The sequence below is a fragment of the Ceratotherium simum genome, chromosome 6 (genome assembly GCF_057802395.1).
Source record: "Ceratotherium simum simum isolate JZ-2026a chromosome 6, ASM5780239v1, whole genome shotgun sequence".
NCBI lineage: Eukaryota > Metazoa > Chordata > Mammalia > Perissodactyla > Rhinocerotidae > Ceratotherium > Ceratotherium simum.
In genome coordinates, this window is record NC_141905.1 from 72554026 (window position 1) to 73707458 (window position 1153433).

Sequence of the window (1153433 nt, forward strand, 5' to 3'; positions counted from 1 at the left end):
AAATTTATGGCCATAGAGAAAAGCCTAAGAAAATCAGAGTCATAAATTCAGTGTTCTAACTGAGTCATCAAACCAACTGCGGAACTGCCTCACTTCGGGCATCTTGCATGATATATGACAAATAAATTATAAGCCACTATTGTTGAGTGTTTCTTTTACTTGCAGCCAAAAGCAATCCTAATTGCAGAGCAATTTTCAAATTCCATCATAGAAGAGAATCGTATAAAATGCTTTACATCGTCGGTCCTATTCTCTTTACCAATTTAAGATGATTCAGACCACCAACAAAAAGGTGATAGAAAGTAGATTTTTGTCTGGTATCATTTTAACACAATCTAAAAGGTATCTTTGTTATCATTATGTTTTTTAATGTGTACAGCTTTTTCCTTGCTTCCCTTGAACTCTTTGTTCCAGAGAAGAGAGACAGCAAGGATGCCCTGAAGTGATGTAATTGATGTCACTTCTTCACTGGTGATATCAACAAAGGCATATTCACTGTCCTTGTGGAGAATGAGCATTCAACATGCAGGGAGACAGACTGCATGTTGATAAGTCGTGGCTCTGCTTCAAGGGAATAATCATAATCAGAGCTGAATGGGTACTTAGAGCTCTTTGATGAAGGGGCAGCAATGGGATTATGAGGCCCAGAGAACTGGCAACCGATGCAGTGTCACACAGCTGGTGGCAGAGCAGGCCAAGAGCCCAGGCCAACTGATCCCAGCCCAGGACTCAACACGGCATGGTGTAAGAAAGAGAACGTGCAGGCTTTGGCGTCAAGACAGACCAGAGTGTGATTTCTGTTGGTCGCTTACCAGCTGCATGACTTTGAGCAAGTTATTTTTTTCTCTCTAAATTTCAGCTTCCTCCTTGTAAAATTAAGGAATTGTGATACTTATCCTGCAAAATTGTTGGGATTAAATGTGTTATTACATGTAGAAGAAATATTCCAAATAGATGTTAGATATTATCATGTAATATAAACTGTTCAGTTGTGTGTTAATTAAGAGGCAGCAGAGCTGAAGAGCACTTTCATGATAGAGAAGCACCATTAACAAAGTCATGGAACAACTCATTTGTTATTTCCAATGAGCAGCTGATGGCTTTTTTTGCAACAAGTATTTCACTGATACCTTGTTTACAGGTCACTGGGGACACATAAAGGAAACTAGGCTTGCATTTCATAGGTATGTTTCATAAGTTTAGTATTTGGTGTCTATGCCAATTTTTGGTTGCTTGTAAGTTTTTATTTTATAGGTAGCATCTACCGTACAAACAGCTTTCCTAGGCGCCTGTAGGATATATTAAGCTTCTTCCTCAAAGAGCTTTGTAATACTATTGGGAAAATATGACAAAAAAAGCCTGGAACAGGGTGGGCTGGGTGGGTGAATGGACGCATAGATGGATGGATGGACGGGTGGATGGATGGATGGACGGGTGGATAGATGGATGGATAGATGAGAAGTCCATTTGTCTGTCTAACTGGTTTATAAATATCCTTTCCAAAGGAACACAGTCTTAAGGTAATTTTCTCTCTACCTCTTTTTGGTTAGGTCTCTGGATTATGATGATGGGCTTTCTGTAGCTTTATAGTTCCTGAGTAAGTGGAGATCAGCAGAAGATTTTTACGAACTACCTAGGGTAATAACTAGTAATACCTGGTTAAAGACCAAATGTAAAGATACTAAAGACTATTTCCAAAGTAAACAAAAGCTGGCCTAAAGAAACATACAAGTAAAAACATTCTGAGAAATTATTTCTCCTAAATCAAGCAAAACCTGTCCTGTGCAGAAAGTGAATGATAAATTAATCATTTCTGCATGTCTGAAGTCCAGCTACAATTGCTAAATAAAGGAACCAATAATACCTGTACCCTCCACAGGCTGCAAAAGGGAAAAACAGAGAAATGACTTTTGTTGAATGCTTACCATGATCAAGCACTGTGCTACATACTTTTTATATGTGAAATCTTACTTAATTTTTAAAAAGATCCTGTAAGGTCAGCATTATCCACCCCATTTTGCAGATGAGGAAACAGACTCAGAGAACTTAAGTAACTAGTGAAGTCCACTCAGTGAATATGTGGCGGAACTGATTCAAGTCCAGCTACGCTAGCGAACACAAAGATTAAAATATGTACTTTCACTTCTAAAGGTGATATAAGAAGACAAAATTCATTAGCTACTTCCTCTTTCCCCTAAAAAATTTTAATATAAATGAAAATATACCTAAAGCCCTTGGGTGACCAGATGCCACTTAGCAAGTGTAAGAATGGCCATTTGTGGTAGCCTGCTTATTTTTAAGAGTTGTTGGGTGGCTGTGCAGGAGAGCCTACCTAGTGCCACCCTGTTGATGACAACTCCATTATGGATGAATGAGCAAATCTTCCTGGAGACCCTTGGCATGTGCAAGTGTGTTGGAAAAGCCAGGCTTTTGTTTCCTCATCTGGCACGAAGAAATCCTTTCTATCTTCCCCAGGAGGACATTGGGAAGATACAGATGGGTGGGAAGAAAAGAATTGTTTCAGTGGTAGTCATTGCAGGGGGTCAAGGCTGGGCTGGCATTGTCCTCAATAAGAGTCATTGTGACTGTGGTCCAGAATCTGGCAGGAATTTTTTTTTATTTGTTTGCTTTCAATGTTTGTTGCCAGACAGCTAGAATGCCAAGGGCAGTTCCGTGCCAAGCCACAGGAAGAATGAAAGCCCAGGACTTCCCCTGGGACACCAGCTTCCATTTCAACTTGGGGCCAGAGTGAAATCTTCCCTAAGATAGAAGTTTGGGAACTTCCTGTTGGTTTACATTTCAAACAGAGCTTGTACTTAGTCTTTACCCTGGCACTCAGAGCTGAGTGAGCAAGGCTGAGTTCAGGAGACTGAGGGACAGGGCACTTTGCTGAGAACGGAACCAGTGACCGCCTGGCTTCCAGTAAGTACTGCTTGGTGTGATTGGTTTGGGTTCTCAAGGCTGTAGTAATCTGGAAGCTTAATTGAGCAAAATTGCTATTATGGGCTTTCTTCTTCCTTGGACTGTACAGTAAGAGGAAAATAGAACCTCTTGGTATCACACTCATCAAATCCCAAGTGACATTACAATGAACAGGTTGGGCAATGATAGGAGGTAGATTCTCGTGAATGAGATTGAAGAGCTAAATCTGAAAGGCTTTTTTGTTTAGGGCAATGACAAGAAATGCAAGTGGAACTATGAAAAGATTTCATTCTTCTTTCTTAGATAGGAGGAAGAGCAAAGTGGTTCAGACACCAACTCACAAGTTAGAATTCTGGCTCTGCTTCTGTTTAATTATGTGATCAAAGGCGAATTGATTAATGTCTCTGGTAACAGTTTCCTCGTCTGTAAAAGGGGTATTGTATCATTGTAAAAATAGTGTAAGCTTTGTAGTATTGTTATGTTATATATATATGAAATCAAATGACATTTCATTTGCATGATATTATAATTTTGCTTATATAATCAAAATTTAGATTATAGATTTCATATATATGTATATAATAGATTTCATATACATGTATACATATACTGGATTTCATATGTTAAAAAACAAAATTCAATGTAAATTTTAAACATCTTATTGGGTTTATTCAAAGACTCATGAATTGGGCAGTATCTCATCTAGCAGATAGAAAGGAGCTCTGAGGAGCTGTACAAAAGGAAAGACTTTTATAGGCAAAAGGGAGCAGGACGAGGAAGTTATACCAGCAAAAAGCAGATTAGTTGTGGCAAGGTCACCTTCCTTTAGGGCTCAGCTAGGGTCTGTCAGGCAGATTACCTCACTAGTGCTGACCAGGTAATTCCTGATTGATTTAAGATTCCACTCTTGGGCTGAAACTGTAATAAGCAGGTATTAAGTCTTGGTTTGGTGACATGGGGTTTAGCATAAATGACTCCATTTTGGGCCTGTCAACTTGTTTGGAACACATATACATAACATGAAATCCATATAGATAATATGAAATACATGCTTACATATGTATATGAAATCCAGTACATGTATACATATATATGAAATCTATTGTACGAATTTTGCTCAGAAGTGCCTGGAGTGTATTAAGTACTCAACAAATGCTGGTAATTACTCAACAATCATAGAATCATAGAATATCTGAACTGGAAATGACCTAACATGTACCATTTATTGAGCATTTCTTAGATACTGAATGTTCCTTGGCAGATCATCTCAAGTGATGCTGACAGCAGTCCTATGATGGTGGTAACATTACCACTTCCATTTTACAGATGAAGAAATAGACGTGTAGAGAGGTGTTATAATGTACCCAAGATCACATCTCTCATAACTGATGGAGATGCAATTTAAATCCAGATTCCAGAGTTAACACCCTGCTGCCTCATTTGTCATCTCATTTTGTGGTGGGTTGGGAAAATAGGGAGGAGTGGTCCCTACATGTGACTTCGGAGTCTTGCACAGACTTTGGAAGGCCAGAACTGTCCTCCAAAGCTCTCTTTGCCATCCACAGTGTGCAGGGAGTGCGAGTGTTGTTGGGAGCGTCGTGAGCATCAGTGTAGCGCAGTGTGGGACTCTGCCAGGGAATCTAACGCAAGTCCTCTGGCTCTTCCTCTCTCAAATGCAGTTTTTCATTTGTAAAATGAGTGATCTCATAGGACAGTTCTAGACACCAAAGCAATAATGTATACAAACACATTTTATAAACTGTAAAGTCTTTACAAATTATTTTATCAAGAAGAAAAATAATTTTTGGCTTTTTAACAAAGAGCTTGCAGTAAACACACTGCTTTCAAAAGTCACCCTCAGTTAATCTGTCCAGCACAGTCCTCCGATCTGATCCAGGAATTCCATCACTCACTCCATCACTCACTAGGCTCAATGCCCCAGGGAGGGGCAGCCAACTCCCACAAGCATAGATGGAGGGAATGGTGATGAGCTGAAAATCACTGGTCCCCACTTCTGCTTCAGGCAGTGAAATCCCTGTAATTGGAAAGAACCTCATGGATTTTGTACAAAACCTCAGGGGTAAATTTTTTTTAAATGTGCATGATTTGGGGGAAGTAGGCAAAGTTTTAGGTAGGTGAGTTCCTCTTCCTTGTGCAGAATTGCTCTCTCAGGGAACGGAGGGCTTTGGCTTCAATAGCCTGGCGTCTATCCCAGGCATTACAGCTCATTGCACAGAGCTAAGTGTGCCCCTTACACCAGGCAAGGGCTAAGGGCAACAGTTCTTCAACATTTGCCTTCAGACACCCCAGAAAGGTCTTATTTGTTTGTAATCTGTTCGAATAATCACTACTGTTATTATACATCAACAGAGAAAACTTTTCTCCAGTCAGGGAAGGTATGAGTTCAGGGTCTAGGAAAGCCCCACTGATCTTCAAATAGCTCCCAGAAGCTTCTGACAAAACACCAAAAGAGTGTACTTTGAGAACTTGTGGTCTTAAACTTAAGACTTTCATCTTTGTTTAAAATATACATATATATATTTATATTATATATATATATATATATGATTAAAGAATTGCTATGAGTTATTTGTACCATAGGAGGAAAGAATGAGTTTATGGTGAAAAAAGGGAGAAGTCAGGAGGGAAGGAATGACCATGCGGATTAGATGACGAAGGGCCCTTTGCCTCCTCCCATCTCGTGAGCACTGCCCTGTTCATTACTTCCTCCTATTCTGAGAGTCTTAATTCAAGGTAAAAATTGGCCACCAGCACATTCCTATTTCAAAGATCTCATCTGCCCTGCGGCCCTTGCCCCTGTGGGATTTCCCCTCTCACAGGGATCCATGTGGGTCAAGGGATTGCAGGCAGAGTTGCCCAGGAAAAGACTCACCTCTCAGACTCAGTTTCACCATGTCAGCCTCAGCCCCAGAGTCGGGCAGCCTTGGGAACGGGCCACTCAGTGGCTGAGGCAGTGTAAGAACACGGGTATGCCCTGGTCCTTGCTCTTAGGACCTTCCTTCTGGAGAGAGCAAGTTCCTGGCATGGAAAAGGGCTTATCTTGGACTTCCTCTTGGCCAGAAATGCTTTCTCAGCTGCATTTGATCCATAGCACCCTGCACTCTGCCCTGGTCTTGTCTCTCCTCCTCAGTGTTGCTTCTTCCAGGGACTCTTGTCAGAGCCACTTACGGAGCAGGAGCAGAGAAAGTCCAGGGAAGATGGCTCCTTCAGTCATCCTGACAGCACCTCCACAGAACTGCCACTGGTGAGCACAGGCTGCTTGGATATGTCCTTGTTACTATGGCTACTCTCAGCCTTAGGGCAGAATGGAAAAGGGGAGGCTGATAACCCGTCTCACCAACATTTGCAGGCACCATCCTGATACCCCAGGATTGAGTGGCTAATCAGTGAAGCATACTGTTGTTTGAGGACTAACTAACGCTCAGCCTTTCTGTCTAACAGGTGAGAACAGACTGCCATAATGGAAGCCAAACGTCAGAAGAGTCCAGGTACCCAAGGGGCATACTCTCAGAAGGAAAATCTTTTCATTGAAAATTACACAAACAATTCCCATCAAGCTAACCGGGATACAGAAGATGGTAGTGGTGATAATGGGTGGCATTCCAGGACATTGATTTTTGATTTGGAGAATGTAGCAGAGGCTATTGGATTCAGTTAATTATTTTGTAAGAGCTCACCTATCTATTCTGATCTTCATGGGCCAAATGTTCCATTTGTTGCTTGGAGATGCTACTACAATGAACTATACCCCAGAAAAGATTGGAGAATATCTCCTTAATTTTATATAAAATCCTCACTTGGAGAAACTGCCTAAATTGTTATCAGGGGTTATTATGAGGGTGACTCAAGATGTATTATTCAAATGTTCTTGCTCATGTTTACATAGTTCATTGTAGGTGAGTGGTTAGAAGAGCTGAGTTTAGGATGAAGTAACTTGGAAATCAAATTATCCAATTCAATTCAAAAATAAATATTTTTGAATATTTATTCAAAGCACGTATCATTAGTAAGTCACTGTGCTTCATATTGCAGAGGATATGCAGATTAATTAATGAGTCATTGCTCTCAATGAGTTTACGATTTTGTTGGGGAGTTAAACACGTACAATCAGGCTATGATAGCAATCATGAAATAAGTGCAAAATGCTATGGGAGACTAAAGAAGAAAAAGCATGCAAGTAGTTCTGGGAATGCAGAGAGGTTTTATGGAGAAGGCATTTGAGCTGGACCCTAAAGGATGTGTAGAGTTTTAAAAGAGATTGGAAAAGAGAGCACATCTCAGCAGAAAAGCAATGAAGTAGGTTAGGGCAGGGTGTGTCAGAGGAGAAGGTGGATATAAAATAGGACGGAGGAGAATAAGGACGAGGCTGCAGAAATGTGGCGCTATATTGTGCCAGACCTTGACCTCATATGACTGGCAACCCTTGAAGCATTTTGAGCACGGGAACATTTCGAAATAGCTTTATTGTAATATAATTGACATACAATAAACTGCACATATTTAAAGTGTACAATTTGATAAGTTTCGATATGTGTATACGCCTGGGAAACTATTACCACAATCAAGATAGTGAACATATGCATCACTCCCAAAAGTTTTCTTGTGCCTATTTATAATCCCTCCCTCCAGCACCCAATCCCTATCCCTGTTGTTTGGCTTTCTGTCACTCTAAATTCGTTTGTGTTTACTAGAGTCTTACCTAAATGGAATCATACAGTATGTGCTCTTCTGATTGGCTTCTTTCACTCAGCATAATTCTTTTGAGGTTCATCTATGTTGTTGCATGTATCAGGAGTTTCTTCCTTTTTATTCCTGAGTAGTATTCCATTGTATGGATGTATCACAATTTGTTAATCCATTCATCTGTTGATGAACATCTGGGTTGCTTCCAGTCTTTGGATATCACAGATAAAGCTGCTATGAATATGAGTGACAAATTTTTGTATGGTCATATATTTCTTTTTTTTTTTTTTTGACTTACTCGAAGTTGTCCAACTAGCAAGGAGTAGAGTCCATGCTGGGACTCCAATTGTCTAATCAAGTCCAGCAGCCCTTAGAGTTGACCCAAGTCAATGCAATTCTTTTTTTTTTTATTGTGGTAACATTGGTTTATAACATTATATAAATTTCAGGTGTACATCATTATACTTCTATTTCTGCCTAGATTACATCATGTTCACCACCCAAATACTAATTACAACCCATCACCACACACATGTGCCTAATCATCTCTTTTGCCCTCCTCCCTCCCTTCTTCCCCTCTGGTAACCACCAATCCAATCTATATCTCTATGTGTTTGTTTGTTGTTGTTTTATCTTCTACTTATGAGTGAGATCATATGGTATTTGACCTTCTCCCTCTGACTGATTTCACTTACCATAATACCTTCAATGTCCATCCATGTTGTCACAAATGGATGGATTTCATCATTTCTTATGGCTGAGTAGTATTCCATGGTGTATATATACCACATCTTCTTCATCCATTCATCCCTTGATGGTCACTTAGGTTGCTTCCAACTCTTGGCTATTGTGAATAATGCTGCAATGAACACAGGGGTGCATATATCTTTATGCATTGGTGTTTTCATGTTCTTTGGATAAATACCCAGCAGTGGAATAGTTGGATGGTATGGTAGTTCTATCCTTAATTTTTTGAGGAATCTCCATACTGTGTTCCATAGTGGCTGCTTAAGAGTGGAAAAGCTCATTAACTTTTTAAAAAAATTTTATTTCCTTTTTGTAGCCTGACTGCACTGGCTAAAACCCCCAGTAAAGATTGAATATGGGAAGTGAGAGAAGACATTCTTGTTTGCTTCCTGATCTGAGGGAGAAAGCATTGAGTCTGTCACCATTAAGTATGATGTTAGCTGTAGGTTTTTCATGGATATCCTTTATCAGGTTGAAGAAGTTCTCTTCTATTCCTAGTGTGCTAAGAGTTTTTATCAGGATGAGTAATGCTGATATCATAGAATGAGTTAGGAAATATTCCCTCCTCTTCAATTTTCTGGAAGATTTTGTTTAGAACTGGTATTATTTCTTCCTTAAATGTTTAGTAGAATTTACCAGAATAACCATTTGGGCCCAAAGTTACCCTTGTGTGAAGGTTTTTAACTACAATTCCAATGTCTTTAATAGATACAGAAGGCTAGTCAGGTAGCTTATCTATTTCTTCTTGAGTAACCTTTATTAGTTGGTGATTTCAAAGAATTTTTCAATTTCATCTAAGTTGTCAAATTTATTAAAGTTATTCATAATATTTCTTTATTATCCTTTTATCTATCAGTAGAATCTATAGTTATGTCCCATTTTTCCTCCTGATATTGGTAATTTGTGTCTTCTCACTATTTTTCCTGATCTGTCTGGCTAAATAAAATAGAGGTTTATTAATTTTATTGATCTTCTCAAAAGATCAATTTTTGGTTTCATAGATTTTCTCTATTGTTTTTCTGTTTTCTATTTCAGATTTCCACTTAGATCTTTGTTATTGCCTTTCCTCTGTTTACTTTATATTCAATTTGCTCTTCTTTTTTAAGTTTCTTAAGATGGAAGCTGAAGTAATTGATTTGAGACTTTTTTTCTTTTCTAGGCATTTAATGCAATAAATTCCCCCTAAGTACTACTTTAGTGGCATCACACAAATTCTGATATGTTATGGTTTCTTTTCATCCAGTTCAAAAAACTTTCTAATTTATCTTTGGGTTTCTTTCTTGATCCAAGGGTTATTTACTTCAGAATTTTTTTTTCCAGAGATCTTTCTGTTATTGATTTTCAATTTGATTACATTATGTTCTGAAAACATACTTCATATGACTTGGATCCTTTCAAATTTATTGAGACTTGTTTTATGGACGAGAATGTGATCTGCTTTTGTAAATGTTGCATGTGAGAAGGTGTGTATTCTGCTGTTGTTGGGTGGAGTCTTCTATAAATATCAATCAGGTCAAGTTGGTTGATAGTGTTGTTAAAGTGTACTATATCTTTGTGATTTTCTGCCTATGTTTTCTATCAATTATTAAGAGAGGGGTATTGAAATCTCTGACTGTAATTGTGGATTTGTCTATTTTTCTGTGCAGTTCTATCAGTTTTTGCTTCGTGTATGTCGAAGGTCTGTTATTGGATACATAAATGTATAGGATTATTATGTGCTCTTGATTAATTGACCCCTTTACCATTATAAAAAGACCTGCTTTATCCCTGGTAATATTTTTTGCTTTGAAATCTGCACTGAGGTCAATATAGCCACTCCAGCTTTCTTTTGACTGCTGTTAGCATAGTATATCTTTTTTCTGATCTTTTTTTTTTTGAGGAAGATCGGCCCTGAGCTAACATTTGTTGCCATTCTTCCTCTTTTTTTTTCTTTTTTCTCCCCAAAGCCCCCAGTACCTAGTTGTGTATCCTAGTTGTAGGTCCTTCTAGTTCTTCTATGTGGGATGCTGCCTCAGCATGGCTTGATGAGCAGTGAGTAGGTCCACACCTAGGATCTGCATCAGCGAAACCCGGACCACCAAAGCAGAATACACGAACTCAACCACTGCACCACCGGGCCGGCCCCTGATCTTTTCTTGTAACTTATTTGTGTCTTTATATTTAAAATGTGTTTCTTGTAGGCAGCATATGGTTGAGTCTTGTTTTTTTATCCAATCTGATCATCTCTGTCTTTTAATTGAATTGTTTAGACCATTTATGTTTAATGTGATTATTGATATGGTCAGGTTTGAGTCTATCATAATATTATTTGTTTTCTGTTTTTCTCGTTTGTTTTTTGTTCCCCTTTTTACTCTTCTTCTTTTGAATTAATTGAGTATTTTTTTATGATTCCATTTTATCTCTTGATAAATGGAATTATAACTTTGTTTTATTATTTTAGTGGTTGCATTAGCGTTTGTGGTATACATCTTTAACATATCAGAGTCTATCTTATTACAACTAATATTACACCAATTCACGTATAATATAAGAATTTTACAAAAGTGCACATCCATTTTTCCCTCCTGGCCTTCATGCTACTGTTGGAATGCATTTTACTTATACATATGTTATAATCTGAACAGTACATTGTTACTATTTTTTTGAACAGTCAATTAATTCTTTCAATGTTTTAAATAATAGGAAAAAAATTTATATATTTACTTTTGCAGGTGCCACGTCAGTGTTCTTCATTCATTTGTATAAATTCACATTTCCATCTGGTATCATTTTTTTCCACCTGAAGGACTTCCTTTAATATTTCTTGTAGTACAGGTTTCCTGATCATGAATTCCTTCAGCTTTTGTATGTCTGAAAATGTTTTAAAGTTGTCTTCATTTTTGAAAGATATTTTTGCTGCACACAGAATTCCAGAATGACAGTATTTTTCTTTCAGTGCTTCAAATATGTTTTTCCACTGTTGTTTTGTTTGTGTTCTTTCTGATGAGAAATCTAATGTCATCCTTATGTTTTTCCTCTATATGCATTATGTCTTTTTTCCCTCTGGCTGCTTTTAAGGTTTTTTTCTTTATCATTGGTTTTGAACAAGTTAATTATGATGTTCCTTGATATAGTTTTGTTCATGTATTTTGTATTTGGGGTTCCTGAACTGCTTGGATCTCTGAGTTTATAGTTTTCTTTAAATTTGTAAAAATTTCAGCATTCTTTCTTCAAATATTTTTTCTATCTCCTTTCCCCACTTCAGGGACTCCAATTACTTGTATATCAGGTCACTTGAAATTGTCCCCCAGTGCACTGATGCTCTTTTAATGTTTTTGGATTCTTTTTTCACTCTGCATTTATTTTGATAGTCCCTATTGCTACACCTTCAAGTGCACTAATCTGCTGTTAATTCCATCCAGTGTATTTTTTTCTGAGACATTGTAGTTTTCATTTCTAGAAGTTCATTTTGGATCTTTTTTATATCTTCTACATCTCTACCTAACTTCTTGAATATATAAAATACAGTTGTAATAACTGTTTTAACAACCTTCTCTGCTAATTCTAGAATCTGTGTCAATTCCAGGCCTGTTTTGATGGATTGATTATTCTCCTCATTATGGGTCATGTTTTCCTGCCTTTTTTCATGCCTGGTAATGTTTGATTGGTTGCCAGACACTGCAAATTTTACCTTGTTGGGTGCTGAATATTTTTGTATTCCTATAAATCTTGAGCTTTGTTCTGGGATGCAGCCAATTTTCTTGGAAGCACCTTGATCCTTTTAAGACTTGCTTTGATGATTTGTTAGGTGAGTCTGGAGTTAATGATTAGCCTAGAGCTAATGATTCCTCACTATGGAGGCAAGACCTTCCTGAGTACTCTACCTGTTCTCTTGATTAATTGACCCCTTTACCATTGTAAAAAGACCTGCTCAATGCCCCATAAATTATTAATTTGACCAGTCTGACTGGAGGAAACAGGCACTTTTTCTGGCCCTGTGTGTGCACTGGGCACTATTCCCTCTAATCTTTTCTAATGGTTGTTTCTCTGGCCTTGAGTAGTTTCCTCACACACATATACTGATCAGTACTCTCAAATACTTGAGAGGAACCTTATGCATGTCTCTGGAATTCTTTCTCTGTGCAGCTCTTTTCTTTCTGGCACTCTGTCCTCTGAACTCTAGTGTCTTGATCTCCTCAACTCAGGAATCCACCTGGTTCTACCTCAGTTCCCCTTTCCTGAGCTGTGTCCTAGAAATTCTCTCAAAGAAATTGTAGGGCTCACCTTGTTTCCTGTCTCTAGGGATCAATGACTTTTATTACCTATGTCCAGTGTCTTGAAAACCACTATTTTATATATTTTGTCTGGTAAATCCAGTCCCTGTTATTCCATCTTTGCCTGAAGTGCTAGGTTGGCCAGATTTAGCATTTACTCTCGGGGCTATGTTGAAGACGGATTTGAAGATGTCAAGACTGGAATTAGGGAGTCAAACTAGATAGCCACCACAGCAGTCTAGTGAAAAATATATGAAGGCGTTGAAGGCAGTGAAGACAGGAACAGAGAGATAGGGATGGATCCAGGAAGTATTTGGGAAGTAAAATGAACATGACTTAATGATTGATTGGACATGAGGGTGATGGAAAGGTGAAAGTTAAGATGACTCTAAGTATTCTACGTGGGGAGGCTGGACAGATGTTGTGTTACCAAGTGATATAGGGCACCTGGGAGGAGGGGATGAGAGAAAGAAATTTATGGGAAATCCCGGTGGAGATGTTTAGGGGCAAAATTGTCTATACTATATACTAAGACGAAAATACTGAAAATTTGTCCTGTAAGTTCCCCACAGACTGGATTTTGCTTATCACATTCCCAGCGTGGTGTTTAACATATTTCTCTGTTTTCTGTATTTCCTACAGATTGAATCTAGAGGTTTGATGAGATTGTTTCAATGTTTTTTTTGGCCAGGCTAATCCCTGGGTGGCCTTGTCCATTGCTTTTAAAATAAGATCCAAACTCTACCGTGGCCTCCAACCTCCCAGGCCATGCAGGACTTGTCTCCCGCCTCATCTTATCCGATTCTTACACTCTTCCTTGGCTCATTATATTTTAGCCACTTGGGGCTCCCGTTCTCTTCCTGAGCACACCAAACCCTTTCCTATCACTGGGCCTTTGTCTGTGCTGCTTCCTCTGCCTCTCCAGCTCTTCACACGCTTGGCTCATTCTCATCCTCACAAAGGTTTCCTCTGACTCATCTACCTAAAGTGGCCTTCCTGGCTGCTCTGTCTCATCATCCTGGATATGTGCATATCCAATGCACATATCACAATCTGCAGTTATCTTGCTTGTTTATTTAATTTCTTGTTTATCATCCACCTTCCACATGATTGGAAGCTCCATGAAGACAGGGAGTACAAGCAGAAGCCAGGTGGCATGAAAAGACCTCATCATTAAGTTTCTCTAGTAGCTCATTTCTAAGCCCAGAATCCTGCTATAGAGAAAAACTTCAGTGCCCTTATTAACAATGAGTGTCATCGTGGCCACAGTTTCTTTTCCGTATCAATACATCTGAGTTTGCTTTAATGCAACAATGAGGAAGACATATAATATTTCTGGGCCTCATATTGCTTAACTATTAAATTGGCAGGATATTGATTGCTTCATAAGCTCAGATTAACGTGGTCCAACTGTCCACTGGGTTATTTTCCTCAGTACAAGGTCTAGGGAAAACATTGCCATCGGCGTGGTCAACAAAGACCGTCAGAGCTTTCGTGCCCTGGAACTGGCAGCCAATGTGAACAGCGGGGACACCCTGGGAGTCCAAAAACTGGGCTACATCTTCACAGACTTGCTTTATTTAAGATTCTGCCAAGTCTATACAAAGTCATCAGAGACTTCCAAGAACAAATTTTCATAAAATGTCTGCATCTGCTGAACCCTCTAAATTTAATATCACCAGAGAACATCTACATTATAGGCAGATTGAAGACCAGTTTATTCTGCAAATGATAAAGGCTAAAGTTTCCTCTGTTTTAATAATAACTACTCTTCAGTTAGCCCTACTGTGCACCAGGTCCAGTACTGAGAGGTTTCCATGCATTGACTCCTTCAGTCCTGACCACAAATCTATGAGATCAGTGCTATTGTCTCCATTTTACAGATGAGGACACTGAGACCAATTCAGTGATTCAAGGTGCTCTATAAATATTTGTTTAGTAAATAAATCCATGAATTTGTCCAAGGCCACACAGCTGTTAAATAAAGGAGCTGAAACTTGTTGCTATATTGTTTCCTTCTGTTTCTCTTTTCCTTTTCTCTTTTTTCAGCGGGAATGGGAGGAGCAGGCAGAGTTGCTGCAAAAGGAGGGGAGGAGGGGAAGGTGAGGACAGCTGCCTAAGAATTACTGGATACCAGCGCAATGGCCCATCAGCTGTCTTACCTAATCCTGATTCTGTTTTCACTTAATAAAGAAACACTAATTCTTTAGTAAAGGCTGCCTTTTCCAAAACCAAGAGCAAACTAGAATTATTGCCTGGATGTGAAAGCACAGCCAAGCTCCACCCTACTTTTTCAAAAAAAATTTTATTTTAATAACATTAGCTGTGTTTTTCTAAATAATGAAAATAGTATATATTTCTTGCAGACATTTGGGAAAAGATAGAAAAAATCAAAACTGCCTATAATTTCAACACTCACAGAGAACAGTTAACATTTTTAGAAACCTCTTTAACTACTTTTTTGCCACCTCATTTTCAGTAGCAAGTGGTTTTGCTTTTGTCTGCTAAGCCAAAGATCAAGGCGGAATTCTTGCTCCTGTGGCTGGTGCTTCAATAGGAAAGGACAGAAACCTTTGCTCACGTCTAGCGAGCCAATACCGTGCTCCAGAAACAGACAGCCAGACAGGTGTGAGCAGAATTAAGGAACTTCTCAATGTCATCTGAATGGAGGTCCCTGCTGTGGATGAATAAGAATCACACATTTGGCCCTCTGGGTCCTTTTTCCCCTGGCCTATTATAGATATTCTTTTCTTTAACAGAATCACTTGAAGACTTTTCCAGAGATAAGCAGTGTTTTCCAACTGAAGCAGTTCTTTTCAGAAATTTACCGGGAACAAACTGAGTCCTGTTCACTTTCTTTTATTAGGCAATCAATCAACATTTTATCATGACCATGAAGTCTGCAAACAAGATTACTTTATTAAATCACCACCTCCTCAGCTTTTCTTCTCTGCAGTGAGTATTCACTATGATTTAACAGGCCTCCCACTAGCCTCATGAGCGTTTTTTAAATCCTTTCTCCCCCTCTGAGATTTAACTGAGATGCAAAATGTTTTCATTTTTCAGGCCTCTTGGAAAAAGCGGTTTTTTGTTCTGTCAAAGAGTGAGGAAAAGGGCTTTAGTCTTTCCTATTACAAAGACCTTCATCACCGAGGTTCCATTGAAATCAATCGGTGTGTATCCAATGGAGAAAATGTTTGTAACAACAAATACTAACAACTTGCATGCAAATTGAAATTTAAACCACTGACTGAAAAAGCAAAAGCTTCACACTTACTATGTTTGTTGCTGAAAAGAACCCAAAATGGGAAACACTTTGAGTAAAAGATAGCTATGTACTTATTTCATATTATATATTATAATCAATAAATTATTAATCAACAAGCATTCAGTTATGAAAGACTTTGATTCACTTAATTTATGAATGAGAGAGCAGATGAAATTATCATTTCATAAAGCCTGATGGATTTTTAAAAAATATTTAGATTGGCTTTTTTTGTCTTCTCTTTAAGAAATTGTGGGGTCGGCCCCGTGGCTTAGCAGTTAAGTGCGCACGCTCTACTACAGGCAGCCCGGGTTCGGATCACGGGCACTCACTGACGCACTGCATCTCCAGCCATCCTGAGGCCATGTCCCACATACAGCAACTAGAAGGATGTGCAACTATGACATACAACTATCTACTGGGGCTTTGGGGAAAAAAAAGGAGGAGGATTGGCAATAGATGTTAGCTCAGAGCCGGTCTTCCTCAGCAAAAGGAGGAGGATTAGCACGGATGTTAGCTCAGAGCTGATCTTCCTCACAAAAAAAAAAAAAAAAAAGAAAGAAAGAAATTGTGTACAAAAAAATGAGAAAACAATAATATGTGGAACCAAGAATCCAACTGAAATAAGAATTTTTGAATTAAGTTTCAGGCTGAATGAAGTATTTTCAATCAGTGATGAACCAGGTCTAAACTTATTTTCTAAAATTATTACACAATTTTCAAAACATTGATCAAGCAAATCTAAAGATTTATTCAATTTGAATCCTAATATAAAACATTAGTCATTTTTTTTCCTAATTTTGCATCTGTTTTTGTGTCTGTTTAATACTTTATGTCTATATCTAACAGAAATTCCAGTGTAGAAGTTGGCATAAGTAGCCATGAAAAAATGCAATCTGTGCAGAAGATGTTTAAATGCCACCCTGATGAGGTGATGTCCATCAGAACCCCTAACAGGGACTACTTCCTCATTGGCCATGACAGGTAAGTTGTAAGATAACACAGAGGGTCTCCTGTGTGCAAAACAAAGACAAACAAAAAACATTTTAAACCAATAAACAATAAACATGATTTGAACAGAAACTCACGGCCACAACCTTAAACATTATCTTGGTGGTTTTCATTATATGTTAAAATACCTTGAAAAGTCACAGTATTCATTTCCTGGGACTGACATAACAAAATACCACAAACTGGGTAGCTTAGAACAACAGAAATATTTTGTCTCACTAATCTGGAGGCTAAGAGTCAGAAATCAAAGTGTTGCAGGGCTATGCTCCCTCTGAAGGTGCTAAGGAAGATCTATTCCAGGCATCTCTCCTAACTTCTGGTAGTTCCTTGGCTTGTGGCAGCATAACTCCAGTTTTATATGGCTTTCTCTGTGTGTATGTCTCTGTGTTCAAATTTCCCCTTTTTCTAAGGATACTAGGCATATTGGATTAGGAATCCACCCATCTCCCATATGACGTCATCTTAACTAATTATATCTGCAACAATCTGACCCAATTTTCAAATAGGGTCACGTTCTGAGGTACTGGGAATTAGGACTTCAACATATGAATTTTAGAGGGACACAATTCAAACCGTAACAGTCACCATCACCCCAGATGCATTCCACATAAAAGAACCCAATACACAAACATCTGTACAAGCTACATATATTAGGGAAAGGCTATGCTCATCCCTGAAGGAGTCTTCAGATTTTAAGAGGGGCTCTTGGTGCTAGCAAAGGAGCCTAATTGATTCCTCATAAATGATTATCTGCTTGACAGAGAAGCTAAACTTGGGGGAGGAGGCAGTGCAGAGGAGGCAGCAAATGCTAAAGCCAAAGTATGAGGAACACTTTTTTATATCTATTTTATGCACACATGCCAGTACTAAAATGGAAGAGGAACAGAGGTCAAGGGAAAGTTACATGAAAGAGACACATAAATTTTGCTCCTCTTTCCAGCACCATTTTCCTAGTAGACACCTCATTATATTTTACTTGGGCTACAGCTATAGCCTCCTAAATAGCCCTGCCTTGGCGCAAAGCCTTTCATGAACAGCTGCAATATAAATCTTTTCAAATCTCAAGTTTGAACATATGACTCCCTTGCTCAAAAGTCATCACTGACTAGTCATTATTTATAGTCCCAAATTTCTATCATGACATTCAAAGCCCATCATTTTCTTCTCAGATTATGAAGAACCTTGATCTGTTGCAGATCAACCCCAAGGCAAAAAGCTTTCTTTTAAATTGTCATGAGACTCAATAGAAAAGATGTGATTTCTATAAATCTGTTCAAATGCATTCTTCATAAACACATGCATTCCCCAAAGGGAGACACACCTGGATAACTATGCAGAAATGGCGCCGATGGGCTAAGGGGCTCCTTTAAGAACACAAAGAAATCAGTGTCAAAGCCAAAAGCTCCAAACCCTGTGATTACTACTGTTATTTTCCACTTTTCTTCCCATTTCTCTGAGCTTTCCTCACAGAGATGGCATGAGGGTTAATTCTAGTGTGCGAGTGTGGAGGTGGCGAGGAGACAGTGGATCATTTAAGCTACTTAGGAAAAAATCTTTATTTTCCTGGTACCTGCTCCACTGCCTGTTCCAACCTTAATAAAAGAATCCTTCTCGGATTCAAAAGGAGCGCGGGTGCTATTGTTACCACATGCCAGCTGAAAGTTGATTCCTATCAACAGGGAGAAGATTAAAGACTGGGTCTCCTTCATGTCATCATTTTGCCAGGATATAAAAGCAACACGTCGGAATATAGAGGTGACTCTACATGACTAACAAAATAACAGGGCACCTGAACACAGCCCTCTTGTACAAGGGAACAATGGTAGCTTTTTTTTCCTCGTTAGCAACTGGCATTAATACAAGGAATAAATAAGTGAGAAAATGTATGTCTTTGTTATTTTTCTGATTAACAATAGGGAGAAAAATACTTTGGTGTTTTGTAAGAGAGCTAAAATACAGACACTTCAGATTTTCATTATGGGGGTAGGAGAAGGGAAAGTTAACTGGCATTTCTTAACAGTAGCTGAAACTAGAGTATTTTCCATAATTGTTATTCAAGGTACATTACAGCTACCTATTGAATGACTAAGTCTAAGGTGGTTTCTATAAAAATGCTTTTCATTTATCTGGCATTTTCAATATAATGTCTCTTTAACGTAAGGGCTATTAGATTTAAGTTTTTCATTTACTTCTTAAGAACCTTTGCTAATTTATACAAGTCCTTTCTTAGAGCAGAACTTTATACATGAAACTTTGGTCTCTAGGTATTGTTTTGACATGTTTTCTAGGTTGTTCTATGCTTACAATAAAGGCAGAGGTCAAGGAAGGGGGGAAAGCAAGGCTACAAGTCTACAAGTAGACTCAAATGATTAGAGCAAAGGGGTGAGTGCACGGGACAGAGGGTTGAAAAGACGGGTTGAGGGAACTCAGGGCATCTCTGAAGGCCAGGCTGAGAGTCCTCAAGCGTTTGGGAAGAGGAGAGAGAGGAGGTGAGCTTGTGTCTTAGTGAGAGACTGCTGGCCGGGAATATAAATGTTAATAGTGAAAGACTGGAGTCAGGGAGCCCAGTGACAAGGCTGTTGATTCATTTCAGACAAGAGATCAGTCGTGCCCTCATTCCAATATTCCTTTTTCACAACCAGGAGAAACTCTCATCGAGTGACAAAAGGCCATCTTCGGACCCCTGCCCTCTCCTTGGTCCTTCCAACACATTGGAGACTGTCAGCTCCACCATGCCAAGAAACAGTCTTCCAGACGTGGTAATCAGACTCTCCTCATCCTCTCTCGGGATGCCATGCCTGGGAGCCAGCTGATGCTTCAAAGTTCTTACCAATGTATTTGACACCTTCCTCAAAGCCTAACCCACCATAAGAATGATTCTTAGACATAGTATTTATCCTATATCTAGTCTGTTTCCCTTACCATAGATGAGCCTTACTGCTTGTCCTGCCGACATCTAAGTGTATTCATTCATTTCAGATGCTGCTCAACACGCATCTGGGTATGTTGGAAGGAGATCCCTCCAGCTAAACAAAAGCTTGGCTGGCAACCTTTTCCTTCCTTTCACACACAGGGTACAGATTACCTCTGTAAAAAGATTCCCAAAACACCACTTGATTTCTTGTCATACCATCTGTACTCCTAGGGCAAAGGCAGAGTTCTTATCAATTTCCTTAATTTACCCAGATCAGTCTTGCTTGTGGATGTGTGTGGATGTGTGACTTCATCTGCGTTGCAAATGAAATCCGTTTGAGGAAGAAAATACAATACCTCTGCCCCTTGAAAGTGATTTGCTGATACTCTCAGCTCTCTTGGAGTTGCAGTCTTCCCAATTTTAGATATTTTTATTTTGCCATGGATACTAATTTGTCCCTTAGAGATGTAATCATTGACCTGCCCTTCTCCCTGAGTACCAAACACTTCTTAATGTGGCATAGCCCCCTACTTTATCTAGTTGGGAGCGCTCCAACTATTTTAAAAGCTTTTCATAACATATCCAATTCACCAGGCCAAACACCTCATTGGGTGTTTGTAGGAAGGGTGGTAGGAAACGGGATTGAGAAGGATAGCCCTTTTCAGTAAATGCCTCTTGCTTTTCACTCACCATACCCTTTCTCCCAAAAGATAACATTATTGGCTTTCTTGCCTTTTCACACTGTGTATTTCAATCCAGTGATTTTTCAATCAGCTTCAGTTAAGAGTACCATATGCCTTGTTGGGATTTGTTGCTGTTGTTGAAATTGAGTGGAAACCCTTCTTCATCCCCAGCACAGCATGATCTGGCTCCATGAGCTTGGAGCCAGAAAAATGGGCACAACTTAAATACATCTATTTTTTAAAATCACTTTCTTTCAAGGACTTCCTAGAGAACATTCATGGTCTTTTCAAAACACTCTGCTCGAAGGCATTGTTTTTGGAAGAATTAAATTGTACTTATAACAATTTTCCTGCCATGCAAAGTAGCTATTTTAGTAGAGTATCTTGTATTTACTGAGGACGGAAGATGGTCATTGGTTGAATCTAGATCACCTTGAAGCCTATAACTCATACTATCACAAAATCAACACTACCAAATAGCACTGTTATGGAAACAATAGAAGTATACAAGCAGAAAACAAAAGATGAATATTGAGCAGAAAGAGGAAAGGTGCGGTGCCTTTTACTCTCGGGTAATTACCTTCTCAGATGGCACTGGGTGAAAGCTGGAAAAAGAAGGGGGTGGGGGACTCAGTGACGGAGCTTACTGACTTAGTACACTACCTACCAGGGAGAACCGCTAGCTCTGAGTTACAGCTCCCAGTGGTAAAGAAAAGCCTAAAAGATGGGCTTATATCTTTACATCATCAGTGGTGACCCAGACTCAAGAGGCAAGTTCAAGTTGTGTGGGCTTCTGGATATAACCTTGGAAGATCCTCTGATATTCTCAGCCTAATTAATTATGGCTTTTCCAGAAAGCATATGGTTTAATTCTGTCTCTTCCAAAGAAAAAGAAAAGCATTAATTCTGTCTTCATCTCTTTTTTCAGCATTTAATAGGAAAAAGTTCTCTAGGACTCAAACCATCTCATCTATCACATGATTTCTTGTCGGAGACCAGTCAAGATACGGAAGAAGAGAGTCATTATGTTAGTCCTCGAAGTATTCCTTTAGAGGTAACCCTTTCCACACATTAATCTTTCATTCTTTCTAGAACTATTTACTGAGCCCCTGCCATGCACTATTTCTGAGGCACTAGGCTGGGTTCAGTGAAACACAGAGGTGAGTCAGACAGAGGTGATGTGCTCACAGTGTTGCCACTTAAATAGGAGCCAACTATGATACAAGACAGAAAGGGCTCCGTGCTGAAGAGAGATATTTATTAAATAGCTAGAGTGCATGAGGGGTGGGAGGTGGGGGAGCTGAATTCCAGACAGAAGTCTAGGGAAGGTTCCTTGAAGGAGATGACATTTGACCTTACTTGACTGGTAAAATTTGCACTTGGGGGATTCACTTGGGGAGTCATTCTGCCTTCTGGGCTGAAAGAATAGTCTGAGCAAAGGTCCTTGGGTAATAAATTGTGTCGTGTGTATCAACCAGTCTATTGATCAACTGGAAGCCACTACTGAGTGCCTTCTGTGTGCTAGGTCCTAGGTATGGTGGCTATAATGAAGGATCTAGCATCATTCCAGCCCTCGGAGCTTACAATCCCATCTGTTACCACATGATAATGCTACAAAGTGGCATGGTCAAAGAGCTCTGGAAGCAATAGAAAAAAAGAGATTTTCTCTCTCTGCTGGAGTCAAGGAAGGCTTCAGAGACAAAATGGCATTTAATACGTATCCGTTGAATAGTTCAGTTGGGCTGTGACCTAGAGTGGGTGAATGGCATAGTGGGAAATAAGACAAAAAAAAGAACCAGACCATGATGGGTCTTGAATGCCAAGCTGACTTCATCCTCTAGTTATCACAGGGACAGTGACAGCTTCTGAGTTGGGAAGTGGCAAAACTTGAATTATGTTCCAATAATACTAACCCAGCAGCTATATTTGAGGTGGACAATAGAGAGAAGAGAAAGGACATGGGAGGTAGGAAGACCAAAGTGGGGGGAGGACTGCAGCATTTCCCAAACTGGGGGTTTTCTACATGATGGTGACATGTGTTCACACAAAAGATGCATTCTGGGCTCAAATAAGTTCCAGAAACACCAAGTTAAAGTAAGCTAAACAAGCTTCTTCACTACAGAATTCTCAGAGCCTTTGGTATGCAGTGGAGCACTATAAATAGCCAGGTAGGATACAACATAGAGCATTTCCCAAGCTCATTTGACCACAGGGTCCTTCTTTCACCAAAACTATTTTCATGCTAGTGTTCTCTGGGACATAACGATGGCAACTAGCCTTTTATGACAGTCTAACCAACCGGTCAGGTTATATTGAGCATTGGTTATATGCCTGGCATTTGCTAGGTACTTTATGGCATGCAAAGTCTAGTAAGGCAGGTAAAACTAAGCTAAAAGACCATTTTAAAAAGACCAGAAAAAATTAAGTACAAGGCTGTTCTGTAGAAGTTCAGAGAAGGGAAAGATTGGCTGAGGTGGTCAGAGGGGGCTGTGGGACCTCAGCCAGGCCTGAACACAACTTCATCAGGCAGAAGAGAAAATGGGCATTCCAGGTGAAGGAAGATCCATGAAAATGGGCACCAGAAGATCACTGTGGGAGGAGTAGTGGGAAGACTGGCTTGACTGGAATCAAGTGTTCTCATTATAGATTAATGATTAATTTGTTAGGTAGGCAATAGAAAGCCCTTAGGGTTTTTGAGCAACCATTGCTCCAAATGACTTTCGTAGTTTTGAGGGGTTGGTTGAGAGACTCCCAAGGGCAGTATTTTCTAGAACCCTTACAGCCTTCTGAAGCAACTTGGGAGGCCTGTGAGCAGAGTAGCCTGAGGCCAGCTCTGCATTGTGTCAGAGTCTTTGACCCAACCAGGTGACATGATTCTACAGTAGCACTGGTTGGGAAAAAGAGTTCATGTCTTTAAGGGCCTAGTGATGAAAGGGAAAGGAAAATAGCAATTTAGTTCAATAGAACACTTGTATCAGGAACATGAGGGCTCCAGGAGAAGAAAATGGACTTTGAGTCTGCCAGCAGCTTTACTGGCTCAGTCTCATGTAGATAAGATTGGTTGATAGTCTCAGAATGAGCAGCACTATTCACCCAATCGTTCATTCAACTTACTATTTCAGGGCCCAGAGCCATTATGTAAGGGTAAAAAGATACCTGGCTTATTAGTAGACTTGCATCCTTACATCTATTCCCCCTGTCTATAGTTGGGTAATATTATTGCTTCCCAGGATTCTGGTGAATCCATTAAACCTGGTAGTCCAGACCAGGTCTCCAAGAGAACTGAGAATCATTACATGTCGATGAAATCCTGGTAAGTATCCTGCCATAATTTTAAAATTTATTTTAACTAATGTACTGTTAATGTAATTATAGAACAATTACTGTTGATTTATTAGTATAAAAGCATTTCTCATAGACCAAGTTCAACACATTATTCAATAATCTCAAAACAAGAAAAAGTGAGAATGCTTCTCTATCCATAGAAAACCATTTAGTGACATCCTCAGGGCATTTTCTGCCTCCTGGGGAAGTTATTTTCTATTTTGCATTTGTGTCTCTCACACTCTCACTTCTGTCCTCCAAACCCTCCCAATGTAAAGAGTTATTTTGACTCCATGTCTATCTTTAGAAGGAAAGTTTGTTGGATTTGGTTCTAACTGGGCCTGTGATTCTGATGGTTGGACATACTTCAAGACCTTGTTAGTTTTCACATGGCTGTTAGCTACTTAACTCTGATTCACATATCTCAGAGAGTTGAACATAAACATGCTGAAAAAGGATTTGTGTTAACTTGTTATACTCCAGTTTTTTCAAAGAGACATCCCATGAGGCTGCTGAGAGCAAAGAGGAATCCCAGACCCTTCCAGAGACCCAGAATGTGGGGCTTCACCAGCAGGAACAAGGCTCAGGAAGAGACTCTTGTCTTTCACCTGCCAATACGGAAGCACAGACCACGAATGACAAAAAGGGGTCGGCCTCACTAACTGTTGTGCAATTGTCTATTTTAATCAAGTAAAGTTCTCATTTCTAAAACTTTATGGGCCCTTAGAGCAAGGCAGGCTTCCTTTTTTAATCAGAACTCAAATTTTAAAGCACTTCCTAAAAATCTCCAAGTCAGCCGAGTCTGCCCAGCCTCTCCTCCTCACTGATGTGGTGGCAAAGGACAATGAGAGACAGAGCCGGAAGCAAAGCGGTCCCCCGGGCTGTGGGTGGCATTTTCAAATGTTTTCAAAAATTTCCCCTTGACTAGTCTTTCAGTTTTTGGAACTTTGGATCACACTGATCTGAGTAGCATGTCACCCAGTTTTTACTGTTAAAATTATGGGCATACAAGTCACATGAGGTTTGGTTACAGACTAGGAGGGGGATATTTAAGTTTCAAGTGATGCCAAGAGCATCTGATGAGATTGTTGCCAATTTTAACTCTTTTCAGTGTCTCCTATGAAATTTCCAACGGAGAGATGTACAAACTGACATGATATGGGCAGTTATATCATCAATTTATTTCATTTTTTACTCCCGTCCCATTGTCTACCTCAAGAAGGGTGGGGGAGGGCATTAATGAGTACTTTTCAGTAACAAATTCATATTCTTCTCCAAATGTTTTGGACAATCTTTAACTGGAAAATACTATCTCAGATGTAGGAGGCCAAAGTCTACTCAGAAAGTACAGTTCACAGCCAGAGATAGTTGCCTGATGTAACTTTTACAAACATCTTATCTCGTAGTAACAATCCTGATGAAAGCCAAGTGGAGACACTGAATGTGTTCCTTTCTCCTCCTGACATCATAAATTATCTTGCTCTCATAGAAGCTGCAGGACGGATATGGTAAGATGGAGATTTGAAGGTTATTGATTATAAACGGCATAGGAAGATATGCAGAGAACAATTACATCTTGAAACACTATATGTGGCAAAACTGACAAAAAAGCTTGGACTGTCGTATTGCTGTTGTCACCAAAGGTCTTTGATTGAGGCAGAAATAAGGGTATTATCGTGTAGGAGAGTTAGCTGGGGGGGTGGGTGGGTATAGGAGCTATATCCAAAAGTCCAGGAAGGAGCAAATTTCTGATTGCTTGAAGGTGAGGAAAAGTTGGCAAGAATAAGTATGACCTTAGGAAATCTTTCCCACTCAATGCACAATGAGTATTTGATGAAAGAATGAAGTTAGTGAAGTCCACAAGAATCAAAGGTCTAAAAGAAAAAGGCATGCCAGGAGCTAAGACTTCCAGACGCCAGCTAAAAACCTGCTGCTCAGAGACTCAGACACAAAAGACTCCATGGCAGAGGATTTTCTTAAAATGATCACTGTCTATTAAATTCTACATTCTTTTAGAGGCATTGTAATCCATTTTGATATAAGATTACATTTTTACAAGGGAAGAAAGCCCTTTAAAGTAAACGTTAGACAGTGATTGTCTTATAAGTTCTATAAGAGAGCGGGAACCACAACCTTCCATTTTTCCAAATTTCCCACAATCTAAGTCTCAATAAATACTTGACTCAAGCTGTGGACTTGTCTGTACCTGAGCTGGCTCATTCATTAATTCATGTATGTGTTCATTAGAAATTCACTGTGTATTTATTATGTGCTCACTGTCAATGAATACTAATTAAGCACCTTCTGTTTACTTGGAGTTATGAGGTTATAAAAACAATTTTTTTTAAAAGATGGTGCAGTAATTCTGGGGTCTCATAGCCTGGTGAAAAAGACAGCCACGTAAACAAGTCAATATAAAGTGCATTTTATTTAAACATGTAAGAAGTGAGGCGCTCCTACCGTGAACTAGACGCTCAGGAGCAGGGGCGATGAGTTACAGGAAGTGGAATGTGAGAGGACCTTGAGAGGCGGTATGAGTCAAGCTGGGCTTTGGAGGAAGGGCCAGGCTCCCCAGTAGCGACAGAGGAAAGAAGATGCCGAGCAGCAACAGGAGTTCGTCTACTTCAGATGTGGTGCAACATAGCTAAAGAAGCTGGTGACAGCAACAACAACGGGGGAGACTGGAGTGAGGGGCCCCGGGTGGTCTCTATCCACATCCTGTGCTCCCAGCGAGCCCGTCTCACACTGTGTCGGATGCTGTGTTCCCATTGCAGTGTGGCTCAGTGGGAAGGCCCTCCACGCCTGGGATGCTTATTTTGTCACGGAGATCACCTTTTGGCCGTTAACGACCTGAAGCCCCAGAGCCTGGAGGAGGTCTCCTTATTTCTCAGCCGGTCCATCCAGAAGGAGGTGAGTCCTGCTGACCGGCCCTGGCCAGGGCAAGTCAGTGCCAGAAGGAACAAGATCAAGGTCTTAGATGGAGTCTGCCCTGAAGACACACGAGACTCTTCATTCCTCAGCCACCAAGTGTAAATAAGAGAATAAGAAGTGTAAACAACACTTTAATACAATACCTGTAAATAACAGAAAGTTATTTTAGGACCCTTTCAAATTCTTTCACATAAAGTAGTATTAGGAGAGAGCACTGGGCTGGGAGACTGAACAGCTGGGTTCAGGACCTCAGATGCAGTGTGATGTGGCAAAAAGAGCTTGCAATGGAATCAGACCAGCTCACCTTCTGTATCCCACCTCCTTTAACCAATTTGTGCCTCAGTTTTCTATTCTATAAAATCAAGGATAATGATAATACTGGTTTATTGGAGAATTAAATGAGATAATATATGTAACATGCTTACAACAGTGACTGGCACAATTTAGGTGCTCAATGTAGTTACTATTACTTTTACTTCTACTGCTATTGGCTGGGGAATGTTGGACAGGTTCACCTTTTTAGGCTTCAGTTTCCTCATCTCAGAAATCAACATATACGTTCCTCGCAGAGTTATTGTAAGAATTAAACAAAATGTGTGATATGTACTAAGTATGCATGTTTTTAAAAGGTTAGCCATGGTTCTGCCTATTAGTACAATCTCCATATTGTTAATTTCTTCCCTGGTCTATTTTTATTTCTAACAAGCCACGTGACCTTGAGAAAATCACTTCCTTCTCTGGGCATCAGTCTCTTCTCTCTGAAGTGAGACAGTTGGTTTTCAAACTGTGCTTCTTGGACCCCCAAGATGGGGACAGGGGGAGAGAAGAGGAAGGGGGCAGTGTGTGGGGCTTCAACTAGAGTGGTCTACATTTATCATTTATCTTTTTTATATCTTGGACTTGCCCATTAGCTCTCCTTGAAGAAACAATTCCTTGGCTTAAAATTTCTGAAAACCGCTGTACTGAGTGATCTCTCAAATTTCCTCCAGCTCTGAGAGTATGATTATATATGTCTTATCTTTTCTGCATCACACAGTAACCTTGTTGGTTAGACAAATTGTACTACCCTTGTTATCTAAATGGGGAAACCCAGTAAGAATGAGTGAGTTGTCTAAGATACGTAGCCAGTTAGTGGCAGAGCAAGGATTCATTCATTCCTTCATTCACTCACTCACCATTTATTGAACATCTACTGTATGCTGGATACTGTGCTAGGTCTTAGAGCTACAAGAATGGCCTCAGGCTGAGCATAAGGAGCTCACAGATTAGAGGATAAAACGGGCATGTTAAGTGCTAGTTACTACAAAACAGTGTGTGCCCTGAGATATGATCAGAGGGCCATGGGAGAGTAAAGGAAGAATGGACTAAATCTGTGGGAGAGATGCCAGAAAGGCATCTCAGAGAAGGAGGTGTTTAGCTTGGGTTTTGAAGACTAGGGTGGGAGTCTGCATGGTAGAAAAGAGGGAGCTCTCAGGGACCCAGTCCAGCAATCTGGAACTAAAATCTATTTCATCTGTCAAAGACCCACACTGGGGCCAAGTGTTCAATATAATCTGAACCCTGCTGAAAGTTACCAAACAACACTCTGACCCAAAGATCCAGGCATCAGCTCTGAAGCCAAGAAAAGGATTTTGCCTGGGAGTAGATTCAGGAACTCCATCTGGACGTCGCTGACTGCAGCTTATCAAGACTGTCTTTCTAGCTCATGGAGTCGCTGGCATGGGAGGGGACAACAGCATTTCTCCTGCGCTCATTCTGCCTGCCCCCCTTCTCTTGGCTAACAACTAGAAGCTATTGAGAAATATGGGGTGTTCACCAACATGATTACTTGGAAGATAAAGATTCCCCTACTTTCCCACCCCCACCATTCCTGGCTTATTTCTTTAGGCTAAGTTCTTTTTAAAAATTCAAATAGCTGGTCCCTGGGAGGAGAAAGAATGTTGGAAGAGGAGAGATGTGGAATCAAAGGAGGGCCAGCCAAGGGCCCCTAACGTTTTAGAGCACCTGAACCAAGAAGACTTATTCTCCTTCCTTGAGAGTGAAGTTGAGTTGAGAGAAGTGGGAGTTTGAGGTGGGGATGATGTAGGGACAGTGAGAGGAGAGAACGTGATTTTAAAAGGAGGGGGAGACGGTGTGTTTGTGAAAGGGGAGGAGATGCTAGATTGCAGGAGGAATACATCAAACTTCAGTTTCCTCCCAATTTTGTCAGGGGCTGGTCCTGTCTGGTGGTCTCATTTGGATTCTCTAGTTTCAAGAGGCTTTTTAATTCTTGGTACACATGGGCCCATCTGGGCACCATCGATGCTTTCTGGAATCTGCCCTAAAATCTCAGGTCAGTGGACGCCAGAGAATAAAAATCCATCTTCACCTGAATATACAAGTCAGCCTGGCTTCCTCTGGCCCAGATATTGTAGTTCATCGCAGGATTTTCTTCAAAACCAGCTCCAAGGGTGTGAATAAGGACAGACTGAGAACAAACAATCCTAAGGGTAATCTTTAGTCACTTAATTTTCTTTTTTCTTGTTGTGTTTTAGAAAGTAAAACTCACCATCGGCCGGATCCCAAATTCAGAGATATTCCACGCTACAGCCTGTACATGCCCTTTAAAACACCAAGATCCTGTACCTTTTCAACTAGATAAGTCTGGACTGGAGAGGGCACTGAAGAGGAATCCAGCCATTAAGAAGCGTGAACAGCAAGGAACCAGAGAATAACATGGCAGCGACCCACTGCAGGGGAGTGAGGAGGGGACATGGACTCTGTACTGGATTCTGCCACTCACGCTGTCTGATATGAGGCAAGTCAGCACACCTCTCTGAATCTCCACATCTGCACCTTAACAATGGGGATAACTATTCCCTCTCTGGCTATTGCATCAGGGATGTGCAGAGGGCCAACTGGAATAATGACTATGGAACACAGTGAAAATGTAAGGCCTTGTTACCTCAGACTTTGTCCCAAACACCATAGAAAAAGATTGGGTAAGTCCTTCATCTGAAATGTGCTGTGTGTTCCGTGAGGTCGTGGTCCACACAATCCCTTCTTTGTTAGGGAACATACAGTTGGACATACTCATTCCAGGAAGGCAAGATTCCCAAGAGAGATGTGATACCATATGAGCCTTCCCAAACACCTCCTGCTACTCATCATGTCCACATCCCAGAATGCTGAGACAGAGTGGCCTCTTGGATTCAATAGTTATCTTATTTTTTTAGAGACCCAGTAACTACTTTAGAAGTGGAAGCTGTTTTAGATCATATCCAGCAAAGATCTACTTGCTCTGCAAGTCATAAGAGAACGACTTAGCACTTCTAAGTTTGAAAGGTCTTAGCTAAATGATGCCTTACCTAATTGATCCTGGACGGCCAAAAGAATCAAATCTTTTTTCATAGATGGAAAACAAATGCAGAGAGCTGAAGGACTAATCAAATTGGCGAATGGTAGGGCAAAAGGGAGCTTCAGAAAATATCTCTTACCGCGTCGCCATATCACGCGGGAAGAAATCAAGGCCTCAGATGTTTAATGACATACTTTTTTTGTGGCTCCGGGTTTCATAGCTGTTTAGTGGCAGAACCAAGAATCTAAAACCAGCTCTGAGAAACAGAGGTCTGATCCTTACTCGGTACTTGGATTTAAATTTGAAAAGACTTTCAGCATATAGAAGAGATGTTCAAATACAGTTCATTTTCTGTTAGCCAGATTGTGCATAAAGTATAAAAACTTTTCACTTATGTGCCCTATTTGATCTACTGTTTCCTTTTTTTTCTTTTAAGCTGGATTGGAATTAAGACTCTGCTTTCTTTCCAGTTTTAGTGAGATGTAACTGACATATAACATTGTACTCATTTAAGGTGTGCAACAGAATGATTTGATATATGTATATTGACCTACTCTTTCTACTTCTAGAAATTTATCCTACAGAAATACTCACGCAAGTACGCAAAGATACCTGTAAAAAAAATGTTCACTGTAGCTCTATAGCATTGTTGGTAATAAAAACATCCTTCGGGATTGCTTAATTATGATGACGTCATATAACAGAACACCCTGCAGATGTTAAAAGTTTTGCATATATGGTTATGGAAGGATGTTCACAATATTTTAAGAATGAAAGAAGCAAGCTGCAGTAGAGTAGGTATAGCATCGTCCTCCTTTTGCAAAATAGATTATTGGTGTGTGTGTGTGTATGTAAAATCTCCCCAACCCTAATTAGGGAGAGAAATCCCTCCCTCACAGGGTTGTTGTGAAGTTTAAATGCATAATGGACGTACAGCACCTAACACATGGCCTGATATGTAGTAAGCACTCAGGAAATGTTAGTTATGCTGCTGCTGCTCTGGAAATCCTTTTTCTTTAAGTCTGGAAGAACATACATCAAATCATTAACAAGAATCATCTCACAGAAGTAAGATCAGAGTTGGCCATGAGAGGGAGGCATTTCTGTAATGTTTGAATTTTTCTTTTTTCTGTAATGAGCCTATGTCACTTTTATAATAAAAAATAAAGTGTGAAAAATAAATAAATAAGTAAATATATTTTAAACCTTCATAAGTAAGAAACTGAACCACCTCAGTGACGGAAATGAAATACCATCCAAGTCTGGCAACAATGTGGGGGATCCACTGCTTTGAAGCCCAAGGTCCTTCCCCTGTTTTGCTCAGAAGTCTACACAGCAATGCCAATAAAAGCTAAAACGAGATAGATGGGCAAATCTTAGGTATCAGTCCCTTCAACCCCCTCTTTGAGTAGAAGAAGAGCCTGAGGACGAAGCAGTTAGATCATTTATATGTTCATGGACGTGCTGGGACGAGAACACAGAACTCCTGGCTCCCAGTCCATGCTCTTCTCAGCACACCACAGTGAGGGCAGCCTGCCTGCTCCTGGTGCTCCCTTAATCCCAGAACATTCTGCCTGCAGCTGAATCAGCTGGGGTACTTGTTATGAGGATCCTGCTCTAGGGGCATCTCCCACATGAGGGATTTGTTCCCAAAAGGAAGTGTCAGGGCAATTCCAATTTCCCCCCAACCCAAAGATCCTGATTCAGTAGGTCTGGTGTGAGGCCCTGGAATCTGCATGCTAATGACCACTCCCAGGTGATTCGACTGCAGCTGGACCAGGGAGCTGGTTGATCATCACTCCCAGGGTCACGTGGAGAGGCATGTGTGTCTTCTGAAACACTGCAGCACATAGAATATGCACATGGGCCTTTTTGCGGGGCGAGGGCCCAAGGTTTTCAATAGTTCTGGAAGAGGCTATTGACTATCACCCCTTTCCTCCTCCTCCAAAAAAGAACCCTGTTCCCGAGCAGAGAAGCCTGGTTTTCATTCCTTGCTCTCTGCCACTGGGGAGCATCATAACCAGGGCCTGGAAGAAGCAATGCCTCCTGACTCTGTGCAGCCACTGCCGCTGGGTGGTTGAGGGGTGGAAATGGGAACCTGATGCTTTGGCTTCAGGCGAAGTCATTTCTGCAGGCCGTTCCTCATTGTCCAGATTCATTCCTCTGTGCCTCCTTTTTCCTGGAGCTGGAGCTGGAGGCCAGACAGTCTTCCCCAGGAATCTAGTCTGGGCCCCAGCCCAACGATAGGTCTTTCTTCCTCCTAACAGTAGTGGCCCCAAAGAAAGCTGGTGATTGAACTGGCCTAGAAGTCTAGTGATCAAGGCATTTGTCCCAGATCCCAGCTTCTGGATTCCTCTTCTGTTACTCCGGTAACTAAGCTGTAGGCCATCTTGCTGAGAGATGGGGGCAGGTCTCCAGGCCAGGGCTAAGAAGACTTGTGCCTCATATCTATATAATTTCACCAGACAGAGAGGGTGGGACAGACCTTCCTCACACTGCCCACGCCCAGCCCATCCACACCTGTCCTCGGTGCATAATGCCGTCTGTGACCTTTCCCCTTCCAGAGCTGCCCTTGATGTTCATTCCAACCCGATTCCAGGTGGATGAAGGTGAGTGGCGGGGGGTCGGGACTGCAGAGTGCCTGATCCAGCTGTCCCTGCAGGGACATGGAATGGATTAGAAGCTATTCTTGGCCATCACATCCTAGGCCTGAATCTGGTGTAGCTCTGCAGTCTTGCTGGGGAGGAAAGCAGAGCCCAGAAATGTGAAGAGGCTTACCCAGGCTCCCCGAGCTCCACGCTGCACCTCCAGCTCCCAGGCCAGCACTTTCCCACACTTGCACGACTTTTCAGTGGGGCATTCAGAAGTGCCACCTCTCCAGCGGCTCACTCGTCCTCATGGTTACCTCTCGCCTCTAGAACAGGCCTCAGAGGGAGTCTATATCTTTCCACTTTGTTATCTCTGCTGAGGATGCAAACTATTACAGTGAAATCTAAATAGCAGCTGGTAAGATATGTGATGAATGCACAGGGCCAAAGACATCCATCCTTACTTGGAGCTGCTGACTTGTTAACATGGATTCCAGAAAGGCATTCATTTTTACGTAGAAAGTGAACCCCTGTACATTTGCGTATATGTACATATGTGTGTATGTATATATATGGGGATGGGAGGGAAGGAGGCAGAGAGGAAGAGAGAGAGAGAGAAAGCAGATAGGGAACAACAATAATTCTTTAATAAGCTGTGTCGTGTCCCATGGGGGTCCCCCCCCACCCCCCCAACCCCAGCCCCACGCCTTTTTCTTTGAGGTTTGTGCCAAGTGACTCTCCCTTGGGATGATAAGGAGAATTTAAAGTATCATAAACAGGCCCCAAGGGAGAGGGCTTTCAGATTCAGAACCTGGATTAACTCAGAGTTCTTTAGAGAAGTTGGACTTTTGGATATGCAAGAAATGTGTTTTACTGAAAAAGCTCTTTAAACTGTCTGAATTGATAAAATCTTTGTCTAATGATCAAGGATCTGGCAGGATCTCAGGAGCCATTCTCAACATCAACTCTGGCTAGATGGTTCTGGAACACTAAGGGTTTAAGTGAAACTTGCACTCACAGTACTGGACTCTAGAGCTGTGCTGCCTGATTTGGTAGCCACATGTGGCTTTTAAAATTTAAATTAATTAAAATTAAATAAAATTTAAATTTTAGTGTCTCAGTTGCACTAGGCACAGTTGAAGTATTCAGCAGCCCTATAGGGCAGTGGCTACAGTACTGAACAGCATAGATATAGCTATTTCCATCACTGCAGAAAGTTCTAGTGAACAGCACTGCTCTCGAATGTTAAATCCCCAAGAGGGGAGCAATTCACATCTGCCTTGTTCATAAACATTATTCTATTTTGATAATGTCTTCAAATAAAATATTCACATCTATGATTCTGATAACATTTTTTTTTTTGTATGGGGTCAAATCCAATTAACTTAAAAACCAAGCTGTGGGCCTTTTTAATGTAAGCTGTTTTCCCAACAATTAATGGGTTTCTATGGAGTAGTCAATATTGACTTACGAGCTATTATGAGGACGCGAAAGAAACATAAGATCTAAAATTCTTTAACATGAGCTTACGCCATGGTGAAGAAGAGAAAAATGAGCATACCATGATCTCTTGGTTACCTGCTGTCATTTGAGAAGGCATTATTCTATACGTTTAATTTAATTATTAATCATAATCACAATCTTTCTAAAATTTGTTAACACTTTTGTTGCCTTCTTACTCAGGATCGTGGCAAGGGACACTATTTCACCACACTCTAAGTATTTCCTAAGGAGTGCTGAGAAATGGAAGACTGTTTCCCCCGCTACCAAATGATCCTGGACTACTTTTGTCTAGGCTGTGGGCTGGGAAAGCCAATGATGCAGCTTGTTCTAACTATACATACACTAAGAGTTAACAGGCTACGAGTGTGGGTATAAGAGGTTTTATGAGGAAAGCTCATTAGTCTGTAGTACAGGGGTTCTGTGACACTGATTTGGGGTGTTCCGTTATCTTGATGGTCGTGTTGGTGGTATTGTCATTGCTTGCTTCTTGGTTCTCAAGTGTGTTCTGCGTAGGTGAGACCCCCCAGAAAAATGATTGGGGGCCTGGTAAAATTATAAGAATAATCAGAGAACAATTAACTACTAAACTGTGTGATGATAGAGAAGAAAGAGATCGTGGTGGAATGGAGTGCTGATCACGAGTAACATTTGGTGAGCACACACCACTGAATCCGCTACAGCCTTGTAAACCCGGGATATCACTATACCCGTATTTTGGATGGGGAAACTAAAGCACAGAGAAGTTAAATAACTTGCTCAAGGCTATGGCTAGTACATGATGAAGCCAGAATTTAAACCAGACAGGTTGGCTTTGGAGGCCACAAGCCTGACTCTCCCCTACGCTGGAAGCTTCCTGGAAGAGGAGGTAATGAGCTCCGGAAGAGGATAATCCACAAGGGGCAGAGAGGCAGACAGGACTGAGTGTGGAGTGTACTTTCCAAGTGAAAACGAGGAATGTGTGGAATGACTTAGCTTTTTCATACATCTCTGATTTCAATAATATCCATTCATCTTCTGGGCCTCTCGCCCAGGAAAGCCATAAAAGTCCACATTTTTATGTTCCAGGGACGAAGGGAATTCTGTGGAGTCTTCTGTTATGACTGGCTAGCATGTTTTACACCCCTCTTTTTAGATGGCCATCTGGCTCCATGTAACAGTCAAGTTAACAAGAAATTCATGCACTGTTCCGATGACAAAGGCATTAGGCTGGCCCTCGAGGGGAGATGCGTAATAAAGAATCCCTGGCTTTGCAAACCTTATCATCAAGTGGGGTAAGGAAAACATATACGTTGATAACTATGAGGCAAATCCAATTATATCAAATCCTTTGTTAAAGTATAAATTTAGTGTTAGATGAGCAAAAGACTTAAAGACTAATCCTATCTAGTTAGTTTGGGGAAAGCTTCACAGGAAGAGTAAATTATTATTATTATTTTTTTTTTGGCGGAGGATGCAGGATGAAATTTTATATCTGGAAGAATGAATAGAATTCTCTTGATCTTCTAGAACAGGCCGAACCCCCAGTGCACATCCATCAGAATGTAATTGGCAGGACCAAAGAAGTTCTCAAGGGTCCTATAGAACTCCTCAATCCTTACGCAATTCAAGCCCTTTGAATTGTCACCATCAGCACCTCTTGGTTCAGGGCACTGTGCCAAGCACTGGTGATATTAATAGGAAAAAAAGGGCCTGCCCCGTGGCTTAGCGGTTAAGTGCACGAGCTCCGCTGCTGGTGGCCCGGGTTCGGATCCCGGGCGTGCACCGACGCACTGCTTGTCGGGCCATGCTGAGGCCACGTCCCACGTACAGCAACTAGAAGGATGTGCAACTATGACATACAACTATCTACTGGGGCTTTGGGGGAAAAATAAATAAATAAATAAACAAAATTATTAAAAAATATATATATGTTCCCTCAGAGAGGTGATAGCCTAATAAAGGATATGGGCATAAAACTGCTTAGGGGAAAAAATTTCCCTCATAGAATTGAAATATATATTCACACAAAAACTTACACAGGCATATTCATAGCAGCATTATTCATGTTAGTCAAAAAATGGAAATGTCTGTCAACTGATGAATGGATAAATAAAATGTGATATATCCATACAATGGAATATTATTTAGCCATAAAAAGGAATGAAGTACTGATACATGCTACAACAAGGATGAACCTTGAAAATATTTGGCTAAGTGAAAGAAGCCAGGCACAAAAGGCCACATATTGTATGATTCCGTTTATATGAAATGTCCAGAATAGACAAATCCATAGAGATAGAAAGTAGATAAATGGTTGCCAAGGGATTAGGAGAGGGGCAATGGGGAGTGACTGCCAATGGATATGGGACTTATTTTTGGGGTAATGAAAATGTTTTGAAATTAGGTAGTGGTGATGGTTGTACAACTCTGTGGGTATACTAAAAACCACTGAATTGTACACTTTAAAAAGGTGAATTTTATGGTATGTAAATTATACCTCAATAAAAAAATATAAAAGAAAAATTTCCCTCATAGACTCTAAACTGGGGTAGGGAAATTGAATATCAAGACACCCTCCATGACCTTGGAGATAGTCTTCATTTATAGTTGATTAATAAAGGCAGGAGTAGTCTTCCTCGTGGACTGATGAAGCAGCCTTTTCTAAAACATTACTCCATATGAAGATGGGAAGAGTATCTCTGTGTAAAAAGCAGTTGGTTACCTGATTAACAATAATCCTTTACTCCTTTAGAGGTGATAATTCTTACTACCATTAAATCCTTTTTTTTTTATTGAGGTAGGCTTCATTTATAACATTACATAAATCTCATGTGTACATGACTATATTTCGATTTCTGTGTAGACTACATCACGTTTACCACCCAAAGACTAACTACCATCTGTCACTATTAAATCTTAAGATACAAGTACGTCAAGGACTTTGGATCCCATTTAAAGACTCATTTATACTAAGATGTAAGTGACTACACAAGTCTTAACTTAGAGCAGAAGGATGACCAGAGAGAATAAGAGGACATTCAGTGCCTAGAAGGGCAGGATGTGCAGAGCTAGACTACAGAAAAAAGAGGAAAGATACCAATAAATCATCAAAGACAAATAACATATTTCTTAACCTATCAATAGCTAAGTAGCTATTGATACTGGCTAAAGTAACCAGAAATTATACTCCTTCCCCTAAAGCCTTCTAGAAACTGCTGAGAAAATATAATTGCTATTTTTGTTCAGAGTCATATTTAGGACTGGCAGAATTTCCTTGTGCTCCAAAGAAAGGTGACTCCCTGATCAAATGAGTTTTGCCTTATATGCTAACCCAATCCTGATTTCTCATAAACTGTCTTGTAATCCCATTATCCTGCCACAAAAAAAATCACACAGAATTTAACACTGTAGTAAAAAGGTCTTCACAAAGCCTAAATAATGACTGAATCATGAGGGCCCAGTTAGGAGATCAGAAGCTCTAGCAAATGAGCTAAGCGGAGGAATACTAGAGAAGAGGGAGATTTAGGAAGAAACTGGTTTTAACCAATCACAGATGGCTAGCAAGATGCTGCCAGCTCAGATCAGCCTGGATGCTGTAAGCCAGCTTTTCTTTCACTGGTATCTCACACTTGACATTGTGAAATTGCAAAAGATTCTGCCAGGGTTCCTCTTAGCTTACGTAAGCCAAACTTGAGCTGGCTTGTGGATTTATTAGGCAGTGCTGTGAACATGATTCACTGAGCTATATAAATAGACTTCATACTAGCGTCCCCAACAGTTTAGGAAAGATGCTTCTCTTCATGTGGTCTTCTGTTGGCTGTGAGGCATTTGCATATTATTCATTATCTTCAAAGTATTTTCCTATCCACATCCTACCTTCCCCTTGCAATCCTTCTCTCCCAATTTGCTGAATTTGAGAGTGTAGATAACAGTCCAGATCATTAAAACCATATCAGAATTGCCTGATTAACTCTCTATGATATAGGGAATTAAAGGAAAAAATAAGAGTAAAGCAAATCACAGTGAGCGCTTTTAATATATTATTTACTTACTTGGCAAACACTCAACCCTCAAGGTCCAGCTCAAATGTTAACCTTCTCTATCTCTTTGCTTCCCCTTCTCAGGTAGAATTAATTGCCCACCCATGTTTTCACATCACTTTGTATCCATTTCCTCTGTGGTGTGTAAACCTATTAAGGTTATTTGTCAGTATATGTTATTCCACACAAGTCTGTGGATTCTTTGCAAACAAAGCCATATCTTGATCACTTTTATATTGTTAAGAGTGTTTAAGAGAGCTCGGAATAATAATAAGCGCGTGTTGAATTAAAGTGAAATATGAGTTACAATCTTGCAATGTGGAGCCTTCCCCAAAGTGCAGCTATGACGCCCACATTCCACCGAGTCTCCACTTGGTTTTGATTATGAAGATGAGTTCTTAGGGCTGTAGAGTTCAGAGACTCCAGGGATAACAGGGTTCCAACATTTGTCATTAGCAAAAATCCTCCGCTTTGCTTTTGTGTCATAAACAAGTATTTCTTCAGTGCTGTCTAAGCCAGGCTTGGAGCTTAGAAGGAGATATCTTCTTTATTCTTAAAGACGTAGAAAGGAATGGAAAGGGGTCTGATTTTCTTGAGCATCTATTCAACAACGCTAGTCACTGCATGAGGGGCTTGATGTACATTATTCCATTTAATATGCTCAACAACTCTCCAAGGCAAGTGCTATCAACATCCTTTTACAGATGTGGAAAATGAAGTTCAGAGAGATTAAGTCATTGCTCCAAGGTCACAGATTAAATCCCAGGTTGGCCTGGCTCCGAAGCCCATGTACCACCATACAAGGCATGGTTTTTGGAGTTACCCCTGTCACTTAGCTGCTGTTTGATCTTGGACTTGGAACATCCACTTCACCTCTCCAGGCCTCAATGACTGCATTTGTAAAATGGGAATAATACTACCTTTTTTGACAGATGATCATCTCATCTTTTAAGAAACTCTTGTCACCCTCAGGCCTATCATTCTAAGTCTATTCAGGGAAATATGACTAATCATCATGAAACAAGTATTGTGCAACATGAGAACGTCTTTAAGTGCTAAAATCTGCCATATAAACAATAAATGAGGCATGAATTCAGAAGAGGAGAACATGCGTACCAGCTGAAGTTCTCAGAGAAGGCCCCTTGGAACAGAGGGGGCCTAAATTGAGACTAAAAGGATGAAGGACATTTGGAAAGACAAGGGAGAGAGCAGATTCAGCAAAGGGAGAAAAATGAGTTTGAAATGAGCATGATAGTGAAAAGACCACTGCACATAATGATAACAAAAACTACCATTTCTAGGGTGTCTACTACACAGCAGGAAATGTGCCAAGCACTTTGTCATTTAGTCCTCACACCAACCCTATGAGGTTAGCTGTTTGATTATCCTCATTTTACTGACGGGAAAACTAAGGATCAGAGAGGTGAGTGATTCGCCCAGGGTCACACAGTTATAAGTTCTAGAACCAGGAGTCTGACTCCACGCTCATGACTAACCAGGAAAGATGGCACGTGTTGCAGAGAGGTCATGGAGAGAAATATGGAAAGCCAGGTGGCCTGTAAGTCACGGGGATTATCAGTCCATGTGAACTAATTTTCCCCACAAAAGGTTAAGAAATGCAATACCTTAAAGATATCCCCCTAAATTCCTAAAACTTGTCCTACCCTTTGATGGAACAACAAATCCAACTCATTTGATTTGACCTGTTCTAGATATTCACCGCATCATTTCATTTTTGCCAATGTCAATAGATTTCCTTTTTGTTTCTTATATCCTGATGTCAACACAAAATCAAGGTGGTTTCCAGTTCTTCCCTTTTGAAAATTATCCTTTCTTCCCCTTTTTAAGTTAATATCTAATAACATTTTCTACTTAATAATTTGTCTATTATTCCATGTTGAAAGAACAATAATGAGAGGTTGGCAATGAATAAGCAGATTTATTTCCTTAATTCCATCTGATAGATGGCAAACACATGAAGTACTTTACACAAACACATTTCTCAAGAATTCTTTAGAGGAAGATAGTTCTTTGAGATCTTTGTTTTGTAGTCTAAATTTCTTTTAATTTCATTATGTTTAACAAAGAGTCCCAAGTCTCATCATTATTGTTATAATTTCTAGACGAATTTCTCATGTGCCTGTTGATATTTTTCCCTCTATCTCTTTTCCCAGGCTTTTAACTTTCTGCTCGTCTCTGAGCTCTTTAACTAATACAACTCTTTCTACATGTTATTGTATCTGAGAATTTCTAGGCTAGAGGCTTTGGTTCTGTGATATATTTAGTCCTTCTGCTCCAAGCAATTCAAGAATTTAAAGCTAGACCTCTAATATCGAAACGATATAAGAAGTCACTTTCTCATACCCTGCACAAAATGGAACAATCAAAAACTGTGACTGTGTGACTTCAGGGGTCTAGGAGTGATCTAGTTTCAAATTAAGCCACCTTTGATCATTGGCGCTTTTATGTTCAAAAAAAACTATTCTTTAGATGACCACCCCAGTCTGAAGCATCCACACCTGCTTTTATTCATCCACAATGGAAAGACTCAGTCAACCTGTCACTCAACTTCATGGCATAAATGTTGTGTCTTCAAGATTGGGGCCCCCAGCACTTGGTGGGAATTTGTGCCCAGAGTGTGTGGTGAGAGGCAATCACTTGAAGACCCAGTGGCCATCAGGTGAGGCTGCTACTGTTATACACTGCATTGACTTTCTCAGGAAGCCAATTATTAAAGACCAAAATGAATACCCAACAAAAGCATAAGTTTTTTCAGATGGGAAAATTCTGGATCCCATAGCTCTAGATGTGAAGATTACCATTTGAAAAAGAAGTGTGTTGAAAGTCAGCATTTAATAACAATCACAGCCCTCACTCTGAGCAGTATGTACTGACAGAGGAAGGCGTGGTGAGGAGGTAGGGAAATACACTCAGGGGACCCTCTCCTTGAGAGCCCAACTCCCCCTGGTGCCCTCCTGTGAAAATTCAGCCATGCAGTCTCCCGAGCTGTGTGATGTCAGTTCTGATTAGGTGGTGGCAGCATAGACTAAGCTTAGCCAATTGGTGTCAACCTACCTGGCCCTTGAGGGGGCCTCATATTGAGAAACTTTACCAAAGTATCTTAATACAACATAAATTCATTCTAAAACCACATGGAAAATTACACACATAGCACTTTCTTTGAAAATGACTGGCAGGTGGAGATGACGTGTGCAGCTTTTTCCCATATGTTAACTGCTTTTCATTTCAGGTCTGGAAATAAAACCAAACTTAATCATTGCAGCAGGACTGAAGAACAATATGTCTATGTGTTCAGTCCTTATGTCAATTCTTTCCCAGATTAACATTCACCAAGAAAAATAGAAAGCTACACTTAAACTTAAGTTGCATAGTCTGGTGCAACTCTATAAATGTGCACTGAATACCTACTGTGTGTAAGACACCCTGAAGATATAAAGACAGATGAAATATAATCCTTCTTTCTATTGCCATCTCTGGCATGGCGAATTGTCAAGGTGAGCATGTGGCTGCAAACACATGGGCTGAAGATTCGGAAAATACAAATCAATGTCAAAGCCAAAATCCCTTCCTTAACCCCAAACTGATGACCAACCTCAACTTGAAAGTAGGAATAAGATCCAAGTATTAAATGTTCTTTAACATTGGTAATTTCTCCAAATTTCTAGTCCCAGCTACTTGCTAGCCAATTTCTGTCTGTTTAAGAGAAGCCATTGGTTTAACAAATATTTCTAGTACCTATTACATACTGGATACTATTCAAGGCACTAGAGATATAGCAATACACAAAAGAAGCAAAAATTGCTGCTCTCATGGAGCTTACATTTTGGTAAAATCATCACTTCCAGCATAGAAATTATAATAAAAGATGTGTTTTCCATACTAAGTTGATAGAAGGTATATGTTTTCTGCTAATTTTTTTACGAAGAATTTTCACTCACCAACATCTGAGTTGAAAATAAACTCTTCTACATAATATGCATACTGGTTACTATTTAATTATACTCATTAAAAAAATTAATAGTGTACTTACCCTAAAATTAAGTATAACAATACTATTGATAAAATACATATATTTTAAATCAGCCATTTAAAAATTTTAAATATATTGAATATAGTGACAACGTCAAAACACTTTCGTGAATTTGGTGTTACTCCTGAGATCTGGTGTCTTGCTGGATTGCGGTTTCTGCTGCCAGCATAATCTTGGCTTTCTCCTTCTGACAAATGTAATCTCTTGACTAACTTGTTTTTGTCCTGAGAAATAGCAACCCCACATGTGTACCCCTGTAAAGGCCTCAAATATTTTTCACTTCATAATTTTCCTGCATCTCTGCAAGGTGTTTGGAATGGATCAGACATTTCCTAGCAACAATTTTTGGATAGAAAGAGCTCAGAAATTTAACATTCAAATGACAAAGTGCACCATTTGGAAAAAGCAAGAAATTGGTTAAAAACTTGCAGAGGTTTGTGTTTATCAAAAGAACTAAAAAGAGGGTAATGTTGCCAATGAATTCAACACTGGGCTTCCCAAGTCAGTGGAGTGTTGATGAACAGCAAAACATCTGGATTCAGTCTGACCTTCACCACCGACTCACTGTGGAATCTTAGATCAGTGACAAGTTCTCTGGCTCACCCCCTCTCCTTTTTAAACCTACATCTGGCCTCCAAATAACGAGCCTTCCCTCCCAAACAATTTGATGATGTTTACGTCTAATGGATTGGATCTCTGTGAGTAATCCTGTTTCGTTTTAAATAGAACCAGGTGGAACAATTTATCTTCGTGGTAGCATTTCGGTTGATATTGACACTAATCTCAGGAATTTAGAACTGGTTGTCTACTTTTCAGTACCAAATGGCACTGAAATGATTTCCTTCTATCTACAAAATGATTTTAGCAGAAATTTGAAAAGCACCTTACCTCCCCTAGATCTGTTCTGAATGATCAGAATTGGAATCTTGGCTGAATCCAAAATGATAATATTGGGAAATTCACAGGCTATAATCTAATCCTCTATATAAAACAAGAGTGAGAGATTGGGCTGGTGGGTTGTTTTCAAATTATTTCAAGATCACATCTCCCTAGTTTTGTAACTCATTTCTTCATCCATGAAAATAAATAATTGCACAATATTTTCAGAACTTAGCCTGAAATCAGGCAATCAGACTAAAAACAATTGAATTTACTCTGCCTCTCTTTCACATTCCCTTATTTTTTGTAAGGCTGTATTTACTGGAAACCTTTTTAAGTTCAGTGAAATTTTCAGATTCATCTTGTTAAAGAAGGGGTTATATTCCATCATATAATTTTTTTTTTTTCCAATAGAAATTGCCAGTGAGACTAACAGTGATAATTCTCCCCATCATACTGGGAAAACGCCCCTTAACAAGATTGGGAATTTTTTGTGTTCTTAAAGTTTTAAAAGCTAAGAAAAGGCCTAAACGTTGAAAGGTATCAGATGGGGTTTTTGTTTGTTGGTTTGTGTTTGGCTTTTGTCTTTTTCCAGAAAGCTCATACAGGGAAGGAGAAAATGGCACAGCTGCAGTTTCTCTAACACCAGGCAGTCCACCAGGTCCCGGGGTCAAGGCCTCGCAGGTACAGGTGATGATAAAAAGCTTCTGACATTCTGTCCCGACAAGATATCATCCCGACAGTAATGAGGATCTATGGAATACGCATGCTGCTTTTTCCTTCTGGTTATTTGAGATTGGGGTTGGCTAAGGTGTGGGGACGCTTCCTGACCTGCAAGCCTATGGAATATCTCCTGGGAACACACAATAAACATTAACTTATTCTAACAGATGTTCTTTGGATCATTTGTTAAATTCACTTCAAAGAAAATCAAATGCTTATTCTCACTCATTTGTAATTTGTTAAAATATATAGGACAGATACATCGTGTGTGTGTGCGTGTGTGTGTTTAAAGCTTATATTATTTTCTCCTTCTGCAAATCTTCAGTTTTCTTCATGACTGGACACAAATTTAATCTCAAATAAATTGCATTTTCAATCTGCCTGCCTTTAATAGTAAGAAACTCTTTGATTTCTTAGTCTAACATGGACTCATGCAGTGAAGGAATGTTAAGTTTATAGGAACATTAACATGAAATGCAAGCCTACCTCGTTCTGAAGTATACATTTTTCATAATTCATTTTATTTTTAGTATTCATTTAAATCATATCTTATACTATGAAATGTCATAAAATAATAAAGCTGACTTATTTTAGTCTGAATTCCTGTTTAGTCATGAGGAAAATCCTGAAAGTTTGCAGAGAAAATAATTGATTTCAATTTCTTAATCCATAAAAGTCACATAGAATTGAAATGAGTTGTATCAAGGGTATGAAATAAATTGGAGTACTGGTCTAGATATGACAAAATTGAAAGCATATTTTTCACGATTACATTGACCTTTCTATTATCGATACAATTTAGGATTCTCTAGTGAGCTTGTTAAAAAATATCAACGCATGGGCCCCTCCCCAGACCAAATTGAATCAGAATCTCTATGGGGTGGGACTTGGGCGTCAATATTTTTGAAAACGTCCCATATGATTCTAATATGCAGCTGGAGTTGAGAATCACTATTTACAGAGTCTGACCCTAGAAACATGAATGATCACGTGGTCTATGTTCTGGAAGATGCCATTGCAGATCCACCACCAGCAGGTAGCAGTAGAGGGAAATAAAAAGCCAGGCCAGATGCCAGCCCTGGTTAAGAAGCCTGACCAAAGCACATTGGGCACCAAAAGGAATCTTTAAAGATTGGAAGACTTCTTAAAAATTATTCTCAAGCTTGTGTTTTTTGGCTTTTTCTGAAACTTATACTTGGGTCTAATATTTGGAAAACTCAACGCATGCAACCAAGAAAATGTATGGGAAAGCCTGGAAAATGGGAGAGGGGAGGAGGAAGAAAAAAAAAAAAATCACAGAATAAAAGATTTTTCTTTCTCAAGGGCTTCTTTGCTTCCAAAAAATGCAAAGTTATTGGGAGAAATATCAATATCTATCTATATTTATGTCTATATTTATTTATGTTCTAAGCCATTAGGACTTTGGAAAGAACTACAGAATTTCAAATTAAAGATGATGGAATCTTGATGCCTTAACAATGGGATCTTGGGCAAGTTAATCTCTATGAGCCTCAGTTTCCTCGTTTATAAAATGGGGTTTAGATGGAAAAATAATGGAAATACAAACCACTTATAAAATTTTCAAGTGTACAAGTGTTAATTATTTTCTTTAATTAAAGTTGGCTTTCGAGTATATTGGATTTCAAGGTCAATCCCTCAGCAACCATTTTTTGAGGGCCTCCCGTGTACAGAGCCCTACATTAAGGACTGTGGTCTAATGAGGACCCTGACTCGTTATCAGGTATGGTTAAGAAAACGCAGCCATTGTTCGAAAATGTAGCCATTATTCTAAATATTTGTACATGTCTTTTTCTTGGTGTCTCAAGAACTAGCTAATAAGGAGTTAATAGTCCAATTAAAGTTACTGAAATGTGACTAAAATAGGACATTCTCTTCTCAGCAACTGGAAAGAGAACTGTTGCATTTTAGAGTGCTGGCTTCTGGAGAGTAGCCGAGTTTTAAAATGTTTATATCCCCATGTCCTCCTGCCCCAAAAGGCTTAATAAAGATTCTGATTGGAATTAAATTTACAAAAGGGTGACTGGATATTTCATTTTTACTGAGATGCAGTCTAATCCCCTTGGAGTATTGTATTTTGTCTATGTAAATATCTACAATTTGCAGATGTCTGTCCCTACTCCAACACATTGCAAAAGATTGTTGACGATATTTGGCCCCTCAAAAGCGTACAGATTTGTTCACAAACTATATTCAGTATTATTTTCAGTTTACAATCAAAATTGTGAGCCTCAGCAGTCAGCTGCTTGGGCATTTCATAACACAGAACCACAGACTGATCAACTTGACTCTTGTTTGTGTGCCTGAACCCCTCCACTGCACTATAGTTACTGCAGGGCAGGCACCAGGACTTCTGTTATGTGGGCCTCCTCACAGTGTCTTATATGTCTCATTCATAGCAGACACTCAAAGATTCTCCATAAGACATGAAGGGCTGGAGTTGGATGGAGTGTGGGAGGCCATTTGACCTAACATTCTCATCTACAGAGTGAGGTTGAAAGACCCCAGAAAGTTGAAAGACATGCCCCAGGTAACTCAGTTAGTAGCAAAACAAGAACTTGAACCTAGGACTCCTAACTCCCAGATTCTTCAGATGAATGAATAAGAATCTTCAAAAAGCTCATAGAAGACCCTATGCTTTGAAAGGCTGCCATTGAGGAGTAAAAGGTGTGAAGTCATTCTATTTCCCCAGGTCCTTGCAGGTCCCCTGTGATGAAAAGGCCCCAAGTTACAAGTCTGAGTAGAACACACGAAAGTAGAAGTAGTAGCATTTGGGAGCTTATAAGACTATGGGAAAAAATAGGAGGGGTCTTCTGCCCCAACCCGCCTCCAGGAACTTTCTCAGCTTGTCTAGACCTGGTTCTTAAAAGAGAACAAACTGATTTACGAGAGCTTTGAGTAAGGGCTCTCCTTTGCACACACTGGTCTGGATTTGGGTAAGTGAGATGAGTGGGACAGGGATCCGTAAATAATAAAGCATTAGACAAGCAAGAAGGAGATTACTGTCCATCATTTATTTTAATCCAAGAAAGGCTTGGCTTTTGTTTGTATGTTGGAATTTGGAGTCAGAACAAAACAGTACCAAGAACAGTACAAAACTCAATCTTGGCTTTTAAAATGCAGACTGGCCACACTTGTTCCCTTCACCACAGAAAAGTCTCAGCTGCTACAAGTGAAATTCCCTCTCAATTTCCTCATTCTAACGTACATAGGAAGCACATATCTTTTATTGGAGTCAAATCCACACATGGTTAATATTTCAAAGGCTACAAAACACAGGAACAGAAGGACAGCTTTTCGAGCAATCCTCATGTAATGTAGCGATTTCACGCATCCCAGCAGATGACGTTTACAAAATTAAATATCAATTTCAGCTGTCACTTGATTCATGACAAGAAATCTCTGGGGGTAGTAAAGACAGTAAGACAATTAAAATTGTAATCCATGTCCCCCTAGTGAAGACCCAAGACGTGTGTGTTGCCACCGTGCCCAGCACAAGGAGCGTGAGCAGAATAGCTAACATGGCCATGTTCTTGGGCATCAGAGAAGACTTTTTTCTCCAATCTAGGGACTGCGCTTATCCCCAATAGTGGGGCTCAGGAGCCAAAAGCTAATGGTGCAAAAAGCCATATCTCAGATGGAATGACTACCTAAGGCTAATTAGCTCAGGCTGATGGATTTAGTCCTTAAGTAAAATAAATTCAGACCAGAACTGGGAACTCAAATCAAAGATTAGGGGTAGATGGATGATTCTTCTCTGAATGGAAAGCTGCAAATATTTGTGACCTCCCACGCATTCGTGCTAGAATTGGTCCTAAATTTTTATAAATGATCCAGAATTGAAATCCCCGAGTTCATACATCATGCTAAATTTTTCTAGAAGCAGAAAGCCAAGCTAATGAGGATAAATGGCAGAAGAGCTTGTCGAGTTCTGAGAGTGGCCAAATGAAAATAGAAAAGTTTCAGTGTAGCAAGAGGAGGAAGAAACCATGCTTAAATACTTATGGGACCAACTATCACTTAGACGACGGGAAAGTTGTGATTGGAGTTTTCTGAAAGCATGAGCTCAAAGCACTGCGACTAAAAACTAACGCTAACAAAACATAAAGGGTCCTCAGGAAGGGATGTGCAAACTACACCCTGTATAAACCGTAATGTACTCAGCAAGGGATGTGTAAACTACACTCTGTATAGACTGTAATGCACTCAATCTTTCAGGCAATTTCAATTGCCACGTTCCAAGACCCATTGGAGAAGGGTCAGAGCTGCATCAGAAGGGCCTGGGGGGGCTGCCATATCAGGAATCCTCCAGATGAAAGCCTGGCAATGACGCTCTGTAAAGAGCTGGGAAGGATCAGAGCACACATTCTGGAGAGCTGACGGCCCCAGCTCTGTGCTAAGCACCGAGCCTGCGTGCATCTTCTTATTTATTATTCACAGTCACCCCATGAATCGAGGCCTAATTATTAGCCCACTTTGCAGAAGAAGGAAACGAGGCTTAGAGAGGTTAATTGTGCTAGGTTAAATGTGTTTATTTGGGAGCATATAGGGAAAAAAATGTGCTAGTAAGGGGCAAGAATTCAACCCAGGCTGTTCTGACTTCCTAGCCGCTGATTATGCTAATCTCCTTTCTTTAGGCTTTTCATAAAACTCTGCCTTCCTTTCTCTTTAGAAGGCCAGACTGCAGCTAGGAAGCAGGGGCTCCTTTCCGATAGTGTCTGGGTAGTGTCCCTTCCCCTGTGTCTCATCTTCATCAACCCCTCTTCTAGGAGTATAGAGAAATGTTGTTCACCCTCTCCTTGCAATGTCCCCCAGAAAGAGGGGGCGCTAATCACCAAGCTTGGATAGAGACTGAGAGTACAGCGCTAGTGACATTTTGAAAGTGTAATTTTAAAGTGAATTTAAGATAAACAAATTTCCAAATGCCTATAAAATCAAGGAATTCCTCACCCCACCAGGAGGTACAGATTGAAAATATAAATGAGCTCAAAAAAGCTTTAAATAAATTCTTGGATGATAAGCTCAAAAGGATTATTAAAGGGCATTGGGAATGTCTGAGGGACACCGTTAATCCTTTGGAAATGGTATAGCATTGAAATCACATCCTTTAGTGTTACTCTCAAAGATCATTTTTATACTGGATGAATTAAGGTCAAACCTACTTGGGAAATTTTTACTTAACTTTCTTTAGGTTCTTGAGTGTCAACAATTTTATTTGGGAGAGTATGGGGGAAAAAAAGGCGGGCTTCTGAAAAATTGATGAACTGACTGATTTCCAAGCAAAGATAAACCTAGCAATGACAAGAAGAGGAGAGGGAAGTGATGACATTTGGAAATATAATGGATTTTTTTAAAATGCAAGAGTTATGACTGACCATAATCTTAGTAAAACCTAATAACACAAGAAAATAAAAAATAAATGGATAAAAAGCTTATGTAGTGGAGAATATTACAAATCGTAAACAGTGACTTCATATATGTAGTTAACAACCTAAATTCAACAGTATTTTAGGACAAAGTCTTCTGTTGTTTACATTCATTGCAGTCATATTCTCCTTTTGTATCCCTTTCAATAACGTTTTACAGACATCATTGATTAACATTCCTTATCTGTATATTTCCTTCCCAGACTGAAGTAAGAGTGATCAGCGTTAGCAATAAGAAATCATCAGGCATTTATTATGACTTGGGGTCCTGCACTGGTTGCTGGCTACATTTATCGCCAAAGTGTGTGGCGATTGTTTTGAGTATTTATTTTAAAATAACACAAAGTCGAATCAATTAATTATCAGCAACGCATAGTTAACCAACCCCAAAATCAAGATAACAACAAAATATGGACTATTGTATTTTCTTCTTATCCTACCTTTATTTATTGCAAATTTTGAGAAACAAATGCCTATCTTGAATATGTTGATCAGGTCGCTCCCAGAGCCCTCTGATAGCATTCCATCACTGTCAGCATAAAACTCAATTTCCTTGCCAGAGTCAGCCAGGCCCTGTATGACAGCACTCCTGTTCCCTGAAGCCCCCACACTTCAACCACCCTGGTTTTCATTTAGCACCTCAAATGCTCTAAGTTCTTTCCCACAGCAAGATGTTTGCACATGATGTTCCCTCTTCCTAACTAGCTTTTTCTTCCTCTACCTTTGCCGCCTAGATCTTTCTCATCTGTGACCTCTTTACAAAAACCAAAAATAAGCATGTGAGGTAGGAGGTAAGTAGTATTTGTCAAAACCTATTGAGATTGAGCAAAAATGGAAAATTCCCTAATTTATCAACATAAACTTTTATAAATAAAAAACAGAGAATTGTTTTCTATCCAATTCATTGCTCCAAAAAAGGCTCATTCAATCCACTCAAAGTGGATTATTGACCACTAAAAAACTTTAATTGCAGATACCAAAAATAGACTATTATTGACTGTTTTCTTCTTGGAATGTTCAGTTCTTCATTCTCACTGTTTATCTAAAACGATCCTATTTTTGACAGATTTAGTTTGCTTTAAGTTTAAATACAGTCGGCCCTCCATATCCACAGACATGGAATCCGTGGATGCAGAACCCCAGATATGGAGGGCCGATTAAGGGACTTGAGCATCCGCAGATTTTGGTATCAGTGGGAAGTCCTGGAACCAATCCCCTGCGGATACCGAAGGACGATTATACCTATGGGAGTTTCTTCATTCTGCTCCTATCCATGAAAAATGAAGTTTAACAGCTGCGTCATTATGGAATATAAAATGGAACGCATAGGGGCTTTTTTGGTTGTTGTCCATTTGTTTCTTGCCTTGGGTTATTGTCAGATACCAGGTTTTCACGTGCACCCGATGTTTCATCTTTCATCACATGGTTAGCTAGATGGTCCTCTCCTCTCCCCTCTGTGAGTCATTTATGATCATCTTCTGGAAGCTTCTGCACATTACGCCCACAGCACAAAAAGCCCAGCAGTGTGGTTTGCATTACCAGGATAAGCCAGTCACCCGGCTAGGCACTAGATTCCAATGTTTTTCTGCCTCAGATTATGATGCTATTAAAAGTCAGCTGCATTTTCTGTCCCCACCATATGCAAATTGTGAGTAATGAGCCTGTGCCCTCCAAGAGGTAGGAAAGAGTGCTTCCAGTGTGGAAGGAAGGCAGCTTGTGCCAGAAATGCACTGCAGAACAGTCTGCTAAGAGATCCCTGACAAAACCACTTCCTTATGCACACTTGGCTTTCAGGTGTGTCATCTTTTTCCTCATACATACTTATATTCTTAAGCTACCAGCAGATGAGGTTCCAAATTCTTATTCTTTTAGTGACCTACTACACTGGGATCTTTTATGATATATGACTGTGTGTCATAGCAATGCAGAAACTGTTTTCTCTTCCAATATTTGTACACACATTTTTTTTAATGTTACAGGATGCTTAGAGCAAAGCAACATCTACATTTCTAGGCTGATGATTCAAGTGCTACAAAACTGTTAAATTTTATCTTTTACAGGAAGAAAAACAGAGCTCTGAGTCCCACGGATGAAAGCAGTGATGCACGAATTTTTGTGGGCATGAAGAATCATCTGGGGTCCTTCCTCCTCAAATACAAAAGCAAAAAACCCTGCAGATTGCAAATACCCAGGCCCACCCCTGGAGATACTGGTCTAGGTCCAGGAATTTGTCTTTTTTTTATAAATTAGGGCCCCAGGTGATTCTGAGAAAGGCCCACAGAAGGTGCTCTGAGAAACCCTAGAACGAAGAAGAGCTGTTTTAGCTGTTCTCACTCACTTATTAGGCTGTCATCCGGAGCGATTTCTGTTTAAGCTCAGAAGGAAACCTAGGAGGAGTTAAAAAGTCTCTCTGTGAGTGAACTGAACATTCCACAATGAAAAGTTTCTGGATGCCTTGGGAAGAAATAAAGGCAAATGCTTTGTTTAAAAAAAATAGCCTCATTTCATCATCTAGTTGCTGTCTTCTCATTCTCCTTTCTGTCCTCCCCCTCCTCCTCCCCCCTCCTTGTCCTCCCTCCTCCTCCTCCTTTTCCTCTTCCTCTTCCTCCTCCTTTTCCCCTTCTCCTTCTTCTTCTCTCCCTCTTCATCCTCTTCCTCCTTGTTTTTTGGTTCACTTAGGCACTATGTTACTTTCTCCTCTCATTATCCAACCTCCTTTTCCAGAGGCTGATGCAAAGTCTGCCAGGTAACTACTTTTAGAAGATGGAGTAGGTAAGTATCAACTGCTGGCAGAACTTAGAGGTGAGATTCAGAACTTCAGAAAAGCCAAAAGGCCACTATCTCCAGAGTTTTGGCATTGGTGGGGAATAAGTTACCTTTCTTACTTTTAAGATAACAATGATAGGTGTGATGTAAAGTGGTGGAGAAACTCAGGAGCACACCATTGCTCAGATCCTAGCAAGGGAGCATTTCTCCCCCATCCTGCTCCACACAAACAGCACCCCCCCCCCATCACCAGGAACAGGCAAACATACAACAGTTCACAGAGTCACCATGTCCCACCAAGTTCAAAGTGATCACACATGGGTGCTAACCAAGGCAAGCCACAGTGGAAACCTCCAGGAACTGATTATCCAGATTAGTCCCCAGGGTAACTCACAGCTTAGGAATGGAGCAGAGCATTTGAAGGAGCAGTTGGGGAGTGTGAGGGTAGCAAGACTAATTTAAGAGGTTGCTAACACAGACAAAGCTATTTACAAGCAAGGTATTTCATTCTTTTATCAGTGAAGCAAACCAGCTGCCCTCTTAGTCTTGACACTGTAATCTGACCAGTAAAATAGCAGTTGGTTAACAACATCCTCCCTCATCAAGCCAGGAAATGATGAAAAAATGTCTCCATGGACCACTTTAGGGATAAACAAAGGGAAATGCTTATTATCTTTTGAACATTTAGCTGTTGGGATGAGAAGAAAAGAGTTGCAAAAATGGGTGAACGATTAACAGTGGGGTTTGAATCCTGGCAGAGTTTGCATCCATTCTCCTTGAGAGTGAAGAGCTGTCTCCAGAGAATCATCCAGAGAGAGAAAAGAGAATGGAAATTTAAAAAGCTACAATTTTTTCCAAAAGGAGAACAGCTCTGTCCTCTTGCATTCCCACTAGAGCCAGACCTCTGTCTTGCCTTGCCTGATAGGGAATGAACCCATTGTTTCATCTGGACCTGGCTATCTTAAGCCTATAGAGTGAGTCCTGAGTACCTGGAAAGGAATGGGATGCAGATGTTCTCTCCTATGAGTAAGAAATGAGCAATTCTTACTCAGGGCCCCTCAACTTCTGTATGTTTCAACTTCCAATTCTCCCCAAAGCCACCTCAAACCATCAAACCTCAAACCTCCTTTTTGTTGATGCCTCTTGGACCATTAGTTTATTCTATGTGCAGAGGACGAGCAGATACTGCAGTGTATCATCAACCCACGGAATCACCAAAGAGGTTCCACAGATCTGCCGAAGCCTGTGAATGCACTGCATCACTAAGTTGAATCTGGAAACTGCAGTTATGAACCACAAGTCATTATTTGGCAATTGATGTAATATACAGATCTTGCCAATTATTTGTCTTGACACTTTGTTTATCAAAAGTGTTATCAAAATCCACTTGGTGGATTTTTTCTGCTCCTGTGTGTTCACTATACCCTGAGAATGCTGAAGAATGAACATGCTCTGTTCACTCACTCTTTCATTCACTTACTGATAGGCTTTTCTGTTGCTACTGGCACCTGACCTCATTTCACAGCTAACACAACCATTGTAGTCAAAACCCCTATGAAGGACTGATTCATCCATTGCTCTACTTCCAAGGCCCCAAAGCTAAGCTGGGGAAGTTCTGCTGTTTATATACCAGAAAAACTAACTAAATAAATAAATATTAAGTAATCAACAAAATAGATCGGCTCAAAACTCTTTCTCATCTGACATACTTTATTATAGAGCATATCCATTGTGATAATTAGCTTGACTAACACCATCATGTCCAAGCCCTGGAAAAGCAGGAAACACTGAAAAAAAATAGCAACTGAGCTAACAGACTTACAGAATTATAGAGGCATGACCTTGAGATCAACCAGCTCTCTCATTCTAGTGGAGGAAAATGAGACCTAGTTTCAGTAATTTGGGGAAGTGAATTAATTTGCCCAAGGTTACAAAATCAGTGGCAGAACCAGGCCTAAATTATAGTCTCTGGAGACTAAGCCAAAAGCTTCCTTACTACACCCGCCGCGCCAGCGATACCTCTTGTCAAAGCATCCCGAATAAATGACAGTTCGCCTGAGACAACACCAATGGCCTTTTGGCAGAGCTAACCCCTGACCCCTCTGATCTTCACAAAATGTGTTAGTGTTTCCAGCTCACTTGGCTAATTTCACCCACGTTTAACTGGAGCTGTAAAAACTCCCCTCTTGCGTTGGTTGGTGGGCAATTCCAATCACAAGGTTTTCATCATCCAAGACCCATGCTGAGGAGTGAGGGTACTTCACCCACTCTTGTTCGTCTCTAAAAGGTACTCGAGACCTCCCATCCATCACTTTGTCTGCTCCTGTCTGGGCTGCTATGGCAGAGACCACCACTCCCCTGTGGAATGCTTTCATGGCTATATCTCCAGGGTTTTCCAAGTGTGAGGTCTAATCCCATCTCATAGTCTCTCCTAAAACTCCAGTCAGTATCAGGGGCTGCCTGAGGTTTCTCATTCATTCACAGACTTAGTAAATAGCTGCTGAGGCCTGTATTTGCTAGTGATATCTACAGCACATATGTGGTACCCACCACCCAGAAGGTGCTCAGTGAAGTTTTTTTTTTTTTTTTTTGGTGAAGAAGATTGGCCCTGAGCTAACATCTATTGCCAATCTTCCTCTTTTTCCTGGGGAAGATTGGCTCTGAGCTAACATCTCTGCTAATCTTCCTCTATTTTGTATGTGGGATGCTGCTACAGCATGGTTTGATGAGCCATGCGCCGGTCTACACTCGTGATTCAAACCTGCGAACCCTGGGCTGCCAAAGCGGAGCGTGCAAACTTAACCACCCCAGTAAAGTGTTTTTTGAATGAGTGTGTTGATGGCAAAACAGGTGGTATTCAATTAGAAACACTTTGTTTGAACACGGTACACTCTACAAAACAATCATGCCCTTAATGTTCGTATGTAATTTGCCAAATCGCCAATTTATTACAAAGAGAAAATCATGAAATACAAGAGGGGAAAGATGACAGAGAGAGATTTCATGTTGTTCTAATAGAAGTAAGAAACAGGGCTGGTTAATTATAAAGGAAAAGTAATAATATTATGGAGCTGTGATAAAAAAGAAATAATGGCTTGAGGGAAGATAAAAGAGAGAGGAAAAAAAAGCTGTATTCAGAAAACAACCATGTCCTGAGAATTTTGAAAAATTTGGAAAATTACAAAATTCAAATGTCAATCAATAACCAAGAATATGATGGCAGCATAATTTTTAACGTTATAAAATCCGTTATCCTTTTCTGGATTTTTAGTGTGTCTGTGTACCTCTATCCGAGGAAAGATGAAAGACTCACAGGAACTGTGGATGTAATCATAACACAGGAAAAGCCAAGTGTTTGGAGGACTGGTTTTGTGGCAGCCACATTCTCAACCACCACAAACAAGTCCCTGTCAGCTTACTGATAGCATGCCGATTACAAATGTGACCAAGTGGAAAAACCTCCCTGCTGCCAAACTAGTCACTGGAACTTTGATAAGAAGGTGACAGTTTAGCAGTGGGTACAAGTTCAGAGATGCATTAAAATTAAAGGGGGAAAAACACAGAAAAGGAGGAAAAGGAGGTAGGTCACTCCATCAGTCTCCTTGACACAAGAAAATAGTTCCCAGTCTCCAACTTTCTTGATATTCTAAAACTGCCCGGTGATCCTCAGTAACACCTCTTTGCTCTGACATGGGCATTTTCCAGAGCTGATCTTAATGCCCTATTGGCAGCATCCCTCACTGCTGACTGTCCCTTCTTCTGTGACACCAGATTTCCCCTCCTGCCTCTCCCTCCTGTTCCTTTTAATTCTTCTCCATGGCCCCCATCCTTTAGATTGGGAGTTGCTTGGAAGGTCTGTCCTATTTTCTCCTCTCACCCTACAGAGCCTTCTAATGCAATATTATTCCCTTTCTGACTCAAGGTACCATCTTTATGCTGGTGACTCTCAAACTGATCTCAAGCCAAGATCTTGTAGCCCTGGAGACACAACTGTCCACTGACTGCCTTCACGTGAAGGACACCAGGAATCTATAACCCTACCAGTCAAACTACCCACTGGTCTCCCTCTACCCACACCGCCTTTGTGGTACTGCTCTGCCAACAACCCACCCATCATTCACCCACGTAACCTTGTCAAACTTCTGAGCCTCATCCTTGATTCTTTCCTCTTCTTTGGATCACAGATATTTACTGAGTGTCAACATGAACCAGAGACTGTGCTGGGTAGGCCCAGGATGGAGCAGTAAACGAGGTCAAAACGGTCCTTGCCCTCATGGAGCTTATAGTCGTGGACACTTCCTCACTCTCCCTGATCCTGCTAACACTGTCCTATTGTTCTTGAGACAGCCCCCTAACCCGATGGCCACTTTCCTTCTGTAGGCATCCATCATTTTTTGCCTTCATTGCCTCAATTGCTGCCTAACTCATTTCTCTAATCCTAGGTTTGCCTTTCCAAACCATTTCCACAATACAGGGAGAGAAATCTGCCTAAAACCAATCTTACCCCACCATCTCCACTTAACATATTTCAGTGGCCCTCACTGGTCCTAGGATAGGGGCAAAGCTCCTCATCAAATGGCTGAAAGGAAGGGCTGGGCTAACGCCTGTAGGAACCTGGGGAAGGAAGACAACAGTGTTCCTTCAAACCTAAAGTCTTTAAATATTCATTCAATATTGTTAATCAGGAAAAACCGATACTATTAATAAACACAGAATATCCACTTATATCTAAAGTTAGGAATTTGCCATATGCCTTGACTGTAGTATCATTTTTATGCATATGTGCTTCATATATATACAAAAATGGATCCTGCTCTACATACTGTCATGTTATGTAACCTACTCTTTTTGTTTTCATATTGTGGATGTCTTTCCATGTCATTAAACCTTCTGCTACTGCATCATTTTGATGACTGCACAGTGTTTTATTGATTTATTTTTAAATTTGATCTTTTCCAAAGTGATATATGCACAAGTGTTAAAAAGCAAATAGTATTAAAGGGATTATAATAACAACAGCACCCTGTGCCACCTGTCCCCACTTCAGCCCTGGTCCCCAGAAGCAGACATTTAAGAATATTTTAGCTGTTGTTTCTCCTAATTTATCTCTATATTTCCAAATAATTCCAAATAATATGGGTATGCCATTTTTTCATTGATTTATCTATTTTATCTATTGACTTGTAGTGTGACGCAGTCTACCGTTTGACAAAAATTGCTCACCTACTATGTGCCACGCACTGTTCCAGGAAATGAGCAAAACAGCTAAGATCATTGCTTTCATGAGACTTAAATTCTAGGAGAAGGACAATTAAAAAGCAAATAACTAAATAAAACAATTTAATATACTTCTATGTGCTGAAAAGAAAATAAAACAGGGTGATAGAGATTAAAAGACTGACTTCAGGTAGGGTGGTCAAGAAAGACTTCTCTGAGATGACATCTGAGTTGAGCCTGCATTGTGAAGATCTAGGGAGAGAGCTGTCTTAATAGGATACAGGTTGGGTGCATGTAACAGAGCCTATAACAATGCCTTTAACAAGTGAAGTTTATTTTTCCCCATTTATAACAGTCTGAGGGTAGGCCACCCAGGATTCCGGGCTCCTTCTACTTTCTTGCCCCTCACCTGTAAGGTCCAAGATGGCTCCACCACATCCGTGTTCCAAGCAGCAAGACAGAGGAAGGAGGAGACAGGCACATCCCTTCTCTATAAGGGTACAACTCAGCAATTTCTCATCTCTTCTGCTCACATACTTTTGGCCAGAACTTATTCACACAGACACACCTAGCTGCAAGAGAAACTTAAAATGTTGTTTCTATTCTGAGCAGCCAAGGGCTAAGCTAAAATTCTATTACTGTGGAACAAGAGGAGAATCGGGTATCGGGAACCAAGTTATTCTCCACCAAGAGAACATTTTAAGCAGAGGAAAGATCAAGGGCAGAGGCTCTGAGGAGGGAAGACCTTGACTTGTTTAAAGAAGAGAAAGAAAGCCAATGTCACTGACTGGTAGTTAAAGAAGTGGAGAGAGGGAGGATATGAGATCAGGGAGGCAGACGGGGCCAGACAATGCAGGGATTTTTAAACCATGGTAAGGAATTTCACTTTTATTCTTTTTTTTTTTTTTAATCTTGCAGGGTTTTTTTGTTCTTTTTTGTGTGTGTGTGAAGAGATCAGCCCTGTGCTAACATTTGCCAATCCTCCTCTTTTTTTGCTGAGGAAGACTGGCCCTGGGCTAACATCCGTGCCCATCTTCCTCCACTTTATATGGGACGCCGCCATGGCATGGCTTGCCAAGCAGTGCCTCCGTGCATGCCCGGGATCCGAACCGGTGAACCCTGGGCCGCCGCAGCGGAGCGCACACACTTAACCGCTTGTGCCACCGGGCGGCCCGTTCGTTTGTTTTTTTGAGGCAGATTGGCCCTGAGCTAACATCTATTGCCAATCTTCCTCTTTTTCCTGGGGAAGATTGGCTCTGAGCTAACATCTCTGCTAATCTTCCTCTATTTTGTATGTGGGATGCTGCTACAGCATGGTTTGATGAGCCATGCGCCGGTCTACACTCGTGATTCAAACCTGCGAACCCTGGGCAATCTTCCTCTTTTTCTTTTTTTCTCCCCAAAGCCCCAGTACATAGTTGTATATCCTAGTTGTATTGTAGGTCCTTCCAGTTCTTCTATGTGGGACGCCACCTCAGCATGGCTTGATAAGCGCTAAGTCCACGCCCAGGATCTGAAGCAGCAAAACCCGAGCTGCAGAAGCGGAACGCGCAAACTTAACCGCTAGCCACCAGGCCGGCCCCTCACTTTTACTCTAATTGCAATTGGAACCCATGGGAGAGTTTTCAGCAGGGAACTGATTTAACCATTCTCTCTCACATCTTCCCCTTTCTCCATTCCTTAATAGTATCGTATCACAGATTTTGACTAAATCATTAATCACTATTTACACCATCATGAGTACGTAAATACTGTTCATTACACAACCAAGTAGTGTACTAAGGTTATATTTTCTTTCTGGTGCAGCTTTTAGTTTGCCTCAAGTTAATAATATCATGTATTTCACTTACATAATTATACACACATATGCACACAAATACACAGCTTCAATTCATTCTAGATTCTCTATTATATCATCTATCATCTATTCTGTCCAGTTTACTTTTTTCTGTCTTCCAGAAATTTCTCATTGAAATCTATCATCCACTGATGAGATTATCCTTGTGAATCTATTCCTTTTTAGTATCTTTACTACCATGATAACAGATCTTGGGACAGAGAGGAGAAAAATAAGCATGATCTATCCACAAATTTAATTGAATTCCATTAACATTTTAGCTTAAGAATTCTCTTCTTTTACAATAACTTTTAACTTGGTAATATACATTGAAAATTAGACTCCCTTTTTTACATTTTTGTGAGACTGCAGAAAACATTCAAATGGCTTCCAACATGTCTTTGTCAAGTTGTTCCTTTGAATGTGACTGGATGCCAGGAGGGCACGATGAGCTGGCTTGGCTTTAAGCAGGCTATAGTCCTCATCTTTCAACACCCAGCTTAGACACTGCCTCTGCCCCCACCATCCTATTCCCCAATAATGTACTAGGATTTCTCATTTCCTCTGCATATTCCACTAGCCCTGTGAAGGCAGGCGTCTCTTTTTGGTTGTTTCTGATCTGCTCAGCTTATTGTCTGACCTACTTTTGTGGACACTTAAATATTTCTTGGACGTATGGATGCTATCCACCTCTTCCTTGAGAGTAAGCTTTTACTCATAACTATCTTTGATTTTCTTTAGATATAATTGTCACTCTTAGCTTTTATCTTTCCTATGAGCAACCCAATTGTACTCATATTGAAAATCCCACTTCAAATGCTACCTGGTTCCTGAAGACTTCCCTAAGGAACCCAAGCCCCTTCCTCTGCCCAGCACAGTCAGTGTCATTGTCATAATTAGCATCCAGGAAATGTTTCCTGAATGAACAAACTAAGTCATCCAATGAGGATTCAAATAAAATTTTTTATACTATGTATTTTAAAAAATTCAAGCTGCTATCATTAAACTTCGAGCAGCTGAAAAGGCTAGCACGGTTAACATCAAGCACCATTCCTAGCCTAGAAGCAGACACACAGCAAAAGGATATTGCACGTTTTCCTCAACTGTTTATTTGGCACAGCAAGGATAATGTAACCAAACCCATCTGTTTCCTCTGACCAGGGATTTCAAAGGGTGACAAAAGAACTTCATGCTGAACTTCTAATGACTCCTGACTTATCTCACCTGTTCTTTGTCAGAAACTTGTTAAAAATTTTAATACAGATGAATAAATTACTAGGACACAACCTGGAATAAGTATAGAGTTTTTATATAAAAGTCAACAGCTTTGAAACAAAAAGATAAGTTTCTTGGCTGATTATCTATTCTCATGACATGTGAATAGCTGAGTTGTTTAAAACACTATGCTTTTATTATGTACTTTTAAAAAAACTTGATGTTAACCAGGAATTATACAATTATAGGACTTAGGGCTAAACGAGACCCAAATAAGTTATTTATTTCATCATCCAGCTTTCAGCAATCTCAAATAGCACGCTGAAATTTTAAAATTTAAAAACTGGATAAAGATTTACATTTATATATTCACATCAACATTGTGGGCCATTTTTATAAATGACACTGTTTATTCAAGGTCAGCTGGTGTTATCTACCCTGATACTTAAAACCCTCATATCTCAAGTCTTCCTTTCCAACTTATAATTATGAAGATCATTTTGCTTCCTCTGCAAGCTGAGGCAGTAAGTCTGTTTTACCTGCACTGCATATAACCACTTCATGAGGCCTGGAAAGCTGATACGCATTTTAAATTTATCCTGTTACTAATTCAAATAATTCTCATTGGACCAAAATTGTAGCATGTCATTATTAAACATCATCATTTTCTAGAAAATCAAGGCCAAAGTCTATAAAACGGATTATTTTACTTAGGTTTACATAATACATCTTAGAGCATCCATTTAATTGAGCTTTCTGTACAGTGTCTTCTTTCAAAACAGTTAGTGAAAAGATGTGCAACATCGTTAGTCATTAGGTAAATGCAAATAAAAACCACAATGAGATACCACTTCACACTCACCACAATGGCTGTAACCAAAAGACAGACAATAACGAGTGTTGGTGAGGATATGGAGAGATTGGAATCCTCATGCGTTGCTGGTGGAAATGTAAAATGGTGCAGCACTTTGGAAAACAATTTGGCAGTTCCTCAAAAAGTTTAAACAGTTACCATTTGGCTCAGCAATTCCACTCCTAGGTATGAAATGAAAATATATGTCCACACAAAACCTTGTATAAAATGTTAATAGCAGCATTATTCCTAATAGCCAAAAAGTGGAAACAACCCACATATCCACCAACAGATGAATGGATGAACAAAATGTGGTATTTTCAAACAATGGAATACTTTTTGGCCATAAAAAGAATGAAGTACTGATGCATGCTACAACATGGATGAATCTTGAAAACATTATGGTAAGTCAAAAAAGCCAATCACAAAAGACCATGTATTATATTTCATTTATATGAAATGTCCAGAATAGGTAAATCTGTAGAGCCAGAAAGATTAGGTGTTGCCTAGGATTAGACGGTGGGTGGGTGTGTGTGTGTTGGGGGGCAAGGACTGGGGAATAACTGCCAATGGGTACTGTATTTCTTTTTGGGTGATAAAAATAATCTAAAATTGATTGTGGTGATAGTTGCACAACTCTGTAAATATACTAAAAACCATTCAGTTGTACACTTTAAATGGGTGAATTATATGGTATGTGAATTATATCTCGATGTTATTTAATACCTCAATAAAATATATCTCAATAAAGCTATTTAAATAAACAAAACAGAGTTCAGCACTCTTTCCATGGGTTCAAGACACTAATAAAAAAAATTGGCTGATTTAGCAAAACAAGGGTATTTGGCCCTTATTCCCCTTCCAGACACTGCTGCTTTAGTTCATTTACAATTTTATCTGCTTATCCCATGTGATATGTAATCAGAGCTCAGAGCCTCAACAGGAAGTTCAAAACAGTTCTTGCAAACAAACTTAAAAAAACAGTTTAATAACATTATCTAATAGCGTATTAGAGCACTGCTTTGATGCCATTTTATGATCTTAAGCTCTTGCTTTCCATTTTGAAACAACAGAAGGGCTTACACAGATAACGTAATTTAACTTTACGAAACTTCTTTTTTCATTGAAAAATAGTCTACCATATTTAGGACAAAGCAAAAAGTGGTCTTAGGTGTTTTTAAATCCCTGTGTAATCTACAATAGCTCTATAGGGACTTAAACCACAAAATGCAGCCCCAAACATAAGAGCAGCACTTACACAATCCAAGTTCGATTTAAATTAAATGTGTTTTATAGACTAGTTCAATTGCTCATTCATGAATTGCTTACATACCATTGTTTCTAAATTAGTTTCACGTGTATCCTATTTCACCAACTAGCTGATACAACTCCAACCTATCACAATCTCTCCTTTCTCACGATAGAAGAACACACAAATTTCTCTCTCACGTATTTTACATATATTAGCTTTATACAGCCCCCTAGGGAAATTCTAAGCTCCTCTAAGGCAAGGACCTGTCTTAAACTTCAGTACTTCACAGATACCCCATAATTATAATATGTTTCTCAAGGTTCAAGGCTTGGTCCAGTTCTCCTGTCAAGCTATAATATATATACTATATATATTGTTCATATATATGTGTACGTGTGTATATCAATATCTATTTATCTACCTCACTTTTACTTCATTTCCAACACATAAATATATGTTGACTGCCCCCAAATCTTCAAAAACTCTCGATTTTCTTCAGAATAACCTCCAAACTCCTCAGTATGGATATCAAAGCTCTTTGTCATCTTTCCCCTCTACCCTTCCCAGCCTGAGCTTCACATGCCAACACACCAATTATTCAAAGTTCCTCTTGCACACCTGATAGTGTCACACCTCCAGGACTTTGCTGTCTCTTGGATTGCTCTCCAGTCTATGAAAAGTCTGTTAATCTTTTAAACACCATATAAAAAGTCATCTCTCCATGGACTCTTCCTTATCAGAATTGATTTCTCCCTTTTAAGTGGTCCCATGGCACTTTAGCATCATAGTACTTATCATGGCTTGACTTACATGGTGCCTAGGGACAAGTCTTCCTCTCCTAATATTAATTGTCTGATGTTTGAGACTGTTTTATTCATGCATGAACCCCCTAACAAAGCACGTGTTTGCATCACCTTCACGCTGTACAGAACAACCACTCAATAAATGCTTGCTAGATTGATTATTCTTATCTTAATTTCCCCACAACACCAAGAATAGTGTGGGGCACATAGCAGTTAATCAACAAATAATGTTGTTTGATAAAATATAAGTTCCTGGAGGGAGGATTCAAATGCTCAATGACTGATTTTAGTGACAATTAAACTCAAGTGATAGATCTTGACAAAAAAAAAAAAGTTTATTCTCTAAATTGTTCCTATACTGAACTGGACTTAAGTAACAGACTTTTTTTTTTTGCCTTTTTGTACCCTTGGCATCTAAGTCATTGTTAGTGGAAATGATGATAGTAGGCATCCTGTCTCGTTCTTAATCTTTTTTGTGAGGAAGATCAGCCCTGAGCTAACATCCATGCTAATCCTCCTCTTTTTGCTGAGGAAGACTGGCTCTGAGCTAACATCTATTGCCAATCCCCCTCCTTTTTTTCCCCAAAGCCCCAGTAGATAGCTGTATGTCATAGTTGCACATCCTTCTAGTTGCTGTATGTGGGACGCGGCCTCAGCACGGCCGGAGAAGCGGTGCGTTGGTGCGCGCCCGGGATCCGAACCCGTGCCACCAGCACGCACTTAACCGCTAAGCCATGGGGCTGGCCCAGTAACAGACATTTTAATATACCAAAACAATCAAATGAGTAGTTTCAATATATTTTTATTTTCAGTGGTTCGTCTGGAATAAAACTATTTTCACCTGAGGAAAACACATAAAAGAACTTTGGAAGTGAAATTTTTAGAAGGTAGATGGATTTTTCACTGTTTATTCAAGATTCAGTCAAGCATTTACCATTTATTAGAAGTGTCTCTGGACCAGACACTGAAAAAGGTACTAGATCATAAAATGAATAAGATACGGGCCCTGCCCTGAAAGTGTTTCCAGCACCCTGGGGAAGGCTCTCAAAGGAATCTGGGTTTTGGTGCTTCAGACAAACTGGTACTAATTAGTTTTTATAGTAATTCATCTATATTGATGAATCTGGAAGTTGTTTAAAATGTACTCTCTTAAATTCCATTTATAGTATTTATGTTTCAATGTATATCAAAAACAAAGCTATAACAATATTTTATTTAGAAAACCATTTTGGATTCACCAAAACAGCCAAAAAACAAAATTAGATGCTGTGAATCAGGGCCTGGGACTAGGGTGAGGCAAGAGAAGTGTCCTAGGGTAAAATTTAAGGAGGCACTCCCTCTCAAGGTCATGCAAGAGCAGGGTCAGCCTTAAAAAGGAGGACTGCCTCTTTAAATTTTATACCCAAGGCACCTCTCCTGCCTCACCCTAGTTCTGGACTAGCTATGAATGTTTAAGAAAATAATCATTTTGTGTTATACTTGGTTTTGTATACTTGGTACACTCTATAACAAATGTTTTTTAAATCATTTCTGGCTTACCAAAAATGGAACTGTGAAACCATGGAGGGAATGAGTTACTATGCAAAGAGAGTGTATCTACTTTTTTAAGGAAGGGGTGGATAATATTACCAAGTTAAAAGCTTCCAACTATTCAGATTAATTCTCATACCTCAACTGTTCTACTATTACCTATAACCATTATCTTATGATTTTGCTGACATCAAATAACTTCCTTATTGGAATTTTTCTAAGATCAATACCAAATGAACTGAATGAATAGTAATAAAACAACCAGAAAAGTTACAAGTACTATAACTACTTGAAGATGATTCTCTTCTTAGTTCCTTAGTCTAGTTATTGATGGTTATTCAGGACCAAATAAGGCAATTCTGAATGCATTTGGCCCACAGAAATATCTCAATAACTGAACAAAGCATTAATTTAAATTAGTTGTTCTGAAAACCAGTTTCATATTTAGGTACATGAATAAATACAGATTAAGTGATAACTTAGATTGAAAAGGCATTTACATTAAGTGGAAAAGGTTTTCCTATTACATCAAAGTCACGAGAACTTGAAATCAGCCTGTCAAGAGCCACTGCATCTGGTAATTCAATGTTAGGTAAGATTGGAAAGAAGCTGTCTGAAAAGTTCCAAGCTCATATATAGTAAAACATTTTCCCCTATGATGTCTTAATTCCACTTCTCCTTCTCTACACATGTTTAGGATGTTCAAGAGCTGTCATCCATTTCTTTTGGGTTGATGGCAGATTTCTTCTTCTTTCATTTTGCTTTAAAATTGAAAATTTTTACCTACCAAAGTATTACGTATGAGAACTAAGAATTTCACATACAACTCTCAACAGAGCCTAGAAAAGTTTTGTTGTGATTGTGACTTATTTATAAAACTATTTGGGATGGTCCCTAAATGAAGTTTTGCATATTTTGCCACAATAGCAGCAAAACAAAATCATTCCAAGCTGCCATAAATGGTGCTGCTTGTGTAGAAAGATGTTTTTACATAAGATAATAAAAAGGCTTAGGCTGCTCTTAAATAACATGACTGGATTTGCAAAGCAGAACATTCAAAATCATGAAAAATCTGTTAAATAATGGAAAACGACAATTCTAGGAAAAAACTATTACTCAATAAATAAAAATGGCCCTAAATAACTTGTACAACCCCCCTATGTTAAAAATACTGGTATTTGTAGCCTATATAAAGTTTTTCTAATTATAACTCTTAATTAGTAACTTAGAAAAAGTTTAAACTATCAAAACCAAACAAGTTAAAATATTTAAAGTATGTAACTGAAGTCAACTGAGAATATAGTTAAACTGGACTTACTACCAATGTGCCCCTAAAGCTTTTCCTCCCCTAAATGTGATCCCTTAACTCTTACCTCCATAACAAAAATTCCAAGTCATAAAAAGAAAGTTAATGGAGAATACTATTATTCTGGTGACTGAAATTGTTACTGAAAATAAATGTTTTCATGGAAAATTATTAAGAAATCCCCAAATTAATTTCATTGCTAGTGGTAACACAAGAAGAGACATATACACACATATGTACATTCATTATGCTAGCCAATTTCTTATTTAAATTCCACAAAAACACTTTTAATATGCATTGGCCCAAAATTTTCATTTTGGATCAGCTACTTAACCTGTGTCGGAGAGATGATTCATAAATAAATTATATAATCTCACTTTAAAAAAACAACAATGCAATCTAAACTTCTAGTTATCTGATGTCTTGAGTAAACAGTTCAGATAAACATCATTCACGCAAATTTTTCTCCATCCTGTATTGAGGGATTATGTAGGCTCTCCAAATCATCTTCTTCAGTCACATGTTGAATTGTTTTCATCAAAATTTTATAAAATTGCATGAACGTCACAGTTATAAATCCTAAAAACCAAAAGACACTAGAGCAACTTTAAGACTTTTTATTTAAGTGTACATATAATATAAAATTTTTATCTCATAAAAATATGCCCCATATTAAATAATTTTAAGGATACGTAATTACTTATACATGATGCTTTCAATCTAGTTTATCCATTACCATTTTGGTCCCCGAACCTGCCTTTGTTTCCACTTCTAAGGCTTGATGCAGAACATAACTGCCCCCACAGGGCAGGGCAAGAATCAAGGGTCCTAGGGAGACCAGTCTCAGCTATCGTTGATGATGCCGAGAGGCACTCAGCACCATGAACGTGTTATTCAAATGTAAACGAGAAAATAAGCTATAACATGAGCGACCTTCATGAGGTTTTCCACATCAAGTGTATTTCATATCACTAAAGATTTAATTACTAACAAGCTACACCTAAGTTACCTAACTACTTGTGAGTCCATTGAGGTAACATCAATATCCAGCTTCCAATCTCCACTCTAGAAAATACTTCTCCATTACGCTCCTAGATCTCCAGGTGCCAACGTTCACGGTCGGTATGATTTTCTGGGGCTTCAGCCACTGAACAAAACGCTTCATTTCTAAGTAGCTGCTGTGTTCACTGTAAGGAACTCCTGCAACACAAAACAAAGACATCACCTACCAAAAGTCAAATTAATAGAAGAAATGCACAAGCCCAAAATAAAATAAAAGAGAAGAGGAAAGCAATCCAGAGCATTTTTGTCAAAAACTTCTTGGTGCTTTATTTCTGATAAGAAAATTTGTTAATATCTTTTACAGATAATAATGATTAAAACATTAAAATGACACAAAAAGTTCGAACTAAAAAATTCTATTTTCTATGTAGACACTTAATAATATGCATTTCTATAGATTCTTCTTTATAATTAGGCTTTTCTTTTAAAATAATTCTTCCCTTGAAGCACTTTTCTCAGCTATGGATTTCAGGAAAATCTCAGAGGAAATATGAGTAGAATTTGAAGAATAACAAGTAGGAGACTCTTGATTTCCAGAGCAGGTAAGCAGATTCCAGGCCCCAAGCTTTGCACACATAAAAAAATAAGCAAAGAGAAAAAAAATTAAATCCTAAAAATCTCTATCTTCTTTACTGAAGATCAAGTACCATAGAGAAAGGGAGAAAGGGTCCTGATTTGAGTAAACTAGAGTCTTTAGAGACTGAAAGTCACTTGTCCAGGGACATATCAAAAATGTTTCCACCAGCCATGATTGTAATAAGCCAATTTCTGAGGACAACGGTAAACCTCCTCCAAGAGATGAAAAGGTTAAAGTCAAGTCTGTAACTCTTTGCTGTCACCACATCTAATCCATTGTCTTCCTGCTCCCAGTTTCACACGTCATCTAAACTCCCAGGACACAACCGCACCAGTCCCCCTTCAAGTAGATGTACAATTTCCTCCCCTATCACTGATCTCACAAACGAAATGATCTGTATTAGTCAATGTCTATCTATACAGTCACACTCTTTTATCTCAGTTTACAGTGTACTAAACATATAGGTTTAGAGTACGTAGACGATTTGAAACTCGAATTGTTAAAGATTCTTTAGTGCCTGTTTTTCTTGGATCTTAAAATGTAAGATTGTACAGCCCCTTTTAAAACATAAAGTAAATTACAAACACTAAAAGTGAAAAAACTTAATAATTATACCATATATTGAAATGTTTCCTTTGGTCTGGGGAACGACATCTGCTATACTAGTTAACTTATTAGAATGTGTCCATCCTGTAGGTCGAAAAGCCAAAATCTGATCATATTTTCCATCACACTTCTTCAAATGACTCTGTAAGCCCTGTTAAATAAAAATAGGACACTTATTTAACGGTCAGTGAAGACAGGTTATGTGGAATGAACAGAATGATGAGAGACGTCAAGTCGGCATAGTCACAGGGAGTTTTCACTTGGTAAGCATGAGCTTGCAACAACTGAGCACAGTGCTTCCAAAAAAATAAAATCACTGAAAAAACACCATATTTTCCCCTTTACTTATCTCAAGTTAAACATGCTTAAGTACAGTCTAAAAAAAGTAAGATGAGGCAACCTTCAACACAAGTAATTATGTATTTAAAAATTAAAATTCAGATACTTACCAAAAAAAACCTCTCCAAATCCTACTACTATTTGGGTATTAGATATACCATCAGGATATTAGAGACACTAGTATCTAACAGTATCCCTATTAGAGATACTAATATTAACACTGGTAAGCATCATTCCAAACACATCCCCGTGCAGATGGACCAATAGAGGATTGACAGTTGGATAGAAAGACGGGAATAATTGCACAGAAGGGCATCATGCTCCACACAGACATACATTTTACAGATGCACAGTAGCATTCTTCTCACGTGTTTACTCCTTTTCTCCCTTTAAACATGAACTAGAACTATTTCAAAACTTTTCTTGTTGCTATGATTGGAAGTAATATGCTTTGCTGATAAACTTTCCAAACTGAAGTCATCATAAATGATGACATTTGATAAAATTCTTAGAAAATCAATGACCAAAGTTCAATCTTTGAAAGATAAGAGAAATCCAGATAAAGATAATAACGGCCCAAGGGATACAAAATAGTCTAACACTTTTGATCTTAAGTCTAAACCCAGGGTGTCAAAGGCTTAGTGTAAATTTATAATAAAATTCTAGTTTTCTTAAAAATAAAAAATCTGAACTGCACATAGTGTTATCTTGGATTTTCAAAAGTCTCCTTTTTCTTCCTTAATCATACATACTCTGAACTATAAAGATGCTAGTGTACAGTTCTGAAGAAAACATAAAGACAAATCCATTTATCCATCTACTTATTCACTCATCTAGTAAATATCTGCTCCAGGATTATGTCGTGTGCTGGTGTCAGAGTGGTGGACGAGAGACACAGCCTTCACCTTTTGGAAGCTTACAGCCTAGGGGGGAGATGGTCAATAAACCCTATCTTCTGGGTCTTTTTTAATGGAAACCAACTGCCATTTCTTAACTTTTTCTAATTGTCATCATCTATTACACCATCAGCACCTAGGAGCCTTATAGATTGACCTTTTTACAAAAGATTCATTTTTTTAGTATAAATTCCTAGAATTGGAATTGCTGCATTATAGGATTTACCCCTAATTTCCACTACTATCCAAGTGGCTGAGAGTGCCAACGTCTCTGATCTCTGCACAGGAATATTACCTTTTTTAAAAGTATGCCAATTTGACAGAACACAAACATATCATTGTTTTTTTAATTTTTATGTTTGATTACTAGTTAGAGGCTGAATATTTTATTGTGTTTATCAGACATTTATATATCACTGATGAATTAATAATGATCCCTTGAATTCTCTTTTGTATCAATATTTTATTAATAAAAATTATTTTATTAAATGAATATATTCATTATTTATCTTATTAAATTTTTATTAATTTTATATTATTAAGTTTTTATTTTAAGATAAATAAAAATTTATCTTTTATTAATTTGAATACCTACTATTAAACAGTCATAATTCTTACCAACTACTGCCCCCCACCACAAAAAAGTTTAAGTTATGGATATATAACTAAGTTTTCATTACAACATCTCTGGCTCTGCAAATTTTCAGGTTTTTGTCTTGCTTAGTCCAGGATCTAGCTAATGCAATGCTATCTGCTTAACTACTAATCCTCCTCCCTCTGTCCTCACAAACAGAAGGAAATAACAGAAAACCGAGGTTACAGCAAATATACATGTAATATCATACACGGGGAGTCCAGCTTTCAGTACTGGTCACCAAACTTATCCATTCCTATTTGTCTCTGCAAAAACACTTGGGAGAATGAAATGAGAAATAAGTTCTGCTTTTCGTGAGAGAAATTAGAGTCACCACAAAAGCATCATTAACCTGTGCCACAAACAAAAACACACGATATTATCACATAAGCTAAACATACAGAAAAGACTGCCAACAGCCACTAGTCGTGCACTAACCACAACTGGAGAACTACTATCAGGAGGAATTTTAAGAACGATTTAGTCAACATAAAGTCCCTGATCTATCACTTATCTCTCTGTTTATTGGTAACCAGTTTGTGATAAAAATGCCTTCAGTATATACCACTAGAATTATTTTTCCAGTATGCAAATAATCATGTATAACATTATTGTTATAATGTTTCACTACCTTCAGTCAATTTGGTTTAAATCAGAGGTGGTAGTCAACTATATATCACACACATGAACTTGGGATGTTGAAACAGATGGCATGAATGGTATTATTTATAAGGTTTCTAAGGCTTTCATGCCTGCCTTAGAAACCCCGAAAATTGCATCAGGTTTACATTTTCACAAAAAGTCATTAGCTCTGATGCAACAAAACTATTTTTGGCTGGTAAAAAATTGGCTTTAAGTACTAATAAAATATAGCATCATGGTAACCATTAGCTTCTGCTCTATCTGCATTTTGAAGATAAGAATCATCAAAAATGTCATCAGTATCTGAACTTTAATGGAGGAAGCGAAGGGCTGGTGAAAGCAATACCAACAGCAGATGACAAATACAGAGAAAATACAGACTTAACAGTTTCAAATAGTCATTCTTCTACTTTTCTTGTCTTCAAGGCAGATAACTGCCAGTCTTTTTTTTTTTAAGTTCAGTGACTGTTAGTACATTTACAAAGTTGTGCAACCATCACCACTATCTAATTCTAGAACATTTCCATCACCCCAAAAAGAAACACTGTCCCCATTAGCAGTCATTCCCCATTCCCTCTCTCTCAAGTCCTGGCGACCACTAACCTATTTACTGTCTCTAGAGATTTACCTATTCTGCACATTTCATATAAATGGAATAACACAGTATGCAGCCTTTGTGTCTAGCTTCTTTCACCTGGCATAATGTTCTCAAGGCTCATTCATATTGTAGCACATACTAGTAACTCATTCCTCTTTATAGCTGACTTCTATTCCTATTTTAGGGATGTTAAATTTTGTTTACCCATTCATCCTCTGATGGACATTCAAGTTGTTTCCACTTTTTTGCTATTATGAATAATGCTTACTATGAACATTTGTGAAAAAATTTTTGTGTGAACGTATGTTTTCAATTCTCTTGGGCATATACCATGGACTGGAATTGCTGGTCATATAGTCACTCCATGTTTAACTTTTTAAGAAATTATCAAACTGTTTTCCAAAGTAGCTACACCATTTAACAATCTCACTAGCAATGAATGAGGGTTCCAGTTTCTCCATATTCTCACCAAGAACTGGCATTGTCTATCTTTTTTATTATAGCCATCCTAGTGAGTGTAAAGTGGTATCTCACCGTGGTTTTGATTTACAGTTCCCTGATGGCTAACAATGTTGATCCCCTTTTCATGTGTTTATTGGCCATTTGTATACTTTCTCATTTATTTGGCCATTTGTATACCTTCTGTCTTAGATCTCTGCCATCTGGCTTTCTCCAACACCCCTTCACTGAAACAGTTCTTGTGCAGGTCACCAAAGATGTTCTAATTGCCAACCTGCCATTCTTTCCTTATATGACCTCTCTGCAGCATATGGCTTTTAAACACTCTTTCTTGAAAAGGTCTAGTTCCTTCATTTCTACAATACTCTGACTCCTCTGCCCCTAACACCCTCCTAAATAGATAATTTGTTCAAATGGAACAAACTAAGAAAAAAACTGTAAAATAAAAATAATAAAAATATGCTATACCCTCCTCAGGATATCAGTGTTCATTTTACAGTTAATCAACATCTCATTAGCTTCCACACAAACTGGATGTCTTCCAAATTCAAAATATGTTTGCAAAGCTGGCTTAAACACCAATGGACAAAACTGACTTGATTATTTTTATGAATAAATAGGTCATAAAAATTTTACCTTAATCTCATGAACAAAGGAGTAGTTATACCAATTAGAATTTCCTTACTCAAGAGATAGACCTGAAATACTCACTTTCATCACACAATATAAGTGTTATCATTTATAAGACAGATACAGTAATCAACATCCTAAGCTATTTCAAAAAGCTCCATAAAAGTTATTTCATGAACATTATAGCAAAAGTGAAAATACACTGTTTTGTGTACATTATGTTTTGAATTGTCTTTAATACACAGGTTTGATGTACTCTATTGCTAGGTGTCAAAATGTTAGTAAATGGAATGAATCTTAATTAGTATATGAATAAACCTGACAAATAAGCCCCCCAAATCACAGTGAGGTCACATCATATGCATCTTAATTTATGCCTCAGAGCTAATGCTAGAACTTCCTCTTAGGATGCAGTTCCACTACTTCATTTAACCCTCACAATAAGTAAATTTCCAACATAAAGCAATGTTATAGGGGCTTAATATTAATACAGAATAGACCTGAAGAAAAGTAAGAACTCCTTAGAATTCTCCACTCATTTCCCCACTCACCCAGAAAGAACTGGAAAACAATCTTAAAAACAGACCAAATAGCTGTGCATGACCAGACAGCTGCATACTTTTCTATTTTTGTTTCTTCCTTTATAATAAAGTTCTCTAGTTCCTAAACTCCTGGTGTGCATATGAATTATTCTATACAGCTGCACACACAAAAAAACTAAAACCATTTTAAATTCCACCTAAAAGATTTTCTAGGACCAAGTTTACTATAGGTGACTCCACTATAATTGAATTCTTCTAAGTTAAATGCAGGTAAAATGAAAATCCAGTTTGCAATCATTAGATTACCTTTTTCAGTTCATCCTGCTTACCTTAAAATTAATTTGCATCATTGGGAGAAGGTGAACCAGTGAATTGCACATATCTGTAGTGATGAGGGAATTAATTTCTGGTATATTGAGGCACCGTAATGTTTTATATTTTTCTTGGGACATGCCCACTTTTGAACCTAAAACATCAGCAATGGCTATAGGCAAAAGAAAAGGTTAAAAATAGTAAAATTACAGCTTATGAAAAACAGAATAAAATAATAACAATTAAAATTTAAAAGAAGAATTTATTTTTAAAAAAGGAAATTTAAAACATTCACACTTTTGCCATAATATTTCAAAAAGGCTCATATATCTGAATAATTTTGCTGGTTACCTGTGTGGAATAAATTGTGAGAAATCCGAAGAACTCATTTTTAAAGATCTAGTATTTAAAAACTGCAAAAGATGTATAGAAAGTGGTAAAGGAAGGAATGGAACCAAATTTGGAGGAGTTGAAACCCTGCCTTTACCACTTCATATCTTAATGTTTGACATTATGTGACCATAGTTAGGAAAAAATGGAAAGTATTTTGCAAAATAGAATTATACTATCTACACAAACAACAATTACATATCCAGAAAACATTCAGGAACAAAAATTAAAACTGTTCTCTAAAAATAATTAATTGATGGCTATCCTGAAAGAAGGCAACAGTATAACTATGCATTAGTCATCTTTCAAAGTTTACTGAAATACTCACATAGCATGGACATTTGCTCTATAAACATTTTGTAGCTATAAAGGCTACCATAAACACACTTATCAAATGTTTCCATTAGGCTAAGCCTTTCAAAGTTTAAATGCATCAAACTGTGTCAAATTTTCCTTCAACTTCCAAGGTAATATCGAACCATTTCAGGAAACAAATATTAAGTGCAGGAATGGAGACTGAAAGGGCTTTATGCAAAAAGAATCTGATCTTTATAATATATTAATGTAAATTAGATACAGCTACCACCCACCTAGGAAGACTTTCTCTTTTCCAATAGAATAAGTGCCACAGACAACAAGAGTACGTGGGTTTAGAGTTACAGCCTCAAAGGCAGTGTTGATGACAAACTGGATAACTTCTTGCTGAGACGGAAAGGAGTATTTTGGGTTGCAATATCTGTAATATGGAAATATGGCACTTATTGAAAGAACAGCAAGAAAGCCATAGCACTAAGTTGGATGCTATTTTAGAAAACAAACTTTAGCAAAATTACATACAACAGCAGTATAACATATTAACACCACTGCAGTTACCCACTGCCTGTGGTTAAAACATTTGTTACCAGCTATTGATAATTTATGATGGAATTATACATTTCAAATATACTTTTTCATTATATTTCTTTTCTCTCTCTCAAATAAAGAAACTGCCTTTTTTTTTTCTTGTGAGGAAGATTAGCCCTGAGCTAACATCCGTTGCCAATCCTCCTCTTTTTGCTGAGGAAGATTGGCCCTGGGCTAACATCTTTGCCCATCTTCCTCTACTTTAGATGGGACACTGCCACAGCATGGCTTGACAAGCAGTGTATCAGTGCACGCCCAGGATCCAAACCTGTGAACCCCAGGCCGCCGAAGCAGAGCACGTGAAGTTAACCGCTACACCACCGGGCCGACCCCAAAACTGCCTTATTTTCTTCACGAATACTTCTAGCCAGCCAGCTATTTTAGCTATGAATAATAAACCTCAATATCTTTTTTTTAAAACCTCAATTCCTATCAAAGAAAATACTATTGATAGGGATTATTTTTGGATCAAAGAATTCTGATTTAGTGAAAAAAAATAATTAATGAAACTAAACATGAAGTCAATGAAGTAGTTTTAAATGAAACAAGTAATAGTCACATGGTTGCTATCTTCTGTTAGGAGATACAGAGATATATATAGTATTACAGGAATACAACAGATCCAGTAGGACGTATCTCAATAAAATAACACCCAATGAAAAATGTACTCTGACTATTAGCTATATATATTTGAGATGAAAATTAAGTACTTTTTCAGTAAAAAAGTCATAAAGTACAAACATCAAAGAAACATATTTTTCCCAATTTTTGAAATTATTTTTGCTGGTTAGCCATAAGAATAGAGAAAAAACTTAGTCCTTTCTCCTATAAAAACCCACAAAGAAATTAAGAATTGTATAGACAATAGAACTAAGTACTAACAAAAAAAGTTTTTTTTTCTTTTTACTTATTACTTTCCTAATTTGTCTAGTATTTAAAGTATACATAAAAGAATGGAAAAGTTATAGTGTTAGAAAACTGGATGTGGAAAGGCCACCTTTTACTAAAATATGCCATCCAAACTCACTTCTTGAAACAGGTTGAAATAATTAATTTCCAACAAATTGATGAGGTATTTTAACATATAAGGAACAGATAATGGCTTTTATCCTTATGTTTACAGCATTTACAAATTCAAAGTCATCACTTATAAACTACCTTTTGGAGAAAGGAACAAAGTAATTTTGAATATTCAGAAACAAAATCGAATTTTGGCCTCTGTTCTTTTCTTCACAATTATACTTAATAATTACACAGATACTTTGAAAGGGTAACTTAAAAGGATGTTTTCTTAAAGCTTGCCCCCAAATTTTTCGTCCTTGTTTCAGTAATGAGATTCTCACATAAACCATATTTTCAAAAGGAAATTACAAAAAAATTGAGCTGTAGTCAGTTAAGACATGTAATCCCAAATGTGGGATCCCAAATCTCAAATGTAATCCCAAATTCTTAAGTACCTTTTTTTTTCAAACAGCACTCCTCTGATAAATAGCCTTAACATGATAATTGACAATAAGCCATCGTTTTGATTACCTAAGCTAATGCTCAAATTATTCATAATATGCAGGGCAAATGCTGCCAGCGGGAAAAGGAAGCACACAAACAAAGCCCCTCTTACGTGGTGTCTAAGTAAAGAGTGTGGATTTTCTGGCCGGCAAGAAGAGAACGTTCCATGGTGGGATCTGCTCGGAAGTCTCCGGTGTGTAACATTACATTACCATTAGGAAGATAAAAAAGGATCATAACAGCACCTGGACAGCTGAACACAAACATTTTAAGGGAATATTCTTAACACAGTCAAAGTATGTAAAGGAAGAGTACTTATTTCAATACCAACAAGTAAATACACTTTACTAGCAAACCACAACGACAGCATTGTACAACAGAGGAAATAGAGTGTTTCAACTTAAGGAAATCTACATCATAAGAAAAACTGGTGTGCAGGAAAGGATTAATTCAGTAGGCCAGGGTTGCTCAAATTCCACATGTCCCCAAGAAAGGCTTGTCTTTAGGACTAGTCTTTGGCTGGCCCTGGGGAGATGAGCTCTGCGTCTCTGCAATACTCTGCCTGATAAGAGTGTTTTCTGTGTGTGACACATTGGGCCATGTGTTACTAGTTTGGGCAGCGAGTTTACGCTAACAGTGTGATCTATCATGAATATTTGTTTTTGCTCTAGGGGACTAGAGTCTGAGTGGCTGAGGTTGGTCACATGGGTAATGCATGTATACACAACTGACCCTCAATAAAAACCCTGGACACCAAGGCTCAGGTGAGCTTCCCTGGTTAGTCACACTTCACATGTGTTGTTACACTGTTGCTGAGAGAATTAAGCACATCTGTGTGACTCTACTAGAAGAGGACACCCAGAAACTCACGCCTGGTTACTTCTGGACTTGGCCCACTTTCGCCTTTTCTCTTTGCTGATTTTCATCTGTATCTTTTCCCTGTGATAAGCTGTAACCACGAGTATAACAGCTTTTCTGAGTCCTGTGAATCCTTCTAGTGAACCACTGAGCCTCAAGGCGGTCTTGGGGACCCCTGATACAATGCGTTTTGGAAATTACTACCAACACACATGGAACTTTTTGAATTCTAGGAAAACAGAGGAAATGATTACATTTGTAATTAAAAACTTCCCCTTATTTCCCCAACCCAAAACTTCAGACCCCAGTGACGTCACTGGGAAATTCTATCAAACACTTAGAGAAGAAATAATACCAATACTATACATCTCTCCGAAAACAGGAGGAGGAGGGAATACTTCACGAGCCCAGCATTACCTTGACATCATAACCAAACAAAAGCATTACAGAAAAACTACAGGGCTACTCTATTATGAAAACTGACACAAAATCTCTTAACAAAATATTAGCATATCAAATCCAGCAATACATTTTTAAAAAGAGTAATACATGAAGACCGAGTGGGGTTTACCCCAGTGATGCAAGGCTGGTTTAACACTCAAAAAGCCCATCATTGTAATTTACCACGTTAACATTACAAACCAGAAAAATTATATGATCACCTCAGTAGATGCTGAAGAAGCATTTGACAAAATTCAACACCCAGTCATGATTACAAACTCTCAGCAGACTAGGAATAGAGGGGATCTTCTATGCCCCTGAAAGCTTTCCCCTTAAGATCAGGAACAAGGCAGTGTGTCTGCTCTCACCACTCCTATTCAACATTGTACTGAAGGCCTGAGCCAGTACAATAAACAAGAAGGGAAAAAAGCACTCTGCATGAAAAGTAAGAAGTAAAACAAAATTGTCTTTCTTTGCGGATGACATGATCTTATATTTAGAAAATTTTCAAGATTCTACAAAAAACCTATTACAACGAATGAGCAAGTTTAGCAAGGTCTCAGGATACAAGGACAATAAACAAAAATCAGTTGTCCATCAAGAGGTGAAAGGATAAAGAAACTGTAGTGTGTCCATACAATAGATACTACTCAGTAATAAAAAGGGACAAACTACCGATAACACAACAGCATGGATGGATCTCAAAAACATGATGAGTGACAGAAGCCAGACTCTTTTGTTACACATATCGTGTGATTTCATTTAGATGAATCCCTAGGAAAGATAAATCTAATCCACAGTGATAGGAAACAGATCAGTGGTTTCCTGGGCCAGAATAAGGGTTGGGGATTGACTGGGAAGGAGCACAAAGAAACCTCCTCGGGTAGAGAGAATCTTCTATATTTTTATTATGGTGGGAATTACATGGGCACGTAGTTTTGTCAAAATTCAGCAAACACTTCAAATGGATCCATTTTATTTATGTAAATTAAACCTCAATAAAGTTGACTAAAAAAAAATCAGAACTATGAGTTGTCATAACTGGTGATTATAAAAAGAAACAGCAACAAAGTTAGCAGACAAAAACTTAAAGGTAATATGAAGAAATAGCACTGGCCTGGATTTTAGGAGACATACATTTAGTCTGAATTTTAATTCTCTAAGCATCTATGATCTCTAAGGTACATAAGGCTAACATTCTTGAAAAGTAGCAAGAAGCCTAGTTGATAGCTGCATTTTGGCAACGTGAATACTGAAGTACTTTACATAAAAAAGAAAATGAGGGAAAAAGGGAAACCACTTCCAGGAAAAAAAATCTTCCAAGTCTTTAGTGTCAAAAGCCTGAAGGATTTCTTAAAAGGGGAAAAAAAAAAAAAAAACCTCTAAATGGAGTACAAGGTGTTAATTTATATAAGTGATATTAAAGAAAATGGCAAAGGTTGTCTCTTAAAGAACATGTTAAAATATTTTTTAAAAAATAAGATGGCATCTCATATGTCAAGCATAGTAATTAAAACTACATAAAAAGTGGGTTAGATAACATTTACAGGATGTCTGTACATTTACTCTCTGATTCCGTAATTGGGTACGTTACTTTTTTCAAAAGGAGAAACATTTTACTCAAGTTTTAAGAAATATCAAGCATATTGGTTCCAATTAAAAAGTTCTTAAGAATGCCAATGCATTTTCCTTCTGAATATTTAAAAAATAGGCTATTATTAAGGTAACTTTAATACTTACTGATTGGCATCAAGCAAAACAACTTTGACACCATTCACTATACACTCAGTGTCCACTGGCAATGGATGGATATATTGTTCTTTCACATGAAGTTTGCACTTCAACAAATTGCCAGTTACCTGCAAAACAGGATGTGCTTATTGCTGATACAGTAAAAGACTAAATAAGTCTTCTAGTTTAGAACCCAAGCATCTTAATAATCTCCCTCTTCTCCCATTTATATTCACGTAAACGTTCCAGAATGCCAGGAGGAACTTCCTAAAACAACTGTCACAACTCTGCTTAAACACTGTCACTGACTCTTCCTCACCTGTGAAAAGTCCATCATCCCCAGCCTGACACACAAACCCTTCATGATCTGGCCCCTGCCCATTTCTGTAGGTTTATCTCCTGTTATTCCCTATCTCATCTTTAGCCATTCTGAACTGTCCAAAGTACCTGGAATGGGTCTATTTCTCAGGCATACAAACTCTTCTCTCTACCTGGAATGTTCTCTCCTCTTTCCTCTGCCTGGTTCTGGAATCAGACAGACCTATGTTCAAATTCTTGCTCTGCCGTTACTAGCTCTGTGACTTGGGGTATGTCCCTTAACTTCTCCAATCCCCAGCTGCTTCATTAATAAAAAGAGGATAATGCAAGAATGCTGTGAGGATTAAACTGAATTCTAGTCAAAGCCCTTATAATAGGCATTAAAATGTTCATCTTCTAATAATTGGTGGAAGGTATTTCCTTCACCATGAAACCTTCTCTAACCTTAGGCTGGGACAGAGTAAAGCACTCCCGTCTCTGTATTTCTAGGCATTCCGCTCACTTTTCTATTACAATACTGATCCCACCATGGCATTATTTGTGAATGTGTCCCCAAAGGCTGTAAGCGCCTTGAAGTTAGGTATTTTGCCTTGAATATCTTTTTAGGCACTTAATAAATGTTTACTAAATGAAATTTAGGTATTTTAGTACATCGTGAAGTTTCCATATAATAAAGTATATTCTTTAAAAATCTATTGTAACTATTGACAATAACTCATTTAATTCTAGAATTTCAATGTGGAAGCTGTTTTCTCGTATCTTTTCTAGTAGAATGACAGATTTTACAATTTTAATTATTCTTTTTTAACCAAATTGCTTAGAAATTTGCTGCATTCTATAAATTCAGAATTTAGAATACTAAAGCTTACCCGACTACAATAAACTGGAAATGTGACGTTTTTAGACAATCCAGCATAATGATCAGAATGAAAATGTGTGAGAAAATAGGCTGTGCAGCCTTCAATCAGTCCGTACTGAAAGGCATCCACCGTAAAGCCAGTCCCTGCAATGAAACACCAACACGGTTGCTTGAGCGAGAGAACAAAGTAAAAGATACCCAGTTTGATTATAAATAGTGAACTCTCTAACATGTTTACATCTCACCTCCAACTTAAATTTATAATTTAATTTAAAAACTTTACACCATGTAAATTCAGCAAAAGGTGACAACAGAGATGAAAATGAGTCTTGTCAGTTTCTACTGAATATCCCAGTAGAGGCTGTTTTTTTTTATGATAACTGTACCGAAAAAATCAAAATACTACACTACAAACCAGTTACTTCTTTATTTTACTGAATATTTTCATGATACTTACTGGGCACCTAAAATCCTTTACTTCTGCAAAACAGCAAAAGGAGAATGCTGACTTTCTCCTACAACATGAATTCCCATGGGGGTGATAGTGATATGCTTCTAAGGGGGCAAAGACAACTGAAGGCCCAAATAATCTTACATACTGTAATGGCCTGTGGCCCTCTAAAGAGCTGTAGTACAATAACAGATAACAGTGCAGCTGTAGTATTTGAATTTCATTGGGGGGTTGCGGGTGAGGGAGGGAAACAAGAAAAAATACCTAGAGGAGCAATAATAAAAAAGGTTGAGCTGTTCTGAAAGGTGTTCATGAAAGAATAACCAAGTGTGCTGACTGTGATATGCAAATATCATACCTTATAAACAAGCATACCTTCACATTTCTATTGAGGCTTATCAACACATGGCATACTGGTCTCAGGCTCACTTAAAATACAGAAAATTAATCAAAATAATTATTAAAAACAAAACTGGTGCTATGATGTACATAAATGCTATTCTCTACATAAATATTTTGAACAAATTATAGATCTAGAATATCAATAAAGCACTTAAAAAATGTTTCTGAAACCAAATATATTTTGGCAGTTTTATTTTATATTCTTTTCAGAAGAAGTTATTGGTTTCTTCAATAATAAAATTCATTTCGCTACACATTTTTCTACTAACTCATCTGTGAAAGCATGAGAAATTATGAGAATATGAAAAGGCTGAGAAACTAGGTCATGATATAGTTTAAAAATGTTTGGCATTTATTATGACCCATACAGCCTGTGACATTTTCCTTCTTTGAAGCTATTTAGTACTTGGCATTTCTCTTAAGCGCTTAGAGACTGTCTTTTATTATAGTTACTTACAGAGTGCGTTTTCTCCTTCCATATTAAGCTGATCTTTACTAATCTTTACCAAATCTGTAATATCTACCTCACTAGTACAGTATCTTGTATATAGACTATGTTTAATAAAAGTTTGCTGAATTGAATGGAGTGAAAAAGATTAAATAGGCAAAAAATCTGATAGAGGTCAACGAAGTACCATAAAAAGCAAAGGAAACACAAAACATTGTTTCACACACACACACACACACACACACACGCAACATGGGCAATGAACATGAAATTCAAAAAAGTTGATTCTCTGTAGATGTATTAAGCATTGATATTTCAACTTACCAGGTATTTTCTTATAGAAAGGACATGTCTTTTTTCTTAATTGTCCTGAATTAGATGACTCTGGGATTTTCGTGTTCCCTCTCTGCAGCCTGTCACAAGCTGATTTTAGGAAGACTTTGTCTTTACTTAAGTTGACTATTCCAGATTCTGTCCTGCTAATAAGGCGATCTGACCTCTTCTGACGTGCTCCTTCCTGTAGCGAATCTGACTTTTTAAGTCTCTTTCTTTGACGCTGTGACTTCTCACTAGAAATTTCCACAGAGAGCTGACTCTCATTTAAATTCTTTGCATCAAATTCTAAGTCACTTAAAGATTTTTCTGCTTTCCTCTTGCGCTGCCGGGACCTCTTTTCATTAGGACTTACAACTGGATTTAAGTTCACCCCTTCTAACGCACTTTTCTCCAGCAATTTCTCTTCTTTTCTTTTGGGTGGTAGTCCAAAATACACACCTATATCCATTTGCTTCATGACCTTGGCAGAAGGCTGTGTTGCATCACACTTAGGACCAGAGGGGAATGTTTTCAAAGACTTAGCAGCAGCAGGCGTACTACAAGATTTCTCGGTATTTAACACTGTAACTTTACTGCAGAAACATGCTGAGTTAGTACTGTTCTTAGCACTGAGGTTATTAGTTGATACTTCTCTAATTTTACTTTGGGTTGGGTAGAAAGAAAGACACCCTCCTCCCTGGCTTGCAAAAGGCTCTGACATTTCACTTGTAAGTGAAGGAAGAGAAATCTGATTGCAAACAGCTGATTCTTCAATGACCTGTTTTTGTTTATTTGATTGAGATGAGTGAAATTCCAGCTCATCAGGTTTTGCTTTAGTGGCTTGATAACTAGAGGCAGCAAGCCCCACTGCTAATGCAGGTGGAAACAACATAAAATCATCATCAGTATATGCTGGATCACCACACAAAATACTCTCATTTTGGAAAATAATTTGAGATGAATCATTTACAGCATTGTTTTCATACAATTCTTCATTGTATTTATCTTCAGTTAAGAAGCTATTCACTTCAGGGCAGCTCTCCTCCTGGTCCTTCAGTAAGGGACCACGGAATTTTTTAAACCAAGGAGAGCTGCTATCATCTTCATCTAGGCTGCCATCTTTAGAGCTTTCTGTAAAAAGTAGTTCCTGTTGTGAATCATCCAGCTTTTCTTCCATACGGTAAGTTTCTTCATCACTTTGAAGTGGAGAATAGGAAATTTCACAGTTGCTAAAGTCATTTTCTGGCAACAGCAAATTTATGTGCTCTGAGTTGTGCTGGCTGTCTGATTCTTCAGCAAGAGGCAAACCAACTCCCAGCAGTTTGCCATTATTAACAAATTGTGTAAATTGTGGAGCTTGTTGGGGCGTTTGGATATTTGTCAAAAAGGAAATCTTTTTACTGGTTTCAGTTGGAGACTGAGATTTTCTTAGACACTGTGTCCTCAAAAAGGGATCAGTTGAAATACTTTTTAAGTTCTCTGTTTGTTTCTGATATAGAGACCATTTTTCCTCAAGGCTACAAAGAGGGCCTGAATTCGTCTTACTGAAACCACCACCTGACCCATGGGAGGGACTGCTCAAAGGACAATTACCAGCCCTGCTTTGAGCTAGCAGGACGTGAGTGTATCTCTTGTAATGAGAAGGAATTGTTGAAGTACACAGAAGACCGTCAGGACACTCTGCAATTGTAAAGAAAAAAGTATTACAGGATCAAAGCACAAACTAAGCTTTGACAGCATTAGCACCACAAATTAACACGTAAGTGGAAAGTCATCAGGCCTACTTTGCAGCCTTAGGATAATGGCTATCATTACACAATCACAAGATCAGCACAAAATAACACTAACCTAATATGGCATGGCAAGGTGCTAGTTATTATTTTTAAATCAAATACGCTTTTAAATTCCTTTTCAAATAATATTTCTTAAAAAAAATTTTTAAGATTAACACCATTTTTTTTCCTAAGTAACTTTTACAAATATGAGCTCCCTCAAAATGTATGTCATGCTTGCACTAGGTATTTCTTAAACAGGTGCTACAAATTGACACCAACAGTTTCACTAGTTCACTAAGGCTCAGGCAATAAAGAGTACAGAAGACTAGTATCTCTCAGAACCAGCATTCTACCCCAATTTTTATCTTATCAAGCAACACAGATTTATGACAATTGTAGTACTGAATTAGATTCCATTATTTAATATTCACACTGCATACAATAATAACAAAATTAGTTACGGCTGTTCACACCCTGAACATTTTAGATACTGTTCTAAGATCTGAAATTCAATTTGATAAACAGGTTAATATTAAGGCTTTAATAATCTGGAAACTATTCCCCATCATACCATTATGATTGAGAAACATTCTGTAAACCATTTGGCACATCCCCTTGTATGTTAATTTCCAGGTTTATCAAAAAATGATCCCCTTTTCCGCCAAAAAAGCTGTTACGTTAAATTAGAAGACTTCATTGGTAAAAACTTAACTTAAAACCACCTCACAAAAGTATTTGTTATAGAACAGAATTCAGTTCAAGAAGAGACCATCTGAGATTCTATTCAAAGGAGTTTAGTCAGTGAAAAACCAAAAGAAAAAAATCTCTTTGAAGTGGCTTCCTTGTAAGGCATGTCACCCTGAGATGCTCACCCTGGGACTCCAACTTCCATTTCTGATTTTCAAGCCACTTAAAAGCAAATTACTAGCATTTGATGAGGCTTTCACTTGCTATACTTTTATAGGAAAGGCTAATGCTCAATTTAAAAAAAAAAAGTACTTTTGCATCTTCATGCAGAACTTTAAAATAACTATAGGTTAATAATAAAATGTCTTCTGAATCATAGTTACCATGAAAGCCATACTAAGTATCATTTTTATTTCACTGAATTTTAATTCTTTGAGATTTAAAATTGTATGTATGGTATATACGATAACTTTAAAATATACAAACCATCATCATAACCCATTCTCCATATACTCCAAGTTGGATTTTCTACATGTTAAACATGACATTTATTACATATGATAAAAGATAAAAACATAGCATTACTTCAGTTATCAACTGGCACATTTTCATTATTAGAATCTTACTAACCTAAGACTCCTTCTCAGTTCCTCTTTCAGTACACTAGCATGATAAATCCAACATAACCATATTTAGAAGACCGCACTATATTCATAACTCTCTAAAGTCTGTTTCATAAAAGATAAAATGGGCAAACTGTTTAACTTTTAAGAACCCTCATCTATAAATTGTCAATACCACCTACCTTACATGGTCCTTGTGAGAGTCAAGTAAGCCAACAGAGTGAAAGTATCTAGTCTATGTGCTCAACTAACATTTATGAAAATAACAGATGTTTAGGGGCTTTTATGAAATAATAAAATGCATTTAAACTATTTCCAAGTTTGCAACATTCTTTACAACTCTACCATTGACAACTATCTTTTTACTCTTCTCAAAATGGGTAAAGTGCATTTACCTTGTTTCTTTCTAGGATAAGTCCTTTATACTTATAATGTCTCATCTCTCTTTTGGTTTATTGCTTGCCTTGCTTGTTTCACTGGACTGATATGTCCAGCCTAATGCACATCTTTTAAACTATTTAGAGACCACTATCTTTTTTGTAATCTTACCTGTTTCAGAGACTGGTGGAGAATCCAAACACTCAAAAACATGCCATCGAGGGGTCTGACCTAGCAACGAAGAAAAAGGCATCTGGCAGTTTGGACAGCATCCATCATAAACTGGACGTATCTTTGGAGACACTTGTTTGTTTTTGTGAATCCCACAGTGCTTTCCCGGAGTGGCCTCCTTGTCTTGGGACTGCTGGATACCATCTCCACAACTAGAATTCTCACCAGAAGCTATAGAAGTCTGACTATTTATTTCTCCAAGGCACATTTCAGGGTCCTTTACCTTTTCCTTAGCTTGTACAGTTCTTTTTTTATTTCTGTTTCGTTTGGACTGGTATTTTCCATCTGTTGCTTTTTCAACAGATTTTGGAGTATTCTCAGAGCAATTATTCGGATGTACTGGTTTGGGTTTTCTTTTGGATTTGTATTCCCAGATGTCTTCTTCCGAAAAAGTGTCTTCTAACATGGCAAAATGATTTTATCATTAAAGAAGCACTAATCTTAATTGAGAGCCTGTTCCTTGTTACAAAATTTTTAAATGGAATTATTTTGCTGAGAAAAAACAGTAACAAAAAACCCACAACTTGATGGGAATCTGAAGCCCTGATAATGAATATTTTGGCAAACTACAAACCTTATACCTGAGAACACCTGCTATTCCATTTGTATCACAATAAAATTAAGAGCACCTACCACAGGGGTAGCACCTGACTTTTCCATTGTCGCTACTATTTCATTCAGGTATCGAGGACTTTTCCAGGACTTGATTCATAAAAATAAGAATCAGTAATACTTTGAAAATTAAGCACTAATGGGAAGTATAGATTCAACAGCTTAATCTTAGAAAGAGCTTTGTAAAATTATCAAGTGCCTGTCAGTTCTTTCAAATGGACAACTGTCCAAATAATTCACAAATGCAACCACAGTCCCTCGCTCAGCAGGTGTTCCAAACACTACGTGGCTATCTCCGTTTGCTAGTAACACTAGTCACACCATAATCAGAGGTGTGTGATTCTCAAAAAACGTTATCTGCGCTTTTCCTTGACTCGTGGATATTCAACAACTTCAGTTTCCTGAGTGAGTCCAGCATCTTCCTCCAGCAGCAATAAACAAACACTGCACAACGAACAAACAAGATTCACATCTGTGAAGTCGTGTTTGCACTGAAGCCACACTCCTAACTCCAGACCACACAAGTAGTCTGCCCTGGAAGTGGCCAGGCCTCTCTCCACTAGCCTCAAAACCAAGGTTCACCTGCCTGATGCCTCCCACTTGCTCTACCTTCTGTTTGGACGCAGGAGCCTGCAAGACCCCTGAGTGGGACCTTACCCCCTCCAGTGCAAGGAGCGAGAGAGCTGCTATCACAGCCCCCTCCAAAAAAAGCCACCACAGCCCTCCCCTTCTGAAGACTCAGCAGCACGGCCCTCCGGCATCCTCGCCGCAGCCCACCTGCCACCCGCACCCCCGGGACCAGCTCCAGCTGCGTCCGCTCCCCTCGGCGCCCCCCTCCCGCTGTTCGGCTGGCAATCTATTCGCGCCCGCACTTTCAGCACTCCGAGACGACAAAATACTGTATTTGCGCATAAGCCAAAACCACTGGCCAGTCCCTCCCAACTTAAAAATTCTTCTCCTTTGAGGATATCCCTACCCCTTTACCTTTCCTGTCTTGGCGGGAACAGTTTCCCGCTGCCAGTGCTGTGTCGAATCGGCTGATCCTGTTCTAAGAGCGGGACTTTAAAAAGAGTGAAAAAAATTTGTTCCCTTTCAAGTCCTACAGATTTCTTTTATTTTTGTTCGAAAAGCCGCTAATTCCCAAAGTGAAGGGTTAGGGCATGGTTCTCTTAGACCTTCTAGAACGCTGACTCAGAGGACTTTTCCATGTTGAATCTGGCGCTCTGAATGTCCAGGCTCAACTGTGGCGAGAAGATGGCGAAGAGGCGGGGTGGTTTCGGAGGGTAGTTTACGTACCCGGGGGATTGCGACAATTTGTACTTTAGCATTTGAACGCAGGGTTACAAAAGAAATAAGGGTCGTAGTGTGGAGTGGGGCTGGCGGAGAGTGAGGTGAATGTGCCGTTTTGAAACCAAAGGACGGTAAACGCTCTCTCTCTCCCGAAACGAGACTCTCCCGCGGGCCCGGCGGCTGCCGCTGGACGGTCCGGAGAGAACATGGCGGCGCCCGGAATTCGGGGCTGCAGCCTCTCGGGCCTGCTCCCGGCTCAGACCCCGCTAGAGTACGCTCTACTCGACGCCGTCACCCAGGAGGAGAAGGACAGCCTGGTCTACCAGTATCTGCAGAAGGTGGACGGCTGGGAGCAGGACTTGTTAGTGCCCGAGTTTCCGGAAGGTGAGGGGCTGGCTTCGGGGTGGGCAGCGCTCGCGGGACCTCCCCTTCCTCAGGGCCGGCGCCCTCCCCCGAAGCGCCGGGCGAGCCGGGTGGTGCCGCCGCCCCAGGGCTAGGCGCTTCGGCCGGCCTGGGCCTCGGCTCGCGGGCTCTGCAATTCCCAGGTGTCTTGCCCGGTGTCCCGAAGCGGCGGCAGACGGCGGGCGTCTTGAGGGCGGGGACCTGCACCCTGGTCTCTGTATCCCGAGTACCGTCGGGTCTTATGCTAATTAAGTAGACAGTCCGTGAACGTTTACCGGTTGGCAGTGATTGAAAGGTCCATGCCACCCTGTCCTTTCAGTCTGGATGCCCTGCATCGTCGTCGTCGTCATCCTCCTACGTCGTCCTAGCTAACATTTGTTGATCATTTCTTATGTGCCACACGCACTTCTAAACACTTCAGGCGTATTCTCTTATTTAATCCTCCCCGCAACCCGTTGAGGGGCTCTTATTAGTCCTGTTTTACATTTGAGGAAACTGAGGCACGGGGAGCTTAAGGAATTTGCCCAGGGCCTCACAACCATCTATTAGAGTCGGATTTTACAGACCCCAGACTGGCCAGTCTCTTAGCTGTGCCACACTTCTCCGTTCTAAAGCCCCGAAACTTGTAATTTTTAAATCAGAATCAATTATGGCCCCTCTCCGAGATTTGAATGCTGGCTTTGTGAGTGTTTGGATCATGAGGGAACTGATATTCCCAGCAGTGCTATTTATGAAGCACATGTTGCCCTGATAAGTGAAACGGTACTTTGCCTTCTTTGGTTGGGACTGGCATTGTTTTGCCTGGTGGCATTGGCCTGTCTCCTGCCATGACACTGAAACCACATGTATAGTTAATTGGTTGGATGTGGCAGCGTTCAGTATTTCATGGGAGGTGTATCAGAACCCTGCCTCTGACAACAGTCTTGTGACTTTCCCAGCCTTTTGCTCCCTCCTTGAAAAGTGCTTATTTTTTCTGTTATTGATCCTATACTGGACTTGAAATATTGTGCAATTCTTAACAAAAGAATTGGATGTATGAATGCTTATCCCATCAAAGAAACTTTAAAAGATTATATACATATGTGCATATTTTTTAAAACTTTGTAAGTAGTTATGTATTATAGTACACTGTTAACAAACCAGCAGGCCACCAGCCAGGATTTGGGCCAGTGTTTTTATTTTCTAGTCTTGTTTATATTTACGATGAATTTATTTTTTTACTATGAGATTTGATCTCTGTGACTCGTAAATGATATAATAAAATATTCAGGCTTCATATTTGACATAGTCACATTTCCTGCTGGACCTGATTATTGAGGACAGAATACTACAAATGAGTTTTTTCTTGGTTTCTTTAACAGTAAACTGTAATCAAGAAGTCATAAACATAACTGTGTCTCAAAAACGGTAGGCTTTGTTCATTTCTTAAACACATGTTTATGGGAAGCGGTGTGGTATAATGGATGGATTCAGACAGACCTGGGATTAAATCCCAGTTATACCATTTGTTAACTACATGATTTTGAGCAAGTCACTTGACTTCTCCAAGCCTTACTTTTCTCACTCATAAAATGGAGCCAGTGTTTACCTTTCAGGTTTATTATGTGGATTGGAAGTAATATATGTAAAGTTCTTAGTTCGTAGGAGAGCCTGGTAAATGTTAGCAGCTTTTTAAAATTATATTCATTGTAATTATTGTTATAAAATTTATTATTACTATTATTAAGCCTGATAAGCACCGAGCACGATAACTGTCATGTAATAATACTTTCCCTACCCCCTATCTAAGTCACTCTTGACTATTTACAGAAAAAAATTTAAAAGATTCATAAGTATTTTGCAATTAGGATATGAAGTATACACTAACTACTTTGAAGTTTTGTGTAATTACTTGATCTGGTATACAATTAACACTTTATTAAAATGGATAATTAAGAGTTCACTATACCCTAAAACCTCATTAGGTTGGACTGATTGGCAGAAATACTAGTTTGATTTGCAGATTTTTTTCTTTTTTTTTTTTAGAATTTTGTTATAATCGAGTAACTCCAGTTACTGCTATTAGTCGTTAGATGTTATTCACTTGTTCCACCCAACTTTGGCTGTCAGTTTCTATAAAATATTTCCAAATAACCTGCTTCAAGGTATAATTAATAGTTTTAGTAGCTGCATTTATTTACTTATAAACAACAAACTTATTTTCTTTGTTTTCTTAATTGGTTAAATAGAGATGCAGTACTTTTAATATTAGTTTAACAAAATTTTTCTTCGTAGTGCATAGTTAAAATTGTAAATCATAGTTAAGTAATTATAAACTCCGATTTACAAAAGTACAGATTAATGAGATTCTATTTTTCTTTTTTTTGGAGGGAAGGGAACATACTCTTCGTCAGTATTAATGTTGCTTCCGTGAAATCTATAATAATAACAGTATATTTTGCTTAACTTTGCATTTAAAATATTTTGTATTTAAGGTCTCATTCAAATCCAGAGCATTTCAGCTCTTTCTCTTATGAAATTGGCCTAGGCATTTTGTATGTTTATCTTTATATTTTACCACCTTAGTCCTTTTTGGTATTTAGTCATGTCTTGCTATTCTTAAGGTTGACCTTCATTCTCAAATAGCGCATTTGTACCTGATTGTGTCCTATTAATATTTGATGTTTCCTCTTGTTTTTACCTGAATGTGTTGATTTTACTTCCTTTCACACACAGACTATTATACTATTTTAGAAAGAATTTAGTAGCTTTTTCTTGCTGTATTTGCGGACTGCCTCATAATAGCACCTTTCCCATCCTCTTTCCCCTACCCACCCTTCACCTCCCCATCCCCTCCTTAGAAATCACAATGGTTCACATTTTAATGAAAAGTTTGAGATCAATTATCTTTGTCTTTTCCTTTAATCATAATAATTTATTTTGTGTAAATTTCAGGATTAGAATGGTTGAACACAGAAGAACCTATTTCTGTCTACAAGGATCTGTCTGGAAAAGTGGTCGTCCTTGATTTCTTCACCTACTGCTGCATAAACTGTATTCACCTGTTGCCTGATCTTCATGCATTAGAGCACACATACTCGGATAAAGGTATCTGCCCTTGCATTGGTTACTAACAGACTGTCCTGGCATAGGCACTGGAAGAGTAGCTGACTCATTTGCTCATAGGAGAATGACCATTTGGCACAACTTAATGATTCTAAAAGTAATTTCTAATCTATGAATTAAGGACTCCATGTACCTTTTCATGGAGAGTTAAGCTTAGTGATACTGGTTTGCCTTCCTAAAGAACTAGCATCTAGTATATGGTTTTTCCTCTAAGGATAAGGACATAATTTACTTTTTTCATGATCAAGTATTTTTAAAAGGTCATTTTGTGTTTATAGACTTACCTAAATTTGTTCTGTGAAAAAATGAAACGTGTGGCTCTAATTTTATACTCCTCTCAATGTGATATAAATGTTTAAAATTCTTATTAGGAAATGTGATTAGGTTTCCTTTAATTGCAAATGACGTGAACTACAGTGGAAGGCAAAGTATTATAACAGATACTTTTTCTTTGACCCTGCCTTATTAAAAAGTGATTTATAAGGGTTAGTGTTTTCCGAAGCACGCTAGGAAATCCTTTGCGGCATTACAGATTCTGAAGATGTAAGAGATTATGCTTAGCATTTGCTTTAGAAGTTTGAATTTTTTTCAGATCTTTTTTTCTTTTTTCTAAATAGAGCATGGGTGTAAATGAAACTAATTAAAGGTTCCGTTTAATGAAGTTTAAATTAATTGAAGCTCTACTCTTGGAGTGAATGAAAAGGAGAGAGGGTCACTGATCATGTGCGAGTCAAGCTGAGAATAGAGTATACGTGTATAGTCATGTGTTGCTTACCTACAGGGATACGTTCTGAGAAATGCATCATTAAGTGGTTTCATCGTTGTGTGAACATCATAGAGTGTAGTTACACAAACCTAGATGGCACAGCCTACTACACACCTAGGCTATATGGTACTAATCTTATGGGACTGCCTTCAGATATGCGGTCCGTTGTTGACTGAAACATCACTATATGTGCATGACTGTACAAAAATGAAGGATATCTTGACACTTAGTATAAAAAAGGAGTGATAGGTGAAATCTTTTGTGCAAGCAAAACTTTAGATGCTTTTAAATTGTAATAGATTGTATCTTGAAATTGCCAATGAGATTTGTCAAGAACTCAAATATTCCCAGTAGCTAAATCATTTGTATTGATTTAAGAAATATGAGTATCTCATTATCTTCTAGGTTTTGGATGGCTGTGGGTCTTGTTCAAGCCCATGTAAATAAATACATTGATTGAACACGTATTATGTGCAGGATACTCTGCTGACTGCTGAGGAATTATGTAACAAAGTTGAATAAAAAGCATTATGAAACCAGAGGAAAGGAATAACTTGCTTTGCCTAGAAGCACTGGAAAAGATTTCTCAAAGAAGGAGACAATTAAGCTGGATTTGAAAAATGAGCAGGAGGGCAGCTGAAAGTGAAAATAGGGCCAGGGGCCCTTCTGGCTGAGGAAGCAACAGTCAACAAACAGGAAAGAGGAGGTTTCTGGAGTGGTAAATAGGTTACTCTGAGGAGACTAGGAGCTCCTGGGAAAAGTGAAAGGAGAGGAAGGTAGGTTAGGTTCTGACCACGTTATGAAGGGCTTTGTAGAACATTCTGAATAATTTAGACCTTTTCTTCTGTTCACGATACAGAGATGTTTAGGGTTGTTTTTGCTTTGTTTGTTTAATAGAAGGATGACATAATGTGCATTTTAGAAAGGCACTATAGACTGGGTTAAGAATCCCAAAGTTAACTGTTTCCATACCTAAAATCACCCCTAAAAGATTGTATTTGGTTAACTTAATTGGTTAACCCCATACCTGAAGCAAATTCAGTGACTTCTTAGAATGGATCCTTATGATCTGTTTACTAGTTGACTGGAAACATTTTTATAGCACGTTGTGACAAAAAATAAAGACTATTTTTGGATACAAATACAATTCTGAAAAATAAAATACTTTGTAAGCGGTCTTAAGATGGTAACTTCAAAGAAACATTACTTCAGTAATATGCTACTATATGAAAATACTAGTAACTTAGAAATAAAAGTTTTTTATATTGCTCAGAAAATAAGTTCAATTCATATTCACAAAAGGCATACTCAGATTTTCACAAGAAAGTTCAATAAGCTGTCACTGAGTGAATTTGCTTTATTGCAGCTAAGTGTCTTGTCTCATTATTATCTGATATGTTTCTCAACATATTTGCAGCAATGCTATTTATGTTCTTGAAGCGACATTCAGCAGCCTGTTTTAAATTCCATGTAGTATTCAGTTCATTTTATCATAAGACAGAAATGCTCAGCTGAGTGAGGAAGTACTTAATTCAGAAACACTCTCACAGAGGCCCATTTTAATACCTAGTCTCCTTCCTCTGTAAAACACCTTTTAAAATCAGCTTTTGGTGACCAGTATCACTTTTACAATAGCATAAGAGAAATTATAACACACCAGAGAGTCAAAAGCAAAAAGTAAAAAGATACTTAATAGTAATGAATGGTTCTGATCTTCAGACATTTAAGAATGTAGCTATCCCATAAGGTTGTTATTAATTCATAATAATTTAGCATATGTTTATATTAAACTGACAGGTACCTTGGTGGGTTTTTTTCCCTTTTCTGCTGGAGGGTTTCTAAATTTTTTTGCCTCTTTATGCTGAATACATTAATGGTATATTATTATATAATACCCAAATTTAGCACAATGGCTGTTATCTAAGGAAAAACATTCTTGTTTTAATAGAAAACATCTAGTAGGAAAACTTTGCGTATTCTAAAATGTGGTTGCTAGGTGTATGTTAATGTGTAAATAAGACTTAAAAACCTAAGTGCCATAATACTGCTGAGTAAATGTTGGTATTCTCTACGTAGTATATGTTATTTTTCTGTCTTGTACTTTATTAAAAATTAGAAGAATGTGCTTCTAATTTCATAGTGAAACCTTTAAATGAGTCAGTATGTAATTTCACTCTGTGTCAGGGTTCCCAACACCACCCTCAGGTTCAGTTATTCTTTCAGAGGACTCACAGGATTCAACATGCAGTTGTTTGTACTCATGGCTGTAATTTATTACAGCAAAAGGATACAAAGCAGAATCAGCAAAGGGAAAAGACGCATGGAGCTGAGTCTAGGGGAGACCAGGCATGAGCTTCCAGAGTTGCTCTCACTGGAGTCACAAAAGACGGGCTGAATTCCTCCAGCAAGGAGTTGTAACAACACATTTGAGATGTTGCCAACCAGGGAAGCTCATTAGAGATGCAGTCCCCAAGGTTTTTAGTGGGGGCTGGCCACATAGGCAGCTTCTGCCCGGTGTTGTGTACCAAAATTTCTGACTCCCAGAAGGAAAGCAGGTGTTCAGCATAGACCATATTATTTGTACAAACAGTTTAGGCACAGTGAGCCACTGCTGCCAGTTCTGGGAATGGCGGGAACTCTCCTGAAATCCAGGCAAGCGCCAGCCTTGGAAGCAGGCCTTTGATAGGCTAGCAGTCAGGCCTGCTGTGTTAACCCTTTATGCGCACACTTTATATTTTGTTTTTCGGTAGTCCACATCTTTATTATTCTGTGTTCTTAAATAGATAAAATATTGGCCAATTTATGGTAACTGTCAGGGTGTTTAATGTGGACACGGTAATGTTGATTTTTGAAATTTAAAAAAAATTTTCAAATTTGCTTCTGATCTCTGCTTCAATTTGGTGTTCAATGATTTTGATCCTTTCGTTTCACATTTCCATTGCTCTCAGTAGAAAACCTAAAATCCTATGTCGTCTTCTCCATACCCTTCTCCACTTCCTTCAAGGTGTTCTAGCCTCCCTGGCCTGCCGTCGGGGTTCCTCAATATTGTTCCCCTTGCTTTAAGGCAAGAGTTCCTTCTGCCTGGAATGATCTTCTCATCCTTTCTTGCCTAATAAAGTCATGCTTGTCTTTTAGATCTCAAAATGTCTCAGTTTACAGTTTTTGTACATCTGAAACTCCTCAGATATTTTCAATCTTTGCATTTAACTAGGTTATTATAGTGCCTGTGATTAAGCTATACTTTCTACTATATACTATATTATACATATAAAAATAGTATATGTTACTATATACAATTGTAATCTAGTACAGTTGAATCTATATATTTATACCTCTGAAAAATAAGACCTTTGAAGCTTTTAAAATGATTTTTAAAAGTTATTATTTTATTCTACTATTTTAGAAGTAGTTTTTATGTGGTTTCTCCTTCCCTCGTTCCCTACTTCTTCCTCGCTCTCTTCTCCTCCTTCCTTCTCCCTCTCTCTTGCTTTTCTTCCTTCCATTTTTTATTTTAAATGGAGTAGTTTTGATCCTTATGTTGGCAAAAGATTCATAAAGGGAAGAATCTTGTACACTCTTTTTGTTATGTACAATTAACAGAAAAAGCAAAATATTTTAAGAAAAATCTATATACTTAAAGGTTCTTCACACTGAGAAAATAGGAGGCATTGTTATTTGGGAATTGTCTTTGTGTGTAGGTCAATATAGATATTCTGTTTAGGCAATATGATATGGTTTATATATTGTACAAATATATAAGTTTCCTTGGTGTTTATGTCCTGTCTAGTCATTCATTTATTTCCTACTATGTACTAGGTACTGTGCTGGTGAATAATAAAATATGCATGGTCCCTCAATAATAGGGATTACAGTTTAACAGGAGGAAAACTTATAATCAAATAATCACACAAATATTTTTATAATTTCTGACTAGTGCTAAGAAGGAAAATTACAGGGTACTGTGTGCTATGAAAACAAATAATGGGGTTTACTCTATCTGGAGGAATTAAAGAAAGCTTTCTTAAGAGTAAAAATTGAGCTTGACATCTAAAAGACAAGTATGGCTTTACTAGGTGAGAAAGGGTGAGACTATTCCGGGTCAAGGGAACACTGTGTCAAGGCCTTAAAGCAAGAGGAATGATATCGTTGAGGAACTGAGGGAAGGCCAGGTTGCTACAACACCGTGAAGGAGGTGAAGAAGGGTGTGGAGAAGATACTGTAGAGATGAGATTTGGTTTTTATACAAAGAACAATGAAAAGCCAAGGAAGGGTTTTCTGCAAGAGGGTCACATGATCAGATTTGTGTTTTTTAAAAGATAAGTCCAACTCCAGGGTGGTAACTAATTAGTAGACAAGAAGGATGTAAGAGATCTGGGACAAGGCTATTACTGTGTTCCCTGTGCAACATGATAATAATAGCTTGAAACTAGTTATAGATGGTAAGATCAACAGGACTTGGTCATGGATTAAATATGGGTGATGAGAGAAGGCTGGTTGGTTGTTACAGAGATGTCCTAGGTAGGTTTCTGGCTTGTATGATTGGACAGATGATAGTGCCATTCACTCACAGGAAACAGTGTAGAAAGAACAAGTTTGGAGGAGAAAGTCATGAGGTTAGTTTGAAGTATCTTTGAGACTTTCACTTCATTCTCCATATGACTTCCATTGCTCTTAAGGATAGAGATTTAAATCCTTAATGTGGGGGCCGGCCCCGTGGCTTAGCAGTTAAGTGCGTGCGCTCCGCTGCTGGCGGCCCGGGTTCGGATCCCGGGTGTGCCCCGACGCACCGCTTCTCTGGCCATGCTGAGGCCGCGTCCCACATACAGCAACTAGAAGGCTGTGCAACTATGACGTACAACTATCTACTGGGGCTTTGGGGGAAAAAAATAAATAAATAAATAAAAAAAATTTTAAATCCTTAATGTGACTTACAAAGCTGACCCTATCAGTCTGTTTGTTCTCCTTTTGTCCCGTGCCCCCCTTTGTTCTCTGAGCTTAGTCACTTACCTTCTTCAGTCTCTATCTTTCATGCACCCCCTTTTGCATGCATTGTTTTCTCTCCTTGGAATCTCCTTCATTGCTCTCTTCACCTAATTAATACCTTCTCATCATTCAGATCTCACCTCATTTATCACTTCTTCAAAGAAGTGTGGGAGTATATTGATCAGAAGGAAAATAAATATTTCTTGATGTAATATAATATGATATATGTAGTATGTGTGTATAAATAACAGATATATAAAATATATATGGACTTGACTCATGGATTCTTATTTAATTCATTGGGTTATAAATCATCACTGTTGTTATTTATTTTGATGTTCGTATTGTCCCTGTTTGACTAGAGGGATCCCCTTCAGGCTATCACCTGTGTCCTATTTACATGTCCTTTTCATTCTTTGAGCACTTCCTTGTCACAACAAAATAGTTCCAGGTTCATCTTGTACTTTCCCAGCCCCATCCCGGAACTGGCCATTTCTCCAAGGAGCTCCTCTTCCTTTGAGTATTGAGTGTTGGGAATGGTTTTGAGAAACCAAGATCTGGGCACTAGATGTGCTCGTTGCTTCGGGATGTCTTTGCTTCTAGTCCCTCTCAAGTAATTCAAAAATTACTTAGACTAATCCCTCCCACCCCCGCCCTCCCATGAAGTTATGTTATTCACTTGAAGTGTAGCTGGATTCATTTTTTTTTGTGAGGAAGATCAGCCCTGTGCTAGCATCTGCCAATCCTCCTCTTTTTGCTGAGGAAAACTGGCCCTGGGCTAACATCATGCCCATCTTCCTCCACTTTATATGGGATGCCGCCACAGCATGGCTTGACAAGTGGTGCGTCGGTGTGCACCCAGGATCCGCACCGGCGAACCCCGGGCAGCTGCAGCGCAGCACGCGCACTTAACTGCTTGCGCCTCCAGGCCGGTCCCTAGATTCGTTTTTGTTTGTATTTTTAGCCTTCCCGCCATTTTTGTTGATTTTGTTTGTTTTTGAGTATGTAAAATTTTGATGTGGTCCTGAAAGAACTATACAGAAAGTATGGTTCCATCCATCCATCTCTTCCACCTGTTCCTACCTTCCCATTCAATCTATTTTATTTCATCTTCTTTTTTTTTTTTTCTCCCACAAAAAAGGTGATATACTGGGGATGGCCCGGTGGCGTAGTGGTTAAGTTCGCGCACTCCACTTTGGCGGCCTGGGGTTCACAGGTTCAGATCCCCGGCGCAGACCAACACACTGCTTGTCAAGCCATGCTGTGTCGGCGTCCCATATAAAGTAGAGGAAAATGGACACGGATGTTAGCCCAGGGCCAGTCTTCCTCAGTGAAAAAAAAAAAGAGGATTGGCAACAGATGTTAGCTCAGGACTAATCTTCCTCACAAAAAAAAAAAAGGTGATATACTATAGACATTTTTGTGCACTTGGCTTTTTTCATGTAACAAATTTATCCTGGCAGTTACTTCATATCAGTTCATAGAGAACTCCCTGATTATTTTTAATAGGTGCATAAAGGGTACTCCATTGTGTGTATTTTTGTGTGTGTGTACCATAATTTATTGAACCACTCTCCTATTTCATGTGTTGGCCTTTCAGTTGTTTCCAGGATTTAGCAGTTACAATCAATAATCTCGAGGATATATTTTTGTACTGTTGTATATCTTAAAGGTAAATTCCCAGAAGTGGGATTGCTCGGTCAAAGTTACATGCATATATAGTTCTGTTAGATGTTGCCAAATTCCACACCGGGGGGGGTTGTACCAGTTTGCGTTCCTACTAGCAGTGTGTGTGTGCCTCTTTCCCCACTGTTTTTGCAGTAAAATATGTTGACATAATTTTTAATTTTTACTCATCTAATAGGTGAGAAATGGTATCTTGCTGTAGTAATAAATTGCATTTTAGAGTGGGGTTGAAAGTCTTTTCATATATTTATGGCTGTGTATTATAAGTGAGGTTTTGTCTACCATTATATCCTCCAAATGATTGTTGTATAGATATGTAAAGGCTATTGATTTCCATGTGTTAATGTTATATTCTGCTACTTCTCGACTCTCTTATTATTTGGTTTAGTTTTATAATTGATTTTCTGGGGTTTCCTATCAAACTATCATTATCCACAAAGAAATTTTCCAATTCTTATGTCTGTGATTGATTTCTCTAGTGTAATTTTGATGGCAAATACCCCCCTCCCAATTCATTGTTCAATAGTAGTGGAGACAGTAGGTATCTTTGCCTTCTTCCTTATCTTATTGGAAATTATTCTAGTTTTTCTCCATTAAGTAAGATGCTGGTTTTAGGACTCAGCTGTATTTATTTAATCAATTAACAAAGTATCAAGAGACAAAATTTACTGTAAGTAAATTATAGCTCAGTAAACCTGATGTTAAAAACAAGAATCTCTCTCTGCTACTTCCGAGTGTGGAAAATGATAGCCACCTGATTTTGAATCTCCCACTTGTCCTCCCTTTCCCCCCAAACATAAAAACAAGGAGAGTAAATAAAACCACACTTGAGGGCCGGCCCGGTGGCTTAGCGGTTAAGTGCGTGCGCTCCGCTGCTGCTGGCCTGGGTTCGGATCCTGGGCGCGCACCGACGTACTGCTTCTCCAGCCATGCTGAGGCCGTGTCCCACATACAGCAACTAGAAGGATGTGCAACTATGACATACAACTATCTACTGGGGCTTTGGGGAAAAAATAAATAAATAAATAAAATTATATAAAAAAAAAAACCACACTCGATCCTGCATTCAGCAATACTAGGAGACAGCGAACATCATGGCCTTCAGATTACCTGTAAGTTGAGAAATAAACTGAATTCCATTAAAGGTCCTGCTGCTGCACGCCCACAGGTGCTGAGAAGAGGGACAGGGGAGGTGTAAAAGACTCGTGAAAAAAAAGTAGAGTGGTTCAGAGGACTTGCAAAGCAAGTCCTACTCTGCAGAGTAATCTCCTTACCTGCAGAAAGAGAAATTCCAACATTAAGTGTAAAATACTGAATGCGGGTTTGGATATACTAGATCACAGCGCCAGCTCGTGAAGGAGTGCTGGACTAGACACGGAAGCCTCAGATAAGCACTGCTTCTGGGAAGGAATCAGATATATAGAGGTGTGGTCTCCAGATGTATAGAGGTGTGGTAGAGATAGTCTACTGAAAGGAAAGAGGAAAATAGGAGGGAAAAGTTATGGATACTGCAGAAACAAAAGAAAAAATACACATCAACCCGTCCTTCCAACAATGCTATCTAAAAATGAAACTGCACAGAAAAAGGGAACTGTCGGAAGAGGGCACTCCCACACTAAAAGCCCTGTCCACAAAACGAAAAGGAATATTAAAAAGCAGATCACATCCATATAAAAGTGTAAAAAGTGTTCAAAGTTGAAATGCTGATGAAAATTCTCAATCACAAAATTGGCAAAAACTGCAAACAGTTCACCATATTGAATTACGTATTCTCAAACAGCATTTAGGAGTAATGGAAATCAGCTTGAATCAGAAATTCAAAAACTAAGAACAGAATTGGACCCAAAAAAAGGAAGAAATGAGTGTTGATTAAACTCAGAAAAGATGTAGAAGAAAAAGGTCAGGATTCTATTAGCAATGAAAACTAAATTACAAGGTACCCAAGGGAAAATAAATTCATATAAAAATGTAATAAGGGGCATTGAAATAAAGCAGGGAGAGAAAACCAAACTTTGAAAATGAGCTGAAGAAAGAAGTAAAAAGAGAGAAAATGACTGAATTGGAAGACAAACAGAAGTCCAATATAAGACTACTTGGAGACTCTGAAGAAGAAAGTCAAAACAACTGATCAGAACTAATATCTAAAATTAGAATCCAAGAAAACGTTCCAGAAATAAAAGAAACCTCGCATCTACATATTACAGGGCCTACCAGATACCAGGGAAAACTGACCCAGAAAAGCCCAGGAAGTATCCTAGTAAAACTATTACACTTTAAAGATGTTTAAAAAAAAATCCTTAGGTCCTCCAGGAAAAAAAGATGGCTTTCAGAGGCATGTAAGTTAGACTGGACAGACTTTTCAGAAATCACATACAAAGCAAGGCAACGGTAGAGCAGCATTTTCAGGAATCTGAAATAGAGAGAGTACAAACCAAGGATATTGCATCCAACCAGCTGTCTGTCAAGAATCAGTCAGGGTTATAGAAAAACAGTTTTGAATGTCCAAGAACTCAGATAATGCTGTGCACGTGTGAATCTACTTTCTGGCGAATCTACTTGAGGGAGAGCTGCTTCTAACCAGGGGTGACTAAGGAAACTGCCAAATGCATGGATGAAGATTTCATACATGTATTTGTAGAGCTGAGACCAAAACGAAGATGTGGAGTTTTGGTATATAAGTCAGGGTTTGATTAGAGAAGCAGAACTACTAGGAGTAATAAGAAATAATAAAGGATTTATGATAGGCACTTGACCTTATGTAGTTGTGGGAGCTGGTTAACCAGTCTCTGTGTGACAGTTGCTTCTATGTCTAGTACCTCTACTTGGAGTCAGCAGGTCAGGCAGTTGAAAAGGAAAGATGGATATGAAGTAGGGGAGAGTAGGGGCAACTACAACCTACAAGCGTGAACTGGATCCCACGTAAGCTTTCAGCTTAATGAGGTGACCAGCAGAGTAAGTTGGTACCCTTCGTCTTGGAGCTAACCACTCGCCTGGCCCAGGAGTTGAAGAAGTTGAGGGAGGAGATCCAGCAGGAGCTGGTGCAGGTGTGGGGCCCAGTTGCTACCCCACAACCAGCAAGGTGAGCCAGCAGATAAGCTACAAAGTGTGTGAACTGTGCAATTGCACCTGGTACCCTGCGCCAATCTTCCAAGCAAAAGAGTATGGCTGCTGCTTCCTTTACACCTTCCACTTCTCTCACAAAGTACCTGTTGTGGTCCAGGATACCCCAGCACTAGGCAGGAAATAGAATACTGGAAAACAATTCCAACTTAGCTAAATTGACAAAATACAAATCCCCCACCCATGGGTAGAAGAATAATACAAAGTCATACATTCTGACAAAAGTAGAAAGAATGTAAAGAAGGATAGAAAGAATGTAAAGAAGGATAGAAAGAAAAGAGAGAGAGAAAGGGGAAATAGAAGACTATTGATTATTGTATAGGTAATATGTGGGAGTTAAAGGATCCCATTTAAGAATGATAGACCAGATAGTAAAAGGTTATGAAAATTGGGGATTAATACTTTTATAATAGTATAAAAAGTATTAACAAGGATTACCAATGGAAGAAAAATACAAACCTTTCTAAAATGCAAAGGAAATTTTTAAAAAAGGAAAAGGGACACACCAAATAGAGAAACAGGGTCAGTGTAATATACACAGTAATTATAATGTAGGATAATATGAAAGAATTGAGATCAGACATACCAGTTGTATCAATAAATATGAATAAGGTTAATTCTTCTGTTGAAAGAAAATATCCATCAATTCCTATTCTTTTTATTAGGAACGGATGTTGAATTTTGTTTTTCTGTTTTGTACCTCATTAATTCCTGGTTTTATCTTTATTGTTTCCTTCCTCCTGCTTTCTTTTGATATATTTTGTTCTTTTCCTAGATTTTTTTTTAGTGGGAATTTATTCATCTGTTTTATAAATGTTTGAGGCTATGAATTGAAGGCTATGAATTTTCTTCTGTCAGTATATTGAATATATCCAAAAGTTGTGATCTATAGTATTTTTATTATTATTTTTTAGAAGTTCTGTAATTTTGACATTTGTTTCACTTTTCACTCAAGTTAATAGAGGGTTTTAAAATTTCTAAATGGAAAGGTGTGAGATAATGGAATATATATGTATTAATCTCTGCCCTGGGTTCCTGGCACAGAACTCCTAAAACCCTTGTAATTTCCTAAGTGATAAGAGCACTAGGAGTGTCTTTTGTTCTAATATTTGGTCTTTGACCCTAATTCCTAACAGAGTTCCAGAATCCCTTGGAATTTCCAGTATCTTTTGTTCTGAGTTGACCCTTGGTGGGCTCTCAGATGGGGGCTGGTCACCAGAAAGACCAAGTCATGATTAGAAGCTTGGAATTTTCAGCCCTATTCCCATTCTCCAGAGTGGGGAGAGGGGCTGGAAATGCAGTTAATAAGTGGCCATCCCTATATGATAAAGACTTAATAAAAATCCCAGAGCTATGAAGTTCTGAGAGCTTCTGAGTTGGTGAACATGTGGAGGTACTGGGAGAAAGGCAGACTTAGAACATAGAAACTCCACGCCCCTTCTTCCCACACACCTTGCAGTATGTATCTCCTCCATGTTTATAATAAACTGGTAAACCTGTGTTTCCCTGAGTTATGTGAGCAATTACAGCAGGTAATTGAATCCAAGGGAAGGGTCATGGGAACCTCCGATTTATAACCAAGTACTTGCGATTAGCATGTGAAGTGGCAGGGCAGTCTTGTGGGACTGAGCCCTTAACCTGTGGAGTCTGCGCTAACTCTGGTTAGTGTCAGAATTGAATTGAATTGTCGGACGCCCAGCTGGTGTCATAGACAGTTGGTTAGTTGGAGAAAAACACACATATCTGGTGTCAGAAGTGTTGTGTGTGGTAGTAGTGTGAGTAAAGGAGAAACACAGGAATAGTGAGTTTTTCCTCAACAAAAGACTTCTGTTTTTTGTTATTAATATCTAGGTGTATTGTGGTCAGAGTATAATCTTTATAATGCTTTCTTTGTGGTCCATATTTATAAATGTTCCATGTACACTTGAGAGGAAGGCGTATTCTTTATTATCAGAATATAGTTTGATCTGTATCAATAAGATCAACCTCATTTTATGTTAATTAGGCTTTCTATACCTTATTTTTGTCTACTTGATCTGGTTCACACTGAGAGTGGTGTTTCTGCTTTATTAAGTTGCTTCCTTTATTAGTTGGTACATGGATATTAATAATATTTGCTGTGAATGTTTTTTGCATTAAAACATTTCTTGCTTTGTCACGTTTAATGCTTTGGGGCTTGAAATCTACCTTGTCACCAGGATGACAACCCTGGAATAGTATTGCTTTCAATTGCCTGGTGCACCTTTGCCCATCCCTTTATTTTTACCTTCTTTGATTCACTTTGTTTTAGATGTCTCTCTAATATATAGAATGTATCCGTATCTTTTTCTTTTAATAAATGTTAAGCCCATTCACATTTATGATTATTATGTATAATTATTGTGTTATTATGTGTATTAGGTTTTATTTGTTCTTTTTTCTCAACAAGATATGCTTTCTTTGCTGGTGTATTTTAGTAATTTCTTTTGATATTTAGAAAAGGTTGTGTTTTTCTTTTATTGGTTATCTTTGTACTTATAACTTAAAAAATAATAATAGGGAACATTTGTTGGGCTTTTACAGTATACTAGGTACTATGCTAAGTGCCTTATACAGATTATCTCTTTTAATCCTTAAAACTGACCTATGAGGCAGTTACTGTTATTTTCCCCATGTTACAAATAAGAAAACTGATACACAGAGAGGTTAAGTAACTTGCGCAAGGTAGCTCAGCAAGTGGTAAAGCCAGGAAAGCCAGGGCTTGAATACAGGGAGTCTGACTCCAGAGCCCATGCTATTTTTTTGAAGAACTTTATTGTGGCATAATTGACATACAGTAAATTGCACATACTTTAAGTGTACAGTCCTTCCCACTACTCTGCACTGCCCTTCCCACCATCCCCAAGCAACCACTGATCACTGTATCTTTTTTCTGTAGCTGCTTTCAAGATGTGTGTGGTTTTTTGTTTTTATCATCTTTGGTTTTCAGCAGTTTATGGTGTGTCTGGTTAGACATGGTTTCCTTTTAATTTATCCTATTTGGGGTGCTAACTTTCTTGAATTCTATAAATTTATATTTTTAACCAAATTTTGGAGGTTTTAGCATTATTCAGATATTTTTTTCCTGCCCTTATCTCTTTACCCTCTCCTTCTGGGATTCCAATTACACATATATTAGATCTTTTGAAACTGTCCCAGAGGTTCTGTTCATTTTTTTTTTTTCCAGGCTTCTTTCTTTGTGTTCTTTAGATTGGATGATTTCTGTTGAGCTGTCTTTAGGTTCCTTGACTCTCTTCCCTGTCATCCCCTTTTTGCCATTGAGCTCACCCAGTGAATTTATTTCAAATATGGTATTTTTCAGTTCTAAAATTTTCATTTAGTTCTATTTTTGTTGCTATTTCTATTTTATAGTTTCTACTTCTCTGTTTATATTTCCTATGTTTTCATTTATTTCTAGTGTGTTTTTCTTTAACTTATAGAGCATTGTTATCATAGCTGTTTTGTCTGTCCGCTAGTTGAAACATCTGCTTCATTTTGGTGTTAGTATCTGTCAGGTTTTTTTCTTCGTAACAGGTCACATTACCTTGTTCTTTCAGTGTCAGGTAAGTTTGGATTGTATCCTGGACATTGGAATGTTACGATATGCAGACTCTGGGTTCTAGTATAGTCCTCTGGAGAATATTTGATAGGTTTGTTTTAGTAGGCATTCAACCCTTTTAGTTCAACTCTAAGTTCTGTCTCATATTCCATCAGCTCTGTGTCTCCTTCCATCAACCCAGTAGCTCAATTCTCAGTTCTCTAAGCATTTGCTCTACTTTTTGGGGCTATCTCACACATGTACAGTTTAGGAGTTAAGTGAAGACTTACGAGTGTTCCTACTCAGAAATGAGGAACCACCTTCTCCAGCTCTCTTCCCCTCAGGGTTTCTCCCACTCTCTCCAGTTTCCCTGGTTCCTTGGGCTAGAAAGGTAGTGGAGTTTCTGTTGGAGTTTTAGCTGCCTGTGTTGCTCCAAAACTGAGGCCCATCCTCAGTGCGAAGCCGTGAAAGGGAAAACAAAACAAGATAACACTGGAAACACCCTCATGTGGTTTGCTTTTCCAAATTTTGACCCCGCCCCCCCCAACAGTCTACCAGATTTTGTTTACTTTTCTCAATCCCCAGGTAGGGGTGTGTGTGTGTGTGTGTGTGTGTGTGTGTGTGTGTGTGTACACGCACCTGTGTGTATTTTATTTTGTAGTTGATAGTGATAGTGGAAGGATGGGCTGTCAGGGAATTACACCTCCCAATTTGTGTGGTTTTATTTCTTCTTCATGCTGGTTTGTATAGGTCTTGGGTTTTTTTGTGTGTGTGTGTGAGGAAGATAAGCCCTGAGCTAACATCTGTTGTCAATCCTCCTCTTTTTGTGGAGGAAGATTAGCACTGGGCTAACATCCATGCCCATCTTCCTCTACTTTATATGAGACGCCGCCACAGCATGGCTTGACAAGCGGTGCATCAGTGCTCACCCAGGATGCGAACCTGCAAACCCCCTGTCGCCACAGCGGAACGCGCGCACTTAACTGCTGCGCCACCAGGCCGGCCCCAGGTCTGTATAGTTTTTGATAGGTGTGTTGGGAGATTCTAATTTACACAGCCATTATTACCTGTGCTACTTTGGTGGTCAGTATTGAGTTTTTTCTCTGAATCTAGCCTAACACTTTTTTTTTTTAATTTTCTTGGCATATTGTATTGATTAGGTAAAAGAAATATGTTGTTTTTAGTTTTTAGTATTCAGCAGTTCTGCTGTCTACAATAAGGTTTGTTCTGAGAACTACATAATAAGAATTTTAGATAAATCAAAGACCTATATCATGGAAACATCTTGCTTGCATTCATTCTGTTATCTGTAATGTAGTTAGGTCAGGAAAATTTAAGAGGATAGTGAATTTGAAAGGGATTTACACCAGGTGGAGAAAAAAGTTAAAAATTTCAACATCTTCATAAAAAAATAAAGAATGTATTTTTTAAAGCGTTGTCTAGATAAAGACCATAAAGAGTTTTAATCCTAAAATAGCCACATGATTTTGATCCTCTGTGTTTTTATGTAGTTTATCAAGATTGTCATGAAATTTGTGTTAATTTTTTATACGTGTTTAAATGCAGTTGAAGACACTAATTTAGTTCTACCTTTTTTCTTTTTTATCTCTGGACTGTTTATATTTATTAATGACCCCAAACCTGATGTGTGGATGGTGATATTCAAACTGTAATGGTTCATAATGTTTAACATAATTTTTTCCATTTAGATGGCCTTCTGGTTGTTGGTGTTCACTCGGCTAAGTTTCCAAATGAAAAAGTCCTGGATAGCATTAAGAGTGCTGTTCTTCGATACAACATCACCCACCCTGTGGTTAATGATGCAGATGCCAGCCTCTGGCAAGAACTGGAAGTTTCCTGCTGGCCGACTCTCGTCATACTTGGACCCCGTGGAAACATGTTGTTTTCTTTGATTGGAGAGGGACACAAGGATAAATTATTTTTGTATACTTCAATAGCTTTAAAGTATTATAAAGACAGGGGACAGATCAGAGATAATAAAATTGGAATAAAACTCTATAAAGATTCTTTGCCACCTTCACCATTGTTATTTCCTGGCAAAGTAACAGTAGACCATGTTACTAATAGATTGGTGATAGCAGACACTGGACATCATAGAATTTTGGTTGTCTGGAAGAATGGAAAAATTCAGTACAGCATTGGAGGTAAAGTTTGCTTCTAATTATGATGTAAAATGTATTTTACAGTAAAAAAAAAAAATAGCTCAAGGAAATATACTAAAATGAAATTTATGACTAAGAACTAATTATAGAAGGGGAATATACGTTGACTTTTAACTTCATCATGAAGTTATTTTGTTACTTCATATATGATGTCTGAATTAATCTCTTCTCACTCCCTCAAAAAACAAACAAAAATACCTGAAAAGCTCCATTCAGATCAAAAGGAGGAAATTTTTTGTTATAATTTTTAAGTATATTTGTATATCCCATCTTGTTTTTTCAAAAAATTGCCACACTTATTATATCTTTTATATACATTTTGGATTTCAGGAGTTTTAAATGGAGGTATTATATTTCACTTTCCATCAGAATATACCCATATCTTTTTTAAGACCAGGACAGTACCCTAGGAACTTGAGTCTTAGATTAGAAAATAAATTTGACTTATGACTTTTCTCTCCTTCCATAAGAACTTAGGCATACTCTGGATCCATTCCCTTGGGGTGTAGGAAAAATACAAGTATTGTACAAGCATAGATCATTTTATTCCATATCTCCCTGGTCTTAGATCTAAAAAGGGATCTTATTGACAACTGCATAATTAATAAATTATGTTAAGTACATTCTTATTAATCCAGGTTGAATTGACATCTGACAACATATTAGAGAAAAGAAAGTCATCTCTGCAGTCCTGCCTTAGTAACACATGCAGCATTCACACGTAAAGTAGGGATATGTACGTTTGTAATGCACATAAATTAATCATATTCCTAAGCCCTAGTGCTTCTTAGTATGCCAAAGATATTATTCCCTTAGCTCTTGAATTTTTTATGTTTGTTATTTTTGTTAGAGTATGTGTGTGTGTGATGTTTTTTAAACCGAGAAACCCACAGAAGCTACCTTTCCCAAATATGTTTCTAGGAATGCTGTTATCTTGTGATAAATTAATAGTTATTTTACAATTTTTTAAAAAGAATTCTGTCGTCAGATACACTCAGGAAATACTGGTTAGATGTAGTTTAACAGATTTTTGTTAGTGGTGGTGTCACTGTAATTCTTAGATCTTTTACTCTGCTACTCTGCTAATGTGCCTCATGAATATCCAAGAGGGGTTATGGAGCACAATATTTTCTGATCTGAAGTGACCACAGTATTCTCCCTTTTTTTTTCATCCAGGGAAGTCTCGCCAACAACAATAATAGCATTAGTAATAATAGTAATAATAGCAACACTTACGTGTATGCCCAGCATTATTCTAAGCAGTTTACCTCTATTAATTTATTTAGTCCTCACAATGCTATAAGTTGGGTATATTATTAGTTCCATTTTACAGAAGAGAAACTGAGGCACAAAGAACTTGCCTACATCATCAGCTGGGAAGAGGTAGAGCTGGAATTTAAACCCAGCCTGTTGGGCCTTGAGTTCATGTTCTTAGCCACTACGTCATACTGCCTCGCTTACTGACATCTAGGACAGTGGAGTTCTTTGAAGCATAGTTTGGGAATGCTGACTTAAAGGCTTGAATTGCTTGTCCTATGGTCACAGAAATAATTATTTTTTATTATTCTTTGTACTCTCCACCCTTGAAACTCCACGTGTAATACAGAAGCTGAGAAATAGGCCATTGGACCAGAATCACTCTTTGTCTCTCTTAAAGTGTGTATGAAATATAGAACTTAGTGGCAAAGTGAAATAGTAAATATGAAGGATTCTTAACCTGGGATTCATGGACTATTAAGAAATGCTTGAATGGCCCTCAGGATCTAAGAACCCCTTGAAATTGTTTGTGGCATTTTATGGGTGTGTGTATTTTTCTAAGTAAAGAGTTCATAATTTTCATTGTATTATCAAGGGAGTAGATCTTCCAAAATTGTTAAAAAGCGTTCATCTATATGCTAAAAGCTTAAAATTATTTTTAATTCTTTCTAGTCTAGGTAAAAGGCAATTAAGATGCTTTTAAAAGTGTTTTCTTCTGATATATGCTAGTGTACTTAAGTGCACTGGTAACCATTATCCAGTAAGCCCTGTCATTTGCAAAACTCACTCTTAAGGAAAACAGATATCTTGAGAAACATTTTAGTTTTTAGGTAAATACAAATTTTATTTTTTTGGTTTAACTTTGAGATAACTTTTTAAGTGGAAAATTTGTCTTATGGTTATCTTGTCTTTTAGGACCCAACCCTGGAAGAAAAGATGGAATATTTTCAGAGTCGACTTTTAATTCACCGCAGGGTGTAGCCATAATGAATAATATCATATACGTGGCAGATACAGAAAACCACCTTATAAGAAAGGTAATTTTCCTTTTTAAATAAGGTTTTAACACTTCTAACCAGAAAAACTGATATTTACTTGCTGCATTAAATATTTGAAGTGAGAGGATGATGCTTAAATACCTCGGAGCATTCTCACTCAGATTTTTCTAGAGGTACTTGCTTTAGTTTTACCCTTAAGTATCTTGTTTTTCTGTGTGTCAGCCTGTAGTTGTCACAGAGGACAAACCCATCAAGTCCTTTTTTTTAATCCTTTATTTCAAAGTCATGTTCCTAATCACCTGAAAGCTCCTCATTTTAAGGTATTTTCCTAAGCACTATTTACAAAGTGATGCTTTGCCCTTTTTCAGTTAAATTTTCTCAGACCTAGAAAAAAATCATACCACATCTGCCTCCCTTCAGCTCTTATACTTTGCCTGGAAATACTTACCAGTCAGTCTTAAAATTTGTTTTATCTCATTATAAAAGTAATATGTGATCTTGTTTTAAAAAATGGATTAAGACATAAAGGTAAAAACGTCCCCTGATCATCTGTCTGTTCCATTTCCCTAGCGATAACCAAACATTGTTAAAATTCGTGCCATTTCAGAAATTTCCTTCTCATATACAAATAAATTTATATTAAAAAGACTGTCTCTAGAGAATCTTTTTTAAAACAAGTGGAATCATACTGTATATACATAATCTTCTACAATCTTTTTTTATTTTTGCCATGTTAGTTACATGAATGATATGACTGAATAGTATTCCATTATAGAAGTACCTGGTTATTTTAAACATTCTTTATTGGTGAATATTTTGGCTATAATCCATTGGTCTTTAAGATGCCATCTATTTGGAAAATAAGTAACTAAGTTGATCTAACCCCTCCTGCCTAAACGTATTGTTTCAAATACTTCCTTGCTTTTCTTGAAGTTTCTCTTTGTATGCCGGTTTATTTGACAATATCATCACCTAATATACATAACAGGGAAAAGCATATATGGAACATATAACAATATCCACTGTAATGTAAATCTAATGACGGCATGAAATTGTTTTCTTTACTGCTGAAACCCTAAGCACCTAGAACAGTGCCTGGTCCACAGTGGGTATTCAATAGATGTTTATTCAATCAATTTGTGGACAAATGACATCTGTTTAATGCAGCATTTTCTAAAGAGTATATTCTTAACATGAAAAGGTGTTACATGAAAAAAGGATTTTGTGGATTTATAAATTAAAGATTTATTTTTTGAAAGTCTTAGAGACTTTCTTCTTGGAGCCTTTAATATGCTAATATATTGTGAATATATTAGTGGGGGGATATGTGTGTGGTATTTTTAAACTTATTTGACCAAGGAACCTTTTTAGGCAGAACTTTTCGTAGGACTAATGATTTCATGGTATATGCTTTGGGAAAAAGTGGTTTTCTGTTACTAAATCCTAAAGGTCAGTATTTCTTTATCCTTATCTTTTGGGGGTTATATGCTTCTATAATTCATCATGGTGTCATAGACATCTAACAGAATTAAAGTAGTGAGATATCTAGCCTGCAACATTCAGAAAGTACTTTTTTTTTTTTGGTGAGGACCATTAGCCCTGAGCTAACATCTGTTACCAGTCCTCCTCTTTTTGCTGAGGAAGATTGGCCCTGGGCTAACATCTGTGCCCATCTTCCTCTACTTTATATGTGGGATCCGGGCCTGCGAACTTCGGGTCACCAAAGCGGAGCGCGCGAACTGAACCACTACACCACCAGGCAGGCCCCCATATTTGTCTTGTTTTAATTGTATGTTATTTCTCTTGCCCTAGAATATAACAGGTTTTGAAGTATTGACTGCGTTTCAAATACTTTTTAAGTAGCATAATCACAACAAATTTAGGTTACCTGAAGTTATTTTTAAATTGTATGACAGTGTCTGCAAAAATAGGAAGTGAAGTGGAATTATTTCTTCCTCTTCTTTTAAAAATATTTATTGTGTTTTACTTTTGTTTAAAACCTTATTTACAGAGAGTTGATCATACTCCTACATTCACAGCTCACAAACATCACTGTTTCACGCAGACTTGTCTCTTGTTTAGAATAATTTATCAATTTATAAATTTTTCTTCACATTCCCCCTACAATCCCCTTACATAAACACACCTTCAGGCAGCCATTTTGATATGTTTAATTTATATTTTTTTTATTTGTTTTTGACCTTGTAAAACATGTAGTGTTTCATGTGCATGCTTTTTGTTAATTGAGATATAATTGACATATAACGTTATATTAGTTTCAAGTGTACCACATAATGATTCGATATTTGTACATATTGGGAAATGATCACCGCAATAAGTCTAGTTAATATCCATCACCATACATAGTTACAGAAAAAATTTTTTTTACTTGTGATGAGGACTTTTAAGATCTACTCTCTTAGCAACTTTCAAATATGCAATACAGTATTATTAACTATAGTCACCATGCTATACATTATATCCCCATGACTTATTTTATAACTGGCAGTTTACACCTTTTGACTCCTTTTGTGCGTGTTTTTTAACAACTTTATTGTGATATATTTTACGTAGCATAAAGTTCATCCATTACAAGTATACAGAATTTTTAGTAAATTTAACCTGTTACACAAACATAACCATAAATTGTTTTTAGAAAATTTTCATTCCCCTAGTAAGAACCATCATGACCATTTACAGTTAACCCTCATTCCCACCCCTAGTCCTAATCTACTTTCTGTCTCTATAAATTTGCCTCTTTTCAACTCATATAAATAGAATCATATGATATATGGTGTCTTATGTCTGGCTTCTTTCATTCTGTGTAATGTTTTTGAGGCTTAGCTATGATGTAGCATATCAGTAGTTTATTACTTCGTGTTGCTGGGTAGCATTCCATTGGATTTACCACATTTTGTCTATCTGTTCACCAGTTGATGAACAGTAGGGTGTTTCTAATTTGGGGCTATTATGAAGAATTCACATATAAATTTCGTGTGGATATACATTTTCTTTTCTTGTGGGTAAATACCTAAGTACTAAAATGGTTGAGTCATATGTTTTGTATTTTACGTTTAACTTTTAGAGAAACTGCTAAACTGTTTTCAACAGTGGTTGCCCCGTTTTACATTTCCACCCGCATATATGTGGGTTCCAGTTTCTCCATATCTTCACCATTACTTATTTCCCTTTTTTTTTTTTCTAGTCATCCTGCTAGGTGTGAAGTAGCCTCTCATTGTGGTTTTGGTATGCGTTTCCCTAATGAGTAATGATGTCAAGCATCTTTTCCTATGCCTATTGACGACTTGTGTATCTTCCTTTGAGAGATGTCTATTCAGATTCTTTGCCTTTTTTTGGGGGGGGGGGTGGTGAGGAAGATTAGCTCTGAGCTAACATCCGTTGCCAATTCTCCTCTTTTTACTGAAGAAGATTGGCCCTGGGCTAACATCCGTGCCCATCTTCCTCTACTTTATACGTGGGATGCCTGCCACAGCATGGCTTGATAAGCGGTGCATAGGTCCATGCCCGGGATCCGAACCTGCAACCCCCGGGCCACCACAGCAGGGCACGCAAACTCAACCACTGTGCCACCAGACTGGCCCCTCTTTGCCATTTTTTAAATTGGGTTATTTGTGTTTTTTATTATTGAGCTGTAAGAGTTCTGTATATATTCTAGGTCCCTTATCAGATGTATGATTTTCAGATACCTTCTCACAATCTGTGGGTTGTCTTTCACTTTCTTAATCATGTCTTTTAATGCATAAAAGTTTTAAATTTGATGATTCCCAATTTATATTTTTTTCTTTTATTGCTTATGCTTTGGTGTCATATGTCAGTCTCCATTGCCAAATCCAAGGTCATGAAGATTTACTCCTATGTTTTCTTCTAAGCATTTTATAGTTAGGGCTCTCACAGTTAAGTCTGTGATCCATTTTGAGTTGATTTTTGTATATGGTGTAAGGTAGGAGTCTAACTTTATTCTTTCACATGTGGATACCCAGTTATCCCAGAACCACTATTTATTATTAAGAGACTATTCTTACACTAACAACGAAGTAGCAGAAAGAGAAATTCAGAATACCATCCCATTTACAATTGCAACAAAAAGAATAAAATACCTAGGAATAAACTTAACCAAAGAGGTGAAAGATCTGTACACCGAAAACTATAAAACATTGCTGAAAGAAATTGAAGAAGACACAAAGAAATGGAAAGATATTCCGTGCTCTTGGATTGGAAGAATTAACATAGTTAAGATGTCCATACTTCCTAAAGCCATCTATAGATTCAATGCAATCCCTATCAAAGTTCCAACAACATTTTTCACAGAAATAGAACAAAGAATCCTAAAATTTATATGGAACAACAAAAGACCCGAATAGCTAAAGGAATCCTGAGAAAAAAGAACAAAGCTGGAGGTATCACACTCCCTGATTTCAAAATATACTACAAAGCTATAGTCACCAAAACAGCATGGTACTGGCACAAAAACAGACACACAGATCAATGGAATAGAATCGAAAGCCCAGAAATAAACCCACACATCTATGGACAGCTAATCTTTGACAAAGGAGCCAAGAACATACAATGGGGAAAAGAAAGTCTCTTCAACAAATGGTGTTGGGAAAACTGGATAGCCATATGCAAAAAAATGAAAGTAGACTCTTACCTTACACCATACACAAAAATTAACTCCAAATGGATTAAAGACTTGAATGTAAGACCTGAAACTATGAAACTTCTAGAAGAAAACATAGGCAGTATGCTCTTCGACATCAGTCTTAGCAACATCTTTTCAAACACCACATCTGACCAGGCAAGAGAAACAATAGAAAAAATAAACAAATGGGACTACATCAAACTAAAAAGCTTCTGCACAGCAAAGGAAACCATCAACAAAACGAAAAGACAACCTAACAATTGGGAGAAGATATTTGCAAACCATACATCTGATAAGGGCTTAATCTCCAAAATATATAAAGAACTCATGCATCTCAACAACAAAAAACTACCAACCCAATTAAAAAATGGGCAAAGACCTGAACAGACATTTCTCCAAAGAAGATATACAGATGGCCAACAGACACATGAAAAGATGTTCAAAATCACTAACTATCAGGGAAATGCAAATCAAAACTACAATGAGATATCACCTCACGCCCGTCAGAATGGCTATAATTAACAAGACAGGAAACAATATGTGTTGGAGAGGATGTGGAGAGAAGGGAACTCTCATACACTGCTGGTGGGAGTGCAAACTGGTGCAGCCACTATGGAAAACAGTATGGAGATTCCTCAAAAATCAAGGATAGAACTACCATATGATCCAGCTATTCCACTGTTGGGTATTTATCCAAAGAACTTGAAAACACCAATTTGCAAAGGTACATGCACCCCTGTGTTCATTGCAGCGTTATTCACAATAGCCAAGACTTGGAAGCAACCTAAGTGCCCATCAAGGGACGAATGGATAAAGAAGATGTGGTATATATACACAATGGAATACTACTCAGCCATAAGAAACGATGAAATCCAGGCATTTGTGACAACATGGATGGACATTGAGGGTATAATGCAAAGTGAAATAAGTCAGAGGGAGAAGGTCAAATACCGTATGATTTCCTTCATTAAGTAGTAGATAATAACAACAATAAACAAACACATAGGGACAGAGATTGGATTGGTGGTTACCAGAGGGGAAGCGGGGAGGGAGGAGGGTGAAAGGGATAATTCGGTACATGGGTGGTGATGGGTTGTAATTAGTATTTTGGTGGTGAACATGATGTAGTCCATGCAGAAATTGAAGTACAATGATGTACACCTGAAATTTTTACAATGTTATAAACCAATGTTACTGCAATAAACAAAAAATTTATAAAAAAAAAAAAAAAGAATTAAAAGCCACATCAAACACCAAAAACAAAAAAAAAAGAGACTATTCTTTCTCCATTGAATAGTCTTGGCAACCTTGTAGAAAATCAATTGATCATACATGCATGGGTTTATTTCTGGACTTTCAAGTTTATTTCATTGATCTGTATGTCTGTCCTCATGCGAATACCACACTGTTTTGATTGCTGTAACTTTTAATAAGTTTTGAAATCAGAAAGTATTAGTCCTTTCACTTTCTTCTTTTTCAATATTGTTTTGACTCTTCTGGGTCTCTTGCAATTCCATATGAGTTTTAGGACCACCTTATCCAATTCTGCAAAAACTTCTGTTTCTCATATAAATAATTATATTGTCTACAAAAACAAATGACAGTTTTATCTGTTCCCTTTTTATTTTTACACTTTTTGTTTCCTTTTATTATGTTGCTGGCCAGAACCTCCATTGCTTTTAAGCATTAGCAGTGATAGTGGGTATCTTATCATACCCAAATCTTAAAGGGAATGCATGTAAATTTTTTCTAAAAGTTTAACATTTTCTGTAGCTTTGGGAAATAAAATATTTATGAAGTTAAGAAACTTTCTTTTCATTCCTAGTTGCTAAGAATTACTTTATTATATAATTTATTAAATGCATGTTCTACATTTATTGAAATAATTATATAATTTTTTGCCCTTAGTATGTTAATGTGATGAATTATATTAATAGATTGTTTTTATGTTGAACTATCTTTTTATTCCTTTGGATAAACTTTACATAATCTTGAATTTTTTGAAAAGTCAAGTTGGATTTGATTATCCAGAATTATATTTAATATTTTAATATTTATGTTTATAAGTTAAATGGCTCTATATTTTCTTATACTATTCTCACCTGATTTTGGAATCAAGGTCACACTAACCTCATCAAATGAGCTAGTTAGTTTTTTTTTTTTCTGTTTTTTGGAATAATTTGTCTAATGTAGGAATTAATGGTTTTAGAACATTTATTAAAACTCCACTATAAGATCACCTGGCCCTGGGGCTTTTTGCAGGAGGAATTTTTTATCATATCAGTTTCTCTGATACACTTCTTAAATCAAGTTCTGTTTCAAGGGCCCATCCCTAAGCTGCCTATTGTATTTAGGCAAATTGAGTTCAGTAAAAATATAGATAAGGTTACATGAATGAATATTCTTTACAATTTCAGGAGATTATAGAGTAGCTGTTAAAAATAATGCAGGGAGATATTGCTAAAATAAATCAATGTAATTCACTGTATTAACATAATAAAATATAATAACCATATGATTGCTTCACTAGATTTAGAAAAACATTTAATACCTATTCATGATAAAATCAGCAAACTTGAAATGGAAATGAATGTCCTCAACATGATAAAAGGCATCCACCAAAAGCCTACAGCTACACTTAATGCAAAATAGTGAATGCTTTCCTTCCAAGACTGGGAACCAGGCAAGGATTACCACTCTTACCACACCTATTAAGCATTGTACTGGAAGTACTAGCCATTGCAATAAGGCAAGAAAGAAAAGAAAGGCATACAGGCTGAAAAGGAAGAAGAATAACTGTCTTTATTTGCCAGTGACTTGTCACATACATAGAAAATTCTAAGAAATCTATGAAAAAGCTACTTGAACTAATAAGTGAATTTACAGAGGTTGCAGAATACAAAGTTGATATAAAAAGATCAACTGTACTCTTATATGCTAGTAACAGTCAACTGGAATTTTAAAATTGTATTTATAACAGCAAAAAAATACATAAAACACTTAGAATAAGTATAACAAAATAATATGAGAACTATATACTTCAGACTATAAACATTGCTGAGAAAAATTAATCCAATACTGGATTGGAAGGCTCAGTATTAAGATATCAGTTCTCTCCAGATTGATCTATAGGTTCGATGCAGTCCCAATCAAAACTCCATCAGGCTTTTTTGTAGAATATTGACAAGCAGATTCCAAAATTTACGTGAAAATGTAAACAAAGGATTATTATATCTAAAACAATCTTGAAAAAGAACAGAGTTAAAAGACTTACACTACCTGATTTCAAGACTTACTAGAATGCTGTGCTAATCAAGACAGATACTTTCATAAGGACAGACATAAAAGAACGGAGAGCCTAGAAGTAAGCTCATACCTCTACAGTTACTTGATTTTCAAAAAGGCATCAAAACAATCAAGGGATAAATTCAAAATTTTGAACTTCTCATTAAAATTTGCTGTTAAGAAAATGAAAGGACAAGCCACAGGTTGTCAGAAAATAGTCACAGAAATTCACAAAACGTATCTATCAAGGGATTAGTATGCATGAAATATAAAGGTTTCTGCAACTGAAAAATAAGACAGCCCAATAAAAAATGGGCCAAAGATTTGAACAGACATTTTTCAAAAGAAGATATAAGAATGACCACAGCACATAAAAAAGTGATCAACATTATGAGTTAAAAAGGAAATGTAAATTAAAACCACAATGAATTGCCACTCTACACCCACTGTAATGGTTAAAATTGAAACAAGTGACACTCTAGTTGGCAAGGATGTGGAGCAACTGGAGCTCACGTACATTGTTGGTGGGAATATAAAATGATAGACTGCTATGGACAACTTGGTGGCAGCTTTATCAAACTAATCATATCCCTATCCTTAACAGCAATTAAGTCCTATGAATTTACCCAAAAGAAATGAAAACATATGTCTACCAAAAGGCTCCTATAAAAATATTTATAGCAACTCTATTTAAAGGCTCTAGAGTGTCCATCTAGAAACGGCCTAAGTGTCCATCAGTAGGAAAATATATAAATAAACCATGTTATATTCCTATGATGGAATACTGCTCAGCTATAAAAAAGAACAATCTACTGACACATGAATAAATCTCAGAAATGTGAAATGAAAGAAGCCTCACACAAGAGTCCAGACTGTATTATTCCATTTATCTGAAGTCCTAGAAGAGAGAAAACTATTCTTTGATGGAAAAAAATTTAACTGTTTGCCTTTGGGGGCAAGAATGACTGGAAAGAGGCTTGAGGGAACTTTCTGAGGTGAAGGTAACATTCTATATCTTTCTGTAAATTGGGGTTACATGGGTGTATGCATTTGTAACAGTTCATCGAATGATATGCTCAAGATTTGTGCATTTCATTGTAAGTTTTGCCTCAAAAAAGGAACTCTAGTTAATGATAAGCATGCTGAGATGTTTAGGGACAGTGTACTGATGTTTAAAATTTACTTTGAAATGCATCAAAAAATATAAATGGATTGAGGGATTGGTAGCTGGAAAAGATATGTGATAAAGCAAGTAAGTGAAATGTTGATAGTAGGTGGTAGGTGTATGGATGTTTACTGCAAAATGGTTTCAATTTTTCTGTTATGTTTGAAAATTTTCATGGTAAAATATTGGGAGAGGATCTCAGGAGGTGAAACTAGAGCATCTTTTTTGCAGTAGAATGCATTAGTTTTTCAGTGTATGAAGTAGAGGCAATATAGTGTAAAAGAGCTAAAACTGCCTGGGTTCAAATCCCAGATCCTCAACTTACTAGCTGTGGGATCTTGGGAAAGTTAATTAATGATCTATGCCTTGGTCTCCTCTAAAATAATCAAAATTGCATATTCAGTTCTGTATGTGTCAGTTACTATCTGAGTGTAATTGGAATATATACATTTAATTTTAAGAAACATGGTTTTTTCTAGATTGTACTTTAATTTCCAAATTTCACTTTTTGAATATTTTATAGTTAAGATGAGATCAACACCAGTTTTGGTAGAGACATGATGAGGTGGGGGATAAGAAGAAAGTGGGGGAATGGACAGGTGGGGAAATGAAAAGCACTGAGTTTTGTGCATTTGAATAATAAGGTCACCCTATACTTGATTAGCCTTTTTAAAAAAAAAAGAGTACTGGGGTCGGCGCGGTGGCACAAGCGGTTGAGTGCGCGCTCTGCTTCGGCAGCGGCCCAGGGTTCGCAGGTTCAGATCCCAGCGCGCACCGCTTGGCAAGCCGTGCTGTGGCGGCGTCCCATATAAAGTGGAGGAAGATGGGCACGGGTGTTAGCCCAGGGCCAGTCTTCCTCAGCAAAAAAAGAGGAGGATTGGTAGATGTTACACAGGGCTGATCTTCCTCACAAAAAAAAAAAAAAAGGTATTTGTGTTGCGAATACTCTCTATACGTTCTATGGGAAATCTTTGTATGTCAAAAGAAAAAGCAAAAGCAACATGCATTGCGTAAAACATGTATTAATTTCCGTAGATTGACCTGGAAGCTGAGATGGTGAGCACCGTAGCTGGCATTGGAATTCAAGGTACAGATAAAGAAGGTGGAGCTGAAGGAGAACGACAGCCCATTAGTTCCCCTTGGGATGTGGTTTTTGGAACATCAGGTATGTAAACTTTTAATATTAAATATAAGTGAACTTTGCTTAATAAAAGTAAGATTTGAAAAATATTCTTGGGACATTCTATTGGGATAATTCTATTGCTAGTTATTTTATAGTGTATTAATTGGCTAAAAGATAATCCAGGAACATTAGTACTCTTATTTTTCATTGGCCCACAGTGATACTGAGGTGGTTATCTACATGTCTAAAACCAGATTCATGAATAAAGCAAGTTAGTATAACACATTGAAAATGGAATTTGGGACTAAATGGTTTGTATGGTCTTAATACATTTATAGAGTGTATAAGCACCAGCTTAGTTGCGTGGCTTTACATTTGAAATTATTTTCTATTATGCCAGTTTAGTTACAATTCAATGACCTTGATTTTTTTCATTTATAAAGATTTTAATATTTGTAAATAACTGAATGAACTTCTGGTACTACCTGTACTTAATATATTTAACTTAGATATTTTGTTGGAGTTATTTTTGAGAATTCCGTTTTTGGAATTCTGTGTGCTAATAATTGTGAATTGTTTTCGTGGTTCACAAGGGAGAAGAGGTTGGGAAGGTAGGGGAAGCAGTGCATCCCAGCTGCAAGCTATAAGCGGATTTATTATATGTAGAGAATTTTAAAACAGCAGTAAAACCAGCGAAAACTCAGTCTTCTTTTTATCACCATGTCCCAGCAATTGTAAATAATTTCAGGGTTAAAAATATTCTGCCCCACCAGGACTTAGCACTTCTGCCTCTCTGCCTTTGGTACACCACTGAGCTATTTGAACATAAATCTTATAGATGGAAAAATAATCTAAAATGTATCCATCAGTTAAATAGTCAAGGTGAATGAGACTTGTTCCTTGGTTATGCCTCCCTCAAGGAAAACAAAAATTTCTGCCCTTAAGCCCCCAGTGATTTATAGCTGATGGTTCATATAGCAATTCAGTTATTGATATTTACATTTGCAACTTACAGCTTGTATTTACTGTATCTGTCAGTAATTGCCACAATAATGCTTCATAAGAAATCATCCCAAAACTCATACAAACCTAAACCTTTATTTCTCACTCGCATACAGCGTTGGGATTCAGCTGATCAAGGCAGAGCCTGGGCTGGGTTCCAAGCCATTTCTTGGGTTGGATCTGCTCCATTTATTTCTCATCCTCCTTGGACCAGTAGCTGTCTGAGGCATATTCTTTTGCCAAGAGGCAGGATCACCAGAGAGTAAGCCCCGTTGCACACATTTTAAGCCTTTGCTCATGTCATGTCTGCTTACCTACTGTTATTAAAGCAAGTCACATAACTAAACCTCAGAGTCATGGGGCAGGGGTATACACTTTACCTACAGTGAGGCCATGGCAAGAGTGTGGATATATAATATTACTACAGAGGAGTTAGTAATTGAATTACCAGTAATTCAATCTATCACATATATCAGAATTTACGTTGCTTAAAAATAGGATATACTTAGGATGCTTTTACTAAGTTGGATTTGGATGGCCAAGGAGTGGAGGAATACTTAATATTTTTCTAGGCTCACATTTTTTCAGTCATACTTTATGGCATGAAATTTCTTGGTTTATCTCTGAGAATGCGCCCAAATTGCTTTCCAAGGAAAGTCTTGACTCTGTTGACAAGTACTCCCTCAGCTTCCAATTGGAGTGACGTGCTATCTGAGACTTTTCTTTATTAAGCTCAGTTTACGGTAAAGGAAGTGAGTCCTACCTTAGTTCGAGAGATCATTAAAAGCATATGGCTCTGCATTTAACTTACAGCTTAAAATAGCTTCACTCTAGGTACTTGGCAAGAGGAGTAATCTTGAATGCACTTAAGCTCAACACCTTTCAAAATGCCGGCTACGAGAAAATGGTTGTCAAGCACTGTATGAAGGACATACAATCACAGTGACTTCTAGTCTAAGAGTTCTTGACCTTGGGTTATAGACCCAAGGCACTCATGGTTAGGCTTTATGAAGTACTTAAACCTCCCAGAAATTCTATTTAAGATTTGGGGGGATTGGTCAGATTCTCACCAGAGTTTCAAAGTGGTATTTTACCCAAAAACATTAAGAGCCACTGCTTTGGGTGCATGTGCTCAAAATTTTTTCCTGATGGTAGTATACAATAAAAAATATTCGAGGCTACTGTAAAAAAAAAAAAAAAAAAAAGAGCCACTGCTTTAAATTACTCTAGAATCTAATCCTAGATTAATGTAGTTTGTCAGAGTATGGGGAAATTGGATCATAGACTATTTGCCCTCCTTACAGTTGTTTTTATTAAACTGTATTTTGGCGTCATATCATTCATTAAAAAATATGTCAACACATAAACATAACACATTCATTTATATTTATAAGTGTGTTGTATGTGTTTCATATTATGTATTTCATCAAAACATAGCCCTATGGGATGTGTTACTGTTTTTACTATGAGGATTTGCTGGTGGTTTCAGTTATTACCTTCTAAATGACCTCTCTGATTATCTACTGGAGAAATTTTTTTCTGGTCGCTGCATTATAGATAATTATACTTTTTCCTAAGTATCAGGTTTGTTGTTAAGCTCCTGGGTAATTTGAATATCATAACTGATTGTGTTTGCATTGATTGATTGCTAGGAAACTTAGAGACAGATTTATCTTTAGCAAAGTATAACGGATAACGTGACATTCATTTTAATATTAGCATGGCTGCATCTTTTTTTTCTACCCTACTTACCTATTGCTTCAATGTTTTTACTTATGTTAAATTTATTTCTCTTGTGAAGGTTTGTTTCTTTGTAAGCTACCTGAACCCTTTGTGAAATAAAAGTAGAAGTAAATAAATACAGTAGAATCCTTTACTGAAGTGATTAGAAGTATGATAATTGATCCATATAGAAAAAAAAAATCTGTTAAATCTGGGAATCATAAAACTAAAAATGCTTTATTTTAATTTAAGAATTATAAATGTATATTTTTTAGCCAATCTATTGGTGTAGGACCAAAGCCTTTTCTTTAAGTGGCCCCTGACAGTCTTGCACCCCTCAAGTGTGCTATTTTGGTTTTCTTCAAGTGTGATGAGAACTTTAAAACACCTGCAAAGAAATGTGAGGGTAGAAATTTTTTTAACATATTCTGTCCACTTGTCTTCCCACGCCTAATTCAACAACAGTTGGACTTAACTACCTGCCTTTATTGAGTCTTTCCAAAGTATTCAACTTTGTTTTCATAGAAACAGCTTCCTTTTTGCAGTCATATTGAATTGGTTCATATGTATTTAAATTACATAATTGTACAACTGGTTTAATCATATGTGGGAATAAAGACAACTTGAAGAGGACTGTGGCTGAGAAAAATTGTTCTTTTAAACACTTAAGTTTTTTAATACTTGAATAATTTTATAGAGTATTTCTGAGATCCTACCATAGTTAGGAATTTGAGAGAGGATGGAATTATCAGGAGGAAAACATGGAAAATAGATTAGGTATTGTGATATCTTTATATACTAGGCTGTTCTCCAGTGCCAATAATGGACCACAGCTACACCCAGCAGCATGGACAAGTATCAGAAGGAGTCTGTTGAGTAAATAAAGCAAGTTACGGAAGAGACCTATGATATGATTTATTTTATAGGAAGTTCAATAGCAAGCAAGACTAAATATACATTGAGAGATCCATCCAGATGTGGTAAAATTATAAAGTAAAGCAAGAGGGGCCGGCCCAGTGGCATAGCGGTTAAGTTCACGTGATTCACTTCGGCAGCCCAGGGTTCGTCCGTTTGGATCCTGAGCATGGACCTACACACCGCTCATTAAGCCATGCTGAGGCAGTGTCCCACATAGAGCAACTAGGAGGATGTACAGCTATCTACTGGGGCTTAGGGGAGAAAAAAGGAAAAAAGGAGGAAGATTGGCAACAGATGTTAGCTCAGGGCCAATCTTCCTCAAAAAAAAAAGTAAAGCAAGAAAATGAAAAATAAATTTTTAGATTGGTGGTTCCTTCTGGGAAGGGGGGGATATGATCATAGAGGGATGCACGGGATTTTCAAATATTATTTTTCTTGAGCTAGGTGCTATGCACATGGATGTTTATTATTTAAATGCTATGTATAACATGCATCCATTTGTGTGCATATTTAATTAAAAATTAAACCTTAAACAAAATATATTAGATAAAGAGCATGAAAAATAACAAGGACAAATACACAGTTGAATATATACCCTACCAAGAGACCTAGTTAATAAACAACATACTTCAAGAAGAGATTAAGGAAAGGGTCTTGAAATACCTCTGATTATTTTAAATATATATGTAGTATGTAAATATGTATGTATTTTAAATAGTACCTGAATATTTAACCTAATTATGCCATTATAGTGATAAAAGCATAAAATAACATAAAATGATTTTTACAAAAGTGATTGTTTCATCTTTGTTTATTCTTTTTGATTATCACTGTAAGTATGGTCAGAACTTCATAATGCACTAAAAATAATTACTAACTACAATATGTTCATTTTTTCAGCAGAAACTTTGCCAAGTTTCTAAAATGCATATCAAGTCTATGCTGACTCCATTCATGCCAGGCAATAACCTGAGAGATTTTTATCATAAAGGTCAAAACCCCTGCTAGTCTCTGAGTACTTTAGACTTTACCTGATTTAGAATCATTTATAAAAAGGAGAATGTACCCAAATCCCATTAACCTTCCTTGGCCCTTTAATCATCATTTTCCCTGGATAGAATTAGTTGTTCTTATACAACCTTTAACGATTGAAATCCAACTATTTAGTATGCTAGTCTGATAATCTACGGTGTTGGTACTTGTGTTCTTCAAGGCTTCTCTGACTTCTGTTAATATGTTATAAAATACCATAAATATGTTGTAAAATACCGTTAAAAATATTTATCCTCTAAAGATGATCAGATGATACAGAATTCTTTTGAGGAATAAATTCTCTGCAGTGTGGCTAGTGTTTTTATTTTCTCAAAAACAATTGTAGTGTTCTTATATCTAAAATTTGGGAAAAGATTCTTATACTATCTTATTACATTGACTTGGTATTTATAAGATTTTTTTTTTAGTCTGATTAATGAGGTATAGTTTACAGAAAGTACCATTCACTCTTATTAGGTATAAGTTCTGTGAATTTTGACAAACATAAAGTCTTATAACCATTATTACAATCAAGATATAGGAAATTTCCATCACCCCAAAAAGTTCTCTCATGACCCTTTGTCCAGTCTCCCTCCCACCACCTCCACCATTTACTCCAGCCACTGGCGACAATGATCTATTTCTTGTTCCTCAGTATAGTCTTTTATGTCTGCCTTCTTTCATTTAGCATAATGCTTTTGAGATTCATCCCCATTGTATGTATCAGTAGTTCGTTCTTTTTTGTTGTTGAGTAGTATTCCATCGCATGGCTGTACCACAATTTATTTATTCATTTACCAGTTGATAGACATTTCGGGTGTCTCTAGTTTATGGCAATTATGATTAAAGACTCTGTAGACATTTGTGTATAGATTTTTATGTGGACATATGCATTTCTCTTGAGCAAATGCTTAGTTAGGAATGAAATTGCTGGGTCGTATGATAAGTGTGTAATTTTATAAGAAACTGACAAACTGTTTTCCAAAATGGCTCTTTTCTTAAGAGTCCCAAGTGTCCTTCTGGAATAATATTGCTTCTACCTGAAGAACTTCTTTTAACATTTCTTGTAGCACGTCTGTTGACAGTGATTTCTCTTGGCCTTTTTTTGGGAGGGAGGGGGGTGAAAATGATAGCTATCCAGAACAGAATTTTTAAAAACTGGATTGCAGGTCATTTTCTTTTCATTTGCTGATTTTATTCCTGTTTTTTGAAACTATTTCACTAATCCTTATTGATAATTATGAGGAGTTTTGCCTTTAAAAATACTCATTCCAAAAACCTTTTTAGCTTGTGGCATTGTCCTTTTTTTACTTTTAATTTGTGACCATTGAAAGTCAGTGATACTTAAGTGCACTCTTAATTTAAAATTGCAATGTTTATGATTGCCGCATTCTTGTTAGAAGGAACAAAACTAATACCCATACTCAGTGGTAAAACTGTGTGCTTTAGATTTTAAAATCCAGGATGGACAGTATAAATTATGATTCTTGTTAGTTTGATAGACATTATAATTACAGACTACTTTTTTCTTAAACTCTCATTTTACTTGCAAGAACAAACTCTTCAGCCCTCAGTGAAATATGATCAGGCAGGGTAAAAACTTCTTGAGAGGCAGTATAGCATGGCAGTTATAAGCATGGACTGTTTGGGTTCTAATTAGTTTCATATCTTAGTAGTTGTATGACTGTGGATGAGTTAGCCTCTTTATGCCTCAATTTCCTCTTCTAAATTGAAGATACTAATAGTACCTACCTCAAAGGCCTATGAGAATTAATGTATGGAAAGCACTTAGAACAGCTCTTGCACACAGAAAGTACTATATAAGTGTTTGTTATTATTGTCCTTTGCTATAAGATAGAGTCTCATCATAAAAGTCACAAAGAGATGTTGATAAGCTGAACCAAACCAAAAATGGAAAAGGCAAGGGACTGGAAAAAATACTTGTGAGAGATTATTCAGCCATAGGCTATTCCAGGGGCTACAGGGAGGGAAGGGCAGAAGGAGTGAACCTAGCCATACATCCTGGAGCGGAGAGCCATGTTACATTTGATCAGATCCCTATTTCTGATCACACATGAAAATGCTTGGGTACTTGAAGCCAGCAGCAGAAGGGAGGGAGAAGAGATTGGGCCACAGAGAGAACTGGCCAGAAGAGCACAAGCTCACTTCTGTAGTTCCTTCATTCTGATCAGAACACTAATAATCTGGGGTCAGATGCACTAATGGATTCATATTCCAGGATTAGCTGTGTGAATTGCAACAAATTATTTAACCCCTTTGAATTTCAGTTTCTTTATAAAATAGAGATGATAATAATAAGATTTTCTAAGGTTGTTCAGTTAAAGGAAATAATCCATGTAAAGTGTTTATTAGTTCAGTGCCTTAAACATAGGAAGTGTTCTGGATGGTTATCATTTTCACCACCCCCAGCCCTCACCACCGTTGTCATCATCATCGTCATTAGTTGGTACGTAGAATCCCAAACACCTGAATCCTGACCTGACACGTCCTCCACTTATACACTTTTTCTCATTCCTTGGACTTCTAAAGGAAATAAGTACACAGAGACCAAGACCAAACAAATGCTCACACTTAATTATTGGAAGCTTTTGCCTTCATATAGTAGACCCTGGCTGAACTAGACTGGCCTGTTTGGAGTACTAGATAACGGAGACCTGATTTGGTCTTTCACTTAGATATATACCAACACAGCTTTCCTTTGGCAAAGTAGGGGCTTTAAAGAACGTCATCTTCAGTTAATTACAGTTTTACTTCTAATCTTTATGCTTTTTCCTTCTTTTTCTTGTTGCACGAATTAGGACCTTCGTATGATGCTAAAATGAAGATGTTGATAGCAGACATCCTTGTCTCATTTCTATTCTCAGGGGAAATGTCTTAGTCAGCTCAGGCTGCCATAACAAAATTCCAAGGACTGGGTGGCTTAAACATCAGAAATTTATTTTCTCACAGTTCTGGAGGCTAGAAGTCCAAGGTCAGGGTACCAGCGTGGTTGGTTTCTGGTGAGAGCTCTCTTCTGGCTTACAGATGGTTGCCTTTACACTTTGTCTTCACATAGCGGGGGCAAAATAAAATTTAAAAATTATGAAAAGCTTTTGATCTAGTTTTAAGGTGATTAAGCCGAGACTGAGTCCCCAGAATATATGGATGCCAGTGTCACTTTTAATACAATTTATGTTTATAAAAATATTTGACTATGAAAAATTAAATTGAAATAAACTACTTTCTTTTAGATTTCATAGGATAGAAATTAAGAACATAGAGAAAGAGATAACATATGGAATAGATATTTGTGTTGGACTGCCTGGGTTCAGATTCTAGTTCTTTCATTTCCTGGCTCTGTGATCCTGGCAAGTTACCTGACCTCTCTAAGCCTCAGTTTATTCATCTGTAAAAAAGGCCTAAGAACACTACCTGTTTCCTGGGGCTTTTGAGAAAATTTAAGTGATAATCTCTGTAAAGTGCTTGGCACATAGCAACCATAATTTATTGAAAACTATCATCATTATTTTTGTTGTTTTTAAATTGAAATACGCTTGAAAGAAATACAAGTTAAAGATGAAAAATTCCTTCTAGACACAAACTACCTGAACTTAAAGAAAAAACAAATAAAATAGCTGTACCAAGATACTTATTTTAGCATAAGATATGTCGGACCAAATTATTTTAGTTAAAATGTCTCAATTATATGTAAAAGTAGCCTCAGAATACAGTTTAAATTAAAATAATTAAATATTTTAACAATAGAATTAGAGAAACAGCTTTATCACATTGTAATAAGTAGTAACATCAGTTTAAAAAAAGAAAATTATCATTAGTTTTAGTAAACAGAGCTGTACTGTAATATATTGTACTCAGCTTTTTTGCATGTCAACTATATCTTTGAAAAAGTTTCGCAGCCAATTAATGTATTTTTAAATTGCAGTTGTGATGTGTGTCTGAGTCTAAAAGCTGACACTGTGGTAGAAATACACATTTATTAAATTACTAAAAGATAGTTTTTTCATGAGAAATTGTTCAAAGAACCTATTACTAAAGCATGGAATTTAGGTGATTAGTGCTAGGTTTTTTTTTTTTTTTTTTTTGAATGAGGAAGGTTAGCCCTGAGCTAACGTCTGTTGCCAATCTCCCTCTTTTTGCTGAGGAAGATTGGCCCTGGGCTAACATCTGTGCCCATCTTCCTCTACTTTATGTGGGACGCCCACCACAGCGTGCCTTAATAAGCAGTACATAGGTCTATGCCGAGGATCCGAACCTGCAAACCCTGGGCCACAGAAGTGGAGCACGCGAACTTAACCACTGCGCCACTGGGCTGGCATCTAGTGCTAGGTATTTGACCAGCACAGTTCCTTTGGAGAATCTATGTCAACCCATTTCTTCTGTCACATAAAATAAAAAATCAAATGTTTAAAAACGTAGTGTCCAGAGATGTAGTGGGACATATTGTTGTTAAGAATACTTTGGATTTCTGTGAAATCATTACAGGTAAATTTATAAGTCTAAAGGACTTGCATAAGAAAAATGGAAAATTTTCAAAAACAACTTAAAACATTACAAATATTTATGATGTATATATAATAATTACTATTTATTTTTTTATAAAGGTTCAGAGGTCCAACGAGATGACGTTCTGTGGATAGCCATGGCAGGGACTCATCAGATATGGGCACTCCTGTTGGACTCTGGCAGACTACCAAAGAAAAAGTAAGTGGCAGCATCTCCCTTTGGGCAAACTGCACAACTTGGAGTCACAGAATTCCCTTTCTCAAAGTCTCCATCCTTGCAACACCACTGTACTAGTCAAGATACACTGAGCTATACTGCCATAACAGACGACCCGGATTCTTGGTGGCTTAAGACAAGGTGTGTGTCCTGCTGACTCACATAGGTTTGCTGGGGAGCACTTCTCTGCCCCCCAGGCTGCTGCAGCAAGCACCATCTGGAGCTTTGCCAGTCATCCTGGAAGAGAGAGAAAGGTGGTGAGTTGCTCACTGGCTCTTAAAGCTTCTGCTCAGAAGTGACACATCACTTCTACTTAAATTTCATGAGCCAAAGTGAGTCTCATGGCCACACCTGACTTCAAGGAACCTAGGAAGAGCAGTCCCACCAAGCGTCCAGAAAGAGAACCGGAAGTATTTTGTGAACACTTATCTTTTAACAGGTAGTTGCACATATCCCCGATCACTAATTCAAATATTTGAGTACTGCATAGCAGGGTGGTTAGTAGCTCAGGTTTTGTGGTCAGGCCTGAGTTTGAATCCTGGTTTTGCTACTTATTATCTTTGTGAGCTTAGGAGAACCACTTTAACTTTCTAAGCCTCAGTTTCCCTTTTTCTATCTACCTGATAGACTTGTTTGGAGAATTAATAATATGTGTGAAGAGCTAGCCTAGTGCCTGGCATATACACTAACAGTAGGTAGCTTTGCTGCCACTGTCAGGGATATAAAGATGAAAAAGTAGGGTCTCTACAAAGTGTCTTCCATCTTTTCTACAGAGCCTTTCTCTTCTCCCTCACACCCCAGGTAGAGCTGATCATACTCTTCTCTGTGACCTGACCGTGCTCCCTGCATAGTTACATCACTGCACTGAGAAGTCCGTTCTCTCTCCCCTCTCCTTCCCTCCCTCCCTTCTTCCTTCTCTCTTTTTCTTTCTCTCCCTCTCGCCCACTCTCTCGCTCTGTTTTCAGTTGCACTTATTTGTTTACGTAACTGTCTCCCCCTACTAGACTGCCTCTTAAAGGAAAGGGCCCTTTCTCATTCATTGTTTTGTCCTCTCTACCTAACACAGTGTCTGGTACATAATAGGAACTCAGGAAGGGTGTGCAGAATAACTAGATGAATGTAAGTCGTAGACCACAAAGATGTCAGATCACCATAGAAAGTAAGTACTGGTCATCTCAGTTACCTTTACTAGTAGAAAGGAGCAGTTGCATAGTAGATAATCAAAAATGTCGGATATTCAAAATAGAGTATGTGTGTATGTTCCTTTGTATGATGTTTTGTAACATTTAATCATTCATCTAACAAATATTTATTAGACATACTTTATGCTAGATAATAGGGATGAAATACGTTTGCTTTATTAAGAATAAAATGAAAATATGTGGTTGCTGCCCTCAGTGGGCTTCTACAAAGGAAGAATCAGATAGCAAACAAAAAATAGTTGGGAAGTATAGGTGCTCTGTATAAAAGGAATCACTGCAAGTAGACCTTTAAATGGAAATTGTCCCTTACCTAAATAAGAGAAACGCTGGTATCAATAAGATTTGAGGTATCAAGAAAGGCTTCCTGGAAGAAGCTACTAAACTAACACCTGGTAGAGGAGTAGGAGTTAGACAGGGAGTGTGGAGGTTTTCCAGGCAAGAAATGACACTAGTGATGTCAGTAGAAGCTAGATCACAAAGTGCCTTGTGAGTCCTTTTAGGAGATTTAAACGTTATTCTGAGAGCGTTTATAGAAAGTTTTAAGCTGGAAGTGACATGGTTAGACTTGTGTTGTTGAAAGAAGACTGGCGGTGTTTGGAGTGGGACAGTACTAGAGATGGAGATACCAGTAAGGAAGCTATTGCTGTTATCCAGGCAAGAGATGACAGTAGCCTGAACAGTGAGGTGACCAACAACATTTTATGTGAGGCATAATTATAAACAGCAGCCAGAAGTAACAGAAATGGCCGGAATACGCCATTCTAAGTGATGGCTGTTTTGGACCTAGATGGTCAAGAGTGGCCTCAATTTCCAAATAAGTAGAGTTATCACTCTCGTTCATAATAGGAAAATGTCCACTCAGATCACACTCACCTGTATCATAATTTTAAGGATGACTTATCTTTATTTGTTACTGATCTTCAAGTGGTAATGACTCCTAACATTTTAGAAGTTACTGTTTCTCCCCACTCTTACTACCTTTGATTTAATTAAGGGGACCCCTTGTTTAAATTGTGAAGACTCCTTGTAGTAATTACCTTTTAATTTATTTATTTGGCATGTTAGTTATTACATGTATTTCTCGGACTAGATAGGTTCCTTGAATAAGTGGCCATAGTTTGTACATTCTGTATCCCTTTGCCCCCATCCACTGCTCCCTACCTAACTTAGTGTTGGGAACATATCAAACAATAAGTGATTAATGGTCATTTTAGACTTTTGCCTGTTGTGCCATATTTGGAAATGATATACATACAGTCTTGCATTGTATTGCACCCTAAGTCAGTTTCTTCCCTTCCCTCAACACAAGACACCACCATGTCTTCCTTATAATCCCTCTGGCTTAGACTTAGAAACCAAAGTGTAAAATTTTCTCTGCATTGCAGAAGGAGTCACTGCAATAGCCTTTAAATAGAAATTTCCCTAGTGTGTATAAGAAGTTATTTTGTACAATTTTTCAGTTGAAGCAGTGTAATCATCCTATATTAGTTTCTTAAAATGGGTAATGCTTGACCTGGCTATCTTTCAAAAATGATTCGTTTTTTTTGTGTGTGTGTGAGGAAGATCAGCCCTGACTAACATCCGTGCTAATCCTCCTCTTTTTGCTGAGGAAGACCAGCTCTGAGCTAACATCTATTGCCAATCCTCCTCCTTTTTTTCCCCAAAGCCCCAGTAGATAGTTGTATGTCCTAGTTTCACATCTTTCTAGTTGCTGTATGTGGGACGCGGCCTCAGCATGGCCGGAGAAGCGGTGCGTCAGTGCACGCCCGGGATCCGAACCCAGGCCGCCAGTAGTGGAGCGCACGCACTTAACGCTAAGTTAAGCAACGCTAAGCCACGGGGCCGGCCCTCAAAAATGATTCTTTTAATTCCTTTTGCTAGTCTCTCCTTATATACAAGAAAACAAAACATTTTTAATGAAAATTTAAGCTTTAAACCATCAAGAGCTAGGCAATCTTTCTAATTCCCTTTCAGAACCTAATATTGCATGAAGCTAAGAGAGATCAAGAAGTTAAGGTGGGATTCAGCTGTACCTATCTGACCATTTGGAGTAAAAAAAACTATCCCATCAATGATAGGATCATTATTTTTATAATTTTAGTCTTGTCAGGGATTTCCTGTCTGGCTGTTGAGGATAGTTTCAGTTTTGTGTATGTCAAAAAAGACAGTAGGAAGGGGGCCAGCGTGGTGGCGCAGCGGTTAAGCACGCGTGTTCTGCTTCGGCGGCCCGGGGTTCACAGGATCGGATCCTGGGCGCATACTGATGCACTGCCTGTCAAACCATGCTGTGGTGGCGTCCCATGTAAAGTAGAGGAAGATGGGCATGGATGTTAGCCCAGGGCCAATCTTCCTTGGCAAAAAGAGGAGGATTGGCAATGGATGTTAGCTTAGGGCTGATCTTCCTCAAAAAAAAAAAAAAAAAACAGTAGAAAGGTCTCTACACAGTGGATAAATAAGTTAATGATTAGAAAAACTACAGTGAAAGCTGACTTGCACAATTTAACCAGGCCCAGATCACTAGATTTTTTTGTTTACAATGCTATCACCACTGATTTCATCATTTACATTCATTTGTTTAGTAACTAAATTGGGCATAATATAACAGTGTTGACTTTGCCTGTGAACTTGTCTTTCTAGTGAGTTAAAAAAAGGAACCTGCCTTCGGTTTGCTGGAAGTGGAAATGAAGAGAATCGAAATAATGCATATCCTCACAAGGCAGGTTTTGCCCAACCTTCAGGTCTTTCTCTGGCCTCGGAAGATCCCTGGAGCTGCCTGTTTGTAGCAGACAGTGAGAGCAGTACGGTGAGAACCGTCTCCCTGAAGGATGGCGCCGTGAAGCACCTCGTAGGAGGAGAGAGAGATCCCATGGTAATGAAGATCACTTTCGCACGGTGCGCCCAGACACATCAAGCTTGCAATTTTCTGAATTGTGAAAAGTTAATAAAATTTAGGAGGGAGTGAGGTCTTGGGGTGTCCATAAGTTAAAATGGAAGCCAAACCAAAGGAAATGTGAATATAAAGAAACACAAGTAACAAAACCGTCTAAGAAAAGTAAACTGACTCTACCTGATTGTATATAAATGTCAAGGCTTCAGGGAGAGAGGAAGGATAAAATATTAATTACTGAGGGAGGAAGAGATGTAAATTAGATATTTGGCAGTAGGGTGGAAAGAGCACCAGATTAGTAGACTTGACCTATTCCTGAACAGATGTGTGATTATTGTAAATAAAACTACTAAGCACCACAAATCAATACAGGTTTAAAATGCTATCATTTTTATCTAGTCTGAATCAAATGCCCAGCCCTATTTATCTGAAATCAGACCTTTTCCCCCTTTAACTTAAGTAGCATATACAGCCATCTTAATTTTCACTTTATACCCTAACAAAGCACTGTAAAAATTTTAACACATGCTATTTCTTTCCTTTGAAAAAAAATAAAAGAACTTATTTGCTTTTGGTGATGTTGATGGAGTAGGAATCAATGCAAAGCTTCAGCACCCACTTGGAGTAACTTGGGACAAGAAAAGGAATTTACTGTACGTGGCAGACTCTTATAATCACAAGGTGAGTCTTGACAAAATTATATAGTCCCCTGCTTTTCATTTGTCGTATTTAAAATGGTGAAAGATCTGTGAGCCTCCTACAGCTGCCACTCTAAGATACGGAGAGAAATAACAGTCTTTGACAGCTATATATAAGCCTTTTCTGTTCTTTTCTTGGTCCTTTCTTTGCAAAGAGGAAATGATGGTACTCTGACCTGGAGAAAGGACTAAATAAATTCCCAATGGCTAGCCAAAAACTGTGAATTGCAACCCATCAAAGCTGCTTAGTAACACATTGAGTAAAGGTGGAGGCAGGTAGCAAGGAAAGTAATATGTCAACTAACAAATGAGCATTTTCGAGCTCTTGCCATGCCTATTAGGAAATAATTCTGTTTTCAACAGCATTTCCATTTTTGTCTCTATTGTATTGACTGTTCAACTATTTTTATTGCATTTTCCTTTTTATAAATAATGGAAAATAAATATTAATATTTTGTGATGAGGGACTATAAATCTAATAGAATTGAGACACAACGGGGAATCATTAAGTTTAACTTAAGTAGCGAATCCTCGGCCAGAGTTAGATGCTCATAAGAGGAAAGTCAGTTCAGCTGTGTCCCATTGTTAGGAAAAAGAATAACATTTAAAAAATTTTTTTAATTCCATAAATAATTTCATCAAAAACTGCTTCTAGGGGCCAGGCCGGTGGCGCAAGCAGTTAAGTGTGCGCACTCTGCTGTGGCAGCCCGAGGTTCGCCGGTTCGGATCCCAGGTGCGCACCGACGCACTGCTTGGCAAGCCATGCTGTGGCGGCGTCCCATATAAAGTGGAGGAAGATGGGCATGGATGTTAGCCCAGGGCCAGTCTTCCTCAGCAAAAAAAAAAAAAAAAGAGGAGGATTGGCAGATGTTAGCACAGGGCTGATCACCTTACCACAAAAAAAAAAAAAACTGCTTCTAGAAGACAAGGTGCAATTGAGGATTTTACATAGTTTTTAGCTCTCAGAATGGAATATCTCCCCTTAGACAGTAATTTGAATGTTTGGCTTCTTAAGAAAAGACAGAAATGCCGATTCTTTTTCTGAGATTTATTAAGAATACTAATAGCAATGGGAAATTCTCTGGCTTGTTTGATACTACACTTCTCCATACCATAAACATGAGATTGAGCTTCAAAAATATAATTTCTTACTCTTTCTTTTTAGATTAAAGTTGTGGATCCAAAAACAAAAAACTGTACAACATTGGCCGGAACTGGAGATGCAAGTAACGTTATCAGTTCCAGTTTTACTGAGTCAACGTTTAATGAACCAGGAGGCCTGTGTGTTGGAGAGAATGGTCAGTTACTATACGTAGCAGACACCAATAATCATCAAATTAAAGTGATGGATTTAGAAACAAAAATTATTTCTGTGGTGAGTAATCGTGAGGTATAAGTTAAAGGATATCATTTTAAGAAAGAGACTGAGATCCTCGCAGCGCTGACAGATGGCTAGGCCATCTCTAGTGGTGAAAGCGAAACGGGGAGGTGGAGGAGTAAGTGAGTGCCTATTTCAAGGGTATCCTGTTATTTTTAAAATAAAAATTCCATTTGTGCCAAGAGTGTTTGAGAAAGATACTGGAAGTTGGATAGAATTTAACAAACTTTTGGAAAAGGAAAAAAGAAAAGGAGTCAGATCTGTTTTTACATGTGTAGACACAGTGACACACACATCTTGTGGGTTGGATTATTTAGTCTTATTATTTTTTTAATGATCCTTAGATTAGTGTGTAATCTTTGTTTCCTATAGTGAATCTATTACCAAATAATTTTCGAAAGGAATCTCTAGAAACCACATTTCTCAAGACATGGGAAATAAGATTAGAAGAAACTTAAATAAATTCTAATCAATTTTTAAAGATATGGACATGGTCTCTAATAAAACTTTCAAGCTAACCCTTGATGTATCACACTTGCCTGAAAAAAATGCAAGAGTTGTTTTTCTAAAATTCTAGGAATTTCCATGATATGTTTTCAAAAGAAAAACACAGATTGCCGTCGTGACGTTAATGTCATTTCTCTTGACATAGATCTCTGATATAAGATGAATGACATCTTCTAGTTGGCAATGAAAATTATAAGAGAATGTGTATTATATCGACTACATTTAAATTGGTAAAGTTTTACTTTAATTTCCTGCCATCCATAAACATTGGACAATTAATTCTTTTTCATTCGTAAGTGTTGGTACTGTCTTTGCCAGGATGAAATATTTTTCTGAACCTACAAAATAATTATGAGGACATCTAAGTAAATACATTCTGATTCAGAGTAGATGGCAATTGTTTCATTGACATAGAACCTCATTTTTCTTCTGAAGTCTGAAATAAGCTTTCTTACTCTGTAATTACTGTGAAGTACATGTGTTTTAATAAACAGATTTTCTTATTTCCTAGCTCCCAGTCTTCAGATCTGAAAATGCTGTGGTAGATGGTTCATTCCTAGAAGATAAACAGAAGACATTACCCAGACTACCTAAATCTGCTCCACACGTTCAACTCTCCCCAGTGGCTGCGTCTCCAGGACAGACTCTTCAGTTCAAGCTAAGATTAGACCTCCCATCAGGAGCAAAACTAACTGAAGGAGTACCCAGTTGCTGGTTTCTAACAGCTGAAGGTATGAGAATAATCTTGCAAATGCAAATATTCCATAAATTCTTGATGTTTAACCTAGTAATTTTTCTCATTTGTTGTGTGAAATTTTCACTCTGTAGTTGGGCAGGATTTGAGGGAGGTCCTGTGAAAAAATAGATGCAGATCTAACACCACTTTAACAGTTTTCTTTAGTCTTTGAGATCCTTTCCTCTCTTTTATCAAAGAACAGTGTAGCTCACCCAAAGTTACTTGATCATAATTGCCCTATTTTCTATTAGGCAAGTCCATCACATAAGGCAGACTGCCATAGTCTCAGAATGATAGGTTAGAGCTGAAAGACACCATCTATAAAAACCTCTTCTTTTATAAGTGAGGAGACTAATGGCTCAAAAAGATAAAGTGATTTGCTCAAGGGTATATATTGAATTAGGTTAGGTCAAACTGGAGTTTGACCCCAGTTCTGCTAGTTCTTAGTCTAGTGTCTTTTCCATTGTGCTGCTCCATCTCAAACTAGCTCTAAGGGTATTAGCCCTAAAAATGACATTAATTTTTTAAAAAATACATAAAAAATGCAAGCCACCAATTACACATTTGGATGTTATAAAAGTTTCTAAACCTTACTGTCGATTTCGGTACTTACCTCATCGTGGGTTGTGGACCAGCACCAGTCCACGGACTATACTTTGAGTGGCACTGTTCTAGAGCACTCCAACATCAAGAGATCAAGGAGAGGAGGAGGAACCAGCCAAAAGACTGAAGAGTGAATAAGCAAGTAGGAGCAAAACCAAGAGAGGGTGGTTCCCTGGGGCCACAAGTTTTAAGGAGGAGAGAGTGATCAGCTGTGTCAAGTGCTGTTGATAGCTAAGGAATGAGAATTTAATGTTATAGAGTTGATGTCCTTGACCAGAGCCGTTTCAGAGTGATGGAGGAGATGGCTGATTAGAGCAGGTTAAACAAGAATAGAAGGAGAGGAACTGGAGAAAGCAAATATAGACAGCTCTTTCAGGAGTTTAGCTAAAAAGATAAGAGAAAATGGAGCAATTGCTAGAAGGGGAAAGTGGAGTTAAGAGAACAGCATGTTTGTTATATTGAGGGCAAAGATCCAATAGAGAAAAGAACAGATGATATGTGGTGGGGGTGGGTATCCCTTAGGATATGAGGGGATGGGCTCTAGTACATAAGTGGAAGGCTGGCCTGTGCCAGGAATGTGGACATTTCCACAGTAAGGAGAGAAGGCCCGGTGTGTGACCCAGAAGTCTAGATGGGCAGGCTGTGGAGGTAAGTGCTGTGGAAGCTCTTTTCTGGATGCTTCTGTTTTCTTAGTACATTGGGAAGCATGGCCATCAGCTGTGAGGGGAGAAGGTTTTGGACGTTTGAAGAGAACAGAGGGTCATCCAGGAGGGTAGGAGCGTGACTACACGAGGAAAATAAAGTGTGATTGCTGAACAGCCTGCAGGCTGCCCTTGAGGCTAGCTATCACCAGCTGAAAGTCAGGCGAGTCCACGTGGAGGCAGTTTTTCTTCAGCCCAGTTTAGCCACAAGGGTGCAGTCTGTGTGGGTAGAGTATGGACTGAGTTGCGTTAATCAGCAGGTCTGCTGCAATGCCAGGTAATGATCCATCAGCTGAGGTGTCTGGGAGTCCAGATCTTGTATTAATTGTGTTTACTACTATACCTTCCCACAATACAGTGATAGAAATCTCAGAGATTCTAAAGAATTAAATTGATTTTCCCCTTGAGTATGATATTCTTTTAAAAGCATATGCTTTCTTTTACCTGAGGTAACTTGCTTGACATAGGCTCTCTCCAACTCAGTTCTTTGGTGGTTTTATTTATTATTATCGTTTACTTGTCCAGATAGTGTCTATCAAATGCTTTAGAGCTTTCGTGTAGTTGCTGCTCGTTTGAGTGCAGTAGTATCATTAGGGCTTGATTTACCACTTATTAAGCCTGAAGCTGCAGTTTCTTCTTTCAAGATGCCAGAAGTAGAATTTGAGCCCCATTACTTGCTTACTACAAGAAAATGGATGCCAAAGCCATATCTTAAAATTATGCCATTCAGGTGGAAGAAGAAAACATTGCTGGAAGATGTGTAATTGAATACAAATGAATTATAATGTGATCAGTCTCCAGGCAGAGCCTTTGTCTTCTCTCACTGATTTGTGATCTTTTAAGAACACTCCCTGTTTGAGTCTATTGTCAAAAGTATTGAGTTACTATAAGTTATGTAGAGATTTGAATGTGTGTTTGAATCATAGTGTGAACTTATTAATTTATAAGGATTCAGTATACCGCTTGCCTCATAGCAGTGCTTTCCAACATCTCTAGCAGAATGGACAACAATTTTAGAGTAAAATGTTAGTGGTCCAGGACTAAATTCTGACTTCCCTTCTCTACTGATCTTCCTCTGTCATAGTCTCCCACGCTCTTTCACATGTTCTCCCTCAGTTTTTCATTTCCTGCCCGACTCCTCCTCCCTCATGCCCTCTCACACACTTTTCTTTTGTACGTTACCCAGATCCCGGCTTTATGCCTTCTTCCCTTGGTACATTCTCAGGGCAGCAGCTACTGTCCTGCAACTACCCACTTGGTATCCACACCCAGAGAGCAGAGAGATCTTGGTAGACTAGTCAGGAGGAGGCTGCTGGGTTAGAGTTTGGGAGGCTGGCTGTGGAGTGATTGACTGAGCCTGTGGGGAAACCACCCCCACCTACTCCCCACAAGGGAGAGGGCTGAGCCGTGCAGTACCAGGAGGATGTTCACAGCTAGCTTGGTGGACAGGAGAGTGCTCAAATCCCAGCCGTTCCTCAGTCCTCTGTAGGTTCAGAGAAAGTCCTCGACTGCCAGTTTAACTATTCTGTCTACATCCATTAGTCTGAAAGCATTGCATCGATTGGAGATCACTGTTAATTTAATTTCTATGTATGAAATTAAAGAGCAGTGTATTGATTTTTAAAATAGGGTATTGACAGATTAACATGTTTAACTGTCAAATGCAAATTAATTGATATTGAGTCATTAGAATACAAAATATAGATAGTATTAAAGGAAAAGTGAAGTAGTCTACAGGAAAAATTCTTAGCTCTTTTATCACTTGTCTGAGGTATTGACTCCATTTTTACTGTATAGAGGCAAATAAGCTTTCAGGCAAGAATCCTAATAATTTAAGGTTTTTGAAAATTATTTTTTTAGAGTACATTTGTAAACCTATGATTAAATGACATTTTTTCTTCTTGGCCAGTTATTTAGAGACAGAAACACTTATTTTTAACTACATTTTGATCTATATAATCTTAAAGTTGTCAGCATATGTGAAGGTGTTAAGCCAAAAAAAAGGCAACATAAAAGCACCACTAGCGTATTATAAATTCACAAATCCCACCTATGATGTATCTGAAAAATATCTAAAGAAACATTTTCTTTGTTTTATTTCTAGAATTGGACATTAAAATAGCACAATTTATTATTTTCCTGATTTGATTTAAAATATAAGCAGTTCCCCACTAATCTTCTATTTAGCAAGATCAAACATTAAATAAAATAAAACATCCTCCTCAGTGCAGAAATAAGCAAAGAAGTCCAAAGAATTTTAAAGAGAATTTTTAAAGAGCTGTTTAAACCTCCTACATATAAGCTCTGTACTTAACTCTAGATTGTCACCTTCACCTTCTCCTTCCTCTTATTTGACATATTTTTCTCAAATTTCATTTTTCAACCAACAGAATATTAGAAGCAGTAAACTAGGAGAAGTGGAGAGGACCAGCAGAAGCAGCTGCCTGAGTCTGTTGACTCATCCTAAGGTCGAAAAAAAAAGCCAGAAAAACTAAAAAGTAGACATAGAATTTCATCACTACTCAATAATGGTCTATTTTTTGTCCAGGTGGCCCCGAATCATTGATATGTCATTAGATTATGTTCAGTGTTTTCTATTTAAAATGGCAGGAAAGCATGTCCTGCATTTCCTGAATGCCAGCTCTTGATATGTAACCCCTTCTAAAGCTAATGTCAGTGTAAGTATGTGCTTCCTCAATATGACACGGGTGTTCCTTCTGAGAGAAGGCACTGATGAATAAAGACATTTAAAAATTTTTAATACTAGCAGTCTAAAGGTTTTTAGTGGTTTATTAGACTTTTGTTATATAGATAATCTATGTATTTAAGTCTTGGAAGAGTTTTATGTATCAAAGTGAGGTAGACAAAAATCTCTTAGTTTTTACGTTGTTTTACGTTGTTGGAATTATGCAGTGTTAGTTGTTTCTAAAAAAGTGTTGTTTTTTGATTATTACCTTTGGATATTCAGTAAAGTTCATCATTATCTTAACTTGAAAGTCACTGCAGAGTTGTACATAATGTTTGTATTCCCTAGATTGTTTTATGGTTTTCATATTATATTCCTGAACACTTTTATCTGGTAAAAATGATCTATTTTCTGAAGCATCCTCTGTTTATTTCTAGAACTTAATAGATTTCATTTTTAATTTCAGGGATTAGGGATCTGTAACCATATTTGCAATATTCAAGTTGATTTCAATACACACAAACTTATAATTTATCTTACAGTGTTCAAAGGAAGAATTTTAATAATTTGATATCAAGATCATTAGACTAGGAACTTCTCATGGGTCTTAATATAGCCTATTTATATTTATGTCCTTCACACAGAGCATAATGCCTGGCAGTTAGAGGCTTTCTGTAAATATCTGTTAATTGAATGAATCTAGTCTTCATAACGTTTGTCTCATTACCTACCCGTCTAATAGTCTTACTAATTTACCTTTTTATTTGCTAGGCAATGAATGGCTTCTTCAAGGACAGATACCATTTGGAGAAATAGAGAGCATTTCCAATCAACCAACAATCTCACTACAGATTCCTGGAGATTGTGTATCTCTTGAAGCCGTTATATCTGTCACCGTGTTTCTTTATTACTGTAGCGCAGACAGCAGTGCCTGTATGATGAAGGGAATTTTGTTCAGTCAGCCTTTACGAGTAACCGATACACAGCAAGGTTGCAGAGCTCCCGTAGAGCTCAAATATGTATTTTAGCAAGCAGTCTAGCAACTCAGTCGCCACAGCCGCCTGTTCTCCATCCTTACCATCGCTGTAACTTATGAAAAGAAACTTCATTTCTGCCTCTGGATTCTAAGAAAATCATTGCTGAGTTCTAGTGACTGATATTAAAGTAAAACTATGCTCCTTATTTATTTATTATAGACAAATTCCTTCATTCTGGCTGTGTACCAGCTAAGTCATTGACCATTATTTGAACCATGATTTTGTAATCTATGCTGCTATTTGGCACAAGACGTTAAGTCCACACTATAGTATAGAATATTATCATGAAATAATTTGCAGTGAATACTGATAACAATAATGATACCAAATATTTTAACTAACTTTTTCTACCTTTGTTAATTGTGAGCAGCACATTTGAATGTGTAAATTTCACAATAACCTTAAACAGAACCTAAGATCCAGTCCACATGTTGGTATAAGGACACCTGCCATTCAAGGCATAAGGTCTGTTTTAAGCCAAGAAAAAGAAGTCTTCATCACAGTATAAGTTTAAAAGAGTACCTAGGTGGTAAATATGTTCGTTGTTCTCTTCTGCAATTTTCTCAGTTGAGATATATTTAAAAGAGAATTTCAGTCTATTTTTATTACAAATTATTTACTATTTTAACATACCATTATTAATGCCTTATAACTCTGTATAGAAAAAGTTAGAGTCTCTCAGGACATACATACTCACTTCTTTGACTTTTTTCTGAATGAACACAGTCTTACCAGATGATGAATGAGTCCCCAGAAATATTATGACTTTCAAGGAGAAAGGGACTGAGGGAAACATTACTGTCTGTGATACTATTTAACAATAAAGAATTAATTGTGACAGCTGAATCTGATGTAAATGGATATGTATGTTGTTTTAGAAATTTACATTTCACCTGTAAGAATTAAATGCAGATTCGTTGGGTTTTGGTTTTTTTTGGTTCCCATATTCAGAATTTAAATCATGATCATTTATTGTGATGTTTTTGAAAGTCATTTTTAAGCCTTCAAAGTGAAAATTTCAATGTGAAGCACTTTCATGGCGTTAATATGTATAGTATATCCTAATATATTGCTCTTTAAATATTAAGGCTGAAATATACAGTGACTTGATGACACTGTTTCGGGGGGTTTTTTAAAACTCCAAAAGAAATAGCTACTAGAAGATATTGAAAGTTTTTTTATCATAAGTTTTCTTTATAACTATTTAAAAGCCTATTCTTGATTTTACTAAAACTGATTCAACGTTTGTGATTTAATCAGCTTACAAGGTTTTAAAAACATCAAGTGAGTCATATTTATTGAATAAATATTTATAGACGATACACCATAAGATGCCTTCCCCTCCTTCAAAAACAATGCTAAATTTGAAGTGTAATCTTTTAAGCATCATCATCTGCCCATTTCTTGATATTTTTTTGAAATATAGTTTTGAACATACTATTTGCTTCTTTTATTCAGGTTCCCTAAGTCTCTGAAGTAGGGAAATGCATTGATCATGACTTTCATTTAATTTGTAACCTGCTAAAGCTATTTTTAGAGAGAAGTATAAATGTCACGTTAAAAGGAATCCTGTTTAAAATTATATATAATTACCTCATAAACCTTTTCTCCCCACAAAAAAAAATGTGTTGTTCTGTAATAAAAGGATGTATGACATTAATATTCTCTTTTATGGAGAATAGGCTGTAGTCATTTTTTAATCTCATTTGATTATTATACTTCTCATTTCCAGTTGGACAGGATGAGAATATTTTGGCTTAATCTTCTCCTATTTAAGGACATAAACAGTTTCACTCTCTAAAGGAAGTGTGCATAAAGGAAGTGTATATATGTTGCTAATTCAGAAATACTTGATCATTAATTTTTCAATATTATACACAAACACATACAGTATGTATTTTCATGTACATTAAAAATCCAAGGTTATTTCTTATAATCTATTAATAGTCCCTTTGTCTGGACAGTTTTTGGTTAGTATTAAGCTTATACTTTTCTTGACTTTCAAAGTACAGTTTTATTGAACGTTCTCATTCTTACCTAGCCACCAGATTGCATTGTTTACATTCAAAATATTATTTACATGGATTAGTAGGATTTTTTGTAAATCGTACTAAAGCAATATAAATAGGTCCTAGAATTTATGACTAACATAAACCTCTTACATAAGAAGAAGCACTAGAAAGTTTATTTTGAAAAACTTTATCCTTGTCTGCCTTCTGTTTTCTAAAAGGACTTCTGTATATTTTTAACTTTTGCTTTTCTTCATGCATAAAGCATTATATCCAGTGATAGTTTAAAAAGAGTAAGGTTTTAGTGTAAGTCACCTTAATCAAAGTGCCAGTAATGTGGCATTACACACACTTTGACGTAATACCTAGAATCTTGGCCCTAAATTATTCTCCTGCTTTGTTGCTTTTTTCGGCACTATTTGTGGTATCATTTCACAAATAGAATTTTTTTTTTCTGAGTTTATACTCAGGATTGATATGATCCCTGAAAAGAATTTTGCTTGTCTTGCAGATGCTGTCTCAAGCAAATATTTAACCTATTCACTTTATAGTTTAATCACCTGTTAAGTGTAGCTTTGGCAAAGTTCAATGACTAAAATTTGGCAAAGTTCAATGACTAAAAGTTCTCTCCTTAACTGTTCTAATGATATATGTAGTTATAGTATTATAAGGCCTGCAGAAAGCTATAAATCTTAACAGCCAAAAGAAGGTTGAATATCTGTGGATGAGTGTATGTGTCTATGTATATATGTATGTGTGTATATATATAAGACAGATACAAAGATCAAGTCAAGGATTTCTCCCATAAGTTTCTCTTATGGCCAATATACTTTTGAGCTAATAACACTGAGTTACTCTCTGCTTGTTTTTCCATAGTTGGAATATTTGAGAAGATATTGAAAATATATATCTCTGTAATATAATTTTCTGCTTGCACAAAATCTACCGTTTGTTTATATCTGCCAATTAAAAAGACTTCAGTGTAGCCATTACATTTGGCTTTATGTTTAAGAACAATCATCAAAAACTAAATTCCATAATTCATAGTTGCATAAAAATATATGCAGAGGGACTCTGTCAAAGGTGGTTCTCCTGAATGGTGGAATTATGGATATTTTTATTTTAATTCTACTTTTCTGTATTTTTTTTTCAGTGAGCCATGTGTTATTTTCCCAAAAAAAAAAACACAACGGGAAATGTTTTTTAAAGATTTAAAATGAACTGAATAGTAAGCACTTATATATATATAGTAGCTCTTGTAAAGTCGGTTTTATTACCAAACATCAGAACGTAGTTTGGAGCTCTTTGATCTACTAGTTCTCTTACGTATGTGATTGGGTGAAGGCAGAAGTGATGATGGCTTTTTCTTCTGGTGTTTTCATTGTGTAATGTGGTGTGGTGGTGAAGAGCAGGGGCTCTGCAGTCGCTTGGTACCCCTCATGGGGTTGGTTTAAGGATTCAATGAAATTGTGTTTGTAAAGCATTTAGTAATTAATGAAACTGCTAGTTATTGCCTTAGTTAATAGTAATGATAATTTATGACCATAAACACATGGCTTGACATTTTTATTGCAACTTCAATTTCTAAAGGAAACTGTTTCTCTACCAACTATTTGATATGTTAATACTGTCCATAGAGTTGGGATTCAAGACGAGAAATACAGTTGCATAATAAAGCATATTACTATTTTATAAACGATATTATTTATAAAGAAGCATACCTACGGGTTTATTAAAATTTTTTAAAAAGACCTTCTGGAACTATGAATAATAAACTTCCTCTGAGAGGGTCCAGACATACTCATCCTGAGTCACATTCCTATACTATACTCTGGTGGTGCTTCACAAAATCTTCCAAGTGCCTTCATGCATTTTTGCCTCATGAGCTTCAGAGTAACCTTATGAATCAGACAAGTAGATGTTATGTCCGTTTTACAGATGAGGAAACAGCTTTAGAATGTTGGTGACATGTGTAATGATCAGAGCTCCAAGAATAATGCCTGATGCTAAGCAGGGCCTGGCATAAGCAGTTGCTCAGCCAATTTTGTTGAATGATTGAAGGATGAATAGTGAGTGATGGGTCTTTTATTTGAACACAGGTCTCCTGATTCCTAGCTCTACTCCTAGATGTAGAGTAAAAACAAACTGCAGAATAAAAGACTTACTCTCTTTTCTGAATGCTTTTTAAGCCTTTGCAGTATTTAAATAAAGTAATAAGAATAGCTAAATTTGTTGAGTGCTTACTATGTGCCTGGCACTTTTCTAAGTGGTTTATATGTATTAACTATTTAATCCTCACACATCTTATGAGGGAGGTACTATTTTTTCTTATTTCCCTGCTGAGGAAACAGACTCAAAGTTCAGTTATAAGCAGTTACACCCGCGTAATCAAGATCACGCATTTAGGAAATGGCCCAGCCTGGATGAGTCTGCTCAACGACCATGCTACATTGCCTCAAAGCAGTTTTCTTAAAAACATAAATCTTTCATAGTTATATATAGTAACTATTCTATCCAAAGAACCAAACAAGTCCTAGTGATGATTGTTTTTGAAATTTAAATTAAATCCATTTAATTACATTAGCCTTTTGGACTTTTCATTATACATGCTTATCCTTCAGGGTTTGGAACAGTCTGTATAATTGTTTCCCAAAAGATTTTGTGTAACATTCTTTGTTAAATTCAGATTTTATCCAGAGTTTTTCTTGGCAGATGGATGTATTAAAGAATTAAATAGCTTTTCAGTGTTAGTTCCAACAATGCTATTTTTAATTGGTCTTCAAAAGGTAATTATAAGACCTTGTCATAAAGTGTAACTGAATTCTTAGGGACAGGACTGTCTCAGACCCTGAAAAACTTATTCATATTTAAGAAAATTTTGTTTTAATAACCAAAGTGAGCTCTAGGGACATAATATTTGGCCAATCTGTTAACACACCTAAAGTCCTCTGCTTACTTGCTTTATAAATAACACTGAGGTATGTGGACCCTCCACAGTGACTTAAATATATGCAATTCTATTGTAGTCAAGTTTTCACCAGGTCAGCCTATTATTCCAGCTTTAGGTACTACTAAAAGGAGTGAAGTAAGATGCTATGTACTGCTGATTATGATTCATGATCATCTAGGTACAAGAATGTAAACATCTTTTCATTGTTAAATAGTTTGCTGACTTAAATAACGTTATTAGAATTTGTTATAAAATCTCATTCCTGAAATCCATAAGGAAATGTACATCAACTTAAAAATGTAATAATAATGTCATACTTTAGAAATAGAATTCACTGTTAATCACTAAGATTTCCTCCTTTTTCTCCTATGGCACATACATAGTTTATTTTAATGAAGAATTCTCACTAATATAAGTCACTATATTATCCTGAATAATTAAGTTTGCCTTTTTCCCATCTCCTTGCAATAGGGTAGTATAAAGAATGATATTAAAAGTTAGCGACTTGCCTAATCTGCCTATATACCATGACCGACAAACCTTGCACATAGCAGACGGCAGGTTAGACTGGCTGCTTCTGGCTCTCAGGCTGCCCGTCTGACCACAGAGGGCCTGGGCGAGGTGGAGCAGAACGCAGCGCTGGTCAGCTCCTCTGACTGCACCCCTTCCATGTCTTAGCGTGCTGATTTGGTTTAATTATTTTCAAAGGTTAGAGTTGGAAAATGAAAACCCTAGATACTTGTTGTGGAATGTTTGCCTAGTTGTTATACTTATTCATTGTTTGGTGTGTCCCTCTTCTTCGCTGGCGTGTCACTCTCAAGTGTACCAAAGGACGTTTTGTTCTGTTGAAAGCCCAAGACCAAAAGGAAAGAATCGCAAGTATTTCCGGATATGCTTCCCATATACTAAAAAGCACTAAACAAGCACAAAGGAGCACTGAACAACCATAGCCTCAAAAGCATTTTTGTAACTGTCAAGGCATGGTATGAATTCCTTGCCCTTTACCAGCAACTTAGAGACCTGCTGTTTTTCAGTCATGCAGAGTTAAGCAAAACTGTCAGATTTTTTTAATGTTGCAAATTTGAAGCTATGTAGATGGACAAACAGGATTTATTACCTTTTGCTTTTAATACACTTGGTTACGTACTTAACGTTTGAAATAAAGTGAAGTGAGCCCTCATAATTCTAAGAAGTAGAGAAAAAAGTCAGTCCCCAGGTTTACATGTGCCCAGTTTCAGCAGTTTTTATGATTCTTTATGTGCTATCCTCATGAAAAATATTATGTTATTAATGTATATAAGGCAAAACATTAGTTGATAAATTATGGTAATTAAGGGTAAAAATAGAGATGCTCCTTTCTGAAAATGTAAGACTGCTGTATAACTATCTTCTATTTTTAGAAATTGTAGTCATTATTCTTAGTCCCACCATAAATACATTCATTCTGTGAGCATGTGCAGGATGGGCTACCTGTTGTGTTCATTGCACTATTCAAAATGTGAACACCTTTTTGTTTGTGAAGAGTTGGAATGTACTGTTCATGCATGCCTGTGATATTCGTTGTCCAAATTTACCTGTAAAAAATGTATTACCACTCCTCTCCACTCCTTAGGCTTCCCTCTCTTCAGAAACAGTAGTTTCTGTAGAAGTTTCAGTGAGAACTGTGGTTATACAAATAACGTAATTTAGTTGTGGTAAATTTTTTTTTCTAGAATTCCTATTAATGTCTCAGTTTCCAAAAGAGGAAAACAGTATCCTATGAGACTTTGAAATTAATTTCTCTCTACTTTGCAGTATACCTTCCTAATTATATTTTACATAGGTTAATAAAAAAAAAAGTTTGAAATTCCCACTGTTAAAATGCATTGAGAGCCAGTTTAGAAATATTTTCCTTGCTGTCCTTACTTTACATGTAGATTATGGACAAATCAAAGTTTGCTGTGCAATTGAGATATATATGTATAATCACTTTCAAATTGTAATATTTCATACATTTGTCAAATTTTAGAGACTCCAGCTCTTTCTCATCTTTTGTGTGGATGAAGTTGTGGTCTTATTTCTGACAATAGAGTTGGCCTGCTGTGCTGACTTCATCTCTGTCATTCCAAAGGTTTGATTACGTTTATTTTTTCTCCAAAGATAAAAAATGCAGTGAAAATCCAAGTTACAAGTTCATATATTGATATTTCTAGACGTGGTCTATTTCTAAAAAAATTTACTTGGCCTGCATTTTTTAAGTGTTTCATGTAGGCAGATTAATATATTTTTATACAGCGCTGTATTTCTACGTTTATTTCAAGACTATTTTCAGTGACTTTTTCAAATGCATGTGTTAACAGAAGATCGTTTGGAATGACTTTGCAGTGGCCTTCATTACCAACTCAAAAGAAGTGTGATACATGAGATTATAGAAAGAATGTGTTTATACTGTACACTGAAACCTAATGACTCTTTTCTAAAACTTTGTACACTTTTTTCACGAAATAGATTAAATATTTTCTCTCTAAAACCATGTTTCTGTTTTTAATATGCTTTCTGTTTTAAGTATATCATGAGATAATTTTACTGCTTAGAAATTTGTGAGTCACAATTTTTTATTTAAACTTTTGGGGAAATGAACATAATAATTAAAAAAAACTCTGCAAGCAAATAATTCAAATAAAATCATGCACTCATAATTACAATGGAGTTTTTTTAATACGTTCGCAAAAGCTGATGTATTCAGTAAATGGTGCTGGGAGCATTTAGAAAGAAAAAAAAATACATCTCTACTTGATACTATACACAGAATTTGAAAGGAATTAATGACTTAACATAAAAATAAAAAATACAAGTGCCAGAAGAAACAAAGGAGAATATCCGTATAGTTGGGTTTGGGGATGGCATTTCTGAGAAGGACCTAAAACCTAAAAGCAATAATGGGAAAGATTGGTATGTATGACTACTTAAAAATTTTAAGCATCTATATAGCAAATGAGAACAGAAATGAAAAGTTAAAATGAAAAAACTGAAAGAAAATATTTATAAAACATAAAATGAACATAGAATTACTTCATATAATATGTGAGGAGCTCCTATAGACTAAAAAGACAAAGATGTCCCAGTTGGAGATTAGGCAAAGAATAGGAGCATACAATTCATAGAAGAGAGACAGTAGTGAAAAGATGTTCAATCCCACTAAATCAAGAACTGCAAATCCATTCATTCAGCTATTTATCAAGCACCTCTTTTATGCTGTATTCTAGGTCCAGTGATAAATTAGACAAGGTCCATGCTCTAGAGCTTGCATTGTAGTTGAGATACAAGAATGAGTAAGTAAAAAAGGCTCATTGCTATAACAAGGTAAATAGGAGAGTCAAGGCCGCACATTGAACTTGAATGATGAGAAGCAGCCAATCACACACTCACCTGCAAGAAGTGCAGAGACCATGTAGGCCGCTGTTCCCAAAGCAGCTCTACCAGTTTACACTCACGGCCGGGGACAGGAGAGCCGCTGGGTCCATAGTCTCTCCAGCGCCGACTGACTGGAGTTTTTGCCATTCAGACGTCAGATGGTATCTCATTGTGGTGTTGATGTACATCACCGTGACCACCAGTGAAGTGGAACATTCTCTTTATTAGCCATACGTATTTCCTCTTCTGTAGAAAAAAGTTCCTACTCGTGTCTTTTGCCCATTTTTCTGTTGTCTGTGTGCTTACTGACTTGTAAACATTCTCTCTCTATTCTTGACTGTGTGATTGTAAATACTTTCTCCAAATACATAAAGTACCTTTTCATTGCCTTAAAGGTGTCTTTTGTTGAGAAAAGGTTAATAAATCTTCTTTTTAAAGTTAATGTTTTTTGTATCTCATTTAAAAAATATTTTCCTATTCCAGGCAACAAAAGATAACTCATTTTCTACTAAGAATTTTAAAGTTTTTAGGTTTTGTTCCCATTTTTTTGACATTTAAGTCCTTAATCCACCTAGAGTTGATTTTTTGTGTATGTATGAGATAAGAATCCAGCATTATTGATTTACACATAAACATGTTTTCTACCTCCATTTATTGAAAGGTATTTCCTCGTTAAAATGACATGCTTCCTTCCTATGGCCATATGCCAAAGCTTCATACATGCACAGATCTGTTTTTGGGTGTTAGGACCCAACGATTCCAACTCCTAGATATGTACACAAGAGTACTGTATTCCAAGATCCATTTTCTGGATAGTTCACGGCAGCCATGTCATAAAAGCAAAAACTTAGAAATAACCATCGTCAGAAGAGTAGATTGAAGTAGAGGGGGAATGTCCCAAAAGATTCCACTCAGCATGATACCATTTCTATAGAATTTTAGATAACTACATATACTTTAGGAATACCTATAGATAAAATTATGTCAAAAAAGAAAAACAAGGAAATAATAATTACCAGGTTAAGAACAGTGGTTACCTTGGATGGGAGGAGGCAGGGAGCTGAGATGAGAGTGACCATTAGATGTGAGTTATCATCAAGATCCGAGCTTGTGTGTTGGGCAGTGGTTTCAGGACTTTTTATTGAGAGTGGTAAGAACCAAGTATTATTGATAATACAGTTTTGTGCACCTGCATTCCATTAAAAAACAAAAGGCAATGAGGTGGGTACAAACCTGCTGCACTGAATGGGGGCCAGGAGGATGGAGATAGCGCCAGAGGGTAGATAGCAGCCAAATTTTGAGTGATGTGAGTTTCAATTTCTAAAAGTTCAACTAGAAGCCATTGAGGAGTTTTAAACAAGGAATCATGTAATCTAGTTTATGTTTTAAAAGATCATATAGCTGCTATGTGAAAAAGTGGATTATGAGGAATGGGGCAGGGAGAGTGGAAGCAATTAGGAAGCTGTTGTTTTATTAGTCCAAGCAATAAAGAGCTAATTATGAATTAGGCTAGTATGGGAGAAGTGGATAGAATTGACACATTTTAGAGGTAAAACCCATAGGATTTGCTGATAGATTTGATTTTTTGCCCAGGAAATTGGGAAGATTTAAGAAGTCTTGGTGACGGCACGTGGAAGTTGGCACTTTTGTAACTTTTAATTTTTAAAGGAATATAAGTTGTACATCTCTTTCAAGGGCTATTTGGCAATATCTATCAAAATTTTACATGCATAAGCCTTTTAACCCAGTAGTTACACTTACAGAAGCTGGTTCATTAGAATACTTGCATACGTGCACAAAAGCATGTCAGCATTGTTATAGTGAAAAACTGGAAACCAAAATGTCCATCAATAGGGGAATATTAAGTTAATAATGATCCATCATACAATGGGATGTTATGCAGCCATTAAAAAGAATTTTTTTACATCTACTTGTGCCCACGTTAGCCAAAAAAACATAAATTTCAGAATTAATGTAAATATTCTATTTTTATTTTTTAAAAACTACATATATTATCAAAAAAAAAAAAAAAGAAACGTGTTGGCAAGGATGTGGAGAAAAGGGGACCATTGTGCACTGTTGGTGGGAATGTAAATTGGTGCAACCACTATGGAAAACAGTATGGACGTTCCTCAAAATATTAAAAATAGAACTACCATATGATCCAGCAATTCCACTTCTGGGTATTTACCCCAAGAAAATAAAAATACTAACTTGAAAAGGTGTATGCAACCCCATGTTCATTGCAGTAGCCAACATACGGAAACAACCTAAGTGTCCATCAATGGATGAATGGATAAAGAAAATGTGGTGTGTGTATATATATACACACATATATATATATTCCATATATAATGGAATATTATTCAGCTGTAAAAAAAAGAAGGAAATCTTGCCATTTGCAGCAACATGGATGGACCTTGAAGGCAATATGCTAAGCAAAATAAGTCAGACAGAGAAAGGCAAATACCATACTATCTCACATGTGGAATCAAAAAAACAAAAACAAAAACTTGAGCTCATAGAGACAGAGAACAGATTGATGGTTGCCAGAGGTGGGGAGTGGGGGTGGGAAAAATGGGGTGAAGGGGTAAAAATATAAAAAAAACTAGCTCTATACATGTGCATATTTGTTTCCACACACACGTAAATACATACACAGACAGTACTTGCTTTGCACAGTAATGCAAGACCATAAAAATGATCATGCAAGCTAAAACTTTACAAAGCAATCTTAATAGTCAATGGGGGAAAATATGATTGTTTCATGCCCTTTAAAAATATTTGTTAAGATATTAAAAACTCTGTCAATTGTAAATATAGGGGAAAATAAAAAAGATAAAGCTAATATTTATTTAGCACACTGTAATTTAAAACGTTACAAACATTGAGAAAGTCATTTCTTGGTAAGAAAACTTACAAAGAGTATTTGAATAGTGCTTGCTTTCTTCTCATCATAAAATTTATGATACAGAGCAAGTATCTTTTCACTGCCCTGGCAAATTGTCATACTCCTTCCTAAGTTTGGATCAGCTACCAACGTTTTAGTCTTTGTGCTTTCAATGTTGCGCTATATCTCCAAGAGTTCCTTTCATGAGAAGGTTTTTGCCAGAGTCACTTCCTCTGGGACATCATCACCCTTTTCATCACAGCTGCTTTCCTCGTTTATGTTGGTAAGTTCACCCTCACTAAGTTTCTCTGGCTGCGTACCCAGAGTCTATCAAACAGTGACCACCAGCATTCCCACCTCAGCTATTTCCTCTATAACTCCATTTACATTAGATTCAAATTTCACTTCCAGTGTTTTCACTTTTCCTTTCTTCACTGTACTTTTTGTCTTTTAGGCCAATTCCATCTTTTGATTATCCATTTTTGTAACTGTCACATGGCTGTATCACTAGGAAACAAGAAGGGAGAACAACTACACACTTTGCTGTCTGCACATGAACTGAATAACATGCACAGTGACCAGCCACCAACAGACCTTGAAAGAAGTGATATTGGTCACGGATCATGGGACACATCTGCTGTTACATAGTGATTTGTGGACTGAGAGCTAACAGTGAAGATTGTACTCAGGTAATTACTCACAGTTAATATACCATGGTAACTGAAATAGGAATCATACTGTTGGAGGACTGGTATTATTTAAACCATAGTAAATGAAATTGGGTGGGCACATCAGAATTGTTCAAAACAAAGACTGCCTACATATATAGAAAAAAAAATAGGTAAATGGAAAAACACAACAAAGTTCTAATAACTATATTGAGTTGAATATAGGGGATAGGGAGGGAATAGTATTTATTTACTGTATATATTTTTGTAATGTTGACTTTTTACAAATTAATATTGTAATTTTTTAGAGAAAACTAAGGTGGTAAAAAGATTACTTCTGAGCCAGCCCTGATGGCATAGCAGTTAAAGTTTGGCGTGCTCCACTTCGGTGGCCTGGGTTCAGTTCCCGGGCACAGAATCACAGCACTCATCTGTCAGTAGCTGTGCTGTGGCAGTGACTCACATAGAAGAACAAGACGGACTTACAGCTAGAATATACAACTACCTACTGGAGCATTGGGGAGGGAAAAAAAAAGAGAGGAAGATTAGCAACAGATATTAGCTCAGGGCAAATCTTTCCCAGCAAAAAAAAAGAAAAGAAAAGCTTTAATAAATAAAATAATAAATTATTATAAAATATATAAATAAAAAATAAATAAATAAATTCATAGTATTTTCTGTTGCACAGTGGTCCTTCAAATATTAAAAAAAAAGAGAGAGAGAGATTACTTCTGTTTCCTGCAATCATATTACTTGCTTTGTGTGCATCCTGGAAAAAGTAACCAGATGGGAAATGTGAAGTAATATGAGAAACACTGAATAATAAATGATTGTTGGGGGAACAAAAGCCTGTGACGGTTATCTTAGAATATACGAAGAAAATCCTGTAAAATGAGAGTTTGTCACACAGTGTGGTGTCATGTCTAAAACACCAACTTTGTGCCAGCTGACCTGACATTATCACTTAATAATGGATTGGCCTTCGGCAAATTACTTCACCTCCGTCGACGTTCAGTTTCCTCATCTAAAACTGGATATTAATACCTCACAGAATTATTTTATGACGGTGTTAGAAAAGCACTTAGCCCAGTGACTAACAACTAGTAAATACTCCAAACATTGAGTCATTCATGCCATGGAGAGCTCCGAGTTCTCTGCCCATGAATGTCTTCGGTAGAGGCTGTAAGATAGTTAATCTAAGTCTTTATCATAGTAGGTGGGAAATAGAACCAGATGAACTCAAGTTCTGAGCCATTCTCAGATTCTGTGATTTGGAATACATATGGAAAAATCTATTTGTTTAGTTTTACTTCAAAATAATAATAATTTGTTATTTAAGCTTTAGGACTTTTTAAGATAATACTTTTTAGAATGAAACTCACACTGTAAACCAACTGAAATATTGCTACATTTAAAGATACACAGATTATTATATTATTTTTTTTTTTTTTGCTGAGCAAGATGCACCCTGAGCTAACATCTGTGCCAATCTTCCTCTATTTTGTATGTGGGTTGCCACCACAGCATGGCTGATGAGTGGTGTAGGTCCGCGCCTGGGATCCAAACTTGTGATCCCGGGCCACCGAAGAGGAGCACGCCAAACTTAACCACTACACCACAGGGCCAACCCCAAAAGATACACAGATTTTTATAAGACTCAGAAAATTATTTAAAATACTTTTAGCTAACCAAATGCAACCATGTTAGTGTAAATAATTTTTGTGTAACTCCAATCTCTAGCTAATTGAATTGCATTTTTGAACTCTGAACTGGGTAAGAAACTTCTGAGAAAAGGATCTTGAGGGAAAAAAATGGGATATTCACCTGCCTCCCTTTTTTTCTTTATGAATATGCCACAGAAAATATTTGAAATATCTTTTGTGTATATAAAACTCTACTTAGGATATTTTTAAACTCCATTAAAATGGAGGTTTATACAAAATCATGGGCTATCCAACATGCAGTAATTGTGCTATTTTACAGATTTGTGACCTTGATCTTAACAGCTTTCCAAAGAATATATCGCTCTTTATTATGTGATTTTTCTCATGACCCATGGAATACATCTAGACATTGATATTTTGTGCTCAGCTCTTATCTTGTCAGCTTTTAAGGCACAGATATACTCCGGGAACTCAGATGACTGAAATGACAGGCAAATGTATTTCCAGACTGTTGCGATGTGAAATTTGCCTTTCAGTATGTGAAGCAACTCCTCAACAGCATCCAGTGGTGTGTCAGTGCTGGCAATTATTCTCCAAGAGGGGTATAAAACCCTCAAAATAAATAAACAGGATTGCTTCAAATCAGTTTTTAAATCATCAGGTTTTAGTGAAACTAAAATGAGAATTTTTTTCACATTAATTAGTCTTGTACTTCATTTGCTGTTCATCAAAGCCCTTTAAGTTGACTGTCTTTTCAGATATGGTTCAGCTTTTTAGCTTCAAGACATCTCTGTAACCTTTAAACCATGCTTATGCCTTAGGACTTGATAAGTCCCTTTGTCTTAGGACTTTCTAAGACTCATTAATGTAGTCACTGTATCTGTTGTTACTTCTTCCTCTTATTGAAGAAATTACTGAACTGCCGTTAGAAAAGTGGGAAGACCCTAAGAAAGGCCAAATCTTGCGAACACATTCCTGCTGAGAGAGCATTCATTTCCCCTAGTATTTTTAAGATTTTAATTTGAAAAGAGTCATCTCATTAAATAATATCTATCTCTTTAAATTTCACTTGTTCTATGGTTGGCACTTCGTTTGAAATGACACCACAATCAAGTCCCTTATCAGAGTAAGTAAGATAAGGGGGATAAATATTTGAAGTGTAGTTTATCTCTACATCCTGGAAAGGAAACAAACAATAGCATGCTCATGTTCAGGAAGCTGGCATGACCTAAGAATTCAAGCCTTGCAAGGGATCTAATGAGGCTGTTTACCCTATGCCCCAGTCTGTGGGCAGTAATACACCTCATCAGCTTTGCAGAAAGCCAAGTAGAAAAGATAGCTGCTTTTATTTGTTTAACTTTCTGGAGGAAGAGCAAAATAATCATCCATGGGGCCCAGAACCTTATTTGGTTTACTTGCACCTTGCTAACACAAACTTTAAAAGATTCTTGGGTGTTTTGCTATGGTTCAGTATTGGAGGTGAAAGGTACAACGCTGAAGTTATTGTTTGTATTAATAAAATGCCTCTGCCACATTCTACCATAATGAATGAGGTGATAGAGAAGCTGCATTTGAGTCACTCATGAGATCAACCATCTAAAGATAAAGATCTAGCCTGTTTTAAAATGTTATTCTGAAACCTTTATGGGCAGCACATTCTTTTTTTTGTGAGGAAGATCAGCCATGAGCTAACATCCGTGCCCATCTTCCTCTACTTTATATGGGACGCCACCACAGCACGGTGTGACAAGCAGTGCGTCGGTGCATACCCGGGATCCAAACCCGCGAACCCCGGGCCGCCAAAGCGGAGCACGCGCACCCAACCACTACGGCACTGGGCTGGACCCAGCACATTCTCTTATTTAACAACCTCACAAAGAGGTTATTCCTTGTGTCTAATCTACGTACCTTGCTCTGCATTGTAAGCATTCCACTTGTTTGCTGCTCAGTGAATATGTACACTAACTCTTTATAACCTTAACCTTACCTTTTCAAAGTTAATCATTTCATATTTTAACATTTTCTTCAATTCAATATTAATTCCTCATATATGTGCCTCTTAGGTTCTCTTTCTCAGTCTTCTGTTTTCTGTCAGCCCTCCCTGAACTGTTCACAGCCACCTGAAGTCATAAAGCCAAGAATTAAACAACATATTCTGTGGAAAGAAAACTAATGCTAGAGATTAGGCTTCCGGATTAGATGCTTAGATTAGATTAGATACTTCCAGAACATCCCCTGAGGAGCTCTGAGGACACTTGCTCTGGTGAACAACCATAAAGGGTGAAAATCATTTATAAATAAGCATCTAAAATCTCTGTAAATTGTCCCAAACACATACAGCAAATGAAGAAACATTCATTCAAGAAAATCTACTAAAACCTGGAGAACCTGTGGCACCAGAGCCACAACCCACTCCCTCGCTCCCCTGCCCCAGATCAGGGTGACAGAAGCTCTACTCCAGGCAAATGTGGCCAAGAAACTTGGGCTCCCCCTCCCCCGGTTCCCAGGGCTACACTAGTTCCCCAGGAGAGCAGGCTGCCAGCCTTCTCATCCCCACTCCCACCTCTGTGTTGAAAAGGCTAAATCCCAGGTCAGTGCAGCCAAGAGGTCAGGGGGTCCCTTCCTTCACCCAGCCCCACGCATACAGTGGAAGCTCTGCCCCAGGCATAGCAAGCTAAGAATACTGAGGCCCTGGACACCCTCACCCCAGCTCACTCATAGGGCAGAGTTCCACAGCAAGAGATGCAAGCAAAGAAGACAAAGACCACCACCCCCAACCAGTGCCCTGCTCACAAAGAATGAGTGTCGCTCCAAAAAAGCAAGGCACTAAAGGCACTATCCCCACTTCCATCTCCAGAACAAAGGTACAGAGAAGCAGAAATGAAAGAGGGGACATTACTACTAACCTTACAGAAATAAAAAGGTCTATGAATGAATAATACGAATAATTTAACTTAAAGTGGACGAATTTCTATAAAGACAAAAAATGACTGAAATGGACTCAAGAAGAAATAGAAAATCTTAAGAGATCTATAAAAATAGATCGAGTTAGTAATTTAAGAATTTCCCACAAAAAATTTCCAAGAACAGATAGCTTCACTGATAAATTCTACCAAATGTTTAAAGAGGAATTAATACCAATTCATCACAAAACTCTTCCAAAAAATAGCAGAACACTTTCCAGCTCATTCTATGAGACTGATACCAAAACAAGACAAAGACATCTCAAGAAAACTACAAACCAATATCTCATGAATATAGATGCAAAAATCCCAAATAAAAAATACTAACAAACTGAATCTAGCAATATATAAAAAGAATGACGTGCCATGACTGTTGCATAATAAAGAATTTGTCAGGTCTTTGCCCAAAGCTCCTGGCATAGAGCTTCTAAAACCCTTGGAATTTCCTGAATGATGAAGTGTGTTTGTTTTTTATGAGCCCCTTGGATCACACCTAAGTTTATGTTAATTAGGTGACCCACAGTGAGCCCCTAGGTAGCTTTAGGATGGGGGCTGGTCATGCTGGAAAGACTAACCAGGTAATTAGAAGGTTGGAGCTTTGAGCCACATAATATCAGTCTGACCTCCTGACCTCCAGGGAGGGGAGGGGAGGGCAGGGCTGGAGACAGAGTTCAATCACGTGGTCAGTGTTCAATAAACCAAGCTTATGTAATGAAATCCTAATAAAAACTCTGGACACGATTGGTGGAGCTTTCTGGTTGGCGAACACATCAATGTGCCAGGAGGGTGGCACATGCTGATTCCATGAGGAGAAGGCACAGAAGCTCTGTTTGGGATCCTCCCAGGCTTCACCCTACAAGTCTCTTCATTTGGCTGTAAGTATAGTGTTTTCCTGAGTTTTATGAATTTTTCTGGTGAACTCACAGAGGGAAGTCATGAGAACTCCCCTGTTTGTAGCCAGTTGATCTGACATGAGGTCAGTCTTGTTGTGGACCATACCCTTTAAATTGTGGGATCTACTGACCTGTCTCGTTGACAGTTTTTGTCTTTGAGCACTTTGAATATATTATTCCACTGCCTCTGGTCTCCATTGTTTCTGCAGAGACACCAGCTATTAATCTTATTGGAATGCCTTCCTATGTGACAAGTTATTTCTCTTGCCACTTTCAAGAGTTTTCTCATATCTTTGACTTTCCTCATTTTTACTGTGATGTGTCTATTTGTGGATCTCTTTGCATTTATTCTATTTGGAGTTCATTGAATTTCCTGGATGTGTAGGTTATTGTTTTTCAATAAATTTAGGAAGTGTTTTTATTTCTTTGATTATTTTTTCTGCTCCTTTCTGTCTCTCCTCTCCTTCCAGTACTCCTATTATGTATATATTGATGTGCTTGATGGTGTCCCCCATGTCTCTGAGGCTCTGTTCATTTTCCTTCTGTTCTTCAGCTGGCATAATTTCTATTGATTTATCTTCAAGTTCACTAATTCTTTCTTCTGCTAGTTCAAGCCTACTGTTGAGCCCCTCTAGTAAATTTTTTTTGGGTGAGGAAGACCCGCCCTGAGCTAACATCTGATGCCAATCCTCCTCTTTTTTGCTGAGGAAGACTGGCCCTGTGCTAACATCCGTGCCCATCTTCCTCTACTTTATATGGGATGCCGCCACAGCATGGCTTAACAAGGGGTGCATCAGTGCGCGCCCGGGATCCAAACCAGCGAACCCCAGGCCGCCACAGCAGAGTGCACGCACATAACCGCTTGCGCCACTGGGCCGGCCCCTAGTAAATTTTTTAATATACTTTATTTTTCAGAGTTTTAGGGTCATGGCAAAATTGAGCAGGAAGTACAGAGAGTTCCCATATATCTCTTGCCTGCACACATGCACAGCCTCCCCCACTATCAACATTCTGCACCAGAGTGATACATTTGTTACAATCTATGAACCTACATTGACACATCATCATCACTCAAAGTCCATAGCTTACATTAGGGTTCACTCTTGGTGTTGTATATTCTATAGGTTGACAAGTTTATAATTATATATCCCCCACTAGAGTGTCATACAGAATAGTTTCACTGCCCTAAAAATCCTCTGTGCTCTGCTTGTTCATCCTTCCCTCTCGCCTCACCCTTGGCAACTCCTGATCTTTTCATTGTCTCCGTGGTTTTTCCTTTTCCATAATGTCAAATGGTTAGAATCCTACAATATGTAGCCTTTTCAGATTGGTTTATTTCACTTAGCAGTATACAGTTAAGATTTTTCCAGGTCTTTTCATGGCTTGATACCTCATTTCTTTTAGCACCAAATAATATTCCATTGTCTGGATGTAACATAGTTTATGTATCCAATCACCTACGAAAGGACATCTTGGTTGTTTTCAAGTTTTTGCAATTATGATTAAAGCTGCTACAAACATCTGTGTGCAGGTTTTTGTGTGGACATAAGGTTTAAACTCATTTGGGTAAAATACCAAGGAGTACAATTGCTGGATTGTGTGGTAAGAGTATGTTTAGTTTTGTGAGAAACTGCCAAATTGTCTTTCAGAGTGGCTTGTACCATTTTGCATTCCTACCAGCAACGGATGAGAGTTCCTGTTGCTCCACATCTTCATCAGCATTTGGTGTTGTTAGTGTTTTAGATTTTGGCCATTCTAATAGGTGTGTAGTGGCATCTTGTTGTTGTTTTAATTTGCATTTCCCTGATGACATGTGATAATGAGCATCTTTTCATATGCTTAATGCTGTCTGTATATCTTCTTTGGTAAGGTGTCTATTCAGGTCTTTTGCCCTTTTTTAAATCAGGTTCCTCATTTTCTTATTGTTGAGTTTTCAGATAATAGTTCTCTATCAGATATGTCTTTTGCAAATGTTTTCTCCCAACCTATGGCTTGTCTTCTCATTCTCTTGATTTAGTGAATTTTCTAATTTCAATTTTTTTGTGTTTTTGAACTCTAGAACTTCCATTTGCTTCTTTTTTATATTTTTATCTCTCCATTGATATTCTCTATTTAATTCAACATTGTCATCATACCTTCCTTTACTTCTTTAATCACATTTTCCTTTAGTTCTGTGAATATATTTAGTGGGTATTTTGAAGTCTTTCTGTTGCCCTCCCAGGCACTTTCTGTTGCCTGCTCTTTTCCCAGTGTATGGGTCATGCTTTCCTGTTTCATTGAAAGCCTCATAATTTTTTTTTTTTGGAAACTGAACATTTTAGATAACATATTGTGGCAACTGTGGATACCGACACCCCACTTGTTATTGTTATTTGCTTGTTTAATTTTAGTGACTGGCTGGATTATTTTATTAAAGTCTCTCCTCGCTATACATAACACATCGTGTTAACGTAACACACACATTGTTAAGCCTCTGATGTTGCTCCTCCTTATGCAATGCCTACAGTCACCCTGGGATGACTGTGCTATTGGTAGGGGTCTCTTCCTCTCTTTACTCACCACACCCCGCTGTTAAATTCTACTAATCTCCAGCTGATTGCTCTATTGTATTCAACAGTGCACTGAGGCATAAATTGCTCTACAAATGAACCCAGTCTAATTGTGGCTCCTTTGAAGGAATAGTTTCTGAGGTCAGTGTTTGGTATTTGTTCTGACCTCAGGAGGGCTCCTCCCCAGCTGTCTTATTCCTTAGTTCCCTTCTGCAAACTGGCCAGCCTACAGTCTAAACCATATCTTTTTAATCTACGCTGTCCATTAAATCTATGAATCGCCTCTCAATTGCCTTTAACTGCAACCCCCACTGTTCTTGAGAGTGCCTTTATATTTTAACTTTTTCACTCTCTGTTGTAAATGAAATCAGTTCCTTTGAGAAGAGATTAGGAGCTGTTTTAAAGCCTGCTTCTCACCCTCTCTCCCAAGCAAAGTCTCTGAGCCAGGGCCCTGGGACTGGGGATGGCACAATGGCAATCTTCTCCCTGAGTGACATTGCTGCTCGAGGAGCTGAGCGCTCAGTGCAAGGTGGAGAGCCAGGAGGCTGAGGTCCTCTTAGCTTGCCTCTCCTGGCATGGAACCACCACCTCATGAGCTGGGGCAAGGACAATCAGAGCCCCAGTGTTCTCAGTGCACTGTATCCAAGGTAAAGCCTCCATTCCATGAGTGAGGGCTGGGCAGAAGAAGGGAGCCCCCACCTCTTGACCACGCTTGCCCCAGGACTAAGCCCCAGCAACAGGTACCTGGAGGTCAGAAACACTCAAGTCCTGCTCCTCCCAGGAAGAAAGCTTTTCAGCTGGGATCTGGGGGGTGAGACAGCCCTGTGTTCTTGGCTGCAGCAGTCTAAAGTAGAGTCTCCACCTCGCAGAGCCAGAGAGATGAGGGAGAGTGCAGTCTTGTTTCAAATACCACAGACTCTCAACTTTTTACCAATTTTTTGTAGATTTTTCTTCTGTAACTGTTTGCCCTTAGGACCATTTCTAGATGCTTTAAAAGGTTGCTTTTTAATAATTTTAACCAATTTTGCTGGGCAGCAGATCAGCAGAACTCCTCACACTGTCAGCCTGGAAGTCGACCTCCTCTCCCTTGTCCTCCTGTGTTGTGCTCGAGTCAAGGACCATCATTCCCTGCCTTGTATTCATGAGATTTTTCTTTCTTTTATGATTGTCAGCTGTAGTCATCTCCAAAGTCATCATGAATCTTTTAATGTTGTCAAAGAAAGAAGGCTTTTATCCAATCACTAATGAAAATATTAAGCAGCACTTGTAGAAATTTCAAAACAGCCCTCCTGAAGCCAAAAACTCCTCTGGCATTCAATGGTCCAGTGTGTCTGTGTGTCTGTGTGTGGGTGTGTGTGTGTGACCAACTAGGACTTAGACAGGAATTTTGCTTACTGTCTTAATCCATTCAGGCGGCTATAACAAAATATCACAGACTGGGTAGCTTATAAACAACATAAATTTGTTTCTCACGGTTCTGGAGGCTGGAAGGCCAAGATCAGAGTGCCAACATGGTCGGGTTCTGGCGAAGGCCCTCTTCTCAGTTGCAGACTGCCAACTTCTCGCTGTGTCTTCACATGGTGGGAAGTGGGGAGCTAGCTCTCTGGGTCTCTTTTATAAGGGCATTAATCCCATTCATGATGGCTTCACCCTCACGACCTAAGCACCTCCCAAAGGCTCCACCTCATCACCTTGGAGGTTAGGAGTTCAACATGAATTTGGAGGCGGTAGGGGAACATGAACATTCGGACCACAGTACTTACATCTCTAGTTTTATTGTTTTTACTTGATATACAGACCAAATTATTAAATTGATGTTTCCGAAGGTATGTTCTAGGAAATGCTAGTTTGAAGAGGTTACATGAAAAAAATCCCTTGCTTAATGATTTTCAGATTACATAAAAGTAATTCCAGAGGAAGTTTGGCTTCTGATCTTACTATATCTTGGGATAAGACTCAAAGAATGAATCTTATTGGAGAATGATTAATAATGTATCTATTCACAAAAACCAAACATGAACGAGCAGAATGATTCCCATTTTAGGGATGGAGAAACTGAGCCAGTGAAATGGGAACTGCACAAGGTTGAAGAGTGTCTCCCCCAAATTCATGTCCCCCTGGAACCTCAAAATATGATCCTATTTGGAAATAGGGTCTTTGCAGCTGTAATTAGTTAAGATGAGGTCATAATATATTAGGGTGGTCCTAATCCAATGACAGGTGTCCTTATAAAAAGAGGAAAATTTGGACACAGACACACAAGAGAGGAGAAAGCCATGGAAAGACAGAGGCAAAGACTGGAGTGATGCATCTACAAGCTAAAGAATACCAAGGATTTCCAGAAGCCACCAGAAGCTAGGGAAAGAGAAATGGAACAGATCCTTCTCTGGAACCTCTGAAGGAGTATGGCCCTGTCTACACCTTGAGTTTGGATTTACAGCCTCCAGAACTGTGACACAAGAAAATGTCTGTCGTTTTAAGCCACCATGTTCCTGGTACTTCGCTACAGCAGCCTTAGGAGACTAATACAGTAACTATTTAAAGGAACTCTCTGCAAATATTTACTATTGTTTAAAAAGTAACAACAAAGCAATATTGAATTCTAACTGGGTAGTACTTGCTTACCTGTTTAAGTTTTACCTAAAAAATTCAGTTGATTTACAGGTGCCCCAATCCCATAGGCACTGTCACTATTATTCCCAGTGGATCTTTAATTATGTTCTTTGAAAGAACTATGAATATTTGTTTCTTGTGGGTTAAATGCTCATGAATTTGAAGTAAAGTCTATATTCTCTTTCCAGTCCAGATTAATTTTTAAAAATTTTTATTAATAAAAAAATTATTCAGCAATTTTCTAGACATTTCTACTGTTGACAAGTTTACTTATTGTTTTCTCATTTTCTGGCATATTGCCAATGCTAGTCCAGCTTGTTCTGAAAATAAGGTCTTTTAATTAACTAATCCTTCAGAAACAACATATGGTAACCAGATTAAAGATTAAAACAAGGACATAAAATTGGTCTTTGTCAAAGGACCATTGGCTTGCGTTTTCCTAGCCTCAAACTTTATCACAAATGAACATAAGCTCCTAACCCACCGCCGGCTGCTGGCCCTCAAAAAAGTGAGAAAGGCCAAGAAGAAGTTTCATGAGCATTTATCCTACTTACCGCCTTCTTTTAAAATACTCCTTCAGAGACTGTGATTCTGTGGGAGATAGAGGGGAGGAAAAGGAAGGAAACTTTTAAAGACAACCTCAGGCCCCAAAGGAAAATATTTTCTTTAAAAAGGTGGATTGTCCCAAAGGCCCAGGAATCTCTCTGTTGCTCTTGTTTTTGGTGGTAGTGGCAGCTCTTTGTTTTTTGGAGGGAAACTCAGCAATGGTCTCTGCTTAAGGAAACATCCTGATTTTGTCTACTGTGGGGTAAGGAATAGGTGCAGACTACAGTAAATATGGGCAGGGCCAAAGTAATTGTGGTCACTTGGTGAAAACTCCCTCTATCCTCACCTCAGAAGCACTCTGGGATTTTTCCTATCTTCATATCTACAGACACAATCTCCTTCCCTAAAGTCTTACCTGAAAGACCTGCCTACCTTTGAAGAATAAGAGCGAAATTCAATAGAAAATCTTTTCTTTTTGTCTCCTGGATGCCTTAAGATTCGTAAAATATGATAAATAATTTTTTATATATTTATATACTCTTGTCTCTGTAATGTCAATTGAGTTAATGTTTTGGTAAAATGCACGGTGAGCTGTGTGGTTTTGCCAGAAACAATCCGAAACGATAGGTATGATGTGACTCCATTCCAGATGCTCTGGACTCCTAGCTTACTCAGAAAGCTAGAGACGTGTGACCGGAGCATCTCTGCCACATGCAATCACCCCCAACACCCCTCGCCCAGCAGCACTCAGTGATTCTGGTTGTGGGGTGGGCAGAATAATGGCCCCTGTGGAAAGATGTCCATGTCCTAATCCCCAGAAGCTGTGACTATGTCACCAAGGAAAGTGGGCGGCCTCTAGAAGCTGGGAAAGGCAAAGAAATAGATTTTTTCCTAGAGCCTCCAGAAGGAACGCAGTCCTGCCAACATCTTGATTTTAGCCCAGGGAGACATTTTGGACGTCGGACCTCCAGAACAGTGAGACAATAAATTTGTGTTGTTTTAAGCCACTAAGTTTCTGATAATTTGTTATAGCAGCATAGAAAACTACTACGGGTAGGAAATCTTGGTTTAAAAAAAAAGAAGAAGAAGAAGGAAGAGAGGGAGGAAGCAAAAGAAAAGCAGGCCTCGGAGCCTCTCCCGTCTTAGTCCAGCAAAGGCGTTGCTATCTTGAATCAACCTGCTTTATGAAGTTGCTCTCCTTGAGAAGGCTGGTAAGGTGAGTGTGCTCATATACCAGCACCAGGCCTGGGCAGAAGGCGTTCACTGATTCGTGGATGGTTTGTCACAGTTTCCCAAGTTCAGTGTTTTCTTTTTTACCACCATCCTGCATTTGCCCTCTCCCAGTGTATATATAGGCTGCCACTTACAACCGCACATTTGACTCTAAGTCTCGACACAGCTTTGCTTTTAAAAAATGGTGGACTAAATAAAGCCTTCTTTCTTTAAACTCATGTCTTTTATGCAGAGAGTGGAAATAAGAATAATAAGAAGAACAGCAAGAGCGTCACTCATTTTGCAGAAAGCAAGCCCATCACAGCAACAAATCCTGGGACTTCTCGTGGCATCCTTACTACAGATGTCCTGGTTGCTGGGAGCTGGTGGAAACTTAGGCAGCTTACTTAGGGAGCAAGTTATGGGGGAAAAAGGCATTCTTCATGTTAACTCTTTTGGTTTGCTACCAAGTTTTTATTCTCCTGTTAGCACTTTAAAAGGACATCTATACCTTGAAAAGTCATGAGCTATTAAACCAGACTCACAACTGAACTGGAGGTCCATTTTCCAGCAAAAGGCAGCTTCCTCATCTAGAAGCAACAGAGATCCGCATTTGATTTTCAAGTGCTCCTGGTTAGGGTGAGTGGACTCTCCTTTCGAGTGGAGCAAGCACGACCGTGTCAAGTAAACCCACGTCAGGAAGAAACAGCAGCACACTCTCCCACTGAGAGATAGCTGGCCTGCTTGCAAAACGGAGACAAGGACGTGCAGTTTGGAACTAAATATGGAAAGTTCTAAAACTCCCTGTAAAGACCTTCCATCACTCTGATGGAACACTGGGTAAGTTTTGTTGGCCATCTGGACAATCACGGCAGGCTTCAGTTAAAGTGGTTTCTCTCCAGAGAAGCCCCCATTTAACCATAGCTCCCATCAACCTGACATTGGGTGAGAGCCCTGAAAGGAATATTCTCAAATGAATCCCCAGGAGAGGTGGTGGCTGGCCTGCCTTGCGTCACCCCAGAGCACAGCCCAGTGGAGTCTTTCCCTTGGACTTAATTATCCAGAAGGAAAAACATATCTTACCTTGGGCCTTTTGTAAGGTAGGTTTTATTAGATGGGCCTGCCACTGTCATAAAATGTCTTTATGAACCCCCAAAGTGGGAAATAATAGCCTGTGGGAGCTGGTTGGAGGGCAGAGGAGCTCACAAATGTAGGGACTAACTAGTAGAGCCATCATATTCTAGGGGGAATCTGGCCCACGGAGACTGTGACTTATCCACAGTCCCATTGGTAGTGGCAGAACTGGGCTTAGAACCCAGGCATGCAGAAAGGCCCAGCCAGGGCTCTTGCTTCACAGTACACACCATCAGGGTCTCCTTTATTATATCACAGGTGCGTCTATGGCTGCTGAGACGCTCACACTGCCATTTTCTCGCCCTACATGTCAGAAAAGTTGGAAAGATGACGTCCTTTCATCTACTGTTTACTTTGTCTGAAGACTGAGAAAATGTTTCCGTACCCATTACAAAATGCACTTTTCCCATGAGATTAAATCTGTCATTTACTTAGAGCTTAAAACTGGGCACAGCAGAAGGTGTCCTTGCTGTCTGATTTCCTCCTAGGATGGGTGGTGGAGAGCAGAGACCTTTGCAGATGTAGGCGTTTGCCTGATGAATCAGAAACTCTCAGTGCCATTTTCCTCAGAAATCCCTGTATACCAGCGAATGCTCTTTACACGATGTGCCCAGCCCTGGTGTAAGTGGCTGTGTGCGTTATGTCATCTTATCTTCCAACACCACCAGGAAGTGAGGACTGTCATTATCCCTGTTTACCAACGAGGAAACGGAGCCTAGGAGAGGTTAAATGATGCACCCATGTGACCAGAGGGTGCTACTAAGCCAGGACTCAAAGTCAGGTCTGTTGACTCTAGAGCCAAGGACACTGCTTTATGGTGGGCAACAAAACTCTCTTTATTAAAACGTTGTCAGGGGCCAGCCCAATGGCATAGTGGTTAAGTTCACGCGCTCAGCTTCGGCAGCCTGGAGTTTGCGGGTTCGGATTCCCAGCACAGACCTACACGTTGCTTGTTAAGCCACGCTGTGACGGTGACCCACATTCAAAATAGGGGAAGATTGGCACAGATGTTAGCCCAGGGACAATCTTCCCCACTAAAAATAAAATAAAATAAAAAAATGTTGTCAATTTAGAATCTAACACATTTTAGATAGAGATAAATCGAAGTATAAAAAGATCTTAGGAGGGAGTGTTAAAATTACATCCGAGAATAAATTCAAAACACATCCAAGTCCACACAAAAGGCAAATTATTAAAATATTAAATTATTAATTATAAATATTTGTTTCCATTTGAGCGAATCCCCAAAAGACCTCCCTCTCCCAAGCAATTTTTCCATTTCTCTAGGTTGAAAGTAAGGAAGCTGCATTTCCTTTACAATAGCCTAATCCTGACTTTGCATGCATTCAGGTCGACTTCGACTTCTTACCTGAAAGATTACTTTTCTTTATTAAAATACAAAGTTTTAAAGAGTAACAAATATATTCTTTCTGGCCAGAAATAAGAAGGCTTCAGAAACAGACTTCGCAGAAGTTAGAGGACATAACAAAGCCACACCCAGCACTCATTAAAGTCACTAATTGTCCTTGCCTAAGAAACAAACATCAGGCTCCAGAAAAGCCAGATGTGTTCAATGTCTCTGCCCGGCATTTATTTCTGTTTGCCATCCAAACTGATTCTTTGATGTCCCTTTATTTTGCATGTGCAGGTACAATATAACTTAATTTGAGGCATCATCAACCTGGCTTTTAAAACCAACTCCAATGATACTGCTATAATCCACAATCAGGGTTAGCACTTGAAAGGGTTCTTACATTTCATTTGAAAATTGATATCTGTGGTGCTTGTTCTAATCCTCATTACAGTTACTGGGAATTTAAAAGAGTGGGATTGCTTTCTCATTTGGAGGAAAGGTAAGCTGATTTTCCTGATGCTCTCTTTCCAGGCAGGGCATTTTAGCTGTGTCTGAACATAATACTCTCATTTAGCCTGGGTGTGAGAAGAAGAAAGGGGAAGGAGAAGTTCGCTGGAGAAGTAGAAGATAGAAATATGCCACTGGGGTAATTTAAGGGCCTGCAAACATGTCTGCTGATGTACTTCTAATCCAGGGCAAAGCAGGGTGAGAGGAGTAGGCTGGTGAGAAAATGGAAAGCACATTTTAAACCAGGAAGAGTTCCGAAATCTTATTTGTGCTGAGTAATTGCAGGCTTAGAAATCACTGGAGTGCCTGGGAGATTCCATTTCAGATGAGAAGAGTGATGTCATAACGCCCCACACAGAAGTCCAACAGCCACAGAGGAACCACAGCACGGGGTCTATTTATCACATGTCCTTGAAATTGTTCCTCCAACAATTGTAACGTGAGGCTGTGTCTGTGCTGGCCCTTTAAGCAACTAGATGCTTAGGCCAGCAAGGAATCCATTCAGGAACTGGAGGTGCAGGCAGAGGTCCACAAGACCTCGAAAAGGCTGCCCAGAGAAACAGAGAAAATTAGAACACCCTCCACTGATCCCATCTAAAGAATCCAGAAGGATCTGAATTCTTCTCCTTCACGTTGGGATACAAATCCAAATGGTTTTAAAAAGAAATTTTAAAAAAATTTTTAAATGCTTAAGAATCCACAGACCCTCTGGAGTTGTGGTGTGGAATGCATCATGCAATCACTTGAGTAGGATGTCGCTCCGAGAGACCCGAGTGTTTGTCAAACGGCTGCCGCTCGGTCCACTCTCTGTCAGAACCAGACGTTTGCATCTGGATGACTGAAAACCAACTTTCTCTTCTTTCACCTCACCTGCTGCCTCACCAGGTTAAGAGAATAAAAACCTCATAGAATGGAAATGTCAAGACCAATTACGTGTACAGCTCAGGACGTCGTTTTTCTCTTTTTCAGGAATCCTCTGCGTTATCATTAATCAAGGCAAAGCTGACAACACTGTAGCTATGCAAAAGTTTCATAAAGTCGTTTGGTCCATGATTTTTTTCCTCTTTGTTCCTTTTCAGTTAATTTTAAAAACATTTTTTTCCCCATACATCTCCCACTTCAGGAAAGACTTTGACAACCCCTCATAAGCCTGCATATTTTGTGACAGATCTATGATTATATTTAAGCAGGCTTGTCAGGGAAAGCACACTCAAGCTTTTTTTTGTCGCCCTGATTTTAAAGAGTGCAGTGAACTCATTGACGTTCTAATAAGAGCCTTCTGCATCTCAGAAAAGAGGAAAAAGGGGGGGGGGACTTAAAGGAGGTAATGGTTATTAATAAATAAAAGCAAAATAAATAAATATACTGAACACTAAGCCATGCTAAAGAAAGTCAGTGTGGACCTAACCCTCCTAGGAAACTAAGGCAAGACAAGCTGAAATGTCCAGTCCAGTAAAGGGATCCATGAGGGGAGCAACTCTCCTGGGACATAGAAGTCTCTGGGTTTTGTTCTGGTAGCTCTGGAAGGCAGATGTCAGTGGATGTGGCAGGAAAGCAGATTTCCCTTGATTATAGAGAAGAGATTGACAACAATCAGACATGTCTGTAAATGGAATGGACAGAAAAAACCATGCACTCCCCATTGCCGGAAGTGTTCAAGCAGAGGCTGGGTGATCATCTGGCAAAGAGCGTGTGGAAAGTGTTGCTCCTTTGGGTTGGAGGTGAAACTAGATAACAAAAGGCCAAGGATGCCTTCCAACTCTAAGATTCTATGATTCTAAGAGAATAAAATAACAGCTTTGGACAATCAATAACCCACTCAGGGTCTCCGTTTCCTTATCTGAAAATCAATGGCCTTGACACAGAATAGACATCTAAGGTCCTTCCAGGCCCAAGATGGTATAAATCTATTGCCTGGTAAAGTGCCGTATGTTGGAAGCAATGCTCAGGCATCCTAACTCACTGCCCAACCTGGACGAGGTCATTCAAGTTCTCTGGGTCTTACTCAAATGTCGTTCCTACAATCCACAGATAAGATCCAGGACTGAGAGAACACAAGCTTACCGTGTGCTAAAGCACTATTGCAAAAAGCAATAGGTCAAATGACTGAAGTCAAAACATTTATAAAACAGAAGTTTTCTGAACCATATTTCAGACAACATCAATCAAGAAGAGCCTTGGGACAATGCCATAGAGTTCCTTGTTGTGGGATTTAAGGGAGCTCACCAGGAAGCTTATGTTGATGACTTGGCTTGTAGAGTAGGTTTCAGGTCTAAAGAGAAAACACTCCCAGAGGGAGGAAGCACAAATCCTGCTTCATTCCCAGAAGACTTACCCCATGCCTCATCCCAGTGACTCTTGGCTTTTCAGCCCCATTAGTGTTTGGTATACCATTGATGCTCAAAATATGTTTGGAGGAACAAAATAAGTTTTATTGAGGGAAAATATCTGTTTATAACAAATCTATTCTAAACTTGTATATCCACTTGAAATATGCATGTTATAGAATGTATTTGTTAATTACCTTGACAATGGGTGTTGAAACACCAGTAAGGCAAAGTCTTTAGGGGAACAAGGACAACTGTGATAGCATAGGAATATGTGTCAGGGCTACCAGGCTGGATGAAGCCCTGGATGCCTTGAGGCCAGTCCCTGACATACTCCCTAATTTTTGGTTAAATTTGTCCATGACTGAGTGAACATTTGCCTCTCAGGGAGCCATTTGTCCCCATACAGAGAGAGAAGGTGTTTACACTAATCCAAAGAACAATGTTGACTTATTTTTCTCTCTAAGCTGTTGGGAAAAGAGAGAGCAGGACTCCCTTTACCTATAAAACTGAAATGCAAAGACTTTAAAGACTCTTCCTGGGCTGGCCCCGTGGCTTAGCGGTTAAGTGCGCACACTCTGCTACTGGCGGCCCGGGTTCGGATCCCGGGCGCGCACCGACGCACCACTTCTCCGGCCATGCTGAGGCCACATCCCACATACAGCAACTAGAAGGATGTGCAACTATGACGTACAACTATCTACTGGGGTTTTGGGGAAAAAAAAAAAAAGGAGGAGGATTGGCAATAGATGTTAGCTCAGAGCCGGTCTTCCTCAGCAAAAAGAGGAGGATTAGCATGGATGTTAGCTCAGAGCCGGTCTTCCTCGCAAAAAAAATAAATAAATAAAAGACTCTTCCTGCTTATAATCGTCTGGATCTCCAGACCCCCAGACAGCAGGCTCCTGTCTAACAGAACTGACAGTGATGAAATGGCTAGAAGAATCTCTCTGACTCTCTCCCACACCCCAGGATCTTCTCTCAACACCCCAGTTTCGTCCCACTCATCCCTGATACTTCTTCCAAGTCCCAGGGGTAATATACCCCAAGAATTCTATTGGTGCCTATTTCACGATATTCATAATATTCCCTCTCGCATTCACTTCAATAGCCCAATACTCCTGGACACGCTTAAGCATCTTTGTATCACGTGCGCAGTACCCCATCCAAAGTGAGGCTTCGAGTGATGGATGAAGAGGTAGCTGATACGTGGCTTAGGGTATTACTCCTCTGAGGATAGATACACTGTAGCAAGATTAACGTGCACAGTGTGGGTCTGTCTGAGGCAGAGAAGGAAGGTAGCAAAGAAGATGGATTGGGTACAGAAAATCCTGACTGCATGACATCCAGCTTTTCCTGACCAATAGTCAGGACACATGAACCGAAAAGAGAATAGAATATTTTTCATCAGAGATATTTTGAAAGATTCAGGATGTCTAGTTGCCAAATATATGTTCCACTAACTTTTCAAATTATGTAGGTCAATAGATGGTACCTACTTGTAAGACGGACTCTGTCCTGTAGTAACAATGTTTTCTCCAGTTCTTCAAAAGGTTTGCTAGATTTTCTGTTCTCCATTGAAGGAGTCTAGTTTGAAGTCTAGTTATTTGTATACAAGTTTTATCTCTCTGGTTAGACTATAAGCTCAGTGATAGCAAGGATCTTGCCCTAATAATCTCCACATCCACAGTGCATAGGGGTGGACCCACAGCAGTTGCTCAATAAATGTGAGGAGTAGATGGATGATGGATGGATGGTTACAACCCACTGGAGCCCACAACTTAAACTACAGGTACTGTAGGGACAGAGATTGTATAGGCAGATGTGGATTTAAGAAGACAGCAGAAAGGGAAGTAGGGAGAGAAACAGTGAGTAGAGCTCTTGGGCCACCTGGTTGTGGTGGGACAGGGAAGGTTCTGGGTAGACTGGAGAGGGTCTCTGTGCCTTTGCTTCTCTCTCTGCCCAAGGAGAGGATTTAGGTGATCTCTAAGGTCCCTTCCAGCTTGAGAGCCTTTGGGACCACAAATTGTGAATTACTAGTCACTGGGTGCTGGTGAACACAAATCATACAGCTACCCTCACCAGGAGATCAGCCGGAGAGTGGCCTGCATTTTTGAGCACTATTTTAAGGATAATACTTAAACCTTAATCATAATTCGCATGATGAGTTATTTCTCCTCGTACAAGAGGAAATTCTTACTTTTCAAAAACTCTGCAAACATAAGCATGAGCCCCTTGCCATGGCCTTGAATCTGAAGAACATCCTTTCAGCCTCCCTCTCCTTTCACAAAATGCTGCTGCTTCCTCTGTGTGAACCTGCCAATTGGATGCACAGAGTGTGTCCCACAGCTGCTCACCACACCCGTCCCTTTTCCAGCTAAACCCTGACCTCTGCTTCTTCTTATAAGCCATCACAATCATGAGGCAGCGGAGACCACCAAAAACCCTACATACACATACCCAGAGCTGCTGTGAGCAAATTGCTCCAAGTGCGCTCAAGTTCAAGAACATGAAGGGGAGAAAGGCAGAGGGATTCTAATTTTTGGCCCATCACATGGAAGGAGAAAGGAGATCTCAGGTGCCCGTGCCTGTGTCCTGTAGTGTTTATCATCTGAGACCACAGGCAATGAGTCTCTTCACTGTGTCTCTTTTCCTCCCCCATCCCTGGGTTAGGGCTGCTGGCTTAGAATTAAAGAAGGCAGGCTGTGCTGGCCAGAAGGGGAAATGGGAGACTGAATTGTAGATGGAGCCTCTGGGGACTGGTAGATGAGGGCTAACCCGGGGTAGCTGTGCATCTTGACCCACTATCAGATGCCCCTTCAACACGCTGTGGACATTGGGGAAGTTTGTGGCTGGAATCTTTCCTCAGGGAGAAAATACATGTATTAGTTTCCTAGGGCTGCCGTAACAAATGACCACAAACTGGGTGGCTTAAAACAACACAAATTTATTCTCTAGTGGTTCTGGTGGCTAGAAGTCTGAAATCAAGGTGTCACCAGGGCTGTGCTCCCTCTGAAGGGTCTAAGAAAGAATCCTTCCCTGCCTCTTCCTAGTTCTCGTAGTTGCTGGCGATCCTCGGCATTCCTTGGCTTGTAGGTGCATCACTCCAGTTTCTGCCTCCATCTTCACCTGGCCATCCTCCCGCTGTGTGTATCTCTGTGTCTTCACACGGCCTTCTTCAGGACACCAGTCATTGGATTTAGGGCCCTCTCAAATCCAGTATGACCTCAACTTAACTAAATAAATCTGCAGAGATCCTGGTTCCAAATAAGGTCACATTCTGAGGTTCTGGGTAGACATGGATTTTGGGGGGACACTCTTCAAACCCAGTACAATATGGCAAAGGGCAAAGGCCACAGCCTAGAACTCAGGAGACCTGGGTTCAAGGTTGGGCTCTTACTTACTAGCTATGTGGAGATAGGCAAGTCATTAAACTCTCAATGCCTTTGCTATAAAATGGGAGTAATAACAATAACAACAACAATAATAATAATACCCATATCTCAAGGTTGTGAGACTAGAGTGAGATGACCATGATAGTTGTGGTGTAGAAATTACCTCAATACAAGGGTGGCCTCCAAGCCTACTACCAGGCAGGCTATGCCAGAAGTCACAGAACTTTATGTGGTAGGCAGTTTCTACGACAGCCCCAATGATCTCCCCACCTCCTGGTATTCACATCCTGGTGGAATCCCCTCCCCTTGAATATTGACTAGACCCAGTGACTGACTTCTAATGAATCTGGGAAAATTGTTGGGCTGTCACTTCTGAGATTAGGTTATAAAGAGACTCTGGCTTCTGTCCTGTTCACCTTCTCTTGCTTTCTCACTCCTTGACTGTGATGGAAGGCAGCTGCCACACTGTAAGCTGCCCTGTGGCGAGGACCACACGGCAAGGAACAGAGGGAGGCCTCTGGCCAACAGCCCATGAGAAAGTGGAGGATTCTGCCAGTACCAGCTTAGAAGCAGATCCTCCGCCAGTTAGCCTTGTGAAAACTGCAGCCTAGTCAACACCTTCATTACAGCCTGTGAGAGACCCTGAGCAAAGGACCAAGTCCAGATTCTCGACCCACAGAAATGATGAGATAACAAATGTTTGTTATTTTTAAGCCACTAGTATTAGGGTAATTTGTTACACAACCATAGATAACTAATCGCTATAGGCTGAATGTTTGTTTCTCCCCAAAATTCATATATTGAAATCTAATCCCCAGTGTGATGGTATTTGGAGATGGGGCCTTTGGGAGGTGATTAGGTGAAGCCCTCACAAATGAGATTAGTGCCCTTATAAGAGAGACTCCACAGGGCTTCCTTGCCCCTTCCACCATGTGAGGACACACCAAGAAGGCGTCGTCTGTGAACCCTGAAGCAGGTCCTCACTAGACGTTGAATCTGCCAGCACCTTGATCTTGGAATTCCCAGCCTCCAGAACTGTGAGAAATAAATTTCTGTTGTTTATAAGCCACCTTGTCTATGGTATTCTGTTATAGCAGCCCAAACAGACTCAGATGTTAATTCAGTTTATTGAATCAATTTAAAATTGAGAAACAAGAGGAAAGAGACGGGGTAAGGTGCAAGTGGAGTGAAGGCCCATACTACCTGAGCCCTGGATTATGCAATATTTGTATTTCCAGTCTCTCTGTCAGCCACACCAGCCTTCCCCATTGATGGCTTGATTAAGAGGACCAGAGTTGAGACTTGAGCAAAAGGGCCCCCAGGCAGAAGGCACCTGGCCAATAACACACACTTGCTCCGTGAGGGAACTGCAGGGGCAAGTACTCATGGCCACAGCTGTAGCTTCTCAATTAGTCTGTTGAGCCGCTTTGAACTTGATCTGGCAGGGGATATATGGGACCAGAATGGGCAACACCAATGTGTGGGCATTTTAAGATCTTATGAATACTAAGTGCCTCATGTGACTTATGTATATTTAGTATGTTGTGACTATTTGGTGCCTTGTATGCTTTACTTTTATTATGAATATTTAACGCCTACCTAGTCTTTCCATCCTTTCTGGGGTTTTTTTGTTTTGCTTTGTTAAAAAAGTATATTCTTAACCTTAAAATATTATAGAAATAGGAGAAACCCTCATTGTTGTTACACGTTGCTATCTGCTTTACTGGCCACACCTTTGCTATATCTTTTATCTTACCTAGAATGCCTTCGGCCAAGGCTGTCAAACTCCTATCCATCCTCCAAAGCTCAGCCTGATTCTCACCTTCTCCAGAAAGACTGCCCTGACATTCCAGACAGTGATGTGCTAGAGGTGGCTCATACCAGTTCACAAGGACCAATTCGTAATTTTTGGGGGGAATTTTGTGAGCTGGTTAATGAACATAGGCATTATTAAAAATTAAATTATGTAAACTTGCAATAAAATCAATTATATTAAAGGCTAAGGTAGTAAATGCTCAGAACTCTTCACTTCTGAATTATTATAGTATATTTGACTATAATCTGTGCTTGAGTTTATTTATATCTGTTGCACCTTGTGGTGGAACTACTCTATAATGGTGTGCTCTTGTGCATCTCTTCCCAACTCCACGTCTCATGAAGTCAACTTGCTGATTTGAAATTGACCATGGTGGAAGTATGGTATTTACACCACGGAAAATGGCAAATGCTGCAAAGTAGAGCTTTTATTTTCTTTGCAGGGAGCCAGTTGTTAAATATTTACCAGCACCACCACTGACCCCAGCCAAAGTAATCACTCTGAATTCTAAACTCTCATAGGACTTTCTGTATTTTCTACTCAACAAATGGGCATTTAGCATTTGCTGTCTGAGTTACCAGGTACATTCCCTATGTGTGTGCATATGTGCACACCTTCTCCCCCTAAGTGGGGAGCTTTAGGGGCAGGAACAGTGTCCTCTTTACCCTTTCTGAGCCCCCTTTCCTTAAATACCTGAACAAAAGGCATCCTCCTCCCTGGTGTGAGGCCCAGCACCATCTCCAGACTTCCTGGTATTCCCAAAGGCTCATACTCTCATCATCTTCCCTGCTCTTGTCCTGGCTCCTGGCCTCCCCCTGCTGCTGCTCTCCTGTTTCTGCTCCCCATCAGCCCTTCTCACTCCTCCTTTTTTCCCCACAGTGGACACAGCACGGTTTTGGGGCTAAGACTGGAGAACAGCACAGGAATCAATAATAGTTCAACATCAGGCATCACTCCCTGATATATCCATTCCCATCACCGGGGATCTCTCCTTGCCCTTTTTTCTCCCTGGGCCCCTATCCACCAGGACCCTTGTCTCCATGTTTGAGGGTCCCCAAGCTCCAGTTTCCTTACCCACCAAGGAAAAATCACAATTCATCTAACTTTATGATGCCGAGAGATTTGCTCTGAATCCCTCCCCAACTATGGACACATCTTAGCACATTGAACAAGAAAAAAGATGACAGAAACTCTCAACAAAGTAGGTATAGAGGAAATATACCTCAATATAATAAAGGCCATAAATGACAAACCCACAGCTAACATCCTACTCAACAATGAAAAGCTGAAACCTTTTCCTCTGAGATCAAGAATAAGATAAGGATGCCCACTCTAGCCACTTTTATTCAACATAGTATTGGAAGTCCTAGCCAGAACAATTAGGCAAGAAAAGAAATAAAAGGTATCCAAATTGGAAAGGAAGACAAAATTGTCTCTATTTTCAGATGACATGATGATTTATATATATACATATATATATATGTATATATATAAATATATAAAACCCTAAAGACTCCATCAAAAAACTGTTAGAACTAACAAGCAAATTCAGTAAAGTTGAAGGATACAAAATCAATATACAAAAATCAGTTTCATTTCCATACACTAATAATGAACTATCAGAAAAAGAAATTAAGAAAACAATCCTATTAACAATTGCATCCAAAAGAATAAAATTCCTAGGAAGAAATTTAACAAGGAGGTGAAAAATCTGTACACTGAAAACTATAAGACATTGACAAAAGAAGTTGAAGAAGACAGAAATAAATGGAAAGATATTCCGTGCTCATGGATTAGAAGACTATTGTTAAAATGTCCATGCTACCCAAAGCAATCTACATATTCAGTGCAATCCCTAGCAAAATTCCAATGGCATTTTTCACAGAAGTAAAACAAACAATCCTAAAATTTGTATGAAACCATGAAAAACCCCGAATAACCAAAGCAATCTTGAGAAAGAAGCACAAAGCTGGAGGCATCACGTTTCCTGATTTCAAACTATATGACAAAGCTGTAGTAATCAAAAGAGTATGGTGTTGGTATAAAAAGACACATAGACCAATGGAATAGAATAGAGACCCCAGAAACAAACCCACACATATATGATCAATTAACTTATGACAAAGGAGCCAAGAATATACAATGAGGAAAGGACAGTCTCTTCAATAAATAGCATCGGGAAAACTAGACAGCCACATGCAAAAGAATGAAACTGGGCCCCTGTCTTACACCATACACAAAATTAACTCAAAATGGATTAAAGACTTACATGTAAGACCTGAAACCATAAAACTCCTAGAAGAAAATATAGGCAGTAAACTCCTTGACATTGGTACTGGCAATGATTTTTTGGATTTGACACCAAAAGCAAAGGCAACAAAAGCAAAAATAAATAAGTGAGACTACATCAAACTAAAAAGCTTCTGCAGAGCAAAGGAAAACATCAACAAAATAAAAAGGCAACCTATGAATGGGAGAAAATATTTGCAAATCGTATATCTGATAAGTGGTTACTATCAAAAATATGTAAAGAACTCATACAACTCAATAGCCAAAATACAAACAATCCAATCAAAAAATGAGCAGAGGATCTGAATAGACATTTTTCCAAAGAAGACACACAGATGGCCAACAGGTACATGAAAAGGTGCTCAACATCACTAATCATCAGGGAAATGCAAATCAAAACCACAATGAGATATCATCGCACACCTGTTAGAATGACTATTATCAAAAAGACAAGAGATAACGAGTGTTGGTGATGATGTGGAGGAAAGGGAACCCTTGTGCTCTGTTGGTAGGAATGTAAATTGGTGCAGCCACTATGGAAAACAGGGTGGAGAGTCCTCAAAATATTAAAAATAGAACTACAATATGATCCAGCAATTCCACTTTTGGGTATTTATCCAAAAGAATTTAAAACAGGATCTCCAAGTGATATTTGCACACCCATTTTACAATAGCCAGGAGGTGGAAGCAACCTAAATGTCCATCAACAGATGAATGGATATACAAAATGTGGTATATATGCAAAGGAATATTATTCAGCCTTAAAAAAGGAAATTCTGTCATGTGCTACAACATGGATGAACCTTGAGGATATTACGCTAAGTGAAATAAGCCAGTCACAAAAAGACAAATACTGCATGCTTCTGTTTATATGAAGTGTATAAAGTAATCAAACTCATAGAAACAAGAAATAGAATGGTGGTATCCAGGGGCTAGGGAGGGAGTTGTTCAATGGGTACAGAGTTTCAGTTTTGCAAGATGAAAAAGTTCCAGAGATCTGTTGTACAACAATGTGCATATAGTTAACAATACTGTGGTGTACACTTACAAATTAAGAGGGTAAATTTATGTTATGTGTTTTTTACCACAATTTTTTTTAAAAGGAAGGAAACAGGTATAGCTTCCCATTCTAAAAATATGTGATTCTATAACAGGATTCTAGAAACAATATAAGACAATCATATGTGTGTCTGATATAAATTATTTCTGCACTATCTGTGGTTTTGAAATATCTAGGTCACTCCTCACCATCATCATCGTGGAGAAGTGAGAGTACATCTAATGAGGTGTTCAAGTGTTTCGGTGAGTCCCCTTTCAGCCCTGGGACATTCTGTACACTGCATAACCTTTTTACGACTGGGAAAAAAGTCTCTTCTCATGTCGTAAATGCACATGCACAGAGTAGACACAGTAAAGGGATGGCCTCACGTAGGGAGTATTGAAGGGAACTGGTCACCCGTTATCACCACCTAAGGCTGGCCTGGTGCCTGGCCCAGGATCCACCGCTGCCAAACCTCCCTCCGTGCATCCAGAACCCAGACAACTGCCACTTGCCACACCAGGCAGATGGGCTTCTTTTCTGTCCGTGAGCAGCCTGTCGGGAAACCCCACCCTACTTGAATGAACTTACAGTAAATCGTTTAGAGAAGTGAAAAATCCTCTTTATTCTTCTCTCTTTATTTTGTGAATTAACATTTTTGTGAAGAGTGCTTTCTTAAAGCAGAGTTCCCTCTATTATCACACTGGACAGTTTGTCCAAAGCTCATGCAAAACCATGGCCACCCATTGTCCATGCTTGGACATTCCCCTACTAGGAAAACATTTTTTTCACTTGACCTCTTTTTTAAAAAGGAAAGCAGCAGATGTGTGAGATGGGATTCAGATGCTGCTAGAGACCAGTTTTTCTGCAAGACAGTTTCCACGTGGGAGTTGTCTTGCTTCTCCCCAGTGTCTCCAAAGTCTCAGAGGCCATTCTGACATCTTGGACTTAGGCCTATGCCAGTGCAGGTCGAGGTCTGGTGCATCCTTTGGAGGAGTTTTAATGTTCTCGACAGAGGATCTACTTGTGTCCTCATTTGGAGTTTCCAGTCTGTGTTTGCACTGAGCCCCATCCAGCTAAAAAGAGAAAGGAAATACTCGATGTGTTTTTACTGCAGGGTCCAGCCAGATAGGGACCAACTTTTGTTGCCAGTGGCACCAAATTCTGTGCCATCTGCCCAGCCTGGAGACTCCACATGGCCCCCCAGGGCCACGAGCCTCGTGTAGACTTGGGGTTTGGAAGAAGTCAGTATGGATCTGGCAAGTGCACCACAGGCCTCTTCCCAAGCCTGAAAACATTTATCAAACATTAACAATGATTTTAAGTCTAAATTAACATCAGATGATTTTAACAGTGCCCTCATTTATGTGACAAAATCATGCATTTTTAGAGCTAGAAAGGATATTGGAAATTTTCTAGCTCGACGCCCTCATCCTACAGAGGTGGAAACTTGGGGGCAACGAGTTGAAGAAGGTCATCAGAGGACACACTGCTGGTTGGTAACAGAGGCTGGGCCAGAACCTCACTGGGCCTTCTGACTCCCCACGATTTTATCTTCCCACTATAGCCGGTCAGATTTTCCAGATAACCAAAATGTCAACAAGACTGTGCCAGCGGCCCACCAATTTCAGTCAATATTTACTACGACAAAATTCCAGCAGAACCTGGAGATTTTGAAATTTGTGTTCATGGGCTTTGATGTGTTCAACTGGAAAAAGGTGATTTTTGACTTTCCTATAAGTGATCTGTTTATTTAGTTCGCGCCAGTAGAGTGTTTTGTTCTCCTTTACCAGATTCATGGTCAGTCAATATTCCACAAACATCCAGCCCTTTTCTCATGCTTCTGCACCTCGGAAAAGGACCTGCATGACAAACACCTTCTGGCCCCCTGAGGCCGGCTTACTCAAGTAGCAGATTAGAAGTAGTATTTTCTAGTATTTGGTCCTGGGGGTTTCACTTAATGAAGCCATTGAACCAAAAGTCAAGGATCTGGGGTTGAATTTGTGTCCAGTCAATCCCTGCCTGGCTCCCTTAGAAAAGTTCAATCCAGACCTGGCCTGCAGAAGCCAGAAGGATTTAAGGAGCTCTGCCCTTGGCTCTCAGCTTCAACTCATGCCAACTGCCTGTTTCCTAGGTTGGTATCGTGCTTTGCTCTTCTGCGCCTAAGAGATAACCTGCCACAGCATCGTCTGCCAGGTTCGCTGCTGTTCTCCTCTGCACTTTCACTCACTCTCCCCGACATCCCTGTGACAGACATCCCTAGTGCTGGGTTCTGGATTCCCTGTCCCTGTGTCCTGCCCACCTCTTGGGACATGGGACAATCTTGGGCTAGACCTCTCCAGTGCTGAAGGCTCGCCTGGTTGGGCTGGAGTGAAGTGCCTGGTGGTTCTGATTCTACACGTCTGTGTACATTCAGAGCCCCAAGCTGATGCCCCAGCAGGATTGGGGACCACTAGACTAAACAGCTCTCTGGCTTCCCTTCCTGTATCAGCTGGGTACCACCCTCTGCCCCCTACCTCCCATTCCTCCTTCAGCCCTTGGGTGGGTCCGGTTCCAGATAAAGCCTACTCTGTCTTATGGAAGTCAAGGGGGCCAGGCTGGACACACATGACTTAAAGAAGTGCTGTGCATACACACACATGCAAGCCCATGTATCTTTTCTCTGGTTGTTGGCATGAGAGGCACACAGGACAGGGTGTGTAGAATTGGGCAATTAGAAAACAGGGCAGCTGGGTCTCATAAGGTCAGTTTGATTTTTATTAATGTCTTTAAAGTGATCTGGTTTTGAAAGGGAGTTGTAATGTACCCACTAAATGAGGAAGATGAAAACTCTAAGGATCTGAACGTGGTGATGGGTCCATCCTGTCCCCAGGCTCACATGGATGTCACTGAAACATGGAAACTCATCAGCCATAGGAGAGAGATCAAAATAAGACTGAATTTTGAGGAGCTATTTTTAAAGCATGTGTGCATGTGTTCCTTGTTAAAAGTAATAAATCTGGTGAGATAATGAATGGCCTTTGTTTCTATTTAAGTTTTGTTGATCAAAAATCTGGGTTCTTGATTTGCCCCCTTGACAATTTCCAAAAGCACGTGCCTTCCTTACACAGCTTTCAAAAAATTCATCTAAGACTCTTGTCCTACGCTCAGAACTTTGGCTTTCTCCTGGAGCCCTGAGAAAGGTCGTGCAGGGAGTGTAGTGGGAATAAGTTGATGACCCCTGAGTGGAGAATAGTGCAGGCTTAGCGACAGAGCAGGGGTGGAGGCCCCCAGAGACCCAGAAGATGAAAGCTCCCAGCTGATTTGGTGATGGCGCGGCTCGCACAAAGCAGGGAGTCGGGTAGTCACTGAGACTGATTGCACTGAGTAAGTTATGGAACAACTAGCTTCAGGCCTCCTTTTGACCTCTTGTTGTGTCCTGAAACCAATCATTCAGAGACATAAAATTTGTACAGTCAGTTCTGTAGTTATTTCTTTACAAGTCTGTTTCACTTGCAAATTTTCAAAATGCTTTTGTAAACTGCCTTCAGTTGGGTTCCCTAGAAGTGGACTCAGAAGAAGGTTCATGTGCAAATGATTTACAATATAGATGCTCCCATGAGAAACTAGCAAGGGGGGTGGGAGAAGCAGCTCCAGCAGCCCAGGGACCATCCTCCAGAGGAGCTCTCAGGTTGGAGCCTTTGACAGCAAAGCACTCAGAAACTGGGGGACGGGCACACAGAGTAGTAAGAGGGCTCCAAGAAGGCCTGGGTGCAGTACCGATAGTGTCTGCTATTCCTGGGCTAGCTCACTTGGTCCTTAAACAACTTGGGGAGGAAGGAGGGATTCAATCCTCCATGTACAGAATGGGGAGGGGAAGCCAACGTAAAGAGAAGCCATGCCCAAGGTCTCACACTCAGTGTAAATAACAAGGTGTACGGAAGTCACCTGTCTGTGCTCAGTCCTCCAGGCTCTTTCCTCTCTACCACATAAGTTGATTCTTCTTGCTGTCCACCATGGTTTCCCACTTGGCTGAGGTGATGTGCATTCAGGGAAGCAATGTAGTTAGGAAGTCAAATCAGCTGTGTTCCAAAACTAGCTGGAATTACTTTTGGATTTGTTGCTGTTGTCGATTATCCAGCTCCTTAGCCCCCTAAATCAGAGCAGATAATCAGGATTTGGGAGCAGTTTCGTACTCATTCATCTCAACGTCTCTGGGAAACAGATTTCAGAATAGGGTTGTTTTTGATAAACAAACTCACCATTCTCCTAACATGCCTGGCATTGTCCCACCCTGTACCTGTGCCTTCCTGTTGGCGCAATGTCCTCCATTCTACTCATATCCTCCTGGCAGTCAAGACTTCCCTTAAGTCTCGGAGTGAGCTTCGCCAGATGCCCCCAGCGCCCCAAGGGGTCTGGCCTCCTTGGACACTGGCTGTGCAGCCTTTTGGTGGGATGTGTCCCCCCTACCTTTTTAATGAGTTTGCTTCTCTCTGTCCAAAGCGAAGATCTGTTTCTTACGACTGGGTTTACATCTGATGCCACATCTATGTATCCTCTAAAAAGTCTAGAATGATGCTTCAGAAACAGATGTTTGAACAGCACTTAGTCACTCGATTTTGGAGATACAAAAATGGAAGCACCGAGAGCAACCTGTCTAGAAAGATCGTGAATCATGGGCAAGGCTCAGCTTGGAAACGCTTCCTCTTGATTTTCCTTGTTGAAACTGGGAAGGACCTAAGAGACCTCGGTTCAAGACCCCCCTTTCAAGGCTGGCAAAGAAAGGGGCGGGCTCTAGAGTCAACTTGCCTGCCTGAGCTGTTCACTGTGTGACCTCAGGCAAACTTACTTCACTTTTCTATGCCTCTGTTTTTTCCTCTGTAAAATGGGATTAATAATAGCACCTGTCTCATAGGGCGATGGGGGATTAAATGAGTTTCATGCATATAAATAACTTCAAAGGGTGCAGAGTAAGCATGCTAAATAAAATTATTATTATCATCATTATTGTTAATTTTTGAGTTCAGAAGGGTAAGGTGTTTGCCTCAACATTCCTCTCTAAAAGGAATGTTAGACTGTGCTCACGTCACCTTCTCAGTGAGGCCTTCCCTGACCACCCTAGTTAAGTGTCACCCCTTCCTCTCCTCTGTACTTATGCCCCTTCCCTGCTTGTCACCTAACCTACTATGGAATTTACTTATTTATGAGCTCCCCTCACTCAGGGGAAGGCAAGGGCAGAGGCTTCTGCCCATTGTGTTCACTGCTGCACCCCTTGTGTCTGGAACAGTGCCTGGCACACAGTAGGGGCACAGTAAATATGTATTGAATGATGAAGTGGCAAATCTGGGATTCAGTGTTGCCTTGGTGGCTGTGAGGACCACCCATACTCGCCTGGCTGATGACCTGGGGCATGGCTCCCAGTGAACAGCCCAGCCCTCCACTCCCAACACCTGCAGATACTCAGTGACCCATCAATAGCAAATCACAGACAAGGCTCTACTTCCACGCGCAGGCGCTGCATCAGTTAGATGGATGGCTGGTGTGCCAGTCAGGGCCACGTCCAATCCGCCACTCGGCCTTTATGTAGCTGTGTGACTCAAGCAGGGCCCTCGCCCTCTTTGGACCCTCCTCTTGGGCATGGTGGTCTCCAGGCTTCTCCCAGCTTCCTCTGTCCCGGCTTCAAGGCTTGCTTACTTGCAGAATCCAAGAACATCGAGGTCTCCCTGGCCTTCTTTGTCACCCCTGATCCAAATCAGCAAAGGCGGCTCTGGGCGCAGCTGCCCTCCATGCAGCCCTGGCCCGCGGGAGAGGAGGTGAAACGAACAGGCCTCCCTGGCAGCCCTGGCCAGCTCTCCCGGACTGGCCCTTGTGCGTTCCTGAGCAGCAGGGTCTGGACGCTTGCTGAATCCTTTGAAGCTGGATAGTTGCTTGGGTGGGGCCTGTATCTGCATGGGGCAGGTTTTTTTTTTCTTATTGCCAAGAATTTCCGCTTCCGATGGCATTCATCCTTCCCAGGAACTCCCTTCAGCTAAAAAGAAAAGAAAAAGAAAACAAAAGGAACCCTCCCTGAACAAGGAGACTTGCTTTCTCTGACTGTCAGTCCCTGATAAGGAAAACGTTCTGCCAATTGTGGCATCCTGTTCTAGACCTGCTGTGCTGCTGCTCTCCCTGGCCGGGCCCTCAGCCTTCTCTGTGTGTGATTAATGGCGGTGGGGGTTGGGTGGCCTTCTGGTGATTGCTCCAAGGCCAGCAGTAGATGAACTTTTGGGACTCAAGGACAGGAATTGGAGCTGTCAGCCAAGTGTGTAAAATTGCCCGGCTGAGGCTGATTAACCTTCTCTCTCCCTCAAGCTCTCTTTCAATCTGTTTGTCTCTCTCTCTCCCATACTCACTTCTTTTTCGTTGTTGTTGTTGTTGAGGAAGATTAGCCCTGAGCTAACATTTGTTGCCAATCCTCCTCTTTTTGCTGAGGAAGATTGGCCCTGGGCTAACATCCATGCCCATCTTCCTCTACTTTATATGTGGGACACTTGCCACAGCGTGGCTTGATAACTGGTGTGTAGGTCTGTGCCTGGGATCCGAACCTCTGAAGCCTGGGCCGCCAAAGCAGAGCACGTGAACTTAACCACCATGCCACTGGGCCGGCCCCTTCCATACCGGCTTCATAATAATAACTTAGACACATTGCCTGCTAGATATTTAGAAGAGATAGAAATGACTATATCATTTTTTCTATTCTTGGATAACCTCTTCCACTTTGGTAACAAAACCCACAGACACAGACCCACCAGAGATTGAATTTTTGCTGTATAGGGCTCTGCTGTCCAATAGGGAAGCCACTTGCCACATGTGGCTACTGAAGGCTCAAAATACGGCTAGTCCAAACTGAGGTGGGCTGTAAGTGTAAATACACGCCAGATTTCAAAGACTTAACATGACAAAAAATGTAAAATAGCTCAATAATAATTTTTATATTGATTACATATTGAAATGATAATATTTGGGATATATTGAGTTAAATAAAATATGTTACTGGGGTCAGCCCGGTGGTGTAGCAGTTAAGTGCGCGCACTCTGCTACGGCAGCCGGGGTTCGCTGGTTCGGATCCGGGGGCACCAACGCACTGCTTGTCAAGCCATGCTGTGGCAGCGTCCCATATAAAGTGGAGGAAGATGGGCATGGATGTTAGCCCAGGGCCAGTCTTCCTCAGCAAAAAGAGGAGGATTGGCGATAGACGTTAGCTCAGGGCTGATCTTCCTCACAAAAAATAAATAATAATAAAATATGTTACTGAAATGAATTTTTACTTTTTTTTTGTTTTTGTTTTTTTGGTGAGGAAGATCAGCCCTGAGCTAACATCCATGCCAATCCTCCTCTATTTTGTATATGGGATACCACCACAGCGTGGCTTGATGAACGGTGCCTAGGTCCACACACGGGATCCAAACCTGAGAACTCCGGGCCACTGAAGCAAAGCACATGAACTTAACCACTACACCACCAGGCCAGCCCCTAATTTTTGCTTTATTTAATGTGACTATGTACCTAGGAAATTTAAAATTACGTATATGGCTTACATTACATTCTACTGGATTGTACTGACATAGAACTTAGTTTTCTTAGAATTCTAAGTCTCTAAACTCAAACAAGGAAGACCAATATTTTGCCTTGCCCACCTTCCTTGGATATTTAATTCATTTTTCCCAGGTTTCAAGATAAGCAAGAGCAATGCTTTACTTTCACTAGGTGTTCATTCCACGAGTCCTGAGAAGGCAGGTGAACACAGGGCTTTCATCAGTCAGTCAAAGGCTCCAAATGGAATTAAGTTCTCATTTTTCTCTGAGGTCAAGCCATGGTAGTTTCTGCAGCAGGTGATCTTCACTTCCAACCGTACCTCTTACTTAGAAATACTCATTATTTCAGAATCCTCTTTGTAAAACCACTGTTCTCCTAATTAACCATCAATAGAAGGTACTCGGAAAGCCTGTTATTAGCAGCAGAGTCAGGGATATCCTGGTAGGAAATGTTTAAGAACAGGTTATATCCTTATTGCCATGTGCTGCCCTAACTTGAATCTTATAAGAGAAATTTCTATGACTACTACTCAGAAGACATGGATGCCAAAACCAGCTCTTTGACTAGTAGCCGCAGGACCTTAAGAAATCCACTTTCCTGGGCTGCAATTTTGTCATCCGTAAAGTTGGCATCTAAAACTTCTACCGTTTGTACTAGATTTAAACTACTAGACTTAAAACAATTTTTCAACATTGCATCTTGATTACGACAAGCTTAATGATTTGTGTCGTAATTAAGATGCATTAACAAAAAATTGAACTTTTTTGTAGTCAACTTTCCAATATTATGCAGGAGTTTTCTATCTTATAAAGATTTTTCTTCTCTTAAGTTTTGGGGTTATCAGATATAAGCAGTAGAAGGGCCTGTCGCATGTACCTGATTATTTTATAGTAAACCATATCTGGTTTGTGCAATAACCCCAGAGGAGCAATTTGGTGATGTCTGTTAAGAACTGCAAAATTCATCTCCCGTGATCCTGTAGTTCCCTTCTTGGAATCTATCATAAGGAAATTATCAGAAATTTGAACAAAGATTTATATGGACAGTTAATAAGCCAGGCTACTTAACATAGCATAATAACAATAATAATAATAATAATTGGAGTCAGATGTCTAGTAATGGTGAATGGCAAAATAGATAGATAGATATAGATAAATACAGTAAATCCATACAATAGAATATTATTAAAGCATTAAAAATTGTTTTAAAAAGCTACTTTACAACTTGGGAAAATGTTCCTGATATATATTTTAAAAATCAGATTGGAAGAAAATTTTTTAAAAATCTTAATGGCAGTTCTCCTCAAGCAGTGGCATTTATGAGTTATTTTTATTTTCATAGTCATATTTTCCAAATTCTTAATAATTCCAATTACTTTAATAATCAGAAAAATGATAACTTTTAACAAGGAACCCATCACACTTTTCTAAGCCCTACAGTGTTCCCGGCTTTATTTGGTTCTGAGGCAGATTCATAGCTGAACTGGAGAATCTGGCAATCTATTTGCCTTAGAACAGGACAGAGCAGTGCTCAATGAAGATTAGGTTAATCATTGAATGGAGAATTGGAGAGAAAAAAATAAATCATGAAGAATCAAATAAAGTAATTTGAAATTTTCAGGTATAATTTTCAAGTGAATTATACAAAAAATAATTGTGATGAGTTGAGAGGAAGAATGATTACAACAAACTTCAGCTGAAAAGGAAGTCTTTCTGGAGGACACCTGTACTAGTTTGCTAGGGCTGCCATGACAAAATACCACAGACTGGGTGGCATAAACAGCAGAAATTTATTTCTCACCTTTCTGGCTGGAAGTCCAAGATCAAGGTGTCGGCAGGTTTGGTTTCTCCTGAGGCCTCCCTCCTTGGCTTGCACGTGTGTGCCTTCTCAGTGTGTCCTCACGTGGGCTTTCCTCTGTGTGTGCATCCCTGGTGTCTCTCTCTGTGTCCAAATTTCCTCTTCGTAAAGGTACACTGATCGGATTGGATTAGGGCCCACCCTAACAGCCTCATTTTAACTTAATCACCTCTTTAAAGGCCCTATCTCCAAATATAGTCACATTCTGAGGTACCGGGGGTTAGGGCTTCAACATGTGGAATTTTAGAGGGACACAATTCAGCCCATAACAACATCCATCCCAAGTGGTTCCACTGACCTTAAATCTTCCAAGTAATCCCAGTTGGTTCTGGGAGGGTACTTATTCATCAACGGGCATCGACTATTGGTTGAGGGTTCCTAGTGAAGGAAAAGGGGGAAGGATAAGTGCCAGCATCTGGATTTGACACACCAGTCAAAGATCTTTATATGGAGCTGAGGGTCCCTTTAGGAAGTTTTTGGTACCAGGTTAGAAGAGTTAGAGCGCAGCGAATCCTTTCATCCTTGGCTGAGAAATTGTACTTGAGCCTGTGGATAATGGAGACTCATTAGACAGTATTAAAATAATACTTGTGTAACTTCATTTTTTATTTGTTTTGTTTTTTAATTCTGGAGGCTAAAAATGACTATTCTACGTGAGACTGCAGAGGTGTCGCTTATTAATACGGAGCATTTAAATAAAGATAATCTTGGCAAACAAGTCTTGGATTTGAAAGACAGGATAGCCTTTGTTCCGTCAAATAAAAATATCACAGAACTGAATAAACACTACTCTGTTTCACTGTGCCTACACAGCCAAAGCAAAAAGTCAATTATCCAGATAATCCTGTTTTATTTATGGAGATTTTAGTTCTATTGGAGGATGCCTTATTCCCTTTTAGAAAATAATTAAATCCTGAGCCACCTAAATGCTAGAGGTAAAATGGATATTCCTTCCAGAATTTTCTGAGTTCCTGTATTGTACAGGCTGTCCACTTCTTTCTTAACCTTTGACTTCCTCTGCTACCCTCGAGAACTGCCAAGTTCCCCACCAAAAGATCCCTAGAGGAAGGCAGTTACAAGAAAACTGTCAACTCGCTGTGATGGAGCCTGATTTTCTTATTGAAATGGAGATTTAAGGTCAGGGAACCAAACAAAAACTGAAACAGAACAAACTCATCAAAATGCTGGCCCCTAAATCGAGACTAACACTGCTTAACTCTTAACTTAAAAGAGAGATGGAACAGAATGCCACAGGCTTCCCAGAAAACATGGTACTTTTCCCTACCAAAGCAAAAGAGATTTAATTTCCCTTCTATTTTAAGGCTTGGCGCTATATTTTGTCCCTACCCTTGTCCTTTTACCTCATCTCTCTGACTGATTTCTAACATTTTTATCTTTGCAAGCAACCTTAAATCCTTTTTGGAGCAAGACATACAGATACAGACACACTCATCCCAACAAATGATATTTGAAGGCCCTCATTGATCATGCCACTGCTCAGGCTTGTTTCTTCCCACCACTTTGTCTCCTGAAGGCCTAGAACAGATCAGTCTTAACCATCTATATTCTCAACTGGGTGTTGGCAAAGGTAAAGTAGAGAGAATATCCAACAGCAGGTCTGTTATCTGTGCCCCAGCAGAGTTACCCTGTGTTATGGACTGAATGTTTGTTTCACCCCAAATTCATATATTGAGGCTCTAACCCCCAGTGTGATGGTGTTTGGAACTGGGGCCTTTGGGTGGAAATTAGATTTAGATGAGGTCATGAGAGCAGAGTCCCCATGATGGATCAGTGCCCTTATGAGAAAAGGAAGAGACGCCAGAGGTTTCTCTCTCCACTGTGTGAGGACACAGCGAGAAGCTGGCGGTCCGCAAGCTAGGAAGAGGGCCCACACCAAGAACCAAATCTGCTAGGACTGATCTTGGGCTTCCCAGCCTCCAGAACCAAGAGAAATAAATGTGTGTTGCTTAAGCCACCCAGTCTGTGGTATTTTATTATAGCAGCCCAAGTTGACTAAGACACCATGATTGCGTTGGCCAGGCCTTGAAGTAAAGCAGCAAACCTCCCAGTGGGTCTTGCCTCCAAGCCCCCTGGCAAGTCATGTGCGTGGACCACAAACAGCTCTGATGGGTTTCCATTAGCTCCTTGCTGAGTGCCTGTGACTGGTGTAGCCCTTTTCAGCCTTGAGGATCCCAGAGCCTTCACCACATCACTTTTGTCTCCCTTAGAAAAACTGGGAGCACCAGTCCTTATACATCTGGAGCTCACACCAGCATTTCTCACACTTGTTTCTGTGATTGTGATTTGGTGGCAGTTCACAGGAAATAAAATTTTCCTCCCGTGTATTCTTGGGAGCTGGCCTTTCCTCTGACTGCTAATGTTGCAGTTTCCGTCAAGTTTTGCCATGGACCACCTTTCTAAATTTATGGCTAATTTACTTCTTTTCTATCCCATTCAGTGAAAACTAGTCACAATAAATTACACATTGCGTTTTGCAAACATTTCAGTTGACGACTATATGTTAATTACAGAAGCTTGTGCTATTCATCTAAATGAGGACTGATAAGGCCTAATTGCCTGAATTGGGGGAAGGGACGGTTTTGAAACCTGTGCCATTGCTAAGATCCTTACTGTCTGTTAAGCAAGCTGATTGTGCTTCCCTGAAGCAGCTTACACAGAGCTCAGAGAAGCCAAGTTAGGATAATTATTGAAATTAATCTATATGAAACCTACGTAAACTAGCATGACATTTGGATTGTGATCAAAACACAACTTTCACTTTTCCTCCCTTCCTCTCTTTAAATTTTATCCAGCGAGGGCAATCTTCACCTGCAGCTGGGCGGAGGCTCCAGCAGTCACTCAGGCCGTTCGGCATCCTACAGTCCCTTGAAGGCCCAAACGCAGTCTTGATTGGGTAAACAGAATGTCCTCCCTCCTTCCCCAGCGTGGAGTTATTTTTGGGTGGGAAGCCTGGTGGGGAGGGGGTCATGGTTCTTCTGATCTTTATTCTCTCCCCACTCACGTGCCAGGTGGAGTGTCGAAGTGGGTAGGAGGGAGAAGAGAAGCAGAGGCAGAAGGCAGTTCCTGTTACAATGGGGGCTCCTACACTGGGTCCTCCTCTTGGGCCTGGCAGAGTTAAGGCAGACCCTCTTGCAGCACCCTTTCAGAAAGCCTCTACTTTCCCTTCTCTCCTGCAGCTCCCTTGATAGGGCAGCTACTTCCCTATTCCCAGTTTCCCTCTTCATCAGGACATCTTGACTTCCTCTGGGTTACACCTCCAGTCTCTCTCTGCTGGGGCCTCCTGGCGCCTCCAGGCTGTCATTTTGGACAAGACCCAGGATGGCCCCACGGCTGCTTTTCTGCAGGGGTGGGTGGGACTCACAGCACAACTCCTGTGCCCTGTAGGCACTCATTCCACCATATCTGATCCCCTCATTTTCATCATTGTTCTGGCTTTGGGGTCTAAGAGTTGGGGGCAGTTGCTAGGGTCATGTCTTTTGGAAAGCTACACAGGAGGAGGGATCTATAGCTACCCTAGAGTCCAGTGGTTCTCAGTTGGGCAACATGGTCCCCTAGGAAGCGTGTGGAAATGTGTGCAGATCTTTTGGAGGACTGCCGAAACAATGGGATGGAGGATTATCTTAGCACTGAGTGCCAGGGAGCAGGGTTGCTACATGTCCTGAAATGCGTGGGACACCCCTACACACTGCCCCAAATGTCAACAGAGACCCCGTCCCTCCTGGAGAAACACTGGTCGTCAAAACTAGAGCACAAGGGCTGCATTCTAACAAACTGATATGTTCTGGAGACCCCTTTCTGCTTAGTGAGAGCTTCTGCTAAGACTGAGTCACCAGGCCAAGTCTGACTTGGGAAGAATAGTCCGTTTACCATCTGTTTCCTTTTGCCCAGACCACAAGCCCCTTGAGAGCAGACGCCATTTCTGACCCTTTGAATGGCGTTCTGGACACAATGGATTCCAATAAGCCTATTGAATTTGGTGAACTGAATTGCATTCCACCACTTCATGAGAGTATAAACAAGGACACAAACACATAAAATCTGAGAAATAAAGGATAAAAGCTCTGACTGGACAGAAAAAAATATATATATATATGTATATATATACTCTATAGGATGTGTATTCACTATCCCTTAGAAAGTGTGTTCACTATCTCTTCCCCGATGACTTCTATTTCCACCCCAACCCATCCCTCACCCCCTGGCCTGGCCAAGAAGAATTCAGTAAATATCAAAAAACAACCTTTGGGCCTTATGCTGATCAAGTAATGAACAAGAGTCGTGACCAGTGAGAGCAAAGAAAAGATGTGTTTTGGAAAGGGCAAAAGTTAACATCCTAGAAGGTAAAGGGGACTCCAAAGGAAGGAAAGGACAGGAGAGACAGAATGTGGACAAGGCCACAGTAGGGAAGAGTTTGGTGGGGGGAGGAGATGGGTTGAGAGCAGCCTCAACAGGGGAGAACATGGAAGCAGGTTCTGAGGGTCATCAGGCCTTTACACTGGTTTCTGTTTGTTTGTTTTTTGAGCTTTTCTTTTAGTTTTGGGAGATCACAAAAGGAATGTGCTCTGCAAATATCGAGTCAACAAATAGTTGACTACTATGCGAGGGTCTACTCCATGAAAAGCCCAATTGTCTTTGAAAAGCATTTTTAATTGTGGTAAAGTACACATAACATAAAATTTACCATCTTAACCATTTTTAAGGGTACAGTTCAGTAGTATTAAGTATATTCACATTGTTGAGCAACCGATCTCCAGAACATTTTCATATTCATTAAACAACTCCCCATTTCCCACTCTCTCCGGCCCCTGGCAACCACCAGACTACTTTCCATTTCTATGAGTTTGACCTCATACAAGTGGAATCATACAGTATTTGTCTTTTTGTTGAAGAGCATGCCTTTTTAGGGGCCGGCCGGTGGCATAGCAGTTAAGTTCATCAACTCCACTTCAGTGGCCCAGGGTTTACAGGTTCCGATCCTGGGCGTGGACCGAGGCACTGCTTGTCAAGCCATGCTGTGGCGGCCTCCCTATGAAGTAGAGGAAGATGGGCACAGATGTTAGCCCAGCACCAATCTTCCTCAGCAAACAGGAGATGTTAGCTCAGGGCTAATCTTCCTCACACAAAAAAAGAAAAAACAAACAAACAAACAACAACAAAAAAGCATGCCTTTTTAAGTCCTACTATGTGTCCATTACTGTGTGTGGCTGTGAAATATGGAAAAAGGGAAAGTTTAAAACTGGGGTAGCTGTCGTCACCGCCAGTATCATCAGCAAATCTGGGAAGAAGCCAGACCTGGCTATGACCCTCTCACATTGCCCAGGCCCACGGCAGAGGTGCCTTCATCCAAGCTTCTGTTCTGGTCCTGGTTTTCCCCCCTCCCCCCATCCAAAGCTGCCTGGACAAACCGTCACATTGGACTCTGGAACAAACTAATTCCCACAAAGCTGCTAACAGCTGACAGCATAATAAGTCACATTGTGTTTCAACATAAAGAACTAAAACCCTAAAAGGAGAATTTCAGATGACATCCTGCTATAGACTGTATCCCCACAAAATCCGTATGTTGAAACCTAACCCCCAATGTGATGGTATTTGGAGGTGGGTCCTTTGGGAGGTAATTAGGTTATGAGGGTGGAGCCCTCATGAATGGAATTAGTGCCCTTATAAAAGAGACCCCAGAGAGCAACTTTGCCCCTTCCACTGCGTGAGGACAGTCATCTATGAACCAGGAAGCAGGCCCTCACCAGATACCCAGTCTGCCAGGGCCTTGATCTTGGACTTCTCAGCCTCCAGAACTGTGAGAAATACATTTCTGTTGGTTAGAAGACACCTGGTCTATGTATTCTGCTATAGCAGCCCAAAGGAACTAAGACACAGCTGTAGTCTGGCAAGGGAGACCCCATTCCCAGCAGCCCTTGAGATGTCTGCACAAAGCAACTGGGTTCATCTCTGTCAATCATCTTAAACTTGTGGGCTTCAGATCTGAAACACTTCACCTTGTGGATGCATCCTAGTAAGAATTCATCTCCTGAAGCCAAGGTCAATTATCAGAGAACTCTCCAAAAGTGTGATCTACTGCCTCCCTTTTCTGTGCTGGAGTGGAGCCACCATGATCAGCCTCCGCTGCCCAGGCAGCATTCTGAAGGGAACTAGAGAAACCAGACTGGCTTGGGGGAGCCGTCTCCGATAACAGGTGAGATCTTGGAGTGCCAGGCTCTTCAAGGCCATCAACGTTGAGACCTACTGTCTTAGTTCAGGTTCCAGAAGCAGAGCCCAAGACAGGAATTCAAGGTGTGGGATTTGTGGAGGGAGGGCCTTTCAGGGAAACCTTTATGGGAGGGAGAGAAGAAGGGCAGAGCAAGGATGGGTGTCAGGTAAAGGTGAGCTGTGACCTGAGGCATAAGGGCCACTGGAGCATTTCCATATGGCAGTCATGCTGTCCTTTTAGGCAAGGAGGCTGGCTTTTGTGTCCCTTGCAGTTGGGGGCTAACTTCCCAGGCACAGCAGCTTGGTAAGGAGGCCCTGGACTGGTAAAAGGATGCGGCTGGTTCTTTTGGATGACTCATGTATGCAAACCACCCACGTGCTAGAAATATGAAGTGGTTGCCCCTAGAAACAGAAATAAACTATGGTCCAATTATGAAGAGATTTCCCTAGCTAAGAGACAGCTGCAGCGAAGAACTTTCCAGTGTGGGAACTGAGGCTGAGGTGGAAAGTAACTGATGACTTATATAAAACGAACGTAGCTGTTACCTGCTACATGGTAAAATATGGACACAGCACTTTTTAAGAGAGAGAAAAAATAACTCAGTACACAGTTTACTGCCTGTAAAACCCAACATTGTAAAATTTCCTCAGATAAGAATCGGCACCATGCAGGCATTTAAATATTTAGCATCTTCTTCTGAGATGTAATTACCACTCTGCTTTGCACATCTGTGTTTGTTGTACCTTCCAAAGGGAACAGGATGCCATTTCCCTGATTTGGAAGATTTATCCCCTGGCTTTTGAGCAGTCAGTCATTTTTCAGTCTGGTGACTCCAGCACAGGCAGGTCCCCCGACCCCATAGCGCCCAAATCCAAGAGAAAACCTCAAAGAGAACTCAACAGAGGATAGTTGGTTTTCCCATTGGTTGCCTGCTTTCTGATCCTTCCAAAACATGCAGTGGCCAATCCACTGTGACATTAGGAGCACAGATCAGGACTTCAGAAATGACATATGCCTAAATGACATATCCTGAGAGATAACATCTGCCTGTTGACAAAGTGGGTGGGTCACAGTGAGGTGTGGAAGGACAGAGCTGGGCCGGAGCAGCTGGGAGGCCTGGGTACACAAAACAGAGCCAGCTGGCAGGAAGGCACGGCCACTGCTGTCTGATGGAGCTTGAATCTGACCTTCTCACCCCAGGAGTCATCTCATCTGAGTTTCCTCTTGGTAACTTGCGGGATGTATAATCAGGTAGCACTGATTTCAAGGAAATAACTTCTCTGTTTCTTTATGCCCAGATACTGTGTCAACTGATGGTTTGCCCTGCCCAGAAATTCCAGAGTCACAAGACTATGCCCTTCAGGGTGGGGTGCACCCTTCGACCTTCTCCAGCTGGTGTACAGATGTGCATTAGTCCCAAGGAATCAGCCTCTGTGGGTGAGTTTCCAGTGCCAGGGGGACAGCCAACAAGAGTCTAGATCCCCTAATTATATGAAAAAACAAGCCTTCTCCTCTGCCGCAGTTCACTGCCAACTCTGTCCCGGGGTCCCCACAGCATGGCCCACCCACACCCCACCTCCTTGCTCCATCCTCTGGAGTAGGAAGGTGAGTCATAAAGTGTTGGGACTGGCAGGGATGCAGACATCACCCAGCTCAGGGGGCTTCACACTTGCTTTTGCTTAGCAGTCTTCAAACAAAGACAAAATGTAGACGTGGGATGGCTCCGGTCAGTGCAGAGGGGAGACCTGACTCCCCGCTCACTCGCCTACCCATATCCGCAGGCCCCTGGGGAGCTCCGTGGAAGCCCCTGGCATTCCCAGAGCCATTTGGAAACCACTGATCCAGTGCAACTTCTTCTTCTGGGCATGAAAAAACCCAGGCCTGAACGGGAAAGCTGCATTTTCAAGTCACACCGCAGGTCTGGGGGGAAGCTGAGCCTGAGTCCCTCTTGAGTCCCTCTTGAGTCCCCGAGCAGATGGCCTGTCCCACAGGCTTGAGAAGGTTCCTGCCACATCCCTCCCCAAGTCAACCCCGCTCCCTGGTCACTGCTCAGCACTAAATGCCAGACTTGGTTTCTATCGTTCTCAGACTCAGGCCCCTGCCCTCCTCAGCCCCACAAACCCGAGGCCCCTGCAAGGCCCTCTGGCCCCCGGGTCCACCCGTGTGTGTCCTGCGAGGGAGGCACCAGGATCAGGCAGCGACTGCTTGCCTTGTGGAGGCAGAGGACGAGAATGACTTCCTTTGTTTGATGTTGCTAAGTTATTAGAAAAAGTAAAACCACAGGCTCCACGGTGAGGTTTTAGGTATGACTGGGCAGCGCTGTCTCCCGGGGCCTCGGGGGTTGGAGCCGGGGCTGAGGCCAGGCAATGAGAATGACCGGGGCACAAAGACAGCAGCAGTGTGACGAGGAGACAGAATAATGGCAAGGGAAGACAGTACTCTTCCTGGAGCTTCCGAGTCTGCCTGTCTCCCCTAAAGGGCATTTCTTAACCCCAGAAATGATACAGGCCCAGCACCTCAGAGTCTCTCCTTTTCTGCATCTTGTGCTCTATCATCTTTTTTCTGCTCTCTGGTTCTCTTCCATAGCCTCTGTCACTTGTTTCCCCTCTCCTTGCTTCTTTCCCTCACTCATTCTCTCTGTGTCTGTCCCTGCATATGTTTCTCTCTCTGCCTTTTTCTGTTGGCTCTCTTTTCCTTCTGTGCCTCCATCTCTCTGCATTTCTCTCTCTGTTTCATTCGGTTGCATGCAGGCACACACACATACGTGCACACGTACACATGCACTCACAGAGCCACACACAATCACACACAGAGAACATGCGCATACAATGCACACATGCACACACATATACAATCCCACACAGCTCACACTCACACACTCACACATACACAGAAACATGCACACACTCGCGCACACACTCACCCCTCCCTCTCTCGGCCAAGCTAAGTAAATTCAGAAGAAGACCAGCTTGGTACCCACAGACTTGTTGACACCTCATTGTATTAAGAGAGATTAGTAACCATAGAGGTGTCTCAGTTAGTCAAATAGGTCCGAGGCTCAGGGCCAATAAGCTGGGAGGCCTTGTGTATAAAACCAGTTCCAGCCACATCACCCCCTGGAAAGGAGCCTCCTGTCTCAGTCGTCTAAGGAGGTGGTGACTTCAGCTGCTGTAGCCAGACTGCCAAAAAATGGGACGTTTCATCTGCCTTCTGAAGATGGTTGTGGTTGGAGTTTGGAGGCTTGTGTTGGTTTAGATTTTCTGACACTGGGTTTAGAAAGGAAGCATTGCTTTGAGGAGGGAGATCATAATCATGCTGGTTTGTTTGAGTTGTGGCTCTAGTCTTATTTAAAGGACCGCTCAGGAGACATGCAGGGTTTGCTACTTAAGTTGAAAGCAAAATGGTAGATTCACCAGGTCGAGGAACAGAGAGAGACCTAAAGGATGCTGAGTTTCACTGCGGCCCTGCCACAGATCAACTGCTTGAAACCATTGCCAGGTAACTTCTCGTGACCTCGGTTACTTATCCTCCCCACACCAGCCGCCCAATGCGGATAATACTACTAACTGAAAAATTTGTGCAGAAAGTTCTTTATCAGGGTTGAAAGGTAACAAACAGGAAACTGCAAAATATTTTTATTTCTTTTTAATCTATTCAATGCAAACACATGGTTCAGGATTCCCTGTTGGATGGTATTTGGGGCCATTTATTGTGAAGGCAAGTAGCCTTAAAGTGATAGTGACCATAGTGCCTAAGCCAAAAATCGGGGAAGGTAGTCTGACAAGAATAAGGAAAATAGGACAGAATAATTAAAATTGGGATTGTTCCAGAAAATCTGCAACATATGGTAGTTTTCCAATACTCAATCATCCCCAAGGGTGATACTATAGTATTGGGTAATAATTAATGCTCAAAATAAGAAATCCCCCATGAATCATGAAATGTCAAGTAAAGTTTAATGTATTCCATTTAAGTGGAAAGGAATATATATGGAGATACATATACATATATATATGTATATACACACACACATATATACATATATATGGATGTGTATATATGTATCTATATCTATAGATATATATGATTTATAAAGGATTTAATCTTCCTAAAAGTTAAAATGTTAAACTCGAATGTTTCACTTAAAATGTTAAAATTTAAACTTCCTTAAAGTTAAAAATGTTCATCTTACAAAATGTTTAAAATAAAAAATATTTCAGGGCCGGCCCTGTGGCTTGGTGGTTAAGTGCGCGCGCTGCGATGCTGGTGGCCCGGGTTCGGATCCCGGGTGCGCATCAAGGCACCACTTCTCCGTTCATCCTGAGGCCGAGTCCCACATACAGCAACTAGAAGGATGTGCAGCTACGACACACAACTATCCACTGGGGCTTTGGGGGGAAAAATAAAATAAATAAAAAATCTTTAAAAAAAAAAAATATTTCAGGTCTTAAATGAGTAAACCCTCAGCTATTTGGAAAAACTCAGTTATCACCATGACACATTTTGCAAGAGTCCCAGGTAGCTGAGATTTCCCCCTACATGATTTATAGTATTATGAAGAATTGGTTGCTTTTATATCTTTTGAAGGCATGCCAATCTGGACTAAGGCAGTGTATTAGTTGTCTAATGTTGCTACAACAAATTACAACAAACTTAGTCACTTAAAACAACACACACATTATCTTAACGGTTCTGTAGATCAGAAGTCCAAAATGGGTCATATTGAGCTAAATTCAAGGTGTTGGCAGGACTGTGTTCCTTTCTGCAAACTCTAGAGGAGAAACTATTTCCTTGCCTTTTCCAGCTTCTAGAAGCTGCCCACATTCCTTGGCTCATGGCCCCCTTCCTCCATCTTCAAAACCAACAATGGCCCCCTGAGTCCTTCCACATTGCATCAATCTGGCTCTTTCCTTCCACAGCCACATCTCCTCACCACAGGCAAGGATTCATGTGATTAGATTGGACTCCCCTGGATAATCCAGAAAAATCTCCCCATCTTAAAGTCCTCAACCTTAATCATATTTGAAAGTCCTCTATGCCTTGTAAGGTAACATATTCACAGGTTCTGGAGATTCAGAGGTGGATATCACTGGGGGGCCATCATTCTTCCTACCCGAGCAGATAGAGGCCAGCATCCTAGAATTGAAATTAACAGAGGTCAATTCCAGTTTAAGAAATGTCAGCAAACTGTTGCACAACTAGAGGAAGGCATGAAATTGCTCTGAACTTTGGCTTTCTCCTCTCGTCAGATAAGAGAATAGGAGGGTTTCTCTACTTCATTTGCCATGTCAGACAGCAGTCTGGCTCTCACACTCCTAAAGCATTTTATGAAATCCTGGGACGAGGCTGCTTGCGGTGTCCTGGGGGAAGCAGGGTACAGAGAGAGCCCAATGCCTGTCAGAGCCTGTCATAAACAACCAGCTTCTGATAGCTGCCAGATCGATATATTGGGTTTGACATCTTTGAGCAAGGTTTAGAGTGAACTGGCCTGCATTTCAGGAGACTTGGACTCTAGCACGGTGACAGTAAGGGAACGAAGATGGGAGGTGAGGAGGAAACAAAGATGACTGAAACACTTGAATCCCTGGAATCAAGCTGTGTATAACTTAGTGAAGGCATCAAGCACATGCATAACTCAGTGCACAGCAGGATGAAACAGGGGCTGCAATTTCAGGAGGAATGTGCTACGGGGCTCATGTCTATGGTCCATCCAGGCCATTTTGTGTCTCTGATAGAGACATAAAGAAACAGTTTTGGGAACAGCTCAGCCAAAATGAGAAAGCCAAAGACATCTCCTAAATCTGCCTTATTTGCCTGTAATAGTCTATTAGAGTTCTATCTAGCTTTCATTTATTTCATCTTATTTTTACAAATCTAATGCAGCTGTATAGACCTTTCAGCACCCTGAAAGGATGCAGAGTAGATGCAATCCCCCTTTTTTTTTTTTTAATAACATAGAAAGAACTTTGTGAAATGCCTTGTCTTTGTTCCCACTTGGGATCGTGATGAACTTGCTGTCTGCCTCCCAGGGACGAGCAGGCTAGGGAGAAGCCCCTGTCTTCTGAGCTTAATGCTGGCAAACAAGACTGATGCCCAGTTGTCCAGGTGTTTGTAAAGCGCCTCCTGAGATCTTAGCAGTGTGCTTGTTCACCTTCTTGGAGTGGGTTATCAACGTGGAGTTGTTGTGGGGTTTTTGTTTTTGTTTTGAGACATTTAAACTGATGTAGTGATATAAAAGTAAAGTCACGGTGAACACTCTGAAGGATGGGAGGCGAGCGGGAGGAGAAGTATGGGGGAGGACAGGACTATCAAAATCCCACCTTACAGAGAATCAAGAGATGATAGGGACAATTAATGGCACAAAAAGTGCAGCTCTAGGTAAACATTCGAAATTGCGGAGATGACCAGGGAGGAAGGGAGGGTAGCATATTCGGCAGGGAGGAAGGAGAAGGCGGAAGGTGGTGGTGAGGGGGGTGGAATGGATAGTGGGTGGGAATAGTGTGTGGGAGCCAAATTTACATCTCTCAGCACAGGAAGTCAACAGACAATGTCTAAGGCTGATAAAATTAGAAATAGCAGTGTAAGCATTATAGTTTCAAATAGAGAAATAACCACCAGAAACAAAGAAACAGAAATGAGGAAGTGCAAGTAACTCTGGGGAACAGAACTGGGGTTGCAGAGGGTTGAGCAGAGGTCAGTTGCTAGTCACTCTAAGAAACCTTCTACTCCAATCGATTTTATAAAAACCAGTGTTGTCTGTGTTATTGCTGGAAAAATGTTAAGCAAATTAATGTAATGGAGAGTCTCCCTTTTATTTTTATAATATTCTACTCTTAGAGAGGTTTAATTTTTTTAATAAAGATGTGCCACAATTATAAATATTAGCTACATATGTATAGTATGGGTAGCATATGTAGAGTGCGTATATATAAATCTTAATTACTGCATTGATTTTTTCATTCTTTGCCAACATTTTATTATGAAAATTTTCAAACATACAAAAAATTGAAGGAATTTTACAGTAAACACCCATATACCCACTACCTAGATTTTAAAGTTAAATTAACATTTTAATATTCTTGCTTTATCACCTATCTGTCCATCTATCCATTCCTCCATCTGTCAATTCATTTCAGCTTTTTGAGGCATTTATTACATTGATTTTTTTTATTGTGGTAAAAAACACATAGCATAAAATTTATCATCTTAACCAGTTTTAAGTGGACGGTTTAGTAGTGTTAAGTATATTTACACTGTTATAAAATAGATCTCCAGAACTTTTTCATCTTGCAAAGCAAAACTGAAACTCTATACCTGTTGAACAATTCCTCTTTCCCCTCCCCCAACCCCAGGTAACCACCATTCTACTTTCTGTCTCTAAGATTTTGACTACTTTAGGTACCTCATGCAAGTAAAATCATACAGTATTTGTCTTTTTGCAACTAGTTTATTTCACCTAGCATAATGTCCTCAAGGTTCATCCACTTTGTAGAATGTGACAGGACTTCCTGAGGCTGAATAATATTCCATTCTATATATATATATACCACATTTTGTTTATCCATTCATCCATCATTGGTGGACATTTGGGTTGCTTCTACTGCTTAGCTATTGTGCATAGTGCTGCTATGAACATGGGTGTGCAAATATCTCTTTGAGACTCTGCTTTCAATTCTTTGGGATGTATACCCAAAAGTGAGATTGCTGGATTATGTGGTAGTTCTATTATTAATTTTTTGAGAAACCTCCATATTGTTTTGCATAGCAGCTGCACCATTTTACAATCCCACCAACGGTCCCAATATCTCCGCATCCTCGCAGACACTGGTTATTTTCTGGGTTTTTGGTAGAAGCCATCCTAATGGATGTGAAGTGGTTATTACATTGATTTTTTAAAGTTAACTTTGTTCTAGGTAACTGAGAAAATAGGATTTCTAGGAGAAAGTACAATGCTAATGACTAGACAAAACTAGACTGTTCCAGGTAAAAACTTTCCTTAGAAGTGGATGGTAAGTCAGGAAGCTCTCAGGGCAAATCTAGGGATGAAAATTCTCTTCACAGGAAATTTCATTCTTATTTCCTTTGTTAAGTCAGTGTCAACTCATAGTTGGTTTAAAAGGCCATAGGTTTGTCACCATTGAGGGTACTAAGAGAACTATAAATTCTTTCTATATATTTAATAGTCAGATTATGCATCTAACTAAACCAAAGTTCAATTGTTTCATGTCCTGAATTTTCTGATTCTGAACCATGGAGCTCTGACAGTATCTGTGCCAGATTAAGGCTTTGTTCTCTGATGAAAATATCTTTCAGATTGAAATCATATGGTTTTTTGAGCCAAAGTTACCTTTTCAGGCTTCTGGAAATCTTGACTCCATTTTCTTTATATGGAAATGTTTGTCCCTCAGCTAGACAGACAGGCATTCTCTTTCTTGCTCTGTACATGTGAGTAGCCTGGTGATCATCTTTTTAATTAACTCATGCTGAACTCAGGGCCAGGAGTGCACTCCGGCCTCATGATATTATCACCCTGGAGTTGCATTACAATAGACTGATCTCGGATTAAATGTGACCTTGGGATATTTGTGAAACTGGTAAAGAGATTCCCATACAGACACCTTAAGAACAATTAATCCATTTCTACATAGCTGCCTGGCAGTTGCTCTGCAAAGACAACTCTAAAAATGGATTTCTTGGTCATCTCTCGCTCTGTGCTTACATTCGTGGCAGATGGAAAAGCTGAAGATGAGAAACTGTGTGGGAAAGCAGGTGATTACTGCTCCACAAATACGGTGTGACACTCAGCCAACCCTGACAAAGCAGCAGCCAAGTAATTCCACCATAATTGGTTGACCCTTGGCTAATCTTGTTTCTAGATCATGTTTACTTGGCAGGTCATTTCAGTTATCTAATTAGCATTCTTCAAGGTTATTCCACCCCTGCAATGGACCCTTTGGAATACTATATGCTCTATGGGGCTGGATCAAGAAGCAAGGTATATGCTTATGGTGCTCCTCTCCTCTTTGATTACTAAATAAATTAACTAATTAATATTAATTAGCCAAGAGAGCATTTAGCATGTTGGCCAGCTCTCTGTGAACACTTTAGCAGGCAAAATCTAAATTAATTTTCACTATCGTATGACAGAGGCACTTATTATTCCCATGTAGATAGGCAAAGTGAGGCTTAGAAAGGCTAAAGGACTTGCCTAAGGAGAGCTAGGCTTTGAACCAGGTCTGTCAGAGTCTGGAGCACCTTCTAACCACCACATGAATTACCTTTATTTGTCCTCCTGCATTCTTAGAGCTATCCCACCCCAGTGAGCTAGTTCATTGCTGTTTCCCATGTTAGTTGGAGCCCCCATCGAGACAGTGACTTCTCCAGGGAAGGGACTGTGTCCTCTCTTCTTCATCTGACCCATACAGCACAGTTCTGGGCACCTAGCAACTGTTGGATGAGTGCTTGGTGGTTCATAAATGTGCCTCCAAACGGTCCCTGCACTTAAACTTACTCTACCAGCTTTCCTGCACAGTCAGCTCAGCCACACGCAGAACACTGGATATGGTGAGCAACCCGGGCTCCACTTACATCTCTGTCCACCAACTAGAAGTGACCTTGGACAAATGGCTCAGCCTCCCTGGGCCTCTTTTTCTCTCCTGCAATTTGAGGATGTTAGGTATGTGATCTCTCCGAAGGTTTCCTGCAATGAAATGCTGCGTTTATAAATATAACTTGTAACAAGGTGTTGATGTGACTTGGGGCCCCAAATGGTAATGAGGGCCCAGAGATGAAAACAGATGTACCCCATCCTCTGAAAAGAGCTATCACATTTGGGGCCAGGCACCTCCTCCAGCTTTTACTAAGAAATGGCAAACCCTTCCTTCCTCCTCTCACACTCGGTCCACAAAGGGCATGGAAAGTGCAACGCCACTGTGGCCTTTGGTGTTTGAGGAGGTCCAGTATTTAGGAAAGGTGGTTCTCTTCCTTACTTATCAGGGAGGAGAAAAGAGTGTTTCTTTCTGTTGTGGTCTGAGCTAAGCCAGTTTGATGGATTGTAATTCCTGAGTTATTTTTTCATGTATTGGAAGCTATTAATAGTTTGAGATGGGATGGGCTAATGGTCTCTCACTCCATAATCCAGATGTCTTAGCCAAATTCTGAAGTATATACTAACTTTTATAAGCAAGGAGGCATAACAAAATAAAACACAGTCATCCAACCTGCCTGTAAACTTGATAAAGTCCTTGCAATCTGTCCTTGTCTCACAAATGCAGGAGTGTTCTACTGCTAAGTTTCAGCCAACTGTCTACTCATCATCAAGATTCCTATGTTTAAGAGGCTAAATAGTTAAGTGGATCTTAGACCCAAAATGGCCATCTAGAGGAATGGGCTGTTAAACTTTCTAGGTTCTTATACTCTGTTTATGCACGGGCAGAGGTGCCTGTACACCATTTCTAGCCAATTTAATTCACATATCTTGAACACTGCTCATTTCACCAATATAAAAATTGTTTCTAAAAGTCCCTATGCTAATGAATAAACCCTTTAGCGTTGATTGGAGATACAAGTATTTCTATCTGTCAAAGTCCTGGCAGAAAACAGCACACTCAAACAAAGGAATGGAAGAAAGCTTCATGAAGGGACTATTGCAAAGGTATGGTCAGGGTTAAGAGAAACTAACAAAGGATGGTGAAGCACCCCAGGGCTAGCAACCATGAGAACCTTTGCTACTCATCTCCTAAGACTGAAGGGACATGGGAAGAAGAGGTTCTCAGAACCTGGAGGGAGCTGTAGCTGACACAGAGTGTTTCCCAACAGCAGTTGCAGCCTTAAATAGAGGAATGTGGCTACTGCCAATCTGTAGCCAAAAAGCACTTGCTTGGGCTATGCGTGAGGAAGAGGGATAAATACCCCAGCCTCCTTCCAGCCTCCAATCTCCTGCTGTGCCTCTCATTAGCTGAACCCTATAGGAAGCCTGAGGCAAGGGGGCTAGGTTGATGCTGTTCATAAAAGTCAATTCTTAGGGCCCACATACAGCAGCGTGGAGCACATAGAATGGACCTGGAGATCATCTGGCATAATAGTTGAAGGCTTGTAGTGACCTTTAGAGTTTTTAAATGCAAACTCACCATCCCTCGAGTGTGAGTTCCTAATTAGTGTACTCCAAATGTTCACTAATTTTCCTGAGTTTAACACCAACATCCATGTATATATCGTATTGTGGATGGTATTTTACAGTAAATTACAGATAATATAACACCTTCTCTGAAGTCAAGTAAATCGTTTTTGAAAATGAGGGGTACTGCAAAGGGACAGTAGTATATCTAATTGGATATCTCCTTGGGCAGCTGAGTTGGTGATCTGTACTGGAACAGCCTACCTCCCAGAATCCTGGATCAGCCTTCTAAAGGCAGAGTGGAAGTACCAGCTCAGAGGACACTCTAGAACGGATGGAGTGCATTCTTCAGGGCACAGTACATTTATTAAGTCAGAGATTCCTATATGGCACTGTGTCTCCAGTAGGAAGGATTCATGAGTTAAGAAACCAAGGGGTAGAAGCAACAGTGGCCCCACTTACCATCACTCCCAGTGACCCACTGGGGATCTTGTGCTTCCTGTCCCTATAACTCTGAACTCTGCCTGGTTGAAGGTCCTGGGTTACCAAAGGGGCCCACTATTGGCAGGGGACACAGCAAGTGTCCCGTTGAACTATAATTTATGCTTGCCCCCAGCGTGCTTTGAACTCGTTGTGCCCAAAGACCAGTAGGCAAGGAGAGAAATGATTATACTGGCAGGGGCTATTGACCTTGATAATCCAAAGGGCAGAGGGATGCTTTTACATGATGGGTGGCAGAGAGGAATATGTGTGGAATCCGGGTGATCCACTAGGATGTCACTCGGTACTCCCTTGCCTCTCTGTAACTATGAGCAGACATGAGCAGCAACTCCAGCCTGAAAAGGGCATGTTATCAAGGGTTCAGATAACCCTGGGCAAGAAAGTTTGGGTCATACCACTGAGTAAGCCCCTGAGACCTGCTAAGGTGATAGCTGAGGGTGAGGGAATTTAGAATGGATAGTGGAGGAGGGAGAGAATGAGTACCAGTTGTGACTCCAAGATCAACTGGCTACGAGAATGCATCAGTCAACCTCCAACTACAGGGAGCATAATCAACCAATGGCCCCAGCTGCTGTTCCTGAAACCCATTGCTGGCCTTGCACAGAGGCCACACATCCAACAGTGGGTGGCTGTTGGCCTATGCATGACATGGCAGGATTCTAAGGTTAGGCCCCTTCCTGGAAGACATGAGACTCCTCTCTCAGCCGACTCTGGCTGGGGTCCCCCCAACACAGACAGCCTTGCCGAACCTTCCTTGGACTGCATAGCAGTCTAAGACGCTTCCACTCAACACTCCACTCAGACCAGACTTGCATGGTGGTCTTCTCCAGCTCCCTCCTCATTTTCCCACATTTAGGTGTTTTCTCTAATAAAATCCCTGCATGTTGAATCCTGTCTTGGAGTCTGCTTACTGGAGGACCAGACTAACACAGGGACCACAAAGCCTTGGGTAAAACACTTCTTGTCGCCAGGTCTCACTGTCTCCTATTGTGAAATAAAGATGGTGGCTCAGATGCTCTCTAAAGTTCCATTCTGCTCCTAGTTTAGTTGGTCCAGAGGCTGTCCCAAACTGACTTTCCAGCTGGGGCTGGGCCCTGCCCTCTGGGCTAGCCCACTCTCTCAGGCCTCATTCTGAAGATTCCAGATCCTGTCTGGAGCAGAGTAAGTGATTAAAGACCCTTTTGTCTTGTTATAGGATCTGAGCAGAGACGGTGGCTGGGCTCTTTTCTATATTGCCTGTTTCAGTCTTTTGCATGTGATCACTCATACACAATGCCACTGGACCACAAGTTAACCCACAGCCATCAAGAGTCATAGTGCATTTCTAGAAAATTCTAAGTAAAGCCTACAAGTACCATCCCTGGAGACACCTTCACCCTTTACAAACTCACCTTCTAACTCAAGGTCTAATGTCTTCCCTGCATCAAGATAAAGAACCAAAATAAGTCTTGGGAAAACTGATTTTTGCCCATTTGGAGCCTTAAAATTTTTTTCACCCTGGGAAATGTAGACTATCCCTTTCTGCTCCCGGAACAAAGGGTAACTTGTTCTTTGGAGGAGAAAAGACTTACGTTCAGCTCTATGTCAAAATGTCTCCTAATCTTGAGATTCCATCTAAGACCATCTATATTTTCAAGCTTTAGTTCAAGTTCATGTCCTTTGGTTACTTTAAACTCAGCATTTGCCCTGCTTGCTGACGCAGGGGGAAACGTGCTTTGCTCTCAAAAATAAAAAGGGAAAAAAGAAGGAGACGTTTTCTTCTTTTTAGAAAGTTCACATCTCAAGGATTGGATTTGTTCTGGATTACGTACTGATCAGAAATGTTTTCCTTCAATTAACAAAGGCAATTTGGATTCTCTGTCTGTCTGTCTCTCTCTCTCTCAGCTCAATCAATTGATTGTACCTACATTTTATCTGCTTCTGCTTTAGTGGTTTTCTGCCTCGATAGAGTTTGGTATGATACCAAGAGAATCAATGGAACTAGTAGAAAGCATTTTGGTTGAACTAGGTGCAACTCAAACTTGGTTTGAGCACTTCCATTCCCAAAAGGGCTCTGAAGGGGCTGTGTAGGTTGGCAGGTAGAAAAATACTCAACTGAGGCAGAGGGAGGTGGGAGAGCTGCCTAACCCAGAGGGCACCTGAAATATGGAAACGACAAATAAAAATAAATGACAAGGGTTGCAGTGAGGTTTTCCAAATTCTAGCTCCTTCTGCTTCCACTTAAGCCTTGAGCAAACTGCTGTCTACTGACACCCCATAGGAGGGAATGTGCCATCAAGCAAGGAAAGGTCCCGGGTGCAGCTTGCATTCTCTTATTTTATCCCTTGTCTGCATTTCTGCCTGCCTTCTCCCTGGCTCTGTCCTGGTGGTCTCTCAGTAAATAAGAGAGTGAATTATAAACCAGTGAACTTGCTGTTTTGCTGTTTAACAATCATACTGAACCCTATGTCCAAATAAATGAGGCCTTCAAAATAGTCACCCTGAGAAGCCACCTCCCCACCCCACCCCCTTTTTTAAAACAATGCTATAGTTTCTCGAAATAGTTTGAGAATTCTTTTGGAACTTCCTTGCAAGGCAGTTCAAAGAGCCTTGCAGGACAATGGGCTTCAATAACTTGTACTAAATCTCTCAGTAGTTTGTGAAACACAGATCACCACCTCCTTGGAAGCTGGCACAGTTCTCCCGTTGCCATTTCCTGTAAGGAGTCATCCAATCCTTATGTTACTGTTTACTTTACCATCGGGCAGTTATACATGAGCTGCCCTAGTCCGTTTCTGGTGATAGGGCAGATTGGTTATACAGCAATCAGCAACTAATACACCCTCAGAGCAAGAGTGAATTAGAATTAATCCAGCCCACTCTTCCCCACGTCTCTGGTGGGAGACAATTCTCCAGATCTCTTACATTTCTGCACATCTTGTGAGCAGAAGCACTGACCATCTGCATTCTGGATTATTTTTTCAAGGATGTTTCTATAATGAATAGCCTTAGAAGAATAGTTTCTCCCTCCAGAGCAATGAACAGATTTGCTTATAGCCTTGGATAATAGAGCCAGTGTCTCCCACCAGAGCAAAGGACGTGTAGACTTACTATCCAATATAATAAAGATAATGTCTCCTCATTGTACAAAAGGCTAGCATGTTGACTGAGCTATATAAAAGATTCAGTCACTAAACTCGGAGTTTCTTTCCTATAATAAAACCCTCTGTGTGTGCAGGTATTATTTGGTCCTCGTCATGTCTCTCTAGGAGAGAGGGACTGACATGAATGCTGAGACTCTGGCTACTGCTATTGCTGCGAGTAATAAACTGTCCTTGGTCTCCAACCCAGGAATCTTGCGTCTTCTGCCAGCTTCCATGAAACTCTGGCAGGCTAACTTATGGGTAAAATACCCTTCATAGTTTTTGACACTCTCTACCCCCAGAGAACAGCAAAGAACGTTGTCTTGGTGCTAAGCAAGACAGGAAGGGGAAAAAGTCCTAAGAGGTTGTAATAACAGGCCAGTCCTTGTGTGGATTTGGAGCCTGTGTTGGTTTCCTGTGGCTGTGTAACATATACCATAACTCAGTGGCTTAAAACAACAGAAATCTATTCTCTCATAGTTCTAGGGACTAGAAGTCTGAAATCAAGGTGTTAGCAGGGCTGTGTTCCCTCCACAGTCTCTAGAGGAGATTCCTTTCTTTTACTCTTACAGCTTCTGGTGGCTAGTGGCATTCCTTAGCTGTGGCTGCGTCACTCTAATGCTGACTCCTCTACTCCATGTGTCTCTCTTCTCTCCATGTGTATCTCTTATAAAGACACTTGTCATTGGATTTAGGACCCACCTAGATAATCCAGGATGATCTCATTGCAAGATCCTTAGCTTAATTACATCTGCAAAAACCCTTTTTCCAAATAAGGTCGCATTCATAGGTTCTGGAGATTAGGAAGTAGGCATATCTTTTTGGAAGCTACCATTCAACCCACTGTAAGAGCCCAAATTCACATGACCTGGATGTCAAAAAAATCTCAATCCATTAATATAATTTAAAGAGATAATGAACTGGTAGAATTTCTAAGTACCTGGCAGAAGCAAATATCAATCCTCTTTGAAAAAACGCATCCCTAACCTAGGTCTCAAAAAAGTCCTGCAAATAATTTACCAAGGCAAATGAGCAGGTCGTAGTAAAATAATAACCAAGTACGCAAGAAAACAAAGCACTATGAATGAAAACCAGCAAATAAAAGATCTGCGTGAGCTGTTCTAGGTACAAGGATGTTGTGATGTAACTAAAATACTAGGGCCAAAATAAATCCCCTAACTACTGGGATTTTTAACCAGGGGTCAGTGGATCCTTAGGGGTCAATAGATGGGTCTCAGGGGTGGCTGAAAATCCCTTGGAATTTTATGCAAACATTTTTAATGTGTATATACACATTTTTCTTGAGAGAGAATTCATAGATTTCATGAATCTATGATTAGATTTTTAAAACACACGTATCCCAAAAAGAGTTTTAAAATTGTTTCAGCCCTACCATGCACAAAGTAAAGGAATTTTGGAAGATGTTGACGATTGTTGGGTTACTGGCTTATAGGAAGAGCTTTTAAATCATAGAAAGTAAGATGTTACGAAACTCAAGAATTAGGACTACTCTTACCATGATCATACCCTATAGGGAATGGGTTTCTCAGTGACGTGGAAATTGTGAGAATGCCACTCAGTATTTCTGGTACACTAGCACTATCAATCTTGAAATTAACATAAAACTGTAGTAGAGATTGCTGGTGATGGGAGGGATGCAAAAGAAATAGCCCACATCCTGAGAGAATTTGTATTTGAAAATCAGTAGATGAAATCAACCTTAAGAAAACAATGCTAAAATAACAGTGTTCCCACTTCTATGTCATGCTGATTCTCTCCTTCATACCTTTTTCCATGTTATCTATTTCACTGAAAGGCTCTCCCTCATCCTCATCCTTTATTTTGTCATATTACATTGCTCTTCAAAGACAAGCTCAAGCCTCAACACCATGAAGTCTTTCCTAGTAGATTCTTGGGCCAGTGCTGCTTGCTCGCTCTCTCTCTCTGTCTCTTTCCTTTGAACTTCCATAACTTTTAGATTTTTTTCGTTTAACAAATGTTTCTTTAGTTTAAATGACCAAATTTAGCATCTGTTTAATTCAGAACTACCCTAGTTGCAAGAGAGAGAAAGCCCACTTAAATTAGCTTAAGCAAAGAGAGGAAGCGGGGAGAGAGACAGAGACAGAGAGAGAGAGAATTTATTGAACATCTGAACCAAACAATGGGAGGAACAAGAACAATGGTGAAATTCACCTTAAGGCTGTTAGGAATGAGGGCTGGCAAGGCTCTCTCTCAGCCTCTTGTCCTCACTTCTGACTGATTGATATTTTACTCTTTCCTTCACATGATAGAGGACATGGCTGCTGCGGTTCCATGATCAGAGAGAAGAAAAGCTTTGCTCTCTCCCAGATCCATTGTTAAAAATTTCAAGGGAAAACTCTTATTGACTTGGTTGTGTCACACGCTTACTCTTGACTCAATCACTGTGGCTAGGGAGTTGAAGTGCAATGATTAGCCCATCCTTAGTCACATGAACTCTGCTGTGGCCAAGGAAGATGTCTCTTATAAGAAGGGAGGAAGGGTTGCTAGGTTAGCAACAAGAACAGATTCTATACTGATGAACACTGATCTGCCTTGAAATCTCATCTCTCTACCTACAGTAAGCTCTTCAGAGAGTATGTCTTATTTTACAAGAGAGGTCAAACATTGTGTGGCACACTCGTACTCCACTCTGAGAAATTGCCTTGTACACAGACCCTGCTGCCTAGGAACCTATGTTTTGAACCAGTTGACACTGACCTCTGTCCTCCACCTCAGCTGATGGCCAAAGTGGGCATCAGACCCAAGGACAGTCAATCCTCTGTCCAATAACATACAACCTAGTACAAATAGATGCCCTGGCAATTGTTTTTCTCTCTCTCTCTTTCTATCTCCCTCCCTCCCTCTCAAGAATTTTAACTAGTAAATTAGGACATAATTGTTCAGTTAGTGGTGGAAGCTAAAAACAAAAGGTCATGATGGAGAAGAGGTTGAAAATATCATAACAGGTCAGGTGCAATCCAGAGTTACGGGAGAAAAAACTGGGTAAGCAGAGGAACCAATTGAAGGCAGACCTGATAGAAGCAGACATGCAGAGTTAGCTGGTCATTGAAATGGTAGAGCACAGGGTGAAGATTCATTAACTCATTGAACAGAAATACAAGGAACACACTCCGGGCTCCTTGTTGGGAACATAGCTGTGAATGAGATGAATACCTTTCTTGTAGCCTCGCAGGAGTATAGAACTCAATACACATATACACACACACACATTTCCAGTGACTGGTATGAAGAGGAAGAAACCTCCTATTGACATGCCTAGCATGAATCTAGAGTCATCTCCCATTTCCATTCTCTGTGATGCCCAGTGCTCGTGCAGCCCTATTTTTGGATTGCCATGAAATTGTACGGTACGAATCTGTATCCAAGCTCACTTGAGTAGGTTTCTGTTCCATGCAATCAAGAGTCAAACCAAAACAGTCTCCTCTTCTATTCCTTACCTAGATCAGCATAGGAAGAAGTCAATAATTATTGGGTTTTGGATGATTGGAAGCAATGCAAATTGACTATAGTGAAAAGCCCACTCCTTGGAATCTGGGGACAGGTGATTTACTGAGATGGAAAGGAAAGAACTTTTAGTTGCATCTGCTTGCTGCACCAACTTCAGCCCTGATGCAAGATTCTAATACTGCAGGATCCTGTCCATCCACTCCTGGGTTATTACAGGTCCAAAACTATTTCGTGGGCCTTGGCCTTCCTAGAATATGCATTAGAAAGACCAGGATTTGCATTGGGATGTATGCCATGTGCCCAAAGGGGGGAAAATGTGTTGAGATCAAAGAAGAACGCCCAGTGACAACAGATAAGCAGTGGCATCTTGGATTGGGGGGATGGAGGAAGCTGATGCTATTGTCTGCTTTAGGTGCTAAGGCAGAGATTGTGGCTGAAATCTGTTATCTCTGCCTCATTGTTCCTCTTCCCCTTTCTTCTGGAAACAAAAGTTTGGGAGTAGGGAGTAGGGGAGTTGCCTCTTCCCAGCTACCAGACCTAATTAATACCAAGCCCCGCCTTTTCCACCCTTTTTGTGTGATTGTAAAGCAGTTTAAATTTGATTTCTGTCACTTGCTACCAAAAGAGTAGAGCAAGTCCTACTTGGTTCTGTCTGTGCCTTCAGGAACCACATGCTTAAACAAAGGCAGCCTAGGAGCCTTGTAAGTGGGTCCCATGGGATTAATAGAGATTGACTTCTGTATGGATTCTTACCCAGGTGCCTACGCCCTAGCTGTGAATATGGTGCCTGGGCAGGCTCTCCGGGCGTGTGTTGACATAAGAGATTAAGTTGCACTGGGATACTCTACTTAAGAGCTATTTTGATGGAAAGAACAAGCTAAAAAATAATAATAATAATTATAGCTCATTTCCTTCACTGAGTTATATCTTTTTGTGAAGGCGACTTGCAAACAAGAATCTCCCCTTTGTGTGCACATGGAAATGAGATACGAGAGAATAGTGTACACTATGGGTCATAGCTTCTGGCATTTCCCTGTTCGCTGCCTTTATTGCTCTCAAAAGAACAGAGCGCTTACATTTTTCTTTGTTTATGTCACAATTCCTTTATCAATTATTTCCTTTCAAAAAAATATGTCATTTGGTTTTTCTTTATCTATTTTTAAAGAGACCAGTAAATTTCAAAACCAGCTTGCAACTTGGCTGACCACTAAGCTCCCACGGTTGCTAGCCTGGCCCCACCTCGCGTTGGCTCCCAGGTGTCTTTCTCTCTCGGGCTGCACTGCACATTTTCACGTGGATAGAATGTGAAGAGCGAGGCCCGTGGGAAGCCACACAAACACTCTGAAACACTGTCTTGCAAAATCTCACAGTGACCCGTATGGAGTGAAAAGTCCAACCTTCATTCCAGCCTGCATGAAAGAGCCCAGTGGTCAGGAACAGTGACCCACCGTGCCCTGAACAACCCCTCCTGTGACTGGTCAGCGGGCACGGCTGGGGGAAATGCTCATCTAGCCTCCTGGGTAACTCACAGCCCGTGTCCCTTGCCTGCTACTGAGCTGGGCCGGAAGTCCAAGAGGGAACCTTTTCCAACTCTGGCTGCCAGGCCACATGGGGCCTGCAAAGTCATTCCAATGCTCCATGAAAGAGCATAGAGCAGCCATTGTCATGTAAAATTAGCCTGGGCAAAGCCCCAGAGAACATGCTGTGGGATGCCATCCTGCTCTCCCTGCGCAAGGGTATGTGCGAGATAACAATGGTGCCAACTCCTGCTTTGGGTCATCGACACTTTCTTGGTTCCACACTATCCCTCTGCTACTTTTAATCTCTCTCCTGCCCGGGATTCATTGATCATTGCATTTCCTCGCAGAGGCTGCCCAGGAGACAGAAGGGCCCTGGTGGTCATGGAGGACCGGGAGAATCCAAGGAATGAATCCAGTGGCCTCATATTTGCCGATGCTCCGTTGAAACCACGTCTACGCTACACATCTAGCAAACTGATTTGGCTCTCCTTCCAGGCTTGCCTCTCTCCATCAAAAGTCTACTTTGCCCAAGATCACCCTTCAGCCTGATAACACAGAAGAGGGACACTGTCTGGTTGTCCCCTTGAGGCCTTTCTTTCAAAGCCAAGACTGCTAACATTCTGCATAATACCTTCCCCAAAGAAGGCTGCAACTCTCACTCCATGCCTATGCAAAACACGGAGTTTGCCAATAGTGAATTGTTCTGATCTACAAGAGCCAGCTAGAACCAGGATAACTTGAATGTAGGCTTCTCATCAATTACTTTTTATTTTCCAGGCTGGACACTCCCTGTGGAGCAAGGCTGGAAGCCGAACTGTGCTCAGAGAATATCCTGACAGTGAAAACACCAGAGAGTTAAGCAAAAAATCTATGCTCTCCCCACCAACTTCTCCAACAAGTGGGCCTCACAGGCCCCAGCAAGGATTAATTTGAACACTGTCATTTCTTGGCATCTCAGGCTGAATTTTCCAGGACACAAAGGCATGAGGTGTTCCATCATCTTGATAATTTTTATAGCCAGTGGGGAGGTAGAAGAGAACAAATAATTGGATGCACCAAGCTATGGAACAAATGAAACCATAAAACGTTCACGATCAAGTCCTGGATCAAAGTGACTGGCTCGTAGATATGCAAGAATTTGGCCTTCCTCAAAATAAGAAATGAGGTTGGAGCTGCCAGCAATGGGTCTAAAAGTGAGTCTTGCACAGGCTTGAGGAAGCATACAGTGTTTCCCATTAACCATCCAACACTCAGGAAGAAGTGTCACCTGAGAAATTGACTTCGAGTTACAAATTAGGGGGAAATACTGGAAGGAAATAAATCAAACTATGCACACTGGTTGTGCTATGATGATGAGATTACTGGGTATTTTTTGTTCTTTTCTCTATTTTCCTAACTTCCTGTATACCATAATAACTTATATATATTTTTTAGTTTCTTAAAAGACTTCCCCCCCGCCTTTTTCTTTTAGCATATCAGCCATCAAAACGCCCAGTTAAAAAGTTTGGCACTCGGGGCCGGCCCGGTGGCGCAAGCGGTTAAGTGCACGCGCTCCGCTGCGGCGGCCCGTGGTTCGCTGGTTCGGATCCCGGGCGCGCACTGACACACTGCTTGGCAAGCCATGCTGTGGCGGCGTCCCATATAAAGTGGAGGAAGATGGGCACAGATGTTAGCCCAGGGCCGTCTTCCTCAGCAAAAAAAGAGGAGGATTGGTGGATGTTAGCACAGGGTTTGGCACTCGTTCTTGACTCCTTTATATTCTTCGCCTTAAATATCTCAGTTCATGCATCCTCTCTTCTCTATCTCCACCTTCTGGGCCTTAGTGCAGACTCTTGGCGTCATTTCAGTCCTCTTTCTGATCATTGACATCCTCCCTTAAGTGGCTTCCCCACTGCTGGTCTCACTAGTCATCCAGTCCATCCTCCAATGGCAGCCAGAGTGACTTTCTAAAATAGAAACCCCGTCATGTCAACATTCCTGCTCAATCTCTTCAACAGCTCTTCATTGCCTCCAGGAGACAATTTAAATTCCTTTCCATAACATGCAGGGCTCTTCAAAACCACACCTGCCAAGCTCTTTAACTTCGTCTCTCCCTCCCCAACAACTCTCCCCACTGCCACTACCCCGGGTCACTCACTCCGCCTTCAGGCCTTTATACAAGCCATTCCCTTTGCCTGACATGCCCCACCTGCCACCTGCGCAGCCTCCCAGGCCTCAGTGAGGCTGAAGTGTCCCACACTGCCCCGCCCAACGGAACGCTGATGGCCGCACACTTGGTCCTGACGCTGACCCTGTCCACGTCACAGCGCTGTACATGTGGCTGTGGGGCTGTGCGCCCCATATTCGTCTCTCTCGCTAGACTGTGGGCTCTGGAAGGCAGGGACCCGGTTTGACTCATTTCTGGATCCTCAGCACCTGGCTTCTATAGTGCCTGGCACAGAGGAGATATTCGGTAAATCCTTATTGTTTTCAGAAAAGGAAATTTGTTTCCTTTAAATCAAGGAATTAAAATGTGGCTTTCTGCCATCCTTGTCATATTATTTAGAACTGTATCATCTACCTTACCACTATTAAAAATAAAATTAAAAAAAAAACCCGAATCGTCTAAAATACTCAAGAAAAGCCAAATCACATCAAATGCCTGTTAGTTCCCAGATTCTAGGCTTTTTCTCTCTCCCACTGCTTACCCTTCCAGGCCCCCTCTCACCTTCCAACAAGTGTTTGAAAGGAAAATACAAAGAGGTACCTAGAGGAATTCTGTTGTTGGAGTTTTAGTGTCGCTGTGCTCAGGACCACAGTGGCAAAAGATTACGGGTGTCAACACCGTATTACAGGAGGGTTCATGTTTTGAAGAGTCTCCTCCTTCTAAAAGTATCCATTGCAGTTACAGAAGTGCTGACTCCACCTCCTCTTTGTGCAATTACAGATCATTAACTACTTGACAGAGGATAAGGTGAACTGACAGAGAAACCTAAAGCCAACGTGGTGGAAGCCGCTGCCCAGTGAAGATGAGCTAGAACTGAAGATAAAACATCCCTGAAACTATAATGTGAGTCGAGAAATTAGAGTTTGCTTACACACAGCTGAAGAGTCCAGAGTCTGGGTTCTAGTCCATCCAGCCCTTAGCTGTGTGACTGTGGGCAAGTCACCCAACCTTTGAGAACCTCAGTTTCCTCAGCGTAAAATGAGGCGGGATTGGACTAGGTGTCCTACAAGAGCCTATGAAATTGTTTCAGAGAACTAAAAGTCTGTGCACAGTGTAAAGTTGGGAAACCCGGGCCAGGGAGGGAGAAGGGCTGGCTTCAGTCTGGGCACTGCTAGATGTGACTGCATGTCCTTGAGGGGATTTCTTAAGCTCTCTGAGCTTCAGTTTTCCCATCTGAAAAATGGGAGCTGTTAGGAGGAATAAAAAGTAACATATGTCCAGTAAAGGGTAGCTCTGATTATTGTTGGGTTTTGAGGCCACCCAGCGTAGTAATTAGGAATGCAGACCCACCTCGTTTCAAATCCCAGACCATCTTGTGCCCTCAGGCAAGCTACTTACTTTCCCTGAGCCTCGGTTTCTTCCTGTGACAAATGGAGATAACGATTGTATGTACCTCATAGGGTTGTTGTGAGGATTAAATAAAATCAATTGTAAACAAATAAATGTAAGGGGAAGCACTCAAGATCCGGCAGACAACACTTTTGCCCATCTAGCTGTCTAACTGAGGTGCACTGGACCAGCCGCTCCCACCCCCCCCACCCCCGCCTACTCCCACTTCTTCTCAGCTCATTCCTCCTGAGGTCAGAAGGGTCCTTCCTTCCCACCCTTCCAGGGAGAAGAGGGAAGAGGAAAGCAAGGTCACAGGTGACAGGGGAAGGGCCCAAGGTGACCTTAAAGGCACAGAGAAAGCTGGTCTGGAACTCATCTGCCCTCAGAGCCCTCCAGCTCACACTGTCTCACCTCCCTTGGTTTCCGAAGCTTAAAATAGCCTGAACCGGTGTGGCCACATTTCAGTGTGCCACTCAGAGAGAACCCCTAGGGTGTTTTCAAAGCCAGCTCTGAGCTCCTTTCTAGCCAGGCTCCAGTTATGAGTTATTCATACACATCCAGGCTCCACCAGGTCTGCCACGAAAATGTGTTCTGAGTGCTTTCCTGCTAAGGCCCCTCTACAGGAAGCTCCACTTGCTCAGAGGGGTCAGACCAATCAGCTCCTTTAATTAACAGGGGCTGTGAAACCCTGCCAGCTGCTGGTAGGAGTGCTGCTGGACTGAGGAAGGGATGACAGGTTCTAAGTGGAGGCTAAGGACCTCATGATGGGAAAAAGCCTGCACTGGGTGTCAGGTGGCTGGTATTCTAGATCCAGCTCTGCCCCTCATTATTATGTGACCTTGAATAAGTCACCTCCCCTCTCCAGACCTTCAAGCGGCATCATCAAGACTGGGTCTTTCTAGATCTCTCAAACTGTCTCTGTTCTCCCCTACGCACAGGCTTCGTTCTTAGACCTTATGTGATGTCAAGTTGGCTTCCAGCAGCCCAAACCTGCCTCTTCTCATGTTCATATCCGGCAGGAAACAGAGAGCTTCTCTCGCCCTCAGGGCCAAACCAAAGTGCTGACTCTCGTTGCTTGAGTTGGTCCGTGTGCCCACAGCCCGTTCTGACCCCTTCTAGGATGCCTCCCTGTGCTGCAAAGACTGCAAAATGAAAACCTGCATCTGCAGCCTCCTGCTCAGCTAGGGCTCTGGATGCATATTAGGTGCCACCCATCAGATGCTCTAGCGTGACATTTGGAAGGCAGCAGTGAGAGAGGCACTGTTTTCCTGCTGCTCTAGCTGCGGCTCCTGGCCAAGCACAGTTGTCCCAGTGTCCAGCCTCTAGATTCCAAGGTGTCAGGAAGCTTCTGAAGCCTGGATTGCAGCGACTGGGTACGTTCTTGAATGCAATGATGGCAGTGGGGGGGAAGGTCCTCACTCTCTACCTTCTTGCTTGATCCCTGGTGGGCAAAACGCACCTTTCCTGGAGACCCAAACAGAGCCTGCTCCTCCAGCCCTTCCAGTGATTTCGAGAGCATTTGTTTCCCTGCATTAAATATCCTTCTGTTTTAAAAACTGCTGGAGTCATTCCTTTTCCCTGTGTCTGACTCCTGAGAGAGGCAGCATCCCTGAACCAATCACTGGGCCGGAGGAAAAGGAATGTGATGATTGCCTGGGCCTTGGGTTAGTCATCTCTACCAAAAGATACAGACTAAGAAGAATGATTTCCTGAAATTACTGTTACTTTAGTACTGCTAAATTACTTTAATAATAATTAAATTACAATTATCAAAGGAAAGGGGGAATGGAGATTGGGCAACCAAAAACCAACAAACACCCATCACACATCCCAACCCAGACGTCAGGGTAAGGAGCCCTGGAGGACATAAATGGAAAAGCCAAAGATGTCAAGATTCGGCCCAGCAAGATTCTGTACAGCAGACCCTGACCGTACCGCCCCCAGTCCCCTCCATCCCTCCCTGATTCATGTGTCTACCCTGGCCCTGTGTTCTCCCTTCTGGCCTGCAGCCGGGACTCACTCTGGAAGACTAATCTGGGTGACCGCACTCACAGAGCTGGGGCTGCCTGGGAGCTCACCCCGACCAGGTTGGCCCTTAACCAACGACTGACCGGTGCGGGGGGATGAAAGGCAGCACTCCTGCTCAGGTGCAGACTAACTCTGAGGTATAATGGACACTGCAGGGCTCCCTTGTGCATCAGGCTGATGCTGGGACTTGACCGGAGACCACACCCGTGCTTGGCTTCTCCACTTCCTTGTCCTGCTCCCCCAGTCCCTGGGAAGACTTCCTTAATAAATAATTTGCACTTGAAGCCCCATCTTGGGGTCTGCTTCAGAGGAACCTAGACGATTAAAATGGCCAGAGGTGTTCACAGGCAGTGAAAACCGTGGCGTCTACTCTGGCTCACTTGAAACGTGACATTGTCAAAATTGAGGTGAGTCCCACCTCTGACTAAAGGTTCCTTTTTAGAAAGGAGATTATTACATGGGGACCTTCTGTAATTCCTTCTTTGCCCTTCAACCAGGATTAAAGTCTTACAAACCTAAAACAGCATCAATTAATCTTGGTTTTATTTGCACTACTTCTTGATTAGAAAATGCTAGTAGTTACCGGAGGTGTCCACTTAAACCCCAAGTTCCTAAATAAATATTTGAGGAAAGAACCATTTTCCTTTCATTAACTCAAAAAAAAAAAAAAAAAAAAAAGACTACTATGGTGGAGAGAGGTTCCCTGAGGCACAGGAGCTTCTTGTCAGCTCTGGTACCCACAGAATTTCCAGGGAAGGGGAGGTAGAGGTCATACAGTGGAGAAGTGAGCCGTGAGGAGTGGCTGGCAGGATGGATAGGAGGTCTCCTTTCAGCCTTGCTGCTGACAGACGAGGCGAACCATCATGGGCCATAGGACCTCTCTGAGTCCGTTTCCTCATCTGTTGAAGTCATTGCCTCATGGGTCCTTTCCAGCTCCAAAGTTCTCTATCTCCCCCAGGAAGGATGCCCACATGGCAACATAGCACTGCATTTTAATACTGAATTTTATTTTTTCTTAGAAACCAGAGACGAGTAGAAGCAACATATTTTATGAAGTGCCCTTTTATTTTTCTGAGAAGTAAGCAAATTCAGTGCATTATGAGCAGATACATAAAGGCTAAAGTCTGACCTCACAGCGTCCAAGAACAATTCCTGACCCCAGCCAAGACGAACACTGAGAATTTCCTTCTTAAGCAGAGGTTCGAGGTCCAAATCAGCAATGTCTTTTTCTTGGACCCATGCAACCCGCAGTCTCACTACCTCCGACCGGGAGGTACCATTATTTGGGAGATGATTATATTGTAACAAAACTTCTTTTTGCCAAATTGGAGGGTTGGGTAATTACAATTCCAGGACTTCACGTAGGTGGGTTCTTCAAAGGCCTTCATTTATTTGATGCTTAGTGCAGAAGAAACCTCATTTATGCTGTTTCTTTTTCTCCCAGGGAGGCTAAGAGCTCAGTACGGCTAATGGACTACATATCACTGACTTTAACATAGTTCCAGGCAGCTTAATGCTAAAGCAATTTGATGATGTGATATTATAAAAAGCATCTACTTATTATTGAGAATGGAAGATCAGCTATTCAGGTGTCCATTTAGAAAATAATGTAGCTGCTAAAAGGTATTTGTTTCTAAAAAGAGGAAAGAAAGAAAGAGAAAGAGAGGAAGGAAGGAAGGAAGGAAGAAATATAAAAAGAAAGAAAGAAAAAGGAAAGAAAAGATAGAAAGGAAAGAAAGAAAGAAAGAAATGTAACTTTATACATGCTGCTAAATTTTAACCCCTGGCAGACTAGCCCAGCTGTGTCCAACAGAATTATGAAGTGAGCCACACGTGTAATTTGAAAGTATCTAGTAACCATATTAAAAAAGTAAAAAACCAAAAATCAGTTGAAACTCCTTTAATAACATGTTATTTAATCTAATAATGCCCAACTTCATCTAATATAGCCTAACTTCACCTAATTTATTCACCTAATGTCATTTCAACACATGATCAATATAAAATTTATTAATAAAACATATTGCATTCTTTTTTTCCCTAACTTTTCTAAATCTTCATAGTTCAGTGTGTTTTTTGCACTTGGAGCTTATCTCAACTCAAGCCTGCCACATTTCAAGTGCTCGACAGTCACACGTGGCCATCGTAATGGACAGTGCAGGTCTGGTTTCCGCCTCTGCCACTCAGCTGAAATTCCTCACTGAAAGGACACCAACGACCCCCTAATCATCTAAGCCAATGGCATCTTCTCGCACCCAAGCCTCCTCTGAATTCTCTATGTGAGGCACATTTGATTACCTACTCTTTGAAACTTTCTTCTCTCTTGATTTACAAAACCTGACATTTGTGATACCTCTCCTGTCCCTCCAATGGTGAACTCACAATGTCTTGCTGCCCTTGAAGCAAGGGCTTCTCTCTCTGAACAGCTCCCAAACTCAGGGGAGTTTGGCTGGACCTGGGTCCTCGGTTCCCGTCACACATTCCCAGTTGCCTGAAGGACATCCCCACGTAGTATCAGCATCTAAAACCAAATGTTCTAGACCAACCCTATCTTCTCCTTCTACCCAAGCCAGCTTTCCTCCCTGACATCCTGGTTTTCGTTCATGTCAGCATCACCACTGAACATATATTTAATGGGCACTTATTATGTGCTGGCTGTGGGGACACAGCAGTGGACAAGCCAGACAAAAATCTCTGTCTTCGTGGAGCTGACATTCTAGTGAGGAGAGTTGGACAATAAAACATAATAGATAAATAAAATATGTAGTATGTTGGGAAGTAATATTCACTATAGAGAAAAATATAGCAAGATAAGAGGAATGGGAAGTGCAGGAGAGGGATGGTTAGGTGGGCCTCAGCAAGAAGGTGACACTGGGACGTAGACTTGAAGGAGGAGAGAGAGCAAACCATGCAAACATCTGGGGAGGAGCTTCCAAGCCAGGAAAGAAGACCTCATGGCTGAGTATGTCCAGTATTTGAAGTTCAAAGAAACCACAATGGCTGAAGCTGAGTAAGCAAGGGGGAGAAGAAGGAAATGAGATCAGAAGGTAATGGGAGCCTAGAGTGGCAGGCCATCCAGGCCTTTGTGAGGGCTTTGTCACCCAGGCTTGGAATGTAGGGCTGGTCTCTCTCCTTCTGTGCCTCTCCATTCAGGCACCAGGGCTGAACCTCTCGAGGTCTCCTGACTCATTCCCCGTTCTCCATTTTAGCCAATCCTCCTCCACCTTGACATCGGTAGGTTACTCTCCCTGCAGCACAGCTGTGGGCGTGTCCTCTACAACCTATTTCTGACACCTTTGAAATAAAGTTTAACACCTCTGGTGATAAACTTTAGGGCCCATTCCACAATCAGCCATTCCCTGCTCACTCACGCACACTACCCCTTGCTCCAGCCAGACTGGGTTCCTTGCAATTCCCTTTGCATGCCTTATGAACTCCCCAACCCCTGTCATTCCCTCCATTGAAATATATTGAGTAACTACTCAATTCAATGAATAAACAGAACATCTTCCATGAAGATCTCCCTCAGCCAGACTCATCCCCAACTGGTACTTTCTTCTTTGAACTCTCACAGCACTGTGCATTTGTCTTTGTTAGCACATTTGCCACATTTGGACTTGCATTTTAGTTATTCTTGTCTTATCATCTCTCCTAAATTTGCCCAGGGAACTTTTCAGTCTGTGCTAGACCTCCTAATTCCTAGGGCTGTGCCTCTCACCCATGGGGTACCATGTATTTGTTGAATATCCTACTGGATGAAAGAATGAATCACAGTAATATAATTAATTGCTGTGTTATATGGCTGTGTGAGGACAGTGAAATTAGACATTTTCTTTTTTTTCCTCTAATCTCCAAAATCTGTGGTATCTGTTTTATTATTAAAATAAAATATGTATGAATTTAAAAAATCACTATAATTCATACTGGATCATCAATGATCAGGCAAGCAATTTAACTTCTCTGAGCCTGTCTCCTCAGCTATAGGAAATCGGGGCAGGATTCTTACTTCATGGAGTTGTAGTGAGAATTAACATGAGATCGTGTGTGTAAGATATCAGATATCTAGCCTGGCACATGGTAGGTGCTCAATAAAAGGCAGAAATGATAATGGTGATGATGATGATGATGGTGATGGTGCTGATGATAATATGATGTTGGTGATGGTAATGGTAGTAGGAGTGGTAGTAGTGATGATAAAAATTATGACTTTCAATGAGCTAAAAATGAAGTGCTAGAAGGAGAAGGTTCTGTCCAGGTGGTTGAGTGACCACAGCTCTCAATGTAAGGTAATTGAGTTTTCCCTTCATCTGATGCTATTACTAAAGCAAATGTCATCTGATATATTCGTAGAAGGTTCCAGGCATATCAATTATTCATTTCCACACATGAGACTTTGAAACAGATAAGTTTCATACTGGGACAACAGATGATTAAAAAAGAGAAAAATTCAGTTAGCATGGCCATTTGATGTGATGAACTATGTCAAGCTGGTTTATTGGATGCATGTGTAGTCTCTTAAAAAGGGAGCAAATCTTTCCTATAATTTTGTAGCTTTCATTTGTATGTTATAAAATAATTCATGTTTATTATAGAAAATTTGGAAAACAGAGTAAAAGTAAAAAGACAATAAAATCACAGATAATTCCACTGTTTAGGGACAACTGTGTATACTTTGAAGTATATTTTCTGATATGTTTATTTTTTCCTTTCTAACAATTTGGGGGAAAGTATAATGCATCCTCTCTTTACAATGCTACTGATTAACATTAATTCAAATTCATTGTTTTCTGATTATCAATAGCAAGAATGCAATAGTACCTATTGCCTTTCTTTTATGTAAGACATAATATTAATACATTATTAGTTACTTTCTACTTCTTTCAACCATTCCCAGCTTTGGTTTATTTAATATGTAATTTTGGGCTTAAATTATTATTACTAATAGTATATACCTTCTCTCTATTTTTTTTTTGGTGAGGAAGAATTTTCTCTGAGCCAACATCTGTTGCCAATCTTCCTCTTCTGTTTTCTTTTTGCTAGAGCAAGATTAGCCCTGAACTAACATCTGTGCCAATCTTCCTCTATTTTGTATGTGGGTTGCCACCACAACATGGCTTGACAAGTGGCGTAAGTCCGTGCCCACGATCTGAACCTGCAAACCTGGGCCGCCGAAGTGGACTGTGCCGGACTTAACCACTGTGCCATGGGGCTAGCCCTGTATATCTTCTCTTTCAATAATTATTTTGATATTTACATTAAGTTTAATAACCACATTAGCAATAATTATTTAGACTTATTTGTATTTAACTGGTCACATAATTAAACACTCATACACTTAGACTGTGTTCTCCCCATTCTTAAGTTATTTATTTTGCTTCATCTGCCAAGTAACTGGTGTTCTTCTTTGGGTAATTTTTTCAGCCAGGCCGTAGGTCGTTGACTTTCTGAGGTCTATAATATCTGATAATGTTTTTGTGAACATTAACTTGGCTGAATGTACAATTACTGGTTCATAAATATTTCCTCTAAAAATTATGTAGGTGTTATTGAATTGCTTCTTTTGTTTTAGGTAGTAGAAGAGAAATCTCAAGTCACACTGATACATATTCATTTGTAGTAATTTGCCTGGAAGCTTACATATTTTGCTTTTTTTTCCTTTACTCCTGAAATTCAAAATATTCATTAGGGCAAATCTATATTGGTCTATGTAATAAATTTTGCCTGCTAATTAATGACCCTTTCCCATCGTTTGTCTATAGTAATTTAAGGTCTTGTCTATAGTAATTTAATTGGTAGTGGGGTCACAAATAACAGGGTATCTGAAATCCAGGAAAGCCCTGAGCTTTTTGAATACTTAATTTAGAGTGAGATGTGGTGGAAGGAACACAGTCTGTGGTGTCAGCTCTGCAAATGGTCCGCTGCGTGATCTTGGATGTGTTCCCTGATTTCTCTCCAAGACTCGGTTTCCTCATCCGTAAGTGGGGATAGGAAAAACTCCTTGCAGATTTGTTGTGAAGAATAAACAAGGTAACAAAGCAGGCCCTCCATAGATCATGTCTACCATTCTGCAATATGAGAAGAGTAATTCCACCCCAAGCCAAGGCCATAGAACTTTGTTCAAGAAAAAGTCAGATTCTATCTTGGGAGTCAGAGTTGCTCTTTTCGCTAACTGGAAAGGTCTTGGAGAAGTGGCTCCATCCTTGAAGGATGAAAATATTCTAGTGGAGCAGTGTGTCTGCCAAGGGAGAGAATGAACATCAGCAGCTCAAATCCAGTTACGGGAGCATAAACCCTAGCCCTACGAAGAGCAGAGGAGAAAGAAATGCTGTTTCTCTCTTGGTCACTGACACAGGCCTCTTGGCCTTGTCTTGGGCACTCCTGTTGTCCTTGTCCCTTTCATCATGACTTAGAACTGTGGACATGGTGTTAGTAGAGCCCATTAGCTCACTGAGCCTTCCACTTAGAGAATGTCCACAGGCCAGCAGCTTCAGCATCACCCAGGAGCTTGTCAGAAATGCAGAATCTCAGGTTCCACTCTGGGGCCACTGAGTCAGACTTTGCATTTTCACAAGATCCCCAGGAGATACATGATCATGTCAAAGTTTGAGAAGTTCTAGTCTAGACCACATGTTTTCAGAACTGAAGTTTTAGGTGGCTTCTTTGTCGCTAACTAGTGCTTTTATTTTCATGCCTTTTTAAAAGAGAAGTGAAAACACAGCGGAGGGTTCTAGAAGAAAAGAAAGTAAGACATATAGAATTTTTAAATGTGGAATAAATAAAACCAGTGGTTTCCCATGCGGTCAATTCCATGGGAGCTAGGAAAGGACCTGGTTCTCCTCCCTGAGGCCGCCTTAACCTGCTTCACTGCCCTTGGCACTTAGCTGGCACTATGGGATCATTCTTCTCAGAACATGTCCTCAGCCTCTCTGCTGGCCCACAGTAATAAGAACACAACTGCTGAGAGCCACAGTCACACCATCCATGGCTTTTGTGGCTCACCCCCACACCTAATTCTGGGGGATCACACTGTGACCATAGACTTGGTTACAAAACAGAAAATGGCATCTGCTGCTTCTGTAGGTGTTCTGTGGCCCCAGCCTTGATCTCCCTCTGGGCCCCAGGTCCTCTCTCACCCCTTCTCCAGCTATCAGCCTGAGAATGTAGATCCCCAGCTCTGGCTACCAGCCCCTGGCCAGAGCCAGAGCTGGAGTAAACATTGGGTGCTGACTCCAAGACTTTACTTTGACTTCTGGAACCCCAGAGTCCTCAAGGATGCTCTGAGCTCTGTGGTCTCCAAGCTTGTGAGGCATCAGCTCTTCTCTAAGCCTAGCCCATTGGTCCAACTTGAATTCCCAGAGGTAAAATAGAATGTGGCTGGGGTAAGGGGCCTAAACACTACTGGAGCTCTCTGCAGCCCTCACATGGCTTTCTTCACCAGCTGTATGAGTTGAGGGAACATGCCGCTCTTGCCCACTCTTGTATCTGTAGTGTCCACTAGAATATCAGGAACATAATAGGCACTTGACATGTGTTTGAACCTCAATCAGAGTGCAACAAAGAGTCTGCATGATCTTAGACTGGAATGGTGTAATCTGAGTTTACTGAGAAATAAAGCTAATACCCAAATTACTGGTCATGGCTTTATAGGAGAGTGGCATAATTCCTCTCTGCTGTAGACTACTGCTTCTTTCTTACATCCTTGAGGATGAAAATATCTTTATGGGTTTGATGGGCCATTTGGTGGAGGGAGGAGAGGCCTCCTGGCACAGCCTGCCCGGGAAGGGTGAGCTTAGAAAGCACTGAGGCAAAATAAAGCAGGTGGAATGTGAAGATTTCAGGGCAGCCCAGCAAGAGGGATGGGATGGCCTAGGGGTGGGAGAAATGGGAGAGAAGCTGGGAGTGATAAGACCAGTTCTGGGGAATAAAAGACGACCCAGCAGCAGAGCAGGAGACAGAGGACCTGAAAAGGAAAGTCAAGCTTAGGTCAGCACTGGGAACTCCACCCATCACTCCCGAGCCTGTGGAAAGTCAGCCAACTGCCGCAGTCTTGTGATAAGGTGTCTTGTGGAAAGGGAGCTGCGTTTGACATTTGGGTGGATAAGAGAGAACAGACGGGTCCAGGAAGGCACGCTGCTGAGCAAGGAAATTCTAAATCAGGGAAGTCGCTGAGGCAGGACCTAGTAAGAAGGATGCAAGGCTCCATCAGGGACCCGCAGAAACCTTAGCAAATGTGGGATGGGGCCCAAGAGCCAGTGAGTATTCTACTGAAAGGGAGGAGGGACCCCAAAAGCTGGAAGATTTAGAAACAACTGGTTGCTCTCACCTAGGTGACATAGGACGTTACCCCATTGATGGAGCCACCTCTGGCTTTTGGGCAAGTAAAGCTTTAGTCTGTGGAAGCAACCAGCAAACAACTGAGTTTTAGTCACAATGTTGTAAAACCTCCCTGGAGATTCTTGGAAGAAAGTGAAAACTGTCACTATAAAATGACAAATGAACTGAAATAGCCAGAGTTGGATGACCTCCATCAGCCGCCCAGGCTGCTTCCCATGATAACAGAGCCCCCCCCCCCCCAATAAGAGACAGATGTCCCGATGACCCCACAGGCCTTCTGGTCCGGAACCCCACCCACCCCAGGGGAGAGGGAACTTTTCAAAGAAACCCACTTGAGTTGGGCTCTGTGGCTCTATGGAAAAATAGAAATATTCACAGTGGTACAGTGAGGAAAAATAAGTGATCTTAGTGCTTAGAGAGAACTATTTCAGAGGAAAATTATACTTAAAAAAACAGCTGGTTCCTTTGTTTCCAATAGTTGTCTGTAAATTCTCTATTTTTCTGTTCTGCAGAATTGAAACTGGTTGAAATTGACATTTTTTTATCATGAGTCAGTTGACAAGAAAATTGAGAAAACAAAACAATGGGTGTCAGATTTTTTTCTTTATTTCTTCCAAAGAAGTAAGTCCAGAGGTTCAGATAAGCTTTAAAAAAAAAAAAAGAAAGAAAGAAAGAAAAGAAAAGAGAGAGCAGTCAATGGTCTGTTTTTAGAAGCCACTAGCAGTTGCCTTTCTGAAGCTGCTACACAGATTTGTGGACACACAGTTTATCCAGCTGCTGCACATCTGGAATTTTGGAGTCATCCTGGTGCTCCATTCAAAATAGCAATAAACCACCTTTGGTTTTCTGACCCATGTGATTTCATAGCCTTTTCCAGACTTGAGCTGTGGAAAATTGCTGGTCTTGGCTTGAAAGTCACAGTTTAGCAAGTGGTATGTTTCAGGGGAACTGGTGGGCCTGAAGATTAATTTGTATTTGCTGCCTCCTGGGGCTCACAATCAGCCACTTGGCTCCCGGAGCCACCGGTCTAAGTGTTGCAATGCACACCAGGAGCAAGGAAGAATGCAGCACAAATGTCGCCAGTGAGAACAGCCTCCCTGTCAGGACGTCTTCTGGTTGGTGCATTTTCCCCCAAATCACCATCATATATGCAAAAAGAGTAATGGGGGACATTCATCTCTTCCACTGACCGCAAAATGCCTCCTGTCCTAAAGATCTGGAGGTGGTGGCGCTTTGGTGTGGCTGTGTCTCTCTTCTTCTCCCAGCCACAAGACCCATCTGAGATGCTTCAGACCAGGTCTGCTGATGAGCATGAAAAAAGAGCCTGCAGTGACCAGCAGGGAACCCACTGACCAACTCATTGGGCTTGACCCATTTTTCCAAACACAATATACATATGGGAGAAAGGTCACTGGGCTCTAAATGTAGTGAATGGGCTTAGTAAAGAGTCCCTTTCCCATCCCTAAGTAGCAATCAATCCCAAAGGATGTTGAATTTTCCACATATGACTTTTTAAAATGGGGTGGAATTTTGGGTGGGGTGGAGAGAGTAGTGCAAAGATTTAAATAAGTAAATATATATCTTGTGTCTTTGTTCCAACGCACAATCCTGAGGTCCACAGATCTTTGCTGATCATTAAAGTGCTTTGGGGAATAGTGTTTTCTTTGATGCAAAGTGGTAAATGAAAATGAGAAAAGCAAAGGAATCCCAGTCCCTAGCTTGGCACAGCGCTCAGTTTGTGCATTAGCATAGATTCCAGCCCCACATCCCCCGTGAAAGCTTGCCTGAGTTTGCCTACTGTGACCTCCTACAAAAAGGAGTTCCACTATCTGTGTCCCTCATTTTGCATGGAATGTTTGCTAACCCTAAAAATAATAATAATAACCTTCCTAGGTATTCTTTTAATTTTTCTTGATTCTCCTATATGACCCTAGAGGGCAGATTTGTGCCCATTGTATCCCCAGCATCAAGTACAGGTCCATCCCTATAGAAGGTCTCAAAATAGTTTAATAATGCAGAAAAAGTCATGTATGTGTGGATATATGGCCCACGCCAAGCAAAGACAAGTATCCTGCACTAGGAAATGACAGGAACAGCAGTTCAATTCGGAAAACACCTGCTGATGTCTTCTTGGGGTCATGGCTAAAAGTGACAGTAACAGAGAAGAAGCTCCTAATTCCAGAGGTAAATGCCATTGTGCTGGGCACTCAGCCGTCTTCAGTGTGAACTGTAGGCATGAACACAGGGAGTGGAGAAAATCTGAGAAGCCATGGGAATTGGGGCTTTGAAAGTATAGCTTAGCCATGGGTCATGGAGAGAACAGGGTGGCGTGCTGGAGCCAGCTGTTATACATTCAGGAAAATTTAGGAATTTTGAGAGCCAGTTGTTAAATCATTGGTAACTTGAAATCAGTCATGGTGAGAATATTTACACCATGGACGTCAGCAAACACTACAAGTCAGGCTTCTCCCACCCCATACCATCCCGGGGAGCTGGTTTACCAGCACACTACTGCTAGCTTCTGACCATCTGTGGACAGGCAAGAGTAATTTTCTGAGCAAAAGCTTCAAGCCGACTGTGACCTTAACTGGCCTTAGTGCACAAAGCACTAGCCTCTGCCAACAGCAGCCTTTGGTCCCAGGAGCAAAGGTTGGATATTACCTGCAGCTGAGAATCTTCGGTCACTTACGGGTCTTGTCAGCTACATCTGCTCACCTGATATCACTTACAGTCACAGCTTTACTTACAAAGGACTACATATGCACATGTATATAATACGTATTTTGCATTGTAAATTTCTTTATTATGGACTCTCAGAGCACTGCATATGAATTAGATCAACCATTGTTCCCAATTGTGGTCCCTCAGTGTGAAAGAAACAGAACGAGGAATGACTACAGATGGCCTGAGTCTCCAGGCGTGACACTTTCTTCTTGGATTTTTGCTGCCTTTTCTTTGCTCTTCTCTATCTTTAACATTTCCCTGGTTGACCTTATCTAGTCCCATGGCATTAAATTCCGATAGCACCCAAATCCAGCTATGATTTCTCCCCCTAGCTCCAACTCATATCCAACTTCCTCCTTGCCGTCTCCACTAGGATGTCCAATGGGTGTCTCAATCCTTTCAAAGGGTTAAGTTGGCTCATGTCACTCCTCTGCTTCAATGGCTTCTTATCTCACACCAAATACGAATCCATAAAATCATCTGATCTACATCCCCAACCCATCAGTTCCCTGTCCTCCTCTCTCACTGCTCTCCCCACTACATGCTGGTCTCTGCTGTTTCTCGAACACGGCAGACAGGCTCCACCTTAGGAGAACTTGCAGGTCCATCTCCTGGCAAGTCCTTTCACCAGCTGTCCTCATGGCTTCCTCCCTCACCTCTTCCAAGTCTTTACCAAATGTTCCTTGTTAAAGAGGCCCTCCTTGACCACCTTATTCTAAATTACAACCTCCCTTTGCACTCCCTACTCCCTCCCTTATCCTCTACCTCCTACCACCTCTTAACATGTGATACCTTACTGTCTTTCCTGTGTATTGTTTTCCTCCCACTAGACTGTAAGCTCCCTGAGGGCCAGGATTTTAGTCCAATTTGTTCACTGTTGTCTCTCTAAGACTTAGTGCCCAGCACATCTTAGGGGCTCGGTAAATACGTACTGAATGAATAAATGAAAATCTTGGTTTCTGTCCTCAAACCTGCTCCCCTCCCAGTCTTCACCTCTGCTATGGGCCCACTATTTCACTCAGTGCTCAGGATAAAACCCTGAGCTACCCTCATCCTCTACATTCAACCCATTGGCAAGTGCTGACAGCTCCACCATCAAAATATATCTTGAATCTGAGCACTCACCTCCACTTCTCTGCAACCACCATAGTCCAAGCCACTCTCCTCTCAACTGGACAACTGCAATCACTTCCTGCCTGGGCTTCCCGCTTCCAGGCTCACCTCTCTCCCATATCCCTCACGCCCACCCCTTCACACACACACATGGCCAGAGTGATCTTTAAAAGTGTCAAACAGAACACATGGCTCCTCTGCTGAAAACCTCCCACAGGCTTCTCACCACATTTAAAATAAAATCCATGCTACTTGACCTGGCCACTGCTGACTTTTCCAGACTCATCTCTGACACTCTCCCAGTTGTTCTCTTTCCTTCAACAATATGTATTAAGGGCCCACTCTGTAACAAGACAATTCAGGGTGTTTGGGACACATCATGGAAGGAAACAGAAAAATAGTTATGCTCTCATGGAGTTTCCATTCTACTGATGGGAAAACAACAGCAAGCAATAAACATGATCATAATTAATATAGTATATAAGAAGGTGATGAGTGCTATGGGAAATAAAGAGAAATTAGAGAGGATTTGGAAGTGTTGAGTTTGGGCCAGCAAGAGCAGACTGCAGTGTTAAAACAGGTCGGCACCAAGGAGGCAAGACAGGAGCAAAGATGAGGAGGTGAGCCACACTGGTCATCTTGCTGTTCCTAGAACAAGCTGGGGCGGGCTCGTATTGGGTCAACTCAGCTAAGCTGGAACTCCATTTCTTAGAATTCCCCTCCATGCATAGTTCCAGGTTAGCATGGCCCACAACTGTGCATGAGATTTGGAAGGCAGAAATGAAGCCATAGCATTGTTCTTGTTTTGCTAGGAAGGTCAGTGGAGGGCACAGGTGCTGTTACAGCTCGTTCACATTGATGTTTATCCGCTGGCTCATTTTGTTGGACAGCAACTGAGCCATAGCTCCTTCAGTTCCCACAGGAGCTCTTCCTTCAGCAACTCCAGCTCTGGCCAGGTGCACACCTAGCCCTATGACAAAGGGCACCAAGGTTGGAGGCTTGAAGGCACTGAGAGACCAATCAGGTTCCAGCTTATCCTACAGCTCCCAGCTTATCCTTCCCTCCCTCCCTTCACGTCCACCTTGTATTCCCAACAGCCTGCTCTGCTGACTTCAGGACACAGCACGAGATGCACAAACAACAGCCTCAGGGCTACTAGTTAACCAGCTCCCATAGTTCTATGAGGCCAAATCCCTAAATAACAAACTAACTAAACAAATAAATTAATAAATTTTATAGGATTTATTATAAGGGTAATATATTGTTATTATACTTATTATATACATAATGGCTGGCTCCTCATCGTTTGATCTATGTTCATATGTCACCACCTGATCAAAGTCTTACCTCAAGATCTAAAATAGATGCTTCTGCAGCCACTCCATATCCCCTCACCTGTTTTATTATTTTTTTTTGACATATACTACTCTCTGAAGTTATGATTTTTTATTTATTTGATTACTTATTTACCAGGGCCTATCCTATTCATTGCTCTATCTCCAGTTCCTAGAACAGGAACTGACCGTGGTAGGAATTCAAAAAAATAATAATTGAATAAATGTATTTGATGTCTTTTATTTTTGTAGCTATCAACAGATTTCTGAATACCAAAGTAGGCTAAAATGATTTCAGCTACAGATGTTCTGAATGCAAATCTCACAAGGGCTTGATGGGAAAGTGACAGCATTTATTCTTAAAGTTTATAAATGAAAAGACAAAGCATTTTATCCATTACATTAGTCAAAATTACTTTTATCAATAAACAAATTTTAAAAGCACAACCAAACCAAAAACAAACCTTTTATTGTACCATACTATTCATTCCACCCAAAAATTCCCCCTGTTTTTCTTAGGGCTAAATATTGAAATAGTTACAAGACAATGTCTTTCGTTAATAGATTACACTCAAACCTAAGGGATCTGATTAAAAATTTAAGTTTGGTACTACCCACCTAGCAAGAAACTGAGCTAACAATTTTTTTCTCACAAGGAAATACAGAATGAGAAGATTTTTTAAATTATACTAAAACAAAACAGTTCCTTAGAACAAATGCCCACGTCTTACATTTTAACTGTTTCAAACCAAAGATACTTCTGAGTCAAAACTTCTTTTGTCAGTTCTGCAGTGGAATAGTGGTCCTAATTTTTGCCGAGTAACTCATTTTGATTGTCATTAATTATTTCTTCTGGACATTAGACTGATGTTGCTCATCTGACTTTTCTTTCCTTTATAGTCTATCCTCTTAGCGTCCCACCTGGCTGTGGCTCTTCTACACCAGAAGCCCCATTTAGAAGAACTTAGTGCTTTCTTACTGTGGCCAATCCTGGCATAATTTCACTTTCCTCCTAAACATATTTGCTTGTGCTTTCATGCATTGAAACGATATGTATTGATCATCTCCTGTGTTCCAGAGGCTGTTTTAGTTTCAAGGTCATTGTCTTGGAAGAGTTGCTTCCTTTTCTGACCCATAAATGCTACCCCTTTGACCCGAAGCGGCAAGTCGAGCCCTTCCTTCTTCTCCCGAACATTCTCCCTGAGATCATTTGGGGCGTAACGCTTCCGTCTGCTATTCCCATTCTCCTCCACTGATTTCTATCTGTCCTTGGTTAAGTGCTCTTCCTTCCCGTTTTTGTCCCTGCCCTTTGAAAGTCTGAGAGCATCCGAGAATTTCCTGTGCAGCCTCTGGTTTTACTAGCTCCCTTCCCTTTCCTTCTGCAGCAGGATCACTTGTAATTGCAGATTCAGAGGGACATTTCTGAGAGTATCCCAACCCTCTTGGGACATCATTCATTTGAAAACCTCTGACATCTAGCCTATCTCTCCTCTGATCTTCGGGAAATCTGCTTCCCTGAAGGCTGAGTTGTGTGTTTTAACTGCAAAACTTTCCCCATCCTTGGCTATCAGGAGCTCAAAAATGGATTGTGGATCCAGGCAGCCGTAGATTTGAATCCTGGCTCTACCGATTATTGGCAATATCACCTCACCAAGTCATTGAATTTGCTTGTACTTGAGTTTCCTAATCTGTACAAAAGAGGGCTGCTCGAAGGATTGTATTTTCCAAAGGTGGCTACACCAGTAAATATATATGTGTGCCCATCCCATCTGCTTTTTTCACAATGTGTTCTTGACACTCCCCATCTGGGCAGGCAGAAGATGCTATGCAGCTTCTGAGACTGAGCCATAAAAGGTCACACACCTGCTGCCTGGCTCTCCCTCTCAGGACATGCGCTTTTGGAATAGGGTTGCCAGATTAGCAAGTAAAAATACAGGACAGCAAGTAGAGTTCCCATATAAAATACAGGACACTCAGTTAAAATTTAAATTTCAGAAAAATAACAAATAAGTTTTTAGTGCAAGTATGTCCCAAATACTACACGGGACATACTTATACTAAAAAGCTATTGGTTGCTTCTCTGAAATTTAAATTTTAACTGAGTGTCCTATATTTTATATGGGAACTCTACTTTGGAGCCCAGAACCACCATGTAAGAAGTTTGACTACGCTGAGGCTCCTAGCTTTTCCCATTGCTCGGTGTTTGGGTGTTCCCAGCCCAGGCCTCAGACATGTGAGAAGAAGCTTTCAGGATCATTCCTGCCCCCACTACAGTCTGCCTGCAAACACACAGATACCCCAAGCCAGAACCCCTAGATGAACCCAATCAACCCTCAGAACCATAATGGATGATAATAATGAATGATTGCTATTGTTTTAAGCCACTAAATTTGGGGGTAATTTGCTACCCAGCAAAAGATAAATAATATAGTTACTTACTTCATTGAATTTTTGCATTGTTTAGAGAAGATAATGTAGTAAGACACCTAGCATAGCACCTGGAACAAGTATAATTCTTCCCCACCTCTCCCCCCAGCCCCCACACAAAATCATCTACACACATGCATGACGCCTTATGGTCTCTTTTCCCCAAGATTACTTTCATTTCCACAGAACTAATTTCTCTTTGTTGGCCAGAACTGGACCCTGAGGGTGTCAGCTGGTTCCCCAAAATGCTTTCTTGAACCTCTGGAAGAGTAAACTGACAGCAAAGTAAGAATTGTCAGATACTCTGTTTTAGCTCTGAGACCCCCCAGCATAAAGTGGAGAGCTGAAGTCCACTCACTGCTCATTCTCATGGCCCCATGATAATTCTGTGATCAGCTTCAGGCATCTTTTTTTATCTATAATACCGTCCCACAGAAACCACTTCTTCTGTTCTCTCCTTTTATCTTTACGCAAAGACTTTGTTGTGCTTCCACCCACACATTCATGAATTTCCATGAAGATGTTCACAAATTATTATTTGTGTTTGCTTGTTTTCATGTCTTCTCTTCTATTGTGTGCTGATTACATTATTTCATGGTTGCTGAAATTCGTGATGATTCAGTCCCTCCAGTGCCCCACAGATTGCTACCTACCCGATCCCACTTCAGTAGGTCAATGGTACAATCATGCCTATTCCTCCTCTTAATGTATGTTTAGACCTGCTGATTATCACTCCAAGTAGAGGCACGGGATCTCACGGTAGGCTGAATAATAGCTCCCCACACGCCCAAAGATGTCCATGTCCTAATCCTTGGAAACTTTGAATATGTTACCTTACATGGCAAAGGGACTTTGCAGGTGTGACTATGTTAAGGATCTTGAGATGCAGAGATTATACCGAAATATCCAATTGGGCCCAAAGTAATTACAAAGGTCCAGGAGAGGCAGGAAGGGAGGCAGGAGAGTCAGAGAGAGATGGAGATGTGTTGATGGAAGCAGAGGTCAGCGTGATGTGGGGTCATGAGACAGCGAACGTGGGCAGCCTCTAGAAGCTGGCCAAGTCAGGGGAATAGATTCTTCTCTAGAGCCTGCAGAAGGAATGCAGCTCTGCCAACACCTTGATTTTAGCCTACTGAGATGATTTTGGACTTTTGACTGCCAGAACCCTAAGATAATAAATTTGTGTTGTTTAAGCCACTAAGTTTGTGGTGATTTGTTGCAGCAATAGGAATCTAATACAGACCTCCATGAGTCTTATGAAGTTTCCTTCAGGGGAAAGGGAACTTTCCAGCTCTGTTCACTTAGAAAGATGGGTCACATGTTATAAGTGTATTTGTTTATAATTATGACCTCACCTCCTTTCCTAAAAAGTTCGAGAAGGCACACCAAGAAATAGACTCTCTATTTCTATTTGACTGAAATGAGCTATAGTTTTAGAGAAAAAATCAAAGGTGACGATTTAGATATGAGGATGGAGCATGTTTAGAAAGAGGAAAAGAAACAGAATTCAATCCCACCGTGTCTGCACTCCCACGTTTCTTGCATTCAGGATTAAATCTGCCTCTGGTTTACAGTGAAAAAGACACAAGACACTCATCTGGGACAGAGACTGCGGCTTTCACCAAACCCACTTCCTCTTCTTCCTGGGCACCAGCTAGACAACATCTCTCAGACCATCTTGTAATGGGCGTGGCCTGTGACTGCGGTCTATCCAATGGAATGTGAACAGATGATGTGTGCCACATCCAAGCTTACCCTCCCCCAAACCTCGCATACATGTTATTCCATATTCTTTACCCGTCCATTGGCTTGATCCAAATAATCATGACAACCTTAGAATCCAGATGTTGGATATACCACAAAATGGAAGGAGCCTGGGTCCCTAAATCACCATGTGGAGGAGAATTACCAATGAATCAGGAACATCTGTTTTAGACTTTAAGTGAGTAAGAAATTAACCTCTATTATGTTGAGCAATTATACATTTGGGGTTGTTTATCATAGCTGCTAGCATTACTTTATAGTGACACACAATGCAAATTCCAAATATTTGGGGTAAGCACAGCCTGTTTTGCATACAGGCATACCACAGGATCAACGCAACCTGTAAGAAGCTGATTGGGGCTTATGTTTCACTACGAACACAGCAGGTTTTATAAACATACCTTGAAGAATGGTTCTTTGCAGGTTTTCCTAGCTCAGCCCAATTAAAGCCACTGCTGATGCAACAAACCCTCCTCTTAATGCACCACATAACTTGTATTAATAAAAATAGCAGTTTTAATATTTTCACTGTGGTCTAAATCTGAATGAAGAAATCACTTAATACCTTTTGACTTTGTCAAAACAATGTTCTCTGGACACAACCATGCAAACATTCTTTAGTGTCCAAGAGAAACACCACCCGCAACTGTACACTTGTCTCTTGACCTAAGATTAGGGTGACCAACCATCTCAGTTTGCCCAAGACTGAGGGATTTCTGGGATATAGGACTTTCAGTTTTAAAACCAGGACAGTCCCAGGCAAATTGGGAAGAGCTGGTTACCCTACAAGACCCTATTCTGCTAGAAGCAAGGCTACATGTATGGCTGGAAATCCAGAAGAGAACCAAGAAAAGGGACTTTTTTTTCCTCCTTCTACCAGGAAAGGCATACTCTCAATTTACGAAACGATATGTTCCTTTAAGGCTTCACTGACTGGGAAAATCCCAGAGTCTCTGATTCATCCAATGGTTGTGCCTATGCCCCGACAAAGGCCAAGGGCCAAAGCTGAAGTCAGACTGGTTGGGAATGTGTCCTCAACTTCTTTCATGTCCTCGCTTTCACAGCAGGGCAGGCAGCTAACACTAAATGCTGCAGGAGCAGTCCTGAAACATGATAATGCTGTAGAGGGAAGGTGGGTACCGATGGCAGCAAGGAGGAACTGTAATGGGGCACAACAGCTGGGGTGGAGATTGGAGGGGAGAGCTCACTGCCACGGGCTGCGACCATCTGCTCTTCTGCCCTGGGTTCTCCCAGTCACCCTGCTAACTCGTGATCACTTGCCTTTAGACTGGGCCACGTGGTGGTTCCTGGGACGCTGGGCTATTCATTCTTCTGTGTGGCTCCCATCCTGCAGTGCTGCCCACCCCACCTCAGGGACTTGGAGACGCATCTCTTTGACACTATCTTACAGGAGGGGATGAAGCTCACCATTACCCTAATGAAAATCAGGTCAGGCAACATGAGGGAAAGCAGAGTTTCCCAATTCTCACTCTTTCCTATGCCACTGTCACCATTTTGGTCACGTCCCACACTCCTTATACTACTATTTTTTTTTTAATTGAGGTAACATTGGTTTATAACATTATGTAAGTTTCAGGTGTACATCATTATATTACGATTTCCATGAAGACTGAGTTGTGTTCACCACCCAAAGTCTAATTGCCACCCATCACCATACACATGCGCCCTTTTACTCCTTTCGCCTCCCCCGCCGACTGTTATTTACCACACGTTTTTCTTTATATTGCCTCACCTTTTAAATTCAAATAATTTTATTTTAAAAGGAAATTGCATATCACCCACATAAATGGAAAACCAGTGTCACTTGACAGCACTATAACAATCATAACAAATTAAGTACAATGAAAGGCAGTGTTATTCCATCCTGTAACTTCAGATGGAAAGCTCCAAGTCTGATGGTGCTCTCTCTTGATTAAAAAGGAACATTCAACAGAAGGTAGAGAAAAGCTATAGATGTACTCACACCACTTTGAGGCTTTCTCCTTAGTTAACTGAAAGAGAATCGGAAAAGAATCTGAAATTCACTGTTATTTAACCCTGTTTTGCACCACCGGCCATCATCTCACAAACAATCATTGGATAATTTGATTTCACTTTAAATGAATTATCTCAAATGGTCCTCAACACAGCCTGATATTCCAATTCCTTCTCTCCCTAGTAAGCACATTTTCCTACTGAACAAGATAATAATTCCAAATCTTTTTCCTCTCTGCTCTATCCACACCCCAGCTCTCAACTGCTAATCTTGCCTCATACATATTTAAAAAAATAAAAGCAATTAGCCAGAAATCTCTCTCTCTCTCTACTCTCATTCATCCTCATTAATGAACAGGTACACTCATATCTCTAATCTTAAAGGAAACCTCCCTTTTCATCCACCTCCCGTTACTTCCTCATTTCTCTGCTCTGTCTCACATCTTTGGAGGAATTGTCCACATCTCCCATCTCAAAGGAATTGTCCACACACCCACCGGATCCATGTCTCTTTCACTCCTTAACCCATCATAATCCAACTTTTACTCTTATCTCCCTGTCATTCCACTAAAATTGCCCTGGTCAAGACTCGAGCGTCTTACTCCCTCCCTCCCTCTCAAGGCATTCTTGTTTCCTGGCTTCTGTGACACCCACCGTCTTAGTTTGCTTTCTACTCTATGTCTGCCTCTTCTGAGTCTCCTTTGCAAGACCCTCTTCCTCTATCCAACCTCTCAATGTCTGCCAGGGCTTGGCCTCGAGCCCTCTCCTCTCCTCCCTCCACACTCCCTTGAAATGGGACCTTAGTATTCCCACAGCTGTATCATCCATAGGCTGTAAATGCCCAAAATCATCTCTCCAGCCTGAGTCACACCTTTGAGCTCTCCCTGGTAGTCACAGATACTTATTTACTACCTCCATTTGGATATCTTACAAGCGTCTTAGATTTCATACATCCAAAATCAACTTGTGGTTTTCCCTCTTCCCTAGTCTTCCTCATTTCAGTGAAGGACACCACTATCTGTCCAATGGCCTGAATCAGAAACCTGGGAGTGATGCCTGATTCTCTCTCTCCCCCTCTCTCATCTCTCTCAATTTCACTCCTTTGACTACCACCAAAATATATCCTCAATCCATCCTCTTCTCTCCATCTGCACTGTAACTTCCCTAATCCAAGCCACCATCATCTCTTTTATGGATTGTTGCAATGGCCCTATAGTACCAATACTCCAGAGGTATCTTCTTTAAAGATATCACATCACTTTCTCTCTTAAAATCCATCTGTGGCTTCCCGCTGAACATAGAATGAAACTCAAACTCCTTGAGCCCTACAAGATCCACCTCTGCCCACCTCACCAATCGCATCAAATGTCTCTCTCTTGATCTCTCTCCTACTACCTTGAAACCCCAGTTGACTTTCGATAAATGAATGGCTTTGAATGAATGAATATATGAAATGAACAAATAAAATGCTAAGACTACAAGAAAGTAAACCTTGATACAAAGTTTTCAGATAAAAAGTTTTTAGAAGAATTAAAGACTTTTACAGGGAAAAATACATATAAAAATAAGAGTGTAATCCTAGAACTAATGAAAAGTATTTGTTTAAAATTCCCCCAAAGGTACTTGGGTGACACACATACTTATTCCTGAAAATGGCAGAGCTCCTTGTCTGAAAAAGTGTTCACGTTGACCTACCTAAAGAGAGAATTCACACCTATGTTCAAGTTCATTGGTTCATACACACACACACACACACACACACACAACTGAAAACAGTATCAATATTCCTAGGAAGAAAAAATGAGAGGGACCAATGCCCATAAAGAGAAAGCTCTTGCTCATAACGAATTGGAAGATAATCACGTACCACATCTTTTAGGTATAGGCATAGTGATCAGATGGTCCAAGATCTTATTTCAGGCCACCACAAATTTGCTATGACTTTTTTATAAGCAGATCAACATCTCAATGTCTCTACCTAACTTTGTCTTCTGTCCCTTCAGGGTTGCTATTACAATAAGCAATATAATTTCCAAGATGTCATATGTCATTTTGAAGATTTGTTACATACATAAATCCAAATCAATATAGAACACTCTCATGTTGAGTAATGAGAGACTTGTATGTCCTATGATTGTATGTCCTAGGAGGAGACATGTATGTCCTGAATCAATTGTCTTAATAGAGTGAATTATAGTTATAATGAGGGTTCAAAGGGTTATCTGCTTGAGTTATATATAAATATAGGCTGAATCAATACTTAAAAAAATTTAACGCGATAATTATAAGCTATTGTTATTCGAAAGGTTAAACATAGAGCTACCATACAACCTAGCAATTCCACTCCTAGGTATATACAAAGAGAATTGAAAACATATCTCCACACAAAGATTTGTATCCAAATGTCCATAGCAGCATTGTTTATAATAGCCAAAAAGTGGAAACAACCCCCATGTCCATCAACTGATGGATGGATAAATAAAATGGGGTATATTCATATAACAGAAGATTATTGGCATAAAAAGAAACGAAATACTGATATATGCTACAACACGGATGAACCCTGAAAACATTAAAGTGCAAGAAGCCAATCACAAAGGACCACATATTGTATTATTTCTATTTATATTAAATGTCTAGAATAGACAAATCTATAGAGATAGAAAGTAGATTGGTGGTTGCTTAAGGCTGGAGGTGATGAGAGGAGGGGGAGATTCGGGAGTGACAGCTAAGGGATATAGGGTTTCCTTTTGGGGTGATGAAAATAATCTATAACCGATTGTGGTAATGGTTGCACAACTCTGGGAATATAGTAAAAGCCATTGAATTGTACATTTCAAATGGATGAATTTTATGATATATGAATTATATCTCAATAAGTTTATTAAAGGCAATAATCATATGCTACTTTCCCTAAATTTTTTCTTCTTCTCATTTTTAGAGGAGGATTCAGCATGTTAAATTAAAATCAGGGCTGGCCCCGTGGCTTAGCGGTTAAGTACGCGCGCTCTGCTGCTGGCGGCCCGGGTTCGGATCCCGGGCGCGCACCAACGCACTGCTTCTCCGGCCATGCTGAGGCCGTGTCCCACATACAGCAACTAGAAGGATGTGCAGCTATGACATACAACTATCTACTGGGGCTTTGGGGGGGGAAAAATAGATAAATAAAATCTTTTAAAAAAAAAAATTAAAATCAATAAATCAATACTGTCTTCTTAAATGCCATCATAAATATTTAAATTTTATTTAATGACATGAAAATCAATTAACAAAAGTTGACTAAACAGTTGATGTTTATAACCCAGTGGATTACATTCCTAAGACTTTTATTCATGTGTACATTTGTAATTACCTTCCTTGGCCAGCCTCTAGGATGGACTTTTAACACTAGTCAAGGAGTTTCCCCTTTCAAGGCTAGATGTTTTCTGTGCCTTTGGGGGTTTCCCTGGCTGTGCCCTCCAGAAGACACAGCACCACTTGTTAGAGGACTTTAACGGCTTCTCCCCACTAAGTATCCTTTTCTTTTAAGTTTTTAAATATTTATATTTATTCCCCACGTATGGATAAAACGTCACATTGATTAAAAATTATGTTCTTACAATGGAGATGTTCGATCAACATACCAAACGGTCTTGATCTGTACTTGCTTCTTGTCACCCACTTAGCTGTAGCTAAGCTCTCTGATATGGTCTCAACTTGACCTTGAGATGATGACAACCCAAGCATGTTGTTAGTTCAATGTCATGCCAGAGCTGTAACCAACAATAGCTATAATTGTGTCCAAACAGTCTTAAGATTCAACAATGTCAAACAAGACTCTCAAGGGTGCATTGTGCTGGTGAAACTGAATTTGATGACATTGGCTGTTCTTTCTAGCAAGCGTCCTAGTTTACCTTTTATTTTGAGGTTTGGTTCTTCTGAGTGGCTCTGCAGGAGTATTTTACATTTCAGTCTTGTAGAGTTTCCGTTTTCAAAGTAGATAATCATTTTAATGGCCTGGTTGCTTCCATTTTGCCTAAGGAAAGTGATTTGTTTCCAAAGTCTTCAAAGAATATGGTGCTTTTGCCTAGACGTGGTGGCTTTTTGAAAGAATGCAAAACAACATACTGCCATTATTATTTAAAAAACAAAACAAAAAAAAACACATTATTCCTCAGAGCTATGACAAGCAAGTATTTCACTTCATGGTTATAGATTTTAATACCTTTGAGTTAAATTATTGTTACACAATCCCACAATGATTCATGTAGTGCAATAGACACACAAATCACACTAAATATTCTAAATATTCCACAAGAGAAGATGCTTAGGCCAATGACAGGGCTTATATTTATGAAACACAAATGTAACAGTTCCCACAGAATCTTACATACTATGCTCATCAAGAAAATGGCAATAATAAGTGGTACAAAATACCACTTGTATTGAATTGTTGACTTAATTTTCCCTTTGTAATAATGCCTGTGATGTTAACATCAGGAAGTATGTCACTAGCTTTTGTTTTGTTTGTAGTTTAAGTACAGCATACAATAACAAGCTGGGAATGTATTTTATTGGGGAAGAAGAGTAATCAATTCCTTTCCGCAAAATTCAAACCAAGATGAATTCAAAGTTCCCCCAAATAACTGTTCTGTGATTGTAAACAAGCACTGGAATTCCAAGCATGAATCACTCATCTTTCTGAGTAAGCGATCAGGAGCTCTAAGGCATTGGAGGATGGGGGCTGCTGTGGGCACTGGAGTGGAAGCGTGGTCTGTGCAGCTTTGGGCATGGTGCAGCAGACAGGTAGCGAACCTTCGGAAAGAGAAAAAGTGTCAGTATGACAGTGAGTGATTAAACTCAGACACAAATTCTAGCAAAAGAAGCAGGTGGCTGCGTTTCCACCAACAATCATTGACAAACAACAAATGATGCACCAAGCTGAGGTCTCCAGGAGGAGTAACAGGCTGGAAACTGCCACTTAGCAATGCTCTTAACACACATGACAGCTGCCGACCCAGCCCAAGAGTCAAGGGCCAAGGGTCAAGGGCCTCTGAGCTTTTAAAACTGTCCCAGGAGTCCTGTTCTAGATCTCCTCTATGCACTAAAACTAACTCATTTCACTTTCTTTAAAAAAAAATTAACATTTAATTTTCCTGAATATAAAAATAATTTATATCACACCTTATTAAAAAAAAACAGAGAAGTGTAAAGAAAAAATCAAATTACCTATAATCTACCTGTTCTGAAATAATCACTAACATTTTAATATTTTTCCTTAAAACAGATTTCTATTCAGATATGATCATAACAAAATTGGAACCATGATGAATATCCAGTTTTTTGCACCCTGCTTTCTCACTTAACTTTATATTGTGAGCATTTCCTCACATCATGCAGTATCCTTAGAAACATGATTTTTAATGGCTGCATAATATTCTGTCGTATGGGTATACCATAATTAATTATATCCCTACCTTAGACATTTAGATTGTTTTCTTTTCATTATTATAAATAGTTCTGTGATGATCATTCTTCCTAACTTATTTTTAACAACCTAGGGGGAATCTTTGTGTTCAGTGCGGGTAGAATTACCAACATGGTAAGAAAAAAATACAGCACCACAGAATTAGGAAGAGGTTTCAAAAGAGTGCATGCATCAAAGATTTAGACCTGTGTGCTCCCACAAGTTCCACGGAATAAGCATGAAACCATCCTTCATTGGTTCACCATTTCAGGACTCGACTCCAGTTGGTCTTGAAAAACACTTTGGACGCATGTCAGTCAACAACTAGCTTCCTCTTATCAGGTTGCCAAGTCTCACCTACCTGCAGCAGCACAAACCTTCCTGATGAGGAAGTGTCAGGTGGCGTTTGCCAAATGCTCAGTGACCATGACAAAATGATGAAGGAGGGAAAGGAGGCTGCTCTCCACTGCTCTTTATTTATTTGTTGTTTTTATTGTGGCAAAACATACATAGCATAAACTTTATTTTAACTATTTTTAATTGTACAATCCAGTGCCATTAATTACATCCACATTGTTGTACAACCATCACCATTATCCTTTTCCAGAACTTTTTCATCTTGCAAAACTGAAACTCTGTACCCATTAGACAATAACTTCCCATTCCCTTTCCCCCCAACCAGTAGCAACCACCATCCTACTTTCTGTCTCTGTGAATTGGACTATTCTAGGTACCTAATATAAGTGAAATCATACATTATTTGTCCTTTAATGCCCAGCTTATTTCACTAGGCATAATGTTTTCAAGGTTCATCCATATTGTAGCATGTATCAGAATTTCATTCCTTTTTAAGGCTAATATTCCTTTGTATGGATATACCATATTTGTTTATCCACATAAAAAGTGTTGATGGACATTTGGGTTGTTTCCAAAATTTGACTATTGTGAATAATGCTGCAATTATTCACATACTTGAACATTAGTCTGCAAGTATTTGTTTGAGACTTTGCTTTCAATTCTTTTGGGTATATACCTAGGAGTGGAATTGCTGGGTCATATGGTAATTCTATGTTTAATTTTTTGAGGAACTGCCAAACTGTTTTCCACAGCACTGCACCAGTTTACATTCCCACCAGCAACAATGGGAAATGAGGGTTCCCATTTATCCACATCTTCATCATGCTATTTTCCTTCTTCTTTTCCTTTTTTTTTGATATTAGCCATCCTAATGGGTATAAAGTGGTATCTCATTGTGGTTTTGATTTGCATTTCCCTAATGACTAATGACATTGAGTGTCTTTTCATGCGCTCATTGGACATTTGTATATCTTCTTTGCAGAAATGTCTATTAAAGTCCTTTGCCCATTTTTGAAATGGTTTGCTGGTGGTGTCTGCTTTTGATGGGACAGGCAGACACCCAGCATCAGAGTGCTTTCCCCACAGAGCATTTGGTAGCAAGGAACAGATATTGATTCCCAAAAAAGCACCATTAAGAAAGGGGTTATTAGGAGGCACAGGGGGCCCCTCCTGGGACCCTGGTCCAGGAAGTTCAGCAGGCCTCTGGAGACCTGGAAAGGCTTCAGACTGCTAGTCTGTCCCCGTCCCTCTCTCTGGGGCGGTGCAGTCCTGTCTTTGCCTTCTCCCTGCATGTCTGCTCCTCCCTGTGTGAGGCACTTAACCTCCTCTTCCCACCCCTAACGTAAGCGGCTGGCTTCCTAGGACACACGCCCGAGCCTCTTCTTCACATGACTTTAGGGCTCCAGGGGCTCCCACTGGACTCCAGCTTCTCTGTCCCTTCCCTCAGCATTTCTCCTCTGAGGTCAGGAGCCCCTGCGACCCAATCAGCTGTGGCCAGAGGGCTGGTCACATAAGGCAAATACCGCCAAATTGGCCCCTGCCTTCAGCGAGGGCTGTGGATGGTAAGCAACTTCAAAGAAGGGCACATGGGGGCGGGCAATGATGGCCATGCTTAGCACCTGGAGGAAAATTTCAAAACTTTTCAACAATCTAATATCACATTATTTATTATGCCCATTTCTCAAACACCCAAGAGTATTCTATACCTGATATCATTTGCCCTCGGCTTGTACTTGTCTTACAGGGTAGCACAGCTGTAATGTTCAAAAGCCACCATTCAATGTTGATGTGATAGTGGCATGTCCAATGCTGAGAATAATTAATAAGGCTATGACTGCACTTCAGTTCCAAAGGCTGAATACTGATCTAAGCAAGGCAAACTTGCTTGATCCAGAACATTCCTATATGAATGTGCTGTCCGCTGGTCTCCCTAGTGTTAAATGCAAGCTATATCCTCTCTTCGTCTTTTCATTTGGTTCAAAAGGGAAGATGACAATCATTACTTTTAGAGCAGTCAGAATGTGCAGAAGCTGAATAGCACGGTGTGAGAGCAGTCACCAGAGTCAGCGTGGGTGGGACCCAAGGATCCTCGGGAAATGTGAGATCTTAATCATTATTTACAGGTTACTGCTGACCTGTAGTGCAGCTAAGAAGAGATGATGTCTTGTAATTAGGACAAGAACCTGTTTCAGATGAATTTGTCTGTTTGAAATGTAAACCAAGGGTAAGTCATGCAAGTTCTCACTGCTCGTCCCAGCTCCTCTACCTTTGGACGGGGCATCTGTTTCAAAGGCTGTGCACATTAGTCCCTGTGAAAGGAGAGGTCTCCCAGAGGAGAAGACAGCCCTATCTTTCTTTGTCAGATGATGACAAATCCAACCAAAACTCCTCTCTCATGAGATGGCGCCTCAGGATGGAAACCCTGTGAAGGTTAAAATGGGGGAGGCAGGTAATAAGACTACAAGAGAAACTCAAGACAACACCTATTGCTGGGTACACTTGGAGGACCTGTTTGCCCCAGGATGGAAGGAAGTGAGGTGGAGTGGCACATTGTATTGTTTATTACCATGCATTTTTAGAAAATTTAATAGACTTTATCTTTTAGAGCAGTTTTGGGTTTACAGAAAATTTGAGCAGGTAGTATAGAGAGTTCTCAAATATCCCCTTTCCCCTCACACACAGTGTCCCCTGTACTAACATCCTGTGCTAGTGTGGTACATGTGTTATGACTGACGAACCAATGTTAATACAATATTATTAGCAGGAGTCCATAGTTTACGGTGGGGTTCACTCTTTGTGTTGTACATTCTACGGGTTTTAACAAATGCATCATGTCATGTATCCACCATTATCATACAGAATAGTTTCACTGTCCTAAAAATCCCCTGTACTCCGCCTATTTACCCCCACCCCCTCCTGGAGTCACAGGCTACCACTGATCTTTTTACTATCTCTATAGTTTTGCCACTATGCCTTTTTTACAGAAACTTTGGGAACACTGGTCAGGATGTTAGTAGGAGTAGAAGCAGGAGGAGAAGAGCAATGACCTCAGTTTATTGAGCACATGCTTACTTTGTGCAGGGTACTCTGTCAAGCACTGTACAAACATCAGCTCATCCAATTCTCATAACATAGAAGATGTTTTATCTTATTTTAAAGATGAAGAATTAAGGCTTGGAGAACTGAGTACGCTACTCAGGCTACACAGCCAGGAGGGGATGGACCGGACCCAGAGCCCAGACAGGCTAGAGAGGCTGGGCTTATCCCCTGCACTGATCACCCCAATTTCTGACTGTTCTACAGTTAACATTGTGACTATTTTTCCTCTTGAATCAAATGAAAAGATATGGAGATGTTATGACTTACTATTATTATCATAGATTTGTTTCATTGGTCTTAAAATATAAAAGTTTACTTAGAATATAACCACACTTCTTTTTGTTTTAAAATGAAGTTACTTAGCAAAAATAGCCAAATGGGACTATATCAAACTCAAAAACTTTTGTGCATCAAAGGACACAACAAGAGAGTGACAAGGCAACCTACAGAATGGGAGAAAATATTTAGAAATCATGTATCTGATAAAGGGATAATATCCAGAACATATAAAGAATTCCTACAACTCAACAACAAAAAATCAAATAACCTGATTAAAAAATGAGCAAAGGACATGAATAAACGTATCTTCAAAGATAATATACAAATGGTCAACAAGCATATGAAAAGGTGCTCAACATCACTAATCATCAGAGAAATGCAAATCAAAACCACAATGAGATATCACCTCATACCCAATAGGATGGCTACTATCAAAAAACAGAAAATAACAATTGTTGGCAAGAATGTGGAGAGATTGGAATGCTTGTGCACTGTTGGTAGGATAGTAAAATGGTACAACAATTACAGAAAACAGTGTGGAGTTTCCTCTAAAAATTAAAAATAGAATTACTCTATGATCCAACAATCTCACATTTGGGTATATATCCAGAAGAATTGAAAGCAGGGTCTCAAAGAGATATGTGCACACCTATGTTCATAGCAGCACTATTTACAATAGCCAGAAGGTGGAAACGACCCAAATGTCCACCAGCAAATGAATGGATAAACAAATTGTGGTATATACAATATACAATATACAATGGAATATTTTTCAGCCTTAAAAAGGAATGAAATTCTGATACACGCTACAAAATGAATGAACCTTGAAGACATTATGCCAATGAAAGAAGCCAGACAGAAAAGACAAATATTGTATGATTCTAATTATCTGAAGTACCTAGAGTAGCCAAATTCACAGACACAGAAAGCAGGATGGTGGCTCCCAGGAGCTGTGGGGAGAGAAGAACGGGGAGTTTTTGTTTAATGGGTACAGAGTTTTAGTTCTGCAAGATGAAAAAGCTCGGGAGATGGATGGTGGTGATGGTTGCACAACATTGTGAATGTACTTAATGCCACTGACCTGTACACTTAAATATGACTAAAATGGCAAATTTTATGTTATATATATTTTACCACAATTTTTTGAAATGAAATTACCTAACTTTTTTTCCTTCTAAGGGAACCAGCCTATTCAGAAAGTTTAATGGCTCTAGGAAATGTATCCAGGAGAAGAATAGCTATCGCTCTGTGGCTTTCTCAGAAGTCACACGTAGAATCAAGACTGATGGCAGATCTCACTGTCGCTGAATTCCAAGTTGTGTTAGGTGTTTCATCAGAAAGAAAGGATGAGGGCCGGCCCCGTGGCTTGGCGGTTGGGTGCGTGCGCTCCGCTGCCGGCGGCCCGGGTTCGGATCCCGGGTGCGCACCGAGGCGCCGCTCCTCCAGCCATGCTGGGGCCGCGTCCCACGTGCAGCGACTAGGGGGATGTGCAGCTATGACAGACGGCTATGTGCTGGGGCTTTGGGGGAAAGGTGAATAAATAAAATCTTTAAAAAAAAAAAAAAAAAAAAAAAAAAAAAAAAAAAAGAAAGAAAGGATGAGCAACTGGAAAGGAAGGGAAGATAAGCAGAGGCCTGCTTCCTTGCCAACTGGTGGCTCCTATGGTTCTTGAGACTCAAGGAGTTGTAAAGACCAGCTCACTTAACACTCACAACAGCCTTATTTGATCTGTGGGCGGACTGGGGCACACACACTTTAAAGTCAACTTGCTCAAAGTTGTACTTAGCTAGTAAGCAGGGCCAGGATCCAAACCCTGATAGTGTGACCCTAGAGGTTACATTCTTAACCACTGTGCTATTCTGCTATTCAGAGGTGGTAAGAAACCAACAAACCCAAGACATGAATGCAAATAAGGAACAAGAAGGTGATGACATGCCCAGGCTGTGGCCTGTGCAAATGTTAGCTCATTGAACTGTGGCACCCCTTCTAGGAGGCAGCTGCAATTTCTGAACCCATCTTACAGACAAGGAAACTGAGGTCCAGGGACCGTTAAGTCAGCTTCCCCAAGTCCCACAGCCAGTGAACCCCGTTTCAACCTGCCAATCCTGCCTTTTTCCAGTTGCTTGTCTTAGTTTGAAAATTATTGGAAAATAAAAGGTTTTTTGCATTATGGTGTTTCTCAGAGGCAGAACTGGCCCAGATTGCTAGAGCTGTTTCCTAAATTACCTTAAATTTACCTTAATTTAATTTACCTTAAATTAACCTTAAAATTCCGACCCTTCCTAATCGTGGGTGCTGTGACCATTTCACTTCTTTCCTGCAGACCAAGAGGCCAGTGAGCAACCGTGGCTGGAAGGGCTGAGCAGCCAAACACGGGGAGGGACAGAAACGACCAAAGTCAAAGTGACAGGCGGTCCCTTTGATGAGCCCTGCGTTTTTGAAACACAGGATTCTGTTTCAGGTGGAGGAAATTATGAAGCTAGAGGAAAATGTTGAAAATAGGAATCCACCGCCATGGAAGTCTCTACTCAAGATTTTTTAAGTTGAACACGGTGGGAACAGCGGCAGATGGGGGGAACATGTTGCTGGGACGGTGCTGCACAACCGCAGTGCCGTGGAACTTGGACCAGTGCGGGGAAAATCACAGGCTCCGAAATCGCTCGAATGCAACTGGGGAAAATGTGAAATAATTTGTTGTGGTGGAGAGCAGTTAAACTTGTCACACACACTAATGAATTCAGGATACCCAAGGAAATAGACCTCCAGCCAAATCTGGCAGCAGCCAAAGGCAAGAAGCAACAGGGCTTCTGCCGCAAGCAGAATTCAGGGGCCACAACAGCTCGGGGCTTTTTCCAAAAAGGTTATCTTGGATGGCCCGGAGAGGGGGTCACTCCGGTCAGCCATGATGGCTGAAAGAATAAATGTGACGCTTTGATGCCTGGACAGAATCAGCCATTAAGTCTGGTCAGGCTCACTTCCACATTCACAACATTCTTCTCTGCCTTCCCACTGCTGGCTTCCTGAACCAGATGTCCATCACCTCTCGCCCACTGCCAGATGGAGCTTACATCTGCCAAGTGACTCTCCTGCTCAAAAACCTCCAGGGGCTCCCAATTCATACAGAATAAACCTCAACTCCTCAGCTTATCCCCCATTGATCTCCCAAACCAACTTCCCATAGCCGCCAGGTCATTTTCACTGTTTCCAGGTCATTCTCACTGTTTCCAGGTCATACTGTATGATGCCATGAGCTCCTCAGGACAGGGATTATGTCTGCACATAACAGATTCTCAGTGAATGTTTGCTGGATCGGTACTGCCAACTTCACATGCTTTAGAGTCAGAAGACCCGAGGTGGAATTTCCACTCTGCCATTTAATAGCTTTGTAATCTTGGGTAAGTTAACTAACCTCTCTGAGCCCCATTTTCTATACTGGAAAATGGGGATAACAGTATCTACCTCATTGGCTCATTTTGAGAATGAAATGGGACAAAGTATGTAAAATATTTAGTCAATAATAAACTCTCAATAAATGCTTTTTTAAAAAAAAAAATTCCTTTCCCTGCCTATCTAAAAGCCACCTCTCCTACAGTGCTTGTCACCCTCAAGCCTTAGGGAAGGAGAGAAGCATCACCAAATAAAGGGTTTTGGTGGCATTTATTGAAAGGAGCTATTTTGTTACAGTGCCCAGTTGTAGTTATTTCATAAGAAAGACAGCTGAGGGAAAACAGGCCAGAGAAGGAATTTTTAAAGGACTGGATGAAGAGGAAAGAAAAACAAGACAAAGATAATTGTTGACTTAGAAAGAGAGGGAAATACAGCCACAGCGTTCGGTCTTCCAGGGAGATCGTAAAATCTGTTTAGTTCTTGTGAGTTTCAGCTATTCTAAGAGAAGTATTATCAAATCCAAGGGCAATACATTTAGTATAAGTGAGGGCACATTTGTTTTATGAAGTCGGGCTGCTTCTATTAGTTCAGAAGAAAGAAAAATTCCTCTTGCTGTCATCTCTTCAACCACCATCTCTGCTAAGCCACAGGGGCCTGGCTTCTTCAATACGCAGGATTTGCTATGGGGATGACTGTGGTCCAAGCCCTGGTGGAAACCAGACTAACAAGTGGTCAGAGCAGTGTCCATGTCACTACGAAGGCCCTCATGCTCACTCTCTGTATTCTGTCCACCCCAGGTCAGCTCCCATACAATTCTCCCATTATTCCTCCTGTGTAGTAAGCATAATCCTCTCCTTCTTTATCCTAAAGTGCTAATATTTTAGTGAAACTTTTTAAAATAATAAGATGCAACCCATTAGTGTTGGTAAAATCAGTTCAGTGGGTTGCAATCAACTATTTTTTAAAAATTAAGTAGAAAATAACATAGTGAACCACACATGGTAATGTTACGTATCATTTTATGAAATTTTTGTCCCAGTTATGTGTAAACAGGTAAGATGTACTTACTGTGGGTCTCAAAAATGTTCAAAAACCTGGTGGGTACCTGTGCAGAACCAGTTATAATTTCCATGTTTGATTCCTGTTTATATTGGCTATAGCACCCAGCACCGTGCCTTAACACAGAGGAAATGTTGGCTAGATAGGGATGAACGAACCAAAGCATGCATGAATGAATGAAGCGCAGGGAGCTACAGTAAGGAAGTATTGAAGAGTGAGAAAACAGATGTGGTGAGGGAGAAGAAAAGGAAGATTGTGTTTGGGAAACTTTCTCTTACTTTTGGGGAGAACTGGCTCACGTCAAGCCTCTAACATCGGGTTCATGTGGCATAACTGAAGTCTTAATTGGACAAAATATCCATTTGAAAACTTTGTACTTCTCAATGTACTTTATAGTGCATGGATCTAATATAAGGATATTTCAGAAACTGGTGCAGTGACATGAATAACGCAAAACCAGGAGTGGATCAAATTGCCATTCCAACGTGAGTGTCGTGTCTTACTTAAAATTATCAACGACAGGATATTATGGCAAAAACTGGAAAAGATCTAAATGTCCATCAACTGATGAAGAGATGGAACACTACTCAGAAATGAAAAGGAATCAATTACTGATATGTGAAACAGCATGAACAAACCTTAACAACGTTATGCTAAGTGAAAGAAGCCAGACACAAAAGACAACATATTGTACGACTCCATTTATATGAAATTTCTAGTCAAAATGCATGTCAGTGGTTGTCTGGGCCTGAGAGTGGGAGCAGGGATTGACTGCAAATGGGCCTGAGGGAACTTTTTGGGGTATTGGAAACATGCTAAAACTAGATTATAGTGATAGTTGCACAACTGTATAAAACTCGTGGAACTGTGCACTTACAATGGGTGAATTTTATGCTATGTAAATTGTACCTTAATGAAGCTGTTAGAAAAATCATAGATGCTTTGAAATGCCTCCCTAGCTGGCCAGCACAAGAGAAAATTTCCCTTATACTTCTCAGTTGTAGCTTTATTTATTGGAAAAGTGTCTGGACATCTCTTCAAGTCAGACTATTATATAACCTGGCCACTTTCCCTTTTGCAGGAATATAGACAGAACATCAGTGTCTATCTGTCTGCCTGCTGGTCAGCCTCATGGGCCTTAGAGACGGGGCAATACCACCAGCAGGGCCTTGCTGGTCACTTGCCCGCTCACTCGGCAGTGGGGATGCCAAGGAGGAAATAATTCCCTTGAAGCCCTTTCTACACTGTTGTGCTCTTCACCAGACAGGATGTAGGATCCTTTCTGTGCTGCCAAAATCAGCAGCAATTGTAAACAGAAAACACCAGACCAGTATAAAAAATTTGTGGGCTTTTTCTCTCCCAAATAACTCATCTCACGTTGAAAGTACAAAGCAGCTATGATATTTTCACCCTTGTAACCTAAAATCATACAGCCATTCAAAGCTAACGATCCAGGCAGACAGCTAGCATTTTGAGGAAACAATTGCTATTTTCCACCTTATTTGTTCACATAATGAAGGAATGTGTCTTACACATCCTCCACATTCTCTGCTCCTCCTCCAAATGGTACCCTGGAACTGTGCTAAGTACGTAATAAGCCCTGGATAAATACTTGTTGATTTGATTGATTCTCTGTCTACCCCCCTGACAATGGCCAGATTAGAATTGATGGGATTATTTCCAGAAGCCTGGAATGGAACACCATGTACACTGTGGTCTCAGTAACTTGATAGATGATGATGTGTTTTATAATGATTACTTTCACATCTCAAACCTCCAGAACCTCTCAAATCCAAACCAGGAAATTTTAAAACAAGGCTTGATGATAGTTTAGCTCTCACCAGTTCATGCCAAAGCTGCAAACCAAATCCAAGTAGGTGAAATTTATTATAACTCACAATATATGAAAATCAATTTCAGTTTCACTAATGTTTAAAACAGATAAGCACGGCACTCAATTTGTTTGTTAAAAGAAAAAAATGGCACCAGAGTTTCCATGTGGTTTGAAATTCCAATTCGAAAAAGCCAAAGAATACACGGCTAAGTCCTTGGCAAAGCACACAAAATACAAACTAAAATGAACAATAAATCGCAACTTGATATTGAACTGGGGATGACATCTGTGCTATTTTTTAACTTTTCTGAGTATTTTTTTGTAAAATACACCCCTGGCTGCCCCATACCCACATATTAGATAAAGGGAGAGTAACAGGAATGGCTCTGGTCCAGCCCACTCAGCGGCTGAAAGTGAGTGTGCTTCCTGGCTTCTCTCCACTGGGATCATCAGTGATGAAGCACGCAGTCAATAGCCCTCCCTCACTTGAAGTGAAGACAGCCCGTGGCGGGGCACTGGCTCGATTAAAGGCTTCAAGCCACAGAAATCATTCTTTCTGGACATGAGGAACATGGGTTAGAAAGAGAGTCAAGAGCCACCTACCTGGTACAGTTATTCCCCCGAATTGCCAAAAGTCAGGCTCCACGTCCTTACTCTCAAATTAAATAATGCAGAGAGAGAGCTGGAAATGGCATCTGTTGCCATACACCTGTGGTTTATTTCTATTGTTTCCATTCAGTATTTACTAAATGTCTCAACCCATGTGTAACTCACTGCATTTTGGAAAAAATCTCCTTTTTGACTCTGTCTGACTCTCAGCATTGTGAAATATCCTTAAGGAGTAGGATTGAGCCTTTCCATCTTTGTAACCTTGGCCTCCGGCGCAGGGCCAGTTAAAGAGTGTGCCTTCAATTAATGTCAGTCGAATGGATGGACGGGTGAATGGATGACTAGAAATGGATGGATGGATGGGTAGTTAGATGGATGGGTAGGTAGATGGATGAGTGGGTGGGTAGGAGGAAGGAAGGATAGATGGATGGATGGATGGATGAAGAGGTAGACTAGTCAGTCAATAAGTTCCCCAATTTCGAGGTCCTATATGTCAAGGTGTCCTGGTATTCAACTGTTATATAAATGCATGGCATTATCATTAAGTTCCAGTCATCCGTCTGTTCGGATGATAAGCACAGTGAGAATAGACAGAAAAAGAGTTCCATGCTTCACTGATGCCACATGTGGAAAGCTCTTTGCCAAATGCACTGCTTATCACCTGAAAACTACTCTTCCTGATATCTTATTCCATTTATAGATTCTGGCTCTAAAGTGTAAGATTTTATTTTTTGAATTAAAATGTGATAAGAGACCTTTCAGTTCCCAGAGTCTCTTCTCCGTCTGTAGGTCAGAAGTTATTGGCTGGAGTCCCAGCATCTCCCTTGAGCTATTGCTTCTGCTGACAAAACCTCCTTAGCCTTCAAACCAAATGATGTCATATTCTTTGTGGTGCATTTTTCTAACAGTTGACTTACATCTACATACGCACATGTATCTTAGATTTCCCACTGCTTACAGAAATTGCAGGCAGGTGAGCAAGTTTTAATTCTACACGGTGAGCACTTCACAGAGGGTTTTGGTGATAATAATAATGAAAAATGTGTTGGCATTTGTTGAACTGACTATTGGTGACTGCATGGTTTTGCAGCATATTATGTAATGTGATATGTGATCACTGAGGGAACAATGTCTCTTAGAGACACTGTACTTCTAACACAAAAAATTATGATAATAAATAATAAATACTATTTATTAAGCACCCACCAAACACCAGGCACTATGCAGGGCTCTTACACACATTAGCTAATTCATTTCACAGGAGAGTCCTAGGAAGTAAGGAATGTTACTTCCACTCTGCTGATGAAATAATTGAATCTCAGGAAAACGAAGAGTACTGCTTAAGGATGTATAACTAGTAAGGGGTGAGGTAGGACTTGAGCCCATGTCCAGCCTATGTGCATTCTACTCCACCACTTGGGTTAGATAGTTCTAAGAAAAACACATTTCTCTTACTTATTTCTTCTGCTTACTACACAGGACATCGTGGTACTGCTCATGTACTAAAAACCATGTTCAGAGTTATTGTGGTTTTAGTTTAAAAAAAAAAACAAGATCAGATGTGTAGATTTCTTCAACTTCAGTACAGTGTGACCTCAAAAAAAAAAAAAACCCTTAATCTTTCATGCACCGATTTCCACAATATGCATATTCACACGTACTCCAAAGTGATTGGGTAGAATGAGTCTAGTTGATTGCCTCTGGAGCAATAAGACTTGTCCCAAAATACAAGGCTGGAGGGACAGTGGGATAGGACATCGCAGCCCTTGACAATCTGTGCCTATATTTGAGTGCCTATAATGAGAATTCAGGGCACATTTACAGCACTTCCATTTGGCTTTGCTTTACGGAGTTTTTAACACAGTGGCAAATAGGAGGTGACTGCCAGCTGGCTGAAATCTACAGTTAGTCTGAAAGGTCAAAAAGCCTCCTTTGTTTGATATATGCCACCCCTCCCCATTCCTTTATAGCCTGTGCAGGGGTGACCCTGCGAGGAACATGTCTGCTCTTGTCCCCGGAGTGTTGTGGCGATGCCGGGGTGCTGAGATGGCTCTGGGGCTCAGTTTAAGGTCAGCCTTTCCCATGTTTCATTGCATGGCCCCATAGGCACAGAGTTTGCAGTTTACCCTCTATATCTGTGAGCCAAGGGCAAGGCAGACGCCCAAGGCTAAGAACAAAAGAACACCCAGTTGCCCAATGGTTCAAGACACCCTAGCCAGCGCCCTCCACTCAGGTAGCATTCATGTGCCTCCTGAGCCCCCCACACACAAACACACACACTCCCCATGCACTGGCCTCCCCCTTCTCCCACCCCAGTCCATATTCCCTTAGCCCCACGTTTTCTTTACTCATTCAGAAATGTTCATCTTAAGATAGAGCAAGTAATTTCTTCCTTGATGCTTTGCTCCTGCTCCACCCCACCCTATAACATTGCTCTGAGGTAATTTCCTAATTCTTTTTGACAAGACAGCTTACTCTTGATGAGGATTAAAGGTTATTTTTAACCTGAACCGCACACAAGGAAATGATACAATGATTTCTTTGAGTTGGCTGAATGGTTCCTCTTTTTTGGTCTTTGAATTAACATGATTCTGAACTTTAAGTTGTCTTTGGCCTTTGTGAGTAATGTCATAATCACAGAGTGAAGTCCACGTCTTCCACTTTAAAGGGTTTGCTAGTAGTGATTGGTTCCTAAATGACTGGCCTTTGTATCAGATATAGACCCCAATGTTAAAGAGCTGAATGATTTTATGTCATCACGAGCTCTCATGGAGATTTCTTGGCTCCCAAAAGATCTCCTGCTCCCTCTTTATCCCTTTCACAAAGCCTGCTCTAATAGCAGAAGAGAAGTAGTTGACTCTGCCACCTGGGGCTATGTTGATAGGCCCCAAGATGTCCACTGCCCCTCCAGACTCTGTCTAGATCTTCCATATGGCACATAGACATTTCTCAATCCATCACTATTCTTAACTATTTGTGCATTTAAGTCCCTATGTCTGTATCAGAGTTTTTCAGCCTCAGCACTATTGAAATTTGGGGTCAAATAATTCTGTGTTGTGGGGCTGTTTATACATTATAGGATGGTTAGCAGCATCCCTGGCCTCTACCCACTAGATGCTGGTAGCGCCCCCTCCCCGGTTACGGCAACCAAAAATATCTCCAGACATCACTAAATGTCCTCCAGGGAGGCGAAATTGTCCCCAGTTGAGAAACACTGGCCTTTATACTGCTTTAAATTACAAGTTCCCTTTGTACCGGAACTAGCCTAATTTGTACAGACTTCACAACAGGAAGGTGCTTGGAGAAGGCTGTTTAATGATGATCACAATCACTAAAAATGTAACAAGAATTTTTGGCTCACAGCTAAAGAAAATGGAAAATTTAAACAGATGATCAAGTAAACAGTGAATAATTTGTCTCAGCCTTCCGTTCTTATGAATAAGATTAAAACAACAATACTTAGCTCTCTTTTATTAACCACACGGAGGAATTGAAAATTTGTAAGAAAGAGTTCAGCACCTCATAATTAAACGGCTCCCACAAAATAAGGTAAGAAGCAGGTAAACTGAAATCACCCACAGCAGTGTGAAGGACAGTATCCTGAGTGAAGAGTGCGCGGGGATAAACATTCCTTTGCAATTACTGTTCTTCGAGGCGGGGAATGAGGGCGACACGCCATCCCCTCGTGGGATCTGGCACTTGTAAAGTACTTCAAGTATCTTTCATGGGTGAAAAAGCAAAAGATAGATATGAACTGATATATCATTATAACTGCTGCTGCTATTCATCCATTCAAGTGGCATTAAACTGCTGGATTTGGAAAAGAAAAGCTTCTAAATGATCTCTTTATAGCCCTCTCTCTAGGCAAAAGAACAAATCCTTTTATCAGTTAATCTGATGAATTACGTGGGTTATTTTTATTCTATTCATAAGAGACAAGGCATGTAGGTCCTGCTTGTTCTTACATGCATTGGTTAACAATTCAATTAAGCAAATATTTACTGAAACCATGGGCAAGGCCTCCCGATAGTCACCAGTCACTGCAGTGGAAATACCCAATGAGTGACAGGTGACGATCTGCCCTCCGAGTTTACGATTTTGATTTCTGTAACAATTGGTTGTATATTTGTATCATATCCCCATACATACTTGACTTTGCGTACTTTAAGGCTCAATGTTGAGTGTCCTAGGAGAGGTTTAAAAATCTCGTGGCGATTGAAAGGTCTCAGCAACCACAGATGATGGGTGATCAAGAAAGAGTTTATGGGGGCCGGCCCGGTGGCATAGCGGTTAAGTGCACGCACTCTGCTTCCGCGGCCCTGGGTTCGCAGGTTCGGATCCCAGGTGCGCACCGACACACCACTTGTCAAGCCATGCTGTGGTGGCGTCCCATATAAAGTAGAGGAAGATGGGCACAGATGTTAGTCCAGGGCCAATGTTCCTCAGCAAAAAAGAGGAAGGTTGGCATTGGATGTTAGCTCAGGGCTCATTTTCCTCATACAAAAAAAAAAAGAATAAGAAAGAGTTTATGGAGACAGCTTTTGAAATAGGATGGATAATCAAAACAACATTAATAGTGAGGTTTTTTCCTGGTTATAAAATTAATGCATGTTTCTTGTTTTTCAAAAAATATAGGAAACAAAAAAAAAGCCCAAGGAGAAAATGATCTCCCATAAGCAGTGGAAGGCTTAGACAAAGGCGCAGGACCTGGCTTGCTGGGGACGGTGGAACCTGTGGGAGATCTATGGGGGGTCATGGGGAGGGGCATGAATGCCAGACCTAGTTAGGAGGGCAGTGGGGAGCCATTGATGGTTGAGTGTTCTGAGCATGGCGTCCTTTCATCCTCACAACAACCCTGTGAGGTTGCAGTGGTTCTGCTCAATTTTCAGATGTGGAGCTAGAGGATTTAAGGTGTGCAGTAACTGGTCCAAAGTCATGCAGCTAGTAGATCAGAGAGGTGGGCACTCCAAAACCCCACGCCCCTCATACAAAGTGGGAATTGAGTGAGGCAAGACAAGGACTGCAAGTTAGAACATCAAGAGTCCAGGTGAGGCAGGTGTGCCTTTGACACAATGGAATGCATCAAAAGATTCCATAGGCACGGGAAAAGGATCCGACATGCTTTGGAGATAAAAGACCAATTTTCAGCCCAGAGACAGCCACACAGAGCAGGTGGCTTAGCAGTGCTCTTTGGTGGAGGGCAACTTCCCTGGCCTTAGGTACCCAGCATGGCATGCCATCGCCAAGGTACCACCTGAATAAGGTCAGGACCCCTTCAGATGCTTTGAGCAGCTCCCTGTGCACTTTTCCTGGGGAATTTGTGCCGCTGACCCGTTCCAACTGTTCTGGACCATCTGGCTCAGAGCCAGCCTGCTCACCAGGTGTGAGTGGCTGGGGCCCCCAGCACATTCCTGAGAGATTCTGGGATGTATTTTCAGGCTTACCATGCCCCTTGTAGTTCCATGCCTCATGCCAAGAAAGGACAACATTTCAAAAGAAGATTCATGAGTGTGAACAGGATGAATAGTGTCAGATGCTATAGAAAGGACATAGTGAACAGGGCAACTGGTTTTGACTTTTATGGAGTTACTGGGAATCTTTGAGAAAGCACTTTTGAACAGTAATGGGGTAAAAGCTGGACTCTCAGGGTTACAGAGGGAAGGAACAATGACTAAATAAACATGTTAGGTGTGATCTACTCCTTCCAGAAGTCTGTTGATAAGGAGGAGGACAGAGGTGAGAGGTGGTAGTGAGATCTGGAGGATTTAAGGCCAGGTGAGATGTGAACTTTTCTCCTTCAACAGCAGCTAACCAACCAACATTTTTTCTGTGCCTTGTATGTGCCAGGCACTGTCCTGGACTCCGGAGATACAGCCACGAATACGGCTGACAGAGTTCCTGTCCTCACACAGCTTATATTTGGGGCACGGGATAGGAGAGAGGGAGAATGGACACCAAAAATGAAAATAAACACACAAATGTAAGTAAAGTAATTTCAGATAATGATGTGAAAATGTCAATGATATATTAATGAAAAAATAGATCAGTGTAATAAGATAGAGACTGGCTGAGTTTGGGGGAAGGGGTGGTCAGACAAGGCCTCCTTAAAGAGGTGACATTTGAGGGGAAGCCTTAATAGCGAGAAGGAACTGGCCATGCAGTTTCTGACAGCGGGGACAGCGAGTTCAGAGGCCCTGTGGCAGGCCCCAGTTCAGGGACAAAAGGGCCCGCGTGGTAAAGCACAGAACACAAGGTAGGGGAAGGAAAGGGTAAGCAGCAAAGAGATCACCATGTGCCTCAGGCTGCGGAAGTGAGCTTGGGCTTCCTTCTGATTGCAGTGTGAAACCACCACGGGGGTTGAAGCAGGAGAGCTAAGTGATCATGTATATATTTTTAAAAGATGACCTTGGCTACAGAGCAGAGAACGAACTCTAGGGGCAGGAGTGGAAGTCACTGGCATCTGTTGCAGCGGTTTAGATGGGAGGTGATGCTGTCTTGCACCAAGGTAGCAGCAGTGGAGAAGGTGAGAATATTGTGGACGCAGAGTCGATAGCACTTGCTAACGGACAGGATGTGGGGAGAGTGGGACAGAGAGGAATTGAGGATGAGTCCTAGAGCCTTTGCCCGAGCACCTTGGGGAATGGTGGGTCATTTCCTAAGATGGGAAGACTGGAGGGAGTTAGTGGGGAGCTGAGTATAACAGCTTCAGAGTTGAACAAGTTAATTTTGAGATGCCAGAATGCCAAAGGAGGTTTGCAGTAGACAGCTGGGAGAAGTCAGGCCAGAGAGAGATTTTTGGAGTCACCAGCCTATACATGTTTTTAAAAAAGCAGTTGGATTAGTTAAACAAAGAATTACCATACAACCCAGCAATTCCACTCCTAGGTATAGACCCCAAAGGATTGAAAATAGGTATTCAAACCAAAACCTGTACACAAATATTCATAGCAGCACTATTTAAAATAGCCAAATGGTAAAATAACCCAAATGTCCATCAACAGATGAATGGATAAACAAAATGTGGAATAACCACACAATGGAATATTATTCAGCCATAAAAATGATTGAAGTACTGACACACGCTACAATGTAGATGAACCTTAAAAACATTATACTAAGTGAATGATTCCACTTACATGGAACATCCAAAATAAGCAAATCCACAGAGACAGAAAGCAGATTAGCAGTTGACAGGGGCTGGGCGAGGAGGCAATGGGGTGTGACTACTGTGAATGGGTATGGGGTTTTCTTTTGAGGTGATAGAATGTTCTGGGACTAGATAGATGTGGTGGTTGCACAACAATGTGAACGTACTAAATGCCACTAAATCGTACACTTTATAATAGTGACATTTATGTTAATGGTATTCTACCATGCCAAAAAAAAAAAAAGGGCAATGGGATTGGAGGAGGAGACCTAAGGCGAAGGTGTAGATGGAGAAGAGGATCCTGGATTGAGCCCTGGACCACTCCAATGTTGAGAGGCCAGGCAGAGAACGGAGAGCCACCAAAGAAGGTTCAAAAGAGCAAACTGCGATAGAGGAGGAAAGCCAGAGAAGTCACTGTCCTAGAGCCCAAATGAGAAACATGTCTCAAGGAGAGTAGAGTGACCATCTGTGTCAGAGTGACCACGTGTGTGGTTCAAGGAGATAGTGCCATATTTGCCTTCTCCAGAATGGAACCACTTTGCACTCTGATCAGCACTGCACGAAAGTGCTCATTTCCCCAGTCTCGCCAACACTGTGTATTGTTGGAATGTTTGCCAACCTCAAAGGTGAGAAAGGGATCTCAGGGTAGTTTTTCACCTGCAATTCCCTTACTGAAAGTGAGGTTGAGCATCTTTTCAGATGTTCAAGGGCCATTTGTCTTTCTTGAGAGCTATCTGATCATGGTCTTTGCACATTTTCTGTTGAGCTGTTAGTCTTTTTACTCTTGATTTCCAGGAACTCTTTAAATATTAGGGAGTTTGGTCCTTTATATCATCCTCTTTCTCGAGACTCTCTTCTCTTTGCTTCCTCGATAGTACTCTCTCCAAGGTCTTCTCTCACCTCCCAGTATATCATCTCAGCATTTGGGGATATGTTCCTTCTGTGTGTGTGGGTCACTCTTCCCCTTCGTGCCTTTAAACTGTCAGTGCTCCCCATCCTCGGCCACTTCACTTCTCTACATACTCTTCTAAGGCGCCCCTCCCCTTCCATCTCTTCCTCCACCATGATTCTAATTACAACTGTGTCCTAAAAACTTCCAAATCTATAGGAAACAGGATGTTAAAGTAGGACTTTTCTGATGCCTCTGTCCGGGCTGAGACCCCCAAAGCTGAGAACAAGGAGTGGCAGGTGCACGCACATTCTAAAGAGAGGGGCTAGACCATCCACGCAGACGCTGCAGAGGGTGATCCATAACACCGCGCAGGGGCCTAGCCTCCTCGTGAGGGCCTTTATCGGAGGCTTGAGTGTTGCTCCTGGGTTCTTTGCAGAGTTGAGGGAGTGCTGTGGCTTCCCATCCCCCTCAAACCAAGCAAGGGGCTTTAAGAGAATCTTTTGGAGAGTCTGGCCTGTGTCTTATGGAATTGAGGGGACACAGGATTCACACCTGTCTCATGTTTGAAAAGCTTTAAAAGTGAGAGGCCAGCTTGCTGCCTGGGTCTCAGGTGAGGAGAGGGGCCCCCGGGAAATGAGCTCAACTCTCGCCAATGCTGCTCCTGGTGGTGTGGCCCCCAACTGATGGTCATTTTCTCCCTGTTGGTCACAGAAAGTTGAAAAGAAATCTTGAAGACACTAAAAGAGGGTAATTGTTGACTGTGCAGGAAGTTGGGGCCAGGCTTGACATGTTAGCAGGAGGAGAGAGGAAATGCCAAATAGGCAGAATTTGGTAACTCTTGGAGGACCAGCCCTAAGCGTTCATGGAAAACATCCTTACAAACAAAGCTTTTACAAGAGATAAGCATAGAAAAAATTTATATGACCTTACTGCGGAGTATTCACTTAACAAGATGTTTTTATATCCATTGACTTTGGATCTTAGTTTCAAAAAAATAAGCTGTTTCAAAACAGGAGAAAAATCCAATGAGGGCTTCTTTTAGAGTGGTGAAGAGCTCTGGCTTTGGAGTCACACAGACCTGGGTTAGAAGTCCTGCTCTGCCATTTAGTAGTTGTGAAACTCGGGGCAAATCACTCAACTTCTCTAACCCTCAATTTCCTCCTTTATAAAGTAAAAATAATACCTGACAAGACTATTACAAGAAGTCCATGAGGTATTGTAAATGACACCCTTAGCACAGTGTCTGGTGTTTAGTCATCGGTTTTTGAAAGGGAATGTGATCCATCACTCATCATCAGGGAATGCAAATCAAAACCACAAGGAGATATCACTTTATACCTGTTAGGATGGCTATTATCAAAATACAAGACACAAGAAGTGTCGGGGAGGATGTGGAGAAAAGGGAATCCTTGTGCACTGTCGGTGGGAATGTAAATTGGTGTAGCCATTGTGGAAAACAGTATGGTGGTTCCTCAAAAAATTAACGACGAAATCCAGCCATTTGTGACAACATGGATGGACATTGAGGGTATAATGCAAAGTGAAATAAGTCAGAGGGAGAAGGCCAAATACCGTATTATTTCCTTCATTAAGTAGTAGATAATAACAACAATAAACAAACACATAGGGACAGAGATTGGATTGGTGGTTACCAGAGGGGAAGGGGGGAGGGTGGAGGGTGAAAGGGATAATTCGGAGCATGTGTGTGGTGATGGGTTGTAATTAGTATTTTGGTGGTGAACATGATGTAGTCCATGCAGAAATAGAAGTACAATGATGTACACCTGAAATTTTTGCAATGTTATAAACCAATGTTACTGCAATAAACAAATAAGCTAAAAAAAAAAAAAAAAAAAATTGAACTACTATATGATCCAGCAATCCTACTCCTGGATATACATCTGAAGGAATTGAAATCAGTATTTCAAAGAGATATCTTCAGACTCATGTTCATTGCAGCATTATTCACAATAGCCAAGATACAGAAACAATCTAAATTTCCATATGAATGGATAAAGAAAATGTGATATATATACAATGGAATATTATTCAGCCATTAAAAAGAAGGAAATCCTGCCATTTGCAACAACATGGATAAATCTTGAGGGAGCTATGCCAAGTGACATAAGCCAGACAGAGAATGACAAATACTGTATGGTATCACTTATATGTGAAATCTAAAAAAAAAAACAATTTCATAGAAACAGAGACTGGAATGGTGGTTGCCAGGGGTTGGGAGGAGGTGGAAACGGGGTGATGTTAGGTCAAAGGGTACAAATTTTTAGTTATAAGAATAATAAGTTCTTAGGATCTAATGTACAATGTGGTGATTATAGTTAATAATACAGTATTGTACATTTGAAAGTTGCTGAGAGTAGATCTTAAGCATTCTCACCACACATACAGAAAGAGTTAACTATGCTACCTGTATGAGGAGATGGATGTGTTAATTATCTTAATCTTGGTAATCATTCTACAATGTATATGTATGTCAAATCATTACATTGTACACTTTAAATATATATAATTATATATGTCAATTATTCCTCAAAGAAGTTAAAAAAAGAAAGAAAGAAACTCTCCAAAGGTAAACTTCTTAAGGACAAGTTCATTTTTCATACACACTTATTATTGTATGTCCCCTAGCAAGTAGATTTTTACAGCTGTATATTACTATTATTACTATGACAATAATGATACCTCAATTAACAAAAATTTAAAGATCCTTTGTCAGTCAGAAGTGTTGGCAGAGGTTTTACACGGTCACAGATGACGTTTTCAGTAAAAATAAAAAGAAACAGGAAAAAGAGAGTGTGACATAGATCTATGTTTCTATTATTCTGCTTTGGAAAGAATGCATATGTCCTAGGATTCTATTCCAAGTCTTTAATTTTGGTCATTTGGTCTGGTGCTTTCTGATAGATGCTGCTTACTCTCACGGAAGCATTACAAAGTCTCCAAAAAAATTCTCTGTAATGTGTTCTGAAGGAAATTGAGAGGAAAATAAACCAAACTGAACTATGGCAACACAGCTTGGGAGTTCAGAAAACCTACTTGCTCAACATAAATTAAGTTAAAAATACAGAGATGACTAAATAATACTCAGACCCACAGATTGGAGCTTTTCTTTAAGTATCATCTTACATAATATTGTTCTATCGAACTAACCTAGCTATTAAAAAAACTTAGATGTGACATTTTAAAAAATGTAGTTTCAGGGCTGGCCTGGTGGCATAGTGGTTAAGTTCGCACGCTCGGCTTCAGTGGCCCGGGGTTTGCAGGTTCGGAACCCCAGCGCAGACCTATGCACCGCTTATCAAGCCATGCTGTGGCAGGTATCCCACATATAAAGTAGGGGAAGATGGGCCGGATGTTAGCCCAGGGCCAATCTTCCTCAGCAAAAAGAGGAGGATTGGCAACAGATGTTAGCTCAGGGCTAATCTTCCTCACACACAAAAAAAACAGTCAGGTATTTGGTTCATGGCCATGCACAGGATAAAATATCATTGCTCTGTCATCAATATCAACAAAGGAAAATTAGATACACAACTTAGGGATACATATAAGTAGGCTGTTCATAAACTTCAGATTCCATAATAAATCTAAAACCATATACTAAAGGGAGTTCTCTCTTAGTCAAACCCCTCCTAGCCAATATTTTAGGACCTGAATCACTCTCTCAATCAAAATCATTGCTTCCAGGTCATAAAAATCCTGTTTTTCAATGGATTCTATATGAGCAAGTACCTGGTTTTATCTTGCCTGAAAGGCCAGCTTTGTTCTTCAGTTACAAAAGTTTGTTGTATCTCTCCTTCCCAGTTATTTGCTGTCTGTTACACTAATTCTAGCTCAGGAAAAATAACAGGCATGTTGCAATGTTGCAGCTGTGGAGAGCAACTCCGAGTGTGTCTACACAATGTCAAAACAACCGGCTGAAAAGTGGTCTCTACAACAACCAAGTGGATTAGCTGATTTTTCTCTTTGAATTTGAATCATTAAAGTAAACCAGAATTTTCCTATTCCATTTGCAAGAAAACAGTTGAGTTTCTTGGCTTGTAATGAAAGCTATAAGAGAACAATGCATTTGCCCCAACCTTAAGCACATATTTAACAGGGATATGCCTTACACTCCCACTGCCCCCCACCTGTCCCCGTCCCCCATGCTAAGACCCAGGTGACTTACTCAGCAAACTTGAGAACTTGATCTGACCACAATCAGCCTGTGGCATTCACGACTTTGTGACCGACTGCAACCCTACAACAAACTTGACTGTTCTCACCAGGGTCTGGGTACTATTTATTTGGGGCGCTACCTTTAGTGTGAGATATGAGAAATCATTATGCTTGCCCTCTGTCCTAGAAAACTTACAACAAATATAACATGTATGAGATACAGGTGACTAAAGATTGTGCAGATGGTGTCAAGCTTTCTTACATATAGTGAACACCTTGTTATGGTTTGAATGTGTCCCCCCAAAGAACGTGTGTTGGAGTCCTAACCCCTAGTACCTCAGAATGTGACCTTATTTGGAGGTCCAAATAAGGTCTTCACAGAGGTAATCAAGATAAAATGAGGTCATTAAGGTGGGTCCTAATCTAATATGACTGGTGTCCTTATAAAAAGGAGAAATTTGGACACAGAGACAGACAGGCATAGAGAGGAAGACAGCCATCCACAAACCAAGGAGAGAGGCCTAGAAAAGATCCTTTCCCCACAGCCCTCAGAAGGAACCAGCTCTGCTGACACCTTGAGTTTGGACTTCTAGCCAACTCACTCACACCTCATTGATCCAGCACCATTGGAGAATGAAACCATCCATACAAAATTCACTTTCTAGATAACCGAAGTTTTCTGGAAAATAAGACACTCCCAAATCTTCATAGTACTATTTTTCTTTTCTTTTTTTTTTTTTTGTGAGGCGATCAGCTCTATGCTAACATCTGTCAATCCTCCTCTTTTTTTGCTGAGGAAGACTGGCCCTGGGCTAACATCCATGCCCATCTTCCTCCTCTTTATATGGGACGCCGCCACCGCATGGCTTGCCAAGTGGTGCGTCGGTGGGCGTCTGGGATCCGAACCGGCGACCCCTGGGCCACCGCAGCAGAGCGCGTGCACATAACTGCTTGCACCACCGGGCTGGCCCCACTACTATTTTTCAATAAAAATGTTTCTAAAATGCACACTCCATATTCTTATACTGAGGACAGTTGGGCATAATCTAAACCTTTCTTAGTGATGCAGGACCATCAGTGTCTGCGGGATACAGAAAACAGAACGCTGTTTGTCTCTGCAGTCAATGGCATCATGGTCTCCCTGTTTTCTCTTCTAATAAAGCGTTCCCAGATGTCCCTTCTGCCCCCTGCATCATCCTCATTCCTTCCCTCCAATTTGCTTCTCCTAATCTGTTATGAAAGAACAGAAACCGGACAAACAAGACATTGAAACTGTTTCTGAAATAAAATTAACAGTTCTGCGTTAGGGTCTGAAAGACTCTCCCAGGGGTTAAACCGCATGGACTTGGAAAAACTTCTCTTGTTGCCTGCTTCTTTCCTCCTGTCCTCGGGGGGAGGTCAGACCCCTTGGACTCAGGATAACTGAAATGTCCTGCTACGTTGGCACAAAGCAGGTCACAAGAGAATCTTCTGCCTCCTTGAGATCTTATGAATTTATACCATAAAAAGAAGCAGCTTGGATCAATTACAGCTCGGGAAATAATCTTCTCAATGAAGAGCCCACTGGGGCTCTGTTTTGTCATTGTTGTTGTTTCATATATTGGGACTATGGTTATACCATAGGGCAGAACTCTCTGCAATGACCTTTCCATGATGTAAAATTAGTTTGGGAAATTCTAATTCCCCAAACGGAACAATAATCAGATTAAATGACTACAAAGGAATAGACTTGCCTTTGAAATCAAGAGTACTTACCAAATTAAATTCTCTACTACGTCTCTCCCGTTTAAAAAGAACACTTTATTCAGTTGTTCAGTTTCCACTGATTGGAAGCCGTCTCCTTTGCCACCCTCGGTTTTGTGTAGAAAGAAGATTTTTCTGCTTTATGCCATGATCTTTTTGTCGTGGTGGTGGTGGTGTTGGGAAGAAAACCAGAAAAGCTAATGTTTATCAAGTACTTACCACGAGCCGAGCACTATGCCAAATGCTCGATATGCCTTATCCTATCGAATCCTCCTAAACACCTCAGAGGGAGGTGTGATTATTATTATTCCCATTTAATGGATGATGAAACAGAGGCCCTATGTGTTCAAATAACTTGTTCCGAATCATCTGGCTCCTAACTCGCAGAACCTGGATTTTAACCCAGGCAGTCTGACTCCAGAGCCTGCATTCTTAATCATTACAATAGAGAGAGAGGTAAATATCAAAACTAATTACCAAAATTAGTGTAATCCTGCTAAAATGCCATAATTTGAAATTCTGTAATAAAAAGCATCTACAACAAAAATGCGTAGGCCAGGGATATTTTCAAAATCTCCCATCAAGACTGGTTATGCCATAAATACTGATTATTTTTTTTTGCAAGGTTAATTATGGGTTTTTAACTTGCTTAATAAATTACTTTTATTCTACGTCATCTCCCAGACGAGTACCTATGAGAACTATACATAAGAGTATATATGTGTGGGAATTTCTTACACCAGATCATTATCCTCAAGACAGAGCTTTGAAAAGTCATGTGATCGCTATTAATTAGGAATGGGGGAAACGTCAAAAATGCCTACTGCAGCGTGGTTGGCAGCAGGAGAGAGAAAAAACAAGGAGTGGGATGGAAATGGTGACAAGTCAGAGTAAAATTATCACTTTAGATATTTTCAGAATAAGAAAAAAATATTTTCAGGACTATGCCAATACCATTTTAGGGCATTTTCCAGGCTTTTCAGAGAGCCTCAAAGTTCAATGTGTATGTGTTTGGAAAAGGTATTAGGATGTGGGGATGACAAAGCAAGTAGAGCTTGCTTTTTTAATTTTCTGTTCCAAACTCCCCAACAGCTTCATTGTGCCTCTTAAATAAAATCCCCAAGGTTGTCACAACTTTTGGGCCTTCTATTCTCAGTAAGAGCCTTCTGTGAAATCTTCTTCCCGTTACAGATTAAAAAACAAAACAAAAAACCAAATTACCTAATTGCTTGGCTTTTATTTGACGTTCTTTGGTCTTCAGAGTTAGTATTCATGTGGCACTTTTGGAAATTCACACTGAAATGTTCTAATGATGAGAATTTCATTTGTGTAGATAAATATGATTATTCTTCCAGATCTATTATATTTAAACCAATGGAAAAATACAAATAAACATTGCTTGATAGAATCTCTTCACTTGTTCGGAGCTATTTATTTTAAAAATTATTCCATGACCTGCTCCAAGACCCCAAATATATCATGCAATTAAATTATGCTGACAAGTAGTAATAGGTGGACCACAATCTATGAAGGATGCAGGTTCTGGTAATTAAAGATTCGCTCAGGAGGCAGGAGAATCAAGAACTCCCTTTCCCTTTCCTTGAAGCACGTCTCTCTCCTTATGCTTCAGTTTCTCCATATTAAAATGGGGAGAAAAAAACAACTGTTTCTCCACCAGTGTGAAAAGTAATTTATATTTAGAAGAAGTCTGCAGAGAAGGTCATTGCCCCCTTAACATTTAATTAGAGGATAATGCTCTGGAAACAGAAAGTTATCATAGGATAAAAGTCTCTAATAGGTTTTATTCAAGGAACTGCAAAGCTGAGACATTATGGAAAATAAATGTCATGTCAAAGGTTTGATATTTATTTTCAAAGCAAGAAGCCTGACCACAGTGGTTATCAAAACCAACTAGCAGCAGCACTGTTTCACTAGTGTCTTCAGACTCTGTCCTTCTGAGGCCAAGGAGTTACCATGCCTCTATTTATTGAGTGGGTCTGGATGAGCTTTTATACAGTACGTAAATAACGAATAGGTCAACTACAAAAATATCTATACAAGTGGAAATACATATAAAGAAGATACCTGTTTGGTCTAGTGAGTGAAAAGAAAGACATGTAAATAACTTGGTCTGTCACCTAGAGGCGGAACAGACAACCAGTTTCTTCCACTGGTTGCCTTCAGCAATTCCATTCAGTTGGACGGCCCAGATGCCATCTTCCATGGATGCGTGGAAAACACAGTGTCTTCTGTTGTAGAGAATCTACTGAACTTAAGCTTTTAAGTGGTTCCTCTGTTCCACAGGAATTTATGAAGTACCAATGACGTGGTCAGAATAAATGGGAGCTAAAATATTTAAAAGGTATCATTCTTACGTGTCAGAAATTTACAAGATGGGCTTGGGCCATTCTTGTTGCTACAAACTCCTCAGCTTTTTATAACATAATTGTTTTATCTGGAACACAGTAAGACTGTTAAAATAAAACCTAGAGTTTTCCGTAATTAGCACAGCTTGTTGTCATCACAAGCTCTGGACTGGGGCACACTGAAGGACAGCTCCTTGCCAAATGCTTGTCATGTATAGTGATAGTACTGTTATTGCCACTAGCACTTTAAGGCAAGATTTCAGCTCCTGATCAATCAATTTTTATTCATTATACAACCTAATAAGAACAGAATTTTTGGCAGTTGGCTGAATTTTATATTGCATTGCCTACCTTTTTTTTTAAGTTACTAGTCATGGTACTAAATAGTTGCCCTGAGGAAAAAAAATCCTTTCTCTGAGCTATTTCGCCACTGAAATACTTTAAAGGAATTTATTTCAGAGAATCACATAAACAAATACTTAAAAAAAAAAAATAGGGTACATATTAAAGAAAGGCATAAAAAAAGAGGGAAAAAAACTTTTTTAATAGGATGATTTGCCAAAGGTAAAAGGATTTAAAAATAGTTCACTGTTACCCAGCCTCTGAGACATATTAATATCTGCTGTGAGAAAGAAAGGAGTCAAACGGATAAAGAGAAGCTTCTAAGTGAATTGACTCTTTTCATACAAGCAAATGCTGACCCTTTCATGGTTTGAAATGTCACGATGATTGGATAAGACCGCATTTGACGCATTACAAATATGTGGTGCTATAGGAGATTTCAAGAAGTTTTTACATACATTATCTCATTCAATTCATGCACAACCCCGTGAGGGAGTAAAGGTGAGTCCATTTTAAAGATGAAGCCACTGCCGAAGGTCAAACCAAAAAGTGGCAAAGCAAGGACACAAAACTGGATCTTCTGCCTCCCAGGTCTGAACACGTTCCAATACATGTAAATTTTGAAAAGTATTATTATTGGCTCCAGCGTTGTTCGATGTACTCATTAGACACACCAGGAAGATGTGGAGGAAGCAATGAGGCAGGAAGTAGGAGAGAGGAGAGCTTTGGAGTTTTCCAAATAGTCCACCCTTTGCTATGATTATACCGCTGTCCTCTGTGCTCATTCTTATCACAATGGATGGAGTTGCTTGTCCCTGTGAAAACTGTGGCTGCAAAACCAGTACATGACCTCAGCACCAGCATGGGTGCAGGCTGTTCTTGGCTGGTTAGCACTGAGTGACTGTTTTAGCAGCAGGATTGCTTTATGTGAAAAGCTGTATATCTTTCTTCAGAAACAGCCACTTGAGCTCTGATTAACAAACCCGCCACCAATTATCAGCCTCGAGGCTAATTTTGCTAACTTACTGATTTGATACACTTCTTGGGGCTTTACTTGGAAACTCCCCCCAGATTTCCTTTGGCCTACCTTCCAGCAGTTGTCCAGTTAGGCTGCTCGCTTTCATTTTTATCTCATTTTCTAGTCAAGTCAACTCAAGGATGGAAATGTCTTCACCAAGCTCCTGGCTCACAAACATAGGTGGGCCGGTAGCCTATTAATCACTGCTGTGCAGACCTTTAATTTAATTTAGGTCTTGAAACTAGATTCAAGTCATCAGCTATTCGCCCAGGGCAGAAATGCCTGGATATATAGCATCATAAATGAAGGCTAAGGAAAAAGGTCCTTCATCTTGAACATTTATGAAGATTATGCAGTGATTGTCACTGATGTGGACTTACATGGCCCCTTTGGAAAACCTCTTACCTATGCCCCACTTTATTCATTACTGAATAGGTATGATATAAATTTATTTATCTCATGAGCCTATCTTGTATTTGTAAAGTATTTTGAAACATTTATATGAAAATATTGACTATGCTATACAAATAAGAATTATTACTGTAAATTATAAGCATGAGGGAAGACTGTAACTCCAAGAACACTCAATTATTTCTCATACTAGTAAATATGAGAATATTTTAATCAATTAACCACTAAATATTTATGAATCAAAGCTTAATGTTAATTAATATTAAGTAAATATTAGTAAACATAGGAGATATAAAAATGTATTGGGTAGTCCTCTCAGTAAGTTTACAATCCAAATGAGGAGAAAAACATATAAAAATTAAATAACAATATGAGAGATGCCAAAAGACAATATATTAATTGCCACCTGAAATGCCATTAGCAGAGTAACTACTATAGGTAGAAGAAGGAGAGGGCATTTCCAGAAGCAGTGGGCACTGATGACTGTAAAACAGAAAAGGTATCAGCCAGATTTTGAAGGCTGAATCAATTGAGACAGAGACGGAGAGGGGATTCTTGGTGGAAGGAACTCAGTGAGAAAGAGTATAGATGCAAAAAAAAAAAAAAAAAAAGGAACAAGAGTATAGATCCAAAGAAGGAAAAAGAATACAGAACTGCAAGACAGGGTGATATGTAGAGTTCTAGTACGAGATAGGGCTGGAAAGGCTATTTGGAACTGGACTGTGGAAGGCTTTGAATGCCAAGGTGAGGCATTAAGGTTTCTGAACAGAAAAGCATCTTGGTCAAAGCAGTGTCTTAGAAATACTAACTTGGCTATGGTATGCCAGATTCAATGCAGTGAGGAGCACCAGGGGCCAGGAGATCAGAGGACCCATGGCAAGTTGAGGTGTGATGGTAGTGGGAGGGGAAAGTAGAGGAGGGTCAGGAATCACCTCTTGAGGTGCTCAACAGCATTTGTTCTTGGTGCCCTCTGCTGCTTTCTAAACTATCGTCACATCTGTGGGTTCCGAAGAACAGTTTTGAGTGGGGAATCGTCAAATGGAGGAGTCATTCATTTTGCACTTGCAACATGTCATACCTGTATAAGTGGATATGTTTCGCCTTTTCTTCTTAATCTTGTATCCTTATCTAAGGACAAAAAAATGTTAGCTCAAAAACGTCAAAAAAAAAAAAGGTGCCATAAAATATACGAATTACAGGAGATCCGAGAACATTTTATTTTAAAAGAAAGTTAACTCTCGTTAAATAGGGACTATTCCAAAGATTTCCAACAGTACGACTGAAGGAAAGCCCCAAGAATCCCTGGGATCCCTTCACGCCTACAGCCCTATGTTAGAACTCTTATTAAAATAACCACCTAGGTTTGAATATTTATGATTTAATGTGTTTATTATCCAGATATCAGAGAAATTTGATGTATTTCTGAATGAGACGGAGAGTTTGGGGACAATTCAAATCTCATGCCAGAACACATGGTGCATTCATACACATGCATACAGATACAAATACACGTATGTATACAAATACATACATATTTATACATACGGTAAAGGTACTGGCATCCAGGCCTCTGCATGGAACCTCTACAAACAAGTTCTGGCCTTATCGTTCACAGAAATGCAAGCCCTTTGCCCTTCAGGGGCACTTAACGGATGGCACAGACGATTCCAGAACACCACTTGAGAGAAAGATGGCGCCGGATAGAAAGCCACCTCCCCACATTCCCCACACGTCACCCCACACAGCGCAGCACTCAGAATCCCTTTCCCGGGCAGCATCAGACTCAACTCTTTCCAATCCCTTGGCTATTTTGAGACTGCCCCTTGAGAGAGCGAACAGAAAGGAGAGGAAGGGGAGACAGGTTTGCAGTGACTCTGGTAACTAAGGCTCACACTGAACTCAGGGTGCAGTCCCCCTTCCTCCGCTCTTTCTAGTCCCTCTCCTGTCCTTGCTCCACCTCCCCAAGTTGGCAGAACTAGGTTAACAAGTCCTGGGGCACGGGTGAATAAACAACTAAATCACCCACTCCCACTCCCTTGTAACACTTTGATTATCAAGTTTGGGCCTAAAGCAAATTTACATGTTTGCATTTCAGTAAGAGAAGGTGGTTAAAATGCTTGACTTTATAAAATGAATAGGCATTGCTTTTAGCTCTTGGGTAGCTACGGAAGTCAGTCTCTCTCTCTGCAAAGTAAGAAAGACACTAGAAAGATGTGTGAGCATTATATAACATTTTCATGCACCCTTACATGGGTAATTAGAAGCTGTTTACTTCTCACGGATTCAATTAAAGGCTTTGTATTTTCAAGTCCAGCTGAGAACCTTACCGCGGTGGAATTAGAGGAGGCGCTTTCAGTCCTGCTGCCGCCTCGGGTGTTCCTAGTGGCTATCCCGTGGTCAGTTTGCGCATATAATCCACCAACAACTAGGCTAATGACTCACTAATTTCAAACCAATTCATTTGCCAACTCAAAAACGACTGATGCAACTTTAAATGCTATGGGATTTTAATCCTCTTTAGTATTTACATATTTTCTTCTCTCATCTCTCCAAAACTAAGCCTAAAGCTTCGAGAATCTAGGAACTTGGGCAAAGGGGAAAACAATCAAGCAGATGAAGAAATCTGAAATCTCAGTTCATTACATCAACCAAAATTAACAGTGCCTTCCTGTTTGTATTGACCTAGCTCAAATTATAAAATCAGGTGAGGAATAAAACACAAAAGATAGGTGTTATCACTGAATGTGAAAAGTCCGAAATGTAATTAAACGTGTTCTTTCTTCGCGGCGGTGTCATTTACTCTGCGTTAACATTTGTGTTTCCTTAAGTCTCTGTCTTTATATTATCCACACACACTGTTGCATCATACTCACACATTCATTAGCTGGGACTGGGGAGTGTGTGTTTTTCCAACTGATCCTCAGCGTTAGCTGTCAGAGGCACAAACCTTTGCTTCCTTTATGCATCTACCGCGCCGGAACAACAGAAGCTCCTTGCAAAACAGTGCTCAGAGAGCTTTCCTGACAGATGCGCGGTTTGCTCTAGCAAGGCGCTCTGCTGGAAAGTTTCCTCTACCCACTAACACCCGCCTCCGATCAGCTCGATCCCCGGAGCTGGCAGGACGCAGCCTGGCTGGGTCCCCTCTTGACAGAGGATGGGTTTTACACACACTCTGCTAGGCTACCCCATCAGAGAATCAATCTGGCAGCCAAATTCCTCCAACCCCGGCGGACAGACTGTCCAAGGCACTCTGGCCCTTCGAGAACACCGAGGTCCCCTCTCCGCTAAAGGGACCACGCGCCTTGCTCCGCAGGGAATCTGCGCCCTGGGGATAGAGGGGATGCCTGGGGAGCGGGAGCGCAGGAGGGAGCTAAACGCCAGAGGCAGAAGGGGCGCAGGAGGGAGCGGAGTGCAGGAGAGAGTGGGGGCCGAAGGAGGGGGCGGGGACGCGAGTGGGAGCCGGGCGCAGTCGCGGGCCAAGGAGAACAGGGCGCTGGAACTAGCGGGCTCAGGAAGGGGCGCGCGCTCAGGAACCGTGGGTGCCGGGGAGGCGCTGGCTCGCCGACCGGTCCCGGACTCCCCAAGCAGCTGAACTGCCGGTGGGAGGGTGGTGCGGGGAGTTGGTGGGGAACTAGATAGGGGCGTGCCTTTTGCCGGGATTGGCTGCACGAGCCTGACGCGAGGCCCCGGGGGTTGGCTTGGGGGAGTGCGAGCGGGGTGGAGTGGGTGCTGGGTGCCGGGTCTGCGGGCTCAGCGCGCTCAGAAACATGCTGAGGTCCCGGCAGCTGTTCCAGCAGCAGCGGCGGCGGCGGCGGCGGCGACAGCGCTCGGCTCTGGCGGGGAAGGCGCCCGGCGCCCATGCCTCCGGCCCCGCGCCGCGGCTGCCCTGACCTGGCCGCGACCTCCCTCGGCGCGCCCCGCCGCCCGGGCCTCTGGGGTGTTCCCCAACCACGGCCCAGCCCCGCCACACCCCCCGCCCCCGGCCTCCGCAGCTCGGCATGGGCGCGGGGGCGCTCGCCCTGGGCGCCTCCGAGCCCTGCAACCTGTCGTCGGCCGCGCCGCTCCCCGACGGCGCGGCCACGGCGGCGCGGCTGCTGGTGCCCGCGTCGCCGCCCGCCTCGTTGTTGACCCCGACCAGCGAGGGCCCCGCGCCGCTGTCGCAGCAGTGGACGGCGGGCATGGGCTTGCTGATGGCGCTCATCGTGCTGCTGATCGTGGCGGGCAACGTGCTGGTGATCGTGGCCATCGCCAAGACGCCGCGGCTGCAGACGCTCACCAACCTCTTCATCATGTCCCTGGCCAGCGCTGATCTGGTCATGGGGCTGCTGGTGGTACCGTTTGGGGCCACCATCGTGGTGTGGGGCCGCTGGGAGTACGGCTCCTTCTTCTGCGAGCTCTGGACCTCAGTGGACGTGCTGTGCGTGACGGCCAGCATCGAGACCCTGTGTGTCATCGCTCTGGACCGCTACCTCGCCATCACGTCGCCCTTCCGCTACCAGAGCCTGTTGACCCGCGCACGGGCGCGGGCCCTCGTGTGCACCGTGTGGGCCATCTCGGCCCTGGTGTCCTTCCTGCCCATCCTCATGCAGTGGTGGCGGGCAGAGAACGACGAGGCGCGCCGCTGCTACAACGACCCGAAGTGCTGCGATTTCGTCACCAGCCGGGCCTACGCCATCGCCTCGTCCGTGGTCTCCTTCTACGTGCCTCTGTGCATCATGGCCTTCGTGTACCTGCGGGTGTTCCGCGAGGCCCAGAAGCAGGTGAAGAAGATCGACAGCTGCGAGCGCCGCTTCCTTAGCGGCCCCGCGCGGCCGCCCTCGCCCGCGCCCTCGCCGGGGCCCCAGCGCCCCGCCGCCCAGCTGGCCAACGGGCGCGCCAGCAAGCGGCGGCCCTCGCGCCTCGTGGCCCTGCGCGAGCAGAAGGCGCTCAAGACGCTGGGCATCATCATGGGCGTGTTCACGCTCTGCTGGCTGCCCTTCTTCCTAGCCAACGTGGTGAAGGCCTTCCACCGCGACCTGGTGTCCGACCGCCTCTTCGTCTTCTTCAACTGGCTGGGCTACGCCAACTCGGCCTTCAACCCCATCATCTACTGCCGCAGCCCCGACTTCCGCAGGGCCTTCCAGCGCCTGCTCTGCTGCGCGCGCCGGGCCGCCTGCGGGAGCCACGCGGCCGCCGGCGACCGGGCGCGCGCCTCGGGCTGCCTGGCTGTGGCCGGGCCGCCGCCGTCGCCCGGGGCGGACGACGAGGACGACGACGACGACATCGGGGCCGCGCCGCCCACGCGCCTGCTGGAGCCCTGGGCCGGCTGCAACGGCGGGGCGGCGGCGGACAGCGACTCGAGCCTGGACGAGCCGAGCCGCCCGGGCTGCGCCTCGGAATCCAAGGTGTAGGGCCCGGCGTCCCTCCCCACCTCCCCAGCCGGGACGCAGGCTCTGCGCCCCGGGAGGAAGAAAGCCCGGGTGCCCCTGAATGGCTTCCCAGGGGAGAGAGATCTGTGTTTACTCAAGACCGAAAGCAGGTGAACTCGAAGCCCACAAACCTCGTCTGAATCATCCAAGACAAACAGAAGAGCCACGGACCGTTGCACAAAAAGGAAAGTTTGGGAGGGGTGGGAGAGTAGCTTGCTTATCTTTCTTGGGTTCTTTTTTCTGCTTGTGGTTCGGTCATCTTTTGTGTGTGCGTGTGATGCATCTTTAGATTTTTTTTTTTTTTCCAGGTGGTTTTTGACACTTTCTGCGAGGACCGGGTAGGGGGGAGAAGCATCAGGGCATAAAAGTCTGTCAACCTGGCTTCCATCCCATTCTCGGAACAGGAGCAGGCAGCCGGAGAGAGAGGGGGCGATGACCATTGGTCAGGACGTGTTTCCTTTTGCTTTCCAGAAAAATTTCATTTTAATTCCTGAGTCATGATTTCTCCTGTTCTTAAAATAAAGGGAAAGGATGGATGCAAAATCACGTTTCAAGAAATTTTAAGCTATTCTTGGAACAAGCCTCACCTTGCTTTCCTTTTGTAGGACAAGCCTGCTGTCCCCACGCGCCTCGGAGGTCAGGCCAAGGGGTGTCTACCTCACACTGTGCACATTGCACAGCACGATAGAAAGACTTGTTTATATTAAACAGCTTATTTATGTATCAATATTAGTTGGAAGGACCAGGCGCCGAGCCTCTGTGACATGTGACTCTGTCCATTGAAGACAGGACAGAAAAAGGAAAAAAAAAAGTAGAAACAGTTCAGATTACTGCACATGTGGGTAAAAACAAAAAACATAAAAAAAAGGAGTGGTTCAAAATGCCATTTTTGCACAGTGTTAGGAATTGCAAAGTCCACAGAAGATGTTACTTGCACAAAAAGAAATTAAATATTTTTTACGGGAGTGGGGGGGTGGGTGCAGATCTTAAAAACTAAAATAAAATTCAAACTCTACTTCTGTTGTCTATTATGTTATTGAGCTAATGATTTATTGGGAAAATAGCTTTTTATACTCTTTTATCATGGTACTGTAACTGTATCCATATTATAAATATAATTATCTTAAGGATTTTTTTTATTATTTTTTTATGTCCAAGTGCCCACATGAATCTGCTGGTAAAATTTCGCACTTGTGTGTAAATTCTATTTCCTCTGTGTTTTACCAAGTATTTATACTCTGGTGCAACTAACTACTGTGTGAGGAATTGGTCCATGTGCAATAAATACCAATGAAGCACGATCAAGATTATGTACCGTGTGTCTGTAAGGGGTCAGTGACAATGGAAGACTGTTTCGTTCAAAGTGTAGGCTGCATTTCCCATAGAGCTCTTTTAATAGCTTTTCATGACTCAATAACCTAGCAAAATGCCTGGAGACCAAATACAGCATGCACCTACTGGGAGCTGCAGACTTGCCCCGAATTTTCACAGCCAGATTCAAGGTATTCTAGACTACTTGTAGGTGTTTTCAGTATCCCATTTGCTGCATTTGACTTAAGAAGTAACATTTGGGATTATGTGTCTTCTAAAAGAAGGTGATCAAGCCAGGTAACTCAGCTGCAACTTTGCACAGAAACGCAGGAAAGGAGACTAACTCTGTAAACACTCAGTTTCCTACTTGGAATTCGGTAAGTGGCTTCCACGACTTGCTTTTGTTTCCGATAGAAAACCACAGCCTACAGATGACCGTGTGTGCAGATTTCTCCAGTGGCTGTTTAGAATGCAAAATACTTTCATGGTTAAGCAAAAATATATAAAAGCATTTAAGTACGTATTTTTTCTCTTGTGTAATTAAATAGACCATTTCAGCAGAAGTTCTAGGTGGACAGGTCACAGGTAAAAGCAAAAGTGAAATTTTTCAACTTCCTAAGAAAATGATGACACCAAATGGATAGGATATTTTTGAAAAAATTAGTTCCTAAGCAAAGTATAGTGAAATTCCATCCTGAGATTAATTCTACATTTTCCAAAATAAGTTTAAGTATTTATCTGTGGATTTTTAAACAAGCTTTTCATTTCATGATCGTACAGTAAAGAAACTAAAGAGAATAAAGTTTTGACTCGTGCTGAGATTACACATGAAGAGACTATTCTCTACTAGGAAAAGTCAAGACTGACTATCCTTTTTTGCAATGGGATATTCTAAAGCCCAGGAGACGTCTTCTGAGAAAGGTGAAGGATGTAGATGTTCTAGAGACCAACAGAAGGTTGCATGAATAGTAGCAGTTTCAACAAAACCTGCTATGAAGTTTAAACCCTTTCTCTAGCAAAAAAAAAAAGGGGGGGGGAGATGACAAAACTTCTTTGAAAATACAAAGATAAAAACTTAAACTAATTTTGGAGAATGTAAAATCAATCCCAGGATGAAATCTCACTATACTTTCCCCTAGGAACTAAATACAGTCCATTTCTCCCCTCCCTTCCCACACCACAAGTATGTAGGATGCATTTTGTTAGGGGTTTGGTTCCTCTTTATTTTAATTTATACTAGAAAATTAATAGACTTAATGTCTACAGTTTCATCTGAAGAACACTCAAGTACCAGGTTAATGCTTCCCTTTCCTGACTTCCTGTTTATTATTTTGTCTAGATAAGTCTTCACATTTAAATAAAAAGAAATTTTCCCAGCCCTAAATTTATGTATCGGCCCATCAAACATCAGATCTTAAAATCGTGAAAATCCTTTAAACATTAATAACAAATATATATGTATATAATTTAACTACTTAGTAGACAGGTCTAAATTCTTTAGTTAATTAGCAGAAACCACTATGATCTTGAAACTAGTTTATATGTATTTGTAGGAAATAGAAAATGATTTTTCTGAGTTCTCTGAGGATTACAAGGATTCAGAAACGGATCATGTCGGTGATTCCAACTACCCATGAAAACTTTTGGTTGTTTTTGAAGAAGACAGACTGATTTATAATAGAAATGTGGGAAGCTGGGTTGTGAATCCCAATAGCAATGGCAGTGGGAGGAGAAAAACTGCCAATCCTGTCCAGTCTGGTGAGATAACACACAGCAGAAGTGAAGGAGGAGGGCGATGAATATGCAGAAAATCAGCCTTACCCCATGGGTTTGTATGAAACAAAATACCAAAGGCATCAATCTTAAAATTAAAGCAGTGAACTTCAATATGATCAAGATTCATTGATTTGCTACATTGGAAATTAAGTTTATGTTGCCCACTATAAAATTCTCTAATGTATAGCAAGATATTCCAGCATCTAGAAATTCTCCTTCCAATGTAGAAATGTATAATTGGTATAACATATAGCTTTGTCCCTTGGTGAACTTGCCCATATAAAACTTTGCAAATAGAGTTTATTTTTTCTGTCCAAGCTTTCTTTGGAACTGGAATTATTAATAACTTCTAAGTGGCTATTGTGAAACCTTTGTTTCCTTGTTAAGCACATTTTCCTAGCTTATTTTAATTTCGCATTTTGTTGAATGTACTGACTTCCTCGGGCGATGTGTAAAATTGCCAGGCGGAAACTCTGCACCCAAAGTATCAGAATAATATTAACACTTAAATTTTTAGCAAGAGCTTCTGTGCAAGAGTCTAAAGGAAAATTATTAACTTTTGCTGCCATTTGTGAAAGGTTTTAAATTTCTTTTTTTTAACAAAGCTGGACACATTAGTTCTTTTGAAGGAAAAAAAATAAAAACCTTAGCAGTAATTCAAATTAAATACATTGGCACAGGTAATTTCATTTTATTTGTACGTTTCTGGCATAATGTGCTGAGAAATACTTATTCTTTTGGCTCCCTGCCAATTTGCTACTAATCAAAATGGAGAAGATATGCACTGTTTGGATTATACCTAAAAATAGTTGTGCTACAGTCACATCAGCAAATGGAATTAAATTAATTTCTCTTTCTTCCCCTCCACACACGCCCTCCACATTATTTAAATATCCATCTAGAATATTGCTCCTGAATCTCATAATTTGTGATTCAATGTGTCCCAAATTGCATTGCTGCATTGCAATGATTTTCAAGCAAACTCCATTGAACTATTTTCTGAGGAATACACCTCTTCTGAAATTCCCACTTTTACCCTGCTCTCATTTACAGAGTATCTACTAAGTAGCCCTTATAATGTAATCAAAGATGTATTAATACTATAAATAGATACATTGTGGATTAATTTACCTCAATTAAAAAGGGTCTTGTTACCCTTTTGTGGGAGGAGGGAGATAGTTTCTGAATCAATAAGATTTGGTCATTTGATGGAGCAGTTAATAGGCTTCCAGAATCAATAAGATTTGGTCATTTGATGGAGCAGTTAATAGGCTTCCAAAACCCAATTGCTCTAATGACAGACTAGGAAAACAGCAGCACCAAGGATTGCTCACACTGTACTGACAGTATTAGAGCATGATCTTTGCAGTAATGTCAGCAGCACCCAAGAAAGCATTGAAAGTAACTGTCTGCACCATTTGAACCTTCGCCTTCACTTGGATATTGGGCAAAGATCGCTCTGAACATGTCTCTACCGTCTGTACCTGAAGCCATTTCTTGTCTTGGACCCACCCTACTCACTAGCCCTTCTCTTAAGCACTTCTTCAGTTCTTCTTGAATGAAGTAGAAGCATCTAGAACATCCAATTCTAGATAGATTGTCTTGATAGCAGCCCTAATTGCTCATGAACGGTTTCCTAAAATTCTGATTTTCAATGTCTCTCAACGCTTACAATCCCTTTTTTCCTCTCTCTCCACATTCCTTTGGTCATAGCTGTTAACTAGTATTAGCAAGATCACACTGTTTTCTTCCTATTTATGACACAAAACTGGATTTTAAATGTTTTCAGTTCGGATTTCTTCCTGAGAATTTCAGTATTGCTCATAATTATGAGTAGAAAAAATGTTAAACTATTGTTTGTACTTTTTCTATAAGAGGTCTTCATGTTGAGTTTAATATTCATGGTATGGGGCTTTCTTAACAGGCTTTATTTTTATTTTCGTTGATTTTTCAGTTCTTAACTATATGACCTTGTCAGTCTTTCAGTATCCTGATTGCAAAGGATAACATTAGCTGTTCCACCTTCAACTAATTGTAAATTAGTTTTCCTAGTCATTATTAGGCTAGCCGATTTGTGGGAATTGTAGATAAAACTCTAGAAGAGCAGAAAAGTGTTCAAGCAGATGCCCAAAGAATTTGGCTGCTCAGGTTCTAACTGTGTTGGCCACTGTGCCCAATGACTTTGGAGAAGTCAGTTGGTTTCCCTGGTACTCAGGTTCATTTCCCACAAAGCTGATGAGTAGCCTTTGTAAATCCCTTTGAGGTGCTCTGATAGAGTTTATTGCTTTGCAAAATCGAATATTTCAAATACTTCCTCCTGACCTTCTTTTCCCTTTCCTTGAAACTGCACCCACAAAATCCCTGTTGTTGTTTTTTTTAAGTGAAAAGAACAACTAAGAATACCAAAAATATATATAATACTGTGCGCATCTACACAAGCAGTCCTTCACTTTTTATTACACTTAAAATTCTGCAGAAACCGCAACTGAACAATCTTCTCCAACATTGGATTAAGAAAACCTCTTTGCTATGTGCTAAGCAAAAGTGGTTGTTTAATGATTCTTAACCCACAGCCACTTTGAGAAAAGTAAGTCAATTTGGAAAGTTAGTCAACTCTACAATTTTGCGTTGAGTTGTAAACACTGAAAGCAACTATCTGGATTCTTCTCTTTTTCTTGGAATGCATTTCAGAGATTTTCATCTCTGAGCAGTGGGAGTTTGTGTTTTCCTTACTTCTCTTTTGTGGCTTGCAGGGTATTGGGTTTCTGTGTTCCCAATTTCGTAAACAGTGACAAATCTATGGGAACCTTACCGACTTAAAATATCTATGTTAACTATAGGAACTCACCTGCAATCTTAAGGTCCTTGTTTTAAAATGCTTTTAAAGAATAAACATTAATAGATGTTCCAATGACATTTTCTGCACTCCAGGGACTTTTCTAAAGCCATTACAGGTAACATTTTAGTAGATGCTCTTTTTAAAGAGTCCCTTGTGCTTAAATGATTCTGTGATCAATCCTGAAATAATGTTGTTGTTTTTCTCAAAATAGGCATACCTAAGTAAAACTGAGCCACTCAGAAAAATTTCAGAATCTTCAACATGGGAAGGACCTTGATATGTCTAGTAAAAGATACCCCTATCCTCAAGCAAGGCTACACCTAGATCAATGCAGACCACCAAGACCGATGAGATTCAGTTTGAGATTTAAAGACCTGATCTACCATTTAATAGTCTGTCTCTTGCTGTTTTGACTCATGCTCAATCTCAGTGGAATCTGAAAACGAATGACTGAGCCACTATTCTCTGTATAAAAATCCTTCTGATGATATATATGAAAAACAGTGACACCCCTCCTCAGCTTTCTACGCATTCATTCCATTTATTCTTATGAACAACTACAAATCCTTTAATTCTTTCTGTTGCAGTAGTCCCTCCTTATCCGTGGTTTCGCTTTCTGAGGTTTCCGTTACCCACGGTCAACCGCGGTCTGAAAATATTAAATGGAAAATTCCAGGGCCGGCCCGGTGGCTTAGCGGTTAAGTGCGCGCGCTCCGCTGCTGGCGGCCCGGGTTCGGATCCTGGGCGCGCACCGACGCACCGCTTCTCCGGCCATGCTGAGGCCGTGTCCCACATACAGCAACTAGAAGGATGTGCAGCTATGACATACAACTATCCGCTGGGGCTTTGGGGGAAAAAATAAATAAATAAAATCTTTAAAAAAAAAAAAAAAAGAAAATTCCAGAAATAAACAATTCATAAGTTTTAAATTGTGAGCTGTTCTGAGTAGTGTAATGAAATCTCGTGCCATCCCGCCCTGGCTGGCCCAGGATGTGAATCATCCCTTTGTCCAGGTAACCACTCTGTATACGCTACCTGCCTGGTAGTCACTTAGTAGCCATCTCAGTTATCAGATCGACTGTCTCCGGATCACAGTGCTTGTGTTCAGGTCACCCTTCTTTTACTTAATAATGGCCAAGGCACAAGAGTAGTGACTCTGGAAATTCAGATATGCCAAAGGGAAGCCATAAAGTGCTTCCTTTAAGTGAGAAGATAAAAGTTCTCAACTTAATAAGGAAAGAAAAAAAACCATGTGCTGAGGTTGCTAAGATCAACAGTGACTTTTATTACAGTATATTGTTATAATTGTTTTATTTTTAGTTATTGTTGTTAATCTCTTGCTGTGCCTAATTTATAAATTATACTTTATCATATGTACGTATGTATAGGAAAAAACATAGGATATATAGGGCTTGGTGCTAGCCACAGTTTTAGGCATCCACTTGGGGTCTTGGAACATATCCCCCACGGACAGAGGGGGCCTACTGTATTCAAATGGGAATCATCTCCAGTTATAGGGATTCCTCCTGGCTGGAGACCAGAATGAAACACAGCACAGTACAGTGGTAAGTGTGGCACTGGGCCTGGTGGCATCAACATGTCATCCTTCCTGGAATTGTGCTGCTAATTTTTTTCAGTATCAAGAGAGCCACAAAACTCTGAAGATCTGAAAAAATATTGTATAAAGTGACAAAGTATAACATGAAAATTAATACTTCCTTACAGTACTGCAAAAAGCATCTTTGCAAGCACAGGACAAAACAAGCAATATAAATTTTTCTCCAACCGGGCAACCAATAGAACTCTCTCCCCGAAGGGCAAATGTTTACAACTCTTTTCAAATCTTTTCAGTGTTGAAATACCTCTACAGACAAATAAATTTTTTCACATTAGATGTGCTCAGAAGACACTTGGGGAGTTTAACTATTTGGAGGATTTCTGTGTTTAGTCTTCAAGTTGTGATGCATATGTTCAACTGTTCCTAAAAGATTGAGGGTACTGTGTGCTGAGTGAGTGTGCTGTATGGGAGACAACCAGCCTAAGACTCTGAGCCTGTCCCCAAGGCACTCACACTCTGGAGCTCGGGAGATTAGATATCCACATGTGAAAAGTGACAGAATGAGGCAGGTATGGTTGAGGGCCAGACATGTCAGCCAAAAGTAAGGCTCTAGACCAGCTCTGTCAAAGACAAATACAATGCAAGCTACGTATTTAATTTTACATTTTCTGGTAGCCGCATTTTTTTAAGTAAAAAATAAACAGGTGAAATTAGCGTTAACATTTCAACATGTAATTGATGTACAATATTATTAATGAGATACTTTACTTTTTGTTTAATACTAAATCTTTGAAATCTAATGTGTATCTTACAGCCTATCTCAATTGGGACTCACTACATTTCAAGTGCTCAATAGCCACATATGGCTAGTGGCTACTGTACTAACATTACAGCTCTAGAGTTCAGAGGAGGGGGTGGATGGTGGGGTGGCATAATCTGGAAGCTTGATGACGATGTGACTCTTAGATAAGGAGATAAAATGGCGTGAATAGCCATTCCATGAGAAGTTACAAGGCAGAGAAATTTCGTGCACAAGAGCATAGAGGTGTAGGTAGTCCAGATGAATTTTCAGACAAATGACTAGCCAGTTGCAGTTCATGTTGATGGAGTAATTAGAAGATGAAATTGGAAAAGTAGTTTGGGAACAGATCAGAAGGTCAGTGCAAAAGTGTTGAACTCTAACCTTCCTAAAAGCATGGAGATTGATGACCAAGAGTGTCGTGATAAAAACAGTTTAGAAAAATTAAAGGTATGACAGGTAGATATAACATCTTAATCTTCAAAATAATTCTGAATTCAGTAAATTCAATAATCACATTTTATAAATCAAAAAACTAAGTTTTATAAAATCTCTTTTAATAGATCAGAGCTCGTTATTAAATTGGCTTTCTGGTTTTTATATATCAACCTCAGGAGCTGACCCAGAGAAACGCATCCCTACCAAGCAGGTTGTTGAGTGCATAAGGCTGAGGGCCTGGTAAATGCCTGAAGGTCATACCCTCTATGGAGGTAAGGTATACAAGCTCAGGTAATTTGTTGAAGGCAACAGGTGAGCAGTCTTGTTCGAGTCTAGGTGCCTGACCCCTAAGTCCATCTCTTATTCATGTCACCAAACTTCCTGTCTATTCACCCATCAGACTAGAAGCTCTTTTAGGATAAAGGCCTTATGTTTTTATCTTTGACTCTCCAATGCCCAGCACATTGCCAGGCACAAGGTATGCACTCTAGTATTCATTGACTACATTTGACTAGAGTCACAGAACCACGTTCTCTGGCTTCTGCAGTGATCCAGGCACATAGTGGTAACAGGCCTAACTAGAGCTATGCACTGCAAGAAGATGTGATGTAATCCTTTGTAAATTCAGATTGTTATTACCAGGCATTTCTTAGTTTTTCTAAGAAAGATATTAAGCCTCAAATTGCAATGTATGTTGGGGAAGCTATGCTAGTGTCACAGGAAACAATGGGGTTGTTGCCCAAATATTTCTAAGAAATGAGTTTATTTCTAGAAATGGCACATAGATTGCTGGCTTGATGTACCTTAGCAACATAAATTCAATGAGTATGAAGGCGGTATAGACTGTATGAAAATGTACGTCATTATTCTTTAAAAATAGTTCACTAAAATTGTTAAATCAGAATGATATAGTCTAGACTCTAGGTTCAGTTGTCAACGAGTAAAATACTTGACTTATTTGTCATTTACTGTATTCTTTTTGTGTGTGTGTGTGAGGGAGATCAGCCCTGAGCTAACATCCATGCTAATCCTCCTCTTTTTGCTGAGGAAGACCGGCTGTAAGCTAACATCTATTGCCAATCCTCCTCCTTTTTCTTTCCCCCCAAAGCCCCAGTAGATAGTTGTACATCATAGTTGCACGTCCTTCTAGTTACTGTATGTGGGACTCGGCCGGAGAAGCGGTGCGCCGGTGCGCGCCCAGGATCCGAACCCGGGCCACCAGTAGCGGAGCGCGCGCACTTAACCGCTAAGCCACCAGGCTGGCCCATCTAATCCTCCTGTTTTTGCTGAGGAAGACCGGCTGTGAGCTAACATCTATTGCCAATCCACCTCCTTTTTTTCTTCTCCAAAGCCCCAGTAGACAGTTGTATGTCATAGTTGCACATCCTTCTAGTTGCTGTATGTGGGACGAGGCCTCAGCATGGCCGGAGAGGCGGTGCGTCAGGGGTCTGAACCCGGGCTGCCAGTAGCTGAGCGCCAGGGGTCTGAACCCGGGCCGCCAGTAGCTGAGCGCGCGCACTTAACCGCTAAGCCACCGGGCCGGCCCTGTCATTTACTGTATTCTATCCTAAATGGGATTCTCTCTTTTCTAACTGAGAGATCTGTAGCTGTTTTTCTTACTGGACTCTACAAGGGAAAAAGCCTCTTTCCTTACCCTATGTGGTCTCCCTGGACCCCAACAGTCAACATAGCTAAGAGAATCAGATTCCGTTTCACTAACATACAGATTTCAGTTTTAAATTTTATTTCTGCATTTCTCTCCTGTAAGAAATAACCGTATATGCATAATAAATGTATTTAGAGCAAACATCATGACCCTCTCAAATTTGCATTTCCCACTAGATCTTTTCCACTTGAAACAGATTCATAATCATTATCTTCCCATCTTCACACAAGAAATAGAGTTCATGTTGCATCTTTAGCTGTTTCAAGGGAAATTGTATGGATTCTCACCTTTTGACAAAGCATTAGGACTTTAGCTGGTGTTCTTTTTTTTATGTATGTATGTACTCAATATTGCAGCATTCATTTTAAATAGCATTATATTTTTATTACCTTACTCAGATTATTGTTTGTGGCTTCCAACTGGGAAAGTGGGGATCAATGCAGAGGCTGACATGAGGAGACCCCCTGGGGGCATTACCTTCCGACATTTATAGGCCCTCACCCTTAACCACTCAGAAACCTATTTGGTAAGAATGCATTTCTCTGGGTCAGCTCCTGAGATTGATATGGAACACCAGAAAGCCAATTTAGTAAGTTACAATGTAGTTTTCACAAGGCCTATTAACATTCCCTTGAGCATGATCAGATATTCTCTCTTTATACCCAGGGAAGATAATTATACTCAAAAGGTTACTTAGTGAGCATAGGGTCAGAACAAGGGAAGCTGGTCGCAAAATTTAGCATTAAGGGCATCAGGCTAAGATTTACCGATACATCCATTTCTACCGTGGGCTGGAATACTGGAAGTCTGCAGGCCTTAAGACCAGCCCTCCTTCTTCCCCTAGATAGGGCTTGGATGGGCACTGCCAACATTTCACTTTGTGTCTCTCCTGTTTCCATCACCAATAGCCACTGTCCCCACACCTCAACAGATGCATTTCTCCTTTATAGAAGTGAAGACATCTAAGCAGGTCACTGTCGAGTCTTGTTGATCTGGCTGTCTCTTTACGAGGACAGCATATCTCTGCTCTCATCCACTATTTCCGAGTTAATGGAAGGTGGGGTGGGGAGGATATTTTGCTCCCTCCTCTACAACGCTGAGATTGAAGCACGTTCCCCATAGAAAAGCTCCTGGTTTCGTTTTTACATGATGGGAACCCAGGTATTTGATTCTGTTAATCTTGCTAACAGAAATAGCATTATTTCCATTTCATTTGATGATATGGTCCTTTTCCTTAAACACATTAGACATATGTCTAGCTAGCCATTCAAACCTTTCTTTCCCTGATTTGCATATCAGATGAATTTGAACTCTAAGTGCATGTTCCTGGTCCATGTTGTAGAAACGCCTGAGCTAAGTATGCCTCTGAAAATGTCTTAGGTCGTCCTAGGCTGGAGCTCTGGGCAGGTGTCTGACAGTTGAATCGAGTTTATCCATGGGAGGAAAATGATGATTCTTGTGATGGCACTGAGGGCTTGGGTTCACGACCTAACACATTTTAGATTACAACTGTAGAGCAAAGTTTGGAATTTGTGGCATAAAACATGATTACACTCTTAGACTTTTTGTTTCCAACCAATGTAATAATATATTATCATTTTACTGTATTACAAATCAACTTATAATCATTTATTCATTTGTTTTACCTACTGTGCTCTGGGCCAGACATGGTCCTCAAAATCAGGCAGCGCATCTTGCTTATGTTTCCTCTACCTGCACTGTCGGAGCATTAGTAGACACAGAGTGAACAGGGACTCTTTAAAGTCCATTTATCAGAGATCAGGAATAACTTACTGTATAGCAGTCTAGTTTGGAGAGATGAGAAAAGTATTGTGTTCTTTTTAAGAGTGACCATGCAGACACATACACACAATCTTACAAAACCCACATTTTGAAAATATCAAAGTGAATATTATATATAATATACATATATACAGATATATAATATATACATGTACATATGCATGTGTGTATATATATGCATATATTTTTGTTTCTAGACAAAATATGTGATATAAGTCCACTAAGTCTTATCTGAGGCCATGTGGGGCAAGATGTGTTTTGGAATTCAGAATTTTTTGAGTTTTAGGAAGGCAGTGTTGTGCACATACTCTACATCATGTAACACCCTAAGCAAGGTCCAGGTCAGCATTCCATAATCAAACGTTAATGTCTCTGCGGTGAAATGTATGATTATTCGTACTAAGTGGATAAATAATGACTATAAATAGCCTCATGCCAGTTCAGGTCAGGTTTTGCTGCCAAATGAGTTCAAGTCAGGTCACATTTACTCTCAAATGAGTTATGGAAAAACTGTGTCTTCGGAGCTTTCTGGATTGGGGAATCGAGAATGAGAAATTGTGGACCTGTGTTTTTTGGAATGTTCCTTTGTAGAACATCATCTACTGTTTAGGGAAGGCAATAAAGCATATTTAAACCTACCAAATATGTTAAATCAATTAATTTACAAGTAATATTATTCAATAAATACTTGTAAAATGGGGAATAAACACAGCTATTTAAACAGTGGCAATTACAGGGAGATTTTGAAATAACCGGGCTACATCCTATTAGCAGATGTTAAGAATGGCCAAAAGGCATGATAGTGATTGGTGGGAAATTTTCTGGAAACAATCAACAAGTTAATATGTTATAAAGCCAATCTTCTGCTTGTCAGAGGCAACATACCAGCTAAAAAAATATCCTTGATTAATCCATGGCTGATTCCAGAGGATCTCAGGATTGGAACAGACCTTTAAAATCACTGTAGTTCAAGCATCTCTTAGAGCAAAGAATCTTCTTATCCTTGAGTCACCAATCACTTTAAGATTACAAAAGAAAAGAAAAAAAAAAGGTTATTATCTTCACCCAGAAAGATGCACATACATGAAAAGTGAAAAGTGTCGCAATCGTTTTCAGGGGGTCTATTGATCACGGTTAAGAACTCCTGCCTTAGGGCCAGCCCGGTGGCTTAGTAGTTGGGTGCGCACGCTCCGCTGCTGGCGGCCACGGGTTCGGATCCCGGGTGTGCACCGACGCACCGCTTCTCCGGCCATGCTGAGGCCGCGTCCCACATACAGCGGCTGGAAGGATGTGCGACTATGACATACAACTATCTACTGGGGCTTTGGGGAGAAATAAAAAGGAGGTGGATTGGCAATAGATGTTAGCTCAGAGCCGGTCTTCCTCAGCAAAAAGAGGAGGATTAGCACGGATGTTAGCTCAGGGCTGATCTTCCTCCCAACAAAAAAAAGAAAGAACTCCTGCCTCTAGATGCTTGCCATATTTGGAAAAAAAGCTAATGTTTTATAATTCCACAGCAATCTTAGCACCCTGGAGAGTTTCTATACATTAAGTTGCCTTATAGACGGACTGTGGTCATACGTTTCAGTGGCTTTTGTGACATTTATCTCAACTTCTGATTTTGTATGCAATATTTATAAGATAAATATTTATAAGATAGTAATTATAAGATAAATAGATTTGAACTCATTGTGACCCTTTGTCTTTATCTTAAAGGTTGAAAAGAGGAAACATAATGACATTTTTTGGCTTTTCTTTTTGTGTTTTTACATCCCATGTTACGCATAACTCAGAGGGGTAAAAAAAAGAAAAACAAATCCTCTAAGGAAAAGACATAAAATTCCCTACTAGTAAGTGTATCAAGCATCAATTTTCAGTTTCACATTAACTAGGAAAGGAAATGATGAAATAAATTTTCTGTGTTGAGCTGTCACTGGAGAAAAGATTTATATTAATCTCTGGCATCAAATCGTAATTTAGATTGTCTGTATTAGGCACACCATTTCTTTTCTTTGATGTTTTTAGGAGTCTGATAGGAGAGAATTCTGGGTGTGTTGCAGTGTACACTTCCTTCTGCACACTTATCTGAATGGTTCATGAAAAGCATGCTTTCGATCTAAGTGTGTATCTCAAAGAGACTTGCTCAGCAACACCAGGGCCTCAGCCCACCCACAGAAGGAACGCGTGGACTCCACGACCGCATTGCAAAGACTGACTTCTGTTTGCACGAGAAATTCAGAGAGCAATGGTTCCCTCCAGGCATGGACCGAAAAACTTCCCTGCAGCCTCTTTCCATTTAGTCTGGTGAAAATGAATATAAACTGCCCTACAGGCAAGCTGGATCCCAGCTGGAATCTTACCCTGTTGCTAGGCTTCATCCAACAGCCCGCCATACTGTCTTCACGTCCATACAAGGACTATGCAAGGAAAAAACCAGGTAGGTCAACAAAGGCACCACAAGCCAGATGACTGGCTCCTCGCCCTTCCTGCACCTAGTCTTGTTATCAGACTCAGCCCAGACCCTGGGGAAAGTGATGGAAAGCTCTCCTTAGGTCAAGTGGCCAAAGGATGTGGAGGGTTTCCCTTCACATTGTTACCCTTGAGGACTGCTTCTCCTTTCCCAGTAGGAGAAAAACTCTCAATCATAATAATTTATGTATTTGACTTGTTCCTTTGCTACTATTCAGTGTCAAAAATATACCACTAACATTACAAAACACAAAATCTGATAGAGTCTTGAAAACATTATACTAAGTGAAAGAATCAGACACAAAGGCCACGTATTGCATGATTCCATTTATTTGAAATATCCAGAATAGGCAAATCCATAGCGACAGAATGTAAACTAAGTGGTTGGCAGGGGCTGGGAGGAGGGGGCAGTGAAGAATGTTTAATGGGTAAGGGGTTTCCTTTTGGGGTGATGAAAATGTTCTGGAACTGGGGAGTGATGATGATTGCATCTTTTTGAATGTACTAAATGCCACCGAATTGTGTCCTTGACTATGGTTAACATGGTGAATTTTCAGTTATATGTCTTTTACCACAATAAAAAAAAATCTGATAGGGTCCTTTTCTACTAGGCTTGCAATTTATCTAGATAGACAAAAATTAGGAAATATATTTCAACAAAAGAGAAAGAAGGGAAGAAAATTTATTATGGCTTCAAAAATAGTTAAATTTATTTTTATCGAAGTAGAAAGCAAACGAGGAAGAATCATAGTCTTTATGAGCCAATGCGATTCCTTCATTTTACGGCTAAGGAAGTTAAGGCTTCACGGTAACCTGGTCTTGGAGGGCAGACATCCAGATTTGAATCTGATTCTGCCAGATTTAATGGCTGTGTGACTTGAGTGCAGTTACTTCATCTCTCTGAACCTCAATTTCTACATCAACAAAATGAGACTGAAAGTACCCAGTACTGTACTTCCCCAAAGGTCACCAGACCACGTGTTGATACAGCGAAGCCAAATTTATTAGAACTTAGTGCCCTAAGGAAGAACGCCGTCTTGACAAATTCTTAGCAGTGTCTCAGAAGAGGAAGTCAAAATAGATATTTATAGGGTTTTAGGATCTGGTCACAAGTGATTTATAGCAAATCTTTCAAGTGGAGTTGACTGAGATTGGGCAGAGTTTGTGGGATAATAGTGTAGGATCGGTGGGCATAGCAGGGCAAGGGTCTTGAAGCAAGTGTTGACAAGTAAACTGTTGTTTGAATAGCAAGCTGTTTGCCTGTTGCCTCTCAGGTAAATTGATCTGCAGGAATTTCCTAAAGTAAACTGTGTAGTTATTTATTGGTTTACAGTCTTATTGTTCCTGAGGGAAGGGTTCCTGGAACAAACAACTAAGTCATTTGGTCATGAATGGTCTCAGTTCCAGGTTCTAAAAGGTCTGTCATGTTTGATGTAGGGGATGGTCATTCTCAGAGATGCTACGGTTATATGTCAAGCACATAGCCAGTGCCTACGCCCAATAAACCCTTTATTTTCTCCCAAAGTCTCACCACCAATCCCACTAAAAACTTGCTCCTAGATAGTGAATCTCAGCCAGAACTACACCAGTTGTCCAAAAGGGGCTCCAATATTGTATAATCCTCTTCATTATCTCAGAAGTCTTCTTTTCTGCCAAGTTTTCTGCCTTGCACTCAAGAACCCTTTCTACCACCCACGACTGGACTGGGTTCCACTTCTTCTGGCATAGGCTAGTGAATTCAGCCACAATAAAAAGTCCCGAGTCTTTTCCCCCACTCCGAAAGAGGCAGTGGCAGAGCAGAGTGGTTATGATGCCCACAGACCTAGGTCCTAGGTTTCCTTTCACTTGATCTCTGACCCTCAGCCAGTTATCTACCTCTTCAAGCCTCACTTCCTCATCTGTAACACGAGGAAGACAGTGCTTAGCACTCAATACACATTCAGATAATTTTTAAAATTAGCTGAAAATACTCCCAAATTTGAATTCAATTTCTTTTCTAAGGTTGGACAAAGATGAAATTCGTTTTGTTTTCACTTATCCTTTAACTTCTGAGAAGACCTGGGTGTGGCTCTCAGGATGCTGAGAAAGCAGCCTTTCCTGTGGAATCCTGAGCCTGACCCACTCAGAGGAAGAACATGGTATCCTGCAGGACAGACTGGTCACAAGGGGCCCACAGACTGATTTTAAACCAAAAAGGTTCACATTGTTTAAATAGGCAGCTCAAAGTTTAGTTTGATGATCTGAACCTGATCAAGCCTAAAATCTGTTTCTTGCTACTTGCCTCTTCTCCTTTCCTATGACTTCCATCATCCCTCAAGGGCAGAGCCATTGACATTTTTAACTTTCCCTTTTAACTTGATTTACTGCCTAAGGGTCAAGTACAACAGTTTTTGTTTCGGTATGTGTTTATATAAACTAGCAGTTTGTCTGACCTGTAGAATTACCCACATCCATATGGCAGGTTAAATCCTTGACATGAGAGTTTTGTGAATAATACCAATTCTAGACACTTCCAATGGAGGCATCAGAAAAAAGGGCCCCTGAACTAGGGGTTGGGACTGGCAAGGGTTCTAATGCCCTCTGCCCCCACTAAGTTTGGGGGAGTACTTTTATATCTCCTAACCACAATACTGAATTTGTAAAGGCTGTTGCCTGGACTGGGTAACAGCTAAAATCTTTTTCTAGCTCTGATTAGCTGTATCTACCCTACTTTTAACCACAGATGTGTCCCTGAAAGTTCAGGTTCTCCTTGAAGGCAAACCCAGTAACTTTCTAAGGACTTTTGAAAGAGATCAAAGTTAATTAATTAAATTTATATTTTTATATCCGGAAGCATTTATTGCACTCCAGCTAGAAGCCAGGTACTATCTTAGGTAATGGAAACACAACAGTTGCCACTCCTAGCCCCCAGGGAGTTCACAGCCTGGTGGAGGAAGCGGCCAACGTAAGTGTCTAATTGAATTATGCAGGGTTTACCATGAGACCACCAAAAAGGGAACAGATTCTAAATGAGCTGGGACAGTCAGGGAGAGCATCACCCACAAGGTATCAAGTGAGCTGGAACTTGGTTGAAGAGTAGTTTTTGCCAAGATGAAAAGGGCGTTCCAAAAAGAGAGATTTTTCCAAAGGCACAGAGGCAGGAAAGAATAGGCTATATTCTGAAGACAGCAAGAACATTTGCATGGCTGGAGCATAAGGCTGCCAAGGCTAGCACAGTGGGAAAAGATTCCCCATAAACAGGCAAAGGCTGCATTGGGAAGGAGTTTATACCTCTTACCAAGTATTTTGAACTTCATTCTGAAGGGCAGAGAGAACCATTGAAGATTTTAAGTAAAAGAACAATCGAGGCAAATTTCAGTTCTATCCCATGACCTCCACAAGAACAGGGAGGAGGGACTGGTGGAGAAAGAACTGGAGAGGGGAGATTGATTACTTAAGGGAGTCAAGATGATGAGAGAAGGCCATAAATTGCAGAAAGGAAGACAAGACTAGTAGCAGATTCTGTTGGGGGAAGTTCAAGTATACAGAGTTAGATGTGTGGTTTGAGGTTCTTGAGTTTGGTATGAATACCCAGAAGAGATGTCCACCAAGCAACAAAGGAAACAGACTTAGCTCAGGATAGGGCTAGACATAGAGATGTGGGAATTGTTGGCCCGCCTCTAAGGAGAAGTTAAAAGTGAAAGCTTCCTAATACCACTAACAAAAGTACAACAAAACCAGTAAGAAAATAATGGTAGGGAGGAAATAAATAATTTCTACAGTTTTCCTTAGCCTTTTTCCAAATGACAGTATTTCTTATATCTTCATAGATAAACATTTCTTCTTTATAGCCAATTCTGGCATTATATAATAACAGGTAAGAAAAGTATAGATTCCAGTATTATTAAATATACATGCATGCACATGCATATGTGTAATGTGTGTATATTGTGTGTGTGTGTGTGTCCTTCTTCATTCTAGGAAAAGACGGTACATCAGCTTCAAGCCAGGTGAGTTGCCCAAGAATAGCTAGGAAAATGTTATGTTCACTTCTATATAGTTTAAGCTTGTTGTCCAATTTATGCAGGACTTTCCCCTACATCATTGAAAGAATGTGTTTGGCACCGAGGACTTGGTATCAGGCAGACAACATATTTCTTACTTTAGAAGTGCCACTGGGAGAAAAAAGAGCCTGAGAACCGGAACTGCTGCCAGAAATAGCAGGGTAAATTCACCCACTTCCAAGAAGGTCACTCAGTTTCAGAACAGGGTGCAGGCAGATTGAACCAGACTCTTGGCACTGCCACCGCTGTGTCTGTCTGTTGCATAACTTAAGGCTCTTGGTTCCCTTGATTGAGAGCCCCGGTGTTGACCTGGCATTTTCTGTTCCTCTCTGTTATACCGTTTTTCTGGCTGTGTCAAAATAATCACTGTTATCAGGTGACCTTTCCTAATAAGTCAGTCTCCTTTCTGTTTTTAACAGCTACCTGTTGAGAATCCTATTTTTAATGAATGGTTATAACCCAAGAGCTGTCATTTGTCAGGTTTTTAATGTTTGTTAAAAATAGGAGTCCCAGACGTGTAGTCATTAGACAACAGAAAACCATAAACAATAGGAAAAGTAAGTGACAGCAGGAGATGTTAATTACATCTGAATTCATTACAACACCTCAGCAAAGGAAGAGAGGGCCAGAGTCAGTGGCAAATCACAAGGAAATGGAGGGTTACGGCCCTTAACAGAAGCAGGAAACTACATCCCTATGGACACCCTGTTCATATCAATAACTACAACTATACTCTTTTTTTTTTGGACCTGTCCTAGAGTAGAAACTGGAAAAATAGGATAATATCTCAGAGATGATGCATAACTTGGGAGAATGCTTTGAAATGATAGCTAATTTTTCTTTAGTGTTTTGCATTTTATTAAGCCCTACCCTAAACGCTCTTATGGATTCTGTCACTTGATCTGAGAGAACATTGTGAGACAAGTAATGTATTATCACATTTTACTGATGAGGAAACTGAGGCTTAGAGAGGGCAAATGACTTGCCCAAGAATGCAGAGCTGGGAAATGGCTGTAAAGAGTTTTAGGAACCCAGGCACTTTTCTCCAGAGCCCGCCTTCTTATCCACTGGCATGTAATGCTCCAAACTGTCCCCCACCTAGGACACCAAAATGCCCTTTTGTGGAAACTGAAGTGGGAGCACCACCTCCCCACCACACCTCCCACTGGGCTCTCCGATTCCTATGGTTTGTCAGGTGGGTGCGGGCAGCTTGGGTTTCGGTCAAGACAGTAGCTCTCTGAATCACCCGAGAGTTGGGGAGTAAAGGTTGTAATTTATTCAGTGGCCCCCTTCTCCCTACCGCAACACTGTGCCATGATGTCCTGGGTAATTGCAGACACTCAAGATGTCCAAAGGTGCAAGGATACCTCTCCATCTGTCAATCAAAGATCACATTTTTAACATCAGTAGCTTCTTTTGTTTTCACACAATTTCCTTTTCAGGCCATGACTTTTTTTCTTTTCTCATGCATGATGGAATATGTGCTTTTCTTCTTGAGCTGTACCCTATGTAACTCATTTCCAGGGTCTTACCCCCACAGTATTTTTTCACTATTTCCCCTGATTTAGGGAAATTCACACTTCCACATCCACAGAACCCTAGGATATAGTAGACTATTGAATTCAATTGAGCAGAAGACCTTGAAATAGCAGCCCCTGGATCACACGTCCTTAACAACCTCCTGGGGGGAGGGGAAAAGAGTCCTGGCTAATTGACAATCACTCAGAAATAAATATAAAGCGTCTCTGAAATACGAATTGTTAAGTGTTTACTGAAGCCTATCTATATGCCTGTGCTGAATACTAAAGTACAAAAACATTTCCGAAGAACTCGCCGTCTGATTGTGCTCAAAATAATTAGAGGTAAATAGGATATTATATGTAATCAAGCATTAAAATGTGCAGAATGTGTTTCAATTGATCAAAGTCTGTTGTATAATCATGCTTCAGATACACACCTACAATATCAAGTGGGCTACTATTGTTTTGGTTAAAAGTCAAGCGAAAGTCCACCTTTTGGTATGCGAAGCTGTGATATCAGGCTAAAGACATCAGTCAAGATTTTCTTTCTGACATTCAGGTTTTCCTCTTATTTTGACCTCATTTTAACATCTTTGAAATATTTAATAAGAAATGCAGTCATTAGAGCCACAAATAGTACTTTTCATTACAAATAAAAATCATTTTCTCATTACCTGCTTTCTCCTTCGATGTTATTTTGAAAATCTATTCCCTAGGACAATACTATTCTCAGGATTTTACTTTTGGAATCCAAAGAACGCTAGCCCCCTCCCCTTCCTTCCCCTGAAATGCATCTGCTGGGAGCCCTGATGCCCCAGAAAGGATTCTCGAGATCTAGAGAAAATACTTCGTAAACTTTACAGCCAACATCAGACTTGAAAGAAGAAAAGAGAGGGCTGTCCACAGAGGCCTTCTAAATTCCTTTTCCAGCTTGTAGTGCTGCAGATAAGTTTTTCCATGAAGCAGTCCAACCCCTGTTGCTGCAAGATCTGCTTTTTTTTTTTTTAAACAAGTCAGTAAACTAACTGGAACTTCTGTCAAGTCTGGTGACTGTGTATAAATGGGTGCAAATTTAACTTGACACGTTAATTTCATTCTAGAAAACAATTTATATTCATAGAATTGTGGAATTCCAGAGTTGGAAAGACCGTAACAGTCATCCAGTCCAAACAGCAATCTGGTGCTTGAATTGTTCATTTTGAAAGAAGGCTGTTTTCCAGAGCAGCTGAGCTGAGTCCCAGAGTCAGATATTTTGTATGTCCCTGTCCTATCAGGGCAGTTCAGTGCAAATATCATCTCATTGGTGATTACGCTTGCTGGGTAGTGTGGATCGATTCTGAGTGATAGGTTGGTAGTTTGTAAAGAGTAGAGACTTTTAAAAAGAGAATCTTATATTTAAAGAAAAATGCCAGTATTACTATTTCCATCTTCCATGTGAGGACACTGAGATGTATAGACTGAGCAGAGCTTGAATCCAGGCCGGTCAGGTTCCAAAGTCTGCACTCTTTCTACCATACCACACTACTAAGACACTTGGACAAACCCAAGAAGGAATAGGGAAAAAATAACTTTTTAAAAAAAGAGATTAAAATGGATTAATAGGGTGAACTAGAAACTGATTGTTTTGGTCACCCAATAGCTACAGGTACCTATTCTTCTATTTCTATTTTTCTTTTCTCTGTAGAAAAGTCTATACTTCTGAAAATTCCAGCATGTTTGTCATTTTATTATAAATCGCGCCTGCATGTATGAAGATTTGAAAACTCCCTCTGCCAGTCACCCACGAAACAGGATGAGTAGTTTCAAATCACAGGGCTGGAAAAGCGACCAGAACAGAATGAATACATGAACTGGCAGAGGCACAAGAGGACGAAAGGCTCAGAAACCAGGGGCAGTAGCTGGGAGAGTTTGTCTGAGCAGACGAGTGCTTTGAAAACGGGGTGAGCTAAATCAAGTAGATTGCTGTGAGTAGGAGAGCAGAGTATCTAATAAGTACTGGGGTAAGATCTTGCCAGAAAGGAAACTCTCACCTGCACAGTGACCAAGAGAATTAAAGAGTCCTGGCTGAGGCTGCAGACAGGAGCAGGAGAAAGAAACCTGACGTCAGAATAAAGGTTTGGTTAGCAAGTTCAACTGAATCAAGGTGAATTGACTAAATAAATAGGGTGGAAACTTACTTGTCATTATCTCCCCGTATTTAGTCTGTATTCCCAAATCTTACGTGGTAGTGCAGTAAAACATTTTTTCACTGTGAACTGTTATGTTGATTATGCAGAAAACACGTGGAGGTGGATTCCAGAGAGGGGAAAGGGAGTAAGAGCAATGAAAGCGAGAATCCGTCCATAGGGTGGCAATGACAAGGTACCAAGAGCAGCCCCAGGAGGTTTCTGTCTGGGCAAGTCTGATTCATTCTCACGCAAGAATCCAACAGAAGGGCCTGACACAAAGGGTCAGATTTGATTTTCTGTCTTTGAGTTCATATTTGTTTCTCTCTGACAACAGCTGCTTCATTTGTGGTTGGCACATCCATCATTGAGTTCAGTTGAGCTCAACAGGGTTTTCTCTCTCCTTAAAAACTTACATTTTATTAAACAGGAAAATACAGAGAATAGAAAAGTAAAGATAATTAGAAGCAGATATCTATGTATCACCACCTACTAGAATTGGCTAATATTTTAACATTTGGCCATGGTTTGATATCTCTTAAAAATAAAAAAATAAAAATGAAGTTGAAGCTCCTTAGTTTCCTACCCAGTATCATTCTCCCCTCTCCCACCCCAGAGGCAACCTCTATCATGAATTTAGTAAGCATCCTTTCCCAAGGTTTTATACCTGTACCATATATAAACACATAGATACATCATAGAACATCATCTTGTTACTTTATAATGTTACAGGCATCGTATTGTAGGTATTTACCTATAATTTGCTATTTTCCAGCCAATGTTTTGAGATCTGGCATTCTACATCTTACAGAGTCTCAGTGACCACCAGTTTAGAGAACTATTTTAAAAACAGGATGATTCCCATAGGGAAACAGTTCCTCTTGCATAATGAAAGATTAAAGCGATGATTATTATGGACAAAAGAGAGACATTAAAAGCCCTCAACTGTACCTCCAAGGTTATCATGAGGATCTCTGATCTATCAAATTAAAAAGCACAACATTTAGAAAAATTGCAATGAGTACTAATCAGCCTGGCTATTTATGCTTTTATTTCATGGAGCTATTTTATTCAAATGAAAGTGCTTTAAAGAGGAAAGCACATTTTTTTTCCTCCCAGAATTAAATCATTCCATCTCATACCCCACAAAGTTCATTAAAGTAGAAAAACGTAAACACCGTGTTCTTCCCTTTTTATGGAGTTTCAGCTTACTTATGTTGGGGCTTGCTTCAATTTTCTTTCCTTATTTCTTGTCACAGTGTGTAATTTCCCTACACTGAGAGATATTCTTTTTTCCTTTCCTTAAATTATGCAAAGTAGTTGTCTGGAGGGAGGGCTCATTAACTTTATTTTTTGTGTGTGGTTTTCTCTCATTATTTCATTGCAAGGCAATATTTTTTAAAGGACCTCATGCTGGTGAATGCAAGTTGACATAATAGAGCATAACTTTTTTTTTGGAGTCTGAAGATCTGTGATGTAAATACCCAAGTTTGTTTTTAAAATGTTTTCATAATCCATCGTATAAATATACATATTTACATGATTTCCAAAACATGTACTTTGAAGTCATAATCCTTCCAGCGTTATCTATTAGTAGCTAGTAAATGGAGGATCTGAAAGCTTGAATTCCAGCATATCACTTTATCATTTTCAAGTTTTGTAAGAGTTGAAACTCAGAGGACAGACTCAGCCCATCTTGTCTCAAGAAAACATCTTCAGCGTGTCATCCACCCTGGAGGGAAGAAGATGCCTGAGTTTTGATGAAGTTGACCTCGGTGGAATTATACCAGAAGCAACTGAAGCAAAAGAAATGTTTGTAGTCACTGAACTTTAGACTTGTCATTCTACGTAACATTCTGCAATTCCTCCTATGATCCACTTTTTATTTTGCCCCTAACTTCTGATCAAGGCCATGGGGGTTTCAATGGAAGTCAGAAAAGACAACACACACTCCCTTTCGGAAATATGGAGGGTATTTCCTGTGTCTGAGTGGTTTCATATGGGCTTGATCTACCCTGGCTTGGAACAGAGGAGTTGAGAGAGAGAGGCAGAGGGCTGATAACAGTTTCGGTTGAGTTTTGCTTATCTTTGGCTTGCCAGGGAAAGCACCTGAATGCGACCGCTCTGGGTATTTCCAGCCTCAGATGCCCACCTGTGGCTGAAATCAAAGAACAAGGATAGGCAGAGACCCTTGGACCGAGCCCTCTACTAGGCCTTGACTAAACCTTTGACCTGGCCCTCTATAAGTTTCTCCCAGGAAGAATCCTTTTTGATTTTTTGCTTCAACAGCCTAGGTCACTTGTTGGTATAGTCTAGGCTTTCCAATTCAACAGAAGGGCCTTCTCTTGATCTGTGGTAGACTTTCATTTTTTACTACATTGAAATTTTTTTTGGTTTGTTATCTTTTATTATAGCTTCTCTTATTACAGTTTGTTTTACTAATGTTTTCTCTGTATTTTCATCTTTAAAAAACAAAATGGAGAACAGTAAAAATAAGGGGAAGAGATTCAAACAAGGGAGCCAGATGCCAATTTTCTCCCAGTGAGCTCCACCTCACTCAGCCCTTCCTGCCTGTCAGTGGATCTCTCATTTCAGTTCCAGATAGTCCCCTTGACCTTGAAGACAGCTTTCTGGGAGAAGTTTCTAGTCTCACACCTAAAATCATTATTCTTGGTAGCTAAGGAGGGAATACAGGTTAAAATATTCTCTGGGGAGCTGTCATCTCAGCCCTAAAGATGGGTTAGTGGGCCCGAAACACACTCTCTTATCTCAAGATGAGTAAGCTTACCAATTAAAATTCTTGATTTCTCATCTGCATAACTTTCTCACACTGAGGTGATTGAGAGGAATGCTGGGTATTCTCCTTCTGTCCCTCTAGATCCACTTTCCATCTTCTTCTACCATCCAAATCTGACCTTTTAAACACTTAATGTCGGCAAAGTATATCCTTAAACCAGAAAAGCACCAGAGTATGCAGTGCCTTGATACCATCAGCGTCATGATCATCATGAAACACTTATTAAACACTCGCTCTTGGCAGGACCCTTATAATACACGGAAGTGTAAGACGCAGTTCCTGCCCCAGAGGTATCTCCAATAGTATGTGACTACAGGACATACGTATATTTGCATAAAATGAAAAGATAAATGCATTTAAGGAGAATGATATGAGATGTGTCCTCTCAAGGAAGCAGGCGATAAACACTGCAGGAGTTCAGGAAAGAGAGAGAAGACCGCAGCCTGGGGTATCCAAAACTCATCTCAGTAAAGAGGTGGGACTTGGGAGATGGCAGGATTGAGATTAAGAGAGAGAAGGGCATTCGTTCTTCCAAGAAGTGTGTGAACAAAGACAAAGAGGAAGGAGCCCGACCTGTGAGAGGTCACTCAATGGGCTGGAGCTTGATGCTGAAGGATTGTTTTACCTGCAGGGCAAGGACTGCCTTCTTTCTACATGTGCTATGCAGTGTCCAGCCCATTTGGTGTCTCTGGGGAATATTAAATCACAACATCTGGGCCTTTGCTGTGGAAACAAAATTTTACCGTTTGTCTTCTGCCCAGTTTCTAAGAACAGTGTGAGTTTTTAGCTGGGAAACAATTGAGAACTGTATTTATTTTAGCTTACTTAATTCTGATAACACTGCCACATATTTTTGATCATTTAAATACATATAGTAGTATGTATGTATTACATACAGGAAAACTCACCCTTTTTAGCAGACAGTCCTGCAAGTTTTGACAAATGCATACAGCCGTGTAACCACAACCACAATCAAGATATCAAACAGTTCTATTAACCAGAAAATTCCCCTGTGCCCTTTGTAGGAAACTCCTCTCCCTCATCTCCAGCTTCTGGTAACCACAGATCTGTTTTCTATCCCTACAATTTTGCCTTTCCCAGGGTGTCCTATAAATGGAATCACATATCATTTTGAGCCTAGCTTCTTTCACTTAGCATAATGTATTTGAGGTTCATCCCTGTTGTTGTATATATCAGTAGTTCATTATTTTTTGTTGCTGAGTAGTATTCCCTTGCATAGATGTACCAGAATGTTTATCCATACAAAAGTTGAAGGACATTTGGGTTGTTCCTACTTTTTTGGCCATTACTCATACAGCTGCTATAAACATTCACATATAGGTTTTTGTGTGAACGTAAGTTTTCATTTCACTTGTATAAATACTTAGGAGTGGGACTGCTGAGTTGTATAAAAGTGTCTGTTTCATTTTATAAGAAACTGCCAAACTGTTTTCTAAAGTGGCTGTACTATTTTGCTTTCCCACCAACAGTGTATAAAACTTCCAGTTTCCCTGCATCCTTGCCAACACTTGGTATTGTCATTTTTTTAATGTAGCCATTCTTATAGGTATGGGGCAATATCTTATTTTAGCTTTAGTTTGCATTTCTGTAATGACTGATGTTTGCATTTCTCTAATGACTAGTGATGTTGAGCATCTTTTCATCACACAGGTAAGTTTTTAATTCTACCCCAACTCCTAGTAACCATTTTACTACAGCAGTGGTTCTCAAAATGTCTGGAGACATTTTCAGTTGTCACAACTGGGGGCATGCTACTAGCATCTAGTGGGTAGAGGCCAGGGATGCTGCTAAACATCCTACAATGCACAAGACAGCCTCCTGCCCCCCAACAAAGAGTTATCCATCCCAAAATGTCAATTGTGCCGAGGCTGAGAAACTCTGCACTAGAGGGTTGCCAGAAAGATTCCAACATAGGCCACCCTGAAGATTATGGGAGCTCTTTACGCTATATTACATTTACACTAAATAAAAATGAACTTAGAAAACAATTTTCCAGTTGAACTTAAACCTTATTTTAACTGCCAGTCTGCCCTAGGGGTAATAGATCACGGCCCTCAGCTTGTTACTTCCCACAGTAAGCTCTCTCTCTCGGGTTTAGACACACACTCTGCTAACTTACGTATCTGCCCTTCCTCTGACCTGAATAAATGTCATATCATTGAGGTTTTCCTTTGCGACTGAGTTCATTTTAGTGGTGAGACTTTGTATTATCAAACTTTGGCCCAAAGTAAGTTATGTTTTCCTTGTTAATCCTTGAAAATGGTTACAATTTATTACCAAAAAGGCAAATCACTTACTCTCTCTGCATCTCAGGTCTTCTGCCGTGAAATAAGAGAATCAGAGGGCAACTCATTGCTGAGGCCCCTTGGAGCTCTCCTGTGCTTTGATTCCTATCAGAGACTATTGGGTGCCACTGCCATTCGGCAGCACAATGAAATCATTCATGTGCCATTTGTTGGCAACAAAGGTATACATTTATTTGAGAACCCTAGCCTCCAATCACCCCCAAAAAATGTTTTATAAGATAATTAACAGATAAACCAGACTAGATGATTTGCCTAGCAAGAGTTTGGCTTCTTTTAAAGTCTCCTTGTAGGGGCCAGCCCCGTGGCTTAGCGGTTAAGTGCGCGCGCTCAGCTGCTGGCGGCCCGGGTTCGGATCCTGAGCGCGCACCGACGCACTGCTTCTCCGGCCTCATGGCCTCATCCCACATGCAGCAACTAGAAGGATGTGCAACTATGACATACGACTATCTACTGGGGCTTTGGGGAAATAAATAAATAAAATCATAAAAAAAAAAAAAGATCTTGTTTTAAAAAATAATAATAATAAAGTCTCCTTGTAGATTCCAGTCATTTTTAGATTTGGGTTTTTATTTAAGTTCAGAAGTAGAGCCATTTCCAGTCCATGTTTGTGACCCCAGAAGTTTATATGGGTATAGAATGGTATAGAAAGATCAGAGAGGCAGAAAGGCAGAGACTGCCCACTGCTATCGCCGAATACTGCTTGGAAATTTTTATCTCATTTTTCTTACCACTAAAGCAGAGTCATAGCTTCATTCAACAAGCACATATTGTGTGTCTACTCTGTTCTCAGCACTGTGCCAGAGACTTAAGTAGACACTAAAGAAGATTAAGGTATGGCAAGTTTCCTTCCGGGATCTGCCTTGACACAGGGAAAGACTGGACCATCACCCCCAAATCACTAGCAGGCCATACAAAGCCTGGACTGTCAGCTCCTTGGAGGATTGTGTCCCTAGAGCTGACACCTGCACCGAGTAGGCCTTACGGAAATATTTCCTTGATGAAGGGTGGAGCGCCAAGAAGTGCTTCTCAAATTATCTGTGGTAAAGGACCATTTTTTCCATTTCCAACCCATTGGAGACCGTTGCATTGGTAAAATACGATAAAAATGTGCTTGGATGTCACAACAATGCCAAATTGTTATGCAAGTTTTTACAACGTTTTTTTTGTGTGTTTGAGAAAGATCAGCCCTGAGCTAACATCCATGCCAATCCTCCTCTTTCTGCTGAGGAAGACTGGCCCTGAGCTAACATCTATTGCCAATCTTCCTCCTTTTTTTTTTTTTTCCCCTTTTTCTCCCCAAAGCCCCAGTCCATAGTTGTATGTCATAGTTGCACATCCTTCTAGTTGCTGTGTGTGGGACGTGGCCTCAGCATGGCCGGAGAAGCGGTGCATCGGTGCGCGCCCAGGATCCGAACCCGGGCCGCCAGCAGCGGAGCGCACGCACTTAACCGCTAAGCCACGGGGCCGGCCCGTTATGCAAGTTCTTAAATGCTTTATCCTAACACCCCATAGACCAGCACTGGTCCACAGACCACACTTGGGCCATAAGAGGAAAAGAGAAAAGAGGGCACATTGTGCCTGAAGTGATCAAGAGTGCGTGAACTCACAGTTCACATTGATTTCAGCCACTAAGTTTGGGGCTTGATGCAAGTAAGAAATCGAAACAATCAGAATGACTCCCCATCCTCAAATCCCACCCAGACTTGACTTTGTTTCCCCAAATCCTCCTTCTCCCAAATCTGTTTTCTGTTTAGGCATTAGATAGGGGAAGAAATAATTGTAAAAATGGAAGAAAGGCAGATGTGGGACTCTGGGATGGCGGATACCCACTCAGAGCAAATTGACAAAGAGGTGTCCCCAGCTGCCCACCCACGCTCTCCCTCACCTCAGCTCATTCAGGCCACCTTGCATTTGCTCAGTTCGAGGACTCTGATCACACCGCTGTGAGCTGAGACTTGTAGACTGTAGCTTCTCACGCCTCCCAGATTAGTCACTGGCCAGGAGCCGTCATATAACATCATGGTCAGGCCACTCTCTGAACACATTCCAGCCACTGACCTCCAACCTAATGCTTCTCTCATTAGTGTTTCTAGCTCACTGAAGCATCCAGTCACAGTGATCAAAGACGCCTCTCCGCCTCTTCCATCTCACCCATGGCCCCTGCCAGCCACAGTCACCATAAAGTGGCCACGACTTTCCTTCCCTCTCAGTCTGGCCAGCTGCAAACCAGTGACCTAGAGAAGAGTCACCGCCTCCCATTAGCAGCCCCAGGCATTCAGCTCTCTGTGGAAAGCATTTTATTTTAAGAACCAGAGCAAACTGTCATTGTAATAACTCTTCTACAACTCAGGATGAAGCTTCATCACAAAACAAAGTGCCCACTGAGAAAGCACAGCAATAAGAGGGCAGTATTCTTAACCCTATGGCCAGCCAGGTTTGGATTCGGCCATCTCCGCCCAGCTGCTGAGAAAAAATGACATGTGAAAATTCCTCTGTCTCAATACTTCTGTGGATAGTGCTGAATATTTTGCAGGACACGGTAACAGAGAAACACTCTGCTAAGTGAGCCGTCATTGAAACCATTGTCAGGAAGGATACGAAAAAGAAATATTTACCCAACTTAGGTCACCGATGCAATGTTTAGAGTGATCACATCAGCATTGCATTTTTTTAATTTCTCAAGAAGTCAGGAAATTAATTTGACCTGGAAACAAAGTTGTCATCTAGAGCAACCAAACTTCGTGCTTCCTGACACTTGGACATAAAACTCTGAGTAAACAATATTAAAGGTGGATGATATTATTTTGAGAAAGTTACTGGAAGTGCCTCTCAGCTGTTCTTCCCACCTTCGGTCTCTTCCGACTTCCATCCACCCTGCATATTAAATTCATCTTCCTAAAATACTCCTCTCATATCCCTCTTTTGCTCATGAATCTACAATGGTAGCCAATAATTTATCTCAAGGAGATAAATTGCTGCACATTGCCTTGTGCAGCAGAAGGAATCTCAACCATTTCATCCAGTTTCCTTATTTGCAAGGTGGTGAAGAGAAGGTCCAGAAAAGGTGATTTACTCCTGGTCCCTCAGCTAGTAACTGATAGAAATAAGAACCGGAACTTCAAATCCAGGGCAGGGTTGTATTATTATTATTATTATTATTATTTTTGCCTTAATTCCTCTGATAAACTTTCTAAGCACCATTTGACTTCACGCTCCTGTAGAGTTCCCAGCTCAGCCTCACTGCTTGCACAAACCTTCCACTTTGCTTAGGCTGGACCTTCAGCCAGAAGGTCCCATCCCTCCCTCCTGGTGCTCTTCTACCACACTTCTCCATGAAGCCCAGACCCAGGTCTCTGCTGCTTCTTTCTGGCTCCTCTTGTACTCATTGGCTATACCTTGTGGTTTAGCATTCATCACGTACCATTTTGTTCATTAAGTGTTTCTTGGATCTTTTCTTCTTAATTAGGATCACAGAGTCACAGGAAATTAGAGGTGAAAGGTATCTAAAAGTCATCCAGTTCGACCCCATATCTGTACCACATTGCTGACCAGCTCTTCCAGAACAGGGCCAAGAAGGGGAAAATTAATACCTCACCCCAAACTGCTCATTCCAAGTTAGACAATTCTATTTGCCAGAAAGTCCTTCCTTATGCTGAGACAAAAATCTCCCTCCTGCTAAAATTGACCCTATTTTTGTTCCTCGGGATGACACAAAATAAATATAATCCCTCTTCCACACAGCATCTTGTCAGATATTTAAAAACAATTTTTATGCATCCTCTCTTCTCTTGGTCCCCTCCCTTCCCCAGGACTCTCTCTTCCAGTCCAAATAATCCCATTCATCCCATTCTGACCATGATGTGGTCTGGAGCATGCTGCTCACAAAGCTCTTAAATTATGATGAAAAATATTTGAACACAATCCCGGAAAATAGAAAATCAGAAAATAGTCTGTTGATGGCTGAATAGAGTTACCCAATCACCTCCTTTGTTCTAAAAACTACCCTTCTGCTAATGTGTCCTGCAATCTCATTAGCTTTCTGAAGGCCGCATCACGCTGTGGATCCACTGTGAGCTTGTTAAGACCAAGATTTATTACCGGGGCACATCTTCTCTCTTTAGTATATGGGAAGTTAGAGTTTCAGATTTTTGCAGAATGTTGCATTTATTGTTGTTAAAATAATCCCTTCCTTCTTTCATTGAACAAGTCATTATTGAATTCCTTGGCATCTGTGAGAACCAAAGAATCAGACATTGGTCCTTCATCAAAAGGTACTTATAGTAGGTAAGATAAGACACCCATAAATAACTTTATTCTATGATAAACCTTAATGTGCTTTTAATGAATTTCAGTTATGGAATCATGAGGTACAGAGAACAGGAAATTGCTCCCATCCAGGGAGAGAGAAGACAGAAGACTTCGTGGAGATTTGGGTACACCAAAGTGATGGGAAGGAAATTCTCTCTGACTGAAACAGGACGGACAGAGATACAGAGGCAAGAGATCAAAGAGTAGAAACTTAAGCTCAGAAGGGAAGAGTAGAAAGCGTGAGTTTCACTGACACCTCTGATTCCAGACCAATCTCACAGGGTTCTTCCTTGCTTTCCTCTGTTCCATCTTTGCACATCTCTTCCTCCACAGTGAGGACTTTGGCTCCCAAAATATTGACACATTTACTCATTTGCTCAATTCTACAACACCCATTGCCCCACTCATGTCACTACACAAAACAAATCTACCAGAAAGAGTTCAAGATTTGTTGGCAGTTCTTTTTTTATTTTCCTGGACTGAGGGTATATAGTCAAAGAACTATACTCAAAAATTACTTGAATTATTTCTTCCCCTCCCCCACCTCTATTCAGCATTGTTGTGTTATTCCTTTGAAATACAGATGGGTTCATTTGTTTCTATTTGAATTCAGCTTCAATTTTTCTCCTCTTATTTTTCTTGATTTGACTTCATTTTTCTAATATGTAGAACACTCATGTGCTCGACCAGAGCCTTTATTTTATGCTTCTTTGGTAGCTTACCACTGCTAGCAAACTGGACCATTCATAATAGACAGTTGTTTTTTGATTGACTCGTTACCGAATAAACAGATAGTTGGAAATCGTGTATAACAATTAGAGATACCCATTATTGAAGCGGGTCTTAAATTGAACCTCCAGAGGTCTTGTAAGCTCGAGCCTTTTATGTCCAATTATGGCAAAGTCTGATATGCCCCAAAAGTCTCAAGCTAACCAAGGGCATACACCCAGATGGCAGCCCTAGGATGCCCCAAAGGAAGGTACTCCATCTGGGATGCCATTCGATGGTATCCTGGGGAAACCTGTCCTGGGACTTTGTCCTTGATGTCATAGTAACTGTTGGAAGAGTTTTAGAAGCAGCACCTGCACAATAAAGTACTTCAGTTGACTGCTGCTTCTTCCATTGTGGGCAAGGCTGCAGGAAAGAAGAAAAGTTTAACCTTCCTTACAGGTTTAGACAGATCTGTACATGCACTGCATTTCTTGGATGCAAATAGGGCACCCATTTTCAAGAAACCTGGCGAATGAACTGCAGCCAGGTTGGCCTTTCCATGGAGAAGAGATAAGAAAGATTTGATTCATTAAACAAATCATTCTGAAAAAAAGGGCTCTAGTTAACATGGGTGTGTTTGTTTCATTTTTTAATTACACTTAATCATTATAAATGTAATCATTAACAAATTATTTAAATAATTGACTTATAACATGCAAACACAGGGCCAAAAGACAAACTACCTGTTTGAGAGTTGCCAAAGACTATACTTTGAAATTACAAAACTCTTTTTATCCCATGAAATTTAGTTGCAGTTCCATACATTAAGCATGATTTTCCTCATGCTTAATGAGGAAGCGGGCGGAACTTGTGCAGGTTCACTGGTGGCGTCAAGGAATGTGCTTTGCCAAGTGCTTCATACCAGCACTGCCTGGTGGGCACCCGTGGAAGGACTCAGCCCAGTAGCCTGGGGGTTCCTGTGACGTGAACCCTTTTGTAGTTCACCTGGTACCCAGGTTTCTCCCCAAAGCCCTCAAACCATGTCATTGGAGAGGAGGATGCAGGGAGGAACCTCGGTAAACTTCTCTCCTTTGAAGGTTGAAAACACATTTCTGACCTCCTGGTGCAGTTAGAGGGAAAACAGAACTCATCAACATCGTCCATTTTTACCTAAACCTGGTGATATTAGACCAGATCTCCAATCTAGAGATAAACTTGAGTCATAGAGAGATTAAATGCCTACCCCTAACTATTCCACACTATTTTTCATTCTCATATTCTGGACTTCCTTAAAAGCTACAGGAGGATCCATTTATTGATCACATAGTATGTGCAGAGCAAGGCGCCAGATGCATATGTAATGAGACATTTGACATGGCATACCAGTTACCTATTGCCACATAATAAACCACCTGAAACTTAGTGGCTTAAAACAACAGCCATTTTATTTGCTCAGGATTCTGTGGGTCAATAATTTGGGCTGGGCTTAGCTAGTGGTTCTTCTGCTGGTCTTGCCTAGAGTCACTCACGCTGCTGAAGTCACCTATCTGGCGTTCGGCTGGGGCTGGGTGGTCTAATACAGCCTCACACACATACCTGGAGGTTGGTACTGGCTGTCAACCAGGTCATGTGTCTCTAACAGGTGAGCCTGAGTTTCTTCACATGGAGGCAACATTCTGACAGCCTCAATACACAAACACTTTCAAGCTTCTTGTACCATGTTAGCTGATATCCCATTGGCCAAAGCAAGCCCTATGGCCAAACCCAGAGTCACTATGAGAGGAGACCAAGGGTGTGGAAGTGGAATTCACTGAGGACCATTACTGGGAGAATCTGCCACACGTGGTCTTGTAAGGAGTGAAACTATATGCATTAAATCAAAACCTCAGTACAAGGCTCACTTGGGTGCCTCAAGGCTCCCGGCCAGGACACTCTCTCACCACACATTCTCTCTGTCTTCACCAGTCTACCACCTACTTCCTGATTAATGTGCCAATCACATCAGGCTTTGGTAGACTCAGGGATCTACAAGACGTAGAGGCCTTGTCTCCTAGACTCCTAGTCTCTGAGCCTAACATCCATGTTGATCTTGGTCAGCAAAACGTCTTTTTTTTGTTTTGTTTTAACTAGTTTAAAAACATAGAAAAACAGGGGCGGGCCGGCCCTGTGGCCTAGTGGTTAAGTTCAGCGTGCTCTGCTTTGGCAGACTGGGTTTGGTTCCTGGGTACAGACCTACACCACTCGTTGGTGGCCATGCTGTGGCTGTATCCCACATACAAAATAGAGGAAGATTGGCAAAGATCTTAGCTCAAGGAGAATCTTCCTCAGCAAAAAAAAGAAAAAGAAAATATGTACTTAGTGAAAAAAAAAAAAAAAAAACTAAATAGCATAGAAGAATAAAAATGAAAAGTAGGAGGAGACCGGGCTGGTGGAGCCAAGTAGCGTAGTGGTTAAGTTCGTGCACTCTGCTTTGGCAGCCCAGGGTTTGCAGGTTTGGATCCCAGGCACAGACCTACGCACCACTCATCAAGCCATGCTGTGCAGGCGTCCCATATACAAAGTAGAGGAAGAGGGGCACAGATGTTAGCTCAGGGACCATCTTCCTCAGCAAAAAGAAGACTGGCAACAGATGTGAGCCCAGGGCCAAGCTTTGTCACCAAAAAAAAAAAGAGAGAAAGAAGTAGGCGTTCTTCAACCCTATCTGCATAATCTACTCTTCTAGATTTTTCTTCTGAAGACATTCCAGTGTTATCTGAGCTCCCAAGTCCTTCTCATTTCCCACTCAGGACTTAAAAGCTACAGGAATTCTTTGGGTCTGAAAAGCAGACAGGGATCGCATGGGTCCTCCAGCCTCCGTAGATATTCTGCAATCTCCTGGTTAATCCTTCCCAACTGGCTGTTAAATCCACATTTGTTAACTTCGGAATTCTCAAGCAGGGGGTCACCTCCACCACCCTGGAGCTTGTTCTTGGGGAGCTGGTGACAAGCCTCCCTGTGAAAGCAGGTGCAGCACTGAGCAAGGCTTCTGTGCCCACATGACAGCAGGCATGAGTAACTCAGTGGGAAACACGGAGCTGCAGCAGCCAGGAGGGTGTTCTAAGGTGGTACATGGGGAGTATCGTGGAGTCCGTGTTTCTGCCACCTGGGGATACATCTTCATCTCAGATGCCAATTAGGAGTTCATTTTCCACATCAAATAATGTAGAGTTAACCCATTCCATTGGCACAGTATATGCACACTATAAAGAGCTAAACATTGTACCCTAGAGCAGGCAGACACGGGACCGAGCCCACACACAGGGGGCAGGCAGCAGGGACAGGCAGGCAGACACAGCACTGGCCTTGGTGAGAAGACTACACTTAAAAAGAACTGTGAACAAGAGTCTCAGCAGAAATTGAGACTAGTAATGACGACCCTGGTTCTCAGACTAGCATGGGACCTGCAGAAGAGGAGCAGCCGTGCCTGGACACATACAGAAGAGGTACCCAGACCAGAGCAAAATAAGCACTATTTTCTCAGCCATGCTAATCCCAGTTTTCACCAACTCCCCTGTGCTTGAGAAAATAATGTAATAATCATCTATATCAGAAGTGCGGGTTACATATGTACATGAAATGCATATGCACAATATAAATTATTCTTCAATTAATTGCACTCAACTGCAATTCTCATTTAGTAACGGTGGTTTCCAGGTATTCTAACCAGATCTTTTTTATTGTCTTCCTAAAGCCCCAGATTAGAGAACTCTTGTAAGTATTGTTAGAGGAAAACGTGTGGGCTATGCAGATACTCTCCAAATGTCGCTGCCAAGATGCTGATGGCCAGAGCGAGCAAGACCCAGTCAGGCCTCGCCCTTTGTTGAAGCTTGCTTTAGTAAGGTTTATTTCTGCCTGTTCTTGGGTCTGAACTCACCCTTTCTAGGAAGATCCTCATGCCTCCTCCTCCCTTTTTTTAAACAACAGCGGTTCTGAGTGTCTTTTCCCTGCCCCTTTTTGCTTCCTTTCCACCTTCTCCTACCCCCCAATCTTGTTTTGAAATAATATTTCTTGTTATTAAACTTGCCGCTTAATCTCTTTTTATTTTTCCTCTGGGTTCTGGGAGAATTTCTCAATCTAATCTTCTCCTCCACTGATTTACATTTCTGTGGTATCCGATGCCTCCATTGGGGTTTGCATTTGGCAATCACATTTTTCATCTCTATGCCGCCCCGCCTGCTCTCAGATGTCTCCTCCTTGAGATTGCTTTGACTGTTTCCCCAGAAGCAATGTCCTCTCAGATCTTATTGAGAACACAGATTAGACCTTTTTTTGCACTGGGTTTATTTTGCGTATTTGCTTGATTCCTCGGATGGGTTCCCTTCTTTAGAACTGTGGAGTTCTCTGCATCTCGTGCACTCCACCTGAGCCGAGCCTTCCAGAGAGACATGGATGAGCTATTAGGAGTTGAGGTACAATCTTTCAAAATGATGGGGCCTGTTTGAATTTCTTACACAAGTAAAGAGATTCACTCTACATTTGCTTTGCTAGGTCAGAGGTCAGCAGCTTAGGCAGAGAGTGTGGTGGGGTTGGGGCGAAAAGAAGGGAGGAAGGCAGTACCATGGACCCTTGGGAAGAGGGTCCTACACGCCAGAGAACCCTGTTCATGTTTATAGCAACACACATGCTTTGACCTATCCAATTGTCCTCCAAGCAAGCAGCCTGGTTCCCTGACTCTACCTGGCACCTCTGTCTACTCCAACCGCTGCAGCTGGAAATAATTGCTCCCCTAAGATTCTAGGAGCTGGTAGAATTTCAGTGTTTCTCTCCCTCCCTTGCCTGCCTCCTCTGCACCACATGCTTCTCTCCAGCCCTGACCCTCAAATTTGGTGGATAGTGGTGAGGGTCTAAGTCTCTTCCATTTCCCAGATAAGTGGTACCTTTACATGTGTGTGTAATAAAATGTGGGGGAATCATAGTTACCAGAATTCTCTTTAGGGACAGCACTGAATTTGGAAGAAATAATTTGACAAGCTGCTTGGTAGAGTGGATGAGACTCCAAAGGCATATTTTTGTTACTAAAGGTGATTGCTTAACTGTGGACCACGAGACAGGGAGAGGAATTTGTCTTGCTCCTTAGAAGTAGCAGAGAGAGAGAGAAAGAGAAAGGAAGAGAGGAAAAGGAGAAAGGGAAGTCATAGAGATGGAAAAAATCCAGGCACCATGCGATGTTGCCAGGCCCGTGACCTTCACATCTTCATTTAAGGCAGTTTCTCAATGTCAACACCATTTACATTTGGGGTCAGATAATTCTTTGTCTTGGGGAGCTGTCCTGTGCACTGTAGCATCCCTAGCCTCTACTCACTAGATGCCAGCAGCACCTCCCCTCTAGTTGTGACAATTGAAAATCTCCTGGGCCGGCCCCGTGGCTTAGTGGTTAAGTGCGCGCACTCCACTGCTGGTGGCCCGGGTTCGGATCCCGGGCGCGCACCAACGCACCACTTCTGCGGCCCTGCTGAGGCTGCATCCCACATACAGCAACTAGAAGGATGTGCAGCTATGACATACAACTATCTACTGGGGCTTTGGGGGGAAAAAAATAAACAAATAAAATTAAAAAAGAAAATGTCTCCAGATGCTGCCAAATGCTCCCTGGGAGGCAAAATTGCCCCAGTGAAGAACCACTGAGTTAAGACAACTAATCCCATGAAGTGCCTGGTCCAAATGAATTCTTTGAGGAAAGTGTTGAAGGGTCTGAGTTTCTGGCCAGGCTGATACGGGACCAAGCAGGGACAGTGTGAGGGACAGGAGGGCCAGAGGCAGAAGGGATCGTGAGAATAAAAGTCCTGGGAATTCACAGAGAGGGTGGGTCGGACTTTGAAGTTTTATGGGCTGTGGCCTCTAGGGGCAGGGAGTGGGCCTGACATCTGCATTACAGAGTCAGGCCCGGATCTGATCATCCCTTCCTTAATCTGGTTGGACATAAACTGTAGACAACAGAAATGCCTCTGTGTTCCTGGCACGTGGCCGTCAGTCTTCCTTAGTTTCCAGTTCTAAGACGGGCTGTTCCTATTTCTTTGGTGGGAATCTGGGATAGAGCTAGAAGTCATCCCACTCAGGAGTTGTCCGGTTAACCAAGTCTCCACACCAGTTTTGAGTCTCCTCCATTAGGCAGAGACACCAGCAGGCATTTACGTTGACACGAATGATGACTGTCTCATGCAGGACGAAGGGCATAGCTGACAGTCACGTTGAAGGACCTCAGGACAGTGTTTTTCAGGCTCAAGTGAGAAATATTTTTGGTGGCTTCCTTCAAGATAGATGTGTCTTGAAAACTTGTGTGGCCAACTGCTTGCTTTTTTAATTTAACTTTATTTTCTGTCTAGGCTGATGAATACCTAACTCCTAGGGATTTAGGGCTTCTGTCCACTTCCTGCCAGCCTCTGCTCCCTTCTGCCATGGGAGCATTTAGACTGGTTTCTTCTGCATGGTGCCCACCTACTTTTCCTCAGTAAGCAGAATTTTCCAAAATCACTTCTTTCTCTCCTCTTCTGCCAGATTCCTGTTCTCTACCAGATTCCTAAACACACAATGGTGGTTTACCCATTAATTCAAATCAAATCAGCAAATACATGATGAGGGGTTGGAACAGAATGATGAGGACATGGAAACCATGACTCCACCACTTACTGAGCAATTATTAAGTGCTCGCCAGTACTTGAAGGAATTAATCAAGCAGCAAAATCCCATTTTAAAGATTAAGAAACAGGTTTAGAAAAGTTAAGTAACTTGCCTGTTGTCACAGTGTTAGTGACTCAACAATCTGCTTGCAAACACTTTCTCCGTAAAGTATTATAAAATGATATAAAAGAGAGTATCAGCTATAATTTTGTTTTTGGTCACAGTTAGCATACATTTATCGGAGAGTTCGCTTTTAAAAACAGAGTTGGGGGCTGGCCGGGTGGCGCAAGCAGTTAGTGAGTGCGCGCGCGCCGCTGCGGCGGCCCGGGGTTCGCCAGTTTGGATCCCGGACGCGCACCAAGGCAATGCTTGGCAAGCCATGCTGTGGCGGCGTGCCATATAAAGTGGAGGAAGATGGGCAGGGATGTTAGCCCAGGGCCAGTCTTCCTCAGCAAAAAGAGGAGGATTGGCAGATGTTAGCTCAGGACTGATCTTCCTCACACACACACACAAAAAACAGGGTTGTAATCTTCAAAATTCTAGCCTTTAGATAGATTCCTAAAAGTGGAATTTGGGGTCAAAGGTAATGAACATATTTTCAAGGCTCATGGTATATATTGCCAAAGTTCCTTCTTTTCAAATCTTTGCCCCTTTGACAGGTCAAAATATGCTGCCTTTTCATTTTGTTGTGCATTCTTTCTTTATCTCTAAGATTGAACATTCTTTTACGTTTATTGGATGTCTGCGCTTCTGTCCACGTCCTTTGTCTATTTTTTTTGGTGCACTTTTTTCTTAATATTTTGTAAGGTTTGCTTGTAAAATAAGGATATTAACCCTTTATCATAGTGCTAAAATATTTGTGCCAATTTGTCATTTGCCTTTTTATTGTTTAGCGTTTCTTTAGATACATACGAATTTCTTTTATTGAAAAATCTAATTTTTCATAATAATTTATTCTATTGATGTGGTACTTAGAAAGCGCTTGATTTTGATATTTTCTTCTGCTTTTAAAAGCCTTCGTGTTGTACTTTTATGCTGATTGTCTGTAATGGATTTTAATATATCAGGTGAGGCTGTAATTTCAATCTTTTACAAATGTAAACCAATTTTTCTACCACTATTTGAATAATCCAAATCTTCCACCATTGATTCCTTTATGATCTATTAAATATTTAAATATTCTGGAGTCTCTCTGTGGTTACCTATTGTATTTTGTCTAGCCACTTACCAGTTCTTATGCCCAGAGCACAGTGTTTTAAAGTAGTTTTCGGATCTCCTTTAGTATTTAAGGCTCCTTTCTCTCCCCATTACCCTTTCTCAAAACTTTCTTAGCCTGTTGGCATATCTATTTTTCCAATGAAGTTTAATCGTTATGTCTTTTTTTTTTTTTTTTTTTAAGAGAAGCAAAATCTCGCCGTTATTTTCATGGGGGTTGGTTGGGTTAGTAACCTGCAGTTCTCCCAGCCTGCCTCTGGGCCTTTCAACCTGCTCTGTCTTTGCCTGGAATGCCCTTCCCTCCCTACCCCACCTCATCTCCTGTGTAACTCTGGCCGCTGGATTAATTGCCCGGTTGTTCATCTATCTGTCCCATGTCACTCCCTCCCTGCCTCCACCCCCTCTACACGGTGAGCGTCTCAGGAGCAGAGAGAGAATCCTGTCCTAATCCTGTGCGCAGCAGTCTATCTTCCAGCAAAAAGTGTTGAATAAAAGAAAAGGTGGAAACAGAGCCAAGTGGAGGCGGATGTGGGTGGTGAGCTTCAGCCTCTATCTTGAGCAGGCCTCAGGGTGCTTAGGTGGGCTGTCCCGAACTCAGAACCCCCAAGGCCCCTTTCTAATCTCCACAGTCTCTTCAAGACTTCCATCAAATCTATGCCTCCCTCTAACCTTCTGCAGAACTGCTGTAACACAACCCACGTTGAAGGAATAGCACGAGAAGATTTCTGTTAAGGACCCAAGTCAAAGACTTAAAGAACTGAATTTTAATTTTGACAGCACAAAGTATGAATAAACATTACCATGCTTTATTGCTCTAAATCTGTTGCTAAATTCCTTGCTTTCTACAAGTCAGAAGCCCAATAAACAACTTCTGCAGTGTTCCAATAACTACCTTGTCATTTCAGATACTCTGAATGATTCAGAGTCTTTCTGCTGATTCCAACCACAGAAGCACTTTCTGTCAAAAACATTAAACCTGAAAATCCATAACTCCCAGGGTCATCGGAAGCAGTTGGGAAAATAACAGAGGCTTAAAGTGATACCTGGAGCTGACATGGGCTGCAATAGGACTTTGGAGGCATCATCTTTCAATTTGGTGAGCATGAACACTGAGGTGGTGGTTATATTCTTGTTTTTGTATCTATCCTTACGTAGCTTCCAATTTCAAAGATGTAGAGAAGGTCTTGCTCCTGAAATGGAGTGACTGTCTCATTGGGAACACTTTGGACTTGAAATAGAAAGGGAGCCATATATCTCTCTAACTATGCTCTCAGCCAAAGATGCTTAATTTGTCCTGGGTAAACAACCATCACCCCTTCTAAATCTGCACTCACACCCTGCATTAGAAAATAAGTGGTGGGATAGTCCCTCATTTGTGTGTAGGCATGTTAAGTTTTCAAATCTGTACCAAGATTTTATGAACATGCTACTCCATGCTCTGGCCCTATATATAGGCAGGGGAGCAGGGCACTGCCTGAGAGGGAGGATTGAGAACGCTGCTTACATTTATCACCCAAGCCCACACGCCCACACCCAACTGTCACAGAGCCCGAAATTCCTACCATTACAGCTGCTACTGTTGGTCGAGGCAGAGGGCTTCAAGAAAACCCTTGTTCAAATATAGGTATAACAGCCAAGAATTGTCCCATGACGCTCTGTTGCAAGTAGCATCACAATTCTTTATTTTTCTATTGCAAATAAAAAAGAGTCAGATGGCTTATAAAGACTAGGATAGGGAAAGGGAAATAGTAACTTTACAGTGGTAAAACCTGGCAGCCACCACTTTCACCAAGTGATGAGGGCTGACGTGATCGGTGATGTCATGTGGGTGTCCCAGACCCTCGGACATGATGTGATGTGATGCGATGAGAAGAGCACTTCACCTTTGTGGTATTATTCCCCAAATCCCATAACCCCAGTCTAATCATGAGAAAAATATCTGACAAACTCAGTTTGAGAGACATTCTGGCCAGTACTCCTTAAGACTGTCAAGGTCATGAAAAACTAGGGCAGACTGAGAAACTGTCACAGACCAGAGGAGACTGGGGAGATGTGATGATTAAATGCACTTTGCTACCCTGGATTGGATCCTGGAACAGAAAGAGGACATTAGTGGAAAAACTGGTGACATCCAAATAAAGTTTGGAGTTTAGTTAATATAACATACCAATCATGGTGGTGTCTGAGTCTTGACAAATGTACCATGGAAATGTGACATGTTCACAATGGGGCAAATTGGGAGAAGGGTAGACACAAACTCCCTTTACCATCTTTGCAACATTTTGGTAAATCTAAAATTATTCCAAAATAAGTTTTTTTAAGGGTCAGGGAAAACTCCAACGCCCATTTTATTCTTTGGAGCTCTCACCCCCATTCTTGAGCTGTACAAGAACCCTGGCACCTTAGAAGTGCCCTAAACAATTCTCTAAGTCTGGTGTCAATGCTCAGCTGGTTCACCTTATATCGCCTTATGTACTTGTGGGTTCAGTCCACCACCATCTGTCCAGTACTGTGGTTCCGTGTAAAGCGAGCCTCACTTGCTCCATGAGCCCAGGCCAGCCTGGTCTGGGTACTGGCAGGCAGTCAATGCTGAGTGCACCACTCCTTGCATGCCAGGCTCAGGACCAGGGTATACTTGCCTTGGCTGTTAGGGGCCTGCACGTCAGTACCTGATCCTTCACTGGCCTCCAGGGAAACACCCTTTGTCCAAGGTGTTAGCTTTCACAAGGTGGTGCCTGCAAGCTGCGACAGGTCTTCACCATTTCAGAGCCTCACCTCCTTTCATTTGGCCAGTCTTGGGGCCCCACCCCCTTTACCTCCCCTTTACCCTCCCCTTCAATCCACAGAGCCCTTGTCATTCCAGTGGGTTGAGTCCTGTTTCCTGCAGGAACCTAGACTGTTGAAAACAAAGGCATCTAATGTTCCCCTGAGACAGGAGAAGTCCAGATATCCAGGACATAGAACCTGGCCCCTCTCTTGGGAGAAGGAAAAAATTCCTCTCATTCTTTCCTGATGAGCTTACAGCTAAGAAAAAAATAGGCATAGTTAATTCTCAAGCTAGTTATTCTGCCACATTAAATGTTCAATATACAGCCTTGCACCACTAACACATGGAGGGTGACACATGACATCGTAATGGGAAGAAGTGGCACCAGGCTCTATACTGCCCTCCACCCCCGAGAGAGATGGAGAATGAAAGATGGGAGACTCTTGACCATAAATAGTTAGCCAGGAGCCCTTGCCAGTGGTGTCAACTGGAATAGCCAATAGAGGCTAGTGTGGGTCCTTGACTATCTTGGGAGACTCCAAGGAGACCACTCTGCATAAAAATAAGTCTCACTGTCCCTGAAGGAAAAGAGCCTTGCAATGTATGTGAGAATTTTCTTTCTTGATATGAGTCTAGACTATACTGTCCCTTGAGGCTTAATACTGTCCCTCCTTTGGAGATATGCGTGAGTGTGCTCTAACGGGTCACACAGCCAAAGAATCAGGAGTGCCTGCCATGCTCATGGCAGAATCGAGGACAAAGAGACCCAGCCTAGAAGACTCAGTTACCAGGAGGTCTGGCTCACCTCTTCAAACATCTCTGACCATCAAGCTGAAGCCCAAGGTGCCGCTCCAGACAGACGACTCCAACCCGAGCAAAAGCAACTGGGGTACAGTTTGTGTCTGTTTAGGGGGGATAGTTCCAGAGCATGAGCCCCCTTCTATTCGATAATGTTGAGTCCCCCAAAAGAGGTGGGGGGAAATTCACACTGAGATCTTTGGAGAAGGAAGAACAAACCTAAGGAGCCCAGTTAGGATTTGGGGGCATGCTGGTGGGATGGAGGCCACTACAGCCAGTTTATATAGGATGCAGAAGTTTGTCCAATGTGAGAAGAGGTCACAGGGCAAGCGGCAGTCTCTTCGCCCAGAGAGTAGGCAGTGGAGTATTTCCCAGAACAGTTCCAGAACTGATTTGAGGAATTGTTGCTGGCTGCATAGCCTCCAAGCTTCATTCTCTAGCCCTCCTGGGATTCTAGAAGTCATCTAATTCACTTTAAGAAATCCCTTTCTGCTTTAAGGGGCCAGACTTGATCTCTGCTATTTGTCATTAAGAACCCTGATTGACACGTGTTAACTCCTTTTATCCCAAGTTTACATAGGTAAAGGTCACACGGAAACGATTCCCTTGCACCATGAAACAGTAAATTAAATGGATGTAATGGAATCAGGCTGCTGTTTAGCAAAAGAGAATAAGAATGTGTTTTTGTTTCCTCCTCCCATAACACATATTAAATAACCCCATCTTACATTACTTCTGAGCCTCAGAGACTCAAAAACCACCAGTAAGCACACGAGGGCCTGTGAGTTAATTATAACAGCCTTTGCTAGGTTTTGCTTGTGGTTTTCCTCCTATAATGAAATGTTAAGAATGGGGGAGGTGAGCTCTGTCGTGTGTTGCTGCTAAGGTTTTTAACCAAAGATCTAAGGTTGTTTGATATTTTTGGCTTCCTCATCCCCATTTCCAGTACCGTTTTGGAAATAAAGTAAGAAAGATTGAAGTCCAAAGAAAAAGAGTTTCTGAGCTACAAGAGAGGCTTCTAGTCCAAGGTAAAAAGTTAGATTCCTGAGGTCTCTCTTCTTCCCATTCTTCTGAGTTTGCTTCTTTCATGCAGCAAGCTGTACTTTCCTGATGTTCTTTTTTTTTCCTTCCTGCCTTAGTACTGGAGTCTAGTTTCTGCCTCAATTATCGTAGCATTTGTTTTGTGGCTGTGGACTTCTCATTCTTTCTTGACACTTCTCCTGTACAATGAGACTTCAAACTCAGGACTCAGCACCAGAAAGAAATCAGGGTGTCCCCACCTTGCTCTTAGATACCCCAGGAGGGTATACCCATATTTCCCATCTTGCCAACACCCCGTCATATGAAGTAAAACCCAACAGAGAAGGAGTTCCCATAGCTGAGATGGGAGGCTTATTAGGCTCCTCATTCAGCTTTGAAGTTTCAAAATTCAAGGGAGAGATCAAAGGTGCACGATGGTATTTTTACCCTCTGTGAACCACCGGCACTCTTCAGCACAGGTTGGAAATCTCTAACAGTAAAAAATGTCAACACTATTTCTTTATTCAAGGGCAGGTGCAAACTTTTCTGGCTTCTGTGCATCCTTCTGTGTGTGTGTGCACGTGCATGTGTGTGTGTGTATGTATATCTGGCCCTGGTTTTTCATAAAACCCAGGTTTGTGTCTCACTGTACCAGATACTCCGTCTTGAAGAGTGACAAAATCGGAATTTTTTTCCAACCTGATTTTAGCCCATGTGGTCCCAGTCCCAAACACAGGGTGAGCTCCAAGTTCTTCTGAACCTCCAGATTCTGAGCAGCCTTCTGTGATTGAGGGAGGAAGAGTCAGGCGGAAGTTGTTGAAGGCAAGAGATGTTTTTGGTGAAGCTCCCCATAAGCTGTATAGAAAGACAAATTAGGAGTCTTCTGCTTAATGAAATTTCCTGTAAACTTCATCCAGCCAACTTGCCATTTTGCATCATCTGTAGATAATGGATCACACTGACCCAGTGCTTGGCAGAGTACTTGTGAAATCAATGGCAATGGAAAAATAAATGAGTAAATGATTTGCAGTATCACTCTAGGCTCAAATTCCTAAGAAGACATGATATTTAGTAGCACCTTTGTGAATTCGTCTTTTCATGGGGAACTTGGCCTCCAAACCTTGGGTGTATACAGAGAATGCAACTTTCACACAGGCCCATAAGACACATGTTCCTAAGCTGCCTATCCCACCCCCATAGGATAACAACTTGCCTTTGTATAGCATCTGACACCCTCCAAAGTCCCTTTTCTTATTTTATCTCACTTGAGTCTAAAAACAAGAAAGGAGGGCAAGTTTTATTCCAGTTTTACCAATGAGGAAACTAGGGCTCTGTTATAGGCTGAATTGTGTCCCCCAAAATTCAGGTCTTGAAGCCCAGGACCTCAGAATGTGACTGTATTTGGAAATACGGTCCAAATAAAGAGGTGATCAAGTTGGAAATAAAGAAGTAATTGAGTTAAAACGGAGTCATTAGAGTGGCCCTAATCCAATATGATTGGTGTCATTATACGAAGAGGGTATTAGGACACAGAGGGAGAGAGACATCAGGCACGTGCATGCCCAGAGAGACAACCACGTGAGGACGCAACAAGAAGGCAGCCACCTGCGAGCCAAGGAAAGAGACCTCAGGAAAAACCAAACCTTCCGACACCTTGATCATTGAGTTCTAGCCTGCAGGAATGTGAGAAGATAAATTTCAGTTGTTGAAGCCACCAGTCTGGGGTGTTTTGTTATGGCAGCCCCAGCAAATGAACACTGGCTCAAAGAGGTTAACACCCAGCAAGAGGCAGAGGGACCTTTAGTCCACAGGCCCCAATGTGAAAATCCTTTATCAAATAAAACAATTTACTTAAGGGGGAAAACCCCTGCTTCATAGCTGCTAATGCATAATGGTCTCTGATTTACTTACTATTTTTTAACTGTTTGTCCGAGGGGTGACACACACACAGACACAAAATAGAATGTTTCTCTCATTTAAGGTGACTTTTGGTTCAATTAGTATTTATAGCAAAATGCTCCTTTGATCCTAGGCAGCACTGGAAAATAATTCAGGGTTCCCTGTCCCCTCCCTACTCCCCCCACAGGAAAGCTGAAACATCCCTCTTTTTCTGTGCTTATTTATCCAACACTCACATTGCCTATTTGGGCAACACGCAGAGAATGACAAAGATTCTGAGATAAATGAGACTTCTTCAGGTAGACCTAATTCCAGTTAAAACAGGCTGTTGGCCCTGATTTGTTTCCTTTGGCGATAACTGAGGTGCGCTGCCCCCCCGCCGGAGCCAGAAGTGACCGCTCACTCAGAGGGGCCCACTTGATTTCTGTTAACGCTTCCCCTGCCTCCCGGTTACTCTCTGACAGGCTGGAGCTGCGCTCTTTTGCTCTGCGTTCTGAAAGGGAACTGAAACTTGCGCGGGAGCAACGTTTTGCATCAGGAACCCGGTTCCCCTTTTCCTCCCTGCCTCCAGAGGAGATGCTCACAGAGCCTCTACGGGGCCTGACCTCTGGGGAAATCTCTCAAAGCAGAGGGAACAAGAGCCCCTCAGTCACAAAGGCGGCTCTGGAAAGGGTGGGCCAGGAGCCGAGCTCTATTCTGGGCAGAACACTCCCCTGCTGAAAGGACTAGAAACACATTTGTCACTGCTGGGGAGTGAGGGGGGTGGGAGGAAGGAGGCCGCTGACTTTCCCTGCAGGCAGAGATCAGGCAGTACCTGGTTAAAATAGCAACTGCGGAAAGTGACAGTGACATAATCCATGCGTGTAGCCACCGCCGGGACGGTCACATTCTGAGTTCCCAAGCCGTGCTCTGGGCTAAGGACTGCTCTGGATGACGATTTTGCACACTGTCCAGCTCTAGGACCAAAACCTAAGTGTTTTGAGAATTTGGGTTTCTGTTCATGAATTTAAGTACTATATATTAACTGGATTCACTAAAAATATGCGTTTGTGTCTTCATTATTAGCATCTTTGTAGTTTTCAGGATGATCATTAGATCCTTATCAATACATGCACAGTTGGCAAAGGTTCTAATCGTGCCAATCAAGGCCAACCTCAATCTGTGATCTTCACGCCAAGTGGAGACGTTGGCATCCCACCCAGACTGTGACATGGGGGCTCCGGGGACGTGTGAACTTTAGATATGTCCGGCTATAAGGAATGCAGGTCTTCCCTCTCTTCCAGTGGCCTTTGAAATAAATGCAAATTTAAGTCTGCTGATCGCCAAGCATCATAAAATGAGGTGTGGAGACCCTGGGGTGGGAAGTGATTGTCCATCTTCTAAACAGCCATCGCAGGAGGATGCACTATTGGTTCCTAAAACAGCACAACAGAGTCCTTCATAGGGAAAACCATGTTCTTCACTGACCGTTAAAAACAAGTTTGCAAGTTTCTAGATACGCCGCAGTATTATTATCAAAACTCCAGAAATGTACCTAGCTACAATAGCAATTACCCTACACCAAATGGAAATGGCTCCTGGAGAAAAATTCCCCGAATATCAAACCAGAAACCATCTGGAATGAGCGAGACAGAAATGAGTGTGGTTTTCTTTTCTAGAGAGAAAACCATTGAGAAGAGGCGAGGTTCCCAGGGGCAGGAAGAAGCCTGGTCAGCCTCCCCGTGGGTTCAGGGGACCCCGGGCCAAAGGATGAGATGGGGCTTTGCATCCAGTGAGGCGGGGATGGCAGAGGCGCTGATGGAGGTGAAGTTGGGCTCTAGATGGAAAAATAAGGGCAGGGCAGTGGTTCAAGCCATGGGGAATCTGCCAGTGGTGCTCTGGGAAGAGAGGGACTCGCAGCCGTGGGCAGAATGAAGTGGCTGGAAACTCCTAAGGGGAACTGTTCCCAGCTCGCTCTCCACTTCTATGGCACCTTTCAAAGCCCTGCCTAGACACTTGGACAAAGAGATGAGACGGCTCAGAAACGAGGATGCGACTCCTCCTCTGCCTTTCCTGCAAAGCCTTGGCTCCCCGCCTCCGCACCGCCCCTGACCGTGGGCAGGCTCCGCTCGCTCGGCTTCCTTTGATTCATAGATGGCTGCGTTTCCAATAACTCTTTGGAGGAAATAAGAGGAGCTGAACACCCAGCTCCTGGCTTGTGGGGGCGCAGGGTTTCTTTAAAGAAGGAAATGATTGCATTGACTTAATTTGGAAGCTCCCGAATTTAATTTGCCCTTAATTTGAAAGCTGGATTTTCTCTCTCACTTTCTTCCCAAAGCCAAGAAACAGATCCTTTTCTGGTAAGCTCCACTCCCAGAGGAAGCATATGGCCACAGTGGCAATCAGTTGCAGAGTGGCTGGATGGATAGAAAATGCTTTGTCAACATCTCAGCTAACACCAAAGGCTAGTGGCTCACGAGTAAGAGAAAATGCTTGTGGCAGAGATGAAGACCCTGACAGATTGGGACACGTAGAGAGCAGTTAACTGACGGCGGTTGAGGGCACAGGTAGGAGGAAGGGGTCCCACAAGAGGACACACTCTCAGTTCCCACCTCTAAACACTGTCACCTCAATAAGGTGTCCTTTCAGACTGTAAGGTCCTCATCATGTCTCTTTACATGAATCCTTTTCAGGCCACACATCCTGCTGTCATCTCAGCTGGCCTTTCTCCAATCTTCCATCAGCATCTGCCATGTGGGAATAGAAGGGGCGGACTTGATTCTTAAACCAAGGGCCTCAATTAGCTATCTTTGATTTTTTCTCCAGAAATTGGAACAATGAATCGGATGGCTGTAAATGACAGAAGGAAAGTTTTGTTATTGTTAGCAAATCGTATTGAATATAATAAAATTCTAAATCATAAAGCAGAGCTCTTTTTCCAGGAGGGCATTTCCCCTCTGCTTACAAGGCTGCTTGATCAATCTCATCTTGAACTCCCTCCAGATAGGATATAGCTTAGACAGAGCTCAGAAGTAAAAAGAGCTTCTTCCAACTCTGGCTCAGAACCTTATCTTTTAAAAAATGAAAAATAAAACCCATTGATTAAATCACTCAAGTTTAGTCCAAACTAGTCTCCCAAATTTTGGAGTGTTAGAAACTATACTCAATATCCAAAAAGAATGATTTCTGAGATTAAGAAGTTGAAGCTTTAGATAGCAGTAGAGTTGTTTGGCCCTCCTTGGAGTGGGTAGGCTGAGAAGTGGATCTGCCTGATGTAAGGAAGCATGATGGCATCACAGCCCATTGGGGTCATCTTCTCTAAGAAGTGCCCTGCAAGGAGCCTGCAAGAATGTTGCCCTTTCTTCCAAATGTCTAGCTCTTGGGGGCTTGAAAATAAATATTTCTCAAAGGTTGGAAAGCTTTTGATGTTCTCTATTTAGGGATTTGGGTAATGGTAGAATCACACTCACGATACACTAGATTCTGCTGGCTCCTGCCATCCAGCGTCACAGACTCTTCCAGAACTGAGGATGTGGAAAGACAAGGACTGAAAGCCCAAGTTACAAGAAAGGCTTCTCAGGGTCCTGCAGACGGCGCCCCCACCAGGTGGTGAGAAGGCAAGGGAGCTGCGCCCTTCCTGGTCTCCGATGATTGGCTGGTTTCGTAACATTCCTCTGCCACCTAGTGGCATTTAGAGCCTAAACTTAAGTCCCACAGAACTTGCTAGGAGTTCCTATGTCAGGGAGGACTAAGCTGCAAGACTTTTATGAATTATCTTTATTTTTTTCTCAAAATGCATTTCATAAAATCCCTCATGAGACTCGTCAGATCAATGAGAACTGACTTCAGTCTGTGCTGGTGCGTTGGGGTGATGAACCGAAACCGCTTTACCATGGACATTTTGTCTGATAATTTGTAGGAAGTGACAACTTGTTCCTTCATAATAATGTGATCACAGCACAAAAACTACACACACACACACACACACACACACACAAATCCTTGCTATATTTATCACTGGAGACAAGGAGTTCCTTTCCTATCTGCATTGCCCCTGGTTGTGGAATTCTCTTCCAAAGATAAAGCCAAATCTTTAATTACATCACGCCATTTGCATGACTGCAGTCTTTTGCTTAGTGCCTATGACCTGGAACTCTTCTCAAGCCTGGAAGAGCCATGTTGAAGGCTGGTGTTCTGAACTCTACCATTACAGTAGCTAACATTTATTCAGTGCTCACATTGTGTGATGGAATACGTCATGTGCTCTATGTACTTCACCTCATTTGAATCTCACAACAATGCCATGAGGAGGGTACCTACTATCACCATCATTTTGCATATGAGGAGACAGAGGCACACGAAGGTCAAGCAGTTTGATCAGGTGATCAGGCCCAGGTGGTCTGATTCCAGCATGTACACTCTAGCCATTTGCCACAGCTTCCTTCAAGTTCATATCATATCCCTGCCGTTGGAATTTTGGGTGGTACAAAAGTTCTTTTATCTAATTTTTCAGGCGGATCAAATTGCTTGATTAATAGTCTAAGCTGGTCACCACACAGAAATACAAGGCCTCTCAGCCTAAAAACCCAGCCTTCTTGCAGGGGCTGGTTGTCATATTTGCATTGCATATCACTTTATGTCAAGGACTTTCTTAGCACAAAAGCAGGGGCCTGGAAGTGAGTTACACAACTGAAAGACTGTAGCACATTCCAGACTAGCAAATCTTGGTTGAGATTTCCCAGAATCATTCCAGGGGAAGAACCCATCCATGATAGATGGTGAGAAGAAGTGAAAAGAGCCCAGATCCGAAGCCAGACACTGAGCCCCTTGTATGCAATCAAACAAATTAGGAACCTCACTATATTAATTACTATAAATCATTCTTTTGACAAAACTAAAAAATAGAGAAATAAACAGTGAAACAAAATCTTAAGCAAAATGTGACAGCATAAAAATAATACTTCAATTTACGAATTTTCAAGCGAGCCTAGAATGGTCTTTTAATGATTTAACATGAAGGAAATCATTCAGTTTTGTGCCTTTCAATTTTAAAGCCACTTGAGGTTTTAAGGCTAAGTGTTGCCAACTCTGTTAGGTGTTCTTATCATCTCAGGGTTCTCCTTAAGTCATTTTAAATTAGTTTTCATTTAGAGGAAAGTACACTCTGCTGAGGATAGAGTGATGAGAATGATCAAAATTAATAATATTAAGGAGAACATATTCCAGAAAAACTTGTACTCATGTCAGTTGAGGTTGTTTAAAGTTTTTTTTTTTCTTTTTTTTAAAGATTTTATTTATTTATTTTTCCCCCAAAGCCCCAGTACATAGTTGTCTGTCATAGCTGCACATCCTTCTAGTTGCTGTATGTGGGACGCGGCCTCAGCATGGCCGGAGGAGCGGTGCCACGGCGCGCACCCGGGATCCGAACCCGGGCCGCCGGCAGCGGAGAGCACGCACTTAACCGCTAAGCCACGGGGCCGGCCCTAAAGTTTTTTTTTTTTCAATTTTCCTTTTTTGTTTTTTGTTTTTTGCTGGGAAAGATTCACCCTGAGTTAACATCTGTTGCCAATCTTCCTCTCCTTTTTTTTTTGCTCCCCAGAGCCCCAGTACATAGCTGTATATTTTAGTTGTAAGTCATTCTAGTTCTTCTATGTGAGCTGCCACCACAGAATGGCTAACAGATGAGTGGTATGGTTCCACGCCCAGGAACTGGGCCTGGGCCACCGAAGCGGAGCGTGCTGAACTTTAACAACTAGGCCATCAGGGCTCACTCTCCATTTTCCTTTTCAATGATTATTACAAGGCAGTAATTTGTTGCACCCATATGATTAGTTCTGTAGATCCTACTTGAATATTTCTTGGTATCTTCTATGTATCTTTCACAACAGACATTTGATCCATGTCAATTAATTGAATTAGAATAAGAAATGTCAATAAGTTAGCAACTGTACTTGGCCTTGAAATCTTGGGTCTATCTGGGCAATATATACATATATATTTTTTTACAATATGTAATGGAATTAAAAAATGATAAACCATAATCTTTTCTCACCCAGTGAATGTGAAAGCTCAGAGAGCTTTTTCATTGGCTCTTGAAAAATCAATCAACCAAAATAGTTAATGCAAAAATCTTTTACGTATCACTGGATTTTTAGCAAAATTTCTGCCAAGGGAGATTTTCAGTACAGGCAATAAAAATTTTAAAAATATAAAACATATTTGTAAGTAGAAGATATATTTAAAAATATAATTTTGAAGCAGTCCTAAGACAATGTTATTGTCTACTACAAATTAAAATGCGAAGACAAAGCTCTGCTTCCTTTCAGCTAAAACGTGGTCAAACATCAAAGGATAGTCCACTGTCAGGACAGTCTTGGTCCTTGCCAAAGCAACATCTACTCCCATATCCCATATCTTTGGCAAAAAGCAAAACTCTTTCCTAGAAATTTTAACACGCTGGCAAGAAATGCATGCCGTTCTTGTATATTATAATGATCCAGGCATGGTATATTCTTTTTCAATAACCTGCAGAGTAAATTGTATCTTGGGCTGCACAAATCAATCCGAACTACCCAGGGAAAATGTGACCAGTACACAGATCTATTGTGATATTATTTATATGTCTGTGTTAATTTTTCTTTGCCACTGTGTAATTTGGTTTTGCAACTGCTGAGACGAATAGCAGTTAAGAGAACACTGAATAATTTATAACTCATTCACTTATTGGATCAGTGGTGATTGTGCATTCTCTTTGTGCCTGGACTGTTAGGGCTGAGGATCCTGGTGACTTGGAATTTGGTGTCCTGGTTGAGAGCATAAACTCTAAAGTCGGGTGGCCTGGGTGCAAATTCTGACTCTGCCACTTACTAGGTGACCTCAAGCACATTGCTCCTTACTTAGCTTATCTCCAAAACAGGTTTTTTGCAAGAATCAAATGAGTTAACAGATATAAGTCGTCTCAAACGGTACCTGATTTATAGTGAGCATCTGCCGTTTTCATCCAGATAGCAACAGGTTAGCCCAGCTGGAGAAGAGGAATTGCCTCTGTCCTTATGTAAGCCATTAGAAAAGACAGGTAAGTGTGAAATCGCTCCTAGTCTGTTGTCAGGGAGGCATTTGTTTGCTAGTGTTGTCACATGTACTGATTTTATTAAAATTATCTGTTCAATGCCACAATCAACACCATTGCAACTCTGATCTCACGTGAGTCTCAGAGTAGCCCATGTGCCCTGGTGTAATGCGTCTGCTGAATTGGCCACCGTTTGCTCTGCCTGATCTTAGATGTCTTCTCAAAATGCCTTGTTCTATCTTACTCCGCTCTATGCCATTTCTTTGAGATGCAACACTTGCTAACCACCGTTAATTTCTCACAACAGGTCTCCATTTAACTCGCTTTCTGAAATTACCTGAACCACATCATTCTCCCCCATGGTCCTGGAGAGAACTATGAAGTGGAAGGATGCTTCGAGGCCCGTTGTCAGAAGAGTTTGGATTTGCTAACCAGGCCCTGTAGAGTCTCTTACTGCTCGGTAGGTCCCTGCAGCCTAGGCCCCAGTCACTTTGTCGTGGTCTTGTTACCTTGTTTACATTCTGTCCTCACTTTCCCTATTCCTGGCTCCCAACTATGTGCCACTTAAACTGTGGAAAATCACTGAGCACGTAGAGCTCGAAATTTCTTCTTCCATTAGTAACGGAAAGCAGCTCAAGGAAGCACTCCACTTGACATAGGATGACAACTAGTCACCAACTAAATTTAGAAAAAACAGATTCCTCTCTTTGGGGCAAAATATCTTGAAATAATTTCTCAAATTATTTTGAAGTTACCTTTAACCTGAAGTTACTTGCTTTATGTTAATATTTTAATCTTCATAAAAATGTTCCCTGCTGGTGTTCTGAGCATCTAGAACAGTGCCGGACACGTGCTCTGTAAATATTTGCTGAATGAGTTGAGGTACAATGGACATGATTATAAATATAAGGTTGTTTGGAAAAGAGATGGAAAATTATATCAAGGGTCTCCTGATGTGAAGAGGATTCACTGAACTATATCCAGAGTAGAATTTATTTGTTCATTTGTTCATACATTTATTCATTTAACAAACACGCATAGCACTTAATATTTGCCAGGCACTATTATAAGTGATTTATACATAGTAACTAACTTTGCTAAGATTTCCTCTCTATAGGGCTGAATAATCAGATCTTAGAAACTGAAATGAAGTTTGAAAAACAGGAAGTATATAGATTTCTATGGGTATGTTGGAAGAAATGTGCAACTGATTATTTATTTCATAGGAATAACAACTTGTTGCCGGCTTACTTATTCTCACAGGCCCTACTTGGAAATCATCTTGTTCTCTTATTTACTTTCTGCCCTCCCCCTTCCATTTAGTCTGTAAGCTCTACCCATTGGCTGATAAAGCCTGTTCTTCCACTGTAGTATCTCTGTGCCCAGATCAGTGCCAGGCATTTAGTGGGCACTCAACAAACATTTGTTTGGTGAGTGAATAAGTGAATAGACTCCAGAGACCTTGCAGGGGTGCTACACTGCCTCCTCAAGACCACCAGTTTCCACCAAAGTAATTTATGATGATTTCCAGGCTTGTTTTTCCAATTTAAATTTTTATTAGCTAAAGCATATATTTGGCATTAGACACGTCCTCAGACTTTTAGGAACCAGTCTTATTGGAAGAAATTAGGCTTTGAGAAGACATACAGATGGCCAACAGGTACATGAAAAGGTGCCAACATTACTAATATGCAGAGAAATGCAATCAAAACCACGATAAGCTATCACTTCACACCTATTAGAATGGCTATTATCAAAAAGACAAAAGATAACAGGTGTTGGCAAGGATGTGGATAAAAGGGAACCCTTGTGCACTGTTGGTGGGAATGTGAATTGGTGCAGTCACTGTGGAAAACAGTATGGAGGTTCCTCAAAAAATTAAAAATAGAACTACCAGATGATCCAGCAAACCCACATCTGTGTATATACGCAAAGGAAATGAAATTGGGATCTCATGTTCATTGCAGCATTACTCGCAAAGCCAAGATATGGAAATAACCTAAATATCCATCAATAGATGAATGGATAAAGAAAATACGGTATAGGGCCAGCCCCATGGCTTAGCGGTCAAGTGCGCGCGCTCTGCTACTGGCGGCCTGGGTTCGGATCCCGGGCGCGCACCAACGCACCGCTTCTCCAGCCATGCTGAGGCCATGTCCCAATACAGCAACTAGAAGGATGTGCAACTATGACATACAACTATCTACTGGGGCTTTGGGGAAAAAATAAATTAAAAAAAAAAAAAGAAAATATGGTATATATATTCAATGGAATATTATTCAGCCTTAAAAAAGAAGGAAATCCTCCTATTTGTGATAACATGGATGAATATGGAGGACATTTTGCTAAGCGAAATAGGCCAGACACAGAAACACAAATACTGCATGATCTCACTTATATGTGGAAACTAAAATTGTCAAACTCACAGAAGAAGAGAGTAGAAGGGTGGTTGCCAGGGGTAGGGGGGAAATTAGGAGATGTTGATCAAAGGGTACAAAGTTTCAGTTATGCAAGATAAATGAGTTCTGATAAGATAATGGCCATATAAGGAAAGCAATAATAGTTAGTGATACAATATTGTATACTTGAAATTTGCTGAGAGGATGGATCTTAAATCTTCTCAACACTCACACAATGGTAACTTTGTAAGTTATGATGAGTTATTTAGCTTGATTGTGGTGATCTTTTCATAATATATACATATATCAAAACATTAAGTTGTATACCTTAAACATATACAATTTTAATATGTCAAACATATCTCAATAAAGTTGTTTAAAAAAATAAAACTGATATATGAGCACTAAAAAAAAAACAACATGGGGGGCAGGCCAGTAGTGTAGCAGTTATATTTGTGTGCTCCGCTTTGGCGGCCCAGAGTTTGTAGGTTTGGATCCCGGGCGTGGACCAACGCACCGCTTGTCAAGCCATGCTGTTGCGGCGTCCCATATAAAGTAGAGGAAGATGGGCACAGATGTCAGCCCAGGGCCAATCTTCCGCAGCAAAAAGAGGAGGATTGACAACAGATGTTAGCTCAGGGCTAATCTTCTGCACAAAAAAAAGTACATGGGCTTTGAGGACAGGCCAACCTGGACTCAAGTCTTGCACTATCTTCACCTGTGGCAAGGCCTCGATGGGTCCCTGAACCTGATGGGATTGCTCCTACTTGCTGGGGCCACAGAGACCAATCTAATCCCTCTTTACCTGGAAATTGTGCTCATATCTCCCCCCAAATCTTCTCTTTTCCAGGCTAAAAAGGACCTTATTTTTTTCAATAATTTCTTAAGAAAATCGTTTTAAGTGTTCATTCTCCTGGTCACCCACTCTGAATGATCCACACATTTCCAGTGTCCCCTTTGAAAAGTAATGTCTATGGGAAATAAGTGTCTGCTAGGATATAGAGCAACTGGGACTCTCATACACAGCTAGTGGGTGTGCAAATGGTACAACCCACTTTGGAAAACTGGTAGTATCAACTAAAGCTAAACATGTGCATATCTTACAACCCATCAATTCCACTGCTAGGCATACGTGCAATGAAAATACATCCATTTGCTTTGCAATAGACATGTACAAGAATGTTATAGCAGCTTTTTTCATAGTAACCCCAAACTGGAAACACCACCCCAAGCCGATCAGTAGTAGAATGGATAAATTGTGATATATCCACACAACGAAATACTATACAGCAAAGGGAATAAATGACTTACAACTGTACTCAACAATATAGATGATTCTTATAAACAAAATGTTGACTCAAAAGAACGCCTACTATATTAGTCCTTTTATATCAAGTACCCAAAAATCAAGTAAAATAAATCAATGCTATTAGAAGTCAGAATAATGGTCACCCTGCAGGGATGGGTAATGACTGAGAGCTTGAGGAGGGTTTTGGGGTGTATCGGTCAGGACCCAATCGGGAGAAAGCAAGCATTGGGTATTGATTACACAGTTGTGTTCATTTGTGACAATTTATTAAGCTTTATACTTAGGATATGTGCTTTTTTTTTTTAATATAGTGACCGGACTGTCAAAATACTAGTGTGGATGGGACCTTGATCTGTGGCCTTCTATTGAAGCAGTTTTTCTGGCAAACCCAGTACTCAGTTTATTGTGTGCACCTTTCAAGGCTGTTCACAGCCTGACTGCTATTAGATAACTTCCTAAGGTCCCTTTCATTCCTATGGGTCTTCCCATTGCTTGCTGAACATGATAAAGGTTGGCAATAGCAAAATAAACTCCATCTTTTTGTGCCAAGAACATGATCCAGATCAAGTTCTAGCCAAACAGAACTGTTAGCTATTCCCTCTACACATTCCCGGTTACTACCTCTGCAACACCTGTACTGCCCTAGCAAAAGGCATGGAGGTTTCTTCCCCTGGACTTCCCCTCTCATTTTCCTTCCACATGTTCAATTTCTACCTATCCGGGAAGGCTCTTCTCAAATGATGCTATCTTTTCCAGGCAGTGTGGTCCTCTCTGACCCCCATCAGTGCTATCTTAGGGCACTGGTCTCATCTCTTCTTGGTCCAAGCATGGCACTTGTCTTATCTCTCATGGTGCCTTGCACATAGATAATGATGCTGTGCGAATTTGTTAAATAATAGAATGAGAAGATATGTTTTCTTAAATTTTTTAAACATTAAGTTTTTGAATATGAAAGAGCAACCTCTTTGTGCCTTTTCAGAAGGTTGTATGACATACTTCACACTCACCATAAGTAGCAATCTGGGTCCAATTAGGAGATAGAAATAACACAGTAGGCTAAACAGATGTTTAATAGAAAGAATTATTAACTATGATAAAAGAATAACTATAAGATATAAGGAAATTATATATGAAATTTCCGGTGGTATGGATGTGCAGTGGCCATACTGTATGTGACCCTCTGGACCACAAGTAACTGTGTGTAGCCATGTGGGTGCTTTGGTTTCCATGTCAAGAGAGCCATGGAAAGGTTATCACTAAGTGGAGGCTGCAAGCTTGCAGAGGTATGGCTGGGACAGGCTCCACTGGATGTCCTCATATGCCTGAGGCTGACACCAAGCCCTTGCCAGAAACTTCCAGAAGCCTCTTCCTCCTGTAATGTGCCTCTATGCTTTCTACTGAGGAAGCTTAACACCATGCCCAGGAGAAATGGTTAAAGGAATTCTCTTGTTTATCACAGAGCAGACAGTAAAGAGTGCATTGGGAGCTGAGAGGCACTAAATCAATAACCCACACCCTTTCCATCTTCAGAGCTTCTTTAATTCATTTGGTTCCAAGGACCTAGAGAACCATAAGGGTGTTGGTATTAACTGTGTTTTAGGCACTATCAAAGTCATCAGTGCCTGTAGAGCAAGGAAAAGGCTGAATAGGTGTGACCTCAGGCAAACCACTTCCTCCCCAGGGCCTCTTTCCTCATCTATATTGAGAGTTTGGAGTGATCAGTGGTTTTCAAACACCAGGCTACAGCAAGGTGAGAAAAACAAATACAGTGTTTCGTAGAGCTCAACTCATTCAATTTAAAAGTTGAACCTTTCAACCCTTTTTTTTAGCGTTAAAACATCCTGTCTTTTATGAAGTTCTGGTGACAAATGATAATTCTTTTTGATCCTTACTTAGCAAAATAAAAGTCAGCAAGCTCAGAATTTTGTTTTTGAAATTTTACTAGTCTGTGGAACCTGAAATTCTGGTCACTCTGGGACTAGATGTTCTCTCTCGAGACATTATCTCTGAGATCTGTGGTTCTAAAGGGCCTCTTGGTCTTTGCTTCTCTTCATCTAACTCGAAAGCAGACAGAAGAAAATCGAGAAAAGGTGCCCCCTTCAGCAGCACGTGTAACAAATTTGGGTCTATCACAGAAGATTAGCATGGTTCCTGCACAATAATGACTCAAAACACGTGAAGCGGTTCATATTTTTAAATATTTTGTAAACCTTAGGGCAACCACTAAAACATTTTAAAAAGAGGCATAACTCATAATCCAATAGTAGAAATATAATCGAATCATACAAAATAATCCAAAAGCAGGCAGAAAATCCAGACAAGAGTGGAAAAATTGTGTGTATCTATGTGTATGTATCTTGCTTAGCATAATGGCCGAGTCTTAGTGGCAGCAAACAGCCTGAGTTCTACCAAAACACAAATTATCCAAGTTGGGAGCAGTGCTTGAATTACCTAGACTGCTTTGAAAGCACCAAAGAAACTAAACAAAATATTGACGGTGGAGCTTTCCTAAACTTCAGCGAATGAGAATCACCCACACTCCAAGGGTGACAGGTGGTTAGGTGTCAGCTACCTGTCTGCCCTCCTAGCTTGATCAGCACACCCCTGCTTGTGTACCAAACAAAGGGTGGCTGGAAACACCATTACAGAACGCACTTCATGCGAAACCTCCTTTTGTCGGCATTAGTAAAATTCCAATCCCTACAGTGCTGTTCTCCCTTTTCTTCCTCATTCCTACGAAGGGGTAAACCACTCACAGTGTGTTCACAGTAGAACCAGGCCCTCAGGACAGAGACTGTGTGAGAAGGTCAAACAAGCATTCATTGAACGGCCGCAGCCACCTAAACACGCCCCCTGCTGACAGCTCGGCGGCTGCACACAAGAGGATGGGGTTGGGTTGAAATGAGTGGTAGGTGCACATGGTACCTGCATTCCTCTAGTGTGTTTATTCTATGACACAGCTGCTGCGCCCACGGCTCCACCTTCAGAAATGGGACTGGGCTTCAAGTGTCTTTAGGTAGACACCTGCAAGTAAAATGAACGTCTGAACTAGACTTGGATTACAGGTCTCTTCAGGGGATGCTGCTCCGAGGAATGCTGCTCCTTGTTGGCAACAACCTTCTCCTACTGCTTTCCAAACTCAGTCTCTTTCACGAGAATGACAGAATTGAACAATAAGATCGTTTGAGATGATAAATACGTACATACACACGCTATCTCCACACCTCCCCCCTTTCTTTTACTATGCACTCCTATAGTGCCAGGCACATGAAATGATTCTCAGAATAAAATTTTAAAAGTTAACTGGCAAAAAGACTACATATTCGTTGAAACAATTTTTAGAAACAGAATATAGAGCAAATATGAAAGTACATCACTCCTCAGGGGAAACCACTGGTGAGTCTGATATGTATCCATTCAGAAAATTTCTTTTCATAAACACATGGCTGTACATATAACAGTATTTTTCACTTTGTTGTAAAGGTTATTCTATTAAAGCAATAATTTTTACACTACACATATATATGCATCCTCCAACATTTTTAATAACAGTATTTAAGAAAGAGAAATTACTCCTTTATTTTGAAAGATTTCACTTATATGTTCCTATCTCAGAGCTTTGCAGTTTACAAAGTTCTTTCCCATGCATTATTCTCTTTAGTCCTCAGAACAGCTCTTCGAGGTAGGTTTTATCATCCCCATTTTACAGCTGAGAAAACTAAAGCTCGAAGAGGCAAAGTGACGTGTCTTAAGTTTCACAATCAGTGGCGGGGAGGGATGGTTCAAGTCCATGTCCAGTGTGCTTTATAGCCCTCAGAGTTCTCTGGTGGCCTTAGACAGAGATGGGGCAGGAAAGGGAGGCTCTGTCACAGTTAGCAAAAGGGCAGCATGGAAAGGCATATCTGTAGGGAGTTCAGAAACTTAAGGAATATCTATTTATTGCCCAGACCATCAAGAAAATGATAATATCATCTATCAACTGTGACTCCCCCACCAAACTTGTACTGAGTTTAAGAGGGAACAAAATGACTGATTTTATTTCTGTTCTTCTCTGATTGCAGTTAGAGGAAGAGCTTAGTCAAAAGACACTCAGAAAGAGGAAAAGAGGCATCAAGTCTCCAAGTCTGCTAAATCACACATAGCACATGTGCATCTTCTTGAATAGATTATCGGTCTTCTGTTTAAACCATATTAGTGCAAAGAAAAAGAATCTAAATACGACTTGAACCCACTCACTGAGGTATTACAACTTTGACTTTTGGGAGGGAGCAGTGGAGAGTGAAAGGCGCTCCCAGACTGGGTTCAAATTCCAGCCCAACAAATCCCTCGCGGGAAGGTCCTGGGAATCACTTGGCGCCTATTTTCTACCTCACTGGGTCGTCTGAGCCTCGCTCAAAGCAGTTCATTAGTATTTGCTCCCGGTCCCTGCCTTGATGTGTTTGTCTTTTAAATTCAAGTGTGTTCCTTATCATTTCAAAGGGAAAACAAACGTTCTTAAAATACATAAACAATACAGTACATTGTATTTGCTTTGTTTGTGACCAGAATAGCTCCTAAATGCTACTAGGCTTTCTAAGTAAATCTAGCATTGGGTAAACTCCTAAAACACATAATAGCACCTCGCAGGACAAACCATGTCCATATATGAAGCTACTTTTCTTCTGCTGAGAACAGGTGTCCGGAACCACTCAGAGTGCCTTTTAACTTCATTGTGGGATGGACCATGAAGATAGCTGCATCAGGAAGTAAGAACCATGGCCCTTGGGCTAAAATATCCACCACTGTAGACTTCACCTTTACTTCAGCTTGGTCCTTATCCCACTCCACCCTCTTCCCGCTCAAAAAAATCTCACAAGGTCTCTGCTTCTCAATTTCACAGCCTACAATACTCTGTGCCACATATTTATCTGTTATTCAGCATCTATGGCTTTTTTTTAACTTTCATAGAAGTCAACTTTACATTGAATATACTCTTTAAAAACTGGAAGTCCTCAGGAATCACCATGGAACATAAATAGCCACGTTACATCAGTCCCACTTCCTGTGGCACACAGTCCACAGCACAGCGAAGCCCATCTATGAGATGGAGCACTTCCATCATCAAAATCGGAATTTGACAAATGTATCAAGGAATCTTGTGGAACTTGATCTCTTTTCCCTTTCATCTCTTCCTCACTTGACCAACCTGGAAAATAAAAGCTCATCTAAGCGGGATGACAAAAGAATTAATGAAGGTTGGAAACCCAGAGACGGCCAAACCAGCTCTGGACAGGTAACATGTTCTGGGTCTATGTCTGGGGGTGTGTGTGTGTGTGTGTGGTGTGTGTGTGAGGGCCAGGGAGGAGGGAGTAGAGACAGAAGGACTATCTCCTGCCCTACACCCAAGTTGCTGCTGAAATGGGAATTGCGTCATACCTGCAGGTAGAGTATGCTTCTTAAACATCATGAGCAACACTTGTGCTTTACGGCTTGGGCTTGAACACACAAGTTACTAGTATTAACTACTTAAACTTCAGAACACCTTTGTGAGACTGTGGGATTGGATCATCCAGTTTCTCAGAAGGCACCGTGAACTTGAGCATGTGGAACATCATTCCACCACAATGCTGTGCCTCCAGGCCTCTGCTTCAGCCTTTTTTTGAAAATGGATGCCTTGGAGCTTAGAAGGCATTTAACCACATAAATGTAAAGGAAAAAAGCAATAAATGTTTCAGGCAAGCACACAAAGTCTTTTATACCTATAAATTTCGACTAGACTTAAGTACGATTTAAAGTTTTAAAGTACGATGTCTATGAGAAAGTGAGCTCTGAATTCCAATTAAGACACCAGCTTTTCCCGTCCTGCTAGTCTCACAGGGTCTCCCTCCAATCCTTCCACCCTCCCAAATTAACACACAAACAAAACACAAAATCCAGGAAGAAGCTAGTTCAGAGCCCAAAGAAGCACCCTCCTTTAGCAGGGACTCCTAAGGACCTGGTTTGTTGGAGAGAGGGGATCTACGGGGGCTCTGGTGGGAGCAGACACTGAAAGTGTTTCTCCCATGCAGGTGGGCAGAAACACAGCTTGAGACCTAGAGCAAGGGCAGCAGGGGCAGAGGGCATTTGGGGGTGTCTTCCCTAGTCAGAGTTCACAAAGAAGAACTTGCCTTACTAAGGAACACGAGGTAGTGTGGCAGGTTTAACTGATGTTTCCTGAGACAAGCCAAGTGCGAGGGTGCTGAAAACACATACACACACCACTTCCTGCCCCTGGGCCTTTAGTTAGCTATTAAAAACAAACAAAACTACACAGTGAAATGGATGATGTGGAAAGCCATTCTAGTATTTAATATACTTCCCAAGTTAATATAACTAGAAGTTGACTAACAAGCAGCTACGTTTTTTATTTCAGTGGATCCTAAACTTGCAATAGAACTATTTTTGCGCTGGGTTAAATGGTACAGATTCCTCTCTTGAATATAACATCTATTCCCTTTTTTGGAGTGCAATTAGGGGCAGATAGTCTGAGTGGCAAAAAGCATGGCCTCTAGGCAATCAAAACAAAAGGGTGAAAATTCCTCAGAAATAGAATACTTGTTAAAGGCATGCTTCTTTTAAAAAAAATAAGAATACAGTCTCTTAAATGTAACTTAGGAATTAATAGTGCATGTCCACTGCAGGGGCAGGAACGTCAAGTCTGGTCACACTGTTCTCAGAATCATTAAAACGGCATTAGCACTGGTCGGCCAGAGGCATCCTCCCAAGTTGCTGGTCCTGAAGCAGTGTGTACTCATTCTACATTCACTGACTGAAGCAGACTTTATAGAGAACAGATTTGAACATAAGTTCATTGGAATGGTCTTTCCAATCTCACGACTGAGGGTCACAATGACCAGTTAAGAATCACAAGCCAGTATCTCTTTCCTTAACTCATCCTCTTCCCATCTATAATTCCTTTTTCTTGTAAACAAATCCACAGGCTACCGAAAGCAGACTATCAGGGGTGTCAGGAAAGCTTCCACTATTCTACTAATTTCACCTTTATTCCAAGGATCCTGATTTCAGGGGATTCTTCCCAATAGTGAACTCACTAAGTTATGTGGCATAATTTTAAGTGTTCCAGAACTGTTGAGAAATGGAAAACAACACACTGTGATGTGAAATATCCATCACACAATCAACTTCATGAAATTAATGCCATTTCAATATCTTTTTATTGAACATATTAGATCTTTATTATGAAAGCCAGATAATTTGGGCAAAATAAGCTCCATAGTTTTGTGGAAAATCTGAATATATTAATGGCTCATCAAGTTCAATGAGAAATTTTCACATAGGCATGTAAAAATTTGCCTTTTGTAAAAGGCCAAATTTTGCTATCAATAATTTAAACAAAAATTTAAAATACAACCTGGCATTCAATTTAATCTGCTTACTATTGTTCATTGACTTCTAATGATAATTGGTAGAATAAAGATGAACATGAAAAGAAAAAGAAAAAATTCCTGGTCTGGTTTAAAAAAGAAAATTCAAGCGATTTGAATCAGCCTTGCCAACAGTCTGGAGAATCAGTCTGTTAAGCAAGTGGTGTACGTAAATAAATAATCAAAGATGCCATTAAAATATAACTTGGTAAACAGGCATTACCTATTTAATAAGTACAATATATACATAGAATTCTCCTGAAAAGCTTCATTTTATACAGAAACATATTTACAAAATGAACAGTGTGATCAAATTAAAGATTATTTGTACAGTGCACACATATATAAATATGAACTTTGGAAGATAAACAAGTTTCATCATTGTAGTCAAAATGGACAGCCATATGCATTTTAAAAAAGGATTTCACTCCAGAAGAAAAATACATCTTTAATATACAATCATATTTTTCATTTAGTTTGCTGAATATTCTTAATGTTTGGATACTTTTTCGATTATCTTCTCTTTTTCAGCCTTGAAAAGTTTCAGGTTTCTAGTGCCACCAACTGGTGTTAAAAATTTACAATCTTAGTGTCAAAAAAGAATGGTTTTGTTTTAAAAAAAAGGTCATTGAAAATAGGCTACTGGAGTCAACATTCATAAGGCAAATGAATCATACTGAATAACAACATGATTGATAAAAATATTTTCACCAGGGTAGCGTATATAACATTTAAAAAATTAACGGTTTCTAATGTTTTTTTCTTCTTCTACTGGTAAATCTTGGTCTAAATTTCTATGTAAAAATCTTTAGAAAATAATATACTGCAAAACAAAGTTTGGAAACACACATGACATGATTAGATTCATCTTCATAAGCATCAAGTAGGCATTAATAATTTACTAAAATGGCAAAAATCAGATGCCATTTTATCATCTTTGGATTTTTTTTCCTTTTGCTTAAAGAATAATTAAACATCTGTGACAAAAGTTAAGAAATGTGCAGAACCACCATGAAAACAGCAATCTGCTCTCAGTGTACCTCAGCAAGGATTCATTTGCCAAAGCTTCGTGTCAGAGTGAGACTTCTGGGTCACTGACTTGCATAAGTGGATTAACTCTCTTCCCACAGGAGCTGGCTGTGAGCTGCAGAGGCTCAAAGAGCGGCTCCTACTGCCTCCCGGCTATTTTCACTGACCAAAAGCTTCGTGAGGAAGGAACTGCCCTCCCTACCTGGTCTGTTCACCAATATAATCACAATACCCTGTATGGTTCCTGGCAATAGTAGGTTTTCAGTAAATGTGTTTATTAAATGAATAAATAACATGATGGTAGCCTGATAAAATTTAATTTCAAGATAAATTGCTTTAAATAAATGATTATAAAGATGGGGGAAAAAAAAACCCCACCAAACTTCAAATTCATTCTTCTGCCCAAACCCAATATTTTTAATCCTTAAAACTTAACAGGCTAAAGTTTGAAGTGGTACAGGAAAAAGGGAGTCACAGTAAGTATTCACCTTAAAATTAAAACCTAGTTAAGTGTATGCATGTATACACACACAAAAGTCATTTCCTGCCCAAAGAAACCTACATAGTGCTAACAAACAAACACAGCCTTTGATGTGTACAAATAATAAGGATCATACAAAATACATTTTCCCCAAGATCTCAGGTTTATCCAGACCACTTTCCTCTTCTGGACACCCCATTCTTCTCTCCATACATTCAATATAGTAAGAGGAGAAGGCCTCTAAATCCTTACGTAAGGAGCTGTTTGTGAATCAGTATAGAGATCTGATATATGCACATTTTTGTACATTACTTTGCTCAGTCCTGATCCATATGCAAAAGGATACAGTAGAAACTAAAGGACAAAAAAAAAAAAATAGAGCGTTTTCTTCAAAAGTTTTCCATAGTTTCTTACATTTATAGGGGAAAAAAGTAACAAGTCAAAATATGGTTTATAATAGCTTTTTTCTAAAATTGTTTCATCATTAAACTTCTCCAAATGAATGGTGGCACAAATCTTAACATTGGAATGTTCATTTCTGTATGTGATAAATGTATATATTTTTAAAAAGCGTACAGACCTAGGACATAGGGATCTAATCATTATTTCATTTCCATTAATACAGTTTGTGTCTTGGAGGAAAAAAACAAATATTGTAGTGTATGAATCTGTATCACATATAAGAAGCTGTAAAAATTTAATTATGGCTACTTCAAGTAGTTTTTAGCACAATAGTATGTCTAGAAACAAATGGGAAAATAATTCAGATTTGATTGCACTTACCCTCTTATTTTCTTTATTTTGATAAATTATTATTGGTAAAAAGAACAAGACACATTATGGTAAGACTAATACTTTTTACAGCTATTTAAAAATAAAATGTTTTTGAATTTATATTTCTATTTTGAAGTAAAAAGATTTTGTTTTTGGATGACAACATATAACACAATATACAGAAAAAATAAGACACCACATTGAATCATCTAATCCTTAGTAAATGATCTTTTTAAACAATGTTAAGTTGATTTAAAAAAATGTTAAAATACATTAAAGGGACACTGCCACCATGAGCCCAACTTTTAGAGCCATACAATTTTTTAAAGGCTTTTAATCCATTATCCCAAAGCTCACTTCTCTTAAGCGGATAAAAAAGGATACAAAAATCCAAAACAAAAATGAGTCTTGCTGCAACATCTGCATATGAGTGAAGGTATCCTCTTACAGATATGATCTGAATATAATGAAATGTGAAAAACCACACACAGAAATTATAACGGGGAGAAATTACAAGAGGTGAGAAAAAAATTCAATGACAGAAATACTAATACTATGACTGGCAACATTTAAGTGCACATCTTAAATAAATATTGTATAAATCCAACAGGATACATAAGTTTGGCTCTAAAATTTCTTTGGTTACAAAAATGTAATTATTTTGTGTTTTAAATACATATACTGCAACACACCACATTTGGGGACTATGAGATCACTCCACTATAATATATATCAACAGTAAAGAACGGTGCTCAAATGAAATGGTTAGCAGTGCCATATGCGGCATTCTCTTGGAAACTGGTTCTTTATAAATATCTTCAACATTTATCTTTATACTTGATGTCAGTAAAAACTAAAGTATTTCAGTTTCAAAGAATTCATTATTCATCTCTCTGTTCTAATGACTAATCCATTTCACATTTTAAAATACAACTGAAGTCCACAGGAATTTTCTAAATGGGCATGTTATTTAAAATCATATTTTAAGTAACTGAAGATTAGAAAAACTCAACTATTAACTCAAACAATTCAAATCTGAAAAAATGTACCTAGCACAGGTAAGGAAATCTGACAGAGGCATATAATGCCTGATCATTGCCAGTTACCAAGAGCTAGCTTTCCTTTTTTTTTTTTTAAAAATTTTATTTATTTATTTTTTCCCCCAAAGCCCCAGTAGATAGTTGTATGTCATAGCTGCAAATCCTTCTAGTTGCTGTATGTGGGACGCGGCTTCAGCATGGCCAGAGAAGCAGTGCGTCAGTGCGTGCCCGGGATCGAACCCGGGCCGCCAGCAGCAGAGCGCACGCACTTAACCGCTAAGCCACGGGGCCGGCCCATGAGCTAGCTTTCCTATCAGCTTCCATTAAAATTAAAAGATTTAAAGACTCAATGGCATCCCTAAAACACAACCAAATGTTATCCTGGAATGTCACAATGAAAATTTTTATCACTTCTTTAGTTTTCTTCATGTTGGAAAAAAAGCATATTACTGAATACCTGTCCTTTCATGCATAATTTTAAAAAGCTGAATCATTTTTGACATGTATTTTACAGGGAAGAAATATGGAGAAGGGGTTTTCAAAAGCCCTTGTAGCAATGTTCAGCACTTCATATGACTGTTAGTAAATTAAGTTGTTCTGATCCAATGGCAGGCTGTCACCATACAAAAACAAATTTCATCAAAGCTTACTCTCACAGTAACAGCAATGCGTTCGTATTGTAAAAGGATACTTTTTTATACAGATAGAGCAAAACAAATTTTTTACTGGTTGACACACAAAACAGGGAAAAGTTTCCCACGACACTGGGCAGTGGCACCTGTTCCTTGTGTGGCTTTCGTCACCTGTTCACGGAGCAAGAGCTTTGTGTTAGGTTTTCTTTGTCCTCTGCTCTAGTTCATGCTGGTGTTTAATAAGACGTTCTATTTCTGTTCCAAGTGTTTGTAGATTTTCCTTTACCAGTTGGAAAAACAGGGAAAAGAAAACAGAACTACTAAGTATAATAAGTAAAAAGATTCAGTTTGAACTATTTTTGCCTAAATTTTGAAACTGAAAGAGTGATGATTAGTCTTAAATGCTATGTGAGATATAAACTAGGCACACAGTCGTTTTCAGTAAAGTAGTCCTGCACATTTGAGTCTAAATATTTAATCTTTTTACTTAAGCTACAATAAATTTCAGTGCATAAAATTATTACTTATTAGATTTAAAAAATTATTTTTTTAAATCCATCACTAACTATCAAGGCCCAAACACAACACAAATAGAATAGTTGGGTCAGATAACAGCTGCAAAAAATAAAATAAAGCTGGAAAATACATTAGGAAAAAAATGCCTCAATCTTAAAAAACGTCTCAGTAATCAATTAAAACTAATTGTATGTAAAAGGCCACCTACTGCAAAGTAAATAACTCACTTTAGTGTCTATCCAATAGCTAAACTGATTTTTTGCTATTTCTTTCTTTCCTTGCTAGTTAAACTGTACTTTTCAAAAAGAGAAAAATACAAAAATGTTATCTCTGGGTAAAATGGCTACCTTGCATTACAGAAACAGTCCATCTACATGCTAGATCAAACTAGGAAAAAGGCACCATTTTGCCATGTTTATTGGTTGGTAAATGAATGAGAAATAAAAATACCTTCAAAGTAATATTTTTTAGTAACGTATCCTCCAAAACAGCCTGTAATTTCCGGTTGATCTCCAAGGAGAGTTCCAACGTCAATCCACTATCAGCCAGATGGGATGTATACAGAGATGCCATAATGCCACCCCGTCTACTTAAATGGACTTTGTTAAAATCAGATGCCTCCGAAGAAAGTGTGCCTGATTCTTCCCGTAAAATGTAACTCTGAATTATTCTGCAAAATAAAATAACACTATCAGTTATATATCTGCAGAATTAAAAACAGTGGAATTTGCAAGAGTCAACTAATCATAAGCATAAAGATGATTTTGTTGTTAGTACCATCGAGTCAATTCTGACTCCTAATGTCCTTGTGTACAGCAGAGCGGAACCCTGCCCAGTCTTTTCCCACCATCCTCTCACCTTCCAGCACTATATCAGACAATGCTCCACTGCTATTCATAGGGTTTTCATGGCCAATTTTTCAGAAGTGGGTGACCAGGTCCTTCTTCCTGGTCTATCTAGTCTGGAAGCTCTGCTGAAACCTGTCCACCACGGGTGACCCCGCTGGTATTTGAAATACCAGTGGCACAGTTTTCAGCATCACAGCAACATGCAGCTGTCACAGTATGATAACCAAGAGATGGGTGGTGTGGATCCCTGCCCGGGAGAAGAACCTGGGCCACGGCAGTGAGAGCTCGGACTCAACCACTAGACCACCAGGGCTGGCTTAAAGATAATTAGCATAAAATAAATACTTATTAGGTTAATAATAGAAGTACATTAGAAAATAAAGGAATTTTCCTTATTCAGATTATTTCTTAAATGATCCCATTTTTGTTCTAACATGGTATTTAGATTAAAAATATATAAACATTGCTTTTCTATTTCTTTCCTTCTTACTTTATTCAAAACATTTGGGAAATTTCTTTATTGCTCCGATTTCAGTTAATATTTTCTATTTTCCTATTATTAAATGTAGAACTGTATTTTACTCTTTTTCTTTTAAAAGTCATAGGCAGGGCCGGTCCCGTGGCTTACCGGTTAAGTGCGCGCACTCTGCTCCTGGCGGCCCGGGTTCGGATCCCGGGCACGCACCGACCTACCGCTTCTCCGGCCATGCTGAGGCCACGGCCCACATACAGCAACTAGAAGGATGTGCCACTATGACATACAACTATCTACTGGGCCTTTGGGGGAAAAAAAAAAAGGGAGGAGGATTGGCAATAGACATTAGCTCAGAGCCGGTCTTCCTCAGCAAAAAGAGGAGGATTAGCATGGATGTTAGCTCAGGGCTGATCTTCCTCACAAAAAATAAATAAATAAATAAAACTGTTTAAAAAAAAAAAGTCATAGGCAAACTTTTCTATAAGTCTAAAATTATTTCAAAATAAAAATTAAAAAGTCATGGGTGTGGGGCTGGGCTGGAGGTGTAGTGGTTAAGCTTGCATGCTCTGCTTCGGTGGCCCAGGGTTTGCAGGTTCGGATCCCGGGTGCGGACCTACACACCGCTCATCAAGCCACGCTGTGGCGACGTCCCTTATATAAAGTAGAGGAAGACTGGCAACAGATGTTAGCTCAGGGCCAATCTTCCTCATCAAAAATTTTAAAAAAAAAACGTTATGCGTAAAGACCTGTAATATTAAAAAAAAAAACCTCTTAACTGAATATTAACTAAATATGGTATTTGTGAGAAGAATTTGGCACGGCACAGGCTCTGGAGTCAGTCAGAGCTGGGTTTGGATCTCCAGCTCTCGGTCTTCACTTACAGGATGAGTGGCAACTCTGGAACATTTCATAATTTGACCTGAGCCCCCGTTAACTTATCTGCTAAACTGAGAACTCATTCTCTCCCTGAGCAGTTGTAAGAAATCAGTGAGATATTCTTAGGTCACCAGCACAGTGCCTTGTACTGAGTAGGTGCCCAATAAATTACCCCACTATGTCCTACCCAACAGGAAAGATAATCCACAACCACATGTATCTCTTAGAACCACTGTCATGAAAATAAAAAGCTAAGTAGCACTATCTTTTTTTAAGTCCAAAGTTATTTTAGTATCTTAAAAAAATTAATGTCTACTAAACTTATATCACCTTAAAGGAAAGACTTGTGTTTTCTTTAGCCTCTCTATTCCCAAAACCTAGAACATAATAAGTGATCAACAAAAGACTGGGAACTGAATGACTATAATTAAGAATTATTTTTTGAAACATAGGCTCTTGATATGATTAATTTTGAAAACAGTAACTTCACCATACAAATAATGGTATTTCAAACACAGATTACGTTACCATAATAATACATACTTTGTTTTTTTCCTAATTTCTTCCACCAACTGTTTGATGTGATCCTCCATAAATTCTATCTTTTCATTTTTCCGAGCATGTGCTTTTTGCAGCCTTACTATCCTCTCAATCAACATGGCCTTGTCTACTTCTGGAAAGTTATCCACAGCTGACGACCCAGTATTTTCTGGAGATCGATCTTCTGCACTGCTTCGAGCATTAAGGGACCCTGAAGATGAAAAAATCAGTTTCGATATTGTACATAGTCTACAGTCATCTCTAACCTCACATATTATTTCTTCTAGCATCATGTTCAAATATACAATCTCACCGAGTTGGGCACAGAACACAACACAAGTCACACCTGGAATGAGTTCTTATTTCTGAATACACTCATGGTAGAAATACCAAAAGGGTCTGTTATGTCTCTCATGAACAGGATGAGGAAGTGGCAATAGAGAAACAAGAAACTCAAGAAAAAGTCAGAATAATAAGTCTGAAGTGAGAACCAAAATTAAACCGAGAGATAGAGACAGACAGACAGACACAGACAGAGAGAGAAAACAGAATACAGCCAGTGGGGTAAGCTCTGAAGCCAGTCTCCCTAGGTTTAAATCCCACTCTTCCTCTTTCTAGCTGTGTGACTTTGGGCAAGTTACTTAACTCTCTGTGCCTTTATCGCTTCATCTTAAAATGGTAATATTATTTACCTCATAGGATTGTTGTCCTTATTTAAATGAGTTAATATATGTGAAGTGCTTAGAACAATGCATATAGTAAGCAATAAGTAAATGTTAGCTATTATTTTTACCAACATCAGTTGAGAATTTCTGATCCTCTTTACCCTACAAAGGTATGGTTTTTTCCAACCCCATTTTGTAGATTTAAGACAAGTAATATATCTTATCCAAGGTCACACACTAATAAATGGCAGAGCTGGGACTTAAATACTTATGTATAATTTCAAACCCATTTCTTTCTACTACACAATTTTCTCAGTATTATAACAGTTGACGATGTTTTCCCCCTAATGTTCAACTCCTGGGAGGCAGTGTAGTGTAGTGGCATGCAAGGACTCCAGAGTCTGCGAGTTCTGTCGCTGTGGATTTTGAGTAAGTCATGGAACCACTCTGAATCTTAGTTTCCTCATCTGTAAAATGGGAACTATAACACTTACCTCACATGACTGTTTGGCAGAGTAAATGATATGTTTAAAGCATTTAGCATGGTTCATGGCATTCCAAAAATGATAAATACACTGATATCTCCCTAATTATTATTTTCATAATGCTATTAATCATCATTTTATAGACTCGATTCATTTTCACTTTAGACCATAGGCATATTTACCATGAGAAAAGCTAAAAGATTAAAAAATACATACACGCATATATATAAAAAATCTGACATATAATGATGACCATTTCATTAGTTCTCAGGTGTTAAAAGTAACATAAAAGTAAAAGAAAAAGAGAGACCATACTACACTAAATCTCTCTATACAGATGGATACAAATCTGAAATAAAAAATGGAAGAGGAAACTGTTGCACAGGATAAAGCAGCAGCAGGTAAGAAAAAAGGAGGTAGGGAAAAAATGATACAGAACCCATGACAAACTTGAAACCCTGGGTAATGATCAGAACTTAAACATTTAACTGGAAATATTTTTTACAATATAATTATGTACAACTACCCCTTTTCATAATTCAAAATGAAGGAAAAGCATATCGAAAGGTTTTAAAACAAACAATGCTATTTCTTTTTAAAATCAATCACTGAATAACAACTGAAACCATTAGTTTTTTACCTGATGAACTAGAACGACTTCCCATGCTGCTGACTTCTTTATCATAGCCTCCGTTCTCAACCTGATCTAATTTTCTTCGTGCTATAGGGAAAATAAATGGATTACTTGTGACAATGATCACAACCATTTGCCCCCAGTGTCTCTGATTTTAATTGCTAAAATCACTTAGGCCAAAATGGCATAAACAAGAGAAATTTCTTGAATCCATACTTTAGATAGGAGAACTGCAGGTGTCACTCATAAAAATGACATCTAGAAATGTGCAGGTCAAATACAAAAGATATAGAAGAAACATTATGATAACAACTGATACTGGCGTCAATTAGGCACAGTGAACATAACTTGTGGAGTCCTGAAAGATCTGAGCAGATCTCTATACAGTACCAGAAATTTCCCTTCAATCACATCAATAAAAACAAACTGAATTCTTATGGTAAACATCTCAATATATTCCTATTAAGTAAATGCTAAATTTCTTTTCTCTTACTACTACATTTTACCCTATTTTGATACAAATAAAGCAGTGGGGGTAGAGACAAGAAGTCAGAATACATATCTTATTTATCTTTGTATCCAAAAACATAGCACAGACTCCCAATAATTGTATAAATTTTTAAATGAAAGAAATCTGGGTTCCAGTTCTAGCTACTAATCATTGTGTTTGGGTAATTTATAACCTTTCTGGGTCTCAGTTTCCTATCAGGTGAAGGGTTAGGGTTTACAGATCTCTAAGCTAGAGGTCTACAAGGTGGGGTACAGGTACCCTAGATGCTGCACAAAACAAGTGATAAACATTTATAGGGAGAAAATATTAGAACTTCTATTTACACTTATATTTAATCTGATCTTTTAAAATTTCTATTTTTCACGTTTTTCTAATGTACATAAGAGTAATACATGTTTAAAATTTATAAATAAATATACATAAATTGGAGAACAAATGCTTAAATAGTTTTTACTGATAGAAGTATGTGATCAAAAAAGTTTAGACAGTACTGCCCTAAGGTACTTTCCCAATTCTTACATTTTGTGGTTCTGTCAGTAAATGTCCTTTAGCATAGAAGATGCTATAGACTATTCATAGAACTACAAGAAATTCAGCAATTTGGTTTACAAACACCAACACATTAATAAGAACATACAGCTCTCATCAATGTGGTAGACCCTGATGTAAAAGTTATTTTTTTCTATAAATCCTTAATGCTCAAAAGAAACAAAAACATGCGAGGTCTACGGGTGGAAGAATTTTATACCTTGCTGAAGTTGTTTGGTAAGATCCTTGACACTAGAGGCGTGTTTACGTCTCTGAGTTACTAGTTCATCTTTTAATTCTTCAACCTGGGTACTCAGTGCTTCAACTTCTGTCTGTCTACAAGTAAGTTCAGCTTGCAGGGCCTGGACTTCCTCTTTTCGCAGTTCTTCCTCTTTCAACAATCTACTTTCCTAAATATTAAATAAGATAAAATACAAAACACCAATTTTAATAACTGTTTGTTTCCATTATTGCGCACAGTTCAAAACCTTAAAAATACAAGGTCTGTGATAGTAGATTGTTCTATCATCACTCCTTACCAGGTTTTGTTTACTGAGCTCTTCAAATTCCTCATCTAGTAATGCAGGGGGATATATTAATGCATTTGCCATTCTATGCATGCAAAACAACATGTGATACAGGATCTCTGTATTTTTTGGACTAAAGTCTCAAATTATTTTTGAGTATAACTTTCAAGTGTAACTTGAAGACACTCTTATAACGTGGAAATACTAAACCATTTTTAAACTATAAAAATATAGAAATTTAAAGTACTTTAAAAAAATATATAGTAATTCCAGTTAGGAATGACAAAAACCCTGTTTTTCTTATCTTCAAATGTGAAACACTACTTCATAACCACTGTAGGGAGAAATTTTATTATAAATTACATAAATTGAAAGGAAAAACTGGTATTTCTCACAGCATTTGAAATTACCAGAAAGTCAGTGTCAATAAAAAAAAAAAAGAGCTTCAATCAACTACCACTAGGGAAATTTAATTTGTGCTTCTTGCTATGTTGCTCTAAAAGTCAAATGTACATTTATACTTACCAAATTAACATTTGTCTGTTTCATTTGTTCACATTGGCTTTGTAACTGACTTTCACTACAGGAAAGTTTATCAAACTGTGACTGCAAAGAATTGGATTCAGATTGAAGTTGTGCATTCTTACTAGTGAGCTTTTCTGTAAAGAGTAGTAGCTCAGATTCTCTTTTCCTACTGCCTTCGATGTCTTTTTGTAGGTCATTAATCAAAGAATTAAGACTTTCCACTTCTTCCTTCAAATTTTCAATTTCTTGTTTACCTCTAAAAAACAAAGTTTATATTTAAAAAAAAAATTAAACTATTAAAAGACATTAAATTAATGGTTTGGGAATTTTCATTGAATGAAATGCTTTATAGAGGTACTTTTATTCATACATCCAAATATTTATTTGGATTTTTATGAATGCCTAATATATGCTAGGAACTAAGAGCCGGGAATATAAGTGAGCAAGACAGACATGGCCCCTGCTTTCAAAGAGCTTTCAGTCAAGTAGGGAAATTATATGAGTAGGATACAACATTTTTGATGATGAAAGTACAGAGCGGGTCACCTAACCCAGTGTAAGTGATGCTTCAACTAATACCCACAGTAGGGGTGAGCAAACTTTTCCTGTAAAAGACCCAGACAGTAAACAATTTAGGCTTCTGGGGCATATGGCCTTTGTTCAACTCTGCCACCATAGTGTGAAAGCAGCCATAGATAATACATAAAGGAAAGAGTGTGGCTGTGTTCCAAAAAAATTTTATTTATAAAAAGAGACAGTGGGCTGCATTTGGCTCGTGGGCCATAGTTTGCTAACTCCTGACCTAAAGGAAAAGAGTGAGTGAGTGGGAGAACAAAATATGTTCCCGGCAGAGGAAACAGTATGTGCTAAAGCTGGGAAGGGAACAAGAGAATGCCTTCTTGTTGGTTCTAACAAACAGATGTTCAATATTGATGAGGATAAGGACTGCACTGTATCCCTAGCACTTAACACAAGGTTTGGCACATAGAAGACAATCAATCAACATTTGTTAATCAACTATTGCTGAAACACAAAAAGTGAAAGAAGAGAAGGCACAGAGGGAGAAGCAAGGTTACTAATGATCTTTCAAGCCATGTTTAAGGCATCTGACCTCACTAGGCAATCCTTGAGCTATGGGAAATCACTGAAAGGTTTTGAGACTTCCTTTTTAAAAAGATTATGTTAATCACAGTGCGGGAAATGGATTAAAAGGGAAATCAGCAAAAACCAGTTTAGAAGCTGTGGCAGATTTCCAGATGAAAGTTGATAATGCCTTGGACAACATAGCACCAGTGGGGATATGAAAAGTAAATGGACTTGAAAGACATTAAAGAGTTAGCATCAACAATACTTTGTGACTGGTTATATGTGTGAGGGGAAGGAGAGAAGAGCCCAGGATGATGCCCAGGAGAATCATGTGGATGCTACACTCATCACTCATTTCAGGAACATCAGAACAGCACGTGTATGCAGAATAGATGAATCCATTTAGACACGTTACAGTCTGAAGTGTCTTTGATACTTGTGTGTCTGGAGTGCAGCAAAAAGGGCTGAAGGTAATGATGTGAAGGTCCTGCAGCATACTATAGGAATGGTTAGGATCACCAAGGGGTACAATAAAATAAGAACAAAAGAGAGTTTTATGACAGAAAGAGAAGGCTGCCAAGGAGACTGAGAAAGAGTGGCCAGGAAGTAGGGAGAAACACCAGTAGAGCATGAAGAAATAAAGCCAAAGGAACAGAACACACCAAGATAATGGACTCAGTGGTGATAGTACTGAAAATTCAAGCAAGGATTAGTCTGAGAAGTGTCTACCAGACTTAAGGAGACATTAGCAGTTTTTAATGGAATGTTGGGTAGAAGCTAGAATGAAGTGGAGAGAAACAGGAGAGCAAAGGAAATGAAGAAGCGGAGGAGGAGCACAGATGATTCTATCAAGACATTTGGTAGTGAAGGAAAGGAGAAAGGTACAGGAAGGTCATAGGAGTTTTGACATTTTTAAGATATAATAATATTTAAATGTAGAAAGAAAAAAAATCAGTAGAAAGAGAGGTAAGAGATACAGGATAAGGAAGGAATAATCAAGAATAAACAAGCAAGACCTTGAGAAGGCAGAAGAGCATGGGATCCACAGCAGACGTAGAGAGAACAGTTCGATTCAGAGAGGAACAGGAACATTTCTATCAGAACAGGAGGAAAAGAAGGAAGAATGGCTGCAGATGCAGGCAAGTTCATAGGACTGAGAGCAAGAGATTGAGAGAACAGTCACCTAACAGCTCCCATTTTTTCTGTGAAGTAAGAGGTAATCGCCTGTCAAGAGTAAACAGCAACGTGAGGGGGAAGACCGTTAAGTGTGAGGCAAGCAGTAAGGTTTGGAATAGATCCTAAGAAGACAGAGGACAAGTCTCAGTCTGACTAAGGACATATGGTAGGTTTAGAGGTGCATTAATATTCCCAGTTGAGGTTGCTAACCATGAATTTATAGCAGCATGGATGGATGATGGTGAGGATTTCTTTAGCAACACTAAGCAGCTTGGGTATCAGTAGGGTATGAAAAAGAAGATATTTGGATTCAACCTGAATCCAGGCTCTACCAGGTCATGTCATGAGTAGAGTTTAGCTCAATAGTTTTATAAGAAGCCAAGCAATAATGTCAGCTCCTGACCTCAAGCTACATAGATGCAAAGATACAGATACCGAGACATAGCCACCTTTTAGAAGAAAATGTAAGTATGGTGCGTAAGTAACAGAACTTGAAAGCTAAGGAATGGATGAAGAAACTAAAATCCATTCTGTCTTATAAAATGCTACTGCCAATGTTCAGGGAATATAAACTTTGATTTTTAGAAGCCATGATGAGAACTTCAAAGATAATTCAAAAAAGTTCAAATGAAGACAAGAATTAAAAATATCTTATCCAGTAAAATTGTAAAATTATTCTTGTTTAATGCAATAATTGCATTTAAAAACAGAAACCTGAGACAGAATTAAAAAGCCTGTGGATTAGCACAAACAGAAATTGCTCATTTTATACCTCTGATGCTGCTCCTGTATCTGATCCACAATTTTCACTTTGTCCAATAAATTCTGAATTTCAGCTTTTTGGCGATTAATAATTTCCTTATATTTCGATAATTCATCTTCTGTTCTTAATCGTTCATCTTCTAGACATTTCACCTGTCAAATAATCATAACCAAGTTCAACTACAAACAATATCTTCCTGCCCCTTATTAACTATTTCAGACAGTGGTTACATATCAATAATGTAGGCTGAATTCTGAAGCAGTATTAATTAACGTGAAGAAAATATAAGGGAAGTTAACAGTCCTGGGTTTCAGTCCCAGATTCCTCATGATTTAGTCACGGGAGTTTTAGCTTGTCACTTTATTTTTGCTGACTCTCCATTTCCTGAAAGAGGAAATACCTTCCCTACCCACCTCAAAGGACTGGCAGGGAGAACAAATAGAAGGATACATGACAGACACTTTGAAAATTATTAAGTGATCGCAAATTCAAGGTGGTTACTTAAAAGCCTATTGCTAAATAAATGAATGATATACAATTATAATATATTTCACATTCATATTAAAAGGGATCCTAACTTATGATAAAGTCTATAAACACTGGAAAGGATTTAAGTGATTATTAGAAATTAAAACTGTACACAAGACTATTAAATATATCCAGGAGAAATATAAAGAAAGTCTTTCTATGGGGCTGGCCCCGTGGCTTAGCGGTTAAGTGCATGCGCTCCACTGCTGGCGGCCCAGGTTCGCATCCCGGGCGTGCACTGACGCACTGCTTCTCCGGCCATGCTGAGGCCGCGTCCCACATACAGCAACTAGAAGGACGTGCAGCTATGACATACAACTATCTACTGGGGCTTTGGGGGAAAAATAGATAAATAGATAAAATTATTTTTAAAAAAAAAAGAAAGTCTTTCTATTATTTTCTGACACTCACAGTTTTAAAGTCTATCTATCTTGCCAATTAATTTGCTGATGAGACTGCTTTTAGATCAGAGGCCCGAGGAGAAGTCACAGATACAGCAAATGTGCTGTGGAACAGGAATGTTTGGCAAACACTTCAAAGGGACTGAAGTGGAAGACACTTTCATTTCAACAAAAGAGTCAATTTTGTGCTGAGGAACTGATATTCTACTCTGAGTTCTTTTATTTTGGAAAAATTCTATATAAATATCCTTTCGCCAACATTTTAAAAATCAGAATGACTCCAAAATTAAAGATATTTACCCTTCTTCTGGAGTCATGACTGAAGATTTAATTACCTTTGTTCTCAGTGTCCGGAGCTCATCCATGCCCTCCTTAAATGTCCTCTTCAGATCTTCTAGTTCCTTTATTTTGGCATGATGCATCTTTTAAAAAGTTTAAAAGAAACCACAAATCATTATGTACTAAACCAGATCTAAATTTGTTGCCTGCTCTTTCCAAAAGGCCTTAAAAGTGGATGACAATAAGCACTTGCGATTTCCCTCCTTCTGTATTTATTACACAGTCTAGAGTATGCAAAAAGCAAAACTCACCTCTAGCTGGTCCGATTTTTCTTGCATTTGTTTTTCAAGTTCTCCTTTTGTAACTCGAAGCTTGGCATCAAGCTCATTTGATTTAATTTCTTCTGACTCCTAATGGAAAAGAAATTTAACAAGTATGACAATTTTTAAAGTTTTATACTTAGAAAAGTGAAGAAGGTTTTTGCAATAAAGTTTACTAATAGTGAAATATATAGCTTAAGTTACCTAAAAATGATGACTACATTGAAAGACTTTAAATATGTCAATTTTGCATGAACAAGAACAGCATATTAAGACATGTAACATAATACAGAGTAGTTTCTCTTTTTTTTCCCTGAGGAAGATTAGCCCTGAGCCAACGTCCATTGCCAATCCTCCTCTTTTTTTGGCTTGAGGCAGATTAGCCCTGAGCTAACATCTGTGCCAATCTTTCTCCATTTTTTTTGTTTGTGGGACACCGCCACAGCATGGCTGGTGAGTTGTGTAGGTCCACACCCAGGATCCGAACCTGCGAACCTGAGTTGCCAAAGTGGAGAACGTGGAACTTCAACCACTTGACCACGGCCCAGGCCCTCTTTTTTAAATTATACATTTTCTTGTACTCTTCATTCTTCTGACATTTTCTAGTATTTTTATTTTGCTAAAAACTTCTCTCATAAGATCTCTACTGAAGCTGCAAGTACTTTAACATAGGAAATAACCTGTATTTTATTTCACTGCCCTACCAAACACATTCCACACCTCAAATGTTGCAGATACAAAAATTTAACAAAACAAGAGTAGTATGGATATTTAGCGTAATTTGTTACTAATCTACCTGAAAAGTTAAGCATACCTGGTATGTTTTTATCATATCCTGACAATTTTTTCGTATCTGATCTGCTTCTTCCTTTGCTTGGGTTAACTTTGTTGTTGTTTCTTTGAGCTTATCTTTGGTTTCCTGCATTGACAAAAACACAGCGACAAGGTTGGGCACACTGATTTGACGGCTGGTAAGAACAATGACCAGAGAGTAGGGAAAGTTCTTGTCTTAGCACTGCCACTGAGGGATTTGATATTATTCTAGTAATAACATTTTATGCTTCTGACAAAAAACTAAAGTGTCCTATGCAGTTAACTGATAGACATTACATAAAGTTAAATTTGATAGTTTTCAGCAAATCACTAGAAGACACTAACCTGATAAGATAAGAAGAGCAAAGTTATTTGGACACACACATGAAAGACAATTCTTTGGTTAATGTCCATGGTATCTATGCAAAACTGCTTTTTAATAGATTCATGCTGCAATTTGGTTTCTGTACCTAACCACTCCTAAAACAGCAATTCTGAATGTTTGCAGGGACACTCTCTCATCAAATCCAATTACTTTTTCTTGTTTCTTATTCTTGACTTACCTGCTCCCGTTCTGACCACTCCTGACTTTGAATATCCTTCCTCTGTTTCCATTACAAGACAATATACTCCTGTTTTTTCCCTCTTCGTTCCTGCCTTCTCCATCTCCTTGACTGGCTTTCTACTTCTTGTGGCAATTTTCCAAGATACAGCCCTGCCCTGCAGCTCTTTCTCCAAAATTCTCCTTCAGAGTATCCATCCAGTCCCAAGGTTTTAGCTACTATGAGAGTTTAGGTATCATCTCCTCCTAGTAGCTTCCCTTCAGAAAGGGGCAGATGCTGCTATTCTGCCTTCCCTTAGATTGAATCCAGGGCATCCCTAGATTATAACAATTGATACACTGTACTGTAGCTTATGTGTTTCCCCTGTTGAGGATACAGCTTCTGGACAGCAGCTAGCTCAGTAATTGCCACATATTAACTGTTCAAGTAATATTTGTGGAATTAATGAACGAATACATAACATAAACTTTCTGCTCTAGTTATGTTGGTCTTCCCAAACACTGAATACTCATTTCCCTTTTTTGCTTTTTTCTTGTTGTTCCTCCACATGGAATGCCTTTCCCTTCATCTCTTGAACCATCTAAACCGCATCTATCCTTCACATACTGCTTCTTATATGTCATTTTGTTTTTGGATAAATCTACCATACAATTAAGTATTTAGTTATATACTTTCAATTGCTAGTCTTTTAATAATAATTTGACTTGCATTAATAGGTATCACTTTTAAAATATAAACATTTGGAGACTTTTTCAAATATTGGTTTTTTAAACATTAGAATATTAGCTCGATGAGAGGAGAGAGAGACAGAAACTTTTTTCTGGCTTTTTTCTGTCTTATATCATCAATAACTAACACAGAGTTAGCACATTGTAGGTACTCCATTCACTCAAAAAACAGCAATTGAGAGATGCCTATGTGCCAAATAAATATTTATTGAATAAATAAATAATTGAATAAAAGAAAAGTGAGAATCATATTAAATGTGTTTTGGTTAAGGTACTGACTATGCTTCATTCATTGATTCATTCAGTATTCATTGAGAACCTACTATGTACCCAGCACTGTTCTATGCTCTGGGGAAATAGTAGTGTGAGAAAACAGACAAAATCTCTACTCTTATAGAGCTGACATTCTAGTAATGGAGATAGATAGTAAGTAAAATACGTAAGTAAAAAAATTATATTAGATAGTCACAAGTGCTAAGGAATAAAAATAAAGTAAGGACATGAGAAAGTTTGGGGGGAGGTGTTGAAAGTTTAGAAAGGGTAGTCAGGGAAAGTCTCTGAGAAGGTGATAGATGGTAAAGACTTGAAAGAAGTGAGCAAGATTTGCTAAGGAACTGGAAAATGTGACTGAGATAACTCAAGGATAAATCTAAGGCTTTTAACCTGAGCAACTAAAAGGATGGACTGCCATTTATTGAGATGGGGAGGTGATGGAGGGAATGGGCACATTATCGACTCAATTTTAGACATGTTAAGTTGAAGATGCCTGTAAGTCATCCAAGATGTCAGATGTCAAGTAGCCACTTCAATATATGAATCTGGAAATCTGGGTAGAAGTTATAAATCTGGGAGTCACTAGTACATAGTTTTCTACTGCTATATTTTCATATATGTTTCTCAAGTTTCATGTTTTTCAAATTCACTAATCTTGTCTTCTGCAGTGTCTAATCTTCTGTTAATTCCATCCAATGTATTTTTTTATTTTTTCCCCCAAAGCCCCATTAGATAGTTGTATGTCATAACTGCACATCCTTCTAGTTGCTGTATGTGGGACACGGCCTCAGCATGGCTGGAGAAGCGGTGCATCGGTGCGCACCCCGGATCCGAACCCGGGCCGCCAGCAGCGGAGCGCGTGCACTTAACCGCTAAGCCACGGGGCCGGCCCAATCCAATGTATTTTTAATCTCAGACATTATATCAATTTGGCCTTTTTCAAATCTTCCACGTCTCTCCTTAACATACTCATGCTTTATTTATATTTCTGAATATATGGAGTATATTAATAATAGCTGTTTTAACATCCTTGTCTACGAATTCTATCATCTATATAATTTGTGGCTTTGTTTCTATTGATTGATTCTTTTCTTCTCATTATAGGCTATACTTTCCTGCTTCTTTGCATGTCTGGTCATTTTTTATTGGATACCAGACATTATGAATTTTATGCTTTTAGATCCTGGAGATTTTCATACTCATTTAAATAGTCTGGGGCTTTGTTCTCGGACATAGTTAAGTTATTTGAAATAATTTGCTTCAAGGCTTTCTTTTAAAGCTTTGTTAGGTGGGTCCATAACAGACTTTATTCTATGGCTAATTAGACCCCACTGCTAAAGCAACACCCTTCTAAGGACCATTTGATGCCTTGTGTGTTAAGAGGGTTTTCTCTTGGCTGGTGGAAACATGAACCGTTCCTAGAGCTCTGGGAATTGTTGTCCCTATCCCTTTCTGATAGTTCTTTCTCCACCTCTGTAGTTTTCTCACACACATATACTGATTAGTAGTGAGCTAAAGAATTGAGGGGAACATACCACGGATCTCCATATCTTTCTCCTCTCTGATACTCTGCCTTGTTCCCCATACTTCAAACTCTGTCTCCTCAATTCAGGGAGACTGCTAGACTCTGTTTGGGTTCCTTTTCTTTTGCTGTAACTTGGAAACTTTCCAGGTATTACATCTTGCTTGTTTCCCTCCTCTCAGAGATGACTGTCCTATTCTGTCTGTATTGTCCCAAATCTAAAAACCTTGTTTCATATATATATATTTTTTAGTTTTTTAAGGTAGGAGGGTAAATCTGGATGCTGTTACTCCATAATGCAATAGAATATACTTATAGCACAGAAGAGTTATAGAACACAACATAGAATATAGTTTTACTAAGGGAGATAAAAGCAAAGCTAATTAAAAGTGAGCCTTAGCTTCTAATTAGTGGGCCTTATGAGTAAACAAACCATTTAAGAATGAGGCTATCACTGACAACATGTAACCTTGGGAGAAGAGCATAGGAAGCGGCAGTCTTGTTGAGGGAATACATAAAATATACCGACCCCTGGTGACACATTAGGTATGCAGTCTATTACAGTCTATTACATCCTGCTGGTCTGGATGTTGCCTTAATACCTAAGACTCCAGTGTTCTAGTTTGCTCTGAAGCAAAAATATCTGGCAGCACCCAGCACAGTCACACCACGGTCTACAAAGTTCTACTGCCACATCTGTTGCCAGCCATATCTATGCTCCAGTGAGATTGTCCTATCCTGAGACCAGGTAAATAGATGGCAACTGGGTAAGTGACGTACACTGGGGGGAAGTCCTTCTTCTTTATTCACTACACTCAAAAGGCTTTTGTTTTTAGAGGCTAGGTGTTAAAAACACATTTCAGTTTAATCTCTGAGGGAGTTTAGGGAAGGGAACAAATAAGTGGTTTCTATTGTTTGACCCTACTGCTGATTCCATTGATGATCAGGGTATCCAGTCTACCTAGTCTAAGACTTAAGTTCAGGTTATATGCCCTGGAGGTCTGATCAGAAGCTAATGATCACAACAAATCCAGTAACCTCCAGGACTCCAGTATTAATACCTAAGACTTGGTGGGCAGGGACTAGAAATTGGAAAGGGTGCCTGGAGAAAGCCTGACTACGAGTCTTGGCTCTTGTCCACATCTCAAGAGCTGGCCTACACTGCCCAGATCGTGATTAAATCTTCTCTCGTTTGATGCAGAGACTCCCTCTCACATCCACTAGGTAAATAGGTACAACAGGTAACCAGGATCCCATCCCAGACACTCTTTGAAAGCAATTACTGTGTCTTCTATGGCTTTTATATCCTCCATATTGTTTAATACAGTGCTGTGTACAGATGGAGAACTAGTAAAATGCTGGCTGGTTAATAAGTGCTTTTAAAAAGAACTGGTAAATTTCTAATTTTCACATACCAGGTCAATATGCTTGATATTTTCATTTCCTAGCAATCTACACCATGTAACCTTATCACGTCAGCCTTAAACCTACTTACAAAGTATCTGGTCTCATCTGACTGCAAAGCTGCCATTAAATCTGTTATCACCCATTCTTTGAACACATATGGCTCAGAACACAGAAGACCTAACTGGCCTTTTACTCCTTAATGCTAGTGTTCCAATAGGTTTTAGGACCCTGTCTCTTAGGACCATAGACGAGGACGAGGAAAGTGCCACAGACATTAGATGTGACCGGGTATTATGCTCAGAACTTGAGGCAACTCAGGTAGTTTAGAAATCATTACCATGCCACAGGATTTGGCATTTTAATTCCCCATCCTGGAACCCAAAGTAAAGGGAAAACTTGAAACGGTTTGTAGTAGCCCTGTTTGAGGTCCAGGGATTGCTGCCCCTGCTCCTTTCTGGTAGTTCTTTCTCTGCCTCTGTAGTTTCCCAACACTCATGCGCTGATCAGTAGTTAGCTCAGAACTTGAGGGAAACCCACCATCCTCTAACCCATCTTTGACCACTGTCAACACAGACAAGTCTCCTTACACTTGACTTTGATAATATTATATACAAATATCCAAACGTTATTAACAGTCCTACTGACTAGAATTATTTAATGAGATAACTCATGATTAGTTTCAAACAGTATCATTACACCTCTTTTTGAAAACTTGGAAATTCTTCTTTCCATAACACTGCTCTTCCATTTAAGCCACATTTCAGAGTTATTCTTCACTCACATCCTATTATCTTCAGATTTTTACTACCTCTAATACCAGTTCAGGCAGTGCTGCAAATTATGGCATCAGGTACCAGTCTTTATAATCACTTTTCATTATATTAATCTTTTGATAAAATGACATTCATTAGGCAAAATACCAATGGATTTATATTCATAATAAACAGAGAAGGAAATTTATTCTTAAAATCTTTATATTACATTTATATTCAAATAAGAATTTATATTTCTTGATTGTAAGAATCTAAGCATTACTGATCATTTAAAAAATTTCCAGAGTTTACTTTCAATTTTGATATCCTACAGATTCTCCTCTTCTTGAATTTCTGACAACGTTTAATATAAAATATAGCATACCAAAAAATGCTTAAAGAACAAAGTCAGTTTGGGGGTTGTAAACAATGAATAATAAAATTTAACATTCTATCCAATTTAATATGTAAATTATGCAAGGAAATATCTTTTTACAATCAGTAAAATTTTACAACCAATATTCAGGCCCAAGCTATCCTAAAGAAGTCACTAAATTAAGTTTTGCGCCTCATTAACTATTACTGCATTTGCCCTTAAAACTGATTCTAATAATTTTTCCATTGCTTTACAGTACTCACCTTGTGTGAATCCACTTCTGCTTTCAATTTGTTTTGTGCCCATTTTACTTTAATGATGTGAGAGCTGATATCTTCCTTTAATTTTTCTATCTCTCTGACGAGTCTAGTAGTTTCACCTTCCTAAAATAACATCACTAGGTCATATTTTTCATTTAAACAATCAAGCAATTAGTGTACCTTTTATACCTCCTCAAAATAATGCAATAACACTATAATTCAGGGGCTGGCACATTATGGCTTAAAAGCCAAAAAACTGATTTAAAGCTCAAATCATAAAGAGGGCAGTAAACCACTAAATCCAATTAACAGACGTAAGGTGATTAACATATATATTTTAATCAGCTAGATAGGTTGCGAGTACAAGCATACCTTTATGATTCTTCTCAACTGGCTGGCATTAAGGTAAAATGTGAATTAAATTGGTTTTGCCAGAATTCCTGAGAACAATGACAACATTCCTGAACTAAAAGTTAATAAAAACTAACATTCATCACCAAGAAATGATAATCCACTGGAAACAAGACCATGCCATGAGGCTGCTAGTTAACAGCAAGGGCTCTGAACCTAAAACAGCTCAGTAATTAAATCTCCTTGGACAGCATCTAAGAAGAGTATGTTTTTTTGCAAGAAAAATATAAATTCTGTTCTATGATGAATAAGTGTTATATTAAGATTCTGGTCAAATTATACTTTTGGCTCAAAAACTATTCCTATTTTGATACTACTATGCATATATCCTACCAAAATAAAATCTTCCCTTGAGACACAAACTCATTTTCTTCAACAAAAATTTTAAAAGAAAGTTCTTAAAAAAAAAATCTATCAAGATAGAGTTATCTAACAAACAACGTGTCAATATCTCATCTTTTCTCAGCAAACACTTTTTGCAGACAGGTAAGCAGATACTGGAATTACTAAAGCATTCACGTTCTCAGAAGGCAAACTAATAAAAACAACTTTATGTCTAATAGTGGTTTAACCATGTTAAGTTATGATTACTTGCTTAAATAAGGAAAAGCAAAGAGAACAACGTTCCAATGAGGTACAAGAGCACAAGTTATACCTTTGTTTCGTACAGCTGGTGCAACCGTCCTTTCTCCTGAGAAAGCTGCTTAATTTTGTTAGTGTTTTTCTCAGATTCTTTATTTGCATCTCTAAGTTTTCTCTCAAGCGTCTCTTTTTCCTTTCGAAGGTCTAAAGATTCCTTCTCACCTCTTACATACTTCATTACCATTGCTTCTTTTTCCTGGCGTGCCTCTTCACATTTCTTGTTGGCCTTTGAAAAAATATCTAGTATTAATAAAAAACATTTTCTCAAATCAAAATAAATAATATTTTTGTATAATATTACCAAGGTATTTTTTGGTTTTTGCATAACATTCCCAGTACCTATGTCATGAAATTTTATTTTATTTTTTTTAATAATTTTATTTATTTATTTTTTTCCCCCCAAAGCCCCAGCAGATAGTTGTATGTCATAGTTGCACCTTCTTCTAGTTGCTGTATGTGGGACGCGGCCTCAGCATGGCCGGAGAAGCGGTGCGTCGGCGTGTGCCCGAGATCCGAACCCAGGCCACCAGCGGCGGAGCGCGCGCACTTAACCGCCAAGCCACGGGGCTGGCCTTGTCATGAAATTTTAAAACGAAAGGAAAAATTCAAAACTATTGGCTGGCTGGTATGGTTGCTCTTTTCTGTTTACTCCTCCAGATCCACTTTTCCACTTTTCCTATCCTACCCCGTGCTCCAGGAAGTGACCCTCAGGGACTAGATCAACAAAATTCCTTACCCTCATACTTCCAGTTGGGTTCAGCCAACAGGGGTCACTAGGCAGAAGATGGGGGCGTGCAGAGAGTGGGATCTGGCTCCTCGAGAATCACCACAGGTTGGCTGAAGCCCCCTGCTCCTGTCAGGTGCCCTCTCTATACAACTACCTTCCCTGGGTTGCACTACCTGTGTCTTCTCCTTATTCCTTTAGCCCAAAGAGTGATAATGCCTTCTCCAGCAGACCCAGAATCCTGCATTTTCCCTTGCTGGGCGCCCTAAATCTTGCCCATACCTTTGAGTAAAGAGTCTTTTTATTAAATTCTCCTCAAATCACCAGTTTCTGTTTTCTGCCAGGACGCTGACTGTATGGATGACAATTTCTAAAATCTATAATCTTAGCTCACTCAAAGAGTAACAATATGCTAATTAATGATCATTTGATTTCCTATATAAGAAAAGCTTCTTAAAGTATTTTGCACGTAATGAGAAATACCTAATTGGATTAAGCGTGACATCTATATACTCATTTAAAATTCTCTATTACTGGGGCCAGCCACATGGCGTAGCGGTTAAGTTCGCTCATTCCACTTCGGTGGCCGGAGGTTTTGCCCGTTCAGATCCTGGGCACGGTCCTACTCACTGCTCACCAAGCCATGCTGAGGCAGAGTCCCACACAGAAGAGCTGAAACTCTACAACTATGATACACAACTATGTACTGGGGCTTTGGGGGGGGGGGGGGGAAGAAAGAGGAAGATTGGCAACAGATGTTAGTGCAGGGCCAATCCTCCTAAAAAAATAACTCTCCATTACTATAAGCTAGTACTCTATATTCTGAAATTTCATACAATGAAAACTTCTACAGATAGCCTTTCATTTAAGTAGATTCACAGTTTGCAAATATGATAGAGTACATATTTCTTTTATAGAGGATAGAATCTTAAACTTCAGGGACTTTCAATGATGTCTAGTGGTAAACGCCAACTGATACTCTAACTGAATTGAAGACGGTATAGTGTAGGAAAAGCTCCTATGCTCTAATGAAGGATAGGAGCTTTGTTTTAATGACAAAGTTTCATGAAGTTCTGGTACAGGTGATAAGTACACCTAGTAAACACTCAGAATACTATACATATACATATAAGTACTTTTTTTAGTCGTCCAATTGGGATTTTTTCCCCCACTGAAACAGCCTACTAATTTTCAAGAAAAACTAAGGAAAATATTGGAATAGGGATATCAGAGATCTCTGAGGATTTGACAATATGCTTGTGGACAATATGCTTGAGAAAATTGTGCTGGAATTGGCTAATGGAATTAGCTAGACTTTTAGATAACTGAATAACTGTACTTAGAAGAAGTCAATTAATGCTAATGTCAACTTTAAAAGAAGTCTGGTTTCATGACAACTTAACGGTCAGATATTGTATGAGCTTTTGAGAACACAAAGAAGAATAACTTGTGGCTTCTGTTCTGGAAGAGCTCACTACCTAGTAAGAACAACATATAAACAAACATATAATACAATGTAATTTCTAGTGAATGAGTGTACAAAGTTCTCTGAAAACACAAAAATACTAACATACCCTGGGAAGAGCTGGCATTAACAGTGAAAGATGCTTTACTTGAATGAGGTGCTATACTTGAGCTAGACATTGAAGGTTAAGTAGGATTCAATAGAAGACAAGGGGTTAGTCAAGGAAAGAAATTCAAGGTTAGAGTGATTATCATGTGCAAATGCCTAAAAGTATAAAATAGTATGATACTTAGAGGATATCGAGTCATTTGGTAAGGTTTAAATTTGGTGTGTTGGTTGGAGTGGATAGCACGTAGTTATAAAACAGAAAGAGAGGTAGAGATTAGATCCTGAAAGGAAAAAGGGCTTCTCTTGTAACGCTAATGATTTGAGACTTTTATCCTATAGGCAATGGGAAGCCAAAAAAAAGATTTATAAATCAGAACCTTTTATTAAATGTGTGTTTTAGTAAGATAACTGGTGGCAGCATGAAAGCTTCATTGAAGTTGAGAGATAAGCAGAAAAACCAGAAAAAAGACAACTACAATAGAAGTAAAATATTATGAGGCTCTTGACGGCAGCAGGGACTCTGCACCAGAATGTCCTGTTACTCAGTCATCTGTGGGTCAGTTGCAAAGGAATAACCTGGGTGCTAAAAGTTCACATTTCTATGTCCCACCTCAGAAAACGGCAGCAACTCCTTCATAGGATTGTTGGGAATATTAAACAAGATAATATAGTGACTACTATTTAAGCTTCTATAGAAAGTCAGTCCATTTATGGTATAGATAAAGAAAGACAAGCCAGTAAAAGTCTTTGGATTTGACCAGTTTAAGATGTTCATCATTGATGTGGATGAAGATAAAGCATGAATAAGAATGCTGATAGCATTCAACAATCAGCTAAAAATTAAGATACCATCTAAGAAGTTCTGCTTGCAGATTAACCCTCCCCATTCAAAACACCAAAAATTTTAGATGAAATACAACAAACATCCTTTTAATGTACAGTTGAGCTCAAGAGAAAGTCAGAGAAATCCCCAGGGCCAAAAAATCTAAGAGGAAGCAGGAAGGGCTGAAACCTTCATTTACCAGTACCAGGCCATAGGGGCAGGAGTGGGACATGTTATAAAGTCCCAGAGAATTTATAACATAACCCCACCCTCCTGTAAGTGTGAGGTTCAAATTCATTCTACCTATTTGGTCAGAGAAATGAAGAAACCTCAAGCTGGAAAATTAAATTGGAGAGTGTTTGTGTTTGTGTGCATGAACACATGCACACTCATGCTGGGAATCTATTTCTAAATAAAACTTACCAGGTTTGGTGACTCTAGGTAAAGGGTAAACAAGTGTTCATTTTATTATTCTTTTACCTTTTCTAGAGGCCTGAAAATTCTCAAACTAAAAAGTTGAGAGGAAAAGTTAGGGGAAAAAAGGAATGAAGCAGATCTATAAAGAATTAAATGGAACAGTCTCCAAAACCTACTTAATAATAGCCATCTCTTAGGGTTGTTGTGAATATTAAATAAGTTAATGCTTGTCCATTGTTTGAACATGGGCTGGCACACAGCTAAAACTCACGTTAGCGACCATTATTAACCTCCCCTCCACTCTTCATCATTAGGGAGGAAACAGATACATCATAGTGAGTGTAATAGGATGTCATTTGTTAAAAAAAGGGGAATGGGGGAAGAAAGGGAATATATAAATGCCTGTCTACACAACAAACATTTTGGGAAGGATACACAGGAAACTGGCATCAGTGGTTGACTCTGGGAAGAGGCAAACGAGAGAAAAGGTTTGGAAGAAGACTTATTTTTTATTGTTTGAATTGTTATCGTGCATGTTACTCTGTTTTTATTTTAAAATATAATCTCCAAAGAATTTTTTTTTTTTTTGTGAGGAAGATCAGCCCTGAGCTAACATCCATGCTAATCCTCCTCTTTTTGCTGAGGAAGACTGGCTCTGAGCTAACATCTATTGCCAATCCTCCTCCTTTTTTCCCCCAAAGCCCCAGTAGATAGTTGTATGTCATAGTTGCACATCCTTCTAGTTGCTGTAGGGGACGCGGCCTCAGCATGGCCGGAGAAGCGGTGCATCGGTGAGAGCCCAGGATCCCAACCCGGGCCGCCAGTAGCAGAGTATGTGCACTTAACCACTAAGCCACGGGGCTGGCCCTCCAGAGAATATTTTTTGAAAAAAGCTCACTAGGGGGCCAGCCCCGTGGCATAGTGGTTAAGTTCGCACTCTCTGCTTCGGCGGCCTGGGGTTCGAAGGTTCGGATCCTGGGCACAGACCTACACACCGCTCATCAAGCCACACTGCGACGGCCTCCCATATATAAAGTAGAGCAAGATGGGCACAGACATTAGCTCAGCAACGATCTTCCTCAAGCAAAAAGAGGAGGATTGGCAACAGATGTTAGCTCGGGGCCAATCTTCCTCATCAAAAAAATTAAGAAAGCTTACTAGGTGATTCTAATGAAGTTATGCTTGGGTCCACTAAAACTAACAACTTCTTAGGTCTTATCCTCTATATTTCCCTCCAATTAGTACAAAAAGTTTGAGAAATGATAGTATGAGTTTTAAATACATAACACATTTCTAACACTAAAGGTCAGTATATTATAAAGAATAACAGAAATAAAGGTTGAAGATAATCTGTTTCCTAAAGTTCTTCCTGAAAGCCACCTACAGTAGCAGCTTCAGGATAAAACGACTGGATCCATCTCACTCACACTGTAAGCAGTCAGTTAACCCTCTCTGTTTCAATTCACTGTGAGGACCAATTGTTAGGCACTGTGCTGGGTGTTATGGATACAGAAATGAAGATGACTAAGATCTCATCCTTAAGGAGTTCAGGCAATAATAATCATACAAAAGCATTGTTTAAAATGACCTCATTTGAAAAACATATATACCGACTCAAAAAGATTACCAAGGTATATTAAGTAGAGAAATAAAGCAGGTTACAAAAAAAAAAGATGTACAGTAAGATTCCAATCAAGTAGGGGAAAAACGTATATGAATAGATACACATAAGCATGTGTGACATATATACATCTGTGGCAAGATACATAACCAAAATATGAATAATTAGCTATGGAACAAGGAATGGGATATAAAGGGATTGGGGGCAGGAAGGGAGAAGCATAGATGAAGGGGGACTTTGTTTATTCTATACACTTCCTTAATTTATTAAATATTTTCTTGTAGTTAGCATGTATTTATGTATTGCTTTAGCATTTTTTAAAAAAGTTAATTTTTATATAAATAAAATTACTTATTCCTAATATTCCTAATATTCCAAAATTGTCTAATAGGGTTAGTTTATGTTAATAAACAAGAAAGAGTCATCAGAAAGTTAATAATGATAATAACTTGAAAAATACCTGTTCCATCCGCTGGGCCATCTCTTTGTGTAATTGCTGAATTGCATTTTTAGCTGCAATGTCTTGAGCTACTAGTTTATCTTTGGAAGCTTTAACTTCTTTATTAAGTTCCTCTATTCTTGATTCTAACTGTAAAAAAAACAATTATTTCTAGATTATTTTTATAGCTATATCAAACAGGCCACCAATACCTCAAAAATAGACAAACAACGTAAACAAAAATAAAGAATGCAATGAATAGACTTCAACCATAGAAATCGAAAGTAGACGTTAGCAATGTTTCTATATTTCATTAGAATTAAGACAGTATAAATCTGAAGCAGATTCTGATAAGATAGATGGTAAGTTCTGGCACAATTACTAAGGAAATAACTCAAAAAAATATTGTGAAAATATCATGAAAGAAATTTAAATGTTACATGGTCACTTGTGCAAAAGAAAGCAGTAAAAGAAGAATAGGAGAACAAAGACAGGAGACATACGGAATACTAAAAAATGGTAGACATAAATCCAACTGCCAATAATAACATTAAACGAGTGGATTAAATAATCATATCAAAACACAGAGATTGTCAGACTGAAATAAAAAACAAGATCCAACAACTATGCTCTCTACAAGAGTTGCTTTAGATTCAAAGATATAAATAGACTGAAAGTTAAAGAATGGAGAAAGATATATCATGCAAACAGCAACCACAAGAAAGTAGGAGTGGCTATATCAATATCAGACAAAATAGACTAAAATAAAAAATGTTACTAGAGATAAAGAGGGACATTTCCTAATGATAAAAGGGTCACTCTGGCAGAGATGTATGACAATTATAAATATACATGCACCTAATAACATAATACCAAAATACACGAAGCAAAAACTTACAGAAATGAAGGAGGAAACAGACAATTGAACAGTAACAGTTGGAGACTTCAATATTTCACTTTCAATAATGGACAGAACGAGACAGAAGATTAACAAGGAAATAGGAGACTTGAACAAAACTATAAAACAACTGGATCTAACACATCTATACAACATTCCACCCAGCAACAGTAGAATATACATCCTCACCAAGTACAGATGGAATATTCTCCAGGATAGAACATACGTTAGGTCATAAAACAAATCTCAATAAATTAAAATATTGAAATTATTAATAAATTATCTTCTCCAATCATAAGCAAATGAAATCAGAACCCATTAACACAGAAAGAAATTTGAGAATTCACAAACATGTAAGAATTAAACAACACCTAAATAACCAATGGGAGAAATCACAAGAGAAATCAGAAAATACTAGATGAATGAAAATAAAGACACAACACACCAAAACTTACGGGATGCATCCAAACAGTGCTTAGAAGGAAATTTATAGCTATAAACACCTATATTAAAAAACAAGAAAGATCTCAAGTTAATAAACTAAACTTCCATCTTAAGACATTGGAAAAAGAAGAGCAAACTAAACCTAAAGCCAGCAAGAGGAAGGCCAAAATGATGATTAGAGAGGAAATTAATGAAATGGAGAGTAGAAAAATAGACAAAAATCAACAAAACAACAAATGGTTCTTTGGAAAGATCAACAAAATTGATAAACCTTTAAGCTAGATTGATCACTAGAATCAAAATGAAAGAGGGACATACTGACCTTACAGAAATGAAAAGAATTATGAATGAATACTACGAACAATTTAACTTAGATGAAATGGAAAATTCCTAGAAAGACACAAACTACCTAAAGTGGCTCAAGAAGAAATAGAAAATCTGAATACACCTATAAGAGATTGAATTAGTAATCAAAAAATTTAAAAAAACTATGTACAAAGAAAAATTCAGGCCCAGCTGACCACATGGGTAAATTCTACCAAACATTTAAAGAATTAATACCAATTGTTCACAAACTCTTCTCCCCAAAAAGGAAGGAACACTTTTCAACTCATTCTATGAGGTCAGTCCTACCTTGACAAAAAAACCAGACAAAGACATCACAAGAAAAGAAGACCAATATCTCTTATGAATATAGATGCAAAAATTCTCAACAAAATACTAGCAAACCAATCATGCAATATATAAGAAGAATTATACACTACGACCAAAAGGGATTCATCCTAGTAAGGCTAGGCTGATTTAACATGTGGAAATCAATTAAGGGAATACACTGTATCAAAAGAACTAGAAACACATAATCATCTCAATAGATGCAGAAAAAGCATTTGATAAAATTCAACACACTTTCATGATAAAAACACTCAACAAATCAGGAATAAAAAGGAACTTCTTCAACCTGATAAAGAGCATTTGTGAAAAACCCACAGCTAACATTGTACTTAATGGTCAAAGACTGAAGGCTTTCTCAAAACCTAAGACCGGGAATAAGAGAAAGATACACACTCTTGCCACTTTTATTCAACATTGTATTGGAGGATCCAGCCAGGGCAAACAGTCATGAAATGAAATAAAAGGCACCCAGATTAGAAAGGAAGAAGTAAGTGAAATTCTGTTTGCAGATAATATGATCTTGTATATAGGAAATCCTAAGAAATTCACAAAAAAATTTTTACAATAAATGAGTTCAGCAAGGTTACAGGATATAATATAAAAAAATAAACTGTTTCTACACTTGTAATTAACAATCTGAAAATGAAATTAAGAAAACAATTCCATTTGCAATAGCATCAAAAAGAATAAATTACCTAGCAATAAATTTAACAAAAGAAGTGCAAAACTTACACTCGAAAAACTACAAAAGATTGTTGAAAGAAATTAAAGATCTAAATAAATGGAGAGACATCTCATGTTCGTGAATTGGAAAACTTACTATTACTAAGATGGCAGTACTCCCCAAATGAATCTATAGATTCAAAGCAATCCCTAACAGAAACCCAGCAGGCTTCACTGTTGAATGACAAGCTGACAGTAAAATCCATATAGAAACGCAAAGAGCTGAGAATAGTCCAACAATCTTGAAAAAGAAAAAAATTCAAGAATTCTCACTTTCAAATTTCAAAACTTACTACAAGACAACAGTAATCAAGACAGTGTGGTACTGGCATGATGACAGACATACAGATCAATGAAACAGAATTGAGTGTCCATTCAGTAAAGGAAGAATAGTCTTTTCAACAAATGGTTCGGGGACAACTGGATAGCCATATACAAAAGAATAAAGTTGGACCCTTACATCATACCATATACAAAAACCAACTCAAAATGAATCAAGACCTCAATATAAAAGCCAAATTATAAAACTCTTAGAGGAAAACATATGTGTAAATCTTCATGATCTTAGATTTGGCAATAGAGTCTTGCATATGACACAAATTGCACAAGCAGTAAAAGAAAAACAATAAAGTGGATATCATCAAAATTTAAAACTTTTGTGCTTCAAAGCACACCATCAAGAAAGTGAAAACAGGGCCTGGCTCCATGGCTGAGTGGTTAAAATTTTGCACACTCCACTTCCGGGCACAGACCTACTCCACTCACTAGCCATGCTGCGGTGGTGTCCGACATATAAAGTAGAGGAAGACTGGCACAGATGTTAGCTCAGGGCTAACCTTCCTCAAGTAAAAAAAAGAGGAAGACTGGCAACAGATGTCAGCTCAGGGCAAATCTTCCTCACCAAAAAAAAAAAAAAAGTGAAAACACAATCCACAGAATGGGAGAAAATATTTGCAAATCATATATCTGATAAATGTTTAGAATACAGAATATAAAAAGAACTATCACAACTCAACAATAAAAAAAATTTAAAAATGGGCAGAGGACTGAGATATTTCCACAGAAATATCTATTTAAGATATACAAACGGCCAACGAGCATAGGAAAAGATGTTCAACTTCACTGGTCATTAAGAAAATGCAAATCAAAACCACAAGATATCACTTCAAACCCATGAGGATGGCTATAATCAAGAAGTCCAATAATAGTAAGTGTTGGCAAGGATGTGGAGAAATCGGAACTCTCATACACTACTGATAGGAATATAAAATGGTACAGCCACTTTGGAAAACAGTGTGGCAGCTCCTCAAAAAGTTAAATATAGAATTATCATTTGACCCAACAATTCCACTCCTAGGTATATACCCAAATGAAATGAAAGCATATGTCCACACAAAAACTTGTATATGAATATTCATAGCAGCATTATTCATAATGGCCAAACTACAGAAACAACCCAAATATCCATGAACTGATGAAAGAATAAACAAAACATTGTTTATCTATACAATGGAATATTATTTGGCCATTAAAAGAAATGAAGTATTGATACACGCTACGACTTGAATAACACCTTGAAAATATTATGCTAAGTGACAGAAGCCAGACACAAAAGGCCACATGCTGTATGATTCCATTTATATGAAATGTTTAGAACAGGCAGATACAGAGAGACAGAAAGATTAGTTGTTCCCTAAGGCTCAGGGAAGGGAGAGGAGAGGGGTTGGAGGGAAATGAGGAGTGACTACTAATGGATATAGGGTTTTTCTTTTGAGTGAGAAAATGTTCTAAAATTGTGATAAACGTTGCGCAACTAAAAAACACTGAAGTGTACACTTGAAATGGGTGAACTGTAAGGTAGGTAAGGAATTATATCTCAATAAGCTGTTAAAAAAAAACGTAAATGTTAGCTTACAGTACGTGTACTAATTTTCCTCATGACAAAATTATCTAGAGCAACACTATCCAATAGAAATACATGCCACAGGTGTAATTTAAATTTTCTAGTAGCCACATTTTAAAAAGCAAAAAGAAACAGGTGAAATAAATAGTATGTTTTATTAAACCCAATATATCCAAAATATCATTTCAAATTAAGCTGTTTTACCTTTCCTTGTACTAAGTCTTCAAAATTAAGTGTGTATTTTACGCTTACAGCACCTCTTAATTTGGACTAGCCTCTATTCAAGTGCTCAATAGCTATATGTGGCTAGTGGCTGCCATATTGAATGGTGCAGATCTAGAGATAAAATTAAGAAAATCCTGTTATACTGGCCAGCAAAAGAAAGGTGAGTCCAATTTTCTCTTTAAAAAAGGCACAACCACTAACAAGCTCGGGAAAGGAACAGCTCTGGCTCTCTCCCATCTACTCAGTCTGAAGTTTCTGGTCATTAGCAGTGATCTGTTTAGCAAAACATGGATTCAGCCTAATATTAAGGCTCCCTCGAACTTTAAAACTCTAAGTTCGGTTTACATTTGGTGGCCCCAGAGCACATAAAAATCAGGATTAAACAGGGGCCGGCCCGGTAGCGTAGTGGTTAGGTTTGCACGCTCCACTTTGGTGGCCCGGGATTTGCAGGCCTGGATCCCGGGTGCGGACCTATGCACTGCTTATCAAGCTATGCTGTGGCAGGCATCCCACATTTAAAGTAGAGGAAGGTGGGCATGGATGTTAGCTCAGGGCCAATCTTCCTCAGCCATAAAAAAATCAAGATTAAATATGTAAAATTTTACAAACACAGTCACCTTCCAACTGTGCAAAGGTTCATTAAGTATACCAAGGCACAAGTAAGTGAAACTTAGTTTAATTTTTTATTATATTATTACCAATTGTTTACTGTTATTTTCATTATATAGCTTTCTGGGAAGGTGAGACAAAAGGGAAGACTTTTTTTTTTTTTTTTTTTTTTTTTTTTGCTGAGGAGGATTTGCCCTGAACTAACATCAGTGCCAATCTTTCTCTGTTTTTTAGTATGTGGGCCGCCAGCACAGCATGGCCGCTAACAAAGTAGTGTAGGTCTGTGCCCAGGAACTGGACCTAGGCTGCCAATGTGGAGCTTGCCAAACTTCATCACCAGGCCACGGGGGCTGGCCCAAAAGGGAAGACTTTTTAAGGCCAGAATGATTCTACTCCTGTCCACAGAAGAAAAGCAGCTCAGAAAGAGAAAGAGCAGCTCAGTTTTGCCACCAGTCTGAATGTTCACTTTCTTGATCCATACATCATAGTCCATTAAAAAAAAAAGAAAGAAAGGAAAGGAAAGGAAAGGCGAGGCTGGGGAAGCCAGCCAGACAGATAAAATCTAAGTGGGAGAGGCAATCTTCACAGTGTAGTTCACAAAATACTGAGAATGAAACCATATTCAACTATGAGCTTAAAAATATTCTAATGCAAGACATCAACTTATAGGTATATATTGCTTCTTCCCTTAATTGGTAAAAACAGCCTATTTGATTACCAAACCAAATCGTCTTTTCTTCTCAGATTTCTATTACTATATATATAGCAGAATATAGTCACACATATATATAAATACAAATTTACATAAAAGAAAAAAAATCAGGCTACAACTCCCACTTCATAAAAGAGAATGCTTTACATACCAAGCAATCCTCTGTATTTAAAATACGATTTAACTTACAGAACTCCAATTTATAGACAGATTTTCAGGAACATATTTACACTATTTTATAAACTGAAGTATAGTCTTTAAAGATTTTTGTTTGTCTTTTTACCTGTTTAATTGTGTTCATATGCTGCTTCTCTGTTTCTGTTCTTTTTTTTAGTTCTTCTCTTAAATTGTCTTTTTCTGAACAAATGCCTAAGATGAGCTCCTGATGCTTCTTATTTTCTTTAATTAACCTAAACATAAAAAGGGCAGTATAAGTAAAACATAGTGAAAAATGGAGATGTGGAATATAACCTGTTTGCAGATTAGGGTGTAGATACTTACGATACATCAATCAACATTTCTAAATAGCCCTTTTGTAAAGATAGATTATACTTTGCAAACTTTTTCCCAGAAATTTGTATATTTCAAATCAAGTGAAATATAATCAGAGGAAGAAAAGCACGCTCTTTAAGTTTATGTCTTCAAGCATCTCAGCTGTGCACTTCATCCCGTCAGCACTTGAACCCCTTCAGGTCAGCAGTTCACAACCAGGAGCAACTTTGCCCCTCCAGGCATTTGTCTGGAGGCGTTTTTTGGTCACCACAACAGGGGTGGGGGCTGCTCCTGGTTTCTAGCAGGTGGAGGCCAGCGAGGCTGCTAAACATCCTACAACACAGAGGACAGCTCCACCAGCAACAAAAAATGATCTGCCCCCAAATCTCAAAAGTGCTGAGTTCAGAAATCTTGCTTTAGAGTTTAAGAATATTTTAATAATATTCTAATAGTTATAAAAGAGTAGTAAATGTAAAATAAAAGTTTAAGCAGAAATTTCATTGAGTCCACTAGAAAAATATAAATAAAACCTTAAAAATTACCCGCAAAGTACTCAGAACTATAAAAAAAGATACTTAAGAAGGTTAACAGCTATCATTTTAGGATTATTAATAGCTATTACCTAACATTTATTGCACAATTACTAAGTTTAGCTTTACATACATTATTTCATTTAATATTCAAGTCTATGAAATTATTATTATCTGTTTTACGAATTGAAAAAAAAAAAAAAAATGAAGCCTAGAACTTGTTCCAGGTCATACAACTAGTAAGTGGTTGAACTGAAATTTGGACCCTGGTCTAACTTCATAGCCCAGGCCTTTCCATCTTCTACTTTGAAGATCCCTCATTCACTCAACAAATGCTTACTGGGTACCTACTATGTACCTATACTATTCTATATGTTGGGAGTACGTCAGCAAACTGTCCCTGCCCTCATGAATCTTACATTCTAAGGGAGAAATCTAAAATAAACAACAAATATATATAATAAAATGTCAGGTAGTGACTAAGTCCTATTGAGAAAACTAAAAGAGGGAAAGAGGACAGAGGGAGTGACTTGAGCTGTGATTTTAGATAAGGCAGCCAGGGTAGGCTTCTCGGAGGAGCACAGGAATGCAGTGAAGAAGCAAGTTATGCAAATGTTTGGGAAAGAGAAAAATGTAGCATGCGAGTTTACTTAAGCCTTTTCTGGCACAGTGGTTTAACTTAGATTATGTGATTAAGGTGTATAACTCAATTTGTTGCAGAGGACTACCTTAAACACAAGAATCCTGGCTACAGTTCACAAGTAAACAGTTTAGGAAGGCAGAAGCAAAGAACAGCAAGCCCTCAAACTGTTATTCTTAGAAGCCAAAAAGCACACCCTATACACAAATAACTATTCCTAATTAAGAATTCTAGTCGGGACCTTGGACAATAATATTGATGTTAGAAAATAGGGAAACGGATGTCTAAACAAAAACATTTGGAAATAGATGCATTCATGAAAATTTAAGCCACAGGAACTAAATGGTAGTTTTCTTTATAGAAAATTAAATGAAAGCAAAAGAAAAAAATTAGTTGTTTTAGACCTAACCTGAGTCACAAAGCATTTATTTGGAATTAAAAACATTATGTGTATAACAAAAGATTAACTTAGATTTAAAATGATAATAACTGACATTTTTATAATGCCTTAATGTCCACAAAACAATCCCATCAGGTAAGTATCGTCCCCCTCAGACAGATGAAAATTCTTTGACTCAGAAAGGTTGATTTGGCCAACGAAACAGAGCTTGCTAGTGGCAGTGGGAATCTTCCAACTCTGAGCTTCTGCCCAGGACTATGCTTACCCTAGTCTACCACGCTGCCACTGTCCTGACAACATGGAGCAAAAAAGAGGAATTAATAATTAATTTTCTACTGTATGCTTAATATTTTTAGATAAATTTAACAACTTGTAACTAATTCATTTCAGATAACCACATTAAAAATCCTCTGAAGCCAGACTAACAAGGTTCAGATTTTAACTTTGCCATTTACCAGCATGTGACCTTAAGCAAGTTAATCCCTCTGGGCCTCAGGTACTTCATCTGTAAAACGGGAATAATAATAATTCACACCACACATGGTTGTTGTCAGGATTCCATGAGTTAATATATGTAAAGTGCCAGGCACATAACTAACAGCATATAAGTGTTTGCTGCTATTATTATTAAATGTGTAACACCTTATGATTTACAAGAGGCAGGAAAGTGGTAAGAGTCCAGATCTAAGGAAAGTGGAAAGAAGCATCGGGGATAATCTCAAAGGGAAGGTCTCAAGGAAAGGTACAAATAGCAGGAAAACTAGGAAATTACCCTAAAAAGCAAGATGTCAGAAGAACTAATGGTTCAAGTACAAAATCATATAGTTTATTCATAATTGTAGCATTCCAGTAAGGGTATGAGTAGGAATAGAAGCCATCAGTTTGGGGGTAGTATTAAAAAGGGCCTTGGAATCTCAAGAGATATTTGTCCACTCATGTTCACAGTAGCATTATTCACAATAGGCAAAAGGTGAAAGCAACCCAAATGTCCATTGATGGATGAATGGATAAACAAAATGTGGTATATACATACAACAGAATATTATTCAGCCTTAAAAAGGAAAGAAATTCTTGAGGGCCAGCCCGGTGGCGTAGTGGTTAAGTTCACACGCTCCACTTCCATGGCCCGGGGTTCACAGGTTCGGCTCCCAGGTGTGGACCTATGCACTGCTTATCAAGCCATGCTGCGGCAGGCGTCCCACATATAAACTAGAGGAAGGTGAGCACGGATGTTATCCCAGGGCCAATCTTCCTCAGCAAAAAAAAGAGGAGGATTGGCAACAGATGTTAGCTTAGGGCTAATCTTCCTCATAAAAAAAAAAAGGAAAGAAATTCTGACACATGCTACAACATGGATGAACCCTGAGGACATCTGCTAAGTGAAATAAACCAGTCACAAAAAGGTAAATACTGTATGATTTCATTTATATGAAGTATCAAGAGTAGTCAAAATCAGAAACACAAAGTAGAATCGTGGTTGTCAGGGGCTGGGAGAAGGGGGAACGGGGAATTGTTTAATGAGTACAGAGTTTTAGATTTGCAAGATGAAAAAGCTAAGCAGATTGGTTGCAAAACAATGTAAATATACTTAACACCACCAAATTGTACACTTAAAAATGGTTCAGATGGTAAATTTTATGTCGTGTGTATTTTGTCACAATTTAAAATAAAAATAAAAATAGAAAAAAAGAAGGGCTCTGGATACTAAGAGATTAAAGTTCATTAGATAAACCAGTGAAGGGTGAGCTGGTTTGGGGAAGACTGATCGCTGAACAAGATAATCTGGAAGAGTAAAGACTAGAAGCAAGGGGATCATTAAAAGTCAATGACACATCCAGCAATGTTTGGATTATGGTATATTTTCTGTCATCCTCCTCTGATATGTAGACTTCCTCTTCCCCTTTATCCACCACACACACCTCCTATTCCAAAAATTTTTTTTAATTATCATTTTTTAAAAAGAGAATCAGTCTGTAGTTTAATGACGGCTAGCATGTTTTATTTTCCTTTCTTAAAGGTTATAAAATAGAGTACCTAAACATATGCATCACTTATATAAATCTAGAATAAAAATACAGGGTGATATAAGAAAAGATAAAATAGAAATTAACTCCACAGGGCCGGCCCCGTGGCTTGGTGGTTAGGTGAGCGCGCTCCACTGCTGGCGACCCGGGTTCGGATCCCGGGCTCGCACCGACGCGCTGCTTCTCCGGCCATGCTGAGGCCGCGTCCCACGTACAGCAACTGGAAGGATGTGCAGCTGTGACATACAACTATCTACTGGGGCTTTGGGGGGAAAAGTAAATAAATAAAATCTTTAAAAAAAAAAAAAAAAAAAAAAAAAAGAAATTAACTCCACAAATCCAACTATGTTCTTATTTACCGAATGATAATTCTTCTTTTCTCTAAATCCAAAAATTTTTTTTGCTGAGGAAGATTCCCCCCGAGCTAACATTCACAGCCAATCTTCCTCTTTTTGTATGTGAGCCGCTGCCACAGCATGGCCACAGATGAGTGGTGTAGGTCCGCACCTAGGAACTGAACCTGGGCCACTGAAGCAGAGCAAGCTGAACTGAACCAGTAGGCCAGCAGGGCTGGCCCTCTCATTTTTTTAACTAATAAATTCACAATGGGGATTCTAAGAAAATTTTTTGGAATTTTATGATTTCTCATTTCCTTTTGAATTCCTCTCAGTTTTGACGATATTACGCTCTATGTTCTTTCAAAACTGAAAAATTTGAATTGTCTTTATAAATATTTTCTAGATCTTTCATGAACTTACTCTGTTTAATTAAAGATTTATTCTTTTAGACATATTAAATAACTAGACAAATTTGACATTTGCTCAATTATTCAGTAAATACATATTTGCTGATCAACTACTATGTACACGGCTCTATTGTGGAATTAAAAGTGGACAAAACGATATCCTCCTTCAAAAAATTCAATCTTTAATTCCTGTGGGGAAAAAAACCCTCAAAATATAAAAACTTACTTCTTTATGGTGTGTTCCTGCTGCAAATACTTATCTTGCACACACTTTTCAAAGATAACTAATGCATGTTCTCCCTTATTCATTCCATTTGGTACTCGGTGTTCTTCTGCAAACTCTGTAGATAAGAGCTCAGATTCTATCTCTTCCAACAAATCCTCTGATGTTGAAACATTCTTTATTTTTGAAATAAGTTTCTTGGTGCAGTCTGTATCATAGGGACTTTCTGAATAAGTCTTTTGATTAGCTGCTTCTGTAAATGTAGATGACTTTAATTCCTCCAATATTTGTATTACTGTCTGTTCTGTTTCATTTGTTTTTGAAACCTGCTTTGTAAAATCTCCGCCAGGAAAATTAGCTATTTGTTCAGAATTTTCAGTGTATGTGTCTGTTTGAGCACAAGAATCCTCATCTCCAACATGATCTGGAATATAATTTTCCTGTGCTTCAATTTGATTATCGTATTCATTGGGCTGACATAAAGTTTTATCAAAGTTTAATGACAACAGTTTGGACTCATTTTCTAGGCTGTTGCTTTCATCACCAGAAAACAAGTTGCATGAGTCTTCCTTTACTTCAGATGTTTTCCCAATATTTTTATCACAGGAAATGGAGGCTACGTGCTCTGTCTCTGACATGCTGACTGGCACCAATTCACTCTGCATTTCTTCAAATCTCTTACTGATCTTCGTTTTACATCTAAGAAAATCAAAACATCAAAATTAAAAAATATTTTTTTAAACCAAGACCCCAGATACATTTGCACACAATCCATGATGTAAAATAACTAAGGCCACAAATTTTACCACTGATAATCCTTTTAAAAGCTTTTCCTTGAGGGAAAACCAAACAAACAAAAAAACCAGAACAGCCAATTCAAGTGTGCCACAACCAGTAAGGTGTTACAAAGTGTCATTCTCTTTGCTCCTTTACTTCAGTCATATAACTTCATTTCAGCCGCAGTTTGGCATTCCCCAATCACCCCCAAAAGATGATGGGTATGGGGCCGGCGCCGCGGCTTAGCGGTTAAGTGCGCGCGCTCCGCTGCTGGCGGCCCGGGTTTGGATCCCGGGCGCGCACCGACACACCGCTTCTCCGGCGATGCTGAGGCCGCGTCCCACATACAGCAACTAGAAGGATGTGCAGCTATGACATACAACTATCTACTGGGGCTTTGGGGGAAAAAATAAATAAATAAAATTATTTAAAAAAAAAAAGATGTTGGGTATGAAACAATACTAGAAAAATGTTGAGGAAATAAGACAGCAACGAAAACACTAGGAGAGAAATTACAAACCAAGATAACACAACAATGCACATTAACAATGATAAAAATTTACTGAGAAGGAAAACCAAAAAATAACAAAACACAGCTACCTAAAGCCCAGACACCTAAAGCTGAGTTGAAAAAAGTCAGGGTGTAAAGGATCCCTGACAGGAATCCCTTTTTCATCCAGGCAGGAATCCAGGAAGCACCATGGTGATTTCCAAACATTCTCATCAAGAATAAACAATGTTCAGTGCAACTCTAAGGGAACCCATATGCACTACTTAGGTCATAAAAGAAACATATATAAAACTAATTCAACAACATTAGAGGGTTACTGTTTATGAGGGTTACTATTCTAGCTATTTTCTGAAAATTAGTCAACACCAAAAATTATCCTGAGACAGATACATATAAAATATCCAGGAATCTTGATGAAAAAGAACTGTCAACTTCTTTGGTCAAATGTCAACAAAGCACATATAAGGTAGATGAGTTACCAGTCATATGAGGTTAGATAAAAAAGTGGGCGGATCATAGTTTTAACAGAAACTAGGAAAGAAAGAATTCCCAACGGAAGGTGTACTTACGAAAAACAAAACAGGAAGATTAAATTTTTGAATTAACAGAAAGATACGTGTTTCAGTCATGTGATGGAGGTGTTGGTCGGAGGATGGTGAAAAAAGGTAAGAGAAGATGGTCAAGTAGAATCCTCAGAATGATGTGCAGGAGTAAATTTTGTTAACGGACAATAAATCATGATAGACTTGTATACTTGATTATACTATAGAGTTTCTAGCAGATAGTAGGTTCTCATATATATGCCTAATTAAAGCACACAAGTGATACGATAAAACTAGTATTTGAGAAACATTATTCTAGGAAGGCAGAAAATAGGAAGAATAATTCTAAGAAAGGAAAAGATGACCAGCTTGTTTGTTAAATATCCTGTCTTTTAGTCTAAACTGCCCTCTGGGGCATTAACTAATATAGACATTGGCCTTACTACTATACATTACCTATCTGTATAATATATTTCCAAACAACCAAACAGAAATTATCATTATTATCTTGCTGCATATATATAACTAAGACAAAGCCCACACTAGTACTATTAAAGGCTTGCTTTAGACAATACAAATAAATGCAGTAAGGTAATAAAAGGCCTCATAAGTATGCTTTATTCCAAAATCTAAGATAAAGTAAAACAATTCTCAAACAGGGGCATTAGCCATCTATATTACCTACCCCAAAGACTCACTTTAAGATATAACTTGTAAATTTGTTGCTGCTAAATTTGAAATCTTAATTTAGAAATCAATCTAAAACCTAATAAAGGAAGTAGTTTTAAATATCACAACTAGTCAACACTACATCAACTGAAGTTGAACTCAGAGCTGACCAAAATATAATGGGCAGCATATAAAGAACCTATTTAAAAGAGAATAAGTCTATAAAGGCATTGTGACTTTCCAGCATAGATAAGAGCAAGTGAGAAGAAATTTTATCACTTGAGAACTTTATGGCTCTTGTCTGTATGCCATACTTTGTCAACAGAAAAGCACTAAGCAAATATTGGTTATTATCCTTTCATCCAACTTTCATATTCCCCAGGGTTCAGTCCTCAACTTGACTTTCTTAGAATTCATCAACTTTGATAACTTGAACCAACAACTCATAGTTGATGTCCACATTAATTATTTTCAGTCCTGTGTCCTTGAATTACAGATAATGAATTATCTCTTCACCATCATTCTATCTCCATATCTATATTAAAATCTCCACCTGAATATAGGCATTTCCAATGGATGTTCCACCATAACCTCAAACTCAAGATGGCTAAATCCAAAATCATAATTATAGCTCCTGTAATTGTATACCCCTAATCTTTTCTGTCAATGGTATCATTTTTCTTAGACATGACTCTTTCCTTTCCTTTGCCCTCATATTCTTTTACCAATTTTATGTCTCTTGCAATTATACTCTCTCCTACTGTCACTGTCCCTACCTGCAACTCAACCCAGGCCAGACCACTTCACACCTGGAACACGTGAATTGTTGGTTTCTCAATCTCACTTCATTCCTCCTTCCTATTCTCCTTCCTCCAACTCCAAGTGAAGGAGCAAAGAGGTTAATGGAAGGGCAGATGACCTGAGACAGCACCAAGGCAAGTGTCACCCAATCCAGAGAAGAGGCTGAAGTATGTACTACACTGGATCTGCCACAGGGGCAGAGGAGCTACCCTATGAAGTGAGTCCTCAATGGCAGAAGGGGCTAGAGATCTACAACACTGCCCCTAAAAAATCCACACATACCACCTCCACAGAGACCACCATCAAATGCAACCAGATGAATCAGAGTGAGGCCAGGACTATCTCTTCCCTCTTGAGAGGTTCAGGAGTTGACAACTCTGCCTCCACTGGCTGGTCTTCTTCCCCCAACTCCAAAAGGGCTAGCTAGAGAAAGGAGAGGGAATATATTTTAGAGACAAATTACACCTCCTCTTCTTTAATCCAAGCAGCTGGGAACTAACAGCTTCAACCTTTCTTCAGGGAGAAAAATAAGTTTGTGGTTAACGTTTTTTGTTGCTTGTTTTTGTTTTTTAAATGACTGAAACCTTTCTTAATTTCTGAAGTAAATTTTCTCTAGTAATCAAAAGTAGCTGAAAAGTTATGACATCAAACCAAGACGTTATTAAGGGACTGCACTTCAGAGGGAAGTGGAGGGGATGGAGGCGTTTTACACAGTATAATTGGAGATCCTTTAACGAAAAAATAAAACCATTTCAAGTTTATACCTCAGAGTTGTGATCCCTCAGTAAACCAGCTGTACTACTTTTCCAATCTTATCTCTCAACACATTCCTAAAATCCCAGTACTTCACTATACTCTACCAGGCCCTGACCAGTCTACTCAAGATTCCTCCAAACAATTTGCACATTAACATTTCCATGGCTTTGCTCCCATCTAGAATGTCCTTCCCTTTAGCCTATCTAGAGCCTAATTATATTTAAAAACTGATTCTAACAACACATCTTCCTCCAAATTTTCCTTCATCCCAAGTACAAAAATAATCTCTCATGTAAATGAAAACATACTGCATTTATACCCATCAAGCACACAGTCACAGCCTTCCTCATGACCTTTCTGAAAAGGCAGTCTTCAGCCTTTTAAATGATCTCTGTACTTGCAAAGAGGAACTCACTTTCAACTGAATCAAACTCCTTAAATCTCAAGCATATAATGGTAATAATAAATAGATAAATAAATCTAACAAATATATTCTCTACTACATTTACACTCATTCTTGCAAATGCTATTCAGTGGTTCTCCATAAGGGTGGGACCCACTGGGTTTACACAGGATCTGGGGGAGTGAACAGCATTTAAGGTGGAAACCAGGTTGTAAGAAGACTTGCAATGTGCAAGACAGTGCAGAACAACAAAAAATTTGTCTCATTCTGGTGGATATTCATCTAGGTAAAAAAAAAAACAAACTGTTTTTATAATTACCTCAGCTTAGACTGTTTTACATATTATCCTCTTGTGAATTAAAGAGGGCTTGTTTAACCTCAAAAGACAAGTACTTTCTACACTGTTGCTCAGTAATATGCCCATGACCTCTGAAAAAGTCTTCATATAAATTGGCATCTGATAACCACTCAGCTCGTAAACTTAGTTTTTTGATGCTCAAATGAATACTGACTGGAAGCAAAAGGAAAAGGAGACGGGGGGCCTGCCCGGTGTCGTAGCGGTTAAGTGCTCGAGCTCCGCTTCAGCGGCCCAGGGTTCGGAGGTTTGGATCCTGGGCGTGCACTGACGCACCGCTTGTCAGGCCACGCTGTGGCAGAGTCCCATATAAAGGAGAGGGAGATGAGCATGGATGTTAGCCCAGGGCCAATCTTCTTTGGCAAAAAAGAGGAGGATTGGCATCGGATATTAACTCAGGGCTAATCTTCCTCACAAAAGCAAACAAACAAAAACACATTTAAAAAAAAAAAAGGAAAAGGAGAGGGGTTAATGAAGAGCTATGTGTATGTATGTCACAAAGCCATCACTGAAGATTAAATAACCGTACAAGAATCTCGGGGGGGAGGAGGGTCACCATGAGCTTGATTATGCCCACAATTAACCAGGGGAAAAAACAGTCAGCTGAGTCCTCTTGTGGGCCTCCAGCTGACAAGGCTGATGTAGGCCAATTTGGTTGCTATCCAAGTTTCTTCTTGGGGCAGGTTGAAGGGGGCGTTGTCATCAAAGCTACTGCGGATGGAATAGCCTAGGAGTAGATTAAAGAGGGTGGATGTAAAACTAGACATTTGTTTACAAGATTTTTAATTACTAAGTGCTTGTACAAATCAAAGTCACACTCATATATACAGACACAGTGATTACAATTATAGATTAAAATATCTGTTGCTTTTTTGAAGTGAAAAATAACACAGCTTACTTGACTTTTTAGCAACTCTTACTCATTAGGGGAAAATACAGTATTTAAAACTTAGCACAGTCACAAAATTCCTCTTAATTCAAGCACTTTTTTTTCAGAGTTGTTTCTGACACAGTACTACAGGACCAATTCACATTCCACAATTGTTTCAGTGGAGTGAGAACTGGTTTCGCTCTTACTGGAGCTCATCAGCTGCAGGCAACTGGTCAAGAAACATTTTTTATTTGCCTTAAAGCCAACCATCATCCACCTTGGACTGTATTTCTTAACGAAAGCGCTCACATTTCTACAAAATAATTTCCATACAAAAGCCACATAAATGAAAACATTGTCTTTAACAGCTTTTAGTACTATTTCTTGTTTTCTCAGTAATTAGCAGTATAAACAACAACAACAAACAAGCTTATTCAATAAACTGCAGATACAAATGAATCTAATCCACAGATATTTGGTAAAAGGTTATCAAACAAACAAGCCTCATACAAAAGTACCAAGTCAGAAATACATTTCCAAACTAGATATTAATTCACTCCCCAAACACGTACTGAGCGTGTCTTACGTGCAGGCACTGTTCCACGTGTTGGGAACAGGGCAGTGAAAGACACAAACACCCCTAATGGAATTTATATTCCAGGGCGGTGGACCAATATATAATAGCTCGACGTTAAACCTTTTACTCCTTGTGTTTACGGTATTTTAATTTGAAGGTCTGTCAGTGTTCCATCAGAAGCTATATAGGATATGCCTAAGTGGTTTAAGTCCAAAAGAAAAATCTGACTCAGTTCAGCATAGATATTATTTACAATAAACTACAAATTTTTAAATTACAAACTGTACCATTTGAATCTCAAATAATACCAGCTGTATACTTCTCAAATAACGTCCGTTAAGATAAGCAAGTTGAGCCTGTGAGAGCACTCTTGTTCTTCAATATAATGGTTTACTGTCCTTTGAAGGAAAAATAAGTACATCCAAAAGTTTTTTACCATATTCCCCAAAAACACTTTGAAAGCAGCATAAACAAAAGAACAACTTATCTTTCTGATCAGTTCTAACAAGGTTCTGATATGGCAATTAAAGTCAGAAGGAATGAATTAAATCAAAAAAGCACCCATTGTCCAACACAATCTGGTCACAACTCCCAAGTAACTGATTTTTGATAGATATTAACTTTAAAACACAAACACTTTCCTGGATAAAGTTTTAAAAATAGAATAAAATAATAGAAAAGAACCTGTGAAAGAAACACGAAAACCTTGTTGCATATAATAAAAATATCTTACACTGAAGTTCAAGTAAGGTGAATTTATGCAAATCAAATTCTACGTTTAAAAGATTAAAGACTGAGCTGGCTCTTTAAAAGAACTCTAGATTTGTTCCAACAAAAGGAAGAAAAATTTTGTAAAGTAGTCAAATTCTACTTAAGCTTTTGGGTAAAATTTAACTTAATACATTGAGTTTCCTTCACATGAAACATATCACTAAATTTTAAAAGTAGCCTTTAGTTCATCAGTATGGATGTTAGCTCAGGGCCAATCTTCCTCAGCAAAAAGAGCAGGATTGGCAACAGATGTTAGCTCAGGGCTAACCTTCCTCACACACACACACACACACACACACACAAAAACGGAAGGCTAACAACTAAAAAAAAAACAAAAGAAAGAAAGAAAAAACAATTAAAAATAAGTTGTACGTCTGCCTTATATTAAGGAGTTCTGGTTAATGTTTACATTTTGAAACCACCTTTGGCCTGGGCTTGGTTCATTTGGTATGATGTAGTTTACAAAAAAATTAAATTACTCATTAGCACTGACTACATAATCATCCCTACAGCACACTATCAGTTCATGCATCTTAATGACAAACAAATACACTCACAATCCAACCAATACTTTCTTTTGCTGAGTTTGATTTCCATTTCGTGTCTATTGCCCCTTCACTCCCAATATTATTCCTTTTGTTTACTTCTTAGCCCAAACAGATTTTTTAAATCTCAGTAGCTGAGAAATAAAGGTCAAAGGAGAAGTTTGAAAGAATATGATAAGATTAGAGGGTTATGTGTAAATTGAAATTATCTATGCTCCCACTGTTGCCCTGAAATGAATACTAAATGTGACATTGGCAATACTGTAAGCCCAGTGACATGTTTATGAGAAATTCAGGAATCGGCTTTAGTTATTTAAAGCTCGAGATAAGGGATAAAAGAAAAACCTAAATTTTATTGAAAGAAAAAAAACCAGAACTTCAGGTTAAGGATTATTATTTTAACATGAAACCGTTAGATGAATTTGTAAAACTAATGCAGATTACTAGTTGCCCTTAAAGGGAAAGATGATTTTTCTAAATCTCTAAATAAGGCTGCTTCGACCTATCATCTCTCCCTAAAGAGTGAGTACTGTTTTACCCTCACCCCAATGATGTCAGCATGTAGCTGTAAACGGATGTTTTTAAATGGAAAATACTAAGCAATCATCATCAGCTATACTGTCATTGTATAGCATCAAAGGACAACTCTTGCGTTTACAGGCAAAGGAACTAAAAGGTTAAAGAGTGGTTACTGTGCTACACCACTCCTTTGTGTTGGCAATAAATAAGACTCTGAAATACTGATGAGGCACTATGGAATCTCCACTGTTTAAAGAAACCTCTAAATTTATATGCAAGTATTCTGAATTAGACAAGGTCTTAAAAAGAATAAAACCACTATAAACACAAGCCAGGCATTTCCAAGTAGATTCTTCAGTAATTATACATGCTTGCCTATTATAATGTAAAAAACTTTTAATTCTTTATACTACAAGATTTGTATCTTGAAAAAGTTAAAACAATACCCTCGCTGAATTTACAACATGAAAGACCAAAAAGAAAAAAAAAGAACTAGGCCAATCATCACTGTTTTCCTAATTGTGTAACGATAGATAAAGAAGTGAAAAGTAGGTGTACAGAGAACAATACACTTTATACACAAGCAGATAGTTCAGGTTCACTATCAACGTCTCTTGAAACTTAATCTTTCCCACAAGATCCACACTGCCAACATGAAGGTGTAGTTAATAGCTGGGAAGGCTACACCCACAACTAGCATACCTAAACACTTAACAGATTTTTTTTTTTTTTTTTTTGAAGGACTACCAGAACACCTCTTGAAACACCTTCACTGATTTACTGCACATTTTCCTTAGAAAAACTCCCGGCCTATCATTTTGGAGGAAATAAAGGAGCTGGGCATCAAGGGAACACGACACACACGGAGAAAAGTGCAAAACGCTTGGGACTGTACTTGGGCATATTTTTACTACCCTATCTAATTCCCATCACTATCAAGTGACAGAGGCAGATTCTAACCCAGATGTTCCGACTCCAAATCCAGGCCTCTTTCCTCTAAACAAAATCAACATGTGAATATTAGCTAAAGTTATTAAATTGTTAACAGCTGACCAGTAATTACACCTCCACTGTTCCCCAGGCTTGCCACCAGCGGACATATGTACAAGGGGCTTTACCATTTTACACACTTGATAGAGACACAAATTTGAAAGATCATCCTTACCAGCCAAGGTTTATCAAATGCCTTGAGACAAAAGGCAACATAAAAACCATAAATAGTATCTCTCACATCCACGATCCCAAAGAATCGTTTCTAAGTTACTTAAAATCACAGTGATGGGAAGTGCATGGAAGAGGGTAAAAAGTCGCTACCAACAGTAAACATCAAACACACACAGTCAGCTTAGAGACGAAAAGAGAAAAAGGCGATTGAGTCTACGAGAGATCGCTGAGCAGGTGGGGCTTAGCTGCAGCTCATACAGGGAGACCAGGCGACCGGCCCAAATTCGGCCGTTTTCTAGGCACCGCTCAGGAGGCGCGGCCCCCACGACCCCCGCCGACTCCTCTCGGCCGCCTCCTCCCCTGGCGGCCCGGGTCCGAGGGAGGGAGGCAGGCAGAGGAAGGGACTCCGTCCCCCAGCGCTCCCTCCCCGCATCGCCCCCGAGAGAAGCCAGGCGGGGAGCCGCCGCGGGTCCTGCAGACGCGCGGGAGGGGGAGCCCCCCCGCGCCGCCACCGCGACTCCCTGCTCCGCCCCAGGCGCCCCTCGGGCACTCACCCCACTTCTCCGAGCCTCAGGCCGCAGCCCTAACGAGGCCGCTGAAGCTCCGCCTCAGGGGACAACTTCGCCATAGCGGGGTCCAGAAGATCAGGAGGTGTGGGGCGCAGCGGTGGGGAACAGGGCGGACACCGCGCTCGCTCGGTCGCGGCTTCCCAAAAGCCCCGCGGAGCTGACACATCAACAAAGATGGCGGCAACGCTAAAGCTAGCCCCGCTACAGCTGAGGGGGCGGGGCTCCCAGGAGGAGCCAATCAGCGCGGCGAGGGCGGTGTGACGCGACGCACCTTGGAGCCAGAGTAACCTGTCTGCAGTGGCCGGGGCCGGCGCAGCCCCGCCTCCGGCCGCCGGAGCTCCCAGCCCGGCGCCGAGACTCGCTGGCACCCACGCCCTGCCTGACCTGGCGAGGTGGCTCTCCAGCCCACAGTCCTGTCCTGCCTCTCCTGCCCCTCCCTGACCCAAGCAGGTTCTTTCTTTCCGTAGGACGGGCTCATTGGATATAATCACTCCTCGCCCTTTGGCCTTTCCTCATATTAGTCATAGGCATAAAGCAATAAAAGAATTCGAAATTGTGACTTCTCAGCTCTAAAACTCAAACCTTGCCCCTGACGTGGGCGGAGTCAGCAGGAGCAGCCTACCTGCCCGCCTGACAATTTATCCCTGGGAGAAACTCTGGCGGTTTCCATAGCACCGCGTTCGTGTCCACCGCGTGGCACCTCCTGCCACTGTTTAATAATAAAGCGTTGCTGCGTTAGTCTCCGGCACCGGACTGTGAGCGCCTGGAGCGCGGGAAGTGTCCTCTCCCGGCTGGGTACCCAGCACGCAGCGTGGGGTGTGACACGCAGGAGCTCTCAATAATTAGCAAGAAAAAGTGTATGGGGGTGGGGGGGCGTAATGAATACAGTTGCCTAATCCAGTCCAGAGAGGTAAGGAGAGCAGTTTCAGTCTGTGGAGGTTCTGCAAACCTACTCTGTCCGGTGAAGTGATGTTCTTTGGTGTAGGACTTCTTATGCACAACTCATGAGTGAAAACAGTTAATTCTGACGAGTCAGCAATGCAAGAGTTTGTAAAAGAAAACTTATTACCGTTCTGTTAAACTTCTTTGATACTAACTGCTGGCAAAAAAAAAAGTTAAAAAAATACAACATTGTGTAACTGTTCCTCTTTCCTTTTTAACAGGAAATGGCACCTCCTTCCTTAAATGAAGATACTGCATTAAAACACACTTTGCAGTTCAAGTGTCTGTCACAGTAAAGAAATGATTTGACTTGAAACCAGTAAATCGACCAAACAATCGTAGTGAGATATGTTATTCCAAAGGGAAAAAAAAAAAATCAAAGAAACTTGAAACTTTTTTCAATACTCATTATTGTCAGTAATAATATTCATATTGTTATTTCTGAAATATATATTAGTAAAAGGATGTAAGTAATTATGTCTTTGGGAACCAAGATTTTTGGTATTGGAGAAAGGAAATACAAATCTAAAATCAAATTAAGTAAAAACTGCAATTTGAAATTAGAAATATCAGTATGAACCCATGGTGCATTTTTTTAATTAAAAAAAGTCTGTCCACTGAAAAGGCCTAGAACAGTGATCAACTCAGTGCCACACCCCTATTCTCTAGACAATCATCTCTATCTATAATTTCCCACTAAAAGTCACCTGGGCTCCTCTTGGAGCTCAAGGGCTGATTCTAAGTCTGGGTGGGGCAAGAAATGTACAAGGAAGCCTAGGACATGTTGCTTGTACCAGAAAGCAAAGAAGAAAGCAAAGATAATAAGAGTTGTGTCAAAAAGACTAAGGAGCCAGTTTGAAGGTGCTCCCATTGGTCAAAGATGGGACAATTTTAGCATTCAAAAATAATAGCAATTGATTGAAACATATCTACTATGTTAAAAATCAACAAGTGTGTTGATTTTTTAAAACGTCATTGGTCAACCTTTGGAGGATGCCAAGGAATCATCACATTCTGAAATCTGATAAAAGAATCAAGCATTCCACCTTTCCTGTTACAAACTGAATCTCAACCATATAGTTGATGTGGGAAAGTTCTTTATAGAATTCCAGATAATAAATGCAGAAAAAAGACTATCACTATTTTGCAAAATAATGGAATAATGGATCTAGGTAATGATCATCAGTGAGTCTAAAATCATTGGATGAAAAGCTGATGGGAGGGCCAGCCCAGTGGCGCAGCGGTTAAGTGCTCGCACTCTGCTTCAGTGGCCCGGGGTTCTCGGGTTCAGATCACGGGCGCACACCGATGCACTGCTTGTCAAGCCATGCTTTGGCGGCGTCCCATGTAAAGTGGAGGAAAATGGGCACGGATCTTAGCCCAGGGCCAATCTTCCTCAGCAAAAAGAGGGTTGGCATTGGATGTTAGCTCAGTGCTAATCTTCCTCGCAAAAAAAAAAAAAAAGCTGATGGGAAACTTTATGGTGGATGGATGATGGGGCTGACAACACTTGAACCTGCTAGATCAATTTTAATATCCCCCAGAGAAAAACAACTAGATATTAACTATCTTCTGATGTGATGCAATAGAGGAACACACCACCACCTGTGGAGGATTCTTGCCAGAGGGGATGCAACCAACAAAATCAAATGGGAGAAAAACTGCAGTTACTTCAACATATAAATTGCAAGAAGATGAAAGGATTAAAAGAGAAATCTTTTTAAAAATATATCACTGAACACAAATATAGGATCTCAAATATAGGAGCCTGATTTGAACATATCAACTATTAAAAATCATTTGAGACTATCTGGAATTTTTAAATACTAATTTTATAATATTAAGAAATTATTAGTTTTAAAGGTGGGATAAATTTTGGTGATAATTTTGAAAAGTCATAATCTTTTAAAGAAATGTAAATAAGTATGGATGAAAAGATACAATGTCCCAGAAAGTAAGAAAGTGCTCAAAATAAGTAAGTAAAGAAATAAAAACAACCTCACATTGATGGGAGTATGTCAAAGGAGAACAAGAGCCAAAAGAGCTGCCAATGGCCACAGTTGGAACAATTTGAGCATGGAAATAAAGTAGTCTTGGATTATAACCCAAAGTATAAAATAAATATCCATGATTCCATACTGATATATATGTAGATGAATGAATATATTCATAAATGCAGGAGAAGAGACAAATCTCCCATGCAAAATAATTCCAATTAATTTCTGTAGGTACTCTGCCCTTAAGGACGGGAAGTGTGACTCCCCTTCCTTAGGTGTAGACTGCACATAATGACTTCCTTCCAAAGTGTATAGTATGGGAAAGGGAGGGGGAAAAAAAGAGTAACTTTATAATAGAGAAACATTAAAAACACTAGACAGGTGATCATGGAAAACATCAACTGTCATAAATCACGTTATACGACATACACGATATGATGCAATACAAACGGCACTTTACCTCTGTAATCTTCCTTCCAACAACTCCAGTGTTACTATGAGAAAAACATCCCGCAAATTCCAACAGTGTGGTATCCTACAAAGCACCTGGCCAGTACTCCTGGAAGCTGTCAAGGTCATCAAAACAAGGAAAGTCTGAAAAACTGCCATAGCCAAGAAAAGCCTAAGGAGACAGACAACTAAATGTAATGTGGTATCTTAAATGGGATCCTGGCCCAGAAAAAGAACTATAGGTCAAAACTAAGGAAATCTCAATAAACGATGGACTTTAGCAATAATGTATCAATATTTGTTCCTTAATTGTAACAAACATATCCTACTAATGTAACGTTAATAATAGGGGAAGCTGAATGTGGCTTATGTGGGAACTCTCTGTACCATCTTCTCAATTTATTCTACAAATCTAAAACTGTTGTAAAAATATAAAATCTATTAAAAAGTCGGAATTTGCTTCAAAATAATGCGGGGAGAGTGTTTGGGGTACACATGCAGACAAGACTGACCATGAATTGAAAATGTTGCAGCTGGGTGATGGGTACACGGGGGTACTATTTTCCTTCTTAATTTGTCTGAAAAGTCCACAGTTTAAAAAAAGTTTTAAGTATTTTCTTTGAGCAACAAAATCACATGCTCTCAGTCACCAAAAAAAAAAAGTGATCACGATGTTTAGTTTCCAAGACCAGGCAGAAGCAATGGAGTAATTTGAAAAACCTTGTTTAAGAGGTTAATACGACCCGTGACCTTTGTGAGACAAAGTCGATGTCTTTGCTCTCAAATTTGCCCTCCGAGTTCCAGAGACACCTTTCTAGAAGAAACTAGAACAACAGCTGCGTTCAGTTTCTGCAGAGGAACTTTCTGAGCCCGCAGCCGGGTACCACCCTTGGAGCACAAAGACGCGCCCCCGCGGCCAGAGCGCAGCTGCCCGGGCCCGCGAGAGCGCGCGTGGGCGCGGACTGCGCAGGCGTCGCGCTGGCGTGGGAGGACCGGCTGAGCAGCGGGGCTGAGGCGTGCGCCGAGAGCGCTCTTTGGTGGCTGGCCTCCCGGGTACGGGCAGACGCCACCACGGCCAGGCTTCAGATGCGGATAGGGGTAGGCGACCCTTCTACCTTTTTCCAGGTCAGGTTCCCACGCGCATTGGGGAAGGAAAGGGACTGAGTGAGGGCTACCGGGCTTCGGTCGTTGGGGTCTGGACGTTCGGCGCTGGACGTTGAGGTCGGACGTTGAGCCGGTACAAGGGCCCTGGACGTGGAGAGAGGCTAGAAGGATGGAGCAGACCTTGAGTCTCAGCTGGGAAGGGCAGGTCTAGGGTTGGAGATTTTGGTGTGAGAGGATCCTGTCTTGGGGCGAGGGGCAAGAGAAGTGGGAATTGCATCCCGTTGGAGGACCTCTTTCCCCTTCTCTCTAAAAGAAACTAGTTTGTGGATTCAGTGCATTTGTTTAACTCAAAGCTACAATGCCAACAATATTAATACTTACTAGAGGTTTTCCCTGCCTTCTACCTCATCCAGAAAAGGCAGATGCCCTATGGCTTACGCTTAGATGGGGGTAAGCCAGCACTAGTTCAAGTGTTTCTAACGTGTCTGCTGTGTGCCAGTGACTTTTTTTTGGCACTTGGGCCCCTGCTGTAAATATGCTTGCTCTGTTGGCCTGTAGGGAAGATGCTTCTAGTTCCCTTATTGAGCTGTCAGGGTATTGAATGGGAAATCATGCGGGCTAGGCATCTGACCTGGATTTTCATCTCAGCTATGTAAGGGCGCTGGCCCAGGGATGGGAGTGAGGTGGGGGAGTTGGCAAGTTACTTCACCTCAGGTCTCCTTTCCTTATCTGTAGGAATAAAGAAATAGGAATACTTTAATCCTCAAATTATTTCCATCTTCAGTGTGCAAACTAGTTCCACATGAGTGGAAGAAATTCTTTGTGTGTGGGACTGGTATAAAAGTAAAGTAGAAATATAGCGGCCTTGTAAGTGCTTAGTAAGATTAGGAGTTATGAGGATGTTACTACTACTGGCCACGTTTTACAATCACTGAATCCTAGAAAGATGAAGCGATTTGCCTGAGTGCATAGCTGCATGAGGAAGATGAAATTTCGCTCAGACTGGGGCCTGACCAGCTTCTAAGCTCATGTTCTGCTGAACCATTGAGCTTCATAGCTTTAAAACTGAGTGGTTTGTTTTTTGGGTTTTTTTTGAGTAGCCATTCTCTCTGAATAAATGGGGTTACCCGGAAGACAAAAGTAAACATTAGAGAAGAAAAAAAATTGCAGCTCAGTACCTGCTGCACGCACTTTTGGTATTAAAGGAGTAACTCACTGTGGGCTTACCCTGGCCTCTAGGCTGTGGTCTGCAGGGAGGAAAGGAAAGCGTCTAGGTCACTGTTTGTGGTGTATCCTGGGATGCTCCTGGCCACGTAGGGAATGGGGAGCAGGAGTCCAAGGGAGTAAAAGAAAGGGTTTGCCCCTTAGGGAGTTGCAAGTCTTATTGAAAGCATGAAGCACAGAACAGAAGGACAGTACAAAGCCGAAGCTTTATTTTTGCCTGTAGAACTATAGAAGCTGGTCGCTTCCATTCTACTGCTCTTTTATTACATCATTTGAGGACCCTTCTAATTAACCTGTGTGTTAGTTAAGGAAACAGCTCATTTCTGTGGATTTGAGGATGATTATAAATATATTATTATTCATCACCAGTAGCATGTAAAAAATAATAGATTGTATGTGGGGGAAACTGCTTGTTTTAAAAGTGGGTGAGGTTAGCCTGTGAGGTATCATGACCCTCGGCAGCAATATGTCACACCTCTGTGCCTGTATAGCAGGAGTCTGCAGTCTGAGGTTGGGAAGCACAGCATTATGGTGTAGGGCCTGCCCACTCCAGATTCAAGTACGCCCAGTGACCGACACAGAATGAAACCAAGTAGGCATAAATGCGGATTCTTACAGGTGTTTTTTTTAATGTTGAAATTCAGCCTTAAAAGCCTGTTCTGTATCCCAGTTGTGGTTACATAAATCTATACATGTGTTAAAATTCATAGAACTGCAAATCAAAAGAAAAAGGTAATTTTATGGTATGATAATTACACATTAAAAAAAAATTACATTCAAAAAGATTTTAGGTGACTGCAAGCTTTATGTGTACTCACCGTTGTCCTGGCTGCCACTCCAAAAGCCCTGAGCATTGTAATGAAAATTCCTGAATAGGGTGAGGCAGGTGAGGTGTCCTAACCTAAATATTCCACCATAGGTGGAGCTTCCTTTAAGCTTAAATCCTTGTTATTTGCTGCTTAAACTTTACATTAGGTCTAAGACTGATTGTGTTGTTCCCAAAGTCAAACATGTTGACTGATTTTGGGACTTGAGAAGAGTTGATGTAAGACATGAATATTTGCTATTAAATTTCAGTAAACCTCGTGGCTCTGATGTAATTCTCCACTTAAGACTGCCAGATGTAATTTCAGACAGTGAATTTCTTTTTCCCTGTCCAGGTTTTCGTGAAAACATTGCAATAGTGTGCATTTTAAGTGGTTTTATCATATGAATATCTTTTGAATGCCTCATTGTGCAAAACACCGTGGTAGATGCTATGGGAAATCAGAGGTTTTTTTAATTTTTTTAATAAGATGTGGTGCCTGCACTCAAGCAACTTGAAATAATCCGGAGACAGACATAACTGTCTGTGGGTAACTGTAATACAGGGTAGTAAGGAGCTGACTGTGGATTGACTGTCAGCCTCACTATTTAGGACAAAGTTACATGCTGCATATTGAGGATCCCACTGGTGTCCTGAGAAGATGACTATCCCCTAGTTTTGTGGTTTAAATATTACTATGATCCTTTACTTGGTTTAGAATTAACCACGCTTTAGGGAAAAAAAGTTTAATATGCAATGATTTTAATCTTTAAATTCTTTTCCCTGTAAAAGTCATTTATCTTTAAACATAATTTGGAAAATGAAAAAGATCCCCTTATTAACCTGTCAACCCCAAAATACTAATTGTTATTTAAAATTTAATGTATTTCATTCATCTTTTTTACATGGAGTTTTTTGCAGTTATATTGAATGTACAGTGTTTTTCTGATTTTTCGTTTGCTGTTCTAAGACATTTTACAATGTTTTTGAAAACTAGGATTCTAAATGGTAGTGTAATATTCCATCTAGTAAAGGCATCAGAGTTAATTTTTTTCCTTTTTTTTCCCCCTTTTAAATGGACGTTTATATGTGCAGGACTTTTTGTGTGTGTGTGTTCGTGAGGAAGATCAGCTCTGAGCTAACATCCATGCCAATCCTCCTCTTTTTGCTGAGGAAGACTGGCCCTGGGCTAACATCTGTGCCCATCTTCCTCCACTTTATATGGGACGCCACCACAGCATGGCTTGACAAGCGGTGCTTCGGTGCACGCCTGGGATCCCAACCCAGGCCGCCAGCAGCGGAGCGCGGGCGCTTAAGCGCTACGCCATGGGGCCGGCCCCTGTGCAGGATTTTTTGATGTTCGGAATTATTTTAATGGTATGATTTGTAGAAGCAGAGTTACCAGGCAAGTGGCTAGGAACATTTTTAAGAATATGTGTGTTTATATATTTCCAAATTGTTTCCTAGAAAGAGCATATTAATTTATGTTCCCTTCAGTAATGAGTGTCCTTTATTGCACCCATGCTATACAGAAAATAATACACAATTATTTCAATTTGAATTTTTTTATTACAAATGAGGTTGAATGTTTTCCCCCTTATGTTTATCAACTAATTGTCATTTTCTATGCATTCTGTTCATGCTTTTGCTCATTTATTATTTGTCTGATGCCACAGCACGTCTATGCATAGGTAGATCAGGGCTGGTGTGACAACTCTAGGACATCACCAGGGACACCAGGCTCTTTTCATTTTCTGCTCCACCATTCTTAGGTTGTGCTTTCTTCCTTATGCTTATTGCTTCCTGATCGCAGTATGGATGATATATCTTCAGGCCTCAGGTCCATGTCGCAGGAAAAAAGAGGCGAAGAACCCTGCTAGCCACATCTGTCCCTGTTCCTCAGGAAAGGACAGAGCTTTCTGAGAAGCTCCGCCGAGGAGAACTCTGATTTTGGCCAATATGTAGTGAGTCACTCAAGCTGGCAAATCCGTGGTAGAAGATGGTGTTTGGGTCAGTCAACCACAGTGTCTGTCTGCTGCAGTATGTTTTTACTCTTTACCCACTTTTTGGAAGGTATCAAATTTGTCATTGAATAATACTTATTTTCTGGCCCCTTTAGTGTTTTCTGTAAGTTTTTGGCTGATTATATCATCATGTTTGCTATAATTTCCTTGGTGATATTTTACCACTTTTAAACTAAAACGAAAAACAGAAATGAAACCCTTCACCCTCCAGTGTGGTTGTTGCAGGCTGGTTCTCTGGGAAGCACAATCTGAGATGGAGATTTTTAAAGTGTGATGGTGAACGTGGGCTGTATGTTACTAGTTTTTTGGAGTTAGTTGAGGTGGCCTTTCTAGTCCAGTATATGCTCAGTGTTGGAAAAATGAATGTTCTTGGTTGTGTTGGTCCCTATTAGATCAAGTTTATTGTGTTACTAAAATATTTATCAGTGCTTGTTTTCTGTCTGTTGACTAGTGTCTAAGGCAGGTGTGTCTTTCTTGGACTGAATTTCTGCTCCTTCAGTCAGTTTTTGCTTTATACATCTCAAAGTGACATTATTGTGATTCAAAGGTTCTGGCTGCTCTCTCTCCTTGGAGTGTTTCTTTTATCAATGTGAAATATCTTTCTTTGTCCAATATTTTCTGCCTGAAGTTCTATTTTGCCTGCTGTTAATATTAGCATTCCCCCTTTATTTTGGTTATTTGCATAGCACATGTTTTAGTCCTTTTATTTTCAGCCTTACCATAAAATTTTGTTTTGTGTGTGCCTTTTGTGCATAAAGTCTAGCTGGATGTTTTTCTTCCTAGGTCTCTCTTTTTCTCTTTTAATTGAGAGTAAGTCATTGCTACTTAGATTACCTGGGCTTGGTTCTGTCATCTTATTTATGTTTTCTATTTACCATGCTTGATTTCTTTTGCTGTTGGATTGACATTTTTTTCTTCTGTGATTTTAAAGTTATGCATTGTTTCTATTGTTGTGGTAGTTACCCTAATATTTAAATACATGTTCTTTACCTTTCTTGTAGAGTCTCGAGTTACTCAATATTCGTATCCCCACCCAATTTCCCCTGGATGTTATTTTCCTTTTGTGATTTCACAATATTTCTCTCTTTTCATACTGCATCCAATGTTGTAGTTCTCAGTGTGATCCTTCAATTTGGGCGTGCTTGTTGCTGCAGGCGTGCTTTCCCTGGCAGCTGCAGGCTCTCCCAGCACAGCTGCCATCTGAGGCCTCCTATTAGGGACTTTCCCAGGACCTGGTCCACTGCGAGTGCCCCACCTTTGAGTGTGCCTGTGTATGTCTTTTTTATTATCTCTCTATCTTTTCTGGATTGTCATGGGATTAGGCCAGGCCTAATTTAAAATAAGAAATGAGATGGAAGTTTTAAGGCACCAAGAGGGAAGATTTTTCTGCTATATCTTTATCTTCTATTCAAAACAATGTTAAACAGCATTTATGTATTACTCATGCTAGTTTCAGCTCTCTTTTTTTTTTTTTCTCTCTGAGCAGTTTTGGGAGGATAGGTGGAAGTTTTGCCTGCAGTCTACAGACAAAGCTATAGGTCACTGCTTCAAAAAGAGGAGTTGTTTGTCTACATTTATGACTATCCCTGGGCAGGACACTCAGTGTTCTTTAAGAGTAATAGGAAAACAACACATAATGTCTCCATAGAAGTCTCTCAGAGGCATTTTGCAACAATACCTGTAGCTTCTTTTCAGAGACAGGTGCACACAGATAAGTCCTTAAAAGCAGTGGATACAAGTTACAATTTATGGAAGCTCAGCTGGAAATTATCAAAGCAGAGGACTTAGGAAAAACACCCCGAATAGAGGTCAGCTGAGGCAAATTGGGAAGGATGACTGGGAAGGAAGGCGTTTACCAGGCGGATGAGAGAGTGAGGGCATTCTGGTTAGTGGGTTCCGTGTCTGCGGGGACGTAGGGTAGCATGGAGTAGGAGAGAGTAGAGGGATGCTGAGAGGCTAGAAAGGCAGGTGATGACCCGATTTAAACAAAACCTCTATTGTATTTCACCATTAAGTTGTGCGCTGTAGCTTGGAAATACTTCTTTTAAAGCATGAAAGTCCTTTTGTGTTCCTGTTGTTTCAAAAGCTTTTTAAACTAAGGAACGGTGTCAGCTCTGAGATTACTCTTTCAATGTCTCTTGAGTTAGTCTTTTGTTGTCTGTTGATGAATTCTGTTAAACTTGGAGTTGATACTTAGAGAATCGTTTTCTTGTGCCTGTGGGGCCGGGCTTTGATATCACGGTTACGTCTGCTTTGGAATCATGCGTGAGAATTATCTGTTACATAAAAAGAAATCACCTGGGCCTGCAGTGCTTTTACTTTTGTAATTAAAAGTTGCCTTTTAAATACATTTCTTCCCTTAGACTTCTATGAATGTTAAATTGCCGCTTAATGTGATGGCGAGAAATAATTTGGAGGCATCTACTTGTAAAATGACAGAGCCGTTTAATTTTGAGAAAAATGAAAGCAAGCTTCCACCACATGATTCTGTAAGAAGTCCTGGAGGACATCCTAACCATCCTAATTTCAGGTTGAAAAGCCCAGAGAATGGAAATAAAAAGAACAATTTTTTGCTTTGTGAGCAAACTAAACAGTATTTGGCTAGTCGTCAAGAAGACAATTCAGTATCTTCAAACCCTAATGGCATCAATGGAGAAGTGGTTGGATCCAAGGGAGAGAGGAAGACATTGCCAACAGGTGAGTGAAAACTACAGGCTTAATACTTCTTAATTCTGATGGTTTCTTTGACTTACCACAAATACATATAGCTACAGACCAGTCGGCTCTTAACTAAACTACCAATGGCTACCTTAAGTATTTGCATTTATATACCAGTTTAGAAGGAAAACCCAGATGCCTGGTAGCTACTTTTGGCTAAAAGGATTCCTGAGGGAGGAAAAGAGTTTCTACAGATGAGCTTTTTCCCTCCACAATCAGAGAACTATCCTAGGAATGTAGAAAGGAAACACTCTGGCTTTTTATGGGTGTTCTAAAGATTGGCAGTATTTTAAAAATACTATGCAAATTTTATGCATGTAATAATCGAAGATGTTAACTTGTTTCATTTGATGTTTTTATTTTATTTTATCATTCCTTTAGTCCTAATTCTAAAAAACCTGCTTTTTAAGGAGACTGAGCTCTGGTGGAATCGGGCCTCTGTGAATGTATGTGAGATGTGATCTTTTAATATTATGGTGATGGAGTTCTGAGTTTGGCCCCTGGTCCTATGGGGTTCCCCAAGGGGTCAGAACTATTTTCCTAACAATATGAAAATATTATTTGCCTTTTTCGCTGTGCTGACTTTACACTGATGGTGCAAAAGCAAAGGTGGGTAAACTGCTGGCAGCTTAACAGCTCAACTTTAGGCGGGGGCACCAACCCAGGCTAGTGATCTTGAGTTTTTCATTTACATGCACTTGTTAAGACAAACAAAAGCCAGAAACATGAGTTTTATTTAAGAATGTCCTTGATGAAACAGTAAGAATTACTAGAAAATCTTGACCCTTTGTATAGGTACTTTTAGCATTTTGTGTAACATAATGGAAATTACCCCTAACTTCTGCTGCATACTAAAGTATGAAAAGCACGCATGCGATTGAGTTGTGAGATGAATGGAAACTTTTTTCTTGGAACATCATTTTTACTTGAAAAGAATGTCAAACTATGGTTATTCAGGCTTATCTGGCAGTCATTTTCTCAAAAATGAACAAAGTGAGCCTGTCACTTCAAGGAAAATAGCTGACAGTATTTTGTTGCTAATGATAAAATTCAAGCTTTCAAGCAAAAATGAGAATTTCAGGAAACTTGTGTCTGCCACTTGGAGCTTGACAGCTTCTCAGTACTTAAAGGCTTTTCTGGTGAGATGCATGGTGATATTAACACATGATTTTTTTTGATATTGCATAATGAAATGTGTCAGCATTTGGAAGATCTGCATAACTCACAGTTTCTCGGTCTTTTCCAAATGACCAACGTGTGATGTCGCATAGTCTTGCATGGGTGAAAATCCATTCAAAGTGCAAGATAAATCAATGGATTCTAATGTAACAGTATGAAAAGTTGATTGGTACGGTTTTAGATTCCACTAACCCTTAAACTGCCACTTGAGTTTTGGTGTGATAGTAAAGGAAAGTATGCGAAATTACATGAAAAGGCCATTCAATACTTCTCCTTTTTGCAACCGCACATCTGTGTGAGGCCAGATTTTCCTCAGGTGCTTCAACCAAGGCAGCATACCGTGACAGATGCAAAAGCAGATATGCGAATCCAACCATCATTGGTTAAGGCAAACATTAAAGACAGGTGCAAAACTGTAAAACAGTGCCACTCGTCTCACAATTTTTTTTTGCTTTGGAAAACAGTTTAAAAAAAACATGTAAACATGTAATGCATTTATTATTTTTAAGTAAATAAATATTTTAAAATTTAGTTTAATTTCTAAGCCACATAAAAAAACCTCTTTGAGGTCTTCAATAATTTCTAAGTGTAAAATGAGTCAGGAGTTCAAAAAGTCTGAGAACCGCTGCCTTAGTGAATGGAGGAAAGTTCACAATGAGAGGAGGAATAGTCAAGGCAATTTCAGACAAATCCTTCTTTTTCATTAGGAGAAGTAGAATGTTGCTTATTTTTAGTGCAGTTTTAAGGTTATTATGGTATAGATTTATCATTTGTGTATTACCTAATTATGGTATTGTACATTTTCATAAGTAAAGTAATATTTGGCTTTTATTAGACATTATGTTTTTCCTCCCCAGGTATCTCGGTGTCACCATTAAAGGTTGGAAATAATTCACCACCCAAAGAAATAAATAGTGTAAGTTATGGGCTTTTTTCTATTTTCTGTTTTTATTTGGGTAAAAAATTCTAAACATATTTTTGTATTGTGTTAATAAAGAATTATTCAATTTGCAGGTATTATTTAAAGTCAGAATTCCTTTTCATTAACCTAATACTTAAAAAGTTGAATTTTTTTTAGGTAATTGTAGATTAACATACAAGTGTAAGAAATAGCAGATCGTGTGTAGCCTTTTTCCAGTTTCTCCCTATGGTAATATACTGCAGAACTATAGTATATCACAACTAGGATATTGACATGGGTACGGTCAAGATACAAAACATTTCCATCACTCTGAAGATCCCTTATGTGCCTTTTTATGGGGCCCTTCCCCCTCCTTAACCTCTGGCAGTCACTGATCTAATGGATATTCCCCCAATTTTGTCATTTCAAGGATGTTATATAACTGGAATCATCCAGTATGTAACCTTTTGGGATTGGATTTTTTCACTCAGCCTAATTCTCTGGAGATTCATCTAGGTGGTTGTATGTATCAATAGTTCAATTCTTTTTATTGCTGGGTGGTATTCCTTGGCTTGTTTAACCATTCACCCATTGAAATACATCTGGATTGTTTCCACTTTTTGGCTTATAACAACTAAAACTGCTATAAACATTCATGTGCAAGGTTTTAGGTGAATGTGTTTTGTTTTTTGTTTTTTTCTCAAAGATAAATGCCCAGGAGTGCAGTTTCTGGGTCATATAGTAGTTGCATATTTAGTTTTTTAGGAAGCTGCCAAAATGTTTTCCAGAGCGGCTTACCATTTTACATTCCCACCGAGAATGTATGAGGGATCCAGTTTCTTTGCATGCGGCGTCCTCACCAGCATTTGGTGCTTAGTATTTTTATTTTCCCCATTCACATAGGTGTGTGGTGATGTCTCATTGTGGTTATAATTTGTTTCCCTAATGGCTAATGATAAACATCTTGTCATGTGCTTATTTGCCTTTTTGGTGAAATGTTTCTTCATGTCATTTTCTTGTCATTGTTTCTTCTTGTCTGTTTTCTAATTTGGATTGTTTGGTTTTTTACTGCTGAGTTTTGAAAATTCTTTATATATTCCAGATTCTAGTCCTTTGTCAAATATGTGATTGGCAAATATTTTCTCCCAGTCTGTAGCTTGTCTTTTCATTATCTTAACGGGATGTTTAGCAAAGCAAAAGTTTTTAAAACAGTTTTGTTTTATTTTATTTATTTATTTATTTATTTATTTATTTATTTTGTGAGGAAGATCAGCCCTGAGCTAACATCCATGCTAATCCTCCTCTTTTGCTGAGGAAGACCGACTCTGAGCTAACATCTATTGCCAATCCTCCACCTTTTTTTTTTTCCCCTCCAAAGCCCCAGTAGATAGTTGTATTTCATAGTTGCACATCCTTCTAGTTGCTGTATGTGGGATGCGGCCTCAGCATGGCCGGAGAAGCGGTGCGCCAGTGCACACCCGGGATCCGAACCCGGGCCACTAGTAGCAGAGCACGCACACTTAACTGCTAAGCCACGGGGCTGGCCCAAAAGTTTTCAGTTTTAATGAAGTCCTGATCAATTTCTCCTTTTATGGATTATACTTTTGGTGTCAAGTCTAAGAACTCTTTGCTACCTTAAATCCAGAAAATTTGTTCTTTCTCCTCCCCAAAAAAGTTTAATAGGAGCCAGCCCGGTGGCATAGTTGTTAAGTTTGCATGGTCTGCCTTGGTGGCCCGGGGTTCACTTGTTCGGATCCTCAGCATGGACCTACTCACCGCGCATCAAGCCATGCTGAGGTGGTGTCCCACAGAGAGGAGCTACAACTCTACAACTACGATACGCAACTGTGTACTGGGGCTTTGGGGAGAAAAAAAAGAGGAAGATTGGCAACGGATGTCAGTGCAGGGCCAATTGTCCTCAAAAAAAAAAAATTTTATAGTTTTACATTTAAATTTGTGGTCTGTTTTGAGTTAAGTTATGAAACTTAGGTCAAGGTTTTTTGTTTTTGTTTTTTTACCTCAGGATGTCCAGTTTCTCCATTACCATTTGTTCAAAAATGCTATGTTTCCTCCACTGAATTGCCTTTGCACTTTTGTTAAAAATTAGTTGGGCATATTTTTGTGGCTGTATTCTGGATTCTCTTTTCTTTTGCATTGATCTAGGGGTCTATCCCTCCACCAATACCATGCAATACTAGAGCTGTGTAATAAGTCTTGAAGCCGTATCTAGAGTGATACCTCCCACGTTATTTCTTTTTCAGAGTTGTTTTAGCTAGTCTAGTTCTTTTCCCTTCCAAGATATATTTTAGAATAATCTTGTCAATATCTATAAAAAAGTTGTGCTAGGATTTTGATCGGAATTGCATTAAACCTGTATATCAATTTGAGGATTATGAACATCTTTGCTGTGTTGAATCTTCCAATCCATGAACACAATCTCTCTCTCCCATTTACTTTGATCTTTGATTTCTTTCACTTTGTAGTTTTCAGCTTACAAGTCCTGTGCACATTTTGTTATATTTACACCTAAGTAATTTTTTCTGTGATTGTAAATGCTGTTATATTTTTTATTTCCATGTGTCCTCATGTTCATTGCCGAAATATATAAATATGGTTGGTTTTGCATATTTATCTTATATCCTGTGATCTTGCTGAAATCACTTATTCTAGGAATATTTTTGTGGTAGATTACTTGGGATTTTCTACAGAGACAATTATATCATTTGCAAATAGAGACAGTTTTATTTTTTCCTTTTCAAAATATATGCTTTTTATTTCCTTTTCTTGCCTATTTCACTGGCTGGAACTTCTAACACTATGTTGAATAACAGTGGTGACAGTGAGCATCTTACTTTGTTTCCAAACTAAGGGGGAAAGCGTTGAGTCTTTAACTGTTAAGTATAATGTTAGCTCTAGGATTATTATAGATATTTTTATTGAATTTATGAAGTTTTCTCTATTCCTACTTTTCAGATCATTTTTATCATGAATAGGTGTTGAATTTTTTTAAATGCTTTTTCTTCATCCTTCGATATTATGCTTGTTTTTTTTCTGTTAGCCTGTTAATTTAGGGGATTACATTGACTCTTTTTTTTTTTTTAATATTTACCCAGACTTGCATCCTTGGAATACCTCACTTGGTCATGGTGTATAATTATTTTTATATATTGCTGAATTATATCTGGTATCATTTTGATAAGGATTTTTACATCTGTTTTCATGAGAGATCTTTGTGATTTTCTCTTTTTTACTATCTTAGTATGGTTTGGGTATCAAGGTAATACTAACTTTCTGGAAGAGAGATTGTATAGAATTGGCATTAATTTTTCTTTAAACATTTGGTAGTAGTCTCCAGTGAAAACCATCTGGGCCTGGAGATTTTTTGGGGGGAATTTTAAAATTATGACTCAATTTCCTTAATATTTATAGGGCTGTTCAAATTATCTATTTCATATTGTGATAATTTGTGATTTTTGAGGAATTGGTCCATTTTGTCTGCATTGTGAAATCTGTGTGTGTACAGTTTGAAGTATTCCATTATTATCATTTTTATGTCCTCAGGATCTGTAGTAATATGTCCCTTGTTTCATTCCTGATATTGTTAATTACTGTCTTCTCTATTTTCTTCATTGTCAGTCTTGCTAGAGGTTTGTCAATTTTATTTATATTTTCAAAGAACTAAGTTTTTCATTGATTTTTCTCCCAAGTTTTTATTTATTTTTTAATTTCATTGATTTTTGCTTTTATCTTTATTGTTTTCTTCTGCTTGCTTTGGGCATGTTTTGTTATTTTTTAGATTCTTGAGATGGGAGCTTAGATTATTGATTTGAGACTTTTCCTCTTTTCTAATGTATGAATTTAGTGCTATAAATTTCCCTTTTGGCAGTGCTTTAACTGTGTCCCACAAATTTTGATACGTTGTATTTTTATTTTCTTTTAGTTCAGTGTATTTTTTTTATTTCCCTTGTGATTTCTTTCCTCTGACTTATGAGTTATTTGGAAGTGTATTGTTTACTTTTCAAATGTGTGGAGATTATCTGTTATTGTGTTACTGATTTCTAGTTTGAGTCCATTGTGGTTGAAGAACCCCTCTATATGATTTACATTATTATAAATTTGTTGAGTTTGTTTTATGGCCCAAGATGTGGTCTGTCTTAGTGTATGTTCTGTCAGCACTTGAAAAAAATGTGCATTCTGCTGTTGTTAGATAGAATGGTCTATAAATATTTAACAGAACCTGTTGGTTGATAGTGATGTTGAGTTCTTCTGTATTCTTGCTAATTTTCTATCTAGTTCTATTAATTGTTGAGAGAGGAGTATTAAAGTCTCTAACTATAATTATATATTAACTGTTTCTGTTTTCAATTTGGTTTTGTTTCACACATTTTTCAGCTCTGTTTTTTGTTTGGTACATACACATTTATGATTGTTATGTCTTGTTGGATTGACCCTTTTATCACCCTATAATGTCCCTCTCAGTGTCTGGTAATTTTCTTTGCTCTGAAATCTACTTTATCTGATGTTAATATAGCCACTCCTGTTCTCTTTTGATTAATATTTGCATGATATTTATTTTTCCATCCTTTTGCTTTCAGCCTGTCTATATTGTTATATTTGAAATGAGTTTCTTATAGACAGCATATAATGTTTTAATTTACTCTGCCAATCTATCCTTTAATTGGTGTATTTAGATCATTTACATTTAATATAATTATTGATAGTTGAGAGTTTGCTGTTTTGTGTTCTGTTTTCTTTTTCCTGCCTTGTTGTAGGTTACTTGATACTTTCTATACTCCTATTTTGACTTATCTATAGTATTTTTGAGTGCATTTCTTTATTTAACTTTTTCTGTGGTTGCAAGTATTAAATTGTATGTGCACAATGTATCATAATCTACTGGTGTTATCATTTTACTAGTTTGAGTAAAGTATAGACACCTTGCCTCTCTTTATATCCGTTTACTCTTCCCCATTTGTATGTTACATATTTTCACTACCTAGATTTAGAACTATTTCAGACAGTGTTCTTTTATCTGTTCAGCTTGGGTAATTTCTTCTAGTCTTTCATCCAGCTCGTTTATCTGTTCTTCCGTATCCTCTACTCTGCTTTTGAGTCCCTCTAGTGAATTTTTCATTTCCACTATTGTGTGTTTCATTTCCAGTATTGTATTTTTCATTTCTGGTTGGCTCTTTTTTATATCTTTGTTTCTTTGTTGACGTTCTCATTGAGTTCATCCCTTCTTCTCCCAAGATCAGTGAGCATCCTTAACACTCTGTTTGAACTCTCTGTCAGGTAGGTTGCTCATTTCTCTTTGGTTTAGTTGCTCATTTCTGTTTCATTTAGTTCCTTTTGTGGGGTTTTGTCCTGTTCTCTTACTTGGAACATATTCCTTTGCCTCCTCATTTTGCCTCTTTCCCTGTGCTTGTGTCTATATATTAGGTATGTCAGCTACATCAGACAGTGTTGTAATTTTGCTTGAACTGTCAAACATAATTTATAAAACTCAAAAGAAGGAAAGTCTGTTTACTTACCATATGTTTGCTTACTGTGTTATTCATCTTCAATTGTTCCAACATTCCTTCCTTTATCATTTCCTTTATATTTAGAGAACTTCCTTTAGCCATTCTTTTAGGATGAGTCCTCATGACAAATTCTCTTACTTTTCTTTCATTTGAAAATGTCTTGATTTCCTCTTCATTCCTGAAGCATATTTTTCCTAGATAAGTTTCTCAGTTAACAGTTCTTTTCTTTCAGCATTTGAAAAATGTTGTGACGCTTCCTTCTGCTCGCCCTGGTATCTGAAGTCTGTTCTCTTTTTGTTTTTCTCCTATAGGTAAGATGTTATTTCCCTCTTTCTGCTTTTAAGTTTTTTTTCTTTGTCCTTAGCTTCAAGAAGTTTGACTATGTGTCTTGGTGTAGATTTCTTTGAGTTTATTCTGTTTGGGATTTGCTAAGCTTCTTGAATTTGTAGATTTGTATCTTTTGCCAAAGTTTGAAGTTTCAGCTATTATTTGAGTACTTCTTCAGCTCTGCCTTTTGTCTCCCCTCCTCCTGAAGACTCTGAAGACATGAATGTTAGATCTTTTCTTATAGTTCCATAGGTTCCTGAGGCTCTATTCTTTTATTTTTTTTCTCCACTCTGTTTTTTTCTCTGTTGTTCAGATTACGCAATTTCTATTGTTCAGTCTTCAAGTTCACTGATTCTTTCCTCTGTCCCCTCCATTCTGCTGTTGAGCCCACCCATTGCACTTTTAACTTTTGTTTTTGTACTTCTCAGTTTGAAAACTTCCATTTGGTTCTCCTTATATCTCCTGTTTCTTTGCTGAGACTCTCTTCTCATTTGTTTCAAGCATGTTCCTAATTGCTTGTTGAAGTATTGATGGCTGCTTTAAAATCTTTGTCAAACTTAACATCTCTGTTATTTTGATTTTGACAGCTTTTGATTTTTTTTTTTCATTCAATTGTGATTTTCCTGATTCAGTATGACAAGTTATTTTCTATTGAAAATGGGACATTTGGGGTATTATGTTATAAAACTCCGTGTGTTATTTAAACTTGCTGTTTTAGCCAGCTTCCTCTGACACCACTCCATCAGGGGAAAGGGATGTTGCCAGGGGGGAGTAGATATCCAGATTCTCCACTCAGCCTCTTTGACACCCAAGGGAGTGCTCTTCCTTGCTGCTGGGTGAGGGTAGTAGTTCCAGCTTCTCACTAGGCCTCATCTGATACCTTCCTGGCTGGGAGTGATGAGTGCCTCATTACTACTCCCCATATACTCTTTACTAACACAGGGGAGGGATAGGGTGGGGAGAGAGTGGGTGGGCCAGAGGAAGGATTAGAGGTAGGAGAGTTGGGAGACACTCATTACTGTTGAATGGTGGTGAGAAGTCCTGGCTGTCCACTAGGCCTCCTCTTGTACCACCCTAATGGTGGCAGTGGGGGGAGGCAGGCACTCATTACTGCCAGATGGAAGTCCAAGCTCCTCATGTGGTCTCCATAGGGAGACCCCGCAGGAATGAAATGCTGGCTTCTCTGATACCCCGGTAGGAGGGTGGGGATACCTCATTTTAGCCTGGTGAAGGTGGAAGTCTAGGCTCCCCACTCTACCTTTGCTAGTGGGAATAGGGCCACAGTTTTTTCTATGTTGTTTGGAGCAGAGCAGTTATTGATAAAAGTTTTCTGTCCTACTGGGCTGCCCCTTTCCTGGTCTCTTGGCTAGAGAGAACAGGCTTTTTGCTGGAGCTTTATTGTCTGTACCTTTTGGCATTTCTGGGTTGCTGGCTTCTCCAGCATGCTGTCTGGGATATATGAGGCAAAGAGAAAACTCAGGGAACTCATCGCGATGTCCTTCTCTGAATCCCAAGGTTCCTAGCTGGTCTGCTGCCTTCTCTCTTGCCTTTCACAGTTGTCTTATATTTGTTTTACATATAAATCTAGGGTTTTTACTTGTACTTATTGAGAGGACTAGGGAAAAGTACATCTACTTTGTCTTCCCAGAAGAGGAAGTCCCAAATCTAGTATTAAAAAAAAATTATTACCAAGTTTTAATATTTCTATTCTCTTTTCTTAGAAGCCGAGCAATAATGTGCCTCCTGCCAAGCCAAAAAAAACATATAAGTTGATTGAGAATTCCTTGTCCGTAAATAATCCGGCGCTCTTCAACTCCTTAGGACCTCCTCTTCGATCAACAACTTGCCATCGCTGTGGCCTGTTTGGTAAGCATATTGCTCTCAGGTGTCTGTTGGATTATTCCTCTACACGTTAGAAAAATACTTTTATTATGGAAAATTTAAAACATTAAGTATAAACAGAATAGTATATACACACCGTGTACCCATCTCTCAGCTTCAGCAGCTACCAGTGTCCTACCATTCCCATTCATCCACACCCTTACTGCTTCTTTACTTGATTATTTTTTGTAGTTTTTGATAAGTAAAACTTACATGCATTGAAATGCACAAACTCAAACCCCTCTCAAGATAAAGACATTTCAATTAATTTTGTCAGTTACAGAATTTCACATAAATGGAATTATATAGTATGGACCCTTTTATATAAAGCTTTTTTCATTTAGAGTAATATTTTTGAGATTAATCTTGTTGCATGCACATTAATTATTTTTTGCTTATTACTGAGTTTTCCATTGTATGTACCACAGTTTGTTTCTTTTTTTTTTATAATTTTTTTAAAAAAATTTTATTTATTTACTTTTTTTACCCCAAAGCCCCAGTGGATAGTTGTATGTCATAGTTGCACAGTCTTCTAGTTGCTGTATGTGGGACGCGGCCTCAGCATGGCCGGAGAAGCGGTGCGTCGGTGCGCGCCCGGGATCCGAACCCGGGCCACCAGCAGCGGAGCGTGCACACTTAACCACTAAGCCACGGGGCCGGCCCATACAGTTTCTTTTATTGATCATTTTGCTTGTGTCTAGCTTTTGGCTCTTATGAATAGAGCTCTCCACATGTTTTTGCACAAGTCTTTGGGTGGACACGTTTTTCATTTCTCTTGGGTGCGTACCTAGGAGTAGAATTGCTGAGTCAAAGGGTAGATATAGCTTTAACTTCATAAGAAACTGCTAAACCATTTTCCAAAGTAGTTGTCCCATTTTACACTCCCGTTGGTAATGAGTTCTGGTTTCTCCACATCTTCATCAACATTTGGTGGTGTTAGTCTTTTTAATTTTAGCCCTTCTCATGAGTGTGTAGTGGTATCTCTTTGTGGTTTTAATTTGCATTTCTTTCATGATCCGTGATCTTATGCAGTTTTTCATATGCTTACTGGCTTTTTGGATATTTAGCTCCTTCGTTTTTTTCTATTTCTATTAGAGTGGAGGTATTTGAGGCCAGCATGGTCTGGTTGTTGTTTCTTTCTTTGTTCTTAGATAACTTGTTTTCTTCTGCCTGGATCCTGATAGGATTTGTGTGTGTGTGTGTGTGTGTGTGTGTGTGTGTGTGTGTGTGAGGAAAATTAGCCCTGAGCTAACATCTGTTGCCAATCCTCCTCTTTTTGGTGAGGAAGATTGGCCCTGGCCTAACATCCATGCCCATCTTCCTCTGCTTGACATGTGGGATGCCTGCCACAGCATGGCTTGACAAGTGGTGCATAGGTATGCACCCTGGATCTGAACTTGTGAACCATGGGCTGCCAAATTGGAGCGTGTGAACTTAACTGCTATGCCGCTGGCCCAGCCCCTGATAGGATTTCTTTTAATACTTTATTTCAAAAACTTCCTGGGTGTTTGTCTTTACTGGTTTTGTTTTGTATTTTTTTAATGGCACAAGGTAAGCCATGTCAGAGTCTGCTTGCACAAGTCTGTTTTCACTGCCGCAAAATTTTCCATTTCCTTTGATTGTTCCTTTTATAACATGTGCTCTGGGCTCTGCTTAGGAAAGTCAATTATGTTTCCAGTCTGTTCTCCCTCCTGTTTTCATTTCATCTTTGCAGTCCTCCTCCTCTGCGTTTTGAGAGAGTTTTAAAAGTTTAATCTGAACACCTAATAACCAGCATAATCCTCTTCAAATAATCTTCTTGATGTGATTAATAGAATAGTGTTTGAGCTGTTTGACTTGCTTTTGACAACAAATATTTGGTATCTGACGTTGGTGATGTTGCGGCTGTGTTCTGCAGGATCGCTGAGGTGTTCGCAGTGCAAGCAGACATACTATTGCTCCACAGCGTGCCAGAGGAGAGACTGGTCGGCACACAGCATTGTATGCAAACCTGTTCAGCAAAAGTAAGTGTTTGTGATTTTTTTATTCATTAGAGACTATTTAAAAATAAAGTTTTTTTTCTCATACTATAAGGATCAAATCAGGTAAGCAGGCCATAACTATGTAGAAGTTGTTACTTTTTACTTATTTATTGAGGTATAACATAAAGACTACAAATCTGAAATGAACAGCTCTACAAATTTAGGAGTTTTCATGAGTATAATTTTGTTAGATAGTACATATTAAGAGTTAGAACCTTAAGTGAGTTTGTTTTTTTTAATGATTAGAGCTTTAGAATGCCTTACTTTTAATCATATATACTTTCCTGAATTTTAATAAGGTGGAACTCTCACAGTGCCTCGTGAATTGAAATTTTAAGTACGTAAGTCTTATTTGCATGGTCTTTCCCACTTTACAAAACAGTTTCACTGTTTGATCCTCAAAACTCTGTGTAGATAATGTAGGGATTATCTCCATTTTACAGATGAGGAAACAGACTTGGAAATTGTGGTTACCCCCCTTTCATTAGGTGGCCTTTGGAAGAAGCAGGCTTGTGTACAGGGTGGACCACTGTGTAGCCAACATTGGGTTGTTTTACTTTGTTACTACTGTGATTCTCTCTGGAAGAAGCTGTTTTGCTCTTTTTGGATTTTGTTGATTGAGAATTTAACATAATTGTGGCTGCTACTCTTAATTGACTCTGTACTATGAGTATTATAATCAGTTGCTTTATTTCAGTTTCCACAAACCTGAAGATAATAAATCACCTTCTGAAACAAAGAACATGGAAGTGAAAAACGAGGTATGATATACCTCGTACTCTTAAGCCTTTCTAGTAAATTTTGAATGACTCCTCTTTACTGAATTAAGAGAACTTAAGCTAAATAAAATACTTATGACTTATTTCTGCATTTCATCAGTGTTTATTTAAAAACAAAAGTTTCCTGTTGAGTAAATCTGTACACCCTAGTGATTGACTTGGTGACTGTTGGGGGTCTTTGAGAACTGTTTATGCCCAGCCGTTTTCCAGAAAGGACTTGCGATGGCTGTCGCTTGATGTAAAATCGTTTGGACTACCAAGAGAGTCCCTTCTTTGTAGTCCCTGCAGGCACACATTCTCTAGCTTTGTGTACTGGATTCTAATGGTGCCCAGTTATCTAAGGAGCATTTTTTCTGTAATACCTTTCTTCCATTTACATAACTGTATGGGCTAAAAGCATTCATGATCTGAAAAATATCAGTTGTGTCCAACTCATATTTATAGATAATTTTTAGTCTTCTCTAGCTGGTCCTAGCTTCTACTTTCAAAAAAAAAAAATCATCTGTGTACATCTCAGTGGAGTTCTTGGGAGTTATGTTCTGTGCAAGTGGGGGTCTTGTTCCAAGACAAGATAGCTGTTTCCTCTGTGCTTAAAGACAGGTCCCAAGGTAAGGGGCCAGAAAGGCAGTCTCCTACCAGGTCTGCTGGGAATGCTGCTGTGCTGAAGTGTCAATAAACCAACCTTCTAAAACTCTGTCAAAAAAAAAACTATGTATATTCTGACTTCCTCAAATATTTATTCATCCAAAAATGTTAACAAGTGCAAACTTAAAAGACTCCCTCCCCTTTTTTTTTTTTTTTAATAAACTCAACATTATCTTCGCCATTGTGGCCTGATTCTTGGGTGATCCCAGTGCTGTGTACACTTCCGGTGGACAGTGGGTTTTAGTGACTCTTGAAGGTGTACACTGTTTCTCTACTCTGTTATTCAAGCCTGAGGATCAGGCTATTTTGGCCTTGATTACAGCAAATAGTGGCCACGGTATCATTGAAACCTGTGCTTGTATGTAATTCTCTTATGTTTTTTCAACCCAGAGTGATCATCCACTTGGAGTTACTAAGAAAGCCGTTTGTGCTGATAAAATAATGTTTTCTGATTTGAGAAGTCTACAACTCAGGAAAACCATGGAAATAAAGGTATTTTTTGTTTACTCTCCATAGACAGAAATCTAAAGAATTATAGATTTTTATTTCCTTGTTTACTGTTTTAATTTGAGTTCATAAGGTAGCTACAAAATATATCTGATGAAATTGATGAAGATTGTAAAAACTGTCTACAACACTTTCTGTATTTTAGTTATAAAGCTTTAAGAAATTTACATTTCTTGTGTTCCCAGTGAGTTGTTATATCTTTTCTTTGAAAGGGTACAGTTACTGAATTCAAACACCCAAGTGACTTTTACGTGCAGCTGTATTCTTCAGAAGTTTTAGAATACATGAACCAACTCTCTACAAGCTTAAAGGAAACACATGCAAATATGGTGCATGAAGAAGATTACATTCCTGTTAAGGGGGAAGTTTGTGTTGCCAAGTACACTGTTGACCAGGTAACCCCTAATGAAATGAATTATTTAATAAGGTGTTTTAATTTACTTTGGTCATACCAGCTTGACACCAGAGCTTTTAATAATGCATTAGATGGCTTAAAGCGAGACCCTGGTCACCCTCCTGTTTCTCTTCTTCAGTCCGTATTCCGGGTCTGTTCAGTTTCTTCCTCCTTGCCCTAACCCTCTCCAGCTCTGTTCATGGGCTCCTCAATTGCTGGTTACAGACTGATTGCTAGTCTTAGAGCTTGTGTTCATTTGTGTAGCTGAGGCATTAGTGTGTGATAGTCTGCAGGGCTAGAATAGCTTGGGAGTAGTTGTGCACAGTAAAGTGTCCTAAACAGACAATTTTAGGGATTTTTTAACTTAATTTTCAAAGAATCTTGCTAACTTGTTGATTGAGTGCCTCAGAACCGAACAGTAGCCTTTCCTTTGCATGTTCTGCAGACTGAGAGTTTTTAAACCTAAGATTGTGAAATGCTGTTTTGAAGCAGTGTGCTGTTATACTGTATTTCACTTTCAGACCTGGAACAGAGCACTAATACAAGATGTTGATATGCAGCAGAAGAAGGCACAAGTCTTATATATTGATTATGGAAATGAAGAAATAATTCCAGTAAACAGAATTCACCAATTAAACAGAAACATTGACTTGTTTCCTCCTTGTGTGAGTCTCTTTTATTTTCTAAAAATTCCTGCTAGTGTCCCAAAGGAGCTGTTTTTAACGTTGTAATGGACACAATATGTGCTCGTCTCTTCCACCATGGTTATTATTAAAAAGTACCTATCAGTATATCTTTTACTACATAAACACTTATTAGCTTTCTTGGCTCCATTTTATTAGGTCTTATATAGTTAAGTACTGCCTCAGGTGAGAAACTTAGCATTTTTCAGGACATCTTATCAATCTGCTCTTTAAAAACAATCATTTCTATATTTATTACATTATTTGGAAGCGACCTGAATTTGTGTGTAATTGAGGGGTAATTATTGTCCTTTCATGAATTTCTCAAGCTTCAAGTCCCAAAAGTAAAAGCATTGTGGATAGAGTACCAAGAATGACAAATAATTGTTTATGTGGTTAGTACTTGAAGATTCTTGATAAATTTTCAGTATGAAATACATTGTCATTAAAAAATCTTCACGTAATTAATTAGAATAAGTCATTTTCAAATATTAAGTTTTTTAGTAACTTGCATAAAATCTTTCAGGCCATAAAGTGCTTTGTGGCCAATGTTACCCCAGCAGAGGAGAATTGGGGCAATGATTGTATCAAAACTATGAAGTCACTGTTAATGGAGCAGTACTGCTCTATAAAGATTGTCGACATCATAAAAGAGGAAGTGGTTACCTTTGCTGTCGATGTTACGCTGCCAAGTTCAGGTAAGATCTGGATCTTTCTTTTTAAATGGAGCACTTAGCATGTTATTTAGTCTCTACCTGTTACTCAGAGAAGAAACAGAAACGTGAAGTGAGGCCAAGCGGGCTCTGCTCCGGAGTCCTGCAGCTTTTGACTGAAAATGACTGCTCTTGCAATTGGCAGTTTGTCAAAGACATGGCACAAATTTGTAGAATTAGGTGAATTAAAAGGCTAGATCTACACTTAGTATGGAGATAACTATATTATCCTTTTAATATAGCCATTATAATGTCTACTCCTGATTTCTACTATACATTGAGAGAAATTCAAGAATTTCTCTGTGAACTCGATCGTTATCATCGTTGCTTTTTTCTTTGCACAACCTTCACAGAACTGCATTTTGTTAGTATCGAGACTGTAAGTACATAGAATTTAAATTGTGGAAATGGAAACACTTTAGAATCCTGTTCTTCTATTCTGGCTTTATATGTGTTTTAAAAGCGGCTTCTTAGTCTGCTTATAATTGCCTCTCAGTTCCCAAGCTATTACTTTGCTGCTTTTAGAGACCCGACGTCAGTTGGTGACTTGGTAGAAAATTCTGTTAATCTTGTTGTAGAATTAAGTATAAAATCTATTTGTTTTGATTCTTTGCTATGTATTTTCACGTTATGACTTGAGCTTTTGGATACTGTTTCCAGGAACTTGAAGTTTATGTTGATGCTGGTTAACCCTTGTTTCAGCCATACTTTGTGTCTGAGAAAAAGTACTCTTGTGTCTTAAATTTATTTTTTCTCATAAATGGTGGTCATTCTAAGCACGCCAGTGAGGTGGTAACTAAATCTTTCATGTTATTCAGAATTTTGAAGTGAAATATTTTCTGTCCAGTGATGATGGGAATTTTGCCTCAATTTTTAAAGCTGAGCCTTAATAAACTATATTTTGCATATAGAAACTGAAATGGTTAGAAATATGCCAGTGTGTTAATAGCTATAATCTCTAAATCATGATTATGACTCATTTGTATTTATGCTTTTACTCTAATACTTGGTATAATATCTCAATGGAGATATATTTTCTTAATCACTTTTAGGAAAACTCTTAGACCACGTGCTTGTAGAAATGGGATATGGCTTGAAACCCAAGGCACAAAACTCGAAGAAGCAAAGTGCAGATCCATGTGAGTATACAGATGAACTTTGAACAGAATAGTGAGTGGTTATTGAAGAATATCTTCTCTACTAAACAAAGAAGGCACGGCTGTCACACTGTCCAACTTACTGGAAATGATAACCATTCTATAAACTTTATGTAAGAAAGATGAGACTTTTTCGTTTACTAGTATATTATTTCTAATCTCACTCTTCCCTGCCTGTTGTCCTTCCGTGTCTGTCTTCCAGGTTAATCCTTGACATGATAATTATCAGAGATTATAAAGTAGTAAATATCATGACCTTTTGGTTGAGGAATTTTTAGCTAACATTTCCTTAGTTTAGTTTGTTTTTCATCCTGACTGGGTATTCCAGCAGTAAGAAATAGGGCTGTAACATTCTGTTCTAGTGGGATGGTATTTCTTCTTAAGTTTTTTATTTCTCGTTTAATTGTGTGTGTGGTTTTTCACTTAGTCTAAGAAGAGAACCAAGAAGTTTTATTATCAGCCTTTTATTTTCTCATTGGCTAGTCTTATGTGTTGGTTTTCCTAGTCTTTCTCTTTTACTTTTCTCCTTTACCAATTACTTTAGATGTAGACATTCTTCATTGTCTCTTGTTCATTCAACCAGAGGTGATGGCCATATTTTTTTTTTTTATGATTTTATTTATTTATTTATTTTCTCCCCCAAAGCCCCAGTAGATAGTTGTATGTCATAGCTGCACATCCTTCTAGTTGCTGTATGTGGGACGTGGCCTTAGCATGGCCAGAGAAGCGGTGCGTCGGTGCGCACCCAGGATCCGAACCCGGGCCGCCAGCAGCATAGCACATGCACCTAACCGCTAAGCCACGGGGCCAGCCCTGATTGCCAGATTAATGGTGCCGTTTGGACGCATCCTGTCACATAAACAAACTTGACTTATCCTTAAATCTACTTTCTCCTTCACCTCCCATCCCTTGCCCTAATTGGTTGCCTAGTCTGTTGATTCTTCTTCATAAATATCCTTTATATATGTCTTTTTTTTCCTTCCTTTTTTTCTCTACCATTTTTCTCGTTCAGGAATCTTTATCATCCATGGATAATTGCCACAACCTTCTGATTCTTTTGTCTCTTGTCTCTATTCTTACAGTACTGCCTATATGATATCCATAAACACGAATCTTGGTGTGACAACTCCGCTGAAAGGCTCTCAGTAGTTTTTTGCCATCTAGAGGAGAAAACCAAACTCTTACTGGTCTAATAGTCATGGTTGAAACTGTGAATGTTGGTGGTGTCTTAGGGAGAGTGTGGAGTGAGGAAAAATAGTGAGGGAGATAAACCTGAGGCCTACACCAACAAGTGAGAAGCTGTGATGGGAGAAGTGAGAAGAGAATGGGGAAAAGGTCGCATGAGCCACAGCAGGATGAATGGTTCTGGGAGGGAGTCATCAGGAATAGCAGATGCTGCAGAGGTATCCAGTGGCAGGAACAAGAATCCACTGAGAAATATCTGCTTCACTAAGGTCCTGTGGAGGTGGGCAGTGCAGACACTCAGAGAAGAGATTATAAAACGGTGTGATGGAGGGAGTGCCGGGTGCGGTGGGAGTAGGGCCCTCCACCCAGACTTGGAGAGAAGCCTTTGCAAAGTGACACCACACTGAGCAGGAGATAATCAGCTTGGTGGGGGTTTGGGGGTGTGTTCCGGGAAAAAAGAACAGCATGTGTTAAGGCCTAGAGGTGTGAGAGAGCATGGTTGGGGCTAAAAACTGAAAAATTGGATTAATGAAGCCAAAACGGCTTATTTTTCTGTTTTCTGATAAGGTGATCCTGAAGAGGTTGGAAAAATGACAGCTGAAAACAAAATCGTTGTGGACAGAAGTGACCTAATCCCCAAAGTGTTAACTTTGAACGTAGGGGATGAGTTTTGCGGTGTGGTTGCCCACATTCAGACTCCAGAAGACTTCTTTTGTCAACAACTACAAAATGGACGTAAGTAAATTTTCTTGACTTTTGCCATCAAGATAACATACTTCAAGAGACTCAGCATGTAAAAATGAAAATAATGTGTAGATTTGTATTTCTTTTGTTTAAGATGTGATCTATATCTACAGATAAGCTTGCTGAACTTCAGGCATCCCTTAGCGAGTACTGTGGTCAGGTGTCTCCACGCTCGGATTTCTATCCAACCATTGGTGATATCTGTTGTGCTCAGTTCTCAGGTAAGGAAAGAGAGTATTATTGCATTTTTTACTTATAATTAAGTAAAAACAAATGCAACAGAATCTTCAGTTTGCACTGGATGGCTGCATTTGAAACTTGAGTAATTTAAGTGCACCAATTATGTTTTTAAGTGTGTCCAATTAAACTGAATCACAGTGTGTAAGGGAGGAGAGCCCGTGAGTGTCAGGGAGGTGGGGCGGATGGTAAAGGAAGTTTTTATTGTTTTTATCAGCCCTGTAGTCTTTTGGAGACTGGTGCAGATAATTCTGTTTACATCGTTATGCGAATGTGGAATCTCCCAGGGTCATGTCTTCACCAGTTTTCTTTGGAATAAATAGCAAGAGGGCATGGAAGCACAGAGCTGTCGTGGCACAGCCTCTGTAGCCCCACAGGTCTTGCCTTTGATAACTGGGTTGTTATTCTCTGCTGAAGGGAGGTCCAGTGGCCTCACAGAAGAGGAGATGCAAGTAGGCCTCCAGTAAATCGATTGCTTGGTTGGTGGAATCTGGTTAACTCATACTGCCAGATATTCTAAAATTAGCCCTGCTTGATGCCTTAACAAATGGTTCATATGTTGATCAAAACCTTGTGGATTCACATGGCCAGGACATGTTCTCTGTGCTAATGAGCTGTCTACTGGGGAGACAAGGCATGTAAATAAATGACAGCTTACTGCGTTAGTAGTCCAGTAAGGTATGAATAAAGGTGACATTTAGGAGTTCAAGGCTTCTGTTAAGCAAAAGTAGCAATGCTGAATAAGCATTCATTGTTCAGTAAAGCTTGATATTATATTAAAATAAGATCTACAAATGATCATCTCTAAATTTGGGAGGAAGAGTTTTTGTTTATATCTGCGTTGGAAAATCATTAGAGCCTCTCTCCGTTTTTCAGAGGATGATCAGTGGTACCGTGCCTCTATTTTGGCTTATGCTTCTGAAGAGTCTGTACTGGTTGGATATGTGGATTATGGAAACTTTGAAATCCTGAGTTTGACAAGACTTTGTCCCATAACTCCAAAGTTGTTGGAATTGCCAATGCAAGCTATAAAGTGTGTGCTGGCAGGTAAGAAATTTTTATGCTCCCCATATTCGTAAAATACCAAAACCTAAAGTAGGAGCATTCAAATTGAAATTAAACTACTGGTAAGATAAAGGAATGTGCTTAGTCATAACTTAGTGCAAAATAATTCTTAGTAGAACATTTAGGAAATACGCAGTAATTTTATTACTATCTGTAATAAAATAAAATTTAATGTACCTGTGGTTATGGAATCAAGTGTTATTTGCTACTTATAGAGCCTGCATTATTGATAAATATCACAGATGCCTATTAACTACATGAAGTTGGAGAAAACCTGCTTATAAAAACGATAAGAGCATTATGATCATATGCTTAGAAATCACTATATATATAATTTGTCCCATTAGCAAAAGGGGCTTATTTCCATGTCAATAAATTGGCCTCTACAGTCTTTATTCAGACGTACCATAATTTAACTAGGATCCAGTTATCAGAAAGATATTTCCAAGTTTTTGCCATTTATTGGCAATGTTCTTTTAATTACATTTTGCAGCCTGTCCAAGATCATTTCCTTAGGATAGGTTGCAAAATGTAGTTATTTTGCAAAACATGTCCATTAGGTGGAATGGAAGTGTCAATGGGTATGCTGCTTTTCATGTTTGTGATACATTGTGATGATTCTCCAGAAGGGGTTGAACTAGTTTATACATCTACCAGAAATGTAGGAGGTAGTCAATTCCTTCACACATTGGTGCATCAAATAGATATTTCTATATTATTTCATCTTGGCCAGTTTTGATAAGCTAAAAATGAAGTTATTTCAATTTGCCTCATTACCAGTGAGGCCAAACATTGTTTTGTACGTTACGTGGCTCTTAAATTTTATGAACTGACCAGGCATAACCTTGGGGTTGCTGACTTTTAAGTGCCCTTTGTGCTGCAGATGTTTCATGTATTAATGTAAGGGACCAGTATTTCTTCCTGGATTGTTTTATACTCTTGTTTATGATTTTCTTAACTTGATTGAGATAGAATTTACATACCACCAGTTCCGCTGTCAGGTGTACGATTCAATGATTTTTAGTAAATTTACCGAGTTGTACAACCATCACCATAATCCAGTTTTAGAACATTTCCCTCACCCCATTGAGATCCTGTGTGCCCATTTATGGTTAATCTCTGCTCCCCAGGCAAACAATAATCTACTTGGTCTTTGTAAACTTGCTTTTCTGGATGTTTCATAGCAATGTAATTATGGTTCCTTATATAGAAATATAGAAGATTTTTACAGGCTTTTTCTTTGTAATTTTGCTTTCATTTTCATGTTTAGAAAATCCTTCTGCTTGGATGGAACTTTTTGGTTCCAGTGTTTGTCATAGATTACTTAAATTTAACTTTGTGGAAATTAGGAGGTAAATTTCTAAATGCTTGTTGTAAGAAGTATTTTAACATTCTCTTAAAAATTCTGTTAGGAGTAAAGCCATCATTAGGAATTTGGACTCCAGAAGCTATTTGTCTGATGAAAAAAATTGTACAGAACAAAATGATGACAGTGAAAGTGGTGGACAAGTTGGAAAACAGTTCCCTGGTGGAGCTTATAGATAAATCCGTGACGCCTCACATCAGTGTTGCTGAAGTTCTCATAGGCACAGGCTTCGCTGTGGGGGAAAAGGGGGCAGTGACAGATAAACCCAGTGACAGGAAAGAAGCCAGTGGTGAGTAAAGTATCTACCAGATAACGTCCATGCTGGGGTTGAGGTGGTTTTGTGAACGTGTGGGTTCTCATACTTGCAGACTTGATGTGAGTACCTGTCATCTGTGTAAATCAGGCATTCATCTAAATACATTTAAGAGTGTGTCTGAGAACTGAAAATTTCTCAAAAGTTTTATGGGTCACTGACAGCTGAAGATCGGTCAGAAATGTGAATTAGAAATTTGAAATTCAGTGAGATAGCAATGGTTAATTTTCCTGTAAAGGAAATGATTAACTTTCGTATAAAGTCACTAAGAAAATCATTGAAAATTTAGTTCTTCTTCAAAAGCAGATTCCTCAGCAACCCCACCTTCCACCCCCACTCTGGCCGTTTGTTTTGCAAAATGTTCATCTATTTTCACAGTTCCCTTAGGTGTAGAAGCAAAACTAAATCCATTGGCATGGACATGGGTTGAACTTGCTGTTGACCAAACAGTAGATGTTGTGGTCTGTATGATGTACAGTCCTGGAGAATTTTATTGCCATGTGCTTAAAGAGGATGGTAAGTTGATTCTTCTCATTTATTTCTTTTTGCAAATACATTGGTGTCGATAATAACTCAGAATGAGTTTACTGAGTGATAAAAGTACTTTCTTTCCAGGAAAGGCCAAGTGGGTATTGTACTTCCAAGAAAGATTGGGTTACACTTAGTTGGCTTTTATTCCATTTTAAGCCATTATTTCTATTTTCAACAATCTGTCTTTATATTTAAACCAGTTTAGGTTTCACAGAATGTCTCCTAAATTCATTTTTGAAAATTAATGTTGATTTCATTGAAGTTTAACGTACGTATGATAAGTGGAGAAATAGGGGTGCAGCATAACAAATTATCCCAAAGTCAGAACAGCTGTATAACCAACATCTAGGTCAAGAAATAAAACATTACCAGTAACCCAGAAGTTTCCTGCGTGTCTCCTCTGATCATTACCCCTTCTCTCTTTCAAAAGTAAATAACTATCCTGCCTTCTAATAGCATAGATTAGTTTTTCCTGGTTTTGAACTTCATGTACATGGAATCATGCACTGTGTACTCTTCTGTGCCTTGCTGCTGTTTTTCACATTGTGAGATTGGGCCAGCATTTTCACATGTAGCTGTAGCTGGTTTTTCGTTGCTGCATTGTGTTCCATTGTATGAATGTACTACAATTTATTATCCTTTCTACTGTTGCACGTTTGGGTTGTTTCTAGTTCTGAGCTGTAAAATAATGTTGGTATGAACATTCTCTTACAAATTTAGTGCACATGAGCATGCGTTTCCGTTGAATATATTCATAGGAATTAAATTACTGGCCATACTTTAAAGAATGTGTATATTTTCAGCTTTGATCAATGAATGCCAAAAGATTTCCAAAGTGATTATGACAGTTGTCAGTTTAAGACAACAGTTTAAGAGTTCTAGTTACTCCACATCCTCACAAACACTTTTTATTTTCTGTCTTTTTCATTTGAGCCATTCTGGTGAGCATCATTGATTTTAAGTTTTTCTGAATCTTGGTTTTCTCTGCCAAATGAGGACATTGAACTAGATAAGACCGTATCTGATTTCCAATTTGTGAGATTTGTCATCCCTTCATTCAGAATCATCTGGTAGGCCACTATGTTATAAAGGATAAAATTCAAAAATTTTATTTATTTTCATAGGTGATTACACAAGCACATGGTACAAAATTTAAAAGTTACAAAAGTATATATAGTGGAAAGTAAGTTTCCCAGTTCCTCTTCTCAATTTTCTAAATATCTTTTCAGAGGTACTCTATACGCATGCTTGTATGAATATATATAGTCCTTTTTATGAATGCATAAATGGGAAAATACTAGAAGTAATTTTTGCACTTTGCTTTTTTATCCCACTATATCGTGGGTATCGAATCACATAGTGTTTTTTCCATTTTTTTAATACAGTTTTTAATTCGGACTAATTTTAGATTTACAGAAAAGTTGCAAAAGTGCTGCAGAAAGTTCCTGTATACCCCTCACGTAGCTTCCTCTGTAGTTAACATCTTACATAATTTTGGTACGTTTGTTACAACAAAGAGACCAACACTGGTACATTTCTCTGAACTAAGCTCCAGATTTTATTTGTATTTCATTAGATGTCCTTTTCCACTTCCACTGATGTCCCTTTTCTATTCCAGGATCCAGTCTAGGATACCACCTTGCTGTTTAGTCTCCGTTATTTTTTGTGGTTAAATGGTATTCCGCTGTGTGGGTTTATCCTAGTTTAATTAACCTAAATGTGGACAAATAAAGGATTCACGTTTCCAGCCTTTTATTGCTAGAACAATGCTTTGTACTGTGTGCTTTCATTTTGAGAGTATATCCTTGGGACGAATTCCCAAAACTGTATTTATTAAGTCAAAGGATATGTGTGCTTATATTTTTGAGAGATAGTGCTCTTCAGGAGGTTGGCCAAGCTAATTCCCACCAGCAGTTATGAGAGGGCCTTTTCCCACACCGTTTCTAATAGTGTGTCCTTAAACTTTTTTTATTTTGGCTAATCTGAAAGGTGAAAATTCTAACTCGTTGTATTTCCATTTCTGTGAATGGACCTTTGTCACATATTTAAAAGACATTTGTTTTTCTTTTACTTCTGTTGTGTTCAGATCCCTTTACTTGGCATTTTAAAGCTCTCCGTGGTCTGTCTGTTTCCAGGCACATCTCTGGTGTTCTTCGGTGGTTCACCTTTCCACTTCTCCGCTTTGCCAAAGGGCTCCCGCCAACTGTTTTTTGGCTGCTTAATTTGTAATTCTATACTTTGCCTCAGAGCCATTTCTTCCTTGTGGAATACCCTCTTCTTTTCTATCAAATGTGTCATACTTCAAATTTCTCTATGAAACCTTTGGTGAGCACAGAGCTCACCTCCCTGTATTTCTTTAGCAGACGTTATCTGTGCCATCCAGTTAGTGATTATATATACTCCTTCAGGGCAGCTTGTATGTAACCCTCTTTCAGTATAGGCTTGTACATTGTTTCCTTGTCCCCGTGCAGAACTCATGCTCTAGGACACTGATAACAATGCCATTGTCCTGTCCCTGTGCCCAGTAGATTGTTCGTATGGAGTTCACGGAAAGCATTAACTAAATGACTTATTTGCCCAATTAAGTTTTTAATAAGGAAAAGGGAAAAAGCATTTGGTGTACTTAATAGTTGTTTGGGGGATGTACCTGAGATTTTGTGATCAAAACATTTTCCAACTTTAAAAGAAAATCTATATTCTGCATGTTTTTTTAAATATTAAATGCTCTATGTGCATTGTATTTTCAGCTTTAGAGAAACTCAATGATTTGAATAAATCACTAGCAGAATATTGCCAGCAGAAGTTGCCTAATGATTTTAAGGCAGAAATAGGGCAACCTTGTTGTGCTTTTTTTGCAGGTAAGTTGCAGTTGGTGCAATCTTGACTTTATTAGAACCTTTTGTTTCTTGGCATTCAACCCTTGTTTTTTTAATGTCTAGTTAACATCCGTCATAATATATAGCTACAGATTTTTTTTTCTTGTGATGAGGCCTTTTAAGGTCTTTTGTCTTAGTAACTTTCAAATATGCATTAGATATTTCAAATATTTTTTTTTTAAAGATTTTATTTATTTATTTATTTTCCCCCAAAGCCCCAGTAGATAGTTGTATGTCATAGCTGCACATCCTTCCAGTTGCGGTATGTGGGACACGGCCTCAGCGTGGCCGGAGAAGCGGTGCGTCGGTGCGCGCCCGGGATCCGAACCCAGGCCGCCAGCAGCGGAGTGCGTGCACTTAACCACTAAGCCACGGGGCCGGCCCTATTTCAAATATTTTTAATGTGTATTCTTTTCCTGATGTTTAAGCAAATATTTTTCACAATGGAGATTAAATGAATGCTTAAGATATGTTTTTTGGGGGCTGGCCTGGTGGCGTAGCGGTTAAGTGTGTGCGCTCCACTGCTGGCGGCCTGGGTTCTGAGACTGGGAGCGCACCAAGGCACCGCTTGTCAAGCCATGCTGTGGCTGCCTCCCATATAAAGTGGAGGAAGATGGGCACAGATGTTAGCCCAGGGCCAGTCTCCCTCAGCAAAAAGAGGAGGATTGGCATGGATGTTAGCTCAGGGCTGATCTTCCTCATACACACAAAAAAGATATGTTTTTTCTTCTCTTTGTAACAAGGTACCTCCAAGTGATACTTTCTCACCTAAACTTTGTTAAATTTGTTAAATACTTTTCTTTCCAGAATTTCTGATAATATTAAAATAAGTTAGATAATGGAAGACCTGTTCACTGCTGATTCATAGTTTCTTCTGGTCAGCCTGTGCATATTTATTTTGAAAATATATTTGATGAAAGACTTTAATTTTGTTGCAAGTTTTTTTTACTGTTTATTTTTTATATTATTTTACCAAGTAACAAAACAATCTGCTGTTAGCGGTGAGAGTATTATAAGTCCTCCAGACTGACAAATATGTTCTAGTTTATTAAGTCTTACCTTCACATTCTGTTTATTGGGTAGGTTATGAATGAAATCTTTAATTTATATCAGATGTAAAAGTGTGATGCTACAAAAAATTTGTAGATATTCTAAAAATGGATTTTGAGATTTCTGTGAGGGATTAATTTTTTTTTTTTTTATAATTTTATTTATTTATTTTTCCCCCAAAGCCCCAGTAGATAGCTGCATGTCATAGCTGCACATTCTTCTAGTTGCTGTATGTGGGGCGCAGCCCCAGCATGGCCAGAGAAGTGGTGCGTCGGTGCACACCCGGGATCCGAACCCAGGCCGCCAGGAGCGGAGTGCACGCACTTAACCGCTAAGCCAGGGGGCTGGCCCGAGGGATTTCTGAATGAAAAACTAAAGGCATCATCTGGTGAAGAGGGCAAATTTATTAGCTACTTTACACAAAGGATGTCTTTTTCAAGATAAATTACAAATATTAATACAAGGGAAATATTCCATGTTACAAACTTTGTGTTAAATCTAGGTGATGGTAGTTGGTATCGTGCTTTAGTCAAGGAAATCTTACCAAATGGAAACATTCAAGTACACTTTGTGGATTATGGAAACAGTGAAGAAGTTACTGCAGATGAGCTCCAAATGATCCCATCAACATTTTTAAAACTTCCATTTCAAGGGATACGGTGCTGGTTAGTAGGTATGGTGCAGAATAAGAAGTTTTCTCAACTGTCTTCTAATACTTAATAAACTTCTAAGTATTAATATCTTTAATATTTTGTGTAAGTTAGAAGATCCTGCTTCATAGTATAAAATTTAGGGAAATATTTTTAAAGATATGGCCAAAATCTCCAGTGTTGATGTCAAAGGAGGGAGGCAGCTGTTTTTCTATACTTATGATGGGAGTGAAAACCAATGTGTTCTCTGGAAGGCATCTTGGAGGATTCCTAAGAGCCTCAAATGTTCCTACCTTTTGTCTTAGCAATTTTGCTTCTAGTAATTTATCCCAAAGAAATGATCTTGGAATTTCACAGAGTTCACATACAAGGAAGTTGATTACACTGCTGTTAATAATAGCAAAACAACCTTAATAGCCAATAATAGAGGATTGATTAAATAATGATCCGTGTAATGGATAATGGTAGTACCCATTTTTATAGGGTTGTTGTGAGGATTAAATGAAGGTTTAGAACAGGGCCTGGTACTCAGAAAGTTCTACTTAAGTGTCTGCTGTTGTTACACAGTTCATTAAAATGATGTTAAATATGTGTTAATGAAGAATTGTTATGATTTAAGTGAAGAAAGCAAGTTATAAGGGATACAGGATAGCACTGTGATTAAGAGGACAGACTCTAGAACCACCTCTGCTACCTACTAGCTGTAAGACCTTAGGCAAATTAATTAAACTCTCTGTGGTTCCATTTTCTCATCTGGAAAATAATAGTACCTTCCTCCAAGAGTTGTTAAGAATAAAAGACATAAAAAAAAATATAAAACATTTAACAGTGCCTGGCATTATACACATAATAGCTATTACTATTATAAAAATTTCTTTATGAAAGAAATGAGTATGTACGTGCATTTCCACATGTATGTGTGTATTTCCACATGCACATGAAAATTGTGGAAGGTAGGCTGCCAAAATGTTAGTAGTGATTGTGTCTGGAAGCATAGATACTTTTCATTTTTTTTTTTTGCCTGTTTTCTTTCTACTTATTTTACACTAAGTATGTTTCAGATTATTGTTTTTAATTGCCATGTTTTATGTCAGTGCTTCTTAAAATGTGGCCCCCAAACCGGCAGCATCAACATGAGAACCTGTTAAAAATGCAGAATCTCAGTCCCCACACAAGACCTACTACTAGATTGGAAACTCTAGGGTGGGACCCTGAAATCTGTTTTAACAAGCCTTCTGAGTAATTCAGATGGACACTCAAGTTTGAGAATCACTGTTATGAAAATAAAGGTATAAGGTGAAATTATCCAAGAGAAAATAATTTTTGGTTAAGTAATTTAAAATGACACTTTGAAATTATCATTAGAAAACTGTCCACTAAAGTGAAAGTGTATGGTTGACATCTTTTACCGGCATAATTGATAACTCATCATTGTGTATGTAACAGAACACAATGGTGGCTTCTAAAAGAAGTAATAATCCTATTTTTGCCTTTTGGAAAAATGCCAGATGAAGATACGTTCGTGGGGAAAGCAAGGAAAGGTCCTGAGCCTCCTAAAACCCTAGTAGTATATTTGCAAATGCACTGTCTGTAACTCGGGCGTGGAGGATGTAGATAGATAATTGAATATTGAAAAAGATACTCAACATTGCTGACCTGAGTGGTAAACTCGGTAAGGACCCAGTCCTGAATACTATTGAAGCAGAAATGCAGCTTGGGCACAGAATTCTTTTTAATGCTGTTTTTATTTGCCAGATATACAGCCTGGAAACAAACACTGGACTAAAGAAGCCATTGCCAGATTTCAGATGTGTGTTGCGGGGATAAAACTCCAAGCCCGGGTGGTTGACATCACTGAAAATGGAGTGGGAGTTGAACTCACTGATCTTTCCACTTGTTATCCCAGAATAATTGGTGACGTTCTGATTGATGAACATCTGGTTTTAAAAGCTAGCTCACCATGTAAAGACTTGGCAAATAACAGACCTGTTAACAAACAGGATCTTCAAATTGAGGCCCCGGGGCAACAAGGTAACATTTTTAAACCATTTGCTTGTTATTTAAATTCATGTTATCCTTTGCTTTTGTAGGCTATGAAAATTTTTCTATCCTAAATGACACAATTGTCCTGTAGAAATATGCTTTGTGGAAATAGATTAGTAATACGTTATTAAAGTTAATTTAATATTAATTTGTTGAAACATGATAGTTTTATTAAATGAACACTGTACTCATTTTTAACGTAGTTACTTATCAGGTCAACTTGCATCATACAGCTCTGTATCCCTTAAAGTTTGAATAAATTTTAAGAATTATATTAAATATACTACAGAAATGGAAATATACCACAGGAGTGCTGTAGTTCGTTCAAGGATTCTCATTATAGATTGGACTTTTTGGAATGCCACAAAATCCCTCAAATTGAATAGATTGTTTTGTGAAAATACGCATTTTCAATTTGTGAATGTTGATAATAAGCGGTTGGTGAATAAATATATTACTGGGAAAGAGTACTAAATTTGATTTATTTTATGCAAGACCTGTGTTTTGTATGTTTTCAGCCATCTCTTCAGCTGAACAGTGGAGGACGATAGAATTGCCAGTTAATAAAACTGTACAAGCAAGCGTATTAGAAATCATAACCCTGAACTTATTTTATGCTCTACCAAGTGAGATGCCTGGTAAGAAACCAAAATTTGAGACCTGTTTATGCTGATTTTTTAACAGTATAATGAAAGTGCTTATCTGAACTCCTTAGGAAATGAGAAAAAAAATGATTTTTGTTTCATTCAATGTTTTAAGGAAGAATTGATCATAATAACATTTAAGGCACATTTACTTATAAAAACAAAAATCTGAACATGAGGAGAATGCCCTGCATTCAGCACCTGCTCAACCTGGCCTTGATAATCTCTGCTTTTTATAACAAAACAGTGTCCTTAATTACTGTGTAATTTCTTGTTTAAAAATCTATACCATCTATATTGAATTGCATTTTACTAAGCTAAACTTCTACGACCATTTAAGAAAATTTGAACCAAAACCGTTTTAGATATAATGCAAGAGTACTTAGTAATCGGTGTACAGTCATAGTGTTACTGTATCTTAGAAACTTAGAGAAATGTTTTACATGGGATCTAATCATGAAGAAGAGTAGTATATAAATGTTTTCCTTTTTTGTTTCACAGAAGTTTACAACTAAGGCATTTCTTCAATGTATTTGAGTTTATCCTTACAATACCAGAGTTAGTTCAAGTTGGGTAGTGTCTACTAAAAATAATCTGCAGATACGTTAAGGCTGAAAAAATGATTTTGTTTCAAATTGTCAAACCTGGAATTGTGGTGATACCAATAACTGCTCTTAAATTTATCTCCAATATTACAAATAATCATCTTTAATCTATATAGTAGAAAACGGGTTTAGGATTATTCAATCCTGACAATAACGTATGGTATGATAAATCAGAAGTACTTTGTATTATTTTATTAGCTATAACACACTTGCTGAAAAGTACACTGAACAATTGTAAAAATACAGCTTAATAAGTTTTCATAGAGTGAACACACTAGTATAACCACCTCGGTCAAGAAATCAGCCCACCAGAGGCTTCCTTGTTGCTCCCTCCCAGTATTGTATCCCTTTGGCACAAGGTAACCAGTAGTGGTTTTATTTTATTTTTTTTAAATATAAATGTATATTTTAATACACATGGGTTTGAGTGATTATTTTTGACATTCTTTTGTATATTGTTTAAATAATAGCATTGAAAATTTCTTCACAAAAGATTGCTTTCTATATATTTTAGAAGATCAGGAAAAACTGTGTATATTGACAGCTGAATTGTTAGAATATTGCAATGCTCAGAAAAGTCAATCGTCTTACAGGCCAAGAATTGGAGATGCGTGCTGTGCCAAATACACAAGTAAGATTCTTTTAGGTAAAATATTAAAGGGAAAAGATTTTGTCTGTTCTCTTTTACATGAGGTTATGTGGATTTTGTTGTTTTAGATGCATATTTCGTTTGGTTAGATAGAGAAATTAAGAAAGACAAAGTCATGGGTTTAACTCATATATTGGGGTCACTTGACTTTTCTGTTCTGTAGCCATCGATTATATTTAGGCAAGGATATGTGTACAAATCTACAAATCTGTCAGTACTTCTAGATAACCAGCTCTAGATAACCATATTCTGTAGGGTGGATCAATAACATTATTTTTATATATGGATGGATTATAAATAATTTATAAAACTTGGTGAATGTACTTCAAGAATAAAATGCCTCGGAGCAAGACCCACTGAATCAAGGTATACATTAATCATTCTCCTATTGTTTAATATTTCATGTTAACAAATTTCTTTTGTTAACATGTATAACACTAGCAGTGAATATTCTTGAGCAGAAATTTGGTAACTATAAATACTTTGAGAGGAATTTTCAGAGATAGCGTTTCTGAGTCAAAGGATGTAAATTGTTTTGTAGGTTCTGGAAGCATATTGCTCTCTAGGTATCTTAAAGAAATGTCCATATGTGCCAAAAGTTTGTGAGCAGGCCAGTGTCATCATCCCCTTGCTAACAATGGATTTAAAATGCTTTTGGTGTGTTGCCCAAATAGTGTTCATTTTTAAATTGAGATTTACAATTTTAGAATGTAATATATTTAGTTTTATTTTTCTTTTGAATGACAGCTGAATCAACACTTTCCCTCCCTTTCTTCCCAATAGAAATATGTCATTATTTTTGGTTACATAAATATTCTGTATTACTTTATTAGGATTGCATAAACACTATTCACAGCCTAGCCACATGGTGTACTATGATTACATTTCTCTTTTGCAGCCTTTTTTGTTGTTATTAGTGTTCTGTATACTTTCACTAATTATCTCTAGTTCTCTGCATTAATGTAAGTTCTTTCAGTGAACACTTGATGTACTTGATCAGCTTTTATCATGTTGGAGGCATCTTCAGCCTTCTGACCTGCTATCTAGGCTGCTTATCCTCCAGACCTGAGCTGTCACCCTGGAATTTTTCCTTCACCATCGTGCTGGGGATTGTTTCAACACCATCCTCCTTTGTTTCTTGGATTTCTCTCCCACCCCACCTTGTTGGCTAGATTTCTCCCTCTGTCGTCTCACTGTGTTTTCTGGATCCCTTACATCTAATTTACTCTAGTATTTGGGTATATCCCATCCTCCAGAGGCTGAGAAAAGATACATGTAAGATAAATTTTCTGTTATCTCCGTTGTTTGAAAAAGTCTTTATTCTTACCCTAATAGTTCATTTTAGCAATTGATAGCTTGCCTGGATATAGAATTCTAGGTTGGAAATCATCTTTCTCTTAAAATTTTGAAGGGATTGTTTTTCTTATCTTTTAGCTGTTGGTGTGGCTGGTCAAGAGATAGATGTCATTCAGATTCTCCAAACTTTGTATATATTTTGTTTTCTTTTCTAGAACTTTTAGCAATCTCTTCATCCCATGTTTTGAAGTTTATGTTGTGACTTATATTGGTTTTCTTTTCATTTTGGTGGGCCCTTAAGTCGAGAAATTCATAAGCTTCAGTTTTGAGAAATTTTCCTGAATTCTATTATTCCTTTCTTTCATTTTCTGTTTTTTTCGAACTCGAAGTAGTCTACTGTTGGACTTGAACTTTTCTGCTAAATTTCCTCTTTTCTCTTTCAAGAGATTTCCTCAATTTTATCTTTCTTCTTTTCTTATTGAGTACTTAATTTCTGATATCACATTTTTAGTTTCAATAGCTTTTTTGTTTTTCTCAAGCGTATGTTTTTAGTACCGTCTTGTTCTTGTTTCAAGTGTGGAAGGTCATTTCTCCAAGGATGTTAATATCATTCTTTTAGTTTTCATTGTCTTCTCCCTCCTTTGTCTCTGTTTCTTTGAGTTCCTATTTGTTTTGGTCTTCTCTTTCATAGTAGAGACTTTCTTCATTTAAGTATCGGGTGATCCTTTGCTGTTCACTTATTTAAGATGGGGCACTAAGAAGTTAATTGAAAGTTTCTTTGTGCCTAGGCAGAGCTTGTCACTGGTGGCCATCACTGTGGGGTGGTCTGGCTCTGCTATTTCACCAGGGAATCCTGATGTTGGTATCTTGAAGTGCTTTCCCTTGAGATGGTTGTCTCCTGCCTGGAGTGCATAGCTTGCCTGACAGTGTTCTTGGTAAACTTCCTCCTCTGCTCTGCCTCAGGTTCCCTAGTCCACAGTCTCTGGTTTATCCTCTCTGGAGAAGAAACCTCTAGTCTTCTGCCCTTGGGTAGGAGCAGTTTCTTGGAAAGGGGAAGGGTGTTCTAAGCTTCATTAAAACAAGTGAATGTAAAACTGATCATTCTCTTTTGCAACTTGAAAAATAAGTATTACGTGTAAGTGTGTTTATAAATGAAGTCTGCTCAGATGTCTTGGGAAGTAACTCTGCTTCCTTCACCCAGTTGTCATTTTCAGCTCCATCTTCACTCCTGCTTTTGAAGGAGTAGCAGCAATTATTAAGCCTTGGGGGTTTGAGATGCAAACTGGGGTGCTTCTTTGCTTCCCCGCTACCAGCTTCGGTTGAGCTCTGCTAAATCATTTCCACTCATGCATCTGCTTTCCAGCTTCCGCCACTATACTATCTTCGCTCTTGTTCTCTGTCCTTGTGGTTTTATGCCTTTTTCTTTTTAATCCTGTAATTGTCTTTTTAGTAGGATCTGGAAGGAGTAGAGATGTTTATATTTAACCTGGACTCTAACCAGAAAGCTTGGTGTGAATTTCTAAGTGATGTAAATGTATCTGTGAATAACCATCGTAAGGGAGGGAGGGGGTTGTTGAATGTAGCTTGTTACCTGAGGTTCCATCATATTTTCAGATGATGATTTTTGGTACCGAGCCATTGTTCTGGGGACTTCAGATACGGATGTGAAAGTGCTCTATGCAGACTATGGAAACATTGAAACTCTGCCTCTTTCCAGAGTGCAGCCAATCTCCGCCAGCCACCTGGAGCTTCCTTTCCAAGTTATTAAATGTTCGCTTGAAGGCAAGCAATTAAGTCACTTTCCAATTGGGATGTCTGTGCGATTATTTTCTGTTTGTTTTATAGCTCTAAGTCTGAATCAAATGGGTATTTCAAGTAACTGTCCAGATTTCTACAGATCAAGCAGAGTTTACAAAGAAATGTCTTATCTTTTATTCTTTATTTCATTCTCACAAACACTATATTCCATCTTTGTTTTACAGATTAGTTTCAGAGCATCAAGGTTCAGAGATTCTGTTTTGCCCCACTTTGCAAAGCTAGTAGGTGGCAGGGCCAGGATGAACTGGGGCCATCTGACCTCTTCTCGTATTCTGCTCTTCAGAGACTAGAAACATTCAGATGCCACCATTTTGGGCTACCTTACTGTGTGTGCTATGTCTGCATATATTCAGCCCTTCATTTGGAATTTGAATAAAGTGAACTAAAATGCCAAAGCAGCTTTTTACTCTGACTCCTGATTTCTTTACCCAGAGGTCCCTGCAGATAATAGCACACTGATTGCCTCGTAGTCTGCTTTGTTTTTTGTTTTGTTTGTTTGTTTTGTGAGGAAGATCAGCCCTGAGCTAGCATCCTGCCAATCCTCCTCTTTTTGCTGAGGAAGACCGGCTCTGAGCTAACATCAATTGCCAATCCTCCTCGTTGTTTTTTTCCCCAAAGCCCCAGTAGATAGTTGTATGTCACAGCTGCACATCCTTCTAGTTGCTGTACGTGGGATGCGGCCTCAGCATGGCCGGAGAAGCGGTGCGTCAGTGCACGCCTGGGATCCGAACCCCGGGCTGCCAGTAGCGGAGCGCGCGCGCTTAACCAAGCTAAGCCACGGGGCCGGTCCTGCTTTGGTTGTGACTTGGAGAGAGAGTTGGAAAATTATCTCCATTATTCTTTGCTTCTCCCTTTAGGACGTAATGTCCAGAATGCCAGACGTTTGTCTGTTTTGTGCCCTCTAGACCTAGATTAGTGCTTGACACATAATGAGGATCAACGAATATTTATTGAATAAGGTTGATTTTTTTGAATGCAACAGCAGTAGTACATCAAAGCATGCCTAAACCCAGCTAAAATAAGTGAGCCTTTTGCTCTTTAGCCTTAGATAATGTGTCTAAATATTTTATTTTTATAAGGGACTCAAAGATTAATACTCAATTTTTTTCCAGGACTAATGGAATTGAATGGAAGCTGCTCTCAATTAATAATAGAACTACTAAAAAATTTCATGTTGAATCAGAATGTAATGCTTTCTGTAAAAGGAATTGTCAAGAATGTCCATACAGTGTCGGTTGAGAAATGTTCTGAGAATGGTACCGCCAGGATAGCTGATAGGCTGGTGATGTGTGGTGTGGCAAAAAACATGACATCTAAAAAGCAAAGTGCTTTAAATAAAGGTATACTTTTTCAAATTTAACTAATAACAGATGTAATCAATTTAGGTGAGCTACTCTGTACTTCCTCTCTGGCCACATTCCCTTTGTCCTCTTCCTTTTATAAATCCAGTGGCAGGGAGCTGATTCATGTTGCCACCTCAGAGGAACCGCCTGGATGGGAGCAGGCCTTTTAGTCCAGATTTTCCTTAGATCAGGCTCAGCAACACTGATGATAGAATTGATGCTGAGAACTTGAGAAATATCCAGCATTCAGAGGTACTTCCAACTTCCTTTTTTTTTTTTTTTGTGACGAAGATTAGCCCTGAGGTAACGTCCGATGCCAATCCTCCTCTTTTTTGCTGAGGAAGATTGGCCCTGGGCTATCATCCGTGCTCATCTTCCTCTGCTTTACATGGGATGCCACTACAGCATGGCTTGACAAGCGGTGCATCGGTGTGCACCCAGGATCCGAACCTGCGAACCCCGGGCTGCCGAAGTGGAGTGTGCGCACTTAACCACTCTGCCACCAGGCTGGCCCCCCAACTTACTTTTGATCCTGATCAAAGTGAGAAGAACTCATATTTTTGGGATTTGATCTTACTGATATTTCATAAGATGATTATTTGGCAGACCTGCTCTCAGCTAAAAAGAAATATTCTCCTATATGATATATGATAGGCAAAAGACCTGAACTCGGGCAGATGAGGGTATTAATTTGGCAAACCCCAGGACACAGTAGTAGATTACATTAAAGCCCAGATGATCAAGTCCTTTGTAGTTGGGACTCATGCCTGGGGAGACAGATCTGTATGTGTTCAGACTCCAAGTTTTTTGTTATTTATAGTGTATGTTATCTAATGGCTTTTTGTATTTGCCTTTAGAAAAAACATACAGGATGAATTACTGCTGCCCAGAGTTACAGAAACAAGTGGGTAAAATTTCCTTTAAGTAAAATTATACTCCCAACACTTTTAGAAATGAAATAATACTATTTCTTTTTCACCCATAGGTTGAAAAACATGAACAGATTCTCCTCTTCCTCTTAAACAATCCAACCAATCAAAATAAATTTATTGAAATGAAAAAGTTGTTAAAAAGTTAAGTTAAATTGGATGGTTTTGCCACTGTGGTAACCACCAATAGGACACCTCCAGTCATGTTATCAAGGTGGAGCTGATGGGGTGCAACATGTTGTGAGGCTGTTCTTTATTTTGTCATCTCATGATCTGGTTGTAATGTTTTTGCTGTCTTCCTAAGTTTTATTTGATAACCTTCCTTTGACACTGCTATCGGAACTGGGCCCAGGGGTGTGGAGGTTGCAGTCACCTTTCCTTACTGTTTAATTTTGAGAAGGTTCATGTTATTGATGTGGAGGGACTTGTAAAAATTGTTGTGAGGTAAAGCTTTGCCTCATATCCTTTGTGTCTGGAAGTAAAATTAACTCTCACTTGTGCACATCGCTCTAAAAACGTTTAGCACTTTCTGTGAAGAAGCTCTAAAGGGCCAAGAATGTAAATAGGCTGCCCTGATAGTATATTTCATTTCAAAACAAAACGTTCTCTCCTCTTGGCTGTGGTGGTTCAAGTGGTATTTAGTGGTTAAAGACCGTATTGGTGAGTTTTAAACGGAGGTTCCCCTGGTTTTTACGGTTTTGTTCTAAGATAGCCCATGGAAATTGCTTTATGATCAATAGCCAAGTAGAATTTCTTATAAAAATGAAACTGTCCTCCTTACCCTGTTGAGTTGGTATAATTCCAGCCAAAAGCAAAGGATCTTTGATTTACTTAATACATGCACTCGTGTTGGCTCAAGTGCGTTTTATAAATCAGACTGTTTGCAAATAGCTCACGAGGTGGTACTGCTCTATCTGGGCCTGGTAACTCGCAAGTAGGGACCTACTGTGTTCAAACATACTCTCCATGTGGTAATGTACCATTGTTTTGTTTCTGTTGCTAAGATACTACAGCGCAATTCTAAACTAAATGTCATTAATGCAAGATCAACAGTTTTGATTCTTGTGATTTGTTTCCTTTACAAGTTTTGGTTTATCTTTAATAAATGCTGACTTAACAATTGCAATTACAACTTTCAGTCCTTTCTAATACATTGTTTTAATACTGACTGCTGTTTTGTGTATTTGAGTTTAAAATCTTAAATTTAATGATAACTTTAATTTCATAGATTAAGAAACATGCAATGACATGAACTTGTGGAATTTAGTCCTAGTGTCAAATCATATTTTTGATCAAGTTGATTGACATGTATGTGCTTTTATCTTTTTCTCTGTGTAATAGGCTTTTTCCATAAGGATATCAAGAGTACTTACACACACAAGATGAAGCCTGTGTTTTCTTTTTTTTTTTTTATTTATTTTTTCCCCCCAAAGCCCCAGTAGATAGTTGTGTGTCATAGCTGCACATCCTCCTAGTTGCTGTATGTGGGCCGTGGCCTCAGCATGGCCGGAGAAGCAGCGCGTCGGTGCGAGCCCGGGATCCGAACCCGGGTCGCCAGCAGCGGAGCGCGCTCACTTAACCGCTAAGCCACGGGGCCGGCCCAAGCCTGTGTTTTCTATTGTTTCTAGATAGATTGAAGACATTACTTTAAAAAAAAATACTTGATTTAAAGCATAGTAGTTGAACTGGCTTTTCCCCTACTGTGGGAATAAATACATATTTTGTCTACATTTGAATACAGCATACTACCTTGTATGTGGGTATTGCATTATTTAAAAAGCACTTTTATATCTAGTCACCTATTTAATCTTCACGATACCCTAGAAAAGATCCTGTGTTATAGATGAGGAAGCTGGGGCTCACAGAGGTTAAATGGCTGTACAGAATCACACCCACAGACTGGAAACTAGGTCTTACTACTCAAAGCTGAGTTCTCTGCTGCCCCTTGATGCTTACCTATATGCTGTGCTACAGTAGCTTTTTAAATTAGATCAATTCTGAAGGCCACAAATCTAAGGGGTTGTATTATTAGAAAAAATTGCATACATGGTTGTTGAAGCATACTTCCTTCATTGTGGTGAAAATGTCGTTGAATATTAACTCCTTTAAGTTATTCTTCCTAGAGATGTCTTTAAAATTTAAGTGTTTCATCATCTCTGGAGAAATGTATTTTAATTTGTTAATAATTGTAAAATGCTAAATGAGGAGTACTGTGGTGATGAGAACATAAACTCTGTAATCTGTGGCTCCGAAGTGATAAATAAGTACTTCAACACACAAGTTTATATAACTTGGAGTTTATAAGTTTATAACTTCAAGTTTATAATTTGAAGGAAAGTGCGAATAGCTATATTATGTTTGTGAAGGGGAGTACAAGCAGCTATAATGAACATATTGCGCTGTTGTGGTAGTGAATTTTTTTAACTGACAGTTAAATGTGTAATTTCAGTTAAAGTGAATATTTGGTTTGCTTGTACTTAAGATAGAAATTAAGAACCATAGTGATTGTGTTTTTTATATAAAGCACGATGATAGGTGATTTTTCTCTTTCAGAGACAGTTTCTCTTGGAGATAAACACTTAAGAGAAAGGAACAGCGAAGGCTAGAGTTAGGAGAGAAAGTACAGCATCTTATGTTTTTGTTTACTGGAAACTTTTTCTTTAATGACCTTTTATGCTTCCATTTTTGTTTGCATACCACTTTTCTGTTAGGTAGTTTTATTTTTTTTCCTCTAAGTTCTTTCTGTCAAATAAATGACTCTTGTGTAAAGGCTTCATACCAAATTCATGGGAATATCAGAAAGAGATACACAGGGGCTTTCTACTCTATATATCTTTTTATGACTTAAAGGTACTGAGGGAAATATGGCTGCATGTTAATACCAGAAAAATCTAGTTGCTGGGTACAGAAGGTTTTTTTTAGACTTTTCTGTATGTTTGAAATATTTCATAATAAAATATGCCCTGCTCTCCCTGTCGTCATCTGCCTCTTCCACACAATAAACGTTGTTTCGTTTGCTGTTGCTTCAGTGTCTGCTCCTCGTTTCCTGTCCACTCAGAGCTCATCAGCTGCTTTGTCTCCATCCCGCCTTGGAGCACTTCTTTGGCCTTAGGGCCCGGAGTCGGGCCTTGGGATCTTGACCACTCAGACCGGGGAAGGAACTTGGTCTTTCTGCTCCTGCCATGCAGACCCTTCCAAATCTGTAGCCACTAGATTTTTATTGTAGCAAGAGTTTACACTTTCTGAGCACACACACAGTTAACAATTTAAAAATCTAAGAGTATATATTCTTCTTGAAGTACATAATTTTAAATTCTCCTAAACACATATGTGCAGAATTATGGGCCAGCTGACTTGCCTGCCAGCCCGTATGGTTCTCCTTGGGAATTTTTCCATTATTCAAGTATCAGACCATGACAACCTAAGAAAATGTCACTAACTCAAGGAAGAAACTTAAGCCTTTTTTTTGCTTTTACTAGTAATGTGTGTCAGCTAGATTAAATGGAATTTTTCCTCATGTAAAAAGTTGTTCAAACATTGATGTGCTTCTGTTAGATAAAAATTTATGCGGCTTTGCCCAATAAAATTCTTTCACTTTGCAGCCAGACTTGCCTTGTGTTCTCATAGCCGGCATTTTGCTAACTTCCTCTTCTTATTTGCACACACTAGGAGGCCTGGAAGCTTCATGTATTCATACTCTGTTCAGTTCCAAGCGCAATGAAAATGCAAATGAAAACGATGGAATCACAAAATTGGCCTTTTAATGAAGGAAAATTAGGGAAGCAAGTCAACACAAAAAAATCTGAGTCCAAGTTCATCAGATTCCAAAGTTTTACCAAATGGTACTGTAAATTCGAACACAAATAGTTTTCATTAAATGGAGTTTAATATTATTTGGTGGTTCAGCTCTTTGCCTTGTTCCCAAAAAGAGCCTAATCTATAGCACTGGTCTCACAGAGATATGGGTTAAATGTCTCCTGGATTAATGGGACATGTTCTCATACCTGACCACTAGGTCTTATTTCTGAGTAGGTTTAAGAAGTTTCCTACTTTAATGAACATTAATTATTCAACAAATATTTATTGAGCTCCAGCTGTGTGTCTGACATTGAGGTAGGTGCTGTATTGTTCAGTGGGGCCACGTAGGGTCTGTTAGACCTGCCAGTCTCGGTCTTCAGGTTCCCTCCAAATATCTGGTTCAGGTGTAGGTAAGTACACTAGAACTGAGACCATATAACCGAACAAACAGGTTATTCCTTGGCAGAGGCCATGTGAATATTGAGACAAATCAGATCCATTTTGCTGGGGAAGAGATTTCTGCCATGGGTTAAAAAGTGAACCGGTTGACGGGGGTTGGGGAGAAAGCACATACGATATGCCTTTTTTATTTATTCTTTTGGTAGAATTCTTTTGCTGGGGCAGCTAGAAATGTAAAAGACTCGAAATTGTGAGTGAGGTTGATTAACGTTCTGAAATTAAGCTCTCTCGCTATGTAGTGAGGATCCTTATCAGCAGGACCCTAAACTGCCCAATTCCAGGAAAGGAATTAGGTCATTGTGAGGCTTCCTACTGGGAGGCCGCCAGCCCAAAGCAATAAGCCCTGAGTGTGACTAGTGGGCTCATCACCAACACAACTACTGCCTGGGTTTTGCCAAATTGAGCCCTTCTGGGATTAACCAAAGGGTGACTCCTGGGCTCCTCATCAGTGCCGGTGGCTCTGCAGCCAGACTTGCACCCAGGCAGGGCTTCCTTGTTAAACACACGAGATTCTCAAGGGTGGTTTTTGCATTGTTTTTCCGGATGAATTGGAGGGCAGCCTGGTTCCAAACATGCAGTTAAGAGAGTTTGTAGGATTTTGCTCGCTGGAATTGAAGTTCAGTTCCAGTAAGACGGCTGCCATTTGCACAGGGGAGGGTTGCAGAAGGCTCACCCAGAGAGCTAACACTTTTTCTATTGCCCCGAAGTTGCTCAAGTTACTGTGAAGGCCCTTCGATCTAACTTCCCCAGGAAGGTTCTCAAATGCAGCAGTAGCTTTCAGATAACCTGAAATTGGTTTCATTTAAGGCTTGAGCTGCCCAGTCTCAGCTGTTTTCCCTGCACTTTCCTTTTACCTTGAGACCCTGAGGTGATGCTGTTTTTAAACCTTGTGGTAATAACCTTTTGATGAGGAGGTGCCCACCTCCTGTGATATGAGCCTTCCAGGAAATGGGATGGACTGTGAGGCTTATAAATCAGGCAGAAGCCTGCTCTGCCGCCTCCACCGATGCACCCAGGTTCATCTCAAAATGCATTCAACAAATATTTACATTAAGGCGTACACACATGTGTGAAAACTAAAGATATAACATTTGGAAGTACTGACAGTTTGAAGTAGCTTAATCAGTTTTGGATGTTGACTGAATGATACCAAGCCTTTGCCTTTGTAGACATTCTGTGTTTACTTGATTCAGCCAGAAAGCATCCCATTTCCAAAAGCAGGGCCGGCCCCTCGGCTTAGCGGTTAAGTGCGCGCGCTCCGCTGCTGGAGGCCTGGGTTCAGATCCCGGGCGCGCACTGACACACCGCTTCTCTGGCCATGCTGAGGCCGCGTCCCACGTACAGCAACTAGAAGGAGGTGCAGCTATGACATGCAACTATCTACTGGGGCTTTGGGGAAAAAATAAAATTACAAAAGCAAATCCTGTAAAACTTTGTGCATAATTCTTCTGTCTTAAGGAATTGGGATATATGACTTAAGCATTAGAACAATTGGTGCCTACGCCTAACCTAAGGGTCTTGAGCTTTGAGATGGCAGTAGTTCTCTTCCTCATGGCCCCCTGCCCTGACTTTTTCTCTCTCATTGACCTTAGTGCCAGTTTTTGCTCTGGCTTAATTTGCTGCCTGTGGAGCACTTCAGAAACAAGCCCTTTGTTTCCTCTGGGATGGTTTCTTTGCCATTTAATATGCATTGTTTCCTGTTCTTTCATTTCTCAACAAGAAGGTTCCGGTGAGTGGTTGTTCTGTGGGTTCTGGGAAATCCACAGCTTTTGTGGCTCTATCATGCATCCTCCTCTGGGTCTTTTTAATATGCTTCACCTTGCTTTCATCACTGGGGAGACTGGATGCAAAGAATCTGAATTAGGCTTCCATCGGTTTGGGGTTTGAATTTTACAGGCCAGGAAACTAAGCAGTCGAATTAAGCATCGTTTCTCTGTCGCAAAGCCAGTAGGCAGGAGAGCTGGATGGGGAACCCTAGACTTCCTCATCTCCAAAAACAGTGGTCATTCCACTGTAGGATCCCAAAAAAGGGAACCCCAACTCCAGCCTCGGGAAGGCGCGGACCCACAGACACAGAAGACCGAGCTTGATGCAAACGCAAGAGGTAAGAGGTTTATTAAGCGGAGCTCCAGGTCGACACATATCTCTCGCAGGAGACAGAGGAGTCGACCCCGAACCTTAAGGGGCAAGCTCTTTTATAGGATTCGGAAGCATAAAGCGGGAAAAGGTTGGCGCGGTCTTACATGATTGGCTAATTTAAAACATTTAAACAGTTACATTTTATGGCGCGAATTGCTATGGCGCGAAGCAATTATCAGGTTACACACACGCGTCCCCATCTGGACCCCCTCCACCCCGACCCTCCCAAACTTATCCCTCTGGAGCACTCTCTTGTTCTCAATTTTCCCCGAACAGTTTAGGGCGAGTCTTCTATGAATAGAGTCAGTCAGGATCGATAAACGTTCCCCCTTATACCAGGAATCCTTAGGGTGTGGAGGTGCCTGTCTCTAAGGTATTAACTTTTAAATTTTTAATATAATTTACTTCCTTCACCACCATGCTAGGTGTCTCCCGCTGCATGTCGCTGAGTGCTGAAGTCTCCATTTATCTCTGCATGGAATTCAAAGTCGTCTTCATGCCTAGTGTTACCGCCCCAGGTCCGTTTTTGCCTGCTGCCCAGAAAGCCAAACACTGAGACAACAAGATTGCAGCAGAGAGAGACGGTTTATTAATCACAAGGGAGCCAAGTGAGGAAACGGGAGAATCAATCTCAAATCCGCTTCCCTGAAAATAGGGACTCAGGGATATTTATGGGGTAGGGGGCAAGCTGGTCTGAAGTGGAGGAGAGATGAGGTAATTGATCTGCGCAAGCGTAGTCAGGCTTCATGCCTCTTTGTAGGACACATGTTCACAGAATGGCAGCGTTAGCATGCCCTGAGGGTGGAGTTCCAACCTCTTGACGTCAAAAGGTCGCTTATCAGACACATGTCTGCGTGGGCTCAGTTGATGGGTTGGTGGAATCAACCGGCCTGAAGTGGACAGGGGTTCCAATTCCTGAAAAAATAGCTCAAACACCCATTACAATGGTGACCCAGGCTCCAGGAAGCTGTTATCTATAGGAACTTAGTAGGAGTCAGACAGCATATTGTCCAAACAGCACAGTTAACAATAAGTTTATCATGCAGATTTAAGTCCTCGCCTTCCATTCTAATAAGTTTCTAGGTAAGGCCATCCCCCGCTTCTTCTTGGTACAGGGAAGAAGATACCTTTACAAATGGAGATTTCCTTTACAAATGTAAATGTCTGTTACAAAGGGTAACCGGAACTAAGAATGGGCTCAGCAAGGACCCTCCCAGATACCCGGAGATGTTTATGGTGATGGCCTGCTCTGGGGGCAGGCCTCCCATCCCAAACTCTTTTGGTCAGTTAGTGGGGGTGGGGGTCAAAGTGTCCTTCAGGCAGAGACGTATTTTGTGGTGGCCAATTCCAATCCCCCATAGTTGCCAGCTGCTTAATCATCAATGGCTAACTGCCAGTTTCATTAGTGTATTTACTACTGAGGCATGCTGTACAGGGCAATTCATGACTTAATTCACATTTTAAAAAAGGACTGTAGAGTTATCAGGCATGGGGGCTGCAAAGATGAATAAGGCAGGTACTTGGAAGCAAGGGGTTCACAAGCCCTTTGGGAGGATGGTCCTTCATGACGACTTTATTTGATAAATTTCCACAAATCTTCACAAAGGAGGGGTTGCCATGGATGACAAAAGTAGCTGCTCAGCTTCTCTCTGTATAAAAAGCCTCCTGCCTTGCTAGTCTCCCGCTCAGCACTCTCCAGAGCCCGGATCACCTGGCTTTCTTTCCTCCCCATATGCACACCTGGTAGAAAGACCTGATAGGCATCTGGGACAAACGAATTATACTCTGATGTGAAAGAGTTTGAAGCAACTGGTATCTCTACCAGTATTTATAATTTTAGCCTTTTACTTCTTAACCATGGAATGAAAATATGAAATTCCCCCAATTAAAGATGTCAAACTGTCAGGAACATCCAGAATTGAAATTTGGCTTCTGTAAGGTAATCCTGATCAGGCAAAGGTGTGCTGGTAAATGATAACAACCAATCATAACAGGTGGGGGAGAGGGCTGTCAGCTGTGAAATTTCCACCTTTACCAGGAAAGGTACAGGGAAGAAGATACCTTTACAAATGGAGATTTCCTTTACAAATGTAAATGTCTGTTACAAAGGGTAACCGGGACTTGGTCTGCCCTTCTCAAACCCCTGCTTGTCTAGAGTGGCACAGGCCACTTGCCACATGTGGCTATTGAACACTTAAAACATGGCTAGGCCAACTGAGATGTGCTGTAAATGTAAACTACAACAGAATTTCGAAGACTTAGTGTAAAATATCTATTTTATATTGATTACACGTTGAGATAATATTTGGAATCTACTGGGTTAATATTATTAAAATTACATTCACCCGTTTCTTTTCACTTTTTTAATGTGGCTACTAGAACATTTCCAATCACCTATGTGGCTTTCATTACATTTCTATGGGACAATGCCCATCTAGAAGCAGAGACCACCTCTCCCCTCCAAGCATTTAGCCCTGCAGACAAGTTCCCCTGCACAGATCCTCGCACATTATTTATGCTGCCCTGGCGTGGCTCTGTTTTTACATTTGTGCACTCAGTAAATGTTAGTGGGAGGAATGAATGGAGTGAAAAATGAGTCCTTTTTTCCCCCTCTTCAATGAAGTTTGCAACGTTAATGTTACCATGGGCCACTTTCACTGGAAGCTGTTCATGTTGAGAGGGTTGGAAACCAAGTGATCATCACAGACAGAAATGCAACATTTTTAGAATTTTTTGAAAAAGAAAAGGTGTAAAAACAAAACTAGTATTAGTCTATCAGGTTGATGTTTACAAGAATAATGGGGGGAGGGGCATGGAAAGAGGAAACAGGTTAATCTTCCTGGAGGGCCATTTGATAATACCCATCAAAAACCTTAATTTGCATATACCCTATAGCCTAGAAATTTACCTTCTTGCAGTTTACTCCAAGGAAGTAATTAGGCAAAAGCACAAATATCTAATTGCACGATTAACATGAAAATTTAATAATGTTCAACAAGATGAGATAAGTACATTAGAACATTAAGGAGGGGCTAAAAGCATAGAAAGATGTTCGAGAAGGGAAATGGAAAAGCTCGTTATGATATAGTAAGTATGGAGTGAACTAAAAAGAATGTGAATTTTTATGTTAAGTGTAATGACACTGGAAGAACATACATCATAATGATAACAGCGATTATCTCCGGGTGGTGGAATAGGTGTGCTTTCCAACTTGCTTACTGTTTTTTTCTTTTTTTGCAATAAACACACGTTACGCAATGACACTTTTTTGATGAAGTATGAAAACTATATGCAATAATTTGTTGTTAGTACTGTCCAGTCGATTCTGACTCCTAGTGACCCTGGGTACCGCACAAAACTGCTCTGCTGCTATTGATAGGGTTTTCACAGCCAGTTTTTCAGAAGTGGGTGATCCGGCCCTTCTTCCTATTCTGTCTTAGTCTGGAAGACTCTGCCGAAACTTGTCTACCATGGGCGACCCTGCCGGTATTTGAAATACCCATGGCATAGCTTTCAGCAGCACACAGCGACCAAGAGGCCGGTGGTGTGGTTCCTTGACCAGGAAAGGGATCCGGCCAGAGCAGTGAGAGAGCCGAATCTTAACCACTAGACCACCAGGGCTGGCTGCTGTGCAATAAGAGCCAACACCTATTGAGTGCTTACTATATACAAGGCATTGTGCCAGGCATAGTGCTATTTAGCTTTGTGGAGTTTGACTAAAAAAAAAATCAGGCACCTTCTAGATTTAAATGACGCTGGCCAAAAGGGCCGCTTATTAATGCCCAACTGCAATCACAGGACAGACAGGTAAACAGACGGCACTTGGCACGACAAACAGAAACGATGCCAAAGTCAACATTTTCGCAAGGGTCTGAGCAATAAATCCTGCGGAGTCGACGGCGGATGGCCCAGTGCTTCCCGCTGCACCGCTCACAGGCTGGGAGACCGGCGCAGAAGAACGTGCCTTTGTTTATTTGCCGACCTTGGCCAACGCCTTGTTCAACTCCAGAGGTGATTTTGGCCGGGTTCCCAGAAGCGCCTGATGGACGTCCCATGGGAGAGCGCGTCCGACTCCAGCGCGGTTGGCCCGCGCCACGCTCGCCGCCTCCCCTCTGTAAGGAATACAGGTGTCCCACGTGGCTCCCACCCCCGGGGCGCCCCTCCTGCGGGCCTGCAGCGCCCCCTGGCCCGCACCGCGCCCGCGCTGGCCAGCAGAGCCGCCTCGGCGCCGGGGTCCCGTGCGCTCCTCGCCGCGCTCGTCCCGGGAAGTCGGAGCCCACCCCGCGCACCCCGGGCCCCGCTAGCGGCCTCGGAAAGGGGGCCGCTTACTCATTCGCGCTCCCAGGAGAGGGGCCGGCTCGGCCCCAGCCGCCCCTACCCGGAGCGCGGAGAGCGGGCGGCGGCGCGGCGTTGCGGGCTTTGTTCTGCATTGTCTGCCCCCTTACCTGGGCGCCGCCGCGAGGCCCGCGCGCCCCTCCGGGAAGTCGGCGTCCCGGGGACGGGCGCACCTGGCGCCCGCCTCCTCCCGGCACCCCGCCGTCGGCCCCGGGCGCAGCGGGCCGGGAGCGGCCCATCCCTTGAGTCCTCGGCACGCGAGCGCCCAGCCGAGGGGCGCAGACCACAGGTAAGGGGACAGGGGCTCGGTGGCTGTGGGTGGAGAAGGAAACCACGTATTAAACCCAACCTGCTTGGCATAGTCTAACCTGGCGGCCGCAGAAGGGGCTCGCCTTTTGAATAAAGGCTTTGAGGACGTGCCCACCTCCCCCGCTCCCCTTTTACGGAACCCACGCAGGTGTTAAGGTGACTCCCCTGCAGTTTTCCTAGGCCGCTGAGTGCCCCCAGCGAAGGCACTGCAAGCAGCGCCTGAGAGGGGCCCGCTGCCCTGAGAGGCTGGCCTTGGGCGGTGGGAAGTGTAGGGGATTTGTCCTCTCTGGTGATTTCGCATGCTGGGACACCCTGCCCCCCTCCGGCCAGCTGGCCCAGCCCTGCTTCCTGCACTTCTCCTGCCCGGGGCCCGGCTGTTGGCCACCTGCTGGGGCGGGAAATGAGAGGGTCTCAGAATTGCACCTTTGAAACTTGCTAGGGGGCGTAGATTTAACAACATGTGGGCACCCAGGCAGAAGAGAAGAGAGGAAGGCACCTTGCTGCCCTTTCGTTGAGGAATCAGTGGCTCTCCAGCCTAGAGGGGCCTTTCAATGGGGACACCATGCGATGTGTTTAGTGTCTTGGAACTGAATAATTAGAACCTGTACGGTTTTCAAATTATGAAGTCTTCTTTTGTAGAAATCCAGCTCAGAGCCATCTCTTGATGGTATAAGAATTTCCCAGACTAGGTCCCCAGGCAAGTCCCAGAGAGCCAGGGGGATTCCTTCTTTCATCACGTCTGTCTGTCTGACTGAAAACCATCAATGACGTATTTTTCTTTAAATCTAGTTTTTGGACTATCAGCCAGAACGTAGAGAAGCTATTTCCCCTCCCTGTCAATAGGCTCGGGTCCCCTGGAATGAATCATAGTCAGATGCCCGTGCTTTTACAGGTGAGCAACCTGAGACCCAAAAAGGGTGGAAGACTGCCCCAGGGAAAATGGAAGAGTCTGCCAGGACCCGGGTCTCCTGGGTTTTTAATGAGCTTCATAAATGGTACAGTCATTAATTGGCAAGTGATGACATTGGGGATAAACAACTGGTGAAAATGTAAAAGCTTTTTGTTAAGAATGCCCCCACTGTGTGTGCATCTTACAGAACATTTCCTTTACATCCCCAACACCTGGGAGGGTGCTGGGCACAGGGCAGATGCTTAATAGTTTTATTGAATAAATTAACTTTCATGTAATTATATCAAAGGAAGAGTCAGCAACACGAGGTGTTTTAGGACAATAGTCCTCAACCTTTGGTACTTCACAGATCATTAAAAAAAAAAAAAAGTTTTTTTTAACATGGATGGACCTGGAGGGTATTATGTTAGGCGAAATAAGCCAGAAAGAGAAAGACAGACAGTGCATGATTCACTCACATGTGGAAGATGAACCAACACACGCACAGATAGAACTGTTTGGTGGTTACCAGGGGCTAGGGGGTGTGGGGGGTGGGCACAAGGGGTGGAGGGATGCACTTATATGGTGACTGACAAACAATAAATGTACAACAAAAATTTCACAATAAAAGTTGTTTTAATTGGGAGGACTGTAACAGAATTGCTAATTTTTTATTTCATCCCACAAGGATTTTTTTTAAAAAATAAAACAAATCCCTCCCATCATCTACAAGGCTATTGGAGGTTTCTTGGGGACCCTGCACAAGGGAGGGTCTACCCCACACAACGCCCCTGCTTCAGCATCCGCACCCCCCCCCACCCCCGGGACGGCTGAAAGCGCTTGAAGTCCCTTCCTTTCGTGTACCCGTTCATCTCGACAGCTCGACAGCTCGAGGAGCCTGCTGACTCTTCCCTTTCCACCCACAAAGTTACCTGCTGGGCTTCCCCGAATATGATTACTAGTCTGCATTCCTCGTTTCCTGTCCTCATCCTGAGTCCTTTCTCTTGAACTGGATTTCTCTGATCTGCGTTTAGGAAACTGCCCTTGCCCAGGGGGCTTTGACATTGTGGTATCATATGATCCTGGCAACAGCTTTTCCAGGGAAATAGGATGGGTGATGCCACCCCCATTTTCGAGACAAGGAAGTTGAGTGAAGTGAAGGAATTTCCCAGAGACGCTCATGCTCAGGTCCCCTGACATCTGATGGGTGCTCTTTCCCCTCCGTCTGTGTACTGCACACCGTCTTGTCGTGGCTAGGCTGTCCACGTCAGAAGACCCAGGCCTGATGCCACACTTGTGGTTTACTAGGTCTTTGACTTTGGGCCCCAACTTCTCCAAGACCATCTCCTCATGTATACAAATGGAAACAATCTACCCTATAAGGTTATGAGTGTTGTTAATATGTTCAATGTCATGATAATCTTTTAACATCGTACATTTAAAAAGTGTTTTACCATTAGGAGAGCCTTTCACACACGATTTCACTGGATCTTTACTACACTGGGTGAGTTTGAAACTGAGATTCATCCCATTTGACAGATGAATGAACTGAGGCAGGGGAAATTCTTGCTGGCAGAGTCACCCAGCTGGTTAGAAGCAGGAATTCTGTCTCTGGACTTCCAGTCCTCTGCGCTTGCTTCACAGAGTCCCACTGCAGTGAATTTGGGTCCTGTACAACTTAAATAAAGGGTTTTCAAATATCATCAAAACCAACATCAAAATCTCTTCTGGCTAAAAATGACTCTTGGGAGGTGTGGCAAGTGTGGCAGGCCCTGTGATGTATGCCCGTCCACCCAGCTTTCTCCCCAACCATCCAGGGAATCCACACGGCATGTTGCTCGTCCCTTGGTGCTGACTTCTGGTTGTTGACTGCTGGGTTCTGAGAATTTGTGATTCTTTTCGGCGAGGGGGCATAACCTTCCCCAAGCAGCTTTTAAAATGCTCTCCCTGGGGTCAGCCCCGTGGCTTAGCGGTTAAGTGTGCGTGCTCGGTTGCTGGCGGCCCAGGTTCGGATCCGGGGCACGCACCGACGCACCGCTTCTCTGGCCATGCTGAGGCCACGTCCCACATACAGCAACTAGAAGGATGTGCGGCTATGACATACAACTGTCCTCTGGGCTTTTGGGAAAAAAAGGAGGAGGATTGGCAATAGATGTTAGCTCAGAGCCGGTCGTCCTCAGCAAAAGAGGAGGATTAGCATGGATGTTAGCTCAGGGCTGATCTTCCTCACACACACACACACACACACACAAATGCTCTCCCTGCCATATCAAACCAGAAATATGTCGTCCGCTTCCCTAGACTCTGTGGGCCTGAGCCAAGTGTTTTGCCAAATGGATAAAGAAGACACCAAGGGCTTCCTGGCCGGAGACTTTTACCTCCGATTTTAAAGTCTTCCTGTTCAGGTGTTGACTGTTCCTATAAAGGGCTCAGATTTCCATCCCGCTGATGAAGAGGAGGCTGCCAAGGGCTAATCGAATATTTGGAGTTGGAATCGCATCTTGTAAGAAGTGGAAGTAGTTTCCTTTTTCACCCTGCACTCATTTCATTTCCGATCATGGAGGGGAAGGCTGGCGTTGTCCTGCAAAACTGCCTTCAGCTATCGCCAATCCAGCCCTTCTGTTTCAAAAGTAGCCTTGTTTTGGCCTTCATTTCTTCCTGTATCGTGGGAAATGTCATCCCCGAGTGCGATGTTTTGTGGCGCCCTGCAGCAAACCTCACTCACCTGCTGTCCCGAATACTGCCGCTGCCCTGTGGAACCAGGATTTGAAGAACACAATCAGATGAGAAGACTGGGGGGCACAGGGGCATCTGCATCCACGTGTGAGAGCCCCCAGAGGCCAGGAATAATGCGTGGGATTAGCACGAGTAATGGAACAGAAAGGGACAAATGTGATGGGCCGGGAGTTCTGTAATGGAAAAACCTTGACAAGGTGTACCTGGGAACAAATATTTCTGCCCCTGGGTTGCAGAACACTCCTGACTACTTTGTACGAGAATGCAGAAAGCTCTGGATATCTCACGTTATGTGCTCGGGTGTGGGAGTTGCTGGCAGGTTATTAACTGGGTGGAAAACTGCCAAAGGGTGGGATTCGGGGTGGCAAATTTTTTTTTTGGTGAGGACGACTAGCCCTGAGCTAACATCCAATGCCAATCCTCCTCTTTTTTGCTGAGGAAGATTGGCCTTGGGCTAACATCCGTGTCCATCTTCCTCTACTTTATATGGGACGCCGCCACAGCATGGCTTAACGAGCGGTGCTTCTGTGCACGTCCGGGATCCGAACCTGGGAACCCCGGGCCGCCCGAAGCGGAGTGCGCGCACTTAACCGCTGTGCCACCGGGCTGGCCCCTCGGGGTGGCATATTTTTAATGTTGCTTCTGTTGCTCTATCCTGATCCCCCAGAATCAGGAATGTGACAGATTGAACAGATCACTGGGAGGCCAGAATGGAGTCCAATCCATGTATTAGCTGTGTAACCTGGGGCAAAACACTTAACTCCTCTATGCCCCAGTTTTGTCACCTGTAGAATGGAGATATACACTCTCTGGCTGGCTGTGCAGATTAGGAGAGAAGACACTTAAACTGGAGCCCTGTGCTAGGCACACAGTCTGTGCTCACTAGATGGTAGGAGCTGTTGATTTTTACTGTGGGATTCATCCTTTTAAAAAAGTTTTCAGATGTATGATTGTACTTAGAATGTTGGATTAGTATTGCAAGAAAGTTTTGGGAAGTGAGGAGGGGGGAATAAGCTGCATATTTGAGATGACTGGGTGGGAACAGATAGTAAAGAGTGCTATTAATACTTCACCAGCATCAACATAGCATTAGTTTCATTTATCTTGGTATAAAAAAGAATGCATTGAGTGCAGTGAGCACAAAGATTCATCTGGAAGCGTCCTTCTAGCCCATCTGTGGTGGGCGGTGGGCATCATAGTGCTTGGTTTGTCCAGCAAGCACGTATTTCACCTGCTGTGTGCCAGGCCACGCAGCTGGGGCTCCAGCACAGGCTGAGCTGCAGGCGTTTGCCACCTGGCAGGCAAGATAAACACATCGGCAGGCAAGATAAACACATCAGCAGGCAGTTTCAGTGTGGACTGTGTGACAATAGGGGTTGTGTTGGGGGGACAGGGGAGGGAGGAGCTGCTGAGGTCCCAGAGCCAGCACCATCTGATCCAAACACTTATGAGGAGGCGTTTGACTTCTTGCATTGATTTGCAGATTGCCAACATAAATTTTGTTCTAATGAGCAGAAACTTGGGAGACTCTGGAAAACATTCAGCTGGGCAAGCAGAGGCACATAGTAGAGGGAGGTGAGGGTGCTTACATTTGTCTCTTAGCAGAGGGAGGGGGCCTGTGTGTACTGAGTGCCTTGCTATGCGGCAGGAACCTTCTGTACTTCCTTCCACCTTGTCCTCACGGCAGCCTGGGGAGGCTGCTAGTTTCCTGGTTTTATAAAAAATTAACAGACCTGAACCTCGGAGTCCTGCATGTGTCCTAGGTCAGAAGCTGTGACCTCTAAGGACTCGACAGCACTGAGAAGTCCTTTACCTCTGCCCTGCACTGTCCCTTGCGCCCAGGCCTCGCCCCTGCCTGCCTCCCAGGCTGCAGGTGGGGACTTGTCCTGCATCTGTTGTGTCGAGTAAGAGGAAAGAAAACACCTCCTTGGGGGAAAGGAAAGTCACGAGTTGGCCTTGCTGGCACCTGCCAGGCTGGAAGCCAGCAGGAAGCATCTTGGCCCCTTGGCCGGCCTACATCCTCTCTGTCCACCTTTCTCCCTTTGATCATGTCTGGGAAGCTCCTGACTTCTTTGCTCCTGCAATATTGACTCTCCAATTTTCACTTAGATTGGGTGAAGATGTGAGCCTCTTAGTCATTTGAAGCGCAGACACTCAGCTGGTTGGGACACTTGATTCAGTTTGTTTCAGAAATGTTTTGAAATCCTACCAGCTGAATATACGGTGGAGTAAGGTCTGATCATCATAGGTCCGTGATGGAGGGGAGATCAAAAGGGGATGTTGACAACCAGAAGACACCTTTGCAGCATCTAGTCCAACCTCCTCGTTTTCTAAGTGAGGATCCACAATCCGTCTCCATGTCACACGGTATCGGATGAGAAGTGGGGCCCCTGGATTCGGGTGCAGGCTCTCTGCCACCACGGGGCAGGTGTGATCCCTGCCTGTCAGGTAGTCACTTACGGGTGTGCCAGCTCAGTGTGGATGGAGTTCTGAGCAGTGGCTCAAGGTCCCTGAGCTGACCTCAGCTTCAGAAGCAGCAAGGTTAGAGGAAATCTCATTAGATTGGGAGCTAGAGACCTGAGCTGTGTGGTTGCCCAGGACCCCTCCCCTTCTGAGCCTCAGTGACCTCATCCTTCATTCACCGAGTCTGCTCTTTACTTTCACACCATATTGTGAGCTCTTCTCCCCTAGCTCCTGCTCCCTGAGGGTGGCAATGCAGGCCCAGGGGTAAGCACCGTCCCCTGAAAGCACCTCCATCCCCACTGTTCATTCACATGTCCCGCAATTCCAAGCGCCGGCTGGCAAGAGCACCTTTATGAACATGAGTGGGTCATTGTAATCTTTTCTGCAAATCAAGAGAATCTACATTTCCTGGGTGACTTTGATTTTCAAGGCAGCCATCGCTCTCAGCCTGCTCAGCAAATCTTCTGAATTCAGAGTCTGAGTTCTGTTTTGTTCCTGCAGCTGGAGGTGTGTTTTTAATGCTGGGCAGAGGTGGGGGGTGCGAGTGCCTCCGACAAGTAAGAGAATTCATTTTAGTTCAGGGTTAAGTTCTAAGGCACTTCGGTGAGCTGAGAAAGATGAGCAGGAAACTTCTGCCATGTGTTGTGGAGAACTGGCATCCCCAGTGGAGGTGGGGAGGTCTGAAGGCCCAAGATACATAAACAGAAACTTGGCGCTCTCGCCTTGTTATCTATTTTCAGGAGAGTGACGCTTCGTTAGGATGTTAAAGGGACTTTCTGAGCCAAGCACATCAGGTTGGAGTGAGTTTCCCACGGCGTGCTGCTCCCTTGGGGACCCCACGCCGTGACTGACCACTTCTCCCTCTGCCCTCGTCTCTAGAACCTGGGGTTCCCCTGGCATCCTGCAGCGTTTCCCTTCCATATCTCTGCTCAGGATTATCTCCTGAATGAATGTCAGTGTTACTGTTGAATGGAAGGAAACTTGAGTAATACCTCCATGTGGCACTGCTTTGATCTTCCAAGTCTCTTAATGGGCAGCTTCAATGCAGAGAAACTGTAGGGTGAGATCTTAAATGTTTTGGATCCCAAAGGGGAAAAGATAGAATTTCTAGAACCTATTGTTAAAATATTTTTAGATTTTTCTCTGCTAAATTATACTGGGGGAAAAAGTCTAAATTTCATTCTGTATGACCCCTTTCAGTTCTTACACTACGTGTACACTTGCGAAAACACAGGACTGTCTGAATCTCTTTGTGATTGAAATGATGATAATGATATTAATGCATTTCTTGGGCCTCACAACTAAAATTAGCAGTAAACCTCATGTCTGTGCCCTTGGGGAATCAGAGTTACGGTCTATGGTTTCTTATTAAAAGCTCTCACTTTCCACCCTTAGTACCTCTCTCAAAAATTGGTGAATAATCAGGCTTCATGGAACTGAGTTTTACCCATACTTTGAGCATCATTAGGCAATAAAAAAAGGACTTTTGTTTCTTCCTCAGCCACGTTACTGTTTATAAATAATTTAGAAAGTGCAGACTTGGTGACCTGCTAGGTTTCAGAAAATGAAGACATTGAAATCAAACCTTCAACCTGTCAGAGTCAAGCTCCTCATGAAGAAATGGAGATGCTGAGAGGGAGGGACTTTCCCTAAGGTCACATGGCCGGCTAGGGCCCAGGCCCAGCCAGGACTCAGGTCTCTTAACTCTGGGCAGAGCACACCTTGCCAGAGTCTGTGAAGGAGCTGGGGGTGGGTGTCTGGAGAAGATCTTAGATTGTCATTTAAAATCAGAGTCATTGGGGGCCGGCCCCGTGGCTTAGTGGTTAAATGTGCGCGCTCTGCTACTGGCTGCCCAGGTTCGTATCCCTGGCGTGCACCAACACACCACTTGTCTGGCCATGCTGAGGCCGCGTCCCACATACAGCAACTAGAAGGATGTGCGACTATGACATACAACTATCTACTGGGGCTTTGGGAAGAAAAAGGAGGGGGATTGGCAATAGATGTTAGCTCAGGGCTGGTCCTCCTCAACAAAAAGAGGAGGATTGGCATGGTTGTTAGCTCAGGGCTGGTCTTCCTCACACACACACAAAAAAAATCAGAGTCATTGGAGTAAAGTCTTCTGTGACTTTTTGGGAATTCGGGTCTTCTCCAGACTACTGTAGTTATTATGGTGAGGAGGGGCCTCTAGGGTCATATTTGTGCCCTGGGAAAGGCTGAGTAGTTGTTATCTTGTTTGGGGGTGTGACTTGGGGAGCTCACAGAGATAATTGCTGATGCTTTTTTTCCTGTCCTGGCCCTATAGTTATATCAACATGCCCTCTTTCCTGTTGCTGGAGGCCATCCTCATTTTCCTGTTTGCCAGGGGTAAGTTTTTGGTGGGGGGTAAGGTGTTGAGGGGTTTGGTTTGCCTCACATCCTGTCAATTTTAATTTCCAAAGGTTTCTTGATTGCATCTGTATCTTTCCACTCCACGGTCACCTGCCTTGTCTAAGCCCCATCATCTTGTGCTTGGACCATTGCAGTAGCCTCCAGACTGGTCTCCCTGAATCTACCTGGTCCCCCTCCAGCCCATTCTCCACATAGCAGCCATTTGAAAATGCAAATCTGATCATGTCTGGACCCTCTCCACTCCCAGCCCCAGCCTGAAACTTTTAAGTGATGTCCCATTGCTCTTAAGAGGTCTGATCTGACCCTGCGCCACCTCAAATCCCTTCTGGTGCCTCCTCCCTCTGCCCTTTGTGCTGCAGCCCACACTCCTTCCAGTGCTGCCCAGCATCCTTGCTCCCTCCCACCCTAGGGGTTCTGAATTATGGCAGCCCCTCTGCCTGGATCACTGCCTTACTCCAACACTGCTACCCTGGTAACCTCCTATTCATCTTTTAGCACGTAGCACATTTCCTTCTGAACCCCCAGATCAGGTCAGATCCCCCTGTTAAAACCTACCGTAGCCCTGGGTCTCTCTGCTGTGTAGCACTTAACACAGACATGGATTTATTTCTGTGTGAATTTTTAAAAATTAGCGTCCATCTTCTCCACCAAGTAGGAGCTGCATGAGAAAGAGACTCTGCATATTTTATCTACTACTGTGTGATCTCGGCGCCTGGCACTGGGCTTGGCACATAGTCGGTGATCAAGAAGTAGATTAATGAATGAATAATGAAGCAAATCAATTTTCTTTTTACTTCCCACTTTGTCCCTCCCAAGTTCTAGCCTCTTTGAAATATGGGATGATAGAAAGGAGTAAGTGTGTTCTGTGGATTGTTGGCCTACAAGTAAGAACAGGTGGACTGCGTGACCAGCTGTCTGAGCTGGCTCAGCATGCTCTTGTGGACTCTGAGATTCTCTCTTGCAGGTCCTCCCTGGTCTCTGTTTCTGTGAGTAGGTGTACTCTCTCTGCTGAGGTGGCTGCTGTCACCACCTGCCTGGTCCCCAGAGCCTAGGAGAGATAAGAGAGGCTGGAAGAAGGGGGATGGTTGCTCAACCCACCTACTGTCCCCTCTCTGAGCCATACAGGTGGATAGTGTAACACGGTAGCTTCATGGCCAAGAGACTGGGGAGAAATGCATCGTGTTCGAGGACAGGGTCTAGATGCAGTCCCTAGAGGCCCAAGCACAGTAAAGTTTCTGTTCCAGCTCATTGTGGAACTTCACCTTCTGTGGCCCGTCCAGTTTACAGAGCACTTGATCTGACCATCCCCAGGTTGTGCAGATAAGGCAGGGGAGGCCCAGAGAGTCTGTGACTTGCCTAGAGTCACGCAGCTATTGGTAGCAGAGCTGGGATGAAAACCCAAGTCTCCTGACTCCTGGGCTAGTCCCACCACTCTGGGCTCCTCTGGGGCAGACAAGACTGTACAGGAATTATCTCCCTAAGCCTTGGCTCTCTTATCTGTAAACTGAAAGGGTCTGACTAGATTAGTGATTCTCAATCCTGCCAGCTCCTTAGCACCACCCAGCCCCCCAGGAGATTCAAGTTCTGGAGCCCAGACAGGTGGTCTTCAGAGGTGTGAGCTGACTTGGTTAGAAGAGGAAGCAACAATCACACATTCACTGGCTGGCTCCCTGTTCCAGGGGAACCTCTGCAGAGTCCTGAGGTGATTTCACAGAGGAGCAGTGGGGACGTTACCCAGACACAAGGGGCTCACCTGAAGCCTGGCACCCGCCGTAACAGCCAAGCACATTGTACAGAGAGGCACATTAGCTGAGTCACACCCTTGGTGAGTGGTCTCTGGTTACGGAGCTCATCTTTCCTCCCATCCAGGGGAGATGGCTGGCCTGCCTCCAGCTGGATGGTTTGCTGGTCAGACATTCAAAAAGGAACAGTATTTTCCTGCAGGGCCTCAGCGATTCCTCAGCTCCTGGGCCCTGTGTCAATAATTCGTGGACTCGTTCAGGAGACCTCTGCCTACCTGCTGTGTGCAGAGAGTGGGGCTAGGCTCTGTGGAGGACAGGTGGAAACGTTGCTGCCCTCGGGGAGCTTCCGGGGCAGCAGCACCACGTTACAGGATGGTCCTCGGGGCCCCACGAATTGGCAGGATCTTGATGATGTCTGAATGCAGTGAAGCAGAAAGCCTCTATTTTCTGGAAGACCAATTTCCTGAATTATTGAGTGATTTTGTGTTCTTCTGCTTTGGGATGTTTTTGGAAGTTTGCCCCTACCTCTATCCCAACCTGTGCCATTTTTTATGGAAATGGAAGATTTTTTTTCCCATTAATTCAGTCTACTCTCTGTATTTGTAGTTTATGTCTTGTTTCTGCCTCTGGTGGGAAAACGGCAGTGGCAGACTGCCCTAGACCTCATGAAAGATATTTGTCTGAAGGTTTTGACTGTGGTGCTAATTTCTGGTCCAGCATATTGGCCTAGAAGCATCTTCTCTGTGAGGAGAGACTGGGCGAAGGGCACATCAGGTGAGCGGAAACTGCGTGCCCAGAGACAGGGTTGGGGAGAACCTGCACTGGGGAATAGTGAGGGGAGAGGAGCTGTAGAAGGTGGAGATGGTGACTAATAACCTCCAGGGGGCCTGCAAATAAGAGGCATCCCCCCCCAGAACCCGACATCATCTTTGGTGTCCCCCTCCTAGTCACTTTCCTGGCAGTTGCAAATCCCCATGAGCCCAACAGGGAAGCGTTGTGATTCCCCGCCTGCCTCCCTCTCCTTTACCTCTTTCCCCAGCGGCCCCTAGGCTCACGTTCCTTCATCTGCCCCCTGCCTGGCCTGCTCCTGGGTGCTGCCCCCCCAACTTTGTCTCCTCTGTGCTGACTCCCTGGACACCGGCATTTATAAAGCATCGGCACGTGTTCTTCTGCCACCAGACATCGACCGTGAGCAGTTAGCGTTTCAGTTATCCCTCCAAGTGGTTCCCTCATCGCCTTCAGGACTTTCATCTTGGTTGGCTCGCCATTCAGCAATCCTGGGGCTTCCTTGGCATGTTACCCCTACCTTCAAACTTTAATTTTTAAATTGTTATTGATTGCTCATGTACCATTATTACAATTTTACTGGGTATCATATAAAAGAACAAAAGATTTATCCACCAACTTCCTACCCCAAAACTCTTTGGCTGTTGTTCATAGTCATTGCATTGAATGAATATATCAACGTTTACTCATAGACCTGTCTCTCTGCATGTTTTCTATCTCCAGCATTCCTCTATCACAAATAACATTGAAGGAGTGGCTCCATGCACATTTTCCCTTCTCTGAAATTGTTTATCCTTTGGATCAGTTTCCAGGTGCGATACTACACGGCCAAAGGATGTAAGCATTTTTTTTGTGTGTGTGTGAGGAGCTCAGCCCTGTGCTAACATCTGTCAATCCTCCTCTTTTTTTGCTGAGGAAGGCTGGCCCTGGGCTAACATCTGTGCCCATCTTCCTCCACTTTATATGGGACGCCGCCACAGCATGGCTTGCCAAGCAGTGCGTCGGTGCGCGCCCGGGATCCGAACCAGCGAACCCTGGGCCACCGCAGCGGAGCGCGCACTTAACCGCTTGCGCCACTGGGCCGGCCCCAGGATGTAAGCATTTTAATGACTCAAAATTCATTTGGCCAAATTGTTTTCCAAAAGGGTTATACCAATTTACAGTGCCACCACTGGAAACGTTTTTCTTGATTTAATGTTTCCCCAATTACATTTAAATTTAGAAGTTGATCATCTAAATTTCACATTTAAAAGGGTATCTCATTGTTTGAGTTAGAGCGTTTTGTCACCTGTTTGAACATTTTCCCTTGTGCTTTTCTGTGAATTCTCTTTCTTCTATGAATTGTCTGTTCACATTCAAGGTTAATTTTTATAGCAAGGAGCTGCACCCCAGAGAGGCAGCCAGAGGGCAAAACTCGTCACAATCACAGGCTCTCTATATCCCCTCTGTATATATTTTTAATTTTTCTCTTCAAAATACCCACATTTAAATACAAAGATGCCTGATAGAAGTGGGGTGATTGGGGCCGGCCCCGTGGCGTAGCGGTTAAGTGCAAGTGTGCCGCTCCGCTGCTGGCCGCCTGGTTTAGGAGCGCACCGCGGCACCGCTTCTCCGGCCATGCTGTGGCGGCGTCCCACATAAAGTGGAGGAAGACGGACACGGATGTTAGCTCAGGGCCAGTCTTCCTCAGCAAAAAGAGGAGGATTCGCATGGATGTTAGCTCAGGGCTGATCTTCCTCACAAAAAAAAAAAGAAGTGAGTTGGGGTTTCTTTATGCTGTCCATCCGGTAATTTTTAAGATACAGTATCATTGAGCTCCTCCACATTCCTCTCTTCTCTCTTTTCACCTGTTCGGTCTGGTCACATAATGTGGAGACTAAGACTCCTCCTCCCTCTGCCTTGTAATGACTGCTTCTGGTGTTTTCTCTCCTAGTGCCCCCATCTGTCCCTCTTCAGGAAGTCCACGTAAGCAGGGAGACCATTGGGAAGATTTCAGCTGCCAGCAAAAGTAAGCCCGTGTTTTATGGAACCCTCTAAACGCCCATTTCAGCCTCTGCATGACCGACCCAAGGGAAGCCATGTTACTCCAGGCCATTTCTGCCCCACTCCTGTCTTCCTTTCATGCTGTGGCCGGAGTCATTTTCCCCAAACAGGGGCCTGACCAAGTCCTTCTCCTGGGTAAAAACCCTAGGTAAATCCCTGTCGCCGAATTTCTTGGCCCATGCTTGGAGGTCTTCCATGATGTGACCACCATCTACCCAACCAGCCTTGTCTGCTACCATATTCCTTCCTCTTCCACACTAATTAGCATCCCCTCTACATGCTCGAGCCACACCAGCCCGTTCCCAGGGGCCCTGCATGTCCCTTCCTTCCCCCTCTGGTGCAGTCCTCCTCATTCGCTGCCTCCTGGGCGGCCCCTTCTCGCTGTGCTTCTCTGACTTCTCTCCCGCATCTTCACGCTGAGGTGTAGGGCGAGGACTCTGGACCCAGACAGCCTGGGTTTCATTCCCGGCTCCACCACTTCCTGGTGCTTTGGCCTCAGGAAAGTTACTGAATTACCCTGTGCCCTGCTTTCCTCATCTCTCCAGTGGGAATAAAAATCACGAATGTACTTAGGGCTGGGGGTGGGGTTGGGGGCTGGGGAGCTGATAGCTAAAGGGTACAGGGGTTCTTTTGAGGTGATAGAAAATGTTCTAGAATTGAGGTGATGATGGAATGTATCTGTGAATATACTAAAACCTACTGAATTATATACTTTAAATGGGTTGGTATTATGTGGTATGTGAATGATGTCTCAATAAAATTGTTAAAAAATAAAATAGTACTCTGTCTCAGGGTGGTTGTGAGAATTAAATAAATTAGTACATCAAGTGTTTAAAGCAGCACGTGGCATATAGAAAAGATGCAGTCAGTGCTGGCTGTTATTACTTGAACTCTTGGGTAATGGGACCTCATGTCCCAGGGTGGCTGGCTGTGTCCTAGACTAGATTGTGGCCCCGAGGGCTGGACCAGGGCTCTTCAGTGGCCTCACTGAAGCCTCACTGGCCCAGTAGCCCCTCCGTTCATCCAGCTCAATTAGTATCGTCGAAATAGATTCTTCCATTATTACAAAGACTTTCACCTAACAGCCTGTTGATGAGCATCGTTCCCAAGGTGGGTGTGTGCTTTCTGCTGCAGAGGAGGGCTGTCTCTGGCCGGGACCTTCTCCAGTGTTATTTCCCCTGTCGTGCTAAGAGGAGCAGCAGCTTGACCCACCACAGGGTCATTTCTGCCTCCACTCTGCTTTGGGTGAGAGCCTCTTGGGACCAGACTGCAGGGAAGCTGGTGGCCACCGTTCTGTCCCACTCTCCCCTAGTGATGTGGTGCTCGGCTGCAGTGGACATCCTGTTCTTGATGGATGGCTCTCACAGTGTCGGGAAAGGGAGCTTTGAAAGGTCCAAGCACTTTGCCATCATGGTCTGTGACGCTCTGGACATCAACCTTGAGAGGGTGAGTACAAGTCTTGTTGTCTTTGTGTTACAGTGTCTCTGGTGGCAAGTGACAGAAATCCCCTCTTAAGTAGAAGAGGGCATTTACTGGCTTGTGGATCTGGGAAGACCAAGGGGGTGAATCCTGGTTCTAGACACAGTGGGATCCAAGGGCTCGATCCCTCTCTTTTTCTCTTCCTCTCAATTTTGCTTTCCTCGGTTGGCTTCCAGGTAGGTTTTCCTTACATAGAAAAGTTGCCCTGCATAGTCCTTCAAGCTAGGGATTCCAGTAAAAAGAAAGTGGACTTCTTTGCAGATCTGGCAGAAGTCCCTGGGAGGGCTCCGATTGGGCAGGCACAGGTCACATGACAATCCCTTGACCAATCACAGTAGTCAGAGAGAAGAGATTGCCTGGCTTGACCTGAGTCATGTCCTTATCCGTGTTCTTGGGGTGGGGGTGAACACCTGGATTTGGGTTCCCGCTAGAAAGAGAAGTTGCATTTGCAGAACAGTGGGAAAGGGAAAGCACGCTGGCAGACAAAAACTATAACTTCCAAACTATAACTATATAGCTATAGTTATATAACTATGTAACTTCCAAAGACTAGAGTCTTAATATGAACACAGCTCTTACCTTCTGTGTTCACTTGAAAGCACTACTCGTGCCTGAGTGAATCCAGGCAGTATGTTGATTTCTTGTTCTTCCTGGCTCCAGATAACAGGTCTTAAATATCAGCAGTGTGTTAGCTGTGGCTCTTGTTGCTGAAAGGGGCATTTTGAAACAACTCAATAGAAAAATAGGCAATGAACACAGACAGACAGTTTCCAGAAAATGAAACACAAATGGCCCCTAGACATACGAAAAGATGCCTAACCACCTCATTCAATGTAATAGCAAATCTCCAACTGATACACCATTTTTCACTTAACGGGATTAGCGAAAATCCAAAGTTTGGTGATATGCTCCACTGGCAAATCTATAGGAAACTGGCATTCTCATGCACTGCTGGTGGGAGTGTACAACCTCTCTTTGGGGTATTCCGACAATATTCATCAAAATTACAAAGGCGTGGACCCTTTGATCCAGCAATTTATTCTGCAGATACTCGCACAGATACAAAATAACCCACATACAAAGTTATTCATTGCAGTGTTGTTTGTAATTGTAAAAGATTTCAGGCTACCCAGATGCCCACTCACAGGGGACAGGTAAATCCATTATGGTGCATTCATATATTGAAATGCTGGGCAGCTGCAGAAAGTGAATGAGGAAGCTCTCTGATATGGAAAGACACCAAAACAAATTAAGTGTAAAAAGTAAGGTGCAAATAGTACATATGTTACTTTTTATGAAAAATAAAGGGAGATGAATAGAGTCTATGTTTAGATTTGCTTGTATATGCATGAAGAAACTCTGCAGGGATTTGTAAAAGGCTAAGAACAGAGGGGAGGGTGGGAACTGAGCAGATGGGGGCACAAGTCCAGGGGGAAACTCATTGATACAGAATTTTTTATACTTTATGGATTTTTGAACCATGTGAACCTACTCAAAAACAAAATAAAGGGCCGGCCCCGTGGCTTAGCGGTTAAGTGCGTGTGTTCCACTACTGGCAGCCCCGGTTCGGATCCCGGGCGCGCACCGATGCACCGCTTCTCCGGCCATGCTGAGGCCGCGTCCCACATACAGCAACTAGAAGGATGTGCAGCTATGACATACAACTATCTACTGGGGCTTTGGGGGAAAAATAAATAAATAAAATTATTAAAATAAATAAATAAATAAATAAAAATTTGAGAACGGCATTTTGGTCTGGAAAGCCATAATTACTTGAATTAGAGACTAGTTGCATACAGGTTGAGGAAGGAAGTGGTTTCCAAGATGACATTCCTGGATTAATCCTAGAAAAACCTCTAGGATTTAGGAACAAAAGTGGCTTTTAACGAGGGCCAGATTTTCTCCAGAACAGCATGTCATCTGGGGAGAGCAAGCACGTTACCCTGGGCCTCGGGCAGTCTTGCACAGTTATCCGAAGCCACTGTAGCAGATGTCAGTCCATCTAGGCATGAGCAGCCAGGAAGTTCTGATCGTGAAGTCAACCAATCACAGACTCTAGAAGGGCCTGGGCCCACGACTACTGAATCTGCACCCTCCTCCAAACAGGGCCTGCTTTTAAAAGGAAGTGATTCCCTGTGACGTTTCACTAGCTATTCATGGAGGAAGAGACATAAAGATCAAGCACTGTTGACCTTGGCATTGACGTAGTATGTCCTGAATGGGTGGCCTGGAGACCCCAGAAGATGGCAAGTTGGGAGAGAAGAGTTGTATGGATTGTTAGAGAATGTTTTACAGATGAGGAAAAAGGCTCAGAGAGGCTAAGTGGCTGCCCAGGGTCACACAGCAATCTTAGAGCTGTGTGTGGAAGAACTGGAGCTCTTGACTTTCAGCCCAGGACTTGCTCCATTAGGTCATTTGTCTCTCTCAGTGGGTAGCCCCTGGGCTAGGATGAGGTGGTGACACTCAGAATTCACACCCTGCTATCACATAGCTAGTGAACAGCTGGCAACATGGCATTGTGTGTGTGTGTGTGCGCGTGCACGCATGTGTGCATGGGTCTGTGTCTGTGTAGAATTCTATTAGCACCCTCAAAGAGAGGGTAAGAAAACCATGACAAAAAACTTTATGGCTGGTGCTGCTGGGGGCAGCTGTTTTGACCCACAGGTCCCCAGAGTTCAGTGAATTTAATCTCACTGTTACTGGACTACATCTAGGATGTGGCATTAAGTTCTGGAGGCTGATTTTTAGGTTAGATAATGGCAAACCAGACAGTGCCTACAACAGGGAGCCAGTACAGTGAGAGGCCTGGTCACTTCCAAACATGAGGGAATCCAGTTATCATATTCACATGAAAGAGGGTGCACAGTGACTCTATTTTATTATTTTATTATTTTTTTTATTTTTACTTTTTATTTTTTGCTGAGGAAGATTTGCCCTGAGCTATCATCCATGCAGATCTTCCTCTATTTTGTGTGTGGGTCACCACCACAGCATGGCTGCCGATGAGCGGTGTAGGTATGCACCCGGGATCCGAACCCAGGCCACTGAAGCGGAGCGCACCGAACTTAACCACTAGGCCACAGGGCCGGCCCCAACTCTGTTTTATTAAGAGGGCAGAATGTGGGTTCAGGGAGTTATATTTGGGCTTGACCTGAGAAAAACTGTATCACAGCAAGGCTTGTTGAGCAAAGGAGTTGGGCGTCTATTTCAGGGAGCCAGTGAGGGTCTTGACCTCCACAGTGCTCAGACAGACTCGCTGGAATGCTTGCCAAGGGTTTTTGCATCAGGATGACTTCAAATGGTTCAGTCTGATTTGTGGCTTCTGGTTTTATGTTTTTGCTGCTGCATTTTGGTATCTTCTTCTTGTGATCTCCATGTACAAGGGATTTATCTGTACCTTATTTTACTTCCTATAACTTTATTTTTCAGGAAGCAATTTTCAAGTAGCTATAAATTAAGGCTTTTTAGGGGTGCTCTGTTGTTGAGGTGAATTTAAGGTTTTTGAAGTCTTCCCCTCATCACTTGAAAGCTGAGCAGTTCACTTCCTGGCTTTAATATAATGATTGCGGCAGAGTGATTATAGTGTGGTGAGAAATCTGGGCGGGCTTGCTCCTGAGCGTACAGTCACCTGAAGATAAAAGGCAGCTATCTTGCTCCCAAACCACCAATTAAATTAAATGCCTTAACCACTGACTCAAGCTGTTTCCATCTTGTTTTGTTTTGAAGTTGTGTCCTTCCTGTTTAACCCAAGTAAATACACCCAGCTGTTGGTCTCAAGGGAGTTGTTTTTTTTAAACTAAGTAATTCATTCACATGGTTCAGTAAGATGTTCAATGAAAAGTGCCCCTCCTACCCACACATTGTCCATTTGCCCAGTGCCCATATCTGCTTCCTTGAGTATCCTTGCAGAATCTGCTTCATGCAAATACAAGCAATGTGAATATATATTCTTATTTTCCCCTTTTTTATACAAAAGGTAGCATGCCATGCACACTGTTCTATCCCTTGCCTTTTTCTCTTTGCATTATCTTCGAAGTCTTTCCATATCTAGGTTTATAGGTAATACAGGTATTAATATCAGTATATATTATTTTTTACAGCTGGTTAATGTTCCGTCATAAGGATTTACTAAGGTTTAATTAATGAATCCCCTATGGATGGACATTTGCTGTTACAAATATCCTGTGAGCTTGTATTTCACACATGTGGAAGTATGTCTGTACCGTAAATTCCCAATAGCCCCATCTATTTGTAATTTTAAATGAAAGTGGACAAATTACTCTCCATGGATGCTGTACCATTTATGTTCTTACCACCTATGTTTGAGGACGCTGGTTTCCCCCTGCAAACATTTGGCTTTTTGCTAAACTGATATAGGAAAATGGCAGCTCAGTGTGGTGAGGTCAAGCATCTTTTGTGTGTGTGTGTGTGTGAGGAAGATTGGCTCTGAGCTAACATCTGTGCCCATCTCCCTCTATTTCGTATATGGGATGCTGCCACACATGGCTTGATGAGTGGTGCATCGGTCCGAGCCCGGGATTTGAACCTGCGAACCCGGGGCCGCTGAGGCGGAGCGTGCGAACTTAACCGCTACACCACCGGGCCAGCCCCTCAAGCATCTTTTCATATATTAAAGAGCCATTTGTATTTCCTCTTCTGTGATCTCTGTTATATCCTTTGCCCATTTTTCTGTTGGATTGTTGGTCTTATACATATCAATTCCTAGACACTCTTTATATATTGGGGAAATTAACTCTTTGTCTCTGACATGAGTTGCAAATAATTTTCCATTTTGTCTTCATTTTTATTGCATTATGGTACATTTTGCCATGCAGAAGTTTTCTTCATGTAGTCAGATTTATCAGTCTTTCCTTTACGGCTTCTGGAATTTAAGTCATAATAAAGTCTTTTCCACTTTGAAGTTAAAAAGGAATTCTCCCAAGTTTTCTTCTAGAACTTACATGGTTACATTTTTCATATAAGTTTTCAAGATTACATGTAAATTACAAGATTTTCATATAAATCTTGAATCCATTTGCAATTTATCCTTTATTCTTTTGCAGATGGCTATCCAGTTGTTCCAACACCACATACTGACTATACCCTCTTTTCCCCACTGGTTTGAGATGCCCCCTTTATCACACGCTAAATTCAAGGGAGATTTCTGCTCCTCAGAAAATTCTTCCTGAGCGTCTCTACTGCTCTATTTTCCAGTGTCCGTCTCTCCTACATGCCCACCCAAAACTTAAATTTCTTCCTACTTAAGATGTCGACAGTTCCTCCTTAGAACTTCCTGTGGGAGGAAAGTCCAGTGGGCTGTGCTCACTGGCAGCAGATGCAGCTGGCTTGGTGTGGATGAATGCTTTGATCATCTCCCCAGGCCTGTTAGGGGATCAGCAGTGAAGGAATTCAAGGAGTGAGCAAAAGGCAGCATCATTGCCTAAATATGAGTCACTTGGCCCATTTGCAATCTTGGCCAGAATTGGGGTTAGTTATGAGAACAGTAACTAAGAATGTAGTTTCTCCAGGGGTTTTGGAGGGCCAATGATGAGGTACAGGGCTTGGGCCCTTGAGAGGAACCCTAAACGTTTATAGCCTTCTCTGCTCAAGACACGCTAGTGTCTCAAGCGTCCACAGAATGACTTGACTCAATTTCCTTTCTCCAGTTTTGCAAGGTGTTGAGGTTTTTCCTATGGCCTCCTTGAGTAGGATGCAGAATCTGTTTGGAATCACCACTGGCTCTCACGCCCTCCGCTAGAGGAACTTCAGCTCCAGTATTGCTGTCTCAGGTTAGGGTGTTGCTTGTCCACCAGTCTGACTCTGGTCTGGAGAGCTAGCCTTTCCCTAGCTTGGCAGGAGCAGGCCTGGAAGGGCTGACCCCCTAACCTCCAACCAAGGATGGGGGGTGTGGTGGCTGTTGTGAGTGATGAGCCACCGGTGATGGTGGCTGTGGTTGGCTTCTGTGGCACCCCCAGTTGGGTCAGCGAGGATTTTGTTGAAGGCCTGTGCTGGCTGCTGAGAAGAAAAACAGTGTAACTGAGCCTTGTGAAGATCGTAGACACCGAGTCCAATGGCCTGGCTCCCTTTCTTACTAGTCCTGGGCCAGATCTGTATCCTCTCTACATTTCAGTTTCTCCAGCACTAATGTGGGTATTAACAGAGCCTCTGTGGGTTAAATGAAATAATGTGTGAACACAGTGAAACAGTGCCTGCCCCTGGGAGGCATTCGGTAAATGTGAGCAGACACCCTGCCCTAAAGATGCTCAAAGCTCAGCTGAGAGAGCTGCCAGAATGTGGCTCAAGAAGATGGAATTGGTGGTTGTCAGTGCAGAACACAGGCGGATTTGATATTTCCTTCCAGATTCTCCTCTTGGTCTTTGGATCCTGCTTTTAGGGAGATTGGAGAAAGCGCCCGCTCTGGTATTTGTTGAGTAGGCAGGAGGCAGCGTCGTTAACCTTTGTCCTCCCTTCTTTCCTCTTAGGAATGTTTGTGACTTGACCCCGCTCTCAGGCCCCGGGCCCTCTGTCTCTCACTGCAGGTCAGAGTGGGAGCCTTCCAGTTCAGTTCCGCCCCTCGTCTGGAATTCCCCTTGGATTCATTTTCAACCCAACAGGAAGTGAAGGCAAAAATCAAGAAGATGGTTTTCAAGTATGTACGATCAGATCCTGCCGTGGTTAGGATGAAACTAGCTGCTCTTAAAATTGTTCCCTTGAAGGGTGTGATTGGCCTCAGAGAGGGCTGTGGGCCGGCTTCCAGAAGCCCGGCTGTGCACAGTGGGTGATGAGAATTCCCTTCTCAAGGATGCCCTTTATTATTACATGATAATGTTCCAAGTGGGAACTTAAATGTGCTTAAAAAAGTAAAAATTTGCTGCTATTATGTGTAGTTGTTAGTTACCTGGGAGAAAGGACTAGTGAAGGTCAAGACTGGGGTTAAGAGTGTGAGGTGTTGGGAAGAACACTGCGTCCTTCTCCCAGTTCTGTCCCTGGTGACCACCATAGCTTGGACAGTTCACCACACTTCTCAGAGCCTCGTTTTTGTGGTCTAAACAGAGTAAGTGCCAAGCTAGCCCTGATGGCCTAGTGGTTAAAGTTTGGCGCTCTCACCACTTTGGTAGCCCGGGGTCATTTCCTAGTCACGGAGCCACACCACCCGCCTGTCAGTTGCCGTGCTGTGATGGCATCCCACATAGAAGGGCTAGAAGGACTTACAACTAGGATATACAACTGTGCACTGGGGCTTTGGGGAGGGGGAAAGAAAAAAAGAGGAAGATTGGCAACAGATGTTAGCTCAGGGTGAATCTTTCCCTGGAAAAAAAAAAAAGATAAAAAGAGTAAGTGCCCCTTTGTTATTGAGAGTGCTTTAAAAATGATGACTAGCTGTTTATGTGATCATACACATCCTGTAAATATATGTATGTAGTAGGGTCATTACTTTACTCACATTACAAGTCAGCTGATATGTGTGTGTATATGCACATATGTGTATACATATATTTTGTGTATAAAGATTTTATATATGTGTATATTATATATACACATATACATGTATATGGATATGAATCTGTTATACACATACATACACACACACATATACACACAATGTTCTGTACAAGCCCTCACAGAAGAATGCCTTTACTTGCCAGCTACCACTCTGACCTCTGGATCCTCTTTGGTTTCTGCTTCCCCTTGTGCTAGTGTCCACTGAAGTCCTGCTCAAGTCTGTGGTCCCAGCCATTTGTGGCCGTCACCTCTGGTTGCAAAGACCCTGAGCTCTGAAGTCTGTTTCCCAGCCTCAGGCCTCTGTAGGTCCACCAGTGTGCTCACAAAGCCTGAATCCCCACACTGGGCACAGCAGGAACTTTGGGGGCCCTGCAGGCCCCAGGGACCCCCAAGGACTTTATTTCAGGCTATTTATCCCAGACTTTTCCTCTGGCCATGGGTGCCCTGAACAGAATGAGGGGCAGGTCAAATACAAAAAAGTTCAAAAGAAAAAGCACATTAATATGTTTTTTAAAACTTGTATTAGTATATACTGACCTTTCCTTGTTCCCTTGGAGCCTTCTCCCCTTGAGACCTCCAAGCATGGTTCCTATAGAGAACAGTCGCGGCCTCGCTCCTGCATCTTGGGCCCAGACACACAGAGCAGCACTTGTCAAAGTGAGATGTTTAGTCAGAAGATCTGGGTTGGAATTGCCTAGGGAGTATGTTAAAATGCAGGTGCCTGGACCCTCTCCCAGATCCACTGACTCACTCTCTGTGCAGTGACAGTTAATCTGCATTTTTGTTTTTCTTTGCTGAGGAAGATTAGCCCTGAGCTAACATCTGTTGCCAATCTTCCTCTCATTTTTGCTTGAGGAAGATTAGCCCTGAGCTAACATCTATGCCAATCTTCCTCTATTTTACATGTGGATCACTGCCACAGCATGGCTGATGAGTGGTGTAGGTCCGTGCCTGGGATCTGAACCTGTGAACCCAGGCCGCCGAAGTAGAGCACACCGAACTTAACCACTAGGCCATGGGGCCAGCCCCTAGAATCTGCCCTTTATAAAAGGTCTCTGCCCTGGTCCCCTGCCCTAAGACTGTTACACTAATGTTTTTTAAGCAGCTTTATTGACATATAATTTAAATACCATAAAGTTCACACATTTAATGTGTACAATTCTGTGGGTTTGAGTGTATTTTCAGAGTTATGCAACTATTACCATAATCTAAGTTTAGAACATATTCATTATCTAGCAAGAAACCTTGTAAATAGACATTTCTCCAGAGAAGATATATAAACAGCCAATAAACACATGAAAAGATGCTTAACATCATTAGTCATTAAGGAAATGCAAATCAAAACCACAATGAGATACCATTTCACACCCACTAGGAAGGCTAAAATAAAAGACAGACGGTAACAAGTGTTGACAGGGATATGGAGAAATTGGAACCCTCAGACACTGCTTGTAGGATTGTAAAATGGTTCAGCCACTTTGGAAAACAGTCTGGCAGTTCCTCAAAATGTTAAATATAGAGTTACTGTATGACCCAGCAACTCCACTCCAAGAGCCTTGAAAACATATGTCCACACAAAAACTTGTACACTAATGTTCATAGCAGCAGCATTTATAATAGCCAAAAAGTGGAAATAACACAAGAGTCCAAGAATGAATGGATAAAATGTGTTATATCCATACAGTGGAATATTATTCGGCCATAAAAAGGAATGGTGATGTGATTCATGCTACAATGTAGATGAACCTTGAAAACACGCTAAGTGAAAGAAGCCAGACACAAAAGGTTACATATTGTAGCATTTCATTTATATGAAATGTCAGGAACAGGCAAATCTATGGAGACAGAAAGTAGATTAGTCAGTGCCAGGGGCTGTGGGGAGGGGGAATGGGGAGTGACTGCTAATGGGTATAAGGCTTCTTTTTGGAGTAATGAAAATGTTTTGGAATTAGATAGTGTTGATGGTTGTACAACTCTGTGAATATACTAAAACCCACTGAATTGTATACTTTAAAAGGGTGAATTTTATGGTATATCTTTATTGTTATAATATTTTATTGTTAAAAAAGAAAAACACCTTTGTACCCACTATATACACACTAACATTTGCTGAAGAAAAAATAGGCTACCGGTTTAAGTTTAGGACTAAAAGTCAAAAACTATTTGGGTGACTTCAATTCAAATGACTCAGCCCTACTCTCATCTGAAAAACTAAGCAAACTGCAGTGAATTGGTACAAAAAGGCACTTTAGAGATCACCTAGTATCTCTTCCAACCCCTTATTTTACGAGGAGGATACTGAGGTTAAGAAGGAGTGGGTGACTTGGCCAGGACCACAGGTCACTCTGCTAGTCCAATAGGCCCCACCCAGCTGTCCTTTCCCATCTCTCCCCCTACCATCCCCTAAATAATTAGTTGAGCCTCTTCTCAGCTGTGTTGAAAGTCATACCTAAGGCCTTGAGAGTCAGTTATTCATGACCTATGACATGTAGAGATGCATTAAGAATGTGCCAGATGAGGCCACAGAGGGTGGAGAAAGAAGCGTCTTAACGTGTCTGAACAAGGTCAGCTCTTCTTTGGGGGATGTGTGTGGTTAGCACTTGTGCGTCCTGTCTAAGAGACAGCAGACAAGGCAAGGAGGCAGCCGCTGATTTTCTGGCCACAGTTGCAGGGTCACCAAGGACACTAAACATTAACACACACTATTATTCATCAGAACAGAGGAATGTTGGCTGAAGGGAGGTGATGACCTCCCCAGGGCTCTTTACCCTTTTTCTGTAGTGGAGTTTAAAATTCTGGACTGATGAGAACAGCTCTACCCAAAACCCAGAACACTTGCCTTTCCAGCCCAAGGCCATCCCCTGAAATCACCCTGACAACCACGTTATTGCTACTTTGCAATATAAAAAATAATACAATCAAACCTTCCAATATTGCACCCTGTGACAACATAAAATTGGAAAAAACATAGCCAGCAATTGGCTCCCGGATGCCTGGACTCCTAGCCAGGTGGCTGTGCATGTTGCTCGGTCATTGCTTTAATCTCACAATAACACAACTCTGAGTTTTCTGTGATTGAATTCTTTTGGATCCCATCTGCAGCTTTATCAGAATTTTACTGTATGTAGATAGCTCTACGGAAAAGGCACTCCCCACTTTGAGCACAAAGTCGTTTAGAGCCTTCTCTGGCCTCTTTCAAAGCACATTAACGTTTAAACAAAGCTTTTAGAATAATTAAAATCACGAAGCACTTTGCTCTTCTTTTACTTGATATTATGTGGTGTGTTTTTTGGTATAAAGCTGCATTGTTTTTGATGTCGATCCTTTTTCATGGTTATATAATAGTCCAGTGAATTGAGCTATCACCATGGATTTAATCGGTCTCCTAAAAGGACACGTTTAGGTTGATTCCAGGATTTTTATCTATTGCTAAAACAAGAACAACAGCCCTATAGTCAACATCCCTGTATCTACAGTGAGTTTTCTTGTGAATTATTTTCCAAAGTCTGTTCCATGGACCAGCTGCCTCAGAATCACGGGGGCGGGGGAGGAGAGGCTGGTGTAGAACGTAGATCCTCAGGCCCAGTCACACGCCTGCCAGTTTGGACTCGCTGATGGTGGAATCTGAGAATCTACGTTATTACGTCTCCTGAGGGATTGTTATGCTCACTGGAATTTGGGACTAGTTCAAAAGATAAACTTCTTCGAACAGGCTGCTAATTGGTTCATTATTATAACCACCACTGATGGAGTGCTCACTAGGTACCAGGAGCCCCTGGGCACAGCATTGAATCCTCAGACAATACTATTACTTTCCCTACTTTAACAGGGAAGGAAACCGAGTCTCAGGTTTACCTGGCTAATATATCACAGGACTAATATATCGCAGGACTAACATCTGAGCCCATGTTCTTAAGCACCTGACTACACTGATGGCAAAATGTTTAGATTCTTTCCATCACCCCCAAAAGGGTCTACGCATTGCTGTGAAAACTCCCAAGACAGCGGTTGCTATGTGAACCTTTGCTTTCAACCTAGTTTTGTCCGTTTGAGAGAAATTAGAAAAATCTTGGTGAGACTCTGGCCTCAGACCTCCCTGTCTGTAGCTAGACCCTGAGCTCAGAACAGACGCAGATAGAAATGCTCCGCGGAATAAGGGAAGTGCAGGTAGCAGTGTTTCTTCTCATTTCCCAGGGTTCAGAAGCTGTTAGGAATCTCACCTGACCTTGGTCAGAAGCCAGCAGAATGTTCCACTGGGAAAGGCCTGTCAGGATGAGAGATGGAGAGGGTGGATGACACAGGCATTTGTGTGTTGAGTGATATGAAGTGTGGACACCACAAAGGCTAGTGGGGTTGGTGGCCTGGGCTCTCGTGTCCTTGAAATTCACTTTCTCTCTAACCACAGGCTGGTGGCTATGAAGAGGGAGGCCCAGACCCACTCAGAAAATCTGGATTGAAAAGGAAAAACAGAGTGTAACTCTGGAAGAGAGAGGGCAGACCTGCTTGAGAAATGGGAACTGTCATGGAAAACAAGTGCTTTTTTTCGGTCCTGAAACTTTGAACCTGCAGGAAGAGAAGTGATGATCAGATGGGCCAGGAGGGAGGGGATGCTTTGAGGAGAGAAAGCCAAGTCTGGCTGAGAAACTAAGCGTCAGGACCCCAGCCAGGAGGCGAATGGGCCGCACTGCCAGGGTAGAGGCACAGGGAGCTCCAGGGCCACTGGGGCGCCTTGGCTTCTGGTGGGAAGAGAGTTTTGTGACCATTTAGGCAGAACAGTATAGAGCTGGGGCGGGAAACTTTTTCAGTAAAGAGCCATGAGGACTTATTTTAAGCTTTGCAGGCCATATTGTCTACATTTCTACATTTATGTAGAAAGAACATAAATGAACAGTGTCTGTTTCCCACACCCATTTGGTCCACAGGCTGTAATTTGCCGACTCCTAGAGAGGAAAGACCATTGGCTTTGGAATCAGTCTGACTGGGTTTAAAATCCGGTTCTGACCTCCGCTCGCTGGGTGAGAGGCAGGTGACTTGACTGGTTGTGTAACCTCATGGTTAAGAACTTGGGCTCTAGAAGTGGAGGGTCCAGGGTTCAAGTCCTGCCCCCACCACCCATGAGCTGTATGACCTTAGATAAGGCGCTTCTCTGAACTCCCTGTCTCTGAGAGCTGCAATGAGAACGACATGAGCTAAGCACCTTTATACACGCACATGCACGCACGCACACACAGACACACACATTCTTAAGCACAGTGGTGCCTGGCACATCATAAGTGCTCAGTAAATATTAGCAGTGGCCATTACTATTCTCTGAGCAGGGGTTTCCTCGTCTATTAAATGAGGATAATGTTAGCACCTTTTACTATAGTTTTAAGGATTATATTCAGTCACAGGTAGGTGACGTGTTTGGCACAAAGCGGAAGCTCAGGACTAGTGTTATCCCTTAGGAGTGGGAGACAGTCTGCCCTTCCAGGAACCCTAGAGTCACACTCTTTGCAGACACACGAGCTTTGGTGAAGGCAGTGGTCTTCACGGGAATCAAAACCCCCTTGGCTGTCTTCAGTATCTAACATGCGATCCAGCCCAGTGTGAGAGGAGTTGGGGGCATCTCTGTGATAAGCCCATTGCCCAAGCCAAGCTCTGCTCACCAGCCCTGGAACCCAGCTGCTGTTGCTCATACCCCTTCCCCTGATTGGAATAGCCTCTCCTTTCCTGGTCAGTGGATTCACCAAGACCCCATTCAGGCACTTTCCCCTCTGAAGCCTGTTCCCTAAGAGCTCCTCCCCACAGTGAACCCCTCCTCAGAACTCTTCTTATGTGTGTCCTTTTGTTGATATTTATTTGCTACCTTGTAGGTCCTATTTCTTCAGCTAGACCAGGAGTTCTCTGAGAAGTGGGAGCATGTTATACTTCCTGGTCTTCCTTCACTATCTTCCATTTATTGGGTCCACAGTAAATTCTAGTGGGTTGAAAATAGTAAGTGGCTTTGTAATTGATGCAGATGCCGATATATATAGTAGACTAAAAATCTTAATTCTAGGAGTTGTCCATTCTTGTTGACATTTATTAACTTAATGGATCTCCACAGAGAATTGCCCTTTAAGGATTCACTTAAGATAGAAAGCATAGCAGTGAAGAATATTCTAGGCCTGGTCCATAAATTCTTCCTAAGCACAATTTCCCATGCTCTTTCCTCACCTCTCTGCTGAATGGAAGGAACTTTGAGGACTGAGGGGAAGGTGGACCCACAAGATGAAAGGAGCCTGGATCCTTGAATAGCTACTTGGAGGAAAACAAACCAGGAGTGATGCCTGGGCAGGAAGACTCATGTCAAACTTGTATGAGAAATAAACATTTTTAGTGTTAAGTTAAAAAAAATACACACACACACATTCACACACGTATACATATGCATTCACACACACACATACACACACACAAAGAATGCTGTGCTTCTTGTCAGTTGGATGTTTTCACATTAGAAGAATGACCGTAGGCTCCTGTGAGAGGGCTGAATTAAAGGCAGGCATTTCCTTAATTTATACTCAGAGTGCAATCTGAGAATAAATGTGTTGCCCCTCCTCACATCTATAGTCTGTGATTAATCAGCATTGGAGAATGATGATCTAACAGGGTTCTCTCTATGCATACAGTTAATATCATGGTGATTCCATCAGCCTCCACATTGTTGCTCATGTTCGGATGTGTTACCATCCACTGAAAGGTTTGGCCTAAAATCCATTGTAGTGAGTCATTATTTTCTGCCCAGTTGACACTCAGAGCTGGCAGTCCTCCCTCTGAGGATATTTGTGTGAGCCTCCTGTCGAGAGATTTAGTAGAGATTCTGTGCTGGGATTCCAAGCTCAATGGATAGTCCCTATAACTGGGCTGTGAGGATTGGAGAATATTAGCATCTTGATGAGATGGGACCACTATAACCTGCCCTCATCTGGAAGTAGTCAAACAGTTCAGTTTCTAGCACCCAACCCTGAACTTGGAAGAAAGGCCTTATCATGGCAATGACCCTCATCCAGACCCTTGCATCAAAGCCTTGTCCTTCACTCTCATGGATTCTTACTAAGCTCAGTTATCTGCTTTCCCACCCCAAGGAGATGTTGAGCCGTAACAAGAAGGGAATGATACAGGGATGGGGAGATGGGAGGCGAGTGTTTGACAAACGATGAGAGGTGTCGGCCCAGAGCCGTCACTGGGGGAGAGAAAGTAAGAACATACACATACACAAAGAATGATATTATTACATAATAGAACAGAGATGCACAGGGTGAATCTTGGGTCCATGGGAAAAATTAATTTCTGTTCATGATTGTGGTTTAGATGGTGAGAAAGTGCATATCTCATGCTGGAATTGTCACTTTGAGCATCTGCTGGGAGAAAGCAGCCATCACTAATACTGGAGGAGCCCAATGTTTCAGGCTCTCGTTCCAACTTCACCTCCTGGATCACTGACCTTTTCTTCTTTGTTTTCTCCTTCCGGGTGAGCTCAGAGGAGGGCGCACAGAGACAGGCCTTGCTCTGAAATACCTTCTGCGCAAAGGGTTCCCTGGGGGCAGAAATGCCTCTGTGCCCCAGATCCTCATCATCGTCACTGACGGGAGGTCCCAAGGGCATGTAGCACTGCCAGCCAAGCAGCTGAAGGAAAGAGGCATCACTCTGTTTGCCGTGGGGGTCCGCTTTCCGAGGTAAGAGATTCGGTCACTCTGGGTGGGCCCTCTGGGTTGGCCCGGGGACCGTGGTGTGGCTGAAAGACCTCACAGCCATGGGAAGAGAGGGGAGCTGGAAAAACCATCCTGGTCCTTCCAGAATCTGTCTTTTCTGCACTTTGCTGTATTGTCCCGGAGCACAGGGAGCTCCGTGTCTTTGGAAGTCTGAGAGTTTGCATTGTCTTTAGTCTGAACACTTGGTTACGAGTGCCAGAAACTTGACTCAAATTTATTTGGGCAGAAATGGAAAGTCATGGACTCGTCTAACTGCACTGGCTGGGTCAGGGGTCCCTCCGGGTAAGCAGGAGCCAGGGACTTCAATGCCATGAAGATTCTTTCTGTCCCCTGCTCGTCTCTGCTGTTCTCTCAGCTGGCTGGATCTCTCTGGAAGCTGGGACTGTGCTGCTGGCAACACCCAGCTCCCATCTTCCCAGCTCCACCCTGGAGAGAAAAGACTCATTTCTCCGGTTTCAAGTGGAATAATCCAAGAAAAGATTCCGATTAGCTGAGTCACAGGCCCACTCTTGAGGCCAGCAGAGTGGGGTCTGTGACTGGCTGCCCCCCTCCAACCACGTTTCTCCAGATGCTGGAATACTGCTTCCTAGAAGAGAGGGGGGCACAAGTCCTCAGTGCTCTCAACCCTGAAAATGAAGGTGACCTCTATAGGCCTCTAGTTGTTGTGGGTATTACCTGAAATGATTCTGGTCTGGGCACTGTGCCTCTACGTAGAAATCTCTTTCTCAATTTTAGTACATTATTTATTCTCTCAATCAATAAAGATAGGTTGTCTTCCTCATGCTATTCTAGGTTCTCAGGATACAGAGACAACAATCAAAATCCCTGCCCTCGTGGAACTTCCATTCTAGGAAAAGAACTAGATAATAAACAAGTGAATGAATAAACAAGTAATTTAATTTCAGGTGGAAATAAAATGCAAAGGAGAAAAATAAAGTAGGGTGAGAGGTTACAGAGTGATGGAGAATAGAGAGGATAGCTAATTTAGATAGGGAGGGCTGTCAGGGCTTCACCGAGGAGTGGATTTTTGAGCAGAAACTTGAGTGGAGTGAGGAATAAGCTTTCTGAGTTTCAGGGAAAAGAGCCGGCAAGGCAGGCGGATGGCAAGTGCAAAGGCCCTGAGGCCGTAGCTAGCTTCCTGTGTTATGGGAGAAGCAAGATAGCCAGGGAGTGGCTGGAGGCCAGCAAGCAAGGAGTGAATTACAAGAAATAAGGTAGAAGAGGTGGGCAGGAGTCAGGCCTGGAGACTTTGTGGGTCCTAGTAAAGACTTTGGAGTTTGTTGTGAGTAGGTGGGGACGTCTTTGGAAGGTTTTGAGCAGGGAAATGACATGAATTGGCTTACATTTTTAGAAAATCACACTGGCTGCCAGGTGGATGGTGGGGTGGGGCAGAGGGAGAAGCGATAATGGGGGAGGTGGAGACACTAATTAGGAGGCCTCTGGAGCAGCTCACACGGAGATAATGGTGGCTGGTAGTAGGGAGGCGGCTGGACTGCTGAGGGAATGGTTGGACATAGGATTTGTTTTGAAGGCAGAGAGTGGAGTGGCTGGTGAATTGGATGTGGGTGTGTGAGAGAAGAAGAGAGAATTTGGGCCTGAGCCCCAGGGTGAATGGTGGTGTTATTTGCTAAAATGGGAAAGACTGCGAGTGGAACGAGGGAAATTGAGTTGTTTCAGACAGATCAAGTCTGAGCTGCATATTGGCCATCTGAGTAGAGAAGCTGAGTAGGCAGTTGGATGTAAGAGTCTGGGGCACGGGAGAGAGGGCAGGCAGAGAGACTGAAATTGGGGGTGGCATGTAAACCCTAAATAGAATCAACTCAGGAGTGAGTGCAGAGAGGATGACGGAGGGCCAGCACGTGCAGGACAGAAAGAGGAGGGAGACAGAGGGAAGGAGACTGAGCTGCCGCCAGCACCACGGGGATATCCCGGATTGTGCCGTGTGCTGCTGGCAGTGATGACCGCCACCACCATCATCATCGTTGTTGTTGTCATTGCTGAGAAGTTGGTATTTAATACAGGCTGCCCTTATTGTTGGCTCTTTTGTGAGGGACCTTGCTTCCTGGCTCTCTGCCCACGCAGTGCCGAACAGAGTGCCTTGAGCATCACAGTTCAAAGGTTTGTCAGTGAGGATGGAATCCACCACATGCTGGAAATACATGGACCATTGCGGGGTTTCTTCTCCAGCTGCTGGCTGGAGCAGTGCTTCTCAGACTCTCTGTGGTGAAGGTCCAGTTTGTTTTGTTTTTTCCTAATCCATCACAGACTGACACTTTTTAAAAATACAACAAAAATGAATTACTAGGAAAGTGAAATAAAAAACAGACAAAATATAAGCTCAAATGTTTATTATTCAATTCAGCAGACATAAAATGACTCTGTCAAGTTATTGTAGGACGAGTTTCTGAACGCATACTGTGTCTGTGCTTGTCTGGGGTGAAACAGTTTGGGGACTTGCACAGGCTCACAGACCGAGCTTGGATCATCCTTGGCTTAGAGAAATCAAGAAACTGTGGATCAGGAGAGCGGGCATTGCTCAGATCTGAATGGCTTGAGCTGCAGATACAGGAACCCTCTGAGAAAGCCTGTTGAGCTCCCAAACCCGCCTGACCCCTCCCCACACTCCTAGTAAAAGGCTGGACATTGTTGACCATTGGTTCTCAAAGTGTGTCCCCTGAGCCAGCAGTATCAGCATCACCTGGGAACTTGTTAGAAATGCTCACACTCAGTCCCCACCCCATTGAATCTAGAACTCTGGGGCGAGGTGCCTCAATCTGTGGTTTATCAGGCCCTCAGTGACTCTGATGCCCACCAAATTTGAGAACCACTGCTGTGGGCAGCCTGAGGCTCTGTCTGACTCTTTCCTCCTTTGGGTGTTTATTGAGACCGTTGCCTGATGTAACTTCTCTGCTGGGGGCCGGGGCAGGTGGGAGGAGCTGCACACACTGGCCAGCGAGCCGAGGGAGCAGCACGTGCTGATGGCCCAGCAGGTGGAGGATGCCGCCAACGGCCTCTTCAGCACCCTCAGCAGCTCCGCCATCTGCACCATTGCCTCTCCAGGTAAGAAGGTCCAGGCTGGGAGGGAGTGGCCTTCCCACATGGAAGTGGGGTGTGGGGGGAGGGGTTCCCCAAGGCAAGAGGTCAGGCCTCAGGAGCCTCCCCAGGGAGGGTGGGCAAGTGGAATGGGGTCCAGCAGCCTCGTCCTGGGGTGCTTTGCTCTGTTCTGCCTCCCTGTGCCTGGCCCTGTGGGTCTCTCAGCTGGAACCCTGAGCTTGTCTCCATGGGGTAGAGGGCCTAGGGCTTGGGACCCAGATCTGGTGGGGCCCTATGCCCGAGCAGGTGTGTCCCCTGCTCGGGAAGAAGAGCCAAGTCAGCTCCCCACCATAGTCAGCACAGGGACACTTCGGCTTGGGGTGACACCCCTGCATTCCTAGGCGTCTTTGTCACGGCCCACCCAGGAGCTAGAGTGAGGTACATTACATAAAACACACACGCGTGCACAGGATGTAAAAGCTGTGTGGGGTGGGCCCTGTGCAGAGGAGATGCTCAGAGACTGGCTGCCCAGCCAACAGGCAGAGCAGGGCCCGCCGCCCCCCCTCCGCCCGGTGTGCTCTGCCCTGAGAGGCAGAAGGTAGCCAGGCTGAGGATGGTGGAACCATGGGTGGGGAAGGAGGCGTAACCCAGTCTTTTCCGTCGGGTGTGCGCTGCGGACACAGACTGCAAGGTCCAGCCTCACCCCTGTGAGCGCAAGACTCTGGAGACCGTCAGGGAGCTGGTCGGCAACGCCCTGTGCTGGAGAGGATCTCGGGGGACCGATGCCGTGCTGGCCGCGCTCTGTCCCTTCTCCAGGTTTGTCCACGAGGTCTGGGGTCAGAGCCTGAGGGCACAGCCTGGGTGGGGATGGCAGCCCCCAAGGCCGAGCGCTCACGAGCTGCAGGGAGAACAGCTCTTTGGGGCCTTGGCCATGGAGCGTGTGACAGGGATTGGGGGAGACCTGAGAGGGAGCCAGGGACAAAGCTCCGGGCACACAGGCAGGGTCGCAGCTACTAAGTGTCAGAGTCTTGTCGACACACTGCCCAGGCACCCAGGGTGTGTGAGGGTGGCAGGTTCACCACCTGGAAAGCTGGTAAATGAGCCAAAAGCTGATCCCACAGGCCAGTGGTCTGCACTTGGGATAGTGGTCTCGAGATTGGTTCCTCTCAGCACCAGTTTCCACATTTATGGGGGCTGAGTGAGACAAGAGGCTTAAGATCTTTGGATGAATTCCAGTTGTGGAGGCCGTGGGGGATGCTGGATTGCTCAGGACCAGAGCTCAGGCATTCAGGACCACCTGCTGCCAGGCCGTCAGCCATTCACTTGCAAATCCCTGACCATCCCTTGGCACTTTATCCAGACTCCCCTACCTCTGACGCAGCGCCTCTACCCAGCAACTGGTGATCTGGCCTCTCGCCCTTTCTGGAGGGCCAAGGTGGTGTTTGGACCAGTCGCATCTTTGCCCTTGGCCTGCCCCCAGTGATGAGATCAGAGCACGCACACAGCGATGAAACGGATTGGCTGAGAAGCCGTGAGGGCCATGCTGGCCGATGCAGAGTCCAAGGCCAACGTGGCAGGGAAGGGCCATGCCCTGCACATGGATCAGAGGAAATGGGGCCTTGTGCCACATCAGAGGCCGCTAGAGGCTCTTCAGCACCCAAGGTTTCAAGCGAAAGGAGGCGATTCTTCCCTCCCCAGTGAGTGTGTTCTAAGTGCCCACTTTGAGCCGGGCAGTGTGCCATCGCTGCCCCCAAGAAGCTTGTGGTTTAGAGGGGGCATTGACAAGCAGACCAGTGACCACCCTGAGGCACCCCAGGATGGGGACATCATGGAGAAGGGGCCGCTTGAGCAGTCTTGAAAGATGCAGGGGAACCCGGCGGTGGTGGGCGGAGGCGTTCAGAGCCGGGAGCCGCGAGGAGAGGCTGGTGGGCAGAGAGTACACTCAGGGCTTTGTGCTCGGACTCTGGAAGCAGGCTGCTGAGTTTTTAATCCCAGTGTCACCACTAAGGAGCTGGGAACCTCCCACTGCCTGTGTCTACACTGGAAAAGGAGCATGGTAATAGTACCTACTCTACAGGATTGTGGAGGGCGTGTAGCAAGTTAATATGTAGGATCACTAATGTTGTAGGCTCCTAAAGTGATGCCTGCGTGTAGTAAGCTCTTCGTCAATTCCCTCCTTCAAGAATACTGAGGTCCCGGGAAATCAGCCTGAACACCGCAGAAACAAATCTGCCTTCACGAACTGACACTCCAGTGGCAGGAGGCAGCAACAAACAAAACGGATACATAAAATAAACTGTTAGGTGGATAGGTGCTATAGGGAAAAGGGATGGATCAGGGTGGCATAGGGTTGGAATTTCAAATAGAGTGGGCGGGGGGCCTTGCAGAGAATGGGGCATCTGAGTCAGACCTAGGGAGGTGGGGGACAAACCAAGTGCAGATCCAGGCAAAGGCCTGTGAACAGTGTCTGCTCCAACAACACTGATTCCGGTGCAGGCCTGGGGTGGGAGATGGGGCCCACGGAACTTTCTGGGCTAGGACTTGTGGTTTCATGAGGTCACTAGGAGGAGACATGGAGGGGAGAAGATTTCTCTTTCATGAGCTGGCAGCTTGGCAAACCTCTGATTTCATCAACGCCTGGAGTTCGTGATGGCCTGGGCTTTTACCTTCAGTAGATGTTGTGCCCCAGGAAAGACCCTGCCCTAGAGGTGAGCCCAGTGAGCCTGCCTCTGAGGTGGGCAGCCCACGGTGGGATCTTGTTGGAAGAAGCCCTCTTTGGGAAGTTTGAGAACGTTTTTGCCAAGGCCCAGAGGGGAGAATCTCCTTAGGGAGGTCATCTCTGGAGCTGCTGCCAACCAAGAGGAGGGCTTTCTGCTCACGGGATGAGGAGCCGCTCCTGCTGCAGCAGAGCCCTTCCCAGAGATTCAGGAGAGACGGAGGCAAGGTGCAGAGGGCAGAGGGCACGGGCTCTGGAGTCTGATGGTAGGGTTTGGATCCCAGCTCTGCTGTGTTCTAGTAACTGGATGACTTTGGTCAAACAAATTCAGCCCTCTGAAGCCATATCCCCATCTGGAATATGGAGATAACTGTCTCTTCCCATAGATGTGGATTCAAAGTAATGATGGGCATACCTGGAGCCTGGAAACCACCACAGGAATGGTGGCCCTCGTGTTATCACAGAATGTTAGCTCAACGGACCTGAGAGGTCATCGAGTCCGGTGGTTTGCAAATCCTCTTGAGCTGCAGAGCCTTGTATGGACATTTGTTTTGCAGACCAGAAAAAGCAGATTTGGGGTGAAGGGGTTGGGCTATGGCACTGTGGGAGGCCGGCACCCTGGCCACTCAGTCTCCTTCCTTCTCCATTGAGGCTCCAAGGAATGCAGTTGAAAACTACAGATAGAGTTACTATACAGAAGAGGGAACTGAAGACCAGAGAAGGAAAGTAACTTGCCTGGGGTCACACAGCCAGAATCCAGTTGCCTAATTCCCAGTATTTCCCACCCCACCCCCACACTGCATTGTGCCGGTCCCAGAAAGTAACTCGTAATAGAAAGCTGTTCCCACAGTTCAGAGTATTGAATACAGATATCTCTTAATTTCTGACATAATAGCCAATTTACATTATCTTTTTTTTTTAATTGTCTCTGGGTAGTCTGAAACATTCCCTACTCTGTGCAGATGAAAGCTAGCGTGGAATCAAGAAAGAGAACGAGGAAGTCTTTCTCGAACAGCTTCTGCATTGGAATCATGACCAGCTTCTAGTGTTTAAATAACCTTCCCAGTTTCTGCCCTCCTGGTAAGCCTCTGATCTCTACCATTTGTTTCCTTGGATTGTAGCTGGAAGAGAGTGTTCTTAACCCACCCTGCCACCTGCTACAGGACCACCTGCCCAGGTACAGTATGCCTCCTGGATTCTCTGCTCATTCTGGGCCCTGGCAGTAGGCTGGCTTCTCAAGGGCATTTGCACTCCTGGGGTGAGGGTGGGGTTGGAACCAGCTCTGGGGCCGAGGGATGGGCATTTCAGAGGCAGAGGAGTGTGCTCATGCCGTGTGCATTCCTCACTTGATCTGTGGTATTTTTCTTCACTAAGAATGAAGGCTTTGGAGTGACCTTCCTTAACCAGTGCCCCCTGCACTGAGGAGAGGCAGAGAAGGGCATGCACTGAGCACCAGCTCTGCAGACAGAAAGCCTCACATCCAGCACTGAACTCAGGGCAAGAGACCTGAGCCTCAGTTTCCTCCTCTGTAAAATGGGGGTAATGTTGGCCCCAGGTCTGGAATCCCCATTTCCCTGCCCTGTATGATAGGGGGTCTCATACCTGGGATCCTTGTGAAGATTCAGTAGATAATGCCCATGGAAGTGCTTCGTCAGCTACCATGTCCCAAGCAAACAGGAAGACAACGCCATTAAGCATCATTCAGCCGGGTTTCCCAAGGGGCCCTCCCCCTGGGGTTCAGTGCGTCCCCCCGACCTGGGAGCAGAGAAGTCACACTCAAGGGTGTTGGCGTCAGTCCTTGTGTGGGTCTGCTCCTGATGCAGTGAGGAGCCCGTCTCCCTGGGCAGAGCCGGTGCCTTACGTGCAAGCACCGTGGCACTGCTCACCCCGGGTTGGTGTGATCCCCTTGGCGTCCTGTTTTCAAGTTCCAACATTGCTGGCTTCTGAAGAAACTGGAAGTGGGATTGTTTCTGCTCAGAAATTAAAGTTCGAGGACTTATGGTTTTAGAAGCAGAGGGACCTGGGTTTTAGTCCCAGCTCTGCCCCTTTCCAACTCTCTGACCTTCAGCACCTGAGGACTTCTAGTTATCGAGCCTCAGCTTCCTCGTCTGTGAAATGGGCATTTTTACAGGACGCGCCACCCGCCCCCCCCCCCCCCCCCGCATTGGGTTGCGTCAATGAAATGAGATCGTGTGTGAGGTGCTTAGCCCAGGACTTGGCACAAACTTGATGCTCAATTAGAGGCTACCATTGGTGGATGCTGTGAATGAGCCCCAGGTGTTTCCAGGATACTCCAGCTGGCACAACAGCAGGCCCAGGTGCCCAGAGTTAGCCTCAGTAATTTCTACCTTCGAAAAGTATACACGATACAGTGATGTAACCACCAAGTAATATATCATTTTTAAGCAAAAAGGATAGAAATCAGCAATTCTAATGGTAACCGCACTCAGCTGCTTATCAAGCCCTTTGAACACATGAAGATCCTGTTTGTTCTCTGTAACCCTGGGAGGGAGGTGATGTATTATGCGCATTTTGCAATAATCGGTAAGGAAACTGATGAGGAGCTCAGACATTGACTGTGATGTAGATAGATCAGACACTTCAGAATGGGCCCGATTTTAACACAGGCTGTGGTTTCCTGCGATTTACACAGGTACCTGTGTGGTTTCCTCTTCCTTCACCTTTGAAGAGGCATTACCCATAACGTGCACCTTGCATCCAAAAGCAAATACTGTCTTACCTGTTATGGAGTGTTTTGCTTCGTGCCAGGCTTTGTGCTAAGAGTTTCCGTGGATTAGTTCATGTACTCCTCACAGCACTGTAGAACCAGCTCAGTTATGATCACCCCTTTTTAGATGAGGATACTGAAGCTTGGAGGGGCTAACTGAGGTGCCCAAGTGGAGGAGGCCCCATTTATTAATCAAGAATCCAAAGGCTCGCTGTCTTGCTGTGCCAGCCTGCAGAGGCTGTTAAGAACAACCACGTGTAGAACTTAAAGAAGAAACAGCACCATCTGCACTGCAGTGTTCCCTGAGTGTTAAGACACCCATGCTGTCGCCTTGATGCTACTGAGATCTTCATCCTCATCAAGCTCGGGTCCAACACCTGTTGATCATTATGGCCACCTGGAACCCCTCCAGGCCTTCTCAGCTGCCATGGGTTATTAAGGCGTGTCGTGTCAGTTTGCTAGGGCTGCCATAACAAAATACCGCAGACCGGGTGGCTCAAACAACAGAAGTTTATTTTCTCACAGTTCTGGAGGCTGCAAGTCCAAGACCAAGGTGTCGGCAGATTTGGTTTCTTCTAAGGCTTCTCTCTGTGGCTTGTAGATGGCCATCTTCCTGCTGTGTCCTCACATGACCTTTGCTCTGTGCACATCCCTGGTGTCTCTTCCTCTTCTTACAAGGACACCAGTCATATTGGATTAGGGCCCCACCCTATGACCTCATTTAACCTTAATTTCCTCTTTAAGGGCACTATCTCCAAATATAGTCTCATTTTGAGGTACTGGAGGTTAGGACTTCTACGTATAAATTTGGAGGAGACACAATTCAGTCCACAACACGTGTTCCCAGTGTCAGAGCCAGGAGCCAGGTCCTACTGGCACATCCCGAAATGAGCCTGTAATTCACATGGGGCCTTCTCGAGCCCGTGATTGATGGAGCATCCTTTACAACCCACACCCATCCCCTCTTATGTACCTTACGTGCTTTCTTTCCCCTCTTTGCTACAGGTGTGGTGGCTAGTTTCCTAGAAGACCCTGGGAAAAGGAGTGGGCTGGGCCCTGGTGGGGCAGGGTGGCCTGCTGGACTCACCTCTGGCCAAACCCCTTCACGTCTCTGGGCTGATGTGCTAGGCTTTTAATGGGTGTCTCTCCCTAGGCCCTTGTGACTCACAACCCTGCCAGAATGGAGGCACATGTGTTCCAGAAGGGCTGGACAGGTACTACTGCCTCTGCCTGCCGGCCTTCAGAGGGGAGGCTAACTGCGGTACGTATGCACAGGACTTCTAAGACTCTGACCGTTGGGGAGCAGTGGAGCATGGGATACCCCTCCTCACCTCCTACCCTTCCAGCTACTAGGTAGAAACCGGCCCTTGAGTTTTAGTGCCACCAACTTTCCAAAGACACCACTGATCTGCTGTCTCATGTGGTACAGCCTCTGAGTGCTCCGTGAATAAATAACTCAGGTGGTGAAGCTCTGGGCAGGACAGCTGCTCCTGGCATATTAGCTTTAGAATGGCCGCTGCTTAATATTTGAGCATCATAAGCCCAGCTGCTGGCTGGAGGCAACCCAACTCTGGGTCCTGGTTCTGGGTCGAGTCTCTTCTCCCCTCTTCCAGGAAGAGGAGCAAGGAGCCTCAACCCTTTTTGGTTTTAAAGGTATGAAATGAAGATTATAATAGGCTTTACCCCATAGGTTGTTGGGAGTTTGAAATAAGATTACATATGTAAAGTGCTTGGCACCATGTTTGACACATAGTAGGGGCCTGTTTAATAACTTTTTACAAAAATGTAGTGCTGGGTCAACTGGAGATCTATATGGAAAAAAGAAATCTTGACCCCTACCTCACAAGCTACATAAAAATCAATCCCAGATGGATCACAGATCTAAGTGTAAAAGGCAAAGCAGTGAGGCTTCTGGAAGAAAACAGAGGAGCATGTTTTCATGATCTTGAGGTAGACAAAGATTTCTCAACAGGACACAAAAAGCACTAACCACAATAGAAGAAGGTTATAAAATAGGCGACATTTTTCTTTTTTAAAAATGGTTGGGTGGAGACCCTTAGCAAGAGCCAGGAGAGAGCTCCGTGTCCAGCCCTGTGTAACTCTGTGACGAGCACCAGTCACTAAGCCCCTGGAGCCTCAGTTTCTCTGCCCTGTCTTCCTCCTGGAGGCCCCATGTGGTGGGGGGTGTCCCTGGTGGGACGGTGATCTGCCTGCTCCAGGTGGCCATAGCGTGACGGCTGCTGTGGATCTGGCAGCCCCGAAGCTGAGCCTGGAATGCAGAATCAACGTCCTCTTCCTACTGGCCAGCTCGGCGGGCACCACCCTGGAGGGCTTCCTGCGGGCCAAGGCCTTCGTGAAGCGGTTTGTGCAGGCCTCGCTGAGCGAGGACTCCCGGGCCCGCGTGGGTGTGGCCTGGTACAGCAGGGAGCTGGTGGTGGCAGTGCCCGTGGGTGAGTACCAGGACATGCCAGACCTGGTCAGGAGCCTCGATGGCATTCCCTTCAGTGGTGGCGCCACCCTGACAGGCAGTGCCTTGCGGCAGGCTGCAGAGCGCGGCTTTGGGAGCATCACCAGGACGGGCCAGGACCATCCACGTAGAGTGGTGGTCCTGCTCACTGAGTCACGCTCCCAGGACAAGGTCGCTGGCCCAGCGCGTCATGCGAGGGCCAGAGAGCTGCTTCTGCTGGGCGTGGGCAGCGAGGCCGTGCGGGCAGAGCTGGAGGAGATCACGGGCAGCCCGAAGCATGTCATGGTCTACACCGACCCACAGGACCTGTTCAACCAAATCCCCGAGCTGCAGGGGAAGCTGTGTAGCCGGCCGCAGCCAGGTAAGGTCCCAGTGCCTGCACCAGCTGGGGCCCAGCGTGCACCTGACCCAGGGGCCAGCTGGTCAGTGGACACCCTTCTTTTGGTAACAACTCAACCAGGGCCTGTGCTAGGGGCCGGAACCACAGCCCCACTCTTTTACGTACTAGCCATGTGACAAGTAACTTCCGTTTACTGATCAATAAAATGGGACTAATAATAGTACCTCTTGAAGAGCTTTTGTGAGGATTAAGTAAAACTTAGTACAGAGTAAGCACAGAGTATGCACTCGGGAAATTGTAGATGTCGCTATTTTATTATTATTATTAACTGTTATTTATTATTATCATTATTGTTAATGAGGAGCTCTGAATCTACTAAGCATGCTCTAGAACAGCAGCTTTCCAGCTTCTTTTTGGCAACCCACAGAAAGAAATGCATTCCCAGCACACACACAGGCACATGCACACACAACTGAAACAAACATTTCGAAATGATGCTTGTCCTTTCTACCTGGGACACGTTCTGACATTTTCCTATTCTGTTCAGTTTCACAACCCATGAAGTTGATTTTGTGACCCACCAGTGGAGAACACTGCCCCTGGGAGTAGTAGACATTCCCATCTGGTGGGCAGGGGCTGGCCCATGACCAGAGATGTAATAGCTGAAACACATCCTGGACGGGGCTCCCCAATTTCTCCTCTAGAGGGTGCGAGGGGGGAAGCTGCACGTGGAATTCAGCTCCTCAGGCCCAGGTGTCACTCACCAGAGGGGAGACCCTCCTTCCTGCAAATGGGAAGGTCAGGGATCCTCCTGCCCCTCCAGTCCAGTCTCCCCATGGCAGCCACAGTGGGTTTTTTAAAAATGGTTTTAGATTTACAGAAAAATTGTGACAGTAATAGAGTACCCACATACCCCACACCCAGTATCCCTCTTGTAAGGTGTTAAGGTACAGTTGTCATAATTGAACAAATATCGATACATTATGATTTACTAGTTTTTTACCTATTGTCCTTTTTCTGTTCCAAGGATCCCATCCAGGATATCACATTACATTCCGTTATCTGGTCTTCTTAGCCTCGACTTGGCTAAGTTTCCTCTTGACAGTTTCTCAGACTTTCCTTATGCTGGAGTGGTAAAATCAGATCCTCTTACACCATACTTACACTTAAACCTTTCCAGTGGCTTCCCAATGCACTTGGAATAAAATCCAAACTCCTCCCACTGGCTTCTGAGAGCTCCTTGTGGTCTGGCCCCTGCAGGCCTCTCTGCAGCGCCTGCATGGGGGTGGGGTGAGGGGCAGCCACACGGGCCTTTTCCATGCTTGAGAAGCACTTGGCGAGCTCACACTTACTCCTTTAGTTCTTAGCTGAAATGTCACTCCTCAGAGAAACTTCGACCCCTTCTCCCAGTCTCCTAATGTTACCCCTCCTGGTCCCACTCATAGTACCCTGCTCTTTTCCTCCATGGCTGCTCACACAATTTGTAATTCTATGTTGGTTTCATGTCTGTCTCCCACAGACTGTCAGCCCATCGAGGGCAGGCAGCAGCCCATTTTGTCCACGTGGTATAAGTAGTCCCTTGTATACAGTGCAGGGCACGTGGACGGCGCTCAATAATGGGATGGATGAGGGTGCAGGTGAAGTTGCTGTCACAAGAGTCCCCAGAGCTCAATGGCTTACATACGATAGACATTTATTTCTCTCACATAACAGTTCAGAGGTGAGTGGCCTGGGCCAGCAGAGTGGCTGGGCTATCTTGTGCTTCCACCTCTAAGTCCAAGGTCACTGTTTATCAGCCAGCAGGAAGTGGGGAGAGGGGAAGTGGAAGGCAGGCAGCTTCCTTTCGAGGACTCAGAAACTGCACAATTATTTCCGATCACATCCTGTCAGGCAGAACTTGGACGCACGGCCACACCCAGCTGCCAGGGAGGCTAGGAGTGTGGTCTAGCCAGGCATGCAAATGTGATAATATGCTAGGAGAGGGTGGAGGACGGATACAGCAGTGGACTGACAGACTGGCTGACCTGGGCTCTGCCCAACTCTGAGCAGTCCCCACTTTGCTGGCCGGGTCCAGACATGGGGCAGAGCCTGCCCCGAGGCCCACTCTGCTTGCTCCCACAGGGTGCCAGGCACAGTCGCTGGACCTGGTTTTCATGTTGGATGCCTCGGCCTCAGTGGGGCCCGAGAACTTCGCCCAGATGCAGAGCTTCGTGAGAAGCTGCGCCCTCCAGTTTGACGTGAACCCCGATGTGACGCAGATCGGCCTGGTGGTGTACGGCAGCCAGGTGCAGACAGCCTTCGGGCTGGACACCCACCTCACCCGTGCCGCGGTGCTGCGGGCCATGAGCCAGGCCCCTTACCTGGGCGGGGAGGGCTCAGCAGGCACCGCCTTGCTACACATCTATGACAAGGTGATGACTGTCCAGAGGGGCGCCCGGCCTGGGGTCCCCAAGGCTGTGGTGGTGCTCACAGGCGGGAGGGGGGCAGAGGACGCGGCCGTCCCTGCCCAGAAGCTGAGGAACAATGGCGTCTCTGTCCTGGTGGTGGGTGTGGGGCCTGTCCTGAGGGAGGCACTGCGGAGGCTTGCAGGTCCCCGGGACTCCCTCATCCACGTGGCGGCCTACACAGACCTGAGGTACCACCAGGATGCGCTCATCCAGTGGATATGTGGAGGTGAGTGGGAGAATCCACACCCTTCAGGGCTTCCTCCAAGGGAGTATACATCAGTACAAGCATTGCGGCTCCTCCCAGCCACCGAGGGCTTTCCACGTGCTGAGTTCTGTGCTAAATCCCACGCTCACGTGAAATCCTGCGGTAGGCCCCACCATCTCCATTGGACCTTCAGGGTGCAGAGAATTTAAGTAACATAGACACCTCTTGCCAAACTTGAGAATTTATGTGCTCCATTTAAACAGAAGACATCGTTACAATCCCCACCAATCCCCAAGGGTGTAAGGACCCCAGGTTGACACTGACCTGGGTAGTGAACGACAGAGCTAGGAGCAAACACAGTCAGGCCAGCCTGACTCCAAGGCTTTCTTTTGCTAGTGACAGTCTTTCCACCTTTTTACAAGTTAAGTGGCTGTAATAATAAGCACTGCTATGTGTACAGCATGTCCGAGAGAACCTCCATATGCGTGTCAGAAAGCTGGGTAGAAGATGGGTCTTTGACCTAGCCAAGCAGCATGAAGCACCAATGGTGTGCTAACATGTTGCTTAAGGGCCCACAGAACCCCAGGAAGTGTAAGACACTACTCTAGTGGCCTCGCGTCTGTACTGGGCGTCCTTAGGGTAGGGGTCTTTGAGTCTGACCCAGGCCGGGCCTGGTGGGCATGTTCTCCCTTGTAGAAGCCAAGCAGCCAGTCAACCTCTGCAAACCCAGCCCATGCATGAACAAGGGCACCTGCGTCCTGCAGAAGGGGAGCTACCGCTGCGAGTGCCGAGGTGGCTGGGGGGGCCCCCACTGTGAGAACCGTAAGTGGGGCTCTTGCTCTGCACGTGTGAGCTGGGGGTGGTATTCTGAGTCCTTCCACGACCCAGGAACTCAGCAGAAGGCAGGTCCTGTGGCATTTGCTCAGTGGAAGGAATCATGGATCCATTTGTTCGTTCATGCACCCAACATTTAGTGGGGGCCTCCTACATCCCAGGTGTCGTTCTAAGTGTGGAGAATATAGCAGTAAACAAAACAATAAGAATCTCTGCCCTCATGGAGCTTCCATGCTAGACGGGGAGACAGTAAATAAGTACAATATGTAGTATAGTAGATGGTGCTAAGCACACGCTGAAAAATAATGGCGACTAGGAGGAAGGTCTCCTAGGAAGGCCTCAGTTAGGAGCACAGTGGATCCAGAGTAACTGGACGAAGACAGAGGAGGCAGGCACAAATGCAGGTAGGTGGGTAGATGTGGGTGAAGCTGGTGGGAGTTCTTTTTTGAGTGTGTCTATTTGCTCAGTGAAATGGGAGGAATGGTCATCAGCTGAGTGAGAATGGGGAGGAGGTGCTGGGGGTTTGAGGAGAGAAGTAACTGTCTAGGAGAGAAAGGGAATAGACTAAGGACATAGGGAATGATTGTTGGGCAGCATTATGGGCCCACCTGTGGCTCCTGTTCATGAATTTAAAGTTAGAATAGCCAGCAACCAGGAGACGACTCCCGTTGGAGGCTTGGATTTTCAGCTACCGGCAGAGGTTGGCTTCCTAAGGCTGGTGAGTGGATCTGAAGGGCAATCAGATAGGGCCTCTGATCCGACATCTTCTGCTTGGGTTGTGGAGTGACAGCAAGACATGCAGGGGCCCACAAGGCTGCTGGTTGGTTGAGAAGAGGACGCAGACACTCCTCATGTCCTCAAAATTCACTTCTTTCCCAGGGGCCTCGAGAGGAGATGCCCCCAAGGCACGCGGCTTCCACCAAGAGCCTGCAGGAAGGCAGCAGCCAGAGCCCTCCCAGCAACTGTAGAGAAGGCCTGGGCGCTGAAAGGGCACCTGCCCTCAGCAGAGCGTCCTGTCTTGTGGGGTCCTTTGAGTGTCTGCTTCCAGTTCTGTCCAGAACCCTCCTGCCCGCTTTCCTCACCCAGGGAGAAGAGGCAGCCCGACTGCAGACAGTGCTGCCTAGGGACACGGTAGGAGCTGATTTCATCCGCTAATGATGATGTTGAAACTCTTGACGTGTAAGTAGTTACTTTCTGTGCCTAGTTGTGCCCTGTTAAGCTTGTGTCATCTGCCACCTTTCTCCTGAGGAGGAACAAAGGAACCTGGAGACTTTTGATAGCCTCGTTGAAGCTCACTTTGCCCACAACAAATGCTAAATAGAATGTCATTGGGACAATAATGCTCAACACAAAGAATTGACTGGAGTGTCATTCAGACCACTGAAGCAATGGCATTTCAAGATGGAAAAAGGGAGGACCTTTTCATACATCTTTCCCCAAAGATGTCCTGGATGCATTAATTTTAGTTTGAAAAGGGGCTTGAGTGGCATTTGTGACTTGTTCTGGTGACTGATCTGTGTGTTGGAGACTTGGAAAGGCCCCAGACTGGAATGTGACCGACTTGCCGGCTTGTTTGACTGTAGGGGAGGGGCTGGGTGTGCAAACAGCCTCGGTCTCCAGGGGCCATGTGAAGTTGGCCTGGGTACTGGGCAGTGTTCCCTTGGAGGGGCTTCCTTTCGAGTTTACTTAGGAGGTTCATTGTGGGGTGTTTATTGAGGACTTGTCTTACTCTCCTTTTATGGGGCAGTAGAATTCTTCAACTCAACAAATATAGACTAAAGAAACTTAGAGGGATTTTGCTTTTGTAAGCAGTGATCTTATGGTGTCTAGGTTTTGGTCTTGTTTTGCTCTTTATGTCTAGTTTTTAAAGGAATATTTCAAGAAACAAGGTTGGTTATTGATTTCACAGGAGTATCTGTACCTAGATGGCAAAGAGGGTTAGTTGGAATATTTTCCAGCCAGCTAGGTCCTTACTCACCCTGCGGTACTTAGGCATGGGTTCTTGGAGGTGGTATTTCAAGTGGGGTTTTCAGTAGAAACCTTTGCAGAGCTCTAAGTCCAGACACTATCAGAACTTCTCTTTTTAATATAAATAATACCTTGATGTCATGTTTTATATGTAAACATTCAAGGCTACCTTGATTTAAACACCACTTAGCTTTAAGAACTTCAGGATTTCTGGTGCTAAAAAAGTACTTGAAGAGGTTATCACCATGATTTTGAGAGACATTAAAAATAAAAAGTCCACTGTACCAAGCACTGTGTCATGACAGTCATCTGTGCTCAATGGATATTTTAATTCCTATTATTACCCAGGCCTCCGCGGAAGGTGACATCAGAGCAGGGTCACACGCCCACCTGGCAGGTGCGATAGGTGATGTCGGAGAATTTACATGAATCCATTGTCTTTAAATTAACAGCAGTTTCATCATTTTATAGTGTCTGGCTCAGGGGTCCATTTGAATTACTTGGACTTAAACCCACAAAACTGTCGGCCCTGGGCTTACATATTAAAGGGTTTACTGTTTCTCTTTTTAGGTCCCAGCCCTTTATATAAATATGTTCTCCTTGTAAAAATTGAAATATTGCTGATATGCCATAAATCTTTTATTTTTCTCTAAATGATACTGCTCCAGCCAACTTGCTGGATACTTTAGTTCTAATAAATAGTTGATTCTCCTGCTTTTCTAGAAAGATATCCTTTACAAACAATGACATTTTGTCTCTTCCTTTTGAAGTTTTATACTACTTTTTCTTGTCACCTTGCCTTGTCTAGGACCTCCAGAACACTGCTATAAATAGCAGCGGTAACAGCATGTGTCTGCTTCTGCTTCTTGACTTTAAGGGATTTTTTCATCATTCTATGTTATTATTTTTCTGTGGATGACTTTATCTAGTTAGGAACACTTATTCTATTCCTAGATTACTAAGTGTGTTTATTAGGAGTGTTGAGATTTGTGGTATGCTTTTCCACTTCCTTTGAGATGATTTTTTTTTTCACATTTAATCTGTTCATATGATAAATTACCAATTAATATATTTTCAATTGTTGAACCACCTTTGATTCCTTGGATAAACACTGGTCATGATACATGATTCTTTCAACACTGCTGAATTTCATTTGCCAATATTTTAAAGATTTTTTTCAGTTTTCTTTTGCAGTATGTGTTGGATTTTTGGTATCAGAGCTATGCTAACTTTATAAAATGGAAAATACATATTCTTCAAGTTTTCAAACTGCTATATTCATAGCATTTTACTGTAATTTAAAAAGTCTTATCAGTATCTGTACTTAAGCCTGCTTTTTCAGTTCTGCTATTTCATATTGCCTTAGGTTGTCTTTTTATTGTACTAGTCTTTTCAATGAGCCAGATTTTGTTTTTTTCATTTTTTAAATAAGCACATTTATACTAGAACTTTCTTAATTACTACTTAGGCAACCTTCCAAGTATTGGTATGTTTCTTGTCACCAAGAATTATCTAGGAACGTGTTTCACTTCTGGGAGTATTGATGTGCAATCACTTATTATAAGATCAGTTTCTGCAGATGTCTGCTGTGTATTTGGTCTATTGTTAACCATACTATTCAAATCCTCTTTCCGTCTTACCTATGCTACTTGATTTAAGGAGGCTTAAATCTCCTGCTAAGATTCTACCTTAATAGTTCACCAGTTTTTACTCCACGTATTTTGAAGTTCAGTGTGTAAGTAACGAAGATGTTTCCCCCTTTAGGTAGAAGTCCACCAGGCCCTGCCCCAAGTCATTTCATGAAATACAAGAAAAACCCAAAAACCCAAAATACAATTAATATTTTATTAAAAAAAATCTAACTCACCACTTGGTAAAGGGACACCAAGTGTTTATGACAAAGAAATAAATGCCCTGGGATTAGAAAGACAATAAGAATCAAAAGACCTTTAGTTCTCAGGAACCAGTGTTAGAGAACTCTATTCAGAACCCCCAGAAATGAGGCAGAGATGACAGATGAAATGTTTCAACCTGTGTTAAAAATCAATGCCATCAGAAGAGAAGACAGGGTCAGCACAAAGAATGGCACTACCAATTTTAAGAGAAGGAAGAGACCACCTGAAACAAAATTCACCTCTTTTTTCTTGGAAGGGGCCTGGACATTAAGCACACTTTAAAAAACAGAGACTAAGAGAGCATTCTATTAAATAACTCTTCCCTTAAAAATGGCCACAGGACTGAATCTGTAAACACGGGATAATCTTTTTTTCTGTGGTAACGTAAAAAGTCAGTTAAATCTCAAAAGACATTTTTCACTGTTCTAAATTACAGGATTTTAAACAATTTTTTCTATATACTACAGCATCACTTAAAAATTTATTTAAAAGCAATTGATTCAGGCCTGCTTTAGGCTGAAAGAAAGTCCTTAACTTAGTGGAGACAGTGCCTCAGCTTGGTCCCAAATATTTTTCCCTGTTACCATTTCTCAAAAAGCATATCATAGATGGTATTAATGCTGTTTAAAGTCATGGAAGACTGAGTTGGGCCTGCTAATATTGGAGAAAGAAAACTTGAAGGCAAGGAGAGTTTAACCCCCAACACTGCTGAGAGATGACAGTCAGGAGCTTAGGTCTTCTTGGTGACCAAAGCCACATGACCAGTAGGACAGGGCCCTGCTACCTCAATTTCTCTTCCGCCAAAGTCTCAACATCAGAAGCTTTTCACTACTTAAAAAGCTTGATAAAGAAATTGATGAAAACCTTCAAAGAAGAAACACAGAATACCCCTAAATACAGCAATGTCTTGTTTATATCCAATCAGCTTAGGTCTCCATAGAAGCCATTTTTTGTTGTTTTATTTCCTTTGGCTCTGAAAAGGGACAGAGCCTCTTCTTAGCCGAAGCACTCCATTCATAGTACCCCAGTCATGACTTTTCTTCTAAACAGACTCACCCTTTCACAGAGTTGCTGCTTTAATGAAGACTTGAACAAAGTAGGATTGTCTCCAAGGTCCATTTTGACAGGAGAGTCTTTAGATGAAGCTTGTTTCCTAACTTGCTCCTTTCTTCTCCCATTCCTAGGGTACCATCCAAAATACCAGCACCCCCCAAAAAAAGAAGAAAGTTAGTTATCTTCTATAGCAATCTCCACATACATACAGGAGCAGTTAAGAATAGAGATGGCAATTAAGTTTCAAGCCCTATGTGTTCATCACTGCTTCAAACAGCTGTTAAGAGATTTTGAGGCCGTGGCACAGCAGAGAGTGGGGCAAGTGGTGTCTGCCATGGCAATGAGGGAGTGGTGGCTTATGTGCCTGAATGGATTTAATAGTTAGTCATTGGTGCAGGTGCCTCAAGATATCTCCAGCACGTAAGCAAGATAGAAATAAGGAGCAGAGTTTGCCAAAAACAAAGGCAGCTCTAGGCATGTTCTTTATTGTACAAATGAGTAAAGGATTAATAACACTTTTCGTCTAGCCCTCAGGGAAAAACCCAGTAATGGCATCCATTCCTTGTTTTGCCTTACTGAGCCTTTTGTCACTAGTTGGCTGGGCCGCTTTAGGCAAATCGTGTCACCTGTCTGAATCTGTTTCTTTAGTTTTCATGGCAGAAGTCCTTCAGAATCGCTGACTTTTTGTTTTGAAAACTGTCCAGTCACAGACTGTCTGTGAACTGCAGCTATCTCCCAGGAATCTATGGATATTCGAGTGGTGGGCAGTTCAAGGATTCAAGTGTCCTCAGTCTGATTGGTAAGAACACTTGAACCAAGTGCCTTTCAGGCTGGTCAGGGCCCAAGAGTGAGGTAAAGCGCAGCAGAGCCCCAGCCCCTGGGTCTTCCTGCTGAAGAGCGGAGCCCCCACTCAGAGCTGGTGCCCAAAGCAGGCAAGTGCCACATGGGTCAGAAGAGGGGCCCCACCTTAGCTACAGTTCTGTTGTCCACTGATGGCCCTGCAGGAGGCCGGGGGTGACCACTTACCTTGGCTTTCTGGAGGACGGTGCCTTTGCCTGTGACCATGACCGAAAGAGGCCTGTTCTTGAGCGCTGTTGCAGAGTTGACTGGGGTACAGTCTGGGGCAGGGGTGGGGGTGGCAGCTTTGGGCTGTGGTGACAGGAGACAGTGAGGGGCTGAGCCAAGAGGAGGGAGACACGACCCATTTCCCCCAACCCCTGTCTAGGAGGCCCTGCAAGCAGGTCAGAGCGGCCGTGGCTCCAGGCACTCACTCGGGGGCTCACGTTCTCCAGGTGGGTGGTGTCCACCGTGGTGCCCAGCGTCACGGGCCCAGCCTCGGCCTTCTTCAGGTTGTCCTTCACCTCCACGATGTTGAGCTCGAGGTCCACACGCCTGCTCTCCTCGATCCTGCACTCCTCGTCAATTTCCTTCAGCTTCTGCTCCAGGCTGGCCAGGATCCCCTTGTCTGGAGAGAGAATTAAACCGGCTGCAGGGAACAGTGTTTCAGCCAAGGCCAGAAAGGCCTGCTGGGTGGAGGCAGGATTTACGCACACCCCTGCAGGAGAAGGACCCCAGGAGGATGTGGACCACAACTTGGGCTCCACTACTCAGAGCTAGGATGGGCCTCTGTGTGCAGGGGCAGCCTGGAAGCCCCAGTCCTGTGTCAGCATTCTGTACAGGCTGGGGAAGGCTCTGGAGGAAGAGGGCTCTGCCTTCACAAGAGGGCATAAGTCCCTTCTGGTAGGTTCCTAGAGGCTCTCAGTGTTTTGATATCTGCTATTGTTACAGTGACACAAACGGGTGAGAGAAGCTTTACTAATGACCCTTGGAGGATGGCTGGGCTGTTTCAACCTGCCCCACACAATTCCCTCAATCCTTCTGGCGCTTGGTTGTCCTCAGCCCTGGCACCTTCTCAGCCCTGTCATGCTTCCCCTCTTCACCCTCTGGTTCTCGGGGTGTTAGAGTAGCACCAAGAAATTATAACCATGGGAGTCCCTCCCAGGAGCTCTTTGCCAGAGTAAAGGATGGTACCACATGTGTTTAATACAGCGTCCCAAACACAAGTCAACAGCCACTAAAATAACTTATGTGCTGTTTCTAAGTTTTATGGCAAATAATCATCTGTCAGCCCTTGCTGGAGGACAAGCAGTCACAGGGGCCACTATTTAAGAAAAATTTGTGGAGAAAAAGAAAGCTGATAAAATATGTTAATGATGTTTTTGGGATTGGAGTGAAAAAAAACCAGTTCATATTTAGCGGTCAATAGCAATACTTTTGAGAATTACTTTCTTACGATCTGCAACTTTTTAGCCTAGGATCTGCAGAGCTCATTTGCCAGAAGAATAAACTATACAGTCATGCACTGTGTAACAACGTTTCAGTCAACAACAGACCACATATATGACAGTGGTCCTATAAGATTAGTACCATATAGCCTAGGTGTGTAGTAGGCTGTACCATCTAGGTTTGTGTAAGTGTGCTCTATGATGTTCGCACAATGAGGAAATCACCTAAGGATGCATTTCTCAGAATGCTTCCCTGTCGTTAAGTGACACATGACTATAGTAAAAATTCTCTCTCTTCTCCTACCTAGAATATCCACATAGGACAGAAAGGACTGGGATCCCTGGCTCCTCCTCGCAGCCCCAGCTAGTGCACACTCGGGGTCTTCAGGGACTGTCATAGATGAGCCTCTGGTCACACTCATCAGCACACAGCCTCACTCTCTAGTCTTGACTGGGTAGAAAGGAAACCCAGCTACTGTCTCCTTACCTCTGTGCACTGGCAGCTAAGAGTGCTGAACCCTCAAAACCAGTGGACACAAATTTATAGACAGAAAGCAGAGGAGTGGTTGCCTAGGGATGAGGGGGGAGGGGAAATGGGAGTGACTGCTAATAAGTATGGGTGATGGAAGTGTTCTAACATTGATTGTGGTGCTGATTGCACAACTCCGTGAACAAATTAAAAACCATTGAGTGGTACACTGTAAATGGGTCAAGGGTATGGTCTGTGAATTCTATCTCAATAAAGCTGTTAAATTAAAAAAAAAAGTGAGTGACTTTGTGCCCCCATGACCTTCCTCTACCAATCATGTTATAAGCTTCCCAGAAATCAGCTAGGTTTGTCCCCCAACCTGCGTATGCCAGTTGTTCTTGTTAGTGCAGCTGTACAATTTAAATATTAAATGAGCACAAAGAGTGCTATGAAAACGAAGTCATGCTCCGGGAAGTTCCTATATGAGGCAAGTTGCTAGGAAATGGCTGACCGATGATGTGAGGATGATTGGGAAAATAATCTAGAAGGACTGAGATCTCTTTGCCAGTGTAAGTTTTTGTTCACTTTAAAGAAATGACTGGAAGTTAAGGATGATGCATTTTAGGTGTGATTAATGCAACAAAGATAACACAGGGCTCCCAGTAGCTGGCCTGGGTCTCAGGAAAAGGCATTGGCACTCCTTCAAAAGATCAGCCAAGAAATATACAAGTGAAAATAAAACATTTAAGGTCTAAACACAATTCTTAGAGATTTCCTCCTTTAACCAGCTTCTTCAACTACCTCCTGGTACAGGAATGCAGTCTTTCAGACAGGATGGAGGGGAGAGAGGACTTTGCAGGGGAACACCCACGTGTGCCAAAGATTGACAGGGGCTGTAGGACAGGTGCACAGATCCAGATTCTTCCCCTGGAAAGCCCAAGCCCACACGTCCCCTGAGCTGAAGGCCCCCCTCTGGCCCTCTCTACCTGGGAGGCCCCTTACCTGCTCTTTTTTTTCTTGGTGAGGAAGATTAGCCCTGAGCTAACATCTGTTGCCAATTCTCCTCTTTTTTCTGAGGAAGACTGGCCCTGAGCTAACATCCCTGCCCATCTTCCTCTACTTTATATGTGGGTCGCCTGCCACAGCATGGCTTGATAAGCGATGTGTAGGTCCACACATGGGATCCGAACCTGTGAACCCCGGGCTGCCGAAGCGGAGCCTGTGAACTTAACCACTACGCCACCAGGCTGGCCCCATTTACCTGTACATTTTAACAGAGTCTCTTTCAGCTCCCGTTTCTCTTTCCGGAGCTGAGCCAGGTGACCCCGGATTTCTTCCTTCTTCTTCTCAAGCCTCTCCTTCTCCTCTGTGTACCGCTTCACCTCAGCTTCTGTCCTGTTCTTGCCAAGTTTGATCTCTGCAGACCCAGAGACAGGGACCCCCAGGTCAGCCAGGCTGGAACACGAGGGCTGTCCCAACCCACTGCACAGGCTCAGACGGAACCTGGGGCTTTGGCAGACTGGAGCTGGACAACAGGCCAGCCTAGCAGGGACAGAAGAGGAAAACTGAGCCCACACCTTCTTTGCTGTGTGACCTTGGGCAAATCCCTTTACCTCTCTGAACCTCTGTTTCCTCATCTGAAAGGGAAGGAATCAGGCTAACTTCTCCAAGCCACTTCCGAAACATGAAACTCTTATCTAGCACAGGCACCTGCAGTGGTCACCCTCAACTTGTCCTTCACAGGTGGGCTGGCTCCGGCTGGGGTGACGGACACAGCATCGGGGCAGCTCGGTGGGAAGGAGATTTTCTGCTGTTCAGTCTGGATTTTGACCGTCGTGATTCTCAGTGAAGGCTCCTCAGGCTCCGGAGTCTCCTGCTGCATCTGCTTTGGGAGGAAGGAAACACAACTCAGGTAGCCGAGGGGCCAGGAAGGCAGGGCCAGCTCACCTGCTGGGGCATGGCCTGTACCTGCAACTCGGGGGGCTCTGGAGACTTTACAAGGGGCTCATCTGGGGTGGGGCCTGGGCCTGGGTCTGCAGGGAGGGCCTCGGCTGGAGGGTCCAGTTGGGGCAGTGTTGGGGAGGGGGCCAGGGCCTGTGGACTCCCAGAGCTGTGCAGGAACGACTTGACGGGCGTCAGGTCCAAGTACACTCGGTCGGGCTCGCTCTCACCGGGAGTGTCTATTGCAGGGGCAGCTTCCTCAACGGGTTCCACCTGCAGAGGAAAGAGTCAGGTGGCTTCCGCCATTGCTTCCACTCCCTCCGCTATGAGCCCTGTCTCAGAGCTCCTGTCCCCGCCCTGTGCTGGAGATGGCAGGGACCTCCCTCCTCGGGGAGACTCCTATTGAGCTGGAGTTCAAAGGCCTGGGTTCCAGTCCTAGATTGCTCCTCAAGAGCTGGGAGACCCAGGACATTGTACTTAACTTTCCTGAACCTTACTTCCTCATCCATAAAGAGAAAAGCACAGTAGTAGCTCCCTATAAGGTGGTCGGGATTAAATGAGAGAATCCACAGGAGCCCTTAGCACAGCACCGAGTCCAATGCTCAGTAAGTGAACCCGCCATCAGGATGATTATTCCACCTCAACTATCCATTTGGGCCTCCAAAGCTAATGGTGTCGCTGCTCCCAATCCCAACACCGACCCCCCACCCCAGCACTGACCAGGTGGGTCACCAGCTGTTTTATCCAAACAAGTCCCCAAGCCAGGTGGACTGCACAGCCCAGTGTACAAAAGATGACCTTGTTGTACCTAGGTTTCTGCACTGATGGCCCTGCAGGTGACTCAGAATCCACTCCTCTTAGGGACAGTCTACAATCTCTGGTGTTGAGGCATTGAGTTTTGGCAGGAGGAGGACTAGACAGCCCCAGGCCACTGCCCAGCCAGCATCCTTACCACAGCTGACAGCTCCGACATCTCCACGTCGTCATACAGCATCTCCTGGCGATCCTGGCTGGGCAGGCCATCGATGTAAGTGTTCGGCTCTGAGAACTTTCTCTGCATCAGTCTGGAAGATACGGCAAGACACAGTGAGAGAAGGATTCAGGACAGGGTGGTAAAAGCCACCAGTCTCAAAGGATTTGTAACAACAAGAAGTGAGGTGAAAGCCGCAGGCTGTGCCAGAGCCCTGGGGACCAGCACCCACATCTTTAAAACTAATTCATTTATTTAGGAGCATCTCCTGCCTCTCTTCTCAGGGCCTTCTTACTAGAACTCCTGGTTCCAGATTTCTCTTCCAGAAAAACAAACTTCCCCTGCCTGTATCCCTCCTTTTAGGATCCTTCCGCCATCTCCTCACCCTGACTCCTTCCTTTTAGGACTTCCTTCCAACAACAACAAAATCCTTTCTCATTTCATCTTCACGATACACTTGGGGCAGCACAGACCAGATACTTTCTCCATTTTGTACGTAAGAAAAGGGGTTCCCTTTCAGTAGTTCGGCCAGCTCCCACCAGTGCTGCCTCTACCACCTGACCCAGGACCACTTCCCCCTGAGCCCCAGTTTGCTCAACTGGGAAGCAGAAATACCACCCCGCCCTGCTTATTCCAGGTGTGCTGGGGACCCAGCACAGGATCCATGGGAAAGTGCAGAGTCAACAGCAAGGCAAGTGGCAAGTCAGGAAAGGCACCGACTCTGCCATAGGAGCTGGAGAGCGTCTAAACTGAGGCAAAGATGCAGCGGCTGCCCTGGGCCAAAGGCCTGGCTCAGCTCCTCACTCCTAGCTGGGCATCCCTAAGGGCTGCTCCTCAGCCTTCGTCTTCCTGCTGCTGGATACAACAGGGCTGACCCTGAGTTCTCAGCTGCCACCTGCTCGACTGATCAGCAGAGGCCAGTCTGGGCCTGAGGTCTAGAAGCATGGCTGGGAATGGGAGGGTGCAAAGCGGAAGGCCCCTTAACACTCACAGCAGAGAGTTTTTGGCTGCGCTCACAATACAGGAAACCCTGTCGGCATCCACGTAGTCATAGGTGAATTCTTCTGGGTCTGTCTTGGAGCCTGACTCGGAGAGCAGGAGGCCTAGCCAGTGGCCCATTTCCTCGGAAGACTTGGCCTGGGAGGAGGCAGAGGGGGTCACGAGCAGGGCTGGGGTGGGCCGCCTGGTGCCCATCCCTACTGGACCATCACAGCATCCCTGCCCCAATGCCCGCCCCAGGCAAGGCCTCTGGGAGAGCCTGGGGCCACTCTCCCTCAATTTTACTGGCATATCCCATCCCCTAGGGACCCCAAATAGCATTTCCTGCCACTAGTGATACCTTGAGGCCACCTCAATGATGCTGTGGACATTTGTCCCATGTCACATGTGATTTATATACACGTATTTGTAGAAGGCTAATGAACCAGGAGAGAACTGTTACATTGTATGTATTTTAGGCTGATACCTCTATGTTTTGAACTATCGCATGTCAGTTTATCACCCTAATCCATACGTATAAGACTGCTTGGATCCCCTGCTAAGAAATAACAAAATTCAAATTTATTTTTGTTTATGGTTTTAATAAAGTCAAGATGTCTTAAATACCTTACACTAGGGCAACTAGCTCTGATAAACCATGAACGAAATCCCGGTGAAATTGGTGTCTGGTTTTTTACCAGGGGACAATGCATTCTAAGCAAATACATACATTGGGTATTTCTATTAAAATGCCAATGTTGTTTCTTGCCTTTATAACAAGAAAAAACTGGGAATTCTATAAGCACTACAGGTTTGTTTTCATAAGGAAAAACAGCTACCACTGTGGCATTACACGACCCAGCTCTACCACATTATTGCTACACTCGCGTAATCAGAGAGGCAGCTATAAGCTGAGGTTGATGTTTAGCTGCTTTCCTTTTCCCATTTATTGTCAAGTGGCTTTCTCAGTACAGCCCCACACGGGCATCTGGTTCCAGCTACCACCATCTCTGCCCTGGGCAACTGTCCTAACAGGTCTCATTTTGTTTCTTTTCGTCCCCTTCCATTCACCCCCTACCCAGCAGCTGGAAGAAGCATCTGAAAGTCCAAATCTGAACATGCCACCCTCCCTTGAAACCTTCAAAGTCCCCCACTACTCGTAGGATCAACCCCCTTCCCTCCCAGCCTCACCACACATGCTGCCCCCCTCTTGCCCCCACCCACCCAGCATGTGGGCTTTCTCAAGTATCCACAGCACCCTACCCCACTGCTTTCCGGCAACTGTTACTAAGTAATCAATTGGCTAATTAACTGAATAACATCTCACTCTATATTAGAATATAAGTTCCATGAGGACAGGGAACATCATCACATTATTGCACTGAGTAGATATTTGTCAATGCGACAGACGGACACATGAAAGAATACAAGCTTTTCCCTGGGAAGCGATTGGGATGTGGATCTTTTAGCCACCAGAGGGCAGTATGGGAGCAAAATTTGCATGAAGACCCCCAGATAAGGGCCTGAATGAGTGAACAGAAGCAAAGGGAGTGTGTGCTTATGTGCGTGTAAAGAACTCTGGCTTGGGCCTGCCCAGTGCAACGCAAGGCATTATGTCACCTCTTATTTTTGTAAATGTAATATCACATCAGAGGGTGGGGAGTGAGAGAAATGTAACTGTATCACAAACCTAATTCTTCCCCCAGATAAGCCCTAACCGTCATCCTTTTTATGTACTGGGCCCCGTCTGGTGATACGCAGACTAAATCAGACTTGCTGTGAATCCCCAGAAGGTTTTTCCAGCAGCGCAGGGAGTTATAAATACTCCTGCTGCCCTAAGTGCAGGAAGTAGCTCATTGTCCTGCTCCTGTAACACAACCACCCTGAGGTCAGAAGGGGAATGGAAAGTTTTTAAGAATGCAAACAATCTCAGGCAAAAGAAACAAAAATAATGCAGGGCTGCATCAACTCGCCCACTGCAGGATTACAGCGAACAGCAGTGACCTCCACACCCCGGCCAGGCCCGCCACCCCCTGCAGCCCGCAGTACCTCTAGCTTGGCCAGCTCCTCGCCGTTGTGGAGGATGCGGAAGGAGTAGAGGTGGTCCGGGCTCGGGTCTGGGACCACCTCACAGCCCACCAGGCTGAGGGGCTGCTGGGCCATCTTGCTCCGGTTCCGGTCCTGATAGAAGTGCAGGTGACTGTCCCTGACAGAGCACCAGCGTGACTTCCACTGGCTGTTCACCAGCACATTCAGGTAACCTGCAGGAGGGGGTGAGGCTGCAGGTGGCCCAGGGTGTCCAGGGTGGCCACCGCTGCTGGACCTCCTGGAGCGTCCCCAGAATCTCAGTTCCCAGAGCTGTCATGCTTTGCCCCAGAGACGTCCTTCTCTCCTGGAGGCTGTGAATCTCATAGTGTGTTTTCTTCCTTCCTTCGTGTCAGCAGCTAGACCCTTTGAAGAGGGGCAGCACAGCTGTCCTGGTTTTTGGAAAAGGTCTGTCCAGAGGGAAGTGAATTGTGACTTGGACTAGACCAGGCCAGGTTTGTACGTGTGCAGGACAGAGGTGTGTCCTCCACCCTCAGCCTCGTCTCCACAGTTCATCGCCCCCAGCCCGTAGCAGCCCTCCTCCCGCCTCTGGTCCCTTCGGCCTCGTGCAGGAAGGTCCGCCAGCCAGGGCTCCTCCCTGCACGTGGAGTCCTCTTGCCTCTACAGCCCTAGTTGCCTCGGCGCCCCATCAGCCTTGCCTGCCCTGGGTCACTCAGTCTCAGCCTGCAAAGTCCTCCTCCACTTGGCCAGCTCCTCCTCATCCTCCCAGGTGTGCTGGCCTTGGCCCTCCCTGGGTCCCCTACTCCCCACTTTGCCTTCCTTCATAACACTTGGATCCTGGAACAGTGAAACTGCTTCCATGTTGGCCTCCCCAACTGGACAGAGAGCTTCTCAAGGGCAGGAACCTGCCATGTTCATCTCCAGCACCTGGGGTCTGTGCCCGGTGGCCTCTCCACCAGGGCGCCCCCCTTCCTCTGGCGGCACACACAGGCTGCCAGTGCTAGGGGGCATCCACCATGCAATGCTTTATTATTCTCAAATGGTTGCCTGTGTTGGGTTCACCTTCCCAAGGATAAGAGAGCCCAACAGATGAACATTTACAGAGCTGACACCACGTGCCCAGCATACCTTGTCCCTGGGGCTATGAAGAGGAGTAAAATCCCGTCTTCAGGACCCTTTGCACACCCCACATGTGGTGGGTTGACATCTGTCTGTGCTGCTCACCTTCCCGGATGCACTGGCTTCCAAAGAGGATAACTTCTCTGTCCTAAGGGCTTGGCAGCTGCTCTGAACCTTAGCAGAGACGAACTGGCCCACAGAGCAGGGTCAAAGTGCATGGCCACCTTCCCACCCAGCCCAGTGCTGGACATACAGTGCGGATCATGCATTTCTCAGAGCCACGTGAATATCACATCATGGTAGCAAAGTGGCAGAATTCAAGCACAGGACCCGGGAACTGTGGCTCATCTGGGCAGGCACCCCACTCGCCCATCATAGTTCTCCGGACCAAAGAGAGCTCTGGGTCAGGAGAGGCGGGGTGCTCAGATGCTGAGTCCTGGGAAGGAGAGCGACTGTGTTCTCTCTCGCCCTTCTCCAGCCACAGGGGACAAGAGCATGCTTTGCTGCTGAGGAGACTGCCAGCAATAGCCCAGTCACATCTCCCAAACAGTGACTCACTGGGACCAGGCTCCCATGCCCAATCCCGTGCCCTCTGAGGCCACAGAGGCTGGCAGAGCCAGGCCATTACCCAGCGCCCTGGCCGGAGAAACAGGAGGCTCCAAGGATAGGGCCCCGTCTGCTGCCTTCCCATTCCACCTAGCCACCCTGCCAGCCTCCAAACACAGAACTGAGCTGGGACTCAGGAAAAGGCCCAAAGGTGGACAGTAATGGCCTTCAGGCCCCAGGGAGAGTACAGCAATGAGCCCCAGCTTGGGAGCCAGGATACCGGCTCACCCAGGATATTTTCTGGCAAAGGCCTCTCTCTCCTGGCCTCAGTTTCCCCAAGGCTGAGTGAGGGCAGTGAGATGACCTCTGAGAGCCTACCAGCACTCCCACACACTCACTGTACCAGCAACATAGGCTTCTCATTGTCCCCCTAAAGGGTCTCACCAGTCCCCATCTCAGAGTCTTTGCTCCTGCCCACGGACGCCATCCCAGTCTATTCAGCTCCCACCCGTCCTTCAAGGCTCAGGTCCAGGAGGCCATCTCTGACCACAGAGAGGTTCTTTCTGTCCCTGAGACCTTATTGCTTCTAAGATGGCACAGAGTGTGGTTATGGTTGTAGAGCTGTCATCTCTCTTGGGCTGTGGGCTCTCAGGACTGTCTCAGTCCCCTTTCCTGACGCTGTGCCTGCCATGCTCTATAAGTATTGATCAAATGAACATATTTTTAAAGACCATTAGGAGGACAGCAATCAGTTACCCTTCATATCTACAAAGGATCCAGCATTGCAGTAAGAGCGAGTCTGGTTAGGCATAAAGAACTACCTGCCGTGAAGAAAAACAGAAACCGTGGGCCACAGGCACACCATCCCTAGAGAAGTTCACAGCAAGACCTCAAATCCCTGCCTTCGCTGTCTGAGCTGCCTTCCTGGAGACGGCCCCACCCCAGTGAGCAAGCCCTCTGGTCCTGGAGGCACCACGGTTCTTACTGGCTGTCTCGAGAGACCTCTCCTGGGGCTCCAGTGAGGTAGATTTCTTCCTGCCCAGGTTCATTAGGTTGCTCAGTTTGAGGCCAGCAGAACATTTCTTCTTGACTGTCAAGATGAGAAAAAAAGCAATCAGCATTGCACACAGCCTACCAATATGCCCTTAGGGAAGATGGAAAAGTAATCTAGAGATGATTTCAAGTATACAGGAGGATGTGCGTAGGTTATATGCAAATACTACGCCATTTTATATAAGGGACTTGAGCACCCACGGATTTTGGTATCCACGGGGAACCCTGGAACAGATACTGAGGGACAACTGTTTATAAACTGGAGGCTTGTTAGAATCAGTTGTTTAAACCCATTTAGTTGAACCAGACAGCCAAGTCTCACAGCCATCCCCCTCCCAACCCTAGGCTGAGAGCCATAAACGTTGGTACCATCTTTGGTCTCTGGAACCTCAGGGTGGCCATCTATGGAGCTTCCATACTCCGAGGCTGACAGGTACTTCTCAGTTATATCTGGCTGTGGAAGAGAGAGAGATATAACTGGGTGATGTTGTCTGGGAATGGTTACCTCAGAGACCACAATTTAAGGGAAAATAACAGATGGCTCTTGAGAGTAGGCCAGAGGTCACCTGGAGTCCAGGTCACTGGTGGGACATTGGCCAGGCTTCCTTCTGGGGCTCTCTAGAGAGACTGCCTTCACCCTCCCTTCCTGAGGTTCCGGTGGCCGTCTTCAGGCCACCACTCATCCTTGTTCACAAGTTCTCAAAATGGCTGCTCAACCTGATGTGAAAATGGCCTCGTAGCCAGTGGGGAGGGCAGGTAGCCTACCCCAGGGGTGACATTAGAGTCAGCCTCCCAACTGAAGCTGACTGACAAGCTGGGCACCACCGGTACCAGGAGCGTGAGGAAGTCATTTGAGAACTGACTGTGCTGCTGACACATCAGGCTTTGGAGAAGAGCCAGCTTGTCTACACAGGGTCAGACCACAATTCAAATCCCGGCTCCAGCGTTCTCCAGCCAGGCGGAGGGCGCAAGTCATGAGCCCTTCTGAGCCTCATCCACATGTGTGTAAATAGGGATAAGACCCGGGGCTGCACTCCAGGGCTGTTGAGTGACTAGAGACAATACCCAGAAGAGTGCAGTGGCTGCTGCTGTTAGAACGTGAAGTCCTCAGAAGATTCCAGTCAGGCTCTTCTAGAACCACTTAGAGGTTTCCAGACCTCTGGAAAACAAGCTGAGGGACTCCCAACCCACAGGACTAGCCTTCAGTGGGCACCTATGACTGACATACCTGGCCAGGGAACACTATGCCAGGTCTTTAGGGAGAGCCTCCATTTTTTTCTTGAAATTGAGGTATATTTGACACAGAACATTATTTAAGTTTCAGGTATACAATAGGGAGAGCTCTTGTTTCTCAGCCCAAAGTGAAGAAAACCCAGGTTTACTCCAACTTTTGTTTTCTGGTCAATGACCAAGGAATGAACGAAACAGCCCCTCTTCAGTCGCTCTAAAGGACTATCGGTATTTCTCCAGGGGGAGGGCCTGTGCTTTCCCAAAGAACAACGTGCCTGCTCCCTGCTCAAGTCCTCTGTCACCCTCTTGCTTTCCTCCCTGCCAGGAGTGGGGACACCAAGGTGAGACAGTGACCCTCTGCTCTGTGCACACCTGGGCTCCAGGACACCTACATGCAGATACTCAGGGACATGAAATGAGACCCCACAGGGGACAGCCCTCCCCTCGGCCAGCACCCAACCCAGCTTCCTCAACTTTGACCCTTAAGCAGAGGGCCCCACAGCGCCAAGCAAATGAGCACTAGAGCCCTTTGGTTGGGGTCAACATCGTGAGGGTTCCCCCAGCCCTGGAAGCTCTGTGGGGAGTAAGTGGGAAGGAAGAGCCTGGAAAAATAAATCTCCCTTTTTTATGGAATGGAGGGCAAAGTTACTTTTGTAGCTTCCCCCTTCTAGCAAGAAAAAATTTTAGATCGGTATCAGTGTCATCAGTTTTCCTGCCAAGCCGAAGCTACTGCCCTTATCCAAGCATTGTATGTTTCTTATTAATTGGGCTGAAATGCAAAAATAAAGCTCCCAATTTTAGACTTCTAATTTTTACGGAGAAAAAAATGGAACTGAACTCTCCTTCCGGGCAGAGCAGAGACTTACTTTCTGACAGTTCAGGCGTTGGGCATCTGGGGTGTACTGGTTTCCCTCAGAGGCTCCTTCTGAAGGCAGGCCGCTCACCTCCTGGATGACCTGAAGGAAGAGGAGAGCCATCAGGGGGGGCCCAGCCCCCGAGGCCCTTCTGGCCTGCCCAGCCAAACCAAAGCTGCAGCGCCTTGGGGTCAGGAGGGAGTGGGTGGAGGTGAGAGAGAAGATGCATGATTTCCAAGGAACAGAACCACCCCCACCCCCAGCACTTGGCCCACATGTGGTCTCAGGACCCAGCTGGGCAGGCTGTGGGGCGGGGGGTGGGGTGGGGGGGGTGCTTTTCCGTAGCCCCTCTCTCCTGCAGGCCCCTACATGTTCTGTTGGGGGGGAGGGGGTAAGGAGGGGGCCGTTGCAGCAGAGCCCCAAGATGGCCAGAACAGCCAGCCCTCAGCTCCGCGAGCCCCCTCCTTGCCCCCATCCTGGGCAGGGGTGGCCTTTCAGTTGTGGGTGTGATGAAGAATTGCATTTGCCGGATGGCCCCTGGGGCGCTCTGTGGAGCGTCTCCGTGCTGCTCGGGAAGCAGGCCTGCAAGCTGCCTGGGCCCAACACTGGCTCTCCAGACCTGCCTGTCACAGTCCACCTCACCCTCCTCTGAGAAGGAGCCTTTTAACTGGCACTGGGGGCCTGGGCTGAGGACAGATACAGGTCAAAGGTAGCTGACCACACTAAGCAGCACACCCCACCCCTCTGAGCTAGGGACCAGAGGGTAATGGCCCAGGGAAGCCACAAACACACTGCCCATCCAGAAGCCCTGTGCAGTATGGACTTAGCAACAGCAATTTCAAAGACCCTCCTTTTTCAGACCCACCGAGAGCAGTTTATGGAAAAGGGTTACATCAGAAGAGCAGAAGAACAAAAGGAAGAATGGCTGTGGGGATAGGGAAACTGAAGGCTTTTCTCCCTTCTCAGGTGGTGTCTGATTCAGGACCTTAGTCGACAAGATGGCCCAAATATGCGACATGATGCTGTGGGAGCAGGGCAGACACTGGAGTCAGCCCACTAGCTGTGTGACTGTGGGCCTAAGCCTCAGTCACCACCTCTGTAGGATGGGACAACACCCATGCCACAGGGCAGTCGTGAGGGCTCATGGGTCAAGAACCCAGCACAGGAGAGGCCCGTTCGTTACCGTCCTTATTATCTGGGGCCTAGACACACGGGCACCCTGCCCCGGGGAAGCCTGCTGAGCCAGGAGTCCAGGCTCGAGGGTGTGGGGAGTTCTCCTTCTCCGGGAAATTCTACTTGGTGCCTTCCTTTTCTGGGACTCTCATGCCATATTCAACATCCCCCATTTACTGTCATATACCTGTCCCACCCTGTGGGCACAGGTGAGATTAAGCAGAGTTGGGACACAGAGGCACAGGGAAGGTAGGCAGGTTTGACAAAACAGATGCATCTGGTCCAGAGCCCAACAGACAGGCTAACCAGCTCCCCCAACTGCAAGTGTGTGCAGCTTCCGAGTCCGGCCCTGATGGCCAAGTCCACCTCTGTGCCCATCTGACCAGGCAGGAAAAGGGTCGCTGTGAAGGCTGACAGAGAGGCTGTGCCTTCTGAAAGCGTTCTTGTCTTTGAAACCACCAGCAGGGGCTGTGGGGGTCAGGGGTGTCAGGAAGAGGGCATGAGAACTGGGGAGGGAGGCTGGGGTCAGGGGAAGGACGGGTGGGTCTGAGCAGTCAGTGGGACAGCGGTAAGAACTGGGAGCAAGAGCAGCGTGTGTGTGTTTGTGTGCCTGTGTGGTGGGTGGGGTTGGGAGACGACTGGCATGGAGACAGAGGACCTGGGCAAAAGAAAGGAGTTAAAAACCAAGCCAGCAGCCCAGGGCCCTGGTCCTAGTCAGCTCTGCAGCCCAGGGCAAACTCCTAGCTGTCCCTGGGCCTCAGTCCTCTCATCTGTACTAGCCCAGTTTTATGGAGCACTCAGTATACGGCAGGTACAGTGCTAAGCACTATGTATGCATTAACTAACTGACGCAAGATCACAGCGAAAAAGGGGTGAACCGGGATTTGAACCCAGAGCCCATGCTCTTCAGTGGTCAGGCTAGGCCTTCGGGAGCAACATTCTCTCAGGAACTCCCCCAGAGAGATCTGTGAAGCTGAGCCACGAACCTGCCTGTGAAGTAGGACCCTCCCGGTCCTATCCACTGTGCTTAGTCACCTGAGAGATTTGCAGTAAGGAGGGAGGGACCTGTCAGCCCCTCCTAGAAGCCTGGCTCTGAGACAGGCTGGGTCTGGTATTCTGAAACATTTAGTGGGTTCACGAAAGCAGCCTGCCTGCCCCAAACCTAGGGTACTCAGCTTGGGGCGGGCCTGCACCTCGGGCTGGTACTGTTTCAGTCATGCTTCGATAAGGTGGTGCAGGCCTCTTACGGGCTTATCAGGGCAGTTATGTTCAGCCCGGGAAGTAGATGGGGGTGGACGGTGGATATAATGCTCCTGCGCTGGAAATGCATCAACATGGCCATGATGGAGGAGGGGGCAGGGCAGGGCCTCTCTGGCTCTCTCTGGCCTCCCCAGGGGGCCCTGCTAGGTTTGGAGACCTTCTGCAAGCATGGGCTCCTTCTTGGAGCAAACCTTCTACCTTCTGGAGTTGTCAGCTCATCTTTAAACTGGGGCAGGCAGGCCCCTCTCCAGGTGCTTCCTCATCAGTGGCCACATCACAGGGAAGTGTAGGCAGACCTGACCACGTGCGTGCATGATGGTCGAATACGCAGATAGTCCTAGGTTTAAAACTTGATGCTGCCGCTCCCTTGCCAGGTGACCTTGATCATCACCTCCTTGTACTGAGCCTTAATCTCCACTGTTGTAAAATGGGGACATTACCATCGCCCAGCTACCCCCAGTGTGGTTAGGTGGGTTAAGTTTGCTAAAAACACATGGCCCATGGTAAGTACTTAACAAGTGGCAGCGACATCTGTTCTTTAATAGGGAGGCTGGCAATGCCTCACTAGAGGCCAGAAGGCAAGAGGATTTCAACTACAGCCCAAGTCCAGGTGACTGAGAGGGACACAGACCTGGCAGCAGAGTGCTGCGACCCATTTCCGTAAGACGGACGGCTACCACTGAGAACACAGGAAGCCCTGGGGACTTGAAGGATCAAAGGTCGTTCACTCTTGACAACATCCATCCCTTTTGGGAAAAGCAGGGAAGCCAGAACAGCAGGAGCCCTAGAGGGAAGCGGGCCCTGTCCCCAGTGGCCTGGCAGCCCCCTCACCCTGAGCCACTGCTCGGCCTGGTCCTTGCTCTGCAGGCCCAGCACGATCACGTCCGCGTTCAGCGGTGTGATCTTCAGCTTGTGCTCCTTCTTCCGCACTTGCTTCTCCTTGTGGATGACGCTGCTGCCCAGCAAGTTCACGTCCAGCTGAGGGCTGTGGTCCTTGGAGGATTTGTAGCACTGGGAGAAAAGAGAGACAAGACACTGCTTTGTCAAAGGTGCCAGGCCCAGCCAGGTTCTGCCAAGGAGGGGGCCGCTGGGCCTGGCGGGACCCGAGAGCTGGGCTCTGCCCAACAAAACCAAAAGGCTGACACCCTAGTGCAAGGGCAGATCCTTCACCTCACGTGTCGGCACCTCCTGTTCTCAGCATCAGAGTGACCAGGCAGACCATCTCCCCCTCCTTCCAGCCTCCTGCTCACTGGCCTCGGCCTCAGCCCCAGGACCCTGTTATCCAAACTGCTCTAATCTCACTGCCCACCTGGGCTGGCTCCTAAATTACGTCCTCTGCGGGCCACCCTCACTTCTCCCGGGTGGGAGGGCTTCTCCATTTCTCTACCTCTCTGCATTTCTTGCTCCGCTTCCCCAGTAAGGGGTCCACAGGGAAGGAAGACTAAGCACATCCTCTGCTTAGTTAGGAAGATGATGTCGTTAGCAAAGAAAGGAAGGGACTTTCTTCTCCTACCACAGAAAATACTTTGCCCCCCAGTTTCTCATTTGTACAACGGGGTCCTCACAGGGCTACCCCACAGGATGACCTGAAGGGATGCCTGCACAGCGCAGGGCCCGCTGACACCAGCGAGGAGAGGGTTTCCTTAATGATTCCATGGAGCTTCAAATCAGGACACAAAACTCGGGGTTTAATTTAAAATAACAGGAAACAGGGCTGTGGTCACACAACTATCTTGATTCCTTACAGGTCTTATAATCAGTAATTCAAAATATAGCGACTTCTGAGAAGACTCCTATGATTCTCCTGCTGCACAGAGGCAAGCAGGAGCCAGAACTGGGGCTGGGCTGGGCTGGGGGGGGTCCTGACTGGGCAGCAGGCTCTGCCCAAAACCTCCAGTGGCCGGGATGTGAGGAAGAATGGGCCCTCAGATCAGGGGACAGAAAGATCCTGGAAAAGAGTGTATGGGATGGAATGGGGCGGGGGTGGGGGGGTGGGGGGGCAGTGGTCATCACAGCCTCCTTTGAGAGAGTGATAAAAACGACTAGACTTTTCTAGTTAAGAAAAAGCACATTCCTAAAAGCTTGATCGGATTCAGGTTTAATTATTTTTCGGCAATAATAAACCATAAAAATCAAACAAAAGAAGAAGAAAGGAAAAGCACATTCATTCACGCAAGCAACATTCTGCATATGATCTCGGGCTAGGGAGAGGTGAAAATCCGATATAAAAGGCTCTCACCGCCCGGTATCAGGGACCATCTCCCTCCCCCCACCCCAAAGAAAGAGGACTGGAACCCACGTGAGACCAACTGACCAGAAGTCTGGTGTCCTTGACGACGCAGAGCTGCTTGGCCCACTGCCCCAGCCACTTCTTGCGCCACAGGAAGGCGCAGATGCGGGCGTCCCGCATCAGCTCGATGCTGGCCTCGGGGGAGGGCCACTGGTAGGGGGCCGACTTGCCCTTGTTGCTCTCCTCTTCATCGTAGGACTCGTAGGAGCTGCTCACGGCCTCTCCGTCCTCTGCAAGGAAGGCCCGCTGGGTCACGGCCCCGTCGGCAGGGGAGGTTCCTGCACACACTTGTTTGTTCAGGAGGGAGGGTGCAGGCAGAGCAGCCACTGGCCCCCAGGCCACAACCCCCCTGCCTCTCCGTGCCCTTGAGCCAGCCCACAGCTGCCAACCACAGACCAGGCAGACTTCCCAGCCCCGAAACCCTCTGAGCGAAGCCTCGTGGATGCTGCCTCTGGCCACAGACACAAATAACTTAAAACCAGGAGTCTCTCCCTTTTCCTCTTCAAATCTTGTCATCTCAGACTCCACAGAAACCTCTGACAAGACACTGCGCCCAGAGGACTGTTTGCTCTTGAGATGGCCAGATCCCCTACTCGTGCCTCTGTTTCTTCAACTGAAGGATGAAGCGGGGGTGGGGGTGGGGGGCGGTGAGGAACTTTCTAGTTCTTCCAGGCCTGGCACGCTGTCATTCTAAGGGGCTGGGAGGAAGGTGTCACCATCGAGCCCAGAGCTGGGCGTGTGGCCAGCCTCCAAGGGGCTGCGGCTCCTCAAAAATAAAGGGCGAAATAAACTGTGGCAGGAAATGGCTTTCCGGGGAAGGTGGCCACCTCTCCAGACTAAATGCCCCCACCACAGTCACAGCCCTTTTTAAAATCCACTCCTACCCACCACAGACTCTGTCCTCTTTCCCTCCCCACTGAACACCTCCCAGCACAAACTCAGCTCCCTCTCCTGGTTTCCACCTCCCAGGCTTCCTCCACCTCTGGCAACAAGCCAACCTCACGTTTTTGTTCCATTCGAAAGAATCCCAAAACTCACCAAGCGCAAAATGCACACGATTCTGTGCATGTTCTACACACCTCAGTTTCTGCCCCCACCACCCTGCGAGAGTTGCTCTGGCCTCCAGGCCTCACTGCAATATTCAAGGCCAACAAAAACCAGGTGAAGAAAACAATCAATCAATAACACCCTGAACTGCAGGACACAGAGAAAGGAGAACCTCAGGATCCCCGGTCCGACCCCTGGCTCAGCACAGGAATCCTGTCTATCGTAACCCTGCTCCAGTCTCTTCTTGAATTTCCCATGGACAGGGAGCTCACTACCTCCTGATTGTTGGACACCTCCTTCTATTACTGGGCAGCTCTGACAGAAAGCAGGGCCACCGTCTACTTCCCTGTGGCTTCTGCAGACATGTTCTGTCCCCTCGAGTCAGAGCAAATGAAACCTCTCTTTCCTCTCCACGATACCCTTGGGAAAAGAGCCCATGGGCCCCTAGTCCTCCCTTCCCTGGAAGCCCCTTCGACTATCTACATTGCTACGTTCCTGCATACTAAGAAAACAGAATGACGCTTGAATCAGAATAGAGGAAAACGGAATGAGACCACTGCCACAGTTATTTTAGCTACAATGCCAATGAAAGTGTGCTTAATTTTTTAATATTTCTAAAAATAAGACTTTAAATATTTAAAGACCAGTTTTCTTTAAGGGCAGTGTGGTACTACTCTGCTTCATGGTTTAATAAAAAAGTTGCACAGTTCATTATTTTATACCAATTAAATAAGCAAAGATTGGAAACAGTGGGGCTACCCAGTGGGCGAACTCTCATGCTGCTGGTGGCAACGTAGATTAACACGGCTTCAGAAAACAACCTGGCAGCCTATTGTTTCGAGAGCCATAAAAACACCCATACTCTTTGACCCAATAATCCCAGTCCTGGGAGTTTATCCCAGTTTATCCCAGTTTACAAAAAAGAAGGAAGGGGGAAGGTTACATGCATTAAGATATTCATTCAAGTGCTATTTAACAGTCAGCAGAAGGAGACGGGAGAAAGTCTGATATCATTCACTTAGGAGCCTTCCATGCAACTGTAATCAACGGAAACTGAAGACTAGAGTGCAACTCAATGAACTCCCTAAGATATGATGGTAAGTGAAAAAGCACAATTAAAATTATTTATGCATATAGATTAGTCCTAAAAGGCAACAGGGAGAACTCAAAATAGTTGATTTGGGGGCCAGCCTGGTGGCATAGTGGCTAAGTTCACTCGCTCTGCTTTGGCAGACTGGGGTTTGCAGGTTCCGATCCCGGGCATGGACCTACACACCACTTATGAAGCCATGCTGTGGCAGGCGTCCCACATATAAAGTAGAGGAAGATGGGCACGGATGTTACCCAGGGCCAATCTTCCTCAGCAAAAAAAGAGAGGAGGATTGGCAACAGATGTTAGCTCAGGGCTGATCTTCCTCATCAAAAAAAAAAAATTGTTGATTTGATGCCATGGTAGGATCAGGGTGATTGTGTAAAAATGTCAGTATTGTATTATCTGTACAATAAGTGAAATAAGAACGATATGATGTCATTGGGATTCCTCCTTCAGCAACAAAAATTAATGGAGGGAGGCTGCAGAGTTTAGTGTGAAAAAGTTGGCCGAATCCCCTGGCTGTTTTGTGCTTCTGGGGTTGCCCCACGTGTTCCATGGAGAATTCTAACACCTGCCTCTCCGCCTCCAGGGGGGTATGGGAAAGCTAACTGAGAGGAAACAGCAACTCATTGTATCTCAAGCTACCTGGAGTAGCTTGGAGGAAATTTAGGGCAAATGTATTCATTTTATTTATCCCTAAGAGTGATCATAGCACAACATAAACGTAAGATATTCTTAATACAGATACTTGGCTTCCAGGGGTCGCAGGATGAACAGGAGTAGAAAGGCAGGATGCTCAGATACTTCCATCCCCACTTTTGCTGTCCCCAGGTGGGCTGTTCCCCACAGTGTGCTGCTGGAAGTCCTCAGGACCAGAAGGCAGAGCAGCCACGCAGCACTAGGGGTCATTCAGCCATGCATTCAGATGGCACAGGCAGGGGTCTGTGGAAGGCGGAGTAAGTCTCCTTCTGGAAGGATGACACATGCCATGCACATGCAGGACCGACACACAAGGACAGGAAGAGGGCAGTGGCCATGCCTGGGGTGTGCACCCCATCTCTGAGAGCCAGGCAGCAGGCATGGAAGCACTGGCATTCTAGCTCTGGGACAAGCAATACCCAAGGTGATCGTGGCGTAAATGACTCCTTCAGGCACCTGCACCCATCTGGGGACTCCAGTGGGAGGAAATCCGCCAGGATGACCTGTATGATATCCAGCAGACAGACAGAGGCAAGAAGGAGAGAGACAAGATGAAGAGAGGGACAGACCCAAGTGCAGAAACACAAAGAGAGAGACCCAGATGTGGTGGCATGGCAGCCTGCCCACCAGAAGTCAGTGCTTTCCTATCAGAACTGTGGGCATGTCAGGAGAGGCCCGGCCCGGTCAAGACATCATTTCTCAGCCTCTTCACATTCAGAGATGACCATGTGACTGTCACATGGAATGCGGGTAGAAGCAATGTGCGTCTCTTCTGGCTGGCCCTTCTAAGAAGCACATACAGGTCCTCCACTCCCTCCTCACAGAAGATTCTGTGGCCTTGGCAGGTGGCCAAGCCCACCTTGGAAAGAGCCTGGGTATCTAAACTACCTGGTGACCAGTAATACCCACGCTGAACTGTTCTGTGAGTGAGAAACAGACTGTGCTGTGTTACTATAAACTGAAAGGGGGGTTGTTTGTTACAGCAGTTGCCATCACCCGGCAGGAGATATCATCAGCGAAGTAGCTGAGGCCCAGGGCAAGCAGGACAGACCCTGATACCTCCTGCACAGGCCATCAGGCACTTACAAACTTCTACTTGGAGACAGGAACCTGGCCCAGGGGAGCAGAGTGGGGACAGTGCTGATACAGCAGGACGAGAATCCAAGCCACTGGTCTTTTGCAGGAAGTCAGCAAAATCGCTGTTGGCCAAGGAACTAGAGCAAGGGGCCGGAGTCCAACGGTCATTCCTCCTGTTGTGACCTGCATGTCCCACTGCTCAAACAGGTGTGCGGGACACAGGCAGGCACCCAGGGCGGGCCGGCTTACAACACAGGTGAAGCCCCCTCTGCGTGGCAAGTTCTCCCCAAGTCATCCTCGGCCCTTGTCCTGGCAGGATTAAAGGCAATCAGGCATCTTCCCACTTGCCCTGCTGTGTTCATGCTGACCTCACGACGATCCCCTAGTCCTGGCTGAAACCAATCTGAATTCACCATCGAGAGACAAACACCAAGAAGCGTGGGTCTCTCTGACAACTTGTTTGTGTCGAGACGAAGTGTCTGCCCCACAAACAGTCCCCCAGGAGCGTCTGGCAGGCAGGTCCTGGCTGGCATGGGCCACACCCAAGAGAGACGGGCTTACGATGCACGGAGGTGCTCACCGTGGTGAGTCACGGCTTCCACCTTCCAGACGCACCCAGACGGCAGCACCGCACCCTCGGCTTGGGTCTGAAATCACAGCCCGGCCGGTGACTGGCAACGTCTCACACGCTTAGTGGGTTCAAGCTAAGTGACGTCTGCCCACAAAGCCAGCCTCGTAGAAGAAAATAACCTTGGTCCAAACAGGCCCTCACCTCCCACACAGTTCCTGGGGCCAAGGGCTGTAGGTAAAGCATGAAGAAAGAGAAGAATTCGATGTGACTGGTCCCATCTCATTCCTGGGCCTATTTATGGAACCAACAACGCCCCGCTTCAGCCAAGTTCATTCCCACCACCAGGGGCCCTCACCTCTTACATTTTCAGTTGCTTTATGCTTTCAAAGACTTTTCAGTTACAAAGGAAGAAAAAAAGGATTGGTAAGGAGAGTGAGAGGACCAGAGTCCAGCTGCCTGGGAAATTAGGGTCACAACCATCTTTTCCAGAACCTCTGGGGCCTTTCTGTGTTACAGAATCCCCACACCAAGCGCATTTCTGATGCGACCTCCTCAGGTTGAGAGTCACTGACCAAGGACGGAAGGCTCCAGCGTGAGACCTGCCCCCACAGTATAGGTGATCTTTTTAATACCTAAGTTAGATCAGTCACTCACCCTCCAAAGGCTGGCAGTCTGATTCAGAGAAAAGCCAAAGTCCTCACCGAGGCTTCATCTCCTGTCTCTCCCCCTCCCCCCACCTCACCTACTCCTGCCACACTGGCCTCCTTGCTGTTCCTCAAACATGCCAAGATCTCTCCTGTCTCAGGACCTTTGCATGTACTGTGCTCTCCTGGAAGGTTCTTCCTGCAGGTCTCTGCCCCATCCACTTCCCACTTCATTCAGGAATCTGCTCAAGGTCACTCTATCAGAGAGGCCATCTCTGATCTGAAATAACACCCCTCTTCTTCCCCAACCCAGCCCCTGCTGTTTTCCATCCTGACACTTACCACTACCTGATACATCCTGTGCTCATTTGTCGTCTGTGTGCTCTCACAGAATCTAAGTGCTGTGACCACTGAGTCCTGCTGAATCCTGACTCCCAGAAGCATGCTGGGCACAGAGTGGTGCACAGTAACCATTAATTAGTTCAGTGAAAGAACCTGGAAACTGGGCTCTGACTTGGCCTGACCACATTCCATTGCTTACGAAGGCCTAGGGCCCCTTGGCCAACACACCTCTTCTCTGTCATATTTCTGTGCTGAACCCAGCAACATCCAGGCGAGACCCCAGAAAGCATCAGACACAGTAAACCAGCTCATCGTCTACCACCCCTTGCAGGTGGGCTGGGTCTGCTGTAGGTCTCAGCTCCCCATCAGGCCAGAGGCCGAATGAATGCTCCTTGGCCAGTTCTCACTCCGGGCCACGCTCTCTGGTAACAGCAGCGCCGGCTGCCCTCGGCTTCCAGCACCAGCATCTGTGCAGGAAGTGGCTGGAGCCCCTCCGAGCCCCGGCCCCGGGATGTACCGTTGAGGGATGTGTCATACGGCTCAGCCTCTTCATAGTAACCCTCCGGAGACTCGATCTTTGGGATGGAGAGCTGTTTCCGTTCTGGAATCTGTGGTATGAACAAATAAACATTTTCAGATATGATACACTGGGAACAACTTGGAATTAACTCTTTGGGCGGAAGGAGGGGAAGTCCAGAGGAAAAAAATGCCCGGCTGGACTTCAAGCACCTTGGGAGGAAGAGCACGGATTATCATGACTCGCGTCAGCTACCCTGTCCATAGTGTTTGGTTTACATCCAGCTGAAGGGCTGTGGGCGCTGCTTAACCTCGCTGAGACTTGCCTTTCTCCCTGTAAAATGAGGCTCTAACCCCCACTGCACCCACCAAGTATTGTGCACATGATGCATAACACACATAAAGGTCCAGATGGTGTCGGGCTGTGGTGGCTATTACGACTTCTACATAGAAGACACTTTCTAAAAAGCCAAGGCTCATCAGAGGCACATGGAGGAAGATGACCAGATTTCTAAATCCCAAACTTTTACTATAATAAGTTCCATCATTTGTTCAGCAGACATTGGACAGCTCTTGCGTACTAGCTGAGGGACGCATCTAGACGCTCAGGAGTCAGTCCTAAGGAAGACTTAACTAGGTGGTGACTGTTCACAGCTTCTGATCGAGTATATGGTGAGTAGGGCTATAATAGACAATGTCAAAGTTCTGTGGGAACCAGGAGGGTGTGAGGAACATTTGGGACCAAGGAAGGATGCTTGGAGGACAAGATCTTTGAGCTGAGTCTCAAAGACGACCCTGAGCTTCTTACATCACACGGACATGAATGAACACAACTTGAGTAGAATAAAAAACATATTCAACTGTGTAGAAGCATGGAGCATGAAATCCATCTGTGTTCCTCCATTGTTCCACCTGTAAAATGGGCACTAGATTATGAAGCTAATCTTTTAAGCAATAGCAGAGGAGGGAAAAAGAGGGAGATTGTTGCATGAATATTCCTACATACAGGTCATAAATGGGTAAGCATCCATCTGCATGAGTCTCCAGTATCTTTCTGAGTCAGGAAGCCTCTGAGGAGGGCCGAGGAAATATTCTTAATGAGTTGGCAACACCTGAAAGGCATTCCCACTCCTGGTTTTGAGAAGTCCTTGTGCTGGGTGTTCCATGTGAGGGGCAGGCCTGGGCCTGCGGGCGGAGCTCCAAGTGAAAGCAGAGGAAGGCTGTTACAGTAAAAAGGTGCAGGGAGATGGTAGAGGCAGCAGCTGACACGGAAGGAGGCTACAGGACCCTGAGCTCACACGGACCCTGGCTTTCGGGGATTCTCTGCCCTGCTGGGAAGAGGGGCAGGAGAGGGGGAGGGACCTAGAAACCCCTGCCTTGGAAAAGGAGCTTATTTTGGGGACCTAGGACAGAGATAGCTCCCCGAGTCCTGGCCCAGGAGAATCTGGGAGAGCATTCAGCCTGGGCTCGGATCCCCGGGGGTGGGTACTCAGCATCAGCTGCAAGACTATCCACTCCCAGCCCCCCAGGCAGAGCAATGCTCCTGTGGCTGAACCAAAACCAGGTCCCCAGAGCCAAGTCCCGTGTGGCTTGGTGTCTAGATCTATTTATAGGGACTCTAGAGCAAATGTCACTGGGTTTGAATCCAGGCTTTAGGATTTCATGGATTTAACCCTGGATACGTGACAGCCTCTCTGAGCCTGGCGCCAGGTTCCTGGATTGCTGTCCCACAAGCTGAGACAGGTCTACACGAAGAGGGCCGGCACAGGCCAGGCCGAAACCTGGGTCCCACAGTGGATCCTTCTACCTCACACCTCACAGTGGATCTGGCCTCACACCGAGAGAGCTGACACAAGGCCCAGAGGCAGGCTCGGAACAGCTTCCAGCCCCGGCAGGTGCAACACCCAACACACAGGAAGGAACAGAATAATCTGCTCATTTCCTAAGCAGACCAGCTGCTGCGCTGGGCCTGCAGATGTGGCGGCTCAAGGGAGCCAGCTGTGAGCGGCACCTCGGGCAGGGCCCCTTCCTAGGGATGACGGCCTTGCCAACAGCTTACGCAACCAATAGCTGCTGCTGGATGACCTGTCACCTTTGCTGCCATGAGCCTGGAGAGATGTCTCTGCTCCTCTAGGCCATTCCTGGCGCCTTGGTCAGCCTGAGAAAGGGCTGCCCAAGAGACCCAGCTGTGGCCCTCAGAGAGCCAGCTTCCTGGGGCCTGAGGGGAAAGCAGCCCCTAACCTGGGCAGCGGCAAGGTCTCTGCAGATGGGTCCTGGGGCTCACACTTCCCGAGCTGGCTGGGCCTCCAGCTCCAGCCTCCCAGAAGCCCCACTCCCATCAGGTGGGACCTTTCTCTCCAGGAGGAGATGGATTCCATCTAGAGAGAAGCTCGCAGCACCCAAGATCCAGTTCCTGTCCAGATTCCATTGATTAGAACAGGAGAAAGAGGGAAGGAACCCTTCTGTGGGAGCTCCTCCTGGTCATTATCATTATAGGGGCTGTCACAGGGGCCTACTGTCCTATCTGGGGGTGGAGCACCGGGGAGTGTTTTGTGTGGGTCTCCCAAGCCTCTCATTGTAAAATCACCCACACGTGGATCTATACGGAGAGGCAGTATGCGGCTGTGGTAGGAATCGGACCACCAGGGCTAGGGTCTGACCCTGACACTGGCACATCCAAGCTGTGTGACTCTGAGCAACTTACGTGACCTCTCTGGGCCTCAGTTCCTCCACTATAAAATGGGGAGAGTAGAAATACTGTCATGTGGGTCATTATAAGGATTAAACTGTGCTCAGCACTATTAAATACTCAATAAATATTAGTTTTTACCAACCTAAAACATAAAATATAAAAATATCAACCAAAGGGAGAAACCTTGCATGTACATGTTGGGTGGAGGAAGAACAGATGTCCTCCAGGGACACAGGGAAGATGTTTGGTTTGACCTGTCTTATACCAAACTCTGCCTCGTTAAAGACAGTCCCCGCCCTCAAGGCTGTCTGAGTGAAAGATCAGGGCGTGGTCAAGTTAAAGGATAAACCGATTTACATAAGAATTCACAAGAGAGTCACATAATTACACAGACACAATGGCCTATTATCAGAGGTCAAAGAAGCAAGAGATCCTCATTTCCCAGGTTTAAGAATAAAGGACTATTATTTTAATTATCATCATCATTCTGATGATGAGGATTGTGAACACTGAATGCGGAAGACATGACTTCAAAACCTGAAGTAACGTTCTGAGGCTTCACAGAAAGAGGCAGGAAGGAAGCCACGCTGCTCAGCCTGGTTTGCCAGAGGCCGGCAAACTTCTTCTGTAAAGGGCCAAATCGTAAATACTTGAGGGATTTGCAGGCGATTCGGGGTCTCTGATCTCAGCCATTTAACTCTGCTGCTGTAGTGCAAAAGCCGCCATAAGTAATCCATAACTGAATAAGTGTGGCTATGTTCCAACAAAACGTTCCTCACTAAAACGCAGGTGGCTGTGGATTTGGCCAGGGGCCTGCAGTTTGCCAGTTCTGATTTAGATTAGACATGAGAGCTGAAGATGAGGGGTGGGCCAGATGACCCGAGGCATCCCTGCAGTTTTAAGTTCTGCAGTTCTAACCTTGCACTCTGCCCCACAGTCGAAGGTTCTGGGTGGGGGTTAGCGAATCCAGGCGGCCCCAGCTCCCCAGACCGACCCAGGCGATGTCCTTTTGTGGAGTAAGCCGTTTCCCTCACAGAGCAGCTCACTTAAAACCTGCACCAAGGCGTGTTCAGGCCTCAGAGGGGAGGTGGGGTGGAGACGGCTGTGCTAGCCAGGAGCATAAACAGTGCCAGCAAACATCTGTTTCTCCTGCAGTGACCACAGCACCTGGCTGTGCAGACAGCGGCCTGGAAGTGCCACAGCTGCCTGAGTCACTGGCCACACCCACGAGGTTGCTCCAGACCCCTGGCTGCCCCTTCCATTGCTGGATGGGTCTGCTGTCCACTGACTGTGTGGGGGATGGAGGGGGACCCGAGCCACCAAAGAAAGAATCAAGACACCCTGAGCCTGGGACAGAGGCCACACTCCTGGCCCAGCCATGGACACTGAGGACCTCAGGCAGACATCCAACTTCTGCTGCAGCCAGCAGCGAGCCTGGGCCGGGCATTCAGGTGGACAGCTCTGGGTTTTTTCTGTCTGAGGAAGACAGGTCACAGGGTCACCCCAGGCTCAGGCTGCCACGCTCCCTCCCTTCCTCCCTCCCAACTGCTGCTGCTGCTCTGGATCTCCTCCTCCTCCCTCAGAGCCAGAAGACACAGCTGTTCCCCACTCCGCCCTGACGCCACTCCTCTGGAGGCCTTGGACTCAGAGTTATGGCTGCTTCAGCTAGACTTGACCAGAGAGAGGCCTAAGGGAGAACTGACGTGTGCGTGCGTGTGCATGTGGGCAGGGACAGGGGAGAATCTGGTTTATGCCACCCCCTTCCTCACGCCACATCCGGAAGCCCCTGGGGTGGGGGTGGGGGTGGGGGTGGGCGCCCAGGACAGAACTAGGAGGGACTAGCAAAGGGAGTTGTACTCAGCACCTCTTCTTAGCAGAGAAATTCCATAGGAGGGAAGACTGTAAAGTCAACTCGCTTTGCTGGAAACCTCCCCGGGGTCTGGAGTTTGTCCACAGGAACAATTACTACATGTCTGAAAGGCCGCCCCGGCATTGTGTTATTCTTGGGTGGTGACGTTTTCCCCACCTCCAGCACCAGGTTTCTCTCACCGGCCTCTCCTGGCCCGGAGCGGCCCCCACTCACAGCCGTCATGGGAAGCCTGCTTCAGGAGAAGGCCACTTGCCGTTGCCTTGCTCGGAGGCCTGCGTTTCATATCATATCATCATATCAAAGAGCCTTTGGGGCTCTTTGTGTCCCTGCCACAGGAGACTGGCCAAGGAGCAGTAAAAGCCAGCGATAGAGCCCCCCAGACTCCTGGGACTCGCGTGACTTGGTCACTCGTGTGTCCTCCATGTTTGTAAAGCACAAATTTCCAGAGCAAGTCAGCACCACCCGGCCCTCAGTGCCTAGGAGACTGGGCCTGGTGAAGGCCCCTCCCACCAGGTGTGGACCCAGGAGCAGCTGCCCCAGGGGGTGGGCAGTGGCACTTCTTAAGGCCCTGGGTCAGAATCAGACACTGAATTCAGGATAGGAAAGTTGCAGCCCTGGCTCAGAGCAGCCGTCTCTCCTGCCCCATGGCCCAGCGAGAGGTGCCTGGGACACAGCAGAAAACCACAGCATCTCCCACCTGGTTAAAGCCAGCAGCACTCGGATGGGAGCAGAGAGGACGTGCCGCCTCCCCCACATTCTGGGGCCGAAAGTGAGTGGCGCCTGCAGCTGGAAGGAACACAACTTGCACCTCTACTCTGCTAAAAAGATGAGCTTAAGTCCAGAAGGCTGCAGAGTAGCCTGGAGGCCAAGAACCTACATTCAAACCCTGGTCCTGCTACCTCCCAGCGGTGGGACCTTGGCCAGTTGTTTTAACTTTCTGAGCTTCTGTTTCTTCATAAGAAAAACAGTGACAAAAACAGGCACCCCTGATGGGTGGTGAGGAGGATCGTGTTTGCAGGCACCAGCGGGGCAGCGGCTCAGGGCGGGGCAGTCACCAGCATCGTCAGCATCATGGCGGCACCTGGGACTCAGGCTCAGTCCATCAGTCTCACCTGGCCTGAGATGAAGAGTCCTCCCCAGCTGTCACCCGGCTCCAGGGGCCTCATGTGATGGGACACTGTCCCAGGCACTCCAGAACTGCCCCACCAGCTGTGGCTCCAGGAAAGCAGCTTGAGGAACGCTGTCGCCCCTCAGGAAGGCATGAATGAAGGGGGCCAGATGGGGGTCAGGACCCCCTCAGCAGTGACCTGAGCCCAGAGATCCAGTGATGGATGGCTTGGTGGGCACTCAGTGATCATGGAGTCACACAGCTTCCTGCTGGCGCTGAGCCCAGGACCCCTGCCACCCACAGCAATCCTTCCCAGCTCTTGCTTCATACCTCTCTAGGAAGCCTCCCCAATCAGATCCTAGAGAGGAAAGAACTTGGGTTCAAATTCTGGCTCTGCCCCTTCAAGGCTGCGTGACATTCAGACATTATAAACCTGCTGATTCTCGGTTTCCTCCCTGAATACTAAATGTAGCATGCCATGCACAGCCTTAGTCCACTGAATAAGACAACCTCATGAGAGAGATGTTCACATTCCTTTCACTTAAACACCAGGAAACAGAGAGCCAGAGACCCTAAATAACTTTCTTAAGGTCAGAGCTAGTACGTGGCAGAGCTGGGATCTGAACCCAAGCCTGTAGGATTGCACAATTCCTTCCTTCCATCCATCCCTCCAGTGTATGCCCCACTGTGTGCAGACACAGGACATGAAGCACTAAATGACAGACACAGTCCCTGTCCCAGGGAGCGTACATCTGGTCTGGGAGGCAAATAATAAACAAGACTGTCTCAATGGTGGCAAGTGCCATGGAGGGGTAACTGGGTGGTAGGACCGACAGTAACTGGGGCATGGATGGAGCTGGGATGTCTCATGTAGGCAGGTCAGGAAAAGTCAGTCTAAGAATGTCTGCGAGATGAGGAGGGGGCAGCCACTGAAGACCCAGAGCCGAGGAAATGCAAAGTTCCTGAGGCAGGACCGACCACGTGGTGCAATCCAGGACCAGAAGGGAGGGCAGTGAAGAGCAGATGTGACTAGGCTGGAGATGCAGCTAGGCCAGATGGTGTAGGCCCTGGGGCCATGTTAAGGAGCGTGGATGTTTTTTCCTATGTTCATTGAGAGCTATTGGTGGATTTCAAGCAGGAAGTGCAGTGTGATATGATTTACATTTCTAAAAGGTCATCACAATGTCCAGCCTGAGCCGGTGACCACAGCTGTACAAGGCTCCACTCATATGGTGCTGGGTAAAGAGCCTGGCACAGCCTCAGACACATGGTGGCACTCGATAGAGGCCATCTCCCTCATCTCCACTCCCATTACCCCTAGCATCCTGAGTAGAGTGGTCCGGAGGAAATGATGTCACCTACAGGCACGCTTACATTTGCTCTCTCTCTCCCAGTGTCTTGCCCCATGTCCTGCACACAGTAGGTGCTCAAAAGATGCAGACGTTTGGTGGACTGGCCCCTGTGAAAAAACTGGAAGTTCACGGGGCCCAAGTCAGGGAAATCAGGGGTCTTGGACCAACACTTACGATCTTGGGTGGCGGGAGGTCCGGGAGACTCTTCTGAGGGGCCGAGGAGTGCTGGCTGGGCTCCCCGTTGGTCAGAGGGCTCTGCTCCTCGGGTGCTGTGGGCAGCAAGCAGAAGGCTTTGGTGAGGGGCCCAGCCTCACAGCAGGGTCTCATTATCCAGGAACGTCTGGTCACATGTGCCGTGAGTTCTATTTGAGCAGGTGTTAATTACCCAGGCAGGCGGTCCCCAGAGCCAACGTTGTTTTTCCTCCAAGAATAGGGTGCAGTAGTGCCCCAACCATGGCAGATTCCTCCGAGGGAACTGGTTTGAGGTTTCTGGCAGTCTCTGCACCTTCTCCTCCACCTGCCCCATGTCAAAAATGGTCTAGCCACAGAGATTTAGTGAGCAGAGTGGCTGCCCGGGGGTCACTATATTGAGCCTCAGTCAGCACCGACCCTGTGATTATGGCTCTTTCCACCCATTTCCCCAGAAGGCAAACAACCCTGGGCACGGTGGCTGCCTTAATGCAGATGAGTTCTGCTGAGCCCCAGGCTTGGCCATGGGGCGGGAGGTGGAAAAGCCACACTGGAGAACTTGGCCACCAACCCTCTGTGTGCTTTTAAGGAAAAGGCACCAGAGGCTCTTGTGAGCATGACCATCTCAGTGGTGGCCCAGCCAGCCCTGGGACAGACAGGATCAGGCAGATCTGACCTCAGGGCTTTGGTGGCTGATGTCTGGAAGCCAAGCCTTTAACAGGACGGAGCACTTTGGGGTGCTGTGTTCCCTCCTCTCTCTACGCCTTTGCATTTGAGTCACAGGCTCAGGAGTTGGGAGACGGGGCTTCTAATTGTCCTCCTCTGCAACTAGGCAGCTCTGCAAACCTCTGGGCCTCCCTGGGGTCCTGCTAGACCCACTCCTGAAGGTTTGCGGAGAAATGCAGAGAACGGAACAAAGCAGAAGTGTAAGACACCATGGAAGACACAATATGTCCTTCCAATGGAGATAAAGTGTTCTGCCAAGAGTGCACCTTTGAACAAAGTCTTAAATACTAAGGCAGTTGCTGACATCACCATTTCCTCCCCCTGGGACCCCCTACACACATAAAATTGAGACTTCTATCAAAAGACATAAAGCTGGAACCGTGGGATCAGCACCATCCACAGCTGCTTTCTTAGAACGTCTGAATTATGACTTCCTATTCCTGGCATGAGGCTGGGAAAAGCTGAGAGATTTTAGGGACAGATTCCTTAAGCACGAAGGGGACGAGAGACCTTTAAGAGGCAAGGAGGTGGCCTGATGAATATCCCAAAATACATCAACCCAAAATACCACCAACCAAAATGTGACTTCCAAAAATAAGTCCACCAGGCCTGGCTGTGGTGCTGGCTGGGAGGAAGGAGGATGAGATAGGACCCAGCCTTATACCTTCCCCCCTCCCAGGAGCTGGCCATGCCATCAGCAGTCCTAGCCCTGTACCTTTGTCTTGGGAATCGGCATTCTGTTGCTTGTGGACCGTCACTTTGTTCATATAAATGTACTCCTCATCAGAACCTGCAGAAGGGGGATGGAAGACACAGGCTTCATGGGATTTCATGACTGGAAAGGACTTCTAGAGTGAAACAGTGTCCCCCCAGAGACATTATCATCAGCTTGAGTTCCAGTAAAAGTACACAACATTTTGAGTTGGTTGAAGGAGTCCATTATAGAGAGAGTTGACAGATTTCCAAGAAAAGAAATGCCAAGTTGCTAACTTTTATTTTTCTAGCCTTGGGGAGGGCAGGGTAGGAAGAGCGAGGGTACAGAAGGAAAGCTTCAGGAATAAAAGTCTTAAGTGGAAAGGCACCCATACCTCAAAATCTGCCTCATATTCCACCAAGCAGAGATTTCTTGGGGTTTCCTAGCATTTCATTTAAATTGTAAAACATTTCCTATCAATCACTCTCAACCTAGTCTGAATTAGTTGCATGGGCTAATCATTGATATCTATACAAGACAGGTTACACTAAGGATCTGGAAGTTTAGCTCCCAGGCCTCTGGGTGGGGGTGCCATTGTGGGGGCCTGAGACAGCCAAATCATGAGCTCTGGGTTTGGAGGGGTGAGTGTGCTGGGAATTGGAACTGGAGCGCCACCAGCCACCTGCTCTACCTGTAGATGGTACTCTGCAGCAGAACAGCTCTTCCTCTCCTTTAAAATCATTTCTGTGCAGGTTGTCACCTTTCCAGTGCCTCTCTGGGCAGAGAAACGGTAATACTTCCTCAGTTTTTAATGTCCCAACGACCCTTTCTTCAGAAGCCTGTAGAGGAAGCTCATCCTAGTGTCTTTCCTCCTGGAAATGCATTTCCTAGAAACTTGCGGCTGATAAATTCCAGTGGTTAGAGACGGTGTTGCTGAGCCAAGGGGCCCCATTCAAACCCCTGGCGAAGGAGGCAGTTCAGTGTCAGTCTGCTTCATGCCACAGATCGCCCAGACTCCAGCCAAAAGGCCTGCAACAGAGAGCCCTGAGAACCCAGAAGAACAGGCCGCATGGGTCTTCCGCCATCAACCCTTGGGATTGCCACCCCAGTGCCCAGCCCTGCCAGGACCAGCCAGCAACGTTACCCCTATACCACAGGCTGCAGCAGTTTATGGGAGGGAACTATGAGATCTAAACGTAGTTAGCCACAACTTGCATACTTCCACTGACGGAGCCCCATAGGGGCTGGGTCAGGACATTCTCCAGGGCAGGGCACAGGGGAAAGGCACTCTGCAGGAGGAGGCAGGAGATGGAGGGTGGGGGGAGGTCTCAGCCAGGCTCTGCCATTAACGTTGGAAGTCTGAGCAAAACACCAAACCCGTGAGTCTTGGTTTTCTTGTGTGCATTTTATAGAAAACAATTGTGACGAAATAGTGTCTGTTTCTACCTAACTCTTAAGTTTTCAGGAGTACAAGACTCATATATTAGGGAATTTGAAAAAGTAAGATAACCTCATAACTAACAAAGATGAAAAACGACAGACTAAAATGTGGGAAATAACTCAAAGGCTCAATAATAGGAAAATGATGAAATGAACCATGGCCCATCAACATACATACCAGCATATCACCTTTAAAAATAAACGGATCACTAGAGACTGTGTAGATTGGCACAATCATTTGAAGGTGATTTTGGAGGATCATTTAATTTTAAGTGTTCAGACTCTTTAACCCTGCATTTCCACTGCCAGAAATTTATCCTGAAGATAAACTCCAGCATGTAGACAAAATTTTATTTGAGGATGTTCGTTGCAATATTGTATGAGATTCTTTTTTTAAAAAAGAACAGAACTGAAATGCCCATTAATAGGGGCTGGTTCAACATTACTGTTCACCCATCAGTGGACACCACTCAACTGTGAAAAATAATCAAGTAGCCCTACGTCTGCTGTTTACAAAGATATCCAAGGCTCACAGCTAAATTAAAGGATCATGTTTCAGAGTAACAATAAAAGAAAAAGTATGTGAACTGTCGACACACGGAAATGTGCACGGGCAGCAATTCTAAACATAAAAATAATGTAAAGCAGAATACAGAGGAAAAGCACAACTACACGAAAATATTCAGATGACACTGATAAAGATCAAAAAAGGAAGCGAAGGAACGTAAATAGTGTTTAATGTTCATTTTATGGTCATCTCTGTTTTCATATTGTTGACTAAGCCCACATTCCCGAACAAAAAAAACTAGGCAAGATATTGCTGTTATTAACTGTTGTATTCTGAGCAGGTGCTTCCTCTCCAAGACGGTGATTTGTAAATTGCAGAGAAAATTCGCACTGGCCACCTCGCGAGGCTGCATCCTCCGCCTTGGGCACTCTGCAGGCTGTGGTTGACTAGGTTTTGATTCTCAGGGTTGCTAATCCAATACCATCCAGGTTGGTAAGTAAGAGGGTCCCAGGACTGTCTGCAATGCTGGAAAAAGCCCAGTGAACTTGGTCCTGGAAGGGAAGGCTGCCGACTGTCCTATGTCTGGGAGGCGGCAGCCGTGGGCTGGAGAACTTTCTATCATTCTCTCCATTTTCAGAAGTGCACGGAGCACCAGCACTGTGTAAGGTGCTGGGGATACAGCAGAAAACAAAACAGACACTGTCTCTGCCTTTGTGAACCCAACAGCGCAGGGGCGGTGGAGAAGGGCAAACCCAAATGGGATAGTTACACAGGTGTGCGGGAAATGACCACAGCCGCAGGTGTGGTTGGAAAGGAGGGCTCATCGTGCTCTGAGCAAGTGTGTGATTCCCATAGGAACGACCCTTGTCTGCAGAGGGTGGTCTTTCCCAGAGAAGTGGGTGAGGGGTAGGCAGGAGGGACATGGACCCTCCTTGCTATGGTTGGACAGACAGAACGTCTGATGCTCTTCCCATCAGAAGGACAGCCCCTGAAACTTCCCCAGAGTCTCTGAGAGGGGTACCGGGAGGCCCACGGCCCTCACGGGTGGAGGCAGGCCCCCAAATAAAGAGACCTCAATCTGTGCCTTGACCTCACCACCCAGACAAAAAGCAGAGTAGAAAATTTGTGTTACAGTAATAAAACAAAAGACCAGGAAACCCAAATGGACAGTTCCATTTGAAAAGTGTAAACACACATACACTTCACCCCAAATGTGTAGGAGTAAACAACAGCTCAGCCAGTGTAGACCACAGGCTATCTCGAAATGATCAGTCTGTCTCCACCTGCAAGTTCCATCAGGCTGAGCTAATTTTCTGGAAGACAGTGAGGCAGTCCTGCGAGGTTGAGAGAGGAAGGTGGATGCTTTAATTTCAGGGGGCTTTGGATTCTGTCCTGGGCAGCACAACAATTAATCTGATACAGGGAGGCGAGGGGTGGGGAGTATAATGGTTAGGTATACTAGCCCAGGCCCAAGCCCTGGCTCTGCCACTCACGGCCATGTGCCTCGAGCAAGTGACTTTCCAAGCCTCGCTCCCTTGTTAATAAGACGGGGATAACACCAACTCTCTCACTTGGGATGAGGATTAGATGACATAATCCATGTCATTTCATACATTAATTACAATGCTGGGACATGGTAAATTACAAAAAATGTTAGCTGCTGTTATAACCACTCTGCAGTCTGAGAGGGTGCACAGAGGACCAGAGGGGAAGTTCTCAGCCAAACAGTGGCTATTAATAAGTGGACATCAACCTTGAGAATAGACGTGGCAGCCACAGGCCTCAGTGTGGCCGTGCACGTGTATCAGTGGTCTGGGTGATGCTCTGGGGGCGATTCACACTGGGCGAGCCCGCTGACCGATTCTCAGCAGCCTCCTGCAGCCCTGCACACTGCAGAAACCACGGTGTGGGGGAAGACCTGACTTTGTGAGAACAGAACATACAATGATCAAGGGTGAAACAAAGGTCATCCTACAGGAGGCTACATGGCACGTTAAACCAAAAAGAGGACCCAACACAGGGGGCTCTGAGAGAGGGGTAAGACCCAAGAACCATGGTCCAGACCCCATCCCGGAGGTGTTCTTTATCATTGAACATTCTCAGGTTGGAGCACATCTCAAGGGTTTTGGGAATGTGCTTTTTAAAGGGCTCACTGATGAATCCTTTCATGGAGTGACTCATCCCTCTCTAACTTACCTGCTTTGTAATGTGGACTTCCCAGCTGCCATTCCCACCTTTGACGTGCTGCTGACCGGCACTCACAGGCCAGCAGACGCTCACTACGAAGCCAGGAGGAGCCTGAGAACCCAGGGGGACCCTGGAGAGCTGCAAAGGTGATGGATGGGGCTCAAGGAAAATGAGAGGCTGAGGGAGCAAGATCATTCCACCTGAAGGGAGGGCTTCTGAGCGTATAGCAACATGCTTCAGCTTTATGATTGTTATTCAGAGAATAGAAACTAGTTCCACAGGGAACAAAGAAAAGGAAAAGGGACCCTGAAATGTCGCCTGGCGGATTCAGGTTGGACGGAAGGGAGAACTTCCTGACTTGATGGCAGGAGCAGGTGCATGCCCCTTCCCTGGCACAGATTTAGGCTGCTCCTGCTGTGAAGCAGATGGATTAGATGGCCTCTCACGGTCCCTTACTGTCCCCACACATCACTTCCAATTCTCAAATATCCGATATAAAAATAAACAACTAAACTGTTATGACTTCAGAAGAAGGCTTTTCTTTTTTTTAAAAAAAATCTGAATGTGCTAGAAATGAAACCAGATGTCCATAAGAAGACTTGTACACGAATGTTCAGAGCAGCCTTATTATTCATAATAGCCCAAATCTGTGAACAACCCAGATGTCCATCAACAAGTGAATGGATAAGCAGATCGTGCTGTATTTGTAGAATGGAATACTACTCAGCAATAAAAGGAACAAACCACTGACACACCCTACAGCAAATCTCCTGAGCAAAGAGGCCAGACATAAAGTACATACCGTACAATTCCACTTATATGAAGCTCTAGGACAAGCAACGCCTTGGGGTAGGGCTAGGGAATTCACTGGGAAAGGGCAAGAAAGAACTTTCTGGAATGACAGAAATGTTGTATGTCTTGCTGTGGGTGGTGGATACACAGGTGTATACAATTGTTGAAACTCATTGAATTGAACACTTAAGATCTGTGTACCTGCTTGTATATAAAATCTATCTCAATAAAAAAGATAGAAAAAACTATCAACTCAGGGTTCTGTGATTTACAAAGTCTTAAAACTACATTTTCCTGTTTTCCCTTGGGCTGTATGACATTGGGCAAGTAATTTAAACTCTCCAGGCCTCAGTTTCCTCATCTGTAATAAGGGCACCAACCTCATAGGGCTGTCTTGAAGACGAAACAAGTTAATACGTGTGGAAGCGGGAAGTGCTCAATTAAGCGTTAGTTATTATTATAATAGTTTATTGTCTCCTCTCTACTCTCAACCAGTCAGGAAAAGTGCTTTGAAAATTCTTTGTTTAAAACTCCACTCATGGGCTGCTGTGTTGAGGGTTCAGAGACTTCTGGGGTTCCCATTCACATCACATTACTCCTGCACTATTGTTATGGGCTGAACTGTGTCCCCCACCCCCAAATTCATATATTAAGTCCTAACCCTCAGTATCTCAGAATGTGACTAAAGACTTGAAGAAAAGGTCTTTAAAGAGGTCATTAACATTAAATGAGGCCAACATGACAAGAGATTAGGACACAGGCATGCACACAGAGGGAAGATGCTGTGAAGACGGCCATCTACAAGCCAAGGAGAGAGGCCTCAGAAGGAACCGACCCTGCCGACACCTAGATCTCAGATTTCTGGCCTCCAGAACTGTGAGAAAACAAATTTCTGTTGTTAGGCCACCCGGTCTGTGGGACTTTGTTACGGCAGCCTAGTACACATACAACCACCTTTCTGGTTCCACAGGGACCTCTCTGAGGACCCGGGGCCACACTTACTGCTGCTCTTGGTGTAAAGCCGGAGGAGCTCGGCCAGGCCACTCTTCTTCACCTCGGCTGTGCTGCTCAGGTTCTCCTGGTCGAGAATCTTGAGGAAGTCGTCCAGCTCTGTCAGCAGCTGCTCTAGGGCTAGAAAAAGAAAACAGAAGAACCCTTTACAGTGGCTGCCTTCTCTCCAAAGGCCCAGCTCAGATACACCTCTGGATCCCTTAGCTCCCCACCATGGACCCTCTGGGTCCTGAGGGGAGGGGTTTGGGGTGAGGTCTGGCAGCATGGGGGAGGCCCAGCCAAAATGTGGGACTCCTAGTGCCAGGGTGGCAGAGAGAAGGAGACAGGCCCTCACCTTTAAGATGGCCGTCCTGGGCCACTGGAGTGACAGTGGCCAAGGTGGCCCATTCAAGCCCATCAGGTTATAAGACTCTGGAAACAGGCTTTTCTTCTTCAATAAAGGTCAATCAAAATAGCTCAGGGTCTGGAGAACTTGAACACAGATCAAACCCACAACCATCAAAAGAAATGCTGTGGTTGACCCAGTTGTTAATCCTTTCCCCAGGGATGATGGGGAAACACCGAGTCACTCCGAGGAGATGAAACAGTGATTGTTCTGTTCTCACAGAAATATGGACAACCCATCCACACTTGGGCAAACAAAACCTTCCCCTGAGTTTCCTTAGTGATTAAGCCACCTCAATTGCCACCGAGTCCAGCATCACTCCCAAGCTGGTTAAGGGCTCTGGGGCTACAGATCCAGATGTCAAATACGGTTCTCTCAAGGACAACCAGGATAAAAAGCACTTGCCAATTTCTAGTTGGAACCACCCTGCAGAAATGCTAGTGCAGAGGGCAACAGTCTAGGAGTAGGGCATTCACGTTATTGTTCTTGTTTTTTTGACCTAAGTCTCTATTAAGAACAGGACACTGCATTTGCTGATGGGTTCCTCATCTTGGCTCTCCCTGCCCCTCTGGCTCTCCAGAACATGTTCATTAATGGCAGCTGGCTCCTTGGGGTTCTAAACAGTGCTTTCCAACCCTGGCTGCATTGGGACCACCTGGAGAGCTACTAAAAATCCTGATGCCCAAGCCACACCCCAGCCTGATGATATCAGAATCTCTGCAAGTGGAACCCAGGCCAGAGGCTGCACCTGAGGGCCCTGCTCCCAAAGCAGCAGCCAAGAAGTCCAGACTTGCCCTGCATCACCTGCTGCAGGAATTCCGAGCAGTCATGCAATTTCTCCAAGCTCATTTCCTCATCTGTAAAGTGGAGAAAACCACGTGGGCCCTGCCCATCTCATGAGGTTGTTGTAAATGACACAAAATCTGTGAAGCTCTTCACAAACTGTGCTTGTGAAATGCTACACTAACCACACGAAGAGTGTTGTCTTCATCATCTCTTCTCATCCTGACTTTTCTTCTCACCCCATGGCATCATTAATTATTTCTTATTCTCCACCAATAGCATTCATCTCTAAGCTCCCCTTTAGAGAAAAAACAAAACCTTGCAATGTGACATTCCCTCACCGCACCACATAAGGGAGAGGAAAGAAAGGAAAGTCACCTCCTCAGAGAAGCCTTCCCTGACCACCCTTCTAAGCAGACATTTCTTTTTATTTTCTAACTCAGCTTCTAACTCCTGCCTTCATAGCCCTGACCACATCCTATTAACAATAAGAATATAAAATATTTTTGAAATAAAGTTTAAAAATGAGTAGAATCAATGAATAAAATAATGGTTTTATTCATTTTGCACATTTTTAAATTGTATTTTTAAAATCTTTCTCATCCTAGTCTAGTCTATTAGCTCAATGAGAGCTGGGATCACATCTGTCTCACATCTTCAGTACTTCACACCGTTATAAGTGGTGAGTGAACGTTTACAGAATGAATCAGTAAATGAATGGATAAATTTCTTAGGCACCTACTAGTTCACAACTCTAAGAGGTAAGCATCATTACGCCCATTCTGCACATGTGGACCTAGTGGCCCAGAAAAGGCCCATATAGTCCCACATGGCCCATGGCAGAGAGCTGGGTTTGCTACTTGACTCCAAGCCTGAGTTCTTGGCAACACCCCACCCAGTGCCTCCATGTAGGGCCTTCTTCCAGCCTCCCCCAAAGGCCTGGCGCCCAGAACCGAACCAGAGCCCTAGACTATCCCTCATCCCCCTCATTAGAGAAAGAAGCCCTCACGCTCCCCTGGTTCTAAGAGAGGGCCCAGGGCCTGTTTCTGTTCAAACACCTCCTTGAATCTTAGTGAGGAAGTAGCCTCTGAGCTCCATTCCTGCCAAACCAAACTCCCTGGAATGAATATTGCCATTGACGGTGGGAGAGTGGGAGGAAGGGAAGGGAGAGGGAGTGAGGGGTTGTTATTTCAGAAGAAAGCAGTGATGACAGTACCAGCACACGTTACAGTCATATCAAATATTGGGGTTAGCCAGCTTGCTCAGATGAAGGGGCACCGCCTCTGGTAAATCAGAGCGCTCTCTCCCCAGTGGGGGTATTCCTGAAAGAACCTGCCACAGCTGGAGAAGAAATAGAGAAACCTGTGCAGTGTCCTGCTAACGGATGAGGAATCAAGCGGGTTCCACTGGGGTCTGTGTGTCCTCTCCCCTCTGGCTTGTTGAAAGCAAGGAGGTAAAATGTAGCCAGCGGCCCTAATGCTGCCTGTGATAAGGGCACCCGTAGAGCCCGCCAATCAGTAAGAATCAGGTGGGACCCCACGGTGTGCCCAGCACTCAGCCAGGCCCTCAGCCTGAACTTCCTGGGAAATTAAAAAAGAGATCAGGATGCCCGGGTTCCTGCCATTTGGAAGCTCATTGGCAGGACAAGACCAGCACAGGTGAAGCGATTTACAGACCAAGACACCATAAAATTCAAGAATCAAGCAGGGGACATCAACTTCAAGTGTGACAAGAGATCAGACAAGAGCCCGGCAGGCTTCTGGAAAGAGGCGGCAGCTGGGTAAGGCCTTAGGTTGTTTTTTGCTCAGTTTTGTTTTGTTTTTAATAGCTATTCATGAGCTTCCTGCTGGCTGCAGGAGCTCAACAGGCTAAAAAGCCACGAGCTTAAAGAAGTCACACCAGGAAAAACACAGCATAAATATCAGGAAAACGACACTGAGCCTTGAACTCAGCTCCAGTGGGTAAGGAAAAGTGAAAGGCTTGGCAAGGCAATTAGGGTCTCCAGCTGCATTTTCCTGACTTCTGAACTTCCTGAGGCTGTCCCGCTGCTGCTGCTTCTGAACAAAACACAGCAAAGAAAAAAAGCATGAAAACTGAAAGTGTCTTCATATCCACATCCTCAGCTCTTCCCAAAAGCTGCCCTGATTCCCGGAAAACAGCCTTTGTTTATTCTCACGTGAGCAAATATGTACTAAGGCCAAGGGTGGAAAGCATTGTGCCTGGCTCTGGGGAGACAAAGGTGACCTGGATGGGGTCCCCAGCCCTTCCAGGTGCCCCAAGTCTGGAGAGGGGGAGCCCAGTGAACACACAGGGTGAGAACAGAAGGAATTCAGGAATGTCTCCAAGGACCAGGAATGCACCGAGGAAAGAGACAAACTCTGGGGTTATCGGGGGAGGAATTTATAAGCTGGTCATTGAGGAATGAACAGGAACTCACCAAGAAGAGGCAGATGCATTTCAGGAAAAGGGAATGAGATGCTCAGAAGACTCAAGCACTGAAGGTACACAGGAGTTTGAGAAACCACGAGTAGCTCTGGGTATCAGGGGCACATGCAGCATGCGGACGGGGGGACCTCCAAAGGGAGAAGCTGGGCTCTGAGACCAGAACTGTAGGATCAGATCATGTGGGCAGATCATGAGGGCTTTATTGGCTTTGCTAAGGAGTTAGTGCTTATCCTGCAGGGCCTCTGGGCAATGCAGAGCGGAAGGCCATGCAGGCTGTTCTTCAAGCAGGCTAGAGATAGAATAACTCTGCAAACAGTGGGGAGGATGGGAGGGGACCAGGGGACTGGGAGGGGAGGCAGGGAGGCCAGGTAGATGATACATTAGTACAGATGAGAATCATGAGGATGCGACCTAACCACAGCAGCCGGGGGCCATGCAGGGCACTGCGCCGCCACAACCTCCAATTCTCACAACCACCCTGCAAGTGCACAGCCGGGGAATGGGCACCTGAGGCTGAATTACAACCTGACTGGGTCACATTCGCAGTTAGCAGTGGCACTGGGGCTCAAACCCAAGTATGTCCAAGTCCAAAGGACTTGCTGTGTGCCGTCCTCTGACTGTAGCCATTCCCTAGAAGCCAGGGAGGTTTATCTGGATCATGGCCTCTGCTTCCCGTTCCACCAAACTCTACCTCTCCATGAAGACGAGGGGTTGGATTCGAGATGTGTGACAAGTAGAAGCAATGGGACCTGGTGATAATCCCATTAGACATAGGGCTATAAGAGAAGATGCCCCTGGGTGGCTGAGAGATGCAGAACGCCGTCAGACATACAGGCTTGAGGACACTGCAGTGAACTGGGCAACTGGGCAGCTGTGGTCTCTGCCATCGGGGAACTGAGGGACCAGGCAGATGAGTGGGGGGAGCACTAAGAAAGCAGACAGATCCTCCTTTTCCTCTAAACAGCTATGCTAGGTGAAGGATAAGCACCAGGGTTGAAGAAATGCAGGACCAAGAACCAGAGAGGGTCCCAAAGCCTGGAATGTCATTTCCCTTCCTCCCCGGATCTGAGTCATCCTTCAAGGTCCATCCAGGCCCCTTCTCCACAGAGCCGCCCATGACCAGCGGCACTTAGCTCTCTTGCCAGCTTTTGCCTCCCGAGATTTCTTACTGCCAAAGCTAGCTGTTCATGGTTGTCTCTGCGTGTGCCGAGTCCATATCTCGGGTTGGCATGACCTCTTTCTGGTCAACGGTCAGCTTTGTAGGTTTGGGCCTCTGACGAGCTGCTAAACACAGCAGAGGCCAGTAATTCTCCTGGATCATAACTTCTGGGGTCCTGCTACAGGCTCTTGGAAATAATCAACAAAAGCAAGACCCCAATTTGCGCCAACCCTGGTGATATTTTTCAACCCTCCGAGCTCAGAGGGCTGGGCAATCCCTTGGAGGAATGCGGCTATTTCATTGAGGCTCTGGAAGGAGCTCATCCCGTTTCCCTTCCCCCTACCGTGCTCCACGCTTCTCATTTTGGTCCCTTCCTCGTCCTCCAGTGGAGGGAGGGAAAAATAAGTGTGTTGTTCGTTCTGGAAACTGTAGGCCCTTGTGCGGGCTTTCCGTCCTGGCTCTGTTAAAGTTCAGAGTTGTCTGCTCAGGGTCTGACAAATCATCAATAAGATTCTTGTTCAGGACTTCCAGGGCCCACGCAGAGCTGGACGTCAACTGCTCGATTCACTGCCCTCGGCGCTGGCGAAGCTCTGCCTCCAGATGACCTCCTCCTCCGGTTTTTCTCATCTAGAGGCAGTCTTGGTTTTTGGTCACTAGGTTCCCAACCATAAACGTCTTCCCAACGTGCCAAAAAAGCTGCCCTTCACGCTTCCCCTGCTGTTTTATGCACACATTTTTATTTATTCAGCCGCATTTGCTGAAGACCCACGATGGAGCATGATTTTCCTTCCAAACAGGAACCTAAGCAGACTTATTCTTTTAAATATGACATGCATCCTCCTCCTCCCCCCAATAGTTCCCAAGATCAAGCCACTGGGTATATTATCCACATGAATCCAACTGCTGGGGACCAACCAAAGTTATGAATCTGGTAAAAGTTTCTGTGCATCTCGTAGACGCCACGGAGGGTAGAATGCTGAGTAGATTCCTCCTGATCAGAGAGAATCCTCGAGTTATCAAGAATGAGCTTTTGCAAAATACGCCCCTTCACTCTGCCTAAGAAGGGAGACATCAGACCAAAGCCCCTCTTCTTTAAAAATGTCAAACATGGACCTAGCCTTTACCAAGTTCCTGCTGTGTAACTGGCGTGTTAATAGGAAGTGGGTTTTTTTTTTTCTTTTTTATGGTGGCGATATACACATAACATAGAATTTACCATTTTAACCACTTTAAAGTTTACAATTCAGTGGCGTTGAGTACATTCACAATGTTATACAACCATCACCACTATCTAGTTTCCGAACTTTTTAATCACCTGACACAGAAACTCACAGGCAGTCACTCTCCATGTCCTCCTCCCCCAGATTTGTGGCAACCACAAATCTGCCTTCTGTCTCTATGGATTTTCCAGTTCTGGATATTTCATATGAATGAAATCATGTAATACGTGGCCTTTTGCGTCTGGCTTCTTTCACTTAGCAGAATGCTTTCAAGGTTCATCCATGTTGTAGCATGTATCAATACTTCGTTCCTTCTTATGGCTGAATGATGTGCCATAGTATGGAGAAACCACATTCTGTTTATCCATCCATCATTAATGAGGAAGTGGGTTTTTTTAAAGAAAAAATTTTTTAATTGGGATATAATTTATATACAGTAACATCCTGTTTTCACTGTACAGTTCCAGTATTTTGACAAATGCACTCAGCTGGGGTAACTATCACCACAATCAAGATATAGAACATTTCCATCACCCAAAAAAAGTTCCTTTGTGCCCTTTTGCAGGCGACCCCTTCCCCACTCCCAGACCCTGGCAACCTGCACAGCTTTTGGAGTCTAACTCCTTCAATTTAACATAAGGCATTTGAGATTCATCCATGTTGTTGCATGTATGAGAATTTGTTTCCTTTTGATTGCTGTGTAATATTCCATTATATGGATGTAGGAAGCACATATGTCTCCACAGATCCATATACCTCCTCTGCTGGGTGCTTCTGCACAGACACAGCAGGTTCCTGTGTCTTGACACATTTGTCATGCTCTTTTTTTTTTTTCTTTGAGGAAGACCAGCCCTGAGCTAACATCTGATGCCAATCCTCCTCTTTTTTGCTGAGGAAGACTGGCCCTGGGCTAACATCCGTGCCCATCTTCCTCTACTTTATATGGGACGCCGCCACAGCATGGCTTAACAAGCAGTGCATCGGTGCGAGCCCGAGATCCAAACCGGCGGACCCCGGGCTGCCGCAGCGGAGCGCGCGCACTTAACCGCTTGTGCCACTGGGCCACCCCCTTGTCATGCTCTTAAAAGTGTCTTCCTGCTGACTTGAAAGGACATGGCTGCTTTCAGTACACTTAACAGATGACCACTCAGGGGCATGCGTACAGAAGGTAAAGCAGTGATCCTCAGCAATGGCTGCACACTAGAATCACCTGGGGAGTTTAAAAAATTCCTGACGCCTGGGTCCACTCCCAGACATCTTGCTGTAATTGCTCTGCATGTGGTCTGGGCCTCAGGAGTTTTCAAAGTTTCCCAGGTGATTCTAATGTGCAGCCAATATTATGAACCACTGAGATAAAGGTGTGATTATTGCTTCACGAAAAGTCTTTTTACTCTATAAAATTATAAGATTCCTTAAAAAATAAACTTCCATAGTGCTTCTATATGACTCAAGTCTGATTTTACATGTAGAACTTTCTAGGTTCATGCCTGTTATATAAAGTCAGATACACTTGAAAATACCTTTTCCCCCGCTAAAGTCCTTCACCTTCTGGACAGTAAGGGAAGCAAGGACCAAAATGTCCATATGTTTACACATCACTGAAGTCAGTTCTTCATCCTGCTTAAACAAGTGGAAGCTTTTATCACTGACAATCAGCCCCACCAAAGATGTGCAGGCTACCCCTCCAGCAGGCAGTCGTTGATCCTGCCTGCTTGGACCCCAGGAGACTGAGCCAGAAATGTAAATAACTTTCTCCAGTATAAATACTCCAGGAGTTTTTCTTTATCTCCATCTCCAAGAAATGGCGAGGAGGAGAGGGTTTTGCCTCATTTACTAGCACTGTGAATGCGCCGCTCCCCGCTGAGCCTGACCTTCGAGGTCAGCTTGTCATCATTTTTGCAAAATCTGCTTTTTCTCACCTATCTTGGAGTCTCATCACTTAAAACACTTTCCCCAAGAAAAGGCCGCCCTCTGCATTCCCAGATGAGCTGTGCCGGCCAAAGAGATGGGACAGATGCTTTGCTGCGGCTTGCACTACTGGAAAAACAACTCGAGTTGCTCACTGGTGACCTCTCGAATGGAACAAACCTCCCCAAGAGCAGAATTCCAACCACAGCTACGGAGCCAGCTAGAACCAGAGCTGCTCAGATAGGGCCCTTTGGAAATTCATACAATAACAGCCGAAGACGTCAAACCAAGCACAGCACAGCGAGGCAGAGTGGCAGCCCGAGGCCTGCCAAGGGCCACCTCCACTCTGCCTCGGCTTGCCCAGAAGCACATTAGTTGGCGATTCTCTCGTCTTTATTGTTTTCTATTTGTCCCATGAATGCAAGTCCTTGGTCCTCAATGAAAGTGAAAGATCTGTGTAGGGACCCCATCTTCTAGTTTGGTTTCTCCCACTATGCCTAAACAGTGCTTTGCTCAAAGTCAGTGCTTGGAAATCATCTGCTGAGCATAAGACTTACACCCCCCACCCCCCCAATTCCAGTCCCCACCTGGGCCAGTTAACATCTCTAGAATAAGCACCCAGAGGCAGCCCCTGGCAGCTGATGGGGCGGGGAGCACATGAGGCATCTCAGCCCCGGAAAACTTTCTCAAGGGTACAGGTGGGAAAGGCATGGAGTCAGCGGCTCCCCTCAAGATCAGGAACCCAGGGTCAGAGGAGCTCGACCCCCCAGGCACTCCAGCAGTTTAGGGGGGCACAAGAGGGCGGGGGCAAGACACTCAGGTTGTAGCAGCCACCAGGGTTCAGGCCAGACAAAGAGGCTTTGGGGCCCAGGAGGCCTCTGTTCCCAGGCCCAGTTAGGACATTCCTTAAATTCAATCTGCCAGAAGAGTGGCTTCATTCAGACTCGGCGGAGGCCAGTTATGCGGGTGGGAGGCACAAGGGTTCCGCTGGGTGGCTCCCTGCGTGGCAAGCCTGACAACTGGCACAAACCATTTCAGTCTCTGAACCAGAGGCTGTCAGGGTCACTCGAGTTCACATTGGAAATTTGGGAAATACTGTGTCTGATAGAAAAGGCTGGAAAAGAATAGTGGTTCTCTCTCAGTGGAGGGGTAGGGGAAATGGTTCATTCCCTCTTTACACCCTCCCCTATTCCTCAAAACAGAAGAGCAGTGAGTTCTCACAGGGAGACAAGACACCACTGCAGTGGCTGCTACACTTTCAGTTTCAGCTGCAAATTTAGGCTTGTCCCTGTTCACTTGCTATTTGTACTAGAGAAAAAGGACACAAACTAAAGATGTATGGAAAGAAAAAAAAAAAAAAAATCACCGTACCATTAGATTTCCTGTTTCTTTCTAGCATTTGGCAAAAGTAATGAAACCCCATTGGACTGATGTGCTGGTGGGGGCTTCTTCATCCTGTTCAGGCCTCTGCCCCCAAGGAGGTCAAAACCAGCCCCAGCGATCCAAAACACCACCCCCCTGATCTTGGAATCAGCTGGCAGGAGGCTGCCCCCCAACCTGACTCAGTGCCCACCAGCCCACACAGGCAAAAGCACCTCCTTGGGGCTCCAAAGAAGCTGGGCTGGAGAACAAAGCCCCCTGGCTTCTTTGTCTGGCCTGGCCCCTCGTGGCTGCTGGAACCTGGAGTCTCTTGCTCCCGCCCTCACGCACCCCCTGAACTGCTGGAGTGTCCTGGGGTGGGGGGCAAGGCGGGTCATTCACCTCTTGCCCTGGGTTCCTGGTCCAGAGGGAGCACTGTCCTCCATGCCCTTCCCACCTGTACCAGGCTCCAGATTCAAATGGCCTAAATCTTGGTTCTAAATCTTGGTTCACTCTTGGCTTCACCACAGACTGGCTGTGTGGCCTTGGGGAGCTTAATCAACTTCTCTGCGCCTCAGTTTCCTCTTTCGTAAAATGGGATTAATAATCGTACCTACTTCATAGGATTGGTGTAAAGATCACAAAATAATCCCATCAAGTGCATATACTAAGTTAAATGGTAGCTGCTAAATAAAACCTAAATTCCTCCTGTAAGAGGGAGGATAAACATACACCCCCCCACACACACACACACATACATTATAATTTTAGTAGGACAGCTTCAAAAAAGCAATTGGAGGGGCCGGCCCCGTGGCTTAGCGGTTAAGTGCGTGCGCTCCGCTACTGGCGGCCCAGGTTCGGATCCCAGGCGCGCACCGACGCACCGCTTGTCTGGCCATGCTGAGGCCGCGTCCCACATACAGCGACTAGAAGGATGTGCAACTATGACATACAACTATCTACTGGGGCTTTGGGGAAAAAAAGGAGGAGGATTGGCAATAGATGTTAGCTCAGAGCCGGCCTTCCTCAGCAAAAAGAGGAGGGTTGGCATGGATGTTAGCTCAGGGCTGATCTTCCTCACACACACACACACACACACACACACACACACACACAAATACTCAAAAAAGCAATTGGAAATGTCCCTGTTTGATTTTGCAGGACTCCTAAACGAAGTGCTGGTAGAAGGGCGGCAGGGGCGGTTGAGGGGGAATTTGGGTTAAGCCCCTCTGGGGAGCCACCTTCCTAGAAGCGAACAATGCTGAGAATAAACAAGTAAAAGTTTTCAATCTTCCTAGAGCTCCCCAGCCCAGGTTAACTGACACCAGGTTAAAACTGACACTAGCAGTCAGCACCAGGCCGTGATTCGAGAGGTGGCCCCCAGATGCTTTTCCTCCTTTTCCACCCTCTGCCTGTCTAAGCCCTGTTGCCGCAGCACCACCTCTGCCTGCCTTGACAGCCAAACCAGGCAATGTTCCTCTGGGCAAAGAGCACAACACTATTAAAAACACTGCCTCCGCAAGGATAACCCACGAGTGTGTGCAGTGGATTCCTGCTGCTTCCCCCTCTTCCCCACCATGCACTTGCCTTCTTATTTGTACCCAATTTTCTTTTGGGAAACCTCTTTGCCCAACTATATTTGTGGTTTGGGTGGGACTAGAACCCCCACCCCCAACGCCCTGGGCAGCCACATGACCTCGGACACGGCCAATCAGAGCATCTCACCCCCTACCCCCAGCCACAGTAACTGGCTTAGGGATGGCCTCGTGACCAGAGCCAAGCCAATGAGCATCAGCCTGGGGACTCTTCCTGGAACTACTAGGAAGTGCAAGTCTCCTTCCTCGGGGTCTCTGAGCTGCTAGAATGTTACCCAGAGGCCTCTGTGACCATCTCTGTGAACAGCCTACCTGAGAAGAGCCTGGAGATTCTGATGACAACATTTCAGCCTCGACTCAAACCAGCCTTCCCCTACACCACTCAGTTATATGTGGCCAAGACATCCCATTGTTTGGTTAAGCCAGATAGAGCTGGGTCTCCTTTGCTTACACATGGAGAGAAAACTAGCACAGCACATTTTTTGACCCTGGGGTCTGGGCCAGGCAGTCTGCATACACAATTTCTGTTCATCCTATGAGGCAGGCATGACCATCCCCATTTCATGGAGGGGAGATCTGAGGCCAAAGGAGGGAGACGTAATATCAGAGCACAGGATCAACAGGTCCTTCTGGCTCCAAGCCTAGAGTTTATTCCATTAATCTGAGTCTACTTTACATTGAAGATTTGCTTATTAAAATAGATTGTCCAGACAGTGAAATTCAAAAACATTCTAACGAAAGCAAAGTGTGGGGAAAGATCCAGGGAAAAAAAGCACCTTGCCTGGGATAAAATGGCACCAAGGCCTGGGGTGACAGCAGAGGACAAGTGGGCAGGAGCAGTGAGGACAAATTTCTGCCAACCATAGGAATAAGACAGGAGTGGAAACTGAAGGGGAAATTCCAAAGGCCCCAGGGGGAGAAGCAAAGGGGAGGCATGACATTTAGGGAAATGGAAGGATCTGAGCAAAGACCTTCACTTATTCCAGACAGTGCTGATGGATTTTAAGCAAGTTGAGCCCCCCAGGGCAGCCTGATGGGAGAAACAAGATTGGAAGCTGCAACTCTTGGCTCAGGAAGCAAAATAGCTGGAAGAGAATGCCATCCCAAAACCTCCATGCCTGACTCCCCAGTGCCAGGGACCAGACATGGAGGACGAAACAGCTGATGAAATGGGTGGGGTGTGATTGTTAAGTTGTGGGACAGCACAAGAAATGGGTCTGCCTAAAATGGTCCTTAACATTAGGAAAAGTGGAGAAGCAAAAGTCCCCACACAAAGGAGCAATTTTAACAGAGCTGGCAGTTCTGAATGGCTGTCTAGCTGAACTAACCCTGCTTCTGCTGATCAGAACATCTCTAATGGACAGGAACTGATGATCAGGCAGAGAGCCCTATACAATCCCTTTATGTGAACCCCATCAACCTGGAATCAGTCCCTTTAGCAGCCCTGCAGGAGTTAGGAATCAATAATGAATGGAAATTAATTATTTTGCTCTATTTAGCATTCTACCCCCCTTCTTTTGGTAATGGGAAGACCTATTCCATATGGTTCAGATTTGACTGACCCCACCTTAGCCACAGAAGGTGGGGATATAGCTGATGACTGGCCATCCTTCAGGCCCCAGTGATGGGTTCATCACTGAACTGAAGCAAGGCCAGAATTCTCCCCAGGATTTGCTCCGTGGGCTTTGGGAAAAAGAGGTCTTTCTTCTCTTTGGATTACAAGCCATGAGGATGTACATTTGCAGCTGCAGTAGACCCCTCCCTTTCCCGTCTGAGGATGAAGCGAGTGCTCAGATGGTAGCAAAGCCGATACCTAGAGAAAGAGACAGAGCTCTACCCACACTGCTAGAGTCCCTAGGTCCAGCCATGCCTGAAGCTAACTTTGCACCTGCCAATCACATGAACCAATAAATCCCCCTTTTCACATAAGCTGGTTTTTAGTCACTCATGACCAAAGAGTCCTTATTAATGTGGAAGTGAAGTTTGAACAAATGGTGGCTCCGTGTAAACTACCGCCTTTGTAAGGCATACCTCAATTTCCCAAAGACATAAAATGGCCCACTAATAATCACAATTTCCTGCTCCTTTTGAGAGGTCCAAGCACAAAGCCTACAGGGCTGGGTAATTTTCTTGAATAACCCCCGTGGTACCCAAACCACCAGAAAAACTGCCGACAATGGCCAACAAACACTGCAGACATGGCTGTGATAGTCCTGTTTAAACCACACAGAGAGCAGCAGGCCTAGGGATGGGGGGTGGGGAGCGGGTGTCACCTCCCTGCCAGGAGCCCAGCTCCTCTCTTTTCTGACTGGTACCCACGTCCTTGTGCTACTCTCCATGGTCCCCAATACAGGGCCCACAGCAGTGCTTTCCCAACTGTGGGCACGACCCTTCAGTGGACCGTGCTGTCACCTCAGTGAGTTAGCACCGGCAGCTTAAAAAAAAATGAAGCAGAAAATATCAGATTGCACTACATTTACTACAGGAGTGTAATCTTTCATATAACCTTTGTTTTATGTATGTGTGTGTGCACGCACATGTGTCCTGGGATACAACGTAAAATACATTTGTTATAATGGTCACAAACAGAAAGTTTGAAAAACACTACTACAGGCCCATGATCTCTTATCTGAAACCTGCAAAGCCAGAGGTGTTGTGAAATTCAGTATATTTCAGATTCTATAAAAGGAACATGGTGCACATCCCCCCACCAAGGTCTGGAAAGACACTCAAGAATAAAACACATTAGTATTTCAACAGCAAAATACACAAATACTCATGCTAAGTGGGCTCAGTAGATTATAACTCGCCTCACACCATTTCGGATGCCTCCAAATTAATTTGTGCCAACCTTACAAAAAAGCTTGGGGATTTTGGAGTTGAGGAGATGAAATTGTGGACCTATCTAGGGATTCTCGGGATCCTTTTCCTTCTTCTGCCTCAAAAGTGACTTTTAATTTTCCAATTTTTAGATTTTTTTTTTTCTTTGTTTTTCCCAAAGCCCCAGTAGATAGTTGTACGTCATAGCTGCACATCCTTCTAGTTGCTGTATGTGGGACGCGGCCTCAGCATGGCTGGAGAAGCGGTGTCTCGGTGCGCGCCCGGGATCCGAACCGGGGCCGCCAGGAGCGGAGCGCGTGCACTTAACCGCTAAGCCACAGGGCCGGCCCTAATTTTCCAATTTTTAAAAAAGACTTCATGGATGATGGCGAACCCACGCTAGGCGTTTAATGAATCAATGCAAAGCTGCGAGGCCTAAGAAATTCACAGGGCTGTGGGAAGGTGGGCCCTTTAAGGACCCTCCTCAAATTAACTTTGCTTCTGAGTGGGGCTCACTCAGTGACTGATGGTCTACGATAGTACTAGCCACTAGCCACACATTGCTATTGAGCACGTGAAATGTAGTTAGTCTGAATTGAGATGTGCTATGTCAAGATGGAATTTCAAAGACTTAATGCCCCCCCCCACGTAAAAGAATGTAAAATATCTCAACAGCTTTTTTTTAATATTGATTACATGTTGAAATGATGGTGGACATAGAGTTCAATAAAATATATTCTCAAAATTAATTTCACCTGTTAAGTTTAAAAATTTTTAAACACACTTTAAAATTACTCGTGTCTTACTTCCTATTCCTATTAGACAGAACTGGTCTGAAACATCCGTCATAGACTCAGAGCATTTAAAAGCATGAAAAAGGTCATCCCTCTGATGAAAACAGAACAGTGTTCAGAGAAAGGGACTTCACCAAAGTCTTATGGTTAGTTTGTGGAAAGCTAAGTTTCCTCTGTCTTCTCAAGTCTTTCTAAACCTAAATCCAAGTAGTCCTAGAGAGCAAAGGAAAGAACAAGGGTCATTCTTTAAAGAGAGTTCCACGGGAGCAGCAGAGAAGGGTTTGGAGAAGCTAAGGCCTTCTAAACGTATTGGTCATGATCTGCCAGGTGAGAAGAGGGAAGTTCTCTCCTCAGGAAAACAGCCGTGACCCAAATGAAAAAGATCCGGTTACTCAGTGCAGACCGTACGTTGTTTATATGAACAAGAGCCAGCTATTCATCACAGAAATATTCTCAATTAAACCCTTCAAGCCCTGTTATATAAACAATGTAAAGGTACCACAGAATTTTCAGCTGGCTCATTGTTTTTGTTTAATGTTTCGGCCAAAATTTGTCAGAAGAAACTGCTGGTGTACAATGTCCGACTCTTGTAGCACATTTCAGTCTTGGGGAACATTTAAAGTTTGCATTTGGCTCTTTATTCAAATCTCCCTTGTCCTCCCCAGCCAATCGCAAAGGGAGCCCTCAGCTCCTTATCTTCCTGCCCCGCCCCCTCTCCCTGCATCCATTTCTCCAATATTGTGGCCCCCAGGCTCGAACACTCTGGAATTATCTTTAGCCACTTTTTCTCTGGCAAAACCAAGTTCTCTAATGCAACACCCAAGCACACCACACTCTCTCTGAGCTATTATCCCCTTGACCCTGAAATAAGGCTCTAAGAGCACCCCAAGGCGTGGTCAGCATATCAGCCCACGAGCGAGCCCTGCCCCATCTCTCCACAGCCCTGGCCCTGTCTACCCATACCAACTGTTCGACAAGTGTTTCCCAGGTGCCACCTGTCCATCAAGGGTCCCTCTAAAGATGTACTGAGCACCTAGTCTCCGCCACAGCAATGCTAAGCAATACCATGGGTAAGACAAACAGTCAAATCCCTATTTCTAATTTGCATATCTTCCTTGAAATCATAAAATAAGAATGCATGTTGCAACTGTCTGCATGTAATATAGCACAGTTTCCTTTATTCCCTCCCCTCAACTATGGTGCTGCTAAATTGAGGATGCTTCTTAGAATCAGTGACATTGTAGGATCAATCATCCCTCTCAGCTCCTCTACTTCCAACCCCGGGGATTCTCCACTCTCATAGTGAGGGGGCTATTTGCACTATGTTAAGTTTCTTTGGACAACAGGTTACTCTCTAAGTGTTTTCAAGTCCCTTAAATGCTAAATTGTGTCTGTCTCAAACCTCAGACCAGATTTCTACAGGACAAGCATCAGATCTGGGAGTCCACTTTAGGCAGCCCCTCCTGCACCTGTTAGGCACCTGGGCAGGCACACAGCCCGGAGCAGGAGTTCACAGGTGTGTGACTGACCAAGGCAGTGCTGGGCCTGGGTGAAGAATCCCTGTCTTCTAGCCCACAGCTCTGTAAATCCGTGTCCTTTCCATTTGAAACTGGTTGTTGGGGACCCCATCCAGCATCTCTTGTACAATCCCAGCTCTGAAATCTAAACTTGGTTCAGGAGTTGCTTACTTAGAAGTGAGGCTTAATTAGAAAAACTGGGAAGAAATAAGCCTTCTTTTGCCTTACCATCACTCTGAAAGTAATGTGACATAAAGTAAAGCAAAATTACAATGAACTCTAAATTCAGCAACAAGGATTATGATGGACGCTTTTCTACTGAAACTTAAACTATGAAGATAGAATTACAGCTAAATAAATAACACAAAATGCTATTAATAATAAACCAGTAAAAGAGAAAGAAGAATGCAACCCAAAAGAGGGAAACTGCTTTTATTAAGAATAAAGTCAGCCAAATGACTGACAAAGTTTATCACACTGAGCTCTTCTAATAAACCTAAACGGTAGATATAATTATCCCTTAGATAAAGAAACAGCTTCAGGGAGGTTAAGTAATTTGCCCAAAGTCACACAGCTAGTAAGTCCAGATCTGAATTCAAGTCACTGACTTCTCCCATCATTGCCTTGGCTGGCCTCCCTTGCAATTTCTTTTCATGTACAGATGGTAAAAATTAAAAAAAAAAAAATCCACAGTCATTTGAAAATAAAGCGTAGCAGAGAAGGCCTATCGAAGGGACTATTGTTTGCCTAGATTTATATACAAATACAGAAGAACTCTGTTAGTTCATTTTAACTCTGCTTGTTCATCCAAGTTGCCAGAGACCAAATCATCTCCTATGAGAGCAGTAACACAGTGAAAGAGAACAGTAGAAGATTCAGGTAATATGTTTAACGTACGATAGGTGCTGAGACCACTGTTATTAAAGTTTCTGATGTGTGACATTGAGTTGTTCAAACACTTGACAAGTTTACCAGTAAACCTTGTATGGCAATTATTTTGCTAATGCAATATTTGTTAAGCCTGGGTGGCCAAATTACAAAACGTATTAACTTTACTACTGGGTTTAAAATGACTTTTTGTTTTAAAAAGACTAAATGCCTCTAATAAAGTTAGCTAATAAAAAAAAAATCCACCAAATGTATTTTGTGAGCCCCATGTGTAAATATGCCTTGCACATCTCAACACAGCAACTGGGGAATGAAAAGTGGTGGGAAGGAGGCTGATGAGCATCTGTGGCCCACCACTGGAGGTATTCATCCAAGTCCTCTGGAAATGAATCAACTTTCCTTGCCCCCTGCACAGCAGGTCTACTCAATCAGAATGGGTTCATGGGGAGAGTTCTATCTGTTAATGGAAAGGTAAAGGAAGGGGTTTGGCTAGCAAATGGTGTTTTAATCAAAGCCTTCCTCTGGTTATTAGAAACAGGTTTCAAACAAGTGATCTGTTGGCTTGGTGTAGACCTGGTCAAAGAAACCCAGACAGCTCTCCCTGCACAGTAATAACATATTATCATCTTTTCTTTCATTCATTTTTAAAAAAAGGTACTGACATGATCAGGGCAAGAGGCAAAGGAGGCCAACAGAAATTTAGACGACTAAGAAAACATTTCATCTTACCAGCCACTCTTTTGGATTTCTGCCTTGGCCCCTACACTCCTTTGTTTCAACTGAGTATACCCTTGCCAAGGACACAAAAAAGGGTCATTTATATGACTCTGTCACCCTACTAGGGCTAAGAATGAACAAATGCCACAAAGAGAGTGTGTGATAGTTAATTTTGGGTGTCAACTTGACAGGGCCATGGGTTTCCATAATCACATGAGCCAGTTCCTTATACTAAATCTCTTCCTATAGATAGGTGGATGGATGGTTGGATGGATGGATGGATGGATGGTTGGTTGGATGGATGGATGGATGGATGGACGGACGGATGGATAGATATCCTATTGGTTTGTTTCTCTGAAGAACGCTGAGTAACACACAGAGCCTTTGCAAACCAAGGAGATGTCCCGCTCAAGTGAAAAACATTTAGAAAAGGGCAAGAAAAATTTCCCATGGTTGGGAATTAAAACATTTACTACTATCGTCCTGAAACCTCAAACCTCCTAGGTACTTTTCTATCCCAACTTTTTTCTAACAAGCATGTTTCAAAACCCCATAGAACTGAACAGTCTCTTGGGTGTTGAGGCTCAGAAGTTCTCAGAACTTTGGACATCCATTTTCTTTTCCAAGCAAAATTTCTGCTTCAGTACAATAATCTCTCCCACTTATATATATTCTGTTCCTGTGAAATCATGGAACCAAGTGTCAGGAAATGGACCCAGGCAGAAAATGGTGGGCAAGTTTCTGTCTGGGAAAGTGTGGAATTCTGTAGCATTACTGTGTGGTCTCAACTGATTCCAGTCCAGAAATATCAATGAGATAATCGAGCTTATTGCCAAACTCCTGACACATGACTTTAATACAGACTCTGACCCAGGAGGATTTCTGGCAAACATTAAATTGAAAACCTAAGGACAGTATTCACTTGAAAAAAGCACTCTCATCTGATATGTGACATCTGAGCAGAGAGGTTACGACAGCTGTGGCACAAAAAGCTTGCAAAGTGATGAAACATCTTGACTTCCTTTTGGCAATTATAGGTCACATCCCACAGTGGGGTGTTGCCTCGAGCTGACTGTGTCATTGTGCTTCTCTCAGCTTCACTTCTTCACCAAATATTTTGGAGCACCTAATATGTGTTGGACCCTTAGGTTCAATGACTAAATAAAATGGGTGTGGCCCTCTGGGAGCACACATCTACATGCCTCAGTCTAAGTCCCCTTGCTATAGTTATGTCAGCTTTTCAGCACCTTTTGAATGAACATTGTACAAAATTCTTGGTATTCTTCACATCTCAGTATTCTTCTGAGATTCTCTATATAAGAACGGGTGGCGGAAAAACCTACATTTTTTTCTACAGCTAATTTACTAGGACAGTTGTTAAATTATTTCCTTCTTATGAGGAAGGATGATTCCGGCATAGTGGAAAGAGCTGGGGTGGAATTCAGCCACTGCACTAACAAGCCGTGTGAACTTTAGCAGGTTTGATAACTTCTTTGAATCTTAGTTTTCCCATCTATAGAAGCAGGAAGAAAGTGTACCTATTTCTCAGGGTGGGTATGGGGATTAAATGAATTAGCATGTGAAAACCACCAGACACAAAGCATTATTCAATAAATGTTATTATTACCCCCTGTAGTGGGTTGAATAGTGGCCCCCCAAAACATAAGTCCAATCCTCACCCCTGGTACCTGTGAATGTGACCTTATTTGGAATGGGGTCTTTGCAGATGTAATTAAATTAAGGATCTCAAGATGAGAGTATCCCAGATTTAGAGTCAGCTCTAAGTCCAATGACTGGTCTCTTGAAAAGAGAAAGGAGAGGGAGTTTTGAGATATGGAAACACAGGGAAGAAGGCCATGTGCAGACAGAGATTGGAGTTAATGCTGCCATAGCCAAGGAACGCCAGGCACCACCAAAAACTGGAAGAGACAGGAAGGATTCTCCCCTAGCCATGAGAGGGAGCAGAGTCCTGCTGACACCTTGATTTTGGATTTCTGGCCTCCAGAATGGTAAGAGAATAAGTTTCTGTGGTTTTAAGCCACCTAGTTTGTGATATTTGTTACTGCAACCCTAGGAAACAAATACACCCACCTTCAACTCACGGAACTAGAGCAGAATATTCGTACACAGCTTTAGGAAGAAAACAAAGAGCCCAGTAAGGAACAGACTTACAAAAGATTAACCTGGTTGGAAAGGTCTGATTTTCCACTGGATTATAAGAATCTGATTAGGTTTAAAATCAGTTAGGACAAAAACTTCTGAATTTGAAAACATCCATTGTGGTGAAACAGAGCCCTCCATTTTTGCCATAAATAACCATGAAGAACTTCCACGAAAAGCTGAGCAGGTGGTGGGTCCAGGGCTTCTAGGTGGGAGGCAGATAGGTGTAGGCAGGACAGCTGCACAGAGCCCACAGGACAGGAACGTGCCCAGGCTGCCCTCCGCCAGGCTCTGCCTCTCACTTGGTGACAGTGGGTCCAGGCCTTTCACGTACTGGGAGCTGTCTTACAGGACACAGGTTCTGGACACAGGGGCAGAAAATGGGGAAAACAGGTTTCTGGGAGTCAGGGTGAGGCAACTCTTGGAATGTATGCCAGACTCAGAAATTCCAAGTTGCGTCTCTTGGAAGGTTCCTTGAGTCCACCGGCTTCCCTTCCCTCATGCAGCCTGCAGTGTGTACGCCACATGTGCCCCAACGCCCAAAGTGAGGCCAGCTGTCCCCTGCACCATCCTAGAGTCAGTGCCCTGAGCCCCTGGTAGCCAATCCGCAGGAACAAGGTTGAGCCCCTGCTGTGCTTCTGATTCCTGGTCCTTCCTGTCCTATCATAGCTCTGTACTTGCCAAATGAGCCTCCAACCAACGTGCACCGAGCGCAAGGCACTGGCTGGGTCCTTGCATGATTTAGTTTCATTTCACTTAATCCTCCACAATCTTATAAAACTGATTTTGGTAACCAATCTTAAAGTTGAGGACACTGAGTGAAGTAACTTTCCTAAGGTTACAGAGGTAACCAGTGGCAGAGTCAAATCAAAGCCCAGATCTCTGGCCTGGAATCCAGTGCTCAACCCCATCATCAGGGAGGCCTTCCCGGATCAGTCCAGACAGCTTTTGCCCTCCAACTTTCGGCATGTTCTGTTCATACCAGTAAAATGACAGGGCTATCATGTGATGGCCTGCTTTACTAAGGCATTCTACCCACAATATTTTATTTAATCCTCACGACAACCTTACATGAAATATATCATTATTCCCGTTTTATAGATGGGGAAACTGAGGTCTCTGAAAGGGAAAGTGCCTTATTCAAAACCACTCAGCTAATGTGACACAGAGCAGGATTTGAGCCAGGGCCCCAAAGCGCAGGCCCTTTCCCCCAAACAGAACCCTCGCCGTGCCACTGACTTGATAATGAAGCCACCTTTGAGCAGCAGCTGTTGCTGTGGGGCTAATTAAAGGTTAAAAGGATAAGAACCAAGCTGTCACTTACATTTCATTCCATGAGTCCCTTTTTCTTTGCTGACATTCTCCTGTGCAGGCTGCTGCTTTGTTAAAAACTCAGTCAAGTCACAGTTGTGACAGCTGCTGAGGGTTTGCCTTGGGGCTCCTGCTGCTGCCCAGGTCGGGAGAGGGGCCTGGCATCACCCCTCATATGGGCAAGACCCTTGGGGCCTATATTAGTGTTCTAGGGCAGCCATAACAAAAAACCACAGACTGAGGGGCTTAAGTCAACAGGAATGTATTCTCTCACAGACCTGGAGGCTAGGAGTCTGAAATCAGGGGTCACAGGGCCACGCCCCCTCTGAAATATCTGGGGAAGAATCCTTCCTTGCCTTTTCCTAGTTTCTGGTAGTTGCTGCCAATCCTTGGCATTGCTTGGTTCTCAGCTGCATCACTCTGATCTCTGCCTCTATCATCACATGGGCGTGTGTCTCTGCATCCAACTGCCCTCTTCTTATCAGGTCACCTTATCTGTAGTGGATAAAGGCCCACCCTAATCCAGTATGACCTCATCTTAACTGGATTACATCTGCAAAGACCTTATTTCCAAATAAGGGACACAATTCAACCCATAACAGGGCCTGTGGAAGCCCAAACAAATATATCCTCTTCTCTGAGCCCTCTCACCTGTGGCCCAGCACTGAGCAAGACCCTCCCTCCTCAGCTACAAGGGGCTGAGCTGACTTGCCAGGTTGGCTACAGAGGGGCAGGATGGGGGGTCCCTTTGGGTCCTCCTCTTCCCCCATGGACCATGAGCTTTGTTTTGTTTTAATATCCATGCCCCAGACCTATTAATCCAGACTCTTTTGGGGGTGGGGGGGGAGGTGGTCCAAGCAGCTGGAGGTTCCCCAGTTGATTCAAGTGAGCCGACTTGAATTAAGAACCAGAGTCCTGGTGCATAAATTTACTAAACCATTGGTTCAAGAGAGTTGGTAAGTCATATGCAACCAATGGCTGACACTCGTGTACAATGTGTTTCCAGGGTTTTCCCGACTCCTTCTATCCTAACAGTCTGGAGCCATCAAGGCTTGTTTAAGGCCTACCTCTCCTTCCCCCACTTCCCACCAGCCCCCTAGCCTGGGGGCTTCATGAAGAATATTCCTCCATGTCTGTTTTGATCACTATTTACTCACAGAGCTGAGTTTGGTGGCTCACACACAGCAGCTGCTCAATACAAGTGAGTGAACAAATGAACAAACGAGTGAGTGAACGAATGGACACAGGTAATGTGAAGGGCATAAGGAGACAAAGCCAAATCAGGGGGGTAAGCTGAATCTTGCCATCTATCCAAGAGTTCTTAATTCACAAGGTGGGACAAGTCCACACACCTCACCATCCCACAACTCAAGTAAGAACATGCTAAGTCTACTGATTGCTATTCTATGGGGGAAGAAAGTAGAGTGGCAAGTGACTGGGGTGATCAGAGAAGGCAAAACGGTGTCTGAGCTGAGCTTTGGAGGATTTGGATAAATGGAGATGGGACAAAGACAGCGTTCAAGGAGGTGGTAAGACAAGAGCTTTAGGGGCTGCTGAGAGGGTAGAGTGGCTAGAGCACATGCTTCCGGCAGGCAGACAGTGAGATGTGACTCCTACAGGATGAACCAGGCAGGCCTGACAGAGCCTTGCCAAACAGGTGAAGGTATATTCACTTTGCTCCCCAGGTGAAGCCAACCCGTTGGCACTGGGGAGCCACAGATGGCTTGGAGCAGAAGAGTGACAATGAAAACAGAAGCATAGAAGAGTCAGTTGGCTGTGGTGTGTGTGATGACACAGAAGGAGTGAGACCAGAAACCACAAGGCCATCTTTGCACCAGCCCAGCCACAAATTCAAGTTCGCAGCTCTCAGACAGAGGCTGGGCATCCGGATTGTCTGGTGAGCCCTATATACTATCCAGAAACTCCTAACAAGACATATCTTACAAGGCCAATGGCCTGAAATCAGGACTTCAGTGCTGAGGGTTTTCAATAAGGAATTCCCTCCCTCCCTTCTCAGTATACATACTTATTAAATCATTGTGATCATTTTGGCAAAGGAAACTACTAACTTCTCCAAGCCCTGCTTGACTCTCAGTAACAGAACAATACAGTGTTAGGCAAGTAAAATGTGCAGAAATGTTGAGGCGTATATATTGTTCTCTTCCATTCCCAAGCTAACATACAATCCAGGAACCCCCAAGCATACCCCTGAGTACCCCTCAGGGAGTCCAGTAGTATTGGTATTTTGGGATCCCTGGGCATCAACCTGATAGTAAATGTAAATGAGGCACCAAATACCAAGCCATAGTGTGGCCATCCAGATGATCTAGAATAGGCTTAAAGTAATTTTTTAAATCATTACTAAAATGAAAAAATAAGACTTAAAATCCTCTTAGAGAAACAGTATCTAGGGTCCAGTTTGAGAAACATATCTTTATGCGATGTAGAAAACCATCTACAATAGCTTCCAAGGAACTAGTCCCCATCCTCCACACAGTCCCCACAGGGCTCACGACCCACACAAATGCCTTTCCAGCCAAGTCTGTCCAAATCCATTTACCACAATCAGTGTAACGGGTAACCCTTCTTCGAGTATTCTTGATTTTCCAGACGCCCATCAGGCATTTGTAACTCGCTCTATCTTTGGGGCTGAGAATGACGACAGAACTAAGTGTGTTCCTAGCAGGAATGTTTAGTGAACAGAATCATTAATTACAGCGAAAAGCCATGGGTCTCAATTCTCAGTAACAAGATGCTGCCTCTTAGCAAAAGGGAAGATTCTCAGATACTCATGAAAGACGCAACTGAGGCAGGGCTGGGCTGTGAAAAGGCAGGCAGGGGTGGGTATTCTGTCACAAGGAAGCACAGGGCCCTCCAGCGGGGAGGGCTATGTAGGGTCCTCAAAACCAAAGGATAAAGGGATGATTGATGAAAGAGGAGTGCAGGATCCCTGTCTTCGAACAGGTCATTGATTTGTGCCCGGCACACTTCCCAAAGGATTTCTGAAAATGGAAACAGAAAACCAAAACCCAAGCCAAAAGAAGGGGAAAGAAAATATACTCCTAACCTAAGCTAAAGTTGTAAAGAATATGAAATATGAGCTCTGCTTTTCAAGGTAGTCAAGTCAGGTAAAGGAGGGAAGGCAATTATTCTTATCTAATCAAAGGAAACACACCAGTTCTTCAGGAGGGACAAGCTTTTTCCTGATACTAAGTTGTAAGAGGAATTCCTCACACTTGACAGATCAAGGCTCCTGCAGTGTTTTTTCTTATTAACACTTAGCGGCTAAGATGGCCAGGCCACACCGCACCCAGGAACAAGGCCCCGAATGCGTGGGAGGTGACAGCCCACACATCACTTTCTGGTTGAGCCAAAAGGAAAACAGAGCTTTGGGTGACTTCCCATCTCTTCTGTGTAACGGGAGTCTTCTTGACAAAAGCCAAGAAGACAAACAGCCTTCTGGAAACACCCCGTCTGTGCCAGGGCAAAACATCGTCAGCTGTTGGCAGATGGACATTCAGGGATTTAGACTCATATCAGCCAACCTCATGTTCTCTGAGAACATGGTACAGAGAGCAGACTTCGGGGTGCTTTCCATCTCTAAAATGCCAGGGGAAAAATTACTCAATGAGGCAGTCCATCTGTCGATGGGGGCTGTCTCTATCGCACATCCCTCCCTTACTGAAGCACAGGGCAGCCCAACACCGTACAGTACTCAAGGGACAGGATGTGGTTGTGGGCAAGAGCTAAATGTGAAAAGGGTTGTTTGCAGAGCAGCAAGGAACTGACCAATAATGAGCCCAGTCCCCGAAGCTGCTGATAACAGAGGCCAGAGGCCAGGCTAGAATGTAACCTCCAGTGAATCATTGTTAATTACGAGGGAGAGAGGAATGAAGGCTCTGCTTGAACTTGCAAGTTTATTTCAGGTTATTCCAAAGCCTTCCCGGGCTCCCTGGCAAGGAGGCAGAGGCGGGTAGAGGGGGTGGAACACAGATCTCTCTCCATCCTTTTCTAACTGTGGGATAATGTTTTGCAACATGGACAGCAGCAGCCGAAGGCTGTGAGAATGCACACACACTTAATACAAACAGAAAGTCGACTTATTCTTCCCAACCTTGCAGGCCAGGCTGAAGCATGGTGGTTGGAATAGTTAACTATGCGGACACACTAACACACATTAACATACTCCACGTGTAGACAGGGAGCAGAGATAAGAAGCATGAGTCACCAGGAGCAAGATTCCACAAATGGCTGTGGAGAGTGAGCTCGTGTAGGAGATAAGTGGAGGGACGCATGAGACTGCACCTGCCCTCAAGTTGACATCCCCGCAACCGATGCCACTGGTTCATAATTATAACACAGGTAGAACAGGGCCAAAATCCTACCTGTCACGAAAACTGACAATAGTGGGCAACTAGGTGTTCCTGGTGACAGTGGTTTCCTTGGCTGGATGTGAAAAATCAATTCTGATTCTTAAAAACATTTTATGAAAAATTTTAACTGAAATTTGTGAAAATTTTCAAACATACAAAGTAGAGAATAGTAAAAGGAACCCACTATGAACCCATTCCTGAGCTTCATCAGTTCTCAACATTTTGCTATTCTTATTTCATCTCTGCTCCCTTTTCTTGCTGAAGTATTCAAAACAAATCCATTCAAAATACATGTTTAAGGACTGCAATATGCATAAACACCTCAACGTACCTCTATCAGATAGAACCTTTTTACATTAATTCAAAACCAATGATCATAGCCAACAAAATTAACAGGCCCAAGCCCTGTTCTTCAATTTTGGTACCTCCTGCCCGATGCAGGATGCGGAGGGTAGTAAAGGGAAGAGTTGAAACAGACTGTTCTCTTTTGCCACCACCACGCACGGTGACTCTGGGCAAGCCGATCAACCGCCCTGACCCTTAGTTTCCTCACCACTAATAGAAAACCAGAAGGGTTAGTCTCTCAAATTTTATCCAAACTCCAGATACTCCAAATATGGCTATTCTCAGGACTCCAAGGGCCCTTACAGGTGAGCTGTAAGACTGCCTATAAATCACTCTCTTACTCTTTGAATAGTGTAATATATATGTGCATATAAGTTAATTTAAATCCACACCCCAGGGTGGGGAGCTAATATTTAAAGTACCCTAATGAGATTACACACACCAGGGGCTGCTGGTTAGTGGAAAGACCCCAATCAGAAGTCCACACCCCAGAGGCTTCAAGGCTTCAGTTATGTTTATAGATGTTAAAACTGTTTCATTGGTGAAGTGAGTGGTGTTCAGGATAAATGGAGTGGCTGGAAAGCCTGCTCCAGAACCCCGACCCTTGCATGAAGGGATGTAAGAATCTAGGTAAACCCAGCAGCTTATGACATTCAGAGTCACATCCCAGGCAGGCCTAGGACAAAATGTAGTGCAGCATTCATGCACCGTTAGAAGATTCTGTTGCCTGATCCACTAGCATGGCTAAATCCTGCCACTAGCATTTTCTTGCACCTGCCTTAAGTGAGGTGCCTGTTGGGCAGAACACCTGAATGCCAGAGAGCTGGGCTTCATCAGGCCCATTGGACAGACTAAGACTGTTCTTGTCTCTGCTTGATCATGGATGTTTGAGACTCACCTGAATTCAGTCTGAGACTTGCTTTCATTTTAACATATCAACAGGGAGTGAAATTGTGGGGGAAGGGACCTGTGGCCCGCTTCTAAATCTTACCATTGGAAGCCTTCATGTTTGCCAAAAGCACCCACAGTGTGGCTCTCATCCCACTTCTAAACTTTTACTCACATTATTTCCCGCCATCTGGAATTTCCTCTTTTTTTTCCCCTTCTCTATAAATCCTTTCCATGTGTTAAAGCGCAGTTCAAATCCTGCTTCCTCCAAAGAGCTTTCTCCAGCCATGAGAACGTAGGCGGCAGCCAGGCAATACTGAACTGATCCTTCCATTTCCCATGACCACGGAAATGGTCCCAGACCATTGGGACTGCAGGAAAACTGGGAGTTACTCACTGTGACAGGCTGGTGTCTGCTGGGCCTTCCGCAGGACCCCATGAAGAGGACATTCCATAAGTGTGGGGCCATTGGCCGGTGGGAGCCAAGCTGGGGCTCGCTCCTTCTCTCGCATCTCTCCCCACCTGCTCCTGGGCAGAGCAGCTAAACTAATGCTGAAAACTTTTCTCAGTCAGCCTGTCGATATGCCCAGTTCTCAAAGGAGAAAGCCAGGTAGGTTTGTGCTGAGGAAGAACAGCAGGAGGAAAAGGGCAGGGACCCAGCCACCATCTTGGAAAGAAGAAATCCAGCTGATCGGGGAACAGGCAGACCACGGAATAAAAGGGCTTCTGGTGTGGACAGCTATAAATGCTAATTCTGAAGAAAGCAGACGAGCAGGGCAAGACCCTTCATTAATCCAGGAGGAAAAAAACAAAAAGAGGACTTACCAAGGCCAGAACTCGGGCCACAGAAAATTCCCTGTGTTTACTTCATTTTTTTTTTAACAGCACAAGAGCAGAGGGAAGATTATTTTTTTGTCGGGAAAAAAGGCCCCTTTACAGCTCATAAACCTAGTGAATTAAATAGGATTCCTGTGTGTGGGTAATATGGGTGAGTTCTACTATATTTTATCAGGGGAAAAAGAAAGGTAAAATGGAATGCCTCTCCCCTTGAGAACCACTACGTTAACTTCTCCCCAGCAAGTCACATCCTGTAGAGAAAGCAACAACAAATGTTTCTTTCCCTTAGTTTGGATGAAATAGCAAAATTCTTGACTAATTTGTTCCAAATTGAAATTTCTCCTTAGGCTTAAGGAGTGATGCTCTAGAAGTTGTTTTGTGGAGAATCTCAGGAGGGCTGGAGAGTTTAACCCCCAGAATGACCAATGGTCTTTTCCTTTGGTCCCTGGACAGTCACCTGGGCAGGCCCCAGGGCTGCCTGGGGAGCCCTCCTTCCCAGCCCAGAAGCCTTGGGTGCCATTCTTCATTCCAGTGGGTTCCCAGGTTTTCCCTCTGTAAACACTAAGCCCAGCTCTAGGCTGACTCGCCATTGTTTGTCCCAGAATTTATGGCTCAGATAAGGGAAGCCGAATAGGCCTGGGTGGGGTGGGAGGGGCAGGGGTTGCCATGAGTGAAATAACCCAGTATTTTCTTTTGCTTTATTCTCCATATCTCACTGTCCAGAACAGGCTGAGGGTGACCAACTCCGGAAGCTTTCATGATGCCAAATACCTTCTCAATGAGTTCTTTTGTGTACTTTCTTCTGTTTTTATTAATTTAAACTTTTACTGGAAAAATGGAATGTATATACATGGTAAGAATATATATACCGAACAGCAGTATAAATGCAGGCAATGAAAAGTTTCCCTCCCATCTTAGAACCCCTAGCATCAGCCCCTCCCTGGCAACTACTGTCAATGGACTATGTATCCTACCAAGAATTTCCAATGCAGAATATTCTGCATAAAAAAACATACATAGAAAAATACAGATAAAGCTCTTTTAAATTAGTAAGCTCACAGGGCCGGCCCCATGGCTTAGTGGTTAAGTGCGTGCGCTCCGCTGCTGGCGGCCGGGGTTCGGATCCCGGGCACGCACCGATGCACCTCTTCCCCGGCCATGCTGAGGCCGTGTCCCACATACAGCAACTAGAAGGATGTGCAACTATGACATACAACTATCTGCTGGGGCTTTGGGGGAAAAAGATAAATAAATAAAATTAAAAAAAAAAATTAGTAAGCTCACATATATATTGCATTCTGAATCTTCCTATTTTCACTTGCCAATGTCCCTTGGTCATCCACTTTGGGCAACATATGCATGTGCTTCATTCTTTTTTAACAGCTACATGGTACTTCATTGAACACATGCAATATATGTTTAAAAATATATCTTTTTGTTTATAAAATACAATACACTTGCTATTTTGCAAAACCTGCATTAAAAGAAATGCATAATAATGAGGAAAATCTCATTAACCCTTCCTCTTCCTCTTTTTTAAACTTTCAATCCCAGCAATTCAAAGTCCCCCTGCTCTACAGGCTACCCCAAAATGATGACACTGGGACACTCACTTGGTGGCCAGCAGAGAGGACAGGACTGGAAGATAAAAGCCGAGCCCCGAGCTCTGCCTCCACTCCCTGGTCTCCCTCTTGGAAGTCTCCAGGCCTTTGTCACCATGGTTACCTGCCAATGCTCCCCCTGCCCCCAATGCCAAGCAGCAAGATAATCTTGCCCCTTCTCTGCTGGTAAAATCAGCAAGACCTGGGTCCACAATGGGACTCCAAGACCACACACCTGCCTAGTGTTTGTAGAAGATACTAAAGGTAGGAGACCCTGCTCACATGGAGCTTATGTGTGGTGTCAAAGAGTAACCCAACATAGTCCCATCGATCAAGACCATGTCACACAAACTCTATGTGCCCAATCCACTCTCGCTCTCCTCTCTGTTGGCTTCAGCATTCCAGGTTTGGGAGGACATTTTGTTGGTTTTTTCACAGAACTTAACGTTCCCACCCCTTAAATCTCCTAGGCAACATGACCCTAAACATCCCAGCTAGAGTTACAGATTTGAAACGCCTGCACACTATCATTGGATTTTTCTGAAACTTGGTCATTCAAGCAGAAAGGGAAAAAGTGTTTCTGGAAACTCTCTCCGTGAGACAAACAGCACAGCTGGCTAAACCTCTGGCACGGAACCATAATGCCAAGGCAACAGGCCTGACAATCAGGACAGTGGTCTCATTTAAGAAGCTGCAGATGTGCATTCTTCCCTGGGGGGGTGGGGGGCGGTCTTCACAGATACCCAGCTGAGCGAGAGAGAATCCTAGTGGGTCTCTGAGGACCGTCTGCAAGGCTCCCCTTCCCCAGCCTTGGCCTCAAAATAAAGGCAGATGCTGTGAACCCTGGCTTCAGTGAGGCCGTTCTCACTGGTTTGGGAGCAGCAGGGTTTGCTCCAGATTTGTTCCCAGATTTGTCTTTAGCTGCTCAGCATTTATGCAGGAGCTGCCAGAGTCCTGAACTCACCCCCTTGCTGGATGATTCTAGAAGAAAAAAAAATCATGCAGCTGTTTCAGCTTCTCCATCCTTGGAAAGACCTTCCAACTAGGAGCTGGAAGGGGCCCAGAGCTGACGTTGCATCCTGAAGAAACTCTTTCCTAGACAGATTTCAGAGAACTAGGTCTGGGGGTGGGGGTGGGGGTGGAGAAGGGTGGGGGAGGCAGGGTGGGGAAATGGGTAGGTTTAAATGCCTTAGAGCCAAGAAGTGGCATGTGGGAACAGGAGCATGCCTCACGGCTGTGGTGAGAAGGAAGTTTGTCACTAGACCAGACATTACCTGGTCTCATGTTATTTCAGTTCACGGGAGTGTCTGAGCTAACCTAGTCACGTAAGGCATTATTAGGGGCTAGTGCCTCATCCTCTAGAACAGGGGTCAGTGAACTACGGCCCACCAGCCAAATTGAGCCCATCACCTGTTTTTGCACTGGGGGCCCTTGAGCTAAGAATGGCTTTTACATTTTTATTTATTTATTTATTTTTATTTTCGGGGAAGATTGGCCCTGAGCTACCATTTGTTGCCCATCTTCCTCCTTTTTTCCTTTTCTCTCCCCAAAGCCCCAGTAGATAATTGTATGTCATAGTTGTACATCTTTCTAGTTGCTCTATGTGGGACGCCACCTCAGCATGGCTTGATGAGCGGTGTGTAGGTCTGAGCCCAGGATCCAAACCGGCGAACCCCGGGCAGCCGAAGCGGAGCACGCGAACTTAACCACTATGCCACCACGCTGGCCTCGCTTTTACATTTTTAAATGGTTGAAAGAAAATCCAAAGAAAAATAACAATTCGTGACACATAAAAATTTTATGAAATTCAAATTTCAGTGTGCATAAATAAAGTTTTACTGGAACACAGCCATGCCTGTTTGTTGACATATTGTCTATGGCTGCTGACAGACTACAATGGCAGAGTTGAGTCATTGCCACATAGACCATATGGCCACAAATCCTAAAATATTTACTATCGGCCCTTTAAAGTTTTCTGGCCCCTATTCTAGAGCAGGCCAACAGGCAAAATCAAAGATATTATGTAAGTGTTACTATAACAAGAGAAAACACAAATGTTCACAAATCTTCTATTGACAAAATTCAAAATATAATAATAGGAATAATTGAGTGAATGTTTTATAATACAGGCCTACTAATGAGAATGAAAATCTTTTTGGGGGGGATAACATTTTGCTCAATAGGGGTTCAAAGTCAGTGTTCCCCATCATCAATTCTATTGCAAATGTTCATTTGTAAAAACCATTCTTAGCTTGAAGGCCATTGCAAAAAGGAAGGTGACTTCAATTTTCTGATTTCATATTTCAGTCCCATAAGAATCTAATTGGGAACAAATATAAAAATTTTAAATTGGATGTAGGACAACCAAGTATTCCATGGCCAGTTGTAGTGTTCCCTTCGACTCCCCCAAAAAGTCACCCTCTTAAAGGAACCACACACACTAAACTTTGCTCAAGAGACTGGGAGATCTTCTAGAGGAAGGATCATGTTTATTTGTTACACATAAGCACTCTGACTAGTGAACTAAACCAACATATGAGGAGTTTCAACTATGAACCAGGCCTTGTGCTAGGATCTGGTGGAGGCAGGTGAGTGCAACACAAAAAAGTATGAAATATTATCTACATTTAAGGACTTTCAACTTAGAGGAGAAGAGAAGGAATAAAAGCGATTTAAATAATAGAACTAAACTCGGATACTGATGCTGCTGCTGTGGTAGCTTCTGACCAGCATATAAACAGTCTTCATTGGCTCCTATAAATATGAATTTCTTTTAACCTGGGGTAGAATATTCAGTTTCTCTTACTCAGAACTGAAGAACCTCTACAATCCTTGCTCCTCTCAGAAGAGGATTACAGCAATTACCTAAACAAGGAAAAGCATTTTGAACAATCACATGGGCTAAAACACTGCAAATTCAGACCTGATAATGCAGTTGCTGAGCTTGTTATATCCAGAACTGTCGACACTCAATTAAAAACCCTCACAACAACTTCAACACTATCCCAGGGATAGAAATACTAAAGACTTAAGAATAGAGAAACATGGGAAGAATAAAAGACCACCCAGGCAGAATCAGCCAGAGACTGAGAAACCATTGGAGCTTTCAAGGCCTCCCTAGAAGTTCACCACCCACAGAGCCATGAGCCAGGAGGAATGGGAATGAGATGGTGGAGAGACCCCATGGGACTGGGCTCGGCACATGCTTCACCTGCCTTCCCAATGCAGGGAAGGTGAAGGGCACTCAACTTGGTGTTTTCAAACAGCACTAGGGGGCATTATACAAGTCAAGTTCATAACACACATATAAAACATCTCCTTCGGCCCACGGCTAACTCACACTCACCCCCCTCACTCCTACCCTCAGACATCCCAAGTCAAAGAACATCTCTGAACAACCAAATGTGAGATGCTGCCAACTTCATCTTAGCTAGCACATGAAGAGTTATCATGCCAGTTTAGCAGATGGAACATTTCACCAGATTATCTGAAAAGCCTAGCAGAGATAATCCTTTTCTAAGACTCTTCAGAGAGGCCAGTCTCAAGGCAAGGATCAAACACGGCACAAGCAACGATTTGTAAACTAGATTACTCTGGATGAAGTCCAACCAAAGACAATGATGTACTTCTCAAAAAGAAGCCCATCAAGGTGTGATGGACAGAAAGGATACAAACACCTGTTGACTATTTGCTCCATTGTAGACACTGTACCACACACCATATGTATTTAATCAAAGGAGTATAACTTCTGCATCAGAGGTCAATGCTATCTCCAGAACCAAGGTCTTGGCAAAATAGCAGTTAATGGATAGAATGGTTACTGATATTCTCCAATGTGATGACGGGATTATTCAATAATTATTTATTGAGCTCCCCCATCACATAGGTGCTCCATTTCAAAGGGACACTGAGAGTATTCCCCACGTCTAAGGGAGTCTGTAGAGGGCTCAAATATGTTTTCTGCAACATTTTTCAGCAGTTGCTTCCCAAGAAATTGAATCAAGGTTTTTCTGAGTCCTTGCTGGTGCCACACGTTAGATGTGCTATGCTCCTATTTGCCAGGAGGCTTTCAGGCAAGGAGGGCTGTCACAGCAGAAACAGAGCTCAAATCAAGAGAAAAGGCCTTCAGAATGAGGGTACAAATCAGCAGGTGTTCCACCACCTGCAAATGGATTGCTCTGCTAGCAAAGAACATGAAGACACAGTCTTTCTTACATTACTCGTGGAATTCACAAGACAGCTTACGATTCAGTGCTAGACATGTTTCTAAAATAAGCGTTAGGGCCGGCCCTGTGGCTTGGTGGTTAAGTGCGCGCGCTGCGATGCTGGTGGCCAGGGTTCGGATCCCGGGTGCGCATCGAGGCACCACTTCTCCGTTCATCCTGAGGCCGAGTCCCGCATACAGCAACTAGAAGGATGTGCAGCTACGACATACAGCTATCCACTGGGGCTTTGGGGGGAAAAAATAAAATAAATAAATAAAAATCTAAAATAAGCGTTAGCAGCCCGGCCCTGTGGCTTAGCGGTTAAGTGCGCACGCTCCGCTACTGGTGGCCCGGGTTCGGATCCCGGGCGCGCACCGACGCACCACTTCTCCGGCCATGCTGAGGCCGTGTCCCACATACAGCAACTAGAAGGATGTGCAACTATGACATACAACTATCTACTGGGGCTTTGGGGGGAAGAAAAAAGAAAGGAGGAGGATTGGTGATAGATATTAGCTCAGAGCCGGTCTTCCTCAGCAAAAAGAGGAGGATTAGCATGGATGTTAGCTCAGGGCTGATCTTCCTCACAAAAAATAAATAATAAAAAAAATAAAATAAAAAATAAAATAAGCATTAGCTTTGTATTGACACAGGAAATTGACTGATATTTTCAATCAGGTACAAAACCGTCTCATACTACTGAAGCTTATATCTATTACTTTATTAATCCTCACCAATTGATAACCTTGTAGACACCTGGATGGAATACAAAAAAGGCTGGAACGCATACTAAAATCAGAGTCCTTTCCAGGACAAGCTGAGAAGCTTTCTATGAACAAATGTTAAAAGTGTTGTCATTGTCTTCATTATATCCCTAGAGGCCCGGAGATTTAGGGTGTAAATGAATACCTTCTAATACAATGAACTACAATTTCTACATGAGAAATGGTCTGTCTTCATGAAGCAATGTTGTCTTACTTTTCCTGCAAATGTACCATCCTCTAGATTGTCAGAGACCTCTGCTTCTAAGATGGTGCCAGAAATTAAATTAGCCCCAAAAGACCAAAGCTAAAGGCCTAGAGGAGGAGAAGGAATGACCCTATCTTTCAGCTTCTCAAGACCCTATAGTCCAAGAAGTCCCCAAAAAGGACTCATGGGAGAAGAAGCTTGGTCTCCAGGCCTGCAGGGATGTTCTGGCCACCATGGAAGACCAAGAACACATCACTGGTCCTCACTAAGGGAATCTGGGCCAGTGAGCCCCAGACCACCAACCGTGAGGAAGCACCTGGCCCTGGCATGTCCTGGGCCAAGACACGTACCAGATGGAGAAGGGACTATACCAGTGATATATATATATATATATATATATACACACATATATATACATACACCTATACCAGCTCCTCTGCAATGGTGATGTCTGAGATAAGGTCAGCAAAAGCATGATCTTCAAAGGCAGGTCACATCGACCCAGCCTAATATCCTATTTTCTCACAATAAAAATAAAGAATAATCACCCACCACCCAGTGGAATAGTTAAAACTTCGGAAAAATTTTCCCATGAAATAAATGTCTTTGGGGGATGATAGGGAGAAGGAGGAAGAGACAGACAGACAGACATTTTCTCCTTTAGTGGTAGTTACGAAATATTGAGGCAACTTGGATTGCACTTCTATTGCCATTTCTAGACAAAATCCTTTTGCGACTTCTTGTTCTGCACGGGTTTACCCCACATTCCTACAATGCTTCCAGTGAAGTCACATGCTGCTCTCTTAATCCCATAACCCCCGAACCCCAAGTGTTTGATGAGGTCTGAGGAAGTAAAAGTTAAGTAGGTCTTTTCCTTGAGTAAATCAGTTCCCTTGCCTTACAACTCCCCCGAGGGTGGAAATCAGCCAAGGTCAGGAGAGTGAGTCTGCTTGGGAAGAGATGATGATCTCATTGATTGGGACTTTATGGGGCTCTGTATGTTTTATGTGGCAAATACTTTTGCTATCCTTTTGCAAGGGGGGAAAAAACAAAAGAAAACAAAACTCTATCCCTGGCAAGGATCTTGAGTCACACAATCTGGGAAGAGAATGTAGCCAAAGTGCAATCTCACTTCCCCACTGTCTGGGTTCTGAATGGCCATTTAGTGCTGGGGGATGACGGAATTTATGTCCAAGAGGCTTCCATTCCAAAGTCTGAGGCTCACTCGGTCATTCTGGGCATTCTACTATAAGGGAGCAGACACTGGCTCCAGGGAAGACCCTAACTGGAATTTCCCACCACGCTGCCCTGAACAGTTTCTCCATTGACAAGGCCCCCAAGAGCACCTGACCCAGAACTTCTGGAAAGATAACCCTGCGGATGTCTATCTTCTTTCCATCTCAGGGTTGTCTATCTTAAGCCTTGCTTTCCTCATGTCTACAATAGGAATGAAAAACTCTACTTACCCTCACAGAATTGAAGGTTAAATAACATAATTCATGTAATGCATTTGTTAGAGGGCACGGCTAACTAACTCTTATTTACTACTTCTAGGTGGCAGGGGCAATGCTGGGTGTGATTTGCACAATCTCTACCTCTGCACTATATATGGATAAGGGTTTAATAAATGTTTGTAATGAGTGGGTTTTTAAAAAATTAAGAAGGAGAGAACATGTCACAAAGCTACAAAAACTAAAGCAGTGTGGCAAAGGCATATGATGGACAACCAGGTTAATGGAAAAGACAAGAATGTACAAACTAGGCCCTAGGGTGTACAGTGAATTAGTTTATGATAAAGACATTGAGAAAGAAAGATAGATTATTGAAAAACACTGTTGGTACAACAGGGTAGCCATCTGGAAAAATACACATTTAGACCCCTATGTCATACCTCATGAAGAATATCAGATTACTCAAAAACTTAAAACATGAAAAATAAGATCACAAAAGCACCAGAAGAAAACATAGCTGGTGGGAATGTAAAATGGTGCAGTTGCTTTGGAAAACAGTCTGGCAGTTCCTCAAATGATTAAACATGGTTACCATATGACTCAGAAATTCTCCTCCTAGGTAAATATCCAAGAGAAACAAAAGTATATGTCCACACAAAAACTTGTACACAGATGTTTATAGCAGCATTATGCATAACAGCCAGAGTGGAAACAACACAAATGTCCACCACTGGATGAAGGGATAAACAAAAATTCATATATCCATGAATATACATACAATGGAATATTATTTGGCCATAAAAAGGAATGAAGTACTGATAACATGCTACCACTTGGATTGGACCTTGAAAACATAATGCCAAGTTAAAGAAGCCAATTGTGAGGACAGGAAGTCAAGATGGCAGTGTAGGCAGACTCTGAACTCACCTCCTCCCGTGGACACAGCCAATTTACAACTATTCGTGGAAAAATTACCCCTGAGACAGAACTGAAAACTGGATAAGAGGAACTCCTGCAACAACGGACAATCCTAACTGAGGTGGAAGGGGCAGAAACTCCCTTCTGGAGAGGAAAAACGCCACCTTCACAAGCCACAGCGCGTCACGGCCGCCGGGAGCCGCCCACAGGTCCGCAGCCCTCCCTGGAGACGTGGGGCCCTGAGCCGGGGAGCCCCCGCTGTGGGCATTTGGTGGACCCAGCACAATCGAGACGAGTGACAGAATATCTGACTTTGCCTGCTACTAAAGCATTGGGGAATACCCCCAGAAAAGCTGGTTCACAAAGAAACTAAAACCGGCTCTTAAAGGGCCCACACAAACTCACCAGTTTCAGAAAGCATCCTAAAATCACCAGAAAGAAAGGTGCACAGTGCTGTGGTGAAAAGAGACTCACTTGATAGGCCCTGAGTGTATGCATCTCAGTGAGAGGTGAGACCTCTCCAGGGACTGGGACAGTGGCGGCGGCCATTGTTGTGGCCTGGTGTGAGCGTGCTGACACAGATGCCATTGGAGTTCTCCCTGAGGCCTGCTACCCCAGGGTCTGCCCCACCCGCTAGAGCACCGATTTAATCCAGCTCAGCCAGGGCAGGCAGCCCACCCTAGAGACTGGCCCCACCCAACAACAAGCCCTCAGGCAACTTGGGGGCCTGCATAGATTGGTGACTGGATTCTCTGCAGCCTGGCAACTGAGCCGACTTCAGCGGGGCAGGGTGTGCACAAGGAGCGGGTAGAGAGTGTGGGGTGGTGGCGGAGTGTGTGGGGCTCCCGCCGTGGAGAGACTGGATCTGCTTGGGGAGGTTGGGGCGCGCACACGGGGCAGGACTGTGTTGACTATGTGTGGACCTGTGGGCAGCAGGGCTTGTCGGCTGCAGAAGACTTGTGCTTCTCAAAGACCCACATAGGGGTTTTGCCTCACCTTCCAAAGCCTGAAACAATTGGGTGCTCCTGTGCCTGAGGCCAGCCCCACCCAGCTGCAATCCTCAAAGAGCTGACAAGAGACCTAATAGGCTGGAGGCTTATAGCAATTGTAAGGCCCTGAGTCTAACAACCTGCCACGCTGGGGGCCTACTCACTTAAAAGAAATACTGCAACACAAATGTGGTATTAGAACTTGCAGCCAACTGTGCTGGGGCGCCCCACACCTGATAAAGAGACTGAAGGGCCCACAACAACTACAAGCAGCTGAGCATTACAACAGCTGGCCAGGAGCATAACTCGGCCTCCCTGGGCACCTACAGAGAGAGCAAACAGGCCACAACAGAAGGACACACGTAGCCCACATAGGGGTCACCCCTGGAACATTGAGAACTGAGGGAAGCACACTGGAAGCCTCCTAAGCCATCACTTACATAAGGTCACCTATCCAAGAGCAGGAGACGTAGCTGACCTACCTAATACGTAGACACAAGCACAGGGAAAGAGGCAAAATGAAGAGGCAAAGGAATACATTCCAAGTAAGGGAACAGGACAAAACCCCAGAAAAGGAACTAAGTGAAACAGAAATGAGCAGCCTACCTGACAGAGAGTTCAAACTAAGAGTGTTAAGGATGCTCACTGATCTGGGGAGAAGAATAGATGAACTCAGTGAGAATGTCAACAAAGAAATGGAAGATATAAAAAAGAACCAATCAGAAATGAAGAATACAATACTGGAAATGAAAAATTCACTAGAGGGACTCAAAAGCAGAGTAGAAGATACAGAAGAACGGATCTGTGAGCTGGAAGAAAGACTAGAAGAAATTACCCAAGGTGAACAGGTAAAAGAGAAAAGAATAAAAAAGAGTGAGGACAGTCTAAGGGACCTCTGGGACAACATCAAGCGCACTAACATCTGTATTATAGGTGTCCCGGAAGGAGAAGAGCGAGACAAAGGGGCAGAGAATCTATTTCAAGAAATAATAGATGAAAACTTCCCTAGCCTAAGGAAGGAAACAGACATCCAGGTACAGGAAGCACAGAGAACCCCAAACAAGATAAACCCAAAGAGGCCCACACCAAGACACATCATAATCAAAATGTCCAGAATTAAACATAAAGACAGAATCCTAAAAGCCGCAAGAGAAAGTCAAGTTACATACAAAGGAAACCCCATAAGGCTATCAGGTGACTTCTCAGCAGAAACCTTACAGGCTAGAAGAGAGTCGCACGATATATTTAACGTGCTAAAAGGAAAAAACTTACAGCCAAGAATACTCTACCCAGCAAGGTTATCATTCAAAATGGAAGGAGAGATCAAAAATTTCCCAGACAAGCAAAAATTAAAGGAGTTTGTCACCAAGAAACCAGTGCTACAAGAAATGTTAAAGGGACTGATTTAAGGGGAAAAGAGAAGACCACAAATAGGAAAAATTATCTATTTCCATGATAAGAACGTAATGGATACAAGTGCACAAAAAAGAGGTCAGATATGATATCAAAAACATAAAAGGAGGGAGGAGGGGAGTAAAGAGTAGAGCTTTCAGACAGAAGTCAAACTAAAGAGACCATCAATTCTGTATAGAAGAAGAAAGGAACAGAGAAGGACTACTAAAACACTGAGAAAAAAAAAAGTTAAAAAACGGCAGTAAGTACATACTTCTCAATAGCTACTTTAAACGTCAATGGACTAAATGCTCCAATTAAAAGGCACAGGGTGGCTGATTGGATAAAAAAACAAGACCCATCTCTATGCTGCATACAAGAGACACACTTCAGACCTAAAGACACTCACAAACTGAAAGTGAAGGGATGGAAAAAGATACTCCATGCAAATGGCAATGAAAAGAAAGCTGGGGTAGCAGTACTCATATCAGACAAAATAGACTTTAAAACAAAACCTGTAACAAGAGACAAAGAAGGGCATTACATAATGATCAAGGGAACAATCCAACAAGAGGATATAACACTTGTAAATATCTACGCACCTAATGTAGGTGCACCTAAATATATAAAGCAATTATTAACAGACATAAAAACAGAAACAGACAGTAACACAATAATAGTAGGGGACTTGAACACTGCACTTACACCAATGGATAGATCATCCAAACAGAAGATCAATAAGGAAACATTGGCCTTAAACGACACACTAGAACAAATGGACCTAGTAGATATATACAGAGCATTCCATCCAAAAACCGAAGAATACACGTTCTTTTCAAATGCACATGGAACATTCTCCAGGATTGATCACATATTAGGCCACAAAACAAGTCTCCATAAATTTAAGAAGATTGAAATAATACCAAGCATCTTTTCTGACCACAACTCTATGAAAGTAGAAATCAACTATAGGAAGAAAATCAGAAAAGCCACAAATACGTGGAGATTAAACAAAATGCTACTGAACAATGACTGGGTCAACGAAGAAATCAAAAAATACCTGGAGACAAATCAAAATGAAAATACAACATACCAGAATTTATGGGATACAGCAAAAGTGGTTCTAAGAGGGAAGTTTATAGCAATACAGGCCTATCTCAACAAACAAGAAAAATCTCAAATAAACAATCTAACAATGCACCTAAAGGAACTGGAAAAAGAAGAACAAACCAAGCCCAAAATCAGTAGAAGAAGGGAAATAATAAAAATCAGAGCAGAGGGGCTGGCCCTGTGGCTTAGCAGTTAAGTGCACACGCTCTGCTGCTGGCGGCCCAGGTTCGGATCCCGGGCGGGCACCAACGCACCGCTTCTCTGGCCATGCTGAGGCTGCGTCCCACATGCAGCAACTAGAAAGATGTGCAACTATGACATACAACTATCTACTGGGGCTTTGGGGGAAAAAATAAATAAATAAAATTGTTAAAAAAAAAAAAATCAGAGCAGAAATAAATGAAGTAGAGACCAAAAAAACAATAGAAAAAATTAATAAAACCAAGAGCTGGTTCTTCGAAAACATCAACAAAATTGACAAACCTTTAGCTAGACTCACCAAGAAAAAAAGAGAGAAGGCACAAATAAGTAAAATCAGAAATGAAAGAGGAGAAATTACAACAGACACCTCAGAAATACAAAAGATTATAAGAGAATACTATGAAAGGCTATATGCCAACCAATTTGACAATCTGGAAGAAATGGATAAATTCTTAGAATCATACAACCTTCCGAAACTGGATGAAGAAGAAGTAGAGAATTTGAATAGACCAATCACCAGTAAGGAGATCGAAACAGTAATCACAAACCTCCCCAAAAATAAAAGTCCAGGACCAGACGGCTTCCCTGGTGAATTCTACCAAACCTTCAAAGAAGACTTAATACCTATCCTTCTCAAACTCTTCCAAAAAATTGAGGAGGGGGGGAAGCTCCCTAACTCATTCTATGAAGCCGACATTACCCTGATACCAAAACCAGACAAGGACAACACAAAAAAAACAAAATTACAGGCCAATATCACTGATGAACATCGATGCGAAAATCCTCAACAAAATACTAGCAAATCGTATACAACAATACGTTAAAAAGATTATACACCATGATCAAGTGGGATTTATTCCAGGGATGCAGGGATGGTTTAACATTTGCAAATCAATCAACGTAATACACCACATTAATAAAATGAAGAATAAAAATCACATGATCATCTCAATAGATGCAGAGAAAGCATCTGACAAGATACAGCATCCATTTATGATAAAAACTCTGAATAAAATGGGTATAGAAGGAAAGTACCTCAACACAATAAAGGCCATATATGACAAACCCACAGCTAATATCATCCTCAATGGTGAAAAACTGAAAGCTATCCCTCTAAGAACAGGAACCAGACAAGGATGCCCACTGTCATCACTCCTATTTAACATAGTACTGGAAGTCCTAGCCAGAGCAATCAGGCAAGAGAAAGACATAAAAGGGATCCAAATTGGAAAGGAAGAAGTGAAACTGTCACTATTTGCAGATGACATGATATTATATATAGAAAACCCTAAAGAATCCACCAAAAAACTTTTAGAATAAACGAATATGGTAAAGTTTCAGGATACAAAATCAACATACAAAAATCAGTTGCATTTCTATACACTAACAACGAAGTAGCAGAAAGAGAAATTAAGAATACCATCCCATTTACAATTGCAACAAAAAGAATAAAATACCTAGGAATAAACTTAACCAAAGAGGTGAAAGATCTCTACACCGAAAACTATAAAACATTGCTGAAAGAAATTGAAGAAGACACAAAGAAATGGAAAGATATTCCGTGCTCTTGGATTGGAAGAATTAACATAGTTAAGATGTCCATACTTCCTAAAGCAATCTATAGATTCAATGCAATCCCTATCAAAGTTCCAACAACACTTTTCACAGAAATAGAGCAAAGAATCCTAAAATTTATACGGAACAACAAAAGACCCCGAATAGCTAAAGGAATCCTGAGAAAAAAGAACAAAGCTGGAGGTATCACACTCCCTGATTTCAAAATATACTACAAAGCTATAGTAAACAAAACAGCATGGTACTGGCACAAAAACAGACACACAGATCAATGGAATAGAATCGAAAGCCCAGAAATAAACCCACACATCTATGGACAGCTAATCTTTGACAAAGGAGCCAAGAACATACAATGGGGAAAAGAAAGTCTCTTCAACAAATGGTGTTGGGAAAACTGGATAGCCACATGCAAAAAAATGAAAGTAGACCCTTACCTTACACCATACACAAAAATTAACTCCAAATGGATTAAAGACTTGAATGTAAGACCTGAAAATATGAAACTTCTAGAAGAAAACATAGGCAGTACGCTCTTCGACATTGGTCTTAGCAACATATTTTCAAGCACCACGTCTGACCGGGCAAGAGAAACAACAGAAGAAATAAACAAACGGGACTACATCAAACTAAAAAGCTTCTGCACAGCAAAGGAAACCATCAACAAAACGAAAAGACAACCTAACAATTGGGAGAAGATATTTGCAAACCATATATCTGATAAGGGCTTAATCTCCAAAATATATAAAGAACTCATGCATCTTACCAACAAAAAAACTACCAACCCAATTAAAAAATGGGCAAAGGACCTGAACAGACATTTCTCCAAAGAAGATATACAGATGGCCAACAGACACATGAAAAGATGTTCAAAATTATTAACTATCAGGGAAATGCAAATCAAAACTACAATGAGATATCACCTCACGCCCGTCAGAATGGCTATAGTTAACAAGACAGGAAACAACATGTGTTGGAGAGGTTGTGGAGAGAAGGGAACTCTCATACACTGCTGGTGGGAGTGCAAACTGGTGCAGCCACTATGGAAAACAGTATGGAGATTCCTCAAAAAATCAAGGATAGAACTACCATATGATCCAGCTATTCCACTGCTGGGTATTTATCCAAAGAATTTGAAAACACCAATTTGTAAAGGTACATGCACCCCTGTGTTCATTGCAGCGTTATTCACAATAGCCAAGACTTGGAAGCAACCTAAGTGCCCATCAAGGGACGAATGGATAAAGAAGATGTGGTATATATACACAATGGAATACTACTCAGCCATAAGAAACGATGACATCCAGGCATTTGTGACAACATGGATGGACATTGAGGGTATTATGCAAAGTGAAATAAGTCAGAGGGAGAAGGTCAAATACTGTATGATTTCCTTCATTAAGTAGTAGATAATAACAACAATAAACAAACACATAGAGACAGAGATTGGATTGGTGGTTACCAGAGGGGAAGGGGGGGAGGGAAGAGGGTGAAAGGGATAATTCGGCACATGTGTGTGGTGATGGGTTGTAATTAGTATTTGGGTGGTGAATATGATGTAATCTATGCAGAAATAGAAGTATAATGATGTACACCTGAAATTTATACAATGTTATAAACCAATGTTACTGCAATAAACAAAAAATTTAAAAATAAAATAAAATAAAATAAAGCAAATGCTTTAAAAATAAATAAAAATAAAGTAAAATGACAGAAAAAAATAAATAAAATTAAATAAAATTAAAAAAAAAGAAGCCAATTGTAAGACTCTACATATTATGTGATTCCATTCATATGAAAGTCCAGAATAGGGAACTCTATAGAGACAGAAAGTAAATTAATGGTTGCTTGGGGAGCAGGGGAAGAATGGAAGATAAACAGGTGATAGCTGAAAGGTAAGGAGTTTCTTTTTGAGGTGATGAAAATGTTCGAAATTGACTGTAGTGATGGTTGTACATACCTGTGAACATTTTAAAAGCCACTGAATTGTGTGCTTTAAATGGTGAGTTGTATGAGAATGATATCTCAATAAAGCTGTTTCTTAAAAAAAAATTCTTTTTAAGTATAATTTCAGGGAAAGAATTTCTAAGTATAAGCAAAACCCAGAGCCATAAAAGGGGATAAATGTGACCACACACACACCATCCTATTTCAGAAAAGGAAACATAAAAGTCAAAAGGAACTGAGGCAGAAACTTGCAACTCATTTCCAGAAGGTTAATTTCCTTGACATATAAAATGCACCTAAAAAATTAATTTTAAAAGACCAACAACCCAATAGAAAAATGGATAATGCATATGAACAGAGTATACACACACACGTACACACACAAATACAAATGGCTTTTAAACATATGAAAAGACATTCGACTTCACTCACAACAACAGAGAGATACCAGAAAGAGATACTTCTGCCCCTTCTGATGGGCAAAGAAAAAGTGTAATAACATACTGTGTTGATGAGGGTGATCCTCTGGCACTTTGCTGATGACATGAAAAAGTACACAACTTCTCAGGAGGACAGGTCAGCATTATCTAATCAAATTGTAAATGCACATATCCTTTGACCCAGCAATTCTACTTCTGAGATTTATGCAACAGATATCCTTCATGTGTCTGAATGACCTGCATGCAAGGAAATACGGCATTGTTTGTTATAGCAAGGGACTGGGCAAAACTTAAATGCTCAACAGTTATATAAATTTTGTGATCACCACATAAAGGAATTACTGGGCAGCATTACAAAGGATGCAGCAGATCTATCAGAAATGAGCTCCCAGAAACATCCTTAACTTAAATAAGAAGGTGAACAGCGAGTGTGCTCCATTTAGGGGAAAGAGGGAAAATTATACATACACGACTGCTATTTTATTCCATATATTTCGTCCATAGATGGACTATTTTTTGAAGGATACATAATAAACTGGGGCTTCTGACCAGGGAAAGTGAGTGAACAGGGGTCTGTATCCTTTTGCAGTTTAAAACTTTACACCATGAGGGTTGGAAAGGAGAGAGAAAGGGACAGAGACAGGAGAGGAGGGGAGAGAAAGGAGGAAGGGAAGGGACAGAAGGATGGGAGGAAGAGAGAGAAGGAAGAAGTGAGGGCAGGAGGAAGGCGAGAACAGAGGGAGGACAGGACAGTGAGAATTATTACAGAGAGGAAGAAAAATATTTGGACGAATATATATATCCTTGACAGATATTATCATTGAGGGTGGAATCCTAGGGATTTTCACATTCCGTGTTATTAATTTCTGCTACATGTGTGTATTTTATAAGCGTGTATGACTTTTGCCAGAAAAAAACAGACGTAAAATTACGACATTGAACTCCTTATAGAGTGAAATAGCAATCTGAAATGTGTAGCTGTTGTTTACAGTATTTTAAATTATTTAAAATAACTCCATTGGAAAAAACGAAAATAACAAAAAGAACAGGAGAAAGAAAAGCTGAGTTTGCCCAGTTGGGCCCCGTCAGCTTAGAAATCTGACCATTTATCTTTGCCCTGGAAAGTCAGCGGAGACACAACGGGAGAGGGAAAATGGAAGCAGAACTTGGTGGAAGTGGGGTGTGTGGACACCTGGCCTGAAGGTTGACAGCATTGAAACACCTACTCCTAATCTCTGAGGCCAGACGCCCTCACTGGCTCTACCTAACCGCCCAGCTCATCTCCGCTTTTTCTCAATCATCCCTTCCCACTTAGTTAACAGAAAGAAAGAAGCAGATTCAGGCCAGGAGCTGGGCTGAGTTCAGATCCCCAGCGCTGGCCCTTCATCTCTCTCAGCACCAGCACCCTCATCATTCAACAACAGTGGAGGAGGCTCTTGCCCTAGACCTTCCTAAACTCTATGATCCTATAATGATGGCACAGTGTTTTGCAAATATGTCAAAAGGAAGGGCCGTCATCCTGTAAGTCAACTTCTAGAAGATGGTATTTGAGAGGTGGAATCATTCTCTGATTATTCAGGGGCTTTCTCAGTGGCCATAAATCCCATCCTTTTTACGCTCCTTGCTGCCTTCAGCCTCTCTATCTCCACGGCTGTTTGGGGCCTTCCTTGCCGAATCAATGGTATTTTGTTTGTGGTCTTGACCCAGCTCCAAGTGATGAACCAACTTCATTGGGAGTGTCTGCTGAGGGCTCTCTGAGAAGGGCCATTGTTCCCCCTACACTTGTCCAAAGCCTCCATTTAGGGACGGCTGTGAGCGTGCACGGAGGACATTCATCACCAGGAACATTTGCCAACAAATGAGAGACAGCTGTTGGGCTCGAATGGCGTGTGGCTGAAGGTTGCCTGCGAAGAGGTTTATTTGCCAAGTGAGACCATCCTCACTTATTTTTTCTTCCCAACTAAGAAATGGGGAAAACGCTCATCTACCCCCTGCCATGTCAGAGCCCAAGATCATCCCACTAATCACATAGCATGCAAGGCTTCATGGGAGCACATCAGTAAACAAGGCCTCCTGCATGCTGGTTAAACATCCACCTCGGGGCCCATAGAGGGAAGCCCAGGTCACGTGAGCCATGCCTGTACAGCCAGGGACCAAGGCTTGCCTCTCTTATCCTCCACGTGCCCACAGTGCTGGGCTCACATGCTTAGCAGGGACTTAAGGCTCGAGGCCTGGTTGAAAGAGGCAGATGGGAAACTCAACAGAAACTCGTGGGAATTACCAGGAACAAAATGAATGCCCACCTCTGTGCTGAACACTCTGTTATGCAGTTTAGGGGCTATAAAACTAGCTATAGGGACAAGCCAGGGATATGAGGAACAGAGACCCACATATGCCAGCACAGGCATGCCGACTGGGTCCCACATGGAGTATGACCAGCTGGGACCAGATGTGATCAATGAGAGCTGGCTTCTTGGAGGAGGGGAAGGTGGATGAAGGTGGGGGTGATAGGGAAGGGTGGCGGGTCATGTTCTCTGTCATAAAGAACAGCATGAGCAAAGGCCTGGCTGGACTGGCTGGCTGGATACAAAAGAAAGACAGAACAGCTGAACCCAGGCACAGGGCCCTCCTCAGAGACAGCCAACCATCAGCTATGAACAAAGCTGGGGACTCCTCCTCCCCACCCCAAAGGGATGCACCAAGATGGCCAGATCGCAGCTGGTGGACTCAATGCTCCATTTTATATCAGATTCAAATGTGGCTGCAGGTCAGGTTTGGAGCCATTTGAGGATGGAGATCATGTCTAGCTGGAACAGGCTAGAGCAAGTAGCAGAATGTGCTCTAGAGTCCGATGGAGCTGGGTTTGGATCCTGCCGGATTGGCTGTGAGCTTTTGCTTGGGCTGCCTCTGGCCTCAATGTCTGGCCTCAATTTCCTCCATCCACAGAATAAGGATAATAACATTTACTGCTGGACCCCTGCCTCCATGCCCCCACGCCCCGTCCTGATTCTGCAGGCCTGGAATAAGATGAAAGGGTCTGGTGGAAAAGCTCTGAGAAGCCTTTTATTAACATTCTTAGCTCAGCCTAGCTCAGGGGAACAGTCCCTGCATTCCAGGGGACTTCTCCCAAGAGAAGCAATGTCAAGAATGTCACTGAAAGATTCTAAAACGCTCCTCCACTCAGAACTCCCCCAACTATTCAGATACCCCAAGGAGGCGACAGGCACCTGGTGGAGGGTTAGAGTAGGTAGTTCAGGTTCTCACCCTTACCTCTCCAGAGTCTCCAGGGATTAAACGAGATGGTGAGACTAAAATACCCAGGGGAGGGATGCTGATGATGAGCCTATGAACAGGATCACTATTAGATGTCGGCAGCAAGGCTTACACTGCTGCGAGTCTGAAAACCCACATTCTGATAGAAACAGCTTCCTCGTCAGTAGCTGTGTTACAGTTAGGTTTAAAGGCTCAGGCCCTCAGTTACCCCATACAGAAAATGGCCTTCACAAGACTTCTGCCACATCTCACTGGGATACTTGTGAAGGTAAAAAATGGAACATATATTGAAATAAAAAGAGGTACTGGTATTAATTATTATCCTTAATAATTGCCCTTGATTCTTGATGCTCCCCTTAATATCAAGAAGGCAGCAGTAGCTGCAGAGCCAGGAAGATGAAGAAAGTAGGGTTGACAAGTAGGGTGCTCTCCCCTGGACAGAGGAAGCGCTGTAAATCAGGAGAGGCAAGATGAGTGCATCCCAAGCAGCCCAGCCTTACCCAGGCTGCAGCCAGTGCTGCGCCTGCCCCACAGCAGCTGCCAGGAGTCTTGCGGTTCCTTGAGCCCAGAGGGACCCCATGGCCAGGCCAGGAAGCAGCAGCCTGGGGTCAGTGAGCATAGCACACCCAGAAGCAGCAAGTCACCCAGCAGATGTCCTCCTGGGGTCACAGCTGGTGTTGAGGCCATGTGAGCACTGGTCCTGATTGCAGAGGGCTTATTATCCTCCACCCTCTTGCAGATGGTTACCCTGGCACGGAAGGGTCCATTGCCCACAGGACTGAAATGAACTTCACCAGCCTGACCGAATCTCCTACTGAGACTTCACTTCACTGTCGACTGTGAGCTTGCATCTAATTGTTCACTTCATCAGCCAATCTCAAACAGGATTCCATCCAACCCTGGGTTCCCATGACCAAGAGAGCCTGCCTTCTGGCACTAAATACCCCAGGGTTGAGATCAATCCAACATTGAAACAATCATCTTTTACATGTGTCCAGCGCTGTCTAGTTTTCAAAACACTTTTATGCATAATTTTTCATTGACCTTCCCGACAAGCCCATGACATGAGTAGAGTGGTAATTATTACAGATGGGGAAAACTGAGGCTGGGGTGACAGAGGACTATTGAGGATAGTGACAGAGGACTATTCTCATACTGATGGGTTCAGAAACAGGAAACAGTTCTTCTTCAAGAATCAGCTTTCCCCTTCCCACACACAGCCTTAATGGCAGCATTACTGAAAGCAAAGGTTTCAGGCATCAGAAATAAACATGGTAGATCCATGGCAAATTCAGCGTAAAGTCTTGTTTCACCACCACCCACCACCAGTCACTAGCATTTTGGGGCTCCGTGTGCTGAACCTACCAAAAAGCTCTGTAAGTACTAGGTTTCACTCAATCCTTATAAACCTCCAAGAAAGAGGGTAATCAGTGCCTTTCAGATGAAGAAATTGAGGGTTGGAGAGGGTAAGTAATTGCCCAAGGTCACAAGTGTCCAAGCTGCATATGAACCAGGTCTGCATAAACCCTGCAACTTTCAACCATTATTATATTCCCTACCACTAAACACAGTCTCAGACAATCTAAACAGTGGGAGAATAAAGCATTCAATGCCTCTTAAAGGGAGAAGCAATTCAGAGATGCTGGGTAGCTCAGAGGTCAAATAGCTGCCTTCCTTCCCTGGCTTTGCCTGGTGGGAAGAATGTGGGACCATCATTCAGGAATCTCAGGCAATTGTCCTGCACCTGCCACCAATGAGCTGTGTGCCTGTGGGCTTACTCCACGCCCAACCTCACCCTCAGAACCCCCTTCAGTAAAGTGTGGAAAACTCCAATAGCTCTAGTACCTCAACCTCTTCAGAAAACTATGAAAAAGAACATTCTTTTAGGATGTGCTTGGATTTTTCCTGTGGAAAAAAAGACTGTTTGGAATCCAAGATAGACTCTCTGCCTAACCTACCCATTTATAACAGGCAGTGGCCACTTGGCTGGGTGGCTGGGAAACACCATTTCACTGCTTGTGAAGTGCTCTCAGAATAAGATCCAAGCTCCCTGGCATGGCCCAGCTGTCCCACCTCCTCTCTCTCCACCTTCCCTGTTGCTGACTAAGCCCTGCCCCCTGTCCCCACTCTCCTACGCCCACACCATTCTAGCCCACGATAGCCTCAGAACCTCTGCACCTGCTGTTCCCTCTGCCTGGAACTCTCACACCTGGTTCTCCACACAGCAGGCTCCTCCTCTTCATTTAGGTCTCAACTCAAATGTCACCTCCTCAGAGAGACTCTCCATGACCACCCTAGCTAATGGTGGACTCCTCCCTTACCCCCACCAATTACTCTCACGACATCCTGTTTTCATTTTTCATGTTACTTAGTCTGCTTTCCTTCTCTATAATGTAAGCTCCATGAGGACAGAAGCCTTGTTAATATTGTGTCCCGCTTTATCCCACACCTAGACAACACCTGGCACATAGCGAAGCTCAGAAAAATGCCTGTTTTGTGAATACTTGGAAATTCTCCCATGTAAAGGGGCTTTTTAAGGACCTCAGCAAGTTCATGATAAAATTGCAAACCCTTTGAACTGGAAAGGGCCTTGGGCTGACACTTGAACTTAAGAAAACAGAAATGAAGATCTTTATTGTTCTACCACTTGAGGTAACAACATTCCAGTGGACCCAGGAATTGGGAATGCAGGTCCAGAGACGTGGGGAAGAAACTGAACACGTCAGTAAATGGAGAGATTGGATGCAGAACAGCTAGAAGAGATGGCAATAAATGACTTCCAGTGCATGAGAAAGAACGATGGGAAAACAGTCAAACCATCAGAGCCAACCTCAGGGTTTTTTCCATTTTCTGAAAACCTTAAGCTTTAGTTCTTGGCTTGAAACATAGCTGGATTTGCTGCCCACACGCTGGGCCACACCCGAAAGAGTTAGCTCTTCTGCCCAAGCTCGCAAGACCCCAGGCAGCTCCAGGTCCTGCCTCCTGGGCCCAGGCAGCCTCACTGAGCACACCATTGGGCAGAGCAAAAGTGGGGGCTGGTCTGCCTGCTCCAAATGGCTCTTTACCAAGAACACTTGTGCATCGCAAAAAGACTTAAAAAAAAAAAAAAAGAAAAAGAAAAACAACTATTATTTTAAGGAGAAATAGAGATGGAACGAAAAATGTCAGGGCCAACTCTGTCCAGATCAAACAGATCCAGGGTGGGAGAGGCAGTTCATCTTGTTTGTATGCACCAATTTTGAGTGAATATGCCCATCTCCTGGGTGGAGAGGAGCAAAAATGAACTGCTGCCCAGAGTCTAGCAACTTCATGTCCAATCAATCAGGTACTGTAAAAACCCAATTCCACTGCATTCTACTCGACCTGACAACATGTGGGTGTCAGCTCTTGGCCATGACCTGTACTTAGCAATGTGGACCCAAAGATGACTCCAGTGCTGAGTGGCTGGAGGTGAATGAAAAATACACAACTATTCAAAGCCAGCTCTACCATCCCATCTGAGAGTGGGTTACGAGTATCCCCTTGCCTCGATACGATGGCAGACTTCTAATCGCAACCACAGTTCTGACAAAAGGTAAGCTTTGGAGTTAAATGTAAGGGTGGTCTATTATTACAACCTCACTGGCAAAGGGTCTTGGACAGAGCAGCAATTAATAAGAAGAAAAATGGCCTGTCCACTTACTCCTCCCCATAGGGGGTCGGAGGAGGAGTCTCCCTCCACCACCTCCCCACAGCACACTGCTTGCACTTCTGGTGTTGCCCTCACCATGCCAAACTCTGCTTCAAGTTAGATTTGTAGGCTTCTGGTATCAGCAATGACTATCAACAAACTCTTACAAATGCCCTTTCATCCCCATATCCCATTCTCACCCCCAATAGAGATGACCCTTCTATTATCTACCTTTTTGTTTGTAGGGGTTCCTGCCAATGTGTACTGCTTTATAAATTTTTGTATTATTTTTTTTTAATTTTTATTTATTTTTTTTCCCCCAAAGCCCCAGTAGATAGTTGTATGTCATAGCTGCACATCCTTCTAGCTGCTGTATGTGGGATGCGGCCTTAGCATGGCCGGGGAAGTGGTGCGTCAGTGCGCACCCAGGATCGAACCCCGGCCGCCAGCAGCGGAGCGTGCGCACTTAACCGCTAAGCCACGGGGCCGGCCCCTGCTTTATACATTTTTAATGGCTATAAATACTATTGTCAAATGTCCTATCTGGCTTCGTACCTTTCAGTCAGCACTATGTCTTAAAGATCCATCCATGTTGCTGGATGGACATCTAATCCATTGCTTCTACTGCAGCCTAATTCTCTAGGATGTACATCTGCTGTCATAGTGCACCTGTTCATTCTCCCAGGTGGGTTCCTGCTCTCTACCACACAAATAATGCTGCAAAGATCATCTTCGAACCTACTCTGTGTGGACATATGCAAAAATTTCTGCATGTTCTGAGAACACTTGGCATCCTGCGGCCTCCCGTTTCTGCTAGCCTCGTAGGTGGTTGTTTAGGTTGGTTGCTCTCTGATGACTGAAAGAGTCCAAGCATTTCTTCAGATGCTCATTAGCATTTTAGAGGCTCTTTCACCAATAAACTCTCATTCATACCCTTTATTCATCTTCTTTTCTGTTGAGATTTCTGCCTCCTTCTGGTTGATTTGCAGGACTTCCTTATATAGTCTAAATGTTAATCCCTTGAAGGTTTTAGACATTGTAAATCTCTCTCCTTTCTGCCAGCTGCCCATTAACTTTGTCCAGGGTGTCCACTAGTGAATAGGGCCCTTAACTGTGATGTAATCAACCTCTGAGAAAACTTGAGGATAGCAAGTATCTCTCAATCATAAATTCCAGTTTCTTGAGCACTCACAATATACCACCCAGGGGGTTAGGTGCTGTGGACACAAAGACAAATAATGGCTTTTGACTCTTGAGGAGCTTACAGCCTCATAGGAATACAGACTTTCCATCAACTATAACATGGACACAATGACCATGGTCATGGAGGGTTGTGCAAGGTGCAGTGAGGGGTTAAAGCTTCGGGGGGTGGGTGGAGCCGGCCCCATGGCATAGTGGTTAAGTTCGCGCGTTCCACTCCCGCAGCCCGGGGTTCACCGGTTCAGATCCTGGTAGTGGACCTACTCACAGCTCATCAAGCCATGCTGAGGCAGCATCCCATACAGAAGAGCTACAACTCTACAACTATGATACCCAACTATGTAGTGGGGCTTTGGGGAGAAAAAAGAGAAAAGAGGAAGATCAGCAACAGATGTTAGCCCAGGGCCAATCTTCCTCAAATAAATAAATAAATAAGCAAACTTCGGGGGGTCAAGGTCAAGGTGTCAAGGCTGAATCAGCCTTGACAGATAAGCTTGCCAGGCAGCCCTGACGGGAGGGCATCCCAGGCCAATGGAATAGCACGTTTCCCAACAGCAAAACCAATTTGGGAACCACAAGAAATCCAGTATGGCTGGGGCATAGAGCGAAGTGAGGAATGGCCACAGAGGCTGGACAAATAGGAATGGGCCATGTACAGAAGGAGCTGGGATTTTCTCCAGGGTGGTACAAGGGACAGCATGCTTGCTTGCTTTCCCCACAGCCACTGGCAAGTTGCCCTAGACACTGCCTGCACTCAAGGAAGGGGGCCTGGTTCAAGGGCCTAAAGAAATCTGGGCTCGCCTTAGCTACAGTCACAATATCTTGAAGTCTCAGAGAAACCCATTGACAGAATATTCTAGAAAGAAAAGCGTTCTTGAGTATCCAAGTTAAACCACCAAGGCAGATAACAGACATCCATTGGACAGGTCTGGATCGTCCTGAATGAAATGAAGACTTCCCTTCCTGGCCTCAGCTGGAAGCTGCGCCTGCTGCTGCTCTTGCCTTGAAAGTTCTCAGCCACAAAATTCCCCAACTGCCAAGTGTGCTTAGGCCGGAAATGAACCAAATAAAGTCATTAGTGACACAGCGAATCTTACCCAAGACCCCACCAGGATCTCTGCCAGCCAGCTGTTTCCTCCTGAACCTAAACCATTTTCACACTTAATAATGGCAACTTTTTAAGGAAAAAAAAAAGCCATTTGTAGAGAATATTTTGCTCCAAGCTATGTGATTGCCCTTATTTTTTCCAGCCAGAGAAGAAATCTATATGCACAGACACATGGCATCCAAGTATGAAGACAAAGAGGAGCGTTATGCAAGATGAAGTGAGGGGTTAAAGGCTTCAGGGGGTCAAGGTCAAGGTGTCAAGGCTGAGTGAGCCTTGACACATAAGCTTGGAATCTGGAAGTCACTCCACCCCAACAGAACACAGACTCTCCACACTCTTGCTTTCTTTCCTTCAAGCTGTCTCAGCCTCCCTAGGGCAGAAAAATGAATCCTGTTGTGGGACAGCAATCTTACCCTTTGAGGACATTAGGTAAATAGCTTTAGGAAATTTCAAGAAAATGGGGCTGATTGTCACCTGACACCTTCTCTCCTCCAACACACATGTCCCAATCACACCTGATGTCTGTGAAGTGAATGCACTTGCTAGGTTCTTTCCCCTTTTGCTGCAACCCCAACAGCTAGGTACATTGAGGGCTGCAAGGACGCAAGGAGGGGAGGGAGCCAGACCCCCAAGGTTGGTGCCCCCTACATTCCTGCAACCTACCAAAGGCCTTTTCCAACACAATCCCTGCGGCCACCTTTGCTCTGAGATGGCTCTCAACTCTATTGCTAGGGAAAGGGAGGTAATTAAGTACCCAAAGCCACCTACACACTCTAGAGGCCTCCTGCTTAGGTCAAGAGGCTCTGCCTGCCAGCTGCCATGCCTGCTCAGGAGTCCAGCTGAACTCCAAATGAGTACCGAAACTGACCTGAGCCCACACTCTTGCCCTGATTAGTGGGCCCCATGTTCTCACACAGAGAATGTGGGCTGCTGCTTCACTCATTGTCAACAACATCTCAGTGCCTCCCTGCATACTTGAGAGCACTGGGGCCTTACCTCAGGGTCAGAGAAGCAAAACCCCACACACTAAGAGATTCACTAATGAATCAGAGTCCCCAAAGTCTCTTTCAGTCATGAGTGGAGACCTAGGGGTGGGGGCACTGGAGGGAGTCATGCTTCAGAAGGATTTGATCCCAAAAGCAACAGACTAAATTCTCCCTCTGAGAACAAAACGGCCTTTCCCACTCTCGAGGGAACCAGCGCATGGCGAGCCGGGAGTGACACCTGGATCCCATAACTCTCGGAGATTTGCTCCCAGCCTGAACTGTTTACAGTTACATACAGCAAACCCACATCAGATGGGCGGGAGATGGACGCTTGCCCACTGAGAAGCCAAGAGGTCAATGGGAAAAAATTATTTTAGTCAACGTTGAGCCTTCAAGTTTGGAACTTTATCCAAACTGTGGTGATGTTCTCATGCTCCCCCTGTGCAGATGCCAGGTCCTCCTCTGATGCTCACTTCCCGGGAGCCTGGGCTGGCAGTGGGAGGAGCCCCACACAGGGCTGAGACTGTTTCTTCCACCCCTTGGAGGTTAGCAGGTCACAGGGCTGGTTAAGGACCCATAGAGAGAGGATAAGAACCCTCTTTCCTGGGAATCCTAGTCACTGTGACACTAACCTGCACTAGGCCAGATGGGGTGGCTGGCAAGGCCCCAGGGTTAGCAAATGGCTTGGATGATGAGGGTTGAGGCAGCCTTTGCAGCAGGCCATGTGGAGCAACACTTTCTAGCATCAGGAGTCATGTGGGACAGATTTCCCCTCAGGCCTCCTCTTCCAGGAGGGAATGAGATGCTCCCTGTCTGGCTGAGAGCAAGCCCCATTTTCCCCACCCTGACTCTGAGATCATCAGCTCTTCATGGAGAAGCCTGGGATTCCAGCCATGGCTACTAGAAATGAGAGCCTGAGGCTACTAGAAATGAGAGCCTGAGGCTACTAGAGAGCTGGGGTCAAGGGGAGGATCTCTCTTTCTGGGTCTTTCTTGCCTCAGGAATCCCTTTTCTAGACTTAAGACCCAGGAGACCTAAATAGAATTGGCAGAAAAAAAGAGAGTGGAAGAAAATCAACAGGGGAGAATAAGAGAATGAAAGAAGAGAGAGGGAGGGAGGGAAGGGGGGAGAGAGAGAGAGAGAGAGAATGGTGCATGTGCAGGAGGAGCTGTGAGCCTGTGTGCACCCAGGACAGTTCTGGAGCACCCAACACTCACCCTGTGCGTGATGGTTTTGTCATCAATCCAACCTGCTTTGCCACAGGCTAACTTTCAGAGCATCTAGGATGTTACTGACTTGAACCAGAGGCAGGCTTCCACCGTCTCCAGTGAGACATGAGCCTCACTCAGCTCAAGAACCTGCAGTGGCTCTCTCAGGAAATCCCCAAGGGCTGCAGACACCTGGGGCTGTCATAGTGCAACTGCGTCACAGCCATCCAGACAACCACACTTGACCATCATATACACCATGATCCGCAGCCACAATTCCAGCAATATCAACTGCAGGGACCCCCATCTCTAAAACATGCCAACAGACACGTAACCCAACTCCATCAAGACTGTCATGGACCAGCCGCACTGCAGCAGGTGTGAGGTTGAGACTTGCTGCTTGTGCCCAAGATTTGCCGCATTGCCACCCTTTATTTCCTTTCACTTGTGCAGGAAACTGCAAAGAAGAAGCCACAGGGGGCCTCTGTTAACTGTAGTACCTAATGGTGGTGTCCGTCTTTATTTCTCCAAAGAATGTGCTAGAAGGGGATGCCACAAAAGGCCTGATGATGCAAAGGGCAGGAGGGTGGTGACTATCTCAAGCTCATAAGAAGTCTGGGATTGTAACTGAGAATATTTGCCCCCAAGGAGACCGAAGACCATAAAGATGAAGATGAGATGCCCCAAGCAAACTCGCCACCAATAGGTCCCAGTGCTGATATCAGGGATACCAAGCACCCTTGCAGAGTTCCTTCCAAAAGGACCACATTTGAATTTTAGTAAATCAGCTCAATATGTTCTAGGACTGTGGGTATTAAATAAAAGAAGTCAGTGAAATCTCCAAACAATAAGCTCATTCAACACAATCTTTTTTTCTCCCCCCATCTGGGAACTTGAATACAGTTAACATGAATAAATGCTGTTGTGTAAAAACTGGGGGAGAAAAAAAGCGGGGTGGAGGATGGAAGGAAATGGCAGGGTTCCCACTTGTTGGTCTAACAAGAAGGCTAAGACAGTCCCCAGAACCCAAAGGATGCCAGCGTGCCAGGGTAGCCCTGGGGAGATGGTGGCAACAGTCTGCGGTCCAGGTAAGGAAGTCTCTGGAATTTCCCCACCCATGCACTCCCAGCTTCTCCTCTGCAGCCTTCCCATCTTTGCACTCAAATTAGAAGCGGGCTCTTGGGGGTACCCCAAACCTGGTCCTTCCTACGTGGACCAGCCAGAAGCCAGGCCTGACCCTGCATCAGGGAGGTTTCACTTTAAATATGCACAAAAAAATATTTCCTGTCTCTTCCCCCACCTCTACCATCCCCCAGCAAAGCCAAGACAATTAGAACTAAGGACTGCACCAGCTATTATTCTGCAATTCTTCCTGACTATCCCAAGAACTATCCAGACAGTCCCAAGACTATCTGGAACAGACCTGCCTTTGTCAATGCCTAGTGGCTTGGACATGTTTGTGATTAAGAAGAGTTGCACATGTGAAATCCTCCAGTGTAATTCATGGTTGAAAGTGATCTGGGCCCATATGGTCCCCATGAACAGAAGTTCTACAGCCTTCCAACACACTGTACTTAAGGAAGATGGGAAGACACAGATCCAGTTCCTCGGGTCATGGAGCCAGACACAGTTCACCCGAAGAACAAGACAATTTGAGACGGGTTTTGATTTTTCAAAAAATAGAAACCACCAAGATCTTCAGATTCCATTAGGACCACCCCTTCATTCTCTTGGGATTCCACATCCCGTCTCCTGGACCAGTGCAGTAAGGGCTGATGATTCTCATCATGAGGCTTTTCCCTGCCTGGAAACACCAGGACTGACCCCTTACATCACATGGAACTAGGTGCATTATTTTGCTAAATCACGAGTTCTCCCCCCTCAAAAATCAATCCACACTAGCACAGACAAGCAGGACTGCCAAAAACAAAAAGTCAGCCAGGAAATAATTATGGTGCAGACTTGGGTACTCAATTCCAATTCAATAACTTTATTGGTGAAAAAAAAAAAAAGACTTGTAGAAAGGCTGCCAAAGTCAATACATTAGATCCATGTGTGTGTAGCAGCAGAGTTCCCAGGGCGGGAAGCTGGAGCTAATGCTTCGATATTCCACATCCCTCCCTAGGCTCATCTGCTGCCTGGATTTTAAGAGAACTGTTTTTCCTTTTCTCTAAATAGAGGGAGAGCTTCCACCATCTCACTGTTTGTGCCTAATGGAAAAGTCTCTTGCATCTAAGACACCATCAAGTACTCAGTCTTTTTGTTTTGTACCAAAATTCTTCACCCTCTTCTGCTATATCGCCAGATCACTGCAGGCATGACCACACCAAGACCTCAGATTTCTATTTACAACCTGTGATGGCCAACCGTGCGCTCGATGGATTCTTCACCTGATACCACAGTATCACAAACTACTAGGGTTTGTTTTAAAGTCAGCTTTCCGGAGGTATAATTTACACACAGAAAAAAAAATTCCCTGTTAAGTGCATAGGTCTGAGTTTTCACAAACCCCTAGAGCTGTGTAACCACTACCACCACGAAGATTTGAAAAATAAAGATTTCTATCATTTCAGAAATTCCCCTCATGCCCCTTTCGAGTCAACCCCTTCTCCCAGCCCTGGCAACTACTGACTTGTTTTCTTTCCCCATAGTTTCGCCTTTTCCAGAAAGTCACATAAATCGAATTGTACACTGTGTAGGCTTTTGAGTCTGGCTTCTTTCACTTAACATACTGGTGAGTATCACTCGTAGTTAGTTATGAACTGTTAGTTTTTAAGTCTTGGACTTTTGCTTTCTTGTCAAAGAGAGGAAGTGATTGGCTCTAGTTCATCTTTGCTATGGAGAAACCAAATCCTTGATTTAGGGCCTTTTAATAAAGCTGAGGCCTGGGAACAGGGTGACCCACCATCTCCATCTACCCGGGATGTGGGACTTTCAGTGGTAAAACCAGGAAAGTCCCAGGCAAACCAGGACAGTTTGTCACCTTCCTTGGGAAGCTACCTCCAAGGGCAGGCATACACATTCGCCTTCTCAGATTCCTTCTGGGGCGCAAGAGTCTGCGTGCTCTGAGCTACCAGCTAACTCTCTTTTCTCGGTTTAAACATGATCAGAAGGCCAATTTGCAATCTGCTGGGGCTGCGCCCCTTTATGGAGCTCACCACACTCTACCAGGCCTGCAGCTGCCTTTGAAGTCCCTTGGAGGCGCTCAAGGAAATGAGAAGAGAACTCAGGGGTCTGTTTAGAAAACAGCAGAGAAGGGCTTCTGTTGGTGTCAGCGCCCCTCCCCACTTCTCCATGATATTTAACGCCCACAGAGAGACGTGACATGAATGTGCCCTGGGCTCATTCTGTTTTTTGCACCAGTCCAGTGCAATGCACCCAGTGTATTGCCGCTCCTCCTGTTTTTCTATACATTCTCCCTACTCCTCTCTCTCAGTGGGGTTGTTGGTTAGCTTGTTTTGAGACTAATAGGGAGAAGGTGAGAGTCAAATGATAGAAAATTAGTAAAGAGCTCGAAGTTCTTGTTAGAATTTAAGAAACTCTCCCGTATAAACATACTGAGACATTAGAGAAAAGTCAGGGAGGGCCAGGATATGGCTCCACACGTCAGGCTTAAGAATGAGCAGTTCCTTGCCTATCTCCTTTCCAGCTGACCTTGAGCTAGGTTACCAGGGAACGGCTGAGCATCCTCAACTCAGAGCTCCCAATAGCTTCAAAAGGCAGGTATGTGATGGCCATAGCTGGTACCCAAAGTAACCGTGAGGACCCAACCCAAGAAGGCAGGAACTGGTGGAGGCAGAGTCACGTCACAGGGGTTTCGGGGTATCTGCTCCCCTGAATTAATTTCATGTTTCCCTTTCTCAAAGCATTTACCAGTAGCTCTTATAAGTTATTCCACCAAGCAGCCTGTGAGGCGGGTTAGTAATCATTATCTTCGCTTGTACAGATGAGGAAACAAGGCCCAGAGAGATTAATTGACTTGCCCAAGGTCGCACAGCGAGTTAGTGACAAAGGCCAGATTAGAACCCGGAGCCCCGGAGTGCCCAGGCCGGCGCCCAGCTCCATGAGATCCCCCAGCCTTTGGTCCAGAGCATGGGCAGAGCCAGGTCTGTGCCCCCGGGAGCCCTGGAGGCCAGATGAGCTGCTGCAGAGGGCACAGGCAGGCTCATACTCACAAGCAGAAACCTGCAGGATCCTTCTCTGTACCACCAGACAGCAACACCCCTGTGCTGGAACAGACAGAAATAAGGCTCAAGTCGGGAAAGCCAAGGGCAGCCACTGCGCACTTGCATCTCCACTCTGGAATTTGGCTTTGGGATTTTATTTCATTTCCCTTTGGGACTGAGGTCTGCTCTTGAGGGCCAGAGCGTAGGAGAATATGTGCTCCCATTGCCTGGCATTCATTCATTCACTCACTCCCCGGTCAGGTCCCATGCATCTTCTACAGTCATGTGCAGCATAACGACATTTCAGTCAACAACAGACCGCATATACGACAGTGGCCCCATAAGATTAGCATCACCTAGCCTAGAAGTGTAGTAGGCTGTACCATCTAGGTTTGTGTAACTACACTTGGTGATGTTCACACAACAATGAAATCATCTAACAACACATTTCTCAGAATGTATCCCTGTCAAGTGACACATGACTGTAAGTGCCTGGCAGTGCACCAGGGGCTGAGGAGAGGGACACTTGAAGGAGAAAGACAAGATCTCTGTCTTGGAGGAGTTCGGTTTAACAGGGAAAACAGACATATGTACATATAATTCTAAGACAATGTGACATTAATTCAACAAATATTTGTTGAGTCCCTACGATGTGCCAGGCATTGATGAGGCTATACGTAAAGCAGTGAGGGAACACAGAGGGAATCGGGGAGGCTTCCTGTAAGAGGAGGCATGTGGGCTAGGTCCTGAAGATTGCGGTGAGTTTCACTGAGCAGCTAGTCCTTACCTGGCTAGAGGGACACTGATAAGGAAGGAGCCCAAAATTGTTTTGTGCACTTCTTTCTAAATAAACCCTTGTTGTTATTAGAACAAGAATTCTACTCTTCAGAAACGTGATTCTCAGGGATACTGTATCCTGTTTCTGACTCTCTGAGTTGTTGCTTAATCTCATTAGGCCTCAGCTGACCTGTCTCTCAAATGGGAGTGAATAATCCTGTGTTTCAGAGGTGGCTCTGGGCTTCACTAACAATCATTGGAGACATGTTCACACAAAAGTCCTTGAGAAATTCCTCACAGGGCCGATGGCATTCTCTTTCCCACCAAGTCTGCTGCTCTCTGCTCTCAACGGAAATTGGTTGTATTTATAAGAATCACAATCCTAAACTGACCTTTGTTGGGCTGCCCACATTCCCTCCCGCATTTCCCTCTCCTCCTCAAGACACGTCCTCCCTCCGAAGATTCCTCAGTGACCACAGAGCAACTAGCATCAAAGGGTGCTCGGAAAGTTGGAGGGACAAACACTGGACGTTGTTTTCTAGATGGGGAAACTGAGGCCTGGAAAGCTCAGTGACTCGCCCAAGGAAACAGAACATGTGGGTCTCCAGGTTCCAAGCCACTGCCTTCTTCATTGCACCGTGACTGTCTCCCTCATGTCTCAGCCTGGGCTCTGGGCAGACATGCCATCCTCCCTCGGCTTGGGGAAAATCTCCCTTCTCTGAATGACAGAAGTGTTTAGAGAAACATTTCCCAGCATTAAAGGGATTAGGAAGAAAAGTAGCCCAGCTTCCCAACCTTTGAAGCTCATTGGCCCCTCCTGGCCCTTTAACTGTACTTGGAACCAGCCCAGTTCCCAGAGCTCCCCCTCCTCCAGAAGAGGGGACGGGCCCAAAGCAGAATTCCCCTACCCCTCCGGCCTTTCAGCACCAAAGGTGACCTCTCAGTGTTTCTGCTTCAGACCATTTCATTGCCAAAGCATCAAGGGCTCCCACACAAAGAGCTTCAAAGTCAAGAGGGCTCAGAGTCAAGTACAACTATGAGCAAAGTCTGAGCTTAGGATTCTGAAGCATCCCATTTGAGATGCTTTTTAAGCAGTGTTCCCACACCGTTTTAAAGCCTATAATCGCTTAAGGTGAATTACATTCGATTTCTGCAGGTATCACAAGATTTGGTTAAAGCACATCAGGTGAGTATCGAGGGAGTATGCGTTTCACTCCACACTTGCTTTTAATTTTCCAGGTGAGGAAGGTGTATGTACAATTACTTATCTTTTGTCAATGGTTCTCAACTTTGCACATTGGAATCACCCGGAGGCCTTTACAAAAAATACAACGCCTAAGCTGAACCCCTAGACCAATTAAATCAGACTGTCTTGGGTGGGGCCTATATATGCCTATTTTTTAAAGCTCCCCCGATGGTTCCCATGTGTGGCTAAGGTTTAGAACCACCACCTTAGGTAGAACTTCAACGGGGGAAGACGGGAGCTCCTAGGCATGGAAAAATAACAAATACAGATGATTGCTCTGAAGGTGAAATGAGTGTTATCAATCGGCCCATCTCTTTTAATTAGTTTTTCTTTTTCAGACCTTTCCTGACCACAGATCTAATGATGCCCATATAAGCTTTCAAGAATTTTTACTGGCTTGACTCTTCACAGCTCATCTCTATCTTCCAGTACCCTAGAACTAAGTGCCCTCTCCTGGGAATCGGATGATCCGACTCAGAGACAAAAGAACACAGGAAGAGAATGATTACACTTTCAGCCAATTACTGTGATCCAAATTAAAGTCACTATCTCAACCGTGCCTGTTTGGATCCAAGTGTGACACAATTTCAGGAAGCTTCAGCAGGGATGTTCCAAGTGCGATCCACAGATAGCAGGTCAGTCACATTTGGCCCTGGAGGCACTCACCAGCTGGAAGACCAGTAGGATCCAGAATCCTGGACCATGTGGTGTGAGTTCAGCCAATGGGCTCACACACAGTGATACAAGGATGCCCTTGTGAGAGTCATAAATATGTAAACACCCAAGGATGGGAACCTTTTCAAGGTACCCTGTAGAACTTAGCTTATATAACACCAAAGAGATTCACATACAAGATATAGCAACTCTACCATCACTTTTTATGACAACTCTCATAAAAGCTCCATCTCTCTGGGAAGACACATCCACATACCCTCCCCACCACCCCCCCTTGTTTGGGCTTGAGGGAGCCATGGCTGTCTAGCAGAACAGCTTAGAAGGGATGCAGAGCAATTCTGGAAATGTTTCTGCATTAGACATAAGGTGATATTGCAACCACTCTTTAGCTCCAGACATCTCTTTACATCCTATAAAACAATGGAAAATAGCCCAGAGCCTAAAAATGATAGGCTAGTTTTGGAGGATGTATAATATTGTAACAGGCAGGCTGGGGAACATGGAAAACAATGTCTCCTACATCAACTGCTTTACGAGATTTACAAATTAGAGAAAACATTTTGAGAATCTGGAGACAGTGATGAAGCATTCTACCTATCTGGGGGAGGGAGAGCTCAAAATTGGGAATTTAGAAACAGAGAATGAGGCATTCAAACAACAAGTTTTAAAAGTGTCACAAATTAATTCTTCTTCACGATTTTTACATATGTTCTGAGAGCCCAAGTAAATCTTGCTTTTCCATTTAACTTTGTTGTTAAAACCACTAGACCTGGGGCCGGTCCTGTGGCATAGCAGTTAAGTGTGGCACTCCGCTGCCGACGCCTGGGTTCGGATCCCGGCCGTGTGCCACACACCGCTTGTCAGGCCATGCTGTGGCAGCGTCCCACATAAAGTGGAGGAAGATGGGCACAGATGTTAGCCCAGGGCCAGTCTTCCTCAGCAAAAAAAGAGGAGGACTGGCATGGATGTTAGCTCAGGGCTGATCTTCCTCATACACACACACAAAAAAAACCCCACTATACCTAGTCATTCCGTAATTATTCAATCTTACCTTTGAAAAAAAAAAAAAGGCCCTCCATCTCTAACAAGCAAGAGGAGACTACAGATTCTAGTTAGAGTTGCACTGGTTAATCGGAGATTGGGCCCAACACACTCCATTTTCCACAGACCAACTTTTCAATTCAATGAGTGTTCAAAGCACAACTCATCTTCTTCTCAAGTGAATGGGGAATTCTACATTCCCGGTGGGAGGGGAGGGAATCCCCAAATTCCTGGGCTGAAAGGTGTAGTAAACAGTAGCATTCACCAGTGAGACCTGAAATGAAGAGATTTTTCTCCAGAGTCAAACACTAAAAGACGAGTTGGATTAGCCTCTGCAATCCAGATAATTCTCTAATGTATCCACTTATCACTTTGTGTCTGATTTACTGCAAAATGATGAGGCAGATACATGTGTCACCAAAAACAAACACTCTGAACTGGAAACTAAGTTTCCTTCAGTTGGCAAAAATCCCAAACTGATCTTCCAGGGTGGGAGGATTTAAACTCTCAAGAGAAAAAGATAAGTAAGGAGACGTTCCCAGGTCAAGGGCCAAGTCAAAAGCTATTAACACAAACACCTTCCGATAATAACTGGGCATTTGGAAAGAAGACCCAAAACGCTATCATTTGCCCTAGCTTTGAAAGATTAATATGCTGATTTGAGAAAGTAGCTTGCAACCTGGACCTTCAAACAGGAGCTAACATAATTCAGAAAAGGCAGACTCTGAGCTGAAAGGGACCCACAGGTGGACAACTCAAGTCCTGAATTCCCTGTGAGGGTCCCTGCCAAAGGGCACAGAGCCAGAGTTGGGGAGGGAGCCGCAGACTGCCATTTTAGGAGGAGAGGGGCTGCGGCTTCCTCAAGTGTTCGGAGACTACATAAGAGCGCATTCAGTCATTCAGGCACAAAACTGACGTGATCTCAGCAGAATTTGAGACGAAAAAAACCACCCGGTTAGAAATGTGAGAAAGGCTCCAGGGAGGGTTCACAGAAAGAAACCGAAGGTTGCCAACTAGTTTAACCCTGTCCCCTAACCGGCTTCCTGTGCTCCTGGCAAAGACCCTTCCTTTATAAGTGAAGCGCTAAGATTTAGGTCTTTCGCCCTCACCTGTAACCAGGTGACCCAGATGAGAAAAAGCAACGGGAAAATCAAAGGACACGACTAGTTTAGGGAACTAAAGAAGGTCCCGAAAGGTTCCTTTATGTCAGTTTCAGAAATGAGAAACTGCTGGGAGCAAGACTCCTTGGGAATCTCTGCATTCTCCTTTATTACTCTCTCCCAGGGGAAAATAAACACAGAAACAGTATTTCCTCTCTCAGGTTTTGCAGAGACGAGCCCGGGACAAGAAAGTGCAAGAGGCTTCCCCAAAGGAAGGGGGGGGGGGGGAGGGGGCGCCCGCAGCGTCCCGCTTAAGGGGCAGTTTTTTGCAGCTCCTTTTCCAAAAGATCTGCAATCCGAGGCTTCTCGACTCCAGCCCAAGGGCTCCGAGCACGGTGCGAGCTGGGCACGGGACACAACGCCGGCCCCCGCCAACCCCAAAAGTTGCCCAGAGCGCACTGAGCTCAGTCCTCGGTCCGAGACGCCTCCACGCTCCACCTGCCGGGCACCGCGTTCGGCCCCCAATCCCTGCCCCCCTCCCCCGCCTGGGGGTGGAGGAGAGGAGAAGGGCGCGGAGAGAGACGGCTACCGGAGCGGCCGGACGACTAGAATGGCCCGACCAAGCCAGGAGCGGAGCTGAGCGCCACCCTACCGCCCAAGCGCACCCCCTCGCAGGCTCCTTCCCGGGCACTGCAGGAAGCCCTTCACTCCGTCTGGCGCCCGGGCGAGAGGACCCCCACAACTTGCCCCTTTGCCCCCAAGCAGCCTCGCACTGTTCGGACTTCACTCGGGGACTCCTCGGCCCCCGGCATCTTTCCGGGGCGGCTGGGGCTTGGGGGGCGGGGGCGTCGCCAAGCGCACCCTCTGTCCTGCAACAGGTGAGAAGCCTCGCTAAGCCGACCCCCGCCCTCTGCGCCCGGGAGGCTCAAAGGGCCCGGGCCGCGGCCGCCACCTAGGAGTCCACTCGCCCGGCCCGCGGCGCAGCTGTGGCCCCAGTCTTCGGCCCAGGTCTGGGCGGGGGCAGCCGGCTCTGCTCACCTGAGTCCATACGGCACGGGAGGCGCACGCGGTGACGCCCCCCTCCATCCCTAGCCCTCCTTTCGGGCTCCGTGCCGGGCGGGAAGGGAGTGGGTGCGCGCCGCGCCGGGACCCGCGCGCTCACCTTTGTACCGCTCCATCGGGGCCACGGCGTGAGCTCCTCGCTGCTCGGCTGCGGCGCTGAGCTCTCGGCGCTCGGCTCCGCGCCCGGGGCCGCCGCGCTGGCCCCTCCCCGTGAGGTCACGCTCGCGGCCGGACCTCCTGGCGCGCCTGCCGCGCCCGGGGCGCTCGGACCCCGTCCCCGCCCGCGCGCCGACCCCGCCGGGGAACTCCGCGGCCGACGCCGGCGGACCGTCAGCGCTCACGTCCCTGCGCACCCGGGCCCCGCTCACCGCCCGCCGTTCCTTCAAGTCCGGGCCCCGGGAGCGGCGGGACGGAGCGAGACCGGGACGTGCCCAAACCCTGGGGGAGGCTCCGGGAAGGGGCGGGCTCGGGCGCGCCTCCAAGAGCGGTTTTTCCAACCTCGGGGCTGCAAACCCAATGCCCGGAGGAGGAGACTGAGGCCTGAGCCGGGAGTCAGAGATGTGCCTAGAGTGCCTCCTGCTTGACCCCGGGGCCAGTGCGCTTATGCCCTTGGCCTTCCTCGAGGGGTGACATGGGGGATAGGGATGGGAGCCACCGAGCCCTCACCCCGCGCCTGCCCCCTTGTTCTTTGGGAATTGCTCCCACCCTCTCGCAACCTCTCTAGGCAGTAGCCGCCAATCGCACACACATTAGGGCGTGTGAAATCGTCTACTTGCTGCCTTGTACCGGAGCCCAGGATCCCTGGGCGCCATTGTTCCAGGCTCTCCTGAGAAAGACTAGAATTTTGGAGCCGCCTGGACAAATCCGGGAGCGCGCGTTCCTGTGCCAGTGCAGCTGGCGACCGGCCCGGAGGGTGGCATCTATTCCATAGGGAGCTCAGTCTTGCTGTCACTCCACCCCGCGCCGCCGCCCCAAGCAGCGCACTTCCGCCCTTTACCTCTTGCCATCTGTCCCTCCGGTCTCTTAACGCGCCCAAGTCCTCCCCATCCGCCCCTTAAGAGATCCATGTCTTCTTTAAACTTTTCTATTTTCACTTTAAAATCTCAATCATAGTTGGTGCAGGATGCCTGGTTTTTCAACAAGTCTCCCCCAACTTCCTTGAAGGAACACTTAAGGAAGATTTGTTGTCGTTGCTGCTGCTGTTTTCTGGAAAACTTCTTAATTCTTCTTGGAACGGCAGATTTAGCTCTGACGTTTGGAGACCTTCTGCCCTAGCCGTCTGAGAAATATTTTTCTGAGTTCTATTAGCAGCTAACATCGATGGAGCCCTCCTCACAAGGCAGGTGCCAAGGGCTGTACATATACTGCCTTTAATTTTCCCAATAACCCTGTGACATGGGTATTATTATTATTTCTATCATGTAGTTGAAGAAACTGAGGCTTACAGAGGTTAAACAACTTGCCCAAAGTCACACAGCTGAAAAAGAACAGAGCAGGCGTTAAACCCAGGTCGGTCTGCTTCCAGACGTCTATTCGCTAAACTTTTCTGGCGCTCATAGGAAATGCCAGTCTGGCCGTTACCATCTCTTGGAGAACAACGACAACACAGCCAGGTAGGTGCTCTGATACAACTGAAGCGCAAGGGATTCTGGGAGCCCAGTGGAGGGCCCTGAACCAGCCTGGAGAAGCCTCCTGAGTCTAGTAGAAGAGGTGATGGCTGAGCTGAGCCTTAAAAGACGAGTTAGAAGTAGTGAGGTGGCAAGAGAGGCGGAGTGAGTGCAGCCTTCTGGGGAGAAAGGACAGCGGGAACAAAGGCAGGGAGGTGAGCCATTTCAGGGTCACACAGTTGTGTGTTGCTGAAGCCAAAAGGGAGAAGCCAGGAGTGGAGGAGGTGAGGCCGGAGAGGTGCGCACAGGCGTGCTGGAGGGCCCAGAATACCAAGTGATCTGGAAGCCGAGGGGATTGGGCAGCACTGAAAAGGGCGGGGTGCCTCGGGGCTCCTCGGAAGCTGAGTGGAGGGTGGAGTGCAGGAGGCACTTGCACCCACAGGGTGAGAAGTGGCTGAGGGGGTGGAATCCCGGATGGGAAGGAGAAGACCCAGGGCAGAAATATGCAGGAAGTTTGATGCCAAGGCTCTGTCTGCACACAGAGTGTGAGGAAGAAGGAAGAGCCGAAGTTGACCTTCTGGTTTCCAGCAACTTAGGTGAGCAGGTGGACAGTGTGACCACTCATGCACTCAGTCCTCACTTATTACCTGAGGCTCTGTTAGGTGCCGCGTGCTACCAGGCCCTGCAGAGAGCATGAGCCAGGTGGATAAGAGGTTGCTGTTGGGCGTGTGGGTGGGGGTGGAGACAACAAACAGGAAAAGAGATGAGCATCCCTGAGTCAGACACAGAGAGGGGGCAGCAGGTTGGGGTCTTGGGGGGAGAAAGTGGAGGGCCCACAGTGCCTCCAGGGGGCTTCAAGCCCTGGATCTGAGCCTCCAAACTCATCCGTGTCCATTATCTCATTTAATTCTCTCAGCCACTCTTCCAGGAGGGCCAGGCACATGGGGGTTCAAGAAACAGAAAAAGTGGAGGTTGCAGCGAGAATGCTGACAACCCGAGCAATGGAAGGACAGGAAATAGTGTTCAGTGGGCCTTGTGCAAGCTGGAGCTGGGATCCAGGTCAGGCTGGAGGGTGCTCTTGCCTCTTGCATTCTCTTTTTCTCTCTCTTCCCTCCTCCCTGCCTTTCCTCATCTTGCAAATGGCCAGGCATAGCACCTGCTCTCCAATTTACAGTGTCCGGAGACTACCATCAATGGGTCCCAGGTTTCCTTTCAAATTCTGAGGGAGAATCTGACTGTGCAGCTTGTCGTTTTGAAACCAGTCTCAAGTCCGGTGGCTGGTGGTTTTGCCAGATTCCAGCTCTGGCAGTCATCTGGGACCAGCAGGGCAAGGCTACACAGTCCAGCCCTACTCAGCAGGGCTCTGTTCGGGCTGACCCTCCCAAGGGGGTGAGGGCGGGGCTGCCTCTGACTGAGGTTGCTAAGAGCAAAAGGTGGGGGTCAACCTCTCTCCATCCTATAAATGAGGACACCAAGAAGCTAGGGGCCTTGCCTAAGTCACCAAGTCTTTCAGAAGCAGGACTCAAAAATCAGATTTTCTGATTCTAAACCCTGTGCTTTCTCACCCCCACCCTCCCACCCCCCACTCAGTTGGGGCTTTCTCAGGACTCTAACTGGACAGGGCTTTACCCCAGCAAGTCCTCTGGTGGCCATCTGTGTAACCACTTCTCATAACCGCACCCCCACTCTGCAGGCTCCGGGGTGGCTCCACATCTCTATCACGCCTGTTCCCTCTCCCCTTTCCCCCTGGCTGGCTCCAGCCCTTTAATTATCTCTTTCTAAATCCTCTCTAGTTTATTGATGGAGACTTGGCAAATCCCAGATTCTCTAGACAAACAGAAATCAATCAGAAATGTATGCAGAGCGAATTTAAAATGGGGATTTGCCACCCTTTCCAAGAATGAAACACTACTTAGAACCATCAATAGGAAACTGAGGCCTCCGGAACGCTCAGCAGCAGCCACCCCCCCCCCCCCGCCCCTTCTCCAAAACCTGGGAGAGTTTAACCCCATGTCCTTAGTCACTTTGCAACTTCCACAAACGGGCCACTCACATTCAAATTCTAATTAATTGAGTATCTGGCCTCCGGGATCAGATGATTTGGTTTCCAGCTCATTCTCAACTTTCTGAGTGCTACAACGGATCCCACCCCAGACCCCCAGGATCCGAAATGGGCTGTTCTGCTGCAGACAGTCCTGAAACCAAACTGAGTGCCCCGACCCTGGACACTAGGTGGTAGGTGTTCCCATGAAGCTCAGCTGGGGTGGGGGTGCATCAGGCCCTCTGGGTGTGGGGTGAAGGCATCTGGGATACAGATAACTGAATGCCCGGAAGGCTTGTTCTCCAGTTATTCCTAAACCAATTCTCAGTGGCAGAGAGGTTTCTCCAACCACAAGGGGGCTTCTCCAGCTGAGGCAAGGAGGAAGGGTGCCCACTGGAAGGCAGTTGCTTTACAAACTTTACCCTGTTTAATTCCCACAATGATCCAGGCAGCAGATACCATTTCCCCTCATTTCACACATGGAAACCTTAAGTAACTTGCCCAAGGTCACTGCTGGGTCTCAGATTGATGAAACAAATAATTATGGAGGACATGTCAGGTCTGGTTGGGTGGGCATGCGGTGAGATGAAGCAGGAGGAAGGTGGCATCTGAACCAGGCCTTGAAACGATGAATTAATTCTTGTTTTATTTATTGTAATAAAATATACATAACAAAATTTACCATTTTAACCATTTTTAAGTGTACATTTCGGTGGCATCAAGTACATTCATGTTGTTGTGCAACCATTACCACCATCCGTCTCCAGACCTTTCTCGTCATCCCAACCTGAAACTGTACCCATTAAATAATAAGTCCCCATTCCTCCCTCCCCCTCGCCCCTGGTAACCACTATTCTACTTTCTGTCTCTATGAATATGCCTATTCTAGGTACCTTAAATAAATGGAATTATACACTGTTTGTCCTTTTGTGGCTGGTTTATTTCACTTAGCATAATGTCCAAGGTTCATCCATGTTGCAGCATGTATCAGAATTCTATTCCTTTTCAAGGGTGAATAATATTTCATTGTATGTATATACCATATCCTATTTATCTACTCATTTGTCAATGGATATTTGGGTTGTTTCCAGCTTTTGGCTATGGTGAATAATGCTGTTATGAGCATTGATATACAAATATCTGTTCAAGTCCCTGCTCTCAGTTCTTTTGCATCTATACCTAGGAGTGTAATTGCTGAGTCATATGGTAATTCTACATGTAACTTGCTGAGGAACCACCAAGATGTTTTCCACAGTGGCTCTACCATGGTACATTCCCACTAGCAATGCATGAGGGTTCCAGTTTCTCCATATCCTCGCTAATACTTGTTATTTTCCTTTTTCTTTGATTATTTGCATGCTGGTGGATTTCTTTCATTTTTTAAGACTCTGAAGTCAACATGGCATGAAGTTAACATTTCTTGAATCTGAGTGGTTGCTACATGAGTGTTTTTGTGTGTGTGTGTGTGAGGAAGACCAGCCCTGAGCTAACATCCGACATCAATCCTCCTCTTTTTTACTGAGGAAGACTGGCCCTGGGCTAACATCCGTGCCCATCTTCCTCTACTTTATATGGGATGCCGCCACAGCATGGCTTGGCAAGCGGTGCGTCAGTGTGCGCCTGGGATCCGAACCTGCAAACCCCAGGCCACCGAAGTAGAGCACGCGCACTTAATCGCTATGCTGCTGGGCCGGCCCCAAGTGTTTTTTATATTATACAGTAAAGACTGCTGGCTGGGACCAACCTCATAGCTTTACGTTTGAGGAAACTGAGGCCTGGAATCTCCAAAGTGGAAGTGTTCATTAAATACTGAGGTGATGGAGCCTCTCAGCTGGCATGTTTGAAATACTCCAGAACTTAAAAAATGATAAATATTTGGCTTAGAGAAAGCAAGCAAATGCTGAGAGGAAGGGGAGTAGATGGAGAGGGGGGGAGTGGGGAGGCTAGAGCAGGGGGACTCCTGGGTGCCCCCTGAGTTGGGCTCCATGCCAGAGTCTATAACAGGTGACAATAGGGAAAAGAAACATCGGCATAATTCTCTGGACCTTCTGGTGCCTTCAGCTGCACATCTCTCCAGGCACACCCAGCACAATGGAGGGTTACAGGCCTACAAACTGGGGCGAGCATGATTGCTTTTAGCTGCACTTCTATGAAATTTTCAGCTTAGGAAAACACCCCTAGTCTATTCTGGTCAATATCCCTATAATGATTTAGTTTATGTAAAGGGACTATTTATTTTTATAAATTTCCTTAAAATACTCCTCTGAGGTAGAGTAAATGAGAGGCGACTCTCTAAAGAACTACATAATTGAAGAACAAAGAGTCCAAGAATGTCAGTTTGGGAAGTAGTTCACATAGGACCCCTGACTTCATACAGAGCAGTCAGTGATTCCAGGAACAAGTATGCTTGCCCAGGTCACGCTGCGGGACGAGGGCTCACAGCCCAGAGCCCCAGGCTCCTCCCGGCCTCCTGTCTGTGGCCTGAGTGTCCTGGGCCCTCCTTGGTCCCTAGGACCATAGATAGACAGGGCTGCTGGGTTTCCTGACTCGTGCACAAAGGTTACATTCTCTTCTCACAGCTCTGGTGCTAGCTGGGCCCCCCCCTTTCTCTCCCACTCTGGACAAGCACACTGCTTGCTTTTGTAAACTACTCCCCACCCTCCAGATTCTGGTGTGCCACCTCCCTCTCCAGAGGAGATCAAAGAGTGACCCTCCCTCATCACCTTTCTCAGTTTCCTCCTGAAATCACACATCCACTCTTAGTTAACAGGTAGGATTCTCAGACTCTCCGTTTGGGTCTTCTCTCCAGTAAGTTGGGGTTGAGGGGAGCGAAAAGACAAATTTTCCAGTCATCTTCCCACCAAAATCAGAGGTTCTGTAACTTGGTGGACAAAGGCATCTTTGTTCCGTCTTTTTCTCTTCCCATTTCCCTTTTGTCTTTGCCTAACACTTGCCCCAGCCCATCTCCAGGTCATTTGCCTCCCATTTCCTGCTACAATTCCCAACCCATCGATGTAGAACATTTCAGAATTGTTTGGAAACTTGGAATCAGTAGCGATTCCAACCATGTGACCTGCCTGACATTAAGGATGCAGGATCCCAGAGAAATGCCAGCGCCTGCCCAAGGGTACCAGCAGCTGGTGGGTGGCACCAGCACCCAGACGATGTCTCCAGCAAGAGCTCTTCTTCTGCCTGCTTCTCTCCAGGGCTCAGCTGCCCTTTCTCCTTGGAGAGTCCTAAACCCGAGTCACCCTGATTGTCACACAGTGCCACTGAAGCTTGCCTGAATTCTGGTGCCTGGGCAGTTGCCAGGGTCCTGATCTTGGAGTCACTTCCTGGATTGTTTTTGCTGACTCTTCCCATGATTGCTAAGATCATTCTTTCTCAGATGAGGCTCAGGCAGAATGCAGCTAGACCAGAACCGGCAGCCCCACAGGTTCCTCAGGGTCATTCACTCATGCCTGGAAGCAGAGGGCACTTCCTGCTTTTCCCCTTCCAGAATGTCCTTCCCCACCTCAGCAGAGTCTCAGCTGGTCCTTCCAGATCCAGCCCAAAGGCCTTCTTCCTCCATCAAGGCTTTCCAGAATGTCTTGAAAGGATTGAAGTGTTGAAAGGATTCTTGAAATCCTGTAACACTTTTTCCCCCCAAGACTCATTTCTCATTTAATAACAGAAAATCATGACCATCTTTTTAGGTCTTATCTCTTCAAATAGACTATAGGATCATGTGAGCGGGATCTCAGTGGAGGCCCCTTGGTATCCAGTCTGGGCTGGCAAGCCTTGAGTGTTTGGGTTTACGGGGTTGTTGTGGGTCTGTAGACCCTGCCACAAGCCCACAGCCACTCACGCTGAGTCGCCAGCCTCTGCAGTCTGTGCTTCCCCAGCGCTGCGCTGCCAGCGAGCCTGGCCCCCCAAGGCCTCTTGGGGCTGCCAGGACAGCACACCAGGCCAGAATAGCTCAACCTCTTAATCCTTCTCCATTGAGCATGGCTGAGCTTCTTCAGACTCTCAGTCCCGCGTTTCACTGTCTCCTGGTTGACATGCCTGGCTACCACTTCTTCCAGCTCCTTGGTACACTCTCTTTGGGCCCCTTTCCAACGGTTGGATGGAGTGGAATTTTAAGTCTTTTCCCCAAAGTCGTTGATTCGGGTAAAGGGTGGACATGGAAAGGAATTATTTAGGGATTGGCCCAATCTCGCAAAAACAAAATTTATTAGTATCTAAGGAAAAGCAGGTGGGCACTGAAGGGGCTCCTGCCTAAGCAGCCCCTGGGGCAGGCGGGGGTGGAGTGGAAGGCCGTCTGGAGGGTACCGGTGCATCTTTGTGACACTGGGCCGAGATCCTTCCCCTACAGGTCCTGTGTCCCGCTTCCAGCTCACCAACCTGCCTACCCTTAGACTCACAGCATGTTTTTTCTTTAAAAGTGCCAATTCAGTTCAAGCCTCTCAGTTCAAGCTGGTGACGGAGGTGCTGAGAGATGGAATGACTGACCTGGAGCCACATGAGCAGGACTGGGGCTGGACTCTGGGTCTCCTGACTCACAGTCCAGGGCTCTTCCTGCAGCAGCCACTGTGCTGAGGGTAAACCCAGGGTCTTAACTGTTTCCTCCACGATGAGAAATGTTGTCACATCTGGCCAAGGCCCCTGGGCCTGTTCTTCTGCCCAGACAGCCTTTCCAGAGTCCCAAACACCAGGCTCCTCACTATGAGGACAGTCTAGCACATAGCAAATATCCACAAATATTTCATTCATGAAAGATGAGGTGTTCTCCATGGGAGTGATTGCATCCCCAAGGGGACAAAAATTGGTTCTTAGGGGAGGGTGAGAAAATCTTGCATATAGTATACAAATATACACATATACATGTAATATATAAACAGATATTAAAATTTCATGGAGGAGTAAGATCCCGGCCGCCAATTACAATGTGTTTGGGGGAGTCTTCCTCACACCACCAAGCAATTCTCTGACACCAGCTGGGTGTCCCACAATTCACCTCAATTCTGACATTGTCTACCTGGAGATAGCGTCAGATCCCACAGGATAAGGGTTCAGTCCTGCAAGACTGCCCCGTGCTGCCTCTACTTTAGACACCAATCCCAAGTCCAGGTTGTCATGTGCTTCTGACTGGTGGTTCCAAAGACCTCCTCGGGTTCGACTGATTTGCTAGAGTGGCTCACAGAACTTAGAGATACATTTACTTACTAGATACCTGTTTATTATAAAAGTATATTATATTATAGTTAGATATTAGATATATTAGCTATATTATATACTATACAGTATATTATAACTCAGGAACAGCCAGATGGAAGAGATACATAGGACCAGGTCTCGGGAAAGGGCGTGGAGCTTCCGTACTCTCTCCAGGCAAGCTGCTCTCCCCAATCTCATTGTTCACCAACCTGGAAGTTCTCCGAACCCTGTTCTTTTGGCTTTTTATGGAGGCTTCATTACACAGGCACGATTGATTAAATCAATGGTCACTGGTGATTGATTCAACCTCCAGCCCCTCTCCCCTTCCGGGAGGTCAGGGGGGTGGGACTGAAAGTCTGCAACCCTCCCATCACATATTGGTTCCCCTGGCAACCCTCTCCCATCCTTAGGAGTTTTGCAAAAGTCACCTCATTAACATAAACTCAGGTGTGGTTGAAAGGGATTTGTTATGAATATCAAGACACTTTTTTCTGCTCTTATCACTTACAAAATTCCAAGGGTTTAGGAGCTCTGTGCCAGAAACGGGAGAAAGACCAAATATACATTTATTATGAATCACAATGTCATGGGGAGCAGTTAGGACACAGAGGTGGAGGGTGTGTCAGATGCTAAGCATGGTTCCCAGTGCTTTATTGGATAATAAATTGCACAAAGCCCTTAAGGGATTAATAGCCTCAAAGGCGAGACCAGAAACTCCATCATTACTGGCAAAGGAGACTAATCTCCTAAGCCATTGCTTCAGACATTGACGTGTATAGGAATCACCTGCGGATCTTGTTAACATTCAGATTCTGACTAGTAAGGTCTGGGGTGGGACTGGAGAGTCTGCCTTTCTGACAAGCTCCCAGACGATGCCAAAGCCGCTTGCAAGGACTACAGATCGAGGAGCCAAGTATTAAAGACGCTGCCCTTTCCCACCATTAGTCAACCTGAGGAAATGGTGTTTCCCTGTCTCTGCTGATGGCTGCACATTATTTTGACATCTTAGAGGGCCCACAATAAAGTGTCTAGAAAATTTCACGCTGGTAAATTCAGGAACAAAATCTTCAAGACGGGTTCATCCTGCAACTTGGGGTCAAGCCCGATCTCTGAGTATTTTGAACACTGTGTTACAAAGAGCTCCCTTCAGTGCTCCTGCTGGAGCACACAGTTGTCCTTGTTTTTCTTACGTGATCAAAATACTTCGGGGGAGGGAGGGGAAGAGACGGAGAAAGGAAGGGAGAGGAGAATCATTGCGATGCAGCTTCCTACCTTCCTTTTGGAAACAGCCTCAGGTAGCCACCATTTTTTCTGGCAGAGACTACCGAGAGAATGTAAATGGGAATCATTTATAGAGGAACCTTCAGCAGGGCAGAACATTTGAAACCAGGCCACTACAATCATGTAGTATCTGGGGATCTCCTTCTGTCACTCTATTTGAATTTTTAGTGTAATTCAAGCAATGTTTATGGAAGGTCCCAGAGCAGAAGGGATTGGGGTGTGGGGTTTGGAGCCAAGAACAGGCAGGGCCTGGATGGCAAGGAACAACAATCGTTTTTTTTTAATGCATAGAGGAGCAGTTTCCTCAGAAAAAAGAGAAAGCTGTTAACACATAAAGCTGTGGCAACTTGGATCTTTCAGAGAATGAAGTTGCAAGTGTGTTTGACTTGTGGATTTGTACTTTGATCTGCCTCATCAACCTGAGGGCTCCCGGTAGCTTTCATACCTTACCTCACTCAACTATTGTGGCTTAATTCAAACAACAACTGGGAACACCAAAGTGCTGTCTTAGAATCCATGGTCTAGCAAACAGGCGGGCCACCTTCAGGGGGTTGTAAAAGTGGAACAGCTTAGGAAGCTGTGAAAATGGTTTTCCTGAGCAGGGTCATGTCTTGATTCAAACATATCCTTCAGAGACTGGCCCCATGGCTTAGCGGTTAAGTGCGCGCACTCCGCTGCTGGCGGCCCGGGTTCGGAGCCCAGGCGCGCACCGCTTCTCCGGCCACGCTGAGGCCGCGTCCCACATACAGCAACTAGAAGGCTGTGTAACTATGACATACAACTATCTACTGGTGCTTTGGGGGAAATAAAAATAAATAAATAAAGATTTATTAAAAAAAAAAAACATCCTTCAGACTGAAGAGTTAGAGAGTCTGGGTTAGAATCCCAGCTCCATCTTTTATGATCTGTGCGACATTGGGCATGGTTCTTCATCTGTAAAAGGAGGATAATAATAATACCTATCTCATAAACATGTTGTAAGGATGCTATAGGATGAAGCATATAAAAAACTTAATGTAATATCTGGCATTGAGTGAGTGCTCAAAAAATGGTAGTAGGTGCATTTAGAAAGTGCTCAAGTCTTAGGCAGGGGGTGGAGGAAAGAGCTAAGAGCTTAGAAAGTTGTTTCTTGGGGCCAGCCCCGTGGCTTAGCAGTTAAGTGTGCGCGCTCCGCTACTGGCGGCCCGGGGTTCAGATCCCGGGCGCGCACTGATGCACCACTTCTCCGGCCATGCTGAGGCCGCGTCCCACATACAGCAACTAGAAGGATGTGCAACTATGACATACAACTATCTCCTGGGGCTTTGAGGGGGAGGGGAGGAGGAGGATTGGCAATAGATGTTAGCTCAGAGCCGGTCTTCCTCAGCCAAAAGAGGAGGATTAGCACGGATGTTCGCTCAGGGCTGATCTTCCTCACAAAAAAAAAAAAAAAAAGTTGTTTCTCTACCAATGCTTTCCTCTGTGCGCATAGAACCCAATTCAGTGCGCCTCACCCTAAGCCATAAATGTACATCCCACCTGCCCAGGCTTCTTGCCCACTCCCCACCAGGGAAAAAGCCAACACAGCCGCTTCTGAGCCTGTTGTGACAGAGCTCTGGAAATGCACTGCCCTTGCTCTTGACTGGTGCTTTTCAAATCTCCCATCCTTCTGCATCTCCAGCCAACACTTGGCTGGATCTTGCTTTTCTTCAAATCGATTGCATCTTTCTCCACTGAACACTTTTTGTTTCTTACAATAAAAATGAAGCTTTATTTACATCTTTCCAAATTAATTGCCTTCTTGGCGTTGGATGTGTTTTTAATTGTTGAATTCCATCTTATTTATATGTCATAATTTTTATAACCATTCTCCCACAGAGGGGTGTTTGGATGAGTTCTAGATTTCAATATTTTAAATAGAACATCTAAAACATCTTTATACAGATTCTCTTTCTTCCTTTTTAAAAAAGTTTTGAGGGGCCGGCCCTGTGGCTTAGCAGTTAAGTGCGCGCGCTCCGCTACTGGCAGCCCAGGTTCGGATCTGGGCGCGTACCAACACACCACTTATCCGGCCACGCTGAGGCGGCGTCCCACATACAGCAACTAGCAGGATGTCCAACTGTAACATACAACAATCTACTGGGGCTTTGGGGAGAAAAAGGAAAAAAAAAAAAAAGGAGGAAGATTGGCAATAGATGTTAGCTCAGGGCCAATCTTCCTCAGCAAAAAGAGGAGGATTGGCGTGGATGTTAGCTCAGGGCTGATATTCCCCAGGGGAAAAAAAAAAAAAGTTTTGAGATATAATTGACATACTGTACAAGTCACCCATTTAAGGTGTACAATTTAATGGTTTTTAATATATTAACAGAGTTGTGTAACCATCACCACAATTAATTTTAGAACATCTTCATCGCTCTAAAAAGAAACCTTGTACCCATTAATATTCACCCTATTCTCCCCACGCCCCCAGCCTTAGGCAACCACTAATCTATTTTCTGACTCTATAGATTTCCCTATTCTGGAAATGGCATATAAATGGAATCATAGAATATTCCCAAAGACCACTCCATTACATGATCTTTTGTGGCTGGCTTCTTTCACTTAGCATAATGTTTTCAAGGTTCATCCATGTTGTAGCATGTATCAGTACTTCATTCCTTTATATTGCCAAATAATATTCCATTATATGGCTATATCACATTTTATTTATCTATTCACCAATTGATGGACTTTTGAGTTATTTCCATTTTCGGTCTATTATGAATAATGCTGCTATGAACATTCCTGTACAAGTTTTTATGTGAACACGTTTTCATTTCTATTGGGTCCACTGCATAGTTATGCTCTTAACCAGGTGTTGCTCCCTGTGGTTTAACTCTTGTTCATATGTTGAACTCATGATCTCCCTCTCCACCCCAAGTCTGCTCCTCTTCCAAAGCACACGACAGGTTCCACCACCTATCCTGTTGCACAATCCAGAGACTTACCCGTCAACCTTAGCGCCTCCCTCAACTCCTCCATCCTCCCCGCCACTGCAGCCCATGTCCAGTCCAGTCGCAACTCAAATAGAATCATTCCCCAAAGAGGGCTTTGCTGACATTCTAGAATCAATCAGGCCATTAATTTTTACACACTTATATCCCTCTCTTTATATTTGTAGGATTATTTGATTAATGTCTGTTTGCTCACAGTTTTGTCTCAAGTGCTTAGCATAGTGCCCACTTTATAGAAAGGCTGTAAGCCTCTCAAGATTGGCTATATATCACATTTCCTTTATAATATCCCACAGATCCCAATACACTAATATTGTCAATAAACATTTGTTGACTTGAACTGCTTTTATTTCCTTTTTTTACAATATTTTTATTAAGGTATAATTTACATATAGCAAAATTCACCCATTTCAGTGTACAGTTCCGTGAGTTTTGACTAATGTATAAAGTCGTGTAATCACCACCACAATTAAGACACAGAACATTTCATCACCCCCAAATTTCCACGTGCCCCTTTGCAATCATCTTCCTCCCACGTTATTCCCTAGAAACCTCTGATTTGTGATTTTCTGTCCCTATAGTTTTGCCTTTTCCAGAGTATCACATAAATCTAATCATACATTATGCAGCTTTTTGATTCTGGCTTTTCTTTCACTCAGCATAATACATTTAAGCTTCACTCATGTAATTGCAATAGCTCCTTCCTTTTTATTACTGAGTACTATTCCATTGATGGATGAACTACAATTTGTTTATCCATTCCCCAGTTAAAGAACATTTGGGATGTTTCCAGATTTTGGCCATTTACATAAATCAGTATAAACATTCAAGTACAGGTTTTTGTGTGAACCAAGGTTTTGGTCTTACTTGGATAAATACCTAGGAGTGGAATTGTGGGGTCATATGATAAATGTATGTTTAACCTTATAAGAAACGGTCAAACTGTTTTTCAAAGTGGTTGTATCGTTTTGCATCCCCACCAGCAGTGTGTGAGCATCCCAGCTGCTCCGCATCCTCACCAGCACCTGATATTGAGAATTCTTTATCTAGTCTGGATTCTAGCCCTTTATCAGATATGTGATTGCAAATATTTTGCCCCAACTGAGGCTTGTTGTTTCATTCTCTTAATGATATCCTTCAAAGAGCATAAGTTCTTAATTTTGATAACCAATTTATCACTTTTTAAAAATTTTATGGGTCATGCTTTTGGTATTGTATCTAAGAACTCTTTGCCAAACTCAAGGTCATGAAAATTTTCTCCTAGAAATTTTATAGGTTTAGTGTTTACATTTAGGTCTTCAGTCCATTTTCTTTTTTATCTTGTGAATTTTTTCATCTGCTTTAGGTCCCAAATCTAATCTATGATTTACTTGTCTAAGCTGCTCTCCAGCCTTTAAGCTCTTAGAGGGGAGGGACTGTGTTTTCTCTGGGTGGGGTTGGCATTTGCATGACCCTGAGAGTGAGCTCTCCTTGAATTGTGAGCCCCCGGTACCTCACTTGCCTCGCCCTAGTCTCTGCCCCTTATTTTATTCATGTTCATATTTTCCACAACACCAAGCATTGGTTCTCTCACTTTAGATCCTGAGTAGATGTTACTGAAATTTAAAAATGAGACATTAGACTCGAGGGCTGCTTATCCCATTGAAAATTAAGGGAAATTAGCACAACTAGGAAAAATCATTTCTAGTCATTCAACAAGCACTGACTGTACATTGCATATCTACTATGTGCCAGATGTTTGAATGCTCCTCGGTGGCCCAGACCTCCAGGAAGTTATTTTATCCTGTGTGATCTTCTTATCACAGTGTTTATCACATTACCCAGAAACCAGGAATACAGCGCTGTATGGCCAACCAAAGTGCTCTAATAGGACGTTTTTTAAATCTGAAACACATTCAGGTGGAAGTAGCAGTGGATAGAGAAATAATGTGCGAGCCCTAAAAGCAGAAAGACAACTTTCTACCTCAAGTTTGAGGAAGACCAGACGTGAAAAGACAAGGGCTGAACTTCCAGGGCGATTTCCCTCTAGTTGCACTACCCACACCCCGACTCCCACCCCACCCCCACCCCCCAACATGAAAGAGTTTTCATGGAACATCCACTGTCTGGCGACCTGCGGAGAAGGGAAGGGGACTTTCTCCACTCAAGGGTCGGAGATTCAAACACTCAAGGAAAAACCCAGTCTGTCTGGAAGCTGACTTCCTGGCTATCTTAATCTGTTGGAGCTACCACAACCAAAATACCATAAATTGGGTGGCTTATAAACAACAGAAATTTATTTCTCACAGTTCTGGAGGCTGGAAGTCTGAGGTCAGGATGCCAGCATGGTCAGTGAGGGCCCTCTTCCAGGATGCAGACTTCTCCTTCTATCCTCACCTGGTGGAAGGCGCCTAGGGAACTTTCTGGGGCCTTTTTTATAAGGCACTAATCCCAGTCATTTGGACTCCACCCTCATGACCTGTCACCTCCTAAAGACCCCAACTCCTAATACCATCACCTTGGGCATCAGGATTTCAACATATGAATTTTGGGGGGACACATTCAGACCATAGCACTGCCCTGCTTCAGAATGTTTTACAGCAGGCACTCGGTGTCAGCAATGATGAGAGAGTCACCCTTGGGTGTCAAAGCAGCCGACCTAGACATGTGTGGGCTTTGCTTACAGAAGGGGTATTTCAGTGTGCTGGGGGTGGTAGGTAGATGCTCCCCCGCACCTTTGCTCATGTGTTTGGGCAAAGAAGACACAGTGGCTAATGAAGGACAAATCCATTCTCACCTCTGAAAAGATCTTAAAGAACTTCAAAGCTTTGACAGAGCATTTTGTCTCAGACTGGAACAAATCCATTTAAATACCGTGTGTGTGTGTGTGTGTGTGTGTGTGTGTGTGTGTGTGTGTGTGTGTTTTCTTTTCTTTTAAAATGGTGAACATAAAGCTTAGTGATTTGAATTTCTTAAGCACCTCCGGGGCAGGAAAAGACTCATTAAAAGAAACTTCATGACCTTGGCATTTTGTATCGTTTAAAAGTAACCAAATACAGAAAATGGAAATGAGATGTCAAGATTTCAATTTTAATTTTAAAGCAAACATAGTCCCTTCCCAGTGATTAATAATTAAAATAAACTTCATACATCTAAGGAGGAACAGCTGAATTTGGGCACTGTTTTTAAAAACTATAATTTGTGAACCACCAGCCCCAGAATCACTTGAGAGGTTTGATAAAAATCTCTCTCTCTCTCTCACACACACACACACACACTTACATGCACACACAATCACACACACATGCACAGAGAATTAATGGGTCCCACGTTAAACCTATTGAATCAAACTCTGGTGGTAAGGCCTAGGAGCCTGCATTTTTAATAAACTCCTGGGATATAGACATGATCACTCAAGTTTTAAAACTGCTAATGTATGGGCTCTTTTCTCTTCATGGTGATAACACTCAATGCTAAATACTAATAGTACTAACAATAATAATGATAATATTTTGCTAACCATTATTGAGTGTTACTGTGTGCCTGTTTTAAGTGCATAACATGCATTAACTCACGTAATCCTCTCAGCGGCTCTCTGGGATAAGCATCTTCATCCTCCTCACTGTGGCAATGAGGAAACTGAGGCATGAGTAACTTGTCCAGGTGAAGCCGTTGGTCAGTGGCTCCCATCTAAAGGAGTCAGCACACAGGGTGCCTGATGGCCTACAGGGGAGGGTGGAACTTGCAGGTCCCTTTGCCCCTGAACCTGGCAGAAATGGTGCATGCTGGCATCAATGCCCTGAGTTCTAACCTAGCCTAGGGCCAGGCTCCACCCTAACAGCAAAGTTCCTTGTGGGAGGAGGAGACCTGCCGCCATCTGATTGGCCGACCCTGTTCTGCCCAGAGGGACTCCGTTCCTAAGGTGGGTTGTGCCTGCTTCAGGCTTCACCTGCTGAAAACATTCCAACTAGGTTGAGCCATTGAGGCCTGCTAGGCAAGCCAATTGATAACCAGGCAAAAGTTGATCTTCTTTTCTAGGAAGAAAAAATCAGATCCTTATCTGCCTCCCTGGTGTTAGAGAAGCAGGCCTTGTTTCTCCATACCTGGGCAGGAGCATCATGGTGCTCTGAGGCCCTAGGTCAGCACCCTGGAGGAGTCTGGCTCCGACCTCCACCTGCTCCAACTTGCTGAGGAGTTAGAGACCATTCTTCACTAGTAAGGATACAATATTAGTATCCTAGGGCTGCCCTAGCAAATTACTACAAACTGGATAGCTTAGACAACAGAAATTTATTCTCTCATAGTTCTAGAGTCCAGAAGTTCAAAATCATGGTGCAGGCAGAGCCATGCTCTTGCTGAAGGCTCTAGGAGAGGATCCTTCCTTGGCTCTTCCAGCTTCTGGAGCTCCTGGAGCTCCTGGCATTCCTTGGTTTGTGGCAACACAACTCTAATCTCTGCCTCTGTCTTCTCTGAGTGTATCTCTGCGTCTTCTCCTTTTCAGTCTCACATAAGGACCCCCATCATTAGATTTCTGGCCCTCTCAAATCTAGGATGATTTCATCTTTAGATCTTTGCCTTAACTACATCTGCAAACACCCTTATTCCAAATAAGGTCACATTCTGAGGTCTGGGGGACATTATTTCAACTGACTGCAGATGCTTTCACATGTAAGGGTTCAAAAATAAAAACAACTGCCTTTATGTAAAAGAAGAGTTTGCGATCATAACTCCTGGCTTCCTTGTTCTCATTGCCCCTCCAGCCAGGCCCTGAAGACAGTCACTAATTTCCCTGGAGTGACTGCCTCAATAGAAAACTTAAGACTGGAGTTGTTTATACTCACCCTCCTAGCAAACAATAGACTGAAGAAACAGTGAGCACACTGGAAAAAAAAGTTGTTTGGTACAGGATTTCTAGGCCATTTTTTTCAACATTCAGAGGTTTCGCAAGGTTTTGAGTGGAGAAGGGGAGGAGAATAGATGCCAGTGGATTGTTTTTCCTTTAAGCAACCCAGCACCTGACAGGTTCTCTCCCATATCAGGCTTCTTTCTTTAAATGGAGACAATCTCCTTGCAAATGAGGTGACATGTGAGCGGCTTCTGGTGGAACCTATTCAGAGGGCTGGACGCCCTGCTGTGCTGACGGAAGATATCAGGATCTCCTAGGGAGTCCTCTGGGGACTGTAGCCCTCTCTGCAAGGGCAGACTTCCTAGGCCTCATCTGACTTCTGGTCCCATGAATTGGGGTGACAGTGAGTGACAAAGCCTGGCGATGGGTGTTTGATTAGTCACAGACCAGCTCCACTCTTGACCCGAAACCATGCACTGTGGGGTTCCCAAACTTGCTTGATCATCAGAATCACCAGGAAACTTTTAAATTTTGTTTTAAGATACAGCTTCCCAGCTCCCACCCCAGAACTACCGAATCAGAATCTCCTTGTGGACTGAAGCATGAGCTTTGCATTCACACCTGGGCTCAGTCTTGTCTCCTCCCCCAACTCCTCCTGTGAGCTTGGGCAAGTCACGCAACCTCTCATCTGTGTATCAGGGGCAACAACACTTACCCAGGTTGCTTGTGCAAGTCCTGCATTCAGGGGAAGCCATTTGATTAAAATAATGATTAATAAATATCAGCAATTTACTCTGAGTTGTCTGAAACACCCTGTTTTTATGTGGAGGAGGGGAGTAATCATTTTCTTTAAAAACAAAACCAAACAAGAGAATCTGGCTGACTCTTGCTCTGATCTGCTGGGAATGTGACTGCCCATCAACACTTCCTAACTTCTCATTAAGAAGCATATGTTTTGAGACAATAGCAGGAACCAAAGAACGTACCCTTTCTGTGCCAGCATCCTTCCAGTTTAAAAGAAAATGCTGTTATTCATGGCCAGCCTCCACCTGGCTGAGACAGGCTGGTATTTGTCTTTGCAAAGATGGTCCTTCTGGTAAATCTTCAGAAAACCTCGTGCTAATGTGGAGACCCCAGAGAGCTGTGATGGCCTTAGGAGGAATGTGGCTTTTGGACTTGATGGCAGGGGGTTAGAATTCACCCACTTGCCAGTGGGCTTCTCCCAGTCCTGGGTTTACCCTTCGCAGATTAAGTGCGATAACCTACACAGAGTATTCAGCCCAGCACCTGGCACTCCAGAAGCCCTCAAAGAATGCCACCACACCACCATCATACCATCCTTTACTATCATCTGAACCCACATCCCTCGAGCCCGATTCCCAAACTCCGGGTCTCGAAGCTGCCCAAGGCTCTGCCCTGCCTCCAGGCCCCTCAGGATGTTCTGCGAGGGCCCACCAGTAACACAGCTAAGGGCAAAGCAGAAACAGCCTCTGCTTTGGATGGAGATTTTCCTAAGGCAATTTTTCTTTTTATCTGACGGGAAGGGCTGAGTTAAGAGGCTGCAGCAGGGGGACAACGCAAATAAATACAGAAAAACCTCTCCAGGGGCTGCTATTGTGCTTAGTACAATGGCAGGCTCTGGAGAGCATTTTTATCCAGTTGAGACTGGAAAGTAAAATAAACGTGGTCATATTACACCCTCCTCCAGAGCCCCAACTTGCTACAGCCTTCCCGAGTGCCACAGGAGTGAAGGGGCACTTTTGTCAGAGTCCTGGCCTGGTGTGAGGGAGAACCTACAGGGCGGAGGCAGGTCCTCAAGGTTGGGTCGGGATTCCCAGAAGCTTTGGGCACTCGTCCCCTGACCACCCTGGGCTTTCTTAAAAGCTGCCAGCACCAAGTCCCCACCCTTCCCAGGACTTTCCGGCTAACAATAAGCCACGGCCAGCAGGGCAGGGCTGGCGACACACCCAGGCTGTTGGGCTCTGAGGGGAAGAGAAGCCCCCTCCCGCAATGGGGAGCAGGGGCTGCATAGGACTGGTGGCTTTCTGGAGCGGAGGAAATGTCCCCAAATACTGTAAGGATTGGCAGCTCAGCCTTTGCTGCCTTTGATGGCTTTGAAGTGAGTCATACAATTGGAAAGATCTTGCTGGAACCAAAGCCATCTTGAGTCTCAGCTCTTTTGCAGCTGGCGTTTCTAGGCATCCCTCGAGAGTAGGCCAGGGAAATCCTCCCAACCCAGGAAACGGGGGAGCCCAATGGCTCTAAAACCCCTCAGAAAGAGCCGAGCCCCAACCTGGTACCTTTGGATGCTTCCATTTTGAGCAGCCTGCCACCCTGGCTGCCGCAGTGCCCGGGGGGTGCCTGAGCTTCTGCATGACACTTGCCCACATGCCGAGCTTGGAACTGGGGAGCCTGGGTTTGAATCTCAGCCCCACCACTCGGTAGGCAGATCTTGTGTAAGACACTTGGTCTCAATTCTAAAATAGAAATGATGTCAGGAGCTTTGTGAAATCAACCACGTGATATGCTTAGCTCAGGACTGGGCAAGTGAGTCCTTATTAGATGACAGTAATTTTACTAATAAAAGCTAATGTTTGAGTGCTCATTTTGTATCACGCTGGGTCCTGTTCTACATGATTCTCACAATAACCCTTTGAGGTAGGTATTATTATTCCTATTTTATAGAAGTGGAAATTGAGGCTTAGAGAAGTTAAGCAAATTGTCACTAGTTACACAGCTAATTATTGACGGAGCTAGACTCAAACCCAGGCAGTTTGATGCTATAGCCTGCACTCAGCTGCCATGTAATACTGTTATTACTACTACTTGGCACATCTTCAGGGGACCTCGATCTTAGACTATTATTGGACAAAGAGAGTGCTGTTATTGAAGCATATAAAAGAAGTTGTGGGCTTGTTTTAATGCTGGAGTATTCATATAAAGACTAGAGGGGGAAAAAAGCCCAAACAAAAACTAAAATTCTCGAATGATTAAGCTATTTAAAATAGTATAGACCTCATCCAAGTACCAGAACCCTCATCACCTCCCACCATCTGTTAATATAATGCTTTCCTGTGCTTCCTATGTTTCTGCCTTACTTCATTTGGCCTCACAACCCCCTAAGAGAGCCAGAGAAGGTATTCATTCCTAATAGTCCGATCGGGAAACTGAGGCTCAGGGAGCTTACGGGGTTCTTCAAGTCTAAGTGGCTAATTACTCTTAATAAAGATCACTAAAGTTTCTCGAGCAATTTCTGTGTGCTAAGTACAATACTGTGCTCAACATGTGTTATCATAACAGCAACAATGTTTGATGGGTATCATTACCTTGTCCATTTTGAAGATGAACAAATTGAGGCCTAGAGGGGCTAAATAACTCGCCCTAAGACACACAGCTAGTGAGTACCCCCAACTGTTGTCCATAACCCTGCCGTGGTGGTAGTGATGGGGCTCACGGCCAGACTGAAGGGAACTGGCCAGTCTCACACTGAGAACCTGCTTTGTGCAGTGCGCCCGGGGAGATTCAGAAGGTGGGAGACACAGTCCTTGCCTTCAAAAGCTCAGAGGCAGTGGAACGCAGAGGAAAACAGCACAGGATTTGAAGTGGGACAGACCTGGGTAATCCCAGCTCTGCTGCTCACTAGCTGCGTGATTAGGCATGTTTAATCAGCCTCCGAGCTCTGGTTCCTCACCTGTAGAGTAGAGCTACAATTATCTGTCTTGCAGGACTGTCATGAGGGCTATAGCTAACACAAAGCCTGGCACTCAATATAAAGATCTCACTACAACTAAACTGAGCAGAAAAACATGCAAAGCCAGCAGTACCAGGCAACACTTGAAAAGTGTCAAATGTGATGCTCCACCATAGGTATGCAAAGAATTTACTGGGAAGGTTGGGTTGGGCCCATCAAGACAGGCTTTTGAGAGGGTGTGAACTCAGGCTTGTCTTTGATTTAGGGCAAATGGAGCCCATGGGAAATTCACATGGTAACTCCAAGAGCTATGGGCAACTGATTTCAAATAGTCAACATTGCCATTACCTCCTGTCCCTGGGGCCAGATCTTCTCTGCTCTCCACCTCCTTGAAGAACTAGACATTGTACAGAAGAAATGTCATTGGCAAAGCTACAGAGGCAGGAGAGGGCATGGGGTGTTCAAGGAACTCACAGTGGTTTGGAAGAGCTGGAGGGCAAGGTTAAAAGGTGGGGCATTGTGGGAGGGGAAGCCAAGTGGTGGGCGAGGCAAGGCCCGCTCATGAAGGGCCTTGGATTCCCCACATAGGCTTTTGAGCTTTGCTGTGAGTGTGTGAGGGCTAACCACCGCAGTGAGGCACAGAGTCAACTTTCAATGAAATGGTGATTAATAGTGGCAAACGCCACAGAGAGCACAAGATGACTGAAGATAAATAGTGGCTGTGGTAATTATGGACCAAAGTGGTGATGCTGGGGTGGGTGGAGGCCAAAATGAGTAGAGCTCAGACCTCTAGCGGGGGCCTCCTGACCTGTTCTACAGTAGTGAACTAAGGTATGCCAACTGTCTTGAGAACAACCTCAGTTTCCAGCTTCCAGTTGTGGGTCCACCTGAATGCTAGTGCTACTGGCCCCTGGACAGGTGTTACGGACTGCATGTTTGTGTTCCCCCAAAATTCATATGTCAAAACCCTAACCTAACCCCCAAGAGGAAGGTATTAGGAGGAAGGGCTTTTGGGAGGGAACGAGATCATGAGGATGGAGCCCTCATGATGGGATTAGTCCCTTATAAGAGGAACGTGAGAGCTTACTTCCTCTCTCTGCTCTCCACCATGTGAGGACAAAAGACGACGACGGTGGTCTACAAACTCCAACAGGCTCTCACCAGACACTGGATCTGCCAGCACCTTGATGTTGGACTTCCCGGCCTCCAGAACTGTGAGAAATAAATGTTTGCTGTTCAAGCCACCCAGTCTATGGTATTCTGTTATATATGCCCAAACTGATGAAGACAACCGGCTTGATAGACAAACAGTAAAAGGCTGTGGTGGGAGTAGGCCATCTTGAGTATAAATAGATCCTTGCATTTTCTGGCAAGCCCGAAATCTTGGCAGTAAAGATGACAAGTAAGTTGAAACCTGGAAGATTTTCTTCACTGAAAATTTAATAATGCAGGGGAGGTCCAAGATTTGAAAGATGTTGCCCCCCATCGCATTCTAGTTTCTTAGTAAAATGGCCCACACTCACGCCAGTTCAGAAGCTCCTGTCCTCACACCTCCTCACATACCCAACCTTGTCTAAATGATGAGATTGTGTCACAAACAAAATCAAACACCAGCTAGACCAGACACTGCAACAGCTCTGTTAAGTTTTTTTTTTCTTTAGTCGACTTGGTCAATATGGTCTGGAGTATTGGACAGTCCCGGAATATACCATTGCTATTTGTTGAATTTCCCCCTCTAACCAGCCTTCCTGATAAAAATGCCTCTCTAAGCCTTCAAGGTTTGATTCTGATTGTGTGTTGGTTTTGGAAGTTGGGCTGGTACTTTTTCAAATGTGACAGACCTTTAAAAGGAGCAGGAGAACAAGAAAGAAAACACGGTGTGGAGGCATTTACGAATAAAGCACACAGTTTATTCACTGAGTTGTGAGTACAACAGTGACGCAGAGCGTGGCACAGAGGGGCGGCAGGCGCTGCCTGCAACAGGAGCGCAGGGCAGGTCGGAATCGAGAAGCACAGCGACACAGGGCCAGCTGGCAGCCTCCACCTCTGCGTGCTAGCACGCGGTACTTGGGGCACAGACGGACACCCACTCACTTCCACGGGGACACGACACATCTTTTAAACAGCGGTTCTTCCCGATATTTGCTTTCATAGCCTGAAAGGGGAGGGAGGGCAGGAAGAACTGTATATGTCTTCCAACACTTGGGAAAAAATGCCATAAACCCAACTTAAAATGAAAGAACCGCGAGAGCTTCGATGCGGGATTGTCGGCAACTCACAGAAACCACACACATTTATTACTGGACGGGTCTGTACATAAAACCCCAAAGAACATCAATTTTGTGGACATTCGTTTTCTCTTCCATAAAGAAACAAATGCCTATACAATCATTAAGTGGCTCATCGCCTTTCTGAATGTTAGTGTATACAGTATTGTCTCCTTCTGCCTTTGGTGAAGGGGCTCAGAAAGGGTCTCATGGGATCTTCATTCTTGGGAAGAGACATTTTTGGGAAGAATTTTATTTATAACAATCACCACTCAATTACACTAAGCATCAGAAAATGTTGGATTTGTTTAATTTTGCTGTGTACACATACATCATCTAGAAAGCTTTTTCAGCTTAAACTGATCATCTCCCCCTTTCTTTTTGAGTTTGCCACGCATTAAACTTGCCCAAATAAAAACACAAAAATCCATATGCAAAGCATATCAGTCACCATCTCCCCACTGCTTCCTGGGCAGCAAATGGAAAGACAGTCATTTTCTTAAAATGCCAAAGTAAAAGTTTCTCTTTCTTTTCATTACAACACAGTTGGGTAGTTCCCTTAATGTACTCTAAAGTGGTGCCATTGCAAATCTCAAGCCTAAAACAACCTCTTTTGCTGAACAGAACATTATTCAGAAGGGAGCACTAATGACTGAGTTTTAGGGCATACTGACAAACACTTGGTTTGTAAAAGAAAGTAATTTTATAAATCAAATAAAATCAAAGTTGGCTTAGGAAGTAGATTAAACAGTGAGCAGAAACACAGAAGAGGTAAAAACTGAGCTGGCTTCAGAGGACGCAGAATTCATTTTCCTTCCACCATCTTTCGAGACAGTCAGAAAGAGGGCTCTGTGAGCCTACAGCCTGGAGGGGTCACCTGCCCCTTCAACACGCAGGAGAATGGAAGAATGCTAATACCAAGTTTGCTTCGAAGAGTTTTTAGAAAGACCTACCTAGTCAAAAGTGGTGAATTTGAATTTTTTAAACTTGCAAAAGCGTATATACTTTATATAATCAGCTGAGAAGCAATTCTTTAGAAAAAGGTGTTTGTTTTAAAGTGTAAAGAAATTAGGTGAAAGTTTTATAAACATTTCCAGCAAGGCTTCTCCAAGTGGAGTTGATCGACAAAACCAGATTAGGGGATGAGAATTGAAATGAGTTGCTCCAGCCTCACCTCAGAAGAGGAAACTCAGCTTGGAAACAAGAGAATTGGGAGAAGGGGGAGAGACTAGAGGACATGACAGATAAAAGCTACTTTTTTTTTTTGCACCTTTTTACCCATTAACCCTAGCTTTTCTGTTCAAGGTTTCAGAGAACAGTTTAACTATTGAAGAAGTCACATTAAGAATGTTTCATAACTAACCCAAACCAAAATATGGATGCATAGCCAGCTGTCCGAGTTTCCAAATGCGCTTTATGTCTCATCATAAATCACACAGGAAGACTAAATGGCATCCTGGCTTTTCTGGAAGAAACTTCAAAGGAAGCACTGACTTCCATATTGCCATAGAGGCCTCCTTGACTTCATGCAATCAGCGTATGCTTAAAGAATCACAAGTCCAACGCTCAAAAATGTAGCCCTTTATGTATGTACTGGGGAAGCTTGCCACGTGCATAATCCCTTTCCTAGAGCGAACAATCCCTGTTAATTTGTGTTAACAACTAGAATTTTTACATAAAGTACAGGGCAGGGATCAAGCAGAGAATGCTGATTTCCCATGCAGTGGCCTGGACATTTTGGGGACAAGCATGCCCAGTTTAACAAAATGCATAGGGCATGGTAGCCCATATATTAGATTTGGCAGTTTGGAGAAACAGATTGCTCCATGACCCATCCCTCCAGAGGGAGCCTTCTGCTGGGGAGTGGAGTTGAGGAGCCCACTCTGCACTGCAGTTTCCAATGCCCCCTCCCCAGGGCACAACACCGTTCTGCTTGCAGACAGGAGGCAACTGATGTTTTCTGGCAATGCATATTTGCATCGTGTAGTTTAAATTTGCTAATACACTTGATATGGAAAGAAGCTCCCCCCGCCCCCATGCTGTATGCAGAACTGAATTCAAAAGATACAAGAAAAATCGAGTTTCATTAGTGCGAGCAGATTTGGGGTTCAGTTCTTTAACTACTGCTGCAATTTTTCTTACACTGACATTTGATCTGCAGGTGCATCAACCAATGAAAATATTGAGGGTTCTTTATTATCCCCATAATGAAGAAAATCTCTCTGCCAGCCTAGCGCTGGGACCCATCTGGCCATCCTTGTCATTGATTGTGGCAGAGAAACACTGGGAATACACCATAGTCCCCACCCCTCACACTTTGCCAGAGCAAAGCAAGGACTAAGGGGCACTGGCATCGTGATAAAGCTCCCAGCATAGGAAAGGACAGAGAGAAGATGAGACAGCGGAAATCTCGGATGAAGCAAGAGGCAACTGATATATGAAGGGGCGACACTGTAAGGAAGAGCTGGTCTCCTCAGGTCTGCCCCGTCAGAGCTGTTTGCAAAATATGTTAGTAGGTCAAACACACACACACACACACACAAGCGAATTTGTGAGAAAAGTCCTCAAACATTCAGTGCCTAGCACTGAAAGGACAGGCAAATTCAGATGCCTCCAGGAAGAGCGCAGGAGAACACCACAAAGCGATTACAGTACTCACTTCACATCACCCAGCTGATGGAGTGTGTCACAAGGTTGGGGTCTACAGCACAGGTTCAGAAACTATTCTGCTTGCTTTTTACCATTGGTGTCGTCTATTAACATCCTAATCCTTGGTGCCAGTGGGAAGAATTTCTGAGCTTTTATTATCAGCGGCATAGGCAGCTGAATTTACACGTTTTCTCCTTTGGCTTTAGAACCAAGCTTAAATTCCTAAGCAGAGCCCCAAAGCAGGAAAATACATGTGACCCGACCTCCCGTGTGTGGAGGTGGCGATCCTCTCCCTCATCCAACTCATGGCCCACTTAAGTCATAGCCTGAGGCTTCCAGGAATCATGATCTGGTCCTAGATGCAAGTTTTGGTGAAATCCTAGGCTCCCATTTGAATCTTATGTTGCCAAGTTTGAGGACTCTGGTAAGATGCTCTGATCCCCATACACAGCCCGACCCTAGGTCTGTGGTCTTCAGTCTGATGCTGACCTGAGCTACATCAGTCATGGAGTACGCTGGCCTCCAGGCACCAACACCCCCCCATGAAGGACATGGTGTCGGGGATACAGTTTGGCCTCACTCTTGATCTCTGAGGCAGGCGCACCTGTGCACACGTCCCTTAGAAGCTGCAGCACAGTGGGACAAGCATTCAAGCAGAAATGAAATTAAAAAGCACATGCAGACTCACAAAACCACCCTGGGTGAGTGAAAACACACACACACATCCATACACACAAACCATGAAGTCCCCAGTGCTGGGCCAGAAGGAAAGCTGCAAAGGCCAAATTAAATCAGTCTGAGGCAATCTATCTTGGAGTCGCAGAGATTTAAAATGGAAAAACAGGCCTTTCCTTAGCCTACTACAGAAAAGATCTTAAAAAAAAACAAAACCAGCGTGGACTGGATCTGAATCAGAGGATGCCAGATATAGAGCAGGGGTGCTGGTGGAAGAACTCGCACTGAGAGGACACAGAACTTTTTTTTTTGGCTACAGTGCTATGGCCCGTGGGCTAAAATCATCTAACAGCATGCAACTGGGCCAATCTGGAGACAACTCTTCCCTTTCCTTTTTCTGCAAAGGGAGCCCGAAACAGCTCCCGTTCTTGGTGGGGAGGAAGAAGGAAGCACACTATCTGATGCAGAAAGAGAGTTAAGGGAGGTTTTCTTTTCATTCCTTTTCCTTCTCTTTCTCTTAAAAAAATTTCTTTTTTAATAATAGCTAAGTACTTTGCCAACCAGGTCCTAGCAAACAGTAGAGAACAACGAGCTTGTCAGAAATTGCTCTGGCTGCTATTCAGCCTGCTCAGACAGAGCTGCCGGGTTCCCCGACTCGGATTTCCATCCTGCTGGGGCGCAGGCAGGGCTGCATGAGGCCAGTGAGGAACGGCGTGTGCAAAACGGCTGCTACCACATGGAGATGTCCCTCAGGCTCTTCCTTCTTAGCCACAGTGCTACATAATAAATATATTCATACTTTGGAATTATTACAACTGCTTTTTTTCCATGCGGCATCCTAAGGGCACTTGCTGGCTCTTATCCATACAGTCAGCACTACTGTTGGACAACAGTTAAAAGAAGACAAAAGAAGTAGCTCCTGTTGTATACATAAGGTGATGTAAAAAGGTCACATGTGAACACGACTGTCAAGTGCGGGAACATAGAAATTTGTACCCCATTGCTTCTCGGCAAGTGTTGCCGTGGGTCAGCTCAATATTTGGCTCACCGGTATTTCAATCAGATTCTCCCTTTCTGTTGTTGCTGAGGGACAGTGGTTTGCAAATTCTCCAATCAACTTTGGGCCTTAATACAGCATCCTGTGATCCTGTGCGTCACGCCATTGTCAGTCCTTTCGCTAACTGCTGTCTACGTGTGTGACTCAGAAGAGTTTTGCTTTCTTCTTCATGTCGTTGCGTCTCCAAAGAGGTAACTTGTCAAACTCCTGTATGGACATGCCAAAGATTTCCCGAAACACTTCTGGGGCTAAGTGGCGCTGTGATGGGGAAAAGAACAGTGGTCAGTCCTGATGGCCACACGGATAGCCTTGAGAGTTGCTCTCTAGTTTACAAGTAATCATTTTGAAGAGCAAGGCAGAGTGACGGAAGAGGAGTTCACCTCTGAGGCCTGTTAGCAGACACTGGACCCAATGGTTCCTCACCTGGTCCGGCCAGGTGAGGCGCCCTCCCCACCAAACAAAAGAGCTGGCAGAGTATTAATGATTAGTATAATGACATGGAATGGTGCTGGGACATAGGAAGGGGATGCTGGAGGCAACTCCAGGTCAGGTCCTTGGGATATTGACAAGGTGCAGGGAAAATGGACCATAGCAATAAGAAAGCCAGAGAGACTTCCAGGGTGGTCCTTGGGGAGCCCTGGGGCTTCCTCCTGTTTTAGCAACAGGAGTTCAGGTGGATGCCCTGTCTACTGAGGAGAACCTTCCATCTGTCGTCCCTCCTAGAAAAGTTCTCTTAGGATACCGAAGCCTTTATTCTCTGTGCCAGGCTGACCTCGCGTACAAAGGTGCTGCCTTTGTGAGGGAAAAGTAACGATTCTTCATGAGACTGGCAACCAGAGCTTTTCTTAATTAAAATCATCCAGATGGAAAAACACAATGTTCAGTCTTCCATGTCTAAGGAGGTCTAGGGTATGTGTATCCAGATAACCCTTCAACAAGGAATGTGGAAACAGCCAAGAGAGAACCTTGTCCAGTGCAAACCTCTTTACTGAGAGCTCCTTCCCCTCTCTCAACAGACTCAGCTCAGGCTCTGGGAAAGATAAGGATCTGGGGATATCTGAAGAGGGATGGAGACCTCACTCTGCATCACCAGCCACAGTTATGGCAACGTCAAGTTCCCAAAGAAAATGACTAAAATCATACTGTATTCTCCTGGGTCATTCTGGATTTTACCACACATTTTTATGCTGATCTCTTAAGGGTAAATTTGGGTTTTTCTTCAGTTATCTTAGTTCTACCTACAACATGAGGTTGATTCTTTTTCTTTTTTGTCTTCATTAAAACATTTCTTAGGGGAAAGTTGGGGGAAATGCACAGGGATTTGCAGTTGGGACTGGATTATTATTATTTTTTTTTTACCTCCAGCCTGGTTCTGTCCACGTCTCTTAGGATTTTGTTGCGCCCTCTGTTGGTCACCATAAGCATTTCATATGGAAATATCTGAGGAGCAAAGAAAAGCATCTCTTCTAGAACACTTCTGTCCGTTTTATTAACAAGAAGAATCTACCTAAAATCTAGTACTCCCAAGATAGAACTTCTAGAGATTATAATTAGAGCATCTGAGTGATGAGTGTTCCTCCCTCAAGACCAGCTGAAGTTTAAGTTTCCAGTGGACAGGTTTTTATACATTCCCAATTCCCCACCAGCATCTCATGTAGCACTGTGCCTTTGGAGGGCTTTGTTAAGCGAAAGAATACAAACTTACTATGTATTAGGGATGAAGATAAAAATTGGAAGAGAACTGAAATTCAGGGACACATTTTATCTTTACATGATGCTGTTATATGGCAGGCTACTTTTGTGCAAGGTTCAACAATCTTGTTCCATGACCGGCTCATGAATCCATGGAGCCAGGCAGGCCCAGAAGCAGTGTTCTGGTAGATAATATACTGAAATAAGCCCCAGTTATGGGTACCAGGGAGCACAGCCCTTGAACACCTCTGGAGGTACAGGATGTTCTGGAGTTAGGGCGACCCAAACTAAGGAGGTTCCTCAGATGCAAGACTTTCAGTGCTAAAACTGGGGAAGTCCTGGGAAAACTGGGATGTGTTGGTCACCCTATCTGGTCTGTAGCTACTCCACTTAGCACTGGGCATGCCTTACAGTGCTCATGGCAGGGGCCAAGTTAATACTGAGGTCATTGGAGAGACGTGAAGGTCCTTCACTGTGAACACACAGCACCACATCCAGGGAGGGCTTGAACCTGCTGACGCGGTGTGACAAAACCAGCAGAACAGCCAGGTGCTTTATGACATGGCTCGCTAATGCACCAGCCAAGTGGGCATCAAGACTCTGAGAATGGTGAAGAGATAGGAAACCAGATCTTTTTAGGGTTACGCCCCAGCTTGTCATCCCTATATGAGGGGCACCAGTTGTACTTGCCTTTGGTTCCAACATGTTGGGCATAGACACTCCTCGGTCCATTCTCATTGCAGGCATGTGGCCATCTGGAAGGGTCTGCAACAGAAAAGCTGGGTCAGGGAGGAGCACATGACAGCGTGAGGGGCTGAGGGGAGAACTCTGCGGGCTCCCAAACCTCCCTGTTTGGGTCTTAAACCTCATCACCACTTTATACATGTGTCATCTTCATCACCAAGGAATTTTCAAAATGAGATCCTTGCTGAATATGAGCAGGAATACTGCTATTCTATAATCAAGTTGGGGAAACAGCTTACCTTAATAGCTATTGACTAATCTCTGAATTTAGGCTCCATGCATGAAAGTATATGATACATCAAAAAAAAAAAAAAAAAGCCAAGTCTATGATTGTTATTTTATTTTAATCTTAGTTTTCTTTGCATTTTGTTTCCTTTTCTCATTCTCCATCATAATTTTACCAGGCTTAGGTTCTAGGGAAAAAGGAATAGCACCAGAGCAGCTCTTTCCTATTGGCCAGACAGAAGTTCCTTTTCATTCGGGACCATGCAAAGGAGGGGAGGACCTAAAATACTGAGTGGTTATAACTAAAAGAAAAAAAACTGCACATGGGTAGACCCTTAATGCCAGTCCACTTCCATCCCAGAGAGGACTCTCCAAGGCCAGAGAAGAGAGTCCTCTGACACCAAGCCTAATTCACGCCATGTCCCCAAGGCCTGCAGGGACAGCTTGACCCAGGCACCAGGCAGGCCTGCTCCTCATTGCTCAGCAACACACGTCTGGATTGAAAAATGGCTGTTCTGCTGTTGTGGCCAACTCAAGAAGGACAAAGTGTTCCATACCTGGTAGTCTGAAAAGGAAAGAAAAAGAAAATATCAGAATAGGAAGCCCTTAGAAAAACATGGAAACATTAATAGAGAGACTATATTCTATTGCAGTTCCCCAAACATTCCCCAGAGAACCACGTTCTGTCCCTGCTCCTGCTCTCTGCCCACACTGCCCATCTGCCTCCCTGAAGCCAGGAAATGCCTGCTTTGGTTTTAGTTATCAGTTAAAACACTCTTTTCTCTTGGAAGCTTTCCCTGACTCCCTCAAGGTGTTCCTTCCTTCGCTCTGCATCTCCCATCACAGCATTTATCACATGGAGCTTCTCTCTCACTCTCACGCAGCCATACGCATTTTAAGGGTAGGGGCCATGTCTTGCTTCTTGCTGTATCTCTAGGTATCTAATTGAATGCAGAGCACACAGCAGAACAATGATTCATTCTTACAAACTCGCTTCTCGTGGTCTCATTTCACCAGAGATCCTTTGACATTTTAATAAACGCTCTCTTAGATCACAGAGGAGGGATGTGGTCCTATGTTAGGATGTAATACGGCATGAACCCAGCCAATATACTCGTGACTGGACAGCTTCTCCTCAAACTCAGCCACAGTCAGTCAAGGCCCGGCCGCAGGAGCCTCACCTCGCACTCCCCCACTGACGTCCCCGTAGCTGTCGTACTGAGCAAAGTCTGTAGAAACAGGCTGAAAGGAGGAAAAACACATTATTAGAAAATCTACTCTACAGTGACTATTTTGGAGTCACATGAAAAGGGAGAAAGGATTTAAAAAATCCTAAGAATTCTCCCCAAGCTGAATTCCTGAACCCTCATTGTTTTTCTTTCCTATTTCCTCTTCTACTGCTAGGAAATCTTTGTCTTGTAGTACACCCAGTGCAACTGCTCAGCAGGCCCTTGGTAAGCAAGTATCTCTCCCTGATAAATAAAAATACATTTCTGCACATAGTTACACAATTACATTTGTTCTGTGCTTTGTGGGGAGGGCAGTTGCAACAAACTTTCTTATATCTTTTTACAGCAGAGATAATGGCTCAAATGATTACTTTTCTCCTGATTGTAAAAATATCTGTCACACATTTACTTAATCTAGTCTTTCCATAAGCTTGTACAAGCTATTCTTTTATCTAAAGTCAATTTCTCTTAATAGAAATATTATATTTTATCTATAACTCAAAGTGAATTTACCGGGAGATCAAGGAGATTACAATTTTCATTATGTTCCAACACGGAGATCACATTGTGAGACGTATTCAGACAATATGTCAGCACCTCAACCAGGATGGAAGGGGAAATAAATGCAGACACAATTCACTGCGAAATCTTACCCGGTGCAGCCCATTTCTTCCATAGCCTGGGAGGGATGAGGTTTTAGATGACAGAGCACGTGAAGCTGAATGAGTAAAAGGTGAAAAAGCAATTGTTAGGAAACTGGAAGTCCAATTCTTTAATGAAATTGGCAGTGTATCTTCTACCTTGCAGAACAAAAGATTTAGAAAAAATAATCCAAATAACATTGGGCTCAAATGTTCACAAAATGCTACCATATTTAGGCGATGCAGGGAGTGGGTGGACAGTGATGTTACTAAGGAGGGGTGGGGAAGGAAGAAGTATTTGGCATGCTTTATCTCTGAATCCTCAATACAACCCTAATAACGCTGTTACTATTTCTATTTTACAGAAGAAAAATTAGGGCTAAGAGAAATTGAGTGTCTTGCCCAAGGTCGCTCAGCTTGTAAATAGCTGAGCAACGATTTAAACCCAGGGCTATTTGAATGCATGAGCCCATGCCCCAGCTGGCATGGCAGCAATGACTAACCTGGAAGCCAACCACGTAAGTTATCAAGATCGACTGGCCAACCACAGTTGGACTCCCGGGAGGCCCAGGATAGGGTACACTGCCCAGCAGCAACAGCCTGGCCACCTCATAAACCTCTGGGCTTTGGAGAGAGCAGCCCTGGGCTTGAATTCTGGCTCTGCAGCTCAACACGTCTGCATCTTTGGGCATGCTACTTCATCTTTTTATATCTTCATTTGTTTTTTTTTTGCTGAGGAAGACTGGCCCTGGGCTAACATCCGTGCCCATCTTCCTCCACTTTATATGGGACGCCACCACAGCATGGCCTGACAAGTGGTGCGTCGGTGCGCACCTGGGATCTGAACTGGCGAACCCTGGGCCACCGCAGCGGAGCGTGCACACTTAACCACTTGCGCCACCGGGCCAGCCTCTGTCTTCATTTCTTGACCCATGTAGGGGTACAGTGCTATATATTCTTATTGAACAGAACTGCAGAATTAGAAGGAACTCTAAAGATTAGTAAATCATCTAATCCAAGATCAATGCCAGTGAGCCATCTCTGAGAGGTAGCAGGACATTCCAGTTAAGAGGGTGGGCTCTGCATTCTAATACTGGGGCTCCTAAACCCTAGTTTTGCTAGTTATTAGCAATGTGACACTGGGTAAGTTACTTAAACTTCCTATCCTTGTCTTCTGATTTACAAATGGGGATGATGATGATACCATTTACTTCACTGGCATGTTGTGAAGATTAAGTGAAATATGTTTAGCAAAAGTGCTTGCATATAGTAAATACTAAACCCATTTTTAAAGGAACCCTCAAGAGAGAAAACCACGCACTAATTCAGAACATGGGAGAATAAATCTTGTGGGTTAAGAGAGAATTGGCTTATGACAAATATAAGCAGAAGAAAATATACTGATAGACTATTTCAGCCCAGTATATAAGTAATCTCCTTCGAAAGTATCAAAAACAGCACCGGTATAGTCCTCAGCTCTTGTATTGAATATATTAATATAAAATCATAAGGCTTAGAAAATGTTCATGCTCTCTACAGTCAAAAAGCATTCTGTTGTCCATAAGGATTTCCTTTTTGCTGCTTCCCTCTGACATGAGTATTCTAGAAGGTAGACTTAGCACATGGGAACTCACCCCTCATGGTTCCAAGGGCTCCCCCATTTCCAGCAGGAAGGAAACACACATTTAAGGAAGAACCCTGGCATGCTTATAAATTAAGTTGACATGAAGTGGGTTTCCCATACTTCCTTTTCTGTAGAACACTCTATGGGTTCCACCAGAAATGGTCCTGCCTCTCCTGGAACAGTCAAGGCAGGCTCCTTGCAAGCAGGTGGCCGGCTCCCGGCTTGGGGAAGGTGGTAGGTTACTGCTCACCTGAGTTGATGGGAGAATCATAGCGACTGGCTGACAGAGATGACCTCTCCCGGCTCTCCTTCTCCATCTCCTCTTTCAGTATCAACTGCCCCAGGCCTGAGTTGAGCTATTCCCAAAGACAAGAAAAATGAGAGTAAAGTATGCAATTACTTTCAGAGAACTGCTGTTTCTTTTTAGGAGATCCTGCAAGAAGTTCCTGACTCTGGAGAGGCCTGGATGCATTTAGTCCCAGAGTCTGGTGTCCTCAAGAGGTAGGCTAAGTTTTGGACCTTGTACCCTTCTTAGCCTTTTCAAGGTCAAGGCTCCACTTTCCTAAGCAAGGCTCCACGTCAGAAGAATGTTTTCCCTCCTTGCCCTCCCTAAAAGTGCCAGCAGGTAACCTCAGCAGGCATGTGTGAGTGTGTGCACATTTTTGATAAGGGAAGGGAAGATTGGGGATAGTATTCTTTAAAAAGACATTAGACTGACTTGTTTAAAAAAAAAGGGAAAAAAAGTAATGCATGCTCACTGTATGTATTTTAGAAAATCCAGAAGGAAAGAAGAGTAACCCATAATTCACCACTCAGAGACAATCACCATACATTTTGATTTATATCCATCCAGTATTTTTTTTTTGTGAGGAAGATCGGCGCTGAGCTAACATCTGCCAATCCTCCTCTTTTTGCTGAGGAAGACTGGCCCTGTGCTAACATCCATGCCCATCTTCCTCCACTTTACATGGGACGTCGCCACAGCATGGGCTGACAAGCAGTGCGTCGGTGAGCGCCCGGGATCCGAACCGGCGAACCCTGGGCTGCTGCAGCGGAGCGCACGCACTTAACTGCTTGCGCCACCGGGCCAGCCTCCCATTCAATATTTTTCTATGTGCATATTATACAAAACCAGGATCATTCGATAAATGCAACTTTGTATCCTTTCTGCCATATAACTAGTATAATATGTATTTCTCTTACGATTACACACTTTTGAAAAATATCATTTGAAGGGATTCATCAGTCTCTTATTGGTAGGAGACTTTATAATTTCCTGGCTCCCTCTACCCCAGGCTATAATTGGTTATTTTTCTTTTGTCTTCTGGGATGCTGCAGGCCCATGCCATAAATGGGAGAGTATAATGAGGGCTTCTTGGTGGCAATCTACTTTATCCCTTCTCTCCTGGCCCAGATATACACACAAGGTCCTATGAGTCCTGAGGAAAGACTTGGAGAAATGCTCAATCCCAAGGGAATTCCTTCAGCAGAGCCTACACGAGGGAAGGCAGGTGTTACACCTCAGTGTACACCTTGGCTCTACCTGGCTCTTCAGCATGCTTTCAACACATGCCCTGCACACACATACCCGACACCGATTCTCATCCCCTTCTCGCAAAAGCCCAAATATTCCACATCCTTTTGATCTCTAGCCTCCAGGTCATCTCTTCCAGAACCCACTAAGTATTCTGCCTTATTGTAGTCACTAGATGCTCGTCTCATCCCACCTACGAGACTGCAAGCCCCTGAGGGCTGGGACCATCTCTTGCTCATCTTGGTGGCTCACCCATAGTAGTCATTCAAAAAATGAGAATCGAATGAAACTGAAGTGAAGATTGCAGCAAAGTAGTTTAAGGACAAACCTTCATTAATTGCTCTTCTTGAAGCTGCCGGCGTCTCAGAAGTTCCTCATCATCTTCCTCTCTGCCACTAGATCTGCGTCTCATGTCAGCTCCTAATTCCACAGCAAAGACAACTTCTCACATTAGCCCCACGGCAAGGGGATTTTAAGGGACTATTTCACCTGTGCTCAACTTGTCAGGCTGACAAAGTCAGCAGTGGTCTTGAACATTTCAGAACAAAACAAGGCAAAAAAGAGCCTACCGCCAATTCAACACTACTGGTTGGTTTCTTGAGACAACGGGCCTGTTTGACAAGCCAATTCAATGTGTGATCCAGTAAGGCATGAACTCTGGCCTCCTAACAACTGGTCTGCTCAGTTAGAACTGGGGTTTGCCATTGCACTTGGGTCTAAGTCATCCCATGGGCCACTGGTCAGAGCTCTCCATAGTAGATGGGAGGGGCAGCTACAGATATTATTTTGACGTCCCCAAGGTCAATTTTCAAATAGAAAGGAATTCAAATTCATTTACATACCATCAAATAGGTAAGACAGTCACTCTCTTGTGACAAGTTTTAAATTCTTGTATTTTTCTCTTTTCTGAATATTTAGACTTGTCATCACCCTGTCTTCTAACCTTAATAAATTCACTATAAGCATGCTTTTTATTTTTCTCTTAAGAGATGGGTCTCTAATGTTTCCTTTTTCTCAATCCTTTGAAAAATGTTCACTAGAGTTTTATAGTACAGGGTCAATAAAAAGTGTTAATACAGCCAAAAAGTTACTTATTTTGGTACAATATAGCAGATCATGTACCATTTTTAAGCTTCCTGGAAAAGGGGAGACGGGGAGTAGAAAGGAGGAATCTGTCTGAAAGAGTAGGAAATTCAGATAATTATTGTTTTTCCTCAATTGCGTGGATTAATCTGGCTGTGGGAGGTAACAGGAAAGCTTGCTAATCTAATCAAAATAAACTTTAATGGACCAGAAATTTTCTTCATTTTGGAATCCAAAACAGCTTTAAACTATTTAGTGATGACAGTTTCAACAACAAAATTTTAATTCTCCCTCTCCTCAAATGTTTAGCTGCTGTAATACTGCAATTGCTGTAATATTGTAACAAGCAATATGACTGAACTAGGAACCCCAAAGGCCCTAAGAACTGCCTAAAGGTACAGACTGGCAGAGAAAAGCTGGTGATTGATTCTTAGCTCCTAACATCATAAATGTCAATGTGAATTTTCTCTCTTTAATCTATACTAATAAAAACTAATAGACACAAGTTTATGAAAATTAGATAAATCTCAATATAATGTAGAGAATACTTGTGAATAATAAACTCAGAAGGTCGATTTCCTTTACCTATTTCTATACACATAAATTGCTTTAATATCCACTTATATTGCTTTTAAAAGTTATTCCAAAAATAACTTGACAAAAAATAGCATGAGGAAGAAAATTTGGAAAATTGAAGGCCTTTCAGGTTGTCAACAGAATGTGATAAGCTAGTCATATCTTTGTAAAGCTGACTCGCTAAATTTTCAGTATTAGCTCCTGAGTTTTCTAATATCACTTTTTAGGCCAAGTGATTTCACTATTGACAAAACAGTACAGACACAGACACAGTTCTAAAGCATAAATTTGTGGTTCAAAGCAAAGAATGAAACAGCTCAAATGTGACATTTTGGCACAGAATTCATGGAAATGACAGACGTAAAATCACCTAACTTTACATGAGTAACATTTCAGCACACCCACTACTTTCTAACAGCCCTTCTCAGTAATGCAGAACGTGGTCTCGAAAGAACAATGAAAGTGCTCCAGTGTTAGATTGGTTGTTAAGAGAATTGTAATTACAGAAATAGTCTAAAACAAATTTAACCGAAAGAAGTCAAGCTTCTGTGGACACCCGGTACGTTCACCCACTATACTGTAATTATATAGAACGATGTTCTTGCCAAGAGGCTTTGACTCAATTGTGTTCAAAAGACTTATTGATTTTGCAGTAATAACCTCGAGAGTCCATGCAAATCATTAGTTTTAGACCAGTTCTGCATCTCCGTGGGTGTGGTTAGAGCAAGGCTCTGGTGACTGGGTTTTTATAACTCTTAAGCATTCTGTACACACGTTAATACCACATTAGTGCTTTTCACTATTCTGCCTCTTAGTCATACTTTTCTTAAACATCTTTATAATAGGACACATTTTCTTGCATATTTTTAAGCATTTCGAGATCTCCTAGCCATTTGTCCATTTGGCTTAGCTGCAACAGTTGCATACCTACGGCGGCAAGTGAGGGGGGACCAGGCCAGTGGTCCGTCTCAATCTTTGGTGTCTCGCTGGGGTCTGGAGCCTGAGCTGCTGGAAACTTGGAAAACTTGATGATGTCTTCTGAAGACCTGCTCTGGGCTGCCAGGGCAGCTGCATCTAGGTGGGAATCAGGGGGAGCTTAGCTATCAGTCTGCAAGGCCGTGGTGCTACCACCCCACTTAGATCGTTTTTCTTGTTCTCTGGCAAAAGTTTCCACTCCAGAAAGCTCTGGTTATCACCATTATCAATTGCCCAGTCACTCAGTGGTGCCTAGTGACAACTCAACTCATTTTCCTTATGTTCCTTCAGAAGCAAAGTTTCATATCATGTCTGTTCTACGTCTGAAAATCCTTGTTCGAGAACGGTGCTGTCCAAAACTAGCTACACGTGGCTATTTAAATTTAAATTAACAAAGTTAAATGCAACAAAACATGATGAAATTAAAATTCAGTTCCTCAGTTGCACTAGCCACATTTTAGGTGGTCACTAGCCACATGGGATTAGTGGCTACTGTATTGGACAGTACAGTTATAGAGCATTTCCATCATCATAGAAAGTTCCATTGGAAAATACTCTTCTAGAACGATTAGAAATTTGAATTAGTAATTTGAAATTAAAGAGCTAAGTTAAAAGCATGACACTATCATCTGAGGGCTGGCTGGCTTTGTGTCTTTGTGGTTCCTTCGCCACTAATACATTGGCCTAGTTCATTGTAATCCTTACGTATTACTTATGTGTCCTTGAGTCCTAGGAGGAACGGAAATGGGAAAATCCACTTTCAGCTTGCAGGAATTTAGCATTATGACTTATGTACGCCCTACCCGCTCACAGTTTTGTTCAAGGGTCTGCACATATGAGTGAGTCATCCAACTTTAAAACAACAAAAGCCAGACTAGCAGCAGCATTAGTTCGCAGAGTTCTCAATGGCTCTGCTTAGAGGAGGAGGCATTGGCTTAGAGCACCAAATCTAATCAAAACAAAACAAGCCAGGTTAAATGGTCAGTCCCCGACTCTGGCTAATTTAGCAAACTGGCCTGGGATGTTACTCAACATTTCAAAATATATTTATAATGCTTTAAATATAACTTTCCCCCTCCCTGGCCTCACATATTTTAAAATCTAGAAATAACTTTTTGAATTTTCAGCTCCAAGTCCCTATTCTTTTCATAACCCTCTGGGTCTCAATTTGCTTAAGTGACTTGACAAGGTCACCCTACATAATAACAAGGAGTAAAGTGTTGGCCAGGCATGGAACAGTGTTTCTCTGAATCTCTAAGCTCATGAGAAAAAAGAAATGCAGCTTGGAAAACACTGCATACTGTTATCCTCTTCTTAAAGAAGGACAAAATGTGTTAGCATATTAAAGACTGAGAAGTTCTGCATAACAACAACAAAAAATGTTGACTTTCTTTAAATCTAGCATTTTCCAAATGCACCAGGGCACAGACACCAGTTTTTGGTACATCTATATCTATAACTAGCACACAGCACCTCACGTTTGGGAGGTGCCGCTGTGGTTGTATTACTCTTTTTCTTTTTCCTTTTTTTTTTTTTGGTCAGGAAGTTTGGCCCTGAGCTAATATCTGTTGCCAATCTTCCATCTTTTTACCTGAGGGAGATTGTCCCTGAGCTAACATCTGTGCCAATCTTCCTCTATTTTGTATGTGGGACGCCACCACAGTCTGGCTTGAGGAGCGGTGTGTAGGTCCACGCTGGGGATCTGAACCTGAGAACCCCAGGCTGCTGCCAAAGTGGAGCGCAGGAACTTAACCACTACACCACCAGGCTGGCCCCTGGTTGTACTACTCTTATTAACCCCAACAGTCTGAAGGTAGAGTGAAGTTAAAGTAACTTTCACAAAGCCAATTAATCCCTTCCAAATAAATAATCTAACATTATCTAATTTCTTTATATCTCAATTATTTGATTATTTTTGCTTAGAGAGGCACAGCCTAGAGATTTTAGTATTAAAAAATAAGTCTGTAAATTGATAAATCAAACTGTGGAAATCTTATTCTTAAATTTAAAAAAAATGCATGACTTCAAACAGTACTTACGCATTAGAATGGGTGGAGTCAGTAAACATTCACATGTTAATGAGTGGGTGAGAAGACATTAAACCATAAAAAAACAAACAAAAACAATGTTAAGAAACTTAAAAAGCAAGCACAGGGTGTAAAATCTCTAAAAAAACAAATGAGGAAAATAAAATCATAGTTCTAGAACCATTATAATACATTCTCTTTTTTCCCCTAGAATATTGGCCAAAAATTTTTCCTTGTGCATTTTCACCTTTATTTGCTTTTCACGTCATCCTAATCCTCCAGGACTCATTAATGTCAACTGGATTCTAAAGGTAGCCTTCAAATTTCCAGGCACAAATTGTATATAATTTTCTGAAATCACCTAAAGACTAATCTTGGTTTTTTAATCCATTCAGAGATTTACGGCAGCTAAATCTATCAAGACCTAATAATGCTGGAGGAAAGTGTAATTTACATATAGTAATGTGATTTCCTGGCTTTAAAAATTCTTCATTCCCAGAAAAGGAAAACATAATTATAAATCCACATCAGTGAGTCTTCCTTTGCAGGAATTTCAGAGACAAGCTGGCTTAATTCACTGGTTTTTGCAGATGCGAAAACTGAGGGACAGAGAGATGGGGTCCATGACATCACAGAGCCATTTAGGTGAAGAGCTGGGACCAGGGCTAGGACTTCTGTCTCAGGGTGTGTCCTGTCCACTCAACCGCAGGGCATAGACATCTGCACGCCTCATAAGAAACGGGGGGAACCGGACAGCCAAGTTGATGGAGGCTTAGTCAAATTAATATTTCTAGGTGGCTGGCTTTCGCTAGCTTTAATTAATTGCAAGCTCACTGAAATTATCATAGAGGTTGGCTAAATTATTTGATGGCAAAAAAAAAAAGTCTTGTTAGGATGTTTGTGAATCACCGTGCGGCCAGCACTTCCCCTTCTCTATTGATGGATAATACACGGTTTGATGGGCTCAGAAATGGGATAGGAGCTTCCTAACCAAGCTAAGTGTTCTCCATCTAGGCAAGCCAATTTTACAATATCTGCCTCTTAGAAGACCATAAAGGCATATTACGCTGTGCACCCCAGTTTAACTCTCAAAAGAAGCAGCAGATAAGCCTTTCAGAGGACAGCAAAGAGAAGTTCAGCTGACCCTGCTACTTAAAAGCTACTCGGAGGAAAGCGGGTTTTACCATGCTGTTTGTAGATGGGTGGTTTTCGGTAAATGTTGATCCCTTGATCTGTGGAAATGAAAAGCAAAGATGTGTGATTATGGGAACCGGTTCAGCGATGGAAAAAACAGATCAATCAAGAGGCAAACAAAACTGAAGACTATTGAACAAAAATAACCCAGGAGGTTAACTTTTGTATTACAAAGATTGAGGTTACTGGAAAAAGAGATTACAGCAATGAGCAAATTACTATAGACAAGTGATATGGAATCCTTTGTAATACATCTGAGGATATATAGAGATGTCATTAATTCATGAGCCATTTATTTCAAATACATACTTCACTAAAAGTGGGATTAAAACAGGAAGAAATGCAAGCAGTGGAGATATTCCAATGGTGAGAAAGACATAACGAGTTTGGGGAAAATCCCCAAATTGCTACTGTCTAGAAATTGAGCTCCCAGTAGATACCAGTGGCTCAATTTACTTTTCAACTAATGAGTGGAACAGTGGAAAGCAATGTAGTAAAATAAAGAGTATATATGTTTTTAAACATAGAAACACTTTTTATGCTCAAGGCTAGCGCCATGTGCTGACAGGATGTTCAACAAAATCTTAACTTGTATAGGCCAAATTAAAAAAAAAGAAAGAAACAAAGAAAAAGAAAAGAGATGCTAAATATTCTTCATATATTTATCCAGGACCCCATTTGATTATGCTACCATTTCACTTTGACTGCAAATACTCAGGAAATTTCAAAAGGTTTCTTTCTCCAGAATCTTGGGCATTGTATCTTAGTGGGGCATTCTTCATGAGAAAAAGTCTCAAATGTAGAACGTTTATTTTCAGGTTCAATGAAACTTTTTTAAAGAGGCAGTCCTATCTTAGTGGTATGAATCTCATTGAACTTTCCTCTGTTTTATTAGGTAACTTTAGAATACAAAAGAAAAAACGATTAGAGATTCCAAATATGTACACTAACACTAATATAATGGGTAATTTATTAAACCACTTTCACAGCTAAAGGAAGCAAAACAACGTACAGTCACACGTCGCGTAACGACATTTTGGTCAACGACGGACTGCATATATGACAGTGGTCCCATAAGATTAGTACCATATAGCCTAAGTGGGTGGTAGGCTGTACCATCTAGGTCTGTGTAAGTACACTCTATGATGTTTGCACAATGATGAAATCCCCTAACGATGCATTTCTCATGATGTGACCCTGTAGTTAAGCGACGCATGACTGTACTTCTAATGGAAAAATAATATCGTGACTTCTGATGGCCAATCTTGCCTTTACAAATTGAGCTGACCCTAAACATTAAGATATTGACGGGTTCTGATTTTTCTAGTTCCTGATGGCAAATTACTTCTTGTACTGTGACAGCAAATGCTTGTGACTACACAGCGAAGCTTGCAGCACCAAGCCTAAATTGCAAGATATCTTTGTGGGCTGTGGAGGTGGTTCGTTTGTTATACGCTGCAGAAGGGACCACTCAAGGGATCCAATTCCACACCTCTCTGAAAAGACAAGTCCATGGAAAGAATCTCCATATTGGAGAGAAACAGGAAAAGTACTCTCAGTGACGCTGTGGTTCAATATTTAGGATGAGGAGATAACTAGATCGCCACTGGGATAATTGGTCAATGACACCAAACCACAGAGTAATATCTTAGAAGGCACTAATATAAAAGACAAATTAAAACAAAACAAAACAAAATAACTCAACCCTCATTCCTTTATCCTTTGCCTCCCACCTCCCTTCAAAACATTTTGGGAAAACTTAAACCTTCAATACAATTCTGGCATTTCACACACTTTTGAAAAGGCCCTCTAGATCAGATCCTGCAATTTAGGGTTTGTTGACTGGGTGCATCCCAATTAAAAGAGCATGAGAAATGGAGACGAGACAGAGGTAACAAGGCTACATTCTACACTGTGACAGGACACCAAGACATAGACCGTGTCAGCTCCTACCTGGAACATGGAAATGTTTAGGGGCCTGAGCGTAAGTTGGAGTTAGAGGGCGGCTGTCTGGCCGGTAAGGGAGAGGGGAGTTCCTGCCGCTGGACGGCTCATTGCCTCCAATGAGAAGAATGGAGAAAACAAAATGAGAGAAGGGAGAGCAATAAAGAAAACAAAGCAAGCATAATAAAAATTCAAAACAACAAACTGGAAGGAGGTACATCAAAAAGGAGAAACAAAAGAAACAAAATCTATCAACTTGGCTTGCAAAGGTGATATAAGGTTTGGTTTTCCACAAGAGAGATTTGAGGTCAAGTGGAACCAGGTTAAAAGCAGCTAGCAGTAGGATGCGTCATTCCAATGGCATGCGGTTGAAGGCTGTGAGCCAGCAGCAAACTGGTTAGAGGGAAAGTCTATTAAGAGGAATGGAAAGTCACTTGCTAATGGTTCAGGATCAGTCATCAGATGGTTAAACCCCAAGCAGGTAAAGGGGTGGAAGATGCAAACCCCAATACAATCACTTCCAGGCATGATGGCAGAGGCCAGCAATTGGAATATATTTCTCTGAATGGAAGGCTAAGTCTGGGAACCCGTGTGGTCACCCAGACCTTCCCCTTTGCATCACCAAGTCCTTCATTGCAGCATATGTTTCCGTTTCCTCACTTTGAAATACACACCATAGAGTCAGACCCCTTTCTCCAGGTCCTTTGGGACCACTTATACCTCTCTCCACCCTTCTCTTCAAAGGCTCCACTGAGGCTCCACCCAGTCTAACAATTGCATCAATGAAATATTTACCGAATACCTAGTATGGCTGGGCACTGAGCTATGACTGAGGATAAGCAGATAAATGAGATATAGTCTCTGCCCTCAAGGGACTCAGAGTCTATCTAAGGAGACAGTCTGAAGAGACTTAATTATAATACCATGTAATTGCTTACTCAGAGGTATATGAAAAATTCTGACACTCAGATGAAGGTGCCATCGATTCTTCAGGAAAGCTACAGAAAGGTGTTAGAATTGAGCTGGGCATTGATGAGTAAGCTCACCAGGTGGGTGGTGGGCAGAGGGGTGGGAGGGACCAGATTCCAGAAGGCTGGAACATCACGAGGAATGAAGGGCCATGGTGTGTGACAGCAACAGGACTGGCCACTGTGGCTGGACACCATAGTTTTCTTGGAGGAGAGAATGGGGAAGAGGATGGACAGCATTGCTGGGGCTTGGCTGCAAAAGCCTTGCGTGCCACCATAGCCACCATCACTCCCTTCTGACCAGGAGAATGGCAGGGATGAACTGAGGCTTGAGCAAAATAGCAAGGACATCAGCTATTGCCCTAAATTGTCCTCCTACCCCATGTCTGAGCAAATATCTGTCCTACAAATATACCAGAAGATGCAGGACTATCAAAAGTTAATGAACTAGTAGTGTAATTACTTTTATGACTGAGTTGTAAGAGTTCTTTGCACACTCTGGATACAAGTCCCTTATCAGACATATGATTTGCAAATATTTTCTCCCATTCTATGGGTTGTCTTTTACTTTCTCGACAGTATCCTTTGAAGCACAAAAGTTTTTTGTTTTTTTTTGCTAGGAAAGATTCGTCCTGAGCTAACATCTGTTGCCAATCTTCCTCTCTCTTTTTTTTTCCCTCTCCCCAAAGCCCCAGCACATAGTCCTATATTCTAGTTGTAAGTCTTTCTAGCTCTTCTCTGTGAGCCGCCACCACAGCATGCCTACTGACAGACGAATGGCGTGGTTCTGCACTGGAGGACTGAACCTGGGCTGCCGAAGCAGATAGTGCCAAACTTTAACCACTAGGCCATCAAGGCTGGCTCTGCACAAGTTTTTAATTTTGATAAAGTCTAATTTATAAATTAATGCTAACAATTTTCAATAAATCATAGATCTTCAGAAAATAGAGCCTGAGCCAACTTATATTTTTTACTTTGTCTTTATTTTTTTAAATTGAGATATAATTGACACATAACATTGTACTAGTTTTAGGTGTACAAGAGCCAATTTCTTCAAGTCAAACTGTCCTAAGTCTGGCCAGCAAAGTATGAAAGATGTCAATTGCTGGAGTTTTAAAATAACATGTTTAATAGAGTTTTAATTTCTCAATCTGTATATTTCTAGGTAACTAGAGCATCGATCTGTACCAAATGAGCAGTAAGATATTCTGAATATGAGATCTGAACTTGTTACTGTCTCAAATTTAGATTCCAGGTTTTTGGTTATTGTGTTCTGAAAATTTTGTCTTTTTTTCTCAAAAGTCAGTTTAGCATCTAACTCCCAATATATTATAATACAGACTTTACGACTTAAGTCAGATTATTAGCTTCTAAAAATTATGAAACTTCATCCAAAACTGTTGATCTATTAAAAGGCTAATTTTAAAAAAATGTTATCTCATTTACTATCACTCTCCTAAAGAGAAATAACCTGCTCATGTCTGAAAAAATGTGTATAGAAAGCACAGGTCAAGCACGGGAAGGAAGGATATGGTGTATGTTTAGAAGCAAATTCTGTTTTCAGCCTACAGCTGAATTAGAACTAGGTCTCATTCACCTTTGTGTGCTCAGCATAGTGCCCGGCCAACAGTAAGTGCCTCATAAATGTCTGTGAATGAATGATTGAAGTAGGCCAACTAATTAATTCTCCAGCCATTAATGGCCTAATTTAGTAAGCACCACTGGAGGATTAACCATCATCTTTCTCAGATCTCTTAATTCAATGCAGGCAGGTGCTAGTATACAGCAAGGGGATCACTCCTTTTATAACTTTCCCATTAGAGTTCATCCTCAACAACCCAATTTAATTGCATCACTTCAGAAAAATTCTTTACTTCTACAAACATTAGAAACTATTCACAAGGTAATCCATAATTGGAAAACTATTCTTGTGCGCTATTCTCAAAGAAGGTCTAGAGAGGCTCAACTTTCCTGCTTTATCTGAGGTTGTCTTTTGAAGACTCTTCCTGTGTATCCTGAGCACTGGCTGTTCCTTCTGAACCACACTGCTCCCTGCCCTTCAACCTTCACCTCTAACCTTCCTGCACTTGTAGAATGTCAGATACTTCAGGGAAATGTTCTCGCAGGTTTTGGTTTTAACACCAATCACATAAAATGCCATTAAATCTGTTTTGCTAATTATTAGCCAGTGTAATGCACACATAAAAATATCTGCATATACGGGACGCAAAGGTTGAAGGTTATTAGAATTGGCACTTGCCCAAATATAAAAATTTTTCTGTCTTTATGCTGGCAAGTGGCAGTAGAAGCCGACCACTTCTCAGATATGGCTGATGACTCTCCAAGGCTATGGAGTGGCTTGCGAATTCCCAGTGGGCAAATTCTGGCTCAGTGCTGTCTCCACTTGGGTGTAGTTCTTTATTTGGCTGCATGTTTCCAGCTACCATTGACCTTTCTAGTTGCTGGGAAAATACTAGTATGTTCAGGTCTTTGTAAGTAGATTTAACTCTGTAATCACTTAAAACTTTTCACAAAACATTTTAAAATGCTAGGTAAAGAGAGACTCACCTAAGGGCTCTGCGTGATACGACTGCCACACGTTACAACGGCTCATTGGGGAATGAGGTCTTGGGACATATACTGTTCCTAGGTATTACGTTCTTAGCCCTTGAAATACCAAAGGCATTAAAAATTCTGGCACTTTTAAAAGAAAAAGAGAAATTCTCAAGATGAAGCCTCTATTCCTTTTCTAACTTAAACATCCTATCTTTAAATGATAAAACTTTCAACTCTGATGAGGGTCCCAAAAGGTTACTTTTGTGTTAGCTCATTACTTAGGCAAACTAACGTATGAGGCATCAGAGGAAATATTATATGTGGAAAGTATTATCATCATCATCATCATCTATCAGCCTGGAGTTAAGACATTATTTAAAAATAATATAACAGTGTATATATCATATAATATTTTTTTTTTTTAAAGATTTTATTTATTTATTTGTTCCCCCCAAAGCCCCAGTAGATAGTTGTATGTCATAGCTGCACATTCTTCTAGTTGCTGTATGTGGGACGCGGCCTCAGCGTGGCCGGAGAAGCGGTGTGTCGGTGTGCGCCCGGAATCCGAACCCGAGCCGCCAGCAGCAGAGCGCACGCACTTAACCACTAAGCCATGGGGCCGGCCCTATCATATAATATTGTATATGTCACATTCATAGCCATTTTGTTGTTCTAAATAAGTCCTTATGTTCACTTTAGTTATCTTAGCTATTGTGATGAGAAGCTACCTATATATATGTTTCTATATATTTCTCGGCCTTCATTTTTAGTTCCCTTATGTCACCCTAATAAGCCAATTTTGCAGTCCTCGGGAAATCATTCACTTGCAGGATTCTCACTGTACTTGAATTCACTGTCATTCTTCTTTCCGGCACCCTGAGAGCCTAGGTGAGCAACTCTAAGACGAGGAAACCGAAAGGGCTGTGCATGTGTCTGCTGCGGGCACCTGCTGGAGCACTGCTCAGCTTTCCGGACTCTGCTTATTTTCAAAAAAATAAATGAATATTTTGAGGGGACCTTAGAATTGGGAGCATCTAGAATTTCATGACCGAGTTTCAAGATTGCTGGTTCTTGCTTAAAACTTCAGTAACAGTTACTGTTTCCTTCAGCAAGTGTCAAGTACATATTTGCATCATAGCAACTCCTATCTATGGCAAAACAGGGAAGATTCCTTTCAAAGAGACTTAGTACATGTAGCCCATCTGTTCACAAATCTGATTTATACTTCATGGACACAGAAAGCAATGTCTAACGGTATTTCAAAGGGGAGGGAAGAGAAACTCAGCAAACATGGCACAAACAAAGCACAAAATGAAGTGAAAGTAGTTTTTCCAAATCTCTAGGCATGCACCTGTTCAAACGGCCTGACAATGGTATACCAATATAGAATGGGAGAGCAGAAATAAAAACGCACCCCAAAATAAGAGGGACATTACAGAAAAGTGATGGAGGAAGCCAGTGGAATAGAGAGACAGCCTGTGATGTGCGTCTCAGCTTTACACCCATGCGGGCATCCTCAGCTCGATGGACCCTGGGGGCCTGGGCCACATGCATCCGAAATAAGGACCAGGAAGTGAACTGGGCAATAGGAGGCTGGGCTTCTGGCTGCCAGAGTGCTAGGGGTCCCCTGCTTCTAGCTGCACGCTCCTGAGATGGACAGCCTACCCTGGGGTCTTCAAGCTCCCCAGCTTACATTTGTTTTAAAAATAACTTCCCCGAGATCACAAGACAAGCTCCCAGATAAAAAGTAAATGTTCACATGAAGGGCCACAGAAAACCCTGGGAGACTTTGCCCCATTTTAAGGATATCTTAGATGTGTTTCTGAAACGGCCGTAAGTTCCCTCTGTGCTGAAATTTCAAATGCTGGAGAGGCCTTCCATGTGAATGGACATGCGTTTTTTAAAATAACTACGAAGTAATTCCTTAGAGAATAATATTTAGCCCTTCAACTATATTAGGCTTTTACAGCAATATCTTTAATATACAAATTCTCCACGATTTATTTTGTAGTTTAGCAAAAAGTTCATCTGATTTTAAAACTGAGCATATACTGTTATGCACCTTATATCTTACATCTGAAGTATATAAATTATTTAATATGAACAAATAGGCATATGTCTGATAAAAAGAAAATGAGAAAGAGACTACTAGATGTCTTTTAAATGTAAGCTCGGGGTCACGCTAACTCCTCTTGGACTAACGCTTTTAATAATTTAAACCCCTAATATTTGGCTGTGTCGAAAACTTCAAATTCAGACTAAAACCAAAAAAGAATGTATATCTACATTCTTAAGAAAGCACTATTTAGGCACATAGAGGTACTGTAATTTTTATAACTATTTGGTATTTCTATTGAAAAGTAAAAATTTGTTAATTTCGTAATTTAAATGTCTGCAAGTAGCTATTTGTCTTAGCCCCAATAAGAATGCAGTTTTCTAGGTAAAAAGAGATGGGACGTAAAAGTTTGCTTTAAAAATTATACTTCATGTATATTTATACTGAAACACACACACCTAACAGGAATGAGGGATGAGAAAGCCTGAGGTCTAGTTCAGATGCTGCCACTGCCTAGCTGCGAGCCCTTGGCCGGGTCACTTAACCACGGCCTCAGCTCTTCATATCCCCCTGGGCGTATTTCACAGGATGCTGTGAATGGGGATGGGGTGGGGGTGGGGGGGCATCACAGACAGATGTAACTGAGTGCTTACTACACACCAGGGCACTTTACTTCCCACACCACTAATGACCTAGGAGAGGTTTTATAAACGAGGTAAGGTAAGTGAGTAAGTGACACTCAAAGGTTAAGTCAACAACGCAAGGTCCCATAGCTAGCAAGTGACAGAGATAATATTCAAACCCAGGACTCCAGTGTCCATATGGGTGTTCATCTCTCCAGGAGGCTGCTCATAGACACAAGCTATTGTGAGTTTTGATATTTTGTGATGTGTTATTTGTACAAACTTCGTATAACTTGACAGGGCACATGACATTTCTTCCTACAAAAAGTATCTCTTCTGAATGATGAAACATGTAATAACCAAACAAGGCAGTTTACATTTTAATGAATTAAAAAATGTATTTTCTCTTGCATATTAGAAATAAACAAACAAAAAAATCTTAATTTGGCCAAGGGCTTCTATATTAAAGTCTCTTTAAAATACATCTCTGAAGTTTTTTCAATAATTTCTGATGGTTTTATAAACATTCTCTAAAGCATCCTCTTGACATCTAGGTAACAAAAGTTTTTTTCCCCCAAAATACTAATTAGCAGTAATAATTTTAAATAATCAGTCAAGAATTTTAGAAAATGCTGCACCTACTGAAAAATACTGATTTCTTTGCTAACAGCAAATGTTGTGTGCCTTCAATAAGCATGTCAGCAATATTATTTTTACAGCATAGAAAATGCTAAAATAGCACACATAAAATAACTGCATACTGATGAGGACAATACATCTATATTTTAGATTTAGACTCAGTTACTCAAAAATCCAAGTGAGCAAAAAGCTTGGGTAGATGGAAATGAAGGTTCAGTCAAATAGAACAATGTAAAAGCTACTCGATAGAAGCGTTAGTGATGTGAGCACTTGGAACTCAGTGTTAGAATCCTTTAGGTCTGTTTTAAGACCCATGACAACGTGTGTGTTTGCCTGTTACTCCCTCCTTCAGCTATTTTCATTAATCAATTCGGTTCAAATCAAGACTATGGAAAAAGTTAGCATCCTTCTGGGAGCTCATACTTATTTTACACTATGGCCCCTTCATGAGCCCTTCGGGGCTCTTGGCTCTCCCAACACATGGAGGGAACAGGAGCCCCGATCGAGAACTGCTATAGAAGCACAACGGAAAATGAGGAAAACAATGCGAATGCCATAAAGGGAATGGACAGAAATGTGGGGCAGGAACAGAAAACAGAAGGCAAAGCCCCTCTTCTCCATCACACAGAAATCAGGACAAGTCAAAAGAAGATTCCTTTAAGAGTTGGCTCAAGAAGAGAAATATACGTTATATTGCCATCGATCTTTTTATACTATCCAAATGTTTTAATATTGTGAAGTGGTTAAGTGGCTTATCACCATTAAGACAACTTTCGGGTATTTGTGTTCTGCTGAGCCATATCACATATCAAAACCAGGAAAATATCACAACTATATATTATATTTTGCTTTCCACACAGAGAAAAACAAAATAATAATATATATTTTTCTAAGCAGTAGATAATAAATCTTATGATCTTAAACATACTTCCTGTTTCTTCATCTAGAGCCCTTAGAAATGACATATTTCTCTTAACGAGAGATGCTATGCCAGTGCTAAGACGCTGTTGGGTGTAGTCATGACACACGCAGGCATGCTGAGAGGTCGAAAGCTTGGAGCTAACTCTTGGAGATGCACCTTATTAGCCTTCCCAGGGTGCTAATAAATCTCCACTATGCAGGGTGCTGCCTGGAGAAGCCTGCCTCTTACCTTTGATATGGGGAATGAAGTGGTGTCGGAAGGGGGAGTTGGGGCGGGAGTCGCTGTGGGTGGAGCTGAGGCTGCTGGTGCGCAGGTGGGACAAGCTCTGCACACCAGGAGACAGCAGCTCTGTGCGGCAAGGAGTCAGGGGCAGGGCAAGGCGGAGACAGAAAAGAAGAACAGAAATTAACACAGAAGCAGGGACAACGGCATCGTTCCGAGGAAAAAAAATAAAGAACGTTAACCGGGAGTCTGAAAAAGGAGGAAGGAAGAAGGGTTAAGAATGCACCTGCTAAGGGTTAGGCAAAGTGGGGAGGATTCGCAAATAGGTTCAGGTTGGTACAGAGTCACCCTCTGAGAATAAATGGCTTCAGTGAGAAGGAATGGCCACCAGGACATTCTTTGTCAGGACGATGCCAGCTACTGTTGAGCCAGTATTGGGCACACCATTTAGACTCAAAAAGAGCGGTTTTAGAAAAGCACCTGATAAAACAGAACCTTCTGCAACACATGTAAAACAAAAAAAGACAATCATTTCAAGAACCTTGAAAAGAAGCACTTATATGCAAGGGTCAGATTCTTTTGTTTAAGCTGCAAATTTCTCCCACGGGAAGTTTAATTTTATTTTGCCTACAGAGAAGGAAAACCTGTTTGTGTTCCCTGACTGGCAAAGAGCTCTTATGACCCTGAGAATCGTGTAGCGGCAGCACTGGGGAACTGGAAACTTGGTTATCTCGGAAGAAGAATTGACCATTAAAACTAAACCCAGACCCGAGGGATTTGCATCACGTCTGGCATCTAGAACTCACGGAGGAGATAATTTGAGGTTTTCTACACTGACCACAACTATGCTATCAAAACCCCATCAGCTTCACTTTAGAAGAGCAGACCTTGAAAAAATAATTGTAAATCTTAATAATTGGCATCACACATATCTGTAATACATTGTGAAGGGAGAGGAGGAGGGTCGCTTGGAATGGGGAATGTTCTAAAGGCTATGGGCATCAGAACTGTGACTGGAGCAGAAAAACTTTCCAGAGCTTAATAAGGGCACGACCTTCTAGGGAAACACGTCCCTGACTGACCACTCTCTGCCTATGCAGGGCTCTCGGGAACAATGATTTCCCTGCAATCCCACGTCACTCTGACAAGGTCATGGCTGGGGTCTCAGCGACCTTGGCATATGCCCATATGTCGGGGTGGCAGCATAAAGGATTTCTTGTCACCCAGATAGACAAGGGCTTAACTCCAGACCCAGGTCCAGGGCATGAATAAAATGAATATAGCTGTACATGAGAAAAGAAAGGAATTCATTTCCTGAAAATTCTCCTTTAACGTAACTCAACAAATACTGAGTAAATATTTATGAGCCTAGAAAAAATTACACATGATTGAAGGATCAAATAGTAAAAATTAAATCCTCTGCAAGCATTAAATCTATGGCTTTCAAGAGAAGATTGCAGCCTTTTTACATTCTGTTCATTTCCTTTGGTTTCATTTTATAAAATAAGTTAGCATACGAATGGGTTTGCTCCCATCAGCTTGTGCAGAAGCAAGAAGCTTAAAAGGAAGTTGTCATAGACGTACATCATCACCACCAAGTTTGTTTAGAAGACTAAGGTCTTCCTTTGTGAATCTATTTCTCAGGGATGCCTGGATCTGTGCTGGGATCTCCATTCTTTTCCTACTCCACATATGAGACACCTGCTAATAGTAACAGGGACTAACTTCTGCACAGACAAAAGTCAACTGAAGTCCACAATTATCTGATATTCTCTATGGCAATACATCTTTAATGTTTTTATGTTTTCCAAGTCTGATTCAAAATCTTAGGTTTGGAAGGGATCTTAAAAGTTATCAAATACAACCCTGAGGTTGTATACAATACTTCCTTCTAGAAGGTGCTTAACCAAGCACGCTTAGTAACACCATGTGCCTGGATAGGGAAGATATAATAAACTCATCAGTAAATGGCTAATACTGGATTTCAGATGATGCTGGTATGCCTAAAAAGCACATAAAAATTTCTTTTTTGGAGATCTTCATTTTAAGTCTCAAAGTGACGAGATTTTCTTCAAGTCTAAAAAAAAAAACTCCCTAGCTGCTAGTTGTTCGCTGTCAAAATGTAATTATTTAATAAATCATAATGAACATATCTATAAAATGACTCTTGTTTCAGGGAAAGATATAAAATATAGTTAGATACGAGTTTTCTTTTTTTTCTAGGAGTGGGGTAGATATATTCGGTAGCCAGATTTTTTAATACACTATCAGTGGGGAAAAAAAAAAATCACAGAGAAACACAGATTAGTATATAGAGTGAACCCTGGGAACAGCTGCCCTTACCAGGTCTGTGAAAATGCTGGGGAGAGCGGGACGTGGTTGGAGTATAGCTATGGCGGCTGTACACAGGGGAGCTGATGGAGCCCTGGCTGGTGGAGCGGTGGATCATCCGATCCCGAACATCCTGGTACCCCTGGAGACAAAGCACGAGAAAGCGTGAGCACACAATGTACATTCAGGTTATCATCAGGTTCAAGTGAAATCAAGTTCCACCAAAGTTCCCAGAACTATCATGCCCACCTGTCATGTATATCTTTTAGGGCCATATTCCTTAAATACGTATGTAAAGGAACATTCCATGGTTAATGCATTTTGTTCAAAACCCAAGTTGCGTTTACCAAAATTTTAAGATGTAAAAATTGTAAACTCTAATGTTGACAGAGCTCTGGGAAAAGAGGGAATAACTCCAATGACCACTTTTATATTGTGCTTTTCAGTTTTACAGAGTGTATTCACATCCGTTGTTTCATAAGATTTGCATAATAATGAAGGAAGAACACATGTTATTACCTCCCTTCTCCACTAATGCAGAATGTTTCAGAAGGTTCCGAACAGATAAGAGATTTGTGTGTGTGTAGCTCGTACAGGCAGAGACTGCTTCAGAACCAGCCTCCCCACTCTAATCTTACCCCTTGTGCCAACCACCAACCCATACTGTCTATAACATCGATCTGGTGACATTTTAAGTTGATTTTCTTGGAGAATAAGCTAGTGGTGGCCTCAGACTCAATAATTCTACTCCCTACTTTGGGAAACATATTTCAAAGAAATAATAAAACATGATCTTTAAACAGAAAAGTTTACTCAAAGATATTTATACTACCACCATTTATAAAGACAAAACTTTGTATTACATGCTCAACAAATTGGGGAATAACTAAGTAAATTATGGCATATCAATTCAATGGAATATAATAGTATCACTAACATGTCACCTATGTCCAAATCTAGAAAAGAATATATTAGGTATTAAGTACAAAAAAATCATACACACACAAATACAATATAATATCATTAAAAGAAATAGAAGAGTACAAGGAATGTTTTACATTTTAGGAATCTGTTGTCCTATGAAGTTTCTACTAGTGTAATAAAAACGAAAGTTGGAAAGAATGCATTAAAAATAACTAAATTAAAACCTCAGTAATCATAGCTACGTGAAATTTGAGAGCAAATGGAAAAGAAACTTTGGTTTGATGCTAGTTGGCTATAAGAATAAATTAAATAAAAACAACAGGGGGCTGGCCCCATGGTGTGGCGGTTAGGTGCACAGGTTCTGCTGCTGGTGGCCCCGGTTCGGATCCCAGGCGCGCACCGACACACCTCGTGTCAGGCCATGCTGTAGCGGCGTCCCACATAAAGTGGAGGAAGATGGGCACTGATGTTAGCCCAGGGCCAGTCTTCCTCAGCAAAAAAAAACAGGAGGATTGGCAGATGTTAGCTCAGGGCTGATCTTCCTCACAAACAACAACAACAAAACAAAAAGTCTCCATATAATGTGCTTCAACTTTGGAACTGGTCAATAACAGGATTTAATTCTTCACAACTTCAGTTGTAAATTATCAGAATACTAATAGAAATTAATTATTCATAGCACTCAGCTATGGAGTTGTTACTATCTCAAATTATAGCAATTATGTAAGATCAGTCCAGTTTTATGTCAAATATCCAGAGAGTGAGTTGACTTTAAGACAAGACTCTTGATTTTATTTTATATTTTTATTATTATTTTTCAGATGGGGGTAGACCTAACTCCTGAAGAGTTCGCTGACTAGATACACAAGGAAACGCAAACTAAGCAGCAGCATCTGCTAAATATACAATCCCTTGGATATCACTATCTGTAAAAGCTAAAACGGAAGAAAGCGCTGGGTCAGACCTTGGTGCTGGACCACACTCAGACTTGGCTCAGCCCGAGCTTGGGCCACTAGCCTCAAAGCCACCCCTCGAGGGAAAAATCATGCAGGGACAATAGAAAGTACTTCTAAGGCCTCTGGTCACCAAGTAGGTAGTCAATGAGGGGGACGGCAAAGCCAAGAAACCATTGAAACCAGGGGGGATGGTGTAAAGGAGCTGTTTCATTTTGTAGATCAGTATCACCCGCTCCCTGAAGAACCTTGACTAAAATGGTGGCGAGAGGAACTAATCTGGGGGCTGTGTCTTTAGTTCTGAATGCTGCAGAGTAGAAGAGCGTGTTCGGGTTGACACGGGACCCGTGGCTCACTGCTGTACAATCACAGATGGCTCTGTGTGAACCAGACACACAGGAGCTTCTTCCCAAGAGGACAGCCAGCCTGGTGCACTGGATAAACGCCACTGTCAGGTCTGTTTACCCTGAGAAGGGGGAGAGGATGACTGATTTCAGACTGAAAGGAGCGGCCTCCCATGAAGACGGCTCCGCTTATAGAACACACTATGACCACTCTTGGCCATTTCAGGTAAACCAGTAGGTTAGGATGCAGATCAATTAATTATGGACGAGGGGAGAGAGCCCCACGTCGGGACAAGTGGCTTCAGTCCCTCAAACCCTTTCCGACCACTTAGAGGCACAGGCTCCGATCAGCGTAAGGCTGTCTTTACCTCCCAGTCTCCATCTAAAAAGAAACTTCCCGCTGTGTCTTACAGTCACATCACACAAGTACGGAATCCTGCATCCTCCTAACCTTACACACAGTTCCTCTGCTCTTTTGTTTGCTGTCCTTTTTCCAAAATTCCACTCTAGGAAAGTTCCAAGCAGCTCCCCAAATCCACCCATTCTAATTTTCAAAACTGGAACTTACTTCTGCTGATGGAGTAGGAGACAAAGTCCTTGGAGACTAGAAGAATAAAAGAGAATTTAAATTAACTTGTTATCATTTTAATTAGAGTTGCTTATCAGAATCACCTGGAAACATTCTTCAACGGACACCTGCCAGCACCCCCTGTCCGTTCCCCATCTGATTCAGTAAGTTGAGAATAGGGCTCAGACAGCTACACACGACAAAGTTCCTAGGAGACTGTGCCCAAGACTCTGCTGAAGAACCGTGGTTTTGATAAATACGTTGTGATGCTTCAGGTGATTAAGTTAGACAAACTGGAACTATTTCCCTTCTATGTTCAAGTTATGCTCAGTTATTACAGTGTCTACCAAAATACAGAATTTTGTAAACATGGTTGTTGAGTAAATTATAACCACAGCAATAGCATAAAATAGTTTGATGACTAAAATAGGCCTGTGATGACCAGGTCTGTGGCATCCGGCCCTGGTGGCCTTGCCAACCTCACCACCATTCACATTTCGGCTTCCATCCTTCCAGGCATACAGGCTTCCTTGGGGCAATCAACAAACCAAGCCCTCTCTCACCTCAGGGCCTTTGCACTTGCTGCCCCCTCTGCCAGCAGTGCTTTGCACTCAGACACCTGCAGGACTCATGCCCCATCTTCAGTGAGCTGTCTACTCAAATGCACTACCACACAGTGCCTTCCATGACCCTCCCATTTAAAGGAGCAACCCAGCCCTGGCATGCTTTCTCCTCACTCTGCTTCATTTTCCTCACAGCATGCTCACCCTATAAAATTAGATTATATATCTGTTTGTTTATTGTCTGTCTCCCACATTACACTGCAGGCTCCATGAGGGCAAGCACCCCATTTGTTTACAATTAAGTATTCCCAGTGACTAGAGTAGCTTCTAGTACACATTAGGTACCCAACAAGTATTTGCTAAATGAATGAATGAAATGTTTAGAATAAAAATGCAAAAAGCTTTCAAATAGAAATGAAATGCAAACAAAGCACTCTGAAGAACACGGCCAGTGATGGACTTCTCAGTTTTAGAATTTGCCCCTTTCCCCAAATTTATAAGAAGCTGACGGGCTCTGTGGCACTCCAGACTTCCTCAAGCCCCATGGTCTTGTCTGCTGCAACAGCCTGTCTTGGGGGCATCTGAGCTGGGTGAAGGCTCCTTGAGGGCAGGAGCCAGGTCTGCCCCTGCTGACAGCCGGCTCCTGGGTCCACCCTACTCATGCCTTCTGAAGGCACAAATGGCTACACAGAACTTCAAGTTTACTCTTCCAGTGTTTCTAAAATGGCCATATATGGATTCTATGAAAGAAGTGTTAATAACTAAAGGAACAAATAATCAAATAGCTTGTAAAGTTTTCTAAGTTGCAAGATCTGTGTGTGGGGAACAGTGCACTAATGTCTGATTTCTGATCTAGGGGCATCTTCCCATCGAGATTCTATACCCAGGGAAACCCACAGGTCATCGTTCTGGGTTATGACGGTAACGATGCTGATTATGAGAGCAGCCAGCATTTGTGCTGAGCACTTATTCTGTGCCAGGTACTGTTCTAATCTAAACATGTCACTTAATCCTCACAGAAAACCTCTGAAGTAGGTATTATTATTATTATCTTGAGTTTACAGACAAGCAGACTGAAATATGTAATTTTCCCCAAGTCAAATGATTAGTAAATATCAGAGTCTGGTTCCAAACCCAGAAATGTTCACTTTAAAGCCCATACTCTTAAGTGCTTGATGTTTTACTGCCCAACATGGAGTTACTGGGAAACACAGAAATACATACACATTCCCCAAACCCCATAAAAACAACTCACTTCCCCCTTGCTTCTATGACTTGAACACTAGGAAATTCTCATCCACTTGCTCCAGGACCAGCCCCTGTGCACTCTGTTCTGGAACCTTCCTTGCCCTTTATCCCCTATGCAACTCTCCCAGGCCCAATGGCAGCTGAAAAGCCCAGGCCAATCAACTTGCATTTGAGAGCTGAGGCAGATGCAGTTACAGCAATGTGACCACTAGGTGGCACTATATGAAAACGCATACCACATCCTGCCCAACGGACCGTTTCAATGCAGAGCTATGTTCTGGAATAAAACCCAGATTGGACAAAAGATACATAAAAACAACAATATATATTATAATTATAAATAAATATAAACAATTATAAAACAATAAACACTACATATATCATTGAGAACAAATTAAATAGAATCACCACATTTGCGTTCTGTTTCTTCATCTAAGATCTCAAAGCATTGTGCGATGTTACAGATAGTTTACAGCGTGTTTTAACTTTGGTTGAATGGCTAATTTTGACCCACTACTTGGGTAACATCTCTCTGATTGGACTCAGTCTATAGATGATTCCAATTAGAAACATTAAAGGGGAAAAAAAATTAAGAGTGAGTTGAGTAGGCCAGGGGAACAGATCAGAGTCTCCGAGACCTGGGTAGGAGGTGACAGCAGGGAACCCCAACCCTGGGAGGGCGGGGGAAGGGGGGGACCCCAAGGGGCTGAGAGGCTGTGCTCCAGCCTCTGCATCATTAATGTTGGGAGAGCATTAACAAGCCTCAAGAGGACAGGTAAAGACAACAGTGGTAGCTGTGACTTGCCAAACATTTACCACGCGTCTGGCTCTCTGCTAATTGCTTTAATAGATTAGTTTATATAGCCTAGCTTTAACAGATAATAGATTATCTAGATATTATATAGATATTAATCTTTAATAGATACGTTTATTTAATTCTCACTAACACCCTATGAGGTAGATTCTGTTATCATCTATCTGTTTTACAGATGAGGAAACTAGGATCAGAATGGTTGTTACAAGGCCAAAGTCATACAGGCAGCACGTGGAGGGACAGTGGGACAGGTTGTTTAATACCGCAAAGCACCTGGAATGGAAGCCTGCAAATAGTAGGCAATCAAAAGGACCTTCTGATTTATTTTGACTCCAGTCAGTAGTTCTTATACATGTGACGAAAGAGAAGTAAGTCGCTGTACAACTCACAACTTCTAGGAATTTGTTACCTCTCCCAAGCTCTGCCTCTCCTGTTTGTCATCATAGCCCGAAGAGTAGAAAGGCTCATAGGAAATAAGATCTGGACGTTCGATATCATAGATTGCCTTGACCTTGGGAATGGCTGCTAAATCCTTGTAATCCAGGATTTCATTGTCCACTTTTGCCTGGCAAAGTTAAACAGAAAGAAAAATCACTCCGCAGTCTCATTTCTTCAGGAACTATCGTTAGTGCATTTCATGTCTTGCTTAAAAAGTTTTGCTTATCTTAAAAATAAACAAAACCCAAAACACTTTGCTTAGTATGGTCATACTCTGTAGAAAGTTGCTGATTTACACCATTTATTAATCATGTTTAAAAAAAAAAAAAGTCACCAAAAGCTTAGGAAAAGTCTATGTAGAATTCGTCAAGCAGAGAAGATTGTAAACCTTTAAGATAATTTCCTGAGTTTATTACAGAGAAGGAAAAGCTCAAACAAATGGTCAAAAAACCCTCCCAGATGGCTAAAAACAAGAACTACATATTTAATAAACTAAATATTTAAATATCTTTGTGGCAGAATTTAAGAATACTCAGTATCGGCATTATAAAACGTATAGTTAATCCCTAATATCTGTATGCATGTTAGCACAACAAGTCTTGAAGTCCTGCATCACATTACTGCATTTTACAGGTCATCTACTGATGGTCGCATTCACATATAAATTTAATTATCTGAAGGAAAACATGACTGAGAAGGCTGATCTACAAAAATGAAAATCGGATCTCACAACAGAAATAGAAATCCTTTTGAATTAGCTTCTATTTTGGATTACCCACTCCACTCTGACAATCCGCTACCATACCTATCCCGAAAGCACCCCTTCCAGAAGTAGATACTTACATAGATAGTGTGACCAGGGGAGCCAGGGATACTGGAGCCCGGTCTAGAATAAATGCTTTCGGAGGAAGTCCTGGTAGGCTGTAAAATAAAGAGGGACTTGTAAGATTTCAGACCATGGCTTCAGAATCCAGACTGGCCTAAATCCCTAAGTTTTACTAAAAACTAAGCTGGTTAAAAAAGGAACGATTTGTGACTTTTGGGACAAAAGGCAAACACAACCTACAAGGAAACATCAAGGAGAACTAGTTGTGCAATCCAGCCTGGAAAACGTATTTGACGGCCTTTCTTTTTACCTTCTCTTCCTTATGCCCTACAAGACCTTCCGGCTCCCCCTTCGCAAGCATTTCTCTCCATGTCCATTGCCACGATCCCGGCCCCAGTCACCGCCTCGGCTCGTCTGGACTGCTGCAATGGCCTCCTCTGTGGGTTTCCTGCCTTCACTCTTGCCCTCTTCGAATCTACTTGGTACCCAGTGGCCAGAGAGGGCGTTTAAGAACAGAATTTGGATTCTCTCTATCCTGCTTTTGGCTTCAGGGTCCACTTCGAATAAAACCACAACTCCCAGGACTTCAGGATTTTGTCCCTGCCCTCCTCTCCTACCCTGTCACCCACCACCCCCCATCACTCACGGGACGTGGTGCCCATCACTGCTTCAGGGGTCTTAGGCTTACTGCACCCTCTGCCTGAAATGCTCGGATCCCATTTTACTTGGCTGATTTTTTTTCCTCCTTTGGTCTTGGCTTAAATATCACCTCCTCAAAGACACCCTGCCTCATCTTTCAATCCAGAGTTGGTTCTCCTTGTTTTCTCTAACAAAATTTATAGTTCCGTATTTATTAGTTTCCTGGCATCATGTCTATCTCCACCAAGATCTTTAGTTATGATCTCTGCCCTCAGAGGGTTTATTTTTTCACCACCGTCTATGCCCAGTGTTTTGCACAGGTACATAGAAGACATAAATATTTGTTGAGGGAATGAGCCAGAATTTATTACTTGTAAACAAATACTCAGTTTGTGGATACTTGATTCATGTTAATGACACAATTTGAGCCTAACCACACAGAGTCACTGAAGTAAAGTTAGTGGTTGGCCGCTGGGGAAGAGAAAAGAAATGGAACTTTATAATTTATGGTTAGAGAACCCTGAGGACGAGTGGTGGTCATGGGAGTGCAAGAGAGAGGTAAAAACCAGGATTAACTGCCTCCTACCTCTGCTTGGCATATTCTGGAAAGCTCTGCAAAGAAAACAGAAGGCCTAGTCTTCTTGGAAGACTTGCTTCCTTCTGCACAGCTATTCTTGGAGAGGATAATTTATAGTTCTAAGTCGGGAATAGGACTTTTTCCTCTTCGATACTATTTCTACTGATATTCGGCACCTTGAATATGAGCGTAACTGAACCAAATGAGTTCCTCAAGACAAGGATGCTGCATCACTACGTAATTCGCATCTGAAGCAATGAAGGCCAACCTACCTGGCCAATTCGAGTCAGGCAGTGATCAGACTCACTCTAAGGGTAAGAATTAATTCACTGGGGGCCTGTGATCAATCATGCTCAGCCAGTGTCTCTGGTATCTCTGACATATGAGGGTGGCTGGGGTTGCAGAAATCACACTGTGAACAGGTGGAGGTGAGCCCGGCTCACGGCTTCTGGTCCTCCTCCCCAAGACCTGCCATGTACAAGCACTTGCCTTCTAGAATTACAATTTTCCAATCACAGGCATATCTCAATACAAGAAAATTCCTAATTCTGAGTATACCGAAAAAGAAAAGATTTACATAATAACACTACTCAAAAAGTGCAATTCCTAGATCCATTTCCCAATCAAAACACAGAAGTGACACAACCAAAGGGCAGCCCTCCTTTAAAAAGAAATGCCATCCCTTAATAAAGTTGAGCCAATAGCCACCTTGGTAAGATAATTATTAACTACAGGGAGTCCTTCAGCTTCAAGTGGCCAGGATCTAATATTTTCCAAACCCAATAAAAAATGAAGCCTAACTAATAATACAGGAACATTAGTAGCAGCTGATATTTACTGCCCACGCACTACGTGGCAGGCTCTGTGATGAGCACTTCCCAGGCGTGATCTCATTTGATCTTCTCAATAACCCCCTGAGGTAGGTTCCATTATCACCCCTATTCTACAGATGAGGGGAAAGTACACGTGCTCCAAGCTACACAGGTAGGTGAGTGTTAGGATTTGAAGCCAGACACCCTACAGGCAGAGCCCAAGCTCTTGATCCCTGCACTACATTTTTCCCCATATTTTAAGGTGAGTGTAACCATTTATTTCCCACCAACATAACTTTGGGACAAATGAGGTGAAAGGAAAAGAAAAATACATTGATCAAGTAGCAAAAAAGAGTGCCTGCTAACTGAAAATATTTTTACTGCCACCAGCAATACGAGAACCCAGTAACAGCTCCCTGTGTTGGGGTGGGGGAGGAGAGGGTGTGCTCTGGACAGCCAGACATTTGCAGCTGCCGGCGTTGCTATGACAAAGGCCTGTTTTCATGAACAAGCATCTAGGACATTGTGTGAACAGCCTGGTGCACGCTGAGCTTTGGGGTCTCTCCCATGTTACTCATCCCTATTTTTGCCAAACGTGGGTCAGGGATACTTCTTTCTTTCCTGTAATGACACACCCGAGGACGGCTCTGAAGCGTTCTGTTCTCTTGTGTACTGCGCACGCTGATAGGAAGATAACTGGAGGACAACATGAGCACATCGGGAAGGGTCTTTAATGCTCTCCTCCAGGGATGAAGAATGCCCTCGAAAGGTCTCTTGGCTGAACTAGCCTGTTTCAGTTCAGTCTCTCTCTCCCGTCCTTCTTCACTGGATTAAAGTATCCTGCGGGTTCTGTAGGCTGTCCCTGAAGAATTTATCTTGTTCATGTACACCATTAACATTGTTGGGCTAAGGGTTTTGAGTGTTATCTGGCAACATGAATTTTGTCAAGTCTCATTTGATTCTTTAAAGGTTTTCAGATCGGAATCACCTCCAATTTGCATACACCTGCCCTGGGTTCTCTGATTCCAAAATAAATATTTTAGATTTTTATAGTCAGTGTTCCAAGTCCAGTCAACGTTCACCAAATCTGCTGATGCTCTGGCTCTTCCTAGAGAGATCACTCTGCCAAGCGCATCCTTAGACTATGTAGCGCTGTTTGAGAAATGCTCAAGATGGTCTCTTGTAGATTCAGAAACGGCTCGTCCTTCACTGCATTTACCACGGTCTGCTTTGGCTTTGTTCTGACCTCCTAATCTTACTGCAAAATTTACTTTCATAGGCATCTCGTTTATGGATTGGGTTGCACTCTTGCTTGCCCATTTTCTTACAAGCGCCCTTCTTTGTTTCCCCGCCTAAAATGAAATAATGGCATAAAACGCAACTCTCTATAATATAATACAGTGGGGTTAAAAAACTGGCTTTGGAGTCAAATAACTTGGTTTAAATCCTGGCTCTACGATTTCTGTGACATTACATGAGTTTTTCTTTTTCTTTCCTTTTTCTCTTTTTTTCTTTTAACTTCCTTGAGCTTCAACTTCTCCATTTATAGAGTGGAAGAGAGGATACTAACAACACCTATTTCACGGGGATAAATGAGACAATACATATAAAGCTTCAAGCACTTTGCCTGGCACGTGGCAAGTACCCAGCACTTCAGTTAATCTCAAATGATGACGGACAGCACTGCCTCTGTTTTGCTCCTCAGGAGAGGATAGTCCTTTCCAATGCGAGCTATGTAGACCAGACTTTCCTCGAGTTCTCTACGGCTACCACACTTGGATTCCTTCCTAGCAGAACTCAGATATGTTAAGTAATTTATCACAGTACATGGGGCAGCAGTCCCACCTGAGTTGACAAATATTCTTCCCCTTCTTGAGAACTCTGAAATGATCCTGTATCCTCTCGAGACGGTGACTTCCTGCTTAGGTCTTGGCTTTAGTAATTAATGCCCTTCCGTGCTGGATGGCAAAGACCTTGCACAGGCCTGCCTTATCTGCCAAGACAGTCCCTCATTTGCTGCCTCTTGAACTGTGCTCAAGGCTTACACAGCACACATGGATTGCCTGCTTTTGGTCACAGTCTCTAATGGCTTCCAAAGTGTATTTGCTCCATCAGTAAGATTAGAAGTCTCTCTCTTACAAAGATAATAAAATCACTTTTTAAAATTGAACGGTTATTTTTGAAGTTTTAATCCTAAATATTTATAATTTTACATTTCAATTCTAAACATCTAGAATTCTAAACGTTGAATTTTAAATGAACATCTTGTTTGTTATTGAAAGAACTCTTTTTATTCTTCTAGCTGTATTTCTTCCCCTAATTAATACATAACTTGCTGAGGGCTAACATGGCTAAGACATCTTCAAAAGGCACAGAGCTGTCTTCCAACATAGCAGCTCAAATCTACTCAAATTGAAACTCCTCTAATCTCAAAAGCAACAACTTATTGACATGCTTCCCTCTTTCAAATCTCACTGACAGTTTCTTCTTTACTATTAACTCGGGCTGTAACAAAGTTTTACAGATGATCCATATTTCCATAGATGATCCTTATGCACAATTATTTAACCTAAATTACCATTTTAACCCATTCAGATATCCACATTAACAAGAGTGACCCAGTAATTATGAATTGAATTCAATAACCCAATGGATCAGCAGCCTTTGTTTCTGGAATTCTCCATGAGAGTTATGATGAACAAAATTACTCTCTTGCCTACGTTATAAATGAAGATAATTTCAAATATTTATCCCAAAGGTATGCCCACTTCTGTTCTACAGAGAAAGGACATAGGACTTATGATTAACCTGTTAAAAGCAGATGTAATTTACTTCTTTTTCTTTAAGCATCTTTTCCTTCATGTTTTGCAGAAAAAAGAGATCTTGAAAGCCCAAGTGGAAAATTCCGTTCTTTCTTTTGATGCCATCTTTGGCAGAAAAAAAAAAGGCAGTGGGAGGAGTGGAGAAGGCATGGTAGATATAGAAAGGATTATAGACTGGCTGTGAACTCTCAAAGTATTTTGCCCCAAAAATTAGGCAAACAATTTAATCCTTATTTTGGCAACCGGAGGGAAGGAGCCTTCAGCAAGAACTTTCTAGTTGGGTATGGCTGTCCTCACTCAATCTCTCATGAAGAAGGGGTCCATATGACCCACATTTATTTCCCAGAACACCTTCACATACTCACTTTTGATTTCAAAAGCTTTTTTATGATTTCAAAAAGGTTTTTTATCCACAAAAAAAAAGAGGAAAAAAAAAATCAACAGAGTGAGGTCTCACCAGAAGACTAGTGGTTTATTTTAATAAGAGAAAAAATGGCATTTGATCACTAGTAGTAGATGTTTGAAAACGCACGTCTTTTTGAAATCTTTTCAAAAAGCCCTCTAACATTTCATCTGATTTTTTCCCTATGCATTGATTTTGTCCATCTGTCCTACCAGCCAGAAGGCACCATCGCAGAATGAAAATTACACTGAAGAGATCTTTTTATGTTGCCACTTCAGCTCTCATCGTTCTTCAAATATTGACCATTAAATCACTTACCAGAGCTCTGCCTGGCAAGCAAGCAGAGAAATGACATTTTCCATTTACTTTCATTCTGGGCCACCATGTACACCTGGTCCCTTCTCAGAAGGAGAGTGCTGGAAAGCACTCTGCTGCCCCCGCCACCCCCCCACTCAGCAGGAGCAGGGATGCACAACTACGTTCATCTAATTTGTGCTCTTCCAAAGCCATGCTCTAAGGAGGGAGAGAAACTACAGGCTACTGGCAACCACATCAGGAAGATCTTAGGAACACCTATGGGACAACTACTGATGTAAGGTGACTGCCACCTTATACGAAGTGCTGCTGAGGTTGACAGTACCTGCCTTGGGTTTTTGTTGAAGATCGCTAGACAAGGTGGTGATAATAGCTGCAGAAGAAGGAATACTTTAAAAATCTGCATACATTGAATGTTCACTGCTAAGTCAAGAAAAGGTGAGATCATCTGCTTTGGAAAAAGGAACAGGTGTTTGAGAAGAAGCAGGGAGGGGCTTGCAGGCACACACTTCCTTCTCTGGAAACACTTTCCCAAATGCCATCAGCCTCTACTATGGCCAAGAGGCCTCAATGTCTTTCCAGCACACATCTTAACACCTATACATTCTGATGAATTGTAAAGACACACCAAAAAGAATAAAATATTCAAACAAAGTGAAAGCTGAGAATAGAGCAGTATGTATGGTAGCGACATTAATACAACAAAAACCACCAACATTATTTCCTTGTTCTAAACATACATATAGCCTCTAATCAGCTCCTTTTAAAAAATGTACACACAGTATTTGGTATGTTATAGGTTTGCAAGTGCATACATTATAATAGGTGAATGTTAGTTTCAAAAGAAAAAAAAAATCTCATGCCCATTTTGCATGGCAGTCCATTCATGCTTTAACCTCCAAAAGCACAGCAGAGAAGCCCCTTTTGAGAATGAAAGCAAGGGATCCACTCTGGATTATTACAAACTTGGTCCTGGGAATATCATGTGCTATGTGCTATGTAACGAATTACAACAGGAATTACAAATGCTCAGTACTGAGTTTTACCTAGAGACAAAAGTTGCTATTCATATGAAACTCTTCCAAGTAAGTAAAATCAGAATATTTTTTTCTTAGGTAATTCTATTTTCATTAATTCCTTTTCCCTGTAATTTAGCAAGAGAAAAGAAGGAACAATTTCAGAATATAAATAATAAAAGGACTTTCTTCCTATAAATTTGACTTTCCTCTACAACAAAACCAGGGTTTATTTCTGGGGCACAGAGTGCTGAAGGTTCCTGCAAGGAGAACAGTTTATCTAATAACTAAAGGTGTTTCATATTATTTGGTGAAATGAGCTGCTGTATAGGCCACAGTATTTAAAACATCAAAATATCTGTGTGACTTGAGAATTGGAGGTTTTAGGCTTCTTAAAGGTTCTCGTGAGCAGTTCCTCAACGGTCAATGGGTGAAGGGAGACCTTTGTTAAATGGCCCATTTTCTCTGCCAGGTTCCAAGCTGTTTACAACTTTCTGTGATAAAGCTAAAGTTGACTTCATTGATAGTTACAGCTGAATAATGGGAATCAGATGTCCCTTTTGAGCAAGAGGATAGGAAGAAAGAAGTTATTAATAACAGGTCTCTCTCTCTTTCCTCTAACCTACCACTTCTCAAGACGCTCCACATCTCCTAAACTTAAGGATCTGGAGCAAACCAACACATTTCACACTTGATGAAGGTATTTTTCTTCACGTCCTGAAGATGCATCACTTGGCTACAGCCTTAGGCTAACAAAATAGAACACTATTTGAGTTATAAAGTATAATTTTGGGGGGAAAAACCCCAAAAACTATTGAAAAGGCAATTAACTTCTTGCCAATTAGAGATACTAATTCTGAGCAGCACTCATTTGCAATGGGGACGATCTTTGGCTGTTCCTCTGGATTCATGAGATTATAATTTCTCTCTATGTGAAAACTCTGCCACTGGAGCTAAAACCTTAAGATAGAATGAAGATCATACAACAAATACAAGTTGGAGTGTAACCCAGGACCCAACACAACGCAAGGCCTGGAATCTGCAGTAACGTCTTGCTGCTTATGACCTGCGTAGCCCTGGGCTGATTTCATTCTATAGATGAAGAAACTTAGGGGGCTGAAGTCTAAAGGATTTCTTTCCACTCTAAAACTCTCTACTTCTAACTATCTTTCAAACCATTTAAAGAAAGAAGGTGAAGTTTTAATAAAAGTAGATCAAAACCAAAACTCTTCTCAGCCTTAATACAGCTTTGGTAGGCACAGAAAAAAGGCGTAGGCACGAAGCCCGGACTACAGTGCTGTGCTGCCATCTTGAATTGTCAGCAGAGCCACCAAATGGGTTTCATCTGGTCAAAGACAGGATTGTGGAAAGACATTTGTAATTTAACAGGTGAAGGTTTCAACTGATTCTCCGAGACCCCGAAAGAAGGTCAAGTATGTGCAGGGAACACAGTCTCCTGTCTCGCCGCTCATCTGGAGAGCTGACTCTCCTTGCTTCTGCACAGGTCCTACAGTCATCTGCTCTCTTCCTTAAACACCATCAGACTCAGCAAGGATTTGATGCTCTCCTCCTGCTGTCTTCCCAGGTTTCTTGCTCTCTCTCCCCTTGTAGTATAGAGGAAATAAGATGAATTATGGGCTCACAGAGACCTGGGTTCCAATCCTACGTCTTTCACTTACCAGTGGGGGTAACTCTGGGGAAGTTCCTTAACTATGAATGATCTCAGTCTCTCCATCTGTAAAATGGGAATAAGGATAGCTACCTCATAGGAATACTTAGGGAGAGCAACTGAGAGTGTATGTAAATCCCCCAGCCTCTGCAGATAAGTGCCTGGTCTCATTGTTTCCTTTCCCATTTCCCTACTCCTTTCTTGAGCCAAACCACTCCCTACCCAAGCACCGCTCTTCCCTGGCTCCCTGCTGTTCCCTGATGAAGCTGTATTCTTCATCAGGCCCACCCCTTTCTCATCATCTCCACATGTTCAAATGTCACTCAGCCTCTAAAATTCAACTCAAAGACCACTTCTCCCAGGAGGTGCCTCTTGAGACCCTTTCCCTTATCTGACATTCCTTGATCTATCTGATCCACATCCTGTGATAAATTTCTATACCATTTTACAATTATTTACCTGTCTTCCCTTTCAGTCTAGGTCTAGAGCACCCAGCCCAGCATTAACTATACCCGGGCGCTCAGCAAATATTTGTTCAGTGAACAAACATGTGAACACAGGACCAAAAGGGTAGCTTCTAATGTGCTTGCTTTAACGAAGACAACGCTTTAGCCACTGCTCTAAATGAAAACACTGATCGGAGAAGAAAACAGCCAGAACCAGGATGTGAGATGCACTCTGTGGCGTGAGAGAAAGCATCTGCCCCTGCAGGAGCCAGAGAAGTTACGTGAGAAAAGCAGCACACGGAGGAAAAGCGACAGAAGCCTGGGGCCAGGACAGCGGCTCTGAGCCTCAGCCCAGACACAGCGCCAACCTGCAGAAATGGAGACCGTCCTGTGCGTCGAATCAGACTTTTGGGATAAAAGAAATCAGATGAAGAACGACGAATGTTTGGCTGCCGTGAAACATGAAAAAAGGGAAGAATGAACAAAGAAATATCCTCAACTCAGCAACATTATCCAAAAAAGAAAAAAAAAAAAAAACTTTCAGGAAAACCGATTTGATAGTAAACCCAAGTGGCATTGCTTTAGTTGATTGTGTGTGCGTGTGTGCGTGTATGTTTTGGGGCCCATGTTTAAAAGCACATTAACTGGTCTTCAAGTTATAGTATATTTACCTATGTTCCAATCGCCCCACCATTCTTTTCCATTTATTTTGGCTTAGACATTCTTACATATAAAGAATAAGAAGCCAGTGAGGCCACTGAGAGATGTTCTTAAGAATCTGTTGTTACAAACATCCCACGAGTTCTTAAATATCAAGAATGTGGATTACTCAGTGGGGTTGCTGAAAGACTTAAAACATTTTCATTTTGCTATGGTAACTGCACTAATGTGACACCCGGTGAAAGGCCTGGAAATCTTGGCTCAAGATTTGTGATCTGTAGACACACCCTTAAGAGAGCACAAGATTTATTCCCTTATTCAAAAACTGATTCCCCTTTAAATCTCACCAACGTCAGCACGTACCCCGCTCGGGGCACAATGGAACCTCTTCCCCTCGGAGGTGCACCATCCTTCTCACTACTGGGCTTCCCAAAGGTGAGTGAGCTGAGGGCTGGCCTGACCTCCCAAGTGGTAAATGTTGGCTTTAGAAGAAGAGCTTTGGAATTCTCTGGAAAGCTTTATTAAAGGAAGAAAAAACAATAGCTCCTCTTGGCCAGAATGAGTGGAAGTATTTCACTAGTTGTTTTCATAAGCTTATCCAGAGAGTTCCATCAAGCTGCAATCAAGAGTGCTGATTTTTTTTTTAATCATTTTAGTAACATGATCTGCAAACTCAAGCACTCCTTATAGAGAAAAGACACACATTCCATGCAATCTGGCCTCATTAGCATTCCTCTTTTTGTCTCCCAAAAGACTTCATCAGGGATGAAGTAAAAATGATAATTCAAAAAACTAAAAGCAATACTGTAGAGATAGTGCAAACCACTAGCTACTTGGGTGGTTTCTGGGCAGCATCTCCTAGCTATGTTGTGAATTTTACATTCTTAAGATAAAAAGTGTCAATAAGTACTATCTTTAATGTTCTACTATTTTATAAAGATAACCCATTTCCAAAGCATCCATGGTTCCTCAAAAGTCCCAGAGTCTGGCACCCAGACATGGGTGACTATTCTAGCGTATGCCTGCCTGGTTGACGGACTTGAGGGTTATACACACACGCTCAAGTTGAAGCTGTATGTCGAAACAGAGACCAAAACCATCCTGATATTGGTGGACAAATTCTTTTACAGTTTGTCTTGTCTTTACTCAATTATTCTGAGAAAAAGCAGTTTTTTTCTCCACTTAAAGTATGCTGTGCTGGGGTTACATACATAGCTCTGTATACCTGCTACTGGCAGATCAAGAAGAAATGATACCACACTCCAGAGTCTGGCCTCCAATATAAATTCAGGCCATTCCTTCCCCTGAGACACCAAGTAGAGTACAGTCAAACTCCAGTTTTTCCAAGGGTATCACTAAGTTAGCTAAATGGAGAGACTGTGGACTGGGATCCAGTCTGATTATTGCTTTAAAAAACACTTCACGCCCAGGTGAAAAACTGGGGGCATCTGAACAGGATACAGATGATGATTATGACCTTACAACTGTGTACAGCTCTTTGCTTCTGAAACAGACAAAATATTGTCGTCTGGAGGTGTTCTGAGACTTGACTAAGACCAGGAGAAGGCTTTAGAAGTTAGAGATAAAGAGGGTCTATCTTTTTGCTCTTGTGCTCAATGTTCTAGGATAATTACTAAAACATTTTGATGCTACCTAAGAGTTAAGTTACAAAACCATTCAGGGTGCTTGTTCACATCGAAACATCTGGGCTCATAATTATTTTCCCCAAAGGTTTTATCTGACAAACTATCAGCTTTTAGAGATGGAGGCTACTCAGTGAATTTGGATTTGAGAGGTCAGTAGAATATACCAAGAGCTGAGCAGTGAATGCAGAGTTTGGGTTGGAGTGGTCATGGACTAGGTACAAAAGACAGTCTGGTGAGGAGGTCATCAGATGGTGGACCTAGAACTTGATGAGTCAGTTTTTCACATCTGTATGGTTTGACTTTTCCCTTGAATGCTTTCCTAAGAACCTGACTAGTGAGGCAAGGCTTCCTTTGTCCAACACAAGCATTTGGAAACAAAAATCACAATCAATTTAAGGCAAGAGGGAACCTCCTTCCCTGGCCAAATGGCCTTTCAACTTGGTCTGCTATAGAGAAAAAAAGGTCAAAAAAAGGTAATTTCACCCAAACTCTAGTCCCAAGAATTAGTGACTATAAAATACATGGCCTGCAAATACAGCAGCCTCACAGCTCTAATCGCTTCCTTACCCGCAGCTTTTCCTCAGTCTTAGTAGATTGCTTACAGTCGGGATGCCAAACGGTGGAACCTGGAAAGACACAATGCAGCGCTCAGAGTAAAGGAAATGGATAGAAGCCACAGTCCTATTAGACAGAACTTCTGGGAAAGGTTCATATCCCTCTTTCCCCATAACAGGGGAGTATTAGAGCCCCGTGCCCAAGTGAATTATGACAACTCCAACTCTAGGTGAGTTTTCCTCATCCAGTCAGAGCTTGTTCTTCAAAGGTCATTACTGTAGACCACAGAGACCACTAACTGGGCACAAAAGTGTTTTGACGCAAGAGATATTTATTCTTGACTGGGTGGTGGTGATTTTTTCTTTTAACCATATGATTATCCTTTAAAAGTAATGTCTGTGTGCTTACTACAAGCTGCATTTAATTTCAGAAATATAAGCCATAAGTCGTGTTTATGTAACATAAAACAACCAAGCAATTTAGCTGAGGGAAATAAAGTCAAACCAGACAGTCTACATCCAGAAGCAAAACTCACTGAATCTTTCTGTTGATCCAGTTATACACAGTCATCTACACAGATATGGGAAATCAAGTCAGCTAGTAGGAAGGCTGAAATTATATTACAAATCCAAGTTTCCTTTAACTTTCAAACTTTTAATTAACTAAAAAAAAAAAGTCTTCATGTTTAAACTAGTGAAGTTACTACTTAAGTGTCATTTTCTGTTCCTGGGTCAATGGCTCACTTTCTCAGAGTATGAAGCACTTTCATGGCTGGAACCAGTATTACAGAACTCAGTGAAGCACTTATGTCCAATAGAAAGCTCTTATCTTGTAAGAATCCAAGCCTGCCTCTATGATTTTGTATACCTAGACACATAATATATGTCATTTATACGATTATGGAGAAGACCTACATGTAAGTCCTACGTTCACACAAGGGTATGTTCAAATGTGGGGACGGGTAGGAGCTTGAAGGAGCACTTAAAAAGACTTAAGCAAATAACGTTACTAAGTTGAAAGCAGTGAGTAAATGATATAAATTTCATAAGAGTCTCAGTATAAACATTAGACTTTCTACATTTTATTGTTGAAATCTTTATCTCTTCAAACAGCAATCTGTGTGGACTTGAAAATTCATCAAATTAAAGTAACTTGAATTATTTTATACCACTGAGATAAAAAATATTAAATTAATGACACAGAAAATACATTTTATCTTAGAATAATATTTTAATCCCTATTTAACAATCATTTCTATCTTGCTTAACCCAGGGCCAAAAAAAAAAGAAAGAAAAATGAAAATCAAACAATCAGACAGACACATAGCCCCTTCAGCACTAACAATTACTCTGAGGCCAGCTACAAAGCACAGGAAATCCTCTTAATGGGGAGGGCCAAGGAGTCAGGGCCAGGCCCAGGAGTAGCATTCTCTGGGCAGCTTCCATTGAGCGAGAGTCCTCGGCCAGAACACCGGGTTTGTGCACAGTGTCACATTGTTCTCCAGAGGTCAGACACCAAAAGAACGTGACTCAGAAAGAACATCAGATGTTGAGAAAGATAAAGCTGTTCATTCTTCAAGGATGTGCCAAGAGGGCAGGCAAAGAGGACTGAGGCCCAACTCCAGAAGAGATTTACAATGATCCTGGAATTCTGCATGTAGCCCATCTTAACAGAATAGTTGTTTATTTGTAGTATGAATGTGCTGTATTTGTGCACAGCTTGAAACCGCCCTCTCTATTCAGCTTCTAGAACCATGTGAACGTGCAGGGCTGCACCCAGAGCCTTTGAGTCTCAGTCCCTAGCAGATGTAAGGTTGACATGCACTCCTGCATCTTTGTGTTTGAGTGCTATAATTGACACACTCAAATCTAAAACAAAGCCTGGAGACGAAATGAAAAATAAATCTGGGGCCTGCCCCGTGGCTTAGCAGTTAAGTGCGCGCACTCCGCTGCTGGCGGCCCAGGTTCGGATCCCGGGCACGCACCGACACACCGCTTCTCTGGCCATGCTGAGGCTGCGTCCCACATACAGCAACCAGAAGGATGTGCAACTATGACATACAACTATCTACTGGGGCTTTGGGGGAAAAATAAATAAAATTATTAAAAAAAAAAAAAAAAGAAAAATAAATCTGCTCGATGGTGAAAATGCAAAGTGACATCTGCCTATTGCTCCTGCAGATTTACAGCCTGTCCTTGGGAAAATGTGTCACATAAAGCCCAGAGGAGACCACGGATTCAGTGCTTGTCACTTGCCTTTATGGGGCCCTTTAAAACTCAGTGGATTTTTTTCAATCATAATTTTTCAAAGTGATCATTCTAAAGCTAAAAGGATGTTTGGGTTGTCAATTTCTCATACAGATAGCCTTCTTTAGGGGAGAGTTGCCAAAGCTTTGCTTTCATACTCAAGAATCATTTCTGGAGCCAGCCCTGGTGGTCTAGTGGTTAAGACTGGGCTCTTTCACCACCACAGCCTGGGTTCGTTTCCCGGTCGTGGAACCACACCACCTGCCCGTCAGTTGTCATACTGTGGTGACGGCTCACATAGAGAACTAAAAAATTAACAACTAGGATACACAACCACGCACTGAAGCTTGAATCATTTCTGTACTTTTCTTAGTTGCATTGAAACAAAACGACAGCAAAGCAAACCATTCATGAAAACTACACATAGTGTTACGTGCAGAGAGAAACGAAGACACGACAGGCAAAGGCAGATGAGACCCAGTAATTACCAAAATGGAACGAGCAACAGCTCTTACAGTTCTTGCTAATTTTACTGATAAGCCCTTGTCTACTGAATGACTCTTTTTCTAGCTAAAAATAGTAAAATGCTTGCACAGATGGTACTGTTTGAATGGAAGAGAATCTTCCCCTAAAGCTCTCCGAGAAGCTCCAGAATTTTAGAGGAGATAAAAACTAAACATAGCTGTATTCTGGGAAAACTTCTCAAAATTAAAAAAAAAAAAAAATCTAATGGCCCTCTGGTAGTGGGTACTTCCTTGGCTCCAGAAACTTCTCAATTTCTCTTTCAGGGACCTTGGGTGTGTTTGCTTTCTCTCTCTCTTTCAATCCGAGAGCTACGTCATCTTAACTCCCGTTGATGAAATACATTTGTGATGCAATTCACCAAATAATGAGATTTTATTCTTCTTCACAGTCTGGATAAGAGCAGCCTGAGAGGCCTCAAAAAAAATTCTTCTCACAGGATAGTGAAATGAGAAAAGACAAAGTAACCATCCAATAAGTAGCATTTCTAGAAATGCTCTCTCTCTTTTGATCTTTTGTTTCCCATGCATATTCCTGGGAGTTGGGAGGAAGTATTGCTAATTTTCACTCCTGCTTTACAACTAAAGCATCAACATCAAGTCCTATTCATTCATTCCAGAAGCAACACAGTTCATTCGTTAGCCTCAGGGGCTCACTGCCAGCACGTCAATTGCTCGGCTGATTAATACTAACTGATGAGGTAAGTTTTGGCCACGTTCATTTTGGCTGGGTAGGCTTGCAGCTAATGAAATGCCTCCTTCTCTAAAAACAATCAAACAAACATAGCAAGGTTTTCTTTCCCTAGCTAGGGAGAACTTACTGGGTTCTTGAGACCACCTTACCTTGAAGATACATTTCCTCTCCTTCTGTGAACATCTGGTTGCATCTGCTGCATCGTGCACAGCTGGGGTGGTAATGTTTGTCACCTGCCTGCAAGAGAAGAGGTAGGGAATATTTAGTCTACTCCTGGTCACCGCTCCCAGCCTCTTTTCTGGACTTGGGGATTTGGAGGAAAAGAGAAGAAGCTGAGGCAGGAAAAATAATTGTCCAATTGACCAAACTTTCTACACCAACAGCCCTAGAAGCTGACGCCAACCCACTGGAACCGGGAGGGGCTCAAAGACCTGCCAGGTCGTGCCTGCCAGGATGGGGCCGCCTTGCCTCTTGGGGTTTCCAGCTTCCATTTCTCTCTCGGCTTGGGCTCTCCTGGATGGTTGCCAGTTACACACCATGTGTCTGAGACGAGTCCACCCCATCTCCCAAAAACCCCACCTCAAAAGCATTAACATCCGAATTGATGTTGGAAGCCAATGTCAGTCTGTACTAAAGCAATAAAAAGAAAGGATCTTATTTATAGGTTCTTGCTTTCTTGGCTAAACAGTCTGAAAATAATGAAATCTACCCAGCTTACAACAAGATGAGAAAAACCATAGTAAAAGACATCATCTGCTTCTTCTATCTCAGAAGGAGCCCAAATTCTCTTCTGCTGATAATAATCTTTTGCCAAAATCTTATAATGTTTTCTGAAGAAGGCATTTTACTGAGGTGGCTCTGCATTATTCATGGGCATTTCACATTCCTAAATATGACAGATGCCATCACAGCAGGTAGTGACTTCCCCAAAGCAAAGTGTTACTGGACACAGGGACAATTCTCTAGACAGATGCCAAGTCACATTAGAGTCATGCTCCAAATACATGCCGGACAAAATGAAATCCTTTTGTTTACAGCTTAGCAAAAACTCTCAGCACCTAAAAATTATCAAATGTACTCTGCAATGAAATCATTCTATCAATGAACTGTGAAAACATTTCTTCTCCATTAACCACGTGCAAGGCAATGCTGAGAGCCCAGGGTTAAAAGTGGCTGCACCCTGCACCTACATAAAATCTCAACAGGAAAGCAGAGGTCAGCTAGTGATTCGTTTCTCACAGCCTCCTGTAGAAACCATAAAAGCCACTTAGCAACCAGTGTGTGAGATGGTGGGCAGCTACTCAAGATAATCAAGTCGAAAAAAATTTAAGTTATTTTAAAGTAGAAGCCTGGAATGAAATCTTTTCAGTGGTGCCTGCCAGAAAATTCCAGAAGTGGAAATCTTGTTCTTATCCACACAGCACTTTTTATTTATTTTTTTCCTGGGGGTTGAGGGGAGCGTAGGAAATGTCAACACAAAGTGGTTCCTTCCCTTAGGCCATCCAGGGTCCAGTGTGAGTGAAAGCAGGAAGGGAAAAGATATTACTCAGTTCTAAACCAGGTTGGCTGAGCTGGGATGTCAATGCTGGGAGGTCCCAGGCAGTTAGGATAATCTCTGGATTCTCAAGGAAAATGTAGGGGAAAGAATTAAGGCCCCTTGATAGGAATCTTGTGTAGTCTACAGCAAAAAGCACACCCCTCAGTAAGTTAGGAATAGAAAGAAATGTCTTCAAACCGATAAAATATATCTACCACATTTAGTGGTGCAACATTGGAAGCATTCTCATTAGAGATAGGAACAAGACAATGATGTACATTTTCACTAATGTTTTTCTACATTGTTTAGTCCTATCCAATGTGATAAGTCAAGAAAAAAAAATAAGTATGAAGGTCACTAATAAAAGAGTTCAGTCAAGTAGCCAGATAAAAAATTAACACATAAAAACCAATAGTTTTCCTATTCACTAGTAATACAAATTTACTCAGTGTAATGGGACCCCATTTGTAATAGCAACAAATAAACCCTTCCATGCAAGGTCTACACAAAGAAAGCTATAGAACTTGACTGATGGACATAAAAGACTTAGAGATATACACTATTTTTGGATGAGAAAACTAAATATTGTAATTTATCTAAAATGAACCTATTGATGCAATGCATTCCCAATCAAAATCACAGCAACGGGGCTGGCCCAATGGCTTAGTGGATAAGTTTGCGCACCCTGCTTTGGCAGCCTGGGGTTCAGGGGGTCGGATCCCGGGTGCAGACCCACGCATGCTTATCAACCCATGCTGTGGCAGCGTCCCATATAAAGTAGAGGAAGATGGGCACAGATGTTAGCTCAGGGCTAATCTTCCTCAAAAAAAAATATTCACAGCAGTTTCCTCTATAGACCCTGACAAGCTGATTCTATAAGTTCCCATGGAAGAAAAAAATGCACAAAAATACAAGGACATTTTTGAAAAAGAGAGGAACAATGAGGGGGGATTTTCCCTTCCCAATATAAAAATTTATTCTAAGGCCAAAATAATTAAAGTGCTTTAATATTGATGCATAAATAGAAAATAAATCAGTGGAACAGAAGAGAGGAATCAGTTGCACGGCCATGCGCACGAAAAGAGAATTTAGTTTACGACAAGGGTGGCATTTCAAATGAGTTGAAAAAATGGATTATTCCATTAATGGTGAAGATGATGGGTTTTCCACTTTGGCAAAAGTAAATCTAGATTCCTAACTCATAACCTACACAAAAATGAATTCTAGGGAGTTACAAAGCTAAATGTAGAAACAAAATTCTAGAAATATTAGAAGGATGCATAGGAGACTATTTTTAATAAACTTGGGGTAAGAGGCTTTCCTCAGCAAGGGAAAACCTAGAAACAATTAAGACAAATATTGACTGTACACAAAAAAATAAAAATCTCTAGACATAAAACAAAGTTAAAAGAGAAGTAAAGGTGGGGGCCAGCCCAGTGGCGTAGCAGTTAAGTTCATGCACTCTGCTTTGGTGGCCCGGAGTTTGCAGGTTCGGATCCCGGGCATGGACCGACGCACCGCTTGTCAAGCCAGGCTGTGGCAGCGTCTCTTATAAAGTAGAGGAAGATAGGCACAGATATTAGCCCAGAGCCAATCTTCCTCAGCAAAAAAAAAAAAAAGAAAAGAAAAAGAAAAAGAAAGAGGAGGATTGGCATCAGATGTTAGCTCATGGCTAATATTCCTCACACACAAAAAAGAGAGAAGTAAAGGGAAGAAAATATTTGCCATGCATTTCAGATAAAAGATTATTATCTAGAATATATAAAGAGCATCTATAGGGGAAAAAAAAAAAAAAGGCAATATGGGCAAAAAGCAATTTCCAGAGGAAATGTAGATGACCAAACACTGCTAAGAAACAGTATCATCGTAATGCCAGGGACATCAATCTTGACCCATGCATTTGCTTCATCCCACGATGCTGAACATGTCAAGAAATTCAGTGAGCCCGAATCAAAGGGCAGTTTCATAGCCATCCAAAGTCTTTATCTTTTTGTTGAAGTGCAGGCCTGGGGGGCCGCAGGGTCAGATGCTCAAGGATAAAGGAGCCGCTCCTTTGCACGTGTAAGCCACCCCCTCTCTGTTTCAGTTTTTCTTACACTGACACCCATGACAGTTTGCAGACAAGCCCTGTGCATGGGGCCAGGAAAAGTATCAGAGCTGAACACAGACACAGGGTCATACGCAAACTAACCAAAAAAATGGATGTAGCTGAATCAGAATTATTTAAATTGGGTCATTTTTAGAAGAAGGAAAAGTATTTCAAATCATGAACAAAATGAAAGTCTAAATAGTGCCCATACAAGAATGAATAATAAACATACAATTTACTGTGGAGAGGCGGCTACTGATTACAGACTTGAAAGCACAGTGGGCTTTGTTGTGACAGGTGATCTCACGAGGGGTGGTTACCAGGTACCTGGCCTCAGGCCTACATCCTACAACCCTGCTCTGCCTGAGCCTGGGAGGCCAGATGTACCGCCGGGGCTCACCAGAGCTCTGTCGTCACTATTCTCCATCCATCTTTGTACCCTGCTATTAAAAAATTACAGCCTTATTTTCTTCATTTTCATATATTCAAAATGCACATGCTAAAAGCCCACATTCTGGCTGGCATTAAACTCTATGGACAATAAACAATTAGCTTTTTTAGCTGTTTTATAAAGCACTTGCCTATACATTCAAAGTGCTAAAAATTGCTTGCCTTTAATAGTGCTGATTAAGTCAGGTTTGTGTGGTTATTATTACTATTAGGTTAATCTCTAAAGTATGAACATTAGCCTATAGGCTAGAACTCCATCTGGGGAAATACTTCCTACTTTAAGGCAGGATTTGGTGTAAGGCACCAAATTTTTGATGAAACCCACTGTCTAGAAGAGCAGAAAGGAGTTCTGAACCCCTTGTGGACATGGGGTGCCCGGGGAAAGGGCTATAATATTTCGAATCAGGAGATTTGGCTATTCTTTAATTTCTTACTCATGGGACCTCAATTATGTCACTACTTACCCTCTCCAAGCCCCAGGCCCCTCATCTGTAAAAAGCGAAGGCTGGACTAGACAATTTCAAGTCCCATTCAGCTATAAAGTTCTATGATTCTGTGTGAAATCCCAGACCTCCACAAGCTCACAGAGCAGTGTTAACAGAAAAGTAATTTGGATAGAGAAAGGAAATTCTTGATGGCAGGGAATGGAATTTAATCAATGACTCTGTAGTGCCCGACACCCAGGAGGAATTCTGCTGCCCTGACTAAGCCCTGTGCCTACTGTAGTAGGCCACCGGGAGGAGAAAAAGAGAACTGTCATTATAGACTCCGGCCTTGGACAGATAATCCACTTAGCTCCTGGATGGCTAACTGTCCTTTTTAGTTTCTCTTTGCCTCCTTTCTCTTGGAGTGCTCTACTCCAGAATGAGCCCAGGAGACGTGGAAAATGGCCCTGAGGTCAACCTTCAGCCATTTATAACTTATGCCCTTCCTACCTCCAAAAAGGACTTGCAGATGCTTATCAGAGAAGGCCATGATCTAAAAACAATTGGACAAAAAACTTGAGAGGAAAAGAAAAATCAAAAGACTCCAAACTCAGCCAAACATGTTTGTTGTGATGTGAGTTTCACAGCAGATGAGGACAAAAGGGAAAATGGGCCACAAAAGTCTGTGTGAAAAAATGGCCACATATAATTGTCACCAGAGAGGCAAGGTTTCCTGATTCTAAATTAATAACAGTCATCGTGGGCTGAACTTCCACAGGGTCTTGCTCTGTGTCAGGCATTGTACCAAGGACTTCAAGTGACTGGTTTCACACCAGTCCTGGGAGGTAGGTGCTATTTTATAGTTTCATACTGCAAAGAAACTAAACAATTTACCCAAGGCCTCCAGGACTTCCAAATAGTAGGGCTGGGCTTTGAGTCCAGGTGCCTGATTCCAGGGCCTACTCTGCTAAACCGCCTCGAAAAGCACCAAAGGAATTCTCATAGAGGAACCTTGGCTCTGGAACAGGAAAACACCTTCCACACTAACTTTGCTGATGTTTGGAAACATTCAAGTAGTTGTTTCTTATAGAGCCCCTTGAGAAAAATGAAGGCTGTAGCACCAAAAGATAATTGAATGAAGTCATTTCCACTGGGGAAGTTCAACTATCAATATCTAGGTTTGTAATTTTTTTAAAGATCTAACTTGATTCAGAGACGGTGCTTAGAGTACCCGAAGGGATAAACAAATTGCTTTCCTGTCCCCAAGACTCTCGTAAACACAGCTCTGGTTGGTGGTGATTTCCGACTAAGGATATGCAAACACCTAGAAGTTAGTGTGCTGGCCTAGATCAGGAGTTTTCTAACTTCCTGTGCAACATCCAAGAGCCTTTTAAAAAGGGGTTCAGTGGCCCTAAGATGGGGCCCAGAAATCAGCTTCTTTTTTTTACTTTATAAGCACTGAAATGAGTCTATGCAGATCATCATGAACTGGGCAAACACCAGTCTGGGTGGTACCAAACCCCAAACCTGATGGTAGATAAGAAAACCAAAGGGAGGGCCGGCCCGGTGGCTTAGCGGTTAGGTGCGCGCGCTCCACTACTGGCGGCCCGGGTTAGGATCCCAGGCGTGCACCGATGCACCGCTTCTCTGCCCATGCTGAGGCCGCGTCCCACATACAGCAACTAGAAGGATGTGCAACTATGACATACAACTATCTACTGGGGCTCTGGGGGAAAAAAAAAAAGGAGGAGGATTGGCAACAGATGTTAGCTCAGAGCCAGTCTTCCTCAGCAAAAAAGGAGGAGGGTTAGCATGGATGTTAGCTCAGGGCTGATCTTCCTCACACACACACACAAAAAAAAAACCAAAGGGAGTAACAAGGACGTGTTGCTTACGTGGCAGGTGCCTGGGTGGGAAGGGAGAGGCAGAACCACTCAAGTTCCTGTTTTACTCCTGCAGAAAGGCAGTGTGGCGGCTGACTCAGCCTTCTCTGCGCTTGCTGTTTTTTCCCTTGAAGTGGGAAAGGTTTCCACTGCCACTGGACTGGCCTGATCTCCAAGCTGAATGCTCACCTGTTCCAGGAGGCTTTTTTCCTGATGCAACATTCTGAACAGGCAGGACAATGAGGGTGTGTGCCTTGGCCCAAAGTTTGTATCCTAGGCAAAGGTGAATAAATCAGTCTGCTCAGGCAGCTTTCACAAAGCCCAGAGGGTCTATGCAAGTCTGTGCAAAGCCAGCCTGCATGGACGAGAGCATCCTGCAGCCCCACAGCCTCACCAACCGCAACGCCTGCTCCAAACATGTGTGCTCTGTCAGCGGGCGGGGCGGCAGCTTGTCTTCCCCAGTGAAGATGCACAAAAGAGTGCAGAGAGAAATGTGCCATTGCCGTCCAATGTTCTGCTTTCCTTTGACCAGCTGCTCAAAACAGAAAAGACAGAGCACCAACTCCCCCCTCTTTTTTTAAATTATTTTATTGAGGTCATATTGGTTTATAATATTGTGTGATTTCAGGAATACATTATTATATATCAGTTTCTGTATAGACTGCATCTTGCTTATCCCCAATAGTCTAGTTTTGATCCATCACCATACATATGTTCCCCTTCACCCCTTTCGTTCAGCCCTCTACCTCCTTCCCCTCTGGTAACCACTAATCTGGTCTCCTTATCCACGTGTTTGTTTATTTCCCACATATGAGTGAAATCATATGGTGTTTGTCTTTCTCTGGCTTATTTCTCTTAACATAATACCTTCAAGGGCTATCTATGTTGTTGCCAATGGCACGATTTTGTCTTTTTTATGGCTGAGTAGTATTCCATTGTGTATATATACGTATATATACGTATATATATATATATATATATATACCACATCCTCTTTATTCATTCATCGTTCATGGGCACTTCCAACTCCCTTCTTTTAATGGGGGTAAAGAATGAAAAAAGCGGCAATATCCCAGCATAAATACATATTGGCTTTTTGCACATGGTTACTGCTTTCCCATCTCCTTCCAAGGAATTAACTGCAAAAACTTTAAAGCAGTCTTTGCAATTTAACAGCGCTGTATAAAAGTTATGTATAAACATGTACATTCCTAAAGTATCTAACCAGTCTCTTTAAATTGATCTATAGATTCAATGCAACCTCTACCAAAATCCCAGCTGGATAGTTTATAGAAATTGACAAGCTGATCCTAAAACTTATATGGCAATGCAAAGGACCTAGGAAAGTCAAAAATTTTTGAAAAAGAATAGGATAAAGTTGGAGGACTTAAACCACCTGATTTCAAAATTTACCATAAAGCTACAAATATTCAAGATAGCATGGTATTGGCATTGGAATAGACATATAGGTCAATGGAAGAGAAGAGAGAGCTCCAAAGAAACCCACATATTTATGGTCAATTGGTTTTCAATAAAGTGCCAAAGCAATTTGATGGGGAAGGGATAGTCTTTCCAATAAATGATGACGGGACGATTGGATAAACATAGCCTACCAAGCCCTACCTTACACCATACACAAAAATTAACTTAAAATGGATCACAGAGCTAAATATAAAAGCTAAAACTATAAGACTTCTAGACAAAAACGTCAGAGAAAATCCTTGTGCCCTTGGGTTAGGCAAAGATTTCTTAGCTATTATACAAAAGCATAATCCATAAAAGAAAACATTGATAAATTGAATGTCATCAAGGTTAAAATCTTTTTCTCTTCAAAAGACACCATTAACAAAAGAGACCTGCTAAAGATCGGAAGAAATATCTGTAAATCATATTTCTAAAAAAGGACTAGTATCCAGAATATATAAAGAACAATTACAACTCAGTAATAGGCCAAGCAACTCAATTAAAAAATGGGCAAGAGATTTAAATAACACTTCACCAAAGAACATATATGAATGACAAATAAGTACATGAAAATACTTCAAACATCATTAGTCATTAGGGAAATAAAATTAAAACGACAATACAATTCCACTACACGCTGACTACAATGGCTATAATTAAAAAGGCTGATCACACCCATCGTTGAGGAGGATACGGCGAAAGCAGAAGCCTCATCCATTGCTGGTGACAGTGTAAAACGGTACAGCTACCTTGGAAATCTCTTTGGCAGTTTCTCAAAAAGTTGAACATAAATATACCATGGGACCCGGCACTTCCACTCCTAGGTTTTGAACTAAAAGAAATGATAACATATGTCCACACAAAGGCTTATGTGCAAAAGTTCATAGCAGCATTATTCATTAAGAGCCCCAAACGGGAAACAATCCAAATGACTCTCAGCTGAGGAACAGATAAGCAAAATGTGGAACATCCAAATAATGGAATACTGCAAAGCCACTGCTTTTTATTAAAAGGAACAAGCCACTGAGACATGCAACGACATAGATGAACCTCAACAGCATTATATTAGGTGAAAGAAGCAAGACACAAAAGACTACATATTGTATGAGTCCATTTATATGAAATTTCTAGAAAAGGCAAAACTAAAGAGATATAAAGTAGATAAATGGTTGCTGGAAATGGGGATGTGAATAGGATTGGGAGGAGGATTGATCGCAAACGAGCAGTCAAAATGGGGCGACTGACAAGTTCTAAAACTGCACTGTGGCGATGGCTGCAAATTGTATAAATTGTATAAATGTAATAAAAATAAACTGTACACTTACAACGGCTGAATTTTACGGTATTTAAACTATTCCTCAATAAATAGACATGACAATTTAAAAAAAGAAAAAAGACCTGACCAGGGAGACAGGAGGAATTTTTCTATTCACTACCACAATGACACATCAGGGTACACACACATTTATTCCCTTTTAGGGGTCCAGATTCTTTTGGGAAGCTTTTGAAAAATATGGATTCCTTTTCGACAATAAAATATATTTGCATATACAGAAAGTTAGATATACACATGCAATATTGTACTGTTAGCAAGTGTCTGAAGATTTGGACATTTTCAAAGAGCTTTTTAAAAATAGTTTGGTAATCTAATCATTATTTCCCTTTCTTCAGAGGAATTACTCTTCTCTTTGTACAGGAAGAGAAACTGAACCACAGAGAGATTAAGCAACTTGCCCAGGACCATATTAGAAGTCGAAACAAAAACCTGGACTACTGCACTAACTTTAGTGTGGCTACTGGGAATCTCTCAGGTGGTTCTTTGGCTGTGTGCTTTAACACACAGTATTTAGTTGGATACTTCGCTCACCCTTTGAAACAGGTGACATCATTCTTCTTTTGTTTTATGGTGATCAAACTGAGGCTCAGAGGCCAGATGATTTGCCGCACCAAGGTCCCACAGCCAAGTGTCAGAACTCAGAAACACCCCAGATCTTTGGACACAAATTCGACTCTCTTATACCAATATCAGCACACTAGACACATTGCTCCTCGTTTCAGAAACCTTAGGCAACTAGAAAAATAATTCCTGTATGATGTAAAAAGATGGCTAAGATGAGTGAGAAGAGAATGTTTTATTAACACATACCTTGGATATTTTGTCAAACTTCAAGGCAGAGCAAACAACTACATTGAAGACAAAATATAAATCTGAAACTAATCAAGATGGATCTCACATTTGAAACTGATCTCTTCCCCCTGATGTTCCCATAGCTCTGTGTTTGTACTGTCACACCTGTTTAAGTCTGCCCCACTCTACCATGCAACATGGAGTGGAAAGAGATGGGAACCAAGAGAACCCAGGGTGTGCATTCTGGCCTTGCAGATGGTGTGGCCTTGGGCACTTTTCTGGACTTATTTCTTCATCTGTAAAAACTAGCACAAGAAAACTTACCATGTAGTATTGTTACGAAAATTAAATAACCAAAGGTAAGTTGTAGCAAAGTATCTGCCACCAGCCAATGCAGATAACTTTTCTCCCTCTCTTCACCTTATACATCCTTTTAAAGAGAGGGGCCACAGCTGTGTCTCCATAGCTCCAGGACTGCTCTTGCCTTCCATATAGCAAGTTCTCTAGAAATATCTGGTGAGTTAATATACCAACAGAAACTCTTATCAGAAGACCTCTAAATCAATTAGCAACCATTCCCTGCACAATGATGGCAGCCAAAAGAGAAGTAAAGGATGAACTTCTTTGCCCCAGGTATAATTTCAGTATTTACTTATTTCCAGGTGCTAAGCACCTCACAAACCTTATCCCATCTGACCCTCCCCAGCAACACTGTGAGGTAGGCATTATGTCCATTTAACATATGAAGAAACCAAAGCTTAGGGAGATCAAGGAATTGCCCAAGGTTACTCATTTAGCAAGGGATGGAGCTGCGATCTGAACTCAGGTCTGTTCAACTCCAGACTCTGCTCAGAACCGTTGGGTCCTACAGCCATCTTCTGCAGCTCAGTTAACGAGGGGAGGCCCCAGCTGAGATCTGCACTGGCAGAGCAGATCTCCTATGACTTTACAGTACTATCCTTCAACTTTTTTTTTTTTTCAAGAATATAAATAAAAGTTTATTGTACAAAATTAAGGCCTTCATATTTTACAGTTTGCTAAGGTTAAAGACTAGATAATTTTTTAAGTCCTTAACAAAAATTTTACTTTCACTATCCTCCTATCCCCAATTATTAAAATGGTGTGATCAAATGTTTAAAAAAAAAAAAACACTATAAATAATACCAAATCCTTTAAAGACAACCATCTAATCTCTTATTTCTGGACACAGGCAATCTTCACGGTATGGGCCAGTGTGATCCTAAATTCTGGTAAAGCATCCCTGGCAGCTCGAGCCTGCCTGTCCCTTTCAAATTCAACCACAGCAACGTCATGCCTCCCAGGTACCAAATGGACTTCCTTGAAACCAGGAACTGACTAAAGAGCATGGACATCATCATCTCATTCGCCTCCTCTGGTAAGTTATTAAGGAATACAACATAGTTTAGAGGGTAATGGGGGACCCGAGGATTTGGTGTTGAATGTCCTTGGTTGTTAGCTGATTTGGTATTCCCAAATTTTGGTAATACCATTTGCTAAACCCATATTTGTGGTTGTTGCAGTCTATTCCACAGTTTGGCTTTTTTCTTTTCTTTGTCTCCAAAATTGCCATGCATTTTACATAATATATCAGATTGTTCTCCTTTACAAGGTAGGTAGAGAGCCTTGAATACACTTTTTTTCCCCTTCTTTGGAGTAGGAAAGAGGTATGCCTTTATTTCTTTCTCTTAAGTAAACTTCTTTATTGAAGTATAACATACACTGAGAAAAATGCACAAATTATAAGTGTACAACTCAATGAATTTTCATAAATACAACACATCCTGTAACCAGCACCCAAATCAAGAAAGAGAAGATTATCTACACCCGGAGACGCCCCCCCTCCACTTTTTCCAGTCAGGCCTTTTTCCAGTCACTATGCCTTCTAATCACTATGCTGACTTCTAACTCCATACGCTAGTTTTATGTGTTTTGGAAATTTACATAAATGGAAGCAAATATGTCTGGTTCCTCTTACTCAACACTGTGAAAAATATCCATGATGCTGCGTGTAGCTGTGCTTCACTTCATCTCATGATGGCACAGTACTCCTTTGTGTAGTTATTTTACATTTTATTTATCCATTTCTACTCTTTTATTGTGTGTGTGAGGAAGATCAGCCCTGAGCTAACATCCAAGCCAATCCTCCTCTCTTTGCTGAGGAAGACTGGCCCTGAGCTAACATCCGTGCCCATCTTCCTCCACTTTATGTGGGAGGCCACCACAGCATGGCCTGACACGCAGCGTGTCGGTGCGCGCCCGGAATCCGAACCCGGGCCGCCAGCAGCGGAGCGCGAGCACTTAACCGCTAAGCCACGGGGCCGGCCCCTATCCATTTCTACTCTTGATGGATACTTTGGTAGTTTTAAAATGTTGGCTGTTTTGAACAGTGTTGCTGTGAAAATTCCCGCCCATGTCTTTCGGTGAATTATATACACACTCCAGCTGTACACACACAGAGGAGTAGACGGTATATGGCAAAGTCATTGGGTACATTTATGTTCAGCTTCAGTAGCTATTGCCAAACAGTTGTCCAAAGTGGTCTTTGCCTTTTATTACGATTTTAATCCGAGAGGAATTGAAGGAATTAAATAAGAAGAATCAAATTAAGAGCGCTTTGCCAAATGGATTCCCAAAGTGTTTTTCTAACCTCTGTGAAGTGAATGATCTCTTTTTAATAAAATGGTCTCTAAGTAAAAGCTCTGTAGTTTAATCCCATCAGGTATCCGTTATTCCAGGACCTCCAGAGCGCCACCGAGCAATTTTCAATCCTCCTTTCATCCTCGTCCTTTTGTTGATAGTATCCTTTGAACTGATGGAGAGACGTAGATGGAATGCAAATAGCACTCATATTTAATTCCTAAATTGACTAAAAATCAGCAGGCAATGGCAGGCACTGCCAAGATCACTCTACATAAGTCCCTCCATGAAGCCTCAAAAGTGGCTTCTTCTAGTAAAGGCCAAGGCCCACTGGAGGATTGGAAGGTTGAGGACTCCAGCAGCTACTAAAAGATCTAATTTTTCCTCTCATGATTGAGCTTAAACATTTCTTATCAATTATTTTTCTTGTTAATGATACCCGCTGCATTTGTTCTGAAGTTGAACATTTAGAAAGCACATTCACATTTAATCCACCCAAAGCTTCCTGGGGTACCCTATTATTTTTATGCCTATTTATGGGCTAAGAAAAGTCCTCCAAGTCACAGAACCAGTGTTCAAATCTGGGGTTTTTTAAGTCCATTTTCCCCTGCCCCCATATCCTGCTCCACATCAAGGGTCAGAAAGACTGGAAATTACTTTGGTAGCTTGGACAGCTTAAAAATAATACGCATTCTTTGTTTCCTTCCTCGATAAATTACCATAAGGGAGTACAGAAGCTAACCACCCAGGTACGAGCCAACGGATCTTTGTAAGGCTCTCCTTTGCACAATAGCAACTCACCTGCAGTGATGATAATTTGAAATCCTCCACAAGAAAAGGGTGCCAGTTTCTGAGATCTCCTCAGGAGGGGGTCAATTGGCCCGTTTTAGACATGTTATTAGGCTGCCCCAGATTCTGTATGTGCAATGTCAGAAATGGTAAAAAGGTGGATGTTTGAGAAATCTGTTAGGTTGAACCCTGTACGGAACTTGCAGGATGACTGGATACACGGGGGACCCAACTGTTTCATTCCCCCAATCCTACGTACATTCTGAAAAGACTTTATGTTATATAATGTTAAAAGGGTATAAAAGTCTTGGCTCTACCTAGCTTGCAAGATTGCTTTGTTGGTAAAAGAAATGTTAATTATTTATCAATTCACTTTGAGTAATGCGACATGGGGAGATGAACTAGGTTGCAAATCCTCAGATGACTTTAGGCCTTTTTCTGTCCAGATACTTATACTCTGAAAGGAATTTTAAAGGGATCTCTTCAGGAGGTTGGACCCAAGAGGGAGAGACTATCAGAATCCAACAGAATGTTACTGTGAACATTGAGTAGGACATCAGGTGAGCTGCTGCTCTGCATGTGGCAAAAACTATTAGCATAGTTCCAGGAAAGGAACAATGAGAAACTCATCATGCTTCTGGCCTAATACAACCTGCTTTCCAAACTCAGACACCACCCTATGGTTGAGGTCAAAGGTTTTACATCCTTTCCTTTCTTAACTCCAAAAGATAAATATTTGCCTTCAAGTTCAACACTCTTGAAACCTAATCCCAATCGAATAATTTTTGTCTCTTGTGCAAGGACAAACACTTAAGTTTTCTTATTACTCATGATCTCATTCCCAATCTCCTTTCCAACACAAGAGCCTGTTGGAGTCAGGAATGTACAATTACAGCAATCCACAGGGTCTCTTCCATGCCAACTGTTACAAGGGAATCAATGATCAATACGCACATTCTGGTGGCCAAATGGCACAATCAAATGCATGGGGGTGGGGGAGGAGTATGGTAGTACCAGGTTACGAGACAGCTCCACTTTGTAACTTGTAGGAAACATGCAGAAGGCAGGTTTTTTGAAATTAAAAATATTTAAGCTTGTTATATAGCATACAGCAAATTTGTTATCCCAGTTCAGTGAGATTCCAGTTTGTCAACTGCTTCTCTTCACCAAGTTGCTATCTCTAAAGTACATTCCAGTTCTGTGATTTCTATCCTTCTCCAGGACTTACAAACATTTCCCCAGCCCACCCCACCCTTTTTACTTCCTCAGTATTTCTACTCTAAAATGACTCCTAAAGGACTTCATGGGAGTTGGATAGGACACAGAGCATTATACGTAGCCTGTGCCCCTCTGTGGAGTCTTAGGTGACCCCTTACAGGTTATTTTCACTAAACCCATTGCTCTGAGTTATCAACTCTTTTACAGATGGTTCGGCTCTGGGCTGCCTATACAGCACACTATCAGACTAAAAATATTTTTCCTACCCCAGGGTTAGAGGCGGCTTCAGGGTGGGAACCAATACTTAAGCAGTCAGAAAAACACAGCTTGCTTTTACAAACATCCTTGTCTGATTTCCTCTCCCATTGTGGCTGAACTTCACCCCCTTTAACAAACAACTCCGCCCTCCAGCCCAGGGTCTACAGAGCCCAGACTCTGTCATTTCACTGGGAGCAGCAGGGAGGGGTGCCTCTAGCCATCACTGAGTATCAGTTCTAATTGTCAGTAGGAAGAAAAAACAGTGAAAAGTACATTCTAAGAAGGAGGGGAGATATATGAAAGAATTCAGCACTCCCAGGTTTGGCAATACGCCAAATCAGAGCCCATTTAAAGCAAGGCTTATGCCTTTGGGTGACAACCAAAACATTTCGGTATTCTGCAAAGAAACAGATACAGGAATTCACATTCTAGAACTCCACATGCTGGGTGGGTGCTTGCCCTGCCCCAAGTCCTGTGGATTCCTCTGGAAGGGCAGGCCTCAGGGCCTGCAGCCAGGAGAAGTGGGGAGGGCTGTGCAGGCGGGCGCCCTGCCAGCTGCACCTGCTGCTTCTCCCACCAGTCAGTCAGGTGACAGGGGGACCTGTCGGAAGGAACCAGCGACCCTGCCATGGCTGGACATGGGGACCCAGATGACAGCCCAGGCCATATACATCAACCAGTGACTTTGTGAACTCTGGGTTCCATTTTGTGCAGTCACGTAGCTCTGTAACCTTCAAAGTGTTAGACTGGGCAACCAGGGCTGACGTCAAGCCTGCATTTTGCCTCAGGGCAGCAGACTGGCCTGAGTTCTGAGGTAAAGGCACCCAAGTACTTCTTAGTGAAGTTTACTGACCTTAGTCAAGGCCAGCCAGCTCCTCTGACGACAGACAGACAGATGGGAAAAGCCCAGCGGCCCAGGCAAAGCGGCTACTCTGCAAAGAAATGCTGGTGGTGCCTCTCAAGTGAGGCCTCTCTCTCCACTGTTCAGCAGCCTGCATTCAGAGGCCCTTTACCAAGCTGAGGACATCAAAACACCAGGTTAATTTTTATTAACTACCACATGGATCACAGTACTCTCTGGATAAGAAGTCTTTAACATTGGCCTATTGGCTACTGACAAAAGTTGAACTTCCTAACCCTGGCCTTCAGTGACTACCACAATCTGGTCTCAACCTACCTGCCCAGCTTTAAAAAATTATAGGGGCCCCTTGAGAGACGTGGAGCAGGTCTGGGGAAGGGCCTGGGCCTTAAGCACGTTTACAAAGCCCCCCAAATGATTCCCACTGGCAGCCCAGGTTGAGAACTTCTAGACTACAATGAGCCTTCTCCAGCTCCCCAGACCTAGGCATTCAGTTCGATTTGCATTTATTTTTTGAATATACACTTTTTATACATTGATACAAAGTAGACATCATTAATCTAATGCAATAAATTATATTGTAACTGTTGGTTACTTAACAGGTTTTTCCCACTAGACTTAACTTCTCAGAAGCAAGGACATTGTCTTATTCATTTTTGTATTTCCAGAGTCCAATGGGTTTTGAGCATATACTAGGTATTTTTTGTAAAAATAGTCCATTTTGCATAATAAAATACCAATGCTCCAAGCTTGGTTCAAATGTTGCCTTCTCTAGGGACTTTTCTTATCAATCTCAGCTGGATATGACCCCTCCCTCCTCTGTACTCTTAGAGCATTTATTTATTCCACTCATACGGTGCCTTGAGCTTGTAGATATTTATGTGTTTTATGACTCCCACTAACTTTTTTTGTGTGTGTGTGAGGAAGATCAGCCCTGAGCTAACATCCATGCCAATCCCCCTCTTTTTGCTGAGGGAGACCAGCTCTGAGCTAACATCTATTGCCAATCCTCCTCCTCTTTTTCCCCAAAGTCCCAGTAGACAGTTGTATGTCATAGTTGCACATCGTTCTAGTTGCTGTATGTGGGACACCGCCTCAGCATGGCTGGACAAGCGGTGGGTCGGTGCGTGCCCGGGATCCGAACCCGGGCCACCAGTAGCAGAGCACGCGCATTTAACCGCTAAGCCACGGGGCCGGCCCCTCCCACTAACTTTCAAGTTCCATTAAAGCAGGGACTGTCTTTTATAGTTGTATATATAACTGTAATTATGCAATCAGCTAGTATAATACAAGCATGAAATGTTAAATTCTTGTTTAAAGAATAAACTATACATCAAACTAGCAGACCAAAATTATGTAAGTATAGTGCTGAGAAAAACTAATGCTGCAGAGCAACAGCAGAATAAACTTTTGAGAGCAAGCCACATTGGTGAATCCACATTAGGATTTTATTCTATTCTAAGCTATGCTTTCCTTCAACAATTATTTTTATATCTTCCTTACCTCTTTCTAGAACAGTCCTATTTCCTGTAATTTTTCTCCTAGTACATTTCCTGGCAAAGAGTAATTCTAATTCTTTCAGTATGCAACAAACAGGTCACCTGCAGAAAATACTCCCAACTCTCAGCAGAAAAACCAACTGTCTATATTCTACAATATTCCCTTCTAGCTGCTTGGAGCATCATAAAGTTTAAAGGCCTCCCCCTTTGCTGTTGGACCAAGCAGTTCTCCCTCTGCCACTCTCTCAAACTTGAACACAGTGGCATCACTTTATTATCAACAAACTATCTCAGGTGGACAGATGCTCTCTCAGCATCTTCCTGGAGCAGAAAGGCCGGTCCAGGCAATCTCCATCCAAGACAAGTCAATTGCCTTTGTCCAATTAAGATAGTAAAGCTGCTCTCACTTCCTTGCTGCAGGCCAGCCGTGATGAGCACAAGATGACTCAAGATGAACCTTGGGTGGGGGGGATACTTATTCCAAAAGTAATGAGTCTATTAAATAGGCAGGAACCTGAACAAAATGCTGTTTTCTCCAGTGCATAAAGAGGGCCAGAATTAGTGGTCTGGGGAAAGAAAATGTGTTACAACCCCAATGCATTGCACACATGCTGAATATCTAGTATATACTAACATCACGCTGTGTCCTCTAGGGGCCAGAGGCCTGTTTGTATGAAGCCAAAAGCCTTTAGGCAGGAGCCTTATTCATCTTTGCATCCTTGATTTGTACAAATAATAAGCGCTCAATAAACATTCATTGAATGAAAGACTCTGCCCTGGGATTAAGAGGAGGGGACAGTGGTTAATTATGATTCAAGAGGTCAGAGAAGACATCATGGAAAACGGACCTGTAAATTGAGATTAGAAACAGAAGCAGAATCTCACTTTCATTACTCTATATACCAAAACGCAAGAATTTTTTCCTATTACTTACATTATAATCCAGAAGATACGCACCAGCACTACTCCATGCACCCTCCCTTTCCCCAGCAAACAAAAGCAAACCCAGAAAACCAGACATTTCTTTACCTAAGTTAATTTTCCATATAATTTCCATGTACAATGCTCAGCTGAAAGTTCATACCTTACTTCTTGCACATTTAACTGATAAATGGGATGAATTCAGAAAACAAAAATTAAAGAGGGGATAGAAAGAGAAGAGAGAAGAATATTGGTGCTTCATTGCAGAAAAGCAGCTATCTTAGGAGAAAAATGTGTTTCAAATGTCCCTACCACACAATATAAGGGCTCAGAACAGGAAGAAATTAGCTTTATTTCAGTAACAGCCAGTATTCTACCACCTCCTAAATCAAGCAAAAACAATTATCTCACATACACACACGAAACCCACTGGTAGGCAATATCCGACAGTAATGATTTCACACTCAATTTATCCTGAGCTGGTTTATACCACATCACAGCAATTCATCAGGTCGACATGCTTCAGTTCACCCCTTCCTAACCTATAGTAAAGGACCAACAATAAACGTCCAACTCGGCCTGTAGCACTAATGTGCTTAGAGTCAATGTGAATTTAAAATCCCTCACTAATTCTGGTGGCTAGTGAGAGCAAAGGTGTCCCCCATTAACCAGGAATGAAAGAACCGCTAAATGGGTTCTTAGCAGTTCCTGTCTAGTCCAGAGTTCATAGATATAAGCAATCAATTTTTCCATGAAGGGTGAGGAATTCAATGCTACCGAGAAATATATCCTTTACCAAAGAGACAGCAAGGATTAGTGCCCTGGCAGAGTCCAGTTAGCTACTGAGATGTGCCAAGTTTGGGTCATATTTCAAATTTCCAAGACAGAGAGACTCTTGAAAATGTCATCACAAGCCTGAAAAGTTTTGAAACGATGCCATCTTTCAAATGATTATACTTAAGGAATCACTATGGCCGGCCTTCAGGCTGAATGGGCATCTCTTCTTGGATTATATACAGATTAGTTATCTCAGGTGGCTTTCTCTAGGCTGCTCATATGGACTCAGAGAATAAAGTTATTTTTCAATATTAGCTAGAGGCGAACTAAATAATTAAGAAGTGAAATGAGCATTCTGAATTATGAGCTGTTTTGATAATACATGCAGTCATTCCCCTGAATTAATTTTTATAGTTGAAATGGAGCAGTACTTTTTCCAGCAGTGAGTGTGTGAAAACATATACAATAAGGCATTCAAAGTACAGGAAACGGGCTTCCCACAGGCCATTCAGCAGAGTTTAAAACTGTTCCTACACTAGTGTGATCCTGTTGAAAAGCTTTCATTTGAAAACTAAAATAAGAGGCAAAGAGCACCTGTTGTTGATATCTACCACCCTGGCATCCTTAGGGATTAAAGACTCAATTACTAGTCTCCATGTGCTTTCTACCTGAATGCAAATACACTGACCTTTCAGACAAATGAAAAATCTAATAACCTATCTGAGGACATCTCCCAGAACCTGAAAGTGGGTTAGCGTGTTAGGTTAATGTGCAGGGGATAGAAAAGAACCAATCCATGCACAAGATCACATGAACAGCAAGTTAAGAATAGGGTCATTTAAAAGCAACATGTGGCTGCGGCTACACCAGGCTCACAATTCTCCCAGTGACCATGTCAAGGCCAGCCTGCTTTTTTGGGGACACTCATCCTCCCCCAACTCCAGACACGGGAGCTGCCATTCTCTCTGTGACCTGCCTCTGGCCACGGCGAATGGTCCAGGCTGGACAGGTGAACACATTGCAATGGAATCTTCCCCAGGACTTCCTGAAGTGAGCAGGGGAGAGAAGAGCCTTTTCTGCTGAGGTTGAGAAGCTCTGAGCTGCTGCAGCTGTCCTTGTCACGTAGGGAGAGTGGGTTTGTGAGCATGAATGCCACACAGCAACAGGCCGACAGAGCGGAGAGCACGCTGAGGGCATCTGAGGCCCTGGCTTCAGTCACTCCTGTCCCCTGCAGCAGCTTGGCGATGTCAGTCCCTTTCTGCTTCAGCTGGTGTTACGGGTTGAACTGTGTCCCCTAAAAAGATATGTTGAAGTTCTAACCCCCAGTACCTCAGGATGTGACTTTACTTGGAAATAAAGTTGTCGCAGATATAATTAGTTAAGATGAGGAAACACTGGAGTAGGTTGGTTCTTAATCCAATATGACTGGTGTCCTCCTAAGAGGAAAGGGAGACAAACAAGGACAGAATGCCCAGTGACAAGGAGGCGAGACTGGAGTGATGCTCCCACAAGCCAAGGAATGCCTGGAGCTATGAGACGTTGGAAGAGGCAAGAAGGATCCTCCCCCAGAAGCCTCAGAGAGAGCCTGGCCCTACTGATGCCTTGATTTCAGACTTCTAGCCTCTAGAACGTGAGAGAATAAATTTCTGCTGTTTTAAAGCCATCCACTTTGCAGTACTGTGTTATGGCAGCGCTAGGACACTAATACAGCTGCTTTGAGGCAAGTTTCTGTCCCTCGCGACCAAAGGTGCTGTCGCAGAATCTGAAGTGGGCGGGCCGCATTCCTCAATTTAAAACATTAAAACCTTTTTGCATCCAAGTTCCTTGTGCAACACAAATAACAGCTGTTTCCTCACACGATTAAAAACAGACCACAAACCCAGCTACAAACTATTAAAAACAGATCACATAGCCACAATCCTTTACTTTTGCATTAACACAACTTTCTCCCGAGAAATTATACAAACAGATGGTGTTGTTTATCCAAGCCTCACACTGGATTCAGTGAAACTTGAAAACTCAACAATTAGTGCTGGTTAATTTCTGGGACAGGCTGCCCTTCAGCAGACACCAACTGAAGGAAAAACTCCTGGGGATTACTAAACAAAGTTTTCCTTCTGCTTCCTTTTCAATTAAAGTATCGGATATGCAAACACTTTTCTCATTTGCCTCTTATTTTGCTGAACTCAGTAAGAAAATTCCTAGAAGTCTTGCAGTTCTGGCTGGCGCTTCTCTGCAGCTGATATCTTAGACTTGCAAATGACTATAGCAGATGCCATTCCTGGGACTTCCAGGGTTCTCCTCAAAGAGCAGGGCTGTTGATTATGACAAGAATGAGGCTTTTGCTTCTTTCCTCACAAGCAGGAGGAAAAGCCTGAGAAGGAAGAACACTGATTTTTAGACAGAGGACACGGAGAGAGTTGAATTGTGGCCCCACAAGATATGTCCACCTGGAACCTGAGAATGTACCTTTGTTTGGAATATAGGTCTTTGCAGATATAATTAAGGTAAGAATCTTGAGATGAGGTCACCCTGGATTAGTGTTCACTAAATCCAATGACAAGTCCTTTTAAGAAAAGAGAAGGGAAACAGATCCAGAGACATAGGGAGGAAGGCCATGTAAAGATGGAGGCAAAGACTGGACTGATGTGTCCACAAGCCAAGGAATGCCCAGGATTGCCAGCGACCATCAGAAGTTAGGAGACAGGTATGAGACAGGTTCTCTGTCAGAGCCTCGAGAAGAACCCAGCCCCACCGAAACTTTGATTTCAGAAGTCTGGTCCCCAGAACTGAGAAAATAAATTTCTGTTGTTTTAAGCCACCAAGTTTGTGGTACTTTGTTACAGCAGCTCCGTGAAACTAACACAGGGCATCTCTGAAAGCACAGACTTTAAAGGGCGGGCACAGCGTGTGGTGTGGGTCTACCCTTGCTTACCACAACCCACATGCCCCAGCATTACAAAAAACTTGGAATTTTCACAGTAAGCTCCTCAAACACGACGTTAACCTTAAAATTTGCTCTGAATTCTTCATCACCATGCAAAATCATTTATTAACTCACCACTTGTCCACGGTGCTGGGCTGGGAGCAAGGTAGGCTGCAGCAATCCCCCCTTTAGAAGGCTAACATGGAATGCCACCCAGACATACGGGACAAGGTGAAGCAAACAAGACATCATCTTCGACGTCAGCCAGCAATTATTTACATACATATTTATTGTTTTGTATTTGGTATGATTTCTTAGTGGAAGGTAAAGAATGAGGCCACTATGTGGCCATTAAAAAGAAGGTCATAAATCTATAAGCATTGACACTGAGTCACTGCCAAGTAAAGAAAAGGAAACTGTAGAACAATATGCACAATATGGTCCTGTTTGTATAAAAAAGAATATATACCCTCCCACGTATATCAGTGCATAAGAAACAGGAGAAAAGGAAAATACAGAACAATACTTTCTATATGACAACATTTATGTGACTCAACTCCATATCTGTAAACATTTCTGTGCATGCCAGGGAGAATATAGACTGGACTCTCCACAATAACCACCTCTGTGGAGTGGGGTTGGGGAGTGAATGGAGGATGTTTACTTTTACCTTCTACCAGGGATGCCGAACCGCAGCCCATCCGCCAAACCTGGCCCACAACCTGCTTTTGTAAATAAAGCTTTATTGGAACACAGCCATGTACATTGTTACATGGTGTCCATTGCTATTCTGGCCCTACAACAGTACAGCTGAGTAGTTGACACAGAGACCGTCTGATCCATGAAGGTGGAAATATTTACTATTTGCCCCCTTACAGAAAGAGTTAGCTGCCCTGAGCCTTGAATGATTTTATACTGTGTACTTGTTTATTCATGTATTTATTTACAATGAGCACATTATTCGGGAAAGAAACTTTTAAAAGTTGTCTGCTTGGACATTGGCAAGGGATCCCTGGGCAATTATCAGCAATCTTCCTGGAAGCAGGTGGGAACTCAGGACTTTTTAGGATAAGAAAGGATCTAATGGCCTGGGAAAGGGAAAGTGTTCCAAAACAAAGAGAGCATGAAATAAAGGTTTGAGCAAAAACTTCTCAAATATCCACTGAACGCCCACAGAGACATCCTCTCAATTCCCTAGCACCTTGCTTCTATGTAATGGCTTTAATATTCCAAAGGCCTTTTGGAGATACCAGGGTTTTTTTTGCTACAATAAGCAGAGGAGTAGTTGAAAGGGGCAGTCTGGGGGGCTGGGGCACGAAACTGCTCTGAGGTCTACTTTGGGCTCTCTCAGCAATGGGCTGTGCCTTCTTGTGTTTGCTGGGTCTCAGTGTCCTCAACTTGAAGAAGTCAGACTAGATCAAATCTATAAAACTTTTCTGCCATGATATTTCTAGGAGTCTTGAGCAGGAATTACCTTTAACACAGATAAGCAGGTAGAAAGGAGATCTTTCTGGTTGGTGCAAGGCCAGGTCTGGGAACCAGCCAACTGAGTTGCAGCCCACGTGGTTGTGAGTTCAGATTAGGCAAGGCCCCAATTAACAAACGGCTCTGAGCTGGAAGTGGCATGAGTGAACTATTAATCAGTGATACACTCCTTTCTAATGCTTTCATTGCACAGCAAGTTAAACTGCAAATCACAAGACATATTAGTGAGTACATTCAAAGCCATAACGCCCTTTGAGAAGTTGTGTTAAAAAGTCAAAGCCCTTCCAACCTCTCTCAGGCATGGTTAAAGGGCCAACAAGTGGTTGTGTTCTTTGTGATGGATAGAGACGCCAGATGACACTTTGGGGTTCACCCACAGATTCCTCACACGAGCCACAACTGAGCACTTCTTGGCGGTTCTACTCCCAATGCTGGAGGGCCTTTTGAGTTTTTTCACAAATAGCACGTAGGCACCATCTTCTTGCTTATCATCCCTCCCACTGAGGAAAACGGGAACCAGCTGGGTTGGCCCCAAACCTGGGTGAAACTTGGTTAGGTGCCAAGAAAAGCTTTACCAGACCAGCCTGACAAGGCTGCAAACTCTGCCGTGTTGTCATCAGGACTTGTCCTGTGCTGGAAAATTCAAGCTGTCAGACAATGAGAGACCTGCAGCCCACAGGCCAGCACAGGCTGCTCACCTCCCACGCAAAGACTCCACTACAGAGGACACACCACAGATGCGGAAACCTCTGCCTGAGCACAGTCAGCAATTTCCAACTCAACTCTCCGTCAAGACAGCAGTTTTATCATCTCAGAAGGGGCTTAGAGAATTAACATTTATATGTCAGCAAGGACTTCTGATCTTGGCTTTCTGCTTCAGCAATGGAACATCCTGGGGCCAACCAAACTCACCAAGACTGGGGTCAAGGAGAGGCAGGTGATGAGAAGCACTGGGTTATGTTAAAAACATAGAAGAAATACTGACACTTCAAAAATTCTTAGGATTTTTCCCAGTCTTTTCCACTCGAAACTTCTACCTCTGGCTGTTATGGTGTTTTTCTCAGTTTAAGCTTTATGTTTTAAGAGAAATCAATATAATGCTGGGAGCTGAAGAAAGAAAACCTGATTCCTAGGGCCGCCCAGTGGAACCACCTGGGTTAAAATATAGACGGTGACTCAATAGCAGCTGAACTTTTTACTAATAGATTTGCTTACATAAGAAATATGCGAGTTTAAGCAATCAATGAAGCCCTGTCAGTTAAAAAAAAAAAGTGACTTAAGATACACCAGCTACTTGTCCTTAGAGATGAATTCATAAACTCATATTTATAAAATTTATATAATATTACAGATATTATAAATAATATTTATAAGCTCAAATAATAAGGAAGAGAGGGAGAAGGTGAGTTCTTAGGTTTCATTCATTTGGCAAAAGCCTATGGCGGGTTTGTGAGTCAGGTACCAGACACCCGATGAGGAGGAGAAAAAGACCATAGAACATGGGCTTTGAAGTCCGACATCTTGGATTCAAATCCTGGCCCTGGACAGAAAGCATCTGTGTGCCTTTGGGCAGCTGCTCTGAGCCTCAGTTTCCTTATTTGCAAAACAAAGAGATAGGTTTATCAAGGGCTAAGGCGCTAAGAACTAACAATAACTACAACCACAATCACCCTTTATTAGATACTCCTGCCCTCAAGAAGCTTCCCCTGCAGAGGTATGGCTGAGGCAGAAGCAAGTGATTACAACAGGATAAGACTGTTGGTGTAATGCACCAAGTGAGGTGGGTATGGGGAGAAAACTGCCCAACACTACAGTGCTGGGGGTGTCAGGGAGGCATCAGAGAAGAGGAGCACTTAGTTTAACTTAAAGAGGAGGGGTTTACTAAGCAGACAGCCCACACTTCCTCTCTCTCTCCCTCCCTTCCCATTCATCCATCCATCTTTCCATCCACACATCCATTTACTGAGCACCTACCTTCTGTCAGATAATGTTTTAGGTCCTGGAAATATCACAGCGCCTGTCATGAAGTTTACCATCTAGCCTCGGGTGACAGACAATAGACATGTATACAAACACAGAAGAATTTCAGATCATGGGGGGAAAAGTGCCATGAAGAAATAAAACAGGGCCAGGGGATGGAAGATGACACGGGGGTTGGGTGGGTGGAGGCACCTTCAGCTAGGTGATCAGGGGAGGCCTCTCCAAGGAACAACAGGCAGGCTGAACGATGAGGACCCTGGGACCTAGGGGAAGAATGTTCCAGGCAGGGGAAACAGAAAGTGCAAAGACCCCAAGATGGAAAGAGCCAAGTGCTTGAGGGACAGAAGGAGGCCAGTGGGGCTGGAGTGAAAGAGGGGGAGAGACATAGGTGACCGAGGCGGGGGGGTCGGGGGTGGGAGCCGAATCACAGAGGGCTGTGTAAGCCAAGATAAGGTTTTTACGTTTCTGAGGTTTCAAGTCAACAAAAAACCCCAGTCAAGCACAGTTTTTCCTTACGCTTGAAAACTCTTTAAAAAATACAAAGGAAGACTGGAAATCTACCCTCCACCCCCACCACCGGAAGTCCTTAGGCCCTAAACTTTGTTAGATAAGAACCAACACCTTCTTTAATCTGTTGCCAGAACCAGATACACTTTGCATCCTAAACAAGCTGCCAAAACAAAGCAGAAAGCTGGGTTTCAACTCCATTAGAGGATGTTCTAAACTTTGCAAAACACATTTCTCTATCTTTTCAAGTATGTTTATTTGGACAAGGTATACGGATATAAGCACGGATGCAGGGAGCCAGCTGCAGAAAACCCAGACTAACAAAATGATTATCTAGCAGTAGAGAAAGATAAAAAGCAGGCTTAACTGTAAGCAAACATTTCTGCTTCAACTAATGTCTATGAGCAAAAAAATGACCTCGCTGTGAGCCAGCAATGCCGAGGAGGACACGGACACATATCTGCCAAAACCATTCTGGGTTTGGTGAACAAGAAAAGCAGCATTTGTTTCCTCTTTCATTAGGGACCCCTCCCCCAAGGCCATATTTAAGCCTCCGCAGCTTAAGGTACTGGTTACACTCTTGTTCATACAGACTCATACCAGGGGCTCTGCTTAGAAAAATGCAGATGGGGTCAGTCTCTGAACTACAGCATTAAGACCATCTTTGGCTCCTTTCTCTCTCATTACAGCACCTTTACACCCTGCATATTCTAGGAAAGTTCCCATTTCAAGCTGTCTGCCTCATCTGGAACCCCCTGGCCTGATACCTCGTTCAGGAAATGTGGGCTCTTTGGAGCAGCCCCATTCTGGTTTCCCAGCAGACAGTGCCAACCCCCTAAGACTTCATACCTGGCCACAGACAGTAAACGAGATGTGTTTTTTCATTTGTGATCTCACAAGTTCTTTTGACTGGATAATTTTCTTAAAAACAAGGAGGTGGGGAATGCCTAGGCTTCGGGTCAAATCCTAGATTGGTAGGCTTTTTTATCTTATTGACTCCATGAGGCAGCTTTAGCATGTGGGGTTTTAATAATAGCAGAAGTTTAATTTCTGGGCCACATGCAGAGAAATTCATAATGCTCTCCCCCTCCAAATTCTACAACCCACAGACCCACTTTTACTGCATCCTTATAAGATTCCTCTAGTAGTCCCTCAAACATTAGAAGTTGCTTGGATGGGGACTGGATTTGTCCTTTGGAAAAAAATACACAGAATAGACTATGTGGATGGGACACAGGTTGCAGACATGTGAGCTTCTTGCAGACCAAGCTCCTGGGTGGTCTTTTCATGGGAATCATCGACATTCATTTATTTATTCATCAACTAATGAGCAACCAATAGCGTTGCTACAGCCTTGGGATAAAATGGACCTACAATACTAGCAATCTCTGCACTCATGGATCTTAGGTCTAGTGAATGAGGGGTTGAATTTTAATAATGAGGAAATGCTTCTAAGAGAGCACTTGGTTGTACGATACATCCGTACCTCCAGGTAGAGGTAAAAGGAAGGTTTGCTTTGCAATCAAAAGCAGAAAACATAATTCTTTGATGCCACCATGGGCCATTCCAACCCTATCACCAAGAATGGACGCCAATAAGTAGAGATGTTTCCTGATATGTTCGCCCAATGTCAAGTGCCACCCCCTGCCCAGCTGGCCTGTCTCATCCTGTTTGGGTGGCAGCTCCTGGAGGTCAGGGCACTTAGTGCAATGTACCATGTTCTTGGAGAAATACCATGAAAATGTAACATATATAAGACGGTTTGTAAAAAAGAACTATTTTATGAGGTTATGAATGTACACTTGTGAAATTTAAAGCTATAATTAGAACGAGTCCACCTAAAGAAGTAAAGTGGAACTAAGCAAAATTGGCTGTTTCAAATGTTTTGTACCAGTATTTGTTTGTTATAACTTCATTTTGTAGTCTGTTAACCTTGGAGAGCAAACAATAGCATATCCTACAGGTGTAAGAAAAATTTTAAATGGAAAAAATTCCAGCCATTGACCTTATTGTTACCTGTGAATTGGAAAAAGGCTGTGACTGTTCTCTTTCATTGACAGAACAAGTGGACCCAATTTCTAGAAAATCAAAACAGTTTGAGACCCACTGGGACAGAGGCAGAAAGGAAAAAAGAAATGGAAGCCCTCAGCTGCAAGTTCCAGCAGGAAAAAACAAACAGTGGGCCCAGATTTACTCAATGCCCACATATCAAAAAACCTAAATTTACAGACCCGATAAGTTATGGGTAATTATTTGCTTTATAAAATGGGCTATTATATGAGATTCTTTTTTTAAAAATAGTACATTCCTGGGATGTACTTAAGATAGGATTCAATTTAGAGAAGTCTGATTACTATACAACAAATGCACCGTATCAAACAGGGACCATGAGGACCATGACGGGAGATGCCAGGAACAGAAGAATGTATATCCAGAATAGAGCTTAACTGCCCCCCACCCCCGCCACCCCCCAATACTCCCGGGATGTGATTTCAAACAAAAACAAAACAGAACAAAAACCAAAATGGTCAAGGCAAAATATCTGTCTTGTCACTGTTCCTTTGACTCTGTCACCCTCCCTTGGGATCCAGCCTCCCTTCACAGCCCTCTCTTCCTGGTCTGCAGGAATAGGCCTCACAAGTGGTTTCTCTACAGCAGTGGTTCTCAACAGGGGGCGATTTTGCTTCACAGGGAACATCTGGCAATGTCTGGAGACATTTTGGGTTTTCATAACTGGGGAGGGAGAGCTACCGTCATCTAGTGGGTAGAAGCCAGGGATGTTACTAAACACCCCACAGGACAGTACCCCACATAGGGCTGAGGCTGAGAAACCCTGGTCTACAGGAGGCAAAATCATGATTGTCCCTCCACGGGGTTGGGGTGCAAGTACTGAGTAGTTCTAACTTTGCTGTCCTTTTAGATTAGCTACTATTTAGTTGGAGGGAAAACCCTGCAGACCTCTGTTGTCATGACACGATGTTCCCTGAACCAGCTGGATAAGCCACTGACGCATGGGTTAAACTCAATGACACGTGAATACGCCTAAAACACCCACTTGAAAACATTCGGTCAAAACCTGCATTCAAAGTGCTATAATGAGAGGCTTGGCAGGGGCTCCCACTTAGTCTTAAAAAGCCTTCTCAAAAGTAATTTATACCAGTGAGCTGTGGCAAATTCACCTATTCTGTAAGTACGTCGTGACCCAACAAGCCTTTTGATCCATTATAGAATGGCAACAATTATATTTTAACTAGTTATTTTTCACTTACTTGTCAGAACCTGTTTGGATAATCTAAATAACTTCACATCCTCTTAACATTCCTCATGAGACTGTCTCCGAGAAAACAGGCTCAACTTGCTTCTAAATCCTCAATCTTAGTTAAGTGATAGAGGAGGCTGCAGAGCAACCCCACTCCTGCTGGTTTTTTGGCTAGATGCACTTTTTTTTTTTTTTTAACCTTTCCAAAATCATAAATCTATTTCTTTCACAGTTGAGATGATTTTTCTCATCTCATTCCTTCTTTAGTGCTGGCATAGAACACTTCAAAACTTTTTTCTAAAAAATAAACTTTAGAGTATGGTTTGATCAATAACTAGGTTTTTAGAAAAACTATTTTCATGATCAAGGCAAGAATCTCTTGAGTTCTTTCATTTCCTGCCCAAAGACGGTAAGAGGCAATAATCAAGCTCTTTTAACCTGTAGCTGTAACAAAATATGAATAACACCCAAACGTTTTGCTTCCTCATTTTCATCCATGGAGAACTTCTTAAAGAAAAAAAAACCCCACACATTAACAGTAACAGATAATCTACTCAATTCCCCAGCCGCTTTCACCACCGAATCCCCCAAATGTGACTCCAAAGTCCTTTCATCTCAAATATAATAAATTCCACAGAGTTCTCCAAACCACAGACAAAACAAAACAGATCTGGAAACCACACTCGCCTTTCAATCTTGGGGGCAGTAGCCTGAAAAAACAGAAACCTTCTTTAAAAGGTCAATAAAGTACAACTCGCAGTAAAAGAACCTGCCTTTCCTGCTCTTTATTCTAGTACTCTGTATCCATGAAAAAACGCTCCGTAGTTCATTTTGTATCATAAGGCACACAAAAGTTTAAGTGAAACACATCTCAGGCCAATGCAAGCGGCTTCTGTCGCCAGCATCCAGCAGACCACATCTGCAGCACCCTTGGAAGCCAGGAATTTCACGACGGCCCTGCAAAGCACAGGACACCTCGTGCAATGTCATACCTTGTGCCAGGGCTCCTTTTCTTCTTCTTCTGTTCCTTGGCTGTGCTGAGCAGGGAACTCCTCTGGGTTTCAAACTCAGAACACGAAGAAGAGGCTTGTAAAAGCCAGACCTCAGCCCAACAGACTGGGGCTCCCTGCCCGGCCCGGTTACATAAGCCGGCTCCTCTCTGAAGCTAGGTGAAGGAGACGTGCATCTCGAGGCACACACACCGGAAAACGAGCAGAGCGGGGCCGGCGCTCCCACGCCTCCCTCTCCTCGCTGCACTTACTAGTTAAACACACCACCAACCACTATGGGCCAGTCCATGTTTCCAAAAAAGGAGGGGGGTAGGTTTTCTTTTTTTTCAATGCAGGTGCGGAAAGTACCATTTCTTGACATTCACTCACAATCATCTGCATCATAAATCTGACAGTAATGGTCCCTGAGGCAGAGGCTTGCACTGAAAGCAGAGTCTTATGCTTTTTAAGTTTCTTTCGTGGATCTGAGATGATGGAAAGGTGTACGACTGAGCACAGCTATCAAATAGCTGGCAGCCTTCCCTCCCAAGTACTGCTTTTGAGGCACACATTATGGAATCCTTCACAGAAGTGTAAGAAAACCGAGTGCAACTTGATTTTGACTTCTATTTGTTATTCAGAATTTTCATATTTCAGAATTTTCACATTCATATTTTTTGAGGGAAACATGACCAAAAAAAGACTTTGCTTATCAAGCTTCCTTGATTCATATTTTTAGTACAGTTCATATTGTGCTCTTATAGCAGCAAAAAATTATTAGATACCTACATTCCGGGCACTTTACACACATCCCCTCATTGTCAACTAAACCAGCCTGTAGAAATCCCAGATGAACCAGCAAGGGAAGGCGAAGCCACAGGGTCTTCATATATGTGAACAGAGAGAAGGAGCCAGAAACTTTCTACTGTGAGAGCACAGTACCTTTCTATGTTCCCCTTTCTTAGGACTAGGGCAAGATTCTGTTACAACTCTTGTCCTTTTTAACAAGACTAAAGTGATTTAGGGAAATTTTTCATGGAGATTTTGCCCATAAAGATCAGCTAATAAAAGACCCTTTGTGTGGGTGTGGGTGTGTAGAATCTCTCTAAGCTGGTTTGGAAGCAATCCCAAACATTGTTGAAGAAATGTAAGGTTTTCAGCTACAAAGCAGAGCTTCTAAAACAAAGGAAGCTACTAGATTGCACATTATAGTAATTATAGGGGGTTAACTAAATTTCTAGTGTATTTTTCTTCTGAGAAGTCAAAGCCTCCATGAATGTGTCTTCACCACACCCTTGTAGGGCCAGTTTCTCCAAGTGTGATTTGTGGCCTCCCACCCCTACCAGAATTACCCAGAGCAGGGTGGGGTGTTAACACACAGATTTCCAGGCTCCAGCCTGGACCCCCTGAATCAGAATCTCTGAGTGAGGCCTGGGAATCCACACTTTAAACAACATAGATAGCCAGGTGATTCTTATACACGGGGGTTTTAGGAACCCAGCCTTGGACTGTAAAACCTTGGCAGTTAGGGACCGTACTCTTTACCTCTGCGATCTCAGAACTTTGCCTCGTGTTTGGGACATTAGCAGGCATCACTTGTTTGTCAGAACAGTGAAGTAGTCCCTCCTTATGAAGGAAATAGGGAAACTCAACCGGGCTCCCAGTCACACGGCTGGAAGCACTGACTGGAGCATTGGAATCGGGATCCTTGCTCCCCATCTTTCTACTCGCCTATATTTGGAGTACCAGCTTCTCTTTTAGATTTTATTTATTTAACCACCTCTACGTCTTCCAGGATGGGGAGAAAGAGGACGGTTCATCTTCAAATTTACCAAGCAAATTTCCAAATTTGTGCGTTTCCAAATGAAAAGAGCCAAAACCCAACACCATGTGGAGTCCAGAGGTTCAAGAAACCTGCCTGGTTGGGCAGCCCTTGGTGAGCAATAATGAGATGCCTTTTCTGTCCACCCGCCTCTGTACATTCATATGGATGTGATCTGGGGGAAGAAAGTGAAGAGTAAAGAATCAAAGGATGGGCACGGGGATCTGTTTGAGGTGATGGAAATGTTCTAAAATTGGATTGTGATGATGGTTGCACAACTCTGTAAATTTACTAAAGATCATTGAATCATACACTTAACCTGGGTGAATTGTAATGGATGTAAATAAAGGTGTTACTAGTCAAAGGGGTAGTCTGTTCAAATCTGTTCCAAAGGGACTCAGTGCTATATCGAGGAGATGATATAGGATCTCTTACCGTCCACAGAAGCTAAGAGGCCTCTTCATCGCCACCTTAAATACTGATGAAGGCCCCGTCTGGGCAAATGTGCTGGTCTTTATACAGAACAATGAAACAGAATAGCACGAATCCTCCAGAGTTCATACGCACACAGATCATACTCAGGTGGAAGCAATAAGAGAGACATTAACAGACAGGAGAAAGGCATGTGGGCATTCACTTCACATGTGAGTGAAAGGAACAGGTATTTAATAGGGTGGTGAGAACCGATGCCCAAAGAGTATGTGGAATCTTTAATGGTTTTGGTTCAAGACCATGGCAAAAATTCATAATGGGAAAAATAATCATTCTTCAACAAACCTTTATTTGGCAGCTGCTAGATGCCTGGTAGAAAGTAAGAGAAAATACTTGCTGAAACAATGGTAGATTGAATTCATGGGTATAAATTTATGTGAGTACAGTCATGTGCTGCATAATGATGTTTCAGTCAACAATGGACCACATATAAGACAGTGGTCCCATAAGATTAGTACCATGTAGCCTAGGTGTGTAGTAGGCTGTGCCATCTAGGTTTGTGTAAGTACACTCTGTGATGTTCACACAACAACGAAATCAACTAACGATGCATTTCTCAGAACACATTTCTCAGAATGTATCTCTGCATGACTGTATCTAAAGTTAAGTGATCTAAGAAATTTTCAAGCCAAAGCATCAACATGACTGTTACCATAACTGTTAACCTGTGCATCTGAAATAATCACATAACTACATTCCAGAGAGTAAATAGATAGAGGTGAGCCTGACTCCTTCATTCAAACAGGAAGTTGTAAGCTCATTCAAAATATTGGGCTTTTACAAAATGTTTATTCATTTATAAATGAAGGAAATGGAAAAAAAATTCTTGAAGCACTGCATGTCAGAGACTGTCCCAGATGACTCATTTATTATCTGATTTAAGCCTTTAAGAGGTAAGTATTACTTTATAGCTGAGCCTCAGAGAATATAGGCAACTTGCTAACCATTACTCAGCTCCAAGTGTAGCTACAGGAATCACATCCTGGTGCGTCTGGCTGTATCAGTTCTTTCTACTAACCACTCTTCTTGCCCTCCCACCTTGCCTAAGGCCACTTTAAGCTCCAAAATTCCAGATTCTATCTATGTTTCCAAGATGGCTGCATCTTTGAGTTTTGCTGCAGGGTCAAATAGATAGTTTATAAACTGTTTTCATTTGCAAGACCACTCCGAAGTGTCCTTTTTGGGGAGGAATTACTGTACAAGTTCATTTCTGCTGGGCTGGATGGGCACCAGCCCTAACCGTCACTCCTCACTAGCTGGCAAACTCTAAGCAGGTCCATCTGCTGGAATTGGCATAATATCCCTCACAAGATGTGAAGCCGTGAGGTCCAGGAAGCAAGCACACTCAGGTGGAAAACAAAAGAGGAGGAAGTCTGTTCCTACTAGGACAGGCAGCAAGGCAGCATTACTGCTTGGGGCCAAGGGGACCAAATGCTCCCATTTCCCCTGGAGCGTTCATCATCTCCTAGGCCTCACGGAAAGTTTCATATCCTTACCTAGAGAAAGCTGTGCCCAGTATAGAAGCTGTCCTGGTGATCTTTGGATGATGCCATTTTTCAATGTTTACCCCCAAGTCACATGCTCACTGAAAAAGGCTACGTGGACAAAAGAACTAGGACAAAATAGAGCTGAGGTATCTTGAGACACCACCTTGTTTCTAAGTTGTCATGAATACAGAAGCTAGAGAAGATTGCTTGAGACTCAAAGGGTTGCCATAATGCCTACCAGAGACACAATCCAGATTCCAGGAGAAAGGCTGGTTCTGGGTACAGAGAGCCATTTGGGTCTCTCACCATCCACCACTGGCCAGGGAGGCAGATCCAAGTGGAAGGCAAGCATTTTCTAATAGGGACAATCTTTCAGATGGAGAATGGGTCCAGGTGAGCCCACAAAAGCCAGTTTACCTCAAAATTAAACTAAAATAATGCTAGTCTATAATGGAAAATATTTTTAAAATTTACAATCTACTACTTACAAAAATAATTTAAAGTGGAAAATAGCACATTATAAGTGTGCAATTAAACCAAATGGTAAGATCAAATCACACGTTTAAAATCAAAGAAACAAACAAGGTAGGAAAACAGTGACCCATGACTTCAATAACAACTGCAAATGGAGATAAATTTCCCACTTCCACCTGTCTATCACTATCCATTCCTCAAGATCCAAAGCTGACTTCTTTTCTAATAATTGACAAGAATCTCTTTTTTCTTTAAAAAATTTTTTTTTATAATTTTATTCCCCCCCCCCCAAAAGCCCCAGTAGATAGTTGTGTGTCACAGCTGCACATCCTTCTAGTTGCTGTATGTGGGATGCAGCCTCAGCATGGCCGGAGAAGCGGTGCGTCGGTGCGAGCCCGGGATCCGAACCCAGTCCGCCAGCAGCGGAGTGCGCGCACTTAACCGCTAAGCCACGGGGCTGGCCCAAGAATCTCTCTTAAACCTGGGGCACTTACTGTGTGCGCCTCTTACTCGGCCCCCATACTACGGTGGGTCCCCAGTTATCTTTTGTGTACTGCGATACACTGCCAAAGAGTAAACTCTTCTTCTGCTCCACCAAGAGAAGGTCATGAAAACTACCTTGAAATTCAATGAAGGTCACCTCTGTAGGGCGGGTGAGGCACCTTGGAATTGATCACTTAGAAGAAGGGGTATAATCATGCCTTTTAGGTTTATTGTGGTAATAGATGTGAAAGGAGTCAGGTGGGGAACAGCAGGAAGGGAAAGGATTGGTGCTTTGGGTCCATCAGAAAGCAGACACATGAGTCCTTCTGAGGCCCAGGAAGTGTTGGGTCCTGGAGAGTAGAAAGGATAACTCTGAGGAGTTATCACTTCTGTGCCCAGACCAGGAGATCCATCCCTTCACTGTGCTTGGCAGTAACTTGTCTAGGCAGGCTGTCTCTCTGCTGTTGGATCCTAGTTATTTCTAAAGCTCAATACCACCACTGAGAATCACTCTCAGACTGAAGGTGCTGCAATAGCCTTGGGCACCCACGAACCCTGAGTGTCCCCTGGATACTACAGGGGTGTAGTTTTAGACTTGGACACCCTATTACTTTTAGAAATGCATGTCTTATCTTTCTGAGGACAAGTCCAAAATCTTACATTTTCTTCTGTGGCCCCCAATGTTGGGCCACCAGCATGTGCTCAATAGTACTCACTGATTTCTTTAGAAGAGTCACATTCCACCACTTGGTTCAATTGTCACCTCCCATCCCCGCCAACACACACACACACATTTCACCATCAATAAGCTAAACTCGCTGAAGTTAAATAACACTGAAAAACAGAGCATCATTTTAACTCAAAAAACAAATTCTTTTCAAAATGTCATTTCCAGATAAGGAAGCCCTTCCATGTGTGCTGACAGGAAATGGAACGATTTTTTCGTAAATATCGAATCTTTACTGCTTGTGAACATAGTCTTCTGTTACCCTGGCAATATATTTCCTCGTGTCATTAATATATGATAAAGTGGACAACTCTGGGTGAATCAGATTTTCCTCAAATCATCTATCATGTCAAGGTGCTTATGCCCTACTGGCCAATTTTCAGTCTGTGAATGATGGAGAGGACAAAATATTAGCACCAGGTCATTCTTCACAAATAAGATGTTGCAACCAACACATCATAAACCGTACGTTGAATTTAAACTTGAGTTTGCTTACTTGCGCTGGGAAGATTTTATACTAATCAAGTCACACTCTATGATCAAGGGCAGGGTTCTGTGCCATGCAAGAGAATAAAAGTTTAAATGCCCACAAAGGGAAAGAACCTGGCATACAATTGTGCATTAAGACATTTATTGACTTGAATCCTCATTCTTGTCCTTTACCCACTGTTCTTCTACCTAATAAGTTAAACTGTCCAAGACTTCAAGGAAGGAGAGAGAGGGGGAGAGGGAAGGGAGCTAACCTGACTACTAACTATGCTAGGGATTTTGCATGCCTTTTTCTCCCCAAATCCTGCAGCCCTATGAGGTAGTGATTAGTATTCTCATTTTACAGATAAAGAAACAGAATAACAGGATCCCAACTCTCTATCACCTTGTATATCTCTACAAAGATAGATGTATATGTATATATGTATGTACAAATATATATATTTAAATTGAGATATAATCCACATACCATACAATTCACCCTTTCAAAGTGTACAATTCAGTGGTTTTTAGTATATTCACAGAGTTGTGCAACCATCGCTACTATCTAATTCTAGAACATTTTTATCACCCCAAAAAGAAACCCATACCCATTAACAGTCATATCTCCCCCAGTCCCCGACAACCACTAATCTACTTTCTATCTCTATGGATTTGTCTTTTCTAGACATTTCATATAAATGTTGTCATACAACATGTGGTCTTTTGTGAATGGCTTCTTTTACTTAGCATAATATTTCCAAGGCTCACCCATGCTGTAGCACAAATCAGTACTTCATTCCTTTTTATTGCTGAATGATATCCCATTGTATGGATATACCACATCTTGCTTAACTCATATTCAAAATGAGGCCATTTCTACAGTTTATTGTTAAGCTACAGCTTTAAATTAGGAAAGGTAACCGGTGCCCCTATATTGGTCCTGCCACACAGGACCTTCCTGACTATCCACTGAGCTCTGGAGAGTCCTAAACTAGAGCTCTGTGAAGAAAGTGTGCTCCCTAACCTGAGACAGCATCATCCATCTACAATATTCTCCCAGAGTCATGCCAGGTGCCCTTGTGGAGCCTACAGCTGATTAAAGGAGACAAGACACTATGAGGTGTGACTGCACAGACAAGACACTATGAGGCACAGCTGCATAGGCAAGACACTATGAGATATGACCGCACAGATATACAACAGACTCTATGAGCAGGGTCACTGACTTTCAGTGACATTTTATACAGATAAAAAGTAAACCAAACAAATAGCAATTGTTTATTGTCCTGAAAATAAATATAACAGGGCTACTAATGAGATAGACTTTCTTCATTTCACCAGGAATGGTAAATTTTGGTCCTTCAGCAAGTTATTTGGGGAGGCAAATTAATTACTTGTTTTCTCCAATGATGACAGCCAGATGGATCATGAAGCAGTGTGTGTGTGTGTGTGTGTGTGTGTGTGTGTGTGTGTGTGTGTGTGTTTATCTTCTGAGAACTGGGAGACCTGGCTTCTAATCGTGGTTCTGTTACTAATCAGCCCCCGAGTCTTTGGTGCTCAGTAGCCTCATCTGTAAATGGAGGTCAGTAGTAACTGCCTTAACCACTTTACGGGCCTGTTGTGAGAATTAAATATTTATGAGATCATTTGCAAATGTTAAAAATATTATACAAAAGCAGGATATTGTGGTGGTTCACTGTTCACCGGGACATAGACCAGCTCAACCAATACCACTAAGATTACATGAGTCTTTTCCCTTCTCTGATCCTCAAAAATATGTGGGTCCACAAGTAAGTGGAAGAAGGCATGAATTCCTCTGAGCACAGAGAGAACGAGAAGAATGCAATTAGTCTTCTGCGTGAACACAGGTTATTCTTCTTGCTTTGCATGTACATGATATACACAAAAGGGGGAAGTTGGCATTTCAGCTTGTCTTTTGCAAATTACATCTTTGATGGTAACAAAAAGATTACGTGCTATGCAAGCGCCGTGAGAGAAGCTATGTTTCCTCTCCCTAGATAACAGGTTGGCCAGAACAAGACCTACTCACTGCTTACAGCTATTACAACATGCCATGCTTAAAACAGCCACAGCAAAAGGAAGGAAGGGGACAAGGGCCTCCAATTTATAATATGAATTAGTTTCACAGGAACATCGTAAACATTTGTCCCTGGGCTTTAGGAAAAAGCAGGTTTAGTCAAAAAGCAGAACAAAACAAAGCTACTCGTTTTTAATCCTTCAGAGAAAAAAAGGATTTGGCTGAATCACGTTGTGATTCCATTTCCTACACTGCAGGAGCTCAGCAGGAGGGAGTCTAAAGCAAGTCAAAATCCTGTCCTTTGTCCATCATTTCCAAGTTAACAGATAAAGACTGGACAGTGTCGCCCCTGTAGGTATGAAGGGAAAGGCATTAAAGGGGCTGGAGGATTTGGCACGGGCTACGTTTGAGGGTCTCTGACATCGTGTGGTATACAAGTTGTTACACACACCATCACCCATTCCTTCCCAGAGAGCACAAGAGGCACAGTAAATACCACGCCACATAAAGACGTGTGCCACCAGCCTTTCTGGAAAGACAAGGAGGGCTGATTTCCTGGGTGTGGTGATGTGAGTTAGAAGGGAAAGGGAAAGCCTATGAGACCCGAGCAAGAAAGCTGAGACCCACCTTCCTCCTCTGGGTAAGAATGCAGGGATACAACTTTCCTTTGTCTCTGAGAAGAGCTCGCAGGAGGAAGGCTCCAGCATGTAGTCTGGCAGGTGCTTGCTCAGGGAGGCTCTGTCTGCAGAGGGAGCCAACGGATGAGAGCATTCATCTTGAAGGAATCAGTGGAGTGCTCAGTAAACACAGAGCCCCTGGGGCACTCTGGGGGAAGGGAGTTGTGCAAGAGAGCTGAGAGACTAAGAGAAGTCAAGCCCACCCTTGGTTTGCTCATGGGCTGGCCCAAGACATGGGGGAGGGGGAACGACACGGGACAAACCATTTCCCTTTAAGACATTAAGATTTTCCTCAAGACTTGTTTCCAGTTTGACATTTGCTTTTTTTTCTGTGCTGCCTTCATTTTAAAACTATTTTGTTGCTGTTTTCTTTCTTCCCGAAGTTGGCAGGTAACAACCTGTAGCCAGGAAAGGAAGTTTGCTGCAGTCAGAGATCTCCTAGCACTGTCCACCAAAGATGGAAGGAAATTCATACTGAAGGGATGCCCCCCACATCTACTGACAGCTGTGACCTGAGTCTGAAGGCTCCTGTAGCTTCCTGTTACTGTTAGGCTGCTAAAGCAGAAGGGAGGGGAGTAGGGGTGGGGTGGGGTAAGGTTGCTTCAGAGAAGAGTTCAGAGGTGGAGATGGAGATAGAAGGCTATTGGCAAACTCCAGTATCTCACACTCATTTGCTTCCGGACTTCTTAATTAAGAGGCAGGTTGTCAACCTCTTCAGAACTCTACTGAAGAGTTTTAGGATAATTAGTGTTAGCTTTTAAAGATGTGCCATTCATAGCAAGATCTCTCTACAAAGAGAATCTAGCTGTCAAAAACAAAACTGAAAGCAAGGGGATGATAAATAAAGCTGCAATTTGAGTGTATGTTATATGCTGAGTGTTACAGGCCAGTTTCCAGAAAAAAGAACTGCTGGCTCTGACCCCTTAGATCCAAGATACAAGAATTATGGAACTCAGATCCTTAGAGCCAAAGAGACTTGAGGAGTTAAGGGGTCCAATGTTGGATTTACATATATATATATATTTTTTTTGTGTGTGAGGAAGATCAGCCCTGAGCTAACATCTGTGCTAATCCTCCCCTTTTTGCTGAGGAAGACTGGCTCTGAGCTAATGTCTATTGCCAATCCTCCTCCTTTTTTTCCCCCAAAGCCCCAGTAGATAGTTGTATGTCATAGTTGCACATCCCTCTAGTTGCTGTATGTGGGACACAGCCTCAGCATGGCCGGAGAAGCAGTGCGCCGGTGCACACCGGGGATCCGAACCCCAGGCCGCCAGTAGCGGAGCCCGCGCACTTAACTGCTAAGCCACGGGGCCGGCCCTACATATATATTTTTAATGCTTGTATTTAAAGAAAACTGAGGCTCAAAGAAGTTGCGAGCTGCCCAAGGTCACACAGCTGAGTTCCAGAGCCAGGAGTAGACCCCTAATTCCTTATCACTTGGAGCCCTTTTCAATAAAACACAGGAAGGCTCTCCTCCCCACGGCTTCAAGCTGATGTGATGGGTGGGGTGTATGACTATTAAGGAATCACAGAGAGAGATGGAATTTTAGAGCAGGGTGGAGTTTCAGAGGTTGCATGCTTCTCCCTTTACCTGTGAAATGAAGATAGTCTCAAAGAGGCTGAAAGACCTGTCCAAAATGACTCAGGAATTAGTGACATAGCTGAGCCTGGAGCTTCTTGATCATTGCCCAGTGACCTTTCTCCTTCTCAGAGTTCCCTCAGGTGTCCAATGGCATCTCAGATGAAAGCACACCCTGAGGAGCAGCCTTAGCGTACCTCTGATGCTTACGAGGGTTCAGTTAAAACCACACCAGAGCTCCAGCCCTCACAGGGATGACGTAAGTTCCCAGGTTTACTGGAGTGGGTTGAATGGTGGCCCCTCAAAAGATATGTCCACGTCAAATCTCTGGAACCTGTAAATGTTTGGAAAAAGGGCTTTTGCAGATGTAATTAAGCTAAGAATCTGGAGATGAGGAGATCATCCTGGATGATCTGGGTGGGCCCTAAATCCAATGACAAGTGTCCTTCTAAGAGAAAGGCAGAGGAAGGTTTGACACAGAGTGAAGACACACAGGGGAAGGCCATGTGAAGACGGAGACAGAGGTTAGGGCTACGCAGCCACAGCCACCAGAAGCTGGACGAGCCAAGCAAGGGTGCTCCCCTAGAGGGAGCATCGCCCTGCCAACACCTTGATTTTGGACTTCTGGCCTCCAGAATGTGAAGGAATAAGTTTCTGTTGTTTTAAGCCACCACTGTTACAGTAGACACAAGGAACTAATACATTTACAATCTCTATGGACAAAATCAATCCGAAAAAACAACAACAAAAAATCAAAGATCACAGAATGGATAAACAAAATGTGGTATATCCATACAATGGAATATTTTTCAGCCTTTTAAGGAAGGAAATTCTGGCACATGCTACAACATGGATGAACCTTGAGGACTTTATGCTAAGTGAAATAAGCCAGTCACAAAAAACCCAAATAACTTTATGATTCCACTTATATGAGATACTTAGAGAAGTCAAAGTCATAGAGACAGAAAGTAGAATGGTCGTTGCCATGGGCTGGGGGGAGAGAGGAATGGGAGTTACTGTTTAATGAGTACAGGGTTTCAGTTTCACAAGATATAAAGAGTTATGGAGGTGGATGGTGGTGATAGTTTCACAACATTATGAATGTATTCAATACACTGAACTGTACACTTAAAAATGGTTAAAATGGTAAATTTTATGTTATGTGGATTTTACCACAATTTAAAAAATTGGGGAAAAAACAAAAAAGCAAGGATTACAGTATTTACAACAAATCCACAATGTTTCACCAACAATGGGGTCAGAGAATGGAAAGCAGAGAGAGGAAGGCAGTGTGGAGACCAGTCCTGTTTTACATGGGTGACCAAACCGAACTGACTCACGAGCAGTAACATGTCAGTGTGCTAACCATGCAGGACATTTTTCTAGATCACACACCCATCTGAGGAGGACGGCACGCCCGCTGGGTGGATCTTGAATGTGCCCACAACCCCAGTGCAAACTGCTCCCAGAAGTCCCAACTCTGAAGACATTGTGTGGAAGGCGTCCAAGCCTTCAACCTTACAAACGGTCCTCACTGAAACCTGAAGCCAATCTGGTGAGGGGCCCTTGCAGCGCAGCAAACACTGAAATACTCAGGCCTCCAGAGAGAAACCAGGGTAAGCAGATGTTTCTTCAAAACAGCATGTTCATGGATCTAGTTTTACTGTAGACATTCCTTCCCACAGCTGTTGAACTAAACCTGAAGGTAATCAACACTCCCCCCACCCCAGCCCTTTTGCCTCCCCAACTGCTTTTGGGGAATACAGTTCCATATGTGGACTGACGAGACAGCTGTTTTGATCCACACCTTCTGCAAACGTGGCTGCCTCAAATCCAGGGCTCTGTTCAGTCTCTTCCCGCCTCTCTTCCTACGGCTGAACATCTGGGAAATGGTTCTGGTGTTTTATTATTGTTGTTTTAAAATGAAATTTCCCAGTTACTCCCAACTCAACAGGTTTATTTCAGTTCTACACAGCAGATCAAACTTGGGGACCCCAAAGGAAATGCTGTCAGGCCCCACCTAGGGCTCCTCCTGAGAGTAGTGTTCTGGGGCTCTGTGGAGGGACAGGGGAGAGGTGCAGGAGCACCCATCACTGCACTTTAAGTCTTGTGATATGACCACTGGACTTCAAGCTACCTTTTGGATGGGTCACATCCATCTTCTCCAATAGCTCTCCTGGGGATGTGTGTGGCCAAAAACCCGGTCTTGACGGATCCTTGGGCTGGCAATTAAAGTTTTACTGGAAAGGCCATGAAAATTCCTCCTCTCACCCTCACTGTGTGTGGGGAGGGTGAGGGTCCACTTCTCGGGTGTCACTCCAGCCAGTGCCACCACTGTTTTGTGTCCAGGGTTCTGCAGTAGTCTCCTGACTGGCCTCCCTGTCTCCAATCTCACCCCTTTTCCATTCATTTTTTAAAAATTTGAGGTGCAATTCACATAGCATAACATTAACCATTTAAAAGTGAACAGTTCCATGGCATTTAGGACATTCACAACGTCGTGCATCAACCACCTCTCTAGTTCCAAAACATTTCATCACCCTAGTCGAGTACCAATAAGCAGTTACTCCCCATTTCCCCCTCCCCTCAACTCCAGGCAACCACCAATCTGTTTTCTGTCTCTATGGATTTACCTCTTCTGGATATTTCATCTAAATGGAATCATACAGTATGTGGCCTTTTGTGACTGGCTTCTTCCACTTAGCATGTTTTCAGGGTTCATCCATGCTGTAGCATGTGCCAGAATTCCTTTGTTTTTAAGGCTGAATAATATTCCGTTGTCTGTATATACTATATTTTGTTTTTCCTTCCATCCATCCATCCACCCACCCACCCATCCATCCATCTATCCGTGCACACTTGGGTTGTTTCCACCTTCTGGCTGTTGTGCACAGAGCTGCTGTGAACATGGGTGTACACGTATTTGAGTACTCCCACCCATTCTGTTCACAACAATCCGATCCAATCACATGATGCTCCAGCTACAATCACTTCCCACCACTCTTAGCATAACACCTAAACTCCTGAATGTGACTTTCGAGGTCCTCACGCTCCGGCCCCTCTCCACTCCCCCAGCATCATCTCTCACACCCGAGCTCCTGCCCAACTGACTTTTTGTTTCTGGCGTGTGCTGTGCTTGTCCTTGCATCTGAGCCCCTGCAGATGCTGCTCCCTCTTCCCGGAACACCCTTCCCCTGGGTAAGAGGCAACTGCACCGACAACACTCACTCCCTTATCTCCCAAATCCAATTAGCTGCTCTAGGTCCCAGCACAGAGCCAACACTGGCCCCTCTGCGGCACTGCAGAGCTTGCTGTGGGGTTAGGAAGGCTACACTGGACTTTGCTGTGAAATCCCACGGAAGCCGCCCAGAGCCACCTTGGGGGCCTCTGGGATTTATGTCCTGCATCTCTGAAACACACCCTGCTGGGAAGTTTAATGTGGTTATGTGGATTCAGGGTCCTTGTGTCTGCCGAAGCGATGTGACAGGCTGCAGGACCAGCCAGTCGTCTTCCCAGCTGCTGGGCCTTCTGACTCACCTCTGCTCAGTACACATTCTCCACCTGATATGTGGGACGGGTATGAGGCAGTCTTTACTTTTCCCCTTGGAATTGGTTAACACCCCATACCCCTGTGAGAAGTGGGGCAGTGACTCTCTCTGAACTCTGGCCCCATAAGTCCCCAGACGGCTTCTAGCCCCAAAGGAGGTTGGCTCAACCCAGAGGCAGACGCTGGTGGGGGTGCTGCTGAGAAAGCAGGAACCAAGCTCTCCAGTGAGAGGCAGTCACACCTTAACTCGACAGGCTTCAGCTCAGCCTGGGCCACCGGCTGTTCTGGGTCACACAGGATGTGGTTTTCTAAGGGTGGGGAAGTCTACGACTTCACTTTTCACCCACCGTTTCATTTCTTAGCTTCAATTCTGAGCCTCTGCTCCCTGAGTCCATACACTGCCACATGGACTCATGTGTACACAAGAGCACACACGTACATGCACACTCCCATGTGTACACACATACATGCACACATATGTACACTCCACAAGCAAGAGGACACCTGTACATGCACATATATGGATACATCCACATGCAGGCACACACACGTGTGCACAGACATCTACACACATACACATGTGGCTCTAACATGCTCTTCATTTCCACTTTTCTGACTTCTAAAAACATGAACAGTCCAATATAACCCTTCCCTTCAACATAGTTCCTAATAGACCCTTTATTATTCTGTTTTTCCTTCAAATTCTCCATCATTCCAATTTCCACATGAACATTTAGTAGAAACTGCCTGTGGAGACAGTACAATACATTAATTCTCTAAGAGATTAGTCATCTGCAACTACTTTCTTTTCTCCATCTGTGAGAAAAAAATGAAAAAAGTGGAAAAAGAGATTCTTGTGTGTTTCTGAGGGCCTCTGAGGGGACCCCATCTGTCACGTACCTCCAGGACCTTCCCTGTGATGAACTGGTGACAGGCTTCACATTTCACCCCAAAGAGCCCCTGGTAGTCCTTCTCGCAATACGGAGCACCATCCCTACAAGACAGAAGCGTGTTTGGCTGCTGAGAGCGGACCGAGGGGTGGGGAAGACACCAAAACCACATTTCTCTGAGCCCTTTCCCACGGAATGGCCATAGTACGTATTACTCTGCCACCCAGCATTCACATGCCTGGAGATCTGGTCAGACATGATCAAAACCCATGAAACCAAACGATCCAGAGAATGCTGTGGTTCCCTGGGTCACACAGAAATAGCCAAATCACCATATGATTACCACTGCTGATTCCTTGATTGTCTCAGACCTAACCAGCAAAACCTGGCATCATTCTCTTTCACTACCAGGCCACATGGGCTTCAGATGTGGTCTCAGTGTTCATCTTCCTCTGAGGAGGCCCAAGGGCCACCTTCCCCCCACCACCTCCTTGAGCTCACACCAGCGCCAGAGCTCCCAACAGCGTTGAGACACCATCTCCTCAGCCCTCAGAAGGCTTGAAGGGCCCAGGGCCTTCTCATCCAGCCTCCCTCCATCTCCTTGATTTACTTCAGAGTACAGTAAAAATACTATTTTCTACGTGCGCCATTGCATGGAAAGGTTAAAAAGCACTGCTCTAGAGAGCGCAGACTACTGTACAGCCTTCGGTGTTAGCTTAAAAGCTGGGCATTTTTCTCATCTTACTTTGGCTGTGTGTCTGAACCACCTGTGGAGTTTGTTCCCTTTCTAATACAGGTGTTTCAGCATCACCCCAGACCTACAGAATTGGATTTCTAGGGGGTGGGGCCCAAGCTACTTTTTTTGTTTGTTTCCCTATATTCTTAAGTTAAATTCATTTAATTTTTTTGAATAGGTGATATATTCACCTGGTTGGAGAACATTTTTTAAAGCATAAAAAAATGTATCACAATTTTCCCTCATTGTCACTGGACACCCCCCTGCTCATTCTTTCCTCCTTAACTCAAAAGGTAACCCCTGTTAACTAGTTTCTCCAGGCTACATTAAAAAAATAAAATACTTCACCTACTCTAACTTTTATCCACACCAGCATCTGACTAACACAAACCCAATCCCTGGCTGGCTCTTTTGTGCATTGGTCCTGACGGGCTCAGGGCCTGGACCCTGTGTGTTTTTTGGGGAGGGGTCTACAAATATGTTCAACACCTGGAAGGAGCACAAAGGTGACCAAGGTCACCAGTTCCAAATAGGAAAAAAAATTAGTGAAAGTAAAATTACCAAATGCTTAATTGGTTACAACCTGTAGCGTAAGATTATGTCACCTTTGCTAATTCTTCAGTTAGGCAATTATTAACATCTCATTTATAGTAGGCAAACTATGGCAACAGCAGAAGAATAAAATTCTTTTCAAAAAGTTGATAAAAACTAACGCTTTATAGCAGAAGTTCATATGGATTGTGGGATGTGAATGTCTTTCGTTCTGTCTGATGGGATGGGATGGGGCCCCCCCCAGAGCAGAGCCTACAGGGGGCCACAAGACCCCATCGCTGCTTAAGGACCCGTGCAGCCTTGGCCCTTCTTACTTGCTGATGTACTCCCCGGTGAGGACCTTCCCGCAGGACTTGCATTTAAAGCACCCCAAGTGCCACTGCTTTTCCAGCGCCAGCAGTGCCTGCCCGTTCTTGATATCTCTTCCGCAGCCAGCACAATCTGGAAAAGAGCAGCAGCCAGCAGTTACTACATGTTTGCTTTGCTAAATCCAATCATGCAGGCCTGCTCTGAAGCCCAGTGTGCAACCATCACACACTCAGTAAATATTTACTTAAGCACCATTTCATTCCGCTTGCTTTCCCTTTACAAAATTTTTCCCAGTAGTCTCGCAGGCCCCATCCTCACACAGCATGGAAACTTCATGAACCTCAGTGGATACAAGAGGATGGATGTTCTTCATCCGTTTGTTTCCTTGGGGGTTATTTAAACACCCTCTGAACTCCAGCTGGCCCAGAGAATATTTAATTATAGTGTCTTGGTGGTGATTTTAAGAACCCGCTCATCGGCCTTAAGAATTGAGGGCGCATGTGAGCAGCTAAGCACCTCATACTGGATACCACATATAACACTATATATGTGATTTCCGGAATGCTCTCCATAAATCTCATTTTTGTAAACAGGACTCTACTTCCTTATCAACCTAAACCAGACTTGCGAAGATTTGTGATCATCAATTAAATGGCTCTTAATTCCTTAGCTTTAAATTCTCCTTGGCAGGCTCCTGTGAAGCAGATAAAGGAGAAAGTGTTTCTTCATGTAAAAAGTGTGGGCCCTGGAATGAGACGGCCTGGTTCTGAGCCCCAGCTCGACTCCTTGTTGGCCACCACGTGACCCAGGCTAGTTCTCTCCCTTTCTCAGCTTCGGTTTCCTCGTATTGAAGCCAGGAGGGTATTAGTGCCTGTCTCAAGCCTCGATGAGGATCCAATAAAATCATGGATTGAGCACAGTGCTGGCACATAGGAAGTGGCTCCATCAGTGTCTGTTATTATTATAACCGCCATTATTATTCTGACTATTAAATACTTCATCGTTAGGGCAGTTGAGTATTTAAAAAACCCAGAAGAATGTAAATTGGTGCAAACTTTTTGGAAAGCAATATAAATAACTATCTACAAACATTTAAGATCCATTACCTTGAGAAAGTGAAAGAAAGCACTGCTGGCAGGTTGGCCATGATGTCCCCAACTGATCACAAAAACCACTCATGGAAGAAAGCAATGTCCAGACAAGGCCACTCAGTGGCCATTCAGTACAGAAAAAGATTAATCACCCCCTCTCCTGACCACATCCAAGATGGCTGCTCCTTACTAATGACACTTCTAGCCCAACTTTAGTTCTCTCTCTTTCTGGGAAAACTTATTAAGATATGCAGTCACCGACTGACTCCCGTTTCTTGACAACATCCAACCTACAACTGCTCCCGTTCCCTGAATCCTCCCTGAAATTACCCAGCACAAGCTCAAATTCTATAAAGGTTTCTCCAAACGCCATCCAGAGATGGCTCACAATTCCCCTGGTTTTCTCTCTTGCTGCAGTTTGTTAAGTAAACCAGACTTCTTTTTTTGACTACAGGCGTGTTTCTGGTGATCTTTGGTGAGTGGGTATTATTAACGTACCTTTAGATCCAGCAATTTCATGTCTAAGATTTTATTCTAGAAATAAATTTGCAAAAGACGGGGTGTGTGTGTGTGTGTGTGTGTGCGTGTGTGTGTGTATTCCCTGAAGAATATATATTCATTCCCTGCAGCATTTTCGTAACAACAAAACTCAAAATAGCTTCTTTAGATATTAATGAGGAACTAATTAAACTAATTATAGTATAGTCAATAATGGAGTACTATATGCTGTTAAAAAGAATAAAGTAGATTTGTGTGCTGACATGAAAAGATGTCCAAAATAGATTAAAAAAAAAAAAAAGCATCTGTAGAACAGTATGCATAGCATAAGTTTATTCACAGAAAAATAGTAAAGAATAGGGTATATGTGTGTTTGCACACATGCTTGTATATGAATAGAACAATTTCTTGGGGAAAAAACATAAGAAACTCTTAATACACTTCCCTCTGTGAAGGTGGACTTTACTTTTTCTTCATATCCTATGTGCTGTTTAAATTATCTTTTTACCATGAGAATGTAAAAAAAATTGAGCAAATATTTATAAAGTTAAAATATATCCGCTATATAAGTTATGAATACTGCAGACTAGAATTTCTTCAAGTATAGCCCATTATAAGCTGAGTGTGTATTATATGGTCACAAAGCATTACATATTTTTTCAAAAGCTGGGTTTATATGTATCCCAGCATTTCACCAAAAATCTTATAAAGGAAATCTCACATCTGGTAGTTTACTATAAAGATAAAAATGAAAGGCCACGATATTTGTTTATTTGTTTATTATTTTTTTTTGAGGAAGATTGCCCCTGAGCTAACATCTGTTGCCAATCTTCCTCCTTTTTCCCTTTTTCTCCCTAAAGCCCCAGTAGATAGTTGTATGTCATAGTGGTACATCCTTCTAGTTGCTGTATGTGGGACGCGGCCTCAGCATGGCTTGATGAATGGTGAGTAGGTTTGCGCCTAGGATCCGAACCCGTGAACCCCGGGCCGCCGAAGCGGAGCACCCGAATTTAACCACTATGCCACCGGGCCGGCCCCATGATATTTATTTATAAATACAAATTTTAAAGGTTAGGAACACAGTATGGACAAGATAAATTGACAGTTTTAATCCAAGTTGAACTGAAATTTTTCTTCATTTTTCTGATTAGATCATGCCCACTAGGTGGCAGTAAGATTTAAAATAATAAGGAAGATGCTCGGTGATAGAATTTTTAAAGCAGAAAATAAACATTAGGGATGGCTTTTTAACTCTACAACTGAAGACAGCTGGGCTCAGGGAGGTTGGCATCGCCGTGAGGGGTCTCTCCCTGAACAGAGGTGAGGTCTAGGGAGATGGACGGCGTGGGAACAGTAAGAGCACAGGCTTTGAAGTTAGGAAGACTGGGCAAGTTACTCTCTCTGAACCCTCATTTCTTCATCTGTGAAATGCTGACAATAATACCCACTTCCTAGGTTGCTATGAGGGAGAAGAGAGATTCTGCATTATGAAGTGCTTTGCATAACACTTAGGATGCTTGGTACATGTTGGGCACTCAACGTGAAAACCCCTTTCCTTGGAAGGGGCAGAGCTGCGACTAGAAACCAGAGTCCTTGACTTTAAGTCTTGCTCTCTTCATAAGCACATTAATGCCCAGATATCCCAGAGCTCTGAAAGAAGCTGAGACGCAATTTGAGAGCAATAACAACCTCTCTGATCATCCTACACTGAGGGCTTTTGATGAACCAGGCACCATGTGAAGACTTTATAGACGTGGTACCATCTATTCTTCACAGTCATTCCTTGCCATCTGGAAGCCTCTAACCTCACAGGTGGTGTCCTGCACCTCTCAGATCCTCCATGCCCTGCAGTGTCCCACCAGGGCAGACGTTCTGCAACTGATTACGCTAACAGTTTATAGAGAAGCATTCCCTGAATGCTGAACGACTAGAGCCAGCCAACTGGTAAAGCTGGGCTGGAAATAGAGGCTGGGGATGAGCCTCCTTCACCCCAAATCTTAAGACATAAATCAAGCAAATCAACAAAGACCACCTCCTAGAAAGTAGAACACTGGCTGCCATTAGCTGAGGCAAAGTATTCCAGCGTATTCCACAGAGGCTACCCATTCATTCCTCTCTGGACAAAGCCGTATTCTCCACTTAAGCCTGACGTCATGCTGGGGAAAGAGGAAAAGACGCAGAGACCAAAAGGTTCATGCTGGATTGTTCTCACCTCCCATGCTCATTCCAATTAAGCTCTTTTATAAAGAACAAAATGTCCTACTCTCTATCTTCATGTTTTTCAGCTGTTGAGAAAATTGTTTCCACATCACTGAAGCAGCTGCTGATAAATATAGAAAGCTGGTGATTGGCACTGGAATTATTGCCAAAGTCAGAAATAGGGGAATATGCAGCAGCATCAAGGGAATCAAACCCTCTAGTGACTCGCCAGTGTTCTATCACGGACAAATAATGACCACAGGTGAAAAAAAGAAGACAACAGCCACAACCCAAACACTTCACCCACAAGCCCATCATTCCTAGCACCAGGAGCCAAGAGAAAAGCAGGGATTCAGTTACTCACGTCCAAGTTAAACCAACATCCAAGTACACACCTGGTTCCATTTTTATACCATTTTGTTCAAAGGCAATAGATATCCTTGAGAATAGTGGTCCTGCCTGTCTCCTTTATCTTTTTTTTTTTTTTTTTTGGCATAGGGCCATGGACACCTGGGCTTCAAAAGTATTTAAGTTGAAGAAGGTGACAAATGGCTCTGAGGAAAGAAACCAGTGTTCCCAAGCTAAGAAAGATGCTATCACTTGGGCAGCACTTGAGGTCCTGTCAGCCTGGATACCTATGTGCTCCTTGAAAACTATTTCTGCCTTCCTAGGATTTCCCATTTGGGAAGAGTAAGGGCCAAAAAGATGTCTTACTCGGTGAAGATGCCTCTCTGGAAAAGAAGGCTGAGGACATGGAGCTCTAGAAAAGGGAACCACGTGGTAACTGAATCCCCATTCATCCCCACCTTCCCCAGGCCTGGGTGCTTCAGTCATGCCTAGAACCATTACTGAAGGTAGAAATTGCCATTCAGAGTAGCTACCCATCTAGGATCAAAGCTTCCAGAATATAGAACCGGACTTTTTCTAGTGTCTCGGAATTTTTGGCTATGGTCTTAGAGCTGAAAACAATGGAGACAAATATTGCATCTTTCAAAGAAGGGTGCTAGGAATATCCTTGCTGAACTTACCAAAAGATGTACCTGATGACTATCAGCCCTACTGCCTCCCTACCTCTGAAACCAGAAATTAGAAAAGGCATAGAGTCAGCAGGGAGCTGTCTACACAGCAGGAGTGTGGTGTTCCCTCCCCTCTGCTGTGAGAGGGATCAGAGGACCCTGCAAGAAGGGAAGACCAGTCTCCCACTCTCTACCTCGATGTTTACTGAGTGGGGACGCTCAGGCCCTAGTGCTGTCGTAGGGTCCAAGAGAAGCTTGGTGTTAGAGTTCTTGGGACAAATCAACTGGCGTGTCCTGGAGCTTGGAAGCATTCATAAACAAAAAGTCTGCAGCCTGCTGAACTTGGAAGCTGGCTGGAGCCCCTCTTGATGGCAGGCTAAGGAGAAGACAGAAGTGGGAGAAGTATGCAGTTCCACTGTTTGACTCACTGGGGATGCACTTGTGTCCTGTGGCTGGTACCCACACCCAAGCATCTTGAATGAACCCACCTGAGAAAGCTGCCTGCCGAAGGTGGGGGTTTCATTAGTAAGAGGCTATGAGGGGACCATGAGGGAGCAGGACCTGAGGCTGGGAAGGAGGAAAGCGGTTTGTCGCAACAAGTTAGCCAGAAATTGCACTTTTGTCAAGGAACTCATAATAGGCCCCATTAAAAAAAATGTCTCCAGGGGCCGGCCCCGTGGCATAGCGGTTAAGTTTGGTGCATTCCACTTCAGCGGCCCAGGTTCGCAGGTTTGGATCCCAGGTGCGGACATACACCACTTGTCAGCCATGCTTTGGCAGCGACCTACATATAAAGCAGAGGAGGACTGGCACAGATGTTAGCTCAGGGCTAATCTTCCTCAGCAAAAAAAAAAAAAAAGAAGAAGAAGAAGAAGAAAAGAAAAGAAAAAAAAATTGCCTCCAGCCAGTGTTAGCTAAAAGGAAGCATGATAATGCCAGAGTTACAACACCTTGTCTCCTCTACCTCTAATCCTCCTCCCCCTGATCTGGACTCCAAAGGAGCCACAAGCAGAACAGGACGGAGGTAAAGAAGGAGTAAAAGAAGAGGCTGTGCTCCCTTCCTCATTGCAGATCTGCAATTTGGGTCAAGCCTTAACTGGAAACAGGGTCCAGCTCTGAAATGGATGTGAAAATAACATTTTCAACTGGACTGGACTTTTAAGACCTGAAAGTGATCAGAAAGCTGTGAGATCTGCCTAAGATATTATTAAGGGTCAGAAAGGGAATTCTCATAGAGGATAATAAAAGTAGCAACAGGAAAAAATAAGACTCTTCATTGTTTTGTCCCACGTGTGTTTTGGCCCATTCTATACACTGATTGTGCAACTTAGTGTTAGGGACTTTGGATGCAAAGAGACCTGGAGTCAAATTCCAGTTCTCACACTGAACCGAGGGACCTTGGGCAAGCTAGGCAACCACTGGGCTTCAGTTTCTTCATCTGTAAAATGGATAGGTTAACAATACCTACCTTCCTGGGCTGTTGTGAGGACTGAAGAGAATATGCACAATCACTGAGCAGAGTGTCGGGCACACGGTAAACACTCCATGTCTGTTCTCACAGCTGCAATAATCTATAAAACCTCCATTTCATCTTCCCCTTAATAAATACACACAGCCCACAGTCAGCCTCCAGGGAAGGCATTTTAGTTTCTCTGGTTCCATCAGCAGCATCATCATCATATTATTATTGTTATTATTTAGCTTTTAACTTTTTTTTTTTTGGTAGGAAGAGTGGCCCCGAGCTAACATCTGTGTCCATCTTCCTCTATTTTGTACGTGGGATGCCACCACAGCATAGCTTGATGAGTGGTGTAGGTCTATGCCCAGGATCCAAACCTGTGAACCAAGCCACCAAGCAGACCACACTGAACTTAACCACTAGGCCACAGGGCCGGCCCCTAGCTTTTAACTTTTGATAGGTCTTGTACTTCTATTAACTCAGTCCACTCTTAGGGCTCCTGCTAACCTGGAAGGACAGTGATTATCCACATATTACAGATCACAGAACATTTGAGAGCCAGAGGGACCTTGAAGACTGTTTGATATAAATGCTTCATTTTATACACAGGAAGCTAAGGCACAGGGTGTGCCCGGGCCAGATAGCTAAACAATGTCGAATTAACTGCAGAGTGGGAATCTTCTGTTTTCACATGCATGACTCAGGCCTTTACACCTTATAGGGCTTCTCTGGGTTTAAACCTCCAATGATGGGTTTGTTTTCCTGGTTATTGCCTCTTCTGCTGTCAGTTGACTAAAACAGCCATGAGGTGTTCACTTGAGGGTAAAGATTGTATAAGTAGAGAATTATCATGAACATAACATAAATCGTAAAAGGGACCAGAGAGAGACTTTACTCATTTAATTGATGCTTGCTGAAATACTGAGATATTATAAAATGTCCAAAGGGATTTTGAGTCAGTTCAGAGTATTTCCTTCTTTACGTGTAAAACTTTAAAAATTAGGACTAAAAAAATCAAGTTTTACTATTGAAACTGTTGCCCATATAAGTTCCAGAGAATTCAAGCTTTCTCTGAAATCGTTTTTAAAAAATAATAATAAAAAAGAAACTGTATTCGAGGGCCGGCCCAATGACACAAGAGGTTAAGTGCGCGTGCTCTGCTGCAACGGCCCGGGGTTCGCCAGTTCGGATCCCGGGCGCCCACTGATGCACCGCTTGTCAGGCCATGCTGTGGCGGCGTCCCATATAAAGTGGAGGAAGATGAGCATGGATGTTAGCCCACGGCCAGTCTTCCTCAGCAAAAAAAAAGAGCAGGATTGGCAGATGTTAGCTCAGGGCCGATCTTCCTCACAAAAAAAAAAAAAGAAACTGTATTCGTCATCAAAAAAAATTAGCACACAAGTTCATGGCTATACACATGGATAAAAAATAAATAGAAACAAAATCATTTCAGATTTAGGCTGTTATTAATAGAAAGTGGAATAAGACTTTGGAGGCTCTATAAAATATTCAAGTGATGTCCTTTTAATAGACTGTTAACTTGAGGCACTTTATGCCTGGCCAGGACTCAATCTAAGGAGCTTCAAGGAAAACAAAAAACAAACAAGTTTCAGGGTTTGGCTAACTTGAGTCCTGAATTTAATGACATCGTATCTTGTCATGCAATTATTCCTACGGAACATGGATTTCCCATTATCTTGTGTGATAAAATAGTGAAGGCAGAATGCTAGAGAAGAGTTGTTCTGTCCAAAAGAGAGAAAAAGGAGGGACACAGGGAAGGGAGACCTGAATGTGGGTCGAATTGTTAGGTTAACAAGCCGCCTTCAACACGTCAGATCAGCCTCTGACGTGGATTTCTTCATGGGAATAAATGGAGGCACGTTGTGCCTGCCTGCTTTATACAGGACAGATATTTCCCGTCTGCTAGGGTTCCCATCTCTCCATAGGGTCTAAATGCCAATTGCCACCCATTGTCATGCTTGCACTAACCACATGCACCTATATTACCAGCCCGGACTTTTTTTTAGGCTTTTGAATTTGATAACCCATGGATTAAAAAAAAAGTCTAGACTTCTATTATGTTATTTTTTTAATAAGAGTTGGCCTACAGTTTTAACATCTTTAAGGTATAAAGGACTTGGGTATTTGAAAACCTTTCCTTGACCAAAATGGCCACATCATTTAGTAGTGATAAGAATGTCCATCTAGGGGCCAGCCCTGTGGCTTAGCGGTTAAGTGTGCACGCTCCACTACTGGCGGCCTGGGTTCAGATCTCGGGCACGCTCCGACACACCGCTTCTCTGGCCATGCTGAGGCCACGTCCCACATACAGCAACTAGAAGGATGTGCAACTATGACATACAACTATCTACTGGGGCTTTGGGGGAAAAAAAGGAGGAGGATTGGCAATAGATGTTAGCTCAGAGCTGGTCTTTCTCAGCAAAAAGAGGAGGATTAGCATGGATGTTAGCTCAGGGCTGATCTTCCTCGCAGAAAAAAAAAAAAATGTCCATCTAGCAAGTGAATGTTGACTTTCATCTTCATCTGGGCTGTTTAGTGTTGTCAGGTTCCCAACCAGACATCTATGAGTTGACAAATATTGACTGGTCACAGACCACTTTTTAAAAAATTTAAACTGAGTCACTGAAATGAGTCCACAATTTTCCTTTTTGCATGTCATGGCAAATACCATGGGTATGGGGTCACCATAAGGATAGGTAGAGGGTAAAAACAGAACGTGAAACTGCAAATGTGTTAGGCTAAGCACTTTTCAAGAATTCATCTTCAAAAGTACTTTTTAACTTCTGAAATTCTGTGCTGCCATTAGCCAAAAAAAAGCAGTGTGACGTCACAAGACAAATACTGGCTGGGGGGGGCAGTCAGAGTGTTCATGTAAGTGCAATGTGTTTGCCATTCTATAAAAGGGGTCTTAATGCTCTAAATAATTTATATCTCAAATTCACTAACAATGACCCAGAATTATTTTAAAAGGTTTATGTGCTGCCTGAATATGTAACCTTGAACCAGACTTTCCACAACCACCCATGTCCCTGCTCAGGTCAGTTACTCCCTTTGCTGTCTTGATGGCCACAACGGAAACATCGTAAGCCAGAGCAGCCTCTGACCTGCTATTTTAAGTGAAGGTTCTTGTTGTCTTTGGAAAACAATACTGCACAACAAACAAGTTTTCATGGCCATAATAGCAATAGATTATCAGCCTTCATCTGGAAAAGTGAAGGCAGGCTTGGCAGCAGCCATTTTCCAAGTCCTCTGTAATCTAGTATTTGGCAATAAATCCTATCTGTCCTCCTTTTAAAGTGTATATCCTATATACTTATAGAATTTCAGTTACTTTGGTCATAAGTTTCATAAATATAGACCATTTACACATTTGAAACTTCCAATTCTAATCCCTAAACCACTGCTCACAGAATTCTGTTGGGAGTATTATGGATTCTCAAGGTCAAGGAGCTTTCTCCTTTAACTAGTATTGGGTGTGTTTTTTTCCCCATATTTATGACCAGGATCTGAAGTGGAAATTAAAAGGAGACTGCTTGTTTGCCTTTCCTCTCCCTTAATTGATTATGAATTTATTAAGCAGGAATCCCATGGCTAATGCTTCTAGGCATGATGGTGAGCATCAAAGAAATGGAAGATAGTTTGTTACAGACTTGGTACCAACACAGACCCACACCCCAAAACCTCATTAGAATTGAGACCTCATTAGAATTGAGAGTCTGAGCATCTCTGCTAATTACCTTTGAAGGATGGCTTTGAATGGATCACAAATATGCCACAGCACTCAGGATAGGACTCAATAACTGATTGGCCCCTGGAGGTTGAATTTCTCACGACCTGCTTGGAACAGGGTGAATGATATGGGTGCCTTACACAGTAAGGATGCCAGATATTTGAGAGTATATATTTAGGGAACAAACAAGTACTTTGGAAAGGATGTTGAAAACTAGTTAGGAGCTGAGAACTTTAATATCTGCTTAAAGAAAATGTCCACTGCCTTGCAAAAGAATCTCTTGAACGGCCACCCTTCCATTTCCCTGAACAACAAATAAAAATAACAACACCCCTGTATTTCCTGTAATGGAGATTCTTTGATAAGAAATAAAAAATATTAGCATAAAACATTAATACTATTGTTTTCACCTGCTCCAATTTTTAGGTTTAAGGTCCTATCAAAGAGAACTCTGTGTGTGTCTGTTTACACGCACATTTTCAGAACTATAACTAAAAGGAGGGGCTAAATGTATGGAATAAACCATCATCCTAATAAGTACACTCACAACTTCAAAATTCCCAACTAACAATTGCAAAAGCCCAGCTGGTGGAGGACAGGCCCAGAGCATCATTGCTTTTCAGGCCCCTCCCCTGAACTGTCAGTCTGCATTTGTTCCATGTGGTTGCTCAGCATCATTTCTGATGATGCAAACATCACAGGGATCGACCCAAGATTAAAAGTAGGATTCTCTTTTGACTGAAAATACCACAAGGACAGCAAGAGGAGCTATGACCCAATCATGGGATGCTCTCAGAAAAGGCTACAGTCACATGGCAGCCTCAAGGATACTGATTTCCAATCTGCCTGGGTGAAAAGTTCAGGCCATAGCTTCGGTGGACAGGTGGTTCTCGTCACGGGGCCTCCTCCAGGACAGAGCAAGTGACCACTCACCTAGCACACGGCTCTACCAGTACTACTCTGCGGGCTTGGAGCAGTTCTCCTTTCTGCCTACAATGTGTAGTTTACACATGCCTCGAAAACATTATTTGACCCCTGAGCCACCCCTCAAAAGGGCAATTGTTACACATATTTATGCAGGAAGACAGAAGCAATGTGTCTGAAGCTCCCAGCCTGAGTCCTCAGCACTGTTGATACTCTTTTCTGGGTAGGGTTTGGAAAAATGGGGGTCAGACTTCTACCAGCAGGCTGAGCAATGGCCAAGTATTCCTCTATGGCCAGCAATGGAGGTGGAAAAGAGGAAGGAAGAGTGGGAGAGTGAGCAAATAAGGGAGGAAGAAAGACAGGAGCCCCAGGAGAAGGCTGCTACTCGCGATCACCTGGGGCCATTCAGCAGTGCCCAATCCACAGCCACACTGTGGACACTAGAGGACACCAGCCCAACAGTTTGTGGGGGGTGGTAGCCACTGCTTTCAAGATTTGTGACAGTCCTTAGCATACCCCTCTGAAAGTTATACCAAGACCCAAATGAATTACAAACAGGGACTCAAACAAATACTCATACACGCATGTTCATAGCAGCACTGTTCACAATAGCCAAAAAGGTGGAAACAACCTAAATGTCTAGTTAGCAGAAGAATGAATAAACAAATTGTGGTCTCTCCATACAATGGAATATTATTCAGCCATAAAAAGAAATCTAGTACTGATGAATGCTACATCTTGGATGAACTTTGAAAACATTATGCTAAATGGAAGAAGAGAGAAACCCAAGGCCACATATGTAAGATTCCATTTATACAAAATATCCAGAATAGGTAAATGCATAGAAACAAAAGCAGATTGCTAGTCACCAGGGGCTGAGAGGAGGAGCGAATAGGGAGTAACTGCTTAATGGGTACGGGATTTTCTTTTGGGCTGATGAAGATGTTTTGGAACTAGATAAAGGTGGTGTTGTACAACATTATGAAGGTTCTAAAACGTTCACTGTAAAATGGTTAATTTTTTGTTATGTGAATTTCACCTCCATAAAAAAAAAAAGTACCAAGAAGGTTTGTTCCTGCACTGATTTCCCTAACTCAGTTGTAAACTTTAACCTTGTGAAGACTTTTATGATAAATCTTTAACTGGCTGTGGTCACCCAGCATACATGGGCTCCTGCCAAAGAGGAAACCATACTTGAGTTTTACGTCAGTTTCTCAGGTTCAGTACTCATTAGTCAACATCAGCTCATTTACTCCAAAGACAGGAAGAAGAAAAGAAGGGGTAGAACGTTAGTTTCAGGACTTTCATCCTGTGACCAGTCACTTAATACACACACACGGCTGAAGGTCAGAGCAAGGGTAAACTGCAGCGAGACTTCCACCTAGAATGGGCCTTTTATTTTATTATTTATTATTTATAACATTCTAAATGTTAAAATTAACATTATTTTATTTTTAATGTACTTGGGTTTTAAATAGGTAATACATACCCATGGTTAAAAAATTGTTTTTCATATAGTAAAAATAATTTCCTTCCTTCCCTGTCTCCCAGCCACTCCCTCCCTCCCTGCTGGAGACAAGTACTAATAGCAATTTCTCAACATCTTTCTGGGGAGAGTCTATCAGAATATACAGCTATAGGTATACACAGCAGTCCTTTGAACAGCTAAATCTTTACCGCTACTGAAAAATTAAAATTAAACTGGGGAATGACTGCTGTTTCAATCACTGAAATTCTAGTTTTACTGATAAGTTGTTAGAAGCTGTGGGTCTTATTACATAAGAGGCATATCTAGGGAAACAAAAATAGCAAATAACAAAATGCCATTAACTTTGCATCCGCTGAAAACACTTTTTGTACCCACTTTCACTTTTTTCCATTTAGTTGTACGCATTCCTTAGAAAGCAGGAACTTTTCTTCCTGTCTTGCAACTGAGATAATTGAGGCTCTGGTTAAGTGAAAAGATGTGTCACTCTGGGATCTTTATGTCTGACTCATAATTGTTATAGACTTTAGTCTGAAAAATCTGAATGTTAATGTTCCTTTTTGCAACACACCTTGTTTCTCTGTAATGAACCTCTGGCTACTATGTAAATTCCAAACTGTCTCAACACCCCATTCCATACCTAGTAGAGCAATACCGGAACTGCCAAGCCAGGTGAGATCCCTGCCCCTCCAGGCCAGGGGCTGGCACCTGAAAACCCAGAGAGGTAAGGCCTCCCTCCAACCTCCCACTCAAAGTTGGGGAAATACAATTCCTTACATTTCTACTTTTTTTAAAAAAAACTTGTGATTCTGTCACCAACAAATTTATCTAAAGCAATAACCGCTTTTCTTTTGTATTAAATAAGGGAAAAAGCTTGTGAATAAGATGAGAAAATAAAAGCTTAAACATACCAATATACCTTACCTCCCATGCACTCAAACTGTACCTATCTAATTTTACAAAACCACAAAAGTCATCTTCATTCAAGCAGCAGTCAGAACTCAACATTTCGGCCCTGGGAGCTGAAATCTCCTTCCTCAAAGGTTCTCCCGGGATGGCATCAATTCACTCACCCAATGAACATTCGTGCACTTGCTACGTGCACAGCGCTATTCATAAGGACAAAAAAATACAGTCCTCGCTATTAAGGAGCTCATAGTCTGGTTGGAGAGATAAACATATAAAGAACTAACAGGGCTATAATGGGTAATAAGCATCATAATAGAAATGCAAAGCACAGCTTTGGCCAGGACACACGTGAACTAGCCCTGGTGCCAAGGGGCCTAAGCAAATTCAAGGCTTTTGGCCTTTTGTGTGACACTCAAAAAAATAAATGATTTTGACAAGAAGACATGTGAATAAAATGCTATGGGAAGAATTTATGTAAAATTGTACATGTCTATAGCACTTAGAGCAATATCCAGAAGAATGTGCACCAAAACGTTAATAGAGGAGATCTCCTGGTGATGAGATTTCAGGTGATTTTTATCTCCTTCTTTGTACTTTTCCGCAATATTTGTATTATTTTACAATGAACACTTAAACCCATTTGAAAAAAGATTGTTATTAGCCCAGTTTAGAGATAGGAACAGCTTTTGATTTATGTGCTAGGCCTTATATAACAGAGAAAGACAACAGGGTCCTTATAGTCAATGAGTTCATAATCTTGGTGGTGGAGGTGGGCACACATCTAAACAATTAAAATGCAACAGGTTATGTACTAATGTTGGTTTCTTGGTTGTGACAAATGTACCATAGTAATATATTACGTTAACTGTGTATAAAAGAATTTGGCTGGTGCCTGGAAAACGGTAGGAGCTCATGTTTGTTGAATGAATAAACGACAGACTATATCTTTCTTTGACATAGGCCTTTTATTCGCCTTCCTCATCTTTTCTCATAGCCATTACCTGTACCCACAATCAATGGTCTCCTCAACCCTGATCACTGATGCCAAATCACTGATTTTGCATGCCACTACCGCCATTACCACCTTAATCTTTCTAGCACATTATTTTCATCTGGTCATCCTCGAGGTTAAAAACTATCCACAGGAGCTCCTCATTGCCAAACTCCTCAAGGCCTCCTGAGACCTGGCCCCGTCACTCTATCTTTCCAATTTCACTTCTCAAGACATGGAACAACAAAGCATTGGTTCTGTCTGGGTTTCCCCCTGCACTGCTGTTACAAGTACCTTCCCACATTTAGACTGTCGTCCCATGCAGTATCTCATTTAATCCTCATAACAACCTTTAGAAATACTATTTTCCAGTTGTAGGATGAGGGCACTGAGGTTCTGAGACATCAAATAACTTGCCCAAGGCTCCATGGCTAGCATCGGTAGGACTAGGCTTCAACCCAGGCATTCTGAACTGTAGAGCCTACGTTCTTAACCACATGCTATGCCTTCTTCCTTTTTTCCTTTCTGACTCTGAATATCCTTAAGCTCAAGTTCTAGTCTTGTAACTTCCTTAAAGAATAATGGTTAACATATATATAGACTTACTAGGTGTCATGAATCTTTTAAGGACTTTCCTGATATTAATCCCCACAACAACCCATTGAGAAAGGAAATATTGTTTCCTATTTTATAGGCAAAGAAAAGGAGGCAAAGCGAGATTGAGTTCTCAAGGCCACACAGTAAGTGGTAGAACTGGGATTAGAACCAGCCAACAACCTGTCCAGAACCCATACTCTTTAGCAGTGCCCATCAAGCATCCTCTGCCACCCTATCCTACAGAAAAAAATGTCTAAAGAAGGAGGAACAGATCTGTTTTTGGAGACCCTGCCATAAAGCACATCACCATGAGTCAGACTCCAACAATCCATGGGCTATCCATGTGTTGATGTGTTCCTACCTTCATTGGTTTTTATATTGCTGGGAAATATCAAATGAGCAGATAAAGACAGCCAATCATGAACAGCAGAGTGAAAAAATCAGAGTCACAAAAAGTAGAGACTGTCTTACACAAAAATTCAGAAATTAATGCCTGAACAGTAAGTTATTGTTTTATAAGCACACAGCATTTTTATACATGTACTCATTTAATCCTACAAAGTAGGTACCTAATACTATCCCACTTTACAGAAAAGGAAATGGAGGATGGAGAGGTAAAGAGACCGCTAGTAAGTGGCAGAGCCAGGACCTGACCCAACATCAGATCCTCCCCACTCCACCTATTGTTAGGTGCCTCAGCAGACAAGTCCCACTCAATCTGTACATGATTTTTTGAGAGAGAGTATAAAAAGAAAAGAAAAATTATCTTGCAACTATTAAAAGCTATTGCACCAAATAGAAAAGTAAAATAACTGAAAAATTCTTCCTCTGCTTTGAAACACGCACGTGACTCTATCTGGAATGCTTTAAATTCAGTCCAAGTCGAGCACGTGCCCTGATACCTGTAGGAGTTCCAATTGCAGTTGGAATAATGACAGTGCTGCACAGAGGGGGGTAAAGGGAGGAAGATGGGTTTGGATGTATTTGTGTGTGGGTGTTGCCCGTGTCAATCCGCCAAACCCACATGCAATCAGACGCTAGTCATACACCCTTTGAAACGGACAGGGTGATTGTACACAGCAGCCCACTCCTGCTCAGATGCCTGAAATAGACAAGAGCTGTGTAGGAAACGACGATCCAACCCGATTCCCTATGCTCTAGGTTGCCACACACAGACTTCCCCCTCACCTGGGTCCTTAACCCATGGGAATCCAGTCCCTCAGTTTACTGGCAAACACATGAAGAACAGAGTGGAATTAAGCTTTAGAGGAGTGTACGTAACCTTCTGGTAGAGCATAATATCTTCTGGACATATATTTTTATTTTTAAAGCATGGATCAGCTAGACATAGGCTATTGATTTGTTTTTTATTAATAGTAAAAGCAGTTTAATTAATGTTCATCACAATCCTGTAAGATAACTTCTATTATTATCTCCATGTTATATAATGTTTATTGCTTATTGAATTCAAAGTGCATTAGACTGGATGCAGCAACAGTTTTAACTAATTCAGGGGCAATAATCCTTAATTGAAGCAGTTTGTTCCTATGAATAACTTCCTGATGGTTTCCATTCACCAAGTCTTGCTACAACAGGGAGGCGATTATGGCATGTAGAAAGCGCACAGCCCTTGGAGACAGATACTTGGATAAATCTGCAGACATGCCAGGTCATCGCTCCAAGGCTCAGCACCTGCGTCTTTGAAAATCAGAGAGTGATACCCACACTATAACATAAATATCAGGAGGGGTGTAGCGTGGCATCATGGCATCCCCTGGGATACAAACCCAGGGGCCAGACAGCCTGGGTTTGTATCCCAGCTCTACCACGTACTGTCTGTGTAATCTTGGGCAAATTACTTAACCTCTCTGGCCCTTTCTTTCTTCATCTGTGAAAAGGAGACAGTTTTAGTACCAACCTAAAAGGTCATTATGAGGATTAAATGAGTTAAAATTTGTAGACGAGTTACACACTGCCTGATTCACAGTGAGTACTATGGGAATGCTTGATGAAGAAAAATGAAATAGATATAAAGGTTATAAGAATTATTTTAAGGTGGAAGGAAGCATGGAGCAGAGTGCCCCTGACATCACAGGCACTCCACTGGGAGTTCTCCCTAAATCAGAGCACTACAGACATGGCAGGCCCTGAGTGGCTGCAACAGAAACTGCATCTCTATCCAGTAAGCTGAAACGGAAGACTACTTTGCGTACATTCTTATCATGTCATTGACTTGGCTTCTGTCAGCCACTCGACGCTTCTTCTCTCCCTCTCCCGCTGTCTTCACCTCCCAGTGATTATGGAAAACCAGCCACAGAATGTGAAATAAAATTGTGGTTCAGAAAGGAAACTCATTTTTGAAAGAACATTTCAAAGGAAAAAGATGACCTTGGCTCTCTGATATATGTCATCGACTTTGTGAACATTATCAAAGAAGAGGTTATTTTTTGCTTTTATTTAGGAAGCTTCGCCAAGTTAAAAAAAATTTTTTTTAAAATAAGAATCAAAGTCATATTAGGATAGTTTTAAAGTATAGGGCAATTCTTAAAGAATTACAAATAACGACCAACTGTTTTCTAGTTATGCTCCAATGAATTTTAGAAACTTGCTGAAAATTCCCTTCCTCCAGTATTTGTGTGCCTGCCTCATTTGGGCATTTTGCATGTGTGTATCCATATATAAGAGCTCTCTCTTTTACAGACGCCCACACGCCCTATAAATGCTATTTGAGTACTTATTTAAAGAGACAAGTACTTGTTGAAAATAAAAATGGTCTGACCAAAGCAGTTGCATAGAATTGGGATTTCATCCATTGGGAGCAGAGGAGAAAATATGACTCGGTCCATCAATTTTCATATAAGTAGGAATTGTTAAATTTAGCATTAGAAATGTGATGAATTTGATGATGATATATTTTTACCCTTACACTTTTTATTTCTTTTTTATATGCATAACATGTGTCATATAAAAATAGAAAATATAGATAAAGCAAAGAAATGTTTAATAAAAATTAGAATAACCATTTTGGTAGAACTGTGACTAGGAAACATGTTCCCAAATTGCATGGATGGAGAGGACTGGACCGGAAGCTTTTAAAAACATTTCGCTTCTATTTCTTAAATTAAACAATGAAGAGTATTAGATAAAATCAAAAAGAGCCCCAAACCAGAGGTCAAAAAACCTGCCTCTAGTCCTATCTTATTGTTGGATAGCTTGAGTACGCCCATGAGCCTCAATTCCCACCCCCATCAAGAAAGAGAGTTGTACTAAAAGACTCCATGGAATTTGAGGATGCAGCCATTCTTATGGGCCGGTGGACACGATCCTCTGTTACAGCTGTCATCCTATCCTGGGACTCATAAAATCCTCTTTTTCTTAACTAGGCTGAAGAATTCCTCCAACGTTTTTGTTAATGTACTTTCAAAGCAAGCCCTCCCACACAACGAGTGACTATTCCCATGCAGTTCACCTTCCCAATGACCTGCTTAGAGCAGGGTAGGGAAGAACAGTGAAGGACTCGAAGGCCTGCTGGGGGTCTAGCATTGTGCCCCGCTTTGTAGCAATTGTTCTACCCAGGCTGCTATTATTTATCAGCCGGGCATATAAATTCACATGCTGAGGATCCAGTCATGTGTATTGAATAAGATGCACTAATACGTTTATTTTCTTCTTTCCTCCCAACGGTCAAAATCCAATTTCCATGCAAATGTGTTGGTCAGAACATTCTTATTTTTAACAAGTATAAGGATTCTTCTCCTTTAACAGGAAGATTTGGAATCACCGTTACAAACTGCACAGAATTCCTCTGGAGCAGAAGAGGTTTATCTCATTCTTACGTACCGAGACTGGCAGGGCTTAAAGGGGGTTTTCCAGGTCTGCCAGGGAAAAATCCACTAGAAACCAAGGCAAACCTCCAGGCCACTTCCCAATGCCCCAGGAAAGAGATGGAAGTAGAGCTTCTTTGCTTGCTGTCCAGAGTTCAGAACACATCTCACTTAAAAGCTAACTGGGGGCTGGCCAGTTCACTTGTAGCTTAGCGGTTAAGTGCACGCGTTCCCCTGCTGGCGGCCCGGGTTCAGATCCTGGGGGCCCACCGACGCACTGCTTGTCGGGCCATGCTGAGGCCGTGTCCCGCAGACAGCAACTAGCAGGATGTGCAACTATGACATACAACTATCTACGGGGGTTTTGGGGAGAAAAAGGGGAAAAAAAAGGAGGAGGATTGGCAACAGATGTTAGCTCAGAGCCTGTCTTCCTCAGCAAAAAGAGGAGGATTGGCATGGATGTTAGCTCAGGGCTGATCTTCCTCACACATAAAAAAAGTTAACTGACCTACCCGGTGTTAATTACTAGAAGAAACAGTGCAATTGGCCATTATTTTTATTTTGGGGGAAGTTGGTTTTCTTGGGATTCCTACAGGTCGGACAAGACCTTGTCATAAGGAATCACAAATCCCACCATGTATGTATAGCTTGTTCCCTCACTGTCTTCACATCTCTCCTTAAGTGTCACCTTTTAAGAGAGGTCTCCTCTGATTGCCCCCTATAAATGCAGCCCCTTTACCCTGCTTTTTCTTCCTACTTTAATTTCTCCACATATTACATATTTTTGTGTATGCATTTATTGTCTATCTGCTCCCACTAGAAAGGAAGATTCCTGAGGATGCAGGGTTTGTTTTGTTCACACCTATATCTCCAGTGTGAACAGCAACACACATTGTAGGTGCGCTCAGCAGAGTAGCTGTTCAATGACTAAATGTCAGAAACCCTCCAGGTGAGGAGAGAATCATCAAGGGCGATAAAGAATAAAGAATTATGTAAGGGGAAGTATAAACCATCACATTAGCCCTAGGCATAGCAGGAATAGCTTTTTTTTGGTGAGGAAGATTGGCCCTGGGCTAACATCCGTGCCCATCCTCCTCCACTTTATATGTGGGACACCTGCCACAGCATGGCTTGATAAGCAGTGCATAGGTCTGTGCCCAGGATCCAAATCTGGGAACCCTGGGCCACTGAAGTGGAGCACGTGAACCTAACCACTATGCCACCAGCCCGGCCCCAGGGACAGTTTTTAATACATAGAGATCTCAATCACTTCACCACCAAATGCTCTCACATCTCAACCCCCATGACTAGAGATGGGCATTTCTAATGTAAAGTTTTGGAATTCTTTTTCCTTCATTTACTGTCAAAAGGTACAGTTTGATATCCAATTCTATTTATGTCTTTTTGAAATAAGGGAGATCCTTCTCGCTGCATGGGTTTTAGTGAAGGCTTCTCCACAGGTCACATCTTACAACTGAAAATGCCTTCGATAGGACTACTCTTGGCTCCAGCTAACAGAGTTTCTCAGAAAGGAAGGTACTTGCCTAAGCTACCTTTGAGGTACGAAGGAATTTATGTCAAGGGGTGGCTGGGGCACTTACTGCCGGAGCAGGAGGTTTCTTTAGGGCTGGACGACATCGGCTGTGCACAGAGCTGACAGAGACAGTCTCTCCCATTGAAGGTGACTCGATCTCCCGGTGGAAACGGGCGCCTGGAGACACAAAGACATCGCCCTCAAGGTTATTCCAGCTATTTTATTCCTTTTCCTTACTGCTGCTGCTGCCCTCTGGTGCCACTTCATTTCTTGGAGGGGCACCAGCCAAAATGTCTGAAACACAGTCTTAACCAAGCCAGCCAACTGGACATCATTCAAACAAATAAACATGCCTCAGTTTGAGAAGGGGGAATGCACTGCTTCCACAGGCGACCAGAGAGTAAAATGGAATGATTCACCTCTACTCATTAGTGGAGGGGTGTTCCAACAAGTTACCTAGCAGGGCACACACAGTAAAATTTTCCATTTTCCAAATGGAAAATCCTTCATGAAGAAACATTTTAAATACCATAAATTCCTATTCAAGCTTAAGGCCCCTCCCCAAGAGAACCAGTTACAGATCAAGCATTAACTTTTTCAGACTTGTTCCCTAGACCTATGTGATCATTAGGCTGAATTAGACTTTGTCCTGGACATCCGAATGGGTGAACTGAACGTTTCACAGTGCTGGAGATCCAGTCCCTTATAAACTTGGAGAAATACAATGCTGTAAACATCTGTTCAAAAGTGAGTATTAGCTGCTTCTCCGAAAGGCAATTTCCTTTCACGTTAGACATTCAATGACAGCACATTTTGCAAAAATATTCCTTCTGCATGTATGTTATCAGTTTCTTCTCCCAGTTCAGCAGGCAGATAGCTTTTTAAAAAAAAGTCATTAATTAATAGCCATATGACAGTGTCCATCCTGCTTACTTGCAACTGATCAACTTGCCAATAATCTTCATCAACACGAGTTTTCAAATGTATGATTCTGTCAACTAGGAAATAAACTCGCAAACAAAACATCCCCACACATCTGAGTCAGAGCAGTTACTTAAGAACAAATTCAAGCCTCTTGACATGATTTTACTTTCACAGCTGCTATCCCTCTTTTAAGTTGCCCTTAGGCTGCCTAACAGTTGGTAATTAACTGTAATACACACACAGGTAGTAAATTTGGACTTAACTCCACAAATATGCTTGGTGCCAGTCATCAAGGAGAGTTTTAAACTCTCACATCCCCAAATTTTAGAAGTGCTGACTTAAGGTGGTCTCCTCTCCTTTCATGGTACTGTGTTACTTTCCATTGTTCAGATAAGGCCCAGAGAGGTTAAGTGACTTGCCTGGATTGACCAGCTAGGGAAACCAGGTCACAGGCAGGTACAAGTGACATCCTCCAACTCTGAACTGCTCTATCTTTAATAATCAAAGTCACACTCTGGTGGATGCCAGTGGGCTTACTGCTTCACAAGCTGAATAAGCCCCCAATCTGCTCTGTAAGAAGGGCATCAGGGAGCTAAGGGTCCATAAACACAATAAGCACAGGTTCTTTGCCTCTGATCAGGGCCAGGACTAGGGTGAGGCCAGTGAGGCGCCTGGGGTGCAACATTTAAAGAGGCCCTAACTCTCAGGAGCTGACCCTGCACTGCAGGACCCTGAGAGTGAGTGCCCTTTAAATTGTGCACTGGAGGCACCTCACCCGCCTCACCCTAATCCAGGCCCTCCCTCTGACCTAAGCTTATATTTTTATACTTGAATCCCACACAGACCACTATGGGATAAGATGGAGTCCAGTTTTCATCACGGGGCCAGGTCTTTGAGTTTTGTTATTTTATCAATAACCCTCTTTGGTACTTTCCCCCTTCCCTATGTCCTCTACCCATATGGGTTCACTTCCTTCTGTTATTTGCATGAATGCTTGTAATAGAAAGAGAACTGGATTTAGAATCAGAAAACCCGAGTTCAAATCTTAGCCTTGTAACGTTAGTGACTGAGAAAGTCCCTTAAACTCTGAGACTCAGGGCCACTCATAAACAGGATATTAATTCTTGATTGACTTCACAGAATTGCTAAGAGGGTTAAATTAAATTCTACATGAATGCAATTTGTAAATTGTAAAGGAGGCCTCCAGTTCTGGTGGAATTTCTGTCTTCCAGCAGTAGCAGCAGCAGCTCTGTAGCAGCGATAGTGAGCACCTCTCTGCTGCTCCAATGTCCAGGGACAGGGCCAGCGCTAATAAATGTTTGTCCATTGTTACCAACTTTAAAGGATCTCTCAGGGTCAGGCCCAGGAGGGCTCTGAGAGTTTATCTGGGCCAGGGCCTTCCAACCTGGCTGAGTCACATCACACTTGCGAACCCTCCAGAAACTACTAAATCAGCATGAGAGTTTTTTGGGGGAAGGCTAGAAATGGATATTTTTAAGGAGACCCTCTCCAGGGGATTCCAGCGAGCATCCAGGTTTGGGGACTCACTCGTATCTAGTCCACAGGTTCTCATTTCACAGACGAGGCAATTGCCTTGCAAAAGTTAATTCACATCGGTCGCGAATCAGCCTGGGAAGCAGGACTAGAACTCCAGTCTCTTGAATGCCAGCCTAGGCTCTTAACTAGGCTCCAGCCTGAAAAGGGACAGGTCAAGAGGAACCTTTGCTTTTGATAAAATGTGGAAAACTTTTCAGCTCATTAATCCAGAATTTTTAAACTATTATTTTTAAAAAATGTAATTGAGAAATAGGCTAATCATAAAAGTTAATAAAATAATTTTATTATGAATATTTCACTTAAATCTTATTATGATTTATTTATGAATATTATCTTGTTAAGTAATTATATAAAATTAAATTTACCCTTCTAGAGTCTACATCTCTCTGGCCTAGAAACAGGAAATGCTGAAAAACAAAACAAAACACTTCCTCTGAACTGCACAGCACACAATCACTGCCAGTCTAAGAGGCATGGGATTGCCCAGTTAGAAGGCACCAGTAGACTAGCTGACCCTTATTTGTGAATCTCCTTGTTATAGGAATCAAACCCATCTTAGGTTCTATAATGTGTAGCCCTCAAAACACAACAATGAAAGCACGTTTTTCCACCCATACTTCACACAGTTCCTTCTAAGTGATCATTTTAATAAAGCTGGTTTGTGCAGTTAATATTTAACCATGGTGGATGACAGACGCCTAGAGCACAGGGGTTGGCAAACGTTTCCCCTGAAAGATCAGATTGTAAATATTTTTTTAGACTTTGCAGATCACAATATTTCTGCCACTGTAGCTTGAAGGCAGCCATAGACAATATATAAACAAATGGGCGTGGCTGTGTTCCAATAAAACTTTATTTACAAAAACAGATATTAGGCCTAATTTGGCTCATGGGGCAGTTTGCCCACTTTGCTATAGAGTAAATGAGACTATTCTAAACAGACAGATACACACCCCACATTCACACCTCCAAATAAGCTTTATCTTTCCAAACAGTTATGCCATTTCCTCCCAATATTTTCATTGCTCAAAATGTTTCAAGACCTAGAGATGCTTTCAGACTTGGTTTCAAGCCACTTAAAATCAGTCATATTATTTAGCAGAGGATGTCATCTATAAAGTTTCCCAACTAAATTACTTTTTTACTAAGACTGATATAATAATATTTTAAAAATCTAAGGCTGCATCAGAAAAAGAATATTTTAAGACTAAGTACAACTCAAGACAAAAGGTGGATTTCCCAAGCTTTGACAGCAAAACGCAGCCCTTCTCTGTTGGGGAAGCCATCACTTACTTGCAGATAGTACAAGCAAAGCAGTTGGGATGGTAGGTCTTGCCCAGGGCGGTCACCACCTCTCCTTCCACGAACTCCCCACAGCCGTGGCAGCGTGTCCCATACATCCTCTGGTAGTCCAGGGTGCAGAGATACTCCCCGTTCTTTATGAAGAAGCCCCCTTGTGCCAGGTCACAGCCGCACACTGTGGAAAGACAAGTTCACATCTGGTCATCATCTGCCAAGCTGCGGGGCAGCACTTGCCTTCTACTGCCTGCTGGTTACTTACTGTATGATCTCAGTGGTTTGGGGTTAGGGGAGGGGACTGGTACAAAGAGCTATTTATTGTTGGGCTTTGAATTCTCTCCTGCCTCCCTCCTCTTTCGTTTCCCTCCCTTTGGGAGCTATGCAATATCTCATACAAGTAAAATCCATTGGCTAGGTCTCAATGGCTTTTGTGGTATGTCTAAGATTCAGAGACAATCAAACAGTCTTTGATGGAAAGATACCCTTGGTTCATGCTGTCTCACATACGAACAAAGGTGTCCCTGGCAGTGTTACTAGGAAAGGTACCCACTGCTTGCCCACACAACTGCTTGGCTTGGGCCAAAATTGTTACTGAGCTGAGTAATAAATTCCCACTATACCAAAAGCAGTAGCTGAAATGTCCAATGTCTATTTTTTCACACTCTGGAAATACTTTCCCATAGCTATGAAAAATTCAGACGTTTAATTTTCTCTTTGTGCAGTAAATAGGATAAGCCAATTATTTATATATTATATGGAGAGATAAAAATAAACAGGCAAAAGAGGAAAGAAAAGGGAATGTGGCCAAGATAAAACTGTCATTCAGGACCTCAGCACATTCAAAAGAGGATGCTTTGCTGTGTCTGGCTTTTGGCGTCTCTCTCAAACTGTGCAGCTGTGAATTATGGAGATGGCACAAAGAAGCAAGTCCTGGGCTGCCAGGGACTTAGGCCTGGTCTACGTGTTCAGACAAGACCAGAGCAGGACACAGCAACTTGTCCAAAAACAAAGCTGAAGGCAGCCCCTGAGAGTAAAGATTGTCCACTGCCAAGTGACCAGGAAGCAACAGCCAAAGCCAGAAATCGCTCATCGTAACCTCCATATTCCCAAGGCTGGATGACTCGCATACAATTAAGGGCCTTAGGCAAAGAATCCAGGATTCTTCTTGATTATTCCTGCAAGCAGCTGGAATAGGCACCCAGTTGGGGGAGGGAGGAGGCGAGTTCAACCACTAAATTGCTTTCCTAAGGACCTACTAGAACTCTTCCAGGGTTTCTCTGATTAGTTCCCATGACTCATTAATGCATCTAGACGAAGTAGTGCTGAGCACAGTAAGATTCTGACTGAAGTAACCACTCCCCCACCCTCAGTTATAGGTCTTTACTAACTGCAAACTATTAAAGACGTTCAAGGTGACATAGTACCTACAAACAAGCTTCCCACTGTGGATTCATCAGTCTTTGTTTAGATCAACACTCCATGGCTATGACCTCCTTCTTTGCAATTTATAATCAGGTAACCCAAGATGATGGCCTGAGTCCATCACGTCTGAAAATGACCACCCTATAAATACCACTGTGATCGCATTACCTGGTAAACAGCTCATTCACCACCTGCTGCCTCCTCTAACCTGCCAGTGCCCCGACTGTTCTCACACCTGCTCCATCCTTACCAAATGGGTCCTTCGGGTCGAGGGAACTCAAGTATGGACCAGCCTCTCGGACTGCAAATTCCTTCAACAGCAATAAACACAATTCTGGGGGGTCACAGAACACCTTAACAAGTTTTCTTCAATATTTTCCTATGTACATATCTTATTTTCCCACGAGGCGACAAAGCACTTTACAGGCAAGAGTCCTCATCTTTACCTCTTTTGGTTCTTCTTCAGGAACCTTCAGCCATGGTATTTAAGGTAATACTGCAAACACAATTTCTGAACTAAGTTGAATCCAGCCTCAAATTTGGTGGGTTCCCCTGAATTTCACTCCTCAATGACATCAGCAGTTCTGATGACTCGGTTACTTTTCCAAACTTGGGTATTTCTCAAAGCCATGAGAAGTGACAAAATAATGCATTTGGACTACAAGTAATTCCCTTTGTTCCCTCCTCCAATCACCTGTGGTAAGTTTAAAAATTCACAGATCCTTTATAAAAAGATCTGGTGGCAATACGGTAATCTTTATGCTACTACAGATTGTTGAGACAGCTTCAAGGCTAAATGTTTTAGAAATGTTCTCAATGTTATAGAAATTCCTTGTAGTTACCTGCTTCCTTAGGGTACCTCTGTGTAGTCTTTCTAGTTCACATGTTTTTGTGAAATTGACATAGACTCTCCTTTATTAATAAAATCCTAGTTTATATGAAACTAATGTAGCCTTAACAAAATGACCTCATAACTACCGTTGAGAGATGCCAAACTACAATCGAACTGTACTCCTTTGTGACTTGATTTGGCTTAGTCCTTAAATTCAAAGCAGTGGCCCAAATTGGCTTATCAAACTGTACCATTGTTTTTGGTGGTTTATACACAAGGAAACCAGCATTTGAAGAAAGACTCACAGAGGCAGGAGTCACTGAAGGCATATACGACAAGCAGTGAGAAGGAAAGGCTATGCTGCTAATACCGAAAAGATACCTATTACATTTCCTAAGAATGGACTGGTTGTGACATAATTTCAGACTCGTTCCACTCTCGCCTCTCCAGGCGTTACTTGCTTGTTGCTCCTCCTCCTCCAACCATAACTTCTCAGTCTCTTCTGCCAGACACTTAAACGCAGGTAACTCCCATGGATGCCATCTGCTTCCTCTAGAATATAAGGCTCCCTGGGAACAGATCTCATCCATTCTCAGAGCTTCAACGATGACTTTGTGCAAAGGGTTCTCAAATCAATGTCTCTATCTGTGATGTCTTCCCCAAGCTTTAGACCCTTATTTTTAGCTGCCTACTGGGCACAAACAGACAGCATGCCTATCTCAAACTTAGCATTTTCAAAACAAACCCTAACATCTCAGCTTCTCTGCCATCCTCCCTACAACCTTCTGCTATTCTTCTACTTCTTTCAATCAAATGGCAGCACTATTGATTCTCCCACTCTTACACCAAATTTTTCACCTGGACACTAACTCCAATTCATTTTCCCAAGAAAACATTTCTTTGATCCACTTCCTCCTCTGCCTCTTGCCATCACTACTCAGATCCTGGCCTTCAGCATCACTCTCCTGTAGTAAAACAATTTTATTTTAACAGTCTTTGTACTGGCCCCCCCCAAAAAAAAAAACCTGGAAACAACTCGAATTTCCATCAGTAGAGCAATAGTTTAATAAATTACAGTATGTCCAGTCTATGGAGCTGGTATTAAAAAGAAGAGATTAGATCAATAGCTACAACCCAGAGTCCTGTCCATGATATAGCATTAAGAGAAAAGAACAAATGTCACAGAATAAAGAATTTTAATAATCCCATTTAAAAAAGGCTCCTTATGTTTTTATGAACAAGGAAAAGTGAGTCATCACAAACATAAGGTTATTAAATTGATTATCTCAGCAGGATGAAGAATTATTAACTTTTTCTTCACATACCTATGTGTCAGCTCACTTTCAAAAAACTAACTGTGGTAAAATACACATAACATTTACCATCATAACCATTTTTAAGTGTACAGTTCAGTGACATTATGTACATTCACACTGTTGTGCAACCATCACCCCCATCCATCCACAGAACATTTTTCATCTTGCAAAACTGAAACTCTGTACCCATTAAACAATAACTCCCCATTCTCCCTCCCCCAGCCCCTGAAACCACCATTCTACTTTCTGTCTCTATGAATTCGATTACTCTAGGTACCTCATATAAGTGGAAGCTCACTTTAATATTAAGATGTTAATAAAAATTATCCAAAACTTGGAAATAAGGTAAGAGAGAGAAGCATATTCTTCCAATGTCATATTGGAGTATTAACAGCTCACACAAGGATTATTTCATTATCCAGGGCACTGGATCTGTGTTTGAGAAGCTCTTTACTATTGATTAAAGGCCTAGACTTTGAAAGTAATGGTAATTTGTAGATTCTTATCCAGTAGAGATGCATAGGATTTCCATCCAGTTTTATTGTCCTGTTGGACTGCTAATCAGTTTATACCTACCCCTGGCATCTTATCCTGACATTCCTTCTTGAATGCCGTTATAACCCATCCCCTTGGTTCTCCTTTGAACCAGCTTTACCATCCTTCTGGCTCCCTCATTAATGAGTTGAATAAATCTTTGATATGTGCTCATTCTATATTCGTATCAGTGTCATATATTTAACTTTTTGAAAATTACACTTTGACGAAGGGGTCACTCTTTTTAACCAAAAATATCTAAAGATGAACATTTAAAATTTTGAAAAAGCTTTGGTCTGTTTTATATTAACAGCTTAGCAAACACTTTTAAATGATGGCAGAAAGCAAAAACTTCACATCCAAATGATCACAAAATCTCAATTAGTAAGGTCCAGCTTCAGTAGGATATATTTAGATTTTTAACTCTGAGTACTCCATTTGTCTTGGCTTTAATTGAAAGGTAACATATGCCCAGGGAAAAGCACAGATTCCTTTCATAAAAAAACAGAGCTGCCAGGGAAAGAGATTAATCGCTTTCTTCTTGATGCTCAATTATTTACAACATGCCCCACTCAAGGCCCCACTGAATCTTGCCTGCTTTGCTATCACTGAGGCATGCCCAGAAACAGCCATACATCTTGTTGATGTTATGCTCTTGAATTCATTCTCTGCAAACTACTGAATACCATTAACTGGTGAAGTAGGAGTATGAACATCCAAGCAATTTCATGTACAAGTTGTGCAATTAGTAACAGACCCATTTTAAAATCGTAACTCTTTAAAAAAAAAATTAACTTGTTGTAAAAATACCACACAGCAGGAGAGGAACAAAATATGGAGGTGTCAAATAAGGGTGGAAACAGAACAGTATTTTAGTGGCATGAACAAGGCTGCTGTAGCAACTATTTCCTCAACCTTCTAAAAATAGCAGTTACATTTTATGTTGCAACAAATTCATTTCAGGGACATTTCATCTGCCTGTCAAGTAATTCATACTGCCAAAAATTTAGAAGAATAGGTAGTACTTAAAACTCTGCCGAAAGGTGGGGTTGCAGGTAAAACACAAAAGATGTTTTCTTCATCTGTATCAGTAAACTGAACAACTCCGACGGGCCTCTGCTCTCATTTGTATTTTAATCAATTCATGCCAGCAAGAGAGGGAGGGATGTTAAGCAAACATGATTAATGTTTTCAATTTAGTTTTGAGCAACACACGAATTTTAATTGGGGGGCCGGGAGCCCATGTGAACTTGCTCCAGTGAAGGCGAGGCCCCACACGGCTGGCACCTGGGTTATATCCCCTCATTACTGGTGATAAGGGCCATGTGCTCTACAATTGCTGCTTTACCTTTAGCCAGGTCAAGACCCTGTTCTACCCCGCCTGGGCCAGCGCCATCTCTGCCTCCTCGCAGGCCGCCATGTGCTGGAGCTGGGGGTGGGATACACACGGGCTATGGAAGTCTCAGACACTCCACTGGCAGATTAGTGCCGTGACTACCAAATACTTCCCTCTTCTTCCTCCATCCTCAACTCCAACTAAATTTTAAAAGAATTTTATTTTATCCAAGATGTTATTCTATTCATTTCCTCAAACCCTCTCTTCATAGAAAATACAAAGGTAGACTTTGACATAGCATCTTCCCAAACCACCCCAAATTCCATTACAGTGTGGGGTCTCATTGAATCACTTTTTGCTCTGAAACCCAGAGCAGTGTGTTTGCAAGTGCCACACACTCTAGCTCAAAAATGCTATACGCTGTAGCTTAGAGCTCAAAATAGCTGAACAGGGACTCATAATCAATACTGTGAGGGGGCAGCTTTCCATCGGAAATAACTATTTGCTAATGTGTTACTCTGTAAGCAAATACTGTGCCTCAAAAAACATTTAAATAGTTTTTCACATTAACTTCTAAATGCACATCAAAATCAATGATCATTTCTGGGAAAAAAGATAGTTAGTCCAACCAGATGGCAAAATGGGCCCCCAAAACAAGGCATTTGAGGGTTGTATTTAATTCAGAGTTTAAATTTATATTAAGTAAAGCATCTTAGTTGGAAAGAAATCATTTTAGAACCTATTTTATTAATAAAATCTTTGACTAGTTTGTTTTTAAGACTTGTTGTGGAACTTCATGTACAAACAATACTAATTATAACCAGCTCAAATAACAAAGATATTACTCAGAATAATATCTCTCACTCAATGTACCACTTTGTTTTGTTTTATTTTTGCCTTCTAAGATTTGGCTGATATCACAAAAACAAGTATTAAAGTCTTCCATGATAGCACAGATTACTTTAGTAATCAGAAACATCAGGCACAAGGGCTGGAAACGTGCACAAGGAAGAAATGAAAGGCTGGCCATGATTAATAGGGCCTTGCCTACCCCAGGTAAGCCTATCTCAAACTAGGGCACACGTTTGAATTTTGGGCCCACAGGTAAACTTTATTAGGTCTATATTCTCTCCTCTTCCTTTATCTTTTTCAGTCCCCAGAAAGAGCTGGGTCATGTATCTTTGCATTTTATGAACTTTGCACCAAGGAGACAGCCTCGGTGAGAGTTATACGTTGTGTCTATAAGCCAACTCTAGAGAAAACAGATAAAAACACAGAGGCTTTGCTGTGTTTGCCAGCAACCACAAAAAGCAGTTAGCATGGGGTTTATTAACCCTCCCAGAGGGCTCTTTTTCTCTAGTTTCTCCCCTGCCCAACTTACCCTGTACATTTCCTCCAAATTAATACGGTAAGAGACTGCTTTTATCAAGTGGTTCTCCCGCTCTGCTCTGTCAAATGCTCTGACCTTGCAAATAAGGTCACCACATCTACCAAACCTCCACCTCACTCTCCCTGAACACTGGCCCTTTGCTCCAGTCAATCCGGCCCTCCCTCTCCCTGCCTGACGGACACCGGCTCTCACCTTCCTTGGACGCCAACCCCACCCAGCCTCCTTGGCTCCACTCGGGTTCAACCTCCTGATGAAGCTGACAGCCTCCTCCAGTCCCCTCTGGCTCCCTTTCCTCGGGCTCAGAATAACTAACAACACTGGACTCCTATCTAATATACGTTGTCTTGTACCTCATACGTTACCTTGAACTGCTGTGCCTTTCTCCTTTATCTCAACTGCAAGCTTACTGAAGGCAAAGACCACTTCTCCTGCTATTTTATCTCTTCCACAACACTTAAAGGGACGGCAAATTACTGCCCCTTTTCCCCTTTCATAATGCTTTAAACCAGGCTGGTGTCTGGACAGTGCGGGCAGAGCCAAGTTCCTTTGGCATAGCATAAGGAAAGGGCCGTTAGGCATGACCTTGAGCCAGTAATCCTGTCTTTGCTTCGAAAGTAGCTAATTGGCATCAAGATAGTGGTGCTAAGGTAGTAACTCCACCCCCTCCCAACTTCTGGAGTCTTTTAAGGCTCTGAACTTCCTTAACAACTAAAATTGACTGCAACTCAACAACTCAGACTATTTCAACTCACATGTGCTACGTATAGGGTCAGACTACGCTCTACTTTGTGATTAACAATACCAAGAAGGCCCTGATTACAGAGAATAAGACTGCGACTGGTTAAGCACTCTGTGATTTAAGGTCAAGAGAAGAAACTAGAATGGGATCACAGGGCAGCAACAAGAATAATTAAAGGGCTGGGAGAGAACACTTAAGAAAAAAAAAAAGTAGATGAAATTGGGATTAGACCAAAGAAAAAGAAGTCGGGGTAATAATGGTCTTTAGGGGTACAGTGAGTTATTTTAAGGAAATCAATAATCACCTCTTTTCCATCTAAGGAGGAATGGGGAAAAGTTTGTTTTACATGTACCAAGAGGTGTAGGTTAGATGGGCTTGCAGCTATAACCATAGAGGTGATTACAAATGAGAACAGGCTCCTAAAGGAGGCTATACCATATCTATGGTTAGGAAATATTTATGATAGAATAAATGGCTTTTCTATCCAGGATAGCAAACACATTTATTCTTTTGGATATGGACACTGTGATAATGTTCCTTTCCTGACCTCTATGTTTAGGTCAAATCACAGGGATTATGTCATAATGAAAAGAATATCAAATTCACCATTTTACCATTTTCTAAAGTTCCATTTTAGAAACACGATATAAACATAGTTCTTATAGCATATAAATTAGATATTATAATTTTACTTAAAAAACTATCTAAACACAAAAAACCCTTAATCTGTATATTCGACTCCTCAATTTTCATCCATTTTACTCTATAAAAATTATTGCATTTTATAAATGCACTTATTCTACACGGAATGATCCTGACCTGGTAAATATCTTACAAACCCTAAGATGGCAAAATGGAAAGTCCTATCGGAGATGGGACATTTTCCCCAAGACCCTTCACAGACCCCAATCTTTAAAGACTAATTCTTGAAAAATACATTCCAATTCATTGACATTAGTAGAAGTTGTAGCCTGAATTTTCTAAGTTTTAGATAAACATTTAAAAATAATTTTGAATGTTACCTCAATAAAAAAAAAAAGAATGGAAAAAAATAATTTTGATGTTCATGGGCTCTCTTGATGGATTGAAAATTACAGAGGCCAAGAGATTTTTAAAAGCTATCAAAAGGTAGGATTTTCCACATCCTCTAACACATAGTGAAGACTCACATTGCTAAGTGGAAACAGTCTATTAAAACATAATTCTATATGAGGATTTCTGCCAATGCTACCTTGAGAGAAGAGTTTACATGATCTGATTTTTAAAAATTTTCCCCAGACACCCAATATTCAGAAGTCTATTTAAAACTATGTGGCTATAAATAACATATAACACTAGTTCCATTTTTGAAAAGGAATAAAGTTACTATAATTAATGTTTAAAATGACATCTTGCAAATGACAATAGGAACATCATGGTTCCATTTATTTCTGGTAGAAAGTTGCTTGCCCAAGTGAAGGCCAATATGTCAACTCTAACCACATGCCTGTCTTCACCACCCACTGCCTTGAAGAAGGCAGCCCCTACCCGTGACCATACCTAGCATGCTCCCCCTTTCTAGTCCCGGAAAGGTTAAGTTTTCTGGAGCATCCGTGCTTTATCATATCTTGTCCTCTCCTTGACAATATCCCCAGACCACTGAGCTCTAGGTGATCTCTTGCAGCCTCTGACTCACCACACCTGGACCACTTGCCTACACCTGTCCTGCTACCTGCCAGGTTCCACTTGTAAGCACCTTGCTTCCCACCAGATCACAGGTTCTTCAGGGGTAGGTACCATGTCATATGTAACTTCTAACCCTCCACAGCCTAGCACGGTGAATGGACAGATGATAAATGCTCTATAAACATTTCACATGGTAAAGACTTGAAGACCATCACGTGTCGATATTCCCAGGTTGATTTATGCAAAAATTAAGTGACTTTTAGTAAGAAAAGAATGCAAATCTGCTCTTTGGAAGAATGAAGTCCATTTAGTCCTTTCATTACAAGGAGGAATTAAGTGGTTGCTGTATTTTCATCCTTTATATGTCAGCTCAAACTTCTCTTCCTGGAGAGGTGGGGGTGGGGTGGGGAGTCTTTTCGGATCATCTGCCCATCCCCTCATCCCAAATACACCTGTTGCAAGCTCACATTCTCATTCATGCAGCTTTTTATTTTCCCTTTATTGCACTGATCACAGTTGGTAAAGCACATTTGTATGATTATTTAAGTGTCTGATCAATATCCTGTCTTAGTCCATTCAGGCTGCTATAACAAAATACCATAGATTGGGTTGCTTATAAACAACAGAAATTTACTCCTCATAGTTCCGGAGGCTGGGAAGTCCAAGACCAAAGTGCCGGCAGATTCAGTGTCTGGCGAGGACCTGCTTCTTGGCTCATCGATGGCCATCTTCTTCCTGGGTCCTCACATGGCAGACAGGGCAAGGGAGCTCTTTGGGACCTCTTTTATAAGGGCTCTAATTCCATTCATGAGGGTTCTACTCTCATGACCTAATCACCCCAGAGGCCCCACCTACAAATACCATCACACTGGGGACTGGGTTTCAACATATGAATTTAGGGGGCGGGAACTCCAACATTCAGTCTGTGGCATATCCTTATGAAGGCAGAGATCACGTGTAACATACGTATAACTTGATCATGTGTAACTTATTTTTGAGTGTTTTGGCACTCAAAAAATATTTGTTGAATGAACAAATATTACTGTTTACATTCAGAATTTATAGTATGCTTTACAGGTTAGCCAGAGTTTTCATCATTAATAGTCATTTGATTTTGGTTTTCAGCTTTGAACCTATGAGTGCAGAGAAATTGTATAACAGGGAGTTTTATAGCCTCTCTTCTTTGCCCCTATTTAGAATTCATAGGACATATTTGGATATCGTGCCTTTTTCCATCTCCATATTACTAGTCAGGTATGTTTAGGGCATATGTTTTTATACCTACTCTTTAGCTGAGCATTTTATAACTAAATTCTACATTTAATGAACCTGTTCTAAAGAAAAGCCCAATTCCTGGGAATTTCATAGGCCACAGGGAATATGACCAGAGAATCCTTATCTAGATGGTCCTGAACAGGCTACTAAAATAGTTTTTCCCTTATTCTTTTCATGGACCTCATTTCCCCCCCCATCACCCCACTACCAATTTAAGCCCGCCATCAAGATCTGTGTTTCCCAAACTTTCCCAGTTTCACTCATGTACCACCTTCACTATTTTTTGTCATGGTTTTTGATCTATTCTATTTCCTTAATGTCTTTAAAAAAATCAGCTCTTTTATTTTTTTTATTTTTTGTGAGGAAGATCAGCCCTGAGCTAACATCCATGCCAATCCTCCTCTTTTTGCTGGGGAAGACTGGCCCTGAGCTAACATCCGTCCCTATCTTCCTCCACTTTATGTGGGACACCGCCACAGCATGGCCTGACAAGCGGTGCGTCGGTGCGCGCCCGGGATCCGAACCCGGGCCGCCAGCAGCGGAGTGTGCGTACTTAACTGCTACGCCACAGGGCCGGCCCCACAGCTCACTTTTATTAAATACAATTATTTTAAAAGGACAATTATTTTAAAAAGTACAATTATTTTAAAAGCCAGCCCTGGTGGTCCAGTGATGAAGATTTGGCGCTCTCATTGATGCGGCCTGTGTTTGTTTCCCATCAGGGAACCACACCACCCATCTGTCAGTTGTCATACTGTGGCAGCTGCACGTTGCTGTGATGCTGAAGGCTGTGCCACCATATTTCAAATACCAGGAGGGTCACCCATGGTGGACAGGTTTCAGCGGAGTTTCCAGACTAAGACTAGGAAGGAGGACCTGGCCACCCGCTTCCAAAAAATTGGCCGTGAAAACCCTGTGAATAGCAGCGGAGCATTGTCTGACACAGTGCCAGAAGGCGAGAGGATGGTGCAAAAAGATCAGGCAGGGCTCCGCTCTGCTGCACACAGTGCTGCTGGGAGTCAGAATCGACTCCGTGGCACTAACAACAAATTTTAGAAGGCAAATGCATACCACTAACGTAAATCAAAACCTCTAATGTCACTTCCTCTATACATAAAGAATCTGTAGAAATAAATACGAAATAGTGAGTTCAATTTGAGCTTTGATACCGTTGCCTGATCAGAGACCTGGGCCTGAAAGCTGTTCTCTCTTTGTTATAAAGACTTTCTGCTTCATGAAATTAGGAGGAGTGAAAACAGAATTGAAGAGAGAATATTTTTTCACTATGAGAAATGCTGTGTCTGGGAACACAAAAAACAATTTCCTCCTTCCCAAGCTTGAAAAGACATTGAATGAAATCAAGTCTGAGCAACCTGGATTTAATAATTTGGACATAATGATCTATAATTAGTACATCACTCAATGATAAACATCCCCTTCATTCATTTAACAAATACTATTGAGTGCCTACTGTAAGCTAGACTTTTTTCTAAGGACTGCTTATACCAATCTCCTGTGCTATTGGTGCCTACATTCTAGTGGAGGAGACAGGCAATAAACAAACAATCCATACATAACTTAAATTGTATATAAATACATATACACACAGACAGATACACATATATACATCTGTGCATATCAGATGGTGTCAAGGATGAACTCATTGACAAGTGACATTTGAGAAGAAACCCAAAGAAAGCAAAGGAAGGCACCAGGCACATGTCTGGGCAAAAGCTTGTCAGGCAAAAGGAATAGTAAGTACAAAGGTCCTGAGGCTGTTCAGTTCTTGGTTCGTGTAACAATGCTCGGGCAGACCAGTGTAGCTCAGCAGAGTGAGCCAGGGTGAAAATGGTGGGAGATGAGGTCAGAGAGTAACAGTAGGGAGGGGGCTTGAAGGCTAAATTAAGGTCTTTGGATTTCATTCTGAAAGATAAGGCAATTCTTTGGAAAGGTGACAGGATCTGACTTTTTTTTTTTAAGGATCACCTTGGCTAAACTTTAAGGGGAGGCAAGGGCAGACACAGGGAGACGTGATAAAATTATTAATCTAGGCAAGACACGATGGTGGCTTGGAACAGGGTGTTACCTTTGGGATAGTGATGAATGGTTAGATTTTGTACATACTATGCAGATAGGGTTGGCAGGATCTGTTGGTGGATTACTTGTGGCATGTGCGAGAAAAAGAAAAGTTAAGAATAACTCCAAGGCTTTTAGCCTGAGCAACTGGGAGGAAGGTCTTGATAAATGCTGACATTAAAAGACTGGAGAAGAAGAAGGTTAGGGGTGGGGATGGTGCTAGTTATCGGGCAGTTTGGTTTGAGAGGCCTACTGGAGATGCTGAGAAGGCCTTTGAAGACACCAGTCTGGAAGGCACGGGACAGGTATAGAGTTGGTAATTGTCAGGGGATGGATGGTACTTAAACCACAAGACTGAAGGAGGTGACTAGGAAGTAGACATGGAGACGAGGTCTGAGCACGGGGCACTCCAAGGGTTCAGGGTCAGGAGACGAAAAGAACCAGCAATACGACTGGTTCAATGCTTGCTTTCAAAATTCTCGAGGAAAATTTCAGCTTTCCTCCCCCTTCTACAGTATAAACACTCCCATAACCTTTGTTGTACAAATCATTTTCTTAGAAAATGTGTTTTTCCTTGATCAAGTTGGGTGAACTTCAGCATACTCTTTCTCAAGAAATAAGCTTTCACAGACATGAACTTTGAGTTTTCAAGCACCGTAAAGAAACTGAGATTTTACTTGTAAGCTAACAAGTTAGCCTGTCCTAGTTTTACGGATGCTGGCAAAAGACACGAAACTTCTGGATCAGAAGTGAAAGACTTTATTACTCACAGCAGGTGGCATGAGCTTCATATTTGTTACTGGTTCCTCAAGCCCCCCAAGGCCCCCAGAGGCAAGAGAAATAGGGCAGGCTGGATGCTGCATGTGCAGAGGGTTTGTGTCACAGCTGAAGACCCCCGAGCTTAGGAAACTCCAATCTTTTATAATGAGCTATAAGCAAACCTGTCCAACCTTTGCTCCAGAGACAGGTATTATCTCTATAACTAGACAGCAAACAACTCTGCTCCCTACTCAAGAGGGAAACACTATTTCTATTTTCCAAGGCTGTTCACTATACAAACATCCTCGAAAAGACCATTCAGAACAAAAAGTTGCCAGGCTCTGCTCACAAGAAACCCATGGATAATTATCTCCCCATATGGGTCCAAATTGTTAAGCAGTACACTTTGGAGAATTTATGAGCCCTAATCCTGTTCCAGTTTGGAACAGTTTGGAATTCAAAACCTTAACTATTTAAAAAAAATCTAAATTATATTTGACTAGGTAACACTTTAACATGCTACAAAATTCAAATGATAAAATACTCAGGATTATCCTTTTATAAACAAAAGATGGCATGAAAGTGGTTTCTCATTTGCTGTGAGAAGGGAGCACATTTGTATCAGACTTATTTTTCTTGCATCCTGATTAATTCTGCCTTTTGATCAACTTCCTAATGACTAAGATTCTCTAAATAGTTATTAAAAGCCTCAGCTCAGCTCTCAGGGGATATATAAACTGCTTCCATTTTACTGGATTTTTATCAATTTTCCACTTGAGACCAAAAATAACCCATAGCCAGTCTGTCTATGCAAGCCCAGATGAGAAAGCTAAGGGTCTAAACCAACATGAAAAAACCAAGCAGCAGTGACATCTTCACCAAGAAGAGCTGTCTCAGAGGACCCTTTGGCACAAGTTCTCCTATCTGCTCTATCTGCCAGGCAGACACGTAGCTCTGTAATCAATGACCAATAGCTTTCCTTATACTCTTTCTTTTCAGAAGACAATGTTACTGTCTAGTAACCATTTGAGGACATATATCATTGTAAGCACTTGAAAAATCTTGTTGACTAGCTACACCATTAGAAACATTTACTGATATTCAAGTTCCAAAGCAATATATGGTTATTGTTCATTCATTCATTCATTCACTCACCTTACTGAGCACCTACCATGTCGGGCATTGTTCTAGGCACTGGGTATACAGTAGTGAACAAAAGATACCAAAATCTCCACCCTCAAGGAGCTTACTCTCTAGTACGGGGTGAAGATAAATGAATAAAAAATATGTTAAATAATGATAAATGCTAAGGAAAAAAGATAAAGCAGGAAGAGATGTGAGATGGGAAGTAGTTGAAATCTTACACAAGACAGTCCAAGAAAGGCTCACTGAAAACAGAAAATTTGGCTAGAACCAGCCCTGATGGCCTAGTGGTTCAAGTTCAGCGCGCTCCGCTTTGGTGGCCCAGGTTTGGTTCCCAGGTGTGGAACCACACCACTTGTCTGTCAGGAGCCATGCTGTGGTGGTGGCTCACACGGAAACTAGAAAGACAACCAGAATCTACAACTATGTACTGGGGCTCTGGGGAGGGGGAAAAAAAAAAAAAGAGAAAGATTGGCAACAGATGTTAGCTCAGAGTGAATCTTTCCCAGCAAAAAAAAAAGAAAGAAAGAAATGATAAGATCCTTTACAAAAAAGAAAATTTTGTTAGACAGCCCCTCTTGATCCTCTAGTCCCTGGTCCTTTCTAAATGCTCTAGAAGTTTCTGGCAGAAAGATCTAGGGCATTATCCAAAAAAAATGCTCAATATAAACAATAATAATTATAATGAACAATATAATGTATCAATATGATGAACTATATATATAAAATTAAATTAAATTAAATATAAATTAAATATGAAATATATAATATTTAAATAGGGTTCTTATTCTGTCATAGAGCATGTATTACTATCATGATGCAGACAAGGCAATACATTAAAAAACTATCACATCACTGGAACAATATCAGAATGAACAGACAGCATTAAAAAAAAAAACTCTGTTAGTGGGATGATTGCCGCTAATGGGCAAGGATGAAAAATAAAGCTACTGAGTACTGAAGATAAAGAATAGTTCCATCCAGAACCCTGCAGCCATATTTTACTCCCATTGGGTTATTATAAAGAATAACATAAGCTTTTGGGATCTCTTTTCCTTTTAATTATAGAATCCGCCCATTAACTAAACCACTTCCTCATCTCATTACCAAGTGGGTACATTTTCTGAGTTTACAAATGGGAATTAGGTTCTACTTCCTTCACATGCTGGCATTCTTGATTATTCAGTTCCTGCCTTTTTTCCCCTCCCCAGGGAAATTTCACACACAATTAGCAATTATCTAGATGCCAACACTTTCTTTTCTTTTTTTTGTTCCAAACACTTTCAAATCCTTCTTCCTAACACAGTATCTCTTGAGTGCTAAGCCTACCGGACTCTGGATGTACCATGTGCACTCAGCCTCAGTGTATCCCAAACTGAACTCTCTCCCAGCATTACCCTATCCAGTGCTCCTGTATTTCCTTAGTTAGTAGCAACCATTTGTCCACCCAGGCAGTCCAACCAGAAACCTGGATTCTTCTTCACACCTCACATACTATCAACCTTAACTTTAAATGTCTCTTAAATCTGTCCTCTGTTTTCTATCACACCTGCTGCTACCTTACATTACATTTTCACCTGGAACACCATTATATCTCCCCCAGGGGTCTCCCTGCCTCTAGTCTGCATCCTGTCTCTCTCTCCAAGACAGCACGTATTACTAAGTATCATAAATGTTGCTTATTTATGTCTCTTCAAATAGCCCATGAGTTCTTTGAGGACAACCATGGTGTGTTGTCTCTTTCTATTCTCAGTACTTAGCACGGTATCCCGCATGGAGTCTGTGTTCAATTAACATTTACTAATTGGATAAATTAGACCATCAGATCCCAAGATGTCAGAAATTTCAGGAAGTGAGATGGGTTCACCAACAAAATTTCTGCTCACCAACCCTGAGCCTGTTACAGCTAAACCTGTGAAGCCACGGACTGGTCATCGGTTTCGGTTTGTGCTATGACCTTTAATTCCTCCACAGCACCCCTGCCTTCGTACTTGTCTAGCTCTCATGTAAGATGTTCAGTGTCCTCTTTCTCCCTCTCCTTTCAAAATCCATTCTTGGTGAAAGAGTTCATTTCTGCTCTTTATTCCTACAGGTGTTTGCATTTAAGGGCTTTCTTTCTAATTGTGGAAAGCAACCTCTGGCTCCATTCAAGAACTAGGAGGCTTTGGCGACACAGTATATGTGTGAAGGAGAACAGGATGGGAGGGAGAGGAGAGAACTCGAGGGAGAAATTCTGGCTGGCCCTGAAATCACAGTCGGAACCTGAAGGTTTCTCCTCTGCACTCAGCCAGTTCTTGACCAAAAGGCCAGGCTTGTTTTAGCAAGTGCTCTGCACCCCGAATCCCCTGTCCCAGGGCATCAGCTCACTGTCTGAACATGACACCTTTACTTTAGATGTAACAAAAAGAAAACAAAGCTGTTATTTCAAGACTTAGCTCCAGTCAGGGCCACTCAGGTGAGGAGGAAAACAGCATTCCTCAAGGAGAAGACTTCTGTTTCTTCTGGGAAACCAACCTAATGGACTTACAAAAGTAAAGACCTTAAGGGAATTTAGAGTCCTGATCTGGCAGTGAGGGAGAAGGAAATTGGGGTCCCTGGAATCGAGGGGAGAAGGGTCTTTGTAGAGAGAGGAAGCCCTACCAAGACAGTGGCAGCTGAGATTCTGAATAAGTATAAGAAATGGCCCTCATTGTACTTTCTGCTCAATTTTTCTGTGAACCTAAAACTGCTCTAAAAATTAAAGTCTATTATTTTGAAAAAGAAAGAAAGAAATGCCCCCGGCCAATGACACATTTCTTGTTTTGGAGATGGCATGAGAATACTAGGGCAGTTGTTGCCTATTCTGTGCTATAACTTCCCTCCGTTACCCAAACCTTCAGTAACTCTGCTGAAAACAGCTGCCTTGTGTGGCGGTACCCTGGGAAAAGGAGGAAGAGGAATGGTGGCCAGCGTGGGGTGAAGCAATGCAAAAGGCACAGCACTCACAAAGGGGGACCAAGAATTTGGTACCGGCAAGAATTTGCAGCAAGAGGGGACCACAAGAATGCAAACCTCAAGCAATCTCTAGAACTGTGCTGTCCCATGCTGTAGCCACTTGAAACGTGACGAGTCCAAATTGAGATGTGCTGTTAAGCCAGTATGAAAAAAACATAAAGAATGTCAAGCATCTCAACAAATTTTATATTAATTTCATGTTGAAATGATAATATTTTGGGTATATATGGATAAATAAAATATAATGTGACAGTTAATTGCACCTGTCCCTTTTTACCTTTTTAGTATAGCTATTAGAAAATTTAGAATTACATATGTGGCTTCTATCATATTTCTCTTGGACAACACTACTCTAGAATCTTGGGGAAAAGGCATGAATTTGCTAGAATGTAAGGCATAGGGAACTTAAACCACTTTCTTTGGATATTAAAGAAAAGGGTGACGCCAGGAAGCTGGGGACATAAGACGGTAGACATTAATTGTGAGATTAATTGTGAGAAAATACAAATTTACGAGAAGAGATGACATATTTTAGTAAAGTTTTGTTAAAATAAATGTAATTCCTACAAACAGCAAGTGCTCTTAAAATATGATTCAGTTTGTACAAAAATTCAGCTTTTCAGGAACATGTTGATAGCATGAAACAACGCATATGTGGTACAACTTTCCAACATAAATAACTTATATTCAGTCCTTAGATTTAAACCAGAAGAGAAAAAAGCAAGGAAGCTTCCAGCCCGCGGGGGATAAACGAACGTGTCGTCTAATACCTTGATGTGTTGAACAGTGACTACTCAGACCTGAGATTAACACTTTATACTTTCAACTAGAAATATAAAATACATACAGGGCTACAGTTGTTTACAGATTGTACTTATTTCCTACTGAATCTACCCCTTGAACCACGTCTTACGAAACTAAAGAGCGAAAAACAATACAAAACACAATGTCTGATTCCAAGTTAGCCAATCTGGATGTAACCAGAAAGTATTTTTTTCTCTGACATGCTACCTAAGAGGCTCTAATTCAGTACCTCTGGGTTCTATATTACACACATACATGGTTATGTGTGTATGGAATTGGCAAACTTCAGACCTGGGGTGATTTAAATATCACATAATCTAGTCTCTTTATTTTACAGATAAGGACGTGGAGCCACAGAGAGACAGGAAACTTGTTGAGATGACAGAGCTGCTTAGTTGGCAATGGCGGGACTCAAGCCACACAGAGTGGCAGTGCAGTCAGTACCCTGGGTGTGACCCTGGTGTTTCCTGATGACCAACTAGGGTTGTCTGAAACCTGGGGATTTACTGTACTTACCCATAGAGGTTTTCAAGAGGATTAAAGAATCTGTCTCTATAAGATATGCATCATAGCCTTTTTAATCTATGGCATGCTCATTGGGAGTTAAACTCATGCCCTCCCTTCCCCTTGGATCTTTTCACTGGAGCTATATGCTAGTGCTCTTTCTCCTGAAAAGTCTACACTCTGTGGACTCCAGAAAACTCCCAATCCTCTTTTTTTCATGTGTTTGAGGGTCACTAGGTAGCCTGGAGTCTACTTGAGAGGCTGCCTGGCCACGGACAGATGGCTTAAGATGGCTATGCTGAGTTCATAACCTAAGACACTCAAAATGGAAGGCGCTTCCCAGGGATGAAGGTGGTTACCATGTTCACAGTGCAGAGTAAAGCCACACAGCAGCTCAAAGTCTTGTCCCTCTTCTATCTCTCTTCCTACTTTCCTCTACTCCAACTGAGCTACGCAGGCATGTCCTCAGCTCAAGGAACCTACTTCTCAAACAAACACACAAAAACCACTCTCTTCTTCCTCTTTTTCCCCACTCAGCTATGCCCTGGCTCCAGAATAACAGGTCAGCATATTTCATACCAAGATGCCAACAGTTATAAAACCCAAAAGGGAGGATTGTTAATGAAAATCAACCCCCAACTGGTAGCTTCTTGGATGGGAGGTATTTTTCTGCTTGGAGGCCTTCCAAGTGTTCTTGCTTAATTCTCACTTCTCAACACACACACACACACACACACACACACACACACGCAACCCATACATACCCCACAGTTCCAGTGAGTTAGAACCCCAATCTTACAGGTTTTTCAGCCATCCTATAAGTAATGGCTATTGGGACAATTGTGGTAGGAGTCCCTCATTTCAGAGGAAAAGACATACAAAGGACAAAACACAAAACTGCATTTTTACTGATCTTCCACAATTAGTCCCCGCTCCCAGGATGAGGAACCTCAGCAAACACCCAAAGCCCTGTGTACCACTCGGTCTCCCCTTTGAGTCTAATCCACTCTTAAACTAGAGAAGGTAAGTGATTCCAGGGCTTCTGAGCACGTTCACTCATCGTCCAGTGACCTGGTCTGGAGTTAAGCGGATGGGCAGACCCCAAGGCAGCACCGATTGTGACCTGCCACTAAGCCAGGGAGCACGAGGCACTGTACCTTTGCAGGTGAAACATTTGATGTGGAAATGTTTGGTCTGGACCCGAAGCACTTCGCCCTTGCACGGTTCCCCACATTTATGGCAGTGAATGACCGGCTTCTCGGATGGGTGGTGAGGGTCCTGTGGGTGGGCCACTGAAAGAAAAGCAACAAAAGACCATATGAGTAGAAAGCATTCCTACAAAAGGGGTCTTTATAGGCGTGCATAAATAGCCCCATAATTTTGGTATCAAGTAGCCAACATTGATTCAGTAAGTGTGAATTCAGCCCCTCTCCCCATGCCATAATCATGAGGATACACAAAGAAACAAAGAAAGCCGTGGCTTTTAATAGTCCAGTAGGGAAAACACCGGGCTTGCTCCTCTGGGAGCCACAGTTCTCTTGTTTCTTCCCAAACTTCTCCAGGACCACATAACTGGGTCACTAAATATATGATCTTGTTTGGTTCAATGTTTTGTAATACGTATCTGTAATATGACTTTATCTTGGTTTAGAAAGCACTGCTTTCAGTGAAGAGCGCACTGCAAACTGTAAGTTCCTGGAGGATGGGGACCATTTCTTAAAGCTCATATTTTTTCCCTTCCCATTTTACTTCTCCTTCCTTCCCCCAGCTCCTCAGACCACAGCAGAATGCTCACGCTCCAAAGGAGCTCAGCAAATGTTTATTTACTTAACGTTAGTATGTGCCGGCTAGTTCCTCGTCTGCTCTACCAGAGTCATTCCTGATCTTAACTTGCCAACTCATTTAACCCATTGGAGGCCTATTATAAGCCTTAGTGTGTGCACACTTCCTGATACATACGCTGCATGCAGTAATTTTTTAAAAAATTAATTAGTAACTATGTGGATCTCTCTGGACCTCAGTTTCCTCCCCTGTAAAAAAAGGGGATTGGACCAGAGGATTTCGAAGGTCTTTTCAGGCTCTAAAACCACATGATGGGGCTTACAGGGATTATTCTCTGAGTTTCCAGGGTGTGGCCTTCAGAGAATAGAAGTTATTGAGATTGCCCTGCCCCAGGAATAGGATTCACAGCCTCCTCTTTACAAGAGAGAGAAGGCAGGGAGAGGACACCTGTGGCTTTAGCTAACCAAGGGTCTCATTTAACCTGCAGTTTCCCAGCCAGAGAATGCAGTTAGATACTTTTTGCTATTAAATTCCTTTTCTTTTTTTTTTTTTTTTTAAAGATTTTATTTATTTTATTTTTTCCCCCCAAAGCCCCAGTAGATAGTTGTATGTCATAGCTGCACATCCTTCCAGTTGCTGTATGTGGGACTCGGCCTCAGGATGGACGGAGAAGTGGTGCCTCAATGCGCACCCGGGATCCGAACCCGGGCCACCAGCATTGCAGCGCGCGCACTTAACCACCAAGCCACAGGGCCGGCCCTAAATTCCTTTTCTGATTAGGGTCCTCAGAAGGAGGAACTGTGTGATATATAAAAACGTGTTACAGAAGTACCTACATGAGCATGATATGGGATAAGAACAGTGACCCTAAAATTAATCAACCAACACAAAGAACAAAGATGATTTTTTTCCTCAAATGGCAAACCCGGGTTGGACAGGAGGGAGATGTGGGAAGATATTGCTGAGACTCCATTTTGCAACACCTTGCAGCCAGGACCTCTCCATACACCACAAGTATAATCGTTCATTGTCCCTCTCAGACCACTGTAACGTTCTCATTTTGCCTGGAAAGAATTTGAACAAGACACTCCAAATAATCCATTACTAGCTAAACTCTGAGAAACAAGGTGGTTCTTGTGAGATGTTGACCAGGAGCAGCTGTAGTTTCGGGTTAAAGACCTGATCCGAATTCTCTGCGCTGGACTCCGGGAGCAAGGTACCAACACTGTGATGTGATACACCTGCTTTCCCTTATCTACCTGCCAGGATCTCTCCTGGAACCTGTATTTACAGCAGAAGTCAGGATTATCTACAGGAATTAAGGAGGGGCATCCTTTCAAGATCTCTAAACAACCACTGACTTTTAAAGGGATGTGTAACAAGGCCCCAAATCTATTAACCTCGGCTTTAAAAAAATGTTTCCCATAACAATATCTGCTTCAAGTGCTAAAGGAGAAGATGTGAGGCTTTTTTTTTTTTTTAAATTCCTGCTGCCTATAAGAATGGAAGTAAATAATATTTACTGGGCATCTCTCTCTCCTAAGTGTCAGGCACCATGGAAGGTGCTTACACATGAGTCATTTTATTCCATCCTTACCAGCCCCCTCTCTCTCTCAGTGAGGTGGGTAATATTGTTCCCATTTGACAGATGAGGAAATAGAGCCTCAGAGAAGTTGAGCAGTCTGCTCAAGGAAAAGTAAGCAGAAGCACAAAGATCTACACCCAGGCCTCTCTGACTCCCAAGCTCATCTCCTCCTGTGCTTTCTGTCTAAATCAGCAATTGTCACAAGCCTGACCCTGATTGTTAGAAGTCAGTCAATCACTGATCCAGCCAAGCTCAAGGGCAGTTCTAAAAGCAGCAGCTAGGACTTGGTTTATAAAGGGAACACACACAATGTGCGCAAAAGTACCGCTAGCAGGGCGTGGCACCCAGGTGGTAATCCCCAGTTGGCACGGCTGATTCCCTGAATCAGAACCCCCTGCTCCATGTAATAAAAGTGCAGATTCCACCAATGGAGGAATGGATAAAGAAGATGCGGTGTGTGTATACATATATATATTTACACACACACAATGAAATAGCCATAAAAAAAGACAAAATTGTGCCATTTGTGACAACATGGACGGACCTTGAGCATATTATGCTGAGCGAAATAAGTCAAACAGAGAAAGACAAATACCGTATGATTTGACTCATATGTGGAAGATAAACAAACACACAGATGAGGAGAACAGATTGGTGGTTACCAGAGGAGAAGGGGGTGGGGGAGGGCGAAAGGGGTAAAGGGGCACATATGTATGGTGTCGGATAAAAACTGGACTGTTGGCGGTGAACACGACACAGGCTATACAGAAACTGAAACATAGTGATATACACCTGAAATTTACACAATGTTGTAAGCCAATATGATCCCAATAAAATAATTTTTAAAAAATGTAGATTCTTCAGTCCCATTGAACTAGGGGTGGGAGTCTGGGATCTATCGTTTCAGTAAGCTTCTCAGGTGATTCGTATGCATACGACAGTTTAAGAGCTCTTTACCTTTAGAATTCAGACAACATGGATAAGCAAGTTACAGAGAAGAGTGAGAAGGAAGAAAGTAATCCACAAGACCATCCTCTTCAAAAACAGTATTAGAACGCAGTGGATCTCCTGACTATAATGGAGAAGGTATTTTTGGATAAGACACTGCACTGCAGTTTCTCTTGATACTTGAATTTTTTACAGGTGAGCAACCAAGCCTTGCTGAGTAATGATGAGGGAAGGAAAATATCATTTCACTTCTTGGCTTTTCCCTTCATCTGAACAAAGGTGCCAGTGCAGAAGCTGGCACCACTCACAAAGGTCAGAATTGGGATCAGTATCTGCATTTTGCAAGCATTTCCCTTTGGAAATATATATGACAGTGCGACGTCCTCCACGCCCGGAGATGACCTTTGTTTTCACCCAGAGATGAGCAGAGACTATATCACGCGTACTTGCCTTTCCATCATACATCAGCCTAGGCAGACACACAACCCACTTGTGAAGAAATGGGCTTTTCTTATTAGGTTATGACAGAATCCAAAGACCAAAAGAGACTCAGTGTTTATTTCATCCCAACTCAAATCAGTGTAAACAAAAGAATCTCTCTCCTTTTTAAAGATTAATAAAGAGGTTTATTTTACATAACTGCCTTTGGCAGTTTGGTTAATACCAAATGTATGTTCATTGGCTCAATTTTACATTTTTAAAATATGCTGAGTCAGTTGCAATACACTGATGACATTAATTCTGTACTCCTCTTATTTGTCACTTGGCTCTGTTGCTAATTTTTACTTGATTGCTCCATCTTTCAGAGCCTGGGTGGTCCCTACTTATTCTACTGATAGGAAAACTGAGGGGCAGAGAGTTTACATTCCTTGCCCAAAGTTACCAGCAAGTTATTGGCAGCTGTGCACTCAGCACTCGGGCTTCCCAGATCTTTCTACTGTACCAAGGAGTCAATGATTTACCCTGGAACTTGGGCAAACATGGTTCAAGTTTTCCACAGCTCATCAATTTGTTGCTAAAATAAGAATAGTGCAATGAAAAGCCAAAAGCATGGTTGCACACATTCTGAATAAGGAGGAAATACATATGAAGAAACAAGAGTCTATTTGCCTGAAAAGGTCAAGGGATTCCTCTGCTGCAAAATACGCAGTTTGGAGGGATTCTGGCTTCTCAGATAAAACAGCCTATTGCAAGGTCAGCTGAGAAGTTTCCCATTGTCTTTTACAGTCAAGCAAAGCAGGTTAGCCACATCCCTGAAACTCCAGCGTAGGACAGGAACCAAAAGTTCCATTTTGGATGTATTACTGTGGAAATGCCTATTAGATATCTCAGGTGATAAGACTGGGGGATCGAGACCATTAAGAAAATCTCAGTAACCTTCAGGGCCCCCAAGCAAAGGCCATTACAGGCTGGAAGAGGAAGGCCAAAAAGAGTAGGCAGAGCCCTTCCTTCTAATCCAGAACCAGCCTCGTCTTGCCCAAGCTATCTCCATCTGGGGGACAGACCATGGATCTAGACCATCAGAAACAGAACGTCTGAGAAAGCATGTTTGGGATAAAAATCTCTGTAGCAGGAGACTATCACAACCTGTGACAGCATACTCAGTATGAGTTAGAACTTGCCCGGGGAATCTGAAATATTCAGGATCAACCAGGGAACAAATTTTCCCTCCCAAGAGCCCCCCTCTCTTAACAGCACCACCACTCCCTTAACTAGCCTTAGAAACTAGACCGTGCTGTGCCTGATGGCTTTCAAAGCCCCTACGTCTGTATTATCTCATTTCACTCTCACCAGAGCTCTATGCAGTAGGAAGAACAGGGACTGTCAACCTCATTTTACAAATGGGCAAACTGAGACTCTGAGGAACAAAGTGCCTCATTCAGGGTGACACAGCCAAGAAACAAAGAGTTGGCAGTAAACTAATCAATGCTCTTTACACCCAAACAATCCTCTAATCACCGACGCTGGGAACCTTGCCGTCATCCTTGATCCCACCCTCTCTTTCATCGCCCAATAATTCTGTCTGCTCATCCCTTCACTCAGCAATGAATCCAGCCTTCAATCCCTTTTCTCAGATTGCTGAGTGTTTCCTACTCCCTGGCTCTTTCTTCTTCAATGCAACCTGCAAACAGCAGGCCACTCAAAGAGGTGGAGCATCACTCCCCACTCCTCAAGTGTGGGCTACGCTTGGTGACTTCCTTCCAAAGAGGACAGTATGGAAAGGGGGGGGGGAAAGTAACTTTACAGTGGACAACTCTGACCAACACTCCCTCAGCCAGGCAGTCAAGGCCAACATCAACAGCGATAGTCACGTTGATGGATGTGCCTTTGATCTGATGTGATGAAACCGGCCTTTGCCTGTGTGGTCCTCCTTCCAAAAAACCCCGTAATCCTAGTGTTATCAGGAGAAAACTCCCAAATTGAGGGACATGCTCCGAAAACCTGACTAGTACTCTTCAAAACTGTCAAGATCATCAAAAACAAGAAAGAAAGTCCTCTTGTCACAACCAAGAGGAGCCTAAGGAGACAAGACGATGAAATGTAACGTGGTGTCCTGGATGGGATCTCAGAACAGAAAAAAGGACATCAGATAAAAACTAAGGAAATACGAATAAAGTATGGACTGTAGTTAATAAAGTATCAATATTGGTTAATTGTAACAAAAGTATTATATTAACGTAAGATGTTACTAATATGGAAACTAGGTGTTGAATATATGGAAACTCTCTGTACTATCTTCTCAAATTTTCTATAAAACTAAAACTGTCCTAAAAAATAAAGTTTATTAAAATAAAACAAAAAGACTTTTGATAGCTCTCTCAGTCCCAATTCATCAAGTCTGAAGTTTTCTGTCTAGCTTCAGAGATCTTCAATAACAGGGCCCACCTTAGCTATTCAGGTACCTAAGAAGGAACTACATTTGCTGAATACTTATCTTAACTACATGTGCTAAGTGGTTTTGAACTCAGGCAGTCCAAACCCAAAGAATGCACACTAAAACACTGGACTATTTCTTTGTGTAAATACACAAATCACCCTTCGGTTGGGCCTTCTGACCACTTCCTGGCCTAGGATCTCCATCTTCCCCAGTGCCTTCACTCACGCTGTGTGCCTCACTTGGAACAGTTTCTCCTTTCCTCGTCTGCCCAGATCAAACCTGACCCACAGGGCCCAGCCCACATCCTGGCTCTTCTCTGAAGTTTTCACTGTGGCTTATATCGATCAAATATTTCATTCTCCCCCAAGTCCTTCAGCACCAAATACCTGTACTGTCACCCAATACTTAATTTTCTCTTGTTTTGTGTTTACTTTGCTTTTGTTTCACAATGCATCAATTCTGACCCCACAAAATTGCCATCTCAATGGTCAAGTCCTCCAAATTTCTGGGATACTTCTTTTTTTTTTTTTTTTTTTAAAGATTTTATTTATTTTATTTTTTCCCCCCAAAGCCCCAGTAGATAGTTGTATGTCATAGCTGCACATCCTTCTAGTTGCTGTATGTGGGACTCGGCCTCAGGATGGACGGAGAAGTGGTGCCTCGATGCGCACCCGGGATCCGAACCCGGGCCACCAGCATCGCAGCGCGCGCACTTAACCACCAAGCCACAGGGCCGGCCCCGGGATACTTCTGATTTCACATATGAAATGACCTGAGCTGTCATCTCTGTACTTCTCAGCTCAATTTTTAGATTACGGAAAATATGGTTACCATCCAATACCACTATTGGGGCATTTCCCACATGAAGCTACAGAGTCCTGGACTTATGACAGCTCAATAAATAACGCCATAACACCATTATATTAAAACAGGTACAATTTATCGAGTACTTATTATGTCCCAGGCACTGTGATAACTAATTTATACTCACAATCACAGGTAATTCTCACAACTGCCTTATGGGGGTGCTGTTTTATTATTCCTGTATCACAGAGGAGGACACCAACGCTAAGAGTTGTTCAAGATCACACAGCTAAGAAGTAATGTGACTCCAAAGCCCAGGCTCTGAAGCTGGGGATTTCCACAGGAAAGTCTTATCCAGCATAGAAGGAAATCAAGCCACTGCAATGTACTAACTAAATTCTGATGACACAGCTCAGAAGCAGGGCACACCCAGCTGCATCATAATCCCAAAGGTAACACCTGCTCGTAAAGAAGCAGATGGGAAATAACACTTCAAATACAAAAAGAAAGTATTCCGGGCTGCAGCAATTTATGGGAAAAGAACCCTTTTAGAGTAACGGTGACACAGCAAGGAAATGCAACCCACCATCAGGACGGTCTTCCCTGCAGCCTCCGCCCTGAGCAGACGCCTCGACTGGACACTGTCCTTGATGAGGATTGGTCTGGATTTGCAACCACAAAATGATATTCTGCTAGTAAGGCTGTTTTCTGCTTCAAGCCAGGAATCTGATTCTCCCGGGAGTCTAATTTCAGAGAGACTGCTGCGTTACCTAGAATATTTTCTATGCTTCTAGCCCATGACTTCCCATTTAATTGTAAACACATAGTGCAGAGCTGTGTTCTCCCCTCTCCTACTGTTTCCCTCCACCTCCTACTCCCTTTCTCGAAGCTAGAATAGCACTAGTGTTGAGCCTAGGAAACAAAAAACTCAAGAGTTTAAATAAATGCATAGAGTGCTTAATTTGCAGTTTACCTAAAAGTCCACTTCCTGCTGTGGCAAGTGGTAGTTACTTGAAGCTACACACTGGCACCCTGTCATTAGTTGTCCAAAATGATCCTTCTCTTTAATTGGCTTCCACGACCTCATTTTCTTATACCGTGTTAGTCTGGTAATCAGGATTGTTACTTGGCACAGAGCGCAGGGCTGCCTTGGCACAAACACTCCCAGGAGGCGGCAGTGGGACAGCTCTGCTCTGGCTTCCCTGCCACTTGTGGCTTTCCCCTTGTAAGATGTCCCGATATTTGATTTGCCCTTCTCTGAGGCAATGCAATAGGTCCTTGCTATTCCTCCAAAAGTAAAAGACCAGTCAGCAATCGGTCAGCTGGGCTCCTGGTTACAGAAACAGCCCGGGCTCAAATCCAGTTAATCTGATTCCCCCAACGCAAACAGGTACTAGGATTATAATAATTCAGCCAGGAAACTTCCTCCTTGTAAATCACATGACACTTTGTCCCTGATGTGCTACACTTGCCTTCTGTGTATGAAGGTTAATCTTAGAAAGGGATTTAAAATCAGCATGGTGCCTTCTCCTCCTCCTTCTAAAAGAGCAACTCCCTAGACACACCTTTTGGTTGAGATGACTCACTGAGACAACACTCTTTTTTGACCTCCCCTAGCCTTTCTCTGATGGCACTCAGTAATTTTACTTTGGAGTACAGTTATTTGCATAAAGTCCCACCTCTCCTCCCAAACAGTAATTAGAAAGGGTCTTAGATTAGGAGTTAGTTAGACCTGACCCCCAGGCCTCCCTCTCCTCCAGGTGACTCTTCCTCCCTGAGACCATAAAGAGGGGCTGAGAATGCGGGGCGGTGGTGGAAACATCTCCTCCTGGGAGCCCCTCCAGCACCAGCCTGGCACACAGATGCCCGTGTCAGCCCACTGTCAAGAAAGACTGTCACGAACATGTAGGAGCAGGACTTTCTGAAGTATAACAAAAATCCCTTCTGAAATTTGATAGAGCCTTTTAAGGTCACCTAGGGATATCAAATTGTCCCTGCACCAGCAATTCCATTTAGAAATGGATCAAGTCAAACAATTGGGCAGTGGCTTCAGCATGAACCCTGCTGGCAGAACATCACATCCTTATAGACTGCTAGAGAGTCTCCTCTGTGCTGATTCATGGATTGGGAGGATTGTGGTCCCACTGGAGCCCTTTACGGGAATGCAAGTTAAGAGAGAGAATCACAGTCTATCAGCATTTAGGCCTAGGGCCCTGAGCCAGGGTTTAACTTAGGCAGGGTGCCACACTGCCTTCTACCCCCTAATTCCAAATCCAGACACCTTAGGAGAACCAATGTGGATCGAAGGGTCCCTGTGAGGTACAACCAAAGTCTGACAACAGCACTGGAAGCTTCCCAGCTGTCTTTGCCTTTTCGTTCGGCAGCTTCTACTCACTGCCCAGGACACACTGGGAATTACTAACTAGTTGAAAATAGCATTTTAGACAAACTAATGAAAGTGATGACTACGCGTAAGGTACTACACAATTTACAAAAGGTGTTCAAATAGAATCTCTCTCTTGATCCCATCAACCTCAAATTATCCTCACTCTATAAATATGAAAACTGAGCTTTAGAGATGTTAAGGGACTTGCCCCAAGAGTGGTGAGCTGGAGCGGGCTCTTGCCAGTCACAGAGAGCTGACTGTGCACAGCTCTGCCCAACTGTGTGGTCAGTGACTTCACCTCAGTAGCTTGAAATCGTCCATGGTAGGGGTATTTACACCACGGAAACTGGCAAACTTTACAAATTAGGGCCTTCCCCTGCTCCCTGTCCCAGAGCTGGCTGTTAAACATTTAGCAGCACAGCATTGTGCCGAGGTTATCCTGCTAGCAGACCCAGGGGAAGGTGAGTTTATGTGTTGATTCACAGAGCAGGGAGTGCGAGTGCTTTTCAGAAACAAGAATTTGAACCCTCTCTGAAAAGGCACCCCCACTCCTGCTCTGTGAATCAACAGACAAACCCATCTTCCCCGAGGTCTCTCCAGTGTCTGCACATCCAGGGGGAGACAAAAGCAAAAGACTTGTGTCTACAGCATCCAACATGCAGAGTCAGACATGATTTTATAAATGCTAGAACTACTCTCTAGGCACTTAGGCTCCTCCCAGACCTGAAGTTCTAGCCCGTTCAAGCTTTCCGTATGACATAATTTTGCCTGGTGTTACCTTTGCAAGAAAAGGCAAACACATATAATCTATACTTGTCGCCTTGCCAGGTATTTTCCTAGTCATCCAGGTGACAGCACAACCCCGGGGGGGGGGGGGGGCGGGGGAGGGGGGGGCCGAGGTCTGATCATTCTGTCATTTAGCTTCAGGAGTTCATCTGCTTGAATGGGAGAGAAGAGATGATCTCCTGAAGTTTAACAAAGCTTAGACCTAGTGAAGTCTATCACTGGGAAAGAAAAAATATGCTTGAAGTCCAACATGGGACTCGGCGGAGAGGGAGAGAGATATTTAAAAGATGCCTCCATGAAAATTCCTAAATGCAACCTTCCAACCCTTGGGAAATACCTTCTTATCAACAGAGTCAACAAATATTGACCAAGCGAGTGCCACTGTGTGTGCTGTGTTGTGCCAGTGTCTGTGGGGAACTCCAGAGACAAGACTACTCATGCCCCTTCAGAGGCAGGGATCCCAGGTATGCGCATAGCACACAGGAAGCCCTACCTGGGGAGTTGATGGACACAGACAGAAAACCACTCAGAAGCCATCCTAGGAGGTTAGGAATATAGGGGTGGCATGGATAATATGCTAGGACTTCTGCAGAGAGAAACATGCAGTAGGCCAGGACAAATAGTTGGAGAAAGTTCCATGGGGGAGGGAGTGGAATTTGACACTGTAGGGCAGGGCTGTAGGTGAAAAGCCCTGGGGGAGGATAGGTCAGAGAGCAGGGACACCACAGCAAGGGCCTGAAGGCAGGAGAGCCCAGGGCTCATCTGAGGGCACGGTAAGTCAGGCAGTCTTCCGAAACAGAGGCTTCATGGACAAGAGCAATGGAAGGAGACAGCTGCACTGTTTCTCCCACGACATTCCTGTAAATCCCAGATCCCGCCCTTAAAGAGCCTCCAGTTTAGTACGGTAGATGGATGGAGGTGGAGGGCAGGGGAGAGAGAGAGAAAGAGAGAGAAAATATGAATGGTAATGAGTGAATATGAATACAAGGTAGAGACTAAATCATGTGCCAGAAGACAATTGTAAAATGAGGAGAGAAACCAGAAAAATGCTTCAAGAAGGAAGCACCCTTCCAGCTGTGCCTTAAACGAAGAGTAGGATTTAAACAGTAGGAAGGAAGACTAAGTCATCTTGGACAATGGGAAGGGTGGGATGGAGTGTGTTTGGGGAACAGCAGGAAATCTGGTTTAGCTGAAGCATAGTAAGTGAAGGGCATCATGGAATATAAGACAGTAGAAGAGGTTTGCCCCTGTGCCTCCTTGAAGGACAAGCTAAGGAACAGCTTTAAAGGTTCCTCATGTCCCCTTGGGTTGAGATCTTGAGATGAGTGATACAGAATATAGTCTAGGCTACTTCTTAGGAGATGAGATAGGACTATTTTTCAGCTCACGGTGCAGGTAAATTGGGAGTGCCGTGCTGTGACATTATGGCTTGCAGAGAGGGGTCACCTCCAGTGGTGAGCTGGTCACAGCACTGGTCCTGGTCAGACAGACTTGGTGTGAATCCTGCCTCCACCCCTCTTAGCTCTGTGATCTTGAAACAAGTTACTTTTCTTCCCTAAGCCTCAATTTCCCCTTCTGTAAAATGGGGATAAATCCTACATTGACACTTAGGAGGATAAAAGAGTTAATGTATATAAAGTGCTCAGCACCTTTCCTGACAGATAGTGAGTGCTCAAGAAATGGAAGCCATTATTGTTTCCATGGTGTTTCAATGTGGGAATATGGTGGGTCATAGTTGAAGGTCTTTGATCATAAATGCCCATGCACTCCACCTTAAACTCAAATATGTTGAATTTCCGGCGCTGTTTTAGCAACAGACACTTGCTTTTCTGCTATGTAATACCCAAAGAAAGTTCAGTTCACTCAATGAATCTTATAGCTTTCACTGTCACCATTTCAGTTTAACCCATAGGCCTGTAAACAGTAGATAATTCACATATCATACAATTCACCCATTTAAAGTGTACAATTCAATGGCTTTTGGTATAGTCACAGAGTTGTGACCATCACCACAATCTAGTTTTAGAACATTTTCATCACCCCAAAAAGAAACCTCATGCCCAGTAGCAGTTACTCCCCATTCCTTCCCCTGCTCAGTCCTAAGAAATCACTAGTCTCTTTTTTGTCTCTGCAGATTTTAAGCAGCTGGTTTGACTAGTATTTGTTAGTCTCAGCTTCTCAACATTTACACAGCAATCAGAAGGAACAATGTATACACACAGACAGGAAACACCCAACACCTTCTACACATCTCACACCTTATTAGTGCAGGAAATCCTCCACACTTAGGTATATATTTGTTTTCCACCAACACATCCCCACCCTGACAAATATTCTCATTATCATTCCATCTCTGCTGCCCTCTTGGGAAAGAGCACATAAAAAGACAAAAAAAAATTGAATGAGATACCATCAGACCCAGTTCACATCTCATGTGGGAGTCTTCACAAACACGACTTGCCTAGAGGTACTTCAATACCAGTGTCAGTGCCAGACATTTACCAGGAAATTAGAAACAATAGGACATGCCTATAAGAAATTGATCCCTCACCAAGCAGGGTGTTAGGAGGGGTTTACTGGACAGTTAGGAAGAATGCGTGGAGTCTGTGTCTTCAGCGTGGGCTTTGGACTAATTTGTTCAATCACTTGGCCACACAGCAACGAGAATGATCTTTTAAGGACATAATTAGAGCAGATGACAGCAGTAATAAGCAGTGCTCCAAGTAGCTTTCCCTGCACTATGCAAGATGCCCTACTGTGGCCACAGAGCCCCGCCCACCCTTCCAGTCTCTTCTCTTGCTCTCTCCACGTCAGTCCCAAGCTCCAATTCCTGCTGCTTCAAGATCTCCAGACACGGCCTTTTCCCTTCCCAGAAGGCTCGTCCCTCAGCTACTTGCAAGGGTGGCTCCTCTCCTTCTGGTCTCACCCTACAGCAGCTGATATGCCACCTCGCAGAGAGTTCTCCCCAAACCACCTCAGTAAAGCCAGTCTCCCTGCGTCCCTACTACCCCCAACTCTGTTTACTTTCTTTATACTTACCACAATCTAAACAGTGTTTCTTTATTTTCTGTCTTCTCCACCAAGAGGTAATTGCCACTGTATTCCCAGGGTCCAGCACAGTTCCTGGTACAAGTCTGTGCTCTATAAACGTATGTTCAATATGTTCATTCACTTAACACTAGCCTGGTTTTCCGTTCCTCTTCCATTGCAACAGCCTCTAGGTGAAACTGAAAGTTGGTTGAATATCTTGGGTTCACCAACAGTATTTATCAATTAGGTAATTTGATGACGTCAATAAACTCAACTAATGACATCAGACACAGGACTTGCTTAAGTCTCTGACTCAGAAAAAAACAAAAGCTGAAGGAATGAGCATACGGATGGACCAGTCTCAAATCAACTCTGACTAAGCTTCTCTCTGAATGAGAACCACACCAGGAAGCACAATTTCCAGCTGAACTGACCCAAGGAGGAGTGGAGGTGGCACCAGAGCCTTGGAAAAGCTAAGTGCATTGTCCCCGGAGTATGACATGGTGATGTGGAATAGCCTACAGGGATGGCTGCAGAGGGGGTGGTCAGCCTCCTCCAGTAAGAATCCTGAGCACACCTGGCTTCCGGCCTGAAACACTGTAAAACTACTGTTTTTATAAGGTCCACACATGCCTGCACCAAATCATTATTAGACATCTCAATTCATCCCACAGCATAAAGAGGAACTAGAGTCCTCAGCTTGCTTGCCCAGAGGATGTGGGCATCAAGAACCAGCAAGGAGAACTTCTTGGTGACGTTCTGTCACAAGACCGTGGGAATTACTGGCCACAGGAAGCCACTCATGTGGCCCTGGAGTAACGTGGCATGACGAAGGTCTACAAACTCTTGCTCTGCTGGAGGTCAACTGCAAAGAGACTGCCTGGCAGAAATGGGTGGGCCTTCCCTGGTTCCTCAACTCACCTATCCTAGCTCTACTTACTTGCCTGGGTCCTGAAACTAATCTGATTACTAAATTCCATATCAATGAACATGCTGGCCCTGATCTTACCCAGCCAAGAGGTAACAGTAGCAGTGACAGCAGCAAGAACAAACAATACTGAGCTCTCACTATGTGCCAGGCATTGTTTCAAATGCTTTACATTTATTAATTGATTCAATTCTCACAATAGTCCTATGAAGTTGGTACTATTAATATCCTTATTTTCTGGTGAGGAAACTGAGGCGCAGGGAGGTTGAGTGACTTGCCCAAGGTCACACAATTAATAAACAGTAGAGCTAGGGTTTGAACCCAGGCAGTTTGGCTGCAGCGCTCCCACTCGTAAACACAACTTGAATTTCAGGCAAACCTATAAAATCCTGAAGGCTTAGGGGATAATTTTACAAAGCCATCAAGGCAAATGGAATGACAATTGTACCACAAGAGACCAATGAGAAAGAGATGGACATATGCAGGGAAGGGCTTCCCAAGTTCAGGCTCTGAACCTGTCTCTACTGAAAATCCTAGCTGAAGGCAGTTTGACACTGCCTCTCCATCCATTTACAAATTTAATGCTTCTCCCTACCTACATATAAATCTTATTTTCTCTGCAAGGGATCTTGGGCCACTCCCTTTGGCTCTAGGCTGTGCACCTACTCTTCTACTTAAATAAACTCTACAGATCAACCGACCTTCAATTAACATTTATTGAGCGCCTACTGTATGGAAGGAGCCATGTTTGAAGCTTTTACACATATTATCTTACTTAAATGAATCCTGACAATAAAGATATGAAGAGGGTAGTGTGCTTTTTCTCCCATATGTTTTTATTTTTATCAAGGTTTAAGAAACTAAATAGACTTATATGCATAAAAAACAAAAATGCTTAAAATGCATGATGGCAATTGCCTGCCCCGCTCCTCCCACCCTCCCATAGGCAGATGTGTTCAACTTTGGGTGTTTTTTCTGGTCTTCATCGCTACATTTCTTAACACCGTGCATACACCAACTCAGCCATTACTTACTAACATCCTGCTCTTACCAATATGGCTATACTACAATTTTCAGCTAAATCTGCGGTCAGTGTTCACACTTTGAGAATGTAATTATTGTTCTACTAGGCTCTGTGGTGCATCCTGTGAATCGAGTCCCTTTCTTGTACATCTTTTTTTCTCTTAGATTTAATCATTTCCTTTTTTCCCACTTGCCTAGCTTCTGATAAACAACCCATCATCTTTTTTTTTTTTTTTAGAAATTTTTGTTGTAGATCTACCAATAATTCTTTCCAATGCTCAAATTTATCAGATAACTTATCAAACCTCCCCACCTGGAAGGAAAAGTGGGCGTTCTCAGTACTATTTTCACTGAAGAAAAAACTGAATCTCACGCAGGTGAAGAGCTTGGCTCTGTATCTTCTGGAAAGTGGCAGAGAGGTGATTTATCTGATACCAATCCCAGCATCCGCTCCCTGGCAGCACACCACCTCTGGGTAAAGAGAACACGCAGGCTGTGGGCTGCTCCAGGGGGTGCTGCTCCCCTTCACGAGGATGAGAGCGGTGCCCTGGAGGGAGGCAATGCACAGGCCCTGTAAGCAAGGCGCCTTCCCCTCTTGTCTCCAAACACTGCGCCCGGTCGTCTTACACGGTGTTGGCCCCCACCCCAATAGTAATATATCGGCTACTCTCCATCCTAGCAAGCTGCTGCTCTGTCTGGCCTTGTTTGCTTAATTCATGTTTAGCAGCTGGCTTCTTTGCCTACTTATTATGCAAAACCACCACATCAGTGCTGCCTCACTGTGGTCATGTGGCTTTCATGGTTGGCATGGCCTTTCCCTAGGGGTCTCGCCATCATACCAGCTCCTTCCAATGGCAAGAAGATGCTCTTGGGCTTGTTTCACAAGTCCAAGCTCTTTTGGAGTCCTGTTGCATGTTGCAGGGGTGCCTCTGACTCAAGATAGGAGTGAGGGCAGACATGCCCTGAACCCAAAGAATGGCCAAGCCTTTCCTGGTGCATTGGAGGCTTGCTACGACAACTCACCTCTCAGGCATTCCTGAGGGAGGGGTGACCTCTCTCCAAAGCCTCTAAATGATAATATCTCTTGAAATGTTGTGATATGTCAAAAATGAATGCTATTTAGCACATGATGCCCACAGATGGAGGTGAAGAGCTGCTGCACTGATGATGGGTGAGATGGTGCAGGACAGACCATCCAAGCCCTGAACTTGTCCTCCTCTCCCTGGCTGTGATGCAAACGCAAGGGGACCACGTGAGCATGGTGACAGGAGTGCGGTGATGCAGAATCATATGGGGAAATTCTTCTAGATAAAAAAGTAGTTCCAGAAACATCATGCTTAGAACTGATGAGGCCTGAATGGGGGTTTCCTTTGGACTTGCTGCTGAACTTCAGCCACACAGCATTTTACTCTGAATTTAACAGCTGGGTCAGTTCTCAATTGTATTAAGCACCCATAAAGATAACACGAAATTCGAGTCAAGCTGTGTTTAGGATAAAGTGATCAATAAAAGATTCTGAAACTATTTTGTCAAAACTTTTCCAGTTGCAAGTAAAGAAACCCAACATAACCAAAACATACCTATGAATCACTATTATAAGAGTATCCAGGATGGAAACATGGTTGCCCAGAAGAGTACCTTATTCTGTCTTCATCCAATAAAACTAGTTAGTGTAGATGTTCTAAACCAATGGTTTTCAAACTTCAGGTCTTGACTCATTGAAATATGAAATAAGTTCAATGGATCATGAGCAGCATATTTAAAAAACAGAAGAGAACAGAAAATAGCTGAAAGGAAAGGTAAGTATGGTTTCATGTGACTTTTATTTTAGCCATTTATATGCATACGCGCACAATTCCCGGGTCCTGATGTGTGAAAATGTCTTCCTTACTGTGGGTAGGTTCGGCGAGCACTGCGTTAAGCCCCAGACCACAATCTGGAGGCCCTTCGTGTGAGTCCTGCCCACAGACATGTTTTGTTTGGCCCACACAAAGTTTTTGAAGAGAAAGTTGAATCATTTGCCAACATTTAAACATCTGGAGATTTTACATAAAAATCCCTATTTCTAGTTACTCTTGAAAATTGGAAGGTCTGACTACTTGGCCCACATCCCTCCATGGGAACTAGGATGGAGTGACAGAGTGGCTTCTCCCTTTAGAGAGGGCCATGCTGTCCAGTTTGCTCCAATCTCCACTCATTTAGGTCACCTGCCTGGTTCCTGGAGGCATCTGTATATCCACCCTCCAGTTCTACCCAACCTCTGCTCCTCCTGACCCGCAAAGTCCTCTGTTTACCCTTCTTGTGTTCACTGCTGTACTAAGTGACAAACAGTAGCTCCTGCCAAACTCAGCTGGCTGCATTTCCTCAGACAGAGGTTGCACCTCACTGCTTCTGTTTTGACAGTTTGACCACCTTTCTCTCATTTCCTCTTTATCCACCTGTTGCACTCCTATTCATGCTTCAAAGCCTAGCCTGCCATGACCTTGCAGCAGAATTAATTACTCCCTGCACTGTGGTCCCATATCACTTTAATAGTTCTCTGTTGAATACATTTCACATTGTATCATAATTACTTATTTATGTGTCTTTGTTACTTGCTAGAATGTGAGTACTTTCAGGTCAAGAATTGTATTTTATTTGTTTCCATACCTAGAATGCTTATCTCTTATTAGGTTCTGAATAAACATTTAAATAAGTATAACCATCTCCCCCACCCATGCACATCATTCATTCACTTATTAGTTCATTCAGCATTCACTGAGCACTTACAATGGAGCAGACACTGTGTTATGGATACAAGTTGAATCAAACACCATGCTTAACCTTAAGAAACTTATAGAACCCCTCAAGACCAATCTTAAATGATCCCTTTTCTGTAAGGCTTTTTCTGATTCATTTGAAACACTAACTCTTCCTTCCTTTGAGCCTTTGAACCTACTGAAGGTAGGAACTTTCCAGTGTATCAGGTCATCCCTGAAATGCCTTGCAGAGAGTAGACCTCAATAAAATTGTGATGTGATCAAGAAGCCACTGCTAAGGTTCACTGTTTCAGGCTGGGACCTTCACACACAGCAGGACTGGTAGTGTCTTCCAGGTGAGTAGGCACAGCACGACTGGACTCCAGGGCAGCAGATACCATTCCCACTGTCCACCCTAAAACTCTGTTCTTCAGTGACTGTCTAGACAGGGGTCCCAAGAGTGGCACATAGACAGCAGTCCAGTAGACACTCGTCTAGCCCATGTGTCACTTATGGGACCCTCCGTGGACCTGGGAACCCACAGGCTCTTCCATTTTTCTGAGAGGTACTGAGCCTTCTCTCCCATTTTCCATCAGACATTCCAGTGTGGAATAACCTTACTATATTTTTCTACCATTCCCTGTTTTTCTTAATTTTTCTTAAACTTCTCCCTCCCTTCATAATGTTTCAAATAATAAACAACAAAAACAATGCAGACAGCTAGAATATAGACCAGATATAGTGGCAGTGGGTGAAACACTCTAAGTTTTAATGATATATTTTAGCTCCTCAAAGACTAAAGAGGGAGTTGTAGCCTTTGTGATTGAAGATATCTAATGAAACTATCTTTTACCAAAGGATTCCAAAGAGGTCTACGAACCCCAGTAAAAATGCTCACCTAACTCTTGGAGAATTAGGAATGACACCTAGAGAATGGCCCACCATGCCTTGACTCTGAATTAGTGCTGCCTTTCCCAAGCTAAGCTGAGCCCCAACTCACTCCCAGGAAAAGGTCCCTTCTAACTTCCTCCCTCACCCACCCTGCCCACCCTCTGCACATCCAGTGTCATATACTGACAGCAGTGTCTTGGCCACTCGAATCGCACAGAAGGTCTGTTTTATTATGAACTGTAGCTTCACTCTATACTGCAGGAGAGTCAGAGCAAGAATGATGCTCTTTGCCATCTGTGCATTATAAGCAAGATAAAGTTAGAAGAAGGCAATGGAGAGGCTACTTTATAAGCTCTCACTTATCTGCCTGCAGGGCTAGTCATTTTATCCACAGAAACTGTAGATTACCTAGACAGTGTCAAAGTGTGGTCCTTGGACCAGCAGCATCAACATCACCTGGCAGTTAGAAACGCAAAACCTCGTGCCCTTCCCCCTTCCCCTGAATCAGAAACTCTCAAAACAGGGCCCAGAAATCCATGTTTTAACAAACTCTCCAGGTGGTAACGATGCCTCCTAAACAGTTAAGCACCACTGCCCTAAATAGTAATTTCCCTGGAAGTATTAAGAAAGCCAGCATCTTCACAGTGAAGTCCAAGTATTCAAACAAGTCAGCCTGTTTGACTTGGGATACAGCAATGGGATACAGAAACTCACCCCCCTCCCCACTGTGCTCCCCCAGGGCACTGGACCATAATAGCATTAATCATGTCAGTGCAAACACAAATACAATGTTTCAGAGAAAAGAGGTCACGCATAGAAATATTCGCCCTCTCCACTGTTAACAAAATTTGCCCTTGAATACACAGCTCCAGCCAGTTTGGGATAAACATACCTCTTGGTATGAGTCACCATCAGACCAACACACAATGAAATAGGAAGCTAGGCTGGTTTCTACTGTGGTTTGCCCAGCTCAGGCTCAACCACAATGGGAAGAAATCCTGCACCACTCACCGGTCACTGAACCTTCTGAAAAGTTCTCTGGCTCTCTAATGCTGGCTCAGGAAAACACTCAGCATTTTGACTTTGGCATATGAGAGGCAAACAAGATCAGGACCCTCATTCTTGCCCCCCATGGACTGTGAATGTGATGACTCAGAGGGGCCCCCTCTTAAAGTGAGTCAGAGGCCAAGATTTTCCTCTTGGTAGGATAAATCTCCCTTAGGATGTCTTTCCTGCAGGAATTTGGAAAAGTCAATTTGTTGTACTTTAAAAAGAGGGTTTCTGTGATGCAGGATAGGTTGTTTCACCCTTCCTGGTCACCTAACCAGGTAATTGGAGAGGCAAGAGGCAGGGCCACCTCCCAAAGTCTGGGAGTAGCTGACAACAGGGCTGGCTCAACCTCCAGCTCAGATGTCCACTCTCTCCGTGTTTTGAGTTCACCGCCTCATCAAAAACTGCTCTCAAGAGCTCTGGGTAAATTTAAGTCAATGTGTTCCTTCTCTCAGATTTATTTACAATTTCAGCCTTCACTCTAATTCTGGAAATGAAGTCTTTTTTTCCTTCTGGATAAACATTTTTCAGACATCAATGAGTAGGTGGCAGAGGGCAGGGATTTGTTATGATTTTTTTTTTTTTAATGTGAAGTTCTTTCCCTTGGCCTCGGAAATCCCATCATCCAAACGGCTCTTCTGTAGTGAAGATAAGCTGAGCAGAGCCATACTTCCGGTGAGAGCAGCACTTTTGTTTATAAAATAGTGAGAGCAATTCACGCTTGGATTTTTTTTCTCTCGAGTGGAGTATGATGACAAAAACTGGAACTCCCCTCCCTTCGAAGACACAAAGTTCACAAATGAGTTGTGTGTACAAATCACGGATCAAGACAACTTATTCTGAAACTCGTAGCATCATGGTGTCTCCCTTAACGACAGCTTCTGTTCAGACCTTACTTAGGAAATGTCCTTGTCATTGGTGAACTCTTGAAAAGCTTGGAGGTTTTCAAGTTAAGGAAAAGATGAAGAACCTAGACAATTCCAGGAGTGGGTAGGGGTGGGGCATTAAATATCAACCTAGGAAGTAGGGCTGGAAAACTGAATCCAGGAGTGGCTATAATACACTAAAGAGGGGGCCTGAAAGGTGGCTTGGATATATGAGGAACGATTACACTGCAGAGAAACATCTACCATTCTCAGACTTCCCCGAGGATGGAACAGAAATGGGTTTTGATTACATTAGGCAGTGTGCACACACCTGAGTGGGTGTGTGTTTTGGGAGGAGTGGGATTGGGAGGCAGACAGATACCATTATAGGCAGCAACACTTCACACCCACCTCTACAGATTTCTTTTTTCTTTTATTTTTTTCCCTGAGGAAGATTTGCCCTAAGCTAACATCTGTTGCCAATCTCCCGCTTTTTTGCTTGAGGAAGATTAGCCCTGAGCTAACATCTGTGCAAATCTTCTTCTACTTTATATGTGGGAAGCCGCCACAACACGGCTGATGAGTGGTTTAGGTCCATACCTGGGATCTGAACCCACAAACCTGGGCCGCTGAAGTGGAGCACGCCAAACTTAACCACTTGGCCACAGGGCCGGCCCCTCTAGAGCTTGTTTTACAAGACCGTATATGAAGTCAACAAATAGCGGAGGAGAGATGGAGCTCTTTCTTGAGTTGCACAGGTGACTGAATTGTTGTTTAACTTCTCTGGTGTTTACTTAGATGCACAGCATAATTCTAGAAGAATTTACAGAAGGGATTGGCCTTTGAAAATCATTATAATAAAGCGGAACTTGAGTTAGGTCTTTGACAAATACAGAAAAGGAGGACATATGTATTTCTCACGAGGGCAGGAGGGGAAATATAATTGAGGTTGGAGAGGGAAAACACCCACCATGATTATTCAAGTAGGAAAAATGGAGGGGAGGAAGCATACATACAATTAGCACAGATTTTGGAGCCAGATAGGCCTTAACTCTTCTACTTTCTAGCTAAGTGATCTCTGGCAAGTTTCTAAACTCCCATGAGCCTCCTCTTCCTCATCTATTAAAGGAGAGGAACACCACAGACCTTAACGGGTTCAAAGATTAGAGACAATGTATGTAAAGCTCTCAACACAAAGCCTGCCATTTAGTATGCGTTCAATAACTGGCAGATTTAATAATAACATTAAAAATAGAAATAAAACAAGATTGGCTTAGATAGGCGAGGGAAGAGGTAATTTAAGGACTTGGGGAGAATCCTCAATGATTAGCAGGTGGCCTTGAACTTTACCTTGTCACTCATTTAGGTTTTTGAGCTAGAAATATGATGACATCAGTGTCCTAAGAGGATTACTTTGGTGCCAGTCTGTAGGGCACATTTGAAACACAGTACAGCACTGTTCTCAGAAGCTACCCAGAAAAAAGATTGCCGTGTGTGTGTTCGTGTATATGTCCCATACACTTGAATGTCAGGTGGAGAGTGAACATCTCTCCATGGAGGGTGGACTGGAATGAGTTTTACTGGGTCTCACTCTACCCTAAAAGCAGGTTGGGCCATCCAACAGTGGCAGAAAGCTTCTAGGGAACAAAACAAAACAAAAGTGATGCGCCCAAATGTAAAACTCTATTTACCTCGATGTGTCTCCCCTGCTGCTAAATTCTTATTCTCTCGTGTGGTTTCCAAACCATAAGCATCCCTTATTATTTAAATTAGATGAGTGTTTACATAACTTAACCTCTAATATTTGTTTATTCTTGTTTTCTGTAACAAAAAGAAATAGTGAATCCCTTTTGTGTGTATTTTTAAAACTTGCACTAGAACACACATAAGCTAGACAATTATAGCTTTTAAATGAGTTTAGTGTCTGGAGTTGAGGTGATGAGAGGGTATTTAGGAAGACAGATATTGACTGATAAACCCACAAAAATCTCTCTTTCTTCTTTGGTACAAGATACAGCAAGGGTAAGATGTCCTTGAACACATCAGAGAAATAACCATTTCATCAAGATTCCCGGATCAATATGTGTCTGCAGCTGGAAGTGGATGGGCGCCTGGTTAGGAGAACAAAAGATAATGAGGGTCAAATTGTGTCAGCAAATGCCACTCCACACTGGCAGAGGTCTGACCCGCCAGCAAGCTTTCTCTCCAGTCAGTGTCAACCCCATCCCACAGAGATACGCGGAAACTTGATCCAGGAGAGACAATGATGGCACAAACCACTGCAAGCTAAACCATCTCTAAGTGGTGAGCACAACAGGGAGTCTACGTCCCTCCTTCTGAAGGCCTCCCACGTTCTCAAGATGGGCGCCGCCATGACCTGAGCCCGCACAATGGTGATTTGTGTCAGCTCAAGAAGGAAGAAGCCAGGCCTCTCTGGGAGTAAGAAGAAATGGAGACGAATGGAAAGGTCTCAGAATTGAGAAGACACAGGTTCCAGTCCCAGCTCTGACAACAGGCCAACCTGTTTCAAGCGTTTGAGAACCTGTGACAGGGCAGACACTATGCTATGCACTGGAAAATCAAAGATGGAGACACAGTGCTGCTTCTGAGAGGCTCCCCGTCTAGTAAGAGAGCCAGTGGACGTCTACATGCTGTGGCAAGTGCAGTCCCTGAGCCAGGTACACCTTCGATGGAACACAGAGGATGACTGCTTGGTCCAATTACCCGCTGTGTGACCCTGAGCAATTTACTTACCCTTGCTGAACCCCAGTGTTCTCATCTCTAGGATGAAGGCCTGGACTACATACTCCCCTGTACCGTTCTCACTTTGAAAGCTATGATGAAGTTCCTTTCTTTCCATGGAAGCTCTTGTGTACCTGCCAAAATACCCTGCCTTCCTCCAGCGTTGGCTGAGGTCAGTGCAGTCAGGGAGCTGGGAGGCAGCACTGTGGACTGACACAGACCTCAAAATAAAAAAGGAACAGCCTTTAATCAGTGGCTAAGAGCTAAGATAATACCAGTATGTGACCTCTCGGTGGCCTGTCCAAAGTGTTCCAGTTAGAAAGTGGTTACTCACTTGTAAAGCAAATGTGAACCCAGGCAATGTGAGCTTTGGGAAGTCTGCAATGACAGAAAAAGAGTTGCTCTTTGAGGACGACTGATCTATAACGCATATACCACATACAGCAAGTCTGGGGCCTCCATGAGCCCCATGGGAATAGAAACAAGAAATGGTTTTTGTAATCACCTTTCCCATCACTCATAAATTACTCATACTAAGGAAGCAAACTCAAATCCATTAGCAATAGCAATCAGGGCCAGGTTGTTCTGGGTGGGAGGTACAAATGATGAGACCTGACCTTCATCAAATGTTGATATCTGTATTTGTCAATCTGAGGGTTCCTGGAAGCACCCCAAGAAAAAGAAGAAACATTATTAGAAGCACCTTTATTCACACCAAGTCATTTCATTCAATTACCACTTACTCAGTGAAAAAACAAAGCTAAAGCCAGTGATTATTAAAGACATGCAGGAGCAGAATGGATGGAGCAGAATCATGCTTCTCTTTGCCCTAAGGTGCAGCCTTCGCACTGTTAGCTGTCATGATTCTATTTCTCCATCCATCCATTAGTACAATAAAACCGAACCGAGTTTCCAGCAACAAGGATCAATTCGAGTTCAGCACATTCACCTCAAAGTTATTCCCAGTAGGGGCGTCAACAGAAAGTAGATATAGATAAGTCATTGAAATGGTTCAAGACAGCCCTAAAGAGCAGACATCCGTGTTTACGGAGAAAGTATGTCCCACAGTGAGAAAATACAGCAGAGTAAATCCAAGCTTACCAAAGAGCAAAATTAAAGGGTGGTTATTCACATTACAAAATTATGCAGTGAAGGTTCCTAAGATGTATTAAGAGACAAAAATCAAGTCACAGAAAAATGATCACAGAATGATCCCATTTTTATACTCCTATCTTATTCCTGCCTAGAAAAGTCTTGAAAGATACACACTAACTATTAATAATTTTACTTCTAGAGAGAAGGGAGAATTGAGGGGCACAAGGTAGGTGTAAGGGGTTTTCGCTTTTCACTCTCTATTCTGTAACATTTCACTTTCTTAACCTAAGCTGTATTTATATATTGGATAATTAAAATCAAGCACTGCTGTGTTCTTTTACATTTCCCAGATAAACTAATAATTTAAACTATAATTCAATTCTGAAAGATTTAACTTACATTGCAGGACCACACCCAGTGCATAAATATTGTACACCTGTGCAGAGCTCACCCACCCTCTCCCTTTTCACGTTCTCCTTATGTGTTTTGCCACCTTTGACATGAACAGCATCCTTTAAGATGTTTGGAGGAGTGATTAGGGATACGGCTGAAATGTCAGCTTATTAAAACAGCACACCTGAAACCTTTAAAACAGCCGGCTTCTCCTTTCAGCCAGTCCTGGCTAGGCCTGGGCATGTCCCCAAATAGCACAAACCTGGTAGAAGGACCCTTCCATTACACATCTTAATTAACCCTTGATGTGGCTGGGGTGACTGAGTAAGAGAATGAAGGCTAGGATGGAGACAGGAAGGCAAGTCTCAAACACAACCAAAAATTCAAAATGCAATAACAATCAAAAGGTACACACACGCCCAGGAGCTCAGCTGTGCAAACACTCCAGAAATAGGATGTGCTTCAGACGCCGTGGCTAAATTAAAGGTTCTTAATGAAGTCTCCGCTCCATGGAAACCCAGACTTCACAAAACAGAGATTCTCGGCACCAAGAACATGTCTGCCCGGCTTTCCATTGCTCATCCCCGGTGAGATGGGCAAGCCCTGCAGCACCATTCCAACTTCTGCAACCACGCACGGTGATCGATATTTATAATTACCTTTCTCCTTCACCATGGCAACCGGGTCCTCTGGCGAGCAGCGCTGAAGGAAACAGGAATGAAGTCTAGCAGTGGCAGCGCGCCTGGGCAGAGGGACCGCGGCTGCAGAGGCTGCGAGGAAAAGCCCCGGGCATCCACTCGCGAAGTCCGGGGCTTCTTTCTAAAATCCCGCCCCCATCTCGGAGGGCCGAGCTCCGGTGCCGCCCCAGAGATCGCCGCCGAGCGGTGGCCGCGCCCTGCCTGGGGACTCTGCCCTTGGACCCAAACCACTCGCCACAGCTGCTGCTGTAGCAAATGCAAAATTCCACCGGCCTAATCTCTGCTCACTGACACCACCTTGCATTCCTCGCGCCAAAGCCCGGGAAAAAACGGGCCGCGGAAGGCTCTCGAGCGAGCCCTGGCCCCTCCCGGGGTCTGATAAATGATTGCCAGAAGAGGGGGGCCGAGGAACAGCCAAGGACTGTTCCAGTAAGTAAAACTAGTCAATTGTTAGCTTATTAGTTTCCTATTACCGCTGCTTTCAATTCTTTTTACAACTTCTTTCAGACAAACTGAATAAATAAAATTAGCCTTAGCAGAAAAATAATGCCAGTGACTCCTTCAAGTTCATTTTCTTCAACTTTTAAGGTCCTGCAGGCTCAATTATAATGAAAAACGAATAATGACATTTGTTTTGCCCTACTGCTCCCCTCTCTGGTACCTGAAGGGGGAGAGGAGACTGAGACATTGAGAGAGAGCCTGGGAAGAGAATCTTTCAGGATTCAATTCCTTATCCAGGATCAAATTCAAGATCAAAGTAAAAATCTGACTTATCCAGTTAGGCAGGATTCTGACTTCCGCCTTCTCCCTGCTTCATTCGAGTATTCTAGACAAGCCCCTTGGATGTGTATATGGGAGGGAGGAACCCCAGCCACAAAGTGGGGGGCACACAGTCACACCCACACCCCTCATTGGCCTGAGCCTGAACCAGCAGCAGGGGCTCCTGACAAGGCTTTTCATTTCTGACACACAGGGTCACAGGTCAGTCTCCTGGGAGCAGAGGATTTCGTGGTTCCCACGCCCACCTCATTCCAGCACCTGTCTCCCAAAACCAGATTGTTCTGTCCCCACCACACGTCATATACATCCACCATGCGGGAGACACGTGATGAGCCAGAGACAAAAAGGCAGACGTAGCACCACTCTGGGAGAGCAGCAGATGGCCAACACATCTTTCAGAACCAGAATGCACAGCTAGTATTAGACTGTATTTACTGCAAATATTGTAACGTGTTGGGTCTGAGAGAGGCAGGGCAACAGAAAGGAATGAAGTCAAGCAACCTGCCTCATCTCTGACTCAGGTTGTTTATAGCTGAAATTACATTTTGGGGGGTGGGGGTGGGACTGGGGGAGGCCTTTATGCAGGTTTTCTGGTGGGTAACAGTAGCAGATCTCAAGCAGCTGTGACATTCCTACATCTGTGACTCAGGGCTTCACTATTAATAGCTTGAGTGTCTCAGCCTGTAAGTAAGGGCTAAGTCCCCTCCAACCCCTGGGTCCTCTTTTCGATGACACACACTTTGCCCACCCTACTCCTTGCCCCCACTGCAGCCCCGTAGGGTCAAGTTTTTCCTAAGTCAGTGGCCAGCTGGAGTATAAGCACTTTATAAGAGCCTTTAAGCGGCTTCTCTAACCCCCATTCATAAATGTGAGGCAAGCATGAGAGCAACCCAACCTCAAGTCCAGAAGGATGGGCAGGACTCAAGAGTATGGAGGAGGCAAGCCCTTTACATGCCCAATTTTCATGGCTAAAACTGCACTTGTCTACTCCTCTCACCCCTCATCACCCTCAGAGCCCCTAAGGAGACGCTGACAAGCAAAATTAACCTCAGAGAGCTGGAATTGGTTTGGTGTTGTGAGCCTAGCAGGTGAATTTATTTTATTATATTTTTGCTGCATAAATAGATTAGCACCTCACTTAGGCCCTACTCTCCAAGGCTTTCATGTTATTCAGCTCAAAGCTCTTGGCGTGTGCAAGCTCGAGCTCTCTCTCCCCCCCCCCCCACTCCCCCTCTTTCCCTCTCCCTAATGGAATGTGACAGTAAAACACCATTGGGTTTCTAGTCCAAACCCCATCATACATAAGTGTTCCAGATACCATAAATGCAATTAGTTCAATTTCTCTTTCACTCAGGATGACAATTTTTAATCCTGAGATTTAACTTTATTAACTAAACTGGTCCCTTATCACGGTTCTGAACCTACCTGTACACCTTTGTGGATAAATTGCACAGAAACCCTGGTTGAGAAAGGCTCTCTGGCAGCTTTGGGGACTAAGCTAGCTGAGTAACAGCTGGTGCCTATTCATTTTCAGAGAAGCCTTTTCTAAAGGAAAATACTACATGGTGGTGCAGAGAGATTTTCCCCCCTCCTGTGTTTTCCATGGAAAGAATTTTCCTGTACCACAGTCAAAGTGAATGAGTCACCAGCATTTAGTTGCTAAATAACAGTCATATGGCTAAAATCCCCCCAACAATCAGACACTGCTACCTTAGGATAAAAGCATCCAGTCTGCAGTTTCAGATAACCAAAGAGAGTATTACTCAAGTTATTTTTGGAATGTGAGAGAGTAAAACCAAATTGTTTTTGTCTCCCTGCCTCAGGGCCGAATAGTTAAAAGAGCTTTGAGAACAGAAGCAAAGCATAGATATTTTCTACTTTACAGTTAAAACTACACAAGGTGCAGCAAAATAAATCTAGAAAAAAATGAAAAATTTACGGTTCCGAAGAAGGCAGGACATTTTTTTCTTATTTCTAGAGATGATTTCAAAGAACTTATTTCAATCTCATTTGACTCAGAGGAGGTAAGACTTTATAATACAGACACCAACCCATGGTTTGATGTGTTGTTTTATTCCCCCAAACTGACTCACTGCTGCCTTTTCATTTGCTCACAGAATGAAGCAAGGGCTGTCCACCAGCGACCAAAGGGCAGAAACCATTTTGTTGGAGAGAAAAGCTTTGTTAGCATACAGCCACTCTTGGCAAAAATTCAAGAGTACATCATTTCAATAGAAGCCGTGCCAATTAAGAGGGAAATGTTACAACCTGAAAACAAGCAAGCTGGCAGAGTCTACTTCCTCATTGCTCTCTCTCTTCCACAGAGCCACGGACTGCCTACTGCTTGTGCACCTGTAGGGCAGGAATTCCAGGACCCCTCCCCGGCCCAGGACCCCAGGTTTCCAGGTAGCACACATCCCTCAACACCTTTGGACTCATTGGCAAAAGAGCACTCCAGATCCTTTCTAGCAGAATTCAACTGAAAGAAAACCCGAGAATGAGTTTCTTATTTGCTTTCTATGTTCACATCTGTCAACCTCACTGCAAACATTGATGGAGCATCTACTGTGTGCCGGGTACCGGGCTGGCGGCACAAAAACAAGAAGAGAGAAACCACTGCTCTGGAGTTGCTTACCATGTAGTGGAGGAGATGCACACACACGAACATTCGTGATGACACTAGGAATGTGCTAAGATAGAAGTAGGGTGCAGGGCAGTGCTGAGCCCAACAGGGAGGCAGGAGAGGCTTCCAGGAGGAGTGGGGAGGCAAGTGAGGGCTGCCAAGTGAAGGAAGGGGGAACGATCATTCCAAGCAGAGGGAATGGAGTGGATGGTGTCAAGCAGTTCACTGTTCATGGGGAACAGGGAAAGGCTCAAGCTAAGGCTGGGGTGGTCGGTCATGGAGGGCTCTGAATGCCACACTAAGGAGGGTGGACTTTAGAAGTGACGTGGTTAGAGTCTCCAGCCTGAGCTACCTATTTCTTTCCAAGTTAAGTTCAAAAGACTTGGGCTGCTTTTCAAAGTCCACCATGATCTGTTTCCAACGATATTGCTTCCTTCCTCCAAATTGGGTTGTATTGGTGTGTGCATGTCCAGTGGTTAGCAGACTGCTGGTCGTGTAATAGATGCCAGGGAGTGTCTATGTTTATTAGTTTATTTAAATATTTCCCTGATAAATAGAATAAAATGACAGCCATGCACATCTCACACATAGCATCTTAAGTAGCATAAACCATTTGGGATTGGTTTGTCCTTCTGTAGTAATGACTTCATGTCTGCAACTAGGCTGTGAGCTCCATGAAGGCAAGGAGGGTTTCATGCTTTTCTAGAGTCCTAAGAGCTCAGTCTGCAGACCTCCAAGGACAGAAACACTAGGGGTGTTTTAAATGCAGACACCTGGTCCCCACCCAAGGTCTGATGCCTCGGATACTCTGGGGCTGAGCTGCAGCCAGCTCCTTCAGTGACTAAGGACCACTGGCCTAGTACACTGGCCTGCAGAGCAGGAGGTGAATGCACGTGAGATTCACAAACAGAGCTCAACACCACACCACCACATCGAAAACACAACCCCTATCCCCTCAGTCGGCCAAAATAACAATGAGCCTGACACTCACGGCGATCTTAAAAATTTATTGGAAGTGATGATTCCAAAGTTTCCTACAGTCTGAGACAAATTCCAAAATGTCTGAGCCCTCTTGATCTTACTAACTCGCATGTCCTCAACTGAGAATTCTTAGGATTTTTTCCATATGAATCTCACAGAATCAATGCCCAGCAAAGTTCATTTCCATGAGTTCTTAAAGTAGAATTATTTTACATTTGTATCCAAAACTTCCCCATGGTCCTCAGAAGCCGCTTCTGAGTTTGGACCTAAACAGTATGTTGCAGCTTAAGAAAATGACAAAAATTACTAAGGTATATTTAAAGCTCCTATTGAAAAATCCACTAAGGATGGAAACTACAGAATGAGCATAAAACAAGCCATTTGCCTACAAGTGTACTGGAACCTATTATCAGAATTCAAAGGATCTTTTGATAGTAAAGAGAGTTTCGTGGGTTTTAGCCTAATTTCAGGCACATGAGAAGTTCATAAGAAGTAGGAAAAAGCTCTGAATTACTTGGGAAAAGGCCCTTAAAAAAAAAAAAAGTTTACTAGTAGCTTTATCTTTTACCTTAATATTTTCTAGGTAGAAAAATAGTTATTAGGACAGAAAAGTGGTCACTTTCTATCATCTAGAACTGCAATGCCTTCCTTAGCAACACTCACTTCTTTCTGGTACTTCAATGCCACCTGTGCACTGATCTTGACGATATTGCAATGAAGGATTTACATGTCTATTTTTGCAAAAGACTGTGGACTCTCTGAGGGAAGGGATCACATGTGAATATCTGTATTCACATAGTGAAAAGCACCAAGTAGGAATGCAATGTTTGATGAATACTAAGGGATAAATGTCACTAGCTTACCATAGTAAGTCAAAATGCTAGATAAGTATTCATTTTTATAGTCAAATAGACTGATTTAAAAATCTAACTCAAATAAATTAAAAGTAAATTCAGTCTCTTATATATAAATCAATTTAGTGGTTGCTTGGAAGTATTTGCCAAGAGGCAAACCAATAATTCACCTTAGAGAGAAAGCAAGCTGAAAAGAAAAGAAACTTAATCATTTTATGAAGTCCCCTTAATAACTAACCCTCAATACCACTTTTGTCACCATTTACAGAGTGCTTATTATGTGTCATCCACCATTCTAGTCTCTTTACATTTATCACCTCATTTAATCCTCATAATAAGTGGACAAGATATTATTATCATACTTTACACATGTGGAAAGAGGTCTGTCAGAATCCAAAGCCATGGGCCATCCCTTTGCTTTGTTGGCCCTTCCCTTCCACAGAGGTCGTGAAAGAGCCTTCCCTTCCCTGTCCCCAACTACACACAGACACACACACACACACACACACACACACACACATTTTGAGTCAATGTACATTGACTTTGTCCTTTCCAAAAGACTTGGCACAATGGAAATGATGTTGCATTTTGCCTTGTCTGTATAAAATGATCTTCCCTCCTGATACCTTATCCTCCATTAGTTCTTGGACTTCTTATGATAGGACCTGCCAGGTGAATAGCATCATAACCTTAGCCTGTTCTGTTGGACTCATCCTTGGCTGGACAGGGGAAGACGGTGTACCTAGATCCAAACATCAAGTCTTTTAGGATGCAATTCAATCATCTACCCTGTCTAATCATTCTGGACGAATAGCATTCCTGTGGTTTACATAGAGAGACAATTAAAAAATTTTTTGGAGAGGGTCACAGAAGTTTTGCAAGGTTTACAAAGCCTACATTTGCCCTCCTCATTGAGCCTTACAACTCTAACTATGCCCTGGCACACTCCCAGAAAATGACTTCCCTCTCATTCTCCTTGGACATCTCAGCCATCATCTGAGGGAAAGGCCAAATAAAGCATGCAAAGTGCAGAGCCATTAGTGCATTTGCTCCACGGGAAGTGCGGCAATGTCACCCATCACATGTCTCAGTGAGTTTCTCCACTTCTTAGTACAAAGAGAAGGGACCATGCAACCAACACTCTGGTTTGTGACAAACTATAACTTGCATGAAAAAACAGGCATTAATTTCATGTACACGTAAGATGAAAACTAAAGTCCTAAGGCAGACTTGTCCTAGGTTACACAGTTATTTAGAAATGGGTCAAAACCCTGGTGTCTTACCTCCTACCCAGTGGTTATTCCATTATGCCACACTGGCCACACACGCAGCCTGATCAGACACAGCCAGGGTTTGAATTCCTGCTCCGCCACAGGCTGAGTGACCTTGGGCACATTATTTTCTCTCTCTGGGTTTCAGCAGGCTTATCTGTGAACGGTAATAACATGCTGCATTTGTGAGGCTGTGGTGAGGACAGGGCCGGCTTCCTGGGTGTGTGACCTGTGCAGTTGCATAAGGCCCTGTGCTCAGAAGGGCCCCTTCATTTGGTTTAATGCTTTGCTCTTGTCATATTGAGATTTATAATAATTTTATCTTTGAACTTGTGGTTTGTAAGTGAAGTCTGATGGGACCATGGAGCACGCATGTGAGCAGACGAGATACGTGCAGTATGTGTGTTTGCCGTTCCTGCTGCCCCATTCGCATATAGTATTTGCAATGCGTCCTGAGCACAGAACTGCAGTGGACCCCACGATGCATGGGAATTCAGGGAGACTCAAAGGGGGTGCGAGGTAAGTTGTTACATCTACACTGAATGAACAACGGTGCTGGGAGGTCACCTTCCATTCAAACCAGAATGCTTGCTTCAAATGCAGAAAGAAGGCAGTGGTGTAGGAAACACTAACAACCAGGGAAGATTGTCATATCCTTTCTTACTCTATTGTAGGCAATCACTTACACTGAAAATGATGACATAGAAAGAAAGAGAAAGATAGGGCAACCCACTACCCACTTTCCTTTCAGTCCTTCCTTCCTATCAGTAAGATGAGTAGAGGGTTGGTAGAATGTGCTTGCATCCAGAAGTGACATAAAAACAGTTGAGTTAGGCGGCTGGCCTGGTGGCGTAGTGGTTAAGTTCCCGCACTCCGTTTCAGTGGCCCAGCGTTCGCAGGTTTGAATCCTGGGCGCGGACCGACGTACTGCTTGCTCATCAAGCCATGCTGTGGCGGTGTCCCACACAGAAAAAAATGGAGGAAGATGGGCACAGATGTTAGCCCAGGGCCAGTCTTCCTCAGCAAAAGAGGAAGATTGGCAACAGATGTTAGCTCAGGTTCACGCTTCTTCACCAAAAAAAAAGAAACAGTTGAGTTAGTTGTGTGCAGCACTCTCACTCTTCTGGAAATAATTGAATACATATGTATCTGCAACCTAAGAAATATCAATTGTGTAATTTCAGTGACTCCACATATGAGTTAAGGACTCTTATATTTGCACTTAAAATGGGCACAGCACAATATAAACATGAAAGGTAAAATTCATGTTAATAATTTAAAATTTTACTTTATTTAGGACAACATTAAATAGCAAATAAAAATGCTATGACAAGGTGAGAAGTCTGTGAAATAAAGAAAGAAGCCTTATGTTTTAGTACCTTTAATGGCCCTTTATTCCTGCACTTTGAACAACGGGCCCCACATTTTCCTTTTGCAGCAGGGCCTGCAATGTCCCCAGCACTGGGTGAGGATGAGAGACATCCTGTATGAAATGAGAGAGGCTGGCACTGGGAAGGAGGGCAATGAAGAGTGATAATGATGGTTATCATTTAGTTTCTCACTGCTTTATCAATGTACGACAAAATAGGATAAGCTTAAAAACTGTACAGTTCAGGTTTTCAAAACCATTTTAGGCTATCAGGAGCCTTTTGATAACATTGAATCTGGGGGATTTAACCTATAATGCCTTAAAGAATTTTAATACCTCCTCATACCTTGACATATGACCTTTGCTGCCAAATGAGAAAAGTCAGTGTGATGTCAGTCATCGAAGAGACAGTGGACATTGATGTTAGGAAATCTTCCCAGGAAGACAAAGTTATTATCCCCAGCCCACTCATTCATTCAGCAAATATTTATTGAGTGCTTACTAAGAGTGAGGACCTGCTATAGGTGCTGGGATATCTCAGTGGACAAAACAGACAAAAATCCTTGCCATGATGGAGGTTACATTCTAGTTGGCGGATAAGGGTTGACATAATAAAATATATAAGTAAATTCTAAATATATATATATATATATATCATATATAGTATACACATATAGATGATAGAAATATATATATATGATAGAAAGTGATAAATCCTATGGTGAAAAATCAAAGCTGGAGGATTGAGAGCTGGGGGAAGGAGTTGTGGTTTTAAGTGAGTGGCCTCTTTGAGAAAAGGCCATTTGAGTAAAGCTGAATGAGGTGGGAGAATAAGCGATAGGAATATCCAAGGAAAGAGGATCCCAGACAGAGGGAACAATACGAGCAAAGGTCCTAAGGTCGGAGGTGTGTTCAGGGCAGTGAGGAGGCCAGCGAGGCTGGAGGCATGTGAGAGCTGGAGTGAAGTTAGAGAGGCAGAAGGCGTTAGGGACCTACAGGTCATTGCAAGGATCTTGGCTTTTACTGTGAGGGAGGTGGGAAGCCACTGGAGGTTTTGAACAGAAAAAGTCACATGATCTGATTGGCATTTCCACAGATCCTTTCTGTGTGGTGACTAGAGTGAAGGGCAGTGGGCACAGATGCAGAATGTTGAATTAGTGCTTGAAATAAACAAAGAGCTTGAGTATGAGACGATGGCACATCAGAATGAGATGAAGAAAAAGATCATAGATATAAGAAATGAAAATTGAGGACCAAGACAGTATCAATAGTAATAAATGAAACATCAAAGAACTGAACACACTGATAAAATATCTAATTCCTAGCGTAGAAAAAAGTTTGACATGATCACAATGAATGCAGAAGAGCCTAAAACAATGAGAGAAAACCAATAGACGTGCAAAATAATGGAACAGTTAAAAAAAATTATGTCCTAGAAGCAGAGAGAAGTAGAGAAGCAGAAGATATATTCAAAGGTCTAATACACAGGGATTTTCCTGAAATGAATATAGAACTGAACTTACAGACTTAAAGAGTTTAGATATAATATTTTGGCAAAATTTGAAACAGAATGTTAACTCTAAATCCTAAGACTTTGAACTTCAAAGGATATGATTCTCCATATATCCAGACAGAAAAAACCCATCACCCACAAGAAGAGAAAAACCCAGGCTAATCTCAGACTTCTCAACAGCAACACTGATGCGTGGAAGCCAATGCAGTAACACCTGCAAGTCTTGAGGGAGTGAAAGTGTGTGGCCCAAGAACCTAACACCCAGCCAAAATGTTGTCCAGACATAAGGCAATGGGCAATCCACCACAAACACAGACGTGCTTAGGAAATACACGAACCATTCTTGGGAAAAACAGCTTGACAACAACATCTAGCCAATTAAGAGATGAGTCAAAATAAACTCAGGAATGCGAATATTGTAGTAAAATGACTAGCAGTGAGCAGTGAATTCTTTTAAATATAAAACTGATACCCCAATTACTGGGTTATGGTTATAGAAGAGAATGGAAATGTTCTGAGCAAAGAAGGCAAAAAAAAGACGAAAACAATATTATAACTAACAAAAATTAGGAGGTGGGTAGGAGAGAAGTACAAGAGTGCTACTGTCCTTGTTTTCATAGCAGGAAGAGAATGACTGCATCAGACTGTCCAAGATTCTTAATCTAGGCATCTCCTAAAAGAGTCTCAAATCACATCAGCCAATCGCTTCATCTATCCTTAGTGATTATGCAAAATCTCATCACTGTTTTTATACTTTATCTCCCATTTCTTGGACTTGGTAAGGCAAAGGACATCACAAGGCAAATGTATCTCCAGAGCTCCTTAAGAAAAGAGAACTGACATACCTTTACCTTTTTACTGAGTATGTCCAGATTCTAGTGCAAGAGCCAAAATTGTCACCAATTTACTTATAGATAGGATATCCATAGCATCTTTCCTCCAGAGAGGTTGATGAGTAAAAAACAGATGAACACACTGGTTCTAAGGATAGCCACATAGGGTTTTATTTTTCTTTCTAGTTATTTAGCCTGCATATTCATGAAAATGCCATGGAATTTCTCATGACAAGACTTTCATTTATCAATATAGAGTCACTGCCCAGGTGTAATGACATGCCTTGGGAGACCCTTGCTCCATCTAGTCCTTTTCTGTCCCCATTCTACCCCTCCCTTGAGTAGGCATGGAGCCATATGACTTCTCGTCTTGGCTATGGCTGACTGGATCAATAGTAGACACTGGATGCGGGGAGGAAGGAGATCCATACATCAGTTAGCCGAGCAGTTCCAATTTATATCCTGTCTTGAAAAAGACGGGCTGGGCCAATTAGGTTTTCACTCCTGGGAATCTAAACTAAGAGACAGAAAGAAAAGTCCCAGTCAGTGGCGGGTACTTGTATTAAAAGATCAAGTAAGGCTAGGCTGGGGGCAGGCATCACAGAGCCATGTGGATACCAAAATTCCAAGGGGTAGAGTGTCAGAGGAAGCCAACTGGGAGGGAGGAGCATAGGACATTCCCCAAAACTGAAATGATGGTCCCGAAATGGCTTGGAATTCTATGCTTCCTGAGGCCTGGCTGTTCAGCATTTCCTGACTTCCTATGAGACCTCTCTATGCTCTTATACATATACATTCCACCCTCTGTTGATTGTTCATATCTCCTCAGCATTAACCTCTACAAGTCAAATGCGGTTACTGGAAACATCACAATGGAAGCAGCTTTCAACCAATGACAGATGGGGAAGTGGTAGATAAATACACCAGCTTCCCGTCCCTTGGCCGGGACATCCCTGAGACATAGTCTACACTATCTCTCAGAGTTCCCAGTCAATTCAGCTTGGGCTGCCCACACTGGTAACTGGTTTGATAATTCACCCTTTATTAGCTTCACTCCCCTACCAGCATTTCCTGGGATCACCTTCCAAACAAATGATTTGCCCTCAAATCCTTGTTTCAGGGTCTGCTTTTGGGGGGTGTTCAACACAAAAGAGAATCTAAGTTATCCACATTTTTATGCTTAAAAAGAAAAATTTGTCTTGATTCATTGATCACTTTCAACTAGTCTTCTACTTTAGATTACGGAGACAGATGCTAAATAGAATAATACCCTGAAAAGACTGAATATATTCATCAGACAGAATATATTATTTTTTCTCAAGAGAATCAATGATTAATTGGATCATTTTATTGTACAAACATAATGGAATTTGTATGCACACACACTGTGCTAAAGTGCTTCTTCCTTTAAAATATGTAAATGAGCCTACTTGGATTAATTTCTGGTAACTCGGGTCAGAACTAACTAGTGACTCATAAACAAATACACCACACAATGTCTTTTAAGCCTGTGGTTAAATTTTAGGGGGAAGGATATGCTTTATAATCTTTATCAAGCTCTGTAGAAATGAGTCATTTTATAATGATATTCTATTGTATTTATATATATGCATGGGCTCTCTTTTTAAAATTTTAAACAGCTGCATATTGCTACAGTTCAACCAAAGATTGTGCTAGTACTATGTGCCATATGGCAAGCTGGCTGTATTTTTAAAAGAGGTATAGAGGTAGTTTTATTCCCTTCCTCTCTTCTCACCATTCCCCAGCAAGATGGAAAACACTTTGCATATGTATTGGATTTGTTGGAGTTTGGGGGAGATTAGAGGGAGGACAGGAGGGGAAATATTTAGAACTTAAATTCTTCTTGGTTTTGGATCTGGATTACACAATATTTTTTTATCTTCCTGAATAAAATATAGTAAGAGCACTGAGCATTTACCAATATGCTTCATTGGCTATTAAATTTGCACACAGAAAGAAGCAACTAAGCCACAAAAACAGCATTAAGCCATAGTATCACACAATTGAAAGCAAAGTTGGCAAAAAAATCAGGAAAGGATGAAAAGAAATAAATCACTGTTGTCTCATTAATTATGCTAACAGATATTTACTGAGCATCTATAATATGCAAAAAATCACCTCCAAGGGGCTGAAGATGGTGTATATAGATCAAAGATGCCTAGATTAAGCCCTCAAAGAGCTTATATTCTAGTAGGGCAAAAAGCACAAGTAGCTAAATAACTCTAAAAAGAGGTGGAAAGGGATCGAAATCAAAGATACTGAGAAAATGCTACAAATGTTTGAAGGAAGGAATTTTGCCTCTTAACAAAAGAGATAGGGGAAAGCTTCAAGTAGAATGTGGTTCTCCCCAAATACAAGAAGAGTTACAGAAAGTTGGTTGGGCTCAACATCTTTTTACCAGCTGCTACAGATAGAAATGAAGAGACCACTCCTGGTGTCCAGATAAAGAAGCTAACCAGGAAATGTGTTGGAAGTAGCTGCTTGCGTCCTCTTTAAACTCTTAAAATAGACCAACTGAATTATGATCTATGCTAGATCAAGTGTAGTTGAAGTATTACTAGGCAAAGTAACATCACATAGTATTTCCTTCAAGGATAATATTGGAGCAATTGATGACCTCGATGATTAGGCAGTTATTTATTAAGTAGCCTGTATGCCTGTGGTAGGGCTGGCTACCAAGTGACTACAGAGTTTGACTGTACCCTTCAAGGACAAGTCTGGCCTGAGGAAAAGATAACAGATGAACATATCCAGCTACATACTAGAATCACATGATAGCACTTCAGGGAAAAGAGAGATATGAAATAGAACTGGGAATTGTCCCCACAAGGAGAGCAAATGTTAAACACTCCGGAATATTCTAGTGATGTCAAAAATGACCTTACAAAATAATCCAGGTTGTGGTGAACAGAAGGCTGGAAGCTGGCAGTGACCCCAACTATTTGACTTTTCTTCCCAAGGCCATCTTTATCCCGTGGGGACCCATTTATGACATGAGAATTCTCCCTCTCCACTAGGCCGCCTGCTAACCTTTGTGAGCTGGATTTTTCTGGGCCCTGTGAGTCAGAACCTCTCTGACATCCTCTGATTCATTTCAGTTGCTATCTATGGCTACAGAACTTGAATGAGGAAAGATCTCTAAACAGCAAACCAAACAAAACTTGGGGGCTCTAGTAAGGTACCTGCAGCATGAATGAAGAAACCAGCTAACTAATGTCTCAGAGTAAAGATCCTACCTTCCTTTACATAATATGTTTGCAGACCTTTTCATTGGAGGGAAATAAGGGGTTTTGAAGATTAAGATGCAGTATGCAAATAGAGATGCATGTACATATGAGATTTTTCATTTTAATGAAAACTGGTTATTTCACTTTCGGGGAATAGCTTTGACTTAACTTAAAATTGTATTAAGTGCAATTTTAGTGCAAAATAATGTAGTCGCTGGGGAAAATGGTTTGTCAGTTCCTTAAAAAGTTAAACAAAGAGTTACCATTTGACCCAGCAATCCCACTCCTAGTTATATACTCAGGAGAATTGAAAACATGTCTACATAAAAACTTGTACACAAGTGTTTATAGCAGCATTATTCATAATACCCAAAAAACAGAAACAACCCAAATGTCCATCAGCTGATGAATAGATAAACAAAATGTGGTATATCCATACAATGGGATATTATTCGGCCATAAAAGGGAATGAAGCACTGATACATGCTACAACGTCGATGAACCATGGAAACATTATGCTAAGTGAAAGAAGCTAGACACAAAAGGCCACATGTTGTGTGATTCCAATTACAAGAAACATCCAGAATAGGCAAATCCATAGAAATAGAAAGTAGGTCAGTAATTGCCAGAGGTTGGGGAGTGTTGGCAATAGGGAGTGACTGCTAATGGATAGAAGGTTGATTTTAGGGGTGATAAAAATGCTCTGGAATTAGATAATGGTGATGGTTGCACAACTTTGTGAATATACTAAAAAACCAAAGAATGCACATATTAAAATGGTATATTTTTATGGCATGTGAATTATATCTTAATTTAAAAAATGTATGAAGTACCTTTGTTTACCAAGCACTATACTGTACACACTGGAGAAACAAAGACCATTAAGACCACTTTCCTGCCAAGAAGAATATTACTACCTGGTAGGGAGAGACACACAGAAAAATAGATATAACCAAGCATAAAGGTGCTTGATGGGCATTTGTGTGGTACAGGGAAGGGCCCCAAAAGAGGGGAAGTCTGAAGAGGCTTCACAGGAAAGTTTCACCTGAGCTGAATCTCAAACTTAACTAAAATAATTTTGATAATCCTTCGGTCCTCTCTTCTGCAATGTTAAACAGGGAGAAAGAAGGCTAGTTCTTCACCTAATTCCACCTCTAATTTCTAAGACAGAGCTTGGGAAAGTCATTTTACTTCTCTGGGCCTCTGTCTCCCACTCCCTGTAGGAAGGTGTTGATATCAAACTTTTCTTTCTTTCTTTTTTTTTTTTTTGTGAGGAAGATCAGCCCTGAGCTAACATCCATGCCAATCCTCCTCTTTTTGCTGAGAAAGACCAGCCCTGAGCCAACACCCATTGCCAATCCTCCTCCCTTTCTCCCCAAAGCCCCAGTAGATAGTTGTATGCCATAGTTGCACATCCTTCTAGTTGCTGTATGTGGGACACCACCTCAGCACGGCCAGAGAAGCGGTGCATCAGTGCGCGTCCGGGATCCGAACCCGGGCCACCAGCAGCGGAGCGCGAGCACCCAACCGCCAAGCCATGGGGCCGGCCCCCTCAAACTTTTATTTCTACCTTTAAGAAACATCTACAATTCTAACTTACAACATAATCCATCTAGAGCTCTGACATATTTAAATTTGAAGGTCCCATGAATTCTGATTCTGTGAAGGATTTCTCTCATGCGTTCTGGGTATGGTGCCTTCTGAAGGTTGACAAAGGAATCATTGCTCTCCAGGCTACCTCTTCATCTTAATGAATAGCACACGGACTACGCTGGACTATGCTAACCTTCCTGTTGGCAGCCTTCGTCTTGCATCCCAGGGCGGTTCCAAACTCATGGCTGATTCACTAGGTTAACAGGCGTCTATAATGATAAGCACTGGGTCATACCCCAGAATCATTAGGATCAAATGATGGTAAATCACGGGTTTCTGTGAAGGTAAGCCACTATTAGTAAGAATCAAATTTTTTCTAAGCCAGGATAAAAACAATGAACTTAAACAGATTGCCTTACCCTCTGACTTTAAATGAGATTAGTTTTTAAGTACATACAATTAAAACTAATGGGGCATTTCAGCATATTTAGTTACTCAAGGAAGTAAATTAGACAGGAACATTTCCTGTGAAAATATTTACTTGTCCACATTCCTGAGCCTAAAAAATAGATAAAAACAAAGAAACAAAATTACAGGCTGGACCAAGCAGAGTCAGGCAGTGGAAGTAGGTGAAAAATGTCTTATTTTTTTCCTTCTATGCTAGATTCATTGGGATATTTTCCTTTTACTCATATTTTGGGTAAATCTTATCTATTTTCCAGCTTAAAGCCTACTTTCTCTTTCGTTGGCCACACCAGGCCCAAGTTATCTTTCCTTCCTTTGAAAACTAATTGTGTTTGTTACCTGATCATTTATTTTGCTTCTCACACATTTGGGGTGGAGAGAAGAAGAGGAAAAGGGGGAAATATTTACTGAGAACCTACTGAATGCTAGTATATTTTCTTCTTTTATATTTACATTTTCTTTTAGTCCTCATAATATTATTGCAATGTAGGTAGTATTATCCATATTTGACATGTGATAAGACTGAGGCTCAGAGATACTAAGTAACGTGTCCAGGTCACACATTTAAAAAGTGGTGCTGGACTTTGAACTTGGCAAGGCAGACTGATCCACAGCCTGCTTCTTCTGGCCTCAGCTACTTGAAGGCAGGTGGATAATTTTATGCCCATTGTAGTCTAATATGATGGTTTGATTTCTGCAAACATTCATTCCTTCATTCACTCATATGCTTCTGCAAACATTCATTCATTCATTCACTCATATGCTTATAGCCTTTTTCCATGCCAGGTACTATTATTGAACAAAAATATGAAACACCCTCAGAGAGGAACTCACAGTGTACTGAAAGAGAGAGGCTTGTAAACAGGCAACTCTAACAGAGATACGCATAGGACACTGTAGAAGCACAGAGGAGGATGAGGCAAGAGGTAAGACAAGCCTCCCCAGAGGAGGAAAAGCTTAAACTGAATCCAGTCTGAGAGTCAGAAGAACCGGGAAGGCTACGCCAGGCAGCAGAACAGCACGTACAGAGAGAGGCCCAAGGTGAAAGGGTCCTTCAAACACCTGTGACAAAGAAGTCTGTGTTGCGTGTTTGGGGGTTACTGGTAGGACACGATAGAGACGCAGGGCCTGACCGTCAAGGGCTTGAAACTATGATTCTGGGAAATATGATTAAACTAATGGAATAGGGAGCCTTGGGAAGTTAAGAGGGGTTACTGATATCTACAAATCAAAGGAAAAATGCAAACTCTCTAATGCTTTACCACACTGCTGAAATCTCAAAGCTCTCTCCTTCCGTACTCTCCCAAGACTTAGAAGAAACTGTCCAACACCTATCACTTCCAACCTCAACAGAATAAACATCAAAATGAGACTACTGTTCTGAGGGAACCACATCCCATCAACACACTGGACGTGGCCCTGGTGGCCTGGCGTGCTGGAAGAACTGAGGCCACGAGGGACCACAGCTCCTTGCAAGCACCAGATTCCTGTTACTATTTTGTGTTCAGAACGCCATCAGTGAGGAGAGCAGGGCTGGGAGGAAGACGACAGTCCTCATTGTCATATCTTCTGGGATACATTTTTTCATGGCCAGGTCAAATACGTCTCGCAAATTTAAGGGAGGGTCTTCACCACTGAGCTTGAGGTTTGCAAAGTATTTAAAATGTTTTTCCAACACATCATCTCAATACCACCAGGAAGATGCGATAGAAAAGCTCCACAGAGTCTTGAGGAATATGCTCTTCAAACTATGGACAACAAAGTCCCTTTTGGCCTCTGGCCCACAATGTCCAAGACCTTCCCCTGGCCCTTTGACATAAATGTCTGATCTATGGGGTTGGGATTAGTGATAGTGAATGGGATGAAAAGGGATATGAAAAGAAAAGTTATAGAATCATAGTGTTATATGTTATGAACATATAACGAAACAGCTTGATATCACTTCAAGAAACTACAATGTACAAACACCCATGAGGTTCTCTCATTTAGAAGGTAAATCTGAGTACTTGGGTCTTGGGGAGACCAGCCCAAGTGAAGACAACCTCTGGGGATTGAACGTAACAAGGAGGACACAGAAGGTGGTGAACCAGAGCAAAATCACCTTTCTCTCTTCAGGGATATGAATTTCTTTTCCAAGGAGGGGATTGCCAAGTTTACTTTGGTCCCTGGTCTCCAGTCTAGAACATTCTGCTTTGGGATTTGGACTCAGCTGACAACATAATCACTGAACCCTTTCCAGATATCCCTAGGGCCTTTGATAACAGTGCCAGTCTCTTCTTGTTTGTTTGTCAAGAAGGTAATTTGCCCTAAATAAGCTCTTTCATTTGTACTAGACCCAAAAGCTCAGAAGGACAGAAAGAAACACAGGTTCAAAAACTTACTGTAAGTTCCTACAGTAGGGTGAGGAGGAAACCCCATACAGATGGCTTGTATTTATGAACTAAGGAAAAGAAATATTTGCTAATTTTCCTGGCAAAAACAATTTATTTTATAAGACAATCTTCATATTGAGTTGCTAAAGTGCTTAATTAGCACTACTATTTACAACTTTTAAGAGTGCCAATGCTCAGCAGATCTCAGGGATGACCTATCCTTGTGTTTCTAGGGCTGAGGCCATACAGCATCATGATTAAGACCATGAACTTGGGTGTCAGGCCAGCCTGGGTCCAAATATAGCTGTTCCACTCAACCTATGTGACTGTTGGCAGGTTTCTTAACTGCATATGCTTCAGTTTCCTTATCTGTAAAATGAGGATAAAAGTCATACTTGCTTTGTTAAGTTATTAGGAATACTAGATGGGGAAAAGTACAAAGTACTTGGCACAATGTTTGAGACATAGCAGGCCCTCAGTGAATGACAGCTGTTCTTCTAGAACGGTCCTGCATCCACAACCAGAGATAGAGTTACATCCACACGCAGAAGCTATTTCTTAAGGTTCACTGATATATTTGCTTTGTCTACATGTCCCAGCTTTTCGCCAATTCCTTTCTTGTTGGTAAATGGGGAAAACAGTTCCTTCCCTACTGACTTCCGAGGGTTGTTTTGAGTCTGACAGAGGAGAGACACACATAGGGGCACTTTGAGAAGCACGGAGCCCTGCACCACTCAAAGCAGGAGTTGAGCACCAGACAACAACAGGAAGCTGCAGCATCTTGAGGTCTTTCTGGCAGCTGCAGGAGGCCTTTGCCAAATATCCCTGAGCATCCTGCCGGGAGCTGCTCCTGAGCACTCTGGGGCTTTGCTAACACAGGAACACGCATGACTGCATGAGGGCGCACTTCCTCCAAGCACCTGTCCTAAACAGGATACTCCAAGCACACATAGTAGCTTCCTGGGAGTCCTACTTCCTGTGCTGTGTTTATACTCCTGGGCCTCAGCAGCACAAAAACTGGGCCTCTAATGCTTCACAGCAATGGAAGGGAAACAATAGAAATCATTATATTTTTAAAAATAAACTATTTTATTGTATTTTTATTGTAGTTAAAATTTAGTAGATGCTTGCATGTGCCACTATAGTAAACGCTTTTGATATGCATGTTCCATTTGATCTTCATAATCAATGCTGCCCTCAGACCTGGGAAAGCAGACCCCGGCCTTATACCATCCCTTTCTCAAAAATATCTAAGTCCCTTTCTGGTGCCTGGGACCAGCTAGGACCAGCAACGCTATTTAGGTGGGCACTCCAGCCTCCTCTTTGGAGCTCTACCTGATGATCCTCTATGTCTCCCCCATGCTGTGCAGGGGGTTGATCAGATGTCCTGAGGAGCTCTAGGACTCCTGCCAAGGGGGTTGTCTCAGGGCCCTGGAGCCAGCTTGATTCCAGGAGGGGAGTTTGGTGAACAATCAATTCCTCAGGCTGGCATGGTATTTCTTTACTATGATTGAGCAAGATTGGGCTGTTGACACACTGATTTGGGGTGACTCAAATTGTTTATACTATAGACAGGGACCTCACAAAAAATAGTTTCCCAGGGACCCATATACCCCAGGGGTGGACCTGCTCATAGCTATCATATAAGGTATGCATTCTTCTGCACATCTTACAGATGGGGAAACTTGGAGACGCTATCTCCCAAAATAGCACATTTAGTAAGTAGAAGAACTGAGACTCAAATTCTGGAATGTCCAACCCCAAAGTCACACATTGAACTAAGCCCCCAGATTTCCTTATCTGCCTCCACTAAGATATGGATGTCCCAGTGGTGGTTACCCTTTCCTTTACCCAGGACTCTCTTTGATACTGTTTAGTCTCTTGTTCTCTTGAGAATGAAACTACTGACAAGCCATTGTCCAGCACACTCTCATTCAACCACAGTTTCCCTGGTCTCCCTTTGACTTCCTGCCTTCTTACTGGCAGACCTTACCTCTTTCATGAGCATCAACAGCTCATTCCAAAACCCTCTGATTTGAATCTCTTTCAGTAGAAGCACCAAACTCATTCACAATGAAGTGTTAGCTCCAGCAAAAACCTACATGTTTAGTTTTTATCCCTGCTTGTGGAATAAACTTTTTTTTCTCAATAAAGGGATTTTAGGTACCCAGCAATATGTGAACCTGATATTTGAGAGAGGTGCCCCAAACTGCAGTAGGCACGGTGAGCTGGTTCTGAACAAAGTTTTTCTAGGGTAACTTATAAGGGGTCTGGGGGCAGAAGTCATGGTTTCTCCATCCCCTCTCCTTGCTCCTCTAAAAAGGATGAGCCTGGAGTAGTGAAGTGGTGACTGTTGGAGAGTAAGAAAGCCAAGGAACTGTCAGCATCACGAACCTTCAACATCTATTAGATCAGTATCCTGTCCTGCCTTAGCACTGATCTGTTAGCCAGCCCCTCCCTGTCCCACTCAAAGCTCAGTATAGACATAATGAGATACCACTTCATACCCACTAGGATGGCTAGAATGAAAAAGTCAGATAAAAACAAGTATTGGCAAGGATGTGAAGAAATTGGAAGCTTCATATGCTGCTGGTGGGAATGTAAAAAGATGTTGCCACCTTGGAAAACAGTCTGGGAGTTCCTCAGATAGTTAAACACAGAGTTACCATATGACCCAGCAATTCCACTCCTAGGTATATCCCCAAGAGAACTGAGAACATATGTCCATACAAAAACTTGTACACGAATGTTCATAGCAGCATTGTTCATAACAGCTAAAGGTGGAAACAGCCCAAATGTCCACCAACTGATGAATGAATAAACAACACAATGGAATATTTAACCATAACAAGGAATAAAGTACTGATATATGCTACAATATGAATGAGCCTAAAAAACATGCTAAGTTAAAGAAGCCAGACACAAAAGAACATATATTGTATGATTCCGCTCATATAAAATGTCCAGAATAGGGAAATATATGGAGACAGAAAGTAGATTAGCGGTTTCTTAAGGCTGAGAAGTGGGTATGGAGAGGTTGGGGTGGGGGTGGCATAATAGCAAAAGGGTACAGGGTTTCTTTCAGAGACAATAAAAATATTCCAACATTCTCTGTGATGATGGTTGTGTGTATCAGTGAATATACTAAAAACCATTGAGTTGTATACTTTAAATGGGTAAATTATATGGCATATGAATTATATCTCAATAAAGATATTAAAAAATTAATCGCAGGGGCCAGCCTGGTGGCATAGTGGTTAAGTTCGCGCGCTCTGCTTTGGCAGCCCAGGGTTCACAGATTTGAGTCCCAGGCACAGACTGACACATCTTTTATCAAGCCATGTGTGGTGGCGTCCCACATACAAAATAGAGGAAGATGGGCACAGATATTAGCTCAGAGCCAGTCTTCCTCACCAAAAAAAAAAAAAAAAAGGAAAAATTTAATTGCCAAAAACAAAACACCCGAGTACATGTTAACTCCCTTACCTCACCTAACCTTAATCCAACCCTGCCCTCCTCTCTAGCTGTCCAAGAGTTATCAGGTATGTATTCTGCTTTCTGGCTCATCTTCACATGTTTGTAGAGACCATGTCTAATAGCCTTCTGCCTCCTGTACTAATCCTAGTATTGATTTTGACAAGGAATGAGCAGTTGGGTAGGGTCATCTTCATTAACAACAGCACCATTATAACTTCAAAGTCTGAAAACTCCCAAGTGCAATAACTCTTGTCCTCACACTGCGCTTTCTCAACTTATTTCCTGGGCAGATGGATGAGTGACCACGTTTTAATGAGCTTCACTCAAAAGAAGCCTCAACAAGTTCTCTCAATATTATAAATCCTTTCTTTTTCTTTTCTAGTGTCAGTCTGCTGCCTTGAATATTTCTTTGCCATTCATCCTTTATCATATGAAAGAACAGCATCTATGGATAGAGATCTTTCTTTTCCATCATACTTCCTATTATAGACAATTATTAGTACTAAGTTTGGAAAGAGACACATTTGTTACTGAGATCATAAAAGCATGGACAAAAGTACCCTCAGAATTTAGCTCCATAGCTGTACTTGTGTTACCTTCTCCATTTCCCACACCCTCACCCCATTAATTATATATTAAGGATAGTGTTTCCTTTGAAGAATACCTTATGGAAGAATGGTTCTAGATAGAACTTTATTACTTACGCACATCACAAAACACACAGCCATGTCCAGAGTGGGCTGTTTAACTTACCAGGAGGATCAAAGTTGTTAAACAAGTGCTCAAACGTGCAGTAGACCTCAGGATGGAGATACAACCTATGGGTGATGGTGGCACGCCTGTGCGCAGGGTAGGGGGGCCCGGTGACACTCACATCCTTGACAACCAGTCTCCTTCTGGATGAGCCCCTAGTGCTGCTTCTCTCAGATGAGGTGACTTCCCTTTTCTCAGAGCTGCACAAATTCCCCAGACACTTTAAACCCAGGAAGGAAGGCATCTTGGTCCGGATTACAAAGAAATGAGCAACGGACACCAGGATCCCAAGAAGCTGTGCCTCCCTACAACTCTCCTGGCTCCTTATTGTTTTTTTCTCACTGCCTGGCAAAGAAGATTAAGGCAGATGTATTTAAGTGATTACCCTCAAGAGCTTAGGGCTCCATATACTCTGGTGATCAGGTATAAAAACAACTGCTACTAGGAACTCAAGACTGTCAGTCTGAGACATGAATGCATATTCAAAAATCAGATTAATATCCAGAGCGAGAAAAAGGACCTAGCTGCAACATCTAAAAGAGTTCACCTGTGAATATTCCTAGTATATTCAATATCTTCTAGTAAGATACTGTGAATAGGTCTAGGCACATATACACATATTGTATATAATCTAAAAATGCATATCAGAAAAAACTCAGGATAATAATTCCAAGTTCTCCAGTATTTCAGATCTCATGGAGGGGAGACCTCAATTAAAGTTCTTCAGCTTCAGCTAGCAAGAAATCCAGCTCCAGGCCACGGTAAACAATCCTTTCCATTTTCCAGAGGGAAACCTCTCCCCCTAGTGCCATGAAAATCTTTCTGCCTCATTGCATTAGTCCAATGCTAATAATATTCTTAATGTTGTTTCATGTGTTTTCTGCTATTGCAGTCTCTAGCAGAATCACATGATGGAGACAGAATTACCATGTGAAATCTGCGTATTTTCACAAAGTTATAAGCCAGCAGGACCCTCACACAATTAGGGTGCTGATATACAAAGTGCAACCCTGGTAATGAGCATTTACCCTCTGACATCCACTCAGTAATGTGAAGCACGATATGTGACGGTCTATAACCACACAATAGTCACAAGTCAGAGTTAATAAACCCACACTCCTTCTCCTCTCATTGGGCTATTATTTCTAATACCATTTTCTTTTCATTAAAACCCTTACACATTTTAAACAGAATAGAATTATAGAGCTGGAAAGGCTTTCAAAGATAATCTAGTCCAGTGATTCACAAATATCACTGTACGTTAAGAATCTTTTGCAGAGCTTTTGAAAAATACAAAATCTGGGGCACTAGCCCAGACCTCCCAACGAGATTCTTTGGGAGTGAGGTCCAGGAACTTATATTTCTCAAAGTTCCCCAGACCAGGACCAACATTCAGGAAGCACTGATCTATTCCAGCCCTTTAATTTTTAGATGAGGAAGGTAAGTCGCAGAGATGCTAAATGACTTTCCCACAACAACACAGCAAGCCCATGGTGGAGCCAGGTCTCCTGACTCCTAAGCTATGACTGTTCCTACCATAGTTGTCAAGTCCTTCCACAAAAGCTACAGACAGATGAAGCAGAGAAAGGAAATCCTTATTTCTTTTGTTACTAGCTCCTAATCTTTAATGCAGGATTTGGCAACAGAGTTCACGAACCAGGGAATCCAAATTTGTTAGAATGATTCTAGCCCAGTGGGAAGCACAGTGGGAAAGGAGGAGATAGACTCTGTCCCAGAGGCCATCCAGACTGGGGCAGAGCTGGGGAGAGTGGAAATATGGGAGCTGTCTGCTAGTGCAGTCACATGGTGAAATTTCTGTTCTCAAATTTTGGGAATTAAGACCTATACTAACATCGCCCCCAGAAAAAAATCCTGCCAAGAGTTTCCTCTAAAAACAGTTTACAGAGCAGGTAGAACAACCTGTATGTGTTCTACTTCTTGCTTGTCTATTTCAAAGATCCTTAGGATATACAATGTAAGACGTTTTATTGATGTTTCCCAAAGTGTGGTTCCTGGACCAATTTGTTTAAAACACAAATACCTGAGGCCTATCTCCGACCTACCAGGTTCTTCTAGAGTGTTTTCCTAATAACTAATAATTGTCGTCTGGGGCCCTCTGCCTTACACTGTTAATTCCTTCTTCCTAAGGTTAGTTTCCTATAGCCCTGCTCTTTGCAAACTGAGAAACTGAGCAGCTCTGCTTATGTGTGTTCACGTGGCCTGTCTGTGAAACATGTACATGTGTTTATATAGAGAAGCCAAATGCAGCCGCTTTAAACGTAGGCTCTAGTATATATTAACAATACACAAACATAGACTTTGGACAGATAAGATGATTATTTTTTTCAAATCCAGCATCTTCCTGACCTAGCAAAACTGTAACTATCCCATGACAAAGCTATTCTGCCTTCTTGGTCCCTAAACGTGTCAAACATTGCCCACTAAAATGAAGTCTACTGACCTACCTCAGTGCTTAACTGTTGTATCAGCAGAACATATTCAGGCCACCCCTAAATTTTTTCACAAGTTTATAGATCCATATATTTAGTTCAAAAAGCAATTGTGTTCTGGTAGACGGTAAAAGAAAAAAAATTAAATTCTTCCTCAAAAAAAGGATTATATGTAAGAAGTTTGATATATTTCATAAATTTTAGGTCAAGTTGGAAAATAAACTCAATGTGGACCATAAAGAAGGCTGATGAGAATAACCGAGGTTTGCTTTTAAAAACAATCTGACTTCCTATAAATGTGAGGGGCTGACTCCTTTCTCAGGTGGTGGAGAGAGTTAAGAGTTCAGATGCTAGCAGCTTGGGAGTTGGAGCCAGCAGTGACAATGGGCACCCACGAACGAAGTTCCACTTTCCAGGGTGCCCAGAGTTCTCAACCTAACCCCTTCCACATAGTTCAGGGTAAACACCCAGCAGGGCCCAAGCGTCCAATCTTAAAAATATACTTTCAGTGGTATCTGCCTGACAGCAACCTCGTCAGCTACGAAAGCACGGTATGGAGAAGATCCCTAAAGAAGCACCAGTGGACCCATTTCTTCCACTGCTGCACAAACATCATGTAAAATTACAGTCACAGCATGTTTTTTGTGACAGTTTATATGGTTATATGACAAGGTATCACAATGCACTACACTACAAAGCTAATGCTAGCTACAAATCCTTAACTTGCACCCAAGGTTTTGCTGGCCTGCATATTTTATCAGATAGAACGTTCCTAATCCTGCTAGCAACAGTTCCATTGTACCTCAACAAGCTCTTCTTCTATGATAAACTATGAAAAGAAACCATCAACGGGCAAATTTGCCAAGAGGCTTTAACCGGCACTGAGAGGCCCTGAGCACTCTGCCTTTGCATACTGTAGGAGCTCAATAATGAGATGAACCCCAACCTCAGAACCAGGCATTTGGGGGCTACACAGTGCTCAAGGGACGGATGCCTTAACTACTGCTCATAATTTGCCAGTCGCAGGTTGTTCTCCACAGCAATTCTCCACAAATGAACACTGACTTTTCTTTAATTTTATTATATATAGTGATTTAGGTCTTTTTTTTTTCCAGACAAATGTCCTCCTCCCCCTTTAAATCATCTGCTAAGATCTACCTGCTTCTTGCTAAAGAAAAAAAAATTTAAGAGAGAAAATCATCACTTTAAAAATGCGAATTTCTATGGGATTTAGTTTTCTCAGGAAACGGTCTGAATTTACAGCCTGTGGCTTCATCAGTAATAATGGGGTTACTTGCTTTTCCATTTTAGTTTTTGTTTTAATCAGAAAGGAGCAAACGAAAGAGCTCAGCAAGCCCATGGAAAACACCTGCAGTAGCTCACAATAATCAGGATGATCTTTGCTGCTGAGCAGAATAGAGTGAGCAGAGAAACGGCCGATTTTTAAGTGAGACTCAGAGGAAGGGGCAATCTGGCTTCCAGATAATGTCACCTTGGCCCATTGGAGCTTCTCCCGCTCAGCAGCTGCACCTGCTCCCTGCCACCAGCAAGTCTTAAGTTTAGTCCTTCTGCTCATCTGAATCGTCAACCCTGGACATCTCTGCAAAGCTCAATGTTTAAGGGGTCTTACCCATCCGTCCAAAGCAGGCTGTGAATTTCTGAGCATACTGGCACAGGCTCCTGTCTGGGTAGGGCTCCTCTGGAAGGCCTGCTTCATCCATCACTCTGCAAGCAGCTGCCTCTCTTCCCGTAATGTCACCCGCTCAAGACCTGCTCAAAATGGAACAAGCAGGCAAGCCCCCTCTTCCATGTCATCTCCGTTAATAATTCAGATACTACATAAAATCTGCTGAGCCTTCAGGATTGAGAGCACCAAGGCACTCTGAGGACTGAAGCATAATTAGTTTAACAGACAGCAAGTGTCTCGGATTACTCTCTGACAATACACTCCATAGGCAAGATTTCCAAATGGCAATGAGAGCCAGGCTTGGAATGCCTTCAAGGAAGCAGCCGCAGACGGGGATCAGCTCAGGGCGTGTCACAGGCCTCCCCGGAGCTCAAACCCCATATGCTAGACAAGGCTGCTCCGCGAATCTGTTCCATAGGACCAGAGCACTAAGTTACCTATGGGTAACTTAGTGCTCACAACCCACCAGGCTGTGGTCTCTGCCAGCTGCTGAACCTTCTCTGTGCCCTGAACACACCCCATGCTCCCCAACCCTTAATCCTTCCTGTGCTTCTTTCTTTCTCCTGAAATTCCTCAACTTCCTCCCATCTGAGCCTTCTGAAAATCCACCTGTGCTTGAAAATGCAGCTCAACTGTTATCTCCTCCATCAAGGCTTCCAGAGTCACTCCAGCTAGAATCAATTTCTTCCTGTCTTGTCCCAAAATAGCAGTTCTACCGTGGTATTTATTATACCCTGCCTTGTAATATGGTCTTATTTCCCCTGCTAGCTGCTAAGCTTCTAGAGGGCAGGAATCTTGCCTTTGTCACCCTCTGTCCTTCACATAGGACTCTACACATTCTAGGTGCTCAATGCCTTGTTTAGAATTTGACAATTCTCAATAAGAAGTCACTGTGAAATATGAGTACCCCATACTTGGATAAAAGGCAGATATCAAAGACAAAACACATTTTGGTCATTATTAACTGCTTAAATAGGAGAGGAAAATAAAGACTTTCTATACCAATGGGTCTGAGAACTCCTGTTCCTACATATGCAGCTGCAGGATGTGACTGACCTCCTGCTGGGCAGAGTCTATCTAAGTGCTACTGAAGTGGAAGGTACTAAGTGACAGGCACATGCCTGAGAGGCCCAGACCAGCTGTGGCCATAGGAAGCTCTCCCAGTGATTGGTCATTAGGAGACAGGCCATCCTTGCTGGTAGGATAAATAGCTGAGCATAGACCCAGAAACCTCAGCGTTAGCGCTTCTCTGCACCTCAGCTGGCGGAGGTGCTGACTCTGGAGCAGGTGCAAAGAGGCTGCCTGCCCCAGCTCCTCCATGGACCTCCCAGAAGGAAAAACGCAGAGGGAAGCGTTTCCAGTGGCACAGTTTGAAGTATTTATAATTCAACTATCTCAACACAGAATAGCTCCAACTCACTCTGGCAAACCTCAAGTTCACTGTCAATTTACTAGAAAATGTCAAACATCCCAAATCATCTATTTCCTGACTATGCCACAATCAGGGTCTCTTGTTCACTATTGTCTTTTCTTGAGATCATTCACCTGTGGACTTAAACTTTGACCTCACAGAGGAACTCCCTGTAGTTTATGATCATAAGAAATACGTAAGGTAGATAAGGAATATAACAGGAGACCTGATTAAAATCAGTGTCGGGCTTTTTTCATCCTTTGTTTAAGGGAGCTATCTTCATTCTACAAACATTTACTGAGCGCCGACAATAAGACAGGCCAGGTGTTACCTTTCTTAATAATGAATAAGACAGGGGCCCTCAAAGAGCACATGAATTAGCAGGAGATGTCGGCATTTATGTAGGGCAACTTGGTAAAGACCACCCCGGAGCATAGGTATAGCAATAAAAGGTTGGGGGGTTGGCTTAGAGATTTTGGATATGGTTAGTGATACCTTTTAATTTTCTGTCTTAATGAAAGAAAAGGTGTTTCAGAAAGAGAAGTGGTTTATGTTTCACATTTTACATGGACGATTTTATGTTTTTCTATTACATTCCCAACAGTGCCACACACAAAAAGTTTTTCCCTCTAGGGAGTCCACAAGGGGTCGTGTCAAATGTGTTCCCTTGCCATGCTCTCAATGCCATGATCTGATGCTATGAAAGTGCACAAGAGGGAAAGAGTGAGTCAGCCTGGTGCTGGTGGGATTGTGGAAAATATGATGTTCGATCTGGACCTTGAAGAAAAAAACTTACTAAGAAAATAAGGGGAGTAGGGTAAGGCAGAAAAGAATATTCCAAAGAGAATGCTCCAGAAGAAAGCTTCATTCATATCACAGAAGACGAGGGGAAGGGAGGTCAGGGAACATAGATAAGGTCTTGGAAGGAATACCCTACATATAAACATATAAACACATATAAACAACTGTATTTAGAGAATAATGTGGCATTACCATTGAGCAAGCACAAAACATGCCTCCAGAAAGTCTGCTCACTGCCATTCTTTCGTTAGAGTGTCAGAATTCTGGGAAAAGTCTTGGCACATATCCACGAATGCATTTTACACTGATTCATTATTAACAGCCCTGCTCTGCACTTGTTTTTGTCTAAGTACTTTATAACCACAATTTAGTTAATCATGGCAGCAGTCCTGTGAGGTGAGAGGTGGCATGGAGCTCCCACATCTCAGACTGAGAAACTGAGACCCAGGAGGATACTGCTTCCCTCAAAACTAAACCCACAGTCAGAATTGTAATTGAAGAGAACCTAAACTCCCCAAAGACAAATCCAGGACCTTAATATGAATAAAAGATGCCTTTGGCTATTCTGAAGTTCAGGGCTGTAGAAGGTTTTAGAACACAGTGTTTTAAATGTGGCTATAGATGAAAAACTATTTTCTAACAAAAGAGAACTTTCCCTTGTCTTTCCATAGTCTGAGCTGATCTGGTGACTTTCTGTTGCACCCTTTATCTGCAGGGGACAATTTACTGGATACAAAACTGAAAGCCTCTGATATGAAAGATGCTTTCAAGTAGAATCATCATCCAGGCATCATTTCATCTACTGGTTGCCAAAATAGGGTATGCGATACCTAAAAGATAATCTAGTGCAATGTAGAAAGAAAATTCTAGATCATATACATATATACACATAAAATCTCATTCTTTAGCATTTTAAAATATGTGTATGCTTTAGAATGTACATAATATTAATATAGTGCAAGTGTATTATTTATCATTAAATAATATATATAAACATGTAATTTTTTTCTTTTTTACCTCTAGGGATGCAAAATCAAGAGAGTCTGGAGACCAGGGATTATTCTATCGAAATAAATCATAAGGAAACTAACAAGAGCTCAACTAACCACAGGTAAGTACTAAATAATGGATGAAACCAAAGTTAAAAATGAATAAAGAAGAACAACAACGTGGTGGGTAAATGCATGGGCCTGGCTTTGCTACTCACTGCTGGGCAACGTCAGGTGAGTTCTTCACTAATTTAAACTTCGTTTACCTTGTCTGTAAAATGGATATGGTAATAGTATCTCCATTACGTATCTACTAAAGCCCTTAGTAGTTCCTTGTACATAGGAGAGGCTGTGTAAATGTGAATTCAAAGGCTGCAAATTCAAATACTCATAGGACTAAAATAGAAATTAAAGCAACAGCTGAGGCAGTGGGTTGGTCCCGCGGTACTTGTGAGTGGTAGGACACATGTGAAGTACATTCCCCACCTAAAGGAGGAGCCCCTGTGCAGATCCAGGCAATTACTGCTCTTTTGGAATGCAAGCCAAGTATTGCCAGATGTTCAAATTTTTATGTGATATCGCCCAAGTTTCAAACATTTGCAACCAATTTTAAAAAAATTGTCCACATCCCACCTTCACAAAAAAACAAAAGAGAACAAAATACGTTCAGAGGCCTACCATGGCCTGCGGGCTCCCAGCCTGGGACCTATGTATTAGTTATTTCAAACCTGTGGTATAAACCCTCCCACCTCCCAAGCTTAATCCAAACAGTTGTGATTTATTTCAGGTACTAGAGGAAGGCAGTGGGGTGCAAGATTTTTCGAAGCATTGGAAAGTTTCACATAAAAGATTCATACCTTCTCATTTGTGAAATCGAATTTTAATTATGGCATCTCTGCTATGAACTGCAAAAGTGGCCATGTATTCCCAAACAATTGAGTGTATGATCCTAGTAACACTTCCAGAGCAAATTTTGCCACATTTTTTCCTTGCCACAAATACAAGAGCATGTCCTTTCTCCATTACATTATTTTGTTTATACCTGCATTATATAATCTTTTATCTTTAATCACTAGTAGGATGCTATTATACATATTACTCTGCAATTTTTCCCCTTAATTTTTAATTTTTTTAATAAAAATAAGGTATAATTTACATACAATGAAAAGCATAGATCTCAATGAGGTTTTGTTGTTTTTTTTTTTTTTTTTGGTGAGGAAGATTGGCCCTGAGCTAACAACCATTGCCAATCTTCCTCTTTTTGCTTATGGAAGATTGTCCCTGAGCTAACATCCGTGGCCATCTTCCTCTATTTTGCATGTGGGACGCCTCCACATCATGGCTTGATGAGCAGTGTGTAGGTCCGTGCCCAGGATCCAAACCCACGAACCCTGGGCCACCAAAGCTGAGCGTGCGAGCTTAACCACTATGCCACCGGGTCAGCCTCTTCAATGAATTTTGACAAATACATTGGCCCATGTAACCCACATCTCTATCAAGATATAGAACAATTCCATCACCTCAGAAAATTCCTTGTGCTCCTTGCCAGTCAATCCCCACCCCCACACCAGAGGTGACCACTGTTCTGATTCTTATCACCATTTTGCACATTCTAGAGCTTCATATAACTAGAACTATCCAGTAGGTACCCTTTTGCTTCTAGCTTCTTTTGATCAGCATGTTTTTGAGATTCATCCATGTTTCTCCATTAGGTTGTACCTCTCACATCTCCCCTCAATGCAAAAATCATAGCTTCTCTCCAATATGCTATAAATCATAATCTGGAGGTTATTACGCCATGGTAAACACCCATTTCATGAACTTTTGGAAATGAGAACAAATGCAATACCTACTTTTGGAGTCCCAAAGCATACCAGTGTTGATACCATGTCACTGATTGGGGAAGGCCATGGTTTGGGGGGCCTCCTGGGTGGGCAGTACGTGGGGTCAGGAGAATTTCAGACTGTACCAAATTGGAAGGGACAGTGCTTGCGGGAGGGAATCCATTGGAAGAGCTGTCTGCCTCTGGAAATACTGAATCAAAAAGGGAAGTGGAAATGGGGAAGGAGTCAATTATGCATCAGCATTTTGGAGGAGGAAGAGAAGGGAGACCACACAGCCTAGGTTGAGGTGGAAAGAGAGAGAGATAAGTTTGACAACCAAGGGGCAAGTGCAGTGAGAAAAATTATTAGTAGATAAGAAAAACAAGATAGTTCTAAGATCTTCCCACAAATAGAGAGTACCCCACTGAGCCATCTCTTTCTTGCATGGATTCATACACCCAGCCACACTAAGGACAGGTGGTGTATATAAGAAGTGATTCCAATGGACAAATGGCCAGAATTAAAGGATACAGATGTTTACTAAGGGGTTTGTTTAGAACTCCAAAGATTAGTGCCCGAGTGACTAGAAAAAAGTAGAGCCATTGAGGAACAGAATTGAAAGCCCAGAAATAAAACCACACATATATGGACAGCTAATTTTCGACAAAGGAGCTAAGAACATACAATGGAGAAAGGAAAGTCTCTTCAATAAATGGTGTTGGGAAAACTGGACAACCACATGCAAAAGAATGAAAGTGGACCATCTGCTACCACCATTCACAAAAATTAACTCAAAATGGATCAAAGACCTGAAGGTAAGACGTGAAACTATAAAACTCATAGAAGAAAATATAGGCAACACACTATTTGACATTGGTCATAAAGGAATCTTTTCGGATGACGTGCCTACCCAGACTAGGGAAACTAAAGAAAAAATAAACAAGTGGGACTTTATCAGATTAAAGAGCTTCTACACGACAAACGAAACCAGAATCAAGGGGAACAGACAACCCACCAGCTGGGAGAAAATATTTGCAAAACATATCTGACAAGGGGTTAATCTCCATAATATATAAAGAACTCACACAACTGAACAACAAAAAAACAAACAACCCGGGGCCAGCCCGGTGGCGCAAGCAGTTAAGTGCGCACGTTCCGCTGCGGCGGCCCGGGGTTCGCCGGTTCAGATCCCGGGTGCGCACCGACGCACCGCTTGTTAAGCCATGCTGTGGCGGCGTCCCATATAAAGTGGAGGAAGATGGGCATGGATGTTAGCCCAGGGCCAGTCTTCCTCAGTCAAAAAGAGGAGGATTGGCATTGGATGTTAGCTCAGGGCTGGTCCTCCTCACAAAACAAAAAACAAAAAACCCGATCAAAAAAAGGGCAGAGGAAATGAACAGACACTTCTCCAAAGAAGATATACAGATGGCCAATAGGCACATGAAAAGATGTTCAACATCAGTAATCATCAGGGAAATGCAAATCAAAACAACATTAAGATATCACCTCATGCCTATTAGAATGGCTATAATCACCAAGACAAAAAACAAATGTTGGAGAGGATGTGGAGAAACAGGAACCCTCATGCACAGCTGGTGGGAATGCAAACTGGTGCAGCCTCTATGGAAAACGGTATGGAGATTCCTCAAAGGATTAAAAATAGAAATACCCTATGATCCAGCTATCCCACTACTGGGAATCTATCCATCGAACCTGAAATCAACAATCCAAAGAGGCTTATGCACTCCTATGTTCATTGCAGCATTATTCACTATAGCCAAGAAGTGGAAGCAACCTAAGTGTCCCTTGACTGATGATTGGATCAAGAAGATGTGGTATATATATACAATGGAATACTACTCAGCCATAAAAAACACAAAATCGTCCCATTTGCAACAACATGGATGGGCCTGGAAGGTATTATGTTAAGTGAAATAAGCCAGAAAGAGAAAGATAAACACTGTATGATCTCACTCATATGTGGAATATAAACCAACACATGGACAGAGAAAACTGTATTATGGTTACCAGGGGCAATGGGGGTAGGGGGTGGGCACAAGGGGTGAAGCGAGACATATATATGGTGATGGACAAACAAAAATGTACAACCCAACATTTCACAATGTTATAAACTATTAAAACAGCAATTAAAAAAAAAAAGAAGTAGCGCCACTGACACAGGAGACATAGGAAAGAGAATGAGTTTTGGTGGAAAGAGGTGATAATGATCTAGTTTCAGATGTAATCATGAGTTTAGGATGTCATCAGAACATCCACAGAGTGGTGTCCAGCAGGCAACTGGGCATGCTGCTCTGGATCTTGGGGGAGAAGTCAGAGCTGGAGATGCAGCTTTGGCAGCGTCCACCAAGGTGAGGGCTGGAGCCACAGGTGTGGATGAAAGAGCAAAGAAAGTCCACTGGACCATGTACTTCTTGAAAGCAAAGGTGGTCTCCCTCATTTCTGTGTCTGCTTCAGAGGAGGTGTTTCACAAATATTTATGAACATTGGACCTTAAAATGAATACTTCATGTAGGTTATCTGGGAAAAAATATTAAAATTGCCCATCTAGACTCAATTTACTCAAACTGACCCTCTGCACATAAATGCTTGAACCTCTCAGCTCATTGCATTAACTAATGATCCAACTCAGCAGTACTTCCTAGTACTCTAATTAAAGACACATACATTTTATTGATTAAAATTTCCAGTAACACAGCATAATGCTATTACTTACCCTGCCAAGAAAGAAGAGAAGCAGTTTAGAAAGAAAAACACTCACAGAAAGCTTCAATTCATCACATAGAATTTAAAAATGTAGTAATTAAATTCACCTAAGAGGATATAGGTTTGCAGGGAACAGATTCAGGAAAATATTGGATTCTAAACAATATTACCCCTTCCACAATCCACTTCATAATTATAAATGTGCGCCCATCAGTAAAAATGTGCACAGAGAAATCCAAATGTGGCATAGACCATGATCTGTACAAAGGCAATTCAATCAGGATTTATTGAGCATTTCTTTGCGTACAGCCCTGCAATAGGTATAAAATAGAAAAACAGAGTGCTTTGCTTTTCATTTTCTGGTGGAAACCAAAGTACTCTTTAAAGGCTTCCAATATAGGAACTCTCAAGACAAAGCAAACAAAAATAGCCTGCACCAGGATGAAGTGGGTGGTGGATGTCTTCAACAGGACAGATGGATCATTTGGAGCTCCGTGTGTGTGTGTGTGTGTGTGTGTGTGTCTGTGTCTGCGTGCGCTTCTGGGGTTTTTTTATTTATTCATTTTTTTAGGAGAAGAAAATGGCTTGGCACAATTAATTTTCAAGCTCACATTGGCATATGGAGAAGCAGGGGGGAAAAGGCAGCCTCAAAATAGAGAACAGAGCAAATGGTAATGCCTGAAGATGTAAAAGGATAGAAAGAGAGCTTTTTAAGAATAAGAATCACAACTAGCTTAAAAGATCATCATGTTAGAGTTGAAGGAAAAGCAATTACATACTTGAAGGACCACGGAATCCGGGAAGTGGACAGGAATCCATGAAGTGGACAGAAACAAAGTCAGACCAACATAGGCTGAGGAACACAGGCCAAAGGAAACCTCACACAAGCTTAGCTGGCCAATCCCCATCCCTGCTTTCAACCACATCCTTTCCTAAACGCTGTCCCAGCTCCCCTTAAGGTTTACTCCTCTATGAAGGCTTCTCCAACTCCACAACCCTATGAATTTGCCCATCTCTGAATTGCTACTTCAACCTTAGAATTTCAAACTTGATTTATAATTGAGGGTCAAGTTATGTCAAATATCTTTTCAGCTACTGTTTCTCCCATTTCAACTTTTCTGATAAAGAAGTAATATACTTCATTAGAGAAAATTTGGGAAACACTGAGAACTATAAAGAAATGGAAATAACCCAATCTTACCATCCAGAAATCACTGTTAATTCTTCAGTATATTTTCTTTCAGTTTTTTTTTACGAATTTTTTTACGTAGTTCAGGTCACATTACATATGCAATTTATAACTTTGGTTTAACAAAACTTTCCCCCACATCATTCAAATCTATTGTAATAATTTTTTTTTTAAAGTTATTTTACTCTTATTATTCTTTCTTTTTAATAATTTTATTTATTTTTCCCCCCAAAGACCCAGTAGATAGGTGTACGTCATAGCTGCACATCCTTCTAGTTGCTGTACGTGGGACATGACCTCAGCATGGCCGGAGAAGCGGTGTGTCGGTGCGCGCCCGGGATCCGAACCTGGGCCGCCAGCAGCGGAGCGCGTGCACTTAACCGCTAAGCCACGGGGCCAGCCCTGTAATAATTTTTAATGTTAAATTTTTTGTTGAAATATAGCTACATACAGTAAAGTTCACAAATCTCAAGTATACAGCTCAGTGAATTTTTATAAGTGTACCATCATGTAACCACCTCCCAGATCAAGATCTAGAACATTCCTAATACGGCAGAAGGTTCCTTTGTACCCAGTCAATACTGCACCCTCCTCCCTCCAGGTAACTATTCTGACTTATTATAGTAGATTAGTTTTGCTTGCTTTTGAACTTCAAGATAATTCACACAGTATGTACTCTTCTATGTTCAGCTCCTTTCACTCAGCATAATGCCTGTTGAATTTATCCATGTTGCTGTGTATCAATAGTTTTTGTTTTTGTTTCTTTGCTGGGTAATACTCCATTTAAAGAATACACCACAACTAATTTATCCATTCTCTTGTTTTCAGATATTTGGGTTTTTCCAGTTTGGGGCTATTATGAATAAATCTGCTATGAATATTATTGTACATGTCCATGAGTGAACATAAATGCTCATTTCTCTTGAGTATACACCTAGGGTTGAGTAGATGTGTGTTAACTTTTGAAGGTACTGTCAAACACTTTTCCAAAGTAACTGGTTCAGTGTATACTCGTACCAGCAAGGCAGGAAAATTCCAGTTGTTCCACATCCTCACCAATACTTAGTATTATCAGTCCTTTTAATTTTAGCCATTCCCATAGATGAATAATGATCTCTCATTGAGTTTTAGCTTGCATTTTGCTGATGACTAATGATGGTGAGGCTTTTTTTTTTTTAACATGCTATTGGCCTTTTGGGATATCCTCTTTTGTAAAGTATACGCCTTTGTGAAGTATGGATTATCTGCCTTTTCCTTATTGATTTGTAAGAGTTCTTTATATACATTGGGCATAAGTACTTTTTCAGATAAATATAATGCAACTACCTTCTCCTAGATGGTGGCTTGAGTATTCATTTTCTTAATGATGTCTTTTGATGAACAGTTCCTAATTTTAATAAAATTCAATTTAACAACTTTTTTCTTCTATGGCTAGTGCTTGCTTTTGGTTCTTTCAAAGAAATCTTTGTTTACTCCAAGGTTATGAAGATATTCTCCTGTTTTATCCCAGAAGCTTGATTGTTTTAGCTTTTATGTTCCATCTCAAATTAATTTTTGTCAATGGTGTGAGACAGGGATTCCCTCACATGGATATCCAATGGCTCCAACACTATTTATTGAATTGCAGTGTCACCTTTGTTATAAATCAAATGACCATATGTGTGTGGGATGATTTCTGGACTCCATTCTGGACTCCTAGTCATCAGTTAGGCCCCAGCTTAAATGGCACCTCCTCTGTGAGGCCTTCCAGGGTGCCCCAATCTAAGTTAAGTTCTGTTATCACACTATATCTTCTCATAGTACCACAATGTATAATTATACAATTATCTGCATAAAGTCTGTCTTCCCAAAAACCTGTAAGGAGCACCATGAGAGCAGGGACCATATCTATTGTATCCCCAATCTCCTAGCCACTATGACTGGCCTACAGTATGTGTTTAATAATTACTTATTTGAATCTTTTTTGTTTTCAATAAAGATGAAATCCCTACAGTTACTTTTTAAAATTTATTGAAAAAAGAGGCATTATGGGCAAAAGTTCAGGCAAATGTATTCAGAGGAAAAATATTTAAAAAGTGAAGCAAGTCAGCTGATTAGCAAACCTTAGCTTATGAGGGACCTTCTTTATGCACCTTTGGTCTCAATCCTTAAGAATAAGCTGAGTAGTTATTATTTTAAATGTACATCATAACTATACAAAATTTTCTGATATTCTTAGCCACTGCACGTTCAGGAAGTCGAGAAGAAGTGATAGCATAAACTTTGGGTTCAAGGTCTAGATCTGCCGTTTATCATGACATTGGGCAAGACACTTCTGTAAGCGACCATTTCCTCATCTATAAAATGGGGATGATAACAGTGTCTCCTTCCCAGAGTTTTTGACACAATTAAATGAGATAATATGATATGTAAAGACCCAGCACAATGCATGTCACATAACTAAGAACTCAAAAAATTTTAGCTATCTTAATTATTGTGATTCTTAATGTTACTGTGGAAGCAACAAACTGTTAAAACCTTCAAAATCAGAAATTTATATGAATGTGCTGAGGGTCAAAAGGAGACTAAAATAAATTCTTCTTCATAAACAGATAGAATATCTGAAAGTTTACTGGAAGGCTGGATCTTAGGAAGTTTCTTTGCAGATCCTTGACCTAATCCTTCTTCTTGTAGCCTCTCTGTAGCTTTCTTGCTATGTGAACACAAAACAGTAAGAAAGGAAATTAACCAAAACAGAGGAAAGAGAACTTTCCAAGAAAACATAATATATATAGCAAATTAAAAGAAAATGTAAGATAATGATCAGTAACAGTAAGAGTGGATTTACACGATTATGTTACCTGGGAAAATTGTGTTTTTCCAAGAAACTCAGGGGATTTCAGATTACTGTGTTCTCAGAAACCTCTCAAGAATTCCTTTTAATTCTATTGTAAACCTCAGGTATAATGACTAGGACTGGAGAATTCTAAGTCCTTTCATGGTGCAGTTTTATTTTAATCATATGTATTTAAAATCAGAAGGGAGTTTATTTACTTTGGGAAAAATCCCTCTTATTTCTGAGGAGATGGGTTCCCTCCCTCTGGGACCCCCTGGCACATTGACATGCTGTGGTCTGCTTGTCTATAGATGCTGGTGGTCCATGAGCGCCACAAAGGGAAGAATCATCGCTGTCTTGTTCATTGTTGTATCCCTAGGTCTTAGCACAGTGACTGGTTCAAAGCAGGAGCTTGGTAAATAATAGTGAAATTAAACAATAACTTTCAGACTCCTTCTTCCATGTGTATTTTGACATCTCCACCAGGAGAGAAAAACCAAGAAACACCAGAGAAAAATATGAAGCTTTAGAAAACTTTTAATAGAATTAAGATTCTTATCCAAGGGGATTCCTCCTTTCCCCATCTTTCCTAAAGCTACACTCCAAACTCTTCTGTATCTGGATTTAAGCAGCAGAAATCTGTCAAAGTACAGGCTACTAACTATAAGCTGACTGTAGTTGAGTAAACAGGCATTAAAGATTTTGAGCAAAAAACTTTATTTTCTAACGGTATTCTGAACTTTTTTCTATCTTCAAATATCTTCAAATGAAGATTGCTAAGTAAAATCTAAGTGAAATACAATTGAGGTGGAAAAACACCCACTTGAATCCTGCAAATTGTTTCTTAACAGTTAAAAATAAATCATTCCTATTTATCTCTTTCGTTCCCTTATACAAATCTAGGTCACATTAATCAAATAAAATTTCTAAAGGGGCATGAAATCAAATCACTTTAATTAGATATTTCTTTCATTTTATTTCTATACATTTTTTTCTCTTGCCACAGCTAAGCAAAAATATTCACATTTTTAGTAAGCATGTTTTCAAACAGGCCTTCAGAAGCAGAAATAATTTGTAGCAAGTAATACTTTTGAAGAGTGATGAGTTTTCATTCTGATTGAACCACATTAACCTCTTGGAAAATTTATCTGTTGAATGACCCCATATGGTTTTTTCTGCCTTCATGTCTCAAACACATCTGGTTAAGCTAAACTAATCTTTACTGCCTTCAAAATCACTGTTCCTTCTTCAAAAAGTCTTCTACCTGACCCCTTCTTATTTCTTTCAATATTCTAGGCCAGTGGTCTATAAACTAATGCCTACTGTCTGGTTTTGTAAATAAAGTTTTATTGGAACACAGTCATAGCCATTCATTTATTTATTATCTATGGCTGCTTCTGTGCTGCAATCACACTTGAATAGTTACAACAGAGACCATCTGGCTCACAAAGGCTAAAATATTTACTATCCTGGCCTTTACAGAAAACGTTTGCTTTAGGCTAGTCACACAGAGTGTTCAAATCTTCTATTTCTTAGCTTTTTGCTCTATAAACATCTCATTCTTTGGTTTCATCTGTGTATTATTTCCTCAAGTATGGTTAGGAAGGTCCTTGAGGATTAGAATTGTCTTTTATTTTCTTTAATCAAAAATGAAAGTCTTGTCAGGTTTACTGGGCATAAGACCTTTATTTCAGTGAGTCTCAATACGTGGTCTTTCATGCCGGTGCTACTGCTACCGAGTAGAAGGCACAGTAGATTGCATCAGTGGCCCTAACTTAGCATTCCTCCTTGTATCCAAGTCCTCTACCATGTAACCTTACAGTGCCCTCCAACCAGACTGTTTCTGTCTGACTCCAAGCTAAGAATGTTTATTTTTATTTTTTAATTCTTTTTTCTGAGCGAGATTTGCCCTGAGCTAACATCTTGTTGCCAATCTTCCTCTCTTTTGTATGTGGGTTGCCGCCACAGCATGGCCGCTGAGTGGTGTAGGTCTGTGCCTGGGAACCGAACCTGGGCTGCCATAGCAGAGCACCCTGAACTTAACTACTAGGTCACGGAGGCTGGCTTTTTTTTGTTTTGTTTTTTAAAGGATTAAGAAAGAGAGAGAGAAAGAAAGAGAGAAAGAAAGAACCAGTAGCTGTAGTAACAGATCATATACAGTTGTTCCTTCGTATCCGTGGGGGATTGGTTCCAGGACACTCTGTGGATACCAAAATACACGGATGCTCAAGTTCCTTAGTCGGCCCTTCATATCTGTGGGTTCCACATCTGTGGATATGGAGAGCTGACTGTATCCTGTAAAACCTAAAATTTTACTATCTGGCTCTTTACAGAAGTTTGCTGACTCTTATTCTAGGGGCTTACCAGACCTCTCTTGAGTACTATTAATTATCTCCCCCAAACAGGTAAAAAGAGAAATATTTTAAGCCTTCTAATAGATTGCAAGTGTATTTAACCACGAAATATAAAAAAGTAAAGTCTCACTTAAAAAAGCCACATTCTGTAACAGAAATGCCACAGTTTGATCCTCTGAGGAAATCAGGCCAGAAAAACTCTAGAATCCTCGGCTCTTATTCTTTGGTCTCACATCCATGGGAGAAGACACTGTTTGACTTTTAAAACTAGCAACATGCATTACTTTGATGAAAATAAAATGAATAAATGAAACTGATAACAGTAGTTACCCCTTAGGTTTGGATGGTGGTCAAGGGGAGCTTCTGCCTTTCATATCCTGCTTGAAATTTTTACAGCGAAAGCTTATTCTTGTATGATTTGTACAATTAAAAATAAATAAAGTAAAACACACACATAAAAATAAAATAAAATAAAATAACCAAACTAGAGTCAAGGCCTTGGATTCCAAAGCACTCTTCAACAATATAAAGAATTTGGAAGCATCTGAATTTCTCAGGTGGAACGATAATTCCTATTTATACAACCCACTCATTATTACACGCGAGGCACTGTGCCATGGGTTTTATAGACATCCTCATTTAATTCTCATGATCTTATAAAGCAGGTAGTACTATTAGTGCCATTTTATAGATGCGGAAACTGAGGGTTGGAGAAATTGATACTTGCCCTAGGCTACAGGGCTAGGAGGTATCAAAGCCACAATATGAACCAAATCTCTCTGTCTCTAGAGCTTAACAGTGTGTTCGGAAGGAGTATTCTTTCCTTCTGCAAGTCCAAAATTACATATTTATATTAGAAAAATAACTGAAATTCACCAAAGAATAGTCATTTTAGCAAGAGGAAAATAAATCTCCAATCTCTGTGGCTCTGGCAGTGAGGAGGTGGCAGAGATGGTTCCTGAGGACCAGAGACACCCTGCCCCCCTGCTGGAGCCATGGTGAGAAGCGACCTTAGGTCAGATTGTGCCCCTTGAAACCAGTGGGGTCATCTATATCCTCAGGAGTCCCCATGCCTTCTCTAGCCAGCATCCTAACCTCTTTAGGTGACTACATCCTCTTACATCTTATATTCCGGTACTTGCATTCTTCACCCTGCCCGGGTCCTTACTAATGTCTCACACTGGTTAGTGGTCCAGCACATCTTTGGCACGTATATGCCAGTGGTCCTTCCAAGATTATACATTCTAAATGACAGAGATTTATTCTGAACAGTGCCTAGCACAGTGTCTGCCACGTACTGAAAGATGCTTAGTAAATTAACGATAACAAATAGAACCTTAATGAGCTGCTCGAATGCCAAGTCCAGGAAGGGCTCTATGACAAATCAGCAGACCCTCCCTGATGAAGCTACCAATTAGAGGCAGACAATTACAGTGAAAGTGCCTTTATAGTTAAAAAAATAAATAAAGACGCGGGCGAGGCCAAGAGCCTCAAAAGTAACAAGGCTAATTAAATTCATGAATCTGTATGTGTATTTGAGTGTTCACACAGCCAGCATCACCTTATCTGTGAAAAATAAGGAGAACAGACCATTTAAACCATTTTAAAATAGTCGATAGAGATGTGCTTCCCACAAAATAATACCACTAATAACTCCACTAACATGTTGACCTTTTTCCAAGAGCACTGTGTATCCCACTTCACCCTCTAACTCTCTATACCACTTCAATTCACACATCAGCATGAAGCATGGTTCCCATGCAAAGTACCATAAAGAAGAGGACTACCAGGGCCGGGGAGTTTCTATTCCATTAAGATCTTCAAGGTACGGGGGGCCCGCCCCGTGCCTTGGTGGTTGAGTGCGTGCGCTCCGCTACTGGTGGCCCAGGTTCGGATCCCGGGCGTGCACGGATGCACCGCTTGTCTGGCCATGCTGAGGCGGTGTCCCACATACAGCAACTAGAAGGATGTGCAACTATGACATACAACCATATACTGGGGCCTTGGGGAGAAAAAGGGAAAAAAAGGAGGAGGATTGGCAATAGATGTTAGCTCAGAGCCAGTCTTCCTCAGCAAAAAGAGGAGGACTGGCATGGATGTTAGCTCAGGGCTGATCTTCCTCACAAAAAAAAAAAAAAAGATCTTTAAGGTACGGTGTGTGGTCGCAAGCCTGGGGAGCCTGCAAACATGGACTGTGGGGGAAGTGAGGCTCAGAGAGGAGCTCTCAAGGCCCATTCTATTGCTAACTCTTCTATGAAAACCCAATGCTCAGTGCTCCTGCGGCCTGCTTCCACTGCTGGGGCACGTCCCTGGCAATGTCATGCTCTAATTGACCCACTGGTCACTGACCTTGGCAGAGCTCATTCACAATGGCAGCGGTGACTGCCTCTTAAAGCAGGAAAACCTGTCCAGCATTCCATTCTCTCATATGAAACCTAAAAGGAGTGCTAATCAGCACGTTGCATTTTTTTCCCCTTTTTGGAAATGAATGGCATTAGAGATGAGTCTTGTTAAACCTCAATATTCTGAATTAATATCCTGACTGTCAGCCCAACCTTTAAAGTATGTTAATGATGGAGAAGTCAGCATATGTCAGCAGTCAGATTTTACTATAAAATAGAGGGCTGGGTATCTCATATGCCTAAATTACTATTAATTGTGTGCAAACACTAGCTCTAAGCATATCCTGTAGAGCAGAAGGTCGTAAATTGCTGTATCAAAGTCTTATATCAACAGTCATCTAACTAGCCAATGCTTTCAAGGTGTGCCAGGCAAGGACAGGGTAATGTACTCCTATTAAAAGAGGGATGGAGGAGCCAGTGAAAGCTTTGCTGCTTTAAAACATCAGGGACCAAGTTATGAAAACAAAAGTATATCCTTTCAAAATATCCTTCTCTTTAAAAAAAAAAGGCAATTAAAATATATTGTCGATATTCCCCATAGAGAGTACTTTTAAAACAATGCAGAGTAAACCCCTTATGTTGCAAACTTAAGGTGTGCCTATTTTTAAGTCTCAGAATCATTTGCCAACTTCCAATTTAATTATGACTGAGATTCAAATCAACTGTTGAGTGTTCTGGGGATACACTTTCTATAGATTCCAGCTGGCAGCAGGTGGAAAGACTCCAAATACCTTAAAAATATGCCATGGGGTGGCAGGGAGGACAGCAGTAAAAAACAGAAAAAAGAAAAGAAATTCTTTCAAAAGAATTTCTTTCTTTCCAGTTTGACTACAAAAAATATAATCAGATCTATGACTTACCCTGTTTACTTATAATCTCTCTGACATGTAAGATTTTCTAAAACCTGCCCTATCTTTTCTGGAAATCAAAACCAAAATATACTTTTTTACAATGCAAGGAAAACAGAGGGCTTCAAATTTATTCAAATAGAGACATACAGACATCTTGAGGTATTCTAATTTTGTCTCTTAGACCCCTTTCAGTTAGGAAAAGCCATCGAATCATAGTTTCCAACTCTAAATACCAGTAATACATTAATACTGACTAATATGCACAGTGTTATCATTAAAATTCAGATTCTATCTTTGAGGAGAGCCCAGAGAGTGTCAAAGAATCTAGAGGCCTTTTGAAAACATCAGGTGATGTTCACTTTAGAAAAAAATGGGAGGATAAAGTTGGGGCAGAGTTCTTGGCTTACTGCCCACAGGGGGCCACCATCAGCTTTAAATTTAATCATTCTGATGTTTGTCAACTTTTGTCTTCCCAGTAAATGTCTAAGGTAGATCAATAAAGAATATGAGACCACATTTCCAGATTTTTCAGTCAGCATTGTCTTTCAAAATAATGTTTATTTACAGGAGAAAATTTTATGGCACAAGAAGCCACCATGAATTATTCATTAGTTACAGTGTGCCAACCTTCGATTCCTTTGTACCTCTCAACAAGTGTGTACATGCGAAGTGCAGCATACCTAGGCTTCCCAGTCCTACCTGTCCTGGGTAGGAAGGCAAACCCGAGTTCTCTGGAGGTCCTGGGAAACCGAAAAGAGCACAGCGCTCGGAAGTGAAGGCGGGAAGGTACAAAGCATATCTGCTTACATGGAATTACCCACTAGCCTACTCTCCAGAAACCCAAATAAGTTACAATCACTTATTTTAGGGGGTCTAGTATCAAAGGAATCAGCACAAATCAACAGTCTCTTGGTTTCAACAGAGCAGTGGGCAAGATTGCGCTGAGCTGCCTCTGAAGCTGTGGTGCTGGCTGTCGGTCCCCGGGGATGCTGAGCAGGATGGGCTGGGTGACTCCTGAAGGCTGCCTCACCAGGAACAAACTTTCCCATAAAACAACTGTAAGGGAAGCATTCTAGGGATAACACCCCTAACTCAAACAGCGTCCCCACCCATGGAGACAAAACTACAGCGAGGGAGGATGGAAGAATTTATCTCAAATAACATGTTATGTTAACATAGTAGCTATGTTAACACAGAGGTACTGTCATGAAATGGGGGATGAAAGAAAAAGAGCACGTGAGCAGAAATGGGATCTGTGTTCACCCACAGTCACTGAGGACTCCTTTTAAAGTGCTCCAGCAGACCAACCTACCTAAATTATTTAATTTAGCTGGACTCCTGCTATGAAACAGTCACATCAACTTTAAAATCCCATTATATTAATGATATCTTTAAATATGTTGATATATAAGATATGCATTTTATACAAACGTGTTATACACATAAATAGATTAGAGTGTTAACATATTATAATAAGCGTAAAACTATTTTAATCAATGGAAAAGTCCCTGCATCTCTTCCCATCTTTAAACACATGGTTCACCCCAGATAGCAAACAGGCTGAGTTCACAAAATGGACAGTCAAACCTTGGTTGTCTCTGATGAGGTGATGAGGGTCCATGAGCTGAGGCGGTTCCCAGGACATTAACAGGCACGAAGCTCTGAGATCTCAGCTCTTCCTCACTAGGTGGCTGGAACACAGAAGGACTGTATCCACTCCTCCAAGAAAAGGCTTGGGCCCTGGCTTTCCTCCCAGGAGTTTGTGGGCTGAGTTGGACTCGAGGGAGGGGTGTGCCACCAGAGGGTGTGCCACGGCAGCTCAGGAAGAATGAGGAGTTTCCTGCATGATTCTAGCTCCTTCCCCATGTACAGAATCTTCACCCCCTTACCCTCTCCACTCTGTCTCCTACCATGAACTGTAAACATCAGTTCACTGACACTACACTTGCAGAACACTGTCCTTTCTCGGAAGCTGCTATTAAAACACGCCCAGGCCGGCCCGGTGGCATAGCGGTTGGGTCAGCGCGCTCTGCTTCGGCGGCCCGGGGTGCGCAGGTTTGGATCCTGGGCACGGACATACGCACCACTTATCAAGCCATGCTGTAGCAGGTGTCCCACATATAAAGTAGGGGAAGATGGTCTCAGATGATAGCCCAGGGCCAATCTTCCTCAGCAAAAAGAGGAGGATTGGCAACAGATGTTAGCTCAGGACTAATCTTCCTCATCAAAAAAAAAAAAAAAACACATGCCCAGACAGTTCCTCAAATTTTCTTCCACTCTGCACAATCCAGAATCCAGATTTTGGTCACTGTCATTTCACAATAACTCAAACACATGAGACAAAGAAAGAAAAGGATTGATTTTCCCAAGCCTCTGCCTCCTCTTTTCACTAAATGAATTATCATCTCACCAGATGGGTTTTTTATGACTTTTTTTAATACCCTGATTTAACAAAAATACTGTAAGTCGGGGAGGCTCCTTTTACTATCAGCCTGGCTGTTCTTCATGGCTTTAGATGTTGTTCCCTGACAAAATGCTGGTATGAGACAAGTCATGGACTTTGAGCCCTTTATATTAGGTACAGGCTGTCTGAAAACAATGACCTCATCCGGAAAGGCTCAGGAAACAGGCATTTTTTCCTTTAGTCACTAATGCCCTGATGCTGGGTTGGATTACCCGCCACCCACAGTCCAAGTTTTCTCCCAGTTATTTTTGAACACCAGGGCTTTTGCAAATTGGAGATGTTATGAAGACAGTTTAAATGGGAAAAGATGCTTAGGACAAACATTCCCAGCATCAGATACATCTATTGGCTAAAAGGTAGAAGGAAGCTGGCAAAATTGTTTTGTAAGCATAAGGTAGATCATTTAATTTCTCCAATAAAGACATAACCGCCACACCCATTCTGAGATGTTAATTTAAAATAAGGCCCATAATCTATCCACTGAAAGACTATATGGTCCCATTGTTTTAATATAAAGTTTGATTAATTGAACATGCCCAGCTTACTCTCTTTTCTGTCTAGGTGACTTTTTCGTTTTGTTTTGAAATGGCTCTGGGGAGATCCATACTCCTGGGTCAACCCATCCTCCCTTCCTCTAGTCCAGGCCACTGCTTGGAACTTTGTGCCTGATAACGTCCTCCTGACTTGGCCGAAGCACCAGGCGCCAGACAAAGGATCACAACTGGACCACTCATTGATAAAATGCTTGGCATTTGCAGAGCTGTCAGATGGTAGCTGCTGCCAAAAGGCCAGTCGCATTTATTGAAATCTTCTGATTACGCCTAATGCCTAGCGTTCTCGTGACAGTGAGTTCATGGTTTAGCCCTAATGTTTTTTTTGTTAGTGTCTAGGGATGCTTCCCATAAGGACGGAACAGAAGTCTTTCATAGTTGCATTTTTGATTCTCATTAGCCCTCATGTCAAATGTCACGGAAGCTAGTTTTTCCTATTCCCTTGAAATCTCAGGTTGTGATTGCTACCTGATTTTAAATGAAAGGAGAAAGAAGAAACCATGTGTAGTGCTGCAGCTATTTTCTGAGGCTAAAACAGGATTCTAGTTTAAAAGCAACCTGCATTGTCTCCTTGCCTTTTACAAGACAGCACGGTGGGGGCGGGGGAGGAGAATCCAATATTGAAATTTTGACTTTTTGAACAGTTAGTCAATAAAGTAGTTCCTTCCTAGTCATGGTCCTCCAAATTTGACTTCCGTTAGTTGAATCATTTGATTGGCAATTTATTAGAACCCAGAAATCAACTGCTTAAAAACTGTTTAAAACGCACAACTGTTTTCTAATTAAATGACAATGGTACTTCTACAATGTCAGTTTAAAATTAGAAATACTGCTGTGTCTACTTTACCTTACATAACTCACTCATCTTAGGAACCTGGAGCAGAAGTCTTTCCCTCAGAACTCCTCAGAACTATGCCCAGGAAAGCGAATGTCAGTCAGCAAAATTAATAAATAAAAAATGCTTAAGATTGCATATTCACCTATATTTGAGAAATGCTTGATTAACCACGGACTTCTCACAGATATTAATATACATTTGTGCCTAGTAATTCTTTAAGAGAAGAAGATAAGAAGCATTTCCTAAATTTATTCGACCAAAGAACCCCCAGCTTCAGCACAAATATTAACCTACCACAAAACAGAGTTTGGAAAACACTGCTCTAAGGAAGGAGAGAGCTAGAAGGGATTTTAGAGATAATGTACTTCACAGTGTCAAAGATGAGAAATCTTCAAGCCAGAGGAATTTAGGAACTTGCCCAAGGCCACACAGAATGTATAAGGAGGAGAATTCTGCCCAACAACATTTGGTTCTGCTACTTGGATGGCTACAGTAGGCCACTGCGCCTGGCTCAGTATGCAAGTAAGGTATGGCCCCCAGCGATGCTACCATGCCCTGGTAGCACAGATGCCGCGTGTTCTCAGGCAAACAGCACATATTACAACAGATTGTGTTAAAAGACCTGGCCGAGGAGATAAAGCCTACCATAATGTAATTTATGACAGAGCTGAGAGTGAAAAATAGCTGATACCAGTAACAAAACACACACAAGGCCCTGGCCTCATCTTTTAAACTAAGCAGAGGAGACAGATACTTGAAGCAAATTGAATTCTAGTAGAGAAATGATTCCACTGGGAAAGATGGAAACGAAATTTCTTCAAAGGTCATATTCAATAAGGAAGAAGATCTTTCTAGACCTTAACTAGAAAGGCACAGGAAAAAAGTGAAGTACTGATTTGTCATTTCCCTTGAAACTTGTGTTCCAATGATATTCAGTTATAGGCCCAGATAACTGGCCCCAACCCAAGCTCAGTTATGTGACTCCATTGGAAATTTCAAGAACTACAAGAACTTGCAGTTCACCACACACTTAAACAGAAAGGACACTTGATGGTGGCTTAATCTAGAAATGGTCTTTATAGCACACAGCTTATCAGACCTGGTTTCTGCTTATGATTTCCAAGTATGGAAAGTGGATAATATCTACAAGTGGATCCCATGTAATGATTTTTGTGACTGGAAATGAAATTTTATGGACTTGACTAAGATCATATCAACTCCTATTACATATGGTCACTATATATCTCAGCTTCATAAACTGCAAATAGAATGGCCTCATTATTATTCATAGCTCACACCTACTGAGGGCTCACTCTCTGCAGGCATTGAACAAAGATTCCCTCATTGACTTCTTAGAACTCTGTGAGGCAGGTACCGTGATCATCTCCCTCTCAGAGATGAAGCAACTGAAACAGATGTTAAAGAAATTGCCCGAGGTCACTCCACTAACAACACATACAGCTGGGACTTGGACACGAGCAGTCTGAATCAGAGACCATGCCTAGTGTGCTAAAACTCCCTCAAGAATATTAAAACTGCTCAGGGTGAATCATTAAATCAGAGAAGATGCCAAAGCCATCTCCATGCCTGAAATAATGGTAGGGTGATCCAAAACACGAGTTCAGCAGTACAAAAAGTGAGAGTACACCCAAAGGCTGCTAAGGCTTTTTTGCAAAAAGTCTAAATACTGAAGACTGTATGAAAGGGGGAAGAGTTCTTATTACTGATGACAAAGGAATCATTTTTCTGAGTCACATTCTGATTTCATGAGATTCTCCCGAATTAATCTCATTCATGAAGAGATGGAGCTGAAGGGTAGTGCCCGTCTCTGCAAAGACTGCAGTGGCGGAAGGACCACCATGGCAGACTGCTCCTCGCACCTCATGCCCGCTGTACAGGGCAGTATCCACATTCAGGTTGGAGTTGGCATCTAACACGAGACCAGGAAGAGGCAGAAGATCCACTTGTTGTCCTAGTCCTATTGGTAACTCACCAATGATCCTAGGCCAGTAACCAAACTGTCTTCTGAATCTTTAAAATGGGCCGAGAAAATCTGCTCTGTCTACATCAGAATAGGCGAGAGATGAGAGAGTCTACCCATCTTTTCTGTCAACTCTCTTTTTTTTCTTCTTTCTTTCTCTCTTCTTTTTTTTTTTTTTTGGCCGGTATTTGTCAAAAAAGACTTGAGATTAAATCTTCAGCACACAGAAACTGGACTCCCCACATCAAACAAAAAGCTGGATGGGGATAGGGTTGCCAGAACATGGGAATCCATCACCTGACTTTATGCTTATCCTAATCACTGCTGATGCTGCCCCTAACATCTGCCACCACTACCCCAAAATGGGGCTAATATTTTTCAAACAGTTATTCTGTCCCAGGGACTATGATAGGCATTTTTTACTTGCATCTCTCAATTTTTCCTTATAACAACCTTAGAAGGTAAGTACTTAAAAGAACGGTATTATTAATCCCTCTTTAACTGATGAGAAAATTAAGCCTAGAGAGAAAGTAATTTTTCTCAGTCACAGCTTGTAGGCAGAGGAGCAGAGACTTGAACTCAGGTCTGTATGTCTTAACCACTGTGCTATATAGTGAGATGTGATCAAATGGCTCAATCTCAACATCCTTAGGCCTTCTCCTTGTCTCTCTGCTGAAAGAATTCGCAATTGCCAATTAACCAATATCAATGCTGTTATTTGGGTGAACCTTTTCAAATAGAGGGAATAATGAGAGGCAGAATGTACTTAGTGGTTGCCATCAGATGCTTCCTGCATCACCCATGCATAGCTAAGAAGTTGACGATGATGGACTTGCTATTTCTCTCTTCTCCCCACTTTTATCTATTTCATCTGCCTGATTGGCACTCCTATCCGGCCTGCTCAGCTAGGTAGAGGGGATTAAAAGGTATTCTGTATTCCCTGCAAAAACAACAGGCATTTCTCTTTAGTGACTTATTTGACACAAATAAATTATAGGAAGTGGAGGATTCCAATTTTTCTGTGCCTTTGAAAAGGTTGCAATGATGAAGTCTAAAAGGAAAAAAATTACTGCAGAATGAGGAGATTCTACCTTTCTCTCATTATAAGAGGATCAAACATTAGGTTAAAGCATAATGATTTACTAGCGTCTGCATGTTTATAATTTCCACATTAATTACCATTTGGCTCATGAGTGACATATGACGACAGCAATTACAAAATATTCCACACATAGCTTCACCCCTAGAGGATGAAGGAGGAAATTTATTGACTGTGCTATAAACAGAGGGCTGCATTTTATATGGAATTTTTTGTTGTTGGAGGGAAGGAAAACAGAATAAACACCTAGAAGACACATACCTGCCCTGGACATGTTACTACATCATTCCATCTCACCTGTATCTTTCACTCAGTGTGTACCACTACCAAGCTGGTCCACCACCATCTCTTAGAAGCTGCATTCAGAGTTAGTGGGAAGAGAAAATATGCCACATTTTAATGAGAATGAGAATGCTACTTCAAACCATTAACTCCAATCCAACTCTCCAGTTTAATTTGGGGAACTTGAAAATTAATTTAACATTTTGTATTACCCTTCCTAGTTAACAATTTACTGACAGTAAAACATTCATACCTAATCTCTAATGAAAGCAACCATTTATCTATGTTCTCATGCAAACTAATTATTCTAAAGACTTTTATTGACTTGTGAAAATCTTAATGTTTTGTCTTTGCCTGCTTTCAACTTTCATCTCTTCCAAGAAGATCATTTACCTACTTCAGCAAAGGGAGTTGACCTGGTCTGTAACTATATACATCACAAATTTATAAACGTAGTCAAAAATCAAAGGACAAAACAAAACAAAAATCTTTCTCTTCTGTTCCAAATTCAAGAGGATAAATCTAGCTTAAGTTACTTTTAATGGTAGAGCAAAAAAACCCAACAGGCATTTAAACCTTTTAAAATAAGTCATCACTGAGGATGCCTTGCTAAACTTTTTTAGGGTTCCTGATAACCAACCCCTGGGGTCAAGGAGAAAATTGCCCTTCGCAGTCAAACATCTCTTCCAAACAGTAGCCTTCTGATACCCATGCTCCATTCCTTTGAGCACAAGGCACCAAGGGTATGGAAGCTAGAGGGAGCCTCTAGATCACCTAATCTGGTTGTTTTCAAACTCGTATACAGAATAATGAGGCTTCTCAGGGATTGGTGAGAGATTAGGGCAGAAGGGTTGACTCTGGGCTCCACTCCGACTTCCACCAGAGAAATTTCAACACATCTACTTCATTTTCTGGGCTTCCAGATGAGCTTTTAGTTGAAAGGGTTCCATAGCTAAAAACAAACACATACTTTGAAAAATTCCCACCCTGCCCAATCCTTTCCTTTTAGAAAGGAGGCAAATGAAGGCCAGTGAGAGTAAGTGATGAGTCCCAGGTGCCAGAATGAGGGGGCGGCCAAGGCAGGGTTATGCCCAGCCTCGGGCTCTGAGCAACATGCTCCGTGCACACACTTCCCCCAAATTGCCAAGTGCACAGCCCCTAAGGAACGTGCCCCGTCCTCATCCATGGAAATGCTCGGGTCCACCCAGTGCTCTTACCAGCACTGCCCACAACCCTACAGTGCAGGCTGGCAGGTGCAGTGGTTGTTGTTTTGTTCTTTTTCTTCTTACTATTATTATTTTAAACATTTTTTTTTTGTGAGGAAGATTAGCCCTGAGCTAACATCCATGGCCAATTCTCCTCTTTTTGCTGAGGAAGATTGGCCCTGGGCTAATATCTGTGCCTATCTCCCTCTACTTTATATGGGACGCCGACACAGCATGGCTTGACAAGCAGTGTGTAGGTCTGCGCCCGGGATCCGAACCTGTGAACCCTGGGCCACCAAAGCGGAGCGCGTGAACTTAACTGCTATGCCACCAGGCCGGCCTCTATTTTAAACATTTCTGAAGTACTAGACAGAGTCCAGGAGCAGAAAAGTAGCAAGAGCCCTGCCAATTTAAGATGAAAAATGAAAATTTTCTGAAATTTAATGTAAACCAATAGAAAATAATATTTGGTTGATAGAAGTTGAATTTATACTCAAAGGAAAGGATGTAGACACTCTACAGGATCTGCTTGCTGCCACCTTCACTCTTAACAAGCTTTACCCCTAAAGTTTTATTTAGCAAAATACAGCTGAGCTCACGGTGTGGGTGTGTGGGATCTAGCTCCATGTGTTACTCTAGGTACTCATCAGTACCTCGCCTCTGCAGGTGGTCTGGGATCACAATCCAGATGAATACCACAGTCGCTAGCTCCTGGAAGGTGGGCTCTACATTTTGTAAAATGTGGTGAAACCAAAATGGGAGTAATGAAGAGTGATCAATTAGAGTGGACAATTCCAGCTATCCCTAGGGTCTCTGATTGACAAAGCGCTCCTTTAAATAAACTCCTAAAATGATCCTGGTTGTCACGCACTAGTTGAGTGATCTGAGTGTTATTTTACCTCCATGTGCCTCAGTTTTCTCCCTTGTAAGATGGGGATAATTACAGCCTTACCGGGGGTCACTTAGCATTTAAGTAAACAGTTCCTGGTACATACTGATCTCTATACAAACATTATTTGTCATCATTGTTATTATTTTTTAAAAAAAACATTATATAAGTTCTAGACAGAGCGGTCAGGAGCAGGAAAGTAGCAAGAGTCCTACCAATTTAAGATGAAAAACGAAAATGAAATTGTTCTGAAGTTTAATGTAAATCAATAGAAAATAGTAATTGGTTGATAAAAGTAGAATTTACAAAAAATTGGGATCATGGTCAGCTCTACCATCTACTTTAGGGCCTTGCTGCTCAAAGCTGGACCTGGCACAGCAGCATCCCCATCACCTGGAACTTGTTAGAAATGCAGACTCTCAGCACCCAACCCCCACTCCCACCTACTGAATCAGGATCTGCATTTTAACAAGATCTCCGGGGAATTTATGTGCATCTTAAAGTTGGAGAAAGGCTGCTTTATGGTCTATATTGTAGGTCAAAGGAATAAGACCTCATTCTATAGTTAGATCTCTGTACGTTATCCTAAATCCTATACCCCTTTCCATTAGCCCTCATGTTAGACAGTTTCAACTAACCTGAGTCTTAAAGCAGATACTCCTTTCATGAGACAAAGTGATACTTCAGGACGGCATCCAAAGCAACGAGTTACCTCTTGTTAGTAATGTCAATGATTTTAAAATGTCATCATTGTGATCATCCATCAGTGACTAACATTTATTGGGCTCTCAAAATATACAAGGATTAATGCAAGGTGATTTCCATATGTTCTCACTGAATACTCACAATACCCTTTCCAGTAGGTATTATTATCTCTATTTTATATAGATGAGGGAACTGAAGCTCAGAGAGGCTACATCACTTTCTCAAGGCCAAGTTGAATGGGAAAAAAGGCCTTTCTGAAGTCCACTCTCGTTATACAAATTAATGCCTACAACATCAAAATCATATCTTTGTGAGGAGGTGAGCAATAATTATCTCCCTCTTAGATAAAGAAAACCGAGACACACAGAGAGTGAATGAACTATGTAGAGTTAACACGTGAGTCTTAGGTCAGAACTAGTCCATCGGGATTCAAATTTTTCAAATTAAAGAATACTGCTGCTAGAAATGCCGACGATAATGCAATGGCATAGAAGAGATGGGAAAAAAACATATAAAATGAAAAGAAGGGTCTCCATTGATGAAGCTTTGCACAACCAAACCAAAGAACTTCAAATTTTAATCTCTGAAGTCAAGAGCTTATTGGTGTGTCAGAGTCTTTGGCAAACCAGAACTTTCAGATTTTTATTGCCATCACTTGTGGCAACTGGTCCTCATCAGCATATCTCAGCTAACATCCTACACAATATTATTCTTGCATACCTGTGAAATTCTCCTCATTACAGTCTCTCTGATTTCCCTCACTAGATCTCTATCCAAGTTTGATATCCAAATAGTTCAGAACTCGGCAAGATTAGCCGAAATCTTTCCTTGATAGCACCAGTGTCTACAGAAAGTCAAAGACCCAGGTTTTAGAATCAAGCCATCAGAGCTACTTGCCCAGGCCCCAATGAATATCTCCCATCTCCGTCCCTGTGGGCAGCAGGGAAAGAATCAGGACTGGTTGGCTAAAGGTTCTGTATTAGTTTTCTAGGGTTGCCACAACAAAATCCCACTAACTGGGTGGCTTAATACAACAGAAAGGTATTCCCTCACAGTTCTGGAGGCTAGAAGTCTGAGAGCAAGGTGTCAGCAGGGGGCCGGCCCCGAGGCTTAGCGGTTGAGTGTGCGTGCTCCGCTACTGGTGGCCGGGGTTCGGATCCTGAGCGCACACCGACGCACCGCTTCTCCGGCCATGCTGAGGCCGTGTCCCACATACAGCAGGAGGTGCAACTATGACATACAACTATCTACTGGGGCTTTGGGGAAGAAAAAAAGGAGGAGGACTGGCAATAGATGTTAGCTCAGAGCCCGTCTTAGCAAAAAGAGGAGGATTAGCACAGATGTTAGCTCAGGGCTGATGTTCCTCACAAAAAAGAAAAAAAAAGGTGTCAGCAGGTTTGCTTCTGAGGCCTCTCTCCTTGGCTTGCAGATGGCCTGGCCACCTTCTCATTGTGTCCTCACATGGTCATCTGTCTCTGTGTGCATGTGTCTGGTGCCTCTCTCTCTTCCTCTGTGTCCAAATGTCCTCTTCTTATAAGGACACCAGTCAGATTAGGGCCCACCCTAATGACCCCATTTTAACTTAATTACATCTTTAAAGGCCCTATCTCCAATTACACTCACATGCCGAGGTACTGGGGGGTAGGGCTTCAACATATAAATTTTGGGAGGACACAATTCAGCTCATAGCAGATACTGAATGGATCTTTTCATCCATTATCACTAAGTCCTGGGCTGTGCTGAGGCCTTCTCATTCAGTCTGGATTCAATAAGAACAAGAATTTGCAATAATCTGACTCTCTTAGGCGCATGACTCAGAGCACTCTGGAGGAGGAAGGAAGAGAATGGAGTTCCAGGTCAGACCTTTTCTTTCTGGTTTATGGGATCAGAGAAAAACAATTCTCGGCCTCACCGTACACCAACACAGCCTAGCTTCTTCCCTGCCCCGACTCATCATGGGCTCATGTAAGGTCACTCTGAGGTAGGTTTTTTAAAAACTTTAAGTGGCACTTATAAAACAGTCTGAGTCAGAGACATGAACAGTTACTAAAAGGTACAAACCGGAGTGAAGAACTGGAATCTGGCAGCCTGCAAGGCCTCTCGTGCCCTGGGGCAAATGCTCCTGAGTTGTGAGGCCATGAGTCCTGGGGAGCTGGCGTTGGCTTCCCAGACAGCTGTCCTATGCAGCAGGACAGCCAGGAGGCAAGAGCCAGCCCCAGGCCAGCCCACTCAGCCCGGGGCAGCAGCACCAGCAAATGTCAGGGAGTGGGAGGGAGGGAAAGCAGCACAGTGTGAACATGTCAGGAGGTGCTGGCTCCACACAGGGTGTGTGCTAACGGCTCCTAACAACGAATGAGGCACTATGTGTTCGTGAGCATCTAGACCATGAGGCAATAGGCACAGAGCAAGACTAACGTGAGAGCGGCGTTTACTATTAAAAAGAAAACCCATGTGCATCATTCAAGTCTAATAAACCTCATTAATTTAGATTGCCCTAATTTTCAATATTAGTAATTCAGCTATTCTTTAATTCATCAATTTTTAAACTTGGTTCTCAAAACCTTTTTATATTAATATAAAATTCTATAATCCTCCTTAGGGTTTTAAAAGATCATTTTGCCATTTCATTTTGGTATAGAATAAGTGCTTTAAAGTAAATAGTATTTTTAGATCAATATATTATTAAATGTATTGAAGACTATATTTTAGAGACTTCTTTGGAGGCAGACCAACACAACTATCTAGGAAAGTTACATCAGCAAGGAAACAGAAGGAAAAATTAACTCCCCCAAAAGAAATTTCCTTATTAATCCTCCTATTAATTCATTAACACATATGAAGAAACAAATAAGAATCACTAGACATTTAAGGAAAACAATAGCACAAAATGAGACCGAGATGAAAATACAAATACATGATTCTAGAGAAAACAGATAATTCAGGCTTCAGAAGAGGACCTAAATAAAAATTCAAATTCAATTCTTATCCTCTAATTTATTTGAGAACACACTGTATCCATGAAGTAAAATTGGAGAAAAAAATTAAAGGAGCAATCAGAGAAAAAGAGTTTTGGGAAATTAAAAAATGATTATGAAAATAAGAAGAAATTCAATAGACAGGCTAGAAGAAAATGTCAAGATCTCCAAGAAGGTAAAGCAAAATAAAAAAGAGATTGAAAATACAAAAGAAGAATTAAGACATAGGAAGTCCAGCACCCACTTAATGGGAATCTCAGAAAGAGACTCTCAGAAAGAGAAAATAGAGGGAAGAAAATATTAAGAAAATTCCCCAGATCTGAAGAAAGACAGAGGTCTTAATATTGAATGAGGAAACAGGTGTGAATAGGATGAAGAAAAACGACAAATGCAAAACACATCCTGGTGGAATCTCAGAACTCTGAAGACACAGAGAAGATTTCAAAAGCTATCAGAGACCAAATCAGGTTACCAAGAAAGGAAAAGGACTCTAGCCGCCATCAGATTTGGCAGCCACTCTGGAAGTCAAAAAAACAGTGGAACAAAGCTTTTCAAGTCTTAAGGAAAACACAGCTTTGAACCTGGATATCTATACCAGGTTAATCAAGTGTGTAGGCAAAATAAGACATCTTCAGACAGGCAAGGATTCCATTTACCTTCCACGTACCCTTACTGAAAAAGTTACTTAAAGATTGACTCAGAAGGAAAAATTAATCCACAAACATAAAGCTATAGATTCCAAGAAAATGTAGAATTAGTTTAACAATAAAAAGGTGGAGGGTGGGAATCCCACAATGACAGCTATGCAACAGATCTAGAAACCAGTGAATCCAAATTAGAACATCGTCAGAGGGTTCCAAGAAAACATCTTCAAGAAAGTAGATTTCATTCAACAAGTTAGTATGATTAAGAGGATGGAAGATCATAGTGATGCTATTAATATATTTATTTTGCTTAGCAAAAACAAAAAAAGAATTGGCATTAAAAGCTTTATGTCAATTAAAAATCCGGACAAGAAAATCATGGTGCAACTATGAAGCATACTAAAAAGTAACATAATTTTGAGCAAAAAAAAGATTTTTGGAAAAGAGCTTTTTGATGATGATGCTTTGAAAATGCTTGAACATGCTCTTAGAGCAATATAGATTTAGTACACGAAATAGTAATCCTTCTCTACAGGTCCAATCACAGTACCCACTTCTGCAGTTAAGAATATTTACATAATTTTAATGTTATAAATGCTTTCTATTGCTTTTCAGATCTAAAAATCAACCTATTAGAAATAAGAAAGCATGAAAGTTAGAAGACGTAAAGTATTATAAGCCTTGACAATGTAAAAGTAAGAAATAGGGGCCGGCCCCCTGGCGTAGTGGTTGAGTGCGCGGCCTGGGGTTCGCAGGTTCGGATCCCGGGCGTGCACCAACGCACCGCTTGTCAAGCCATGCTGTGGCAGGCGCCCCATATAAAGTAGAGGAGGATGGGCACGGATGTTAGCCCAGCGCCAATCTTCCTCACCAAAAACGAGGAAGATTGGCATCGGATGTTAGTTCAGGGCTAATCTTCCTCACATACACACAAAAAAAATGGAAGTAAGGAATAGCTGAGAGCAGTGAGAAGGAAGAAAGAGTGGGTGGGAGAAGAGAAGTGAGGTGGAGTGAGAAGAATGATAATTCTTCATTTACGTAATAGGGAGTCAAAAGGTATTATCTAAAGTCAGATAAAAAATAGCAGTATATTAGGGGCCAGCCCTGTGGTGTAGTGGTTAAGTTTGGTGCACTCCCCTTCCATGGCCCGGGGTCACGGGTTTGGATCCTGGGCATGGACCTATACCACTCCACAGCCATGCTGTGGCGGCAACCCACATACAAAATAGAGGAAGACTGGCACAGATGTTAGCTTAGGGTGAATCTTCCTCAGCAAAAAATTAAAAAAAAAAAATAGCAGTATATTATTCAGAGTTATAAAGACAACCAATAGTAGATTTAAAGCTAATAAAACTCTGGAAGTGAGTAGTAAAGCTAGTTAAGAGATGTTGTTGAAGGAAATGCAAGTACAAGCGTTATTTATTTAGAATTACAGTAGTAAAAAAGTAAAGAAGTAAAAAACAAATTTTTAAAAAGTTATATCTGCTATAAAAGGGCAACAGAAGGGATCCCTATGGGGATGGAACTGTTCTGTTTCTTGACTGAATCCATATCAATATACTGGTTGTGATATTGTGCTATAAAGATGTTGCCCACTTCCATGACAGAATTAACCAAAAAAGTTATTTTAGTGACAATATTCTTAATTCTACCAAAGAATTCTACCAAGCTAATATTTTCTTTTCTTTTTCCAACTTTATTGAGGTATAATTGACAAATAAAATTGTAACATATTTAAAGTGTGCAACATGATGATTTGATATACATACACATTGTGAAGGAATTCCCACCCTCAAGTTAATTAATATATCCATCACCTCACATAGCTACTTTTTGTATGTGTGTGAGAACACTTAAGATTACTCTCTTAGCAAAGTTCAAGTATAGAATACAGTGTCATTAACCATAGTCACCATGCTGTACATTAGATCCTCAGACTTTATTCATCTTATAACTGAAAGTTTGTGCCCTTTACCAAGCTCTCCCTATTTCTCCCTCCCTCTAGCCCCAGCAACTACCATTCTACTCTGTTTCTATGAATTCAATGTTTTTTTTTAAGATTCCACATATAAGTGATACCCTAATACATTTCTAGATGCATAAACAATAAGTTAATTTATTACACATGAAGGATGCATTAGGGCATTAGGACTAATTCTTTTGTGAAACTTCATTGAAAAAGGCTGATTTCCACAAAACACTAAAAATAATTGCTGAATCAATTAAAGAAAACATAAATAAATGGAGATATATATCATGTCTTTGGATTTTAAGATTCAATATTAATATGTTCATTTCCGTGAAATTAACTTATGAATTCAGTGTAACCCCAATAATATTCTCAGCAGATGTTTTCAAATAGAAATTGGCAAACCGATTTTAAAATAGACATGAGGCAAAGAAATGGAAAGATATTCCGTGCTCTTGGATTGGAAGAATTAACATAGTTAAGATGTTCATACTTCCTAAAGCAATCTATAGATTCAATGCAATCCCTATCAAAGTTCCAACAACATTTTTCACAGAAATAGAACAAAGAATCCTAAAATTTATATGGAACAACAAAAGACCCCGAATAGCTAAAGGAATCCTGAGAAAAAAGAACAAAGCTGGAGGTATCACACTCCCTGATTTCAAAATATACTACAAAGTTATAGTAACCAAAACAGCATGGTACTGGCACAAAAACAGACACACAGATCAATGGAATAGAATCGAAAGCCCAGAAATAAACCCACACATCTATGGACAGCTAATCTTTGACAAAGGAGCCAAGAACATACAATGGGGAAAAGAAAGTCTCTTCAACAAATGGTGCTGGGAAAACTGGATAGCCATAAGCAAAAAAATGAAAGTAGACCCTTACCTTACACCATACACAAAAATTAACTCCAAATGGATTAAAGACTTGAATGTAAGACCTGAAACTGTGAAACTTCTAGAAGAAAACATAGGCAGTACGCTCTTCGACATCGGTCTTAGCAACATCTTTTCAAACACCACATCTGACCGGGGCAAGAGAAACAATAGAAAAAATAAACAAATGGGACTACATCAAACTAAAAAGCTTCTGCACAGCAAAGGAAACCATCAACAAAACGAAAAGACAACCTAACAATTGGGAGAAGATATTTGCAAACCATACTTCTGATAAGGGCTTAATTTCCAAAATATATAAAGCACTCATGCATCTCAACAACAAAAAAACTACCAACCCAATTAAAAAATGGGCAAAAGACCTGAACAGACATTTCTCCAAAGAAGATATACAGATGGCCAACAGACACATGAAAAGATGTTCAAAATCACTATCTATCAGGGAAATGCAAATCAAAACTACAATGAGATATCACCTCACGCCCGTCAGAATGGCTATAATTAACAAGACAGGAAACAACATGTGTTGGAGAGGATGTGGAGAGAAGGGAACTCTCATACACTGCTGGTAGGAGTGCAAACTGGTGCAGCCACTATGGAAAACAGTATGGAGATTCCTCAAAAAATCAAGGATAGAACTACCATATGATCCAGCTATTCCACTGTTGGGTATTTATCCAAAGAACTTGAAAACACCGATTTGTAAAGGTACATGCACCCCTGTGTTCATTGCAGCGTTATTCACAATAGCCAAGACTTGGAAGCAACCTAAGTGCCCATCAAGGGACGAATGGATAAAGAAGATGTGGTATATATACACAATGGAATACTACTCAGCCATAAGAAACAATGAAATCCAGCCATTTGTGACAACATGGATGGACATTGAGGGTATAATGCAAAGTGAAATAAGTCAGAGGGAGAAGGTCAAATACCGTATGATTTCCTTCATTAAGTAGTAGATAATAACAACAATAAACAAACACATAGGGACAGACATTGGATTGGTGGTTACCAGAGGGGAAGGGGGGAGGGAGGAGGGAGGAGGGTGAAAGGGACAATTCGGTACATGTGTGTGGTGATGGGTTGTAATTAGTATTTTGGTGGTGAACATGATGTAATCTATGCAGAAATAGAAGTACAGTGATGTACACCTGAAATTTTTACAATGTCATAAACCAATGTTACTGCAATAAACAAAAAACAAACAAAAAAATACAGATATCGGGAAGCCTAAAAAAAAATAAATAAATAAAATAAAATAGACATGAGGGTGGGGAGAGGGCAAAAGGGGTAAAGGGGCACATATGTATGGTGACAGATAAAAACTAGACTATGGGGGGGCTGGCCCAGTGGCGCAGCAGTTAAGTGTGTGTGCTCCGCTTTGGTGGCCCAGGGTTCACAGGTTCGGATCCTGGGCACGCACCAATGCACTGCTTGTCTAGCCATGCTGTGGCTGTATCCCATATAAAGTAGAGGAAGATGGGCACGGATGTTAGCCCAGGGTCAATCTTCCTCAGCAAAAAGAGGAGGACTGGCATCGGATGTTAGCTCACAGTTAATCTTCCTCACACACACACGCAAAAAAAACCTAGACTATTGGTGGTAAACACAATGCAGTCTAAACAGAAACTGAAATATAATAATGTATACCTGAAATTTATACAACATTATAAGCCAATATGACCTCAATAAAATAATTTTTAAAAATTAACAATAAAAACAAGTTCAACTGAGAAAAAAAAAATAGACGTGGAAACATAAAGGGCCCAGGATGGCTAAAACAATCTTGAAGAAGGACAAAAGTGAAGGACTTACATTATATGACTTAAAGACTTTCTATATAGCTACAGCCATCAAGACAGTGTGGTACTGGTGTAATGTAAGACAAATTGATCAATGAAACACAACAGAAAATTCCAGAGATAGAGCCATACTTATAGAATCGATTTTCTGCAAAGGCCCCAGTGCAATTCAATGAGGGAAGGAGTCTTTTCAACAAATGATGCTGGAACAACTGAATATCCATGTGTGAAAAAAAAAGAACCTCAACCCCTATTTCACAGTATACACAAAAATTATTTTGAGATGAGTCACAGACATAAACTTAAAATCTAAACCTATAAAGCTTTTAGAAGAAAACATAGAATACCTTTGTTGCCTGAGGCTAGGCAAAGATTTCTTAGATAGGATACAAAAAAACACAAACCATAAAAGTTGATAAATTAAACCTCATCAAAAAGACACTATTAAGAAAATAAATAGGTGAACCTCAGACTGGGAGAAAAATATTTGCAAAACACAAAGTGGACAAAGAGCTTGTATTCAGAATATATTTTTAAAAAGTCCTACAACTCAATAAGAAGACAAACAGTACAATTAAAAAGTGGAGGAAAAAAATACTTGAACAGGCACTTCACAAAAAAGATATGCAAATTGCCACTAAGCACATGAGAAAGTTCTCAAATAATTAGCCATCAGGGAAATGCAAATTAAAATCACAATAAGATGCCACTATACCAAATGAAAATACTAAATGTTGGTGAGGATGTGAAACAATCAGAACTCTAATTCATTGCTAGTGAGAATATAACATGGTACAACAATTTTGGAAAAGTATGGCATTTTCTTATAAAGTTAAATATACACCTACCCTTTGACCTAGCAATTCCACATCTAGATGTTTATCCAAGAGAAATGAAAATATAAATCCATGAAAAGTCTTTTCTGTGAATGTTCATAGAAGCTTTATTCATATTAGCAAAAAATTATAAATAAGTCAAATGTCCATCAATAGTATGGATAAACAAATTGTGGTATAGCTATACAATGGAATACTACTCAGCAATAAAAAGGAATGAACTACTCCTATATACAACAACATGGTTGAATCACACAGACCTTACGCTTAGCAAAAGAGGTTTTATAGAAAAGAGTACATAATGTGTGAATCCGTTATATGAAGTTCTAATTCTCTAAACCTAATTAGAACTAAGGTTATCTGGGGGTCAGAGACTGCAATGACAAAGGACAGAAGGGAATATCTGGGGATGTGGAAATGTTCAATATTGTGATAAAAGTATGGGTTACATGGGTGTATCCATTTGTAAAAATTATATAGCCAAGATCTGTAAATTTCAACGTATGCCAACTATACCTTAAAAAAAATAACTGTTAAAAAAATAATAATAGGGGCCGGCCCGGTGGCGCAAGAAGTTAAGTGTGCGTGCTCCACTGTGGTAGCCCGGGATTCACCAGTTTGGATCCCGGGCGCGCACCGACACAACGCTTGTCAAGCCATGCTGTGGCGGCGTCCCATATAAAGTGGAAGAAGATGGGCACGGATGTTAGCCCAGGGCCAGTCTTCCTCAGCAAAAAGAGGAGGATTGGCATATGTTAGCTCAGGGCTGATCTTCCTCACACACACACAAAATATAATAATAATAATAATAAAGGGAGTGAAAGTTTAGACAAAACAAGAATAGCAGAGTGTTGATGATTGTTGAAACTAGGACAGATATGTGAGGTACATCATACTCTTGTTTATTTTTTATTATAGAAATCTTCAAACATATGCAGAGTAGAAAACATACACTGAATTTTAACTCTATTACAGCAACATGATCAGATATTTAGAATGCTAATATTTTAAGCTTAAAAAATTCAACTTGCTGATTTTTATTATTTTCATTCTTTCTTTTTGAATGGTAAACTAAAAAAAATAAGATTTCAGTATTCTATTTTCAAGCTTTTCTCTATAAATACCACATTGTAAGTGAGGGAAGTCCTTATTGCTAATAATCAAAAAGACAAATTGCAGATAATCATTAATATATTATCTTTCCAAAACATTGGCTTTTGAAATACCATAGACATTCCAATAAGTTATAGAAGAATTTTAATTAGATGAGTGAAACTTACAAATCTGCTGAAGATCAAGTTGAGAATAAGAGTTTGCAAAATTTAAAATTTTTAATGATAAAAATGATTCACTTGTATTTTAACATCAATGTTTTTTATATTTCTTGTTTTTAACCAGTGGTCTGTCATGGCTATCCACTGAACAATATATGAGTAGAAACAAAAACACTTTAAAATGGCAGACATTCAATATCATTAGAAGTGTTCATATAAATAATAAGTCAACTCCACCAATTAAAATACACTCTCACTTACTAGCCATTCAGAAGCTCTCAAACCGTTCGTTCTTAAAAATATTTAAATAATTATTTCATTTGTTGAATTTTTAATTGTAATTATATCAGATACCGTTATTGCTTTTAAATAGGTGAATTTAGGGAGTGTCTAGATGAACTAATTCAGACATTGGTAAACCCCTAACAGGAGATTTCTATTACATGTATATATAATTTATGCTGAGTAAAACTTAATAGTTATGAGGCATGGAATAACCTTTCTGAAATACTATGAGTTTTACAACCTTAGAAACAAATAAAGGAATTAAAATTATCTATGTTCCTTTAGCCTGGAATGCCTTTCATACCTCCTCACAGACATACTCTCCATCTACTGACAAAAAGAATTTTACTCACCTTCAACACTCAGCTCAAAGGCTACTTCTTCCTTGAGCCGCCCCTTCTAATTGCAGCCTAAATTCATTACTCTGCCCTCTGCTGCTACAGCAGGTTACCTAACCTTGATCACAGCACTGTGCCTTGAGCATTACTTGTCTCTGTGTGCGCCTTCCAGCAGGTCTATGTTTTTAGTAGTGGTGGAAGAAGTAGGAGGTATTACTGTGCCCATCTTACAGATGAGAAACCAAAGATTGAGAAAGATGAAACAGCTTCCCCTTCAAGTTCCTTCGCCTACAGCGGCAGCACCAGGATCCCAGTACCTGCTGTCCGCCTCTCAAGCCCATGCTCTTAAAGACAAGTGATACTTGCCTGAGAGATACCTAAGCAGTTCAGAGTTGAGTCATCTTCACTGCCTCCAAAGTACCTGCTCTGTGCTTTACACATTACACACTCTGTAAATGCTCGTTGAATTTGGTCTGAGTTTACATTATGATTTGTGAGAATAAGACATTCAGTTAAAACAGTTTATCAGTTCAGGCGTTTGAACAGGGCTCATAAGGTTCCCAAATATGGGCCGGGGGCATGGTCCACCACCACCCTCTACTGGAGAATCAGTTTCTCACATGAAACTTTTATGCCTTCTCACTAGATGAGCTTGGCTTGACTCCTTTTTGGAGTCAGTGTACTCACTAAATCTTTATCCCTGAAGAAAGCTGTGAATTCTTGGTAGAAACGGTACGCAAAGTGTACACTCACATGCCCAGGAATGCCAGAAAAAAAAGATATTGGACCTATACTCTCATGAAACACGAACCACTTCTTATCAATAAGGTTAGATCAGCAAGGGCCGCCTTTTGAATAGTATGGATACTCTCTGCCAGTGAGACCCTGTGCCTAAATTCAGGCTGCCACCTGGCACTTGCCATTTACTTGTCATTTCTGTGGTTTGGCTTTTCTGGTAACTCGGTGGTTGAAACAATTTTTCTCTCCCTCTCTCTCTGCCCCACTTTCCCCCTCACACACATACACATTACATCCATGAGGTGCCTCGGAGTAACAAGAGCTTCAATTGTTACCACATAAACTATAAAAAAGTAACTGTATAGTGCTTCTCAGTAGAATATTTTCATAAACGAGGATTCTCTATGAATTACCTTTGGCCGCTACTAAACTGGAATTTAGGATACACATTGCATATTGGCAGAGATTTCCTACTGCCCAGTTTCAAGCTTCCCTTAAACTGGTTATAGCTCATTTATTTTTCATGTCATTTTTGATAAAATGATTCACAGGCAAAGCCTGCCTTTGGTCATTCTGAGGGGAAAAAAGATTAACTTAATGAGCAGAGCAAATCAGTCTCTCCCTTCCTGAGTGGCTGTGGGATGCGGTGTCTTTTTTTCTGGCATGCCTGGCAATGTGAAAGCACATTTTGTTATAGGCTATTTCTACAAAGAGAATCCACAGATTGTTTCCAAGGATAAAGATTTAGTGGATCATTGGCTCTAATAAGGAGTCAAGCCCAACTTCAGTGAATTCTGATTCTCAAAGACAGACTCATGAATAGTTCATAAGCTGACGTGGAAAAGCTGTTTAGAATTCCTTTCATGTACACCAGTCTTAAGACTTTTTCAAAGGATTGGATAATTATGCCAAAAATTTCTGAGCTCACTGACGTACCTTAAACAATATGATGAGGTATTAAGAAATAAAAATTTGAGTTCTTTTTCATTAACATTAGGTCTGGTTCTTAAACTAACTACACATAGAATCAGCTCAAAATCAGCTGAGACGTGTCTGGTTCACGTCATGACCACCAGGCAGAAATGTACTTAAACCATCTTAGATATAGCCATATTTGTGCTCATGCTCAAAGCTTCTAGGCAAGAGCATAGGAATTTTTTAAATGCTAAAACAAGACAGCAGGCAGAATTCTGACTAGACTAGAACCAACCACTCTGAGCTGTGTTTTAAAGCAGTTACTAAAATGTAATTTATTGACAAAGACTTGAGATTAGGATATGAATTCAATAAGTATACTTGCTGGACCTCATCCTATATCCCAAAGTCAAATGAGGGTGCCCATGAGGATCTTGCCATGGTACATGAGGTGATGGGTCACCAGTGGGCAGGATGCAGATTAGGAGGGTAAGGCAAAGACCTCCAAAAGTGGAAACTGGAGGGAATGTTCTGAAAAACATTGTTTGCAGAGGTTGAACCTGATGAATAAGGACGAGGGAAAAGGGAACTGGAGATGGTTTGGGCATAAGCAAACACAGCAGACTGAGAGAAAGAAAATATAAGTATTCATTCAACAAAAATTTACTCAGACTCTTGGTGAAAAAGGCTGGGCATCAAGATAGGCACAAAAATAAACAAACAAAAAAACCAAGAAAGCTATTTAAGATTTCATTTTAATTTATGCAGGTAGCTTCAATACTGAAAACCATAATAAAAAGTTTGAAATTGTATGAAATATCTTGTTTTATGTCCAGAAGACTACAGTGCAAGGCCAGGGCTGTGGGTAGCAGGATGGGGGTCTGGATCAAATTGTTTTGTTAACACGTTTCATTGGATTATTTCCCAAGACACATAGCCAAACCCTCTAATACAAGGCAGTCATCATTCTTACCATAAAAGATTAGATCCATTTAAAAGTCACCAATTCAAATTCAAATGTTCAGACCTGATTCTCAAGTGCAAGGCTACAGTCCTTCTTGATGTCACCCTCAGAATCTGACAATCAGTCAACCAGAATCCGTTGAGTACCTACTATGTACAAAATAATAATATATAATTAGATAAGGAGACAGGAAAACTAATTACATACAAGCAAGTACAGCAAAGTTCAAAGGATTAGGAAGCCTTTGGGAGTTGAACGATTTAGGCAGAGGCCCTGTTTCTAGGACAGACTTTATATTGTTTCTTTACAAGGTTCATTCTATCATCCAAGTTACATAAACAATATTGTATTAGCAGCAGCAGTACAAGCTTGGTCATCAACCAATTGTCAAAGTTTTGTAGGACATCCTTAGCAATAAATAAATACTAAACTAGGAGTTATTCTCATAAATGTCCACTGGCAATGATGATACCAAAGTTGACCCCGAGAAACAAGTCAGTGCACATTCCAATATGGAAGCACAAACAGGCAATTACAAATCCCATTACCTAATTTTTTTCCTGGAGGAGTATACCACATATGGCTTGTAGTCTAAAGGAGGAGAGAGAACTGTTTCTCTCTAGATACCAATGTGATGAAGCCTGAGGCTAAAAACATCCAAGGCAACTGCTGAATTATGATGGGCAGAAGTAGAGTTATAAGAGATAACCTTGGGGGGAAATATTTTCCTAAAAGCAGAGAACATGTTCTATTGTTTGACTTGTTATGTCCCCCAAGGGGTTTCATTATCCTGACTCCCCTTCACTTTAAAGAAAATGGCCTACCACTCTGATTCATGATGTTTCAGAGTTTCGTTCAACTCAAAAAAATTAAACCCTGCCCAGTCCTGTGGAAAACCAAAACCCCCTCTCCCTAGACTTCCAGGAAGCCTGTCAGGCATCATTAATATACTTTCAGGTATATAGAATGGCATATTAGAGATCAGAGTCAATAGAAATATAATGTGGGCCACATATGTCATTGAAATTTTCCTACTAACCACATCAAAAAAGTAAGAGGAAGCTGGTGAAATTAATTATAACCATTATTTTAGTTAACCCAACATATCAAAAATACTATCCTTTCAACAAGCGCTCAATAGCCAGACGTGGCCAGTGGCTACCACGTGGACAGTGCAGTTAGAGGCCACAATATCCCAAAGTTCTCCAGGTTGGGTTTGGTTTTGTTTTTAATGACAAATTTACTAAACTATCAGTCCCACTGCCCTGGGCCTCCTAAGTACTAGACATTAGAAACTAATTACCAACAGAGTTTTCCATGTTCTTACTAAGCTATTTTGCTAATCGTTGTTTTTCAAAGCCTGTTTTGGTAGCAGGTCTTGTATTTGTTCACACGTGGGGATGCACACAAAACACGTACAACTCAACAGTCTCGGTGAAGGGAAACCTTATTAAAACCTTCCTTAGCCACAAGGAAAAGGGCATTTAAAAAAGGAACCAGCATGACAGGATGGCAAGGGTGAAATGCATGCTGAGCTATCTCTAGATAAAGTGATCCAGCTCCTGGCACATTCAGAAACAAATCACCTCCACAGGCAAATTTCCAAGGGTGCCATGTGATGGCGAAGCAGCTACACCCTCTGAAGCCATCACAGAACCTCTTCACCTCACAAAAACAGCCAGTATTTCCCTGAAAGTGCTTCCTATCTGTCAGGTCCTCTCTCCAGACTCTCTGCCACAAACATCTCTTGGCCAAGCATGAGGGAAAGGTGAGGGGCCCTCCTTTCACGGTACCCCAAAACCACAGGGGGCTGATCATTGGAGGCAGTAGCAACACCCATGAAAATAAATCGTGTATTTTCGGTGAAAGAAAATGTTAAGAGAAGGTAGAGGCAAAAAGTGGAGAGAATGCAACAAAAAAAAAAAAGAATGAAAGAAAAGCAAATGAATTAAGTAATTAAAAAAGGAGGTATTTATTGTCCCCCTACATTTGGGAAAGAAAGGAAACGAAGGAAGGAACGAAAGAAGGTAAAAAGGAAGGAAGGAAGGGAGTAGAGTAATAAAATCTACCCATCCTAAAAGTCAATTCTAGGTAATAAAATCTGGGGTCGGTTTCTTAATGCCTGAGTGAGGCAGCAGACAGGCTTTCCAATATAATTAAGAGAAGTGGGTTTACCGTGAAGCTAATGATGCTGAAGCCTCAGGTACTCTCACCTGCAGGGATCCTTCCAAAGTCCTGGGAGGAGCCCTAATATTTATTCACATGGTCATATGTCCATAAAATTTGCACATACACACAAAAAGATATTTTAATCACAATCTTTTAAGACTACCATCTCTTTCCATTTTGGCTCCCCACCCCTGCCCTCCTGTGGGTCAGTATTGGAGTAGCACAGGATATATTTTAAGAATCTGGCTAAGGAGAAGTTGAATCAGGAATACATTTAGTTTGTGGTTTCATGGAATATATTTATGGGGGAATATATTTAATATATCTATGGTCTCTTCTGTGTACAGTTAAGTTATCGTGAGCCACTACTGCAAAGAGTAAGAAGGACTTCCAAGAACACTCCTACTGCTTACTATGCTGACTCACCTAGTGTCATGACATGAAAATGTGAGACCAGAGGTCGTATGATAAGAGTGCGTCCCATGGCATCCAGCACAAGAGTTATGTGGGTACTAGAAGAAAAACATGGTTTGAATTGTACAAAGGAGAAAGCTGGTCTATGGAAAAATCTTCCAACTATCAGACACATAAAATCAGAAGCAGAGAATTCAGTCCTCATCAACATCTAGACAAAACAGAAGTTCTCTCCTATCATCAATATACTGGATAATGAAACAGATATAATCAAAAATGCACCATACATTTTTAAATGGGCACTACATGAAAGAGAAATTATCAAAATTCTGGTATTTGTAGGCCCAAAATTGCAACAGTGAGTACAACTGTGTGTGAAATTGCTTGTTTTATGTATTCCAGCTAGCAATAGTTAAAAAATAAATTTCTAGAAGCTATGCTAGAGGAAAGATTAAAGTGTCTTTCTTTTCTCTATATGGAAAATATTACAAAGTTATTTTCATGTACAGAGGCAATCAATGTGCCGTCAAAAATGTAGTGGGAAAAGTATTACAAAGGTATATCATATGTTCATTAATTAACTGCTTGTTATTCTTCTGTGTTTTATGATATTTGGTAATTGTTACTTTTAAAATTTGACATTTCTTGAGACTTTTTTCTCTTCCTAAATAAACACTCACATTTATACCTAATTTTGTATTCATAATTTTTCATTCTTTTACCTAAAGAGGGCTCCCCAAATTATATAAGCTTCAGGCTCCATAGAACCTGGATCTCCCACTAATTAACAATAATAACTACATATACCATCGTTCCCCCCATGTGCACACACACGCATGCACACACATACATTTACTTTGACAAGAAGAACAGTCATGTAACTAAAATCTGTGACTCTCTAAAGCACATGGTTTACCCAAGTCAAGGATACCCACTGGACTTCCCATCCACTCCTGTCACAGGTTCAATTGCCCAATAGATCCAGAGTTAAAGGGATTCAGTATGGCAACTATCAGAGTTGTATTAAAATGCAATCTTAACAGAATACACACTTTGGCCTTCCAGAAAGAAATGCATGGGTCCACATTTGTACACTAAGTATTTGAATTCCATTATCTTACTAGAAAAGGTGAAGCTTTAGAACATTTGCTCGTCTCTTACTCACTCCTTAAAATTCCAAAGACATTCTGATGTGCCCCCCTCAAAGAAGAGCTATAAGCTCATACCTGTGTGTAAGGGGGCCTGAAAAGACCAGTCGACAATTATGATAATATTCAGGCTATTCCTGTCCCATTCTGGGGTCTGTAGTCTCTATATGGTGTCTCTGTCTGTCACAAGACACCATATATTCACCTGTCACAAGTGAATTTTTACCTGTCTCGAGAACAACAGTAACAAAAATCATCTTATTTCTGGTTGTTACAAGCAAGGCAAGGGATACTGCTATCCAGCCTCCCATTAGAAATTTGATTTCACTAGGGTTTTGCATAATTTTCTTTTGCTGATTATCTTACTTGTAGTCATCCCATTTCAACTTATGCTGAGCCCTTTTGTTGCTATACGATGGATTTTATAGAAACTGAGTATGCTCCCTTTTTGATGGGATGTTCAATTTCCATGGTGACAGCGTTGAGACCATTGAAGAAGCCAAGTGTAAAGCTTATGATAGACCCTGGTCTCACAGTCACACATCCCACTCTTAGGACCAGGAGTGGCCACTCCTCATACTAGACTTGCATAACAGTCAGGGTCTTGGCAGGAAACAGATGGAATATTCAAACTGGATCATTTGAAAAGAGTTGAACACAGGGGTATTTATAAAGGTACGGAAAGGATAGGTAAACCTGCAAGGGACATGCACTACACTGAGGCTAGCCACAGTGGAGAGCTATTACTACTCCTACTCAAGAGGTGAGGGGTAGAGTAGATGCCAGAATCTGAAATGGAAAAGGCTACCTCAGAGGAGTTGTGGCCTTTAACAGAGGGACAGACAACCAATAGCAGCCTGGTGGGGAAGGAGTCAGGGGAATAAATAGCCCAACCACATTCTCCTCCCACTCTCAGATCTCCTTCCAGGGCCCCCCACAGGCTGGACCCAGATCAAAGCAGAAGTCAAGGGAACCATCGATGCAGCTGTAGAGGTCGTCTCCTGGAGCACAGAGCAGGGCAAAGGGTAGCAAGAGTGGAGCTCAAGGAACGTGAGGAAGATATTCAGCATATCCTTCAGAATGAGAGGGAAAATTTTCTCATTACAAAGTGTATTAATACTATAATTAAAAGCTATAGTAGTTCCTTCACAAGACCTAAAAATTACATTGTAGAGGCATAAGATGGTTTTCAAACCAACATAATAAATGCATAAGATAGGAAATTTAAAAACAAAAAGACTGCAGCCTATTATGGGCTACACTCAGTCAGATTGACTACACTTAACCAAGGCTTTACCTTCTATTTGCCAGGCTCCCTAGTGTTATGTGGATTTTTTGGTTTGGGTTTTCCACTTTACTGTCACCATACAGTGAGACACACATGGTAAGTGGACAAAAGCTAAGGAGATGACAGCTCCCACTCTGATGCCACTAGTGAAAATTTTTAGTGATATGTGGAACAATCCTAGTGCAGGTTGGTCTATGACACTGGGATATTTGGGGCTTTTAAGGGCAAGGTAGAATCTGCTTAACAAAACTGTCAATGATTTATATAGGTACTTCTTACTTATTACAAATCAAACTCTAGGGAAATGGATTGCCTCCTTCCCCTACAGTTCCATCCACTAATGAAATACACATCTTCTCGCCCAGTTATTTCCATGACATAGTATTTTGATACCTGATTCAGGATTTAATAAGGAAAAGAAGAGTAGCTGAGGGGATATTACCCTGGTATAAGATAATGCCTAAGAAGGAGGAAGCCAATTCCTACTGTATTGGCCTCTTTCTGGGGCACACGTTACTTGCCAAGGATGGCAGAAGAGCAGGCGTGAGGTCTCTGCTCCGGAACTAGCACAGGACAATCCCCTTCAGATGGAATGCCCAAGATCCTTTGCACTAAAATCCCTTGCACTGGGGAGGAGGGGGTGTTATAAAACTGTTATTCTGTTATGAGGGAACAAGGGAACCATGTCCCCAAGGGATGGTGGTTTTTAAGTACACAATAATAAGATCTGGCAATAAACTACACATCTGAGAGAAATAAAAACTAAGTGCAAGATGAAGGGAAAGGAAAAATAAAAAACAAACACTGTCAAGAAGCCATCTCTCAGTGTTTTTCTTAACCAGTGAAGAGAATTATAAGGCTTGTAACCCCATCATTTCCTACCACTGGGATTTACTTAGAGAAAGTATAGCCTTTTCATTCGTGTTAGTCTTTTTTTAGTAACACTAAAGGACTTTCAGGCCATTATAACTTGCTTCCCATTTCAATCAGCCAGCTTCATTCAACAGGATCATTTCCCTTCAAGGGGCTGCTTTTAAGAAAACTTCACTCCTTTCAGTAAAAGAATAATAAAAACAGTGAAGAATTCACACACATCTTTCTCTAAATGCAAACAATAGTAATTGGTAAATATGACTATTGCGGAGAACATCGTGTCTCCCTGCTGAAAAAAATACACACAATGGGGGCTGGTCCGGTGGCGTAGTGGTTAAGTTTGGGTGCTCTGCTTTAGTGGCCTCGGGTTAGCAGATTCGGATCCCGGGCATGGACATATGCACTGCTTATCAAGCCATGTTGTGGCAGGTGTCCCACATACAAAGTAGAGGAAGATGGGCATGGGTGATAGCCCAGGGCCAATCTTCCTCAGCAAAAAGAAGAAGATTGGCAACAGATGTTAGCTCAGGGCCAATCTTCGTCACACACACACAAAATGCACATAATGAATCATGTAACAGCTAAAAGGGGCTCAAATGAGACAAAAATGGGAAGGTTACTTGGACCTAGTCTGTGTTACCTGCATTCTGTACTGGGAAATGCATTTGTGCTGCATTTATAGGGTCTACACATCAGCTTGGACTTGCAAATTATCTCCCAGAAACACCTAGAGAGGAACATCAATAAATATAGCATAATCAGCCCTCACAAACATTTTACTTTCTGGTATATTCTTCCCTAAAGAGCATTCTCTGAAGTGGCTCTCTTCCGCTGTTCAGCCTGAGATCGAGTGCCTTCTCTTCCTGTTTATTAATCACAGGGTTGGAGCTGGTTTTTGAATTAACTTTGTTTAGATCACGAAATCATCCATTTGAGACCTCAGACTTCACATCTCATTTACAGATGAGAAAACTAAAGTTCACTGAGGTTAAGTGACTTGCTGCAGATTAGACAGCTAATCACATTAAGCCCAGAATGAAGGTCTTTGGACATAGAGTCCAGGGCTTTTTCTGCTATAGCACTTCTGGGTCCCTAACCAAATGCTGACAGTCAAAAAGAGGCTGTCAACAGCCGGCATTGAAAGAAGCCAGGGATCCTGGCATCTTAAGCTGAAAACTGCACTTGAAAAAGATTTGGGAACTCTAGAGGTTTGATGTCCTTGTGACTAATGTTACCAAAAGATTCCCAAATCAGCTGGATGTGTCCAACAACTACTGATGCTGTGTCATTCTCCTACCTGTAACCTGAGCAGGTGGCTCCACAGAAGAATGTAAAATGCTCCATCCATTTACCCTGGGATTACACACCCACTCGGAGGGGTTTGGTTTGGTCTGTTTTGGTGCGGTCTGCACAGAAGTCAATAGTAGATTAGTTTATGTAAACTTTTTACAGATCCCGAAAACTAAAGGAAAGCCTTAAGAAGACAATTATCCATTCACTGTAATAAGAAGTAAATAAACTGACTCCACATTATGTTCTTATAATATATTTACATAGAAGAAGGATTGTTATTTAAAAAAAAAAAAGAACTTCGACTTTATCTTTCTCTCTTCCTCCTCCTCTCCCTCTCTCTCTGTTCCTCTTTTATGCCAGGGAGGCAGAAGTAATTCCAGTGTTGACTTTTGAGTATTCTTAAAGAAAGAAGGAAAGGAAAAGAAAAGATAAAAAAGAAAAGAAAAACACAAACACCAAAGTTAAACCACATCTAAAATTTCAAAACTTTGAAGTTACTTATGTTTCATATAATATTGTTATTAATAAACTTACTAACTTTCATGTAAGCACAGACCTTGCATCTTATTTGATGCAAGGAAAAAAGGGAAAAAGATTTCCCAGACAGGCTGAGGGCCAAGGGAGTTGGAAGAGAGAGCCAAGAACGAAAATTCCAATCATCTTAGTTGCTCTACTTAGGGAGCATTGCCCTTTCCTCCTAATTAGCTAGCCAAACACCATTAATTTTCACAAACACACCTAGGATTAATATCCAACCCTCTTCCTTCAATTCTTTCCTAGTAAAATGAGTTGCCAGAAAAGGACAAGCCTGGGAATTTGGGAGTCTTCTGCTCTCTTCCTAGTACGAATACATTTAATAAAACAAAACAAAAAACAAATTACATTCCTTAAAAAACACGTATTTCCTAAAAAAGCCTCCTCCCTGATAAGGGATCCAGGCTAACATTGCTGCTGACTTGTCCTCACCCAGCATGGCAGGGAAAACCGCCTGGCTGCTCATATGCAAAGTCAGTTCTCCAAGGAAGACAAGGTATGGAGGGGACCCTCTCCTTCCTGAGTTCAGCCTTCACCGTGACTTTTCCTTTTCATAAGAAACATACAGTGACATATTTAATACCTAGAGCTTTGGGGCTATTTAAACTTAAAATTGAAGTACATACAGTCATGTGTCACTTGATCGGGATACGCTCTGAGGAATGCGTCGTTAGGTGATTTCATCATTGTGTGAACATCAGAAAGTGTACTTACACAAACGTAGATGGTACAGCCTACTACACACCTAGGCTGTATGGTACTAATCTTACGGAACCACCGGTCCGTCATTGGCGGAAACATTGCTATGTGGTACATGACTGTATATTTAAAAGAAAACATTTCTTCTGAATACTAATTTTTTATTTCCAACCAAATATTAAACTTCTTAATTCTTTCATTTGCATACCAAGAATAAGGAAAATGTTAATAGAGGTATAATGTGGAAAGAAACATAAATAAAATTAACATGTTATAGATTACCCTTGAAATTAGTCCTAAAAATTAGGTACACAGGTTGGAGCAATCCAAATCTACTATGCCATCCTATGAAGGTCACAGAGGTTCTATCTGTCCCCACTTCTCCCTCTATTTACCCACCAAAACAATCAAGCGTTTCCACAAAAGGATATTGTGAGGATAAAGCAGAAAATCTCTCTGGCGCTATTAGAAGTGCACTTTCCACCCACCCCAAGATTCACTATTATCTGTCTCAGACTATCTCCTGGAGTCCTCCAGGCCAGGAGAGGAGCTATCTAAAAGAAGTGGAGAAAACTTAGAACCTTTCATCATCATCTGCCATGTCCTTCCACGTAAGGAAAATTTGATCCTTCCATCTTTCACGGCCAGTGTTAGAACTGTTTCTCCAGCTCCAGCTGGCACTCTTCGGCTACAGTAACCAAAGTAGATAGATGCAAGTTCCAATGTTTTTTCACAGATAGGGGTCTAAAATTAGTAGAGAGAAAGAGAGAAGGAAAAAAAACCTCCCCACAGCCCCAAAAAGGAAAAAGAAACAATGTCAAGGTAAATATGTTCTTCTGATTTTCTTATGTGGGGACCACTACCTCCTGAACTTATAAGGGATGTTTTCTTAAGGATAATAATTTTTCTTCCGATTGATGGACTTCATCTTGAACATATAGGCTATTAAGATCATGTAAACTTTCCAAGTTAGAATCCTCCTGTCTTAATGATATCAATGATTTGGGAATCCAAGGGAAAATTGAGTCCTTTAAAAGTCTAAGAACAAATGATCTTCTACCTGAGTGGTTTTTATGCAGGTCTTCAAGATTGAATTCATTACACACTAGCTGCTTCTGCAGATGCCAGTTATGCATAAATTTCTTCTGTAATTGTTTGCACTGCTTGGAATTGTTCATCAACAGGAGCAGCAGGAAAATACAGGAGAAATGGTGAGCTCCATAAAGGGAAGCTACCACGTGGACACAGAGCTGTCATGGATGTCACAGTCACCATGAAGCCAAGTATATGCTGGTGCCAAACTTTTGCTCAGATCACTGCTGCAAGCCCATCAGCTGATGCCAAAGCATCACAGTATCTCCTTCACTCATTCAACCAGTGTCTACGGAGCCCCTAGTATGACCTGGGGCTGAGGAAATGAGCAAATGAGAGGCCTCCTCTGTGAATGATTCACCAGTGGGTTAATTCTTGCATCAGTGTTTGTTAGGAGCAAGTGAACTGCTCTGCACTGATATCTTTATCTACTGATATGAAGAGATTCTGAGAATCTTACAGCTGGAAGGGATGTTTAAAGTGAAATCATGTAGCGAGAACATTGAACTAGATTAATCAACTAGGATTCCTCAACCTCAGCACCTTTGACATTTGGGGCCAAATAATTCTTTTTGTGGGGGATGTCTGTGCATTGTAGGATGTTAAGCTACATCTCTGGCCTCTGCCTATGACATGCCAGCAGCACCCCTTCCCAAACTGTGACAACCAAAAATGTCTTCAGACATTGTCAAATGTCCCCTGGGGACAAAATTGCCTCCAGTTGAGTACCACTGAAATAGATAACCAATAATATCTCTTCAAACCAGGATTTTTCTGATATTTAAAAAGGCAGGAAGCTGGAAAGAGGGAAAATAAGTATGCACATATTGTTCCTTTGAATGAAACTTCCAAATTATCAATAAATAACCCCAAAGAATTAAGGGATTTACTGGTCTCCCCCATACACAGACACACACACACACACACACTTTTTTCCTCTATTTTATGATAGGAAGCCCAATATGGTAACATCTTTATTATCATCTGCTGTATACTTCTAAAAAGAATCATGGTTCCATTTTGTAAGAAAATTTTCTTTCTCCAAAAGCCATTGGTAATGAGGACAAAGAAGGGAGCATTCTCTCCTGATTCAGGCTGATGATTAATTACCTCTGTGGAACAGCAATGCAGCAGCTGTGTCTGCCAAGTGTCCCTGGGACCCATAATTAACCCAGAAGGCCTTCCAGGGGGAATCAGACTAGAAGCCAAAGGAACATAATTAAATCCCTTGCAGTTTTAAAGGTGCTCAAGTCCTAGATTCTTAACCAAATTCATTCTTTGCCTTGAATCACCAGTCTCCCATTTTTGTCCAAGATCTTCCAAACAATCTAGCCCTGTATTACTCAATACTGATGTCATGCAAAGTTAAAAAAAAAAAAAAAAAAAAGCAAGGCACAGAAGAGTGTGTGTGGACTGCTCTCATTTGTGTAAAAAGCAAGATACAGATGTGTCTACATGCAGGAAAAATTTCTGGAAGGAAACAAAATTAACTTAACATTGGATACCTCTGAGGAGTATAAGTTGGGTCACAGGAAGCTCTTTTTATTGAATAGCTTTTCATGCTGTTTGAACTTTTGTTCATGTGCATATGTTATTATATAATAATGATCAACCATCATGGGGCAAACTTGGCAAGAATGGCCTGGGATATAATGAATAGCAGGGAAGATAATGTGAAGACAATGGATTTCACGCCTTCACTGAAAAGCCATTGATCTCCCTGCCTTAAATGACAGAATTTATGTTGGCTATAGTTGCACAGAGTCTGAAAATTAAATAGCTAGTGTTTTTCCATAAAAAGTATAATAAACATTTTTTGACTGCCTACCGTGCCCAAGATACTGTACTGGGCAGTTTACATAAACGATCTCAGTTGAACCTTAAACAACCCTGAGAAGTAGAATCTCTATTCTCATATGAACCGCAGGACACTGCCCAAGGTCACTTGTTGGTTAAACGGCCACACGGCTTGAGCCTGAGCCAAATTCTGTCCTTCCACTTCACCACACATCTTCAGTACACAAAGTGAAAGTAATCTATCAAGGCCATTGATCCTACTCCTCCTTGGAATATTTGTGGAGATTAGTGGCCTTTTCACGGCTGGTGTCAGGCACACAATATAATTCTAGGTATTGCAGTTATAAGGGCGTCCATCCTTGTGTCACAGTTTGTGTGTTGTTGGGCAGACCACAGGAAACAGAAAGGCTGGTCCTTGTGTGCGTCACGCTTCCATCTTCTGCTGGACGATCCCAGCAGCTGTGTGTTGGCTGTTCTGGCTGAAGTCTGGGGCTCCCTGCTTTAGCATTCTGGTGGCCTCTGTGAACAATCTCATCTTCCAATGGTTAAACATTTCAGAATCTCCATTCTTTAATCAAACATACCTGCCTTTTCTTCCATTCCTTCAGAATAATTCTCAGTAATCAATCCTATAAACCAAGCCATGAAGAAGTGTCTATGAAAAGTCCACACAAAACATCCAATGAACCTTTCTGAGGTAATATATTTTCAAAGGACTTCTAAGAGACTCAAAGGCTGCTCTGGTCAATGAGCAAGTGCAGAGAGATATCTCTAGGAAAGAGCAACTTCTAGTAGCCTTTGAATCACAGTTCTTACTTATCCTGAGACCTCTTTGTTGATCCTTTTTTCAGTTCCTTATGGAGGTAGCAAGATGGGAAAATGCATTCAAATAAAAAACAGCAAGCATGAAAACTTCAATCTTAAAGAAAATAAGACAACCAAATCTACTTTTTGCACAACATAAATCATAAAACGTAGTCCTTCCCACTCCCTGTCTGACATTTGCCTGCGACTTACCTTCAATCTTCAAAACTCCAACTGTGCAAATAAACAAACAAGGATAACTAATGGTGTGTCTAATTGAAAACCTTATTCCTAGCAGTGGCTTAAAACCAAACACAGAATGTCTGAGACTTCAATCCCTTCTCTGCTCTTCGAGGGTCCTGAGCCAGGGTCAGCCCACCTAATAAATCGGGCTCGCACTGAATGTCAATTACTCTATAAAAGGCTGCTCTGAGAATGAATTGGAAATTGTGCTCAGTTAAGATAAGAAGGCTTGCCACACTGTTTATTAATAGATCGAGTAGCTTTTCAAAGTCTGGTTTGGTGGTGATGGGGATTAACTGTGTTCTTTTCCAGGCACGTTACTGGCCTGATCCCTTTGGGGACAGCTTCCTTCGTTAGCAGTAACTCCCTGGCAGGTGACCTTCACCTCTTGGGAGTGGAGGCAGCATGAGGAAATCTCCTGGGCCTCAGGAATAGGCACTTTTACGGTTCCTCAGACATGGCTTGTGGACTTCGCCCTCCAGCAGGGCCCTACTGAGGACTTCCATCTAAGGAGGCGCCCAAGGGATGTCTCCCTGCTTTATGCAAACAGATCGGTCTGGAGGGACGTCCTTGGTGAACGGGCAAGCAGGCCCTAAGAATAAATACATGTCCTGAGAAGATCATGTTTAAGCCTTATAATCAGATCTCAATGTCCAGTCACATTTTTTCCTGATAAAATTCCAGAGATCTAAACTTCTAAATCAATCCATTAGCATTAATTAAGAAATAAAAAATCATCATCAGCTACTCATAGTTTCCATCTCATATTTACACACACATACACATATGCACACACATACATGCACACATTTTAAGGGCCAAAGGGAATAAGAAAATTTGTTTTCCTGGCATTTCTTTTGCTCCAGCTCATTTTGCTTACAGGATCCCACTGGTGCCCAGAGAGGCCTGTCTAGGCAGAAGATGCTTTGTCCTTGCCTGGCCAGATGCAGGGCTGAGGGAGCAGCGAGCTGCCTGTCACCAGCTGGCCAGGAGAGGCCGGGAAGAGGGCTCAGCACCTGGACTGCTCTTTCCCCCCTTTTCTGACCAGGAAATTCCCACTCGTGCTTCAAGACACAGCTCAAGCTGAGGTAATCCCTCCCTCTTCTGCAACCACAGCTCGAGGTGTACACACCTCGGCCACAGCACTGAGCCCATTGTGCTGTAATGATTATTTACACGGCTGTCCTGCCAGTAGACTACAAATTCCTGCCCGAGCTGTTGTACCTCCAGCACCCAGCAGAGTGCACAGGCACAGAGCAGCGGAATACAGCTTTGCTGAATAAATGAACACTTAGCCCAATGTGATTTGCTTATTCAGTCCTTTCTAAGTCTCTGACCAGATTTTGGTGAGAAAGAGAAAGTGACAGATGAAAAAGGACAGGAATAGCCAGAGGAGGCAGGCTCAGGAGAGGACCAGAGCCGCAGTCAGACAGGGACAGCTACGGGTGCCAGGACGGATGTACAATGACAAGGGGCCAGGCCTCCAACAAAACATTCAGGTGATCTAAGAGAGGAAATTGTAACCTGGCTGAAAGCTGGGGCCTCAGGAAATGGAATATGGGATCTATAAATTTGGATGGCTGAAAAGGGAATTGATGAAAGCACAGGCTACCACATAGGAGGGCGAGTTTGGGTGGAATTGTATTGGAAGACTGAGCCAGGCCAGTATGAGAGGACTGGAGCGAAAGGTTAGCGTGCATCCTGACCTTTTCAAAACCTTGAGAAACATCGTCAATCTATCCTTGGTTGACTCTTGCCTGTGCTCCTCCTTACCACCAACCTACCATGGGCGCAGCCTCTCTGCATTTGTAGCCTATCTGACACGCCTATATAAATTGTGTAGAGATGAATTTGTGTTTCAGTGGAAAACTACACATCATCTACACCCAGCACACACTTCAGTGTTATCTGATTTTAGCCCTGTTCGTTGTCTTTCGGTTATTTTGTACCTCTTTGTATTATAGGTAACAGACATGCAACCTTTGTCTTGTCTGGAAGAGGTTGAACTATCTTTCCTCCCACTCTATGGAAAAATCAGTTTGCCTCCATTTACATATTCATTTCAATATTCCTGATCTAGAAATGTGTCTGGTTTTCAATTCTCTCTTGAACTGGTTATATGACATCTGCATGGTTCCTTCCTTGATTAATGAGTAAAATAAAACCTTGGATGTGTGTTCATTTTGATATCTGTAGGAGAGTCACGATTTTACCTTTTTCTGAAAACTATCTTTTAACAATTGCTATTGCCTCTATTCCAAAATTTCAGTCACTTTTTAAAAAGAAGCTCCCTCCTCTCATATCCGGAAGGCCACTGATATTTAAATTGAACATTCTTTCCTATTGTGCAGCAGAAAGAGCCCTGGACAAGAGACTCCTAGTGGCCCCCAGTTCTGCCACTTACTAGCTGTGTGTCCTTGAGTAAGTTACTTGATTTTTTGGGGCCTCAGTTTCTTCAACTGTAAAACAGAGTCACTGTGGGGATCCAAAGAGACTGTATATGAAAGTATGAGCAGGACTATAAAGTACCTCAAACAGGAGCTATCACCATTATCATTATTATCCTTATGGAAGCAGGGAATTCTTAAAACTGGAGAAACTCAGTTCCTCTCTTCCTTCTGCCTAGGGACAAAACAGGCAAAGTTGCCTTGGGCAATGACACTCCCAAGCACCAGGCCTGACCTTCTCTCTTCCCTATCCCTTCGCCTTCCCACCATTCCCTAGAAGCTACCCTGAAGGTATCTACTTTGTACTTAACTCTTTCAAGGCCTTCCAAGGTGAAGGACAGTCCCATCCTATTAACAGAACAGGCCCCGGGGAGCTACCAGAAGTCCTGCCATCCCCCCACAAGCATAGCAGGTGCCTTTTACAAAGACCTGTTAGGGCCAGGCCCTCACCTAGACTGTCCAACCCCAAGTAGAGACTGGAGAGGGCTGTGAGGGCAGGGAGGCAGTGAGGGCAGTCACCCCCCAGGGGAGATAGGCAGGCGGGCCCCAGGGTGCGCCCGAACCACACCAGCTATCAGCCACCAGATGCTCAATGCTTGCCACGCTTCTGCCAGCAAATGAGCCTGCCTATTCTCTCCTGCAAAGCGAAGCACATTAGGCTAAAACATGCTTCATGTTTTCATATATTTAGATACCCCACGAGTAAAATTACGTTTCTCTTTTCTCTTCTTTCCCTGCCCCCAGTCACACAAAACAACTCAATGGTATTTTTAAAAAAGAAGAAGAAAGCTTCTTCAACAAGCATCAGACCTTCACTCCAAAATTAGCATTTGGGAATGTATTTTTCAAATCTCCAGTATTAAAACTGAAGAATTTAGAAAGCACATAACCTGTGAACTAACAAATTCCACTACTAGCAATTTACCCTATAGAAATACTAGCAAAAATAGGGCAAAGATATATGTACAAGGATATTTCCTGCTGCATGGCACATAAAAAGCAAAACAAAACAGAAACAAAAAACAAAATTCTGGAAATACCTAAATATCCGTTAACAGGGACCATGGAACTGTTTTGTTAAAAATGCAGACCATCCATATAACAAACATGATACTGCCATTAATGAGGACCCAGCACATCTGTATGCACAGGTGTGACACAACCCCAAGGTAGAGTATCAAGTTTAAAAAACTAAAGGACAAAATAGTGTGTACAGTATGATCGCTTATGAGAAATGAAGTGCATTTCTTCTGGACGAATATAAAGAAACTCTCTTCGGGGAGATGCACTGGATGTCAAAAAAGGAAGAACTTGCAGCAAGTACTGTTCAGATGTAAGCCATGTATATATATCACTTTTCTCATTTTTAAATGTCCACAGGCATTATCTGGATTGGGTGACTTAAGTTCATTTTCTTTTTTGTGAATTTCTATATTTAATTGCTATTTTTTATACCTCCAAAGAATATGAGTGTATGATTTGTAAAATGTTTTAGGGAATAGGCTTAGAGATTTGTCATTGTTACAAAATAGCTGCTATGAGTATGTGGGAAAGCTATTTTCTGCAGTTTTCACAAAAATGCTTCATTTTGCCAGTGGGCAAAAAGTTGTGAGCTACAGCAATTCAACTCTGTCTACTTTGAAACAATGTCACATGTGAATTCATATAAATAATAGCAATAAAGCAACCCCCCAAATTCTACAGAATCCCAAAATGTCATCACCAAAGATATTTACTTCCCTTTGGGAGGTTGACATGCCCCAGGGCATAAACAAATCAATAGGCCCACTTCATCTCCTTGCCATCTTTTCTAAGGTGAGTTGGCTAGCATACTAAGATAAATGTATGGTGTCACCTGCCAGAACAAACTAACAAATATTTTAAAAGCTTTTACCAGAAAGAATAGTTTCATCTTAGGAACAAGATAAAATTTTAAGTGACAATTCAAAAGTTTCTGTTTCTATTTTCACACAATATCAAAAAGGCAGAGTATGGAATTGTAGAATATGTAGGGGAGGAAAAATGTATTTCCTCTAGCCATCTTAGGCTCTCAGTTGGGTCTCTGTAACAACAGACAGATCAACAAGAGGAAAGCATACAAAATTATTTAACATAAGTTTTACATGACACAGGAACCTTCATAAAGAAATGAAGACCTGAAGAAGTGGTTAAACCTGAGCATTTTTTATGCTGTTCATTTTTTTAAATTGACATATAATTGATATATAACATTATATTAGTTTCAGTACAACATAATGAATTGATATTTGAATACATTGTGAAATGATCACCACAATAAGTCTAGTTAACATCCATCACCACACATAGTTACAAATATTTTTTTCTTGTGTTGAGAACGTTTAAGATTTACTCTCTTAGCAACTTTCAAATACACAACACAGTATTATTAACTATAGTTACCATGCTGTACATTACATCCCAGGAATTATTTATTTTATAACTGGAAGTTTGTACCTTTTGACCACTTTCACCCATTTCACCCACCCACCTCCCCCTGCCTCTGGCATCCACCTATCTGTTCTCTGTATCTATGAGTTGGGTGTCTTTGCTAGGTTTAATGAAGTGTGGATGTGGAAAACTGTGACACAAAGGGTATGAGCTATGTATAGGAAACTGGGGGAAACAGCAAGGCCTGTTCATTCAGATTCCTCTCAGCGTCCCTCGTCTTGGAAATACGGATGCTCCTAGCCTATGTGTATAGGGAGGGCACCTCTCATATGAGGGTCTTATGACTTGCTTCAAGGGAAGGTCAGAAAGTCCTTCCTGCACCTGCCATTTCTCCAATTCCTTCAGCTTGAAATATTCAATATGTCAAGGTACAATATTTTGGGGTAATATGTCCTGAACCCCATCAAATATCTAAAACAAATGCAAAAAAAGTATTCTGCTCTATCTGTCATCCACAAATTGAGAATTTTCCCAATGTTAAATAAAGTGGCCTCCTGTCAACTGGCTGCCCATGTAGGGAGAAAAAAAGCTTAGATGCCTACTTTACAATATACATACAAATAAATTCCAAATGGATTAAAAATCTTAATAAGAAAAGCAAAACTGTAGAACTTTGACAAGAGAATACAGAATAGCTTTAATGACCTCAGGGTAAGGAAGAATTTCTTAAACAGAGGTTCAAGAGCACAACTCATAAAGGAAAAGTGATAAAACTGACTACATTAAAATTTAAAATTTCTGATAAACAAAAGCCACCATAAACAAAAACAAATTGGGAGATTTGTGAAAATATGACAATTAGTATCCAAGAATTTATAAACAACACCTACAAATTAATAATAATAATAATAACAAAACACAGTAATCCATTGGAAGATGAACAAAGATATTAACAGGCAATTTACAACTGAGGAAAAATAAGTGACCTCATATAAATGTATAAAAAGGTATTGTTCAGATTCATCAGTAATCAATAAAATGCAAATTAAAACCAAAGTGAGTTATCATTTCATACTCAAACACAGCAATGGCAAATGTTGGCAAATTTGTGGAGAAATGGGAATGCTCTTACACTGCTAATACAAACCCATACAAGCACTTTGGAGAGCAAATTTGTAACATCTGGTAACATTGAAGATGCACAAGCCCAAAGCTCCAATATTTCCTCTTCTGTTTACGCACCCCTCAGCAAGAGGACACACATTAAGAATGTTTACTGCATAATAGCAAGAAATTGGGGGGAAGGGGAACCTAAACATCCGTCAACACCAAGAATAGATAAGTAAATTCTGATATAGTCATAAAAAACTATAAGGCAGTAAAAAAAAGAATGAACTATAGCAACATGCATCAACATGAATTCATCTCAAAGACATAATGGTGGGCCAAAAAAAAAGCAAGCTATAGAACAGTACATAATGCTTTTATACAAAGAGTGAAAGTATGCAAAGCTGTGCTGTATGTTATTCATTTACAAATATATGTAGGAATACGCTACAGGCACAGTAGTGATAACAACATATTCATGATAGCAATTATCTCTGGGGAGAGGAGATTTGGGAGGGCTGCACAGGGGAATTCAGCTGTATTTGTGACATTTTATTTCTTAAAAACATCTGAAGCAAGTATGGCAAAATTGTAGAATTTTATATATCAGTGTGCATATTATGTTTTTCTCTATTCTTTTCCGTACATTCCAAATAATTTTCCTTTTAAAGCGTTCATAGAGTAATGTTCTCCAAACTGTAGTTAGGAGTCCATTCAATCATCCATTCGTTCAACAATTATCTACTGAGCATGTGCAAGCACTGGGTCTACGTGCTGCAATAGAATCATTTACTCTGTGTAACCATGTGCCAGGCACTGTGCTCAGCACCGTTCATGTTTTAGCACCTTTAATCATCACTTCACTCCCATGCTCTTATTACCTTATTTTGCCAATGAAGAAACTGAGGCTTAGGGAAAGTACTTGACCAAGTTCTTTCAGCTTAGCAAGTGGCAGAGTTGAGTATGAACCCAGGATGACTCCAAAGCCAGTGCTCTCCCCAGGGCCCTCACTGTCTGCCTCCAGAGGTTTCACTGTATGTCCATACAGTGAAACCAAGCTCCAAAACATGCTGGGGTTTTCCACTCAACATGGTGCCACCTCCCTGTTTCCAAAGCTGAACACACCATCAAACTCTGGGGTGATATCAAGGCCCCAGGGAAATGAGACACTGTTTAAAAAGATTATGGGCTTCTGGTCTATCATCCCAGAGCTAATTATCTACAGTATAAAAATACTCCAAAAAACAAAATCTTGAAGAAGTTTGCACAGTCTGATTCCAAAACTGAAACAGAAACTGCTGAATAAGTTTTTAAGTCCTCCGACTGTGAATGTCCATAGTGGCTCCCAGGACATAGAGCACAGGAAACTGCATAGCATAACTAAGGAATGGAGTCTGGACAAAAATCTAGGGTTTTTCTTAAACCCAGGCCTGAGAAAAGGAGATTGAACTACAGTGTTATGGAAATAGAGAAAAGACAACATTTTGATGGAACAGAAGTTTGCTAAGTAAAACTCATTTCTGATTATTTTGCTTTATGGCCTAATGTTCTGCTGGTAAAAAAGCTATGTTATTCAGCTTGGTCACCATAATTACTGGGTAAAACTATTAGCTAATTAAAAAAATAACAGTTTACTCACTCTTTCAGCCATTTCCCTAGAATATAAACATTTTGAGAACAGAGGTATTATTATATCAGTAAACTTTCATACAAATAAATCAGCCTAATTCATTCGTCATTCAAAAACCGCTTTATTGTGCATACAGCTGTTTCTTTCCTAAAATAACGGGTACATAAAGAATGTATTCCTTGAAGGAAAATGTGGAATATAAATAACTGGAGTGCTGTTTCCTCTATTAAGTACAAAATTGCACATGGAGTGAAATGGCTGAGTAAGCTATGATCAGTCACCATGATAAAATCCTGAGCCACTGGACTAATGACACTATGGATTATGTAACTAACCCGTACGTTACACAAATTAGAGCTGAATTCATAGCCAACCAATAACAAGTATATGGACCTTTATAGGATAATACTAGTTTTATTCCTAGATCCATTTTATATCTATATGCTTGTTTCAGTTTTCTCATCTACTTTGTTTTTGAGATACAACACACAGACCATTATTCTCCCTTTTAAAGTGTACAACTCAGTGGTTTTTAGCGTATTCAAAAAGTTGTACAACCATCACCACTATACAATTCCAGAACATTTTCATCACCCAAAAAGAAATCCTATATCCAACAGCAGTCATTCCTCATTCCCCCTCCCCCTAGCCCCTGGCAACCACTAATCTACTCTCTGTCTCTATGAATTTACCTATTCTGGATATTTCACATAAATGCAATCATATGTGACCTTTTGTGTGTGGTTTCTTTCTCTTAGCATGTTTTCAAGGTTCATCTATGTTGTAGCATATATCATACTTCATTTTTTTATTGCTGAAAAATATCCCGTGGTATGGATATACTACATTTTATTGATCCATTCATCAGTTGATGTATATTTGAGTTGTTTACACTTTTTGGCTATTGAATATGGAATATTTGTCTATTGAATTTGAATAATGCTGCTATAAACATTCGTGTACGGGTTTTTGTGTGGACGTACGTTTTCAATCTTCTTAGTTATATAGCTTGGAGTGGAAAAGCTAGGTCATATGGTAATTCTGTGTTTAAATTTTGAGAAACCGCCAAACCATTTCCCAAACTGGCTGTACCATTTTCCCACTAGCAATGTATTAGGGTTCCAATTTTTCCACATTCTCAAATACTTGTTGTCTTTTTTATTATAACCATCCTAGTGGGTGTGAATTACATTTGCATTTCCCTAATGACTGATGATGTTGAGCATCTTTTCATGCATTTATTGGCCATTTTTATATCTTCTTTGGTGAAAAGTCTATTCAAACCCTTTGTACGTTTTTTTTTTTTTCAGGAAGATTGGCCCTGAGCTAACATCTGTTGCCAATCTTTCTCTTTTTCCCTTTTTTCTCCCCAGTGCATAGTTGTATATCCTAGTTGTACGTTGCTCTGGTTCTTCTATGTGGGACACCACCTCAGCATGCCTAGATGAGCGGTGCATAGGTCCATGCCCAGGATCCAAACCGTTGAACCCCAGCCACCGAAGCAGAACGCGTGAACTTAACTGCTACGCCACCGGGCCGGCCTCCATTTGTACACTTTTAAATTAGGTTATTTGCGGTTTTTTGCTTGAGTTGTAAGAGTTCTTTATATATTCTAATAGACCCTTATCAGATATGTGATTTGCATATATTTTCTCCCATTTTGTGGGTTGTATTTTCAGTTTCTTGATAATGTCCTTTGAAACATAAAAGATTTTAATTTGATGAAGTCTATTTTATTTATTTTTTCCTTGGTTGTTTGTGCTTCTGGTGTCACATCTAAGAAATCATTGCCTAATCCAAGGTCATGAAGGTTTACACCTATGTTTTCTCCTATCTCACCTACTTTAAATTATGCTACCTTGGTGTATTTTATACATAATTATAAACTGCGTTAAATTACTTCCAGAAAAAAGCAAGATATTAATGAATTAATTTTTTAAAAAGTCATAGTCACTGAAAACAACAACCATGTTGATTACTTTAATATATGGAAATATCTATGACAAATACTTGAACAAAAAACTAAAAAAATTTAAAACTCAAAATATAAAGTGAATATTTTTCATTGACTTGGGCTTCAATTGAACTTCAGGTGATATAAACCTAGTTTAATGGTCAGATTCTCTAGTTTACATTATTGTATTCATGTAGCATAAATATAATAATTAAGAATATACTAGAATCACTGATTCCATATTATGAAACCTAAAAGTGGATTAGGACCATATTGCAGAGGGCTATGAGTGTAAATTTATAGAGTTTGGACTTTGCTGTGTAAACAAAACCATTTAGAAGGTTCTCGAGCAAGAAAGCGACACAGTCTCAGTTGTATTTTAGGAAGATTTGGTGGGGTGCCAGGTACAGTGTGAGCTAGATAGGTGATGGGGCTAGGGTGGGCAACAGAGGAAAAAGAGCCCTAATTAAGGGCTGCAGGGAAAACTGCAACTATTCTGAATCCTTGGACTGAATTATCTAGCAATACAAAGCAGGTCAAAAAAATTGCCCTTTAGAACAAAAATATCGTAAGCCACTGCTCATGTGGCTTGATCATATGTAATTCAGCCATGGCAATGCTGTACCCCAAGCGAAAACGTGCTCTTTGAAGATCTAAAGTTTAGTCTCTGGAATTAACTTAATCAGCCATACTAAACAATTTAAAAGTCAGCCTTCTTGTAGCATGCTGGGCTGAAGTTACTTATTTATGTACTGAACTGGAACCTGCTGAGATAAACACTCAGAAATGTCACACCACATTTTCTTCAGTACCCAAAGAACACAAGTGGCGCTTGGGAAAATTAATTTACAACATCCAAATTCAGTATCCTTATAATTAGATAAAGGACTCGTTTGCTCTCAGTAAGTAACAGACCAAGTACTTCTGCCAAATACCATCTTTGTCAGAAACACACTCCCCGCTGCTGTTGTGTTCTAGTACAATGTTTTTGGCATCTCATTCTTCCTTTGTATTTTCACCACGAACTCCCTATTTCAGGACCTTGAGACCTGAATAGGTGGATTTAGTATCTAACTGGTCTTCCTGTCTCTGCCGCCTGCCCCAGCCCCCTGCCACCTAACTAAACTCACCCTATACCTGGTTCCCCACCAAATCTTCCTAAAATACCACTTCAATTGTCACTCCCTTGTTCAAAAACATTCCAAATGGTTTTCTGTTCACACAGCAAAGTCCAAACCACGTAACCTTACACTCACGGCCCTCTGTAATATCCTCCTGACCCACTTTTCCAACATTATCAATAATGACTCACTCTCCCAAAGTCTCCATTCTAGTCAAAATGGTCTTCTTCAGTTTCTCCCAAACACTTGGTCTACTCTCCCAACCATCGCACTTGGCTCCCCTCATCCTCCTTCTCTGGAAGGCCATCTTCACACCTCTGTTTACCAAACCCTTCCAACCCATTGAGACTGAGCTCAACCCCCTGAGGGAGGAAGCCTTCCCAGACCACTGGGCACATAATAGGGTGATGTGCCTTGCTGCCTGTGACTTGACTCATGGCATCAAATCCTCAATAGATTACTTTACATAAATTATTAAATTTTCAAAATGGTTACGTCTTCTCTTTACACCTAAACGGTAAGTTTCCTGAGGGTAAGGTCTCTTTAGTATGCCTTTCGTCTAGTAAAAACTTAGCAAATATCTAATAATTAAGTAAATATACTCAAGAGGTTAAGAAAGTTCTTGCCTGGAATAGTTTTTAAGTGAGGACACGCTACCTAAACTGGTTCCAGAAAGGATTTAAAGCAGCTTACAAGACTGTATAAAATGCAGCAATGTAGCAAGTACCACTTTGAAATTCTTTTTTTATTTTCTCCCCTACCGTGTACACAATACAGTTGTAGGTACTGCAAAGGTTTACGAAGATAAGACAGATCCTTGAGTCCCTGCCCTCAACAAGTTTGAAATCTAGTAAGCTAGCTCAAGCCCCCCATTACTTCCCATAATATGTTTCAGGTAGAAGAAATGGCATGAAGGGAGGAAGGCAAGCTCCTACTTGGAGTACTACTGGAGGGTCTCAGTCTAAAGAGTGACGATTCTCCCAGGTATCTAAGATTATTTATTTTGTCATCTGTAAAACCAATGAAGTACTGTCTTTAATTTCTCTTGGACGCAGATAAACAAAAACTTTTCCACTTTCAATATGTTCCAGGGATTTGGGAGCCAATTGGAATTCCATTTATTTTTTCATTTATATTTTTTATTATATTAATAAATATAAATAATTGGTCTTAGGAGGAAAAATGTTTTAGTAAAACTACTGTTGTGGTCAAGTCAAAGTTGTATTTGCGAAGATGGAACAGGAATCCAATAGTCAAATATTACAACATAGTATGTGTGCCTCTCTCACCAAGGAGACTGGGTGAAGGAATACGGAGGAGTAATCACAAATCTCTATATTACTCTCAAAATATCTAACATACATCCTTACCAATGGAGGACCAGTAGATCTCCCTGCCCCACCATCTGTGGAGCAGTGTGACATCTAAACTTGCTGGTGAAAGAATGTTTTCATATTATGTACCCAAAAAGAGAGCTAGAGTTTCTGCAAAGGAGATTTTGATGAGTGGTCGTGTTTTTCTAGAACCATTTCCATAATCCTAAAGTGCCCCCCAGGAACCAGGAGGCACTGGTTTTGAAGTCCACTATTATACCATCTGTCATCTGTGAAGAATAGCCTGGCCGTAGGATATGAGATAAAACACAGATACTGCTGCATTAAGCAAAGACCTCATAAATAACAAGGTAATTAATGGCCATAGTGATTTAGTCCTCATTGCAATTTGGGGTTTGTTTATTAAGCCAAACAGAGACTAAGAATTAGATGAGTGTGTTGGCTGACAGGGTTGTATATTAAAAAACAAAACGCTAAGGTACCATTTCAGTCCTGCTTAAAATGTAATAAAACTGAAAACTATACATATTTATTAACCATTGTCTAAAAATAACAAAAGAGATACTTGTGCTGGAAAAAATATAAAATGGTACATCCAGTGACAGCTATCTAAACATGAATCCAGGGACAGCATTGAGATTAGCAGTACACATGACAGGGCAGTCTATAAAAACGTAGAATGCCCTTAAATCTAGTGACCAACATATACATGGAAATATTATTTTACCATTTTGTGTTTTTACAAAGCCAACTTAATGCAATGATGCTTATAATATATCTATCTGAAATAGTTTCAAACTATATGTTGCTGAACATCCTAGTAACTCTGGAAGAAGAAGGCACACTAGCATGTCCCAGATTCATCTGCTGGACTGTGGCAGCTAGCATCAGCAGGAAATAAAATGGCAGCTGCAAATGGACAGTCTCTGATCAGTTTCGGAGAACCACTTTTTCAAATCTTCTGACCTCTGAATTCCAGGCTCTCTTCTACCTTGATCTTTGAGACTTGTGGCATCCTCAGTGCTTCCTGACTTCCTGGTTTCAACACAATGGCTGTTCTAATTCCAAATCCCTTTTAACCTGAACTTTGCTATTCCCTGAACCCCAAATCCTGACCTTGTAAATGGGCCTGTTCATATCCTACTGAATCCTTATCCCAATTGAATGAACATTCTAACCTTGTGTGATCAACAGGTACAAATATTACTAAAAAATTTTCAGAATTTTTTCTCACACTTCAAGGTGATGTACTAAAAACTTTACTAAAAATAGAGTTCAAAGCCACCCAGTAAAGAAATCTCTAAATTTGTTGCTACACGACACAGAGAACACTCAAACAGATCTGAATGATTATGGTCTTAGGAGACAGTGGCCAAAAATGGAATGATTTTGCACTTGCATATCCACACAATAAAATATTTTGCATTTTTAAAGGTCATGCACTTCTTAAAATCTAATGTTTCCTCAACATTAGCTCAGCCTCAGAACCATTCTAGTAAAAAAGGCACCACTATGGCTGTTCATTCTGGGTAATGGATATATGGCTATTCACTCTACTATTTCATCCACTTTTGTGGATATTAAAATATTTTACTAAAAAAATTAAGTTGCATAATCTTGGATTTTATGAAAAACAACTAAATTGTACACTTTAAAAGGGTGAATTTTATGGTATGTGAATTATATCTCAATAAGAAAAATATTAAAGGATTATGCTTTCCAGATTGGAGATGGGAGAAATTTGAGACATCTAGAGAAACAAAGTCATTTCTTTGTTTGACATCTAGTCAAACAAAGCCAAGTAGGATATCCATGGAAAAATGTACAAATGTGGACAAAATCTAATGCAGCCCTTTATCCCCTCCAGTGATCCAATTAAAGAGAAAGAATAATTACAAAATCCTTATACTCTCTTGGTTTAAAAAGGAAAAAAGCAGAAACCCTACCAAGACAGAGTTCAAGAGAACAGCCAACAGCTTTGGATGACTTTACATGAATAGACATGGGTCTCCTCTAGCCCGTTTATCCTTTAATGTTTATCCTTTAAGAGCTGGGTTTTACCTCAAAACTGAAAAGGAAAAAATGACAACTCCATGAATAAACTCCTAGTTGTATCTACAAGAGACAGAAACTGAAGCACAGTAAGGGCAATAGGAATTGCTGGAAGGCAAAGGAAGGGAAGATAGACTTGTTATTGTTATAGAGTGGTCAGTGTGAGCAAAAACATACTGTAAGGCAAATAAGGGAAGTGATTCTCTTCTAACAATAGTGTGATTAAGAAGCTAAAAGATCTTAGTAACGTGGGGAAGACATAATGTCTCTTCTCTAATTGCAAAAAAGAAAGGCACCTGAAACCTCCAGAATAGGCAGAGAAGGTACAAGAAAGTCATTATCTGAACAGGAATCAACTAAAAGATGATGTGATTTTGAGTAACTGTGGAATATAAGAAAAGAGAATCCATTTGATCTCTATGCTTTGAACATTCTCCTCAAAGCAGCACAGGTTTGGTTATATGGAATTGCACTTCTTTCTCTAGTTTCCAATGTTTAGAATAAGCCTATAGACAAAGCAGGGCAAGTTTAATTATAATAACATCAGAATGAAAATGTCAAATTTTAATAATATAAAAATAGTGATAGAGCTGATGGAGTTCAGGAGTTGGAGTGAAGGAAAAGTTGAGAATAATTAGGGATGCTAGTTCTTCAGCTTACATCCAAGTGAGTCCATAGGGTCTAGAGTTGATGGAACAAGAAATTGGGATAAAAGTGTAATTCTTAAAATTCAAAAAGTTTACAAGTAATATTAAACATAATAAGACAGAAGTGCAGTAAGTATGCTAAATCTTTACCTCTCAAGTGAAGAGTCTAACATTAATGGATGAAGAAAGAGCAGTGTAGTTTTTAGGTGTTACCCTCCAGAACAACACATTGTTTAAAAGTAGCTCTGATATGTAGAGCAATTGGGGCAGGATATTTTTTTCTTTTTACTTAATACCATTTACATAACACCACAGTACTGTTTGATTTTTTTTTTTTTACATTATACATCCATTGCTTTTACCATAATTTCTTGATTTTTTAAATCACAGACTCGAGGGAAAAAATAATCTGCATGATAAATGGGCACATTAAAGACCTTCTGCCGTCTAAAACATAAATCCATTGGATATGGCAATTTCCCACTTCAATCCAGGTGGTCAAACGCCAACTTGGCTAGCATTCAGGCAACGTTAGGTCCTCACTTCAACGCAGAAGATAAACTGAATACAGCCCAACAGGCTCAAAGGAAGCTCAACCAAGATATTTTCTTGCTAGGGCATATTTCTATTGGCAAAAAATAAAGTAAAAAGAAGCAATAAATGCACTGGCCTTGTGTACAATGGATGGGCTGTCTATTTTCAGCTAGGATAAGCATAGCCATTTCTAAAATAACAACAAATGGGCTAGCACCAATTTTTCAAAGTCTAAATCTGAGCATACAATGTGCTATTATGACACAGAGAAAGAATTTTCACTAAAATGATTTAACAGTGTTTCTAGGCAATAAATGGAGAATCTCTTACAATATATTAGATAGTTTAATACACATTTATATGATTCTTAACCAAGTCTGGCAAATGCTAGTATGTGCCTCAAAATTTTAATAATACCCATCTTGCTAGTTATTAGTAAGAACTCCTCCAAAAGACATTTTAAGCTTTTCATACTTGTAGCTTATACTGCATATAAGGACAGAAGGAACACTAACACAAAGGGACAGTCACAGATTTTTAGCAGAAGCTTTACCCATTCCTTACATTCTCTTAGGGAAATCTGTTGTTACTTTGCCTAGGACTGGGTAGAAACAAGTAACCCTAGGGCGCTTCCTCTACTTCCCTTAGAAGTCTTTCTTATTCTACCCAGGAGGAAATCTGGGCATGATTAAATCCTAACTCCTACACATCCTCCTAGGGTACGCGTTAAAACGGAAAATTGTGGGTATGGAAAGGAAGTGGCTGCAGCCTCAAATTTAAATTTACAGGAAAATTAGTACTATACTGATTAGAAGTGGATAGTCACTTGGACAGAGCTGATATGGAAGCAGACCTCTGAAATAAGAAAAAGTCCTGCTTTTCTGAGGTGATGCATAGACTGCAAATCAAGAAAGATGCTGTCTTAGCACTTTGGAAACTACTGAACAATAGTGGCATACCGCTTTCAAGTCACCCTAAAGTATTCTACTAGATAACACCTTGATAGGCTTATTCTTAATATGAATCCTTTAAATAACGAAAGAGCACTAGTTTCAAAATCAAAAAACCTGCCAATAACTGGAAGGTATATGTAAAACATATATCAGAAAAATGGTTAATATCTTTAGGAAGAGAAAAGGAGGGACATTCTCCTGTCCCCAAACCCTCACCCTGCCATAAAAAATATCAAGCAATTCACAAAACAAAGTATATGGGAAAAGGTCAGAATCATTCCTAATCAAAATCACATAAGCCTGACTAAGATTCTTTTTGTTCCTTGCCAAGAACTGACAGAGATTATTTTAAGTTAAAATCCAGAAATTGTGAGGGCACTATCACAAACTGTGCGCGGCAGTTTAAAATGATACAGCCTTTCAGGGAAAAAAGCTGGCAGTATGTCTTCAAATTATGGTACATTCATTCATTGCAATATTATGCAGTCATGAAAAGAATCTTGCGCAAGTGTTTATAGACATGGAAAGTTGTTTATGGAAAACTATAACAAAACACAAACACAGAAAAATTACCGTTTTGTCAAACTTATGAAACACAACCCATTCATAACTGGTGGACTTTCTATATTTAATAAGAACATTTAGGGTTTCTATTAGGTCAAAGCAGATCGCTTCTACCCTTAATTCTCACAGATTTTCCTAACTTTGGTAGAAACCTAGCTTATCTCAAGTAGATTCCCTTCTTATAAAATATAAATGCTCTAAGACAAATAAAAAGGTACTCAATTTTTATATTTTGCATTATAAAATAAAGGCCCTAAATGTTCTTTGAAAGTCCCTGAATATTTTTTAATTGCTGTGTTTATTTTAGTCTAAACATTACAAAATCAGTTAGTTACTTACAAAATGCTTAAGTATATCTAATGACTAACAACTGTCAAAAGCACGTTGGTTCCACAAAAAAATGTGGAGAGAGACAATTTATCTTTATGTCCCATCACTGCATTATTTGAGTTTATTTCCAACGATTTATAAGCAAAACAAAAGAAAAATACCATCATCTGTACTCTACATATCACCTGCCTCCATAAGTAAAACATCCACACCAGCAAGTTGATTATGAAAAAAATTCTCTTCCTGATTAAGTGACTTTGAGCCAGTGACTGAACATCACTGAGTCTCAGTTTCCTCATCTGTCAAATAGGGTCATAATATTATCTACCTTGCTATGGTCTGAATGTTTGCGCCCCACCCCCCAAATTCATATATTAAAATCCTAACCCCCAAAGGTGATGGTATTAGTAGGTAGGGCTTTTGGGAGGTGATCAGGTCATGAGGATGGAGCCCTCATGAATGGGATTAGTGCTCTTATAAAAGAGACCGCACAGAGCTCCCTTCCACCATGTGAGGACACAGCCAGAAAGCACCGGCTATGAACCAGGAAGAAGGCCCTTATCAAAACACGACCATGCCTGCGCCTTAATCTTGGACTTTCTAGCCTCGAGAATTGTGAGCAATAAATTTCAGTTGTTTATAAGCTACCCAGTCCTATAGTATTTTGTTACAGCAGCTTGAACAGACTAAGACATACCTCCAGGATCGTAAATTAGTTTTGTTGTTAGTGCCATGGAGTCAATTCTGACTCCTAGCGACACTGTGTACAGCACAGCAGAACCCTGCCTGGTCTTTTTGCACCATCCTCTCGCCTTCCAGCACTATTTCAGACAATGCTCTGCTGCTATTCATAGGGTTTTCATGGCCAATTCTTTCGGAAGTGGGTGGCCAGGTCCTTCTTCCTAGTTTGTCTTAGTCTGGAAGCTCTGCTGAAACCTGTCCACCATGGGTGACCCTGCTGGTATTTGAAATACTGGTGGCATAGCTTGTAGTATCACAGCAACATGCAGCCACCACAGTATAACAATCGACAGATGGGTGGTGTGGGTCCCTGACCAGGAAATGAACCCAGGCCCCAGCAGTGCGAGTGCCAAATCTCAACCACTAGACCACAAGGGCTGGCTTGTAAATTAATTAATCAGTGTAAAGATCTTAGAAAATTGCTTAGCACATAGTACTTCAATAAATGTTAGTTTTTGTAATTATTACCATAGTACTTCAATAAATGTTAGTTTTTGTAATTATTACCATTACTATTACTGTTAGTAATAGTAGTAACAGTGGTAAACTTTTAAATTAAGTAGTACACTTTTAAATTATTATTATTATTTTATGTGAGGATCATATTAATGTGGTTAAAGCAAAATTAAAGCAACTAGAGGGGCCAGCCCAGTGGCGTAGAGGTTAAGTTCGCGCGTTCTGCTTTGGCGGCCCAGGGTTCACCGGTTCGGATCCTGGGCGTGGACCTACTCACCGCTCATCAAGCCTTGCTGAGGCGGCATCCCACATACAGGAGCTACAACTCTACAACTATGCTATACAACTATGTACTACAGGGCTTTGGGGAGAAAAGGAAAAAAGAGGAAGATTGGCAACAGATGTTAGCACAGGGCCAATCTTCCTCAAAAAAAAAAAGCAAATTTAATTTTGCTTAAAAATGAAGATTTAGAATAGCTTCTAGAGTTAAGAATTTATAGTCCATTGGTGTTGATTTAGGGGCAATGAAACCTAGATAGTATTAGGGTTATAGACAACGTGTCCTGCATGTCTGTATGGAAGCACTCTCAGAGTAAGTGACTCATTTAGCTATTAAAGGTGTCATATATTTTAGAACTCAGGAAAACTAAAGGTCAATAGTAGAACCACTTGTACTTTTTGAAGTTCAAATTGCCAAACGCAGATCCACGGCCAGATTTCTTGCATAAATTAGATATAACCATCTTGGATCTTTCTGTGAAATAATAATGTTTTTAAATCAGTCCAAGTGGAAAGATGATAAATTTTTCAGTTCTTTGTCTTCTTTTTCTTTTTCCAAAGCATGAGGAATTCTTAACCCTCTAAAAATCAAATTAGCCCTTTTCAAAACGATTCCAGGGCAGTTACTGTTTTAGTCAATAATACATTTAAAAAACAAAACCCCTCAAGTTTGTATTAAAGATCAGGCCTGGCTGAGTGAGGCTGTCAGCTGCCTCTGCCTCCTGTTCCCCCATCATGGACCCCGATTCATATGGGCTGACATGCAGGAGAGAGGATGGATCCTGGGAAATGGAGACAGGATGGCCCTGGTTCTCAGCTCTGCCACAAGGACAACGTCCAACCTCCATAAAAAAGGGGGCTGATGTAAAATAAGAAAAAGCTGCTTTCTGCAGGGACTTTATGAAATACAGAAAACCTAAAGTATAAATAGGGTTTCTCTGGGGACCCACACGACAAAGTGAGACAAGAAGTTAGGAGAAGACACTTCCCATTCAGTAAGGACCAGTGGGGATACAGCCCCTACTGGCAACCTAAGTCGGCCTCTGGGGAGACCAAGAGACATCACCAGGGCTCAGAAGCGGAAGTTTCGTGATGGGCTCAGCTCTGTTGGTGTTACGTCACCAGCCTCGTTATGGTCACTCCCTGGGGAAGAAGACAGTATGAAATCGCAGTGAAGCACCTGTGCTCTGGAGTCAGACAGACTGGGTTCAAATGGAAGGTAAATCAAAGTTTTCCTTCTACCTCTCTGGCCATTTATCCTCAGGCTCTGTTTCCATCTCTTCCTTCTCTGCTCAACCTCTCAACTTCAGAGGAGTGTTCCTCAACTGTCTGGGGATGAATTACCAAAACAATGAAATCAAAAGGCATCCAGAACGTAAGACACTGATCAGGCATCTGCTATAATTGCTATAAAAGTTCCCAAAATTTACTCTGGATTCTGTCTTTATCTCACTGTTTATAGCTCACAGTAACAGGGCATGAGTGGGTTCCAGGCTCTGGACCACCTTTGAGCAGCACTGCACCCGAGAATGCCAGTGTCTTCTCCTTCTACACCCTCTTCCTAGGCAACGTCCCCAAGCTTTATGCTGACACATCTCCAACTTAAAGCTCTCGCCTTGACCCTCTGCTGAGACAGACTCTGATGTCCAGCTGCCTTCCTGACCGCCCCTCTTGGATGTCTCAGAGGCATCTCAAATTAACACGTGCTGACAGAACTCGTGATGTTATCCTCACTCCAAAACCTGTTTTATCTCCCTAAACAAAACCACAACCCTCACTTTCCCTCAGATGCTCTCTCTCCTACACAGACTGATGCCTCTCCATCAGTAAGTCCTGTCAACTCCACCTCTAAAATATTCCACGAATCTGTCTGCTTGCCCTCCACTCACTGCCCCACTCTCGTCCAAGCCACCGTCCTTTCTCCCCTACATCACTGAAAAGGCATCCTAGCTGTTCTCTCTGATTTCTCTCCTGCAAACCTGTAACTGATAGGAAAAAAAGAAGTGAAGTTTTAAAATGTGAATCAGACCACACCATGCCCCTGCTTAAAACCCTCCAGTGGGTTTTTATTACTGTCAGAATAAAATCAAACTCTGTAACGACACACAGACCTTACCTGGCCTGGGCTCTGCCTCCCCTCCAGCTTTTTCTCTGATTTGGTTCCCATTGATAACTATACTCCAGCTACATGGACCTTCTTTCTGTTTCCCAAACACACCAAGCTCTTTTCTCCTTCACGACCTTTACATCTGCTGTTTCCTCTGCCTGTAGGCTAGCTCTTTCTTTTCATTCTGACCTAAGCTCAAAGGTTCCTTCCCAAAACAGCTTCCCCGACACCTCCAAAGATGCCTCCCGTCATTCTCTTTCACATAACCCTGGTTTACTTTCACTAACTATCTTATCACTATTTGGAATTATCTTTTTTGTCTCTCGTTTTGTTTATTGTCTGTCTGCACCTCTCCCGGCCCCCAACAGATTACAAATCTGAGAACAGGGGCCCCTACCTGCACCATTTGTTGCTATGACCCAGCATTTGAACAGTGCCTGGAACATAGTTGGTTCACAAAAAATATTTGTTGAGTCAATAAATGAGTGATTCTGAGAAATGCCACTTAATAAGCCTGTAAATCGCTAATCTCAGTGCCTCTGTTTCTTCATCTGTAAAACAGATATGCTAATGCCTGTAAGTCGCTAATCTCAGTGCCTCTGTTTCTTCATCTGTAAAACAGATATGCTAATGCCTGCTCCATCTGGTGGCTGTGAGAATTCATTCATTCATAAGCGAGGTAAAGTATGGAAAGCTCTGGGCACTGGGCCTGGCGGTAGCATTCTATGAATGGTGGCTAAAAAGTAAATTCTGTGCAGTGGCCAGTAATAAGGAGCTTACACTAAACATGGTAAGCTCATTCACAGCACGTGAGATACCTCCTTGGCTCTACCAGAAAAGGTGGGGAGAGACTCTCAGGGAGGGAAATGCTGAATTCTTCCAGTTTTTCAGGAGAGGGCCACTGAGCCAGCAAAATTTGGATACCTATACGAATATGCCCTCATTTGTACTCACTGGCTGGACGGCCCTGGAGAAATTAGGCATGCATTTGCATTTATACATCTTTCACACTAAAATACCAACCTGGGTTTGCAGATGTCTAGATGGAACCTGGACATCTCATTTAATTTTATATTTAGAAGGAATCTTACTTGAAAACCCACCATTTTTCTCAAACATGCCTATACAGAAATATGACTCCAGTTTTAGAATCTTTTTCAAAGGAAGTGGGTGATAAATAATCATGTTCTTTTTTGTAACATCCAAATTAGACTCAAAGCAGTTGGGAAAACAGAACATGTACACTCTCTGATCAGTTCCTTGAATTCATCCTTTCATAAAATTCACATCGAGTGCTTTACATCACATTACTACATCTAAACCAAGAGGAATAAGTTTCACTCTCTAGCATTATTATTAACTAATGTTTCCCTCCTCAGCCCGCCTGATCCTGCCCACCTTGTAAGAGTATATCTGACCAAGGCCCAGCTTATTTGAGTCAGCGATATCCCACCCTTAAAATGGTCCATTTCTCTTTTGTGCTCTGATGTATTTTTATTATGCTCTTGTAAATGTGTGTTTATCACTAATTTTAGTTGAACGAATAAGGAATTAGACCAAATTAGAAGTCCCTAGCTAAGGTGGTACCTAAGACTGCCTCAAGGACGTTAGAGAAGGGATGACAACCGCAATTCAAAAGTCCCCCGGAGTGCTGAAGCTCCTCCCATCTGTCCCTTTGTGTGATAAGCAGGGAGTTACAGCAGCACAGGAGCACACAAAGAAATAGTTGTGCATCCCTGCAAGCTGGTTGATTTTCTTCATGCCTGAAGAAAAGAGAATGGTAAATTATAAGCATTTGTAAAAAGTGTTACTGCACAGCTTATTATTTCAACAAACCGCATTTCGGCCTCCCAATCCTGGCTTTTCAATATGATCGATTCAACTGGATCGAATACTCACAGAGAGGCAAGCACAGGCCTTTCTATTTTCAACCTACAGGCATATCCAACAGAGGGAAACAAGGACTCCACTGGTTAGCACTTGACATGTTAAATCAAAAGATATTTTATGAAATTTGAAGATGGGCATAATAATACAGTAGAACTGTGACAAAATGGGTGGGTTCCAAGGAGAAGGAAGAAGAAGTTATCTAAGCTCTTCCACTGCTATCTTCTAGTTTCCTGAAAATAAAACTGAAGTCTAGACTAAGGCATCAATTTATCATTGTCTTCATGTTGTTATGAATCTTTAGAAAGCAGCACATTTTAATCATGAACACTTTATGGCCCTACTATAGGAAAGAACTTTTCCTGTGAGATGGATTTGTGCCATGAGATCAGGTGGAAAAAGAAGCTCAATATTGCAGTCAAATGTTATGTAAGAGTTAATTATCCAATCTGAAGGTTGTTGTGACTGTAAATTCTTTGTCATCTCTCTTATAGGCCCCCAGTTACCCACGCTGCTGTGTGCTACCTTAGGTCTTATATCTATCCTTGTAGCTTAAAAATTACTTTTCCCTTATGCTTCCTCCTCTAAACCAAAGCCCCTTTCTCCTCAATACTAGCTGATTTAAGCTAAATCAAAAGAAAAACAATAGATTTTAACTCATTTATAAGACCTTTCCTTGACACTGCATTTTGAAAGAGGATATTGGTTAACCCAACCCAATCTTTGATCAATATAACTTCAGGCAACATGGCAAGGTGAATGAAGAAGGGATATGTTCAAACTTCTATGTCAAGCCCACTAACAAAAGACTGACCCTCATGCTTCGTGGCCATCACTAGAATAACAGTGACTGACAGTTTTTTGGAAAGGTTGATGTGATTGCTCTAATCAGAATCAAGTCTCTCACAGTATTTTATCTTGATTAATGCAATGATAATAATTTTAAAAAAAATAATAAGAGAAGTAAAAGAAAGAACTCATACTCACCAGGCACTTTCCATCCGTTAGGCAGCAGACACTGGTTATCTCATTTAATTTGCACATTTACTCCCCTAACCCTATGGAGTAGTTATTACTATCATCCTTTTCAAAGGAGGAGAATCTGAGGCTCGGAAGACGTAAGTGTGTGCTGAAATTCACACAGCCGGTAAGAGGCAGAGGCAAAATCTGAACTCAAAAACCCATGCTCTTTTTGTCTCCTCTCTTGACTCATCATTTCAACTCAAGAAATATTTACTAAACACCTACAAGGTACACAGCACCATGCTAAAATTTTTTAATGGGCAAGACACATAGTGCAGTCAAACAGACCAAGGTCAGAATCTTGGACAAATTGCTTAACTTGCCTAAGTCTCACTCTCCTCATCTTTAAAATGGGGATAATATAAGCCTCATGGAGTCTTTGTTAGGATGACATACTATGATGCTTGCAAATAGTAATTGCTAATGTTAACTGAGTGTGTACTATGTGCCAAGCACTGTCCTAAATCCTTTTTCTGTATGACCGCTTGTAATTCTCTCAACAACCCTATGAGACCCTTGCTACTTATGAGGAAATAGGCACAGAGAGGTGAGGACTCCCGTCCAGCTTTACCCAGCTATATGTGGCAGTGATGGGATTTAAACCCGGGCAAGTCTGGTTCTAGACTTGTCTTTACTACAATCCATACTGCCTCTCACTGACTGGCACATAGTGAGGACTCAATAAATGGCAGCTTAAAAAGTGTTTCCTTTCTAAGTATGAGGAATACAATTAAAATAAGCCCATGAATCTCCATAATGCAGAGAAGATTGTTACACAAGAGACTCCAAAAAAGCAGAAGAGGTCTCTCTTTCTCAGAAGAGAAGTCCTCATAGCATATAAGATGGGCCTTAAAAAATAGACACTCTTTTGTCAGAAACTGGTGAAGAAGAGGATATTCCGGGTGGAAATAAGAGTCAAAAGCATAGTTGTCTTTGGAAAAGACGAACAGTCTAGCTTGACCTAGGCAAAGGTTTCAAAGACGGAAAAGTGAGGTGGGCCATCTAGGTCATGAAGAGCCTTGAATGCCAAGTTAGAGATATCTGAAGGCAATTCAAGAGGCAACTGGGGGTCAAGAAAGCTTTTTACATAGGGGAGCCACTGCAATCAAGTCGTAGGAAATTAATTAATTTGGAAGTCATATCTGCTGTGTGTGCCTGTCTCTCTGCTCTGCTCAATACTGTGCATGTCCAATGAATTTGTCTCTTCTCTCCAAAAAAATTAAAACATCCTGGTACTTATCACAAAGGAGCCTTGAATGCAGTGGTAGACGAATCTGAAGGTAATTCAAGAAGCAGTGGGGGGGTCATGGAAGCTTTTTGATAGGGGAGCCACATAATCATGGCCAAGCTGTAGAAAACTAATTTGGCAGTGATACATAGAATGAAGTAGAAAGGGAATATGAGATTGATAACAGTTGTCCATACATACAAATGACCTAGTTTACAATTCTAATTGCTTTCTTTATATATTCTCAAAATTTAGGAAGAGCATTACCTGAAATTAATTACTTAAAAGGCTTTATGAGACATTGAAAACCATCACATGATCACACTTGCACTGCTGAACTGCCAAAGCAATAGGAAAAAATTACAAACCATGTGAAGTCCTGTGCTTGAAAAATTCTCATTTTAATGGAAATCATGAACTGAGTTTGGAAAACTGAGCTGACCATATTTTTAGCTATCATTTATCTCTATTATTTTCTTTTCTTAAAAAGCATACATAGTAGTAAACAAACAATGAAATTAGATACTGTCACTGGTTGGCCAGCTTATAATATGCAATCTATACAATAGTGATCCAGAAAGAAAAGTGCAGTTCGATTCAGAAATTGTGCTTCTACTGTCAGATATGCAAAGACAACAATGAAAATGTTATCTGTGCATGTTTTAATCTAGCTTCAGGCCTTGTGCAGAAGTTGTATCTGCTGTGTGCGCCTGTCTTTTGTTCTGTTCAACATGTATCCATGTGCCGTAAATTCATCTCTTCCCTCTATTTTGTCTGCTTTCAAAAAAAAATTTTAAACATCCTGGTACATATTACGCAAGACCAGGCAAGGATGGCAGCTGAGATTTTCAACAGCAGTCACACCTGCATGTAATCTCTGTCCCAGGAGATTTGTCTGTACCTCAAATAACATTTGAGCATTAAGTAACATCAAATAACAAATAGCATTAAGACTGCCTAATAACTTAACTGAAGTACCTTTCCAAAATTCCTGGGTATACTGAAAATACAATGATTTATCATCAGACATCTTGATTTCTAAGCTTAATCACACCCTTCATGGGGTGGTTATCTAGTTTTACAGCTTTTCCTTTCTGAAACCACAGAAGGAAGGGGTTTGCCTTCCTCTAGTACTTATTCTTCTGGACTATATCTAGTGCTCTAAGCCAAATATTAGGCAATGACTGCCCATTATCCATTGGCTACCCTTGCTTCTTTCTTGTTCCAACAATGCAAGTGACCTGTTGTACAGGATATATACTTTGTTTGCTGGCTACAAATGGTAACAGCGGCCAGAACTAAGTTTTATTCATATAGTTATTCACAAATTAAAACAATAAAAACACACACAGGGCAGGACTAGGGTGAGGGGAGTGAGGTGCTTAGGGTGCAAAAGTTAAGGAGGCATCACTCTCAGGGTTGTGTTTTACTCCCCTCACATGTACACGTGCGCGCACATACACCACAAAACCCAAAGATGACTAAATACTCTATACTATATAAATCAACAAGCCAACGCCACAGATCAGGGTTTCTCATGTTTTCTTTAAAGGTATATTCAGTTCAGGTCAACATGTAACTAAGTGTGTTCGTAACTAAGTGTGTTCGTCTGCTCAACACCCTCCAATGGTTCCCATCTCACTCAGAGTAAAAGCCAAAGTCCTTATGTTGGTTCACAAGACAGCACACGACCGGTTCTCCAAGCCCCCACCACCTCTCTGACTTCCCCCTCCTACTAGCATCACTGTGCCTGAAATACTCCAAGCACGTTCTTGACTCAGGGTTGCAATGTCTGTTCCCTCTATCTAGAATTCTCTTACTCCAGATGCTTTCTCTCCTCCTCTTTGTTTTAACGTCATCTTCTCAATGAAGCCTTTTATGATTGCCCCCTTCCCACGCTCTCCATCCGCGCTCCCTGCTTCATTTCTCCAGAGCACTTATCACCATCTGATATTCTATGTATTTTCCTTACTTATGCTTCATAAATATAATTTTTACATAAATAAAATAACACAACTCAAAATGTAAACTCCCTAGTAAGCTCCCACTGGCAAGTATTTTTTTTAAATCTGTTTTGTGCACTGCTGTATCCACCACTCCTAAGATAACAGGTGCCTAATAAATACTTGTGAAATGAATGTACTAGATACTAGACAGACAGATTTGACCAAGATATTGTTCCTACCATTCAGGTGGTAAAAGTGTCCATGAATAGTGCTCCCCAAATAAAGTCAAGCCTGTCAAATTATCTCCAGTAGGGTCTATGTCCATCTGTCATTAACTTTACTAAATCATTACCAACACTTCTTTGAAGAAGTAAGTTTAAACATTTTTCATAATAAGTGCACATAGATGTATAATCTAGTTTAAGCAGAATACAAAGCCCAAATAAAGACTAGAAAATAAATTTGAAAAGAGAGAGCTTGGGAGAGTAAAAATGTTGTTGATAATATTCTCAACAAAGCTGCAGGTAGATAGAGTAATCCCTTCTGTCATACCTTTATGTTGGCAATATTCATAAACTCCAGAATCATTCCACTGAATCTTAAAAATATTTTGCCTACGACAAAAATTTCCTATAAAACATCTTTCTTCTAGCATTCTATGAATGAAATATATTTCCACTAAATATCATCTCTTTTTTGTGACCTAGTCAATAAGATAGTAAACATAATTTTTCAAAAAAAAATTTGTCCTGGGCCGGGCCTGTGGCTTGGTGGTTAAGTGCGCGCGCTGCGATGCTGGCGGCCCGGGTTCGGATCCCGGGTGCGCATCGAGGCACCACTTCTCCGTTCATCCTGAGGCCGAGTCCCACATACAGCAACTAGAAGGATGTGCAGCTACGACACACAACTATCCACTGGGGCTTTGGGGGGAAAAAATAAAATAAATAAAATCTTTAAAAAAAAAAAAAAAAAAAAAATTTGTCCTGAAAGGCATTTTATAGAATACGTCTCACAATCTAGCATCAATTTTATAAGGAATATTTTCTTCTGCAATGAATACAAAAGTAGAAATCATTGTGTTTTCTATAAAAATAGTCAATAATTGTATACGAGGCTTTTCCCCGGACTTGTCCATTAATACTTCCTTTTCTTAACTGAGAAAGATGTATAATTTGACCATCATGATTCTGAAGACTGAAGTGCTTGATGGAGAACCTGCCTTAACTACCAAATACATCAAAAGGAAGAGAAAGAAAAACGTCCAGTCACTGATGTTTTACTGCAGTCAAAGAACTATATGAGGTAAACAGATGCTGTTCTGGATGAACACTCAAATAGATAATCCCCATTTCTCAAATTTGCATTTCCTCTTTGCCAAATAAATGTTGGGTATTTTTGTTTGTTTGTTTGTTTGTTTGTTACCAGGAACAACAGGAAGAGGTATGGAGAAAACAAAGAAGATACTGACATTTTCCTAATTCTTTCTAGTCCATACAAACGTTGGCATTTCAAGTCTTTTATAAGTTAGATATGATATTCTTATATTAAGCCTTATCAGTCAATGCTTCCAAATAAATTCATCCAGCAAACCTAATGAACATCATATGATTCTTTCTAAAAGCAAAGTAGGTCCTCTGTTAGTTTTATGTTTGGGTTCCTTGACCAGAATACATTATGAGCCTCATTAAAAATGGTATCCAACACCCAAACTCAAGAAGGATGCTCTCCTTTCACTAGCAAACTTTTCATTTTGTTGGCTTAAGAGCACCAAACCCATTTCAGGCTTCTCAGAAATTGTATCAGCTCTCCCAGTAAACCAGGAGACACATCTTGCAAAGACAAAAGTGAGAAGCAGCTAAAATTTTAGTGCCATGACTCGAGCCAGGCCCTTCCCCAACCCCTTTGCCCAAATAACATTACATAAAATGCTGCCAATTTCTGCTCCTGTCTGCTGAAACTCCAGCCAAAAGTTAGGCATTACAGGAATTTAGTCAAAATAAAATTGAGTCATCTGATCTGGAAATTCATTTTTAGTTTCAGGACTTGGAAGTGGAAGAGTCTTCCGAGGTCATCTAGGGAATGGTTAGGAATAGGGAATGAGGCTCCAAGGTGAAGGTCTGTTGTATGGTGTGCACACAATCACACACCCAGAGCAGCAGAGCTGAAGGTGGAACTCAAGTCTCCCAACTCTTCATCCAATTCTTCCCACCAGAATGTACCACCTCCTGTGGAGGGCCTGCCATTTTGATTATTTTTAAGCGGGGACATTTGGATTCAACGTTAAAAAGAATTAATTTTCAGGTTTTGTTTTTTAACTGAGGGCAACAAGTGACCATGAATACGAAGAAATAATCCAGCCTTTGGGAAATATATCAGCACCAGACTATTTTGTGATGATCTTGTCCTAAAAGCAATGGATCATTCTGGAGAAAATTATTTCCATAACAGGCAATTAGGTTTGCTTTAGATGAAGTGAAGGAAAATAAATATTCTTTTTTTTCTCTGGGATAGAAGTGGTCTGTCCCTTGGTGTAAAAGAAGGAAATGTCTGTAACATTTTCTGGGGCTAAAGAAATAAGCTGCTCCTAGCTGGGCTGAGACTGAATGGGGACAAAGCAGGAGACAGCACAGGAGAGAGCCTAGGGCACATCAACCCCAGAGGGGTGTCTGAGATATTCTCTGGATCATGCTCTCTTTCCATTATCTCTGAACCAACAGTAAAGCCTCAGTAAATGTTACAGCCTCATACCTATGGCTATGTTCTAAAAATCTCAACAAGATATATGCACAAAGATGTTCAGTGCAGCATTGTCTATAAAAGCAAACAAGCAAAGTATTTATCAATAAAGGACTAGTAAATCAGGTATGGTGTAACCATATGACTGAACACTGTGCAGTCATAAAAAAATAAGCTATATCTGTATGTGCTAATATGGAAAGATCTCAAGATATAGTATGTGAAAAAGGCAAAGTGGTTTTTTTTAAAGTAAGTAGGTAGGAAGATAGTAGTTTTATAGGTGATGGATCAATTCTAGTGTCCTAGTATATACATAACTTTTCTCTAGAAGGGAATCTCAAGAAACTGTTGATAGTGGTTACTTCAGGGGATAGGGACCTTTCACTTTTCATTTACGTTATTTAAATTGTTCTGTTTGAATTTAGCTATATGTGTATATTTCTCTTTCATGTCAAAGGAGTTTCCCTGGATAGTGAGATTACAGCTTTTAGGATTATAAAAGAAGCTTTCAGCTTTTTAGCTTTTAGTTAGTTTTCTAAGTTACACCTTGGTCTCAGTTATGCTGTAAGGAGGAGCCTCTGGTCACACTTAGCTCAAAGCAGTTCAGGGAGACTAGTGGTCAGTCTGGGTGGGGGTGGGAGAGGTGACCAGAGGCCCCAGCAAAACAGCAGTTCTCAAGAACGTTGCCCATGCCAAGACAGCAGGGTTTCAGCCAAACCAGAGTCTGAACATAAGAACCTAAAGAGCTCATTCCTAGACACATGTGAGACAATGTCTTAGGAAACTCTTAGAAATAACTGAGGAACACTTCGAAGGGGGCTAACGTACAGCTACAATGCAGTGGGCAACACAACATACCCAATATGCACACCAGCATCCCTGCCACATTCCAGAACCTCGTGATGGGTGTGAATGAAGAGCAGGGGTGTGAGAAGGGGTGAGGGCAGAAGAGGTTAGGGTACCTGGCATACACATTGCCTTGTAGTAAGACGAAATGCAGGGGGCAAGGCAGGTGAAGTTGCCCATCAGAACAACCATGTCAAAGTGTCTAGCTTAGCTCCTGCCAGAACCCAGCCCACCAAAGAACACAATGGATGGGGTTAGAATCCACATGTCAAACACTCCTCATCCTAGTATAAAAAACACAACTGTGTCCTTGATTAGGTCTAAGAGCAGAGGCGTATGAGAAAACGGACTTCCAGGCCATATTCAACTTAACAGAGTTCAACTAAAAGGGCTGAGAAATTCCTATGACAGTACCTTCTCCCCTACCTCCTTCATATGTCTGTCTATCCCACCACATTGTGGATTTCGTGTATGGCAACCTTTCTTCTCCTGATTCTCTCAATAATTGTTCATTAAACATCTACTCAGCTCCAGGTTCTGGGGTAGGCGAGGATCTGGGAATACGCATGTAACACGCGGTCCCTGACTCCTCAGAATTCACAGTCTAGAAGAGGATACAGCCACCTAGACAACTCTGTGCAGTTTAGTGTCAGTGCAACAGACACTAAAATGAAAAAGTCTGGGAGGAGGAAGCGTAGCTGTCAGAGAAAGAGCAGAGCCTTATACCAAGTTCAAAATGTGTTTATGAGCAGAGAAACCAGGGCAAAAGGATGCCTCCAAACAAGGCCCTGATTTAATCAAAGGGATTCAGAGAACCAGGCCAGGCTAATCTCCAAGAAACACTAATAGGATGCTCACTTAAATCAAATGTTCTGAACACCAGCAAATAAACATCCTTTATCAGTTTAGGCAGCTTGGCTATGGAAGCAGAAAAGGCTGAGATGAATGAGTTCATTAGATTGCCATTTCTAGGCCAGCTCCAAGGGGCCCTTTGTCATCTTTTTCAGCAGTCAGTCCTTCCAGAAGTAGAGCATAACATCGTGTAACCTTTTTTCCTATGGTAAAGTTGTGCCAGGGTCACAGGGGAGCCTAGTATTAACCTTAGATGACCACTTAGCGTCATTCCTACAACTGTCCAGAAAAGGGATAAAGCCTCAGATCACACTATCCTAAGGAGTGTGAATGTTCTAGAAGGCAGGAAAGAGTGGGAGTGACAATGGCCTTCCAATTCCAGATATCAATCCTAGGTCTGATGTGGCCTCTTTGAGGCAGGGACTATGCCTTACTCATTGCTGTACCCCTTGCATTTGGTACTGAAAACTCGCCAAGCGTGTTTGTGGAACGCACGAGTGAAGGCCATCCTCAGAACTTGTCCAGCCTGTTTTGTGCGGAGATTAAAACTTCACTGAGGTCCTCAGGTTAGCCCCGAAACTAACACTGTCAAAGCATTTGCCAAGCTTTCAAAAAGTCCCTCAGCAGTATCCCACGCCTGTCTCTGCCTCTTCCCCTGTTACCTGCTGGCTGGACTTCCCTGGTGCAGGTGGCCAGGTTCAAGCTCTGCTGGGGCCTCGTGAGAACTACAAGCCGGAGCGCAGGGTGTGGTATTTTTAACCACACAGAAATCTTTTATTTTTATGTAGTTAAGTGTATCTACATTTTCTTTTATGACTCTTAGGCTTTGTATCCTGTATAAAATGTCAGGAACCTTGTAACATTCTCAGGTTATAAATTCACCTGTGTTTTCTTCTAGGACTTCTAGCGCTTCATTTATTTTACACTTATCTATCTAAAACATTAGGAATTTTGTGTGGGTGTGTAAGAAGTAAGAAAACGATTCAGGTTTATTTTTCTGAACAGCCAGTGTCCCAATGTCATTTATTGAATAATCTCTCTTCTCACACTGATCTTAAAATACCACTTCACTAGAACTAAATTCCCTGTTCATTGTGCTCTAATCTTTTCCACTAGTTTCATTTTTCTCCAATACTAAACTGTTTTAATCATTGCAGTTTCACAGTATGTTTTAATATATGGTAGGGCTAATCTCTTTTAATTATATTTCTTTTTCAAAATTTTATATATTCCATTTTGCAAAATAAATAATAGTATCATTTTGCTATGTCTCTAAAAAAAAAGATTCTGTTGGCATTTTAATCAGGATTTCCCTTCTTTTATAGAGAGATTTAGGAGAAATGGACATTTTTACTATATGGTATCTTGTTATCCAAGAGCATAGTAGGTCTGTTCAATGACTTAAACCTTTCATGTTCCTCAGTGTAGTTTTTAAATCTTCCTCATATTGTCCCTGTATGTTACATTTCACTTCAAATGTCTTATTCTTAATGTTTAACATGCTTAATTATTATTTTTTTTAATTCTAAAAACATGCTGTTTCCTGTGTTCGGAATACTTTTCCACCACATCTCCATTTGGCAAATTCCAATCATTCTTTAAGGCCCCATTCCAATATCACTTCCTTGGCCCCATATCCAGTCAGGATGGAACGGGGCTCTTCGTCTGTGCTCCTGCAATACCCTGCACATACCACCATCATGCCACTGGTCACATTGTGCTGCAACTTCCATACACTGCTCTCTCACCTTCGTTAGTCAGGGACCTCTGTAAATAAAGGAGCTAGCACCCTCCAGGCCTGGCTCATAGCAAGCACTCGGTGATTACATCAAACGAATGAATGAATGAATGCCATAATCCTAGAATATGCTTCTTCGTGTTTCAGCAGCATTTTTGCAATGCTAACAATGATAATATTGATAAATGGTAGAATTTGGAATAATGGGATGACAGGGTTTCTTTTCCCTTAAACACAAGCCATGTTTTAAAATGCAGAAAATTATCTCACATAATGAAAAATCATAAGTAATTAAGAAATGAAAACCAGATACATTATTTTGCTGGCATGTATTTCAGCCTAATGTAAAGAGGCAGCATTGTGGTGGGTAGAGCATACTCTGGCATTAACAAGACTTGAATTTAAATCTCGGATCAACCACTTATTAGCTACATGATCTCAGGCAGGTATCTTTTCTTCTCTATGCCTCATTTTCTCTATCTGTAAAATGTGCATGATAAATACCCTCATAATAGGATGCCTAAGAGATATCTCAAACATAAATATCCAAAACACTTGATTCCCCCATCCTCAAACCTGCTCCTTCTACAGTCTTCCCCATCCCAGGAAACGGCATGCTCTCCTCTCAGTTGCCCCCCCAAAAATGGAGGTATCTACAACTCTCCTCTTTCTTTTGCTCCATGCTTCCAACCCATCAGCAAGTCCTATGAGGACTTCCTTAGAAATATTTCCAGAATAATGACTTCTCACCAGCTGCTCTCCTGCCATCTGGTTTAATCCACCATTTTCTCTTGTTTTGACCATTACAATAGCCTCCTAACTGGTCTTCCTGCATCTACCCTTGCTCACTAGTCTATTCTGCACATTGTTCACCAAGTGATCCTTTTAAACTAAATCAAATCATGTCACTACTCCGCTCAGAACAATCCAAGGGTTTTCAGTCTCACTCAGAGGAAAACTCAAGTCCACACAATGGCCTGCAAGGACCACTTTGACACCACTGCCCCCAACTCTCTCTCTGACTTTACCTCCACCCCTCTCCAGTCTACTCTCTGATCCAGCCACAATGGCCTCCCTGCTGGTCTGAGGACACACATGCAGGTAGACCTCAAGGCCTTTGCATTGCTTAGGTCACTGCCTAGAAAACCCTTCTACCAGAATATGCATGATTCCCTCACTTCCTTTGGGTCTCTGCTCAAATGTCATTTTATCAAAGAGGCCTTCCATTATCATGCCATACAAAATAGCACCTTCCTTGCCCTCTCGTCTCCCAACATTCTCTCTTCTACTTGCTCTTCTTTATGTTTCTTCATAGCACTTTCTCACCACCTGTCATGTTATATGTTTATGTGGTAAGTGGCTGTCTCACCCCAACACCTAGAAGAACTGGAGCACTTAGTAGGTGTTCAACTAATGCTTACTGAATGATCAGATAAATGAATACATTAATTATACCTACAAGGCTATCATTTACATAAAGTCTCTAACCACAGAATAGATTCTCCTAAAATAAATAGTAACTAAGGAACTGGTGAGAAAAATAAACCATCACTGATGCTCATGCTCATTACTCACTCAAATGCTTAAATGGATCAAAATAAAGATTCCCTTGTTTTACACAGAACAACAACAACAAAAATCTCCCTGGAATCCATTAGAGATTGCCAACCTTAACCTCTTTTCTATCTTTTTTTTTTAACATTTAAAAATTATGGCTTTTCCCCCTCCCTCCTTCCCCCAGACTCTGGGACTCGTCTCCTTCTGTTCATTCCTATTTGGAGCTGAAAGCCAGAAATAGTTGTTTACTTCATTGTCCTCATTTCCCTCCATTGTTACCATTCAGTTCTCTGGTGGCCACCCTGTGTGAATGTGTTTTTTTAAATGAATTCTCAATAAGCTGAGAAAGAAAAGCATGAGTAAAGACCCTGGACACAGTTTTAAGCAAACCATATTATAAGATATTTTCTTTAGGAAAAACTATTTATAAATTGACTCTAACATAGTTACAAATATACCATCAAATATTAATCTCATATATAATAATGTTAAAGAGCTGGAGGAAGAACACACTGTACAGAATAAAGAACTTTATTAAAATGTGAATAACAATAATTATGCACACAGAGTGCTTCCTTTTAAGAGCCTAAAAAAAATTATCTAACAAAGGACCAAAATCATATGACCTCTAATTAATCAGCAAGTAATTTTTGATTGACCCACAACGCTTGCTTTCATCTTTATTCTAATGCAGGGCTCCATAATACAAAGGTTTTTACCCATACATCTACTACATAACGACTTCCCAACCAAGTAATTATAAAACAAAACACAAACAATTTCTTTTTAGTGGTAAATGCATATTAGATAATTTTCCCAATAAAATAATACAATGTACTGGGGAAATAAATCTCAAATATACTAGCAGAAAGTCATTAAGTAGGTAGTGAGTTCAAGAATAACTATAGGTAAATTGAACTACGCATTTTAAAGCTGCTTTGAAACTGCATTAACTAGAAGAAATAGAGCCACTCATTTAAAATGACTATTGAGGGCCGGCCCCGTGGCTTAGCGGTTAGGTGCGCGTGCTCCGCTGCTGGCGGCCCGGGTTCGGATCCCAGGCGCGCACCGATGCACCGCTTCTCCGGCCATGCTGGGACCGCGTCCCACATGCAGCAACTGGAAGGATGTGCAGCTATGACATACAACTATCTACTGGGGCTTTGGGGGGAAAAAAATAAATAAATAAAATCTTTAAAATGACTATTGAGGGACCAAAGGTACTAAACATTTCCTTCCCACAATAGTTTTTCTCTAGATAATTTACCCCAATACAAGGAAACTATCATGTGAATTACCCAAAAAATAAAAAAACAAATATTCCAAAAATTCATTTGGCTTTGACTTTGTACTAAATGTTACTGTTAGTTTATAATAATTACACCTGAGCATACCAACTTCCCGTGAGAGACAACAGCCCAGAAATGCACTGGATTAAAGGGAAGGAAAGAGCCAGCCCAGGATTTAAGTTAAATTTTGATGTAGATAATATACAATGTAGCTAATACTACAGGCAGATATTCAGATACTGACCAAAATTCTGTCTTTTGAGACCAAGGAATACATTGAAACCAAAACACAGGCTGGCTAGAAACTCTACTAGTTAGGAAGGCCACAGTCCCCACCTGCCTGAGATAGCCGCACTATACACCTGTTGTCCCAGTATCCCATCTGGTTTAGCATTTCTCCCAGACAGAAGTATCCCATTTGGAGGATAACTTGTATGGTACATGTAAAATACAATATATATTTAAATGTGAGCAATAAATGTTGATCAGCCCCTATTTGCCAGCCTCATTCAATCACAAATTCTAAACCCTTTAATACTCCTCCACCCAAAAATCATGACAGTCCTCACCCCAGAGTGCTCAATAAATATTTGTTAAATGACTTCATTAATTAATATATTAGCATCATCAGTCCAGGGATGGATTTGGAATAAATCTGGCTACTCTAGGAAAGAGATTCAATAAATACTAGCTGATTGAATATCAGTGAGGAAAACTGAAAGATCAAAAGAGTTAACCACTGTCCATCACACTGATTTCTTGCTTGCTCTCAAGAAATTTTCAGATAAATGGTTGCCATTTCTGTTCCTTGGGAAAGGGGAGAGAAGAAAGCATGTATTTTCTTAATTGTGGAATCCCTGTTATATATAATATAAATTGCAACTGCACTAGCTTCTATTCCATTCTCAATAAAGAAAAATGTGATAATTCAATTTACACTAGCAAATACTTGTTACACTCAAATCCAATGTCTCTATTTTCAATTTTTAATAGTATTGTTTAATCTACATCAATCCCTCTACTGCTCTCATACTCTCTCTTTCTCTCTCTCTCTTTACCCTTAAAACAGTTTCCTATCCAGTTTGTACGTGAGTTGGTTTTGACCCCAGGCTGTTGTCTGTGACAGAATGATGACATTTGTGCTCTAGACCATGAGATATTCACAAAGGCAGCAAAGAGTATACCCGAACTTGCAAGGGAGAAAAGAAGAGCTAAAAATGGGAGTGCGCCAGTAAAGCCTACAGGAAACACAGGGCTTGCTTTATCCATGGGGTAGAGTCATAGGTGCCTTTTTAGCTTTGCCACACTGTCACCAAGATGGGTGGACAAGATGGGCTGCAGAAGACCACAAAGCTTCAAACTGCTTCTCAAGAGGTCCTTAAGGAAAGTGAACAAAACAAGTTCTTTTTGGCACAAGCTCCTATGTATGGCTAGTGCCGCACATTTTAATAGAGAACAACCCCACTATACTATTATAGTGCAGGCAACGTGTGCTGTCCATTCCTAGTGACATTGTAAAATTTAATGCGTATAGACAGCTGCATTTTCGATGATGTGTATTTGATTATGAACTCTAGGAAGGCTCAATAGATGTCTATGGGATGGATGGATGGATGGATGGATGGTGGATGGATGATATTCACAGAGATGCTGCTTTAACCAGGGTGAAGTGCTGACCACTCACATTCTTTTTCCTTTCTCTACCCAAGTGCACTGGAAACCAGGGATTAAGCAGATAATGGCAGCCACAGTGAAATACAGTTCAGGTCTTAATAAGCAGTATATAGTGACTAGAGCAACAAAATGTCAAAATGTATCAAGTAATTAGTACTACTTATGTCAACGAACACTAACATGGATTAAGTTAGAGAAGAACCTGAAACCACAGGCTCACGAAAAAGAAACATTTCTCCCATAAAAGACAATGAAGACTAATTTACCATCTCCAAGATATTGTTCCATAAATTTTACAAAATTTCTTCTTTCATTTTAAAGGGCTCTATGAATTAGTGCTGTATTGTTCCTCTCTAGAACTAAGGGAACTAGTGATGTACATGTAAAAATAGGATCCATTAAGAATGCATGCTTCTTCCTGGGGGAATGGCCTTGCTCCTTCCCCTTGCTATAGTCAAACACATTGCTTGGCTGTTCTGCATTCAGCCCTGCCATGTGCCAGCATTCTTAGTACTGGGATTTTCTAGTGTCAGGTACAAAACTAAAGATAAGGCTCAGATAGCCTAATCTTCCATGTGAAAGGAAACACAAGAGAGAGCTTTTGGCAAGATTTCTATCTAAATGAGAATTGTGGTCAGGAAAAAATGTAACTCACTGCAGCATAATTTGGCAACAAAATGCCATCTCTAATATTGTGGGCAAGTTGAACAACCAGGGATGAGTTATTGTGAATGTACCAAGGACAGACCTCTTGCTTCCCTTCTTCACATCTGTACTTCTCTATTGAGGAAAAGCCTTTGATGTGAAGGATTACTTCTTTAACACATCACCTCCGTCTTCCCTCTTCTTCTTCCCCTCCCCACTGCAAATCTCGTACCCTCACACTTCACAGACCCCTTCCTCTCCACACAGCCTGCACTTCCACTCCTGCATGTTGTCACCTCTGCTGTTCCTTCTGAGAGGAAAGCACATCTTTCAGTATTCTCCTGCCATTTCCTACTCATCCTTCAAGATCCACCTCAAATCCCATCTCCTTTGTGAAATGAAGCTGTTCTTGTTGTCTCCAGTCACAATTAGTTGACTCTCTCATACCAGTCTGATCATTCCTATACGATAATCTTTATCATATCTTTTTCCCGTCAGCTGTGTACATAACTTTACACACACACACACCCCTCAGTTTGAGTTCCTTTGGGACGGGGACTAACCGTTATTCATTTTGCATACCTGGTCCCTAATAGAATAAGGCATGCTGTTGCATTAAGTGATGTAAACTTCCAAATAAGGTCAGAAATATGCACATGTTCATAAAATCAGTTATCCAAAAAAGAATTTGATTAATCCTTGAAACACACACACACACACAAAATAACTTGGTACTTATAGCTTTAAATACAAAAACATATCTAAAATTGGTTTTACTGTTAATTCAAGGACACATATCAAATGTATTAGAATAGCTGCCTCTGGGGAAAATGGAATGGGCTTGGGAGATAGAGATAAAAACAAAACAATAAATAAATTAGACAAGAGATGGGCCTGATGACCTGGTGCTGATAGTGAGCCATAACCTGAGAAGTCTGGTTAACTCACCCTTCTCTACATGAGGTCCCAAAATGAAAAAAAGAAAAATGCAATTCTGTTCACAGATACAATGTGGGAACAATTCAACCTTCCAAAAATCTTTTCTGAAACATGATTCTCCCACATGTGAGATACTGATGTCCAAAACTATTTCTCTCATTTAAACAAAACCTATTTATTGAATCGGAACCCGTTTATTTTAAATGCAGAAAAGGGGCCAGCTCCATGGCTTAGCAGTTAAGTGCACGCGCTCCACTGCTGGTGGCCTGGGTTCGGATCCCGGGCGCGCACCGACACACCGCTTCTCCGGCCATGCTGAGGCCACGTCCCACATACAGCAACTAGAAGACTGTGCAACTATGACATACAACTATCTACTGGGGCTTTGGGGGAAAAAATAAATAAATAAATAAATTTTAAATGCAAAAAAGGACTTTCAGGAAGTGTAGTGTGTTGCTGTTTTGATTTTTTTGTAATATCAAAACTAATAATGGCTAAAGTTGACTTTAAAATATATCTTCTCCTGTCTTCAGTTTGATAAATTGCTTGAGAGTTCTATAACTGAAAAAGAAGAAAAACGATAGCTAATGTAGGGCAGAAAAAAGGCCCCCCATACAACACCAAATCCGAACTCAGTGTATTAATCTTTACAACATCACTGATAAAGGTAGAGCAATGCAGCTAGTGGTATAACAGGCATAGAGATACAGGAAGAAGTAAGAGAGAGAAGAAACAGAACAGAAGTCTCCCCTTTATCAACTAGCAGATACACGTTTGTAGATGTAAGCATCAACTACGGTAAGCTCAGGAAGTCAGCAAAAATCAGTGTAGCTCTGATTCCTATGGTCCCTCTGCACCACATTCTACCCTGACCCCCAATCCTATGCAAGAGCCACTGTCCAGCAGAGGGCTTTGCTGCTGCTCTATTAGCTGATGGCAGTCCTCACCACCTTCTGCCTTCAGCCAAAACTGTCAGGGACTCAGCTTGGACTGCAACCAAAACTCCTCATTTCAAAGTTAGGACATTTGAGACCAATCATGTGCAACCATCTCCCTCATTCCTGTGGTCTCAATGATGAAAAAGATGGAGAACCTCCATCCCTGCTCCCCTCTCATCCCTTTCCGCCCTTGCTTCTTCCCTCCTGCTGCACATCTCCCACCACTGACAACATTCCACTGTGCTCTCTGGAACCATAGTTCCTAGTAAACGGAAATCCCTACATCTTCAGCCTTTCCATAAAATGCCCTCTGCACCTCCTGACTCATCTGAGATCTGGCTCTCCTCTCCCTTGCAAACTTGTCACCCTGCACCAACACGCTTCCCAGGACTCACATACATCCTACTGTTCCTTTTTTTTTTTTTTTTTTTGGTGAGGAAGATCAGCCCTGAGCTAACATCCATGCCAATCCTCCTCTTTTTGCTGAGGAAGACTGGCCCTGGGCTAACATCTGTGCCCATCTTCCTCCACTTTATATGGGACGCTGCCACAGCATGGCCTGACATGCCCAGGCCTCCAGCAGTGGAATGTGCGCACTTAACCACTACGCACGGGGCCGGCCCCCCTACTGTTCCTTTTTCATGCCCCTCTCCCTGGAAAGCCCTTCCCTCCATCCCATCCTTTTTCATCTGGCTAAATCTAACTCATTCTCCAAGGAAATACCTCTGCTTTCTTCAAGAAGTTTCACCTGATCTAATGGGCCTTACCCTCTCCACCCCAACCTTCACCCCCTGAAGGCTGTATTTGGTGCCACTCTTTTGTATCACCAAAATACTCTCTCTCTATCCCATATTATCTCTCTCTTTCTCTGTGCACTCAGCATATATTTTATAAATATTTACATATTTGTCTCCCTGACAAAACTGCGAGCTCCTTGAGGGTATGTACTGGGTCCTAGTCACTGATTGCTGGCATATAACAGGTATTTAATAAATGTTTGCTGAATGAATGAATGAAAATCTATGTCCTGACTCGAATAAATGAAATGAATGAGTGGGGATGAAGTGGACATTTTTTCTTTATTGGATTTTTTCTCAATCTATTAAAGCTATATCTACTTGCTAGCAAGCAACACAAAGATGCACTCAAAGAAAAGCCAACTATCTTCTCTCCCCACCCTTGCCTTCAAGGTAACCACTGTTAAATGCTTGGTGTGTACTGCTGTATGATCTTCTCTATGCCCATGGCACACACACATATGCATACATAGGGATTTTTCTCAGTTTACAAAACTGGGATCATATATTACATACACTTTATTCTAAAACTTGCTCTTTACACTTAACAATGTATCACGGCCATCCCTTCAGATCAACACAAATGGATCTAACTCACTTTTTCTATAGCTGCATAATAGTCCATAGTATGGATATACCATAATTCAGTGACTCATTCCCCAACGGATGAACATTCAGGTTGCTTCCAGTTTTATGGAAGCTCTGAAAACAAAGATAGCAAGACTGATCTAACATTTCTAGAGCACACACACTTGGAGGTATTTCTCTGCCAGTGCAGTGGACTCTATCCACACACCTGGACCTTTTTCTCAAGACTCAGCATCTGAAAAGCTAGTAGGCTCATGAGTGATCTCTTCTGTGTACAGTGCCTGTTATCTGCCATGTGTCCTGTATGGTATAGGTATTTAATATTTATTGAATTGAACCAAAAACTAAGCAGATAGAAACTGCCTGGAAGGATATACAGGATGCACTGTTTACCATACTTAATTCTGAAGATTTGGTAGGAAGGGAGTAAAAATAGGGAATTTTCATTTTTAACTTCATATACTTCTGTTCAAATTTTTAATATATTACTTTATAATTTAAATATTTAATATATCCATTAATATGTTAATACAACATATTTTTATTATAAACATAATAAAATATATTGATAGTGAATCTTAATATATTACTTTTATAACTCAAATACAGCTTTTTTCAAAACCTGCTGGATGATATAGAACCCTGAATTAGAAGAAACAAGCTCTAATTCAACGGCTCCCAGGTCTGCCTGTACACAAGAATCAACTGGGGCTTATTAAACATTCAGATTCCCAGGTCTCTTCCTGAATATTCGGATTCAGTAGATCTGAAACAGAGCCCTAGTATCAGTATGTTAATAAACACTCCAGACGATTCTTACGATTCTGCTCTAATCTAATGGTCCTTAGGACTAGCTGGGGAGCTTTTCACATATATGAATTTTTGGGCTCTGTCTTCAGAGTTTACGAGCCATTAAATCTGGATTGAGGCCTGGGAATACACATTTTTAAAAGGCTACCTAGGAGGATTCTCCATAGGTTTGGAAACTCTATTCTAAGTGTTATAATTTCCTCTAGTTGGTAATTCAAAAATCAAGATAAGATGGCTCAATTTTGGTCTCTAGTAGTAAAAATACAACACCAAGTTAAAAGTCTTTGATGAGAATATTATAAAACACTGCAAGATGGGAATGTCTTCAGTTGCCCTATCATGGAATTAAAGAATGTTTTTTACTGTTAGTTTGAATTGTGAATTGAATTTTAGTACTCTGTTTATATCTTAAAGAGCAGATGAATTAAAGAATATTTTTCTCTCTAAAATTTTTAAATAAAATCACTTTTCTTATGGGATTCAATTGCTTCCAGTGTTTTCAATTTTTAAAAAGTATTTCCACCCATACCATACCCTACAAGCCTAGATATTAGAAATAGTAGAGATAATTTTTAAAATCAATGATATTTATCTTTCCAAGTGTCTAAAGACTTTCCTATTTATAAGTTAGGTATTTAAATAGACACATTAACACATTATCTCTACTTTCAGGAGTATAGATGAGAGCAAATACTGAATATGAGAACCATAGTAAAGCTCACAGTTTTGACAACATCTTCTATAAAAAATAAATATCAAACATTTTTCCACACAAGCTCAATTCAGTAGCTACTCTACTAGGCCCTCTACTAATCACTTAGAATTGTTTTTTTACAAATCGATAAAAATAAAAGTACTTCATAAAAACATAAGAAAAATCCTCAGTCATTGGTAATACCTAAGAAGTTCTGATCCTCAAAACTGGAGTAGAAGCAAAGAGGATGGGAATATCAAATTAACATCATCAGGGCTCAGCAGCCTTGCTTCCTTCACTCTGTCCTTACCAAACGCCCATCAAGATATTTCTAAATGTATTGGGAATTGCAAGTTACTCATTAAGGCCATTTCCTTTAAATCTCAAGTATAGGGCATTTTCTCTCTCTTCTTTAGTAAACCAATGATTGGGATGTTTACTATAATATTCAAAGGACTGATAATCGAGAGGCAGTAAAACAAAGCAGATGTGATCAGAAGTCAGACAGACGTAGGTGGAAATCAGGATCTGCCACTTACCCACTGTTTGAGCTCAGGCAAGTTACATAATCTCTCAAAATTTCAGTTCCTTCATCTGTGACATGGGGAGGTAATAACAGTATCTACTTGATTCGGTTATTGTGAGGATAAAATGATATAATACATGAGAAGTGCCTGACACATAATAAGTATGCAATTACCGATATTCATTATCATGTTTATTTCCCCTGCAATATTAGTCAGACTTGAAACTGTTACATGCAAGATTATCAACATGGAGTTTGAAGGGCAAACAAGACAACTGAGTGAAATGTCTATGTCTGACTCCAAATCATCCTGCTTGAAACCAGGTTCGAAAAGAAATATTTGAGAACTAAGCCCCAGTCCAGGGCTGTAGCCCTCTGAATCACTGCGCCATCTTCATTTCATATTGTCAGATAAATACATGAGACCCTGTAATAGAAGGTACCAGAGACCAGGGGAAATTGGGGGGATTACCTATTGAACTTGATGCTTCTGAGGACATACCAAGTTCCCAGTAGTTACTTGGCTCCTACAGTGTGCGAGGTATCTACTAAGGGGTTTGGGTTGTGTAAAGCCAGATCAGAAGTGGACTCTGACCACAAAGAGTTTTACAACCTCTGAGAGATATTCCCCACATGTTCCCTGTGGTACTTAGGAGAGAGGTTAGGACCGAAAGCCTAGGATTTAGAACATAGCTCAGAGATTGTATAGCTCGAGTCACTCGGAAGATCCCATACACACACCCAGTCCCCTATAATCATATCTGTTCCAGCCACTTTTTTCTTTCTCTAATATGCACAAATCATTAGGTATCATTAGGCAGGGAGTATCCCAGGGCCCCATGTCACTTCTGTAGCCCAGTATCTACAGACATAAATTCTGTCATTCCACCCAGCCCTTACCACCCCATTTCCAGGTACAGAACCAACCAACCATATTGCCAGATCAACAAAGACAAGTTTTCTTAAAAAGGAATTTAAACATTCTGGATGGAAATTACTCTATTCGTTACATGCCCCGAAATGAACCGTGAAAAGCAGCACTTAATTATCCAACACATGCTATTAAATTCCTAAACTTTCCCCCTCCGCCCCCCAAAAAGGCATGGTGAACCCTTCAGTTTAAAAAAAATAACTCTGCAATTCCTCTTACAAGTTTCAGGGTATCAAAGGGGTGGAACTTACTGCTTTGCAAAAACACTTTCTAAAAATAATCAATATTTTCCTTAAACGCTTATGGCAAAGCAACCAAGTCACTTCGTTTTAACTGCTGGCAAGCTGCACAATGACTTGATCTCTTTAATATTTCACTCATAGTAGCAGCCACTGAGCTATGACTAACCCACTCTCCCCAGCATCACCACTGGCTCCAGATGGCAAGAAACACATTCCCTTCACTCTTGCCTGAAAAGCAATTCTGATTTTTTTTCTTTTGCCCAGTTTCACCTGCAGTAATTGTTTTACTCCAGAAAGAAAATGGGGGGGGGTGGGGGGGGAGATCGATGCAAAGAGAAGTACAGGTAGGGAATTTACTTTTTTCAGTGGGGTGTAAGCACTGCAGCTTTAAATCTTACTGCATCAAGCCCTGGATTTCTTCCATAATTGAGCTGCAAAACGGTAACAAGAAAGGAGGAAAAAAAAAAAAATACCTCTTCCTCCCTCCTGGCCAGCCCTTCAGGCCGCTCCCCAGCAGGACAGGCAGCGGCGAGCCCATCCCCCACGCCCTCCCAGCCCAAACGTGCAGCTTGTGCAGGTGAGCCCGGCACCGACCTTGACCCTCAAGCTTCGCCCACATCCGGGGATCAAGGTCACGGGCGACGGCTTCCTTCCACCCGCCAACTGCTCAGAGCCCAGGGATCCGATGCCAAAGTTTCAGGCCAGGTGGGGGCCAGCGCGGCTCTCGCAGCCCCTCGCCCTCCCGCACCTGCCCTGCCCGGCCAGGTCCGCGCCCTGCCCCGCCGGGCCTGGCGCGGGGTCCGTGGACGGTGCCCACCTGGTCCCCACTCACCCCTTGCGGACATGGTTCAGGCAGCAGGGGCCGAAGCGGAGAGAGCAGAGGAGAAGCCCGGCAGGGCGTGGGGAGGAAAATATCCCCGAAACGCACAGCGGCGCACACGCGCCCGCCGCCGGCCGGCCGTGGAGAGGCGGCTCGCGGTGCCCGGACGCCTCCCGCAGGACACCTGGCCGCCCGCTCGCTGCAGCGCGGCCCGCGGGCGGGGACGCGGCGGCCACCGGGACGGCCGCCGGGCGCGGCCACGCTGACAGCCGGCGGCCCGCGCTGGGCGGGGCCCGCCTCCCCCGCCTCCCCCGCCCGCCCGGCCGGGCCCCCCGGGTCCAGCGGCCGCTGGGGACGCGCCGCCCGCTCTGCCGCGGCGCCAGGCGGGGCTTTTGTCCCCGAGCGAGGTGGGGCGTGCAGTAAGGGTCTGCGTCTTCCCCTCCCCCGACCCGATTTTTAATTAAAAATAATAACTAATGATAATATTGTTGCCGTTATTAGTGGCTTTCCAGCCTCCTTTGGTGCCAGAGAAAGAAAGCAAGAGCGAGGTCTTCTGTTCCTTCCCCTAGGTGATGCCCTTGACCGGAGGGGAAGACCACCGGTCCCTGAGGGGGCTAGGCTGTCAGCGGCAAGAAGGCCTTGGGCCGTCCGCACGCGAGTCAAAGCTAAATTAGCGACCAAGGAGCCTCTTCGAAGTCAGCTGGGTGGGATGGGTGGGGCTTTTCTTCCAGCTACACTTGATGTAAGCTCTAGAGAGCAGGGACCACTGCCCAGCAGCGTGTCTTGAGTCAACAGACACTGAAAGAACGTCTGTAGACATATTTGATTCATTCTATCAACTCTGAAGTGTCAGGCTGGGCTGGGCTGGGCTGGAGAGCAGGGCGAACGAACCCTCTAAACAAATCCACTTTTTCTATACATCAGGGTAAAAACAAGAAAATACAAGAACAATCTCCTACTGCCCTGGAGGTTTATCAACTAGAGCTTGATGCTAGTAAGCGACAAAACAAAAGCCACCAGATTCAAAAGTTCTAAACTGAAGAAGTGGGATTCTAAGCTTTGAGAACAGGCACATTATCTTAAATTAAACTTCTAAGACTGGTGGAAGAATTCCAAGTTTTGAGAATTCACATGCATTGCCTTTTCTGTCATCTTTTCCTCTGTACACTCTCACAATAGATGTTCTAGTTATTTTCTACGTAGGCACTTCCGATATGATGGGAATTGTATGATAGGACAATTAAGAAATAGTCAAAGAATAGGTAAATATAACAGCTCTAGAAAAAAAATTAGTGGATAATTGAGTATCATTGAAGAGAGCCCAATCAAATGATCATATGGGGAAGACAATACTGGAAAAAAGATAAGTAATGAGAGTAGAAATTCTCAAATTTAACCACCAACTACAAAAATTAACATTATTTATCCATCTTGACAACATCCCTTTCACTGTCTTCTAGGCAGAAAACTTGCCAATAAATCACAACCCAGCTGCTTCAATCTCAAAACAACTCTTCTTTCCCATTGTTCTCAGTCCTCTATTAACCCTTCTCACCCAAAGGATGATTACATGAATAGCCCAGCTGCTCTCCCTACATGCAGCCTCCACCTCTTCCAGTTTGTTCTGCCTATCGCCTTGAGAATAGTTTTCCCAAAACACTATTTATAACACGACATCTTCATACTCCAAAACCTCCAGTGAATCCCCACTGATCTTCAGATAAAGCTTCAACATGTCAAAGTGTCTTCATCCATGCAAGTAATCCATTCAACAGAATTTTATTGAACATGTGCTACGTACCAGTCTCTATGGTAGGTACTAGAGTTATAATGGCGAACAAGATAGACATTGTCCATGTCAATGTGGAGCTTAAGGTCTACAGAGATTTTAAGGTCTTCCACCATCCCTGCTTTCCTACCTCTCCAGCATCATCTCTAGCTACTTCCCTAAGCAAACGCTCTGTTGTAGACAGAATACTTTCCCCTCTGATTCTCAATCATGTCGTAATATCCAGTCTTCCTCGTCCTCCTTGCTCGTTCTCATTGCTCTTCCCAAATGCCCTCCTCCTCACCCAAATTAACCTACATACAGCTGCCTCATGAAATGTTCTCTGGCTACCTCAACCCACATTGATCTCTTCCTTCTCTCAACTTTGTAGCCTCTATTTTCAGAACCACCTATTTTTACTTAATACACTACTTTGTATTGCTACTTAATGGTTTTGTTATACATCTTTTCTGTCTCCCCAACTGATCGTAAGTTCCTTGAAATCAGAGACCTTGAAGTCTTGTTGAATAGAATTTGTTCTGGAAGTGTACTACAGAGTATATATCATACCAGACACCATTCTAGTAAGATAGAGACATCCCGGAATTGTGTACCTTTCTACTTTTATCTTTGTAGTTAATATCCAGTTCTTTTCTTTAACTGCTACAATAGTTCTGGTCCTTATAACCTCACACCAGACCTATAGGTACAATGCAAAAGCCTAATAATGAACAGAGCTTACTCTTGTCCTTAAGATGCTTATAATAGACTACACAGATGCTTATAAAATACACTCCTACATATAATAAAGTCTGAAATAAAACACGTTACACAATACTGTTAGGTACACAGCTAGTATTCAGTCCCTGATTGACTGGCAGGTTGGAAAATGGTAAGTTTATTACCAAAGATCATCTTTGGCTGAAGAAAGGTTTCCCTATGAATTTAGCTTTAGTCTTCTTCAGGTTAAGTATCAGTTCACATTTAAAAACATATATGATTTGCTTATATTTTGGAATTATGATACTCTGAAATGCCTGTTAGGGTCAATCACATCATCCCAGAATCTCTTCCTATAATCTTAGAAATCCAAAAGTAATTCTTTCAACCACACAGCAACCAAGGGCCTATTAATAGCTTGACAAATTTTTTTTGTAGCCTAACAAATTTCTCATCTAAAATAACTGAGAATACTTTAGAAATAATTGTAAAAGCAAACTGTAAAGTGCGAGGATCTTAAGAGAAATGTTAAGTGCCACTTTTTAAAGTCAGAAAATAAAGTCCAGTCTATTGATTGAAATTATAAAGAGGAGTTTATATAGACCAAAGTTAAGAAACATATTTCAGTCTGTGTTTGAAAAAAGATGTTACAATTTGACTCTTGCCAAAAAACCCTTTCAACTTCTAATAGAAGGAGAGTTAGTGTACATCATAGTGTTTTCTCTTCTTTATTGATGTTTTAAAGGATCGAATATGGATTTTTCCTCCCACCACTTTTCAACGGCTGACTCATCATCACTTCTCATGCTGAACCTAAACGTCTCACGAGTAGCATAAGAGTAATTCTGCTTTCTGCATAACTTCAAATTTAAAAAAGTACAGACTGAGCTACTCAACAATTTTTCAGCAAATACCTTTATAGTACCTACCATGTAATAAGCAATGAGAAAGGTATGGCAAACAGGTTAGATAAGGTTGCTGTCCTCATGACAGTGACATTCTAGTAGAGAAGTCAGACAATATATAAGATGTAGAAGCTAAACCTAAGTCTCTTCATTAAGTCAGGCCACTACACAGGGCTAAAATGATCCCAGGTTAGTAGCATCCCTGGCTACCAAGAGAAGCAAACAAAAATTCTATTTAGATAAAAGCATTCCCAATTTAGACCCCTCAGATTCCACATATCAAAATGAGGTCATAATCAAAGATTACCAAATATACAAGGAAACAAGCCACTCTGAGGCAGAGTCAGCAGAAACAACAAGTAGCAGATATAAATAGTAAGTACTTCAGATATTGTAATTCCCAGATAACAAATATAAAATGAGATGAAATATATAAAGTAATAAAAGATACATATCACAAAAATGAGCCAACAAGAGACTATCAAAATGACCAAGTAAATTTCAAAAGAACCAAATAGTACTTTAAAATATTAACTGTTAAATTTTCAAAAATTCATTGGATAGGTAAACCAGAAAATTAGTTGTAACTAAAGAAAGAATTAGTGAAGTGGAAGGTAGATATTTTAAATTACTCAGACTACAGCTCTGAAATATTAGGAGATGGATAATACAAAAGAGAGGTTAAGATATATGGATAATAGGATGAGATGGTCTAATGTATTAATAACAGGAATCCTAAGAGAGAATAGAAGACATGGAGGAGAAACAAAATTTGAAAAAATAACAGCTGAGAAATTTTTTACAGAAAGACATAAATTCATAGATAAAGGAAATATATATCAAGTAGGATGAATAAAAAGAAATCCAGACCTAGACACATTGTATGAAATTAAAATCACTAAAGACAAAGAGATCTAAAAAGTAGTCAAAAGAGAAAAGACATAGCCTACAAAGAAATAACAGATTGACAACAGACTTCTTGAAGGGAATGATGAAAGCCAGAAGACAAATGAATTCTGATTAGACTATAACTATCCATTTAAAATTGTGTAAACAGCAAAAATATCTTCCAAAAATGAGGGCAAAATATATTTTAAGATAAACAAATATTGAGTTTACCACTACAGGAATTTCTACATTACTTATATATAAATATACATAATATGTAACTATAGTTATATAGAGGAAAATGGCCCCTATTAAAAGATGTGAAATGGAAGAAAAAATAAGGGGAAAATTTTTGTTTACATGTAGATAAATCTAAATAAATATTGATACATTTGAAATGATAAACTAGGATAAAATTGGTTCTTTGAAAAGATTAATAAAATGGATAACCTTTAGTGAAATTGATTAAGGAAAAAAAGAGAAGACAAAAATTAACAAAATTAGAAATAGCAAGAGACACTTAGTCACAGATAGAGCAGATGTTTAAAAGGGGCTGTGGACTGGAATTCTACTTCTGGCCATGATGACATAACAAGAATCAGACTTGCCTTCCCACATCAAACAACCGGAAAACTGAATAAAATACACAAAGCAACTATTTTTAGGGACTGGACATAGGCAACTTAGGACAGTGACCCTTTAAAAAAGAAAAGCAAATAAGGTGAGTGCTATGAATGTCCTTGCTTCTGACTAGAGGATATTTCCCGACCACAGGTGGAGGGAGGAAAAACTCAAACAGAGCTCAGTGGTCTCACTGAGTTTAGGAGACAGAGATCACAGTCCTGGGAGGCTGAGGTGGCTGTAAGTTGTGGGGCAAAGTACCTAGTTGTGAGGTGGAAGAAAGTATGTAGAGAAAGAGCTCCAGGAATCTTCACAAGAGTCCTCTTGAGACTTCACTGAGTACTAGGCTGCACAAGTACAGGATGAAGCTTCACAAGGTAGGTAAAAGGAACAAAAAGTTGAGAGCTGAACAATTTCTAGGTCTCACACAGGGCTAGGAGATATTTGAGTTCTGGCCAGGCACAGTGGATATGCCTTGGTGATAATCTAAGGATTCAGTGGAGACCTCATAGGGGTCACACCTTAACAAGAAGGCTAAAATACTGATGGAGTAAAAGGTACACTCTATCCACCCTAGCAAAGCTTACAACAGGCCTTGAAGGGATCAAACTGATCTGTAAATAACTTAATTACCTATAGGATAGAGAACAATGATCTTAAAGGAACACAACAAAATCCAGCACTCCACAAAGTAATGGTTACAATGTTCAGCATCCAGTCAAAAATTACTAAACATGCCAAGAAGCAGGAGAATGTAACCTATAAAACTCAAAGAAAAATCAATCATTAATACAGACTTAGAATGGCAGAGATAATGGAACTAGCAGACGAGGATGTTAAAATATCTATATTAACCACATTCAAGTATTTAAAGGAAAACATGAAGATAGTGAAGAGGAAAATGAAAGATTAAAGAACAAATGAACCAAATTGAAGTTTTAAAACAAAAATACAGTATCTTAAGCAAACATTTCACTGGTGGAATAAATAGCAAATTAGACTGTTCACAAGAAAATATGAGTGAACATGAAGTAATCAATAAAATCTATTCATAGTGATACACAGAGGGAAAAAACACTGAAAAAAATTGTAAACACAGTTTCAGTGACCAATGGGACAATAAGAGTTTAGCATATGTATTTTTGAATCCTAGAAGGGGGAGGAGAAGAAAATATATTTGAAGAGCTAATGGCAGAAAATGCTCCAGTTTTGAAGATAACAATAAGATAAAATAAAAATAATATAAAAATAAAATAAATAAAATTTTAAAAAATAAATTCCAGAGAATTCAGTGATTACCAAGAAGGATAAATATACACCCACGTACAAAATAAAATACACCCAGGCATATCGTAAGCAAAATATCGCTGCTGAAAACCAGTGATAAAGAGAAAATCATAAAAGCTGCTAGAGTAAAAAGATAAACTACCCACAGAGCAACAAAGATAAGGAGAGCAGACTTCTTAACAGAAACTAAGCAATCCAGAATTCACTTGTAATACTCTTTAAAGTGCTGAAGGAAAAAAACTGTCAAACTAGAATTCTATACCCAGCGAAAGTATTCTTCAATAACATTAAAAACATTTTTCAACAAACAGAAGCTGAGAAAATGTGTCACCAGCAGACCTGTACTACAAGAATGTTTAAGCAAGTTCTTCAGAAAAAAAAAAAGTAACTTCTTCAGGAGAAAAGAAAATGATACCAAATGGAATCAACAGAACCAGACGCAGATATGACCCAAGTTTTGGAACTAACAGACAAGTACTTTAAAATAACTATGAATCTGGATCTGGTGGAAAACAAGGATAATATGTATGAAGAGATGGGGAATTTTAGCAAAAAAGATGGTAACAATAAGAAAAGTCAAATGGAGGGCCAGCCCCGTGGCTTAGCGGTTAGGTGCGTGCGCTCCGCTACTGGCGGCTTGGGTTCGGATCCCGGGCGCGCACCGACGCACCGCTTCTCCGGCCATGCTGAGGCCACGTCCCACATACAGCAACTAGAAGGATGTGCAACTATGACATACAACTGTCTACTAGGGCTTTGGGGGGAATAAAAGGAGAAGGATTGGCGATAGATGTTAGCTCAGAGCCGGTCTTCCTCAGCAAAAAGAGGAGGATTGGCACGGATGTTAGCTCAGGGCTGATCTTCCTCACAAAAAAAAAAAAAGAAAGAAAAGTCAAATGGAAATGCTAGATATATCTGAGACGAAAATTCCTTCAATGAACTCATCAGTAGACTGGACACATCTGAAGAAAGAATCAGCAAAGTTGAAGATAAGTAAAACAAGATAGGGTATAGTCACGTATTGAAATATCATACATTTATGATAATGAACGCACCCTAGCTGTATGCAACATGACTGAATCATAGAAAAATAATGTTGTTAACACAAGCCAAACTGGAAATCATTTAGAGATAAGTTGAATGGTAAATTATTTTTTCAGAGCAAGAGAATTCTTTACACTACACTACAACTTAAGGATGTAGCAGTCTCTGCTATGGTCACAGCTAACTGGACTAGAGTGAGGACCTGACCAAGGCTAGGCCAATCTACTTCTCTCTCTAGAGAATTTGGATTGGGACAGAGGAGACTTATTAGTCACTGTTGGGTCTTTGACCTGGGAAGTGAGTTTCCACGGACTGAATTGTGTCCCCCTAAAATTAATGTTAAATTCCTGCCCCTCAATGTGATGGTATTTGGAGACAGGGCCTTTGGAAGATAACTAGGTTTAGATGAGGTCATGAGGGTGGCATCTGCATAATGAGAGTAGTGCCCTCATAAGAAGAGACACCAGAGAGCTTGCTCTCTCTCTTTTTCTCTCTCCCTCTCTCCCCCTCCTGCTCCCCTGCCATGTGAGGACACAGAAAGAAGACTGCCATCCATCAGCCAAGAAGAGAGCTCTCAGCAGAAACTAACCAGGCTGGCACCTTGATCTTGGATGTCTAGTCTCTAAAACTGTGAGAAAATAAAGTTCCATTGTTTAAGCCACCCAGTCTATCATATTTTGGTATGGCAACCTGAGCTAAGACAGATGGACAACTCTGTGAATACACTAAAAGCCGTTAAATTGTACATTTTAACTGGGTATATGATATGTGAATAAAGCTTTTAAAAAGTGAACAATAAATCATCATAAGCCCTGATCTCAATTCCAGTCCCAAATCTGCTGGCTGGGAGACCTTAAGCAAGTCATTTAACTTCTGAACTTCATGATTAACAGCTTAGGATCTTTAAATTCTGGCTCTCTCACTTGCTACTCCTCACTCCTTAGGCACAGACTCTATAAGCCTCAAGTTTCCTCATCTGAAAAAGCTTCCTCTTTGGGATCTTTTATGGATTAAATGAGATAATGAATGTTAACTATATTACCATAATCTAGCATATGGTAAATACTCAATAGAATTAGCTATTGTTTGCTGAGTTGAAACACACATAATAAAAATATTATCCACCTCACAAGGTTATTGTGGACTACAAGTGCAATGATGTACATGAAAGAACTTTTTAGTATAGACCATTGAACTAATGGTAATTATTTACTTCATTAATAACAGGTAAATTTTGTGGATCTTACCCCTCCATATCCCCATTAGAGTACTATTTTTCATCTAGGGAGCTTCTGAACTAAAGCATGAAGACACCAGCATAATTGTCCACCACTTCTATTCTGAAACCCATGTTCAATTAATCTCAGCCTCCTAAGTGTGCCCACATCTAATAAATTTAAGTAATCTCACACTTAAAATAGCCAGTTGGAGGTGGAGCATTGATATCATTTGGAGCATTTGATAGGAGTCAGCTTCTTGGGAATTATTCTGAATGGTTTCTATTCTATCCTTTAGTAAACAGTAAATGCTTTACATAATATTATGTGGAGGCCCTAAGATGAGACTGTTAGTTTGAAGCAGAAGGTTAGAGGCTGGTCAGGCAGCATGCTGGAAAAGTTACATAGAAGTTGGCAGTTACTTGGGAAAATGGAGAAAAATTGGACCAAAAAACGAGAGACAAAGTCAAAACAGAGGAATAAGTAATGGAGTCCAGATCCAGGCCAGAATGTGAAACTCCAAGAATCTCTAATCTAGACACAAGGGCTAGTGGCAGGGTTGGGTAGAGCAGAGTGGAGATGTTAAATATTTTAGATGTAGGCTTTGTCATGAAAGAAAATCAAGGCAAAGGTAAGAACATAGGTAAGAACATAACACTCACATAGTCCCTCTGTGAGTCAGGCAAAAAAGTACTGGCTGCCCAAAGGCGCCCACACCAAGAACCAGTGCCCTGAAAAAAAAAAAGAAAAGAAAGAAACACAAGGTATTCAAGCAGCCTGAGAAGAAGGGATCTGGATCTTCAATGGAACATTTAAAGGATGGGGAGTGGCAACTGGTTAATTCTAATCATCAAAGATTATTCATCAGCTGGTGTCTCCATATTTCCAGGAGAGAGGTAAAGCACCCAAACAAGAAATCACTGGATGCTCATTCCAAACACCATAGCTAGGCCAGAAAGGGCACATTAGCCACAGGAGGTTCTCACTGTCTTGCTTCACTTATGATGAATCTATGGGATTCATGATGATATTCTTGACGAATACTATGGGAGTATCGAAGACACACATTTTACACACATATTGAAGACATATATTTTACAAACCCTCTTAGTCGTTATTTAGATACGTTAAATCACACCAGAAGGAACCTATAGCCTGTTAATGGCACTGATGCTTATATTATTGAACTGTTCCATCTGTTTCCACACTGTGAGTTTGGGAATTCTTAAGTGACATGAAGAAAAATGACCTGGCTTATAGTTTGTGAATAACTCCAAATCTGATGTTTACAATGGCCCCAAAAATGTCCCTAATCACTGAAACTCAACATTATATGTTATAAAAATTAAAACAAAACCTTCTAATACAAGTAATATTCCTAATATACAGGCAGAAAGCTCTTGTTAATAGGGTCAAAGCAACGTCAACTTCTGAGGAGAAGATTGCATTGATGTTATGATTTGATTGCAGAGTCAAGCTAATGGAGTACAAAGGTAAACAGCACCTTAAAGGAGTACAAAGCTCCAGTTTGCATAACCTGGCATCGGTAATCGTTATGCTACACAATTGCAAAGCCCCAAATTATATAATATTAATAGGATGTGAGGCCGCAAAACTCAGTACGCTGAAGAGTGTTTCAAAGGACCTATAAATGGTCATAAGTATGAGATGGCGGACAACAAATCCATAATTGGTGTAGGTAAATCACTAGTGATAACTTAGATAATTTTTCTTTCAGCCATTTGAAGATGTCATTCCATCATCTTTGTCCATAGTTTCTGTTGAAAAGACTGCAATTAATCTTACTGTTGTTCCTTTTGAAGGTAAAATGTCTTTTTTTCCTGTCTATTTTTAAGATTTGTTTTTATCTTTGGTTTTCATCAGTTTGGCTATGACATGCCTATGTCATGTGTGATTTTCTTTTATTTTACCCTGCTTGGGGTTCAGTAGTCTTTTTTTTTAAAAGAAATCTTTGGGTTAATGTTTTTGTAAATTTCTTCTGCCCCATTCTCTATTCTCTCTCTCTCTCAAGTAATAAATAAGTTAGACTGTTTTTAGATCGTTTGTGTTCCGCCTGTCTCTTATGCTCTGTTCTTTTTCTTCCATAATTTTTTCTCTATATATTTCAATTTGAATAATTTCTGTTGACCTGTCCTCAAATTCACGAACTCTGTCTTTGTTGTGTCCTGTCTATTAAACTCATCCAAAGTGTTTTTAACTTCAGATAGTATATTTTTCATTTCTAGAATAGTCATTTGATTCTTTTTATAGATTCTAATTCTCTGTTGGACTTTATCTTTTCAGCCATTTTTCCATATTTTCTTTAACTTATTAATCATAGTTATATTTAAAGTCTTTACTGGTTAACTGTAATATATAATCATCTGTGGCTTTGCTTATATTGTCTGTCTTTTCTCTTGATTATTGGTCACATTTTCCTGCCTCTTCACACATTTTGTAATTTTGATTAATGCCACACATTGTATACAAGAATCCACAGGCTGCAATGATGTCATCTTCCATCCAGTAGGCAGATCACCTCAACCCAAACAGGGACATTTCTTTGTCCCTATTCCTCAGATGTGGCCCTCCTGGCTTTTGAGTCTGTCTCTTTAGCTCTTCAGAGCCAGTTCTGCTGTTCAGAGGTCTTGAGTTTAGCTTTTTGCCCTCTGACCCCATGCAGTTTCAATATTTAGCAAATGTCTTAAGGGAGTAACTGGCTATTTATTTGCGGCAGGACTTCTCCTTCTAGTAGGACTTTGTCCCTAAGTACTGTGAAACTGGGATATTTCACTCTGCCTTTTAGAAGCTTCTAGCTAAGTCATCTAGAATCCTATATCACCCCAGAATCAGCAAATGCTCCTTTGTGTTTGGTTCTATACTAGTTTACAATCTGTCAAGCCAGCCCCATGCAACCACCAAAAGCTCTACATGTTTCTCTTTTCCCTAGAGGGGTCCCTCTTCCTAGGCCAAGCCTGATTCTCAGTCCTCACTCAGAACTGGCAAATATCCCCAGGGAAGAAAAGATGGCTCTTCCCTCTCCGGAATTTTCGTTCATATAGTCTCATTGTTTCCACAGCTCTCTGATGTTTTTTTGTGTGTGTGAGGAAGACAAGCCCTGAGCTAACATCCATGCTAATCCTCCTCTTTTTGCTGAGGAAGACTGGCTCTAAGCTAACATCTATTGCCAATCCTCCTCCTTTTTTTTTTTTCCCCAAAGCCCCAGTAGATAGTTGTACGTCATAGTTGCACATGCTTCTAGTTGCTGTATGTGGGATGCAGCCTCAGCATGGCCGGAGAAGCGGTGCGTCGGTGCACACCTGGGATCCAAACCCAGGCTGCCAGTAGCGGAGCGCGCTCACTTAACCGCTAAGCCACGGGGGCCAGCCCTCGGATGTTTTTTAAACTATGAATTTTGTAATGTATCCTTTTTTCCCCCAGATGTTGCAGCAAGAGCATTGGCCTGCCATGGCCTACTATGCTCTACCTAGAAGCAGAAGTCAGAAATTGGCCTGTAATATTTTTTCAAAAGGTTATTTGTCAAAGTTGAGACCTCTTCCATAGAATCCCTTGATCTGTCCAGATAGGCAGATTGTCTTCAGTAATCTTTCCACTACAATCTTGCTTTCTGTTCTTACTACAATACTGATACTGCGTAATTAAGGTCACCTTTGGTTGTCACTATCTTTCCAAACGTTTTACTCTTTATTTCCTCCAACCATTCTCCCCTTCCCCTCCCATTCACCACCCAAACACACACACATTCATAAAAACATACACATACTATATTTCAACAATACTATTTGTAGTTCCTTCAAATAAATCATGATGTTTCCTCTGCCTGGAATGCCCATTCCTTCCTTATTTTCATAGCTAACTCTTCCTCATCTTTCCAGAGTCTTCACCTCTTCTAAGCTTTCCTTGTTCCCACCCATTCCTTTCTTCTCTTACTCCATTCATTGTTCTGTAACCCTATCAGATCCCCACATTGTGTTGAAATGATCTGTTTACTGATTTGATTCTTCCCTCCACAACACCCCCCATCACACAAAATAGGTTCCTTAAGAGCAGAAATTTTGCCTCGCTGGTCTTCTTGTCTCTAGCACCCGGTACAATGTTTGGTGTTAATGTTGGTTGGGCTGTACTTTCTCCAGTGTGCCATGCTGCATTTTATTCCAAGTTGACTAGATAATAGCAGGACCATTAGAAGCCTCATCTCCAGGGCTGGCCCCATGGCTTACCGGTTGAGTGCGCAGCTCCACTGCCGGCGGCCTGGGTTCGAATCCCGGGCGCGCACCGACGCACCGCTTCTCCGGCCATGCTGAGGCCGCAATCCCACATACAGCAAGTAGAAGGTTGTGCAACTATGACATACAACTGTCTACTGGGGCTTTGGGGGAAAAATAAACAAACAAATAAAATTAGAGTGCCAGTGTCCTGTGCTATGGATTTAAAAAAAAAAAAAAAAGAAGAAGCCATTAGAAGCCTCATCTCCAGGGCTGTCTGACATTGATTTTTTAAGGTACATTTCCTGAGATCTCACTAGTGCCAAAATATGAAGAAAGTAATAATTCTTCTTGGACTAAAGTGGAATCACCAACGATTTATTCTTTCCTTAATCAATAATACTAGCTAACACTGACATAATTCATACTAGATGCCAAGCACTTTACATATATCATCTTAATTCATCTTTACAGCCACCTTCTGAGGTAGATACTATTTTTTGTGTGTGTGTATGTGAGGAAGATCAGCCCTGAGCTAACATCCATGCCAATCCTCCTCTTTTTGCTGAGGAAGACTGGCCCTGGGCTAACATCCGTGCCCATCTTCCTCTACTTTATATGGGACGCCGCCAGAGCATGGCTTGACAAGCGGTGCATCGGTGCATGCCCGGGATCCGAACCTGCGAACCCTTGGGCCACCGCAGAAGAGTGCGCACACTTAACCGCTGTGCCGCCAGGCCGGCCCCCTGAGGTAGATACTATTGATACTCCCATTTTACAGAGGAGGAAACTGAAGCACAGAGAGGTTAAATAATTGACAAGCTACAACCTGCATATAGGTTGTCTGGTTCCAGGGACCATGAAATTAACCACTATACTATACTGCACATCTTCTTGTCTGCCTTGTCCCTTTCTCTTAAATGCTTAGTTATATAAGTAGTACATCAATATATTCACATTGTAAAAAATTCAGAAACAAAGCAAAAGCCCACTTTAATCCAACATTCTTCCCCAGAGGTAATCACTGCTATTTGTTTGATGGGTATCCCTCTAGATCTTTTTTCTTTGTTTATATACATATCTACATTCTGTGTGTGTGTACATATACACAGAGAAATATTTTCCTACAGATTGCTGTTTTCATTTAATAATTTGTCTTAAAGATTTTTCCATATCAATATATATATATCTATTTTATTCTTTGAATGCTGCATGGTATGGATATATGCCATAATATGGACGCATTTTAGGTTAGTTAACTATTTTTACTTTGTTGTCCATTTATGTTGTTTCTGATTCACTGTTACAAACAATGCTGCATTGAATATCCTTGAACATGTCTCTTTATGATTATCTGCAAATATATGTCTAGGAAAGACACTTAGAAATAAAATTGCTGGGGAGGAAGGTTGTGTTGATTTTCTTTTTTTAACACTGACTCACAGCTGCTCTCCAGAGAGGCTGTGACTTTTATTCTTTGTCATTCACAGATTACAAGGGTTGAGGCTGCTGTGTTTCCAGGAAATCAATTCTGTATATAAGCACGTTCACACTCTAACACATGAAGGAAAGCCAAGGGCTTCTTCACCACTTCATCTTCAGGAAGGAGGAGTTTTGATATAAATTGTAGAATAAATAGTCCTTGAGAACACACAATGGGCTTCCCCAAAAAAGGAGGTGGCAGACCAGAGGGAAGTGGAACTTTCTGTGGGAAAAAATTAAGTGGGTCAAATCCTTCTTTCTCCTCTTGAGTCTCTCTTTTCTATATTTTGTGACCTGCGGTAAGACCAGGCCTGGGGTGTCCCTTTATCCCTGAAAGGTCACACTGGACAGGGCAGGATTCAGGGTTAAGAGTGCACGGAGTGAGCAGTGCAGCAAAATTCTGCTCTAATCCATTAAGGAAGATGAGGGCAAGAGACCAGAGAAGATGGAGACTGAAGATTTAGCTAGAAGCAGTATGCAATTGCCTGGAGGGTCCCTTGTGCATACACCCCTCATGACTCCAGAAAAGTCCCAGTGGTAATGGCTAGTGGTTGTTAGTGGCATCAGAACCACTTTTCATAAGATGCAACCAACAAGTATTTGAGTAAATTTCTTTTCTTAAATGCTTTTAAAATCTGATACAAGTACTAGTGTTATTTATTTGTTTGTTTTTGTTTTGTTTTGTTTTTTGGTGAGGAAGATCAGTCCTGAGCTAACATCCAATGCCAGTGCTCCTCCTTTTTGCTGAGGAGGATCGGCCCTGGGCTAACATCCGTGCCATCTTCCTCCACTTTATATGGGATGCCGCCACAGCATGGCTTGACAAGCGGTGTGTCAGTGCACACTCCGGATCTGAACCTGCGAACCCCGGGCCGCCGCAGCGGAGCGCGTGCACTTAACCGCTGGGCCACCGAGCCGGCCCCTAGTGTTATTTTATATAGGTTATTTATAATGTTATTTATAATGTTATTTTAAATTTTATATTACTCAAACGTACTCAGTATAGTAAGTTGATGTTACTCGCTGATTCTCTACCTTTTAAAAAAATAAATAAATAAATGCAGCTCCATCCGTGCACTTTCACTGGTGCTCTAATGATAAGCTGCATTTTTAATATAAGATTAAAGTTGCAGAACTCTCTGATATCAAACTAAATGACTAAATTTATAATCATATAACTAGAGCATTATTAGCATCACAGTCCAACTTATTAAATTTCCAGAATCCAAATAGGCCCTTTCCTTATGTATCTGATCAAGGAAAAACAAAGACATTTATGGCCTAATAGTCTTATTGGTGCTTTTCCCTCTTATCCTATTTGGGTTATCAGAAATATTTCAATTCCTACCAGCAATTCCAGCTCTTCGTCTTACTAGTTCACACTCAGTAATTCAAAGCATAAATACTAGGGATGTTCTGCTTAAGACTCCCCGTCTGTGAAACTAGAAGTGAGAATATCCTGAGTTTTAATACTGCCACCTTCAGGACACGAGTCTTTATTTAGGAACTCTGGAAAGCTAAAAATTAAATATAAAAGTAGCTGTCCCCTCCCACCTCCACAAAAAGTTGCCATTTATTTAACATATACTCTGTACCAGGCCTTATGCTAAGCGCTTTTTAATAGTTTTTTCACTATTTATTCCTAGAAGGTCAATCCTTATTTATAGATTCACTCAACCAGGAAATAAACAGGGGGCTGAGAGAAAGAACAATGAAAAAGTAGATTTTTTTTTAAAATTTTATTTATTTTTTTCCCCAAAAGCCCCAGTAGATAGTTGTATGTCATAGCTGCACATCCCTCCAGCTGCTGTATGTGGGATGCGGCCTCAGCGTGGCGGGAGAAGTGGTGCGTCAAAAGCCCCAGTAGATAGTTGTATGTCATAGCTGCACATCCCTCCAGCTGCTGTATGTGGGATGCGGCCTCAGCGTGGCGGGAGAAGTGGTGCGTCCGTGCACGCCCAGGATCCAAACCCGGGCCACCAGCAGCGGAGCGCACGCACTTAACCGCTAAGCCACGGGGCCGGCCCTGAAAAAGTAGATTTAAATTGATTTGAAAATTAAAGGAAGGGGCCGGCCCAGTGGCATAGTGGTTAAGTTCGTCGTGCTCCACTCCGGCAGCCTGGGTTTGTGGGTTCGGATCCCAGGCACGTGGTGGCCACCACTCATCAAGCCATGCTGTGGTGGCGACCAACATATAAAATAGAGGAAGACTGGCACAGATGTTAGCTCATGGCCAGTCTTCCTCACCAAAAAAAAAGAAAAGAAAATTAAAGGAAAAGAAGGAGCTAAACACAAAAAGAACAAGGAAAAGATAATTTCAGACAGGGGGTACATACACAAAAGCTCTAGATGGGGGAAAAAAATCTTGGCATGTTCAAGGACTAGAAAGCAAACCACTCTGGGCTTGAGCAGAACAAAAACAAACTTGAATGATTACACTTCAAGTTGGACAGATATGCAGGGACCAGGTCAAAAACCTGAAATTTGATTTTAAACTAAATGTAATCAAAGACCATTTAAGGATTTTAAGTAGGGAAATGCTGTGATCTTATTTGAATTTTATGATCACTTTTTGCTGCTACATAGAGACTGGAGGGGAGGAAGAATGATGTTCAGAAATCAGTTTGGAGGCTGTTACAGTAATTGAGTTAGGAGACGATGGTAGCCCAAAATGTGATGGCAATAGAAATGGAGACTAAAAATCTGTCATAAGATATTTTGGAGGTAGAATTGACAGGATTTGCTGCTGGATTAGACATGAGGATGAAAGACAGGGAAGAACCACGGATGACGTGTAGGTTTTTTGTTTCAGTAATCAAGTAGGTGGTGGTTCCACTTATTGAAATGGAAAATGTTGGGATGGAGAAGATAAGAAAGGTAAAGATTTGTGGAATTAAGTGTGGAACTTGTTGTGGCCATGAGTTAAAGATATCTGTGAGTTTGAATAAGTGGTTTGATGTTTGAGTTTGGCTCTCAGAGGGGAGATCTGGGCTTCAGACACAAATCTGAAATCGATCAGCATAATGGTAGTATTTAAATACATAGAAATTAGTAAGATTATTTTTTGAAGCTGTATATGAAAGGAAGAAGAGAGGGCACAGGACTGACTCCTGAGGAGTGCTAGCATGTAGTGGTGCGATAGAGGAGGAGCCAGCAAAGGAGAAGAAGACGGAGGGGCTAAGACGGGAGGAAAACCAGGGGAGAGTGGTTTTGAGTAAACAAGAAAAAAGAGAGTTCTGTGAAGGGAAAGGTAGCCACCTATATTCAGCAGTGTGAGAGTAAATGTTTAACAAATGGCTTCGAGGGGAGGGGATGGAGGTTGATTTATAACATTTTCTGATTTCCGTGATGCAAATATTCTCACCACGGCTCATTTCAAGGCACCAAAATGTCTTCACTGAACTTGGAGTTAGAAAAAGATGTGCACAATTAGCTGTCAAGTACCATTACTATCAGGCTCCAGGACAATACTGCTGCTGACAGCACACATGAAATGAACATAGGAAAATGAGCATTGAATTTGACAACATGTAGGTCATTAGTGACCTTAGTAAGAGTCATTTTTGGACTATGGGGGCAGAAGCCAGATTGAAGCGGGTAGAGGAGTGCAACAAAGGTAAGAATGGAAAAACAATGCGCACCTTTCCTAAAGACATGGATGGTAGCTGGAGGGAGAACAGGAGTCAAGACAAAAAAAAAATTAAAACTCATTGAGATTAAGATTTTTGCCCTAAGATGTATCAAATAAGTATAAGTGTCAGGGATAGGATTTGAACCCAGGTTTGTTTCACCCTAAAGCTTATGCCTGATTTAGAGCTTCCTGGACCATAGAGAAAAACATTTTGTAAGCTATCTAAACATAGAATTATAGATGATTATTCTTTTTATACTTTTCTGTATTTTCCAATTTTTTCATTAAGAGAATAAAAAAGAGAATAAATTGCTTTCATAATCATAAAAATACTTATAAAAATATAATAGAGTTTATATTTGCAGAGTAACTACTGGGATACAGCAAAGTATGTGAAAACCATTAGCTAGTCGAGTTCAACATAAATAGCACATGACAAACAGTGCCACCTAGTGCAAAGTTTACTTCTCAGATAAATATTTAAACTTTCATTCCATTTTACAGCTTATAAATCAACACACATTTAAATATCTGTGAACTAAAATACCTAAAGGTGCTACCTTCAAAACCCATGATTTCATAGATTCTACTTCTTAACGTGGTTTCACAGCGTTAAATATGGGAAGGGATGGTGTCCTGTGTTTTGTGTAATGCTAAGTAGACTGTTACAGCTCAAAATATAATGAATAATGGCAGGAACCAGAGGATGATGTAACTTTTCTGTAAAAAAATCAAAGGTTCTTGCATTAAAATTCAAAAGAAATTATAACTATTCTTCTCTAGAATAGAGTATGTAATAATGGAATAAGTTACTTAAGGACTTTATTTGATTTCATGGGGATGTTTTCCCTTTGGCTTTGTAAGAAGACAGACCGCTGTGATAAGAACAAACATTCTTAGAAAGGGGGTGGGTTGGGGGCGTGGGTGTAGATGCAATAGACAATCAAGGTTCATTTTTTATGTAATTCTATATTATATCATTCGTGTGTAAATATAATCATGAGGTTATGCCTGTATTTTTGGATTATAGTGTTAAACTATTATAATGATAACAGTTTTGAGTGAATACAAAATCTCATACTAATGGAAATAGTTTTGTGTGTGTGTGTGTGTGTGTGTGTGTGAGAGGAAGACTGGCCCTTGGCTAACATCCATCCCCTTCTTCCTCCACTTTATATGGGACGCCGCCACAGCATGGCTTGCCAAGTGGTGTGTCCATGTGCGCCCGGGATCTGAACCGTGGAACCCCGGGCTGCCACAGCGGAGCCCACGCGCTTAACCACTTGCGCCACTGGGCCGGCCCCTGGACATAGTTTTTTAAGAGCATCATATAACTATTTCTTTTTCTTCTTAATACTTTCATTTAATACAATTACATTCAGTTTTTTTTTTTTTTTTTTTGAGGAAGATCAGCCCTGAGCTAACATCCACGCCAATCCTCCTCTTTTTTTGCTGAGGAAGACCGGCCAGGTGCTAACATCTATTGCCAATCCTCCTCCTTTTTTTCTTTTTTCCTTTTTTCTCCCCAAAGCCACAGTAGATAGTTGTATGTCATAGTTGCACATCCTTCTAGTTGCTGTCTGTGGGACGCTGCCTCAGCATGGCCGGACAAGCGGTGTGCTGGTGTGCACCAGGGATCCGAAGCCGGGCCGCCAATAGCGGAGCGCGCACACTTAACCACTAAGCCACGGGGCCGGCCCCACATTCAGTTTTTTTTAAGTAGAAAAAAAGATTTAGTGCTATTTTAAAAAAGAGAGTGTTGGGCCGGCCCCGTGGCTTAGTGGTTAAGTGCGCGCGCTCCGCTGCTGGCGGCCCAGGTTTGGATCCCGGGCGCGCACCAACATACCGCTTCTCCGGCCATGCTGAGGCCGAGTTCCACATACAGCAACTAGAAAGATGTGCAGCTATGACATACAACTATCTACTGGGGCTTTGGGGGAAAAAATAAATAAATAAAATTATAATAAATAAATAAATAAAAAAGAGAGCGAAAAGCACACTATTTGCAGATAATTTAATTGTCTATTAGAAAATCCTAAAGTATTTATATTAACATTACTGGATCTATAGAGTATGGCCTAAAACAAAAATAAATATTCAAAAATCAATAGCTGGGCCAGCCCCGCGGCTTAGCGGTTAAGTGCGTGCACTCCGCTGCTGGCGGTCCGGGTTCGGATCCCGGGCGCGCACCAAGGCACCACTTCTCCGGCCATGCTGAGGCCGAGTCCCACATACAGCAACTAGAAGGATGTGCAGCTATGACATACAACTATCTACTGGGGTTTTTGGGGAAAAAAATAAAATAAATAAAATCTTTAAAAAAAAAAAAACAATAGCTATCTTACCCATCAGAAGTATTCTGTTAGAAAATATAAGGAAAAAATATCCTATTTCTAATATAATGAAAAACTACGAAATTCTCAAAATATCCTTGGAAGTAAAAAAGGCGCTGCAGCCCACTGGAATTGGACCATAGGTAGGTTTGACTCTGTTTGATGGTGGGTTGTGGAAAAGAGGAGGACTAAATTATAGTTAGTTTTGAGCACCTTCAAAATTTATCTTTCTTTGTGATAACCTCATTTATATAATTAAAAAATAGCATTATTAATAGATGGATAAATAATACAGTATTAAACTTGGATTTGTCAAGCAACTCCAATGAAATTATTTGATCAGACTGCCACCTACAGGTGGCAAGAAAAGCGGAGTGGTGCTAAAATGTATTTATTACATGCCATGTGTCAGGCATTGCATTAAGAAAAATGGTAAGTTGGCCAGAAAAAATACACAACCCTCACTTAAATTTGATTTCAGTTAATAACCAATACTTTTGTAGTAGAAGTATGTCCCAATTATTGCATATGACATACCTATACTAAAAAATTATTCATGTTTATCTGAAATCCAAATTTAACTGGGTATCCTGTAGTTTTATTTGCTATATTTGGCAACCCCTAAAAACGGAGATAATAATGTTGACTACATTATGCTGCTTAAAACCTTTCAATGGTCTCTCATTTCTACCAGACATGGTAGAAATGTCTTAATATGACATATAAGAACATTCATGTAACTAGTCCCATCTTGCTCCTCCCTGCCCTAGCACCAGCTTCCCACTAACATCAAAATCTTTCTTTTGCTTAGGCAGTTCACTTGGCCTAGAATATAGAGGTTCTTGGTTTGTCTGTCTTTTAATATTTTTATGTTAATTTTACTACATAGTCACATCTTATCTCTGGACCTATTAAATGAATGTCAAAATTATAACAGCAGATTATAATTAAATAATACATTACTTCAAGGAGATAAAAACTAATGAGAACACATAACTTAAATAAAAACCTTACCTTGGAAAGGCACATTGGAAAATATTTTATTTCCAGTGAACTTTGTGTTCTTATTTAAATGTTAATGAAAGAAATATCCTAGTAAACTTAAATTGTGTGTATGTGTGTGTGTGTCTGTGTATGTATGTGTATCTGCCTGTATAATTTGCAGGTTCCCATGAAATATGAAAATGTGGAACCTCTTGTTCAAAAAATTATTAAGAATTTCAAGATGGTAACAGCATTACATTAACACAAGCGTGGGACCCTTCTAAGATCAGAGTCCTGCCTGCACAGGTTACATTCCCTGTATATACATTCTTTTTCCCAACTGAATTGATTAAGAATTGAAATTTCTCTAAGAGAAGTTCCTTTTTGTTTAAACTAGAAGTATATGAGTGACTTAAAATTCATGATGTTTTGAAATCTTGCTGAGTGGACGAACTAAACAGTCAAGAAAAAAGTAAAGCTTATAAGAATGTGGACTTTGCAGCCAATTCGAGGTTGACTTCACGGCTTCATGAGGACTCATGGGTTGGCCTTAGGGATCCACAAACTTTCTCTAAGTATAATCAAAATTGTGTGTGCATGTGTGTGTGTGTGCATGTGTTTTCATGTTCATTTTTCAGAGGAAAGCTTTCACCTTATTCTCCAAGGGATCAATAACCCAAAAAGGCTTAAGAACTACTCTTCTATGAAATTATCTCTTTATTTTGACTTTATTTCTCCGGGCAGCCATGCGCTGCTTACAGAAGCTGGTTTAAAAGCTTTAGATAGAAGAAATTGCACAGATTTTTAAAACTACTTTTTCCCAAAATATAGAAGAGAAAAGAAATACGAAGAGAGAAATATAAGGAGTAAACAAGTACTTCAGCATCCCTGGCAGTGAAATGAAATTTGAAAGGGTCTACATTAAACCCTTACATACTAGCTGCTACCATCAGAAAACTTGAGAGAGAGTAAAACTGATTGTTAATTGCAATATTTCTTATGTAACAATATATAACTTTTATTGAACACTTATTATGTGTCAGGCATGGTCCCAATAATCATTTACAACTATTAACTCAATCGTATTAACAATTCTGTAATCCCCATTGTAGAAACGAGGAATCAGAAGCAGAGAGAGATTAAGAAGCTTGACCAAGGACACACAGTGAATGGTGGAGACAGTTTTGAATTGGCCACAAACTCAATATTCTTATAAGCTTGATTTTCTTCTTCATTATTTAGTAGGTCCACTTAGCAAGATATCAACACTTCATAGAATTTTCACTTAATAGTTATCAAGATTAAAGAAGTAGAAAGCTGAAAATTTATCCTTCCAGAAAATTTTTTTCACCTGGCTTCCAGGACACCACTCCTTTGTGGGTCTCCTCCTACCTCCTACTGGTTGCTCCTTCTCCAGTCTTTTTGTGGGGTTATCCTCTTCTTCCTGTTAGGCCTCAATCTCCTTCTTCTCTCCATCTATATACACTCCTTAGGTAAACTAATCCAGTCCCATGACTTTGACTGCTGTCCATATGTTGATGATTTTCAAATTTATGTTTCCAGTTTGGAACGCTCCCTTGAACTCCTGACTCGTCCATTCAGTTCCCTTCTCAACATCTACATTTGGGGGTCTAATCAACATCTAAGAGGAAACATGGCCAAAATGAACTCCTGATTCCCCTCCTTCAAGACTCCCACAGTCTTCTCCGTCTCAGTAAATGGGAACCCCATTCTTCCGATACTAAGAAAAAAAAACCTGGGAGGCATCTTTGTCTCTTCTCCCTTCCTCACACTCCATATCAAATCTATTGGCAAAAGAGGTCAACTTAACTTTCAAAATATGTCCAGAAGGTATAGCCAAAATCCGTCTACTTCCTTAACCCAATCCACCATGATCTCTCTTACCTGGATTAAGGCAAAAGTCTCTGTAATGGGGATGGGAAGAGGCCTCTCAGATCTCCCAGTGCAGGAGCATAATTGACTGGTGGCCCCAGCTGCTGCACTCTGAAATCCAACACCCTGTTCATGCTGAGGCCGCACTTCCCAAGGACTGCTTCCAGCTAATGATGGCACTGCAGGAACCCTGGGGCAGGGCCATTCCTGGGAGATGGGGGACTTCTCTGATGGCTGACTTTGGCTCAAGGACTCTCTCCATTGGCCTTGCCAAACTTTCATAGAACTGCACTGCATTTTCAGACTCTTCCATCTGACCTTCCTAGTCTCCTTCTGCCCTTCACCTGGGTCAGACCTACATTGCAGTCTGAAGACTCTCAAAGCCTATTCTGGCACCCTCTCTTTCCCCTCACAGGTGTTTCTCTTAATAAATCTCTTGCACATCTAATCTCTAATTGGCTTCTCAGATGACCCAGACTAACACAGTCTTCTAATTGGTCTCCCTGCTCCCACAGTTACACTCTTACAGTCTCTTTACACAGCAGCCAGAAGTGACCACATTAAAACCATGCTCATCCCCTCGGCCTGTAGGCTCTACAAGATCTGGCCCTTGCTTCCCTGAGGATCTCATCTCCTCTTTGCTGACTCTTCTATGGCCACACAAGTCTCCTGGCAATTTCTTGATGCATTAGGTATGGTTTGCTTGCCTTTGCCCTTGTCTTCTCCTCTGAAATGCTTTTGCCCCAGACATATACATATCTTGATCCCTCTCCTCATTCAGGTCTGTCACTCTCTATCCTCTTATCCTGCTTTATTTTTTCTTTATGGCATGTAATCACCATTTGACATATTATGTATCTGTTTTATTTGCTTATTGACTCTCTTCCCCCACTACAACTCAAGTGCCATGAAAACAGAGACTTTGTATGTTTTATTCACTCCCATATCCCCAAAACAAATAAAAGTACTCACATAATAAGTATTCACACAATAAGTACTCAGTAAATGTTGTTGCATGCATGAACAAATTCTTACTAAAAACCACATATAGGGTCATAAAAATCAAAGGAATTTACAAATGTAAGTTTGATTAGGAACATCTGAGTTTTTCTGAAGAATGAGGACACAACTAGGAAAATTTGTACCATCGGTAATTAAGGACACATATTTTTGTTTTCTTACTTTTGCTGATTATAAAAAACAATGCTGAATTTTTATAAAACAAAATTCAAACTACACATTAATCATTAACCTATTTAATATAAAATATGAAATAGTATATTATCTCAAGCAAGCTCAAGTCACACATAATTAGCTGGATTACAAGCAGGAAAGTTCTAAAATGTTAAGGGAGTGAAAACTGTCTTTCTATGATTCTCAAAGGAATGTGATACTAAGGAACAGTTGGAAAATCTATTTTTTCCAGCAAAGTGAGGAAAAAATACAGAAAAACATGCAAGAATCGCCCTAATGCTGGAAATACACGACAGCAAATTAACTTACTGACTGTAATGAGGAGTAATTGGAAATATATCTGAATTTTTGTGAGATTTAATGAAATTAGAGCCTTGAACACACTCGAGATTAATTTTTTTTAAATCCATGTTCTAGTGAAACCTAAACCTACTTTTCCACTTTTTCCCCTACTTTTCTAGCAATATTCTTAAGGCAGAAAAAAACAAAATAAAAATATTGTATAATCAATCACATTTTTAAAAACTGAGACCCAAATGGTAAGTCAAAAGGTCACAAAAAATTTCTCTGACATAATAGTCGTATGCATACAAATGGCAGACTCTATGGCATGGAAATAGAAGCCACAAAGTGCCTTTTTGGCAATCTGCCCTTCTGTGAATATTACATTTAGAGACAATAAACAGAAATGCAGACACTGGATCCTGTCACTGATTCAGCGCACAGGAAGATCAGAATTACTGAAGTATTTAAATGATACAACTAATACCGGGTACTCTATATCATCCTTGTCAAGTGGTTAAAAGAAGACAAGTAGACATTACATTTCTGGTTTTACCACTAAACTATTACACAAACTTGAATTAGTTCTCTCAATTCTTCCAGAAATTGTGGCAAAAAATGTAAGCATGCTCTAGAAATGCTTACGTATTACTAAATGGTGAGGACAAAGAAAATATTTACCTTACTGAATCTTAGTCTACATTCATGAGGAAGCATGGCCCCATTTTTTTTTTTTTGAGTATTATGTTTGCTGTCCTTTTTATTTTTATTTATTTTTTTTAATTTTTTGTTTATTGCAGTAACATTGGTTTATGACATTGTAAAAATTTCAAGTGTACATCATTGTACTTCTATTTCTGCATAGATTACATCATGTTCACCACCAAAATACTAATTACAACCCATCACCACACACATGTACCGAATTATCCCTTTCACCCTCCTCCCTCCCCCCTTCCCCTCTGGTAACCACCAATCCAATCTCTGTCCCTATGTGTTTGTTTATTGTTGTTATTATCTACTACTTAATGAAGGAAATCATACGATATTTGACCTTCTCCCTCTGACTTATTTCACTTTGCATTATACCCTCAATGTCCATCCATGTTGTCACAAATGGCTGGATTTCATCGTTTCTTATGGCTGAGTAGTATTCCATTGTGTATATATACCACATCTTCTTTATCCATTCGTCCCTTGATGGGCACTTACGTTGCTTCCAAGTCTTGGCTATTGTGAATAACGCTGCAATGAACACAGGGGTGCATGTATCTTTACAAATCGGTGTTTTCAAGTTCTTTGGATAAATACCCAAGAGTGGAATAGCTGGATCATATGGTAGTTCTATCCTTGCTTTTTTGAGGAATCTCCATACTGTTTTCCATAGTGGCTGCACCAGTTTGCACTCCCACCAGCAGTGTATGAGAGTTCCCTTCTCTCCACATCCTCTTCAACACATGTTGTTTCCTGTCTTGTTAATTATAGCCATTCTGACGGGCATGAGGTGATATCTCATTGTAGTTTTGATTTGCATTTTCCTGATAGTTAGTGATTTTGAACATCTTTTCATGTGTCTGTTGGCCATCTGTATATCTTCTTTGGAGAAATGTCTGTTCAGGTCTTTTGCCCATTTTTTAATTGGGTTGGTAGTTTTTTTGTTGTTGAGATGCATGAGTGCTTTATATATTTTGGAGATTAACCCCTTATCAGATGTATGGTTTGCAAATATCTTCTCCCAATTGTTAGGTTGTCTTTTCGTTTTGTTGATGGTTTCCTTTGCTGTGCAGAAGCTTTTTAGTTTGATGTAGTCCCATTTGTTTATTTTTTCTATTGTTTCTCTTGCCCGGTCAGACGTGGTGTTTGAAAAGATGTTGCTAAGACCAATGTCGAAGAGCGTACTGCCTATGTTTTCTTCTAGAAGTTTCACAGTTTCAGGTCTTACATTCAAGTCTTTAATGCATGGCCCAATTTTTTTTTATTTTATTTTGCCTGTGAAGAAGCAGAACTATGATCCATTAAACATTTTTAGATAGTTATTAACACCTCCTGAGCGCATGTGTTCCAGTACAAAAGAAGTCCAAGATAAACCAGAATACAGCATGACCTAACAAGGTTGAGAGTCAGGAGCCTTATGTTCTCATTTTAAATTGGCCACTAACTAGCTTTGTGACTTTGGGTAAGTTACCAAAACTCTCAGTATTGTGTATCTATTGCTGCTTAACAAATTACCCCAAATTTAGTGGCTGCAAACAACAAACATGTATTATCTTCCAGTTTCTGTAGGTTAAAGATTCAGGAGTGGCTTAACCGGTTCTGGCTCAGGGATTCTCATAAGATTGCAATCAAGATGTCAGCTAGAGATGCAGTCATCTGAAGGCTCGCCTGGGGCTAGAGGATCTGCTTCTAAACTTACGTGGCTACTGGCAAGAGACTTCAGTTCTTCACCATGTGGGCTTCTCCATAGGGTTGCTCATGATAATGGCAGCTGGCTTCCCCCAAAGTCAGTGATCCAAGAGTGAGAGCCAGCTACACAGGAGCTGCAATGTCCTTTATAACCTAATCTCAGAAGCAATGTACCATCACTTCTGCTGTATTATACTGTTCACGTAAACTAACCCTGCTATACCGTGGGAGGGGACTACACAAGGGTGTGAATACCAAAAGGAGGGGATCATTGGGGAACATCTTGGAGGCTGGCTAACCACACTCTCTAGCCTCAGTTTCCTCACCTATAGAATGAGGTCTTTTAACTAGATGATCTTTATGGTTAGTGACCTCTTCTTTCCCCAATGCCTCCCAAATGTCACCTCCAGACCTTGTTTTTCACTCTTGTGTAGAAATTCCTACACCTTTTACTTTTAAGCCATATGGCTATACCAACCTTCACCTCTCCATGTTGTTGTCATTTATAGATTTCCTGGTCACCATCCCCCCATCACTATGACTTGGCACCAGGCTTACAGTTGTCCTTCTCACTCCAAGACCTGCCATCATTCTAACATAAATTTTTTCCTTATAGCAATACAGAATTTTCCAATAGCAGTCTGCATTGTTACATTGGTTTATTAGTCTCTTCCTCCATTATAACTGTGCTATTTTATTGCCTTGGATTTATAGTTGGGTTTTTTAAAAAATTGAGGTGAAATTCACATAACATAAAATTAACCATTTTAGAGTGAACAATTTAGTGGCATTTAGTACATTCCTAGTGTTATGCAACAACTACCTTCACCTACTCCATAAATTTACAGTTGGTTTTAACATCTAGTAGGATATGTTCAACTCTGCCTCAGTTTCCTCATCATTAAACAAAGACAACAACATAACCTACCTCATAGAGTGGTAAAAACTAGCATATATTAAGTGCTTATAATAGTGCTTGGCACTAGCCATTATAATATTATTACATCATATTATTGTATTATGGTCCAAAAACACAGTCCAGGATGATGTTATTCTCCTTTCCTGGCACCTCTGCCTCTTCCCAGACTCTGTATCTTGGAGTAGCTCTGGGCTCATTCCTTGAACTTCTTCTCTTCCCTATCTACATTCGTCACCTTGGTGATTGCATCCAGGTTCATGTATTTAAATTTTCATGTAAGCCCTGACTACTCCCTAATTTATACATCCAGCCCTGACCTTCCCACTGAGCTCTAGAGTGGTACATCCAACTGCCTATTCAGCATCTCCACTTGGATGTCTACTAGACACCTTACACATCGAAAACAGAACTCTTGATGCCCCCCTCGGAAAATCCACCTCTCCTCCAGTATTTTCCATGTTTAAAAATGGCACAACCATTCACAGTCATTCAGGCCAAAACCTTGGCATCATCCTGGATCTTGATCTCTCCCTCATTCGTATCCAATTTTTCAGCAAATTCTGTCTGCACCACCTTTGAAATATATCCAGAATCCAAGTACTTCTCCACTACTCAAGCCACCATCACCTCCTACTGGAATAATGTCACCTTCCATCTGGACTCTCTGCTCCTATTCTTGTCTTCCCCCCAGTCTATTTTTCACATAGCAGTAGCCAGAGTGATCTTTTTAAAAATGTAAATTGAATGTTTCAAAACCCTCAAATGGCTTCCAGTATCACTCAGAATAAACTCCCAAATCCTATGCCCTTGCCCTATGGTAAGATCCCATGGCAGTTTGTCTTAATAGATACACTACTACCATATCCTAGCAGGTGTTTTGGAAATCAGTGAAGGACTATGGCATTCAAGGAACAGTGCTAGACATCTTGCAATATACAGGATATTCCCATAAAGAAAGAATTGTCTCTTGTCCTATAGAACTTTTGAATTTATGGCTGGATATTCAGGTAGGTGAAAAACCTATTTACCATTAGTTGAGTATTTAAAATGTAATAAAATTTCCAGGAATGCACTAGTTTGTAAATTAAGGGAAAGTAGTACACTATTTTGTTTAGAACATTGCCAACAGTTACTCACCACATTGGAGAATCATATTATTCTTGGCAACATCACTTGTTATTTGCATTACTAGTACAACACACCTGAACAGATTTATACCTGTCACCTTCATCCTGATTCTGCAGATAGATATAAACATCTATTTCATAATGTCCTCTATTGTAATTGAATCTCTGCATTTATGTGTTAAAACACACATAATCCTATTAAATCAGGTCCAAATCCACCCTCTTCAACTCCCTTTTGTGGTCTGGGTCTAGATCTTTGCAAACTAGTTTCTGTTTTTCCAGGTGACTCTCTGTTCAGTTCTGCCACCAGGGGGTGCTAGAGGGGGAGTGTGAGGCGGGAGAAGGAAAGTGGAACTGCCTCTTCCTGTTGTGGGCAGTTCCTGTCATTCTTACCTCAGCAACAGCACTTCCCTCTGGCAGCAGCAGTTGGCGCCAGTCTTGAGCTTCTTTTGACACTTCCAAAATTAACCTTAAGGTGCCCCCGCTGAGGTACCAGTATCAGTAGGGCAGCACCTCTTTCTCAGAGGTCTAAGCCCTAGCTCTGTGGGGCACCTCTTTCCAAGCCTCTAGTTTCTGAAAACACCAACCTCTTCCCTTTGTTCCTCTGGCAGGTTATTACCTCTGGGCCTCAGTGTTTGCCCCATGTAACACATTTCTTATATTGAATTCTCTCTGCGAAATGACTAGTGTGGTTTCTATTTTCCTGACTGTACTCTAAAGAATATAGTACTTAGTCCCAGAGTGGCTCCAGGAAACAGACCCTCAAAGATGGGATTTGGGATTATTTGGAAACGTCCTTAACTTTGAAAGTAGTGCTGAGCTCCTTGCTAATAGGAAATGGGAATCTAGCTATCTGTGGCCATGCAGGGCATCATGATTAACTGAAGTATCACCTGTAGTTGATTGTGAAGAAGTGTCTACTGAAACTAGTGTCCTGGAGGACCAAGTGGCTGTTGCACTGGAAGGCTATGATAATAATAAAGAGTATAAAAACTGTGAGGTCGTTTGGCTACTTTTGACTACAATGGAGAGCTTACAAAAAAATAATAAGATTAAGGTTTTACACTTTCATCTCAAGTCACAAAGAACTAGAGAGCATCTATGGTGGCCCTACGGTAACTTAATTTCTTATACCTGCAGAGTCAAACTCACTGAAAATCACATCTAAAATTTAGTTGTCTGGGTTGCATAATGATAACTTCAGTTGAATTTACAGACTTGCCATGTCTCTTATGTTAAAGTTATGGCATTGAGAAACAGTGGATCTGAGACTTGGAATGGGAATCTCTGATGGAATTGAACAAAGATGAGAATTTTGAATTCTCAAGTCTCTCTGAGTCTCTCTTGACAGCACAAACAGCCTGCGCTCCTGTGTGTGAGGAGACTAGGTTTGCTTAAAGATCCTGTGTAATACCATCTAAGGAAGTTGCCTTGCAAAGAGATGCCTATCTTTTTCAAGACCCACCCTGACTACCCCTGAATGACCCTAGACTCGAAACTAGGGTCAGATCTCAGCATACTCCAAGGAGAGGAGTGTAAAGTTTGACCCGGAAGGACATAGCTTATGCTCTGAAAGAATTTCCAGATTTTTCTAATATTTAGAAAGACAAAAACCTGGGGAATATGTTGGAAATGGATTTGAAGAGTGGTACTCTAAGGAGGAGAGAATACAAAATTAGACCACGGCAAATGTACTAGTACCAATGCCCTTACAAGAGATTCTGGATTTAGTGTGTGAACTAGAACAGCTGAAGTGGCTCTAACAGTTTACTTGGTTGGTTGAATGAATTTTGGATTCAATATTCCATAAAGATGACATGTTAGAGCATCCTTGACACGATGTGGAGAAATATACCCAAAGATCAAAGAAGAAAAAAACGTGAAGCTCATTTATTATTTGCAACATGCACACCCATCACCCTTTACATCCTTCAAGAAGGCTAAGAGCACTTTGTTTACTAGGCCATGAGAAATGCATTAGTGAAGGGAGCACCAGCATCCTTGAAAAGCTCTACGGTGCTGGGATGACAGTGGGAGAAGCTGCCATTGAGATGGCTCTCTGATTTCAATGGAAGTGATGGGATCCTGCAGTGACAGAGGGCAATTAGTGGCACTTAACCACCATAAAAAAGGTGGGAAAAATTACTGTACTGGCAGCAGAAATTACTACATTGTAACCAGAATGTCTTGATCTGGCAAACTATAAATCATGATATTCCTAGGAATGAAATAGATGGACAGCCTACTAAAATATCACTAAATCCATATAACAGTAAAAACTGTAGGTCCAGTGGCTAGAAACCTGAATCAAGTCATAAAAATAGAAAGTCTTAGCCTCTTTCCAAGTTTCTAGTTTGGGAAGTTCATGGATCCAGGGCCTCCTGACTGATGGGGAAGCCAGGTCCCGTGAGGAAAGACCCTACAACAATGCCACAAGAATACACTATAAATATTCCTCCAAGTCTTCCCCCAAAGGGGCTTGTGAACATGTACAGCATACTGGTGAAAGGACAATACCCAAGTCTTTCCTGAGGACCTAAGATTCATAATGCTACTGTGTACTACCATCAAAGTGGTGGCTTATGGTGTTCATGTAATAAATGGTATTTTGGCCCAAAATCATCCATATGCCTATCCTATGGTTATTTCCCCAGTTTCTGAATGTGTAATTGGATTAGACATACTTGACAACAGGCAGAATCGCTGCAATGGCTCCCGGATACATGGAGTAAAGGCTGTTATGGTAGGAAGTGCCGAGTGGAAGCCCTTGGAAATTTTTCTCCTTATCAAAATAGTAAACCAAAAGCAATAGCACATCCCTGGAGATAACTGCAGAGATTCATACAAAAATTAAAGGTGTGAAAAATAAAGGATTGGTGATTACTATTCTATTCCCATTTATTTCACTGGCCTGTGACGTAGGCAAATGGATCTTGGAAGATGACTGTGAATAATCACACACTTAATCAGGTGGTAACTCAAACTGCAGCTGCTGTTCTACAGTGTTTTCTTTATCAGAGCAAATCAACACAGTCCCAGCACCTGGCATGCAGCTCTTGCTCTGGCAAGTACTTTTTTTTCTGCTATCAATTTGCAAGGGGCACTAGAAGGAATTTAGTTTCAAGGAATTTTATCTTAGGGCTACGTCAGCTTTCCTGCTCTCAGCTGTAATCTTGTCTGCAAAAATTTTGATCATCTTGATAGTCCATAGAACATCACAATGATCTACTGCATTATGCTGATTTGACCTAATAAGCATAACAATGACGTTATTCTGATTTGACCAAATAAGCGGGAAGTAGTAAGTAGCTTAAAGGTCTTATTAAGGCACATGTGAGTCAGAGGGTTGAAGAAAACCCCCATGAATATTCAAAGGCTTACTACCTCAGTTAAATTTCTAGGGATTCAGTGGTCTGGAGCATGTCAGGATATCCCCTCCAAAGTGAAAGACAAGTTACTGTGCCTTGTATTATCTACACTAAAAAGAAGGCACGATGATTTTTGGGTCTCTTCGGATTTTGAGAGATAATATGTACTCCATATTAGCACGCTACTCCAAACTATTTCCCCAGTTATCCATAAGACTATTGGTTCCGAGTGAGGACCAGAGCAAATGAAGGCTCTGCAGTATGTCCAGGATGTAATGCAGGCTGCTTTGCCCATTGGGCCTTGTGACTCAACAGATCCAATGATACTCAAAGTATTTGTGGCATATAGGGATGCTGTATGGAGTCTCTGGCAAGCCTTAATCAAATAATCCGTAGGGCTTTGGAGCACTCATGCAATCTATTTCCTTGAGAAAATAGGAATTTTCTCAATTCTTATTCTGAGAAAAAGCTTCTGGATTGCTCCTGGGCCTGACGATGGGACATCAAGTGGTCATGCAACCTGAGGTGCCATCAGGAACAGTGTTATCTAACTTGGAAATGATATATAAGATATTAGGCTCAAGTAGGTTCAGAATTTACAAGTTGCATGAGCAAGTGGCTCAGTATCCTACAAGACTTACTCCCGATGCCTTGCTGCACTCCTTCAATCCATACCTATGGTCTTATGGGGGAGTTCTTTTTCACCAGTTGACTAAGGAAGAAAAAACTCAGGCCTGGCTTACAGATGTTGCTTCACGATATTCTGGCACCAACCAGAAGTAGACTGCTGCAATATTACAACTCCAGTGAGGAGTATCCCAGAAAAAGAGTGGCGAAGCAAAATCCCCCAGTAGGCAAAACGCCAAGCAGTACATTTTGTTGTCCGCTTTTTCTGGGCTGAGAGGTGGTCAGAGATATGGGTCTATACTGATTCACGAAGAGTGGCTAATGGCTATGCTAAATGATTAGAGCCTTAGAGACAGCAGTGTTTTAGACAGTTCTGGCTGCTATAATACAATACCATAAACTGGGTGGCTTATAAACAACAGAAATTTCTCTCACACAGTTCTGGAGGCTGGGAGATCCAAGATCAAGGCACTGGTGGATTCGTTATCTGGTAAAAGCCTGCTTCTTGGTTCATAGACAGCCATCTTCTCACTGGGTCCTCAAGTGGTAGAAGAAGGGGAAGGGAGCTCTCTGGGGTCTCTTTTATAAGGGCACTAATCTCATTCGTGAGGTTCCACCCTCATGACCTAATCACTTCCCAAAGGCCCCACCCCAAAATACCATCACATTGGGGGTTAGGTTTCAACATATGAATTTTGAGGGGACATAAACATTTAATCTATAGCAAGCAGGATTACAATATTGGTGACAAGGAGGTCTGGGGAAAAGGTATGTGGCTGGACCACTTTGAAGGGGCACAGAGTGTGAAGAAATTGTGTCCCATGTGATTGTTCACCAAAGGGGATCTACTGCAGAGGAATGTTCAATAATCAAGTGAATAAGATGAAACATTTGTGGATATCTTTCAGCCTCTTTACCTAGCCACCCCAGTGTTTCCTCAGTGGGTCATTTGCAAAGTGGCCATGGTGGCAGGAATGGACACTATGCATGGGCTCAATAACATGCATTTTTTTTCTCACCAAAGCTTATCTGGCTACTGCCACTGCTGAGCAACTAACTGGTAACAGCAAAAACCAAGGTTAAGACCTTGATATGAAACCTTGGTGGTAGCGTGATAACACTGAACCCTGGCCATCATGAAGGGAGCAACAATTTGTCCTCATTGATATAGATTCATGTTCTAGATATGGATTTGCCTTCCCTGTCTGCAATGCTTGTGCTGTCATCACCATCCTCAGAATTATAGAATGTCTTTTTCTCATCATGCTATGCCATTTAACCTTGCTCTGACCAAGAAATTACTTTTACAGCAAAAGAAACATGGCAGTGGGTTCATGCTCATGGAACATACTGGCCTTACCATGTAATCCAATATCCAGAAGGAGCTGGCCTGATAGAATGGTAAAATGGCCTGCTGAAGACTCAGTTACAACACCAGTTTGAATACGACACCCAGTCAAAAGAAAGCTCAGAGACAAAAGAAGAATAGTTTGCAAAAAAGGTTTGCAAAGGAGATCTTTAGAAACAACAACAAAAAGTACAATAGGTATTTTTTTTAATCCTACAAAGTTACCAATGTTATTGAGTTTATAGTTCATTTGTACATGATGGAAAAATAGCAATTTTCTCACATTATTTCATATCCACAAAGACCATGATATTTTTTCAGACGTTAGCACTGCAAAAGTCAAGGATGAAGTTGGTTGTTTTTGCTAGGGAGTGAGAAATTTCCAGAAAAATGGTTAAGGTTTCATTTATTTGGGAGACTAGAATGTTATGGGGAGATTTTTGTTTGTTTGTTTATCTTTAGAGTATAAAGTATTTTTTCCCTATATTATCTTACCTTATAACAACCATTCTTGAATAAGAGGAACCAGGGTAAAATATTTGATTCCAAGGCTAAGACAAGGAGAGTACAAGATGAGCCGGGAACATTTTGTGCCAGAAAGCAAGAAAATGCTCAAACAACGATGGTGACATGTTAAAAAGATGCAGAAACCAGCTAAGGGGCTTCCACTGCGCATTAAATAATAATTTTAAAAAAGAAAAAATAATAGTAATGGATTATAAGCCATTGATTAAAATAGGAAACTATGAGTCCATAGTGATATAACTAAATCAAAAGTTTGATGAAGAACAGGATATCTACATACATGAGAAGAGTAGTTTAACAGTGAAGAAGTCTGGCAGTCACCACCTTAACCAAGAGATCAAAGTGAACATTGTTGGTAATCATATAAATAGAAAATGCATGCCCCCTGATGGGATATATGGGAAGAAAACATCACTCTGTGATATTCCTTCCAGGAATGCATACCTGAATCTAACCATGAGGAAATATCAGAGACACAAATTGAGGGCCATTCTCCAAAATAACTGGCCTATAATCTTTAAAAGTATCAAGTCATGAGTCAAGGAAAGACTGAGGAACTGTTCCAGACTGAAGGAGGCTAAAGAGGCATGACAACTAAACTATACACACAAACTAAATCACAACTATACCATGTGATTCTGAACTAGATCCTTTTGCCATAAGGGATATTATTGAGACAGTTGGTGAAATTTGAAATGGAGTCTGTGACTTAGACGACAGTACTGTATTAGTTTTAATGTCCAGGTTGCTGGTTATTGTATTAGGTTGAATGCTGCACCCCGCCCCCTGCCCCCCCACCAAAATGCCCACGTCCTAATTCCTACCTGTGAATGTGACCTTATTTGGAAAAAGGGTCTTCACAGATGTATTGAAATTAAGGATCTTGAGATGAGATTATCCTGGATTATCTGGATGAGCCCTAAATCCGATGGCAAGTGTCATTAAAAGAGACACACAGAGGAGAAACATATAGACAGAGAAAGAGGAGACAAAAAGAGGAGAAGGCCACGCAAAGATAGAGGCAGAAATTGGAACGACGCAGCCACAAACCAAGGAACGCCTGGAGCCACCAGCAGCTGGAAGAGGCAAGGAAGTCTCCTCCCCTGGAGTGTCCGGAGGGAGCACAGCCCTGCAACACCTGGATTTCAGACTTCTGGCCTCCAGACTATGAAAGAAAAAATTCCTGTTGTTTTAAGCAGCCAAGTTTGAGGGAATTTGTTATGATACCCCTAGGAAACTAATACAGTTGTACTGTGGTTATGCTGAAGAATGTTCTTGTTTGTAGGAAATACACACTAAAGTATCTAGGAGTGATAGGCATTATGTCAGCAACCTATCCTCAAATAGTTCAGTTTTTTTGAATTGTACCTGTACCTTTATTGTAATTTTGAGATTATTTCAAAATTTTAAAAATGTTAAAATAAAAAACTTACTAGAGCAGTTGCTAACAAGATAGCAACTCCCAAGAATACCTCAAGAGATGCCTTGGTGATGGCAAAGATCTGAAAGATATGGGTATTACAAAGTACAAATAAGAAAGCGTCATAAAACAAATGTTGGAGTTTGCCATCAATATGTGCCTACAATTCTGGATGATGCCAAAATTTATTCAAGCTGTCCTAAGAAACCTACTCTTGAGGCAGATGTGAGACTAGCAATTCAGTATTGCAAAGACCTGTCTTTCCCCCAAGATATTCTTTATTAGATATTACTTTTGGTAGGCAATTCTCTATGGCATTTCAACATATCTTGGACTATCTTTTCAAGGATGTTTGCATAGCATAGTATCTCTCTCTGGGACAGAGGGCAGATTTGTTTCCTGACCAGGATAGCAGATATAGAAACCCCCCAGAGACATTACAAGATACAAAAGTTACCCCCTCCACAGGAAAGATTTGCTAATATGCCAGGATAATAAAGATAAAGTCTCTCTCCAGAGAGAAGGATGGGCAGGTTTTCTAGTAGTCCCCTTATAAGATTGAGGGATTCCAACACTTAGTGTTTCTCAGTTGTGACACAAACTTGTGTGTATGGCATCTACCCGGGCCTGCTCCATATTGCCTCCTGTGGGACTTAGGAGGCAAAGGGAACTGATGTAAATATGAAGCTTATGCTCCTGATGTGAGCTGAGTAATAAACTTTCTAAGTCCAATTGTACTTATTTCCTTCCCAGCCAAATCTATGGAAGTATGACAAGCAAACCTATCAGCTTTCCACCACACCTGTCAAGTCAGTTCCTGCAACAACTGTAGTTCAAAATTCTCGATTAATCCACAAATATAGGGACCCAAAACATGCTCATCACCACCAACATGGCTTCATGACAGAATGCAATGAATAAGTTAAACCCACTTGAAGAGAAAGCAAGATGATGACCACTATAATACCACGTAAAAAAAATATGGCCTAGCCTTGATGCATTTCAGGGTAATGAAACGGAGCATCCTAGATCTTCTCAAGTTGTATCTTAGGAAACTTACATGAAACTGCAGAAATCTATGACACTGGTTTTATAGAGCATGAATGGGAAAAATACAAGGACTATAGGGGAAGGAAAAATAACACTTCCCTAAATACCATTTTGTATAGGTCTATATCAGTTGGGATTCATCAGAGATCCAGAACCTTTAGGATCACACACACATACACACACACACACACACACACACACACACATACACACATTTACTATAGAGATTTGACCTTATGCAGTAGTAGGAGCTGATAAAACAGTCTCTGTAGGGTGTCTTCATATCTGATGCTAGAGCTTGAAGTCTGCAGGGCAGGCAGTTGAGAAGGATGTCAAGTGGTGGAGAGTAGCAAGGACAAGGTGGAACCCATGAGCACGAACTGGAACTTTGGAAGATTGGCTGGAATCCATGTCAGTCTCTCACAGTCTCCAACTTTAACGATGTGGGTATCCTGCAAGAGAAGCTGGCACCCTGTGTCATAGAGATAAACGCACACCTGGATGAGGAGTCAGAAGCTGAAGGAACATCCAGGGGAAGGTGGGGCTGTGGCAGCCTGGCTGCTGCCCCACATCAAGGTGGGCCAGCAGATCAACAACAATGTGTGTGAGCTACAGAAGCACCCAGAGACCCTGCCCCAACCTTCCAAGCATAAAAAACGACCTGGCTGCTGCTCCACTTTTGCCCTCCAAATCTCACATAAAAATGTCTCTTGGGGCCCCCCTAACTGGAAACATACAGGAAAAGGAATTATGAGAGATGTAGTTCAGCCTAACCAAATCGACACATTACAAAGCCTTCCCAGTCAATTATTTGTCAACTTGGCACACACACACATCTCCTTAACCACACTTAATTTCCAAAGGAAGACAATAAAAAAGTCAAGCTTCTACCTAACATAGAACAACTATCCCATATACAAGTAAAAACACACTAAACATTTTCCCAAAAGAGGCTATGAAATCTCTTGTCTTCAGGTGACGTTCATTCTCCTTTGAGCTAATTCATCCTCTCCCTTTGATATACTGTAATTTATTTTACTTTTGTATACATATAGAAGAAAATAACTGCACTTTACATGCTTATATACTATAATTTAAATACTGAGATGATAGGGGAGTCAGAGGGGGAAGAAAACAAGTTTTTGGTTAATACACATAAAAATAAGGAAGAATTACTCATAACTGCTTTAGCCCTCATTTCTGCCACTGGTCACATGGTCATAGCTTGCATGTACCACCTTCTACTACTCATTCCTTCTTTACCTTGCCATCAGCAAGCACCTCAGCTGGCTCTAGTTCCTTTGGTGACCCAAACGTTTATTCCAGAAGAGCCTAGGCCATTAGCAGTACAGCCTGAATTGGGTAATTGTGATTTTCCATTGACTCTAATGATAGGACCTAGAAGCATAACTAACAGGACCCCCAGGGGACATCCTGAATTCTAGACATACTCTTCCTTACCCGCACTGAGTAGTAGCAGCCCAACTTTCCTTTTACAGTCAGGATAAATCACCCCAGCTGATGAAGTGCCCCCCTTCTCTCCTTGTTAATTCACTGGCATGAGAAGCCCAAAGTGGACAGGTTGCAATCTCAACTTCCAGGTCAACGGAATCATTATTGTGTCTCCTTTTTGGAAACATTTCTCTTTTTACAACTAAGACTTTTAAACCAGCAGAGTCTAAAGTTATGCAGATGAACAGCAAATTTTGCTAGTGAGAGGAGCCACTCCCACTTCCACCCTCAATTCCCAGACCCATAAATCATGGCTATGGGAGAAACAGCACTAAATACTGGTTGCCGATTTAGAGCATATACTGCATCTTGGAACACATCGCCTCAGCATTGCATGATGCTGCCACTTCGCCAGCACTGTAACTGAGTTTTTAAAATGCCATACCACTGTTCTATCAAGAGAGCTGCTTCAGGATGATGGGAAATATGGTAAGCCCAGGGAATTCCATGAGCACGGAGCCATTGCCACATTTCATTTGTTCTAAAATGTGTTCCTTGATGAGAAGCAATGCTGTGTGGAATATAATGACAATAAATGGATTTTGAAGTCCATAAATGGTGGTTTTGGCTAAAGCATTGAGGGAAGAAAGACAAATCCATATCCAGACTAAGTGTCCATTCTAGTGAGAACAAAGTGCTGCCCCTTCCACAATGAAAGTAGTGCAATGGAATGAAGCTGCACAGGAAGCTGGCTGATGCCGCTAGGGAATGGTTCTATACTGGTTGCACAATGTTAGTCTCTGTTATTGGCAGATGGGACACTCAGCAGTTACTTTGCCATATGGGTCTTGGTGAGTGGAAGTCCATGTTTCTTATCCTGTGTTTAACCTCTCAACCCTGCTGAGATGGCCACTTTGTTTGTGAGCTCGTTGGGCAATGATAGGAGTGATTGGGGAAGTAGGCTGACTGATGTCCACAGAATGGGTCATCCTATCCAGCTGATTAAAATTCTCCTCTACAGAGGTTGCCCTCTGAAGAGCATTCACATGGGATACAAGTATCTTTATGCTCTGTTTCCATTCAGAGAGGTCTATTCAAATACTTCTTTCCCAGACCCCCTTGTCACCAATTTTCCAATCATGTTCTTTCTAAGCTCCTGACCATACAGCCAAACCATTAACCATATCCCAGGAATCAGTGTAGACCCATATCACTGGCCATTTCTACTTTCAGGCAAAATAAACAACCAGTTACACTCTTCTAGGTTCAGCCCTCTGTGAGGCTTTCCCTTCTCCACTGTTCTTCAGGGTCCTCTTGGAGTGGGGTTAAAGTGCTGTAGCTGTCCACTTTCAGTTGGTACCAGAAAATCATGCAAAACTATCTGTAAAGCAAACGAGAATTTTTTTCTTGCTCAGCCAACTGGTCAAAAAGAACTCCTCATGAGGTCATAAGTGATAATTGGGAGAAAAAATAATGTTGTAGGAGTAGGGCTGTGGGCATCTGGGCCACTTCCTCAGGCAACTTATTTGTGTCTTGAGGATCTTCTTGAGCCCAGTCTTGTGTATACCACTTCCATTGGATAACGGAGTGCTGCTGTGCATGCCCAACTCAATGGCTGACTTTATGGATCACACCACACCCAGTTCATGAAGCACAGCTCAGGTCTCATGGTAACTTGGTGGTCCATTGTCAAGGATTCATTCTCTGCTAAGGACTCATAGCAAGCAAGAAGCTGCTTTAAAAAAGAAAAAAAGTGTAGTTATATATAGAGTTTCACATGGCTTTGCCCCAAAATCCTGAGAATCTGTACTGCAATTCATGTATAGCTTCCCAAATGCTCCATAGAGCATCCCTATCTGCCACTGACATTTCAGTTACCATTGCATCCGCTGGGTCATATGGTCCAAGTGGCAGAGCAGTTTATACTGCAGCCTGGAACTGTTATAAAACCTTCTCTTGTTTTGGTCTTCACTCAAAAGTGGCAGCTTTTTGGGTCACTTGGTAAATGGGTCAGAGTAGCATGCAAAAATGAGGTATATATTGCCTCCAAATTCCAAAGAGGCCTACTAGGTATGGTACCTCTTTCATAGTGGTAGCAAGGGGCCAGATGTAGCAACTTGTCCTTCACCTGGTAGATTTATCTTGACATACCCTAGACCATTGAACCCCTAGAAGTGTTACTAAGGTGGCAAGCCCCTAAATTTTTGTAGGGTTTATTTCCTACCTCTGGCACATATGTATCTCAACAGCATGTGTAGAGTTGTTACTGCCTGCTCAGCAATCAGCATATGTCATTAATGTATTAGACCAGCATGACGTCACGTGGAATGGAAGGGTGATCAAAATCTCTGCATACTAGATCATGGCATAGGGGTGGAGAGCTATCTCTTTTAGCTAAGACAGTGAGTATTGCTGGCCTCACCTGCTAAAAGCAGACTGCATCTGATGATATTTACAAAAGGTCAGCAAACCATGGCCCAAAGGCCAAATCTGGCCTGACACATGTTTTTGTAAATAAAGTTTTATTGGAACACAGCCATGTCCATTCATTTACATATTGTCTGTAGATGCTTTTGAGCTGCAATGGCAGAGTTGAGTGGTTGTGACAGAGACATGGCCCACACATCTTAAAATATTCACCATTTTCCCATTTACAGAAAAGTTTGCTGATCCTTGGTGTTTACTAACAGGATATAAAGAAAAAACATTAGCCCTATTAATAGCTGTGAGCCAGGTACAAGAGGATTTGTTGATCTGCTTCAGCCATCAAAGCACATCTGGAACAACAGCTGCAATTGGAGTCACCACCTGACTAAGTGTACAATAACCCACTGCAGTTACCCAAGATATATCTGTCTTCTGCAAGGCGAAATAGGCAAGTCAAATGGAGATGTGGTAGGAATCACCATCCCCGCATCTTTTCAATCCTTAATAGTAGCACCAATATCTGCAATCCTTTCATAAATATAATATTTCCTTACTATTTTCATAAATAGAGGCAATTCTCATGGCTTCCACTTGGCCTTTCCTGCCATAGTAGCACTCACTCCACGAGTCAGGATCAATGTGAGGATTCCACCAGTTGCTGAGTACGTCTATTCCAGTTATGCATTATAGAACTGGGCAAATAACCACAGGGTAGAGTCCGTTACCCACTGGGACCACTATGAAAAGAACCTGAGCCAAAACTCCATTGATCACCTGACTTTGATTTCCTAAGGCCCTACTCTGACTGTTGGAGTACAACATTTTGGGTCTCTAAGAATTAGTATCAGTGCAGAGCTGGTATCTAGTAATCCCTAAAAAAGTCTGACTCTTGCTCTTTCCCCAGTACACAGTCACCCTGGCAAATGACTACACGTCCCTTCTAGAAGACTAGAAAAAGGATTAACAGTATAAATATTTGGCAGTATGGCAGTCCTTTCTCAAAGGAACCTGGCTTCCCCTTCATTCAAGGGACTCCAGATCTGTGAAATGACTCGAGTCTGGGAAATGATTGAGCAGCTGAGGCTCTCTGTCTTGGTGATTCAAGTCAGACTTCTGTTCACTAAACCTAGAGTAAGAGATCAAGTAAGACTTTAATAGCAATGTCCATCTATCTCAATTCTAGGGACACCATAATTAACTAGCCAATGCCAAAGTTCTCTGCAGGTTAGGCTATTCTAATTACTCTTTGACTGTTATCCATTATAGTAACTACGTCCACCTTGACTTTGGTAATTAAATGCTGTCATTTGGCCCCTGCCATCCTAGGATCCCATCATCTCCATTTAATTTAGGGATCTCTGTTCAATGGTAGTAGTTCCCAATTGCAATTACTTGCCTAAAGAAGAGCCATAACAGACTCTTCAAGAATGCTGGGGCTCCCCTCATGAATTTTTTCTCATTGGTTTGATGAAGACAGTATGCTGGAACTGTGGAACCCCTTAGGGGACAAAGTGGGAGGGTGGGTGAGCAGGTCTCACATGATAAATGCACTAATATTCCAATTTCCTTAAACCTTACAATTTCCTAAATATCTTCCTCTGCAATATATGAAAGAAGTTCTGGCATTTATACTTCATTTAATGGAAGCCCCCTTTGGGTCAGATTTGTGATCAACCAAACAAACTATTAGAACTAACCCCATGCTCATGAGGTAAGACACTGAATCTGGATTCTCTGACTAGTGAGCCAACACTTGGCCTGATCAAACTTTATAGTCCTTCTATCCTGATCCCACATCCTTCATATCTATTACTAGACATATTCTCTAGGTTTCTGTCTATATAAATTGATAAAATCATGCTAGGGGGATACATTATCTTCAAAAAAGCTGATAGCTGACTTCTCAAAAAAAGTAATGGAAGCCAGAAAAATGAAATGACATCTTTAGGGCACTGAAAGAAAAACACATGCCAACCAAAAATTCCAGTGAGTATACCCTTCAACACTGAAAGTGAAATAAGTCAATGAACAGACAAGGGTGAAATGATAAATAAAGGTAACAATATCCTTCAAAATAAAGGTTAAAAAAGATGTTTTCAGTAACCTCCACCCCCAAAACCAAAAAAAAAAGAACTCAAGGGAGTTCTTCAGGGCAGAAAGAAAATGATCCTAGATAGGAACCAGGAATTTAAGGAAGGAATAAAAAACAGAGCAAATAAATATGTGATAAATATAAATCGATATTTACTGTTAAAAATAATAATAGTAATATTTTGTGAGGTTTAAACTATATATGTACATACAGTTTTATATATATATATATACATATATATATAAATGTCTGACAACAACCCAAAAGAGCAACAGGTAATAAATGGAATTAAAGTATTTTAAGGTCCTAGCATTATCACAAAAGTGATAAGGTAATAATTTATATTAACTTATATTAAAATATAATATATCAAGGATATATGTTATAATCTCTAAGCTAACTAGTAAAAGAAAAATAAAATAGTGTATAATTAACAGATTTTCTTAATTTGTTATATAACACTTAAAATATTAATATTAGTGTATAATTAACAAATTAATAAACAAAAAGAAAAATGGAAATAAAAAATCTTGATTAATACAAAGAAGGTAAGATATGCATGAAAAGGAAACATAAAACAGATAAAATAGAAAACAAATAAAGAGATGGTAGACATAAACCCAAATATATCAGCAATTACATTAAATGGATTAAATATTCCAAGTAAAAGACTAAGATTGTCAAACTGGATGAAAAAAACATAATATGTTGTCAACAGACACATATTTTTTTATTTTTTATTTTTTTGGTAAGGAAGATTGCCACTGAGCTAACATCTGCACCAATCTTCCTCTATTTTGTATGTGGGACGCCACCACAGCATGGCTTAATAAGCAGTGTGTGGGTCCGCATCCGGGATCCGAACCTGCGAATCCTGGGCTGCCAAAGCGGAGCATGCAAACTTCACCACCATGCCACCAGGCCGGGCCCCATCATATTATTTTTTAAGCACACAAAGTTTTAAAGTAAAAAGATGGAAAAATATACTATGCAAACATTAACCAGCTATACTTATATGAAACAGTAGAATTTAAGGCAAGAAACATTATCATAAAAAAGACATGCATAAGGATAAAGAAGTCAATCTATCAGGAAGTTACCAAAAGTCAAAATCTGAATATACACATAACATAGCTTTCAAAATATATAGAACAAAAATTGGCATAACTAACAGTAGAAAAATCCACAATCATAGTGGGAGACTTAATCACATCTCTCAAAAGCTGACAGAACAAGCAAATAATCACTAAGGATATAGGAAGATCAGAACCACAATATTAACAAACTTGACTTTTAGAACACTGCACCCAACCATGATAGAATATATATTATGTTACTCCATTTATATAAAGTTCAAAATGAGGCAAAACTAATCTCTGGTGTTAGAAGTAAGAATGGTGGTAGCCCATGGACAGGGTTAGTGACTGGAAATCGGCATCAAGAGGCTTCGGAAGCAGCGGTAATGCTCTTTCTTGATCTGGGTGCTGATTACCCAGGTGGTTCACTTTGTGATAATTCATTAAGCTGTACACATATGAATTTTCTGTGTTTGTTATACTTCCATTAACATTTTACATCAAGAAAAGGTGGACCCTTGGATTTGACAGCCTTGAGAATGCCTGCTTTGCATGATCTGACTCCTGGCCAACACCCCAACTGCATATTCAACTCTTTTTTCCTCCTCAATCACCTACCTACTCCAGCCACGCTGGCCTTCCTCAGATTTGCCAGTTTGCCCATCGTACGGCATTTACACTTATTCTGTCAGAAATGCTCTTCTTTCTCCTGTTCACATAGCTAATTCCCTTGCGTCGTTCATGTGGCACTTCCTCAGAGATGACTTCCTTGGCCGCTTTATTTAAAATAAGAGTTCTCCAAATCATCTTCTATCCCCTCATTCTAGCCTATTCTCTTCATAGCATTTATCACTACTTGAAATTTTATTATATATTTGTTATTGGTCTTTCCCATTAGGACACAACCTGTGTGCGTGTGCATGTGTGTGTGTGTGTGTGTGTGTGTGTGTGTGTGTGTAAGATGCTCAATAAATATTTGGCTAAAGAATGAATATTAAGTCTTTGGAATTTCCTTAGGCTTCCTTTGTGGCTTGGTATATAATCAAATTTTGTGAATGTTCCATGTATGCTTGAAAATATGATTTCTTTGATGGGTATAAATTTCTATGTAACTTTTAGCTTGAGCTTATTAATCATGTTATTCAAATAATCTATAACTTTGCTTATTTTCAAAGCTTGATTTATCTGTTTATGTTAGGGGTGAATTAAAACCTCCAAATACAATAATTTATTTATCTCTTTCTCTCTGTAGTTCTGTCAGTTATTTCTTTATATATTTTGCATCTATACCATATATTTTGAGTTTATACCAAGTATATTTATGAACATAAACATTATGTCTTCTTGATCTATTATTATTTTACCAATATGTTATATCTGTCTGTATCTCTTGTGATGTTTTCATCTTCAATTCTATTTTGTCTAATATAATTGTTACCCTGGTTTTGCTTTGATTCATATTTCCCTGGTATATCTTTTTTTATTTCTTTATTATAGTCTTTCTCTTCCCTTCTGTTTTAAATGTGCCTTTTCTAGAAAATATAGTACTAGATATTTTTAAAAATTCAATCTATGCATCTCTGGCTTTTAATTGGTGAGTTTAGCTCATTTACATTTATTATAATTAATAGAAAGATCTATTTTACATTTTCTATTTTTCATGCTTCTTTTTTATATGTATATTTTCTTCTTTCCTATATTCCATTGGATTGAGCAAAAATTTTTTTGTACTGAATTTGAAAGTTATACTTTGTATTTTTATTTTTCTGGTGGTTACTCAGAATTAAACACTACATTTCCAATCTTTCTTTCCCAACCACCAGGTGTGGTTATGTAAGTTCTGGCCAATGAAATGTAAGCAGAAGTATGGAACCTGCAGAAAGGATTTGTCAAAAGGGAAGAGGTAACCCTTTTTCCCCTTGCTTCCTCCTGCTACTGCCCCCAAATTTAGTAACTGGAGCTCCAGTACATTCATAGGACCATGAAGTGATCTTGAGTATGGCAGTGGTGGATGGCATGCAGGAAGTTAAGAGTGTGGCTCCATGACATTATCACCATACTAGTGATAGCCTACCAGGCAAACTTCTTTTACTTGAAAGAGAAAGAAACTTCTTTAAGTCACCATTATTTGGGGTTTTTTGTCATATGCAGCTGGACCTAACAGGCATTGCTCATTTCCAGGAATTGCTTGCTTCCTTATAATTTCCTAGCCTGTGCGGTGAAGGTGTATTTCCCTCAGTCCATGCACAATTTGTGGCATTTGTCCTTCCCCTGTAGGCTTCTTCCACTATAACTCCACCACACTGTGGGTTTCCTCAAAAGTAGAGGTTGAGACAAAGACTTGACTGTAAGAAATTTACTTGAGATCCAAGGAAGTAAGGAAGTAGGGAGAATAAGATGAAAGGAGAAAAAGCATAAGAGCGCTATTGAGCCCTGTGACCTCCTGAGAAGTGTTCAGAACATTTCCTGGAATTGCTTTCCACCAGAAAGACAGGACACCAGAGTATTTATCCACCAGATTCCATCCCCCACTGGCTAAGAGTTGTCCCCATGGGTTCTAACTCCATCATGCTTTTGGAAGGAGCAAGCTCCCCCACACAGAGAATTTTCAGTGGCAGAAATTCTAAAGAGGGTAGCACGAGATTGAGGTGAGAGGCTGTCACCATGAGGTGAATCTGAGCTTGCACAGAACTGCCCGCTACAATCAGAAACGGGCCAAGGGAATGTGACACAAGACACCAGACATATTTGCTATACTCGCCAAGGAGTTTTCACAGTTTTCATGGAAGGTTCTGAGATCAATCCACTTCCCTCTCGTTTCTGTGGCAGCTGTAGGGTTGAGTTCAGGAGATGAAGCCTATAGCCTAAGATAAGTCCCCATTTTATCTTGAACCAGCCTCTCAATTTTGAAACTCACTTCTCCCTGAACTTCTTCACAATGTGTTTGCCTATCTCTTTGACTGCTCATTTTCAGTGAATTGCTCTTCCATATCCCAATCCTTAAATGCACGGAATCCTCAAATTTGTATCCATTCTGTCTTTTTTCTTTCACTATACCATCTCACTGAATATCTCATTTATTCCAGTATCTCAATTACCATCTTGAAGAGATGACTCTCAAATCTTTATTTCCATCCCAGAATCTCTCTCCTCACTTCATAATCCAAATTTATCATCTCTTACTCGACATCTTCACATAGATGTCATCATATAAGTAATGAAACCTATTTTTAAAAACCCATCTTGTTATCTTTCTACATTTCCATATTCTCTATCTCAATTAATGGCATCTTCACCTAACCTCATCAAGCTTGGAAACTCCAGCAACATCTTTGACTTCTCCTTTTTCTTCACTCCTTATATTTAATCACCTGCAAAATTTGCTTGATCTTACCTCATCCTTCAAGTCTATCATCTCCTTCCTATTCCCACAGTTATCAACCCTTATAATCTCTTGTCTGAACGTTAAAAAAAAGCACCAAAAATGGTTTCTTGCTTTTAGTTTCTCTCCTTGCCAAATAAACTTCAGTCATATCAGTTACACCAGCATTTAGTTTAGTCAAAATGTTTTACAAGGTTTGTTATGAAAGCCTCTGTCCTTCCTCCCAAACTCCCAATTTCCTGCTCCACAGAGGCAACCTCTTTCAACACTTTGAGTGAACTCTTATTGTTTACTTCCTTTCTTTAAATAAGGTGCTTATGTTACTTCTTGATATTTCTGTTTTAAAAATATCTAATGTGGGCCGGCCTGGTGGCTTAGCGGTTAAGTGCACGCGCTCCGCTGCTGGCGGCCTGGGTTCAGATCCCGGGCGTGCACTGACGCACCGCTTCTCCGACCATGCTGAGACCGCGTCCCACATACAGCAACTAGAAGGACGTGCAGCTATGACATACAACAATCTACTGGGGCTTTGGGGGGAAAAAATAAATAAATAAAATCTTTAAAAAAAAAAAAATCTAATGTTTCCTCACTCTAGATGATAAGGATTTAGCTTTCTTTCACACACACACACACATGCCCCACTCCCACCTCACATCCATCCTTTCATCTTCCCAATATAGCAGCAATACCATAATTTAATTAGGTCAATGTTTATATTATTATGGTTATATGAGCACTATTTACAGTTAAGCCATGTTTATACTATGATTACTTGTTCCTGCACAATATTTTCTTTTTCTTGGTGTTAATAATGATCTAGATTTTTTTTCTTTGCTTAGTTGTCTTTGTATTTATCACTACTTCAACATCAAACTCTCCTCCTACATTGTAAATCTGCTCAAACACATAGATATTCCATTACCAGTTTCATCTTCTTGAAGATATTTCTTCTGACCTGCTCCAATCTGGACTAGTTGGTTGCTGTCCCAGCTTGGTGCACAGTTGTCATCCCGGCATTCTGCTTCACCGTCATCCCAGGAATTTCCTTCACCTTCCTCTCACCACGGGCTCTGTTACCCGATTCCTTTATCTTTTTTCCCTTTGGTTTACTCCTTGCGTTTTGATGAAGTACATCTTCAGATAGTTTCCTGAGAAAGAGTGCAAGGTAGGAAAAATTTTCAACACCTTGCAAACTTGAAATGACTTATTTTGCCCTCACACTTGATTGACAGTTTCTTAGTATAGAATTCTAGATTGAAATTATTTTACCCCAGAACTTTGAAAGCATTGCCCCAATGCCTTCTCACTTCCCATGTTGTTGTTGAAAAGTGTAAGGCCATTCTAATTCTTGATTCTTGGTATGAACTCGTTTTCCTTTTTTCTCTCATTGGAAGATTTGTAGGAGCTTTCTTTGAACCAGTGTTCTGAAATTTCACAATAACATCTGCAAGAGTGAGCCTATCTTCATTCATTGTTCTCATATTTAACAGACCCTTTCAATCTGGAAACTCATGTCTTCCAGATCTATAAAATTATACTGAATTATTAGTTCAATTATTTCCTCCCTCTGTTCTCTCCAATTATTCAGATGTTGGATCTGCTGGACTGGACCTCTAATTAAAAAAAATTTTCCCCACACTTTTCATCCCTATATCATTTTGCTCTAGTCTTTGGGAAATTTTTTCAAGTTTATTTTCCACCCTTTTTATGTTGTTTTTTCATTTCTGTTATCATATTCTTTATTTCTGAGTCTCTTTTTTTGTTCTCTAAATGCTGCTCTTTAAAAATAGCACACCGTTCTTATTTTACAGATGCAATATCTTCTTTTATCTTTCTGAAGATATTAATGATAGCATTTTTTCCCCTAAGTTTTCTTCCAATTTCTCTCTATTCAGTGCAAGCAACTCTGTTTCTTCCTAGTTTCTTTTTTGTCCTATTTTCTCTTTGGGCCTCTATCTTTAACATTACAAGCTTTCCTCAAATTGTTGATGACCCCAGGCTGTCTGATCCTAGGTGCACAAAAAAACTAATTGAAGCTCTGAGCGAGCAGACAGAACTTGTCAACTGGGGACTGCACTGTAAAATTGTCTGGATTCCCTCTGTAGGATCTTTAGGTCTTTTCTCTTGAACTAATAAGATTCTCCAGGGAGGACTCTTCCTATCTTCTACCTGGAGGGATCAGCCTGATGCCTGTCAGAGCCAAGGGGAGGATGAGGGCTGGGGACATGTGTCTCGATATTCATAAGGTTTATTTTCACTTTATCCTCAGTATTCATAAGGTTTATTTTCACTTTATCCTCTTCTCTACCCCTCCCGCCCCCCTCTCCCCCAAGTATGGAACACCTGCCCTTTCTGGGAATAAGTCTCTAATCTTATGTGAGGGTGGGAAAGGGGCAGTCAGCCAATCTTTTGAAGTAGGGATGGGTCTATCCAATTCTAAACCAACTTTCAATCCACCCTATTTTTTTTCTTTCTTTTTTTTTTTTTTTGCTGAGGAAGATTCGCTCTGAGCTAACATCTGTTGCCAATCTTCCTCTTTTTCTTTTTTTTTTTTAATGTGAGCCACCACCACAGCATGGCCACTAACAGACAAGTGGTGTGGTTCCATGCCCGGAACTGAACCTGGGCCACCAGAAGCAGAGCATGCCAAACTTTAACCATTAGGCCATCAGAGCTGGGCCCCCATCCTGCTATTTTTGGCCCCACTTTTACCCTTACTTCCAGAGGTACCAATTCCTGAACCATTGAGAGGTTCTGTGAAAGTATTAATATATCACTATGGCTCCTGGTTTTCTTAATTGTTGCCTTAGGATTCAGCTTTCTTTGGTCAGCCATATCAGCTACCCCCCTTGCAGCTACTTTCCAATTCTCAAAATTTTGTTGTCATCTCCTCTCTTATTTGTGCTTTTTTGTAATTTTTTGAGTTTGTACTTTGAAAAATCTCTTTACTGTAATTTTAATGGTGTTTGGGGAAGGAATGTTGTTCAATTCAAGCAATATATTTAACCATAAGTCTGCCAAATTTTGAAAGTAGTTATTACCTAACTCTTTTTCTTCTTTCTTCAACTCCATCCCAACTGAGTCTCAGTTTTATGGATTTTTCTACGTCCTCACTGATTGAACTTTATTCAGAAAAGAATTTAATGGGCCGGCCCCGTGGCTTAGCGGTTAAATGCGCGTGCTCCACTTCTGGTGACCGGGTTCAGATCCCTGGTGCGCAGGGATGCACTGCTTCTCCGGCCATGCTGAGGCCGCGTCCCACATACAGCAACTAGAAGGATGTACAACTATCTATTGGGGCTTCGGAGAAGGATTGGCGATAGATGTTAGCTCAGAGCTGGTCTTCCTCAGCAAAAAGAGGAGGATTAGCATGGATGTTAGCTCAGGGCTGATCTTTCTCACAAAAAAAAAAAAGAAAAGAATTTAACAAATTCATTCATCCTGAGGTGTAATGAATGACAGAGTTTACTGTATTATCTCTCCAAGAGTATTTTAATTTTAGCAGGGACTAAATTTCTTATTTGGCTTAAGCTAAAAGAATAAAGAAAGTCAGTCCTAATTGAGGAATTTCAAGCACCCATATCAAAGTGTTTTGGAGGCCAAGGGAAGCCTTTGTCATGCTTTCTCCAATCACACTTGGTTGAAGTAGGTCCAGTTCGGCCCGTGCATAAGGCTGGCGATAACGTGAGTATCACTACAGGCATTCTAGGATGAGAAGAAGAAGTAAGAATGAAGTAAGAATTCTAGTCCAATTTGTATGTCTTGGGACCTAGATATCAAGTAGATGAATCATCATCCTAAATATTGACACTAATCTAGAGCAAAACATATATTTTATTGCGTTTACAATATGTATACAAAGACAGGTATCATCAAATGCAAACAATTCCAAGTAAGCCTGTTTTAAACAGACCTCCTCACACACTTAGTGGTTGTACGGTATCATGAAAATGCAAAATACCATATAAATGTATGACAATTAGGTCAGGAAAATAATTATGTTTAATAATATGACTAACCATCTTAACCTGTGTAAATAATAATAATAAAAAACATTATGTATTCTTGGTTGAAGCAGACACAATTAACCAGAATTTGGTAAGGAGCACACTTTAATTTTTAGCAAACAACAGAGGATGCCTCCAGCATTCTGGGGGCTGGTACACAGAGAATGAAGGTCAACATCACCTGCTACGCAAGGACAGACGCAACAAAAACAGGGGAGAAAAGAATACAAAACTAGTTAAAGTCTTCCTTAAATCTTGATTTCTGGTCCTATTATTTTGTTAAATACTACTATTACTAATAATAACAATGATTATTATAACAAATGCCTATGTATTGCTTACTATGGACTGGGCACAGTTAAAGTGTTTTACACATATTAATAAATTCCCACACATATTTTCATCACTGGTTATGCAAAACTTACTACACCCTCATCTTATCAAGAACTTAATGGTCCTTTTGATAAGATGCCAATACTAGCAAAAACAAACACAAAGGTCTCCAGGATATGAATATTTACATCATTTGTATCAACCCAACCTAAAATTTACCAGGCCGAATTGTGTTTCCTCAAGGCTCAACGAATACACAGGCATTTTAAGAAGCATCTATCCAAGCGCTTACATTGTACCTCCACTTATCTGTCCTGTGGATTTAGTAGAATCCCTTCGGATTCTTTCCCTCACCCGTGTTTTCCAGTATCATCTGATAAACTGAGTAGAAAATACTATACTAAGGCCCTGCACCTATCAAACATGTAACAATTATCAACTGAACCATCTTACCATTTGTCCATTTGGGGCTTCCTGTTTTAACGCTGAATAATCAATAATAAAATATATTTTACAGTTAGCAAAGCTATTTCACCAGCATTAGTTGATTTGTTCTAATTCTTAGCATTGAAACCCACGGTCTTTTTTGCCTTAGGAATACTGTGCTTTTTCTTACCAGTCTTCCAAATCCGCCCTGAAAAGACGAATCGCAATATGTATACACCTATGGCTACGTTTCCCTACAAAAAAGCACGTTACTTCCGCTGGAGAAACAAAGCTGTGAGAACGGCTGAATTCCAGAAATGTAAGAATGACCGTGTCTGGGGCGCCCCGCGGCCGGGAGAGGGCGGCGGCTGCGCTCGGGCCGGCTCCCGCCCAGGCCCTCCGCGGCCTCTCCACGCCCCGCCCGCTCCCGCGGTGTCCGGCCGCCGCGCCGCAGGGCCTGGCCTGGCCTCCCCGGGCCGCGGTGGCGCCCCCTGCAGGCCGCGGCGGGCAGAGCGGGCGGAAGGAACCCGAGCCGGGCTGCCACCGTGTCCGAGCCGGAGCCGCCGCCGGAGCGTCGCGGGGCCCCGAGGCCGCGCCGAACGCCCCCCCTCGCAGCCCGCCACGTCCCAGCGCCTGGCTGCGCCGCCGCGCCGCCCGCGCACCCCCGAAGGGGCCGGGCCGGGCCTGCCTCGGCCCTCTGCTCGTCCTCCCCGGCCCGCACCGGCCTTCACTCTGGAGCGGCCCCGGCAGCCGCAGCAGGGGCGGCGGCGGCGGATCGAGGAGCTCTCCAGGTCGTCCCGGGAGAGGCTGCTGCAGTCCCGGGACAGGATGTTCTCCAAGTTCACCTCCATCCTGCAGCACGCCGTGGAGGCGGTAAGGCCGCGGGCGGCGGGCGCACGACAGGCCGGGGATGGCGGCGGCCTGCGCTCCCCGCCGGCCCCGGGAGAGCGGGCGGCCTCGGCGCCGAGGGGCGAGGCCCGGGGCGGGCGCTGCGGGGTCGTCGGGGCGCCGGGGCCTCGGGCCTGGCCCCGAGCTGGCCCCCTCCTCCCCTTCCTGCCCCGGGCCGCCGTGGATCCCTGTCCCTCCCACGGGGGGGTGGGCGGCGGTGCCCCGGGAGGACCGGCCCTCCCGGCGGGGTGCGGGGGGCGCCTGAGTCCCCTGTTGGGGACCGGGGAGTCGGGGAGCACCTGGCGGGGCCACAGTGAGCTCCCCGGACTCGCTGACCGTTAACCTCCTCTGGAAAAAGGTGTCAGCTTTGAGCAAGACAAAAGAAACGGCCTAACATGCTCGGGCTTGCGTTTGGTTTGGTTTTGGGGGCGGGGGGGGCAGGAAGGTGTGCTCCTGTCGTGGGGCGACTCTCCCACCCGACCCCGTGTCATAATCGTGTGAGCTGTCGCAGGCCTTGCGGCCGGACTCAGCTGAACCTTATTGCTGATGTGCACTGGGAGTTTGGAGGGTCTCATCGAGTCTGGTTTAGACAGCTTCCAGCCCTGCCAGAGCCCCGAGACACCATCTGTTTCCTTTCTTGTCCTCTCTTCCTGGACGCTCCTCGTTTACCCTGCAATTGTCCTCTCCTTTGAGGATGTTAGACACCGGCCTAGGGAGACGTTATTCAGATATCCTAACGCTAATAAAAGACAAGTAACTAAAAAGAAAATATCTTGCTGCTCTTTTAGTAATGAGTTCTAGTTGCTCTACTTGGTTGTTTTACTTGACTCCGGGAGATTTGCCCAAATTGAAACATGCATCCTGTGAAGAAACAATTACTTTGCTAATTTTTAAAATGTCATTCTCTGTGTTCAGATTGTGTAAAATCCACGCAGCTTGAAAAAACAAACACCAATGACAATAGAACAAGTTTTATGGCCAGATAAAAATAAAGTAGATTTTTGAAATTCAGTAATGAAAACAACTTTAGTACAATTGTTATTTTAAGTGAGATGTGGGAAGTGTTTAAAAATCATTTTAGCTCTACTGCAGGTTCTTTGGAAAACGTGTGTATCAAATCAAGAAAGAGGGTTTTCACGAATGAAGACCGGAATTATACATGAGGGAGATGACAGTTTTAGACTTGAAGACAACTTTTAATTTCCCTTTTTTCTTATACACATTCTACGGCATCATGTTAAAAAAATTTAAAATTTAAAAAAACAGTGACATTTACATATTATTCTTTAGCTTAAAATACCAAGAATCATTTAACATTGAGTACAGCTTAATATTGAGATAACTGGGAATAAAAAGTTTATTACATTATTTATAGCCTTTACCTATCAGGTTGATATTTACAGAAATAAGTACTTGAAAAAGAAAGATGGCTTTCACACTTGTCTAGTAAACTTATTTGTGTCCCAAGGCCCGTGTTTTCTGTCCTCATAATCTTTTTATAATTGTATATGTTACCACTGCCAGATTATCCATGTAAATTGTCTGACTATGGCTCTGTAATATCCAGGTTCTCTACTTCGCTAAGATTAGTGAGAAAAAGTTGAGTGGATTATATTCACCTGGTCCCAGTAATCAACGCATTGCATTTAGAAAAGTCATGTTTTTATTTGCTTAGAGTTAATGTTTTCAGCTGTGATATACCCCAGTTTACCTTGATAAGAGGTTAAATCTCCTGAGAAATTTTTAGAGTACTACTTTTTTTTTTCATTTTAACATTCTCTCTTGATAATAGACTCATATGTAGTGATAAATAAGCCATCTTTGTGGAATTTGAAGAGTTTTTTTCCCTAGCCCAAGACTGGTTTCCATTTATTTCAGTTCTGTTTATTTATTTGCTTGACATTTTCTTCAATAAGCTACTCTTACCTTTCCTCATTTCATTTCGTTAGCTTTTCTCTACTCCTTTTAATTTGTGTGCCGAATTAGCATCTTCTGATACAGTACTGCAATTAACATAATTATCAAGATTATGCGGAAATGGGAGATAACTCTGTTGTCAGATGCTGACATGACCTTTTTTCAGTTGTGTCGTTGTATGAGTGTAATGTTTTCTCAACCATTTTGGTGTTATTACTTTCTACGTCTCTTTGTTCAATTGGATCAGCCTTCAAATGATTTTTTAGGGTTGACCAGATAAACATATTCCTTTAAATGAGGTTTTCATGTGGAGTTTTCCTTATTGTTTAATTAAACAATGGTTTCTCCTCACTTCCTGTTAACTATTTTCAAGGAAAAAAGTATAACATATTTTCAAAGGTTGGTATTTGAAAATGTGTTATTAAGCTGATAGACTGCATTTTGAGTTTAGGAGAGAAATTCACACCTTGATCAAAAATGAAAACTGTTGTGTAATTCTTCCCTCGGTATGGAAATGATTGGCCAGTAATGGTTATGAAATGAATCTGTTCTGTTATCCAGTTGCCACATGTCACAAGTCTGAAATCAGGACTCTCTTGTAGTTAGGTCTGAGGTTGGACTGGATCATTTTATTTAGCGCAACATCACCGAAGGACAAATAAAACAGTTTCCATTTAGTACAATAAATATTTGTGGAGTGCCGAGTCTGTGCTAGGTAATCTGCCAGGGGCTGGTTCCTTTTAAATTCCAACCCGTTCCATCCTTGGAGGGTAGATTTATTCCATGAGGAAAGGGCAGGGTCAAGGAAGAAAGTTTTATCTATTTTAACTAATTAATTGAATGGAAGTCATCTTTCAGAATTTGAATGTTTTCTTTTCAAATTATAGTTAAGAATTAATGATGATTGTTAGGACCAGCAATCCTTTAAAAAACTACTCTGCCTTGGGAATTCAAACCTCAAATCAAACATACATAGTGTTTTCGTAAGTGTATTCTTTTCCAACAAGTGATCGCTAACTTCAGTCCTTCAGTCATTCAGAATGCTTTGTGAGCCCACCATGAAAGAAAGCATGGCACAGTGTGAGGGAAACAAGGTACACCTGTGTCCTTGCTCACACTGCTTACAGTCTAAGTTGGAAGACAAAACAGATACCCTGGTTAAAGGATAAGCAATGCACAAGAGTGTGGCCTAGCCCTAGAGCCATACAGAACAGGGTTTTCCAGTCCTGCCCCATCCCTTCTACACTGGACGAGTTACTTAATCTTTGTACATTTCAATTTCCTCATTGTAAAATGGAAATAAGTATACCAGTCTCATAGAATTATTGAGAAAATTAAAATGAGGTAATGTACCTGAAGTGCTTGGTGCAGTGCCTGGCACACAGTAAGTGCTTGATAAGTGTTAACCATTGTTATTATTATTATTTGGATGATTGTTCAGCCGGTGAGTTCTATAGGAGGAAGGGAGCAAGCACTTAGGATTGGAGTAGTTAGGGCTCTAGGGGAAGTGAGACTTGAGCTGGACTTTGGAGAGGCAGAGAAGATAGGAAGGGCATAGGAAAGTTAGGAGGAGGAAGAAGCATTTCAAAAGATGTGGGCGTGGAATGTTCATGATAAATGTGAGAGAGTAAGCAGATGTGGCTTTTAGAACACTAATTCTCATCTGAATTATCAATGTAGGTCCTTTTATGTGCTAGGAATTTTAGAGAAAGACAGCCTGGGCTTCTAGTTAAAAGCAGTGTTTCCTTTCAAAAGGCAATTAACAGGCTTTGGGCCTTAATAGGAGTTTGGGAAAAATAGGAGTTTATTTTGAGAATTTAAGACCATATACTAAGTGTAAACTTTGTAGCACTGTGCCTGGCACATAACTAACTGCTCCTTAAATGGCAGCAACTGCCCTATCATTCTTTTATTCACTCAATCAGTATTATCAAATGCTTATTATATGCCATCACTGAGTTGGAAAGTGAGGATGCAGTGAGAAAAAAGATGACACAATCTCAGCTCTTGTAGAGTTTACAATCTAGTGGAGGAAATGGGTAATTAAATAATTACAAACGTGGCATAAAGGCTAAGAGAGAGTGAGCAGACTGATGGAAGGGATTATATTTTAGGCAGGAAGTCTGGCAAGGCTTCCCAGAGAAAGCGATGTCTAAGTTAGGCATTCATATCAGTTTTTGGTTGAGATAGTGATTGCATGAATTTTCAAAAATTTAATCTCTGTATTGTAAAAAGTTAACTCAAATTAGAATCCCCCCATGCTGATTTACATATCTCTTCTTTTTTTTAACCCAGAGCATAAATGTTTTTAGGCAAATGATAAAGCAGGTAATTTGTGTGTTAGAATTAGTAATGAAAGAAGCAAGTTTGCTAGGAAGTTTTACATAAATAAGGAAATTTATTCATGTTTGAACAAGATTGTTACTAAACTAAGTTGTTAGCAATTTAGAACTGTTTCACCGTCTAATTAAATACATTTCTTATTTAAATCAAACTCCTGGGGAAAAGGTGTTCACAAGTAAGCAACACCATCCTGCTTTGAATTTGACTGTAGCAGCAAAGGTCCTGACACAAATCCTGTAAGATCTCTGATTTAGTGACTTACCTTGGAAATAGAGTTAAGTCCCGTGGGTGAAATAATCTGGAACAAGGATGCTGTAATTCTTTATATACCCAGGAGATTCCCTGGGAAAAATTTAACAAATCACAACATTTATACTTAAGAAACTAGGTACATTTCTTGAAACACCAAATTTCATTTGGATTTGTCCCAATTGTTAATACATTTAACTATATAAAGCTGGTTATATTAAAAACCAGGTCCAAAAAACAAGAGAAATTTGATATGTTTTGAAAAAGATTCTAAAAACAAGTAGCTGATTAAAACAGATTTTTTTTGTCTAAAAATTTCAGGAAGATTATTTTCCCAAGTTAACACTTTCATTCTTATTTTTCTTTCTTATTTTTTTCTCAATTTCCCACAAGTAATTTCTCTCCCTAGTGTTCTCCTTGAAGCATAGTGATGCCAAAGGTTTTAACTCCTTTGTTAAAGGTCTTAAAGTCTTTTAAAACATTTCATAGCATTCTATTTGAAAATGAGGTGAATGCTTGTATTCTCTTAATCCAGTATTATTCAGTGGTGCGAATGGGCAGGTATAGTTGAGCTAGCATTAAGAGGTTGATGATTTCTGAACATTTTTCAGGTCCATTTCTTTTCTAACTACATTTCATCTTCTGGATTGGAACACTTGTCTGTGACCAACGTTTACAATTTGCCCAATAGTTTGGAAATTGTTTCGGCAGGGTTTCAAACTTTGAGTTCTTTGCTGGGAACACCAAGAAATCCCAGTGGAACAAGTAGAAGTACAGGAGTAGCATGACCTCTTAGGTCATCTGTTTAGATGAAGTATATAAAAATGGAAGATTACTCTGCCGTAGTTCAGCTTCCCAGAATAGAAACCTTATTTGTTCTTAAGTAAGCTGGGTCAACTCTGTACTTTCTGACCAAAATTTATTCCTGATACGAGGACGGGGGGAGTGTTCTGTCTCTCACTCTTTAAGGAAGAGAAAATGTTGTAGAAGGTATCTCCAAGTCTTTTTCTATCCATTTCACACACATTTGAAATACTTGTAGGTTTGCTATGAGATGGCGGAAGAGATGTAATTTTGGTCTTAAAACTTCTAAAGTAAATTTCAAAGCTAAAATGTAAAACATTTTTGACTTTGTGGAATTTAAATTGGTAGTGTCTTGTTCACGTAGTTATTTTGCTAAAAAAATGCATTGCCTAATCCAAGCTTGAAAAAGAAAAGATTTACATCTGTATGTCACTGAAAGTAGGGAACAGTTTTCATCTGATTACAGGGTTGACTTTTGTGTATCTTTTAGTAGTGGTGATGTGTAACTGATTACATAACAGTTTTTTACTGTTTTGCATTTCAAAGTCCTAGGTACAAAGATTCCTGGTTATGGATAATTTCGTTTCACTGATATTTTAGTAATAGAATATGTGTGTTTTCATTTAGCACTGTTACTTTTGAAACCGTATGTAGTTCCTGGTTTCAGGGGAGGAAAAAAAAAACCTAATTCTGTAGTTTAATAATAATGTTGATAAATGTGTTTTTCCTCTTTCTTAATAAATCATTTTTACTTTCTTGGATTTGACTTATTTTGTTTCTTTTTGATATGTGGTCTGTAGAATCAAGTTCAGGTGTACCCTTATTTTTATGCTGCTTTTGCATCATTATTAGGCAAATACTGCGTGAGGCTTTATGGGGAATGTTTAATGCCATTTTCTTAATTGTTGTGATCTTTTTGTGTGTTTGTGTAGCTTGCACCTTCTCTTCCTTTACAAGAAGATTTTGTTTATCACTGGAAGGCAATTACCCATTACTACATAGAGACTTCAGGTAAGAAACAATGCTAATATTAATCAAAGAGAAAATGTGTAAAATACTAAAATATATTTCAAATTAGTTTTTAAAGTTATTTTATATTTAAGTTTATAAACAATTTATTTTACTTTTTTTTTTTTTTTCTGTGAGGAAGATTAGCCCTAAGCTAACACCTGATGCTAATGCTCCTCTTTTTGTTGAGGAAGATGGGCCCTGGGCTAACATCCATGTCTATCTTCCTCTACTTTATATGGGACGCCACCACAGCATGGCTTGACAAGCAGTGTGTCAGTGCACGCCTGGGATCCGAACCTGCAAACCCCTGGCCGCCACATCGGGGTGCGCACACTTAACCACTGCGCCACCAGGCCGGCACCACAATTTATTTTACTTTTAATTCCTCTTTTGGATTCATTCAAAAATATGTCTGTTGAGTACCTACTATGTGTAGGTGTTGTTCTAGGCACTGGAGATAAAACAATCAGACAGACAGAATCCCTGTCCTAATAGAGCTTATGTATTGATTGGGGGGAAGCAAACAATAAATAGAGAACTCCATATAGTGTGTCAGATGATAAATGTTAAGGAGAAAATGAAGCAGGCTAAAGGGGATAGAAGTTTGTGTGATTGGGGAGTTGTGGGGACAGTTGGCTATTTAAGGTTAGAAAAAGCCTCATTGTGCGAGGTGACTGGGGGTCGTCTGGGAGAAAAGTCCCAGGAAGAGGAACAAGTGCACAAACCCTGAGGGTGGAGCACTCAGCGTGCTTGGCATAGTCTGGGAGCTACAAGGAAGCCAGTGTGGCTAGAGCATAGTGAACGAGGAGAAGGGTGGGAGGGAGATATCAGACAGGTGGGGGGTGCAGATTCACACAGGACCTTGTAAGCCATTGTAAGGGCTTTGGCTTTTACTCTAAGATGGGAAGCCAGGAGAGGGTTTTGAGCTGAGGTGTAACGTAATCTGTTTTAAAGGGACCACTTTGGCTTCTGTGAAAAAATTAGATTGAAAGTATGCAGAAGCGAAGCTGGTAGAAGAGTTAGGGGACTATTGCAGCGATCTGAGAGATGATGGTGTTTTAGACATGGTAGAGGTGGTAAGAAGTGATTGTATTCTGGGTGTATTTTGAAGGAAACTTTGTTGGCGGATTCAGATATTGGATATGAGAGAAAAAGAGTCAAGGATAACTCCAAAGTTTTGGGCTTAGACAGTTGGAAAACTGGAAGGGCCACTTACTGAGAATGGGAAGACTGTAGGAGGAGCAGGTTGGTAAGAGCATTTTGGACATGTTAAGGATGTCCATTATATATCCAATTGGATATGTCAAGTAGACATTTGGAAATAGGAATCTGGAATTCAGGGTAGAGGTCTAAACTAGACATATGAAATTGAGAGTCATCAGCGTGTAAGTAGGATTTATAGCCAGGAGACAGAATGAAATTATCTGGCAAGTCAAGGTAGATGGAAGAGAGAAGGTGTTCAGGAACTGAGCCCTTGGGCTCAATATTTAGAGGTTGGGAAGATGAGAAGGATAGCAAAGGAAACTTTGCTTTTGACAATGAGGTAGAAGACAGTCAAGAGAGAATGGTGTCCTAAAAGCTAGAACAGGAGAGAGGGAGTAATTGTGTCAAATGATGCTGATGTCAAGTTAATGAAGACTAAGAATGGGTCATTGGCTTCAGCCACGAGGAGCTCATTAGTAGTCTTGATAAGAACCGTTTTAATGGCAAGGAAGAGAGAGAAGACCTAATTGGAGTAACTTTAAAAGGAAATGGACAGAGACCGTGTATAGAATATATGTATACACTGCTCTTATGAGGAGTGTTAGTGTAAAGGGGAGCTGAGAAATGGAGCAACAGCCAGAGGGAGATGTGGTGTCGAGAAGTTTTAAAATTTTTTTTAGAGATGTAAGATACTGCAATTTGTAATTGGGATGTGATGGGAATGATCGAGTAGAGAAGGAGAGGTGGGTACAAGAGTCAGATGAGATAATTTCTGAGCAATATCTTTAAGTAGGCAAAGGGGGATGGGATCTAGTGCACAAGTAGGGGCTTAGCCTTAATAAGCTTGTGGATTCATTAAAATAAGGAATAAAGCAGAACATATGGGTATAGGTGCAGGAAGGGGATAGATGTGGTATAGAGAGTCTTTGGAAGTTATCCTCTGGTTGCTTCTATTTTTCTCAGTGAATAAGAAGGATGGAGAGTGAATATGGGGGAATGTGAATGAATTAGGTCAAATGTCAGCAAACCTTTCCTGTAAAGGGCCAGATAGTAAATATTTTAGGCTTTGTAGGCTATACAATCTCTGTTGCAACTATTCAATTCTGTTGTAGTGCAAAAGCAGCCATCAACAATACATAAAAGAATAGCATTCTTTTGTTCCAGTACAACTTTATGTATAAAATAGATGGCAAGGCTGGGTTTGTTCCACGAAGTTTGGCAGCCTCTGAAACAAGAAAATGCAGTGCATTGCCCCATAGCACTGTGGGCTCTCCTGAGGAGTGTATAGGTGAACACAAGTGGATATGCAGCTTAGACTCGTGTCATTTAACTGAAAGGAAGCGTGAAAAAAATGAGAATAGTTGATTTGGTAAGCTGATGGGGTCATAGGTGATTCTTCTTTAAAAGAAAAAATCCTTTATATTTGCATGATAAGTAAAAAAAAGACAAAAATATATGTATACACCTTTAAATGTAAAATATAATTTCTACCTTAATTTGCACGTTTAGACAGCAGATCTACAGAAACGTTTTTTGAGAGGAGCTGCCTTTTCACCTGACTATTCTTAGCCCTTGTGAATTTATTGCCCATCCATGGCTTTAAGGAAAGGCTTTAAGTTCTTGCTCTAAATGATTTTTTGCAATCTAGTAGCAGAAACAAGTGTGTCTATTACCGTGAGGTATGATGGGAGAAATAAGTCTGTGTCAGGCACAGAGAGAGACAAAGGAGGCGGTGTCTGAACTGGGCTTTAAAGAATGAATAGGAGTTCGCAAGGTAGATAAGGAGGGCAAAGGCATTTCAGGTGGAAGGAATAGCATCTGCAAAGGCTCAGAGATCTAAATACAGCTTAGGAGTGATGAGAATAGACTAGAAACTACATCTTGTCTTCTAGAGAGCTAGGATTTTAATCCTGTCAAATCAAATTTACAGTTTATTTCTCAATTTAAATAACTATTTAAATTTTTCTCCATAAATAGCTATAATCAAACTAGGCTTACACATTCATTCTTTCCTGGAATGTTTATATAAAGTCTGCAATTAGAGGGGAAAAACATTTTTAAAAGTAAATAAACTTACAAATTATCTTCTTTAGCAGTAGGCTACTCATTTTAGAAGACTATGATATGAGACATCATAAGTTAACATTTCTTGAATTCTTACTATGTGCTAAGGCAGTGGGCTTACACACATTTCACTGAAATCATACAACAGCACTTACTGGTGTTGATTAGCTCATTGTACAGATGTTGTTGGTGACTGAGGCTTAAATAGTTTGTCCAGGTCATCCAGCTAAAAGTGACAGAGCCAAGATTCGAATCCAAGTTGTTCAACTCCAGGTCCCATGCTTTTAACAACTGTCCCATACTATATCAAATTTGATACATATGTCCTCCCAGCAAACAAGAGTGACCCTTGTCTTTCCATTGTTTTCTCCATAAGACTTAGTATTATGGTTCCCTCTGTGTGTGTGTGTGTGTGTGTGTGTGTGTATACATACATTGCATGTGTGCAAAGAAATATATCATCAAATACATAGTATCCCAGGATTGTGTTGTACAAAATTATTTAGTACTGTAGAAGTACTAAATAAATGACAATAGAGACATAGTAAGAATTGGCATTCCCTAATATGTTTTATATTTAAACGTTCTATAAAACTTCACAATTTATTAAGTAATTTAACCCTGTTCAATAAGGATAGATTGATAAAACCATGAGATTTTTGAGTCTAACTGTGATATGTAAAAAGTATCAATACATTTTTATTTTAAAATATCAGTAGTATTTTATAAGAATTCTCCTGAGAAGCAGCTTTCACTTTGGGAATAGCTATCTGTTAATGAGAGGAGATGTCAGAAATTTTTAATAGAGGGTTTTTCTTTGGGTTCCTCTTGTTTTCGTACATGGAGATGAATTAGGGGCATTAAGTGTCTGACTTCCCAATGTTACAAAGCAGTGACGTAACAATCAAAAACAGAACCTGTCCTCTCCACACATTCTACGTTAGTCAGCTTAGTGTTCAAGGCCAATTTATTTCTATATGAAGAGACTTAAAATTCAGATTTTCTGAACTGGCTAATTGAAAAAAATTATTTTAATTATAATTGCATACATAATTCTGATGTTACATGTATTTTTTCTGATCATGTTCCCATTCCAATATAAATGGCTCTTATTTCTGAATTATTATGCATGAATATTAGCTTATAGAATATCTTTCAGAATATTGATTGTTTTTGAATAAGAATTTGGCAAAAAGCTTCATCTAAATTCTAGCAAAGATAATTATACCCTGTGTATAATCCTTACTTAAGTGTGTAGTTCAGATTTTTCTCAGTTTGAATAAGAACAGGGAAATATATAGAGTATTTTAGGTGCAAATGTGCAGTTTAAAAATGTTTGAATATTTGTTTGATGAATGTTTTTTATTGTTTAGATGATAAGGCCCCAGTGACAGATACAAATATTCCATCTCATCTGGATCAGATGTTAGATATATTGGTGCAAGAAGAAAACGAACGGGAATCTGGAGAGACGGGGCCATGTATGGAATATTTGCTTCATCACAAGATCTTGGAAACATTATATACCTTAGGGAAAGCTGATGTAAGTTCCTAATCTACATCATGTTCTTAGGGGTGTAATACATGCATTTGTGTCTTAGGGATAAAGAAGATCCCAAGTACTAAATGTAATTATAGAGGTGTGTATTAAGCATGGCAGGATTCAAGTCAGTATTGTGAGAAAAAAAGAAAAGAAAATTGTGTGGTCTATACGAATATGACTTGCTATAGAGGTAGCAAAGCTCCCAGATGCTCTAGACAGCAACGGATACTTAGGCTGCTTAGAATTACAATGTAAATATTTTTGAAAATAAACTCAAGTACATGTGCTCAGAATCAAAGGAAATGAGAAGGACCCAATGAAAATTGGGTTACAAAAATAGGAATTATTTTTCGTAATCCTGAAAGAGAATGTCACTGGTTATTCTGACATTAGCTCTACTGATGAGTGGAGCCAATTCAAGTTTTTAGGCCTAATGAATCTTGAGAAATCTTTGCAAAGCTGATATTATGATATAAGTAATATTCTGTACCACCAAACTTTCAAATTACTTATAAAGACGAGTTTCAAACCATGTGATGGTGTGTGGGCAGGGGAGGAACTTTGGGTTCAGGTTCGGAGGCCTGGCTTCGTCACTAACATACTGTGCCCTTCGGCAAGTCTTCTTGGTTAATCTTCCTCCTCTTTAAAAATGAGGAGGTGATCGCTAAGGGGCCTCCCCCACCTCTAAAAATCTATGGTCTGTTTTGTGAATTTTTCTAATATATGTGAAGATCAAACTAAAAAAGACAAACTAATAGACATGTTTAAACACCAAATAGAATTATGAATAATAGTATTAAAGACAATTTTGTTTTAACTAGCTCTGTAACACTCTAATTCATTTTTACGTTAAATTCATTCAATTTATATTTTCTAGGCAACACATCTGCTCCCAATGTCCTGCAATTCATTTCCCTCCTCCCTTCTTTTTCCTGTCCTTTGAAGAGAGGGATTGTGCAACACTAAATTGAATAAATATTAATTGATTTTTGAGCAAATGTTAGTAATTGTACTACTATTAAATTTATTTTGATATTGGTGATTGTAAATATTGTGTTTTTTCCTGAATAATTCAAGGTATTTGCTGTCTTAAAAAATATTATTGTTCTTAAGATTATAGTTTATACTATTTCCAGATAATATATCTGTGGTGATCCTTTGGAAATACTTATCTTGTGACTGTATTTTAAACGTGAGGCAGTATAAGCAGATTAATTATAGAACATAAAACCGTGTTAATTCATACTCTTCTTCTTTTTTTTTTTTTTTGAGGAAGATCAGCCCTGAGCTAACATCCATGCTAATCCTCCTCTTTTTGCTGAGGAAGACTGGCTCTGAGCTAACATCTATTGCCAATCCTCCTCATTTTTTACCCCCAAAGCCCCAATGGATAGTTGTATGTCATAGTTGCACATCCTTCTAGTTGCTGTGTGTGGGACGTGGCCTCAGCATGGCCAGAGAAGCGGTACGTCGGTGCGCTCCTGGGATCCGAACCAGGGCCGCCAGTAGCAGAGCATGCGCACTTAACCGCTAAGCCACGGGGCCGGCCCAGTTCATACTCTCTTAATCCACAATATGAATAATCATCAGGGTTACCTACTTTTCAGGAAATATTTAAAACAACTGGCATGATATAAAAACTTGTTTATTAAATATTCATTGCCCATAATAATCATAATGTAAATAATTTTGTAACTAATTTAAAATAGCATTGTTAGAGTAAATCACAGCAGTTTATACATAGGATTCTTTTACTTATATATGTGTGTTAGAAGGCTTTATTTACTGCTACATATATATGATGGAAAGTTGTTGGTTACCTGTCATTAGTATAAGTAACAAGATTCTGCCTTTGCTTTGGCCAGGGAGTTAACTGTAATAGTTACCCAAGCATTTAGAATATAAACAGGTTGGTTGACATTGCCTGAACTAAACTCTCATCTCCACGGCATATTATCGCTGTGCTGTTTGTAATTACATCAGCCTATGATCCCATACGCTGTATTATATAGTCCCAGATGTAATTTTATTTCTAGGATACCAATCGTTAATATTTGATTGAGAATTTTATTCTGACAAAGTCATTAACTGGCTAAGTGCATTGATTTTTGAGAGTGGAATACATTCACATATATTGTGTCTCCTATTTTTTAAGCTTATGAGTAAGTGTGTGCATTGTCTGTTCTCTTCTTGTTTGCTTTCCTGTTTTCCTATGCCCAGTGTCCTCCAGGAATGAAACAGCAGGTTTTGGTATTCTATACCAAACTCCTGGGAAGAATCCGGCAGCCTCTACTTCCACACATTAACGTGCACAGGCCAGTGCAGGTATTTTATTCCCCTTACGTAAAACTATTTGGTTTCATTTCTTTTAGTATAGAAATGATTTTATGTGATTTTTGTAAGAGTAAAAATAATAAAGGAAATTATTCTAAAAATAACATGCAAATTAGCAAATACTTGAGCTTTCTTTATGATGTTGTGTTAAGTGCTATTTCATGTCTTTATATTTCTCTTTTAAAATTTTATACATTAATTTTTTCTTTAACTTATCTCTATGACATCTCAGGGAGAGTTTATTATATACCTCATTAATTTTTTGGGGGTAATGGATTTGAAAAACTTATTACTAGTATATTTATTTTGATATAGGTGATTGTAAATAGTATTCTTTCTGAAAAATGCAAGCTATTTGTATTATTTGAAATTTTAAATATCCTTAAGGTAAATGTATGGCTATTTATATACTTGTAAAAAGTAACCTAAGTTTAAAAATCTGTTTTAAATTTTTTGACAGAAATTAATTCGATTGTGTGGTGAAGTCCTTGCAACACCAACAGAAAATGAAGAAATTCAGTTTCTGTGTATCGTGTGTGCAAAGCTGAAACAAGACCCCTACTTGGTTAATTTTTTTCTGGAGGTATGGTACACTTCTTGTCAACTTTTAAAGTACGCTTATATTAGAATTATCGTGAGAATTGAATTCTGTGGATCGTATTAGAAGAAGTTACGTTTTGTGGGTATCAGCTTGTTTTACTTCCTAGAATTATTTTCCTTGAGATCACTGTTTTAGTTTAACTTTGAAATTATTTTCAAAGAATGTAGTTGAGCCAGATATATGGGGCGGTGCAGACACTGGGCACATAGAAAGCCAAGGGTCAGAAGGAGTGCAGCATAAGGGGTCCACCAGGGAGAGAGGAGTCACGGGAGTGTACAAGCCAGCATGTTTCCAAGCAAGCTTGCTCTGGTGCGGAGCGTAGGTGATCCAGCCTGGGCTCAGGATGGTGTGTGCAGATTTGGACAAGATGTAAAAAATCACGAGTTACCTCTCTAGCCTGGTATAGGAGTTGGGATTGTTCTATTATTTTGTACTGTCTTTTCATAGCCATAGTCACCAAATCATAATTTACTTAAGTAAATTTGGATTTACTTAATTTGGATATTTTGGATTTTACTTCCAGTTTTAAATTAGAAAATAATTTTTGTGTTCTTCCTGCTTTCATTCACTTCTTGTTTTCAGCAGTGAAGTCATTTAGGAATATATTTGAAAAAATCATTATGTTGTTTTTGTTTTTTTAGTTTTTAAAAAAATCTTTGTTTTTCTTTTTTTTTCTTGTTAGATTGACATATAAGTTATATTCAATACAATTCACTCTTTTTGGTCTATAGTTCTATGAGTTTGACAGACACACACAGTCGTGTAACCACCACCACAATCAAAATATACAGCAGTTCCATCACCCTACCGCATGTCCCTTTGTGGTTGTCCTCTCTCCGCCCTCAGCCCCTAGCAAGCACTGATCTGTTTCTGTCCCAAGTTTTCTCTTTTCCAAAAAGTCATATAAATGTAATCAGCCTTTTAATTCTGGCTTTTATTGCTTAGCATAAAGCATTTGAGATTCATCCATGATCTTGGTTCTTTATATTGTTGAGTAGTATTCTGTTGTGTGGACGTACCATGGTGGTTTATCCATTCACCAGTTGAGAGACTTTGGGGTTGTTTCCAGTTTTTGGCAATTAGGAATAAAGCCACTATAAACGTTCAGTACAGATTTTTGTGTAAATCTAGGTTTTCATTTCATTTGGGTAAATACCTAAGAGTAGGATTGCTGGATCGTGTGGTAAGTTTATTATTTTCATAAGAAACTGCCAAACTGTTTTCCCAAGTGGGTGTATCATTTTGTGTCCCGTCGACAGTGTATGAGAGTTCCCATTGTTCTATGTCCTTGTCGGAGTGGTTGTGGTCAAGTTTCTTTTGTTTTCTGTTAAAAAATGTTAGCCTTTCTAGTAGGTGAGTTAGTGTGCTATTTCACTTTACTGGATAAGTAATTTAGGATCCTCTTCTGCACTCTGACTAGAGATAAGCAAGCAAGGAAGCTGCAAAGTTGCGTGAATCTGAATTTCTCGGGAGTGTTAAGGACAATGAATGCCTCTTTCTCATGATGTGCGTCATATTTTGAAAGTTTGCTTGAAAATGGCTGGACTAGCCTTAAGACTTCAGATTTTAAAGATTTATTAATAAGGGTGATACTACAGTCCTTTTAGTTTTTAATGTAAATATATCAAATATCTCAATTTGGCTAAGTATGAGATTTTTCTCCTCAAAGTTTTTTTTTACTAAAGTTTTCTTAGATACCTTAGTTACTTTAGATGCGTGGCTTTTTTTCCAAGCTTAAGGTTTAAGGAATTTTTCTCAGAATCTCTGAAACTTGTTTCAGAAATACACAGCCATAGATCAGAAGCAGGGAAAATTTGCAGACATATGTGTGTTGATGGTGAGATGCACTTTATTTATCTGTCTTTAGAGACGCATTTACATTTAGATCTCAAAACAAAGAACACCCTTCAGACTTAGTGTCATATCTGCTATAATGCAGCATTTTTATAGCACACACTTCTCCACAGCCTGAGGTGGTTGGTATCTCCGTTTTCTGAACTGATAGGACTATTCATACACTTTTAATATCAGTTATTACAGTCTCTCTGGCATTAGAGTTATTTATCAGCATTTTATTTTCTCCTGCTGGTCAATCAGCTCCTTGAGGACAAAGACTCTGTCTCATTAACCTTTGGATCCCCACAGCTTCTCTAGTATCTAACACAAGGCATAGTAACTGCTTAATTAACACATTGAATGAATGAATGTTTAGAGAAACACAGCTTTATTACCTGTAGGTATAGATGATAACAAAAGTACTTTCAGTTCTCAAGCATGTATCCCCTGAAATCTAATCTCTGTATTCCTTTATATCAGCCAGTATATGCGTCTACTGTGGGTTAAGTGCATATGGTAGATGAGTTAGAAACATACCTTGCCCTAAAGGAGTTTATAGTCTGGTGGTGAGGGGAAGACGAATGTTCAGATACTGTAATCTAAAGTAGAGTAAGGTCAGTATCTTAAGAAAGATACAAAGTAAATGTGCCTTAAGCGTTCATAGGATAAAGAGATTATATCTGCCCTAGGTCATCAGGAAAGACTTCATGGAAGGTTTTCTTTGAAATGGGCCTTGCCAGATGCTTAGATCAGAATGGGTGCACATATGTAAAGGAATGAAGATATAAAAGTTTCTGGTGTCTTCAGGAGACCATAGTTAGGATATGTGGTAAGGCGGGGGCCTGGACAGATAGACTAGGAATTGACAAAGGCTTTGAATGGCAGGAAGAGGAATTTGTGCTGACTTGTAGTTACTGGGGAGCCATTGAAGATTTCTGAGCAGGGATGTTATTACATGATGTTATATGTGCTTTAAGAAGTTAAATTGGTGGCAGCATCTTGTACAGTGGATTCCTTTGAGACGAGAGAGAAAAACAGGGAGACTAACTACGAAGCTGATGGAGTAACCCAGACAAGAAGTAACAAGGGCTAGACCTAAGTTGGAAGCGGTGAGTTGGAATGAGGCCAATATATTCAGGAGACTCTGGAGGTAGACCCTATGTGGTCTTGTGCAGGACGCAGGAGAAAGGATGATGAATGCTTGAATTCTTGAACCAATAAGGCTGCTGCTAATGGAAAGAAGGAAGCCCTGAAAGAGCTTATTTTGAGTGGAAGGTGGTAATTTTGGTTCTGGATGCTTTGAGTCATCATGATATCCTGATGGAGATAATTAGCAGGTATTTGGTATTGCAAATGTGCGATTTGGGAGAGGAGTCTGGGTTTAAGAGACTCGGGGGTTATGTGTATAAATGTGCTGTGGGTACCAATGAAATCCCTAAAGAAGAAAGGGAACAGTTTCAGTAAGAACCCAAGTACAAGATGCAGGCTGCAGTTCCTCATCATCTAGGGAGCTTTTAAAAATGCAGATTGCTTGGCTCCACCTCCAGATATTCTCACTCAGCAGGTCTGGGTGGGACCCAGGAATCTGCATTTTTATCAAGCCCCACAGAAGACCATGATGCCAATAGTCTTGAGTCACATTTTGCGGAACACTAGTTTAAGATTCTTCTTCTTCTTGCCATTCCTATTTGAGCTACCACTCCCAACAATGTGTTATTAGTATTTTAAGATGGAATAAAATGTTTTACATTCATAAAGACTACGATATGCAATTGATTTTATAAGAAATTGAGAAGTTGTTTAGAGTATTCATTTAGTTCTGTAGAATTGTTTTCTTTTAATATATGTGCTGTGAGTTCAATTTCTCCAGAAGATTGGTCTAAACTATACTTTTAACAGTAATAAAAGTGGTGTATAATTACTATCACTTTGGAAGTAGAATCTTGAATTCAGCATTTAATGCACTCGTATGATGGGCAAAAGCACTGTGATAGGCCCTTTTGAAAGCTGGTTTATAATGAATTCTAACTTGTGTGTGTGATTTGATTTTTGCTCATATGTTCAAATGGAAAGCAAGATACTTTTGCCTTGAAACCAATAATTTGCTTCAGTTAAGGTTCTCTTTGTGTTTGGTGGGGGGAGGGGCCAACATTTCAAGCAGATCTTTTATCCTCAAAAACACTAATAAAAATGTCCTCAGAGTATTGAGTTCTTTTCATAGAGCAGAAGTACAGGGAAAAAACTTAGAAAAATCATCTTAGAATGATTTTTATGATCTTAGAAGAATCAATATTGAGGCTATATATTTTTAGTTGCCCAGTGATGAGAAAACAATCAACTGCAATTGAAACTTACCGGGTCTTTTTTTCCCCACTGACATCAGTTGTTTTCAGTAGTAGTCAAATAATTATCACTAATATTGTTCATTGCTTATGGTCAGTGTAAATCATTTTGTAGTTAGTGTGAACAGTGTCATAAACACCTGTGCAATTTTAAAAAATATCTAGGGGCCAGCCCCATGGCGTAGTGGTTGAGTCCAGTGTGCTCCACTTCGGCGGCCTGGGTTCGGTTCTGGGGCTCTGACCTACACCACTCATCAAGCCGTGCTGTGGTGGCAACCCATGTACAAAATAGAGGAAGATTAGCACAGATGTGAGCTCAGGGCTGATCTTCCTTGAGCAAAAAAAGAGAAAGATTGGCAACAGTTGTTAGCTCAGGGTGGATCTTCCTCTTCAAAAAAAAAGAAAAAATCTAAAACACAATTTGTGTTTTTTTTGTGTGTGTGAGGAAGATCCGCCCTGAGCTAACATCCATGGCAATCCTCCTCTTTTTGCTGAGGAAGACCGGCTCTGAGCTAACATCTATTGCCAATCCTCCTCCTTTTTTTTTTTTCCACAAAACCCCAGTAGATAGTTTATCTATTGCTACGTCAGCTAGACATTGAATGTTAATTATAGAAAAGCTCATTAAGATATGACTTCTGTTTTATAAGGCTTTTGATGTGAATCTTATAAAACACGTCTTCTTTTCAGAATAAGTTGAAATCATTGGCTTCCAAAGGAGCACCAAATGTAATTTCAGCAGACACATTGAAAGGTCAAGATTCCTTGTCAACAGATACAGGGCAGTCCTGTCGGCCAGAGGAACTGTCGGGTGCTACTGGGATGGAGCAAAGAGAGTTAGAAGACGAGCCTCCTCACCAGATAGATGATCTGTCCGCAAGCTTGGATAATCTCACCGTCACTTCACTGCCAGAGGCCGCAGTTGTTCGTCCAAACCAGGATTACAACTTAGTGAATTCTTTGTTAAATCTTACCAGAAGTCCTGTGAGTCGTCTTTACTTTTTTACCACTAACATGATCACAGTTATATGGACTTAAAATAGAACAAAAATCTGTTTTTATTTTAGTGTAAAACATTAAATCCTTTTAAGTTAAATTTTTCCAAACAGCCTGACATATATCTAAGTCAAGATTTGAAGAGGTATGTGTTTTCTTCTCTCAGGATGGCCGAATAGCTGTGAAAGCCTGCGAGGGCTTGATGTTGTTAGTAAGCCTGCCAGAGCCTGCAGCTGCAAAGTGCCTTACCCAGAGCACTTGCTTGTGCGAACTACTGACGGACAGACTTGCCTCCCTGTACAAGGCCCTACCTCAGTCAGTGGATCCCTTAGATATTGAAACAGTGGAAGCTGTTAACTGGGGGTAAGAACCATTATTTGTGTTTTCCCATAGTGACTTCTTATACCTATACTGTTAAATCTGTTTCTCTTCTGGAATGATAGAAATCTTTAGTTTTGAAAAATGTAACATTTACTTGTGATCTTTAAATGGGATTACTTTTTGAGGCTTAAGTTTATCAATCAGGAATGAATTGGAATGATTCAGCTGTTACGTAGTTAGCTACTTTTCCTTTGTCCAGTATAGTGATCAAGACTGTAATTACATTAAAACCAATAACTGTATCTGATTTTTTTTTTAAAAAAACAAAATCCCTGAAAGAAAGAATGTCCTTTTATATAAATATATTCCACAGCCCCTAGGGCAGTCTCATGTTTCATGGCCTGCTTGTATAGATTCTCTCCTCCTACCTCATTCTTTTACCCCTTCTACCCATCTTTTAGGGCTCTGCCCTTCATTCTCGTAGGAAATATGATTATTGCAGAACATTTATAAGTTATTAAAAAGTATAAAGCAGCATAAGTAAATTTACCCATAATCCCACCACCTATAAGCAGTTTAATAGTTTGACACAATAACCTGTTATTGTTTTTCTGGGTATTTTTAACTCTTCTTTGGTTTTTACTTGCTTTTTTCCACCCTGTATTCTGTCAACATCTGTAGAGCAGACCCACTTGTTAACTTTCCTACTGTGTTGTATTTAAGGCAGGAAGAGAGGCAGGCCAGTCATTTCTTTTTGCAGACCCTCCTTTACCTTCCTTCTCTTCCATCCCAGCAGCTGAAGACCTCTGAGTTTTCATTACTGTCACTTGGACAAATGTATGGCAGAGGTTTGATATAAATGGTTGTTCTCCGGCAGCTCTATTCTGCTTTAGTCTCTCTCTTCCCCCTTAATCTGTGAAAATTATTTACAACTTTTATTTAAAAGGTTTTTTCTTATCTTAGCTTTCTTTTATAAAACCCTCTTCTGATTGTCCTCCCGCATTGCTGGTGTAAATGTATCATACTGTGTGAGCTCATTCACAGGCCTTCATTTTCCATATGTGCTGAATTGGACTGTTGCTTTTGGATAACTTCGGACTTAGCATTTCTTCCGTGTCCTACAGCTTGGACTCATATAGTCATAAAGAAGACGCTTCAGCATTTCCAGGAAAACGAGCCTTAATTTCATTTCTTTCCTGGTTTGATTATTGTGATCAACTCATAAAGGAAGCACAAAAGGTTTGAATATTTTTGTTGTTTATTGGTAATTTAAAAATGTAAATGTCTGTTAAGTGAAATTTGAATCTTTAGTTTATATCCCCAAATATATCTTAATTGTCTTAGGATAGCAGTTAGTAAAATAAATAAAACCAAATAAACAAAGAAACTTGTATACATATGTGTATGTGTGTCCATGTATTACAACTCTGGAATAAATCATAGTTCAAGTTCTGGCCTTATGTTTCCTTAAGTACCGTAGTAGAAAGCTTCACAAGTTAGCATTGGCCTCCCTCCATTTCTCCTCTGTGAGGAGGTGTTAATACTATAAGGTAATTGGGATAATATTTTTGTCCTGTTCATCTTGTTCTTGGCAATTTAGATAAAATGTAAAGAACCCAATAGCTAAGATCTAATCTGGGTTTGTATGCCATCAATACTATGGTCAATAGGCAAGTTTGCTTTTCCACATTAATTCAAATGGAGAGTGCAAATTGATTCATTGATGTTACAAATTAACCTCTCTTCTCCATTTAAAAACAATGACGCTCTTATTATATTCTAGACTGCTGCTGTTGCTCTTGCCAAAGCTGTTCATGAAAGATTTTTTATTGGTGTTATGGAACCTCAGTTAATGCAAACGTGAGTGACCTCTTTCCTTAAAAAAAAAAAATTGCTGTGTTCGTGTTATTTTTGCCCACTAATTACCTGTTTGTTATGCTCAGTTCTGAGATGGGTATTCTGACGTCAACTGCTCTGCTTCATCGCATTGTTCGGCAAGTAACCTCTGATGTTTTGCTTCAAGAAATGGTGTTTTTTATCCTTGGAGAACAGAGAGAACCAGAAACTCCGGCAGAAATTAGCAAACACCCTTTAAGGCATAGGTTAATTGAACATTGTGATCACATATCTGATGAGGTAAGCTATGTAATGATTTAGAATTGGACTTAGATTCTTTGAAATACTGATTTTAATTTACTTGTGATGTTTTGAATACAGCCTCTCTTTTTATGTGGCTTTAAAAATTGAAAGCATGACTTACAGGATGGAAAAAGAATAATTTATTTAAAGGTATTTTTCAGTTAGGCTTTATCATTTTTGGTTTCAGATAAGCATAATGACATTAAGAATGTTTGAACATCTTTTACAAAAACCCAATGAGCACATTCTTTACAACTTGGTCCTACGAAATCTTGAAGAAAGAAATTATACAGAATATAAACCTGTGTGCCCAGAAGATAAAGATGTGGTGGAGAATGGGCTGATAGCAGGAGCAGTGTAAGTTTCCATGCAGCTCCGTGAGTTCAGCATTGCAAATAGAATCCGGTTTCCATCTCCTCTTATTTCTCTCTCTCCCTAATTCATAAAAAAATACCTCTTAACAGTTTAGAAGATTTTTAAAAATAAAATTTAGATGCCCTGATATCACCATCCCTTTAAATGAAAAGTGGTATTAACTATTCATTAAACCTAACAAAATCAATATGTTCTTGAGTTTGATGTTAGTATAAAATGTTAATTTCTCTATAAAATATAAAAACATTATTCGTTAATTCTTTTATTAGCAAAATTATGTAATATTTTCTAAGAACATAGCAGAGAATCTTTTGGTTTAGAAAATATAATAAAGTGCTGTTTTTTTATACATCATTAAATTAAACTTAGAGATCTGGAAGAAGATCCATTATTTACTGACCTTTCACCAGATAACACTTTATCAAACCAAGAGTGGCTTGGTTCCTCACCTCCTGCTACTCCAGACCACCCTAAAAATGATGGGAAAACGGAAGTCCATAAAATTGTGAATAGGTGAGTCGCTATATAAATTTGATTTACATCTCTTTACTTGTTTTTATAACATATAATAATAGCTCTGCTTTTAGATTTTTACAGAGATATATTATGAACTCAATCTTCCCTTCTTTAAAGATTATGTCAGCTTTTTGTCATGTTTATGTAGCAAGTGACAGCCTGGGGACAATGATCAAGCAAAAGAGAAAAGCTACTTAATATAGAAATAAAAACGAGTAATAGTAGTTAAATAAACCTTCAGAGTTCCCTACTTTTTTAAAATATAAATCATTTAAAGTAATTCCCAATTGGAACAACGTTGAGAATTTCTAGTTTGACAAATTGTACTTATTAGACATGTACTCACGCATGCAAAGCATAGATAGAGCTATTCCTTTTTGTTAGTTTGTGTTTTTACATTTTTTTAAAAGTGCCCTTTCTGTGGCTGTTTTCTTCTTTTTCTTCCTTTGCAGTGCTGTCACTGGTATGCTTGGTTCTGGCAGGCGACTTTAGAGAAAATTGCATATGGCTCAAGATGCAAAATTAGGATGCATAAAAATCTTAAATTCAATTACTTAAAAGCCAGTTTCCTGAGATTAACAGATATCATGGCAATCTGTCATTGTGCTGTAATGCAAAAGAAAAAAGTTGTCTTAGGCTCACTTCTACTTTAAGTGGAATGAGTTATTTTTAAACAAAACTTTAAAATAATGAAAGAGTATTTAATCAGTGAATTTTAAGACTGATTCAAGTACTTAAGAACATACAATTTTATTTTTCAAGTTTCCATTTGCATTAATACTTGACTAAACTGAAGATATCGCTAGATATTTTAATACATATAAAGATATTGAATTGTGAGAGTATTTCTGTTATTGATTATGGCTTTTTTCATTTAAGTTTCCTCTGTCTGGTACCAGATGAAGCAAAATCATCCTACCATGTTGAGGGCACTGGATATGACACCTACCTCCGAGATGCTCATAGGCAGGTAAGTGAAGTAACTAATTTTTTGAAATGAATTCTAATAAGAATGTACACACTCACCTTGTCTCATTGCCCAGTCATTTCTCCAAAGGCGTCCCTTCCTGTGAAAGACCTGAACTCCACTCTGACTACTTTAACTGTCTGCAAGTGACCTTACTACATTCCACTGACTGTGTGTCTCTATCTCAAGATTTCTTTATGCTCGCTCTTCCTCTCTCCCCCTCTCTTGCCTTTCTTTCTGTACTTGAAATTATATCTCCCCCAAATCCTTTCCCCTACTGATCCAAAACATGAGTTTTAAATGATTCTACCCGCCACCCCCCTTGCTCCCCATCCACAGGCATTGTGCTTTGCTCTCCCCCGCTGCTCCTGCTCATACCGTGAGCTGCAGGTGCGGCCTCTCCTGTCACACTCGCTCCTTCCTCCCCTGCGTTCTCACTTTCTGCCTCACTGAGACTACTTCCTCAAAGGTCTCCTCTTAGTTATTAAATTAAATGGCCTTCTCTCAGTCTTCTTTCCTCTCTGTAGCATTTTACATTTTACAAAATTCCAAATTTTAAAATGTTTCAAGTCAGAAAAATATACGTTTAATTTCATTTAAATCCTTTGGATTGAAGTGTGCTATTTTATGTAATTAATTTGTATATGCCTATAGTTAATTCATAATGCTTTATGCCTGAATTCAAGTCCACGTTACTACATGAATAACTAGAGTAATGGGGTAGCAAGTACTTTCATGTAATAATAAGGCAATAAAAGCAGTACCAATTTCAGTAGTACTAATTGGATTTTTAAACTGCTATTATTCTTTCTGTAAAGTTCCATTTCCATTTTCTGATTACAAATGCAGTTATTATGATTGTTTCAGAAATGTTAGAAAATAAACGAAAAGGCTAGAAAAACTTTAAACTTAGTTTCTAGGTCAGAATTTCAGAAGTGTTAACGTAAAAATGCTTTATTAAATATTAGGATGTGATTTTATAAAGAAAATTGTCTACTAAAAGCCAAATAGTTTAAAACTTACAATATATTGAAGAAGTTGGCTTTTTAATCATTTTAAATATGTCTTTCTTTTAAAAGTTGAAGTTAGTGCTTCATGGTGAGGATATGTTTTGTTTTAATTTCAGGTGATTTTCAGACTAGAGAGGTTGAAGTAATTTTGCTTTATCAAATAAGGAGAATCTGAAAAGGGAAAGAATGTGAAAGAAAACTGCTCTAAATTTCTTTTGTTTAAATTCAAGTAAATTACATATCAGGGAACACTTTTAAAATTTCCTTTTATTATATGAGATATTCCTGTGCTTATAAAAATCCATATTGTTGGGGCTGGCCCCGTGGCATAGTGGTTAAGTTTAGCGTGTTTTGCTTTAGCCGCCTAGGTTCAAGGGGTCAGGTCCCAGACGTGGACCTACACCACTTGTCAGCCACACTGTGGCAACGACCCACATATAAAGCAGAGAAGGACTGGCACAGTTGTTAGCTCAGGGTTAATCTTCCTCAAGCAAAAAATGAGGAGGATTGGCAACAGATGTTAGCTCAGGGCTGATCTTCCTTAGCATAAATAAATAAATAAATAAATAAAGTGAAAATAAATAAAATTTTAAAAATCTATATTGTTTATCCCAGTGATAAACTCTATGGAGTGAAGGACCAGTTTCTTATTATTTACGATCTGTTACAGACCAACACTTTTGTAAAATACAATAAACATGAATTACTAGAAAAATGAAAAGAAACACAAAATGTAAATCCTGATTATTTTATTAGATTCAACAGACATTAAATTTACTCAGTTAGGGCCGGCTCCGTGGCTTAGCGGTTAAGTGCGCGCGCTCTGATGCTGGCGGCCTGGGTTCGGATCCCGGGAGCGCCCCGAGGCACCACTTCTCCGTCCAACGTGAGGCCGAGTCCCACGTACAGCAACTAAAAGGATGTGAACCTATGACATACAACTGTCTGCTGGGGCTTTGGGGGGAAAAAAACTGAATAAATAAAATCTTTAAAAAAAAAAAAAAAAAAAAAAATTTACTCAGTTATATTGCAGTAAAAGTTTCTAATGCTGACTCTCAGTTTTGTCATCATCTCACTGTGATGGTGGTGGTTTGCGGCCCCCACTTGGAGCAGCACTGCTTTATCCCATCCTAACAGCGCACCTGGAGTAAACATTACAGGGAGGTCCGGCTTGCCTTCAGATAATGTGCATCTCTTCATCTATTTTATGTAACCTCTTAGAGTAGATTTGAAAACGTGGCTAGGACTTGCGCTGCTTTTTAAATACTCTCTAAATCTGAGATGAAAATAAGCAAACAGTTAAATTCCTCTAAGGGAAAGCACGAAAACACAGTAGTTAAGAGGGTCCTTTGGTAGAGTTCAAATAGGCCTGTTTTTCCACCAACATATATTGGCACTGGGAATTATAATCTTACCTCATGCCTCTGGTTAGGGTGTTATCTGAATTGTCTCTTCTTCCCTCTCCCATGGCACCTCACACATAGCAGACACTCAGTATTCAAATAGATTTTTATATGCCTATTTGAGGAAATCATTTCTGTTTAATCTCAATTTGTTTTTGGTTAGTTCCTCTTTAATGATCCAACTGCCTTTTCCCTAGTTCCGGGACTACTGTGCTATCTGCTTAAGATGGGAGTGGCCTGGGTCTCCAAAAGCATTGGAAAAGTGCAATTTAGAAGCAGCTTTCTTTGAAGGTCATTTTTTGAAAGTTTTATTTGACAGAATGGGAAGAATTCTTGATCAGGTAATAAGATTTGAAATACTAATTTTCATAATATTTTGTTACCGTTCACCATGGGTTCATCTCAAGTCTTTGTTTAGATCTTCAGTAAAGTAGTTTTGTTGTTTTCTTAGTTTTTCCACTAGATGACGTTTTCATAAAGCTTGATTGCCAACAACCTGTGGGTTTCTAATGCATTCGTTATGTTGAACGCCTTTATTTGGCCTGATAGCTGTTACAGAATTGTATATTTTATTTCTCATTATAGGCCATTGTCGTAGTATCCTTAACACATTTTGTAGGTGATGAGGGTGCTTTGCTGTTATGACTAACTTAGAAAGTCTTTAGTTATTACAGATACAGATAGAGTCGACCTTGTAAGGTTCACTTCAGAAGATCTTAAATGTCAATTCAAATTGAATCTTGAACACGCTGGTCTTGTTAAAATTATAGAACACTAGTAGATGAACTTGCTTCTTCAGAGAAGAACTTGTGAATGATACTCACGTTCTTAAGGGGGGTGAAATAAAAAAGGTAAATTTACTTGTTCCAAGGTGGATAAAAATCACTATCAGCTGGTATGTTGTTACGTATGTCTCACTGTCAGGAGAAATGAATTTGGGATTATAGAATCCCTCCCTCTCCTTCCCCTGGACAAATAAAGTGATGATAGAGCTTTGAAATGCTTTACACACTGGGATGGACCCTGGAAATAAAACACTGGGCATAATACTTGCCTCAGTGTAGAAACTGAGTTAACCAATTGGGAATCAATTTAAAATTGTTTATTAAAGTACTTGTTCTTTTTTAGCATTTTAGTTAAATATTTATGTGAGCATAGGGAGTTATAAAAGAAATTTACTCCGTAAGCAGGCTGTCTTCAATAACCAGAAAGCCAAATAAAGAAATGATAATTTAAGAAGTATTTCACTAGGTTAGACTTCAGTCAGTACTGTTTCTGACAGTAATCAATAAAGACATAGAGTAAGTCCTTTTTTTCTTTTAACCTCTTAATAGCATGTGCTGTATTTCTAGTGTTTAGTTGTTCGTTTGTTTGTTTTATACTTAACAACCAAAGCATTTAAATCCAGCTATTGTGGGTATTCTGTATACATCATGGTGTATGTGAACCTCCTGGGTATCGAGGTTTATTGGTTATTGTGTTTTTTGTGCTGGTTTGCTAGGCTTAGTTTGGATCTGATTCAGCTAACACACAAGAGACATTAACAATCAGTATCAAGTCAGTAATCTTTAGAAATTTGACCAAAAGCACTAAAAAGGAATCTTAATTTTAAAACGTAGTTTCTGAATTGGATTGAAAGATCCTCTCTGAATCTTTATTACACTTGAGCATTTTTCCCTTTAGTTTGTAGTGCTGACACAAAAGGATACCTTGGAGATAGAATATCCTGAGATGCTTAAAATTCTTTCTATTTCACCAGATATTACTTTACAGTACAGAGCTAATTCATACACAATGTCTCAATCATTCTTCCTATGACCCTCAGTGACAGGCAAGGCAGATTTCTAGTATTATTTTGTAAATGAGGAATCCTTAGTTTCAGTTAATGTGGCTACAGCTAGTATGCTGTGGAGCCTAGCCTCAAACGTTTTGTCTTTAAAACTCTTGATTTTCCAAGCCTTTTCTGGTAAGAACATTATATAGTCAGATCTCAGAGATAATCATGAGTCCTGGTATGCTAAGCATGCTTGGTTTAGTTTCATTTTCTTTCTTTTCTGAATGTTTTTGCTGAGGATGATGTTTGCTTGTATTTTCTTAGCATATACCCCTGATAGGGTCGGGGTAGCCATGCTGGGATTAAACATTTACTGTGGATAATTAATAAGGTAGCTAATTTCTGCATGTATGATTGAGAAGTTATGACATCAAGTATACATGACACGGTTGTGTTGTCACAATGTTAATTTTTAAAAATTCCTAATAGCACAAACATTTGGTATTGTTTGTAACTCTGGTGATTTTAAAGATAGTACAGTGTTAAGGTCCATAGCAGAATGTAAAGATTATCAGGAAAAATGTGGGGAGACCCAAGTTTATGTCCCTCCCATGACAGTGAAGAATTTGACCTTATACAACTAACTTAACCACTTGTCACATTTTCTCATTGTTAAAGTGAAGTTGATGTTACTTGCCCTAACCCCCTACTTAGATGTAAGAATTAAATGAAAAAAGCAATTTAAAATACTTTTAAAAATACCAAACCTTGTTAAATGCAGGTATTATTAGAAATTTCAGTACTGTCAAGTTGTTCAGATTTTTAAAAATTTGATTTAAATCTTATTTTCACTGTCTGCATATTTGGCCTGTAGTAGAAAGGTTGAGAGTGAGTTTGCTCGTAACATAAGTATGCTTTTAAGTCAAAGTTTATTATGTTAAAATCAGACCTTGTGTTTTAGTGTGAGCTCAATCAAAAATGAGCCAGGTCCATTTGACATGTGAGAAACATCTGATTAGCTGTCATTTTAGGTGAATACTGTATAAAGTACAAAATAAAGGGATCCAAAGTAATAGATACAAACACTTACTGTTAACAACCCCCCAAAAGGCCAACTTCTTCTAAAGTTATTACCGATATGAAGTAGAAACCATTTCAGAGTATGGTGGAATGATTTCTATCTAGCTGAAATTTATTTTCATTTTCACAACATTAAAAAAATCTGCTTCAGGGGCCGGCCTGGTGACACAAGCAGTTAAGTGTATGCACTCTGCTTGGGTGGCCCGGGGTTTGCAGGTTCCCATCCCGGCGCCCACCGACGCACCACTTGTGAAGCCATGCTGTGGCAGCGTCCCATATAAAGTAGAGGAAGGTGGGCATGGATGTTACCTCAGGGCCAATCTTCCTCAAGAAAAAAAGGGGAGGATTGGCATCGGATGTTAGCTCAGGGCTAGCCCTCCTCACAAAGAAAAAAAAAAATCTGCTTCAGCCTTAAATTTCTTAAACAACCAAATACATAATTCTTGTTGAAATAAAGCTAAAAACCAAAGTAACACCATAGAGAGAAAATACAAAGTTTAAGTGGCACTATATCCTTGTGTAGAGCCAAATTTTGATTTATTTAAGCACCTTTAAATCTGCTTAAATGGCAGAATTTAGTGACGTAAGAATTTGAACTACCTGAAATGAAGTCACATACAATACTGTACTTAAGTTGTATTTTAAATGGTTTTGCCCACATTTTTTACCAAATGCATTCTTAAAGATTTTTTAAATGTTGCCTACGTGCCTAAAATACAATTTTATGTGAATTCATTGTTTGTTATGAATTGAGGCTTGGAGAAGGCTATTCCATTGCAACTATTATCAAGTGGGAGAATATGCTCTTCAAATTATCCTTTAATAGGAAGAGTATCTCCTTTCATTTATCTTGCTCAAGGCTAGATTTTGAATAAGAGTGACTTGGAGATAGTTTTTCTTCTTTCAGAAGATCTGTGTTCATGAATCTAGTGGTAAGTGAAAAAGACTAAAATTGGACTTGTAGTACAAGACTTGAGTTTTTGTTCATGTAACAGTATCTTTGATGTCTTCTGGCACATGCTCAAGTGTTTGCTGTCCTCTGAATGCCGTATATTCACTGCTTAATTGGTGTCCATTATGAGCCAGGGTTTAGAAGCAGCTCAGTGAATGAAACACACAGGCTCCGCGGTTAGCCTTAAGCGGGTCCTGAATCACCTTTCACTTCCCCACGCTGCAACCTGTGTTTCTCACTCATCCGGCCACCTGGGTTCTTGTCAGCCTTCTCACTGAAGTCAGTTTTGTTTGAGCCATTCAGTGTCCTTTGGCTGCTTAGAAGAAAACTGGAAGGGATGAGAGATTCTGTTGCAAGTTATAGGCACAATAATAGCAACTCTTTTTGTATAGGATGCCTTTTGCTTTGATTTTGACGTACCCTGTAAAGCACCTCCAAGCTGCTTTCTATGAAGAATAAACAGATTAAAAATAAAAAACTAGAATCCAAGTAAAATTGTGATACTGCATACAAAAAGTACGTGAGGAACTGTACACAGATGTGCAGTTGTTTCAGGAGAGTTAATGCTCTTGCAGGAAATGAGGTGACCCCTGTCTAGAATCACCGTTCTGAATCTTCTCATTCACTCGGAGGCATATGATAGTCATTTCTACTCCCAAGTACTTTCATTCTGTTGACAAGGTTCTGTGGTGTATTTGATTTTTTTAATCAAAACATGCTTTATTTTATCAAAACACGCTTTTGGTAATTGGCAGTAGTTGAATAATCTAAGAGATGAGGAATATCATTTCTAAAATTAGAACTACTATATTTAAAAAGATTTTAATATTGTCCCTTCTGTCTTTGGTCTTACACTGAATGTGTCCTCTGTCGTTTGTAATTAATATTACATATGACACTTTGGTGGTTTTTGATGACCTCTTGAACTATTTCATTAATTAAAACAACCTACTAAAACAGACATTTATGGCTGTGTTATATATTTGGTTTTTTCTATATGTTTATATGCATGCTTTTTTTTTTTAAGTTTTAGGACTATGATATATGCACTTTGACCAAGATACTAAGAGTTAATTTAGTTATAGATATTTTCATTGTAGAAGAGCATGTGGAGGGAGGAATAAGAGGGTAGATTTTCCCTTCTTGAAAAGACAGATTGAAGTGGTAAATTAAGTGCTTGGGTATATACATTATAAATAATGTCAAATATCTTCTTGTTTTTACCTCTCCATAGCCGTATGATGTAAATTTACAGGTAACCTCGGTGTTATCTAGACTTTGTCTCTTCCCTCATCCGCACGTACATGAGTACCTTTTGGATCCTTACGTGAACCTTGCTTCTGGCTGTAGATCTCTCTTCTCTGTTATCGTCAGGGTGAGTTATTAGTTTTGTTATATTCTCTAGGATTGATAAACCTGTTCAACTAACATCTTAATATCATTGTATGTAATTAGTGTCACATAATTAAAAATATTGTATATCTACTGTTTAGAAGTAATTATTGTACTACAGAATGTGGAGAAAAAAAGAAAAATTCATTCTTTTAAGTGATATATGTAACTTGTATATTTTAAGGAATAGATATGAGTCCTTAGTCAAAGATGGTTATGTGAATGGTGAAAGGTGACATTCTTCATTAGTGTTAGGAAATGGAGTATTTTTTTATCCTGAAAAAATCCCTGTGTCGTTGATCTCAGGAACTGGGTTTGTTCTGTCTCTGTGATGCAGGTGGTTGGAGACCTTATGGTTCGAATCCAGCGTATTCAAGACTTTACTCCCAAGCTTCTGTTAGTCAGAAAGCGATTACTTGGTTTGGAACCTGAAGGCCCTATGTAAGTCAGTGTTTTACATATTTTTATCTAAAAATATTGCCAAAACTTGATGATCTGCTAATATCTTGAACTGATTTATTGCCTGCTCTTCCCTTCGCAGTATTGACCACATCACATTGCTAGAGGGTGTGATCGTGTTAGAAGAGTTCTGTAAGGAGCTAGCGGCAATTGCGTTTGTGAAATACCATGCTTCCTCCACACCATGAATAGCATCTTTCAAGTAACTAAGGCAACAGAACTATTGTGTACATTTCATCAAAAAAGACTCAGTTCCACCCAGCCAAGAGAGGATAAAAAGCCTTTTTAAATGAAGTATTGCTGTAAACTGGACAGAACAATTGAGAACCCATTGAGTGGACACTTAGTAAAATGTGGTGTATTGTTGTTTTCATTGGCTTTGTCATAAGGGTTCTAAATATAAAATTGCATGTCCTTGAATCCAGGATACAATCAAAGGAACTTCAGGAAATAAGCATTTCTAATGCTTGTGTGAAAAGCTGCAAAATTTCTGATGTCATGACTTTGATATTTCTGTTATTTTAATATCCTTCTAGGTAGAAAGGCATTTTGACATACTCTGGGACTCAAATGCTTATATTCTTTTGGATTAATAAGTAACAAAAAAAACTAATTTTATAACTTTTTAAGGTTAGAATTCTTATCAAACAAAATATGAAAAAAAACTGTAAATGAGAAAAAAGTATAATTCAGGAACCATCAAATGAGTTAATAATAGGAGATAAAAATGTGTAGAGCACCATTAACTTTCTTCAGCTTTTCTAAGAAGAACAATTTAATATGATGAAGAAATTCTTGATTAATATAATATATATATATTTTTAAAGAAAAGTTCTTTTACTCTTTTGTGCACATAGCCATATTAGTGATTGATTTTCATGTATGAGTCCCAGTTTATTTAAACTGTGTCATTTTTGCAATGTTGAATTTGTGCTCACCATTGATAGTGTTTGCTAAAATAGTATTTTTTAAGCTAATTAACATGTAGTGGGTTAAGAACCTTTTTTTTTTCTCTCTCTCTCTCCTTCTCTGAAAATTGCTTTATAATTTGATTTTCTTATTGAAATGCATGGTAGCGTCCAGGTGGCAAACTGACTGATAACTCTTAGGCAGCAATCAAAATGCCAATAGCCTCCTTAATGTTTACATTTTTTTTTTCATTTTGTTCAGTCTTTTGTTTGATTCTAAAGAGATGTAAAAAACAAACAAACGAACCAGTCTGTCCTGTTTACATGTTAAAGAATTTGGGTGAGTTGGGTACATATGTGGATGGCCATGTGTGTAGGAATGTGTGTGGGTTGTTCAGCAGGGCTGCGCTGTGCACAGCATGCTCGTACTTGATTTACAAAACAGTGTTTGCTAATCCACTTTGTTCTTCTTTTAAGTGATGCTTATCACTCAAATGTTGCTTCTAAGCTATCTTCATCTTTTTTTTTTAGTTGAAATATTCAGCAGCAGCACTTTCCTACTTTCCTCTTTATCTTTTCATTTACTGGGGGAGCAGATTATGAAACTTTCCAGCTGGAAAGAAGCTGTCGCTGCCCCGGAAGTTGTTTTATGTAGCGTGTTTGCATCTATACAGGGTGTGGCGTGTGCGTAGAAGCATGTTTTACACCTACTGCTAGTTTTTCTGATTTATTTTATAGTTAGTTTTTGCTGTTTATTAAGCACAAAATATCAAAAGATTATGACTATTCTTGGCTCTAGAATGCTTACCACTGTTAAAACAACAACAAAAAGACTAAATTTCTCATTTAATGCAAATCTTTGTTAGCTCATTCTAAGACATTTCTTAAGCAAAACAATGAAAAAACAGCAGTGGGAGATACTTGATGCATGATTTTCTTTAAATGATTTTTAATGATGGGAAAGCATTATTTAGTTTGCCATATTTATTGATCAGTCCATGCAAGGAACACTGCAACATCTCCATTTTTAGATGTAGTTGTAGTCTACTTTGATGTAGGTGTATTTCAAATAAGGCATTAAGAAATATTAGATATTTCTTAATGTTTTTGTAATGTTTAATAGGTGTAATAGCAATGTTACCTCTCAAACCAAATACTATTTTATCCTTGATTTCACAATGGGACCTTATAGCTAATCCATGAAACCAAGCTCAGAAAAGCTTTAACTCTTATATATTTGTGTGCGTATGCTGCTTCTTAAAACATAATTATTTTCCTAAGTTATTGTAATGACTTTGATTTGTAATCAGCTAAAGCTTAAGGTATAATTTGTTTCTCTTCTAAGTTTCTTTCTTTCTTTCTTTTTCATATTTAGTTCAGACCCAGAGCCAGCACAAGTTCTCACAGGGAGTTGGATTTGTTAGTGAAACATTGTACTACATTACTAGTCTTTTTCTTAACTGTCTTTTGGAAGCTGAATATTTCTGTTACTCAGTACTTGCAAAACAGTGGCTCAAATGCACTGTGTTTGGTGAAAAGTACCACCTTAACCATTGATGGCTGTAGCAAGTTCCAAACTGAATTTTAGCCTTGCTTCACATTCATATAAATAGATATGCACATTTTTTTTTTTTAAACTTTCTCTCTAATAGTCTTTGGGTTTATTTTTAGTAATGAGCCGCATTCTTCACTTGATGGAAGTCAGATTTGTCCTTAGCCAATTATCATTGTAGTACTCACATTATAACTCTGTAACATTCTCGTAATGTATCTATCTGTGCAATATGGAAGCTATGAGTGGATTCATGGCTTTTTGGTTTAATTGTACATTATTGTGTGTGTACATGTGTATATATATATGTGTATATATATATATATAAGGACCAAAATCCCTAGCTTGCTTACACTGTTGCTAGTGTAAAGATTGTTACACTTAATTTTACAGGGCACAAATTATGGAATTACTTCATAATTCATGGTAACATATTTCAATAAATTATTGCATAAATATATAATTACCATTTAATTATGAAGTTCATAGGTATTGACAGAAGTTACAGTGAACTGCTAAAACCACAAATTATATGCTAATTATATTTTGGGTTGTACAATTAATCAAAATATGCATGTCATTGTGACACTTGATGTGTTAAAACATGATAGATAATCATATTTCTGGGCCCTGTAAAATAGTATTACTGTACTACTCTGTTTTGCCTCCTGCCTTGTTTACATTAAACAAAGGATATTTGGTAAATTTTTCTATTGGACATTGTGTAGGTTACTGACAGTGTTACCAAGGTCTGGAATTCTTGGGCCGTCTATGAAGAAACTCTTCAGATGGCAATTGTGTACCTACTCTCTCTTCAAAGGAGGTTGTGATCAAGTTCAACATTTTGTGCTAACAATGCATGCATGCAGGACTAAGAGGGATAATCTAAAAATAAATAATGTAATTTAAATAAAATGTCTTCTTATATTTTTGTAGAATTCTAATTGGAAACATTCACTGCTAAGTCTAAAACAATAATTCATAACACACAAAAGGATATGACATACAACAATCAATGGGTCACTGTAGCATTGATTCCAGGGAGAGAACAAGAAGGAATATATCAGAATATTTGTAGAGGGGGAATGTATAGCTTTAAAAAAATCCCCCGGGTTAGCCTCATCCTCCACCCCACTCCTTAATAATCATTTCCCTAAAGGAAGGAATGTTTACACAGGTCTTAGAAAAACAATTCATTGTAAGCATTATTTCTTAATAACATATATGAAAACTTTTCTCTTTGACAACTAAAACAGACTCTAGGCTTATTCCACTCAATTATTTGCCAAAGTCCCTTAATTGAAAACTGAAAGAAACACGTCATACACAGCACAACCAGAAAGAGAAAAATCTGGTTGTTAATCCCACCTACTCATGATTCTTTTCAGCCGATGTTATTCAAATAGTTTTAGAAGGAAATAAAGAGGATAACAGGTTGAAAGGATGCAGGGAGGCAAGGTTTAGGTGTTGAAGAGTTGAAATTACCTTCCTTGCCTTGAGCTACTTCAAAAGAAAACTGCATTTTAGGAATGTGTAATCAGATCTCCAGTCCAATAACCTGGTTCAGACTGCTGTTAATTAAAGATTTTGCAGTGTTTCGTCTGGAAAACAACTTACTGCAAGAGAATTTAAAGAATTAATGTAAAATTGTTAAGGTTGAAATTTTGTTGGAGTAACTCTCAAAGCTGTACCTCTTTCTCGAAAAAAAGAAAAAACTGCATGACAGTTGGTGGAAGAAATGGAATAGGTTTTAGTTGGTCTTAAGCCAATTAGGCAAGTTGCTGCCTATGGGCCTAGCTCACAGGAGGCTGGTTGTTAACTGTACTTGACTATACCCCACCATTCGCATCAAGGAGATCCATCTAAGCCTGTTCTGTGTATACTCACTACTTGTATGATTTGACTGGTGTGCATTGAGATTTTTGGGGGGTTATATTAGCATTTCTAAAAATGTATCAGAAATGCAACTCTTATATGTCATCCAAAAACAAAACAATAATTTGATTTATTCGGCAAATATTTGTTGAGAACTTTCTATGAATCAGGTTTTAAGGTGCTAGGAAAACAAAGCAGCAGCAGCACTTTCTGCCCTCGAGAAGTCACAGTCTTGGTGAGAGTTCAGTGTGCTTGCACAAATAAATTCCAATACATCTTGGTGAACGCTGTTAGAGGAACAGTACCCAGCTGTTGTGAGAGCACAGGGAGAAGGAAGTAGTGTGCCGATCATGTAAAGGAAAACTCTAAAACTCAAGTCTTGACTGAGTTATATTCTTACTTGTGAGCGTAGGTATGCCAGAAATTCTGAGAAGTCATAACCATAAAGTCAACTCAGCAAGAAATAGAAAACTGGTCCGTATCCTATTGTATTTACCATTGTTAACTGTGTCCTTTCACCTCGTCATTCTGAGATTGGTATAAAGCACCAGGCCAAACAATATGGTGCTTTTAGGCCCATATTTTCTCAGTTGATGGATAGTAATTAACTGTTCTGATTTAAATTATCTTTTTCTAGAACTATGGAGAGAAGGCAAAAAGTCAATTGAAATATTAAAACCAAAAGATCTAAGTAGGCTTAAAAAATGACCTGAACATTAGGGGTAAGATCTGGTTTAGTAAAATATTTGTAGAACCAAACCTTTCTCCTTGCTTTAATTCAATGCTCCCTTAACCACATTCTTTATTCTTGCTTGGGTTGGGGCTCAAGGTGGCTGCATATCCAATTAAGAGAGAACCAAGTGAGGTTGATGGAGACAGACAGGTGGATTTAGAAGCCACATGTTGGGTATGTGTGACGAGTTGGAATGTGTAAACCTCCTCTGCTGGGTTCTCATCCCATAACTCCCATCCATTCCTAAAATTCGAGCCTGAGGCCAGGCTAGAAGGCAGGTGGACAGGCCAGGGTTCACAGCTGCCAGGGAGCAAGATGAAGAGACCTGACTTCTGTTTCCCTTCCTACCCTCAGTCTTTTTGAGGTAGCCTCAAGGAATTACATGCTTTCCCAAGGGTGAGTCTGAGGAATTAAAGGAAATTGAGTGTGCTTCATAGTTTCATATTATGACATTACTCTTCCCTCTAGTCAGTATATCAAGGAACCGACAGAGTCTCTTTTTAAAAAAAATGACATTAAGGTAGTAATTCTCTTGACCGGGTAATCAAATTCTGACACGAAAGGAAGACCCGGTAGGACTGTCAGAAATTCCAACACCACTACGGGTTGCTTTGCACTCAGTTGAGGAGGTGAGAGTGAGAAGGAAGACGTCCTTTGAGTTTTGTAGCTGTTAGTTTCATAATGGTACCCATGTTATGTGCATTCATTTGCATGGCGATCATTCTATTAATTCTTAACAAAATGTTTAATTCCAATGATGTGCTAAACGCTTCAGGGATAGTATTCAGTTTAGAGGATCCAAACAAGCCAAGAACATGTCCTGAGTCTAACCACTCTTTTTCAAAACACATTTTTAGGTTGAGAATGATAACCAGAATTGCAAACTTGAGCTAGGTGTGGTTCAGAAAGAAAAAAGTGAGTGACATGCCCAGCCTGCGAGACTAGCGGGAAGACAAAGCAAAAGCATCTCCAAGTCCGTTACTGCCTCAGGCCTGTAATTTATGAGTGAGGAATCATAAAATCAATTTCAATGTAATGCAGAAAGATGAGATGACACGCAAATTCACTACAGTCTGGATAAAGTTATATTTCAAAGCCCTGAAGTTGAGAATCATCTATGTAATAACACGAGAAATATATTCCTCCTTCCACTCACAAGTGGAATAGCATGTAGGGTTTTAATTGATTAAACTTCCCAAGAGAACCATGGAATGAAGATTTGTAGAGGGAAACAAATCAGCCATTCCTTAAACATTATTCTTCCATGTTTAAAATATGCTTTTCTTCTTAAATCCTTTACCATGTTGCCCTTATCAACAGTGTAGCAAGTCACAGAGCATTTTATGGTTCTATAGTCTTTGTTGGCTGCTTCAGTTATTTGAGTTTCCTGTGATATTTATTTCCATTCTGTTTTGGAAATGATTAGAAAGTAGATCATCTTTTTCTTAAGTTGCATTAGTGATGGGCTCCAACAGAAATGGAAGTTGAGAAGAGAATGTCTACTTGTAGAATATAAATATTACTCCCATAGTCCATGTAACTTAGACTCCTTGACAATAAACACGTACCATTTTATAAAGACATATGTTTTCCATGAAATGATCCAATGTGGTACAGCTTCAAGTAAACCTTTCCCTGAAAATACTGTTGGCGAGAGCATGTGACTCACTGGAATTCAGGTTCAAAACCACATCCTAAAAATAATGAAAGCTGTAAATGCAAATGTGCATAACAATCTCTGGGTGTTTTTTCTTTGGAATTTGACATTGAAATAAAAATAACTTTGCACAGTTCTTAACGGTTGCAGTCTTTTCACGCATAGCATATAATATAATTGATATTCATTGAGTTCTGAGTTTTTCAAAGAAAAAGCTGATATATATCTTGCCAAGTAGTATTGTTCATTTATTATCATTTTTATTCAACAGAAAGAAAAGACTAGGGAAGTGTAATTAATTTGACATAGATAATTCTGGGCTAAGCATTTCAATATCGACACCATTTTAAGGCGGTTGTGAGTAGTTCTTTGTCCTCGTTAGCAGCTTGCTGTGCTATACTTTCTGATACAAGACCATTGTGTTTTGGTCCTTCCTCCAGTGAGCTGTGTGATCAGTCACTCAGCTAATACCATTAACTCCTTAGAACAGAAATCCTCACTATCAGCCTTTTTTGGTTGGGTGGATATAAATGCTGTTTATCTACTGATTCCTGGGTTATTTTTAGAAAGACTTTGCAAGTTTCTCAGACCCTCCATTATATTTTTTATCTGCAAACTGTTCAGAAATCCCCACATCATCATGGAAACTGATCCCTGCCTCTTACAATGAGTTAAAAAGAAGGTTTACAGGCGTAAATTGCCCTCATACCTCTATTCATCAGACCACTGACAGCAAGAGGCTACTCCACTCATACAAAAGGCAGGGCTCTGCTCTCCTGGTAGGACTTTCCAAAGTGATGCTGCTTGGAGTGGAAACAACTTTCTAGCTAGATATGTAAGACACCATAATTGAGTGCTGTGTTTGTAAATGTTGAGGTCTGAGGTCCAAAATGGATTATATTGTCACAGGATTATAGTAACATCATCCATGATGCTCAACCAATATTCACTAAAACCCTGTCTGGCTATGGCAAGGGGAGCGGCTTCCAAGAAAGTGCCTATCTTCAAAAGTTTTGCTTTTTAAAGTAGAGGAGATAAGGCAAGTTCTGTGCAGGTTATTAAGCTATCGTCCTTCAGTTCCAAATCCACTTTTCTGTATTATGATGCTAGGCTAGGATTCCACAAACTAGGTTTCTCTTTTACTAGCTGGCTTTCTACTAGATTTTGTCCATAAGGAGTTTAGAGGGAGAAGGGGAAACAGCAGGAGGGGAGAAGGCACTTCTTTCTTTGAGTTTGCCTGCTGTTCCTGACACATGACCAAAGCAATGATTTGCAAGAGTGGGTTTCCAGCTCTGTGTTCTTTCAGTTCTCCCAGAACCAGCCTTGTTAGGCCTCCCAGAGGTAGCAGCAGCAGCAGCAGCATGACAGCACCCCCTCTCAGAGGCCTGGGACCCAGCTTTCCAGGGCCCTTCCTCCAAGCTTCTAGGTCTGTACTCCCTGCCAGCCTCTTCCCTTTGTTCTCTCAGCCCTAGTGGTAGCTGCTTCCTGGGTTATTGTTTCTGGATGATCTCAGTGAATACCCTTCTTCCTCATTCAGCCTTCTGACGTTGGTGAAACCAATTCTTATATTAAATTCCCTCTGCTGAAATCTCTATGATATAGTTTCTATTTTTCCTGACAGGATGCATCTCAAAGGCAGCTTATTCCACTATTAACCCCAGCCTCAGGATGATAGCCACCACAGAATGTTTCAAGGATGCTGGTGCTTCCCTCATTAATACATTTCTTAATACCTTAGTGAAGACATTGTCATCTGGACCCTATCAGGAGATATGGTTGGGGATTCACACCGCACATAAATCCACATTCCTATCTCCTTAAGTCTTTGGATTAGTTTTCTACATTACACCAGGAGGTTCTGGCATCTCAATTCTTTGAATGTAGGCCATCAATGAGTATACATTTCATTAAATCAACCAAGAAAACCGCTAGAGCCCCTTCCAGCTGAGTGAGCTAACACATTAAATCCAGGCTCAGATAAGTTCACCCAAGTCCTTACATTTGGCCTGATTTAATGTTATTTTATCTTCCTTGGCTCCATTCTCACAATGAAGTTATTCCCCACCTACTTCCATGCTATCCTCTTTGGAAACAAGTCACAATGCATAGCCCACACTTAAGAACTGGGGAGTTACATGCTATGTTCTTGAGGGTAGAGTGTCTACACAAATTCTTTGGAATTCTTCTCCAAGGAAAATCTGTGTTCCCCTCCCCCATTTACTTATTTATTTAATCGTTTATATCAATATTGACTCACGGATTTTTATTTTATATTTTGGGTTATAATCCAATACTGCTTCACTGACTTTGTTGCTCAGATTGTTCCAGCTTTGGCCATTGGGAGCTCTTTTGGTTGGCTCCTGTGCCCCTTCGACATACCCCCATCAATGTGGGGGTTTCTGTTTATTTGTTTATTTTTGAGCACTTCTTTGCTTTCTGGTACTGCAAGATGATCCAGGCTCATCTCGTGTATTTCCTGCCCCAGTCCTAGAACCGGTGGTTTCTGCAAGGAGCATCAGGGCCATTTTAAAAATTGAGTTCTGCAGCAATGCATTGACTTGGCATGCTGCTTTGGGTCCAACTAGCCTAAGAAAGGCTGTTGGACTAAATGTATGATATTTAGAAAGCCCTTCCAACCTGAGCATTCTTAAGACAGGCTAGAGGCCATTGATAGACTAACAGAACTATTAAGAATGAATGACAGAGTGGGAAGGGCAGCAGAACTTATTCAGACACAAGGGTGTCCGTGTTAACAAAGGAAAACCTCCACAGTCACCAATATTAGCTTGAACATGGCCACACAAAAGATTTCAATTTTAGACTTTTTATGTTATTTCCAAAGGGATCATATACTGACAGAATTGAAAGAAGTTATTCAAAATCCAGTTTTGCACCTGTGTCCCATTATCTATGGTGCACTAGGAATTATTACTTTTTACAAATCCTGTAATTAGCTTGTAACTAGAACAATTATATTGCATTATATGTTTTGTGTTAGAAATATTAACTTGCTAATAATAAGCATTTACAATCAACTGCAATGTTTACAGCCTGATTTGGGCTTTTCTTCATTTTAAAACTACTGGGAGACTCAAAAAGTGGAGGTGACCTAGGCCTCTCTAGGCCGCAGAGGCCCTGGTATATAGATTTTCCTTTCTTCTGACAGAACCAGTTTGCTTAAATCTGTACAGATGAGAACACAATTATTGTAAAATAGGAAAACCCATATCAGTTTTGTATACTTGTTTGCTCTGTAAAGGGCAGCATTTATGTATCTTAAGCTGTATCTTGAAAGCTTTCCTGTCTCAGAACCTCGCTTGCATTAAACATGAGACCCTGATAAGTGCTGTTGCCACGGGGAATTGCAGGCAGCTCCTTGCAGCTCAGGATGATCTCAGCTCTGTGGGAAGGGTGTGGGGCTGAGGAGAGCTTTGGGCAGGCCGAGGCTGCGAGCACAGTGGGAAGGAAGACTGGTGTGGATTTTGACTGCAGATGGATCTGATTTTGATGTTTTTCTTTCCTTAAATAATTGATTGTCCTCCTTGACATCCTGTGGGGGGTATGTGCCATACTGTGAGGACATGCCTCGGATCTATATGAGAAGATAAAACCCCTTCTCTAACGGAGAAGAGAAGAAACAGGAAGAAAGGATGTAGGACAAGGGAGAAAGGACCATGAAAAGATCCAGAAGAAAGACAAGAGCTGCAGGAGGATGCAGAGGAGACCCGAGTCCTCCATCCTCCCAGCTGCCCAGTGCGCTGCCTCTGTCACTCCCACCTCCCGTGGTTTCTGTAGCGTCTGCCTGGTTTCTGGGACCAGGCTCCTCTTCCTCTCTCTACCTTCTGTTCCTTCCTCCCTACGTCCTCACCCCACCCCCAGCCTTTTCTTCGCCAGAAGCATAGGTTTGGTACCCTCCCAGGCTCTGGGACCACGCTTGTCCTCAAGGAGAACAGAAGGTCCCCAAGGAGCTCTGTGGACTCAGCTTGCAGGTCCATTTTTATCTCTGGTCCTGCTCTGACGTTTGGCACTGGGCCTAGTAACCAAGGATTTGACTTGTTCTTGTGACTTGTTCCTGTGATCAGCTCTCCCCATTACCCCCGACCTGCTACTGCAGTCCAGGCTCCATCACTGCCTAGCTATGAGGCTTCAGGCACCTAACGCCACCTGCTTGAGCCTCAGTTTCCTCATCTGTAGAATGGGAGTGGTCCATCCACCTCAGAGGGTTGTTGTAAGGACGCAATGAGGGAATCATGTCACAGTACCACACCGGGCACCACGTAGGCCCTGGACGAATAGTGGGCCCCTCTACTGCTTCTCAAAATCCCTGAGATTCCTGGGCCGATGAAGGCATGACTGGTGGCATGGGCCTTGGCAGAAGCTTTCTGGACAAGCTTCTCAGGTGGTTCTGATGTACAATCAAGTTTTCCTCACAGAGATCAGTCTCTCCCCACACGCCAGCTCCAGGACCCAGGTCTGCAGTATGGCCAGTTGTCCCTGTCCACTCTGGTGAGACTTCCTCCCCTCACCCATCCCCTCCCCACAATCTACCCCACCTACCTGGGACTTCTGCCCTCACACAAGGGAAAGAGCTAAACTAAATCTTCTAAAGAGTTTGTTTTGCTAAATATTTACCGTTTCCTTCCTTCCCATACCCTACAACTGACATTTTTTCTTCTATAAAGTTACAGGAATCAATCTAGCTCAGCTCAGCGTTCCCAGTGTGGATAAACAACTCTGCAGCTTTTATCCGCCGCTGTTACTCCTGACAATTAAGAACGAGTCTGGAAACTTTGTCCTAGGTTTATGGTTTCAAGTCTGTTGCTGATGTGTCAGGAAGGGGCAAACTAACTCAAGGGAGCTTTCACATGGCAGGCCCACGCCCAGCCAGCCATTGGCTGAAAGGGATGCTGACTCCCTTGGAGGCTCTGCTGAGCAAGGTTCAGTGCAGCCTTTGGGCCTGTTGCTGGAGAAACCAATGGGAAGGAAGGGTGAACCCAGGCCTGGCTAAACAATAACCAAGTGTTGCCACTGGAGGGCGATGTGTCCAAACAGTCTCTCCCCACCAGGACAGCACTGCCCCAGGGCATGAGTTCCAGCCCAATAGTTTCCAAATTCATTCAATTAATAGGGCATGTGGAAATCATGAATCTCCTTCTGAAATCCTGAGAAATATGGCTATATTAAGCTTTAAGCAACAAAAATAACTGAATATAGAATTTTGCATTCAATCAGATATACTAGATCCGTGGTTCTTAATGCTGGCTGAAGATGAGAATCATCTAAAAAGGTATAAAAGCTATAGATGTCTAGACCCCACACAAGACCAAGTAAATCAGAATCTCTGGAAGATGGAGCAGTGGTGCTTGCATATTTTTAAAGCTCCCCAGTAATTCTACTGTTCACTTTACAAGATTCTAGTTGAGACATTGGTAGCAGACCTCAAGGAAAAAATTATAGGAAAAGAACTTTATTTTAGAAACTTCTGTCTATTATGTTTTATCCAGCAAATTGGGAAATTACTATGGATATTTGATTTAAAGGTAGAACTGCTTAGCCTAGCTCTGGAAGGGATCAGTGGTTGAGAACTTCTGCATGAAGTCATCTTGCCTCTGGAAGCCCATTTTCAATAACACCCTTAGAGAGCTAATAATTTATTAGCAGCCATGTGCAAATTTGATTATCAGATTAAAATAGCTAGGATTCTGAGAAAATAGAGGACAGTGGAGCTTAATTTTTTTTATTGAAGTCACATTGGTTTACAGTATTATATAAACTTCAGGTGTACATCACTATATTTCATCTTCTGTATAGATTATATTGTGTTCACCACCAAAAGTCTAGTTGCCATCCATCACCGTACACATGTGCCCCCTTACCCCTTTCACCCTCCCCCGCCCCCTTCCCCTCTGGTAACCACCAATCTGGTGTCCATATCTATGAGTTTGTTTATCTTCCACATATGAGTGAAGTCATATTGTAATTGTCTTTCTCCGTCTGACTTACTTCACTTAGTATAATACTCTCAAGGCCCATCCATGTTGTTGCAAATGGCAATATTTTGTCATTTTTTTGGCTGAGTAGTATTCTGTTGTATATATACACCACATCTTCTTTATCCATTCATCGACTGATGGGCACTTAGGTTGCTTCCAAGTCTTGGCTATTGTGAAGAATGCTGCAATGAACATAGGGGTGCATATGTCTTTTCAAATTAGTGTTTTCATGTTCTTTGGATAAATACCCAGATGTGGAATAGCTGGATCATATGATATTTCTATTTTTAGTTTTCTAGAGAGAAAGGGGAAGAAAATTTACACTGGCTTTTCTTCCCACCGTATATAGACTTTTCTTGAAAAGGCAGAAAGTATTAAGAAATAAAATAAAATCATCCACAAACCCTCTATCACTATTGACATTTTTATGTATTTCTAGTATTTTATGCATATATGTATATTTTTTAAATTTGTGAGGTCTACATAATTTTGTCTTATTCTTTTTGCCTTAACATTATAACGTGAACATTTTCTCATGCTTTAAGAAATTCTTTAGAAGCATTATGAATGGCTGCCTAGACTCACACCATCTGGATACACTTCAAATCACACAACTACAATGGAACACAAAAGCATCTGTTTTATGCCTGCACCTCAAGGTAGACCTCATTTTTATGCTTCTACTAGAAAATAGCTACGTACTGTTGTTAGGTTTACATAGTATTTTTCCAAGAGGCCTAGAGACACAGGCTGGAAGCCTTTGGACCCAATTACAAATTCCCAGGAAAGGAACTCATTGGTTAAGCTTGGGTTGGGTGTCCTCACCTAGTCCAACCAACTGTGGCTGGGAAAGGGGGAGTTGGGGTGAGATTATACTGTTATGGAAGCTTCTGGGAGCCCACCTCTATAAGCTTGTGGATGCATGGTGGGATCAGGACAGCTCCTAGGAAAGGGGAGCCTGGGTAGGTGGTACATGGGTGTCTCCACAATCTGTCCTTCCTTAACTATCTCTTGGCTTTTGCATGTGAGACACTATGTTAGGAGCTGTGTGAGAATCAAAGGACTGTCCTCAAAGGAGCTTAGAATCCGAATCAGGAAACACAATGTACATGAAATGAGAAGTTAAATAACAGTAACGTTTCTACTTTTTACTGAGCAGATATTACGTGCCAGGTTCTATATATGCACTATTTCATTTGTTTTTCAGAATTATTCTATGAGCAAGGTACCAATATTCCAAATCTACAGGCTGAAAGAGGTAAAGTAACAGTTAGTTATTAAAGATAGACCAGAATTTGAACACACACACACACACACAGGGGCATTAACATTTTTCTAGAAAGGTAGTGATACAGGAAAAATTGTCTCTGAAATAACACATTTTGTAGTGGTTCCCAAATACCTGTGTGTATTCTCCCTACCTCAGAATCGCCAAAGGCACTTACCTAAAATACAGATACCGGGGCCCCGCACGAGATTTATTGAATCTCTGGGAGGGGGCCCTCCCTTCTACCCCAATATCAACAGATGGTTGCTCAACTGCCTTATAAGGAGCAATGGGCATGCTTAACTGCAGAGTTTTGGTTTTTCAGAGTAAAGTTTTGTGTTTCTTTTAACAATTTTCTTAAGATGCAATTAACATACCATACAATTCACCCATTTAAAGTGTACAGTTCAATGGCTTTCAGTATATTCAGCTGTGGTTCCATCTCTACAATCAATTTTAGACATTTGTATTATCCCAAAAATAAACCCTGATTCCCTTAGCCATCACCCCCAATTCCCCAGCCCAACCCCCAGCCCTAGGCAACCACAAATCTGCTTTCTGTCTTTATAGATTTGTCTATTTTGGACATTTCACATAAATGGAATCATACAATATGTGGTTGCAGAGCGAAGTTTGCAAGTTCAGGGCAAGGGCAGATTTGCTGCAGGCAGCAGAGGAATGTCCTCCCCACTTAACACCAGGTGTCTCTCCTCGAAATAAGTGTGGAATACATATTTAAAGAACATTGGCTGGAAGGAGGCCAATGGTCAGTCTTCCCTGGACCCCTGCAGGTCCAGCCCTGGATTACTCCAAGCAGTCACCAAGGGTCCTTTGAGCCTTGAAGATCCAAGGGAAAAGCTCTCGTCCACTCTTTCTCAGACCTGTCAGGGCAATTGAATTACCTGAAGGGCTTGTTAAAAACACAGATTCCTGGGCCCCTTCCCTGGGGTTGAACACGTCTTGTGTGGGGCCCAGGTATCAGTATTTTAAAGAATATTCCCAGTGATTCTATATGTAGTGCATCAGACAGGCATTCAGGAACTACTATAAAAGGCTCTGTTGCAGAGACAAGACAAAAGCTTCCTTTGCTCATACATTTCCCTGTCAATTCATCTTCCTTTGCAGTAGCTGCAACAGAGACTTACTTCCGTTCAAGGCCATTTCGATTATTATATGGAAATTCCATTATTACAGAGACCAGGGGAAACTTTCAAGTATAAAAATAGCATAAATTCCTGGAAACAATTGCAAACTGCTGACCTGCTGGACAATACAGATTTGCTGGAGGGTGGCTTGGGGACTTCAAACAATCACTGTGCCTGAAACAATGTGGGCATTCAGTGAGGTAAACAAGCCTGAAGGCTCTCCTCCGCCTCCCAGCTCCCTTCCTGGGCCTGAAATTCACTGAGCAGAAATGCTTCCCTTAGCTGAGTCCCTTTTTATGCCTTTGATTTACAGAAGCTTCCCAACAAATAAATGTGCGTTGATTATTGAGTCACAGACTCTTGGGGAACCTTTCCAAAAGCCTTCAAGGGTAAGGAAGATAAATTGGAACAATATTTGAGAAACAATGCCTGTTGTTTGTCTATCATTTTTCCAAAGGCTTGGACACTGATTATGTCTGGCTCCTTACCATCACCCTATAAGGTAGACAGGGCTTTTAAAGCCACTTTTTGCAGATTAAGAGAGGAGACTCAGAGAGGTTAGGAGATTTGCCCAAGATTACTCAACTGGCCAGTGGTAGCCTTGTCCTGGGCCTTCATCCCAGATCACCAAGCCCGCGGGCTTACCATGTTGCCTCCCTGCCATAAATATTTTAGGGAAGGCTGCCAGGATGTAAGAAACTTCAGAGATTTTTGTCCCAGATGTTTAGCCATGGATACTGGGTTTACTGAGCCACTAATTCAGTCTGAGAGTACCTCCTCATCTGCGGAGCCTCAGCAGGAAGCATGAGAAGATCTGCACGTTTCAAGGTTGGCTAGTCCAATGGTTCTGCCGAAATGCCCATTCTAGGGCATCTCAGAGCTCTGCTAGACACACACGCACATGTACACATGCACCCACATACACACACACAGGCAGACACACACACAGACACGTGTACACACACAGACAGACATATACACAGACACAGACACACATACTCTCCTGGAAAAACCAAACACAACCTGGTTTATTTGTAGGTTTATTTGCAAGCCCAGGCGGCCAATCCATTTCCAAGACAGTCGAGACCTAGTCATCAAATCATACTCCTATGTGTGTGTGTGTGTGTGTACTTTGCTTGTTTATCTGTTTGTAATGGCTTTGGTTTAACGAGGCTGCTTATGATTCTTCCTGTTTGGCCTGAAGTGAGCCGCGAGCTAGGGCTTACTGACCCGAGTCGGCACTGTATGCTGCTGTGTGCACATGTCTGCTCGCCCGTGAACAGAAGAGACGCTCGTGGGATTTCTTCCCCGCAGCCCCAGCTGGGCAGCAACTGCTGCTGCTCACCTCCTGGGAGCCAGCGAAGCTGCAGCAACAGCCTCAGGCAGGTACCTCAAAGCAAAGGAGAGGCAGAACCCAGCCCTTAGCATTCCTGTTCTTTTCACAGGACAGGAGGAGCTCGCATGGTTGGAGAGCCTCCTATGTGCTATGCTCTTTGCTTGTGTTATTTCCTTCTGTTCTCATAACAACCCCAGCCAACATGGTACATACACCATCTTACAGATGAGGACACAGGCTCGGAGAGAGGAGACAGGCGCTAAATAAATTCCTACTGGTGCAGTAAGAACTACAAAGGATGTGCCAGGAGGTGCTGTAGCAGTGTTTGGAAGGAAGAACTGATCCAAGTGCCAGCAAACACCTCCTGAGCAAGTCATATTTAAGCTGGATCCAGAAGGATGACTAAGGGTTAGTGAAGGTGCGAGGTGGGATGGGCAGGAAAGAGCAGTCTGGGAGAAGGACCAGGAAGTGTGAAAGGCTCGAGACAGAGTAGAGCATTCGATGCGCTTACAGAAGGCCAGTGTGATATAGTTAGATGACAAAGGGAGGAGGGGAGTTGAGAGATTGGAAAGGAGAGCAGGAGCCAGACTGGGGGAGGCCTTGGAGGCTAAGGATTCTGGATCATTTTGTGATGTGACAGGGTTAAATAGTTTTTGTAGATGATATCTGGAATAGCAGGACCTTATGTAATGTTCTTCCTGTGGGGAAATAGTCCAAGTTTCACACAATCAATTTTCCAAGGGATTTTGGAACACAACCAACCATGATAAGATGTGGAGTGGCTCTACCAATTGTGTTAGTTCTCATCTTTTCATATCTGTGTATCTTATCTTCTTATCTACAGCTTAATTCCCTGACTTCAAAGACATCATGCTTGGTCCAGCCCTGGGTGGCCTAGTGATTAAGTTTGGTGTGCTCTGCTTCAGTGGCCCCAGTTTGGTTCCTGGGCGCAGACCTACGCCACGCATCTGTCAGTGGCCATGCTGTGGTGGTGGCTCACATACAAAAAGAGGAAGATTGGCAGCAGATGTTAGCTCAGGGTAAATCTTCCTCAGCAGAAAAAAAAAAAAAAAAAGACATCATGCTTTTTAGAAATCCTCCCCCCAACAAACATCCTTACAGCCTAATTATTTACTATTAGAGTAAATATTTTTTTATTATGTCTCTATTTGAGAGTAAAAAAGATAAAGTATCTAATTGGTCTGTACTGGATGAAAATAAATGTATGTTCCGTCCCAGCTTAACATACTACACAATAAATTTTCCTATACTATGGATCAAATCATGCTTCCCTCAGGAAAGATGTGACTAGATAGTAAAGAGACTGGTTTCCATCCTTCACACACAAAGATCCATCTGACTACAGTTGCATCATGTACAGAGTAATACGTCCATCTCTCTGTGTAATATGACAAGAATGAGTTAATGCCCTGCCCCATCATTAAAATTGTGGTGGGGGTTGAACTGGGGTACATTAGGATGCAAATGTCAGAAACTCAACTTTAATTAGCTTAAGAACAAATCTGATTTATGGGAAGGTTCATGGTGTGATGAGGAGGGCCAAGGAAGTAGGATCTGAATAAAGATGGTGGCCCCCGCGTGGTTAGAATGAGCCTTTCCCAGAAGAAAGGAGATATTCTCTGGACAAAAGTTAATGTCAACTATAAGTTTATACTGTTTAAACTTTGAAGTTTGTTCTGTATGTTATCAGAAGAACACAGTGTAGTAAAAAGAGCATGACTTTTTGGGGTCAGGCAAAACTGAGTTTGAACCACTAATCTGCAACTTATTCGTACTGAGACCTTAGCAAATAACAAACTCTCTGCACTAGTTTTTCTTCAGTTGAAAAAATGACTATTTCAGGATTTAATGAGAGTGTGTATAAAAGAACACAGCGCAGTGCCAGAGACTTACTAAGTGCTTAATAAATGTTAGCCCCATTCTTCTCTCCATTCATTAGGGAATGAGGATTAACCCTCTGTATTAAATGACCCAATATGTGTAAAGTACTAGGGCACTACCTGATGCGTGGCAAGAGCTCAATAAATGTTAGCTGCAATTAGCATCATTTTGATGATTGTTTCCACTTCTCTATAAGAATACCCTTAAATGAATCCAATGGCTTCCCATACTGCCCACTTTCCTGGGGGAAATAGACGTGAAAAGATGGAAACCTTTTTTCTCTATCCTCTTTGCATCTTAACACTAGGAATTGTTCTTGCTCTGCGGTACCCAACAGACTTTGGACACTTAGTCAATATTAATTAATGATGTTGGCGTTGGTGTACCAGCTCTTTGACACTAAAAATTTTTATGCCAACAAAGCCAAGGTAGAATTAAGCAGCTGAGCGGCAATCTTGTCTCAGACGTAATCACCATGTGCTTTGTTCATATTCCCCATGCTGTTCATGCCACTTAATTAGTCGAGTTTTGTTGCCTTTACACTGATCGTATTGATGCACATTTGGAAGCCCCTTCAGGAATAATCTTCCCTCACTTTTTTTTCTTTCTGTAGCTGTGGATATTGCAAGACCCAGTCTCTCCCTTAACTGGGGCCTGAATGTAACCTGTGGCAAAGAGAATGCAGATAAAACAACAGGCTTTGCTACCGCGGTGCATTAGTAATCTCAGGGCTTTATTTATCCTTATAGTCTACCTGTCTTTATTGGTTGTCAAAGAATACCTTCCTAGCAACATAGAAGAATGGCATGGAGATGGTTCTGTGAAAGAGGTTTCTCAGATTGAAGACCACAATCTTTTTGATGGCAGTGGCATTGTATAAAACATTTTAGTATCTCCTGGAGTGCTTAATTTAGTGCCTTAATCCAATAAAAATAATAATAGCAACAAAACAGGAGAAGCAGCCAACACTTGGTAAGTGCTTATGGATGCTCGGCATTACTCTAAGCACTTCACATATTATAAATTATTTAATTTTCAAAACAACTCTATGAGATAGTTACTGTTATTATCCCCACTTTACAGATGAGGAAACTGAAACAGATAGAGGTTATGTAACTCGCTAAAGGTCACCCAGCTATCACGTGGTAGTGCTGGCTCTCCAACATCAGCAGTACACTTTAGAGTCCATGATAGTAGATGCTCAGTAAATACTTACTGACTAATTATTTTCATTTTATTTATTTATTTTGTGTGTGTGTGTATGAGGAAGATTAGCCCTGAGCTAATATCCATTGCCAATCCTCCTCTTCTTTCTGAGGCAGATTGGCCCTGGGCTAACATCAGTGCCCATCTTCCTCTACTTTATATGGGACGCCACCACAGCATGGCTTGACAAGCGGTGCATTGGTCTGCGCCGGGGATCGGAACCTGAGAACCCAGGGCTGCCAAGGCGGAGTGCACGAATTTGACTGCTACACCACTAGGCCGGCCCCAAAATTATTTTTATTTTTAATTTGTTTTTATCTATAAAGTGTCCTTTAAAGTTTTCTCAGAAAGACAGGAAAGAAACATTTGTTGAAAGTCTATAGTGGACCAAATATGGAATTAGGTGTTATCACAGGCTTGATCTCATTTAGTTTTTGAATAACCCTGGAAAGTAGTTGCCATTTTCTATTTTACAGATAGGACTCTGAGGATCAGAGAAGTAAAGAATTTTCTTAAGATTATACAGCTAGTAAGGGGGGTGGGGTGGGATTTGAATCTTCGTAAATCTGTCTGACCCAAAGGCCGCAATTCCATGCATTTTCTGTAACTGCCAGCTTTGCACCACATGTGGAAACTATTGAGTCATTTTCTATAAGTTTTCCACAGCACTGTCCTTTTGAGGTATATTTACTAGATTAAGTAGTTACTTTTCTGTATATGCCTGTTGGCACAATTACCATACTGTGTGAATTCCATCCAAAAGATCCAGAAGCACCTCAATACTAGAAAATCAACTCCTTTCCAAGATGGACCACAATTTTAGCCATAAATAACAATACCAATCTTACAATGTTTTACATTTTTACATTATGATTGCTTTAAATGATTAAATGATCTCATATATGTGATATGCTTGGAACAATACCAGTCATGCTTACGTGATGAAGCCTCTGTAAAAATCCCAAATCATGGGGTTCAGAGAGCTTCCAAGTTGGTGAACACATCCACGTGCCAGAAGGGTGTACACCCCAACTCCACAGGGACAAAAGCTTCTGTGCTCAGGACCCTTCCAGACTTTGCCCTATGTATGTCTTCATCTGGCTAGTCATCTGTATCCTTTTATGTAATGAGCCAGTCAATGTAAGTAAGTGTTTCCCTGAGTTCTGTGAGACATTCTAGCAAATTGTCAAACACAAGGAGGGAGTCTTGGGAACCTTGATTTATAGCCAATTTGTCAGAAGTACAGGTGACAACCCGGGACTTGGTGATTGGTATCCGAAGGGGGGCAGTCTTGTGGGACCTAGCCCTTAGCCTGTGGGATCTGATACTAACTCCAGGCAGATACTGTCAGAGCTGAATTGAATTGTAGGACACGCAGCTGGTGTCATGGAATTACTTTGTGCGGAAAACCTATATATTTGATGTCAGAAGTGTTGTGAGTGTGATAGTGATGTGTAAGGAAAGGAAAACAGTGTGTTTTCCCTACAGAGGTGTTATATCCCATGTCCTGAGAAAATGCCCCTAAGTCAATGAATTCTTGCTCTTCTAGTCTAAAATGCTGTCCTCTTCATCACTCGCCCTCAGAATGCATTCCTTCTACCAGCACATTTTTCCAGGTCACCACAGGCGAAATCTTTAGTAACTGAGCTGCCTCTTCTGTAATAGACTGTCCATGCCCAACTTATCAATGAGGATGACATTTTCTTTGCCTCCAGGTTACTGTTTTCTCAGCATATGCCAAAATGGGATTAGACATGCAAGTATTTATTAAGGGAAATGTCTATGGAGGAAAATGAGGGGAGAGTCAGGGGAAGCTGGAAGAGCCATCAGGCCACGATGAAGGTCTGACCCTGGTTGTCGGAGAGCAGGAAGGAAAGAGGTTGAGTGAAAGAGCTAAGACTGCAGTGCAGCTCTAAGAAAGTTCAACAGGGCCAATGGAGAGTCCTTGAGCCAGAGGTGCCCATCAGAGGAGTCCCATGACTCCCAGGAGTGAGCCTGCCTTGCTATTCCTGCCACACTCAGTCATTGGCTGGGAGCAGCCAGCACATGGGAAATGCAGCCTTGGCATGAACACATTGCAGATTGGGCAATTACACTCCCCACAGTCAAAGAGGAGAAGGGCATATTTTCATGGCTGCACACCCACCTATAAAATATTATTGCCTAAATAAAATTAAAATGGAATCCACTCTAGTCCTTAGGCATAATTACAAATTTATAGGAAATATAAGGGACAAAGGAACATGTTAAATGATATCACAAGGACACAATCAGCAAAATTCAAACTGCAAGAAAATCCATAGGACAAATGACTCCATTCCTTGGTTCTAATTATCTTTAGCTATGTAATATATCATCTCAAAACTTGTTGCCATAAAACCACAGTTTATTATTGTCTCTCATGGTTCTGTAGGTTAACAGAGCTATTTGGGCATTTTTAAGTGGGGTCTCTCATGAGGTTGCAGATGGCAGCTGAGGCTGGAATCATCTCAGCAGGACTGGACATGTAACATAGCTTACTCACATGGCTGGCAGGTAATGCTGGCTTTGGCCTGAAAGCTTAGCTAGGCCTGTTGGCTAGAGAGCTTACACATGGCTTGTCTATGTGGCTGGGGCTTTTCATAGCATTTTCATGGTGGTTGGGTTCCAAGAGACAGGGGGAAGGTGTAAGGCTTATTATGATTAGCTTTAGAAGTCCTAGAATGACACGTGCCACATTCTATTGGTCAAACAAGTCACTTAAGCCAGCCCAGACTCAGTCTCCTAATATAAGGAGCGGAATGCACAAATAGAAAGGGAAGAAGTTGATGGTGACCGTCTTTGGAGACTATCTACTACTTTCTTCTCCCCAAAAAATTACAAAAAAAGCTGAGACAGAGGAGGAATATATAAATTAAAAGAGACTAGAGAGATGTATTAATCAATTGCAATGTATAGATCTTATTTGGATCCCAGGTAAAACCAAAGAACTTTTAAAGCAGCTAGGCTGTGAACATTTCACTTCCTTTACCTGGGAGACTCTCTCAGGGAAAAAGAAAAGAAGTCAAGTGATCTAGTCTAATGTCCTTGTCAACATGACAACCAGACCTCCAGATGAGTAGACCAATGATATACACTAGGGGGAGGGTCTTTCTCTATGGAATGTTCTTAGCTGCATGTCCCTGGTTAAGTATTGCTTATAGTAAATAAACCTAGATTCCACGGGTTTATGAGGCATGGCTTCCTGGACAATGTCACATGAACTGAAAATGGAGATGTTTCACATTCTAAACACGCCCCGGGGTGATAATCTTTATACTTAACTTTGACACTTTGTCCTCTTTAGTCCAGAGATTGTGTGTCCATTCCAGGAAGGAAGACCCAGGGAAGCTGCCCTTGATGTCCCAGAAATTTCATTTGTCTGAGTCTCTTGATTGCCTATATTATTGAAATTTTATTTTTGGAGTTTGATACTGGGTAAGTCTTGATTGTGTAAGTCTAACTTGACAATCCAATGCTTTGTGATTATATACATATTATATATATACATATTATATATAATATATATATGACTAGATATTTAATACTCTTAAGGAATTACAGTATTTTTTTTGATGTGGTAGTGGTGTTGCTGTTATGCTTTAAAAATATATGCATACAGAAATATTTACAGATGAAATTATTTGATATCTGGGATTTACTTCAAAATAATCCAGAGTGTGAGAAGGAGAACGGGGATATAGAAGACATAAGATGGACCATGATAATCATTGAAACTGGGTAATGAGTTCATAGCAGTTCATTATACTATTCTCTCTAGTGTCATATATGGAATATAATAAATTTAAAATTTTCCACAATAAAGAGATTTTAAAAATGCTAAAAATAAAATTTAAAGCAGATAAGATACCTGAAATACCACAAGAGTCAATATGTTTTCTATAAAGTAGTCTAACAACCATACATGGAAATATAAACCTGCCTACAGAAAAAGAGCATAGTATATGAACACAAAGCTGATAGAAGAGAAAAAATAAATTTTTAATAAAAAGTAAAATAGTTTTCAACCCTCCTTCAGTGAAATACAAATTAGTATAGCAATATAATATTAATTCTTTCTATAAAATTGGCAAAGAGCAGAAAAAAGTATTGAAAGAAATTATTTCAGAGAGTGTGGAAAAATGGATATACACATGTACTATAGGTGGTAGCCTAGATTTTTAAATCTTTCTGGAGACTATTTTTGTAGCGTGTTTATCAAAAGTCTTAAAACTTTGCCCTACTACCTGACCCAGAAAGTCAACTTCTGTGAGTCTATCCTAAGACAATAAACCTAGATATGTGCAAACATTTAACTACAAATTTGTGCAATAAGTCATTGCTTACAATAACATTTAAAAAAATAAAATAATAATACTAATTATAATAAAATAAAATAAGAAGGAAAGCAAGAAGATAGGGAGGCAGAAATGGACAAAAAGAAGAAGGATAGGAGACCCGAATAGCCAACAATAGAAAAAAGTTAAATAAATTGTATTATATGCAGATATAAATACACACAGTATTATGCAGCCATTAAATGAGACTATATGATGACAAGGAAAGATATCCATGACAATTAATTAGGCGAAGAAAGCAGACTGAGAAAGGGTACTACCAGGCTTTCTTATTTGTATAGATCTACAGAAGCACAGAAAATGGATAGAAGGATAAGCACTAAACATTAATTGGTGATTATATGGTGGGGAGAGGGGTGGCTTATAGATGATTTTAATTTTCTTCTTTTAATGCATCTATATTTCCTAAATGTTCTGTATTACTTTTTTTTTTTGATATTTTATTTTTTCTCCCCAAAACCCCAGTAGATAGTTGTATGTCATAGCTGCACATCCTTCTAGTTGCTGTATGTGGGACGCAGCCTCAGCATGGCCGGAGAAGAGGTGCATCGGTGCGCGCCTGGGATCCGAACCCTAGTCGCCAGCAGCCAAGCGCGCGCACTTAACCGCTAAGCCCCGGGGCGGCCCTCCGTATTACTTTTATAAAATTTAAAAAAAAAAAAAAGAAAATCTCTGTTGAATCAACAATCCACTGCTAGGAATCTTTCCTAAGAAAATAACCAGAGGTGTGCTCAAAGATTGTTTAGGATGGTCACTGCAGCATTAGTGGAAAAATTGTAAATAATCCAATTATCCCACAATAAGAGAATGATTAAATAAATTATGGTACTGAGAATACAAGAGTTTCCTAAGGAAACGCTGATTGTTCTGTAATCACACTAACAAGTACCGCTATAACAGGATTTTAAACCCTTTCTATGATCAATGAGACTTGCTTCAGCCAACAGGCTTTGGCAAACCAACCAAGAAGCGACAGTCTTACTCCCGAAGTCACCCAATCAGCAACGAAGTTAGTCCAATAACTATGTGTCTCAGTGCCAACCAATCAACAGCAGTCTCACTGGAGTAACCATATTTCTAGAGTTGATGTCAGCCTACTTATTCCACTGAAAATCTGCCGATCCCTGAACTCCACATTTCCCAAAAACTCCACATAAAATCGTCAATCTGTTCTGCTCGGGGAGATTGTGGCTGACCAGCGTCTCTCTCCCATTCTATAGCAAGCATAAATTCAGCTTTGTTGTGCCATATTCTCTGTGCGCCTGTCCTTTACTATAGCGAGTAATAAATTCAGCTGTGGGTGTGTACGTGCACGTGCATGTCTGTGTGTATACACTCGCTGAGGGAGCACAGATACACACATATACACAAACATATTATGAGCTATCATGCGTTCATTAAACATTTTATTTTCAAAGACTCTATAATGACAGGTAAAACTGTTCAAAATATATTAGATGAAAAAGCTGAATACAAAACTGTGTATTGTACCATCTTAATCAGAGAGACAGAGAGAGGGAGGGAAAATGGCAGGGAGAGAAAGAGAAAGAGAGAGAGAGAAACTGGAAAGAAAATATACCAAAATGTTAAAAGTGATTAAATCTGGATTGCAAGACTGTGGATGATTTTATATTCTTTATTTTTTCTCTTATTTTCCAAAAAATCTATTATGACTATCACTTTTATAATGAAAGGGGAAGACTATTTCTAAATAAAAAATCTTGGTGTAGCATTATAGCACTAAACCCGTTACATAATTTTAAACACCATCTGAAAAGTTAGGACCTCCTTATGAGTCCTTCTTATTAAGATTCTCTCATTGATGCAGTAGCCTATGATATGAATCCAAAAGCCTACATTCAACAAATATTTATTGTGTGCCTCTATGCACCAGCCACCACATTAGGCACTCAGGTACTCAGAGAGTGGTTCCCCTTTAGTGATGTAACACTTCCCTGAAAACCATGGGGAAAACGACATTTTCATAAATTGCAGTGAGCATCTGAAATTGTACTTTTCCCTTCAAGTATAGATGTTTGTTAGGCAGGACTGTGAATAATGATCTATGAAATGTAAAACAAAAAAAAAAAGGAGAACAACCTAGACTGGGTGTTAGAGAGTGGAAAAAAATTTTTTAATTTCTCCTACTATCTTTTTCTTTATTTTGCAGAGACAGAGTGTTAGCTGCTTCTTTTCTTAATAAAAATTGTGTCGCTGCCCTAATTGCATTTAATTAAGCCATATTTCTAGTGCTGAGAATGTGGAAAATGCAGTGGAGCCTACTGGTCTCCGTTTCCTAATTCATGCAAGTAGCTCTTAAATGGGTAAGAAATGATGATTGAATATTGTGAACAGGCACAATAGTTAATCTCTAATGAATAGGCAGTAGGAGGGGAATGTGTTTGTCTTGGGTTTGTTAGAAAGGTTTTCATGATCAAACACTGACAGAGGGCTTTCCCCATATTCTGCCTACTGACAATGCATCACTGATAGTTTGCCTTAATGAGGTTCTTAGATTTAATAAAATAGAAAAAGGCAGTGAGCCATTTCCCAAAACGACTTGAAAGAAATATTTGGCAAAAGTAATTGAGATTCAGAGATTACTGGTACAAAGAACTCTATCAATCTCTTCCACGCTAGATTATGCCCACTTGCTCTACATTTCCTGCTGATTTTAGAATTCACCCTGTTTGCTCCCTGGGTGGCAGCAACTCCCCTTAATAGAGACTATTCTTCATAAACTATGAGGTGCTAAGAAATTAATCAAAATTTTCAGTGGGTAAGCAGTAAATGGGGCGTCTGTACAATCCTTAATAACATCACTTACCATTGTAAAATCTATTGGAGTTTACATAGTGCTTTCATAGACCGTCAACTCATTCCATTCTCATTCTAATCCTGTGAGTTGGGGACCATTATCCTGGATTTACAGCCGAGAAAACTGAGGCTCAGAATACTTAAGTGAGTTGTCCAAGCTCTCACGGTGAGTAAGTGCTAGAATTCAGACCCATGTCTGTGCTCAATCCAGTCTATCTGAACTTAAAGGAGCAGAAAGGAACATTCAGATTGAGGTCTGAAATCCTGCACCCTGCCTCTTGCTGGGAGGTGACATGAGGCACATCAGTCAACCTCTCTGAACCATTGTTTTCTCATTTGAAAAACAGAGATAATCATGCCAGTTATCAATTTATTATTATCTCTCAGCTCCAAATCCACCCTTCATTGCCATGCTTTGTGATCCTGCAGCTTACTGGAACATGAGGCTGCCGCCTGGCCATTTAGGTCTCCTTATGCCACTGAGCCATAAGCAGAGACAGATGTTGCTCTACTGGCTGTTGCTCTATTGATCGATCCCAATTACCAAGGGGGGATTGAGTTGCTGCTATACAATGGGGGCAAGAAGGACTGTTTCTGGAACACAGAGGATTCCCTAGAGTTCCTCTTGATACTTTCATGCTCGATAGTAAATGTTCATAGAAAACTATAGATTCAAACAAACAAAAAGCAGGATGGTTGAGGACTCAGATCCTTAGGGAATGAATGTTTGGGTCATTTCACCAGGTAAAGAACCTTGATCATCTGAGGTTCCACTCGAGAGTAAAGTAACCATAGAATGGGCTGTGGAAGAAGGAAGTCATAGATGATCAACTATGGCTTCGCTCCAGAAAGGAGGACTGTAGTAGTTTTTCATATTTTCTCTTTGCTTGTTATATGTATATATTTATTTGTATATGATAAACATGTTCTCTCTCCTTCCCATTATTATTTTCTATATAAATTGTTGGAGGTTAACTTCACAATTTGTCTTAGGTAACAGAATATTCATTGGGACTGTGACAGATCTTGAGAGTTATTAACAAAGCCAGTAATGAATACAATGACTGTTGGGACTGTGTGTTTCCTCATTTTGAGGACAGGGCGAGCACTTCCTCACTTTAACGAAGGAAAGCTGTCTTGTTAGGTGGAAACATAGAGGTGTTTGTTTTTGTATAGGAGTTTAATCGTGTGTAAAAAGATGCATATGGAAGCAAAGAAGCCAAAGGGGTGGACTGTACCAGTTATCAGTTTATTGCTTCTCAGTTCCCTTTGTTGCCCTACTTTGTGATACTGGAGCTGGGTCCTATAAATATTTCTCCTTTGCCAGCGGATCCAATGTAAAGCTTTGTCAGTAGAGAGTGCTATAGAGGGACACTGCAGGTGGAAGGGGCTTTTTTCCCCCTGGTTCCAGTATTAGTCTTTGCTTCTTGCTCCTATGGCATGGCTGCAAATGGCATTCATGTAGGACAACCAGGGGCACTCATACTCCTGTAAGTTTTGCTGGCCCTCTGGTGAGAGGCCTATAGTTCCTGGCTCACCAGCTTCAGCCCACCAACAGGTAACCAGCTCTGGCCTGGGGCAACTCAGCAAACTTCTCCATCATCCAGTGGGCCACAGGCACACTCTCTAATGAGGTCTGAATCCCAGCCTACCTTCCAACTTTGTTCTTTTCTTGGGTATTCTCCTTGACCCCTAGGTTATTCTTCAGAGTTCTCTTTTGCCTCCTCTTAGTTGCTAATTCCCTATTACCAGCTGATAATTCTTTATATTACATTTTTCCTGTTCAAATTTCTGGTGGTATTTCTATCTCCTGACTGGACCCTGACTGATACAATAATGATACTGATTTTGGGTATTTCACAGGGTTATTATGGATCTCAAATAAGTTAATGTACTTGGAAGTATTTTGAAATTTGTAAAGAGTTTGGTAAACTGTTGCATTAATGTCTTCTCAATGAATCATCCTTCTGATATTCATGCTATTTTGGTCCCCTCATACAAAGATTCTGGGCTTGGTGGTAAGATTTACTTTGGCAAATGGGACACCATCACTTGTGATACAAGCAGAAGCTTGATAAGCGTTTGTATAGTGGGGTCTGCCCTTGGAACACTGCCGTGAGACTGCCTTGTGAAGAAGCATAATCTAGGCTCCTTGAGGATGGACAACCACATGGAGAGCTCAGCCCAGCTCCAACCTGACAGGCCAGTGGAACGCAGGTGCATGGGCGAGCCTAAGTAAGAGCCACCCACAGAAGACTCACCCATCAAACCCACAGAATCATGAAAATAAAAGATCATTGTTGGGGCCGGCCCTGTGGCGTAGCGGTTAGGTGCATGCACTCTGCTGATGGCGGCATGGGTTCAGATCCCGGGCACGCACCGATGCACCACTTGTCAGGCCATGCTGTGGTGGTGTCCCATATAAAGTGGAGGAAGATCGGCACAGATGTTAGCCCAGGGCCAGTCTTCCTCAGCAAAAAAAAAAAAAAAGAGGAGGATTGGCATGGATGTTAGCTCAGGGCTGATCTTCCTCACACACACACAAAAAAGATCATTGTTGTTTTGAGACCCTAAGTGTAAAGGTTATTTGTTGCACAGCAATAAATAACTGATGCAAATGTAACTGAGATAATGACTGAAAAAAATATATGTTAAAATATTGGTAAAATTTTTTCCTGTAAATTGCAGAAATCTACCTCCAGCTAGTGTTAGTAAAAAGCGGAATTATTGGTTTGCGTAGTGGAAAAGTCTAGGAGTTGATTAGGCACAGCTACATCCAGGTGCTCCAACTACGTCGTCAACTCAGCAGTCTTACTTTCTCCGTTTCTTGACCTACTTTCCTTCATTCTCAGGCAAGCCTCTCCTTCATGGTGGAAAGTTGGATTCCAGCAGCTCTTATGTCCTCACACCTCCAAGTTCAGCAGAAAGAATCTCTTTCAACAGTTACCACAAAAATCCTGGGCCTTAGATCACCTGCCCATCCCTGAACCAAACACTGTGGCCAAGGGCATGAAAAATGCTGATTGGTGAGGCCTGAATCACATGTTCCACCCTGGAACTTTAGTTTGGCCAGGCCCACCCAAAACACAGGAACTGAGAATGTAGCCCCAAGGAAACTCAAGGGGCTATTACTGGGAGAAAGGATTCCATTACAGGTATCAGTGATACTATTACTAATAAAATATTACCTTGTACTTTGGTTCAGTAAGGATTCAGGAATCATTTGAATGCCAAGAATATAAATACTCCTAACTTAAGGAAAGAGTGGAGTTTATTGGTAGTATACAGGAGAATCTTGTGGAACCTAAGAGCAGGCAATGTAGCTAGGTCTCATGAAGAATTGTATCTAAGAACTAGAAGGTCATAAAAACTCAAGGCCTCTTCTCTCCTCTCTCTCTCTTCCCTCTCATAATTACATGGTCTTTTATTTCTAATTTTTAACTCTCATTTCTGTGGGGAACCCATTCTGTGAGATTTGGCAGAGGCTGACCCACTTCCTGCCACAGGGGTAGGCACACCTCCCAGACTAGCCAGTCAGAGTATGGCATCTCCCTGGCCACAGTGATTGGATCCAGCTTGGTCACGTGACCCAAGCTAGGTCAATCAGATTCCTCCCAACCTTTCTACCACAGTTGTCCTGAGTTCTCATTCCTCAGGGGGCTCCTAAGTTAATTAGATATGTCTTAGAGCTCTGTGGCTATCATGCCTGACACACAGAAGAGAGCTTCCTCCAGCAATGAGGAGAGAAAAACAGCCTAATGACATAATTTGAGTTCTCAGATCCACCATTACCTGAAGCATTGGGGGCCTTTTAATTACTTGAGCCTTGGGCTAGTGCTTTAGGCTTGGGAAATGTCTCAGAGTCTGCCTAACTTGCTCAGCTGCCCTAATGTTGTAATGTTTCTCTTGGGAGCCAGAATTCTCAAAGGGAAGAGAAATTATGAGGAATGATTATGGAGGAGCTGATTTTATGTCCTCCAAAAATGTGAAAATATTTCTTTAAAGAGACTTTGCTCATTAAAAAGAACTCCAATTTGAAAATCCCTTTTACGTTCCAGTTGTATTAGTTTTCTATTGCTGCTATAAACCAATTACAACAAACTTAGTGGCTTGAAACAACACAAATTTGTTATCTTACAGTTCTGGAGGTCAGAAGTCACCAGTGGTCAGCAGGGCTGCATTCTTTCTGGAGCCTCCAGGGGAGAATCTGCTTCCTTGCCTTTTCCAGTTACTAAAAGCCGTGGGCATTCCTTGGCTCATAGCCCCCTTCCAGAAATGTCATCCCTCCAACCTCTGCTTGCATCATCATATCTCCTTTTGTGACTTTGGCTTTCCAAAAGTGGGCTGTTGAGCCCTCCCAGATAATCCAAGATAATCTCCGCATCTCAAACTCCTTAACTTAATCACATCTGCAAAATCTCTTTGCCATGTAAGGCAACAAATTCACTGGTTCCAGGGATTAGGACATGGACATCTTTAGGGAGGCCATTATTTTAGCCCACCGTTGAACCAGTGGACTCATTCATTTTTTTTAAAAATACTGTATTGCCCAAATAATATCATAGTAACAGCACTCTTTTTGAATTGATTTGAAGTCACTCTTCTAAAAGAAATGTTTTTCTAAGCGAAAGTATCTCTAACTCAGATGTTCGTCATTCTGCCTTATCCTGGGCGGGGAAGGACACTGGGATTTCAAGCATATTTGCTTCCTCTGCAGAACTGATACTGCTCATACTTTTCTTAAAATATACTCATTTTAATTTTTACGCTGCCCTCTGGGCAGTGTGGAAAAGTAAAATAAAGACAAGAACAAGAAAAAGTAGATGTATTTGAGCAAGATGCAGAATAGAAGGTGGACAAACAGTCAGAAGGAGCTTCTTAGCACTGCTTCAGAAAGGGATACAAAAGGGAAAAAACCAAAGACATACTAAAAATATTTGCCATGCTCATAAAACGGAACTTGACTGAAAGGAAAGTATAAACTCTGGCTTGGAGGACCCCGAGGGCCGGGGAAGCTTCCTTCATTTGACCACATTTCAAAACAACACAAAGCATGTGAGTGTCTCTTAGAGTAAATGGCAAAGGGGATTGATTTTTAAATTACCTTTAAATCATAAAATCCCGCAATTGTACAGCATTTTAGGTAGTCATCCGGTAGTATACCAGGAACTCTGTTGGAGAAAAAAATCCAGGAAGACATTTAATGATAAGCACTAATAAATGCACGTCTCTGTTGTATTGAAGCTGTCTATTCTCCTTAGTAATTGCGTTTTCATCCTAGTAAAGGATTATTTATGAAAAGTGAGCATTTGAAAACTCTGCCCTGCAAGTCTATCAAAAAATATGAGATTTTATAAGTTTGATAAAACCATATGTAGAGATGCCTGAGTGTGGACTTCAAGATTTTCTGCAACTTTGATGATTGGAAGCTTTAAAAAGTACCAGTTTAATTCTCTAAGCAGGCTGTGTTCTTCTCAAAAGGTAGAGGCTTGAATTCAGTATACATTTTCCACATTTATATCGGTGTTCTCTCTTTTTTTAATGGAAATTGAATCACTTCTGGATGAGTTATCTGAAAATCAATTTGCCCAAATGCCAGTTTACAGAAACTCAATTCACCCAATGGCAATTTACCAAGCGAACAAGTCTCCAAATTGATCAAATTTACTGATTTATCAACAAATTGTTTTTAAAAATTATTTCCGTATTATTTCTTACTTTTCAAAAATTAAAGAATATCCTAAGCAAACGGGAAGTAGGTTACGCAATTCTGCCGTGTATTAAATGCTAAAATGTTTATTTCTAACCATGAAAAATTGTATACATAAATTCAGTAGCAGTTTGCAGCAAGACTCAGTGTGGAAAAGGAAAATTATTCAACTGAGTGGAAAGAGTGCCTGGGAGGGGGTTAGCATAATCTACTGTGTAATTAATACTTCAAACTTGACTTACCTTACCCATAAACGTGAAATTGTAACGAAAGAATTTTAAAAAGGGTCAAAAATACTAAAAAGGCTAAATCAAGAAATGAACAAGAAAGTGACAAGAACTATCACATCCTATAATAAATTTGAGCTACGAATAGCTAAAAATAACAATCATTGATCTGTTACTTAAAAAATGGAGAAAGTATCTTGAAAGTGCTAAAATATTAGAAAAACAGAAAATTATGTTTTAAATATGACATTAAAAAGAATTAGAAATCAGTATAAACAGAAAAATTCCTAAATGAAACGATAAGGTGTCAGTTACAGTTGATTTTTGATATTAAATATATTCGTAGAAGACTAAACTGCTCTCTAATCCAGAGTGGTTGACCGTCTGACCATTCCCAAACACGCCGCTATGAAGACGAAACAGAACCAGTAAACTAAAACTTCACAGGAAATCTTTAAAAGCTGTTAAAACTATCGCACTCAATTTGAGATGCTGCAAAGTCGGGCTGGTAAAATCCACTAAATATTGCTCTAAACATTATAAATAATTTTTAAAGAAAGGTTTTCCTCAGTGGGTAAATTTATTGAACAGGTCACCTTTCAGTCAGACCGCAGAACTCACATGATTGAAATCTCCCAATGGCTCCTCATTGCCTTAGAAAAATCCAAACTCTGACCACAGTCTACCAGGTCTCCCACAGTACAGCTCCCACCTACTTCTCTGTTCTCATCTAACACTCAGTCAGGCATGCTGGCTCCTTTATGATCTAAAAATTCCAGTTCTGCTCTTTCTGGCTTCAAGATCCTTGCTCTTGATAGTCCCTCCGCCTGGAAGACCCTTCCTTCACTTCTTATGACTGTCTCCTCATCTTTCAGGTTATAGCAAAAATGTCACCTCCTCAGGGAGGCCCTCCATGATCACCTTATATAAAGTTTCCTTCCTCAGTTATCCTCCAATTATCCCATTCATTTCTCTAAAAAAAACCTATTACTATTGGAAACTATTGGGTCTGTTTGTGTCTTTGCTTGCTTTTTATCCATCTTCCTCACTAGAATGTAAGCTCTATGAGAATTAAAGTTATACTTTAAACTTAGCACTTTTCCTAACACACAGTAGGTACAATGTAAATATTTGTTGAATAAGTAAAAGGATAAATAAATTTATCTTGGAGAACAGACTGCTTTTTTATTTAAAAAAATCACTTGACTGAGTCTAGTAATGTGAAAATAGAACAAACAACTTCTTTTAGAATGGAGACTTTTGAGACAATGAATGGACCAAATGAATGGAAGATTCCCTTTCCACTTGAGGAACATTTCCCCACCTAAATGGAAAAGCACTTGACTTCAGAATGCACTGCCTGCAGGGATTTGGAAGTGTCTATAACAGGCTGTCTACAAAGGGTCCGTGTAACAATGACTCATCTTGTAAGAGTTGTCATTGAAGACAAATCCATGAGAGTGTAGGTGCGTGGATCAGCATAAATCAACCAATGGCCCATCTGGGAATTGTGTGTGCTTGTATATATCAATACCTTCTTTGGGAGGCTTGGTTCCAAAGCACACTTTAAAGACAACAATATTAATCCCTGGAATGGCTTCAGAGGAAGAGATGAAATGAGTCCCATTACTTTGCAACCTGTGTGCCCCAGGTGACCTTTCTGACTCTTTTCGCTTCCCACCGAACTCTTGTTATCGAAGAAAAGCTAATTAGGAGTCAGAAGGAGGTTCAAGTTCCTCCAAAGACAGAATTTCAAACAAAATTGGGGAAAGCTTTGCAAGCTTGACAATAAGAAGCATTTTCATAGCTATTAAGGTGACCTCAAGTTCACCTTCAAGCAAAATTTTGAGGAAACTGATGTAAGCCTCAATCTATTTTTACTCAATGAACTGAAGGAAAAAGAGAAAGAATCTAGACTTTGTGTTGTCTGTTCTGGGTAAATCAATAAGGAGGCTGCTCTTTTTTGAAGGCTTGTGTGGGCTTAATGATCCTCAAATCCTGAGTTCAGAATTCAAAGTATATGTGTATATTATTATTGCAAATCTCACTCAGAAGCACTAGTTTGAAATAAAAGACTCAATGAAAATGCATGTGGAATGCTGACTACAAATATCGCACATATTATCATCACCTATTCAAATATTTACCTTTTCTGGGGACTATGTGCCCACGGGGATTGGTAATGAGATATTGAGCCTCTTGCCATTAATATTCTATCTCAAATTGAGCCCAGCTTTACAAGGAAAGAAAACAAGGGTTGTCATCTCAGTTTTCACTGGCTGCTTTTTGTAAAGACGTGGGAGGATACTGTCAGAATTGGCTCTAGGGGAAAACTACAAAGTCGAGGTTGGTTTTCACTCTCATTTTACTGTCATTTGTCTCTCATTTCCTAAGGGTCTTCCTATTATCCTCCCACATTCCTAAGCATTTGTAATGTACCATCCCAATAATGTAGCCCTATGGCTGGGACCTCTACCTTCCTTCCCTCTGATCCATCAGAATATACTCTCTCTACTCTTTTGAAAGCAAAGAAACTGAAGAAAAACAAAATCTGTTTAGTGTGGCTGTCACAGTATCCCTCAAAACCTTGGAAATGAAGTTATCTTTTCAGAGTTAAACTAGAAATGAATTCCTAATGGATCAGAGCAGAGATTAGTAAGTACCTTAATGGGACCAAATGGTTCCCAAGGCAGTAAGAATGGACATTAATCAGATTGAAAATAGTAATATATATCTAAATAATGAGGACAGGGGAGAATTTGGTCAGCCAAGGAGGTAGAAATCACTTGTCAGAGACAAGACTAGCAGTGTCCTTCTAAGCACTGATCACAGATGGGGGCCTTTCTAATTGCCTTCTTATTATAGTCCCACATGGATGCCATCAAATGTCCAAATTGTAAAACTTCTGCCTCGAGCTTATTCCATTCTTACCAAACAAGTGTCTTATAACTTGACTTCCTGTGAAGCTTGCCTACATGGAAAAAACGCGTTGATCAGGCCGACACAAACATTCAGCATGTCTAATGAATATTTTTCATATTAAATGTTATAAGCAGGTTCCCTGAGTATATGACAGGATGGGGTGAGCTATACAGGTGCATCACCTCTGGAACCCCATGAAGTTTCTGAGGCTGTCAGGCTAGTGTTGAAAAAATGCACCACTAGGACCGGTCCACTGTGGTCCACTGTGGGTGGCAGGTAGAAAAATTCTAGAGCTAGATGTCACATGTTTGTAATTAAAAGGAATGCAAATTGCACACTGGTGTGGGTTGAATTGTGTCCCCCAAAAAGATATGTTAAAGGCCTAGCCCTCCAGTACCTCGAAATACTATCTTATTTGGAAATAGGGTCATTGCAGATGTAATTATTTAGTTAAAATGAGGCCATATTGGAATAGGGCTGGCCCTTAATCCAACATGGCTAATGTTTTTATAAGAAGAGGGAAATTTGGGGGCTGGCCCTGTGGCCTAGTGGTTAAGTTCGGCGCGCTCCGCTTCGGCAGCCTGGGTTCGGTTCCCAGGCATGGACATACACCACTCGTCGGCGGCCATGCTGTGGCAGCAACCCACACACAAAATAGAGGAAGATTGGCACAGATGTTAGAGTGAGTCTTTCTCAAGCAAAAAGAGGAAGATTGGCAACAGACGTTAGCTCAGAGTGAATCTTCCTTAGCAAAAAAAAAAAAAAATAAGAGGGAAATTTGGACACAGAGACACAGAGGGAAGACCAGTATATGAAGGTGGTAACAAGACTGGAGTAATGCTGTCACAAGCCAACGAACACCTGGGGCTAGCAGAAGCTGGAAGAGGCAAGAAAGGATCCTCCCCTAGAGACTTTGAAGGGAACATGGTCCTGCCCACACCTTGATTTCGGACTTCTGGCCTTCAGAACTGTGAGAGAATAAGTTTCCTTTGTGTAAAGTCACCCAGTTTGTGGTAACTTGTTATGACAGCCCTAGGAAATGATACACATGATATTTAAGAAGAGCGAGCACCTAACAGCTTCACGAGCCCACAGTGTATGAAGGGAAGCATTCCAGGAGGAAACAGCCTATCACACCCAGAGCTGGGTCCAAGGAGAAGTGTGAGGACAAGAGGGTTTGAGATGGAGAAGTTGGTGAAGTCCCCTCTTAGAAGTAACATCTCAAAGCACGGAACTCATCTGGGCTTCCATTGACCATGACTTAATGGAAGAAGGAAATCAGGAATTGGAACTTTAAAAGTTCTTAATATCTGTCTATTTTCCCTTTGTGATTAGCAGTCAAATCCTTAAGAGCTACAGAGGTAGCCAGAAAGAGGAGATGGGAGGGGCTGTGGTCTGGAGAGTTAGGTCGCTGGAAAGCCTATTGCACCCTGTAGCCTGGTTTGAGGGAGAAGAATTCCAAAGGAAAGAGATCATGGAGATAGGAAGAGAAAACTGGGTGTTGGTCTCATAGTCTCCCAGTTGGCCGGCTTCCTTAGAGAGGGATCCTGGAAAACGGCTCAGGAATCGCCACTTCATTTGCCTCAGGGGCAATCTTTTCCTCACTTCCCAAGTCTTACTCAGGCCTGTAAATTATATAACTATTCCCTTCACGACTGAAGCCAGAAATCGAGGAGTCATCCTCGATTCTTCCCTTTCCTTCACTCTCTCACTCTCCATGTCAGGAAATCCCAGAGAGTTTACTTCCAAATACATTTCCATTATTCATCTTCTGTCCTTTACTCACCATCTCCATAACCCCACCTTAGACCAATTTTGCACCATCATTTGCCTGGACACCAAAACAACCTCCTAATTGGTCTCCCTATTTCCACTTTTCCTCCTCTAATCCATTCTTCACATAACCTTAAATATGATAGTAAAACAAAAATCTGATTGCATAACTCCCCTGCTTAAAACAATCCATTTCACAAGAATAAAAGCCCAACTTTTTACAGTGGCTTACATAGTATTTTACTTTTGTATCCTACCCCTCTCTCTACTGTTCCTTTGGTTCTGGCTGCACTGTTCTTCCTTCCGTTTCTCTACCCAGAACTCTTTCCCACCACAGGGCCTTTGCACACATAGTTTCTTTTAGCTGGAATATTCTACACACAGTAGCATGGCTAGCTAGTCCCTATCCTCAGTTTCAGCTTACATGACTCCTTGGAGAGGCCTTCCATGGTGACCACCCATATCTACTAACCTTTATCTCCACACCTCATTTGTTACTTCATCGTAGGTAATATAATTTGCAATTACTTGATCTCTCTCTCTCTCTCTTCTTTGTCTCTCTCAAGAACATAAGATTCATAAAATTAGGGACCACGATTGTCTTGTCCACCACTGTATCCCCAGCACACAGAACTATAGTAGGTGCTCAATAAATATTGTTTGTATTAATAAATATTAGTGTAGCCATAGTCCAACAAGGGCCCAGGACTGGATGTTGGAGGGATGGTTAGAACCATTTGCTGGGAGAAGATTTTTTTAAAATATGCATGTGATAGTTAATTTTATGTGTCAACTTAACTGGATCAAGGGATGCCCAGATATCTGGTTAAACATTATTTCTGGTGTGTCTATGAGGATGTTTTTGGATAAGATTAGCATTTAAATTGATGGACTGAGTAAAGTAGATGGCCCTTCCCAATGTGGCTGGGCATCGTCCAATCTTTTGAAGATCTGATAAAATAAAAGTCAGAGGAAAGAGGAATTTGTTCCTTTTTTCTGCCTCATCGCTTGAGCTGGGATATCTCATCTCATCTTCTCCTGCCCTTGGACTGGAATTTACGTCATCAGCTCCGCTGGTTCTCAAGACTTCAGACTCTGATTGAATTATACCACTGGCTTTCCTGCGTCTTCAAATTGCAGATAGCAGATCGTGGGACTTCTCAGCCTCCATAATTGCATGAGCCAATTCCTCATAATAAATCTCCTTTTATATCCTATTGGTTCTGTTTCTCTGGAGAACTGAGGCTAATACATTGCATGAAGGATTATTGCAGTCAGTATGACGGATTTGCGATCCAAAATGCTGGGAAAAAAATATTATACTTAAATATGTTCATTGTGGCACTATTTGTAACAGCAAAAAAGTTAATCTCTTGATTACAAGTGGAGAAAAGGGCATATTTACTAAGAGTCACCATATGGAACTTTAAAAACTATCCAAGAAGACATAGAGAAGCAAATCTCAATGTGACCTTTATCCATGATATTAATCTGTCAAATAAAAGGTCAAGTTTTGTGGGGTTGTTTTTTTTTTCTTTGGATTTGTAGCTTAATAAAGTGACAAATTTATCTTTGGTTAACGACAATATTTTACATTATTCCTTATGAAACCTAAAGAGTGGACATATCTTTCACAAAAAATACAAGGGGATTCAGAAGTTTTCAGAAGGACATTAGTGGCCCAAAGACACTGCAATTGCCCTATAAGGGGGAGAACCTAGTGGCTCTCTGTAAGGTGGCTTAAAGCAGGGGTTCTCAAAGTGTGGTCCCCAGACCAGCAGAAACAGTACACCTACTATATCAGAAATTCTGGGGGGTGGAGGTCAGCAATCTGGGTTTTAATGCTCCCTCTAAGTTATTCTGATGCACGTTAAATTTTGAGAACCACTGGTTAAGCAACAGTCTGATTACGAGTTCTCTGTTTACTGAGATCTGCCAAAGGAATGAAGTTCTGTTCCTACTCTTCTTGAGCAAAGAAGGAGCCAGTTTCCCTGTGGATCCTGGATAAGTTGAATAGCCCCACACACGCTTCTCCACCTTGAGCATGCCCCAAGTCCTGCCAGGAGTGGTAAGATTCTTATCCCTTAAACCCCTTCTTTGGCCAAGGATCCTCTCCTTTCTTCCCCACTGGGTCTTAGGAGGATGAGAGTCAGTATGCTTTGCTCTAACCTTGCTCTGTGAACCCGTGTCTCTGGGTAGAAGGCCACTTTATTTAGAGGGGAAAAGCTACTTTTAGTACCTCCTCTGGAGCTGGAACACTAGTTCTTAATCTAATACACTCCCCACATTAGTATTTGAATTAGATTGAACAAAACAAGCTCTAGAGTTCCCCAGAGCTGAAACAGAGACTCAACACACTCCCGTTATCCTTTATAGCAAAGGAGGGCACAGAGACTCAGCCAAAGTCTCTGAGGTTACACAGTTTGTAAGTGACAGACCTCAGAAGAGCCCCCAGGTCTGCTGCTTCTAACTCAGCACTTTTTTTTTTAATTGATGTTTTAATAGTTTTTAACATTGTGAAATTTGGGGTTGTACAGTTTTGTTTCTCCATCACCATACATATGTCTCCCTTCACCCCTTGTGCCCACCCCCCGCGATTGCCCCTGGTAACCACAATACAGTTTCCTCTGTCCATGTGTTGGTTTATATTCCACATATGAGTGAGATCATACAGTGTTTGTCTTTCTCCTTCTGGCTTACTTCACTTAATGTAATACCCTCCAGGCCCATCCATGTTGTTGCAAATGGGACTATTTTGTCTTTTTTTATGGCTGAGTAGTATTCCATTGTATATATATATACCACATTTTCTTGATCCAATCGTCAGTCGAGGGACACTTAGGTTGCTTCCACTTCTTGGCTATAGTGAATAATGCTGCAATGAACATAGGGGTGCATAAGCCTCTTTGGATTGTTGATTTCAGGTTTGCCTAACTCAGCACTTTTGTGGCTCTAGTCAATTCAGTTCCCCTTCTATTTCCAGACTTACTCAACATTTCAGGGCTTTACTTTCCACATCCATGGAGTAGGGCCTTGGGAGCAGGGCCACTGTGAATACTCATGCAGTTTTGTACTGACCAAAAAAAGCCCTGCTGAGGAGTTGGGGGGCAGAGCACAGTCTGAGCCAAGCTGTGACCCCTGGCCTGGGGCTGCATCTGCCAGAAGGAGAGATCTTTTTACAAATTTGGAGGCCTTGTTGGAGACTCTTCAAATACTGAAGTTCAAGCCACAACTTAGACGAATTAGATCAAAACCTCTGGGAATGGGGACTGCCATTCACATATATAGTTTTTAAAGCTCATCAGATGATTCTAATGTACAGCCAGAGTTGAGAACCACTGATCAAAAGGATTTCCAAGCTTCCTTTGCTACACTATTATTTAAGTGTCTAACCTTGACCTTGTCATCAAAGGCAAGAGACACTGGAGATTTACTCAATAATTCAAGTTAATATAATCTAGTCATCTCCACAACAAAGCACTGGTTGATGAAGTTAAATACTTTATCCAACCCTGTCTGAGCCATCAACTCAATAGCGTATTTGAAATGATCTTAAAAGCAAAGTGTGTTTTAAGTGTAAACACTATTTCTATTTCTATATGTAAAGACTAACTACCAAAAATTGAAAAATTGAGTCTCTTGTTTTTCAAAGCAACAAGATTTGGGGGTAGGTGGGGACCATTTTCTCCTTCTCCTGGCTTTCCAGCCTTGGCTCACAAGCAGGAACTTCCAGGCTCTTGAAAGTATTAGATAGAAGCTTCTGCCTTCCTTCTTTTGCTGGCTCCTTCCCATGGTGGGATTTCTAGGAAACTACTGAGCTATTGGCATCCATCTTTTCTCAACTAGCCTATCCAAGGACATATACATTCTTCACTTCAGATGACAAGAATAAGGGCATGCCCCATCCCGTAGAAAGTCATCCCTCCACGTGCATCTCAGGAAAGAAGAACAGAAAGTCTGACTTTGTCATAGGTTCAAGCAGCTTATTCTAGTCCAGCTTTACTAGCAGTAAATTTTATATTTTGATCTTCATTTGACCTCTGCGTCTATTTCTGAACTGATTCAGCAAAATGATATGACTAATCAGCCCCCTCGAACCCTAACAATTTGACCTACATGACCAAAATGACCAGTTTGACTCCTTATTTGTTGTGTTTCCACGAAAGCCATGCTGCAAAGTGGTGCTGCAAAGCCCTCACTGCAACTTTATTACTTCAGCTTTCGTTCAAACCAATTGGTTTTGGCTGAGAGAAAGGATGGCTGGATTAGTAGAGGCTGGGAAGTATTGGTCATCCTCATTGTACTTCTGTATTAATGAGCTGAGACTGATTAATTCAGTAGAATGATCCTTTTGTAATGTTTTTATTGATTCTAGGCTAAACACATGAACACAGCCTGAATTGATTTACAGATTTCATGAATTGACATAATTAGCATGTTATTTCTGTTATTGTTGTTTGGCATGGAGTAGTTAGGACTGGTCCAGTCAGGATAATATAGGAGTCTTCATAACCTTTACAGTCTGATTTATTATTATTATTATTATTATTATTATTATTATTGCTCTACTGGAAAGAAATAGGGCTATCATTATCTAAAAAGGGCTGGGATGCAGAAGTTCTAGGTTTATTGACTCAAACAACTAATTTAATCTTTTTTGAGATGTTTCCAATTGTAAAATAAACTTTTACTGGTGAAGTAACCTTATAATCATTGCTACCTTGGGAATTAGATTACTTAATAGCTGCAAAGCTAGTAGAGTATTAATGAAACTTTGTGCCCCAAATCCATAAGATGAGAATTTTAAAACAATGTATAATAAACTTAAGTGATCTACGTACAGAAATAGATTGAATTAAAGGTATTACCTAGATTCTAGAAGCCACAAATTGATATTTAAAATAACGATTCACTTTTCTTCTTGAGAAACTTATGTGATTATAATGCTTCTTAACAGTGTAGGCTCAAATTTGATTCTTATGAAGAAGCTCAATTTCTCAGATTTTGAATTCTCAGGACTTCACTCTGAAGAAAATTCGATGTTTTAAGCCACAATAATTGATTAAAAGAAATTTCTGGGAAGAGAATATATTGATAAAAATTATGTAGTCAACGATTTAGGTAAATTTATAGGCAAAAGATTCTTGAATGTCCTCAACCTACATGATTAATAATTTAGAGCCAAATTTAGGGGCACTCCACACAGAAAGAATTACATTATCCAATTTCTGTTATGTTATCCTGAAGTGTAAGCAGCAAACTCATTAAAAATTAATGAACTAATCAGACAAATTCTATGACTATGCGTGAGCTTCTCATTAATGTTTCACTAGACAGCATTAAGAAAGACTAAATAGACTGCACTAGATTTAGAAGTAATAAATGGACTTCAAAAGCAAAGCAACTTAATGACCTTCCAGTAAACACAAAGACTTGAAACAGAAGGATGAAAGATTTTAGAAATCTATCAGCTGCACTTTTTGGCTGCATCTACAGTGGAAAAAGTGAAATAGAGTATGATCAATTACCTGCTTCATTAGATGAATCAAGAGGCAGGTTTAAATATTACTTTGGAGCCTGAAATAACTGATTGGACTGTCATTAAGGTTAAAGTGCCTAATTCTCCCTTCACTAAGTACTGTTTGACTAGAGCATGGTTTCTCAACAGCAACACTATTGACATTTTGGCCTGGATAATTCTTTGTTGCAGGGCGCTGTCCTGTGCATTGCAGGGTATGTAGCAACGTCCCTGGCCCCTATCCACTAGATACCAGTAACATCGCCTTGTTGCGACAACGAAAAATGTCTCCAGATTTTGCCAAATATCCCCTGACATTTGTACCCCATGCTGGTGAAAGCAGTCATACCTGTTACAGAGAGATGGAGAACTCCAAGAATACAAATAGCATATTTCTAATCAGAGTGGGAGGTTCTGTACAGCATTAAATGAAAGGATTAACTTGTAATTATTTGGTCAATTTGGATTTCATAGACAATTCAACTGGTTAATTCAGATGAAAATTTCTTCCTCCGGATTTGACTTATCAGGATTGGGATCTACCTTAACTTAATTAGTGGACTAACTGCTAGGAGTATTTTTTATTTTGACTTCAGTTTTCAGAGTCAGAAATACCTCAAGTGCAAGGATCAGGGCTAAAGGCAGATGAAGCAGCATTCATCAGCATGATTGTATTTCTTGGGCCTTGTTACTGTGCACACACACATACATGCACATACCCTTCCAAGGGTTCTTCCCACCAGTTTCTGGTTACCTGGTTCTTGCTCTGGTATCTGCACCACGCCTTCTCTACCCCAAACCTTGCCTAAGCTTGTCTGTCCCAGGTTGATTTACCAGATAGCTTGATAATTAAAAGTATGTGCTTTAGAGCCACACAAAACCGTTTTTGAATTCTGACTCTATGATTTATCAGTCCCTCATCATGTGAAAAAAACGGGATCAGTCATAATAACACTTGCTGTTGTGACAATTGTGTGAATGGGTTGGGAGGTTAATGCTTCTGTCAATAACGGAGACCCAACTACAATGCTAAAATAGATAAGGGTTAATTTGTGATGCAGAATTCTGATGGAGGCAGCCCTGAGCTAATATGGATGCTCCAGGATGTGACCAGGAACCAAGGCACTTCCTATATTTCTGCTTTGTAATCTTCAGTGAGCGGTGTCCATCCTAAAGGTTAAAAGATGGCTGTTGGATCTCAAGACATGATTTCCTCATTCCTGGCAGGAAGAAGGGAAAGCCAAAAGAGCAAAGTAACTTTTTCAAAAGTGCTTCTTGATGACTTTTTATTTTCATTGGCCACACATGTGAGAAAGACTAGGCAATGTGGTTTTCAAGGCAAGTACACTTGCCCCCAATAACATAGCTGTTTTGTTAGTAAGAAAGAATGAATATTGGATAGACACTAGAAGTCTTTGTCACTTTGAGACCTCCTCCCTGTTTCCATTGGGTCATAAGAATTCAAGAACTTACTTGACTCTAGGAAAATAAGGAGGGTCCTGATTGGATGATAATTGCCATCTTTCCTGAAGCTTCTTCAATGATCGACATGTTCTGCTACCAGGCATCAGTGTTTTGGGTGGGATCCAAGAACGGCACCACAGAAATTCATTGGCCAGAGGCTGCTCTCCAGTCCACGGTGCTAGAGGCATCCATGCTGGCATTCCATGAGATGATCATGCCACCTCCGGAGTGCTGGACGGCAGTGGATCATACACCGCCTAAAAATTGCCACCATGCCCTTCCACTGTCTCAGTCTCAAGGAATTTAACTCTCCTATATGGGTTCATTGGTCTCTCCCTGAACCCCCAGAAACACGTCTTCCTCAACCCAGGATAATCTTGGTCTAAAACCCCTACAGGCCTAGGTTTTGAGAATTCAGGTCAAATACTTCTTCTTAGAACTAGGCAAATTCAAATCCTCAACATACAAGGCTGGGTTGCTTTATTTGGGTCAAGAGAAGAGGGAACACATAATAAAGCACACAAACAATGTTATTGGGGGAAGAAAATAAAGGAAAACTTTATACTGACCAGTTAATGTCTTTAGCAGTTTAAGTGAACATCCAATAAAATGAATTTTCATCTATGTGGGAGAAATGCAAATTGTTTGATGATTATTTGAATTTTAGAATAATGGTGACTTTTTTGCTCCTTTTCCCCAATGCCATTGTAATGCTAAAAGTCTAACTCTTAATGAGTACTGATACTATTCATCAAAAAGTAGCTTTCCTTTTATTTTTCTACAACTATAGAAACAGAAATCCGTGTTTGTGTGTTAACGTTCAATGATTCATTGTCTGATCTCAGGCTTGTATTTTGCTCTTTTGAAAGAAAATGCTATTTAAGTAATGAGTGAGTTATCATGGAATTTCCTAAGTATGCACTACTCAGGAGAACAGTGGTAAATCACTTTTGTAAAACAGAGTAGTTGTGGCAGACACAAACATTTATCTACCCAATAGCTGTTCTCCCCACCACCCCGCCCACCTCCTTTCTTCCTTGGTAGCAGAGCCCTGATTTTGTTCGAGTATTGACCTTCCCACATACTCAGCCCCAGCAGGGAATCGCTGATTCATCACCCTAACCGGATTGTTGTGATTCCATTACTCTTGCTAATGATTGGTTTAAGCACGGACACGTGATGCCTAAAGAGTCAGCTGGGAGGTTTCTTCCCTGAAGAGACACAAATGAGAACTTGCCTTTTCCAATGTTTAGATGTTGTAATGTAAAGGTACTGTGTGGCCATCTTTTGACCAGAAAGAAAGATATTGTTGATATATTATGAATGGTATGGCAGAAAGATGGAAGGTGCCTGGGCCTTGATAACATCCTTGAGCTTCTGAACCAACTCTGAAGCACCTTTAGTTTGCAGGACAAAATTTACTGTTTGAGCTACTTATTGTTAGATATTTTATTTGCGGCCAATAGCATCTTACCTGTTAAATGACATAAGAGACTTTGCTGTGGAAGAAGAGACTGCTAGCTGCCTGTATAAGATCTGTCGTCCATTTTTTTTCTGGTTAACAGAACCTCGATTATATCTTAGTTATTTAGAATTACTAATATATGCAATCAAACCTAATCCTGACTGTTGCAGCTGCTAAAAGGCATTAAAAGTGATGCTTTTTGGAAGAAATTAAGATAGAAGCAGAAATCTTCTTTCTTGGAAGACAGATTTTTTTCAAATTCAAAAATTGCCATTAAGTTATTTTGAAAAAGCAGAGCTACTCATATTGTATTTAATAATTCTATTGTATATTTTTTTACACAATTATCCTAAAAAGTTATTATCTTTTGAAGCTGATTGAGAAAGCAAGGAATAGAAATCATTATAATACTTGTTACTATGTTTCTGTGACTGCACAGAAAGGAATCCAAAACTGGGTCACCAAATTGATTCAGTATGCAGATATTCATTAAGCACCTAAAACATTAGAGGCTCTATGTTAGGGCTGTGTGTGTGTGTGTGTGTGTGTGTGTGTGTGTGAGAGAGAGAGAGAGAGAGAGAGAGAGAGAGAGAAAGAATCAGATATAGACCCTACATTCATAGAACAAAATGAATGTTTAGTGGCAGAAAAGAATATGAAAAAGATAAGGCCAATTTGGCAAAAAACAAAAATTAAAAATACAAATAATTGCCTAAAGAATGGGAGGAAATAAGCCAAAATGTTAAAAGTTCTGTCTCATAAATATAGTTTTTATTTTCGTTCTATTTTTTCATGTTTCCTGTAAAGAACATGGAGTTTTTAGTCAGAATATAGGAACTTTATAAAAAAAAATTTATTGTTAAAAAAATGTAGTTACAGGCAAGGAATTTGGAGCCAAAGTCCTCCACCCATTATGTCCTGGGAATTCTTGGCTTTCTGCATTTCTCTTCCATAGCTGCTTAAAATTCTTCGGTTGATCATAGTGGCTTTAGTCGAAGATTTTGAACCTATTAAAATGCAGATCCAATGCAAGGTCAGTAATCCTTAATCAGGAATGCACATGGGCTTTTAAAAAACAAAAATTCTTGTTCCCATTCCAAGCAGTTCTGATTCACTAAGTCTGGAATAGAACCAAACCATGTGCATCTTTATTCCCCATGTGATTCTGATGTGCGCCGTGGGCTGAGAACCAAGTTGCTTTAGATTGTTATCAGTTATTTGAACCTTAGTATAAATGAGGATCCAAAGAAAAGTTTGACAGGGGAATGAGGGGACATACATGGGTAGTCACGTCTAAAATTGAAGGGATGTGGGGCAGTCAGCATTAGAGAGAAGCACAAAAGCTTACAACTTTACCATTCTCCCAGGGCCTTGCCTCGGAGATTATAAAGGAAGAACATGTATGAAAATATGCCCTTTATGGTATCTCAGCTTACGGGGACATGGAACAGCCAGGCCCTATGTCTCAGAGAGGTAGAATGCAACGAAGAGAAAGAGAGAAAGAGTTTGCATCTTCTGATGAACAACGTGAAATCATCTTGAATGTGTCTTTGAAGCTTCAAAGCCATCTTTGAAGGCTTAAATCAGGACCGAAGGTTGGGGAAGGGTCGCTGGAGACACATCCAGAGAGTGGGATCTTGGTGTCTCCAGATATGGTTAAAAATTTGGGAGATGATGTTAAACATAAGATGCTGCTTCCTTAGGCGCTTTAAGGGACCCAGCTGGGGCTCATCACAGTTTCAATACAGAGCCAAATTCTGCTCCAGTGTTTTCATAAATGACTGTCACTGTGAATGGTGTGTGTACATGCCAGGATAGGTCCTAATCTCCATCTTTGTTTATCACTGACAAAGGAAGATAACTATAGGAATCATTTTTCTCTCTCATATCTTGCCAGAACAAAAGAAGATCCATCATTGGCCCTAAATAACCAGTTGTTTATACTGGTAATTTTTTGAAAGCTCTACATTCCATTGTGTTACAGTAATTTCTTCCTCAACTCTTAATTAGAGTATTACTACTTGAAAAATGAGCATATTTTTATTGCAAGTAGAATGATAATAAATCTTATAAATTTGAACCAGGAATCAAAGACCCACTGAGTTTGGAGGAAATCAAAGGACTATAACATGTACTTCCTTCATCGTCTCCTGGGCGGTCTGATTCTTCTAACGTCAGGCTCTGCCTGCTATCTTGTCCTAATGGGCTGAACTATGCAGATATTCCAGATGAGACATTACGTTGTACGTTACTAATTATACACATAGAATTCTGATGCTTACACACACTTAATGCATCGAAGGGGAAAAATACCTTTTTGTTTATCAGCTTCTAAGACTTATCCTCTTGGACTTAGTTTGGAAAGATTTATCCAATTGAAGAATTAATGTTTTAAAAATCAAAGTTAAAGGAAACTAAAAAACTTCCTAAACTCAGCATGATGAAAATTAGAATTGCTTGTGGGAAAGGAGACTCATTCTTTAGTGCCCTGGAATAATAAGCCTACATATTTTCCCTTACTCATCTCTAGAAATAAAAGAGAACTACTTCAGAGAAAAGCGGCCATTATCAATTCTGTCCAGAGAAGTAATTACCATATTAAATATTCTCACAGCATACGGCATTGTAGTATTGCTGATAGGTGAATATTTTACTTTAGCCTCAGTAAAAACTAAACTCTGTCTCTTAATGGAAGTACCAAGTTAAGTACTTAAAACAATCACAGAAAAGCTTTTTTTGTAAGTGCAAGAAAAGAGCATTGTGTTATATACTTTTAGGGAATATGAAAACAGTGATTCTTTCTTCGGAAGAACAAAATGTAGTTTCTCCAATGGCAATTCTTGTCTACAAAAGAAGAGCGAAGAAAAGGCTGTAGTCTTAAAATGCATCATTGAACACTAATACCAGTTACAGGTTTTATTACTGTAATCACAAACGGCCGAAGACCAATATCATTTCCTATCACAGCTGCGGCCAGTTAACAACCTTGTAGAAAAGACCACGTTCCAAGAACACACACCAAAATAATTGACGTCATCTGTAAAGAGAAATAATACTCTGCAGTCTCCACCAGCAATCCTGAACTGTGGCAGGTTATAAATAACCTCACTTAGCCCACACTGCCACTTCTGTCTGCCAAGCAAGCTCTGCTCCACTAGATCGACCTTCTGGATAATGATACCCACCTTCAGCTACACAGTAGAAACCACTGACACAGTTTCTTTTCATTTGCTCATAAAACTGCTAAGTATGTCTCTTTTTGAACTATGGATAATTTCTAGTTTTCAAGATGATCAAGTTATATAATCTTGTCTCCCCCAATTAAATAGGTGCATCCCAAAGTCACTCAGCCTCATGCTCTGCATGCCTTGCATAATGCTGGGTACATCGCTCACTAAGTATCCACCGACTGATAGATTGTTCAATGGCTGCTGTGTGGATTAGCCAAAGTGGGTGTCCAATGCCAAATGAAAGACAGTGACCTGACTTTGAACCCTCATTGGCAGCTAACCAAGGAATTTACATCTCACCCATTCCAATTTCTGCAAGGTATAATGAAGCACTTTCTGAAACTCATTAAAGGGAGAAAAATCTTAATTTACCACTGCTGGCATTGCCTTCCTTCTTTGCTTTCTTTTTTCTTCTTTTCCTTCCTTCCTTGTACTCACCTCCTCTTCCCTTTCCTTTCTATTTACTCCCAGAAGCATTTATTTTCAGGTACTGAGCTAGGAGGGGGGACATATACAAAGAAAGACATGTGTGAGCCAGCCCTGACAGCCTAGTGGTTCAAGTTCGGCGCCCTCCACTTCAGAGGCCAGGATTCGGTTCCCAGGCACAGAACCACATCACTTGTCTCTCAGTAGCCATGCTGTGGTGGTGGCTCACATAGTAGAACCAGAAGAACTTACAACCATACACAACTATGTACTGGGGCTTGGGAGGTGGGGGAGGAAATAAAAAGGAGGAGGATTGACAACAGATGTTAGCTTAGGGTGAATCTTCCCCTGAAAAAAAAAAAAAGACATGTTCCCCACCACCACCCCCTCAAAGGAGCTCCCAGTTTAGTGAGCTACCATTTATAATAATGATGGCTCCATTTACTGCACATTTACTTCATTCCAGGTACATCATATACATCGTTGGATTTAACCTTGATAACAATCTTGAGAGGAAGTCTTTTGATCACCCCATTTTACAGATAAGAAAAAAGCTCAGAGTGGTTAATTAACTTGCCAAAGGTAACACAGCTAGTAAATGACAGATCTGGGATTCAAACCCAGTCTGTTTTGATCCAAAACCAATGTTTATTCCACAATAATATTCTGTTCCTAGAAAGGAAAAGAAGAGCTCCAGGTTGGGGGATATTTACCACTGCACTAACAAGGTATCTTTCCTATTCTGAGGGAACGTTTCTCCGAAAAATGTTTGCATCTCAGCTTGATTACAATTCATAAAGGCACACACTCAAAGCACATAAGGATACAAAGCACAAAAGCCTATGGCTTAGGCCAATGCTGCTTAGAGCCTGATCTACAGACAAGTGCCAGTAGGTGAACTGTGTACTAGCAGTTGATATTATCAGTATTGAGAGTAACCATTTAGGAACTTTTATACCAATTTGACAGAGTAATAATAATAATATATAATAACTATAGTAATAATAATAATGTGGCATTATATTTTGGGATGTTTTTACATTTAATTTTTCTAGTAGTTTATTTTTATTGTATTTTACAAAAGTATCACTCTACATGGATTGAGTTTGAAAAACTGGTCCTGGGGCTGGCCCAGTGGCATAGCGGTTAAGTGCACACGCTCCACTTCAGCAGACCGGGTTTCATAGGTTCAGATCCTGGGCGCAGACCTATGCTTATGAAGCCATGCTGTGGCGGCGTCCCACATATGAAGTAGAGGAAGATGGGCACAGACATTAGCCCAGGGCCAGTCTTCCTCAGCAAAAAGAGGAGGATTGGCAACAGATGTTAGCTCAGGGCTAATCTTCCTCACACACACACACAAAAAAAACCTGGTCCTTCCTCATAAATAGTTTGAGAAGCGCTGGTTTAGGTCATTCGGAATATAAACATGTAAAATTTAAATCAATTTAGCAAGCTATCAATATGATTTTCCAGGAACACCAGTAGGACATCCAAAATAGATCTTTTCTGTTTCCTGCACTGATAAACTGCTAACTGATTACTGGGCCTGTCATGATGGGATTTGGGAGCCCTGGGCCACTCAAGGGAGCATGTCTGCCCCAGAGCTCCTGTAGCACGGTGCCTGGAACAGAAGGAGTTTTCAGAAGGTGCTTGATGAATAGTGAATGGAACAATTAGGGATAAGAGACCCATAAGGTGAAAGTCTCTTGTGAGTTTTAATTCCTATTTCCCGATGACAAAAAAGAATTAAGTGTGGACATATTGGTGAACCTTCCAGGAATTTTGATCACGAGACTCGACAGACATTGAAGATACTTAAAAGTGGCGTCATTACCCACTATGTTGATTGAGAGTTGTGTTCTTTATCCTACCTTGGCAGAGTATCTCAAGGAATAATAGAAGGCAATAAGACAATCTCAGAGCTCTTCTGTGAGCAGAATATAGACATATAGTTCAGTACTTGGAAGAGACATCCTGGACAATTTATGTACCCAGGAATCAGAATTGGCTTATTCATGACTTCTCAGGGAAGTCATGCATTTAAGGAGTCGGTTATTACAATTGGTGATAAAATGCTGCTGCTGGCAGAAAATGTTATTTTATGAAAGCTTTTAAAAGAAATCTTTCCCCACACCCTGAATGATAATATATTTAAGATTTCAATTACATGTGTCATTTCCTTATTTTCTGGCCGTGAAAACATCTTCTGCTTAGAGTGACACCTTAACTGAAGTTGATAGCGTTGATTTTCTGCTGGTTGGTGACAAGCATGAATCCTTCATGGAAAAATCTGAGGAATCCAGTAGCGAGGTTGGCCCTGCCCCCAGAGACCAACAGTGAGAGCACGAGACTGCCCTTTCCTCTGTGACTCAAGAAGCTAACAGGATGACTCAGAGGCCAGGGGAAAACATGCTCTAGGGATTGCTTCTTTCAGGTCCCTAAAGTGGGAGGAAGATTAATGGCTGGCAAAGTCACACTGCAGATTATAGCTCTCTCCAGGCAGGTCACAAAGGTGCACTGACAAACTCTGAGGTGGGGGAGGTGAGGAAAGGGGAAGGCTAGATATCTGCTTTCAAAGTCATTTATCAGAAAAAAAAAGTATCTCTTAACAAAATGACACCATGTCTAAACATTCTTGCCTGGCGTCCCAATCTGTTATATGCTGGAGTGTGAACTAAATGTACCTTCATAGTAATCAGAAAATAGAATTTATGCGCATGAAATATGTAAATATTAGATACATATGTTTAATAAAACAAGCTGGCTTGTTTTAAACTCCAAAATGAATCAAGGCTAAAATTTCATATATGGATTTGCTCGTCTATTTGATGAATTACACAGACTGGCAGCTTTATGAATACCATAAGTACCCCAGCTTTCTGATAAAATACAGAATATTTATGTTGTAATATAGATAACAAGATCTCTATATTATTCTAAAAACTATATATATAGGAGAGAGAGAGGGAGATGTTCCCCCAGGAATAGTTATCTTATTATCAAAGATAAATTTGTTGGGCGTGATGGGGTTCAGGAGCTGCTACCCCACAATATGGCCCCTTGGCATACTGAATATCTTAAGCTGAAGGAATTTGAGGAAATGGCAGAAGCAGGAAGGTCACTCTGACCTCCCCACCTCATTCTTCTTCCCTGAAAGCAGGAGATAAATGTCCCTTGTGAAAGGTACCCTCCCTGTACCAGGAGCAAGACATTTGTATCATCGGAGATGGGGAATTTGGGGTCAAGAAACCTGTACCAACATACCTTGTTAAACTCACCCTTATCTTTCTAGCTACTTCTTCAACATTGACTACCCCTAGTCCAAATCTCTTTGTCTTGTCAATTCTTCACAAATTTATTGTTTCTTTGTCTAAAAGGTATAAAAGCTTTCTGCTCTGGTCACTTCTTCAGGTCTTCACTCTCTTGTGAAGGCTCTCATGTACGTGTAAAAAATCAATAAAATTTGTAAGCTTTTTTCTTGTTAATCTGTCTTCATCAGTTTAGTTTTCAAATCCAGCCAGGAACCCTGAGAGGATGGAGAAAAACTTTTTCCTCTCCTGCAGGTGGGATATAACCTTTAGCAGGATAAGCTAAATAAATCAATTCAACCACTGACTGAGGTGTCCTGGTCAATTCATAAACCAGATGTGAACTTCAGGTTCCCACATTACAGTTTAAGAAATAGATCAAGGCCCAGCAACATTGAGTATGATCTTAATTGAACTAAGAGAGAAGTGTTTTCTTTCCCTTCAGAAATTCTGTGAAGTAGATATAAATTTTATTTCTGAGGAGAATGACCAAGGTATTCATGGAAGGTATTCATAGTTAATTAGACCTTGTTCAAAGTAGGAGACTAGAATAACTAGAATAGAAAAAAAATAACATTTATTGTGGATGTAAGATATGGATGCAGGTCAGAACTTATTCTTGAGATTCCTAATATAAAGTTTATAGAGTAAGAGATGTATAACATATTATATGTAATTCAATGTTAAATACTAAAAAGTCATTTTAGGATTTCATACTCAAGCTTTGCTTTTTCTGAAATGTTTTTCCATACCTAAGGCTAACCACAAGAATCAAGAACTTTTTGGAGCCAAAGCATATCTGCATAATCACGAAACTTATGCAGATATGCCTTGGCTCCAAAAATGAGAACATATTTTTATTATCTAACTTGGCCAAAACATTCAGATGTGTTTTTAATTGTGCAGTAGATACCAAATCATAGATTAGGAGGAATGTATCCAAACCTCCAGGCCAAATAAGAGAAATCAATCTTACGTTTAAAAACCTGTAAAATATTTAAAGCGAAGATCATGATTTTCTAAATTCAATTAGGTGGTAATAGGAAAGGTTGAAGCCTTCAGGAGTTTTGAGATAACAAATGACAGGGGGGTAAAACCTTCTTCCTCTGCGGGCCTCTAGGCATAGTCCAGGCTAAATAAGAGGCTTTTCATTCGACCTGGTAATGAGAAACATCCATCACCTCTGTCTCCGAGCCCAGCCTTAAACCCTTCCTCAAGTGGAGGACATTATTAAAAGTTTAAAGAAAACTGAAGTCACAGAACACCATTTCCCCAGCTTACAATAACACAGATTAACCAGTGAAGACAATTTGTACGTTGTCTTTGGAATGTGGATATAGAATGGTTTTAAATATTCCAAATCCTCAGATCCTATTTAAAAACTGGTATTGATAATACTTTCTCCAAGCTGTTTATAAATGACTTTATTTGCAGCAGTGGTCAATATGAAAGTTATTTCACGTGCCTATCACAGAGCAAGTGCAGAATAAACATTTGTTGTACAAATAAATGAATGTTAAATAACATAAAAACAATCAGATCTACTGTGTTATTTTGGCGGCATTAAAGACAACATTTGACCAATCTCAGAGTAGTCTGTTCTACGGTGTTAGTAATTTACCTAATATATATAATCACATATATTTAGTTTACAGTAAACTATAAATATTTATAATATTAATGCCATTTAATAAAAATTCAATATTTATAATTGTATACATTGGTTTAATGTGAGAATTTATTAAATGTCCTTAATGTACCTTGATAGCATTGTGTACATTATAGGGGAATCAATTATGCACTTTGAATGAATGTTCTGAGCTCTCAGGAGTAATTACAGGCTTTCTTTATGAACCTAAAAAGCACAAAACTCCAAGTACTCTTATTTTATACATTGTACAATATCTCTATCATCCCAGGTCTTTCTGAGTCATGTCCTCTCTTTTCCATTTCTTTGCTCTTTAAATTTTTCACATTTGTTTAACCTGAACTCCTACATTGCGGGAGGGAGGGCATACTGCTTCTTTTTGCTTATTACTGTGAAAATGTGCTTTTATGACAGAGAGGTCATGTAAGCCAGCTAATGCATTGGCAGGTGAATTAGCTCTTGCTGCCAAATGAGTCAGCTGAGATGGGAACATTAATTTACTTGAATGGATATGAGTTGACAATGCCACAAAGAGGTATTGGTATAGATTAATGGAACAAACTGTCAGGAAAATGTAGGTTGGGTATGGTGATTTGGCAAGTATCAGAATGTTTCCACGTTCACAAGTATCTCCTTTTCTTAATCTGGACTGTCTCTTGGATTTCACTGCTAAAATGCAAATGCTCCTAGAGAAATGAAACCTTAAACTATCATCAGGTGTTAATATTAGATCGAAATTGCTGATATTCAAACATTCTGACCTACGTAAGCGGTAGTTTTATTTGATTCAATATCATACCTTCTTAGGGACAGTTCATCAGATTGCCTTATTATTGAACTGTGGAGAGAGTGGACAAGAAATCTCTGAGACAGGGAAAGATTTGGAGTATGAAGTAATGCCTCGAGTCAGCCATGTTATCAGGACCTAATAACACCTCCCTCATTCTAGACACAATAATTCTGTTATTGCTTCCAAGGTTACACTAGCTGTTCTGGTGGCCATTTTATATTCATATAAAGTTTATATTGCACTCATGAAGGCTCAGTGTAGACTCAAATCCCCCAATCTCTTTCATTTAGGTTGATTCTAGACCATGTTTTCTATGACTGGCCTTTGAAAATTGGTTTTTAGCATCTATATTCTGGGACTTAATGTTCATCCTTGTAAAAATTTATTTAAATTCAGCTTAGCTCTCTAGCCTATCCATACTGTTTAGTAGTTACTGAGTACTGGTTAAGATTATAGACTTTGGAGTCAGGAAACCTGGATTCTACTAAATCTAACTGCCACTTATTACTTAGCTTCAGCAAGGTGCTTAATCTTTTTTGAGCCTCAATTTCCTCATCTTTATACGGCAATAATACTTCTCAGGGTTGTTAAATTAGTTATTGTGCTATTTCTACACATTCCAGAGAAAAGACTAGCCCTTGGCTGGCTCCTGGGCAGTAACCTCTGAGCCCTTGGCATATCCTGCCTGATAAGAAGGTTTTAGTATGCCTGAGGCCTTGGGCTACACTGTATCAGTTAGACAAGATAGTTTATGCTAACAAGATAACTTAGGGTGAACACCTGTTTTTGTACGCCTGATGCCCTGGGCCACATGGAATCAGTTTCACTTCTAGGGGCTAGAGACTAAGTAGCTAAGGTCAGTAATAAAAACTCTAGACACCAAGCCTCAGGTGAGCCTCCCTGATTGGCAACACTTCACACATGTTGTCACATTTCAGTGCCGGGAGAATCGAGCACTTTGTCCTTGTGACTCCACTAAGAGAGGATAACTGGAAACTTGCGCTTGGTTTCTCCTGGTGCCTTCATCCTGCGTATCTTTTCCTTTTGCTGATTTTAATCTGTATCCTTTTGCTGTAATAAACTGTAACCATGAGTATTGCAGCTTCTCTGAATTCTGTGAGTCCTTCTAGCAAGTCCAGTCTGAGTCTTGGGGACCCTGACACATCCACTTACTCTATGTTAGCTATATACCCTTGGTCAAATTATGTAATCTCATTTAGTCTCATTTTCCTCATCTGTAAATGGGGATAATAATAATAACAGTAATAGCCACCGTGTAGTGAAGTTCTGGTACCTAGCCTACACTTTATTTTCTCCACATGCATAACTTGAGAGTTACTATAGAAATTCCAGGAAAATATAAAGTGCCAGCACATAGCATATACATATTCCACAAAAGTTAGTTCCCTTAAGCAATCTCTTTTGCAAGTTCTCATAGCTCCCCTCTCCCCCACCCCAAGATATAATTTCTGGACTAGGAGATCTAACCTCAATTAGTACGAGATGTCCTCTCAAATCTTTTTGCTCCTCATGGACATCATTCTCCTCTTAACAATTGTTTATTCTTCCCATTCTCATCCAAAAATCATTCTCCTTGATGGAGAAGCCAGGAAAGTAGGAGCTTTGCCTGCGCTTTGTCATTTTATTGGCCTAAAGCCGTAAGTCAATCGCTTTCTTGATCTTTAAAAGTTTCTTTTAATGTCTCTGGGATTTTTTTCTATCTATTCCCAGATCATTTTGACTTTAGTTTTCGGGCCTTACTCCCACATGTTTGTGATACTTTCTAGTATTAGTCTTTTATTATCTATCCTTCCTTTAAAAAAAATTCTTTGCTTAATTAAAAAATTTATTTTATTGCTACTATTTTTTCCTAATTACAAAATAAATGTATAGTCAAAATTAAAACAGTAAAAATACTTATACCTTAGAAAGTAAAACTTTCTTAGAAGTCCACATCTAAAGAAACCACAATATGTTTTCTTTAGATACCTTAGCTCACAGCAGGGTTCCTTATGCAACCAATCACTGGTTTCCTTAATTACCTTCCATATTAGGATAATTTTCTTTCTATTAGGATAATTCACCATGGCATAGACAGATTTTTTTTTTGAGAGTTTTCCAGCTTTCTCAAATTTCATGCCATGAAACATGCCCATCTTTTCCCTAAACTTTTAAAAAATATGAGTTTCTCAAGTCCATGGTATAGATTTGAGCATCCCCAGCTTTCTCTTCTTGGTCATCAGAAACACCTATCTGTGCTTCAGTTTTAAAATGAGGGACTTGGACTATATGGTTTATAAGTTCTCATCAAGCACTGTTTTTTACAAATCTACCATCTATAGGAAGTTGCACAGATGAGCAACAATTGGAGAAGCCTTTGTAAAGAATAGCTTTCCCAGGCATACACGCCTGTGGCAAGGATCAGAGAAGTGCCCCAGGAATGCAGACATGGGGGAGCCAGGGACAGATTTGAAATAAAACTATAAAGTCTTGTTGATCTTTGAGTCTTGTTAATTAACAACCCTTGAGGCACATGGGTAGTTGAGGGTAGCATACAATGGTCTAGAAAGTTGGAGTCTTATTATCTTGCATCAAGTAATCTCATTCTCTCTTTGCCTCAGTTCCATCCATATAAAATGGAGATAAAAGCATTTGTGGCCATATGAGGTAAGCTACACTTGGAATATACATCTATTATTTTATGTGTTCAGCACATTTCTGGGAACTGGCACTAACTCTTCTCTATTTACATGGTTTCTGCTGTAGCTGCCAAGTTTATTCATTCATTTATTCAACAACTATTTATTGAGTGCTATATCTGACACTATTCCAGGCCCTGGAGATACAATGCTGAATAAAACATACAAAAATTCCTTGTGGAGCTTATATTCTGAGGGAGGAAATTAAACAAAATAAGTAAATATTTGGCATGTCAGATGAAACGTGCTATGGAGAAAAATCAAGCAGGGACGTGAGTGAGGAAAGTGTTGTGGCTGAGGGACAAAATGAGTGAAGCACTATGTTCTGCAGGTAGCCAGCAGCGACTTCATCCAGAATATTTCTGGAATTGGATCAAAACAGGATGGTTTAAACCGAGAATATGGAATAAGGAGTAGAAAAAAAGCCTGTTAGAAGCAAAAAAGAAGAATGAAGAAGACCCGAGAGAGCAGCATAAAAGGAGGACATGAGGGGAGAGAGAGAGCGAACGAGAGAGAGAGAGAACTTCCCAGATTCTGCATAATATTCCAGTATACTTCCGATAAATCCTTTTTCTCCCTAAGCTGGTGTGAGTCAGTTTCTGCTACTCCCAACCAAAGAATCCTAACTCATACATACTTCTATTAAGATAATCTGTAAATTCAAGGTTTGCCCAATGTGGGAGATATATGGTTACCTCAGAAAATTAGTGCTTGGTGCTTCTGATGCCAAGAATACAGATTTGATAGCAGGGTAGAGTTTAGCTGTTCTGTAGCATGCCAGAAATAAAATGTTCAAGAAATATCCATTTCTTTGTTTTCTTTAAATCAAATTAACTCTGATCCTGCACTGGGCTTGTGGAAAATTCCAATGAAGCACTATTTTTCACCCCTAGTGCCCTCCCTCCACCCTCCCCACCCCAGAGTCATAACAGAATTAGGGAAGCCTACTGGAGTCTAGACAATTGGGAAAACACTCTCTAATCTCCAAGTCATCGTTGTTCAAGCCTGCTTTAAACTTTCTCTTAAAGTCCCTGGTCCTCTGCTTCTATGCCAGGAAGAGTGCACAGAAATCTTTGCTGAGGCTAAAGGATGCTTTGCTCCCTATGGTGCAGCCGTCCCTTCTGAAGTCATACCATCTTCCTGGCAAAGGGAACATCTTGAAGCAGCCTCAGGTATCCACTAATCATGGGAACTGCCTTTCAGTTTCTTTCTTTTTATTCTCAAAATAATTCTCTTCTGGCCTCCAAAGCACCCGCATGCATAATCTTTTCAGTTAGTTTAGGCTTTTATAATAGGCCACCAGAGTAAGTAGCTTCCTTCTAAGAATTTCAGCTTTCCACCCTACAAAAACTCCCCCAGGCAAAGACTATTTTGTGGTAAAATGTACATAACATAAAACTTCCCATTTTAACCATTTTTAAGTGTACAGTTCTGTGCTAAGTACATTCACATTGTTGTGCACTCCAAAGATTTAATGAGAGTCTGGTGATCTGATTGAAATGGGGAAGGGTGAAAATATAGGAAGAAATAAATACTGTGTTTAACAATTGTTCTTTCACGTATTTGTTGAATGAATGGGAGCAAGTTCAAATGCGGTCTCATAATTTTTTTGTGATTTTGACAGCAAAGACGCATCATTAGGATACTAGATATTAAGGTGCAAGAGGACAATGAGGAGAAAAGGTGGCTGTAAGGAAATTTGGGGAAACAATGAAGACAAACATTGTCTCACAATACTCATAATACCCTTTAACATATCTGAAGCAGAAATAAAATGAAGAATTTTTCTCCACTCTGTCTTGTGCCAGGATCAGAACAACGTTCCTGAATTTTGTTCGGGAGTAAATAACTTCTAGAGAGAAGGCCTCAAATCAAAAGTAAAGTTTAATTTTAGGAATTGCAATAATGCCTTTTGATATCTAAGCAATATGCTACTAAGAGATGCAATTCACAAAAGAGTTAATATTAAAAATCTTAGAATTATTAAGAATTACCTGGGGGTTGTGGGGGTGGGGGGTGGACAGCGGTGCATGAGGGAAGTCAAAATAAGCCTAAGCAATTCAGCATTGACTTGGCCTAGAAGATTCTTTTGGGAATTTGGTAATTTGAAGAACTCGGATCCATTTATTCACGCCCAAAAATTTATTTACGTGCCTACTTTGCGCGAGGCACTGGGGATACAGCAGTGGTAAGTAGGTCAAGAGGTCCTTGCTCTAAAAGAGCTTACATGCTAGGGTACTTTAATTCTGAACCGTGAGTCCAAGAGCACAGTAAACTGAAGGAAGCAGTGAATCAAGGCAGCCATGGTTCTTCACAAGCCGCAGCAAAAGTCAATACTTCAAGTTTTCTATTCTTGGACGCTGGGTCCTCTTAGTTCCGGAACGGGGGCGGGCAGGTGGGATGTGAAGAGATTTCTCGCCGAAAATATACACAGACTTGGTGTTCGGATTAGGCAGTTTATATGACTGTAACTCCAAATTACACGTGCAGCACCGTACTAACCCCACCTACGAAGCATTTAGGATTGCAGGAGAAAAACTACTCCATCACAGCCCTCAGAAGGCACAGCCACCTCAGCCTGCACGGGAAGACCCTGGACTACAATTCCCACAAGCCCTTGCGACCCCCCCCCCCCGCCCCATCCCGTCCACACAGCTTCTAAGTACATGTGGGAAAGATGGGGGCTTGTTGGACGCGTTCTTTGCTGCGTCATTAGCGTGCGACTCGAGGATACAAAACAGTTCTGGGCTACAAAAGCATGGCTGCTGCTGAGGCGGCCATGGTCTCGTCGTCGTCGTCTTTGAAAACAGGCACAGCCCCAGTCCCTGAAACTGCAGGAACAGCCGCAGCAACGGCTGCCACCTCGCCAGTGACGGCTGCAGCCGCGGCGGTTGCGGCCGCTGCCAGGAGCGGATCCGAAGCCAGGGTCTCCAAGGCCGCTTTGGCGACTAAGCTGCTGTCCCTGAGCGGCGTGTTCGCCGTGCACAAGCCCAAAGGGCCCACTTCAGCCGAGCTGCTGAATCGGCTGAAGGAGAAGCTGCTGGCAGGTACTGCAGCCCGGGTGGGGGCCAGGCTGAGACGGTGGCTGCGAGGGCGGAAGCTGCAGGACAGCACGCCGGGGTTTTTTTTGGTTTTTTGTTTTGCGTACTCAGGGCTCAAGAGAGAAAAGGCAGGGAAAGGGATAACGGCCACTGAATCAGCTCTGGACGGAGATCTGGGGCATCTCGGGCTTGGACTTGCCCTGACGTGAACTCCTGAGTTGTCGTTCTCAAGGGGAAAACCTCCAAAAAACAAAAACCCACACATACACAAATAAACCTCTACCCTTGGGCGTGCAGACCAATTTTCTCTAATCTGATCCCTCAGGAGCCTTTTGTTGGGTTCATGTAGATGAACCCCTCCTGAAGGAAGCACTGGCCCTCTACCCTCAAAGTTGCATTCTTTAAAATACGTTGGAACTGCAGATATTACTTAGTTAACCAAGACGTAACACACTGGTTTTCACATGGTGGGCGTAAGAATTACTTAGAGTCCCTTGTACAAATGCAGATTCCTAATCCCTGCCCTCCTAGAGATTGTGATTAGGGGGGGTCTCAGGTATTTTTAGGAAACTGCATTTTTAAATTGTTGCTCCGGGTGATTTCTGGTGTAAGTAGTCTAATGGACCACATTTTGAGGAACACTGGATATAACTTGGTCACTTCTCTAAGAGCATTCTTTTTGTAACTTTGTTTCTTCGTATACACTGGGAGAATATTAGAAAAGCCTGAAGGATCTCTCAGTTCTCCAGCCCAGTAGATCATTTCAGACGGTGGCATCAAGGAACCTTAAATTTATTGGACGTCTACAATAAGCCAGATCTGTGCTGGCCTATAGAGACAGGGAGAGGAAAGATACTATCTCTTCTCTTAACTGAGCCTAGTAGTGTCAGCAGCCTTTGGTGATAAAACTATTCAGGACCCTCCAGAGTTTGGCCTTGGCCTGTCTTTTCATTAAACTAGTATAGGAACTTGCTTCTTAACATTGTTTAGTGTCCCCTGGCAAACTTAACTTTTTTTTTTTAATGCAAAAACAAATTCTGATAGGAATTTGTTAATTGAAACTGACACAATACAAATTCACATGTTTATTAGCAATAGGTACACTCTTGCAGATGTTTAATTCCAGTGTTATGTCTACTCATTCTTTTGTTATACTTTCTTTGTACTTTGTTACCTGTAAGGATGGGTCAAGTAGGGGATGTTGAAGGGAAGGAATTGCATCAAGGGCAAGCTTTGTGGTGTCACCAAAGAGTTGTTTCCTTCATGGAATTGCTGTCGTTTGGCCTGATTTGTTAGCTCAACTATGGCTTTTTGATCTTCAAGGTAATGATTACCATTCTTTCTCTCAGACAGGTTTCTGATAGGATCAAAGCCATATCCTGGCCTTCTGGTTAATCTGCCTCCAAGAACGGAAGTTTCTTGTTGAAACTTGGTTAAAACTGATTGTTTCAGGGCTGTTGCTGGGCCGTTTTCTGGAAGCCGCTCACTCAGATGTAGACCACCTCATTACTCTCTCTCATTGTTTTTTTTTTTTTTTGGTGAGGAAGATTAGCCCTGAGTTAACATCTGTTGCCAGTCCTCCTCTTTTTGCTGAAGAAGATTGGCCCTGGGGTATCATCTGTGCCCATGTTCCTCTACTTTCTAGATGGGACGGCTGCCACAGCATGGCTTGATAAGTGGTGCATAGGTCCGTGCCCAGGATCTGAATCTGTGAACCCTGGGCAGCTGAAGCAGAGCGCGTGAACTTAACGACCACGCCACCTGGCCGGCCCCTCATTACTCTGCGTTTTTATGTTGCTTGTGATTGGCCTATTCTATATGTATGTTAACTGGACCAGGGCTTCCCAAATGCCATTCTAATGGCTGTCAGAGTTAGCTGAGAAGGTTCTTAAAGATACACATTCCAAGGGATCACAGTCTAATGCCAGCCAGGTGTGACAACCACTAATTTAAGGCCACAGTCAATGGTCATGGCCTCTATTAACATTCCTTGCCTTTCCTTATATTGTTTCATGTCGTTCTAAAATCCCTGCTCTTCGTCATCTGTTTGAATCCTTCAAGGACCCAAACATATCAGAACTGTATAGCTAGAAAAGACCTTAATAAATATTCATCCATGAATGGTTACCAGTGGGGTGAACCAAATTCCAATGTAGTAGAGGTGGTATGTCTTCAAACTTGAAGGTAAATTTGAACACAAGGGCAAGACAGTAAATTTATGGGCCTTCATACTCCAAGGAGTATCAAGTACAAAAATATAGATTTCCCCAAAAGGTTTCTGTAAATTCATGGATGAGAGATCCATAATAGGTTGCAAGTGAAAGGTGAAAGGTTTGAAGCGTAGGTCTCGCCTTATGGGTTTTTGTTAAAGCAGACGGCGATGCCCTTCCAAGCATGGTGATGTCATGATCAGAGAGTGGCACTAGGACTCTGTTCCAGATACTATGGTTCTCAGGAGGGTGGTAATTATGTGGTGAGGCTGAGCAACCCAGCACATCCGTTTGGCCATTTAATCTAGCTTCTCCAGTATTGCTTTGCTTCCTCCTTTTCCTTTCTCTGCCCTCTCTTCATTTTCTTTTGCTTTTTCTATCTTCTTAATCTCAATAGTTATAAGGAAGATTTGATGGGTTTGGAGGGGTGTAGATCACTACAGCTGTTCCTGCTCCTCTCCTTTCTCATTTGAAGTCCAGTAGCCAATATTCTTTCAATATATTGTTATATATAATAATAATAATATCAACTTATTGTTATAGTACTTTGTAGTTTCCAAAGCAATTTCGGGTAACATTATTTCAGGTTATCTTTACAATAGAAATATGAGATAGGCCAAGTTGGCATCCTCTTTTTTTAAATCTAAATGCTTCAGTGGTTAAGAGGCGATTGAACTGTTATCTGCTTCCAGCATAACCTTTTGTTGAGATTAGCTTCTTTAAAGAATTGAGAGTTTTGATTCAGAGAGGAGGACGATGAATACAGATAGTTTGGGAACTTACTGTAATTAGAAGTAGCCTTGTATGAGATGTACTCCCAACATAGCAGGGGTACCAGCAAAGAATACCAGGAAATGAAAGAGATTTGGAAATGAAATTGAGGACTTTTAAAACTAGCTGCCTATATAAAAACTAACTTCTTTTCATCATTCTCTATCTAACAGCCCACTACTACAAGGAGTTTACTAGGTTTTTGTGGGTTAGCCTGGATATTTACCCACTTTTTTAAAATGTTTTTTTCCCTCAGAAAATGAATTCTATTTTCTAAACAACTAATTTTGGAATACTATTTCTTTGTAATTTAGGGAGTGTCTGTACATTTTAAAATCTGTTAAGTTTGTACAATACTTTTCATTTGTTTTGAGTACTCCAGCCACCTCCCCACCTCCCTCACCCCCCTGTATTTATGAAGATCCTACTTCGTGTGTCTTGGTAATTACCTTTTCTCATCCCAATTACTCTCATAGAAGCTGGCATGCCTTCTTCAGAATGGACCAAGAGGAAAAAGCAGACTTTGAAAATTGGGCATGGAGGGACTCTAGACAGCGCAGCCCGGGGAGTTCTGGGTAAGAGATATGAATCGAAGTTTAATGTAACTGTCAATATCAGAAGGAAAAATTAATTGAGAACAGAGAAGATTGACTAAAGCCAAGCCATTTTCAATCTACTTTGGAATATTTCAGATCTACTGGATTTATAATGCCATCTTCTAAAGAAGCCCTTAAGTGGTACAAGGTATACAAAGCTATTAGAAGTAGCCACTTTTATGTATAGATGGGACTTTGAGAAAGGGTTTGTGCCTGTGCAGAAAAGAGTTAACATAGCAGGCCTGAAATCGCTATCTGTAGCAAGGCCTGCTTGGAAGGCTTGCCCTTGGCTGGCATCTGGGAACTTGGATTTTGGGACTGTTCCCACCCTTCCTATCTGATAAGGGTGGTTTGCTGTTCCTCGACTTTTTGTGTGAGCAATGTGGTTTATGCCGAACACCTGCAGGATTACCGGTCAATCACGGCATTCTTTGCCATTGGTCTAGAAGTGGCTTCACGATTCTTATCAGTTCAGCACTCCTTAAGTTGAAGCCTATTTGTCATAAGCATTCTGTTCTACTGTTTTCCAAGGCACAGCACCATAAATACAAGAAGAGACGGGATAAGATCTGCTGCTTATTTATGAATGGACCAATTGTATTCATTTCTGGTGGTTGTTACTTATTGGTATGTAGAAAATACAGGTAGTGATATTCAAGGCAGTGAATAAATAAGTTTATTTTTTACCCTAAACCTAAGGGATCTTGTTGAAGCTTCCATTTTAATGTTATGAAGGATTGCATTTGGCTGTTTGTATGAGTAGAAGAAATTGCACTGGAAACAATTTTTCATTTGGAGGCTTAATTTATACTTGATCACACAGAGACTTTTATGATGATATAGTATATTCATATGTCAAATTTATTAATTTTTCTTCTAATACCTGTGGTTTCTGATGAGAAATAAATTTTTTTTTAAAAAGTGTGTATTTAGTCACAGAATAAGGGATATTTATCGTCTAAGTTAGCAGTTCTTGAAACTGTTAAGAGAAGTTGATTTTTATTGTATGGTGAAATAAGGGCTGGGCTCTAATCATCAGGAATTTGTGTACTGGCTGCTTTATTTACAGAGTACATGCACACCAGGCAAATCCTGTAGCATCTCTGAATCTCAGTTTCTGTATCTCTTAAAAAGGGATAACATCTACCATAACTCTCAGAAGGTTTATTGAAATCTCTTATGAAATATCTATAATATACAGTTATATACTGTACCCTGTGAAGTGCTTTATAAAGGTCTTTTTGTTTACAAAACTGGACCTGTGTGAAAAAATATACTTTTACTTTCAACATTTTAGATTTTGTTTTTTGTAATATTAATAGTAGAGATTTAAGAATTTAGCTGACAATTTAAGATATAATCTGAAATTCAGGTTTATAATTCTATTAACTTATATATTTAAATATTAATTATTTAAAATATTTATAATTTAAATGTTAAATTATTAAATATAATACATATATATTATATATAACCTATATAATTCTATAAAAAGGGCTTGCAGAATTCTCAGAAATCCTGCAACAGTCATAATAATGGCCCCCAAAAGATGTCCACGTCCTAATCTCCAGCACCTATGAATGTGGTAGGCTATATCACAAGGGGGGTTAAGGTTGTATATGGAATTGGTGTTGCTAATCAGCTGACTTTAAGATAAAGAGATTACCCTGAAATATCCAGGTGGGCCCAGTGTAATTACAGGGTCTTTAAAAGTAGAAGAGGAGGCAGGAAAGAGTCAGAGAAGACGTGGCAGTGGAAGCAGAGGTTGGAGTGATGCGATTGCTGGCTTTGAATAAGGAAGGAGGTTTACAAGCCAAGGAATGTGAGTAGTCTCTAGAAGCTGGAAAAGGCAAGGAAACTCCCGTAGGAAGCCTCTAGAGAAAGATTCTCCCGTAGGGCCTCTAGAAAAGAATGCAACCATGCTAACACCTTGATTTTTGGCGCAGTAACACCCATTTTAGACTCCTGACCTCCAGAACTGTAAGATAATAAGTTTATGTTGTTTTATGCCGCTAAGTCAGTAATTTGTTATAGCAGCAATAGGAAACTAATACACCCATTTATTATAAATCACTTGAAATGGAAACTAAGGTCCTATATACCACTTTAAATGTTATTATTTTTTAACTCTAGAGGTTATAAAATCGCAGTGAAAAAATTTAGAAAATACAAAAAACTGTAAAGTTGAAAATAAAAATTATCCATTTTCCACCTTCCAGGAATATCACTGTTAACATTTTTGTAATATTTTCTCCTAGCTTTTTATCTATGCAGATTTTTAAAGTTGAGCTGTTTTACTACATATACATTTGTATCTTGTTTTTTTTACTTAACATTATATCATAAGCATTTGTTCATGTTAATTAAAAAAACTATTTGTAAACATGATTTTTTCTTTCTTTTTTATAATTTTATTGAGGAATAATTGACAAATATAATTGTGTATATTTAAAGTGTTGAAATCATATCAAATATCTTCTCCGCCCACAATGGTATGAAACTAGAAATCAATTACAGGAGGAAAGCTGGAAAATTCCACAAAATGTGGAAGTTTTAACACTTCTGAGCAACCAGTGGGTCAAAGAAGAAATCAAAAGGGAAATCAGAGATATCTTGAGACAAACGAAAATGGAAACGCAACGTACCAAAATTTATGGGATGCAGCAGAAGCAGCTCTAAGAAGGAAGTAAACATTATTTTTAATGGCAACATAATGTGCTGTCATTTGGGTAAAATACAACTTATTTAACCATTTCCTTATTTGAGATCATTGAGGTTATTGTCAGAGTTTTATTAGTAGGACTGATTTTGTGAGGAACATCTTTATGAGTAAAACTTTTTCTTTGTTTTAGATTAAGATAGCTTCCTGGAAGTGGAAAGATACAGATCTTTTAAGATGATTGCGAGGGTATTATAGAATTAGATAAATGGCACTAGAAACTTCCAAGTGCAAAAAGCTTTGGAATTATATGCGTAATACTCTTGCCTGTCCCAAAGTGGCTGTCATCATAAAGTCTATCGTTTTGATTTGAGAATAGAATACCAGAACATTTTGATAGGTTTGGAGATAGTGGGTTTTTTACAGAGAAACATTTGAGCACAGAAAATTTGGGAGATAGAGAAAGAGAATAGTAATTCTGAGACAGTGCTTGGGAAACCCTGTTATTCATTCATTCTGCTAATTCTCCACACTTTTTCAAACTGTTGTGTCTTTGCACGTGCTTTTCTTTTCAGATAAACTGCTCATCTGTCTTCTTTAGTTGTAGAAATCCTGAAATGCTATCTCCCGCATGTGAAGCCTGCCCACTTGCTCTTTTATATTGCTAATGTAAAACTTCATTCTATTCTTTGTTTTTGTTAACTCACTGAGGACTGGAACCAGGTCTTGTTTATGTCTTTATCTATACAATAAGTACTGAATAAAATTTTGAATGACTGAATGGGAAAAAGCTGGGGAAAAATTCTGTCCAGTAAACTGTCCCTTGAATGAAAAGCTGCTAGTTGGTTGGGTCTCACTCCAGCTAATTTTTCTACGTACCACTTCTGTGTTAGTCTTCCTAAAATTCTGCTTTCACTAATTACCTAACTTCAATGGGCCTTGGTTTTGGGTAGCTCTGAGATGCCTTCTGGTTTTAAATTCTGTCATTCTGGATCACTGAATTAGCAGAGAAATCATCATCAGTTCAGCATTTCAACCATGATGAAGTCAAACATGTCAGCCTGCTTTTAAGACACCCTGCACTTCGGTTGATAAACCTGTGCTCATCCTTGTATCTGAGAATTTGTACAGTTTGTTCCTTCTTTAGAACGTGCTTCTCTCTTGTCTGTATGTTCGAATCCTGTACATCCTCTAAGGCCTAACTCAAACTCTGTTTGAAATGCTTGAATGAAGCATTCTCTGGCCTCTAGGCATTTAGAGCACTCCCTCATTTGATCTCCTACTGCAATTATTCTCTCTGTTTTTATCTTAACACTTAATCATATACTATCATATTCGTATTTAGCGTTATTCACTCATTAATTCAGGCAACATTTTTTGAGCACTCACAATTTCCCTTGGCTGTATTTTATTTTCCCCAGGAGATTATAAGCTCTTTCAAAGTCAGGAAATGTGCCGTTTCATTGAAAGTATTCTTTTTGGGACTCTGCACATAGTAGCTGCTCAAGAAATATTAATTGGGGATTCTTGAGTGGAATAAAGTAACATTGAATCTTTGTTGTTATTGTTATACTAAAATTTTGCCTCTGCAGGAGCGGCTACCATTTGAAAAGTACTGTGCTCAACAGAGGATACCAAAGGCAGATAGTCTTTTGTCTTAGTCCTCGAGCCAATATGACTCTATCATAGAAGCTTAGTGGGAGTTTGGGATAGACTTTATGAGGGAGTTGGGTTTTGAGCTGGGTTTTGAAGGATGGACTTTGAATACTTTACTAAGATTTGGTACTGTAGGCATTGGGACCCTATTGAGGATTGTTGGGGGGCTTTGTAGTGTGCAATATAGGTTTTCAGAGATGGTTATGAGACGGTATGAATTGGAAGAGGAAGGGATAGGATGTAGAACAGTCGAGTTTGCAGTGGTTTAGGCTGATTTAGGCTGGTGGCAGTGGGAAGAAAGCCTAGATCAGTAAAGGGGCAGGGAGGATGAAAAGGAAGGGGGTCTGCAGTTAGACAGTCTGGCCTGAATTTTAACTCCATCATGTACCAGTTATGAGATGCTAGGCAAAGTTCTTAGTCTCTATACGCCTCCGTTTCCTCATCTATGAAATAGAGATCATTGTATTACCTTTTAGGGTTGCTATAAGGCTTAATTGAGCTAATGAATGGAAAGCATTTAGAGTGGAATATGATACATGGTAAACTCAGTGAATGATATCTGCTATAACTATTCATCATCATTCTTTCAGCTTGCCAATCAATTCTCCTTGTAATTCTGAATTGTGGTGGTCATATTGTGTTCTTTCAAAAAATTGTATCCATTGATGAGGAATACTTCAATTCTTACAAAAATTTGCTTGCTATTAAGTGAAGAAATGATTATATCCTCTCATCCTCGCCTGGTGAAATGTGTTGTCATATGGATAAGTAATGTTTGAAATTGGAGAGACAAGTGGGCCATTGTCATGCTTTATGTATGGTCCATGTGAACATACTTTCTCCAGGCTCTCGTTTTACTCTGTATTCTTCTTTGTGTTGGGTTGGTTTGTTATGTTTCTGTTTTCTCGATTGTATACTGCTGGGCACTAATCATCTTTAAACAGTTCGTTAGCTAAGATGATGGCTTTTGCTTTGTTTAATAATGAACTCTGTCAAAAGACTTTATCATACTAGGGTTAATTGTACCATGTGTTTTTCACGGATGCCCATGTAAAATTTCAGTGAGTCCTTTGAGATTTTTCTAAAACTCTTCATTATCTAATTGTCTGGGTTGAGGTTTCTGCCGTGTTTAGCACTTTGAGAAAGAAAAAAAAAGTCTCTCTCCCATCCCCTCTTCAGAATTTCCTAGTTTCGTGACAAGTTCAACTGATTGGAGTAATAGGAGCCCTCAAATTATGCTAAATATATGCCCTTTCCAACTTTACGTGATATGTGCTGGGAAATTATGACCAAAATATGTAGATATTTAAAATTTTAGTTTTCAGAATAGGGTGTTATAATATTTCTTTCTTTGATTTGTAGTAGTTGGAATTGGAAGGGGAACAAAAATGTTGACCAGTATGTTGTCAGGATCCAAGGTAAGAATACTGGAATAGTTCTGTTTTTCTTTTTTCTTGAATGTTTTTCTTAATTATCTATGTGTTGGGTTTTATCAATTAAAAAATAAACTGTATAAATTGCATGAATGAGTGCCAATCCTAAGTATTAATCACAATGTCTACAATCATGAAAGCTGAGATTCAAAATATTGAGACCGTAAATTGGAAATTGTTAATTAAAAAACAAATTTGACTTATAGAAGCAAAAACTCTGCAGTGCCCATAATTTTAAAAAGTTTATATTTAGTTTTTTAATATAATTGTATTTCTTAGGTGAAAGAGAACTTATAGATCATAAATTCTATTGGCATATTTTTTTTAAACCTTGCAATTTTTGTAGAAACAATACCATTGTGTAAATCATGCACTTTTCAACAAAGACATGCTTTGTTCAATGGTTAGAAAATGTTTACTAAAGAAAAGAATGGGGCTTCTTTAAGATGATAAGTTACATCATTCATCTATTAGAGTAGCCTTGACTAAATCCAAAAGCATTTTTTGAGGCATTTGACTCTCGAGAGAGAGGAGGAGTCATGCAGAGGCAGGAGAGGCTCTAAGCCTGTGGATTGCTTCAGGCCTTCAATGAGAACCCTCACGAGAAACTGCAGGGTGGAAGGAGCCTTCAAATAGAAGTCAAGATGTTAAAGAGGTTAACCCCTCTGGGCCTCTCAGTTTTTCCTTAGGAAAATGATTTGACCTCTCTAGGGTCTCTTTCAGCTCTAAAAGAGATACTATCTGTATTCTAATTAGCAACTAGGTGCTGGTTATAATAGCTGGGGCTGGGGGCCAGTGAAAATGCCTGTGGAAGGAAGGTTAATATGCCACTAGGTAGAGAAGAATTTCAGCAAATTCCTGGACTAAATATTTTGTTTTAAAACCCTTGCTCTAAGTAGGATATAAATAATTGGTAAAGTGATTTTGTCTAAATTTTTGCTTAACAAGTGTGGTCAAAGACCATTTAAAAAATTTCCGGTTCATTACAGACTGATTGATGACTTTTGTAAAATATAATTAAAATGTTATGGTAGCATCAAATTGCTAAATAAATTTCTAAACACCTTCGTTTTCTGAACTTATCTTGCCCTTGGACCACACTTTGAGTGGCAGTGATCTAAGTAAGCTTTTCTTAAAATAAAAAGCCCTGGAGAGTATATTGCCTTTGACATTCCATTTTAGTTATAAACTGGCATAAAATTCTGTGTCTTTCAGTTGGAAAGGATCATAATGCCTTAGATAAATGGAAGAATTTCAGTGTAGCTTACTCTGCAATCTTCAAAATATTGGTGTTGAAAAATCACAGAATACAAAAATTGTGTTAGAATGGAGGAGTTTGACTGTTTTACAGTAAATTTGTACATTGTGCTTAAATATTGACACACGGAGTTGGAATTTGTTTCTGATATAGGTGTTTGCCAGTTGATTATTACTTGTTTCTAAATTCCAAAATATAAACAATGGTTGCTTTGATACAGGATTATGGATGACTTTTATTTTCTTTTTTCACATTATTTGGTATTTTCCAAAATCTTTACAACAAACAAGTCATTTTTGTAATACTAACAAAAAGGATATATTTACATGAAGGAATTAGTTTGGGTTTTTTTCCCCGAGATAAAATATGTTGAGTTCACCGGAATATTCATTGTCCAGGCCCGCCCCTCCCCCCCCAAACCAAAAATACATGCAGCATTACTATATGTTACTGAAAGATTTTACGTGAAAATTCCAGGCATATTTCCAGAAATACACTGACTGGAAATGTAGATACATCATTGGCTCTGGTTCAAGCTTTGTTTATCACAAATCATTTTAGTATTCAACTAGGAAAGCTGAATGTCATACAGTGAAATCACTGATCCTCAGCTGACTGTAACTTAAATATAGAAAATCCCAGGTGCATCTTATTGCAGAAACCTAGTTCTTGGGTGCTTCCCATTTCAAAAATAGACATTATTATTTTGTTAGCTATTTGTGTTTCTTATACTTTAATTTTAGATTAAAATGTATTTGTTGAAAAGTTAAATCATTTAAATTTTACCTTTAATTAAGTGTGTTGAAGATTACACTTCGATCAAAAGTAGTTAAAAACTGTCAATGAATTTTAAAATAGATTTTGTTTTCAGCACTGGAAGGAATCTTAGATATCCTCTTATCCAGTGGCTTTCAGAATTTTTGACCAAGACTCATAGTAAGAAATTCATTTTACGTCGTGACCCTATATACACATACATGTATAAAAAAACAAAAATTTTATCAAACAACTTTAATCCTATGTACAATCTACTCTTGATATTTTTCCTGCTGTTCCATTAAGAAGAAAAATTTGTGCCTGCAGCCTTCCAACTGGGCACAGACCTACTGCTTGACTTAGTCTCTAATCTTTCTTCACTTCCTACTTTTACAGATGGATTTTTATTTTCATCACAGTTCTACTAGAAAAATTAGATGATGGCAGATATTTGATCTTCATCTTATAGCCGTATCACAGTCCTCCCTTCCCTCACCATTCAGTCCTCATTGGAGACAGTGCTAATTGAACATGGCCTAATACTCTTTCCTGCTGAACCAAGAAACATCCTTAGAATCCTGTTCAACATAATGCCACTTCATGCAACCACTATCAATTAATGGGTGGCGTGCTGACCTTTTTTAGTAAAATCTTTACACCGTCAGATTATTTTGCTTCCATTTTGTGAAGACCAGAGACTATTCAGACCACTCAACTCCTTTCTTGTATTCCTTCCCATTCAGGTCAGAATAAGATTTAAGAAGAGTCCTTCTTGTCTTCTTCATTAGCTTCCTCTCCTGTCTTATAGTAAGCTTTGCTCTGCCAATGATCATGTTTCCCTTGAGTCATTTTTTTCACTGCATTCTCTTTTGGGATTACCTGCATAATATGTATAAACAAGCATCTAGGTTTTCTGTGCAGTGCCTTGTATGCAGAAGTTGCTCAGTAAATATTATTACTATTCCCAAGTATTTCACCTATCCCCAAATTTCTCTCTTCTGAATTCCAGGCCTGTTGAGATCTCTACATATCCCACAGACACTTGACATTTATTTTATCCAAGGAAGTTCTGTTGGAAATCTTGAATACAATTAATTTCATTCCTCTCTGTGATTTCTAGTGGCCTAGGCAAAACATGGCACTCATCAGAAAGAGTGCCAGTTCTTTAAGGGAGAGGCAGACTTTCTCTGGGCATTAAAGTCAGAAAGAAATTTCTTACAATGAGGGATATTGAATGACAAATAGATGGTAGTTGTTAAAAATAGTTTTACAACAGATGTAGAAGTAGATCTACATCAGATATACATTAGGTAAAATTATTCTGAGAGGGGTTAGGCTCATATGTCCATTTAGCCTACCTTGATCTACCTATGAAATGTAGATTACCTAGAAGAAGGCCATGATTGCGTAGTCCCTCTAGAATCTTCCCTAAATTATGCTTTCTTTGAGCCAGTCATTCAGCAGAAACTGGATAGCAGATGTACTTGGAAGTGACAGACTTTGATGAGGTTTTGGAGTGTTATCTTTATTAGCTTTCTATGTTGCTGGTTAAAGTTGGTTACTTATACATGCTTTAGAAACCAGATGAGCAGATGGAAGGGTTGATGTTCTGTTATGAAATCACTGATGCCATATAAAGACTGTAATTAGCATTTTCCGGATATAAGTCTACTCTCATTTCTATGTGGAGATAAACCAGAGTAGTACCTGCAGGCAAAGCCAGCGTTTCCTCAGAAAGCAGCTTTGGGGCCGGCCCCGTGGCTTAGCGGTTGAGTGCGCGCGCTCCGCTGCTGGCAGCCCGGGTTCGGATCCCGGGCGCGCACCGACGCACCGCTTGTCCGGCCATGCTGAGGCCGCATCCCACATACAGCAACTAGAAGGATGCACAACTATGACATACAACTATCTACTGGGGCTTTGGGGGAAAAAAATAAATAAATAAAATTATAAAAAAAAGAAAGAAAGCAGTTTTGTATCCCCTCCAGCAGCTGACCAACTGTTATCGTTGGGGTATACAAACTTTTCCACCCTGAGTGTGTTCAGAGGACAGTAATTTCTTCCAAGTTTATAGTAGCAATTTTAGGTTAACAAGTCAGTGTCAACTCTGAAGTGTGACTTGAATAATGCTCCTGTGAAATTTAGCCAACTCTCTAAGATTTGGACATTTCTAATCCATTGTCTCTAGAGGTTAGTCCAATTTGTACCTTTTCTTTACACTCTATTAATATTCATACATTTCATAAGTACTATATTGAAAATTTTGAAGGGCTTACACTTATGAACTATAAAGAGCTGTTCCTTTTTAATGACGACATTCAAAGCCACATGTTTTCAGTTTGGTAGGTTTTTAAAAAAATGTTCTTCCTCGTTCTAAATAATATCCCCTTGTTTGTGAAACTTTGAATCACAAGCTTTCAAAATCAAACTTCAGGGGCCAGCGTGGTGGCGTAGTGGTTAAGTTCATGCACTCCACTTCGGCAGCCTGGGGTTTGCAGGTTTGGATCCAGGGCATGGACCTACGTACCGCTTATCAGGCCATGCGATGGCAGGTGTCCAACATATAAGGTAGAGGAAGATGGGCACGCATGTTAGCCCAGGGCCACTCTTCCTCAGCAAAAAGAGGAGGATTGGCAACAGATGTTAGCTCAGGGCTAATCTTCCTCACACGCGCACACACACACAAAATCAAACTTCAGCAAAAGCAGTTGCCTAGTTGAGATAGAAATGATTATGTACACTTTCTGTGATACAAACATTTTTCTTTCTCCTGAAGAGTACGGAAACCGATTTACTTTTAAAGTTGTCTAGTTAATCTGCTGTGGGGTTCAGGGAGCTTGAAGATGAGTGAAGTAGAGAGTGGAGTAGTATTAGTATCAGTGGGAAACCATGAATCCCAAAGAGCACACACAGTTTCAATGGAAACTTCTTTAAAAATTGTACAAGACCTCCATTTGTTTGGTTGTAGTGGAATTATGTTGTAATGAATACATTAATAGAATTAACAACTCCTAGATATACATCCTGGAGAATAAACAACCCTAAAACCTCTCTGTGTAGAATTTAGACCTTGTAAGATAAAATGGTAGGGTCATGTATATACATTCCGTGTCTTTTTTCTTCTGTCCATAACTTCTTGGTGATGAGGCTTTGTTTCAGCTGGAGGCTTAACTGTCTTGGTGGAGTTTTCTAGGTAGTTTGTGGGCCATTGAACTTAGAATTGAAAGATAATTTTTACTAGATGCCAAGACAAAGGAAAGCTAGGAAACAGCTATGATTTAGATCAGCAGTTCACAAAGTGTGGTCCAGAGATTCCTGAGGCTTTTTCAGAGGATCTGTTGAAGTCAAAACTATTTTCATAGTTTTGCCTTTTTTACTTGCAATCTCACAAGTATACAGTGGAGTTTTTCAGAGGTTACCTGATGAGCAATGTTATCATGCTTCTCATGGCTAATGGAATGTGTGCATGTGTATTAGTGTTTCAAACATTTTTCACTTTAAATTTCTAAAAGAGTAAATATTGACAGATAAAACCCACATTAAAAAATTTTTGTGCCAGGGTTTCTCAGTAACTTCCAAGTGCCTATAGGGGTTCTGAAACCACAGTGTTAGAGAACTGCTGGTTTAGGTATTATTTCCCCTAAAAAGAATGCAGCATGTATAACTGCAAAACCTAAATGATTTGAAACTTGGCAGATGCTATGTGGATGTCCAAAACTGTGGTGAATTGTGAACAATTGTACATGTAGGAACTTCTTCAACATGTATATGATTCTCTCAACAACTTTTTATTAAGCTGCTACTGTGTTTCCATTTAGTAAGAAACTATAGAATAACAGTGCAAAATTCAACCTAACAGTTTGTAATTTGGGAAGATAAGGATCAATATACAAAATGTGCTTGGAAAACAATGAACATCTGTAGGTAAACATGTGCCAGAAAGTGTGGCATGAGAGCTCAGTAAGATAAACCACTGGGAACAGACAATTATTGTCTATTTTCGCCGTGATACTCATTGCCCTCTGCAGGTTGTCTTTATTGATGGCTTATCCTGTTACACTGTAACCTTCCAGAGGTAGGAGACTCTTCAGTATATGTCTTTGTATCTCTCACAAGCACACAGGATAATACTTTGTATATTCACAGTCATTAAGAAACATGATTGAATGAATGAACATACTAGTGAATGAATGAATATATGATGTGGGTTTGATATAGGCCTTCATTCTTTTTATGTCAGAAACTTGTATTGAGCACCTGCTTTTAGCTATGCCGAGCGGGTAGGTGATTAGGAGTTGGGGTGGATTAACAGGGACGGCTTTGAAAGATGAACAGGGTTTGATCTTTAGAGAAGAGAGGGAGCTCAAGGCCAGGGAAGTACCACGTGCCAAGGTATAGGATACTCGGAGTCCAAAGAGTAAATGAGCATTGCATGCTTGGAAAGCATGGTAAGGTTCCTGGTTAAAGCTTGTTACATAGCAGAATAGTGCAAATATATTCAAGGCACAGTATACCTGATTGCGTGGTGTTTTTCTTAAGCAAATAGATTATTAAGGCAAGAATCAGAGAGAGCATTTTGTTGCTTCTTACTGTTCCTTATGGGAACTCACTGTAACCAGATGAGTCACTCTAACCTCTGTTACTGTGAGCCATTCTGTATCTTTTTTTTTAAACAGTTATGATCATAATTTTGTTTTCTGTTGCTTACCAGGGCCAAGTACTGTTGGTTAAAATCTGCTTCTTCTCATGAGGTACTGTTGTTATCCCTATTTTAGGATAAGGAAACAAGGCTCCAGCAGGAAAGACTAACTTATCCTACTTTACCAACTGTGGTGGAGTTAAGGTTCAAACCTTTGAGTCTGTGCTCTTACCACTCACCCTGCTCTACTTCTCCCTGTGGCATGCTTAATCAAGGTTGATTGTTCCAAAATATAGAAGCAGGAGTGAGGTATTTCAGGTGATAAGACTGAATGTCTAGTTACAAGAAACTAATTTTTGTTAATACTAATGAAATTTTTAAAAAATTAAATGCATTAGGGTGTTTCCCTTCTGTATTGTATTTATAAAAAAAATAATAATTCTGACCTATGTAATAGAAGATGATTTCCTCAGAGGGCACGTAGGCTGATATAAAATGTCTGCTTGTTTATGAGAATTTGAAGTTTTCAGATTTTTCTCGTTTTTGTCTCTGGTCCCTTCACTAGTTTAAGAAGCTTGTCATTAATCAACTTAAATTTCTTCTAAGTACTTTGAACTTACTCTTTAAAAAATTGCTGACATAACTACAGATTATATTCAGTGGGAATTATATTCCTTGCATTTTTCTTGCCACTTTATGTAGTGCTCCAAATACAGTTTGGGTTTGACCAAAAGAGGGAAGGAGTATAAAGAATATGTAGTACAGGTGTGCCCTGAGATGAGGAGTAAAACAATCCTCAGTTAACTAGGAATGATTTAATTCTTCACTTGTGAATAATGATCAGTTCTTAGAAGTGACTTTTTTCCTTCTGGAGAGCTTAAGAAGTAGCAATTTCTCTTAACTAAGAAAACACATGTAATAGTTAAGTACACTACCTCTGCTCTACTAGTTTTGCTCATTTCCTAAATATTTAGCTTTTGTTTACATGCATAATCAAGTTACTAAGCTTAGTCTTAGTATTTCATATAAGAAGTAATAGATTATTTTAAAATTAGTTTTAATTATATGTGTGGTAACATTGAATCTTGTGATGACTATGTAGGGGTTTATTGTACCATTCTCTCTACTCTTAGGTGTATTTGACAATTTTCCTTGAAAATCAAAACTGCCCAGTGTAAAACTGGTTTTAGAAATTTGTTTGCAATAACAGTATGTTCGTAAGCCATAATTATCAATAAAATCAGGCTTTTCTTTGTCGTGTTGGTTAGTGTCGGAAGTGTGTGAATGTTCCTCAGTTTACACAAGTGCTTCCCACAAATCAAAAACTCACTGACAAAACAATTGCAGTCTATTATTTTTGCCTTTATTTTATATCAAGTTGGTAGTATTAGTAAGATTCTGTATAGGGCCGGCCCCGTGGCTTAGCGGTTAAGTGCGTGCTCTCCGCTACCGGCGGCCCGGGTTCGGATCCCGGGTGTGCACCGAGGCACCCCTCCTCCAGCCATGCTGAGGCCGCGTCCCACATGCAGCAACTAGAAGGATGTGCAGCTATGACAGACAACTATGTACTGGGGCTTTGGGGGAAAAATAAATAAATAAAATCTTTAAAAAAAAAAAAAAAAAAAAAGATTCTGTATAAACTTCAAGACTTGCATCACAGTTTTTCTCTACCTTATGGTCTGTTTTTCTCCCTTGTTTCTCTTCCTCTAGAGGTATGTTGCCATTGGAGAGCTGGGGAAAGCTACCGACACGCTAGATTCTACAGGAAAGGTAACAGAAGAAAAACCATACGGTATGAAGTTCATCTAATGTAGCCCTCTTTTTAAACCCTCAGAGAAAATTTCTGTGAATTTGGAATTTTAAAATAAATCTCCTACCTGATATTACCAGTGATTTTAGTTTTTAGTAGATTTCTTTAGGTTAATAAAATTGGAGATTGTGGTTATCATATTCTTGCTAATTTGGTATGAGTTTGTTAATAAAATTTTATTATAATTGCCTCTTTTCCTATAATCAGTTTTTTTAATGTTCAGAATTGTTCCAAATAATTCCCTTGCCAAAAAACATTGATAGCTAGGATTTAGGACATTTTTCCTAGAAAATGAGAAACAAAGCAGACAGACTCTCTTGTTAGAGTTTACCTGTGTCTTGCCATTGTTTATTTATTTATTTTATAATTACTTCTTAGCTGTTGAAATAAATATACCAGGTTTAGTACTTTAAAACTAATCGTGTTCCTGTGCTTTTGGAGTATATAAAAAGGTATGACAGAGGGAAAACTATTTCTCTGGAAGTAAAGGAGAACTCTCTGGGGCCCACCTTAATTTTTCTACCATTCCTTCTTTCACTACTTTAAGAGAGCGTGGATAAATGAGATGGTTTCCTAGCAACTCTCACAGTGCTTATGCTATTTATAAGGCAGCTGTTGCAGTTTTGTACAGTCAGTTCACCTGCATTATTATGTCATCAATTGTGAAAGAATTATTTGTAGGCTTTCTGGGGTCTTTATGCCTGTGTTTAATGTTATCTCTTCCTAATTTAGTTATAGGCAGTCCAGCGTCTGGCTTCCCTGTGTTTTTGTGTTGAGTGTCCTTAATGTATGTTACATATTGCCTCAGTACTGAGACCAACGTTTTCCTTGTTCCTAGTAGCCTCATTTATACTGTTAACATTTATATGTAGCTTAGTATCTTACTTGATTAATCAAGCAACATAATCAAAAGAAAAATCACTGATTTATTTCGAGTCTTTTTAAAAATAGATGTTGAATTATCCTTGAAATTATCATTATTAGGAAATCATAGCAGACCCTCACTTAATGAAAACCCAACCATAATCTTCAACCAGAGGCTTTTAAGATTAAAGAGGCCTAGGGCAATAGGAGGCCATCAGAGATTTCCCGAGTATGCTCAAGTAGACGTCATATAGAATTAGAAGAATGGTGAGGAAGTAAAATTGGTTAGACTTGTTGATTGGATGGGGTAGTGAGGGAGAGGAAGTTGTCAACCATGGCCTACTTTTTGGGGTTTTAAAACTGGTTACATGATGGTGCAATTCATTGAGTAGGGGATTCTAGATGAAAATACCTAAACATACCATCTTCCTTCCTGCCCTTAAGCATTTTAGAATTTAAAAAAAACTCTATATTGTGTAATTTGTAACCTTATTTACGTACCTTAAAGAAAGCTTAGTTTGTTCAAATCATCTCATTATAATGTTGAAATAAGTCACAGAGAAACTAAGTAACTTTCTTCAGGCCCTGAAAAGGAGAGCTCCCTACAGTTTATTGAATAGTAATTGTAGTCCCAGAAAATGAGAGCTCCGAGAATTTTGCGATTGACATGATTTATTTATTTATCCTCTGTGTAAGCTACTACAGCTGGTACTGTCGGGGAAGATAAATATAAGACCTAGCCTCTGTCTTCAAGGAACTTCTGTCTAATGGAAAACTAGGACCTGTGTTCTCAAACTCCTGACCTAATACTGAGACCTATAACCAATATTCTATAATGCCTTCTTTACTATCCTGAAATAAAATTCAGAGGTACTCTTCCCTACCTACATGTTAAAAAAAAAAATCAATATAATACAGTAAATGGAATATAAAGAAGAAATGTAATTTATAATAAAATAGGCACAATAATAAAATAGGCACATCAATATGTAAATGCACAGATATTACTACACTGAAAGTCTTAATGAAGTAGTCAGATACATATACATAACATACTTATACATAAATCACTGTGAATGCCACAAGTCAAGTGCTGACTGATACAGGTGTGTTGTATTGATCACTCAGTACTAGAAAATTCAGTATATGTAAAACTGTACAAAAAATACTTTATGTTTAAATGGAAGATGGAGGCAAGTTCTAGCCTCAGGTAATTTGAACAGGCTTTTCACCCACGTGAATATCTGGCAGAAAAAGTCATGCAGTACGTAGGACAGTTCTTCCTTGTGTTACACCGTCCTGCATGTTGCAAGACAGCAAGCATCCCTCTCCTCACCTATTAAGTGCTGCTGATGTTGCCACCCCACCCAATCATTATAACAATCAAAAATGCAGTTCTTTTTTTTTATTGATGTTTTAATAGTTTTTAACATTGTGAAATTTTGGGTTGTACATATTTGTTTGTCCATCACCATATATATGTCTCCCTTTACCCCTTGTGCCCACCCCCCTTGCCCCTGGTAACCACAATACAGTTTTCTCTGTCCATATGTTGGTTTATATTCCACATATGAGTGAGATCATACAGTATTTGTCTTTCTCTTTCTGGCTTACTTCACTTTACCTAATACCCTCCAGGCCCATCCATGTTGTTGCAAATGGGACGATTTTGTCTTGTTTATGGCTGAGTAGTATTCCATTGTATATATATACCACACTTTCTTAATCCAGTTGTCAGTCGAGGGACACTTAGGTTGCTTCCACTTCTTGGCTATGGTGAATAATCTGCAATGAACATAGGGGTGCATCAGCCTCTTTGGATTGTTGATTTCAGGTTTGTTGGATAGATTCCCAGTAGTGGGATGGCTGGGTCATAGGGCATCTCTATTTTTAATTCTTTGAGGAATCTCCATACCGTTTTCCATAGAGGCTGCACACATAAAGAATGAAGTTTGCATTCCCACCAGCTGTGTGTGAGGGTTCCTGTTTCTCCACATCCTCTCCAACACTTGTTGTTTTTTGTCTTGGTGATTATAGCCATTCTAACGGGCGTGAGGTGATATCTTAGTGTTGTTTTGATTTGCATTTCCCTGATGATTAGTGATGTTGAACATCTTTTCATGTGCCTCTTGGCCATCTGTATATCTTCTTCGGAGAAGTGTCTGTTCATTTCCTCTGCCCATTTTTTGATCGGGTTGTTTGTTTTTTTGTTGTTCAGTTGTGTGAGTTCTTTATATATTATAGAGATTAACCCCTTGTCAGATGTATGTTTTGCAAATATTCTCTCCCAGCTGGTGGGTTGTCTGTTCATCTTGATTCTGGTTTCGTTTGTCTTATAGAAGCTCTTCAATCTGATAAAGTCCCACTTGTTTATTTTTTCTTTAGTTTCCTTAGTGTGGGTAGGCAAAAAATGCAGTTCTTAATTGACCTGTTGAGAACAACTGACATTAGGGTAAAGTAAATAAGGCGGTAGGCAGTAAATGGCAAATGAATGCTCTTAAGTCATTTTGTCCTATCTAGACAAATTCTATTTTTATCCATTGTTTCAGATAACTGAAAGTTAGCTCAGAGGAATAACAAGTCTAGCTTAGTAGACTCAATGTTGAAACTATATTAATAGGGACCTTCCCTTTATTCTCTATCCTAACACCTTCTATTATTCCTAAATAGCCTTTTTTACCATTTATAAGTATATATTAGCTTTTCCTTAATCTCTAAGCTATGGGCCTGAGACCATGTCTCTTTTGGTTCTGGGGTCTAGAACAATGTGTGGCATATAGACTAAAACATTTAGTGTATGAATAAATAAGGCAGACGATAGAGGCATTCGCAAAGAAGATGACTGCGGGTAAGTCGCGGGAAAGGCAAAGCATCTTCTGACCTTCTGTTGCTCTTTTCTTATCCACAGCTAGGTATTAAGTCCCAGGTACAGTTGCTGGTGTCTCTGAGGACACACAGCTTCATTGTGCTCATCTGTTCTCCAGTGAGCGTAGGACATGAGGGCCATGGCTTCCCAGGCTGTCTCGGATGTGAGCCAAGCTTCTGGGAAGGCCTAACTGCTCCTGCGGTAGGAATAGTTTTTTCTATCCCTCCTATGGCTTTTTTACAGGGAGGAAAGAAATGTAAAAGGAAAGTGGTATCTCATGCTAATCCTCTGTTCTAAACACCACCACCCCTTAGTACTAAGATAAGAAGTTACCAAGGTCTTCTCAAATGGATGTAGCTAATGTTGTATCTAATGGGAGCAGCTCCTCTTGGATTATGGTTTGGCTGCCCACACTTCCTGGAGGAAGCTGAAAAGTTGAATTGGGTCTCAAATTGTGATTTAAACAAATGGGGCACACGCTGTAGTTGCACTAGGATGTAGCTGAATGTCAATCATCTTATGGTACCTTTTGTTTGTATATAAGTTTTTAATTATAAAGTATTACACAAATAAAGAAAAGTAAACAAAACAAAAATTTACAGCTTAATAAACTATCACAGAGCAAACATCCATGCAGCTACCAGTTGAGTCAAGAGATAGAAAATTCCTAAAACCCCCTTCCTGCCCTATCCCAATCACTACATCATCTCTTTTTTCCAAAGATAACTACTATTCTAACTTCTAATACTATGGTGATAATTATAAAACCGTAGTATAGTTTTGCCTATTTTGGACTTTTTCTTGCTGTGTAGTATGCTACTATATATAATGTGTATATAATGTGTAGAGAGATGTATGTGTAGATGTGTGTATGTGTTTGTAGGTACACACACACACACACACACACACACACCCTCTTCTGTCAATGGACATTTGGGTTGACCCCAGTTTGGGACTTTATGAATAAAGCTGCTATGTGTATTTTGTACCTGTCTTTTGGTAGACACATGCAATAATTTCTCTTGGATATACCCAGTGGAATTGCTGGGTCATAGGGTAAGTATATATTTTATTGTACTGGAAATTGGCAAATAGTTTTTAGAGTGGTTGTATAACTGTGCATTTCCACCAGCAATATGTGAGTTCCACTTGCTGCGCATCCTTGGCAACACATGGTATGAACGGTGTTTTTAATTTTGGCCATTCTGGTAAGTGTAGTGGTATTTCACTGTGGTTTTAATTTGATTACTATAGTGAGATTCAGCACTTTATCATATGTTTTGTGGCTCCCTAGTGTATTGTCCAGTTCTCTTGCCCGTTTTTTTGTTTTGTTTTGTTTTTTCTTTCCCTATTGAGTCACTTTTTTTTAAATTGATTTGAATGAGTTATGTACTGTGGATGTGTGCTCTTCTTCGGGTTATATATGTTGCAGCTGTGTTCTCCTCTGTGGCTTGTCTTTTACCTCTCTTAATTGTGTCTTTTGGAAAACAGAAGTTCTGAGTTTTAATTCAGTCCAATTTATCAAATCTTTTCCTTTATGGCTATTCCTTTTAGTGTCCTATTTAAGAAAACTTTTCCCCCTCCAAAAGCATGAAGATATTTTCTTATATTCTGGAAGCTTTATTGCTTTGCCTTTTACATTATATCTATAATCTATGATTTCTTTTCCCTATGGATATCCAGTTGGCCCAGCACTTTTCCCCACTACAGTGCCTCCTTGGTCACAAATCAAGCACCATATAGGCATGGGTTTATTTGGAATCTCTTTTTTTTTTTTGGTGAGGAAGATTAGCCTTGAGCTAACATCTGCTGCCAATCCTCCTCTTTTTGCTGAGGAAGATTGGCCCTGGGCTAACATCCGTGCTCATCTTCTTCTGCTTTATATGGGACGCCGCCACAGTGTGACTTGACAAGTGGTGCATTGGTTCACGCCTGGGATCCTAACCTGCAAACCCCGGGCTGCCGCAGCGGAGCGCATACACTTAACTGCTATGCCACTGGGCCGGCCCCTGGAATTTATTTGTTTTTTACATTGGTCTGTTTGTCTATCCTTGTGCTAACACCAAACTATCTTAATTGCTATAGTTTTAGAATAAGTCCTGATAACTGAAACAGCAAGTCTTTCTACCTTATTTCTTATAGATTTTTTTCTATAGGATTTTTATAGCTTTCTTATGAAAGTAAGGAAGTTGCCTTCTATTCCTAATTTGCTGCTGTTGTTGTTTTTTTTAATCATGAGCAGACACTGAATTTTATCAAATATTTTTTCTGTATCTATTGATTTTGCTCCTTGTTCAAATATTAAACTAATTTTACATTTCTGGAATAAGCCCAACTTGATCATGATGTGTTATCCTTTATATAAATTGTTGGATTTAGTTTGCAAATATTTAGTTTAGGATTTTTGTGTCATTGTCTATGAGTGAGATTACCCTGTATTTTTCCTTTCTCTTAATGTCCTTGATTGGTTTTGATATCAAGGTTGTGCTGACTTCATAAAATGGATTGGGGAGTATTCTCTTTTTTTTTCTATTCTCTGGAAGAATTTGGGTAAGATTGGCGTTATTTCTTTTTCTAGTGTTTGGTAGCATTTACTGGTAGACATCTGGTTCTGTAGTTTTCTTTGTTAGGAAGCTTTTTAATCCTGGATTGGATTTCTTTACTAGCTATCAAACTTAATATTTTTTATTTCTTGTGTCATTCTAGATAATTTTCCCCTAAGAATTTTTCCATTTCATCTAAAATTTCAAACTTATTGGTATAAAGTTGTTCATAATATTCCTTTAAGACCTTTCTTTTTATTTTGAAATAATATTAAACTTAGAGAAGAGTTGCAAAAATTGAGCCATATTTTTGTAGTTTTCTACAAATCTTTCACTTCTTTTGTATATGAAATCCCTAAGTACTTCATATTTTTTGATGCTATTATAAATTGGATTTTTTAAATTTCAATTTCTGATAGTTGACTGCTAGTGTATAGAAATGGAGTTGATTTTTGTTTATTGATCTTATGTCTTTCAACCTTGCTAAACTCACTTATTAATTCTAGTCACTTTTGTATAGATTTCTTGTTAGGGTTAGTCTGGAGTAGACTTGTTTCCAGGCCTGTGTTAGCCCTACTCCTAAGGCATGCCTTTTCTGTGGTCTCTATCGAATGCCCAACTATTCAGCAAAGTTTCTTCCTTCTGCATGGCTGGAATTCAGACATCTTCCAGCCTTGTAAGAGCTTTGGTAGGAGTTCTTTGGTTAATTTTGTGAGGATGCATTGTATATATGTGCAATTTGGAATTTAGCCAAGCCTCAAGTGGACCTCTCTGGGCATCTCTTTCTCTCTAAGATTCTAGCTGCTGCTGCTTCCCTAAATTCTGATCTGTTCAATGAGATCCCAGTTCTTAGTTTGGGATTCCCCTCACTGCACCACAGTGCAGAAATCACCCCCAAGCAAAAGCTAGTGATCGAGGGCCTTGCCCTGTGTCTTTTCCTTCTCTCAGGGATTATAGTCCTTGCTGCCTGTTGTCCAATGTTCAAAAATAGTAGTTTATTATATTTTTTCCAATTAAATTATATGGTGGCAGGGCTTGTCCAGTAACATTTACTCTGTTGTGGTTGAATGTTGTTTTTAACTCCATAGTTCAGTTAAGTACCAACTATCGTGGTAAATTCACTGGAAGAGTCAATAAATTTTAAGCAAATAATGAGGTGTAACATAATCTTATATATATTAATTTTATGAGAATGACTTTAAAAAATTAATTTCAAATGACTACTGTCACACTGATGATTTATTAATTTGCTAAACAAAGAATAATTACCCAAGTTCTATGGTACTTGTATCATACCCATCTTCTTTTACCAAATGTACTTCTTTTGGCTAGTTATTGGATATACTTGCCTTAGAGATTTTATTTTCCATTTCTTTTTAAATCCTTTGGAGGTAGAGTCTTTATTCTTGTATCGTAGGAACAATTATTGTTATCTGGATTAGACTAATATCATATTTTAGATATAGCCAGCATCCTTCACTATATACTCATGTAGTGAATATAATAAATATTATGTTCACTTTATTCTAAAATATTATATTCACTTTTATTGTAAAATAACTTGCTGCATAGGCATTCTGTCTGGTGATTCAAACATTAGATGAATGATTGGCCTAGGTGACTTTTAAATGCCCTTTCGACTTTGAGATTCTGTTATTCCTCAGTGAATTAAATTCAGCGAGAATGTCTTGAGTGCCATCGTAATTGTGTACATTAAATAAGAAGAAAAGCTATCTTTGCCTTTAAGGAGCTTGCATTTCGTTAGTAAGATAATACCTGCATATATATATATATATATATATATATATATATGTATATATAGTAAGTAACAGTTAAAAATTGTGTATGATTAATTGCAGAATGAACAGCACAAACCACAAATGCCTGAGATGTTAAGTCAGAGAAAGAGACATGGTGGCAGAAGTAGAATGATAAAGAGCACATCTTGTCATCTTGTGAGGGAATATCAGTAAAAGGGAGCCACCGAAGCAGGACAAAGGAGTACACACAGGCGGGAATGTCAGTAAAGAGACCAGCCTAGCAGAAGTAGAAAGCTATTTGGTCTTATTTTAAAAATGTGTTGCTTCTTTATGAGCTATTGCAATTTTATCAACAATGACATCTCTTTCAGCAATTGCCAGCATGGTGGTAGCATTGGCTATCTAGATTTGGAGGTTTTGCATTAACTAAGGTGCCACCAGTAATTATGTGTAATGTTGCAGTAGAGTAAAAATTTTTTGTGGAAAAATCCTCATCTGTATCATGAGCTATATCTGTTTGGAAAAACAGTATGAGTGGAGTAGCCATCTGAGATCTGCCTTTTTGGAGCTGGTAGGTGTTGAAGTAATTCTTCTGAGTTCTGTAGCTCTTCTCTGAGTCTAGTAGATCCTGGTCCTTGTTTGTGTTTAGCTTGTGAGGATCAAGGTCACACTGAGGTTAAGACTGTCTTGCTGTGTTGATATTGAAATCTGGACACAGTATTCCATGCTGTCTTTTAATTTTTATTCTGGTGTTAGAACAGTTATTCAAAGCATATTAATTAGTTTTTGTTTAATATTGTTCAAATAAAATCAAATCTAACATGTATATACCAGAATAAAAAGTTTAAGTAAATTTCCTACAAAGTGAAAAAGAACTGTAATTTCTTTCCATTGGCTGTGACCTAAATAAGTTATAGACTATTTCTATAATTTACTTTATTATTGAATATGCAATATGTATAAAGAGTCATCTGTAAGTATGAAAATCCCAAATATTGCATTTCAGTGTGTTATAAAGTTGTTAAATCATAGACCTGTACTTTAATATTGCATCATTTTGTTTGAAAGAATATCAAACAAAAGCTGAAAACATGACTAAGTGGCAGATATGGAAAGGTTTATTTATCCTTGCTATGTATATTCTCTTTTTGCACTGGCTTATTTTTGAGGCATAAGTCAGACTCCTGACTGAGAGTATTCATTTAAAAGAACAGAGAAGTTCCCAGAGCAGTGAAGGGAGGGAAGGAGACAGATAAATACAACTTTACTTGGGGAAAAAGTTGCATATGAGTATGGAAAATTTATACCATACTATAGAAGAGTTTTGAAATCTATCCGGTAAAATTTTAAATGTGGTTAATACTGGATAATCTTCAATACTGCATCAAGTTATTTACAATATTTGATGCCTGGAGAAACTTGGAAAAGAACTTATGGGTATTTTTCTAATTACCTTCTGATCACCTCATTTTTGATCACTGCAGGACCATTTCTATAGCTGATGCTACACTTTTCTCAGGTCTTCTAAAGGCCATAGTAGGAGCCAATTAAATGCATATAAGATGATTGGATCATTTTTATTAGAGCAAAAATTGAAGCAAAGGAGATTTAGTCTTAATATTAGACAATGTAAGACTTTTTCCCACTTTTATCTCATTAATGTATATTTTATTCATCTCAACAAGGTAGAATTTGGCCTACAAAACACACAATATAGTATATACTTTCTTGGAAAATTTTTTAAATGAATTTTCAGAGCGGTGCTGTGAAAATAGCACATGTACTTTTGTGGTTGTTTTAGTATTGCTCTTTTTGTTCATTTTTGGCAGATAAAATAACACAAGAAGATATTGAAAGCATTCTACAGAAATTTACTGGGAATATAATGCAAGTACCTCCCCTGTAAGTTCAATTATTGAATTTGAATAAATGTTTAATTTTATTCTCCAATGGTTAACATCACTTTAATGAAACAAAAAGGGCTTCCTTTTACGTATGATGAGGCACATTTTAAATCTGACATAGTAAATGATCTGGTAAAGGTGAGCCTGATGTAGACAGGATGAAGAGCTTTGACACTCTCCAAGAGCTAGTGGGATGTGGTCTCCTCTGTACCTGGATATTGCCACAGCCCGACATCTGTGCTATTCCAGTATTTATCAGTTTTTCTGGTTCCATCTACAGACATCAGGGCAGTTCTGGAGTGTAGAGATGTCACTTTTCCCAGAATTGCTGTGAAGGGACCAGTCCAGTCTGTTATGGGTGTCAGAGATGTGATTCAGAGTCCAATTGGCACTTTCTTTCAGGTGTTGGGACCATTCCTTTTGGACCCAGAATCTTATGCTCTACAATTTTCTGCAACAAATGAAAAGATGAGAGTTATAACATTAAAAGTATGAGAATATTGATTTACCACTTAATCATATTTTTTGTGCACATTACCATCTTAAGCCAGTTGCTTCTTTTTTTTAACTGGCTGAATGACCATAAGATGTGTCAAGATAAGTTAATAACAGTTCTTTTAGAATTTAGTATTTATTTTGTCTTTAAAAATCTGGGTTTTTTTAAGAACACTGAAATATCCATGGGGAAAGCTTTCTTCATAATTTTGCCTCAAATGTAAAGATTTAAAAATTTTAGCAGGATATAAATAAGCTTTATTTTGGATCATTATTGTTAAAATAAATTAAACATATTTCTATTTATTTATAAGAACCATTTTAGAATTTTCTTCCCTGTGATTGTTCCAAGGATTTTGTGGTCTAATAAAATCTTATCACACAAAGCTAAGATCTGTTAAGTAGATTATTTGCTTATCAGAAAAATTTTGGTAACTTTTATATGAAAATAAATGTTATTGTAATGGAAATTGTTTCAAAGAAATGTAGCTAAGATCATTGTGACCGGAGGCCTTGTGCCCTTAGCCCAGAATGAGGACTAGTGAAGACATGAGTAGACCATCTCTAGGAAAATGGTTAAAGAATAAAATTGATAACATTGCTCATTGGATGCCAGATTGAGCTATATTAGCCTCAACAATATTTAGGAACTCTCTCCCTGACACCATTTTGGAGTAGATTAGAAGAAAAAACGAGTTCATTTTTAGAATGATTTTCAATTTAAAGGACAGCTAGTCATCCTTTCTTTCCATGCTGTAATCTGGAATTATTCTCTCATTCTTTCTTAATTCTTCCTCACTCTTTCTCTCCTCCTCTCCCTCTCTTATCTTGCAAGCTATTCTGCGTTAAAGAAAGATGGACAGAGACTTTCCACTTTGATGAAGAGAGGTGACGTCGTAGAAGCGAAGCCTGCGAGGCCAGTTACGGTGTACAGTCTCTCCCTTCAGAAATTCCAGCCGCCATTTTTCACATTGGGTAAGATGGAGAAATTCGCGATCATTTGTATTTACATGTACCTTTATTTTGTATTTGGCTACTTTTGGGTAATTTTAATGGATCCCTAGGATATTGGAGATTTTTAAAAATTTGAATTTAAAAAAGGTTAGGATTTAATAACTTTTTGATAACACATTTAATGAGAATACCTATAGCTACATGGAGTTTCAGAAATGCCTTTCTAAATAGGCTAAGTTTTTCATATATTGTATTATATTATCTTACTATAAAGTTAGAAGTAACATACTTTAGATCTCTATGGAGAAGAGTAGGTAAGGAGTATATCTTTTCAAAATTTTATATTTTCTATTTTTTTATCTATGGATATTTGTTCCCCAATTTGACTAGTACCTGGTAGTTTACATTCAGTTTTAAAATCCACATTAATTTGTCCTTCTAAAACAAAGCACTTTTAGTTTTTGGACAAGAAATTCTAAAAGTGGAGTGATTTCCCCCCCCTTCTTTGTTACCTACAAGTTACTGCTCAAGATCATGAAAATATGGAAATAATGAGTAAAGCAGAAATGTATTCTTGGACACAGGGTAAATTTTAATTCAGGTTGTCAATTTGAATTTATCTATAATCCATATTTGAAATAAATTTAAAAAACAAAACGTTTGTTTCTCTTGTTGGGAAATTTTATGATCTCCTCATTGCAGGAAGTAGCAGCTGAAGCCCTGGACGTGCAAGAGCTGTGAAGAATCAAAGGCTGTAGTTCCTCTAAATTCTCAGGCTCCCTTAAATTGATCCTACTCTTAAATTCACAGTGCATATCCAATGGGATTCCTTTCAGAAATAATTTCCCAAAACCTTTTTTCCTAACCTTTGTTGCTTTGGCATATTATTTAATGTGTATTAAGTTCCTTAGAATGTGTTTTTTGTACAATTAAAAAAAGAAGTCACTTCTTTTCTTTAGTTTCCTGATTCTAAAATGTTTGAAAAATAATGAGAAAAACACATGAAAAAATATTTTACTTCATTCCCTGAAAATGGAGCAGCTGGGTTGGCACAGTAGATATTATCTGTGAAAGTAAGAAAAACTCAAATTTTTCTGATTGCATTTAAGTTGTAAATGCTTCATTTTGTTCACTGGAGGTTGTAATAGGCCAAAAGAGTTGTTTTTTTCACCAAAGTCAAATATAGTGCAAGAATGTTAGCACACCTGCATTTGATCCTAGTGCTTATTTTTTGTCTCAGTAGTGGCCCCCAACCTTGAGTTGAAGGGGGAAAAAAAAAAAGAATTAGGGGCTGGCCTGGTGGCATAGCAGTTATGTGCTCATGCTTTGCTTCGGCGGCCTGGGGTTCGCAGGTTCAGATCCCAGGTGCGCATCGTTGCACGGCTTGGCAAGCCATGCTGTGGTGGCATCCCATATAAAGTAGACGAAGATGAGCACGAATGTTAGCCCAGGGCCAATCTTCCTCAGCAAAAAGAGGAGGATTGGCATCGGATGTTAGCTCAGGGCTGATCTTTCTCACAAAAACAAAACAAAACAAACAAAAAAAAAGAATTAAAATCCCCAGGTGGTAAGTTTTGATTAATTCCCTTAAATGGCTTTATTTGAATGATAAGACTAGAAACAGCTGGAATGTAGTCATTTTGTGTGGAAATGTAGTTCTTGTCAGGATGTCTCGTGGATGAATAAAAATAATCCAGAGCCCTGCTCTTTTTTTTTTTTTTTTTTAATTTTATTTATTTATTTTTCCCCCAAAGCCCCAGTACATAGTTGTATGTCACAGTTGCACATCCTTCTAGTTGCTGTATGTGGGACACGGCCTCAGCATGGCCGGAGAAGCGGTGCGTCGGTGCGCGCCCGGGATCCGAACCCGGGCCACCAGCAGTGGAGCGCGCGCACTTAACCGCTAAGCCACGGGGCCGGCCCAGAGCCCTGCTCTTAACCAATAAACTCATATTATGCTGTGTTAAGAAGATGTTTAGATAAGCATTCAGTTCTGGGATGTTATGTAATTTTAGTTATTTTATGATTTCTTCAGGAGTATGTCTAAGAGAACATTTAAATATGCTGAGCTCTCCATGCAGTATATTACCCCAAACATAATTCCTGCCTCTGAAAGGGATTTTTTTGTTTGTTGTATTTTTTGAGTGTATAAATCTGAAAATATTTTAAAAATCTACAGCTCATGATAGCAAAGCTGAGATGTCTCACCCTTTAAAATCTGTTAAATGAACAAGGCATACAAACCTGAAAATGTTTTAAAAAGTCTACAGCTCATGATAGCCAAGCTGAGATTTCTGACTATTTGAAACCTATTAAATGAACAAGGCTGAAGTATTAAAGCAGGATGGCTTGCCAGTTAATTTAAAATGTGTTCGTGAGTTTCTGCTGTTTGCTTTCTCCACACTCTGACTTTTCAGTCTCACACACACATATGCTATTGGATGAATAATTTATGTTTTAGTGCATAAATATTTTATCACTCAATTGTTTGCATAGTGCATTTTTACATTTGTTTAGGGGCATCATTTCTATGTAAAATGGATTTCATAGGAGGTTAGCAATTTACCATGTCACTGTTAACATTCCAGATGTTGAATGTGGAGGAGGTTTTTATATCAGAAGCTTGGTCAGTGACATTGGCAAAGGTAAGCATAAAGATGAATTATGAATTATCATTTAGAGAGTAATATTCCTTTTTGATGGGAAGAGGCAATTTTCTGTTTTTCATATCTCGGGTACTGGCCTTAGGAACTGTATTCTTGCTGCCTTCGGCTTCAGAAGCACTGTAGGTTTATGGCATACAGTTATCAGCATCAGCAGCTGCAGTGAAGTGCTTGTAACGGGAGAAAAGAGAAAGAGAGGCACAGAAGATAAAGAGGGGAATAATGAATGTAAGGACCAACATTTTTCCAAGTACAAAATATTTTAACTTAAAGTAGGGATAAGAAAAAAAGATTTATCCTTCTAAAAGTTATTTTCATTGATACAAGTCAAACTTTTTAAAAACTGGAAGCCGTAGTCTTACAAACAACCAGAAAGTTGCAGTGCTGGCTCCGCCATTTGCTGGCAGTTGTGACACGGGACAGGTCATGTTACCTCATCCGTAAAGTGAGAGTAATGGTTACCTCACGGGGTTGCTTCATGGGTTAAATAAGAAAATGTGTGCAAGTTCCTTGTAGACTTTACAGCAGTTTATAGGGTGAATGATTAAGTATTATTTTGCTATCTAATCATTCCTTAATCTCTAGGCTCTTGGTTCTTATATTGGATTTTTATAATTTTACATTTGGAGTGGTTTTGAGAGGTTTGAATTGAGTTCTTCTGTCATTTGAAAAATTATAGACTATAAAATACTGAATCATTTATCTTGTGGATCTTTTTTTCACCTTTTGTTGCTGTAGAACTCTCTTCCTGTGCCAATGTATTAGAGCTGACGCGGACCAAACAGGGACCATTTACGCTAGAAGAGCATGCCCTTCCTGAAGACAAATGGACAATTGATGACATTGCACAGTCTCTTGAGTATTGCTCATCTCTGCTCCCGGCAGAGCTGGCACTGAAAAAATCAAAACCTGAGGAGTCTAAGGAACAGGTTTTGAGCTGTGAATATATCACTCTGAATGAGACAAAGGGAGATGATGTAATTAAGACATTTTAAGGTTGGCTTGGGATTGTCATCATTTCCTGGTTGACATTTGAATCCTATGTGCAGAATGACAAGCTGTGTGCAGAAGACGAACTATTCCTTTTTTTTTTTTGCATGAAGAAGTGTCCATCGTTTACAGTTTCCATAGTGTACAATTTATCTGCTGTACATTATAAATAGCCTTGCAGTTGTTCAGTTCTTTGTTGTACTATGGAATATTCTTTTAGGATGTTATTATGTTAGATTGGATTCAAGAAAATCAACTTTTCCTGTGAAAAAGTTGACTATATTTTCTAATCAAAGAAAAAAGAAATATGAGGTATGTTTCCTTTGTGTCACAAAAGTGAATGTAAATTAGTGTTACTTTGACTTTATTTTGGCTTCCTCATGGCTCTGTTGCATTTAAATTCTTTAACTATGTTTGAAAAGGCCATTATTTAACTCTTACGTTTTAGAGAATTTATGATTATTAAGAACGTTTTTTTGATAAGACTGCACTTATCTGGTAATAGCTGTGTTTGTTTAGATATTGGAAACTAATAAACTTTTATAATAAATACTTGTAAATGAACCAAATTATTGCTGCTACCACTAACAGGATGTAAATAGAAGACTAAATGTTAATTAAACTCACCTCTACGGTACCATTAGCGCAGAGGACAGCTCCTATGGCTTATGTTTTGGCAGCTGTGAGATCTTTTCCTGATTTCATCAACACAATCAACCATCCTGTGCCAAGTTACTAAATATCCTAATTTCTAAAAATTAAACTAAAGAATGTGTCTTCAATTAAAAATTTCTTTTCTCGGGCCAGCCCCGTGGTTTAGCGGTTAACTGCGTGTGCTCCGCTGCTGGTGGCCCGGGTTCGGATCCCGGGCGCGCAGGGACACACTGCTTCTCCTGCCATGCTGAGGCCGCATCCCACATACAGCAACTAGAAGGATGTGCAGCTATGACATACAACTATCTACTGGGGCTTTGGGGGAAAAATAAATAAAATTAAAAAAAAAAAATTTCTTTTCTCTATTCTTTAGTATTTATTTATACCTCTTTATAGGGCATTAATCCCCATGACACTGTTTCTTTAGTTTGCTCTTCCAAGTGATGTTTATAGACGTTGAGATAGCTGCTCTGCATTTCCAGTTAATCTCTTCTGCTCTAAATATTTAAATACGGTTATTCTCAAACGTTTTCATTCAAATAGCCAACTGAAAGTTCCCTATCCCTCTTTACCATAATTTTAAAAACATAGCACATTACGAAATAGTAATTTCATATATAATGAGTGCTTCATGTTTTTGTTTTGAGAAAGCAATATATTATGCAGCCAGTCTGTAGAAATGTTCAAATCCTTCTTCATTTATTCAAATAAATATAGTTTCAAAGGAAGAATCATTAAAAATTTCATAAAATAGTTTTTAGGTTTTTATGGTTTGCCTTTTGTTTTTTTTTTTTTTTTTGGTGAGGAAGATTGGCCCTGAGCTAACATCCATGCCCATCTCCCTCTATTTTGTATATGGGATGCTGCCACAGCATGGCTCAATGAGCTGTGCATAGGTCCGTGCCTGGGATCTGGGCCTGCAAACCCCAGGCCACTGAAGCACAGCGCAAAAATAACCGCTATGCCACTGGGCCGGCCCCTGTATTGCCTTTTTTTAAAAGATGGTTTCCTGCTTGCAATCTCCAACTCAAAAATTTTAAATATGTAAACTAAAGTGATCTTATTTGTGGTTAACCTAATATAAACTCAATATAAAAAGTTATATACTTCAGTAGGGCATTTTCAGCATATTGACAACATATTTTAAATGAAAACATTAAAACTGATTCTTAGTATGACAGAAAATTATAAGGAAAGGAGTTTGATATCATGATACATTCAATAAAAACCAAACACAAAGTTGTAAATTGAAAATTTACATTTCACTTATTCATATCTGGTGCCCTGCAGTTTGTGTCAACCTAAGGTGGCAGTGGCTGCCTCTGTCGGAATGGCACAGGGTACAGTGTGTCTTCATGCACTGCCAGTTAAGGTCCAAATAGAGGGATTTTTAGGCTTTAGAACACAACTGGGGCATTTCTGCTCTCTTTCTCAATTTAAAAATTGACATGTAGGGGCTGGCCCCGTGGCTTAGCGGTTAAGTGCGCGCGCTCTGATGCTGGCGGCCCGGGTTCGGATCCCGGGAGCGCCCCGAGGCACCACTTCTCCGTCCAACGCAAGGCCGAGTCCCACGTACAGCAACTAGAAGGATGTGAACCTATGACGTACAACTATCTACTGGGGCTTTGGGGGGAAAAACTGAATAAATAAAATCTTTAAAAAAAAAAAAAAAAAAAAAATTGACATGTATAATTTACTAATGGAGAAGAGTAAAGATTATTTGGAAAGACAAGTGACTTTAAAATAGTAACTAATCTTTCTCTTTTATATTGAAATAAACATTGAAGAAAATTTTGCCAAATGGACAAACTACCTATAATCCTCACCATCCTGATGCAGCGACTTCAGAACTTTAATTTTCTATTACCATTTTCCCTTCTTTTGTTCACATAATTACAGTCTTAAGACACCTATAGTTTTAAATTGACTTTTTTCACTTCATATTATCTGACTTATTTGTATTTAATTTTGATAATTATTTTAATCTTATCACTTCATATTCAATTTTTTTAACCATGTTCCTATTGCTGAATAGTTAATTTTGTATTTTATTAGGATAAATTCCTGGGACTGGGACTGTTAAGAAATAATATGAACAATTTTATGGATCTTAATATGTTTGCCTTACTGCTTTCCCAAAGAGTTGTAACATTTTACAATGTCATGATTTGAGTATATCAGTTCACTAAAAGTTTACAGCTTTGGGTGGGGGTTTTATATGTTGTTGTTGCTAATTTATAAGAGAGAGTTCAAAATTGCTCTAATTTGCTTTTGTGTGACTTTTCCATATATTTTGTTCATTTATATAAATAAATGTCTTAATGGTTTGTTTATACATTTGTATGAATTATTTATGCAGTAAATGCTTGGTGGAAGTATTTTCATAGCCTTTGTCTTTTTTTATTTTACTTTCATTTTTGCTAACCAATTTTAATAATTCTTCCCCTTTATAGTTGTCAGATTTATGAGTATGAATACTTAAAATTTTTTTAAACTTTAAAATGTTATTCTTAACTCTCCTAAGCAGCTGAAACTGATCAAGATGCTCTGAAAAGTTCAAGACTCGTCCATAAAGCAAATTAGTTTTCTCCTGACAGTCTAGTATTTGTGTCAACTATTTTTTTATCAAAATATTAAAGAAATATCTGTGCCTTATGTATTTCTAGGCCTGAAGCTTCATGAGACAATAAAGTTGTTTTACTTTTAAGAAAAAGATGTATTAGAAATTCCTGAAAATGTTTCAATCTGAAACATACCAAACTACTTCATTTGACACTAAACTTTTTTCTATTTCTGAAAAATATTATTGTCTTAAAAGTCATCAAAAGTGGTCATAGAATTGTTTATGATTTTAAAATTCATGAGTATTAAAATAATACAAATTTGCTGTCTGCTAATTCAAAATTATAAAATTTGAATAAAGGCTAAACTCAGATTTTCCTATACTGACTAGGTCTTTTCTTCTTAAATACTTGAATTAATACAAGCTACTGATCCATTATCAGAAATGATGCATGGTATAATAAAAGAGTGCTTTATATCAGGTCTTCAGTACATTTTATACCTCTGACCAGTTTGACGTTTGTATCAGACTTACAATGGGCATTTAGAGGTTCGATTAGATGGTGAATTGTTCTGTTTCAAAGGAAGAAAGTAATTTATCTTATATCATGATTGTATATAATAGAAAAAATGTAATTCAAAAAGTACTCTAAAATGCTAAAACATTTAAATAGAGGAATATAATAGATATAAAGTTAATGCATTGAAATGATTTATAATGGCCTTGTAGTTAAATCTAAACAGAAGACTTATCTTGAAACTGTTTCTTTAAGGTATGTGTGGGCAGCTCTAGTTTGGCATAATCATTCATTAACTATCATTTGTTAAAACATTTACTACATGGTACTGGAATCAGTAATGCTTCCTATTTTCAATTTGAGTTAAATTCTCTCTATGAACAGGAATATTTCAGATTGCTGTTATAAATGGTGATAGCAGTAGGAAAGTTGAAGTCAGAAATTATTATTTTGCTCTTCTTATTCATAACCCTTAAAATATAACATTAAGATTATTTGTCTCTACTGTTAATCAGCTTTTTGATCTGGCAAATCACTTAATCTTTTTGGGCCTCAGTTTTCTTATCTTTAAAACAAAGGGGATGGCCTAGTCTATCTCTAAGAACTTTTCCAGCACTAAAATAGTAGGCTTCTGAGTGTAGGTAATTTGTATTTATTCTGTTCAGAAACTCATTCTTTATGAGCCTGAATTTTCATGTTGTTCGTCAATTCCAGAAAATTCTTATCCTTGAGCTCTTTCAATATTGTGTATCTTTCATCTAGTAGTCCTACTAGATTTATGTCTTACCTTCTCATTTTATTCTATGTATCTAATTACTCTCTCATATGTTCCATCTCTTTACCCCTCTGTGCTGCATCTTGGGGAATTTCCTTGAATCTCTTTTCCAGATAATGAATTCCTTCTGCTATTTTAATTTACTGTTTAACTACCTATATATTTATTTCAATGATTATTGTGTTTAAAAAATTTCTAGAACATCAACTCTTTTTTTTCAAAATCCCTCTTTTTGTGTGTGTTGTCTTACTGTTTCATCAGGTTTGGGTTAAATATATACAGCATATATATTTATATATATATAACTTTTACTGATATTTACTATTATATAGAAAATTGCACATACCGTAGATGTATAGTCTGATCAATTTTCACAAAGCAAACGTATGTGTAACCAGCAACTGAATCAAGAAACAGAACATTATTAGCCCACCAGAAGCCTTCCAGAAGTTCTCTCCAGTCACTAGCCACCCACCCCACCCACCCTAAGGATAACCACTTCTAACATTATAGATTAATTTTATCTGCTTTCGTGCTTTATTTGAATAGAAGCATACAATACATACTCTTTTATGTCTAGCTTCTTTTGCTCAAAATTACACTTGTGAGATTTTCCAAACTTGTGAGATTGCCCATGGTTGTAGGCTGTTCATTCTGATTATTGTTTAGTATTCTATCGTGTGAATATACCACCATTTATCCATTCTACTGAATAATGGGCATTTTATTAGCTTCAAATTTTGAGTATTTTTTTAGTATACCATTATATCTCACTCATTATATCTCACTATTGGCTTGATATACCTCTTTTTAAAAAATTTCTTAGTGTTTGCTTAGGATTTATGATATACATCTTTAACTTTTCAGAGATTACCTTATTTGCACCACCTCATGTATAAAGAAGAAACCTTATAACAGTATATTTCCATTTCTTATCCTCTATCTTTTGTGATGTTTTCATATCTTTTGCTCTTATACATATGATATAAACCCTAAATATGTCGGGTGTTTTTGTTGTTGCTGTTGTTCTTTGTTTTTACTTTATTGTTTTAGACCAGTTGTCAGCAAACTCTTTCTGTAAAGGGCTAGATAGTAAAAAATTTAGGCTTTGCAGGCCACATGGTTTCTCTTGCAACTACTCATCTCTGCCACTGTAGCATGAAAACGGCCATAGACAATACACATAAATGAAAGGATGCGTTTATGTTGCAATAAAACTATATTTACCCTCAGGCCATAGCTTGCTGGCACCTGCTTTAGACTCTCAGTCATCTTCTAAAGAGATTAAAAATCATAAAAAATATATTTCTCTACATCCTGGTGTTCTTCATTTTATTTTTTGTAGATCCTAATTTCTATCTGGTGTCATTCTCCTTCTTGAATAACTTGCTTTAATATTTCTTATAGCATAGGTTTGAGAGCAATGAATTCTCTCAGCTTTTGTTTGTCTGAAAAGTGTTTCTCTCACCTTCATTTCTGAAAGCTATTTTTGCTGGATATATAATTCTGGGTTGGTTGACTTTTTTTTTCCCATTCAGCATTTTAACAATGTCATTCAATTATCTTCTGGGTTGTAGTTTGCCTGGCTGCCTTCAAAGTTTTGTCTTTGGTTTTCAGCAGTTTGACTCTGATGTGTCTAGGTGTGTTTTTCTTCGTATTTATCGTTTTTGGGGCCTCTGAATTTCTTGCATTTTCAGTTTATTTTCTTTCATCAATTTTGGAAAGTTCTCAACCATTATCTTTTCAAATATTTATTCTACTCCATGCTTTCTCTTTTCTCCTTCTGGAACTCTATTGTTATGTTCAACCATGTGACATTGGCACACAGCTCTTGGATGCTCTGCTCTTTTTTTTTTTAATTTGCATTTCAGTTTGGGTAATTTCTATTGGCCTATCTTCAAGTTCACTTATTCTTTCCTCAGCCGTATCCAGTGTGCTGATACACTTGTTAAAGAAATTCTTCATCTCCAATATCATGTTTTTTAATTCTAGCATTTTCATTTAATTCTTTTTTTCTTGTTTCCATCTGTCTGCTGAAATTCCCTATCTGTTCCTGCATGTTGTCTACCTTTTCCACTAGGTCCATTAACATATTAAAGTTATTTTAAAGTCCTTGTCTGATAGGTCTAACATCTGGGTCATATCTGAGTCTAGTTCTATTGATTGCTTTGTCACATGCAGTCTTTTTTTTCTTATTTGTGTGTGTTTCGTATTTCTTGATTGAATGCTAAATATGTTGTTTAAAATAGCCTGAGATAAATAGTATTTAGATCCAGAAATGGGCACATCTTCTGTCTAGCCATTAGTGTGGGGCATTGGAGCCATCTAGTCAGTAGTTGAAACACATGTGGGTTTGTTGCTGTTACACTCACCATCAGTGTGCCAGACTTCAAATTGCTGTAGGAGTAGGCTGCTGCTACTTCGTGCTTACTGGGGGCCTGGATTGCAGAAGCATTTTTCTCAACGTTTCTCTGTAAGCTCAGATTTCAGCAAGACCCTCACACCAAAGCCACGGAAGGAATCTGACCCATGCTTTTTCATCTCCCAGCAGCACACTGTTGTTGCTTGTTATTCAGTGAGGTTCAAGGAGGGTGTTTCTTTGTTCTCTCCCTCCAGCCTCAGTCTTACGCAGGCGCTGTGCTCCTGGACTTCAGGGGTGGAGTTTCTCAGCAATGCTGCCCCTTCCCCAGTTGTAGCAGATCTCTGCTTTGTATCAGTGCAGAATCCTAGGCCAAGTTCATTTTCTACCCTTCCTCCAGTGGCAGGCAGCTTTTGCTTCTACCCTGCCACAAAAGACAGTGGATCTTGGCTTGGGTCTCTTCTCTTTCCCAGCAGCTTATGGCTTTTGCTTCATATAAGAGAAGCTTTCCTGTAGCAGTGGGTTTCATGCCTTCTGTCACCTACAAGGTCTCTCTTAGGTCCCCAGTCTTTCTTGTGAGCACCTAGTGGAAACCCATGGAAAAGAATGAGGAAGTACTTCCTTCATGTCTGGGGCTCCCAGAATTTCTAAACTGGCACTCGTGGCCTTTACAAATTCATTACAATTTCAGTTGTTTTGTCTTTCCTGCTTTTATGATGACTGCCTTTTCCATACAATGCCAAAAGTGAAACAACTCATGTTTCCCATCTCTCCTCAGAGGAGCCTTTCACCCATTTGAGTTCATTTTACCTCGCGACCTCAGCTCTCTGATGAGCTCAAAAAGTTATCCAGCTTTTTGTTGCTGTTAGGGTGGGTTTGACATTCTCTTGAAGCTTCCTACGTCCTAAGTGGAAGCAGATCCTTGAATAATGCTTTTATATTTTTTTCCAGCATTTATAGTTGCGACGGTTTTGAGGTTATTTTGTCTACTGTTTTTGCTAGAAATGGAACTTTCCATATCCAAAGATTAGTTAGATAAACTTAACTGACTTGCAACACCATAGGGTTGTGGTTAATCTTATAACCTTAGAAAATAATCTGTCAATCCATTGACTAATGGCGAAGCATTTAATAAATTAGTATTCATGTATTCAGGGTGGTTTCAAAATTATTTGACTTTTAATTCTTCCATTAGAAGTGAGAAAATTCGGGCATAGAAATGAAAAGTAACTTTTCCTGACTCCAAATTAATGCATTAGTAGGGACAGGACTCAGAGGCCAGATATCTTAAGTCATTAATAGTCTTTTGGCTCATAGAATTGGCTATATGATCTAAAGGTGATGACGAGGTGATTTTATTCCATATAATTTAAATATGTCAATTGTCAAATATTCACAAGTGCCTTTGCGTGGGGAAACAATGTATAGCATACAAAAGAAGTCTTGAGGACGTGGTCCAGGCCTTTAAGAAGCTTACACTTACTTCAGATGGGAATTCAAGAAATGTATATAAAAAAAGATAAGTGGTGGTACAGGATAATATGTAAGTATCAGTGAGTGGTATTGCCAAAAAGTGCTAGTGATGTTTAAGGGAGCAATAATTAATTTCTGCAAACATCTGTTGAGCTCCTTCTGAGAACAGAGGAGGGAGAACACAAGATGTCCAATGATCAGGATAGGGTCATTGAGGAAAGCCTTGGATAATAGATAATATTCAAAGAGTTGAGAGAGGAGAGGAGTTCAGGAGGGAAGAATAGTTCCAGCAAACATGACAGTGTACAAGGCATATTCAGTCAGGAAAGAGGAGAATGGTCTGGATTGAGAGGAGCATTTGTGTTAATATGTGGTTGGAAAGGCAGATTGGCGTTACATCGTTTGGAGCCTTGAAAGCCAGAACTGAGTAAAGCTTCGGAGGAAGGACTGGTTCACATGGAAGCTTTATTTTAAGGAAATTAATCTGGCAGTGATGTGTGGCAAGAATTGAAGAGCTAGAAACTGGAAGCAGAGAGGGCAGTTAGAACTGAGTCTGGTGGGCCTGCCCGGTGGCGCAAGAGGTTAAGAGCGCACCCTCCGCTGCGGCGGCCTGGGGTTCGCAGGTTCGAATCCCAGGCGTGCACCGACACACTGCTTGTCAAGCCATGCTGTGGCGGCATCCCATATAAAGTGGAGGAAGATGGGCATGGATGTCAGCCCAGGGCCAGTCTTCCTTAGCAAAAAAAGAGGAGGATTGGCAGATGTTAGCACAGGGCTGATCTCCTCACAAAAAAAAAAAAAAAAAAAAAAAGAACTGAGTCTGGTACAGTAATAGGATTGAGGTAATAAAAAATTCCGAACTGGAATATTATCAGATAATGGACATTTGAACCGACAGTTTAATGGTATTCGGTGATTTATTAGATAGTTAAGGCCCAGGTAATTGGAGGAAAAAATGATTAGCAATAGTCATCAAATAACTTTTCTTAAAGAGAGTGAATCTGAATTTTGTAGAAGAGTAGCATCTTCTTGGGGGTTGGGTAGTTGCCTATGATAACGATGCCCACCATGCTTGTTCCTCTTTTAACAGCCATGAGTTCCTCCATGACCACTGAGCCTCCTGGAGAGAACCACGCCTTTTCACTTCTCTCCAAAGTGTCATATATAGTAGGTTTGTTGAATTTATCTATAGTTAGGGGTTCCCAATTATTATTTGAAATATTAAATCACGCCCGTGGTTGAGAGCATGGGCTCTGAAGTTGCAGGTTTTCCAAGCGCTAATGCTTATCATCAGCTATTAAACTTAGGCAACTTAATTAACTTTGCTGAGCCCTAGTTTCCTTATTTGTAAAGTGGGGATATTAATAGTGTCTACTTCATAAAATTTTGAAGTCTGAATTAGGTCATTTAGGTAAGTGTTTAGCATGATTCTTAGAACTTAATAAATAGTAAACAGAAGCAAATGCCATGTACCTGATTCATATGTAAGAGAAGGATAAATCTGAAAATCTCATGGTTTAAGGATTCGAAGTTCACATTCCAAAGATGCTTTATAAGATATTGTTTTGGTAGGAAGAATTGAGCTGAAACAAAGAATTTCTTGACAGCGAAGATTATTAATTAGTGCAATAGGCTATTGATGCAAGTAGAAAAAGTCTTTAGAGAATGTAGATGTTCACCTTCTGTATATTAAGTGTACTAAAGTGTACTACGTAGGGCCGGCCCAGTGGCTTAGCGGTTAAGTGCGCGCGCTCCACTGCTGGCGGCCCGGGTTGGGATCCCGGGCCCTGACGCACCGCTTCTCCGGCCACGCTGCGGCCGCATCCCACATACAGCAGCTAGATGGATGTGCAGCTATGACATACAACTATCTACTGGGGCTTTGGGGGAAAAAAATAAATAAATAAAATCTTTAAAAAAAAAAAAGTGTACTATGTAGATATATATATCCACACCCACACATGCCATTAAAGTTAGTAAACCCTTTTCATTTACATCATCTCATTTGACCCTCCAACAGTCCTGTGAAGGTGGAAGGATCAGTCTTTATTTGTTATGTCAGTGAAGAACTTGAATGGTGCCGAGCACTAGGTGACTTGCCAAGAGTTTCATAGCCAGAGTGGCAGAGCTGGGTCTCTGTACTCTTCTGATTCCAAAATGCTGTTTATATTACATCTGGAGAAAAGTGATCTGAAGCACAGATGTTTGTTGGAGGAATGAAACACATGCTGTAATGCCAAAAAATAACTGGGAATAAAAGCAGAAAACAAGACATTTGTTTCTGTTATAATGTGACAGAGAATAAGGCTCTTGTGGTTTTGGATTGAGCATTCAGAGAAGAAGTGGGGAGCTGTTTAATTCGGGTGAGACTTCGCCTGGAACACTACATCTGGTTCTGGGCTGCTCATTACTGGGCTTATGGAAACCAGCTGGACGAGGTTCAAAGAAAATCTCCAAAATGATTAAGAGGCTGATTGCATTGATTAATAAGGAAAGATTAAAAGAATTAAATATGTATAGCTCAGCTAAGCAAAGATTAAGGAAAAACAAGCTAAACGTATACTAATATCTGAACTATGTAAACATTAAAAAGGGAGATTAATTATTTAGCATGATGTATGGGGGTATAATATGCAGTAATAAGATGAAAATTTAAGCTGAGCATAAAGAAAAATTTCCTGATCATCTATTAAGGCTATCTGTGGCATAGCCTTTCTCTAGAGAAACAACAGAAATCTCAAACATTATGACTTCTAAAACTTTCCTGGGAACCAGGTATCAGAAGATATTAGAGAATTATTATTAATTTTGACAGGTGTGATAATGGCATTGTGGTTATACAAGAAAATGTCACTTTTTAGAGTTACTCTGAAATATAGGTAGATCAACATGGTGTAAGAGATTTGCTTAAAAATACACAGCAAGGAAAGGAGGGAGGAAGGAAGAAAGAAAAGGAAGGAAGGGAGAGAAAGAAAGAGAAAAGAGAAGGAGAAGGAAGAGAGGGAGGGAGAAGGAAAAAGAAAGAAAAGGGTAGATGAAACATGTGGCAAAACGTTGATAATGTTGAATCTGAGGGAAAGCAATATTGAGTTCATTTTGTTCTCTTTACTTCTGTATATAAATAAATCAAATTAAATAATTGTATATATAAAATAAATTTAAAAATTTAATAATATTTTCTTGAACAAGACTCAGTAGTGCAGTAAGCCCTGGCCTCCGAGTAGTCAAGCTTTGCTGCCACACAGGCAGAATTCTGGTTGACCAGGGCCGACAACGGTAGAGATAAATGCCTCTGTTCGCCATCTTACTCTGGCGATGTAGATTGGCCTGGGCTAAAGGACTCTTTTTAAAACTGTATATAGAGGGCCGGCCCCGTGGCTTAGCAGTTAAGTGCGCGTGCTCCGCTGCTGGCGGCCCGGGTTCAGATCCTGGGCGCGCACCAACGCACTGCTTCTCCGGCCATGCTGAGGCCGCGTCCCACATACAGCAACTGGAAGGATGTGCAGCTATGACATACAACTACCTACTGGGGCTTTAGGGGAAAAAAATAAAATAAATAAAATTAAAAAAAAAAAACCTGTATATAGAAATCCAAGAAAATTCTTAGACTTGTAGGCTTTTAGTGGTAGCTTCAGGAGGTAGAATTTCTAAGGTGAAAGAGCGGAGAGAGCAGGTCGTTGACCCGTTAACAATTGACCTCTCCGGCTCTCCTGTCCCTTGTTCATAGTAAAATACCGGCCACTGAGCAGAGGTCTAGGTGCCTTCAGAATGACCAAATCCTTTTCTCTTGAATACAGAAACACTTTCCCCTTATTTGTTGAGTTTGACAAGCAAGAAGAGGGGTAATTCATAAAGTAAAGTGAAAGATTTCAAAACCAAGCAAACATCTATGAAGCTAAGTTTAAAAAAAAATACTTTTAGAAACGATCCTCTCTCCTTTAGCCTCTAGGCAGGTCGCACCTTGCCTTCCTGCAGGTGAATGTTTAGGGCAGGAGATTTAGGGAGCATTTGGAATGTGTGCCCTAACACTGCTCTTGTGTTTGTTAGAGGAATATAAATATTTTATCTGAATTTCACTGATGGCAATCAAGCATGAACACAGACCCCGTATTTGAGGACCTGCCATGTCTGCATTTCTCCAGAGTGCACAACTAGGCCAGCAAATGGCAGTTGGAGTGAGGCTGATTCCAGCTCAGCGTAAGGATGGACATGGTAACCATTGGAGCTGTCTGAAAATGAAGCAGAGGCTGCATGCTGGACAAGTTTGGCTGAGTCTATCTCCTAGCTCCTATCCTTTCTCCAGCCCCAGAGTTACTGTCTTAGCTCAGGCCCTTATCATCTCTTACCTGGGCTATTGCAGCAGACATAATTAGGCTTCCTCGCCTCCAGTCTCTTCCCTCTGCCATCATCTTCCACTTTGCCTCCAGAGTGGCTGTTCTCAAACACAGCTGATTGTATCATTCCTCTGTTTAAACTCTTAGCACCTACAGAATAAGGTATGACAAGGACCATATCTTATTTTGACTATATCACACCTTGCCTACCATATAGACATCCTTCAATGAAGATTTGATCGAATGCAAGCAACCTCAATGCTTCCCACTCTCCCGGTTGCCTCTCTGTGCCTTTGTACTTACAGACCTCTGCCCAGAAGGCGGCTTTTTTTCCCTTGTTCACTCAGCAATATTTCAAACTTTAAGACTCAACTTAAAGTTTATAGCAATGAAGGCTTTTTTGATGGCATGGTCAGAATTAATCCATCCTCATCTCATTGCCATGGCACCTCATACATGCGTTCCTTACCATACTTAGCACCCCATTTTAATCATACACTTACTTTTCTTCCCCACCAGACTGTGGGCTCTTTGAAAGCAAATACTATGTTTTCATCTTTATTTCCCCAGTGCCTCGCACATTCTAGGCTCTCAATATCATCAGATAAACCTTGGGATCCATGATGTTCCAACTATGGGAAGATAGTGGGCACTCAACAAGTTTGAGTGAATAAAGATGGTATTCATCCAGCACATATTTATTGACTGTTTGCTTTCTATCCAGGTTGCTTTCCCGTCTGTAGTTCAAAGAGAACATAGTACACAGACCAGAGATGGAGCTGATCTCTAAATTAACCTTTAGCATATCGCTGGTCCTTGAATGGGGAAACATTTCCCCAATTTCTGTGGTTTAGGGACAGGAAGGTGAGTAATGCAGTGATACATGCTAGAAATGTTTCTTCCACTACCCTAAGCTGTCTCTCAACCTTAAGAATCTATGAAAGAAACAAGATGATATGTAACATATTCTAATTTGTGGTAGCATTGTTTATTTGTTTCCTTTTTAAGGAGGAGGTGGAATTGGATTGTTTGTTTGGTTTCTTATTCAATAAGAAGCATCTTAATATAACTAGTCTGGACATCTGTCCCATTTTCAAAAATTACAAGTTTCGATCATTGCTAAATTGTACAGACCCCAATCTGTCTGCTCTGCATACATTTGCATTTATAAAAGCAGAAGCAGACTGAAAGCCTTTCTAATGCAATCCCCTAAATGCATGAAGTGTTAGATTGCTTTCCCCCATTGGTTCACGCATTGCTAAGGGCTTAAAAGGATCATTGATTTGAATTATTTAATGCGTACAGCAGGTCGAGTTTCCTTTTTTTTTTAAGGACCTTTGGGGACATTGCTTTAGTTTTTGTGTGTGTTACATCTCATTTTTCTTTGAAAATAAGAAGTTAAAGCTGTATTCACATAAGCTCCCAAAGTGCCAGATTTTCATTGTGTTTTTAAACCATCTAGGAAATGTTTGATTCTAATGAAACGTTACTGCTGAAAATTGGCATGAAATTGCTGGGCTGAAAATATACTTATAACTACATATTATTCTAATGTTGTATTATTTTTTCTTTTTTGGAGCTGATGCAGATGAAATAAAAGAGAGAGAGAGCCTATCTATAATAAAAAGCCATTCTGGATTTTTGTTGTTGTTTTGGAAATTTAAGCTGGTTTTGACTTAAATTTGGTAAGCACAGCCCTGGACTTTAAATGTTGAAAATTTTTGCTGTGTACTTTAAATTTTAGTTCCTACTGTTTTTTGATGGTTTACTCTTTCTCCGTGGAAAGGCAGTTGTGTCGTGTCGGCACAATTTGTGATGGTTATATCTGGGTGAATGGATTTATTTTAGTTTGTGTTATGTTCAGAAAGCTCACCAAAACTAGAGACTTGTTTGTGATGTCTAGTGTGGCTTCCTGTAACAAAGAAAAGAGTCTTATTTGATCCATTTGTCAGGACACTGCACAAATAAAAAAATGAAAGTCCCATCCACATAAAGTAGTCATGTGATGTAAAAAGTTTAAGTGGGAGATTAATAGGGTGACCATATAATTTATTTTCTAAACACTGATGCTTTTGAGAGTGAACGATGAGGGCTAAAATAATTGAGACATTAATTGATCTACAACAGGTATAAACTGGGACCATCAGGACACCAGATGCCATTGTCACCCTAACTAGGAAGCTTGCCACTACCATTAAAGGTCTCATTTACCGTGATATGATACAGCAAATTCTTCTGGGAAGTCATTGATGTAGCTCTGGGTCAAAGAGCGATACAGTGGGAATTCTAATATATCAGACAGTACAACACTTTCCTGGATTTGTAGCAGGTAAGAGTCATGTTAAGACAGAAGACAGGGCCGGCCCCGTGGCTTAGCGGTTAAGAGTGCGTGCTCCGCTGCTGGCGGCCTGGGTTCGGATCCCTGGCGCGCACCGACGCACCGCTTCTCCGGCCATGCTGAGGCCGCGTCCCACCTACAGCAACTAGAAGGATGTGCAACTATGACATACAACTATTTCCTGGGGCTTTGGGGGAAAAAATAAATTAAAAAAAAGAAAAAAGACAGAAGACAAAGCAACTGGGACTCGATGAAAGGGCAAACATTGTCTAATAATAAACCTGCTATAGCTGATGGTAAATTTATGTTATTGGCTAAATATCTTTATTAATAAATCAAATAAATTTAGCATGTAGGAGGGCACAGAAATTGATAGCCTACAGGAAAGCTGTGGCTTTGATTCCAGAGTCAGAAATATTAGCCAAGTATGTCCGCAAATGAAAGGTTTCCATTATTATATGCCACAAGATGCAGCTACTGGCCTATTTTCACTTACAGTAATTCCTTCTGAATTAATATACCTTAAAAATAGCTGCAGCTTCTCAACTCTGTAAGAATATATGCTGCTTGCCACACTTTCCTTTTTCCTGAAGGTCTCTTTGAGGTCGTTCAAGAACGCAATTCAATTCAGCAAATATTAGGGGACCTAATGAGTGTAAGGTGCCTCTAAGATACAAAGAGGAGAGTGAGCCCCTGCCCTCAAGGCACTTTTCTATGACACAAGAAAATAAAGTGGATAAATAATACAATGCTACATAGGTAGGTGCCATTAAAAAGATGTATACATTAAGGCTGGGTGGTATGTATAAGGCTATCTATAACATTGGTCTATAATTTTCTGCATTTTTGAAATATAATTTCAAAAAAATTTTAAGGGGATCTATATCTGTATCTATTTATAGTACCATGATAATTTAGAGAACTGGGAAATTACATCTGGTTATAAGGATCTTTGATGGCTTTATCTACCCTTTTCTGCAACATTCCATTCACTTTAACTGTAACTTGGCTTCCCTAAAAATTCTCTCATGAAAAGAGTCTTCTTTCTCACACCTATTCAATGGCAGGCAGCAAAGCACACATTTTTTTGCGTCCCCAGAACGTTCCCTGTTGTTTGCCTTTAACAGTCTTTGATGTGAGGTTTACTCTGTCTCTCTCTCTTAACCTTGCCTGTCTCAAGGACATTGAGTTTTGGCACCCGGCTCCAAGGCTGCCTTCCTCCTCACCCCATTCCTTGCCAAGAGAGTCTGGTACACGCCCAACTTCACACTGCACAACTCCAGTCCAAGCCACACACGTCTCTTGACTGGACTCCTGCAGTGGGTACTTTCTCTCCCTGCATGAGTCTGTTCTCCGCACAGCTGGCAGTTGAGACTCTGGGAGAAGCAGGTGTGGAAGTCCAGGGGAGATTAAGACTGTTGTACATATGCTGGTTTGAGAAGTGTCAGATATTCAAGAGTTGGCAGTTAGATGAGTCTCAGGAGAGAGATGGGAGCTGAAGAACTTCAGTGTATGACATGAAGAGATTCTTCAGTGTATGACAGGTGTTTAGAACCATGGGTTAAGATGAGGTGATCATTCTAGGGAGAGTGTAGATGGAGAAGCTAAATGGCTTCTTAGTCCTTAGTCATTCCAAATCAGGCCGATGTAGTAGGAGGAAAGCCCAGGGAGAATGGAATCCTGAGAATCGAGGGTTAAGTATTTCAAGGAGGAGGGGACTGCTCAGTGCTGCTGAGGGAACTAGAGACCAGAACAGAGAGTGATCATTGGACCTGGAGAACTTGAGTTTGCTGGTAATCTTGAAAAGAGCGGGTTCAGAAACTGCTTGAAATTATTTGCAAGATTGGTTGAGTGTATGCGTTATTCCAGGCCAAAGGACCAGAAAAACAATATGTACTTATTGAGCAGTTCCTGCACGTCTGACACTGTAGGACCCCCATTTAAGTCTCACAGCAACCAAGGTAAGTACTATCATCCTCCTCTTACAGATGATGTAATTGAGACACAGATTAATTAAGTAGTTTCCCTAAGGTTACACCAGCTGATTAGCACGGAGCTAGGATTTGAACCCAGGCAGTCTGACCCCAGAGCCCATGTTCTTAATTACTAGACTGATGCTCACAGAAGACTGTGACATGTGATCAAAGAAAAAAGAGAAAACCCCTCTGGATTAGAGAATTAGGAGTTGTTTACACAGAAGTGAAAATTAAAGCTGTAATATAGGGTGAGGCCAGTGGGGAGAGAGAAAGGAAGTGTGTGGAAGAGAGAGAGAGACCCACCAATAGCAGAGCCGGTGAGCTGATCACTGGCTGGGGATTAAACCCAAATATCTAAGGATAAAGTCAGGTTTCTTAGACTCTCTGAAAAACTCATGTCCCCTTTGATGAACACGAGAACTTCATATCCTCCCTTAATGTTATTTATAATCCAAGTCATATTAAATATTGTAACTGAAATCAAAGCAACGGGAGGGACAAAGGGCCGCTTTGTTTTCAAACTCTGCACTCACTCCCAGATTCTGGTATGTGTCTATACACCGACTGACAACACATACACACATGAGTATCTCTGATGTGGTGGGTGGGAGGAGAGAGTTGAACAGAATGAGCCATTAAAGAGAGTGTCAATCAGAGACAGAGAGAGAAGAATGGGGATAGGACTTTGTAGTGGAGCCCAGGAGGTGAGACGTCTCATCCAAGAAGAGAGTGGCCAGCACTGTTGGACACAGCAGGACTGGGTTCCTTCGAGGGCTGCTAAGACCTTGTTCACTTTAGTAATAATACTGCATAGGCAGCAGTGTTAGGAAGTGAGTATTGTTACAAGCAGAAAATTTGGCGAGGGAACATATTTTCGGTCCTCTAGTGGATAACAGAACACAACAAACCTAAACTCCAAAATCCATATTCTTGCTTTCCCGAGAGAACTGATTAGAACTGCGGGTAACCTTGACAAAGGAAGGAAGGGCGACTGAAGCTGGGCTCGTTTTCAGCTGTCAGCGGAAAAACACAATTCCGCCCCAGTCTCCACTAAAACTCTCAGGCTTGGCCAGTAGTTGTTTTCCAACTTCTTTCTGTTACCTTTGAATTCCAAACATTTTTCGATCCGTTCTTTTCTGCTGTGCCAGCACTGATCGAGCTAAGTGGGAGAGTTTGCGCCATCAAGACGCCACAATTACTCACTGCATCACTGTACGTGCAGATGGGGGATGTGCCCAGCTCCTGCAGCCAATGAGCCAGAGTGTGCTTTTGAAGGGATGTGATAAGAGCCACATTAAGTTGATCTTGCCTTAAACTAATGGACAAAAAGAGGCAGCTGACCCTCCGCTTGTAACAGAGAGTAACAATATAATAAATCACTTTTTTTCTGTGTCAGTTTCCTACCTTGCCCTAATTTCATAGCTGAAATCACAGGTGTAGAACTGACTTTGCAATTTAGCTCTGAAGTCCGGAATGGCTACACAGGAGAGCAGCGTGCCTTTTTATATATTTAGTCCCTGATGTGTTAAATCACCCAGAAAGCTGGAGGAAAACGCTCCCCTGCCTGAGCAAGTGCAAGAACGGTGCCATCTGAAGGATATTCCAACATTTTACAGTTGAAAGGATATGGGGGGTCTAGGAGTATTAATAATAACTATTATTATCTTTTTTATTTTTAACCTCAGATGCAGGGAGTTGAGTTAATTATACTCCTCAGTTCATGGCACATTTTCATTGTCATGTCATCCAGTCTCTGCTCTTGCTTCGTGTATTTATTCCCCATTCCTGTTCTCTCACTAACCGCTCCCTCACCCCCGTAGGTAATTGTTCTAATTTGTTGAATGTGTGTTTATTTATTTCTATGTGTTCTTACAAATTTTGTAAACTGTATTATCAATCCACGTAATGGTACTGTGTTATATATCTTTCTCTTTCTTTTTTTTCAACTGTGTTTTTAAGATTTATCGTTGTGGCTATGTGTACATCTAGTCTATTGATTCTAATTGCTGCAGAATCCTCCATGATTCTTATCTCTTCATTGGGTGCTGACTATATGCCAAGTTCAGTATTCAGCACTTTAGGGGCATTGTCTCATTTGATCTTACCAACAACCCAGGAGCAGCGTACTGTAAATTTGGCAGTAATCCCAAACTGAGTGGAACAAGTCAGAATTATGACAGAGGAGTCAATAGAGGGATACGCTGATGTGCCAATAGCCAGGCAGTATTTGCTCAGCACACTCGGGGGCTGCTGCTCTAGCAGCTGCTTCCTGTTCCATTTCTTGCAGGTCTTTAAATACTGCTGATTTCAGCTCAACTGTCTTTCTTTCTTCCCTCTGGCAGTCATGTTCCTGTGGGTCAAACAACAAATGATTCTTTGGAATCCCCTAGTACCCAAAGACAAAGGGGCTACAAGAAGGCATTGGGCATCCATGTCCATTGTCTTGGAAGAACGATTTTATGGAAGCCAAGGGGGGCCTTAGTGCCTCTTGAATATCGTGTGCTCAGCCCAGGCCCAACCTTTGTGGTTCCAACAGGAAATGAGAGAAACTCTGAGCTTGAGAGCAGGATCCACATCATCAGTGGCCCAACCAATTGGGTAAAGGGATAATTGCCAGTGATCTCGGTTACCACCTTTTCTCAGGTGGGATAGAGAGACGCTGGGATGTACCACTGAGCATTGCCTAACTAAATCTGTATAAGAGGCTGGTAGCTCTGACCGTGGATCCTAAACATGCAAAAATTGATAGCCTCTTTATGCAGAATATGAACCCCTGTATGGATATAGCTAAAGCTTTTGGCCTTTATGTCTTTATTCCTACTTGAATCTGGTAGAACATATTTACTCTTTTTTGCTGAGGAAGATTTGCCCTGAGCTAACATCTGTGCCAATCTCCCTCTATGTGGGTCGCCGCCACAGCCTGGCTGCCAACAAGTGGTATAGGTCCGTGCCTGGGAACTGAACCCCGGGCCGCTGAAGCGGAGCGTGCCAAACTTAACTACTATGCCATGGGGACTGCTCCAAATCTACTCTTAAAAAAAAAACATTTTGTCAACAATTGCACTTATAGCACCATATGCAGTGTAACCAAATCATATTCCATTAAAATGCTTCAAAACTCAATATAGGGAGATTTTTAGCCATGTGTGACAAGAGAGAGCTTACTTCAGTATCGAAATTCTTCAGAGAAGCATTTGATTATGTTTTCTCAGATCTTATATTTTGTTTCTCAAGCCTTCATTTCTGTCTTACTATTCATTTTGGAAGTAGCGTGTCTAAGTAAAATTTTCAATAATCAAGTATTTTTGGAATCTTTTCTGGTTCCTTTCTTATTCCTGCAAAAAATATATTCAGTATAGCTAATAATTTCTTTCAAATTATTCATTTCTCTAACTCAGGATTTAAAGCCCATGTCTAATTTTTATTGACTAGTCTTTACTTCTTATCATTAAGCTTCTGGTCTCTTATTGCCTTATAGTTCTAATGAAGGTCTTCTAATAGTAAGTCTTGCCTTATAGGTCTATTCTAATGAAGAGCTTCTAGTAGATTCTTTTTCTAATATGTCTTATCTTTTGACTGCATTCCAGTAACAAACTGCTGTTTTGATCCTTCAGAATATTCTACAGAGCACATTGACCACTTCCTTCTTGCTGAAAGCAATGCCCAAGTATAGTGCAATAAGATAATGTATACCCAACATGAACATAGCAAAAATTAGAAGTAAAGAGCCCTCTGGCCTGAGCAATAGACATTTGGGTCACTGGACCTAGGCTCCAAAAGGTCCTGAGGTGAGACAGACATAGTCTGTGTCCATGAAGCACAGAGGAGTGATGGAAGAGACATGCCTGATGAGGTTGATCCACACTGGGGTGGAGGAGTCTCTGGCTGTAGGAACTTAGAGCTGCCCAGGGGTCAGGGAGAGCTTTCTGTAGGAGCAGCCTCAGAGTTGCCAGCTGGTGGGGAAACTCTAAGTCAGCTCTTCTGGCTCCCTAGGTCTGCTTTTTCCACATCCATTCATTGGCGTTAGAGTTTGACCACCTTCAGGGACCCACAATCTGTCAGGTCCTCTTCTCTGAAAAGCAGTCACATCAACGTGGAACCAGGATCCTAGGAAAGAGCTGTCACCATCTCCTATTCAGAAACTGGTTCACTGGAAGGACCCATGGGCCACCCAGTCTATCCTGATGATTTTCATAAGAAGGCCTTCTGACTCCAGGGCCCCATGGACATTTCCTTCTTTGCCAGTCTCCTTTTCTCTTTCTCTTTCTTAGAATCAGAGTTTGGAGCACACAATGTGCTGGAAAGTCATCCTCTCTTTGCAAGATTGAGACACCGGGGCCTTTCCTAGCAGGAAGGAGTGAGCAGATGGAAAGTTCATCTTCTTCCTGTGGCAGAAAGACTCTCTAACAGCCTGGAAGGATTTGACACCCCTCCTGGCAATCAACCCAACAGAGAAGGCATAAACACCTTCCTTCCTTCCTTCCTTCCTTCCTTCCGGGCTCTATATCTTCCACGCCTATTCTGATTATGCTGTGATGTCTACCTCTCCCTCTTCTCTTTTGGAAATGGAAAGACATGGCTGCCACTTACATTTTACTGATTGAAGTAAAAGAGCTAAAAATTGATAGCAAAAATGAAAGTATAAATTAGTTAATATACTAACAGCAATGAAAAAGTACCTAACTCTTAATTAAAAATTGACAGGGAGAAAAAACAAAAAAAAAGAGGGAAGAGAAAAACAAAACAATAACCTAAATGACCTATTTTTCGAAAAACAACGTGAGAGAAACTAGATATTGTTTATATTTATGTATATTTCTATGGAATAAAATTTATAGAGAGATCTTATCTGATCCTTTCTGAGTAAACAGAGCTGTGAGTAGAATTAAGAGGAGATTCAAAGAAATGTAAAACCATGGCAGGTGCTGAGACTACCTGCAATGGTTGTCCATCTCCTCCGAACTATGAAGAGTTTAAGGCTCAGCTTTGGTATAATTAAGATACTATGAAGACAGAATGAGAAAAACAGCAAGCATGCAGTTCACTGGCAAAACACTCGGGGTTTCTTACTACTCACTTTCCAAGATCACAGCTGTCAGATGAAAAAGAAAAAAGCTACTCTGATAAAGAGAAGCTTGGTGCTATAAGAGGTTTAAAATGTCCTCCTGAACCATGTCCACCCTCCTAAATCCTTCCCAGTGCTCTACAGCAAAAAACCCAATCCCAAGAAATGCTAAATCAAATTTCTGTAATGGAAAATACAAAATATTAAAATGTATTATGAGGTGACAGTAATTAAATCTGAACGGATGCAGGAATAAACCAACAGATCAATGAGGCAGACATCAAGTTCAGGAATAGACTTAAATGCATAAAGTAATTTAATATAAAATAAAAGTAACATGGTGAACCAGTAGGGGAAAATTGATTATGCAATAATTGGTATTGGGATAATTGGCTAATCACTGGGGAAGAAATAAGCTTATTCCTTACCTCATTTCTTATACTAAATAAATTGGAGATGGATACAAGATTTCTCTGTATGCTAAATACATTGGAAAAGACATTTTTTATGAATATCTCCTGGAACCAGCCATGCCACTAATCAAATAAAGACGCAGAATTGTAAACCAGACCCAGTTTTTCAAAGCATTTTTATTTTAAAAATAATTTTATTTTTAAACAAATTCTGCATTGACTCCCTGAAGGAGCATTAATATGGAACTTGGCTTATCAAATGATGAACTTAATCTTCTCATTCAGTGTAGGAGCCTCTCACATTTAAAAAATAAGTAGACCAGTCCTTTTGCCTTGTGAATGATAAACCTTATACCTGAAGTATCAGAAGATTAGTAGTTCTTGGCATAGAGGGTCACAGTTAAAGTTGAGCTAGTTCTGACACTCATTAACACCAAGCAAAATCAGTAGAGTATGCCTGCTTGGAGACTTTTGTGATTAAATTAGTTTATTGAACCAACAGATGCAGTTTATATTGGGAATTTTTAGCATATCAAAATGATCTTGGCTTAGCCTAGCAAAATAATACATTTTGTTTATGTTAACTATTTGCTTCAACAGACTGGTTTTAGTTGCTTAAAAAGATACATACAGGGGCCGACCCAGTGGCGTAGTGGTTAAGTTCATGCGCTCTGCTTTGGTGGCCCCAGGTTCACAGGCCCGAATCCCGGGTGTGGACCGACACACCACTCATCAAGCCATGCTGTGGTGGCATCCCACATACAAAATAGAGGAGGATGGGCACAGATGTTAGCTCAAGGCCAATCTTCTTCACACACACACACACACACACACACACACAAAGATACATACACACAAACACATACATTTTAAAATTATATTAAAATTCAGTCCTAAATGTCAGGGTACAGAACTATACCTTAAAATACCAGCCACTTAAGACACTAACCACAGAATAAAAAGTCAACCCACAGAATGGGAGAAATATTTGCAAATCATATATCTAATAAGGGATTCATATCCAGAATATATAGAGAACTCCTAAAACTCAACAACAAAAAACAATAACTCAATTCAAAAATAGGCAAAGGACTTGAATAGACACTTCTTCAAAGAAGATATACAAATGGACAATGAGCACATGAAAAGATGCTCAACATCATTAATCATTAGAGAATGCAAATCAAAACTATGATTAGATACCACCTCATACCCATTAGGATGGATACTATAAAAAAAACAACAACAGAAAATAACAAGTGTTGGTGAGGATGTGGAGACATTGGATCCCTTGTGCACTGTTCATGTAAATATAAAAAGGTACAGCCGCTGTGGAAAAGAGTACGGTGTTTCCTCAAAAAATTAGAAATAGAACTACCATATGATCCAGCAATTCCACTTCTAGGTATATACTCATAGGAATTGAAAACAGAGTCTTGAAGAGATATCTGCATACCCATGTTCATGGCAGTATTAGTCTCAATAGCTAAAACATGGAAGCAATCCAAGTGTCCATCCACAGAGGAATAGATAACAAAATCTGGTTATACATACAATGAAATATTATTCAGCCTTAAAAAGTAAGGAAATTCTGACATATGCTACTACATGGATGAAGCTTGTGGGCTTAATGCTAAGCGAAAAAAGCCAGTCACAAAAGGCAAATACTGTATGATTCTAAGTTCTCTATTTGAGGAACTTAGAACAGTCAAAATCATAATAGAGACAGAAAGTAGAATGGTGGTCACCAGGGGCTGAGGGGAGGGGATAATGGGGAGTTATCGTTTAACGGGCACAGAGTTTCAGTTTTACAAGATGACAGGTTACAGAGATGGATTGCACAACAATATGGATGTATTTAATACCACTGAACTGTACACTTAAAAATGGTTGACAGTAAATTTTATGTTATGGGCATTTTACCACAATAAAAAAATTGGTAATGAGAAAAATATCAATAGTTCCACAATCAACCATCAATTACCTGAGGGAAGATTAACATGGTTAAAGACTCAAAATGGCATAATGAAACATATACAAAAGGACAGAATAAAGAGTAATAGATGAGGACATTGGAGCACAGGCAAAATGAGGGCTGGGAAGTGAATAAAGCAAAAGATAAGACAAGTACACAAAATACCACAAATTAATAGTTGACATTCGCTGAGCTCTTATGATGTACCTGCTCTAAGCACCATACACATAGTAACTCATTTAATCCTCATAGGGACCCTCTGCAGTGTCACTATGATCCTCCCCATTTTACAGATGAGGAACTGACCCAGAGAGGCTGAGCAACTGGCCTGATATCATAGCTAACATGTGGTGGAGGCAGGATTTGAACCTGAGCATTGACTCCAGAGCCCATGTTCTCAATGGCTTCACTAAGTGAATATGTGCGCTCTCAACATTGGCAGAAGTGAGCCCCAAACCTGACCCTGTGTTTTCCAATAGCCAAAACAGAAAGTATGATCAGACCTCACTTTAATAAAAAAAAAAAATCCCAAGGCAGAGAAATACAGTGTCATCATGCCATACCCTACTAGTGTTTGTTTGTATATAGTAAAACCTCACTAATTTTCCAGGTGGCTCACGCATTTATGCTCAAATGTCTTACAGAATAAAAATGGCTAGAGTTGAGGTGTGGTTTCTGGGCCCTGAGGTTAGAACTGAGTTTTTTGTTTTTTGTTGTTTTTTTTCCAGCAGACATTATCTTTTAGAACAGTTTCAGATTTACAAAAAAATTGAGAAGACAGTACAGAGTTTCTGTATACCCCAGACCCAATGTCTGCAATTATTATCTTACATTAGTATGGTATACTTGTTACAATTAATGAACTAATACTGATACATTCTTATTAACTAAAGCCCATCCTTTATTCAGGTTTTCTTAGTTTTTACCTAACGTCCTTTTTCTGTTCCAGGAACCCATCCAGGATACCACATTATGTTTGGTTTTCACATCTCTTTAGGCTCCGCTTGGCTAGGACTGAGTTTTAATCTGGTTTATGCAGAGTCTGAGGAAGTTAGCCTAGTTTGCTTGCAGCACTCCAGCTCAACGTTTTCAAGTGCTTATACAAACAGCCTAATGTTATGATGTCTCATAACAGTGGTTCTAGGTAGTAAACATCTCTGTTTTCTGTTGCAACTGACAGAACTGCTGCTTAGCCTCCTGCCAGATGACTAATGAGGTACGCATGAGCATCTTTCCAGGTAAAGCGTATTTCATGGGATTTCTTAAGCTACAGCCTTATATGCAATAAGTATCCAATTACAAGACTTATGTTCACATTTCAGCCACTCAATATTCACTAACTATATCTCCAACTTTGAAAAGTATGGCTTTAATCACTCAGAAAATTTAATGTGACTTTAATTTTTTTTCGCCATCAGTTTCCCCTCCATCCACTCTTTCCCCTTTGCCTATTTGCCTATAAATATGCTCAGCGTTCTCCCAGGCTTTAAAAACCAAAGGAAAAAGTTTCTTGCAATCTATTACTATTTGATTCTCTTGTTCCATTCATTGCTGGAATTCTTGAAGCCTGACCTACACTATCTTTTCCACTTCCTCCCTGTCCTTTTATTCCTTAATCCAAGATAATCAGTCCTCCTTCCTCACTGCTGGAAACTTCTCTCTGAGGGTGACTGATGAGCCCCAAGTACAGTGACCTTTCCTCACTTCTTATCCTTCTCATGCCCTTGGAGCATTTGACTGTATTGGTCCTTCCCTCCTTTAAAGTGTCTCTCGTTGGGTTTTTATGACATGAAACGATCATGGTATTCTTTGACCTCTCCAACAATGCCATTATCTTTTTAGCTTCCCTTCCGCTTCCCATCCCCTCAATGTCATTGTTTCCCAGAATCAGCCTCACTTCTTTGACTTCTCTAAGCTGTCTCATCCTCACACGTGTCTTTATGACATTATTACATTTATGTCAATAACTCTGACCTTTCTCTTAAGCCTCAGTCTCCCGTTTCCAGATGTCCCTAGACATCTTCAATTACCTCTCCAATATGTTTAGCCTACTAAATATCTAACACAATCTTTCCCACCAAATCAGTTTCTCTTAAGTTTTTCCTATTTCCTATTGGTGCTACCACACTTCTCCCAGGAGCCCAGACTTGAAACCTTGAATTTTTTCACAACTCTCTTGTCTCCCATATTCAATCAGCAAATGCTATCAATTATTCCTTGATAATATCTTTCTATATTTCCTTCCCAGCTATTATAATTCATTCATTCATTTAGCAAATATTTATTGAGTGCTTACTATATGCCAAGCATTCTGCCAGCACATTTTTTTGTTTTGTTTTCCTGTCTCTCTGTCCCTTGCTGATTAATCCAACAGTCCTGCAGGTGTATATTTAGAATGTTCTATTCTAGTTTTGTCATCTCCATGCTTAGAAACATTTAGTGGCTTCCCTTTGCCTACTGCAAAATATGGAGTACTCTGTAGAGTCATAAGGATTCTGTGGAGCTCCTTAAAGGCACCTAAGTACGTGAGTGTAATGGGAGGGAGCACTTCAGCCAGAGCAGCTCTGCTCCCATTTCATAACAATGTTTTTAAAAAAGCTAAAAAAAAATTTTGAAAACTATTCTTTTAGCCTTAGCCTGACACTCAATGCCCTCTTCAGTCAAACCCTAAGTGACTTTCCAGCCTAATATGCCACTAACCAACTACAGACAACCCATTTTTAAACAAATTAGGCTACTAGTTATCACCAGTAGAAATCAAGTACACCACCCCTCCCAGCCTTTGCTCACATCGTTACCTTATCCCAGAACGTCCTGCGCTCATCTTCCCATGGCAAATTCTATGTCTAACTTTTAAAAGCTAGCTCAGGGGCTGGCCAGGTGCCATAGTGGTTAAGTTTGCGTGCCTGGCTTCGGTGGCCCGGGGTCGTGCACAGGAAAATCATGTTTGTTTCCCACAATCCTTAGGATTATAATACCTCCCTTAAACCCCCCTTTATACATTCAATAACCTTAACAGTCAGTGTTCTTTGAGCACTTACTGATATATATCATTATATACACACACAGCTCCCACTTTAACACAGAACATCCACCGTGCTAATATTCTCGGCAGATCCCACCAAGACCCCAGCTGAAGCAGTGGCATGAATAGCTGAATACCGACTGCCATGTCAATCTTGAGTATTCCAGGGATGCAAATCATTCCTTGCGTCACTTTTTGCTGGCTTGTCTAGTGTGCTCATGGAGGAGTGGCTGTTGCCTCCAAGTTATATCCATGTAATGTTGGACTGTGAGCATCACTTGGCTTTTTCCAAGCAGAACTTGTGGTTGATGACAAGCTGTTGCTGAGAAAATGAATATTTTTCTGAACTTAGTTCTGCATGGAAACAGCTGACCAACTTCCATTGCTGTAATGTGGCTTTTTTGCTCTTGGTTGATTTTGAGTAATAGCTTCCCTTCTGTAGAAAGGAGATTTTATTCGAAGTCCATTCAGAGATTTGGTTCAACAAACTGGACTACAGGTCTCAGAAAATCTCTTTTGAAGCTTCCAGTAATAGACTTTCTCATCTATTTTTCCTGAAACATTTTCTCCTTCACAGCCAAGCATGTGGATTGTTTTGTTGTTCACTGTGTCCTGTGTTTGCCTCACAACCTGCTTTTTCAACTTGGAATACAACTAGAATAAAATCTTTTATTTTTCTAATTAATTGCTTGAATTCCCACTTTCCCTCATCAACAGGAAGTCCAATATTTTCTTGAGAACTTCCTTGTCTCAATCCAGGAACTTACTTGGTTTGTAAGGTGTCAATCTCATTTCTAAATATCAGGGAGAGAAAGAACTTGAGCTATTGTCATCTGCATAACGTCACTTTTGAAAACTGGTCCTATGTAGATCTGTGGACCCTTGTCTACTCAATAGTGGTACCCTTGCCAGGCCAGGTTCCTGCTCAGGCTCTAATTGTGACCCATGTTTAACTTGTAAGTTATAGCAGACATGATATCAAAATATTTAAATGTTGGTATGGCATGGGCATTGTATAATCAGACATAAACAACTAGTAGAGCTGTAGAGAATACCAGCTGGTTATTATTCTTGGGTAACAGTCTTTTTTAGTTCTGATACCCCATGGTCAGCCTTTTCCCCCCAAAGAACCCCCACTGTGCTGAAGTGGCTGAATCTAGAGGAGCTTCCATCCTAGACCACATGCTGCACCAGGACTAGCCCCCCTCCATAGCCGTGGGGGAGCTGGATCACCATCCTTGACACGCTTTTCTTCAAGGTATTTTATTTCAGGGATGTTTTTAATTTTATCAACTATATGGATTATCTAGAATCTTGGGGAGCAGAGATGGAGTTCCTTTACTTCCAGAAGGCCCCTGTGTTCGTTTCCTAGGGCTGCCATAACAAAGTACCACAAACTGGGTGGCTTAAAACAACTGACATTTATTCTTGACTGTTCTGAAGGCTAGAAATCCAAAATCAAGGTGTTGGCAGGGCCACGCTCCCTCTGAAATCCTTAGAGAAGAATCCTTCCTTGCCTCTTCCTAGCTTCCAGTGGTTTGCTGGCAATTCTTGGATTCCTTCCTTTGCAGCACTTCAGTCTCTGCCTCCATCATCTCATGATGCTCTTCCCTTATGTGTCTGTGTCTCTGTGTGTCTCCTCCACTTATTATAGAGACACCAGTTATGTTGGATTAAGGGCCCACCCTACTCCAGTGTGACCTCATTTTAACTAATTACATCTACAATGACCTTATTTCCAAATAAGGTCACATTCTAAGGTACTGGGAGTTAAGACTTTAACATATCTTTTGGGGGGACACAATTTAACCCGAAACACTCCTGTACTCTTTTACAAATAAGTACACCTCCCCTTCCCAAAGTTCTTGATAGCTGAAATCTTATACCAAGAGGCAAAATACCATGTTATGTAACCTTAACCTAGGATAATGGGTTCCTACTTGCCTGCATTTTCATAAGGCATAGAACCACCCAGAAAACTCAATATCAAGACAAAGAAGGTCTTTTCCAAGGAGTTACTGCCTGTACAGAGAATTTCTCTTGGGAGAAAACAAAGTCAACTTTACCCCATTGTATATCATATTAGACTTGGTTGACCAAAGAAATTAGCTGCATAGAGGCGAGGACTTTGTGCTCCTATGTCAAATAGGAGCTTTTCTCTGCTTTTCTACCCAAATAGAATCTAGGAAAACTGTCAGAACTCTTGTTTTTAATTAAGAAAATTAAGATTCAGAGAATCAAAGTGGCTGTCCATGTCACTCAAATAATGTGACAGAACTCTGATTAAGAATATTCACATCGGGCCGGCCCCGTGGCTTAGCGGTTAAGTGCGTGCTCTCCGCTGCCGGCGGCCCGGGTTTGGATCCCGGGTGCACACCGAGGCACCACCCCTCCAGCCATGCTGAGGCCGCGTCCCACATACAGCAACTAGAAGGATGTGCAGCTATGACAGACAACTATGTATTGGGGCTTTGGGGGAAAAATAAATAAATAAAATCTTTAAAAGAAAAAAGAATATTCACATCTTCATATCTCTGAGAATCAGACCAAGCTGAGTTCCATCCATCTTTCAAGACCCAGCTGAAGATCTTCAACTTCGTAGACAGTATTTTTTGGCTTCCGTTGACGGACCATTGATCTAGGAAAGTGAGGTTAGAATGAGATCATAAAAGGCTTGAATGGGAGCAGGAGGAGTTTAGATCTTATTTAGCAGGTAATGAAGACATTTTTAAAAAGAAGAATGACACAATCAGGACTGAACTTTTGGAAGATTAATCTGTAAGGTATATTCAAGTGTGATAGAGGAGAATCAGGGACCCATTAGGAAACCACTAGGAAATTCCAGGAGAGAGAAAATTCAGAATGAGACAAGGACATTGGCATAAGTCAGAGATGGTTCCAAGGTTTGAGCCTTTAGAAGATAGTACTTCTTTAAAAATAGGGGACAAAACAGGGGCTGATGTGGGAGGGAAGGTGAATTGAACACGGGAGACATACAGCATGATTCCCTGGTTAGGTGTTCTAAAGGGGATGTCCCGTTGAAAGTGTATGCCTTTTAAAATGAAAGATAGATTCTAAGAGAATCTATCAATCTAGAGATTGGTCTTTCTTTAGAATGCAAATCCAGTAGCACATGTCCTAATGGCACGTGCACCCTTGTTGATAAGCTGGGACCTCTTCGTTCACTGAGTAGCAGTTCACCAAGTGCCATGTGCCTGTTTTAGGAGTTGGGGATACAAAAATGACTGATACCATTGTAGGTCTCAAAGTCAAATAGATAAATCTCATGGCCTAAGTTCTATGATAAACAGAGGGAGCTGTGGAGATGGATAGAAGGTGGTAGACGCCAGAGAGACTTCCAGGGAGGTGACCCTGAGCTGCATTGTAAAGGAGGACTCAGAGCTGTGTTGGAGGAAAAGCAGGTGAGGGTTTTCTATACTAAGGTCATAGCAAGAGTAGAAGTAGCGAGGGAGAGGGTATGGATACCTGGGAAATGCAAGTGGGCCAATAAGGGTTCAGCACAGAGGATAGGGATGGGGTGGAAAGGCCAAAGATGAAGACTGTGGACCACGATGAGAACAAAAAACTGCTCCAGTCAGAGTGGGGAAGTGGAAGACCAGGAAGGAGGAGAGGGCATGGAAAATAGAATTTCCATCTTAAAGAACATAGTTATGATTCATGCTTGTAGGAAACATCATAGATCATTCTCCTCCAGCCACCTCAATTTACAGATAAATAAATAAAGCTCAGAAAGCTTAAATGGTTTGCTCAAGGTCACACAGATATGCTAGGACACCCGGGTCAGTGTTCTTTCTATTGGGTTGTCCTGTCCTCTCACTGAGGAAAACTAAGACTTGGAAAAGCAGAGTGACTTGCTCAGGTCACCCAGTCCATTAGTAGCAATATCAGGGCTTTGGATTCTTAAGCTGGTGCTCTTTCCTCCACTCCATAGATCACTGCTGTAGGCTGAATGTGTCCCCCAAAATTCATATATTGAAACCTAATCCCCAATGTGATGGCATTAGGAGATGGGGCCTTTGGGAGTGATAATGTCATGAGGGCAGAGCCCTCAAGAATGGATTAGTGCCCGTATAAAAGAGGCCCCAGAGAGCTCCTTCATCCGTTTTTTGATGTGAGGACACAGCAAGAAGATACGCATCTATGAATCAGAAAGCGAGCTCTTATCAGACATCGAATCTGCAGACACCTTGATCTTAGACTTCTTAGCCTCCAGAACCGTGAGGAATAAATTTCTGTTGTTTATAAGCCATCTAGTCTATGGTATTCTATTATAGCAGCCCGAATAGACTAATACAGTTATGGAGGTGCAGCAGCTCTGAGAAACCATGAGAACAACGCTTGTGATGTGACTGATAGGAGGCAGAGAAAAAGGTGGTGAAAAATGAAGTGTGTGACAAACTATGAGCCCAGAGTGCAGGGAACATGATTAGCAGGGATATTGGAAATCCTCTAGAATAACAACAGAGAAAAAGACCATGAGCCAGGGTCTAGAACCATCCAGGAAGATGAGAAAGGGTTCCAGAGGCAGAAGAGAATGGGGAATGGGTGGAATGTGCAGACAATGAGGACTGCCCCAGAGCAGTCATTTTGCAAAACAGAGGTGGAAGGAGATCCTGGAAGGGGTAGTCGAAAGCTGGGTCCCCTAAGGTCTCCTGGTCTCCTAAGGAGGTTTTGACAAAGTGGTCATAGAGAGGAGTTAGAAATCACAGTGAGGGAAAGAGTAGAATTCCTCAAGACACAGAGTATGAGATTACAAGTTCCAACCAGGGTAGTGTGAGGAAAGGTGCTGCTGAGCCAAAAAGGAAGGAGAGTGTGTTGAGGGATGCAGAATTTCAGAGCTACTGGATGCCTGTGCTTATGGTCAGTGTGACATGATTAAGCACTTACTACGTGCCAGGCGCTGGGCTAAGTGCCTGAGATGCTTGTCTGTTAACCCACACCAGAGCCCTCTGAGGCAGGTGCAGTTATCCTCACTTTACAGATGTGGAAACTGAGAGGTTAAGTAACTTACCCAATGTCACATAGCTCATAAGTTGTAAAGCCAGGATTGAACTCAGTCTGACTCCAGAGTCCAAGTTGGCAACTACTATCCTTTACCTCCTCTACAAAAGGGGTCAGCGTAAGAACTGAGGTGATAGCAGCCATCTGCCCCAAAGTTACAAGAGGGTGTTAAGTTTCTGTAAAACTCATTCTCTTAGGACTTGAAAAAGATAACATGGATTTGCATCCCATCTCTGCCATTAGTAGCTTAGTGACTTAGGATAAATTACTTAACCTTACTGAACTGACCTTTGCTTTTTATAGAGATGCTGTCAGAAAAGTAATAATCAAGGTACCAATTTTAGCAGCCAGAGTGTTCCTATTAAAACATAAATCACATCCTGTCATTGCTCTGCTTGAAACCATCCAGGAGCTTCTTGACTCAGAGTAAAAACTAGTCTTTATAGCGGCCTGCAAGACCCTAGACTACCTGGTCTTTGACCTCACCTGCTGCCCCTAGCTCCCTCCCTTACTTGCTCCAGTCACACTCGGGTCTCTTGCTGTTCCTTGAATACACCAGGCAACTTTGCCTGATACACTCCCCCCTAGATATCTGAGTTCATTACCTCCCTCCCCCAATTCATTGATCAAATGTCTCAGTGAAATCCTCTCTGTCTCCCCTATGTAGAAGTGTACTCTCTCTTCCCCTTCTCCACTGCTCCAGATATCTATTGCTGTGTAACAAATCTCCCCCAAAACTTAGGAGGTTAAGACATCAATAAACGTTTTATTTCTCATGGTCTCTGAGGGCCAGGAATTCTGGGAGAGCTCAGTGGGAGGTCCTGGCTTCTGGATCTCTTATGTGGTTGTAGTCAGATGGTGGCTGGACCTGGAACAATACAGGATTCAAGTACCTGGGGCTGGTTGCATCTCTCTCTCTTCATACAGTCTCCGGGCCCCTCCATGTGGGCTCTCCATGTGGGCTAGTTTGAACTACCTCACAGCATGGTGGCCTCAGGGCAGTGGGCTGTTTGTATGGTGGCGGAGGCTTTGTGGGTGAGCATTCCAGCAAGTAAAGTGGGAGCTGCATTGTCTCATATGATCTAGCCTTGGAATTCACATAGCATCACTGCCACATATTCTATTGGTTAAAAAGTCACAAAATTCAGTTCAGTTTCAAGGAGAAGAGACAAAGACCTCATCTCTTAATTGGAGAAGGGTCAAAGTCACATTGTAATGAGAGCCTGTGGGATGGGAAACATTGTTGCCAATATGTGTGAACAATTCAACCTGCCTCGCTTCCTTTACTTCTTCCTTCTCCCCCCCATGCTGTTTAATTGACTCATTTATTTTCTACTTTGTCCATCTTCCTGCACTAAAATGTCAGCCTGTTTTGTTCACCACTGTATTCCCAGAGCCTAGAACAGAGCCTGGCACATAATACTCAATAAATACTTGTTGAATGAACCAATTATGGCTTTTAATCTTAACTATAGATCTCTAAGTTAGATATCAATGTAACCATTTTACAGATGAGGAAAATGAGGCTCAGGAAGGTTTGATAACTTATGCCAAATGGCAGAGCTGGGATTTAAAAGCATGTCTTGCTTTATTCACTATTCCAGGCTGCTCATCACTCAGCTGCACCTCTTCGGGCTCCCCTCTACGCTCTACCCACACCTCTGCACCGAGACAGAACTGCCACAATCCACTGGCAGACTAAAATTCAATTTTCCCCCAGCTGCTTGCACTCAGGCTGAGAGCAAAGCAATTGTAGTTTAAATCTCCTTATAGCAGATATTTCAGAGCATGTTCACGGTAACCAGCACATTCTGCGCTCAGATCTCATTTCTGGTTTGCTTAGAAAAGGCAATTAAATGAAAGGTTAGGCAGCTTTTTAAAATGGCCAACTCAAACGTTTGGCTAATTTTTGCCTTGCTGTCTTTATAGGCATTTACCCATATTTATCACTATTTCCCTTAGGGAGCCCTCAGATCTGTGATATTTGAAATAATAAATCCTCTCCATCGGCCCTTTAAAAGCCTCTCCCTTGGTCCTTTAAAAGGTTCGTGGTAAAACTGCACCATTAACATTCACAGTTCCTCTTTTATGGGACCAATTGCACTGATTTCCATATTCCTCACTGTTACTCCAATGAGGATTTCGCATAATAGTGTTTGAAGACTAAAGACTTCAAAGCAAATTCTTTACCATTTTCATCCTGAAAATATTCAATATTTGTATAATTAAAGTGAAGTCTTCCTAGAGAAAATGACAACTCAAATAATCTTAAATGTACCTCCAAGAAAAAAGCTGTCAAAATGACATTTAGTTGTACAGTCACATTCTCCAAGGCCTTCGTTTCTCCTCCTGATTTCTTGTAATCTTTGAAGGTTATGTCACGGCTGACTTCAAATCACTTTTTAAATTGTTGTGGCCTCCTCGAAATGTGAGTTCTGAGGGTGAGGGCTCCAACTTTCCTTCGCTCCAGATTTTGTCTCTTGCATTGTTACCAGGCATTTAAAACAAAACAAAGCTAAAAACAGAACAGTCTTCCTTGACCCTGGTTTTCCCACCAGCTACCATCCTATTTTTCTTATTTCTTTTGCACAAAATGTTTTTAACTAATCTTTGTACCCTCTGTCTTCATTTTCTCATCTCCCAAATTATGACCTCCAACTTCATTGGCAAATCTAAGGGAATTTTTCCGAGTTCTCTTTTTAGTTAATTGCCCCGTCTGTTTCCCCAGCTTTGACTTCATGCTTCTCACTTTGTATCCTACTCAGTGTTCAAGCATCCCCTAATCTAGGATGTCTTCAGAGTAGTTGGACAGTTAGTATCATATTTCATGCATCCTTGTACATGGGGCTTGCTAAGACATTGTTGGGGAAGAGGAGGAAGCTAGAAGAAGATCAGGCCCGGGCTGGGGAAACGGACCCATCTCCAGGTGGGGGAGACCTTGCAGCTTATCACTTGGTGTTCAAAAGGGCTTGGAAAACTTGTGCTGGACCTGGGCCAATACTAGTTCTTTGGGTCCAATCCAGTGTTCAATTGAGATTTCCAGGCAATGCCTATATTCCTTCAATGAGAATTTACCAAGTGTCAATTCTGTGTTAGGCATTGTGCTAGGCACAGGGGATGCTAAGATAAGTCAACACAGTAGCTTTCCTGAACTTGCTCACTGGGGAAGTAGAGAGATGGAAAAGCGAACAGACAAGGGCAAAAAAAGTGTATAGAAAAGCTTGGTTCAGCGATGGTGTTCATATCAATGGCCATGGAAATAAACATCACTGACTTTCATCAATTGCTCTTTGATATGAAACTTACTAGGTATTACATTGGAGAAGCATGATATTAATCACTTTCCACAATTAAACACGTGAATAAATTAATAAAATGTATTGGTATTTTTATAAACACATGTTTAGAGCTACCAGAAAACCTGAGAATTCGTAAAACCTTGTCACGCTATTTCCTCTAAAACCTTTTATTTTATTTTGCACATTTCTTTACCCACACAAACACCACTGTTTTCTTCATTGCTTAGTCTGCTTAAACCTCACATCCTTCCATCATCTCTTAATCATTTACTCCCATCCATTAATTCTCTCATCAAGAATGAAACAAAAATGGCAGAATATCTAACTAGAGAGAGTAGATTTTTGACAGTCAGTGTTCAGAAGTAGAAGGAAATAATCAAGACAGATATGATAAACAAAAAAAAGCTAATAATCTTACAGTATAACAACTTCTAGCCATACATTTAAAAAAATTTAAGACCTCAAGAGATATGTCTGAAAAGAAAGAAATAAAAACTGTAATAGACAATTTAGAAAATAACAAAAACAGTGAATTATTAAATTTATGGGATGTGGTCAAAGCTGTGCTTACTGTCAAATTCGTAATCTTAAATGCTTTTCGTTATTCAAAGCACAGGCTTTAGGATTAGTTAGACCTGGATTCAAATTCCAATGCTGTCACTTGCTGTATGACCTTAAATGACTTTGCTTCCTTCAGCCTCTGTTTCTCCATGTGTAAGATGGAATACTGACAGCTTGCAGTGAGGAATAAACTTAGAAAAAGTGTCGAGAAGAGTGTCTAGCATGTAATAGGTACTTGGCAAGTAGTGGCTGCTATTGAAGATTTATTTAAGAGTTATAGCTTTGTATTACAACTATTTAATAAATTATTATTATTATTTTTTTTTGTGAAGAGATCAGCCCTGTGCTAACATCTGCCAATCCTCCTCTTTTTTTTTTTTTTTTTTTTGCTGAGGAAGACTGGCCCTGGACTAGCATCCGTGCCCATCTTCCTCCACTTTATATGGAATGCCGCCACAGCATGGCTTGCCAAGCAGTGCGTTGGTGCACGCCCAGGATCCGAACCGGCAAACCCCGGGCCACCACAGTGGAGCATGCGCACTTGAACCACTTGCGCCACCGGGCCGGGCCCTTAATAAATTTTTAAAAACTAATAAACAAATATTCTTAATGATTCAAAAGCTTTGAAGTGATCTAAATGTGTCACACCTGTATTCATGTAAGAAATCCATCTTTGTTCATTTATTTTGACTTGAAAGAGTGCCTCTGGCAGTTTTTAATTAAGTCCTTGCAGATTTTATATCATTGGTTATGTGTTAAACAAGTTATTTGCTAAAATAATATTCTTGCTTCCTTTTTGGGAATTTCCTCCATAGAAACAGTTTGTACACAGCAATATTAAGCATCAAACCATATGATTGGCAACAGTTTCAGATGTTTAAAAAGGATTTTAATTTGGGAAGAGGTCCATTTGAGTTATTCAGATTCTAATAACTGAAACTGCTTTGTTAGCTCTGTTTTTCTGGCTTCTGGGAGAGGAGGAGATATGAATTCAATTAGCACCTTGGTGTTTTCTTTATCCTTCATTTCAATATAGGAGATGCTTCCTATGCACAGTGGTTACATCAAAAGAGGGGGAAACAGTTTCTCGGTTTTTAATTTTCTACCAAAAAGGAAAGGCACCCACTTTGTTCCGCTCTAATTAGTATGAGAGCTAGTGCATGACTTTGAAAGCAGGCAGATGCTTTGAAGGCGGTGTAAGGCAGGTCTTCATTAATCGCCAGGCAGGATTTTTGCTTCTCTATGTCTAGGCTGAAGGTAACAGCTCAGGAAGATGAACATCACAGAGCCTTAACAAACCTAAGCCAGGTTTTATAAAGAACAAGTCAAGATGATGAGAAAATAGCATTCTTGCAATCTCCCACTTCCTTCTACATCAGAAATACAAAGTTGATTATTTTAATTGGAATGTAGAAATTTAAAAAAAATTATTTTAAAGTCAGTAACAAGCTTAATTATAAAGACATGTACTGTGAAGGTGCTGGGATTAATCCAGTTTACAACCCCTCTTCTGGAGGAAGCCAGCACGGAATCGTGTGGAAAGTACACTCTACCACAAAATGTTTGCTTTTCTGATGAGGAAACAGAGGCCCATAGTGGTAACTGTGGATCAAAAGACTAATTCGTGCTCTGGTCCTTTTATTAAGCACTGAAATTTTGATCTAATACATAATACATTTGTCCAATAAAAGGAGTGTCCCTAACCTATTGCTTCTAACTCGTGTTCTTCAAAGGGCCTGGGTCACATACACACATCTGGAGGGGACTTTGCCACCACTGCTGAGACAGCAGAGCCTAAAATGTTGTGAGTGATGTTCTGCTCTCATGTCTCAGCAGCACTAGTGTGCCTGGACTTCAGCAAGGCCGCCTAGGATGTGTGTCATTCAGATGTTTAATCCACCTAATTTGGAAAGCGCGTCATTCTAGTTAACTGAGCACCTACATTCTATAAGGCACTATGGAAGTTCAGAGATGAATAAAATACTGAGATTCCACTATATCCTATAAACCATCACTTTGCGAAATTTTTTAAATATGAGTAAGCTCCAGTGTTTCCTTTAGGCTAGAAATCACAAACTCAAATGCCTGCAGAGGCCTAGCTGACAACTTAAAGGAGTGATTTGGACTGGCTGTCAAACAATTACGAGTGGGGGGCGTGGGGGGAGCTGTTTCCAGCTGGAGAGTGCATGCCTGTTTTAAAGGGGCAGCTGCTACTCATTTCCAGCCAATTGTGTTCCCGTAAGAAATGCAGGCTCAGTACGGCCAGTAGTGAAGATTTCTCAGGAAAAGCCAGCAATCTCAATTTTTGTGTAAAATCTCTCAAATTTCCAAAAAGACTGTATAGGCCAAAAGCACCCAGCTCAGTTTGCAGTCTCTCACTTATCCACATACAGAGCAGTCAGAGAGCAGTGTGTGATACCCTTTGTAATAATTCTTTTTCATTTCATTTCATACCTTCCTCCTTCCTGCCTCCCTTCAGCCATTTTTCTTTCCCCGGAGCCCCCTCCAACCCTAGGTCCAGGTTCAGTGAACATTCTGAAGGGGAACACTGAGTGTCAATTGTGGGTGCAGTATAAACAACCTTGAGATGCATTACTCTTGTGGTAAGCACCTCACTGCAGATTTTTAATTTTGAAAAAGGCAATATTTATGATTTGCTTCTCTCAGGGAAGAGCTATATCAGTTTTGGTAAACACTTCAAGGCTGAGACACGTTAAGAGAGCTGTGCGGTGATGCACAGTAAAGAATTCCATTTTGAAGAGAGTGAAAAAAGCATTAAATGCCACGTGAAAGTCACTGCCTGAAGCCTTACATTAGTGTTAAAACTGGGTTAAAAAATTTGAAAGAGACGGAATGGGCCAGCCATTAAAAGGCCTGCATATGACCTCTCTCTCTCTCTTTTAGAAAGATATGTGAATATCAGAAGCACAAATACAGACATACAGTAGTCTATTGTATTTAAAACATTGCCTATTGTACGGGCATCAGGAGCTGAAGGTTGAGAATATCAACTATGGACAGGACACTAGGAGTGAGTGAGAGACGGGTAACAGGAGGAATGAATGGGATCAGAGGAAGAGAACATTCGAGTTGCCCACAAGTAGAGACTTGAAAAGTAGAATCAGCAGACCATTAAAGGGCATGGGATTGAAGAGCAGTATATATATGTATTATTGTAAGAGCTGATTTTGGGGTACAAAATAAGAAGGTAAATGAAATCAATAGGAGACAAAAGAAAAAGTTAGGTGCGAAGGGATTAAGAGTTATGATAGATCTACGTAAACATATGCAACATCATACTGGAAAATGGTTAACAGCTAGCTCTTCTAGGGGTCAGGGGAAGCCTTCATTTGTAGCATTTGCTTCTTTTTGTGGTGTAAGTCCTCCTACCATGACTGGTTTCAAGCTATCAACGTGAAGTCCCTGAAAGCAGAGTTGAGAAGAGATGTGCACAACTGGTCCCCAGCAAGGTGGAGGGTGAAATCAAAAAGGTCAAAGAAAACTCAAGCTGTTGAGGTGCCTCTGGTCTGAGGGATAATTATGTCTAAAGAGTGGCTGAAGTAGAGTGACTGCAGAGGCCAGGAAGAACACAGAGATTGGAAAGGACCCCTAAATCTATGAGGGTGACCGTGAAGGAAGGGGTGGAGGATAGAGTTTATGATCCAGGTCTGGAAGCCATAGAAAGAAGTATGACATTGTGCTCAAGGTGAGTGAATGTCAGAGTGAGATGTCATGGATGTTGTGGCCATCATTCATTGCCAGTTATTGAGCAACTTCGACGGGCGTGGTGCTGTGTGGGTTATGAAGATGTATAAGACAACATTCCTGTCCATTTAGCATGGAGTTAAGGCCGGTACCCAAGTAATATAGAGGATCATGTGACTGGTGCAGACAAGGTACGCTATGGATTAAAAGATGAGGCTCTTAATATTAACGATACATGCCACTTATTTGAGCCCTTAAAATGTGCCCAGCATTCTGTTAAATTCTTCACCTGCATTCCATTTAATCTTCAGATCAACCCGTTTTATAGATGAGGAAATTAAGCCAGAAAGTTTAAATACCTTATCCAAGGTCACACATCTGGCAAGTGGCAGAATCAAGTCTGGAATATAGGCCATTCTGATGCTAAAAAGCCTGTCCCCCAACCACTGTGCATACTGCCCCCCACCCCACCCCCAAAGATAATACTCTGATGGAGGTGAAGGATAGTGTAATAGGCGATTTGGAGTTTCTTTTTAAAAAATCATTTAGCTGGCATATTCCTAAAGTCAATTCACGTTAAGAAATAATTTCCCTTGTGCTTGCACGTGACGTGTATTTTTAGGATCTGGTGTTAACAAGTGTATTTTTGTGTGATTGAGTGGGAGAGTGGGAAACGTTTTGCAGAGCTGTTTAAACCACGACGCAGGGGGCACAGCAGAGAGTGTAAAATCTCTGCCATCTAAGGTCTCCCAAAAACCGCAAAGAGACGTGTTCTCAGTTTATTATTCTACGAACATCCCCAGATGAATGACTAGTTAAAGGTATTGTTAAAGCATTTTAAGTGACTCACTTCCAGCAGCGAACAAAATCACTTACTGTGCCAAGCCAACTGGCGTTTCCGAGATTATAAAACTACAAAGTGAGGAAAATTTTAAAATGCTAAAGCAAAAATGATACACAATAATGGAGAAGGATAAAAATTGAGCTTTATTGTCTGCATAGGCAGATGGCTGACCACTAGGTGGGCCTCAGTGTAATGTCCAAGGTAATTGGCTGCCAGGGTTTCTCTGGCGAGGAAGATTCAGACTTCAGCTTGGTACACAAATCCTGGCTCATTCTTTCCTAGGACCTGCTCTCTGCCTCCTCCCCAGGACTAGATCTGATGGTTGATCCAAGCAGGCAATTTAAAACAGAAAGTTACCTTTACCTTAAAATGCTTTTTTGGAAATAACAATGTGAAAAGTAATTAAGGACCGGATTTCCTACCCATCATTCTCTTCTGCACGTACAATTATCCACAGATACAAAATTGCCTGCTTTGATAATTATACCCTCCAAGTGAGGGGCAAGTGGCTAATTATGCCCACATGTAGCCGATTGCACTCTCCATTAGCCAATTATGTGCACAATTATTTGTGCACATAAATAATTGTACTCATAGAAAATAGGAGCCCTCCTTTCAAATCCTCCTGCTTGGAGTGGCTTATGGAGTAATTGTCACACCGCAAATGTACTTGGTGGGGAGTGAAAGAGTATCAGAGACCAGGAAACGCATACGTGACCAGAGCTGGCAGATGTGCACTGAAGCAAATGGCATTAGGAGTCAAAGAAAGCCGGAAGGGCCACAGGACGGAACAGGGCCAGCCTGTGAGTTAGGAAGCCTGCTTCTGAGGGTGGCTGAGCAGCTCACATGTGGTGACTCTGGGTAAGTCATTAACCTTCCTTTAATTCTACTGGTGCTGCATACACAATGAGGGTGATGATAATGCCCAATTCCCAGCACTATTGTAGGGTGGATCAGACAATTCAAACGGATTCGCAGTCTACTTTGGGTAAAAGCACTACATAAATATAAGGCATTATCACGTGGATCAGCACATTTCCAATCGCCAAGGAAAGCTAATGACCCTCCATAGCAAGCAGGACCACTGGTTTGGACGGAGGGGAGGTTTGATAAGGACAGAAAGCTTGTTCCTGGGCACTGATGAGATACCAGAGCACAACATGTGGTCATACAGAATTCATTCACTCATTCAACAAACACCTATTGAACTCTTACACTGTCCTGGGTATTTGGAAACATGATGAAAGGCTCAGCCTTGCCTTAGCAGGTCACTGGACATTGGCCCAGGGCAGCATTTCATTCCGACCTGCTCTGTTTAGTAAATGAGGGGAAATTTCACCTCACATCTAGGAAGTCTGGCATGGATTTTCACAGTTTAATTAATGGGTAAGTTCAGTGCCAGTGAGTCTTGTGGGGTCTGGTTACTTCTATTAAGCTAAGGACTGTGGTTTTAATGCCAGTGCTAACAAGTAGTATATGTCACAGTGTCAGGGGTGAGGCCGAGAGGCAAGATTGCAGCTTTGCCACTGCCCGTGCCCCCATCTCTCCTCTCACACACAACACAAGGAGGCTTTCTACCTCATGGAGCTAAGGAAAGCATTCACAGAGGCAGGAAGGCTAATTTAGCCTTGAAAGAAGAGGTGTCTGCCAGATGAACGGGACACCAGGGATGTGGCCACGTTACAGAAGCCAAGATATGAAATAACCTGGTCTAGGGTTGAGAGTGTGGACCCTGAAACCAGACACTGCCTGGGTTTGAATCCTGGCTGTGTGATATTGGGTAAGTTACTTAACCTCTCTGTGCTTTTGTTCATGCTCTCTTTTTTTTTTTTTTGTGAGGAAGATCTGCCCTGAGCTAACATCCATGCTAATCCTCCTCTTTTTGCTGAGGAAGACTGGCTCTGAGCTAACATCTATTGCCAATCCTCCTCCTTTTTTTTTTTTTCTTTCCCCAAAACCCCAGTAGATAGTTGTATGTCAAAGTTGCACATCCTTCTAGTTGCTGTATGTGGGACGCCGCCCCAGCATGGCCGGAGAAGCAGTGCATCGGTGCGCGCCTGGGATCCGAACCCGGGCCGCCAGTAGCGGAGCGCGCACACTTAACGGCTAAGCCACGGGGCCGGCCCCTGTTCACTCTCTCTAAAATGGTGATTATAATATACTTGTGTCATAAAGTTGGTGTAAGGGTCCAATTAGTAAATATATAAATAGAAGTATTTAGAATGATAACTAACACAGAGTAAGCACTGTCTAATTGCCATTATTTTTATTACTTGACTAAAAATAGACAAAAAAGTCCCATCCAAGAAAAGCAATACCAGTGGTTCTCAGTATATCTACTGTTCTCAGTATATCTATACTTCAGTATATCTAAAAATCACATGGGTAACTTACAAATAAAGCAAATTCTTGTGTTTCATCCTCAGACATTCTTATTCACTAGGTCGGGCTAGAGCCCACAAATCTTCACTTTAAACCAGCATCCCTCCATCCCGCCCCATATGGTTCTGAAACAGGCGATCTGAGGACCAGGCTTTGAGAAACAGAATCACATAGAAGTGGCTCTGACTGCATCCCATTTTACCTGGCATATCTAGCACCAAAGAAGGAGATTCTAAGGCCTTTTGTTGAAGGTCATTTTCTAGGATTTCTGCTTGTTTGGTTGGGCCTCTTCTGTAACAGGCAGTGAGAACCCTGAGTTGCAGCAGCAGTCTCTTCCAAAGCAGGGCTGTGTCCACACTGCCAGATGTGGATCTTATTAGGCACACTTAGCAGATTCCTTCTCTAACTCTTCTCTATTTTCAGGAGATAAGATTTTTTTTAACATTACTGTTTTTATTATGAGATGAATCCCGTTTCTCCAATTCTGTAAATATGCAAACAAAATCATGAACATCAGCACTTAGGGGAACAAGGTACCAAAACTAAATGCTCCCAGCTTCACGAGATTCACAGCAGTGGAGATGGAGGTGGATGGAGGCCACGGTGCAAAAATATTGATCTGTTGCTGGATGCTCTGCATTTTCCAAAAAGAATTGTTTCTTCTTGCTGTTCTTCAATGCTTAAGGTAAGTGGTTCTTCAAAATGCTAGTTTTTTTTAGCCTGGTTCCTTAAATAGGAAATTCTAATGGTAGCAAAAATGAAAACTGCTTCTCGCTTAAAAAGCGACCCAGTGCACAATTGTCATCACACACCTTTCTCCTTAGATGATGAGAAGGTGAGTAGCCTCACGTATTTCCTAACATTTCCCAGGGTGGAAATGCTGAAGCAATTGATGAAAATATACTATGCACACTGAACACTTGCAGAAGTATTGTGTTGGCATAAAAAGAAATACTGCTCAAGTATCACAAAAGTTGTCTTTCTTAAATACTACTGAAAAAAGAAATTTGCTTTCCCCTGATCTGCATCCTGAATCTTCAAAATTCCCCTAAATACCCGCTAACACCAGAATGTGCATATACTTTGTCGTGTATTCACACAGACCTCATAAACTCTCAGAAAAAGCGGAGATGATGAAGGTCATCTACTCCCCATATAAGGCCTGAATTCCCTAGACTGCATCCCGAAGAATGGCCTCTAGCCTCTGCTGGGGGGCAGGTTTACAGCCAGCTGGAGATGACTCTGTCCTCAGGCCTGTTCTAGTCAACATTTTTATCCATGATTTTGTTTTTTTTTCTAAAGATTTATTTATTTATTTATTTATTTCCCCCCCAAAGCCCCAGTAGATAGTTGTATGTCATAGCTGCACATCCTTCTAGTTGCTGTATGTGGGATACGGCCTCAGCATGGCCAGAGAAGCGGTGCGTGGGTGCGCGCCCAGGATCCGAACCTGGGCCGCCAGCAGCAGAGCACGTGCACTTAACCGCTAAGCCACAGGGCCAGCCCTATCCGTGACTTTCTGATGAGAACATTGGAGATATGCTTATCTAAAAAGAGCTCCTCAGGCTGGAGGGAGGGACTGAGCCTAACAAGATGATATGTGATAAGACTAGTTGTGATGTCAAACTCCAGACCAAGGAATCCAGCATCATACTTTGAGAGCAGTGGGGATGAGCTTTGGTTGATGGGAACTTCTTTGCCCGCCAAAGCAGCCCATTCCATTTGGAAACTGTTGGAAAGTTCTTCTCCACATAGCACTCATTTACCTTCAATCCGTTCTTGCCGTGGTCTGGAGGGCTTGCAGGCCCCCGCTCCTCCCATCTCTCCCCCTATGTCTCAGCACGTGTTACCTTCATGTCTTACTCCCTCCTCCTGCTACCGCATGCTAGCCATGCTGGGGCCTTTTCTCTGGTCCTTAATAAGCCAAGCCCTTTCCTGCCTCCAACTCCTTACACCCGCTATCCACTTCTTCGCAAAGCTGCCCTCTTCTCGTCCTTCAGGACTCAGCTCAAAAGTCTTCTCACTCTGCCTCGATGCCTCTCCCAGTTACTCTTGCTGTCTTGACCTTGTTAGTTTCCTTCACAGCACTCACCAGAATTCATATTTATGTCACTGACTATCTCTCCATGTCTTCCTTGTTCACTGTGTGCCTTCATAAGCCCATAATTTAAGCTCCGTTAACATTTACTGGACACGTTTCTCCAGATAATTGTATACAGTTTTTGGTTCATTCTGAGTTGATAGATTTATTTTACTTGTATTATAGTATGAAGACAGAAAGAGTAGCTGCTCACCTCTTCTTACCTATTGATGTATCTAAATGATTCAAAGTAGACATTTGGGGGCCTGATATGTGTGATGACTAGGTGGTCTTATATTCCTAGGTATCCAGCTCTCCTGGCCCACTCCCCAGCTTGGGCACATCAGGCCATGGGTCCTGTTCAGCCTGTGGAGTCTCTGAAGCTGTGGCTCTGCAGAGTTGGCAATGTGGATCAGGACTCACCCGGTCACCTTTAATGCCTGTTGCACAGTAGCCAGTTCAATCCCAACTTGGTCAGTCAGCCAGAGCCGTCAGGAGCCGAGGAGGAGGATAGCCGCTGCTATGAACTCCTTTCATAAAGATGGCCAAAGAGCCATCAGACAGTGTTAATGACTTTTGGTTTAGGTTTGACCAGAGCAGTCCCTTGGGCCATTTGCTGTGCTGCATCATCCTCAGTGGAAAATGCTCTCAAAGTAACTGCCCAGCAGGCTGAGGAAATGAGATGCTCACAGAGGAAAAAAACACGGAAAGTCTGACTTCTCATAACACGGTATTTAGATGTGGAACTGGATTGTGAAAGGATGCTTAAATTCTCTACATTCATTGTAGGGAACTCTCATATATTCTCTCCCTCTCCCTCCCCCTCCCACCTGCCCACCTCTGTCTCTTTGTCACACACACACACACATTGCCAACAGTAATAGAGTTGCTCCTTTACCTTTTGGAAAGAAACCTCATTCTGATGAAAACCGTGCTGACTAACCTTGCTCTGAATTGTGGGGACAATGCTTTATGCCTTTATCTTTGCACAGCTGCAAAGCCTTGTGGAAGCAGACCTCTAAATGAAATAAAATAGAAAGGTTCCTGCCAAGAGTTGGCAGATCTGCAGTGTTCTCTCCCCTCCCCTACACTCACAGCTTCTGGAGCAGAGAGGGAGGTTGGGTGATGGGCACCCGTGGGCAGGGCCTCTTGAAGGGAAGGTGGGTGAAGAAATGTATGTGGAGGTCAGGCTGGCAGCGCTGACCATGACAGAAAGGATCCACCCATCTGGATAAAGATAACTGCTTTATCCCTTTGGTAACTGCTCTGAAATAATTTGGCAAAAGTTCACAAGGACATATTGCAGATACTAGAGGAACTTAAGTCCGAGGCATTTATTCCTGCACAGACACAAGAGAACGTACCTTGCATGTTGGGTAGCATTCTTGCTCTGACACTGGTGAAGGGAAGGGTTGCAGGTCATGGCTGTACTCCCAGAATTATAATAGAAGGTAATGTCTCCTGAGTGTTCACCATGTGCCAATGGCTGGGCTAAGTGCTTTATAATCACATCTAGTCTTCGCAGTTATCAGAAGGAAGTGGGCACAGAGCAAAATAGAATAGGACATATGGAATAGCTACCCTCTTTGGGCCCCTGCAAACACAGCGAAGTGTGTTCTCTTCTCCAAGTCCCACACATTGCTTCTCTCTCTGAGGTATTCATTGTAAAATGGAGACTTATAAGGTAATAATGTAAGAGGGTGCTAGTCAAGACTGTGATTGAGCATGGTGCTCATTGAAGGCTGGACTAAAAACTCCAGCTTCTCCACCATCCCGGAGTGAACATTGCCTGGTTCAAGGAAAAGCCAGGTAAATGGTTACTCTTTGTTAGATAAATGTGGGACGAGTAGGCCTCAAGAAAAGTGTTAAGATATCTTTGCGTTTTCTGGGACTCAAAAAGCTGCCTCATTCTTTGGGTGAAGGGTGGCCAGGTAACCGTTGCCAGATAAAGGGCCCGTTACATCTGGTTCTGTGAGGTGGCAGACACCGAAGTGAGATCCACACTTGGAGCTCATATGCCCCTGACTCCGTGCATGAACTGTACAAGCTAATCACTAACAGCTGGAACGTTCTGAACGCACGCAGTGCATCCTTGGCTAAGGTTAGTCCCGACGGAGAGGACTCTCCTCCTACAGAGAACCATTGCATTTATGTTTGTCTAGGCTAGAAAAGGCATGATCAGCCTAGTAAGAAAGCATCATGAAAGGGCCTGTGACATCTTGTAGAAATGGTGGCCCAAAGAATCTCCATTTCCTTTTGGTGTTAGAAGAAGACTGGCCCATCTTTGTGCTCCACAACTCCCAAAAACTCTTGGGAGAAGGAAGCCTTACGAGGACTATATTGCAGTCTCCGGGATGGTGGTAGTGGGGAGAGGAGTGCTGCTTTAGGCAGTCATTCAAGAACCCAGGTGGACAGCAAACTTGCCTTTTTATGGTAGTTTTTTTTTTTTGGTGAGGAAGATTAGCCCTGAGCTAACATCTGTTGCCAATGCTCCTCTTTTTTGCTGAGGAAGATTGGCCCTGGGCTAACATCTGTGCCCATCTTCCTCTACTTTATATGTGGGACGCCTGCCATAGCATGGCTTGAGAAGTGGTGCATACGTCCACCCCCAGGATCCGAACCTGCGGACCCCAGGCCGCTGAAGTGGAGTGTGCGAATTTAACCACTATGCCACCAGGCCAGCCCCCAAACACCATTTTTAACATTTGGTTTCCAAGGTTACTCAGGTCATTGAAGTCTCTACTGCAGCCCACAAGAGAAGATGGCTTGGAGGAGCACCTGTGGGAATTTTTATGGACTAGACTTGAAATGCACATATACCATTTCTGATCATACCTAGCAGGAAGGGAGGCTGAGAAGTGTAGTCCAAGGAAGACAGCTGTTGTGGACAGCTAGTAGTCTCTGCCACCTAAAACATGTGGGATCTCAAGCAATTAATTAGAAAAATATAGCGATGTATAATGATAGCTAACATTTATTCAAAACTTGCTATATACTAGGCGGTGCTCTAAGTAGTTTCATGGATTAACTCATTTAATTCTTACAACAGTTCTATGAGGTCAATACTGTTATTATCTCCATTTTATAGATAAGGAAACTGAAGTACAGAGAGGTTAAGTACAAAAGTGGCTATATTTGCACCCTGAGTTTTTAAACAGTTCCTACAAGTATCACCTGCAATCTGGTGTGAGAAATGTTCTAACAAGGTGTGAACAAGGGGCTGAGGGACACTGAGACTGAGTTGAGCAGCTGGGGATGGAAGGATGAGTGGGCTGAGCTTAAAGTTTGACAGAGAAGCTGATGTTTGACCGCTTTTGTGGAGCCTTGAAGAGTGAGGACTTCACCAGAGAAACTGGTGGGCAGGGGAGGAAGGGAATGGAGAAGGCAAGAAGGCAGAGGAAACCAGACCACATCAGAGAGAATGGAGATACTACAGCATGTTCAGGGAGTTAAAGGATGATTATTTTAAAGTTAAAATCATGACTTCACAGAACTATAAAATGAACACATGTCAAAGATTTTATTTAATTTATTAATTAATGAGGGAACCAGTAAGATGTTATAACCAGTTCAGAGGAAAATTCAAAGAACTATGCATAGATAGGCAATGAGGAATGCTGAAATAAATTTACAAATAGATACAAAACTGGTTTATCCATAGAGCAATAATCAATTACATTCCACCTGACACGATTCAGTTGCATTTCTATGGACAGGAATTGTTTGCATCATGGTCAATTTTCTACAACTAACAGAGCTGCAAAATAGCTCAAAATCAATGAAAGGCGAAGATAACCCAGAAGAATATCCTAGACAGGACACTCAGAGTGTTTTCTTTTTTTCTCATTTCAAAGTCTTTCACAGTTTTTCAATTGTATCATTGATTCTGTGTGGAAGGAGGTGAAACTGGAAAAACGGTTGGAGCCAAGTTTTAAGGAGTAACAAAAGCCATGCGAAGGTATATGGATACTATCCTACAGGCCAGCGAGTCTCAAATTATTAATAAAGTCTATAAGAAACACGTGTAAAGCTTGTTATAAATTCAGATTCCCAGGCTCAACTCCAAAAGGGTCTGATACAGTAGGTTTTAGGGAAGCCTGGAAGTCTGCAAGTGTATAAAGCAACCCAGATGATTCTGATGCAGTTTGAGAAACACTCATGAACTAATAGAGAGCCATTGAAGGTTTTTAAGCAGGCTGGAAACCTGAGGACATCTATGTTGGAGCAGAGAAAACTTGATTACAAGTGGGAGAACCTGGCTGGTCTTAAAAGACTGCAAAACAATAGCAACCACAGTTAACATTTGAGCGCTTATGATGGGCCAGGGAATGCACAAGGCATTAGATATGATGGGAACCTGAACTAGTTTGGTGTCACTGAGATGAAAGGAGGGGCCGGAACTGACAGAGATTTTCACCAAAGCCTGAGAACTCAGCCTCCTCCCAAATTCAGATTCAACGTTGTGCCTATGGATGTGCTTCCATGCTCTTCCTGGGCATTTAGGGCCTGGCCCAGGCTCCTAATAAATGGGGAGAATTCTCAGCGATGTAAAGCCTGGACTTTGGAATTCCTAGGTGTTACTCAGGCTTTTTTTTTTTTAACTCAGGCTTTCTAATAACAGTGGAGATCTGAACCATAAAAGAGTCTAAGTTCTTGAACTCATAAAGCCACTCATCATTTGGAAGTGGTAAAGCACATGCAACACACTGAGCATCCCTATTTGCAGGCGTCCGTGAAATGAACATTCTGGGGAGATACAGGAAGTTGATGCACCACCCTTGAGCAGGGCAGAGTGAATACTCCCAGGAATACTTGGTATTGTAAAAGGATGGGAGAGGGCAGAATAGTAGGGGCGGGGCAAAAACTTGAAATAGATTTCCGCCAATCATACATTGCAGTTGAAGATAATTAAATTATAATTTTAATTGAATAAGCACTCATGGGGCTCTTATTATTTGAAAATGAATTGCCTCCTGACTCTTCGTGTGCAAATACGATACA

The 1153433-nt window shown here is 41.3% G+C and overlaps 11 protein-coding genes and 1 non-coding gene across 36 annotated transcripts; 8 read left to right on the plus strand and 4 right to left on the minus strand.

The window, feature by feature from the left end:
- The first annotated feature begins 6403 nt into the window (after window positions 1-6403).
- Window positions 6404-29468, plus strand: PLEKHS1 (pleckstrin homology domain containing S1). Of its 2 annotated transcripts, XM_087432977.1 has the most exons (13): window positions 6404-6431; window positions 13189-13281; window positions 15493-15581; window positions 15693-15799; window positions 16741-16875; window positions 18582-18657; window positions 19545-19661; window positions 21428-21553; window positions 23706-23812; window positions 24307-24513; window positions 25230-25331; window positions 26598-26733; window positions 29289-29468. In XM_087432977.1, exons 1-13 carry the CDS (start codon window positions 6404-6406, stop codon window positions 29466-29468), a joined length of 1503 nt encoding a protein of 500 aa, XP_087289103.1. The 2 variants fall into 2 exon arrangements, with proteins under 2 accessions (XP_087289103.1, XP_014641240.1); XM_014785754.2 differs by lacking the exon at window positions 13189-13281.
- A 37210-nt stretch (window positions 29469-66678) lies between these two features.
- DCLRE1A (DNA cross-link repair 1A) lies at window positions 66679-87560 on the minus strand. Of its 2 annotated transcripts, XM_004428094.3 has the most exons (10): window positions 87287-87560; window positions 85631-86746; window positions 82006-83676; window positions 80391-80524; window positions 79213-79331; window positions 76286-76426; window positions 74355-74500; window positions 73392-73546; window positions 68332-68473; window positions 66679-67277 (listed from the first exon to the last, which is right to left on the minus strand). In XM_004428094.3, the coding sequence occupies exons 2-10, from the start codon at window positions 86094-86096 to the stop codon at window positions 67117-67119; spliced, it is 3135 nt and encodes a 1044-aa protein (XP_004428151.1). In that variant the 5' UTR covers window positions 86097-86746; window positions 87287-87560; the 3' UTR covers window positions 66679-67116. The 2 variants fall into 2 exon arrangements, with proteins under 2 accessions (XP_004428151.1, XP_087288759.1); XM_087432633.1 differs by lacking the exons at window positions 66679-67277; window positions 87287-87560 and adding an exon at window positions 67404-67704 and having other exon boundaries at window positions 85631-87082.
- A 38-nt stretch (window positions 87561-87598) lies between these two features.
- On the plus strand, window positions 87599-149198 carry NHLRC2 (NHL repeat containing 2). Of its 2 annotated transcripts, XM_087432634.1 has the most exons (12): window positions 87755-87976; window positions 90929-91081; window positions 106920-107375; window positions 109566-109687; window positions 119794-119923; window positions 129178-129277; window positions 133135-133366; window positions 133943-134065; window positions 135248-135457; window positions 136479-136698; window positions 141465-141712; window positions 144897-149198. In XM_087432634.1, exons 1-12 carry the CDS (start codon window positions 87799-87801, stop codon window positions 144957-144959), a joined length of 2235 nt encoding a protein of 744 aa, XP_087288760.1. In that variant the 5' UTR covers window positions 87755-87798; the 3' UTR covers window positions 144960-149198. The 2 variants fall into 2 exon arrangements, with proteins under 2 accessions (XP_004428152.1, XP_087288760.1); XM_004428095.3 differs by lacking the exon at window positions 144897-149198 and having other exon boundaries at window positions 87599-87976; window positions 141465-142576.
- A 129316-nt stretch (window positions 149199-278514) lies between these two features.
- Window positions 278515-281451, plus strand: ADRB1 (adrenoceptor beta 1). The gene has a single exon (XM_087432635.1). It carries the CDS (start codon window positions 278741-278743, stop codon window positions 280130-280132), a length of 1392 nt encoding a protein of 463 aa, XP_087288761.1. The 5' UTR covers window positions 278515-278740; the 3' UTR covers window positions 280133-281451.
- A 58431-nt stretch (window positions 281452-339882) lies between these two features.
- LOC147916900 (U6 spliceosomal RNA) lies at window positions 339883-339987 on the plus strand. The gene has a single exon (XR_015552612.1). It is a non-coding gene; the product is annotated as a U6 spliceosomal RNA (small nuclear RNA).
- A 5409-nt stretch (window positions 339988-345396) lies between these two features.
- On the minus strand, window positions 345397-395418 carry CCDC186 (coiled-coil domain containing 186). 3 transcript variants are annotated; one of them, XM_087432637.1, is made up of 17 exons: window positions 395234-395418; window positions 389004-389141; window positions 385422-386117; window positions 380648-380774; window positions 374200-374328; window positions 368595-368807; window positions 367532-367651; window positions 361649-361753; window positions 360826-360924; window positions 360571-360657; window positions 359316-359458; window positions 356282-356537; window positions 355450-355639; window positions 354197-354277; window positions 352410-352617; window positions 350118-350337; window positions 345397-349431 (listed from the first exon to the last, which is right to left on the minus strand). In XM_087432637.1, exons 3-17 carry the CDS (start codon window positions 386081-386083, stop codon window positions 349348-349350), a joined length of 2724 nt encoding a protein of 907 aa, XP_087288763.1. In that variant the 5' UTR covers window positions 386084-386117; window positions 389004-389141; window positions 395234-395418; the 3' UTR covers window positions 345397-349347. The 3 variants fall into 3 exon arrangements, with proteins under 3 accessions (XP_087288763.1, XP_087288762.1, XP_004428153.1); XM_087432636.1 differs by having other exon boundaries at window positions 389001-389141; XM_004428096.3 differs by lacking the exon at window positions 389004-389141.
- A 10481-nt stretch (window positions 395419-405899) lies between these two features.
- TDRD1 (tudor domain containing 1) lies at window positions 405900-443687 on the plus strand. Its single transcript, XM_004428097.3, has 24 exons — window positions 405900-406491; window positions 408549-408607; window positions 416163-416307; window positions 418220-418325; window positions 419041-419104; window positions 420158-420259; window positions 420487-420669; window positions 421190-421333; window positions 421878-422049; window positions 423117-423203; window positions 424974-425141; window positions 425264-425371; window positions 426264-426434; window positions 427865-428107; window positions 428510-428647; window positions 431410-431520; window positions 433091-433261; window positions 434994-435269; window positions 435800-435919; window positions 437045-437161; window positions 440090-440257; window positions 441406-441633; window positions 442494-442540; window positions 442622-443687. The coding sequence occupies exons 1-24, from the start codon at window positions 406164-406166 to the stop codon at window positions 442712-442714; spliced, it is 3549 nt and encodes a 1182-aa protein (XP_004428154.2). The 5' UTR covers window positions 405900-406163; the 3' UTR covers window positions 442715-443687.
- A 9383-nt stretch (window positions 443688-453070) lies between these two features.
- On the plus strand, window positions 453071-501691 carry VWA2 (von Willebrand factor A domain containing 2). Of its 11 annotated transcripts, none has more exons than XM_087432649.1 (15): window positions 453072-453585; window positions 454395-454600; window positions 461999-462060; window positions 466546-466620; window positions 467968-468101; window positions 474674-474783; window positions 483143-483337; window positions 486300-486433; window positions 487090-487222; window positions 490244-490299; window positions 493004-493111; window positions 494070-494678; window positions 496779-497330; window positions 498006-498131; window positions 499230-501691. In XM_087432649.1, the coding sequence occupies exons 2-15, from the start codon at window positions 454545-454547 to the stop codon at window positions 499265-499267; spliced, it is 2388 nt and encodes a 795-aa protein (XP_087288775.1). In that variant the 5' UTR covers window positions 453072-453585; window positions 454395-454544; the 3' UTR covers window positions 499268-501691. The 11 variants fall into 11 exon arrangements, with proteins under 11 accessions (XP_087288780.1, XP_087288775.1, XP_087288772.1 ...); XM_087432646.1 differs by having other exon boundaries at window positions 453074-453585; window positions 499023-501691; XM_087432651.1 differs by having other exon boundaries at window positions 453074-453585; window positions 454395-454497; window positions 499023-501691.
- A 251-nt stretch (window positions 501692-501942) lies between these two features.
- Window positions 501943-609280, minus strand: AFAP1L2 (actin filament associated protein 1 like 2). Of its 7 annotated transcripts, XM_087432645.1 has the most exons (20): window positions 607743-608080; window positions 541823-541951; window positions 535915-535989; window positions 534459-534553; window positions 527264-527354; window positions 524532-524615; window positions 521298-521503; window positions 519815-519994; window positions 516563-516652; window positions 514836-514920; window positions 514399-514503; window positions 511752-511963; window positions 509716-509861; window positions 508707-508818; window positions 507782-508027; window positions 507524-507698; window positions 507075-507230; window positions 504331-504524; window positions 504086-504208; window positions 501943-503186 (listed from the first exon to the last, which is right to left on the minus strand). In XM_087432645.1, the coding sequence occupies exons 1-20, from the start codon at window positions 607756-607758 to the stop codon at window positions 503160-503162; spliced, it is 2547 nt and encodes an 848-aa protein (XP_087288771.1). In that variant the 5' UTR covers window positions 607759-608080; the 3' UTR covers window positions 501943-503159. The 7 variants fall into 7 exon arrangements, with proteins under 7 accessions (XP_087288771.1, XP_087288770.1, XP_087288766.1 ...); XM_087432644.1 differs by lacking the exons at window positions 524532-524615; window positions 607743-608080 and adding an exon at window positions 609224-609280 and having other exon boundaries at window positions 521298-521551; XM_087432640.1 differs by lacking the exon at window positions 524532-524615 and having other exon boundaries at window positions 507524-507695; window positions 521298-521551.
- Window positions 609281-631143: 21863 nt separating this feature from the next.
- On the minus strand, window positions 631144-924422 carry ABLIM1 (actin binding LIM protein 1). Of its 2 annotated transcripts, XM_087432660.1 has the most exons (25): window positions 799225-799952; window positions 773798-773932; window positions 753846-754029; window positions 750139-750248; window positions 729798-729924; window positions 728206-728299; window positions 683557-683644; window positions 679959-680017; window positions 678572-678574; window positions 677454-677534; window positions 668404-668481; window positions 667532-667687; window positions 664498-664533; window positions 661721-661850; window positions 651401-651505; window positions 649438-649485; window positions 646179-646319; window positions 643921-644012; window positions 642309-642414; window positions 640447-640511; window positions 639746-639806; window positions 639122-639129; window positions 638286-638360; window positions 637263-637343; window positions 631144-636161 (listed from the first exon to the last, which is right to left on the minus strand). In XM_087432660.1, exons 1-25 carry the CDS (start codon window positions 799238-799240, stop codon window positions 636048-636050), a joined length of 2193 nt encoding a protein of 730 aa, XP_087288786.1. In that variant the 5' UTR covers window positions 799241-799952; the 3' UTR covers window positions 631144-636047. The 2 variants fall into 2 exon arrangements, with proteins under 2 accessions (XP_087288786.1, XP_087288784.1); XM_087432658.1 differs by lacking the exons at window positions 631144-636161; window positions 637263-637343; window positions 638286-638360; ... (2 more) ...; window positions 678572-678574; window positions 799225-799952 and adding an exon at window positions 924294-924422 and having other exon boundaries at window positions 639705-639806.
- Window positions 924423-977307: 52885 nt separating this feature from the next.
- FHIP2A (FHF complex subunit HOOK interacting protein 2A) lies at window positions 977308-1012644 on the plus strand. 2 transcript variants are annotated; one of them, XM_087432661.1, is made up of 17 exons: window positions 977309-977611; window positions 983872-983950; window positions 988591-988760; window positions 990981-991085; window positions 991555-991677; window positions 996564-996857; window positions 997036-997232; window positions 998315-998429; window positions 998974-999050; window positions 999134-999326; window positions 999517-999686; window positions 1000074-1000217; window positions 1001100-1001190; window positions 1003798-1003941; window positions 1008641-1008781; window positions 1009136-1009239; window positions 1009340-1012644. In XM_087432661.1, the coding sequence occupies exons 1-17, from the start codon at window positions 977567-977569 to the stop codon at window positions 1009443-1009445; spliced, it is 2298 nt and encodes a 765-aa protein (XP_087288787.1). In that variant the 5' UTR covers window positions 977309-977566; the 3' UTR covers window positions 1009446-1012644. The 2 variants fall into 2 exon arrangements, with proteins under 2 accessions (XP_087288788.1, XP_087288787.1); XM_087432662.1 differs by lacking the exon at window positions 1003798-1003941 and having other exon boundaries at window positions 977308-977611.
- Window positions 1012645-1069931: 57287 nt separating this feature from the next.
- Window positions 1069932-1106105, plus strand: TRUB1 (TruB pseudouridine synthase family member 1). 2 transcript variants are annotated; one of them, XM_004428102.3, is made up of 8 exons: window positions 1069933-1070254; window positions 1073706-1073804; window positions 1079503-1079558; window positions 1087934-1088015; window positions 1097896-1097968; window positions 1099301-1099440; window positions 1102008-1102064; window positions 1102821-1106105. In XM_004428102.3, the coding sequence occupies exons 1-8, from the start codon at window positions 1069966-1069968 to the stop codon at window positions 1103075-1103077; spliced, it is 1053 nt and encodes a 350-aa protein (XP_004428159.1). In that variant the 5' UTR covers window positions 1069933-1069965; the 3' UTR covers window positions 1103078-1106105. The 2 variants fall into 2 exon arrangements, with proteins under 2 accessions (XP_087288789.1, XP_004428159.1); XM_087432663.1 differs by lacking the exon at window positions 1079503-1079558 and having other exon boundaries at window positions 1069932-1070254; window positions 1087934-1087993.
- Window positions 1106106-1153433: the final 47328 nt, after the last annotated feature.

Bases quoted from the DNA above. Each gene is read 5' to 3' on its own strand.
- FHIP2A (XM_087432661.1), top strand. From the start codon at position 977,567: ATGTTCTCCAAGTTCACCTCCATCCTGCAGCACGCCGTGGAGGCG. The intron at 988,761-990,980 runs GTAAGTTCCTAA...TCCTATGCCCAG, and splicing joins ATACCTTAGGGAAAGCTGAT to TGTCCTCCAGGAATGAAACA. The intron at 1,008,782-1,009,135 runs GTGAGTTATTAG...TCTGTGATGCAG, and splicing joins TCTTCTCTGTTATCGTCAGG to GTGGTTGGAGACCTTATGGT.
- VWA2 (XM_087432646.1), top strand. From the start codon at position 454,545: ATGGAAGAGTCTGCCAGGACCCGGGTCTCCTGGGTTTTTAATGAGCTT. The intron at 462,061-466,545 runs GTAAGTTTTTGG...TTTCTCTCCTAG, and splicing joins CATTTTCCTGTTTGCCAGGG to TGCCCCCATCTGTCCCTCTT. The intron at 493,112-494,069 runs GTACGTATGCAC...TGCCTGCTCCAG, and splicing joins CAGAGGGGAGGCTAACTGCG to GTGGCCATAGCGTGACGGCT.
- NHLRC2 (XM_087432634.1), top strand. From the start codon at position 87,799: ATGGCGGCGCCCGGAATTCGGGGCTGCAGCCTCTCGGGCCTGCTCCCG. The intron at 133,367-133,942 runs GTAATGAAGATC...AAAAAATAAAAG, and splicing joins GAGGAGAGAGAGATCCCATG to AACTTATTTGCTTTTGGTGA. The intron at 136,699-141,464 runs GTATGAGAATAA...TTTATTTGCTAG, and splicing joins CTGGTTTCTAACAGCTGAAG to GCAATGAATGGCTTCTTCAA.
- CCDC186 (XM_004428096.3), bottom strand. From the start codon at position 386,083: ATGCAGAGTGAATTGGTGCCAGTCAGCATGTCAGAGACAGAGCACGTA. The intron at 368,808-374,199 runs GTATTTTTCAAG...ATTTTTTCAAAG, and splicing joins TGGCCCAGCGGATGGAACAG to GCCAACAAGAAATGTGAAGA. The intron at 359,459-360,570 runs GTAATTAAATCT...ATTATTTGACAG, and splicing joins TCCGGACACTGAGAACAAAG to GTGAAATGTCTAGAAGATGA.
- DCLRE1A (XM_004428094.3), bottom strand. From the start codon at position 86,096: ATGTTAGAAGACACTTTTTCGGAAGAAGACATCTGGGAATACAAATCC. The intron at 83,677-85,630 runs GTAAGATTACAA...TTACAATTGCAG, and splicing joins TCCACCAGTCTCTGAAACAG to AGTGTCCTGACGGTCTTCTG. The intron at 79,332-80,390 runs GTAAGCTTTAGT...CCTGTTTTGCAG, and splicing joins TTCCAGTTTATTGTAGTCGG to GTAACTGGCAATTTGTTGAA.
- PLEKHS1 (XM_087432977.1), top strand. From the start codon at position 6,404: ATGGAAGCCAAACGTCAGAAGAGTCCAG. The intron at 21,554-23,705 runs GTAACCCTTTCC...CCCTGTCTATAG, and splicing joins CTCGAAGTATTCCTTTAGAG to TTGGGTAATATTATTGCTTC. The intron at 26,734-29,288 runs GTGAGTCCTGCT...GTTGTGTTTTAG, and splicing joins GCCGGTCCATCCAGAAGGAG to AAAGTAAAACTCACCATCGG.
- TDRD1 (XM_004428097.3), top strand. From the start codon at position 406,164: ATGAATGTTAAATTGCCGCTTAATGTGATGGCGAGAAATAATTTGGAG. The intron at 428,648-431,409 runs GTAAGTTGATTC...TTGTATTTTCAG, and splicing joins CCATGTGCTTAAAGAGGATG to CTTTAGAGAAACTCAATGAT. The intron at 441,634-442,493 runs GTATACTTTTTC...ATTTGCCTTTAG, and splicing joins GCAAAGTGCTTTAAATAAAG to AAAAAACATACAGGATGAAT.
- AFAP1L2 (XM_087432645.1), bottom strand. The intron at 507,231-507,523 runs GTGCCTGTGCTA...CTGGGTCTGCAG, and splicing joins GTTGAGGGTGACCACTGCAG to AGATCAAACTTGGCAAGAAC. The intron at 503,187-504,085 runs GTAAGTGGTCAC...ATGGTACCCTAG, and splicing joins CCGTCCTCCAGAAAGCCAAG to GAATGGGAGAAGAAAGGAGC.
- TRUB1 (XM_004428102.3), top strand. From the start codon at position 1,069,966: ATGGCTGCTGCTGAGGCGGCCATGGTCTCGTCGTCGTCGTCTTTGAAA. The intron at 1,073,805-1,079,502 runs GTAAGAGATATG...TTTGATTTGTAG, and splicing joins CGCAGCCCGGGGAGTTCTGG to TAGTTGGAATTGGAAGGGGA. The intron at 1,102,065-1,102,820 runs GTAAGCATAAAG...TTGTTGCTGTAG, and splicing joins GGTCAGTGACATTGGCAAAG to AACTCTCTTCCTGTGCCAAT.
- ADRB1 (XM_087432635.1), top strand. From the start codon at position 278,741: ATGGGCGCGGGGGCGCTCGCCCTGGGCGCCTCCGAGCCCTGCAACCTG.
- ABLIM1 (XM_087432660.1), bottom strand. The intron at 680,018-683,556 runs GTAAGGTGGTCT...GTGTCTTTCCAG, and splicing joins AGAGGAAATGTATCTTCAAG to GTTCCACCGTTTGGCATCCC. The intron at 639,807-640,446 runs GTAAGATTTCGC...TCCTCCTTTCAG, and splicing joins GAAGAAATGGGCTGCACCGG to CCTGTTTCTACAGACTTTGC.